General features: G+C 48.3%; 29 protein-coding genes, 2 long non-coding RNA genes, 1 other non-coding gene and 5 pseudogenes across 51 annotated transcripts; 19 read left to right on the forward strand and 18 right to left on the reverse strand.

Annotated features, from left to right (window-relative positions):
• Window positions 1-1,570: 1,570 nt before the first annotated feature.
• Window positions 1,571-6,543, reverse strand: LOC133347206 (toll-like receptor 5; annotated as a pseudogene).
• Window positions 6,544-8,814: 2,271 nt separating this feature from the next.
• Window positions 8,815-25,626, reverse strand: AMN (amnion associated transmembrane protein). Its single transcript, XM_061559309.1, has 12 exons — window positions 24,691-25,626; window positions 23,669-23,787; window positions 20,677-20,721; window positions 18,570-18,663; window positions 17,641-17,867; window positions 16,832-16,969; window positions 15,549-15,666; window positions 14,735-14,817; window positions 14,069-14,300; window positions 12,812-12,974; window positions 11,345-11,513; window positions 8,815-10,668 (listed from the first exon to the last, which is right to left on the reverse strand). Exons 1-12 carry the CDS (start codon window positions 24,722-24,724, stop codon window positions 10,564-10,566), a joined length of 1,527 nt encoding a protein of 508 aa, XP_061415293.1. The 5' UTR covers window positions 24,725-25,626; the 3' UTR covers window positions 8,815-10,563.
• An 8,807-nt stretch (window positions 25,627-34,433) lies between these two features.
• Window positions 34,434-87,915, reverse strand: LOC133347225 (REST corepressor 3-like). 6 transcript variants are annotated; one of them, XM_061559323.1, is made up of 12 exons: window positions 64,646-64,759; window positions 60,709-60,834; window positions 48,566-48,802; window positions 46,192-46,251; window positions 45,430-45,513; window positions 43,953-44,005; window positions 42,158-42,319; window positions 39,811-39,935; window positions 38,847-38,940; window positions 37,883-38,257; window positions 36,554-36,628; window positions 34,434-36,097 (listed from the first exon to the last, which is right to left on the reverse strand). In XM_061559323.1, the coding sequence occupies exons 3-12, from the start codon at window positions 48,795-48,797 to the stop codon at window positions 36,050-36,052; spliced, it is 1,308 nt and encodes a 435-aa protein (XP_061415307.1). In that variant the 5' UTR covers window positions 48,798-48,802; window positions 60,709-60,834; window positions 64,646-64,759; the 3' UTR covers window positions 34,434-36,049. The 6 variants fall into 6 exon arrangements, with proteins under 6 accessions (XP_061415307.1, XP_061415306.1, XP_061415305.1 ...); XM_061559322.1 differs by having other exon boundaries at window positions 48,566-48,805; XM_061559321.1 differs by lacking the exons at window positions 60,709-60,834; window positions 64,646-64,759 and adding an exon at window positions 87,807-87,915 and having other exon boundaries at window positions 48,566-48,805.
• Window positions 87,916-117,468: 29,553 nt separating this feature from the next.
• Window positions 117,469-129,820, forward strand: LOC133347226 (gremlin-2-like). The gene is made up of 2 exons (XM_061559325.1): window positions 117,469-117,659; window positions 126,846-129,820. Exon 2 carries the CDS (start codon window positions 126,847-126,849, stop codon window positions 127,357-127,359), a length of 513 nt encoding a protein of 170 aa, XP_061415309.1. The 5' UTR covers window positions 117,469-117,659; window position 126,846; the 3' UTR covers window positions 127,360-129,820.
• Window positions 129,821-131,878: 2,058 nt separating this feature from the next.
• LOC133347227 (uncharacterized) lies at window positions 131,879-476,162 on the forward strand. Its single transcript, XR_009755694.1, has 2 exons — window positions 131,879-131,965; window positions 475,988-476,162. It is a non-coding gene; the product is annotated as an uncharacterized LOC133347227 (long non-coding RNA).
• On the reverse strand, window positions 267,900-280,046 carry TSNAX (translin associated factor X). Its single transcript, XM_061559310.1, has 6 exons — window positions 279,854-280,046; window positions 277,784-277,870; window positions 276,937-277,054; window positions 276,549-276,679; window positions 275,386-275,489; window positions 267,900-274,422 (listed from the first exon to the last, which is right to left on the reverse strand). The coding sequence occupies exons 2-6, from the start codon at window positions 277,863-277,865 to the stop codon at window positions 274,015-274,017; spliced, it is 843 nt and encodes a 280-aa protein (XP_061415294.1). The 5' UTR covers window positions 277,866-277,870; window positions 279,854-280,046; the 3' UTR covers window positions 267,900-274,014.
• On the forward strand, window positions 283,820-315,978 carry LOC133347218 (uncharacterized). Its single transcript, XM_061559312.1, has 6 exons — window positions 283,820-285,617; window positions 286,565-286,777; window positions 306,263-306,382; window positions 310,829-310,968; window positions 311,295-311,362; window positions 312,952-315,978. The coding sequence occupies exons 1-6, from the start codon at window positions 284,046-284,048 to the stop codon at window positions 313,005-313,007; spliced, it is 2,169 nt and encodes a 722-aa protein (XP_061415296.1). The 5' UTR covers window positions 283,820-284,045; the 3' UTR covers window positions 313,008-315,978.
• Window positions 316,576-352,916, reverse strand: LOC133347217 (uncharacterized). The gene is made up of 10 exons (XM_061559311.1): window positions 352,115-352,916; window positions 340,731-342,293; window positions 337,430-339,004; window positions 336,153-336,854; window positions 328,366-328,573; window positions 326,255-326,393; window positions 324,957-325,026; window positions 323,640-323,686; window positions 322,933-322,991; window positions 316,576-321,585 (listed from the first exon to the last, which is right to left on the reverse strand). The coding sequence occupies exons 1-10, from the start codon at window positions 352,290-352,292 to the stop codon at window positions 321,525-321,527; spliced, it is 4,602 nt and encodes a 1,533-aa protein (XP_061415295.1). The 5' UTR covers window positions 352,293-352,916; the 3' UTR covers window positions 316,576-321,524.
• On the forward strand, window positions 358,750-417,015 carry LRRC9 (leucine rich repeat containing 9). The gene is given in 34 exon segments (XM_061559314.1): window positions 358,750-358,890; window positions 360,155-360,287; window positions 362,218-362,436; window positions 363,546-363,686; window positions 363,993-364,056; window positions 364,361-364,431; window positions 369,894-370,076; window positions 371,035-371,190; window positions 380,168-380,409; window positions 381,138-381,269; window positions 382,174-382,353; window positions 383,511-383,628; window positions 384,213-384,345; window positions 385,308-385,448; window positions 387,993-388,219; window positions 392,957-393,187; window positions 394,266-394,385; window positions 396,155-396,346; window positions 396,900-397,025; window positions 397,203-397,343; window positions 398,894-399,071; window positions 401,140-401,327; window positions 401,329-401,361; window positions 402,633-402,755; window positions 403,863-403,993; window positions 405,025-405,133; window positions 406,100-406,239; window positions 406,728-406,864; window positions 408,895-409,112; window positions 411,147-411,215; window positions 412,420-412,545; window positions 413,009-413,237; window positions 414,239-414,449; window positions 415,355-417,015. Coding segments are annotated over 33 exon segments (4,770 nt in total). The 5' UTR covers window positions 358,750-358,890; window positions 360,155-360,263; the 3' UTR covers window positions 415,392-417,015.
• LOC133347219 (gastrula zinc finger protein XlCGF62.1-like) lies at window positions 417,162-418,445 on the reverse strand. Its single transcript, XM_061559313.1, has one exon. The coding sequence runs from the start codon at window positions 418,350-418,352 to the stop codon at window positions 417,612-417,614; it is 741 nt and encodes a 246-aa protein (XP_061415297.1). The 5' UTR covers window positions 418,353-418,445; the 3' UTR covers window positions 417,162-417,611.
• Window positions 424,301-432,088, reverse strand: LOC133347222 (zinc finger protein 214-like). Its single transcript, XM_061559315.1, has 5 exons — window positions 431,689-432,088; window positions 428,681-428,787; window positions 427,160-427,237; window positions 426,273-426,407; window positions 424,301-425,472 (listed from the first exon to the last, which is right to left on the reverse strand). Exons 1-5 carry the CDS (start codon window positions 431,976-431,978, stop codon window positions 424,580-424,582), a joined length of 1,503 nt encoding a protein of 500 aa, XP_061415299.1. The 5' UTR covers window positions 431,979-432,088; the 3' UTR covers window positions 424,301-424,579.
• LOC133347223 (oocyte zinc finger protein XlCOF6-like) lies at window positions 438,057-444,917 on the reverse strand. Its single transcript, XM_061559316.1, has 5 exons — window positions 444,816-444,917; window positions 441,901-442,007; window positions 441,280-441,363; window positions 440,669-440,794; window positions 438,057-440,306 (listed from the first exon to the last, which is right to left on the reverse strand). Exons 2-5 carry the CDS (start codon window positions 442,004-442,006, stop codon window positions 439,018-439,020), a joined length of 1,605 nt encoding a protein of 534 aa, XP_061415300.1. The 5' UTR covers window position 442,007; window positions 444,816-444,917; the 3' UTR covers window positions 438,057-439,017.
• On the reverse strand, window positions 448,079-465,793 carry LOC133347224 (polypeptide N-acetylgalactosaminyltransferase 18-like). The gene is made up of 11 exons (XM_061559317.1): window positions 465,510-465,793; window positions 462,765-462,960; window positions 460,761-460,927; window positions 458,878-459,064; window positions 457,454-457,651; window positions 456,895-457,009; window positions 455,429-455,614; window positions 454,061-454,198; window positions 453,122-453,217; window positions 451,827-451,985; window positions 448,079-450,645 (listed from the first exon to the last, which is right to left on the reverse strand). The coding sequence occupies exons 1-11, from the start codon at window positions 465,715-465,717 to the stop codon at window positions 450,508-450,510; spliced, it is 1,788 nt and encodes a 595-aa protein (XP_061415301.1). The 5' UTR covers window positions 465,718-465,793; the 3' UTR covers window positions 448,079-450,507.
• Window positions 476,163-480,788: 4,626 nt separating the features above from the next.
• On the forward strand, window positions 480,789-490,877 carry LOC133346892 (NXPE family member 4-like). Its single transcript, XM_061558720.1, has 6 exons — window positions 480,789-480,814; window positions 480,984-481,062; window positions 486,558-487,261; window positions 487,397-487,455; window positions 487,842-488,060; window positions 489,250-490,877. Exons 1-6 carry the CDS (start codon window positions 480,789-480,791, stop codon window positions 489,786-489,788), a joined length of 1,626 nt encoding a protein of 541 aa, XP_061414704.1. The 3' UTR covers window positions 489,789-490,877.
• A 24,489-nt stretch (window positions 490,878-515,366) lies between these two features.
• Window positions 515,367-524,306, forward strand: LOC133347228 (N-acetyllactosaminide alpha-1,3-galactosyltransferase-like). Its single transcript, XM_061559326.1, has 5 exons — window positions 515,367-515,418; window positions 516,796-516,901; window positions 518,406-518,546; window positions 519,429-519,579; window positions 520,333-524,306. The coding sequence occupies exons 2-5, from the start codon at window positions 516,804-516,806 to the stop codon at window positions 520,870-520,872; spliced, it is 930 nt and encodes a 309-aa protein (XP_061415310.1). The 5' UTR covers window positions 515,367-515,418; window positions 516,796-516,803; the 3' UTR covers window positions 520,873-524,306.
• A 1,246-nt stretch (window positions 524,307-525,552) lies between these two features.
• LOC133347232 (sulfotransferase 1C1-like) lies at window positions 525,553-539,500 on the forward strand. Its single transcript, XM_061559332.1, has 8 exons — window positions 525,553-526,082; window positions 527,982-528,151; window positions 528,867-529,007; window positions 530,137-530,234; window positions 532,599-532,725; window positions 533,427-533,521; window positions 534,673-534,853; window positions 537,776-539,500. Exons 2-8 carry the CDS (start codon window positions 528,022-528,024, stop codon window positions 537,889-537,891), a joined length of 888 nt encoding a protein of 295 aa, XP_061415316.1. The 5' UTR covers window positions 525,553-526,082; window positions 527,982-528,021; the 3' UTR covers window positions 537,892-539,500.
• On the forward strand, window positions 538,776-620,263 carry LOC133347230 (interferon-induced GTP-binding protein Mx-like). 3 transcript variants are annotated; one of them, XM_061559329.1, is made up of 14 exons: window positions 538,776-538,897; window positions 609,408-609,620; window positions 609,980-610,123; window positions 610,934-611,088; window positions 612,055-612,193; window positions 612,505-612,703; window positions 613,637-613,718; window positions 614,100-614,222; window positions 614,686-614,830; window positions 615,435-615,593; window positions 616,172-616,248; window positions 616,788-616,880; window positions 618,838-619,023; window positions 619,677-620,263. In XM_061559329.1, exons 1-14 carry the CDS (start codon window positions 538,879-538,881, stop codon window positions 619,899-619,901), a joined length of 1,959 nt encoding a protein of 652 aa, XP_061415313.1. In that variant the 5' UTR covers window positions 538,776-538,878; the 3' UTR covers window positions 619,902-620,263. The 3 variants fall into 3 exon arrangements, with proteins under 3 accessions (XP_061415313.1, XP_061415312.1, XP_061415311.1); XM_061559328.1 differs by lacking the exons at window positions 609,408-609,620; window positions 609,980-610,123; window positions 610,934-611,088; ... (8 more) ...; window positions 618,838-619,023; window positions 619,677-620,263 and adding exons at window positions 549,510-549,722; window positions 550,086-550,229; window positions 551,023-551,177; ... (8 more) ...; window positions 559,776-559,961; window positions 564,296-565,186 and having other exon boundaries at window positions 538,824-538,897; XM_061559327.1 differs by lacking the exon at window positions 538,776-538,897 and adding an exon at window positions 601,403-601,519 and having other exon boundaries at window positions 609,407-609,620.
• On the reverse strand, window positions 579,383-585,885 carry LOC133346918 (N-acetyllactosaminide alpha-1,3-galactosyltransferase-like; annotated as a pseudogene).
• A 26-nt stretch (window positions 620,264-620,289) lies between the features above and the next one.
• LOC133347231 (glycine receptor subunit alphaZ1-like) lies at window positions 620,290-633,306 on the reverse strand. The gene is made up of 9 exons (XM_061559330.1): window positions 633,237-633,306; window positions 630,773-630,891; window positions 630,156-630,223; window positions 629,174-629,409; window positions 628,296-628,378; window positions 626,848-626,985; window positions 625,768-625,982; window positions 624,035-624,187; window positions 620,290-623,747 (listed from the first exon to the last, which is right to left on the reverse strand). The coding sequence occupies exons 1-9, from the start codon at window positions 633,287-633,289 to the stop codon at window positions 623,607-623,609; spliced, it is 1,206 nt and encodes a 401-aa protein (XP_061415314.1). The 5' UTR covers window positions 633,290-633,306; the 3' UTR covers window positions 620,290-623,606.
• Window positions 633,307-639,545: 6,239 nt separating this feature from the next.
• LOC133347233 (glycine receptor subunit alpha-2-like) lies at window positions 639,546-652,560 on the reverse strand (annotated as a pseudogene).
• Window positions 652,561-658,966: 6,406 nt separating this feature from the next.
• On the forward strand, window positions 658,967-662,900 carry ATP5PF (ATP synthase peripheral stalk subunit F6). The gene is made up of 4 exons (XM_061559333.1): window positions 658,967-659,156; window positions 660,279-660,449; window positions 661,672-661,796; window positions 662,770-662,900. Exons 2-4 carry the CDS (start codon window positions 660,280-660,282, stop codon window positions 662,799-662,801), a joined length of 327 nt encoding a protein of 108 aa, XP_061415317.1. The 5' UTR covers window positions 658,967-659,156; window position 660,279; the 3' UTR covers window positions 662,802-662,900.
• Window positions 662,901-665,045: 2,145 nt separating this feature from the next.
• Window positions 665,046-676,564, forward strand: LOC133347235 (uncharacterized). 9 transcript variants are annotated; one of them, XM_061559341.1, is made up of 9 exons: window positions 665,047-665,339; window positions 667,335-667,455; window positions 668,282-668,380; window positions 668,746-669,999; window positions 670,384-670,548; window positions 671,033-671,164; window positions 671,736-671,867; window positions 672,341-673,285; window positions 674,562-676,561. In XM_061559341.1, the coding sequence occupies exons 2-9, from the start codon at window positions 667,398-667,400 to the stop codon at window positions 675,776-675,778; spliced, it is 4,002 nt and encodes a 1,333-aa protein (XP_061415325.1). In that variant the 5' UTR covers window positions 665,047-665,339; window positions 667,335-667,397; the 3' UTR covers window positions 675,779-676,561. The 9 variants fall into 9 exon arrangements, with proteins under 9 accessions (XP_061415327.1, XP_061415325.1, XP_061415319.1 ...); XM_061559335.1 differs by having other exon boundaries at window positions 667,247-667,512; window positions 674,562-676,559; XM_061559334.1 differs by having other exon boundaries at window positions 667,335-667,512; window positions 674,562-676,558.
• Window positions 676,565-676,637: 73 nt separating this feature from the next.
• On the forward strand, window positions 676,638-682,375 carry LOC133347237 (dual specificity phosphatase 29-like). Its single transcript, XM_061559344.1, has 4 exons — window positions 676,638-676,665; window positions 679,665-679,845; window positions 681,157-681,377; window positions 681,587-682,375. The coding sequence occupies exons 2-4, from the start codon at window positions 679,679-679,681 to the stop codon at window positions 681,820-681,822; spliced, it is 624 nt and encodes a 207-aa protein (XP_061415328.1). The 5' UTR covers window positions 676,638-676,665; window positions 679,665-679,678; the 3' UTR covers window positions 681,823-682,375.
• Window positions 682,376-682,870: 495 nt separating this feature from the next.
• LOC133347236 (trace amine-associated receptor 13c-like) lies at window positions 682,871-687,117 on the reverse strand (annotated as a pseudogene).
• An 8,102-nt stretch (window positions 687,118-695,219) lies between these two features.
• On the reverse strand, window positions 695,220-698,064 carry LOC133346919 (trace amine-associated receptor 13c-like). Its single transcript, XM_061558743.1, has one exon. The coding sequence runs from the start codon at window positions 697,883-697,885 to the stop codon at window positions 696,842-696,844; it is 1,044 nt and encodes a 347-aa protein (XP_061414727.1). The 5' UTR covers window positions 697,886-698,064; the 3' UTR covers window positions 695,220-696,841.
• A 2,258-nt stretch (window positions 698,065-700,322) lies between these two features.
• Window positions 700,323-718,226, reverse strand: LOC133347238 (NACHT, LRR and PYD domains-containing protein 12-like). Of its 2 annotated transcripts, XM_061559346.1 has the most exons (12): window positions 718,085-718,226; window positions 717,655-717,718; window positions 716,211-716,303; window positions 714,382-714,767; window positions 711,713-713,429; window positions 711,195-711,281; window positions 709,513-709,596; window positions 708,389-708,475; window positions 705,710-705,793; window positions 704,591-704,677; window positions 702,856-702,939; window positions 700,323-701,545 (listed from the first exon to the last, which is right to left on the reverse strand). In XM_061559346.1, the coding sequence occupies exons 4-12, from the start codon at window positions 714,743-714,745 to the stop codon at window positions 701,458-701,460; spliced, it is 2,682 nt and encodes an 893-aa protein (XP_061415330.1). In that variant the 5' UTR covers window positions 714,746-714,767; window positions 716,211-716,303; window positions 717,655-717,718; window positions 718,085-718,226; the 3' UTR covers window positions 700,323-701,457. The 2 variants fall into 2 exon arrangements, with proteins under 2 accessions (XP_061415330.1, XP_061415329.1); XM_061559345.1 differs by lacking the exon at window positions 716,211-716,303.
• Window positions 718,227-720,041: 1,815 nt separating this feature from the next.
• Window positions 720,042-750,898, reverse strand: LOC133347239 (solute carrier organic anion transporter family member 1C1-like; annotated as a pseudogene).
• Window positions 750,899-756,341: 5,443 nt separating this feature from the next.
• Window positions 756,342-773,046, forward strand: LOC133347240 (solute carrier organic anion transporter family member 1C1-like). Its single transcript, XM_061559348.1, has 15 exons — window positions 756,342-756,412; window positions 758,551-758,616; window positions 759,848-759,989; window positions 760,357-760,489; window positions 761,525-761,649; window positions 762,463-762,609; window positions 763,213-763,311; window positions 764,926-765,405; window positions 766,879-767,043; window positions 767,768-767,963; window positions 768,388-768,547; window positions 768,935-769,113; window positions 770,121-770,185; window positions 771,121-771,241; window positions 771,510-773,046. Exons 2-15 carry the CDS (start codon window positions 758,560-758,562, stop codon window positions 771,808-771,810), a joined length of 2,370 nt encoding a protein of 789 aa, XP_061415332.1. The 5' UTR covers window positions 756,342-756,412; window positions 758,551-758,559; the 3' UTR covers window positions 771,811-773,046.
• A 2,055-nt stretch (window positions 773,047-775,101) lies between these two features.
• On the reverse strand, window positions 775,102-806,113 carry LOC133347241 (cubilin-like). Its single transcript, XM_061559349.1, has 23 exons — window positions 806,001-806,113; window positions 805,695-805,869; window positions 804,336-804,544; window positions 803,161-803,311; window positions 802,325-802,551; window positions 800,022-800,154; window positions 797,238-797,416; window positions 796,281-796,394; window positions 795,192-795,493; window positions 794,285-794,372; window positions 793,578-793,716; window positions 791,782-791,972; window positions 789,460-789,613; window positions 788,368-788,549; window positions 784,878-785,022; window positions 784,512-784,690; window positions 782,447-782,597; window positions 781,712-781,878; window positions 779,424-779,477; window positions 779,051-779,219; window positions 777,592-777,866; window positions 777,107-777,252; window positions 775,102-775,687 (listed from the first exon to the last, which is right to left on the reverse strand). The coding sequence occupies exons 1-23, from the start codon at window positions 806,053-806,055 to the stop codon at window positions 775,523-775,525; spliced, it is 3,750 nt and encodes a 1,249-aa protein (XP_061415333.1). The 5' UTR covers window positions 806,056-806,113; the 3' UTR covers window positions 775,102-775,522.
• A 12,467-nt stretch (window positions 806,114-818,580) lies between these two features.
• On the forward strand, window positions 818,581-822,175 carry LOC133346920 (uncharacterized). The gene is made up of 2 exons (XR_009755661.1): window positions 818,581-818,926; window positions 820,164-822,175. It is a non-coding gene; the product is annotated as an uncharacterized LOC133346920 (long non-coding RNA).
• A 13-nt stretch (window positions 822,176-822,188) lies between these two features.
• On the reverse strand, window positions 822,189-822,271 carry TRNAL-CAG (transfer RNA leucine (anticodon CAG)). The gene has a single exon. It is a non-coding gene; the product is annotated as a tRNA-Leu (tRNA).
• Window positions 822,272-833,006: 10,735 nt separating this feature from the next.
• LOC133346893 (Krueppel-like factor 2) lies at window positions 833,007-836,245 on the forward strand. The gene is made up of 3 exons (XM_061558723.1): window positions 833,007-833,466; window positions 835,604-835,906; window positions 836,070-836,245. Exons 1-3 carry the CDS (start codon window positions 833,007-833,009, stop codon window positions 836,243-836,245), a joined length of 939 nt encoding a protein of 312 aa, XP_061414707.1.
• Window positions 836,246-843,852: 7,607 nt separating this feature from the next.
• On the forward strand, window positions 843,853-853,739 carry LOC133346921 (steroid 17-alpha-hydroxylase/17,20 lyase-like). The gene is made up of 8 exons (XM_061558745.1): window positions 843,853-844,575; window positions 846,778-846,916; window positions 848,346-848,590; window positions 848,802-848,888; window positions 849,460-849,657; window positions 850,553-850,722; window positions 851,860-851,963; window positions 853,483-853,739. Exons 1-8 carry the CDS (start codon window positions 844,120-844,122, stop codon window positions 853,737-853,739), a joined length of 1,656 nt encoding a protein of 551 aa, XP_061414729.1. The 5' UTR covers window positions 843,853-844,119.
• Window positions 853,740-862,823: 9,084 nt separating this feature from the next.
• LOC133347242 (E3 ubiquitin-protein ligase TRIM9-like) lies at window positions 862,824-927,620 on the forward strand. Its single transcript, XM_061559350.1, has 13 exons — window positions 862,824-863,287; window positions 867,355-868,469; window positions 868,677-868,837; window positions 877,382-877,477; window positions 881,308-881,430; window positions 895,773-895,883; window positions 898,762-898,915; window positions 909,316-909,473; window positions 910,766-910,928; window positions 911,470-911,694; window positions 912,679-912,757; window positions 913,369-913,531; window positions 913,821-927,620. Exons 2-13 carry the CDS (start codon window positions 867,404-867,406, stop codon window positions 913,914-913,916), a joined length of 2,595 nt encoding a protein of 864 aa, XP_061415334.1. The 5' UTR covers window positions 862,824-863,287; window positions 867,355-867,403; the 3' UTR covers window positions 913,917-927,620.
• Window positions 927,621-939,280: 11,660 nt separating this feature from the next.
• Window positions 939,281-987,699, forward strand: LOC133347243 (glycogen phosphorylase, muscle form-like). Its single transcript, XM_061559351.1, has 21 exons — window positions 939,281-939,417; window positions 939,617-939,909; window positions 962,542-962,643; window positions 963,030-963,108; window positions 965,604-965,707; window positions 969,716-969,847; window positions 970,853-970,964; window positions 972,109-972,191; window positions 974,012-974,155; window positions 975,266-975,358; window positions 975,481-975,627; window positions 976,529-976,692; window positions 977,638-977,752; window positions 978,769-978,870; window positions 979,243-979,390; window positions 980,511-980,569; window positions 981,208-981,349; window positions 981,881-982,088; window positions 983,452-983,586; window positions 984,503-984,569; window positions 986,191-987,699. Exons 2-21 carry the CDS (start codon window positions 939,667-939,669, stop codon window positions 986,386-986,388), a joined length of 2,577 nt encoding a protein of 858 aa, XP_061415335.1. The 5' UTR covers window positions 939,281-939,417; window positions 939,617-939,666; the 3' UTR covers window positions 986,389-987,699.
• Window positions 987,700-991,328: 3,629 nt separating this feature from the next.
• On the forward strand, window positions 991,329-1,010,664 carry ABHD12 (abhydrolase domain containing 12, lysophospholipase). The gene is made up of 13 exons (XM_061559352.1): window positions 991,329-991,594; window positions 996,256-996,368; window positions 996,771-996,876; window positions 997,385-997,504; window positions 998,186-998,216; window positions 998,572-998,617; window positions 999,077-999,203; window positions 999,565-999,602; window positions 1,000,029-1,000,108; window positions 1,000,715-1,000,797; window positions 1,001,833-1,001,911; window positions 1,002,712-1,002,827; window positions 1,004,385-1,010,664. Exons 1-13 carry the CDS (start codon window positions 991,491-991,493, stop codon window positions 1,004,401-1,004,403), a joined length of 1,062 nt encoding a protein of 353 aa, XP_061415336.1. The 5' UTR covers window positions 991,329-991,490; the 3' UTR covers window positions 1,004,404-1,010,664.
• Window positions 1,010,665-1,015,093: 4,429 nt separating this feature from the next.
• On the forward strand, window positions 1,015,094-1,098,472 carry LOC133347245 (CAP-Gly domain-containing linker protein 4-like). 4 transcript variants are annotated; one of them, XM_061559356.1, is made up of 16 exons: window positions 1,015,114-1,015,572; window positions 1,019,829-1,019,994; window positions 1,025,776-1,025,915; window positions 1,031,553-1,031,646; window positions 1,031,845-1,032,006; window positions 1,033,523-1,033,641; window positions 1,036,939-1,037,154; window positions 1,045,611-1,045,746; window positions 1,048,791-1,048,958; window positions 1,051,835-1,051,936; window positions 1,057,432-1,057,575; window positions 1,064,283-1,064,423; window positions 1,079,380-1,079,503; window positions 1,087,291-1,087,355; window positions 1,094,521-1,094,596; window positions 1,095,378-1,095,951. In XM_061559356.1, exons 2-16 carry the CDS (start codon window positions 1,019,856-1,019,858, stop codon window positions 1,095,808-1,095,810), a joined length of 2,259 nt encoding a protein of 752 aa, XP_061415340.1. In that variant the 5' UTR covers window positions 1,015,114-1,015,572; window positions 1,019,829-1,019,855; the 3' UTR covers window positions 1,095,811-1,095,951. The 4 variants fall into 4 exon arrangements, with proteins under 4 accessions (XP_061415338.1, XP_061415340.1, XP_061415337.1 ...); XM_061559354.1 differs by lacking the exon at window positions 1,087,291-1,087,355 and having other exon boundaries at window positions 1,015,094-1,015,167; window positions 1,095,378-1,098,472; XM_061559353.1 differs by lacking the exon at window positions 1,087,291-1,087,355 and having other exon boundaries at window positions 1,095,378-1,098,472.
• The last annotated feature ends 10,844 nt before the right edge of the window (window positions 1,098,473-1,109,316 follow it).

Genomic DNA, 1,109,316 nt, shown 5'->3' on the forward strand with positions numbered 1-1,109,316 from the left:
CCCAATTGATTAATAATAATTGTGGAGTGTCTTTGGGACCCCGTTATTTTGTCCAAGAGTCCGATAGATATATAACTGAGCTATTCATGATTTTTTTTTAAATATCTGCATGGCCTTTGCGCAGTCGCCTTTCGGCGTCGTCTGGTCTAACACAGGTGAGACAGGGCCTTAAAGGAGGCCCTCTCTGGTGGAGGCCAGCCAGTTTCCAAGATATATGCGTAGATTATACTGGTAGGAACCTCCCCAGGTGCGTGACGTCATTTATGGACAGCCCCAAAGCCACCCGTTTAGAGGCATCGCCATGAGAGAGAGACACGGCGCCGCGGTGTTGCAGTATTCCTCCACTCCGCTGTCCGTGATGGACGTTCGGCACCTTCACCACCCCGAGACGAGTGGCTTATCACGGCGATCAGCCCCGGAGCGAAGGGTGCCCTTGGGCTCCACTTCAGGCCACCTCCGCACTCATTTCCCACGAGGTGACGCTCTTGCCCCAAGCGACGAAATCCGCCCCGGAAATTACTGAAGTGTACGGGAGTGCTTCAAAAAAATGTTAACGCTTCTCTGAGAATTTACAACAATGCCACGAACAAAGGCGCCCCCCGAGCTCTGGAGACCACCTGGAGAAGATTCCAGGCGCGCGTTGACAATGATGGCGAACAAGTGGGAGGCTCTTTGACTCTTTGAAGCTATTACCATGACATTTGTTATCATGTTAGAGTGTATTCTCCGTTCTTTATACATTAAAAGCGATAATCGCATGTAAGTGTTAACATTTTTTGAAGCGCCCTGTACAAAGAAATATTTAATATTTTACCAACGACCTGGGCACAAATGACAGCTCAGTGAATTGGCTTATCAGCCAAACTACTCTAAAAGTGTCTAAAACGCATGCTGATTCTAAATGTGGAGGGAAAAACAGAGGACCCGGAGGAAAATTCCACGCACAGAACACGCAAACTCCAAATATAAATGTGCCAGGGACTTGGATCTAGATCGTTGCATACCAGGCGAGGTAGTCAACATTTCGCGATCTGACGCTCTCGCTGGCAGAAGCCCAAGCAACCGAGAGAACCCCCGCGACAAAGAACCTCAAGATCGATTCGAAGGAGTTCGATCCCCCCAAGGAACTTGGGGTTTTCACCGCGTGAAGAGGCCCGCGAGGTGGCGCTGCGGCGCCAATTAAACGGGAACCCGTGCACTGAGTTCCACGTCCCGAACGCGGCTTTCTCCGACTGAACTCGCCGAACTGCTGATGCCGAGTTTCAATCTTTTCCACCCGGGTTTAAAAATAAACACACCCAGTGCCGGATTATCCCAGTAGCAAAAGTAGCTACATATGATGCTACGGGCCCCGCACTTTCAAGGGCCCCGCGCTAAATGTTTTCGAGCTATCAATTTCGGTTCAGTGATTCTGCACTTGCTCTATTACTATAGTACTATACCGCCTTCAACTTTTATGAACTACTGGGTGTTTAAGGTTAGCGATTTGTCGTATTATCTGGCCGTATAGCAAATAAAAAAAATACAATTACTTTACTATGCAGGTTTAGTGACCGACTCGGAGACGATAAGACTTGGAGGCACTTCTTTATTAACACGCACCATCGGAGTTAACACGCTTAATAATCAGTACGTCTATTGCCTGCGACGCTACTCAGCCAGGACAGTTGATAGGGCTGCCTGACTGCTGGCGCCCCGAGATGGTGAAGACGAAGACGACGATGGGAATGACGGTGAAGACGACGAGAAGAACGGTGACGAAGACTTCAGCAGCACCTCGGGGATCCCACTCCACACAACAGCTCCCGATGTCCCCTACAGGGGCCCCTCTTATACGGTCAGCGCGGCCTCGCTCCGCCCCCGGACACGCCCCCTTCTGGAACCTACCAGCGGGTTCTTGGTGTGCCCCTTCTGTACCCTAACCCATAGACCCCCCCTCTGGAGTATTACGTGGCCTGCTGACGCCAGGGCTGCCGTACGCCACAGATCTCCTTTCCTGCCAGCAACCAGCGCTATGCTACTACTCTATGCCACGACACAAGTTAAAATGTGTGTTTTCATTTTATTAATTTAGGGCCCCTTTATTAACATGCTACATGCCCCGCACTAGCTTAACCCGGCACTGGAGAGACCTCACACAATTTGCTCAAGTTAACAACAAAGGACCTTTATTGTATCATTTTTGTATAATTCTCGCCGTTTACCGGGACTTGCACCTTGGAGGACAACCCACACCGAAGTCTCTGTGGGCGCCTTTTTACGGTTCGGCAGCAAATGAGCACACGGGGGACTGGGATTTGGGAAATGATTTCCACGCCAAAAAAAACACTTGTCGACAGGGAAGTGCGGCAATATACTCGAACTGGGCACAAACCTCTCCCTGCACCAGAGAACGCGTGACCACGGACAGAGACAGACGGCGTCACGGTGTCGGGAATGTGAACTCCACCTCTAGGACCTCTGCTCCCAGCTCTGGTTCACTCGAAACCTCTCTCTCTGCTGGACGCCGTAACGTCCCACCGCAGACGCGACAGGGCCCCCCGCGGGACAAGGGGAGACACGAAACTTACTTAGGGGCCGTCCGTAAAGAACGTCACGTACCTAGGGGGGGGGGGGGTGTCAGACATTTGTGACGATGTGTGACGAGGGGTGGGGGGGGTTTGAGAAATTTGACGTCACATCAAAATGCGCAACATTGAATAAATATAGACAAACACGTTCTACTTAATTAAATAGACTTTTTCATGTTTTCTCCTACAACATCAGAGTGCAGCGCCACATTAAACACGCACTACAATGACAATAGTTTAAAGCGATTTGAAGCATGTTTTATTTTTGGGGGGGAGGGAAGAGCTTTGTGACGTCATATTTGAGGGGGGGGTCTGACTTTTTGTGACGCCGTGTGACAAGGGGGGGGGGGGGTTGGGGTAAAAAATAGTCCAAAATCGCGTGACGTCATTTATGGACGGCCCCTTAGTCCTGGAAGCACGAGGGGGAATTTCCCTCGTGACGCGGGGGGGAGGGGGGGGCATTCAGGTGTCTTAACCTTCGCCTCGTCTCAACATCTGTCCGTCAATGTCCCCGTGAATTTGGGAGAGCCGTACGCACGTGGAGACGCATTCACTTCAGCTGTCCCACGATCTGGGATTGGCTGGGCCTCTTTACACCGTTGCTTGTCCCGGCGTCTTCTCCCCTCATGCATTAACACAAGTGGTTCTTAATATTTACTGCAGCCTGCACGCCTTTGGTTCTCAGAAAGGGTATCTCGTACTCCCAGGGGGTGCGTGCACCCCCGGTTAAAAGCCACTGCATTACGCCCTATACCGTATGCGGCTTCCCTGATGCCATGGGCATGGCCCCACAATGGGCTCACCCAGTGCCGGATTAAGCTTGTGCGGGGCCTGTAGCATATGTGATAAAGGGGCCCTAAATAACAAACAAAAACAGGTGATTTTTTTTACTTGCATAATAAAGTAATTGTATTTTCTCATTTGCTATACAGCCAGATATTACGACAAATTACTAACCTTGAACACACAGTCGTTCATAAAAGTTGAAGGCAGTATAGTACTGTAGTAATAGAGCAAGTGCAGAATCACTGAACCGGAATTGATAATAGCTTGAAAGCGTTTAGCACGGGACCCTTGAAAGTGCGGGGCCCGTAGCACGATGCTACTTTTGCTACGAGGATAATCCGGCACCGGCTCACCCCGAAGTTTAACAAAGGGACTGGACACCCCCCTCCGCCTCCCACCTGCACGTCTGACTTTGCTGCCTGGGGACAACACCCTGGGGTGGAGGGGTCGAAGACCGGGCTACACTTTGTGTTTGCCCCACCTGGGTGCAAGTAAAAATCACCGCAGGGCGTCGTGGTGCCACTGAGACCCCCGCCTCTAAGAATCACCGCAGGGCGTCGTGGTGCCACTGAGACCCCCGCCTCTAAGAATCACCGCAGGGCGTCGTGGTGCCACTGGGACCCCCGCCTCTAAGAATCACCGCAGGGCGTCGTGGTGCCACTGGGACCCCCGCCTCTAAGAATCACCGCAGGGCGTCGTGGTGCCACTGAGACCCCCGCCTCTAAGAATCACTGCAGGGCGTCGTGGTGCCACTGAGACCCCCGTCTCTAAGAATTACCGCAGGGCGTCGTGGTGCCACTGAGACTCCCGGCTCTTAGAATCACCGCAGGGCGTCGTGGTGCCACTGAGACTCCCGTCTCTAAGAATCACCGCAGAGCGTCGTGGTGCCACTGAGACCCCTGTCTCTAAGAATCACTGCAGGGCGTCGTGGTGCCACTGACACCCCCGCCTCTAAGAATCACCGCAGGGCGTCGTGGTGCCACTGAGACCCCCGGCTCTAAGAATCACCGCAGGGCGTCGTGGTGAGGCACGGTGCAATTGCCGTGGCGCAAGGCTGTGCGCACAGTTTGTCCCTCGTATCGGCGCGGGGAGGCGCAGCGCGGGGCGCCCTCCCCGCGTCCCTGCAGCAGCGCTTGCAGGGCGTCGCCCCCCACCCCCAGGGCATCCTGCAGGAGCTCGCAGTCGCAGTGGAAGGGGTTATCTCCCAGCCGTATCTGTGTACGCGCCGGCAGGGCAGACGCCGCCTGCGGCTCCGTGGCGGCTCCGATGGCGCTCAGCCGGTTTTCGGACACGTCCAACGTCTCCAAAGAGCCCAGTTGCTGCAGGGCGTCGGGGGACAGGCGCTGGAGTCGGTTGCCGGCCAGATTCAGGTGAGAGAGGGCGTCGAGTCCCTCCAGGAAGCCGTTTGGCAGGGAGCTGAGCCCGCTGTGGCCCAGCAACAAAACGCGCAGGGAGCTCATCGCGCGGAAAGGGAAGTCGCAGGCACCGCGGCTGCTGCTGAGCGCGGCACCCAGCCCCGGCGTGTGTGACAGGTCCAGGATACGCAGGCTGCTGTTGCTGCTGCCGCTGACGGACGTGGTGGTGGTGGCGCCTCCGCCCTGGGGATGGCACCGAGACATCGGGTTGCGCGCCAGCGACAGCACGCGCAGCCTGGGCAGGCGCGCCACCCTCCACAGCTCGCCCGCGTCCTCCAGCCTGTTGGAGGACAAGTCCAGCAGCGCCAGCTCGGCCGAGATGCGCTCCACTCCCCACGCGTTCCGCAGCCGGTTCCTGTCGAGCGCCAGCGAGGCGAGGCGCGGCAGGGAGGCGACGGGCACCTCGGAGAGGGCGTTGTCGCTGAGGTTGAGCGCCGTGAGCGCGCCCAGCAGGGACAGCGCGCCGCCCTGCACGGCGCCCAGGAAGTTTCGGCTCAGGTCGAGTGAACGCAAGGAGTGGCGGCTGCCCTCCAGGCTGGAGAGGGCGTCGGTGGAGAGGAAGCCGAGGGCGTTGTGCGACAGGCGCAGCTCCTGTAGGCTCTGGAGGCCCGCGAAAGCGCCCGCCTCGATCTCCTGGATCATGTTGAAGCTCAGGTCCAGCACGCGGAGGTCTCGGAGGCCCGCGAAGAGCGAGGCCCCCAGTGTGACCACGCGGTTGTGGGACGCGTCCAGCCTCAGGAGGCCCGACTGGCCGAGCGGCTTGAAGAAGTCGGGGCCCGGGTCGCGGAAGTTCCTGAAGCCCAGCGAGCGACCGAATCCGCTCATCCTGCTCATGACGAGCGCTCGGATCGCCGCGCCGCGCACAGCGCCGAAGAACGCGGCGAGGCCCCCGAGCTGATCCCCTCGGCCGCTGCCCATCCCCGTGGAGGAGATGTCCAGGGTCTCCACGCTCACGTTGGCCAGGGGGTTCCCGCAGGAGGCCCAGTCGAAGCCGGCCGCGTCGTAGAGACGCCGGTTGGACGAGAGATCGAGGACCTGGAGCCTGGCGCCGCTCAGGTTGTCCAGGTCCCCCGCGCAGATCTGCTCCAGGCGGTTGCGCTTCAGGTTGAGGTGGCGCAGCGAGGAGGCGAAGTGGCGCCGGGCCCACGCGCCCACGCGCACGCGGCGGAGGAGGTTCCCGCTCAGGTCGAGTCTCTCCAGAGACGCGGCCGGGCCGAGCAGAGGGCCCGCGAGGACATCGTCCCCGAGGTCGCAGTGGTCGAGGCTGAGCGAGCGCAGCTCCGTCAGCCCCTCGAGAGCTTCCGTCCTCGAGACGCAGGCCCGAGTTACCGCCCAGGTCCAGGGCGCGCAGGCCGGGCGCGTTGAGGAACGCGCCGCGCTCCACGGAGAGGCCCCGAGGCCCCGTCTGATAGCCCAGCAGAAGCGTGCGCAGTCGGGGCGCGGGTGCCGGCGGCGAGGATGCGGCGGGGAGGCGAGAGATGCTGTTGAAGGAGAGGAGAGCGTCGACGGTGCCCAAGGGGAGATCCGAAGGGAAGCGCGTCAGGCCCCGACCCATGAGGTTGAGCGCCGCGCTTGAGAGGTCGGTACCCGGGCCATCGTCTGGATCGACAATCGGGCCATTGCCAGGGCCAGCACTTGGACGCACACGCGCGGCCCCCGGTCCCTCGCTCAGCCCGAACCCCAGCAGGCACCCCACGAGCGCCACGCGGAACGCGTCGGCTCCACGGCGGTGCCGTCCTCCCGTTCAGCGTTCCCATGGCCGTCGATGGCCTCGCCCTGCAACTCGGGGGGTGAGGGCGCGGCGCGGCGCGTGCGGCAGGGGGCTCTTGCGTGCCCGTGCCGAGTGTCTCGCTTGCGTTTGCTTGTTCCCTCTGAGCGCGAACGCCGCGGTTTTATAGAGGGACCGGGATTTGTCAATCGGCGGCGCGGGAAAGCACGCGGTTGCGCGCGGCGCGTCCCCACCTATCTCGCCCACGGTTCCCCGTCATGATGGGGCAATCCCCAGCCACGACCCGTCATCATGGGGAAATCCCCAGCCACGATCGGGAGTAGCGAGTTGCGCCGGATTAGTGGTGGCGGCGGCGGCTGTTCAGGGAGGGAAGGGGGTGCTGAAGGGAGGTAGGGGAGGGTGCAGGGAGGGATGGGGGAGCGGTGGGGGCAAGGAGGAAGGGCTGAGAGGAATTGGTGATGGAGTTGGCGTAGGGTGGACCCACAGAGCAACGAAGTTGGTAAACAAGCGAACTACATCTTTCATTTGCGACGAGAGATGCTCGGTTTTCTCGTTGCACTGAGAGACTCCAAGAAGCAAAATCGTCGAGCGCAGAACACAGCTGAGCAGCACGAACAGCAGCAGCGCCTCCACGCTGCCACGTGGTGTTTGTCGTGTGTTGTTGATCCGGAGGAGCGGACCCACGCGTGTACTTACCGTGAACACATGGAAAAGCTCAGCGCATTTGTCAACAACACTGCCTCTCAGGCGATGGCCCTTCTTCGTGGCACGAGAATAATTGGTTCTGATTGGTGGAGACCTCCTCTACTGAGGGATGATGGCCCATTTCAACACATTTGCTGTGTGATCATCGCGCAGCTATTGACGGAGCAAAGCGCGTCCGTCATCGTCACCGCACCGTATTGGAAACTCCGTTTGTAATTCCGCTTGTACAGCAATGATATAACCAAACGTCGTACACTCGTGACTTTTCTTAGGTGATTCGATGAATCTGTTTCGAGGCAGAGAGATCGCCTCCCGGTGGTTGTAGGCTGAGACCCACTTGGCGAGAGTGTTCCACACACGGTGAGACCTGTTTGGTATGTTACAAGTTGACATTGTTCTAGCGCAACAGTTGCTGGATCAGTTTCTATCATTTGGGTCTCATCAGCCTAACGAGCCTAACGATGCTGATGAGACCCAAAAGATAGAAACCGATCCAGCAACCGTGGCGCTAGAACAATGTCAACTTGTAACATCGCCCCGCCGCTGCCACCGCCACACTTGATCCATACGGACGGAGCAGCTGGAGTCAACATTTTTGCTGTTTGCCCTCTGGGGAACTATGGTACGGCCACTTCTCGACCGCCAGCATTCGCTGTTGAAACAAATACTCTTGGGTATCATTGAGCTGGAAAGCCCAGATGCTGATGGACTTAAAAATGTTGAATTCCCACGTGGAGAGACCGAGAGGTTTGGTAAAAAAAAAATGTTCTGCGTGGCATGGATGGAGCGGCGGAGCAGTGGTTAGCGCACTGCGCTATGAACCTGGCGACATAGGTTTGATGCCAGGGTCACGGCTACCATCAGTGGCGAGTGGTATCGGAAATGGTCAGGGCTCGGAGAGGCCTTCATCCAGCAGTGGATTTACACGAGGTTGAAAATGTATTACTTGCCCATGCTGACGATGAACTCATGATGTGTTCTCACGAGGAATGTGATCTAGTCAAGGAGTCTGTGCGGCATTCACCTCCTGGCTCGGCACGTGAGCCAGTGGTGGAAATGCCACATTCCTATGGCGGGTGCGAAAAGACAAAGCCAGATTTCGTTGCTACAAACGCAGTAAGTCGTCGCTTAACACGTGTGCGCACTATAACGCGCTTTGGCTATAACGCGGTACATTCGGGAACACATTTCACATAACGTGGAACGCGCCTGTTCTAACACACGATGCGCCCGTTATAACGCAGAACGCGCCCGGCAGGGATCCGATTGATGTCAGGAAATGGCTCGGCCACTGATCGCGTGACTTCCTCCTCCCCCCCCCCCCCATTTCCCTCCCCCGTGCACCCCCCCCCACCCGCTCAACCCTTCCTGCAAGTTGCAGAGGCCGCCGCCGGGAAATCTTCGTTCTCGGTTGCACACGAGTCCCGCACGCGGCCTGGGCGCAAGGGGGCGCTACCCAGGGGTGCTCCGTACGGCCGTGGCAACTGTCGCAGTCCCCGTGATAGTCACAGGACACCAGATTTTAATACATCTTTTTCACTGCTCCGGCAATGCAAAAGGAAGTTCGTTGTTTTCAATGGGATTTTTTAAAAATCGACATTTCGCAGCGCTTTTTCAGTCGTTTTTATTGTGGAAAGTGTGATTTTGGTGGAAGGTGTTGGGCGAAGGGGTTGACGGTGACGATGACGGTGCGCGTGTCCAAAAAAGATGTTGGGTGACCGCTGCTCCGAGCCTCATCTCGACAGCACTGATGCTGGGTAAACGGAGATGCCAAACAATCCTTCGAATGAAATGGGCCAAACATCCCAGTGTAGGTACCTCCTCCTTAAAAAAAGAGGTTGGGATATCTTGAGGCTTTCGTGGGTGAACGACATTCATAGTCAATGACTTTAACATTTACCCCAATCCTTGAATTAAATCACACCAGGGCAAACCCTGCATTTAAGCTTGGCCGACTAAGCCTCACCCACTCAGCCATTGCATGGAAATAACCCATAATCTATCAGTGCCGGATTATCCCAGTAGCAAAAGTAGCTACATAATGCTACGGGCCCCGCACGTTCAAGGGCCCCGCGCTAAATGATTTCAAGCTATCAATTCCGGTTCAGTGATTCTGCACTTGCTCTATGACTATAGTACTATACTGCCTTCTTCATTTACGAACGACTGGGTGTTTAAGGTTAGAGATTTGTCGTATTATCTGGCTGTATAGAAAATGAAAAAAGACAATTATTTTACTATGCAAGTAAAAACTTTGTGTTTTAATATTTGTGTGTTTTTAAAAATACATTTCGGGCCCCTTTATAACATGTGCTACAGGCCCCGCACTAGCTTCATCCGGCACTGGATCCGATATGCCTTCGTTCTCGCATGAGCCATCACCAAAATATCCTGGCTTTAAAAATATGACCACACCAACGAGGCACTTGGAGAGGTACAACAAGCCATCTCAGTGGTTTAGTTAGGACTTGATTTAACTTTCTAATTTGGAGATTAAACGTGTAAAAAAAACATTTTCCAAACAAATGTTTCCTTCATCAAAGACCGGTGTTGGAGACTAACGTTGCAATCGAGGTAATCCCACCGATAAATTAAAAGATGAATGAGCTTCGGTAAAATATTTTTTTTAAACACATGCACGGGATCAAGGATATCTCACGTGTTACTGTGCATAAGTGTGGTGTGCTCCCTAGCACGATCAGGTAAATACTGGTGCTGCAATCATCACTCGTGGCGTGTAAACTTCTGCGGTCCCTTGCGTTGAATCGCACGCGAGCTGGGTTGAGCTGGATTGGGTCGGCTCCAGTAGCGGAGCCATCGAGTGTGCCGGTGTCAGAGCCCGCAGGCTGCAGGGAGCCCAGGCGCCGGGCTACGGCGAGGGAGCGAAATTGAACGGGAAGGCGCCGAGTCATCTCTTGCACCAGGGCCCGTGCCGAACACATGGCTACGGCCCCGGTCAGGTCAGACCGGACAGGGTCGGGTAAGGGATGGGTTTAATTTTTCTCTCGCACGGTGTGGGTCGTTGATGGGCGTTGTGTCTCTATGTTCATACGGAGGTTTGGTGAGTGAGCCAGTGGGCGGCTCCAGGAGCAGCCACGTGACGAACATCTCAGATCCTGCCGGTGAATGATGGAAATGGGCAGAGTCGTACATACGGTAGGATCCATGGTTTGGGCTCGGAGACCACACTGCGGCTTTTCTTGGGTAGGATCAGTTCGGACTGGGTAGGGTCAGATCGGACTGGGTAGGGGGTCAGATCAGGGTCAGATTGAGTTGCGTCGTGCAGGTTGGGACTGATCGGCAAAAAGCTCAGCATGGTCAGGTCCGGTGGGGTTCGGTCGGGTCGGGACAGATCGGCCTAATGCGCCTCACTCTCCGCGTACACGGGGTTGGTGAAGCACGTGCCACTGACACGGGGAGCCGTGGGCTCCACGTTCTCTTCGGAGTAGAGGCCGTACAGACCCTGCAGGGACACGGCACGTGGGGACGTGAGACACAGGGACACGGGGAAACTAGAACACGGGACATGGGGACACGGGGACATGGGGAAACTAAAACACGGGGACACGGGGAAACTAGAACATGGGACATTGGCAGCGCCTGGAGATGGGAGACCGTTGTATGATGGGAGTCACTTTGAGTGTTCACACTGCAGAGGGCAGCACTGTGATTTAAACCACGACTAGGACAATGACTGCACCACGGCAGACTATTGCAGTCGGCTACGACAGACACCGATTACACTCTACCGGTCTTGCAGGCAAGGCGCTACCGCCGCTGCTTGTGATGATGATCTTGATGTTGCATCGCTGACAGCGCTGATGATAATGATGGAACTGATTATGATAGTGCAGTTGATTATAGAACTGTTGATTATGATGGAACGGATTATAATGTAGGCAATGATGAAGCTGAATCTGATAAAGGGTAGAGGTTGCTTCTGCATGGGGGGGTGTGGGGGGTGTAGGGGGTTTGGGGAGTGTGGTGGTGTGGTGGGGTGTGGGGGTGTGTGGGGTGTGTGGGGGGTCTTGTAGGTGTGGGGGTTGTGTGGGGTTGTGTGGGGGTGGGTAGGTGGTGTGGGGTTTGGGGAGTGTGTGTGGGGGGGGGGGGGGGTGTGGGGGTTGTGGGAGGGACGGTACCTTCTGCATGGGGGTATCAAACATGGGGTTCTCGAATCCGTCCCCGGCCCCCGGCTGTGGACTCCTGCCCAGGGCGGCCGAGAGTCTGGCCCAGAGTCCGAGCTGCCTCCCGGGGGCCTCACCCACCCCCTGGCTGACCTCACCCTCACTCAGCTCTGCCTGCTGCGACCTGGTGTGAGAGAGGGGGGGGGGGGGCGAGTGAGGGGGTTGAGAGAAGGGGGGGGGGGTGAGTTGAGAGAGCGAGAGGGATGCGTGCGAGGAAATTGGGTCCAGGGGCTGGTATAGAAGCCCCTGAACCCCAGTCAGAGCGTTGAGCTGGCCAGGTCAAGAACCCGAGTTCAAATCCAGGCAGCTACCCGTGGTTAAACGGAGTTCTCGAGCCTAGTGAGCCGATGGTCTCAGCCAAATAGATTTCAATTTGTCGGAATTCCAGCACTTGAGAGTTATAAAAGTGTTGGCTCGACAGCCACGCAACGCGCAACGCACATTCGCTGTCGGGCATTATTGGTGCGCTCCTCGTGTGGATGTTCGGAGGACTGCTGTTGAAGCGGCCTCAGAATTAGTTCCCCGACACAAGGTGCAGCACCGATAGCCAGAGGTCGCAACCGGGTACCCGATACCCGTACCCTACCCGATACCCGGCTACCCGTACCCGGCCGGGGTAATGACAGGGGAGTCAGCCTCCAGTGCGAATGGACTAGTGGCTACGGGAGGTAATGACAGGGGAGTCAGCCTGCAGTGCGAATGGACTAGTGGCTACGGGAGGTAATGACAGGTGAGTCAGCCTACAGTGCGAATGGACTAGTAGCTAGGGGAGGTAAGGACAGGGGAGTCAGCCTGCAGTGCGAATGGACTAGTGGCCATGGGAGGTAATGACAGGGGAGTCAGCCTACAGTGCGAATGGACTAGTGGCTACGGGAGGTAATGACAGGGGAGTCAGCCTGCAGTGCGAATGGACTAGTGGCCACGGGAGGTAATGACAGGGGAGTCAGCCTGCAGTGCGAGTGGACTGGTGGCCACGGGAGGTAGTGACAGGGGGAGTCAGCCTGCAGTGCGAGTGCACTAGTGGCCACGGGAGGTAATGACAGGGGAGTCAGCCTGCAGTGCGAGTGGACTGGTGGCCACGGGAGGTAGTGACAGGGGGAGTCAGTCTGCAGTGTGAGTGCACTAGTGGCCATGGGAGGTAATGACAGGAAAGTCAGCCTGCAGTGCGAGTGGACTAGTGGCCACGGGAGGTAATGACAGGGGAGTCAGCCTGCAGTGCGAATGGACTAGTGGCCACGGGAGGTAATGACAGGGGAGTCAGCCTGCAGTGTGAATGGACTAGTGGCCACGGGAGATAATGACAGGGGAATCAGCCTGCAGTGTGAATGGACTAGTGGCCACGGGAGGTAATGACAGGGGAGTCAGCCTACAGTGTGGACTAGTGGCCACGGGAGGTAATGACAGGGGTGTCATGCTGTGGACCTGCGCTTGCGGCGGGTGTACGCGGCGTAGGAGAGGCCCACGAGGACGATGAAGAGGGCCAGGACGCCCAGCACGATGCCCAGCACCGCCGGGGAGCCCCCAGGCTGAACAGGCTCGGCCTCCGAGGTGCGCAGGGTGACGTGCGTCACGCCGTAGCTCTCACCTGCGGCACGGGGGGGGGGGGGGTACGGGGACGGAGGGAGGGCGAGCGTGAGGCGAGCTCCAAACGCGACGAGTAGGTTTTTGTTTTGTTCTCTCCAAATGCTTTTTGTTGCCAGCTTATTGATTCTTTTTTTTATTCGCCTCGTTTACCCAAGGCTTTTTTGTCAGGAGGGTTCCTGCCAAGTTTCTGTAGTAAGGGGCGATAACGGTGGTGTTTCCCAGTTAAGTGCTTTTAAAATTTGGCAAATTTAGACCATGATGCCTGGCGCACAATGGCCAACTCCTCATCTTGTGGTGTATTTTGTACACCCACAATACTTTGGCCTACCCTTCCATCGTTATAAGTGTGGGTACTCCCCACCTCTTCCAAGACATCTGGTCAGTGGGGAAGAGTAGGCCAGAGTACACTCTAACGGGGCTTTCTCGGTCACCGTCAGCAGTGGCGCGAGCAGCAACTGCAGGGCTTGCGACTTTACCCCTCATCACGTGGAGTAGCAGAAGGGAACCACGTGGTTCTCTCGATGGTATAGAAAATCCGCTCCTAACGTCACGCCGCCACAATGGTGAAACGAGTCGAGGGTAATGCGAGGACCATCAACGTCGTGCCAGCGAAAGTTGACCCCACAGAACTACGTCTGGGAGGTCCTGCAAATTGCATCTCATCCACTCCAGGAGGTGCTGCACCTTTGCACCGCACGCTCTGCTGTCGCGGTGATCGCAATCAAACCAACATTTAAATAAGCGCTCATTCCTGGAATAAGCTGGATTCTGAGGGGCAGACCAGAGTTTTTGTGCAGCCATCGGATGACCGGGCAAAGGCTTCGTCGACATCACAGCAGCAGAGCGTTGCGGCGAAATCCGGCTGTTGTTCTGTACGTTCCGTGCGCTTCCACGTCCATGCTCCCCGCATTCACCAACTCCGAACTGAGCCCGTGTGGCCGCAATACGGCCGAACAACAACCCCCCACGGCCCGCACGGCGGTGGCGTAAGGAGGAGGAGGGCCCCCCTTTCATCGAGCAGCGGCGGTCGACAAAGAGGGGCGGTTTTAACGACGGCGACGCCGCCGCGTGGTTCCGCGTTGGCGCGCCACGTGCCGTAGCGGTCGACGTCGGCCACGATGGCCCTGGCAAGGGCGAAGGCGGCGTCCATGGAGCCGGAAGCGCCGTCCGTGCCGGTGAGCAGCAGCTGCACGTGCGGCTCCTCCGCCGCGGCGCCCTCGCCGAACAGGCCCAGGAGTCGCGCCCAGCCACCGCCCCCGGACGCCATCGCGGCGGCGGTGCCCCCCCGCACCTTGGACATCGCCATCCACACAAACCTGAAATCGTCCTGCCAGCATCGGAAAAAAGACACGGGGCGACGGTTCGCATCCATTAGGCCGCCCGGGATGAACACTGCGGGTACGTAAACCGTTAAATACTGGGTGCCATCTGCTTCCCTTGTTTGTATTTCTTTTGTCATGTGACTCCGATCACTCTTGCGAATATGGTTATTGTGGTCTCTTTGAGTAAAAAATAATTTTAAATTTGGAACTCGAATTTGCTTCACATTGGACGTCAAAGATCTCTGCCTACTGTGAAACTACAGCAGGCCGTCTGTCAAACACAACGTTGACTACATGCAGTGATTCGATTGTTACGATTCAGGATGGAGATTTGATTCAGCAATCAATAATTTGATTGTTGAGGATGGTGGCGATCATGATGGTGGTGACAATGACGATGATGATGATGATGGAGCTGAAACATCAGATCTCGTCTCACCAGTCCCAGGAAGCTGTGAATGATTCGGCTGCGATAATTCTCCAGGTCGAACTTGGCATTGTACTCCAAGCGCATCAACGCACCTGTGAGATTTAGAGGAGATCACGAGGTCAAGAGGTCGGATGCCAGCGATGCCACCAATGCATCACCATCGCAGCCTTCACTGGGATTCAAACCCTGCATCTGTAGCAGCATCATCATCAATGCACAACCTCCATGGGCCTCGCAGTCTCATCACCACCAGCACCATCTGGCGTGAGGTCCTCTGCATGTTACGCGGTCGAAATTGCCTTTAAGGACCACTCTTTTAGCCTCATAATAATTGCCAGCATGTGGCTTAAATCAGGCAGTTCATCGACGAATGGCTGTAAATTAGTATTATTGCATAGGCTTACGGTGGCAAGATGTTAACTACCTCGCCTGGTATACAGATCGTGGATTCGATTCCGATCCTGATGCCTGTTGTATATTTGGAGTTTGCATGTTCTCCCCGTGGTCATGTGGATTTTTCTCCGGGTCCTCCAATTTTTCTCCACATTTAGAAACACGCGTTTAGAGTATTTGGCTGCTACAACATTTCTACGTGATAAGCCACTTCGTCGAGCTATCATTTGTGGCCAGGTCGCTTCTCAAAACAGCTATATAGCTCAGTGGGCCTTACCTGGTAAAAAATATATATTTTATTTTAGTACAAGCATGCACACAGGTTTAATTCACGTGCACACATCAACTGATGCCATACATCCATGCAGGGCAAAGCATAGCGTTGCCCTGCGACAGTTTGGCCCGGAGCGAGGCCCTCGCGAGTACGTACCGCACTCAGGGCAGCAGTTCCCTTCGGCCAGGAGCCCCGTGGGGCAGGTGAGCTCGGGGCACGGCCAGCCTCCCCCCTCCACTGTGCCGTAGAGCCGCGAGCAGATGTGGTCTCTGTGCTGGAGGGGAGGACATTCGGGCAGAGCCGGCGGTCAGTTTTCGGCGGACTCGGGCGGTGGCCGGGTTTGCCGCCGCCTGTGTTTGTGAGGTTCGAGTCTGCGGCCGCCCTGGTTAACACTGCGAGTGTATTAAACGTAAAATACTATGCGCTGCCTGCATCGCCGCGGCCATTCCAAGATCCCGTGACGTGATTCGAAGGAGAGTGAGCCATTGCGTGCCGACGTCGTGGTCCAACCTCTTCTTGGTTCTTTCGGTAAAGTCACGTAGAAGGGAAATAATAACATAATAAAAAGAAAACATCATAAAATACAATTCTCACGACGTTTCGGCCACAACGCAAGCAGCCGTCCTCGTGGTCCAAATTTGGCAAAAGTGAAAAATTGCTCGTAAATTATTTGATCGCCCCATACCGACGGACTGATGACAACTTGTAGGCCGGTGCCGAGTCAACTTGTGCAGTCAGGGACAGCTGTGATTAAGGGGTCCCTTCGGCATTGAAACGATTTGAGCTGAGATGTGGTGCAAGGCATTTTGAGAGGCTGGGTGCCCAGCACGTGCCGGAGATAGGTGCTATATTTAGGGATCTCCAGACTTTCAGGAGGCTCCTGCTACATTGGGTTGTTAGGCCAATTCCAAGTAAGTGTTTGGCTTTGTGTGGGGGGAACCCAGAGCATCTTCAGGGGGGATAACGCTCAAAGCTCCGTCCAGATAATGCTGACGGAGCACACAAAGACTGCATCAATGATACGGGACAAATGAGCCATGGAACGAGACACGGAACAAATGATGCATGGAACAAACGAGACACAAAACAAACGAGACATGGGGAGAACGAGACATGGGACAACGAGACATGGGGAGAACGAGACATGGGACAACGAGACATGGGGAGAACGAGACATGGGACAACGAGACATGGGGAGAACGAGACACAGAACAAGCGAGACAGAACAAATCAGTCACGAATCGAGACGAAACAGAGCGTTCGATTTTCAAATCGAACCATGAACTGGAATCGCGACGATCAGTGGACCCGCTGGGTAGGCGACTCATCGCAGGTCGAGTTGAGGAGGTAAAGTGGTCGACGGGGAAGGGAGGTGAACGCCCCTGTAGGGGTCGGTGTCAACGCTGGGAGGGAGCCGGGCCTGGTCAAGATTCGCTCACCCGGTCGTTCCCGCACAGGCAGCCGCTGGGATCCAGGCACGTCCCGTCGGGCTGCACGGAGATGGAGCCGCCGTGGAACTGCAGCTTCCCCGAGCGGCTCTGCAAGTAGCTCCGCAGAGACGCCTCCGTCGAGAAGTTCTGCGGCGAGAGCGAGGGGCCGTGCGGTCGGAGTGTGAGAAGCCACTTCGTTGAGCTGTCATCTGCGGCCAGGTCTCTAATGAAGAGCTATACAGCTCGGTGGGCGTTACTTGGTACAATACAAATGTTCTTTGGGGTTTTCGGTAAATTCACGTCGATAGGTAAAACATTTATTTACAAAAGAACTACGACGTTTCGATTGCAACACAAGCCATCGTCATCAGGTGGAAAAAGAAAGAAAAAAACATGACGATGGCTTGTGTTGCGATCGAAACGTCGTAGTTTTTTTTTTAACCTATCTACGTGACTTTACCGAAAGGCCCAAAGAATATGAATTCCGGCAGTCACGAAAGCTTCAAGTCGAGATTTATAATAAAAATAGTTAAGTGAAAATATGATAATGGGGTTTTCCCCTTTTTTCTGGCAACAAAACAGGTGTCAAGATGTTAAAATACCAAACTGAAACCTTTTGCAAGGAATCATGTCTGCATCAACCACAATGCTTGCGATCAGAATGCAAACAAAAAAACAAGTGAAAACAGTTAAGCGCCTGGGGCCCCTCCGACCGGTGAGCCCCATCACGGTTGCACCGCGTTGGGGTGCACCGTAACGGGGACCGCACCACCCCCACGACCGTCGCCGCCGCCAGCCGCGCGACGTTTCGCGAGCACCTCTCCCATGACGGAGAGAGAGCGGGCTTGGAAGGGTCCCCGCTGGAGGCCCACGCGGAAGGAGGTGAGCGGTCGGAATTCGACGTCGTCGGCGGCGCAGGGGACGCGCTCCACGTCCACGGTGGACAGCGGCCGCCCGGCCAGCAGATCGTCGCGCGAGCGCGCCGTCGCCCAGAGGCGCGCGTCCAGCCACGACCACCCGGCCTGCGGCACGAAGTGAGCGTCGCCTGCGGTAGGCGACGGCGCGGGGACAGAACGGGGGGGGGGGGGGGGGGGGGTGGCACGGGGACAGCGTGGGGACATCTCAGGGGAAAGCACGACTGTGACACAGAGGGCAGCGTGGAGACACAATGGGACAGCTCAGGGGCAGCACGACTGTGACACAGAGGGCAGCGTGGAGACACAATGGGACAGCTCAGGGGCAGCACGACTCTGTGACACAGAGGGCAGCGTGGAGACACAATGGGACAGCTCAGGGGCAGCACGACTCTGTGACACAGAGGGCAGCGTGGAGACACAATGGGACAGCTCAGGGGCAGCACGACTCTGTGACACAGAGGGCAGCGTGGAGACACAATGGGACAGCTCAGGGGCAGCACGACTCTGTGACACAGAGGGCAGCGTGGAGACACAATGGGACAGCTCAGGGGCAGCACGACTGTGACACAGAGGCAGCGGTGGAGACACAATGGGACAGCTCAGGGGCAGCACGACTCTGTGACACAGAGGGCAGCGTGGAGACACAATGGGCGATGGAGACGGCACTTAGGAGACAACAGCGGTGCCAGGTCTACGCGGGAGGCAACACGAGTCTGACACTCAGAGAGAGCGCGTGTGATGACAGCACACGGAGGCGGTGCGAGCGATCCGTTCGACATGGGCGAAGGACTTGGCAGTGAGGAGGGTGTGGAGGGGTTCAGGTCCCGTACCCGCGACGCATCCTGCCGGCGGGTCGCTGCGGCCGTCACTGGCACTCAGGGTGGCACCCTCTTCCAGGATCAGCTCCGAGTTCAGCGGCAGGTACTGTTGGTGGTGGGGTGGGGGGGTAGGGGTCAGGGGAGGTCATCATAATGGGTAAAGGTCGGGTTGGAGTGAGGATGTGTGTCGGCTTGCATATGTGGCTCTGCGTGTGTATTGTAGGTCGACTCAGCCTCAAACGAGTAGCTGGCGCGGTGTGTAGTAAACGTCGCCACTGGGGAGACAAAGGCGGTCGGGCGTGGTGCTGGCCACCCACCCCCTCGTGTGCCGCGCCGGCCTTCATCGGTGATCGCTAACAGCACTTGCCCCTACAGTCTGTTGAGGCTTTCGGGGGGATCTTTGTCTTTTGTATTAGGGCCATCCCCTAGGTTGACTCAGCTCAAAATGGGTACCCAGTCACAATTTGATCGTTGGCTCCGGTTAATGCGCGCGTCAGCAGACTCGCCTCCACCTCCCGTGGCTTGCAGCGTTGACTCATCGTCTTTGTGGCGCAACGCGTTGTGTTTGCGAGCGCACATTAAAGCAGGCACGTGACGGGGGGCACAGGTGGTGTTGCGGCACGCGATGAGGCTCAATCATTGACCGGGTTTCGGGAGCAGGCGGGGGAGGGGGTAGCGGGGGTCGCACGGAGTCGCAACGTGGAAACTCCTCGATCGGTCCGTGAACCGATCAGTCCGTGAACTGATCAGTCAGTGAACTGATCAGTCAGTGAACTGATCAGTCCGTGAACTGATCAGTCAGTGAACTGATCAGTCAGTGAACCGATCAGTCCGTGAACCGATCAGTCCGTGAACTGATCAGTCAGTGAACTGATCAGTCAGTGAACTGATCAGTCAGTGAACTGATCAGTCCGTGAACTGATCAGTCAGTGAACTGATCAGTCAGTGAACCGATCAGTCCGTGAACCGATCAGTCCGTGAACTGATCAGTCAGTGAACTGATCAGTCAGTGAACTGATCAGTCCGTGAACTGATCAGTCAGTGAACTGATCAGTCAGTGAACCGATCAGTCCGTGAACTGATCAGTCAGTGAACTGATCAGTCAGTGAACCGATCAGTCAGTGAACCGATCAGTCCGTGAACTGATCAGTCAGTGAACTGATCAGTCCGTGAACCGATCAGTCAGTGAACCGATCAGTCCGTGAACCGATCGGTCCGTGAACCGATCAGTCCGTGAACCGATCAGTCCGTGAACCGATCAGTCCGTGAACCGATCAGTCCGTGAACCGATCAGTCCGTGAACTGATCAGTCAGTGAACTGATCAGTCAGTGAACTGATCAGTTAGTGAACTGATCAGTCAGTGAACCGAGCGGTCCGTGAACCGATCAGTCAGTGAACTGAACGGAGACGAGCGTTTCTAAACGGGGGGAGTCACTTGACATTTGAAAGAGAATAATCAGGGCAGCGCGACGAATTCCTCTGCGTGCGTTCTGTATGCAGTGTGTGCTGTGTGCGTGTGTTGTGTATGCAGTGTGTGTTGTGTACGTGTGTTGTGTATGCAGTGTGTGTTGTGTACGTGTGTTGTGTATGCAGTGTGTGCTGTGTGCGTGTGTTGTGTATGCAGTGTGTGTTGTGTGCGTGTGTTGTGTATGCAGTGTGTGTTGTGTGCGTGTGTTGTGTATGTAGTGTGTGTTGTGTGCGTGTGTTGTGTATGCAGTGTGTGTTGTGTGCGTGTGTTGTGTATGCAGACGTGGGAACGGTAGTGCAGTGGTTAGTGCACTGCGCTACGAACCCGGCGACCCGAGTTCGATTCCCATTCACGGCCACCAACACCGGTGACGATTATTTGAACCGGTCCTGGGCCTCCCCTAGGTCGATGCAGCCTCAAATGGGTACCTGGTGCGGTGTGTAAACGTCGCCATTGGGGAGACAAAGGCGGTCAGAAGTAGGGCTGGCCTCAACATGCGCGCCATGCTGGCATTTACTAGCTACACGCCAGCAGTCTATGTCGGCTATACACATTTACAGGGCGACTTTGTCTTTGTTCCGTGCGTCTGCGTGTGTTCGGCGAGTACGTGGGGTAGGAAAAGAGGAGGGTGAGGAGGTGGGCAGCGTTACCATGTCCAGTATGGAGAAGCTGCCATCCACGTACACCGAGACCGACTGTGGATAGAGCATGACACTTGGGTTAGAGGCAGAGATGGACCCAATAATCTCCCAACAACAGAGGCAATTCCATAAAGTGTACCTAACACATCTAGCCACCGCAGCGAGATCTCCCTCGCCTGATACGCAGGAGGCCGCGGGTTCGATCCCGGACCCTGGCGGTGCCTGTGGTTGTATATTTGTAATCCGCACGTTCTCTCTCCCCATGGTGGTCGCGTGGATTTTTCTCCAGGTTCCATGTTTAGAATCGACGCACGTTGAGATCATTTCGCTGTGACTATCAATTCCCACGTATGACATCAGCCACTTCGGTGTGTGGCCAGGTCGCCTCTGAAAAAGAGTTCAATAGCTCAGTGGGCTTTTTACCTGGTAAATAAAACAGTTACGATTATAACCCCAATCATCGTTAAAGTCAAGCTCTATCAATCATCGCCACCGTGAAACTCCACTATCATCAACATGCAGGATGGGTACCAGCTGGTGAGGCTAAAACTATTATTGATTTATTTTACCAGGTAAGGCCCACTGAGCTTACAGCTCGTTTGCAGAAGTGACCTGGCAACAAATGATAGCTGAACGAAGTGGCTTATCACGTGGAAATTTATAGCAGCCAAATACTCTCTAACGCATGTTTCTAAACGTGGAGGGAAAAACCGGAGGACCCGGAGAAAAATCCACACGACCACGGGGAGAGAGAGACACGCAAATATGCAGCAGGCGTCATGGTCAGGTTCGAACCCACGGCCTCCTGCATACCAGGCGAGGGAGTTAACATCTCGTCACCGTGGTGCCCCACTGCCTCTCTACAGGGTCTTGAGCTGAGGTCGCTTTAAACACTGCATGTCAATACTTTGGTTGACACAATCATTCCGTGATGAGCAACTGCCCTGGAAACAGACCTTGTGACGAGACACAATGTCTTAGAACAACAGACGCTGCAGCCAAGGAAACATTGGTAACTACTGGTAACTGGACAGGGCACTGGTAAACACATTCCTGCGGAGGGAGCTGGTAGGAACGTTGGGTTGCTCGGTCTATGGCCAGGGTCAATGGCCAGGGTCAACGGCGGCGTGGTGTATTCCGCAAATATGCCCGACTGTGAGGACGGGCACAAGCCGGTGTGAGTAGGTTAAACGTTGAGTTTTATAAGGGCACCACGGGGTGACCAGCCCCTCCCCACCCAGCCCCTCCCCACCCTCCCCACCCAGCCCCTCCCCACTCCACCCTCCCCTTTCCACCCAGCCCCTCCCCACCCTCCCCTCCCCACCCAGCCCCTCCCTCCCCACCCAGCCCCTCCCTGCACGACGGACGGACAGACACAATAATCCCCTGTGGGCTGGTGTAACCAGGAGGTTCCTACCAGTACTATAGATAACTGGACAGGGCACTAGTTGGGTTCTAGTTACATTAATTTTCAAAGAGTGAATCACATTTTAAACTTCTATAATAGAGGGGCTTTTTAGGGGGTTAGATCGCGTAAATCTCAATCAAACTATCATGGATGATATTGGTCGCGAAAGCCTACGTGTTAAACTGACATTTTAAGCTTGTCATGAATACCAATGGATTCATGCACACGTGTCGATCAGGCTCATCACAGGGACGCAGGGCGCTTCGCCTCTCGGCGGCTTCCCCACTTGGGGGGGGGGGGGGGTGGGGGGGGGCTCGACTTTCTCACGACGAGACCGCAACGGCGTCACCGTCAACCGAGACGCGCTCGCAGGCGCGTTCCCATTGTGAACGCGTGCGTCCGTGCATTACTACACAATTGATCAATTACACTGGTCAACAAAAAAAATTCTGACCTGGACTTTTGCAGCTGTTTTAGACTAATTTCAGGGTGCTGATTCCAAATCTGATCTCAGATTTGCTCTAACACATCTCATTTTATGCTATCGGCATACCCCGTTTTCATTGATTTTACCCGAAATTAACTCTGTCACTTATGATTGCAAGTTGTTGCGAGTCAGTGACTGCTTTAGTGTTAAAATATGGTGCTGTATTTTTAGGATAGTGTGTTTATAATATCATTTTATGTAGATATCCACATTTATTTAATATTTTTCTTCTGCAGTTTTTATTGAAAATGCAATATTTGATATCTCAAAAACCTGATGTGATTGACAAAAACTGATGCCATCATTGTCAACGCGCGCCTGGAATCTTCTCCAGGTGGTCTCCAGAGCCCGGAGGGCGCCTTTCTTCGTGGTATTGTTGCAAATTCTCAGAGAAGTGTAAAAAAAGCATTTTTTGAAGCACCTCGTACTTCGCAGTTTAATTTAAGGCGTTGCGGGGTGGTGGTGTGATTGGGGGGGGGGGGGCACAGTGGAATTTGTCCCCGGGCGACAGTCCCACCACCACCACCACTCACCAACACCACTCACCACCCAGCACCCACCACCTACCACTACCACCACCCACCACCACCACTCACCACCCAGCACCCACCACCACTCAGCACCACCACTCAGCACCCACCACCACCACTCACCACCCACCACCACCACCCATTACCACCACCACCCACTGCCACCACCACCCACCACCACCACCACTCACTACCACCCACTACCACCACCCACCACCACCCACTACCACCACCACCCACTGCCACCACCCAACACCCACCACCCAGCACCCACCAGCACCCACCACCACCCACCACCACCACCCACCACCACTCACCAACACCACCACCACCACTCACCACCACCCACCACCACTCACCACCCACCACCACCACCTACCACCACCACCACACACCACCACCACCCACCACCACTCACCAACACCACCACACACCACCACCCACCACCACTCACCAACACCACCACCCACCACCACCACCACCACTCACCACCCACCACCACTCACCACCCACCACTACCACCCACCACCACCCACCACCCCTGCCCAACCAGTGATGTAGGAGGAGGCTGGACACCTCGTCTGCGGGGAAGATGGCTCGCTCTGCGGCACAGGGGGGGCGACCGCCCTCCCAGTTGGAGCCGTTCCCGAAGTTGGTGTCACGTGTCCATTGCCTGAAGTAGCCGTGAGTCACGCCTGGCACGGGGGGGGGGGGGGCACGGGGGGTAACACGGGGGGGGGGGGGGCGAGTATAACACACACAACGCACGCGTCATTACATAGAAGAAGACGACGACACCCCACGTGGCCTCGAGTCGGCTGGTGGGCCACGTGCTGCCATGGAGAGGGGTTTTGCTAACTCCACGCCCGGCCGCCTTTGTCTCCCCAGCGCTGACGTTTACCCAACCGCATCGGGGGGCGCTCACTCTTCAGGCGGAGTCGACCCAAGGGGGAGGATAATCATCCAGATGAAATGTTTTAATGGGAAATAACCAAAAATAACCGGCGCCGCCCGCTGACGTTAGCCATGTGCGGAGATCGAACTCGGGAATGGCCGGGTGCGCACGTTTGTGCTAACCGATGCGCCACCGCTCTCCAATCCACAAAGACAAAGATCCCCCGTATAGTCTTGACAGACTGTAGGGGCAAGTGCTGTTAGCGAGCACCTATGAAGGGCGGAACGGTACACGAGGGGGTGGGTGGCCAGCACCACGCCCGACCACCTTTGTCTCCCCAGTGGCGATGTTTACACATCGCACCAGGTACTCGTTTGAGGCTGAGTCGACCTAGGGGAGGCCCAGGACCGGTTCAGATAATCGTCACTGGGTGTTGGCCGTGAGCGGGTTCATAGAGCAGCGCGCTAGCCGCTACATTACACAGCACACACACTACACACACACATCACACACACTACACACACACTACACACACCACACACACTACACACACACATCACACACACACTACACACACCACACACACACACCCCACACACACTACACACACACCACACACACCACACACACTACACACACACCACACACACACTACACACACGCACGCGCGCGCGTAAAACGCAAAGAAAACAAACAAACTTACCAAGCAGAGCGCAGAGCACCAACGCGAGTCGCATTGTGACTCCGGGTCAGGTAACGAAGGCGGGCGGGGGGGGGTTGATGCCGGCTCAGCTTCTGGTAATCTCCTGGCTCCTGGTGGCTCCTGGCTGGTGCTGGTGGCTCCTGGTGGCTCCTGGCTGCTGGTGGTGGCTTCTGGTGGCTCCTGTGGCTCTTGGCTGGTGGTGATGGCTGCTGGTGGCTGGTGGCGGCTTCTGGCTGGTGGTGGTGGCTTCTGCTGGTGGTGGCTGCTGGTGGCTCCTGGCTGCTGGTGGTGGCTCCTGGTGGCTTCTCGCTGCTGGTGGCTCCTGGCTGGTGGTGGTGGCTTCTGCTGGTGGTGGCTCCTGGTGGCTCCTGTGGCTCTTGGCTGGTGGTGGTGGCTGCTGGTGGCTGGTGGTGGCTCCTGGCTGCTGGTGGTGGCTCCTTCGGCGTGGCCAGAAGCCCCGTGGTCTTGCGCCTGGGGGTCGTCTCTCTTGAGCCGCAGTGGCCCCCCTGCTACTGCTGCTGCCGCACTTTAGCAGAGCCGAGGAACATAAACGTCGCCACTTCGCCCCACCCGGTCATGCGCGCGTGTGCGCGTGAGCCACACTCACCCATTAACAAGCGTCGCGGCCACATCGCTCACTCATTAACCAAATTCGCTGGGGTGCATCAGCCACTCACCCGTTAACCATTGCCCATCACTAACCCCCCTCCCCAACTTTATAGCCATCTCGAGACGCAAGAAGCACCGATCTCTTCAAGGTTGGCATGACTAAGCTGCCAAACGTCCGTCCAGGGTCTAGTGGCGGCAGTCCCCCTGTGCTCAAAAGCATTTGGAAAGATGGGGGGGGGGGGGGGGTGTCTCCAGTACAACATGATTATCATCTGAGCCTCCACGTATTTTTTGGGTCTTTCGGTAAAGTCATGTCAATAGGTTCAAATAAATGTTTTTGTTATTTTATTTGAACCTGTTTACGTGACTTTACCGAAAGACCCAAAGAATATGAATTGCTGCAGTCATGAAAGCTTTAAGTCAAGATTTCAGCCTCCACGTGTTCCACTCAGGGTGCCGGCGAAGGGCGGGGCTTCCCGGGGCAGTGGGCGGGGCCAAGAGAGAGAGGGGCGGGGGGGGGAGTGGGGGTGGGGGAGGGGGGGGAGTGGGGGTGGGGGGGAAGGGGGGGGAGTGGGGGTGGGGGGAGGAGGGGGGAGTGGGGACGGGGGGAGGGAGGGGGGAGTGGGGACGAGGGGAGGAGGGGGGGAGTGGGGGCGGGGGGGAGGGGGGGGGAGTGGGGGTGGGGGGAGGAGGGGGGAGTGGGGTGGGGGGAGGAGGGGGGAGTGGGGGCGGGGGGAGGAGGGGGGAGTGGGGGTGGGGGGAGGATGGGGGGAGTAGGGGGGAGTGGGGGCGGGGGGAGGAGGAGAGGAGTGGGGGCGGGGGGAGGAGTGGGGCGGGGGGAGGAGGGGGGAGTGGGGGCGGGGGGAGGAGGGAGGAGTGGGGGCGGGGGGAGGAGTGGGGGCGGGGGGAGGAGGGGGAAGTGGTGGGCGGGGGGAGGAGGGGGGAGGGGGGCGGGGGGAGGAGGAGGAGTGGGGGCGGGGGGAGGAGTGGGGGAGTAGGGGAGGAGGGAGGAGTGGGGGCGGGGGGAGGAGGGGGAGGAGGGGGGAAGTGAGGGGCGGGGGAGGAGGAGGAGTGGGGGCGGGGGGATAGTGGGGAGCTGGGGGGGGGGAGGAGGGGGGGAGTGGGGGGGGGAAGGAGGGGAGGGGGGGGGGGGGAGGGGGGGAGTGGGGGGGGGGGGAGGAGGGGGGGAGTGGAGAGGAGGGGGGCGAGTGGGGGCGGGAGAGAGGAGGGGGGAGTGGGGGCGGGGGGAGGGAGGGGGGAGGTAGTGGGGGCGGGGGTGGAGTAGGGGGAGTAAGGGGGCGGGGGGAGGAGGGGGGCGGGGGGAGAGGGGGAGGGGAGCTCCGGGAGGCGGGGGGAGGATGGGGGGATTGGGCGCGGCGGGGGGAGTTGGGGCGGGGGAGGGATGGGGGCGGTTAGTGGGGGCGTGGGGAGGAGGGGGAAGTGGGGGCGGGGGAGAGGAGGGGGGGCGGGGGAGGCGGGGGGTAGGGGTGGGGGCGTGGGATGGAGGGGGAGTGGATGACGAGGGGGAGGAAGTGGGGGCGTGGAGAGGAGGGGGGCGTGGGGTGGGGGGGAGAGGAGGGGGAGGGGGGGAGAGGAGGGCGGGGGGAAGTGGGGGCGGGGGGAGGATGGGGGAGTGGGGCGGGAGGGAGGAGGTGGTGAGAGTGGGGGCGGGGGGAGGAGGGGGGCTGGGGGAGGAGCGGGGGATGTGGGGCGGGGGAGGAGGAGCGGGGGAGTGGAGAGGAGGGGGGAGGGGGGCGGGGAGAGGAGGGGGGAGTGGGGGCGGGGGGCGGAGGGCGCGGGGGGGTAGTGGGGGTCGGGGGGGGCGAGGAGGGGGTGAGTGGGGGCGGGGGGGCGGAGGGGGGAGTGGGTCGGGGGAGGGGATAGGAGTGGGCGGGGGGAGGAGTGGGAGTGGTGGCGGGGGAGGGGGAGGGCAGTGTGGGCGGGAGGGAGTGGGTGCGGGGGGAGAGGGGAAGGGGGTGGGTAGTGGAGGAGGGGGGGGGGGGGGATGGGGAGGAGTTCTGGGGGCAGCTGGGGGGAGGAGGGGGGGGGGGGGGGGGGGGGGGGGGGGGGGGGGGGGGGGGGGGGGGGGGGGGGGGGGGGGGGGGGGGGGGGGGGGGGGGGGGGGGGGGGGGGGGGGCGGGGGGGGGGGGAGGAGGGGGATGTGGGGGGTGGGGGGAGGAGGGGCGGGGGAGGAGGGGGGAGTGGAGGCGGGGGGAGGAGGGGGAGGGGGGCAGGGGGAGGAGGGGGGAGTTTGGGGGCGGGGGGAGGAGGGGGAAGTGGGGGCGGGGGGAGGAGCTGTTAATAAGAAAGAGGGCGGCGCTGGCGACTTGGCACACTTCTCTTGAGATGGCACTTTCATTGAAGACGCGTTCACTTGACAGGCAGGCGGAGACCCTCCACTGCAACAGCCCCGAGTCTCCCGCGCATCTCATATATGAACCGAGGCCAAGCCCCCCTTCTCGAACCTTCTCGCTGAGTCTGGACGCTCGCTCCACCGGCAGACTCCCCCACCCGTCCTCTTCCGTCACCTGACCGCGCTCCCTTCTCGATCATTCTCGAAGCCACCAGTCCCTTCGCACTCACAACGGATACCCCTGTCATTACCTCCCGTGGCCACTAGTGCATTCGTACTGCAGGCTGACTCCCCTGTCATTACCTCCCGTGGCCACCTCGGCACGGATATTGTTTGACGGCGTTATAATGCAAATGTCCAATATTTCTTCTCATTCATGAGTTTAACGACGCTTCCCTTTTTAGTTGAACCGTAACACTTTTCATCACACTGATCGTATTGGCGTTTAAATACAGAATGTTATTGTGTTCCGAGTTACGAACTTTCGTTAGACTTACGAACGGGTCCCTGGGACGAATTGTGTTAGTAAGTCAATGAGTTCAAACCTGCTGGTTTTGTTTAACCAGGAAAAGCTCACTAAGCTATATAGCTATTTTTTTAGAAGATACCTGGTCACAAATGAGAGCTCACGGTAAGCTACGTGATAATTGGCTCACGTGGAAATCCATAGACAAATACAGTACTCTAAAGGTGTGTTGATTCTAAATGTGGAGAGACAAACCGGAGGAACCGAACAAAAATCCATACGACCACAGGGAGAGAGACACGCAAACTCCAATTATACAGGCGTCACGGTCGGGATCGAACCCACGACCTCTTGCATACCAGGCGAGGGGATTAACATCTCGCCACCGTGTCCTGCACGCTTGATGCTCCCATAAATGTGGTGACCCCCACATCAGCTGTCTAGGCCCCAAATACTCGACTCTTTGTGGGCACGGGCATGGAAATCGATTGTTCCTCTGTGGGTTAGAATAGCAGATAATGGGGTACAGAATATTCGTTTGCACTGGTGGCTCAATTTACATCCAAAGATGGCCACTGTCATCGGATTATTTCAGTGTGGCTCCCTCACTGAAAATGTTTGGCCTAATCCAGCCAAATGTCATGCTTTTGTTACAAAGCGCACAGTCACCAAATACTGTGCAACGTCTCCACTGACCCCACCCAGCTCCATTTTGAGATTAACCGAGTTTCCTGTGGGAGAGGGGGGGGGGGTGATGTGGGGGGGTGATGTGGGGGGGGGTGATGTGGGGGGGGGTGATGTGGGGGGGGTGATGTGGGGGGGGGTGATGTGGGGGGGGTGATGTGGGGGGGGTGATGTGGGGGGGGTGATGTGGGGGGGGGTGATGTGGGGGGGGGGTGATGTGGGGGGGGGGTGATGTGGGGGGGGGGGTGATGTGGGGGGGGGTGATGTGGGGGGGTGATGTGGGGGGGGGGGTGATGTGGGGGGGGTGATGTGGGGGGGGGTGATGTGGGGGGGGGTGATGTGGGGGGGGTGATGTGGGGGGGGTGATGTGGGGGGGGGTGATGTGGGGGGGGGTGATGTGGGGGGGGGTGATGTGGGGGGGTGATGTGGGGGGGGGGTGATGTGGGGGGGTGATGTGGGGGGGGGTGATGTGGGGGAAGGGGGTGATGTGGGGGGGGGGTGATGTGGGGGGGGTGATGTGGGGGGGGTGATGTGGGGGGGGGGTGATGTGGGGGGGGGTGATGTGGGGGGGGGTGATGATGGGGTGATGTGGGGGGGGTGATGTGGGTGATGTGGGGGGGGGGGTGATGTGGGGGGGGGGGTGATGTGGGTGATGGGGGGGGGGGTGATGATGGGGGGGTGATGTGGGGGGGGGTGATGTGGGGGGGGTGATGTGGGTGATGTGGGGGGGGGGTGATGTGGGGGGGGGGTGATGTGGGGGGGGGGTGATGTGGGGGGGGTGATGTGGGGGGGGGGTGATGTGGGGGGGGGGTGATGTGGGGGGGGTGATGTGGGGGGGTGATGTGGGGGGGGGTGATGTGGGGGGGGTGATGTGGGGGGGGGGTGATGTGGGGGGGTGATGTGGGGGGGGTGATGTGGGGGGGTGATGTGGGGGGGATGTGGGGGGGGGGGTGATGTGGGGGGGGGTGATGTGGGGGGGGTGATGTGGGGGGGGGTGATGTGGGGGGGGGTGATGTGGGGGGGGTGATGTGGGGGGTGGATGTGGGGGGGGGGTGATGTGGGGGGGGGTGATGTGGCGCGGGGGTGATGTGGGGGGGGGTGATGTGGGGGGGGGTGATGTGGGGGGGGTGATGTGGGGGGGGGTGATGTGGGGGGGGTGATGTGGGGGGGGTGATGTGGGGGGGGGGTGATGTGGGGGGGGGTGATGTGGGGGGGGGGGGGGTGATGTGGCGGGGGGTGATGTGGGGGGGGGGTGATGTGGCGGGGGGGGTGATGTGAGGGTGGGTGATGTGGGGGGGGGTGATGTGGGTGATGTGGGGGGGGTGATGTGGGTGATGTGGGGGGGGGGTAATGTGGGGGGGGTGATGTGGGTGATGTGGGGGGGGTGATGATGGGGGGGTGATGTGGGGGGGATGTGGGGGGGGTGATGTGGGGGGGGGGGGGTGATGGGGGGGGTGTGAGGGTGGGTGAGGTTGTGATTGTGTTTATTGTTAGCGGGATTGTGACTATGCCACTGGCTGATGAGTAAGGTTAAAATTGCCAACCCATTTACATTTTTGCCCACGTGACTTGATTAGATTGGCACTGTCGGGTGATGGAGGTTTTCAGTTAAAATGTACATTGTACCCCCACGATCTAATCCAAAATAAACTAGAAATGATATTGGCCTTGAAAGCCCGCGTATGAAATTGCATGTGTGGGGAGCAGTGCCGGATTAAGCTAGTGCGGGGCCTGTAGCTTATGTTATAAAGGGCACTAAATAAAAAAATATTAAAACACGTAAATTTTTTACTTGCATAGTAAAGTAATTGTATTTTTTTTAAATTTGCTATACAGCCAGATAATACGACAAATCGCTAACCTTAAACACCCAGTCGTTCATAAAAGTTGAAGGCGGTATAGTACTACAGTAATAGAGCAATTGCAGAATCGCTGAACTGGAATTGTCAGCATTTACCCTGCTGTGTTGGTCTCACCTGATGACGGTTGCTTGTGTTGCGATCGAAACGTCGTGATTGTTATTTTATACCCCACGTGACTTTACCGAAAGAACCAAAGAGTATGGATTCCTGCAGTCACGAAAGCTTCAAATCAAGATCGGGATTGATAGCTTGAAAACATTTAGCGCGGGCCCCTTGAAAGTGCGGGGCCCGTAGCTACATACACTACTACATATGTAGTAGCTACATATGTAGTAGCTATGTCGCTACTACATATGTAATAGCTACTGTTGCTACTAGGATCCTCCGGCACTTGTGTGAGGTCGTTGTTCTACGAACCCGGGGACCCGAGTTCGACTCCCGCTCGTGGCCAACACACCAGTGACAATTATCTGACCCGGTCCTGGGCCTCCCCTAGGTCGCCTCAGCCTGAATTAAGTACCTGATGTGGTGTGTTAATATCGGACACTAAGGGAGACAAAGGCGGCCGGGCGTGGTGCTGGTCACCCATCCCTTAATGTACCGTGCCGGCCTTCATAGGTGCTCGCGAACAGCACTTGCACCACCAGCAGCCTGTTAAGGCTTTGACTGAGTGTTTGGTCTTGTGCGGAATGGTGGTCCAGCGCCTGGCACACTGCGCCACCGTCTGCCAACTTGGGCTCCATTCCGGACCACGGATCACAACTGCAGTGGACAGCGGCACCTGAGCGGCAGGTGGGTCCACGCGAAGGGCCTCGTCACTCTAGATTTGAAGCTTTCGTGACTGCAAGGATTCATACTCTTAGTTCTTTCGGTAAAGTCACGTAGGTAAAAAATGAAATTAATAAAAATAAAACAATAAAAATCACGACGTTTCGGAGGCAACACAAGCTTCCGTCTTCAGGTGAAACCGTCACAGCAAAATATCTGTAGAAGCTGTGACTTCTTGTCTCGTTGTCTGTTAAAAATTAAAGTTAAGTAGGCCTCGTCACTCGTTCACCACGAGCGCATCGCTGCAACCTCTGGCGGTGGTCATCCTCTCTTGGGCGCGTTTTTATCCTCCGATTCCTTCACTCGTCTTGGCCATCGATCATCAACCCTCCACGAACCTCGAAATACGCAGGGTATACATCTGACAAAACCAACACAACTGCTGTTACTCACATCCCAATTTATTAGAATATCGGCTCCGGAATATGAAACAAAGTTTGTGTGTTTAATGTGACCTATTGTTTTTAACACATCATAACACAATACAAAAAAACCCACTCTAGTAAGCTCTAGAGGCTAGACACAAGCTTTCATCAATCTGTCAATGACTCGATCTGCGAGGAACGGGGTGTAGGCGGCGGTGGCGTCACCACAAAGGGCTTCTCCCGCTCAGTGTGTGCGTGTCACGTGTTCGGGGTCCCAACAGCGATGCAGGTGAATGCGCACCCTGGCCTCCTCTGGCCAGACTGGACGAGCCACCAATTGGGATGAATTTCGATTTAAAGCTTTCGTGACTGCAGGGATTCATCTTCTTGGTTCTATCGGTAAAGTCACGTAGAAGGGAAATAATAAAATAAGAAAAATAAAACATGATAAAATTCTCACGACGTTTCGACCACAACACAAGCAGCAGTCCTCAGGTGAAGAACAGGTCTGTTATTATTTCCCTTCTACGTGACTTTACCGAAAGAACCAAGAAGATCAATTGGGATGAGTTTCAGATTATCCCGTTTTTTATGATCATCAAATAATGGATTTTAGGATCTTTTGGACCAATCCTTGCCATGCATTTGTACTTCACTTAAACGGATCAACGTTAGAGAATTGTCATCGCTTTTGCGTGAAACTTAATGATTTAAATATAAAATATTTCACATATTTTTTTAGGCAGCAGTTACGTCGTATAGTTAATAAAGGTGTTTTAATATTCGCGGTGAGCAACATCGCGTCATCGTCGTCATCGGAAATTTAGTCACTTGGCCCATTTTCGGATTTCTCTGGATTAACCCTAAAAGTGGGAACACATCCCAAGAATAAAGCTCGACATTTATCGAGGTGTGGATCTCTGACTTGGAGTTTTAGGGTTACACGACGGATAAGAACAAAACCAGCCCAATGAAAAGCACTTTAGTAAGGTGGCAGCTCTGCATGGGGTGAGACTGATTCCGCATTGGAAGAGATTACAGCTTTCTTACTGTGTACTGATGAGGCGAGGGTGATGTCATTCAAGAGACAAACGTTCTGCATCAGATGACACGAGGGCTCTATCGCTTGGCGGCTAATCATCATGACATTTCCACCGTAAACTGTTTACGCAAACCCACACATTTGAATCGGCTCCTATTTTAAGCCAAATTAAACCGCCTAATTCCAATTATTGCACCTCAACACCCAAACCGGCGATGTTAGAAGCTCTTGACACGAGACCCCTGCAGCAGTTACACACACACACACGCGTGCGGGTGCCACTCGGCGTTCCATCAGAATGCTTTTTTGTTGTTGTTGTTGTAAATGAGGAATTCGAAGGACACGACGACACCTACGACCGTCGTGAACGAGAACGGCCACCCCGAAACGTGGACCGCGCTCGCCCCAACACGAGGACAATAACGACGGAGCCTCCCGCCTTGACACGTCCGACGAAACATGGGAGAATGTTTTCAAAGTACGCGTTTGACATTCGACGCATGATTTGGAAGGACAAGTTCAAAGGGCTCGCATAATGCACATGCATAATGTACGTTGCCTCAGTAATCCCGCCCCCCCCCCCCCCATCATTGCGCAAGAACACAGCTGCGTGGTCAGCACACCTACGCCTCGATATGAAGAACGAAACAGGTGGACTTCTCCACAAATCTGGCTGTCGCCTGATGAAGCTAGTTGTAATTACTGGCGAAACGTCGTACTCAGTTTGTAAATGTTGTGGCTTGGCTCTCCAACACACCGGGTGGTGCTGTACCGGTGACGAATTGGCCACGTTCTGTTTACGTGACAACCCTCACTAGTTGGCTGTGTCGGGTGGTGGCAGGTTTTACCGACACATTTCTATATTTACGCGATCCAACCCAAAGAAACCCTCTATTATCGATTCGACGCATCTTCAACCGCCCCCCCCTGTACAACACACGGATTCGCGCCAACGATTTCCTAAAACCATCAAGGGCGCGCATCGCTCTACACCGTCGGCGTTACGCGCTGCCCGTGTACGTGAGGACGCGACAGGACACACGGGAACTAAACACGGCACACGCGCCCGCACCACGAGCAAGCGCAACAGCAACCACACGGCCACACTGCAGCGGGTTCGCCGGTCGCCAACCACCGCACGCAGACACACACAGAGAGGTGGGCAGGTTACACACTCAGGTCACCCCTAAAAACACAGTGGTACGCTCCACCACGATCCGCCAGGCGGCAGGGGGGGGGGGTCAACAATGGACTCGTCCAGGTGGGGGGGGGGGGTCAACAATGGACTCGTCCAGGTGGGGGGGGGGGGGTCAACAATGGACTCGTCCAGGTGGGGGGGGGAGTTCAACAATGGACTCATCCAGGTGGGGGGGGGGGGGGAGTTCAACAATGGACTCGTCCAGGTGGGGGGGGGGGGGGAGTTCAACAATGGACTCGTCCAGGTGGGGGGGGGGGGGGTTCAACAATGGATTCATCCAGGTGGGGGGGGGGGGGGGGGAGTTCAACAATGGACTCGTCCAGGTGGGGGGGGGGGGGGAGTTCAACAATGGACTCGTCCAGGTGGGGGGGGGAGTTCAACAATGGACTCGTCCAGGTGGGGGGGGGGAGTTCAACAATGGACTCGTCCAGGTGGGGGGGAGTTCAACAATGGACTCGTCCAGGTGGGGGGGGGGGGGGGTCAACAATGGATTCGTCCGTCCCAATGAGGCAGCACGTGTCGAGGAATCTTTCTGTAAATGACACCGTCACCTTAATCATACGCAGAGGTTTTTTGTTTGTTCATGTCCACATCGTGACATTTGAGCGTGAGCGTCAAGATATGTTAAAGCACACTGAATTGTGAAAATAAAAACATCGGTAATATTCATTCTTTTATAATCATTGTTATATTTGGGAACTAAATGTCCATAAGTTGAGTCCAGAGTCTGACCTGTATAAGCGGCGCATCACACACCAGGGTGACCTCACTCCAAGCAAGACAAACACGTGTATGTGAGCGCGGCTCTGTTGGCGAGCGACGCTGCTCGGTATCCGTCAGTCAACGTGGAATCGAATCAAACAGGAGGAGGTGCTCGTCCACAATCTCGCCACGCGCTCCGCTCGTGCGCAGGCTGCACGCGGCCGCAGTTAAGATCACGGTGCTTTTCAACTTCTAAAATCCTGACGAGGCCAGAGCTCACGACCGCGGCGCTCCGCTCGCCGCTCGCCGCCTGCTGCTGCCGCTACTGCCGCTGGTGCAGAGCGACTCTGGCGACGCGTTCCCGCAGTGCCGTGACCGCACGGCGGTGCGGGAACGGAGTCACGGCATCGCGCGAGTTCACAAACGCCGCCGCATCGCGCGCACGGCTCTCAAGCGTCCCGCCGACCATGACCCCAGCGGCGAGTGGTGAACTCGCTGGGCGAGGCCGCAATCGCGTGTGACACAAGGGGGCATTCCGTTCCGCCACCTCCGCCCCCCCCCCCCCCCACCGAGGCCAGGGCCTTCACCGAGCTCATTCGGCTCCGGCCCTCGACAAAGGGATCCACGCTCGGCTAGAAGAGTTCGCTGGTGGGCCCCACTCCCACGCCGGGTGGGAGGAACGAGGACCCGCCGCTGTAGATCTGCACCGGGACTGCACAACGTCCACGTCTTCACAGCTGTCAGAAATCGGCCAAAGTGCCAAAGTATGTTTTGATCGACGTTTGTTTTGCACGAGCAGCAGCAGCAGCGTCGGTGGTTCTTCTGCATGACAGAGGTGATGTGTGCATTTGTCGATTTCGTTTAGTTTTGTCTCCAGCGTTGATGTCGAGGTGTAATCAAAATTTCGAGGAATGGCAGTTCTTCCACAGGTTGCTTTCGCGCGTTTTCATTTCAAATTTTTTTTTATTCATCCTTCAGCGCTAACTCTGCCTCGCCGTCGGACTTGGTACCGATGAACAAGGGCGAGCGGGAAGTCGTGAAGGACCGGGCAGCGGGCGACCGGTCGACCGCGCGGAACTCCGATTGGAGCCACCCCGCAAACCGCCGTGCGTTCTGAACTGACGGTGCTCACCGTGGAGCACTTCTTCTACGCTGCCCCTAGTGACGCTGCCCCTCGTGACGCTGCCCCTCGTGACGCTGCCCCACCAGCAGGGGGCGGGGGCGGGGCTCCCTGGCTTCCGTTTCATCCATCACCTGCGCGAAGACGTCAGGAATCCTGCTGCTTTGGCGCCACTCACCTGCAGCAGCACACAAAGACAACCTCCCGCGTGTTGGCCTTCAGCGGACTTCTTGGGTACCGTTTGCGCACACCTACTAAGGCCTGCACGGCACACGCCCGCTCGCCTTTGTCTCCCCAATGCGGATGTTTACACACCGCACCAGGTGCTCATTTTAGGCCGAGTCGACCTTGGGGAGGGCCCAGGACCGGTTCAGATATTCGTCACCGAAGTTTGGCCGCAAATTGAACTCGGATTGCTGGGTTCGTAGAGCAGTGGTGGCGCACTGCTCCCCACGACACTCCTGCTCCCCACTGCACACGCATGCATGCGCGCACGCACACGCACCCTGGGTGTCATGGCAAGTGCTGTCAGCGAGTGCCTATTGATTACTGCAACGCACTCGGGATTCCGAGTGAGGCGCTGGGTAGACTCCATCTCACACCTGTACACACACACACACGTATACGCACGCACCTGCGGGCGGTAAGCCGACACCCCATCCTTGAGCTTTTGCTTCAGCGAGCTGTTGTGTTGCTTCATCTTTTGCGCCTGTGCCACACGTATGTACACAAGAACGCAGACGCGCACACAGAGACAACATCCTGTGTTGATCCTTGCAGGCTGTGACGACAAGTGCTGGTAATGAGCACTTATTAATAACAGAACAGCACGCGACATGGTGCTGTGGTCAGAACCACCCCCCCATACGAGTGCCTGGTGCGGTATCAGCACCAGGTACTCGTATTAGACCGTCAAGCTCGGTAGGCCCAGGACCCGGTTCAGGCATCGCCTCGCCACCGACGTTGGCCGTGGCTGGGAATCGAATTCCGGTCGTTGGCTTCGTAAACGCAGTGCGCCAACCGCTGCACCACCACTCCACCTTACCAGGAAACCAACGGTTACACATGAAGGCGAGCGCCCTGTCCGTCTGAAGCACGTGGCGCCTGTTGGACCACCATAAGACTGTGCCCACGAAACGGTGGTCCACAACCACCGCCACCCCACGTGACGCTACGATAAGGGCTCTCCTCCCGACGTGTTCTCGGGACGTACCGCGCGCCGTTCGGAAACAAAATCAACGTCCGACTTTTCGCTCCGTGTGGCGGCAGGGAGCTTCTTCTTCGATTTTATCAGTACCTGAAGAAGCTCCCGGCACGTGGAGCGGGCCGAAACGCCGGACATCGTGCCAAACAATGTGCGGTACGATTCATAAAAGACAACATCGGAGAGCCACACTGCAGCAGTATCATGAGTGTCAACACCTACGGAGTACGGTAATGGGGGGGGGGGGCTTCAAGAAAGGGCAACAGCTGACAGGCCAACACTCACGGCCCCGCTACTACTGGGCGGGAGGTGTACTGAGCTGTTACAGGCCGAGGCCCAGTGACAGGGGCACCGCGGTGGCGAGATGTTGACGACCTCGCCTGGTATGCAGGAGGTTCGTGGGTTCGATCCCGTCCCCGACACCTGCCGCTGTGTATTTTTGTTTTCGGGTCCTCCGGTTTTTACCTCCACATTTAAAATCAACGTGCTATCAAATTCCACGCGATAAGGCAATTTCGTTGAGCTATCATTTGTGGCCACTTCTGTAAAATGGGCCTTGTCAAAATAAAAAGTTTTTTATCCGTATTATAGACATATTTGGAGTCCGCCTGTTCTCTCTCCCCACGTGGGCTGCGTAGATTTCTCTGCGGGTGCCTCCCGTTTTGCCCCTCCACGTTTAGAACAAACTCGCGTTTCCATTATTTGCCTGCTGCTACGTAGTTTAGTTCTAGACGGGCCTCCCCGATGTGCCAGCGGTACCTGCTTCTTGAGATCCACGATCTGCGTGTCGAGACGCACGGTCAGCGAGGACGACGCGCCGCCTGCACCAACTGCGGCGCCTGCGGCACCTGCGCCGACGGCCGTGGCACCACCCCCGGCCTCGCCGGGCCGGGCATCCCCGCAGGCGGGACGGCCGTCGGTGGCGGGCGGGCAGCACGCCGCCACCACCACCTGCAGGTCGGACTGCTCCAGGTACATGTGGCGCGGCGGGTGGCGGCGGTCGCGGCCCGAGTGGTGGTGGTGGTGGTGGTGGTGGGCGCGGTGGGCCCGGTGCCGGGGGGGCGGCGAGGCCGGTGGCCCGTCTCGTCTCTGCACCGCGCGGCTTCGGCCTGCGCGGGATCGCCGGCGGTGCTCCTGGCACGCGTGAGTTCGCGCGTAAGTTCACGCGTAAGTTCGCGCGCGCGTACGAGCACGTGCGTGTAAGAGTACGCCTTTGCTTGAGCACGCGTGTGTACGCATGCGTTTACAATGCAAGTCTGCGCAAAGCGACGACTGTACGGCACATTCGCAGAAAGACCATATCTCAGGTTATCTGCGAAGGCTGTTTAAAGCGGATGTCGTTTGCGAGCGAACTTTTACGACACGGCACAACATGCAGGGGAAACGGCGTCGCAGCACTCTATGTGCACATTGCACTAACCAACCCGGCCACCCGGGCGCGACTCCTGGTCGTGCACGCCACATGGGTGGGAAGTGGATTGTGCTGGTGGCGGAAAACGCAAATTTTAGTGTTGCTAAATATCGTACGAACGCCATTAAACTTCCACAGGCTTTTCCAGCAGATTTGCACGTGCACTCAAAAAAGTCTAAATTTTTAGAGAGACCCCATCAAATGGGAGAAATTGGCGGGGATTGCTCTCTTGTGTGGACGAAGTCGCCACACGGTGCTGACGGTGACCACACCATCATTGCACCCATGTCAGAGGAGGGCGGGCGCACTTACTTCCCTCTTCATCTTCTTGTAGGGGTGGTAGTCGCTGTCGCTGGCATTATCCTCCTCGTCCTCCTCCTCTTGCGCTCCGTCAAGCTCCTCGTCACTGCCGGCGGAGAGAACGTGGTGACAGTGGGAGTGACGACGATGGCAGCGACGGTTGTGGTGATGGTGACGGTGATGGTGGTGGCGGTGTTGAGAACGATAAGTGTCGGTGGTGACCGCGTTGATGGTAATGAAGGTGATGATGGTGGTAATCATCGTGGTTACTGGCAATGATAGTGGGGGTGCTGGTGGTGGTGATTGTGATATTGGTGATGTTAGTAAAAGTGGTGATTATTATTCTGCTCGTTTACCCAGGAAAGCCTCGCCGAGTCTCACGACTCTTTTTCACGAGGGTCCTGCCAAGTGGGGAGCGACAATCTGCCGTGTGTTCCGTACGTTTCCTAATCATATCATCTGCCGAGTAATTTTTCTAATTTTGGACCACGACGCCGGCACACAATGGACCTGCTCGTTATTTGAACAACATCTCAGGATCTCGACTATCCACGGCGCGTGGTACATCGTGGTCAATACGCACGCACCGCAGTATTGTACGTGTGTGTGTTGGACTTCTTTCCCACCGTACGTAGCCAACCGTGCTAATCAGAGGTGCGGGGGAAGGACAACAAACTGAACATAAAAAAGCAGTTCTAGAGAAATGAGTTTTCAATTGAGATAATTTTCTAAGTGCATAGCTTCAGCAGCTTCCTAATATCGGACGGAAGAGCGTTCCAGACGGCCGCAGAAGCGCATCTGAAAGCACGCAATGCGGTGTCTGTCTTTGTTCGATGGTTAGCCAAAAGCAGGGGCGGCCCACCATATCCAAACCGCGAAATCGTGGGCCATGTCGCCATGCCAACGATGATGACGAGGGTGTAAAGTGGGCGGGGGTGAGGGGGGCGAGCGACCGGCCGTGCTCCCCGCGCTTCACCTGTGCAGCTGCGCCCGCCGGCTCGCCTGCCTGCGCTCCTCGCGGTCCATGACGCTGGTGCGCGTGCGCGTCTGCTTCCACGTGTAGTAGTGACGCACGAGGCTGCCGATCGACTTTCCCGGCAGCTTCCAGGGGAACGCGCGACGGGACCAGGCGGGAAGAGCCACCGGGGATGAGGCACGCGACAGGAGGGGAACGAGAGCGACAGCAGCAGCAGCAGCGGCATTAGAGGCTTGGGGTACGCCATGCGGGGCCAAGAGGGCAGTTGCCCACCCCCCCCCCCGTCTAAAAAATGAACGTGAACGTGTGCGCATACGTATGTACGTACGTATGTGTGTGTGTATGCATTCATATAGGTGCACAGAAACAATGTTGGTAAGGAAACAATATTTGCCTCCTCCTTTGGCTGGGTGCATCACTGCACTACCCCACTGTCATCATCATCATCATCGCCATCATACGATTCATTCAGAGAGGTGAATGCGTTGGCTTCGTTTAGAACGCGACATCCAAAAGAAAGTGGCACAAGGATGAGCAGTTCACCAAAAGTCTGAAAGAGGAGACCCCTTTCCGAAATGCGCGTATGTTCCCCGAGAGGGCGTAGCCTGACCTGAAGAGTGGCCAAAAATGTTTAAGGGAGAGAGCAGCTTGGCGGTCACCACCTCACTGCCATCTGCGAGTCGCACAGCCATAGATATTGAGCCAATAAAAGAGAGTGTGCAGCACCAGCAGCGTGTGCTTGGACAAACTAAACTATAAACTATTTTTATTTTACCAGGTGAGCACCACTGAGCTATGTAGCTCTTTTTCAGAAGTGACCCGGCCACGAAGCGGCTTATCACGTGGAAATGTAAAGCAGCCAAATACTCTAAAAGCATTTTGATTCTAAATGTGGAGGGAATAACCGGAGGACCCGGAGAGAAATCCACGCGACCACGGGGAGAACAAGCAAACTCCAAACATACGGGCGGTCAGGGTCGGGATCGAACCCACGATCTCCTGTATACCAGGCGAGGTGGTTAACATCTCCTAGCCACCGTAACGCCCAAGGTGATTGAGGGCTGCTCGTCGTCCATCAACTGTGGCGAACGGACAACTGTGGACCCGGCTACGGTCGCGGCAAGGCGTCCTAAGCTCGCCATGGATGCGACGGACAACTGCTCACCACAGGAACTGCGCCTCTCACCACACCGCGCGCAAACGCCCCCTCTTTGTCAGATCTCGGCAGCTAAGCAGGGCCTCAGTCTGGGTAGAGCTCGGATGGGCGTCCACCGTGCATAACGCAGGTGCTGTAGGCCGCTGCGGTGCCACCATGTCAGCAGAGGTAAGCGCTGCAAAATCATCGTTGTACTGCACTGTGCTCCAGCCTCTATCCTCCCCGCCTTCACCAACCTGCACTGAGCAGCGTGGTGAAGTATGGTCCAATTACCTCGATGTTCCGCAGGTTGCTGGCGAAGGCCCTCATCCAGCAATCGATTGACAACAAGGGCTGTGCATGTACATCACGAACCCTGACCCAAGCAAGTCATGTGATTTACAACCCGACCACTAAACCTAACGCAAGCTAGTCGTGTGTATGATCTACAACCCTACCACTAATGCCTAACCCAAAATGACAGTTTAGAAGTTGCACAGCATCATGGGAATTACCCACGATGCTAAGTGAGCTTTCCCGGCGTCATCGCCGCTGGCCTACACTTGAGGAACCACAATTGGTGGCCCTGAGGCGACACGCGCCGGGCGGCGAACTTGCGACTGATGACCGTGGGAAGGTGTCTGTGGATGGGGGTCACCTCCAGCGCTGCCAAGGATTCCAAACGACACGGACACGGGGGCAAAGGGCAACGCGGCCTTTGTGCATCACAAACAAAACGAGTAGCATTTCCTGAAGAAGTCCATTGCGGTCCTCCTGGCTTTTTCTTGGTTCCTGTTAGCACGAGCCAAGCTAATGGGGCCCCCCGTGTGTGGATGTGGGCACTCCACATAGATGGTGTCCAGACAGACATTGCTGATTTGCTCTACTGTGCCGATGAGTCCTAACGAGAAGGAAACCGGTCCACAGTTGTCGATCGCTGCATCGCTGCTGTTGCCGCTATCAGGTGGTCTCACATTCGATTTTTGACGGTAACCTTCGACAAGAGAACCCGCAATGCAGTTCTTCAGGAACTGCTGCTGGTTTTTTCTGCATAATGCACAAAAGGCTGGATGAGGTTTCATCTTATTTCCTGTGTGATGATGATGACGGTGGAGAAGATGCATCCATCCCCGTAGCACATGGTGATGGTGACGACGATGACAAGGATGCGTGTGTATCCCCCGTGTGCGTGATGAGGGGGGGGGGTGGTACCATCTGCTGGATGAGGTGGAAGCTCTTTCCGTGGAAGCCGTACGCCTGCTCGAAGAGGGCGCGCTCCGTCTCCCCCCACTCGTCGGCGTCGGGAGCGAAGTTGGGCATGTCGGCGAGCGAGCGCTCGATGTTGTGCGCGTGCCACAGCAGCAGCCCCAGCGCCTGGCGAGCAACCACGACGTCACGCGGCCGTCAGAGTTGTCGTGCAAAATCATTGGGAGCTTTTTAACATTGTTATAAAAATAATTCACAGCTCAACGCGAGCCCGGTAACAAAGCGGGGAACACAAAGTGCTGCGGAACAGCAGGTCGAGGCCGGGGTTCGGAGCGACAGGGCCCGGTGATGGGGGGGGGGGGGGGAAAGACTGGGCTCACGGCCCCATACCCAGGAGGGCACCACGAGTGGGGACGTGAAAGTTTATATGGGGAAGGGACGGGAGCTGAATCTTAAAGTGGCGGGGGGGGGAGTCCTTGCCTGTAGTATTTGGCCGGTTAACCAGCGTTAGTTCAAGCAAAGCCCAACTCTGCTGATGAGGCACTGTATGCGGAAACCGGTCCAGAGTTTGCGTGAACTGAATCAATGTTGCTGAAATGATACATTCCCAGAAGGCCGCGGGGTTGATGGGTTGCATAAGAACTATTTTAATTTGTTTTCTGTCGAGAGACAGATACATGAAGGAAACGTATTGTCCGCTTATCTGTTTTGTTATTCAAAGTTGAACACATTTAGGGAGTTGAGCACGGTTTATGAGATTATGAGACGATTTGGGTGTATGTAATTACGATGGCGATGAGGGCGCTGCTGATGATGATGATAAGAGATTATTGCGGGGAGCTGGCTGACATTCACAGCACACCCCGGCCACACACCTCTCCAATGGTGCACGCCTATTCCATGTATGATATTGAAGCTGAGCTCGAGTCATGGGACAGGCTGCTGTAAATGGTAGAGCCGATAAGCAGTGCCAGGGCCAAGAAGCAGAATACAGTCTTCTGGTCAAAGTTCATTTTCTCTTTCGTAATTTTGACCTCGCTCATACCACAAGCTGAAAAAGGACTCCTCATTAAGTGCAGAATACAGCCCACGCAGTACACACGGCCTGCGCACGCAGTACCCGCAACACAAGCAGCACGCACAAAGACAAAGAGATCCCCAGCATAGCCTTAAGAGACTGTTGGGGCAAGTGCTTTTAGCGAGCACCTCTGAAGATGGGCACGGCGCACGAGGGGGTGGGTAAGCAGCGCCACGCTCGGCTACCTTCGTCACCCCAGTGGCGATGTTTACACACCGCACCAGGTACTCATTTGAGGCCGAGTCGGCCTATTGGAGGCGCAGCATTAGTCCAGCTAATAGTCACTGGTGTTGGCCATGAGGAGTCAAACTCGGATCGCCGAGTTCATATCATCTTCTTGGTTCTTTCGGTAAAGTCACGTAGAAGGGAAGTAATAAAATAATAAAATAAAACATAATAAAACAATTCTCACGACGTTTCGGCCACAACGCAAGCAGGTCTGTCGAGGCGACAGCGTCAGACGCTGTCGCCTCGACAGACCTGGTTTTCACCTGAGGACGGCTGCTTGTGTTGTGGCCGAAACGTCGTGAGAATTTTTTATTATGTTTTATTTTTATTATTTTATTACTTCCCTTCTACGTGACTTTACCGAAAGAACCAAGAAGATGAATCCCTGCAGTCACGAAAGCTATAAATCGGAGTTCATATCATTTGCATAACTCAGCGGTGCACACACGCACAGCGCGCGCACACACGGCACGTGGAGCGCACTGCCACCCTCACCTGCTCCGTGCTGTACCCGTGCACCTCCTTGGCGACGGACAGGTACTCGTCCACTGCAACGACAACCGACAGCACGTCCGGCGGTGAGCGCCACTGGCCGTAGCTTACAATCGAAATCCCCGCTCGCTCGCTCTCTCCCTTCCATTTAAATGCATCGTTTTATGTTTTACTTTAGCAGATGAGGCCCACACTGAGCTACGTAGCTCTTTTTCAGAAGTGACCTGACCTCAACGAAGAGGCTTATCACGTGGAAATGTTTATAGCAGCCAAATACTCTTAAACGCACGTCGATTCTAAATGTGGAGGGAAAAAAACGGAGGAACCGGAGAAAAACCCACACGACCACAGGGAGAGAGTTAAGCAAACTCCACATATACAGCAGGCGTCCGGGTTGGGATCGAACTCACGACCTCCTGTATACCAGGCGAGGTAGTTAACATCTCCTAGCCACCGAGGCTCGGGTTGTCGCGGGCGAGCGGCCGGGGTACGTGGAGTGCGCCGTGGGCGCTGCTGGTTACGCTGCACGTGGCCTCTAGGCCCCTAATGGCGCGTGTGTGTGTGTACGTTGAACTTCTTTCGCACCGTACGTAGCCAACAGTGCTAATCGGAGGTGCGGTGCCAAGGACAGCAAACTAAACACAACAAAAAGCAGTTCTAAAGGAATGAGTTTTCAATCCAGGTGATTTAAAAGTGCATAGCTCCAGTGGCCTCCAAGGATCGGAACGACGAACGTTCCAGACGGCCGCGAGAGCGCAAATGAAAGCGCCGCGATGCGGTAGCCGTCTTTGTTCGATGGCGATCCAAAAGTCGCGACTGCTGCTGCTGCTGCTGCTGCGAGGACGACCGGAGTTCGCGTGATGGTGGTTCACGCTCCGTGACGAGACCCTTCACGTGAGCGGCAATGCAGCGCTGGGGGTTGGTGGATCGCGCGCACGAACACGTGCGACTCCCTCCCGACCCGCGGGGGCCGAAGTCACCATCCCCCGGCTTGCCAGGGAACGATGGCGGTACAGCAAGCGGATTACATATATTCTGTCTTTACGGGGATTGAGCGTTGCCCCCTTCCCCCCTCCTCTCGCACGTGTGGGATTCCTCCGGGCACCCCCCGGGTTTCCTCCCATGTGTTTCGAAGGCTCGACAACGGAAGTGGCCGTGCACATCCCAGTGCAGCAACACAGAGCGTGTGGACACACTGCCACCTTGCCGCTTGTCTGCGGTTGTTCCCGCGCTGACGTGTGCGGGAAACTGTGCGCGATGTTACAACGTCCGCAGCGTTTTAATTGTCAATTTTCACGAATGACTCCACATATTAATATAAAAGAATACATATAAGCCACAGTTAATTCATTATTATCAGATGCAATATCAGCAGCAGCAGATACTCCTTTCTGGTTGACGACGCCACCACCGAACCCCACGGGAGGGGACTACCAGGGAGCAGTCGGGGGAGCGAGTGAGTGGGCGGGCATGCACTCACGCTGCTCCTCGGGGATGGAGTGGTGAGGCGACCACACCGGCACGTCCTCCCTGTCGCGATCCCTGGTGCGCTCACGCGGCATCACTGTGATCCCACGCGCACACGCGGGAGGGAGGGACGCAGAATGGGCGGCACGCCCGGGAGAGGGGAGGTTTCACAACGAGAGGAGCGGTCGTGCCATGCTGTGTGCGCTCGGCCAGGTCGGCAGTGCAGGGGAGGCTGTGTTGGGTTGCACATTATGGGTTTGGCTGAGCCACTGAGTGTTTATCAGGAAGGCAGCCAGGTTTGTTATTTTAACCTTTCTCCATTCCGAGACGTCTGCAAGTTGCGTTAAATTTAATTAGAGGAGGCATCTTGCCGTTGTTTTAAAAGACACCGTACTCACCGCAGAGAACTGTAGCGACACGACCGCACTCTATGATAGCCGGCGCCAAACTGTGCCACACACCCTCCCGCACGGCCTCGTGAAAACCTCGGTACCGATAAAGTTAATTTATTTTTTCGTCCAGTTTCGTTTTGATGATGTACACGCATGTCATCCGGGCGGAATCGGAAGAAAAACCTATGACGTACACATACGTCATCAGAACGGGAAAAGGTTAAGGAGGCTATGCCAGGAAGCATCTGTTCCTGGTTGAGTGTGCTTGGTCGGCTAGCCTATAGAGGATATGCTAGGAAAACTTTGTTTGGTTGGCGACGCTGGGTTTCCGTTCCGTGCAGATGTGCCAGGTTTGTTGTGTCGGGTGCCGTGTCGTCACTCACCGGGGCTGAATTCTGGGATCGTGGCCTGGAAAGCCGAACCCACACGGATGCCTCCGCCCCCTGGAGGTGAAACCACAACCCGGAGGTCAAAGGGCAGCAAGAACCACCCACCAACAACCACAAAACTCGGAGCTCAAAGGGCAGCAAGAAGCACCCACCAACAACCGGGCCAGCCGCAAACTCTCTTTCAAAAAAGTCATTGCTTTTGTTGCTCACTCTATGGATTATAACCATGAACAAACGGTGCAAAATACACATTCCTATGCCAGATACCAAGTCGATCCATAGGACAACCAATTATTGACGTCCACACAAAGTGGTCAATGATTAATCTCTCCTCAATCTAGAATGTGAACTTGCAACCTTCCGATTGCGAGCCGCTCGCTCTACCACCGAGCCACCTTTTTAAAATGTGAAAGTTTTAAGTAAAAATGGGAATGTCAAAAACACTAATTTAGTCTCTTTTCCCCAGACGGGGCACCCCTTTGTCACTCTTGCAGAGAGCAGTGCATCAACCTGTGCGAGACAACAGCCCGAGAAAGGTGATATCGCAGAAATACTTCTCGGGTGAGATCCATTCCGAGATCTCCGCGACCTCTTCTTCACACGAGAGGCATTGCACTCCCCCACGCGCCCTCGTATAGAGTTACCCATCGCGCGGCAGTTAAGCCGAAAGCTCAGAACACAATTTTTTTGCTAAGTTGAGGGAAACCTAAATTTTTCCTTTATGCAATGGATTTTTTTTGGTGGAGCATTTTGGCGTCTCGGCTGAATCACCCGACTCGCCATACTTGAGAATCACGTTGAATCACAGGTGGCCGACACCAGGATTCGAAACCCAGGCCTCTCTGCGGTGTCAGCTCAGCGCCTCTGACCTGTGAAGCCACGAGGTCAGAGGTCCGAGTCGCTCTCCCGTGACGAAACCAACCACGTGTCACGTGGTCCCGCTTCTTCTGGCAGTGCACGCCGTCACAAATAACACGACAACCGCGCGTGTAACGTCCCACCGATGTTGAACTCCAGAAAGTTGTACAATTACTGCGGTGAATTCAATGAACTTGACGAGTGCATAGAACGAATGACGACCAGCGAGTAGGGAACGATGATCGTGAGCGTCTCCAGTGGGCCACCACCTTGGCCAATCATCACAGATACAGCAACTTGCGGGGGGGTGGTTCTTATTTTGGGCGCCGTGGTCGTGGGTTTGACGCCTGCTGTATATTTGGAGTTTGCATCTTCTCCCCGTGGTCGCGTGAATTTTACTCCAGGTCCTCTGTTTTTTTTTTTCCTCCACAATGAGAATCAACATCACGCGTTCTGAGTATTTGGCCGCAATCAATTTCCACGTGGTAAGTCGCTTCGTTGAGCTGTTATTTGTGGCCGGGTCGCTTCTGAAAAAAAAGCTACATAGCTCAGTGGACCTTAACTGGTAAAATTAAAAAGTTTTATAGTATAGTGTTTTAGATTTTGACTCAGGTCTACCATGAAAAAAGAGTCCTCTGATGGCAATCTGTTTTATGCAATATACAAGCAATGATAATAATAACGATGATGTACGGCCTTTTGTCAATCCACTGCTGAATAAAGGCCTCCCGATGCCGTGTCGGTCAAGGGGTTTGTTTGGCCATACCTCGACACGCTGGTCAGTGTGAGTTGGTGAAGCAGGAAACCCAGGGCAAGTTTACCAATCTCTTCTACCAATCTTACTGTTCAATGTCAAAATGTCCCCGTGCTCAAGCGAGTGTGGCGACCTGGCCACAAATGTTAGCTCAACGAAGTGACTTACCATGTAGAAATGTATTGCAGCCAAATACTCAGAATGCGTGATGTTGATTCTCATTGTGGAGGAACAAAAACAAACGGAGGACCTGGAGAAAGATGTACGCGACCACGGGGAGAACATGCAAACTCCAAATATACAGCAGGCGTCGAACTCACGACTGCGGCACCCAAAATAAGACCCCCCCCCCCCCCGCAAGCTGCTGTAGCTGTGATGATTGGCCAAGGTGTGTTCATTTCCATTCGTAGCTCTGAGCCAGTGGTGGAAATTCCACGTTCCTCTGGTGTGAGTAGGGGGGGAGAAGGGAATTCGTCTCCATCGGGAAACTCTCCACGAGTTCCCGGGGAGCGTGCCCGAGAAGAACGTCCACCGTGGAGATGGAGCGGTGAAATCCGGGCTTGCGCTAAAGCTGGATGGAACGCTGCATCGCAGAGCCGTGAGAAATGGCGACAGCTTGGGGAGACATTTATCCAGCAGTGGATAGATCACGGCCGATCATAGGACTCGCTAGCCACAGAATAATGATGCACTCCGACGCGAACCTGCCGTGGCAACTCCAGCTGGTCCGACCCGACCTCCGACCCCATGACCCACCTGTTCGTCCATTCTGCAGGACGCCGCCACCGCCGCTGCTCCCGCCGCCGCTGTGGTGGTTGTGCGGGGAGTGGTGTTGTTGTTGGTGGTGATGGTTGTGGTGGTGGTGGTGTCCGTTGGAGTGAGACTCAATGCCGGCGCCCAGGGGGCCCTTCCAGCGCTTCCACGAGACGGGGCCCGTCGTGGCGCGCGCCTTCAGCATCTCCGATCGCTTGCCCAACATGGTCGGCATTTACACTGCTGAGGCACGGACACACACACACGGCCCGTCACACACACGCACGTACGCACACACACGCTAAGACATGCACACACAACCCGTCGCCACATAGACCTTCATACACAACCACTGTGTACACACACACGCGAACACATGCACACACAACCTGTCTCCACACAGACCTTCATGCACAACCACTGTGTACACACACACAATCTGTTGCCACACAGACCTTCATGCACAACCACTGTGTACACACACACGCGAACACATGCACACACAACCTGTCTCCACACAGACCTTCATGCACAACCACTGTGTACACACACACAATCTGTTGCCACACAGACCTTCATGCACAACCACTGTGTACACACACACAATCTGTTGCCACACAGACCTGCATACACAGCCACTGTGTACACACACACAATCTGTTGCCACACAGACCTTCATGCACAACCACTGTGTACACACACACGCGAACACATGCACACACAACCTGTCTCCACACAGACCTGCATACACAACCACTGTGTACACACACACAATCTGTTGCCACACAGACCTGCATACACAACCACTGTGTACACACACACAATCTGTTGCCACACAGACCTGCATACACAGCCACTGTGTACACACACACAATCTGTCTCCACACAGACCTTCATGCACAACCACTGTGTACACACACACAATCTGTTGCCACACAGACCTGCATACACAACCACTGTGTACACACACACAATCTGTTGCCACACAGACCTGCATACACAGCCACTGTGTACACACACACAATCTGTTGCCACACAGACCTTCATGCACAACCACTGTGTACACACACACAATCTGTTGCCACACAGACCTGCATACACAGCCACTGTGTACACACACACGATCTGTTGCCACACAGACCTTCATGCACAACTACTGTGTACACACACACAATCTGTTGCCACACAGACCTTCATGCACAACCACTGTGTACACACACACAATCTGTTGCCACACAGACCTGCATACACAGCCACTGTGTACACACACACAATCTGTTGCCACACAGACCTTCATGCACAACCACTGTGTACACACACACAATCTGTTGCCACACAGACCTTCATGCACAACCACTGTGTACACACACACAATCTGTTGCCACACAGACCTGCATACACAGCCACTGTCAAACAAAGACAAAGATCCCCCGTGTAGCCGAACAGACTGTTGGGGACAAGTGGTGTTAGTGAGCATCTATGAAGGCCGGCACGGTACGCGAAGGGGGTGGGTGGCCAGCTTCACGTCCGGCCGCCTTTGTCTCCCGAGTGGCGATGTTTACACACACCGCACCAAGTACTCAGTTGAGGCTGAGTCCATCAAGGGGAGGTCCAGATATTCGTCACTGGTGTTGGCCGTGAGAGGGAATCCAACTCGGGTCACCGGGATCGCATTGCTGCGCACTAACCGCTACATCACCATTCCCCACACACGCTTATATACACACACACAAACTGTTCCACACAGACTCGTATACGTGAGCACACACACGCACAAGCTAACACATACACACAAAATCTCTCTCCACACAGATCCACATACAAAGATCCCCCTTATAGCCTGAACAATCTTTTGGGCCAAGTGGTGTTAGCGAGCACCTATTAAGGCCAGTATGCACGCGTGCACACACACGGCACTGGGCCAGACATCACTCGCCAATGTTAGCCGTGGCCATGGGTAATCATTCGGAGTATAATGCTGCAGTGTTTTATTTTACTTCCGGCATGGCATGTCAATCAAATAGGACTGTAATTCATAAATAAATTATATGTCCAACCTATCCTGATAAAGGGAAACATTTCCAGGCAAAAGCTTGGTCGGAAATACTCGGACAAACGGAGTATTTCATCCACGCTGGAAGGGACATGTACGCATTCAGTTTCGTGTTAGTGTCAAACCAACGACTTATTCCAAAAACGGAAAATTAAAGACTAGCCACAGTAGTGCGACGATGGCCATGCATTCCAAACTATGAATCATATCGTAAACCCGTAGGCACAACACGATACACATAGACTCACAGAGATAGATAGCCTTAGAGAAAGAGACTCGGGAGATGAATTGAGACCCATAGAAATACAGAGACACACAATCATGGAGAGACAGAGATTAATAGAAGCTCAAAGCTCCATAGAGACCCATACAGATACGTTGAAGGCGAGCTACAGCAGTGTGATTGTCGCCATGCAACCCAAACTATGGACCGTTCTATAAGGTCGCACTCATTACACACAAAGTGCTTGCCACAAAGGAACCACAACACCTTGTTGATCTTCTCAATGAGAATAAACCATCACGCCAACTCTAGTCATCCTCGCAGCGGCTCTTGGCAAGCCATTGTGGGCGTTCAGATGTGCTTCTGCGGCCGTCTGGAACGCTCTCCCTTCTGATATTACTAAGCCACTGGGAGCTACGCACTTTCAAATCTCGAGTGACAACTCGTTTCTTTAGAACTGATTTTCGTGTTTAGTTTGTCGTCCTTGCCCCCGCATCCTCTGATTGGCAACGTACGGTGCGAAAGAAGTTCAACATACGTACTGTAAACCACCATAGTCAGAGCTGCTTGAATGGAGGACCAGAAAAATGACATCAACTCGCTCCTGAAGCCCTCTCGTGGCGAGCAGACATTGGCATTTAGTTCCTCCACATATTGAACTATCGTCGAATAGAATTCCACGATTCATAAATCCCAATGAAAAAAATACCACGCAATAAGCATGAGAATGACACCCTGTACGCACAACGAGGATGCTTGTGAATTGTTCACGTGAGGTTTCCTCATGAGCGAAACCATCCTCTGAACGACCCAGGTAGCTACACGACAACGCGAATCTAGCTCGCACACTCCGACACTCGCGATCGAACAGCGCGTGCGACAATCAATTATTTACAATTTATGCAAAGCGCATGCAAATTGGATGCTAATTTAAAATTCCTACTAATGGAGCAAAATAGCAGCGTCCGATCGAGACAGGGCACATAGACGAGAGGAAGCGTGACGAGCGCGACACACAGCGAACGGGTAAAGGCGCAGCCCTGCAATGGCTTGCTCGCGCTCTAAGAGAGGCCCACCAGAAAGCATTTGGTCTACTCTTCCTCGCCGGTCAGATGTTTCGGAAGTGGGGGACAAAAATATACAAGATTCTTGAATCTTAGGACAACCCCCCCCAACTGTGATAAATCCATTTCATCTCTGTGCAGGTGCGTGTCATTGTTGCCTTCCAAATGTTGAAGCTAACCCTATTGACGAGCTCCTGTTAAGGCTGGAACAGCACATACACACACACACGTGTCCGTACGGGGCCAGCGCAAGTACGATGGCCGATTTGTCACGCTGGCACTGTGATCAAAAAAACATTCATTTTAGGTTGAGTCGACCTAGGCGAGGGCCAAACCAGGTGGAGTTGCCACCTGTAATCGAACTGAACTATAACGCAGCGCACGAACCACAGCGCTCATGCTCCACATAGACAAAGGAAAAACAAAGATTCCCCGTGTAGCCTTAGCAGACTGTTGGGCCAAGTGCTGTTAGCGAGCGTCTATGAAGGCCGGCACGGCACACGAGGGGGTGGGGGTGGGTGGCCAACACAACCGCCAAGCCGCCTTTGTCTCCCCAGCGCCGATGTTTACACACCGCACCGGGTACTTGCTTAAGGCCGAGTCGACCTAGGAGCTGCCCAGGGACCGCTTGATAAACATTCGCCGCGGTTATATTTGCTCGCGAAGCGGAATCGAACTCGGGTCCTTCCAGCAGCGCGCTCACCGCTGCGCCACCGCTCCCCACACAAGACACATCCATCCCCACCCCGGCTTCTCGTGCAGGCAACACAGACGACGAGCACCCACGGCGTGCGGATCGTAGCGCCTCTAGTGGCGGCAAGGCGCGGGGGGGGGGGCAGAGGTCGCAACCGGGTACCCGATACCCGTACCCTACCCGATACCCGGCTACCCGTACCCGGCCGGGTACGGTTACGGGTAGCCGTTTGCGACCCTGGTGCGGCCGGGTACGGGTACGGAATCAAAACCCGTTTGCGACCTCTGGGGGGGTGGGGGGATGATGTGAATCAGCGTACAATTAATGGGTGGGGGGGGGGGACATCGATTCCCTCGTGCGCTCAAAGAATTGACGAAATTGACGCAGCATCACCGTCAACACACCCCGAGCCATCAAACGCAGCACCACCCGCGCCCCCTTCGTGCAACGGAACATGACCACAGTGCAAATCCGTGTATTAAACATTTTAGGTTGGGTAGACCTAAAGGAGGGGGGGGGGGCGCCCAGGTTGGAATCGGTTTTGCAATGGTCAAATCCACCAAGCAGCTGGGACGCCACACACAAAAGACAAAGACAGCACCCCCCCTACACACACACACAGCACTCGCTTAGCCACACAGACTGTCAGGGCAAGTGTTGTTAGTGAGATCTCTCCTATACAGACACACAGATACAAATATTCCCCGTACAGCCTTTGCCGACTGGTGGGGCAAGTGCTGTTCGCGAGAAGCTATGAAGGTCGGCACGGCACACGAGAGGGTGGGGTGGCCAGCACCACGCTCGACCGCCTTTGCCTCCCAAAGGCTATGTTCACACTGCATCGGGTACTCGTTCAAGGCCGGGTTGACCTAGGGGAGGCCCAGGACACGTTTTGGGCCATGAATCAAACTCAGGTGCCCAGGTGCGTAGTGCAGTGTGCTGATAACCACCGTGCCACTGCTCCCCACAAACACATCACACGTGCACACATACATACAAACATCCATACACACAAAGAAATAGACATTCATACCCACATACATAGACACGCACAAAAGGATCTCCCAATTAGCCCCATAGAGATCACTAACAACAAAACACGCTTTTTTTCGTGAACACCTATTAACGCTGCCTCCGCGCACAAATAAGTGGTGTAGCCATCACAAACGCCTGACCGCCTTTGTCTCTCGAACAGTGGTGCTGATGCACTATACCAACACAACTCTTTTGCGGCCGAGCTGAGCTAAAGGACATGCAGGGTACACACATCTCACGCACTCAGCTACAACCACAAAGACGAAAAAGGACACCAATCACCCGTTTAGCCTTAACACACGTTTGAAGCAAGCACCAATGAAGGCCGGGACGGCTGTGAGTGGGAATCGAACGCGGTTTGCCGGGTTCGTAGTACAATGCGCTAACCAACGCGCCACTGCTCCTACTGTCACTACACACACGGCTACCTAGGCTCACAACAACCACAGCGACTGCCGCCATTCGCCACGAAGTGGCAGTGACATTACCACGGTGCTTGCACTTTGAGGCCACGTGAAGTATTGAAGGAACCGCTGACAGGTCACGAGACAGACTCAGGTGCCATGGGTTGACTGACTGAGATGACTGGCACATGCACCAGCTGTACCCCCCACTGTGCTGCATTTTAGCTGCTCGGCGTTTGACTAGTTGTGGCGAGCGTCGCTCCTCTGCCCTCCGTTGCTGTTGGAGGGCGACTGCCTCCAACTGCCAAGTAGCGTCCTTCACGAGCCTCCTCCACAGAGACCGATTTTGACACTGCTGGTATTAGTCATTGGCAAGTCCAATCAGCTCTATATTCTTCTGTACTGCATCAGTCCATCTCTTTTCCAGCCCATGCTGCACCTATTTAGCCTCCTCTATCCGGTCAAACAGAAGCTGCTTGGACATGCTTTTGCTGGGCATGCAGGCAACATGACCCAGCCAACGCAGCCTGAAGGGAATGTGCTCAACTCTTTCAAGGATTTGTGAGCTCCTCACACAATCCAACCTGGTTAAACCCAGGATCGATCGTAGGCAGGCTAGCATGAATGTTTCAAACTGATGCAGATGTTCCATTAGAGGGGTCCACGTTTCGCAAGCATAGAGAACAGAGGGCATGACTGTGGCTGAGATGACCCAAAGCTCCGCGCGCAGCAACAGACCAGTTAGCTTCCACACGGCGTTATACTGGTGAAGGATAATACCGCTGAGACCTCTGCTGGCAAGATGGAGATGGCGACAAACACACTGCCCAAGCATGGAAACCTTTCCAACTTTCCAAGTAGAACAGGGAATGACTGACTCCTGGACACGGATATTTACCCGGGTCTGCCCACCATTATAAAGGCCCTTTATGGTTGCGAGCACAAGGTCAGGGGCCCAGAAAGCACAAAGAATAACCCAGAGTCCTGAACTATTGATGGTCCCATAGGCCTTGACCAGGTCGATAAAGTAGAGATGCAAGTCTTGCTGGAATTTCCTATACCTCTGCTGTAGCAGACAGCCAAAGAATCACTGGTCAACAAAAAAAACATTTTTTTCTGGTCTGGACTTTTGCAGCTGTTTTAGACAAATTTTAGGGTGCTGATTCCAAATCTGATCTCAGATTTGCTCTATCACATCTCATTTTTATGCAATCGACATACCCCATTTTCATTGATTTTACCCGAAATTAACTCTGTCACTTATGATTGCAAGTTGTTGCGACTCAGTGACTGCTTTAGTGTTAACATATGGTGCTGTATTTTTAGGATAGTATGTTTATAATATAATGTTATGTAGATATCCACATTTATTTAATATTTTTCTTCTGCAGTTTTTATAAAAAATGCATTATTTGATATATCTAAAAAACCTGATGTGATAGACAAAAACTGATGCCAGATTTGGAATCAGCACCCCACAATTACCTTAAAACCGTTGGAATACCTTATGCCAAAAAAGTGTGTTGGCCAGTGATATAGGACCACCCTGATCTCAAACCACATTGGGCCTCCGCAAGCCTCTCCTCGGTGTGTCTGGCAAGGCGATGTTGAATAATCCTTGCCAGGACATTTTCCGGCCCATTAAGGTGGAAGATGCCCCTGTAGTTGTTGCAATCAGTGCAACCCCCCCCCCGCCTTTTTAAAGAAGGGAAACCCCCACCAGGGCATCCATACAATCCTGCGGAAAGAATTCTATGGCTCGAGGCAGCTGTAATGATGTAACTTCGTGTAGTCTGCACAGACGCCAGCCTCCCTCAGCAGTTCGATTGGTGCTTTACCTGGTCTCGGAATGTGAATTGCTATTTGCACCCCCTAAACAGATGATATACCAGCCAAGTGCTCTCAGGGGGTGGCTACTTCGTCCAATATTTGAGGTACCGCAGCTCCAGCAGGGTCAACCCCCCATCATGCCCCATGATATCTGAGCTCAGGGATTTTACCTCCCTCAAGACCTCACAGAAATGTTCTGCAAATCTGAAAACCTGTTGTTGGGGCTCAAGAAATTGGATCACCACTCTTTCCCTGCAGGATGGTAATCAGAGTGGTGATGAAAGTTGCTTTTGTATCGAGATGAAGAGTGATTTGTGATCAAGAGCTGCTGCGGCAGTTTCCATCTCTTCAGCAGTCCGCGATCACCACTCATCCTCCCAGCAACGCGTGGCTCCTCATTCTTTGGATGTCTTGGGATGTCGGAGACGGTGGGAGTGGACCTGCCGCTTTCTCTGAGCTCACCGGAACACCTCCTTTCTTCAGCCAGGATTTTCCAGGGAGGTCTGGACTGCGTACCCAATACGGCCAAAGCAGCTGCATGACCTACAGTCATAAAGCTCGGTCATTTCTCCTTTGGCATCAGGATGCGAGGGGAACGACGCCAACCCCAGCTGCAAGTGTTGATTCAATCTCATTTGAAGATTTCATCAGCTAGCTGAGAACAAGCCAATGAGGATTTGAATAGGGTCGGAGGTGGATGCCCACCATTGCAGTGGGGAATGGCAGGAGGACCTTACAGATGACAAGCTGACTGATTGCTAGTCAGTGGGCAGACAGGCTCCACAGTAGGTCCTGGTGTCAAGGACATGGGTCCCCATTCTCTGTTCCATCACTAAAGAGTCCAGATGTTCTTGCTGGGACATGGCATGCATGCACGATGTTATGGATGCACCGATGCTGGAACAGCATGTTGGTGATTACACGCCCATGGGCTGCACAGAAGTCTAGCAGCCTCCTACTGTTTTACTGAGCTGATCTCACCGCACGCTGTCCAATCACTCTAGCCTAGATAACTGCATCGCATACAGAAACACAGAGCAACACAACAACAGCCGCCATTCGCCACCAAGTGATGGTGACGTCACCACTGCTCTTGTGCCAGGCCAGGTGCACTCTGAGGCCACGTGAAGTGTGGAAGGTTTTGGCAACAGGTGATGGAACAAAGAAACCCCCCTCATAGCCTTAACAGACCTTTGGGGCAAGTGCTGATACTGAGCACCTATTAACGCCGACACTGCACATGAGGGGGTGGGTAGCCAGCACCATGCCCGGCCGCCTTTGTTATACACCACACCAGGTACTAGTTGAGGCTGAGTCAACCTAGGGGAGACCCAGGATCAGTTCAGATAATCGTCACTGGTGTTGGTCGTGAGCAGGAATCGGACTCGGGTCACCGGGTTCTTGCGCAGCGTGCTAACCACTGTGCCACCGCTCCCCACACAGACACATACCCCAATGAAGCCCTCATATATTTCTCATAGGAAATAAAAAACCATATTGGTAATGCATCCCCATGTGTGCAATGGTGTAATGACCATTTTAGCGCTGATTCGATTCGCGCTCATTCTTCAGGAACACATCTTGAGCGCTAAGCGAGGTCTGCCTGTACGCCGAGACAGACACACAGCCACACAAGTAAGGTCGCAACAGACTCGCAGATACACGATTACACAAACAGACACAAATACACAGACACCCGCATCGTAATAATTTATTTATTTAGCGATAAAAACCACACTGAAATGTAGGGCTCTTTATCATGAGGGCCTTTTGGCGTCCTTTGGTCTAACACCGATCGAAAGAAAGCTGTCTCTGGTGTGGACCAATCAGTTTCAAAGACACTGCATATATTACCAGAGTATGTTTTTTGTTTGCATTCTGACCACAAGTATTGGGGTTAATGCAGACATGATTCCTCGTAAAAGGTTTCAGTTTGGTGTTTTTACATCTAAACACAGCTGTTTTGTTGCCAGAAAAACGGGAAAAACCTATTCTCATAATAAAAAAACAAATTCAGCCAATGAATGAGTGTTTAAAAAAATTACAAATAGGAGGAAACCGGAGCACCCAGATGAAAACCCACGCGTGTAGGGAGGGGGCAACACTCCATCCCCGTACAGATGGAACCAGATGGCGATTAGTCCACCTGCTGTAAGCCAGGGTGTGGCAACGTCCTCGACGGCCATGGGCAAGGCAGCGTCACAGGATTAGTGCGCGTCACCGCCCCTCGCCTCCACAATGGCGGATTACAGAGCACGTGCGTGGCCACAGCCGCCCGGCTAACTTGCACACGGATCCACAGGCACACACGTGCAACACAACCGTACGTTAAGACAGCCGCACATACACACTCAGACACGCACACATACACGCGCGCGCGCAAAAAATCGTAGGAGCACACAGGCACACACAAACTCCTAGCACACAGACAGCCATACACATGCGATACCAAGGTCCACCACCATTTAGACATACAGACTCACACACACACAGAGTCATGCAGACTCGCACACACACACAGACATAGACTCACACACGCACACAGAGACATACAGACTCACAAACACACAGACAGAGACATACAGACTCACACACACACAGACATACAGACTCACAGACACACAGACAGAGACATACAGACTCACACACACACACAGACATACAGACTCACAGACACACAGACAGACTCACACACACACACAGACATACTGACTCACAGACAGAGACATACAGACTCACACACACACAGAGACATACAGACTCACACACACACAGACATAGACTCACACACAGAGACATACAGACTCACAGACACACAGAGACATACAGACTCACACACAGACTATTGTGGAAAGTGCTGTTAGCAAGCACTTATTAAGGCCGCCACGAGACTTGATTGCTAGCTCTTTTCCTTAAGAGGCAACCCTTGGGGTAACTAGCCTGTTAAGGATGGTGTGGCCGGCAGCGTACCCAACACACTACACAAAGTAACCCCCTGGATATCTGAGATAAAGAGCTTCATAGCTCATCGGATTCCTCCAGTGTGAATAGATATTCTCTTCCGATTCTGATCTAAGTCCGAGTCAACCAAGAGGAAGCCCAGGAAATGCTCAACGATAAATGACCACTGATGTTATCCGTGACCGGGAAAGAAAACTCAGGTTCCTGGGATTATAATGCAGTCCGCTAACCACTACGTCACTCCCCACACTCGTACACACAGGTTCACAAGAACACGCAAAGACAAAGATCCCCCTTATAGCCGTAGCAGACTGCTGGGGCAAGTGCTGTGAGCGAGCACCTATGAAGGCCGGCACGGCACACGAGGGGGTGGGTGGTCAGCACCACGCCCGGCCGCCTTTGTCTCCCCAGTGGCGACGTTTACATACCGCACCAGGTACTAATTTGAGGCTGAGTCGACCCAGGGGAGGCCCAGGACCGGTTCAGCTAACCGTCCCTGGTGTTGGTTGGCCGTGAGCGGGAATCGAACTCGGGTTGCCGGGTTCGTAGCGCTGCAGCGCACTAACCACGACACGACCGCACCCCAGCAGCAACAAACATGCACACGGACACCCACATATAGACTCATGCCCACCCACTCATCCCGTCAGATACACACAACTCTCACACACACACACGCAGACAAAGATCCCCCGTATAGCCTCAGCAGACGTTTGGGCAAAGTGCTGTTAGCGAGCACCGATGAAGATTCGGCAATGTCACACGGACACACATACTCAGCCACGTGTATATACAGACAAAGAGACAGACACACACCGACAGTCCGATAGAGACACAGATTCATTCACAGGCCCACTGACACACACAGACACAACATTCATTGCCCACTGTGAAATACACAGGCATGTACACAATGGCTCATTGGCACACACGTACACAATCAACACGGGCGACATGCACAAATACATAAATATACGTACACGAACACACACGTATACACATAACACATAGCCACAACCACACACAAAAATACACACACACAGACACACGCACTGACATACAAAGACATACATACATACACCCACGTATATAAAACAAACTCACGCATAGTAACATACCTACGATACCCTAGACACAGGTACACACAGCCACATTTACAGACTCACAAAACAAAGACAAAGGTCCCCCCTATAGCCTTGACAGACTGTTGGGGCAAGTGCTGTTCGCGAGCACCAACGAAGGCCGGCACGGCACACGAGGAAGTGGGTGGCTGATGTCTACCACAGGTACTCATTTATGGCTGAGTCGACCGAGGGGAGGCCCACGGCCAGCTCGGATAATCGTCGCCGATGCGCCAACCAAAGCGCCACCATTCCCAATGTCACGACATGCACAGCCACCCAGACTCACAAAGACAAAGATGCCCCGCGTAGCCTCCAACAGACTGTCGGGGCAAGTGCTGTTAGCGAGCACCTAGGAAGGCCGGCAACGGTACACGAGGGGGTGGGGGTGGCCAGCACCCCACGCCCGGCCGCCTTTGTCTCTCCGGTGGCGATGTCATTTACGCGCCGCACCAGATATCGATTTGAGGCTGAGTCGACCTAGGTGAGGCCCAGGACTGGCTCAGAGAATCGTCACTGGCAGTTGTCCGTGAGCGGGGATCGAACTCGGGCCGCCCGGATGCGCTAACCACTGCGCCATCGCTCCCCCGTACGGACACGTACACACACGCGCAGCGAAATACAAATTCACAGGCACTCACACAAAGACACATACAGCCACATACACACAAAGACACGGGCACGTACAGCCACGGAGGCAAAGACAAAGATCCCCCGTATAGCCTTCACAGACTGCTGGGGCAAGTGCTGTTAGCGAGCACCTGTGAAGGCCGGATGGGCCCAAGAGGGGGTGGGTAGACAGCCAGCATCCCACGCCCGGCCTCCTTTGTCTCCCCAGTGGCGATGTTTACACACCGCACCAGGTACTCATTTGAGGTCGAGTCGACCTAGGGGAGGGCCCAGAACCGGTTCAGATAATCGTCACTGGTGTTGACCGTGAGCGGGAATCGAACCCGGATCGCTAACCGCTACACACACACAGACATACAGACTCACACACATACAGAGACATACAGACTCACACACATACAGAGACATACAGACTCACACACATACAGAGACATACAGACTCACACACACACACAGAGACATAGACTCACATACACACAGATACATACAGACTCACACACACACAGCTACAGACTCACACACACACACAGACATACAGACTCACACACACACACAGACATACACTCACACACACACAGACATACAGACTCACACACACACAAAGACATACAGACTCACACACATACAGAGACATACAGACTCACACACACACAGAGACATAGACTCACATACACACAGATACATACAGACTCACACACACAGAGACACAGACTCACACACACACAGCTACAGACTCACACACACACAGACATACAGACACACACATACACAGACATACACTCACACACACAGAGACATACAGACTCACACACACACAGAGACATAGACTCACATACACACAGATACATACAGACTCACACACACACAGAGATACATAGACTCACACACACACAGCTACAGACTCACACACACACAGACATACAGACTCACACACACACAGAGACATACAGACTCATACACACACAAAGACATACAGACTCACACACAAAGACATACAGACTCACACACACACAGACATACAGACTCACACAGAGACATAGACTCACACACACACAGACAAACTCACACACACACAGGCATACAGACTCACACACACACAGACATACAGACTCACACACAGAGACATAGACTCACACACACACAGACATACAGACTCACATACACACACAGAGACATACACACACACAGACATACAGACCCACACAAACAGAGACACACAGACTCACACACACACATAGACATAGACTCACACACACAGACATAGACTCACACACACACATAGACTCACACACACAGACATACAGACTCACACACACACATAGACATACAGACTCACACACACACACACAGACTCACACACACACATAGACATACAGACTCACACACACACACATAGACTCACACACACACAGACATAGACTCACACACAGAGACATACAGACTCACACACACACACACAGACATAGACTCACACACACACAGAGACATACAGACTCACACACACACAGACATACTCACACACACTCACACACACACAGAGACATAGACTCACACACACACAGACAAACAGACTCACACACACACAGGCATACAGACTCACACACACACAGACATACAGACTCACACACACACACGGACAGACTCACACACACACACAAGAGACTCACACACAGAGACATAGACTCACACACACAGAGACATACAGACACACACACAGACAGACTCACACACACAAAGACATAGACTCACACACACAGAGACATACAGACTCACACACACAGACATACTCACACACACAGACATACAGACTCACACACACACACAGACATAGACTCACACACACACAGAGACATACAGACTCACACACACAGACATACTCACACACACAGACATACAGACTCACACACACACACAGACATACAGACTCACACACACACAGACATACAGACTCACACACACAGACAGACTGACACACACACACAGAGACTCACACACAGAGACATACAGACTCACACACACAGACACGTACAGACTCACACACACACAGAGACAGACTCACACACACACAGAGACAAGACTCACACACAGAGACAAAGACTCACACACACAGAGACAGACTCACACACACACACAGAGACAAGACTCACACACACAGAGACATAGACTCACACACACAGAGACATACTCACACACACACAGAGACATACAGACTCACACACACACAGAGACAGACTCTCACACACACAGAGACATACAGACTCACACACACACAGAGACAGACTCACACACACAGACATAGACTCACACACACAGACATAGACAAGACTCTCACACACACACAGAGACAAGACTCACACACACACAAAGACATAGACTCACACACACACAGACATACAGACTCACTCACACACACAGACAGGCATCCACACAGCAACACTCACACACAAAGAGACAGATTCCCCGTATAGCCTTCACATACTGTTGGGGCAAGTGCTGTTAGCGAGCACCTATGAAGCCCGACACGGCACACGGGGGGGTGGGGGTGGCCAGCACCCCGCCCGGCCGCCTTTGTCTTCCCCAGTGATGACGTTTCAGACACCGCGCCAGGTACTCGTTTGAGGCCGAGTCGACCTAGGGGTCGCCCAGGACCTCGTTCAGATAATTGTGACTGGCGGTGTTGGCCATGAGCGGGAATCGAACCCGGATCGCCAGGTTCGTAACGCAGCGCGCTAACCGTGACACCACCGCTCCCCACGACACATACATACACACATACACACTCACATCACATACACACTCACATCACATACACACACACACATCACATACACACTCACATCACATACACACTCACATCACATACACACACATCACATACACACTCACATCACATACACACTCACATCACATACACACACATCACATACACACACACACATCACATACACACTCACATCACATACACACACACATCACATACACACACACATCACATACACACATCACACACACACACATACACACACATACACACACATCACATACACATATCACATACACACATCACATACACACACATCCACACACATCACATACACACACATACACACACATCACATACACACACATCACACACACACATCACATAAATTACACACATCACATACACACATACACACACACACACATCACATACACACACACGGAGACTCGCATACATCCCATCAGACAGCCACACACAGAAACCACAATCACATTTAAAGCAAAGGCAAAGGTCCCCCGTGTAGCCCTCGCTGGCTGTTGGGGCAAGTGCCGTATACAGACTCCCATACACACATACAGACAGACATTCAGACAAATACACACAAAGACACATACAGCCACACACAGTACAGAGACACAGACTCAAACATACACAATGACTCACAGACACACACACATATATGCAAAGCCACATACACACACAGGCTGACATACAAAACACAAAGATCCCCCGTATAGCCTTAACAGACTGTAGGGGCAAGTGCTGTCAGCGAGCACCTATGAAGACCGGCACGGCACACGAGGGGGTGGGTGGCCAGCACCACGCCCGGCCGCCTTTGTCTCCCTCGCGGCGATGTTTCACAACACCGCACTCATTTGAGGCCGAGTCGACCTAGGGGGGGGCCCAGGACCGGTTCAGACAATCGTCAACCGGTTGTTGGCCGCACCACGCCCGGCCGCCTTTGTCTCCCTCGCGGCGATGTTTCACAACACCGCACTAATTTGAGGCCGAGTCGACCTAGGGGAGGGCCGTAGGACCGGTCCAGACAATCGTCAACCGGTTGTTGGCCGTGAGAGCGAGAATCGAACCCGGGCAGGCGGGTTCGTAGCGCTAACCACTGCGCCACCGCTCCCCACACGGAACATCAGACACTCACAAAGACACACACGGAGACATGACACACACACACAGACACACAGACTCACATACAAAGACAAAGATCCCCCGGATAGCCCTATACAGACTGTTGGGTCAAGTGCTGTTGGCACACACACAAACACAGGCAGCGAGGCACAGAGACTTACAGGCACATGCACGTCGAGGGTGATGGTGGTTGTAGCTTGTGATGATGGTGATGATGTTTGCCCGGGAGGGAAGGCTGAGAGTAGGAGGAGGAGGTTGATGGTGGTGATGGTGGAAGGGGGTAGGGGAGGGGTTAATAGGACGTGGGGTGGCGCTGGGCGGAGTTAAACTCGAGCACACACACGCGTGTGTGTGTGTGATAGCGTGTGTGTGTGTGTGTGCACATCAGCCTTCCCCATCCCCCACACACACACCAACCCACTCACACTACGTGCAACCACTGTGTACACACACACACACCAACAGTCACACACACACACACTCACACAGTCACACACACACACCCAGTCACACACACAGTCAAACACACCCACTCACACAGTCACACACACACTCACACAGTCACACACACACACTCACACAGTCACACAGTCACACAGTCACACAGTCACACACTCACACAGTCACACCATCACACACTCACACCATCACACAGTCACACTCACACACTCACACTCACACACTCACACTCACACACTCACACTCACACACTCACACTCACACACTCACACTCACACACTCACACTCACACACTCACACTCACACACTCACACTCACACACTCACACTCACACACTCACACTCACACACTCACACTCACACACTCACACTCACACACTCACACTCACACACTCACACTCACACACTCACACTCACACACTCACACTCACACACTCACACTCACACTCACACACTCACACACTCACACACTCACACACTCACACTCACACACTCACACTCACACACTCACACTCACACACTCACACTCACACACTCACACTCACACACTCACACTCACACACTCACACTCACACACTCACACTCACACTCACACACTCACACTCACACACTCACACTCACACACTCACACACTCACACACTCACACTCACACCTCACACACTCACACTCACACACTCACACTCACACAGTCACAGTCACACTCACACAGTCACACTCACACACTCACACACTCACACACTCACACACTCACACACTCACACACTCACAGTCACACAGTCACACACTCACACACTGTCACAGTCACACACTCACACACTCACACACTCACACACTCACACACTGTCACACTCACACACTCACACACTCACACACTCACACACACAGTCACACAGTCACACAGTCACACACACCTACTCACACAGTCACACACACCCACTCACACAGTCACACAGTCACACAGTCACACATACCCACTCACACAGTCACACACACCCACTCACACAGTCACACACACCCACTCACACACAGTCACACACACCCACTCACACACACACAGTCACACACACACAGTCACACACACACAGTCACACACACACAGTCACACACACACAGTCACACAAAGATCCCCCGTATAGCCTTAACAGACTGTAGGGGCAAGTGCTGTTAGCGAGCACCTATGAAGGCCGGAACGGCACACGAGTGGGTGGGTGGCCAGCACCACGCCCGACCGCCTTTGTCTCCCCAGTGGTGATGTTTACACACCGCACCGGGTACTCATTTCAGGCTGAGTCGACATAGGGGAGGCCCAGGACCGGTTCAGATAATCGTCACTGGTGGTGTTGGCCGTGAGCGGGAATCGAACCCGGGTCACCAGGTTCATAGCGCAGCGCGCTAACCGCTGCACTACCGCTCCCCACCACAGTCACACACACACACAGTCACACACACTCACTCACACACAGTCACACACACCCACTCACACACACACAGTCACACACACTCACTCACACACAGTCACACACACCCACTCTCACACACACAGTCACACACACCCACTCATACACAGTCACAACAACAACCGCCATTCGCCACTAAGTGGCGGTGACGTCACCACGACGCTTGTGCCAGGCCAAGTGCACCTTGAGGCCACACACATACAGTCACACACACCCACGCACACTACAGGCAACCACTGTGTACACACACGCCAACAGTCACACATACTCACTCACACAGTCACACACACACACAGTCACACACACCCGCTCATACACGCACAGTCACACACACCCACTCACACACACAGTCACACACACACACCCACTCACACTACGTGGAACCCCTGTGTACACACACACCAACAGTCACACACGCCCACTCACACTACAGGCAACCACTGTGTACACACACACACAGTCACACACACCCACTCACACACACACACCAACAGCCAAACCCACCTACTCACACACACACAGTCACACACACCCACTCACACACACACCAACAGCCAAACCCACCTACTCACACACACACAGTCACACACACCCACTCACACACACTACAGGCAACCACTGTGTACACACACACCAACAGCCACACACACGCACTCACACACACCAGCACAAAAGACAAAGATCCCCCGTATAGCCTTAACAGACTGTAGGGGCAAGTGCTGTTAGCGAGCACCTATAAAGGCCGGAACGGTACACGAGGGGGTGGGTGGCCAGCACCACGCCCGACCGCCTTTGTCTCCCCAGTGGCGATGTTTACACACCGCACCAGGTACTCATTTAAGGCTGAGTCGACCTAGGGGAGGCCCAGGACCGGTTCAGATAATCGTCACTGGTGTTAGCCGTGAGCGGGAATCGAACCCGGGTCGCCAGGTTCATAGCGCAGCGCGCTAACCGCTACACTACCGCTCCCCACACCAGCACACACACTCACACACACCCACTCACACACACACAGTCACACACACGCACTCACACACACCAGCACACACACTCACACACACCCACTCACACACACACAGTCACACACACCCACTCACACACACTCCAACAGCCAAACTCACCCACTAACACACACTACAGGCAACCACTGTGTACACACACCATAACAGCCAAACCCACACACACACAGTCACACACACCCACTCACATACTACAGGGAACCACTGTGTACACACACACATCCCACAATTCAAAGACCCACTCGCACACACTACAGGCAACCACTGTGTATACACATCAACAGGCACACACACCCACTACAGGCAACCACTGTACACACACACTACCAGTCACACACACTACAGGCAACCACTGTACCGACACACTAACAGTCACACACACTACAGGCAACCACTGTACACAGCCCAACACTAACTCACACTACAGGCAACCAGTGTACACACACACACACTAACAGTCACACACACTACAGGCAACCACTGTGTATACACACCAACAGGCACACACACCCACTACAGGCAACCACTGTACACACACACTACCAGTCACACACACTACAGGCAACCACTGTACACACCCCAACACTAACTCACACTACAGGCACCCACTGTGTACACACACACACACACACCGAAAGTCATACACACACAACAGGCAACCACTGTACACACACACACTAACAGTCACACACACTACAGGCAACCACTGTACACACCCCAACACTAACTCACACTACAGGCAACCACTGTACACCCACTAACAGTCACACACACTACAGGCAACCACTGTCCACACACACTAACAGTCACACACACTACAGGCAACCACTGTGTGTACACACACACACACCGAAAGTCACACCCACACGCTGCAGGCAACCAGTGTACACACACACTAAGTCACACACACCCCCAACACCCACACACACTACAGGCAACCACCACTGTGTATACACACCAACAGGCACACCCACCCACTACAGGCAACCACTGTACACACACACTAACAGTCACACACACTACAGGCAACCACTGTACACACCCCAACACTCACTCACACTACAGGCAACCACTATGTACACACACACCTAAAGTCATACACACACAACAGGCAACCACTGTACATACACACACTAACAGGCACACACACTACAGGCAACCACTGTACACAGCCCAACACTCACTCACACTACAGGCAACCACTGTGTACACACACACACAGAAAGTCACACACACACACTACAGGCAACCACTGTACACCCACTAACAGTCACACACACTACAGACAACCACTGTACACATCCCAACACTCACTCACACTACAGGCAACCACTGTGTACACACACACACTAACAGTCACACACACACTACAGGCAACCACTGTACACAGCCCAACACTCACTCACACTACAGGCAACCACTGTGTACACACACACACCGAAAGTCACACCCACACACTACAGGCAACCACTGTACACAGCCCAACACTCACTCACACTACAGGCAACCACTGTGTACACACACACACCGAAAGTCACACACACACACTACAGGCAACCACTGTACACCCACTAAGTCACTCACACTACAGGCAACCACTGTGTACCCACACACTACAGGCAACCAGTGTACACACACACACTAACAGTCACACACACACACCGAAAGTCACACCCACACACTACAGGCAACCACTGTGTACACACACACAAAGTCACAAACCCACTCACACGTGACATGCAACCACTGTATACACAAAGATAAGGACAAAGATCCCCCGTATAACCTTCGCAGACTGTAGGGGAAGTGCTGCTAAGAAGAGGGGTGGGTGGTGACCAGCTGATGTTGACACACCACACCAGAGAAACTCATTTTAGTTAAGGCTGAGTCAACCTAGGGGAGGCACGGGACCGGATCAAATATCCGATATTGGTTTGTGAGTGAGAATCGAACTCGGATTGCCGTGTTCTCGGAGTGCAGTACGCTTACCACTGCGCCACCGCTCCCCAATGTGTACACACAAGCACAATATATATACACACACACAAGCACAATATATACACACACACATATTCAGCCATTGTGTACAGACACAGGCACAAATGGGGTTGTGTGACCGGCACCAATGCCTGGCCGCCTGTCTTCCCGGTACACATTTACGTTGACAAAAATGAACCATGCTCCCACTTAAGGCTGAGTCGACCTAGGCGAGACCCAGGAACCGGTTCAAATATTCACCACTGACATTGGTCGTGAGCAGGAATCGAATGGCCCGGGTTTGTGGTGCCAGCGACCAGAGAAAAGACAACGACACACAGTCGCACAGTCATACAGACGAGCACAGTGTACACGAACGACACTCACATGTACACATCTCATACACGTAGAACAGCCTAAAATACACACACCCAGTCTAGACACCGCTATACGCCGAACCATGCATACGAAGGCACAACCGCGGTTCACCACGACGTCTGTGTGGTGACGCCATCGCGACGCTTGTGCCATGCTAGGTGCACTTTGAGGCCACATCAAATGTCGAAGGCATGCTGACAGGAGGTCAGGGGACAGACCCAGGTGACATGGGTTGACAGACTGTGATGACTGGCAGATGGACACAAAATGTGCTCCCCACTGTGACAACTCAGCGCTTCAGCCGCCTGGCGCTCCGCTCGTTGTTGTGAGCGTTGCTCCTCTGCCCTCTGTTGTTGCTGGAGGGCGACTGCCTCCAACTACCCAGTAGCGTCCTTCACGAACCTCCTCCACAGAGGCCGATCTTGACACTGCAAGTACCAGTCATCACCAAGTCCAATCAGCTCAACATCAGTCCATGTCGTCTCGAGCCCGTTCCAAGCCTGTTTGACCCCATCTATCTGCAGGCTACATGACCCAGCCATGTAACCTTGCTTGCAGGAGGAGCTCACTGATGGGACCGTGTCCAGATCTTTCAAGGGTCTGTGAACTCCTCACACAATCAAGTCACGTTATACCCATGATGGATCGTAGGCAGGCTAGCCTCAATGTTTCAAACCGGCAGCAGATGTTCCTTCAGAAGGCATAACTGTGGCCGAGAAGACTCAGAGCTTTGTATGGAGCAACAAGCCAGGTAGCTTCCACACAGCGTTACACAGTTGATGAAAAGATAATGCCAATGAAAAGGAGCGAGACCTCAGCTGCCAAACCGGAGCTGGTCACAAGCACACTGCCCAACTACGGAAACTTCTCCACTCTCTCCACAACTGCCCCATCACTAATGGGGAGTTGAAGGAGGGGAGCATTTGGCGACATAACATACCCAGGCAGGTGCTTTGTTTGTGCGACTGATGGCAAAGCCCCATCTCTTCGCAGCATGCTTCAGGTTCAGCAGGTAGTATCTCCAACTTCTTCTCAGAGTAGGCAGCAATAACCAGATCATCCGCATACACAATATGGTTGACCAAAAGGGAGCCATCCCTTGATCGCACCCGGTCAGCCTCCCATCGTTTTATACAAAATTCCACAGGGACCATCCATGGAAAGCTTCTTGATCTACACGGTCAAAGGCGATGTTAAATAGAAAAGGGGCCAGAGGACATCCCTGTTGCATTCCAAGGTGGACAAAAAATGGCTCCAACACCCGGACATGCAACTTTACCAGGGCCTGGCCACCATCATGAAGGTCCTTCATGATTGTGAGCAAATGGTCTTAATCTCCAAAAGCATGAAGAATAACCAAGAGCCCTGGCCTATTGATAGTATCATAGGCCTTGACCAGGTCAATAAAACAGAGATGCAGGTCCTGTTTAAATTATTTTCCCCTCTGCTGTAGCATATGGAGAGAGAAAATGGCGTCCGTGCAGGACGCCCCAGTCTGAAACCACATTGGGGCTCCGCAAGATTCTCCTCAGCATGTCTGGAAAGACGATATTGAATAATTCCTACCAGGATCTTTCCCGGCACACTGAGAGAGATCCCCCAGTTGTTGTTGTCGCAATCAGTGCGGTCCCTCCTTCAAAGCCTGCGAAACTCCTCCTGCAGACCAGCCGTAGTGATCAGGCAGTCTGCATACAAACGCAACCCTACTTCAGCAATTTGCTTAAGAGGTAATTTCTTCCCGGCACTTTAAATGGTCTTGGGCTCTGGATCACCCTTGGCACTTCCTCAACACATGGCACATCAGCCAGCCACTCACAGGGGAGCAGCTACTTGATCCCATATTTGAGGCACTCCAGCCCCAGCAGGATCAACCCCACCTTGACCCATGCTGTTATGTCCGCTGAGGGGGTTCCTCTCCCCCAAGACCTTATAGAAATGTTTAGCAAACCTGAAAACCAGTTCATGGGGGTCAGAGATTGGATAAACATTTTCCCTTAAGGATGGTGATAGGTGTTGTGGTGCAAGTACATTTTTTGATGGAATTAAAGAGTAATTTGACCCTCCAACGGGGGGCTGCCGTAAGCCTCTTCATTCTCCGATGTAGGTTGTTGTAGGTGGTGTGAGTGGGCCTGCCGTGTTCTTTCAGCGAACCTGGGACACCTCCTCTGTCAGCCAGGTTCTCTGTACCCAATGCAGCCATTACAGCTGCATGAGTCAGAGTCCTTAACCTAGCCCATTTCTCCTCCGAATCAGGAGGGAGGACAATGCAAACCCCAGCTGCAAGCCATGATGACATTCTTGCTGGGCAATCTTCATCAGCTAGCCGAGACCAGGCGATTGTGGATTTGAATAGGATCCTGGATGGATGCCTACAACCGCAGTGGAAATATGGCAAGCACCATTTACAGATGGTCAGTGAGCAGATCAGCTCCACCGTAGGTCCTGGTGTCACGGACATGGGCCTGCATTAGCTGCTCCGTAACTATGTAGTCCAGCAGATGTTCTTGCTTGGACCCGGTGTGCATCCAGGTTGTTGTGTGGATGAGCTCATGCCAAAGCAGCATTTCAGTTATAACAAACTCATGGGTTGCACAGAAGCAGAGCAGCCTCCTCCCATTGTTATTGAGCTGATCTGGCCCATGCCTTCCGATTACTCCAGCCTACCTGCTTATGTCATGTCCCACTCAGGCATTAAAGTCACCCAACAATATGACTCCCAAGGGGGCACTTAGACAGCACCTTGGACAGGAGGTATAAGACATCTGACTAATTAGCCTTTCCTGCATCCCTCCACTGATGTCTCGCCTCCTGTTGATCGGGAAGCGAGCCCGCAGCAGTAAGGAACTCAGAACTTCCAAGACATTGTAGAAGAAGAGCCACTCCCTATTGTTAGGTAGTTTCCTGCCCAGGGTGGAGGACTGTGCATCGCTAATGGTGACTGGAGCCAGAATTTCACAGAGGTTCAAGCAGTATTGGTTTAGCTTCCGACAAAGGAATGGCAGCCTCTCCTCCTCCTCCTCCAAAGTGAGTGTTTGAGCATTCCACGTGGCCAGCCGCAGTAGTTGCTTTCTGTTTTTGGAGGAATCCCGGGGGGGTGGGGGTGGTGGAAACAGTCACCTGGCTCTGCCAATTGGGGTTTGGTCAGAAGACGTCATAACGCCTTTCCCCCTGGGGGAATTGTTGCAACATGGAGGGGTTACCAGGCCCCTTGTACACACTAATCAAACTACAAAGATCCCCGAATTGTCTGTAGCAGAATGTTGGGGCAAGTGCTGTTAACGAGCACTTATGAAGGCTGGCATGGCACACGAGGGGGTGGGTGGTCAGCACCATGCCTAATCGCCTTTGTCTCGCCAATATTAATGTTTACGCACAACACCTGGTACTAATTTCAAGCTAAATCGACCTAGGGGCCAAAGACTTGTTCAGGCCCAAGACCAGTTAAAATGTTCACCACTGATATTGGCCATGAGCAGGAATCGAATTCAGGTCGCCAGGCTCGTAGCTCAGTGCGCTAACCACTGTGCCACCACTTCCCACAAAGACGCAGTCCCAATGCACCCACGTATACCAAACCATGACACTACGTACACACACATGCACCCACTCCAACACAATCACGGTTCACACAGACAAGTGCATACAACCAAAGGCTGTGTATACATGTTGGACTTCTTTCACACCATACATAGCCAACCTTGCTAATCGGAAGTGGCACACCCCCACACCTGCAACCACGGTGTATATATATATACACCTAACCCTAGTCCCAACACACGCCTTAGAAAAAACCAGTACATCCAAACACCCACATAAACACATATATACACCCACGTAAGATACAACACCTACGGTCTACATAGGCAATCACACAACTAGTCCACACACTAACACACACACACTGTCCACACGCATAAACACCGAGTCCACACTCCACATACACCCTCATACACATACCCAACAAAGACAAAGATCCCCCGTACAGCCTTTACAGACATTTGGGGCAAGTGCTGTTTGTCTCCCTAGTGGTGATATTTACATATTGGACCAGGTATCCATGAGGCTGAGTAGACCTTGGGGAGGCATAGGACCAGTTCAGATAATCGTCACCGGGTTGTAGCGCAGCGTGCTAACCACTGCACCACCGCTCAAAATACACCGTACAAAAGACAAAGATCCCCCGTATAGCCTTAACAGACTGTTGGGGCAAGTGCTGTTAGCGAGGACCTGCGAAGGCCAGCACGGCACACGAGGTTGGTGGCTAGCTAGCACCATGCCCGGCCGCCTTTGTCTCCCCACTGTCGATTTTTAAACATCGCACCATTTTAAGCCGAGTCATCCTGCTCATGGCCAATATCAGGACCGATTCAGATAAACGACCCTGGTGTTGGCCATGAGCAGGAATCGAACTCGGTTCACCCAGTTTGTGGTGCAGCGTGGTAGGCGTTGCAATACCGCTCTCCTCCACATACAGCCACCTACACACACCTGCCCAACCAACCACATTCACACACCAAATTACCCTCCACACATACCCAACAACCACAATCACACACACACACCAACCTACCCTCCACACACACCCAGACACATACCTAACAAAGACAAAGACCCCAGTATAGCCTAAACAGACTGTTGGGGCAAGTTCTGTGAGCCAACACCACCCACATTCACACACACACACCAACCCACCCTCCCACATACACGAACTCACACACACAACAACAACCGCCATTTGCCACTAAGTTGCGGTGACGTCACCACAGCGATTGTGCCAGGCTATGTGTACATTAAGGCCACGTGAAGTGTCGAACACCCACTGGCAGGATGTCACGGAACAGACCCAGGTGCCACGGGTTGCCTGACTGATATGACTGGTCGATGCACCACCTGTGCCCTCTACTGTGCCAACTTGCGGTGCTTTAGCCACCCGGTTCTCCGCTCGTTGTTGTGAGCGTCGCTCCTCCCCCCTCTGTTGTTGTTGGAGGGCGACTGCCTCCAACTGGCCAGTAGCGTCCTTCATGAGCCTCCTCCACTGAGGCCAATCTTGACAGCGCTGGTAGCGGTCTCCGGCAAGTCCACTCAGCTCCACATCATTGTGTACCGCATCAGTCCATCTCTTCTCCAGGCCATGTCGTGCCCGTTTAGCCACTTCTATACGTCCAAACAGAAGCTGATTGGGCATGCGGTGGATGGGCATGTAGGCGACATGACCCAGCCAACGCAGCCTTAACCGCCAGAGGAGCTCCCTGATGAGAATGTGTCCAGATCTTTTAAGGATTTGTGAGCTCACACAATCCAGCCTGGTTAAACCCAGGATGGATCTAGGGTAGGCCAGCCTAAATGTTTCTAACCGGCGAATATGTTCCATTAGGGGGGTCCACGTTTCGCAAGCGTGGAGATGGGAGGGAATGACCGTGGCCGAGAAGACCTGAAACTTCGTGCGGAGCGACAGACCAGGTAGCTTCCACACAGCGTTACGCAACCGATGAAAAGATAATGCCGCTCGACTGATTTGGAGTGAGACCTCTGATGTCAAACCGGAGCCGGTCATGAGCACACTGCCCAGGTATGAGAAACTCTCCACTCTCTCCACAACTGCCCCATCACCAATTGGGAGTTGTGGCGGTGGAGGGTCCGATGGTACAAAATACCCAGGCAGGTGTTTTGTTTTGGTGGGGCTGATGGTAAGGCCCCGCCTCTTAGTGGCAAGCTCCAGGTTCAGCAGCAGCGTCTCCAACTCCTCCTCTGAGTGAGCAGCAATTACCAGATCATCGGCATACATAATGTGGTTGACCAATAGGGAGCCATCCCTTGGCCACACCAGGGCATCGATCAGCCTCCCATTGTGTCTGTACCAGATGGAAATTCCTCTGGTACAACCACCGAAGGCTTTACAAACTACTTGGTCGAAAAATATGTTTAATAATGTGGTAGCCAGAGGACATCCCTGTCGCACTCCAAGGTGAACAGGGAATGGCTCCGACTCCCGGCCACGTAGTTTTACCCGGGTCCGCGCACCATCATGAAGGTTCTTAATGATCGTGAGCAGAGGGTCAGGGACTCCGAAAGCACAAAGAATAACCCAGAGCCCAGGCCTACTGATGGTATAATAGGCCTTGACCAGGTCAATAAAGCAGAGATGTAGGTTTTGTTGGAATTCCCTACACCTCTGCTGTAGCAGACGGACAGAAAATATGGCATCTGTGCAGGACCGCCCTTTCCTGAAACTGCATTGGGGCTCCGCAAGCCTCTCCTCAGAGTGAGATACCCCTGTAGTTGTTACAGTCTGTGCGGTCCCCCTTCTTAAAAAGGGGGACCCACCAGGGCATTGTTCCAATCCTGCGGAACCCATCTAGTGGTCCAGACTGTTGTTATGATGTCATGTAGGGCAGTCTGTGCACAAACGCCACCCTCCCTAAGCATTTCGCTTGGGAGATCATCTCTGCCCGGTGCCTTTCCTGGTCTCAGACTCGCCTTCAGTACTTCCTCAAGAGATGGCACCTCAGCCAGCCACTCACAGGGGGTGACTTCTTCTTCCAATATTTGAGACACTGCAGCCTCAGCAGGGTCATCCCCACTTTGTCCCATGATGTTTTCCAGGCTGAGGAATTTCCCCTCCCCCAGGACCTCGTAGAAATGCTCAGCAAATCTGCAAACCTGTTCTTGGGGGTCGGAGATTCGACCACCGTTCTTTCCCCTTATGATGGTAATAGGTGTGGCGCTGCAGGTTACTTTTTTTATGGAGTTAAATAGCGATTTGTGATCACGGGCCATTGAGGCAGACTCCATCTCCTCAGCAACCCGCGACCACCACCCATCCTTGCAGCGCCTTATGGCTCTCCGAACCTCCCAGCGAAGGCTGCGGTAAGCCTCCTCATTCTCTGACGTGGGGTGCTTGTAGACGACGAGAGTGGGACTGTCGCTTTTTCTCAGCTAGCTTGAACACCTCCTCTGTCAGCCAGGGTCTCTGAGGAGGTCTGGACCATGTACCCAAAGCAGCCATTGCAGCTGCATGAGCCACAGTCCTAAACCTCGCCCATTTCCCCTCGACATCTGGAGGAGTGGGGGACGATGCCAACCCCAGCTGCAAGCAATGATGAAATTCTCGCTTGCAACTTTCATCAGCTAGCTGAGACCAGGCCACTTTGGGTTTGAATGGAGTCCTGGGTGTACACCCACCACCGGAGTGGAAGAATGGCAGGTGCATCTTACAGATGACAAGTCGATAGTCAGTGGGCAGATCAGCTCCACGGTAGGTCCTGGTGTCAAGGACATGGGCTCGCATCTGCTGGTCCGTCACTATGTAGTCCAGCAGATGTTCTTGCTTGGACCCGGCATGCATCCATGATGTTGTGTGGATGTGCCGATGCCGGAACAGCGTGTTGGTAATTACAAGCCCATGGGCTACATAAAAATCTAGCAGCCTCCATCCGTTGTTATTGAGCTGATCTGGCCCATGCCTTCCAATCACTCGAGACCAGGTGCCAGCATCATGGCCAAGTCGGGCATTGAAGTCACCCAACAAGATGACTCTATCCCGAGGGGCCACTTTAGCTAGCACCTGTGACGGGAGGTCAAAGAAGGCATCTGAATCATTCGGCCTTGCCTGCATCCCTCCACGGATATTCATCTTCAGTGGGGGCATGAGTAACCACGACCACCACTTCTCGCTTCTGGCTGATAGGAAGGCGAGACCAAAGTAGACTGGGGCTTACCGCTTCCCACACCTCACCCCCACACTCCCACGCCGCCTTCATTATTTTGTTCAGAAAAATAGCCACTCCCTGTTGTTTGGCAGTCTCCTGCTCTGACTAGAGGACTGTCCACCCCCCATGGTGGCAGGAGCGAGAGTCGGTCCACCGGACCTCCTGAATGCCACAGAGATCCAGGCGGTACCGGTCCACCTCCCGACAGAGGAGTGGCAGCCTCTCCTCCGCAGTGAGCGTTCGAACATTCCACGTGGCCAACTGCAGTGGTTTTTTGTTGTTTCTGGAGGAGCCCCGAGGGTAAGGATTCAGTCTCCTGGCTTCGCCAAATGGGGTTTGACCAGGAGACGTCATAGACGCCTGTCCCCCCAGGGTCGACGTCACAAGCTTAATTAGATATTTTAGACGTGGTTTTGTGGAAATTAATTGAAGGTAGAGGGGTTACCAGCCCCTCGCACCCGTCCAGATCCCCCATTTGACCGCTGTGGTGGTTACAAAAGCCATGAGGGGAATGGCCAATCTAAATTGGCCCTCCCCCCCACGACACTGCTCACCACAGCGTTGCCGTCCGGCACCAACGAGGAGGTAGGGGGTTGTTTTTGCCACATACACACCCTCACACACATACGCAACAACTACATTCACACACACCAACCCACCCTCCACATACACACACCATCACACACACAAACCCAACCCCCCTTTTACACACACAATCAACCCACCTCCACATACACACACACACACACACCCAACCCCCAATTCACATTCACACACCAACCCACCCTCCACATACACACCCTCACACACAAACCCAACCCACCATTCACACACACCAACCCACCCTCCACATACAAAAACCCTCACACAAATACCCATCCCCCATCCACACACACACACAACAACACACTCTACACACACATATCCAACAAGCACATTCACATACACACACCAATCCACCCTCCACAAACACACCCTCACACACATACGCAAGTCCCCATCCACACACCCACCAACCCACCCTCCACATACAAAACCCTCACAAATACCCATCCCCCATCCACACACACACACAACAACACACTCGACACACACATATCCAAAAAGCACATTCACACACACACCAACCCACCCTCCTCCACATACACACACCCTCACACACATACCCAACAACCACATTCACACACACCAACCCACCCTGCATACACCCTCACACACATACCCAACCCCCCATCCACGCACACCAACCCACCCTCCACACACAAAGACAAAGGTCCCCCGTGTAGCCTTAACACACTGTAGGGGAAAGTGCTGTTAGCGAGTACCTACGAAGGCCGGAATGATACATGAGGGGGTCTGTGGCCAGCACCACGCCCGAACGTCTTTGTCTCCCCAGTGGCAATGCTTACTCATTTGAGGCTGAGTAGACCTAGGGGATGCCCGGGACCGGTTCAGATAATCGTCACCGGTGTAGGCCGTGAGCGGGAATCGAACCCGAGTGGTCAGGTTCGTAGCGCAGCGTAGCGCTAACCGCTACGCTACCGCTCCCCACATACACACACCCTCACACACACACACCCAACCTCCCATTCACACACACACACAAACCCATCCTCCCCATGAACACACACACACACCCAACCTCCCATTCACACACACACACCAAAACACCCTCCACATACACACACCCTCACACACACACACCCAACCCCCCATTCACACACACACACACACACACCCAACCCCCCATTCACACACACACACACACCAACTCATCCTCCCCATACACACACACACACACCCAACCCCCCATTCACACACATACCAACCCACCCTCAACATACACACACCCTCACACACATACACCCAACCCCCCATTCACACACACACACACACCCAACCCACCTCCACATAGACACACCCTCACACCCTCACACACACACCCCTAACCCCCAAGTCACATACACACCAACCCATCCTCCACATACACACACCCTCACACACACACACCCAACCCCCCATTCACACACACACAACCCCCCATTCACAAACACACACCCAACCCCCCATTCACACACACATACACACCAACCCACCCGCCACATACACACACACACACCCAACCCCCCATTCACACACACACACACCAACCCAACTCCACATAGACACACCCTCACACATACACACCCAACCCCCCATTCACACACACTCACACACACCCAATATCCCATTCACACCAACCCAACTCCACATAGAAACACCCTCACACACACACCCCCAAACCCCCATTCACACACACACACACCCTCACACACACACCCAACCCCCCATTCACACACACACCAACGGACCCTCCCCTTACACACACCCTCACACACACACTCACACACGTACCCCACACTCACCCACACCCCAACCAACCCTCCACACAAAGACAAAGCTCCCCCGTGTAGCCTTGACAGACTGTTGGGGCAAGTGCTGTGAGCGAGTAGCACCGATGAAGGCCGGCACGGCAACACGAGGGGTGCGTGGCCAGCACCACGCCCGGCCGCCTTTGTCTCCCTGACATACATCCCCAACAGCCATACACAGACACACGCGACACAGACACGGGAGACACAGACACACGCGACACAGACACACGAGCGAGACAGACACAAACCAGACGAACAACACGTCGAGACTCACGAGTGAGACAGACACAAACGACACGTCATACGTACACCCTCACTCACACACACCCTACCCCCCATTCACACACACACACACACCAACCCATCCTCCCCATACACACACACACACCAACCCACCTCCACATATACACAGCCTCACACACACACACCCTCACACACACCCTCACTCACACACACACCCAACCCCCCATTCACACACACACACCAACCCACTTCCACATACACACACCCTCACACACACCCTAACCCTCACACACACACACCCTCACACACTTACACCCAACCCCCCATTCACACAGACACACCAACCCACCTCCACACACACACTCACACACACACCCCCAACCCCCCATTCACACACACACCAACCCACCCTCCCCTTACACACACCCTCACACACACTCACACACACACTCACACACACCCTACCCCCCATTCACACACACACACACCAACCCATCCTCCCCATACACACACACACACCAACCCACCTCCACATATACACAGCCTCACACACACACACCCTCACACACACCCTCACACACACACACACCCAGCCCCCCATTCACACACACACACCAACCCACCCTCACACACACCCAACCCCCCATTCACACACACACACATCAACCCACCCCCCCGATACACACACACACACACACCAACCCACCCTCACACACACCCAACCCCCCATTCACACACACACACACATCAACCCACCCTCCCGATACACCCACACACACACCAACCCACCCTCACACACACCCAACCCCCCATTCACACAGACACACACATCAACCCACCCTCCCGATACACACACACACACCCAACCCACCCTCCACATACACACAAAAAGACAAAGATCCCCCGTATAGCCTTAACAGACTGTAGGGGCAAGTTCTGTTAGCGAGCACATATACACACCCTCAAACACTCTTACCCAGCCCCCCCATTCACACACACACCAACTCACCCTCTCCATACCCTCCCTCCCTCACACACACACACCCAACCCCCCATTCACACACACACACCAACCCACCTCCACATACACACACCCTCACACACACACACCCTCACCCTCACACACACACACCCTCACACACTCACACCCAACCCCCCATTCACACAGACACACCAACCCACCTCCACACACACACACAGACCCTCACACACTCACACCCAACCCCCCATTTACACACACACACCAACCCACCTCCACATACACACACCCTCACACACACACACCCTCACACACACACCCTCACACACTCACACCCAACCCCCCATTCACACAGACACACCAACCCACCTCCACACACACACACAGACCCTCACACACTCACACCCAACCCCCCATTCACACACACACCAACCCACCTCCACATACACACACCCTCACACACACACACCCTCACCCCCACCCACTCACACCCAACCCCCCATCCATACACACATACACACCAACCCACTCTCCACACACACCCACCCTCACACACACACACCCTCACACACACCCTCACTCACTCACACACACACCCAACCCCCCATCCATACACACATACACATCAACCCACCCTCCCGATACACACAAAAAGACAAAGATCCCCCGTATAGCCTTAACAGACTGTAGGGGCAAGTGCTGTTAGCGAGCACATACACAGACCCTCAAACACACTCACCAAGCCCCCCATTCACACACACACACCAACTCACCCTCTCCATACACTCCCTCACATACACACACCCAACCCCCCATTCATACACACATACACACCAACCCACTCTCCACACACACACTCCCTCACACACACCCTCACACACTCACACTCAACCCCCCATTCACACACACACACACCAACCCACCTCCACATACACACACCCTCACACACACACACCAACCCACCCTCACACACGTACCCAACCCCCACACTCACCCACACCCCAACCCACCCTCCACACAAAGACAAAGCTCCCCCGTGTAGTCTTGACAGACTGTTGGGGCAAGTGCTGTGAGCGCGTAGCACCGATGAAGGCCGGCACAGCAACACGAAGGGGTGCGTGGGTAGCACCACGCCCGGCCGCCTTTGTCTCCCTAACGTACATCCCCAACAGCCATACACAGACACACGCGACACAGACACGGGAGACACCGACACACGCGAGACAGACACAAACCAGACGAACGACAAACACGTCGAGACTCACGAGCGTGACAGACACAAACGACACGTCACACACACACCCTCACTCACACACACACACCCTACCCCCCATTCACACACACACACCCTACCCCCCATTCACACACACACACCCACCCTCACACACACACACACCCTACCCCCCATTCACACACACACACCCTCACTCACACACACACACCCTACCCCCCATTCACACACACACACCCTCACTCACACACACACACCCACCCTACCCCCCATTCACACACACCCTATCCCCCATGCACACACACACACCCACCCACCCTCACACACACACAGACCCAACCCCCCATTCACACACACACACCCTCACTCACACACACACACCCTACCCCCCATTCACACACACACACCCTCACTCACACACACACACCCACCCTACCCCCCATTCACACACACCCTATCCCCCATGCACACACACACACCCACCCACCCTCACACACACACAGACCCAACCCCCCATTCACACACACACACACACCCTCACACACACACCAACCCACCCTCACACACACACACCCTACCCCCCATTCACACACACACACCAACCCACCCTCCACATACATACACACACCCTCACACACACACACCCTCACACACACCCTCACTCACACACACACCCAGCCCCCCCCCATTCACACACACACAACCAACCCACCCTCCACATACACACAAAAAGACAAAGATCCCCCGTATAGCCTTAACAGACTGTAGGGGCAAGTGCTGTTAGCGAGCACATACACACACCCTCACACACACTCACCCAGCCCCCCAGTCACACACACACCAACTCACCCTCTCCATACCCTCCCTTCCTCACACACACCCAACCCCCCATTTATACACACATACACACCAACCCACTATCCACATACACACACCCTCACACACACCCACACTCCCTCACACACACCCTCACACACTCACACCCAACCCCCCATTCACACACACACTACCCCCCATTCACACACATACACACCCTCACACACACACACACACCCTCACACACACACACACCAACCCACCCTCACACACGTACCCAACCCCCACACTCACCCACACCCCAACCCACCCTCCACACAAAGACAAAGCTCCCCCGTGTAGCCTTGACAGACTGTTGGGGCAAGTGCTGTGAGCGCGTAGCACCGATGAAGGCCGGCACGGCAACACGAGGGGGTGCGTGGGTAGCACCACGCCCGGCCGCCTTTGTCTCCCTAACATACATCGCCAACAGCCATACACAGACACACGAGCGACACAGACACAAACCAGACGAACGACAAACACGTCGAGACTCACGAGTGAGACAGACGCAAGACAGAGACACGTGTACACACAGACACGTTTACACACAGACACGTATACACACCACACAGACACGTGTACACAGACACAAGTGTACACAGACACACGTGTACACAGACACGTGTACACACCACACAGACACGTGTACACAGACACGTGTACACACCACGCAGACACAAGTGCACACAGACACAAGTGTACACAGACACGTGTACACGCACCACACACACCACACAGACACGTGTACACGAACCACACACACCACACAGACACAAGTGTACACAGACACAAGTGTACACAGACACACGTGTACACGCACCACACACACCACACAGACACGTGTACACGCACCACACACACCACACAGACAAGTGTACACACACACCACACAGACACGTGTACACGCCCCACACACACCACACAGACACGTGTACACACACCACACACACACGATCAACCGGCTGTGACGTTCGTCAGTATCGATTACCCGTGTCAAAGGGCCGGAACCGGTTTACCCGTCACCCCCCCCCAGTGGCAGTTCAGCCACGGCAGCAACGCGGGCGGACAAACCGCACGGCGGTGCCAGTCACCGCGTGCTCAGACGCTGCCGCAAACCCCTCGGACAATCGTTCGCTCACGACACTGCTGGCCGAAGGGCCCCCCCTTTCCGACGAGAGGGGGGGGGGGCTCTTAAAGAGGGCACTTGGCCTCCTCTTCCACGCTGAGCGGTCGTGTTGGAATCGGTGGGTGGTTACCCCCCCCCCACCCCCGAATCACAGAGTTGTGGGAGTGGATTGAGAAACTTTCTCCGTTGAATTCAACCGGGAGATGGAACGGAATCGGCGCCCCCCCCCCCCTGGACGGATCGCAAGGCCCAGGGCGGACTACCGTCCCTGACAGCAGCTCCCTTCGTTTATCGTTTTAAAAGAAACACCCCGTAACCGGTTTTGTTTCTTCTTCTCATGCGGTTACAGGGCATTGCAAACACGATGTTAGCCGCCACAACGCCGTAACAACAACAACAACTTACTGAGTAAAGGCCGCGCCGACCAGCGTGAAGTATAATACGCATGGTGTGTGTACACGTGGCTGTGTGTGTACACGTGGCTGTGTGTGTACACGTGGTCTAACGAGTCCCACAACACCCCCCAGTGACCCTCCTCATCCAGCAGTGGAGTGACTGCGTGTGCCATCGGTGATGTGCCGTGAAGTGATGCTCGTTCAGCACGCGTGACGGTTCAAGTAGTTTGTGTGTACACGTGTGTGTGTGTACACGTGGGGTTTGTGTGTGTGTACACGTGGGGTTTGTGTGTGTGTACACGTGGGTGTTGTGTGTGTGTACACGGGGCTGTGTGTGTGTGTACACGTGGGGTTTGAGTGTGTGTACACGGTGCTGTGTGTGTGTGTACACGTGGGTGTTGTGTGTGTGTACACGTGGGTGTTGTGTGTGTGTACACGGGGCTGTGTGTGTGTACACGTGGGGTTTGAGTGTGTGTACACGTGAGTGTTGTGTGTGTACACGGGGCTGTGTGTGTGTACACGTGGGTGTTGTGTGTGTGTACACGGGGCTGTGTGTGTGTGTACACGTGGGGTTTGAGTGTGTGTACACGTGAGTGTTGTGTGTGTACACGGGGCTGTGTGTGTGTACACGTGGGTGTTGTGTGTGTGTACACGGGGCTGTGTGTGTGTACACGTGGGTGTGTGTGTGTGTACACGTGGGTGTTGTGTGTGTACACGTGGATGTGTGTGTGTACACGGGGCTGTGTGTGTACACGTGGGTGTGTGTGTACACGTGGTGTGTGTGTGTACACGGGGCTGTGTGTGTGTGTGTACACGTGGGGTGTGTGTGTGTACACGTGGGGTGTGTGTGTGTACAGGTGGGTGTGTGTGTGTACACGTGGGTATGTGTGTGTGTACACGGGGCTGTGTGTGTGTGTGTACACGTGGGGTGTGTGTGTGTACACGTGGGGTGTGTGTGTGTACACGTGGGGTGTGTGTGTGTGTACACGGGGCTGTGTGTGTGTGTCACGTGTATATGTGTGTGTACACACACGTGTATATACACACACACATACTCACGTGTACTCACCACAATGTAACACTTGACCACGATTGTTAGTACAGTATACTGTGGTATTTTAAAAGACGGGCTCTAGTGTTAATGTTTTAACTGCTGCAGTGTACTGTGCCGTGTACACGTGTACACGACACTCCGCGTGTACACGAACACGAGTACACAACGGCGTGTTCACATGCGTGCCATGGCTCTATGTAATTAACGAAGCTTTAACTTGCATTATAAAGTATTAAGAGATTACGTTGCCCTGTGTACGCTTGTGTACACATCCACGTGTCCACATTTTTACGTAATTCATTAACATACTCGTCGTATCACGCGTATATTGCGTAAACTATATTGTTGCAAATGCCTACTGCGTGTGGAGTATTACGCCATGCCATGTACACACCCACACGTACACACATGGGTACACGCTGCTATGGAATTATGAAATATTCTATATTTAGCTTCACATTATTTACACATGTATACGTAGTGCGAAAACAAAACACGCGCAAAGCGATCACAGCACCCTTCGTGTACACACCCAACAACACCCACATGTACACACACCCACATGTACACACACACACCCACCCAAAACCCACGTGTACACACACACACACGTGTACACACAACAACAACCACGTGTACACCTACACACCCACGTGTACGCACACATCCACGCCGACATGTACACACACACACACCACGTGCACACACACACACCACGTGTACACACACACGTGTACACACACACACGTGTACACACACACAACACGTGTACACACACCACGTGTACACACACACCACGTGTACACACACACCACTTGTACACACACACCACGTGTACACACACACACCACGTGTACACACACAGACCACGTGTGCACACACACCACGTGTACACACACACACCACGTGTACACACACACAACACGTGTACACACACACACCACGTGTACACACACACCACGTGTACACACACACACCACGTGTACACACACGTGTACACACACACGTGTACACACACCACGTGTACACACACCACGTGTACACACACACACATCACGTGTACACACACACCACGTGTACACACACGCCACGTGTACACACACACACCCCACGTGTACACACACACCCACGTGTACACACACCACGTGTACACACACACACACACCACGTGTACACACACACACCACGTGTACACACACACACACCACGTGTAAACACACACCACGTGCACACACACCACGTGTACACACACACCACGTGTACACACACCACGTGTAAACACACACCACGTGTACACACACACCACGTGTACACACACACCACGTGTGCACACACACCACGTGTACACACACACACCACGTGTACACACACACAACACGTGTACACACACACCACGTGTACACACACACCACGTGTACACACACACACCACGTGTACACACACGTGTACACACACACGTGTACACACACCACGTGTACACACACCACGTGTACACACACACACCACGTGTACACACACACACATCACGTGTACACACACACCACGTGTACACACACACACGCCACGTGTACACACACACCCCACGTGTACACACACCCACGTGTACACACACCACGTGTACACACACACCACGTGTACACACACACACCACGTGTACACACACACACACCACGTGTAAACACACACCACGTGCACACACACCACGTGTACACACACACCACGTGTACACACACCACGTGTAAACACACCACGTGTACACACACACCACGTGTACACACACACACGCCACGTGTACACACACACCCCACGTGTACACACACACCCACGTGTACACACACCACGTGTACACACACACACCACGTGTACACACACACACCACGTGTACACACACACACACCACGTGTAAACACACACCACGTGCACACACACACCACGTGTACACACACACCACGTGTACACACACCACGTGTACACACACACCACGTGTACACACACACCACGTGCACACGCGACGTCACGTTACCGTATCCCTGCGCGGCGCGGTGCACACGCGGGCGCCCCCGTCGGCCACTGCGCCGCATCGTGCTGCTGCCCGCCCTCGTAGCCCCCCCTCCCCCTCGTAGCCCCGCCCCCTCCCTCCCTCGTAGCCCCCCCCCCTCTCCCTTGTAGCCCCCCCCTCTCCCTCGTAGCCCCCCCCTCTCCCTCGTAGCCCCCCCCCCTCTCCCTTGTAGCCCCCCCTCTTCCTCGTAGCCCTCCCCTCGTAGCCCCTCCCCCCCCCTCGTAGCCCCCCCTCCCTCCCTCGTAGCCCCCCCCTCTCCCTCGTAGCCCCGCCCCTCCCCCTCGTAGCCCCGCCCCCTCCCTCCCTCGTAGCCCCCCCCTCCCTCCCTCGTAGCCCCCCTTCCCTCCCTCGTAGCCCCCCTCGTAGCCCCCCCCTCTCCCTCGTAGCCCCCCCTCCCTCCCTCGTAGCCGCCCCCCTCTCCCTCGTAGCCCCCCCTCCCTCCCTCGTAGCCCCCCTCGTAGCCCCCCCCTCTCCCTCGTAGCCCTCCCCCCCCTCGTAGCCCCGCCCCTCCCTCCCTCGTAGCCCCCCCTCCCTCCCTCGTAGCCCCCCCCTCTCCCTCGTAGCCCCCCCCCCCTCGTAGCCCCCCCTCCCTCCCTCCCTCCCTCGTAGCCCCCCTCTCCCTCGTAGCCCCCCCTTCTCCCTCGTAGCCACCCCCTTCTCCCTCGTAGCCCCCCCTCCCTCCCTCGTAGCCCCCCTCCCTCCCTCGTAGCCCCCCTCGTAGCCCCCCCCTCTCCCTCGTAGCCCCCCCCCTCTCCCTCGTAGCCCCCCCCCTCGTAGCCCCCCCCTCCCTCCCTCGTAGCCCCCCCTCTCCCTCGTAGCCCCTCCCCTCTCCCTCGTAGCCCCCCCCTCCCCTCTCCCTCGTAGCCCCCCCTCCCCTCTCCCTCGTAGCCCCCCCCCCTCTCCCTCGTAGCCCCCCCTCTGCCTCGTAGCCCCCTCTCCCTCGTAGCCCCCCCCCCTCTGCCTCGTAGCCCCCCCTCTCCCTCGTAGCCCCCCCCCCCTCTGCCTCGTAGCCCCCCCTCTCCCTCGTAGCCCCCCCCCCCCTCTGCCTCGTAGCCCCCTCTCCCTCGTAGCCCCCCCCTCTCCCTCGTAGCCCCCCCCCCTGCCTCGTAACCCCCTCTCCCTCGTAGCCCCCCCCCTCTGCCTCGTAGCTCTCCCCCCCTCTCCCTCGTAGCCCCCCCCTCCGCACACCGCTCCGCCCTCTCACCGCCCACTCCGCCCCTGCCCCCCCCTCCCCTCCGCGTGTCCACACACGGCCCCGCCCCCCGTTTGTACGCGAGCTCCGGTAGACGCCGAATAGGAACGCGAATGCTATTCGCGACGCGCACTACTTCCACGCCGCGGAGGGATCCCTCCCCCTTACACCCCCCCCCCCCCCACTTACTCCGCGGTGATGAGGCTCGCGTTGAGTTTTTTTAAATTCGTGGGGATGCGCGGATTTTAGGAGGCGCACGACAGTGGTGGTGGGGGGGGTGGTAGGGGGTGGTGGTGTTGGGGGGTGGTGGTGGGGGGGTTGGTGGGGGGGGTGGTGGTGTTGGGGGGGTGGTGGTGGGGGGTGGTGGTGGGGGGGTGGTGGTGGTGGGGGGGTGGTGGTGGGGGGGGGTCGTGGGGGGGTGGGGGTGGGGGGGGGTCGTGGGGGGGGTGGTGGGGGGGGGTGGGGGAGGTGGTGGTGGGGTGGCGGTGGGGGTGGCGATGGGGGCGCGGTGGGGGGGGGGGGTGATGGGGGAGTGATGGGGGGTGATGGGGGTGGTGGTGGGGGGGGTGGTGGTGGGGGGGTGGTGGTGGTGGGGGCGGCGGTGGTGGGGGGGGTGATGGTGGTGGTGGTGGTGGGGGGTGGCGGCGGGTTGTGGGGGGGGGGGTGTTGGGGGGTGGGTGGTGGCGGGGGGGAGTGGCGGGGGGGGGGTGGCGGGGGGGGGTGATTTGGGTAGCGCGGTTGCGTTGCTGTCGCCACGTTTCTGCTCTATCTGAGACGGTGGAGCTGACGAGGAGAGGTGGAAGCCATGCGGGGAGATGAAAAGGGGGGGGGGGGGTGTAGGAGAAGGCTTCCAGGCTGGGCCAAGTGCGCGATTATAGGGGGGAATACGCCCCCCCCCCCCGAGTGTGTGTCTACGTGTGTGTACGTGTATATACGTGTGTGTGTATACGTGTGTCTACGTGTGTGTGTATACGTGTGTCTACGTGTGTGTATACGTGTGTGTCTCTACGTGTGTGTATACGTGTGTGTATACGTGTGTGTATGTGTATACGTGTATGTATAAGTGTGTGTACGTGTGTTTCCGTGTGTGTACGTGTGTGTGTACGTGTGTATACGTGTGTGTGTATACGTGTCTACGTGTGTGTGTATACGTGTGTGTGTATACGTGTGTATACGTGTGTGTGTACGTGTGTGTATACGTGTGTGTATGTGTATACGTGTATGTATAAGTGTGTGTACGTGTGTTTCCGTGTGTGTACGTGTGTGTGTACGTGTGTATACGTGTGTGTGTATACGTGTCTACGTGTGTGTGTATACGTGTGTGTGTATACGTGTGTATACGTGTGTGTGTACGTGTGTGTATACGTGTGTGTATGTGTATACGTGTATGTATAAGTGTGTGTACGTGTGTTTCCGTGTGTGTACGTGTGTGTGTACGTGTGTATACGTGTGTGTACGTGTGTGTATGTGTATACGTGTATGTATAAGTGTGTGTACGTGTGTTTCCGTGTGTGTACGTGTGTGTGTACGTGTGTATACGTGTGTGTGTATACGTGTGTCTACGTGTGTGTGTATACGTGTATGTGTATACGTGTGTATACGTGTGTGTGTACGTGTGTGTATACGTGTGTGTATGTGTATACGTGTATGTATAAGTGTGTGTACGTGTGTGTTCCCGTGTGTGTCCCCGGTGCGGTGCGTAAAAATCATCGCCACTGGGGAGACAAAGGCGGCCCGGGGCGGGGTTGCTGGCCCCCCCCTACCCCCCCTCGTGTGCCGTTCCGGCTTTCATAGGTGCCGCTCGTCACAATCACTTGGCCCAACAGTCTGTTGAGGCTACACGGGGGACCTTTGCCTTTGTGTGCACGCGCGTGCATGCGGGCGAGGGGAGCGGTGGCGCGGCGGTTAGCGCGCTGCGCACGCGAACCCCCCGGAGCCCGGCGCACGAGAAGTTCGCTTCACGGCTCGCTCATGGCCAACACCGGCGATGATGATGGTCATCTGAACCGGTCCCCTAGATCGGCTCAGCCTCAAATGGGCTACCTGGTGAGATGCGTTAGAACGTCGCCACGGGGAAGAGACAAAGGCGGCCGGGTTGTGGTGTTGCCCTCCGCCACTTTGCGTGTCGTGCCAGCCTTACATTGGTGCTTGCTAACAGCACCTTGCCCCAATGAGTCTGTCAATGCCTTACGGGGGGGGGGGCAGGTATCCGTGTGCGCAGTGCCCATGGGAGCGGTGGCGCGTTGGTTAGCGCATCCTGCTACGAACCCGATGAATGAACCGCGGGCACCTAGGTGCATACGCATCAGCAATGGGGAGACAAAGGCGGCCGGGTGTGGTGCTGGCCACCCCTCCCCTCGTGTCTCTTTATCGGTCGTCATAGGTGCTTGCTAACAGCACTTTGCCGCAACAGTCTGTCTGTTAAAGGTTGTTCTGGGTGGGGGGGGGGTATTTGTGTAATTCATCAAATACACGTTCACAAGCATGGGCATGCTGTGTGCATTGAGGGTTCTGTGGTGATTGTGTGAGTTATCTGCGTGTGCAGTGCTATTGTGAGTGGGTTTGTGCGTCTTCATAATCCATGACCTGCCAGCGAGCCATCGACGCTTCACGTGGCCTCAAAGTGCACCTAGCCTGGCACGGTGGTGACGTCACCGACACTTAGTGGCGACTGGCGGCTTTTGTTATAATCCATAACATGCACGCGTTGCGTGTGTGTGTATACGTGTGTGATGATGACTATATCTTTTGTGTCTTTGTCTAGGTCTGTGTTTGAGCGCGCGCGTGTGTGTTTGTGAGTGTACAATTATATTCATGCACACTGTGTATGTTTGAGGATGTGTATGTGTGGCTTTGTATGAGTGGAAATGTGTGTTTGCGTCAAAGTGTGTGTATACAGTAATTTATCTACACACGCATGCACACAGTGCGTATGTGGGTACGTGTGTGTGTGGGTTTGTATAGAGGGTGTGTGTGTGTGTTGAGGGTGTGTGTACGTGAGTGGATGTGTACGTGTGTATGGGTTTGTGAATGTGTGTGTCTACGTGAGCCGGTATGACAGCAGAGGTCTCACTCCGAATCAGTCGGGCGGCAATATTCTTTCATTGTCTGCGTAACGCTGTGTGGAAGCTACCTTGGTATGTCGCTCCACACGAAGCTTCGGGTTTTCTCGGCCACGGTCATGCCCTCCCTTCTCGATGCTTGTGAAACGTGGGCCCCTCTAATGAAACATGTGCGTCTGTTAGAAACATTTAGGCTGGCCTTCCCTAGATCCATCCTGGGTTTAACCAGTCTGGATTGTGTGAGGAGCTCACAAATCCTAAAAAGATCTGGACACATTTTTTATCAGGGAGCTCCTCCGGCAGGTAAGGCTGCGTTGGCTGGGTCATGTCGCCCACATGCCCATCCACCGCATGCCCAATCAGCCTCTGTTTGGACGTATAGAAGTGGCTAAACGGGCACGACATGGCCTGGAGAAGAGATGGACTCATGCGGTACACGAGGATGTGGAGCTGAGTGGACTTGCCGGAGACCGCTACCAGCGCTGTCAAGATCGGCCTCTGTGGAGGAGGATCGTGAAGGACGCTGCTGCTGCTGGGCAGTTGGAGGCAGTCGCCCTCCAGCAACAACGGAGGGCAGAGGAGCGACAATCACAACAATGACCAGAGCGCTGGGCAGATAAAATACAGCAAGTTGGCACAGTAAGGGGCACTGCTGGTGCATCTGCCAGTGAGTCAACCCATGGCACCTGGGTCTATCCTGTAACGTCCTGTCAGCGAGCCTTCGACACTGCACATGGCCTCCAAGTGCACCTGGCCGGACACAAGCGCCGTAGTGACGCCACCGACGCCTCGTGGCGAATGGCGGCTGTTTTTTTTGAGTCGCTATGTGGGTATAATTTATCACCACTCTCAGCCGACTATGCACGTGGTGTATGTGTGTGTTTCCGTGAGTGGGTTTCCATGTATGATGGTATGTGTGTACTAGGTTTATATGTGTGTGTATGATAATGTGTACGTGAATGCGTTTGTGTGCCAGTGTGCGTGATCGGTGTGTTTGAGAGTGGGATTGTGTTTGCATAATGTATTTCAGGCTGGCCTGCCTACGAGCCATCGTGGGCTTAACAAGGCAGGATTGTGTGAGGAGCTCACAAATCCTTGAAAGATCTGACAGGACACAGTCCCATCAATGAGCTCCTCCGACAGGCGAGACGGCGTCGGCTGGGTCATGTAGCCTGCATGCACATCCATCCAATGCCCAAGCAGCTTCTGTTTGTCCGGATAGAAGGGGCTAAACGGGTACGGCGTGAGCTAGAGAAGATATGGACTCATGCGGTACAGGAAGATGTGGAGTTGAGTGGACTTGCGGATGACTGGTACCAGCACCAGCGGTGCCAAGATCGGCCTCTGTGGAGGAGGCTCGTGAAAGACGCTACTGGGCAGTTGCCTTCCAACAACAACGGAGGGCGGAGGAGCAATGCTCACAACAAGTGGAGCGCCGGGCGGCTAAAATGAATTTGGCACAGTAGGGGTCACAGGTGGTGCATCTCAGTCAACCCATGGCACCTGGGTCTGCCCCGTTACCTGTCAGCGATTCTTCGACACTTCACGTGGTCTCGGACTGCGCCTGGCCTGGCATAGGCGCCGTGGTGACCTCACCGCCACTTAGTGGCGAATGGCGGTTGTTGTTGCTATGAGCGAATGTGTAAATGCGTGTATTTATGTGTGAGTGTGTATGTGGGGAGCAATAGTGCAAAGAGTTTGATTCCTGCTCACTAGGTCGATTAAGCCTCAAAAGGCGGCCGGGCGTGATCCTGGCCACCCACTCGTGTTCCGTGACGGCCTTCATAGGTACTCGCTAACAGCACTTGCCCCAACAGTCTGTGAAAGCTACACGGGGGATCTTTGTTTTGCGTGTATATATGCGTTCGTGGGAGTATGCCATTGTATGTGTTGCATGTGTGTTCGTGTGCATGTATGGATACATATGTATATTCACTGTCGTGTGTGCATGAGGTGAAAACAACCCCATTTCTCCTCGGGGATCCTTGACGGTGACGCTGTGGTGAATGTGCCATGGGAGGAAGGCCAGTTCAAATTGTTTTTTTCTCTCATGGTGCTCGTAGTCACTACAGCGGCCAATGGGGGCTCTGGACGAATGCGATGGGCTGATCACCACGACAAATTTAATTAATTTACCACTAAGGTGTCAAATATCAAACAAAGTTTGTGGCGGAGGCCTCAGGGGGACAGGAGTCTATTGCGTCTCCTGACCAAACCCAATTTGGCAGAGCCAAGAGACTGAACCCATACCCTCCAGAAACGGCAACAAACCACTGCGAGTGGCCTCGTGGAATGTCTGAACGCTCACTGCAGAGGAGAGGCTGCCACTCCTCTGTCTGGAGCTGGACCGGTACCGCCTGGATCTCTGTCACATTCAGGAGGTCCAGTGGACTGGCTCTGGCTCCAGTCGCCAAGTGGGGTGGACAGTCCTCTACTCGGGTTAGAAGACAGCCAAACAACAGGGAGTGGTACTCTTAGTTCTTTCGGTAAAGTCACGTAGGTAAAAAATGAAATTAAAATTAATAAAAATAAAACAAAATTATTGTTTTATTTTTATTAATTTTTTTATTTCATTTTTTACCTACGTGACTTTACCGAAAGAACTAAGAGTATGAATCCTTGCAGTCACGAAAACTTCAAATCTAGAACAGGGAGTGGCTCTTCTGAAAAAAAAAATAATGAAGGGGCCGTGGGAGCGTGGCAGTGAGGTTTGCTGAGCATATCGGTGAGATATTGAGGAAGGATAAATCCCTGAGCCCATAAAACATCATGGAGCAAAGTGGGGATGACCCTGCTGAGGCTTCGGTGCCTCAAATATTAGAAGCAGTTCACCCCCTGTGAGTGGCTGGCTGAGGTGCTATCTGTTGAGGAAGTACAAAAGGCGATACAAAGTCAGACCAGGAAAAGCGCTGGGCAGATATTATCTCCAAAGTGAACTGCTGAGGAAGGGTGATGTTTTTGTGCAGACTGCCCTTTGTGACATAATAACAGTCTGAACCACTGGACGGGTTTCGCAGGATTGGAAGGATGCCCTGGTGGAACCCCTTTTTATGAAAGGGGACCACACAGACTATCAAATTTACAGGGGCATCTCACTCAGTGTGCCGGGAAAGGTTCTGGCAATGATTTTTCAACATCGCCTTGCCAGGCACGCTGAGGAGGCTTGCGGAGCCCCAATGTGGTTTCAGGCCAGGGCAATCCTGCACAGACGCAATATTTTCTGTCCGTCTGCTACAGAAGAAGTATAGAGAATTCCAACAGGAACTATATCTCTACTTTATTGACCTGGTCAATGCCTCTGATACCATCAATAGGCCTGGGATCTGTGTTGTTCTTCGTGATTTTAGAGCCTCAGACCGTCTGCTCATAATTATCAAGGACTTTCATGATGGTGGGCAGGCCCTGGTAAAGCTACGTGGCCGGGAGTCAGAGCCATTCCCTGTTCACATTGGGATGCGACAGGGATATCCTCTGGTGCCTACATTATTTAAGATTTTTCGACCACGTAGTTTGAGAAGCTTTCCATGGCTGTACCGGAGGAATCTCCATCTGGTACAGATATAATGGGAGGGTGATTGATGCCCAGGTGCTGTCAAGGGACGGCTCCCTATCGGTCAACCATGTTATCTATGCCGATCTGGTGATTGCTGTTCACTCAGAGAAGGAGTTGGAGGCACTGTTGCTTGACCTGGAGCGTGCGACTAAGAAGTGAGGCCTTACCATCAGCCCCTCCAAAACTAAGCACCTGCCTGATTATTTTGTGTAATGAAACAGTTGGGGGGGGGGGCAGTTGTGGAGAGAGTGGAAAGGTTTCCGTACATGAGCAGTGTGCTTATGACCAGCTCTGATTTGACAGCAGAGGTTTCACTCCGAATCAGTCGAGTGGCAATATATTTTCATTGGCTGTGTAACACTTTGAGGAAGCTACCTGGTCTGTCGCTCCACACGGAGCTTCGGGTCTTCTCGGCCATGGTCATTCCCTCTTTTATGCCTGTGAAACGTGCACCCTCCCGAATAGGACATTTTCGCCTGTTACAAACATTCATGCTGGCCTACCTACGATCCATCCTCACTTTAAACAGGCTGAGTTGTGTGAGGAGCTCACATCCTTGAAATATCTGAACACAGTCCCATTGGTGAGTTTCTCCGGCGGGGAAGCCTGCTGTGGATGAATCATGTAGCCCATATTTCCCTTCTACGTGACTTTACCGAAAGAACCAATAATACAAAGAGCCATTGTTCACCCGAATAGAGGGGGATAAACGGGTGCGGTATGGGCTAGAGAAGAGATGGAATTATATGGTATGAGAGGATATATAGCTGAGTGGACTTACACATGACTGATACCAGTGGTGTCATGATTGGTCTCTGTGGAGGAGGCTCGTGAAGGACGCCCCTGGGCAGTTAGAGGCAGTCGCCCTTCAGCAACAACGGAGGACAGAGGAGCGACGCTCACAACAACGGGCGGAGCGCCAGGCGGCTAAAATACAGCAAGTTGGCATAGTAAGGGGCACAGGTGGTGAATCTGCCAGTCATCTCAGTCAACCCATGGCACCTGGGTCTGTCCCGTGAACTTCAAGTGACCTTAAAGTGCACACAGCCTAGCACAAGCGCCGTGGTGACGTGACCACCAACTTCGTGGTGAATGGGGGTTGTTATATGAGGAATATGTGTGTACATGTGTTAGTGTATATGCCATAGTGGGGAGCGGTGGCGCAGTGATTAGTGCACTGTGCCTAGAACCAGGCGACCCCAATTCGATTGAATATAGGTGATGATTATCTGAACTAGTTCTGGGCCTCCCTTAGGTCGACTCAGCCTCAAATTAGTACTCGGTGCGGTGTCTAAATATCCGCACCGGGGAGACAAAGGGGGCCGGGCGCGGTGCTTGCCACCCATCATCTTGTGCGCCATACCGGTCTTATAAGAAGGGGGCCGTCCATAAATGACGTCACGCACCTGGGGGGGGGGGGGGGGTCAGACATTTGTGACGATGCGTGACGAGGGGGGTGGGGTTGATAAATGTGACGTCACATCAAAATGCGCAACTTTGAATAAATATAGACAACACGTTCTACTTAATTAAATAGACTTTGTAATAAATGTTTTCTCCTACAACATCAGAGTGTACGGCATATTAAATACGCATTACAATGACAATAGTTTAAAGCGATTTGAAGCATGTTTTATATTTTTTTTTGGGGGGGGGGGCTGACTTTTTGTGACGCCGTGTGACAATGGGGGGGGGGACCAAAAATCCTCCAAAATCGCGTGACGTCATTTATGGACGGCCCCAAGCTCGCTAACAGCAATTTCCCCAATAGTCCGCTAAAGGCTACACGGGGGACCTTTGTTTTTGTCTATAGCCATTGTGTCAGTCTGTGTTAGTGTGTTATTGTGAGTGTGTGGTGTAGCGGTTAGCGCGCTGCGCTATGAACCCGACGACCAGGGTTCGATTCCCACTCACGGCCAACACCAGGGACGATTATCTGAACCGGTCCCGGGCCTCCCCTAGGTCGACTCAGCCTCAAATGAGTACCTGGTGCGGTGTGTAAACATTGCCACTAGGGAGACAAAGGTGGCTGGGCGTGGTGATGGCCACCCACCCCCTCGTGTGCCGTGCCGGCCTTCGAAGGTGCACTTGCCCCAACAGTGTGTTAAGGTTATACGGGGGATCTTTGTCTTTGAGTATACAGTACTGTATACGTGTGTGTGTTCCCATTTTCTATGGTTAGGGTTGTGTGAGTGTGTATGTAAAGTACTACAGTAATTGCTATTGTTCAGCTGCATATGTGTATGTAAAATTACGTGTGCATTAGTGATTGTTATCACTGCAGGCGTATTTCTAAGTACGTATGTATTATATGTGTTGCTTTGTCTGTTAATATGGTGCACGTGGTAATGTGTGTATGTGCGGATTGTGCGGATTGACATGTGTGAATACGCTATTGCGGTGTTGCTGTGTGTTGGTGCGTATTCTAATTGGGGCAGAGGAGCGACGCTCACAACAACTAGCGGAGTGCTGGGTGGTTAAAACTAAGGGCTGAACGATTTTGGGAAAATATCTAATTGCGTTTTTCTGACAGATATTGCGATTTGATTTGCGTCAAGCTTCAGTTCAATATTCACTGTGTAATCGATTTAAAACATGTGATGGAGCATCACCACATGATACCATCAAAATGTGAACTGCTCTAGAAATTCGAATGCAAGGATGAGAACTTAAAATATATGAATTGCTTCCAACAAGTATTTATTTAAATATTTTAATTGAAATATAACAATCAAAATAAAATAATTGCTAAGTTAAATAAAACAATTTCAATAAGAAAGTAACATGACTTTTAAAATCGCAAAAAATCGCAGCCTTTGCGACTTGCTAATCGTATTGTTTCAAATTGCGATTTCGATTTGAAATCTATTAATCGTTCAGCCCGAGTTAAAACACAGGTGGCAACATCTGCCAGTCATCTCAATTCGCAACACACTCGCCTGTCCCTTGACCTCTTGCTTGGCAAGCCTTCGATGTTTCACATGACCTCCAGGTGCACCTATCTTGGCACGAAACGCCATGGCGACGTCGCAGCCACTTAATGATGATTGGCGATTGTTATTTATATCATTCACATATGTAAGCAACAACAACCGCTATTTATCACTAAGTGGCGGTGATGTAACCGCGGCGCTTGTGCCAGGCTTTGTGTACTTTGAGGCCACGTGAAGTGTCGAACGCCCGCTGGTAGGTTACGGGACAGAGCCAGTTGTCATGGGTTGACTGTCTGAGATGATTCGCCGATGCACCAACTGTGTCCCCTACTGTGCCTACTTGCTGTGATTTAGCCACCCTGCGCTCTACTCGTTGTTGTGAGCGTCGCTTCTCTGCCCTCTGTTGTAGCTGGAGCGTATCTGCCTCCAACTGCCCAGTAGCGTCCTTCATGAGCCTCCTCCACAGAGGGCGATCTTGACACCGCTGGTATCAGTCATTGGCAAGTCAATTTAGCTCCATATCCTCTCGTACCACATCATTCCATATATTATCTCGCCCGTGCTGCACCCGTTTCGCCCCCTCTATCTGGCCGAACAAAACCTGTTTGGGCATACAATGGCTGGGCATGCGGGCTACATGACCCAGCCAATGCAGCCTTTGCCTGCCGGAAGAGCTCACCGATGGGAATGTGCCCAGATCTGTGAAGGATTTGTGAGCTCAAACAATCCAGCCTGGTTAAAGCCAGGATGGATCGTCGGCAGGCAAGCCTGAATGTTTCTCACCAGCGAAGATGTTCCATTCGCGGGGGGGGGGGGGGGGGGGTCCACGTTTCGCAAACATTGAGAAGAGAGGGCAGGACCGTGGCCGAAAAGCCCAAAAGTTTCGTGTGGAGCGCCAGACCAGGTAGCTTCCACACAGCAAGATCCGACCATGTCCGTCCAGTGCTCGCTGAGCTGCATTGGCTTCCGGTTGTTGAATAAATAAATTTAAAAGTCGCAATCATTACACACAAAGTGCTTGCCACAAATCAACCACAAAAGCTTGCTGATCTCGTCAAGGAACATACACCATCATGCGAACTCTGGTCATCCTCGCAGCGGCTTCTGGCTGGCCATTGAACAAAGACGGTCACCGGAATGCGTGCTTTCGGATGCGCTTCCGCGGCCGTCTGGAATGCTCTTCCTTTCGATATGAGGAAGCCACTGGAGCTACGCACTTTTAAATAATCTAAATTGAACCCAAGTTTTGCTTGCCTCTATTAAAAACCTTGGTGAGACGGTGTCTCTTCGCTTAGCTCCACTTATGATTTATATACGTTACTTCGAGCAGGCTTGCCGTAATTGCTCAATCGTTTTGCATGGTTTGTATAATTTAAATGTACATCTGTATTTAAGTCCATAGTTTGCAAGAGCAGGAATGACTGCATCAAAGGATCTGCATCTAAATATTTGTAAAATTCGCTCAAACCTCGCTTAAATCACGTGACTTACTGAACGTTCGTGAAAAAGAGCTTCATGGCTCATCAGATTTCTCCAGGATAAATAAAGAATCAGATTTTTACTTTCTCTGTGGCCTCCCCTGCTCTGAATCTCTCTCCTCCCCGCCCCCTTTGAAAGCAGACGCTGCTTCGTGCAGCTCAACTCTGTTACAGCTCCTTTCCCCTCTCGTCCCTCCAAACTCATAAACCAATAACATTTTTTTAATTATACCAGGTGAGGCGCCAGTGAGCTGCTAAATTTATATTTTTCAGACGCGACCTGGCAATCACAAATGCTGGCTCGACGAAGTGTCTTGCCATGCGGAAGTTTCTAGCAGTAGCCAAATACTCTAAACGCGTGTTTCTAAATGTGGAGGGAAAACCCGCAGGACCCGGAGAAAAATCCACGTGACCACAGACCACAGGGAGAGAGACACGCAAACCCCAAATATACAGCGGGCGTCACTATCGGGATCGAACCCACGACCTCTTGTATACCAGGCGAGATAGTTAACATCTCGCCACCGTGGCACCCTCATTACCGTCTCATCCCTGACACCTTGACCCGCTCTGTCCTTCTACTCCCGTTCCTACATCGCGTTCCTTTCTCCCTGCTGCTCATCTTGAGCCGTGCGATCTTTGTCCATCATGGGGACTTCCGTCCCGGCATCCCTTCCCTCTCCTCTTTCCGTGCAGTAAGATCTTTAACTCCCCTTCCCCCGGTGTGCCACGGGTAAAATAATTACGATAGCTGTAGTCTTCCAAAGGCAGGCACAGTGGTAGAGCATTCGATGCTCATTAAATGTATCAAGTAATCTGAAATCAGGAAAATCATGATGATGAAAGGAAGAGACATGAATAATTGAAATGAAATGGAAAACAAAAGATGTAAGAAATAAAAAAAACAACTCTTGCAAACCCATTAAATAACAAGAGAAATCAGAGACTGCAACACATAGATTACCGAAGTCATCAGAGTGAGCAATTTGAGCACGAGAGAAGCACAAAGGAGGTTGGTTATTAGGAAATCACAAACAGCGGCCCTTCTTTAGTCGTGTGGCTCATGCAGCTGCACAGTCGGCACTGTGTCTGGGGCCGACGGAAACTAAAGGGCCAACGGAAAAAAACAAATAACCATAATTTTGAGTTTGCATGATAACAAAATGTAACCAGGATATCTTTCGATTTATAAATGCTAACCCTACTCCCTCCCTTTGATGCTGCTGATCCTGCATAATGCACGGGCATATTATGACTTTGAAACCCCCCGCCCACCTCCTACGCATTCCACAAGTAATGACTAATCCCATATCTGCATTTTCCATAAATATGCTAAATTCCTCTTGATATGCAAATTATTTTGTCAAGGCGCTCTTCCCCCTCCAACCCAGCTTAAATATACGCTCCAAGCCTGGTGGTGTTTCATTCAGACGCTGTCTTTCCGACAGACCTGTTCTTCACCTGAGGACGGCTGCTTGCGTTGTGGCCGAAACGTCGTGAGAATTATTTTATTGTTTTATTTTTATAATTTTATTATTTCCCTTCTACGTGACTTTACCGAAAGAACCAAGAAGACAAGATATCTTCTTGAATAAATATATTTATATAGTAAGGATAGCCACACATTGCATATACAAAGTGGCAGAGTCATGTCAATGTCAATGATTTTTTCACAAGGTGAAATAAATGAACACCGGAGGTGAACTTTTCGAGATTTTTTTCATTGCAAAATTAGCATTAACATACTATGGGTACCTCATTTGCCAGTAAAAATATGATAATTGGTTCTTTACCCTTCTATCTGGCAACAAAACTGACACCTTTTTGCAAGGAGTCATGTTTGCATAGACCGCAATACCTGCAGTCATAATACAAACAAAAGAACATAACTCAGATGACGCCAAAAGGCGCCTTTTGGCGTCATCTGGTCCAACCCATATGAGACTAGGCTCGAAGGAAAGCTGTCTCGGGTGTGGACCAATCAACTTCAAGGACAGTGCACATTATCAGAGTTATGTTCTTTTGTTTGTATTATGACTGCAGGTATTGCGGTCTATGCAAACATGACTCCTTGCAAAAAGGTGTCAGTTTTGTTGCCAGATAGAAGGGTAAAGAACCAATTATAGCATTAACATCTTCAAGTGTTTATTTCCACACAATCTCATTCTCAATAGAGAGCAGTGCAAGGGAAGACAAAGGCGGCTTTGTTGTCACATGGTTGATTGGAGACAGTTTTTTTTTAAATCAGCTTTAGCTTCGAGAAAGAATGCCCCCCTTGACAATTCGTTCCCAAGATAGCAAGATACATCCTGAGAGCAAATGTAAGCATTCGGAAAGCTGCTGATCAGCTTGTCAGATATTTTGGGCTTTGAGCATATCTGCTACTGTTTTTTTTTCTCTGCATACAAATGTAGGAACAACAGGAATTCCTCAGTGAATGATTTTTCAAGATCTGTCGAATATGCAGCAGCAAATTAATTGGCCCGCACAAAAAATTTCTTCTGGACAACGATCTACCTCCAAAGAAATAGAATCGATCATTCAATGTGGTATATGCATTTCGCCGTTTTTTCCATCTGCACAATAAGTTGATCCGTGATGCGATAGAAGCATTGGCTACGGAATCTGTTACTTGAATTGTCCACGCAGAAATCAGTGCCACTTTTATCAGCAAATTGTTTCCTTACTCATTGGTTCTTTCGGTAAAGTCACCTAGTTATAAATTACAAAATAAATTAAATCACGACGCTTCGATTGCAACACAAGCAATCATCATCAGGTGTGAAAACTACGGCAAGAAATGTTTAGTTGAAGTGGGAGAGGTGCTGTGGTAAGAGGTTATATAAGTAACAGAGGGGGGAGGGCCAAGGGAGGGGGGTGGAGGGTAGCGTTGCGTGGATGCTGCTGGACGGGGGAGGGGCTGCAGTTTTCGCACCTGATGATGATTGCTTGTGTTGCAATCGAAACGTCGTGATTTAATTTATTTCATATTTTATACCCACGTGACTTTACCGAAAGAACAAAAGAGTATGGATCCGTGCAGTCAAGAAAACTTCAAATCTAGAATGAAATTGTTTCCTCTTTCGTGCACGACTCTCTTTATAGCCAGATGTTGTGAGACCTCTCGCCATTGTTGTTTCCAATACCTCACACCTGGCACATCGTGTGTCTAGAAAGTGGTGCAACATTTTTCCACCTGACATGGAAACGTCAGAATCGTCAATATTCTGAGATGGTGTTATATCAGCAAAACAGGATCTCAAATTATTCTTTGGTTCTTTCGGTAAAGTCACGTCTAAAGATAAAATAATTATATAAAATAATAGCATATTACGACGTTTCGATTGCAACACAAGCAATCATCATCAGGCATAAAAGAAATAGCAACAAAAATCAAACTAGAAAACTATAGACAGACATACAAGCAGACAGACATCACAAGGACACACATGCCTGATGATGATTGGTTGTGTTGCAATCGAAACGTCGTAATATGCTATTATTTTAATTTATTATTTTATCTTTAGACGTGACTTAACCGAAAGAACCAAATAATAATTCCTGCAGTCACGAAAGCTCCAAAATTAAGATAGGATCTCAAATCTGCAATGACTTCTGTCCTGAGTGCAGGATCACTGGCAGGCCTACGAGTAAAGTCAGCATCCGATGATAGCTTTGGAGTCTCTGTGATATTCTTGGGTATTTCGGTAAAGTCACGGAGATAGCTTCAAGGAAAATAACAAATAACAAAAAACTACGACGTTTCGATCGCAACACATCTTTACCGAAAGACCCAAGAAAAGTAATTCCTGCAGTCACGAAAGCTTTAAGTCTGTCTCTGTGATTTTTTTCCACCACATCATCCGCTTCCAAAGGGGCATTAGCCAGCTCTTCACTTGATCTACCCTCTACGCACGAATGATATTCTGCTTCAAGAACAACATCTTCACAAGGCTTACTATTATAATTATCCAACTCTATAATTAATGGTGAGGATTCCATTGGAGGTTTTGTACTATCACTCTTCACATCCTTGTCCATGAACTTCAACACAGTTCCTTTGATCTCTTTCAATAATGCATCGTTTAAATTTCGATTTAAAGCTTTCGTGACTGCAGGGATTCATCTTCTTGGTTCTTTCGGTAAAGTCACGTAGAAGGGAAGTAATAAAATAATAAAAATAAAACAATAAAATAATATAATAATATTATGTTTTATTTTTATTATTTTATTACTTCCCTTCTACGTGACTTTACCGAAAGAACCAAAAAAATGCATCGTTTGTTCTCGTTTCTTCCTCTTCTCGTGTCCTGACTCATGCTTTATTTTATATCCATCTGACAGATTGGAAGATTAGGGAGGGTGGGGTCACCTAAAAAAAATAAATTCCTAAAAAATATTGCTAAATTTCAATGTAAGAAATAACATATGAGTATATGATTTGCAATACAAAAATACAAAATGCAAGAGGCCAATAACAATATGTGAGCGGCGAGATCAAACATGACTATGAGACAGAGACTTCTTCTTGGTTCTTTCGGTAAAGTCACGTAGAATGGATGAATCCCTGCAGTCACGAAAGCTTTAAGTCAAAATTTAAGACAGAGACTACTAAGAAAAGAAAATGCAATGATACGAGAATTCTATTAAGTATAGACCTAAGGGCCAAGGTGCTAAATGTTTTTTTTCTAATTTCGCCTAAAATAGCAGCCAAGTAGCCCGAGTCCCTGCCGCTTCTGAAATTAGCTCCATATATAAAAGGCAAAGTTGTGATTATGTGTCTGTTCAAAATGTTTAGCTACTTCCCGACATGCAACAAACTGCAAATTTGCCATGTGGGTACTTTCCAGACTGTACACCATGCAAAAATTATGAAAATACACTTTTGTGTTTTTTTTGGAGGGGGGGGGGGGGGCTCAATAATGCAGAGATTTTTTGCACGGCAAGTGAGCTGTGACGTCAAATCTGTCACGTGATCCGTGCACGTGGAAGCGTAACGCATTGTAGTGTCGTGGTTAGCGCTACGCTGCGCTACGAACCCGGCGACTCGAGTTCGATTCCCGCTCACGGCCACCACCGGTGATGATTATTTGAACTGGTCGTGGACCTCCCCTAGGTCGATTCAGCCTCAAACGAGTAACTGGTGTAGTGTGGGAACATCGCCACTGGGGAGACAAAGGCGGCCGGGCGTGGTGAATCCAAGTCCCGGGCCAAGCCGGGTAGTAAATATAATCTATATATATAAAAGGGAAATTTGTGAATGTGTCTGTTCGAAATGTTTAGCGTACTTCCCGACATGCAACAAACTGGAAATTTGCCATGTGGGTACTTTCCAGACTGTACACAGTGCAAAAAGTATAAAAAATTACTTTTGTATTTGGGGGGGGGGGGGGGGAGGACGCAATAATGGATATATTTCGAACGGCAAGTGAGCGGTGACGTCACACCTGTGATGTCACCCACATGCGGCAGTGTCACGAGTGTGCCTGCTGACGTCACGCAACTGTGCCTGTTGACGTCACGCACCCCCCCCTCCCTCCGCGTAGGCCGTGTATTAATCCAAGACAAGAATCCAAGTCCCGGGCGAAGCCGGGTAGTAAAGCTAGTAATATATAAAGTTAACTGCGGGAATATGGCAAATTATTATTCCATTCAGTAATTTTGAAAAAAAAAAAATTTTGTTCGAAAAAACCCCCCAAATGTTTTTTTCTCATTCTGTTTGCTATTTCATTTGTTGGCAAAGAGCCTGCAGTCGTGACAAATCGTTAAGCGGAAGTAAAACATGGCGCTTGCCATGCGGTCGTCCTGTCAGAACATTGAATATGTTATCGATGAAAATGAACGGCATCCTTTTAAAAAGCTGCGTCATCCGATATGATAATCAAAGTAAACCAAAAACAGTTTAAGACATTTCGCTTATAAAGTTTTTAGGCTTACCTTTTTTTTTCCAATAATTTCAAATTAAATCTGCTTATCTGTAGCACACACACAGAGAGCGCGCTCCCGTCGAATGAGGGCGCAGACTAAACATTGAACGTGTCAGTAACGACATCTGTCCAACGGTTGGACGAAGAACCGCGTGGAACAAGCGAGTGACAGGATGAACATGAGCAGCAGCAGCAACTGCAGAAAGTTATCACTGAATGCCGACGCAACAGAAGTGGCTGACTCGGGTCTACAATAACCTTTAAGCCGGCCCTGTGCAGAGCAATGACTACCAATTTCACACTGAGGTGGTCAAGCTCAGACAACCGCATCAGGAGCGGCGGAGTGTATCGCTGTGATGTCTCCTTCGAATTCGTGGATCGGCCATTGCGTCGTTATACGTTGGAGAGCCGCCCTTGGAGAGGAGGATGGAACCTTAACGCACGATAGGGGCCGTCCATAAATGACGTCACGCACCTAGGGGGGGGGGGGTCAGACATTTGTGACGATGTGTGACGAGGGTGGGGGGGTGTTTGAGAAATGTGACGTCACATCAAAATGCGCAACTTTAAATAAACATAGACAACACGTTCTACTTAATTGAATAGACTTTTTAATAAATGTTTTCTCCTACAACATCAGAGTGCAGCGCCACATTAAATACGCACTACAATGACAACAGTTTAAAGCGATTTGAAGCATGTTTTTTTTTTGGGGGGGAGTGGGGGGCAGAGCTTTGTGACGTCATATTTGAGAGGGGGTCTGTCTTTTTGTGACGCCGTGTGACGAAGGGGGGGGGGGGGTCAAAAATCGTCCAAAATAGCGTGACGTCATTTATGGACGCCCCCTTAGAATCGTATCACTGTTCGAGGGTTCGTATGCAGATCTCTAGAGCAAGACCTAAATATAATAAGCACACCTAAGTAAAGCCAGGTCCGACCAGAGGATCCCTGCAGACCACTAATTTAAAACCGTACAACTGCAAGGACCACAATTTTATTTTATTCATCCACATAGGTAAGATACTGTGCATTACAACAACATCAACACCTTGAGCGTTCATAAAATAGTATTGATCAATTACGGCAATCGTATAAAGGTTGTAAATAGGAAAAAAATACATTACAAACGTACCCCCTCCAGAGATCATTTTGGCGTTTTGGGGATGTCTTTAATGGGAGGGGTGAGCTTGCTTGACGGTTGTCGGATGTCTGGTGAAATCTTGGGTTCGTTTCAGCCGGAGGTCTGGTCCTGTATGCTTCGCCTCGCCATGTACTTGTTTTTAATGGAAATCGTTTCAGAAAAGGCAATTTCACACAGATGAGCTGTGCAGGATGGAATAAAAAATGTCAATGCCCTGTCTGAAATCTGGGGATAATCCTTTCTTCTCCTGAGCCAAACATCACCAAGATGCGTTCTGCTGAACTCCAGCCGAAGCTCACCGTCACGTGAACCTTCTGTCGTCGTCTGGCCAACAGTTTCCTTCAAGTAAAAACTAATCCAGTTTTATTTTATTCTATCATCCGAGAAATAGTCACTGAAATTTAAGATCAGACCATGGCAGTACTCTTTAATGCCAAGCGATCAGGTCTGGGTGAAGTTTCAGTTCGTTTTCAGTGAGAAAACCATCGAATGTTGGAAATTATTGAGCATTATCTCCCTCTACTTCTGGAATAATAAACTGCAGTTTTTATTGTTTACAAATGCCTTTGTTTTGTGATAAACGTTAAAACAGGTTGTTTTCAGACATTGTAGACTAGCGTTGAGTTGATTAAGACGTGTAAATACATCTGCCACATCGACAAGTTGTGCCAACAACAGCTCGTCCGTGAAACGGTCACAAGACTCAAACTTGCAGTCACTGAGAAGAATCTGCCACTCAGATTGAAGGTGGGGACGTCAGGCGCTGCGCTGACCGTACCATTTGGCTAGGGGAGGCTACACCAAAGTGGCTATGGAGCCGCATGCGGCTCTTGAAGGACTCCTTCGTGAGGTTATTTATGAAGGACCAACCGTCTCGTATTTACACTCATTGTGGTTCTTGAAATATCGATTTTTTTTACTGGATTCGAAAAACATTGAATTTTGGTTGCCGACCCTTGGGCGAGACAGAGAGCGTTACCACTGCCGGTACTCGTACCGCAGTTTGGCAGCCCTCGGCCTAGAGGCAGAGGTCACAACCGGGTACCCGATACCCGTACCCTACCCGATACCCGGCTACCCGTACCCGGCCGGGTACGGGTAGCCGTTTTCGACCCTGGTGCGGTCGGGTACCGGTACGGGTAGGCCGTGAGTCACTGATGAGTAGCCGTTTCGGGTAGGGTACGGGTAGGGAATCAAAACCCGTTTGCGACCTCTGCCTAGAGGTCAAGAGCAGAATGCCACGTGGGACCTCCCTCTTAAATTAGTGACAAAACTCAGGCCCGTTGTGTGGGGCCATCTTGTCTGGGACCCGTGGCAAGTTTTCTCTGCCCCACCCCGTCCTGCTTTGCTCAGCCCTGCCTAAGGTAGTGGTTGCATGCGGACCGAGATCAAATGGTGGAGTACAACGGCGGGTGAGAACAGATTGGAGCGCTTTGGGAATGTTTCTTAAAAACGCGGACGCAGGCCATGGAAATGGCACGCAAGCTGACACACGTGTGGTGGTGGTGGGCACGCGTGGCTTGCTATGAGATGTTAACTACCTCGCCTAGTATACAGGAGGTTGTGCGCTCGATCTCGACCCGGATGTCTGCTGCTGTATATTTGGAGTTTGCATTTCCATCTCACCGAGGACGTGTGGATTATTCACCGGGTCCTCCAGTTTTTTTCCTCCACATTCAGAATCAACATCATGCGTTCAGAGCATTTGGCTGCTATACATTTACACACGATAGGCCACTTCGTTGAGCTATCATTTGTGGCCAGGTCGCTTCTGACCAAAAAAAATAAACCATAGAGATTAGGGTACTTTAACCCCGGTACATTTTTTTTAAGTTTATGATTTAGTTTCTTGCGATGGTCCCCCACCCCCCCATCCCCCCCGCGTGAGCATCTGGCGCGCCCTCTGGCGGCAGAGTCGCGGTGGTGGAGAGACGCGCGCGACACGGGGCGACGGTCGCGACCATCGGTGCAGGGATCTCTGCAACCTTTCAAATAAAAATAATAAAAAGAAGAAGAGCCATTACTGGTGTTGTTTTGCTTTTGTCTTTGACCAAAATTGTTGGAGAGCCGCATCGCGCGCAGAGCCACTTGTGCACAAACACGCGGCAGTGACGAGCACATTCTGACTGAAATACACAAAATGGGTGATGGAATAAACCCGCGTCTATTTAGTTTTTCACCCCACCCACTCCCCCATAGTTATTGTTTAACAAAACAGTTTGACTGTTGTACATTTTGTTGTCACCAAAACATTCCACGGTGACCCATTCCCTGCCATATTGAATCAATTATCTTGACGTTAAATTACGTTTAAGATTAACTTTTTTTTAAACACGGCTGCCCGCAAGGGGGCAGCCAAAGAGCCTCAAGGGGATAGTTCAAGTTCAAGTTGATGTATTAGGTATAGCCCTGTAAGCCATTCGGCTCTTGAATCGGGTGCAACCGCAACAAACAGAAAACAAAAACATGAACAAGAAAACATCTAAAAGTGACTATGTGCAAACAGAAAATGCAAGAAAAGACAGAAAAATATTTCAGAAAAAGCACCTTGCACCAACACTGTGTGCAAATATCCCAGTGGGATGCAAGTCAAACAACAACAACCACAAGACAACTTAGATTAAGGCCATCAGTCTAACGCTGTACTGCAACAAACAAACATGGCCAAACCGTGCACCCCCTTCACCAACCCTATTGACCAGCGTGGTGAAGTATGCTTCAACAACCACCATGACAAACTTGGCAAGGGTATGCCTTCATCCAGCAGCAGTGGATTGGCAAAGGGCTGTAAATCACGAATGCAGCATCACGATTGCGTCTTGTATGAGACCCATAAAGGGCTTCATTCCAGGTGCTATAGGCATCTCGCGCAGTAGAGGGCAGTGCAGTCAAAGCCACTGCTCTGCCCTCCTTCCCCCACCTTCACCAACCCGCACTGACCAGCGTGGTGAAGTATGGTCAATTAAAGCCTCGCGGCACGCAAAGAGTGGAGAGGCCCTCGTCCGGGAGTTGACTGACAAAGCGCGAAATTGTACAAATCCAATCTTGATTTGAAGCTTTCGTGACTGCAGGAATCCATACTCTTTGGTTCTTTCGGTATATATAAGGTGGGGTCTCTTGTGACTTCTCTTTACTTGATACAGCAATTGTGCTGTGACGGTTCCACCTGAAGACGGAAGCTTGTGTTGCCTCCGAAACGTCGTGATTTAGTATTTTATTTATATTATTTTCTCTATTATTTATTTATTATTATTTATTTTTTTCCTACGTGACTTTACCGAAAAAACCTAAGAGTACGAATCTTAATTTGGAGCTTTCGTGACTGCAGGAATTATTCTTTGGTTCTTTCGGTTAAGTCACGTCTAAAAATAAAATAATAAATGCCTTCATCCAGCAGCAGTGGATTGGCAAAGGGCTGTAAAACGTCGCTATTATTTTAATTTATTATTTTATTTTTAGACGTGACTTAACCGAAAGAACCAAAGACTAAGAGTACGACTTATCACATCGATTTTAAAATGTTACCGTAGTTATTTTACATTGGGCAGATTCATACGTGATTATTCACCGATGGCTCTCACGTGCGGTATCATTTCACACGTTTATAACGTGGGACATTGCCACGTAGCCCCCAGGAATCCGCGTAACCTCCCCCCGGTTGAAACTCCACTGCACTAATCCACGCGTGTCGCCTGCCATTGGCGGCGTTGCCAGTCAAGTGGATTGACCACACCTGGTGGTGATGTTGATGATGATTATCGCGTGGGTATTGAACATGGCAGATGATGATGATGATGTTGATTATCATCATGGATTCGAACTCATAGTCGTTTCGTTGGGATTCGAGTCTGTGTGTGTTGCCACTGCCACCACACGTGGGGCTTGTTGAAGGGGTGCCACGGTGGTGAGATGTTAACGACCTCGCCTGGTATGCAGGAGGTCGTGGGTTCGATCCCGACCCTGACGCCTCTATATTTGGAGTTTGCGTGTTTGTCTCTCCGTGGGCCTGTGGATTTTCACCGTATTCCTCCGGTGTTTCCCTCCACATTTATAATAAACATCACAGCGTTGAGAGCATTTGGCTGCTATACATGTGCACGTGACGATGGTAAAAGCCACTTCGTTGAGCTAACATTTGTGATGGCCAGGCCACTTGTGAAAAAAAGCTGTATATAGCTCAGTGGGCCTTAGGTGGTAAAATAAAAAAAATGGTTTAGTTTAATGCGCACTGTGATCTTCACGATTAAGTACACTGATAGCCACGACCGTGCTACAGAAGGCATTCGCAGTTGACGCTTTTCACACAGCTGCAGTGGGGCATTTCCTTTCAGCGGGTGGCGCTCCTTCCCCACGCTTCGTCGTCACGACGAAGGAGTCTTTTTTTGCCACGGAGATCGCAGCCGATCCGGGGACTCGTGAATGTTGAACGAAGCGTCGAGCGGAATCTCGGGGCCATTCACAGGGCAAGCGTGGGATCGGGATCTTCCCTCGCTTTCCGCCACCTCCGATTGCCACGGTTGGCTACGTACGGTGCGAAATAACTTCAACATCATGAATACTGGACATACAACTCACACGATTGTCAGCGCAATTGGATCACGGTTTATTTTACTTCCAAACTGTTAGAATTTTTTTCGTATTTAAAAACTAGAAATATATAAAATGACACGTGATTATTTACCCAGGAAACATCACATTGAGTCCGACGACTCATTTGCAGGAGGGTCCTGCAAATGACATTGCATGGTTTATTAATTTTATGTTAAGGGCAGAAAGCGGGCAACCTGGAGGAAACCCGTGCAGAACACGGGGATAGAACATCAGAATCTTTATTCAGACTGGTAGAATCCGATGAGCTATGAAGCTCTTTTTTTCACAGTTACCCACACAGTCTCCACACAGAGAGTGGCATCTTGCCGTGAGCTACTCTGCCGCTCACGAAATAAACAAAATAAAATCACGGAAGCACCTCGCGCACCCTGATTTTATACAAAAATTACCCCAATACAGCCACCATGGCCTTCATCATAACCACAGCAGGGATTGACAGCTCCGTTTCAAGTTCCCTCTCCTCGAGAAAGGGACCGCTCTCTCTCTCTCTGCTTAATTGACCTTGAGGGCGATTCTGGTGGTGGGAATTCCACGTTCCTGTGACGGGGCCCAGTGCTCTCCACAGGAACAACCGCTGCTGACTTTCTGCAAAGAGTTGCTCGTTCTATCAACTCCGGGATGGACGATGACCTGAGTTGACCTTCGACCGGGGTTTGAACTCGCGGCCCTGAGCCGATGCAGACGAAGTCGATGACCTCGTCTCAATCCGGCTACACATTGGAAGCTAAGCAAGGCCGAGCCTGGACCGTGCTTGGATGGGCGAACACCACCACGCATAAAACAGGTGCTGTAGGTTGTGTGCAGCGGGAGTGGGCGGTGAGGGCGCGTTGGGGCAGTGCAGCAACATCCATTGTTGGACTGTACGTTTATGCTCCCACCTTCACCAAGCCGCATTGACCAGCGCGGTGAAGTATGGTCAAATAACACCCACGACTACATACGGCATGGCGAGGCCCTCATCCAGCAGTGGATCTCCAACAGGGGCTGCACATGCACACGACGATGATGATGACGATAATGACGATGATGATGGTGATGATGATGACGATGATGATGGTGGTGATTACGATCATGATGATGATGACGATGCTGACGATGATGGTGGTGATGACGATTATGATGGTGGTGGTGATGACGATGATGATGGTGGTGGTAATGACGATGATGATGGTGGTGATGACGATGATGATGACGATGATGATGGTGGTGGTAATGACGATGATGATGGTGGTGATGACGATGGTGATGACGATGATGATGGTGGTGGTAATTACGATGATTATGGTGGTGATGACGATGATGATGGTGATGACGATTATGCGGGCTCCGTGTGGCTCACGCGTGCGGTGACATTTGCCACGGGGCAGTTAAACGCGCCGACGTCACGAGCGGGACGCACGCTCGATGAGTGATCAGCGCAGCAGCAGCAGTAGTAGCAGCAGTAGCAGCAGCAGCAACAGTAGCAGCAGCAGTAGCAGCAGCAGCAACAGTAGCAGCAGCAGTAGCAGCAGCAGCAACAGTAGCAGCAGCAGTAGCAGTTGCAGCAGCAACAGCAGTAGCAGTAGTAGCAGCAGTAGCAGTAACAGCAGCAGTAGCAGTAGCAGCAGTAGCAGCAGCAACAGCAGTAGCAGTAGTAGCAGCAGTAGCAGCAGCAGTAGTAGCAGTAGCAGCAGCAGTAGCAGCAGCAGCAACATTAGCAGCAGCAGTATCAGTAGTAGCAGCAGTAGCAGCAGCAGCAACAGTAGCAGTAGTAGCAGCAGTAGCAGTAGCAGCAGCAACAGCAGCAGTAGTATCAGCAGCAGCAGCACCAGCAGGTGGTGGTGGTGGGGAACCCCGAATGACGCTCCGTTGTGCGTGGGCAATGTGGAACACGTCACCGCGCGTCCCTCTACAATCACGAGGCGGGAGTGGCAGAGACTCCAGCGAGAGACTTCCTTCACCTGCCGAGGGCGAATCATAACAAATCACTCACGTCTCATCATCATCATCAGCAGCAGCAGCCATGGTCAATCCACTGCTGGATGAAGGCCCCCCCCCCCCACCCACCCCCAAGTCGTCGGCATATCTCACACAGTCCAGCACCTGAACACGAGCGGTTGCTCTTCCTCGCTCCATCTCCCTGGCGCACGTACCCTCGCTTGCGCGTTTCCATTTCCTTTGCCGCCTCTCCGTCACTGTCCGCGACCCTTGGACTATCATCGCCTGGGCAGGCAAAGGGGGCAGCCGTGCCCCAAGCCCCCCCCCCCACCCCACTGCGCTTCGTAACGCGTTGGATGATGTCTCTAACTCTCGAATCCGCGTGTTCCTCCTTCTGTCTCTCAATGCAATTTCAACCCCCCCCCCCTCTCACCCCCACCCCGTCTTTCCATTGCTTCTCTGCGGATTTTCCAGATGTTGTGAAAAATTCGCTTCGCTAATGACCACGTCTCTGAGCCGCACATCGCACGCGGCATTACGGTGCGCACTGATTAACCTATCGGCGGAGCGTGCCCGGGCTTTACGCAATCAAATGGAGCGATCTCGCAACGCGAATGCGGAATGTTCCACTCGGCAGCAGCAACAACGAGGAACGCGCGAGTCGGAGAAGCGGCGGCGAACGATTGAGCAAATTCAATCAGCTCGTGTGCAGGTGCTGCGTGCATTGTTACACAGCATGGACCGCGAGAGATGACTTGGGAAGAGGTCTTCATCCAGCAGTGGATTGACCATGTCTCATATGATGATGACGATGATGATGATGGGGTTTCTATTATGCAGTCGCTCCAGCATGTCGGTGTGTGGTTGTGTGCTGGGGAGCGGTAGCGTAGCGCGCTAAACTACCGCGCTACGAAGCCGGCCACCCCAGTTCGATTCCCGCTCACGACCAACAACAGTGGCGGAGAGTTAAGCCGGTCCCGGTACTCCGGGACCGGGGGGAGGGTGGGGGGGTGGAGGTTGTTGGGCGGGTGGGGGGAGGTGGGTGGGGGGTTGTTTCGGGTGTTAATTTTCCGCTCGATTTTTTGTTTCCCGTCGCTAGGCTGCCTAGGAGTAATAGGGATTATCGGCGTAAGGCACTACAACGAGAGTACAAGGCACGCCTCTCCGTGGCAGCACGCGAAGAAGGCCCATCGCCCGACTCGTCACCTACGACACGTGCGTGGAGGTGCATTGCTAATTGTGCTTTGTGCACCAGTGTCAACGTGGCAGGGGCGGCAGCAGCAGCAGCTTCAGACGAAGTCCTGTTTTTTTTATTGTCACACACGACGCATTCCTGTGATGCGCTGCAAAGGATTAATTAATTATCAGCGTCAGGAGGACAACGTCAGGCGAGGTGTGACGTGCCTCGTGCCGCTATAATTCCCGGGACAGTATTCTGGACCATTCCGGTTTCAATTAAGCAGCGGGTATACAGCGCATGGATAATCGATCAATGAGTTATGTTGTTGTTATTATTATGATTACTATGAGTGAATGATGATGATGGCCATCATCATCATCATTCATGAACATCCAATGCATCATCGACACATCGTCACCGCCAGCGTCATCTTAATCTACCATCCAACTTCATCGTCCAAAGAGTAGCGTCACATCGTCACATCGTCGTCCTCATTTGAGAAAGAGAAGTCATTGAGAAGAGTGCGGTCCCACCCGGCGTGATGAGACGGGAGTTGGTCCGAGTTTGCGATGTTCGGTGGCGATTCATTCTATTTCTTTAGTCGCTCAGAGAGTCCCAGCTGTGCACCGCGAATCTCCAACACGCGCCGCGTATTATTCCTTTAAATCGTAAGCCAAGGAATCCGTGGCACGATTCGCAAGAGTGAGCCACTGTGTTGCCCACGTCCCAGTTAAGACCCCACATTTGATAGCTTCGGTCTCCTCTCTGAGTAAAGATTCCCGACAGCGTCGGATCTTCGTCTCGTTTAAAGATCCGAGAGAAAAACCCCCCAAATTATTGTCCCGGAAAACATTCCGTGAGAAACGAAGCCCTGATAATACGGCTCGTGATAATAATACTACTACTTCTACAACTCGTGATAATAATAATAATAACAACAACAATACTACTACGACGACTGGTGATTGACGCGAGGGAGTGAGGTCAGTGTCTTCGCAGCCACGCCACGGGCTCCGCGCTTGGAATCGCTTCTTCTCGTGGTGCTGGAAGAATATATATTTTTTGTTAATTAAAGATCAGAACCGCTCGTGTACGGGGCATTACAGTTGTCCGAAATGATAGCAATTTTGAAATGTACGGTGATTATTATTATCGTTGCCCTTCGTCCATTATTCACACTTCACATTTTCTCTCCACCCCCCCCTCCCCCCTCGACGCTGCGCTCTTCATGACCGTGAATCAATAAATTCGGCAGGGTCACCCCAGGGGACAGACAATAAACTTCACAACATTCCTGCTCTCCCGTCGGTGGTCTTGGTGGCCGCTTCATTGGTTCCGACGGGGCCGAGGTCCGGCGAAGCTTTGACACGAGAGCGAGCACACAACGCGTCTCTCTCAATGTGGATCGTGGACCTGTGGCGATGTGGATCAATTGCGTCGCATGATCGTGAGAGATGCGGTGGCTTCGGGAAGGCTTTGATCCAGCGGTGGATTGACCATGGCTAATGATGATGATGATGGCGATATCACCGATGTATGAACGCTGATGGGTGGGAGCGGTGGCGGAGTGATTCGTGCACTGAGCTAGGAAACTGGCTTCTTTAGTTCGTAAATACATCAGACGTTGTAAGGAAGACAAAGGTATCCATGCGTGGGGTTGGCCACCACAACTTCCCGCTGAGACCGAGCCGATCTAAAGTGGTGTTCACCAACAGCCTTCGTTGCTGCAGTCTAGAACGAGGGATCTTTGGTGAGCGCGCGCGCGCGTGTGTATGTGGAAGTGTGATCATTTTATCATAACCGGTCCTGGGCCTCCCCTAGGTCGACTCAGCCTCAAATAAGTACTGTAACTGGAGCGGTGTGTAAACATCGCCACCAGGGAGACAAAGGCGGCCGGGCGTGGTGCTGGCCAGCCACCCCCTCGTGTGCCGCGAATGGCACTTGCCTCAACAGTCTGTTAAGGCTATACGGGAGATCTTTTTGTGTTCGTGTGGGAGCAAGTTGGGTGCGTGCGTGTAGTGGGGAGCGGTAGTGTAGCGGTTAGCGCACTGCGCTACGAACCTGGCCAACACCAGTGGCGATTATCTGAACCGGTATTGGGCTTCCCCTAGGTCGACTCAGCCTCAAATGATTCCCTGGTGCGATGTGTAAAAATCGCCACGGGGGAGACAAAGGCGACCGGGCGTGGTGCTGGCCTCCCACCCCCTCGTGTGCCTTGCCGGCCTTCATAGGTGCTCGCGAACAGCGCTTGCCCCAAAAGTTTGTGTAGGCTATACGGGCGACCTTTGTCTTTGTCTTTCTGCGTGTATGGGTGCGTGTGTGTGTGTGCGGTGGGGTGGGGTGTTAAGAGTGTGTGTGGCAAGTTAGGGTGTGTGCTGCTGGGGGTGGGGAAAGGGGGGGGGTGTGGGTGTGGGGGGTGTGAAGAGGAGGAGGAGGCGGCGGCAGAGAAGAGGGTCGAGCTTACGAAGTTGGTGGCGATCCTCCGCTCGTGCCCAGCGGAAGCCCCGCTCAGCCCCCCCCCCCGCTCAGCCCCCCCGCTCAGCCCCCGCACTTTCCCCCGAGCCGAGCTGTCAGTCAGGGCGCCTTTATAAAGGCGCGGGCTTGCTGGCAGCTCTCACGGCAGTCGCTACTCCGCAGCGGTGACCGCAGGCCCTGGGGCTTCTAGCGCACGGGCGTATTCTTATCCACACGCCGCACGCATTGCACGTGAGAGACACGCGCAGAGACGAAGAGGAGGAGGAGAGGGAGAGAGCGGCACGCAGACAGCAAGCAGCCACTGCTCGGCCACTCGCAAGATCTCTCCGCCTGCCACAGAGACACGAGGTGAGGCGACAACTTGTCACACACACAACGGGTGGCTACAAAACACGGTTACCGGTTTGCCGCACGTGTTGAGATGTATCGCGTTGGAGCCCTTTCACGCGGTGCCTTGAATGCGCCCGTGCCGTTCGTGCTTTAGCGGGCGCAGATCGGTGCGTTCGTTCCATTGCCGGTTCCCGAGTTTCTGAACCGATAATCGATTCTGAAAACGGTTACACACACACACCCACACGTGGCTTCCACTGCGGGGGGAGTCACGCGGCTGCCGGGGTCGTTCCACGTGCGTGCGAGGGTCGTTCCACGTGCGTGCGAGGGGTCGTTCTACGTGCGTTGCCGGGGTCGTTCCACGTGCGTTCGGGGGTCGTTCCACGTGCGTTCGGGGGTCGTTCCACGTGCGTTCGAGCTCTGCATGCCGCTCAACCCCATCCCCTTTAACAACTTGTTGCTGACCAGCGTGGTGAAGTATGGACAAACGACTTCCCATACATGGCGTCACGTTCAAATATGAAAGAACAAAAAATGCCCATCGATCCGCCAATGATACTTTCAGGATAAAAGTCATCGTCATAATAATGATTTAAAACCGGGAGTCAATCCACTGCTGGATGAAGCCACCATCCCCCCCCCCCACTCGGCGTCAGCCTTGGTTTTCGTTAATCGACAGCACGAGTCGCTGCCCGCACGGGAACCCACAGCCTGACCGATGCGTGGTGTCATTGTACCCGAGACTCACAGCAGCATGGCCATGTATCACACGCGTCGTCACGCATCCACTTCTCTATTTAACAACAACAGCAACAACAATAATAATAATACAGAACCTGCATTTATATTGCCTCTATAATGTAACGGAACGTCCAAGAGCGCAGTTTTATTTGATCCTCGGGGTACTCCTCCGTGTGCGGCACAAGATGACTCGGGCGCTGGCCACGCAAAGTGCGCGCGAGTCTCTTGGCTTTATCGCTACGAACCACAGCTGCCAATTGCGCCCGTGGCGGGGACGTGACCACGTAGCGCGTGCCAGGCTAGGTGCACTTTGAGACCACCCTGAAGTGATCGACAGCTCCCGGAGAGGGAGAGAGAGAGGGAGGGACACGCGCAAAGTCGCTTCGCGTGTTCACTCTCAGCGGCAAACGCTTCGCCGGCGAGCCGAGGAACGGCAGGACGACACCGAGCTCACACGACTGCGCCGCGCGAACGGGAAACTTTGCAGAGCACAGGGCCCACGCGATTACTCGGTGACATCGGCGGCGCTGGCGGAGACATTTGTAAAAGCCCCCGAGTTTGAGCGGCCAAACTCTCGCCCTCGGCCTCGTCACGCAACGCACTCCACCAAGTTGCGCTCCGCTCGGGGTGTTTGGAGTCGTGTAAGAGGACTGTGAATGGAGAGGAAGAGATCACGGCACTCGCCGGTCAAGCACCTGGCAGTTCACAACCGTAGATCGGTTCAACTAGGCCGAACTTTGCTGACGAGAACGCTGAATGTCAAAACCGGTTCTAGGTTGTGCTTTGTGTCGAACCAATGCTGCTCATGCGATACACTCGCGGAAGGATTGCTGTGCGGCTGATAGGATGCGTACACGTTTGTTTTTGTTGTTATACGTAGAGCGACCACATACGAGACGGAGGCGAGTCATTTTGTTACATTCTCCATAAGGACGCGAAACAAAAAAAAAGCGGTGAGCTCTTCACTCGCTCAAGGTTCGATTCCAGTCCACGGCGGAAAAATTCGACAGAGAATGACCAAATCGTGCGTCGTGCGTTTGCGACACCCGACGGCAAAGTTTGAGGCGTCTTCAGTGGCACGGCTTAGCCATGCCGATGTGCCCCGGTCACCGCCGAATGGCCAAACCTGAAAGCCGCCCACGCCACCCAGTTGTATGAACAGCTTCCTGACGCTGTTAACGCAATTGTCTCTTGTTTAGAGATACGATATTCAATTTCAATAGTAACCCCACACACATTCCCAGCACCGTAACAATGCATCTATGATTTACGGACTTTTGTTAATCCGTTGTTGGATGAATGCTTCGGTTTCGGTAATGAGGGGCTGTTTGGCCATACTTCACCACGCTGGTTAGCGGGGTTGCTGAAGCGTAGCTGGGGGAGGGGGAGGCCACCACCAGGAACGGGTCACTCGCCACTTATGTCAGCCGTGGCCGGGAATCCAACTCGGATGGTACACAGCGCAGTGCGTTAAGCACTGCCCCACCACTCCTCCCACGTACAGTGAGGGAAAAAAGTATTTGATCCCCTGCTGATTTTGTACGTTTGCCCACTGACAAAGAAATGATCAGTCTATACTTATAATGGTAGGTTTATTTGAACAGTGAGAGACAAAATAACAACAAAAATATCCAGAAAAACGCATGTCAAAAATGTTATAAATTGATTAGCATTTTAATGAGGGAAATAAGTATTTGACCCCCTCTCAATCAGAAATATTTCCGGCTCCCATGTGTCTTTTATACAGGTAACGAGCTGAGATTAGGAGCACACTCTTAAAGGGTGTCGCCGGAGAGGACCACGCGCGGCTAACGTTGTTGTAGCCGTCGCGTTACATGCAAATGTATAATACGGAGCGACTACACGGTGAGTCGCGATTCGTAAGTGCGCACGTGTGAACGTGCACGCGCTTACACACGCAGGCGCCAAAGAGGCAATTCGCGCGGTCGAGAAGAGTGCGGGGCTTTGTCAGCGCGCGTCACGGCCACCGGGAATGACGGTGGCCGAGAGCAACGACGGAGTGGCAGCCAGGGGATGGAACGCGTCCGAGAGGAAGCACGTCCTCCCGCGGGAGATGGAGCGGCGAAATCGGGTTCGATCGTTGTTGCATCGCTGGATCGCGGGGAATGTGGTGGCGGCTTTGTGGGGGGGGGGGAGGCATATTTTTAGGTTTTTTCGGTAAAGTCACGTAGGTAAAAAATTTGAATTAATAAAAGTAAAAGAAAAATAAAAGAAAAATCACGACGTTTCGGAGGCAACACAAGTTTCCGTCTTCAGGTGGAACCGTCACAGCACGACTGCTGTATCAAGTTGCTGGACGAAGGGGGGGGGGGTCCTTCGTCCAGCAGCGGACTGTCCGCGGCTGATAATGAAACCCCACGTTCGCGCTGTAATCACGAGCAATCTCTTTGCAAAACCACCGTCTCGCACTCTTCTCGACGTCGGTAACGCGTCTCGCGTCGCCCCCATGCGAGGAGCGACGGCGCATCAGATAGCAGCGGCCTCGGGGCGCCAGAAGATAACGGCCCCGTCGTAAACACGTGCGAGACTCCATAGCCACGGGCACTTCGCGGTCCGCATTCATGCTGCAACACGTGAGCCGACAAGGGCGCTGACGTTGAGAGAAAATGCGCGTCGCTTTATCGGTCCACCGCCGCCGGATCAAGGGTTTCACCCGCCGTGTTAGTCGTGGGTGTCGTTTGACCATACTTCACCACGCTGGTCAGTGCAGCTGACGGGAGTGGCCAGTCTCAGTTTTAGATATCGCTCGCCACTGAAGTTGACCGTGGCCAGGAGCTGAACGGGGGCGGGTCGCCGGGTTCACAGTGCAATTGCGCTAATCGCTGTGCCACTGATCCACTCATGAAGATAGCGGGGTGTAGTGCCCACGCCCATAGACAGCCTACAGGCATCGATGCCTCTAGGGCCTAGGCTGTCTACACAGGCAGCTGCCCACGCTTCTAGGCTGTCTATCGAGGCTGCCCACGCCTCTCGGCTGTCTAAAGAGACAGCTGCCCACGCCTGGCCCGGAGGATCTCTAACACCAGCGTCGCTCTGCTCAGTTGAGCGTCGCAACATTTTCTGCACTCGTCTGCATCGGCGGCGCCGAGGCAGTGGTGGAAAAATTCGACATTCCCACGGCGAGGAAATGGTCACACCAAAGAACAGCCGCGGTTGATTTGGCACGAGTTGCAGGCGCAGTGTTTTTTTTGTGTGTAACGACCGCGGAGGGGCGATTGGCCGAGTTGACCCCGAGTGGGACGCGAAACCCGCGGCCTTCCCAGCACGGGACGAGTGCTCTGAGCGCAGCGCTCCGCGCCAGTTCGCCTTTCGTTCGAATGGCTCACGAGCAACGCTAAGCAGGCTGGAGCCTGTGCCGTGTTAGCAGGCGCTCATGGCAGTTGCGGCAAAAAAAAAAGCCATCGCTGTCCCGCACTCCCACCTCCACCGACCCACGCTGCCCAGCGTGGTGAAGTATGGCCCAGTGCCCATCGTGCCCCACTGCACGGCCGTGTCGGATGAGAGCTTCCACCAAGACGCCGCCGCCGCCCCCGCCAGCGATTCAGCGGCGTAAATTGTTCCGCCAAACACCCCCAGCGCGTGGCTGGATTTCATCGCTCCGTCTCTTTGCGGGATGTGACGTGCCCCTCCTCCCCACCCCCCCCCACCATCTCAGACGCGTCGCCCGTCCATCGGTGCGGTGCGTTCAATCCGGAAGAGTAGACGAAAGGTCACCGCGGAAGTGTGTCTTTGTTGTTGTGTCCCCCGCGTGCGTTTCTCTCTTTTTTTTGCCGCACCCGAAGGTCGCTGCTCCCCCCCCCCCACCACTTCCCCCACCCTCCGACCCTCGGCCCCCGCTCCACGCGGTCGTCGATCGCCACCGCACACGCGGTGATCACTCAGGGCTGCGATTCATTAGGTTCAGCATTAACCCGACGCTCAACATGTGTTTTATACTGGGCACAAATAAACCTCTGGCAGAGGAGGACAGAAGGCCGTGGTTTTAGCCGACACCGCCCCCCCACCACCACCCCCCAATAAGACGCAGCCACAGGGGCCACGTAATTGTGGACAACTCCAGGAGCCAGAGCGAGCGTGGAATTTACAGCCTCATCGGCACTAACGATGGAGCCCCCGCGGTTATATTCAGCCCTGTCAGTGCGACTCGAGATTTTGTGGCAGACTCCCCCCCCCTGCCTTAAATCTCAAATATTACGAGTCCCTATGACCCCCCCCCCTCTATAAACGTTCAACGACCCGCGACCCCTGATGAGAGCTGGACACAGCGAGAGCCGCAGGCGCCACGGATGCGACGGGAATTGAAGCTTCATTTACTCCCCAGACGTATCCTGTACTCGCCGAACAGAGCAGCGTCGTCTGCGTCATTGTGGAGAGCACAAGACACGCAATAAACAGGCACACAATCCGCCTCCTTCCCCACAGCGACGCCAATGGTCATTCAGTGTTGCGTATGCACATTGGACTTCTTTCGCACCGTACGTAGCCCACTGTGCTCATCGGATGTGCGGGGGAAGGACAACAAACTCCACCATTCAGGAGTTCTGCGACGAAACCTGGACCTATGTCTCACGGACAGGGCCCTCGATTAACAGCATCCGGATGTCCGCCAGCACTGGTTCAAGCCAGCCTGACTCCGAGTGATATCCGAGTGAGATCCCGACCTCGCCAACTCCATACGGCCAGCGTGATGAAGTGCGGCGAAACAACCCCCACACTCGACGTGGAGTTGGGGGATGTCTCCATCGTGCAGTGGATCGGCAAAGTGGTGGAAATTATTACTTATAATTCTTGCGCACATTGAGACGTATGTGTTGATACATATTCAGATGTCATTCCTGTAGACGTAGAAATACGTGGTATGTTACATGAGACACTGCAACAGCCCACATTGGATGTACCGTATGCACCCCAGTACCCTCCGTTTGCCAATCGACTGCCGCATGAGGTTCCTCTCCTCTGTGCAGGCCGTGACGGTTTATGTGTCCATACTTCACCGCGCTGGTCAGTAGGCGGGGGAGGCAGTGCAGGGCAGCCGTGGCGTTGTCGCAGCACTGCCCTCGGCGGCAGCACAGCGCCTCCATGTAGCACCTGTTGCGGCGTGCACGGCGTTCGCGCACTCTCCAGGCTCACACCTGCTCAGCTTCCGAGATCTTACGTCGTCACTGGGATCAAATCGCGCGCGTCGGCAATACGGGCGTGCACTTACATCAAGGCCGTAATTATAATATATATTGTGGGAGGGGGGGGGGGGCACATCCCCCCCTCCCCCAATATTCAAATATGCTCAAAATGTCCCCCCCCCCCAATATATTGCTATAAATAGATGTATGTTTATATGATTGTGGTTATGGTTGTACTTTATTAATCCCTAATCTCTGCCATTACATACAATGAAACAAGAAGAGGTAAAAAAGAAAAAAACAGAGCAGTGTAATACAATACACTATTATACATTATTGTAAAAAAAATTAATGAAAAGTCCATCCCATGTGTTAGGGAATTGTATTATATTCTAGGCAGGAAATGGCAGAAAAATCGTTTTAAAATGTAGATTTCTTTAATGGAGGGGGATCCCCAGACCCCCTGGAAGATTTGGTCCCCCCACTGTTGACTCAATTTGCTACGGCCTTGACCAACATTATATTTTGTGTTCATTCACACGCTCGTCTCTGCAGCCCCGAGCCATCGCCAACACTCGACTTTCCCGTGGCCGAGCCCGGTCACATCAATTTGACGACTGCGGCTTACAATAAAGTGGTAACTATTTTATGGGCCCCGGCAGTGATGATGGACTGAGTCGACCTCTGACCGGGATTTCCATGTTACTCTTCTGCCCACTGGAAGTCAGAGCAACTCTACACAGAGTGATGTAATTTCATTCGTGAGAGTAAATATGTTCCCAGAATAGTGTCAGCTGTGGTCCATGTTCATCTCCTTTGTTAGCCTTGATCCAGTGATGCAAATTCAACATTGCTATGACAGGGACGACCTTCAGGCGGTACTAATTTCACCAAGCATGGAGGACAAAGTGGACTGACTTGATTCAATCAGTGCGTACCTACCGGCTGCGACGTATGGTTCAGAAATATTGAAATTGACGGGGAAAAAAATGGAACAAAAACTGAAAAGTGCCCAAAGAAATATGGTGATATGCGTGATGGGAGTAAGGTAGAGAGACATAAAGAGGAACCCGTGAATTCGAGAGCGCCCGCAAGTGAACAGTGCATATTCACAGACTGACATGATGCATTTTTATTCATTAGAGTCCATTAACTTCTCTCTGGTCTTCAAACCTGATTGGCTCACGTTGATGACATCGCCTCTACTCGATTTAAGACCGAAACAGGAAGACTTATCTCACAATTCTGACGAATCGTGTGATGGAGCTGGTTGCAATCACCAGCGAAACGTCACAGTACTCAAGTTGTAAATGTTGTGGGGTTTTTTGTTTACTCACCAACTAGTTGCCACGTTTTGTTTACGTGACAAACCTTCCTACTTGGCTGCGTCCGGGTGGTGGCGGGTTTAACGACGACAGCACGAGTATTGAACAAACAAACAAAACAACTTTTGCTATGGATAACGGCCTCATTCTGACTGTTCAGACAAAGTGAGCGGGGGCTTGGGTAGGACGCGTCACAGCCAGATGAGGCGATGGGCGATGGGTCAAGGATAGCAACGGAGTGGCAGTCAAAGGAGGAAAAACCACACGGGGACGTTCGCTGCCGAGGAGATGGAGCAATTAGACCGGCGCGTGCGCAGGCCCCAGGTGGATCGTCGCGAGCCGAAGCGAGGACTTGGGGAGGTCCTTCATCCAGCAGCGGATTGATCATAGATGATGATGATAAGACTGGGAGCCTGTTGCTCCGATTCGCACGGTTGGCTAAGTACGGTGAGAAGGAAGTTCAACAAACATTCATACGACGGCGTTTCTCGACCATAGCAATGCGGGATTTTCAGCAATTTCTCAAGATTGCCAAAAGGAATGAGCACTGCCTCCATGCGCATATTAGCATCGCCACTTTGGATTTTCATTCAACACTGTGTATAGGTACAGGCCTTGGTCGCTCCACTGCTGGATGATGATGATGATGTTGTGGTGAGGTCACAACCTAATTCAGATATCTCCCGCTACGGATGTCTGCCGTGGGCAGGAATCAATCTTAGATCACAGGGGAGTGAACGGCTAACCACTGTGCCACAGCTCCCACACATTTTTATGGTAGCAATGTGGAATTGCCCCCATTGGCTCAGAGCAGCCAATAGAGATCAGCCCTGAGCCACTCACTTGTGGACAGGGAGACGCTGTGACCTACACTCGTATAGTGAGTGAATGATTCATGGTTCATCAGTCACTCTCGCCATGGGCGTAACGCAGTCGTTCACTAAACCGTGCCTGCGTAAACACGCGGCTCAGTGTGTGCGTTTGCATCTCGGGTTATATCATATGATCGTTTAGCTAATACTTACTCAACTAATGATTGGTTCCGTTATTCGACGAATCAGACCACACGAAAATAGTTGCAAAGAAACAGGTCTCACATCTGTGCACCACTCGTGCCGCTGGACTGGAGATTCTGAGCGGGGCTTGGTGACATTATGGGCATCAAGAACCTTGTCACGATGGACGTGGCTTGCGGGAGTTTCCCGCCTTCGGGAGGGAGGATGGCAGTCACCATTTTGTTTAAGTTAAAAAAAATTATTACAGTGTTTTTTGTCGACTTATTGACTATAACCGTCCCAGCTCTCTCGTGCACTTTTGCACATTCACACACACATACTCACACATGTTGTATACGGTCCAGTGAATATACATAAATCCCCATTGACCCAAGTTCAAGTCCTAGCCCCGGTACAATACAGCACGGTGGCAATTGGAATCTCAACCAGGTCTCGCCTTCCTCTCGGCAATCATAACTTCTCCCCCCTCCCCCGTCGCAAATAATTAAGTTGGAATACACGCAGCAATCACCGCCACCTACTGCGACAACTTGGCAGGACCCTCCTGAGCAAAGAGGGGCATGAGAAGCTGTCTCGGGTGTGGACCAATCAACTTCAAGGACAGTGCATACATTATCAGAGTTAAGTTTTTTGTTTGCATTACGACTGCAGGTATTGTGGTCTATGCAAACATGACTCCTTGTAAAAAAAAGGTGTCAGTTTTGTTGCCAGATTAAAGGGTAAAAAACCAATTATCATATAATATAAAATATTATTATATAATTTTATTATGTTTAATTTTTATTATTTTATTTCTTCCCTTCTACGTGACTTTACCGACAGAACCAAGAAGATGGATCATATGTTTTACTGGCAAATGAGGTTCCAATGGTGGCATGAGACTCATTGAGGTTTTCGTGGGTAAAGCGAGCGACGGGATAGAAACACCTCGACCCTCTTGGCTGTCTCGGGGACTAATCGGTGCGGTGCGGTGCGGTGCAGGATGTCCCGGCGTGCCCTGCTCACGCTCGTGCTGCTCTGGAGCCTGGGGCTGGCGCTGGGCGCGGCGCGCAAGGCGCGGGTGGTGCCACAGGGCGCCATCCCTCCGCCCGACAAGGAGCGGCCCAACACGTCCGACGCGAAGCCGACCAAGGCGAGGGACAAGCAGATCCTGGACTCGAGCCACGAGGCGCTGATCATCACCGAGCGGCGCTACCTGAAGCAGGACTGGTGCAAGTCACAGCCCCTGCGGCAGACCATCACCGAGGAGGGCTGTCTGAGCCACACCATCATCAACCGCTTCTGCTACGGCCAGTGCAACTCGTTCTACATCCCGCGCCACGGGCGCCAGGGCGAGGAGGACGCATTTAAGTCGTGCGCCTTCTGCCGTCCGCAGAAGATCATCTCCACCGTGGTGGAGCTGCAGTGCCCCGACCTGCAGCCGCCCTTCAAGCTGAAGCGGGTGCAGAAGGTGAAGACGTGCCGCTGCACGGCGGTGGACATCAAGGACCTGTGAAGGACGACGCGAGAGGGCCTCCCCCCCCTCCCCCCCGCGATGACCCCACGATGGTGGACAACGCGCTCAAATATGTTTTGATCCCCCTTGTTTTTTTTATACGGCTATTTATTTGATTTTGCTCGAGCAGCGACTGATGTATTTTTCTACGCGTGCGAATGCTGCGACGTATATATATACATTTTTTTTTATTCCTCCCAGCGCCTCTACAGTTTCCGTGCCGGATAATAACGTCTAGCTGCACACAACGACGACCATCCCCAACGGAACGGCCTTAGCGGACTGCTGCGGCGAGTGCTGTTAGCGAGCACCTATGAAGGCCGGGCACGGCGCACGAGGGGGTGCGTGGCCAACACCTAACGCCCGACCGGCCTTTGTCTCTCCCAGTGGCGGTGTTTTTACACACCGCACTAGGTACTCATTTGATGCTGAGTCGACCTAGGGGAGGCCCAGAACCGGTTCAGATAATCGTCACCGGCGGTGTTGGGCCGTGAGCGGGAAATCGAACTCGGCTCGCCGGGTTCGTAGCGCGGTGGAGCGAGCGCGCTAACCGCGACACTAACCGCTCCCCTAGCACACAACAACAACAACAACAACAACACAACAACAACAACACAACAACAACAACACAACCCGCTGGCAACCTGTGGGAGTGACTGCGGCGCGTGCTGCCGAGTGCCGAGTGAACGGAACCAGCTTCCAGTTGGTCGTGTTGTGCAGCAATTGTCAACAGAAGGGGGTTTCCTCTCCACGATCCGTCTGCCGGAACGGCCGATGTCTGTTTTAATCTCTTGTTCCGAAAACTGGTTTGGTCGGCACCGACACGTCCCGTCTCCAGATTTGTCATCGTCACCAAAAAGATGAAGAATGTGGACCGGCTATGAGAGATGAAAAGTTGACAATCTTACGAATCTTGCTTTGTTTCCTATGATTCCCGCAACGCGAGGTGGAACACTCGCTCACGGTCAACATCCTGTACAGACACGTGGTGAGTTTGGAGACATATAATAAACTTTGCTGTACAATATATAGTCTATATATATAGATGATGCTGTATTTATAGGACAATTGCGTTGCTCACTGACAGCGTATACTATGTTTATAAATGTATATTGCGGTGTTTAGACATCATTATAAATATATTTTTTTCTAGCATTCCCTAAGTATCGCCAAAGATACATCGACCAAATGCACGCGAGCATCGACTTTGTAGTTATTTCTTGACTTAAAACTTCGCGACTGCGGGAATTCATATTCTTTGGGGTTTTCGGTCAAGCCACGTAAATAGAAAAATAAGAAAATTATCGCGACGTTTCGATCGCAACGCAGGCAATCCGCATCAGGCGAGAGAGCTGCCGAGGCAGGAGAACATCTATGTTATCACCTGATGACGATTGCTTGCGTTGCGATCGAAACGTCGCGATAATTGTCTTACTTGTCTATCTATTTGTCTTTACCGAAAGACCCAAATAATTATTCGTAGTTAGCAAAAAAACAACCCCCCCTCCCCCCCCAACATCGATGTTGAAGACGCGCAGCGCGAGAGACGCACGGCGCGTGTTCGCAGCCACCGGCCTGGCAATTGAACAGCGCGCCAGGGTCATCGCGAGCGGCGTGCTGGTGGTCGATCGCTGTGACTTACAACATCTCAGCTCGGTGGGGGGGGGGGGGGGAGAATGAAACCAACTGCTGGATCGAAGGCCTCCCCCTCCGATCACCGCGATGTTAACAATCCACCCACCCAGCGCCCGTTCCACACGCGAGCTCATTTCATCGCTCCATCTCCTTCCACGGCGGTCTCCCCTCCCCTCGGACGCGTTCCGTTCCCCGGCTGCCTGCCACTCCGCCCGTCACCGTCCCTTCTCTCGGCCGTGACGAGTGCTGTCCCGAGCACCCCGCCACTCCTCCTCGTCACACTTCGAGTGGTGATGTCATTCGCCTGCGTTAGTCCTCGGAGCCCCGTGACAGGCAGAGTCAATGGGGGGGGGGGGGGGGGTTGCTGTGGATGGATTCGTGCTCCCACCGTGGGAGTTTGAAACATTCGCCGTTTGGCTCGGGAAGTGGACCAACAGCGGAAGAGGGGAACCCCCCCCCCACCTCCCCCATGCTTATTCGAGCAGGGAGAGAGAGACACACACACACGGATGGTTGCGATTCGCATCGTACGGGCTAATAGTAACCCGCGTTTTAACATGAGTCGAAATTTTATCTTTGAATCGAGGAATCAGCTCGGCGTTCGCAAGACGCGTATTCGCGGTGCGCGTGTGCTGCAAATGTGTTGGGAAGTGTTTGTAAATTAAAGGAGACGTCTTATATCGCATCGCGTATTTAGCTTTAAAATGGTTCCGTATGGGACACCGGTACAAGGAGGGGTGCGTTCCTCCTCGCGACTGTCTGGCTGTACAACTGTACCCTAATTATTTAAAGCCCAAATACAATAAAGCTGGCGAAATGCGGTTCACACACACAACCTGCGTGCGCTTGTGTCTGCGTGTGTGCGGCTGACTGCGGGGTCGGGGAGCGAGACGTGTAGCGGTCAGCGCGCCACAAACTGGGCAAGCCGAGTTGGATTTCCACTCACGGCCACCAACGCCATCTGAACCGGCGCCGGGCCTCCCCTAGATCGACTCAGCCTCAAAATGGGTAGCCGGTGCCGTGTGTAAACATCGCCACTAGGGGAGACAAAGGTGGCCGGGCGTGGTGCTGGCCACCCACCCCCTCGTGTGCCGCGCCGGCCTTCATAGGTGCTCGCTAACAGCACTTGCCCCGACAGTCTGTTGAGGCTACACGGGGGATCTTTACCTTTGGTGACTGTGGGAGCGCGAGGGAGGGCCCCCGCGAGCCGCACTGGCCTCGGCACCTTCGGCGCACGGCCCGAGAGAAACCAAGGGGGCCCATGCACACCAACCTCGACATTCACACACAACAATTCGTGACGTTTACACTGCCGACAATGATTTATTTTCACAACGGAGATTTCACGAGCCGCTTTGCTCTCTCTCTCTCTCCCCCTCTCTCTCCACCCCCACCCCAACTCCCACTTGCTGCTGTTGCTGCCTCGGTGGTGAGCAGCACAAGCAGAGGTCGTCGGTTCGATTCGATCTCCAGGCGCGGCAGTTGAAACAAGTTTCTTAAATGCTCGCCCAGCCCCCCCACCGCACCCACCGCCTCTACCCAGCGGCATACATGGGTACACAACAGTTTGACGACCGACAGGTCGCATGTGGTGGAGTAAAGTGTAGGTACTCCCAACTCTTTCAAGATGCATGGTGGGTGGGGAAGAGTAGGCCAAATGTCCTCTAGGGGGGGGGGGGGGGCTATCTGGAGGTGTCTCTGGTGGAGGCTCTTCCACCAGCAGTCGCGTGAGCGAGCAATTGCAGGGCTGCGCTTTCACTTTTAAACTGAACGATAAATGCAACTTTTATATTATTTGGGTCTTTCGGTAAAGTCGCGTAGATAGGTTCAAATTAATAACAAAAAACTACGACGTTTCGATGACAATACAAGCGACCGTCATCCTCCTTACTAATGTGAACCTATCTACGTGACTTTACCGAAAGACCCAAAGAATATGAATTCCTGCAGTCACGAAAGCTTTAAGTCAAGATGATTTAACCTGCATTATTTTTACTCTAACAGGTAAGGCTCAGTGAGATATGTAGCTCTTTATCAAACGCGACATGGCCACAAGTGATAGCACCTACGAAATGGCTTACCGTGTGGACATTTATACCTGCCCACATATACTCTAAACGCGCACAGATTCTAAACGTAGAGGCAAAACCGGAGAAAAAAATCCACGCGACCAAGGAAAGACAACACGCAAACTCCAAATATACAGCAGCAGGCGTCAGGGTCGAGATCGAACCCACGACCTCCTGCATACCAGGCGAGGTAGTTAACATCTCACCGCCGTTGCACCCCTTAAACAAGCCCCACGTGTGATGGCTGTGGCAACGAACACACACACAGAGTTGATTCCCAACGAGACGACTGTGAGTTCGAATCCTGATTTGAGTGTCGACCCAGCCCATCATCATCATCATCTCCGAGGTGGATACAATGAGTAGCAGTTCGTGGAGAGTCGACTGTGGCCCTACCGTGGAGTGAGTTTCTGTTCTCCTGCCACGGGAAATGCGGAGACCGCGACCACCGTCTCAGAGCCGTCAATGTGAACTGGCAGCACCACTGAGTGAGTGGTCATTTGGGCAGCGAGATACCTTGGGCTAGTAGTCCTCAAACTGTTTAATACCATCAAATAACAATCAATAAAACACTAATACAATCGTTCGTAACGAGCACAGATTTGGCGGAACGGACAAGAAACATCGTTCGGCCGCTAACTCTTGAGGCCCGCGGCTCCACTAGTATTTGTGTAATCAGCAGAGGTGGGACAAAGTCATTGTTATGCAAGTCCAAGTCGAGTCTGAAGTCATCAAATTCATGACTCGAGTCTGACTCGAGTCCAAGTCACATGACTCGAGTCCACACCTCAGAGGTGGGACAAAGTCATTGTTATGCAAGTCCAAGTCGAGTCTGAAGTCATCAAATTCATGACCCGAGTCTGACTCGAGTCCAAGTCACATGACTCGAGTCCACACCTCTGGTAATCAGCTGAGAACTCTCGTGACCAGGACAGGGCCTCATTTACAAGAGTGACCGGAGCCTTCAGCCCGACTCATCAAGGTCGAGTGAGTTACTGCCACATGATAGGAGCAGCCACGAAGAAGCGGCGCTCAGCCACGACCAGTCCGGCATCTTGGGGACGATGAACAGATCGCGCCTCCCCAAATCAAGACGACTGCCCCCCCCCACCTTGCCAGGTTAATCAGAACACAATACACAGCGAGAGAGAGAAAGAAAGATATAACATCGACGACTTGAGTCAATATGCATGCGTTTGTTTCGCGCGTGTGTATTGATTGATGTGCTCAGTGTTACCACGTCGCGTGTTTGTGGGTTCAGTGTGTGTTGGGCATTGCTTTCACGTTGTGCGTTTTAACGCTGCAACGTGGCGCCGACGTTTCCCGTACGAGATTTCTCCTGCACGGTGACCATGCCGCAGGCTTGAGAGCCGCTGCTCTGCACTTTGAATGCTGAACGCTGCCGCGACTCTTTGGTCAGTGGGAGCGCCGTGCCCGGTGGGGGCCACGTGCTCGTTGGGGACCACGTGCTCGTTGAGGGCCACGTGTCCGGTGGGGGCCACGTGTTCACCAGGACGGTAAGAATGTTAATTCGGATGAACCGGACCCAGCGGCATCACCCCATCGCCTGCTGAGGCTGCACAGCTCAGTGACAAGCCGACAGTGGCTGTCTAACACAAGAGTCTCGTCGAGTCGCGCCATGGAAATGTGGAATTATTTTTTCTTCTTCTTCTCGTCGCTGGCTTAGGACCACCGACGGTGACATTCACGGTCTCGGTTCTCGATCGGGTACGGCAAAACATTTCACCTTTTCAAAAGAAGCCCTAAATGAGTAGCGGGGAGAGACAAATGCGGCCGGGCGTGGGGTTGACCTGGCCACCCTGTCGTGCTCCCTTTCCATTTTGTTTAACGAGACCAGGCAACGTTTCCCCTCCCCCATCGCCTCTTTGCCCGATCTCTAATAATTATTCATCAACTTGCGCATTGCTGGCCGCCGCACGCTTTGCCCGTTGGGTCCCGTGCCAGGCAACTGCGTGATGAATAAAATAAAACAACAAAAACAAGCAACTAAACCCTCGAGTTTCTCATAATCTGGGACCCGTGCCTCGGTTGGCCGATCGTTGTGAATACACTTCTCACGTTGAGTAGGAGTACACTGCACTTAAACGGTGGAACAAGACGTCTAATGCGGAGTGTGTGTGGTCTATAAATACCCTGTGGTCGATCCACTCGTCTCACTTGGTGCTCTGTTTACAGCGATGTAAGGAGGACCGCAAACGGCTGGAATCACGGGTTCCATCCCTACCCCCCTCCACTCTCCTCTCGCTCTCTGCAACGTTTCCCTTTCCAGCGACGTACTCTCGCTGCTCGCCCCAATCCCTCCCCCCCCATTGTGTGTTCGCGCCGTGCTGCCGCGTGCTGTTCGGCTCGATGTCCGACGTTTCGCTCCACGTGCGCGGAGCCTCTTCTGGAACTAAAGCATTACAGTTTATGTAGAAGTTCCCAGCACATTTTTTCTAAATGTTTTTTTGTATATTTTTTGTGTGTATTCAGGTGAGAACTCAAGAGACCAGGAGGAAGCATCATTTGCAAAGGGTGACCCGGGTCACACAAAAATAACAAAAACAATTACAAATAAAGTACGACAAGGGGAGCGAAACGTCGGACGTCGTGTCGAGCAGCACGAGGCACAGCAACACAGCAGCACGACCTCGAACACCAATGCAGCGGTGTTGGCCGTTTTCTTTTTAAACGTTAGCCCATGTACAACATCAAAGGCTCTCCCTGCCCAGGCAACCAATGATGCTCATCAACATTGGTAGATCTGACTCCGTGGTGGAAATTCCACATTTCTATGACGGAGGCCATTTCCTCCACAGAACAACCACCTTTGACTTGCCGCAAAACGGTAGCAATTTTATCGACCTTGCTGGGATGATGAGTTGAGTCTACCCACAACCAGGATGTGGAAATGCGACCTTAACATTTTGCGTGAAGTGCTTTGAGGTATGAAAACTGTCCGCGATTAACAGCGGATAAGAGGTGAAGGTGCAGTCCTGCAATTACCTGCTGACGCCACTGCTGGCGGAAAGGGCCTCTGCTAGAGGCAGCGCTAGAGGGTATTTGGCCTACTTTTCCACGCCGGCCAGATGTATCGAGAGAAATGGGAGTTCCCTCATTCTACCCCACCAGGGTTTTCGTGAAGTACATTTGGAATTGCGGCTCATGATGTTTACGGTCAGAAACTGGCAGGAATCTCTCGGCGTGTTTATTATAAAACGGCAGCAGTCGCTTGCGAAACCATCAGCCGCAACGCGAAGCTGGGCTGTGAATGCTTAAGAGTTCTCGTGTGAACACAGACGCACGTTCAGTAACATCATCATGCATTCCCAAGGCACTGCTGCGTGAAGACTTATTTATAGCAACGATTCCTTTCTGTAGCCAAATGTTCTTTTAAAATAAAACAAAAAAGCTTGAATTTTAAAATGATTCACGGGTGCATGAATGTTGGTTCGTAAATATATAAATAGGTCACCTGACCAACACAATAACGTTCAGTATGTACTGTGTATGGATGCATGCCAGTTAGTATAATGTACAGAATCAACCGTTTATAAGCACACCCACACTCGCAGTGTGCTTGTATCAGAAGTTGCCCTCGTCTTCCCTCCCACCAACTATTTTGGTTACTAGCGCTGCCCGCGCATTTGCGCTTGGATATAGATTAAGTGCAAAGCAAGCGATTTGGATTTCAAATAGACCCCCTGCAATTGGTGTCCACATTTACAAGCGTCTGCGCTTAATAAGACTTGCGGACAGACGATATTGGAGGTGGACACGATGACCCTCGACATTCCAATTTCCTCTGCTGTCCATGACTCGGTTTGGAGCGACGCAGTGAAAGGGGCCTTCCAACGACGCCATCATCGTTTACAAATGACGAACCCCCTCCCCCCCGCCCCCAATTGGATGTTCCGATGAGTTTTCTTGAATTTTAAGAATCGAAATCTTGGAAATTCGGAAAGGTGACGATTGTTGCGGGAACCTCCTCGGCAAGAGACGCATTTTGTTTGTCTTCGTTTGCCCGCGGAACGAACTGTTTTGGGAGATCCTGAGCGTGACGGACGGACGGACGCTGTGGATGATGCATGGCACACAGCGTAGACGCTGCGTGCGCATTTGCTGCACAAGCACACAAAACAAAACACTCAACACATTCATCAATGACACTGCTTGGCCTTGAAGTGAAGAGTAAACGATAGGTGACGTTTCGCGCAATGGTCCTTCATACCGTGTCAACCCATACGGTTTACCCCGTGTTCTTGTACAGGGAAATTGCGTTTCAGGTCCATACGGCGTCGAGTCGTTTCAATACGGGCACATTTTTTTGTCTATTTGTTTGTGCTTCTCCCTTGTGATGGGACTTTGCAGGATGAACGTTGAGATCTATAAGGGGCACGGGGTGACCAATAAGGTCTGAATTGGTCTGTAATAAGGTAGGGCACTGATGAGGGGTTGACAGGGATGGTCCTGCTTCGTGGCACTTGCTGTGCAGGGCCATTGCCCGAAACATCGCCTACTGTCCATTTCGAGCCCAGTGTTATTTACCAACGTGTTTCGTGGCGTGATGTAAAGAAGGGTGTGTTGCTTATAACCGAACGGTGCTTATATAGGGTGTGCTTAAAAAAGGCAGTGTCCACAGCCGCGCACTGACCACACGTGCTCAGGCAGTCGTTGGCGACCGGCCACAACACTCCACCCACCTCTCTCGCCGCGCGCCTGCCCCCACGTGAGTGCCTCGGCGCGCGCACATCTCTGGGCCCGTGACGCAAAATTCCCTCGCACGGGGCAGAGCGAGACGGCGGTGGCGGTGCCACCTGGCAGTGAGCCGCTTTCGCGGGGGGGGGGGGGGCCCACCCCGGGGGGGGGCCCACCCCCCCCCTCACCACCACGGTGTGCACTGGGCACACTTAGGAACCATTGAAGGCGCTGTTACATTTCACGCGGGCTCCGTAATTGCCATTACAAATGGTGCGGGCTGAAATTGAGCAATGTTTGCTTGAAGGGTCTATTTTACCTGCCGCGGGGTGTGTGTGTGTGTGTATATATAGAACTGCGAGGCCATTAAACGCGATGCTTATATAGATGCCGACCGGCCAGAGTGTGTCGACGTGGACGTGTGGGGAGGCGGAATAAAAGCGGCTCAGTGCAATGCGGCCCCTGTCAGTGCCAGTGTCCAGCACCGTGCCAGCAACGACTGACAGGCGAGGCTCCGCGAGCCTCTTCCACGAAGCGAGCCCAGACACGTGTGCGTCTCGGGCAGCACTGGGTTTTTATCCAATAAAAGTAAATAAAGACCCCTACAGTATTTGGCTGGGAGTTTGCGTGTGTTTTTTGTAAGCAAGAGCCCCATTTGTGTCCTCTCTGAGTTGGTGTTGAAGTCAGTCATGAAAAGTCTTAAGCCACCGGCGGAGGAGATTTCTCGCTCGCCGTGCGATCAATCCACGGCACGGACGATGCACACCATCCGTGCGAGCGCGACAGACCTCGTCGCGCTACGGAGGGTTAAACGACAATAATTTTTTTGGCATTAAAACTTCCACGTGGCCCAACCCGTAAAAACAACTGTGGGTCTGTGCAGTGTCCCGTATTAACGTTCGACACAGCAAGAACCGCCGCTACCAGATATCGGTACACATCAGTTCCCTGTCGCGACGCAAAAAACAGATGCCAGTTGGCGGGCCGCACCGGGTCAAACGCGGACAGGTCGCGACCACAACTGGCAATAAGCTCGTAAAATGAACATAAGCTGATTCTGAAAAAGGTATTGCAATCTAACGTGGTCACTCCAAAAAAGCACCGTGTAAAAATCACTAAACACATTGATTGGCGATGCTGCTTTGGCAGCGGTGCCAACAATAAGAACAAAAACTCAACGCATTGGTCAATACAACCGTGGCCTTAATAGGACATGTGTATCCCAGAACCGTCGCCTGGAACGTCGTCTATTGCATACTTTTCTATTTTTCCTTTTATGGCAGTGCTGAGCTCTTAATATAAACAATTGACCTGTCGTGCTTAGTTTTAATGAAAGTTGATCATACATGAAAACACGAATCACTGGGATTGTAGCTGAGCGTGTGTGGCTATGCAACCTCCGAGCTCCAGATGTCACCCGCTCAGATGTCACGATATCATTGGACCTTTTGCCAGTATCAAAGTAGGTAGCTTCTCACCCCGCTATAAATGCTGTGATACGTGCATTGTCTTTGTACGGGTCGCCTTTTGGCGTTGTTTTCTGGTCTGACACTGGAGAGACGAGGGCATAAACAAGGTTGCCTCTGGTATAGGCCAATCAGTTTCAAAGACAATGCACATATTATCAGAGGATACTTGTTTACATGTTTTACCACAAGGACGTGTGGCCAATGCAGACTTGATTGCTTGCAAAATGTATCTATTTGGTGTTTGAACATCTGAACAGCACCTGTTTTGTTTTGCCAGAAAGGGGTAAACACATATTCATGTTTTTCATACTCAGATGTCACTCCCTGCAGAGCCAGAGCGACTCAGGGCGCGCGTGTGACAGAGCGAGATTCCGTGCCCTCGTGTCGAAACCCATCGCCCAGCACCGACGCTTTAGTGACGATTCGTGACGTTGCCCAAGTTTCCATCCCACCGCTGCGGGTTTGTTGGGAGCCACGCGTTCTCAAGAAGCAAAGCGTTCATCACGTTTTGTTGCCTGGATCGTGCGAATTGGAAGAGGTTACGGGAGGTGCCCAGGCACATGGGAGTCGATTAATAATAATGATTATTATTATTCAACAATAAAAGATTGGAGGGACGCACAGATATCTGGCCTGGTCATCGCACGTGGGGCAGACAGCGGAGTCGCAGATGAGGAGTCAAGAGCCAGGGAATTGTGGGTGGAGCAGTGCCGGATGATCCTAGCAGCAAAAGTAACTATTACATATGTAGTAGCTACATATGTAGTAGCTACATGTGTAGTAGCTACATGTGTAGTAGCTACATGTGTAGTAGCTACATGTGTAGTAGCAGCTACATATGTAGCTACGGGCCCCGCACTTTCAAGGGCCCCGCGCTAAACGCTTTCAAGCTATCAATTCCGGTTCAGTGATTCTGCACTTGCTCTGTTACTATAGTACTATACCGCCTTCTACATTTAGGAACGACTCGGTGTTTAAGGTTAGCGATTTGTCGTATTATCTGGCTGCATAGCAAATTAAAAAAATACAATGACTTTACTATGCAAGTTAAAAATGTTTGTGTTTTAATAATTACGTTTTTTTTTATTTAGGCTCCCTTAAAATTTAGGTTAAAACTTTTGTGACTGCAGGAATTAATATTATTTGGTTCTTTCGGTAAAGTCACGTCGATATAAAAAAATTAAAGTAAAGTGAATAAAAAACTTTTAATAAAAAAATTAAATAAAAAATAAGAAAAATAAGAAAAAACACAGCGATGCGCGTGGCCTTCAAGCCGCACAGAGAGTGGGGGGGGGGGGGGGACTGCCGCGCTATTGACGTCGATGACGCCAACGCCGCCACCGCCGCGCTCACGAAGACCGTTGTGTTGATGGACGATGACAAAATCGTTCATCTGATAAGTTCTCAGAAGCCAGAATCCGCCGCCGGCGGGAAAACTTGGCCCGAGCTGGGCGTACGTTACCGCCCGCGTGTAAATAAAGCTGCAATTATCTTGTTTATGCGCACAAAAAAAAATATGTTAAGGGATATTGATAGTACGCGCATACCTCGGCCGCAGAACCCACAAAAAGCGACATTCAGCGCCGAACACACGGCCAGTGAGGGGGCCCTGTCCCTAGGAATGCCGCGTGTCCAGCCATCGGCCGAATTAACGGCGCATAATTTCTGGGCAGAAATAAAACTGTCACATGGCGAACTGTGGAGTCATTCAGGGCGCATGAAAGTGACAATGCAAGCGGCGGCGGCCGTTCGACGGACAACGGCACTTTGAAAATCGCTGCGAGGTTCGAATTTGCGCGTAAAATTGGAAACGGCATCGGTTTGCCAATTAAGCGCGCGTCAGGGACCCCGAGCGTTTCGACGTCTCGACTGGCGGTGGGTTGGTGGGTTGGTGGGTGGTGGTGGGTGGGTGGGTGGGGGGGCGAAAAGTGTTGAAAATATTTTCTTTTTACATTGAGGGTGAGTTGTATACGCGATGTAAACACAGCGAATTGAGGCAATGGGTGAGTTATGGCGGGCGAGACATAGGCAAAAGCTGTTAAGAGACGAGGACTGTTTACAGAGTGCGCGCGGCGGCGGCTGTTAGAGTGAGGGCTGTTAGCGCGCTCGTGTTTATACGCAGACGCTCGTAAATTACCTTAAACATTTATTCGCTGGTAATTTTCACATTTGGTGGATTTTAAACATTGACACTGGCAGTCTGGGCTACAAGGGCTACTCCTGTGGCTGCTTGGGTTCACGGTGGGGGGGAGGGTCTTTAATTGGCATGAATATTCTGTTTGTGCTCGAGGTTACCGGCCGCCTCGTCGAAATGGGCTCACGGGGGGGCGGGGGAGCAGGGCCCAGTCCCAGCAGTCACGAACAATCATCACCACCCGCGTGTCGCAGGAGACACTGGTTACAACCAACGTCGGAGCACTGGTTTGGTCGCACTCATTCATTTATCCCGTTGATACAGAGTCCAAAGTCATCGTGGGCTCTTGCTCAAACGAGCATTGAAATTGTGTTGCTCATCTCCCGTCAACAACCGTGGTGGGATATTCACCGTTCCTATGACCGGAGCGGGTCATACCATTGGACAACTGCGCTGGTCTTCCCACACAAAGCGGTGAGTAAATGTATTAATCTTCTTGGTTCTTTCGGTAAAGTCACGTAGAAGGGAAGTAATACAATTTTTATTATTTTTTTATTATATTTTTTATTATTATTCTTTTTTTTATTTCATTACTTCCCTTCTACGTGACTTTACCGAAAGAACCAAGAAGATGAATCCCTGCAGTCACGAAATCTTTAAATAGAAATTTAAATGTATTATCCCTAGAGGGAACGACGAGCCTGAGTGCATACAAATACATTACTTGATAGCGCACCCATTTTACATGGCCATTGCCTCATTTACCAGTAGCCGCATAGACAAATTGCAAATTGGAACCGCTGAAGTTCCGCTTGCCGCAGGCGGGCACCGCCAAGTGAGATGGTCTTTACGGACGACGACGACGCGCACGCGAACGAGTTGTCAGCAAGGACGGCCAAAGACGCACCGGCGGAGCCACCGAGGGTGTGGAGGGTTCGCCCCGTGGCTCAGGGCCGCGGAGATGTCCCCCTCCAGCGGGGCAGGGACGCCGACGGAGCGAGCCTGGCTCGGCCACGGCTTCATTGACACTCGCCTGCGCCCCCCTCCTCCTCCTCCTCCTCCCCCCCGAAAATCCTACCGGGGGTCGCCACGTAAAATATTCCCAAGAAAATATTCAATTAAAGCTTTCGTGACTGCAGGAATTCATATTCTTTGGGTCTTTCGGTAAAGTCACGTGGATGTGTTCGAAAAATATAGCAAAACACTACGACGTTTCGATCGCAACACAAGCGGTCGTCACCCCTTTTCCTGATGACGGCCGCTTGTGTTGCGATCGAAACGTCGCAGTTTTTTGTTATTTTCTATGAACCTATCTACGTGACTTTACCGAAAGACCCAAATAATATTCCTCAGAAGTTATGCCCTGGGCCATCTCGATATTGGACATAATTGTCTCATGCCAATTATACTAAGTACGGACACTCAATCTGCTAGAGTCCCCCAAACGGATATATTGCAATTGACCCCAACTTGTGACTTGTGGCCGGACTATAACTCATGAGCCCATTGTTTATAGTGCACATGTACACACAAAGACAAGGATCCCCCGTGTAGCCTTTAACAGACTGTTGGGGAAAGTGCTGTTAGCGAACACGGCCGCCTTCGATGTTTATACACCGCACCAGGTCCTCAAGTGAAGCCCAGTCTCCACTTGTATTGGTCGTGAGTGGGAGCCAAACTTGGGTCACTGGTTTCGTAGCACAGTGCGCTAACCACTGCACCACCGCTCACCACACACACACACACACACCCACACGCGCAGAGTCAACAGTAAGTCATCACGGCTTGTGAAAGTCACAGGTCCTTACTCACAGTCTGCTCGGATAAATTATAGGAGTGGAGCTAAAAAGGTGAGCGGTAACAGCATTTACAATTTGTCACGACTAATGGCCAAGCCGATGGGGTATGTGCTCTGGACGGAGTAACGCTGACGGATAGTCATGCCCCGTAAAATTCATAACCCTTGTAAAAGATGCCAGCTCGGATAAGGGCCCCAGAATTCTACTCCCGGTGCCGGGAGGGGGCGGAGGGGGGGGGGGGGGTTGGGGGGGTGATTGCAGGAGGGAGGTCGGGAGGGGGTGGCTTTCGGACCAAGCCAAAAGTCAAAAAAGCGATCTCCTGGCTGATCAAACGAGCGGTGAGGCGGTGCTCATCACCTCTTTACAGCCCTAAGCCAGTGGTGGAAATTCCACATTCCTATGGAGGGGGTGGGGAAGGATAGGGGAGGGGGGTCTCCATAGAGAGGCTCCTGCTGTTTTGCCCACAGAGTGGGGCTGAAACGGATTTTATTTCTATTATTACTTCTATTAATTTTATTTTTTACCCACGTGACTTTACCGAAAAAACCTAAAAGTATGATTTAACCTACTCCGGAGAGAGGGATGAGGGACCGATTCAACCCCCCTCCCCCCAACCAGGATCTGAACTCGCGACTGCTGAGCCAACTGACCGGTGGGTATGAGACCAAGTAGGAACGCTATTGCTCTGTCGGTAAAAAAAAAACACGCATCCATAGGACGTTCAACGCATTCGTCAATGACACCGTGGCCTTAAATCGGGAAAATACATCATAGGTGACGAAACGGGCATTGGCACTTCTCCATGACACATACATAGAGGCCAAATAGGGTGGGGGGAAATGAGCGGAATACTGCACTCTCCAGCATGGGGCCTGATGGGAATTTGAAACATGTCATTCTCAATGCGGCCCCATCATGTACTCTGTTGAACTTCTTTCGCACCGTACGTAGCCAACCGCGCTGATCGGCGGTGCGGTTCCCGATCCGAGGTTTCCGCGGCCACCTTCCGATCCGCGGGGCCGTTGCGGATTCTGTGATACGTTTCGAAAAGCAACCGCGAACACAACCACGGGAGTGCGGGTCGACAGAGCTCGCGGGTCCAGAAGGGGTCGAGACACGAGGAGTTTCGTGCCGGCGGGAGCGGAGAGGGAATCTTGAGCCACACAGGCTGTTGGGGCAAGCGCTGTTAGTGGAAAGCACCTACGAAGGCCGGCACGGGTGGCCAACACCACACCCGGCCGTCTCCGTCTCCCCAGCGGTGATGTTTACAAGCTACACCGGGTACTCAATTGAGGCTGAGTCGACCCAGGGGAGGCCCATGAACGGTTCATTCCGATAATTGTCACCGGTGTTGGCCGTGAGCGGGGAATCGAACTTGGCTGGTCGGGATAGTGGTGCAGCGGTCTGACCGCCACACTGCCACTCACTCACTCCACTCACTCACTCACTTCACTCACTCCACTCACCCACTCCACTCACCCACTCACTCCCTCACCCACTCACTCACTCGCTCACTCACCCACTCACTCACTCACTCAATCACTCCACTCACCCACTCCACTCACTCCACTCACTCACTCACTGCACTCACTCCACTCACTCCACTCACTCACTAACTCGCTCACTCGCTCGCTCACTCACCCACTCACTTCACTCACTCACTCGCTCACTCACTCACCCACCCACTCACTCCACTCACTCACTCACTACACTCACTCACTCTCACGGGCACACTCTCACCCAGAGACTCTCACACATACACCCCCCCCCCCCTTCTCTAGCACACAGACACCCAGCCCCCCCCTCTCTCTAGCACACAGAGACACCTAGCCGCACCCCCCCCCCACCCTCTCGAGCACACAGACACGCAGCCCCGGTGGTTCGCGTCTGTCAGCAGTGGCCGCACGTCCCGCGGGTCTCAGCGACAGCTGCTGCAGCGCTCTCAGCTTGCCGCAGCTGCCCCCAGGAACACCACCACAACCACCACGACGGCCACCACCACAACCACCACGACCGCAAGCGCCGACCACCACCAACCACCACAGCAGCCATAACCACCACCGTAACCACCACGACCACCAACATCCACCACCGACAACCACCACCACCGCAACATTCTGAGATCAAATGTTGCACCCCCCCCTCCCCCCCATTGAAAGCGCGACTCGCCAGGGAGCCCCTCTCGTGCCCAACTCCCTGAGCGACGCGCCAGCCCGGACAGCCCTTTGCGGCGTGAGCGAGAGAGGGGGAGATGGAGAGATGGAGGGAGAGGGGGGGGGAGAGGGCACTCTAAGTGGCTGTTTTTGTGTCGTTTTGGGTGTTTCTCTCTCTCGCGAAAAAGTCAAAGAGAGCACAGCCGCGTGTGTAGGTCCCTCCTCACGCCCGGGTGACACACACGTGCACACGCACGCACACGTACACACGCACACACACACACACACACGCGCACGCACACACACGTACACACGCACGCACACACGCACACACACGCACACACACGCACAGGCACACACACGCACGCACACGCACTCACACGCACACACACGCACGTACACACGCACGCACACACGCACGCGCAAAGATAGGGGCCATCCATTTAGTAGGTACGCAAAAATCTGTGAAAACTTGACCCCCTCCCCCCCTCCTTGTAGTTTTTACACCCTCCCCCCCACCTCCCTATGTACGCCTGACGCACCCCCCCCCCCCGAATCCTATAGAACGGCCAATATTTAATCCACGCAGAAACGATCAAGGATTAATAATATTAACGCGTTTAAGCAAACAGACAGTCCACCGCCGGACTATCTAACTCATTTGAAGGCCAATGTAGACAAATTATTATCGAGGTGTCACCCCCCTCCCGTTTCCTATGCGTACATTGTCAGTAGACCCCCCCATACGCACGCGCACGCATTTGGGTTAACCCCCCCCACTCTCCCCTCCATACGTACGTACTAAATGGATGGCCCCATACCCCGTAGAGCCTCAATAAACTGTTGGGGCAATGGTGGTTAGCGAGCGGCATCTATGAAGGTCGGCTTGGTACACAAGGTGGGGGGGGGGGGGGGGGTGGCTCCAGCACCACGCCAGGCCGCCTTTGTCTCCCTCAGTGGCGAAGTTTACACACCGCACCAGGTACTCATTTGAGGCTGAGTCAACCTAGGGGAGGCCCAGGACCAGTGCAGATACTCGTCACCGGTGGTGTTGGCCGTGAGCGGGAATGGAACTGGGGTCGCCTTGGTTTGTAGCGCAGCGTAGCGCTAAACCACGACACACACACAGACAGACGTGCACACACACACACAGACACATACACAGACAGACGCACACACACACGGAAGGCGTCAAAGGTTTTGGCTCCATTTGTCCTCTGCCGTGACCCTAACAGCTTCGACTATTACCAATGCTGTCGAAGAACAACAACAAAAACCCATCTCTCTCCCGGAAAGCCGCGTGCCCGATGGAACGTGTACACCGACACGTGGAGGGACAGACACGGGAAGGAGGAGGCGTAGAGGACACCCCCCGTGCGCCTTCCACTCGACGTACCGTGCTCGGCACGTGCGCGTGAAGGAGGCCATCGAATGGCGGCAATGTGGCCCCAAGTGGTAGCTTCGCGGTTCAATTCCCAGCGGCCGCCCCGGTTAATACCGCGGTGTGTACGGCATTAACCATAAACATTCTGCAAAAAAATAAAAACGAGGTAGGGCCTTGCTGAAACGGAGTCACGAGACTCAGTGAGGCTTTTCTTGGTAAATCTGAGAAATAAAGTCCGTCTTCTGCGTGGCAGCGAGTTTTGGCGAATGGTGCAGAAGAGCATTGGCCACTTGAGGTGGAACGCCTAAGCGCGATTCGCTCCGTGAAACAACAACAACACAACAACAACAACAACTCAGTTGGGTCAGCACAGAAGAAAATATAATTCTAATCTGTAAAATGACAAGAAAAAACCCCCCATCACGGGACACAAGCATGAGTGCAGGCCGGAACGCGCACGGATTATGAAACGCCACGCACCGAGACGTGCCGTTCGTGCAGGGAGCCCCGTGTACGGCTTGCGCATCGCACATCTCTTCGTTGCGTCGTCCGATCACACGCGGCAGGGGCAAGATGCACAAATCGACCCCGACGCGTCGTCCTACAATCGGCTCGGTGGCGTGCCCAGGCTGCATCGCGCTGCTGCGCATGCCACCAGCGGCAACGGCAGCACGTGTAGCTGTGGGCTGCTGACATTTGCAAAGGTCTTGGAACCCACGGGGTCACCGCACGAGCTCACGGTGTTCCCCAGCCCCCCCTTCCCGCCCCCCGCACTGGGACGTTATCTGCATTCCGCAAAGCCACCCGGCAGACGGCAACCTACGAGGCACTTGAAGGCGCACGCAGGTCAGATAAACCGCGGTAATGTCACGCGTGAGCGTTCGTTTCATGTTGTAACTTTACGCGGAGTGGGCGCGGACAAACTTCGGACGGACGACGCACGTCTTACGCCCTCGAATAAATGACAACAGCGACAACAACAACAGCGACAACAGCAGCAGCAGCAGCGGTAGCAGCAGCCGCCGGTGCAACAAAGAAAGGGGGAAGCGAAGTTAGTCGCGTTCCGTAGCTGTTCAGCGTCGAGCACAAAGGTTACATTTGCATCGCAATCCAGATCGTGGAGATAGGCTTCAACCGTGACCCCGAACCTGACCTCATTGTATTCGTGTGTAGTTCACCCCCCCCCCCCTACCACAATCATCCACCATTCTTTATCCACCGTTGTACGAAAGCCTCCCAATATTTGGCGTCATCGCCCGCGCAAGCATTGTCAGTCTGCTTTGTGGTTACACACAATCCTGTTCATTTTGATATTTTCTCGCCCAACTCCAATGCCGATTGTGCAATCGGCACCATCTCACGAGCCGGTCTACGAGGAGCTCTCACAGCTCGCAGCATATCACCCTGTGCCAGATTGTCAGTGTACGGCTCTGGAAAATTATGTTTACTTATGAATCGCTACATCGGGGTTCTCTACTGAATCAGAATATTGATTTAAACTGGAGGAATCCGATGAACTATTTTGTTTTACAGATGTCAAGTCGGGGCACGGGGTATGAACGTTACAACAACAAACAGTACAACAACAAACAGTACAACAACAAACAGTACAACAACAAACAGTACAACAACAAACAGTACAACAACAAACAGTACAACAACAAACAGTACAACAACAAACAGTACAACAACAAACAGTACAACAACAAACAGTACAACAACACGCTAAGAGCGCAGAGTAGCACGTGATCACCGCATGGCAATCAAACCGTCATTGTTAACACTCGTCGCTGTTATCAAAGTGATCAAAAACTACATTAAAATGTGGATTTTTTTTGGGTGTGTGCAGTGATTGATGACTGAGCTGACACGAAATTTTGTTCCGGTTTCAAGTCGATTTTGTTGCACCAGGTGAGAACCCGAGGGACCAGGACGTGTCATGCCCAAGAGTGACCTGGGCCACCGAACGTGAGAAAAGCAATGACATGAAGACAACATGCAACTGCGAAGCGAACGTCAACAAACATTTACAATCTGAAACAGGTAGACTTCTCCACAAATCTGGCTGTCGCCTGATGAAGCTAGTTGTAATTACTGGCGAAACGTCGTACTCAGAGTGTAAACGTTGTGGCTTGGCTCTCCAACACACCGGTTAGTGCTGTACTAGTGACGAATTGGCCACGTTCTGTTTACGTGACAACCCTTACTAGTTGGCTGTGTCGGGTGGTGGCGGGTTTAACGACGCATTTATATATTTACGCGATCAAACCCAAGCAAAACCCCCTCTATTATGGATGATATTGGTCGCGACAGCCTACAAAGTGTTCAACTGAGTGGAGTTCGTCTCTTCTCTCCCTGTTCTGCATGGGCTTCCTCCGTGTTCTTCGCTTTCCTAAGAAAACACACAAAATGGTAACTGGCGTGGGCCAAACATCCCAAATTCTGGCCTTTCTTCAACTCGGTTTCGCTTTCTGATTAAGTAATTATTACTATTAATGTCGAGCCGAGGTCAATTTTAATACGAAGTTCATTTAATTTCGATCACCCCCCCCCACCACCACCCGCCCCCCTTTCAATCGCTATAAAATAATTGTGCCAACTCGTAAGATCGGAATGCTGCGTTCCTCTCGCACGTACATGAGCTCATGTTTTAAGCATCATCTGCTAACAATTGAAGGCACATTACATTGAATCATCTCGAATACCGGCCATGACTTAATGGAGTTTGTTACAATACACTCCGTACGTATTCGCTGTTGGCAAAGCCGTTGCGACACACTCTGCCATTTTCGAAAAGGTCACCCGTCGCAAATAGGCCTCGGCACGGTGGGTCACCTGGTGGATAATTCCCCAACGACTGTCATCACCCCCCCCCCCCCCATTATCACTGCGCCTGCCACTACCCCCAGCCGCCGCCAGCATCATCGCTACGCACGTCAACATCAGCATCATTGCCGCCGTCGTGTTAACTCGCTCCTATTATGATTCTATCGGTGTCAACATCTTCGCATCACCGCGATTCCCTTTACAGTCGGCGGTGACATCACCGCTGCCGTTATCGATGCAATCACGGCCACCATCGCCGGCCCCCAGGTATTGCCAGTTACAAGCACCGCTGCGAATGCTGCGGGGGGTGTCGTTGTTTGTAGTTTTTTGTCATGATGCTTTGTCAACCGAGGACAGCCTCGCCGAGTCTCCTCGCTCTCTGGAGCAGGAGGGCCCTGGCACGTGTTCGCAGGGCGATGATTGCTGTGTAACATCCAATCGAGTCATTTGCTGGTGAGTTTCACATTTGGCGAGCCGGCAAACACGACGCAGGCACACGGCGGCCTGCGCTCGCGCGTGCGTGCGTTGAACTTCTTTCGCACCGTGCGTAGCCAACCGTGCTCGTGGGAGGTGCGGGCTTCGACGAAGCTCTTCGTGGTGCACCCGACATCGCATCCGCACAAACCATGGCAGGAGGTGCGGACACACCTGATGCATAAAATAAAAATTCAAAACTTTCCAGCAGCTGTGGTCATCCAGAACGGACCGCACAGCGTGTGACGACGCAATGGCACGATCCGTAAATACGACGGAGACATCGCGGCGATGCCACTCCGCTGCTGCTGACGCGGTTGTCTGGCCTGACCACGTTGGACGTGAAATTGGAGTCGTTGCTCTGCACCTACAACAAACTAAACACAACAGCAAGCAGTTTTAAATAAATTAGTTTTACATGTGCTCCTGCGAATGAGATGTTTCACGGGATGTTTAAAGCGCACTGTGAAGCAGACGGCGCATCGTATTTAACGGTTAATACCACATCGCATTATTAATCAGGGCGGGCCGCTAGATTCGAACCGTGAACCTCTGCAACAAGCGCTGGGCCGCTGCCTCAACTCCGATGATCACACGGGTTGGCTACGTACGGTGCGAAAGAAGTCCAACATACACACAGATGCACGTCCACATGCGTCAGGCCCCCCAGTATGACGCGTCGTGCGTGGCCTGGCGTGATCCGTAGAGAGTCGCAATCACAATGTAATTGTCTTCGTGATATTAAACAACAACAATGCTGATGTAATTGCAATTGAAACTCAGTCAGTCTCATACTAGATTCGAAGCTTTCGTGACTGCCGGAATCACTATTTGGATCTTTCGGTAAAGTCACTTTACCGAAAGACCCAAAGAGTATGAATGCCTGCAGTCACGAAAGCTTTAAGTCAAGAACCAGGAGATGCGATTGACTCATTGAGACGGGTGGCGCACCGATGCCTCTTTTGCCAGGGCGACCCTGGGTTACATCGAGACGATTTCAGTTCACTGGACGATTACCATTAAAAGTAAAATGACCTCTAGTGTCTAAATCGTCGACCCTACCAGTAAACATTCAACTCGCTGGCGTAGACTCCGTGAAAGGCGCGCGGGTTGGGGGGCAATTCACCCCAACGCTCAGCACGACGCCGTCGCAAACCAACATCGTCGCTGAACCCCCTCGCCTGTTTAAGCAACGTAAGCGCGTGGGGCCACGGGGTGAGTTGCAGACTTTCAGGGCCCCCTGCTCCACTTACACCACGTGACGCCGATCCCCCAGCCCGCCCCCCCCCCATCGGCTAGGCCAGGCAGCAGCCAAACGCGTACCCCCAGAACGCGCGCCGCGCCATCTCCACACGTGTGCGGAATTAGCGGCGGAACGCTTCATCTCGTGTAGGGCTCCTCGACAAAAGTGTTTGATCCGCTCACACAATCCCGGAGCAACTCTCCAATCACCCCCTGCCACCCTCACCCCTCCCAGCCCCCTGGCGCGCGCTCTCTCTCTCTCTCTCTGTCGTAGATCTCTCCCCTCCCTCTCTCCCTGTGCACGGCACAAGGCAGCGGTGTCAGTGGAACAGGGCCACTCCGGCTTGAAGTCTGCAACTCACCGCACGGCTCACGCGTTTACGCTGTTTCGCCAGGCGAGGGTGAACCGCAGAGGGGAGCCGTCGTGGCTGAGCTTTGCGAGTGAATCGTCAAGCGCCCGGGCGCTTCGCGAAGTCGGCACCTGCGAGTCTGAATGTTCACTGGCAGGGTTCGAGGCGGCGGGTGCCATCTCTGGACCAATCCCCACGGGGGCCCTCTCCGCGTGCAGCGATCTCAGGCGTCTCGAGCCAGTCACCGCGGGGGCCACGGGGAACTCACTCACGCACTCGCGCACTCACTCACGCACTCACTCACGCACGCACTCACTCACTCGCGCACGCACGCACTCACTCACTCACTCGCGCACGCACGCCCTCACTCACGCACGCACACACTCACTCACGCACTCACTCACTCACTCACTCGCGCACGCACGCACTCACTCACTCACGCACTCACTCACTCACGCACTCACTCACTCACTCGCGCGCTCACTCACTCACTCACGCACTCACGCACGCACTCACTCACGCACTCACTCACGCACTCACTCACGCACTGACGCACGCACTCACTCGCGCACTCACTTACACACGCACTCACTCACTCACGCACTGACGCACTCACTCACTCACGCACTCACTCACTCGCCCACTCACTCACTCACTCACGCACTCACTCACACACGCACACTTTGGGCGGCAGGGTGGCATCGTGGAAACACTCGTGCTTCAAACTAAAACTAAACACATTTTAAAATGTTTTACCAGGTAAGGCCCACTGAGATATATAGCTATTTTTCAGAAGCGACCTGACAATCACACAATGATAGTTCAAGGCAGTGGCTTACCACGTCGAACTTTATAGCAGCCAAATACTCTCCAAACGCACGTTGATTCTAAATGTGGAGGGGGAAACCGGAGCACTCGGAGACAAATCCACGAAACCACGGGCAGAACCCACGGCATCCTGTATAGCAGGCGAGGTAGTTAACATCTCGGCTCCGCGGCGCTTCAGAGCGAGAACGGCTTGGGGCTCGATCTCTGACTCGGCTGCCTCAATGTTTGAAGCTTCGATGGGCTCCCCTTGTGCTCTAAGGGATTCCCCAGGTTCTTCGCTTTTCTCCCATGGCCAAAACAAATAAAAAACACCTACAAATGTAGCTGGCATTGAACAACGACCCAACGCTGAAAAGAAATGACTCGCAAATGACTCAGTGATGATTGCACATAGCGATATCTGCGAAAACCTAGCAGGACCTTCCTGAAATCTAGCCACGGTGGCTAGGAGATGTTAACTACCTCGCCTGGTATACAGGAGGTCGTGGGTTCGATCCCGACCCTTGCGCCTGCTGTATATTCGGAGTTCGCATGTTCTCCCCGTGGTTGCGTAGATTTTTCGCCGTGCGCTCCGGTCTTTGTCCCTCCACATTGAACAACGTGAATTTCCACGTGATGAGCCACTTCATTTGGCGAGCATTTGTGGCCCAGTCGCTTCTGATAAAGAGCTAGAAAGCTCAATGGGCCTTACCTGGTAAAAAAAGAAAGTGTTTAGCTTAGCTTCGTTTCCTGGGTAAAAACGGGTGAAACTCACGCACGGAGACTCACGCGCACACGCTCGCAATTTGGGTGTTTGCGCTTAATTTGGTCTCACTCAGCTGTGCGCATTTTTTTGTTTTTGTTGCACAAAGCAGCCCCAGGTGCCCAGCAGCGATTTCTAGCGTGGCTACTGCGGTAGCAAGCGACGTTGGCTGGGCACGGCAGCGGCGTACCTCGCGTGGGGCACGGGGGTGGGGGAGGTGCCTTGCCCCCCCAAACCCGGTGGCCAAAGCTACGAGTCGGGGCACCCCCTTTGATAACCACCGTGAGATATTTTTTTAACAACAGTGTAAAAATAACTTTTGAAACGCTCTTTAAAAACGCGGTTTAAATTTCGTTGTTGTTGTTGTTGTTGTATGAAAACGCTTTCATTTACGTTCCACGATTTATTTAAATGTAATTAGAGCAGTAACGTACTATTGCAAAAAAGGTGTAGTGTTGTTCACCAACACGGAGGCACACACTCTGGACTGGGAGGCAACACTTTTATTCAACAACTTCCCTAGCGGATAACACTGAGGTGATGTGGCTAACGATGTGAGTAGCGAGTTAACTCGAGACGAAGACCCGCAGACGACGGTGTTGTCATCATCTCACCGGTATCTCCCCACCACCCGCCCCACCACCACCCTCCCTCCCCACCCTCTTCGCCGAGTTTCTCGGCTGGCAAAGTTCCGTCGGGCACGAAACCGCGCCATCTCGCAGTGATGTCGACACTCACGGGACAGGAGAGACGAAGCAGCTTCACGCGTCTGGCCACGTCGCCAAGCGCCTCGCTCGCTCGCTCGCTCGCCCTCTCTCTCTTTCTTTGTGTCCCATACACACGACCCGTTCCGTCAATCCGCCGGCGGGCGAGGGCTGTGCGAGGGATATTCGACCATACTTCACCCACGCTGGTGCAGGTGGGTGGGTGGAGAGCGATGGATGTTGTTGTTGTTCTTGATTGCGCTCTCCTCTGCCGATCACGATGCCTACAGCACCCTGTTGCACTCTTGTACACGGTGGTTACACGTCCTTAGCAAGCGCCACAAGATCAACCTCAAGCGCAAGCAATCGCGTTGCTTTCAAAAGCTGAACGGGGTGGTCGGGTGGCACGTGGGACGAATGCACAGAAAATCATTATTCTGATGGCTCCGATGTCACTGGGTTCAAGGCGTACAAGCTACACTCGCTGGTACCAATGACTGCAATCAATATCCAGCCGCGCTGTTTGGGTGCTTCAATTAGTTATTGCTAACCCCGACCGATCTCCTGTTGCGTTTGACTTTTCCTTGTCGGATCCGGGCAAAGGTCGTGCAATATCTGCAAGGCTGGGGGATGAATGTCCTGCAAATGACCCACCAGTGCCGAGCAAGGCCTCGATTCCATTGTGCGGTGGTCGCGTGACGTGCTTGCAGGGCAAGTCACGTGCTGATTGCGTAATGTTATATCCCGTCGGGCCAACGTCGGAACAACGTCGGAACAACGCTTCCACCCACGTGCCAACGTCTGCTCGATGTTGGCATCTTTAATGAGACTCGCAGATACAAAAAAAACTAATGAAAAAAAAAAATTGGGCACATTGGTGTGATGCTTCGTTCGTAAAGAGCACACCTGGGTCCATCTGCTCAGCACCTATAACCGTCCACTAATTGGTACGGCCGCTACAGACGAGTCGAGACAAAACGTCACTGCCTTTCGCCGAATTCCATTACTCCACACCCATGCGCCTGGCTCAGCGCGAGAGCAGGCGGATCACCGTCGGAAGGCCGCGAGTTCCAAGCCTGGTTGGGGGGTCGACTCAGCCCATCATCGCCTCCTCCGGACGGGTGATAAAATAAGTAGAATAAGTAGCATTTTGTCACCAAAATAAGTCAGCGGTGGTTGTCCTCGTGATGAGAGAATCGCTCCTGCCGCGGGAATGTGGCGTTGTCACCACTGGCTCGGGTCCGTAGACAGGAGATGGGCACCAATTCATCAATGTTCATTTTAGAAGTAACTATCATCCCGTGGGGACAAACACAAATGGAGTGAATTCCCAAAAGCTTAACTCTAATTTGTTATGACTAAATATGCACTGTTATCGTTCACCGTGGCTCCGTTTAATTGTATCCATGAATCCTTCAATTCCCAACTGATCTGGTACAAGATAAATATTTACATTAGTCCGATGAAAGGAGACTACACCTAGTTAACAACTGGCAGAGCTCAGAATTCCAAGCCTTGAAAACCTTGAACGTGAGAGAATGCGCGCTCACACACTCACGCACACACTCTCTCTCTCTCTCCCTCCCGGGATCTGGGCAACGTCAAGATGATGTGATAAAGCAAGCTCGGTAGATATCTTGTGAACGTGAAATGCCGATTTTATAACTTTAATATCACGGAAAAACCCGGTGGCGCGCTTAGCGGTAAGCACCACCGACTGTAAGAGTTTACACCGCGTGTAACAGAGTGCGAAGGCCGACTTCGTATCCAGTCGTTCTCCGCATAACCACGGTCAAAATTAACCGAGAAAGCGACGAGAAGGGGGGGGGGGGTCATGAATGAGACCGCAATTCTCTGAACGATTATCGGATTACGGACCTGCTGACCAACGCAGCGAAATTGCGAGTGCCCTTGGTCTGGTTTGTCACCCTGATTGTCGCTCACGAATACAAAGGTTTCAATTTAAACAACTAATGACCTATTTTTAAAAGCTAGCCCCGCTGCAGATATTACGAGAGACCTGCAACTTTATTTCAAATGACTGATGCGAATGAAAAAATGCTCTTCAAAAAAACCATGGCTCAGTGGATCTTACCTGGTAAATAAAAAAAAATAGTTTAGTTTTTTAAAATTATCCTGGCTAGCAGCACACTGTTCTGCACAGCCAGTTGCATAGTCGTTGTGTGTGTTTGACTGCGTGTGATGTCCTCGGTTTAAGACGTCGGTACACGTGGCCCGTTACGTGTTCGCTGTGCGTGTGTCAAGCGACAACCCTGACACCGCGATGCACGACAAGTTCCATCTGTATGGAATCATTATCCAGGTGAAACTGTTTAACGACCACAAACTGAAAAGGTCATGCACAGCCGAAAACCGATTGTCTTTCATTTGAGTAGCAGAGAGCTCAATGGGTGATAATCGCAAACCCCAAAATCACTGGGGGGGGGGGGGGGCGGTGAAACCACGTGCAGTGCAAAGTCAATTCTTCCGTTGCCTGTGTACTAAAGCGGTGGACAATGATCAAATCTACGATATGGGTTATCACATTGGCCCAACGATGGTTTGAGCAACGACGTCGCCGAGTGTTTCGGGGCCACACACTTTTGCAAGCAGACGGCTGTAACTGGGTGACGATTAGCGCGCGCGAGAGGTCCGCGGGTTCGAGCGCTTTGTTCGAGCTTAACGGCCGAGCGCTCTCGGCTGTGTGGGCGTTGGGGTCGGAAGTTTGAAAATGTGGGGCGCTGAGGAATTGGGGGGGGGGGGGGGTGGTGGTGGTGGTGGGGAGGGGGTGGAGGCGATGCTTATGAAAGGAGGTTGGAGGTTACGTGTGCATTGGTGGGAATCCCAGAGGCCGGAATTGTTCTTTTGAAGTCGTGCGGCTGCCCCGCGTCGCCAGCACCCGTGTTTACCGTCGTTCCGCCAATTTACAAATCCCTGGGTCAGGGCTTTCTTGTGTTAGCGACGGGCCGAGGCGTGTGAGTGATTCCGCAGTCCGGCGCTGGTGGCCGTGGATGATGTTTCCTCCCGGCGGGGTCGTGGCTAAAGCGGCGTGACAGCCCCCGGCTCACGAGCAGTCGGACACCCACGCCGGATGTCCGACCTTAGAAAAGTAAAAGCGCCGGCTCGAGTAACAGGCGCGCGGATTTTGTTGTTGTTTAAATTGCCTTTTTTTTTTGTTTTGCAAAGACACGCCGTCCGGAGAGAGGGGCAACGAGTCAATGAGACGTGCGGTCGCGACGTGACACAGCGTTGGGCTTGGGGCGGCAGCGTTACAAAATGTAAACCAAATAAAACGCCCGCCACCTTCGCAGTACACATGCAACACTGGGTGGGGGAGGGGGGGGGCCTTGGCATGTGGTCTGAACCGTTGGACTTAATGTTGATCCAAAGTTTCATTTCCCCCCCGGGTCGGCTATCAAAACTGTGACCGTGCAATAACGCGTTGTGGGCTACGGTTTCAAGAGCCGTCTTCTGGGCCAAGAGGAATGCCTGACTCCCGCCGCGGCGGGACGTTCAGAACCCACGGCTCGCAAGTGGCGTGGCCTTGTAGCCATTGACTCACAGCTGCATAACACGAGAGCTTTGCCCTAATATATCGCATGTTGATTGGCGTCGCGCGTTTTCAACAACGGCGTTCTCCGCATAACCACGGTCTCAAAATTACCCAGGAAAGTGGCAAGAATGGGGGACATGAATGAGGCCGCAATTTCGATTTAAAGCTTTCGTGGCTGCAGGGATTCATCTTCTTGGTTCTTTCGGTAAAGTCACGTAGAAGGGAAATAATAAAATAATAAAAATAAAACATAATTAAATCATTCTCACGACGTTTCGGACACAACGCAAGCAAGCCGTCCTCAGACCTGTTCTTCACCTGAGGACGGCTGCTTGCGTTGTGGCCGAAACGTCGTGAGAATTATTTTATTATGTTTTATTTTTATTATTTTATTATTTCCCTTCTACGTGACTTTACCGAAAGAACCAAGAAGACACTTAATTTATGACCGTATAACTGGCAGCCTGCACACACGCACACCCACATCTTTACAAACTTAGATGAACAAGGTATCCCACAGTGCCTGGGTGTTCGTGTTCATTTGATATGCACACGAATATTGTCTTTCATGCACACATGACTGGCAACACGAACAAGTTACACGGCCACACACGCACGTGGATTATAAAAACAAAGCGGCCATCAGAGTGACATGAAGAAACACGAGTGGTTTCGCAGAGATGTCGCAGTGGGAAATTGCATTTAAATTGCATTTAAATTGCATTTAAATTGCATTAAAATTGCAAGCCTATAACCACGCAACCAGTAAACGACAATGTGCTCGGGATGGCAGGTGAGAGAAGCGATGGAGAAACTAGTTTAGATAGAGACTGCAATGAAATGGGCGAAGCTGTCCGTGGTGTAAGGGTCGGCACACTAGAATTGTAATCCTGACGTCACCGAATTGATTTCATCTCCTGTCTCGGTGTTTAGAATGAAGTGTGAAACTTTTTCTATTGCGTCCACCCCCACCACCGCCCATTATTATCCCGCACATGGGTAATAGTGCAGCGAATGAGCAAATTATTTTCCCACAGGATTCGTTTAAATTGTGATGCAAACACGAAACTTGCTAGAGATATTCACAATGGTGTATCATTTCAGAAAAAAAAAACAATCTTAGCCACTTACAATCAAAGATGGCCGCCAGCAAAAATGGCAGCCATCTTAGAATAGTAGAGACCATCTTTCATTTTTAAGTGGCGAAGGTTTTTTTTCTTCATATAAATTGACCCTCAGAGTTAATACGTGCTAATTTTGGTGCTTGTATTAGCATTTGAGCAAGTATTTACGTCATCTGCTCCACTAAATACCACGGCTAGTCGGTTGGGAGATCGCGTGTGGTGAACGTGGAAGAGTAGACCAAAATGCCCTCCTCTGGAGTTCGCTCTCGTGTCGGCGCTTGCCAGCAGTGGCGTGAGCAAAGCTTTTGCAGGGCTGCGCCTTTAACATTGAAGAATGCTGCTGCTGCTCATGATCCTGCAGCCAATGTTGAAATATCTGGAAAGCGTGTATGGGACACGTGTTGAACATGACACACAAGAGTAAGACGAAACGAGCGACAATGTTTAAATTGCGTGTTCACTCTGTACCCATAGGTTGTCGGCATTGATGCCAGACGGTACTACAACAGATCATTTTTTTTATATTATGCTGACCTTATTTAAAATATATATAACTTAAATGACACATAGTTAATGATCAAAAAGAAAATTCAAAATCAAACATAAGAGCACGCGTCACTCCACGTGGGTTTTCTCCGGGTGCTCCGGCTTCCTTCCACTTACATAATAAACACGACTCATCATTAATTGGCTGAAAACGTCTTCAAGTAAAAACTTAATGAAGCAGGACCTTCCTGAAAACGAGTCGGCTCTCCTGGACAACTGGCTTACTGTCATTATATTGTGTCATCCCACAATCAAGCTCAATATTCATCCTGGGAAGTGGTAGTTTAGCGGTTAGTGCACTGCGCTTCGAAGAACCTGGCCTCCCGCATCTGATTCCTGCTCAGGGCTACCAACAGTGACGATTATTTGAACCGGTCGTGGGCTTCCCCCAGATCGCCTCAGCCTCAAATAAGTACCTGATGCGGTGTGTAGACACCCCCTCGTGTGCCGTGCCGGCCTTCATAGGAGCTTGCAAACAGCACTCGCCCCAACAGTCTCTTAAGGCGACACGAGGGATCTTTGTCTTTGTGTAATATCCTGGTCTCAAAACTATCACCTCTCGTCTGTGTGTGTGGGCGTTTTATTTCACTCCTGATGAAGCCAAAGATGCTATCATGCAAACTCTCGCTCCGATTAAATTGTCTCACATCTATGCACGCGTGCACGCCCTTTAATGAAGCCACGCAAAACAAAGCGCGGGCAAATAAGCACCATGGTTTTAGTCTGTGTAGTGCGGAGCGGAAGGGAATTGGTTGCGTGTTTCAATATTTCTTGAGGCTGAAAACTGAATTGGAATAACTCGTCCGCATAAAACATGGTTATTAAATGAGAGCTCCTCACGGGGGAACGGAAATGTTCCACTGTTTGGGAAATTGATCGACTCTGTGGATTAATCCACAGATGCCTGAGAGTAAATTAAAGCACCAGCCTCTGTTTTTTTCCCCCTTTAAATAACTCCATGGAAAATCAGTCATGTTCAGTTCCTTTTCCACAACTCGATACAAAAACAAAGATCCCCCCGTGTAGCCTTAGCAGACTTTTGGGGTGAAGTGCTGTTAGCGAGCACCTATGAAGGCGAGCGCTGCGCACGAGGGGGTGGGTGGCCAGCACCACGCCCGGCCGCCTTTGTCTCCCAAGTGGCTTTTTACACATCCCACCAGGTACTCGTTTGAGTCTGAGTCGACCTAGGCGTGGCCCAGGACCGTTTCAGATAATCGTCACTGTTGTTGGCCGTGAGACGACAATCAGACTCGGGTCGCCGGGTTCGTAGCACCGCGCGTAAACCGCTGTGCCACCGCTCCCCGCAACTCAGCGGACACACGAATAGTCAAGAAAGACATTACCTGCATTATACATCATTGCGGGGCATCTGTTTATACGACAGCTTTAAAAACAGTTTCGCTATGAATTACGGTCGTGTTATGATGGAAAAAGGAAGCGAGGTTGTCAGTTTGGAAAGCCACGATCGGTATGTGTTCCGTTGTGTTTGATAGAGTTAGCAGGCATTACTCAGGGTGTGACCCCACTGAGCTGGTGACCTGGCTGGCTGGCGACCCTTGCCTCTGCCGCCTCTAAATGACGGATTCATCCCCGGCTGGTAGGTGGGGGGAGGAGACACGAGCTGCCAAGGGGTGGGGGGGGGGGGGGGTCTCCCCTGGCGGCTGGAACCCGCACATTTGGGGAACCCCCCTCATTCTGGCGAAGGCGCAGCGCTGCAATTGCTCCCTCATGCCACTGCTGGCGGATGGGTCTCCCCTACAGGGAGCTCACAGTCTGTCTGACTGTCTATATGTCTGATTTCATGTGCGCCCGTATGCTTGTCTGTATGATTGTGTGCCTGTCTGTCTGCTTTTCTGTCTGATTGTCTGTCCGATTGTACGTCTGTCTGTCTGATAGTCTGTGTGCCTGTCTATTGAGTGTCTATCTGGACAACTGTTTGTTTGCCTGCTTGCCCGTATTCTTGTCTGTCCAGCTGATAATGCGACTGCATGTAGCCACATTTCTTGTTTGTGAATAAGGGCGAGCAGAATTTGATGTCTTTCAATTGTCATGGAGATATTTTTTTTAAATCGACGACAATCCACTGCTGTATCTCAGTAAATAATTGTATTTATGATTTCAACAACAGGCCTTCGAAACTAATATCACATGTATTTTCGATCAAAAGGTGACAATCAAAAACAGTGTCGGCTTGCTTCGATGTCCTTCAAGTTGAAAGTATTTTGTGCAATCAGGGGAGAACTCAAGGCGCGAGGATGAGTCGCAGATGCAAAAGAGTGACCCGCATCACGAGAATGCCAACAGCAAAACAAACAGCGACAGTCAACGAAGGAAGCAGAACATTCGGGCAAAAACAACCGCTCGAAAGAAGACATCGAAAATAATGGACACACGTGAATCAATATTAAACAAAAAAAACAAACATTTTTCTTGTAACCCAAGTTGGCTCGGACACATGGCTTTAAAGACACGCGTCTTTAAAGACGCATGTTTGTTTGTCAGCCACGGTTGCCTTCTTTGACGTTGCAGAGTTTCGCTTTCAAAGTCCTCGACTGGCCTTGGAGGAAATTGGACGGGGCCAATTGCCACCGATGTACGTGTGCGTGTTGACCCTCTTTCGCACCGTACGTAAGCCAACCGGCGCTAATCGGAGGTGCGGGGAAAATGACAATACAAACCACAGTCAGATAACTGTTGCCTGAGAAGTAGCGACAATTCTCCAACAGCACGAGTCATTGCGTCGTGATAAGTTTTGAGAATCTTTATTCAGACTGGAGGAATCCGATGAGTTGTGAAGCTCTTTTTCCACGGATGTCCACAAACTTGAGTGGATTGTTGCATCGCGTGACTGCGAGAGATGACGGCGACTTTATGAGTACTTCATCCAGTCGGGCTGAGAGATCATGGCCGATGATGCTCTCGCTGCAAAGCACCTCCGATCAGCACGGCTGGCTCCGTACGTTGCGAAATCATATTCAACGTACGTGCATGGTATAACCACGCTCTCTGACGGTAACCAAGCCTGCTGCGTTGGCTCCTTGCGGTGTCCGTGCCGCACACCCGGGGACACGTGGCGCAAGGCCCCACACCACGAGCGAGATTAACGCCGCTCGCTCTCTCCCTCTCTCTCTTGAGCCGCCAAGTCTCTCGTTTCTCTGGGAGTGTCCCAGCTTTGGACACAACAACCCCCCCCCCCCCCCCAAAAAAAACACCGCGCACACGAAAGCTCCTCCCGACAGCCGCGCGTCTCCCGGGAGACGCCAACGCCGAAACAAAGTCCGCATAGATCACTCACAGACAAGCAATAAATGCACGACAATCCACTTTGCTTGTATGAGATTTTCGGAAATGGAACATCGGGGCGATGTGCCGTGTTCCATGCGGGCAGCCCTCGGGCTCTGGGGAGGCTGCTCGGAGGAGGTGCACGCTTGGCGAGAGAGACATCGTGCACGAGTCGGGTTCTGTTTCATTCATAACATTAAAAACCCAACCCATCAATTTTTTTTACTAAAGTTTTTTTTCAAATCACTTTCCAAACGTTTTTTTGTTGTTGTAATACTTTAGCGTCACGGACTTGGCAAACATGAATGCAGGGATAAAGTGATATGTTTATATGCAGAATCAGAATATTTATTGACACTGGAGGAGGAATCCGATGAGCTATGAAGCTCTTTTTCACAGATGTCCAGTAGGGGCACGGGGTCAAAACGTTACAACTACAAACACCACAACAACACGATAGGAGTGCAGAGTATACGAAAGATAAACAAATCACTTAATCAATAAGATAACGCCCAATAAGGTAACGCCCACTGAATAATTGACTTATTTTTCACAAGCGACTTGCCCACATATTAATTGCCCAACAAAGTGGCTTATCATGTGGACATTTAAAGAAGCAAACAAATCTAAATTATCTAAATGCATGTCGATGAAATGTGTTTGTCAATTATTTGTAGCAATTGTTTCTTAAAATGTCCAAGCACTTTTAAAAATTGGGATTTTCTCCACCCTATCCTCGTCAGAATGTATAAATGCTGGAAGGTCACCGTGATTTAAAGACCAAGTTAAAATGCTTTCATGAGGTGTCTTAGTTATTTTTGTATGAGGAATTCCAAAGATAAAGGTATAGTCACTGAGATGCTTACCGAAGACTCCCACTTTAGAAAATGTACTGGATGAATTTGTTAGTAGTATATCACGCATTGACGAACGATCTGGGTCTAGTGGTTGAAATAATGAATTGATTTATATTCTACAGGTTTGGAAAGTTAAGTGCATCACGTGGTAGATTTAGTCAATTCAAATGTAGGTCCCCTATAATCAATAGTTTACCTTTTGAAATGGGTGACATACTTTTATCCAGGGATTAATTTGACATTTTACCATTTGGTGGTCTATACCAACACATTAGAGTAAAATTATAATAGGCGTTTCCCCTTTTTTCTGGCAACAAAACAGGTGTTAATATGTTAATACACCAAACTGAAACCTTTTAATGATTGGTCCACGCCAGAGACTCGTCTCAAACGGTGTTAGACCAGAGGACGCCAATCAGTTTCATGGACAATGTATATATTATCAGAGTATGTTTTTTGTTTGCATTCCGACCACAAGCGTTGTGGTTAATGCAGAAATGATTCTTTGCAAAGGTTTCAATTTGGTGTTTTAACTATTTTACCACAGCTGTTTTGTTGCCAGAAAAAATGAGAAACCCCTATTATCATATTTTGGTACTGGCAAAGGAGTTCCCATGATTAGAGTAAAATGTTGGTTACTTTGAGCAGAAATTGTGAGTGTGATACATTCAAAAGAGCCCGGGTCAGATACAATAATACGTTGAATGCCAGGTATGTTATTCTTCACAGAAACTGTCACACGTCCTCTTGATTATCTGTCAAATCGGAATGCATTATACCCTTGAATTGCAATGAGGCGACATGTGAGGTGTGTAATTTTTCAGACGTACATAAGATGTCCGGGCAAAGATTATCCTCTGCGTCGACTGCTGTAGTCGACGCAGAGGATACCTCTTACTGTGGGGAGCGCTGCACCTGTGATCATCCATCGACACCACCCTGGGGGTGTGTAACTTTTGCCAAATTGTGCGATCCGTAACCTACTTGCTGCGCTGGCCACGCGGCCCATCTCGTAGCACCTCGCAATCCCGTCGGGGAGTGCGGCGATGTGAGCCGAATGGAGCTCACGATGCAGCAGGACCTACCTCGCCCAGTAATGGACTACAGGCATGCGGGGGCAATTATACGTCTGGTTAGCTTCCTGAATGCAAAACAATTTGAGACACTTTGGAAAAAGATCCAGAGAGATTTGAAAGCAGGTGAAAACTCAAAGCCAATAAACATGCAATGTTGGCCCAGCAAATGTCATAACCAATGTTCCATGTTTACTGGCTATTACCACGCTTGGCTTCACAGATGGAGAATCACTTGCATGGAAATCCGTTTTATAGTGACAATTAAATACGGCTATTTGATTCATAAATATTGCTGTAATAAATAACTCGAGCCCATGGATTTCATCGCACTTTGCCTAGCGTTATTTCGTTGCATTCAATTGTTGATTTGCCGGATTGCAAATACCCGTGTTTAATCATGACCTTTCTTATTTTTCTTATAGAACTATTAATTATAACATACTAGTACATAAAGCATGTCTTCACCAGGCAAACGTTTTCAATAAATATAATAATTCACCTGATATGATTTTTTTTACAATTTATATCCACGATCAGACACTATAAACTACCCCAAAAATGTGTATTTTTCCGCAAGAAAACAAACAAACATTGATGACGACTTGATTCAACTTCTTATATTTAAAGACGTAGCCATCCGCAATCGCTCAATTTAAAGATTCCGTTCTTTTTTTAAATGAGAAAAAACTAAAATGAATGAACTCAATAGTATATGGGGGGAAACTCTCCTATCTTTGACCGTTTTAGAATTATTCAGATTTGAATATCATGAAATGTGTACTTGTTCATTTAAAAACGCTTTCATCCGAAATATCTCAAAAACAATAAAATATAGAACAATGGTTCTCGCTTTATTTGCTGTTTAACGCTCTATCAAACGACACAACCCGCAATATTATATTTTGAACGGGTTCTGAATGGCACGCGCAAAGATGTTTATGTGGCACTTAATAGCGAGATTTTGGGGGCCTTAAAATGAACAATCTCTGAATTTTTTTCCTGTTGTTTGTGTCCTAAAAGCCAAATCTCAGATGTCTACGTTGTTAGGAAGTACCCTATAGGTTTTCTAGATGTACAGATGAAGGTCTTAATTTTTTTTTTATATATAGATGTCCTAAATGACCTTAATTTACCTTGTCGTTACGATAACTGGCAACTAATTCTGACCCCAGAGAGTGGTGGGTGCGAAGGCTCATCAGATTGTTATCGTAGACTTTGCGTCACGTGGTTCAAACCACAGAGAAGAGCTTGACTCCTCGGACACCTTACACGTACGTGCCACTTCGTCAACCTTGGCTCTCCGTGGCGTCGGATGCATCGATGCTCATTTGAAGAGGGCATCGCCTGGCTGATGTGACGCCAGGATCAGTGCGGAGCTGGAGGTATGCGCGAGATTGTTAGAGGAGGCGCGTGGGAAGTGGGAGGATGGGCGAGGAGGGCGAGGAGGGCGGGAGAGGGGCGGGAGAGGGTGGGTGATGAGGTCGAGGCGCGTGGGGAGGGAGGGGAGCCGTGTAACCCCATCAGCCGTGGCTAATTGTCCGCTTCCACGGTGCCGGAATTCGCGCCGAGAGGGGACGGGCTGTCTGTCACTTTTACGCACCAATCACCGCCATTAAACGCGGCGCTCCTTTCATTGCTTGAGCGATGCTTGGGAAAGCAGCTTGAATGGGTTATAGTGGGGGGTGTGGGGGGGTGTCGCTTTAACTCCGTATCACGTGACATGGAAAAGTGGAAGCGGCCTTTGAACGCGGCCTCGGCATTGTCCACACAAAATCTCTATCGATCCAGTGCCCGATTAAGCTAGTGCGGGGCCTGTAGCATGTGTTAGAAAGTGGGCCCTGAATAAAAATAAAACACGTAAATATGAAAACACATATTTTTTTTTACTTGCATAGTAACGTTATTGTATTTTTGTATATTCTATACAGCCAGACAATACGACAAATCGATAACCTTTATAAGAGTTGAAGGCGGTATAGTACTATAGTAATAGAACAAGTGCAGAATCACTGAACCGAAATGGATAGCTTGAAAGCATTTAGCGCGGGGTCGTTGATAGTGCGGGGCCCGTAGCTACATATGTAGCTACTTTTGCTACTGGGATAATCCGGCACTGATCATCGCTCCGTCCTCCCGTCGCCTCCAGATAGAGGAGAGACGCTGCAGCGCTTTGCCGATTCGCCGAGCCATTTGGTAGCCGCTTTTGTCGCGTCTAACGGGGATTCCCCGCAGTTTATACGGAGCGCTCTCGCACATTAGCGTCTGGTGATCCAGGAGACATTCGTTTCGCACCTCCGACTCTTGCTGATGAGACCCAGAATGTTAAAAACCCACCCAGCTTGATGATATTTGCTCTGGATTGACAAGGGGTTCCTTGCCCGTGGTGTAGTGTGAACCAATAGAGGGTCAGAATGCAGGTGGATGCGCGCCTACTGCAGGGGTCCACGTGAGAGGGATTCCACGTGGGTGGTTGTGGCTTGCTCCGAGTGAGCGATCGGCCGTCACCTCCTCCATGCGCACTTCGATATGAAGCGATGTCTGGACAACTGCCGGTGAATAGTATCGCGCCTTCCACGCGGTACATCTCGAGTCATCAGAACGCAATAATATTCTCTAGCAGGAAGCTTGCTTTCACTACATTCTCAGGCTCTGCCTACATCGTGAGCACACAATGTCCTATGGGTCTCTTTGAAAAGCGTTAATTTGTGTTTTTTAGGTAAATCTCCACCGCAGAGCCGAAGCGTATCTGGCTCGGACAGCATAAGCCCTCGTCATCATCATGAACAGCAGCAGTAGCAGCAGCCGTGTTCAGTCCTTTAGCGAATGAAGTCCCTCCCAAAAGTAGCCACCATCTCCCACGATTCCTGCAGGCGTGACAATCCCATCCCGAACGCAACGCGCCCGGCTGGTTCGCAAAAAGCGACATCCCTTCCTTCTTCCCTTCGTAGAAATGCCCGACGTGATTGTTGAGTGACGTAGCGCTTGACTCTGTGGGTCTGCCCAGTGTAAGCGCGCCACGCGTAAACAAGGGCGTCTTTGGCCGCGCAATTCAAGAGCGCCTGGCTCCTGCCAGCTGACAGATCGCCCACCCCGTCGCCGCACGTGAATGCCAGGAGAATCCTGACCCCCCCCCCCCCAAAAAAAAAAAAAAAACCTGGCGAGCAAATTTATTTAAACCACTAAAGCGCACGCGTGTAACGCTATCGTACCATCTGGCTAGAATTACCATTCGACTGCACTTCCACTTATCCGTTTGCTGGAACTTCTCGCTAAGACAGTACGTGTCGTTTAAAACCGACGAGCGGCCCCAGAGGGTGAACGTTTGAGTGTTATGCTGGAATTAAATTACTTTCAAATTAATCGTCAGTGATGCCAGGGTTGGGCCATGGCGTTTGTATGCAATGACTGACTCTTGAAAATCGTATCACGGCATCTTGAATAATCACTTTGAATTTGCAATATCCTCCATGCATTTCCCAAAAAATTACTGGGTGGCTGTGGAAATTAAACTGATGACCCAGCGCAGGCTGGTTCAGCGGTGAGCGGACCGTCACCACTGGAATGTACCCAGTCCAGCAACCCTTCACCGCTCACATTCATCTAACAACATTTAATATTGCTTCACTCATCATCATCATCATCACCAACCATGATCAATCCACTGCTGGACGAAGGCTTCCCAAAGCCACCACCTCCACTCACTATCCACAGAGCACTTGCGCACGAGGTCGTTGTATTGCTCCTTCTCCAGGGCGGACGTGCCCTCGAACGCGTTCCGTTCACTGGCTGACATTCCCTCGTTATTCCTGACCATCACCCACCATCCCTCCGAGCTGCGACGGGGCCTCTCCAACCCCATTGAATTGTCTTAATCACGATAGTTTTTGGAACAAAAACACGAACGATGCAATTGAACTCCAATGTCCCTGTAGCGTCTACACCACACGGACACTGTCCTAACCCAAACCCGCAACGCGCCTGCTCTCGTCAAGACCTGGGAAGCTAAGCAAGGCCGAGCCTGTGTGGTGCAGGCATGACAGGTGATACGGGCTGCAGGGCCACACCGTGACCTGGTGGAAGACAGCGCAGCAGAACACCGTCCGTCAACGCCCCCCTTGCCTATGGCTCGCGGCCTTCATCAAGCACGAACTGACCAGCAGCGCCGTGAAGTGTGACCAAATCACCCCCACGACCCGCGCTGCGTGGGGAGGCCCTCATCCAGCAGTGGAGTGACAAAGCACCGGTCATGTAACACGCAACACACATTAGCGGGCAGGTACTGACAGTCACGTCACGAAGCGCAGACGGCGAGTGTGACACCCCTCGTGGGCAGAGATCTCTGTGCGTGGGGCCTGTGCAGATGACAAAGACAAAGAGCCCAACAATGACAAAAATCCCCCGTGTAGCCCTAACAGACTGTTGGGGCAAGGGCTGTTAACGAGGGGGTGGGTGGGCCAGCACCACGCCCGGACGCCTTTGTCTCCCTTGGTGACACACGCACACACGGACGGACGCACGCACAAACAAAGATACCCCGTATAGCCTCAACAGACAAGTGGCGATGTTTACACACCGCACCAGGTACTCATTTTGAGGCTGAGTCGACCTAAGGGGGGGGGGCTCAGGGCCGGTTCGGACAATTGTCACTTGCGTTGGCCGTGGGCGGGAATCGAACTCGGGTCGCCGGGATCATCGCGCAGCGCGCTGATCGCTACACCGCCGCTTACCACATGCAGACCAACGCAGACGTGGAGACAACACACCGAGAGGGATGTGGAGGCAGAGACAACGATGGAGAGTGGACAAGAGGTGTACAAGTGCCGGACGACAGAGTCAGACGGAGACGCTGACGAAAAAAACACAAAGACAGCGCGGGCAGATATACAGAGCATTTAGTGGGGGCCCAGGACATCGGACAATATTTGTTGGTACAGCCGTAAGGGTTGCAACTTCTGACGCGCAAAGAACGGGGACACATCGCGGGACGAAGACGAATGCTATCTCGCTCTTCCACAACGAGGGAGAGAACTCCGTGTGAGTCAATCGTCTTGAGTGGCGTTCCGTCATCATGAGTAGTAGTAGTATTTCTAGATTTGAAGCTTTTGTGACTGCAAGGATTCATACTCTTAGTTCTTTCGGTAAAGTCACGTAGGTAAAAAATTAATTAAAATTAATAAAAATAAAATAATAAAATCACGACGTTTCAGAGACTTGTATTGCCTCCGAAACGTCGTGATTTTTTTATTAATTTAATTTCATTTTTTACCTACGTGACTTTACCGAAAGAACTAAGAGTATATAGTAGTATTCTTGTTACGCCGACTGACGACAACTGGGACCCTTGATGGCCCGGGGGAAGAGTTGACAGATTTCCCACGGGCAGCGTGCAACGGCCTCCTCGACACGAGGGCGACCCCGGTGTAACAGGCCGTAGAATACCCGGGGTTAAAACAGCCTAGGCTAGATTATTATTTTATCTTTATACGTGACTTTACCGAAAGAACCAAAGAATAATTCCTGCAGTCACGAAAGCTCCAAAATTAAGATTATACCCGGGTATATTATGGCCTTGGCCAATTTATACTCTGGGGTATATTATGGCCTAGGCCAAATTATGCCCCTCTAGGCCAAATCATACCCCCATGATAGTAATAGTGTTGAGCGATATACACATGAATTACTAATTTTTTACCACATTTTATTTAAAACCTATAAACACATAGACTTTGATTGCTTCAACCAGAAAAAAAACTTTAATAATAACCCTATCCCTAACCATAAAAATGCTTCAATTGATCAAATTGAGATTATTACTTCTATTTATACGCTTTTAAGATATCTATTGAAGTTCGTTTTTAACTTTCACATGGGGTATATTCTGGCCTGGAGGGGTATGGTCTGGCCCAGTTTAGTTTAAACCCCCGGGGGGTTTAGTTTAGCCTAGGACACTTTATCCCCCCGGGTATACTCTGGCCTGGGCCAAACTATACCCCCCGGGTTTAATCGGGGCAGGGGTTATTTTAGCCTGTTACACCGGGACCTCCACTTAGTCGGGGATTCTGTTGCTGCTCCAGCATCGCCAGTGGTGCACAAGCACAATTATTATTATTAATAATACTACTAAATAAAATACACCTCGACACATTCGTCAACAGCACTGGGGGTGCACGCAAGATGCCCGCTCTGGGGGTGCACGGAACCCCCCTGGGGGTGCACGTGAGATGTCCTCTCTGGGGGTGCATGGAACCCTCTGGGGGTTCACGCGAGATGTCCTCTCTGGGGGTGCATAGAACCCTCTGGGGGTTCACGCGAGATTCCCTCTCTGGGGGTGCACGGAACCCCCTGGGGGTGCACGCGAGATGCCCTCTCTGGGGTGCGTCTGACGTGGCCAAATTCTTTTGAGAAGGTAAGAATCGAAAAGACAAATTCAGCACGGGCACGTCAAGTACAGCTACTTTGTTTCATCAAACCCTTTGTGTTTTATTTATTTATTAACATTGTACATTGTCTGTTGTTGTTAACGATTGAGAACCAAAGGGGTGCAAGGCTCAGGAAAGGTGAAGGCTCTAGGCCAAAGCTCTGTGACCTGCGGCAACCGGAGCCGCATGGGGGCCCTTTGGCTTCCACCGCCACCCATTCGCGGCCGGTCGATTAAAGCAAAACGTTGCATCTTTTTCAAACGTAATTTAACGTAAAGACAATTGATTAAATGTGGCAGGGAATTGGCCACGATGGAATGTCTTGGCGAGCATAAAATGTACAACAGTCAAGCTGTATTGTTGAAAAATTACCAAGGGGGGAGGGGTAATATACTGAATGGGCGCAGTTAATTCCATCACCTATTTAGTTAATTTAGGTCACTATTGGTCAGCCGCCGTGTACCCACTGCTATGTGCACACGCGGCGTTTGCGTGTGATGCGGCTCCAACTATTTTGTTCAAAGACGATGACAAAATCAATGTCTCTTCTTCTTTGAAAGGTCGCCTACCCCTGGCCTAGGCGAAATGGATGTCGTCAATTCATATCCAGGAATGATCAGAAGAGTTAAATGTCGCGATAAAAGGGCAATTTGAAAGCACCAAAAACCGATCGGGCAACGCCTGCGAGGGATACCAAACGAAACGTCGAAAGACTCCGACATTGGCGGCACTCAGCTCCTGAACGTGGTTGCCATTCGCAAGAACATCACCTCTGAAGACATTCAGTACGCGACGTTTCGGACAATGGCTCTTCTTCGTCGCACACGCGTGGCACATCGATGTACGCGTCGTGGAGAAGGGACAAAACGTTTGTGACTTGCTTTCTTATTACACGAACGTGTTCGAGTTTTTTTTTTATTCTGGGGGAAAACAAATCCCCCGTCCAGCACAGGTGGCAACCATGCACGGCGTAATGAAGACGGCACTGGGTGTGCCAAGCAACCGGAATCAGGTAACAAAAATTAGCGCTCCTCGTCACGACTCGTTCGCCGCTTCAAACCGTAATCCTTGCTCCGGCGGAACCGCGACCCGTTGCTGCCACGTGGAGCGCAGGAGAAGGAAATAAATAAATAAAACCGCCACGCGGTGGGAGGACAACTTCAGCGAGCGATTTTGATTGACTCTGGAAGGCGGCGTCGCCGTTTTGACTGGCGCGGAGCTCTCTCATCTCCATCGGTTGTGACGCCCGCGACGTATGCGAGACAAATTTAGCCGGCGACGTCCAGCAGCAGTTAGGCGGCCTATCCGCGCCCCTGCCCTCTCCCCACCCGTCTCTCTTTCTGCCCGCGCTGGAGGGGATGGGGGGGGGGGGTCTCCCTGGACGTCCCGCGGATCGAGAGGGCCCTCTGAGCCGTATGACCGGGGGCCCCTGCCGTGTTTATGAGCCCGTGTCCCGACCGGCAGAGGGGTTCCCACAATTACAACCGATCCACGCGTCAGTGGCCAATTTCCCTGTGTTGACTTGTAAGAAACTATGGATATTAAATTAAAAAATCGCTTTCTTTCCCAAATTTTCATTGTGAATGTCTTCCAATTGTTGCCCCGTCTTCGCTCTCAGTGTCACATCGCAAGCCTCTTTATTTCAGCTGGCAAGGCCCATTGAGCCAAGCAGCGACGGCAGTTGCAGGGCATTACAGGGAGGGGATAAGCAAACTAACAGGAGCCAAAGCAATAAATTATGAACACGAAACGCATGCCAGAACTTACCGCAATAGGATATACAATAAACAATACGTCTAAATAAATCAACAACGGTGTTGGACAGAAAGAGGCGAAGAATCCGTTCGAATCTCTCCTCGAGTGGCGCCACGCTTCGTGTTAGACAACGGTCCATGGAAGTGGATTTCACAGAACTACCCCCGAGATCCCATCAACTGGCCTCTGGTCCACATAGTAGGGGGCAGAATTGTATCTCCCGTCACTGAAGTCAAACCGATGTTCATTCTCAGAGCTGGAATTTAGTCAAATGCAGAACTATATTATAATGCGCTGTTTTTTCTTCGTTCAATTCATTGGTACCAATGGAAGTACAATTTATTTGTGTTTATCTGTAAAAGTGTTGTAGCCTTGACACTGCAGACGTCCCAATCCCTCCTGCGAACCTACGCTATATCCGTGTCTGCATGCAGTTTTCCCCGTGTAATCTCACAGCGTAAACACTGAACAAAGCAGACGTTGAGAATACAGCGTTTAATGCCACAGAGAGGTCCTGCCGTGACTCCTGCGGCGATAAGCATTCGGTGGGATTTCAAATCACTCACTTCCAAGCTCACTCACAACACCCACACCACGTCCTGACACAGATTCCCTTTCTACCCAAAGGCTCCTTATTTTTGTGAAGGTTTCTTTGACAACATGGACCCAAACGGGGCCTTTTTTTTTACTTACAACGGGACATTTAACTTTTAATTTAAGAATTGTTTAAAATGTAAAATAAATCTAAATGTTTGTGTTTGAAAGGAAAAGCCAACGCTGGCTTCCCTCCATCACTGGCCCGGTTGTAAGAACGATTGTCCCCCCCCCCCCTCCCAGCCTCGCGTCGCCAGCATAAGTAGTTGTAATCCATGTATGGAATGCACCGGAGAGACTCGGCGCTCAGGAGGGAAACGTTCCAAATGCTTTCCTTATAGGTGCTCGGAGCCTAAATTTAGCGGGCGAGTGTGTCTCGCTCAGAATTCCTGCAGAAGATTGTTCAAAGGGAGGGCGATGAATTACACGGCGCACTAATTGCACCACGGCTCCGTGAACCTCAAGACGACGACGGTGATGATGATGGTGGTGGTGAAGATTGTGATGACGATGGTGATGACAATGGTGATGAAGATGTTGATGACGATGGTGATGAAGATGGTGATGAAGATGGTGATGACGATGATGATGACGATGGTGATGACGATGGTGATGACGATGATGAAGACGGTGATTATGACGGTGATGACGACGGTGATGAAGACGGTGATGACGACGGTGATGACGATGGTGATGACGATGGTGATTACGATGGTGATTACGATGGTGATGATGATTGTGGTTACGATGCTGATGAAGATGGTGATGACGATGGTGATGAAGATGGTGATGACGATGGGGATGACGATGGTGATGAAGATGGTGATGACGATGGTGATGAGGATGGTAATGAAGATGGTGATGACGATGATGAAGACGGTGATGAAGACGGTGATGACGATGGTGATGACGATGATGATGACGATGATGATGACGATGGTGATGACGATGGTAATGACGATGGTAATGAAGATGGTGATGACGATGATGAAGACGGTGATGAAGACGGTGATGACGATGGTGATGACGATGGTGATGAAGATGGTGATGAAGATGGTGATGAATATGGTGATGAAGATGGTGATGAAGATGGTGATGACGATGATGAAGACGGTGATGACGATGGTGATGACGATGATGAAGACGGTGATGACGATGGTGATGACGATGGTAATGAAGATGGTGATGACGATGATGAAGACGGTGATGACGATGGTGATGACGATGGCGATGACAAATCAACGAGCAAGCCTCTCGCGCTGCCACAGCACCGTGTGCGCGATCACTGTGCCAGCCTTGCGACGACGCTTGGCGCTCATTTACAAATTTAAGAACCCGAACGCGTAGTGTGTGTGCGTGTGTGTGCGCGTGTGCGTGTGCGTGCGTGTGTGTGTGTGCGCGTGTGTGTGCGTGTGTGTGTGTGCGTGTGTGTGTGTGCGTGTGTGTGTGTGTGCGCGTGTGTGCGTGTGTGCGTGTGTGTGTGTGCGTGTGTGCGCGTGTGTGTGTGCGCGTGTGTGTGTGTGCGCGTGTGTGCGTGTGTGTGTGTGTGCGTGTGTGCGCGTGTGTGCGTGTGCGCGTGTGTGTGTGTGCGTGTGCACGTGTGTGTGTGTGTGCGTGTGTGTGTGTGCGTGTGTGCGTGTGTGTGTGTGCGCGTGTGCGCGTATGTACGCTGTTCAGAGTTAGGATGAACTTTAAGCGTTCCCCTTTGCTCCTGCTGTTGCGTTAACGATTAACACATTGGATTGTACACTCGCAGGCTAGCGGGTTTCATTAGATCTCCCTGAGCGGCAGGTGAAACAACGCTGCAGGTTTCTTAAACCACCCTTTCCCCCCCCATCCGCCCATGAGTTTAGCTGTGTACATGACAGTCAGGCGTGGCGGTGGAGGAAAGTGTGGGTACTCCCACCAGCGTGGAAGAGTAGGCCGAATACCCTACAGAGGAGCTCTCTCTAGAAAGAGAGAGTTCCCTCTAGCGAAGGCCCTTTCACCAGCAGTGGCTTGAGCCAGCACATTGCAGGGTTGCGCCTTTGCCACCACCAACCACGTGTCCTCGAGTCACCCCAGCAAATGTCAACTGAGTCTCGAGGCTCAAAATCGAGAGGCCGTCGCTCAGAGACGTTTGGCAGATGATCTGTCGAGGACAACTGCCCCGTGCTGGACAGGGAGGTGTGGAGCGCCACTGATCGACGTCTCACCAGGACAAGAGGAGTGAGAAACGATGGGACGAACGAGCCCCCACGGGAGGGAGGGGGGGGGGGTGGAGGTTTCTCGGGTCAAGAAAAAAGCAACATTCGCCGAGAGGGCTGTCTCAGGTTGTCCCCATTCACAAAAGAACGCTCTTATCAAAACTGGCCCAAACACGCACGGACACACACGGACACACATCCGCCCGCGTGCACGTGGATGCGTGTGTGTGGGTGTGCAGAATGCGCACCGCGGACGCTTCGTTCGAGCCGCGCGTAACGCGATTCGGTGGCTACTTTAGAGAGAGAGAGAAAGAGAGAGAAAAGGTGGCTACTTTAGAGAGAGAGAGACAGAGAGACAGAGAGAGAGAAAAGGCAACCTCCCGGATGAAGACACGACAATCGATATTGAGCGTCAAAATACACTGCGTCCTTTTATTTCCGCGCGCTTGTTTACGTTTCCCCTTTTCAATGCGAGACCCCCTCCTCCTTCCCCTCCCCCCCCAGCACGTGCCTCCATCTCATTGTGCGAAAGGGACGGGGGCGGGGGGGGGGGAGGTTAGAGATAGAGGGGAGGGAGAGACAGTGAGAGATAGTTAAATCACGACACTGATAAACAACGCACACAACGGACGGGAAAAGAAAGCTTCGCCAGAGAGATAACAGCGTGCAGGTAGAGACATTCTCCGCGGCATTCCACCCCCCCCCCCCCCATTTTAGTATTCTTTCTCTAAAACTTGAAAAGGCTTTGTGAGTGTGCCAGTGGGTGCCCCTTCCTTATGGAAATAATTTCCTCCGTCGTCTTGGAAGACGCGGCTTTAATTGATTCCGGGCAAAATCTACGCACGCGCTGGTAAGGCCTCCACCCTCCCCCCCATCTCTCCCCCCCCCCATCTCTCCCTCTCCCCCATCTCTCCCCCCCCCCCCCATCTCTCCTCCCCCCCCCCCGCCTACTTCTCTCTCCACCGCTAACGCTGCCCCCCCCATCTCTCTCACCCCCCCATCTCTCCTCCCCCCCCGCCTCCTCCTCTCTCCACCGTTAACGCTGCCCCCCCATCTGGCTTTCATCCCGCACCCCCTCCCTGCGCGCGGTGTCGGCCCCGTGGCACCGCACGCGCCGGCGCTGCCCGCGCATCGCCCCCCCCCCCCGCGTGGCACCACGGGGTCACCCCCCCCCCTGAGACCCCACCCACTGGTGCTGCCCGTGCATCGCCCCCCCCCCCCGTGGCACCACGGGGTCACCCCCCCCTTGACACCCCACCCACTGGTGCTGCCCGCGCATCGCCTTCCCCCCGTGCCCCGTGGCACCACGGGGTCACCCCCCCCCCCCTGACACCCCACCCACTGGCACTGCCCGCTGGTCGCTCCACGTGGAGTTCACTGAGTTCGACCGCAGCAGTGACCCTGACCCGGCTCAGCGGAGCGGCGATCACCCCCCACCCCCACCACCACACCCTCACACCCGTGGGGCTCATGTCGGTTGGTACACAGCACCGCAGTATTAACCAGAGCGGCTGCCGGATTCGAACGGCGAACCTCTCCAATAGGCGACCAACGCGCTGCCGCCGGGGCTATGCCACCGGCCCGACTTGTACTCGGCTGGTGATCCACAGTGAAGCCGCAGAGCTGTGAAGAACGATGCAAAACTGAGTACGAAATCTGGCTGTCGCCTGATGAAGCTAGTTGTAATTACTGGCAAAACGTCGTGCTCAGAGTGTAAATGTTGTGGCTTGGCTCTCGAACACACCGGTGTGCTGTACTAGTGACGAACTGGCCACGTTCTGTTGACGTGACAACCCTTACTAGTTGGCTGTGTCGGGTGGTGGCGGGTTTTAACGACACATTTATATAGTTACGCGATCGAACCCAAAAACCTCTATTGTGAGTGTGAACTGTTATTTGCGTGTGTTTAGTTTGTTGTCCTTCCCCCGCACCTCCGATTAGCACGGTTGGCTGCGTACGGTGCGAAAGAAGTTCAACACACGTGATCTCACAACAGTGTTAATCCAGCAGAATTACCTCTCATCTCAGTCTGCGTATCGGTTTTACAAACAACACTCCACATGTGCCAATTTTAATACGTTTTTCAGGATTATTATTCATGATATGGGCCACAATTGTGTCCACAGACGAAGCATCTCGCCCATTCGTTTTACAACGCACGAGTGAAAACACCAAAGAGCAGATTCCAAAATTTCGTGAACACTCGAGAAATCCTCTGATGTGCTAAAATATCAGCAAGGGAATTGACAAAGTCCCCAAAACTCGCATAGGCATTGCGCTCATCTCTCGTTGGTAGCCCTGAGCCACTGGTGGAATCCCCACCATCCCACAGGTAAATGCGCAGCCCTGTAAGTGCTTGATAACGCTACTGGTGGCGGAAGGACCTGCACTAGAGGGAGCGCTAGACGGCCACTGGAGGGGAGATTCGGCCTACTCTTCCACACTGGCGAGACATATTGAAAGGGGTGGGAGTCCCCACATTTTACCCCACTACACTCGACCTGCTGTTCGACTGGAATGTACCCATTCATACCACCGGGTGGACTGAAGTCATCGGGGTGTGGGAAGGATTTCAGAAACGTGCACCGTTCCAGCTGCCGTGCCGGGAGATCGATGGGGCGAGCAGCGCGCTGCAAGTCCAGTGTGCTGACCATCAACACTCTGGCACCCTCCCGCACTCGGGAGCAAATTCCGTGGTCGGCGGTTGCATTTTCACGTTGGAAGCGTGGGAGAGAGCGCAATGGCCCAACTCTTGCGAAAGATGCCACGGCATCTTGAAGCGACACTCGACAACGGAGCTTGACAAGTTGGTTGGCGTTACCGTCAGAAGTTAGCAGTCAATAGTTCCCGCGAGCGTGGCCATTGCAGCTGTCCAGCGGCCCCAAACGAATGCGGAGGAAGAAAATCAGCGGTGGGTGGCGGAGCAGGGAGGAGAAGGATGGATGACTGGAATCCCTTCCCGACTAATTCTTGGCCTTCAGACGGTCTTTTACTTGGCAGAAAAACGACGCTGATTAAAAGCAAAAGCACACACGAGCTGGGGGGGGGGGGGGGGCGGGGGGGGGGGGCTTGCAACGGAAATAAGAAGCCTTGTCCTCGTTTGCAGTGATTTGCTGCCGCGGTGCCGCGGTTTCTAACTATAGGTGACGAGGGCGGGGGGGGAGGGGAATCGGCGATAACGGAGTCCGGACCACAAATAGAGGGATTTTGACCACACTTCTGGCGATGCCCGAACGGTGACCTCCGCAACCTGGGTGCGAGATGGAGGGCGGCGAGAAAGGGAGAAAAGGGGGCATTTGGCAGAACTTGGGAGACAAATTAAATGGAGGATAAATTAAACATCGGGCGATTGGCCAATTATGTGACGACGTTCACAACAACAGCCACTCGCTCACAGCGACGATCCAGCCGGGCGGCGCTGCAGTTAAGGCACGAGACTTGGGAACTGCCTCGGCTGATCATCCCTCCCTCTGCTGACAACAGGAACGGGCATGCGGCCTCACGGGGTGGGCGACGGTTCCCATTACCTCTAGATTTGAAGCTTTCGTGACTGCAAGGATTCATACTCTTAGTTCTTTCGGTAAAGTCACGTAGGTAAAAAATGAAATTAAAATTGATAAAAATAATAAAATCACGACGTTTCGGATGCAACACAAGTCTCCGTCATCAGGTGGGACCGTCACAGCCAGATTAATCTGGCTGTGACGGTCCCACCTGATGATGGCTGTGACGGTCCCACCTGATGACGGAGACTTGTGTTGCCTCCGAAACGTCGTGATTTTATTCTTTTTATTAATTTTTATTTAAATTTTTATCTACGTGACTTTACCGAAAGAACTAAGACTATGGTTCCCATTACCGCCCACCTTGAGTCACCACCACCGACGCAGCCGACGACCGCAACGTAAAGCTCTCGAAGGCCCTCCCGGAGCCGCTGTGCCGCTTGACTAATATCTATCCCTTTCATTCATCGACGCTGCGACGCATTCCTCACGAACGCAACGAGGGCTGCGGTTTACGGAAGCAGAGTCAGTATCTGGAGCGGAGGGCACAGCTGTCAACCCATGCGGCTTGTCCCGTGTTCTTGTGCAGGGAAAGTGAGTGTTCAGGCCCATCCGGCGTACAGCAGTTTCAAATACGCGCAGCTTTTTTTGTTTTGTCTATTTGTGTCGTGTTTTTCTGCCTTGTGATGGGACTTTGTAGGATGAACGTTGAGATGTATAAGGGGCACTGTCTGAATTTGTCTGTAATAAGGTAGGGCACTGAACAAGGGGTTGACATCTATGGGAGGAGGAGGAGGAGGAATACCGATGAGCAACGAAGCTCCATTTTCGCGGAACGTCCAGGAGGCGCCGGTCCAGCGAGTTACCAGGACGAGGCCTCCCCCCCTGCGCTTGACTACACGTCCAGCGCGTGACGTCACGCGGGTGGGGGCTGTGGGGGGCGAGGGGAGGGGCGGGGGGCAGCTGAACTCGCGACCCCACCCTCCTCCTCCTCCTCCAGTTTCTAGAGATTAGCAACCATCAGGTACGCGCGGTGTGTGCAGTGGCGTTAACTTGCGCAAAGGAGGGATCGTTACACTCTTCCTGGCAGCCTTTGCCACTTGGGGGATATTGTTACTTTATAATGTTGAGATTTAATAACATGATTGACTGCCCGTATTAACGCATTCGTTGCGCAACATTCCAAAATACATGGCACACAACGCAGCACACGTTATGTTAATAACTTAAATGTTTCCCTGCCAAAGGTTTAAGCTTTAAATACAATTTGCAACGTAACATTGAATTCTAACAAAATCCATTGCATCCTTTATTGCTCCAGAAATTAAAGACACGTGCAGTTTAGGACCCCCCACTTTGCACGGCCGCCCATAGGGTAACCTGTAGTAGTTAGCGAGCACCTATTAAGGGCGGCACAGCACACGACGGGGTCGTGTGGCCGTTACTACGCACTGCTGCGGCCACTCATATCTCAAGGCCTGGGTATCGGCTCAGGAGAGGTTAGGATACCACTCGCTGCTGATGTTGTGAATTATGGCGAGTAATTGAAGCCAGCTTTATACTGCCACCATCATACAGTGCACCTACAGGCTTACAAAGTCTGCGAATCCCCTATATGCGCCTCGTGCAATACAAGAGAGAGGAAGAGGGAGAGAGGGAGAGCTGGGAGCTGTCGGTGAGCGCCTATTAAGGCCGGCGCAGCGTTATTTAAGTTCAAGTTCATGTATTAGGTACAGCCCTGTGAGCCATTCGGCTCTTGAATCGGGTGCAACTGCAAGAAACAAAAAACACAAACATGATCAAGAAAACATCTTAAAGTGAATATGTGACTGAGTGCAAACAGAAAATCCAAGAAAAGACAACAAATTATTGCAGAAAAAAACACCGTACACCAACGTTGTGTGCAAACATCCCAGTTGGATGCAAGTCAAGCAACCAACAACAACCACAAGACAACTTAGATTAAGGCCATCAGTCTAACTCCGTACTACAACAAACAAACATGGCCAAACCAAAAAACTTTTCGAAATCACCAAAATAAAGCCTTGAAAGCAAGGACGCGACGGAGCCAGCAGCTCTGCTAATCTGGTCTCTGGTCTCGACCCCAGTGCTGATGTACCACCACGTGACACACCAGATCCTCGCTCGAGGCGGAAACGAACCAGGGAGGAGCATAGGACAAGTTCGGACACCGGCAGATCCACCGCTGAGGATCCTGGACCTCGCTCACTGGGATCGCACCCGGGATGCGTGAAATCACTTGGTCACCGCTTTCCGCAAAAAAAAACTCAACAAAGACCCCCCCCCTCCATATAATACAGGTTTTTGTTTGGGTTAGATCGCGTAAATATATAGATGTGTCGTTCAACCCGCCACCACCCGACGCAGCCAACTAGTAATGTTTGCGTCACGTGAGCAGAGTGTGCCAAGTCGTCACTGTCACGGCAACGCCGATATCGAAGTTGGAGGGCCACGCCACAGCATTTTAGACTGTTGGGGCACGTGCAGGTAGCGAACACCGATTCACAAGGGCCGATTAAGGCCGCACGAGGCCGGAGCGGTGACCATCAACATTGCCAGGTCACCTTTGTCTGCCCCACGCTGATGTTTACACACCGCACAAAGTTACTCGGGGGAGGCTCAGCACCGCTTCAGATTGGCATCACCAATGTTGGCTGCAAGCGGGAATTGAACTCGAGTGGCTGGGTTCGTGGCGCTACAGGCTAACCATTGCACCACAGCGCCCCACAGCACACACACAGACAAAGAACCCCCTATAGTCTTCAATTGAATGTCGGGGCAAGTGATGTTAGCGAGCACCTATTCAGGCTGGCACGGCGCGCGAGGGTTGGTGGGTGGCAAACACCGTGCCAGGTCACATTTGTCTCTCTCCAATGCCGATGCAGCACCAATTTTATTCACAGCTGAGTTGACCTTGGAGAGGTCCAGAAACCTGTTCAGATAATCACCACTGATATTAGCTGTGACGGGGAATTGCACTCGGGTCATTGGGTTCGTAGCGCAGCACACAAATCACTGTGCCACAGCTTCCCACAGCACACACCAAGGTCAAAGATCACCCGTATATCCTTCAACAGCCTGCAGAGACGAGTGCTGTTAGCGAGCACCTGTTGAGGCCGTACGGCGCACGAGGGGGTGGGTGGCCAACACCAGGCCCGGCCGCCTTTGTCTCCCTCGGTGGCGATGTTTACACACCTCGACCTAGGGGAGTCCCAGGATGAGTTCAGGTGATCGCTACTGGTGTTGGTCGTGAGCGCGAATTTAACTTTGGTCGCCAGGATGGTAGCGCAGCGCGCTAACCGTTGCACTACCGCTCCCCCTCCCACACACGCGCACACACAAAGACAAAGACCCCCGGATAGCCTTAACACACTGTAGGAGCAAGTGCTGTTAGCGTGTAGCATAAGAGCGGGTGGGTGGACAACGCCACTCCCGGCCGCCTTTGTCTTCCCAGTGGTGATGGTACTGGTGTTGGCAGCGAGCGAGAATCGAACTCGGGTACCTGAGTTCATAGCCCAACGCGCTAACCGCCGCTTCCCACACAAAGACAGAGATCCCCCGTATAGCCTTAACAGACTGTTGGGGCAAGTGTTGTTATCGAGCACCTATGAAGGCCGACACGGCGCAACGAGGGGGGGTGGGTGGCCAGCACCACGCCCGGCCGCCTTTGTCTCCCCCGGTGGCGATGTTTAGCACATCGCACCGGGTACTCGTCGTTTGAGGCCGAGTCGACCTAGGGGAGGCCCAGGATCGGTTCAGATACTCCTCACCGGTGTTGGCCGCCAGGTTCGTAGCGCGACCCACCGCACCGCTTCTGCTCACACACGCACGCGGTCACACGGGCTATTAGGGTGAAAGGGCCATTGCAAGCAACAAGAGTGTAATTGTTTGCTCCGTCGGTGAAACGTTCCATCGTAACTCGCTAAACTTGGCTTTGGGAGCACAACACTGAAAGTTTATATTTCGGGCGTCACTGAAAACCAAAACACGTAACGCCACACGCTGCCAGGGCCCTGCCACGACAATGCGGTTGCTTATCTCGCGCTATCTCTCCGTCATCTGGAGCCATCCCGCGTCTCCTCTCTCTGTGTAAGCGGCAGCGGCAGAGACAGAACCGCTCCTTTCACCCCCCACCCCCTCCCCGGATGCTCGGGGGAGAACGCGCCCCGCTGCGGCGGCGTTCTGCTCCACGAGGCGCGGGGAGCGAAACGTCGGCCGACATCCCGTGGCAGGGTTTCGGTGGCCCAGCGCTCGATGGGGTGGGAAGTTGGTGGCAGTTTAAAGGTTAATCGAGGGCACCTAGCCAGTGGTGGAAATCCCACATTCTCATGGAAGGGGTCAGTGTCACTCTCGTAACAACCACTCTTAACCTGGAATTGATCTGCCCAGATTCGGCATTTGCACGTGTTGGTCTCAGAGGAAATCTCCCAATTGAATAGACCCCAGAGGTTGTTATGGGTTGACCCTGGCCGGGATTTGAACTCGTGGGCTTCCCCGTTGTGAGCCGAACGCCTGCACCGCGCCACGACCCTGCTGTGTGAATTAGCGCCTCACACATCACCGCCGTCGCCAGTGCGGTCTTTCTCAACGAGTCGATGAACGTGCCACTACGCAGGCGTTCGCGATTGTGCTGCTGCTGCTGCGGTGTGGCCCTCTGTGGTGTTTTTTTTTGTTTTACCGATTGTGTCACGTGTTGTTCAGAACGACGTCTGACGTTTCGCACCACGTGTTAGGAAAAAAGCTAATCGATGAATGCAATTAAAAGTTCCGTTGGTACAAACGGACCGTAAAATAAACTTCTGTTGGAACACTTTTTTCAACTGAAAGAAACTATTTTGACTGAACTCGTAGGAAAATGAGAGCTTTTAAAAAAAAATATATATTTTTAAAAACGATTAACTCTTCCTGGTGGCATCACAAAGCCAACAATGAGTGAACACCTCTATGAGTCACATTATTATTTGGTGTTATTAAGGGTCATTGCTCGAAACGTCACATACGATATGTCTGTTTTTTTCTCCTTTAAAGGCCACAGTGTTATTGACGAATGTGCTGGATTTTTTATTATGAGTTACAGAGCAGTTTCCAGCCTTGAGTGTGCTAACGTCTCTATCGCCCATAGCACGCAGTGTGTTTGGGGCAGCAGGCATCTGCTCATCACATTTGTGGACGAGAGAACATACATAGTACACGCGCGCGTACGCATCCCATTCATCCCACGCTGTCAACAAACACCATTTTAACCCTGTACCAGTTCTCAGTGTTCTGCGACAATGAAGCGGCGTGGACAAGACGAGTTACTCATTGCGCGGAACATCGCATGGCGAGTTATTTAGGAAAGAAAAAAAATCCCTGACGGCGGAAGAGAATTAACAAAACAAAAAAACTTGGAAAAAAAACTCCCCCCCCCCCGCAATAAATCAGAGCTGCAGCGCGTATCGGAAACGACGGTCAACGTGGACACGAATGAATGAATGAACAAAAGAGAGCGGAGCGGTGATTTCCTTGGCCGACTGGAGAGTTGCCCGCGCGTGCAGATGAGCGAGCGGCTCTTCCTAAAGAATAGAGGAATCCCCCCCTAAATGGCCTGACACATGGATTGTCGGGTTATTGAAACCCCGCGCACACGGCAGCCGGGTTCGATCGGACTTTGGCCGCACTTCGTTTCGCTGTCGATGCCGAGGAGCAAATACCGATTTTGCGGAAAGCCGACGTTGGTCATCATACGGATAAAACTGGCGAACCGCCATGGCAATGTGGAATTGCCATCCACGGCGTTGGCTGCAGCCACCGAAGGGTCAAGAGAACGCCCTCCCCACCTCCCCATTTCAGTGGAATCACGCGGATGACTCTGATCGAGACACGCAGCACGCCGGTCGAACGCTTCCAGGAGGCGGATGGCTCCAGCATCACAAACACCGCGTGGCAGCCCCCCACCGCGGCAGGTCCCGCGCACATCCCGTGCCGATCTCATCGCGGGGGCGGGGGGGGGCACGCCCAGCAACCACCGTCGGCACGGCCTCGCATCTGCGGAGCGCATCGAGCGGAGCCCGGCAGCACCTCCGTGCCCCCCCTCCCCCCTCCTCCTCCACCACCACCGCCACCACGCGGGAGCTGCCAGCCCGCGGTGGTGGAGGAGGGAGGGGCTGAGCAGCAGCAGCAGCATCGTAGCGCATCTTGAAATTCGTGCATCCTGGAGCGGGCGCGTTTCGGTTCAGTCGGAGGGGGTCTGGGGAAGACTGCTCCCACGGGGAGTCGTTCTGCCGCCCGGCCACGTCCGTCTCACCTGAACGCCGCCTGTCCCGCGTGATGCACTGATACCGCGTCGGAGTTGTTTCTAGCAACTTAATGTGCGTAGGATTGTAGGAATAGTGGGCGCAGTAATAACGGGACTGTTGTGGATATGTGTGCAGGAAATCGTGGGTTTGATCCCGACCCTGACGCCTGTATAAGTGGAGTCTGCGTGTCTCTCTCCGCGTGGATTTTTCTCAGGGTCCTGCGGGTTTCACCTCCACATTTAGAAACAAGCGTCTAGAGTAGTTGACTGCTACACATTTCCGCGTTTTCACTGGGGCCTTACTTGGTACAATAAAAAAAATAAAGACAGAGAGAGCGGTCAATTGGAAATGTCAGACATCATGTTTACTTTTTGGGAAAGTGATTTGGCTTGAGAAAGACGCATTACCAGTAAGGGCAATGGACGAGACTGGTGATGGAATCGTAGCTAAGAGAGGGAGGACTTTCAAGGGGACGACCACCACGGAGATGAGAAGAGACGGATGAAGGCACCGCGAGGGTTGGCCACACTCTCGGGGAGGTATTTGTCCACGGGTGGATTGATCAGAGTGGGTGACATCACCATCGTTATCATCATCATCATCATCATCCATATATCATGAATAATAATACGTTCCACCCCTTTGTCAATCTACTGAAGTATCTTTGACACATCCCATCAGCCACACGGCCGCCGCTGGCATTCCAAACACACGCACCGTTCAAATGCTACACTTTCACCAACTCACACTGACCAAGTCACACTCATGTATAGTCAAACAACCCTCAAGACCGACACAGGGTGGGGAGGCTTTCATCCAGCAGTAGATTGACAAGAGCTGCATCTTAACCCATTTGTGTTAATGTGTTGGTGTTAATAAATGTGTGTGGCCTTCAAGAAGTACGTCTGCGACTCAGTTGAATCCACTACACATACATACAAACCAAGACCCTCCGTGTATATTTCGGTGAATGTGGGATATTGCTCTGCGCAAATGGTTACATTGGCAGGAGACGAGCGACTGTGGGTGGCCAGCGCCACCCCGACACGCCGTTCCCTTCCTCCTCGTGAGCTTTGGGAGAGAACGGCACGTTTACATTTCAGGCTGAGTCGACTCGGGCCAGTCCCACCGCTTGCCCAGGGGAGAAGCGCAGATCGAGAAACCGGCTTCACGAATCCCAACACGTGCAGCCAGGGCCCCAGATTAATATTTTGTAAGTCCCCCTTGGCCTGCAGGTACAGTGAAGCCCCCCCCCCCCCAGTAATATTTGCAAAAGGAAAACAAAGTGAAATAAAAATAAAAAAAATGTTTTTTGTTTTTTACAAGGCTAACAACAAATAAAATTCAGTTTTCACGAACGAAATAACTTTTCACTTCATCTCCAGCCGGCAGAGGCCCCTAGGCTTGCAGCCCCCTAAAGCCCCGCGCCTTAATCCGGCCCTGAGCGTGCAGCCCGCAAACCGGTGTGGAGAGACATATTCTTGGTTCTTTCAGTAAAGTCACGTAGAAGAGAAATAAAAAAAGAAATAAAACATAACAAAACAATCTAATTCTCACGACGTTTCGGCCACAACGCAAGAAGCCGATGTGGACACGTTTGCCACCCCCCCATCCCCCCTTCACAGTGGGGAAACGCGGATCGTCAACGCCCTCCTCCTATTGTCCGGAGCGCCGTGCTCCGGCCGACAATTCCTTCACAGGCCGACGACGGCTAAAACCGACCCGAAACAATTTCGGCATTTCGGCGCAAAAAAAAACAACCATTCCGCGCGTGAAATCGGCGGCGATGCCCATCGCGCACGGAGGCGCCGCCGCGCAGTGAAAAAGCGCGTGCAGCAACAATGGCGGCGGCGGTGGCTGCTGTACATGCGCGTGCTGATTCACAGTGCTTTGCTAATCCACTGCTGGATAAAGGCCCCCCCCCCCCCCCACGATGCGTTGGCAAAAGGGGGGGGGGGTGTAGTTTGACCAAGAACGAGGCGGGCGAGGGGGGGGGTGGAACCAGGACCAGTTCATATATCACTCCCCACTGGCATTAGCCATTGCCCGGTATCCAACCCAGGATACCAGGTTCAATCGCTGCACCAACGACTCCACGCCATTGTGTTTTGTTATACGGCGGAGTAAAAAAAAACCACACACGGTCGGCTCGTTTGGCGTGCGGTTGATACGTCGCAGGAACGTGGGAGGAGGCGGCTTCGGGACGCCTTCATCCAGCAGTGGATTGACCATGGCTCGATGTGTGCACCACTGCGTGCAGCGTCTCCTGATGCTTGGTTTGGTCGCGAGGAGTGGCTGGGAGGCTGGGCTGGCTGCGCGATCACCCTCTAACCCGAGGAGGTTCTTTTTCTTAACATCCTCGGGGTGCGATACGCCCTTTCTGGGGGTGCGAGACACGGCCAGATGTTTTTTTTTAGAAGTTAAATAATCGAAAACACAAACTCAGCACGGGCACGTAATGGTACAACTTACTTTGCTTCATAATAGGGTTTTCCCCTTTTTTTCTGGCAACAAAATTGAAACCTTTTTACAAGGATTCATGTCTGCATTAAGCACAATATTTGCAGTCAAAATGCAAACAAAAAACACACTATAATAATATATGCATTGCCCTTGAAACTGATTGGTCCACACCAAGGGATTGCTTTCTTTTGAGCCTTGACCCAATTACGATTGAGAACTAAAGGGGTGCAAGGCTGCAGTAGAGGGTTGAGGACCACTGCTCTACACCATTGCTTCTCAACCCTATTGTTGAATTCCGTTTCAACGGAGTACCCCCTTGCCTGACCCAACATGGCTCTGAGAAATAAATGTATGAATAATGAAAACCCACATTGTTTACGACCACCGAGTTTAGAAAGCGTCTTTGAGATCGTTTAAGGTTACCATGTGGATTTAAATTGTATTGTCGCTATTTTAAATTGGCAGATTCATACGTGACCATTCACCAATTACTCTCATGTCTGATATAATTTCGCTCAGAAATCATCTCACGTATACCCCCTGGGACATCGCCATGTGACCGCTCGCGTCCCAAATATGAAAATTACCTGAAAGCCAGGTAAATTACATTTTCACTGAATATTTTCCGGGACGCTGGAGGATGTGTGCTGGATGTGGTGAGCCGGGCGCTGGAAATATTTTTTTTCTTTCTGTGCTGAGCCACGGGCAGCTCCAGCTGGAACGAAGCCCTGCCTCTCTAGCTCGGAGTTAAGCAAACAAACGAACAAAACAGTCCTCGCACAAAAAAATATATAATCGAGATGCAAACCAGATCGTGAATCCGTACGAGCTCGCGAGGCAGCGAGATCACGATTAGCACGGTTGGCTACGTACGGTGCGAAAGAAGTTCAACATGCATGCACACACGTACACACGTGAACTTGGCCCGCCGAGGAGCGCTTCGCCCATTGTGTTCGAATCTCGCGCGTGTTGTTCTTTAGCGTCGGCGCAAGATGCCGATCGGCGCGCTGAGTGTGTGTCTTCGAAGGGACGATACTATCGACACACTTACAGCCCCGTCGGCATCGCCATCCCCCCTCTCTCTCGAGCGATAAACACGTCGCGCGGTTGCCGCAGTTTAGACAGTGGGACGCTTTGTGCAGCCGTGCAGATAGAAGTGTCAGCGCCGGCGAATCTCCGTTACCACAAAAAGACCCGCGGCGCTATCAGATGCGGCGATTCTTTACTCGGAGCGGGCTGTTGATCGGGCAGGAGCTTTGGAGACCGCCGAGACGCGGAGAGAGGGCACTAAAATAACCGCGTTTGTTTTTGTTCCCCCGTTTGTAAACACTCGGTGGCCCCCGTGCGTGCCATCCTGGGGCGCGCGGTAACTCCGGCGCCGCCGGCGACTCGAGGGGACGATGTGGAACCTACAATGGGGAGCGCCGCTGAGTCCCCTGGGTAGGGTTAGAATCCCACGACGGGTCCCACGTGCAATGAATCCAGGCCGTGGGTTGGAGATCGCTGCCAAATGAATTACCCGAGTCATTTGGAAATATACTCTCTGGCCAAAGTATGGGCTTCTTAGGAAACGGGCTGTCAAGTCACACATGCATCTCCTTCTGCTCAAACCGTCGCTGTGGTGGCGCTCATCTTCATTGTGTGGCCCTGAGCCAGTGGCGGAAACTCCACACTCCCATGGAAAAAGCCAGGAATTTCCATAGGACGGCGACTGCTGACTTCCCGCAAAGGTACTATCCTCTAGGCGATTCTTGGTTGTTCTCCATACACTCCGGGTTTTTTTTTGTCCACACGAGCAAAAAATACTCAACAAGGAATTATTAAAACTACTCAACGCAGGAACATCCTGCAAAGGTGTCTTGAGATTGGGCAAGGCGTCTCTGGGTTAACGACACGTGTGAGATATCATCACCAACAGGGCTGATACCATTCGCGTCTAATAATCCAGATGTACAAATGACCGATTCCCCGTGGCACACGAGCTCGTGGTCACGGGCTACGTTCTGCCACATCGCCTCCTTCAAGAGAGGCTTAAAAACTCACCTCTACAATCACGTGCTTTTGAGCGACTCTGAGCTTGGCTCCGCGCCTCTGAGTTGCGGCCACTACGTCTGCAAATTTGCGCGCGTTACAAATTGAACTATTATTATTATTATTCACCACTCCAACGGTGAATGGAGTGGCGATGCTTCAAGATGAACCGGTACAGGATCAGCGCTGCGATGTCTCGCTCTCGTCTCGGCTGGCGGAAGGACCTCCACTCGAGGAATCTCTACACAGCCCCCTCGAGAAGCGAATTCTGGGCCTCTGTTTACACACGAGCCACGCGTCTTTGGAAGCGTTGGGAGGCGGCGAATTTAAGCGACGCCCACCGTTGTTTCCCCCGCCGCGCCCGGAGATCGAGTCGAACCGGGCAACCTCCGCGCTGCGAATCGCGGTGCGGTAACCATTACAGCGCGGCAGGAGCTCGTCTGCAGCTGAAGGGAATCGACATGAAAAGAAGAAAAAAACCCATCCCAACCCAGACTCGTGGCGTTTGCCGCTGGATGAAGGCGCCTCGTGATGTGCGTGGGGGGCAGGGGGGGGGGGTGTTCATCACGCGCCGACTATGCAAGGAGTTATATTCGCAGTCCTCAACAACAACAACCACACAAGATGCCCTTCTCCGAGGCGCGGGGCCATGAACATCTTGCCAGACAATATCGACGCGCGCGTTCTACGGGCCGCCTTCACCATCATTGTACCCGGGAGCTCTGACGGACGCCGCTGCGGACGGGGGTGGTGGCGGGGGGGGGGGGGGTCGCACCGAGCACTCTGGGAGCGTTGGGTCTGGGTGGGCGTTTGGCCGTCTAGGGTGGGGGGGGGGGGGTTAGGAGGGGTGGCGGAGCGCGCACTCGCAGGACAGGCTGAGGGCACGGGTTGTTGAGGCGTAGTCGGTCACACGGAAGGCGAGCCGCACCCTGCCCGAGATCGACGGCGATCTGAACAACATCCCCGCCGCGTCCACCGCTGAGGTCCGCGACGCTGTCGCGTGGGTCCCGCGCAGCGCGCGCCGATTCCTGGGATTGAAGCAACAGGAACGCGCCCGACACCTCTGCACCAACACCACCACCGCACCAACACCACCACCACCGCACCACCACCACCGCACCAACACCACCGCATCAACACCACCACCATCGCACCAACACCACCGCACCAACACCACCACCACCGCACCAACACCACCACCACCACCACCGCACCAACACTACCACCACCGGACCAACACCACCACCACTGCACCACCACCGCACCAGCGCAACCATCGCTTCACCACCATCGCACCACCGCCACCACCACACCAACACAACCACCGCCCGACCACTACCGCACCACCGCCGCCACGACCACCACCACCGCAACCACCACCACCACCACCGCCGCCACCACCACCACCGCAACCACCGCACCAGAACCACCACCGCACCACCAACGGTCGCTCCTCGCAGGCCACACGGAAGAAGAGAGCGACTCCAGTCACCCTCCCTCTCTCTCTTCCCCTCGTTGTGTTCACTATCTGCGCGATGCTTTCTTTTTTGTGTTTTGACACCACGATGGGGTTTTTTTGTTTGTTTGTTTTTAATCGCCGCCAGAATCGCGCGCTGTGAAACCAAAACAGACCCCGCCACTGTCTCCGCGGCTCCTTGCAAACATCCTCTCTGTCTGTGTGTGTCTCTATGTGTGTCTGTGTGTGTCTCTATGTGTTAGCCCGAGCAAGCGGCTCATCCTCTCCGCCCCCGCCTCCTGTCTCCATCCGTCTCTCCACGCCCCGTGGCCCCGACCGTCGCGGTCGATATGCATCTCGCATGAAGCGGCTCGTCCTATGGAAAGACTGGCCCCTGCCGTGAGAATGTGGAACTTCCGCGACATCGTCAAGTTGAAGTAAAAAAAAAAGATGACGACCTTTAAAATCAGAAGCTCGACAACAGCGCGGGATAGAGCCTCGTTTGCAAGTGCGGCCCGTGTGACGAAAAACAAAAGACAAAAGTAAAAACTTAAAATAAAGTGCATCACAAAACGGAAATAGAACTCAGAGCAAAAACAACCAAATACAATTCAGCGAAAGGGCAACGGATCTTCAGAAGATATAGAAAATATGGCATGAACATAACTCAACATTAAATCAAATATATTTCCTGTTATGACATTTGCCTCAAATTACTTTTAACCCCCCTCCCCCCCACACATTCGTGGTATAAAAACCGCGAGTGAGAACGATGCCCATCGGGCACTTGAGCAGAAGTCTCACCCAGTTACAGTCGACACCATTGAGATGCAGAGGTCGCCAGATCGATTCGATCTCCCAGCGCGGCAGAAATCGAGAAACGTTAAGTTTATTGCATCCCCTCCGCCTCTGTTCACTCAGCGGCGGAATTTTAACGGTGGGTGCATCGCGTCTCCTCCAAGACGTCCGGCCAACGCAGATGAGTTGGCCACGTACCCTCTAGACAGAAGGGTTCCTCAAACCTTCTTGGCCTGCGGACCGCTCGGTCGATGCAAATTTTTCCGTCGACCCCCCTCTCCCCCGCCCAGCCCTGGTGACAAAACGCATTCACTTCTCTCTCTAAATACCACTAACACAATATGAGTCATATTAACCGAACATACAAAAAACACTTTTTTTTAACGCAGCTAGATCGTTTCAATCTTAGGGTTAAGGTCATTTAATCTGGGTAGTTTATCTAACTTAATTTAGTTTTTTTTTTAATTAACTATCAAAAGTTAAATATTCATTAATGACCGAAACAAAATGTGTAAACGCCGTCATTAATGTCCGGATCAACCCGCATCACAGCCCCGCGGACCACCTGGAGGACCGTCACGGATCCACCGGTGGCCTGGGGAACCTCGAACTTTGAGATCCACGGCCCTCGAGGGACCTCACCTTTGAGCTTCATCTCGTGAAGTCCCTTCCGCCCGCAGTGGCGTGAGCCAGCGATTGCACGGCTGCCCCTTTACCGTGAGATCAAATAATTGACCGTGTCACCACAACTCCACGTGTAGAACTCAAGTTGGCCAATGTTCCCAATCGGAGCGTTTCTAGTTTACATCCCTGCTTCGGGGTTGATTCGGCCCATCATCCCTCTGTGAGTCAATAAATAGAGGACCAATTTGTGGCGAGAGTCAACAGCGGTTGTATTCTGGAGAGACTCGCTCCCACCATAGGAACGTGTAATTTCCACCACTGGCTCATGGCTCTGCACAGGAGATGGGCATCACCTAAATGGTCATTTGAGCAGGAACTCTCAACCAGTTTGTAAAGCCACTCAGATCAGCAGCCGGGATCAGGCAAGCATCACTGTTTATTGTCTGGCTGGAACAGATTGTGCAACTGATGGCTTCCACGAATGGTGACTTTACTAAGCACCGTGGCAAACGCGGCATTGGAAAATCTGTGGAACATCAACCGATCGAAGCTGGATATCTTCGGTGGTAGTCGAGTGAATTGAGTGCAAATGTGAAACAGTGCTTCAGTTGTATTGCCAACCTGTAGCCATCATGATCGTCACTGCTACGGGGGCATATGATGTTTATACTCAATGCATACCCGCCTGCAATAGTCTAAATAAACATATTGACGACACTTGCGTCTCTTGTGCTTTGAGAGGTTGCTTACGGTGTTTACATTTCAGGCGAATGTGCCGCTGGTAATGATTCGTCAGGGCCGTGTCTGGGTGTGTGTCCGTGGTGCTATCACCTCTCAGCCTACTCAGCTCCCCGACCTAATCTTTGTTTACATCACTTCCTCTCTCTCTTGACCTTGTCTGTCTCTCTGTCTGTCCGTCTGTCCTTCTGTTGCCGTATTTGTCAGCTTGATCAATTGTGTTAGACATTGATCGCACTTTGCCCAGCTCTGAATTTTGTGCAATTTACATTTTTTAAAAAGTATAATCAGCAGGTTATTTACAAGGAATAATTGGCATTTTTCTAATTTATACACATGTGGATACATTGTGAAATTTACGGCACTATTGACAAGAGGATGCAACTTGTACACTTTAAAAAAAATCCATTTATCATTTCAACATCGCCTTCGTTATCACCACCATCCTTGCAAATGGTAAGATAATAATTGACTCTCGAGTCAGTTTAAGTGCTACAATCCTGACAACCTGCGTTCGATACGTGTCCGTGCACACGCCTGGAGATTGGAATGTGAGCCTGGCTTGTGCCGAGGAGGTTTGGAATGACCCCAACATCACAAATGTACCGCTTTGCACCACTCCGAGTCTCTACACACAGAGAAGCACGCATTGTTTTAGTCCATCGCCCTATTGCCTTTCCAGACCAATGTTACCCAAGCACCAGCAGCAGCCTTTGTCAAAGCGTACGGATTGCTGATGGACGAGGTTGTGACTCGGCAGCCAGATACACAATCGAGTTCTGCTTGTACTGTGCGCACGCGGTTGCTCCAAATACTCTCAAACTATACGCGGTGGTGAGATGTTAACTAACCTCGCCTGGTATACAGGAAAATGTGCGGGTTTGATCCAGACCCTAGCGCCTGTTGTATATTTGGAGTTTGCGTGTCTCTCTGCTCGTGGTCGCGTGGATTTTTTATGTGGCTCCTCCGGTTTTGCCCTCCACATTCAGAATCGACATCACGCGTTTCGAGTATTTGGCTGCTATAAAATCTTTGTTGAGCTATCATTTGTGACCAGGTCGCTTCTGAAAAAGAGCTGTAGAGCTCAGTGGGATTTACATGAAAAAAAAAGAGTATGCATGATAAAATACAAAAATAATCAATAAATTGGTTTTATTGTTAGCAAAAAAACGAAACAACATTGCGCAGCCTAAATCAGGTGTGTGCTACCGAATGTCACCATCAGCCGTCTTGTCCATGCTCGCCTTAATAGGCGCTCGCTGACAGACAATGACTCCGTTGGTCTTATCCAGCTCGTGCGGCGTTGGTGAGAAGGAGGTGGGGGTGGGGGGGAGAGAGGCGATGGCGCCGGGCCGAGTTCAGGCACCGGTCTTGACCTTCCCCGTGGCTGGGAATCAAAACGCGCGAACCACAAATGGCACCGCGCTGCGCACAGCTCCGCCCAATGTCAACGACGAAGATTCCCCCGCGTAGCCTGTGACAGACTGTTGGGGCAAGTGTCGTGAGCGAGCACCTATGAAGGCCGGCAACGGTACACGAGGGAGTGGGGGTGGCCAGCACCTCACGCCCGGCCGCTTTTGTCTCCCCCAGCGGCAATGTTTACACACCGCATCAGGTACTCATTTGGGGTGCTGAGTTGATCTAGGAGAGGTTTATTATCGGTTCAAATGTTCACCACTGATATCCCGCTCACAGGCGATAGCTACACTACCCTCCATACTAACACACATAGTGTGTGTGCATATACACACAAAGAAAACGATTCCCCGTATAGCCTGAACGGATGTTGGGGCAAGTGCTGTTAGCGAGCACCTATGAAGGCCGTAAACGTAACGTTTGTGGCCAGCACCACATTCGACCGCATTTGTCTCCCGAGTGGCGATGTTTACACACCGCACCAGGTACTAATTTGAGGCTGAGTCGACCTAGGGGAGGCCCAGGACCGGTTCAGATAATCATCACCGGTGTTGGCCGTGAGCGGTAATCGAACTCGGGTCACCAGGTTCGTAGCGCAGCGCGTTAACCGCTACGCCACCGCTCCCCACTACACCCACTCGTACACACACACACGTATAGGTACTCATATACACATACTGATATACAGTAGAGTACGTACGTACATAATCTACGCTTTAAGGTACTGATGTGTTCCAGAGAGACGATCCAAGCTCATCGCTAGAATCAACATTCCACTTTACGCGTCTCTGGCAAATGTTTAGTTAAACAATGTTCTTTAAAACAAGGGCATACATGGTGATAGCGGATGGTGATAGATGGTCGCAGGTAACCGGCGTGTGGCGGCGGCGTCCATCAGCAGCAGCAGCAGCAGGAGGAGACGAACCACGTGCACCCCACGGCGCTCGTTCACGACACAGCTGCGACCTCTGCCTCGGCACCGATCGGGGACGTGAGCTGAAGGCGCGGCCCTGCAAGTGCCCTCTCACGCCACTGCTAGCGGAAGGGCCCTCCACCACAGTAAGCCTCCAGACAGGTGAGCGCATCGCGAGTGTGTGTTTGGCCTACTCTTCCACGCTGGCTAAGGCGTCCCCCCCGAAGAGGTGGGTGTGTACCCACGTTTTATCACACCACGCGCGACTTGCCGACGGAACAAAAAGTGTCGTTCGTCACCATTTAAAGTGCTGCGTGGGCAGAGGCGGGGCGGGGGGGAAGGAGGGGGCGGTGTGTGGTGTGGGGAGAATTCCAGAATCGTGCGCTGTTGTTTCAAATTGCCGTGCCGGGAGATCGATCTGTCGACCTGTGCAACTGCGAGTGCAGTGTGCTGACCACGACACCCTGGCACCCTCCCGCGCTTGGGAGCAAATCCATCATCGCCGGATGCTCGTTTCGTCACGTCGAACACGTGGCAGCGCGCAATGGCCAACTCGTGCGAACGAAGCCGTGGCGTCCTGAATTTTAAATAAGTATAACCCGTAAAAACAAAGTTTTTCACTCTAAATCCTTTATATGCGTGGCGGCTAGAGTCATCTCGTCCTCTGGCTTGAGATGGCTGCCACCTATGGGTCAGATGATTGTCTGCCAGTATTAAGCAATTGGTAATTAAATATTTAATTTGTTTTCCCTAAACAGTGTAAAATTTTTGAAAAAAAATTTCACGAACATTAATTGCCTCGTACAACGAGTCTATGTGCAAAATGTCAGCTCGATTAGATCACGGGAAGTGGGTTAAATAACGACCGAAAGATTTGCACGGTCGTAAGCAAGCAAGCAAGCACGTGAACTTAATATAAAGGATTTAAAAAACACCACTCGACAGCGCGAGTTCGACAAGTTGGTGCCATTCGCGAAGGGCATGGGCAATCGGACATCGCAAGGCCCGGACGACGGCCGCGTGTCGCGCGTGTCGCGTGTGTGAGGACGGCTGCTTGCGTTGTGGCCGAAACGTCGTGAGAATTATTTTATAATGTTTTATTTTTTAGTATTTTATTATTTCCATTCTACGTGACTTTACCGAAAGAACCAAGAAGATGAATCCCTGCAGTCACGAAAGCTTTAAATCGAAACATAAAAATGTTTTATTTTTCTTATTTTATTATTTCCCTTCTGCGTGACTTTAGCGAAAGACCCAAGAAGATTAATCCCTGCTGCAGTCACGAAAGAAGCTTTAAATCGAAATTTAAATCGCACCACTCCTTCAACTCGCCGCGCCGGGATACAATGGAATCGAAGCGACGGCGATCCCCTCCGGATTTGTAAAGTTTCCTGCCAACGACGGCGCGGCACGGCACGGCAGCATCCCGGGTTATGCGTGATCCGGGATAATCGCGTTACAAAAATACACAGAAAAAATCCCAATACGTCTCGCGAATGGGAGTGAAATGCGTTGTTGTGACGCGCTCGTGAAGAGGAAGGGGGGAGGGTATTTCGGATCAGTTTTCTTGTAAATGTTATAGACGAGGCTTCGGAATTATTACTCCTCCGTCCGCACCGCCCCCAGTCCGCCCCCGACGAAACGTATTCAGGTCATTGCGCAAAGAGGAAATGCGGTCGACTCTCTCTCCTCCTGTGAACATTGTAAACATGCGAAGAATGCACAGAGGATGTAAGCCAGCGCGTGTTGTCACTGGGGGTGGCAACACACACACACACAAAATAAAGACACACAGTCATACGCGCACACAGACACAAGACAAAGATCCCACGTGTAGCCTTATCATGCTTGTTGGGGCAAGTGCTGTTAGCCAGCACCTACGCTTGGGTTGTGCACACACACACAACAACAAAACAACAACCACAACTACCCGGCCCAAAGTGTTTGTGCCAGGCTAGTGCCATACCAGATCCTGATGCCAGGAGGTCACCACGCACAACCAGATGCTGTGCGGTAACTGGCAGAGACGACTGGCAGATGCACCACCTTCACTCCTGACTCTGCCAGATTGTCGTATTTTAACCGCTCAGCGCTCTGCTCATTGTTGTGAGCCTCTTATTATTGCTGGCGGGCGGCTTCCACCAATTGCTCAGTTGTATGCTTTGGTGCCACTGGTGCCAGTTGTCGGCAAGCTGATCGTTCCTCCTCTCTAGCCGGTACCGTGGCCTTTTATTCCCCTCCTTCTGGCCAAACACAAGTTGCTTGGGCATGTAGTGGCTGAGCATCCCGCCTACATGAACCAGTCAATTAATTATCGTCTGCCGGAGGCGCTCACTCGTGGGATGAAGCCCAGGTCTTTCATTGTATAGTTGAGCTTCTCACACGCAAAAAAATACAGCCGGGGTTGAACCCAGGCTGGATCGTTGGCAGGTCAGCCCGAAGAGTTCAAGCCAGCACAGGGTTCCCCGTAAACAGGGGGGTGGGTCCATGGTTCACGTGCTTAGAGAAGAGAGGGCATAATCGTGGCTGATATGGAGCTGGAGCTGCACGTGTAGTGAGAAGTCAGGTAGCCTTGAGGTAGCATTGCACAACCAATGAAAACATAAATGCTGCTCGACTCATTCAGAGCGAGAGGTCTGCTGCCAAACCCGAGATGACTACGAGCACGATGCCTCATGCCCATGTACAGACATTTCTCAACCCGCTCAGCCACCGGAGTTGTGCAGTGACACTAAGTATCCAGGCAGATGTTTTGTTTGAGTAGAGGTGATGTTTTAGTGAAGTCCTCACCTCTTCGTGGCCAGCTCCAGGTTCAGTAGCAGAGCAAGTGCTGTTAGCGGGCACCCATTAAGGGCAGACGGGTGGGGGTTATTGGGCCATTACCACATTCAGTCACATTTGTCTCGCAAAAGACCGATGATGAACACACTGAACCAGGTACTCATTTCAGGCTGAGTCGACCTAGGATTCAAATAACCGAGACCCAGGACCGATTCAGATAATCGTCACTGGTGTTGGCCGTGAGCGGGAATCGAACTCGGGTGACCGGGTTCGCAGCGCAGTGCGCTAACCGCTACACTACCGCTCCCATACACACATATATACAAACAGCTCCCGTATAGCCTTAACAGACTGTTGGGGAAAGTGCTGTTAGCAAGCACCCATTAAGGCCGGCACGGCACACGAGGGGGTAGGTGGCCAACACCACGCCCGGCCGCCTTTGTCTCTCGAAAGGCAATGCTTTTACACATCGCACTAGGTACTAATTTTAGGCTGAGTCAACCTAGGAAAGGCGCAGGTACCGATTCAGATAATCGTCACTGGTAATGGCCGTGCGCGGGAATCGAACTCGTATAGCCGGATTCGTAGCGACTCTATCACTGCCCCACTCGCACACACACAGACACACACAGACACACACAGACACACACAAACACACATGCACTCAGAGACACACACAGACACACACAGACACACACAGACACACATGCACTCAGAGACACACACAGACACACACAGACACACACAGACACACATGCACTCAGAGACACACACAGACACACACAGACACACATGCATTCAGAGACACACACAGACACACACAGACACACACAAACACACATGCACTCAGAGATACACAAAAACACACATGCACTCAGAGACACACACATACACAAACACACATGCACTCAGAGACACACAAAAACACACATGCACTCAGAGACACACACAGACACACACAAACACACATGCACTCAGAGACACACACAGACACAAACACACATGCACTCAGAGACACACAAAAACACACATGCACTCAGAGACACACACAGACACACACATACACACACAAACACACATGCACTCAGAGACACACACGCAGTTGCCCAGGCCAAGAAAAGTGATCGCTAAGTTTGGACTCAACTTCTGTACAACATTCTTCATTTGTTTTCAGTTACCGTTCCAAAACGCCCACCATCCAACGCAAGTAGTCATAATTCTGTATTTTCTTTTTTAAATGCCATGAAAGTAAGGCAGATGAATTAATTATCGTAAGACTCGAGGAAGCTGTCGCAGTGGGGTGCCTCGGTGGCGAGATGGTAACTACCTCGCCTGGTATGCAGGAGGTCGTGGGTTCGATCCCGGCCCTGACGCCTGCTGCTTATTTGCAGCCTGCACGCCTCTCCCTTTCCGTGGTCGCGTGGATTTTTCACCGTGGTCCTCCGGTGGTTTCCTTCCACATTTAGAAACATGAGCTTAGAGTATTTGACTGCTACAAATCCCCACATGATATGCCACTTCATTGGGCTATCATTTGCCGCTTCTGGACAATAGCTATAAAGCTCAGTGGCCCCTAATTTCGTAACATAAAAACATAGTTTAGAAACAAAAATAGTTTACTTTAGCGTAGCCATCAGTTGCACTTGGCTTGCAATCAAGAGATCGCCCGTTTGATTCCACGTCCCGGCGCGGCAGCTGAAAGAGTGATGCAAGCTGCATGCATAGCCACGTCTCTGCAGTGTCCGTAGATAAACCACCATGGGGTGAGCGAAGGTGTAGACGCCTGGTCAGCGTGAAATAGTCGCCAAAATATCCTCCGGAGGGGCTCACTCACTCTGTCTCTCTCCCTCGAGATGCCTCCCGTGGAGATTGCAGGACCAGTGGTGGCTTGAGCGGGCAAGTTGCAAGTTGACCTTTTGTGAGCAGGGCCAGTGGCGTAACCAGCGTGGGGGGCAGGGGGTGCCTTGCCCCCTCACCCCCCCCCCCCATTCCTTGGTGGCTAAACCTACGAGTTGGGGCCCCCTTGACAACCACCACACTACGAAGCTGTCGTGGCTGCATTTTGCGACGACAGAGCGCCGCCACGGCGTTCAATGTTCGAGACCGCGAGCGACAACGACGCGATTGGGCAAGGCGAGCTTGCGCCATGCAATAGCCTGGGCGCGACCGCGCAGACACGAAATCAAATATCGTGGCCCCGCGTGACCGTTTGCCGAACCACCCCCGCTGAGCTGATCGCGTCGTTCATGTTGCGCCCACCGCAGAGGGCCCTCCCTCGATGGGCATCGTTTGCGTGACCGCGCTGCAAACCTGCGGAGCGCGCCGTTGTTCGACGAGGACACGGGACTCTTGCGGACGCGAGAGTGGATCCGTTCGGCGGCGCCCCCCCCGACACCCCGCCGCGAGCCCACGTGATGAGCGCCACCGGTGCGTCACGACGCCGACTCTTGTCAGATTCGCCGAGGGGGGAGGAATAGTTCGGCCTGTCAGCGCGCTCGACTGGAATTGCTTGCAGCTGCGATTGCGATGTTTCGTGTTTGAGGGTTTTCGCTGAAAGAAGCGCGCAAACGGGCAAGGGGAGATGCACGTTTGGAATTCGAGTGGGAGACAGAAAGAGGGAACGCGTGGATCGAAGGCGTGCCGTGATTCAAAGTGTTCAGGAAAATTAGTGGCATCGGGCAGGCCGCGTCCCGTACAAGAGACGATGACCGACGGTCAAGAATGCCGACGGCGCGGGCAGCCAAAGGGAAGGAACGCGCCCTCGGGGAGCGTCCACCGGAGAGATGGAGCGGTTCAATCGGCCGGTGGGCAGGTGCCGGGTGGATTGTGACATCGCAGAGCCGTGACGTATGTCGACAGCTCGGGGAGACCTTTATCCAGCAGTGGATTGACGGGATGTGTACATAGTACTGTATATGCCTGGGTATGTTGTACCATCGGGCACTCCACCCCCACAACTCACAATCGGTAATGGGGCAGTTGTGGAGAGAGTGGAGAGTTTCCCATACCTGGGCAGTGTGCTCATGACCGGCTCCGGTTTGACAGCAGAGGTCTCACTCAGAATCAGTCGAGCGGCATTATCTTTTCATCGGTTGCATAACGCTGTGTGAAAGCTACCTGGTCTGTCGCTCCGGACGAAGCTTAAAGTCTTCTCTGCCACGGTCATTCCCTCCCTTTTTTACGCTTGCGAAACGTGGACACCCCTAATGAAGCATCTTCGCCGATTGGAAACATTCAAGCTGGCCTGCCTACGATCCATCCTGGGTTTAACCAGGCTGGATTGTGTGAGGAGCTGACAAAGATCTGGGAAAAGTCCCATCGGTGAGCTCCTCCGGCAGGCAAGACTGCGTTGGCTGGGTCATGTAGCCCGCATGCCCAGTCACCGCATGCCTAAACAGCTTTTGTTTGGCCGGATAGAGGGGGCTAAACGGGCGGGGCAGAGGCTAGAGAAGAGATAGAGCTGATGTAGTATATGAGGATGTGGAGCTGAGTGGACTTGCCGATGACTGGTACCAGCGGTGTCAAGATCGGCCTCTGTGGAGGAGGCTCGTGAAAGACTCTGCTGGGCAGTTGGAGGCAGTCGCCCTCCAACAACAACGGAGGGCGGAGGAGTGACGCTTACAACAACGAGCGGAGCGCCGGGTGACTAAAGCACAGCAAGTTGGCACAGTAGGGGGCACAGGTGGTGCATCAGCCAGTCGTCTCAGTCAGTTGACCTGTAGCACCTGGGTCTGCCCCGTGATCTCCTGCCAGCGGGCGTTCGACACTTCACGTGGCCTCAAGGCGCACAGAGCCCGGCACAAGCGTCGTGGTGACGTCACCGCCACTTCGTGGCGAATGGCGGTTGTTGTTATATATTTGTATTATTATAAATTCACTTATGGATTGACTGGCTGCGACCGCAGAGATGTGAAATATCCAGAATTTGTTTTCGGACCTTTAAGAGATATGACGATCGTGCCATGTCGAAGTGAGGAGGCACTGCTTTTAAACACAAGTAAGAAGTAATTAAAATTATGACGATGATGACACGGCAACACCGCCATCCCCATTCGACGTTCACAACCGCACGGTGGCATTTCATCCCGAGACGCGCGCCTGGGAACAGCGCTGACCCAAGGCGACCCCCGCTCGGCACGCCGCGATCGGAACTCCCGAACCCTCTCAAGGCGAGGTTTGGTATCCCAAAATATGGAGCCTCTCTCTGTCTCCCTCTCCAAACGCAGGAGCCGGCCGGAGGGATGAAGTGGAAAATGGGCACGAGGTTGAAGCCACCCAGGCAATGGCTCGCATATCGTGCGCTTGAACAAGCGCTCATTGTGGTCACGCCCGAGGCAGGCTCAGACGCGCGCGGCACCGTGGCGGCAGGGCCGACGACAGGTCGCAAAAAATAAAAAATAAATAACGAATTGAAAGGGGGCAGAAATAAACTCGACAAACCGATCGTCGGATGCTTGTGTGCTTTTCAGCCAGCATCTGTCTTTGCTTAAAGTGGTCTTGTTCAGAGGTCAAAATGAAAGTCAGTTCCCCCACCCCCCCCCCCCCGCGCAAAACTGCAATGAGCATTGTGGGCACGCGCCCCCTATTCGTGGCACTTAGTCAGTGTTAGAAATTCCACATTCCTATGGCGAAGGGCCACATTCTCCACAGGATGACCAATGTGGATTTCCTACAAAGTGGAGCGTATTTTTCAGTGGAACAACACGGCCGATGACGGGGGAGCTGACTACCGACCCGAAATTATAAAACTTAAGGACTTCTGACTGCGAGACGAACGCTGCGATGCAGCGACGTCCGGCCGCATCAGGAACACCTCCTTGTCTCGTCCTGTTATTCTGAGTTGACCTTGGCCGTAGCTAAGGGTCAAGTTGAATAATACCAATCACCGTGTATATGCGTAGGCACAGGAGTGCACTCAGGTTGTTCGGGGTAGATTCAGCCCTCCTCTGGGACAATAACACGCGGGAACCCACAACCGATCATCCTATAAACAGACCCCGTCATGGTAATGTGGATTTTCCATCAATGGCTCGGGTCTTCTCGTCGTGGAGATGATAGTGGATGTGCATGTCTAGCTTGATTGAGCACGGGGCCACTTTGGATTGTGCTGAATTTAATCGGCCCTCTAAAATAATCGGCCTTGCCAGCCCCTAGAATTTTTAAGAGATGCGAGATGCCTCCCCCATGCTACTCTGGGACTCTTGGCTCAGAACAAGAAGAAGCGGAGTGAGTGAGCGAGTGTGTGGTGTGTGTCGCGTCGCGGTTAGCGTGGAAGCTAACAACCCGGCCACCCGAGTTTGATTCCCGCTCACGGCCAACACCGGTTGCTATTACTTGAACCGGTCCAGGGTTTCCCCTTGGTCAAGTCAAATGAATACCCGATGCGGCGTATAAACGACGAGCTATGAAAGTATTTTATTTTTATTTTTCCACATCTCAACGATGTGGTTTATCGCGTGGAAATTTATAGCAGCCAAATATTCTCAACGCGCGTTTCTAAATGCGGAGGGAAAACCCGGAGGACCCGGACACAACTCCATGCGACCACGGGGAGACCATTACAATGTCGAAATATGCAGGCGTCATGGTCAAAATCCTTCCCACGACCTCCTGTATACCAGGCGAAGTAGTTAACATCTCGCCACCGTAGCACCCCAAACATCGCCAATAGGAAGACAAAGGCGGCCGGGAGCGGTGCTGGCCACTCGCCCCCCTCGTGCGCCGTGCCGGCCTTTATATGTGCTGCTGCTGCTCGCTAACAGCGCTTGCCCCAAAGGGATGTTAAGGGATATGCGGGGGATCTTTTGTCTGTGCGTGTGCACATCCATGCATGCGTGCGTCTATTCTAAGGAATGTGCAGGTGAATGGTCAATGAACAAGAATGTGTTACTCATGACAGTCGCCTTTGCTGCAGCATATTCTTAGGGTTTTTTTCGGTAAAGTCACGTAGGAAAAAAAAAGTCGCAACGTCGTGATTTTTATTTTTATTTTATTTTACTTTTATTAATTTAAATTTTTTTACCTACGTGACTTTACCGAAAAAAACCTAAGAATATGAATCCTTGCAGTCACGAAAGCTTCAAATCTTGCTGCAGCAGTTTTGTTACGGCGTTGGCATTCGCTTTGAAGGAGCTTGCGATGAGCTGGCAAAGTTGTCGCGTCGAGCCGAAATAAAAGGTCACGTGGAGGGAATTGTCGTATTGGCTTTGTGACGTCACAGGGCCAGGCGCTGGCCACAGGAACGGCACGAGGCGCGCGATTTTTTTCTGTTGGAGGTTCAAAAATAATCGCCGCGGCATCTATTTGTTGATTTAGTTTGTAAAGGAAACCGAGAGAATCATATTTACGTTGAATGACAAAAAAATACGTTCCAAGGAGTTTGGAAAAGAAAAAAAAATCGTACAATTTACATTCGAAAAAACATTGACTCGATACGATTTACTACAAAAAAATAAAATCACCGCCGTTGCATCAACGACCGTGAATGTTGCATTCGTCTGGGTTCCCTACTAACGTAGTGCAACACTGCACAATATAAAACAAACTTTGACTCGTATTTATTTTCTCTTTAATTAATCTCTCTTCGTGTTTTCTTTGGAGAGAAGAAAGGTGTAAATCTACAAGGGAGGTCTCGCTCGGTGTGTCGGTTTAAGGAGTCGCTTTGCTGCTGCTGCTGCTGTTGTTGTTGTTGTTCCGGCGATTCGCTCAGCTCTCGCTCGGTCGACGTCGCTGGGATTTCCAGAGCCGGAGCCGCTCGCCGGCCGCGATCGAGGGGGACGTGACGCATGCGATCAGCGCAGACGGCAGGACACATGGGAACCTTTAAATGTGACATTCGGGAAAACTCATCGTGATCTCACGCCATGGCATCCTGCCATCAGCTGCCCCCCCACCCCCGCCGGGGCTGCTCTGGGCTCTGTAGCTGCAAGGCGGCTTCAGCGAGGAGACATTTCAGCGGCGTTTGGATATTGTCAGCTGAAGCGGGGGGGGGGGTAGGCCTCGCCTGCTCGCGTTGCCACCTGTCCTGGTTTTTCCCAGGAACGTCCTCTCGTTGAGCCGGGTAGCTGCTGTCCTGGGAAATCTCCAACTCTTCCGGTTTGAGTCAGCTGCAGGATAATAATAATGATGATGATACCGTATTGTTTAGGCCGCCCCAAGGTATGCGTGTAAGTCGCTCTCCCCTCTTACGCCGCCACGACGGGGAATTTGTCGTCTTCCCACGATCGTCACTCGGGCTGTTTGTAAGGGACCGTCCATAAATGACGTCACGCACCTACGGGGGGGGGATGGGGCAGATATATGTGGCGATGTGTGACGAGGGAGGGGGGGGGGGTTGAGAAATGTGACGTCACATCAAAATGCGCAACTTTAAATAAATATAGAATTGTTATAACAACACTAATTGTTATAACAACACTCCTACAACATCAGTGCCACATGATATACGCACTACAATGACAATAGTTTAAAGCGATTTGAAGCTTGTTTTATTTTCAAAATAGAAATATGGTTTTGGGGGGGGGGGCAGAGCTTCATGACGTCATATTTGAGGGAGGGGGTCTGACTTTCTGTGACGCCGTGTGACGATGGGGTGGGGGTCAAAAATCTTCCAAAATCGCGTGACGTCATTTATGGACGGCCCCGAACTCAGAGGTGGGATTCCAATTGCCTGCCCTGCGCGTGCACGTCACCTGCCCTTGGCCAGCCCCTCGCCACCCCCCTCGACCCTGCCCCGACTCGACCCTTGACCTTTGCCCTCCCGTAGCGCTTCACTCAACCCTTGAGCTACCACTCAAGCAGCCGGCTGGTTCGGCGGTGGAGCAAGCAGCTCACGATGAGAATGTCGCGATTTCAAATCCTGTTTGGAGTTTTGACTTCAGCCAATATTCACTCCAGGGTCGATACACGAGTACCAATTCGTGGGAAAGTCAATTTTGTTTTTCTTATGGACAAGACTCGTCCCTGCCACGGGAATGTGGAATTGACAACCGCTGGCGACCATTTAGCCGCCTGTCTCATGTGCTTCACTTGACCTTGGCGTGAACCCTGTCCTTCTCTCTTCACCGATCGTCTCCCCTCCCTTCACGCGCGGTGCCCTCCGGCTGCCCAAGTCAAACCCTCTCTCACGGCCGAACAGATCGCGCCGGAAGAATGGACTTTCCATCGTTGTAGCGCGAAACGTCATTTCGTTTAAATGCACGAGGTTGGTTTGTTTCGTGAAGGTAACCCGATGTAAACAACACTCCGGAGAGTAAAGTTGCGTCGCTATTAGGGACGCACCCTGTCAAAAGGTGACGTAAAACGTGCTGATATGAAATAAAAACCAGTGCCAAAAGGATCAGCCTCGTCGGCCGAGGCCACGGCGTCCCACGTGATGCGCTCGCCCCCTCCCCTCCCCTCCCCGATGACATCATCACGCGTGACGTGAGCTCGCAATGTGATCGTGTGTTTTTGTTAAGGATGCAATTGGTGATAATTATCCTGGCACTCCAGTGTTTTTTTTGTCCCACATGCAAAACTCCCGATGAGGAAGCGATCTAAACATCTCACACAGTACACGCCTGAGTCTTGAGACCCATTGAGTCTTCCCTGTACTAATATTTGCATGAATTCCACGTCAGTTGCCATCGAAAGAGAGTCATGCACGCACATGGACTATGTAAATACTTCCCAATGCGTGTGTGGTGATAATGACACACTTAAAGATAACCCATGTGTACGAGAGGACACTCAGAATCATAAATCTTCATTTATCCCGGAGGAATCCGATGAGCTATGAAGCTCTTTTACAAGCTTGAACGCTCATATGCTCCCCCATTTAATCGGCTCGCTCATGAATTAATGTATTTCTTAACTCAGCAAGTCACGTACAAAAAAAACCCATCACTTCCGCTGTTTTATTAAACATTTCAGTCATCAAAATTCACCAACTAATAATTTTCTGAATTATAGAAAACCAAATAGCACCCCGTCTACAGCGTGCTAGACGAGACCCGAGAGAGATGACGCTTCGTCCACCTGGGGCGCGGGTCTCTGCGTCGCAGTTCCCGAGTGTGGGAACGCGATGTCGAAAGAGATGTAAAAAAAACTAAAGCAAAAGCCCCGGCGCAAAAGGTTGAACACACATGACATCAGGAGAAGAAGAGGAGGAGGAAGAGGAGGAATAAGAATGGTCTCTCCGAGTTCTTTGTGCAGGCGCACCGCAGAGCCGCTGGGTATTGAGCAGAACAGATGTTGTGGATACGCTGCGTGGAAGCAACATTCACGCGAGCCAAACCTGGGCCCCATTACATTACGAAAAAAAAATGAGTTATTTTTCCCAATTATAATTACACTTGCAAATTATCAGCTGCGATTACTATAATTGTTTTCAAAAAGTGGTGGGGGTGGGCAACGGGCGAACGGAAGGAGGAAAGTCGATTTTTTTTTGGATCCAGTGTTTGTAAAACTGATCCTCATTTTGAATTAAATTACAGACTTTACCCGAACTTACTGAGCGGCGATAGGGAGAGAACCGTGAACGGACTATCACAGCAGCGAGTGCACCGGCCGTGCCTGTAGAACTACTTCTTTGTATTGAGTTTGTTGTCCTAACCCCTGCACCACCGGTTTGCACGGTTGGCTACGTACGGTGCGAAAGAAATTCAACGTACGTACACACATCGATTGTCACGGTCCCACTGCCACCACGCAACTCTCATCTCAAACGGCGGGCCCCATGCAACGGTCATAATTCCACATTCCTATGCCCGGAGCCAGTATGTAATAGGATGACTTTCCACAAAGTGGCTCCTAGTTTTATCGACCTCAGAGGCATGATGGTTAGATCCCACCGCTGAGTCGGGATATGAACTTGTGAACAATGCTCGGCTTCCCAGTTGACCCATACAACATAGTCGCCGTCAGCATCAGCAGCCATTCGCCGTCTATTGCTGGATAAAGGCCTGCCCTGTGTTGCCACTGTCAGTCATGGGAGTTGGTTGACCATACTTCACCACACTCGTCACCGTATGTTGTTGAAATGAGCACGGTTTGGCCTCATCAAGTGTCAAGACAAATATATTCAACGTGTAAAATACTGTAGAACAACAACAACAACACCAACACAGCAATGCCACTATATAATGCGCACAATATTTCGGGGGCATACATGAGCGCGACCGTGAGGGTGTGTGGAGCCACGCTCGGTGACCCTCGAGAGCCGGGCCTTCCAGAGTCTCGCACAGTCGGTGTGGATTGAACGCCGCCGCCGCCGCCGCCGCTGCTGCTGCCGCTGCTGCCACTGTCCTTGTGCAGCAGCAGCAGCAGCGGCACGATGGTGACCACGTTCCTAGCAGGGGTGGGCGCTGCTCACGGAGATGCGACGGGCGGCAGTGACCTTGGTCCTGACCCATGGCGTAGAGCAGTGGTTCTTGACCTTTACTGCAGCCTTGCACCCCTCTGGTTCTCAATCGTAATTTTTCTATATAATGTTAATAAATACATATGGTTGATGAAACAAAGTAGTTGTACTTACGTGCCGGTTGTGTCATTAGTGTTTCGATGATTTTCCTTCAAACAAAATTTCTGCCCATGTCTCGCACCCCCAGAAAGGGCATCTCGCATCCCAGGAGGTGCGTGGACCCCAGGTTCAGAACCACTGGTGTAGAGGCTGCTGCTGCTGCTGAGAGATCTTCAATGGAGGGAACATTACATTGTTCCCATCAGCGGCCCAAAGCACCGTAAAAAAAAGTTTCCAATCAGCGAGAAAGAATGTGTCCACCGTGCACCGCGCCACAATTCTGACGGTGCGAACCGGTGGTGACCCCGGTGGTGACCCCGGTGGTGACCCTGGTGGTGACCCCGGTGGTGACCCCGGCGGTGACCCCGGCGGTGACCCCGGTGGTGACCCCGGTGGTGACCCCGGTGGTGACCCCGGTGGTGACCCCGGTGGCTCAGGATGTGCATCCAGGTTTCAGCCACCGGTGATTCCAACCGGGGGCCCCCTCGTGCGCCTGTGCGTTGATGGTCCCCGTGATGCAACATAAGGAGGAAACAATAAACAAGACCAAAAACAAATCCAGACTGCTGTGATCTCGCAACAAGCTCGTCGCATTTCACGCCCACCCCTTCCGAATAACAATAACGATGGGGACAACTTCAATCACGGGTCAAGCCATCGTTAGAAGGGCGCTGCTCGGATCATCTCGGGATGAAGTGAAAGTTTCGTGTCCTTTGCTCGAGCGAGGGAAGAGCAAAGTGGGACATCGCTGCAGACATCCGACGTCTGTGCGGCGCGTGCTGCTGGAATGAAAGCGACGCTCGCAGCTCGCAGCTGCAGCAGCGGCACGGCCGGATGCAGTCACCGTCTGCACCATCGCTCGTCACAATTAGAGCGCGGTCAGACGACGCAGTCTCTCCCTTCAAATCGCGGATGCTGAGCGCAGGCTAAAGAAAAAGCTCAAAATACCGAGCGCCCAGCAACAAACAAGCACGATTCACGTTGCAATAGATGAGTTCATACAGGTTTAAAAATATATATATCGAGCAAGGTCATTATAACAACTTGCGAAAGTCTATTATTGCGTATGGCAACGATGTGTTCAGGATGTAAATGTCAATGTCGAGGTCTGCTGCTGGCCATGACGAGAGGGCTTTAGGAGGGAGTTCGTGTAGTTTTGCTGGTCCTGCGCCTCCGTTGAAGGGACACAGACTGCAGTGGCCTACCATATGGGTCCATAGTTTTGGTTGCATGGCCACAACCACGCTACGACCAAGGAGATGCGTGCATCGGCCTGGTGATGCTGGCGAGGAGAGACGACGCCAGGAGGGCATTCCAAATTGGAGCAGTGCGAGGGAAGGAGCGGAAAGAGAAGTGTCGCTACCTGCAGCGTGGTGGCTGATTGGATGGCTGATTGGGTGAGTGGGTGGGTAATTTGGTGGGTGAGTGGATAGGTAATTGGGTGGATGAGTGGGTGGGTAATTGGGTGGATGACCGGGTGGGTGATTGGGTGAGTGGGTGGGTATTTGGGTGGGTGAGTGGGTGGATATTTGGGTGGGTGAGTGGGTGGGTGATTGGGTGAGTGGGTGGGTGATTGGGTGAGTGGGGGGTGGGGGTGGGTGAGTGGGGGGTGGGGGTGGGTGAGAGGGTGGGTGGGTGAGAGGGTGGGTGGGTGAGAGGGTGGGTGGGTGAGAGGGTGGGTGGGTGAGAGGGTGGGTGGGTGAGAGGGTGGGTGGGTGAGAGGGTGGGTGGGTGAGTGGGTGAGTAGGTGGGTGGGTGTGTGAGTGAGTGGGTGAGTGGGGTGTGTGAGTGGGTTGGCGAGTGAGAGTATTGTTGGCACCTGCATTGTGGCGGTGGTTGAACACGGAGTGTCGGATGAACCCAAACAGTCAACGTCTGGCAGACCGAGTCCTCAGCTCGAGCGGAGGAATAAACGAGTGACTGTCAAAGAGTACAGTGCCGTACAAACAAAGCGCAAGCTCTAATAAGAATAAAAAAAATTGAGTTTATTTATTGCTTCTGTTAAAAGCGATGGCAACTGCCCACAATATTCCTTGAGAAGTGACTTCTTCTCAGGCAGTCACAGCCCCGTGCTGGAGTGGGGGGGGGGGGGGATGGGGGTGGATCGATTCTTCTCACGGCCGCGCTCTGCGCCATGGGCCCAATGAGAGATCCAGAGTCTCATTCCACACCGCGCGGTGTCTGGGTCAGCCTCACACAGCACCCCCCTTCGCTCTCCACACAAGGCCAAAGTAGAACCGGGGGGTGTCGTTAAAAAAACCAAAACGTGTTTTTCAGAGTAATAACATTTTGTTATAATACCACTGCAAGCAAATACTTACTTTTATTGGTACAATATAAATACGTCTGAATGTTAATCCAAGAACGCCACGTTTTCGGTCGCAATATTATATTTCTGGAGGGTCCTTCATGAGCAAGTATAGACAATTCCTCAATGACGGTTTGGCACGCAGGGGAACCCGGAGCAACCTCGTGGGGGTGTACCAGGGGGTCGCACAACAAGACAAAGATCCCCCGGGTAGCCTGCAACAGACTGTTGGGGCACGTGCACTTCCACAGCAGCAAGCTGGGAGCATCGTGGTAATTCATTAGATCTACGTGATCCACCAAGCCCTCCTCCAATGGACGTAATATAAGTTACTCCTGTACTGTAATTAGACTACCAAAGCAAGGTGCTGGGGTTTAAAATGACACTTTGCCACGGTGGCGATATGTGAAGTACCTTGACTGGCATACGTTCCGTTACGTGTTCGATGTATAATTGAAAAGTTCAAAAACATTTAAATAAAATTTAAAAAAACAACAACGGGGGTAGAGGCACAGGATCACATTAAAAGCCACTTCCAAAAAGCGAGAGTGACGTCGCAATTGGATATCGATCTCGCTCCGTACACGGGTCGCCCGTGTCCCCCACTCCGTGTCCCCTCCCCACCCCGTATCCCTCCCCACCCCGTGTCCCCCAACCCACCCCGTGTCCCCCACCCCGTGTCCCTCCCCACCCCGTGTCCCCCAACCCACCCCGTGTCCCCCACTCCGTGTCCCCTCCCCACCCCGTGTCCCTCCCCACCTTGTGTCCACCCCCCGTGTCCCTACCACCCCGTGTCCCCCACTCCGTGTCCCCCCCCCACCCCGTGTCCCCCACCCGTGCCCCCCCCACCCCGTGGCCCCAACCCGTGCCCGCCCCACCCCGTCCCCCCCCCGTGTCCCCCACCCCGTGCCCCCCCCGTGTCCCCCACCCCGTGCCCCCCCCCCCACCCCGTGGCCCCAACCCGTGCCCGCCCCACCCCGTCCCCCCCCGTGCCCCCCTCCCCGTGCCCCCCCCCACCCCGTGGCCCCAACCCGTGCCCGCCCCACCCCGTCCCTCCCCCGTGTCCCCCACCCCGTGCCCCCCACCCCGTCCCCCCCCACCTCGTATCCCCCACCCCGTGCCCCCCCCCACACCCCGTGCCCACCCCCCTACCCCGTATCCCCCACCCCGTGCCCCCCCCCCCACCCCATGTCCCCCACCCCGTGTCCCCCCCCACCCCATGTCCCCCACCCCGTGCCCCCCCCCACCCCGTGCCCCCCCCACCCCGTGCCCCCCCCCACCCCGTGCCCCCCCCACCCCGTGCCCCCCCCTCCACCCCATTGGCGTCTGCGCAACAGCCACGCCGTAAACACGCGGAGCCGCCGGCCGCCGCCGCCGTCTCCAGGAGCCGTTCACGGGGCGGCGGTGACGGGGGAGGGGGAAGGGAGGGGGAGGGGAGGGGGGAGGGGAGGAAGGGGGTAGAGGAGGGGGGGGGTAGAAGAGGGGGGTAGAGGAGGGGGGGTAGAGGAGGGGGAAGAAGGGGGGGTAGAGGAGGGGGGTAGAGGAGGGGGGGGGTAGAGGAGGGGGGGGTAGAGGGGGGGGGGGTAGAGGAGGGGGGGGTAGAGGAGAGGGGGTATAGGAGGGGGGGGGGTAGAGGAGGGGGTAGAGGAGAGGGGGTAGAAGAGGGGGGGTAGAAGATGGGGGGTAGAGGAGGGGGGTAGAGGCAGGGGGGGGTAGAGGAGGGGGGGTAGAGGAGGGGGGTAGAGGAGAGGGGGTAGAAGAGGGGGGGTAGAAGATGGGGGGTAGAGGAGGGGGGTAGAGGAGGGGGGGGTAGAGGAGGGGGGGGGTAGAGGGGGAGGGGTAGAGGAGGGGGGGGGGGGTAGAGGAGAGGGGGTATAGGAGGGGGGGTAGAGGAGGGGGGTAGAGGAGAGGGGGTAGAAGAGGGGGGGTAGAAGATGGGGGGTAGAGGAGGGGGGTAGAGGCAGGGGGGGGGTAGAGGAGGGGGGGTAGAGGAGGGGGGTAGAGGAGAGGGGGTAGAAGAGGGGGGGTAGAAGATGGGGGGTAGAGGAGGGGGGTAGAGGCAGGGGGGGGTAGAGGAGGGGGGGTAGAGGAGGGGGAAGAAGGGGGGGGGGGATGGAGGACGCGGCGTGCTCGGGGCGCGCGGCGGCGCCGGTGGTCTCGACTGGAGGCGGCGGCGACGCTGGCCGCCAACAAAGCCCCCCCCCCCTCGCCCCGCCCGGGCTCGGAGGGAGAGACCCCCCCCCCCCGCCTCCTCTACGGCTCGCCTGGCCGGGCCGGGCTCCAGCTCGGCCGCCTCGTTGCCCCCCCCCCCCGCACACAACGCTGCTGCCCAGGGGCGCTCATAACGCACGCGACGCGAAGTCTCCACGAGCATCGGCACTCTGAACCCCCTGAAGCTCTTCGAATAATAATAATAAATAAAACCTCGCTCAATTCAACACACGTGCCACACTTCTTTATCGAGTACAAATTCGAGAGTGCTGTTTGTTGCCGCCTGCTTGACGCCCCGGGCTTGTGCTCGGCAACCGTGTTGCTGTTCTTGTTGTTGTCGTCGTTTTAAACGCACCGACGCGCGTCAGCATCGCACGGGTCAAGGCGAATCGGTTCGGAAGTGCAATCGGTGCCGGGGACATCGCTCATTGCTTGTTGGCAATCGCGAGGGAGGCTGCGTTGGGAGGGGAGGGGGGGGTCACAGACGCGGCTCGGCCCGATGGGTCCGGTTCGGCTTTTGGTTCGGGCCACGTGCTTTTTTTTCTTTCCGTCCAAAATTATTTTCAGAAAGGAGCCTCCGCCCGCCCGACAAGATTGCCACGTTTAAACAGGGGACGTGGTGTTCACGGGCCATGCATTGCTCGGATTGTGGCAGCGTTGAGCTTCAAGCAGGTGATGGACTTTGTCAGGGTTTTGCTGCGATGTCACTTTACCCACGCAGAAGAAAGTGTCGTGCCAAACTGCATCGGCAGTGGGGCATAAATGAAAACATGCATTGCGGGTATGTTGAACTTCTTTCGAAATGAAACATGTCACTAAAACTCAACACATTTGTAAAACAACAACAAAACGCAAACTAAAACTGTCCCTATATAAAATAGGCGACGTTTCGGGAAAAAGTCCATTTCCCTCTAATTCGTATTTTTTGTTGTTACATTCCGAATGGTGACCCCTGCGCACGTGACCGACTCTTTTGCGAGTGACGTCACGGCACCTACGGCGTGCGCCGCGAAGCTCGAACCTCGTGCAACAAGCGGCGAAAGCGCTACCAGAGGTCACTTGAACCACCGGCTCACCTGAACCCGAACTGGTCGGTTGCGTTGGTGGAGGTGGCAGGCAGTGGAGGCTCGTGAAGGACGCTGCTTCTGGGCAATTTGGAGGCGGTCGCCCTCCAACAACAGCGGAGGGCAGAAGAGCGGCCCTCACATCACCGAGTTGACACACAGCAAGTTAAATTTCGATTTAAAGACTGTAGGGGCACAGGTGGTGCAGCTGCGAGTCATCTCGGTCAGTCGACCCGTGGCACCTGCTGGGCCTGTCCCGTGACCTCCTGCTAGGAAAAGCTTTCGACACTTCACGTGGCCTCAAAGAGCACCCAGCCTGGCATAAGCGCCGTGGTAACGTCACCAACACCTAGTGACGAATGGCGGTTGCTGTTGTAGGTGTTGGTGTAGGTGTTGGTGTAGGTGTTGGTGTAGTTGTAGGTGTTGGTGTAGGTGTTGGGGTAGGTGTTGGGGTAGGTGTTGGTGTAGTTGTAGGTGTTGGTGTAGGTGTTGGGGTAGGTGTTGGGGTAGGTGTTGGTGTAGGTGTTGGGGTAGGTGTTGGTGTAGTTGTAGGTGTTGGTGTAGGTGTTGGGGTAGTTGTAGGTGTTGGTGTAGGTGTTGGTGTAGGTGTTGGGGTAGGTGTTGGTGTAGTTGTAGGTGTTGGTGTAGGTTTAGGTCCGGCAAAAACAACCCCCTACCTCCTCGTGGTGCCGGACGGCAACGCTGTGGTTAGCAGTGCCGTGGGGTGAGGGCCAATTTAGATTGGCTATTCCTCTCATAGCGTTTGTAACCACCACAGCGGCCAAATGGGGGCTCTGGACGGGTGCGAGGGGCATGTAACCCCTCCACCTTCAATTAACTATAACTAAACAACGTTGTAAAAAATGTATTAAGCTTGTGCCGAAGGCCTCGGGGGGACAAGCGTCTAAGACGTCTCCTGGCCAAACCCCATTTGGCGGAGCCAGCAGACTGAATCCTTACCATCGGGGCTCCTCCAGAAACAACAAAAAGCCACTACGGATGGCCACGTGGAATGTTCGAAAGCTCACTGCGGAGGAGAGCCGGCCACTCCTCTGTTGGGAGCTGGACGGGTACCGCCTGGATGTCTGTGGTATTCAGAAGGTCCGGTGGACTGGCTCTGGCTCCTGCCACCATGAGGGGTGGACAGTCATCTACTCGTGGCAGGGAGCGTGGGAGCGTGGCGGTGAGGTGTGGGAAGCTGTAAGCCCCAGGCTACTTTGGGTTCGCCTTCCCATCAACCAGAGGTGAGGAGTGGTGGTCGTGGTTACTTATGCCCCCACCGAAGACGAACATCCGTGGAGGGATGCAGGCAAGGCCGATGAGTCAGATGCCTTCTATGACCTCCTGTCACATCTTGTTGGGTCACTTCAATGTCCGAGTCGGTCATGATGCTAGCACCTGGTCTGGAGTGATTGGAAGACATGAGCCAGATCAGCTCAATAACAATGGTAAGAGGCTGCTCGATTTTTGTGTAGCCCATGGGCTTCTAATTACCAACACGCTGTTCCGGCATCGGCGCATCCATACAACATCATGGATGCATGCCGGGTCCAATTAAGAACATCTGCTGGACTACATAGTGACGGAACAGCGAATGCGGGCCCATGTCCTTGACACCAGGACCTACCGTCGAGCTGATCTGCCCACTGACCATCGACTTGTCATCTGTAAGATGCGCCTGCCATTCTTCCACTCCGGTGGTGGGTGTACACCCAGGACCCCATTCAAACCCATAGTGGCATGGTCTCAGCGAGCTGATGAAAGTTGCAAGCGAGAGTTTCTTCATCGTTTGCAGCTGGGGTTGGCATCGTCCCCCACTACTCCTGATGTTGAGGAGAAATGGGCGAGGCTTAGGACTGTAGCTCACGCAGCTGCAATGGCTGCTTTGGGTACACGGTCCAGACTTCCTCAGAGACCCTGGCTGACAGAGGAGGTGTTCAGGCTGGCTGAGAAAAGCGACAGGCCCACTCTCATCGTCTACAGCATCCCACGTCAGAGAATGAGGAGGCTTACCGCAGCCTTTGTTCGGAGGTTCGGAGAGCCGTGAGGTGCTGCAACGATGGGTGGTGGTTGCGGGTTGCTGAGGAGATGGAGTTTGCCTCAATGGCTCGCGATCACAAACTGCTCATTAATTCCATCAAAAAAGTAACCTCCAGCGCCACACCTATTACCATCCTTAGGGGAAAGAACGGTGATCCAATCTCCGACCCCCAGGAACAAATTTGCAGATTTGCTGAGCATTTCTGTGAGGTCCCGGGGGAGGGGAAATCCTTCAGCCTGGAAAAAATCATGGGACAAAGTGGGGATGACCCTGCTGAGGCTGTGTAAGTGATCTGCACTGGCCAGGTGGCGCAGCGGGAGAGTGAGTGGCTCGCGATCAGAAGGTTACTAATTCAAATCCTGGTTAGGGGATTAAATCAGCCTATCATCCCTCCAGAGTCGATAAAATATTTCCAATTTGTGGGAGATGTCAATCGTGGCTATCCTATGGATAGACTCGCCCCCACCATAAGAACGTGGAATTGACGCTACTGGCTCATGGATATAAACAGACGATGAGCATCGCTTCAGTGCTCATTTGAGCAGGACACGAAACACGTTCATTAATAACACTATGGCCTTTAAAGGAAACAATATATAAAGCTTGCGACGTTTCTGGTCACGGCCCTTCTTCATAGAGACCAGGGGAGATGGGCTAATAAGAGGCGAAGACTGCACTGTACACCACGGGGGCCAACGAAATTCAAAATGTAAACAAGTTTTACAATTTCCATTTGAATAGTTACCTAATAGCAGCAATTGAGTAGCTGACAAACCTGACAATAATCAAACAGTATTACGAAGTAAGCTCATTTTATATTAAAGGCAGTATAATAAAACGGTTGCTGGCACATCGCATTGTGCGAGGATTTGTTTATGCGAGCGCAAGGCACGATCCACTTAAGGGATGACTTTGAGCAGGAAATCACTTTGACTTGTTGACAATGTCTCGTGGGATTGCAACCGGGACGCGTGTCATGGCATGGGGACACAGGGCAGGGCACAGCGCCCACTGGCAGCGACGAGGAGCGAGAAAAGTCAAAATCATTACCGGCATACGTGTTGCTCCAAAATTAACAAAAACATAGCTGGGACATTTGAATCATCTCTGAAGAAGGAGGAAAATTCATTTTTTTTCTATAAATTACTTCTGCTCCTCGACACAAACGTGCTCACAACGTGACGTGTTATATACTTACAAAAAAAAAAGAAATTAAAGTAGCAAAGTGAAAGCGCCGAGGGTTGTTTTGTAATGTGACCACCGTGCTATTTTATTACCTGGCCCGGCACCACGTGCTCCTCCTCCTCCTCCTGACGGTGCCGCGTGGAGCGAGTCCGGCCCGGGTTTATCGCGCAGAAAGGGGGGGGGGGAGGCCTTTAAACTGCAGCGGGAAATTCACATCCATCGCTGTAAAATGTTTAACTGCGGCGCGGGGGCAACGTAATGAACAAGAGGAGAAGTCGAGTCGACAAGCGACCGTTTCACATTCGCACCAATAAAAGGAATATTGACGTTTTAACGATGTTGTGTTGCACCTAATTAAAGGGAGACGACATTGCGCATTCCAGTGAGCGTGCGTGTCCGCGTGCGTGTCTGCGTGCGTCTCCGCGTGCGTGTCTGCGTGTCCGCGTGCGTGTCTGCGTGCGTGTGTGTCTGCGTGTCTGCGTGCGTGTCCACGTGCGTGTCCGCGTGCGTGTCTGCGTGCGTGTCTGCGTGTCCGCGTGCGTGTCTGCGTGCGTGTCTGCGTGTCTGTGTGCGTGTCCGCGTGCGTGTCCGCGTGTGTGTCTGCGTGCATGCGTGTCTGCGTGTCTGCGTGCGTGTCTGCGTGTCCGTGTGCGTGTCTGCGTGTGTGTCTGCGTGTGTGTCTGCGTGTCTGCGTGCGTGTCTGCGTGTCCGCGTGCGTGTCTGCGTGTGTGTCTGCGTGCGTGCGTATCTGCGTGCGTGTCCGCGTGCGTGTCTGCGTGTTTATGTGTCTGCGTGCGTGTCTGCGTGCGTGCGTGTCTGCGCGCGTGCGTGGGAGCGGTGGCGCAGCGGTGAGCGCGCAGCGCTGCGAACTCGGCAGTGAACCGAGGACGATTCCCGCTCGCGGCCACCAACACCGGTGACGATTATCTGAACCGGTCCCGGGCCTCCCCTAGGTTGACTCAGCCTCAAATGAGTACCTGGTGCTGTGTGTAAACATCGCCACTGTGAGAGATGAAGGCGGTCGGGCGTGGTTCTGGCCGCGTAGGCCTTTAGCAGAAAAAACACAAACCCACTGGAGGTCACAGTACCTCTCTCCATGGCTCTGCCTTCGCACTGCTCCACTTTTGAATTCTCTTTCCCATCGTCAACATCATACTCGTCTCTCTCCCCAAGGTCTTACAACAACCCGGCTCCATACCCGTTAGAACTTCGACAGTACGGTTCGTCGCTGACCACACGGCGTTTTATTTTTTTAAGCTCTTGAGCCCTTGTGCTCAGCGGCCGTGATGCAAAAAAAACCGCCCCAAACAACTCTGAGCCAACGGCGTGGACGTGGGCACGTGCGTCATGAATAAAAAAACACAATACCGTGAACAAATATCAGCGCGAGCTGGCAGCCGGCACATCCAAGATAAACTCACAGCAAATCAAGCACCTTAGACAGAGGGGAGGTCAGAGAGTGTGTGTGTGTATATATATAGGCCGTCCATTTATTACAAATGAAAAATAAACACCATGTTTTTCATGGCATTTCCAATAGCACGTAAATTCCCACCACAGGATACGTGCACCGCGCGCGTCTGTGTACAACCGCGTGTGGGGGGCGGTGGTGCAGCGGTTAGCGCGCCGCGCTACGGCCAACACCAGCGGAGATTATCTGAACCGGTCCTGGACCTGCCCTTAAGTAAACCAGCGGTGTGTAAATATCAGCACTGGGAAGAAAAAGGCGGCCGGACGTGGTGTTGGTCACCCACCCTTACCGTCATATAGTCACACGCTAACAGCACTTGCCCTAACAGTTTGTTCAGGCTATGCAGCGGGGAGGGAGGGGGGGGGATCTTTGCCTTTATGTACAACTGTGTGCGGTCAAGCAGCTGTTGTTGAATCCAGAACTGGAAGCTCCCACCCCGCATCATCATCATCAGCATCATCATCAGCATCATCATCATCATCAGCAGCAGCAGCAGAAGCGGCCCTGCACTGCGCGACGCACCCAGCCACCGCCGCGTGTGCACACCGCACTTCCTACTCACATTGCCGTGTCAGGGATAACGCGCGACCTGAAGGTTGCATTTGACGCGCAAACAGCAGCACGCGTTTGTTTCGCGTGCTGCTGACAGGAGGCCCTTCGCACACACTCGACCTCTCCTCGCAGCGGCACTCGTTGCAAGCGGAGCGTTTAGCGGTGGCTCAGCGGTTAGCGAACTGCGCTACGAACCCGGCCACCGGGGTAGGATTGTCAGTCACGGCTGACATCGGTAGCGAGTGATATCTGAACCGGTCTTGGCACTCATCCCACCGCCCCCCGCTCCCCCCCCCCCCCCAGTTTTGTCACGTTCACCCGACACTGACCAACGCGGTGAAGTATGGTCAAACAACCCCCACGACCAACACGGCACGGGCAGGCCTTCATCCAGCAGTGGATTGGCAAATGCAGCAGAGGCAACCGCGCTGCTTGCCATCAACGTGCTCACCCACTCCATACAAGACACGGCAGCAGCGGCTCTCCCGTCAACGAGTACGGCGCACTTTGAACAACGCAGAGCAACAAAAACCATGACAATGACATTCAAATCGGGCGGCGCTACCACGGCTGTTGTGGCAGCGTGGCTGTGTGTCGGCAACAGCGCCAAGTGTAAAATGATTGCGATGTATTGGCTTTCACGGGCGCGCCTGTTGACAAGTGAGTCTAATCAGCGTGAGCACGCCATAGCGGGCCCGAGCCAGAGCGCACGCCGCGAGCTGCTTCCAATAAAACGTTTCACGACGAGCCCGATGGCTGGGGCCCCGTGATGATGGATCGTGCTGCCCGTGAGACACTGGGGAGTGGCGGTGTCTGCAGCGGGCGGACACGGAATCGCTCCCCTTCCAGGAACAACTTCCCCTTCCGAAGTTGCAGCGCACTGCACGCACTGGCCACGAGCTTGCGTGTTGGTCGGTTTTTTTTCTTCTTCTTCAATATTTGTCCAACGCACTCCGGACTTGCAACCCAGAGGCCGCCGGTTCGATCGCACCTCTCGGCGCCTGCATTTTGAAACAATGGGGCGAGTTTCTTAATCCAGTTTAACACGTGGGCTTTCACAAACCGATATTTATTTAACCCCCCCCCCTGCCCCCACCCCCAAACCCAGCGCCTCTGTCCACCCAGCTGTACAGATACAATATGCAAACTGCATTTAGTCTACGACCGTCAGCGGTAACGTGTGGGTACCCCCCCGCCAATTCCAGGACATCTGACCAACGTGAAAGAGTCGGTCAAATATTCCGTCGACGAGTCTCTCTCGAACTCCCTCCAACGGAGGTCCTTCTTCCGCCAGCAGTGGCGTGAGCAGGCACTTGCAGGGCCGCGCCTTCACCGCCTCCACCCAATTGTTCCCGAACGACCGCTCCCTTGTGAGCGAGCCAAACAGGAATGTCCCCGCGTCACCACGCGGCATTCAAAGGACAACTGGAATATGATGACGAGAAGATAGGCATGAGGCAAAATGAATGAATGTCCCTGGAGCGTCTCCTGCTCCCACCTGGATATCCACGACAACAACAGCAGCAGCAGCAGTAACGAGAGGTGCCACACACAATGGCTCTCCGATGTGTTCAGGCCGCAGCCGTGTGCTGCCAATCAAAGGGAAGAAGGCGAGCCGCGTCAAATGGGTCTCCGGAATCAGCATCCCGAGACGTGGATGTCATGCCCAGGAATGTGCAGCACCGCACCTTGCGAGCTACAGGACCAGGCTGGAGGACAACGCTCCACAACTTGAGTAGATCCGTGAAGGGGGGGGGGGAGTGGGGGGGAGGGGGCAGCGGTTTGCAGCACACCAGCTGATGTGCCTCGGATTTTTTTTGCAAGTTTCCGCAGCAGGGCATCTCTTGAATTCATAATAAAAACTTTTTTTTGTTTTGTTAGATCGCGTAAATATAGATGCGTCGTCTTCTTGGTTTTTTTGGTAAAGTCACGTAGAAGGGAAGTAATAAAATAATAAAAATAAAACATAATAAAATAATTCTCACGACGTTTCGGCCACAACGCAAGCAGCCGTCCTCAGGTGAAGAACAGGTCTGTCGGAAAGACAGCCGAAACGTCGTGAGAATTATTTTATTATGTTTAATTTTTATTATTTTATTATTTCCCTTCTACGTGACTTTACCGAAAGAACCAAGAAGATGAATCCCTGCAGTCAAAAAAGCTTTAAATCGAAATAGATGCGTCGTTAAACCCGCCACAGTCAATTAGAAAGATTTGTCACGTAAATAAAACGTGTCAATCAGTTACGACTTCAGCAACACCGGTGTTCTGAAGAGTCATCCCACGACACTTACAATTCGAGTCCGACGTTTCGCTGGTGATTACGGCGAGCGTCATCAGGCGACTAGCTGTAAGTGTGACGGAGTATTCCTGCGTCGGTCTTCAATCGAGTCGAGGCGATGTCATCAACGGTTGGAAGACTTGGAGAAGAATGAATGTAGGCGTATTGAAATGTGATGTGCTGCCTTGATCGTGTTTAATGAATGTATGATGGATGAAATCCTGTCACACGCCACGCGCAGCCAACCGTGCTAATTGGAGGTGTGCAGTTTCTCAAATGTTCTGGGTTTAATTCAAGTATCCTCAGTGTAGAGGTGAGTCAGTTGAACACGCAGGTCTTTCGCGACGAAATATTATCCATAATAAAGGTTCCTTGCTGGGTCCAAGTATGTTCTCATTATACCTAAAAACCTTGGGCTAAACTTTGAATCGCTCATAATTAAATCTTTCTTTGTTGATGACAGTCACGCCGGTATCAGGTGAATCTCCAAACAAAGCCAAGCAGAATCTCTAACATGATTTCGATTTCATTCAACATCAATTGCCATCCCTAAAGTTGCTCCTAAATCCTAAAAAAACGAAGATCATGGTCTTTTCTTCAAACAAAAATCCGATTTCATTATCGTCACCTGTCACTGATATCAGAAACAAAATCATTGAACACACGAAGTGGTTCAAATACTTGGGTTTACGAATCGATTCCAAACTCACATTCCAACTCCACATTGATCACATCTCAAAGAAAATCAATAAAAAATATGATTCTTACATAGAAACAAACATTGTTTTGCCGTTCGATTACGCCCGCAAATTGTTGAAGTTATCATTCTACAACTGTTTGACTACGGTGATGTTTCATAATAAATGTTGTGGATTGAAGTAGTAACTAATTGGCGCGTTGTTTATGTGACAACCCTTACTGGCTGTGTCGGGTGGTGGAGGGTTACGACACAATTCTAATTACGCGATCTAAATATTGGTCGCGAAAGCCTACGTGTCAAACTACGGTGATGCTGCTTACAGATCAGCTCCGAATGAATCATTTAACAGACTCAAACCGCTTTATCATTCTGCTCTTCGATTTACACTGGATGTACCATACATGACCCACCGTTGTGACCTCTCCTTAAAATTCAATCTCACATCACTTGATGCAGGACAAAAATATATATCTACATTGGGCCCTATTCATCCGTAAAATCCTCATTGGCAAATCTGTACTCTACTTCGCTAATTCATTAACCCTATTGTCAACTCCGAGAAACTTAAGACTTCCATCCAATTGCCGTTTAGCTATCCCGGGAAACAAGAATTGGAATCGGTGACAAAGAGTCCAACAAGTCGCTCCACTTGAGAGCCCGGTGTAATCGCAACTGCTGCCCGATATCGAATGCAAGATTCCAGCAGTGCCTGCTGTGCTGACCTCTGAATCACCCAGCCACGTCTGTAATGGCAGTCGCGGCAAATTCTCCCTCCTCCGTCACACACACGCGCACACACACGCACACACGCAGACGCGCGCACACGCGGGCACACGCGCATACGCGCGCACACGCGGGCACATGCGCACACGCACACACACGCGCACACATACGCACACACGCACGCACACGCACACACGCACACACGCACACACGAACACACACGAACACACACGCACGCACACGCGCACACACGCACACACACGCACGCACACGCGCACACACGCACACGCGCACACACACGCACACACGCACGTACACACGTGCACACACACGCACACACACACGCACACACACGTACACACACACGCACGCACACACACACGCACACACACGTGAACACGCACACACACACGCACACACACGCACACACGCGCACACGCACACACGAACACACACGAACACACACGCACGCACACGCGCACACACGCACACACACGCACGCACACGCGCACACACGCACACGCGCACACACACGCACACACGCACGTACACACGTGCACACACACGCACACACACACGCACACACACGTACACACACACGCACGCACACACACACGCACACACACGTGCACACGCACACACGCACACACGCACATACACACACGTGAACACGCACACACACACGCACACACACACACGCACACACGCGCACACACACACACGCGCACACGCACACACGCGCACACACGCACGCACACACGCGCACACGCACGCACACACGCCACCTGTCGCTACCTCTTCACCGTGATTGCAGACCGGACATGGCAGGAGGAGGAAGAGCAGGAGGTGGAAGGGGGAACACTTTACGGGGAACACATCAAAGGCTGCTTGCAATTTATTCAAATCGAGCGGCGTAATTAAAAATAAATTCTTTCTCCCTGGACGAAAATTGAGTTTATTTAAAGGATATCGGTTGTCGGCGGTTGAGGTGTAAAGAGGGCTTCGAGTGAGAGCACGCGCCGCCGTTGAATCGCTCCCCCCCCCCCTGATCCTCGCTGCCTGAGGGCCCCCGGGGAAAGTTTCGGGTTGGTGGGATCCAGCCGCACATCTGCGATCAATTGAGTCACAAATGAGCCGCGTGAGAAGATGGGAAGACAAATTATTCAAATCCCTTCACTTTTCTCCCGTCGACCATTTACGTGAACCCCCCTCCCCCCCACCCCGTGCTCGGACGAACGCGCGATGGTGCACTCATCTTCAACGCGGTCTCCAGTCCCAGCGGTGGAAATTCCTCGTTCATATGGCAGGAGCGAGTTATTCCGTAGGACAACCACGGTTGGTGTCTCACAATGTAGAGTTCATTTAATCAAGCCCTCAGTTGACGTTTTCTTGGGATGCACGTTAACCATCAGCCATCTCGTCGGAGTGTTACAAATTCGTTTTATTGGCCCCCTGGGATGATAGGATAATGGCATGATGATGATGATGATGATAATGGGATGAGTGGCTAAGTTGATAATTCTCAACGGGGCTTCAACTCGCAAACTTTACAATTGTGATTCAAGCGCTCCAATCGCGCAGCGTCTGGACGCACGCCGTGCAGCTCGCAGATTGGCGCCTCGGCACGCGGTTGTCGCGTTCGCCGCGCGTCCGGGGCCCAGAGGCCGCCCTGGTTAATACTGCGGGCGTATGAACAACACTCCGCTCCGTGATGTTATTTTTGGAAAAGAGTAGGTCCATGTGTGCGGCGTCACGGTCCAACGTTACCAAATTGGAAAATTACCCGTAAATTACGACTCCATTTGGTCAAAACCACATTGCAACATCGCCCCCTTACCCCTCTGTGAGACGTAGTGCATTCGTTACATCCTTGCTCCTTAAGAATGGCTTTAATACCGAATATTAAGAACTAATTGCGCTATTTTAACACAGCAGCATTTGCCCTTAAGCCAGCAGCCAGCAGCCAGCAGCCAGCAGCCAGCCAGCCAGCAGCCATCAGCCAGCAGCCAGCCAGCAGCCAGCCAGCAGCCAGCCAGCAGCCATCAGCCAGCAGCCAGCCAGCAGCCAGCCAGCAGCCAGCCAGCAGCCATCAGCCAGCAGCCAGCCAGCCAGCAGCCAGCAGCCAGCAGCCAGCAGCCAGCAGCCAGCCAGCAGCCAGCCAGCAGCCAGCCAGCCAACAGCCAGCCAGCAGCCAGTCAGTCAGCCAGCCAGCCGCCAGCCAGCAGCCAGCCAGCAGCCAGCCAGCCAGCAGCCAGCAGCCAGCAGCCAGCCAGCAGCCAGCCAGCAGTCAGTCAGCTGCCAGCCAGCCAGCAGCCAGCAGCCAGCCAGCCGCCAGCCAGCAGCCAGCCAGCAGCCAGCTAGCCAGCAGCCAGCCAGCAGCCAGCCAGCCAGCCAGCAGCCAGCCAGCAGCCAGCAGCCAGCCAGCAGCCAGCCACCAGCCAGCAGCCAGCCAGCCAGCCAGCAGCCAGCAGCCAGCAGCCAGCCAGCAGCCAGCAGCCAGCCAGCAGCCAGCCAGCCAGCCAGCCAGCAGCCAGCAGCCAGCCAGCCAGCCAGCCAGCAGCCAGCAGCCAGCAGCCAGCAGCCAGCCAGCAGCCAGCCAGCCAGCCAGCCAGCCAGCAGCAGCCAGCAGCCAGCCAGCCAGCAGCCAGCCAGCAGCCAGCAGCCAGCCAGCCAGCCAGCCAGCCAGCCAGCAGCCAGCCAGCCAGCAGCCAGCCATCAGCCAGCCAGCAGCCAGCCAGCAGCCAGCCAGCAGCCATCAGCCAGCAGCCAGCCAGCCAGCAGCCAGCAGCCAGCCAGCCAGCAGCCAGCCAGCCAGCAGCCAGCCAGCCAGCAGCCAGCCACCAGCCAGCAGCCAACCAGCCAGTAGCCAGCCAGCCAGCAGCCAGCCAGCCAGCAGCCAGCCAGCAGCCAGCCAGCCAGCAGCCAGCCAGCAGCCAGCCAGCCAGCAGCCAGCAGCCAGTAGCCATCAGCCAGCAGCCAGCCAGCAGCCAGCCAGCAGCCAGCCAGCAGCCAGCCAGCAGCCAGCAGCCAGCCAGCAGCCAGCAGCCAGCAGCCAGCAGCCAGCCAGCCAGCCAGCCAGCAGCCAGCCAGCAGCCAGTAGCCATCAGCCAGCAGCCAGCAGCCAGCAGCCAGCCAGCCAGCAGCCAGCCAGCCAGCCAGCAGCCAGCCAGCCAGCCAGCAGCCAGCCAGCAGCCAGCCAGCCATCAGCCAGCAGCCAGCCAGCAGCCAGCCAGCAGCCAGCCAGCAGCCAGCCAGCCAGCAGCCAGCAGCCAGCCAGCCAGCCAGCAGCCAGCCAGCAGCCAGCAGCCAGTAGCCATCAGCCAGCAGCCAGCAGCCAGCAGCCAGCCAGCCAGCAGCCAGCCAGCCAGCCAGCAGCCAGCCAGCCAGCAGCCAGCCAGCAGCCACCAGCCAGCAGCCAGCCAGCCAGCCACCAGCCAGCAGCCAGCCAGCCAGCAGCCAGCCAGCAGCCAGCAGCCAGCCAGCAGCCAGCCAGCAGCCAACCAGCAGCCAGCCAGCCAGCCAGCAGCCAGCCAGCAGCCAGCCACCAGCCAGCAGCCATCAGCCAGCCAGCAGCCAGCAGGCAGCCAGCAACCAGCAGCCAGCCAGCCAGCAGCCAGAAGGCAGCCAGCCAGGCAGCCAGCAGCCAGCCAGCCAGCAGCAGCCAGCAGCAGCCAGCAGCCAGCAGCCAGCAGCCAGCAGCCAGCCAGCCAGTAGCCAGCCAGCAGCCAGCCAGCCAGCAGCCAGCAGCCAGCCAGCCAGCAGCCAGCCAGCAGCCAGCAGCCAGCAGAAGATTCTCTAGAGGAGTGCAACGCACGCGGGGGAAGGGGCCGAGGCAGGCGCAGAGGTGGCGCCGTGACACGCGCCCAGCCACCTCCTCCGTGCCAAGCGGATCGGATTGGAGGCTGCGCACGTTTCCGATTACAAGGGACTTGTCCAATCAGCCTTGGCAATCCTTCCCGCAAACCTGCAAAGCCCCTCGGGGGCGGAATACAACCCCTACCTGGATGCAAACGGTGGTGTGTTTATACATATATGTTACGGTTACACCTGTTTAATTTATTTCCTTAATTGCAATGGCGCAACATGCCCCGTGACACCAAGGTTTTTATACATATATATAAATTTCCGTGTGCAGTTTTTTTCTCCCTTCTGGTCGCAGGCTTTTATTTATAGTCGGGGTCACGGGGTCGCGGCAAAACAATCGAGAGGCATTCGTCAGATCTGTACAATTACAGCGGCAAGAGTGATGACAGCACGTAACGTCAACAAGCAGTCGGCATGAAAGCTCGCAAGCATTGAGATTCTTTGCAAATAAACAGAGATTCCCCGCGAGTGTGTGTCTTTAGTCTGGGGAGCTGACTTTAGGCTCCGAATGGAATTTGTAGGTATTCCGTGCCCATCAATTACAGGACTCGCGTCTCCCGCTCCAGCGAGCGCTGCGTTGGTGGCGCACACCGCCCGCTACCGTGGCCCCGACCCAGCGGGGAGGTCATCCGCACGCCCGGAGCGGTGGCGTCGCTCCACGCAGGACGGCCGCGTGCTGGCCCCTCGCTGAGCGCCGGTCACTTCGTCCACCGCACAGAACGCGAGGATGAGCTGATTTGACCCACGACCGGAATTTGAACTCGCGGATGATGTCTTGATTGCATATCGAGGGCTCTGACCGCAGCGCCACTCCACCGGATTTGGTACCGGGTTCTGACTCAGGAGTCTGACGCAGCAGCAGCAGCAGTATCATCATCATCGTCGTCATCGGCGTGAATCATGCCGCCACTGATCCACCGAGCGGCGGGGATACGGAGATGAAACATGGAGCCGAGCCGATCCGTCTCGTTGAGGCATCGGGCTGAAGACGGCGCCAGGAATGCGATAAACGCGGGGGTGGAAGATGTAGTCCATGCGACGTGGAAATACGGGCCTCTGGAGAGAGAGAGAGAAAAAAAAACGGTGACCGCCTTTGAAGTTTGCTTTATAGCGCGGAGTGAATGGCAAAATGAATTAGCGCGGTGGTTTAAGGGTGGCTCAGCTACAATTAAATGAAAATGTTCGCCGACGTTGGGAAGGTCACGTGTGTCGAGGCAGCGAAGTGGACGTGGGGGGAGGGGGGGGCGAGTGAATTGTGGAAGAGCGCGCGCGCGAACCGTCGGAATTTCACGGCAAAATGTCACGACCGCGCGTCGCCTCGACGGTGACCTTTGCAAGCGCTGCACGGAACCTTGGAGTCATCGTTTTACCAGGCGGCTCTGACGGTGTCAGGCTTAGAGCGATTCGACTCAGGCGGAGCGTTACGAGTCCAGCTGCCGCTCGAGGATAGATTCAGCGCAGCGGGCGGGCTATGGACGGACTGGCCCGAGCCTCGAAACCGTGAACATTTTCACCACCGGTCTGTGGGCCATCAACGGAGATGAAGGCCCCGAGACTTGTTCCGTTGATGCAGTGAGATGCACTTTTGTTTCCCAAAACTCAAATGGGAGTCATCGTGAATGCAACATTTCGTCAAGGAGTTTAAGTGTCTCGCTGGACAAGCGAGTGAGCCAATTGTGGAAATTCCACATTCCTATGACGGGCGCGCGGCTATCCATAAGGCAACCACTGTTGGTTGACTTCCCAGGACTTGAATTCGAAACCGTCTGCTTGCGAGTCAAGCGCCACCCGACCAAACACGAGGGGACACGGAGGAAGCTGTGTTGGACACGGCAACGAAATCCTTTCACAGACTGCTGGGGGAAATGCTGTTAGCGAGCAACTATTCAAGTCGGACCGACACACCCAGGGGTTTCACACGTAGGCTTTCGCGACCAATATTGTCCACAATAGAGGTTTTTTTTCGGGTTAGATTGCGTAAATATATAAATGTGTCGTGAACCTCACCAAGGGGTGTTGTGGCAAACGCTCCACTCTGCTGCTCATGTCCCCCACGTGATGCTGTTCACGACACACCGTACCGGGGAGTTGTTGAAGATTGAATTGACCCACAAACTTGGCTTGAATATCACTCGCCACTGGTTAGGAATTCAATGCAGCTCGCCACGTACGTAGTGCACACACACACGCGCGCGTGGGTGTGTGCACGTGTATGTGTGGTGTGGTGTGTGTGTACACGTGGGGAGCGGTGGTGCAGCGGTTAGCGCTAAGCTGCGCTCGAAAATCTGTCGACCCGGGTTCGATTCCCGCTCGCGGCCAACACCGGTGGCGATTATCTGAACCGGTACCTGGGCCTCCCCTAGGTCGACTCAGCCTCAAATGAGTACCTGGTGCGATGTGTAAACATCGTCACTGGGGATACAAAGGCGGCCGGGCGTGGTGTTGTCCACCTACCCCATTAGCCGCGTGCTGCGCCGGCCTTCATAAGGTGCTACTCGCTCACAGAACTTGCCCAAACAGTGTGCTAAAAAAAAGTCTACACGGGTATCTTTGTCTGTGTGTGTGTGTCTGTGTGTGTCTGTGTGTGTCTTTGTGTGTGCAGCGCGCGTGTGATGGTCCGTGATGGAGCCGCCACCGCTCCGCGAGGCAGGTGTGCGGGACCGGTCCGCGTTGAGCAAAGGTGTCAACGTTGGGTCCGAGAGATCTGTCGGCGAGCGGCGTGCTGATGGATGTTTCCCGATTATTATTATTATTATTTTGTCGGCTCCGTTTCTGGGAAAACTCAACGTCTAAAATGCAGCCAGCGCCCACGTGGACGCCTGCGCGGCGACACGGGGAGCCGGAGAGATGAACGAAGGGGATCGATGCGTTTCTTTGAGAGGTGCTTGCGACGAACGCGTGCCGTCGGGCGTTGAACTCGAGGCACCTTGCCGTGACGAATGACCGCGGGTGTTCGCTGTCAGTCCTCATCTCGGAGCCGCGAGCTCGTCTCGTCACCCGTGAGCACGTGCTCGCACCGACGTGTCCACACAAAGACAAAGATCCCCCGTGTAGCCTTTGACAGACTCTAGGGGCAAGTGCTGTGAGCGAGCACCTATTAAAACCGGCACATCGCACCAGGTACTCATTTGAGGCTGAGTTCGACCTAGGGGAGGCCCAGAGACGGTTGAAATAATTGTCACTGGGTGTTGGCCGTGAGCAGGAAGCTAACTCGGGGTCGTTGTGTTCGTGAAGCAGCGCGCTAACCGCGTGGGATGTGTGCGAGCGTGTGGGTTTCTTTAGGAGTGGGACTTAGGCGCAGTGGTGACTGATTTGCTTGTTTACACAGGAAAGCCACACGAACTTCTATGACTCTTTTTCAGGAGGGTCCTGCTGCTGCTGCTGCTACATTGGGGGTTATTTTAAATGTGTTCAGCAAGTTAATGATGAGTTATGTTTACACATCATGTGTTACACATCATGTGTTATGTTTACACATCATGTGGGAAGAAACCGGAGTACCCGAGGAAAACCCACGCCTTGCACGAGGGGGCAACACTCGACACCCGTACAGATGGAAACAGATGGCGATGGGTCAACTCGCTGTACCACCTTCTCCTAGCGAGCTAGGGCATGGCTCTTCCTTGACATCCACGAGAAGGGCGATTCGCAACATTGTGTGCGGTGATCCATCAACCCTCGCTGCTGCTGGATCGGCCACTGAACGGCACGGAGGGGAGTTCGTCTGCCCGAGCTTGCGAACGAAAGCTCTTTCCTTTCCTTTAGTTCCGAAAACACAGCGGCGCACCTGCTGAGACGTTGTACACCGCTTGCACCTAGCCTGGCACAAGCGCCTGTTGTTGTTGTTTGTAATGAATCTGTGCATGCACACGTGCAGACTTGTGTGTCATTCCACTGCTGCATGAGGCCCTCCCCACGCCGTGCGGGTCGTGGTGGTCACTTGACCATCCCTCACCACGCTGATCAGCGCTCAGTGGTGGAGGCGGACAGCCATACACGTTGGAACATAATGCAGCGAACAAATGGATGTGAACTTTCACGGCAACTGTATTCCACCACCTTTTTGAAAAGAGGGTCGTTCAAATCAGTGGGAATCTTAAAATGTATCACCCGGTATTATTGACGACAAATGGAATTGCAGGTAAGGAGAGCGAGTTGGCAGTTGCGGTCATTCCGGAGGGCGAACGCAGCAACGACAGAGGAGCCCCCCCCCCATACTATGGACAGTAGTGCGGACCTCAAGAGCTGGCCACCAGAACCGACACCTTCGGCATGTGACGAGCAAGGCTGGCAACGTCAAGACGCAAATGGCTCACGCGGCCACGAACTCGAGCTTCATTGAGCTGGTGGTTTAGTAGACGAGGCGTGCGCCGCATTGCACACGCAACCTGCTGGTCACTTGGCCGCCACGCACATGGTGTGCGGCTGGGAGTGGCGTCCGCGTGCCACGGGGCACCTTCCTCGCCTCCTCCAGAGGTGATGCCGAGTCACCTGCAGCGGAGTCGATCGGAGGATCCCCGAGGACACTTGGAAGAGGTGCGCTCGGAGCCAGGTGAGACGTCCCCCTTCCTTCCCCCGGGGAATACACCCGTCGCTTCGCGGTGCCCGTCGCATCGTGGTGCCTCTCGTCCGTATTGTGCCTCGCCAAGGCATGACATCTCTATTATAGCGAAACAAAGGCCCGTGGCAGATTCCTAAGCGAACATCTTTACTGTGTTTTTTTTATTTAGAGCAGATTCAAAAGCGAGAGAGAGAGAGAGAGAAAAAAAAAACTTTGGCACGTGCAGCTACGCACCTCAATCTGATTTTTCAAAGGAAAACGTGAGTCTGAAGGGCGACGCGAAGCGATATCTCTCGCGGTGATCGCGAGGCAAGCGGCAGCAGCAGCAGCAGCAGTCGCTCGTTTGCCCATCGCAGTCTCGGCCAAGAGCGGCCGCGGCCGAAACGCATTTTGAAAGCGGCACGCACAAGAGCGGCAACTTCAAAAACTCCCGGCGCGAAGGAGGTCAGAGCGCTGAGCCGGGCACCGCTGAGACCCCTGGGTTCGGATCCAGGATTCAGCTGCCCCGGATTAAAGCGGGTAACATCGGGTGTGGCCAGATGATGGTCTCAGTCCAGTCACCAATCACTGCACACGCACACAAAATCCACAGCATTACATTTTGTTCTGCGCTTAATTGTCCATATTTCACTTATGAAAGTTAAAATATAGGTCCGACCGCCATGCGATGGACTTTACTCTCCGTGGCACAGCGGGTGCGAAAAGTGCTGCCCCCGACCGTGTAAACCAGACGTGACGTGAAGGGATCTCGCACGTAGCTCTGTGATGTCCGCAACCGCGGGCCGTTCTCCGACACGACGGATCGCGCTGCTCTGCGAGCGATCCCAACGGATGATTTACGCCTCTCGACGATGGGAGGGCCGAGAACAAAACGGGGAGAAAACTATTGACAAAATGTTCATAATGAACGTTTTTGGGTTAGATCGCGTTATTTATAAATGTGTCGTAACCCTCCACCACCCGACACGGCCAATCAGCAAAAAAGTGTCACGTTGACAAAACACAAATAGTTCACTACTTTAGCCCACCGGTGTGTTGAAGAGTGAAACCACAATTTACAATTTTTGAGTAGTACGACGTTTCGCTGGTAATTGCATCCAACATCATCGGGCAATTCGCCAGAATGGCGAGGCTCTGCTCTTGCTTCCGGTCTTAAAAAGAGCAGCAGCATGGTGACGTCATCATTCAACGATTTGAGGCGGAGGGGGGGGGTGTAATTATATACTAAATGGCCAGAGCAGAGGTGGCAATAATTTTAATGGGAGGCGTGGTGCGCTGAGATGCAGTGACGCGGCCTCTGTATTGAGCAGCGACCGAGAGCTACTTCGCACGCATGCGCTCCCGCTCCGGCATGGGCAGCGAAGGCATTCGGGAACTGCGGCATTTGATTGAGCCACGTATTTTAATCACAATATTCACCGTTATCGTGATTATTCCACAGCGAATAAGGGCAACTTAAGTTTATGATTGCCACTTGGTGAAAACTCAGAACTGGTTGGCATATGGAGCTTCTGCTTCCGTTTACAGCCCTGGGTCAGTGGCGGAAAAATCCACATTCCTATGCTGGGGGCAAGGGTATGCATAGGACAACCACTGTTAACCTATTTTATCGACCCTAGATGGATGATGGGCTGAGCCATGTCCCAACCAGGATTAAAACGTGCAATCTTGCGATTGCGAGCCGCTCATTCTGTATGCATGAACGCTGAACCATTTTCTCCCCTCCATCCCAGCTTAAATAGTCGCTCCACGCCTGGGGCTTGTCATTCAGACTCTGTCTCCTCGACAGACCTGTTCTCCACCTGAGGACGGCTACTTGCGTTGTGGCCGAAACGTCGTGAGAATTATTTTATTATGTTTTATTTTTATTATTCTATTATTTCCATTCTACGTGACTTTACCGAAAGAACCAAGAAGACATTTTCGCACCGTACGCATCCAACCGTGCTAGTCGGAGGTGCTCTACCGCTGAGCCTCCTGTGACCTGCACCGCACGGCGAGATGCCGTGATGATTGTGGAGTGGGCAAATATTGTTCCAATTTATTTTGGAACTCGTGAACACATTACAGCTGAACGATTTGATTGCACGGCCCATGGGATGACATTCTCTTATGAAGCCCAGCTGCTCAGAACGATGATATCTCTATGGCAGTTAAGCTCCGGCTTGTCACCGCTATAATTTCAAGCGTCCGAGAAACAATTGGTACCACCTGAAGTAGCTCAATTGTAATGGTACCAATTCATTTATATGGCCAATAAAGAATGATTTTGTAATAATCTGATTGGCTGGCACATCGGAGAAAGGAGCGCGGCGCAATGCGATTGGGACCTGGCCTTTGCCAATTCCCGACAGGAGTCGACTCAGCCCATCTATCCTCAGAGGCGGATAAAATCAGTACCACTTTGCGGGAACTGAACAGCGGTTGTCCTAATGGATTGACTCACCACCACGATGAAAATGTGACATTTTTACCAAGTCCCAGGACTGCAAACCGGCAACGAGTGATACATACCCCGTGATTTTTTTTGAGAAGAGAAATCACTCTGACGTTTGACTGTAACATTTGTATCGTCGTCACACCCACGTATCGTCCAAAGCCACGTGTACATGCGCAGCCCTTTTTTTCGTCAAATCCGCTGCTGGCTAAGGGCCTCCCACACACTGTCTGGGTCACGGGTGGGTAATTTGCTGGTCAGCAGTGCGAGTTGAAGGTGGGATCCATAAATGTGGGAGCGCGTGCCAGTCCAACAATAGATTTTACTGAGCAGCAGGAGTAGCGTGGCAGGTACTATCAAGGCTCAACTCTGCTTAGCTTCCCAAATCCGAAAAGAGGCGCGCCCTAGGCTTGGTTATAAACCCTCGACAAAAACAAAACGAGACAATTCCTGTGAGTCCGTGCCAGCTCGTGCGGTGCCAGCAAGGTGCGGTGTCTGGGCCTCCTTATCCACGTGGGGGTTTTGAGCACAAACCAAAAGCCGGGCAGCGCTTGTCTGCACGCGAACGCCTCGATCGGCTCGCACCCCTCCACACCAAGTCGCCCGATATCCAGACGCACAGGTCCCACGCCTTTACACGTTCACAGCGGACTTGAAACGTGCTGCTTTAACCCCCCCCCCCCTGCTGTCAGTCAGACACACCGTCCACACGAGTCGCACGGGTGTCTGATTGGCTTCTTGGCTAAGGAGGGGGGGGGGGGGAAATTAACCCGTAAAAACAAAGTTTTTCACTCTAAATCCTTTATATGCGTGGCGGCTAGAGTCCTTTCGTCCTCTGGCTTGAGATGGCTGCCACCTATGGGTCAGATGATTGTCTGCCAGCATTAAGCAATTGGTAATTAAATATTTAAAAAAATTTCCCTAAACAGTGTAAAATTTTGGAAAAAAATTTCACGAAAATTAATTGTCACGCACAACGAGTCTGTGTGGAAAATGTCAGCTCGATTGGGTCACGGGAAATGGGTTAAAAAACGACCGAAAGATTTGCACGGTCGTAAGCAAGCAAGCAAGCACGCAAGCACGCAAGCAAGCAAGCAAGCGAACTTAATATAAAGGATTTAATAAAGGATTTAAAAAACCCCCTCAAGCACGCGTCTCGCGCGATGCCATGACAGCTTTGCAGACCCGCTGTGAAAATGCACCATTTTTTTTTGGAGTTTATTTCTTGAACCGAATTCAGTGGCGTTTTTCGCCAATTTATTTCTTTATTTCTTTTCTTTGCTCGCTATCAAACGCGAGCGGGAGCGACGGCGCACGTGGTTCGAGTTACTCGTGGGAGATCTAACGGGCCTCATGCCCCGGGGGAAAAAACAAAGGCTCTGCCCGCAGATACGGAGCCAGGTGTCAAGGTGTGCACCGCACGTGAGACGCGGTGGGGGGTGGTGGTGGTGGTGGGTGGGTGGATGGGGGGTTGGAGATCGGCGACTCACACCACGGGCAACGCGGCTGCTGTTAGCCCGTGGTGTGTGGACTGTCGAAGCGAGGGGTGCCATAGCCTGGCTCGCCAGGAGAAGGCGGTACAGCAAGTAGACTAAGCTCCATCTGTTTCCATCTGTGTGGGGATAGCGTGTTGCGCCGTCGCGCCAGGCGTGCGTTTTATCCGGGTGCTCCGGGTTCTTCCCACGTGTAAAAACACGAATGAATTGTCTGAAACTTATTGAAATCAAAACCCAATGTAGGACCCTCGCCGGAAAAAAGAGTCCCACAACTCAGTGTGGCTTTGCTGGATACATAATTCACAATACTCCGGGGTGAGTTTGTCCCAAACTTGACCAGCCACGCGACGCATCAATCAGTCGTGATCGCCGCTACTTTGGCTCGGACTCTGCCACACACAGCGTCACGTGACATCCTCGTCATCACCAGCCGTGCACAACCCACTGCTAGATGAAGACCTCTCAAAGCCGTCGCCACCTCCCACGTTCCTGTCACGCCACAATCCATTCAGCTGGCGCACACGAGCTGATCCGATCGCTCCATTTCCGCGGTAGCCGTACACTCGAATGCGCTTGGCTTCCACTCCGTCATTGGTCTCCACCGCCGGTCGCCATCCCTTCGAGGTACGACACCTCCTGCCCAGTGGCGTAGCCCGGATCGCGATGCAAAATCTCATCCGTCTAGCGCCGCGCGCACGAGCTGATTTCACCGCTCCATCTCCTCCGTCTCTGGCGGCGCGTTCCATCGCGGACCTCGGCCATGGCCGTAATCCCCGCCGCTCAGCGGAGGCCTGGACCCCCGTTGCCCTGCCCCCGGCGTAGGCGCTCGCCGCTCCGCGGGCAAACCCGCGACGTCCAGAAGTAATGTAAATTGTGATTAAAACTGCCACGATCCGCATAATAAACGAGTGAAAAACGAGCGCCAAATGTTCCACAGGGCGGCGCCCCCCCCCTTAATCAGCAGTGTCCGAAGCGCCGCTGATTATTTGTGTTGCGCGGCGGCGCGGAGCGACGGTTTGGCTTTCCGCTCGACGAGGCGCGCCGCCCGGCGTGTCCCCGTGTACTCCGGCGACCGCGCGGCCCACGGCTTGGATCGGTTCAATTACCGCACTCAGTTTCACTTCCCGTCATCGGTCAAGGAAAACAAAGCGACTTCCCGCCGCTCGTCTCTCCCTCGAGAGCCCTGAGTCAGCGGTGGAATTTCCACGTTCCTATGGCGGGGGCGGGGAGGGGGTGGGTGGGTGGCGAGTCTAATACACGAGACGACCACCGTTGACCCTAAGCCTCGTCATTGTTTTTCATTTCATGAATCCGAGGCACCCACCCCCACCCGCCCACCCGCCTTTCAGCTGCTTGGGGAATCCTTCAGCGTTTGCTCGGTCGCTCGTTGCCGAGCCCGGCCGCCGGTTCAGGGCCGCGGTGCCGACGGCGGCGCTCGGGCCCGGCCACCGTGCCGACTCCGCGGCGCTCCGCTTCCTTCGGGGGCCCGCGCGGCCACCGGCTTCGGCCCGCGGGCGATTTATGAGCGCAGCGGCGCGAGCGTCTGGAGACCTGGGGGCCGCTTATGCGGCTTTTATTGTCGACCGCGCGCACTAAAACTCTGCCGCTCCAGGAATGCGATTTTTTTTTGGGGGGGGTTTTTACGGGAACGAGGTTCTAATCCATCATTGTGGCGTAATCGCTCAGAAAATTTGCGCGGCTCTCGCCCTGCGAGCGCGGCCGTAAATCCACCCGGCGCCACTTTGTTTTGCAAAAGGGAGCCAAATTCTCCAAATAATTAGCACGCGTCCGAGGCGGCCCCCCCCCCCCCTCGCGCTGGCAAGCGTGGGCCGAGTGGGGGGGGGGGGGACTATGCAGTGGCACTGCGAGAGGTCATCTTTGCCCGGGGCCACCAGGTGCCCTCTCATCTTTCGTATTACCTGGACAGTCATTTCCGCCACCATTCAGCAGTCGTCTAGCAAGTTGCTGGCATCGCGCAAAGTGCGCCGACGCAACTCGCACGGAACTTTGTTGCGTCGCCAGGCTGTGGCGCGTGCTACGTGTTCGTGCATGCACGTATGTACGTTGAACTTCTTTCGCACCGTACGTAGCTAATCGGAGTTGAGGCAGCGGCCCAGCAGTAGCGCGTTCAGCGCTTGTTGCAGAGGTTCACGGTTCGAATCTAGCGGCCGCCCTGATTACTAAGGACAACAAGCTCAACACGACAAGATGTTCTGAAGAAACGAGTTTCCAAGCTAGATTTAAAAGCACACAGCTCCAGCGGCTTCCTAACTGCACCGCTCTGGAAGAACAAGCCTGCGTAGTGGTAAATCCAGGCGACCAGCGGGAATTTGCCTGACTCTTATAAATGCCGCAGCGCGTCCGTAAGCGGCACGCAAAGCATCGCGTCCGTGTGCGCGAGTGTCTGGATCGAGTGATGGTTGTTCGGAGATGCGGGTAAGAGGCGCACGAACCCCGCGTGGGGTACGGCTACTGAGGGGGTGGGGGAGATGGGGAGGGTTCTGGAAAAACGTGACAACCCGCGACATCTCAATGTCCACACAGTCGGCAGATTAAGTGGCTGAAAATAAACATGCGTACAATTAATTCGGTCACCATGTATATGCGTAGATGACAGAGTGCAGGGTTTTTGAGAATTGGATTGTCATCCTCGCAGCGGTTGTTGGCTGGTCATCGAACAAAGTCGCCCACCGCATCGCGCGTTTTCAGATGCGCTTCTGTGGCCGTCTGGAAAGCTCTTCCTTCCGATATTAGGAAGCCACTTTAAAATCTGAATTGATAACTCATTTCTTTCGAACTGACTTTTTACGTGTTAGTTTGTCGTCTTTCCCCCGCAATCTCCGATCAGCACGGTTGTGGCTACGTAGGGTGCGAAAGAAGTTCAACACACACACACATTGTGAGTGATACCAGTGGAGCGGTCGTGGTTATCGTAACAAACATGAGCAGGTGCACACGCGAGCGTGGCCAACTTTGACTGCAGGGCGCCCCGCAACCAATGTGAAACAGAACATTACTTTAACTGAACCTGGGAAATTAGCATTTACAATGTAATAACGTATACAATGTAATAACGTATTACATATGTACAAGATAATATTATATATATCACTGATGACATAGCTACTATTCCTTCCCAGCCGTCTGTATCGTTCTCTGCTCCTCTTCATTCTGATGTCTTGCCTCTTCCTTTTAAGGGCGCAGCACCTAACTCCACGGCGTCATCTTCTTGGTTCTTTCGGAAAAGTTACGTAGAAGGGAAATAATAAAATAATAAAAATAAAACATAATAAAATATTATGTTTACATTTTTATTATAAAAAGCAATAAAATATTATGTATTATTTTTATTATTGTATTATTTCCCTTCTACGTGACTTTACCGAAATAAACAAGAAGATGAATCCCTGCAGTCACGAAAGCTTTAAATCGAAATTCCACGGCGTCACTTCTTCTGAGCTCGCTCCTCTGATCTCTGAACCACGTGGTGCCCATTGGGACCCTTTCCCAACGAAAGTTTCTCCCGGAGAACATGTTTCTCCCCTGGGCCCATTTGTGTTGGTGTCTGTTCAGCAGGTCTTTCAGAATGCGTGACGTCCCGTCCACCTTTAAAGTGGCAGCTGTAACTCCCCTTCGTAGGAAATCCGGCTTTTGACCCAGAGTTCTTTGATAACTTATTTCCTACTTCTAATCTTTCTCTCTAAGCTCCTGGAGCGTGCTGTGGATGAATGGCTCCGGGAACATCTGACCTTGAATGAGCTTCTTAACTCCTTTCGATCGGGATTCAGATCACGACATCGCACGGACCATGCTTTGGTTAGAGTGGCAAATTAACTGTTGAGCTCTGCTGACCAGCGTTTACCAATCGTTCTTGCGCTACTTGATCTTGTCGTGGGGAGCTGGGGAAGTTGGTGGTGGTGCTCTCTGGGGCCGAGTCATGATCTGGGGAATCACCTTTCAGGCCCTTGTTGGTGCGTGGGCGAGTCGGCGTGCCGGACGTGTTGGTGTGTTGGTGTGTTGGTGTGTTGGGGTGTTGGGGTGTTGGGATGTTGATGTGTTGGTGTGTTGGGGTGTTGGGGTGTTGCGGTGTTGGTGTGTTGGGGGGTTGGGTTGTTGGGGTGTTGGTGTGTTGGGGTGTTGGTGTGTTGGGGTGTTGGTGTGTTGGTGTGTTGGTGTGTTGGTGTGTTGGGGTGTTGGTGTGTTGGGGTGTTGCGGTGTTGGTGTGTTGGTGTGTTGGTGTGTTTGTGTTGGGTTGTTGCGGTGTTGGTGTGTTGGGGTGTTGGGGTGTTGGTGTGTTGGGGTGTTGGTGTGTTGGTGTGTTGCGGTGTTGGTGTGTTGGGTGTTGGGGTGTCGGTGTGGTGGTGTGCCAGTGGGAGGACTGCGATGTCTCTTGGCGTGACCAGTCTGCCGTGCAGCTGCCTTCTGTTCCAAAACCTGGAAGGTGGAGTTACAGAGCCAGTGTCTAAGGGCATGCTTTCGGGGGCCTACCGTAGCTTCAGCAGCCAGTGAAATGGACTCTCGTATATGGGACCAACAATACAAAAAACGATAGGAGTGCAAAGTAGAAAAATACGTATATAAATGATAAACTAATGAATTAGATCAGTCCAATTTAGCAATGTTGCTTTAGAATTATGTGGTGTAGGTAATTTCCGTTTATGAATTGACGTGGGATCGCCCAGAGGCCAATCCCGTTGTACAATTATTAATGACGCCACGGCGCAGACGGCAGCTTGACGGGCCGCATTGTTTGAAAAAAAAAAGACACAAACGTTTTTTCAGGAAGGCCGCCAGCTACCACGCCCCCCGAGACGTCAAATTTGGCCACGAGCCGCGCGTTGGCCGGGGGGGGGGGGGCCTCGGAGCGCGCTTCTCCCTGGGGGAGACGCGGGGAGTTGCTCAACGGTGATCGGCGGAGATGATCCTAAGCGGAAGGGCTGCGTGTCAACGCTCGAGAGGGAGACGGCGGTTGGGGGTCGCTGGGATAGTTAGGATTGGCGGGGGTGGAGTGTTGGAGGTTTAAGTGGGGATGCTTGAGATGGGTCGAGAAAGAAGGGGGGATGCAAGGGACGGGGGCTAACGATCGCTCGGGGCGCCTTGGTGTACAGACGCCGATGGTTTTTTTGGCGAATAATAGAGCGCAGAGTAAAGTAGAACTCGTCCATTGGGTTTGCTGGGAGCCGGGTAGAAGCTTTGAAATAAAACCACGTTTCTTCCCAACGCCTCTCCATTACTTAAGTAAAAATGCAAAGGTGTAACAAAAAAAGGATAAAGGTGCAGCCCTGCAATCACAATGCTCGTTCCCCCGATGACGGAAAGATCCTCCGCTCGACGGAGCTGCTCGAGAGAGAGAGAGAGCCGCTCGAGCGTGGATGTCGGCCTCCTGTTCCACGCCGTGCACTCACACTTCACCCCGTCGCACGCGACCTACACACAGCCCGAGCTGCGGCGAACCCATTTATGCCGCTGGCTGCAAAGAGGTGGCAGGAAGAGGTGGTGGTGGTGGTGGATATTTACAACAACAACAAACAAAAAAACCCCGCACGCACAGTGAAGGGTGTAGACGGAGCAGCCTTTGGGTCTCTCGCTTCGTTGCGTCGATCAAGGAGGTCCTTCGCCGACAATTGGCGGCCGCGCCATGCAATGCGGGACGAATTAAGAGCCCCGAGACAACCGCCGCCAGCGAACGAACGAGGAGCGGTGGTCGAGGAGGCTGCGGCCCCCGTCACTGGCACCGGACGCGCACAGACACGGGCAGAGCCGCGCGGCGCCGGGGATATGACGCGCACGCGAACGCACACGCGCGCGTGCATGCATGCATGCATACACACGCAAAGACAAAGATCCCCCCGTGTAGCCTGTAACAGACTGTCGGGGCAAGTGCCATAAGCGAACACCGATGAAGGCCGGAACGGCGCACGAGGGGGGTGGGTGGCCAGCACCACGCCCGGCCGACTTTGTCTCCCCAGTGGCGATGTTTACTGCACACCGCACCAGGTACTCATTTGAGGCTGAGTCTACCTAAGGGAGGCCTCAGGTCTGGTTCAGATAATCGTCACTGGTGTTGGTCGTGAGCATACACATACACACTCACAAATACAAAGATCACCCGTATAGCCTTAGTATTACTTTTGGGGCAAGTGCTGTTAGCGAGCACCTATGAAGGCCGGCGCGGCACAGGAGGGGATGGGTGGCCAGCACCACGCCCGGCCGCCTTTGTCTCCCCAGTGGCGATGTTTACACGTCGCACCAATTACTAGGGGAGGCCCGACAGCGGTCAAAGATGTTCGTCACCCATATTGCTTGTGAGCGGGAATCCAACTCGGGTCGCAGGGTTCGTAGCGCAGTGAGTCAAACCGTTGCGCCACCACTCCGCCACGCACGCCCAGGCGAACACTCACTCGTGATTCATGAGCAGCACAAGCGTCTGGAAGACACACGTGGTCCGTAGATACATTCACATACCCTCACGCTCGCTCACGCGCAAAACGCACACACGCGATCATGGAACCATTCACAATTCAATTCCAGGCCACGGTCAGTGGTGAAATTAAATCGCAACCAAGTGCTGGGTCCCACCCCTCTTCATCCAAACCACACGACCGACCAGCGTCGTCTGACCGGCGTGATGGGCTACGGTCAAACAACCCCTAAACCGGACACTCATGGGGGGAAGCCTTCATACAGCAAATGGATTTACAAACTGCTGTAAACGATCGCAATACTTACCTGCATTTAAACTGCAACGAACCCTGCTGCAAAGCCACGGCGCTGTATACGTATGGCATGTTGAACTTCTTTCGAGCCGTACGTAGCCAACGACACGCGCAGGATGTGGCTGCTGCGGCTGATGCGTTCCCCTGATGGCAATCCATCGAAAGTCACTCGCGCGAAACATTAGCGCAGAGGGAATTGACATTGTTCCGACTTCCGTTCAGGTGGCCCTCGGAGTCATCACCGAACCAAGCGAGAGTCCCAAAACGCCTGGACTTTGCGCCTCGATTTTCATCGCAAACACGGTGCACCGCGCCTGGTGGCGTCTGCCTCAAGACTAATTGGCTCATTACCATGGTCATTGCGAAGGCGAAAAAGGTCCGTGTCGCAAACACTTCACTTTGAAATGTGGGGCGCCACGGTGGCGAGATGTTAACTACCTCGCCTGGTATGCAGGAGGTCGCGAGTTCGATACCGACCCTGACGACTGCTGTATTACTTGGAGTTTGCATGTCTCTTTCTCTCTCTCCCCGTGGTCGCGTGGATTTTTTCTCCGGGTGCTCCGGTTTTTTCTCTCCACATTTAGAATCAACCTCACGCGTTTAGAGTAATTGGCTGCGACACATTTCCACGCCATAAGCCACTTCGTTCAGCTGCCATTTGCGGCCAGGTCGCTTCTGGAAAAGATCTGCATATAGCTCAGTGGGCCTTACCCGGTAAAATAAAAACGAAGTTAATTTAAATAGTTATATTTTGATTTAAAGCTTTCGTGACTGCAGGGATTCATCTTCTTGGTTCTTTCGGTAAAGTCACGTAGAAGGGAAATAATAAAATAATAAAAATAAAACATTATCAAATAATTCTCACGACGTTTCGGCCACAACGCAAGCAGGCGTCCTCAAGTGAAGAACAGGTCTGTTGGAAAGACCGTGTCCTGGGCCTCCCATTCAGACGCTGTCTTTCCGACAGACCTGTTCTTCACCTGAGGACGGCTGCTTGCGTTGTGGCCGAAATGTCGTGAGAATTATTTTATTTTATTATGTTTTATTTGTATTATTTTATTATTAAATAGTTATGTTTCATATAAACGAGGAGAGAAGCCGTTGCTGGGCAACGGCAAATAAGAGAAAGCTGTCGTTCGCACTCCCTTCTCACAGCATGGAAAGGAATCGGATTTTTCATGCAGTAATAAAATGTCAACATAATATGTATTGTAAGATTTTTTAAATATTGATTTTGTATGATTTGAACAATATTCTGGCGAATGATTTACATTAATCGGAGCGCAAAATGAAACGTCAGAGAGATGTTCAGTGTACGAATGTTGAACTTCTTTCGCGCCGTACGTAGCCAACCACGCTCATCAGAGGTGGGTGAGTCTTCTGTTTTCGTTACTCTCACCTCGTCGGTGTCTCTATCTTCTTGTTGTTGTTATTGCGTCTTGCGAACTTCTTCCGCCATTTCGATGTTTATTTGTTAGACGGAAAAATCCCGTGCAGCCAGTTACCCAGCTAGTTTCGGTGGCTCCGGGGTGATGAGGCGCCCAGACAGCAGCCAGCCAACAAACTGGCATCATCGATACAGCACACCATTATCAGAGTCATCATCACCGTCAAAGTTTGACCCTGGATGGAGTCACGGCTGTTATCCGTCGCTTCGGAGACCAGGTATGGTGGATCGGCGTTTCTCCACTTTCTCGCTGAAAGCAATCGACCCACGCGGTCGACGGCGGCGTGACGCCCCTGAGAGACTCTCAGACGAGGCCTTCCCGGATGAGTTGAGGTCTCAGTGGTCACCTCTCCCAACGCACGTCGTGTCCCTTCCACGCTGCATCACGTTTTTAGCACACAGCTATTTGTGCGTACCGCATTCTCAAGATAGTAAGACGCATTTTCTTTCCCCTGCGTTTTTAAAAGCAAAGTTATGGGTGCATCCTATCATCCGGTATGCATGTGCGTGTATGTGTGTGTGTGACCAGTCTTGCATAACTTTATTGACACCGGCAGAGTTTGAAGTTCTTCATGTGATGTAAAGTAAACATCGCCACTGGGGAGTCAAAAGCGGCCGGGCGTAGTGTTGGCCACCCACTCCCTCGTGTGCCGTGCAGGCCTTCATAGGTGCTCGCTAACAGCACTTGCCCCTACGGCCTGTTAAAGGTTACCCGGGGGATCTTTGTCTTTGCATATACATGCAATTTTCTGGTTGCTATTTCTTTGGAATAACAAGAATTATAAATGTGCGCCTACACTTTAAATGTTAACATACCAACATTAATAAAAAACACGTTCAGTTCGTCTCTCGAAGTCTGCGTGCCCCTACCCCGCCTCCCGTCCGCATCTCTTCGCCGTGTTTGAGCATTCCTCCTCCACACAGTCACACACTCGGGGCCTCACGCATTCAAACACTCACGCGAGCAGAGCGAACGTGCAGTTAGAACGGGGGCCTCCGTAGTGCCTGTGTTGGAGAACTGAGCCAACGCCGCTGGGAGCCTGGGTTCGATTCGGGGATTCAGCCCGGCTGTGATTGAATCAGGTTTTCATATTCTTTGGGTCTATCTGGAAAGTCACGTAGATAGGTTCTAATTAATAAAAATACGTAAATGAATAAACTACAACGTTTCGTTTTTTTACGATTTAAAGCTTTCGTGACTGCAGGGATTCATCTTCTTGGTTCTTTCGGTAAAGTCACGTAGAATGGAAATAATAAAATAATAAAAATAAAACATAATAAAACGACGTTTCGATCACAACACAGGAGGACGATCGCTTGTGTTTTGATCAAAACGTCGTGGTTTTTAGTTTATTTTATTTTTATTAATTTGAACCTATCTACGTGACTTTACCGGGGGGGGGGGGGGGGTTCAATCGCGTACCAAAGATCGCGTACGCAATCTAACCCCCCACCGCCACTTAAAATAAAAAAACCTATTTGACGAATATATCTGCTTAAACAATGAGAGATGACAATTTAGAGATCATTCGCGGAGGTTAAAGGTATCGTTGTAACTGTTAAGAATTTTATTTGGGGACTTGTTCAGGACGCGGCGAGGGTCAAGAATAGTGACGGAGGCGCACACGAGGGATGGAACGCGTCTTCGCGTCCATCCACAGCAGAGATGGAGCGACGAATTCCGCTCTGGTGGGCACGCTGGATGGATTATGGCATCGCAGAACTGCTTAGACGTGGCGGCGGACTGGGAAGGCCTCCGTCCAGCAGTGGATTGACAAGCGTTGTTAGCGAGTACCTATTAAGGTCGGAACGGTACACGAGGGGGTGGGTGACCACCACGACGCCCGGCCGCCTTGCGACAAAGACAACGATCCCCCGTATAGCCTTAACAGACTTTTGGGTCAAGTGCTGTTCATGTGTCCACATTGCGGCCGATACATCGGCACACCAGCGCATGTGCACGCGTGCACGCGTGTGTAGCGGTTATGGGACGCGGTAGTGCAGCGGGTGAGCGCGCTGCGCTACGAACCCGGCTGCCCGAGTTCGAATCCCGCTCACGACCAACACCACCAGTGACGATTATCTGAACCGGTTCGGGGCCTCCCCTAGGTGGACTCAGCCTCAAATATGTACCTGGTGCGGTGTATAACGCATGCCGCTAGGGGAGACAAAGGCCGCCGGGCGTGGCCACCCACCCCCGCGTGTGCAATTGCCGGATATTAATAGGTGCTCGATTCCAGCACTTTCCCCAGCAGTCTGTCAAGGCTACACGGGGGGCCTTTGCCTTTTGTCTTGTGTGCAGAACACCAAGGGCACAGCGCACCTGGCGCGGGTCGCCCAGTGGTGAAGGGCCTGGCCGAGTCCCGGGGAGAGTTACCTGGCCCCACTAATCACGACACGACGCAACCGCCGCCGCGTATCCATTGCAGTGTAGAGACCGCAGAGGCACGCGTGCCAGACGATGGGGTTCACTGGGAGCCTCCAGGCCATGGGAGTTTGTTCCACCTGGGGCTCCCTGCCCAAGCATTACGCTCACATGCACACACGCACGTCAACAACACAAGTATGTATATATATAACTCGTATTAACTAAATTTCGATTTTTCTTTCCCACAGACCTGTTCTTCACCTGAGGACGGCTGCTTGCGTTGTGGCCGAAACGTCGTGAGAATAATTTTACTTTGTTTTATTTTTATTATTTTATTATTTCCCTTCTACGTGACTTCACCGAAAGAACCAAGAAGATCGTATTTACTATATATATTATTTTTTTTTACCAGGTAAGGTCCACTGACCGACACAGCACTTTTTCAGAAGTGACCTGGCCACAAATAATCGCTCAACGAAGCGGCGTATCGTCACGTGGACATTAGCAGCAGCCAAATACTCTAAACGCGTGATGTTGATGATGTTGATTCTAAATGTGGAGGTGAAAAAAACCGGAGGGCTCGAAGAAAAATCCGCGCGAACACGGGGAGAGAGATACACAAACTCCAAATAAAAAGGCGTTAGGATCGGGATCGAACTCACGTTCTCCTGCATACCGGGCCTAGGTAGATATAATCTCGCCACCGAACTATATATGTATCAATACACACCAATTCCAACGCTGTTTGAACACGTAACTTGTTCTGTATAAACACGAGCAATTCCAACATCTTTTGGACGTAACCGCCTGTCCGTCCATCCCTCCTCCAGCCAGCAAAACTTGGTTCATTTTCTTTATAAAATAGTACGATATAGATGTGAGCCAGACCAAGGTCCCCTGCTTCATACATTAACCTCAATTTACTTTGTGGCAGCTTCGGAAATCCTTCACCCAGCAGTGGAGTGATCGTGACCGATGATTCCGATGGCCAAGCCTATGACCAAATCACCCGCAATGCGTCCGATTCGTCAGATATTCGGAAGCTAAGCCGGTTCGAGTCTGGATAGTGCTTGGAAAGGGCGACGATCATGCATAGTAGGTGTTATAGGCTGCTCGGCGGGGGGGGGGGGGGCACATCTAGACGCCTACCCGCACTGCTCGGCGTCTCGAGGAGGCTCTCGTACAGCGGTGGTTTGACGAACGGGCCCTCCATCGCATGCATCGGGTCACATTGTTTGCCTCGCAGTCGCTGCTCCAATGCACGTGGTGGACAAGAGCTCCTCTCTAATATCGCACCTCGACCAAGGTGCTGAACGATGAATGTGCACTTTGTACAGCAGAGTAGTGTGACGAGTTGATGAGAAGGATGGCAGTCTATGAACATGACGATTGCGTGAAATATACACGATGATGAAGAGTGACCACGTGTGGTTAATGACGAGTGCGTGAGTAGGACTGCATCAATTTAAACGGGTGCAGGTGGAGGGGAAGGATGGGGGTGGCGGCGGGGGGAGGGGGGACCCAGAACCCCCACTGGGTTGGCACCGCCACTCTCGCTCAGCGCTCCTCGAGGAGCTCTGAGCGAGAGGTATTCCCAGCGCCCAATTCTTCCGCGGCAATCCTCGCGACGCCACGCTCTTCCGCTCAGAACGCCCTCTCTCACTTTCCCTCCATCCCTCCCTCCTTGGGCCACTCGCCCGCCCGCCCGGGGCCAGCCCTCCGTGCTCGTCCGTCACGAGGCGGCGGAAGTCGGGTAAGCTCTTCGGTAAACACACCACGTGCTTCCAGTTAGCGCGCTCCACCGGCCCCGCGCCTTCTTCTTCCCCCGCGGGGACACCGGGGGTCACGGTCCCACGCTGAGCACGGCGCCTCTCGGCCTCCGAGCGCCACGCGAGTCCAGGGACACGAGAGCCGCCCGCCCCATCACATGGGGGGGGGGGGGGGGGCGGGGGGGGCTCGATCGGCTGCGGTCGCCAAGTCCCCCGAGCGACCGACTCGGGCCATAAAAACGTCGCCCGCGCGACGCCGCGCCCGCCCCAGAGGCGCGCGGCGCGTTGCGCGCGGCGGCGCGGGGCCATCCATCACGGCCGCCTCGGGGGGCGACGCTGGGGCCGTAACTTTCACTTTTGTCCGTTTTGACAAACGCACGCACCGCAAGTGCCCATTTGAAGCGATTTGCTTCAGAGCCGAACCACTTTGCCGTTGTCGTCGAGAGAGAGCACGCGTCGGGAGAGCACGCGTAAGAGAGAGAGAGAGAGCACGTGTAAGAGAGAGAGCACGCGTAAGAAAGAAAGAGAGAGCACGCGTAAGATAGAGAGAGCACGCGTAAGAGAGAAAGAGAGAGCACGCGTAAGAGAGAGAGAGCACGCGTAAGAGAGAGAGAGCACGCGTAAGAGAGAGAGAGAGAGCACGCGTAAGAGTGATAGCAGGGTAGTCGCGTGCAAATGCTGAAGGCGCCAACGCAAAGCCTACGATCAAGTTGCAGACCGAGTTGCACACAACGCCTCGAGTGACGCTGTCCCTCGAGCTGCCCGCGTGGCGCAGTGCAGGAGGGTGAAACACCACCCGCGGTGTGGAGTGCAACCAGCCCCACGCGTGACGAGGTGTCATACACCGCGTGCGCGAGTGTGAGTGAGTGTGAGTGAGTGTGAGTGTGTGCGAGTGTGAGTGAGTGAGTGCATTCTACACAGTCAATGCACGATCATTCCGCAGCTGCTGGATGAAGGCTTCGTCACACCGCGTCGGGCATGAGGGTCGGGTTGCTTGGCCATACTTCACCACGCCGGTCAGTGGTGCGGGTTGGTAAAGTGAAAGGGGGGGGGGGCTAAGATATCACTCGCCAACCGACTGAGAATCGAACACAGCTTGCCGGGCTCGCGGTGCGGTGAGTGCGAACAGCGCCGCTGCGAAACCTCTAGAGCGGTGGTTCTTCTTCTTCTTAACCTGCGGTGGACGCATCCCCGGGGGGGGGGGGGGGTGCCCTTTTTGGGGTTCGCCAGACATGTCCAGATCTTCTTTAGAAGGTACTTAATCGAAAAGACAAATTAAGCACAGGCATGTAAGTACAACTACTTTGTTTCACCAAATCGATGCATTTGTAATGACAGAGTCAGCCTGCAGTGCGAATGGGCTAGTGGCCGCGGGAGGTAATGACAGAGGAGTCATCCTGCAGTGCGAGTGCACTAGTGGCCACGGAGATGGTAATGACGACGTGTACACTGATTTTACTGTAACATAACCTACTTACAGAGTATGTGTCCATAACGGCTGAAGCAAACGTGGTTACTGACCTGTCTGTATTGACGAGGTGTGGTCAGCACACTACACACCACACCAGGTACTCACCTCACCAGGTACTCACTGCACCAGCGTTGGGGAGGGATGGTTTGCAAAGTTTAAGACCAAATGCCAGCGAAGAGCATCATGGCCAGGAATTGCACGTGAGTAATCGAGCTCATACATCACAGTCTCACGAAGGTGCAGCATGTCGGAGGTGCGGCGGGGGGGACAACAAACTAAACACAAAAAGCAGCTCGAAAGAAATGAGTTTTTCAATTTTAATTTTAAAAGTGCATAGCTCCAGTGGCTTCCTAATATCGGAAGGAAGATCGTCTGAATGCGCGCGATTGGTTAGCCAGAAGCCGCTGCTGTGAGTTCGCGTGATGATTGATGCTCCGGGATCAGCAAGGCATCGTGGTGCATTTGTGGCAAGCACTTTGTGTGTACCGAGTGCGATGTTATCACGAATTGGATTCGTTCAGAAGTGAGTAGGGCATTGGAGATGCCCCCCGGTACAGGGCAGAGACTGAGGGGTGAGCTGGGAGGAGGAGGATGAGGAGGAGGCTCTGGAACGAGACGCGGGGACGGTGGATGCGACGAGAGGAGAGGCACGCGGAGGAGACGCCTCGCGGTGAGAGACGGGAGGAGAATCCGAGCCGTCGATTCCACGCGATCACGAGACCGTCCGCCAAACGACGTGGGCCCAGCGGTAGCGCGTCTCGCCGATTGTCGCAATAAAACGAAGTCTGCGTTTCGAATTTGTTTGGGGCTTCTCTAATTAATACCGCGGGTGCATTGGCCCGCACAATCAGTGCGCGACGTCTGCTTGAGCGTGGACATTAAATACCCCGTGACGCGGTGCCGGTGTCATGCTCACAAATTTGTCAAATTTGGAAACGAAAAACATCACTCGCAAATTACGTCGCCGTAGGGAACAAGAAGCAAAGCAATCGTCGCCCCCTACTGCGAGAAGAACCGAGCAGCACCCCCCCAACCCTCTGTAAAAAAAGAGTCTAGAGATGTCCCTGGGTAAGGAAGCGTAACACCACCATGGGAATCAGAACGCGCTCAGCACTCTGCCACCACTCCCATCCACCCCCCATTATACCCTAACGCGCACAGTGCAACATGGCCTATGCAACGAAACCTGCGTGGCGGCATCGTTTGAAGTGGGGGGGCCGTGGCTAAGTTATAGTCCGGCCCAGGAATGCCGCCAGTGAGGCTGCTTCCCCGTGTCAGGGCCCGGGTCGCACGAGGGAGGAGTGCTGCTGCGGTGCTGCTGGTGCTGGTGGTGGCGTCTTCGTCCCCTAAGCCCCACCGTGACGGTGGCGCGGCCGCCGCGTGTTTACACGACGGCCGCGTTCATCATCCACGCGTTCACCGCCCGCCCGCCTGCCCGGGCGGACCCGCTGACTCGCACCGCCTTCCCCGGTGGCATCTGCGCCGCAAAAGCAATTGAGGGTGGATTTCCTTTCACTGAAACCCGGGCGAGATCCCCGGACCCGAGGCGACGAATCCGTCTCGCCAAGGACGCGCGCGAGACGCACGCACGGCGGGCTTGGAAACGTCGGGACGTGACGGCAGACGACGCGCAGTCGCCACTTGCTGTGGTGATCACAGCGCCTCGCAAGACAAGTGCAGTGCCTCCTCGACATCCTCCATGGACCCCCCCCCCACCCGGCTACTGCCCCCCCACCTCCCCTGACTACTGCCCCCCCACCCCCCCGGCTACTGCCCCCCCCCCACCTCCCCTAGCTACTGCCCCCCCACCTCCCCTAGCTACTGCCCCCCCACCCCCCTAGCTACTGCCCCCCCTCCACCCCTGACTACTGCCCCCCACCCCCCCTTGTTACTGCCCCCCTAGCTACTGCCTTCCACCCCCCCCCTTGCTACTGCCCCCCCACCCCACCCCCCCTAGCTACTGCCCCCCACCCCCCCTAGCTACTGCCCCCCACCCCCCCTTGTTACTGCCCCCCTAGCTACTGCCTCCCACCCCCCCCTTGCTACTGCCCCCCCACCCCACCCCCCCTAGCTACTGCCCCCCACCCCCCCTAGCTACTGCCCCCCACCCCCCCTTGTTACTGCCCCCCTAGCTACTGCCTCCCACCCCCCCCCTTGCTACTGCCCCCCCACCCCACCCCTCCTGGCTACTGCCCCCCACCCCCCCTAGCTACTGCCCCCCCACCCCACCCCCCTGGCCTTGGCCTCACAACCTCAACGCGATTCCTGCGCGGCTCACAGTGACAGAGACATCAACGTTGCGTCGCGATGTTCCGCTACAGTCTACATACATACAGTATATATATACACACACACAGACGGTATATTATGCGTAGAGGAAGTGGAACTCTTGGATTCAGAGAACACACGCGCACATTGGAGACATCCCGCTGCGAAGAGAGCTCATCTCGCTTGCGCAGGACCCTTCGACGCTTAATTTGCCGACGGTCGAGACTAATAATGGAACTGCAGCCAAAGGTGGAAAAACAAAAACAGCATTCCCAAGCGGAGGTTCACCGCGCGGAGATGGAGCGATGGAATGAGCGCTTGTGCAGGAACCGGATTGCTGTTCTCAACGAATACTTACCAACACAATTATCGCGTTCTCACGTGGTTTAAATAAATTCCATGTACGTTTAATTTTGTTTAAAAACTCACTTAGAGTGACAGCGAAAGTAACATTAACGCAAATAAATAAATAACAACACCACATTTACCCACGCACATTTTCCGACCACAATCACAAAGTACACGCCGCAAAAAACACACACACACACACAAGAGAGAGCTAAAACCGAGTCATTTATGGCGCGTGGTGGGGGGGGGGGGGGAATTAAACGTACGACTCTCACTTCTACAAAAACCAAACAACCCCCACCGCGCACACCAGACCTGGTTATTAAAATTAATATCCCGCACACATCATCCGCGTGTTCTGCAGCACGGGAATATGCTCCTATTTATATACAGCTCCTTCAAGAATTATAATGATTATTTTGTTGTTACGGAATTCCATACCTGTACACGATACTTTAAGGAGACGAAAGAAAGTACAGTATTTCAATGTTATATAGGTATATAAATAATTTAAATGTTTAATGCACTGGCATTTATTTAAGAGGAATTATATTCCCATTTTTCCATCTGTGGTCGCAGAGTCTTAACCACTTCCCAATTTGTTTGGCCAAACTGCAATTTCATAGTTCCTTGGCGCAGAGCGCGCGAGCGCAGAGCGGGGAGCGAAATCAAAAGCATCGCGACAGACCGCGATCCACTGCTATGTGCTGTTGTCCTTTAGCCACAAGCCCAACCACAGAGTCCAGGCTCTCGACAAAGAACCTGGGGCCCATTGTATTACACATCGCCCCATGCAACTGCCACTCTCGCCAGTGCAAACAGCTCTGGGCAGTCGCTCCGTAGCCAATGTTGGCCTGCTCGTCCACGCTGACGATACGGCTCTCGCAAGAGGTGGGCGTTGTGTAGAACGCATTTCGCACCGTGCGTGGCCAAACGTGCGAACCGGAGGTGCTGGGAAGGACAACGAAATTAACAAACTAAACAGCGTGTACAGGTATGGAATTCCATAACAACAAATGCATTATCGTGATTTAAAGTGGGAGCAACCACATATTACTCGCACGTATGCGTTCTCCCGATCGACTAACAGTTGTATGTTACCCATGTGTACAGCTGCTGGGTGTACAGAGGCGACGGTGGTGGTGGTCGGGGGATATTCAGAAACCTGCGTCACTCTGTCGAAGCGGCGACCTCTGCATTGCAAGTCCAGCGAGCTGACCGCGGCAGCATCCGTACCATGATACAATGTCCGAGTTGCTTTCGAATCGATTCGTCTGGCTTTGGTTGCTCCATGCGTCGGTAACGTTTCAACGGTTCGTCTTGTCCGTGCTGTTGAGGAGGCTGGTGTTTGTTTTATTTGGGTTCAAGCAGCTGCTGTTAACTAACTCGTCTGGCATACAGGAGGATGGGGGTTCGATCCCGACCCTGATGCTTGCTGTATATTTGGAGTTTGCGTGTCTCTCTCCCCCCGTGGTCCCGTTAATTCTTCTCCGGGTCCTCCGATTTTCCCCTCCACGTTTAGAAACATGCGTTTATAGTATTTGGCTACTATAAATTTCCACATTATAAGCCACTTCATTAGGCTATTATTTGTGGCCAAGTCGCTATATAGTTCAGTGGGCCTTACCTGGTAAAATAAAATAGTTTTGTTGAGTTTTAAATTGGGTCCAAAGAGGAAACTGCTTCTTTGATCAGCGAATAAGCGGCTGAAATGTGGTGCCGAAACATGAAGCACAGCTCATGTTAATCCGCGGTTACTTCGAGCTATTAAATCTGGAAATGCCATTAAAGTTCATTGCGAAAAAAGGTCATGCGAAAGGTCATTGCGAAAAAAGGCCTTGCTCAACATCGCACTGGCGGCCCAGAGTTAGACGTGAAGACTTTTACATGGCCTGGAGCCAGTTTTTCCCCATGGCGATGACTGATGATGTCGGATGAAGAACGAGCTACACTTCACAGTGTGACGTTTATGTTTAAGAGATAACAGTCAAGCGCTTTGGATATGGTTCTGGGGAATGAGTAAAAGTGGCACCGTTGTTCACTCAGATGTGTCCGCCATGTGAAGTCGTTCTTGTGCAGCATCCTTGAGTCTCTACGTGTGCACGAGTCGTGTGTGAAAGGGTGAGTGAGTGAGTGGATGAGTGTGAGAGTGACTGGGTGAGTGTGTGAGTGAATGAGTGATCGAGTGAGTGCGTATGTGAGTGATCGAATTATCGTGTGAGCGATTCGTCGAGTGAGTAAGTTCGTGAGCGGTTGAGTGAGTGAGCGTGTGAGTTACCGAGTGAGTGATTGTTTGTGGTGGTGGGTGAGCGCGTCAGTGAGTTTCAATTTTCTGCATCAGGCATCTGTAACCCCAAATGTGATGTTCTGATGCGAATAGCCGATGACTCGTAACAAAGCGACACTTTATCCACCCCTCGGCATGATGGGCTGAGTCAATCGCCCAGAGCGATGTTAACTTTCACTCTTCTCAATTTGAGCAGAGCGCTGTAACAACACTGTCACCCAGCTGACGTCCAAAAACCGCTAAAAAATATCGTGTTTATATCCGCTCTTTTTTAGTTTTACACCTCGCGCGGCGCCCAAGCGACCTCATCCAAAGTGCTGGATATTCTCCGCGTAAAATTTAAAACTCCATTTGTGACGCCGTGAAGCAGAAATGTCCTCTGCGTAGTAAAAAAAAAACCAAGCGAATTGTAAAATAAAACTTGAAGTCACCCAGGTCACAAGCCAACGCTGCGAAGATGTTTGACACGAGCAGGAAAATGTTGACCAGAGCTAAAGGTTGTCAACAGCGATTTGTTTCTCGACGCAAAGTCCAGCGCCGTGCACCGCGACTGCACGGAGCAATGGCTCTCGTAATCAACACCGTCGCGTGCGCTTTTGTCCAGCGGTATCGGTTATTGGGATTGGCATCACCCGCGACCCTAATAATAGCCCTCAGCCGGACATCGCGGGACATGAGCACACTATGTCACTCTTGACGGAGCGCATCAACATGGACGCATCAACGAGATGATCTCGTGTACAAATGTAGTGGGTGACTTCTGAGACGCGTCGTGTAGAAGGCTTCTTATTTATTAAGAGCACACTGGGCGATACATTTACGTAACGCAGCTACACATAGCCGACCCAAACACACAACCCCATCGTCGGCATCCAACGACGCAGCTGCCCGACGAGCCCAGCGATGACGACGGTGAGAGCCTTGCAGGAGATCGGCCACGAGGTCGGACGACGTAGAGAGGTGACGGCGAGCAGCGACGCAGCCAGGACCCAGGACCCGCAACAGCAGCGAACCTCTGGTTCCCTCTGGTTCGGTCCCCCTTATATACGCTCCAAGCCCCGCCTCCGGCCACGCCCTCTTCTAGAACCATCGAGGAGGTTCCCGGAGCTTCTCGACTGACTCCGCCTCTCACCTTCACCCCAGATCCGCCCTCCTCATAATTAGGCATCACGTGATGTACCCACAAGCGCGATTAGCCCTTCAGGCCGACAGGTGGCACCCTGTCATTACACACATATATATATCTCGAACATTAAGAAGCGTAATTTCTTGAATGTCGTCAAATACAAGTACTGGACTCGTTAATAAATAGAGAAACGTAGATTTGACTAGTTTTTTTTTGTATACGGCAATGTTGATCATGATGTTGGTGGTGAACTTCTTTTTTCTTCATGTTACCCTATATTAATTCGGATTTTTTGTCACAAAAGCAGGGTTGTTTTTCCTGTTGCTGGTCGGAAAATAAAATCTTAACATTTTACAAAAAACGAACTTTTTTTACCAGATGTCTCCAACAAGTTTTAAGAATCAGAGGTTGCTGTTGCATACAGAGATGGATGCCGCAGTGGCGAGATGTTAACTCCCTTGCCTGGTATGCAGGAGCTCGTGGATTCGATCCTGACTCCTGTATATTTGGAGTATTCATGTTCTCCCCGTGATGGCTTGAATTTTTCTCCGGGTCTTCCGGTTTTTCCAACCACATTTAGAAGGTATGCGTTTATAGTATTTGGTTACTACAGTGATCCCTCGTTTATCGCGGTTAGTGGGGACCGGAACCCCTCGCGATAGGTGAAAATCCGCGAAGTAGGATTGGCCCCCTAGGAATTTCCGTATGTGTGTGTGTGGGTACCAGAATGTTTAAAATATGTATATTTATACTTTATATATATATTTTACTTAAATCTATTTAATTACAAAACCTTAATATTATACATTCACTCTCTCTCTCTCTCATACGATACGTATTATGGTGTTCTACACTCACCAATGACAGTAGTATCTTGAGACTTGACTCCAGCAATGACGACGACGACGATGACAATGACGATGACAATGACGACGATGACAGACCTGTGCAGTTCGATGAATGTGATGATGAATGATGATGATGATGGTGTTACTGCACAGGTATAATGAGGCTTTTAAATCAGTTCGAAAAATCCGCGATGCATTGAAGCCGCGAAACTTGAACCGCGAAGTGGCGAGGGATCACTGTATACATTTCCACATTATAAGCCACGTAATTTGGCTATTATTTGTGGCCAGGTCGCTTCGGAAAAAGTGCTATATAGCTCAGTGGGCTTTACCTGGTAAAATAAAAATAGTTTTGTTGAGTTTTAAATTGGGTCCAAAGAGGAAACTGCTTCTTTGATTAGCGAATAAGCGGCTGAAATGGGGTCCCGAAACATGAAGCACAGCTAAATGTTAATTCCATTAAAGTTAATTGCCTCTCGAGTATTTGGCCGATATAAATTTCCACACGATAAGCCACTTCGCTGAGCCATCACCAGGTCGCTTCTGAAAAATAATTTTATATCTTAGTGGGCCTTACATGGTAAAATTACAAAAATGTTTAGTCCCCCCCCCCCGCCCCCCCATACGTCAATAAAATTATATTTGCGATTTCTCCTGGAGCAATTTCGTTATCACCGGTGCAATGAGCCCAGCCACCCGACAAGGAACATCCACTCGAGTTTCCTCTGGTGGAGGCCCTTCCACCGGTAGTGACGCAAGCGGGCACCTGCAGGGGCTGCGCCTTTGCCTCGTTACGTCAGCAATCACCCAAGAGCAGTCCCCCCGACCGGAGAGTGAAAGCCACCCCCCTCCCACGTGATCCCACGTGATGAGATCACCGTGAGCGGGGCTCCAACTCTGGCGAGCGGAGTTATTCAGTCGAATTGCGTCAGCAACAAACTGTGAACGGAAAAGCGAAACGGCGGTAATTGCCGTTTAAGCCTCAATAACAAAGACAAAGATCCCCCCGTGTAGCCTTCTGCAGACTGTTTCGGGGCAAGTGCTGTTAGCGAGCACCTATGAAGGCCGGTAGGGCACACGATTGGGGGGGGGGGTGGCCAGCACCACGCCCGGCCGCCTTTGTCTCCCCAGTGCTGATATTTACACCTCACAAGCAGGCACCAATTTAAGGCTGAGTCGACCTGGGTGGAGGCCCCAGGATCCGGTTGAGACGTTCGTCAACGATGTTGGCCGTGGGCGGGAATCGAACTCGGGTCGCCGGTTTCGTCGCGCGAATCGCCGCCGCCGCTAGACGGCAATGGACGCACGCCACAGAAAGTTGACGGTGATCAACGCCACCAGACGTCCTCATCATCAGCATCCTCCTCCTCCTTCTCCTCTTCTGCTGCTGCTGCCAATTAAAGTGGCGCTGCCGCGGTTTAATAGTTGCCAGAATGCCAGACAATTGTTTGGAAGCGGAGAAGGGGAGGGGTGGTTCGGTGGGTGGGTGGAGAGAGAGAGTGAGAGCTCTGCGTTTGTTTAATTTAAGAAGTGCATTTTTTTGCGTCATTTTAACACAAACTGGCGACGCGCTGCGGCTGTCTTGGGGGGCTGTGGGGTGGGGGCTATGGACTCGGCGTGCGTTCATCCGCCACGTGGCGATCTCGAAACCCCGTGCGGCGTTACGCGACTGAGACCCCCATATTAATTCTAGATTTGAGGCTTTTGTGACTGCAAGGATTCATACTCTTAGGTTTTTTCGGTAAAGTCACGTAGGTAAAAAAATAAAATAAAAATTAATAAAAGTAAAATGAATAAATGAAAATCACGACGTTTCGGAGGCAACACAAGCTTCCGTCTTCAGGTGGAACCGTCACAGCAAGATTGCTGCATCAAGTTGTGAGAGTCGCCTCTCTGCCCTCCGTTGTTGCTGGAGGGCGACCGCCTCCAACTGCCCAGTAGCAGCGTCCTTCACGAGCCTCCTTGTCACTACACTAGCACATACACACGTACCGGATCGTAAGACGCCCCCCCCCCCAACTCTTGTTCCGAAACACAAAATAGCGTCTTCTCCTCGTAGCCATCTCCCTCGTGAGTCATGACCCTCAAGAGGTTACAGCGACTCGGCGACTCAACCCATCATGCCTCTGGAGGTCGAAAAAATTGGCAACAGAAAATGTTGCAGCAAATTCTCCCCCCCCCCTTCCCTCCGTGACGATTACCAGAAGTTTGTTTGTTGCCCAACAAATGTGCCGTGGAGTCCTCGTGACCTCTGGAGCGAGTCCGCCGATCGTTGCCCGGGAGTCGCCAAAACTCGTCACCACATTGCCAGGGGGCCTCATACCCGTCGCGCACTTTCCCAATTTGAACCACGCACTCTGTACACGTTCATATTCTTAGTTTTTTTCGGTAAAGTCACGTAGGTAAAAAATTTAAATTAATTAAAATTTAATTTTTTAAAAATTAATTACAATTTAAATTTTTTACCTACGTGACTTTACTGAAAAAACCTAAGAATATGAATCCTTGCAGTCACGAAATCTTCAAATCTAGAATCTGTACACGTTTATTCCACGGACATCGTAGAAGAGTAGGCAACATAATCCCCGACAGGGGTTGCTCTCTCTCTCTCTCTCTGATGACGAATCTATCCGCCAGCAGTGCCGTGAGCAAGCAATTGCAGAGCTGCGCCTTTAACATTACCACCTACGACCCACCACCACCACCACCACACTCCGGGACCCTTGTTATGACGCACACGTGGTCACCGTATTCGCTCAAGGAGTAAAGAGATTGCGCGCTGTGGTTACCGTCCAGCGGCTGCCGAATTATGGGCATAATGGTCCTGACGTAACGAGACCTTCATCACAATGCCTCATTAGCAATGCAAACACACGGACGGAGGAGGGGGCGCTCCTGCGGGCTGCACCCACGCGGGAAAGCGTGCGCCTCCCTGCAGAGGGCCCAATGCATTCTCTCGGCCTGCTGCACGCGTTAGACTCAGCGAACAGCAGCTCCCTCGCTCTTTTTTTTTACGATCAGTGGAAATAAGAGGATGCTCGGTGTAGTCGGCACTTTGCTTCGTTCATCATTTCGTAATTTTTTCAATTTTAATTGTTTTAATTGTTTTACTTTGCTTTATGTAAACCCCCACCTCTCGCTCACTCTCTCGCTCACTCTCTCGTTAGACACACGTGGCAGCAGTCCGTGCATTCGATCATCTGCATGCTCGAGAAACGCAAGGCCAAGTGTGTCGGCAGCCCGCGACTCGTGGAGCCGCGTGCGGCTCTTTAATGACTGCTTCCTGACGCTATTTCGTGAAGGATCGCCGTCTCGTATTCACGTTGGGCGTTTCACCGACAAACAAAAAATGTCTCTTCTTGATACTTTGGTTGCAGGCCCCTTGCGCATGGCAACTCTCCCTGTTAGAAGCACGTGGAAGCACCCCCCCCCCCCCACCCCGTTATTTTACATCTGTATGTCATAGCTATGGCAAACTGCTCTCCTCCCTGTTGCGTTAAACACACACGCGGCAGCTTCGCTTCACCATCTACCTTAAAACAACGAAAACACACACGCACGCGTGGCGGCTCCGTCTCACATGCACACGCGTTAGACGCACGTGGCAGCTAGCATCCCACCTGGATGAGCGTCAGACAAAACCGTGGCAGTCCTTTGCACACAAATTAGAAACGCGCGGCAGCAGCTCCACGTTACCCTCTCGGCGCGCATTAAAAAGCCGAGGCAGCTGCGCAAATCACCGGCGCCGTCCGCCTGAGCGTTGGGCAACGATTTTAAAAGACTTCAAGCGGCGAGCGCGCGCGCATTAAATCAAAGTCGCGCTTGGGAGCGACCTCTCCCCACTCTCTCTCTCTCTCCATGCATCAATCCTCCTGTCCCGCTTGCAGGGCCACAGATTTAACAACAGCAACAGCCAAATGTGTCAAGCAACACACGGCGACGCGAACGAAGAGCACTCAGCCTCTCTGCGCGTTGTGCAAAAGCCATCAGCACTTCCCGAACGCGTGCATTGTGGTCCTTTTGCCTAAGGTCACCGTCGGAACAAATGTGTGAAGCGGTGTCATTATGATTAGGACTCATCAGCGCAGTCTAGGCACCACGAGTCATAATTCGGACGAAACCCGCTACGCAGTTGTCTATTGCTGGTGTCGGTTCGGTGGCACATTTACTAAAACCTCTGTCCGGTGCATTCCAACAATAAAAAGCGCTGTGCGTTCCACACGTCTGTCTGTGTGTGTGTTTTTTAAAGGAAGAAACACAGTGGTTCAGCAGTTCCACTGCTGGATTATTTTTTCCGCCTGAGGACGACCGCTCGTGTTGCGATCGAAACGTCGTAATTTATATATATTTTTTTATTTTTCTACCTACGTGACTTTACCGAAAAAAGCAAAGCGTAAGGAAGCATACTCTTTTCTGTCACCATAATCTCAGGATTATTATAAGACGCCTGGAAAGTAAGACGCCCCCCAAACTTGTGCCCGGTGCCAGTGAAGTTATGTGCATACAGGGTGGGCCACAAGTGAGGACACACAGCGTTATTATATTTATTTGAAGAAAAAAATCACATAGGGTTACTTCATTTATTAAAACTAAAATGTTCAAACAGACTTACATGAACGTTAATTCATGCATGAATTTTCTTTTGAAATGAATTCAGGACTTGTTTTTTTTTTATATTAGCATACATAAAAAAACGAAATGAACTCGCTCGTCTTTAGTCAACTGTATTTCCATTTAAAAATGTCATCTGTAAAGGAAGAAGAAAATATATATATTAATAATGATAATGGATACAATATTTACTTAAATAATAAACAATTAAAATTGAATAACCCTGTTTCCTGACGTTTGGGCCACGTTGTATAGCTCGTTGCTCACACGCGTATCGGATTGTAAGACGCATCCCCCAACTTTTGCTCTAAAATACACATGAAAAAGTGCGTTTTATAGTTCATAGAATACGGTGCATCAATTGCACAAACTATTTAACTTTAAAACGCTGCACATTTTGAACGAAGGCATCCACGACCAATACTATGACTCGTAATTAGTTTTTTTTTGCTTTGTGTTTTAGATCGTGTAGGTAATTGGAGCACAACAACCAGCACACACATACACACACAAAGAAACGGTTCACAGCTTGTTCGCATCTCCTTGTCATTCTCACTTCTCAAAGTAGACAACGAACACAACTTCCCCGGCAGTGCCGGATTATCCTCGGAGCAAATATAGCGACATAACCCTTAGGTTTTTTCGGTAAAGTCACGTAGGGAAATAAATAAATAATAATAATAAATAATGCAAAATAATAAAACTAAAATAATAAATCACGACGTTTCGGAGGCAACACAAGCTTCCGTCTTCAGGTGGAACCGTCACAGCACAATTGCTGTATCAAGTGGGAAGCAAGCTTCAAATCTAGAATTAGCGACAAAACGCTACGGGGCCCTGCACTTTCAAGGGCCCAACGCTAAATGCTTTCAAGCTATCATTTCCGGTTCAGCGATTCTGCACTTGCTCTGTTACTATAGTACTATACCGCCTTCTACTTGTATGAATGACTGGGTGTTTAAGGTTAGCGATGTGTCGTATTATCTGTGGCTGTATAGCAAATGAAAAAATACAATTACTTTAATATGCTAGTTATTTTTTTTACGTGCTTTAATATTTACGTGTATTTTTTTTATTCAGGGCCCTTTTATGACAGATGCTACAGGCTCCGCACTGGCTAAACCCGGCACTGTTCCCCGGCCCACGCCACCTGCAGCCCCCTCCTGCCGAGAGGGCCTCGGCCACGCGCTGACATCACCCGACGGAAAGACGTTTCCCTGCCGTCCCCTTCCGCAGGTAGCTGGGCCCGCACCTTCGAAAATTGGGAGAATTTCGAATTTTTTTGTGTTGTTGTTCTCAGCTGCGTTGTGGGTGTCTGGTGATGCGCGCCAGATGAACACTCCTCGACCCCCCCTCCCGCCCCCCCCCCCCCGAATGAGCGAGTGGCGAAGGCGGCCGCGTCTCTCGCGCGTCCAGCTGCCTCGTCTGAACGAGGCGATTCACTGCGTCATCCTTTGAAATCGGAGCCGCAGCCGCCGACGCCGCGTCCTTCTCGAGCCGGGGCGCTGATGATCGCGACGAGAGCACGGGGCGGCATGGGTCCCAAGCAGCGTGCGTCAGCGGAGACCCCGACACCTCTCCAGGCCCCCAAAACAAAATTCTCAGTCAACCCTCACCCCCCCCACCCCCCACATGGCCCACAGCCAGCAACGACGACCACCACCACCACCACCCGACCCCCCCAGAACCCCCACCACCCCCCCCCCAGAAACCCCATCAGCAGCCACCTTCTTCCCACGCCGCATCTTCCTCCTCCTCCTCCACCCCCGGAACCTTTGGATCAGTCACCCAGCACAAATCCATCCCCCCACACCCCGCAAATTGCCACCTCCACACTCTTCCAATGGGTACCGTTAATTAGAATCTATGTTTAAGTTGAATAAAATTATATATATTTTTTATTTAACAAAAGCCCCACACGAAACCCACTTTAATAGCAATGGGAAAGACACACGACGATGGTTGCACGGAGAAGGTAACAGAATTTGCACATCGGAAGGGGTCAGCCGGGACAGGTTGCGCCCCTTCGCCAACATTATTCACAGCGACCGAGTGTTGCTGAAAGTTGGACGATGGATATGAAGATGCAAACGTAAACAGAGAAGACGTTTAGGCATCTCAGATTTGCTGGTGGAATAGTCGCGACAGCAAACAATTGAAATTAACTCCAGGAAACGACTGGAGTAATTTTTTTACAATTACAAATTAAAAGGCTGCAAAGTGAGGCTGAAGGTAAAGACAAAGATCCCCCGTATATCCTGAACATGCTTTTTTGTGGCAAGTGCTGTTCGCGAGCACCTATGAAGGCCGGAACGGCGAATGAGGAAGTGGGTGGCCAGCACCACGCCCGACCGCCTTTGTCTCCACAACGGCGATATTTACACGTCGCAACGGGTACTCGTTTAAGGCCGAGTCGACCTAGTGGAGGCCCAGGACCGGTTTAAATGATCGTCACTGGTGTTGGTCGTGAGCGGCAATCGAACTCTGGTCGCCGGGTTTCGTAGCGCAGCGCTAACCGCTGCGCCACCGCTCCCTAAGACAACTAAATTCGCGTACAACAAGTTCGCGAGAAACACATGAAGATATCGATCGGAGGAACACCACTGGAACACACGGCAGAGTCTGGGTTACCTTTGGGGCAGTTACCCAAGGCGGTCCCCGGGCTCAAAATGATTAATTAGAGAGGCGACCGGCAGCAGGTGGAAGCGCATTTGGAAAACGGAACTTGGTGATCGAGAATCAGCGTGGCGGTGTGACCGCATGTTGTCCATCAGTCCAGAGCAGTGGTTCTCAACCATTGCTTGGCTACCGTACTACCTCTTGTTGAATTTTATTTCAACCGAGTACCCCCCCCCCCACATTGACCCAACATGGTTCTGAGAAATGAATGTATGAATAATGAACATCGATATATCAACCAAATGTCCATTTTGTGAGTATCATGACTCGCCAGTGACTGCAAGCGAATACAAAAATTCAACGGACGCTCTGCGTTGCGTGGCGTAATTTGTTCTCGCTCTCTGGTTCCTCTTAAAACCAACACTGTTGATGATCAGTGAGTTGAGAAAGGGATTTTATACCGTTCTAAGTTACCATAGGGATTAAAATGTTATCGTAGTTATTTTATTTGGGCAGATGCGTACATGATTATTCACCAATGACTCTCACGTGTGGTTCGCGAGGGTCATCCAGGTGGTCCGCGCGCTGGGATGCAAACGCAGGTTGACCCTGAAATAATGACAATGTTTCTACCTTATATTTCGGACAGTCATTAATATTTTACTGATATTTAATTTCAAAAGTTTGGTAAACTACCCTGATAAATCTACCATAATCCTAAGATCTAAATGCCTCCCTCAAAAAAAATCATAGCTGCGTATATTTTTTTATGTTCCGGTAATACGAATCATTCAGTATTAGTGGCATTTAGAGAGATAAGTGAATGCGTTTTGTCACCAGGAATGATCCGCGGGCCGAACACGTTTGAGAAACTCCGCCGTCTCAGGGAACACACGGACCAGAGAAGCAAACACGTTTGGGCTCGGGCAGGACACGTCCCGAGAATAATTGGTGGGCGATGGTTGAGACGTACGACGGAGTGGCAGCCAAAAAAAGGAAACACAAGGTCCGGGAAGACGTCCACCCTGCAGGGGAATCCATGACGTCAGCTCGCAAAAAACCAAGAGGGACAGCTGGGAGAGGGCTTTAGTCAGCAGAGGATAGATCATGGCGATGATTGTGATTATCGTGTACACTGATACAGTGGTGGAAATGCGGTATTCCCCTGACTGGGAAGCCATCGTCTCCAAAGGACAACCGCTGATGACTTCGCCGGTCTGCGAGCAAGCGGCTCGTTCATTACGGAATTCTTTGCAAATAAACAGATCCCCACAAATATGCGTCTAGCTGAATTTAGGCTTCGAATGGAATTTGTAGATTATTCCGTAGACATCAATTCTTTGATTGTTTCTCCCGCTTTAAACGACCTCATCTCCACTGGCGGCCCAAACAAATCAGCGATGGAAATTCCACATTCCTTGGCTGGAGAGTGGGGGGGGGGGCATCTATTTTTATAGCAGAATCACGGTGGAATCCCCACCAAGTGCTATCATGTTATGGACAACAGATGAACAAATGCACAATGAGTTCAGTCGACCAGAATTTAATACATACGTAAATAAGACAAAAGGATATGTGTGCTATTTCTTATTCTTTGCGTCTTTTGGTAAAGTCACGTAGATAGGTTAAAATAAAATAATAAATAAAATAATAATAAACTACAACGTTTCGATTGAAATGTTTAGTTTATATATATATATATTTAATATTCTATGTTATTTTCTTTAAACCTATATACGTGACTTTACCGAAAGACCCATAGAATATGAATTCCTGCAGTCACGAAAGCTTCAAGTCAAGAAATGTGCGCTATGCACGGAAATGATGCAGCATCGGACATTTGGCAATTATTTTTTTTCTTCTGCGCAGCCACTAATTTGTGAACGAAGCGATTAGCGCGACGCGCACACACGACGGACGAAAAAGAATCTGCTTTAATGTCAAACTGGCGGAAGCTCTGGATTTGAATCCCTGATCTCAGCGGTGACCTTCCACGGGTAGCCGCGCGGTGCACCCTGGGGACCACACAGCCACCTCCGCATGATAGCACCGCGGGGTTTCTCATGAGCCCACTCCACACCTCCTCCCCTCCCTCCCCTCGCCAGCCCAGCCCCAGCCGCCGCTCAGCTCATGGGAGGCGCCCTCCCCTGCGCCTCTCCTCCCCCGGGGGACCCCTGCAATCCTTCGCCCGTCATCGGCGCGACCCCGGGATGCGTCAATGACCCCTGAAGGGGGCCACAACCTCGAAGCGCCCCCCCCTCCCACCTCCCTCCCCAGAGCTCCCACACTCCTCACAGCAATGGGGGCAGAGATCTTTCCCACTTAAGAGTTAATCCACCCGGGTGGCAGAACGGTTAGAGCGATCGACACCGCGATCAGAAGGTTTGCGAGTTAACAAACAAATCCCGGTCTCCGGTTGAGCGGGCCTATCATCGTTCCGAGGCCGATGGAATCAGCATCACTTTGTACGATGGTCAACGATTGGCTGTCGGTCTACTCATCCCAGGGACGGGGAACTTCCGCAGCCGATTCGGGGCAATACACGGGAGGCGGTGGCCGCTCCACGCTCGTTTGAGCGGCGAGACGCATTCGATTTTGTTGGACGTTGAGAAACCAAAGCACTCTCGCGACGCTCTGTTAAACATTAAGCGAGACTCCCCGTCCCAACTAGAACCCACACCGTAATCCTTTTGCAAGCATTCATAATAAAGTTTTTTTTTTGGGTTAGATCGCGTAAATATGTAAGTGTCGTTAACCCACGGCCACCCGACACGGCCAATTAGTAAGGTTTGTCACGTAAACAAAATGTGCCAATTAGTTACTACTTTGGCACACCGGTGTGCTTGAGAGTAAACCCACGTCATTTAGCAAGCTATCCCATTCCGAACCCTATCCCGTATCGCAGCCTTTACCCGAACCAATGCTAACCTTGGCCAATCCGAGTGATAATCGCCACGCTCACCATAACCGTAGCTTCCGCTAATTGCCCTGAACATCAACTCTCTCCCTAACCCTAACCTTTACACTAACCCCGGAGTCCTATTATTGACGTCATATTAACTATTCCCAGTCTTCTCCACTGTTCCCAACATCACATGAACATGAGGCAAGTGAAGACTGACAAGTCGAGATCAATTTCTTTTCACACGAGTGTGGAGCGGCGTCTCCCCGAGTGGCCCCGAACCAGTGGTGGAAATTCCACATTGATATGGCGGGACATGTTTAATCACAACTCCAGCCTTCAGACGTTCATCATCATCATCATCAGCCTTGCTCTATTCACAGATGGATGAAGGCCTCCTCGATCCGTCGTGACGTGGCAATCCATCCAACATCTGCACACGAGTCGATTTCACCGCTCCATATCCGCGGGGTGCGTGATCTTCACGCAACGTTGCCTCCGTTGGCTACACACTCCGTCCTGCGTCGCGACTCATGGTCCACTCAACTCCTCCAGCGACACTCGCGCCTGCCGGACCCCACTCACGCCTCCCACGAACTCTGCAATCCGCGCGCGTTATCTCCTTACTCCACGTGCCACTCTTTCTGTCTCCGCAATTCCGGGGCGTGCGCCGCTCCACAGCACTTTAATTTTCGTACGCCACCGTTCAGCGTTTGTTCCATGTTATTATCCATCACTGTTCGCGATGCACGTGTCGCAGCAGGCACCGCGCACGGGTTACAGCCCTTGGCACTCTGTGGCTCTTCACTGCGAGGTTCAGCCGTGGGCTTCACTCGGGGAAGCGAACTTCTGGGCGTCTCGTCCAAAAGCGCTCTTGCCGGCTCTCGGCTGCCTCTCTATTGCATCATCTTCACCCACGCGAACTCAACACACGTACCACGGTGGTGGACTCTACCGATGAATATCAAATACATTATTTGGAGATGCTGCTGCTGCTGCGTTGGCAGGGGTGCACAAGCAACGCTAATAACGAAAACACTCAAACTCAACACAATCGTCAATAACACTGCTTTGAGAGGGAAACATTTATAATAGGACACGTTTCAGGCAATGGCCCTTCTTCATAGTGTTGAGTTGCTTACAAGATATAAATAGCATACTCCAAAGGATGATGTCACGGTGATGAACTATGATGGCCATTTGAAGAACTGCGCTGATTGGAATCGGCATTTTGATCGTAAAACGGGCGACGTCGCCTCAAGAGGGCAAGGGCAAAAGTAGCAATAAACAAAATAAACAAAAGGTCAACAAGATATTTCTGGATGACGTCGCTTCACTCGAAGAGAAAGAGGGATTGCGTTGAATGGAATTCGAGTCCAAACCGGGTGGAGGTGGGGAAGGCCCCGACCACTCTGAAAGGACGCGGAGAACACCGCAATATCCACGCACAGAAGCAAACCGATTGCGACGATAACCGCCCGCTGCTATTTTGAACCCTACATTTTTCGGGTCACACGCGGTCACATTTCCGCGACATTTTGAAAACAACAACAAACCTCGCCCCCCACCCCCGCCCGCCGCCCCCACCCCCACACGCAATCTAGTTTGCAAACAATCTGATCGATTTCGGTTGTCTTCTCAAAACGATTACGCAGTGAGGGCCGAGCGACGGACGGAGGGAAGGGAGAGCCGAGCGGTTTGATGGAGGCGATACGCGGGCAGCTATGACGCAACCACGCGGAGCCGGCCGAGCGTGGGTCTCGGAGACAGAACCGCTGACAATGCCGCTCGGGCGGTGGAGGAGACAATGAAGGCAGCGTCTCGCATCGGGTGGCGCACCGATGATCTTACTGAGCGATAGCGGGACCTGTTCGGCACCTCCTGTTGGGCCCACTTGGTGGGAACCCAGCACTGACCAGCGGCACAAAATAGCAGTGTTGACGTAACGCGCTATTTATTACCCGGTTTCATAGGCGACCCATCGCGCACAGATCTATCCACCGCTGAATGAAGATCTCTCCCCAAGTCGCCGCCATCTCTCGCGATCTCGCGTACGCAACAATCCCTCGGAGCTCACGGAAAAAAAAAACACGAGGCACATTTCACCGCTCCATCTCCGTGGTGGATGTGCACTGTGGCGTGATTCCACCTGCCGCTCCGTTTATTAGCCTCAGCTACAGGCCATCGTCTCTTAGAGCCACGACGTGCCCTGCGTCATTTGGGGGTGGCGAGGCGTGACGCGTGACATCTCCAATTGACGGCATCTGGGGGGGGGTGACATGACCCGGATGTGGCGCGACTCCTTTAAGCGCCGGATTATTTTCGTGTCAAAGTTCTGGGCCACCCGTTGATCGATGTGACCGATTGTCTCGAGGGAAAGTATCTAATAGCAACACAACTTTACACGACAGTTTTGTTCATATTTGCATCCTCTTTATCAGTTATGGAGTCCTCGCCTTTCAGAGAGCTAATGAATTGACGAGTTCAGCTTTAGTCGGAGATCGTTAAGGATTAGCCCACGACGTCCTCAACGTATTCACTAGAAAAAATGATAAGGATGTCTGTCGGCAGGGTTCCCCTGGACGGGAGTAGGGAACATGCTTCTGGACCGACACGAACACTTTGTCCATTCCATTCGATTTTTTTTCCCAAACAAGTATTCGGTGCTCATTGGAATTTAGTGAAAAAAATTTGAGTTCTAGTCGCTGCACCGACCGACCCAAGCTCGCTACCTGGTCCCTGCGGGCGGACGCCTCCCATCTTTGCGTGAGCCACCAACTCCTGAGCCAGATCACAGGCGGTGACGTCGCCATAGGCAATAACAATCATAATAATCACGGCCATGATGATGATTCGTCCCGGCCCGGGCGCGCACAACGCACACAAAGTAAAAAAAAAATCTCAATAAGCGCACTGAGCTCAATCGTTCCGTGTCGGGCGCTTCCCATTGTAATTGCCAATTAGCCACGCTCCGGATAAACGCGCCCGCCCCGTTGCCTGGCAAAGGCGGACGGCGCTTTTCGAGCGCTCGTATTAATAACGGGCACATCTGGACACCATCATCATCACCATCATCACACGCACACAAAAAGAGTCGCTTACAGCCACATGTGCACGCGCGCTTGCGCATCGCGTGATGTTTGCGCCGCCCCGCAGCAGACGAGCGCCACTATCCCGAGTCGCGGATTCTGGTGACCTTTGTGGCGTCGTCGCCTGGCCGTTACTGTGACCCATCGCCAGGAGCAGCGGCGGCGGGGGCAGGGTCTGGTGAATGGCGGAATTGTGGATGCACTCGGCACACCGGGACTGGCTCTGCTGTTGCCACCGTTGGGCTGTGGACCCAGGGAAAGCCTCGCCGAGTCTCGTGACTCTTTTATATTTTCAAGAGGGTCCTGCCCAAGTCTTCACAGTCGGGGTGGGGGGAGGGGGGCGATGGTTGCTGTGTGTATTCCCATTTGAGTAACTCGCCGGGCTATTTTTGTTAAAATTTGGACCATGACGCCGGCAACACGCTGGCCTACTCTTGTGAATCTTGAACGTCCGATTGGCACATTTCTACGGCAATAACGCATGCGGTATTCATCAGGACAGCCGCTAGATTCGAACCGTAAAATTCTAGAACGAGCAGCGAATGCACGCCCGTGAGTCCACGTCGCCACCCCATGTTGAACACATTTCAAGTATCAATAAGATTTTAAAAAACCTGATCACATTGACCATTAACACTATCTTATATTGTCATCATCGACAGCCATAATCAATCCACTTCTGGGTGAAGATATCGGAAAGCCACTGCCAACTCTCGCGATCCTGATATAATAATACACACAGCACCCACACACACGCGCCGATTCCATCGCTGGCTCCGTTGCTGCCACTCCGTCATTGGTCTTGACCATCGGCCAACGTCCCTTTGAGCGACGCCTCCTGCCCAAGTCCCCTTAACTTATCCCTCATTCACAATGATCTCTCGACATTGCATTGTGTACTGGTCCATGTGTACCACGTTGTGTTTCTCAGCATATTTCCACGCATGCGTCTTTGCTAGCTTCATCTCATGCTCTTTTTACTTGAGTTCCATCTTTATCCCAGTGTCATCGTTGGCAGAGTGAAAATGCTCCCGTTCAGGCTTAATGATGAAGCTGCTTTTCATGATCAAATTCAGTTTCCCAAAAGCATCCCATCCTACTCTTGCTCATCTGTGTATTTCATCATTTTAGTCCATGGTTCAGAGAAGAAATCGGTACCACCTAAGGTAGAAAAACTGCTAGGAACTCATTTATTTACATGACCAATAAAGTCAATCACTTGATAACCCCACTCATTTAAAATGGTCATCACGTCATTCACTGTTATTGGCCACTTAAAAAGAAATTGGAACCCCAAAAGCCATGCCTTCATAGATGCTCGCAAACAGCACTTGCCCCAACAGTATGTTTAGGGTATACGGGAAATCTGTCGATTTTTGTGTATAAATCACAATTATCTCAAGTTCAACTTTGCAGATCTATTTGTGAAGTGATTCCACCATATCCTGCAATTCATCCTCATTGGTAGCTGTGTGATTATACACGAATGGGCACTAACATAGGATTGAAGCTTTCGTGACTGCAGAAATGACTGTACTCCTCATTGGTTTTTTCGGTAAAGTCACGTATGTAGAAGTAAAATGTAACTAAACAAATGTAATTTATTTACATAAATTTTAATTTACTTAGTTACATTTTATTTTATTTCTACATGTGACTTTACCGAAAAAATTAATGGGCACTCGCCTGGTGGCTTTTCCTTCTTACGAGTTATTCTGATGAGCAACAACGTGATCAAAACACTCGACTAACTCCCAGGAGGTCACTACTTAAAATTGCTGTTGGGGCCCAACTCAGCCCGCCATTACTCTGGGAGTGAAAAATGAAAACCGCTTTGTGGTAAAAGAGCAGGTGACGTCCTGGACTGGGCCCTTGACATCATAGTGCAGAATTCCTACCACCCCGGCTCGGGGCCGTAAAGGTGACGAGCACATTGGTCCTCCCATCCTGCCTTTCATGTCACGTGATATCACCCAACATTATATATGTAACGCACAGGCTGGCTTTAGACAATTGTCCCGTCAAAACGGGATAATGAGTTTCATTCTTGTTAGGTATCATCAGCACAGTAGAGCCATCATTACCTACAACTCCCTTGTGAAGAGGGACTCCCTGATCACTATGTGGAGCTTGGCACTGCCTCCAAAGGAAAACCAGCAAAATATTTGGAGACTTGAGTAGACTGTATTAATATGGGCAAACGCATTACAAAATTAAAACAGGCCATGTAAAATCTGCGTAAAACAATACCGAGACAAAACGTTTTGAACCTCGACACGGCATGGCCACAGGGCCCCCATGTCATCATCATGTTGGAGACCACACGCAAGAGCAGGAATATTGCAATTTGCACGTGGCTCCACGCAAAGTTCACTTGTGACGGTGGCAGGGGGTGGTCGGGCCACAGAGCTGTCGGCGTGCGAGCCACTAGTATTTTAAGCCGAGTGCACAAGTTATAAACAGTTCCAAATTAAAAGCACCGTGTAACATTGTCCGCGTTATTGAATTGGAAAATGTTAGAAACCACTCCTCATTTTGCACTATTTATTGCAGGACTTTTTTTTTTCTTCTTCAAAATGAACATTTTGTAAACGACCGCACGAAGTTTGCACTCGCAATATATTTTTTTGCATAACCGCAACCACATTTCTCAAATGCCGGTCCTCGCTCCGACCCACGTCACCAACATTTCAAGTCGACCAATCTACACGTGGGTGCATTGTCATCACGACGACTTTCCCGGCAGTTTTTCTGTACGCATTCTATTCGCGCGCGATCGCGGACACCGTGATGCATGGCAACGCGTGGAGCCCTCCGCACAGCAGTAGATAGACCATGACCGACGATGTTGATGAACGCAAGTAACGCAAGCGTGCTCGCACTTTCACGCTCTGGCCCCACACGCCACCCACAAATCCTCATTAAAACCATGCCTCAGCACTGCTATCCGCTGCTGTTTACATGGCTCACATCGTGCCCCCATTCTTCAAAGCTGAGCAGCCCTTGATTTACTGAGAGTATATATTTGAGCCGATGAAGGTGCACATGGCTGCAGTTTACAAAGGGGCCCGTTTGGTCATGGGGAATATTACATTATAGAGGGGGGGGGGGGTGGGCAGTACTTTGGCCGCGACTAAAACACATTCTTGGCTTTCGCAAACGGGCACGGGGCAGCCCGTTTATCTTCGATTAAATGTGTAGTCGTTGTACTTAACAGCGGCATATCTGACTTATAATAGACATAGCAGTGGCTGAAACGTCTGACCTACAAATACCGCGCTGCGAACCCAAATGACACACAGACCATTATCTACATATTCACCGCCACAAATGGTACTCGTAATCAAGCTTCGACTCCCAAAAAGACGAATTTAAAAATGTGGATAATGGTCTTCCGCCAAAAGTGGGTCACTTGGGCACTCTTTCAACATACAAATCAAGCCTGAAGTCAAAACGTAGACTTAAATTAGCCGACAGTCCCGTTCAGTGGAGCCACGGTTTCACCGTGTTCCCTTGCAAAATAATGAAACGCAATGCGTTCGCTCTCAAATGGCAATACACTGGCCAATTCATATGATTTTCCCAAAATAAGTGTTCGGCCAAGGCTAACCTTTGCAAATAAAAACGGCGTGAAATTTTTGCATTCTGTTTGGCTGTTGCAATAGATTATGGCAATACTTCTACGGTGGTGTGCATGGGTTTAGATGCACTGCACATGATGCATTCCGTATTATTTCTTAGACCTCCGAGTAAAGGCGAGCGTCTTAACTTTGCATTGGAGCGCCCTCTGCTGCTTCGAGCGAGCGACAGCGCAATGCGGTAGCACACGAAGCAGAGGTCGCAACCGGGTACCCGATACCCGTACCCTACCCGATACCTGGGTACCCGTTTGCGACCCTGGTGCGTCCGGGTACGGGTAGGCCGTGAGTCACTGGTGAGTCACTGGTGAGTCACCGTTTGTCACTCATTTCCCAACGTCTTGTCTCTTCTCACAATTCAAGTTCCTAGAATCAACCCACCCGCGCCTGCAACATAGCTTCATCCCAGAGGTCGCAATCGGGTACCCGATACCCGTACCCTACCCGTACCCGGCCGGGTACGGGTAGCCGGGTATCGGGTAGGGTACCCATTTGCGACCCTGGTGCGGCCGGGTACGGGTAAGGATTCAAAACCCGTTTGCGACCTCTGACACGAAGTCAGGGGCCATCCATTCAGTGCGTACGCATGGAGGGGGGAAAGGGGGGTTTAACCCAAACCGTACGCTTGCGTATGAGGGGTCTACTGACAATGTGCGTACGCAATGGAGAATGTAAACGGGGGGGGTGGGGTGAAGCCTCACTAATAATTTGTCTACATTGGCCTTCAAATTAGTTAGTCCGGCGGTGGACTGTTTGCTTAAACACGTTAATATTATTCATCCTTGATCGTTTCGGCCGTTTTATAGGATTCGGGGGGGGGGTGCATCAAGCGTACGTACGCAGGTGGGGAGAGGAGGGGAGGGGTAAAGTTTTGACAGATGTTTGCGTACTGCGTACTAAATGGATGGCCCCTCAGAGGCCGTTTTCCAGTGGCGAGTGGGTTCAAGTCAAACCCGCGCTCACACCCAAGCCTGCTGCTACCCAGACTGCTCCCGAGCTGATCAAAACCAGACATGATTTGGCGATGCTGCCAACGCAGCGGCGTAGAAATCGCGAATGGCCAAGAGCTCAACGCATTCGCCAACAACACGGTTGCCTCAAAAGGAATGGTATGAAGCAGGTGACGTTTCGGACAATGGCCCTTCTTCAAAGGACAAATAAGAGGCGAGACAGATGAGTGAAAACAAATGGGTAACAGTTGAGCTTTTGACTTCAAACTTTCGTGACTGCAGGAATTCATAGTCTATGCTTCTTTCGGTAAAGTCACGTAGATAGAAAAAAATAATAAAATTAAAATAAAGTGAATAAAAAATCAGGAACCTGATGACGACCGTTTGTGTTGCGATCGAAACGTCGTGATATTTTTTATTTTTTATTCACTTCATTTTCATTCTTTGATTATTCTTTTTCTACGTGATTTAACCGAAAGAACCATATAATATAATAGTTGAGACTTTACTATATACCATGGGGTATGAAAAGAATGAAACTTAAGAAAAAAAATTTCTTCCAAAACTGAACCTTGTTGACACGAGACAAAAGCCCCGGCCCAAGTCCTGTCTCTGAAGAGACCGCCAGTTGCCATGTGCAGTTGAACTTCTCTGTCTCCGATTTGATTTATTTTAGTTTGTCCTTACCGCGCACCTCCGATTAGCACAGTTGGCTATGTACGGTGCGAAAAAGAAGTTCAACGTACATTACAAAGCCGAGGTGCCATCCATATCGAATGCGAATCGCCAACAGGATGAACTAATACATAAAAGGTATCGAGGCATTTGTTTGCATTTTAAAGCCTATTAAAAGTCGTTTTATTACAAACAAGCCAGTGGCTATACACTCTTCTATATCGGTGTCAAAAGCCATTGATACAACACTGCAGCCAGTCTGGTCAGCTCAAGGGGTGACCTGGCACTTGACTTGTTCAGGAACATGAGAAGGGATGGAGCTTCGTGGGTGGCGAGTGGATCAGAGTTAGGTGGACACGTGACAAGAGTGACCAGGATGTTGATGGAGGTAACGCTACACCTGTATAAAGCACAGAGTCGGAACTACCGAGTCTAAAAATACTGGCCTCCAACCAAGGGTAATCCATGTAGTGCGTGAGTGGTGGAACACGCCAGTAGAGCGGCTGTGTGGGGAGGCTGTTGAATTCAACGAAACTAAATGGGTTGTAAGACAGACATGCGAGTGCCTGCTTATCTGTGGAGTCTAAATGTGGGTCCTTCCACTAACTAGCTTCTTCCCACACAAATCCTGAATAATAATTATCGCAACATCCCATACAGATTTTAATTGGCCAGGCTTAGCCCCTGTAGTATAGTTTCAAATTAGATAATAGCTATGGAGCGAACTACTAAACTAGTAGGGTAATCTTGTTATGGCTAAGCCTTCAGAGGTAGTTCAGCAGTGTCATCTTCCACGTTCATTCCCACATATAAATCTGACAAGAGCTCTGCCGATTGCAGTGAAATTTAAGAGACACTTTCATACAACTTGCAATGGGGCGGTTATGAAGTTCAACTGATAGCCAGGTCACAAAACGAAATCAGGAGTCAGCTCAGCCAATCACCTCCATGGGTAAACAACACGACTGTCACGTACGGGAAATCATCAACGATTGCCCTATGGGGAGCGAGGCCTCCACCCGAGCCTTGTTGAATTCCCACCGATGGCTCAAGGCAGCAGATATGAGCACGGCCCACTATCAGCTGAGCAGCGACGCACTTTGTATGGACAATATGTAGACGACACTAAAGTCAAAACACACGAGCGCGCGTGTATATCAAAAATAACGCAGGTAAACTTGGCGGCGTTGGACGCGGAACGCGCGAGCTACAACCCCGCGTCACCGTCTCGCTCACCGTCGGCGAGACCGCGCGCACCCCCCCCGCCACGGAGAGACACCAGGTCGGCGAGCATGTGCCGAGGCACCTCGGAGCCACGCACGCGTAGCGCGTAGCACGCGTCCTCGCACTTGGACAGGCTCTGGCGCAGCACGTGCAGTTTGCGCGACAGCTCGTAGGGCCCCAGGTTGCCCAGGAAGCAGAAGCCGTCGTACACCTCCCGCAAGAAGCGGCACAGACGGAAGGGGGTGTCTGGGTCCGGCTCGCAGCCACCGCCGCCGCCACCGCCACCGCCACCACCGCCAACACTTGCGATGCACAGGCGCATTAGCTCGCCTGTCAGGTCGGCCACACCCAGGATGTAATCGGTCAACGTGATTTCCAGGCTCACGGATGGCTGGTGGTGAAGAAACACAAGGCGAGGGGTGGGAGTGCGGGAAAGAGAAGGTAAACACACACTTGTATAACTATCCGATGGTTTTGTGCTTGAAAGTTAACCGGAACTGTTTAAACAGGAAGACGCCAACTCGCCCTGTCAAAAAATTCAGTGTCCCCACACTCAAAGATGCATTGAGTACTGATAAACTTCATTGGCAGTCTTCAGCGAGGATTAGAAAATCCACATTGCTAAGGAGGGGACCAGCCTTCCATTCGAAATTACTGTTCACATCCCACAAAGTGGTGTTGTTGACTGTGGAGGGAAGATTGTCCGAGTTAGCCCTTAACTGGAATTACAACTCATGAGTTTCCAATAGCGAGTGAGGTACTCTGACCATGCCACTTTGCCAGATCAACAACCCCGTCAATAACAATGAGCACCTGCACTGAATGGCGGATATGCAATTTACCGCACGGCCGATTGGGATGGTTGGCTACGTATGGTGCGAAAGAAGTTCAACATACATACGTACACTATATTACGTTCATTTCAGATGCAAAATTCTCAAATTATGTAAGTGACACTGGATGGGATAGGGAGGAGTGTAGAAGCAAACGAGAGGGGACAGCCAAATGTAGGAAAGCCCACGAAGCATTTCAAATAGTGTGACGTGGTCACGTTTGGAGGCACAGGTGATAAACTAGACGTTTTAGTATTCTTAGGTTTTTGGTAAAGTTACGTAGGTAAAAAATTTAAATTAATAAAAGTTAAATAAAATAAAAATCACGACGTTTCGGAGGCAACACAAGCTTCCGTCTTCAGGTGGAACCGTCACAGCACGATAGCTGTATCAAGTACCTACGTGACTTTACCGAAAACCTAAGAATATGAATACTTGCAGTCACGAAAGCTTCAAATCTAGAATTAGACGTTTTAGGGCCCACGGTCTGCCGCCAAGTGGACCAAGGGTGGAAGCAGCACCTCTCCCGGGAACACCAGCTGCTGGTTGACCTCCTCCCGGGTGATGAGCGTCTGCGTGCTCAGGAAGTGGCGGAATGACACCGCCTCCACGTACTCCTGCAGGCCTGCGAGTCAACAAAATGTTCCATCTCAAGAGATTTCCCAAGTCAAATGTTTTAAAGGCAAAATAACAGAGACAGGTAGGCATTATTATGTTGCTCTGAAAAGGCTTCATAACCTTAGTGCAGGTATAGGCCACATCGAAGCTTAATGATTCACATTGAGCACAGCCTGAGTGCACAAACAGAAACACTTGTGTGGGCTAGGTGGTGCACTTCACTTGGCCTTGCCCACATAAAATGGCTAGGTAAGCATGTGTTTGTTAAACAGGCGGAGTGAACCACTTAACAGGTCTGCATAGCTGGCTTTATTTATTTTAAATGTTAGACACCACCTAGAAGGGTAACTAATAATTAACTATTTATTTTGCCAGGTAAGCCCGATGAGCTTTTAGCTCTTTTTCAGAAGCAACCTGGCCACAAATGATTGCTCAATCAAGTGGCTTATCACGTGGAAATTTATAGCAGGTAAACAATATAAACTGGATAACTGGTGAGGACCTTCTTCTCGGTTCTTTCGGTAAAGTCACGTAGAAGGGAAGTAATAAAATAATAAAACATAATAGAAGAATTCTCACGACGTTTCGGCTACAACGCAAGCATATGCGTTGTAGCCGAAACGTCGTGAGAATTATTTTATTATGTTTTATTATTTTATTACTTCCCTTCTACGTGACTTTACCGAAAGAACCAAGAAGATGAATCCCTGCAGTCACGAAAGCTTTAAATCGAAATGGTGAGGACCTATGATGTTGCGTCTGGGTTATTCCACAGTGAGTTGAGTGGCCCTGATATTTGTGGAGGATTAGTTATGAAAATAAAATGCTTTGTTGTGAGATTAGATGCTACTTAATGTATTGTATTGTACTGCTATACTTTCACATCTATGCTCCCTACTTGACCAGCATAGTGAAGTATGATCAAATAACTCCAACAACCCGTATGGTGTGGGAAGGCTCCCGTCCAGTGGCGTGACAAAAAGAACTGCACATGTTCACGGATGAATGCACGTCTAAGTGCTACCAGTGTAACAGTACAACAGCCCAGAGGGCACAGGGAGGCTACCTGCTGTGAAGGCTCTCAGGTACTGGTACATGTTCTCTCCCTGCAGCTCCAGGGCGATGCTGCGCACCTTTTGCCGCACGGCGCTCAGCTTCGATTCCGACTCAAGCAGCAGATCCTCCAGCCTCGCCCCGCTGCACAGGTCCCACGCGCACACACACAAGACGCCACAGGACCCACGAACCTTTCATTCCCTGCGACACATAACGCCAACAGGCAATGACCAGCGTGAAGTATGGTCGAGCCCCCCACGACCGACACGGAAGTGGAAGGCCCTCACCCAGCAGTGGTTTGGCAAAAGGTTGGTTTTTACTGTGCGGGCGAGTGCGGGCGAGTAGCCGGGAGAGCCACCGCGCCCGGCTACGTCGCCCAGCCGGGGGAGGGGACTGGCCTGACAGTGGCGCGGTGCAGCAGGAAGATGGTGCGCTTGCTCTCGATGGTGACGTCGCGGCTCAGCCTCACCAGCCGCTCGTACTTGTCGTGACGCGCGTCCAGCTCCAGCTGGAAGCCTACGCGAATGCCAGCCGTGACACACATCTGCATCGCCTTCATCTCGCCGCTAACAGCGAGACTTGCTTCACTGCGCACTTCATCACAATTGATGATCAAATTGCTCCATCGTGTAACCACACAGCTAAGTGGCCCGGCCTGTCCGAGTTTGTCGTTTCGGCAATGAGAGAACGTCTTATGACACAGTGGCGTGCCATAGTTTTTAACACGTCAACATACTGAAGCACGAGAAAGTTCCTGGAAGTCACTTGTAATTGTTTTGCTTCATAAGCAAAGTATCAACCCCTCATCAAACAACACGTCGTGTTGTATATGCGAGTTCTTTAAATCCACAAACCTAGTCAACTTTCAGGGACTCCTTTAGCAGTGCTTAGAAACAGAATCAGTCTCTATGCAGTGTTTTTTTTCTTCTGCTACCTGTCCTGATACAGCAGCGGACACTCCACGTTCCCATGACGGGAACCGGTACCTTCACAACATATTTCACTTGATCAAAGCTGAATGAATTAATCGTTTACAAACAGGAGCTAAACCTTTCCTAACCGTGCGTAATTGATAAACACGGCACAACAATTACAGTAAAATAAATGTACCGGCGGCAATGGGTCGAATTTACAGAACAATCGTCGCCCTCAACAATACCCGTTTATTTCTTCAGTAACAAGCGGTGGGTTTTGACGACGACAGAGCCAGCGAGGTCGGTGCACACATCACCCCCCCCCCTTTACCTTTGAACGATGCCAAGAGTGGCGATACGCAGAGAGGCTCCTCCTTCCCCGCCTGCCTCATCTGTACGTCGTGCTCGCCCATCCCGGCTGCATCCACGCCGCGACAAGGGACGGGTTTGACAGTCAACAACAAGACCCCCCTACCAACGCAACATGGAAGTCCAATGACAACCGCGGGTCCAGTTAAGAGCACTCGTAAGAATAGGTTTTACTCTTTCCGGCAATGCATGTCTCTCTCTCCCAGTGGGCGTGTGGATTTTACTGCGGGTCCTCCGCTTTTTCCCTCCACATTTAGAATCAACATCACGCGTTTAAAGGGTTATTTGGCTACTGCTATGCATCTCCACATGATGATAAGCCACTTCGTTGAGCTATCATTTGTGGGGCCAGGTTGCTTCTAAAAAAACATTTACATAGCAGCACAGTGAGCTATACCTGGTACAATAAAACAAATGCTTGCTTCGTACGGAAATGTTGCGATAACAGCCCCAGAGTTTGACACAAATAAGAATAGGTTTTACCCTTTGTGGCACAAAATCGGGTAAGATGTTAAAACACCAAACTGACACCTCCCGCAAGGAATCGTGTCTGCATTAACCACACATATATGAGCGTGCATGCTCACCACAAGTAAAAACCTCTTCTTATATTGTGATATATAGTACTGGCAAGGGAGGTCCCATGATGAGGGCCCTCAGTGTCACAGACGACCGCTGCTGCCGAGATCGTTTGAGTCGACGAGGCGGTCGTCTCGCAGTCAGCCGACCGATGAATGGTCCCCCTCCCCTGCCCCTCATTCTGTGTCTTCATCGATAATTCACTGCGTAACAAAAACATTTTTTTTCCTGGGTAGTGTTATTTTCCTAATTGCTTATGCTTCAAAAGTACAGAAAATTGCTTTTATGCCCCACAAACTCTGTTAATAATTCCACTCCATTAATAACACTGTGTAACACATTTGTAATTTTTTTTTGTTCCTGGGTAGTGTTATTTACTAATTGCTTATGCTTGAAAAGTACAGAAAATGCCTATGATTCCCCACAAACTTCTGGCCAGGACATTGATATTTTGAAATATACCTAATTTAAATGAGAAAACGTGGTGTGCATTTGCGTCATTCCTTCACGTGAAGAACTGGTCACAAAAGCAAAGTTTTTGGGGGATAAAAGCCATTGATTGTCTATACTTTTGAGGCATGAGCAATTAGAAAATAACGCTTACCACCCAGCAACAAGAATCGTGTGACATGGTGCAATGCGCACCGCCATTCGCCACTAAGTGGCGGTGACGCCACCACGACGCCTGTGCCAGGCCACGTGCACCTTGAGGCTACCACGTGAAGTGTCGAACGCCCGCTGGCAGGAGGTCACGGGGCACACCCAGCAGGTGCCACGGGGTCGACTGACTGAGATGAGTGGCTGACGCCTCCTCCACCCTCGCCTTCAACAACAAGGCAACGGCCAATCGATCTCCACCACCACCAAGAGAGCACGGGGAGGGCCTCACATCCAGCAGTGGATCAATCGGCGGGTGTCGTTTGGCACTCACTTTACGAGACCGGGGGGGGGGCAGCCGTGTACCGATAGCGAACGCTGCCGCCCATGTGGCACTCACCGCTGCCCCTGGCAGCAGCAGCCCCTGAAACGGTGACGGCGGCGACTCCACATTCCTATGGCCGAGGGCAACAGAACCACGTTGCATCGACTGCCGTTGAGCGTCCCAAGATTGGGAGCGGTGGTGCAGCGGTTAGCGCGCTACGCTGCGCTACGAACCTGGCGACCCGGGTTCGATTCCCGCACACGGCGAACACAACAGTGACGATTATCTGAACCGGTCCTGGGCCCCCCCTAGGTCGACTCAGCCTCAAATGAGTACCCGGAGCGATGTATAAACATCGCCGCTAGGAAGACAAAGGCGGCCGGGCGTGGTGTTGCCCCCCCCCCCGCCTCGTGTGCCGTGCCGACCTTTATAGGTGCTCGCTAACAGCACTTGCCCCTACAGTCTGTTAAGGCTACACGGGGGATCTTTGTCTTTTGTGTGTCGTTGTTGTTGTGTTTGTTAGCACCGTACCGTGTACTTGAAGCCGGCAACGTTCTGGCGTTGTGCCGCTCGCACTCGCACGAAGGAACACACCACCTCTATAACAATGGGACGATGTCAAGAACGTCGGCAGCGATGCAAATGAACGTCGGCAGTGATGACAATGAACGCCGTTCGTGTCGACGGGTCGTTGTTCAGCTTGCGCGGGCCCCAACTCGATGCACGAGGTCAGCGGCCAATGGGAACGCGCGACGGTGGCACGTGGGCGGGGCTACCGCGGAGGTACGCGCCACCCTATTGGCTACTTGTTATTTTAGAATTTGTTTAATAAAACATTTTTTGCAGGTAATTGCGGTTGTAACACACGGACACTAACTTCGTCTTTGTTTTCATAATTGTGTTTAAACAGAATATTATTTTTATTATTTTTTTGGTGACTTGCTAAAATGTTTGAAGTCTGATTGGGCGACGGGGCACGCGGTTTCTTTCATGCAGCAATTCGATTACAAAGTCCCATTAATGGGATTTAGAGCCTCCACAAGGACGCCAACGAGTATTCTGTTGTGTATTAGAGAGTTTATTGGCGAACCAGGAACCCATATCAGCTCTCCGATCTTACATTTACACGCAAATTACATCTCGAGCCCCACCCACTTACCCTTGGGCTACACCAATCTCAAAGCTATATAACATCCTGTTTCAGCAACTCTCCCGCAATATTTTGTCACCTGATGACGATTGCTTGTGTTGCGATCGAAACGTCGTGATATTTTTATTTTTACAATTATTTTTCTATCTACGTGGCTTTACCGAAATACCCAAAGAATACATATCTCTAATAGCTATGGGCCGTTGCCGAAACACAATTGGCACTCTTTACTTGATACAGCAATTGTGCTGTGACTGTTCCACCTGAAGACGGAAGCTTGTGTTGCCTCCGAAACGTCGTGATTTTTATTTTTTAGTTAATTTTTATTAATTTCAATTTTATTTTTTACCTACGTGACTTTACCGAAAAAACCTAAGAGTATGAATCCTTGCAGTCACGAAAGCTTCAAATCTAGAATTACACACTTGGCAGTTCAACCAGCATTGGATCACGCGAGGCTGACCGCTGTTTCAGCCACTGAACGTCGAAACCGCTTCGGAGTGTTGCACGCGTCCCACCAAAGCGTCCCACCGAAGACGCATTCCCAACCGGGGATGCCGCGCGAGCGATGGGATTTCCATTAGCAGAGTGCGACACCAACGGATAAGCAGATGGAGAAATGAGGCTACAGTCTGCTTACACTGGTCAACACACTTTTTCTGGCATAAGGTATTCCAACGGCTTTAATGTAATTTTGGGGTGCTGATTCCAAATCTGGCATCAGTTTTTGTCTATCACATCAGGCTTTTGAGATATCAAATATTGCATTTTCAATAAAAACTGCAGAAGAAAATATTAAATAAATGTGGATATCGACATAAAATTATATTATAAACACACTATCCTAAAATACAGCACCGTATTTTAACACTAAAGCAGTCACTGACTCGCAACAACTTGCAATCATAAGTTACAGAGTTAATTTCGGGTAAAATCAATGAAAATGGGGTATTCCGATAGCATAAAATGAGATGTGATAGAGCAAATCTAAGATCAGATTTGGAATCAGCACCCTGAAATTAGTCTAAAACAGCTGCAACAGTCCAGGCCAGAATTTTTATTTTTATTTTTGTTGACCAGTGTTATCAGTGCCGTCGATGAAATTCCTCAAGCACCTTGAATATCCCAGATTAGAACCCCGTGCCCCCCCCACACACTTCATTGGAATTCCCTCCCATAATCTCTCTTTACAAAACCCCATAGCTTTCCTCATTCAAGAAACGTGTTCCACTCTTTATCTGTTACAACTTTGATAGTTGCTGCTCATTGCTGGCTGCTTGGCGTACTGGGTCCCCAACCCCCGGGTCGCGGAACAATGTGTGTGGTTTGTTGTTGAGATGGCTTGCGAAAGGGCATGGGGAGACGAGTCTCATCACGGTCACTGGTAAAAAACAAAATTGGCTTTCATAACGGGACATTAGGGAAACTCATGCTGTGCTATCGTGAGGGAAATAGGACATGTCTGCCTGCCACATCAAACAGTCGTTCACGATAAAGAAATGGGTGCAATTATTTCCATATATGACACGTTCACTCTCATGAGCCCTTATGTGTACTGCTCAATGTGTTTTAATCAAATGCTTGTACTTGGCTGGTCTCTCTTGAAAGACATCTCAATTGCCCTCTGGTTTTAAACGCCAATTCTCAAACCTGGAGGGGTTTTTTTACCACCAGAGGTCGTCATGCGTCCGCTTTGCGTCCTCAGCTGGAATTGCCACCGACTGCCATTCAAGATCAGATTATTATCAACACTCTGCTTGTGTACCCAGAAAAGCTTCACGGAGTCTCTTGACTCTTTTTCGGGAGGGTCCTGCCAAACGTTTGCAGGAGGACGCGGTGAGTGCCGTGCATATTCCGAATGAATACTTTTCTCGCAATTAATCAAATTTCGCAAAGTGTGGCCCACGACGCCGACACACAATGGGCCTTGCGAATGACGTCACGGGGAATATCGAACACGCACTGTGAAGCAGACGACGCGAAGTATTTCTTTTTTTACGGTCAATACACCTGCAGTAATAATCAGGGCGGCCCGTGGATTCACACCGTGAACCTCTACAACAGCACGCTTCTCCTGGGCCGCCGTGCCACCGCTCTGGCCGATTAATATGCATATTATACGCAATGCATGCCCAGGGGTTGTGCTATCGGCGAACAAGGGCGTTGGGATGTTAGGACGACAGCGCTTATCCTATGGCTAGGCTGGGCTCCTCCTAATGTGTAATTTCCACCGCTGGCTCTTACCAAACAGAAGGGCAAATTTAGAAGGAAAAAAAAAACCCTTCCACATCATAATGCAATGTTAAGAAAGCATCGACGTGTATATAAGTACACGGTAAACACAGAGCAGGCCCTTTTCTTTACAAAGTGGCAGCAACGCACGGAGCCGCGACTCGTGGCACGCGCAGCGTCTCTGCGTGGAGCCCTCCCCGTGGGTACCCCACCTCAGGCTCTGCGCTGTCCTCCACGTAGAGCAAGTCTCTCTCTGCTCACGAACGAATGGCGACGTGTCGGCAGAGATTATAACTCGTGGAATATTTGTTAGGGGACCTCCAACCCTTCACTCCCGGGACGACCCCACTGGCTGAAGCCCTGCCTGAGTGTGTTATCCGCCTGCACGTGTCGCACGCCGTGGCATTCAGCGGACGCTGTGCAACATCTACCGGACGAGTTGTGATTTTGGAAGCGTGCAATCCAGGCTTGGCTCCATCGGAGAGTGTGGCTGCTGGCAGGCTCTCTGACTGGGTTTGTGGATGTGTAAATGAATGGGGTGGGTGAATGGTTTAAATGTGTGAGTGGATGAGTGGGTGGACTAGTGGCAAGATTTGTGAGTGGGTGAGTGGATGGGTGGGTGAATGGCTATATTTGTGAGTGGATGGATGGGTGGGTGAGTGGGTGGGCGTATGCTGGGTGGGTGGGTGCAGCGGTTAGCGTGCTGCGCTGCGAACCCAGTGACCCAGGTTCAATTCCCGCTCACGGCCAATTCGGTCAACATGGCCAACATCACTGGCAATTATCTGAACCGGTCCTAGGCCTCCCCTAGGTCGACTCAGCCTCAAATGAGAACCTGGTGCGGTGTGTAAATATTCGCCACTAAGGATACAAAGGCGGCCGGGCGTGGTGCTGGCAACCCATCCCCTAGAGAGCCGCACCGGCCTTCATAGGTGCTCGCAAACAGCACTTGCCCCAACGGTCCGTTAAGACTGTACGGGAGATCTTTGTTTTTAGGGCGAGTGTCTAGATTTGATTTGTGAGTGGGTGGGTTTGAACGTAGGGGGGGGGGGAGTGTTGGTTTACTTTAAAAACATATCCAGGACGTGGGGAGAGGGTGGGGTGAGTGGCGAGGACCTCAATGGCTCGAGGAGCGCACGCGAGAGAGAGAGAGGGAGGGAGAGGGCTTGCGTGTTGTGATCGTGGCGCACGCGCACACACGGCTGGGAGAGGAGGCTGCCGCTGCCGCCGCCGCCGCGTGTGGATGTTCTCCGCCGCTCATCCGGGCATGAACAGCAAGCATGCCGCGTGGCCACGGCGCCCGTGCCTCCATCCAGCAGCAACAGCAACAGCAGCAGCAGCATGAAGAGACGCCACGAAACCGGGCAGTACGAGCTGCCCAACCGCGGGGTGCTCGGTGCAAAGAGGGCACGCTTAGATCTCAACGGGCCACCCACGATGCCCGGCCACGACCCACTCGGACAAGAGGAGGAGGAGGAGAACGAGCAAGGGGAAGACGTGGAAGAAAACGAGGGCGTTTACAAAAACTATCCGGGTCTTGCAGACTGGGACTGGGTTCGGGATGTGGGACCGCACAGTGCGTCTGTGCCTGGGTGGCCGTCCCTAGGCTCATCCATCACCGAGCTCTTCAACGTGCCCGGGAGCGCGCTGCCGGGATGCGAGCGCAAGTGCAATGCGCCGTCGCTTGAGGACGGTCCTTCTGATGGTGGCGGTGGCGATGGTGGTGGTGGTGGTGCGAATCGGAGAGCGCCGACCTACCGTGGGCTGAGCCGGAGAGGTCACGTCGCTGGGAAAGTTTGTGCTCGTTCACATCCGGAGATGTTCGTGCCGAGCGGATCATCTTGTGGCAATGCGTTCCTCCGTGGAGGATATGGGGGGGACGATGTGATACTCGGAGAAAGCACGATGCTCGGAGGACACGGAGGAGATGTTGCACATGGAGGCGTGAGAGGGCGTGGAGGCCATGGAGAAGACGTCATGTATGGAAGGGTTGGAAGATATGAAGGAGCCATGACACACGTGGAAGATGGGATTTACGGAAGAGATGTAGCACGTGGAGGAACTAAAGAGTGTGTTGGTGGAGATTTACCCCATGGGGGAGAGGAAACACATGGACATGGTGCGCATGGGCAAGGGGGAGGATATTATGGAAATATGGCACATGGTGGCATTGGGGGACACGGGGAGGATATAACACAAGGAGGAGATGGGGGATATGGGGGAAATGTAGCACGTGGAGAAGAAAGGAGATACGCGCAGGATGTAACACGTGGAAGGCAACGAGGAGTTGGAGAATTATCCCATGCGGGAGAAGGACGTGAAAGAGACGCGCCACATGGAGGATATCCAGGGACCGTAACACATGGAGTTGAAGACGTAACGCACGAAGGCACTGGGCAGCAAGGAAGACATGGTGGAGACGGGGGACATGGAGGTGTCACATATGGGGGTGAAGGCCATGGAGGAGCTGGAGAAGGACCCGAGGTGGAGTGGTGGTGGGATGCCAACTCCAGCCACGGCACACAGTTCTCCAAACCTCCATCCTATCACCCAGACTCTGAGCGAGATATACATTGCAATCATCAGCAGCAGTATCATCAGCACGGAGGACCTATGGTGCCAGGTCATGATCCTCCCGTGCACCATAACAGTCTTCACACCAATAATCATGATCGAGATTATTATCATGACAATAGCTATAATGTACATCCTCATCAGCAGCAGCAGCAATCTCCGGAGCGACTACAGGTGGAGTGTAACGGCGGCCCGGCAGCAGCAGCAGCAGCAGCAGGAGGAGGAAGCTCCTTGCGGGACATGGCGCTGGGGCTGGTGGTGCCACACATGGAGAGATTTGGATTCTGTATTCTGGACAGATTCCTGGGAGAGGAGAGCGGCAGTTACGTGTTGGCCGAGGTATGGGGTGCTCATATTTCAACTGCATTGTAAAGCGGTAAAAGTATTTCACCTGGACAATCCCTTGAGATGGAACATCTCGTTTACCAGAGTGTCCAGGGCTGCCAGTTGTCACATACATAGCAAATACGTAATGACACGTGAACAGATACTTAAAAAAAATCATATTTGATTGAATGTATACAATCAACCTCATACAGCAATTACACACTAACGGTTCATTGAGAACTTACTCCAGATGCAACAGTTGTGCGAGTCTGTTTATACGCAAAGACGTTATCTCGTTAATTATTTGTCTCCCTGAGATGATGTTTTAAAAACAACGTTTTTACCTTTGGGCCAAGCTGTGAAGTCTCGATTTTTGCAAAGTCAAATCTGATTGGCATATTGGTGAACCCAGCGACCAAATTGTGTTACCTGGCCACGGCCTGTACCGGTGGCCGTACAATATCTGAACCTGTCGTGGGCAACCCTGACACCAGCCCGCACTGACCAGCGTGGTGAAGTATGGTCGAACAACCCTGATGCCCGATATGATGCTGTAGAGTCCTTTGTCTAGCAGTAGATTGACCATGGCTGATGCCGTTTGATGGTGGTGGTGATGATAATGATGAAAATACTGTACCTATTTAGTTGAACTGATCCTTGACCACCCATCATGGACTCTGCTGGGTCTAAATTAAACTTTTTTTTATTTTACCAGGTAATGCCCACTGAGCTATATAGCTCTTTTTCAGATGCGACTTGGCCACAAATGATAGCTCAACGAAGTGGCTTACGTGGACATTTATAGCAGCCAAATACGTCGATTCTAAATATACAGCAACAGGCGTCAGGGTCGGCATTGAACCCACGACCTCCTGTGCACCAGGCGAGGTAGTCAACATCTCGCTACCGCGGCGCCCCAACGTCTACCCCCAACCCACGTGTCACTTGGGCAAACGCAGGTGCAGGGCCTGCGCACGGCCGGGCTGTTGCGCGCGGGCCAGCTCGTGAGTCCGCGCCACGACTCGGCCGTGGTGCGCGGGGACCGGACGGCCTGGGTGGACGGCCGAGAGGCCTCGTGCCCCGCCACTGGCCGCCTGCTCGCCGCCATGGACGAGCTCGTGGCGGCCTGCGGACGTCGCCTCGGCGGCTACACCATCACCTGCCGCACTCGGGTGAGCGCGCGGAGCGGTTGCGCGGTCGGTCTGTGCCGCGGTGTCCTTTAGATTCGATTTTACGCGGTGCCTTTGCCCGAATTAGTCTCAAAGCGCCTCGCAGCCAATCAGGTTGGTGGATGCAGGAATTAGAACAAGCGATGGTCACTTTCCTAACATCGACAAACACACACGTATAACTCGTCTGCTGCCTTGTATTATGTATGTTAAACTTTTTTCGCACCGTACATAGCCAACCGTGCTAATCGGAGGTGCCGGGCCGACGTTGATGTAGAACAACAACAACAACTGTAATTGAACTTTGTTCGGTGAGGATTCACGGCGAATGCCATCATCAACCCGGTGAGCGCACGTCGGTCAACGACGACTCAAGCTGCCAAAGTGGCCAAGCAGTAATTATCGCGAAAATATATCGAGTGAACACACTGGGGAATGGCTTTGATCTGAACCGTTGTTGGGCCGTTGCCCCAATAACAGTGGACCATCCGCTGAACAACGCTGCCTCTGTTTCTCATTCCCCAGAAATATCCCTGAGATTCACTTCGCATCTCCCATCACAACTCATCGTCACGCCGTGAAATCTCGCTGTTGCTCCACATGATGTCATCATCGTCATCAACGTCATCATTGTCGCCAAAAAAACATTAACGTAATTATGCGGCCTGTAAAGTTATTCAAAGTCAAACATTCAAAGTGACCGCCTGCATGACCTGGCGCTCAAACCCATTCATGGTCCTAAGCCAGTGATATAACATCCGTTTTTCAATGACAGGGGCCAGTATACTTGATTGCAAGTATTGACAATTATTATGAGTAGCAGTGCATGAGCAGTGTTTATATCACCAGCGAAGGCCTCACTGAGTACCGGTGCTCATTTTCAGCAGGACGCTGCCTACGAAGGTTTTGGCCAATTCCTTATTGCGTACCGCTGTGTACCTGAATATAACTCGTACACAGTATGGAGTGAGAAGAACACTCCCTCCGCACCACCACCACCACCAATGCCCAATCGTTTCACAGGAGTTAGTTTAAATGAACAGCTTTCAATTCGCGGTGCCAATTTCACCGGACCTGCCGTTGCGTGTCACTTCGAGTGGCCGTGTGGAGGGAGCGGTGCCAGTAGCAGCAGCCAGGTCACCGCGAGCGAGTGGCGGGTTTGCATGGGGCAGCCGACCCAAGCTGGGCCCCGTGGTTTTTTTTTCCCCCAGAGCTCAAGTCAAAGTGCACCTCGACTTGCAAGGAAAACAAAAAAGTTGTGTTAACATGAATCTTCGACTCGGTGATCGCGAGAGTTGGGCTTTCCCAACTGATGACCACGCGTAAACATGGGAATGCGCTTTCGGGATGGCAACTCGATTTCTAACATCTGACGAGGACTTCATGAATTGAAAGGGGCCCAAAAAGAAAGTCTGCATTGGGCCTCGTGATGGGCGGGCACCACCACTGACTTCTGTTGTCTACCAGTCGCTCTTCCACATGAGACTCTCTCCTGCGCTCTTGAGTCCTCACCTGGTTAAAGAACATGAACTTGGATCTGTAGGCTGGGGCCTGAAATGGGATCATCTTGGGCTTCGATAGGGGGGCAGTGTCCGGGAGTAGTGCATTTGTGCGGTAATAAAAAATAATGAGTATCATCAGATTACCAAAGTTATGCACTGGTCAGAGGCAAACTCAAGTCATAGAGTCTCCATTCTAAAACGAGGAATGGACCAGCACTTATTTGCCCTATACCAGTGGTGATCAAATTCCACATTCCCATGGTTGGGGTCCATATCTGTCCAACAGAGCTTCTTGGCGACTGGAAAGGAAAGAGCCTCAAGCCCCCACTGCCACCCTCCACTCTAGTCATGGTGTGGTGCGGCAGGCTCTCGACGGCCACCACCCCGGCCCTCCCCTCTCAACTCCGCAGACATGGAGACACACACACACAGACACACGCAGAGGCACACACAGAGACACACACACAGACACAGAGCCATGCATACACTCACACACAGATACAGAGACACACTGACGCGGATACATACAGAGACACGGAGACCCAAAGAGATACACACAGAGACACGGCGACACACACAGAGACACAGAGTCAGAGACACAGAGACACACACAGACACGAATGCACTCCCACAGGCATAGCCATAACAGCACGAATGTAGCAAATGCCTTTAACAAAAATACCAAACCACAGGATTACATGCCATTACTTATCACCGCTATGTGGCTGTCCTATGGATTTACTCACCCCCACCATAGGAATCTGGAATTTCTACCACCAGATCCGGGCTGTTATCAGGACAAGAGCACTCCATCAATGACCACTTGAGCAGGAAATCACTTGGATTTTTCACATCTGACCCCTACACACCCCAGTCATGAGCAATCCACGGTTTTGTGCATTTGTCAAACCACTGCTGGATGAGGGGCTCCCCAAGCGGCGCGGGTCATGGGGGTTATGCGACCATACTTCACCATGCTAGTCATTGCAGATTGGTGGAGCTTAGATTTAGAGCACATCAACGGATTCTGGACCACTGCACCTCTGCTGCCGACACCGTAGCTTCACAGCCGATGACACTCTACTTGCCCACGCAAGCACCATCCAGGATCAACAGTGCATAGCTGGCTCAGCATTCATGTCAGATCACCTGACATGAAATGAGTGGAAACAGCGCCATGTCCATTGTCCGCTCACATCCAGTTTGATGCCTCAAAGTCACAAGTCCGCTCTCAGGGAAAGAAAGGCAACTGGAGATCCCACTGGCGCCCAAATACAGTCAAGTTTTATTTTGCTCAACCAGGTGAGCACTGAAGAGGCCAGGATGGAGCCCCTTTTGTAAGAGTGACCTGGGTCACCCCGACGACTGGATTCTATGTTGCTTCATTGTTGAGCTCTGTGTTGACAATAGAAGTCAGTCTCCAGGATGTGTGGGGGGCTCTTTTCCTCACAGCGGACGTGCGCGCCCTGCCCGCACGGCCTCAGATGACCCCGCGTGACCCCGCACCACATGGGTATCCCAGTTCCATTGTGCACGTGCACACACGCACACGCACGCCGCACACACAGTGTGCAGCACATGTGTGCGGCATGCGCGCGGAGCGGTTGCACAGCGGTCAGTGCGCTGCGCTGTGAACTCGGCGAACCGAGGTCGATGCCCCGCTCATGACCGACGTTTAGTGACGAATATATGAATCGAAGTTGGGGCCTATATTAGGTCGCTCCAGCCCTTGCGTGTGGTCGGTAGCTGGTGCGGGATGTAAACATCATCACTGGAGAGACAAAGGCGGCCGCCCTCACCCTCGTGTGCCGTGGGGTCCTTTAAAGGTGCTCGCTAACAGCACTTGCCCGACTAGTCGGTGAAAGGCTACACGGAGGATCTTTGTCTCTGCAGTATGTGTACATGTCAATCCACTGCTAGATGCCCTCTGCTGCCGAACAACATCGCTTCAGAGCCTTGACACGACAAAATTAAAATCTGATGTATGAGGCGCACTTAAACAATGGATCTCAGAGCGGCAGGCAAATACAGGAGGATAATTAGTGAGAAGGAACCGGCGAGAAAAAGATGAAAGAGATCAAATATAGAACGAGAGAGAGAGAGGAGAGAGGGGGTGGGAGGGCATTATAAACGGTGGTGGGGGTCTTCATTGTCTCTGAGTTCCTGAACACCGAGGGGCTGGGAATTCCAGAGCCTGGGCGCCGTGCGGACAGAAGCCGCGTGGTCACCCAGGGTCAGAGCCTGGAGCGCGGTCAACACGCTGAGTAGGACGGGTGGGGAGGGAAAACCTGAGTGCCTATCCAAGCAATTGTCCAGGCTCATACCCGCCTTAGCTTCTCCACTCTGGTCAGCTCCACAGGCGTGCAGGCCCCGTGGGGGTTATTCGACCCCCCCCCCCCCTCCCACCACCTTTGCACCACGCTGGTCAGAATGCTGATTGGTAATATTGGGTGGCCTGGCCAGGACTGGTTTAGATATCACTCAACACAGATGTTAGTCGTGGTCAGGAATAAAACCCAGATTGTGGGGGGGGGGGGGCAGGGGGGGGCGGTGTAGCACGTTTGCACCGAAACAGCACGGAGATTGTCTTTCCATTCCTGGATGCAATTCAAGACCAGACACAATTATTCAATTATGGCCATGATTGTTTACGCCGCTGCATGCACGTGCGCAGCACTTTTTGCCAATCCACTGTTAGATGAGGACCTCCCCCCTCAACACGATACGGGTTGTCAGACCACACGTTACCCTTTCAGACCACACGTTAGCGTGTCCGACCATACGTTGCTCAGTGCAGGTTGGTAGAGCGGGGAGCGAGCAGTGCAATACAACAATGGCTCTTTTTTAAATCCTTTATATTAAGTTCGCGTGCTTGCTTGCTTACTTGCGTGCTTGCTTGCTTGCTTGCGTGCTTGCGTGCTTGCTTGCTTGCTTAGGACCGTGCAAATCTCTCGGTCGTTTTTTAACCCACTTCCCGTGATCCAATCGAGCTGACATTTTCCACACAGACTCGTTGTGCCAGACAATTATTGTTCGTGAAAAAAAATTCCCAAAATTGTACACTTTTTAGGCTTAAAAATTTATTTTACATATATTCAAATAGAACGCATTCATGGCTTTGGCTGAACGTCAGAGTGTAAGAGCCCAGAGTGTAACCCCTCCACAGGCTGTGGCGGAGTAGCGCAGTTGGTAGCGCCCTCGCTTCCCATGCCAAAGGTCGAGGGATCGATCCCCGCGTCCTCCACAGGCGAATATATTTTTACATCCTTTATATTAAGTTCGCTGCCACGCATATAAAGGATTTATAGTGAAAAACTTTGTTTTTACGGGTTTACTTGTTACGGGTTATACTTATTGCTGCACTCCCTTCGCCTCGCTGCTCGCAACCGAGTACCGATGGAGCTTGTAAGTACCTGTTTTGTGCTGTGGTCGTCAATCCCGACGCTGTCCAGGCTAAAGCCGGCTTAGCTTGTGAAAGGTGATGGTGCTGGGGGCCATTTTGAGTGATTGTGTCACGAGGCATTGGGCTCCCACGCGTGGAGCAAAAGGAAACGAGGTATCCGCGCTCGGTGTTTATTTTGTTGGACCAGGTGAGAAGAAACGCCAGGGTCCAGAATAGGTCTCATTTGCAAGAGTGACCTGGGGAGGGGGGTGCCACAAATGACCAAAAAAATTAGTATCAGAATCAGAATATTTATTGACACTGGAGGAGGAATCCGATGAGCTATGGAGCTCTTTTTCACAGATGTCCGTTATCGCGGACTGTGCTTTGCCCTATATTACTAGTCTCGCTTTGCATACAACTTTGTTGATTTGAATTCCTTCCCGTTGGATCGATGGGTATCATAACGCGATGTCTCCATCACTCGGTGTTCTTCAGGAACGCAACTGCCGCGTTATAGGGGAACAGCCTGTGTGGTGTGTGTAAAACACACTCCTGGGCGGGACTTGCCACACAGCAACACCGATCCTGTTTCGGCATCAAACGGGGAGGTGTCCACCCTGCAGTAGATCGGTAGTGGATTTAACGTGACCTTTGATGGCATTGATGATAACGGCACGCACTGGCCGAGCAAGTCGGATGACCACCACAATCCACAAGACAGTAGAGCGACCGCACGCACGCTCACCCACCCACGCTTACCCACCCACGCTCACCCACCCACGCTCACCCACCCACGCTCACCCACCCACGCTCACCCACCCACGCTCGCACGGCCTCTCGGACGGTGGCGCCCATCCGCCCGCTCGCTCACGCAGGCGTGGAGCACCCACGAGCGCGCGCAGTGTACGCGCGTACGTATGTTGAACTTCTTTCGCGCCGTACGTTGTCAACCACGCTCATCGGAGGTGCGGGGGGAAGGTCAACAAAAGTAAACACGATAAAACGCAGTTCTAAAGGCATCAGTTTTCAATCGATATTTAAAAGTGCATAGCTCCAGTGGCTTCACAATACCAGAAGGGGAAGAGCGTTCCAGACGGCCGTAGAAGCGCATCTGAAAGCGCGCGACGCTGTGACTGTCTTTGCTCGATGGGTGAGCCAATAGCTGCTGCGAGGATGATCGGAGTTCGCATGACGACGTGATCAGCGAGGTATTGTGGTTGCTTTTGGTCGAAATCACTTCGTACAAGAAGCACCGAGCCCGCGTGTTTTTATGCAAACAAAAAAAAATATCGACAGTTCCTGAAGAACGGCATTGTGCTCCTCTCGTGTTGGGTCACACGTGTTTGTCGTGATGAGGTTTCCCATCATTGAACAGTACGTGTGTTATCTGCAAAACAAAACGAAGATAAAGATCGCCCATATAGCCTTCAACTGTCGGGGAAAGAACTATGAAGGCCGGCACGGCACGCGGAGGAGGTTGGTGAACCTACACCTCACCCGGCCGCCTTTGTATCCCCAACGCTGATGTTTACACACACGACCAGGTTACTCATTTGATGCCGAGTCGACCTAGGTAAGGCCCACGACCGGTAACAAACAGAAAAAACACATTCGCCAATTGTTTTGTTGGCATGATTCGTCGCGCGGCGCATAACCACTGGTCGCACCTACAGAGTCACCTCTTGGCACCACAGCCGCATCTGATAGACAGGGGAGGGGAACGTCCGGCCCGCGGGTCGTATGAGGCCCGCGAAATCATTTGGTGTGGCCCTGCCAAGGCAACCGCAGGCGGGACTCGAAATTCAACACATCTAGGAGCAAACCTGGAAAAGCAGTTACGAGTAGCAGCAACATCATCAATGCCAGCTAAGATCACACGCCTCGCCAAAGAGAAGCAGTTCCGGCCATCACATAAGCCATAAGGGGTGAGTTAATGAAACGTTTGACCAAATATAACAGGCTAATTTTTAAGTTGATAATTTTGCATGGCCCGTGAATGATGTTACCAATTCTCAAATGGCCGTTGGCAGAAAAAAGGTTCCCCACCCCTGTGACAGAGGCTGACGGAGGAGGCCGTTTTTAATGTGACACCGAGCCGCGCATGGGGCAACGTGCCGAAGCGGGCGTTCGCTGTCTGGGTGCGGGGGGAGGCGGATGGAGGAGGAGCGGGCGATGACGGTGGCGGCGGCATGGGGAGGGGGGAGAGAATGGGGGCGGGCGGGCGGGCGGGATGGTGTGTGGGTGAAACGGAGTGAAACGGGGACGTCAAGAGGCAACAGAGCGCTGCTTGTGTCTTGCGCATTCCACTTTCAGCTGGGTGACATTCCTGCAAGGGGCCCCACATGAATGTGGGCGAGACCACTGTGCCGTGAACTCGCGACAACCACAGTTCAAGTCCCGGCCACGGTGAACACCGGTGGCGAGTGATGTCTGAACCGTTTCTGGGCACCTCTTTCACAGTTTACCCACCGATCGGTACGGTAAAACGAGGTGGGATATGGTGAAATGTCCGCTATGTTTAACGTGGCTTGGGAAGGAGGCCTTCATCGAGCAGTGTATTGACAATGTGCGGGAACTTATATAATAATTATTATTATGCGAATTATTTTTAAGATATCTGGTGCGGTGCTAACCGCGTGTTGTTACAGCACTCATATCACGAGTAACACGCGATGTCGTTTCACGTGACGTCACGCTATCGAATTAATCCGAAAATTCGTGTCGGGGCATGTTTTTTGCATTTTTTGGATGGAGCCACAAATCAGGAACACGTGCATCCAGATTGTGCGTTAGTGTTAAACTAACAAGTCGATTGTACAATACATCACTCCATTGTTCATTGTAAAAATGTTTGTTCACAGTGCACGGGGAATCCCATTGCTTGCGAAAGAATGGATTTATTGTCGATCCTACGGTTAGCTTCACAAAAAACGACATAATTATTATGAGTTGGGGAAGTTTTGCAGGAAGTGAAATGTGGGTCAGGGAAATCCAACAAAAAAACACACTTGGCTGCAAACGGGAGGAAACGTGGCAGTGCGCACGGCAGACATCTGTACAGACACCCGCTTATCTCGACAGCCAAAGTAACCGCCGCATGAGTAAAATAAACACTCACAAGCGGATAAGAAGAGATGAGCACCATGCCGAGACGCCACATAACAAGCCACAGACAGTGCGTGCGCCTCTCCGCTCAATAAATCACGGGCAAGACCCCTCATTCCACTTATGGGGGAGGGAGGGAGGGTGGATCTGAGCCAGTGAGCTGAAATCCCCCATTACCATGGCAGGAGCCAGTTCATCAACACTGTCGACTGTTTTTTTTTACAAAAATAAGGAGAAGTATTTACAGGAGCCTTGCGGTCATCAGACGGTCATCGGGGTGGCGTCTCTCGCCACGTGGTCGGAAATCACGTTTACAAAGTGCACCCCAAAAAGGCACCGTCAGCTGCACAACTGGAATACGACTGGGGAAGACAAGTTCAAGTTTCAAGTTCATTGATTAGGTATAGCCCTGTGAGCCATTCGGCTCTTGAATCGGGTGCAACCGCAACAAACAAAAAACAAAAGCATGAACAAGAATACATCCTAAAGTGACTATGTGCAAACAGAAAATCCAAGAAAAGACAGCAAAATATTGCAGAAAAAGCACCGTACACCAACATTGTGCAAAAATCCCAGTGGGATGCAAGTCAAACAACAACAACAGCCACAAGACAACTTAGATTAAGGCCATCAGTCTAACTCTGTACTACAACAAACAAACATGGCCAAACCAAAAGACTTTTCGAAAATCACCAAAATAAAGCCATAAAAGCAATTGAACAGTGGTCATAGGAACTGTGACCGAATTTTCACAATAAACGACGTAAACAACATGTACTACCAAACTCTGCAGCCATAGCTGGCTGCATGAGTCACTCCACAACAACTGTGATAGCATCACTTTTAAAAGGGCACCCCAATGCTGAAGGGTACACAGCCACTTTTTCCTGCCCAACCAAAGGTGATTTACCCTGGAGAGATTGGCCAAGGTTCCAGCTAGATTTGAACTTACACCTTGCGATTGTATGCATGTTGAACTTCTTTCACACCGTACGTAGCCAACCGCGCTAATCGGAGGTGCGAAGAAGAACAACAAACTAAACACAAAACGCAGTTCTAAAGACATCTATATTCGTTCTATATTGATAAGTGCATAGCTCCAGCGGCTTTCTAATATATACATCGGAGGGAAGAGCATTCTAAACGGCCGCGAAAGCGCATCTCAAAGTGCTCGATATAGTGACCGTCTTTGTTCGATGGCCACATTGTTGGGTGATTCACCATCGCCCCACTTGGCTGGGCAGGATTTTAGCTGCAAGGTCAATTCAAAGTGTCTCCCTGCTCAATCAAGCATTGCTGGTGGCCCTGGGCCAGCGGAGGACGCTCCACATCCCTGTAGTGGAGGGTTGGCTTTCCATTGGGTCACCACTATTGAAGTCTCACAAAGTGGTACTAGTTTTATTAATATCCTAGAGGGACGATGGTATACGTGTAATGAAGCTACACGGACAGTCCACATGCAGTCGGCTGACATCAAACACTTGGCAAATAAATGTAGGCAGTCGGCTGCGATATTTCAAACAGTTGATCTCATTCCAATTATTTAACATCGTGGTCGTGCAAAATATTTTCGCTTTCTCACGTGACGCAGTTTTTGTTTTGCCTCGGATTTCCATCTCACTTCATCGCTCGACTTTATTTGACGTATTTTTTGCTCGTGTCATTTCGCGAGACCCTGGTCACTCGCCCTTGCGAATGACAAACCATCCGGGTCTCTCGAGTTCTCGACGGGTTCGAAGAACATCGACGCGGAACTCCAACACCTGGGTGCAATGTGCGAACGAACGCTCAAGCTCGCCAGGGGTTTGTCGGAAGGGAGGGTGGGCGCAGGGAGGCCGGGTCCGCCGTGCGGTCGCGCACGATCCACGCGTAGCCGGCCAATTCAACGCGGAGCGATATGGGGACGCGCGCTGGGACGAGCGCCAAGGCGCGCTACGGCCGAAGCCCCCCCTCCCACCTATCCCCCCTCTCCCACCTTACCCCACTGGTCATGATTTTTTTTTGTCTATGGAGGTCTGAAGAATGAAGCCCGCCCGACAGAACCACGGGCGTTTTTGGGACAGTGGGCCGTTGAATTTTTAAGTGCGGTCAGAATGCGGTTCACTTACCAAATAATGTGTCCCTGGCAGCGGTAATAGCGCACAGCACAGCCACGCCACAATATTTCACGTACTCCTGGCACCAGCGGCGTGTTTCTAAAGTGTACCGAATGTTAGGCGCAACAATCCCTCAACAGCCCACTATCCTCAAACCACGTGCCTAAAAAAACTTCGACCTTGCCGTAGATTATAATCAGTGTGTGGATGCCTTTATCCGGCCGTGTGGCACAGAGTAGAAATGTTTAAAGTTCAAATCCCAGCCCTGTGTGGACTTAGCGTCCCACTGCTCGTATGTGGATGGAGACACTTGTACTTTGATGACCTCGTTTAGCCAGTTTCCCGTATATTTTACACGGGAGATCCTTTAGATTGCATCTGTAGTGCACACACACACACACACACCAAGAGGGAGTAGTGGCGCAGTGCTTAGCGCAATACCCATCGACCTGAGGTTTTTATTTATTATATCGGACTGACGGCTAACCTGATCCGGTCCTGAGCCTTTTCCCAATTATTCATCAACCCGCACTGACCAGCTTGGTGAAGTATGGTCACACAGCCCCTATAACCCACACGGGGTGGGGAGACCTTCATCCAGCAGTGGATTTACGAATGGCCGTATACGTGCGCGTGCGTGGAGGGGAGTTGCCACTATGGCGAGCTGCGTGCGGATATCCTGAAGAAGCTGCTCAAGACGTGCAGATACTCCTCCTCGCAGCTCGGCTGAGCAGATTTTTCTCTGTCACTTGAATATATCCCTATCCTGCCATTGTGTTTATGTTAGGATTACATCGGGTAGTACAATTCCAGACAGCGTGGCGCGGTATTATGAGAGTGTCGTACGGCAGGGCGTTTATATTTCGCGTGCTGGCGTGTGGAAGGCCACGCGTAGCACTGCGCGGTTCACGGCCACGTGCTACCATCGAGGCTGCTTGCCCCTAAACCTCTGGTGTTTGGTTCACCAGCGTGGGTTCACGCGAGCCTGACTGAATGTCAACATCTTGTCCGGAGTTTTGCTCGTGTGAAACCGATGCTTCTTATAGTATGCACTCTCGGAATGCCGTGTGGATAATGGAATGCGTAAAAAATACTTAGATTATTTTTTACGTGGACGGACAAATGTGTGTGCAATGGACTAGTTTCGTAAATTACACCACTATATCGTCAGAGTTGTTTGTGTATATATGCTTAAGTGGTGGCGATATGTTAACTACCTCGCCTGGTTCGATCCCGATCCTGATGCCCGTATGTTTGTAGTTTGCATGTTTTCACCGTGGTCACTTGGATTGTTGTCCGGGTCCTCCGGTTTTTCCTCCACGATATCAGCCACTTCATTGGTCTATCATTTGTGGTGCCAAAGAGCGATACAGCTCAGTGGGCCTTACTTGGTAAATAAAAAATAGTTCATAGCAATATCTTGATTTGAAGCTTTCGTGACTGCAGGGAATCCATACTCTTTGGTTCTTTCGGTAAAGTCACGTAGGTAGAATAATAAAATAAAATAAAAACATAATATATCACGACGTTTCGATCGCAACACAAGCGGTCGTCCTCAGGCGGAAAAAATAAATCCACACGCAGTACATCCCGTCCATATTCATATCTACACAGCTGGCGAGTAGCGCATAGAGGGGTCAAGTAAGGTGTATTTAGTTTAACCAGGTTAGAAACTCAACAGACCAGCACGAGTCTCATTCGCAAGAGTAACCTGGGTTACCAAAATAATAAACGCAAAACAAATAAAACAGAGTACAGCAATAACGCCAATATACATCAGAGCAAAAAATAAAACAGCCGTCTCGCGTGAAGAAATCGCAAATGTCAAATCAATTATTCATGCACGCTTAGCAGCTTGAAGTGTCGTTATTGCAATGTCAGCCGGCATATTCCATGCGCGCGCACGCCGGTGTGAAATCGATGAGAAAACAATCGCAGAGCTGAGTCGGACCAACACCCGCGACCCTCGGCAGCTCGACACGACGAAGGGTGGCACCGACGCCACGGCGGACACGTGGAGGTTCCGAGAAGATGAGACTCGTCCCACACCCCCCACCCCCCTCTCCAACTTCCATCTTTCTCTCTATCAGTGCCGATCTCGTGAAGGGAGCTGCCACAGCGATGGAACTATCAGCAGCACCCACCGTTCGATTCCATCTCCCGGCGCTGGCATTTGGAATCACTGCATGAGTTTCTCAAATCCCCACTCCACCCACCGCCACTCCACCCACCGCCTGTCCGCCCAGCGGCGTAACGAGTGGGTTTAACCCACATTGAGTCGATCGGCGAGTCGCGCGTGGTGAGATGAAGTGTGGGTCCCCTCGCCCTTTCCCGCTACGTGTCGGGTCAGCGTGACAGAGTAAACCAATGCCCCCCTTCTTTCGGGGGCTTGCTCTCTCGCGCTACGCCCACCTATTCCAACACGTCCCGAGACCCTTCCGGCCTGCAGTAGCGTGCGCACGCAATTGCAGGGCCGCGCCTTTACCTTGACCTCAGCGGTAGCTGTGCGTGTAGTTTATCAACCCAGCACAAAACGCCCCCCCCCACCCCTTCATTGCCACGCTTGCACTGCGGATGGCACACCCTCGTGTGCTCACTCTGTCGGAGCCCGTGTCAACAAACTCACGTGACCGTGCTCCGGCTCAAGCAGAGGAATACCCCTGCCGAGAGAGAGAGAGTCTATAAATAGCAACGCGGGGCAAAATAACGACAACAAATTAAATCAACTCCGAATGTTCGAATCAGAACGCCGCGCGCGCGCGCGTGTGTCTGTGTGACCTTCAAATGAAATGTGCAGGGCTGTACATAATGAGCACATGCTGTACAGGGCGGTCTTGATGTCTTGGGACCCCCCCCCCCCCCCCCAGAATTGCTTTTATTTGCATATTCGTTTACGTGTTAAATAAACCTTACGCACACAAAATATATATGACGTTTTAGAGCAAAGGCCAGTAGAGATGGGCTGAGTGACTGCACTCAACATCACGGGGCCTGATGACGATTAAATTAAAAAATAATAGGGTTTTTTTTTTAAATTGTAAGACAAATGAGACAATTGAACATCTGGTCCACTGATGATCATCAAAGTTTTTAAAATTGACCAATCATGACCTCCACTACGGCGCGCTCTCGAGGGCGTCTGTCTTACTCTTCCGTGATGACCGGACTCTACGGAAGAGATGGGCCTCCCCACACTTGACCCCACTATGCACGAGCTGGCAAGCAGTCGCCTGATGAAGCGCCATCGACACTGCTGGTCGGGCAGAGGCGGAGAGGGGGGCGAGATGCGCTCGAACCGGCGACCTTTGAACTGCAGGCCCGGCGTCATGACAGTTGCCCCCACGTTCATTGCTCGAGACATGTCTACATGTGCGGCAAACCGGTAACCGTTTTTTTATATGGTAACCGCTTTATTTTTTTTTACCGGTTTTCCCATGCTGTTACCAGGAACGCAACATGAAACCGATTATAGTGATCCGAGTATTGGGCGTTGCGTGAGGTGTGTGTGGGCCCTGTGGGGGGAGGGTGGAGAGGGCTCCACGCAGGAGGCATCGACACGATTTCCCGCGCCACGCTCCGGTGGTGAGATGTTGACTCGCTCGCCTGGCCACGGGCACAGCTACCTGTTCTAACGGGGCTATGCAAACCTCGACTGTGGGCCCTCTCCTTTCTCCCGACTCACTTCTTACTGAAATGGCCACTGATGTGTTTTAACCCGTGCACGCTAAATGCGTAGGCTACAACTACATGTATTATTTTAGTTGCGCCGTGTGTTGGGTTTAGAGGAAGACCGTCTCACAGTGACAGTATAAATATTTAAAGGTACAATACTCACAATTAAGTTATCGTGCGTCGATTGAACGATAGCCAGATGCGTTCATCGGGGCTTGGCCCACTATAGACCGCAGATATTTTTTCATGAATAAATCTTCAAATGTTTGTACTTGTTCGTCTGATGATTCTGGGCCCCCTTGTGGCCGACTGGGCCCCTCATGCGTCGCGTAACGCTCCCACCTGCCCACCCACAGTTGCACCCCTGCGCCTCGTATACAGGAGGTTGTGGGTTCGTTCCCAACTCTGACGCCTCTATATTTGAGGTTTGCGTGTCTCTCTCTCCCTCGCTCCGTGATCGCGTGTGTTTTTCTCAGAGCCTTCCGTCTTTTCCCCTCCACATTTAGAAACATGCGTTACGAATATATTTGGCGGCTCTAAATTTCCACATGATCAGCCACTTCGTTGAGCTCTCGTATGTGGCTGGGTCGTTTCTGAAAAAAAGAGCTACATAGCTCTGTGGGCGTTAAAGTTTAGTTTTATAGTTCACTCTTCACTCAAGCGACTCCCGCTTGTTTGAATCGCCCGGCGGCCAACGAAGTTGTAGTGGGGGGGGGGGGGGGGCAGCAGCGAGAAAACAAGAGGCACGTGGAGGGCGATGTGACTGCGCCATACGCGTCTCATTTACCCACGACCCGGCCACGGTGCAACCTCGTGCCTCAATCACGCCCGCGGACTCAAAATGGCGCGTTCTCTTTCTCGGCGACAAAACGGTGTTCTAAAATCTCAACTAGCAAGCCGGCGCACGTCCTTTGGATGTGTCCCTCCGTTCGTCCCTCCAGCCAGCCAGCAAAACTTGTTTCCTATACAGTGTCAAGGACTCGTCTTATTGGTTCTTTCGGTAAAGTCACGTAGAAGGAAAAGACGGCTGCTTGCGTTGTGGCCGAAACGTCGTGAGAATTATTTTATAATGTTTTATTTTTATTATTTTATTATTTTCCTTCTACGTGACTTTACCGAAAGAACCAAGAAGATGGATCCCTGCAGTCACGAAAGCTTTAAATCGAGTGTCAAGGACGATTCGTACATTTCTATGCCGTTTGGACTATCGGCATGGAGGCACAACATTGCAGTTGCTTTCTTCGTTCAGAAATTTCCGACCCCGATGGTTTTTCAAGAACGACTCGCTATCCGTTGTGGAAGAAGCGTGGAAGAAGCCGTTGAAGAAGCGTGGAGTGACGCGTGCTCGGAAAGGGGGAACACGCAGATCCGAGAATGCAGGCAGATGAACGACGCCGTTGAATCCGTTCAGGAGAGTGGTGCTTGGGCAGAGCGCGTCGCGGCGAGAAGGGCCGGCGATGACCGATGATCAGGAACAGCAACGGAGCGGGAGCCGAGCAACGCAACGCATCCCGAGTGGACGTCCAGCCGGGGAGACGGAGCGATGAGATCAGTTGTGGGTGCAGGTGCCGAGTTGACCGTTTCACCGCGGGATCACGGAATGTGGCAGCGACTTGGGGAAAGCCTTCATCCAGCAGTGGATTGACCGTGGCTGATGATGTTGAGCCGTTAAAGGGACTCTTTCACGCGGCGGGCTGTGCATCAGAATCTTTCAGAATATGAATATTTAATTATCCCGGAGATATCCGATGAGCTATGAAGCTCTTTTTTCCACAGACGTCCAGTCTGGGGCCGGTCAGAAAGTTACAAGAAACAAACAAACAAAAAAACGCTCTAGGAGTGCATGCCTCGGTTGTGTCAATGTTGTTTTGTTGTCTTTACACAACGAGCCCCTACAGCTGTGGCTGACCGAGGGGCACGATCTAAGCTGTGTGACGTTGTGTTGCTTAGGCAGCTGTTGCTCATTACACTCAAACTGTGCATTTTGCTTCTCCTCCTACAGCTCAGAGTTGAGACGTTCCCGGCTTGTTATGCGCGCTGTTGTCACAGCCATTGAAAGTTTGCCATCTCTGGGCCTGCGCGTGCAAGTGAACGTATTGGGTGGTTCCGCAAATTAGTAAAACTTCATAGTCAACATTTTAAAATGAACTTTGAGGGTAATGGTGTTCGATATTTCTCGGTTTGAAAGAAGCGATGGTGATTATTTGTGGAGTAAGAGTGCTGCGAAATTGCGGACCCAGGGAAGGGGCTCACGCTCATGCTGCTGCTGCTGCTGATGCTTCATCACCATTGCAGCACGTGACTGCCTTCACGTCCACACCGCGCGAGTGAGTGGGGGTGGGGTAGCGCGACGCCTCCAGGGTTGGGAGGTCAGGTAGGAGGTCAGGAGGTCAGGTAGGAGCGAGTGGACACCGTGACGACGGAGAAACCTCACCAGAAACACACACGCACACACACACATTTATCCCCGGTACTGTTCGCACTTTTGGCGTTCTCTGATCCGACACTCGTGAGACGAGACCATAAAGAAGGCTGGCTCTGGTGTTTGGCCAATCGGTTTCAAAGACAATGCCAAATATTATTCGAACGTTTTTGTTTGCATGTTCACCACAAGTGCGTGTGGTCAATGCGGCACTTGATTCCTTGCAAAAAGGTTTCTATTTGGTGTTTGGACATCTTGGCACCTGTTTTATTAACAAAAAGGGTAAAACATATCCTTATTTTCACACACACACACATCCCATTCACAGCCCTGTTCGACGGATGAACTTATGCACGTATGTTGAACTTCCTTTGCACCGCACGAAGCCAACCGCTGCTCTTAGGAGGTGTGCAATGGGGCACGTAGGCCATTGTGTGCCGACGTCACGGCCCACATGTGCCCACGTTTAGAGAGAGAGGGAATACGAGACAAGGATAACGACCAAATTTTGAGACCACGAAGCAAAACCGTCGGCCAACCCTCCGGCGAAAACTTGTTAGGAGGTGAAGTGGTGGATCACGACGTGTCGGAGGCAGCACGCGGGTCTCCGTCGTCGGGTGGGACCGTCACAGCCAAATTTACTGCCTTCTTGGTTCTTTTGGTAAAGTCACGTAGAAGGGAAATAATAAAACTGAAATAAAATAATTATATTATATAATATTATTTTATGATGTTTTATTATTTTATTATTTCCATTCTACGTGACTTTACCGAAAGAACCAAGAAAATAGATGCATTGTTACATGCCTAATAACTGACCATTCGAGATGTCGTTTTAAATTAATGCATTAAGCTACAAGATTCTGTCGGGCTCTTTATTTCTATTATTTCTTCTATTATTTTTATTTTATTATTATTTTTACCTACGTGACTTTACAGAAAAAAACCGAAGAGTATGAATCCTTGCAGTCACGAAAGCTTCAAATTTAGAATTGTTAGGGTCGTCGTGCGACACCGCCGAGACTTGGGCTCCCCTGGCTAAACGAGTCCCATGCGACAGTCGTCACGGCAATGAGGCGCTTCAGTCGCACCGAACCTCACAAAACTAATATCCAGGGCCTACCTTGGCTCCTCCCACCCTCAACCAAATTCAGATTCCAAAGAACACAGGATGAGATGTTACTATCCTTTGTGCAAGCACTTCCAAGAGTTCATGAACAATGAGCCTGGTGAAATTTGGGGAGCGCATCGTCAGTAGTGAACCTTTGGTTCCTAGGGTGTTTCGGCCTTTCATACTATACACCCTCCCCAAAGGCGGCAATATATATACAAATACTGTGTTCTTGGAATGTCTCTCACTTGATACAGCTATCGTGCTGTGACGGTTCCACCTGAAGACGGAAGCTTGTGTTGCCTCCGAAACGTCGTGATTTTTATTTTATTTTAATTTTACTTTTATTAATTTAATTTTTTTACCTACGTGACTTTACCGAAAAAAAACTAAGAATATGAATCCTTGCAGTCACGAAAGCTTCAAATCTAGAATGAGGCGCTGTGCCTATTTAGTGAACGCCTATTGAGGATGGCACTGTTCACGAGCGGGTTCGGTGGTCAAGGTTAATTTCGGTTTTCTGCTGTAACTTAGACCGTCTCTGATGGACGATATATTGCGTGCGGTGCACATATTACAGCACGGTAAATCGGTTGCACACAACGCATTACCGAGTGTGTTTGTGTATTGTGCAGATCGGATTGTATCAAGTGAATGATTCACCTGTGGAGTATTAATGGGCCCGTTCAATTACAATACCCGGCCTCAAAGTGACACGAGGGGTCTGCTGTCTGCATTGCTACACTGTGTGTCTATGAAATGAGTAGAGGAATTAAGGTGGAATTCGGAGACGAGTGGGATTCGAAACGGCATGAGAGATAGAATGGTATTTGTGCAAGCACTGCACTCAAAGTAGAACACAACTTGCGTGCGGATGTTGCTGTGGCAGCGTGCCCTGACTCGCAGTCAGAAGGTCTCAAGTTCAAATTCTGAGTGGGCGTTAAACTTGGCCCATCATCATCATCCGTTCGAGGATGATAAATTGAACACCACTTGATGGGAAGTGAGCAATGTTTGTCCGATGCGAAAGAAAAATAAACTGTTGTCTATCACAGGAAAGTCGAATCCCGCATCTCCGATTAGCACGGTTGGCTACGTACGGTGCGAAAGAAGTTCCGCGTACGTCCGTGCAGGAAAGTGGAATTTACACGATTGGCCCAAGGCAGAACGGTACTGCCTGAGATTCGCCTGAGCATCGTGACACTTTGACTTTCTAACAATTACTCGTACATTTCCATTTCATATTTAGTCGTGAGATGTGGCTCCCGCGTTGTGACTGAGACATCGGACGGCGTGATGGACGAAAGCAGATCATGACTTTGCTCATTCTGTTTCGCGGTTTACCGGTGTTTAAAGTGGGTTCAACATCGACTGTGTCGTGCAGCCAAAGTTGTAAACATCGCATAAGACGACCGCCTTTGTATCCCCGCGTTCCGGACCAACGCTTCTCCCCTGGTCTGAGATGAGCGTCAGGACACCGCGATTGTGGTCTCGTTGTCTCTATTCAAAGTTGATCTCCTGCTGCTGCTGCTGCTGCTCAAATTTACATTGAGGCTTCGGTGCTCATATAACGTTTATAGCCCGGCTGAACCAGTATCGCCGTGGTGGGAGAGGGGGGAGTCTATCGACAGGACATCCACCGTTGACTTCCTCGCAAACAATGGGAAGACCTAACAGAGAATGGCTTCTAGATTTGAAGCTTTCGTGACTGCAAGGATTCATACTCTTAGCTTATTTCGGTAAAGTCACGTAGGTAAGCCCCTCCCCCCTTAACTTGTATTTAAGGGCTCGTCTCTTGCAATTGTTGCCTCACTTGATGCAGTAAATTTAGCTGTGACGGTCCCACCTGATGACGGAGACTTGTGTTGCCTCCGAAACGTCGTGATTTATTATTAAATTTCTATTATTACTTCTATTAATTTTAATTTTATTTTTACCTACGTGACTTTACCGAAATAACCTAAGAGTAGAGAATGGCTTGACTGGCGATGTGAGAGATTGGTGCCAGAAATATGTGGCATTACTTGAGAGTATTGGCACAAGGCAGAGGAAAGTGGAAACGCGTGATGAAATGTCCAGCTCGACACACCCGGCTACCTTTGCCCGCGGATCGTGATGACGATGTGCGTACGTGAAAACTTCTTTCGCACCGTGCTACTAATTGCGTTATGTCCGCACGTGCCATCGGCGCGCAGGGCATGGTGGCGTGCTACCCGGGCCGTGGCACGGGATACGTGCGCCACGTGGACAATCCCACGGGCGACGGACGCTGCGTCACCTGCATCTACTACCTGAACCAGCGGTGGGAGGCCAAGGTGGGACCCGCACGCGCGCCACATTCGCCCGGCCACGCCGGCGAGAGTGTGAACACCGCGAGCGTGGAGAAAGCCACCACGCCGCTCCGTAGTGCAGGGCAGAGGTTCAGTTCATTATCAGTTAATTTATTAGGGAGAGTCCTGTGAGCCATGCGGCTCTTGGATCGGGTGCAACCGCAACAAACAAAAACATGAACAAGAAACATCTTAAAGTGACTACGCGCAACAGAAAAATCCAGGAAAAAACAGCAAAGTCTTCCAGGTGAGCTGGCAAGCGGCCGGTGCACGCTGGTTCAAGTTGATTTTGTTCCAGCCAGCTGAGAAATAAGTCAAAAGTGGGGCAGGATTTTTAGTCCCCGTCCGTCGGGAGTGGCGAGTGTCGCCGCAAGGAAAGAAATCACTTCGAGTGAAATGCAGGAGATAGAAATCGCAGCTATCCGAGACCGACTGTAGCCATTTTTTTTAACACGAACAGAACTAGCCAACAAAAATCCTCGAGCATTATTAGCCCAACCCCTAAACACAACCCCAGATGCTGACGCAGCCCGAGTTGCACGGTTCACTCTTGGTGTACACCAAGGGTGCGAAACCTTTTTTCTGCCAAGGGCCATTTGGATATTTATAACATCATTCGCGGGCCATACAAAATTATCAACTAAAAAAATTGCCCGTTATATTTGGTCAAACATTTAATTAACTCACCCCCAATGCGATGGCTGGAACTGCTTCTCTTTGGTGAGGCGTGTGGTGTTAGCTGCTATTGATGATGTTGCTGCTACTCGCAACTGCTTTTCCAGGTTTGCTCCTAGATTTATTGAATTTCGAGTCCCGCCTGTAGTTGCCTTGGCAGGGCCAGACCAAATTATTTTGCGGGCCTTATACGGCCCGCGGGCCGGACGTTCCCCACCCCTGGTGTACACAATGCCTGTACTCGCACACCCACGGTGTCGGGAGAGTTACTTTTGAGAATATTATTACAACTGAAGCTCTTCAAAGTAATCTCTTGTAATTCCCCCATGCTCTGTACAATGTTATAAAAGTAACTTTCAATTTAGTTCCGTGAAATCGTTTCTGACAAATCGTCATCAGTGATAAACGATACCTGGATCGGTTCTGGGCGCCCCCTTTCACCAACGCGCATGACCAGCGTGGTGAAGTATGGTCAAACAACGGCCACGACCGACGCGGCGCGGAGTGGCCTTCATCTAGCAGTGGACTGACAATGACCTGAAAACGAACCTGAACGGAGTAATGAAGGGTAACCAGCACCCAGCTTCGGTCGTCCGATGAGAGCATTGCATCGACCTCACCCGGTGCTCTCAAACTTGAAAGCTAACAGAGAGCAGTGCAGCCCTTTGAAATTAAGTGCCCGCTCATTTTTCAGTCAATATCAGCGTGAGCACGTGGCCTCAAGGGCCGAAGGCTGCATCGTACGAACTGCCCTGAAATGTCAAACATGTCAACATTCTGAGTTTTAATCCCAAGGTGCCACCTGGAATTAAATACAACTGTCAAACGTTGACCATCCCAGGAATTTAACTTGCAGCACAAAAGTGTACTCTTGGTATACACGATTTTTGTTCTGCCTAATTCAGCCCAGTCCACCCACGTCTTAGCGGTGAATAAGTTTACAACGAAAATATAACATACCGTATCGTACCTCGTGCCAGTAACACAGAGTGGAGGCTCTTTCAAGACGTCTGGCATGCACGAAAGAGTAGGCCAAACACCCTCTTAGAGGGGCTCTCTAGAGTTGCCTCTAGTGGAGGGCCCTTCCACCAGCAATTGCATGACTGCTATTTTAGAGTTTATAGAATGACGGGGTGCCCTCAAACGCCTCGCTGACCAGGTTGCTTTTTCTAAAAGGACAAAGTGTTTTTGCAGTCCCACGGATCACACAGCAGATTAACAAAGCAGCAAAGCGAATTAGTAATGACTGTAATGAGTAACTGATTTGCCTTTTACAACTCACGATGCCACGACTTCACACGGGCATTACTGTATTTATACACAACACACACACACACGTGTACATGGTCATAACAAGCATGCCTTGCGGCATACACAGTAATTATAATACATACACATACCCTGCAATTTAAACACATACATAGAAAGCAATTCAAACGGAGCGCACACACACACACTTACAGAGGAATTTGACTCTACCACACAGCAATTAGAACACTGTGTACGCACACTGAGGGTGGATCGGTGGGCCAATGGTTAGCGCATTGCACTGTCGAGTTCTGGGCCACAGCCAACATCAGTGGTAATATATCAAAACTAAAAATTAGACTGATACTAATTTTATTTGAACAGGTAACGCCCACTGAGCTCTATAGCTCTTTTTCACAAGCCACCCGGTCACATATGATGGCCCAATGAGGTGGCTTATCATGTGGACATTTACAGCATACACACGCGCTAAACGCATGGTGATTCTAAATGTGGAGGAAAACAAGCCGGAGGACCCGGAGAAATATCCACGCAACCACGGGGAGAACACTCACACTCCACATATCAGGGTCGGGATCGGGGTCGAACCCACGGCCACCCACATACTTGGCAAGGTAGTTAACATCTCGCTGCAGCGTTACCTGTGCGGGCCTCCCCTTTACCGACCCGAAACTCACCAGCACGATGAAGTATGGCCAACACCAGTGACGATTATCTGAACCGGTCGTGGGCATCCCACTAAGTCGACTCAGCCTCAAATGAGCACCTAGAGGGTCTGTGTGAACATCGCCACTCGGGAGAGGCATGGTGTTGGCCACCCACCTGCCTCGCGTGCCGTGCCGGCCTTCATCGGTGCTACCCGCTAACAGCACTTGTCCCAACAGTCTGTTGAGGCTATACGGGCGGATCTTTTTCTTTGTCCTAACACACACAAACGCAGACACGCACTCGTACATACCACAACCACGAAGTGGGTGACGTCACCACGACGCCTGTGCCAGGCCAGGTGCACTTTGATGCCGTCACGTGAAGCGTCGAAGGCCGGCTGGCAGGAAGGAGGTCACGGAACAGACCCCCGCATGTCCCAGGGGTCCCGTCTGAGATGTTAACTACCTCGCCTGGTATACAGGAGGTCATGGATGCGATCCGTGACCCTGGCGCCTGCTGTATATTTGGAGTTTGCGTGTCTCTCTCGCTCTCTCCCAGTGGTCGTGTGGATTTTACTCCGGGTCCTCCGCGTTTACACTCCACATGTCAACATCACGCGTTTAAGGGTTATTTGGCTACTGCTATGCATCTACACATGATGATAAGCCACTTCGTTGAGCTATCATTTGTGGGGCCAGGTTGCTTCTAAAAAAAACATTTACATAGCAGCTCAGTGAGCCTTACCTGGTACAATAAAACAAACGCTTGCTTCGTACGGAAATGTTGCGATAACAACAACCCCGGGAGTTTGCCAAAAATAAGAATACGTTTTACCCTTTCTGGCAACAAAACGGGTGTTAAGATGTTAAAACACCTACTAGAGACCATTTGCAGGGAATCATGTCTGTAGTAGTCATACGTACTTTTGGTGAACATGCAAACAAGAGCATCCTTTGATCACGTCTCACCATTGTCAGATCAGATAACGCCAAAAGGCGAACATATTCCTTGCAAAAAGGTTTCTATTTGGTGTTTAAACATCTTAACAACCCGTTTTGTTGCCAGAAATGGGGAAAACCCAACCTTGTTTTTTCATACTTTGATACTGGCAACAACAAAAAGGTCCCAATGCTGTTTCCAGCCCCGGAGTGAGCTTGGTCTCGACCACTTGGGTGGGGGGCGGGGGGGTCCCGTTCAGACGACAAAGAGGGCCTCTGCTGCCCTCTGCCGGCACCGGCGCGGGTTTACAACCCACGGGGCCTTTTACGACTCCGCATTTGCAACACGGGGAAATGTGGACGGGAGTAAAGTTTTGAACAAAACTTTTTTTTCGTGCCAGGTAAGGCCCGCTGAGCTGTATAGCTATTTTTTTTAGAAGCGATCCGGCCATCAGAAATGATAGCTCACACGAAGTGGAAAACGTGGAGGGGGAAACACCGGAGGACCCGGAGAAAAATCCACGCGACCACGGAGAGAACACGCAAACTCCAAATATACAGGCGGATCAGGGTCGGGATCGAACCCACGACCTCCTGAATACCAGGCGAGGTAGTTAACATCTCCTAGCCACCGCGGCGCCCACGGGCGGTGATGCCGGTGTCCGTCTGCCGCGCGTTTCGAGTATTCGGCTGCTGTACATTTCCACGCGGTAAGCCACTTAGTTGAGCCATCATTTGTGGCCAGGTCGCTTCTGAAAAAGAGCTACGTAGCTCAATGGGCCTTACCTGGTAAAAATAAAAATACCCCCCCCAAAAAAGAGTAAAATCGTGGTGGTGGTGATGGAGCGAGGGGTCGCTCACGCCTCCGCCCGTGCGTCGTTGTATCCGGCTCGCCCATCAGCTGGGGGGCGTTCTGCGAATCTTCCCCGGGGGAGGCCTGGAGGGGCGGCCGGCCGACGTGGAGCCCAGGTTCGACCGACTTCTCCTCTTCTGGTCGGACCGGCGGACGCCCCACGAGGTGCTACCCACGTTCGGCACGCGGTGAGCAGCGCGCTCCGGCCCGTGCCGGCCCACCAACCCCCCCCCCCCCCACGTGTCTGGGACGTGGGGGAGCGGTGGCGCGGTGGTTAGCGCGCTATTGCGCTCCGGACCCGACGGCCCGTGTTGGGATTCCTGCTCACGACCCAGTGACGAATATCTGAACCGTGTCCTGGGCCTCCCCTAGGTCCACTCAGCCTTAATCGAGTTCTCGGCGCAAGTGTGTAAATATCAGCAGTGGTGAGCTAGCGCTGGTGCGTCCCCACGGTGTCGCGTGATTGGTGGGAGATGCGAGACGCCCAGAGCCTCCCGTGTGCGTGTCCCCGCAGGTTCGCCATCACCGTGTGGTACTTTGACGCAGAGGAGCGAGCCCGGGCAAAGCAGCGCTACCGGTCAAGTGGGTGATCGGTGGTGACATCGTAGAGAGAAGCGCACGGATCTCACTCGAGCGATACCGATAGTCCTTCGCTAAACCCCCGAAAGGCTCGTCACTTACACCGTGGCTTTAGAAAGAGAAGATTATGTAAGGGACGACGTTTCGGGAAACAGCCCCTTTCTAAATTTCGATTTAAAGCTTTCGTGACTGCAGGGATTCATCTTCTTGGTTCTTTCGGTAAAGTCACGTAGAAGGGAAGTAATAAAATAATAAAAATAAAACATAAAATAATTCTCACGACGTTTCGGCCACAACGCAAGCAGCCGTCCTCAGGTGCTGCTTGCGTTGTGGCCGAAACGTCGTGAGAATTATTTTATTATGTTTTATTTTTTATTATTTTATTACTTCCCTTCTACGTGACTTTACCGAAAGAACCAAGAAGATGAGCCCCTTTCTAGTTTGTGTTTAATTGTGTATTGTAACACCGCCGCCAATGCAGCAGCGGTAGATGTGGTTGCATAAATGACACTGCTATTTAACGACTCAATATGAGTATTATTGATCCTCTTTCAAAAGAGGTCTGGGATGCTTGAATGAGAATAGAGGATTGACTTGTTATACTCAAGATTGGTGGTAATTATTTTTAATACTGTTAGGTTGGAGATATCATCTGCAATTAATAATATAATGGAGTGTATTTCCCAAAATTAACGGACATTTCAACAATTGGTCTATGAGCTTGTCATGTTGATGTTTCACAAGTCCATTCGTTTAAACTAAGCAACCATGGAACCGATTTTGACCGATCCAAGTCTCATCAGCCTGGTAAATATACTACACTGGGGGGCCCGAGGTTGGCACTCTAAACCGGCCAATCAGAGTTCGATTATCGGCCACAGCTAACATCAGTGGCACGTGAAGTTGAAATTGATCCTAGATTTGAAGCTTTCATGACTGCAAGGATTCATATTCTTAGGTTTTTTCTGTAAAGTCACGTAGGTAAAACATTAAAATGAATAAAAGTAAAATAAAATAAAAATCACGACGTTTCGGAGGCAACACAAGCTTCCATCTTCAGGTGGAACCGTCACAGCCACGACAGCTGTATCAAGTAAATGAGAGATTGCAGGAGCTACCACTCTGTTTATGTGTGCTGTACTTGGCCCTTCCCCCCTCTCCAACCATTATATAAACGGAGTGGTAGCTCCTGCAATCTCTCATTTACTTGATACAGCTGTCGTGGCTGTGACGGTTCCACCTGAAGACGGAAGCTTGTGTTGCCTCCGAAACGTCGTGACTTTTATTTTATTTTACTTTTATTAATTTGAAACTGATCCTGACCCAGCCACCCCCAACCCCTTTCACAATCTCGCACTGCCCAGCGTGGTGAAGTTTGGTCATGCAAGCCCCCAGCATCGACATGGCGTGGGGGAGGCCCTCACTCAACAGCGAATTGGCAAAGGGCCATCAATAGTAACCCTGATGTCGTGGGCTTCGACGCGCAGTGTGAGCTGCAGCAGTGGTAAGCCACGGTTGATGATCACAAGCGCTGTTCAATCTGTCCTCGGGGAGAGAGGTGATACAGGCCCGATGCATCTCCGTGTCCACAGCTGTCGGAGAGAAGGAGCCGTCGGTGCAGCTCACAGCCGCTCACAGCCAGCGATGATGGATGGCGACAGAGTCTGCCAAACTGGAAGCCTCGGTCCATTCGGAGGCACGAGGAGAGACACTCGCCCTACCCGCTTCCGATTTCCACAGCCGGCTTGATAAGAGCCAAATATGTGCCACAGCCGTGCCAGCGTGAAGCTGGCCAATCACGTCTTTCCACGTAGCCGCTGTGACCACCATCGCTTTCTTTCCATCCTCCACATTCCATCCCTCTGTCCCTGCTCCTCCGCCTCCTCCTAACTCCTCCCTACCCCCTGCACCCTAGCGGCCGGCCCAGGAAGGGCACACGTTCGCCGGACAGGAAACCAGGCAAGGTCAAAGGGTCGCGTGACGGTCAGGAAGCAGAGCAACACAACTATTGGTTTAAAAATTGGAACAATGTTGAAATGTAAGGATAGTTGTGTGTATTATGCATTCAAATGTTGTAGCTTTTTGAATTGCGTTGTTTATAATTGGATGACAATTATAGAAGCACAACTTTAGCAAGCTGAAAAAACGAAATGTGTCAATGAGGAACTAATGGCGAAGCTGCCTACACATGCATGGGATTTTATTTTAATGGGCATTTTTTACTTAACTTTTCAATTTTACTTTTGGAATTTGCATTGTGCATTGATGATTAGTAAAACTGCAGTATTGGGAAGGAGGCATGCTATGAATGTTCGGGAAGTTTAAACAGGAACCTGCATTAAGAATGTTGAATTACTATATTTAGTAAGCCTAGAGTACTTGATTTCTGCAATTCAAAGGGGAAAATGTTACAGGAGAAATGTTATCTCCCAAACGTAGTATTTTAAGAGACATCACTGGCTTTAAATCGCGCAGATATTACTTCTGGATAGTGTGAAACGTACTTGAACCAATTCCATGTTCTGTTTTTCAATTTTAGAAAGTGGTCGATTTTAACCCACGCATTAGAAGTTTGGGGTTAGATGTAGAGGTCTTCGAGTTAATAGGAATGTGTCGGTAATGTTCAGTGCACCACTAGTAGTGGGCCATTTAATCAAATCTATAAATGCGGAGAAAACCCATCGTAACAGCCGAATAACACACGGAGAAGCGTGTACAAATACCACTCGGTCTTTGTGCGATATGCTAAATGCCACAGCAGCTCCTGAAGAACTGCATTGTGGTCTTCTTGCCTTAGGTCACCATCAAAATACATATTAGCCAATGTGACTGACTGGCAGAACCATCGGCCATGCCTGATCTCCTGGGAGTACTGCAAGGATGCCATGGTGGGATAAATATCCCAAAGCTGAAGATTACACTTCCTCCAACTGCATCCACAAGTCGCTACTCAGTCGAGCAAATTTAAATTTCAATGACCTTTATTAAAACCAAAGCGTCATCTCGTCCGCTGCGTGCTCTATTTTCTAAGGCACACCTAAGTCTTCTCGTTATGTACCGAGTTTTTTTCTCATTTTAAATTTAACTGGGGGGTGGGGTGGGGGGAGGTTAAATTTAGCTGGTCTGGGCCGGGATGGTGCCGTGGTTAAAGCTCTCGACTCAGTTGAAATTCCAGTCGGGGAGTTGGCTCAGTCTGTCGTTCCTCTGGTGGGGGGGGGGGGGGGGGGTCAATAGATCGCTTTGTGGGAAGGCAACAGCGGTTGTACTCCAGACAACGCCGGATTAAGCTACTGCGGGACCTGTAGCATATGTTATAAAGGGGCCCTAAATTATATTTTTTGAAAACACAACTATTAAAATACAAATGTTTAACTGGCATAGTAAATAAATTGTATTTCTTCATTTGCAATACAGCCAGACAATATGGCAAAGCACTAAACTTAAACACCCAGTCGTTCATAAAAGTTGAAGGCGGTATAGTACTACAGTAATAGAGAAAGTGAAGAATCACTGAACCGGAATTGATAGTTTTAAAGCATTTAGCGCGGGGCCCTTGAAAGTGCGGGGCTCGTAGCTACTACATATGTAGCTGCTTTTGCTACGAGGATAATCCGGCACTGACTCGAGAACGCGGCCCCAGCCATGGGAAATCGACACTTTCACCACAAAGTTCAGAGGGCCACCAACGGGAGCAAGTTCCAGCCCATGGCTCGATTAAGTAGGGGGGGGGGGCACGATTGGTTTGTGTTGTTACCTTGCATTCGGAGCAGAGACCAGCACTTGTTCTGTGATATTCATTTAAAAGTGTCACTGCCACGTGACCTTGCGTTTACTCGGATCTTAAAAACCAATTGTTTTACGCACAAACGCGCCCCATTCGTCGCTTCTAGCTTGCAGAATTTCAATCCCTAAGTGCGAGACCGCGGTAAAGGCGACAAGCTCCACACGAGAGCGTAAACGTGCGCCTCCGCTTAAGCGCACGTGCTCATCTTTTCGAGTCTTTATTCCCACAGCAATGACGTCTAGGCCCCCTTTGAAGGTGACGTACTTTCGTGGCGATTCACCGTGCTTCATCCGCTACTTCTTCCTGTTAAATGTGAATTGATGTAAAAAAAAAATTTGGCTGGTAAGCAAAGCGAAGAGGGCAAACTGTGGTGTCGTGAATGCACAGGAACACCCGTTCTCCCCACAACCCGGATTCACCATTTTGGGGTGCGTGGGCTGGTTCACGAGCGCACGTGGAGAGGGGATTTCCGAGAATAACTGATCGGTCCCTCGTCCAACCTCGGCAAGCAGCGGGGCAGTCCTACGTTGATTTTGTTCAACCAGGCGATAACTCAGCAGTGACCTGGGGCATTAGTCTCGTTACAGGGAGCCGAGTGTCCTCCCGTGTACCTGTCTGTTGTGTCGTCTGTTGTGTAATCAGTGTGCGCGCGCGTACGAGAGAACAAGTCAGCAAGCAGGGTGTCTAAATTATGGTGCGCAAATGGTCACCATTTTATGGCTTTGAAAAGTAACCTAAACGTATAGTGTAGTTTTATTTTCTTATAAGACGCCCAGCGTGACTGAAAGCTCGTGGTTAAATGTCTCAATAAAGACGGAACTACCCTTGAAACGGTGCACGCAGCCCCGCGTGAGAATTCCACAACCAAAATGTAACAGTTCGCCCCCTTCGATTCAGACTAAAAATGGGCCGCAAAGCATAATGCGCGTGTCTAAGAAAAAATATCCCAAAACACGGTACATTCCAATCATAATAGGGGCATTGTTGTCAGCAGCCACGACTTCTGCAAACGGGAATTCTCAGTAGGAAGTGGATCTCGTTCCGGATTACATCACAGAATCGTTTCGGATGTCGAGCTCGTATCCACACTAGGGGCACACGATTTAAATTCTCACCCGAGTGACTTGTGCCAATGTTGCCGATATTTGTTTTTGAGCTGGAATAATCTAATTGAAGTTAGAAGTCTCATTTCAATTGTTTTTTGTGTGTGCATTAATTGCCGATCAGGCTGAAACGTGATTATACAGTACTTGAGAACCCGGTTTCACCACGGGCGGCGACCTGGATTCGAACCCAGGCCCTCCATGGTGCCAGCCCTGTCCTGTGGGAGGGCATTAGGCCCCCTCGTACCACACTTCGATACCTGCACTTCGTGAATGGCGTTTGGTAGTCACGCAACGATGATGTGGAACCGCAGTCATGAAAAAAAAAACATGTTGTAAACACGCGGTTACTTTATTTGTTACAATTAATAATAAGGCTAGCACAAGCTGACATTCGACTTTGCTATAGAAGGTGCATCAGCAGCAATGTTGTCAACAACAAACGTCGCACGATCACTTAAGCAGCTGTGTGTGAAATCAATATTACCGTACCGTAACTTCGAAAGCCATTCATGAGCAACAGCATTCCATCAAGCGTGGGAGGCGCACAATGCACGAACGAGCAGATCGGTGCCACTCAACATGCCCTTACAGCCTTATGATGACACACGCAGAGACTCATAATTTGACACGCACATATACACAAGACTATATAATTTCATTGCAATTACGTTTGTTTAGTCGGGAGAGTGAAACAGATCCAGCGACTCCTGTTTCCCCAAGGAGACTTGGGGGGCAATGACGTTCCATATCGAGCCAATGGATGTCTCTTTTTTTCAACGGTTTTATTTCACTTGATTTTTTACTTTGTGTGAAAACTGAATATTTGCCAGCGGTTTGTTTCTGCGATGGGTCTTTAACGTTGTCCAAATCCCAACAAAGGCGCGCTTCGTCAAGTCGGCCGTTACCTGCTGCTTGCCACACCTGGCCAGCCACGTGTTCACGCTGGACACAACGCAAGCCCAACACCTTCCCCAAAACACCTGGGCATCTCGACAACGGATTGCCCACACGAGGGATGCCCTTCAAATGAAACACAAACCCACTGCCAACCCATCCCCGCCGGCTCCGGTAACCCAGTGCTGCTGCGTCAGCGTGTGCAACGGAGGCAAACCGCAAGGGGGTTCTTCCCAGCCGCAATCATCCCAACCACTCTCGCACACACAATCGCCCCGTACTCCCCCCACCCACCACCCATACGGACGCAACAAAATCTCAACCCCCCCCTCCACCCCGGACACAAAAGCGCCGGAGAGACCGATACATCACGGGGGACAAAGTCCTCGTTAATCCTGATACATCGACGAAATCGTTCGTGGTGTTTTTGTTGTTGTTTAGTTGTTAACGTGAAAACCTCTCTCCCGAAAAAGAAAGAAAAAAATCACAGCGCCGATGCATAAACATTCCGCCGAAAAAAACGCGAACGCACTTCATTATGAAACACGTCTGACATATCGAGCGTCGGCATGCGGAATCCGCGGTTCGATGAAGCGCTTGGCGGCGTCGACCGTCGGGGTCCAATCGCTGCGAAGGAAGGGCCAGGCCACGGAGACCCTCCGACTCTCGCTCCCTCCACTCGGCTCATCTCTCTCTCCCGCTCTGCCACCTGGCAACCGCCGGCCATCCTCGGGCAACTTTGCAACATCCCTCGGGCAACTTTGCAACATCCCTCGGGCAACTTTGGAAAATTCCTCGGGCAACTTTGGAAAATTCCTCGGGCAACTTTGGAAAATTCCTCGGGCAACTTTGCAACATCCCTCGGACTAGCTCTTGGTAATTACGCACCTCCGCTCGGATTGCGCTGGGGACGACACGACACATTCAATGTTCAAGCATCTGCAGGAACTGAAACCTCGTGTGGCGAGTCCGAGGCTTGAAGGCGCGCGTCGAGTAGCGGGGGGAGAGGGGGGGGGGGGGATTTGGGGGGGGGGAGAGTTTGGGGGGGGGGGATTTGGGGGGGTGCAGGCGACGACGCAGCGCCACGTGACGGACACGCGGTGCCAGAGGGAGCAGCAACACGGAGCTGATGTGCCACCCGCTCTCAAAGCGAACGCATTGAAGTGCAAACCGCTACCTCCCCCCCCACTACCTCCACCATTGCCAATGTTACACAATACTAACTACGACGACCTCGCCTCAACATCGGCGTAAATGTTATGCTCATGTCAGAATTAAATGCGATTCAAGGTTTACGAGCGTCATCCGTGTTCGCATCACACTTGGTCTTGTTTAAACGTATTCTTGTCGTGTTAAACTTTTGTCATTTGTAAACCCATTGTGCTTTTGCGACCCGGCCTCTAGAGTCTAGAGCAATGATGCATTGAACCTGCGACCCCACCCCCCAGACGTCGCTCCGCCTGCCACACAGAATTTCCCGAAGCACACAACCTCGCCCTTCCACGCGACGACCTTCAAGGGCCAAACTTGCGCAGCCTTACAACCCCCTCCCAGCCACGGGCGAAAGGAGATTTGTGCGAGGGGGGGGGGGGGTCCTTTCTTCTTCTCGGATGCTCCGGTTTTGCTCCCACGTGCATCATAAACACGCCGCCGTCATTAAATGGGCCGAAGACTTCGTTGGGGGGAAGAAAAAAAACCCTCCTGAAAAACGAGTCGTACGACTTCGGGATGGCTTCCTGGATAAATATTATAATTCGGGGCAATTGAAGCGCGCAACCAAGTATGTTGAAAACGGGTTCCGATTCTGCTCACGGCCAATACCGGTGATGATCATCTGAAACCAGTCCCGGGTCTCCCCCTAGTTACTCCGCTTCAACAAACTGCGTACCTGGTGCCGTGTTAGACATCGCTACCGGGGGGACAAAGGCGACCGTGCGGTGGCGCTGGCAATCCACCCCATCGCGTACCGTGCCAGACTTCATTAGGTGCTCGCAAACAGCACCTGCCCCAACAGTCTGTTTAGGCTGTACGGGAAGCGGATGGCTGAGCAGGCAGGGTGACCACCCCAATGCGCTGCGCGAGAACCGTGGCGGACGCGGCAAGGCTGCGGACAGAGCCAAGACCTCGGTGGTGCCAGCGCGGCGTCGTCGCTCCCCACGGGTCCGAACGTCTCCTGCGCTTGACCGAACGCGATCAGCCGATCACTCGCTACGATAGCTCTTTAGCCATTGGTGAAAAAAAAGAAGCAAAACTGTCGCAAGGAATGATTAAAAAGACGGAAGGACAATGGGCTCTTGTGTTTTTAACGTGCGGCATCCTCACCAAGTCTCACGACTTTCCCAGGAGGATTGTTTTGCTAGGAAGCTTGGGGGGGGGGGGGGGGAATAGCTCCACACATATGCAGGATTTTTTTTTTTACCAAGAGATGAGTCAAATCTATTCGATGTGCTAGATTTCTTACCAACCTGTGCTTATAATTCAATATAGAGGCATGCCTGGATGATGTGGGTGGTGTGCGCCGCATGCAAAGACAAAAATAGGATTGCCAGTGGGGTCCCGTTCACGGCGCATTGCCCTGCAGCTCATGCTCCTCTCGTTGGAGAGCTGGCGAGCTGGCTGGCTGGCCGAATGGCTGGCTGGTGGGGGGCTGGCACCGTGGCGGGCTGACTGGTGGGTGCGCGTGCTGAACACAGTGATACATCAGACTGGAGGTGGGGCTTGAGGGTCCAAACACGGCGACTGAACCCTGCCGGTAAGAGGGCAACGCTTAAGACCAGCAACCCAGGGGGGTAATTACCTCCGGCGTATCCAGCCAGGGGCACCCCCCCGCGTGCTCGACTTGCAATCGGAAAGGCTGCGAGTTCAAAATCGTGGCCGGGACCGTGACCTCGGCCAAGCGTTCCTCCATGGTCAATAAAAACGAGGGCCACTTTATGGGAGGTCAACGGTAGTTGTCTATAAATACAGCGGCCCTCGTCCAAGGGAGTGTGGGAATTTCACCACCGGCTCAGGGCTGCGAAACGAGTGAAGCGAAGCCACTGTGCTCGTTTTAAGCGGGGAGACCCGTTTGACATTTTGACTCTGACCTCCAACACCGATTTGCCAAAATGTATACATTTTTTTTTAAATAACAAGAGAACACTGAATTCGAGCTATTTTGGTATATTTTAAATTGGTTGTACACACAGCTTATGTTGTTAGTTAGGTGACCTGAACGTGCCTCCCTTTGGTGCGAAGGAGACGGCCGATCGGAGAGCGAGTGCACGTTGTTTTGCAGCAACAGGAATCACAGGTGCAAGGGCCCAAGTGGCCACAGACAGAAGAAAACATTTCAGCAAACCAATTGTTCAACGGCCACCACTGCATGCTTGACTTGCAGAAAGTTGTTAATAAATTAATATATTTCGAACGCTTTGAAACTCACGTTGAAAGTGTTGATGTCCGTCCGTCATCAACGGGGTGGGGGGGTGGGGGAGGTAGGGTATCGGAGGGGTAGGGTGTGCTCGTGAAGAGGATTCAATACAAACGAAATTTGACTTATAAAGTTGGGATGCTATTGTCGACTCACCCAGCGGAAATTTGGCCAAATTTCTTCAGGTGTTGCTCAAGACTCGGAAGACAAAAAACCGGTGCTAAAAGGTTTTGCCTAGACGGCCAGGCCGTGGGAGCCGTGGGAGCTGTGGGGGCTGTGGGGGCTGTGGGGGATGTGGGGGCCGTGGGGGCCCAGGCATGTCCACCCCCCCCCCCCCCCCCACCGGCAGAGCCGCTCTCCAAGCCCCATGGCCTTACGGCAGCGGACAGAGACTCGTCCTGCACGCCTGGCGAGGATGATGCCGTCGTCACCGCCGCCACCGCCGGTTAAGAGCTGCACGTTGCGACGGACTGCGACCGAGTGATCGAGTGCGGTAATGGATCTCGGGGTTCACCAATTCAGCTTACCACCGATGTCTGCTTTCTTAAGTCATCTAAAACGAGAATGCGTTTGACGCGGACTACTCGAGGCTGACCGCCGTGTTCCACGGCGGCTCTCTGGATTACATTTGACGACGGCATTGCGCGGCGCGACCGTCGTGGCAACATTGACAACGCGAACGCGATTTACAATTCGTCACGGTACCTCAAGCATGTTAAGGGGACGAATAAACAGAACACAAAAGAAAACTCGATTTAAATAAAAACTCTAAAGTATTGGTAGTTTCATGCACTTTGTTACGTCACACGCAAATTGGTATCCTACTTGATTTTTAAGTCAAACGTACGGAGTAACAACGGAAGTGTTAGGCTATCGTCAGCTTCTGTTCAGTTGGGGGGGGGGGTTGGCGATGGTCGAGCACGGTCGAGCACGGTCGAGCACGGTCGAGCACGGTCGAGCTTGCGCTTTTCACTTGGCCGAGGAGTTGGCTTCGTTTGGACGCAGGGCGGCAGGAATCATGCTCTTCACTCTGCGGCACAAAACAGGGACTCAACATCCGCGGAGTCGGTCCGGTTCCACTGCGTCCCGGGCCACGAGTCCCCGACCGTCGGTCGCCACCCTTCGATTAAGTGGCCGTTGGGACACCACGGCGACCGAGACGCGCGATACAGCAGCGTCGCCCTCTTTCACAAAGCGGGGGCGGGGGGCCCTCCTGGGTTATGTGAAGACGTCAGTGAAAAAGAGCTTCATAGGCTCTCCAGGACAAATAAATATTCTGACGTCAATTTAAGTACACCAAAATATACCTTAAAGCCATTTAAATTTTTACAAATCTAGAATGACGTTGGCAGCAATTTAGCAACAACGTGAATAAGGCCGAGCAAGAAGGTAAATGGCACTGAAAGTATTTAAATGTACAAATGTTAAATACATTCCTGAAAGGGTAAGTAATACATTTTGGCAAGTAGAGGCAACGGACAAGCATTTTCACGAAACATGATGTCGACAAATTGAGTTAAGCCAGGATGATCAAATTAACACATTCACAACAGCTGCATCCAAGCAAACTCGCCAAGTTTTCTTAAAACTCAGCTCGGGATCGGGATTGAATTCTGACGTGGTTGAGAAGCCAAGTGATTGCAGAACGCAACATGGAAGCTGACTCCCATCATCAACTAAAAACAGCGACTTCTCTTGTTGACCTTGCGTCTGCCAAGACCAGGGGTTGGCAACCTTTTTCCAAGAAGAGTAATTTTGTTTTGTTTTTGTCTTTAACAAAAAATGTTTCGAGAGCCGCATCACACGCAGAGCTACGTGTACACAAACACATTCCGACTTCAATAAAACAAATAGTTGATGGAATAAACTCTGTCTCTTCCGTTTTTTTTTACCTTTAGTTATTCTTTAACGATACAGTTTGACTAGACATTTTATTGCCACGAAGACATTCTGGACATCACTGTCACTGATGTCGGCCGTGGCTGAAAATCGAACTCAGGAGAGGCCGGATTGGCGACGCACTGCTCTAACCACTGCGCCATCGCTCAACCAAACAAATTGCGGTCCACGGAAACTGCATGCGACGCAGTTGCTTCCAGCCGCCTAACCCTTGCTATCTCGGCAGATGGACGCCACTAACCGCACGTCGCATGGCAAGCGGGCCTGCTGCTCTCCCCTGCCAGGCCATAATGGCGTGCGATGCAGGGCGGCGAACCGGCGAGACAGCGAACGGAGCTCGCCAGAGTGCGAGCGGCCTGCCAAAGCGTCTCATTTAAAACACGGCGCTCGTGGCGAGGAAATATTGTACACGCGCTGAGGGAGAGGTGGGGTTGAAAGCAAATCGTCTGGGAACGAATGCGGCTCGGGGATCCGTTACCGTGCCGTTGCATCGTCCACTTTCGCTTGAACCAGTGCCAGGTAATGGTCGACCTCGGTCTGGGGTGAGAAACAACACGGTTACATGTGTGCAACTCAACACGAACCACGCACACATCTCACAAGACACACACTCACGATACAAAGATAAAGATCTCCGTATAACCTTAAAATAATGTTGGGGCAAAGCTGTTCGCGAGCACCGACTAAGGCCAGAACGGCATATGAAGGGAAGGGTGGCCAGCACCACGCCTGCCGCCTTTGTCTCCCTAGTAGCGGTATTTTTACACACTGCACCAGGTTCTTATTTTAGGCTGAGTCGACCTAGGGGAGGCCCAGGACCTGTTCAGATAATTGCCATTGGTGTTGACCATGAACGGGAACCTAACGCGAGTCATCAGGTTCGTAGCGCAGCGCGCTAGCCGCTACACACACACATCGGAGGGAGAGTTCAAACCCTGGTTGGGTGGATTTGACTCATGCAATCATCCCCCCAGAGTTTATAAAAACGAGTTCCACTTGGTGGCAAATTCAACAGTGGTTGTCCTATGGCTACACTCGCCCCCCACCATAGGAATGTGGAATTGACTCCACTCGCTCTGGGAGGGCCGTGACAGGAGATGAGCAACGCCCCGCCTCGGTGCTCGTTTGTACTGGAGACCACTGGGACTTTTGAGTGCCTCTAGGCGCCGAATGTCGGCCTCTCACCTTTTTCTTCTCGTAGGCGATGGGGACACTGAACAGGAGCACCACACCTGGTGGAGAATTGGAGAGAGACGCACACACCGGTGGTGTTATTCTTGTTCTTGTTTACCCAGTCCCAGGACTCTCGTTGAAGAGGGCCCCGTGCTAAGATTTTCGCAGTGGGGGCGACGACTGAGAGTCACTTTTCACACTGGGAAAACATTTGGAAATGATGGTGTGGGACGGACAATAGTGGGTTGGCGATTCTCAATCAGCGGGGGTGTGCTCGCCATGACTCGGGCCTCCTGCGTTATCACCACGAGGTGGTGACGTTTCTCCCCATTGCTCAACAAAATAACGACGCTCCAGCGTGCCACGAAACGCACGGTGACACGCCGTTGGATTTTGGTCGTGGGTTGCATGTGTGGTACCAGCTCAGCTTTTACGGAGCATCTTCTTGGTTCTTTCGGTAAAGGTCACGTAGAAGGGAAATAATTAAATAATAAAAATAAAACATGTGGCTTTACCGAAAGAACCAAGAAGATGAATCCCTGCAGTCACGAAAGCTTTAAATCGAAATTTTACGGAGCAGTTAACGTTCGGTCGTGTTGGAGTGAAGCCCAAGATGAACTGCTCTCTTTATCCAAGTTTCTTAGAATATAGATCTCAGAGTTGATTTGTGAACGATAGGCTCACTAGCTACAAACCAAGGATGTATAATATACACGTAGCTATTGGAATGCCAACATGTAACACGACATTGTTTTTATGTTGCACACGCATTACTGTGATAGGCTGAAAATTAGGTCATGTGGGCTTACCAGCATTGCCAAGAGCAATGCCTCTGCAAGAGATTAAATGGTGGCCAACTGCTGAATTGGAGGCAACGAACATGCTTTGCTTGTTCTGTATGCAAGTTAATATGTTAATATGACACTTGTCTTAAATGATTTACTTGCAACATTTAACAAATGTTGTCCTCGTCAATGCCTAGTGCTTCTTTTTTGGTTTTCCGAAGCATATCCAGGGCAAGAATGATTACAAACATCTCCCTGTCTGGCTACGGCGAGCTACATGGACGAAACCATCTAGGCAAGAGGACGGGGTAGGGAGCGGGGTGCTCTCGGGTCCATCGCAGCTTGGGGTCTTTTGTTTTTGCATGAAAATGAGCTGCGATCGCAAAACGTGGCACACAACAACATGTCGCTCTGTTGCAAACCCAAAGTGCGTTTGTACAACATGGGCGGTTGTGCAACCATCGGAGAGTAAAGTCAAATCAGAGGCAACGCCGGCTTTGGAAGAAAGCAAGCGAGCGAGCAAACGAGCGTGCGTGCGCGTTACCCAGGATGAGGAGAGAGAGGCCGTTGAACACAGATCCCACGTACGTCATGAGCCAGAGGACGCCGGCAAACTGTATGACAGAGAAAGCACAAACTTGTGAGAAGAAAACAACATCGCTGGACTTGCTCCTCGAGCAGTTACACCCACACGTAAAATAACCACTGCTGGAGTTCAGACGAACGGGTGGCTGGGGGCGACAGACACAGACGTCGTCGCTGCCTTGGAGGCAAAAATCACGAGAGGAGCAAATCTCGGCTTGCCGTGCCACCATCTCCTGACCACCACACCCAGCAAGTGCCTCAACTGTATTTTACAATTCCTCGTTGAGCATTCCTGCACGAGATTATAACTTTCCGGGCAGCTGCCGCTTTGAACACGTGAAAAGTTAAGCCGAGGTGGAGCCTAGCAACTGGGTTAAACAAAAAAAACCCCACACCGTCCCCGTGTGGGGATCCGGACAAATGCACAGGGCACGCCGCCTGCTTACGAACGTACTCAGCGAGATCGTGCCACGAGGGGGGGGGGGAGGAGGAATGGGATCATGAGGAACGTCCATCATCGACACGGCAACTGCCGACGCTGCAGGCGAGCCAGATTGTGTAACAACCTGTAGCGGCCCGGGCTTTGAAAGCTAAGCTCATTATCCCGCTCAGTGGAAGGTGCGGATGACGAGCCTGATGCTCGCCACAGCAAATGTGCTCATCGCGGACTGTAAAAACCCATGCCCAATATAGCCACCTGGCCGAACGAACGCGCCGCGCATTACTCGACGAACGGCGTGCGTGGACGGCGTGTGCATCGCCCACCGAGCGCGTGCGATGTATGACACGCGCACGCCAACTCAAGCCAGGCGCGTCACGCATATCGAATCGCGCGTGTTAGAACCTGACTCGCGTGTTCGAACCGATTCGTGCAGGATCACGCGCGAGTTGTGTCATTTTTGAATTGAAGCACTGGTGCGAACCGAGGCAATTAATCAAATCGCAATAACTGTTTTGCGCCGAGGATAGAGCAAGTGCATTGTGGATGAAGCACAGGTGCATTGTGGTATTGTGGGTGCGGTGCCGATACATTGTGAGTGTGGCACAAGTGTTTTGTGGGTGAATATCTGGTTCGCTGTGGGTAGGGTAAGAGTGCAGATGAATTGCAGGCGAGGGAAAATCTATGCGACTGGTACTGGTGTGACGCGGGACTGCCCTTGTGTGTGTGTGTGGTACTGCGGCGAAACGGGTGCCCTTTGTGTGTGTGTGGTTCTGGTGCCAAGTGGGTGCGACGCGGGGGGTGGGGGGGGGCAGCACCTTGAGCGAGTCAACGAGGTCCTGCACGAGCAGGAGGCGCCGCAACTCCGTGGCGGCGCCCGTGGTCCAGACACGAGCCGCCTCCACCTGGCGGCTCATGCGCTCCCGCGTCACATCCACGTCCTCCGCCAGGTACGTCCTGGCACGAGCACGCACAAAGATCCCCCGTATAGCCTTAGCAGACTGCCGAGGCAAGTGCTGTCAAGAAAGCACCTCTGACGGCCAGCACGGCACACAAAGGGTGGTTTGGTGGCTGGCACCGCAACTTGCACTCTTTGTCTTCCCAATGCCGATGTTCAAATACCACATCAGGTATTTATATTCGGCCGAGCCGACTTGGGAGAGACCCAGGTGCAGGCTTCCTTTCCACTGATAAGGCCCCAAGGCCGAAACTGAAGCCTGGTTTCTGGGAGTGCAGCGTTGTCCATGCACCCCTTGCCAATGCACAAACACAACAAACACAACAAACACAACAAACACAACAAACACACGCACAGTGGCAGGGATGTTACCGCAGCGCTTGTTGTAGCCTAGGTGTGATTCGAGACCACCTGCAGTGTCGTCGGCTTGCCTGCAGGCAGGGGACAGGCCGGGCTGCTGCTAAGAGTTAACTCGAGTGCTTGGCAAATGCTGTCCACTGCACCAACGTGATGTGTGCTAGCCGCCCGCTGCTCTGCTTGTTGTTTTAAGCTATTCTCTTCCACTTTGTCGTTGTTGTTGCAGGGTGGTTGGTGCCAGCCACCCAATAATGTCCTTAACGAGCCTGCTCCACAGTGGCCAAACATGACACTGCTGCAGCAGCCAGGTCGTGCTGTACCACAGTAACCTAGCAACCAAGTCGTGCTGTACCACAGTAACCTAGCAACCAGGTCGTGCTGTACCACAGTAACCTAGCAACCAGGTCGTGCTGTACCACAGTAACCTAGCAACCAGGTCGTGCTGTACCACAGTAACTTAGCAACCAGGTCTGGCTGTACCACAGTAACCTAGCAACCAGGTCGTGCTGTACCACAGTAACCTAGCAACCAAGTCGTGCTGTACCACAGTAACCTAGCAACCAGGTCGTGCTGTACCACAGTAACCTAGCAACCAGGTCGTGCTGTACCACAGTAGCATGGCTCTTCTCGTGCTCAGTTGCTGCGGTGGTGAGATGTTAACTACCTCACCTGGTAAACAGGAGGTTGTGGGTTCAATCCTGTAAATTATAAGTTTGCATGTTCTCCCTGTGGTCGCATGGATTGTTCTCCCTGTCCTCCAATTTTTCCCTCCACATTTCAAATCAACATACATTTAGAGTATTTCGCTGCTATAACTTTCCACATAAGCCACTTTATTGGGCTAGCGTTTGTGGCCAGGTCGTTTCCAAAAAAAGAGCTATATAGTTCAGTGGGCCTTACATGGTACAACCAAAATAGTTTATTGTTTTTTTTTTATAGCTCCTGCGCAGCCTTGCACGTAAAAACAAAGGTCTCGCGTTAACCCTTACCGCAAGGCCAAGTGCTGCTATAAAGCAGCTCCGTCAAGGGCAGCATGAGGCATGAGGGGAGTTAACGTTGGCAGCACCACGATTCAAAGTCGGGGTCACCGAGGACAGGTTTGCATATCACTTTCCACTGATGTGCAAAGCCAGAAATTAAACCTTGGCTGCTGGGATTTCATCCCCGTCTGCTAATCACTGCAAGGCCAGGCCCCTCATAAACACAGAGCCTCAAATGTGGCATTTGTAACATTCATTCAGATTTCCAGTTGATTGTGCGGTGCATTGCTAATGTCGTGACCAATGGCCCTTTACAAACAGGTCACACGAATGAACACAATGAGCGGACACCACGCTTATGCCAACAACAACACTGCCATTCATCACCAAATGACGGTGGTGGCCTCAACACTGCTCGTGCGCCACGCAAACTGTCCAAGGCCCGTTTGGCAGGTCACAGGACTGACGCAGGAGTTGTGGGTCAGCTGACCAAGGCGTTTGGAAGATGCCGCCGCTCGCTTTGCTGAAGCCACGCGGCGCTCTGCTCATTGCTGCGAGCGCACTTCCCATGGGAGGGGGGGGGGGATGAGGTGGAGGACGAGAGGAGGACGGGACGGAGGGAGGGGCTCCGTACCGGAAGGGATGTCCGTCCTCGCGCTTCTGCACGGCGCACAGCACGCCGCGGCACACCCGCCACGTGATGGTGCAGGTGAGCATCAGCAGGCCCAGGTAGCCGACGATGGTGAACACGCTGAGGTGTGCGATGGACAGCAGCAGCAACAGCAGCACCCCCAGCACCCCGCCGCTCCACCGCGGGTCCCGCCAGTACACCAGCTCCGAGACTGCCGCGCCGCACAGACACAAAGATCCCCCCCGTGTGGCCTTAACAGACTGTTGGGGTAAGTGCTGTTCGCAAGTAGCACCAACAAAGGCCATATACGAGGGGGGAGGTGGGTGGTCAGTGCCGGCTACCTTTGTCCCCCGAGGGGCGATGATTACGCGCCGCACCAAATCTCAACTAAGATGGAGTCGACCTCGGGGCATTGGGCTCCGGATCATCGGTTCAAATATTCACCACCGTTATTGGTCGTGAGCGGGACTCCGAACTCGGGTTCTCACGGGGGGGGGGGGGGGGGGGGGTGCGGCTAGGGGCGAGGGTAGGCCGAGGGTTCGTATTCGTATTCTTACTGGGAGCGCGGAGACGGCACTGCCGAGATCCAAGCCAATTAGAATGCGTCGCAGCCGTCCCTCAGCGCGTACGACCGCCGTGCCACACTTGTCGTCTTCCCAACCCACCCACAATGCACTGCAAGTGTTTTAAGCTAAACTAAACTATTTTTTCTATTTTACCAGGTAAGGACCACTGAGATGTGTAGCACTTTTTCAGAAGTGACCTGGCCACAAATAATAGCTTAATGAAGTGGCTTATCATCATGTGGAAATTTATAACAGCCAAATACCCTAAATGCTTGTTTCTAAATGTGGAGGTAAAATCCGGAGGACCTGGAGGAAAAGCCGCACGACCACGAGAAGAGAGACATGCAAACTCCAAATATACAGGCGTCAGGATTGAGATCGAACCCACAACCCTCCTGTATACCAGACGAGGTAGTTAACTTCAAACAGTACCCAGTGTACGTGCCATCTCAAAAATCACCACCCGGCTATCCAGGTGCGGGTTTCCGGGCTGGGACGCTGCGTGTCGAACGTTTCGACTCTTTGGTACCTCGTTGGCGTCATCTGGTCCAACAACATGTGAGACTAGGCCCTAAGGAAAGCTGTCTATGGTGTGGACCAATTAACTTCAAGGACAGTGCATCCATTATCAGAGTTATTTTTTTGTTTGCATTACGACTGCAGGTATTGTGGTCTATGCAAACATGACTCCTTGTAAAAAAAGTGTCAGTTTTGTTGCCAGATAAAAGGGTAAAAAAACAATTATTGTTTCTACTCTTGTGGGTAGAGGAGGGGTGGAGGGGTGGGGGGCTGGAGGAGGGGTGGGGGGCAGCCTCCAGGAGCACCAAGAGGGGAACGCTCGATTCGCGGAAGACCGAGCCGGAAGGCCGCGCCGTGATCACAAGCGGCTGAGAAACCGTCTGCTGCGTTACTCCACTCAACGCATTACGCATTCAGAACGCGTCTCAAGCATCCACGGACGGATCCTCGATACAAGACCTACAAGATATCTCAAGCCTGGCAGCTAATCATCATGCATTATAGATCTATAATACGTGTTCTATGTCTTCCCAACAGCCCTCAACACACAATGTACATGATCTAAAGTGTTCATACCACACTCAGCACACTTACATCTACAACCAATCTCAACACTTCTCAAGCAATGCACAACGGTGTTGTTCAATAGGGGCTTTAGATGGTGCTCAAAGCTGAGAGTGCCCTGTACCAACGGTAGATTAAACATTCTTCTGAGGGGAGTGGTGGTGGTGGCTACGCACATGGCCTGTAATCCAGCACTGGAGGCAATGGTTGGTGGATCGCACTAATGTCATCAAACACCCTTCCTGTGGGTGTCAAGGTGCCATACCCCAGCTTGCCAGCAGGCAGTGCAGCAATAATGTGGACTCCACCTGTTCCGTATGTATGGGATAAAGCATTTCCCCCCTCGCTCGCTTGATTTTTCTCCGGGCGGTCCATTTTCTTCCCACACGCAACACTCAATCATTGGCCAATAACACCTTAATAGAGAATCGCGGAGCTTGGGCAATTGTTGGCGCTGGCTCACCGTGCGGCTGTGTGCCTCCCCCCCCCTGGTTCCTCTTTGCACCTCGAGTCATCCGCTCTCTACGAGAGCGAGCGAATGCTGTGCAGCGGCGACCCCGTGTTACAAGTTGAAATGGTTATTATTCGAACAGGTGCCATTGAAATGGCCACAGTTGACTTCCCACAAAGCGATACTCTATTCCTTGGTCTTTCCCTCTCATTTTTTCACAATTGTGCTGCTGGCAAAACATCACAAGACGAAGAATCCACGTCACCCCGCGTCAGAGGAACAGTTCCCCATAAGCAGATATCATAGAGCTGCTTCAGAATTCTCCCTCTTAAGTGACCTCTTATACACACAGTAGGGGGGGGGGGGGGCAGCACTTTCCCACTCTCTCCACTAGAGAGCAATGCAAGGTCACGTAACAGCCAGTGGTGGGAATTCTGGCAAGTAACGTGCAAATCCAAATATGGTGGGATTTTCCGTGCAGGCAATGTGACCGGGCTGAGGCCACACAATTGGAGAGCCCCGAATTAGTCGTGAACCAGCGCCCGGGGTTAACTCGGCGGTGCCAGCGCTGAGCTCGTACCTCCGAGCCACCCGGCCATTTCCTGCTCACACACTCACTTTATTCAACCCTGGAAGGAACGATTGGCCGAGTGAAAGCCACCACCTTTACAAAACCAGTGACCAGTGTGGTGAAGTATAGTCTAATAGACCCCCACCACCTTGTGTGCCGTGGGGAGGCCCTCATCCAGCAAGTGGCTTGACAAAAGCGTTGTGCATGTTCATAAAACACCCACGGCTAAAAAGGGGTTTGGCTTTGAAAGCTAAATTATTAAAGCAGAGAGGGCAATGGCTTTGAAGGGAGCAGTGCATTGTTCAGCGGGCCACACATCACGACATTTGACCTCCAACAAATTTGGGAGAGGCACCCCTCTCTAGGCCAGAGAGCACAACGAGTAACGGGACACTGGCACACATATGCCCACATGGATGCGCTCGCACGCACGCACACACAGGCAGCTGTCGGGCCTAACAACTACAGTGGGCGGACGGGCGGTGGGGTTGCTACCACGCCCTGGCGGGATTCGTCTTCCTTTGGCAACGCCGGACGGTCACACAGGGCCCAGGACTCGCTTGAGATCTGTCTGGTCAGAGGTGTAGTTAGAGAGCACGGAAAAGCAATGTTACCGAGTTACAAGTCCTAATACTGGTCAAAGGTTCACGTGGCCTTCTACCTTGAAAAGGTCATTAATGCAACAAGTACCTCCATTTTCCAGAAAAGTCAACCGTGGGAAGACAACCATCCTACGGATAAACTACCCCTTGCCATAGGAACGTGTAATTTCCACTGCTGGCTCAGGGCCACCAACCAATGCTCATGTAAGAGGGAAAAAAATGTGAGCTTTTCGCGGACACGCTCTAAATATACTGTCGTAGGAATAGCGGAATTTGCACCACTGGCTCTGGCTCCAAAGGGAAATGTGCACCGCATAATCTCCGCTCGAGCAGGACGACCACTTTTAAACTTTACATCTAAGAGGACGGCGCTGGGCCCAGTCCTAAGCAACAACCCAGAACGCAACCCTCCGTGCCGTGCGTCCCGAGTGCGGGCGGTCGCTCTGCGCGCCGTTTGGTCCGCGAGCTGCCCACGCGGGGGAGACGCACGCCGAGATGTTCGACTCGACACTCTTCCCCCCCACCGCTTTCAACTCCGCCCCGCGCGCGCGCACAGCGACCGAGCCCGAGCAGCGGCCACGGGTTGGGGGGGGGGCCGGCATTACATAGACAGCTGCCGGCTTTAGCGGCAGGGCCTCCCCCCGCCAAGGCACCCGCCCCATGGCCGCGTGACCAAGCGAGTGAGCGAGCGGGGGGGGGGGGGGAGCGCTGTCCGAGCGAACGCTTACGCAGCACACAGCACAGCTCGGATGGCAGCGCGCACACCCCTGCGCCGGTCATTCCACGCGCGGCTGGAGTTGCAGACGTAGAGAAACAGAAATACATCAATTAGAGAAAGAGGGGGGAAAAAAAGAACCCTGCAATCAAACACCTACTCGCGCAGACGCAAGCACAAACGGTGCCAAAGTGTCCCTCATGCTTACTTCAAGTCTCATTTGAGCCAGTGCTATAAATTCCCCAATCCTATGGTGTGTGGGCATCTCAGAATCAATCAGGATCTTTCTTTATCCTGGAGAAATCCGATGAGCTATTAAGCTCCTTGTCACAGGAAAGCCCCCTGCTGACTCAAGCTAACGGGAATTCCAAAAGTCTCGTCGCCTTTCCGCTTAAGCGAGCCATGGCGGTGCTTCATATCCATTTGTGGCGCCGAATCCGTGGCGGAAATTCTACATTCCTATGAAAAGGTCTGAGTGCTCATAGAACGTGGCCACTGTTGAGGCAAGTTGAGCGGTACTGAACAAGAGATCGGAACGCAAGGTAAAGCAGCGCACTCGTTTCTACGTCGTTCGCATGCTCACAGACGGGGCAAACTCAAGGGCATTGCTGTGGCCAGTTTGCCGCACGGCGAGAGTCGTGGCGTTGCGGGTTTGCGGGGTTGCGACGCGGAGTATAATTAGAACGCTCACGCGGAAAGGCCTGGCACATTCGGCGGGTTCCAGCGGAGGGGATTATGTCGTCGTGCGCAGTGTGTGTATGTACATGTGTGTCATGTGTGTATGTGTGTCATGTGTGCATGTGTGTCATGTGTGCATGTGTGTGTCCGTACATGCACATCTGTGCCCGTGCGTGTGCCCGTGCGTGTGCCCATGCGCGTGTCCATGTCCGTTCATCTGTCCGTGTCCATCTGCGTGTGTCCGTGCGTTTGTGTGTCCATGCGTGTGTGCGGCTGGGCGTGTGTCTGTGCTTGTGTCCGTGTCCGTGCGTGTCTGTGTCCGTGCGCCTATCTCTGCGAGTTTGTCCTCTGCAACCATCAACCATTCCAAGTTGTCGCAGCGAACCCACTCCGCCTGCCGTACATTCACGCGGCACCCAGCGGACTAATGCATTGCATGCCCGTGAGACACAGTGGCGGCTTTGGGAGGCCTTCAACCAGCCAGTGCTTGACCTTTGCCGACGATGCGCAAAAATAAAATGAAACCGGTTCTCGCCGTTCATGCGCCGTTCATGGCTACGACGCGAGGGAGACGACGCGCCGGGTCGGACCTCTGCGACGGGGCGACCCTTCGCACGTCGTTACGCGACCAAAACAGAAACATCGACGAGTACGAGGAACTAAACCCCGCAAGTACCTCTCTTTTTGTAGTCTCCGTAATCCTCGTCCATTGCTGCTGCCGTCGCCGCCGCCGCCACCACCGCCGCCTCCCCGCTGACCGAGACCGATCGACCCTCGCGCTCTCTGGTAACGGCGATCACGGCCGCGCGCGCTCACGGCTCCGCATTAACATTCGCGTGCAGCGCTCGTGCTCCGCAGCAGCCGCAGCAGCCTCAGCCAATCGCATAGAGGCGGGTTTTTTTCCCGTGTTCTCCAATTCCCCCCCCCGCCCGCAACCTTCCCCGTGCAGAAATCCAACATCGCTTCAAAATACGGGTCCCCCGCTTGGCGTACGGCCGGTGCCGGTCGGAGTGCAGCGAGTGGAGGGGACTCCTCTTGTGAAAGGCGTGTGCTCATGCGCCTGTGTGCCGGCGTGGCCGTGCTTCTGTGCGCCGGTGCTGTGCTGTTGGCGAGCAGCCGCAGTTGGCGCGAGGGTTATATTTGGGAAGCAGCTCAACGGCATAACGCGCGTCAAGTTTTTAAAAAGGAGCCAGCCGAATGGGAGAGCACCCTCGCCTATTTATTTTGCCTCCAGCGTTCCACAAATGGATGGCGGATTCGTTAAGAATGCGAATAAGCGGGCTTGCAGTGCAAGTAATCGAAGGGCAATTATTTCATCATCATCGTCCACAACGGCCAATCAACTGCTGGATAATTTCCTCCCCAAGCCGTCACTATCCCTCATGATCTTGTGATGCGATGATCTACCCAACAACTGCACAAGAGCTCATCTCTTAGTTCTTTCGGTAAAGTCACGTAGGTAAAAAATGAAATTAAAATTAATAAAAAAATAAAATAAAAATCACGACGTTTCGGAGCCAGATTTGCTGCATCAAGTGCTTGATGCAGCAAATCTAGCTGACGGTCCCACCTGATGATGGAGACTTGTGTTGCCTCCGAAACGTCGTGATTTTTATTTTATTTTTATAAATTTTAATTGAATTTTTTACCTACGTGACTTTACCGAAAGAACTAAGAGTATGAATCCTTGCAGTCACGAAAGCTTCAAATCTAGAATTAAGAGCTCACCTCACTGCTCCACCTCCTGGGCGGACATCGTCATGGCACGTTGCCCTGCCACGCTCGACGCGCCGACGCATCGAAAAGCAACATCAATTAGCCTACATATGAAATTATTATTATAGTAGTGTTCATTAATTTTTGCAGAATTTGTAAGGCACTTTAATTAAACTAAAACTATTTTTTATTTTACCAGATAAGGCCCACTGAGCTACATAGCTCTTTTTCAGAAGTGACCTGGCCACAAATGGTAGCTCAAAGGAGTGGCTTATCATCACGTAGAAATTTATGGCAGCCAAATACGCATGTTAATTTTAAATGTGGAGGGTAAAACCCGGGAGCGGTAGTGTAGCGGTTAGCGCTACGCTGCGCTACGAACCCGGTCACCGGAATTCGATTCCTGTTCACGGCCAACAACAGTGACGATTATCTGCACCGGTCACGGGCCTCGTCTAAGTCGACTCGGACTCAAATGAGCACCTGGTGCGGTGTGTAAAAACATCGCTACTGGGGAGACAAAGGCAGTCGGGTGTTGTGTTGGCCACCCACCCCCTCGTGTGCCGTTCAGGCCTTCATAGGTGCGCGCTAACAGCACGTGCCCCAACAGCCTGTTGAGGCTATACGGGGACTATTTGTTGTAGATATATTGGTGGTGGTGATGATGGTATTGATACATTGGTGGTGGTGATGATGGTATTGATACATTGGTGGTGATGATGATGGTATTGATATATTGGTGATTGTGATGATGGTAATGATACAGTAGATCATCGATTATCCAGTGGACAGGGGGTGCAGGATTTAAAAAAATGCCGGGTCATCACATCATTATTCAAAATAGCTTATTTTTGCAAATTCTTGCATAACATTATGTTTTTAGTTGTTCAGCATGTATTTTTAGTGTTTTTAATGTTTTTTATATGTGAAATTAGCATAAATAAACACACGAAAAGTAAAATTTATATCCTATATTTAAAAAGTTACCGTATATACTGTACAACCATGCTTACCACCCAAATCTCGAAGACTCTGCATGGGGTGACGTACGTAGTACTGGTTACAGTCTTTGGAGCGTTTTTTCGGTTTCATCGGATCTGTCTGAGACCGCCGGATAAGGAAGCCGGGTAATCGATCAACTGTATATTGGTGGTGATGATCACGATGATGTTGGTGATTATGATCATAGCACTGATGGTAGTGATGGTATTGGTGGTCGTGATGATGTTGACCGTATTTATAAATGCGTGACGTATGTGGAACTTCTTTCCCACCGTACGTATCCAACAGTGCCAATCGGAGGTGCGGGGGAAGGACAGACATGATGACCACAGAAAACGATGACAATAACCACGATTACTTGGCATCCACCAGCACGCAGCACAGAGCCCCGGGCATCTCTGGGTACCTGCTGGCAAGTGGATCTTCTCCAGCAAGGACTGCCGTGACTTTCCATCCTCCGCCTTGGCTGGCAGCTTCTTCTCCACCTCCGGCTGTTTCTCCTCCTCCGCTGCTGCCGCCGCTGCCGTTGCTGCTGCCTCGCTTGGCTTCCCGCGGGGCCTCACCTCAGGGGCGGGCTCCTCTCGCTCTTCACCACCTTCCTCTGCGGCCTCCTCGATGATCACCGTGGGGGGCCCGAACCCCGGCCAGGTGGGGGGCGGCTGCGCCGGACGGAAGCCTTTGGGCTCCTCCTCGTCGCCGGCGGGGGCAGGTCCCGCCGTTGCTGCCGCCGGAGCCGCGACTGGGCCCTTTGGTTCGGCGGCGGCGGCGGCCTGCGGGGGAGGCCCTGCGGCTCCACCGAGGGGTTCGGGAATCACGGTGACCTTGCCCGGTTTGGAGAGCTCCTCCTCCTCCACCGTGATAAGGCTCTTCTGGACCCAGGGGGCAGCCGCAGACGCCACGGTTTCCTCCGAGTAGAACTCGTTCTCGTACTCATCATCGTCATCGTCCTCCTCCTCCTCGCTGTCAATGACGCGGACGGCAGAGGGCGGCGTGTCGAATTTGGCGACGCTCACGGCCACGGCAGGCTCCTGCTGCCGAGGCTGCTGCTGAGGCTGCTGCTGAGGCTGCTGCTTCGCGCTTCCCACTTCAAAGTCCATGAAATCGTTCGCTGCGAAAAAAAAAGGAACGAAAGGAAAAATGAGTGGGCAAAGACAACAGCGATGTCGCGCGTCGCACGGATTAGTAATGTGGAGCACACGAATACTGATGAGTATGCGCGTGGCTACACAATGCTCACGATCACCATCACGCATGCGTATGCGCACGCGATTACACACACACCGACGCAGGCGCGAATAAACACGCGCACACAATGAACGGCGGTTCTGCAAAAAGCAGCAGGGGGCAGAAGCCGTTTGCATCCGGTGGCTGCAAAGCACAAACAACTCCGCAGTCAGAGGCGCAGCGACAAGCAAGCGTGAAGCGACTGCGCGCGGCGGCCGAGCCATCGCACCGCACACGCGCACGACAGGGCGAGCGGTTAAGAGTCTCCGCGCCGCACGCAGTCGGGCGGACACGACGGTGGGGGGGCGCAGATGGGATCAGTCTCGATGGGGGCGAAGCGATGAAGACACCCCCCGCCCCCCCCCCCCCACACGCCGTTACGAGCTACGTCGACTACACAGAGCGATGGTGGGCATGCCGGTTAGCCGCACGCCGCTCGCACTGCATGTCGTCGTTTACCTGTCCCCTGCCCTTTGGCAACGCGAGCGCTTTCCAGAGAGCTCTGGAGCTCACGCGGCGCTTGAAAAACGACCGCCGTTGCTTCGAGCTCTTCATGGGCCATCGTCGGCTCGCCCCTCGGGGCTTCTTGCGCCGTCTCCTCGGTGGCGCGGAGGGCGTCTGGCTGCGGGGCCTCGCCAGAACGATACCCGCGCGTCTCGCCGCCTGCCGGTACTCGCTGGTCCTGGCGCCACTGCTCCTGGCGATGCGAATCCCGCGCTGCGGCTCCGTCTTCGGACTCCGCGGACGAGTCGCCCGCCGGATCGGTTTCCGTGGGGACGCGGTCCCACGTGCTGGTGGTATCCCCCTTGGCACGCGCGTCGCTCGTGGGCGCCGGTGCCTCACACTCCAGGGGGCCTCCTTCTCCTCCTCCTCGCCCCACCTCGTGGCCGACGATGATCGCCGCCGCCGCCGCGCGAGCACAGTTCTCCAGGTTCTGCGCCGTGGCCTCTGTGAGGGAGCTCGAGGCGTCGTCCTTCACGGCCACCGAAGTCTCCTCCTGCTGGTGCTGCCGCCGTTTCAGTTCACCGCCCGCTCGGTCGATGTTTTCAAAAGAAATGTCAGAGCCCCCTAAATTCACCTCCCGCTCCTTCTCAAAAGCAGTCTCCTCTTGCCGAGTCACCGGCTTCCCCACCGCGGATTTGTCCTCCACGTGGCTCTCGGTCGGGGCGACCGGGCAAACGCTCCGCACGGTCCGCCCCGACGCCGGCGTCTCCGTCAAAGCCTCCTCCGAAGCGGCGGCGATTATGTCGGTGAACGGGACCTGCACGCTCGAGGCCTCCACGGCTCCCGTGTCCACCGCCCGCGCCGCGTTGCCCGGAAGCGGAAAATCGTTCCCGGCGTCTTCCGCCGGCAGCCGCCCGGCGCGCCCAGGCACCGCGGCCTCCGCGCAGACGGCCTCATTGGCTTTGCGCGCGTCGACAGCCACTGCGGCGCCCCCCTCCCCCTCCTCCCGCTGCAGGACCTCCTCAATGGCCAGACGAGAGTCCCCCTTCATCTTCTCCAGGGCCCGGCTCAGCTCCTGCATGCTTCCCTCCACCGCTCTCCTAGTCTCCGCCCGCTCGGCAGCCGCTGCCCAGAGCTCTTTTCCCTCCTCCTCCTCATCTTCCTCCTCGGTGTCGACGTTCCTCTCATCGGAATCTGTGGCGTCCACCCCGGTGGCCTCGGACACTCGCTCCGAGCCCAAGTCGCGTTCCCGCGCCGCTGGCTGCTGCGCGGCGCAAATGGCCGCCTTCGTGGCAGCTTCCAAGTGCTCGCGTTCTTCCTCCTCCTCCTCGGCAACGCTCTTAGCTGCAGGCGCCTTTTCCGTGACGGAGTCTGCTTTCGGAGGGGCAAACTTCTCTTTCGCGTGGTGTCCGTCGAACGCTTCCCCTTCACCTTTCTCTGGCTCAACGGGCTCATCGTCGTCACTTTGCACGCTCGCTACGGCCCTCACTCCTGGCCCAGCGATAGCACCCTCCAGCAAAGGAGGCGCCGCAAGCACGGCGTGAAAAGCATCGCGCGAGCCGGCAGGCCAGCATGCCGTAGCGGCCGCGCCTGAAAAGAGCATCAAGCCACAAACGCCTCCATTAACATCTCTACAAAAGCATTTCTTTACACCACGTTGCGATCCAGCATGCGTGCGTGCGTGCGGACGTGCGCAGCCGAGGCGCTGGCTCGTGAGTGGGTGCGCCAGCGGGTGATGGCCTGGCCAGGCTCACGACCGCTCCGGGCTGTTCCATGGGGGCAATAGGCAAAATGCAACACTTCTCAGTAAAATTATACTCTCTATTCTCTTGCTCGCTTACTCATGAAGGACCGGAAAACACACGCACGTCCAGAGATAACATTAAAATTTCCCAATTTAAAAAGTAAACAAACTGAAAGGGCAATTTTTTTATATATTTAAATATAAAGAAGAAGCACGTGTTTCCAAAGCTGTAATGAATATATATATTAACACTTTGGCCACCAGCCTCTCGTTTTTGCTCTATGAGACCACATTCATAAGCCGTGGCAGCCACCTGACCTTCGCTGTTACATCCCGCATTCTGAGAGTCAAAGTGTCAGTGGTGCAAAACCTCCCAAACAACTCCAGACTCGGCAACACATGTTAGTAGTATTACCATTATTACGACCGTTCAAGGAAAACTCTGGCGGGTCTCCTAACCCTTGTTGGCAGTCGGAGGTGACGCTGCTGCTACGTGAAATCCCAAACGAGTTATTTCGAGTGAAAATTTCGGAATTGGAATGTTTGGCCAATCCAGGGTGCATTTCACGCCATTGTTATTATACGCCACTGTGTTCCAAATTGTACCGCGTTGCCGTCACTGCATAGCCGCACGGCATAACCGCAAAAACGTATGCAGCGGCATGACTGCATTTCGCAGTACAGAAACAAGGGCAACCACCCACGGCCGCACACACATCACCCTTCGCTTTTGTCTACAGGCTCTCGGCCACACGGGGTCGTGAGTCACCGGATTCCCATTGCTGTGGTGTGACCCAGCCCAAGGATGACAATACGCAACTGAAATAAAACCCACCGCCGTCCTTCAAACACACACCCGGGGCACGTGACCCTCTCTTCATAAGCGTAGCTGCCCCTTGGTTTACAATGGTAAAATGTTTTACGGTGAAAACTACTGCTTCGTGACGCAGACAGCAAAGAGGGAAAGCACACAACCATAATCCCCTTAAACAAACTGAGAAATATGCATCAGCTTGCACAATTTTCAATTGCCAGCTAGCTAACTAAACATTGAAAAAGTGAATGTGTGGGGATGCTGGTTGTTTGACCATACTTCACCATGCTGGTCACTGCAGGCTGGTGAATATACACAGCATCTATACACACCAGCTTTGATCCCTGCGATTAACTCACGCTTCTGTACAGCATCGTGAGATACGCTTGCTTTCGTAGACACTGTATGTCCCGTGAATTCTATTATTTATATACAGCACTAAAAGCAATAGCCACAAATCTATAACATCAAGGTAATGCCACACACAAATGAGACATTTGCTTTAAAAGATAAATGAAAAGGAAAATTTGATTTCACACTGAAAATGTCAAATTGAAACTGGCCAAACATTGCAGGCAGAGCTCTCCTGTCAAGCTCGACAATCGGCAAGGGGGCACTGCCGAGTAACCAAAAGGCAAATACTGCATTACGTTAACTGACACGGAGTTTAACATTGCCCAGTACTTGAGGACGAAGTCCATAATTTACACGCCCAGTTGCTAACCAAATCTGGATGGCGGTGGCCCACACTTGTTCACCTGCGTGCGCGTCCGCAGCGGTCTGCTCCTCGCGTGGCCCCTCCGCATGCCCTCCGCCCGCGGCTGCCCCCCGAGTGGGCGGCACTCCGGGAGATTTGCCCCCGAGGTGCGGCTCCTCGGCCACGTTGCCGCCAGCCACACGCCCGCCCAGGTCTCCTTTGGAGGAGGCCGCCGGCTCGGCTGCCCGCACACCCTCGCTCGCGGGCCAATCGTCTTCGCTGCCCCACGACGCCCCCAGGGACTCCACGGCGAAACCCGGCTCCTTTCCGTCCACCCCGGCGCGCGATTCGGTCTTGCGGGGCGATCTCTCCTCCTCGTGGGACAGCGGCGCCACTTCCTCCACGAAGTCTTCCTTCTCGCCGGACTTGCTCCCGCCACCCACGACGCGTACTCCTTCCTCGCCAGGGCTCGACTCCTCGGTGGAGCTGCTCACGTACGACGACGTCAGGGAGTTGTCCTTCTTGGCAATCGGGACTTGCTTCTCCTCGGAGGAATCAATCCCGGCCAGCTGCTGCTGCTGCTGCTGCTGCACGGTGGTGGCAGCGGCGCTCGGTTTGGGGAACACGTGGCCCAAGTTGCCCGTCACGGGACTCGAGTCTTCTCCGGGACTGCTCTCCTGGGACAGTGAAATTGAGTATTCCATTTCCGTCGAAGGCTGCCGCATCTGCACCTCGTCGCTGGCGACGATCAGTTTGTCCGTGAATTCTTCCGAAATGGGGCTGATCTCCTCCAGCGGGCTGCTCTCCTGCGAGATGGAGATGGTTTCCGCCTCGGAGTACCCTGGGTGGTACACCACCGGTTGTTTCTCGCCTACGTGCGCGTCACGTGGCTTCAGTGCCTCCGCTCGCTCGTCCTTTCTTGGGTTCTTCGTCAAAACCTCCCCGTCGCTCTCCCTCTTTTGCGGAACAGTGGTATCCAGATATTTTTCCTGAGCGAGATAGATGAGCTTTTCCATTGGCTTATCAGGAGACGTCGCTTTCTTAGGCGTCTTGTCTTCCGACGGGCTGGTCTTGCCGGACAGAGACCCCACCGCTTCGGGGCTGCCCCGACCCTGAAAGGAAGCGACGGAGCTCTCGGTGAAGAGGGCGGACGGCTTGGGGAACACCGTCACGATGTCGTCCGCGGGGCTGCTGTCACAGGATTCGATCTGCTGCCCCTCATCGCTGTGGGGGCTGCCCGCGGCCTTGTTCAGATCCACCTCGCTCAAGCCTGCCGTGGCAAAACGTTCGCCGTGCCCGGTTGACAAGTCCTGAAAGATGGACGGCGAGGGGTCCTGGTAGAAAACCTCCTTCTGGGCCTCAAAGTCGGACGTCCAGTTTTTGGGCATCTCCAGCTCCACCCGCACACCCGCCGGGCTAACGTCGGACTCGTCGCCTTTCTCATGCGCCAAGATCTCGAAGTCGCTCATTTGCCCCATCTCCATATAGCCTGTAGCTGCTGCTGCTGCTGCTGCTGCTGATGCTGGTGGTGACTCCGTGGTTCTGGGCTTGGCGACAGCATCAAGCCCAGCCTTGTCGGCTTCCGCGGTGCCGGCGTTCAGAGTTTCGGCCATCGCCCCAAAAGCTGAAATGAGAGGGAGCAACAGGGCGTTGGGGGCGGAAACAAAAACAAAAAGTAAGTAATAGCCAGGAATTAATATTATTATTGTTGTTATAATTAAAAACAATACAAAGTCTGTACAATAAAAGTGTACGTGCATTCGCTGCATGCACGAATGAAAGTTAATTAGTAGAAATGCAAATCCTTCACTAAAAATGTATTCTATACCCACAGCAGTAATAGAAAATACATGAGATAACATAAAAAACGGATCTTTATCTATACACTGATGAATGAGGGCCTCCCCATGCTGTGTCCGTCAAAGGAGTTGTTTAACCATCCGCCACCATGCTGATCACTGTGGGTTGCTAAAGTGAGTTTCAGATAAAACACGCCACGGATGTTTGACTCATGGCCGGCAATACGACTCGGGACCCCGGGTCCACAGAGCAGTGGATAGCTAACTACTGTGCCACCACTCCGCCCTGGGAAAATACAGAAAGTCATTTTCCGAACCGATCCAAATGGTACCACAAAGAGATACTAAGTTAAGACTAAGTGGACCTAGGCCACGTTCAGATAGATACCACTTGTCAATGGCGCTGTTAATGGCTAGGAGTCAAACTCATGTTGCTGGTAATGAAGAGCAGTTAATGAATCAAACAGCATTTTTCCACTACACATCCTTTCAAGCGAATAAAATCATTAGTACTGTACATTTGGTACTGATGCCATTCCTGTACCGCAAGGCTATCAAGACGGTGCTCTGGTTTCATAGTAGGAGGCAATGTTGCTATGGGTTTCCCAAATTAATAGCTTGCAGGTAAAATACTCAATTGGGAAGCAAATATCACAAGAGCTACACCCGAGATCATTTTAAGTGACCCCTGGGTCACACAGTAGAGGGCAGCACTTCCACAGCAGGCCTGCTACATCTGCGCCAGTATTCTGGCAGAACGTTCACGAGAACAGAAATGCCATGGGATTGGTGTGATGGTGCGAGTTTCAGAGTTCCTGTTACAACGCGCATTGCGTTATTTAATTATGCAAGCCAGCAAAATTCGTGTACGAGCTCCCGGACCAGGCCGGAGGACAATCCTCTGCCACCGAGTAGATCGGTGAGAGGGCGGTAGTTTGCAACGCATCAGCCGAGCTGCCCCAGTTCATTCCTGCAAGCGGGGGTAGTGGGTGGGTGGGGACAGTCGGGGTAGGGGTGGCGTGACTTCACAATGAAAACGAAAATCTCTCTCGGAAGAACAGAATAAGAGATCGGGTTTTTTGTTGAGTCACTTGGGACTCAGACCATCTGCTCACGACACTTGACAAACCGGTTAAATCACAGGAGGCTGCCTGGATTCGAACCCAACGGGTCAGCGGTGCCAACTCAGGGCTCCGACCTCCGAGTCACTTGGCCACCTCCTGGGACTTGTACGAACACGTGGACCACAGCCACAGTCCAGCCCAACCCCTAGCTGCACCGTGCGCTCAATCGTGGCGAGTTTGGGGTCTCAGTTCAGTCACCAATGGATGCACGGAACGACACCCCCGTAACTCCCCTGACCTTCCGTCTCCTGGCTCCGTCTAAATCACACCTGATTGTTTGGTAAAAGGCAGAGGGAAGAAGGTGCTAATGAATACGGGAGACGAAATTAATATTAAATGAGCCCCACAGCAAAAAAAAATTAGACACATGCTCAGAGGCACATGCACCCCCCACACCCCGTCCCGCTGGGCACTCCCAGCTGCACTAATGAGGTCACACAAGTGTGCAGCCCTGGCCACGGAGCAGTCCATTCCCACGCGGGGGTGACACAGTCACGGAACGGTACCATTTCCTCTCCTTCCACGGGGACCCCTTGACAACAGCCTCGGGTAACACTTACTTGAAGTTCATCTGCCCACTGAGGCTGTTAAAAGGCAGTGGAATGTAGTCAATAATTGAACCGTGTGAATACGGCAAGGGGAGAGTGTGTCTATGTTTGTGTGTGGTCAGAGTTGGCTCAAATGCACATTGTAAACAGTGTTCAAGTAATAGTCTGTTATTTTGGGCACGTTTATTTTTCTTTTTATAATCATAGGTCTAGAAATAGTCAGGACAACTGGAAATCTAAATGCTCACATTCAGGGGGGTCTTGCTTTTTATATTTGGCCAGTTCATTCATCATCATCAGCCACAATCATTCCACTGCTGGATGAAGGCCTCTTCAAGGTGTCACCACCTCTCATCCTAAGATGCAACAATTCATCCAGCAGCTGCACATGAACCAATTTCATCTCCTCTGTGGACATCTGCTCGGACGTGTTCCATACCTTGACTGCCACTGCATGACAAAGAATGTATTAATTTGGTAGAAAACCGGAGTAGACGGAATTACCCATGTGTTCGAGTGGATAATGCGCAAAAGGTATCGTGCACATGACGAATCTGTGCAATCCATCAGTTCTTTCTCAAAAGAGATAGGATTACAGACGCACGGTACCACGCCCAATACAGCATTAACATTCACAAGCCGTGCCACGGCTTTTTATGACTATAAACCATCAACTCCACTGTCAAAAGTAATTATTGGTAGGATATATGACGGTGTTGTGAGCAGGTCAACGGTCACTGGGTGGACCCATTAGCAAGTGCCCTTTTAAGGCCTCAAACATGGTTTCGAAAAGAAAAAAATCGACGGCCGTCTCAGGCTTGCATACAAAATCGACCGCTGCCGTCTGTCGCAAGTTACATTATCTATGAAGCCCGGCCACCGAAAAGGGTAAACTGACCTCTGCCAAAGGAGTGTGGAATTTCTACCACTGGCTCAGGGCCCATCAACAGACAGGAAGCCACACCCCGCCCCTAACTAAGTGAGTGGTAAAATCCCATGATCTTGGGTGACAAGTCAACCAATGTCGACTTCGCACAACCAGGTGCTGTTCTCATTTTATTAAGAGTGCCAAACTGCGAGTCGACTCCCGGCTGAGTTTCTTAATCGAATTGTGAGACACTTGCTCTGCCACGTCATCACAAGGTCTGATCTCCATGCAGGATAAAACAAATTCCAACCCAATATGGTACCATCAATGCGACTCTACAACGCATGTAAAAGTAGGCCAAAAATATCCTCTCTGGGAGGGGGGCTCTCCAGTGGAGACTATTCCACAGGCAGTGATGCGAGCAAGTTAATGCAGGACTGCTGCCTTTACCACAAACGTGGTTGGGGTGGTAGAGCAGTGGCACGGTGGTGCAATGCACTACAAGCTGGAGGACGCGAGGTCAATTCCTGGCAACAGTGAACACTTGCGGAGAGTACAGGCAGCAGCTCGACTTATATTCCAAACCAGCATGTTCAGATCAAGACTGTGTAACAATACGTAAATTACGTTCCTGAGATCCGTTCATAAGTCGATTTGTTCGTATCTCGGAACTCAACAGGTAAATTGTACGTAAGGTCGTTATTATAAAATGTGTTATGGTTCAAAGGGAAGCATTGCCAAACTAATACATTAGAATAAATAGTATATTTCCATGTAATACTGTAAAAAACTGCAGCAAATAAAAAGTAACACGATAAGAAAAAAAAATCTGTTGTATTTTCACTTACCTCGAATCTTTATGCTGGCTTGCTTGTCAGAAGCGGCGTGCATCACGCGGGATGCTGGGAGGATCGCTCCGCCAAACAAAATAGTTCTGCGGTTCGGTTCGTAAATACGACCGAACATTCGCAGGTCAGATGGTGAAATATAATAATATCTTATGGTGGTTCGTTCGTAAGTACTGATGTTCGTATATAGGAAACTGCCTGTACTATAATACCCGAACTGGTCCTTTGCACCCCTATTTCCACCAACTAGCACTGAACAGCGTTGTGACGTACGGTTAAACAACCCTCATGACAAACGTAGTCAGGGTGAGTCATTTTTCAGCAGTGGATTCACCATAATTGTACAGCACTCAACGAGGGCCAAGGAGGATGCTGTGTGCATCGCATGCGTCCATTGCTCGCCGAGCTGCATTGGTTTTCGGTTGCTGAACGAATACATTGTAAGGTCGCACTCATTACGTGCAAAGTGCTTGCCACAAATGAACCACAATTACCTTGCTGATCTCGTCAAGGAAGCATGAACCATTACGCAAACTCCGGTCATCCTCGCAGCAGCTTTTGGCTAGCCATTGCACACTTTCGGATGTGCTTCTGCAGCCGTCTGGAACGATCTTCCTTCCGGTATTAGAAAGCCATTGGAGCTACGCACTTTTAAATATATATTGAAAACTCGTTTCTTTAAAACTGCTTTTGTGTTTAGTTTGTTGTTCATCCCCTGCACCTCCGATTAGCACGGTTGGCTACGTACAGTGCAAAAGAAGCTCAGCATACATACAAGTAAACCAAGTAGCTCCTTGTAATTATGTTAACATGCTCACACAACGCACAAACAAATCAGCCTGCCACACTCTACCAGAAGTGAGATGAGCTCAGAGATAATCCTACAAATTTCAGTCAAAGGCAGAAGCTCAAAACCCCTTTGGAATCAGACAAAAAATATCCGCAGATTTTTACCAGCCAGTATAATATATGACAGTGCTTCCATTAAGTGATATTTTGATGGAATACATTGTGGATTACCGGTAGTGGATGCGAGTGCCACGATTTGGCCTGGCTGCCTTTGTGTGGCCAAAAGCTTTTTGCTTATCTTTAATCCCCTCCTTTCCAACCCAAATCCAAGAGCACCTCTCGTGCATTGTATGGGAGTCCGGTACTGAAACGAGCCCCCTCGTGTGTGAGACATGCACTCAAGCACGTGACAATAACCGACGCACAAACAGCAAGGTTGCGTGCTTTTGTAATCTAGCACGGTGGAGGCAGCAGCGAGGCTTGGTGGATAGCGCAAATGCTGTTAAAACTCTCTTCTCATGAATATCTAGATTTGAAGTTTTCATGACTGCAGGAATCCATACTCTTTGGTTCTTTCGGTAAAGTCACGTGGGTATAAAATAAAATAACTTAAATCAAGACGTTTCGGGCGCAACACAAGCGTCCGTCATCAGATGGGACAACCACAGCAAGAAACAATTGCTGAAGTGGCCCACTTCAGCAAATGTTTCTCTTCTCATGGTCGACGAGGAGGGGCCAGACCCTGGCTTGTCAGGGGGCAGTACAACAAAAATGTTGCTTCCACCAGTTCGGTCTGTATGGGATAGTGTTACCCCCTTGCACGTGTGGGTTTTCTCCGGGTGCTCTGGTTTTTTTCCCTCCACATTTTAGGAAAGTACATTTTGAGTATTTGGCTGCTATAAATGTCCACACAAGTCACTCCGTTGAGCTATCATTTGTGGCCAGGTCGCTTCTGACAACGAGCTACATAGCTCAGTGGGCCTTAACTTGTAAAATAGTTTTTTAAAAAACTTTAAAACTGTTTAAAAAATTACTTAATAAAAAGAAGGCGATACATTTTGTTTGTTTCATGGCAACTTCTACAACAATACATTGTATAACAATAAACAGTACATTAAAAATTTGTTTTAAAATGTACTTGGCCACGTCCAATAGATATCAACTCTACGTATTACTGCATTGAAATTCGTATAGAGCATTAGCCGCTTCTGTACACACTCGACGTGGTTGGTGGGGGGGGGGTTTCCCGCCTTCGGGAGGCAAGGCCACCATGTTTAAAGGGTGTAGTGGATGAATCGTCTTGACTCCACGCACGACAAAAAATGTTCAGACATGTCACTTATGGAGTTGAGCGAATCTACCTTCCATAATACAGGTTTTTTTGGGTTAGATCACTTAAATATATAAACGTGTCGTTAAATCCGCCACCACCCGACGCAGCCAATTAATAAGGTTTGTCACGCAAACAGAACGTGCCAATTCGTCACTTGTACATCACACCGGTGTTGGAGAGCAAAGCTACAACATTTACAAACCAAGTATGACGTTTCACCAGGAATTACAACTAGCTTCATCAGGCGACAGCCAGATTTGTGGAGAAAACCTTCGGTTTAACGACACGTTAATATATTTACACGATCTAACCCAAAAAAACCTATATTGTAGATATTGGTCGCGAAAGCCTACGTTTATTCTACCTTGTAGATTGTCTCCCCTTTAGGAAGAAACACAGTATCGTACACATATTTACCGTCTCAGCAAATCTGCACCTGGTTTACTTGTTTCCAAAGCAATCATTTTGCCCTTTGACCCAATCATAAGGAACGCGGCCAATCTCATCCCGATGCCGGAGCTAAGCAGGGCTGAGCCTGGATAGTGCTCCGAGGGGCGGGCCACCAGGCGTTGTGGGTCACTGCGGGATCCTTTGTCAATAGCGGGCCAAAGCAGAAACATCCGATGTTGAACTACACGTATGATAGCTCCGACGCCTCACACTGACCAGTGTGGTTCAAGTCACGTGCCCCATCCAAGCAAAGGTGGATTGACACAAAAGGGGCGGCACAGACACGTTTTTAAGCGATTCAACTGCCGCACGCTCCACCGAACTTCCAAAATCAACAAAAGTCAGCTTCGTGGCCACAATGAATTGACCGACTGAACTTGAGCCTGCCATGGCAGCAGCAGTCATAAATAAAAGCCACCCCTGGCCGTGACAATGACACAGTGGCGGCGAGGTCGTGTCGGAAGCTCGCCGGCTCCAGCAGGGGGCACTCAAACGTCCCACGCGTTTGGTGTTGCACGTTCCGTACGCATGGCATGCACACACGTTGAACTTCTTTCGCACCCTACGTTGTCAACCGTGCTAATACGGAGGTGCGTGGGAGAGGGGGCAACAAACCCTAACACAAAAACAGTTCTAAATAAATTAGTTTTCAAACTAGACTTAAAAGTGCATCGCTCCAGTGGCTTCCTAATATCTGAAGGAAGAGCATTCCAGACGGTCCCAGAAGCACATCTGAAAGAGCGCGATGGTGTAACCAAACCTTGTTCGATGACTAGCCAAAATCTGCTGCGAGGGTGACCGGGGTTTGCATAATGGTTTACGCTCCTTTACGAGATCAGCAAGTATTGTCCTTGAGACCATCAAGAAAACCACACTCACTCACTCCCATCACTATCAACTACAGCGCCACCATATTCTCTACCACCACGGCCGCACTAACAACCAACACAATAGAGTGCCACTCCCTCCCCACCACAGCTGTGAATCTGGCTATCTAATCTAGCCCATTGCGGCCACCATCTTGCCGTTGTTCTTCTGCCAAGAAGTCCAATTATTGTATGTGCACGGCTGTGCTCTAATGTTTTTTTTCGTGCCACCACATCGAGCAAAATCAGAATATTAATTTAGCCTGGAGGATTCGGATGACCTATAAAGCTCTTTTTCACAGACGTCCAGTCGGGGTGGGTAAAAACGTTACAACAATACAAAAACACGATAGGAGAAAGGTACACAAATTACCCAAACACATTCAGATAAAACTAAACCATCCCCATCCCATCTGGCAAAGCCCACCGAGTTATTAACTTATTTTTCACCCTCAGTCTCTCTCGACTCATCTGCCCAGCGCCGGCAACATCTCGAAACTCGATGCTTTTCGTCTCTTCTCAGCACATGGCCCAAACCATCTAAGTCTCGCCACCACAATCTTGTTCAAGTAAACAAGCTAGCATCTCCCTCCGAATACGAGCACAGAGCAATTGTCATCTCTGTTGGCGGCCTACAGCCAGTGGTGAAAATTGCGCATTTATGTGGCGGGGACCAGTTTAAACCAAGAGACAACCACTGTTGACTTACAATGACGTGACATTCACTTTACCGATGCCAAAGTTGGTGGCGATAATGGGCTTCGTTGACTACCAACCACAATTTGAACACCAAACCTTCTCATTGTGGGTGAAGTGCTCTGCCAAAGCACCACTGGGCCAGATAATTTGGTTCTGCTACAAACAAAATGCTGCTCCCTACTTCTCATCAACTCTCATTTACATCACCACCACAACTGCATTCCCTTTCACATCCGCATAACTGCCACGAAAATAACCACAAATCTATGCTACTCCCAACGCCCTAGTGTGAATCTCACCCATTCACCTGCCATCAATATCCAGCAAGGTTTGCCAACAATCAGAAACTATTAGAGCACTTCACACTTCATTGCACCTCATCTTATCCCCGAATCATCCGACCACATCACACCACTAACACCTAATACTGGATAAAAGAATCAGATTGCCACTCCGCTGCTATTCTATCCAATCAACATCACCTGACAGCCCACATCCCATTTCATTCCACCACGCATCACCACATATTACTCACGAACAACTTATCACACAAAGTGTGCTCACAATCTTACCCCATCATATCACCAACCATCTTGTTTATGCCATCACATCTCTGCAACCATAACACCCTCCCCGCCATACATTACACTCCATCACTCTACATTCCATCACGACCCATGTACCATCACCACCTTTATGATCCATCACATAACATTTTCACATCGCAATTTGTCATAACCCATCACCACCATCACATCTCATAACAGTCAATCGTAACCATCTCTGCTCTTCAAATCATGCAACACCCAGACCACGTCCCATCATATTCCATCAAATTCCACCTCATACCATCATATACTACAGTCAATTACATCCCCATCACGCCCGACCATCACAAGGGCTCAGGGCTAATAAATGACCGGCTGGCCACAACCAAGGTAAACACACAGGACGTAAGTTCGCAATGTGACCATCACCATAGCATCTGCTGTGCCTGCTGCGAGGCAATATAAACGGAGGTAACGCTGCCTAAACGTAAATAATATATATTTAGACGCCTGTGTAATTGGAGTTTGCATGTTCGTGGATATTTCTCCGGGTCCTCCGTTTTTTCCCTCCACATTTAAAGACATGCTTTGAGAGTATTTGGCTGTGATAAAATTTCTACGTGATAAGCCGCTTCGTTGAGCTATAATTTGTGGCCAGGTGGCTTCTGAAAACGAGTGATGCTGCTCAGTGGGCCTTACCTGGTAAAATAAATGAAAATAGTTTAGTTTAATAACACCGTAGAATTTGTATTGTTACACAGACAGAGTCCCGATCTGAATATGCAGGTTTGGAATATAAACAAAACTCCAAAGAATCTAAGAGATAATAATCATCAACAGTTGACACTGACGTATTCATTCATATTAAACCTTACCCGTTCAGCAAGCATTCTGGTCAGTTTGATCAAAGCCTATCCTTCCTCATAATGCCACGCTTCAAGGGCACATTCATCGTCTCGTAATGCAAAACGATGTGTCCCACTCTCAATCCCAGACGGGGCCTGGACAGCCTCGCGCAGTGGCAATGTGTGCCGATTTTCAAGCGCCCACATACCTAGCAAATGGTGCCATTGTTTCACCAGGACTAATCGCGTTAGCCCACTCTAGGCTTTCATTTCCCCAATTCACGTTATTCTTAAAATGTTACAACATACTTACCGGTGTGGTTTTTAATATGTTAAGGTTTTTTTTTCTTTCACGATAGCAAACAGCAATACGTTGTCAACTATTGGGTTCGCGTTGTATTGAGCTCCGAATCAATTCGATTTGATAGTCGATTTTACAATGTTGTAGCTTATTACTGCCATTCCATCCATTACCTCTCGTTCGCATTATACCTCATCTCAAATACCAACACGTTTCTCAACACTTATATCCACACCGCTTAAATGTTGCCTTTTATAAACACACACACAGTAGAGTAAATGTATCTCATCAATGAACAGCGCACAACTTGACATGTTGCATTGTTTTATATACTCTTCATAAATACTGCAGACCCTTTTACAGGACCATTCGATGGCCATTACGCCCCAAAACATTGAGACGCGTCGCCTCTTGTGAAACAACTCACGGCCAAGCAAAGTCGCGCTGCCACAGGAATCAGGACCGAAGGAGTCCCATTCGCTCTGCTGCTGCTGATGATGATGCTGATGCTGCTGATGATGCTCCTGCTGATGATGTTGTTGTCCAGACTCCATGCCTACATCGGCCACAGCTTCCCTACTGACTTGCTTCTGCTGCTGCTCCATTGTCGTTGCCTCCAGCCTAAGAGTTGGTGCGTGCCAACAAAACACACAACTCTCTATCCCACCACCACCTTCACACACGACAAATATTCAACACAACGTTAACCCCCCCTCCCTCCCCGCAATCAATGTGTATGAATTAGACCTTCCTCTTGTGTACACTGTATCCCACCCACAGCAAGTCTTTTCCTCCACCACCACCACTAGCCAGCCACCCTTGCCCGCTTCCTTGCTGCAGCCGATCAGGAAATAACTGCGGCCGCTCGTGAGCGAAACCGACTGCCGACTGCGGAATTGACTGCCACGCACCGAATTGCCCTCTGCCTACAGCTGCCTCCAATGTGAGCGGCGTCAGCCCCACAGCTGAGCGTGGTGGGGGTAGTAAGTGTAGCGAATGCCGCACACGCTCACGTCACCACGCACTGCGCTGCGGGTTGTACGGCGTCAATTATCCCTTTGCATCGAGTTTGTCTGCAATTGCCTGGACTGTGTTGGGGGGGTGGGGTTGAATATGGTAGGTGGGTTCACACACACACAATGCCTGTAGTAGTAGTAATACTACTACGGGGCTCTGCTTAAACGACCGCTCCCAAACAGCCCCGACTCGTGCCGCAAAAGGGCGAGGTTCTTGCGCATAGATGACGTGGAGGCGGAGAGGCAGGGCTGCATTTGCGCACAAAGACAACGCTTCCCCCCCCCCACCACCACCCCTCCTCCTCCTCCTCTATAGCATTGACAGACTTTTTGTGGCAAGTGGTGTTAGCGAGCACCTGTGAAGGCAGGCACGGCGCACGAGTTGGCACGGGTTAGGTGGGGCTTAAACGACGACGATCTCGTTTGAAGCCTTAAACAGACTTTTTTTTTGGTGCAAGTGCTTAGGGGCCGTCCATAAATGACGTCACGCGATTTTGGACGATTTTTTACCCCCCCCCCCCTTCGTCACACGGCGTCACAAAAAAGTCAGAGCCCCCCCCCCTCAAAATGTGACGTCACAAAGCTCTGCCCCCCCCACCAAAATCATATTTCCATTTTGTCATTGTAGTGCGTATTTAATGTAGCGCTGCATTCTGATGTTGTAGGAGAAAACATTTAATACAAAGTCTATTTAATTAAGTAGAACGTGTTGTCTATATATATTTAAAAGTTGCGCATTTTGATGTGACGTCACATTTCTTAACCCCCCCTCGTCACACATCGTCACAAATGTCTGACCCCCCCCCCCTAGGTGCGTGTTCGCGAGCACCTATGAAGGCCACACACACAGAGAGAGACATCAGAACCACCGCCCCCCCCCTCCAGCAGAACATCAAGCCAGCTGCAATGCCACATCGCGTCATCCGGGAGCGAGTTTGAGGTGGGATTCTCAAGGGGAAGTGGGGGTGGGGCAAGGCAATTACACTCGGAGGGGTGGCACCACGAATGATATTTAATGGGTTGGCACATGCAGCGAAGTGGATCGCCACCCCCACACCACAACCACCGCTTGTACAAAAGTTGATGGGTAAATGACTCCCCCCCCCCAACTCAAGCCTAAAATTATCTAACTCGCGTCGCAACATCACCGAGGGCAGCGTCAGCCACCGTTTCACAATGCGGGGCCGGATAGGTCATTCGAACATCAAGAGTTCGTAGTGGTTTTCACAAGGTGTCGCGGAATTCCAGAGACAATTTTCACAATCCCGTTGTACGTGCGCGCGCATATGCTCGTGAGATGTGAAGTCAAGGATGAGGTAGGGGAGGGAGATTCCCGCTGAGACGTGACCGTGACCAAATATAGGTCTGCACCGGCGAGCAAGGCAAGCCATCGTGGTCATACCAACACGGCAAGTCCGTAGAATTTGACGCCACTGGAGACGTTTACAGGAAATTCTTGCACCGAAGTATGCACGGCCATTCTCTCAAAGCAAACTCGTCACATTCCCTGTCAAGAACATGCTCATTGTCTGGTTTATAAAAAAATGCAAGGACAGGGGACGCGAAGGGCTTTGTTGTACAGTAATAGATTATGTATGTAGCTTAACTCGGTACATCGGAATGTACCAATACGTCATCGTGTAAGCTAAAATACGTATCCAATGTAACTGATAATATAATCAGTGATTCATCTCAGCAGGACCGGTCCGGAACGCTGCTCCCAGCCACATCCATCTCACCATGTGTTGTTCAAAAAGTTTTTTTTTTTATGATAAATGAAAGTATATAATACAGGCGTGTCTCACTTAACAAGCGAGATACGTTCTGCGAAAATTGCCCATTAAGCGTTTTCCCAAATGTTCGCTATACGAACATTTGCTCGCTTTGTGAACAAATTGGTGCTCGTTATCGCAAATTCTAAAAAGAACGCGCGTTAAGTGAAACGCCTGTACTGTGAGTACAGTATCCCAGACCACACCTTTGCAGAGTTGCAGTAGATATACTTTATCGCAAAGAGTACAGTGCAGAATTGTAACGTTTTTGTTCCAAGTTTAATTCTGCAGTGTGAAAGAACTGAGTTTGCAGCTGAAGACAGCAGCTGCATGAAAATTGGTTTGGGAGGGATGCTGTAAATCCCGCTTGGATAGCGGTTTGTACCGAAAACGGTGTATTTTTGTGTCACACCAAAACCACACATTTCATTGTGGAACAACCTCGATCTTAAACCACAAATCTCCCACATTCCTTAAGGGTCTATATTGCACTTTGCAGTGCTAATTTCAGCTGTGCTTACAGATAGGTCGTTTTATGTGTATCTGAGCTGAATACTGTATAAATATTGTGTATGGGCTGAACCAAACTGAGTGCTAAACATATTTGAAGGATGGGTTATGTACCTATATAATCTTGATGACCAAACGGAAGCCATCAAACTGACTAAATAAAATAACAGTTGGCTTTATGTTTAAGAAGCGATCGTGATTCAGGCACACGGCTTCAGTAGAGCTGGCTCATTGCTTTGGCACACACAATATTCCCCTGTGACTGGATGGATGCCAGTAGTACAAATGGGATATAACCAGTACCAATGCATGCAGTATATGCTGTACATTATTCACGTTACTCAACTCCCTTGCTGCTTCCCTCCCCCCGCCATAGGAATGTGGAATTTTTACCGCGGGCTTAGGGCCGCAATGGGAAAGAGGACCACCACATTTCACGTTGCATCAGATTGATACTGTGGCTTATGACTCTGATTTGATTGTGGGACAATGTAAATATGTATGTTTTACATTTCTACCTCACCCTCTCGTTTACTCAAAATTATAAGCAACAAGGCAATGGCATAGACAACTCATTTATAATGACACTAGGCAATCCTTTCATGGTCTCATATTTTTGAATGTTCACCAAAATGAACACTTAATACCGGTAACGATCTTCCACTTACACACCATATGGCTTCTTTTTTTAAAACAGCATTCTTAACCAAAAATGGCTGTTGTTGAAGAGGATTGCAAACGCTGCCTGCCCCAGCGTGGCTGTCAAACAAAAGGCCTGGCGACCTTTGCCCTTCATGTGTCTACAAAAAATGCATACACACGTACAATATATTTACAACTTCCAGTCGAAAAGTAACGACGAGTAATGGCACGTAAAAAGCTACAACAGCATATCAAATAGTTTAGCGCACAACACAGGCCTGCCCTTAATACGTTTTTTTTACATGAGCAATAATTTCAGACCGTACTTTATTTTTAATAGCACGCATACCAGCTGGCCACTGAGGAATACTTTAAATGCCACGGGCTGAATACACATGAAGCATGGAAACTGTGCTCAGTGATTCGAAGCAATAGAAATACTGTACCTTCTAGGGACACTTTAGCTCTGTATACGAGTGTGAACCATTACATTGCCATTAATGCCATAGTTCAGATTCCACATTCGCGAACTTGCCCTCAATATTATAACACTACTGTAGGTATGATGTTACAAATATCCATGTGCCTATTCAGAAATTAATTGCTAAAGGGATACACATGATAAATTATGTGTGACATTGGGCTAAAGTCAATTACCGACTCAAATTTGAACTCACGACATTTTGAATGCGAGTCGTACAAACTGCAGATTGGATCATGAACATTGGTAGATATGAAACCAGATTGTATTTTTCCTCGTAAGCCTGGCGGTGCACAGAACCAGCTATGCTCATTTACACGTGTATGAGTTATTGTTCTATATTACATACAGTCTATAAAATCTATGTGCATGACCCATGTGTGACCTGGCATGAACCGGAAGTTGTGTTTACAATTTATTCTCACACCATGCAGTACATCACCATGGCACGAGTGTCACCAAACAAGCCAAGTCTTGATTTTATAGTCTAAGTGCCACCAAAGTCTGTTTCCACTGGAAATGATTGATGAGAAAGAGAGAGAGAGAGAGGGTGCTGGGTGACAAGATGTTAACTACTTCGCCTGGTATACATGAGGTCAGGGGTTCGACCCCAACCCTGACGTCTGTATATTTGGAGTTTGCATGTTCTCCCCGTAGTTGCGTGAATTTTTTAAAATCCAGGTCCTCCAGTTTTCCCTTCACATTTAGAAAAATGCGTTTCGATTATTTGGCTACTATAAATTTCCACATCATACGCCACTTCGTTGAGCTATGATTTGCTTTTGGTAAAGACCTATATAGTTCAGTGGGCCTTAACTGTTAAAATACAAATTTGTTTTAGTTTAGTTTATAGGTTGCTGGCGATGGGAGGAAACCAGGTGAACGTTGGCATTATTCAACCTCAGTCACAACACACCCAGAACCTCAAACCGTCCGGCTTTCTTGGTGTTCAAAGTAACAATTAACAATTGTGCCAGTACATATCATAAACTTGAAAAAGTGGGACTATTTGGCAGACTTGAAAAACTGATACACTGGTGTTGAAGGATGAGGACGTCTGTTTCAAAGGAATTTACAGAAATTGCTGCCCATATGCACACAACCCAGGCTAGAGTAGAATAACATCAGCACAATAAATCAAGGCACGCTCAATCACCTGTTGGCTGCCAGGTAAAATACAATCTCATGAGTAGACTGAGGTGCCAATGAAGAATAATCAACAATCTCAATCGTTATATCACTGCTTAAATGAGCAATGGGACAGTGTTTTTTTTCTGTTGTCAGCCCAGAGCCAGTGGTGGAAAGTTCCCATTACTGCTGGTAAAGGCAATAATGCAAACATAACTTTCAATTTCAGGAAGAAGAAAAAAAACTAATTGTAAATGCCGTTAACATTTATTGGATAGTATATGCGAATGGTATTTCATATTTTAAATGCAGTATGTAATATATGGGAAGGTAATACACGGACTGAAGCACCATTTGTAGGTGTAAAAATTGATCAAATTGCCTGCTTAGAGGTCAAATTGACCCATTTTACGATTAAAATAGCCATCATAGTTACGGCGTTGCTCTCGTGGAAAATAACTGTAATTAAAATTGACCTTGCTGCTGGTTGCCTCAAGCTCCCCAGCAATACAGTATTGTAAAACGTGTCATCTCAATCAATCAAACAGCATTGTTTGTTCACAACATGGTTGGCTATGCCAAACGTTTAATAGGTTATAACGTCATCACCAGTCATGGTATATCTACAGAAGGATGAAGTCCTCCCCCAACTGTCGCCAAATATGACAGGCTTGAAATGAAACAATCCATTTCGCACACGAGCTGATTTAATCGCTCCATCTCCTGGGATGACATCATCTTGGGTTTGTTTTTCACCTTTGGCTGTCACTCCTTTCCTCTCCTCCACCATTGGCTATCACCCCTCCAAGCCACGTGTACTGCCTGAGCCAAATAATGTTTTAATCAGTCAACATTATGCCCCAGAACTGTGCATGTTCTCTAATCCATGGGTATGCACCTCTCCATGCTTTCATACACGTATTGTCAGTTAGTTTTCTATTTTATCCATTGCACTGCGAATCAATGCAACTGAAGTGACACTCAAGACTCTAAATGCCCCTTTCCCCACCATAAACAAACTATTTGGTGCTGCTGCTACTGCATTGGCAGTGGTGCATAAGTAATTAACAACAACAAAAACGCAACACATTTATCAATAACACTTTTCGGCCGTAACAGAAAAACATCGATAATAGGCGACGTTTCAGTCAATAGCCCTTCTTTATAGCGCCTGTATAAATCAACAAGGGCCATTGCCCGAAACGTCGCCTTTGATATATGTTTGTCTTCCATTTCAGGCTTCACGTCGCAATCAAATCTAACTAGCAATGACGTCACAAAGGGATAAACACAAACGCGTCATCGTCACCTGTGCACGTGACGCCGAGACGGTAACTCCGATGGAAGCCACGGCTGCCATAGCAACCGGGGGGGACGCCCAGAATGACGTCGTCCATAGCAACCAACATGGCGCCCTGGTTACCGAGGACGCCGTTGCCCACCGCGGCGTGCGCGACCACTCGAATCAAAGTAAACACCTCGATTATGATTATTGTTGTTGTTGTTGTTATTGTTGTTGACGTATGTTGCTGTTTAACAACGCGTGAATGATTACGAAAGAGTCCTCGGCGGAATGCGTCTCCCGAGAGGACGGCTATGAACGCGACAAGCGGCCGCTACTCACGCAGCCAGCTATGGCTGCAGGGTTTTGGTGGTAAATGTTGTTTATGTTGTATACGTTGTTGTTTATGTTGTTTATTGTGAAAATCCTGTCACAGTTCCTATGATCACCGTTTCATTGCTTTCATGGCTTTATTTGGGTGATTTCGAAAAGTTTTTTGGTTTGGCCATGTTTGTTGTAGCACGGAGTGAGACTGAGGAGCCTTAATCTAAGTTCTAGATTTGAAGCTTTCGTGACTGCAAGGATTCATACTTTTAGGTTTTTTTCGGTAAAGTCACGTAGGTAGAAATAAATAATAAAAATAATAGAAATAAAATTATTATAAATTTTATTTATATTATTATAAAATTATTATAAATTTTATTTTTATTATTATAAAATGATAATATTATAATAGAAATAAGAATTGAAATAAAATTATTATAAATTGTATTTCTATTATTATTTCTATTATGTCTTTTTACGTGACTTTTACCGAAAAAAACCTAAGAGTATTAATCTAAGTTGTTGTTGTTGTTTGAATTGCATCCCACTGGGATTTGTGTACACAGCGTGGGTGCACGGTGCTTTTCAGCAATATTTTGCTGTCTTTTCTTGGATTTTCTGTCTGCACTTAGTCATATATTCACTTTAAGATGTTTTCTTGTTCATGTTTTTTGTTTGTAGCGGTTGCACCCGATTCAAGAGCCGAATGGCTCACAGGGCTATACCAAATAAATGAACTTTAACGTGAAACGTTTGCGCTACAGTGCAGGGAAGAGTGCATCTTACAATCACGAGAATGCATTGATTGGTAAAGGAAGGGCGGGAGTTTACAGCTTCGTGCGAGATTAGAAAAAGACTTCAAAGTTACCGTCGAGCGTTATTAATTAATAGAATACTGAGTTCCTGATTAACAGCGCTCGAGTGACTTCGCTAAAGGTCACCCCCAGTGCGTTACAAAGCGTCAATGCGTGGGTGTCTCTCTTCTTATTCTTCTTAATTCGTGTGGCTAATGTTGATGCCCAGCAAGAGCAATCATTTTACATTGAGGTGGTTGAAGCAGGTAATTGCGTCAGGGCTAGCGGAGTCTTTCGTGGATGTCATGGTGTTATCATGGAACGCCTGAACCGTAAGACCGATTCGTTTTGCGTGTGTTAAATACGTATTATTTTAAGGCTGATGCGGAACAAGTCGTTTTTAGCATCAGTGTTGTGTCTCGTGAAACAATGCACTTAACCAAAGCAAAGGAAGCCTATGTACAATTGAGGCCGTACTGTACTTACAAAATTTCCCCCACATTTTTTTTCTTTCTCAGATGTCCGAGCTATCTGTTGAATAGAGGAATTGAATTGTCGGCTGTTGCATCCATGTGCTTTACTGAAGCTCAAGTACACGTGTGAGCAGATATCCAGAACTACGCTGCAATGGAAGACACCATCAGGGAGCTGGTAATGTATTCTATTTTTAAGCTAAATTCTATATGCATAAGACTCATATCTTAGTAGCATGGACATGCGCTTTACTCTGCTAATGGAAATTGATTAATGGTGGAAAACCTGGACACAGAGAAATGCAGTGAGATGTTGCTTTTGCAGAATACTTTATTTCATTGGCTTTGAAAACTAGCAAATTCCAGCAGGTTGCATGGGGATTGGCTGCTCGATTGCCTTCAATGAGAGTGAGGGGAACAGCTACTTGATAGAGTGTGGACCATAACATTCAGCTTGAGAGCACAGCGGGTCTTAAAAGTGTGTAAACAGAATAAGGAATTCCACTTTTACTTGCAGCTTGAGTGTACTTTACAAGTTGATAAACTCCAGGAATCAATACATCCTGACAAAGAAAAACATTGCGGACGATTGTATGTTTCTCTTTCATGTATATTGATCCTTTGCTTTTAAATATTACTGACTCGCCAGGACAAGCGGATTGAGAAACAAATGAACGAACTTACTTTAACATAATGCTGTGATTATAATGATTGCAGTGTTGCTGCAAAGTAGACTGTAGGTTTCTTCCAAACAAAAATTTATATTTAAGCCCATCATACCCGAAGGAAATGCTAAAATGCATAACATGTAAAATCAAAAGTGTTTGTTACTTTGAATGACAGGCTCCTAAAAGAGATTATAACTTTTTTTGTAAGTGCTGGCTCATGATTGCCAATTAAGTATGGTACTATTAAACATTTGTTTGAGCTTGAGTGCGGTGTTGTGTCATAGTGACAGCTACAATGTCATTGAAAATGATTACATTTGAAGAAAATGCAGATACAGTAATAAAAAATAATAGCGACTGATATAGTTTTTCTATAGTTTTTCATGTCTGCCTTGTAAAAATTATGCTGAATCTCAGACTCTCATCTGGTAAATTAAAGGATATTGATTGCATGATAAAACACATCTTGCCCTTCAATTCCCGTGCTAATTGTGAATTATTAAACTCTGAATGAAACCACTCTCATGTTTATCAAGCAGTTGTTGATGAAGGTCAAAGTTTTAAATAATATATTCTCTATTACTAAATATCTCATGCAAAATATAAATTTCTATGATACCTAAAGCAGACATTCTTAGAACTATAAAAAGTGATACGTTAACCCATTTTAACAAAATTCAAGAATAGACTTAATCAACACTTTTTTCAGTGACTGACATTGATGAAAATAATAAGCTTGACATAGAAACAGAATGTTCTCAACTGGAGCTATGGTATTGTTTTATATTGGGGCTGTACAATGAGTTAATTTCATATTAAAGAACTGTCGCTGTCATTAAAGGTTTTGCAGTGTTGTTTTTTGTGGCCTCATTATGATCTAGTCATTTAGCCCTGTGGTTAATGTACTTGAATCACAAGCCTAAAATATCTCTGGTGTTGATAAAAGGAGTACCTAAATACCACTTTGTGTCCAAGTAGTCCTCATGAAGAAGACTTTCTCCCACTGACTCAGGGCCACCAGCAGGCATGTGTTGCCCCATTGCTCATGTTATCAGGAAGACAGGATTTGGTGAACCTGTGGTTTAATGATTCTTAATTGCATGTAATACTCAATTTTCATAACCATTCTGAAACAACTGTATAAATGCCTTCCCTTATTGGACATGGTTCATACTTGCCAGGCGGCTGATTTTTAAACCATTTTACTGCTTACTGATTTTCGCAGCTAAACTGTTTTCCTTAAACATGTAAAGTGGTATTGTTACTTTTGAAAAAGGGTATGTGGTCAAATGCTTTCATGAAAATCAGTTTAACACTGTTTTATTGGTAGGCTAATCAAGTGTACATGGTGCAGCCTGGCCCCAAGCGTTTGAATGAAATCCCTTGCATGCTGTTGTCCTGCGTGATGTCCCCTTGGCCACCTCTCACCCCCCGTGGCAGTGTGCGTGCAACGGTGTGCCGTATGAGCGGCTGGCACAGGAGGGGCCTGGCGTGGAACGGCTCGAGATATTTTTCTCGGGATACCCACGCATGGTGGGGCTCTCCAACTTCCCGAACCTGACAGTGCTCACGCTGGTCAACCAGGACGTGCGGGACATCGAGGGTCTGCATGGATGCCGGCTGCTGCGGGAGCTCTGGATCGCCGAGTCGCACGTCACAGTGAGACCCCCCCCCCCCTAAAGCCACGGCAGCAAGGCACCGCATTGTGCATATCAAGCACTATTCTGTACATGGGCAGCCCTAAGGTCAATATACTGCCAGATGGGGGCCTGCTGCCCACAACATGGCTTATTTGACTAAACTTCACCGGGTTGGTGAAGGCAGAATGCATAGGCATGTGATCATATATTTACAGTACAACAATTAAATGTGTTTTGAAGCTCACGGTGTAGCGCCTCAGCCTGTAACTAATTATTAATGGTGGTTACCCATCTAAGTCAGTAACATAAAATACCAGAATTCCTGTCTTGGCATGGACATGTATGCAATAACTTGCGGTGTGTGATGCAAACACGACATCCTGATAAAGATTTGTTAGGATGGTGCTGCAGTTGGAGCACTTGACTGATCATCAAAATGGAGCGAGTTAAAATCTCAGAGGTCAACTCATCCTATCATCCTTTTTGCAATGAGTGGCTTCTTGGATTGTTAACAGTGCTCTTCCAGACCTCCACCACGGGAATGTGGAATTTACGCCAAAAAATATGAGTGGCAGCCTTTTACTCGTTTCAGCAGGGAGATGCTTTGAATATATTATTTTTGTTATAAAGTCATGTCCAGTCATCATATCTATATTAAAATTTGACCAAATTGGCTCAGATGCCCATCACTGCAATCTTCCAACTCATAATACTGTACTTCGGTTTTACCTGTAAACTTCTGTAAGAGAGTTCCCTGTCTCATGCGGCCTTGCTATAAGCCCGTAAATATCACTGGTAGGAATTGTACAATGAACAATGATGGTGCTTTGTGTAATATTTATAGAGTACATTCCTGCATAATGTATAGTGGATGTGAAGTATGGTAAATATAAACAGCAGGGCCAGCAACTCCCACAGCTCAGCTAGCCATTGCAGACCCCATTTACATTTGTATATTTTCCTCACTTAGCACAACTAACCTGCGATGACACATCCCCCGTTGATTAGCTCCGCTTTGAGACGCCCATTATTACCGTTCCAGACCTTATTTGTTGTGACACCTCGTCATGAAAACAAACAGGTGGAAGGCTATTATTATGTAGAATCTATTCACTCGTTTCCCCCCAGGTGATAAAAGGCTTGGAACCATGCCGAGAGCTGCGCAAGCTCTACCTGTACAGCAATAACATTGCCCGCATCGAGGGCCTGGAGTCACTGCCACTCCTGGAGGTGCTGTGGCTCAACAACAACTGCATTGCTGCCATCGAGGTGGGGGCCTCAGCATGTTGGCTTAATTCTCATGTGGAAAACACCCGTCCCTAGGCCACTTATACTTTGAATACATGTGTGATCCCTTTAGAAGGGGGCTTTGAGGCGTACTTTGTTTTTGCTTTATTGTCGTAGTTGTATTTCAATGGTACTATCAGTGTGACGTCACGAGATGAAGACATTCATTCAGACCTCTCGCAGCAGTGTATCATGGCATTGTGTCAAAGAACAGATCCAGAATATTGATGTACAGTAAAGGAGTAATTGTGAATTATAAAACTAATATTTAAAACATGTATTTTTCAGAATCTTCATTGCCTGCAGCATTTGAAGGAATTAAATCTTGCAGATAATCAAATTGAATTCATTGGTAAGTTTATATATAATTGTGTTGACTTGCTGAACCAACTCCTAAGTATATTTTATAGATATATTTGTAAAGAAGATATGAAACATATTACCTTGTTCAAATTCAATATGATGAGCTATATTCTGGCTCATTGAATTCAGTAAAGGCCACCCATAAATCCATATTGCAGCCAGTATTATTTGTTTCATCACAAAATAGCAGGCGATGTAATTTTTATGCTACTGGTTGTAGTGCATTGTATTGAATAGAGGTGTTTGCTGATGAAGAGAAACTGGTGTAAAATACATTTATTTTGTTTCCAAAGGGCACTCACTGGATTCAAACCTTGAGCTGGAAAGACTGAATCTGTCTGGAAATAAAATCTCAAGTTTCAAGGTATCACATTGTGCAATGAGCATTCAGCAATTATAGTTAGTGTATCACACAACCACAATTTGTATTGTAAAATGTTCCTCCCTCATATTTTATCCAAAGTCTCTTGCAGGTGACTATTGTCATAATAGTCTCTCTATAATAAATAACAGTCAGTATTTGATGTAATATTATGTAATCATTTGGAACATGGCGCAGTGATAGAGCATTCACCGCTTGTTGCAGAGGTTCGTGGTTTGAAATCGGCAGGTCACCCTGGTTAATACCGTGAGTATATAAATCAATTGTGAAAATTCGAACAACACTTCATTGCAGAACATATTTGCAAGTACTACATACAAAAAGCCTTTCTGAATAAACGTTTAATATTGGCAACATTCTCAGTGTTCATCCATAGTATCTGAGCAAAATGGCAAGATGGGCTGGATGTTTGACTTCTGCGAGCAAGGGAGAATCTTTAATAATATTTTATGGCTGTACAGTAGTGGCTTCTCTTTGAAGCTTAGCTTGGCAGAGCACTGTACTCCTGGCGATGATGTTGTCTGTGACCTGGATTTTTACTCGTAAATTTTAAAGAAATATAAGGCGGGATATGATTGGACAAAAATATCAGTCAGTGCAGTATTCATGCACAGCAGCCCTTGGAAACACACACAGAACCACAACGGAGAGTTGTGCATCTGAATATATATGCAAGGCAACTTATATCGTTGGCAAGTGGAAAATATGTTTAAATCAGCTTTCGACTGGCTGTCAATTATTTTACTATTCCCATGCAATATTGGGGTGAGTTATTTATATAAAACAACCTTCTTAGACTCTTGGCAACAAACACAATGCAAATCAATTAGATATTATGAAGTGTCCAAATACATGGGTACTACTGGGTGATTTTTCTGAGCCAGGACAAGGCGAAATGGTACATACTAATGGTGTGATAAATAACACAGTAAAGACAGGATAACTGAAACATGAAACATCCATGTTTTCAACATGGATTCGAGCAGGGAAATAAAGTCAGAATTAGCAGCCACAAATAGCATAAAGGGTGGATTGGTGGTGCAGTGGTGAATGCACAGTGCCATGAAGCCGGAGACCTGAGTTCGATTCCAGGTCACAGCTAATGTTCGTGGCAAGTGATATCTGAACCAGTCCTGGGCCTTCCCTTCGCTAGCCCACACAGAAGTACGGTCAAACACCCCCAACAACCAACAAAGTGTGGGGGGCCATTGCATCCGTGGATTGACAAAGGGCCATGAAGCTGAATAAATAGCACAAGTATAATGTTTGACGGATGCTCATGGCTCCTGCTTAGAAGGATCCTGATTTTGGTGTTCGGCCAATTTCTCACTATTTTTGAATGTGGAAGAAAACTGAATGGCCCAAAGTCCCTTATTTCTTAACTTTAACCTCAATAATTGAAAATGCATTTCTTTAAAAAGTTTTTTGTGTTTGGTTTGTTGTCCTTCCCCCCGCATCTCCGATGAGCACGGTTGGCTATGTATAGTGTGCAAGGAGTTCAACATATATAAATACAACAATAGTGTTAAACGTACTCTTAAATAGGGTGGTGGAGGGTTACGACACATACATTTATACTTATGCGATATAAACCAAAAACCTTTATTATGAATAATATTGGTCGCGATAGCCTACGTGTTAAGCAAGAATATGTTGAGAAAAGTGACCTTACCATACAAATTAGGAATTTTCACCACTAGATTAGGACTGTCAGCAGAATTGAACATCAGCTGATGCTTTCTTGAGCTTGAAGACACTTTGAACTCTTCCAATAGTGTTGATTGTATTAATTCATGATTCAAAACTGGTGTCACTCCTCAATAGCAGTTTCTCTAATTGAAAGAGAGATTGAATTGATCCACTTTGACTGATCACACCTGTGCTGGTTTGTATTTTGGCGCCTGGCATCATGCGCAGCAGCTGCCGTGCTTTTCAGGGAAGGCTGACGCGTTGACACCGATGAGAGAGCTCCGTTATTGCGGGCGGACTGAAAATACGGATTGCCACAGATTTCACAACAGTGTTTACACAGCCCGTTCTGGTTACTAATTTCACTAATGGCATGAAATAGGTTTGTCTCATACGCTTAGTTACGCACTGAATCATTAAATAGCCACCAAAGACGATATAATCACTTATATTTTCATCTTGTGTCATGTTAGAATCATTAAACATTGCTTTATTGATAGAGTAGAATGCATTTCGCTGTCTCACTATGGGTGTTTTGAAGAGGGCATGTTTTCTCAAATGGTGCACCTCCTATATACGATTGCAGTTCTCTTTACAGTTTACATTCTAAATGGTTGTATGCGCTACTGATTTTAACTACGATATATTGTGTGCCTTGTCTGCTCTCATATTGTTACCAAATTTACCCTGTGATTTATTTGCATGACAGGTAAACCAAGCAATCTGGGTTGGCCTACTTGTTCTGTCAGCCACCCATTATTTCATAAGGGCACGCACTCGACACACAGCTCCTTCTTGCCCAGTGAAACGGACAGGTCAAGATGACCTTTTTTGCAGGCAATATGTGTGCCGGTGAAACAGAGTGGGAATATCTGTTGTCATGATAAAGATAAAGTGGCCATTGTTTGTTTTATGTACAGTGCAGTACCATATGTGTATACAGTGTTTGGCTTGATCTTTTTCATTATTTGCCATTCTCCTATTTGTTTTATACAACAGAACCTCCGTATCATTGGAGCCTCCATATATATCAGAAACTAACAGCTGATCAGATACAGTGCTACCAGTGACTAAGCCGATGAGCATCTGTTACCAGTCCCAATGGAGGCAACATGCAATTTTAGCTGCAGAGGAAAGGGAGTGCATTACTGTGTCCCAACTGTGGAGTTTGTACCATTGAAGCAGAGTTTAGTGTACTCCAGAGTTGAACATCAAATTATTATACTCCTGAACATTACTCAATTAATGAGACCATCACATTCAATGTACATGGGATGTTGTAACCCATGTGCCTTTTGGAGATATAAACCCAGGTTCATGGGATATGGTGTCGAAGCACCATGCTGCATTGCTTTCAATGTCTGTCATAGCATGACACATCCAGATCTGGGAGGGTGGCGCTGTGGATAGAGTGCTCAACTTACAATCAGAAGGCTTTAAGTTCAAATTCTAGTCAGAAGTTAACTTGGCCCACGTCCCTCCAGAATTAATCAAATTAGTACTACTTAGTGGAATCTACAAAGTGGTTGTCTTATGAAGTAACTCGTGCCAATCTTTGGAATGTAGAATTCTAGGATTGATCACCCTGTCGCTGGCCGCCTTTGGGGAGGGTGTATAGTATGAAAGGCCGAAACACCCTAGGAACCAAAAGGTCACTACTGACGATGCGCTCCCCACATTTCACCAGGCTCACTGTTCATGAACTCTTGGAAGTGCTTGCACAAAGGATTGTAACATCTCATCCTGTGTTTTTTGGAATCTGAATATCAGTGGCTCAGGACTGCTGCACACTATTTAAAAAATTTAAACACTTATATTTAATTTACAAATTTTGCAGCTGTAAATAATTCTGGCATTAGTTCACAATCATAACCTGAATATATAAGTATACTGGAGAAATCCGATGAGCTTTAGAGCTCTTTTTCACAGATGTCCAGTAGGGAGGAGGGGGGGGTAAGAACGTAAACCCATCACCCAAACATATACAACTAACCAAGCAAAGCCCACTGAGGTATTAACTTGTTTTTCAAAAGCGACCTGGTCACAAATGATAGCTCAACAAAGTGGCCCATCATTTGGACATTTATAGCACCAAAATAATCTAAATAATCTCAATGCATGTTTATAAATGTGGAGGGAAAAACAGGAGGACCTGGATAAAAAATCCACGCGACCACGGGGAAAACATGCAAACTCCAATTATACAGGCGTCAGTCGGGATCGAACCCCTGACCTCCTGTGTACCAGGCGAGGAAGATAACATCTCACCAAAGGGGTGCCCCTTTCATAAATAAATAAAACTTCATTACATTATCAATTCCCAAGTTTCGGTAAAGCAGTAAAACAAAACAAAATAGTCCCAGACCACAACAAGACAACACACAGTCCCTCAATAAAAAAGTGTACGTAAAATTTTTACTCTCAGAACATTGTTAAGGATAACATTTACAAATCACAATCGCAAATGTGGCTGTATCCAGCACTAATCTTTTGCTTCAAAATATTTTTTGAAGGAAGATTCATGATGTTAATGAGGAAACAAGGTTGTTGTTTCAAAACGTTGGTGCTGCAATGGCAACGGCTTTCTCACCTATTCCAATTCTTGTTCTTGGGATAGTTAAAAGGCAATTATAACGACGCCTTAGGTTTCTTGGATTTGACAATGGGGTTAATTAATTCGCAAAGTATAGCGCAGATTTTCCAATAAGGGTTTTATGGATGACCAGGGCCCAATGTTCTTCTTGCATCAAGTGATATATTGGAATTTAAGTAGAGGTCTCAACGGTGGGTCCTGTTTGGCACATCCAGTGCAATCGAAGAGGAGAATGATAAAGCGGTTTTAGTCTGTTTATAGTGATTCATTAGGAGCTGATATGTAAGAAGCATCACCGTAGTCAAACAGTGGTAGAATGATAACTTCAACAATTTGTAGGCGTAATCGAATGGGAAAACAATGTTTGGTTCTATATAAAAATCAGCAAATATATTTAATTCGGAGTGATTTAAGTTTAGTCCAAGATTGTTTAAATATAATGAGAACATAATTGGACTCAGCACAGAACCTTGTGGAACTCCCTTTCTTATTTTAATATTCATGGATAAAATGTTATCACGAAGTACCTTTTGAGAACGGTCTTTAACCATTTTATTGTACTGTCTGAAAATGTTAGTTGACCAAGTCTTGTGAGTAGAATATCATGGTCAACAGTATCACTGACTTTTAGTCGAGGAATAGTGCACCGCAGTAGTGACCTTTATCCAGGTTACTGAAGAGAACATTTCATACATCCACCATTGCTGTGGTCGTGAAGCAATCCTCTCGAAAACCAGACTGTTTACTGTGAAAGAGATTGTTCGTTTTTAGGTAGCAGTTTATTAGTGATTCAAGTTTTTTTCGAGTATTTTAGTAACTGGTGAAAGAATAGAGATTGGTCTACAATTTTGACGAAAAGCTTTCGTGACTGCAGGGATTCATATTCTTTGGGTCTTTCGGTAAAGTCACGTAGATAGGTTCATTTTATTTCATTTTCTTTGACCCTATCTACCTGACTTTACCGAAAGACCCAAAGAATATGTTAGATACTGGATGAATAAGAGCAGATTTCTACTCCAGCGGAAATGTACCTTCGATAAGTGAGAGGTTGAAAATGTTTGCGAGAGGTTTATGAATGAGTTCCGCCACAGCCACAAGTGCAAATGCAGGCAACGCCGCCATAGTGACCGTAGCCATGTGCCTGTCCGTGGTATGCAATTAGGAGCTGACGCAGCTGAGCCGTTTGCCTGCGCTCACGGAGCTGTCCCTGCAAGACCCATTGTATGCGTCATGCTCCGTTTCCCTCCTCTGCAACTACGCCACACACCTGCTCTACCACCTGCCTCAGCTGCGCCGCCTTGATACCATCGACGTGTCCTCCAGGGCCCTCAAGGACCTGGCTGAGGTAAGGACCTCACTGGAACCACACACATTGAGTCCTCAATTTTTCCCTTGCTGAAGAGAGCCTCTGTTCATAAGCATTTAAGAACTTGCACAAGAAGAAATGTGTTCAGTTTGTTGTTGATTTTGTCTGATGGATATCTGGTATTGAACTTTGATTTAATGCACATTTTCCTTGAATACGATATAAACAAAGAAGCCTTTATGAATGAGTTTGAGTCTTGCTTCAATACATTTCAGCATGTGAACCAAGTTTCTCATTAACGCACACAATTTTCCTCGACATATTCTGCTGCAATTGTCATTTTGTTTTGAAATTATGTAAACCATTAATTTTTTTTTGTTGCTGCAATATTGCATCAGGCTTTCGCGATCAATATTACCCATAATAAAGGTTTTTTTGGGTGAGATCGCATACATATATAAATGTGTCGTTAAACCCACCTCCATACGACACAACCCAACCAATAATAGGTACTGCATAGTCCGAGACTAACATTATCCATTGAAATTTATGTGACGACATTAACCCCCTCTCTGGTCTTTGCACGTAATAAGTTCACAGTGATGACATCACCTTTACTCTATTTAAGACCGAAACAGGAAGACTTCTTCACAATTCTGGGTAATTGCCTGATGGAGCTAGATGTAATCACCAGAGAAACATCACAGTACTCGAATTGTAAATGTTGTGGGTTTACTCTCCCACACACCGGTGTGCTGAAGTAGTAACTAATTGGCACGTTTTGTTTACGTGACAAATCCCTTACTAATTGGCTGCGTCGCCGGGTGGTGGCGGGTTTAACGGCGCATTTATATTTACGCAATCTAACCCAAAAAATACTGTATCATGGATACAGCTGGCATGCTGCACAATGCATTTTATAGCCACGTTCTGCGTTTATGCAGTTACAACTGTGCTGTGCTCTGTTTGAATTGCTTTCACCCGGCGGTGCATGCAGTCGACGGTGGCCAAGAAGATGGTGTATTATGGCATGCGAATCCATGTCGAGAAGCGAAGTCTGGCTCTGCGGCTGGAGCGGCTGAATGAGGCGAGGGCTGGCCTGGTGTGCGGCCTGGAGGATCGCCTACGGAGGCTTCACTTCGTCATCAAGAACGTGAGCACTTGCATGTGTGTGCGTTTTGCGGGATCCCTTTTGCCCAAATGTCATTTCTTTTTGTGAATGAGTTTACATTTTCCAAGCAGTAGTGGCTATGCACGTGGCTTGTAATCCAGCATTGTTGGTGGATCGCACGATTCTGAAACTCCCTTCCCGTGGGCGTTGAGATGCCATACTCTGATTCGCCATGAGAAGGCAGTACAGCAAGTGGACTAATTGCTATCTGTTTCCATCTGTACGGTGATATAGTGTTGCCCGCTTGCACACATGGGTTTTCTCCGGGTGCTCCGGTTACCTCCCCAATGTATAAACACTCATAAATTGGCTGAAAATTTATTGAAATAAAAACCCAATGCAGTACCCTCCTGACTCATACATATTTTTTTAAAAATCAGGATATTGACAATGAAAAATGAAAAATCTGAGGTGTGAAAAAAGGATGGAGAGATGCATGCTCAGAATTACAATGAGAGATGGAAAGAACAGCACATAGCAGGGAAAAAACAGAAATTGGAGACATAACATTTCCTGCTCATTAAAGTAAATGGGGTTAGGCAAAACAGCTCACCAGAAGGGATGATGGATGGCCAATGGACAAGGTTAGTTTTGAAACAGCAGTCAAAGAAGGGTACGCGTTCAAAGAGATGAACATCTAAAATGAAGTGAAATGGATTATATCATTGCAGGATCATGAGAGATGCAAATACAAGGACCGGTGATTATGATGAGGCGGAGAGCTGTATCTGTAAATATGAAAGGCTGCAATATAATTCCATCAACGACATATTGTGACAAACAGTTCAGCATACGTTGAAGGGGTATTGTGTGTATGTATGTTGAGCCATACGTCGCCAACCGTGCTAGCCTCCTACTGTGGCCTTCGGACTATGTAATCAGCAAATGTGTTCTACTCACCATATGAAATGATGAGAGTTTTGTACTCCCTGGTTCTTTCGGTAAAGTCAAATAATAATAGAATACCACGTTTCGCTTGCAACACAAGCAACTATCATCAGGTACAAATGAATGAGAAAACAAACATAGTAAACTTGGAAATATAATGCAATACAACAACTTTACTATGTTTTTTCTACCGTGCTTGTTTATAAGTCTTCTCTCTCTCCTCCAGCCGCTATGGGCAGCAACTCCACACAATGTTCCATGCCCGTTTGTCCAGAAGTCCAGTGTCCAGCTTGTCCGTCCCCCATGGGAAAGAATTCCACACAACTCCCCCTCTGCCCCAAACCCCCCTCTCTCTCCACCTATGATAATATTCTATTATTATTATTATTTATTTAATTTATTTCTACGTGACTTTACCGAAAGAACCAGGGAGTAATTCCTGCAGTCACGAAAGCTTCGAATCTAGTTTGAGAGTTTTGTAGTTTAGACTTTCATAGTGGTCACAGGTCAGATTATGTCCAGTTGAGATTAGAGAGAGAATAGGGGATGAACCTGTACTTAGAGCTGTAACAAGGGGCCATCCATTGAGTAGGTACGCAAAAATCTGTCAAAACTTGACCTCTCCCCCTCCCTGTACGCACGCGTACTTTTTACACCCCTCCCCCCACCTGCGTACAGACGCTTGACGCACCCCCCCCAGAATCCTATAGAACGGCCGATATTGAATCCACACAGAAACGATCAAGGATTAATAATATTAACGTGTTTAAGTAAACAGATAGTCCACCGCCGGACTATCTAACTCATTTGAAGGCCAATGGAGACAAATTACTATCGAGGCTTCACCCCCCACCCCCCCCCCCCCGTTTCCTATGCGTACATTGTCAGTAGACCCCCCCATACGCACGCGCACGCATTTGGGTTAACCCTCCCTCCCTTCTCCATGCGTACGTACTGAATGGGTGGCCCCCAAGTAGATGGTTGCAGTGGCATACTCTTATTACTGTAGTTTAAAAGTCAAAAGTCTTATGTTCTTAAGGCAAATTACATGTACTTTTTTATACACGTGTGTTTAATCTTGTTTTCAAATTGTGCTTATATAAGTGAGCTTGCTTCTATGCGGGTGCATGTGTGAATGTAAATACATGCACTTACAATAAAAGTGGGAAACAGATGGCAGACAATAATCTGAAAGCTATCATATTTTGTATGTACATAAAGCACTTCATGAAACAGCCATGCCATACATTTCAATAACCTTGTTTTAAGGCACTTTGTGATGTACGAGTGAGTGGCACGGCTGATTTGAAGTGAACAAAGTCTCATATATAATGTAGGATTTGCTGAATTCAGCACAGCGAATGGCTTGTCATGGATTTGATGGTGCAAGGGTATAAAGCCACATATCTAGTTCCTTGCAGAGAAAAGAGGAACATTGTAACATTATCCTAATGGAGCCACATGATGTGACATTACTCATTTTACCTATGGCATCAGTTTGCAAACTCCAGTCATCGTACCCCACCCCAAGCCTGTAATTTTCATGTTAACTGACCTCTATTCATATGCACATTCGGCAGTGTACATAACACAGCCGACAAAGGGCAGTAGCTCCGAGAGCAGCCCTTGTTAGTATCCTGTACTTCCAGCCAATATGTGATAACGCACACAGTGCTTAGCAGTCTTTCAAATATATTAATAGTTAAGAGGCAAATACATAAATACACATTGCAATATGCCTTCAGTTTATGCAGCAGAGCCTCAATAAGTAACGAAACTCTTGCTATGGGAGGGTTGGTCGCCTCCTTATTAATTCATGTCTTGTAAGTGGGAGGAGACTTGAAGACCAGAGACACTCATAAATCTGAGGGGATAAGTCGAAGGTCTGCATAGAGAGGTCTAAAATACACTTGCTGTACTGCCATTTCATAGACGCATCACAGCCCCGATGTGCAATGTAATATTGGCATGTGGACGATGGAGACAAAAGGTCTGTGGCGATATTGACATGTTGACTATAGAGACACGTACACTGTAGCAGTGGCAAAGCCCTATGTGTCCAGTTCATGAATTTACCTTGGTCATGATTCTGCTTAATTTTGGCAGAAATACCAGTGGTTTTGCGAAACCTCAGCAACTTATCATGGGGTCCATTCTGCCATTGGTAGACTGCATGCTGCTGCATCTATTCTATTCTAGCTTATGGCAATATGTTCAGGAGCTAAATGCCAATGTCGAAGTCTGCAAGCAATGAGAGGGCTTCATGAGAGAATTTGTATAATGTTGCTATTCCTCCTCCGAAGGAGCACAGATTACAGTGGTTTATTATGTGGTCCATAGTCTGAGTTGCATGGCCTCAATTGCAATATGGCTGGTCTTTAATTTGACATGCATAAAGAAGATGTGCGCATCGGTCTGTTGATGTTATGCTGCAGTTGATGGTACACTAGTGTCTTCGAGGAATGTCAAAGCTTAGAGGGGCAATGTTTGGATCTCGAATGAGGTATTTATTCTGGACATCTACGTTGTTCCACTCTGTTCGCCAGCGTTCTTCTGGATCTGGTTGAGATTTGACATAATAGATCAAGTTGGGAAGAACTATGGCAATGCCATGGTGGAATTTTTGGAACATTCAGAAACTGAATTGTCTGTGAATTTGGGTCTACTTTGTGCAGTGTGATACTCGTGGCTTGCAACGCGAATGCACTTCCACATCACCCACACTCCCCCCGATCTCACAGCTTCCCCCAAAAACAATTTTGTTTCACCGCCTTTGGTCATCCATAATGTACAGTGGACGGTCACATAGAGATAAAATCAATAACATATCACGATGATAAACTGTATGCAGTATTTGTGAACTATTTTTTGTAATTTTTATTATTATTATGAAATGACATGGAGGGCTAGATGGAGAAAGCCGTGTTAACCAGCGAGGTCCTTGTCTTACCTCACCACGTTGCCAATCACACCTGTGCCCAAACACATTCCTGCGGAGGGAGCTGGTAGGAACGTTGGGTTGTTCGGTCAATGGCCAGGGTCAATGGCGGCGTGGTGTATTCCGCAAATATGCCCGACTGTAAGGGCGGGCACAAGCCGGCGTGAGTAGGTTAAACGTTGAGTTTTATAAGGGCACCACGGGGTGACCAGCCCCTCCCCACCCAGCCCCACCCCTCCCACCCCCCACCCAGCCCCACCCAGCCCTTCCCCACCCTCCCCACCCAGCCCCTCCCCACCCTCCCCACCCAGCCCTTCCCCTCTCCACCCAGCCCCACACCTCCCATTTTTTGATGCACGATGGACGAACACAATAATCCCCTGTGGGTTGGTGGAACCAGGAGGTTCCTACCAGTATAATGTATAGCATTTCCAGTGTTGGAAGTATATTGTGATTATGTATTACATTGTGCCACCAATCGTTTACCAAAAACCTTGAATGGTTTATTTATTTACGTTTTCCATTCCATGACATTGTACACAGTAACCATATTTTCCATACATGCCTCACATGAGTGACTTGTAAACAAGATCTACACATTTTACTCGGTTTTCTGTATGCCTTATGGCTTTTTTGGTTGTTCATAATGTGGCAGACAATGCTATACTTTTCTTCATGGTCCACAATAACCCATTGTGCTAGCTTGCTAAAGCTACCAATCATCCTGATATGGCCAGCACAGTAGTGGTTCAACAAAGGCTGTCCCAGTGTCCCAAAGCCTTTTGAGAATTGGGATTTTGTCACAGATTTAACGGCCTCATGCTCAACTCGTGTTGCGGGCAAAGGGCAAAAAACTCAACACATTAGCATTAAAATAAAACAATAATATATTTCTTATGTGACGTTTTGGGCAATGTCCATCCTTCAAAGCACATACATCGGCCAGAGAGATATAGAGGATGATACGAGTTGGAGGCTGCACTTTACACTTTGGGGCCTGATGAGAAATATATTATGTTTTCTGATGACCAGCTTTTAGTTTGGCATATAAGCAGTTACCTCCTAGAAGCTATTGGGTAACAGACAAACCCTTCAGTAATCAAACAGGGCAAAGGGCATGTCTACCTGAGTAGTGGGAGGAGCTACCTGAGCAGTGGGCATGGATTGGAGAGTTGGCAGCGCCATTGTCAAAACGAGTGAGCAGCTCACTCTCTGTGTGGGGGGGGGGGGGGCAATTGATCGAGTGGACGTGGAGTGAAGGGCTGGCAGCTCGCCATGTGTTCTGATTGAGCCTCCAAGAAATGCGGTACCTGTATAGCCTGCTGCAAAAAAAGGGGTATCAGCAGGTCGATGCAAAACCCCTTCCTTGCTGTGCTGCAGGGAAACGTGCCTCTGGTTCCATTTGATGCTTGGTGTTCTGAAACCTCACCGCTCTATGCTGAAGATCCACGTGCTGGGGAGACAGGGAGACGAGCTGGGGTTGCTAATAAGCACGGAATTGTGGAGGTCATGGAGTTCACTACTGCACAGCATTGCATACTGCACATTAAACACTTGCTCTCACTTGAGCCCACAGGGAGCCATGCAGTTCTGGAGCAGATTAAGGCCTGTGTTTAAAATTATGCATTATATTTTTTTTAATGATGGAGGATTTTGTTAGGAGGATTATATAGCAACGTCAGAAGGGTTCTGCGTTGGGATGTTTGGCCATTAATGGTGTTTGGCATATGGAAGAAAACCAGAGTACCTGGAGAAAATCAATGCATTTGAGGGCATTACACTTAAAGCTGTGCACAGATGGATTCAAGAAGGAATTGAGGAGATTTGATGAGAATAAATGTAGGTTAATGACATCATCCAAACTATTCAGAAAAGTAAATTGGCTTGGGCAGGAGCCGTCGTTAGAAGGGATGATGGATGGTGGTCAAGAATAATAATGTGGCAGCCATTATTATTTTTGGCAGCCAAGGAGCATGTCTGAAAGGATGTGTTGCCCAAGAGATGGAGTGTTGAGATCAATTCATGTGCAGGTGCTGGATTGATTGTTGTATGCATGTTGAACTTTTTTCGCACCTTACGTAGCAAACCGTGCTTGTCGGCGGCACCTTGAGTAGGCCTTCATCCAGAAGTGGATTGATTGTGGCTCATGATAATTTTTAAACTGCGATATAATTTCACACTGATATTCTACATCGTTTTCTGTATTAGTCCACCCTGGCAAATAATAACATTTTGTTCAAAAAAATGTGTTCAATAATAGGTTTCACAGAAAAATATATAGTTTCCGAATTTAATTGTGTGTATTAACATTAAGTTACCTTTATAAAGTCTTCACTTTTTAGATGACCCTCATGAAGCTTTGGAAAAAAAAAATACTACAGTATTTGGCATGTCATTGATTTGTACAGTGCTTTTCAAGTACAGTATTGAATGTAAGGTCTATATTTAGAATTTCTCAGAAAGACAGTGAGTCACTCTCATTCCATCATGTCACTCAGTGCCACTATACAGGCTCCCCTGGGTACACCGAAACAGACTGGCTCAAGCTATGACTGTGACTCTTAAAACAGGCCACACAATCCTTTTCACATATGTGTCATTTCATAAAAATAATCCTTTGCAGTCATACACGACCACATGTTGTGTGCTGTGCAATTTATCCCCGTGTCACACAGTTTGGTGAAGGCAGTCCCTTTTAACTGGTTCAAACCCAATCCACTTTCTGAAAACTGTAAGAATGTCACAGTGTGACTGCAAGCACAGGCGCTGGCATGTAATTGATAGCATTAACATGACGTGCTTTTCTGTCGAAAAAGCCGCAATCCACGCACGTCAGCATGGTTGTGCCCAGAACATGTTATATATATTTTTGGCAAGTGCTCAAAGTGTTAATTGTGTTATTTTGTCGTGCCGATTTCCACTGATGACCCACTCGATGATACAGCCTCACGTGCCGGGCAGATGTGCAAGCCACGTAAAAATGTCATGGCAGGGAATTTGACAACCCTGCAATTGGCTGTAGAAATCTGGAGCCAGTTGATAAAATAAATTCTACTAACCTATCTGCCTGCAAATATCCACCACAGCCCCATCTATCCTTGATTCTAGGTGAGTGTCAAAGTGTGTCCCTGCTTACACTAGAAATTGGGTGTCATTCATCTCAGTTGGTGCCCCTGATCCCATGCTAGAAATTCTAACTTCCTATTATTGGGAGGGGAGGGGGGCAGACGTTTTTTAACCTCAACATTTTCTTGTCCTCACAAACAATGTCGTGGTTTATGTAAGGTCCACATTTCCCAACACTTCAACACTAAGCCAGACTTATGCAGCAAAAATCCAGCCTTCTTGGTGGTTAAAGGGTCATTTTGTGCAAGTATTGATGTCAGAGGTAGTGGTGGTAGAGTGGTCAGGGCACTGCACTGTGAACCTAGTCACCTGAGTTTTATTCCCAGCCAAAGTTAACATCAGTGGCTAAACCAGTCCTGAGACCCCTTTCAACTTGCAGTGATCAGTATGGTGATGTATGAGCATACAATCTCCATGGCCGGCACAGCGAAAATTTTCATTATTAATTATTATTGATGTCTGTTCAGGGTTAACTGTAGCAGTATAAGCATTTTTGCATGGAATGGCCACTGTTGATGTCCCACAGAGTGGTACATGTTTCATCAACCGCTGAGGGAAGATCAGCCCAGTCAAACTCTGACTCGGAATTTAACTCAAAACCTTCTAATTGTGAGTAACGTACTCAAACCATTATTTCCCTTCTACGTGACTTTACCGAAAGAACCAAGAATATGAATCCCTGCAGTCACAAAAGCTTTAAATCAAAATTCACACGGGCACCCTTACAGTCATCTCATTGGTAGTGTTGGCACACATCTGTAATCCAGTACTTTGCTGGCAAGGCATGTAGATTTGTGAAAATATCTCAATCGCTCAGCTGTGTGGTGGGGTTGGAACATCCTTCTTAATTTACTTAAGCCAGAAAAATGGTATGTCAATAAGAGGCCCTGTCAGATGACACTTCAGAAGTATTGCCTCTGGAGTCATATATTTGCGAGAAACCCAAACCCCATTGAAGTCTTATGATGAGTTCATTATTTATTGATAAATAAGTGACATTATTTATAAAAAAAATAACCTGATGGGTATGCAGGCACAAGGGATATCTAATTAACAAGTGGCGAGCATCTCTGGAGGCTGGCCTTCACCTTAGGTAGGAGTAAAAACTTTGCACAGCAATCAGTATTACATCTAAACATCTCAGTAGGGTATATCCGGAACGAGTGAGACTTGTTTTGCCATTGCCTCCCAGGTTTTGACACACCTCTGCAGGAGCTGTCAGATTAAATATTTCTCTTGTGGCATTACGTTCCTGTGTTTGAAATATCGTTATTATTTATGGACTGTATGTGAATTTACAATAGTTTTTAGTCCAAAAGGCACTTTTTGTATATTTAATGTATGTTCATGTTTACATTTTATATTCCTACCTTTGTCATAGATTGAAATATAGATATAATAGACCAAAATGCATCATTGACGTTTATTTTATTACATTTAGAATTACGAATCCATTATGACGTGGCACTTCCCATTTTAATTTTGGTGGTTTCATGGGCCCATATTTCAATACAAAGAGACATGCAATACACTTGCAGACTAGCATACGACTTATGTTTAACCAGTCAACTTATTATATCTGCAAGAAGTTTCATGTTTGCAAAATGTATTTCCCTAAATTTATCAACTGTCTGAACATCATGGTTTATTGGATTATTAACTTATCTTATCTATATTCATACCTTCTACATTACACTGTATTCCCTTATAGAATGTGTAGTCATTCATGGGCCATTTTTATCACATGGGCCACCTTAAATTTTTGGCTCTGATTTGCATGTTAATTAAAATAACTTTTCTGCTGATTTTCAACATAAAAACACACAAATTACTTAATAGAGTGACAATTTTCCCATTATTCTGACAAATGTTGATGGCACAGTATTTCCATTTTCAAGTGGTGACCTGGCAGAAATTCTGAACTGGCACGACGAGGTGGAAAAGATGGATGTGAGGGAATCACGCGGTGAACATGCAGTGTTGTGTTCTTGCTTGTGTACACTGCAGGTTGAGAGAGAGCTCCTGGAGGCCGAAACAAGTCCTTCCGTTGCCTCTGTGGAACACTTAGGAGGGGACAAACAAGAGGAAGAAGAAGCCAACGACAGCAGTCAGGAGTCATCAGGCGAGCACTCGTCAGATGAAGGCCAACGTGATGCTGGAAATAAGCGTCCTGGCAAGAGGGTCAAACTCCATGTCAAACTCAAGGCCCTGCAGGATAGAGTCAAGTACTGGTGTCAGAAGATCCACGTGTGAGTTATGGTTAACCTTCTGAACCCTGTTACTGGTGTGCCACAGTGACTTAACTTCTCCTTCTCTCTGTCTGTGCATGTTTCTGTGCAGTTGACTTTGCATAGGGAACAATGGTACTGTAGTTTGTGCATTATGTTATGATCATTTTACTTGGGTGGAATCTCCTGGCCATGATGCACAACCAACTTCGTCTAAGCCTGCCTTTTTTTGCTTAACCTACACTGAGAAGATGAAGGTAGTTAGTTGGTGTGTGTGTGTACTGGCCACACTAATCCTGTGCGTGCCAAACCACTTGCAGTAGGTAATCGCCAACAGCTCTTGCCCTTACAATATAAATCACAAAATTGTGAATCTTTGTTAATGTTTTTTTCTGTGTTCGTCTTTATATATGCGTATGTCCATGCTTGCATGTATAGGGATTGGTGGCATTCTGATTATCAAACTGTATTACAAACCTGGCAACCTGAATTCAATTCCAGGCCACGTGAATTCGATTCCCAGTCATGGATGACATCAGTGGTAAACATCTGAACTAACCGGTCCTGACTCTTCCTGAGGTCGACAGTAATGTAGGCATGTTAATATCAATCATAGGGAGACAAAGGTGTCCAGGCATGGCATAATGGTGGGCACGCCATCCTCTCGTGTGCTAGGCTGACCTTCACAAACAGCACTTGCCCCGATAGTCTGTTAAGGCTATATGGGGGATCTTTGTCTGTATGTGCAGCATAGATTTGGCGCATGCAATGGCTATGCGGCGGTGCCGGGAAGAGTTGGAGCAAGCAGAGCGTCGTCTCGCCATTGAGCTGGAGTCTGGGGGGAACGTCCGCTTTGAGAGCTGTGGCCCTGATAATGTTTGGTAAAGGCTGCTCCGGCATTCGCACCATCATCATCCACAAAGAGGACGTGGAGGAATTGTTGGTGGTGGCATACAGAGTTTCAGCCAGTAGACTTGTTTTTCTGAGCGTTTTCTTCAGAATGGCCTGACACACCCAACAGAAAGCAAGTAGCTGAAAGAGGTTTAAATCAGATGAAGAAGATATTATTTTAATTTTACGAATGAAAGCTTCAACCAAAAACGAATTGCTCTTTGCTTATCATATACATGTGTTCTGGGCGGTCTGACATGCCCATACAGGGAGTTGATCAGAAATATTGAGCCATTGTCACTGAGCTGGTTACTTACTTCCCCAATGGAGACAGGTGATGCTGTAAACAATTGTAAACCAAAACTTAGGGATAGTACTTATGTCTATTGAGCTAGTATGGGACATTCCACATTCCTGTTGACTCTTCACATGATAAGGTCGCACTCATTACACAAAAAATGCTTGCCTCAAATGAACCACAGTACCTTGCTCATCTCGTGAAGGAGCATGAACCATGACGCAAACTCCGGTCATCCTCGCAGCGGCTTTTGGCTAGCCATCGAACAAAGACGGGATACCCCATCGTGCACTTTCAGATGGAGTTCTGCACCCATCTGGAACGCTCTTCCTTCCGATATTATGAAGTAACTGGAGCTATGCAATTTTAAATCGAGATTGAAAACTAATTTCTTTCGAACTGCTTTTTGTGCTGTCCTTCCCACGCCCATCCGATTACTACGGTTGGCTACATAGTACAGCGCGACAGAAGTTCAACATACCTACATTCACAATGTGATACTTATTTCATACTGCGGTATTCGACAACATGCTTAGCTTGACACGCCAAAGTTAAGAGCATGGTCGTGCCCTCCCTTCCGCCGCCCCATCGCCCAGCTTCACGTCGTGCCAGGAGCTGCTGCTGTCGCGTTTCTGCGCGTGGGATTTCTACGCGTGCGGTGCGACGGGGGTGCGCGCGCGTGCCGTCACGCGCGTGCACAATCGCGCACTGAGGCAGCGTTTCGACGAGAGGGTGGAGGCTCTGCGCGACCACGACCGTGAGCTGGGCATCTCCAAGTAAGGCCGAACTGGGCACATACGGCAGTGAGCACCGACTGAATAAAAATAAAAAACATCACCGCTGTCATAATGACTACTGGATTATTAATAACGGGGATATGTCAGAATCAGAATCTTTATTTAGACTGGAGGAATCCGATGAGATATGAAGCTCTTTTTCACAGATGTCCAGCTTCAACAACACGCGGAATTTTCTTTATATATATCCATTTTCATACCATATTCAGCGGCTTAAAAGACGCACCCGCCCAAGTAATGGGTCATTGTAAATAATAAATATTCTGCCAGTGGACCTGTTTCACAGCAAAGAGGGCAAATATAAATGTTGAATAAAGTTGGAAAACGTGTGTAATTGTAATACATTTTTTATAAGTCTCCTTGCCATTCGAGACTCCTGCTTAGATGTCACACACGTGCTATCTGCATGACGTTTACATTGTCCCTGTGAAAGTAGTCTTCATGTGATGTCTGATTGTGTGTTGTCTTCACGTGTTGTCTCGTTGATTTTTTTTATGCCTCTCCCATCTCCGTGCTGGTCTGCAGTGCTGTATGTCCCTTGGTGGGTTTGCTTCATGATGCCACCTTTGCTTTATCTGTACGTGCTACCTCCACGTGTGCTCTTTCCATTTGTTCGGCCACTTGTTTTCATCTGGTTTTGTCACAATTCATCTCCTCCCCGAGATTCAATGAATTTGCCACGATTTGAGGTCAGGTAGCTCATTAGTTTTGGTCCTGTTTGTATTGTCTCTCATTTGTTGTCTGTACTGGATCACCTGTACTATCATGCCTTTAGTGCCCGCTTCATCTGTACTGCGTCTCATTTGTTTGATCTCCTTTCTACACATACCCGCTTTGTGATGTTTTTACTGATTGATTGTTCCGTCTCATTTGTACTGGATGTCCCCTCGCTACTATTGTTTGCAGTGTCCAGCTTGTCCTGTCCCATTGGTCCTAGCCATCCATCTACAGGAAATGTTTGCAAGGATCTAAAATAATTGGGTCGAATACACACAATTTTACTTGTGCATTCGAAGCATACGAATCAATCTTAATTCATAAATTAATATTTACATTCTTGGTTTCCTGAATAAAAGTCACGAGGCTTTCTTGGGTAAACGCGTAATAATAATTATTATAATTCCTCTTCAATCCAGGCATTATCACAAGCTGATCGAGTACCTCTTTTGCGTGTGGGACCCGGATGGCACGGAGCCCAATGGGGATCTTCTGCGAGTCGTTGAGGATGGCTTCCCTGATGCGGAGACTTACTGGGTGAGGTCGCCCTTATTAATTACAATGATACTCACCAAGCCATCCGACTACCCCGAACCATTTCCTTTGTGTTGCCAGATGGAGGCAAGTTGAGAAATTGCAATCGTGGAGAACCTGTAACTCATATCTAATTGTCATTAAGTTAGGTTTTGGTCAGTCGTGCAATTTCCACTTGTAATAACTATAATGTCTGTTCACATTTGTGACATTTCCTTAGCAGTTATTATGTTATTGATGCAGCTTCATTGGTTAGCATCCTTTTGGCTGAAATTCACACATCCCTACAAGGCAAGTGTTCTGTATTGGATAAGAATAATATTGATGGTATCAATATATTTCCTTATTTCCAACTGCAAAAATAAAATTTGCCATGAAATGCAATCATATGGCTCAATGCGGTTGTATACACCATTTGTGTTGCAACGGAGACTGGACTTAGTTCTCGCAACGTTTTAATTGTATTTTGTCAGTGCTTTTTTAACATTCAAAGATAAAGGATATGGTGTATTTTTTGCTGGGATATTTATATATGACCGCAATGTAAATTACACTGCCTTCATACCTCACTGGATGGCTTTTTTCAGGACCTGGGAAAGGACGGCGCAGTCACCCTGGCCAACAGCTTGAGTTTGAGTGAGGGACCTCGCATCGAGGCTCTGCTACAGAAGGCAGAGGTGGATGAAATGAATGCCGTCGACCCTGCACCATTTCGATATGGTATAAACACGCTCGTGTCGCACGCGCAAACACGACGACAACAACAACCGCCATTGACCACTACTAAACGGTTGTGATGTCACCGCAGTGCTTGTGCCAAATTAGGCCTACAGAGAGAAAGATCCCCAGTATAGCCTAAACAGACTGTTGGGGCAAGTGCTGTTAGCGACTACCTATGAAGACCTGCATGGCACACGAGGGGGTGGATGGGCAGAACCACGCCGGATGTTTACACTGCACCAGCTATTCATTTGAGGCTGAGTCGACCTAGGGGAAGCCCAAGACTGGTTGAAATAATCATTACTGATGTTGGCCCTGAGCGGAAATTAAAATCGGGTCGCCGGGTTCATGGTGCAGCACGCTAACTGTTGCATTTTCGCAAACACATTGACACATGGACATACATGTATATGTACCATACGCTTGTGCAAATACATGTACTTGCAAGTGGAAGTAGTGGTGGTTTGCGATAAACTTCTTATTAATCTCTGATAAATTTCTGCTCATGCGCATCAGTGGAAATTTGTATCTGAGCCTCGTCTGGACTTCCTGTGTTCCAATGTGGTATAAATTAAGTATTTGGTCTAGTGTGTCAGCATCAGTACTCGAGAGACAAAGGTGGCTGGGCAAGGCACTGCTTCCATCTCCTATTAAGGTGTAGTGCTTGACTAAAAAAAAATCTTCATCATTTGCTCAAACTCTAACGGCACTTGTGTACCACCTTTCTGTGAAATCGACAGTGGTTGTCCTATGAAGAGATTGGACCCACCAAAGGAATGTGTAAATTCCATCACCGATTTCGGGCTGCTAACAGACATTACATTCGTGCCACCCCATGCTATTTTGAGCAGAGAGGCACATTGATTTGACTTTTAAACAGCACCTGCTGTAATAGCTTTCCTAACCTAAAAGAGGTATCGGTGTTATTGCTTGTGTGTGGGTGCATTTATTTCGCTCCTCAGGACAGCTGCTGGTGGTCAAGGTGTACCTGGGTCGAAGTGCACAGGCCCGGGAACTTGGTCGGGTTTGTGCCAGCGACTACCCAAACTGCGACTCAATATTTCGGCCCAGGAAAAAGGGTCTGCCGATTGGATCAAAACACTGCTCCAGGTGAACACAGCCTCCACGATTACACGCACATGGTGTGAGCAAGCAGTTTCTGCTGGCGGAAAGGCCCCCACTAGAGGGAGCCCCTTAAGGGTATTTGGCCTACTCTTCCACACCTGGCCAGACGTCTAGGGAGATGTGGGAGTGCCCACACTTTACCACCACACAACCTACCGATAGACTTGCCGTATTTGTACTCATTTGTGCATCTGAGTGGACAAAAGCACGGTTGAGATTCAAGAAACTAGTCCATTGTTTCAACGGCCATGCCAGGAGCCCAAGTTGAGCCTGGCAACCTCTGGATTGTATGAAAACCATTACACAATGGCAGCATCCTTTATTACATTGCATGAATAACGTTGAAAAAAATTAGAACAGTTTCACACAAGTTAAATTCACCAATATGACATGTGGCTCCACTGTCCTTACTTGTTCCTCAATGTATAACCACTGTGCTGTGTCGGCCCGGCTCACGTCGAGTTTGTTTTGGCATTATTGCCGAATTGTGATAAATTCATGTTGCAGTGTTGCCTGATTCACTGTGTGGTAATGAGTGGAGCCCTGATCTGCATGAAAGCCTGTGGACCAATCAGCAGCTGGAGGAGTGCTGAAAAGAATCAGAGGCATCTGTGCTAACTGCAGCATGCTTCCCTGCTAACAGACTATGCAGACTAATCAGGCTTTGTCTGTCTCACGTACACGAATACAAACACATGTCAATCTGTATGAGATATGCTTCACCCTCTACCAAGGTGTGGAATTGTCTTGTTACTAAGCCGTGTTTGTACTCGGCTTAGTTACATAGCAATTCGCCTGAAGAGAAATGATTTCCATCAGTGCCTCTTGCCTGCAATGACACGGATTGGAATTTTGGACATTGATGAAGAAAATGGAAAAATTAATACATTTTAAAATAATCCAGGAGAAATGCATGCGGGAAAATACACTGCGATACATGAAGGGGAACACATGCAATCAGAGAACAGATGCAAATTTTGGACATAATATTGATGTTCAGAAAAGTAAGATGCTAAGGTCAGGAAATATAGCTAGAAGGGTTGATGGCCCGTGGTCAAGATTAACATCGGATGGATGAGATTGGTGGCAGCAAAATAACGGGCAATATCTGTGGAGATGGAGTAATGGAATTAGTTTGGGCAGAACCTGAAAAGGATTGTGGCATTGGAAGGCCACGATGGATGCTGATAGCGCAGAGAAGACCTATCTCTAGCAGTCTTTGTCATGGCTGTTAATGAGATGCATTTAAAAAAATAAAATACTCAATATTTCATGCATCTGTTTCTTGATCTTATTGTTAGGTAGACCATCTTCGTAACAAATTAAATATTCTTTGTCAGTCAGAAATCGGTGAATGGCATCTAACAAAACACATCAGAGCCTAACTACAGCGATTTTGTGTTTCCTGTAGATAATGGGCACGTGCTGCCAACTGTGGCTTTGACAAACTGATCATTTTAAGGTGCAATACACGATACTGGCGAGTAAAATTTAGCTTACAAGGAAATTGCGGCATTAGCTGTTTCCTTTCTGTGCTCACAAGGCATAAGGTGTGTTCAAATGAAGACAAACGATTGATAATTTCATTTAGAGTGTACTCAGGAATGTTTTAAAACTTACATAAGTTTGAGTGTTACATTCATGTAACATACTAACCAAAAACAAACTTTATCATAAATACGATATAGGTTTATGTTTTTAAAACTGTAATTTACCATAATCATAATTTACATCCACGGCTCTTTGCCAATCCACTGCTGGATGAATGTCTTCTCACACCTTTCAGTCATTGGGGTTGTTTGACCATACTTCAACCACGCTGGTCAGTGCTGCTTGGTGAAGGGGGAGCAGGGACCGGTTCAGATATCACTCGCCACTGATTTCAACAATGGCCAGAATGCAAGTTGCCGGGTTCAGAGTGGATTATAAACTATAAAACACTTTTTATTTTACCAGGTAAGGCCAATAGCTCTTTTATCAGAAGCGACCTGGCCACAAATGATAGCTCAACGAAGTGGCTTATCACGTGGAAATTTGTAGCAGCCAAATACTCGCAGCGCATGTTTCTAAATGTGGAGGGGAAAAAACGGAGGACCCGGAGAAAAATTCATGTGACCACGGTGAGAACATGCAGACTCCAAATATACAGGCATCTGGGTCAGGGATCAAACCCTGACGTCCTGCATACCAGGCAAGGTAGTTAACATCTCGCCACCGTGGCAAATGCAGAGAAGTTGGTGTTGGAGACAGTATTGTGTCTGCCCACCTTTGTCTCGCTTGTAACATTGTTCGTACACTGCATCACCAGGCATTCATGACATAACAACTCGATCTACAAACTCACATTTGATTCTCCACTGATATGCTTGACCAGGACTCAAACTTGGAATTATGTGATCCCAGTGGAAACTAAATACCGGTAATTATGTCAGCGTAACTGAGGCCCAAAGCAGGCTGGACATTTGTCCAGAACAAGTTCAACATTGTACACGAAGCTGATGTTTTGTTCCATTTGATGGCAGCAGCAGCAACAACAACAACAACAGAAGCAGAAGCGAGTGACATTGACCAGCATGGACAGGCAGCGAGTGCAGGTGCCAGCGATGGGGAGCAGTGCTGCCTGTCCCAGCCTCATGGCAATGAGCATGGGCGCGAGTGTGAGTGTGCCCTGCGGCAGTGCCTGTGGTTCGTGCCAGACAGGGACCTCGTGCTGCCAGAGTACATCATCGATCTGGAGTACGTGACACAGGTGAGGCTGGAGGAAACGTCTTGAGCGAAATCGGAAATCATCCCCAAATCACTGATGCGTGGATGGTGGTTCTACGAGCTTGCTGGAATTAAAGGTTTTGTATCCAGAGAAAATGTTCACTCCATTTTCGGTGAACAAAAAGCAGAGAGAATATTAGTCTTTTTTGAATACATGTTTAATCTGGCTGAGTAGCACTGTCAAGCACTTGAGTTACAGATGAAAGGAAATTACATCCCAGTTTAGTATCCATTCAACTCATTATATCTCTGGGGTAGATAAAATTAACATAATTATGTTGAAATCCAACAAACCTAATATGATGGATAGACCGGTCGCTGTTATGGAATTGAGAAAATTTCCTGGCTGGTTTAGAGCTGCCAAATGAGCATAACCCCATGCTTGTGTTGTTTTCAGGGAGTTACTTCCCATTTCCACATATCAATATAAACTGCCCATTGAGGAATTGGCCGAACTATTTAATGCTGGACTATCATGAAAAAGTCATGAGATTCCAAGAGGTTTTCTTGGGTAGATTCAGGACGATTATTAGAATATTCAATTGGCAATAAATGCACGGTGGTGATCAACACATTTATAGACTTGTTTGTGTCTGCAGAAATTTTGTATACATTACACGCATTTCAAAGCCTACAGTACATTTAAAGGATGTTAAGGATACATTTGCTACAAAAAACATCATAGCAATTACATTCAGGTCACTCGGTTTATTCAGCGGTTCACGGACATCGCTCATTTTTAGTGGACATTAACAGATCTGATGGTTACCCAATTTTTACCGTCTGAATACTTTGTACAGACGTCATTTCCCGCGAGTGATAGTAGTGCATGGAACACGGTGCATGCCAACAATAGCTTTGCAGCAGTAGTTTTAATCAATATAAAAATGCAGTCGCATCGGGGGTGACAGGACACAGAGGCCAGGGTGCTGACAGCTGAGGTCCTTCAAAGTCGCAGTCCTTTGCCAGCAGACTTCTCCTTTGTCAATCCACTGCTGGATGAGAGCCTCACCATGCGGTGCGGGTTGTGTATTTTTTTTGTTACTATACTTCACCCCACTGGTCAGTGCGGCTTGGTGAAGGTCGGTAGATGTGGGAGCATTTACAGCGGTGTTCTTCATTGCAAGGCCCGTGGGCCAGTGGCGGTCTCTGGTGGCCTTTAGTGCGGCCCCTGGCAATGCAAAAATGTGGAAACGCCACATCGTGCCTCCAAACCCAATGGTTTCAAATGTGTGGCGGCCTTCACACTGACATCTTATCGGCAGAAGTGGCCCCGATCTAAACATTTGTGAAGAATACTGAACTGCACTATGGCTTTTCAGTGCAACTATGGATTTTGCTGTATCGTCCTCTGCTGTCCCCCACGTAGCCCCACATCCTATAACACTCGTTATGCATGGTGGTTACCCATCCAAGCACCATAATGATCTAACAGGCATAGGTGCACTCCAGGTGTTTTTATTATATGCCTCATGTACGTGGTTAGCAATGAATGCGTTCTTTTTTTACTACATACACTGTCTTCAAATTCAATGTGTCTGGGGAGCCTGAAGTTTAGTGCACTTGCCTCAAAATCAACATTAAAATCCTTTAAAAACACCCAGATATTGAGCTGGAACCAGATAACAAAACTCGTTTGTATTCAATCAGAGGAGAAATTCTTCTGCATCCACATCCGTACTAAGTAGAATGAAATCAAATAGAAATGTGTCATGCGTTACCAATAGAGTCGCCCAACTATGATGATTGTAATGATGGCCTGGCGAGTCGTGGGATTTATCTCTGCCTCTGCAGGTAGAAGTCTCTTTAATCCAGTTCTCTCTTTATGCAAAGTGTTCATGAAGGAATTGGCCAAACACTCTCGGACAGGAACGGCCTGAAAAGGAAATTGACACTCGGCGAAGCTTTGTTTGATCAAGGATTATAATTGTTATTATCAAGCAGTACTCTGCACACACTAATATTGGTATGCTCCTGATACAAAACACGTGTGCTATAAAGGAGTTATAGTCTTTGGCATGACTTGAGCATGGATTGGTATTCATGGAGCAGGTCTTGCAAACATTTATTTTGTTATCCTGCACCCATCTGCATCCCAGTCTCACACATTGCTGCAAAAGATGCCCTTCTATGCTGTTTGGTTCTTTTGGTGAAGTCACGTAGGTAGAAGAAAAAATAATATATCACGACGTTTCGATCGCAACACAAGCAAAAAACCTCCTACGTCAGCAGTCCTCCTGCTGTGTTTGTTTCACACCTGATGACGGTTGCTTGTGTTGCGATCGAAACGTCGTGGTCTGATATTTATTTTACCTACGTGACTTCGCCGAAAGAACCAAAGAGTATGGATTCCTGCAGTCACGAAAGCTTCAACTCAAGATTGATTCCCTTCTAGTATGCAGACATACCAAACATATGCATTTGCCTAGATATGACATCGTTCCACGTGGGCCGTAATGCTTATGCAACCACATTCAAGTACTCATTTAGCAACCTTTAGTTTATTTAAGAAACTCGCAACAAAATTAAGATTGCTGGTTTGTGATTTGTTTCCATGAAATGTTTAGCAATGTTCTAAACATACTCAGAGTCCTTTGTTAAAATCCATTCTATGTCTACACATATATAACACTTCGGTATTGTATTGCTAAGTGCTGTCTTAACAGCGTATGTGAAAACACGTGGCATTCCGCATCTGCTCTACTTTATCAAGTAGTGGATTTTGGACCTCTGCCTGACCTCACAGCCTTTTTGGTTTTGTACACTTTACGCCAGCACATACGGTGGGAGTGGAGTACAACTGCCGATGTGGACCAGTGGCGTGCGCTTACACAGGCGGTCCAAATGTTTGTAAACGCCAACCAATGTTATGCCTTCAAATCAGAGTGCAACATTTTTCCAGTCCAAATATCTGCTGACAAACGGCCTGCTTCTCACCTCGGAGTCGTCCGCCCTCATTGCGATGCCATGAGACGGTGTGTAGCAGCGATCTATTTCTAGGCTGCCTGAGGGGAGAGCTGTTGAGGCAGCACAGGATATGAGCCCCCCCCCACCAAACTCAGCCACCCTGTCTGCAAAGCAATTACTCCGAGATTCTTTATTTATAGACACGGCTTGTCCGAGATGGATGCCCTTGCATTTGCACTGCCGCGTTGTGTGTGACCGACCACAGATAAATTAAAGGAATTGATTTCTCTCTTCTGAGCTAAAATTAATTCCCCAACTGGCACAGACATTGGAAGAGACAGTCTAAAAAGTTTTGACCATTAAATAAAGTAAAATGCATATTTTCCAGTTAATGTAAGATAGTTAACATATCCAGTTTACAAGATCATCACCCTCAGTCATTGTCTGTCCACTGCTGAATGAAAGTCTGCCCATACCATCTCATGGTTTGGGCAGTCAGTTAGGTAAAGAAGTGGGGCTCCCAGTGGTGATGAGTTTAAATCCCAGACAGGGTTGACTCAGCCTTGTCATCCAGGGTCAATACAAAAAAGCACCGCAACAATTGTCTTGTGGAGAGACTGATCCCCACCACAGAAATGGGGTATTTCAACCATAAACTCAGGACCACCACTGGAGATGAGGGCACCCCACATTCCCACATTTATTTGAGATTGGGTTCATTCACCTTTAATAAAGCATTTAGGTGGCGTATTTGACATACATCCTGAACTCTTTCCATCGTTCACGTGAAAATATTATATCAAGTGGCTCCAATAGGGTGCATGAAGCTTAAATTCAAGGCATGACTGTCCCCATTTCTACTGTTCACATTTATTGTGGGCTCGGTAATTATACAGTACATATAAATGTGACTAGAACACAGCCACGCGGAGCCGTTTATGAAATTCTAATGTCAAGTGGTGTATTAAAGCCACAGACACTGTCTTCCAAAAGGGCTTCATTTTTAATTAATACTGCAATAAAGTCTGCAGAATATCACCATGGGGATGGAGATGGGGGCCTGCTTCGAGCTCACAAACCTTACACTATCAAGTTGGCCTTTAGCCAACTGCAATTGCGAACTACAGTGCAGACATTTATTTTAAAAAAGACGTATTATTTACAGCACTTTGTCGATCCACGCCTAGCTGAAGGTCTCCCCATGCCATGCCAGTCGTGGGGGTTTGACCATACCGCACCGTGCTGGTCAATGTAGGTTGCTGCTTGCAGAGTGCGTTGTTTTCTACGGAGTGATGTTAAGCCCACCACATGCAAGCCTGCAGCCTCATGTAGCAATTCTACTGAATGATGAGCGATTCATAATTACAGTGAATTCAAGCTGTGGTGGTGAGAGAGTTGTGAGAAAAGCTCAATCACCCTTCAGCAAACCCATACACCTGCACCACAGAGTGGCCATGAAAGCAAATATAGACAGGGGAGGTTGGTGGCCTTTAGACTCTCACAGGCCCAGCATTGATATTTCAATGGAATCGCTCAGTGTAAATTGCAAGTGACAGCTCACCCTGGGGAGGGGCAGCTGATGGATTAGACGTAACAAACCCCTTTAATGACTAAATGCAAGCTGTGAAAACGTGAGGTTGCATCACATTTGTGGAACGCAGCGCTGTCTAGAACGAATTAAAACAACCTTCATCACCTTCGCCATGAACACTTCTTTCTAAGATAACTATGTATGCCTCATGTACTAGCCTGGTTAAACATACAATAATAAGAAATAGTATTGTTGACTCACACCAGTGTTTGTTTCCCGCAGAAGCAGCCATGTGTGCACTTCAGCATGAATGGCAAGGGGAAGGGGGGAGATGCAGTGGTGCCAGCAATCCTCTGGCCCGGTGGCTCAGCCCACGTGAGCATTGGCGAGGACGTGGGAGACGAGAACGTGCTCAGTATGCCACCCACGGTCCGGCCACGGCCTAAACTTATCAGCCTGGATGAAGCCTCTCTGCTGAGTCTAACCAAGACTTCATCACTCAACCACATCACGGTGAGAAAGCAGGCAACACACGCAGATGAATTTTTGAAAGGGGGAATATGTGTGGTAGGCCACAAAAGAACTGTGTCAGCATCGCTAGTGAGGGATCAGTGAGGCCCAGCGAGCAAATATTCAATACTTTCCAGGGTTAAAGAAAGTCAAAGAGCCTCCCTGCTCAAGCAAGTAATTGGGTAGTATTCATTTTCACTGGTGGCACTGAACCAGCAGTGGAAATACAAAATGTTCACACTCGGGGCCAGTTTCTCCAAAAGGCGGCCACTACTCCGAATGTACAAAGCACACACACGTGCAGCCCATTTTTTGTCAATTCACTGCTGGATGACAGCCTTCCCAAGCCGTGTGGGTTTTGGGAATTATTTGAGCACTATTAAGGCAGCAGTTCTATGCATCATCATCATCATCACCATTGAGGTGGCAGGGATGCTCAGGGCAGTGTCACAGTATGGAGTTCCTATTGTGCCAGCACTGCAGAGACCCAGATTTTAATCCCAATAAGACGCTCGAGTTAAAAACTAAAATAACATGTTCAGTATCATCAATGGATAGTTTTAGCCCAACACCAATGATTTGTCAAAACATCTATTTGGTTTTGGAATATATTCTGCAATTTTGCATTGCAATTGTCATTCTACATGCATGTGTCACCTGGGACTGGGAAACCTGAGGCAGAGTTCGCAGCTTCCGTCATCTGAAGCTGCCACCTGTCACTTAGAAAGATGGCCAGGGTGAACCAATCCACACAAATTACAGCGCAGCCCAGGGGTGTTGGTAAAGTAGTCACATCGTACTTGTTCTGTACCGACAACAGTAATTCTATTTTAAGTGGTGACAAATTGGGACAAAATAATATACCTCTTAGACACAACACATTGATATATTAATTAATTGATCAGAAAATCAAATACGGCAATACAAAGGTTGACACTGAAATACATTTGTGGGAAAAACTATTTCCAGCAAACGGCCTTGGACTGTGCTGCCTTCACTGTTCCTTTGAGCTTTGCTTCCAAGGTCTCATTTCCCAGCCCCACGCCTGGACTTTTCCTGCAACATTGCTGAATATCTGCAGGTCCTCAACTTGCACGGAAACAACCTGACTCGGCTGAAGGATATTAACCGCCTGGTGTTCCTGCGGAGGCTAGTGGTGAGCTTCAATGAGCTGGCACGGCTCGACGACCTTACACACATGGTGAGAATTGTGAAACCCCTCTCCATCCAAACTCTGTCTGCTTGCCTCTGTATCTCCGTCACTATCAACCTCTGTAGACACAATGTCCTGTTAATTCCTCCGGTTCGACTCAATCATTGAGTGTCTGTCTTGTCTTTGTACATTATTGGTCTTCGCATGCAATTGTCTTCATTCTCCCCGCGTGCATCTGCGTTGCTGTTTTATGTTTCGTCTGCCTGTTTTTCTTTCTCGTGTTGCACCTACTTTGTCAGTTTGAGCTTGTTGGAACGGCAGTCTCCAATGCATCATTACTCCAGCAGGATTTATGAATCTGTCTGCTTCATTAGCATATTCAGTGACAGTCTATGCGCTCAATTTGACATATTTGTCTATAAAAAATATACAGGAAATGTCACGTAGAAAGGATTACATGGGCCGACTTATTATGAGATGCTATATCTTTTATATTCTGTATGCAATAAAAAAATATTGTAGTATAAAGTGGTTATTGCATGTGATTACAAACAATACACAGAAAAGCAATTATCTGGAACTGAAACACAAGGGTAGTTCATGGCAAGCTCTCGCATGATTAAATAGAAGACACAGATTTGATAACTGAGGTCAGAGGTGCAGCTGTAATTGGATTCTTCATAAAACCAAATTGACTTGCAATATTAACTGATGACATGAGTGACACATTTGGTTAATGGGTTGATTGATTGTTCCATTGAGGTACAGTGTGTATTTTTCGTCCTGTCTATCCGAATTGTACGCAATTATATTTTTATTAAACTAGCTGCCACATGGTCTCACCACCAATGTACAGGCAGTCATCGACTTACGAACTCACAACTTACGAACCAGCTTATATGAAACATCGTTTTTTTTACTTAAAACGCGAACTCACCATTGCAAACTGAACCGCGGAAATATTTTGTTCAGAGGAGCAATTCTCTGCGAACTGTTGCAGTGAGTCGGCCTCGCGCTGGGAGTGTGTGTACGCGCGTGCGGACATGTGTGTGTGTGTGAAAGTGTGTGTGTATGATTGTGGGGAGCGGTAGTGTAGCGGTTAGCGCGCTGCGCTATGAAAGCGACGACCCGAGTTCGAGTCTTGATCACGGACAACACCAGTAGCTGGTGTGGTGTGTAAACATAACCACCGGGGAGACTAATTCCGGTTTGGCTGCGTACACAGGAAGGCTACAATATACATTGGGACTCATTTTGGTTATTAGGTCAAGCGAGGCATGAAAGAGAAACATTTCAATCATTAAATGCACTGATTTTTTAATAACTATTTTTTATTCAGCCATCTGCCAATAGGTGTGTCTAGTGAGAAATCATAACCAACCAATCACAGAGTTTTGCTTAATCTCCAGTCCAGGTAATGCTCGATCAAGAAATATATTGATCAACCGTGTACTACTTTTGGATCTCAAGTTATAAAATAAATGGTAAACATATATTTATTCATTATTCCAATGTAGTGCTGGGTAGTTGTGGTACTGTGCCTGATTATGGTGCTTTGTCTTTGCAAATTGCATGGTAATTGCATTGATTTAAAACATTGGTACAGTTATTAATTCATTGTGTTGCTCTGTCTTTCCAAATAGCATTGCAATGCTATTTAATGCTTAGGAAAATTATAGGTGCATCGATTGAATTATTTATATTTTTCCATAGCGGTGCATTTAGATGTGATGCCCTGCCTTCGCAAATGTTATTGTAAACGATTCTTTGCTCGTTTGCCCCACCGTGGTGCTGCGGCCGCGACGCGTCGATTGCAGCCGAGCCTGGAGTACCTGGACGTGAGCCACAACCAGCTGGGGACGTTGGAGGGGATGAAGGGCCTGAGCCGGCTGTGCTACCTGGACATCAGCTGGAACCGTCTGAGCTGCGTGCGGGACGCGGCGGGTTCCCTGCGACGCCACGCTTGCGCGCTTGTCACCCTCGATACACGTCACAACCCCTGGCTCAAGGTCTGCACGCTGCATGCACACATGTCGTGCTCCGGCACAAGCCTTTGAGACAAATCAATATCATCTACGAGATGGTCCAGTGGCTCAGAGGGCTCGTGGAGCTCATGTCAGTCTAATTAGGTCACGCTGCTGAGACCCCAAGTTCTGAATCGTATTTTTACAGCTGTCCTTCATCGGTCTTATCCCAGTAACGAATGACTGCAGTTAACTTGGACATATTCCAGTGTGGAGGACTACTACGATGGTCATCAATGATGACGGAGTGCCAGCAAAGGGAGGTAACGCGCCTCAGAGCACGTCCACCGATGAGATGGAGCGATTAAATCGGCTCATGTGCGATTGCCAGATTGATTGCTATACTAGTTTGGGGAGACCTTCATCCAACAGTGGAATGATCATGGCTTTTGATGATATTGCTATTATTTAACTACTATCCTCCAAAACGCAAGTTGCGTGTTTAAACCATTGCCGGTTACAGCAATTTAGCACGTTTCCATTTCTCCCCTGAAGCTGAACTGTTGCCTTTGTCCTCCTGTATTTTCACCTCACCCAGCTGGAATGCGCGAGGTTGCGTTTCGTGGGCCAGTTACGCTCACTGGCCTCGCTTGATGGCGTGCCCATCACGGAGGAGGAGGTGGCCGCTGCACTGCGCCAGGCCGCCAGCTCGCACATCTCCCAGGTGCATGTGACGCGGCCCTGTGGGATGCGGTGCACTCCCATGGTCTGCCAGCTGCAGCAGTTTGGAGTCCCGCACTCACGCAATGTGAATATAAAAACGTTGCTTCGATCGACATTGGCAGTGGGCAAGTTGTGCCGTCAGCTTTGACGTTGCCCTCTGGGCTCCCCGTGGAAGCAGGCCCTGCTGCTGGCGCACGCTTGCACGGAGGCGGCGCGGCCTCGCTGTCTGAGCCTGCTGCCGACGGCGCAGCTGCTGGAGGGCCGGCGGATGGGCCGGGTGGAGCGCACGGGAGACCTGCAGCCCACGTGGTACTCGCAGGTATCGACGCTACCGCAGTGGAGCCACCTCGCACACACACACACACGAGGGCGCCACGGTGGTGGGATGTTAACTACCTCGCCTGGTATACAGGAGGCCGTGGTGTTCGATCCTGACCCTGATGCCTGCATATTTGGAGTTTGCGTGTCTCACTCCCCATGGTCATGTGCATTTTTATCCGGGTCCTCCGGTTTTTCCCTCCACATTTAGAAACATGTGTTTAGAGTATTTGGCTGCTGTACATTTCACATGATAAGCCATTTCGTTGAGCTGTTATTTACGGACCATGTCGCTTCTGAAAAAGAACTATATAGCTCAGTGGGCCTTACCTGGTGAAATAAAACATATTTTGGTTTTATTGCTTCGGAGAAATGGGTTCACTTAGAAATTTGTGAAACTCCCAAACTCCCTGGTCTGTAAGTGGATTTGTGGACGGGTATGTCTGACCTTTGAGTATTATCCTTTCATAGGCGTGGGCTTTGCTCTGGGTACTCTTAAAAAATATCTTGACATCCCAAAGCAGGTCCCTCCTGAACCTTCCTGGATAAATTAATGACAGGTTCTGAATAGCATGATATCTCCACTGGAGTAAGTTACCCATATTCAATCAGGAATCAGATGGTTAGAAATTCTAAATCAAACGATCACAGCCAATGATGCCACCACATCTCACTGTCCCTTTCTTCCGTATGTCAAATCCCGCAACTGTTGCAGTCAGTATCGAACATCCAAAATCTGTATTTACAGTATCTCAACATCGTGCTTTACATTTTCTTCTTGGTGTCTATTCTGTGGCAGTTGCATCTCACTAGCAACTCTCATTAAAAGACAGGGAATATGTGTTTCTATAGGCCAAGAGTGTCCAACATATGGCACCCAGGCCACATGCATCCAGCAAGGATATTAAGTTTAACCCACTGATATAGGGTTACTTCTCTGGGACCCGAGGGAAAATATACACTTTTGTGTACTTAAGGACACATGTGCGGCCATTGATTGGTATTGACGTGTTGTGGCTGACAGCCTCGGTTAGGTCAGTCAGTACTCCACCCTACACTCATAACCTACACTCACAGCATTTGGGCCTACTTACAGTACTGTCACATCAAGCCACCTCATGCCCCAGCAAGTTGTGAGTTTCACAGCACACTATGAAATCTACATGATCCACCATTTTTATTGAGATATCATCTCAGAGGGAATTCAGAAAGCGAGATCATTTCTGACATCTACTCTGGGAGAGATCTTAGAGAGCCGTGTAGGCACAACGCATCACTTTACAATTCAGATTAATAGCATCTAAATGTGACCACATCTCCAAGCACTGTACAGAGACAGAGGGCACATTCATTTTACAGAGCGAGGCAGTCAGTCATTAGCAGAGGAAAAAGGAAGGTCTTTAGTCTGGCTTTGAAAAGGGGTCGATATCTAACAGCATAAGGTGGGGGGAAGGGAGTTCCAAAGTGTGAGAGGAGGGGTTTGTTGACACGTAAAAATTGACAAATTGACTGACAGGGGGCCCACCAAAATACTGCAATGTGTTGTGAAAGGTGACGTCGCTGTGCCTGGATGGACTGGGCCTAACGCGCCTGACTGGGCTGGAGCGGATGGAGAGTCTGCGTTGGGCGTCGTTCTGCCACAACGAGCTGTGCCGCCTCGACGGCCTCGAGGGCTGCCTGCAGCTCGCCGAGCTCAGCATGGACCACAACCGCCTGAGCACCCTCCACGGTGCGCTCGCTCCGGACCCAAGGGGCAAACACTGCACAGCCTGACGGCCAAATCCAATGCACGCTTTCGCAGATAAGACTAATTGGCAAATCTGATCCATATTTATAAGGTGAAATTCACATTTATACATTCAGATTAGTCCCTGGTGGCCAGCACTGCTGTAATGTAGGAGATTAAGCACTGCTTGTTAAAGTAGAAAATTCCGTGCTCTCTTCCCTGGTAGGAACACAACATTTTGTAGCTCGCATTACACGTGTGATATATATAATATATAAATTTTGTTATTTAATTGGGGTGAAGAAGTAGTGGATCACGTGCTAATTTATCAACCCGGTGACATGAACTAAATTTTTGGCCACTGTGAACGTTCGTTGGTGACGAATATCTGAATCTGTCCGAGGCACTTGCCTTCAAACCCGCACTGACCAGCGTAGCGAAGTACCTTAAAACGACCTCCATTGCAAACGTGGCATGGGGAGGCCTTAATCCAGCAGTGGATTAAAAAACCTTTTATTAAGATTGCATGTATTTATACAATGTGTGTATATTTCAAACGCCACGGTGGCAAGATGTTAAATACCTCGCCTGGTATGCAGGAGGCCGTGGGTTCAATCTGGACCCTGACGCCTGTATATTTGGGGTTTGCCTGTCTCTCTCCGTGGTCGTGTGGATTTTCTCCGGTTCCTCCGGTTTTCCCCTCCACATTAAGAAACAGGTGTTTAGAGTATTTGGCTCCTAAAAATTTCAACATGATAAGCCACTTCATTTGTAGCCAGGTCACTTCTGAAAAAGTGATATGTAGCTCAGTGCGCCTTACCTGGTAAAATATAAATAGTAAAACAAAAATTATTAATCTATATTTTGTAGACAATAGAATTTTTATGAAAAAAAAACCCACTTGAGAATCAAACACAGGCAATTACAATTCAACTGGTGACATCTAATCCCTACACTACAGTAGCGCTGGCCGCAGGGGATACATTTAATGTACCTAAGGGATCTGCTAAGCCAATCAGCTAATGAAGACATGGCCTGACCTTGATTACGGTAGTTACATTACAAACCATGCACAAATCCGGTATGATATTCTTGATACTGGCATTCACAAGCCAGTATCAAGAGTCACGAGTATTCATACTCAACCTTACAAATCCCCAAAGTAACTTAATCTGACCCAGTGAGCCTCAGTGACACCGAATGCTAAGAATCCTCAAGGTGCTTAGTCTGACACTTGCATGTACAAATGTATATATATATTATACATATGTGTGTATATTATTATAGGGAGCGCTAGTGCAGCAGTTAGCGCTCGGTGCTACGAACCCGGCGACTCGAGTTTTATTCCCGCTCACGGCCTGCCAACACCGCTCACAATTATTCTGAACCTGGTCCTGGGCCTCCTCCCCTAGGTCGACTCAGCCTCAAATGAGCACCTGGTGCTGATGTGTAATATCGCCACTAGGGAGACAAAGGTGGCCGGGCGTGGTGCTGGCCATCATAAGTGCTCGCTAACATCACTTGCCCCAACAGTCTGTTGATCTTTGTTCTTTATAAAAGTGTAATGTACATGCCTTATTTTCTGATGACTTGTATACTAATTTCCATATATAATCTAAATATGAAACGATAAGATAAATGCAAGATATTAAAATGTTAAGGATGTCATGATACCAAACGGGCTGTAAGGTCAAAATGTTCCACGGAAATGGTAACACGATTATCTCATTATTATTACTTTGGAATCGTTTTGACTTTTAAACTTGAAATTATTGTAGTATGAAGTCATATGCTAAGCATGAGAAATATGATTACACTGAAGGTTAAGTATCGTGTGATTGGCGGTACCTTTGATAATTATTGGATTAGAGTTTACTCAATTGTGGAAAAAAAAAAACCCATGGCATTTGTCTCCCCCTACTGTGAAACTCCTGCAAAGGTCATGCGACTCGGTGAGGCTTTTCTGGATAAATTATTGTTAATAAATTATTGCAAAAGTTGCGTGTTACAGTACTCCACAAACACTGCAACCCAGCGTGCCGTGTCTGAGCTGCGTCATGCTCATGCGCAGGACTGCACCACATGACCAAGCTGGTGACGCTGAGCATCGACTGCAATGAGCTGGTGGGGCTGGAGGACGCAGGGTTGGAGGGCATGCCTCGACTGGCACGACTCTCTGCTGCCTCCAACCGCCTGGCATCGCTGGCTGGCCTGCAGCGCTGCTCCTCACTCGCGGAGCTGTACGTCGCCAGCAACCAGTCTGGCCAGCAGCCGAGACGTATACCGCATTAAGGTGGGGGGGGGGGTGCAGTGCTGTTGTGCTGCTGCCAGACTTCCCACTCTCTGCCACGAACGAGAATGCAGCTCTCCCGATATCTAGATCCCATCACTGGCTCCACGTCCAATTAGAGAGCAGCTACAAGACTGCCTGCACTGTCCTTAATATCCTCATCAATCCTGACCATCTGCCTCACGCGCTCACGTCATCTTGTCATCTAGAGATGGCGGAACAGCAAGTGGATGTTCTTGCCCCAGGTTCTATTGTACAGATATTTTTACGGATAATTTTTCTGGTTAATCTGGTTTCCTCCCACGTTAAAAAGAGTTGCAAGATCCCAATTGTCAGACCCTCCTCGAAAATAATCTTAAAAATTAGTTGTAGCAACAGCAGCAACCCAATCGTGTAGTTTCTGGTTTGTATGACTCTTGACAGTAAACAAACGTATGCCACAAAGAATTACAGTCAAAGCTACAAGTTGTGTTTTTCTTTCAGTGACAGTATATAAAATGCTATTAATATATTTGATTGCTTGCGTTGCAATTGAAACGCCGTGAGAATTTTTTATTTTGTTATTTTTATTATTTTATTATTTCCCTTCTACGTGACTTTACCGAAAGAAACAAGAATATGAATCTCTGCAGTCACGAAAGCTTTAAATCGAAAAAATATTTGATCTGTTTCATCTGTGGTTGTATATGATTAATGAAGCAGTAACTTTATTCCAAGAAGCAAAAGTGATTTTGGGTTGTAATTCAGAGAGTGTCTCTGCGGTGCCCGAGTGTGAGGAGCCATGTGTGCCGTCTGCTGCACTGACGTTTTGGAACAATTTTGTTTCCTTCCTGAACAATGTAAATCCTCCTTAACGAATTATAATGAAGCAGAAGATAATTGCTGGATACAACCTGAATTTGCAAATGTGCTTTGTAACTCTCACCCTTACCCATGTATTAATAGTTGAATTTTATTGAGGGGTTGTGTGTTGTCTTGGTGTGGTCTGGGACTGTTTTTTTCTGTTGTTTTGCGGTCTTGCCCAAGATTGGGAATTTATATACTTATGCAATTTTACTTATATACTTTATCTATTAATTTACTTATTTGTAGTGATTTACTTACCTTTCCTATACTTTGCACTAATATCGTTTTTTTCTATTGTTGTTGCTGTAACTCTATGATCCACTCCCACTGGACATGTGTGAAAAAGTGCTTCATATCTCATCGGATTTCTCGAGGATTAATACAAATTCTGATTCTGCGTCATTGCGTTTTGTGCACGTGCGGCACAGGGCCTCACGAGCCTCGTCATCCTGGACCTGCACGGCAACCCCCTGGCCAGCACCATGGAGCAGTACCGCCTCTTTGTTATCTTCCACCTGCCGGCACTTAAGGCGTTGGATGGCAATGCTGTGGTGGGTACGCTGGTGGTGGGCGGGTGGCATGGCGGGTTGGTGGGTGAGTGGTGTGTGTTGGTGGGTAAATAGAGTGACAAAGCAACGCGTGCACAGATTTTCATTCTCCACAATGACACGAATGGTGATATTGCGTTATGTACGATGTAGTTTTACAAAGTACGTGCAGAGATTTCTATTCTCCACAGTGACACGAATGGTGATATTGCGTTATGTACGATGTAGTTTTACATTGAGCTAGGATCCACATCAGCGTTGGTTTAAGCAAGCCTGATAGCTGATGAGACACTGAATGTCACCAGTCCAGAGTTTTGCTTGTCTTAAACCAATGCTGCTGAAAAACATAATCCCAGATGGTTGTGTGTCCAATGGGATTTTATCCGGTTAATTTATTATTTTGAGAGAGGCATCCTAAGGGATAGGCCGAATTATTGCTTAAACACACTCTGACATGTGCATGCTTTCATTTTTTGCCAGTGACACTACGTTTCCTTCATCTTGATTTGAAGCTTTCGTGACTGCAGGAATCCATAGTCTTTGTTTCTTTCGGTAAAGTCACAATATTTGGGATAGGAATATTTTTTTTATGTAATTGTATTTTTGTTGCTTACAAATACTGCTTCAAAAGGCTTTCAAGAAATGTATTAAGCAGTCAGCAGCACGGGAGCACATACACATTTCATTTTTATAAACGCTTTATAATCAGTGAAAAGAACCATGCTCAGCTAATGTTGGTTGGGCCCCTGAAAGTGTCAGCCTCATCAGTAAAGGTTACAGACCAAGGAGATATATAAAATATTAAAGTGTTAATTTATACAATTAATTCATGATCCTTTCCCCACACTAACGACTTAAACAGAGACCCTACGACATAATCTCGACCATTAGTTTAGGACCACTCAATTATCATTTGAGCATGGAGACATTGAATTTAGCTTTGGCTGATTTATTGCACAAGCTCACAACTGGACTCACTTAATCCAATGGATGAAAAACAAGGTAGCACATCAGTTGCTGGATTCATTCTCAGATGGAAGGGTAATAAAAACCCAGATCTGTGTATCTTTAACTGGGGATCTTGTCTGACCCTCGTGTTGCCTGCTACAGGAAGTGGCGGAGTGTGACTCCGCGCGGGACACATTTGGAGGGCGGTTAACTTCTGATCTGGTGGCCGAGAGATTGGGTCATGCTGACTTTATCAGACTGCAAGAACTGAGCCTGCCCGCCCTCAACCTCAGGTCAGTATGAGTTGTGCATGGGAGTGTGTAAGCATGCACGTTTATACACATGTATGTGGTCATGAGCAGTGCTGGTGAATTAGTTATAACACTGTGCTATAATCCTGGTGACCTGGGATACAATTTCTGCCCTTCATGCTCAACATCATTGGCACATGGTATCTGAACCCATGTGTTTCGTCTGCTAAATCAGCCTCAAATGAGTCCCTGGTGCAGTTTTAAAAACAAACACTGGGGAGAAAATGTGGCCAGGCATGTTTCTGGGTATTCTACCACCTTGTGTGCTATGTTGACCTCAATAGGTGCTCACCAACATCGCTTGTCCATTGCGGTAGGTAAGGATAATTCGAGGATCTTTGCCATTGTCGGGAAACTTTTTTTCCTTGGTCAGTGGCTTGCCACGTTGTTAGTGCAGTGTTTCCCTCTTCTATGTGGTGTTCTACAGTTGTTCTAAGTTCCTCCCACATGCAAAGTACTTGAGGTAATCGACCTAATATCTAGGCACCCAAAAGTGTTGCGAGATCTATTGTATATTTTTTGGATAGTTAAATCCCATTCTAATTATAATACACAAATACATCTCCAAGGTTTAATTCACTTTTGTGAAAATATAATTTATAGTGCTATCACCAGAAAAAGGGCACGGTTTAACCGATGAAGTTTTCGTATTTTCACGTCCATGCAGGTGGTCTGACGAAAAAATGTGTGCACTGCACCATTGCCAATAATGACTCCCATGGGTTAAATTATTCATCGCACTTCTGCGAACACATTTGCCACATAAATGGAAAGGAGGAGAGCTCTGCAGTAAAACAAAGCGTCGGACATTGCTCATTGCTGACGCTGACCCTTTAATCGATGGTGGCAATCCCACATTTTGTTTGCAAGCCGATACTTGCAAACCATGCCACATTCACTCTGCCATCCACGTTCCCACAACCGGCATGCTGACGTGTTGCCGCACATGCATGTGCAGTTGTGTTGCGAGTTCTGTAGCTTCTGCTAATTCGTGTGCCATTTTGTCCATGCAGGACTGTGGACCTGCTTCCTCCCAATCTCTTCGTGAACCTGCGCAATGTGAACTTGGAGCAGAACAACCTGTCCTCCTTCAGCGGACTCATACACCTGTCCAACGTGCAGGTAGCCCGAGATGTCGCCACCTGCTGGTGCATTTTGTTCCTGCACGCTCGCAGCACGTTCACATGCCCTCCTTGACCGGGGGTGGCTCATGCTGATGTTGGGGCAATGACGAATCAAGTCCTTGTGCCGTGCATCATGACAGAACATCTCTGGCAGCTGCCTTCTCTCGTAATCTCCCATCCTTAATCTCTGTGTGATGGGAGATGGCTTCATGTTCTCCGCTAGTTTTAATGTCTAAAACAGCCTTCCTATTACTCATCACGGTCATTTGTTGAATAAAGTACAGCCGAATAACGTATCTTTCCACGTCACTAAATATGGCTTATTGATTTTCATTTATACTCCATCAGCACTTCCTGTGTAATATACAACATGTCCGGTGTATGAATGTTTTAAACTTCTCATTATTAACCCTGTTGTGACTGCACCATCTTAAACATACATTTGTATGGTTCATTGATATGTAGAGCAACGCTATATAGCACTGTCTTTGCGAGGCTGGCACATGTAGTACTGTGTATGATATATATGAAAACCTACAAAATCAATTTTGCATGTCACATATTGGTTACATTGTCATGAGGCAATATTCATACAGTAACTCATGTGTACAATTACACATTGTTCTGGATAAAAAAATTCAAGTGTCATTCTGCTCAGATAATGCGGTGGTACTCATTTCCATTCGTGAGATAACAGTGATAATTCCAAGTTCCCATGACAAGGGCCAGTCTATCCAAATGATGACCATTGATGACTTCCTCTAAAGTGTTACTCCATTGCCCTTGAAGGGATCATGACTGAGTGGAGCCCCTAGAGGGATGTGTATTCTCACCCTTTCGATTTTGCATCAGTCTCTGTAAACACGGTGCTACCTGGCAATGCATCCTGCCCATCCCTCCTGGTCCAGTGTCCCTCGCCTTGAGGGCCCAGCCATGCGCTCATTGCACTGCGCGCCGCTTGCAGGTGCTGAACCTGAACTACAATCAGATCGAATCGGTGGTGCCGCGTGCCCGCCCTCCCGCCACGCTCACCGGGCGCCAGCAGCTCTACCAGAAGGTGGCCTCCAGCGGATATGGCCCGCAGAACGTCGCCAAGGCCACCAGGTGCAGCAGCAGGCCCAGTTCACTCAGGTGTACATGAACAGAATATGCAGCCGGTTAGGATGTTTTAAATTCACACTTCGAGGAGAGGAAAATGCGGATAAATACTGGACACACAGCTCTACATAAAGGTGTTTTGGAGTAACCTTCAGGTAGGGATGGCTTAAATAAATAATAAATCTGTTGTGTGCAATATCCACTTTTCTGCAGTGTAAATTAATCACACACACAGAAGTTTTAATCGAACTACAGACAGTTTAAAATAATGCACACATAGGTGGTCTAAATGAACCTCACACACAAGCAGTTTGAATTAACTCAGGAAGTAGGTTGCTTTAAAGAATACCCGAGAAGGGTAAAACCGCACACAGCTATGGTTTAAACAAACCTCACTTGGATGGTGGCCTAAGGAGACCCGTGGCAGAGGTAATCGAATTGAATACCGAGAATACATGCAGGCTGGCGCAGCATGCATTCCATGCTGTGTGCAGGGACGCGTTGGCGTGCGAGAGCCTAGTGCCCGTCATGGAGCGGCTGGAGGTGCTGCACCTCGCCTACAACCGCATCTCCAGCCTCGCTCTGCTGCAGCTGGGCCGGCTCACTGGGCTGCGCACCCTCTACCTGCAGGGTGCGTCACGCTCGCAACCAGCTCACGATCGCGAGCGCTGAGCCCACACGCCCACACGGCAACAACACACAACGCAGTGCTGTAGCAAGGGCGGTGCGGGTGGGACAGCTGCCCCGGGCACCTCTCCCGCACTGCCCAAATGGGCAGCCGAATTCTAAAGCAGATAGTGGAGAAGTAGTGGTCGGGAGGCATGGATGGGTGAGTGCGAAGATAGCACCTGTCTCGGGCGCCAATATCAAAATGTCAAGCGATGGCTCTGCAGCAATGAGCTTGTGGCAGAGCAGGTGCACTTTGAAGCCAGTTAGAATGGCCAGAGCTCACTGGAAGGAGGTCACTGGCTAGGTTAGCATGGGAAATGGGTTAACACATTTAAATAAAAGCACAGCTGTACACACACACAACCGTATTTATGTTTTGGTACTTATTAATTCATTGTTTTTTAAGGAATAAGCATTTCTAGTCTAATATACTCATAGGCAAAACCTGCAACCACGTTTGAAATTATTCTGCAAGAAAAACTATCTACGGTAACTAAACATCACTCGTATTATTTCTGTATATATGACATCATTAAAACAATATTTTTGTGGGATGTTTTAACATTGATACAATTCAAAGAAAACTCATTTTGACGAACTACCCCACGTCTCCTCGATTTATGGTTTGAAAAGGTGCACCTTGCCTTAAACAGTTACTTTGATCTTCGCATGCATGGGTCATTAAGGATATGGGCCATAGGTGAGATCTCATTGCCAGGCTATCCTGTAACGATAGTTTCATAGAAATGGCAATAGGAGCCCAGAGCCAACCGCGGTGTTTGCTGTGTTTTAAACGACCACTGCACCCATCGGTTCATGCATCTGCATGCCGACAGCACTGATGCCCCATGGAAACGGAACACCGTGTACAGCACAGAGTGTCGCAGCACAATCAGAGGGTGCGCTTGGTCACGTTGAAACGCGCACGAACGCAGGCTCATTAATTATGCAAGGTACAGTGTGCCCCAGCAGAATCGTTCCCAATGCCGCCTCGGGGTGACCACTGCTCGATGTGCACCCTGTGCGCCTGCCATTGCTTGTATGAGCATAACAATTCACTCCGGTGTCATCCGAGTTGATGTTTTAAAGGCACTCGCTTTGTGACACCATCAAGTGCAATTGTCTTTAGAGGGAAGGGCAAATGTGCACATGTTTAAATCGATTAGCTCATGTTTCACTAGTCATTGCTTTTTTCTTTGTGGTATCTGTAGTACTTAGAAGATTTTGGGTGTTCGTTGGCACTCATCTGCATTTTCAGTCATGAGCTAATGGTGAATATTCGACATTACTGTGAGACGGACCAGGCTCTCCACAGGGCAACGAGACTTTTTGACCAAGCGGCTCAATATTACCAAATGTAGCCAATCTCTAGAGCGATTATGTTAATGTATCCTCTTTGGACTTGGTAAGACTACTATTGACTTAAAGCTTTTGTGACTGCAGGAATTCATATTCTTTGGGTCTTTCGGTAAAGTCACGTAGATAGATAAAAAAATTTAACTACGACGTTTCAATTGAAACGTCGTAGTTTTTATTTTAATTTATCATTTTTTGAACTTATCTACGTGACTTTATCAAAAGACCCAAAGAATAAGACTACTATTGTATATTTAAGTAGGTGTACCACCTTTCGGTGTTTGGCCACTATAAAGATTTACACATCGATGAATATGAGGAATACCACGGCATGACAGGGTAAACACACGTGGAGTGGCATTCAGGTGGCATCAAAAATTCAGCCATCGAAGGGAAGACTTAAGCCAGCTGGTGGGATTCTGTAAGAGCAGACCTTGACGACGGGGTGTTAACGGTGCAACATCTGCAAGATTTGGCAAAAGGAATGCCGCAATGGCGAGATCAATGGCACGGCCATTATGACTGCTTGACCTTGTTTCATGGCTTGAATCATTTACTGCCTATTTGCATGCCAACGTTTTCTGGCCATAGACATCCTTCCCTTGAATCCAACCCCGTGTGTCCCCTGTCGTGCAGGCAACGAGATCAGCCGCGTGGAGGGCCTGGAGGGCGCCGCGGCACTGCGCGAGCTTGTGCTGGATGCCAACCGCGTACGGTCCCTCGGGGAGAGCTCGTTCCTTGGGCAGGGCTCCTTGGTGGAGCTCCATCTCAGGGACAACCGGCTCCGGCAGCTGTCCAACCTCCATCCACTCTGCCGCTTGCAGCGCCTGTACTTGGACAACAACAAACTGCAGGTGGGGCAGCCCACGCACGCAGGCAACTAGCGTTTAGCGCATAGTTCATCATCATCATCTTTGTTATTATCGTCGTCACCGTCACTATCGTCATCATCAACGCAGACCTACTTGTGTTGCCGTGCCTGTATTCGTCTCGCCATGTGACTCGGGCTTTCTTGTCTACCTGTTGCATACAACACGTTGCCTCTTCTCTCGTATCCTGTGTGCTGCACTCTGCAGCTCATCACCCGCCATGCCAAATTGATTACAGTTTATAGATCGTTATCGTTTAATTCGAAAGTCAATAACTTGCCACTCTCAGTTTTACATTGCAAGATGATTAGGTATAGAACATGAAATGAATTCTCATTATCACTCTGATACACTGATTCATATTGAATAAATGTGATGTATAGTAGTTATCTTGGCGATATAATAATTATTTCAGTGGGGCCCTGCATTGGAATGTGTGGCATATTCATATTTAAGGGACTGTTTAGCATTTGCAAATAAGGAGAAAACCCATACACATAAAGAGCAGCAACTTATTTATATTCATTATTTCTTTCACATGCGATTTTGTGAACTTTAATTGTGTAGAATCAGCTATTCGTTACTGTATGGATTAGTTGGGAGCAATCAGGTTAAGTTTAGAAACTTGGCTGTAATGCTGCATACAATCGCTTACTATTGTGAACCACATCACAGCGTCTTCATTGTCTTCTGAAATTCCTTGCAGAAATTACCAGGCAGCTGTAGTGATAATCGACCCAATGGCTCCACATGTTCTAGTGGCAAGCACACAGACCACTAGGCTATTCAGCTGTCCCAAACATTCGAGCAAGCTGACCTCAACGCATATACACATTATATGTAGGGAGAGAATGTTACAAATGTGGCATTTGCCACATGTTAATGAAAGATGGATATCATCCAAACAGGCCATAAGTTGACGGCACTCTCGGCAGCAGAATGTGGGTCAGATGAGTGCTTGAAAGCCAACTAGTGGCAGCAGCTGTGCCACATCATGGCTGTGTATGGAAAGGGGTCATTAAGCCTCGGGAACCTCACACACAGCATCACACTTCTAATGCAGCAGGTGGAGTGCATCTTCCCCAGCTCCCCATAACCATAACACGCTGGGGGTGGGGGGGGGGGACTTGCATGTAATCCAGCACCCAGGAGGCAGGTTGGAGAATTGTGCTATGATGCCTCCAATCTGTTGGTTTGCAACGTGGCCAGAAATAGCAGCACAGCAAATGGATGCCTGACCCATACATGTGGATTTATGAGCACTATTTACTTTTAGTGTGTGGGGTTTTGCTGCGTACTGTACTCTGGTTTCCTTCCACAAATTAAAAGACACATTGAGGAATTGGTTAAATATCCCAGTGCAGGACTTTGCTGAAACAGTCTTCAATGCATTGAAGGTCAACAGATTATTATGGTTGTAATCCAATGCTCATGGTCAAGGATTAATAATGGCCAATACGTTTAATGCCAAAACACCTAACCATTGCTTCCTTCCTTCTGCCAGATCTTACAGGTGTTGTGTATTTCACACCCGGCTGCAACTTCTGTTCTCACAGGAACCCATCCTGTGGCCTTAGGTCTTCCCGTTGGCCACCAACCTCTGGGTGCCACTGCAGTGTTTGTCTCAGTAACCTGCCATGGTGCTGTGGATGGTAGCTGCAAGCACTCAATGAGTATCAGACACTTCTTTCCCAGTGTCTGCAGATAAAATTGGCACAACAGTACTTGTTGGCATTACATTAGTTAACTTTAAAAGCCACATACTTAAGAGCACTTGAAGTGCCAAGTGGCTCAGCAGTAGAGTGAGCGGCTCCCATTCGGAAGGTTGCACTTTAAAATCCTGGTTGGGTGTTTGGCTCAACGCATCATTCCTCCAGGGTGGATTAGTCAAATGAGCACTGCCTTCTTTGAGCGTGAAATAATATTTGACTGTTTTGGCCTGAAATGCACCTGAGCTTGCCCATGTGTCTTGACAGAGTGCTGAGTTGCTCGATGTGTGTGTGTCTTTTTGCCTTGCAGGACATGTCTGAGCTGGAGAAGCTGAACCAGCTCCCGAGCCTCACTGAGATTACTCTCACTGGAAACCCAGTTAATGCCTCTTCCACTCATTAGGCAACAATGTTAAACAAGAAACGCACCCACCCCATGCAATTAAAGGGATTGCAGTAATTAAGATGAGCAGCTGCAAGTCGAATTATGTTGAGGTTTTTTTTTTATTCAACAGTTTACATTTGTCATTTTCACGGAGAAGAGAAAAATAATGTCAATTCCACATTTCTATGGAAGTGGCCAGTGAAGCCATGGTGCGCAGTGGTTTGCGCACTAGATTATAAACCTGGCAAGCCGAGTTCAATACCTGGCCACAGCCAACATCAGTGGTGATACCTGAACTAGTTCTAGCCCTGTGCCCCTACCTCTTCACCAACCTACACTGATTGGTGTGGTGAAGTATGGTTAAACAAGCCCCATGACTGACATGGTGTGGCGAGGCTTTCATTCCGTGGGGGATTGACAAATGGAAGCAGATTATTATAAATTGCAGGGATCAGTCTGGCCCTCTATTAGACCACGAATTTGGACTTGAACTCACAACCTGTGGACTGTGAGTCTCGTGCTCTCGCCACAGCGCTGCCTGCCTGGCTGTATGTGTTGTAAGAGACAAGTGGGATGAGATGTTCTTGATGATTCATAGGATGCCAAAAATAAATTAAAGTCTATGATATTTGCATATTCCCAGTGTCCAGAATGACAATGACATGTTTTGAGTTCCCTTTGATGTTGAAAACATAACTCAAGCTATTTTTATAGTCAATTTGGCAACGCTGTATATGAAAGCATTTTAATTTGCTCTGAGTGTTTATCGAAACATCCAGTCTGTCATTGCCATCTCCATTCGTACCACATCCTCCCCCCCTAATCTCCACACGCCCATTCATGCTCCACAGACCTTGTATAGCATAAGCAATACATGCATCATTTATTTTAGTAGAAAAAAAGTCAGTGATTTCCTGCTCAAATGAGGCCGTGCTCATCTGCAGTTTACAGGGCCTCACCAGAGGTGGAAATTTCACATTCCTATGGGAAGGGCAAGTCTATCCATAGTACCACCGTTGACTTTCCAACAAAGTGGTACTTATTTTATCGACGATGGAGGGATGAAGGGCTCATTCAACCCCAAACCAGAATTTGAACTCGCAACCTTTCAATTGCAAGCTGCTCGCTCCACCAGGGAGCCAACTGATCCGTGATCGCGTGTCTCTGTCGCGCCGTGCGTGTATCGCGTGCGCTGCAGCTTGCGCGCCGCTGCCTCCACCGCCCGGTGCTGGTGCTGCAGACCCCGCGCCTGCTGCTCGTCGACGGGCTGCCCGTGAGCCAGGAGGAGCGCGTGCGTGCCGAGATGCAGCTGCTCGAGACACAGGCGAGTCCGCCCGCCCTCGCGAGACACAGGTCACGGGAGCAAGCGCGCTCTACTATTTCGTGTCATTGGAGCCGGCACGATTCACTGATTGAGTCGATGAGTCGACGTAAAATTGTCATCTCTACATTACTCGGGCCCTTTTAAATATGACTGTCCTCTCCACATCCTACCTCCTGAAAGCGGGAAACCCCGAACAAGCCTCGCGAAGCGTGACGCGGCTAATGATGCCGATGACGTCACCGAGCCCAGCACCATCGCCCCTTGTCCAGCGGAAGGTCACGGGCAGAGCTCCCTTCAGATACCACTTGCCACCCTTGTTAGCCATGGCCGGGAATCAAACTTAGGTGCGTTAACCACTGTGGCCAACTCCACCCCTTAGACACTGTGTAAATACTCAACGCATTGCGCTGTGGTTACAACTGCAGTGGTAATTCTGTTTGGCTGTGGCGATGTGTGCACACAGACCCCGGCAATGGAGGTGGTACAGCCGGGGCTGGCTCCGCTGTTCGGCCGCACAGCGCCTCTCTGGGTCACCAGCATCACGGCCACGGCAGCTGGAGGGGTCACTGGAGTGTGGCCCCTGGGGCTGGGGCCCACGATGCATGGGGTCCTACCACAGGCGTTCCGAGGAGGGGCAGGGTCTTTCCCACTTCACACGTTCGACGACCCCGTGCTGCCCGAGCCCACGCGCTGTACGTTTGCGTCGCCAGAAGTGGGTGCTGTTGGGCAGTGCGCAGCGCTGTCCTTCCTATGCGCTGCTTTGTAACAGCTAAACTATAAACTAAGCTATCTGTTAAGGCCCACTGAGCTATACAGGAATACCTTGCCAACCGCGGATTTGCTAATTGCGGTTTCATGTATACATGGTTTATGATTTGTATATAAATTTACCAACCGCGGCCTGGAAATTTGAGTATCCACGGGTAAGCATCCGTTTCCACTGAATCGGATGCCATTTCATCTAAAAAAAACAACGTATTTAATATCAAGTCTTCTCCAGCATGTGAATGATGGACGTGATCAATGGTTAAAATAACCTTTTCTTAAACCATTTTACTCATGTGGCTGATTGTTCTTTACAATCTTTCTGAATAATTAATACACGTCCCATAATAGGCAAATGAGTGTAATCATTGGTGTCAAATTTGTCTCGAAGAATGATTGCGGCATCATTCGATGGTTGCGGTATTTTGTGTAAATATTTTGTACATAGGCGCGACTAATTTTGACCCAACACCGGGTCCCGCCTTGTTTGTATCAGATCTAATGTTCTGGTCGAGCCACCACTATAAGATATTGTTCTTTGGATAAATGTAGCAGTACTCTTCCCATTCCTTTTTAAAATATTAATTTCATTGAGGCAATGTGCGGGCCCGTTACATCACGTTGTGATGCACGTACACACCGTCAACCGGTTATAAAGGCCGGAACAGCACACGAGTGGGTGGGTGGCCAGCACCACGCTCGGCCGCCTTTGTCTCCCAAGTGGCGACGTTTACACATCGCACCAGGTACTCATTCTAGGCTGAGTCGGCCTAGGGGAGGCCCAGGATAAGTCACTGGTGTTGGTAGCCGTGAGTGGGAATCGAACTCAGGTAGCCGCTGGGTTGGTCGCGCGGCACGCTCGCCACTTCACTCCCGCTCCTCACAAGTGTGCGCGCACATGCACGTGTGTGCGCCTCGGTGTCTGCAGACCGGCGGCCACGCCAGCACAACGGCTTCCTGCTTCCCAACCCACGCAGCTACCACGCCGAGCTGGCCCTCAGTGAGCTGCGGCCGCTGGCGGCTCCGGTCGTGGCGGCCCAGGGTCTGCGGCGAGTGCCCTCGCCCCTTCAGCACGGCGCCACGGCCGCCCGCGCGCCGCCCTTCCCTCCGCGACTGCCCTCCTCCGCGACAGGGGACAGGTGCGCGGGCAGTGGTCGCACTGGCGCCTCGCAAGCAAGAAGAGCCTGGGTTCCATTCCCCACTCGGGCGCCTAAGCGTGGAGTTTGGATGTTCTCCTGTTCTGCACGGGCTTCGTCTCAGTTCTTCGGTTTCCTCCCAGAGCTATGACGGTCGTACAATGAAATTGGAATTGGCCAAACATCCCAACGCTGAGAAATTACCTGAAAACAACTCAATTGCGATTACCCAAAGCGGCATCGCCGCCTACAGCGGAAAAACCTGGCAGGACCCTCCAGAAAAAGATTGTTGAAACTCAGTGAGGCTTTCATGGGAAACACCATTCAAACTGTAAAGGCAGACATCAATGTTTCATGTGTTCAGCGAGATTTTTAACTCTTTCCAAGAAACGTGGAAAGTAATAATGAGTTGGCTGTCTGCCAGTCACACAGGAGCACAATAACGCTGGCAGAGATGATTGAACATGAACAAACTTGAGTACTGTATATATTTGTGTTGCTCTGAGGGACTTTCCCTATAGATAAGCGTCTAAATTGACCAAAGGTTTCATGGCCCAAAGCTTGGCGATCAAAACCAGCGCTAAATCGCTTCTCCTCGGCATCTGCATCCTGGCGGCCGGAATGCCTCCTGACGAAGTCGTTGAGCATCGCGCCAACCTGTGACGTCGCACACAGAGTGATGTAATCGTGTTGTCCCCATTTGGAACGTCATGTCATTATTGACGATTGAATACTTCCGAGAAAAAGTATGTTGGAAAGTGTTTTAGAATCCATGCAAATGAAATTTTGTTTAAAAAAAGTACATTTGAAATTCCACACGGTACATGGCAAGATCTTTTTTGAATAAAATCTCACTTGTGTCTTTCTCACAGAAATGTAAAGCTCTCTTGTTTCCCCCCCCCCCCCAGGTCTTCTGGGAGTGCCATGCCAAGGAAGACACTGTGAAGCCAGTGCGGTGTACGGGATCAACACTCACAACCTTCAATACCACCGCTGCCCCTATGGGGTCACAGTACGCAAGAGTTACATCGAAATCTTGATTTGCATCTAAATGTTTGTCATTCGTTATTCCTTCACTTAGTTTACGGTTTTGTGTTTTTATTCAATGCACTGATCTACATACGCGGGAATGTGAATGCACCGATTTGATTTGCTGTAGTCTTTAGTTTTTTTTACTGGCACTGGTAACAGTGAATATCGAATGTGTTGGCTTCGAAGGAAAGTGTGCGCAAACTGCCGTGTCGGACTGGAAGCATGATGCGCAGCGCACACCGAGGTCACAGGCATTCTGCCGCACAGCATTACAGGGAACTATCACAATACTAATGTAAGCCTAACATATGCAGCCCCATTGGGCCACCAGGCTTAAAAAATCCTATACGTGTAGCATAAACCTAAACAGGGCCACACTTATTCAGTGTTGTCTCCTTAAGCTCAGATACTTATTCTGTTTCTACCTTTATCCCAGTTGTTGGTGAATATCATCACTTGCCCGGAGAGGGCATGCGTGTTGCGCCACATTGTTGTATGCAGTCATGAAGGCCGTCTTTATTCCCACGAGCTAGTGGTAGAAGATGCACAAACTTCACAAAAGCACAATGTGAAGCATGTTTACTGCTGGGTGTCGAAGTGCAAGTGTACGATTTGTAGATGTTGAGAACAAAAAATTATGGGATTTTCTCTTCGTAAAATATGGCAGTATTCAATTGTACATAATTATAACAAAGCATTATAAACTGTCACTTGGTCTGGGCAGGATGTAGTGCACTGACTTGCCAGCCTGGAACAAGTGCTCCAAGCATGATCGCCTTTCTGCAGGGGAGTTTGTAAACTGCTTGAAGTATGATGAACAATTCACAGATGCTTATTCTGCTTCAATTCCTTTCACTACTTCCGAGCGAAAACTCAATAAAAGCAGCGTTTGTTACATCACTCTGCACATGTGCATTGTCACAGCGTTTTTACTGACAGTTGTGCTCACAAGTTACAACTTTAGAGTGGAAAATACTGACTTTTTACTGTGCCCTGATTGTCGCATTGAAAGTACATTCAGGTTATAGCAACACGCTGATTCAAGGAGCTATTTTGAGCATCATTAAGCCGAGTTTTTTTTTTCAGAATGATGGGCCAAATACATAAAATCAAAACAATGTTTTTACTGTCAGCCACTGCGAAGATCAGTGACAATATCTGAACTGATCACGGCCACCTTCACCAACCTGCACTGACCAGCAGTGAATTATGGTTAATCAACCTGCATGACCGCACCTCCGATTAGCGGGGTTGGCTACATGCTGTGTGAAAGAAGTTCAATAAACAGTGTGGGGAGGCCTTCATTCAGCAATGGATTGACAAGAGGGTTTTATTTAAAAAAAATATATAAATTCTATCACGGTAACATCTGTATACTGTCAACATTAAAGAGTACATACATACATGCCACCAGGGCAAATATAGATTTGAGAATTTAAGCATCAATAAGGGTAAAAAATCATGAACGAGCAAATTTTTACAAACCTTATACAGTATCTCGTAACTTACCATTTGATCATACAAATACTTCATAACTTACCATTCATATTGTAAGACAATTTATATTGAAAATAATATATTTCATACTGTACAGGATTGAAATAAAAACGCTGACAAATAAAATGAAGAGTGTACTGTCCTGTAAAATATATTCACACTCACGAGTGCAGCGTCATCTTCGGTGCAGTCAAAAGATTGCATTGCCCACCAAACACCATCGCGCCGTAACATGGTGCATTGCTATGCGCTATGCGCATATTGGCCGCAACGGATCTAAACAAACATTCTATGACCCATTTTCAATGTGCGCAATGCTCAAGAAACGTGTCTTATTATAATTTTACTCTAATTTTGAAAGTACCGTAGATGGAGCATTTTATTATTTATTTATACATTTTTTTTGCCCCATTAATATAATGGTAATAAATCCAAATTTCATTATACTGAAACTTCGATTATTGAATATCCGCATATGGAGGTATTACTGTAATTTTAACAGCCTTTCTATTTAATTTTTACAGCTTACATATGAGGGTACATGGTGAGCCAATGGCATTTCGGTGTCCATAGTCTGGATAAACTTGAAAACACTCACCGCAGCTTTTAGTTCAAGTAGAATGTAACCAGATGTTTTCACTCAACAGTGTGCGTTCTAGAATGTTTCTTTAAAGTGTTTATTCGTGAAAACCCTTTCCCACACTGGGCGCACACATGTCGCTTCTTGCCCGTGTGCGTTCTAGAATGTGCCTCCAAATTAGAAGGATGTGCAAAGCCCTTCCCACACTGCTTGCACACGTGTAGCCATGCACCCGTGTGTATTCTCGAGTGCGTCTCTAAATTAGAACGCTGCGAAAATCCCTTCCCACACGTGGAGCATACGTGTGGCTTTTCGCCCGTGTGCGTTCTAAAATGTGCCTCTAAGTTAAAACGCCTCGGAAACGCCTTCCCGCACTCGGTGCACACGTGTGGTCTCTCGCCCGTGTGCGTTCTAGAATGCGTCTCCAGGTGGGACCGGCGTGTAAATTCCTTCCCACACTCCGTGCACGCGTGTGGCTTCTGGCCGGTGTGCGTTATTAAGTGAAGCTTTAGGGAAGATCTGTGTGAAAATTGCTTCCCACAATCTGTACACGCGTATGGCTTCTCGCCGGTGTGTGTCCGAACGTGCATCTGCAATTGATAGTGATACGGAAACCTCTTCCCACACTCCTTACACTCGTGTTTCCCCCCGCCAGCAGTGCTCGTCACTTCACGTGCTCCCGACTTGTCCACTTGTGTAGATGCCTTCTCGCGCGTCGAGTGCAAGCGTCGCTCCTCTCCTGTGTGCGTCCTCCTGGTAGTCCGTCTATAAATGCACCATGCGGCGCCCTCAAGCATCTCCCCACACTCGCTGCAGGTTTGCAGCCTCTGTCCGGAGCATTTGACTTCATTACATTTTTTTACAAAGCATCTGCCAAAGTTCTTCCCGCATTTTGTGCACAAGAGTCCCGCCGTTTCCTCTTTTTCATCTGTGGAGTGAGGTGAAAGCAAAATACAAACACCAGTTGACGGCACAATAGCATTACGAGGCGTTCACAACTTCTGGCCTTTTAAATACATGACTGTAGTGATGTCACTTGAAATGTATTTATTTCATTATTTACTCTTCAAACCATTATCAAAATCTAGGACATACGTTTTAGGTCTATATCTACTAGATAACTGATGTGCTGAGGTTGTGTCTTTTAATAGACAGTGACAACAGGGAAGTGCTCGTGTCAAATGGGATAAAAAGATTTCATATTTCACAACTGTCTCAACAAAATACAACCCAATGGACTCAAGCCATGCTCTCATCTTGTTCGACAATGATCTTATTCATTGAGGCACATATAATATATTGGTGATAAAAACCAAAACAAAGCATTTTCTCAGTCATGTGATCAAGGGAATCTTACATTGACCAAGGTCTTCCTTCAATAACTCCACCTCAATGAAGCTCTGGTCTGGAGTGGCCGAACATCCACGGGAATCCTCCATAGTCTCGCTGGCTTCAAATGGATCTGTCTTCAAATCTGGAGATGTAATGTAGAAGACACACAATTGTCTTTGATGGGAGGTCTGATTGATAAAATAACAAGCAGTGACACAAACCAAATCAAGTTTCTTTCACTACTTTTACAAATCGGATTTGTGCCTTAGTTTGGCTCTTTGAGTCATGCAGCACCAGACCAAATGTCATTCACAACTCCAGTTACCAATCTACCTGAAGAAGAAAGTGTTCAGAAACTTTGCTATGAACAAACCATTTAACAAAAACTGTAATATGTTTATTGAAGCATAGAGAGATCCACACTTGGGATTCATGCAGCAGTGGATTAATCATAATATTAAATACAGTATTCATATGATCAACAACATATTCAATACATTGTTCCAATAATTGAAAAGTTGCATCCTTAGTTTCTGACAAAAGCCAGTTTACAAGAACTGCCCTCTCCTGCAAGCGGTCAATGATAAACCTTCCCTGGATCATTCTCTTAGATATTTTAGACTTCAATGTTGCTTGACACCATCGACCATGCCCAAAACTACACCGCATCTCCGGCGGAGAGCTCCTTGCATGGTTCTGCTCTCTGTGTCTGTAGGAAGGACTCTTACTGTCTCTCTCCATTTCAGTTTTCACCACAATCCCCAGCATCTCGGTGTCCAGACTCCCCTCCTCTTCTTGCTTGTTCATGACCGCTCCTGTGCACATGCGTTCACACTCGACTGGCGTGAAGACAATCATCGCCGTGAACCTCTAGATCTACCGTCGTGTCAATCTTAGAATGTATAGTGGTGGAATCTGCAGATCCCAGTGGGAGTGAAGTGAATCTAAATAATTTCGTGCCAATCTATATAGAACCTGTAGAGGTGTGTGCATATAGATCCAACACGTGGTCCAATGGCATGAATCTGTTTTACAGGAAGCAGTAAGTTTAATTCATAATTTCTAGGAGGGTCTTGTTTTATATTATTCAATGTTTAGGCAAGTGTGTGTTATTGCACTGAGAGTGTCTTGCAGTTGTAGCAATTATTTCACTTATGGCCAGTTGTGTTTTTCAGCTAACAAAATTCTATTTTATATCCTGATAGAATATTAAGGCATTCATTTCTGCTCAATTTAATATTTCCATACAAAGAAGCAAATTATAATCTTTTGACCCTGGTACAGAAATAAAAATTACTAGAATAGAGCAGAATGAAATGGAGATTTTAGTTTTGGAACGTGAACAAAAAATGTGGTCCATCATTCCCCTGTGTGCCAAGTGATCTCACCAGCATCTGGATCTTCATGTTTAATCAAGTCAGGGTGCAGCTCGGGACATGCACGTTCTTCTCGTTCTTGTTTGATGAATGCCAACTCAATGAGTGAATCCATCTTAGGAGTCAAGAAATAAATTTTGAAATCTAATTGCGACACGTTTATATAAGACAAGGATATGCCCCCTATAGCCTTAGGGGCCATCCATTTAATAGGTACGCAAAAATCTGTCAAAACTTGACCCATCCCCCCTCCCTGCGTATGTACGCCTGACGCACCCCCCCCCCCCCCGAATCCTATAGAACGGCCGATATTTAATCCACGCAGACATGATCAAGGATGAATAATATAAACGTGTTTAAGCAAACAGATAGTCCACCGCCGGCTGCATTACATAATTCAGTTGCGTACCTTGGCCACTTATTTTGCCGAGCTGCTTGACAGCTGCAGTCAGTGACATGCAAGTGACACCTCTCCCACAGTCCCACCTCTCCCGGCAGTATTCGCTGTCTGACAGCTGGAGACACTGAACTGTGGCTCATTTGAAGGCCAATGTAGACAAATTATTATCGAGGCTTCACCATCCCCCCCTCCGTTTCCTATGCGCACATTGTCAGTAGACCCCCCCCCCCCATACGCAAGCGAACGCATTTGGGTTAACCGCCCCCCTCCATGCGTACGTGCTAAATGGATGGCCCCTTAAGAGACTTTTGGGGCAACTGCTGTTTGCGAGCACCTATTAAGGCAAGCACAAGGGGTGGTGGTGTGGCCAGAACCACGCCCGACCGCCTTTGTCTCCCGGTCCCAATGTTTACACACAGCACTTACGGCCGAGTTGCCCTAAAGGAGGCCGGTGAACAGCTCAGACAGTCTTCGCTTGCAGTAGCCGTGCGTGTTTGTCAATTCAACGCAGTGAGCGAACCACCGCTCCCCACAACACAACACAGTAAGATCCACACAGGGCACACAGAATGAAGTCCAAACATTACAACAGCTGTCACCACTCAAGTGTCGGTGGCATCGCCACGGCTCTTGTGCCAGGCTAGGTGCACATCGAGGCTCTCGCCGCTGCTGATTATGGGGCTGCCTGCGGTGCCAGACGAAACCAAAGATGCCCCCCCCGGTGGGAGCCTTTAACAAACTGTTGGGGCAAGTGCTGTTAGCGAGCACACGTGGTGAGCACACGTGTGTGGCCAACACCACGCCCGGCCGCCTTTGTCTCCCCGATGTTTTACACACCGCACCAGGTACTCATTTGAGGCTGAGTCGACCTAGGGGAGGTCCCAACAACCAATTCAGATGACGGTCAACTTGGGGGTTTGTCCGCGAGCGGGAGTCGAACTCGGATCGCGATCTAAGCTACAGGAGGTCACGGCGCAGGCCCAGCTGCCATGGGTTGACTGCTGTGCCAGGCTAGGTGTCTGCCACAGATTCCCCGGCCGCCTTTGTCTTCTCAATGCTGATGTACAAGAACGCACGCCCAAGGACGCACGAATTAAACAACAACAACAAAAGCGTTGTCCACGTACGCCAGGAACTGTGAAACTTTAATGCGAACGTGAGCGACCAGATGGAGCCAACGGAGGGGTGAGACGCAGCGACGAGACGCGGCACTCGAGACAAAGGGGAGGGCGAACACACGAGTATCACTTGATTCTAGATTTGAAGATTTGTGTGATTTATTATTTTATTTCTATTAATTTTTATTATTTATTTTTTTACCTACGTGACTTTACCGAAAAAACCTATACAATAAATTTAGCTGTGACGGTTTCCACCTAAGGACGGAGACTTTTGTTGCCTCCGAAACGTCGTGATTTGTTATTTTATTTCAATTTTATTTTTCCTACGTGAAAAAACCTAAGAGTATGAATCCTTGCGGTCACGAAAGCTTCAAATCTAGAAAGATAGGGAGGGATGGGCTGCGTGGGGTGGCACTCAAAGCTCTGCCCCCCCCTCCTCCTCCACACTCGACGTGGACGTGGTTGGCCGGAGAGGTTCGCGGTTCGGATATCCGGCAGGTCGCCCCTGGTTAATATTGCGGGTGGATTAAAGGTCGAATAGAGGAATACACTTTTGTGTTTGTTTTGGGGGCGGGGGGAGCTCAATAATGCAGAGATTTTTTTGCACGGCAAGTGAGTTGTGACGTCAAATCTGTCATGCTACCCGCGGGCGTGGTGGATCCAAGTCCCGGGGCGAAGCCGGGTCGAACAGCTAGTCTATCTCCATATATATCAAAGGCAAAGTTGTGATGAAAAAAAACCGGAATGAACGAGAGCTGTGGTGGAGTCGATGAGTCCGGCCCAGATGTCACATTCCTCGGTAGCTCGTGTGGCCGCATCACTTTACCGGTTCCATTTTTTGTGTGTGGCCATTAATGCTGAATTATGTGATAACGATTTGAATGAGTGAGGTTATCAAGTAATTTCCTTGCCATCTCCTCATCGGGGGAAGGGCGCTTTAGAAGTTTAAATTAGTATTACTAATTCACTCTCAGTCGCCGCATACGTTTCGCGGTATACGACTAAAATCTTGCTAGCGAAGCTGCCCTGGCCCATGGACTGGTGGTAGCTGATGTCGCTTGGTCCTATAGCAAGCAGGGCGAGAACAGCGATATAATTATCGAGTCATACAGCGTGGGCTTCCACGAGTAATGAACCACATCCCCAATGATCAGTCACATTTAGGATCGATTAAGAGATGAACAACACTTCATCAAGCTCAGGAAGGTTCAAGGAAAGGCACAAATCTGCAATACTGCGATGGGCAAAACGTCCTCCTCATCATTGACACTGGAGTTGTGCAGATGAGAATCGATTATGTGCAACGTACGTAAATGTTATGGAAATTATATGCTGTTATATTAACGCTAATGAAGAAACAATACAAACGAAACGGCAAAGATGACAAAAAACGATTGAATTAAATCGCGATCGAAACTGACAGCTTGCCACACCGCAGGGAGGGCGAATCATTATTTGCCTAGTTAAATTTTCAACGTATGATGTAAACCCCTCGTGCCAATGTTTACTCTGCAATAATCACTCAAAATATGCATTTTACATACTGTATATCCTGGTCCGTTTACATATTGGCACGTCACCATAAATCTGTTTAATATTTCTGTAAATAAATGTAGTAACTGTACACGTGCTATCAAGGAGGGCCATTGCCAGAAACGTCGCCAATTGTTACATTTCTTTTTTTTAAAGCAGCGGTTGAAGAGTGTAGAGTTGTGTGCTTGTGCACCCACTACCAACGCAGCATCACCATAGAAATGTACGCAATATTAATATTTCTCACGTGACAGTTGCTTTTCCCTCTGATTTCTCATTATTTCATTGCTTTATTTTTTTGCTTGTCCCAGGACACTCTTGCAATGAGACTCCAGTGGTCTCTTCAGCTCACACGTGGTCAAACAAATACTCTCTACTCGACTGCCACGTGCTCAGCAAATGGGTTAACAGTGCAAGCAGGACCCCCTCTTGACAGCGAGCTTTGAGAACTCATCGAGATAAAGGACTGAATATCACTACACGAACAAGGACTAAAGATTTTCATCAAAGTATTCGGTGCTTAAATCCCCGAGTATCTCACAGCCCCTTACACCTCATCTCAATCATTGCGATGCCTAGTTGTGCTATTTTAGCTTAGGGGGGGGGGTCCCCTTGATGACAGCTGTCTCTTTGCGGCACAAGCGGACGTAGCACCGGCCTGCAACGGGGCATTCGACTCTCTGCAGGATACAATGTTGCTATTGGTTGTTACAATTAAGTAATTAGAGTTTTTTTCCCTTCAAATTAGACCATGACACCGGCACATTATGGCCGACTCTTTTCCGAATGACGTCACAGGAGCTTTAATGTCCACTGTAGACGGTGCGGGTCGATACCCACGCATGATTATCCAGGGCGGCAGGGCCTTGACCCTAGAACTCTGCAGCAAGCAGGAAACGCGCCACCACTCGGCTGCATCACACAATTACGACGCATCAATTAAAAACAATGTACCAACAACAAAATCACGTGTCTTTGTCCTGTAAATGTTGAATATAAAAATTTATTACAAATGATTTTATGTTCACGATACATGCAAAGAATGGGATCAGAAATGTTTAATTCCTATGTTTATAGTTGATGTCTAAACCACTAACTTCTAATAATCATAGCTATTTTGGGAGTTAAATCGTTATCCCTAGTTGTGATATTTTTCAAACCATGGAGCTGGTAATTCATGATTGCGCGTATAAACGTAAGGATACGAGAAGCGCATTACGGGAATGCAGCTGGGCAGAGCTTGACAAAAATAAATGAGAATTTCAAACCAGATGGAAAATGTTTAATTCGAGATTTCCACATCGCAGTGTGTTACAGAATGCTTCTTTAAACGAATGCTCCGTGAAAACCCCTTCCCGCACTCCTTGCAAACGTGTGGTTTTCTCCCCAGTGTGTGTTCTAGAATGCACCTTTAAGTCAAAATGTCGTGAAAATCCCTTCCCGCACTCCTTGCACACATGCGGCTTCTCTCCCGTGTGCGTTCTAGAATGAATCTTTAAATAAAACCGCTCCGAAAACCCCTTCCCACACTCCTCGCACACAAATGGTTTCACCCCAGTGTGCGTCATAACATGGGTCTTTAAGTTGCAACGTTTTATGAATCCCTTGCCACACTCCTCACACACGTGTGGCTTCTCGCCAGTGTGTATTTTATAATGGGCCTTCAAAGCGGACCGCGTTTTAAACCCCTTATCGCAATGCGTGCACACTTGTGTCTTCTCGCCAGTGTGTATCACGCTATGTATTTTTAAACTGGAACACGTCGTGAAGCCTTTCCCACACTCCTTACACACGTAAGGCCTCTCGCCGGTGTGTGTTCTAAGATGCACCTTTAAACCGTAATGATGTGTAAACTCCTTCCCACACTCCTGGCACGTGTGCTTCGTCCCACTGGCATTGCTCATCACATTGCGCACCCCCGACTTCTCATGTTGCGTGGACGCCTTTCCGCGCATCGCTCTCGAGTATTGTTGGTCATTTCCGGTGTACATCCTCCTGCGTTGCCTCTTCATGTAGAACGTGGAGCCTGCGAGCATATTCCCGCACTGCGCGCAGGCTTGCGCAGCCTGGCCACCTCCATTCACTTCGTCCACCTTCACTTTGAAGAATCTGCCGGAATCCTCCCCACACTCCTCGCACAGGAGTTCTGCTTCATCTGCCACACATTTTAAAAAACAAACTGCGTCACTTGCAGTTGCATTCAAACGACGGTCAGTTTATGGCCTGACCCATAACTTTAAAGTGTCACTGCAGCAGTTAACCCCAATCAATACAGCTACACCTCCTGGAAATCGCTGTTTTTCTGCTAAGCGTGACTTGGAACTCTTGGCAGTCTGGGTAACACAGCCAAGATCAATATTCACTCAGGGAAATGGTTTGGGTTGCATCTTCCTTTAAGTGACTTCCTCGAGCTTGCGTCAGATGGGATACAACTACAGTATTACTCACCGCTGCTCAATACAGACGGTCTCGGGTTTACGACATTCCGATTTACGGACTATCCACATTTACGATGTTTATATAACGGTACCATGGATCGATATACGATAGCAGCAACTTGATTTACGACGTATCGTCCGGCATGACTATGAACACATTTGAACAAGAGTCGGTCTGGTTTCCGACGTGACTTCATGGGGAGTTTTCTATTCAAGTCTTTTTGTGGATGTTTATCTATTAGGCCCTGTTAAATGTGGCTAATAAAAGGAAACAACACATGTGCAAGTGATGTTTCTACCGTTTCTACCATCTATGGGAAAATAAGGTGCCATTTAAGACGATCCGATTTATGACTACGGAGTTTCCAGGAACACATTGTAACGTCGTAACAGCCGGGACCGTCTGTCCATCTCACTCGCAGTCTCCATGGTACACACACGAATCGAATCACTATTTGACTTCATTAAACTACAGAGGTCGTATTTGTAATGTGATGCGATCAAAAGAGATTCATACCTTGGCACATGTCGTCTGGTGACAATTCCACCTCGATGAAATTATCGGTCTGGATTTCCAGATATCCATGGGCATCCTCTGCCTCCTCTGAGCTCTCATCGACTCCTTCCAATTTAATTGCATTCATTTCTGGAGCTGTAATTAACAACGTGCATCTTTGTCGTTAATGAATGGGAGCTCTAATATATATTGTGTGTGGATATACAATACAAGGCAGTCATACAGGCGAAACATGGATATTTCTCACAACACACTTATAAGTATACTCTTTGGTTTTTTCGGTAAAGTCACGTAGGTATAAAATAAAATAAATCACGACGTTTCAGGCACAACATAAGCGTCCATCATCAGGTGGGAAAGCCATGGATGCTTGTGTTGCGCCCGAAACGTCGGGATTTATTTTATTTTATACCAATACGTGACTTTACCGAAAAAACTAAAGAGTATGGATTTCTGCAGTCACGAAAGCTTCAAATCAACACTTAGAAGTCTTAATATGTTGTCTCAGACTCTTTGAATCTTCTACTTCCAAGTGGAAGTAACATTTGCCTGCTATTATCTTTTACTATACTTTTTTCCAAAAAATACCTTAACTTTAAGCGACTTATATTTTGAGGTCATTATTTAAGCACTCTTTGAAATCTCCAGATACACATTTTCATAGCGCTAGTCTCAACATGAAAAGGTTCATACCTTCTTGGCCTCAAGAGTTTGTGGAGCTCCAAATAGGAAATATACGCTTCAATCAGCATCCTTAAAACCCTCCAAACATAAACAAATTGTAGGGATAACGTAACCTGTGACCTCTCTTTTAATGTCTTAAACTATTGAGGCATCTCAGATTGTGTAGTTTCCATCAAGCTGCATGTAGTAGCAAGGGGTCTTACCATATTCCTCTGCTTCAGTCTTCACCACAATCGTCAGCATCTCAGAGCCCAGTATCCCTTCGTCTTCTTGCAACACAACTGCTCCCGCACACGTACGTTAAATTATATTTATTCACAATCAGCTGGTTCAAGTGGCCAATACCATACACATGCACCACAGAAACACGAGCACCCAGATTTAAATCCAGGTGTTATGCCCTCCCCGTGATAAAACCAGCTTCGCAAATGTAGCAAGTCGATGGTCTTGGCACAGTTCAAATGGCTGCAAAATGTTTACTTAGAAATTTGTAAATTACTTTAAAAACATTATCGAACACAACTAGGTAGGACAACGTATTCGGGAACACGTGCCTTCGGTTTAACAACCACAGCAAGGAGATCAAGAACTATTGAGTGGTGATAACTACTCACGCCTGCAATCCAGCACTGTGCAGGCCAGGGTTGGTGGATACCACAAATGTTGTGAAACTTCCTTCCCGTGGGGGTCGAGGAGGTGCCGTTAACTGGTTCGCCAGGAGAAAGGCAGTGCAGCAAAGTGCATACAATTGTCATCAGCCCCTTCTGTATGGGAGACAGCGTTGCACCCTTGCAGGTGTGCTTCACCCCTCGGTGCTCCGGTTTCCTCCAACATGTATAAACATTAATTGGCAGAAAACTGTTTCATATATAGAGGATTGCAGAGCTTTGGCAATTGTTGGTGCCGTCTCACCACCTGGCTACCTTCCAGCTCGTCTGCGGTTCCTCAGCAATTGTGAGGTAGAATTTGCATTAATGACGCTATATAAAACGTAAAACTAAATATTTACATTATTATAACCATCGTCAGTTGGACATTTCTTCACTGTTACTATGGCTTTAAGTAGGGCACGGTGATGGCAGGAATGCGGTGGATGACGGGCAGTCATAAACACAACTCAAATTGCAAATTAACCCAATGGCACTACTTCATTCAAGATGCCTGCCTGGCAAGAGATAAGAGCGTGAATTATCGCTTTTACAAAGCTCAGGTAGTGTGATGATGAGGTCATTAAGGCAGGGAGTTCTTCTGAGGGTGGGGAATGAGAATGGGATTGGATGAAACAATGATAATTGTCATCTGTGTATAGTTAATCCAATAGCAAAGGTGGTGGCATTTCAGACTGATGATGATGATGATGGTCTCCTTGCTGTTGTCAACATGTCTTAGCTATCAATGGACAAGGCTGGCACATGCCCTCATTTCGTGTCATTACTTTCATAAGCACTTTATGCAAAGTGTGTAAAGTGTGTGTTCATCATACGATGAATAAATATAATTTCTGCAGAGCCGACAGTCAGCAGAAGCCACATAATGGAATGGCCCCAGGAAAGAATTGCACACAATAATTTCAAAAGGAATTGCTGCTTCAATAGAACTATCACACTCGACCAAAATATTACGCAGCGCCATTTCACGCTTGCAGAGAGGTGTGTGATATTTTAATCTGGTGTTGTAATGATTACACGAATTCAATCGTAGGTTGTGTGTCCAAGTCATCTCACCAGTATTAACATCTTCACCCGTCGCTGTCAGGTCAGGACACGTCCAAGGCCTTGGATTTTCTTCATTCTCTTGTTTGATGAATGGCAAGTCGTAGTGTGAAGCCATTCTAGGATTAAAATATATATAAACACACTCATGTATACATGTAAACTAGTGTACATACCACGAAACACTGCTGACGTGGACAGAAAGGTAGAGAATGAGAAAATACACCAGATGGTATAACTGCAACACGGGGACATGAAAAATACCATTCACCTGCAAACGCAGACCTCGCACATTCATGTGTTCTTGAGAGCTTTTGAACTCTTTCCACCAAGGTTGGAAGCAATAACGCATTGGCTCTCAGCCTGTCTGTTATGCAGATCCAATAATAATACCTTAAGTAGAACCCGATTAACCATAATCAGCCTCCCAATTAGGGGGATAATCACCCGAATGTTGTGGTTGTGTTGCGGGATTAAAAAAAACATTTAAAGTAAAAACAACGCCTTCAGTATGAAGTTGGGTTTTGCTCATAATACAGGTTTTTTTAGTTAGATCACGTAACTACAGGTCTTTAGTCTTTCCAACCACGGGGGTTTTCAGGAACCTAACCCCCCCTATTTTCCACAAGCCTTTAGTCTCACCAACCGCGGGCATTATCAGGAACCTAACCCCCTATTTTCCACAAGCCTTCAGTCTCACCAACCGCGGGCATTATCAGGAACCTAACCCCCTATTTTCCACAAGCCTTCAGTCTCACCAACCGCGGGCATTATCAGGAACCTAACCCCCTATTTTCCACAAGTCTTTAGTCTCGTCAACCGCGGGCATTATCAGGAACCTAACCCCCTATTTTCCACAAGCCTTCAGTCTCACCAACCGCGGGCATTATCAGGAACCTAACCCCCTATTTTCCACAAGTCTTTAGTCTCGTCAACCGCGGGCATTATCAGGAACCCAACCCCCTATTTTCCACAAGCCTTCAGTCTCGCTAAACGCGGGGGTTATCAGGAACCCAACCCCCTATTTTCCACAAGCCTTCAGTCTCACCAACCGCGGGCATTATCAGGAACCTAACCCCCTATTTTCCACAAGTCTTTAGTCTCGTCAACCGCGGGCGTTATCAGGAACCTAACCACCGCGGCCCAAGGCGAGAGACTGACTGCTTACATGCGAAGGCGGCATTGTTGATCTCTCTCTCATATTTACATATCCCACGACCACGCCACTGATCGCGTTGTCTTCACTTCTCCCGTGGCGACCGTCGTGTTGTTGGTTTCTTTGTGTAACGGCGGCGACGGCGGCGGCGGGGGATCTCTCTGTGCGGGAGCTAAATGGGGGAAATGTCCGAGTGGTGCTTCGCGATGCTCGCACGCCAACACGGGCGGACTTGAGGAGCGAGCTCTTAAATCCACCACCACCACCAACCACCAACCACCCTCCACGCCATCATCACCACCACCAACCACCCTCCACCAACCACCCTCCACCAACCACCCTCACCACCAACCACCCTCCACGCCATCATCACCACCACCAACCACCCTCACCACCAACCACCCTCCACCACCACCAACCACCCTCACCACCAACCACCCTCCACGCCACCACCACCACCACCAACCACCCTCCACGCCATCATCATCATCACCACCAACCGGCAGAACCGTACAACATCTTCTAAGACTTTGGTTCCAATGGCCACCTCGCTGCTCATGCAAGTCGCTGTGTGGGGGGGGGGGGGGGGGGGGCTGTGTGTGTGTGGTGGGGGGGGGGCTGTGTGTGTGGGGGGGGGGCTATGTGTGTGGGGGGGGGCTATGTGTGTGGGGGGGGGGCTGTGTGTGTGGGGGGCTGTGTGTGGGGGGGGGGGGGCTGTGTGTGTGGGGGGCTGTGTGTGTGTGGGGGGCTGTGTGTGTGGGGGGGCTGTGTGTGGGGGGGGCTGTGTGTGGGGGGGGCTGTGTGTGTGGGGGGGGGCTGTGTGTGTGGGGGGGGGGCTGTGTGTGTGTGGGGGGGGCTGTGTGTGTGGGGGGGGCTGTGGGGGGGGGGCTGCTCGTGTGTGTGGGGGGGGGGGGCTGTGTGTGTGGGGGGGGGGGGTTGTGTGTGTGTGGGGGGGGCTGTGTGTGTGGGGGGCTGTGTGTGGGGGAGGACTGTGTGTGTGGGGGGGGCTGTGTGTGGGTGGGCTGCCCGTGTGTGTGGGGGGGGGGCTGTGTGTGTGGGGGGGGGGCTGTGTGTGTGGGGGGGGGCTGTGTGTGGGGGGGGGGCTGTGTGTGTGTGGGGGGGCTGTGTGGGGGGGGGCTGTGTGTGTGGGGGGGGGCTGTGTGGGGGGGGGGGTGTGTGTGTGGGGGGGCTGTGTGTGTGGGGGGCTGTGTGTGTGTGGGGGGCTGTGTGGGGGGGGGCTGTGTGTGTGGGGGGGGGCTGTGTGTGTGGGGGGGGGGCTGTGTGTGTGGGGGGCTGTGTGTGTGTGGGGGGCTGTGTGTGTGTGGGGGGGCTGTGTGGGGGGGGCTGTGTGTGTGGGGGGGCTATGTGTGTGGGGGGCTATGTGTGGGGGGCTGCCCGTGTGTGTGGGGGGGGGGCTGTGTGTGTGGGGGGGGCTGTGTGTGGGGGGGGGGACTGTGTGTGTGGGGGGGGCTGTGTGTGGGGGGTGCTGTGTGTGGGGGGTGCTGTGTGTGGGGGGGGCTGTGTGTGGGGGGCTGTGTGTGTGTGGGGGGGCTGTGTGGGGGGGGCTGTGTGTGTGGGGGGGGGCTGTGTGCGTGGGGGGCTGTGTGTGGGGGGCTGCCCGTGTGTGTGGGGGGGGGCTGTGTGTGTGGGGGGGGGCTGTGTGTGGGGGGGGACTGTGTGTGTGGGGGGGGCTGTGTGTGGGGGGCTGCCCGTGTGTGTGGGGGGGGCTGTGTGTGTGGGGGGGGGGCTGTGTGTGTGGGGGGGGGGGCTGTGTGTGTGGGGGGGGCTGTGTGTGTGTGGGGGGGCTGTGTGGGGGGGGGGCTGTGTAGGGGGGGGGGCTGTAGGAGGGTGGGGGGCACCTTACTCGTGCAGGGAGCCCCACTCGCGGCGGTGCAAGAGCTGCCAGTCCTCTCGCTGCTGCTGCTGTTGTTGTTGTGGTGGTCGCCTCCTCCTCGCCGCCGCTGCCGTCGTCGTCGTCTTCATCTCGTCGAGGAGGAGGCGGCGGCGGCCCGCGCCGCTGACGCCGCCCGCCCCGGCGGCTCGCCTCGGCACCCGCCGGGCCTCCTCCGCCTCCTCCTCCCGGCGCCTGCGCTCGGGCGCCGTCGTCTTGAGGCGCCGAGCGTGGCCGCTCTTCCTCTCACTCCTCCTGGGCATGGCGAGGGGCGACAGCCGGAGGAGGAGGAGGCCGAGGGAGAGGTGACGAGGGGGGGGACGCGGGGGAGCGAAGTCCGCGGCGGCGATGGTGAAAGAAGAACGCGAAGGTTGGAGGGGGCGGGGGATGAAGGGGTGGGGGGGGGGCGACAAGATGCGGTGGCAAGACGACTCGCGCGACACACACACCCCACACACACACCACACACACACACCACGCACACACACCCCACACACACACCACACACACATACCACACACACACACCACACACACACACCCCACACACACACCACGCACACACACCACGCACACACACCCCACACACACACCACACACACATACCACACACACATACCACACACACACACCACACACACACACCCCACACACACACCCACACACACACACCACGCACACACACCCCACACACACACCACAGACACATACCACACACACACCACACACACACACCCCACACACACACCACGCACACACACCACGCACACACACCACACACACACCACACACACAACACACACCACACACACCACACACACACACACCACACACCACACACACAACACACAACACACACACACACACCACACACACACCACGCACACACCCACACACACAACACACACCACACACACACACCACACACACAACACACACACACACAGCCACACACACCACACACACCACATACACACCACACACACACACACCACACCACACACACCACACACACACACCACACACACCACACACACACACCACCATACACACCACACACACACACCACACAGCACACCACGCACACAACACACACACACACCACACAGCACACCACACACACCACACAGCACACCACACACACAACACACACACCACGCACACAACACACACACCACACACACACCACACACACCACACACACACACCACAGCACCCCACACAACACACACACCACACACACAACACACACACACTACACACACACCACACACACACACCCCACACACACCACACAGCACACCACACACACCACACACACACACACCACACACCACACACACAACACACACACACACAGCACACACACACCACACACACACCACGCACACACACACACACACACCACACACACACACACACACCACACACACCACCACACACACCACACACACACACACACACACACACACACACACACACACACACACACACACCACACACACACACCACATACACACCACACACACAGCACACCACACACACCACACACACACACACACCACACACCACACACACAACACACACACACACAGCACACACACACCACACACACACCACGCACACACACCACACACACACCACACACACACAACACACACCACACACACCACACACACACACCACACACACCACACACACAACACACACACACACAGCACACACACACCACACACACACCACATACACACCACACACACACACACCACACACCACACCACACACACACACCACACACACCACACACACACCACACAGCACACCACGCACACAACACACACACACACCACACAGCACACCACACACACCACACAGCACACCACACACACAACACACACACCACGCACACAACACACACACCACACACACACCACACACACCACACACACACACCACGCACACAAAACACACCACACAGCACACACACACCACCACACACCACACCACACACACACACACACACCACACACACACCACACTCACCACACACACAACACACACACCACACACACACAGCACACACACAACACACATACCACACACACACACAACACACACACACTACACACACAGCACACACACCCCACACACACACCACACACACCACACACACCACGCACACACACACACACCCCACACACACCCTACACACACACCACACACACACACACACACACACACCACACAGCACACCACGCACACACACGCACACACACCACACACCACACACACAACACACACACCACGCACACAACACACACACACACCACACACCACACACACACCACACACACACACCACGCACATACACCACACACACCACAACACACACACACACACCCACACACACACACACAACACCACACACACACAACACACACACACACACACACACACACACACCACACACACCCACACACACACACACCACCCCACGCACACAACACACACACACCACACACACACACCACGCACACACAACACACGCCACACACACCACACACACACACCCCACACACACCACACAGCACACCACACACACCACACACACACACCACGCACACAAAACACACCACACAGCACACCACACACCACGCACACACACACCACACACACACCACACACACCACACACACACACCACACTCACCACACACACACAACACACACACCACACACACACAGCACACACACAACACACATACCACACACACACACAACACACACACACTACACACACAGCACACACACCCCACACACACACCACACACACCACACACACCACGCACACACACACTCACCCCACACACACCCTACACACACACCACACACACACACCACACACACACCACACAGCACACCACGCACACACACGCACACACACGCACACACACCACACACACAACACACACCACGCACACAACACACACACACCACACACACACACACACACCACACACACACACACACCACACACACACCACCAACACACACCACGAACACACACAACACACACCCCACACACCACACACACAACACACACACACACCACGAACACACACAACACACACACACACCACACACACCACGCACACACACACCCCACACACAACACACACAAACACCACACACACACCACGCACACAACACACACACACCACACACACACACCACGCACACACAACACACGCCACACACACACACACCACACACACACACCACACACACGCCACATTCACACACCATATTCTTAGGTTTTTTCGGTAAAGTCACGTAGGTAAAACATCAAAATTAATAAAAATAAAATAAAGATCACGACATTTCGGAGGCAACACAAGTCTCCGTCATCAGGTGGGACCGTCACAGCCAGATTAGCTGCATCAAGTGAGGCAATGATTCAAGATGTAATCCCTTAAAAGCGAGTTGAGGGGGGAGGAGAGGGGGGGGGGGCTCATCAGAATGTGGTAGCCAATGAATGGAACGTATCGGGAGGGAGGGGGGGGGCCAAAAGGGTGGGCGACGGCGTGGAAGCGATTGTGCGCAAGCGACACACTGCTGCACACGCCAACGTCTTGGACAGGGAGGGGGGAGGGGGAGGCCTGATACACATGATAGAAAATAACGAAAATGCCCATGTTTATACCAATGCTGGCTGAACAATGAAGAGAACAGTAAAGAGATTACTGTTACTGTTAAACAGTAATCTCTTCATTGTTCAGCCAGCATTGGTATAAACATGGGCATTTTCGTTATTTTCTATCATGTGTATCAGGCCTCCCCCTCCCCCCTCCCTGCCCAAGACGTTGGCGTGTGCAGCAGTGTGTCGCTTGCGCACAATCGCTTCCACGCCGTCGCCCACCCTTTTGGCCCCGCCCCCCTCCCTCCCGATACGTTCCATTCATTGGCTACCACATTCTGATGAGCCCCCCCTCTCCTCCCACCTCAACTCGCTTTTAAGGGATTACATCTTGAATCATTGCCTCACTTGATGCAGCTAATCTGGCTGTGACGGTCCCACCTGATGACGGAGACTTGTGTTGCCTCCGAAACGTCGTGATCTTTATTTTATTTTTATTAATTTTGATGTTTTACCTACGTGACTTTACCGAAAAAACCTAAGAATATGAATCCTTGCAGTCACGAAAGCTTCAAGTCTAGAATTCACACACCACACACACAACGCCCACACCATACACACCACACACACACACAACACGCACACAAATCAATTTATAACATTTTTCACATGCGTTTTTCTGGATTTTGTTGTTGTTATTCTGTCTCTCACTGTTCAAATAAACCTACCATTAAAATTATAGACTGATAATTTATTTGTCAGTGGGCAAACGTACAAAATCAGCAGGGGATCAAATGCTTTTTTCCCTCACTGTAATTCGCGTTTTGTTAACGTGACACACTTGTTTTGACTAATTGGCCGTGTCGGGTGGTGGAGGCTTGCGACACATTGACACTTACGCGATCTAACCCAGAAGCCTTTATTATGAACAAATCACCTGGTACGGCTATTTTAATACACGACAGTTAGGAAGGACAAGATCAAAGGGCTCGCATAATGCACTTACATAATGTACCTTGACTCAGTAACACCCCCCCCCAACACTCATTGTACAAGAACACAGCTGCGTGGTCACCACATCTACGCCTCGATATGAGGAACGAAACAGGCGGACTTCTCCACAAATTTGGCTGTCGCCTGATGAAGCTCGTTGTAATTACTGGCGAAACGTCGTACTCAGATTGTAAATGTTGTGGCTTGGCTCTCCAACTTACCAGGTGGTGCTGTACTGGTGACTAATTGGCCACGTTCTGTTTACGTGACAACCCTTACGAGTTGGCTGTGTCGGGTGGTGGCGGGTTTGACGACACATTTATATATTTACGCGATCTAACCCCAAAAACATCTCTATTATGGACAAATCACCTGCGGGATTACCTCTGCCCGCTGCGTTGGCAGTGGCTTGCACAAAGGGCATTTAATTAACGCAACAACAACAACAACAACAACCACGTTAACATAATATCGACACGTGCGTCAATACCCACACTGGTTTTTTTTTATGAAGGGTCGTTGCCCGAAACGTCGGCCCGTGCACGGTGTTGATGTTCTGATTGCGGTTGATGGTTAACATCAGTCACATTTAACGCGGACGCTTTTCGCGACAAATATTGCCCATTGTGCTCGTCACGAATTGGCCACGTTCTGTTTACGTGACAGCCCTCACTAGTTGGCTGTGTCGGGTGGTAGCGGGTTTGACGACACATTTATATTTTTACACGATCTAACCCCCCCAAAAAATCTCTATTATGGACCAGAGGTCAAAGCCGGTGGGTGAGATATTTGTGTGAGATGTGCACCATGGATATCCGCTTTGTTCCACTCTTCCGTCAGCGTTCTTCTGAATCTGTGTTTATAGAATGGGTTTCGGATTTAAACATTGAAGACTTAAGGATTGTTTTGTTTAATGGAACATTCGAAATTTGTGTTTCATGGTGTCTGGAACTCCCTTTTCTTCTGCAGTGCCGATAACAACATCATGAATTACGGTGGCGACGATGTTTTCCCAACCATCTTTATTATTCACGATGCACAACGGAGGCTTTCACGCGGCGTATTTGTGAACGTGAAACAAGACGCGAGGAGGACCAGACAGCTTCAAATCTTCGTCCAGCAATGAATTGACCACGGATACTGCTGCTGCTGCTTATAAACCACGAAACGATTAAGACTATTTGAATACACGGGCACACACCTATCGTAACTCCGGCGTGTTCATTAGAAATTGTAGACATCAGAAAGTTTGCGCGGTTGTTTTTCCATCTTCATATTCACTACAAACCTGTCTCGCCTCTTTCCATTTCCGAGGTCGGTGACAAAAATCGCTCCGGGTCTCGATGGTGATGGAGCCACGCTGGAACGCAAAGGGGTCTCCCTCTATGTCACACGCTGGTGGCGGTAGTGAATGAGCGATGTTCACGACCTTTGTGGACCCGCGCGGACTGTCATTCGCAAACCTTCAAAACGCGTTCGCCCCACCGCCGTGCACCGATGGTGTCGTTCAAAATTAACACGACTCTTCAACACCGTGGCATCTGCCACACGTCCACGGACCATTTTTCTCGCGGCACCACAACTTGGGAACTACTGTCATAGGCAATAATATTCACGTCGGTGATAGCCGAGATGGGAAGCCACGTGGCGACAGCTACATGCTCTAAAAAGAAGTACGTGGGTTAATTTTAGAGACACACACGAAAATCCACATCTCTTCACTCAACAATCATTTAATATAAATGAATAGATGGAACTAAACAACAAAACTAATTATTTGTGATGCTGCGTTTGTCAGTGGTGGACAGGCACAAATAACAAAACACTCAACACATTGGACAATAACACCGTGGCCCTCCAATGGCCCTTCTTCACAGCACATAGATCGGGTACATTTAGTGAAGATTAACGTTGCAGTTACGACAAACATGCAATACTGCAGCAGCTTAAAAACGTCATCATTAACCGTCACGTTTACATAAAATTGCACGGCTAAGACTGAATTCCAAAATGACTTCTCACGTTCTTTCCCAGTTGAAAACACGACTGCCATGATCACAGCGAAGTTCGTATCACCCCGTGCTCGACTGATACAAGGATCAAGGAGGTTGTTGCCAGGCATGGCCACCTGTTAAAAAGAGCTTCATAGCTTATCGGGTTCTTACAGCTTAAATCAAATGTCGATGTAATGACACATCAATTATTTTAAATACATTATGCTCACGGTAAATGCATAGAAATGTGCATACGACAATCGATTATATAAAATATGTACACATTTTATGAAATGATACGCCGGCTGTATTATTGTAGTAAACCAAACTGTTGCAAGAGATGAAGGGAATGATGTGATCTCCCTAGTCCACGTATGAAAGATACAATATTGTTTATGGTTTGTGGCTGGATTCTGTGTGATAAGCTAAACCTGAATACCGAGGTTCGTGAGCCAACATCACGGGTCTGGCTGTGGTGGTTTCATTGATGAGGTCGATCGGGCAAGAAAGCGAGGGAGGTGGCAGACACCATCATGTGATCCTCTCGTTATATAACACCTTGGCCACGGAATCTCAACATTGTCGGTCCTCAGTGAAGTGAAAAGGGTACGATAGCAATATGCGAATGTAATTCATGGAAAAAAAACTACACATTTTCTTTCAATATGAATGGTAACATTTTAACTCAAGATTTCCATTTGGTAGTGTTTTCTAGAATGCTTCTTTAAAGTAATACTTCGCGAAAACCCCTTGCCGCACTCTTTGCACACGTGCGGCTTCTCCCCTGTGTGCGTTCTAGAATGCTTCTTTAAATCAAATCGCTCGGAAAACCCCTTGCCGCACTCCTTGCACACGTGCGGCTTCTCGCCGGTGTGTATTATGTGGTGCCTCTTTAAATCGAACCGTTGGGAGAACTCCTTCCCGCACTCCTTGCACATGTATGGCTTCTCACCGGTGTGCGTTCTCGAGTGCTTCTTTAAATTGGAAAGCTGCGAGAACGCCTTCCCACACTCCTCGCACACGTGAGGCTTGTTGCCGGCGTGTATCTTATAGTGGGTGTCCAAACTGGAACGCTGCGAGAACCTCTTCCCGCATTTCTCGCACATGTACAGCTTCTCGCCCGTGTGCGTCACGCAGTGCTTTTTCAAACTAGACCTCGTTTTAAACTTTTTGCCGCACTCCTTGCACACGTACGGCCTCTCGCCCGTGTGCGTTCGGGAATGCTGCTCCAAACCGGCGCGAGTCGTTAACCTCTTGCCGCACTCCTTGCACGCGTACGGACGCTCGCCGGTGTGCGTTCTAAAATGCTGCTCCAAACTGGACAGCTGCGCGAAGCCCTTGCCGCACTCCTCGCACACGTGGGGCTTCTCGCCCGTGTGCGTTCTGGCATGCCTCTTCAGATTGGAACGTTGTATGAAGCTCCTCCCACACTCCATGCACACGTGCGGCTTATTGCCAGCGTGTATTTTATAATGCGACTCCAAACTAGAACGTTGCGAAAACTTCTTACCGCACTCCTCGCACATGTGCGGCTTCTCGCCGGTGTGCGTCACGTAGTGCATGTTTAAACTGGAACACGTCGTGAACCCTTTGCCACATTCCCTGCACACGTACGGCCTCTCGCCTGTGTGTGTTCTAAAGTGCACCTTTAATTCGCAATGATAAGAAAACCCCTTCCCACACTCCTGGCACATGTGGTGCTTCCTCCCACCGGCATTGGTCATCACATTTCGCACCCCTGACTTCTCGACCCGTGCGGACGCCTTCCCGCGCATCGCTCTTGAGTATTGCTGCTCACTGCCAGCGTGCGTGCTGCTCTGTTGCCTGTGAATGTAAAACGTGGAGCCTGCGAGCATCTTTCCGCACTGCGCGCAGGCTTTCGCAGCCTGGCCAGCGCCATTCGCTTCATCCACCTTCACTTTGAAGAATCTGCCGAGGCCCTCCCCACACTCCTCGCACAGGACTTCATCTGCCACACATAATAAATAACAAAAAATGCACGCGCGGTCACTTAAAGTTGCATTCAGACAACGAGCAGTTAATGGCATGACCTACAACTTTAAAGCGTCACCGTAGCGATTTACCCCAAACGATACAGCGACACCTCCTGAAAATCTCATTTTTTTTCGGGAACACAAAGCTTAAAGTTATTGTCAGTGTGGGTAACACAGCCGAGATAAGTATCTACTAAGGGTAATAGTTTGGGTAGCATCTTCCTTTAAGAAGCAGTGATGCCTGAGTGACATTAGGAAAGTTTTGAGGGTTAGGTTTGTTGATAAAACAGAGCTCACGCTGTTTTTGTAATGTGATGCGTTCAAAAGGGCCTCTCACCTTGACCGATGTCCTCTGCCAATAATTCCACCTCGATGAAATTCTGGTCCGGTATGGCCAGATATGCGTGGGAATTCTCCGTCTCATCTGATCTCTCACTGTCTCCAAATTTAATTATATCTGCATCTGGAGATATCATTAAGAACACAAACCATGTTTTTTGATTAATGAAAGCGAAAAAAAACCGTAACAATGTCTCCATATTTTAGGCAATTTTTTGTTTCTGGGATTTCACGAGTTACACGCAGACTTGACTATACCTGTACCAATTTTAATATTTTTTCCCATTTCCAAACATAATTAGAATTTACATCAGTCACTCACACAATCTGTTGCTCAGTCACTCACTCATGACCATCTATATATACATCAAATATAAAAGGGAGAGATGGTTATAGGATCTCCCTGCAGGTACAATTAAACAAGGAAGAAGAATCATGCATATGCATGGGTTCTCCTTTTTGACATTATTTGCTTCTGTCACCAGTATGTATGTTAACCGTCTTTTGCGCCGTACGTAGCCAACCAGAGTCAACGCTCTTCTGGTATCTCCAGAAAAAACTTCTTTTGACGGTTTCCCTCTAGCTGCACACAGGAAGACGGGGTCTTACCATCTTCATCCGCTTCATTTTTCACCACAATCCTCATTATCTCAGTGCCCAGACCTCCCTCCTCTTCTTGCTTCACGACTGCTCCTACACACGTACAGTTACACTTGACTGTTACAATCAGGCAGCTCAGTGGGATAATACTATACACATGCACCATAGAAACAGTCCCAGAGATCCCGAATTAAAATCTGGGTTTCAGCCCCCTGTGGTTAAACCAACTTCTCAAGCGTAGCGAGTTGATGGTGGATCTGACGCTTCTGAATTGACTTCAGAAACACTCGAGTTCTATGCAAAATTCTGCGGGCCACACGCTGACACAATGAGACAGTTAACTTTGTTCAAATAATGTAAAATACATGTATTGGTGTCACAACATGATTTAGATTGCAGAATTGGAATTCTATTCAGGGCAACGTGATGAAGAAATACCCATTCTAAAGCTCCTACAGCCAGTAGACCCTCACGTTATTTAGCTCCCGGTAGAGAATTCCATGGAACTACTTCAATAGCAATCTCCGTTTCAATATAACTATTTTACGCTGCCAAATACGCGGCAGCGCTCCTTCGGTGTTGAAACGATTACACGAATTCAACAGTAGGTCGTGTGTTTAGTCATCTCACCAGCGTTAACATCTTCACCTGTCACGATCAGGTCAGGACACATCCAAGGGCTTGGATTGTCTTCATGCTCTTGTTTGATGAATGGGAATTCGAGACGTGAAGCCATTCTAGGATTAGAATAGAGATAATCTCGTCATAAATCTGAGTGTATAAACACACTCGTGTATACACGCAACCTACTGTACACACTATATGCAATACTGATCGCATGGACAGAAGTCAGACAATACGCAATAGACATGCACATGGACAGACACACTCATATATACACATCACATATCCATAAGATAGTAAACAATATATTTAAAATAAGAAGACATTGAAAATCTAACTTAGACCATCTTGAACATGAGGATCATTCATTGCTGCTGTATAGCAGCAGTAACAATCGTGCCTCATAGCAAGACGTGCCTGTGTGTGATTCCTGACTTGGGTGCCTTTCTGTGTGGAGTTTGTATGATCTCTCCCTGTTCTGCGTGGAGTTTGTATGTTCTCTCCCTGTTCTGTGTGGAGTTTGTATGTTCTATCCCTGTTCTACGTGGAGTTTGTATGATCTCTCCCTGTTCTGCGTGGAATTTGTATGTTCTCTCCCTGTTCTGCGTGGAGTTTGTATGATCTCTCCCTGTTCTGCGTGGCTTTACTTCAGGTTCTCCGGTGTCCTTCCATAGCTAAACCCATGTCAATGCTGAAATATTATCTGCAAATTGCTCAATTGGGATCACACACACACAGCGACATTTCCTCCCTGCTGTGAAAAACTTGGCAAGACCCTCCCGAAACAGTGTCTTGAGCCTCAGCGAGTCTTTCCTGGGCCAACAAGCCTCAGTAATAATAATAATAATCATATCAGGATGTCGTTCAGTTGAAGTGAGCATCGTTGCACTTCGTTGCTCCTTGGGCAGCGTTGCCAGGCAGGAAGTCGCCTAACGAACTTGAGTCACTGACCGTGCCAGAGATACCTTCTCAACTCAACAGGCAATTTACCAAGCATTAAAGATAGCAAAATAAAACTGCACGCTTCATACGCACCTTGAATCAAGTCACTTTGTCTGCACTTAAAGTGGCTGTGTCGCTTTGATAGGATGTGATACTCGGGAAACCCAAAACGTTGGTAGACCTTATGACAACCTTGCAGAGTTGAGCTTGGAGGGATGCTGCCTTCAACAGCTAAATGTTACAAGTCAAGTCCATTCAGCTCAAATTCCCCCATACCCCTCCAACCAAGCTCCTCTCTAGCCCGTGCTACAAAAGACAAAGATCCCGTATCCACTAATCCAAGTGGCCTTTTAAACAGACTGTTAGGACAAGTGCTGTTCGCAAGGATTCATGATGACCGGCACAGCACACCAGGGGGTGGGTGGATAGCACGACGCTCACATTCACACTCATGTAAGCCTGAGTGGACCTAGGAGAGTCCCAGGACTGGTTCAGATATTCGCCATTAGTGCAAGCTGTAAGCGGGGAATCGAGTCTCTAGGTTTGTAGCAGTGCTTTAGCCACCGTGCCACCACTCTAACATATCAACCACCCACCAATGTTTTCTTGTACCAGGTAAGGCCCACTAAGCTATGTAGCTCTTTTTCAGAAGCGACCTGGCCACAAATGATAACTCTACGAAGTGCTTCATCATGTGGACATTTATAGCAGCCAAATACTCTAAACGCGTGATGTTGATTCGAAATGTGGATGGAAAAACCGGAGGACCCGGAGAAAAATCCACGCAACCACAGAGAGCACATATAGGCATCAGGGTCAGGATCGAACCCACGACCTCCTCCATACCATACCAGGAGAGGCAGTTAACATCTCGCCACGGTGGCGTCCACCTCCTCACCCACTCTCACATCAGCCCATCTCTTCTCGAGCCCGTGCCGTGCCCGTTTATGAGCCAGAAGCTGCGGTGGCTGGGCATGCGGGCTACGTTACCCAGCCAACGCAGCCTCGCCTGCCGGAGGAGCTCACCGATGGAAAATGGAATGTCAGTCAGAGCTGGTGCCAAACACAGTTGTAATGTGCCATTCGTAATGAGTTGCAATCACAATGTCATTTCGTCTAACAATATTGCTGTGATTCGAAGGACGATTTGACCCCAGGTTTTGGACAACGTGCAGGGGCTCAGAACATTTATTCCCTAAGCTCTGATTTAATGAAATCCCAGTAAACATGCAAACGTAAGGCCAACGTTGTGCCAACGTTGTGCCAACGTTGTGCCAATGTTTACAGGGCTGTCAATAAAGTGACTTGCATCTCGTGCCAGATGAGCGCAGGAGCCGCGAGCTCATCGCGCAGTCCGGCCGGGTGAACACGCAGTCGCTACTCAGTGGCCGTGATGTTACCACGGCGCATGTGCCAGGCTAGGTGCACTTTGAGGCCACGTGAAGTGTCGAAGGCTCGCTGGCAGGTCACGGAACAGAATCGGGAGGCATGGGTTGACACGTACACACATTGACTGTACACAGTACACACACTGACTGTACACAGCACACGTGTACACACACTGACTGTACACAGCACACGTGTACACACATTGTACACAGCACACGTACTGACTGTACACAGCACACGTGCACACACGCTGTACACAGCACACGTACTGACTGTACACAGCACACGTGTACACACACACTGACTGTACACAGCGCACGCGTGTACACACACACTGACTGTACACAGCACACACGTGTACACACACTGACTGGATATCCCAAGACAAGACATCTCCCCCATTGAAGCGTCACAACCTTGTAGGGCATCAAGCGGCGTTAGCGAGCATCCACATTAATAACGGCCAGCACACGCGCACGCAATTCGTACATTGCATAGACACATTGCACAGACACAGACGCATCCACAGCACACGCAGGCTGCAAGAAGCGATGGGAGCACACGTAGAGAGAGAGAGCGAGAGCACGTACTGCGTGCTGAGTCCGGTGGTGCCGGAGTGACCGACGGCGCTGGGAAGGGGGGAAGCCCGCGGCGAGATGAAGGAGGAGAGGAGACGAGTCGGAGTCGGTCGCCCGGCGACAAGATGCAGAACAAGAGCGGGCGGCACCCCACCCACCTCACGTGACATCTCGCACATCACATCACCCACATCACATCACTCACATCACATCACTCACATCACCCACATCACATCACCCACATCACATCACGCACATCACCCACATCACATCACATCACCCACCCACATCACCCACCCACCTCACATCACATCACCCACCCCACATCACACACCCCACATCACATCACCCACCCACATCACATCACTCACATCACCCACATCACATCACCCACATCTCATCACTCACATCACCCACCCACCTCACATCACATCACCCACCCACATCACATCACCCACCCCACATCACATCACCCACCCCACATCACATCACCCACCCACATCACCCACCCACCTCACATCACATCACCCACCCACATCACATCACCCACCCCCCCCCCCACATCACATCACCCACCCACCCCACATCACATCACCCACCCACCCATATCACATCACCCATCCACCCACCCACCTCACATCACCCCCCCCCCACATCACATCACCCACCCATCCCCCCCACATCACATCACCCACCCACCCCACATCACATCACCCACCCACCCCACATCACATCACCCACCCACCCCACCCCACATCACCCACCCACCCCACCCCACATCACCCACCCACCCCACATCACATCACCCACCCACCTCACATCACATCACCCACCCCACATCACATCACCCCACCAATTTATTTTTTAGATGTAGTGCCTTGCTTAGCTTTCCTATCATTTGCACTGCTGTGTGTTTTTGTATTTTTGTTGTTGTAACATTTGACCCGCCCCTGCTGGACATATAAACGTCATAGGTCATTGGATTCCTCCAGTTTAAATAAAATTCTGATGTGATGTCACTTAGGTTAACAGTGCTCCTGTTATGATGAGGCCATTAGGGTAGAGAGTACTGGAAATAATGGGCCAATGTTCCAGGCAATAACTGCAAGAATGTTGAAATCACTGAAGTTCCCGCTGCCTTTTGAGTTCTGTGCAAATGGGACAATAATGGAGGTGACTGCCACCTAATTATCATCGCAGTGGTGGCCTGTAATCCAACCCTCTGGAGGTAGCGAGGGTTGACGGATCACACAAATGAAGCGAAACTCTCATCCTATGGGCATCGAAGAGCCATAATCGCCTGACTTGCCCAGGAGAGGGCGATACAGCAGAATGTGAACTCCCTCTGTATCTTGTGTTCTCCACAGGGAATGCATTATTTGCTCTGCTGCGGATCTCCTGCCACCGTTTTCCCATTCACATGTTTCATTGCTTCTGCATACTATTAACATGCCCTCCCTTTGTTAATGCTACCCCCCCCCCTCCCTTTGGTGCTGCTGATCCTGCATAATGCATGGGCATAATATGACTTTGAAACCCCCCCCGCCCACCTCCTACGCATTTGCCATGAATATGCTAAATTCCTCTTGATATGCACATTCTTTTGTTAAGGCTCTCTTCTTCTTCCACCTCCAACCCAGCTTATATATAAGTTCCTAGCTTGGCAGTGTCTCATTCTTCACCTGAAGACGGCTGCTTGCGTTGTAGCCGAAACGTCGTGAGAATTATTTGATTTTATTATGTTTTATTTTTATTATTTTATTACTTCCCTTCTACGTGACTTTACCGAAAGAACCAAGAAGATGAATCCCTCTGTCCCGTCTGGATGGTATTCGGTATTGCCCCCTCGCATGCGTGGGTTCTCTCCAGGTGCTCTCGAATGTAAGCATTCATGAATTGGCTGATAACGCCTTCATAGGTTAAAGGACCGCAGATCTTGGGGTGGGGGAGAAGGGAAATGTTGTGTCGGGATCATTGCCTGGCTGCTTTTCCAACTTGTGTGTGGTTCCTCGCGCCTCTGAGTTGCTCTCTCGAACCTGTGCAGCGCATTGACGTTATTAAAGCTGAAATTATTAGAATTGTCCCCTGCGGAATCCAACCATGTCCCCCAACTGCACTGATGCTGGGGCCTGACAAGCATTCTCAATCATACACGCTGTGACCTACCAGCTCCATTTGCTACTTTGGCAATTGAATATTGGATGCTCATAATTACATTTGGCTAACTTCCCATACTACTTGTCGTGCCATTGTTGGGCAGTATGGTTATCGCCATTGATTTTTACCTGCAGTATCGGGCACGTGCCAACAGAGGGTGGTAGACAGGATAGGTGGGATGAGTTGAGCCGTTGGGCCACCAGGGATATCAGACCCCAAGAGGGGGACTGGGGGGATGCCGATATTGCAGGGCCCCCTAGAGAGTTCGAGAAGGAAGGTGTGGCTCGGGGCGGAGAGACCCTGAAACGGGTATAAAAGCCGGGCGCCTGAACGGGTCCGGCAGTCATCGTCCACCTTAAGACCTGAAGACCAGGGGATCTGAAGAGCCACTCTGAAGACTGAAGCGAAGAGCCCAAAGGGCAGAACCCGAACCCCTGGCTGGAGTCGGGTTCAGAGCTTACCAGTCTAGGGTAAAACTATAACCAGAGTGAGGGCACATTCGTCCGGAGGGGCTGCCTCCCTCGGGTATCGGGTGTAAAGGGCACCCCTTTGTGTTATGGACCCTGAGGTATTAATAAACGTGTTGCCTACAGCAAGTCTTGCTCTCCCTGCTTACCCAGTACACTACCATTAACCGCTACTGCTGCAATAGAACAGGCTTGTAAATGACCGTTCAGGTGGCTCAGTGGCAGAGTAAGTAGCTCACAATCAGAAAGTTGCGAGTACAAATCCTGGTTAAGGCGGCTGACAGCCCATCATCCTTCCGGGGTCACAAAATAGGTATCGCTTTGCTGGGTATTCAGCAGTGGTTGTCCCGTGGAAAGACTCGCCTCTGCCATACGACTGAGGAATTTCCACCAGGGGCTCACAGCTGTAAACAGGAGAAGAGAACTTCTACAATATTCATTTATGCAGGAAGTAACTGACTTATTTTTGTTCAATTGTAATTACTACAACAATACAGTACATTTCTGCACACAGTTGACATCAGCAATGATTACGTTTTCCCAAGCCTGGCCAACAACTTTGGAGTTACGAAGTCAGTCTGACCATCGGTGCTCAGACTGTTCATCTAGACTGAATTCTTCTGCGAGACCATTGCTTTGCACATATAATGATCGTGTTAAATCTTTATTTTGAGATTTGTCAAAAAAATGAGTCGTCACTTGTCATTCATGCAATGTAACGCATATTAACATTGGAAAACATATATAAAATCTTTTAAATACAGAATTTCAGATAAATGTAAGACACAGCAGCAATTATTTTGATCGCACCAATATAATAATCTTAAAGTAAAATTTCATCAAGTCACCCAACACAAATATAATATATATTTTATGTAAAACTGTATACCCATTAATATCAGGCCAGAATTATATTACTTCATGGAGTAAATGGCCGTAAATGTTCGCATTGTCAGATTTATTGACACGATTAGTAAGCCCTAAAAATCCGTGGCGCACGCCTGATCATTTTGTTGACAATTCCGAGATTTTCACAATTTGGTTCAAAAGCGTTTACTGTACAGTTACTGCTCCAAGGTGCTGGAATCATCTTTTGGTTCCGCTTGGGATCTCCATTCTGCTGCCATATCTGGACTTCCTTAAAACAGTGGTCGGCATCCAAAAATAACAGGAAGAGGCATTTTTTTTCAAATTCGGTTAAAAACACCTCTCAATAGTTCAAGAGCCACAACGCGTGTGAATACGGAGACGGTGGTTCCTTAATAAATGACGTCGTCACGAAGCAGCAGTTCCTTAAAGAGCCGCACGCGGCTCCGGAGACGCAGCCCCCCCCCCGCCCGCCTTAAACGGACCCCATTGAGATCAGAAAGTTTCAAGTATGAATGTACATAATTGTGTTTCAGAAAATATTATTATCATGCACTTTTATTTTTAAATAACGTATGTATAACTGCTCTGCTGGCCAAGTCGCCCTTGGCAAAGAGAGGTACAGCTCAGTTGACTTTAATCGGGTAATCAACTTCTGACAGAACTTCTGGCTTAATAGAATACTGCAATAATTCACGAATACATCAACTTCACATATAGGAATCGTATGATCTGCAGGGAATGGGATGGGCACTGCATCCACAATCTTCTCTTTATCCACAAATCAAATTGAGGTGTTTGGCAAAACTTTAGTGCAACACTACCAGGGTTGCCTTGCAGCAGAAAAATGAGATCGAGTATTTAGTCTGTCTTGGCTTTGCTAGGGAACAGGGTGAATGCAGCAGAGGCTGTGCATCTGTTTTCCGCAGATGTTAGGCACGAGGAATTGGTCATGCTTTTGTCAAGATGTTGAGTAGGTAGCAGTGCCTTGTAGCTGATCATGACCCTCTGTGGCAGTGTTCTTCACCATGGGGGTGTTGTCACGTGTTGTGCATTGTCGAGGGCTGCACGTCAGGGCTGCACTAAAGGCAACCAGTGGCCCGTGAGCCTTGCAACGAAGAACGCCGCTCTATGGAACCACCCTGTCTCTACTCTCTCTTTCGTGGCCTCCTCAATTCCCTAATTTCTAAACTCCAGATGATTGAAAATCCCACTACCTGACTTTTCACCGCATCCGTTCACGAGATCACATCCCCTCAATACTCGAGTATATCCACTTGCCCCCAGTCTGATCCCGGATCAATCTCTGCTGCCCCCATTTTTCTGGAAATATCTTACATCAGCCATCTGTCGGCTCCCTGCCCCTGTTCAAGTCCAGGCTCAAGACCTTCCTCACCTCCTCTGCCTATGACGGACTGCCTCTCTCTCTAAGTCGAGGGAGATGTGGAGGAGATGAGTACCTGATTGGAGAAAATAAATTTGGGGCCTGGAATTTCTTGAATAAATTAAGTCTGTCGGTAAAGGGAAACGTATAAGATGTTGCCACTAAAAGTGACCGGTGTCATGAGCATGACATGATTTAACTTAACTTCTGTGATGACGACATCCAGAGGATGGTGTGGGGAATTATAGGGAACATGCATTAACTGAGGGATTGGTTGATCACGAGGTTGAGATTAAGACCATTTGCAAAAGTTGCCAACCTATGTAGAGCAGTTTGTCATTCAAGAAATCTCGTATACTGAAGTTGAATTTCAGAAGTTAATTGGTGATCTACTCCATAGAGATGATGATGATAGTAGTAGTGTTAAACAGTGTTATACAGTCCACCTTAGCCATACCAACTTTTGTTAACACTGCAGGGAGTTTTACTTTCTGCTGTCGATAAAACACAACTTACGTACAATTAAACGATGTATATATTATATTAAAAAAATATCTAAGCTGCCTTATATACTGTTTGGTTCTTTCGGTAAAGTCACGTAGGTATAAAATAAAATGCAGAAGCAGACTGTTAAACAGTCTGTTAAACAGTCTGCCTCAGCAGCAGACCATGCTTTCCCACCTCATGATCGACGCTTGTGTTGCGCCCGAAACGTCGTGATTTATTTTATTTTTACCCACGTGACTTTACCGAAATAACCAAAGAGTATGGATTCCTGCAGTCACGAAAGCTTCAAATCAAGACTGCCTTATATACACATTGCACTTTTCTAGGATTTCTGGTAATATGCCAGAGTCCACTTCTGGCCAGAGCAGGGCTGCAACACTAAATCGACCCCATGTTCCTTAGTGATGTCATCTACGATTTCCATGCACTTTGTCTTGTCTTGAGATTTCACCTGACCATCCTGCGCACCACAAACACAACACGGAATACATCCGATTAGAAAGCGCAGAAAGCTTTGAAAGGAGTCCTCCTGCTCTGTCCCTTTCCGATGATCCATCTGATGGACAAAATATTACTGGATATTAATGTATCCTATGCACGTGCTATCCATGAAGTTTATGAGTTAGTGATCGAAAGGTTACAATGATTAGAATACTTGTGTCTTCTGGCAGGCTTCATATTTATTCGCGCTTGAAGTGCATTCTCAATCGAGTTGAATTCCGTACCACTTTTAAGGCCCCGACATTCATATTCACTTTAATATGTCATGAATGGTGTGGCGGATGACCACATAATACACCGCCATGCCCGTGTGTCCATATCCAAATCTTGCCAGAGCCGCCTTCTTAGTCACGGCTCTGCTCCGGCTTAGCCTCCTACACTCATGCTCAGCTCAGGCTTTGAGCCGCTCAGTTTGCTTCCAAGGCGAGTCGATGAGCGGCTCAGCCGTGGCTTTGGGGCTCCGGCTCAGCCTCGTGGGGAAATCGCGAGCGTGGCTAAGGGACCACACGGATGAGTGCCGGTTCAAGTAAAGCGTGGTATCGGAGCTGGCTCACTTGAAATCAGAGGCAAGCCTAAGTGAGTCGAGCAAGCTCACTTGCGAAGAGGAGACGCACCGGATTCTGAGGGGTAAATAAGGGACACGTTTCCCTTTCAAAGGAATGGAGGTTCCCTTTATGGGCGGGTTTTCCAGTTTGTTTCATTTTACGTGCAACAGAGAAACGCTCTATGATAAATATAGGACGGCTGTTTACTTAATAGTATAATTAAAAATGTCGAATACTGTACAGCCTTTGGAATTTTTTTTTATGTATCCACCGCAGAACAAATATTGGTATAAAATATGAACGTGTAGGTTTCCGTTGCCGGTTGTAATCCAAGAGCAGTTATGCCTGGCTCGGCTGCATCTTCTGGAGGTGCACCAGGTGTGTTCACATTGCTAGACCGTTTGCCTCGCAGTCCTCGGACTCAGCTGGACAAATCCCCATTGGTCAGCACCGATGGAAAGCGTTCACTGCCTGCCGCAGACACTCATTTCTCTAAACCTGTTGGATCCCTAGTTAAAGATGAACGTACAGGCGTGTTTAACCTGCGTCGTACAGCATCTTACACGTGTGGCACATAGCGTCAACACGAGCTTACCTCAAACAGCAGGAATCGCCCTTGATCCGCAGAAACGTCGATATCCAACAGAGACAAGTCCTCTCCATTCTCAGAGATGCCGACAGTCGTTCTTCCTTGCTCCGAATTGGTGAGCTTAAACCCGACGATGACAAAATTGGAGGAGGTTTGGACGACCAACTGCAAAACAAACCGCACGCGGGTTTCCGGTAAATGGTGCGAGATGAGCCGAGGGCGTTCCGATCAACAACCTGCATCGCGGTTTGGCTATACTGAGCAAATCAAGGCAAATGTGACATAAATGGTTTCTATTACACGTGCTGCTGTGTGCCTAATTCCTGACGTGGCTTTCTTTGCCCCACCTATCGAAGACGGGCATTCCGACATCCGCAGATGTGGACGTTGCAATGCAACTCCCGCTTCAAACTCAACCACCGTCGTAATACGACAACGAAGGCTCCGCGGTCCGACACTCATAGCGACGATGTCGCTGCTGCCCCCCGGGTGGAAGCCCCCATCATGCGACCTCTTGCTCAGGCACAGAGCCACATCGCCGTGGAACGACCTCGCAGACGCGCGCGAACGAAGCCCCCAGTCGCAACTCGTTTGCATCTTGGGTGCGAACTCGCACCGCGTCTTCAGCCGTTAGAGCCAAAGAACGTTCAATACGAGACCCGGCCGTGTGTGGCATCTATAATGCGTGACGTTTTTGCGAATGTATTTGGGTGCGTTATGCACCGTACAAAAACAGCAAGCTGCGTAAGTTTTAGGTTTGAACTGCGACGTGCTTGCTGTGGGCGAGTAAAGAGGCACCATGGACACCCTTGCAGGTCAGATATTCTACCTGAAGGAATTTCCAGGTTAAATATAAAAAAAATAACGCGAATCAAAAATGTTAAGCGCTTTGCATCGGCATGAATACAGAGATGAGCACATGGTATGGTGTGTAGGAGGTGATGATGCATCTTATCAGTACCGGATTAAGCTAGTGCGAGGCCTGTAGCATATGTTGTATGCCTGTAGCATATGTTGTTAGAATATTTTACTTGCATAGTAAAGTAATTGCATTTTTTTATTTGCTATACAGCCAGATAATACGACAAATCGCTAACCTTTAACACCCAGTTGTTCATAAATGTTGAAGGCAATATAGTACTATAGTAATAAAGCAAGTGCATAATCATTGAACCGGAATTGATATGCTTGAAAGCATTTAGCGAGGGGCCCTTGAAAGTGCGGGACCCATAGCATGTGTAGCGACTGTTGCTCCGCGGATAATCCGGCACTGCATCTTATACATTAGAAATTCGATTTACCTGTGGTTGGTATCCAAAACATGGGTAAACTATCGGTTTATTTTTCTCTGGGTTTCCTCTGTCCAAGCATACATCTGTTCTTTTGCTGTTTGTCAACTGCACAATGAAATAAGAACATTGTCAAGCATAACAAGTACACATTAACAGAACACATTTTCGGTGTACAGTCTTGTGGAACTGTGATTGTAAGCTCTGTTCGAAATAAGGGAGCATTAGGCACGATGTATGGTTGCTGCGATATCAATATTTTCACGACAGAACATTGCGGATATAATTTGCCAGAAATTTGAAATTGCATTGAAGTTCACTAAAAATAAGCGTGCCTGCATATTCATATTCGCAACTTCACAATCTACAGCACTTATATCCTATATGTTTATTTGGTAAATTGCAGTCAGCTTGGGATTTCTGGTGGCTGACGTTTTATTTAGAACGAAGATCTTATCCAGTGTCATCGTGTGCACATTTGGCATGCGCTCCATTCTTGTAGCACCAGGTGATCGCGAAGGCGCTGCCTTTCACAGACACAGTGTGCAGTGGTTTCGCGGTAGGGGGCGACGTAGCAAAGCCCAATTCATTTTGTGGGCAATTTTGTATAAATTCGACCGTGACGCTGGCACACAATGGCCGACTATTTTCAATTGACGTCGCGAGATTTTGAACGTCCCCTATGAAGCAGATATGCTCGAATTTCATCATCAACACCCCCGCAGAAGTAACCAGGGCCGCCTGCCAGGATCGAACCGCGAACCTCTGCAACAACATGCAACCTCTGGGCCACATTACGATCCTTCACAAGCCAATAAAGCTTAGAATCTCATTATTTATTACGTAAAAAAACATAACGCACTCCATCTCAACGGCAAACTTCATCGGCCTTTTAAGTGACATGTTTCATACGCCTCGCAATAAAAAATTACAAGAACGAACATTACTCACAACTCCGTAGCGGACAATTTTATGGCGGAGCTCGAACGACGGGAAGACGTTTTCCAGATACCATTTGAAGCTCTTGCACTTGAGCAGGGAACGCAGAGCAACTCGTTTGGATATGTCGCCAATGTCAATGCCCGAGTCCTGCAGAAAAATATGTGATCAAAGCGTGCTCATCGTGTGCTGCCACTCCTGTGCCTAACACGATGACGATACGATGACAGTGAGAAGATAAATCTGCATATTAAAGTTTGTTACGGGTGTGGTACACGTGACATGCTCCCAATCAAGTTATAGAAAGACAAATTATTATCAAGACACGTTACGCCTGGCTTCTGTAGTCTACAGAATGTAAGTTTGTAGTGGTAACTTGATGCACTCATTCCAGCTCTTAGAAAATGTAGGAACAACATTTATCAAACACACTGCATTAAACAACACGAATACAAATCACAAGGGGAGTCGAGCAAAGGAGATACGCTCTCAAACAAGGATATTCACTGCAGCAGTCGAAAATATTATTCAAATATTGGGGGGAATAAAGGCATCAACATACAAGGAGAAAGTATTAAGCATCTTATATTTGCTGACACTACTTGAGAATATTTGTACAAGGCAGAGGAAAGTGGAAACAAATGGCAATGTGCAGTGGACACCTACAGGCTATCTGATGATGATTTTCTGACAATAAAGTCATCGGAATAACCGATCAAAATCAACTACAGGAAATGATCGCGAAAAGCCTCAGGAAGAAGGCCACAAAGTTGGGCTCGAGATAAGTGCGAGAAAGGAGAGTTGCTTGCAATTTTGCACGGCTGGGAAACATCGATCTGCATGTCGAGGAAAGCTGCCGAAGGCGGATCGAGATGTGAATTGTGACACAGAGAGGTGGACGAGATTGTGCTGGAGTACTTTCGGAAAGCTCAACTTGATAGTGAAAAGCGACATGTCAATGTGCCTCAAGACGAACATTTTAATCAGTGCGTTTCTGCTCAGACACAAAGGTCAGAGGTGTGGACATTGGTGAAAGAAATTAAACAAATGCTGCAAAGTGTGCATGCACTCGTACATGCTTGTAATTACAGGACAGAGGAATAAACGGATTAGAGAACATACACAAATTTAAAACGTGACTTTAAAAATTGTAGTTCAACCAGGTGTGACCTCGTGTTGGCATTTGAGAAATGTGGCCTTAGGCAGGACACGAAGATGCTAACATCGGAATGGCAGTCAAGGGAGGAAGTGCACCCAAGAGGAGTGAAATATATTGCGACATCACCAGACCGCGTGGGACGGTGATAAGTTGGCGATTGCTGCTGCCGATGGCACTTTTGCATTTATGTTTTGCACAGATGTGGACACGGTTGAGCTTACTTGAATAGGCACACCCCAAGCCATGTAGACCATCCACTTGTATTCGTCCATCCAAATTTCGGCGACACGCAGAGCGTTTCGCCGCATGTGGATCGACAGGTCCGGCGCGTAGGGCTTGTAGTATCGGGCGATGTGAGCCACGCGAGAGCAGGGCAGGATCTCCACTCGACCCCCGCACTGCCAGGCCTGCCGACACGGCGTGACGCAAGCCCACGAGTGGGCAGTCAAGGGTTACACTTCAAAATTAAGAGATTAAATAAGCATTGCGTGTGTTAAATGTGTCATCTTGAGATGTTGATCAAACCATATTCAGAACTGGAAGTCGGATCTCTGGGATTGTTGTGCATCGAGATAACCACCATCATAACACCACCCTCCTACCTTAAAAACGCACACACACTTATAACCCTTTTCCACTGGCACATCCGGGCCATCACGGTATAGGTGTTTTTTTTCCCACTGGCTAATTCCCATGCCGAGCTGCAATCAAATCCCTGTGCGACTTAGATGTGCCATTGGAAAAGACGCACTGGAGACCATTGCAGCAATTGCCCTTGACACTTCAAAACCGATGGCTTATTTTTTGGTGGGAATTATAAACACAAATGGCCATAAAAGCACCTACCAGCAGAATGTGAACCACATGAGAATGGGGGCACGTTTAAGTGTACGCACGTATAGTTTGTGTCGCCCTATATTCGACATTAACATTTAAAAAAGGTAACTTGTTTCACTCAGTAATCCTATATAAATACAACCCTAAGCTCAAATTGTGTGCTATTTTTGAGGGATGATAGCGACTATCTCTCAGATCAACTTCATTCAGCAATATATGATTGATCAACCAAACTCTGGGCTGTTTTTAACGTTCGGGATCTCATCAGCAGAGCCAGCCTTGTTAAACCACTCATTTTTTTTGTTGCCAGACGTTGATGACACATAAATCACGGATCAACACGTCTTTGAACATGTCTATATAATAAGTCCTTATTTACCCAGGAGATATTATTATTGTCATTAAAAGTCCAATTACCTTTCAAGAGGGTCCTGCAAATGTTTTCTGCCAATTTATTCTGAGTGTTTATCCAAGTGGGAGGAAACCGGAGCACACGGAGAAAACCCAGGCCTTGCACAAGGGGGCAACACTCTTTCCCCGTACGGATGGAAACAGATGGAGATTCGTCATCCTGCTGTACAGCCTTTTCCAGGCGAGTCAGGGGTTTAGAGCCTTCTTTGACGCCCATGGGATGGGAATTTCATGCATATTTTTGTGATCCACTAACCGTCGCCTTTACAGTGCTAGATCGGAGAACTCATGCATCCATCCCCACGACCGGATGTCCATCAAAACGTGTCGAGGCGCTACTTTGATGACGTGTCTAAATCATCCAAATTATCGTCATTATGAAATGTGGACTCAAGATATCCAGACCACTTAATTTACATGCATGTACGTAATAACCTACCCTTATTCCCAGCTCCACATTCTCTCCTCCATACACCAACATGCCTTCATCCAGGAAGCCAATTTCTTCCAGGTAACTCTTGCTAGCTGCCATGCAGCCCATCACGGCAGGGCTCCTGATAGGAAAATTACATGGTTGTGAAACGCACGCATAATTTTCATGCTCATTGTCATCGATGCTGGACAGAATAACAATCGCGGTCTCCTTGTTACGAAGTTGTCTTTGGGTTCTTGAAATCGATGAAAACTAAAGTTTTTTTGCTGATAATATAGAGCGTGAGGTTTTCATTTCCCTGCTGCTGGTAAAAAAATGGGGGGGGAGAGAACACACAAACTCCACACAGAAAGGCTCCCGAGTCAGGAATCTCCCTGCGAGGCACCAACGTTACCAATGTGCCATCCTGCCATCCAGAGTGAATTCCACATGCACACATCGTGTTGCATCGTCCCAGTAACCACGCCAACGCTGGGCCTCCATTGCCATGTGGACCAACGTTGGTCCAACGTTGGCCCAGCGTTCCACGTTTACTGGGGTGCCGTCTTGGTGCTTCATCTCATACCGGATGGGGGCCGTGGGGTCGTTGTTGGCGATCCAGTCCGGAGGAGGGCTGTTGTAGACGGCCCAGAGCTGCATATCGTACGCTTGTGCTTGCGATTCGAAACGATTGACCAGGAAACTGTCGTATAGTACTTGGTCGAATATCGTAGACACGATCACCCTCCGGTTTTCTTTTATCCTTGCCAATATAGGCTCCGCCCTGTAACGAAACGGTGATAAGGGAAGTCATTTGTCACTTGATTACAATGGTGGAACAACGTTTTGGGAGGAGAGGAGGACACGGGGGCTCACGACAAACAATGCCGTCTCTGTCCACGTGGGACCCCAGGCTCATGAAAAGAGGGGTCCTAGACTCACACAGAGACACACAGGCTCACACCGGGACCCATAGCCTGACACAGACTCATAGACTCACACAGAGAGCTATAGACCCACAGAGTCACAGAGACTCATAGGCTCGCATTGATCGTGAGTTCACGATGTGTCACCGTTAGTTGTTGTGTGCTGCAGTCGTATTAGGAAATTATTTTATTTGGTGGTGGTATCCTTGATGAGGTTCGTATTCTGGATGACGTTTGCGTTTTTCCAGTCATTCCTCCACCAGGGTAATGTAACATATGCCCTTTGAAGGCCTTCCAATGCTGCACGGTTAATTGGGATTGTGTTACCATACCTCACCGCGCTGGTCAGTGCGGGATGGTGAAGTGGGTGGTTTAGACCTCATCGCCAGTGATGCTCGCCATGGCCAGGAATCAAGTGCAAGTCGCCTGGTTCATAGTCGAGCGTACTTATTTTCAAAAGTTAAAAAAAAAGTTAAAGAAAAATATAATTTATTTTTACAAGGCTAACAACAAATCAAATTCAGCATTCACAAGTGAAATAACTTTTCACTTAATCTCTGGAGGCCCTCTGGCTGGCGGAGGCCCCTGGGCTGCAGCCCCTAAAGCCCCGTGCCTTCATCCGGCCCTGGGCGTACTAACCACTGCTCATCCCACACACCGCCGATATTGTACGAGTTAAAAATAGCTTATGTCCCCAGCAGGTGTTTCGCTGGAGGAATTGCCTCCTGTCAAATAAAAAGAATGTTCCAGCTTGAAGTTCAGCTTCGGGGCTCGTCAAGGTGACGTGATATTGCAACAACGTGACAAGCGAATAACTGCGTGCGAATTTCACCGCCTGACGATTTTAATCGCTTGAGACAGGCTCCATGAACAACTTTTTCGACATGCGTCAAACTCCAGTGAACAGTCATAGTTTCAAACGATCACACGGAGGTATTAGGTCGCCCTTAAATTACTTGAGCGGTCCAGGCAGTGTGGATGCGTCGTGGGTTTTGAAAAATGTGGTCACACTGCGAGATTAATAAAAACATTTTAAAGAAATGGGTGCATAGTATGTGTGTGTGTATTTGTGTGTATCATGTACCAGCCAACCGGGAATTCCACGTGCCCATCCATAATTGCCACAACGGATCCAGAAGCAGCTCTGATACCGGACACACGGGAAGCACTCAATCCGAGTTGTTTTTTGTGCCGGATGATCCGGATGGTGATGTTGGTCCGCTCCCTTGCAAACTCCTGCACCTTGTTCGTCATCGTTTCCTGCAGTTCGGCTGAGGAAGAGACGCCAATAGATGGTCGCATCACATGAGCAGCAGCGTCTAGCTGTATTTAAAGGTCACTGGAACGTGTTGAAACAACGAGAACCCCTCGCTTCTGTACACCCAGAAGTACACGTGGGCGCACCACAATTAGTCACTCGGTAGGTTGCGTGTGGTGGGGTAAAGTTTGGTTACTCCCACCTCGCTCAAGATGTCTCATCAGCGTGAAAGAGTAGGCCACATACTCTCTAAAGCAGACTCAATAGCTCTTCATGTTAGTTTATTTCATTATTCATCTCAACTGTATCGATTATTAATCTCAATTGCATCTGGTATCAACGCTTATTAGACTTGCGCCCCCCACCGATTTTTGTTAATGTACCAGGTAAGGCCCACTGAGCAATGTAGCTCTTTTTCAGAAGCGACCTGGCCACAAATGATAGCTTCTACGAAGTGCCTCATCATGTGGACATTTATAGCAGCCAAATACTCGAAACGCGCGATGTTGATTCGAAATGTGGAGAGAAAATCCACAAGGACCACGGGGAGAGAGAGACACGCACACTCCAAATATACAGCAGGCGTCAGGGCCGAGATCAAACCCACGATCTCCTGTATATCAGGCGAGGTAGTTAACATCTCGCCACCGTGGCGCCCAAAATAAATTTGAATATATTATCACAAGGCATCGATATGTTTGCTATTTGTTTACTACTTTCTTGTATGCGACTGAGCGGCTCGCAATCGGAAGGTTACGAGTTCAAATCCGAGTCGAGAGTTGGCTCAGCCTATCATCCCTCCAGGATCGATAAAAAGTACCACTTTAGAGGCCAATAGTAGTTTGTCCTAAGCTTAGACTCACCCCCGCCATAGGAATGGGGAACTTGTTCTCCGAGCTCAGGGCGTTAAACATGAGCACCGCCTCAATGCTCATGTGAGCAGAAAATCACGTTGAGCATAATCAAAGTGGAAATTATACAGAATGCACATCAGAGGACATTAACACCCGTCAAGCAGGCGTCTGCTTAATACACGACTGAGTATTAATAACAATACACAGCGGAGTGAAGGCCTCTCCATGCCATCTTGTCCATGGGCGTTGTTTGACCATACTTCACCATGCTGGTCATTGGGGGCGAGTGAATGTTACGGGGTGGGGTTGGGGGGGGGGGGGAGATAACTCACCATTGATATTAGCCGCAGAGATTAATCTTTCACTATTAGCCGAAACGCTACGAGGCTGACTTGAAGTAGGGGGTTATGGAAAAAAGGCACCACCACTGGAGTACGAGATATGCTTATCCATAACAATCCTACATTATTGTACCCTATACTCCAAGCATCATATGAAAAGGTTTGTAAGCATCAATGGGATAAAATAAGGTGGTAGCGTGAATTTTTTTTATCTGGGTCCTCCGGTTTTTCCCCTCCATATTTAGAATCATGCATTTATATTCTTTGGCTGCAATACATTTACACGTGATAAGCCAAAAAGTTGAGCTATCATTTGTGGCCAGGTCGCATCTGAAAGAGAGCAACATAGGCTCAGTGGGCCTTACCTGGTAAAATAAAAAACAGCAGTTAGTAGTCGACAAACATTTTCAACGATGAAAATTACGACTATTAAAATGATCGATTTTTTTGTTATTTACATTAATATGATTTAAAAAAAAAGACCGTGGGTCGCAATTGCTTTGATAAGCCTTACGCAGGTCGCTCTTGTCGTCGACGAAGATGACCTCCTTGAGCAGGTGGGCGGGCGTGTTCCGCACGGCCGAGTGCAACGCTCGCAGCAAGATGGACAGCCCCTCGTTGTAGAAGATGAGCACCAGGGTGAGGTCCGGGAGATCCGAGGGATACTGCTTGGTGCTGCATCTAAAACACATAGAGACCAACACACACACAAAAACAATAAACTAAGATTCCCCCGTGTAGCCTGAACAGACTGTTGGGCCAATTGCTGCTTGCGAGCACCTACGAAGGCCGGCACGGCACACGAGGGGGTGGGTGGCCAGCACTATGTCCGACCGTTTTTGTCTCCCTAATGGTGATGTTTATTTCCACACCGCATCCACACACACATAGAGATCGGCACGAAGACAAAGATCCCCCGTATAGCCTTAACAGACTGCTGGGGCAAGTTCTGTTCGCGAGCACCTATGAAGGAGACCGGCACACACACATACAAACAGTTCAACAGATGCTCTACGTGCGTGATGTAGTTTGTGCTCGCTCGCTTGTTGCTCTTGGAAACCAACATTGTTTACGATAAATTAATGTAGAAAGTTTTTTTGTATCCTTATAGGTTACCATATGGATACAAATGTCATCGTAGTTATTTTATATTGGCAGATTCATACATGATCATTCACCAATGACTCACATGTGTGATATAATTTCACACATTTAGAAATAACCGCACGTGTGCCATGGGACATCGCCACGTACCCCCATGGGGTCCCCGTATCCCCGGTTGAGAGCCACTGCTTTAGAGCAAACGTAGGAGCAGAGATACTCGTTGGGTTGCGGTGAATGGTAGCGTTTAGTTAATGTGCTCCGCATCTCTGAACAATTTACACTCGGAAGTTGATTTCATCCGGACAATGTAAGGTCACCGGGCGCGGTCACTGTGAAGGGTGTTTAGACGTTTAACTGAACGTGACTCAGGGATCTCTGGGTGTGACACTGGGAGCGGTACTCAAAGGCAAATTGCGAGCTGGGGAGGCTCGTGACGGCCATCGGCATAATCGGGGACACAATCACCTTGAACCAGAATCGTCTTGTCGGGTGATTGTGGTTCCTTGTGCAGCAGAGAGTGAGAGCGAGAGAATGGGAGAACACTCGGACATCACTTGCTTGCGTAAAGAAAGAGGAGGAGCAGATTTGGCCTGGCTGGCAGGTCTCGTTACATTGCACGCATTCGGATTGGGTGTTTGGGATGTTCTATCTTGAATCGTGCGCTTGGTAACAAACATTTTGACGTTATTAAAGGACTGAGACTATAAGTGCCTTAGGTGATGGTGTGGTTGTCTTAGTCCATGTGTCATGTTACTTAATTCTGAGTATATCCCGCTGACGAATTATTTTTTTACTTTTTTGAGACGTGGGATATTATAATTGCAAAAAAACTAAAACACCCCTAGAGCAGTGGTTCTCAACCGTGGTTACCCTGGGGCTACGTGGCAATGTGCCAGGGGGGTTATGCGAGATGATAACTGTGTGAAATTATATCGTACGTGAGAGTTATTGATGAAAAATCGCGTATGAATCTGCCAATACAAAACAACATTATAAATCCATATTGTAGCCGAGAACTATATAAAATAACTTCATAAACTCATAGATGGTCAACAGTGTTGGTTTCAAGAGTTACCAACGAGCGACAACAAATTACGCCACGCAATGCAGAGCGTCCGTTGAATTATTTGTTGTTTTTGCTCGCAGTTACCGGTCGAGTTAGGATACCTCACAAAATGGGCAATTGGTTAAAATGTTGATGCTCGTTATTCATACATTCATTTCTTAGAACTATGTTGGGTCAGGCAAGGGGGGGGGGGGGGGTACTCGTTTGAAACAAAATTCAACAAGGGGATATTTCAGTAGTCAAACAAACTTGAGAAGCACTGCTCGACAGACAGCGAGAATCGTTCATTAGAATTCTGTTGAATGATCATTATCTACGTACACCACGACGTCGATTTTTTTTCCTCACCCTTGTGGTCGGTAGTCTGGGATATCTCTGTCTAGAGGCAAGCGGTCACTTAAGTATATATTGTAGCCGTAGTCGAGGAAGCCGGCACAGACTTTGCGCTTCTCGCGGAGAGTTAACTCTTTCCCCCATTCTGAAAAAATCACCGTGTCCGGCCGGGAGATCCACGAATTGCCGGAGCAAATTGGTTTCTTCTTATCTGCAAAAAAAAAGAATAACAACAGGCTGAGTGCATTGTTGAATGACAGACCAATGACAGCTTGACAACGACTGCTACGAATGGCGTTGAGAGGCCCTCATTCCACAAACTAGAAATATCTTTCGTTGGTTCTTTCGGTAAAGTCACGTAGAAAGAAAAAATAAATTAAACAATAGCATAGGACGTAATTCCTGCAGTCACGAAAACTCCAAATCAAGTTAGAAATATCTCATTCGCCATATAAGGGCATTGTTATCCATACTCGTTGGTTCTTTCGGTAAAGTCACGTCGGTATGAAAATAAAATAAAAAATAATATATCACGACGTTTCGATCGCAACACAAGCGGTCATCCTCAGGCGGAATAAAATAATCCAGCAGTTACAACAAGGTTATAAATGATAACCAACATAGTTTTACAACAAGGTTATATTTGATAACCAAAATAGTTTTACAACAAGGTTATATATGATAACCTTGTTGTTCACGTAACCTTGTTGTTACAACAAGGTTATAACAAGGTTATGGCAAGGTTATATATGATAACCTTGTTGTAAAAGCTCTCTCGCTGGTTCAGCAGTTCCACTGCTGGATTATTTTTTCCGCCTGAGGACGACAGCTTGTGTTGCGATCGAAACGTCGTGAAATATTATTTTTTTATTTTATTTTTCTACCTACGTGACTTTACCGAAAGAACCAAAGAGTATGGATTCCTGCAGTCACAAAAGCTTCAAATCAAGAATGCAACTACTTTGTTTCATCAAACCTATGCATGTATTAACATGATAATTATTTACCGATTGAGAACCAAAGGGTGCAAGGCTGCAGTAGAGGTTAAGAACCACTGGTCTAGAGCACGCAGCATGTGCCCTAACCGACACAGAGTGCCCACTGAAACACCCACATTACGCTGTGACATACATACGGGAACATACACGCGGGTGTTGTATCGCAGAGATGATATAAACCATCAGCCATTCACATTTTTATACTGCATATATATAAAAAAAAATCCATCAGGTTCCATTGTGGTAAAGTGCTGTCTCCAACTCTGATTATCCTCCTTGTTTCTCTGGCCTATCTCTGTGCTCTGAAGAAGGCCCTTTGCCCGTAACGTCACCTATGATATATTTGAGAGCGCAGTGTTGGTGATGAGTGTGTTTGCGTTAATCGAGCTTGTGCACCACTCCCAGTGCAGCGTCTCTAAATAATTGTCGCAAATTTTTGTGAAGGTATTCGACTAGACATGCGGATTTTATAATCGTTCAACCAAGAAAGGCCATTGAATGTCACTGCTTTTAATTAGCTGACACCACGACATCAATGAGATCACTGCTCGATCGTCACGAATCAAGGTGCATTCATCCGTTTGTTCACAACGTCGCCGCAGCTTCTACGCTCTGGCGAAACAACTGTAGATATAGCTAGCTGGCTGTCGCCTGATGAAGCTAATTGTAATTACTGGCGAAACGTCGTACTCAGATTGCAAATGTTGTGGCTTGGCTCTCCAACAAACCGGTAAGCTGTACTAGTGACGAATTGGCACGTTCTGTTACGTGACAAACCATACTAATTGTCTGTGTCGGGTGGTGGCGGGTTTAACGACACAATTATATATTTACGCGATCTAACCCCCCCCCCCCCCCAAAAAAAACCTGGATATTGGACAATATAGACACAGCACAGATGGAATCAGAATATAGCATTTCGTGGCACACGCAATACCGTATTCAAAACGAATCCACATATCAGCGCTCTGAAAACTCGAACACGTCATCAAATCAATCTTAATTTCCCGTGCCCTTTATCGCCCTCGATGGAGTCGGCTTCGGTGAGCATTACAGCAGAACGGTAGACGGGCGGAGGGGGGGGGCACCAGTGCCGGATTAAACTAGTGTGGGCGTGTAACATATGTTATAAAGAGGCCCTAAATAAAAAAAAAATACTTGCATAAAGTTATTGTATTTTTCCATTTGATATAGTCAGATAATACGACAAATCGTTAACCTCAAACACCCAGTCGTTCATAAAAGTTGTATAGTACTATAGTAATTGAGCAAGTACAGATCCACTGAACCAGAATTGATAGCTTGAAAGCATTTAGCGCGGGGCCCTTGAAAGTGCGGGGCCCGTAGCTACGACATATGCACCTACTTGTGCTCCTAGGATAATCTGGCACGGGGGGGGGGGTGGGCACGGGAGCTCAGAGGAGTGCAAAAAAGACAAAAAGAAACGCTCTCAGCGGCAACTGTTCGCAAAATATCGTACAACCTTGCGCAACGAAGGGCATAAGAAGGTCATACAATAACATGTTATTTCCCTTCTACGTGACTTTACCGAAAGAACCAAGAATATGAATCCCTGCAGTCACGAAAGCTTTAAATCAAAACATGTTAAAGCAACATTTTTTTTTCTTCAATTTTACATTTTATGGGAAGTCAAGTCTGAATATATATCCTGCGCAGACCACGGAATATGTGCAAGACACGCAGACATTCATTCATATATGTGCAAAAAAGACAGGTAAATCGCATTAACATTGTAACATACCTTCGATTAGCTTCCCCAACATGCTCTCAATTTCATCCAGCTGTTCGGCTAAAGGTTCATGCATCCTTTGCTTTTTCGTTGTGGCATGGTCTGCCCGAGTAGATAATGCATTGTTACACGTGTTGCCAGAGAAGATCCAGTGAAAGTTATAGATACCGAATATGAACAATGCGAGCCACAAAACACGTAACTTCACAGGTGATTTCATGGTCACACTTTGTCGATTTCAACGGCAACTAAGGCTGCTGGTGTGTCGACCCCTGCATTGATATTGAGAGTGTCACGTAATACACGCCACCATATATAGTCCATGTCCTCAAAGCATGTCGCAATGTCCCCCTCCTTCCGCTTTCGATCACTCCCGATCAACACGTTTAACGACCAATTCCGAGATAGCCGCAAGACAAAGAGGCGGAGCGAATTTTTTTTTTTTACAAAACGAGGTAAAAAAATATATTGCCAAAATGCAAATATATTTGATCGTGCACAAATATTTCATTTTGTGTTTGTAACTCAGCTCACAATGCTAGCTCCAAAACACGTAACGTCGTAGGCGTTTTCATGGTCACACTTTAAGTTGATTTCAACGGCAACTCAAGCGGTTTGCTGTTTCGAATGGCGGGGGGGGGGGGGGCACTAACGGTGTTTGCTACGTAAATGCGAATGTTGAGGTCTGCTGGAACGTGGGAGCAACACACACTTGGTTTGATGATTTAAGCTAGAGAGAGATTCATAATCACAGCTGTTATGACATTGATTACAAAAGACTTACAACGTGTTTACAATGTCCGAAATATGACGTGTTTACGTATTGTTAAAGAGCATCTGCATGTATGAAGGGTATTACAAAATACTTTCACCAGGATAAATTTTTGTTTTAACATGATGATGTCTGCACTTGACCTTAAGAAAGGTGAATTGAGTAATATTTCGGAATTGCGGTGTATGTGCGTTTAAACTTGGTGGGTTGGGTGTCTTGTGCAATTACTTTTTTTCCGGTCACGAACAGGTCTGGCAGGAAGATCTCGGTTGTTTTAATGAGCGCGGCAGTTGTCCAATACTCTGTTTAAAATTGACACGACAAACAGATTTTGATTAACCTAAAATCACGAATGATATTGAAGGATGGGCCCGTTGCCAATCAATTATAACATCATCACCATTATACTATAATCGAGAAAGTGCGAGCTTGTCTGTTACTGTGTTTATTTGTCAGGATTTTTTGTTTTTAAAGTCCATCTTTTGAGTGCATATAATTTGTGTGTACGATCTTCCGACTTACAACCCGCATTTACGATGTTTAAAGAATGCCACCATTGAAAAAAGTTAAACATACATAATATGCTATTATTTAATTTATTATTTTATCTTTAGACGTGACTTAACCGAAAGAACCAAAACATCTCTCTCTCTTGTTCGTCCATCAAGTTGATGATGACCATGGCACGTTTGTCATTTTGTTGGGTTTTGTTGAGTGCGCAGATGGCTGAAGAGGCCAATCCGAGCCCGGAATTCCCTGTGGCACACTGGACAGGTCAGGGAGGATGTAGAGCTCTGAGGTGCAGCCACAAGTCCTTCCTTGGTAGATTTGCGCTGCTGCCTCTTCAAGATTGCACAGGAGCTTCTCCTACTCTCACAGAGGACTACACCATCCTGTACTTTCTTCTCCAGGCAGGTCTGTCCTGAACTAGGGGTTCTCAGCTTTTCAGGTCGAATCCAAAGCTCTTTAAGGAAGCTTTAAGGGTATCCTTGTAGCGCTTTTTGGGGCCACCTTGCGCTCACTTGCCATTCTTCAGCTCGCCAAAGAAGACTTGTTTTGGCAGTCTCGCGCAGGGAATTCTGGTCACGTGCCCAGCCCATTTAAGCGGTTCCTTTGCAAGCAAGGTGTGGATGCTGGGGATATTGGCCTTGCTGAGGACTTCCGTGTCAGGGATTCTGTCTTGCCACTAGATCCTCAACAGTTTCCTCAGACAGCTCAAGTGAAGATGGTTCAATTTCTTGGCATGGCGCTGGTAGACTGTCCAGGCTTGGCACCAATACGGAAGAGTTGGTAAGACAACCAGGTAGACCTTCAGTTTTGTCTCCTGCTTGATGCCAGTCCTTTCCCATACCGAGTCACGTATATGTCCAAAGGCTGCACTGGCCTTGACAATCCTGATGTTAACTTCATCATCTATGTGCACAGAGTACTACCAAGGTAAGTAAACTTGTCAACGGCTGAAAGTTTTTTCCCATTCACAAAGATGGTGGGCTCAGTGTAGGGTTTCCCAGGAGCAGGTTGGTATAAGACTTCAGTCTTCTGTGTGCTGATTGTTAGGCTGAAGTTGTTACAAGCTGCGGAGAAGTGGTCCATACTGTCCTGTAGATCTTTATTTGAGCCAGCAGCCAGAGCACAGTCATCAGCAAACAAAAGTTCTCGAACAGTGACTTCCTCCACTCTAGTTTTGGCTTGCATCCTCCGCAGATTGAATAGCCCACCGTCAAAACGGTAGATGAAGTTAATCCCAGTGTTGTGGTTCTGGAATGACACCATGCTGAAGAGCGTTGGTGCTAAAACGCAGCCTTGCTTCACCCCGTTTGTGATTGGGAATGGATCAGAGAGTTCTTGCTGGTCTCTGACGCTGGCCATCATGCCATCATGGAGTTTGCGCACGATGCCAATGAACTTGTCTGGATACCCATACTTGGCCATAATCTTCCATAGGCCTTCCTGGTTGACTGTGTCTAATGTTTTTGTTAGATCAACGAAAGCCATATAAAGATCAGCATTTTGTTCTTGGCATTTCTCCTGTAACTACCGGGCATTAAATATCATGTCAGTGGTTCCGCGGTCTTTTCTGAAACCACACTGACTCTCAGGTAGCAGATCCTGGTCTAGGTGGACAATTAGGCGGTTCAGAAGGATTCTTGCCAAGATTTTGCCAGTGATTGATAGTATGGAGATGCCTCTATGGTTGGTGCAGGCCTGTGGATTGCCTTTCCTCTTATATATATGGATTAGAGGCATCCTTGAACTCCTGGGGAACGGTTTCTAATTTCCACAGAGACTGGAAGAGGTCGGTCAGTTTGTCGACTAAGCGATTCCCTTCAGCCTTGTAGATTTCTGCTGGAATGGCATCAGATCCTGGAGCTTTGCCTGATGAGAGGAGGCTTATGGCTTTGCTGGTTTCCTCAATGGATGGTAGAACAGCAAGGGACTGGTTTATTTCAACTTGAGGCAGTCTCGCAATAACCTCCTCATTCATGCACGATGGCTGATTGAGGACTGCGCTGAAGTGTTCAGCCCACCTTGCAAGTATTTTGTCCTTCTCTGTGAGGAGTGTTGTTCCGTCTGCATTCAGGTATAGGTGAAGTTCCTGAGTGTTGCGGACCATAGACCTGCTTGAGTGCATCATAGAGGCACTTGGTGTTGTTACTGTCAGCGTAGGACTGAATCGCCTCAGCTTTTGCACACAGCCAGGTGTCTTGCATGACTCTGAGTCTCCGCTGGACAACCCTGCGAATGTTGAGGAAGGCAGTTTTCTTTAAGCTTGAGCTGCTGTCATTAAGATATGCTTTATGCAGGCGATGTTTTTCGTCAAGGAGTGCTTGGATTTCTGCATCGTTCTCATCAAACCAATCTTGATGTGTACGTATGGGAACACCAAGTGATTCAAGGGCTGTAGAATGCAACACGGTCTTGAGAGCAGTCCAGTCTGCCTCAGCGTCTGTATGTGTTCCTCTTGTAGGCGAGTGATGTTAAGACGCTTTACACGTCTTTTTCCTTGTGTGCGTCTGATAGGCTTAATCCGGACGTTAAGTTTGGAGATGATGAGACGATGGTCAGTCCAACATTCAGCACCACACATTGCCTTGGTCACCCTGACATCGTGCCGGTCGCTCCTCCTCACGATGACGTAGTCAATCAAGTGCCAGTGGTGTGAACGAGGATGCATCCATGAGTTTTTTGCGCTTTGGTAGTTGGAATATCGTGTTGGTGATGAGCAGGTCAAATTCAGAGCATGTTTTCAGCAGCAGAAGGCCGTTGCTGTTACATTTCCCAATGTCATGTGCACCTATGATTCCATTCCATGATTGATGGTCACTTCCAAGAGCTGGCTGTGGCAGCAATAATGACTTCCAGGTCATTATTAAACTTGGTTTTGATCTCGTCAGAGTTGGTCATGGTAGGGGCATAGGCACTGATGATGGTGGCCTCCTTTTTACCTGATAGGTGGAGCTTTAAGGTCATTAAATGGTCATTTATATCCTTGGTTTGGCTTGCCAGTTGGTTGACCAGGTGGTTTTTTACTGCAAAACCAACACCAGCATCACGTCTCTCCTCCTGGCATCGTCCGCTTCAGAAGAATGTGTAACCTGCACCCACTTCAGTCACCTGTCCAGTATTGGCCAGTTGGGTCTCACTAAGGGCATCAACTTCCACATTATATCTGGCTAGCTCTCTGCCCACGAGAGTGGTGCGTCTCTCAGATCTTTTTGATCCAGATGTGTTCAGCAAAGTGCACACATTCCAGGTGCCAACAGTGCGTGGTATCACTTTGGTCTGTTTTCGACCGCAAGTATGGGATCCCACCAGCTGCGGTAGACTGGCCAGGATGTTTTGAAGCAGGCAATGTTTAGGGTACCTTTTCTAACTCTTTCCTAACTATGGAGGTGAGCAGTGTGATCTTGAATAGGGCTGCTCAGTCACTCAGGGTGCTGCCGGACTTCACTGCTGCTTCGGTCCAGTGAGAGAACGACCAATATCCTGAGCCGCCTGCGTGGAGGTTTGCGACTACAGCTTCCAGCATATCCGTGCCTGCTGCTTCGTCGCTCACCCATCGCCACAGGACTTGGATAATGACGATGGTAAAAAGTGCCATGACTTGCGCAGAGAACTTGGATTTAAGTGAGGGTGATTTGCGCAGCATCAACCTCACTCTCTCGACCAGCCCCATCTGTACCCAGTGGCAAGACGTAGTCAAGACGACTGGAGATGGTCCTGGTTGCAGTGGAAGGTCCAAAGACCCTTTTGGTGGAATTTCATCCACCCGGGGTTCCACATGCCCAGGCTCAGACAAGCTGAGTTTTCCGGGTTAGTTAACCGCCGCCCAGGATTTGGCGTTGGCAGCTGCTGACCGTAGCGACTCACCAGGGATGTTGAGCCTGGTGTGTTGTCAGCTGCTGACCGTAGCGACTCACCAGGGATGTTGAGCCTGGTGTGTTGGCAGCTGCTGACTGTACCGACTCACCAGGGATGTTGAGCCTGGTGTGTTGGCAGCTGCTGACTGTACCGACTCACCAGGGATGTTGAGCCTGGTGTGTTGGCAGCTGCTGACTGTACCGACTCACCAGGGATGTTGAGCCTGGCGTGTTGGCAGCTGCTGACCGTAGCGACTCACCAGGGATGTTGAGCCTGGTGTGTTGTCAGCTGCTGACCGTAGCGACTCACCAGGGATGTTGAGCCTGGTGTGTTGGCAGCTGCTGACTGTACCGACTCACCAGGGATGTTGAGCCTGGTGTGTTGTCAGCTCCTGACTGTACCGACTCACCAGGGATGTTGAGCCTGGTGTGTTGGCAGCTGCTGACCGTAGCGACTCACCAGGGATGTTGAGCCTGGTGTGTTGGCAGCTGCTGACCGTAGCGACTCACCAGGGATGTTGAGCCTGGTGTGTTGGCAGCTGCTGACCATAGCGACTCACCAGGGATGTTGAGCCTGGTGTGTTGGCAGCTGCTGACCATAGCGACTCACCAGGGATGTTGAGCCTGGTGTGTTGGCAGCTGCTGACCATAGCGACTCACCAGGGATGTTGAGCCTGGTGTGTTGTCAGCTCCTGACTGTACCAACTCACCAGGGATGTTGAGCCTGGTGTGTTGGCAGCTGCTGACTGTACCGACTCACCAGGGATGTTGAGCCTGGTGTGTTGGCAGCTGCTGACCGTAGCGACTCACCAGGGATGTTGAGCCTGGTGTGTTGGCAGCTCCTGACTGTACCGACTCACCAGGGATGTTGAGCCTGGTGTGCACCCACGGTAGCAACTAGAGGACCGTCCTAGATGGAACAAGCCTGAGGCACAACTAGCTGGACAGACACTCACTCACCCACTCACTCATTACTCACCACCCACTCACCCCTCATCCACTCACCCACCCACTCACCACTCACTCACCCACAACTCACCCACTCACTCATTACTCACCACCCACTCACCACTCACTCACCCACCCACCCACTCACCCACTCACTCACTCACTCACCCACTCACCCCTCATCCACTCACCCACCCACTCACCACTCACTCACTACTCACTCACAACTCACCCACTCACTTGCCCACTCACCCACCCATTCACCAGTCACTCACAACTCACCCACCCACTGACCACTCACCACTCAGTCACCACCCACTCACCACTCACCCTCTCACTCACCCACTCACTCACCCACTCACTCACCACTCACCCACTCATCGACTAACTCACCACTCACTCACCCATTCACCAGTCACTCACAACTCACCCACCCACTGACCACTCACCACTCACTCACCACCCACTCACCACTCACCCTCTCACTCACCCACTCACTCACCCACTCACTCACCACTCACCCACTCATCGACTCACTCACCACTCACTCACCCATTCACCAGTCACTCACAACTCACCCACCCACTGACCACTCACCACTCAGTCACCACCCACTCACCACTCACCCTCTCACTCGCCCACTCACTCACCCACTCACTCACCACTCACCCACTCATCGACTAACTCACCACTCACTCACCCATTCACCAGTCACTCACAACTCACCCACCCACCCACCCACTGACCACTCACCACTCAGTCACCACCCACTCACCACTCACCCTCTCACTCACCCACTCACTCACCCATTCACTCACCACTCACCCACTCATCGACTAACTCACCACTCACTCACCCATTCACCAGTCACTCACAACTCACCCACCCACTGACCACTCACCACTCACTCACCACCCACTCACCACTCACCCTCTCACTCACCCACTCACTCACCCACTCACTCACCACTCACCCACTCATCGACTAACTCACCACTCACTCACCCATTCACCACACTGCAAGTAACAGCCCTTCTCTATTTGCTTCCTCTCTCGCACGTATAACCTTGCAGAATTCAACAAAGGTGTTTATACCTAGACTTGAAGCTTTCGTGACTGCAAGGAATCATATTCTTAGGTGTTTTCGGTAAAGTCACGTAGGTAAAACATCAAAATTAATAAAAATAATAAAATAAAATAAAGATCACGACGTTTCGGAGGCAACACAAGTCTCCGTCATCAGGTGGATCTGGCTGTGACTGTCCCACCTGATGACGGAGACTTGTGTTGCCTCCGAAACGTCGTGATCTTTATTTTATTTTATTATTTTTATTAATTTTGATGTTTTACCTACGTGACTTTACCGAAAACACCTAAGAATGTGTTTATACCTCTTATCAATTAAAATTTGAGTGCTGTTTGTTGCTGACCGCTTGTCGTTTTGGACCTTTGGGCCTGCGCTCAGAAACTGTTTAAATATACACCTCTTGAGTTCAGTGACAATCAGCCGTGGGAAATTAAAAATGACCTCCGTTGATATTACCTTGCAACTTGCTCCACATTTTTACGTAAAAATCCAAAGCTAAGGATGCTTAAACAATGCCGTCAACAAAGCAAAGTTGTGTTCGCATCCAATTCTCAAAAGCAACTGACATCCTGGTTTCGTTTTAAAAAATGCACTGAATGTCGTGTGATGCAACGATAATGATGTATTATGTCCTGTTATCTTGCGTTTATTTTAAGCATCGTAATATATCTTCACGCCATAAAGCATGACAGTCTTGCGATGTCACAATACACTTCAAGTTGCTGACCAGCAGTTTGACAAGGAATGTAAATTCGAATTTGTTTTTTTTTGCAAGATAGGCCCTGGGCTGCAATTCTAAGGGGGTTTTTTTTTGTTTTATATAGACAAAGCAACTGCCGTTTCAAAACGAGAACTGAAAAAGATACTGCATAACCACTGCCGGATGTAGGACACTATCGCCATCACGTTAAGTTCTTAGTAACAGATCGCAGGTCATTCTCACATAATTGGTGTTCATGACTTGTTTTAATCACACATCAACATAATCGTCAGCCACGGTCAATCCGCTCCTGGATGAAGGCCTCCCCAAGCCATCACCATCGCTGACGAACCTTCACGCAGCACCTGCCAAGCCCTGCTTGTAAAGAGGACACAGAACCGAAGGCGTGCATGTACAAGGAAATGCGCTCGCGTTGTACCGGACTACAGAATTGTCTCTCAGACTGCCCGTGATGGTATAATTTTTCTTTAGTTTTTTTGTCCACATCGGGAATATTTCACCTTGAATATCCCTTGAGATGGAACTTCTCGTTTGCAAAGGTGTCCAGAGTGATTATGTTACTGCTTTAAATGTCCACATATCTGAAACACGCCAGGACTAATACCTCTGCCGTGGCTGACCATTGCTATAACGCTGTGGGCTCTCCTGATATTGTTTTTTCCGAGACCAAGGTGCTCTACAAACCTTCGGGCTATTATCAAAGGTTTGTTCATGAAGCCATCCAGATATATAAACAGAGCCATAACTTCAACCGAGAAGATGGATACAAATCGAGCAATCATTGGAAGGATGTTATGAACCAGATTAAACCTTAAATGCGTTATGGTCTTGTCTTCATATCCGCATCTCCTGTTGCTTTAGCTCCCCACTCCCAGCCCCGCTGTCCTCCCCAACCCCCCCTACATTTTGTCTATGCTCGCCCTTTAATCCCTTCGAGCAGCACTCCACTTGGCAGCACTCCACTACCCCTACCCCACATCCCCCTCTCTATCTCTCCTCCCTGGCTCCTCCCCTCTCTGGCTCCACCTATATAGCCTCTTGTTACAGCAGCCATTTTTCCCACTTCAGCCATTGTTTCTTGCTGTGGTTGTCCCACCTGATGACGGACGCTTGTATTGTGCCCGAAACGTCGTGATTTAATTTTTTTTATTTTATACCTACGTGACTTTACTGAAAGAACCAAAGAGTATGTCCACATATCGTTTGTGGCCAGGTTACTTCTGAAAAATAATCTAATAGTTCAGTGGGATTTACTTGATAAAATATAAAAAAAAAACTGTTTAGTTTTATACGTTTATATTTTTTAAAGTAATTTGCTTACCTTTCTTATACTTTGCACTCCTATAGTGCCTTTGTCCTGTTTGTTGTTGCAGCCATATCTATTGTACACTACGGTATACGATAATACATTTCAGTTTCAGTGTATGCAATATTAAGAATATTTTCACTGCTTCAAAAGTCATAAGGCTAATGGTGGATCTTCTGTGACTGTGTCATCATTTTCCTCTTTACAGTGTATATGTCTTACTATGTTTCCTGTTGTACTTGGATGGGTTTAGGGATGCACCAACTCCATCGAGTTGTGAAAGGAGGTGCACAGAAAAAAGAGTGTGGCACGGCCCATGTCAGGGGGGCCTTGGCTGGAATCTACTGGTATATGGGGGGCCTTGTCATGGTAAAGTTTGGGAACCCCTGCTTTAAAGTTCACTCTCTCCTGCACACCAGATTCCATGGTGCCTTGCTGCATCACACAGCAATTGCAGGTCTACTGCTGCCTCATTCATTGTTTAATTGTGATAGTTTATGTCTTCAGCGACAGTTCAGCTTAGTTGTGATTAACCAAAATTACATAAACGACCTCAATGAGGCAGCACACCAGCCACTCTGAAACTGAACGATTGAAAGAGTAAAACTGGAAGGCCTGTTTTTGTCTCATGTGTGTTGGAGAGACTGAGATATACATTTGTGTTTATCCGTCTAGCAGCAAGGTAGAAATGATACTTTAAAACGGACGTTGACATGATGTTGAAGAGGTTTTCCATCTGAGTGTGCTACACTCATGTACCTCATATAATCGGGGTTCAAAAATCCCTATTTTTGTAAGCATTAACCAGCAAGGGAGACGTGCGTTTACTGTCTCGTTGATACAGTAAATATGCAGCAGCTAGTAAGTTACGGTACATCCGATAAGGTGCTCAGCATTCGTTCAAAACTTACCTTTCTTTGTGCAACTTCAGGTGTCGAACAAAGTTAGACGTTGTGGCAGCACCGTCTGTAATCTTCGACCCGCATGTTTTGCAAATTGCAACTCGTTTTTTGTCGACTACATCGTAATTTTTATAGCCAAACGAAACTATCTTCGGTATCATTTTGCCAACTGGCGCGTTGTTGCTTGTTGCGCTTCATTGGTTGTCTTGCAATGTGCCTGCTTAGATGCTGTCCAATCAAAACAACGTGGGACTACAGTGATTTGATGTCGTGCAGGCAGCGCGCGTGCTCTCTGCATGCATACAGGTGGTGCACATTTTTTTCACAGATGCAGATAAACTGAGAGCGGCGCGGCCGTGTGAACATTTTTTCCCCCAGTTTTCATGGGAAGTAGCAAGTCTTCTCGAGTCAAAAGGCGCAAGTCCAAGTGAAGTCACGAGTCATTGATGTTAAAGTCCAAGTCGAGTTGCAAGTCTTTGTACATTTTGTCGAGTCGAGTCTGAAGTCATCAAATTCATGACTCGAGTCTGACTCGAGTCCAAGTCACATGACTCGAGTCCACACCTCTGGCTGGGAGATAAAGGCGGTTGGGAGGCTCTCTCTCTATGGGATACATTTTATCTTGGTTATGTGTGATTGACCTGTTTCGCCTTTTTAAATCCTTTATATTAAGTTCGCTTGCTTGCTTGCTTACGACCGTGCAAATCTTTCGGTCGTTTTTTAACCCACTTCCCGTGATCCAATCGAGCTGACATTTTCCACACAGACTCGTTGTGCGAGACAATTAATTTTCGTGAAAAAATTTTCCCAAAATTTTACACTGTTTAGGGGAAAAAAAATTACATATTTAATTACCAATTGCTTAATGCTGGCAGACAATCATCTGACCCATAGGTGGCAGCCATTTCAAGCCACAGGACGACAGGACTCTAGCCGCCATGCATATAAAGGATTTAGAGTGAAAAACTTTGTTTTTACGGGTTATTTTTTTATTCTTCTGGATGACCCTCGATCTAATACTTCATAATTATTATTTGGTTTCTGTTTATCCAGAATTCCTTCTTTGGTTATTTCGGAAAAGTCGCGTAGATAGAACAATAAAAATAAGATGAATAACATTAGTATTAAAATAATATATGATAAATAATAACCCACTAATGTAGATTGTAGCCTAGTTTTTAATCGGAGTGAGTGTGTTGGCAGTCTATAATGTCCACTTATTCTTGTCGCTAAGTTTTGGACTATTTCGTCATCCCTCGTCCGGGGAGATTTGGGTCCCCTGCTGTTTTAGGTACGTGTGTGTGTTCTACTTTTATTTGAGTGATACGTTGTTTAATCAAGGCCTGGCTCCTACCTTCCTTCACGGTGGGGTGTTACATTTTTACGGCTCATCTCCAGCTGCCTTCTTGTCTGGCTTGTGAGGGCAGCGGGGTGAGGGTTTTTGTAAAAAAAATTGTGCCCCACGTTACCCCCCGATTTATTATTAAAAAATATTGGCAGAATTATTCTTAATATCAATTTTGGAAAAAGGCATATATATATATACAACAACGTCTTGCCGTTAAGGCTATTTCTACTGTGAAAACACGCTGCGCAAAGCGCGCTGTGCAAACACGTACGCGAGCGGTCGCGGTCGTAGAGATGGTAATCTACGCGCAAACGGCAGATAGTGGATTTAGTACCCCCGACCCTTACCTTAATCACTCACGCGGCACAGCAGGTGCGCGTTTTCTACACACTCGAATGAAAACTCGCAGTAAACAATGACGGTCGTATATATGGTAATAGATGCGCACCTCACACCCCAACCCCGTGCCGACACCCTGCAGCCCCGCGCTCGCTCTCTCAAACACCCCGCCCCGCACGCAGTCGCTCTACTCAAAAATCACAGACACCACGCCGAAGTTCGTCCACACACACGGAAATCACACGACACCGATCTTCTGAACTGAAGTTTATTAATGGCGCGTTCTGAAGAAAGCCCTGTACGGCCCGGAGTAAACATTCTGCGAGCAGCGCCTAGTCTATCCCTATTCAATCCCTGGGTGTACCCCCACTCTACTTCTCACCACGCAGACGCACTCGCGGTGTCCCACGGACGCTGTGGGAGTCAGGGGGACGAGGATCCGAGAGGTCTCTGCCTGGGATCGAGTCGTAGCAGCACTCGGCTAGCGTCTCTCGGACGTTGCGAGCGACTAGGAGTCGGACCTGGCAGCTGAACGGCTGGAGGAGAACTCCCCTCAACGTGTTTCCGCTCCCTCCTTTTATGCCCTCGGAATCCAAAGATCCAGGGTCATGTGGGGTTATCCTGTGCGGCCAATCGGGCGCCTACCTTTCGATTTTAAACCGATGCCCCGTCCCTACCTGGAGCGTTGCTTTCCCATTACGCCTCGATCCATTGTCTACGCACCCGTCCTCCCCACCCTGGACTCAACCGGTTTGATCGGGGTGGCCGTCTCGCGGAATACACATCTGCAGTGGGTCCAGGAATTTCCCTCCCACCTCCTCGTCTTGTGCTGCCCGCGTAATACCCCCCCCCCCGGCCCCTTCCCCGTGCTGTGAGTGTCTCATTGCGGTTAGCTCGGTGAGCTTCGTCGTGCCCATACAATTTTAAGCCACATAAAATCTAACCAGAAAACTATAGACAGACATATTAGTAGACAGATATCACCAAGATACATAGAGAGAGCAACACAGGTAACAGAGAGGGGTGATCGTCTCTGTGGGGTGGCCTAAAATAGACAGAGGGGGGCGGAGGCAGAGAGAGGGAGGGGGTTCGAGAAAAACATTGCATATCAATGAGTGGACAACAAACGTGATGCTGCAAGTGCGATGACACGGCAAGCAAGCCTGAAAATCAGGAGGACACACTAAAATTAAATAACCTAGTAAAATATCGAAATGTAATGTAATACAACACAGAGGGTCGGTCAACACACAATTAAAGCCAATTCACTGGGGCCGCATTGCATTTTGTCCTGGGGGGGTCGGCCAATCTCCTGGTACTGGGAAACCATGGGACATCCCCGCTAGGGGCCCCTCGGGTAAAAACCCATGGTACCAGGTGACCCCCTACGAGACCCTAAGTGGGTGCGTGTGTGTGTTTAGTGGGGGTGTGCGTGCGTTCGTGTGGAGGGGTGCGAGGGGATGGCAGCGCCGGTGGAGTTGCTCCGTTGCTGTGGCACCACAGGCTGCTCTTCGCCAGTGGTTCTCGACACTTTGTTTGGCTACTGTACCCACTTGTTGAATGTTGTTCCAACCGAGTACCCCCCCCCCCTCCCTTTGCCTGACCCAACATGGTTCTGAGAAATAAATGTGCGAACAATAAATGCCAAGATTTTAACCAATTGTCCATTTTGTGAGGTATCCTAACTCGCGAGCAACTGCAAGCTAATAAAAACAATTCAACGGATGCTCTGCATTGCGTGAGGTGATTTGTTCGCGCTCGCTTGTTACTCTTGAAAACCAACATTGTTTACGATCAATGCGTTTAGAAAGGTATTGTATGCCGTTCTAGGTTACTGTATGCATTGACATTTTATTGTAGTTATTTTATATTGGCAGATTCATACATGATTGTTCACCAGTGACTCTGGTGTCTGACACAATTTCACACATTTTAAAAATCACTTCACGTACCCCCTGGGACATTTCCACTTACCCCCAGGGGTCCGCGTACCACTATTCTATCGCCTGCCTCACGAGGTTGGCACTGCTCTGGCGGGATGCATGGTACAGGGCTGCTGTGCCCAACGACTGTGGTGGATGTGCTGCCTGTTGCACCCCGATGGCTGCTACATTTGCCCACTGCACATCAAGCGAAGTATTTCTGCTTTCACGCCGCCATCGTTTGCTGTGAAGTCTGAGGTCATCCCCGTGTCATGTTTTCTGATGTTATTTTCGATGCTGTCTTGAGGAGTGCGTCTCTTTTTATCCTCCTCCTCCTCCACATGTCCGATTTGAATAATAGCTCATACTTTATTCAAACAATCACCTTTTATTCCTTATCCTAAAGAAAAACATTGTACGTTGTCCTTCAAGCCTCGCCAACAACCGAGCTCCGTTTCACTTAAAGCTGAAACAACATTCAAGAACGATGGCCCGACAATAAAAGTATAAAAAGGCGTTTGATTCAGTTGAAACGTGTGCCATCATGATGCACGCCCTCTCAAGGCAGGGTCTAAATAAAAATGGGAAGAAATCGCTGCACGTCGATCATACACGAAGATCTTGGCAATATTATTCTGAACATTCACCATTCACGGAGCTATATTTTCACCGGGGCTGTTACCAGGAGGATTGCCAAATATTTTCAGACAATTGGGTTGGAGCATTCGAAGCATAAACAACAGCTGAAAAAGCAACCAGGGGAATGTGTGAATAACTGAATGGATACACCTGCAGAGTTGGACTTCATAGTCAAGATGTGTAAAAACAAAAGCCACATTACAGTTGTGACCTAAATCGCGTGACTCATTGTTGGAAGTCATAACAGAAGTGTTTTGGGTAAGATCGCATAAACACAAACGTGTCGTTAAACCCGCCACCACCCGACACAGGAAATTAGTAAGGTTTGTCACGTAAACCCGTAACAATTTCTACTGGAAGACCCAGAGCAGGTGGCTCGGGTGCGACAGACTCATCGTCGTGAAATGAAGAGGTGGGTCAGAACAGGTCAGGGTACTTTTGGAAAAAAATTTACAAATCTAGAGGAATGTGCCTAAAGTGGTAGGGGGTTTTAAAGACATGATATGTGGACACTGTGAAATAGCAAAACGATCAATTACGAAACGTCAGCACAGAAACATCGCGAAGGTGACCGCAAGCGGTTGAAGGGACAGGAAGAGGGGCGCGTGGATTCCAGGACGTTTGCGAGTTCGAGACATCGTATTGACTGTGAAGGAGGGAAGGCGATTTAGGAAGGACAATTCGCTAGAAGGGATGATGGCGTGACTGGTGATGGAATCAAATAAAAACTATTTGAGAGCGCGGCTCAGAGGGTGACTGACCACTGTTGTGGATGGAGCAATAACCTCGCTCCCTGTGCAGGAGTGAGATGGATTTAGGCATCGCAGGGCTGTGAGTCATGGTGATGGCGTGGCGAGATCCTTCGCCAGCCATGCGGTGATCTTGATGTATCGTGCGAGCGACCCGGATGCCTTATAAACGTCATTGGTTTTAATACGTGGTCCATAATGACTCTTCGCAAGTCATTCGGAAAGTGTGCAAACATAACCCTCGCGACCTTGACAGGATTTGCGAAGCAAGATGCGCAATGATTTCTCCTGCGTTCTTAATCGAGTACCGCAAGGTACGCGTCGCGCTCGCATCGATTCGCCACGAGTCTTATAAGCAGGGGCTGAGGGAGGCCAGTTGCATTATTGTTGCAGAGTTTCGAATGCCGACTGGGCAAGAGACGGACAGCCACTGTGCATTGGCTCCGCTCATGCTGTGAAACGGCCAAGAGAGGTAAGAAATTAAGCGCCAATATTTCATCATATCGTTTTCTGGCATACGACAACGCCAATGCAGTGACACTTTCTGCACAGGCATTTTATGAGGAAAAGACCACACATCTGTCATTGAAACTGTGGCTTAGCGGTTGAGCGAAGGTCGTGATAATCACTGGCGGAGCCAGTAGGGGGGGGGGGGCACATGCCCCCCCAATGATCCGATCGATCATTGGAGTTTATTAGTAGTAAATCGGCATTTCGCGACCCCACTGCCACTGTGTAGCATATTATTATGTGTCAGGGACTCTATGAGATGATATGACAATAGTCTGGGTCCCTAATTGCCAATAAGTAAAGACTCACAGAATTGTGCGCAGTTGCGTATACAGTACACGACTTCCCTGAAAGCATTCACCTTCAGCGAGCGCGATGCCGATCACACAACGCGGTTCGAATTCGACCCTCGATCCATGGCTGGGCCATCGACGCACACGCGTCGAATAAAAAGCAAGGGACAAGTCCTTACTTACTAACAACTATAATTTTTCTTTGCTGGAGGGGTTGCCCCCCTCTACCTGAAAATCCTGACTCCGCCGTTGGTGATAATAATGCCCTCGTTGGTAGCTCAATAGCGAACACGCTTATTGGTATTATTATTATTATCCTTGTTAACTCAGGGAAGCCTCACCCAGGCCTTTCAAGGAGGCTCTTGCCAAGTATTCACAGTCAGGAGCAGTAACTGACATTTATATTCCGATTGAGTAACCTGCGAATATATATTTTTATTTTGGCAAATTTGTATCATAGCGCGGGCACACACAGTGGCCTGCTCTTGCGAATGACGCCACGAGATATTTGACGTCCACTGTGAAGCAGACGGAACACCTTTGCATAATTAATACACCAGCGGTATTAACCAGGGCGGCCACTGGAATCGGACCGCGCACAGCTCTGCAACAAGCGGCGGACGCGCCATTGCTGGCCTCGTGTCACCGCCCCATTCCAACAGCCTGGCACAATATTTACACAAAGCTAGATCGAATGTACGATAGCCTTGAGCAGTTTGTTATCATTTCTCATTCTGTTTAGCGCTTAATATTTGCATGATATTTGTTTAACATTGATTTTGTCGTGCTCCAATACGTGGGGCATTGTATTCACTGCCCCCCCCCCCCCACCCCTTTAAATTGAGGTCATGGCTTGAGGGCTGTCAAGCTGTATGCATGAGCCATACATATTCAGTATATTGGCCATTATTGGCGGTCGACTTTGCTACGTTTTTGAAAGTGATAACAGCATAAATGATCGTTCTAATGGTAAAATTCGTAAGTGGCTAGAAAACCCATCACAACATAGACGCAACGCACACCGCCACACGTTTTGCTAAATCAGTATTCATTATCTAAACATTTAGAAATGGCATTTGGAAGAACAGCATTTATTTGTGTAAAGCCATCTCCTGCAATTCTACTTTCGCTTCCCAACCGTGGAACGCTCGACTGCGAACAACACCATCAGCTGCTCAGATGATGGCACTTCTTGCGAGTGTCTGGAGGGGCCATGGACGATCTGCAGGCGATGCCTGAACCACACGCCCTTGTACAGCGCTATAGGTTTTGGCCGACGAAGAGAGAAACATCGGTGAGCGGGGCTGTCCGCTCCGGTGTCGTCTCCTCGTTAGAAGCCGCGTGCAGCGCCGCCATTGTTGATCGTGCGCGGTGGGCCCCTGCAATGGTCGTCAATTGATCTGACGAAGTTGGTGTGGTGGACACGGAATGATGAAGGAATGAATGCACGAACTTTTTTTTTACATTCAATCCTCTCGGGATAAATGGCTGGGTGTGTGTGTTTGCGTCGTGTTTGTGAAGTTACAGGATAAATGGCTGTGTGTGTGTTTGTGTCGTGTTTGTGAAGTTACAGGATAAATGGATGTGTGTGTGTTTGTGTCGTGTTGGTAAAGTTACAAGATAAATGGCTGGGTGTGTTTGTGTCGTGTTGGTGAAGTTACAGGATAAATGGCTGGGTGTGTGTGTTTGTGTCGTGTTGGTGAAGTTACAGGTTCACGGCGCTCAGCGAACGAGCCTGGAAACGACATGACCACCAAAATGGTGCTGCTTTCAACTGTGATATTTGGTTTTTTGTTGCCATTGATATTTTATGATAACAAAAAGGTAAGGGGTTGTATCCTTTGTTTGTGAGAGGTGATATGATTGTGTTAAAATGCTATTGTTGAGTTCAAGTAAGCATTACTGAAAGTGCGCACTCGCAGAATGCAGTGTGGCTGATGGCATGCGTAAAAAAACATTACGTGTAGTTTTTCTACGTGGAGGGACAGATAAGTGATGGAAAGCATGTCTGCCTAACTTAGTTAAACACATTACTTTTGATGCTGCGTTGGCAGTAGTGCACAAGCACAATAAAAAAAAACAATCTCAACACATTCGTTAATAACACTGTGGCCCTGAAATGAAAATAATAGAGAATCAGTGACGTTTCGGCCAATGGTCCTTCCTCATTGCGCATAATTATCAGAAACATCACATAGACAGAGTTAATACGGCGATGGAGACTGAACTTAACAGCATGGGGCCTGATCAGAAGTACAGTTTGAAAAGTTTTTGATGACTTGTTTTTACAAAAACCAGTTCACCGTTGTATTATTTTCTTAATTTACATATCATTTGTACGAAACTGCAAGGATAACCGAAGTAAAGGCTCACAGAATTGTGCGCATTTGCGTATAGAGTACACGACTTCCCTGAAGGCATTCACCTTCAGCGAGCGCGATGCCGATCACACAACGCGGTTCGAATTCGACCCTCGATCCATGGCTGGGCCATCGACGCACACGTGTCGAATAAAAAGCCACGTTACATTTAACTAACGTTAACTAACGTTAAATGTAACGTGGCGAGGCAAGCTAACATCCTCCGCACGGTGACCGCTGTGAAATGGAAAGAAACGTGCCGGCGTGGAGACAAACACCGGCTCTCGCGCGTGGTGCGACACAGGCTCACACTTTGGCGAGAGGCAAAATACAGTCGAGCAGTCCGGCCGTGTGACTCCGGGGTAGAGGCAGCGGCTCCCGATCGGAAATTGTTGAGAACTCAATTGATCGAGTTTGGGGGGGGGGCGGGGGGGGTTGACGCAACCCATCATCACTCCTTCCAGGGGGGGGGGTCGATAAAAGCCAGTACCACTTTGTGTGGAAGTCAACAGTGGTTGTCCTATGCTAAAGACTCGCCCTCGTCCGGCAGAGTTATACCGAACGAATTACATCTCCGATTAGCACGGTTGGCTACGTGCGGTGCGAAAGAAGTTCAACAAACACATATACATACTCCTGTACAAGGGCAGAAGGCCTCCATGCCATTTCTGTTCACCTACATGAGTGACCTCGGTTTGCCGTTGTCCTTAAGGGTGATGGGATGTTATCGCCCTCGCCTGGTATGCAAGAGGTCGTGGGTACAATGCCGATCCTAACAATACCTTGGGGCGCCACGGTGCCGAGATTTTAACTACATCGCCTGGTATACAGAAAGTCGTGGGTTCGATCCGGACACTGACGCCTGTATATTTGGAGTTTGCATGTTCTCCCCGTGGTCGCGTGGATTTTTCTACGCTTTTTTATCTGGGTCCTCTGGTTTTTCCCTCCAAATTTGCAATCAACATCACGCGTTTAGAGTATTTGGCTGTTATACATTTCCACGTGATAATCCACTTCGTCGGGCTATCATTTGTGGCCAGGTCGCTTCTGAAAAAGAGCTCAGTGGGCCTTACATGGTAAATACATTTTTTTGTTTAAAAAAAAATTAATAGTATATCTGGAGTCCGTCTGTTCTCTCTCCCCGTGTTGGTCGGTGGATTTTTCTTCTGGTTCCTCCGGTTTCCCCCTCCACGTTTAGAATGAACACGCCTTCAGATAATTTGGCTGCTATTATGCATTCCGACGTACGATGACATCAGCCACATCGAGGAGCCATCGTGTGTGGCCAGGCCGCCTCGGAAAAAGAGCTCAGCTCAGTGGGCTTTACCTGGTAAATAAAAAAATATTTTTAGAAGTGCCTTAGAGATCTGGATTGGAATTCACCGCGCCCATTACGCACAGATGACGGTACTCTATTAGTTGTGTTCAAGGTGACACGGGAACATAACGGGTGGAGCCACCGCGAGAAGGCGACTGTCTCCCACCCACAGTGCAATTGTGGCCATGCTACCCAAACTATGGGCCATAGAGGGAGCCCATCGATACACAAAGAGACACAAACACACAGAGAGCCATAGAGATGCATTAAAGACAAACCACAGTAGTTCGACTATGGGCATGCATCCCAAACTACGGATCATATCGTAACCCACTGTGGTCTGCGCTCCTTCGACGGAGGAGGAAAATCAAAACGACACCAACTCTCTAATGAAGCCCTCTTCTCGTGGCCTGCAGACCGCGACATTGACATGTAGCTCCTGAACACATTGCCACACGCTTGAAGAGAATAGCGTCTTACACCATCACAACCATCCAACAAAGAAGGTCACTCAATCGTGCGCTTTAAAATTCGCTTCCGTGGCCGTCTGGAACACTCTTCCTTCCGATGTTAGGAAGCCACTGGTGCTATGCACTTTTGAATATAAATGGAAAACTCATTTCTTTAGAACAGCGTTTTGTGTTTAGTTTGTTGTCCTTCCCTCGCACCTCCGATTAGCACGGTTAGCTACGTACGGTGCGAAAGAAGTTCAACATACATAATGACATTTTATTTCAACCATTGCCATGCTCTGCTGCAGTCGAGCGATGGCAGCTGTTCCTCTGTGGCACAACGTGAACACAGCACCGGCCTGCATGCGGGCATTCGTCTGCCAATGGTCCTCAATGGGTAGCAAAGATTGACCGTATTTGCGATCCCGAAAATTGCGCAAACTATTGGAATTTTGCAGGATGTTATGGATTTTTAGTTCTTGCGAAGCGATGTATCATTGACTTTTTACAGAATTGTCATTGGTGATCACATTCCCATACATCTGTTGTTCATAGTGTTAATTGCATGCTTTAAATTAATCGTGTTACAGTATTTAAAGTGGAAATCACTTGAGATGGAATGTATCGTTTGTAAGGGTGTCTAGGGTGTCATTTGACACGTACATAGCAAACACGTAATGACACGTGTACACACATTTTAAACATATTACTTGTATAGTTACATTTTTTTTGTACAAATGAACATGACACCACAGTTAAACACATCAATAAATATGAACAGTTAAATGGTGCACACCATCACTTAATATAGAATGTTGTCTATCTGTAACAGTTGCAGATGTGGCATGAGTGTCTTCCGATTGGAGAGTAAGGATAGGTTGAGACTGGAGGAATAGTTCAGTGTCTGGAAGAGGGTTCCATGTGGTTTGCACCGTCCGAGTAAACATATAACGCTGGGCCAACGTTGATCAAACGGGTTCAACCCCATGGCAAAGTTGCACGTTTACTGGGCTTCATTCCACTTTTCCCTTCAGCTTCTCAGGGATCATCATCATCGTGTCAAGCCGAAGTTTAACTATCAAACCATCAGAGGGGCCGATACGCTGTCCACAGCCGAGCGCAACAAGCACGCGCCGGGTTACAGCCGATCCACGTGGCACCTGCCAATATCCACAAATCCCATGCTCGTGACTTCGGCCTCGGAAAGCGTTGTCACGATTGTGGACGGACGGGAGGAGCATTTTGTCGGCGAATCCCTGCGCGCGAAGCTGGAAATGCGAGACGCCACCGGCAAACCCAAGTCGCACGGGGGCGACTTCGTCATGGCCCGGATTTACAACGCAGACCTTGGCGCCGCGGCCTCGGCATCCGTGACCGACCACAGCGACGGGACCTACACCGTGGAGTTCAGAATCCTGTGGCCGGGAGAGAGTCGGCTGGAGATCATTCTGGTCCACCCCGGTGAGGCGGTGGGGATTCTGGAGAACGCGAGGGAGTCCGTGCCAAACAGAGTCAGCTTCTGGGGAACGTTCGTGGCGGGCGAGGCCAAAAAGACCGCGGTGTGCGAACTGTTCCTGAACACAACCCAAGAGGTCTGCAATTTCACTGACGAGCGTTTGGGCGAAGGCTTGATTTGCGAAAAGCCTAGCGGCTTCCCCTGCTACTCTATCCACGGATACACGTCCTTCACAAAATACTGGAAAGTGTTCACTCAAGATGAAAGGAGGCTTTTTTCAAGGTAACCCTTTAATTGTTGTTATTATTACCCCGGTAAGCATGGAAGGTTGGTTCAATTGTGGCCCGACGTTGGTCCAACGTTTTCAAAAGCACGTACCTACGACGCCAACAACGCATTGTGCGTGTTTCATTGCAGGGACCACATCCTGGTGCCGCTGCGAGTTTCATATCACGTCCATGCCTCCATCACGGACGGTGAGGATTTGTGTGACGCTGCAATCTACACGTGAGAAGCCGACGTGGCCACGGCAGAGAACCCCAGTGTGAAGTCCCGTCGCCTGAGCGAGGCACTCTCATTACAGTTGACTCACAACATCTATACTTCTCGTTTTCCACTTAACATTTTCCAAACGGCTGTTTTTGTTTGTTATAATTACTCTACACAAACGGCTTTTATTCAAATGATGAGGTGAACTAGAGACTCCTAGCGTTGTAGAATTGGAAACTCGTGATGGTGTAGGATTTTGCAGCCAATGTTTTGATTCATAATTGGGATCCCCATCGCTTTTTGCTCTGTCACGTTGCCAATATAACGACGCAACATCTCCAGTGGCTTGATTTGTGTTGTACACATGTCACAGAATCGACAACGAGGCCACCTAAGCCATGCGTCCCTGGATTGCGAACCGCGTACCCGAGCGGCCACTACTTTGGCAACGTCTGGCACTCGACCTTGTGCGACATGAAGCATTTCGACGATCCGCAAGAGATCCGAGCTTGCCTGAAGGAAAAGGAAATTCTTCTACTTGGCGACTCAACCATAAGACAATGGTGGGAATATCTCAACGAGTTTGTCAGAGGTAAAGCGGATCCTTCGACTTCGGGCCGGTCTCTTCTTCCCAAGGTTCGGTCGGTCAGATCAGCAGCGACCACGGCACTAAATCCGGTCCATCTCTCCGTTGCCTACCAAATCGCGCGGCTTCGTTCATCTCCAATCCCTCTCCGTTGTACGTCCGACTGGGGATCGGTAAAGTGGGTAGCCCCCTTCTGTGCGAGGTCAACCATGGTCACTCTTAAGGAGAAACCCACTGCCGTGTTCGTCTGGCCTACACTACGTGCAGGTGTCGATGGTCCGCGTGAGCCGGGCCTCGCTGACCCCGAGAGGTCTTGTTTTTTTTTCTCTCAGTTGGATGTTCACGCGAGTAAGAATGTCCATGTGAATAAGGATGTTCATGTGAGTTGGAGATCTTTCCTGAAAGGCCTGCGGGAGGTTGCTCAATCCTCTCGACTGTCCCCATAGTCTGGAACTCCCCCTGCCACCTTTGCTGTTGACTCCCTACCCCTGTTCAAGTCAAGGCTCAGAGCCTTCCCCTTTTCATCTGCACATAACTAACTGCATCTATTCAATCAATAAGCACGCCCAGTTTGTCCACAGCGTCATGAGATACGGTGCAATTAAGCAATTGCACGCATCCACATTGTGATGTATAGCAAGATTATCCGGTCGGATGGTTCAGCGATAGAGCGGGTGGCTAGCAAGCAGAAAGTTGCGAGTTTGATTCCTCGTTTACCCTATGGAGAGACTCGTCCCTGCCATAGGAACAGGGAATTTCCACCACTGGCGCGGGGCTGTAAACAAGAGTTAAACACCGCCTCAATGCCAATTTGATCGGAAAATTACTTCGACTGGACTTGTTGATGAATATGTTGACAGTTATTATTTTTAAAAGTCAGAAGAAACGAACATTTCTCTCGCAGGTGCACCGAGCCAGTTGTATGAATATGATGTGATATGAAGAAGGGTCATTTCCTGAAACGCTGCTTTATTACATGTATGTATGTATATCCTTTTAAGGCCACAGTGTTAATGACGGAGGCGTTGAGTTTTTGTTTAGTTTCGTGATTTTACGCCGCTGCCGAAGCAGCGTCACCAAACCATTCCTGCAATGTTGATTATGATCATATATTTTATATATTATATGATTATATATTTTCTATATTATATGACTATATATATTTTTTTCCCCCGTAAATCTCAGTTTAACGTAGAGTTGAAACGTTTGGCCCTGAAGAAGCCCGGTAAAGGAAGACAACAGCCACGATTGGCAGTCGACATCGAGCACAACATTTCCCTGCAGTGGTACTGCCACGCGTACCCGCTGATCACGCAGGCCTACACAGTCACGCAGGACGCCCGCTACATCGCCCAGCGCATCGACGACACCTTCGGTGGGAGCCACACCGTGGTGGCCATTTCCCTCGGCGCTCACTTCGTCGTCTTCCCCGTCGAGGTTTTCCGCAGGCGAATGCGAAACATCGGAGCGGCCGTGGCGAGGCTGCTGCTCAGAAATCCCAAGACGAAAGTCGTCGTGAAGTTGGCCAACACCCGAGACTCGACCAACCTGGAATTCTACAGCAACTGGAACACGTTTCGGATGAACCAAGTTACAATGGAGGTGTTCAAAGACATGAATGTGGCATTTGTTGATGCGTGGGACATGACTGCGTCGATAAACTCCACAGACGTCCACCCAAACAGAATGATCGTAAAGAACGAGGTGGATTTGTTCTTATCGTTCGTTTGTTAGCATACGGGGCAGCGACCGTCCTGCTTCAAACTACGTTTCAAGGGAAAGCAAGTCTCTGGTCGGCATCTTCAGACTCGCTGTCCTGAGTGCGGAATGTATCTCACGAAGTGTGTGCTGGGACGCTGCTGCTGCTGGTGGCGGTCTAAGGCACGGCCCTAGGACCGGCGTTACTTGCCACGGGGACCCACGACGTTCATTTCCACCATCATGGACCGATGCACGAGGCAGATTCCCCCTCCTGCCTGTGTTGGACTGGCGAAAGACCGAGACATCTCTGAATGGCCATCAGCGAGACTTTGTCGGTGACAGTCGACTCACTGTCATGTCCAGCTTGAACATTTGGACGCGTCCACGTCCGTTGCATTCATTTCTTCTCTTTGAAAAAAAGGTTTCCGTTATTGTTTTGTCTTTGCGAATGGACGCTCGACTCTCCCATTGCTCACGCCAATGCTAAGCTAACCAATCACTCCCTCGGCTCTGCACCGTTTACAGCTTGTGCATCAATGTCACCCGTTAAGAAGATGTCATGCACCTCGCCCTCATTTAGCAGTTAATTATTTTTCAGTGCTTGCGTGTGTGGTGTCAATATTTAGGAATTTCTTAACTTGCAGTGGCTTTAGAGTCTGAGCGTTTACTGGGCAACTCTGCCTGATGTCCTCCCCATGGGAAGAAAGAACCCCACTCCTCCTTAATGGCTGCCACTTGTCTCTCGATAATGGAAAATACTGCCACTCTTCACAAGTGTGAAGATGTACCCTATCATTCTCACCTCGCTGAGACCAATTTATTCGTCTCAATCCTGTCTCCACATCGCAAAGGTTTGCTTCTTGAACGTTTGCAGCAATGGTCGAATCAAGATGGCTTCCTGCTCTTGCCGAAAATTCTAAGCATCTCCGATCTCATTAAGGCAGAGTTATAATGATGAAGGTGTTCCGTGGTTTTATAAAATTCAAACAGAATGACAAACCCTTTTCATATATGTGCGTAAATGTGATTTGCTGTTGGGAATGTTTTCAGCTTGGTAGTGGAAACATTCCGGGGCATAATTAGTTGTTCCGCTGCGTATTTTTACACATTAAAAGGTGACGATATTCCCATTGTGACTTTGCGTTCAGCTATTGTTCGGCGATATTCTGAAGTTGGGTACACGTTTAAATGATAATTGTTTTACAAAAACAACCGCGCGTCAGGTCACGTGAGACCACACTCGCTCTCTCTCGAGACCGACACGAATCCCTGCCCTGACACGTTAGATCAGGGGTCGGGAACCTTCTTGACTGGGAGAGCCATAAAAGCCAAATATTTCTAAATATATTTCATTGAGAGCCATATAGTATTTTTAACGTATAATACATTAAATATGTCTTGCTTTTAATGCGACTTCTGGTGCTACATGGTTTTGCTGATGGCCTTGTAGTCTGGTTGAGCTTCATGCAGGCGTGACCCGTGCAATTTATCTTCAAAACTAATTTCTGTTTACTTTAAAATGACACGGTATTATTAAGCAAATATCACAAGTATTTTAAAATCAGTTCCAAACTGATTTTTTTTTCAACTCAAAAATTGTCTGGGAGCCATATGCCGTCACTGGAAGAGCCATATATGGCTCGCGAGCCATAGGTTCCCGACCGCTGCGTTAGATGGCCATCACGTGGACGATTTCGCGTTTTAGTTACATCCTCATAGCTAGCGCACTTTAAAACAGAGTAAAACATTATTTTACTGCCAAATTAGACTTGATTTTGTATACCACGCGGTGCTACCAACAATTGTCCAAGCTTTGTGGTCCTCTATATTACGATGTTTCCATCAATTAATCAGCGTTTATACATGTCGGGGGAGGAGGAGGGGGGGGGGGCGAAGCACCCGAAGTAAACCCACGCCTGCAAAGTGTTCAACACCCTATCCCCCTACACAGAGGTGTGGACTCGAGTCATGTGACTTGGACTCGAGTCAGACTCGAGTCATGAATTTGATGACTTCAGACTCGACTTGGACTTGCATAAAAATGACTTTGTCCCACCTCTGCCCCTACACAGGTGTAAGAGGTGGTGTGAGTCCACATGTTGATGCACCGCACTCTCCTGGCTGGCCGGGGTATAGCTCCTTCCTCGACGCTCACGGAGGTTCACGGCACGTGTGTGATCCATCAACCCTCGCTGCCTCCACAGCAATGGATTGTCGGGATTGTAATGGCTGTTTTCGTTATGTAAAAAAACAACAACAACAACAACTTTAAAATGTAATTAATATGAATCCGGATATTAACATGTATCTCATAGAAAGTGCGTTTTTACCAATACGGCGAATCTGGATTCATGCCTGCGCCCTATACCCATCACCAGTGTGTGTGTAATCCGTGATTTCACGGCTCTGTTGGTGACGGAGAGCGACGCAAATAAAGTGTTGGGGGCAAGCTGTGAGCGGCTCTCACCAGGGCCAGGCAACTTAAACTATAAAACTGCAGACTCGTTTACCAGCTAAGGCCCACTAAGCTATATATATATATTTTATGAGAAGCAACGTGGGCACAAGTGATAGCCCAACGAAGTGGCTTATCACGTGGAAATGTAAAACAGCCAAATACTCTCAACGCATGTTTCTAAATGTGGAGGCGAAACCCAAAAGACCTGGATAAAAATCCACGCGACCATGGGCAGAGAGACACGCGCACTCCAAATATGCGGCAGGCGTCACGTGACGGTCGGGATCGAACCCACGACCTCCTGTGCTGAAAGTTGACCTCACGGTCTGCATAGTCGCTACAAACGTGTCTATCGTTGGGCTGATCCGGATGATGACTGCTAAATATTCGAGACAGTGACCGCATTAAAAAACACACGGCCTTCTCTCACAGCAGGCAAGGAGGTGTACGGTCCCAGTCCTCGCACCGCCTGCGTGCGCGCGGTGATGCTGCACGGGTTTCATTAGTACAATAGTTCACCCGCCATGAACTGGTGAGCGTGAGCTGGTGATTGTTAGGTATATGGGTGTATGGAGAGTTGACGCGTTCTATGAGTGATGATTGGTATTTAGGAGTTGCGATGGGTTCTATGAGTGTGGGTACGTTCTATGAGTGTGGAAACGTTCTATGAGTGTGGAAACGTTCTATGAGTGTGGATACGTTCTTTGAGTGTGGATACATTCTATGAGTGGAAACGTTCTATGAGTGTGGATACATTCTATGAGCGTGGGTACGTTCTTTGAGTGTGGAAACGTTCTATTAGTGTGGAAACGTTCTACGAGTGTGGATACGTTCTTTGAGTGTGGAAACATTCTATGAGCGTGGAAACGTTCTTTGAGTGTGGAAACGTTCTATGAGCGTGGAAACGTTCTATGAGTGTGGACACGTTCTATGAGTGTGGATACATTCTATGAGTGTGGGTACATTCTATGAGTATGGAAACGTTCTATGAGCGTGGAAACGTTCTATGAGTGTGGATACGTTCTTTGAGTGTGGATACATTCTATGAGTGTGGGTACATTCTACGAGTGTGGAAACGTTCTATGAGCGTGGGTACGTTCTTTGAGTGTGGAAACGTTCTATGAGCGTGGATACGTTCTATGAGTGTGGATACGTTATATGAGTGTGGATACATTCTATGAGTGTGGATACGTTCTATGAGTGTGGATACGTTCTTTGAGTGTGGAAACGTTCTTTGAGTGTGGATACATTCTATGAGTGTGGAAACGTTCTATGAGTGTGGAAACGTTCTTTGAGTGTGGATACATTCTATGAGTGTGGAAACGTTCTATGAGCGTGGGTACGTTCTTTGAGTGTGGAAACGTTCTATGAGCGTGGATACGTTCTATGAGTGTGGATACGTTCTATGAGTGTGGATACGTTCTTTGAGTGTGGATACATTCCATGAGTGTGGATACATTCTATGAGTGTGGATACGTTCTATGAGTGTGGATACATTCTATGAGTGTGGGTACATTCTATGAGTGTGGATACGTTCTATGAGTGTGGATACATTCTATGAGTGTGGATACGTTCTATGAGTGTGGATACGTTCTATGAGTGTGGGTACATTCTATGAGTGTGGATACGTTCTAAGAGTGGATACGTTTTATGAGTGTGGATACATTCTATGAGTGTGGGTACATTCTATGAGTGGATACGTTTTATGAGTGTGGATACATTCTATGAGTGTGGATACATTCTATGAGTGTGGATACGTTCTATGAGTGTGGATACGTTCTTTGAGTGTGGATACGTTCTTTGAGTGTGGATACATTCTATGAGTGTGGATACGTTCTTTGAGTGTGGATACGTTCTTTGAGTGTGGATACATTCTATGAGTGTGGATACATTCTATGAGTGTGGATACGTTCTATGAGTGTGGATACGTTCTTTGAGTGTGGATACATTCTTTGAGTGTGGATACATTCTATGAGTGTGGATACATTCTATGAGTGTGGATACGTTCTTTGAGTGTGGATACATTCTTTGAGTGTGGATACATTCTATGAGTGTGGATACATTCTATGAGTGTGGATACGTTCTTTGAGTGTGGATACGTTCTTTGAGTGTGGATACATTCTATGAGTGTGGATACATTTTATGAGTGTGGATACGTTCTTTGAGTGTGGATACGTTCTTTGAGTGTGGATACGTTCTTTGAGTGTGGATACATTCTATGAGTGTGGATACATTCTATGAGTGTGGATACGTTCTTTGAGTGTGGATACGTTCTTTGAGTGTGGATACGTTCTTTGAGTGTGGATACATTCTTTGAGTGTGGATACATTCTATGAGTGTGGATACATTCTTTGAGTGTGGATACATTCTTTGAGTGTGGATACATTCTATGAGTGTGGATACATTCTATGAGTGTGGATACATTCTTTAAGTGTGGATACATTCTTTGAGTGTGGATACATTCTATGAGTGTGGATACATTCTATGAGTGTGGATACATTCTTTGAGTGTGGATACGTTCTTTGAGTGTGGGTACGTTCTTTGAGTGTGGATACATTCTATGAGTGTGGATACATTCTATGAGGGTGGATACATTCTTTGAGTGTGGATACGTTCTTTGAGTGTGGATACATTCTATGAGTGTGGATACATTCTTTGAGTGTGGATACGTTCTTTGAGTGTGGATACATTCTATGAGTGTGGATACATTCTATGAGTGTGGATACATTCTTTGAGTGTGGATACATTCTATGAGTGTGGATACATTCTTTGAGTGTGGATACATTCTTTGAGTGTGGATACATTCTATGAGTGTTGATACATTCTATGAGTGTGGATACATTCTTTGAGTGTGGATACATTCTTTGAGTGTGGATACATTCTATGAGTGTGGGTACATTCTATGAGTGTGGATACGTTCTATGAGTGTGGATACATTCTATGAGTGTGGATACGTTCTATGAGTGTGGATACGTTCTATGAGTGTGGGTACATTCTATGAGTGTGGATACGTTCTATGAGTGGATACGTTTTATGAGTGTGGATACATTCTATGAGTGTGGGTACATTCTATGAGTGGATACGTTTTATGAGTGTGGATACATTCTATGAGTGTGGATACATTCTATGAGTGTGGATACGTTCTATGAGTGTGGATACGTTCTTTGAGTGTGGATACGTTCTTTGAGTGTGGATACATTCTATGAGTGTGGATACGTTCTTTGAGTGTGGATACGTTCTTTGAGTGTGGATACATTCTATGAGTGTGGATACATTCTATGAGTGTGGATACGTTCTATGAGTGTGGATACGTTCTTTGAGTGTGGATACATTCTTTGAGTGTGGATACATTCTATGAGTGTGGATACATTCTATGAGTGTGGATACGTTCTTTGAGTGTGGATACATTCTTTGAGTGTGGATACATTCTATGAGTGTGGATACATTCTATGAGTGTGGATACGTTCTTTGAGTGTGGATACGTTCTTTGAGTTTGGATACATTCTATGAGTGTGGATACATTTTATGAGTGTGGATACGTTCTTTGAGTGTGGATACGTTCTTTGAGTGTGGATACGTTCTTTGAGTGTGGATACATTCTATGAGTGTGGATACATTCTATGAGTGTGGATACGTTCTTTGAGTGTGGATACGTTCTTTGAGTGTGGATACGTTCTTTGAGTGTGGATACATTCTTTGAGTGTGGATACATTCTATGAGTGTGGATACATTCTTTGAGTGTGGATACATTCTTTGAGTGTGGATACATTCTATGAGTGTGGATACATTCTATGAGTGTGGATACATTCTTTAAGTGTGGATACATTCTTTGAGTGTGGATACATTCTATGAGTGTGGATACATTCTATGAGTGTGGATACATTCTTTGAGTGTGGATACGTTCTTTGAGTGTGGGTACGTTCTTTGAGTGTGGATACATTCTATGAGTGTGGATACATTCTATGAGTGTGGATACATTCTTTGAGTGTGGATACGTTCTTTGAGTGTGGATACATTCTATGAGTGTGGATACATTCTTTGAGTGTGGATACGTTCTTTGAGTGTGGATACATTCTATGAGTGTGGATACATTCTATGAGTGTGGATACATTCTTTGAGTGTGGATACATTCTATGAGTGTGGATACATTCTTTGAGTGTGGATACATTCTTTGAGTGTGGATACATTCTATGAGTGTTGATACATTCTATGAGTGTGGATACATTCTTTGAGTGTGGATACATTATTTGAGTGTGGATACATTCTATGAGCGTGGATACATTCTTTGAGTGTGGATACATTCTTTGAGTGTGTATACATTCTTTGAGTGTGGATACGTTCTTTGAGTGTGGATACGTTCTTTGAGTGTGGATACATTCTATGAGTGTGGATACATTCTATGAGTGTGGATACATTCTATGAGTGTGGATACGTTCTTTGAGTTTGGATACGTTCTTTGAGTGTGGATACGTTCTTTGAGTGTGGATACATTCTATGAGTGTGGATACATTCTATGAGTGTGGATACATTCTATGAGTGTGGATACGTTCTTTGAGTGTGGATACGTTCTTTGAGTGTGGATACGTTCTTTGAGTGTGGATACATTATATGAGTGTGGATACGTTCTTTGAGTGTGGATACGTTCTTTGAGTGTGGATACGTTCTATGAGTGTGGATACGTTCTTTGAGTGTGGATACATTCTATGAGTGTGGATACGTTCTATGAGTGTGGATACGTTCTTTGAGTGTGGATACATTCTTTGAGTGTGGATACATTCTATGAGTGTGGATACATTCTTTGAGTGTGGATACATCCTATGAGTGCGGATACATTCTTTGAGTGTGGATACATTCTATGAGTGTGGATACATTCTTTGAGTGTGGATACGTTCTTTGAGTGTGGATACGTTCTTTGAGTGTGGATACGTTCTTTGAGTGTGGATACATTCTATGAGTGTGGATACGTTCTTTGAGTGTGGATACGTTCTTTGAGTGTGGATACATTCTATGAGTGTGGATACATTCTTTGAGTGTGGATACATTCTTTGAGTGTGTATACGTTCTTTGAGTGTGGATACGTTCTTTGAGTGTGGATACGTTCTTTGAGTGTGGATACATTCTTTGAGTGTGGATACATTCTATGAGTGTGGATACATTCTTTGAGTGTGGATACATTCTTTGAGTGTGGATACATTCTATGAGTGTGGATACATTCTATGAGTGTGGATACATTCTTTAAGTGTGGATACATTCTTTGAGTGTGGATACATTCTATGAGTGTGGATACATTCTATGAGTGTGGATACATTCTTTGAGTGTGGATACGTTCTTTGAGTGTGGGTACGTTCTTTGAGTGTGGATACATTCTATGAGTGTGGATACATTCTATGAGTGTGGATACATTCTTTGAGTGTGGATACGTTCTTTGAGTGTGGATACATTCTATGAGTGTGGATACATTCTTTGAGTGTGGATACGTTCTTTGAGTGTGGATACATTCTATGAGTGTGGATACATTCTATGAGTGTGGATACATTCTTTGAGTGTGGATACATTCTATGAGTGTGGATACATTCTTTGAGTGTGGATACATTCTTTGAGTGTGGATACATTCTATGAGTGTTGATACATTCTATGAGTGTGGATACATTCTTTGAGTGTGGATACATTATTTGAGTGTGGATACATTCTATGAGCGTGGATACATTCTTTGAGTGTGGATACATTCTTTGAGTGTGTATACATTCTTTGAGTGTGGATACGTTCTTTGAGTGTGGATACGTTCTTTGAGTGTGGATACATTCTATGAGTGTGGATACATTCTATGAGTGTGGATACATTCTATGAGTGTGGATACGTTCTTTGAGTTTGGATACGTTCTTTGAGTGTGGATACGTTCTTTGAGTGTGGATACATTCTATGAGTGTGGATACATTCTATGAGTGTGGATACATTCTATGAGTGTGGATACGTTCTTTGAGTGTGGATACGTTCTTTGAGTGTGGATACGTTCTTTGAGTGTGGATACATTATATGAGTGTGGATACGTTCTTTGAGTGTGGATACGTTCTTTGAGTGTGGATACGTTCTATGAGTGTGGATACGTTCTTTGAGTGTGGATACATTCTATGAGTGTGGATACGTTCTATGAGTGTGGATACGTTCTTTGAGTGTGGATACATTCTTTGAGTGTGGATACATTCTATGAGTGTGGATACATTCTTTGAGTGTGGATACATCCTATGAGTGCGGATACATTCTTTGAGTGTGGATACATTCTATGAGTGTGGATACATTCTTTGAGTGTGGATACGTTCTTTGAGTGTGGATACGTTCTTTGAGTGTGGATACGTTCTTTGAGTGTGGATACATTCTATGAGTGTGGATACGTTCTTTGAGTGTGGATACGTTCTTTGAGTGTGGATACATTCTATGAGTGTGGATACATTCTTTGAGTGTGGATACATTCTTTGAGTGTGTATACATTCTTTGAGTGTGGATACGTTCTTTGAGTGTGGATACGTTCTTTGAGTGTGGATACATTCTATGAGTGTGGATACATTCTATGAGTGTGGATACATTCTATGAGTGTGGATACGTTCTTTGAGTTTGGATACGTTCTTTGAGTGTGGATACGTTCTTTGAGTGTGGATACATTCTATGAGTGTGGATACATTCTATGAGTGTGGATACATTCTATGAGTGTGGATACGTTCTTTGAGTGTGGATACGTTCTTTGAGTGTGGATACGTTCTTTGAGTGTGGATACATTATATGAGTGTGGATACGTTCTTTGAGTGTGGATACGTTCTTTGAGTGTGGATACGTTCTATGAGTGTGGATACGTTCTTTGAGTGTGGATACATTCTATGAGTGTGGATACGTTCTATGAGTGTGGATACGTTCTTTGAGTGTGGATACATTCTTTGAGTGTGGATACATTCTATGAGTGTGGATACATTCTTTGAGTGTGGATACATCCTATGAGTGCGGATACATTCTTTGAGTGTGGATACATTCTATGAGTGTGGATACATTCTTTGAGTGTGGATACGTTCTTTGAGTGTGGATACGTTCTTTGAGTGTGGATACGTTCTTTGAGTGTGGATACATTCTATGAGTGTGGATACGTTCTTTGAGTGTGGATACGTTCTTTGAGTGTGGATACGTTCTTTGAGTGTGGATACGTTCTTTGAGTGTGGATACGTTCTTTGAGTGTGGATACATTCTTTGAGTGTGGATACGTTCTTTGAGTGTGGATACGTTCTTTGAGTGTGGATACGTTCTTTGAGTGTGGATACGTTCTTTGAGTGTTGTTGTATGTGTTGGTATTATGAAATTTGATAAAAATAAAAAAAATTAATAATTTTCCGAAAAATGCGCAAATCGCATTAATTATGATAGTGTGTGTATTAATACGCATAAATTATGATAATGCGTGTAATTATATGCATAAATTATTATAATCACGGAGATAATCGTAGTAATTTATGCGGAGGCTTGCGATTATGTTAATGTGTGCAGTTACGATAATTTGCTTAGTTTCGTTTATCCAGGGTTATCAATCAGGATAACACGATTATCATAGATTCATTTACCGATTATCCTAGTGTGTGTTATAATATTTTAGGTCTCCATTTTCATATCTCATCACAGGATACAGTTGTCAAGAATAAGACAGTTTTGCATGGACTTGGAAGGAACACTCGATATGCTTCTGGATTACAATTTTATTCTAACAAGCACGTGACATTCTATCATGCAGGTCAAACATGCGTCAATAATTCATGGGCAAGATTATGCAATTAACTAATATGAACGACAAAAACTTATGCAGTTGTGACATTATGCAATTATGCAATATGAATAACGAAAACTCTTATGCATTTGACTAAAATGAATGAATAAACACTTATGCATTTAGCTAAATTGAATAACTAAAAATTCTTATGCATTTGCGATATTATGCATTAACTAATATGAATAACCAAAACTCTTATGCAATTACGAGATTATGCATTTGACTAAAATGAATGAATAAACACTTATGCATTTAACGAACTGAATGACTAAAAATTCTTATGCATTTGCGATATTATGCATTAACTAATATGAATAACCAAACTCTTATGCAATTACGAGATTATGCATTTGACTAAAATGAATGAATAAACACTTATGCATTTAACGAACTGAATGACTAAAAACACTTCTATCAATTGTAACCTCTACTTTTCTACCAGGCATCATTAGTTCGCCCATGTATTGATCACAATCGGCGACTGGTCGAGTTTGAAAACAAGCATGACACACTTCATATGGCGGTAATAAAAAGCACTTATTGTATCCCAGAGGCGAAAGTATATGTCAATAGATTCATCGGCAAGTCTAAAATCCTTTTTAACGGAATGTTTGATACAATGGTGGGTGAGGGCGTGTGGGCGCGAGAGCGAATCTGGCTCTGTTGTAATTAATTCTTCGGCGAGACTCTGGGACAAAGGAAACTGGTTTGACAAGATATTCTCTCTCTGTGTTCGGTCGATTCGTAATGAGGATTCCGAGAGTTTGAGTTTGCCTTGACGAGTCTATTGATCGCCTATGTGATGAGCGGAACAAGGGAAAGACACGGTAACAACTTTACTCTTATAACCGACGGACTCTTAATCACTCGATGGGCCGCGATTCCGCATGGCCAGCTGATGGTTCATGTAGTTGATAATCAGTCTTCTGATAATTGACTAGGGTTGATACGATGGTAAGGGTGAACTAGATGGGATAGTCTCACAGGTGAGTGGGGCGTCAATGCGTGCGTGTGTGGGTCTATTGGTGGGGGAAGTTGTGGGTACGAACGACTTTCGGAGAAGGACCCTCTGGCTTGCGCAGCTGCGGTGAGAGGGTGAGCGGCTCGCTTTCCGACTCCTTTCTTGGCTGACCCCGTACGATGACTGACGCGCGGCCACGCTCGTTTGCGTGGTCAGGCGATGCACCTCGGCGTGGCGACACGGCAGGGGAGCTGGACTCGTACACTCGTGTGCGGCAGGCGATGCACCTCGGCGTGGTGACACGGCAAGGGCGCCTGGCTCGTACACTCGTGCGCGGCAGGCGATGCCTCGGCACCGCGCGATCCTCGTCCTTCTGGATGACGAAAAGCTTCTTCGTTGGCGGCGACGAGGAGAGATGGTTGTCGCCCTGGAGAACTCTGGTGGGGCCTTAGCCCGGAGACGAGATGAGATGTAGGCCGGAGCTCGTGAAGATCTGTGGTGGAGCCGAAGATGGGCTCGTAGTCCGGATGATATGTGTGTTGGAGCCGAAGCCCGGACGATATGTGATGGGGGCCAGAGCCCCTGACGAACTGTGATGGAGGCCAAAGCCCCTGTCGATCTGAGTTGTATGGATTTTCCTTCGGTTTATATCGGAAACTTCCACTCGGCTTCCCGAGTTGTTCAAAGGCTGTGTCATAAAACCTTCCTGTGGGCTGAACCATCTGCGTCCGTGTGTGTGTCCGTCCGTGTGTTTCGCGTGCGTGTTTGTCCGTGTTGTGGGGAGACAAAGGCGGTTGTTTCCACGGTGGGAGCATCCGGCGCATGCTTATTTATTCGAAGGCGTGTGTTAATTTCCTTTGAGCCCTTGCCCCAACTTTTATGGGTGTCATTTCCTGGCTTGGTGCCTGTGTGTGGAGATCCTCTCGGAAAGACAAAGGCGGCCGTGTTGCTCGCTTCCCATGGGTGTTGTGTTTGGTTAATTTTGAGAGCCTTCTCCGCCCTTGATTTCTCTTCTACTTTAATTCCGTACTTATTATTTGACTTCTTGTGATTATTTGATCTGATATCCCGGCTAGGAATTTGTTTTGGAGCGAAATAGATGCCATAATTATTCTTTGATGCTTCGGCCCGGCCGTGTAGATATTCTTTAAAGGTAAATAATGTCAGTACTTAATTAACAATGATGGGTCGCGATTCTGGTGCAATTTTTGTCTGGTTTTCAATTGGAGTGAGGATGGATACTGTTTGCTTAATCTTTATGGTTAAGTTGGTAACTTGTGTATTTAACATGGTTCAAAGACCCATCTGTGCTTTTTGTCGTCGATGCTGTTTCTTTGTTAAGAATATAATTATCTCTTCCTCCGTGTCTCCTGGTTCTGCAACCCCCCGCCTGCAATTCCCCCCTCCCTTGTTCCTCTTGTGTGAATTTAGGGGAGTTTATTACCTTATTGCCCCCCTTTCATGTCCTGTTTCCTTTGAAATGAGGTATGCGCGCATCTGTGGAAGTGTGGGGGCCTCTGTGGAAGTGTGGGGGCGTGTTCGTTCCCACGTGGCCGCGTCTATTAAAAAAAACGATATTATCTATGTTGGCAGAATAATTCTTAAAAAAAAAATATTAAAAAAAATAAAAAGGGGGCATATACACAACAGTCCGCCCTTTTGAAAATTATCAGGGGTCGATTTGGCCACTGGCGAATTTTCAAACAAAGTAATGCCCCCCCTTTTTTTTTTTGTCATGAATCCCATCAGCCGCCCTTACTCTCGGCGGTTATTTCTTACGACGCGCGTGCACGTATTACAATCTTAACCTGGTTACATCTGAAATAAGCAAAGAAAATAACAACATGTTAACATTGATATTGCGTTACATCGGTTCTCATACATCATAACTCCGGCGAATATTCATTTTTGTTTTTGTTAAATCCTGGTTACATTTGAATTAAGCAAAGAAAATAACACACGTTAACATCGATATTGCGTTACATCGGTTCTCATACATCATAACTCTGATGAACATTCATTTTTGTTTTTGTTAAATCCTGGGAAACGCTAGGTAGCGGTTTCGAACGCATTTATGCGTTACCTTCCTCATGTTGCCTGGTTTACCACTTATCACTTTGATAATTTGATCACGGTTTTCGGGTTCGTTTTTGTAGTTTCCTCTCTCACTCTCTCGCGTCGTGGGAGTGTGTGGTGAAAAATTGTGCTGCACGTAACCAGAATTCGCGCACACGACCCACTTTGACACTTGGTTCGTGGCATTCGCTCTCTCTGCGATTACATGCACATTTGCCGAGTCAGTGTGTCGATTTAATTCTGTCCTTCGTAATGTTGCCCTCTTTGTTTTTACGAGTGTGTTGGATTTCAACACCATTCCCGATACGTCATGGACATTCGTCTCCATTTTAGCACTCCGATCCACATAATTTTTGGTTTCCCTTGGATATTTTCCATTCAAAGGCTCACGCCTGCGCTCCTCAGGGCGTGTCTCTGTGTTCTCTCTTTGTCTCTGCTGTCTGCTATCCACCGTCCGATCACTCTTCCATTCAGCCCTGTCACTTGCAGCCTGCTCAGGGTTTAACACCTCGGCGGGTGGGGCGCGTGTTGGCCGCTCGCTCGCACTCACTGTGGATGGTTCATCACGTATTTGGACCGCATTCTGTGTTATTCCTCTATTCCCTCCTGGTATAGCCGGTGGAGGAATTGGTCGGAATTGGATCGATTGTGTTTGACCTCCCATCCTGCGATTCTCCTGAATGTTCGCATCCATACCTCCGCGGTCTGTGTAACACCTTCCCGCTAGGTGGTTATCTTGCCATCTCTGTGCGTAATTTGAACCTTGCGTGTGTCGTGGGATGGGGTGTTGATATGGTTCTGCTCTGAACCTCTCCCTCCTGCGATTCTCGTACATTTTTAGCCCAGTATTTCTCCCATTTGGGTGCCAAATTTTTCCTGGATTGTTACCTCGCCATCTTTGTGGGTAATTTTGATCTTGTGTGTGTCGTGGCATGGGGTGTTGGTATGGTTCTATTCTGAACCTCCCCCTCCTGCGATTCTCCTGAATGTTCGGCTTTGTGCCGCTCTCATTCTCGTGCCAACCTCTCTCTGGGTTATTTTGCCATGTGTGCGTGCGTTTCTGCTCCGTCCTGCATGGTGGGACTGCTCGGTGATTTTTATTCCTCTCTGAGAGGCTGGGTTCCTCATCCCTCTCCCTGTGTTCTGGATCCGAATTATGATTCTTAGCTCTGTATAACCATGCCATGTACGCCTTGCTCTCTATGCGGCGTAAGGATGCGGTTTCTGGATTCAAAACCATTCTCACCCTTTCTGTAATCTCTGGGCTCAAGGATTCAAAAAACATAATTTTGAACATTTTATCTCCTTCGTGGTATTGATTCACATCGCCTGCGTAATACGCTCTTTTAAATTGGACGAGGTAGTCACGTGGATCTTGGTCCATGCCCTGGGTCATCGATTTTACAGCATAAAACCCCTCAGTGAGTGTCGAATATTCTCCAAACTTCCGAATCACTGCCAGGCTCAATTGTTTAAAATAATTTCTAACCTTGTGTGGTAGTGACTTTACCCATGGAATAGATTCTTTATGTAAGGTCCGTTTCAACAAACTCGCTTTTTCATCCCGTCTCCTCAGCCCTCTAATCATTGCCTCCTCTTCTACGGTTGCGATATGTGTGTGGATATCCATAGTCTTATTGTGGGGGTCAAAATCGGGAATTCTGACTAGAGCCTTGTCCATCAATTTAAGGGTTTTACTGGTGAATAGGTATTCCGAAAGTTGATTGCCGACAGCGTCATCATCAAACAAGTTATCATCAGGCAATCTGTCACTTTGGTCTGTGCTGTGTCGCTTGTGTTTAAGTGGTGTGCATTTTCTGTGTGCGCGCCCAGTGCCGTGTCGCTCGTGTTGCCATTTCCCTTCAGTTTTTGCCTCTGCCCTTAGTGTACCATGTCCTGGCGATTTTACTTTAACATTTTTCCTCCCTCTATCTGTGAAGTTGTCAGTCTCACATGTTTTTGTTTGCATATGTATCTCTCCATCCCTTCTCTCGAATTGTGAGGGTTTCCCTTTGTCAATGATTTTTTGTTCGATATCCATAATTTTTGTGCGATCAATCCCTGGACTCTGTCCACGTACCCAAGAGTGTGATTTAATGTCACTTCCATATTTATTCTGTGGATCCACGTCTGTGAGTTTCGCTGGTGTCGCGAGCACTGATTTCTCTCCCGTTTCCTTTCCAAATTTTCCCTCATTCCACAATCCCTGTCTGTATGCCTGTGTGAGAAGGAATGAGTCCTGTCCTGCCTTCTCTGCAGTTTTTGCATCGTGTTCGCCTTCGTTACCTTTTATCCAGTCAATTAGTTTCCCCCGAGGTGTGTTCGTGTTATCGATACAGCTCCCTTCCCATATGTCTCTCTGACTGTACTGCTTTGTAACAGATTGGTCGGTACGTTTAAATACGAGCTCCCCGCATCCCGTAACCCATTCAAAAATTATTCTCAATCCTAGCATCTTAGGTATGGCGGAAGTTACTTTGACATTTCTTTTCAGAGTGCATATAAAACAATTATCTCACAGAGTGTAGTCAATTTGACTCGAGCTATCTGTTATTTTCCGATTCAGAGTGCGTACCTCTAACACCATTTATCAGAGGATGCAATTGGTTTGATACGATATTATCTTAATTCCACTGTCTCTGTTTTAACCTGCTATTCTGGGTTTTAACCTTAGAGGGCGTTTTTTGTTTTCCGCCCGTTCACAATTACCATGCAATGTTCGATCCTGATATTCTGGTTAACACGAAGTGATTCATTCCATCATCCATGCAAAACACTGTCTGTGAGAGATCCCGGACGACGCCGCCCATTATGTTGTATGTGTTGGTATTATGAAATTTGATAAAAATAAAAAAAATTAATAATTTTCCGAAAAATGCGCAAATCGCATTAATTATGATAGTGTGTGTATTAATACGCATAAATTATGATAATGCGTGTAATTATATGCATAAATTATTATAATCACGGAGATAATCGTAGTAATTTATGCGGAGGCTTGCGATTATGTTAATGTGTGCAGTTACGATAATTTGCTTAGTTTCGTTTATCCAGGGTTATCAATCAGGATAACACGATTATCATAGATTCATTTACCGATTATCCTAGTGTGTGTTATAATATTTTAGGTCTCCATTTTCATATCTCATCACAGGATACAGTTGTCAAGAATAAGACAGTTTTGCATGGACTTGGAAGGAACACTCGATATGCTTCTGGATTACAATTTTATTCTAACAAGCACGTGACATTCTATCATGCAGGTCAAACATGCGTCAATAATTCATGGGCAAGATTATGCAATTAACTAATATGAACGACAAAAACTTATGCAGTTGTGACATTATGCAATTATGCAATATGAATAACGAAAACTCTTATGCATTTGACTAAAATGAATGAATAAACACTTATGCATTTAGCTAAATTGAATAACTAAAAATTCTTATGCATTTGCGATATTATGCATTAACTAATATGAATAACCAAAACTCTTATGCAATTACGAGATTATGCATTTGACTAAAATGAATGAATAAACACTTATGCATTTAACGAACTGAATGACTAAAAATTCTTATGCATTTGCGATATTATGCATTAACTAATATGAATAACCAAACTCTTATGCAATTACGAGATTATGCATTTGACTAAAATGAATGAATAAACACTTATGCATTTAACGAACTGAATGACTAAAAACACTTCTATCAATTGTAACCTCTACTTTTCTACCAGGCATCATTAGTTCGCCCATGTATTGATCACAATCGGCGACTGGTCGAGTTTGAAAACAAGCATGACAAACTTCATATGGCGGTAATAAAAAGCACTTATTGTATCCCAGAGGCGAAAGTATATGTCAATAGATTCATCGGCAAGTCTAAAATCCTTTTTAACGGAATGTTTGATACAATGGTGGGTGAGGGCGTGTGGGCGCGAGAGCGAATCTGGCTCTGTTGTAATTAATTCTTCGGCGAGACTCTGGGACAAAGGAAACTGGTTTGACAAGATATTCTCTCTCTGTGTTCGGTCGATTCGTAATGAGGATTCCGAGAGTTTGAGTTTGCCTTGACGAGTCTATTGATCGCCTATGTGATGAGCGGAACAAGGGAAAGACACGGTAACAACTTTACTCTTATAACCGACGGACTCTTAATCACTCGATGGGCCGCGATTCCGCATGGCCAGCTGATGGTTCATGTAGTTGATAATCAGTCTTCTGATAATTGACTAGGGTTGATACGATGGTAAGGGTGAACTAGATGGGATAGTCTCACAGGTGAGTGGGGCGTCAATGCGTGCGTGTGTGGGTCTATTGGTGGGGGAAGTTGTGGGTACGAACGACTTTCGGAGAAGGACCCTCTGGCTTGCGCAGCTGCGGTGAGAGGGTGAGCGGCTCGCTTTCCGACTCCTTTCTTGGCTGACCCCGTACGATGACTGACGCGCGGCCACGCTCGTTTGCGTGGTCAGGCGATGCACCTCGGCGTGGCGACACGGCAGGGGAGCTGGACTCGTACACTCGTGTGCGGCAGGCGATGCACCTCGGCGTGGTGACACGGCAAGGGCGCCTGGCTCGTACACTCGTGCGCGGCAGGCGATGCCTCGGCACCGCGCGATCCTCGTCCTTCTGGATGACGAAAAGCTTCTTCGTTGGCGGCGACGAGGAGAGATGGTTGTCGCCCTGGAGAACTCTGGTGGGGCCTTAGCCCGGAGACGAGATGAGATGTAGGCCGGAGCTCGTGAAGATCTGTGGTGGAGCCGAAGATGGGCTCGTAGTCCGGATGATATGTGTGTTGGAGCCGAAGCCCGGACGATATGTGATGGGGGCCAGAGCCCCTGACGAACTGTGATGGAGGCCAAAGCCCCTGTCGATCTGAGTTGTATGGATTTTCCTTCGGTTTATATCGGAAACTTCCACTCGGCTTCCCGAGTTGTTCAAAGGCTGTGTCATAAAACCTTCCTGTGGGCTGAACCATCTGCGTCCGTGTGTGTGTCCGTCCGTGTGTTTCGCGTGCGTGTTTGTCCGTGTTGTGGGGAGACAAAGGCGGTTGTTTCCACGGTGGGAGCATCCGGCGCATGCTTATTTATTCGAAGGCGTGTGTTAATTTCCTTTGAGCCCTTGCCCCAACTTTTATGGGTGTCATTTCCTGGCTTGGTGCCTGTGTGTGGAGATCCTCTCGGAAAGACAAAGGCGGCCGTGTTGCTCGCTTCCCATGGGTGTTGTGTTTGGTTAATTTTGAGAGCCTTCTCCGCCCTTGATTTCTCTTCTACTTTAATTCCGTACTTATTATTTGACTTCTTGTGATTATTTGATCTGATATCCCGGCTAGGAATTTGTTTTGGAGCGAAATAGATGCCATAATTATTCTTTGATGCTTCGGCCCGGCCGTGTAGATATTCTTTAAAGGTAAATAATGTCAGTACTTAATTAACAATGATGGGTCGCGATTCTGGTGCAATTTTTGTCTGGTTTTCAATTGGAGTGAGGATGGATACTGTTTGCTTAATCTTTATGGTTAAGTTGGTAACTTGTGTATTTAACATGGTTCAAAGACCCATCTGTGCTTTTTGTCGTCGATGCTGTTTCTTTGTTAAGAATATAATTATCTCTTCCTCCGTGTCTCCTGGTTCTGCAACCCCCCGCCTGCAATTCCCCCCTCCCTTGTTCCTCTTGTGTGAATTTAGGGGAGTTTATTACCTTATTGCCCCCCTTTCATGTCCTGTTTCCTTTGAAATGAGGTATGCGCGCATCTGTGGAAGTGTGGGGGCCTCTGTGGAAGTGTGGGGGCGTGTTCGTTCCCACGTGGCCGCGTCTATTAAAAAAAACGATATTATCTATGTTGGCAGAATAATTCTTAAAAAAAAAATATTAAAAAAATTAAAAAGGGGGCATATACACAACAGTGTGGATACATTCTTTGAGTGTGGATACGTTCTTTGAGTGTGGATACGTTCTTTGAGTGTGGATACATTCTATGAGTGTGGATACGTTCTTTGAGTGTGGATACGTTCTTTGAGTGTGGATACATTCTTTGAGTGTGGATACGTTCTTTGAGTGTGGATACGTTCTTTGAGTGTGGATACGTTCTATGAGTGTGGATACGTTCTTTGAGTGTGGATACGTTCTTTGAGTATGGAAACGTTTTTTGAGTGTGGATACATTATTTGAGTGTGGATACGTTCTATGAGTATGGAAACGTTTTTTGAGTGTGGATACGTTCTTTGAGTGTGGATACATTCTATGAGTGTGGATACATTCTATGAGTGTGGATACGTTCTTTGAGTGTGGATACGTTCTTTGAGTGTGGATACGTTCTTTGAGTGTGGATACGTTCTTTGAGTGTGGATACATTCTTTGAGTGTGGATACGTTCTTTGAGTGTGGATACATTTTTTGAGTGTGGATACATTCTTTGAGTGTGGATACATTCTTTGAGTGTGGATACATTCTTTGAGTGTGGATACGTTCTTTGAGTGTGGATACATTCTTTGAGTGTGGATATGTTCTTTGAGTGTGGATACATTCTTTGAGTGTGGATACGTTCTTTGAGTGTGGATACGTTCTTTGAGTGTGGATACGTTCTTTGAGTGTGGATACGTTCTATGAGTGTGGATACGTTCTTTGAGTGTGGATACGTTCTTTGAGTATGGAAACGTTTTTTGAGTGTGGATACATTCTTTGAGGGTGGATACGTTCTGTGAGTATGAAAACGTTTTTTGAGTGTGGATACGTTCTTTGAGTGTGGATACATTATTTGAGTGTGGATACGTTCTATGAGTGTGGAAACGTTTTTTGAGTGTGGATACGTTCTATTAGTATGGAAACGTTTTTTGAGTGTGGATACGTTCTATGAGTGTGGATACGTTCTTTGAGTGTGGATACGTTCTATGAGTATGGAAATGTTTTTTGAGTGTGGATACGTTTTTTGAGTGTGGATACGTTCTATGAGTGTGGATACGTTCTTTGAGTGTGGATAAATTCTTTGAGTGTGGATACATTCTTTGAGTGTGGATACGTTCTTTGAGTGTGGATACGTTCTTTGAGTGTGGATACGTTCTATGAGTATGGAAACGTTTTTTGAGTGTGGATACGTTTTTTGAGTGTGGATACGTTCTATGAGTGTGGATACGTTCTTTGAGTGTGGATACTTTCTTTGAGTGTGGATACATTCTTTGAGTGTGGATACATTCTTTGAGTGTGGATACATTCTTTGAGTGTGGATACGTTCTTTGAGTGTGGATACGTTCTTTGAGTGTGGATACGTTCTATGAGTGTGGATACGTTCTTTGAGTGTGGATACGTTCTTTGAGTATGGAAACGTTTTTTGAGTGTGGATACATTCTTTGAGTGTGGATACGTTCTATGAGTATGGAAACGTTTTTTGAGTGTGGATACGTTCTTTGAGTGTGGATACATTCTTTGAGTGTGGATACGTTCTATGAATGTGGAAACGTTTTTTGAGTGTGGATACGTTCTATGAGTATGGAAACGTTTTTTGAGTGTGGATACGTTCTATGAGTGTGGATACGTTCTTTGAGTGTGGATACGTTCTATGAGTATGGAAACGTTTTTTGAGTGTGGATACGTTTTTTGAGTGTGGATACGTTCTATGAGTGTGGATACGTTCTATGAGTGTGGATACATTCTATGAGTGTGGATACGTTCTTTGAGTGTGGATACGTTCTTTGAGTGTGGATACATTCTTTGAGTGTGGATACGTTCTTTGAGTGTGGATACGTTCTTTGAGTGTGGATACGTTCTTTGAGTGTGGATACGTTCTATGAGTGTGGATACGTTCTTTGAGTATGGAAACGTTTTTTGAGTGTGGATACGTTTTTTGAGTGTGGATACGTTCTTTGAGTGTGGATACGTTCTTTGAGTGTGGATACATTCTATGAGTGTGGATACGTTCTTTGAGTGTGGATACGTTCTTTGAGTGTGGATACATTCTTTGAGTGTGGATACGTTCTTTGAGTGTGGATACGTTCTTTGAGTGTGGATACGTTCTTTGAGTGTGGATACGTTCTATGAGTGTGGATACGTTCTTTGAGTGTGGATACGTTCTTTGAGTATGGAAAGTTTTTTGAGTGTGGATACATTCTTTGAGTGTGGATACGTTCTATGAGTATGGAAACGTTTTTTGAGTGTGGATACGTTCTTTGAGTGTGGATACATTCTATGAGTGTGGATACATTCTATGAGTGTGGATACGTTCTTTGAGTGTGGATACGTTCTTTGAGTGTGGATACGTTCTTTGAGTGTGGATACGTTCTTTGAGTGTGGATACATTCTTTGAGTGTGGATACGTTCTTTGAGTGTGGATACATTCTTTGAGTGTGGATACATTCTTTGAGTGTGGATACATTCTTTGAGTGTGGATACATTCTTTGAGTGTGGATACGTTCTTTGAGTGTGGATACATTCTTTGAGTGTGGATACGTTCTTTGAGTGTGGATACATTCTTTGAGTGTGGATACGTTCTTTGAGTGTGGATACGTTCTATGAGTGTGGATACGTTCTTTGAGTGTGGATACGTTCTTTGAGTATGGAAACGTTTTTTGAGTGTGGATACATTCTTTGAGGGTGGATACGTTCTGTGAGTATGAAAACGTTTTTTGAGTGTGGATACGTTCTTTGAGTGTGGATACATTCTTTGAGTGTGGATACGTTCTATGAGTGTGGAAACGTTTTTTGAGTGTGGATACGTTCTATTAGTATGGAAACGTTTTTTGAGTGTGGATACGTTCTATGAGTGTGGATACGTTCTTTGAGTGTGGATACGTTCTATGAGTATGGAAACGTTTTTTGAGTGTGGATACGTTTTTTGAGTGTGGATACGTTCTATGAGTGTGGATACGTTCTTTGAGTGTGGATAAATTCTTTGAGTGTGGATACATTCTTTGAGTGTGGATACGTTCTTTGAGTGTGGATACGTTCTTTGAGTGTGGATACGTTCTATGAGTATGGAAACGTTTTTTGAGTGTGGATACGTTTTTTGAGTGTGGATACGTTCTATGAGTGTGGATACGTTCTTTGAGTGTGGATACGTTCTTTGAGTGTGGATACATTCTTTGAGTGTGGATACATTCTTTGAGTGTGGATACATTCTTTGAGTGTGGATATGTTCTTTGAGTGTGGATACGTTCTTTGAGTGTGGATACGTTCTATGAGTGTGGATACGTTCTTTGAGTGTGGATACGTTCTTTGAGTATGGAAACGTTTTTTGAGTGTGGATACATTCTTTGAGTGTGGATACGTTCTATGAGTATGGAAACGTTTTTTGAGTGTGGATACGTTCTTTGAGTGTGGATACATTCTTTGAGTGTGGATACGTTCTATGAATGTGGAAACGTTTTTTGAGTGTGGATACGTTCTATGAGTATGGAAACGTTTTTTGAGTGTGGATACGTTCTATGAGTGTGGATACGTTCTTTGAGTGTGGATACGTTCTATGAGTATGGATACGTTTTTTGAGTGTGGATACGTTCTATGAGTGTGGATACGTTCTATGAGTGTGGATACGTTCTATGAGTGTGGATACGTTCTATGAGTATGGAAACGTTCTATGAGTCTGGAAACGTTTTTTGAGTGTGGGTACATTCTATGAGTGTGGATATGTTTTTTGAGTGTAGATACGTTCTTTGAGTGTGGATACGTTCTTTGAGTGTAGATACATTCTATGAGTGTGGATATGTTTTTTGAGTGTAGATACGTTTTTTGAGTGTGGATACATTCTTTGAGTGTGGATACATTCTATGAGTGTGGATACGTTCTATGAGTTTGGATACATTCTATGAGTGTGGATACGTTCTTTGAGTGTGGATACATTCTATGAGTGTGGATACATTCTATGAGTGTGGAAACGTTCTTTGAGTGTGGATACATTCTATAAGCGTGGATACATTCTATGAGTGTGAAAACGTTCTATGAGCGTGGGTACGTTCTTTGAGTGTGGATACATTCTATGAGTGTGGATACATTCTATGAGTGTGGATACATTCTATGAGGGTGGATACATTCTATGAGTGTGGAAACGTTCTTTGAGTGTGGATACATTCTATGAGTGTGGATACATTCTATGAGTGTGAAAACGTTCTATGAGCGTGGGTACGTTCTTTGAGTGTGGATACCTTCTATGAGTGTGGATACATTCTATGAGTGTGGATACATTCTATGAGTGTGGATACATTCTATGAGTGTGCATTCATTTTATGAGTGTGGATACATTCTATGAGTGTGGAAACGTTCTATGAGTGCTGCCGAGTTCTACGAGCGCTGGTAAGTTTTTTTTTTAGATATATTTTTAGATAAGTCTCTCTCTGTGTGTCTCTGTGTCGTCTCTCTCTCTCTCTCTGCTTGTGTGTCTGTCTGTGTGTGTCCGTGTCTGTGTTTTGTGTCTCTCAAATGTAGCAATCTTTGGAAGAACGTAATCAACCAAGGTAAGGTGTTGATTTGTTTTAGACGACTCTCTGAGTTGTGTTGCCTCCGAAACGTCGTGATTTAATTTAGTCTTTTTTATTGTATTTTGTTTTATTTTCACCTACGTGACTTTACCGAAAGAACCAAAGAGCACAGGATAGGAGATGGGGGGGTCCTCTTGACCCCTCGACTTTTACGCAACAGAGCCGATGTTTGTGCTTTGCGGCAACGCTTGTGTGTACTAACACCCCATTGTCCGCAGTTTTACATCCACGCTTCTTATTGCGCAGCGTGCACGCTCGCTCTGCGTTGCCACGGAGTTTCGCGAGCAATGCAAATACTGCCACATTTCATGTCTCCAGGTATAACATTAGTATTAGCACAAGCCCATTTCGTGTTTCCACGTGAAAAATATCACTACTGTAATGAGCCAAGAATGTCTGTGGGTAACGCGCGTGACGTCACTCCACGTCGACCAGCCCCCCTCATTAATAATCATGAACAGGTGGGGAACTCCACATGGACCCCTCCCGCCGTCATTAATGATCGTGAACGGGTGACGTCACTCAGCATGAAGAAGATGGAGCGGAAACGAAAATTTGTTTACGCAAATTAGCTTTCATTTGACCTTTCTTTATGGAAAATAAAGCTAATAAAGAAATCAACGCAGCAACTAATATAACGAGCCAAAACAAGATGTGTGTGTCCCGCGCGTGACGTCACTCCACATGCCCCCCCCCCCTCATTATTAATGTGTGCATGGATTTTTTGACTAACCCAAAAGGTCGAGTGGCTATTATATATTTTTTCGCAAATCCGCTTTCGATTTTACGTATCTTTATAGAAAGTGAGGCCAATAAATAATTCTACGTCGCATCGCAGTGCATTTGGTGCCTTTATTAATTTCTTCGGCACGTCCAACAAAAGGCAAGTCGACTTTAGGCTGCCAAATTATCCTACAATACACATTTATCTGCTACTTTGCAGACATTGTATCGAACTCCAATTGTTTTCAACCCCAACGAGCGAAAGCGGAGGATAAGTAACTATCAGAGCAGTGAGTTGCTAGTAATTGAACGTCCGTTAAAGGCAGTGCTATTGTGACATTGCTTCAGGTGTTTTATGACTTAGTGGCGTGCAACAACCACTGCCATTAATACAGTGCTGTGGTCAAATGCTGTGAGGTGTTTTATGACTTTCTTTTGTGCAACATTCACTACCGTTAAAACCGTGTTACAGTGCAATTCCGTGAAGTGTTTGATGACATTCTTCTTCTTCATTCTTCTGCCATTACATTTAGACAAGGCAAAACGATACTCTGATCAATTTCCACGTAACTCTAATGCTTCTCTTTGGTCTTCGTTATTTGCTAAATTACTTCAGACAGGATCAGCACTCGACTTCATTCACTCTTCGCTTTCAAGCGTCCATCGGTGAAGATACGTTTGTCAGTTAACAGCTTCAGGTGATTTGAAAACAGTGCTAAAGCGAAGTTACGGGGTTTTTCAAATTATACAGTCACAGAGATTGTTCGCCTTTACCCCCGCCATAGGAATGTGCAATATTAACCACAGGCTCAGTGCTGTAACCATAGATGACCATCAATTTCTCAATGCCCATTGGAGCAGGAAATCACACTGACTTTAGAGAACCCGTTTCGCGTGGGGGTTATGCCCCATTAGCTAACGCTGACATCTTCTTACTACCCACGGCCGAGCACAATTGTGTCATCACCACTATTGTTTGCAGTGCGTGTCGCTGCGAGGCTGTTTGCGTTTTAAAACGTGCTTCTTTGCTCTTAATGTGTGTTCTGTGGCGGCGTTTTCATGCGCACGGGCGTGGCGATGTGGCATTGATGGGTGGTTACATCGCTGATATATAACTAGAGCAGCAGCAACGGATCTGTTGCGCGAGCAGGGGGAGCCTACGGAGGGACTCACAGGTGAGCAAGTAGTCTCATGACTCACAGGCACCCGTTCTGTGTCGATATTCAAAGACACACACTCACATGACGACTCAACTATTCAGTGGGTAAACTCAGATTTTGTTTTCCTTATTTCAAACCTGGGAACGGTCCAGAACGACTGTTCCGGTAATTAATTTGGCACGCCACATCCATTTTCGTATTGATTTGATGATCACAAACCTTTTGATAAGATTTTAACAAATACGGTATGTTGTACACTAATATATGATGATTGTATAAAGGCATGCCTTGAACTCCAGCGGTCGTGCCTTACTCCAATATATAATGTTCCAAGCCAGCCTAACAGCGTTCCGGATACATCGAGATGTCAATCCGTGCAAATACGGCCACACAATGAGCCGAGTTATTAGTGGGATGGCTACATTTTCTCTTTCGGTGACCGTATACAAGTAATCACATATTCGCATTCGCATTTTCAACGGGGTTTGACGCATGAAGGATACTCGGTGGAGAGTCGCGATCTTTTCCCTCGTCTCCGTGACGAACCCGCGATTTGGTCCAAGAAACGCGCCCACGCCGCACGTGTAAGAGCGAGCGAGAGTTCAGCCCCGCTGCCTGCCGCGGCCAGAAATCCGTTACGCGGAGGGTCACGACGATTTTCGGCGCGTGTCACGTACGTTGAACTTCTTTCGCGCCGTACGTGACCAACTGTGATAATCGGAGGTGTGATCCAGAGCTGTGTGCGCGGTGCTTCTTCCACCGCTCAGCGACAACCGCGCACCGCGTGCCTCCCAGCGCCGCTGTCCCAGTTCGAACCGAGACTCACTTCCCATGAGGATGACGGGGCTCATTGCGGTGATACTGCCTCGTGGGCTTTGACGTGAAAGCAAACATCTTGGGGAAGCCTCACAAGCGCCGTTGTGGGATTCATAGGCAGAGCGAGGGAAGCAGGCAGACCGTGCAGCGTGCTTTGCACTGCCCACCACCCTGTTCCATGCCCCCTGCCACATGCTAGGCCGGTACAATACAGGAGACGCACTTTCCGAGCGGACATGTCACGCAAAGTCCACTGAGTCAAAATTGAATCCGTAATTTTATATTCAGATATTTTTAAAACGTAAAAATATTTTCTAATTACGTCGCTGCTCCACAAACAGTTACTTGTGATGTTTTGAAATGTGCCTATTTTCAATGAGAAAACGTGGTGTGCATTTGCGTCATTCCTTCACATGCAGTCCTGGTCACAAAAGCAACGTTTGTGGGGAAGAATAGGCATTTTGTATATTTTTGAGGCATAAGCAATTAGAAATTAAGACTTACTACCCAGGAACAAAAATCGTGTTACATAGTGTAATTGTTTTTCTTTCTGACCGCCACCACCCTGCCCCGCAGAAGCTGCAATGCTGAGGCGACTTGCGGGCAGTTCGGTTCGTGGTAGATTGGGTCTCTGGCTCCTGGTGGCTCTGGGCTGCATTGTAACGGCATTTGTTCTGCACAGGTGAGGATATTACGAGTCTCTGAAACAACAACAAAAACAACCCGTGCAACACACGCAACAACCCACATTTGCATCCGCGCAGTGTGTAAAGTCAATGTCGCGGACGGTTTGTGCTCGCGGCGAGCGCGAATCGCAATGGAACGACTTCAGATTTGTAAAGGACGAGAGACCCCCCCCCCCCCGCAATCACGGCAGAAACGTGAGCACATGTCGGAACAACAAACAAAGACCGCCCCCCCCCCCCCCGTATAGCCTTTGCCAGACTGTTGGGAGCAAGTTATATTAGGTCGGAACAATAACGCTCAGAGACACGTGCAGGGTGTCTACCAAAGGCATTGTGCGAAGCCACGGGAGGTTAAGATATCACCACAATGCAGTTCTTCAGGCACTGGGTGGTGTTGCATAACGTCCAAGGCTGAGAGGTCTGTGTACCAGAGGTGGGACAAAGTCATTGTTATGCAAGTCCAAGTCGAGTCTGAAGTCATCAAATTCATGACTCGAGTCTGACTCGAGTCCAAGTCACATGACTCGAGTCCACACCTCAGAGGTGGGACAAAGTCATTGTTATGCAAGTCCAAGTCGAGTCTGAAGTCATCAAATTCATGACTCGAGTCTGACTCGAGTCCAAGTCACATGACTCGAGTCCCACACCTTAGAGGTGGGACAAAGTCATTGTTATGCAAGTCCAAGTCGAGTCTGAAGTCATCAAATTCATGACTCGAGTCTGACTCGAGTCCAAGTCACATGACTCGCGCAAGTCATTGTTATGCAAGTCCAAGTCGAGTCTGAAGTCATCAAATTCATGACTCGAGTCTGACTCGAGTCCAAGTCACATGACTCGAGTCCACACCTCAGAGGTGGGACAAAGTCATTGTTATGCAAGTCCAAGTCGAGTCTGAAGTCATCAAATTCATGACTCGAGTCTGACTCGAGTCCAAGTCACATGACTCGAGTCCACACCTCTGCTGTGTACACTCCACTTACGTTTTTTGCACAATGTTGGAATTGAAAATACTTATACCGAGCGAGCGCTGGTACCAGCTCGATGAGATCTCTGAATTTCTTATCGGATAAACGACAAGGGCAACTTGTGAATTAGCGTCACAACGAGAGCAACCATGCGAAATAGCGGAATGTGGAACGTTTAACGAAAGTGATAATTGTTGTGGCTCGACAGAGACTCGTGCGATGTGGGCGAGGGAGAGAAGGTTTGGCAGCCTGAGCTGGTAAATCACTCAAAGTGAGCATCGGGGGATGTGTTCGTCTCCTGTTTACAGCTTAGTGTCAGTGGTGGAAATTCCACGTTCATATGGTGGAGGCGAGTATATGCATAGGACAGCCACTGTTAACCGCCCCACAAAGTGGTACATTTGGTCTGGCCATTGCCCCAAAACGTGGCACTACGTTTCCCTTTAAGGTAGTGCCACTGACGAATGCCATCGAGCATTCTTGAAGGGGAGTGGGGCAACTCTTGACCGAGCAGTCAACCCACCGTGCCTCGCAGGACGACGCCAGAGTTCAAGAGGACGACCGGGTGGGGGACACCCATCGTGTGGAGCGACACGCTCGACCCCGCCCAGGTGGACAGCCAGGATGCGGGTGGCACGCCCTTCCGCGTGGTCGTCACCGTGTTCGCCATCGGACGGTGAATTGCGTGACGGCCGTGGAGTTGACGCCCCCCCCCCCCCCGCATCGACGCGCAGACCACACGGCCTCTTTTCACGTCCCTCCACGTACAAGGTACGGGGACAGTGTTGTTTATACATGGACTCCTCTACTTAACACCGAGTTAGGTTTCAGAGGTCTGGTCGTAAGTCGATTTGTTCCTAACTACAACTTTACTCCTGTCAATTCCAAACATGTTGTACAGCATGGACACTTAACACGGGGAATGGCTTTAAAAGTTGTATAATCTCCGGTAGATGTAGATGCCACCACCGCCATCTTTTGTGCGCCGGTTGAACTTGCTACTTTGGGTCCGAACAGGCAACTGAACATATGGACAAGGTTTGTTCGTATCTCTGAAAGTTCGTAAGTCAAATGTTCGTAAGTAGAGGAGTTGCAATATACATCCCATTGCCCACCACGGACATTCTAGGAGCGCATGATTTGAGCAGCATTGATTTGACGCAAGCAAAAATTCGGCTTTGACGGAGAGCGTGTGCCCGCCTCTCAGTCTTTCTTGGGACCGCTTATACGTGGCTTGCCTCTGGCTCGACCTCGAATGCTCAATCTCGGCTCACGCTTGAGTTGCTCAATTGCTTCCAAGACGCGTGGATGAGCGGCTCAGCCATGCCTTGGGGCTCAGGCTCAGCTTCATTGGAATCCTGGGCCCGGATGGGACTATGGTGTGAGCCAGCGCAAACTTTAACATTCGACTTAACGAACACCGCTTTGCGTTAAATTCAACAGTGGGTGTCCTGCAGAGACTCCGTCAATGGCTCAGGGCTAAGAACAGGAGATGAGCCCTGCCTCGATACTCCTTTTCAGCAGAAAATAACTTCGACTTTTGCCTTTGACTCCACAGATACCTGGACAAATATTTGCCTAGATTTTTGGAAACGGCAGAACGATATTTCCTGCTGGGCCATGAGGTCACGTACTTCGTCTTGACAGACTTTCCCTCATATGTACCTGTGATTGACCTCGCACCCGGAAGATCTCTCGTCTCAATTAAGGTGAGTAAAATACACAAGATGGTGGAACGATTTGCTGTCAATGGTGAGCCAGGCCGCTCGAGCTCTAGAAAATGAGACTCACCTGATCTCTTTAGTTGTCACATAGATAAACAAAACAACGATTTAAGCAACAATTTGAAGCTCACTTGTGAGTCCTCATGAGGGTAACGCCGACTTCCAAAGCGGCAGTGCATCACGATTTATTGAACCTAAATTCACAGGAATAATTTAACACATTCGCCAACAGCAGTGCCCTAACATGAAGGGGGAAAAACACATTACAGGCAAATGACCCGTATTCACATTGTTTGTCACGAGGAAGGGCCGCTTCGCACGGTTGGCTATGTATAATGCTAAAGAGTGTTCAACACACATACAAAAAGACACATTGTGTTAATACGTATGTGGTTTATTTCCCTTCTATTGAATGCGGCGTGAGTGATGGCTGTGTTCGGTGTTTGTTGATCGCACTGCTATGCACTCCACAATGCCGTGCAGGATGACCGGTTTCTTAAAAAAAATACACAAGCGGTATTTGCCAAGCTCTTCAACTCGCCTCGTATGCCCATGTGACGTGTTTGTTTGGCAAACGTTTTCTTAAGAGCATTACGAAATTAACGATAATTCAATTAATAACGTGCACAGTGTTAAGAGTTTAGGCTCAGAGAGAGAGAATCGGAAGCTGCCAACAAATTCCCTTCACTCGGTGGGCCCTGTCCACCAAATATGATGGGTGGTGGCGATGTCTGAAAGGTCAAGAAGCAGGCACGGTGGCAGGACATTTGCATGGACCGCATGAAGACCATCGGCGACCTTGTCGAGAGCACCCTGACGGGCCTAGCCGACTACGTCTTCTGCTTCGACGTGGACCAATACTTCACGGGCCCGTGGGGCCCGGAGGTGCTGGGGGACACCGTAGCAGTGATCCACGCGGGATTTTTCTCAAAGGGGCCGCTCACTTTCCCGTACGAGCGGCGGCCCAAGTCGGCAGCCTACATCGCGCACGGGGAGGGGGACTTCTACTACCACGCCGCCGTGTTCGGGGGCTGCTGCTCAGGCGTGGTGAACGTGACGCGAGGGATCTTTCGGGGCATCGTCCGCGACAGGGAGAAGGGGATCGAGGCGATCTGGCACGACGAGAGCCACCTGAACCGCTACTTTTTTGACAACAAGCCGAGCAAAGTGCTCTCCCCCGAATACTCCTGGGATCCGTCGATGAGGTTGAAGGATGTGCCCTCTGTACGAATGACGTATTGGCCGAAAGAATACAAAAAGGTTCGGGAACACCCATAGAATTGCACAAATAGGTGTAGGCTATTTCCTTATTCGCCACCTTGCTAGCTTGCATAGTCAAAGATGATCGCACTCAGGATGGGCTGGCAAAAATACAACTCCTTAATAAGAATGATAAACGGGAACAACCGCAACTCACGCCATACATCCCACCCTCGTCCAAAACGGCAGGAAGACAATGGCTCCGCCAACTTTTACCATAACGACAAATGTAAGTTGTCTACGCAGGGAAGGAAAGTACTAAATTATAATATTTCCACGACCTTTGTTGACCAGGGACCCACCAGGTTTTCCTAGCAAGGGTGATGTCTCCCTGTGTATTTCCAGTTGAGCCATATGCAGGTAACCGTTCAGCATTTGATGTTTGCTTCATAACTGTAGACACACTTTCTATTAGCACAGTTGGCTATGCACGGCGCGAAAGAAGTTCAACATACATACGTACGTACACGAATTGCATATTTTATTTAAACGGTGAATGTAACAAGTACAGTATTATTATTACTCCTGGTAAATGTCAAAGGCGCTCGCTGGGATGCGAGACATTCGATGTAGAGGCCAACTGAAATTCCGTTTAGGTTTCGGCGCCGAAAGTTGGCAAATGGACACTTTCGGCATACTTTCGGTTTCGGCCGAAAGTCAATTTTTTACTTTCGGTTTACTTCGGTTTCGGCTGAAAATCAATTTTTTACTTTCGGTCTGGTTTCGGTTTCGGCCGAAACTGATATTGACTTTCGGTCGTCAACCGAAGATCTATTTTTAGAATATAACGCTAGTGCTAAGTCTATCAGCCGGTCAGTCGGCGCTAGGCGATAGGCTGCATACATACACACACGTCAGCAGCAGCTTGCGAGTGAGGTTACAGCCGCAATGATTGTTTTGGGCCGTCAATAAATGACGTCACGCACCTGGGGGGGGGCAGCGACTGCGTAGCGATTTGCGCGCTGCGCTACGAACCCAGCGGCCCGAGTTCGATTCCCGCTCACGGCCGGTGACGATTATTTGAACCTGTCCTGGGCCTCCCCTAGGTCGACTCAGCCTCAAACGAGTAAGTGGTGTGGTATGTCAACATCGCTACTGGGGAGACAAAGGCGGCCGGCCGTGGTGAATCCAAGTCCCGGGCAAAGCCGGGTAGTAAAGCTAGTATTTCATAAATCTTGTGTTCGCTAACTTCGGTTATATACCTTTCTGTTTCGGTCTTGGTCGAAAGTGAAGTTAAACTTTGGTTTCAGCTTCGGTTTCGGCCGAAAGTGAAGTTAAACTTTCGGTTTCGGCCGAAAGTGAAGTTAAACTTTCGGTTTCGGCTTTGGTTTTCGCCGAAAGTAAATTTTTAACTTTCGGTCTGGTTTCGGTTTCAGCCGAAACCAGAAATTCAGTTTTGGTCGGCCTCTAATTCGATGACCGTACTCCTGCATCATCTCAACTGTGACCGAGACAAGGAGGTTCCCGAAGAAGCTCCCAGTCGACTGAGCGATCCGCTCAACAACACGCAGTGCAACCCCAAAAACATAATCGGAGAGATATGTATTGATCATGTGAGTACAATTCATCTGTTATTATTTTGTTTGCAGTGCAAGTGTGTGTGTGTGGAATAGACACGTGTTGTTAATGTGACACCGCCTTTGTGAACAAAATAAAAAAAAATGGAGTGGGGGGGGGGGGGGAGACCGGTTCTACGTCACCTTGCATCGCACAGGGGTAGCTGTTATCAGGGGGCCCCTAGATTAAATTTTGCTTGAACGCTGGTGTCACGTGAGCCCCTGGTGGCGAAAGGGAGTTGAGGGCCGGAATTTGGAGAGATAATTCGCTCACTTGAACGGAAAAATAACTGTTACTCGCATGAACTCTGTTCGCAAGGGGACAAAGGTATTGACGTAAACGATGAGGTGCAAACACACAATGCCAGGCACGTGAGACGTGACTGCGTGCAAACCAACATCTCCAATGGGTGGAGGCTCCCAGCTGGGTCCATCAGCCGATCTGATCGATTATTCGACTAAGAATTGCTATTGGCTACTTATTTTTTTGGTCGATGACAGGCGCCTTTAAAAAAAATGTCAGCCGCCCCAAATTCCTGCCTCCTGAAGGCGGGACACCCCAACAAGCCACTCCCAATGTGACGCGACTGATGATGATGCTTTATGACGTCATCACCCCTCCCCCCCCCATATCACCTCCCGTCCAGCGATACACGTGGGAACGGAGGAGAGACTTCCTCCACTCCCCCCCCCCCCCAGCTATTTTTGCGGTATCGAGCAATATAAACGATAGTCAGTAGATTAAATGGGTTAATTACATTACTTAAGTAATCGGGAATCCCAGCTGTAGCGGAGTTGGAACTGCGCTTCCCTGTCAATCGAGGCACGAGTGACACCTGGAGGTGCAAACTGAGAATGTCTCTAAAAGAGAATGACGACATTCGTTTAAACGACGCCACGACACCTTGGGAGATGGCTGCCGAATTGGCTACCGAAGCGAGTGGATAAAATGGCTGCCGTGTTATAGCGCCGCCATGTGGTACACGCGCGTCATCGCCTGTGTGCGTTGGCAGTGGCTGTGATGGCGATGTCGCCATGACCTCGTGGAGTTGTGCGTGGGAGACCTTGAAGACGTGACCAGAAGCGCCCGTGCTGTTTGTCCGTGTGGCCGATCGGGTGTCTCTGGCACCGTGAGAGCTGCAGGGCTCCCCGTGGACTTGTGCGAGTGAGCACGGGGCAATGAGTCGGTGGCGGCGATTGCTGCACGGCACGGCGGTGCGAGCTGGGTAGAGTGATCGTTACTGGGCAGGATTTACAACACAGCAATGATAACCTTCCAGCTGACGACAAACAACTGGAAACAGAATATTTATTTATAATGGAGGAATCCGATGAGCTATAAAGCTCTTTTTCACAGATGTCAAGTAGGGGCGGGTCAGAAAGTAACAACCACAAGCAATACAAAAACACGATAGGAGAGCAAAGTATAGGAAAGGTGAACAAATCACTAAAACAATGAAAATATTCACACAAAAATAAAACGAAACTGGTTTCTCCAGTTAAACAAAACACGGCAGGGCATTATGGTTTCTCAGCTGCTCCTCTTGTAACTAAATCGAGTGAGTGAAAAGATTGTTCTCAAGAGTTTCCACACTTTTTACAAGGTCGGTTGCTTTGTCAACTTGTGCTGCACAGGGGCAGCTGTCATCAGCCGGTCCCCTAGGCAAGCAAAAAAAAAACCACAAACTGCAGCTGGGCGCTGGAATGATTGTGAATGTCACGCGAGGCGCTTTGAGATGTGGAGGCGAATTTATAAAGCGCCGTGTGTGCACAGATCCTGATCACACGTTATAATATAGTCCTGCACGCCTTGCAGGTCTTTCCTATGCGAATTTAATTTGTAAATTATGCTGTCATGAAGTAAAATCCCATAAAATAAACTTATTTGCACAGTCACTTTGCTGTACTGCGTATTACATTATTCATGCATGAGGCCCATTTCCCTGAAAAGCGGTATCATTTATATAACATACAATAAACGTACTCCTACATTAATATTTAATAATAATAACGTATGGCTCCATGAATGAATTACAACGTTCAAACATTTCATAACACAAACCTATTAAGAAAGATCAATCAAGCCCCACAGAGCCCTGCCGCTCGGTTTGGACTATGGATTATTGGCGTAAGGCACTACCACTAGAGTGCAAAGCGCGCCTGCCCCCCTCCCGCTGAAGGCGCAGCCCCCCTTCTCCACTCGCACCGTCGAGTCCAGACGTGTTGGTGCAGTCGTTGCACAGCGGGCGAGGGCTCGAGACGATGGCTGGACAAGAGCAGCTCGTATCGCCGTCACGTTTAATATCGACTTCACGTGTGCTGGACATTGACCCTCGTGTCCCCCCTGAGTATGCATAGCCCCCCCCCACCTTCCCTACATCCACTCCCTCACTTCAAACAAGGTCACAGGGTCGCAACCCACGGGCCGGTAAGACCATTCGTCCGAACGTGGCACGTGTATTTACTTATTTCTCAACACCATAGGGGGAGGGGGGGGGAAACCAGATTTATATATTTTTTCAAAAACTCCAGAAAGTCCACGTGCATGCCTGTATTATGAGGCACTTTCGTAAGGTAGCTCAGCAGCAGAGCCCTAATAATTATGAATAGCTCAGTGGTCTTTACCTGGTAAGATTAAAACATTGTTTCGTTATATTTGTATATCTTTGTAAAGTGATTTGTTTACCTTTCCTCTACTTTTCACCCCTATCGCGTTTGGTATTGTTTGTTGTGGTGTAGCGTTCTGACCCGCCCGTACCTACTGGACATCTGTGAAAAAGATCTTCACAGCTCATCGAATTCCTCCACTATGAAAAAAAGAAAGATGTTGATTCTGAAAGAACGACCGAACCAAAGCTCACACAAGCCCGCGTCTGTCTGTGATGCTTGCTCAGTCCTGTCGGGTGGGTCAGCGCTAGAGCGTGCAGCTCGCAATCAGAAGGTTGCCAGTTCAAATTCTGGTTGGGGGTTGTTGACTCAGTCCATCATCCCTCTGGGATCGATAAAATAGGTACAACTTTGCGGCGAATTCAACATTGCACGTTCCATGGAGAGACTCGCCTCCCACACCACAGGAATGTAGAATTCCCACCATTAGCTCACGGCCTTTTTGTGTGCAAAGTCAGCAGCGGTCTTTGCTCGGCCATAAACTGACTGCTCGTAGAGAAGGGTGAATTCACATCACTGGCCCAAAGTTCAGTAAACTCGCGCAAATCAAATAAAACCAAAGCGTATTGCTGAACCTCGTCGTACCACGAAGAAGAGTGGCACGTCACGCGTGCTGACGTGGACTCGTTCGCCACAGAGTTTCGCTCTCGTGGAGTTTGCCGTGGCCCCTTCGGTCAGCAGTGGCCACGAGCAGGCACTTGCAGGGGCTACTCCTTTACTTCGCATACGCGTCTCGTTCACGAGTGGCACGACCTGCTCGTGGAAAGGGAGCGTATTTTATATATACATCGGCATCCACTCCTACCGATGTCCCAGACAGCCTTCGCTCGCGCAAACTGCACTTAAATCGGATACTAAACGATTGGCTTTGACACTCGGTGCCAATTGACTCGAATCCAAGGTTCATCGGCGCGCACAACTGCGGTTTTGTCGGCGGTGTGACGACGCCCAGAGCTCACTCGGCTAGAGTGGGATTCGTTTTCTGAGCGTGGGATCCGGCGACAGGTATGTGTTTGTTTGTTCGACAAGGTATGTGTGTGCCACTGGTGTGTGTGTTTGTGTCTGTGCGACGGCTGTGTGTGTGTGTTTTTGTGTCTGTGCGACGGGTGTGTGTGTGTGTTTGTGTCTGTGCGACGGGGGTGTGTGTGTGTGTCTGTGCGACGGGTGTGTGTGTGTCTGTGCGACGGCTGTGTTTGTGTGTGTGCGATGGGTGTCTGTGCGACGGGGGTGTGTGTGTGTCTGTGCGACGGGGGGCGGGTCTGTGCGACAGGTGTGTTTGTGCGACGGGGGTCTGTGTGTGTTTTTGTGTGTGCGACGGGTGTGTGTGTGCGACGGGCGTGTGTGTGTTTGTGTCTGTCCGGCAAAACAACACCCTACCTCCTCGTTGGTGCCGGACAGTAACGCTGTGGGGAACAGTGCCGTGGGGGGACGGCCAATTTAGATTGACCATTCCATCATGTCGTTTGTAGCCACCACAGCGGCCAAATGGGGCTCTGGACGGGTGCGAGGGGCTAGTAACCCTTCCATCTTCAAATAAATGACCACGATACCACGGATTAAAAATCTAATTAAGTTTGTGCCGGAGGCCCCGGGGGGACAGGCGTCCTTGACGTCTCCTGGCGAAACCATATTTGGCGGAGCCAATAGATTGAATGTTTACCCTGGGGTTCCTTCAGAAACAGCAAGAAACTACTGCGGGTGGCCACGTGGAATGTTCGAACACTCACTGCAGAGGACAGGCTGCCACTCCTCTGGCGGGAGCTGGACCAGTACCGCCTGGATCTTTGTGGTATTCAGGAGGTCCGGTGAACTGGCTCTGGCTCCTGCCATGAGGGGTGGACAGTCCTCTACTGGGGGTAGGAGACTGCCAAACAACAGGGGATGGCTCTTCTTCTCAACAAAATAATGAAGGGGGCGTGGGAGCATTGGCTGACCTGCCTACGATCCATCCTTGGTTTCACCAGGCTGGATTGTGTGAGCTCACAAATCCTTGAAAGATCTGGACAAAGTCCCATCGGTAAGCTCCTCCGGCAGGCAAGGCTGCGTTGGCTGGGTCATGTAGCCCGCATGCCCAGCCACCACATGCCTAAACAGCTTTTGTTCGGTCGGATAGAGGGGGCTAAACGGGCGCGGCACGGGCTGGAGAAGAGATGGAGTGATGTGGTGCAGGAGGATGTGGAGCTGAGTGGACTTGCCGATGACTGGTACCAGCGGTGTCAAGATCGGCCTCTGTGGAAGAGGCTCATGAACGGCGTGTTTGTCAGTGCATGAAAGTGTTGCTGACAGTTGTCTTTGGAGTGGCGGTGCAGCGGTTATCACACTGCTCTATGAACTCGGTCACTGAATTCGCTTCTTTCCCACCAGATAATATCGGTGAATAAAAATAAATATACGAACAGGTGCGGGGCCTCCTCTAGGTCGACCTAGCCTTAAAAGTGTGAGACTACCCCAGTAGACATGGTTTGTTGGTCCGAAGTTGTTTTGATGGTTCCAACCATAGGACAAACGTTGGATACCGGGATCCTGGCCTCTTGCGTTCTCACCTGGTTATACAATTACAACTCAACCATGTTTTATTTTATTTTACCAGGTCAGGCCCACTGAGCTATATAGCTCGTTTTCAGAAGCGACCTGGCCACAAATGATAGCTCGAAAAAGTGGCCAATCATCACGTGGAAACGTATAGCAGCCAAATACTCGAAACGCGCGATGTTGATGGTAAACGTGGAGGTAAGAGCCGGAGGAGCCGGAGAAAAATCCACGCGACCACAAGGAGAACGTGAAAAACGCAGAGGCGTCAGGCTCGGGTTTCGAACCCACGACCCCCTGTATACCAGGCAAGGTAGTTAACATCTCACCACCGTGGCACTTGACTTGAGCACCACTCGACGTCTGTCGCGCTAGACTCTCCGCGAGACTCCGCAAGACTCCAGAGTACTCCGGGATGCAGAGGCCCGGAATGAAGTTGGTGCGGGGGGTGCCCATGCTGGACTTCCTCGCGGACAAGTGGAGCTGCGTGGAGCAGCTCCAGGCCCGCTCCGATGACCTCGTCATCGCCACATACCCCAAGGCTGGTAAGATCCACCTTCGTTAACATCATCATTATCTTCAGCAGCACCAAGCTGCAACACGATCATAATTTACATCAGAATCATTATTTGCAGCAGCAGCATCGTGACGTAGACAACGGCAGATATGATTAATTAGCCGAGTGGCGGGGTGGCTATGCCTGTGGCCTTTAATCCAGCACTGGAGGCGAGGGTTGGTGGATCACCACACAAATCGTGTGAACCTCCCTTTCCGCGACCAACGAGGGGCCCGTTCTCGGGCTCGCCAGGGCAACGCGGCACAGCAAAAATGTGGACTCCATCTGTTGGGTCGCATGCATGGGTTATCTCTGGGTGTTCCGGGTTTCCTTCCACGTGTAAAACACTAATCGATTGACCGGTAACGTGACACGATTAGGAGGACCGCAGAGCTCGGGCAATTGTTGGCGCCGGCTCACCGCGTGGCTGCCTTCCTGTTCGTCTGTGTCTACTCGTGCCTCTGAGCCGTTCTCCCTCTTCGGGAGTGAGCGAATACTGTGCGCGTGATCCGTTGAAATGATGATCATCATCAGGAGCAGCAGCGAGAGTGTCAAACGTCACACACTAGACACGTGTTGAGTGATCGGGCAGCGTTGGCTCTTTTCCGCTACCTCACCTCGCCTTTTTTTTCCACCTCCCATCATCACCCCGGCTCTCTCCCCCCCCACCCCCCACTGATCTCCACCCTATCCACATGCTGCAGGCACCACGTGGATGCAGGAGATCGTGGATCTGGTGATAAACGTCGCGGACTTGGCACACAACCGCCGCGCGACCATCGATGACCGCATGATCTTCATGGAGTGGAGCTGCGGTCCCGGGGAACCGCCAGAGCTTCGTAGTGGTGATGTGATGGCATCGTCATCATCATCACCACCACCACCACCATCATCACGATATCTTCACCATCATTGAGCGGTGACGAGGTGATACAGCCCAGCGGAGGCGCATTCGCCTCCGTGTTGCAGAGACCTTGCTGGTCAATACCGCGGTATTAACCATAATGCACCGGCTGCTTGGCACTGGATGTTAAAGATCTCGTGACGTCAATAGAAGACGAGCAGTCCATTGCGTGACGGCGTCACTGTCTCGGTTTCCCCCCCCCCCCAAATTAGAAGAAAAAACCTTGCTGATTACTTAGTTGGGAAGTATATATCAATTGCGACCCTCTTCATTGTAATCATGCACAATCTGGTCTTGAGTGAGACTTGCATGGGCAAACAAGCAGAAGAGTGCTCATTGTAACTGCTGAGTCCATCATTGTTACCACCAGCACCATCATCAACGTCAGCATCAGTAACCTCATGATGCTAATCAACATTAAAATTAACAATACCAGCTCGGTCCCCAGCATCAGCGCTTAAAATATCACCATGACCACCGTTGGTAGCAACATATCCATGAACAATATCTGCCTCGTCATTCTTGCTACGAGTATCGTTGTCACCATGATCATCATGATGATGTTCAGCAACATCGTCAATTACATCACCACTACCATCAATAGCCATTAACAAATCCCACCATAATCACCGTCACCACTTAACATCGCCATCACCCGCACTCAGCGGTAGAGCGAGCGGCTCGCAACCAGATCCTGGTCGGAGGTTTACTCGGCCCATCATCACTCTGGGGTCGATACAAAAAAAATACTTACCAGGAAGTCAACAGTGTTTGTCCTTTGGATAGACCAGGGGTCGGCAACCAACACAACAAGAAGAGCAATTTCTTTCGAATTCGGTAAAAAACAAACCCTCAATATTTCAAGATTAACGTCACGAAGCAGCACTTCCTTAAAGAGCCACGTGCGGCTCCGGTGCCGCAGGTTGCCGACCCCAGGGATCGACTCACTCCCACCACAAGAGATGTGGAACAATCTCCACCACTGGCTCAGGCGCTGTAACCAGGAGGTGAGCACGACCTCGATGCTCATCGGAGCAGGCAGTCAGTTTTTACTTTGTGCACGATTGCAGGCGTGGAGCTGCTCGATGAATTTCCGTCTCCTCGCGTCATCAAGACCCACGTTCCCTACAAGCTCTTTCCCTCTTCCTTCTGGGCGGAGGACTGCAAAGTGAGATTATCATAGCAATCGTCCATGTCGTTATTATCCTCATCATCATCAATATCATCAAGAGCAGTAGCAGCAGACTGAGCGACAAAGGCATCAGCAGCAGTAGCAGCATCTCCAACATCACTACCATTGATGTTTACCGGAACGCTGCTCGGCAGGATTGGAGTATGGATTTATCAGCGTAAGGCACTACCACGAGAGTACAAAGTACGCGTATCCACAATAATCCGATGTCATTGTACCTGATACGCAAGCACACCTTGCACCGCAGCATCGTGAGAACAATGCAAGGCGGCCGTCTGGAACGCTCCTCCTTCTGATATTCAGAAGCCACTGGAGCTAACGCACTTTTAAATCATCTAAACTGAAACCTTCATTTTTTTAGAACTGCTTTTTTGTGGTTTAGTTTGGCGTTCTTTCCCCCTCCCCCTCACCTCCGATTAGCACGGTTGGCTACGTACGGTGCGAAATAAGTTCAACGTGCACACATACACACAACAGCACAGAGAAGGAGACTCTGTGGTCGATGGTTGAAGGTGGTGTGGTGAAGTGTATTCGCGCGAAGTCCGCAACACGCACAGTGGCGAGGTATATCTGCGTCTCAACTGACGCCACATCCACTCATTCGCTCCCGTCACTCGGCGGTCAGCCGTCTCCATTTCACTCTTCAATCGCCACTAACATGGTGAGCGTTTCGATAGTCACGTTTTAATGTGCGATTATATTGAGGCACCGTGCGTTTTTTTGGTGTGGTCTGGGACTAGATTTGAAGCTTTCGTGACTGCAAGGATTCATACTCTTAGGTTTTTCGGTAAAGTCACGTAGGTAAAAAATGAAATTAAAATTAATAAAAGTAAAATAAAAAATCACGACGTTTCGGAGGCAACACAAGCTTCCGTCTTCAGGTGGAACCGTCACAGCACGATTGCTGTATCAAGTACTTGATACAGCAGCAGGGGCGGTTTCTTCATTAGGGCGATTGGGCGACGCACCACCAATGTCATTCAACCACAGAGTCACGCTAGCCGTCACTGCAGCCTCTGGATATAGTCCAATCAGCGTCATGTCACGTTCTGTGGAGTACCGCCTCTTTTTGGGCGATTTCACTCTGGCTGAGAATCGCCCCGAGTGGCCCCATAGACTTACATTCAAAGATGTTTTTTTTCGAACGGGGACGCTGCAATGCATTTTCTATGGCTTCCGGGAGGGCTCGCCCTAACGTGCTAACGTCATCATACGTGCTTACGTCATCATACGTAAGCACGTTTCATCCAACAATATAATTTGTGGCCACCTAGTGGAATCTTTAATCAAATAAACTTGAGTGGTTTGTTTTAATAGTGAGTATAGAAACAAACAAGATGTATTGTAAGAGTCACTTTATTTTTCATTAATATTAATATTAAAGAAGTGAAGTTGCCTTTACATGCTTAAGCTGTTAATTTATCCATTGCATGGGTGGACCTTATCCTTATCAATCATCCAGACATTTGCCCCCCCTGAGAGATTTTGCAGGAGCCGCCACTGTACAGCAGATATACCTCGCCACTGTGCGTGTTACAGCAATCGTGCTGAGACTGTTCCACCTGAAGACGGAAGCTCGTGTTGCCGCCGAAACGTCGTGATTTTTTATTTTACTTTCATTAATTTGAATTTTATTTTTTACCTACGTGACTTTACCGAAAAAACCTAAGAGTATGGTCTGGGGCTGTTTTTTGCTGCCTTGCCCCAAGATTGTATTCGCTGTTGACAAATCGGCAGGCATCGATGCACTTGTGCTATTTGTACTTATATAATTACGTATTTTTTATCTATTTATATCGCATCCAGTTCCGGATTATCCTAGTAGCAAAAGTAGCTACATAATGCTACGGGCCCCGCACTTTCAAGGGTCCCCCGCTAAATACTTTCAAGCTATCAATTCCGGTTCAGCGATTCTGCACTTGCTCTATTACTATAGTACTATACCGCCTTCAACTTTTATGAACGACTGGGTGTTTAAGGTTAGCGATTTGTCGTAGTATCTGGCTGTATAGCAAATGAAAATATACAATTACTTTGCTATGCAAGTTAAAAATGTGTGTTTTAATATGTAAGTGTTTTTTTTCATTTAGGGCCCCTTTATAACATATGCTACAGACCCCGCACTAGCTTCATCCGGCACTGATTGTATCACTTGCTTGCCTTCCCTATACTTTGCACCGCTGTCGGTGGTTGCATTGTTTGCTGTAGAAATGTGCTGACCCGCCCCCTACTGGACATCTGTGAAAACAGTTTCTGAGCTCATTGGATTTGCCATCTCAATAGAGACTCCGATTCTGAGTTGATCCTCCAACGCCCCCCCCCCCTCCCGTCTGTGCCCAGGTGATCTATGTGGCTCGGAACGCTAAAGATAACGCCGTCTCCTACTTCCACTTCGACCGCATGAATCGGCAGCAGCCGGAGCCCGGCTCCTGGGAGGAATACCTCCCACGTTTCGTGGCCGGCAGCGGTGAGGGCGGCGACCACCGCGTGGCCCTGCTCCTTGGACCGCCTCACTCTCTCCAGGGGAACTTTACCCGAAGCGGGGCAGCTTTATTGATGACGCAGCACTCACCCGTTCGCTCGAGTCACGGGGGTGGGGAGAGGGGGCAGTCAAATGCCTGCGTGTTACTCTTCTATCGATACGAACACGGTCGATGCTTCCGTGAACTTCATTTTGCTCACTTCTCCACCCGCGTTGACGACTCGTTCTACCATGAGCAGTCCCGTGACAACTAGAGCAAACAATCAAAGCACACTAAATATTTGACTTTACCGAAAGAACCAAGAATATGAATCCCTGCAGTCACGAAAGCTTTAAATCGAAATTTTAATATTTGTTATTTTACCAGGTAAGGCCCACTGAGCTATATATCAGTTTTTCAGAAGCGACCTGGCCACACAAATTATAGCTCCGCAAAGTGGCTGATCATGTGAACATTTATTGCAGCCAAAGAGTCTGAAGGCGTGTTTCTAAATGGGGAGCGAAAAACAGGAGGGCTCCGGAGAAAAACCCACGCGACCACGGGGAGAGAGAGAATGCAAACTGCAAATATACAGCAGCAGGCGTCGGGGTCGGGATCGAACCCACGACCTCCTGTATACCAGGAGAGGTAGTTAACATCTTGTCACCAGGGTGCCAACGTGTGCGCGTGTCCCAACTGCCAACAGTGCCGTGGGGCTCCTGGTACGATCACGTGACCGGCTGGTGGAACGCGAGAGAGAAGCACCGGATCCTGTACTTCTTCTATGAAGACATGAAGGAGGTGAGTTTGTGAGGCATGATGGAGGTGAGGCTGTGAGGCATGATGGAGGTGAGGTTGTGAGGCATGATGGAGGTGAGGCTGTGAGGCATGATGGAGGTGAGGTTTGTCTTAGAGAAATCAATTTCGCGTGAGCCCACCGCATTAAAACAATGGTAAGCCACAGCCGAGGTATTGGTCCTACCGTGTTTCAGATCTGCCTTATGTTCACGAACACGGTCCGAGACATGTCGCTTAGTTTCCCCAATGTAACTACTGCCGTAGACACAGCTTAGTTTGTAGACACCGGGGTATTGCATGTCAGATATCACATATTTCACAGATTGGATCAGATCACGAATGTTATGTACTGTGTTCAATCTAACCTGGATCTTGTGTTTGCTTATGATTTTGGAAATATTTTAGTGACCCCTGCTATGTATGGCAAGGTGATGGTCTTGATAGGGTCCTCAGATGGTTCTTTCGCAACGGTTGGGATGATAGCTTTGCGGATTGTGTAGTCTGAATATCCATTCGTCTTGAGAGCTTGGTGTACGTGTTCCAGTTCACTGGCGAGGTGATGACGGTCAGAAATACATCGAGCTCTATGGTGTAGAGTTTTGATGAGGGAATTCTTCTGGGATGGATGATGGTGGGAGTTAGGTTTTAGGTAGGCATCCGTATGGGTGGCTTTCCTATAGACAGGGTGTCCCATTGAGCCATTTGCTTTCTTTTCAATTAAATCATCTAAGAACCTAAATTAAAACATCCAAGAATCTACGTGACTTTACCGAAAGACCCAAGAATATGAATTGCTGCAGTCACTGAAAGCTTGAAGTCAAGATCTTTCTAATGACCATTTGTTAAATCGGCAGTATGAATAGGTACACTATTAGTAGCTATTGCATAACACACACACACACACTTTAACCAGGGTGGCTTTCCTGTATTCCGCGCTGCGAACCTTTGCGACAAGCGGCTTGCGTGGCCCACGTGTGCGCATGTTTCCGGTACCTCACTCGAACCGGGTCGGTGATGAGGGGGGGGGGGGGACTTTGCCTCTGCTCAAGTCGCGAGGGCAACAACCTTATTAACCAGTGCCAGAGTGCACAGGGCGACGTGGTCTCAGACGCGGAGTTACCTGAGCACTGCTTCCAATCTGCCGTGGGGGTCAGAATCCCCTACGGGAGGTGTCTCGGGTTGCCGACTTCATCGAGCGGCCGCTGTCGGAGCGGCAGCTGCAGGAGGTGGTGCGGCTCAGCTCGTTCTCGGTCATGAAAAACAACCCCATGAGCAACTACAGCCACCTGCCGCCCACCCTCATGGACCAGACCGTGTCACCGTTCATGCGCAAGGGTGAGTGTGCCCACTGCCGACCTCGCAGAAAGAGGCATGAAGGAGGTGAGGTGGAGTCGACCGCTACGAGTTTGTCACGGAGCCCAACGGCGGTCACATGGCATCGCGAATGTGACGAAGGTCCCAAAGTGAAATATTTTAAGTGGCTGCGTAAACGCATATTTCCTTTACAAATAAAATGCCGTAAGTCGGTGGCAAGTGGGGGAAAGGGGCATCCACCTGTTGTATGTGGAGAGTCTTACAATGTATTATTCATTTAATTGATTATCGCAAGCTCGTGGCAAGGAGTTGTCCTATATCAATTATAAGACCTTCTCCACGATACTAACCAGGTTCATAGATCCGTCCAGCAGTACAGGCTGTTTGAAGCAATACGACTCATGAAACAGAATTAAACCACTCTGACACTCCGTACAGTACAAATCTGAATATTTAATAGATCATAACATCAACTGGTATCACAATCACGTGCACTCTGCATCATTCTTCTTCAGTATACATGAAAAACACACGGCGCAACCGCACGAGCCAATATATGATCAAGAAAAATATGAACGTCTAGGCATATAATCAACTAACGTATAAGCCCTATAAAAGGGGTATACACCCAACACAACCCATTCTATTCCATTCGTCATTTTTTTCGTCATTTTTTCCCCGTTCCTCGACCATGAATCTTACTCACAATTTCCATTCCAAAACAGCGATCATTGCGATGGTATAGAGGGCACACACGGTAGCGAGATGTTAACTACCTCGCCTGGTATAGGGAGGTCGTGGTTTCCATGTCGACCCTGATGCCTGTATATTTGGAGTTTGTCGTGTCTCTCTCCGTGGATTTTTCTCAGGATCCTCCGGGTTTTCCTTCCACATAAAAAAGAAAAAAATCACGTGTGTAGAGCATTTTGCTGCTACGAATTTCCACGTGATAAGCCACTTCGTTGAGCTGTCATGTGGCCACGTCGCTTCTGAAAAAAAGACCTACATAGCTCAGTGATGGGCCTTACCTGGTAAAATAAAATATAAAATTACATGTTGCAGATGGCGGAAAATGACCCGGGGTTAGGGCTCGGCGCGTGCGTCACGCACTTGGGCATGGCGAGAGTTTCAGTGGCATTTATAATGAACGCAAAGGTGCAGTGCTCGAGTCTCGTCGGCTGCACGTTGCCAAACATGCCAATCGGAGGTGCGTCTATTGTTGTCTCAATGAGAGGAGGAGGGCTCTCGTTGGGCTGCGAAGTGTGCGTCACTTATTTATTTTCGGCCTCTGATTCTCATCCGGCTGAACAGTTTTCGTGACGTTTTTTTTTTATTCGGTTCCCGAAGAAGCTCCCAGCGCATCGAGCGAAACGTCGCACATTGATCCGTATAATACACGACGCAACACGTATCGGAGAGCTATGCAGTGTCCGTGGTTAATAGAAACACACGGAAGCTTTGAATTCAGTTTTAATTGAAACAACTTCTGCAATTACGAGTGATAACGAGTAATACCTGGAGCGGATCGTGTTCATGATTAACCTTCCTTTGGATGTTTGACCAATAGAAACATCTACACACAGGGCAGGAACGTGTCCTGCCTGCATAGACAGTTCAGCACGTTACCGTTAACACATTCCTGCGGAGGGAGCTGGTAGGAACGTTGGGTTGCTTGGTCAATGGCCAGGGTCAACGGCGGCGTGGTGTATTCCGCAAATATGGCCGACTGTGAGGGCGGGCACAAGCCGACGTGAGTAGGTTAAACGTTGAGTTTTATAAGGGCACCACGGGGTGACCAGCCCCTCCCCTCCCCACCCAGCCCCACCCCTCCCACCCCCCACCCAGCCCCACCCTCCCCACCCAGCCCCTCCCCACCCTCCCCTCCCCACCCAGCCCCTCCCCACCCAGCCCATCCCCACCCTCCCCTCTCCACCCAGCCCACCCCTCCCATGTTTTGATGCACGACGGACGGACACAATAATCCCCTGTGGGCTGTTGGAACCAGGAGATTCCTACCAGTAACACTTGTGTATCTTACAAAGCCTCAGAGGCTCATGACTTCATTTCAGGAGGGTCCTGCCAAAGTTTTCGCAGTAGAGAGCCATGATTGCTGTGAACTTTATAGCAATTGCGAGGTCATACAAATTATATATGGACCATCACGCCGGACGTCACGGGATCTTCAAAGTCCACTGTGAAGCAAATGGTGCGTCGTATTTTACAGTTAATACCACACCGCATTTATTCCTTATAACATCCTGGAAAAATCCGATGAGCTGTGAAGCTCTTTTTCACACGTCCAGTAGTGGGTGCGTGGGTCAGAAATTTACAATATAAAAAAAACGTTTGGAGTCCAAAGTATATCATAGGTAATCAACTCACTAAACATAAGTACGTAAAAAATATATAAAGTATGAGCACAAATTGGAAAAGTACATTATTCACCAAGGGGAACGTGGGATTCGAACCGTGAACTTCTTGCAACCAGTGACACACATGCGACTGTTGATCCACGTCACCGCATGACCACTGCGGGTTCCACCAACCCAGATCGTCACATCCACACAATCTGAATGAGCGTGCACATCACCGCCACCATCACCACGGTGTGGCGGTTTGCTCGCATGTTGAGTTTCAGGATTCACGTCAGGTTTGTTGGGTTTATCAAACCACCCCCGGGGCATTCGCCCACTTTGCAATCTTGAGTTATTAATCAATGTGGGCGTTGGAATCCGTCTATAACAAGCTGCACTTGGCTAATTAAATTCACGGTGTCGTTGTTTACCCAGTAAAACCCACACGCTCATGCATTCCAGGCGAGGGAGTTAACGTCTCACGAACGGGGCTACCCCGATACGAGTATACGGTAACATTGTCTACTGCACCTCTTCTCCAACCCACTGTCTTTATATATTTTTACCCCCCCCCCCTTCACCTCGCTAGGGGAGGTGGGTGACTGGAAGAATCACTTCTCTGCATCGCAGCTGGAAGCGTTTGAGCAAGACTACAGCAAGAAGATGCCCGCTGATGGGCCGAGCTTCCGTGACACTCTGCCCTGACAAACTCAGGATCCACTCAAGCCCCGGAGTTCATTCGACTTTGTTCTGACTTTGTTCTGGCTTTTCAACTCCGCATCTACAAGTGAATGCGGATAACTCGCTCCGTACTTTTGGTTTTGTGCATTCATTGTTTGCACCTCAGATCTTCATTGGGATAGAGATGTTGTCTAAGCGAGACCTCCCCCACCCCTGGCTATAAACGTTCACTTGAGAAACAGGAGATTAAGAGATGCATTCAACGCCTTGTCATGTTTTTTTATTAATAAGGTAACGCACTGGGAATAATTTTAGGGAGGTTTACTTTAATGTTGAGATTGAGTGTTTGAGGCACGAATATTGTCGGCGGTACGGGGTACAGAATGGGTCAGGGAGGTTTGACCAAAGCAACTGGAGGAAAACACGTGTGATGTTTGAATTTGGACCTCACGATAAGATCGGGTAAGCGAGTGGATTATTAACTTTGCTTTTGTGTCCTGGTCACAAAAGCAAAGTTTTTGGGGAACAATGGCCATTTGCTGAACTTTTGAGGCATAAGCAATAAGGAAATAACATTACCCAGTGACAATATTTGGTTTATGTTCTTAGGTTTTTTCGGTAAAGTCACGTAGGTGACTTTACCGAAAAAACCTAAGAACAAGTCACGTAGGTGACTTTACCGAAAAAACGTGACTTTATCGAAAAAAACCTAAGAATATGAATAATTGCAGTCACGAAAGCTTCAAATCTAGAATATTTGGTTTGTGACGCAGTTTTATCGCGGGGGTGGGGCGGTCTAAAAATGAGTTTGGTGGCTCGAGACGCGTCGATTCTCAGCAATTGCGCGTCCTTCTGTTCAGCGGCAGGGCGGACGCGCTATGACGATATCAGTAAGACCCCGACGGCTTTATAACGAACTGTTCACGGAAACGACGCTCACACCACTACCACCGCCGGTGCCGTGAACGAAGAGTTCTGCTTCATCCAGCGCTCCAGAGTGTTCGTGCGATCATGGATCCGTCCGACTTTGGTAACGTGGCGGGCGTATTTCGCGGGCTCTTTGAGTGCGGTGTGTGACAAACCAGAGGTTACCGTATCGCCCTGTGAAGTTTGAATTGAAATTGCTCGTCGCGTGGCTGGTCGTTGATGTGGAGCCACAACCACAGGGTGGCGTTGAGGTTGGTTAAACGACGATGCGAACAAATGACGCCAGGAGTGGTGAAGTGTCTGGCTGCGGCGGTGATGCCTCCTCCTCCGTGTTTGTGAATCGGGATGTTTATTTTTTTGAGTTGCTTCTGTGTGATCCACGATCTGTTTCTGGGTGGTAACTACAGTCGCTGCTGCACATTGCCGGAGAGGTTTAAAAAAAGATGACATTCGTGCATCATCGTCCAGTGTCCGCATCTGCTGCTGTCATTGTTACAGTGCGGACGCGGGTGAGGCTTGTGGTCATAATTCGTTACGAGGTGTTTGGATATATCTTTGTTTATAATTTACATTAAATAATATTGTACGCATAAATAACCATTTCGCGGCGGTGCGTGAGAATACGAGAAACCAAATAAATAAGCAGACAATGCTTTACGTAATCTGTCGAATTGCATAGAAATAAAACAAAGCTTTGTAATAGTAATAGGTGTTTACCCTTTTAACTGGCACAAAATCTGACACCTTTATACAAGGCATCATGTTTGCAATAACCTCAACACAAGAAGTCAAAATGCAAACAAAAAGAAACAACTCTGATGATGATAATGATATGCACTGTCCTTGAAGTTGATTGGTCCACACCTGAGAAAGCTTTGTATTGCACACATCCCATCCGGCCACGCGGCCTCGTTGTGAGTGGATGTCTTCAGCAGCTCTGCCGTAGGCGCCGGCAAAACTCTGGCCCCGCGAATCTTGCAGGGAGTGCTACGGTGACGAGACGTTATCTCAATCGCCTGGTACTACAAGGAGGGCGTAGATGCGATCTTGACCCTGACCATGCCTGTACATTTGGAGTTTGCATGTTCATCCCGTGGTCGCGTGGATGTTTCTCCGGGTCCTCCACATTAACATTAAACACGCAGTTTGGAGTATTTGGCTGCTATATATTCCCACTTGATAAGCCACTTAATTGAACTATCATTTGTGACCAGGTCGCTTCTTAAAAAAGCAAGCTATATAGCTCATTGGGCCTTACCTGGTAAAATAAATGAAAGTAGTTTAGTTTTAGGAGCAAGGCGCATATATTGCACATTAAAACTCCTCGAATGCGCGACTCATATTACGCGGAAACTACCGTGTAAACTCCGCGGCCCTTTGAGATGGGACATCTCGTTTGTGAAAGGTGTCAAGGTGTATGACGCGTGCATTGTAAACGCATGTAACGACGCGCGCACACAGACCACCGTGAACCCACACTTGTTTGTGTTTGTTTAACATTCATACAATGACGGTGACACCCGAGTCGGTGATGTGACCGAGCGAACACTTGACAGGACCCGCCTCAAAAAAAGGAATGAGAATCAGTGGGCTTTCCTAGTGGGCTTTCCTGCTGAAACAAAGTGCAACAATGCTAATAATAACCTTGATCTAAAGATTAACGCGCCTTATGGGATGTTGAACTTCTTTCACACCGTGGTAATCAGAGGCGGCTGCAGCTAAATTGTACAAACAAGTTAAACATGTTACATGAATGCAAAATATGCCGAGGATATGATTACGGACCAGAGTAAACGTGGGTACAGTATTGTGAAGATGCAATGAGGAAGATGGGTGACGTGTGCAAGGATGGAGGAGGAGGTAAGATTTAAGCAACACCGCTGCCTTTACAAACACAAGCCCGGCCCTGGTCTGCAGGAAGGGGTGGTTGGGGCCTTGTGATGCGGGGGGGGGGGGCTGAAGCGGGGGGTGGGTGGGGCTTGAAGAGGATGAGGCCTGAAGGTGGGAGTGGGGCTAAAGAGGAAGTGGATGTTTTCAGTTTCAATTTCATTTATTTGGTTTTGCCCTGTGAGGCATTCGGTTCTTTTTTCGATTTAAAGCTTTCGTGACTGCAGGGATTCATCTTCTTGGTTCTTTCGGTAAAGTCACGTAGAAGGGAAGTAATAAAATAATAAAAATAAAACATAATAAAACAATTCTCACGACGTTTCGGCCACAACGCAAGCAGCCGTCCTCAGGTGAAAACCAGGTCCGTCGAGGCGACAGAGTCTGAATGAAACAGCACACGAGCTTGGAGCATATATATAAGCTGGGTGCATTGACAAAGGAATTTGCATATCAAAAGGAATTTAGCATATTTATGGGAAATGCAGGAATGTGATTAGTACTGCATATGCATGTGCATTATGCAGGATTAACAGCATCAAAGGGAGCTGCAGTTACTGCTGCTGCAGCAGTTGCTGCTGCTGCTGCAGTTTCTGCTGCTGCAGTTGCTGCTGCTGCTGCACTTGCTGCTGCTGCTGCAGTTGCTGCCTTATCCATTTTAATATAACACTATGTATTATTCTACCCACCCTAATGTGTATCATACTGCTATATGTTTACTGTACAATTACGACACCATACATTACTCTGCACACTGCACCATGCCAGTGAGTGGAACGCGGTCTGAAAGTCACCGTAAACGTGAACACAATCAGTTAAGATCCGAAATGGTTTATTACGTCCTTCCAATGATTGCTAAGCCAGAATCCATCTTCTCGGTTGAAATTGTCTCTGTGTTTGTATATGTGGATCGCCTCATGAACGAATCTCTCATGATAGCCAGATGGCTTGCAGAGAACCTCTGTCTTGGAGAAGTCAATGTCATGTGAGCCCACTGAATTGTAACAGTGATCTGCCACGGCTGAGGTGTTTGTCCTACCGTGTTTCAGGTCTGCCTTATGTTCACGGATGCGGTCCGAGACATGTCGTTTGGTTTCTCCAATGTAACTGCTACCACAGAGGCAACTTAGTTTGTAGACGCCAGGGTACTGTATGTCTGGAACCACATCTTTTACAGACGGGACTGTGTACATAAAAAATCCGTGATCTGGTCCCGTCTGTAAAAGATGTGGTTCCAGACATACAGTACCCTGGCGTCTACAAACTAAGTTGCCTCTGTGGTAGCAGTTACATTGGAGAAACCAAACGACATGTCTCGGACCGCATCCGTGAACATAAGGCAGACCTGAAACACGGTAGGACAAACACCTCAGCCGTGGCAGATCACTGTTACAATTCAGTGGGCTCACATGACATTGACTTCTCCAAGACAGAGGTTCTCTGCAAGCCATCTGGCTATCATGAGAGATTCGTTCATGAGGCGATCCACATATACAAACACAGAGACAATTTCAACCGAGAAGATGGATTCTGGCTTAGCAATCATTGGAAGGACGTAATAAACCATTTCGGATCTTAACTGATTGTGTTCACGTTTACGGTGACTTTCAGACCGCGTTCCACTCACTGGCATGGTGCAGTGTGCAGAGTAATGTATGGTGTCGTAATTGTACAGTAAACATATAGCAGTATGATACACATTAGGGTGGGTAGAATAATACATAGTGTTATATTAAAATGGATAAGGCAGCAACTGCAGCAGCAGCAGCAAGTGCAGCAGCAGCAGCAAGTGCAGCAGCAGCAGCAACTGCAGCAGCAGCAGAAACTGCAGCAGCAGCAGCAACTGCTGCAGCAGCAGTAACTGCAGCTCCCTTTGATGCTGTTAATCCTGCATAATGCACATGCATATGCAGTACTAATCACATTCCTGCATTTCCCATAAATATGCTAAATTCCTTTTGATATGCAAATTCATTTGTCAATGCACCCAGCTTATATATATGCTCCAAGCTCGTGTGCTGTTTCATTCAGACTCTGTCGCCTCGACGGACCTGGTTTTCACCTGAGGACGGCTGCTTGCGTTGTGGCCGAAACGTCGTGAGAATTGTTTTATTATGTTTTATTTTTATTATTTTATTACTTCCCTTCTACGTGACTTTACCGAAATAACCAAGAAGACATTCGGTTCTTGTATCGGGTGCAACCACAACAACAAAAAAATTAATCCGTTAAAACAAAGTTTTTCACTATTAATCCTTTATATGCGTGGCATCGGTTTTATTTTATTATTCATCTCTGTTTTTCTTGAGTTAGAGTTTCATTTTTATCACATTGGTATTTTAAATAAAACATTTTTTTCCTAAAAAGTGGAACATTTTGGAATTTTTTTTTCACGAAAATAAATTGTTTCGCACAACGAGTCTGTGTGCAAAATGTCAGCTCGATTGGATCACGGGAAGTGGGTTAAAAAAACGACCGAAAGATTTGCACGGTCGTAAGCGCGCAAGCAAGCAAGTGAACTTAATATAAAGGATTAAAAAATCCTTTATATGCGTGGCATCGGTTTTATTTTATTATTCATTTCTGTTTTTCTTGAGTAAGAGTTTCATTTTTATCACATTGGTATTTTAAATTAAATATACATTTTTTTTCATAAAAAGTGGAAAATTTTGGAAAAAAATTTTCACGAAAATAAATTGTCACACACAACGAGTCTGTGTGCAAAATGTCCGCTCGATTGGATCACGGGAAGTGGGTTAAAAAACGACCGAAAGATTTGCACGGTCGTAAGCGCGCAAGCAAGCAAGCAAGTGAACTTAATATAAAGGATTTAAAAACACGAACAAGGAAACATCATAAAGTGACAATGTGACTGTGCAAACAGAAAATCCTGGAAAAAACTGCAAAATATTCCAGAAAACGCACCGTACACCAACGCTGTGTGCAAAAATCCCAGTGGGATGCAAGTCAAACAACAACAATCACAAGACAACTTAGATTTAAGCCATCAGTCTAACTCTGTACTACAACACACAAACATGGCCAAACCAAAAAACTTTTCTAAATCACCAAAATAAAGCCATAAATTCAATGTAACAGTGATCATAGGAACTGTGACCGAATTTTTACAACTAACGACAAACAACATGTACCACCAAACCCTGCAGCCATAGCTGGCTGCATGAGTCACTCCACAACAGCAGGAGCATCAGTCGGAGTATCAAATTTTCCAATGCACATTTAAGATCAGCACACTTAATCAAAATACAGATAATACTTTGCAGCGGTCATCCGGAGCGAAACATTTTATTTTATTTTAGGCCACTGAATAGCAGTGGCAGCGAGGGGTGTACAGCTCTTCTAGAGCAGTTTTAAGTGAATATCTCATAAGTAGTGATTCAAGTTGCAGTTTATTGGCAATAGCATTCCAGACCCTGGGGGCATCAATAGCAAAGGCTCTTCCTCCAGTATTTGTATTTCAATATGGAATGTGAAGCTGGTAAATGAGCGAAGACCTTAGGTGAAATTTGCTCTTTGAAACAGAGAGGAGATCCAGCAGGTAGTCTGCGGATTTTATTGTAAGTACATCGTGAATAAATAAGATCTGATGCACACGCTGTCGATCATTAAGAGAAGTTAAGTTTGACCCAATGTAGAGATCACAGTGGTGAGTCCTATACAGTGAGGGAAAAAAGTATTTCATCCCCTGCTGATTTTGTACGTTTTCCCACTGACAAAGAAATTATCAGTGTATAATTTTAATGGTAGGTTTATTTAAACCGTGAGAGACAGAATAACACAAAAAATCCAGAAAAACGCATATCAAAATGTTTATTAATTGATTTGCATTTTAATGAGGAAAATAAGTATTTGACCCCTCTGCAAAATATGACTTAGTACTGGGTGGCAAAACCCTTGTTGGTAATCACAGAGGTCAGACGTTTCTTGTAGTTGGCCACCAGGTTTGCACACATTTCAGGAGGGATTTTGTCCCACTCCTCTTTGCAGATCTTCTCCAAGTCATTAAGGTTTCGAGGCTGACGTTTGGCAACTCGAACCTTCAGGTCCCTCCACAGATTTTCTATGGGATTAAGGTCTGGAGACCTGCTAGGCCACTCCACGACCTTAATGTGCTTCTTCTTGAGCCACTCCTTTGTTGCCTTGGCCGTGTGTTTTGGGTCATTGTCATGCTGGAATACCCATCCAAGACCCATTTTCAATGCCCTGGCTGAGGGAAGGAGGTTCTCACCCAAGATTTGACGGTACATGACCCCGTCCATCGTCCCTTTGATGCGGTGAAGTTGTCCTGTCCCCTTAGCAGAAAAACACCCCCAAAGCATAATGTTTCCACCTCCATGTTTGACGGTGGGGATGGTGTTCTTGGGGTCATAGGCAGCATTCCTCCTCCTCCAAATACGGCGAGTTGAGTTGATGCCAAAGAGCTCCATTTTGGTCTCATCTGACCACAACACTTTCACCCAGTTGTCGTCTGAATCATTCAGATGTTCATTGGCAAACTTCAGACAGGCATATATATGTGCTTTCTTGAGCAGGGGGACCTTGCGGGCGCTGCAGGATTTCAGTCTTTCACGGCGTAGTGTGTTACCAACTGTTTTTTTGGTGACTATGGCCCCAGCTGCCGTGAGATCATTGACAAGATCCTCCCGTGTAGTTCTGGGCTGATTCCTCACCATTCTCATGATCTTTGCAACTCCACGAGGTGAGATCTTGCATGGAGCCCCAGGCCGAGGGAGATTGACAGTTCTTTTGTGTTTCTTCCATTTGCAAATAATCGCACCAACTGTTGTCACCTTCTCACCAAGCTGCTTGGCGATGGTCTTGTAGCCCATTCCAGCCTTGTGTAGGTCTACAATCTTGTCCCTGACATCCTTGGAGAGCTCTTTGGTCTTGGCCATGGTGGAGAGTTTGAAATCTGATTGATTGATTGCTTCTGTGAACAGGTGTCTTTTATACAGGTAACAAGCTGAGATTAGCACTCCCTTTAAGAGTGTGCTCCTAATCTCAGCTCGTTACCTGTATAAAATACACCTGGGAGCCATAAATCTTTCTAATTGAGAGGGGGTCAAATACTTATTTCCCTCATTAAAATGCAAATCAATTTATAAAAATTTTGACATGCGTTTTTCTGGATTTGTTTGTTGTTATTCTGTCTCTCACTGTTCAAATAAACCTACCATTAAAGTTATAGACCGATCTTTTTTTTTTATCAGCGGGCGAACGTACAAAATCAGCACGGGATCAAATACTTTTTTCACTCATTGTAGCTATTTTTCAGGAGCGTCCTGACCACAAATGGAGTTCAAGGACGTGGCTTATAATGTGGAAATTTATAGCAGCCAAATACTCTAAACGGATGTTTCTAAATGTGGAGGGAAAACCAGAGAACCCGGAGAAAAATCCACGCGACCACGGGGAGAATACGCAAACTCCAAGTATACAGGCATCAGTGTCAGGATCGAACCCACGATCTCCTGCATACCAGACAACGTAGCCAGCACTACACCTGGCCGCCTTTGAATCCCCAGTGGTGGTGTTTACACACCACACCAGGTACTCATTTGAGACTTGAGTCGACTGAGAGGAGGCCCAGGACCCATTCAGATCATCGTCACTGGTGTTGGTTGTGAGCGGGAATCGAACTCGGGTCGTGAGGTCTGTTCGTGCAGTCCGCTACCCGTTGCATTACCGTTCCCCCCACTCACACACGTGGGGGGGGGGGGGGGGGCGTGCATGTACACACACACTTTCAAACAACAACATCCACACGCCACGAGACGTGACTTTGACGCTTGTGCCATGCTCGGTGCATTTTGGGGCTATGGGAAGTGTCGAAGGCCCGTTCGCAGGTCAGGGACCAGACCCAGCTGCCATGGTCTGACTGAGATGGCTGGCAGATGCACAAACTGTGCTCCCCACTGTGCCAACAACAACCGCCATTCGCCACTAAGTGGCGGTGACGTCACTACGACGCTTGTGCCAGGCTATGTGTACCTTGAGGCCACGTGAAGTGTCGAACGCCCGCTGGCAGGAGGTCACGGGGCAGACCAAGGTGCCACAGGTCGACTGATTGAGATGACTGGCTGATGCACCACCGGTGCCCCCAAATGTGCCAACTTGCTGTGCTTTAGCCACCCGGCGCTCCACTCGTTGTTGTGAGCGTCGCTCCTCTGCTCTCCGTTGCTGTTGGAGGGCGACTGCCTCCAACTGCCGAGTAGCGTCCTTCACGAGCCTCCTCCACCGAGGCCGATCTTGACACCGCTGGTACCAGTCATCGGCAAGTCCACTCAGCTCCACGTCCTCCTGTACCACATCACTCCATCTCTTTTCTAGCCCGTGCCGCGCCCGTTTAGCCCCCTCTATCCGGCCGAACAAAAGCTGTTTAGGCATGCGGTGGCTGGGCATGTAGGCTACATGACCCAGCCAATGCAGCCTTGCCTGCCGGAGAAGCTCACCGATGGAACTTTGATTTAAAGCTTTCGTGACTGCAGGGATTCATCTTCTTGGTTCTTTCGGTAAAGTCACGTAGAAGGGAAGTAATAAAATAATAAAAATAAAACATAATAAAATAATTCTCACGACGTTTCGGCCACAACGCAAGCAGCCGTCCTCAGGTGAAAACCAGGTCTGTCGAGGCGACAGCGTCTGAATGAAACAGCACCATGCTTGGAGCATATATTTAAACTGGGTTGGAAGGGGGGGGGGAAAGGGCGCCTTGACAAAAGAATTTGCATATCAAGAGGAATTTAGCATATTTATGGGGAATGCAGGTATGTGATTAGTACTACTTATGCCCGTGCATTATGCAGGATTAGCAGCATCAAAGGGAGGGGATAGGGGTAGCATTAATAAAGGGAAGGAGTGTTAAGAGTATGTAGCTGCAGTAACTAAAACCACCACGTAAACAACTAAAGTATAAACTACATAGTATCATCAGTATACTAAATATATTCTACAATAAGCTGAGTTACTAACAGTAAGTAATATATTACAATTCTACGTCGTAAAAAATATAATATGCTTCAATCTAAACTTTATTCTCTTACATCACATGAGTCTACACCGTACTATATACTGCCATAGACAAACCCAACATTAAATTATATACTGTATTGCTATAAACCTTATACATTGTAATATTACACTATGTATTATTCTACCCACCCTAATGTATATCACACTGCTGTATATTCACTATACAATTAGGATACTATATATTACTTTGTACATTGTATTAAGCATATAAATTTTATACTATTTGTTATTATACACTGAGACAATTTCAACCGAGAGGATGGATTCTGGCTTAGCAATCATTGGAAGGACTAATAAACCATTTCGGATCTTAACTGATTGTGTTCACGTTTACAATGACTTTCAGACCGCGTTCCACTCACTATGATATTGACTTAATATTGACTTAATATTTTTCGCTAATTTTTGAACTATTAACCGTTGTATTAAGGGAAACGAGAGAAAAGTTATTATATATGTCTCGTGGCGCCTACTGCCTGTATTGTGTGTGTGGGGGGGGGGGGGGCTTTTGGAGTGGTGGTGCGACCTTAAATCTGGTTAGCCACGATCGTGAGCAGAGGGTCAGGGACTCCGAAAGCACGAAGAACAAGCCAGAGCCCAGGCCTACTGATGGTATCATAGGCCTTGACCAGGTCAATAAAGCAGACATATAGGTCTTGTTGGAATTCCCTACACCTCTGCTGTAGCTGACGGACAGAAAATATGGCATCTGTGCAGGACCGCCCTTTCCTGAAACCGCATTGGGGCTCTGCAAGCCTTTCCTCATCGTGGCTAGCAAGGCGATGTTGAATAATCCTTGCCAGGACCTTTCCCGGCACACTGAGGAGTGAGATGCCCCTGTAGTTGTTACAGTCTGTGCGTTCCCCCTTCTTAAAGAGGGGGACCACCACGGCATCCTTCCAATCTTGCGGAACCCGTCCAGTGGTCCAGACTGTTGTTATGATGTCATGTAGGGCAGTCTGTGCACAAACGCCACCCTCCCTCAGCATTTCGCTTGGGAGATCATCTCTGCCCGGTGCCTTTCCTGGTCTCAGACTCTGGATCGCCTTCAGTACTTCATCAACAGATGGCACCTCAGCCAGCCACTCACAGGGGGTGACTCCTTCTTCCAATATTTGAGGCACCGCAGTAAGGTCATCCCCACTTTGTGCCACGATGTTTTCCTGGCTGAGGGATTTCCCCTCCCCCAGGACCTCACATAAATGCTCAGCAAATCTGCAAACCTGTTCCTGGGGGTCGGAGATTGGATCACCGTTTTTTCTCACAATGATGTTATTAGGTGTGGCGCTGCAGGTAACTTTTTTGATGGAGTTAAATAGGGATTTATGATCGCGGGGCACTGAGGTAGACTCCATCCCCTCAGCAACCCGCGACCACCAACCATCGTTGCAGCGCCTCACGGCTCTCCGAACCTCCGAGCGAAGGCTGCGGTAAGCCTCCTCATTCTCTGACGTGGGATGCTGTAGACGATTAGAGTGGCCCTGTCGCTTTTTCTTAACCATCCACACACATACATACACACACACACAAACACCCCAGGCGGGTTGCTGTGACTAATTTAACTCGTGGAGTATCGCTCTGCTGAACAAATAGTTCCACGGTTCGGTTCACAAGTGCGAGTTCGTATATCCAGGTCGATGTAAAAATAAACTCTTGGAAGCCGGTTCACGAGTGCGGATGTTCATAAGTCGAGTGTTATGTTTAGTATTAACATCATTAGTATTATGATTTCAAAGTTGAAACGATCATGTTCATTTCCTGCACACTTTCATTTGCAGGCAACTCGTCGTGCTCAGCCCCTCAGGGTGCGTCTCTGGTTCACTCATTTGACCGAAAGGTTCGTCCCTACATCGACCTGATCGACCAGCTGCGCTATCTGGGCGTGGACCAGGACGTGGGCCTCCCCGCTGTGGCCGTCATCGGGGACCAAAGCTCGGGCAAGAGCTCTGTGCTGGAGGCTCTGTCTGGGGTGCAGCTTCCACGTGGCAGTGGTGAGCGAAAAGACATCGCAACACCCCAATATAGGACCACAGAGCTTGGGCAATTGTTGGCATTTGTTCTGGTTGCCTTCCCGCTTGTCTGTAGGTCTTTGCGCTTCTGCACGCAATCTGGGCATGTTAGAACTCTACAGCGTTTTGAGATTCAATTTGCATGAATGCTGCTATAGCCAAGTAAAATGATTACTAATTAACAGTGCCAGACTTTGACATCGTTGCCTTTTGTCAGATCCTCGCACCTAATTTTAAAAACCGCTCACAATATCTCACGTTCTGGCTTTAGGTCTTCCCCGACTCTCCTCCACCCTGCACACGTGTCCCACGGATCACAACCTCCTCCTCTGTCTCTGCGTGCAGGCATCGTGACGCGCTGCCCGCTCGCCCTGAAGCTGAAGCGCGCACCGGGCCCCTGGGTTGGACGCATCAAGTACCGCGTGCAGGGCCGCATCGTCAACACGAAGCTCGACTCTCCAGAAAGTGTGGGCGACGCCGTCCTGCAGGGTACGGCGCCGTGGGTCGTGACACAACGAGTCCGTGAAATATGGAGGGATCATGCAATGCATGACCATCGTCTATCCAGTGGAAAGGAATGCCACATGATGGGTTGGAGCAATGGGATCAGTCTGGATTCGAAATCGCTATTATATCTATCGATTTTTGTTCCGTAATTTCTTATATGGGCAAGGACGTGCCCAATGTAACCTTAATTGGGGATGACACACCCAGTTTACATTTCCCTAATGTGCCCCTCAATATTTCAAGGACTCGTCATATCTCTGTAGAGCGTCCCGCACTCCTCCACACCCACACGTAAATAAACATTTAAGAAATGCAAAAATCATGCTCTTAGCATCTCGAATGTGCATTGCTGTCTGATCAGACTGCATTCATGAAGTGGTTGAACTCAAGGTTTTTTGTTCTTGTGTTTGTCGGGTAGAGGATTCTGTGTGACAGACCCCCGCTCCCGTAGTAGGGGGCGGATGATCGCTGCCATGTATATCGCAATCGAGTCGTTTGAGAGTACCGGTCATTTCCTCACTGTGGCAATATTGGACCGTGGCGCCAGCACATAATGGGCTACTCTACTTTGAATGATTTCACAGGATCTTTAACGTACACCGACGTGTATATTTATGGTTAATACATTCGCAGTATTAGCAGGCGGTTTTTTTTACTCCATGTATTTAATGCACAATGATAGACTCATAATAAAACAAATAAAACGCGATTGCATCTACATCTTCTTCTTCCTGCTCTCAGGCTTAATATTGACAACGTCCCTTGTTTCTCACAGCCCAGTCAGAGTTGACAGGGGATGATCTGGGCGTGAGCAAGACCCTCATCGAGCTCGAGGTGACCTCTAATAGTGTTCCCGATCTCACCCTCATCGACCTGCCCGGAATCGCCCGCGTAGCCCTTGCTGGCCAAGCCGTCGACATTGAGACTCAGGCATGTGCTCTCCACCCCAATGCTCACCACCTTGTTGAACGTAGCGGAGCATACATTCCGGAACCCGCTCGTAATGGACACACGGCACCACTAATTGCACAACTCAAGCCAAACCAACAAAATGTCATCATTGTGTAGGGCTTTATTACTATGGGAACCTCATTTGCCAGTAAAAATATGATAATTGTTTTTTTTACCCTTCTATCTGGCAACAAAACTGACACCTTTTTACAAGGAGTCATGTTTGCATAGACTGCAATACCTGCAGTCATAATACAAACAAAAGACATAACTCTGATCATGTGCACTGTCCAACCCATGTGAGACTAGGCTCTAAGAAAAGCTGTCTCGGGTGTGGACCAATCAACTTCAAGGACAGTGCACATTTTCAGAGTTATGTCTTTTGTTTGTATTATGACTGCAGGTATTGCGGTCTATACAAACATGACTCCTTGTAAAAAGGTGTCAGTTGTGTAATAAAAGACTCGGACGCTTCTCTCTGTCCTGTGTCCTTTATTTGGGTTCGATCTCTTTTCCCTCACGGCACTCCCTCTTACTCTTCGCTCTGCAGCCCCAGCTGCTATCGCTCACGTAGCCCACTCACAGCACTCCCTTATATACTCTTCGCTCTTGCAGCCCCCAGGCTGCTGTCGCTCACGTAGCCCACTTCTCCCCTTGCAGACCCGCTGCTGTCCCGTCGTGCAGACCCCAGCTGCCCAACTCCACCCTTGCAGACCCGCTGCTCTCTCTGCAGTCTCCTCGCTGCTACTTCAGCCCCGGGGTCGGTCACCGTTGGCCGACGGTGCCGATCCTCGGGGTCTGTGTGTGTGGCGATCTCGCCACTCTCTCTCTTCCTCACTCCGCCCTGCGTGGCCTCACACTTTCCCCAGTCTCCGATCACCCCCTACTGCTTCCGGTTTCTCCCCTTATAGACCTGAACCCTCTGCCCCACGTGACGTAACTCCTCCCCCCATGACGTCACTTCCGGAAGGTCGTTTACGCCCGCATTACAGTTGTGTAGGGCTTGTTTACCCAGGAAAGCCTCACTGAGTCCGAAGACTCTTTTTCAGGAGGATCCTACCAAGTTTTTACAGGAGGGAGTGACGATTTCTGCGTGTTTCCCAAAGTTACGTGAGGAGACCAGGTGGATAAGAGGTCAGGGCATGGAACTGGCATCGATAAGATGATGAGTTCGAATCCAGGCAGCCACTTGGGATTAAAACCGGATTTTCAAGTCTAGGGAGTTGACCGTCTCAGCCTAGTCATCAATAACAATACACAAAAAAATACATTTTCTCATTTGATTTAGCACTTAATTGGCTATATTTCATCTCTGAGAATTTGAATATTGGTTTGACTGCCATGTGACCATAGTCGCCCCAACATGGCAGAGTGGGTGGGAAAGTGCTGCCCCTAATGTGTCACCCAGATATCGCTTGCGAGCCGCTCGCTCTACCACTGAGCCACCTGGACGTTTACACAAATTGTCGCGGGATGGCATTGGAATGGTGGCTTCACCTCCACACGTCACCATGGAGACCATCAGGGCCTGTTTGACAACTAATGCAGTAGGGTATGTCCAACATAGCGTGCTGCACGCAAGGCACATTAACCTCACCGCCTGTTCAGGAAAGACCCAAGGCCAGATGGTGGGAGACCGTCAGGGCAGATCTTGGAGGTCGTGCATCCACAGTGCAGTGGCTGCGGAAAGTAGTGGAGGGGAGAAAGCGTTGGCGAGGTGCGGTGGTGGCATCGGTGGCTTTGGCCATGATGACCTCTTGACGTTGATCTTGACCGTTCGGCGACAATGTAATCTTGACTACATCAGCTTGTTTGACTCTGCATTCTCTTTTAGATAAAGGACCTGATTCGTGATCACATCGGCCGGCAGGAGACCATCAATCTGGTGGTGATCCCCTGCAATGTGGACATTGCTACAACTGAGGCGCTTAAGATGGCTCAGGCTGTGGACCCCACTGGCGAACGTACCCTTGGTAACAACAACAGTTCTCGGCGCACCACAAACTGCCTTGCAAATGATTTCTCCAATTGGAAAACTTGGCGGGACCTTCCTGAAAAATTATTGCGTCTTAGTGAGGCTCAACTGAGTAAAGAAGTGTAATAATAATGGACACATGGACGGTCTGCCTTGTTTTCCGCCGTTAGCAGTTTCCATTCTGCTTTTAGACGCGCTCTTTATTAAGCAAGCGCGGCCGTTTTTCACGTGAATAATGCACCAGTGCCCGGGGCGCAAGTGGCGCGTCGTTCCTACTTATTTCAGAATGGCAACTTTTCCACCCTAGGGGTCCTCACCAAGCCGGACCTGATGGATGAGGGAACCGAGCGCAACGCTCTGCGTATCCTGCAGAACCAGGTGTTCCCGCTGCGCAAGGGCTACGTGCTGGTCAAGTGCCGGAGCCAGCGCGACGTGGAGGCAGAGCAGACGCTGGCCGAGGCGTCGCGTGTAGAAGCTGCCTTCTTCAAAAAGCACCCCGTCTTCTGGTGCGTGCTCAGTGCCTGCACCCGCCTCCAGCCCACATCTTCTCGGGCCGTGATTGTGGCCTATTTCTGTTTTTAACCCAAAGTGTCAAATTTATTTTTTGTAAGCAGGCGAGCACGCAAGGCTACCCGGATGAGTCTCATTTTAACGAGTCACCTGGGTCACCAATATAGCAAAAGTGATTTCCGTGTAATAAATCGCAACGATGAAGCAAATAGAAATGGGAGCATAGATCGCTGAGTGGCATTTAGAGCAACAACAACCACATGACAGTCGACATTTTAAAACACCACAAGCATAAATCGATATGAAATAAAATAACTGTCCCGTTACAAATGTTGGCTCTGACAAATGATGTTACGAAAAAAATCCACGATAAATATTAATTTACAGAAATATCAAAATGGATATAGGGTGATTGTTGCAGTATTCTGTAAACGGGTAAGGGGATACATGCACATGAAATTTCAAGTGATGAGTTCAGTCTGGTGTGATTCAATAAAGACAACAGCATTGTAAACATATTTTGACAACAATCTTTCCACCAACAGTAAATCCCCGTGGCGCTCACACTGTGCGTTTTCACTTTAACGCGTTTTTTCTTTAATGGAACGTTTTTTGTCTTTACTTGCACCGCTCCCACTATAACGGGAGCTTAGCGCGTGACGGACTACTTTTCTGAGTGGCGTGGGTGTTCGCAGCATTTTTGGTGATGCTGGCAGCTGGTACTTTGCGTGCCTTCCTCTTCCTCAGCCTTTGTTCCACCGTCTTTGTGTGCGTAGGGTCGTCTCACTCCCTTATCTTTTCCACTCTCCACATCTCTCACACTGCGGGTGGAATGCTGTGAAGTATGATGCGTAGTTGACTTTGACCGATGATATCTGCGATTGACCCTTGCTGCACTGTGGTGTCTCTGTCCCGTTAGCCACGTGCACAACGGTGGGAAGATGACCACCACCACCGTTTTGGCTGCCAAGCTCACCGAGGAACTTGTGGACAACATCAAGGTGGGCGGCGGCAGGGTGGCGACGCAGTGGTAACGCTTGCGCCTCGCAGCAAGACAAACTCCACGCCTTTCTGCGTGGAGTTTGTATTGTTCTCCCAGTGTTCTGCACGGTTTCCTCCAGGTTTTCTGGTTTGCTCCCATAGCTAGAAAATAACGCACAACAACCCAGTGATAAAGAATAACCCATAAATAATTGCAAATATATCACTACACGTAGCAATGTCAACCCCTGCTACAAAAAATTGGCAGGACCCTCCTGGGAAACATTGTTGAGGTTTTTCCTGGGCAAACAAGTTTAACAACAAAGTACAACGTACAAACTGATATCTGTTCCCTCGCCGTGAATGATGTCGCGTCGCAGCGCACGCTGCCAAAACTGCGGAAGGAGCTGGCGGAAAAGCTGCGTGAAGCGCGCGCCGAGCTGGAGAAACAGGGCGAGTCCGTCCCGGACGACGCTCGAGCGAAGCAGCTGTTCATCAACGCGGTGCGTGCACACGACGAGCAGAAAAGTGCGTTGCCGCTAGGGCCACTCTTCTATTTTTTGCCTTAATATTTTTTTGAAAATCAATGGCGATCATTTATTTGAGGAACAGCCCCCCCCCCCCCCCGCACACGGTCAGTAAAATTTATTTCATCATGCATAGTCAACGAAGCACCGTTGCGCCAAACGTGTGACCTATTTCGACAGCATTCTCATAAACGGCTCTTGCTGCCGTACATAGCAGCGGTGCTGAACTCATCGGCTGTGCGCAGCTCCTCGTTGCAGGCGACGCCAGGAGGAAGCGTCATCCGTTCTTCACCGCAGACGCAGCTCGCGTCCTGGGCCTGGTCACGGTGTCTTCCCCCTGTAGCGCTGTACCGGAGGCGGTTCAGGCATCGTCAGTTTGCACCGCTGGTCCATGTCACCGCCCCCAATGTCTCGCGTGTGTGTGCTTGCTGTGTGTTCACAGCGCGTGATGAGATACAATGAGGACGTGCGAGGACTCGCGCGGGGAGAGCCCAGCCGTAATCTTCCACGCAACATGATGCTGTACACGCTCGCTCGAGAGCACTTCCGCATGTGGCTCAAGGATCTAAAGAGAGCCGAGGAAGCGTGTAAGATTATCGCTACTGCAACGGTTGTGTTCACATGCTGTGAATTTTTTTTATTTTGCATTTTTCTGGAAGGGTTCAATGTGTAAAACAGCTTACAGCTGAATGTTTCTTATCTGCATTAACAAATAATATGAAGTCACGTGGAATTGAGTGGACCTTACTTTTGTGGGCCCAAAGACACATACGCATCAAACGACATGGAACAAATTCAAGTAAGGGGTAACAAAATTCAATTTTTTCCATTAAAATAAAAAACCTGAAGTTATACTTCATCACAAACTCATCCCAAGTATTTACTGGTGCGAATTTTTTGTCTGAAATTATTGAATCTGTGAACTTAATGGGGTATTGTATTGGTCTACACCAGTGCTTCCCAACTCTTTTGAACTCACTGTCAATGTCAACCCTCAAATAATTTCTACGGACTACCGTGCACCAATAATCTATTTTTATAAATTTCAATTACTCCAAATCGTAGTAACTGCCCGCTTATCATACCTTTGTGGACAAGCAGTGATCTGCAGACCATAGGTTGGAAACCACTTCTGTAATTGTTCAATCCGACGTGCTGGTTGTGTGCTCATTTCTCGCAGGGCTGGAAGAGCTGGATGTTTTGATTCGGGAGTACATGGACAATCGCTGGGGGCGAGAGCTGCCGGGGTTCGTGAGCTACCACGCCTTTGAGAACCTCGCTCGAGTTCATCTGCAACGCTTGGAGCAACCGGCCCTCGACATGCTCGCTGTCACCTGTGGTACGTGCCGCAGCGCCGATAGTCACAATGTCGAGGGAGAGTTTGATGTGTTATTGTTATTATATTTGTCTTTCCCCTTGTTTATTTACTGTCAAAGGTCTCCGCTATACTCTTTTTTCCGCCAAGTTGTCACAGTAAGGGGTAACAATTGCTCGTGTTTTCGCAATTATGTCATTTGCGTGTGAATAAAATAAAAATGGCCACAGTTTTTAAGTTGACACCGACGCACAGTGGGGAGCAGTGGTGTAGCGGTTCGCGCGCTGTGACCCGAGTTCGATTCTCGATCACAGGCAACACCGGTGAAGATGATCTGAACCGGTCCTGGGCCTACACTAGGTCGACTCAGCCTCAAATGAGTACCTGGTGTGGTGTGCAAACATCGCCACTGGGGAGACAAAGGCGGTTGGGCGTGCTGCTGGCCACCCACCCCCTCGTGTGCCATTCCGGCCTTGATAAGTGCTTGCTAACAGCACTTGCCCCAACAGTCTGTTAAGGCTATAGGGGGATATGTCTTGGTGGGTTTGCGTGAGCGGTGCTGAACGAGTGTGCGCATGTGTGTGGGTTTGCGTGAGTGGTGCAGGGAGCGTGCAGGATGTGTGCATGCGACTCGCCGATGACGTGTTCCAATTCCTTCCCGAGTTTAACCGTCTCGTCAAGGTGACCCTTCTTTTAACTACTTTCTTACGATGTCCTTCGAGCTCAACAGCAAAATTTTTCAATCCTGTGTTTGATTCAATTCCATTGCATGTGTTTAACAATGAAAATTATCAGTTCCAGACTTGGCCCGAGGTTCCCCCATCCCCCACCACCCCTCCCCTCCATCCCCCACTGCCCTCCCCGATTTCCCCCACTACCTCTCCCGAAAACCCCCCAAACATCTCCATATCATCCCTCATTGCCCCATAAACCAAGTATTCAGAAAAAAACCTCAACATTTGTCAATAACACTGTGCCCTTTAAATGAAAGATATACAATCGATGACATTTCAAGCAATGGCCCTTCTTCACAACACATACATGAAAATATTTTACGTGTCATAATCACCGTCAACGCTGGACGATTTCCGTCCACTCGGTATCACCGATGACCCAATGAAACCCAGGTCAGCTTGACGAATATTCTCGTCGCTAATTTCACTGATTGAACGAACGCCGACTTGTGTGTTTTTGCACGCTCACCCTTGCCTGGAGGCAGGCAAAGGTGGGAGCACAGGTGCAAGGCCAGGAGCAGAGAGCAAGTGTCCTGATTGTCACCCTCTTCCGCATGGAGAGCATGGTCTACACGCAGGTGCCCGCCACGCGCACCGCGCGCCACTCGGCACACGCGCGGCGCAACTCGTAACACCAACTCTGCCAAATACGTACAGTGAGGGAAAAAAGTATTTGATCCCCTGCTGATTTTGTACGTTTGCCCACTGACAAAGAAATGATCAGTCTATAATTTTAATGGTAGGTTTTTTTGAACAGTGAGAGACAGAATAACAACAACAAAATCCAGAAAAACGCATGTCAAAAATGTTATAAATTGATTTGCATTTTAATGAGGGAAATAAGTATTTGTTCTAATAAACCTACCATTAAAATTATAGACTGATCATTTCTTTGTCAGTGGGCAAACGTACAAAATCAGCAGGGGATCAAATACTTTTTTCCCTCACTGTATGTGTAGGAGCATGGTTGGGCACTGTGTACATTTCCCATTCATCCTTACCTGTAGTAGCAGACATGTGTCAAAAGGGGGTGGTATACTGAATGGGTAAGATGAGTCGGCCCGTTGGGCAAATAGGGCTCCTCAGACCCCAAGAGAGGGGCTGGGGGGTATTCCAGAGCCCCCTAGAGAGTTCCAAAAGGAACGCGTGGCTAGGGGCAGAGAGACCCTCTAACGGGTATAAAAGCCGGACCTCTGGATGGGTCCGGCAGTCATCGTCAAGCTGAAGACCTGCTTAGGCTAGGACCCTGGGAACCCTTGGACCCAACGTCCTTCTAAGGGCCGGGACTGAGTGCACCAGTGGTCGGACTCTGGGAACCCCCGGGAACCCGACGTCCGACCAAAGGGCAGGGACTGAGTGGGCCAGTGGTCGGGACCCGAGGACCTTGGCTGGGTTGTGTCAGCTAGCCTCCCCTAGGACCCCTTAGCTGGAGGGCTGGGAGTACGTAGCCCCAGTTGATAGGGCACACTAGCCCGGAGGTTATACCTCCCCAGGTATCAGGTGGAGGGGCCGCTTCCCCTCTGTTACTGTTGTTATTGGAATAAACGTGTTGCCTCTACAAGCTGTCTCTACTCTGCTTGAACGCACTACATCTGTAAGAGCCATCGTGTAGGGACACATTGGTGCTATGCGAGGGCACAGAGACACCCCCCCGAGATGAGTAGGAAAAGAAAAGGTGGCGGGAACATCCATGAGAAATAGCTTCATAGCTCATCGGATTCTTCCAGGATAAATAAAGATTCCGATTCTGAACGAAGCCGGGAAGAAAAAGGCAGGGGATTATCTTGAGGACCGGAGAAGAGATTTGGGATGATGCCCTGACTGGTGAGCATTTTAAATTTCGTTGTACTGGTGACAATGACAATGAACGATCTATCTATCTATCGAAAGAGAGAGGCCAAGGAACAGTTTTTGTAGAGAGCGCGGAAATGAGAGGAGCTTGCTGGAAGGTTCCAGAAAGATCGTGGGGGGTGGATAAGGAGGGGGGGGAGATATAAACAGGGGACTATGTGACGTGTTTCCGGGGCTCCCGAAGGGAAAAGCTTCTTGTGAGGTGTGAATGTGTTGCAGTGTGTGGGGCTTAAATAAATCCCTTTCCCGAATATCGCCTCGTGTGGACTCGCTTTCACAGACACAGTGCATGGCCCAAAGCGGGAATTGGTACCAACGAAAGTAGCAAATCTTTATTCGTACTCGATTTACGTATACGGCCAATAAGAGTGGTTTACACAAGAACACACTCATTTCAGCCGAGGTCTATCAAAACTGTGGCATACTGTAATAAAGATCAACACACCACCATATGATCTTTATGGCCTTACCCCGGGGTACCAAATAATACAAAATGGCCGAGGCAATTAAATATTTTGTTTCTAGGACACTTTTTTCCAGGGGTGTACTTCACTCCGACTGGGGTACCAATCTCTATGGCAGTTATATAAAAAATATATATTCCGCTACCTATAGTATATACATTACAGCAGTGTTGGTTACTTATTGGACTGTGTGTTGCTACGACTGTCTTTGCATGTGTAGGATATGCTCTATCAGAATAACCTAAGAGAAGAGCACAAGCATGATCTTGAAGTCAATGGAGATACTCAAATTTCCTCCAATTCCCACAAGTATCCCAACACGTATAAGGGCAAAAGTCTACTTGATGTGGGCGGCCTGGACGAGGATCTGCATGTGATGAACAAACATCTGCGCTCATATTTCAAGGTACGTTAAACACATGCAGACAGGTTCGTGCCCATACACATGCACATCCCCAGAAAGAAAAGATCCCCCCTATAATCTGTAATAGACTGTTGGGGCAAGTGCTGTTAGCGAGCACCTAAAGAAGGCCACAGCAGCATACGAGGGGGTGGGTGGCCAGCAACCACGCCCGGCCGCATTTGTTTCCCCAGTGGCAATGTTTACACACCGCACCAGGTACTCATTTGAGGCTGAGTCGACCTAGGGGAGGCCCAGCACTAGTTCATATAATCGTCACTGGTGTTGGCCGTGAGCAGGAATTGGACTCAGGCCACCAAGTTCGTAGCGCAGTGCGCCATCCGCTACAACAACCGCCATTCGCCACTAAGTGGCGGTGACGTCACCACGATGCTTGTGCCAGGCCAAGTGCACCTTGAGGCTACGTGAAGTGTCGAAAGCCCGCTGGCAGGAGGTCACGGGGCAGACCCAGGTGCCACTGGTCGACTGACCGAGATGACCGAGATGACTGGCTGATGCACCACCTGTGCCCCCTACTGTGCCAACTTGCTGTGCTTTAGCCACCCGGCGCTCCGCTCGTTGTTGTGAGCGTCGCTCCTCCGCCCTCCGTTGTTGTTGGAGGGCGACTGCCTCCAACTGCCCAGTAGCGTCCTTCACGAGCCTCCTCCACTGAGGCCGATCTTGACACCGCTGGTACCAGTCATCGGCAAGTCCACTCAGCTCCACGTCCTCCTGTACCACATCACTCCATCTCTTCTCCAGCCCGTGCCGCGCCCGTCTAGCCCCCTCGATCCGGCCGAACAAAAGCTGTTTAGGCATGCGGTGGCTGGGCATGCGGGCTACATGACCCAGCCAACGCAGCCTTGCCTGCCGGAGGAGCTCACTGATGGGACTTTGCCCAGATCTTTCAAGGATTTGTGAGCTCCTCACACAATCCAGCCTGGTTAAACCCAGGATGGATCGTAGGCAGGCCAGCCTAAATGTTTCCAACCGGCGAAGATGCTCCACCAGGGGGGTCCACGTCTCGCAAGCGTAGAGAAGGGAGGGAATGACCGTGGCCGAGAAGACCTGAAGCTTCGTGCGGAGCGACAGACCAGGTAGCTTCCACACAGCGTTACGCAACCGATGAAAAGATATTGCCGCTCGACTGATTCGGAGTGAGACCTCTGCTGATAGACTGGAGCCGGTCATAAGCACACTGCCCAGGTATGGGAAACTCTCCACTCTCTCCACAACTGCCCCATCACCAATTGGGAGTTGTGGGGGTGGAGTGTCCGATGGTACAAAATACCCAGGCAGGTGCTTGGTTTTGGTGGGGCTGATGGTAAGGCCCCACCTCTTAGTGGCACGCTCCAGTCTCAGCAGCAGCGCCTCCAACTCCTCTTCTGAATGAGCAGCTATTACCAAATCATCGGCATACATAACGTGGTTGACCAATAGGGAGCCATCCCTTGATCGCACCCGGGCGTCGATCAGCCTCCCATTATATCTGTACCAAACGGAAATTCCCCCGGTACAGCTATTGAAGGCTTCACGAACTACGCGGTCAAAATAGATGTTAAATAATGTGGGAGCCAGAGGACATCCCTGTCGCACCCCAAGGTGTACAGGGAAAGGCTCCGACTCCCGGCCACGTAGTTTTACCCGGGCCCGCTCACCATCATGAAGGTCCTTAATGATCGTGAGCAGAGGGTCAGGGACTCCGAAAGCACGAAGAACAACCCAGAGTCCAGTCCTACTGATGGTATCATAGGCCTTGACCAGGTCAATAAAGCAGAGATGTAGGTCTTTTTGGAATTCCCTACACCTCTGCTGTAGCAGACGGACAGAAAATATGGCATCTGTGCAGGACCGCCCTTTCCTGAAACCGCATTGGGGCTCCGCAAGCCCCTCCTCAGCGTGCCTAGCAAGGCGATGTTGAATAATCCTTGCCAGGACCTTACCCGGCACACTGAGGAGTGAGATGCCCCTGTAGTTGTTACAGTCTGTGCGGTCCCCCTTCTTAAAGAGGGGGACCACCAGGGCATCCTTCCAGTCCTGCGGAACCCGTCCAGTGGTCCAGACTGTTGTTATGATGTCATATAGGGCAGTCTGTGCACAAACGCCACCCTCCCTCAGCATTTCGCTTGGGAGATCATCTCTGCCCGGTGCCTTCCCTGGTCTCAGACTCCGGATCGCCCTCAGTACTTCCTCAACAGCTGGAACCTCAGCCAGCCACTCACAGGGGGTGACCTCTTCCAATATTTGAGGCACCGCAGCCTCAGCAGGGTTATCCCCACTTTGTGCCATGATGTTTTCCTGGCTGAGAGAATTTCCCTCCCCCAGGACCTCACAGAAATGCTCAGCAAATCTGCAAACCTGTTCCTGGGGGTCGGAGATTGGATCACCGTTTTTTCCTCTAATGATGGTAATAGGTGTGGCGCTGCAGGTTACTTTTTTGATGGAGTTAAATAGTGATTTGTGATCACGGGCCACTGAGGCAGACTCCATCTCCTCAGCAACCCGCGACCACCACCCATCCTTACAACGCCTTACGGCTCTCCGAACTTCCGAGCGAAGGCTGCGGTAAACCTCCTCATTCTCTGACGTGGGATGCTGTAGGCGATGAGAGTGGGCCTGTCGCTTTTTCTCAATTAACCTGAACACCTCCTCTGTCAGCCAGGGTTTCTGGGGAGGTCTGGACCGCGTACCCAAAGCAGCCATTGCAGCTGCATGAGTCACAGTCCTAAACCTCGCCCATTTACCCTCGACATCAGGTGGAGTGGGGGACGATGCCAACCCCAGCTGCAAGCGATGATGAAATTCTCGCTTGCAACTTTCATCAGCTAACTGAGACCAGGCCACTTTTGGTTGGAATGGGATCCTGGGTGTACACCCACCACCGGAGTGGAAGAAAGGCAGGCGCATCTTACAGATGACTAGTCGATGGTCAGAGGACAGATCAGCTCCACGGTAGGTCCTGGTGTCAAGGACATGGGTTCGCATCCGCTGGTCCGTCACTATGTAGTCCAGCAGATGTTCTTGCTTGGACCCGGCATGTATCCATGATGTTGTGTGGATGCGCCGATGCCGGAAGAGCGTGTTGGTAATTACAAGCCCATGGGCTGCACAAAAATCTAGCAGCCTCCTACCGTTATTATTGAGCTGATCTGGCCCATGCCTTCCAATCACTCCAGACCAGGTGTCAGCATCATGACCAACTCGGGCATTGAAGTCACCCAACAAGATGACTCTGTCCCGAGTGGCCACTTTAGCCAGCACCTGTGACAGGAGGTCATAGAAAGCGTCTGACTCATCGGCTTTGCTTGCATCCCTCCACGGATGTTCGTCTTCGGTGGGGGCATAAGTAACCACGACCACCACTCCTCGCCTCTGGTTGATGGGAAGGCGAGCCCAAAGTATCCTGGGGCTTACAGCTTCCCACACCTCACCGCCACGCTCCCACGCCCCCTTCATTCTTTTGTTCAGAAGAAGAGCCACACCCTGTTGTTTGGCAGTCTCCTGCCCCGAGTAGAGGACTGTCCACCCCTCATGGTGGCAGGAGCCAGAACCGGTCCACCGGACCTCCTGAATGCCACAGAGATCCAGGCGGTACCGGTCCAGCTCCCGACAGAGGAGTGGCAGCCTCTCCTCCGCAGTGAGCGTTCGAACATTCCACGTGGCCATCCGCAATGGTTTTTTGTTGTTTCTGGAGGAGCCCCGAGGGTGAAAATTCAATCTCCTGGCTCCGCCAAATGGGGTTTGGCCAGGAGACGTCATAAAAGCCTGACCCCCCGGGGCCTCCGGCACAAGCTTATTTGTTACAGGTTTATGTTTAATTCGTGGTTTAGTGGTAATGAATTGAAGGTGGAGGGGTTACCAGCCCCTCACACCCGTCCAGAGCCCCCGTTTAGCCACTGTGGTGGTCACAGACGCCATGAGGGGAGAGGCCAATGGGCATTGGCCCTCCCCCCACAGCACTGCCCACGACAGTGTTGCCCGTCCGGCACCGCGAGGAGGTAGGAGGTTGTTTTGCCGGACATCCGCTACACACACATACACACATACACATGTATATAAAATATACACACGTGCACAAAGGCTTGTCAGGACCCCCCTGAAAAAGAGTCTTGAGACTACTCAATGAGGCTCTCCTGGGTAAACAGGTGTAGTAGTGATCATTGTGTTTAGTTTGTTGTCCTTCCCCAAACCTCCGAGTAGCACAATTGGCAACGCATGGTGCAATAGAAGTCCAACATGCATACGTCCACAATACTAAAACAATCAAGTGGAAAAGAACTCTGCTTCGGCCCACGAAAAACTCGATCCGATCGGGCGTGCGATCCCCCCGCGTGCCGCAGATCGCGCTGACGCGGCTCATGGACATGGTGCCCATGGCGGTGCGCTTCAACATGCTGGACGAGCTGGTGGTGGCGCTGGGCGTGGAGCTCACGGCGCTCGCGCAGGAGGGCAACCTCGCCGAGCTGCTGTGCGAGGATGAGGACACAATGGAGAAGCGGCGCATGGTGATGGAGCGCGTGGAGCGCTTGCGCAAGGCGTGCTCCACCATCGAGAACGCGCTGTGAGGCGCGCGGTGGCTCGCACGCTCACCGGTGGACAGTCGACTTCCCCCATCGCTGTTCCATCTGTTGCTGCGCTGGCCAAATGATCAAACGCATTGGAACATCGACAGGCCGATGCGCACATCCCCTTCATAGATGGAAAATTAAAGACATGCCTCAGTCGTGTGATAGTGGTCATAGAGTAAGCCACTGTTGCCTGTGCTCCTTCCATATGCAAAAATAGAATAGACTCAATTATTACAGAGTTTCATAATCCTGATTATTAAGTTTGAATAGCGTCAGATTCCTGATTATTATAGACATGTATGCAGTAAAAGTATTGACCAATAGTTCATTGGAACGTGTTTACTCGTAAGCGTTTTAATGTTTAAATCAAGGTTTTTATTTCAATAAACAGCATATACACGGATACATCTTCTCGCGTGTTACACCACTGACATGGAAAGGATTTTCATTTCATAAAATGCTACAGTATACAATTCCCAACATTTTAGCATAAACATGATTGTTTATCCTAATATGTAAATTCCATAAATGCAACCTACATAGATTTCTCAGAAAGATGTAGATTTATATGAACACACTTAATTTGCATATTTGTCAAAGCACGTTATATTAGTGTGTAAAAGAGTGTACACTGTTGAGAGTGGAGCTGTGCATAACATCGTTTGACCCTCATCACAGTATTCGAAAACGTGGAAGTAAAAAGTGACTGGATTTATTTTCAAGTCAAATGTTGACTCCCAGCTCAAACCGAGCATTTGACTCGGTGCTCATCTCGTGTTGACAGCCGGTAGTGGGAATTCCGCATTCCCGGTGGCGCACAAGGCTATCCATGTAAGACAACCACGAGCTGATCTCCCCACAAAGTGGTACTCATTTTAATCAACCCCAGAGGGGTTGATGTGTTGATTCAACCTCCTCAGCCAAGATTTGAACCTACAACCTTCCAATAAGAGCTGCTCGCGCTAGGCCACCCGACCAGATGATAGACACAGAATGGTCTGTTTGGTTAAATAGAATGAGTCAAGAGATGAATCCTTCGGGCTGACTGAACTGCTGCACTCAGTCAAACAGCTGTCCCCCCACATCCTGTACCTGCACGTATCTCGCCTCGAATTAATTTGCTGCTTTGGCAAAAACGTTGCTCCACAATTATTTTAGTGACTTTGTCAAGTGACACTTGCTTCTGTTATTTTAACGTTTTGTCCTGACAAAACCAAACACGTTTGGTGTTGACAGTGTGTTTTCTTTAGTCCTGATTATGATTATTGTTGCTACCTAACAAATGCAATGGAAAGCTGTATATCCAGCAATCAAAATCGGTCAATTACATTCAGATTACATTTAGATATTTAAAAGGCCCAGCCTGTCTTAATGCGCTGCCCTTGTACAATGCGGGTAATCACACAATTTCTGTTTTGGAGGTTGACGCAGCCCATCATCTCTCCGGGGTCGATCAAATTACTAACAGTTTGTGGAGAATTTAGCAGCGGTTGTCTGATGGAGAGAATCGCTGGCAGAAAGGCGTCCGCAAGCGTGAACTAAACAGGGCATTTGGTCCACCCTTCCACATCGACCAGGCGTGTTGGAAGAGGTCGACGTACCCCCACTTCACCCCACCCCACGTGACCTGCCGATTGACGTAACTCAGGGGTGGGGAACGTCCGGCCCGCGGGTCGTATAAGGCCCCCGAAATCATTTGGTCGGGCCCTGCCAAGGCAACCGCAGGCGGGACTCGAAATTCAATAAATCTAGGAGAAAACCTGGAAAAGCAGTTGCGAGTAGCAACATCATCAATATCAGCTAACATCACACGCCTAACCAAAGAGAAGCAGTTCCAGCCATAACATTAGGGGTGAGTTAATTAAATGTTTGACCAAATATAACAGGCTCATTTTTAAGTTGATAATGTTGTATTGCCCGCGAATGATTATTAATATCCAAATGGCCCTTGGGAGAAAGAAGGTTCCCCACCCCTGAGTCGTAACTGGCGCCTTCCCGTTGATCCTGCTGGGTGGACAGAGGCACCAGCGGGGCGAGATGAGGATATTTTTGCGTTGTTTCGACTGCCGCGTCAGGAAATGGAATCGAACCGGCAATCTTCGTGCGCTGAGCATTACCCCACTTTGGCAGCTTCTGGGGAAGCGTGATGTTTGTTGGTGGATACCTTGCATGTACACGCGTGGTCACAAACACGCATATATATATATAACCATCTAGAGGCAGCCAAGAATAATCACGTAAAACTAACCTGGGGATGATCTCAACTCCCCAGTATCATGGGCAAATCGTACAAGGTGAATGTATCTGTGGTTACCGTTTACGTGCACGTGTCCTGTTCCCAGTTTTTCAGAATATTCATGAGAATGGCCCACGGAATAGGATATCACAGAGTTACCTCTGAGATCCCTTCGAATGATCTACGGCCCAGACATTAGGAGGCAGTACTTTCCCATATGCTCTACATGTGAGAGCAACATTCATCGCATGACAGTCGAACCTATGTTTTCGATTCTCAGAGCTGGAACTTAAGGCAAACGCAGCATAAAACCACAGTTAACGTGATGGTCATTTCAAACTGGACTTGAACCAGGTTTCATCAAAGGTGGCTGCCCGAGTTCGAACCCAGGACCTCGGCACTCTGACCTCTGAGCCGCCGGAATGGACATAGGGGAGGCATTAACACGGGCCTATCAATTGCTTTCTGCTGTGTGCATTAATATCAAAAATTCAAAGGGCCTCGCAGAAATTGGCATCACTGGGTTCTGCTCCGAGATAGAAACATTGCTCTTCGGATCAATCGTCTGAGCAGTCGGTAGTCATAACTCTCAGCACTACGGGTAACACGTGACTGAGGATTTTAATGCGAGTGCATGAATAATGATGCGTCAGTGGCCGTGTGTCCGCGTGACCGCAGAGTGCACTCGCCAAGTGCATGTTTTTCATATCAAACGAGTGTAAAGAGGGTGTTTTAGGCAGGATCTATCTGTGTACCTGTGTGGATCAGGAACAAAGATAACTAAGCTGCTGTGATAATAAGTTGTTGGGAACGGTGTCTGTGATGGATGCTATGCATTTTGCGGGGAAAAAAACAGGATAAGCAATGCAGAAGTTGGGAAGAGAACGCGGCAGGTTAGGGCTGTAGACAGGATCAGGCGAAAACGGTTCTGCTGGATAGGACGTGTGTCCAGGATGGTGAAGGGCCAATTAGCAACACAGACATTGGAATGGTCTTCAAGAGTCCAGCAAACAAGTGGAAGAGAAGACCTGAGACCACAGGGTGGGAGACTGTCAGGGCAGATATTTAGAGGTCGCGTGTCTACTGTGTAGAGAGCAAAAGCAAGGTTGTGGTGGCATCGACGACTTTAACCATGATCACCTCTTGATGGTTTGAATGCTACTGTCTGGTTGAGGACACCATAATGAAGCGACCACTTGTCGCGAATGGAGGTTAGAGGGACCATATTTTGGGCTCTACGCAAATGGATGAATAACGATGGAAAGAAACAGACGAGACGCACTCACACACGCACACAGAGACATACGTTGGACGTCGTGTGGGGCCCTAAATTTGTGTGTGGGGGGGGGAGGGGGGGTGTTGCTGTGCAGCTGTAAGGACCGGGACTCTGTGCGGGCCAGTGTTGGGACTCGGGGACTCCCGGCTCTACGCCCTTGTAAGGGCAAGTTCCGAGGAAGCCAAAGTCTAGACCCGCACCTTGGCTGGGTCGGGTCAGGTAGCCTCCCCTAGGGCAATTGTAGCCGGAGGACCCGAGAGCGTAGCCAGAGTAGGCTGTGTCCCTAGGCTGTGTCTCTAGGCTGTAAGAGAGTATCAGGACTGTTGGAGTGTTGTATCGGAATAAAGAAGTTACCTCTACAAGTGTCTCCGGAATCCATTACATATGCAAGGGGAGACTCTTTCTCACCCCTGTGTCGGGCGTGGAATTGGTATCGATAGTGAAATGGTGGACCATAGACTGCAACCAGGATCCGGAGTGCCGACTGCAGCGTAGAGCTCGCCGACTTCGGAGTTGTAATGAGGGTGGCGAGGGCATCATCATCCAATGTCGTTGGGAGCGCACGCAGCACCTTGTCGTCCATCCACTTGCACATTTCCTGATGGTCGAGGAAACTCCGCTCGAACGCTCCCCAGTCGCCGCCCTCCGACATGAATTTTTTTAACACAGGCAAGCGCTGTTGGAATGATGGCTCCGTCTATAACAACCGCTGCCCACTGTTAATGTTGTTGCTGTCAGTACTGGAGGGAATGGCGGTTCCTATCGGCTGTCGCACCACTGTTGACGCGGAGCCCTCTGATTGGTCCCGGCAGCGCCCATCCGCCGGTGATGACGTGGCACCTGCTGATTGGTCCTGGCAGCGCCCGTCTGCTGGTGACGATGCAGTGGCTGTTGATTGGCCTCCGTTGTCCACGTGGTATGCTAGGGCCCCCCCCTCAGCACCAGCTTCGCCCATGGCGGCAATTTCAAATCGTGGCGTGGTCGCGATGGTGGGAACGGCCGTTGACCACCGGCCATCACCTCGCTGTCCTCCCGCCCTCAGCCCCCCGCGATTAATTTCTTCTAGCCTGGAGGCTGCGGCCTACAGTAGCTCCGCAAGACGAGTGAGCCGCTTGGAGACCATCTCCCGATGGCGGCCACTCTTCTTGCTGTTGCGGCGGCTGTTGGGCCGCCTGTGGCACCTCGGCATTCTCTGCCAAGCGTGCCGGCCCTTGTCCCAGCAGAGTTGTCTTCATCTCCCGGCTCCCACGTACGATTTGTCTGTCTCGTATCCATGGTAAGTACTTACAAAGACCACTTCTGGCACCAGTTGTAGTGAGTTCTGACTCGACAGAGACGGCGAAGTGGAGACAACACTGTTCATTATATCTTAACACTTTAACAGGCAACGTGTACAACTCTTGAAAGGGTAATGGCCCCTTCACCCGTACTATACTGGGATACACCCCTAGGCTATCTGCCTATCTACCTACGCTCCCAGGTCCTCCGCTAAGGGCTCTAGGTCAGGCTACCTAACCTGGCCCAGCCAAGGCTCAGGTCCCAACCACCAGCCACACAGACCCGGCCCTTAGAAGGACATCGGCTCTGAGGCTCTGGGGTCACACTGCTGGCTTGCTCTGCCCGACCCTGAGAAGGACTGTGGGTCAGAGGAATCCAGGGTCTATCTAGCCGGTCTTCAGTCTTCAACTGGGTCTTCGGACGTCAGCTCGCAAACACTGCCCCTATCTCTCTGGCTCCCAGTCTTTTATACTAACAGCCCACCGAGGAGCGGTGTTCTGAGGGATCACAGCACACTCTGCAGCCCCCACCTGTTGGGAGGGGCGCGGGGGATCCAAAGCCCACAGCCCCCTGTAGGTAAGCCAAGGGTGCTAGCTGTAAACGGTGTGTGTTTGTCCCGTAACACCACTACACAGACACAATTTCATGCCTCACAACCTCACCTCCTTCATGCCTCACAGCCTCACCTCCTTCATGTCTTCATAGAAGAAGTAGAGGATCGGGTGCTTCTCTCGTGTTCCACCAGCTGGTCACGTGATCATACCAGGAGCCCCACGGCACTGTGGGCAGTTGGGACACGCGCACACGTTGGCACCCTGGTGACAAGATGTTAACTACCTCTCCTGGTATACAGGAGGTCGTGGGTCTGATCCCGACCTGCTGTATATTTGGAGTTTGCATTGTCCCCTCTCCCCATGGTCGCATGGATTTTTCTCTGGAACCCTACAGCCAGATAATACGACAAATCTCTAACCTTAAACACCCAGTCATTCATAAAAGTTGAAAGCAGAAAAGTACTATAGTAATAGAGCAAGTGCAGAATCGCTTGACCGGAATTGATTGCTTGAAAGCGTTTAGCGCGGGACCCTTGAAAGTGCGGGACCCGTTGCATGATGCTACTTTTGCTACTGGGATCATCTGGCACTGGATGCAATATAAATAGAATAAAAATAAAGAATTACATAAGTACAAATAGCACAAGTGCATCGAAGCCTGCCGATGTGTCAACAGCGAATACAATCTTGGCGCAAGGCAGCAAAAAACAATCCCAGATTACACCAAGAAAATGCACGGTCCCTCCATAAAATCGCACATTAAAACGTAACTATCGATATGCTCACCATGTTAGTGGCGATAGCAGAATGATATGGACACGGCTGACCGCCGAGTGACGGGAGCGAATGAGTGGATGTGGCGTCAGTTGAGACGCCGATATACCTCGCCACTGTGCGTGTTATGGACTTCGCGCGAATACACTTCACCACACCACATTCAACCATCGACCACAGAGCCTCCTTCTCTGTGCTGTTGTGTATGCGTGCACGTTGAACTTATTTCACACCGTACGTAGCCAACCGTGCTAATCGGAGGTGAGGGGGGAAGAACGCCAAACTAAACCACAAAAAAGCAGTTCTAAAGAAATGAAGGTTCCAATTTAGGTGGTTTAAACGTGTTAGCTCCAGTGGCTTCTGAATATCGAAAGGAATAAATTGATAGACCCACAGAGATCCAGAGACTGATATATAACGATAGAGACCTGCAGAAACCCACAGAGACCCATAGAGACCACTCACTGATGAATGAGAAACTGATACTCAAGTATGTACGTTGAACTTCTTTCGCACCGTATGTAGCCAAACTGTGTTAATCGCAGGTGAGGGGGAAGGACAACAAATTAAACACAAAAGGCAGTTCTCAAGAAATTAGTTTTCAATCGAGATCAGTGGTTCTGAACCTGGGGTACACGCACCTGCTGGGGGTGCGAGATGCCCTTTCTGGGGGTGCGATACGTGGCCAGATTTGTTTTAGAAGGTAAATCATCGACAACACAAACTAAGCACGGACACGCAAGCACAGCTACTGTGACTCATCAAACCCTTTGTATTTATTAACATTATGTTTATTTACAATTGAGAACCAAAGGGGTGCAAGGCTGCAGTAAAGGTTAAGAACCACTGATCTAGATTATTTTAAATGTGCACAGCTCCAGTGGCTTCTGAATATCAGAAGCAGGAGCGTTCCAGATGGCTGCCTTGAAATGTTCTCACGATGCTGCGGTGCAAGGTGTGCTTGCGTATCAGGTACAATGACATCAGATTATTGTGGATACGCGTACTTTGTACTCTCGTGGTAGTGCCTTACGTTGATAAATCCATACTCCAATCCTGCCGAGCAGCGTTCCGGTAAACATCAATGATAGTGTCTCGGCCTCGCTGTGCGCTGCGTTGCACCACTATCTGAGTAGTTAACCTCGCATCAAATAAACCTTCAGAGCCAGGGTGAACATCCGACTCCAAACGTAATTTATTGAAATGAACGAGGTAAAACTGATGGAAAAACACAGCACAGATATAGCATCTGTTAATACTTGGAAATATCAATACAATGAATGAACACTACAGCATCATAACATTGTCTTAGATAACATGTTTATAAACAATAGATCCTGGATGGACCAGGCACCTACATTAGCACAGCATAGCTATACAAGAGAACAAGCTACTGTGTTAAATTAAGGCACATTGTGTAATCATCACACTGCACCCCAAATGCACAGCACTACACTGAGCTGTGGATGAGACATTTCGTCATCCTTGCTATCAAGATCGCAATATAGTTACTTGGGTACAAGTTTGACTCTACTTAATCAATTACAAGTAACATTCACAATAAGGCAAGTTGCAGGCTTCGTTGTTAACTAGGCTTTGTATTTATCATAACAATTTAACAGCATTATAAAGGCATTTACAGCATTATAACGGTCATTCTAACATTATAACAACATTCCCAGTAGTATAAGAACATAAACGAACTTACAGACAATGCTTCTTAAAGTCCCACAATGAACAGATGTACCTGTGGTCACCGAGACATAATTTGTGACTCCATTCAGCACTCTGCGTAATGGCTGACACCCGCGTGGTTGAGCGGGAATCTCAAATCGCAACTTCCTGGTCACGTGACCAAACTCAGCCTCAAAATCAGGAAATTCCTGTGTACACACGCCCCCACTCCTGGCGCGGAGCAAAACACCTGCCGTGAGGCAGAACAGGTAGTGATGTTGGAGATGCTGCTATTGCTGCTGATGCCTTTGTCGATGAGTCTGCTACTACTGCTGCTGATGATATTGATGATGAGGATAATAACGACATGGACGATTGCTATGATAATCTCACTTTGCAGTCCTCCGCCCAGAAGGAAGAGGGAAAGAGCTTGTAGGGAACGTGGGTCTTGATGACGCGAGGAGACGGAAATTCATCGAGCAGCTCCACGCCTGCAATAGTGCACAAAGTCAAACTGACTGCCTACTCCGATGAGCATCGACGTCGTGCTTACCTCCTGGTTACAGCATCTGAGCCAGTGGTGGAGATTGTTCCGCATCCCCCGTGGAGGGAGTGAGTCAATCCCAGGAGTTGGCAACCTGCGGCACCGGAGCCGCACGTGGTCTTTAAGGAACTGCTTCTTCATGACGCTAATCTTGAAATATATATTTTTTACCGAATTCAAAATAAATTGTTCTTCTTGTTGTGTTGGTTGCCGACCCCTGGTCTATCCAAAGGACAAACACTGTTGACTTCCTGGTAAGAACTTTTTTTGTATCGACCCCAGAGAGATTTGTGAGCTGAGTCAACCTCCGACCAGGATCTGGTTGCGAGCTGCTTGCTCTACGCTGAGTGCGGGTGATGGCGATATTAAGTGGTGACGGTGATTATGGTGGGATTTGTTAATAGCTATTGATGGTAGTGGTGATGTAATTGACGATGTTGCTGAATATCATCATGATGATGATCATGGTGACAACGATACTCGTAGCAAGAATGACGAGGAAGATATTGTTCATGGATATGTTGCTACCAACGGTGGTCATGGTGATATTTTAAGCGATGATGCTGGGGACCGAGCTGGTATTGTTAATTTTAATGTTGATTAGCATCATGAGGTTATTGATGCTGACGATGATGATGGTGCTGGTGGTAACAATGAAGGACTGAGCAGTTACAATGAGCACTCTTCTGATTGTTTGCCCAGGCAAGTCTCACTCGCACTCAAGACCAGATTGTCCATGATTACAGTAAAGGGGGTAGCAATTGATATTTACTTCCCAACTAAGTAATCAGCAAGGTTTTTCTTCTAATTTGGAGAAGAAAAACCTAGACCGTGACGTGGTCACGCAATGGCCTGCTCGTCTTCGACTGACATCACGGGATCTTTAACGTCCAGTGCCAAGCAGCCAATGCGGTGGTGCATTATGGTTAATACCGCGGTATTGACCAGCCAGGTCTTTGCAACACGGAGGCGAATGCGACTCCTCTGGGCCGTGTCACCGTTCAATGATGGTGAAGATATCGTGATGATGGTGGTGGTGATGATGATGACGATGCCATCACATCACCACTACGAAGCTCTGGCGGTTCCCCGGGACCGCAGCTCCACTCCATGAAGATCATGCGGTCATCGATGTTCGCGCGGTGGTTGTGTGCCAAGTCCGCGGCGTTTATCACCAGATCCACGATCTTCTGCATCCACTTGGTGCCTGCAGCATGTGGATTGGGTGGAGATCAGTTGGGAGGGGGAGAGCCGGGGTGATGATGGGAGGTGGAAAAAAATGCGAGGTGAGGTAGCAGAAAAAAGCCAACGCTGCCCGATCACTCAACACGTGTCTAGTGTGTGACGTTTGACACTCTCGCTGCTGCTCCTGTTGATGATGACGATGGTGATCATTTCAATGGATCACGCTCACAGTATTCGCTCACTCCCGAAGAGGGAGAACGGCTCAGAGGCACGAGTAGACACAGACGAACAGGAAGGCAGCCACGCGGTGAGCCGGCGCCAACAATTGCCTGAGCTCTGCGGCCCTCCTTATAGTGTTGCGTTACCGGTCAATCGATGAGTGTTTTACACGTGGAAAGAAAACCGGAGCACCCAGTGCAAACCCATGCATGCGACCCAACAGATGGAGTCCACATTATTGCTGTGACCTGGTGAGCCTGGGTACGGGCCCCTCGTTGCCCACAGAAAGGGAGGTTCACACGATTTGTGTGGTGATCCACCAACCCTCGCCTCCAGTGCTGGATTAAAGGCCACAGGCATAGCCACCCCCGCCACCCGGCTAATTAATCATATCTGCCGTTGGCTACGTCACGATGCTGCTGCTGCTGCAAATAATGATTCTGATGTAAATTATGATCGTGTTGCAGCTTGGTGCTGCTGAAGATAATGATGATGTTAACGAAGGTGGATCTCACCAGCCTTGGGGTATGTGGCGATGACGAGGTCATCGGAGCAGGCCTGGAGCTGCTCCACGCAGCTCCACTTGTCCGCGAGGAAGTCCAGCATGGGCACCCCCCGCACCAACTTCATTCCGGGCCTCTGCATCCCGGAGTACTCTGGAGTCTTGCGGAGTCTCGCGGAGAGTCTAGCGCGACAGACGTCGAGGTGTGCTCAAGTCAAGTGCCACGGTGGTGAGATGTTAACTACCTTGCCTGGTATACAGGAGGTCGTGGGTTCGAAACCGGAGCCTGACGCCTCTACGTTTTGCACGTTCTCCCCGTGGTCGCGTGGATTTTTCTCCGGCTCCTCCGGCTCTTATCTCCACGTTTACCATCAACATCGCGCGTTTCGAGTATTTGGCTGCTATACGTTTCCAGGTGACGATAGGCCACTTCTTCGAGCTATCATTTGTGGCCAATTCGTTTCTGAAAACGAGCTATATAGCTCAGTGGGCCTGACCTGGTAAAATAAAAAATATACATGGTTGAGTTTAGTTTTAATTGTATAGCCAGGTGAGAACGCAAGAGGCCAGGATCCCTTCATCCAACGTTTGTCCTGTGGATTGAACCATCAAAACAACTTTGGGCCAACGAACCATGTCTACTGGGGTAGTCTCACACTTTTAAGGCTAGGTCGACCTAGAGGAGGCCCCGCACCTGTTCGTATATTTCTTTGTATTCACCGATATTATCTGGTGGAAAAGAAGCGAATTCAGTGGCCGAGTTCATAGCGCAGTGTGCTAACCGCTGCACCACCACTCAAAAGACAACTGTCACAACACTTCCATTCACGGACAAACTAACATGCCCTTCACGAGCCTCCTCCACAGAGGCCGATTTTGACACTGCTGGTACCAGTCATCGGCAAGTCCACTCAGCTCCACATCCTCCTGTACCACATCACTCCATCTCTTCTCCAGTCCGTGCCGCGCCCGTGTAGCCCCCTCTATCCGGCCAAACAAAAGCTGTTTAGGCTTGCGGTGGCTGGGCATGCAGGTTACATGACCCAGCCAACGCAGCCTTGCCTGCCGGAGGAGCTTACCGATGACACTTTGTCCAGATCTTACAAGGATTTGTGAGCTCACACAATCCAGCCTGGTTAAAACCAGGATGGATCCTAGGCAGGCCAGCCTAAATGTTTCTAACCAGCGAAGATGTTCCATTACGGGGGTTCACGGTTCACAAGTGTAGAGATATGAGGGCATGACTGTGGCCAAGAAGACCCAAAGCTTTGCGTGAAGTGACAGACCAGGTAGCTTCCACACAGCGTTAGCAACTGATGAAAATATATTGCCGCTCAACTGATTCGGAGTGAGACGTCTGCTGTTAAAATGGAGCCGGTCATAAGCACACTGCCCAGGTATGGGAAACTCCACTCTCTCCACTACTGCCCCATCACCGATTGGGAGTTGTGGGGGTGGAGTGTCTGATGGTACAGAATACCCAGGCAGGTGCTTAGTTTTAGTGGGGCTGATGGTAAGACCCCACCTCTTAGTGGCACGCTCCAGTTTCAGCAGCAGCGTTTCCAGCTCCTCCTCTGAATGAGCAGCTATTACCAAAGCATCGGCATACATAACGTGGTTGACCAATAGGGAGCCATCCCTTGATCGCTCCTGGGCATCGATCAGCCTCCCATTATATCTGTAACAAATGTAAATTTCCCCTGTACAGCTATTGAAGGCTTCACGAATTACGTGGTCAAAATAGATATTAAATAATCTTGGAGCCAAAGGATATCCTTGTCGCACCCCAAGGTGTACAGGGAATGGTTCCCACTCCCTGCCACATAGTTTTACCCAGGCCCACTCACCATCATGAAGGTCCTTAATGATCGTGAGCAGAATATCTGGGACTGTTTTTTCGGTAAAGTCACGTAGGTAAACCTACGTGACTTTACCGAAAAAACCTAAGAATATTAATCCTTGCAGTCACGAAAGCTTCAAATCACGAAAGACAACCCAGAGCCCAGGCCTACACACACCCGTCGCACAGACGCACGCACAACCGTCGAACAGACACACACACACCTGTCGAACAGACACGCACACACACCCGTTGCACAGACACAAACACACACACCCGTCGCACAAACACACACATACTCAAGGGGGACACGAGGGTCAATGTCCAGCACACGTGAAGTCGATATTAAACGTGACGGCGATACGAGCTGCTCTTGTCCAGCCATCGTCTCGAGCCCTCGCCCGCTGTGCAACGACTGCACCAACACGTCTGGACTTGACGGTGCGAGTGGAGAAGGGGGGCTGCGCCTTCAGCGGGGGGGCAGACGCGCTTTGCACTCTAGTGGTAGTGCCTTACGCCAATAATCCATAGTCCAAACCGAGCGGCAGGGCTCTTTGGGGCTTGATTGATCTTTCTTAATAGGTTTGTGTTATGGAATGTTTGAACGTTGTAATTCATTCATGGAGACATAAGTTATTATTATTATTAAATATTAATGTAGGAGTATATTTACGTATGTTACATATATGATCCCGTTTTTTTAGGGAAATGGGCCTCGTGCATGAATAATGTAACACGCAGTACAGCAAAGTGACTGTGCAAAGAAGTATATTTTATGGGATTTTCCTTCATGACAGCATACTTTACAAATTAAATCCGCAGAGGACAAATCTGCAAGGCGTGCAGGACTATATTATACTGGTTGGAACCTCTTGGTTACACCAGCCCACAGGGGATTATTGTGTCCGTCGTTCAGGGAGGGGCTGGGTGGGGAGGGTGGAGAGGGGCTGGGTGGGGAGGGGCCGGCTGGGAGGGTGGGGCTGGGTGCGGAGGGGCTGGTCACCCCGTGGTGCTCTTATAAAACTCAACGTTTAATCTACTCACGCCGGATTGTGCCCGCCCTCACAGTCGGGCATATTTGCGGAATACACCACGCCGCCGTTGACCCTGGCCATTGACCGAGCAACCCAACGTTCCTACCAGCTCCCTCCGCAGGAATGTGTTAACGCGTGATCAGGATCTGTGCACACACGGCGCTTTATAAATTCGCCTCCACATCTCAAAGCGCCTAGCTTGATATTCTCAATCATTCCAGCGCCCAGCTGCAGTTTGTGTTTGTTTTTTGGCTTGTCTAGGGGACCGGCTGATGACAGCTCTACCTGTGCGGCACAAGTTGACAGAGCAACCGACCTTATAAAAAGTGTGGAAATTCTTGAGAACAAACGTTTCACTCGATTTAGTTACAAGAGGAGCAGCTGATAAACCATAATGCCCTGCCGTGTTTTGTTTAACTGGAGAAACCAGTTTCGGTTCATTTTTGTGTGAATATTTTAATTGTTTTAGTGATTTGTTTACCTTTCCTATACTTTGCTCTCCTATCGTCTTTTTGAATTGCTTGTGGTTGTAACTTTCTGACCTGCTCCTACTGGACATCTGTGAAAAAGAGCTTTATAGCTCATCGGATTCCTCCATTATAAATAAAGATTCTGTTTCCAGTTGTTTGTCGTTATCTGGAAAGTTATCATTGCTGTGTTGTAAATCCTGCCCAGCCACGATCACTCTACCCAGCTCGCACCGCCGTGCCGTGCGGCAATCGCCGCCACCGACTCATTGCCCCGTGCTCTCTCGCACGAGTCCACGGGGAGCCCTCCGGCTCTCCCGGTGCCAGAGACACCCGATCGGCCACACGGACAAACAGCACGGGGGCTTCTGGTCACGTCTTCAAGGTCTCCCACGCACAACTCCACGAGGTCATGGCGGCAACATCAGCGCCATCACCGCCATTGCCAACCCACAGAGGCGATGACGCGAGTGTACCACGCGGCGGCGCTATAACACGGCAGCCATTTTCATCCACTCGCTTCGGAAGCCAATTCGGCAGCCATCTCCCAAGGTGTCGTGGCGTCGTTTAAACGAATGTCGTCATTCTCTTTTCGAGACATTCTCAGTTTGCACCTCCAGGTGTCACTCGTGCCTCGATTGACAGGGAAGCGCAGTTCCAACTCTGCTACAGCTGGGATTCCCGATTACTTGAGTAATGTAATTAACCCATTTAATCTACTGACTATCGTTTAAATTGCTCGATAACGCGAACAAAGCTGGGGGGGTCGGAGTGGAGGAAGTCTCTCCTCCGTTCCCACGTGTATCGCTTGACGGGAGGTGATATGTGGGATGGTGGGGGGCGACGTCATAAAGCATCATCATCATCAGGTTGCGTCACATTGGCAGTGGCTTGTCGGGGTGTTCCGCCTTTGGGAGGCAGGATGTTGAGGCGGCTGACATTTTTTTTAAAGGCGCCATTCATCGACCTAAAAAACAAGTAGCTAATAGCAATTTTTAATCGAAAAATTGATCCGAACCCAGCTGGGAGCCTCCACCCATTGGAGATGTTGGTTTTGCACGCAGTCACGTCTTACATGCCTGGCATTGTGTGTTTGCACCTCATCGTTTACGTCGATACCTTTGTCCCCTTGCGAACAGAGTTCACGCGAATAACAGTTATTAAATCCTTTATATTAAGTTCGCTTGCTTGCTTGCTCGCTTATGACCGTGCAAATCTTTCGGTCGTTTTTTAAACCCACTTCCCGTGATCGAATCGAGCTGACATTTTCCACAGACTCGTTGTGCGTGACAATTAATTTTCGTGAATTTTTTTTTCCAAAATTTTACACTGTTTAGGGAATTTTTTTAAAATATTTAATTACCAATTGCTTAATGCTGGCAGACAATCATCTGACCCATAGGTGGCAGCCATCTCAAGCGAGAGGACGAGAGGACTCTAGCCGCCACGCATATAAAGGATTTAGAGTGAAAAACTTTGTTTTTACGGGTTAATTTTTTAATCCTTTACATTAAGTTCACTTTCTTGCTTGCGCGCTTACGACCGTGCAAAATTTCGGTCGTTTTTTAACACACTTCCCGTGATCCAATCGAGCTGACATTTTGCACACAGACTCGTTGTGCGTGACAATTTATTTTCGTGAATTTTTTTTCCAAAATTGTACACTTTTTAGGAAAAAATAAATTATATTTAATTACCAATTGCTTAATGGTGGCAGGCAATCATCTGACCCATAGGTGGCAGCCATCTCAAGCCAGAGGACGAGAGGACTCTAGCCGCCACGCATATAAAGGATTTATAGTGAAAAACTTTGTTTTTACGGGTTAATATTTTTTCCGTTCACGTGAGCGAATAATCTCTCCAAATCTCCGCCCTCGACTCCCTTCGTCACCATTGGCTCGCGCGACACCAGTGTTCAAGCAAAAATTTACCTAGGGGCCCCCTGATGACAGCTGACCCTGTGCGATGCAAGGTGGCATAGCACCGGTCTCCCCCCCCCACTCCATTTTTTGTTGTGTTCACAAAGGAGGCGTCACATTAACAACACGTATCTATTCCACACACACACTTGCACTGCAAACAAAATAATAACAGATGAATTGTTCTCACATGATCAATACATATCTCTCCGATTCTGTTTTGGGGTTGCACTGCGTGCTGTTGAGCAGATCGCTCAGTTGACTGGAAGCTTCTTCAGGAACCTCCTTATCTCGGTCACAGTTGAGCCGATGCAGGATTACGGTCAGCGAATGTCTCGCGCCCCTGACATTTACCAGGAGTAATAATAATACTGTACTTGTTACATTTACCGTTTAAATAAAATATGCAATTCGTGTACGTACGTATGTATGTTGAACTTCTTTCGCACCATGCATAGCCAACTGTGCTAATGGGAGGTGTGTCTACAGTTATGAAGCAAAAATCAAATGCTGAACGGTTACCTGCATATGGCTCATCTGGAAATGCACAGAGAGACATCACCCTTGCTCAGAAAACCTGGTGGGTCCCTGGTCAACAAAGGTCGTGGAAATATTATAATTTAGTACTTTCCTTCCCTGTGTAGACAACTTACATTTGTCGTCATAGTAAAAGTTAGCAGAGCCATTGTCTTCCTGCCGTTTTGGACAACGAGGGTGGGATTTATGGCGTGAGTTTATCATTATTATTAAGGAGTTGTCTTTTTGCCAGCCCATCCTGAGTGCGATCATCTTTGACTATGCAAGCTAGCAAGGTGGCAAATAAGGAAATAACCTACACCTGTTTGTGCAATTCTACGGGTGTTCCCGAACCTTTTTGTATTCTTTCGGCCAATACGTCATTCGTACAGAGGGCACATCCTTCCAGCTCATCGCCGGATCCCATGAGTATTCGGGGGAGAGCACTTTGCTCGGTTTGTTTTCTAAGAAGTATCGGTTCAGGTGGCTTTCGTCGTGCCAGATCGCCTCGATCCCCTTCTCCCTGTCGCGGACGATGCCCCGAAAGATCCCTCGCGTCGCGTTCACCTACGCCTGAGCAGCAGCCCCCGAACACGGCGGCGTGGTAGTAGAAGTCCCCCTCCCCGTGCGCGATGTAGGCTGCCGACATGGGCCGCCGCTCGTACGGGAAAGTGAGCGGCCCCTTTGAGAAAAATCCCGCGTGGATCACTGCCACGGTGTCCCCCAGCACCTCCGGGCCCCAGGGGCCCGTGAAGTATTGGTCCACGTCGAAGCAGAAGACGTAGTCGGCTAGGCCCGTGAGGGTGCTCTCGACGAGGTCGCCGATGGTCTTCATGCGGTCCATGCAAATGTCCTGCCACCGTGCCTGCTTCTTGACCTTTCAGACATCGCCACCACCCATCATATTTGTTGGACAGAGCCCACCGAGTGAAGGGAATTTGTTGGCAGCTTCCGATTCTCTCCCTGAGCCTAAACTCTTAACAGTGTGTGCGTTATTAATTGAATTATCGTTAATTTCGTAATGATCTTAAGAAAATGTTTGCCAAACAAACACGTCACATGGGCATACAAGGCGAGTTGAAGAGCTTGGCAAATAGCGCTTGTGTATTTTTTTTTAAAACCGGTCATCCTGCACGGGAGTGCATAGCAGTGCGATCAACAAACACCGAACACAGCCATCATTCACGCCGCATTCAATAGAAGGGAAATAAACCACATACGTATAAACACAATGCGTCTGTACGTATGTGTGTTGAACCCTCTTTAGCACTATACATAGCCAACCATGCGAAGCGGCCCTTCCTCATGACAAACAGTGTGAATACGGGTCATTTGCCTGTAATGTGTTTTTTCCCCTTCATGTTAGGGCACTGCTGTTGGCGAATGCGTTCAATTCTTCCTGTGAATTTAGGTTCGTTAGATCGTGATGCACTTCCGCTTTGGAAGTCGGTGTTATCCTCATGAAGACACACAAGTGAGCTTCAAATTGTTGTTTAAATCGTTGTTTTGTTTATCTATGTGACAACTAAAGAGATCAGGTGAGTCTCATTTGCTAGAGCTCGAGCAGCCTGGCTCACCATTGACAGCCAAACGTTCCATCATCTTGTGTATTTTTACTCACCTTAATTGAGACGAGAGATCGTCCGGGTGTGAGGTCAATCACAGGTACTTTCGAGGGAAAGTCCGTCAAGATGAAGTACGTGACCTCGTAGCCCAGCAGGAAATATCGTTCTGCCGTCCCCAAAAATCTAGGCAAATATTTGTCCAGGTATCTGTGGAGTCAAAGGCAAAAGTCGAAGTTATTTTCTGCTGAAAAGGAGTATCGAGGCAGGGCTCATCTCCTGTTCTTAGCCCTGAGCCATTGACGGCGTCTCTGCAGGACACCCACTGTTGAATTTAACGCAAAGTGGTGTTCGTTAAGTCGTATGTTAAAGTTTGCGCTGGCTCACACCATAGTCCCATCCGGGCCCAGGATTCCAATGAGGCTGAGCCTGAGCCCCAAGGCACGGCTGAGCCGCTCATCCACGCGTCTTGGAAGCAATTGAGCAACTCAAGCGTGAGCCGAGATTGAGCATTCGAGGTCGTGCCAGAGGCAAGCCACGGATAAGCAGTCCCAAGAAAGACTGAGAGGCGTGCACACGCTCTCTGTCAAAGCCGAATTTTTGATTGCGTCGAATCAATGCTGCTCAAATCATGCGCTTCCAGAATGTCCGTGGTGGGCTATGGGTTGTATAATGTAACTGCTCTACTTACGAACACTCAACTTACTAAGTTTCAGAGATACGAACAAACCTTGTACGTATGTCCAGTTGCCTGTTCGGACCCAAAGTAGTAAGTTCAACCGTCGCGCAATAGATGGCGGTGGTGGCATATACATCTGCAGGAGATTATACAACTTTTAAAGCCATTACTCGGGTTTTGTGTCCATGCCGTACAACGTGTTTGGAATCGACAGGAATAAAGTTGTACTTACGAACAAATGTACTTACGAACAGACCTCTGAAACCTAACTGGGTGGTAAGTAGAGGAGTCGCTGTATAAACAACACTGTCCCGTACCTTGTACGTGGAGGGACGTGAAAAGAGGCTGTGTGGTCTGCGCGTCGATGCGGGCTGGGGGAGGGGGTGCGTCAACTTCACGGCCGTCGCGCGCCTCACCGTCCGATGGCGAACACGGTGACGACCACGCGGAGAGGCGGGCCACCCGCATCCTGGCTGTCCACCTGGGCGGGGTCGAGCGTGTCGCTCCACACGATGGGTGTCCCCCACCCGGTCGTCCTCTTGAACTCTGGCGTCGTCCTGCGAGGCACGGTGGGTTGGCTGCTCGGTCAAGAGTTGCCCCACTCCCCTTCAAGAATGCTCGATGGCATTCGTCAGTGGCACTGCCTTAAAGGGAAACGAAGTGCCACGTTTTGGTGCAAAGGCCAGATCAGATGTACTACTTTGTGGGGCGGTTAACAGTGGTTGTCCTATGCATATACTCGCCTCCACCATATGAACGTGGAATTTCCGCCACTGGCACTAAGCTGTAAACAGGAGACGAACAGATGCCCGATGCTCACCTTGCGTGATTTACCAGCTCAGGCTGCCAAACCTTCTCTCCCTCGCCCACATCGCACGAGTGTCTGTCGAGCCACAACAATAATCGCTTTCGTTAAACGTTTCACATTCCGCAGGTTCGCACGGATGCTCTCTTTGCGACGATATTTCACAAGTTGCCCTTGTCGTTTATCCGATAAGAAATTCAGAGATCTCATCGAGCTGGCACCAGCTCGGTTTAAGAATCTTCAATTCCAACATTGCGCAAAAAACGTAAGTGGAGTGTACACAGATCTCTGAGCCTTGGACGTTATGCAAAACCACCCAGTGCCTGAACAACTGCATTGTGGTGACGTCTTAACCTCCCGTGGCTTCGCACAATGCCTTTGGTAGACACCCTGCACGTGTCTCTGAGCGTTATTGTTCCGACCTAATATAACTTGCTCCCAACAGTCTGGCAAAGGCTATACGGGGGGGGGGGGGCGGTCTTTGTTTGTTGTTCCGACATGTGCTCACGTTTCTGCCGTGATTGCGGGGGGGGGGGGGGTCTCTCGTCCTTTACAAATCTGAAGTCGTTCCATTGCGATTCGCGCTCGCCGCGAGCACAAACCGTACGCGACATTGACTTCACACACTGCGCGGATGCAAATGTGGGTTGTTGCGTGCGTTGCACGGGTTGTTTCCGTTGTTGTTTCAGAGACTCGTAATATCCTCACCTGTGCAGAACAAATGCCGCTACAATGCAGCCCAGAGCCACCAGGAGCCAGAGACCCAATTTACCACGAACCGAACTGCCCGCGAGTCGCCTCAGCATTGCAGCTTCTGCGGGGCAGGGTTGTGGCGGTCAGAAAGAAAAACAATTACACTATGTAATACGATTTTTGTTCCTGGGTAGTAAGTATTAATTTCTAATTGCTTATGCCTCAAAATATTGAAAATGCCTATTCTTCCCCACAAACGTAGCTTTTGTGACCAGGACTTTATGTGAAGGAATGACGCGTTTTCTCATTGAAAATAGGCACATTTCAAAATATCCCAAGTAACTGTTTGTGGAGCAGCGACATAATTAGAAAATATTTTAATGTTTTTAAAATATCTAAATATAAAATTACGGATTTAATTTTTGACGCAATTATGCTGCTGCTCGGCCGTGGGTGGTAAGAAGATGTCAGCGTTAGCTAATTGGGCATAAACCCCACGCGAAACGGGTTCTCTAAAGTCAGAGGGATTCCTGCTCAAATGGGCATTGAGAAATTGATGGTCATCTATGTTGACATATCCGCTCATAAAGTGCGTATCGTGAATTGTACCGGCCTAACGTGTGGCAGCGCTTTCAGGGGGCATGGAACAGGGTGGTGGGCAGCGCAAAGCACGCTGCACGGTCTGCCTGCTTCCCTCGCTCTGCGTATGAATCCCACAACGGCTCTTGTGAGGCTTCTCCGAGATGTTTGCTTTCACGTCAAAGCCCAGGAGGCAGTATCACCGCAATGAGCCTCGTCACCTCGTGGGAAGTGTGTCTCGGTTCGCACTGGAACACCGGCGCTGGGAGGCACGCGGTGCGCGGTTGTAGCTGAGCGGTGGAAGAAGCACTTCGCACACCGCTCTGGATCACACCTCCACGTACAGCGCGAAAGAAGTTCATCGTACGTTGCACGCGCCAAAAATTGTCGTGACCCTCCGCGTAACGGATTTTTGGCTGCGGCAGGCAGCGGGGCTGAACTCTCGCTCGCTCTTACACGTGCGGCGTGGGCGGGTTTCTTGGATCAAATAGCGGGTTCGTCACGGAGATGAGGGAAAAGATTGCAACTCCCCACCGAGTATCCTTCATGCGTCAAACCCCGTTGCAAATGCGAATGTGAACATGTGATTACTTGTATACGGTCACGGAAAGAGTAAATGTAGCCATCCCACTAATAACTCGGCTCATTGTGTGGCCGTATTTGCAAGGATTGATATCTCGATATATCCGGAACGCTGTTAGGCTGGCTTGGAACATGATTTATTGGAGTAAGGCACAACTGTTGGAGTACAAGGCATACCTTCATCAAATCATCCTATATTAGTGTACCGCATATTTGTAATAATCTTATCAACAGGTTTGTGATCATCAAATCAATACGAGAATGGATGAGGCGTGCCAAATAAATTCCCAGAACAGCCATTCTGGACCGTTCACGGATTGAAATAATAAAAACAAAATCTGAGTTTACCCACTGAATAGTTGAGTCGTCATATGACTGTGTCCTTGAATATTGACACAGAACGGGTGCCTGTGAGTCATGAGACTACTCGCTCACCTGTGAGTCCCTCCGTTGGCTCCCCCTGCTCGAGCAATAGACCCGCTGCTGCTGCAAGTTATATATCAGCGATGTAACCACCCATCAATGCCACATCCCCACGCCCGTGCGCATGGAAACGCCGCCGCAGAACACACATTAAGAGCAAAAAAGCACGTTTGAAAACGCAAACAGCCTCGCATCGACACGCACTTCAAACAATAGCGACGATTACACAATTATGCTGCTCGGCCATGAGTGGTAAAAAGATGTCAGCGTTAGCTAATGGGGCATAAACCCCACGCGAAACGGGTTCTCAAAAGTCAGTGTGATTTCCTGCTCAAATGGGCATTGAGAAATTGATGGTCATCTATAGTTACAGCACTGAGCCTGTGGTTAATAGTGCACATTCCTATGGTGGGGGTAACTATTTCCATAGGACGATCGCTTCCCCACAAAGTGATACCAAATTGTATCGACCCCCAAAACCAAAATTTGAACCCGCAGCCTTCCGTTTGCGAGCAATGTTCATCCGCAGAACCTTTCCATCTCGCGGACTTTTCGCAATCGCGAAATTCAGCCCGTGTGTTTAAGAGACAGAGAAGTAAATATTACGATGAAGTTTTCCCGGAGTCAAGGTCAAAAGGTCATCGCGACCTATAGCCGTCGATGCCACCGACACACCTCCACGGTCAACCCTGACCGTCTCTCACCCTCTGACCGCATTGACCTTGTGCAAAGATTTTTATTGGCCAGGCGTGCAAAACGATGTGCATCAATTAATTAAATCGTGCCACGAGTGCGTGCGGCTGAAGGCGCCTGCACAGCCATACCAGGTCCCATTACAATCCATACAGGTCTCCCGTGTTAACGAGATTGTTGCCCTGGATATTTTGGGTCCATTCCCCATCACCCCGAGAGGCCACAAGTACTTGCTCATAAGGGTCCAGTACCTCACCCGATGGCCTATGGCGTGGCCATTGGTGGACTAATATGCGGTTTCAATCGCCGAGGCTTTCCTGCAGAGATATGTCCTTGATAAAGGCGCACCAGAACAACTGCTCACCGACCAGGGCAATATTTTACTCCCGGTTGCTTAAGGAGGTGTGCGATTCGCTAGGGACGAAAAAGATTCGGACCTCCCCGTACCACCCGCAAACCGACGGGATGGTCGACCGCCGGCATAGGACACTGATGTCTATGCTATGCCAACAGGTGAACGCAGCGCAGAACGATTGGGCCCTGCACGTTCCGGGTGCCCTAGCTGCTTACAGATTGGCCCCACGTGCCTGAACGGGTATTCACCATTTTATTTAATTTACAGACGAGAGCCCGAGGCCCCTGCCTTGGTGAGATTGGGCATACGTGCGCCGGGGAAGACGTCGGCCGTACCTGTCCCCATGATGCAGGCGATGTTAGACCGACTGAATGAGGCAAGATATAGGCCTCACTGGGTAACACGGCGCGACAACAGGCAGCCAACGAGCACCTGCATGGCACACGGTCTCCGCGGGAGCCCTGGGCGTGTGGGGGACAAGACCTGGCTGCATTGCCTCATGGTGCCAGTGGGCACATCGCCAAAGCTCTATCAGCCCTGGCAGGGTCCCGTCTAGATTGTGGAAACTCGATGGGACCAGAGTGTACGTATTCACTTTGACTGGCACCAATGGCACGTTCACACGTCGCGCCTTAAGAAATTTGTTCCTCCCTATGATGTGTCATCCCCCATCCCGAAGCAGCCTGTATTGGATGTATCCGACGAACCTGTGGTACGGTCACATGTGGACGCGCTTCAGCGGTCTGCCCCTCGTATGCCTGCAGGACCGCTACTATTAGCACGGGATGAGCTGGCTGGCAGGCTCTTGGAACGGGAGCCGGTTGGTCAGCCGCGACCTCGGGATGCACCCCGGACACACGGAAGCGGGGTGCCAGTGCACCGGCAAATGGCCATTGTCACGAAGGAAAAGTCGCAACGAGGACAAGACGCGGCTCCTTGACAAGTATCGAGCGTTCCCCTCCCGTGCCCCAAGTTGTCCCATTCAGGGGTGACGGATCACTGCTCATACACATGTTATTGCAGTAGATCATTGTTACTGCTGTTGTTATTGTTGTTGGTATACCTGGGCCACTGATTGCGTTACGTTGTTAAAATGTTGTTTTTGTTGTTTAACCCGTGCCACTAATCGCGCGTTGTGTTGGTTGTGTTTTAGCCGGGACGGCTAGCTTTTTCATCACGGGGAGGTGGGGGGGGGGATGTAGTAGTTCAACGCGCGCATATTCGACAACGGCTGCATGTCCGCGCTAGGCAGCCAGAAGAGGCGGTTTGTGAGCATCATCGTGGGAATGTCAAGAGCAGCTAGGGTCAGGAGTAAGACGCTAAAGGCGCGAGCGCAGTCCGAACGTCCTCACCCCGAGAGGGGTGAGGAAAGGAGAGCAGAGAATAGGATAGGGACGCGGCAAGTGAGGGAGCGAATGAGCGACGGAGGCATAACTAAAACAAGTGTTATACAGATTGTAATAATGTGGCCCTGGAAAAAAGACAAGAAGTCGTCCGCCTTTATTTACAACACTACATAGAGATACGTAAAATCGAAAGAGAATTTGCGTAACAAAATGTAATAACCACTCGACCTTCTTTTGCGTTCGTCAATGAATGCAGGCTCACGTGAATAATAATGAGGAGGGCACATGTGGAGTGACGTCACGCGCGGGACACAGACATTCTTGGATCATTACAGTAGTGATATTTTTTTCTACGTGGATACACGGAAGTATTTGCATTTCTCACGAAACTCCTTGGCAACGCAGAGCAAGCGTGTGTGCTGCGCAATAAGAAGCGTGGATGTCAAACTGCAGACAATGGGGGTCAGTAGACACAGGCATTGCCGCAAATAACAAACATTTGTGCGGTTCCCCTTGAGCTCGGTTTCAGCTCTGTTGCGTAAGAGTCGATGGGTCAAGAGGACCCCCCCCCCATCTCCTACCCTGTGTTCGCGCGTCTATTCTGAAGAGCTCAGGAGCGTACAAGGGCAACGCGAGTCGCTCGCTCCTCATCCCGGTCCGCGTCAACCCTACCAATGCATCTCTCTCAACGCCCTGTGCACCTGAAACACAACTATATAGTCTTTGGTTCTTTCGGTAAAGTCACGTAGAAAAAAAATTAAATAGAATATGACGTTTCGATTGCAACACAAGCAATCGTCATCAGGTAGAAAACAAACCTAGTGAAATATAATGCAATACAACACAGAGAGTCGGCTAACACAACAGTCAGCACCTCACCTGGTTTGATTACGTTCATCCAAATATTGATACATTTGAGAGAGAGACAAAACACAGACACGGAGACACACAGACAGACACACAAGCAGAGAGAGACATATCCAAAAATATATATCTTAAAAAAACCTTACCAGCACTCGTGGAACTCGGTACCACTCATTGAACGTATCCACACTCATTGAACGCGTCAACTCTCCATAACACCCATATACCTAACAGTCACCAGCTCACTCTCACGAGTTCATGGAGGTGAACTATTGTGCTGATGAAACCTGTGCAGCATCACCGCGCGAACGCAGGCGGTGCGGGGACTGGGACCGTACGCCTCCTTGCCTACTGTGAGAGAAGGCCGTGTCTTTTTAATGCAGTTACTGTCTCGATGATGGCATCTGCTTTACTGGGAATATTTAGCAGTCATCATCCGGATCAGCCCAACGATAGACACGTTTGTAGCGACTATGCAGACCGTGAGGCCAACTTTCAGCACAGGAGGTCGTGGATTCGATGCCGACCCTGACGCCTGCGCATATTTGGAGTGCGCGTGTCTCTCTCCCCATTGGTCGCGTGGATTTTTCTCCTGGTCTTCTGGTTTTCGCCTCCGCTTATAGAAACATGCGTTTAGAGTATTTGGCTGCTATACATTTCCACGTGATAAGCCACTTCGTTGGGCTATCACTTGTGCCCAGGTTGCTTCTCATAAAATATATCTCCATATATATAAAAGGCAAAGTTGTGATTATGTGTGTCTGTTAAAAATGTTTAGCGTACTTCCCGACATGCAACAAACTTGAAATTTTGCCATGTTGGTACTTTCCAGACTGTACACCATGCAAAAATGAAAAAAATACACATTTTGTTTGGGGGGATGGGGGGGGGGAGCCAATAATGCATATATTTTTGCACGGCAAGTGAGCTGTGACGTTAAAGAGTTGGAGCTCACCCCAAAATAGAGAGCGTCTGGAGTGGCGCTATCTTGGAATGGATATGATCCCTAGATAAATTGTGTTCACGATTTCATAAACTCCTTTCATGACCAGTTTAAGGAAAAAGACTGCAAAATGTTTGCAAGGAGAAAGGTGGAGTGTCGAGACGACACTCATTATGTGGGGGAGAGTGTGGCACATTAGGAATGGATCACTCTTTTATTTATGTCCTTGTGCAGCAAGGGAGTAAAGTGTGGTTCTGTGAAAGTCCTGATGTGCTGTGCAGTGCATCAATGCATGTGTGTACAGCAGCATGTGATGACTGAGTTGGGCCTGTAGGTGGCTCGCAGAGTTATTGAATAACCGCTCGGATACACCAGCCACATGGTTAATGGCGACTCGGAATAATTGCTGTGTGTGACACGTGCTGATGCATTTTACAGATAAAGGATCCAAAGGTTGTTTTTGATCGTTATATAAATGTTCTAGACTTGTTCTAGACTTGTTCTAGACGTTAAGCTTGGCTTTGAATTGTTCGTTTGTGATATATGCAGTTAGAGGGGTTTTAGCACTGTGCATTGTAAAGGGATGACGCACTGTAATTACCTACTGTCATTGTAATTCTCTAACTATAATACTGTTTAGTCTATAACCATGCCCATGTACCCAGAGTATTACTACTTGCAATGCTGTTGAGAATAAAACACATGTAAAGTAGTAAGCTGTACAATGGTGATATACAGTACGTATACTGTACACATACAGTACATATAATGGGTGTAAGATATCGATATAAGTGGATGGTATAGATAGACATACAGCTTAGGATTAAAGGAATATTCGAATAGTGATGTGCAAATGTGATTGTCAAAGACAAAGATGGTTTATCAGTAGTAGAAAAGGGTTAATACAGGTAGGAACAATGTTCCAGACTGCCCACCAGGGATTATTTGTCTGTCTGTCGTGCATATATATAATATAAACAGCTCTTTGATTGAAGGAGACCTACTGCCGGGTACGAAGAGGGGAGGTGCCTAAGGGAGGAGGGTCAGGGGAGGGACCTAAGGAAGGGGGGAGTCAGGAGAGGGGCCTGAGGGGGGGGGGGAGTCAGGGGAGGGGCCTAAGGATATGGGAGGGGGGGTCAGGGGAGGGGCCTAAGGATATGGGGGGGGGGGTGGTCAGGGGAGGGGCCTAAGGGAGGGGGGGGGGTCAGCGGAGGGGCCTAAGGGAGGGGGGTAAGGGGAGGGGCCTACACAAGGGGGAGGGGCCGATAGTTAAGGGGGCTGGCTACCTGACTGGCTGCCTGGGTACCTTGAGTCAAGTTATCTTTTATACAGGTAGGAACAACAAGTTCCACACTGCCCACCAGGGATACAGGTCGGAACAGCAGGTTCCACACTGCCCACCAGAGATTATGTATCTGTCGTGGGGTGTAAACACGCCCACTCATGCCATCCCATCCCTCATCGAACAACGAGCAACGCCGCGATTGGTTGACGATGTAGGGGAGGATGGGGGGTAAACATGCTCATCCAACTGCCCCCCCCCCTGAACGCCGCGCTGTCCAACCAAGTTCCTACCTGCCCACTCCGAAGGAACCAGCCACATGGTTAATGGCGACTCGGAATACTTGCTGTGTGTGACACGTGTTGGTGCATTTTACAGAGTGACGGTGCTGTTCTTCACAAGATTGCTATTAACCACAATAAATGTGCTTGTCCTCGATTTGGAGCACCTGCCCACGTCCTTCATTTCGAGTGTGCAACATCGTATTTTACGGTTAATACCACACTGCATTTATTCACAAGCGGAATCTTTATAACATCCTGGAGAAATCCGATGAGCTGTGAAGTTCTTTTTCACACGTCCAGTGGAGGCATGGGTCAGAAATTTACAATGTTAAAAACCGTTTGGAGTCCAAACTATAGCAGAGGTAATCAAATTACTAAACATAAGTGCGTAAAAAATATATAAAGTATGAGTACAAATTGGAAAAGTACATTATTCACCAAGGGGAACGCTGGATTCGAACCGTAAACTTCTACAACCAGCAGCAAACACACGACTGCTGATCCACGTGTTGTATATGTCGGGTCATGAAATTTTGATAACATTTATAAAAAGTAAAAACATTTGGAAAAATGCATAATTCGCGGAAATTATGCTAATGTATGCAATTATATGCGTAAATAATGATAATCACGGAGATAATCGTATTAATGTATGCAAATGCTTGAGATTATGTTAATGTGTGCAGTTATGATTATTAGGCTTTGCTTCGTTATCCAGAGTTGTATCAATCAGGATAAAACGATTATCTTTGATTAAACATTTATTGATTATTTTAGTGTGTTCATGTTATGTTAGGTCTCCAAATTCATATATCAACGCAGGATACAGTTCTTATAAATAAGAGTTTTGCATGGACTTGGAAAGAAACACTCAACCACTTTGTGTTAAGCGATTTTAATTCTAAACAAACATATTACACTCTAATATGCAAAGGCAAAAGTATACATCAATAGATTCATCGGCAAGATTATGCAATTAACGAAAATAAATGACTAAAACACTTCTTATTCATGTAACTCGACGGCAGCAACTGCTTTGTGCGATCAGTTGATATTGAACGCACCACCTTGAAATTGCAACCCTTTTCGAAACACAAAGATAACTTTTGAAATAGTCTTATTCGTATGCATGTTGTGTGTGCGTTGTCCCCTTGTAAAATTAATTATTATTATTTTTAGAGCCAGGAGTCGTGTCGTTAGCTTGCGGGGGGTGGGGGAGGGGTATACCACCAGCAGCAGCTTCCCGCCCTGCTCCCTCGCTCGGGCGTGTCCCTGCTCTTTTGCCCACTCTCTCCACTGCTAGATGAGTGGCATCGACACAACGCTCGCCGTCGTGGTGCGCGATGATTCCGTCGTCGGATAGCGCGCAGCTCCTCCACTGTTGGATGACGAGTCAGCACGACACTTGCCGTCGTGGTGCGATGATTCCGTCGTCCACTGCTGGACGTCTTGTCTGTTCTCAGCGGGTGCTGGTCGATGTGTGTGTATATTAAACACACGGCGCATTCGATGGCACTCTACTCTTCCTCACAGGCGGTCGGTCAGGCTTTTTCCCCTGTTGGATGACGGGTCGACAAGACGCTCGCCACTTGTCCGCTGATGGCTGACACCCTTTTGTCGGTGGCACTTGGTGGCGCTCGGTGGCACTCGGTGGTGCTCGGTGGTGCTCGGTCGCTGGCACTCACACTCTTGCGTTTCTACCCTTCCTCGAGGCTGATTGCTCATCAGCGCAACTCTGTCGGCTCATACCGAACTCAGCCCCTAACGACCCCTCCTCGTCCCGTCTCCCCTCGAGGCATGGCACCCATGGTTGGTGTTGATGCCTCGGTAAGCTTCCGCCACAACTCCCTTGCGAGCCTCCCTCGCAACCCCTCTGTGCATCTCATGCGAGAGAAGCAACAACAACAGAAAAACAGACATCCCAGGAATGAACCCTTTTCGCGACCCTCTAACTCCCTTGCTCCCTCTGCGTGGGTCATCCCGAGGCCAGACCCCTCTCTGGATTTGATGGCTTGCATGTTTGTGCCGAACCGTTGGAAGACAAAGGTGGCGGAGAGGTCCTGACGTTTGCTGTTTTTGATGGCATTCCACGTTGTCCAGATGCCCGGCGTGGAATGTGACGAGTAGTGGGTTGTTATCATTATTTAATTATATATATATTTTTTGGCCTAATTATTCTTAATATTAATTTTTGGAAAAAGGGGCATAAATACAACACACATCACTGCATGACCACTGCAGGTTCCAACCCAGATCGTCACATCCACACAATCTGAATGAGCGTGCAAAATCACCGCCACCATCACCATGGTGTGGCGGTTTGCTCGCGCGTTGAGATCCAGGATTCAAGTCCAGTTTGTGGGGTTTTTCCAACCACTCCCTTGGGCATTTGCCCACTTTGCAATCGGGAGTTATCAACCAATGTGGGCGTTGGAATCCGTCCATAACAAGCTGCACCTGGTTCATTACATTCACAGTGTCGTTGTTTACCCAGCGAAACCTCACCGAGTCTAAAGACTCTTTTTCGGTAAGGTACTGCTTATGTTTTGGTTGATTACAAGACACATCAGTGTCTTATAAGACCCACCCCCCCAAACGGTGGGGGTGGGTCTTATAATCTGGAGCATCTAACCTATTTAATTATTTTTTGTCTGTGCGTCTGTCTGTCCGTCTGCGTACACTCGCTTGCAGGGGATTTGGCTCTCAGATCATGGGGTTCGCCGAGAAAATGTTTTGCCGGGAGGCACGCCTCCAGCCCCGCGGTGGGAATAGGCATTCCCGTTTTTTCGTTCCTAAACTTTAAAGCCGTCCGATTATCGATTTAGTGCGATATATCTTTATTTATTTATTTACGTTTGCCGACCAGTGCGGGAAGAAGCACGCCGGATGCCGACCGAGGGTTGCCCCTGGTAACGGGTGGTTGTCCCTGGCAACAGGCACCACGCCGTCGCTGCCGGGGCGGACGCCATTTTGCATTCTCGTTAAAAATATGCACAAGCATTAACACGCGACGCTGAGGTAAATTCATCAAAGTTTCATGTCCTCTTCTATCCCCCCCCCCACCCCAATGTGTGCAATTACTATTATAGGGTCGATAGATAATAAAATTATAGCGATTAGACAGTATTATTCTAGCGCGGGGTGGGGGGGGGGGGTAGCGGCCCAGCCCCCAGCCTCAGCTGGCTGGGCAATCTAGGCAAGGCTAGAGGCTCTGCACGGTACTAGGCCTCGACACGCCACTCTTGTCAGGCGAAGACTTTGTGCTATAAACTCGATATACCCAGCGTTGCTCGGGGGAAAAATACATTTAAAATCTTCTGAAAACTTTAAAACATAACATGCCAATACAAATCAAACTCTGTAATTAAATAATGTAAACCCCCAACGCGCCAAAAATCGATTCTTTTAATCGCGCAAATGAATTGAAGGTTGCAGATTCCTTTAGAATCGGCCTATTCCCGTTTAATATAAGTTGGTTATAAATGTAGACAGTAGAAATAGTTATTAAGCTGGGTGAGTGTACTGGCAGACTATAATGTAGACTGTAGCCTGGTTAAGCTGGGTGAGTGTACTGCCAGTCTATAATGTAGACTGTAGCCTGGTTATTAAGCTGGGTGACTGTACTGGCAGTCTATAACGTAGACTGTAGCCTGGTTATTAGGCCGGGTGAGTGTACTGGCAGTTTATAATGTAGACTGTACAAATAGTTATTACGCTGGGTGAGTGTACTGGCAGTCTATAATGTAGACTGTACAAATAGTTATTAAGCTGGGTGAGTGTACTGGCAGTATATAATGTAGACTGTACAAATAGTTATCAAGCTGGGTGAGTGTACTGGCAGTCTACAATGTAGACTGTATAACTAGTTATTAAGCTGGGTGAGTGTACTGACAGTCTATAATGTAGACTGTACAAAAAGTTATTAGGCCGGATGAGTGTACTGCCAGTCTATAATGTTGACTATACAAATAGTTATCAAGCTGGGTGAGTGTACTGACAGTCTATAATGTAGACAGTAGAAATTGTTATTAAGCTGGGTGAGTGTACAGGCAGTCTATAATGTAGACTGTAGCCTGGTTCTTAAGCTGGGTGAGTGTACTGACAGTCTATAATGTAGACTGTAGCAATGGTTATTAAACCGGGTGAGTGTACTGGCAAACTATAATATAGACTGTAGCCTGGTTATTAAGTAAAATGGGTGTACTGGTAGTCTATAATGTAGACTGTAGCCTGGTTATTAAGTAAAGTGAGTGTACTGGCAGTCTATAATGCAGACTGTAGAAGCAGGTACCACCACAATATGCACTGCTGTAATCATAGCAGGTACCACCACAGCAGTATGCACTACTGTGATAGCTGGTACCACCACAGCAGTATTCACTGCTGTAATCATATCAGGTACCACCACAGTCAGTATGCACAGCTGTAGTCATAGGATACCACCACAGCCAGTATCCACTGCTGTAATCATAGCAGGTACCACCAGTCAGTATGCACTGCTGTAATCATAGCACGTATCACCACAGTATGCACTTCTGTAGTGAAAGCAGGTTCCACCACAGTATGCACTGTTGTAATGATAGCAGGTGCCACCACAGTCAGTATGCATTGCTGTAGTGAAAGCAGGTCACACCTCAGTCGGTATGCACTGCTGTAGTCATAGTAGATACTGCTATCGAGTTGCTAGATACTAAAACAGTCAGTGTATACCACTACAGTCAGCCAATACTGCTACTAAGAATATAATACTGCTACAGTCAGTATATCTATATATATAAAATCGTTAATCTGTCTGTTTGTCTGTGTGTCTGTGTGTCGATGGACCATACGCACTTTCATTGGACGGCGGTTGCCCCTGGCAACGGGTAGCGACGCCTTCGCCGCTTTCATTGGACGGCGGTTGCCCCTGCCAACGGGTAGCGACGCCTTCGCCAAGGGGTGGACGCCATTTTTTTTTCCCGTTAAAAATAGGCGCACGCATTAACACGCGACTCTGACGTAAATTCATCACAGTTTCACGTCCTCTTCACTCCCCTCCCACCCCAATGTGTTCAATTACTATTATAGGCTCCGTAGATAATGAAATAATAGCGATTAGACAGTATTATTGTAGTGCGGGGGGGGGGGGACGCCACCCATACCCTGCCTCTGCCGGGTGGGCAATTTAGGCGAGGCCGGAGGCTCTGCATGCTACTAGGCCTCGACACCCACCACGCGACTCTGAGGTAAATTCATCAAAGTTTCACGTACTCTTCACTCCCCCCCACCACAATGTGTGCAATTAATATTACTTTTAAACCCAACGCGCCAAGAATCTATTCTTTAAATGGTGACTGTACAAATAGTCATTAAGCTGGGTGAGCGTACTGCCAGTCTATAATGTAGACTGTAGCCTGCTTATTCAGCTGGGTGGGTGTACTGCCAGTCTATCATGTACACTGTAGCCTGGTTATGAAATAAAGTTAGTCAATTTGTAACACGTACGCTTTCGCAAACATTATTCATAAACAACGTTATTCGGTTTAGATCGCCTTATTTATTTATGTGTTGTAACCCTTATCCACCACCCGACACGCCCAATCTGCTAAAAATTGTCACGTTCCTAAAACACTAAGACTTGACTGCTTTAGCCCACCCGTGTGTTCAAGCGTAAAACCACAACAATGACCATTTCTCATGAAACAACAACTGTATAATTATGTTTAATCCCACGCGCCAATAATGGATTCTTTCAATGTTCATTCGACAAATAGTCATTAAGCTGGCTGAGCGTACTGGCAGTCTATAATGTAGACTGTAGCCTGCTTATTCAGCTGGGTGGGTGTACTGCCAGTCTATCATGTACACTGTAGCCTGCTTATTAAGTAAAGTTTGTCGATTTGTAACACGTGGCCTTTCGCGACCATTAATCATAAACAACGTTACTGCCAGTGGCGGCTCGTCAATAGAGGGCGCAGGGGCGCCGCCCCCATCAATATTCCAGAAATATACATATACAAAATTTATATAAAAATACATAAATAAAATATTTTTTTCATACGATGTGCCGGCTGGTAGTAAGAAAAGCATCAGCATTTAATAAAAACTGGCTTTAATCGGTCAACTATTTTCTATGTTTTTCAATGTGTTTTATGCGGGGCGCCGGACAAATGGATGTCTATGTGAGACTTTACATTTTCGGACAGCATGTGACCTGAAGCTGGTCTCTAATTGGTTTCTTAAAGATTATCCTCGGGGCGCAAGTCGTTGCGTCCCTGGCCAATCAGAATTGGATACATGTTATTTTATCCAATCTGATTGGTTCTCGTCACCTGTCATTCAAATTTACGCTGTAGGCCACTACTGCGAGTGCGAAGGCGACACCACTTTGACACTTGCTAGGCTGATCAAATTTTTTGTGTAAACAATGGCAGCAGTTCATCCAAATTCTGTAATTTATTTACAAAAAAACCCTTTCACAAGGCTTTCGCTGGAAGAAATAAAAAAGATAAAGGATCTCGGACCGGACCAACCCGATTTACAAATCCAGCAGCAGGCCAGTGACAGAGGACGAAGCTACACACGAAGCTTCACCCGCGCTTGTTATGAGAAACGGAGGTGGCTGGCTGGATGTGATGTTAGCAATTCTCTTTTTTGTTTTCCCTGTCTTTTATTTCAAAGTGTCGGCACTGAAGTTTTGTGGACAACGACGGGGGTAAGAGACCTCAAACATCTCTCTGACAAATGCAAACGTCTTGAAAGTAGCCGCAGCCATATTGATAATAGCATGAAACTAACGTTTTTATGTTCAAGTAGGAAACATGCTTTTTGGTACTTTGGTCTGAAATGTATATAAAAGAGAAACATTTATGTTCAAGTAGGAAACATGCTTTTTGGTACTTCTTTTGGTCTGAAATGTAAATAAAGATCATCAAAATTTATATTCAAGTAGTCAAAATGGCTTTTGGTACTGCTTTATATTTATTTGCCCCCCTCAATAAAATTTAAAAAATGCGCCCCCCCAAAAATAAATATCACCAGCCGCCACTGGTTACTGCCTTTAGATCGCCTTCTTTATTAATGTGTTGTAACCCTCCACCACCCAACACGGCCATTCAGTAAAAAAGTGTCACCTTCATAAAAGAATAATAGTTCACTGCTTTAGCCCACCGGTGTGTTCAAGCGTCAAACCACAACCATTAACATTTTTTATGCAAAAACAACTGTCTCATTACTTCTGAAACCCTACAACGGATCGGCGCGCATCACTAAAACCCTACAACGGATCGGCGCGCCTCACTAAAACCCTACAACAGATCGGCGCGCCTCACTAAAACCCTACAGCAGATCGGCGCGCCTCACTAAAACCCTACAGCGGATCGGCGCGCCTCACACAAATCCTACAACGGAAGCGTAACGCATTGTCGTGTCGTGGTTAGCGCGCCACGCTACGAACCCGGCGACCCGAGTTCGATTCCCACTCACGGCCACCACCGGTGATGATTATTTGAACCGGACCTGGGCCTCCCCTAGGTCGACTCAGCCTCAAACGAGTAACTGGTGTCGTGTGTGAACATCGTCACTGGGGAGACAAAGGCGGCCGGGCGTGGTGAATCCAAGTACCCGGGCGAAGCCGGGTAGTAAAGCTAGTACTACTATACAGTCAGTACATACTGCTACGGTGAGTAGCTACTAGAGTCAGTAGATACTACGTTAGAGTGAGTAGATACTGCTATAGAGTTAGTAGTTACTACTATAGTCAGTGGATACTACTATATAGTTAGTCGTCACTACTATAGAGTCAGTAGATACTACTGTAGGCCCAGTAAATACTACTACGGTCAGTAGTTACTACAGTCAGTGGCTACTACTGGCTCAGTAGATACTACTGCACAGTCAGTATATACAACTACCGAGTCAATACATACTACTTCCTCTGTTGTATGTAGGGTGTGTAGGTATATATACCTACGTGGGGTCCACAATCTTCGGAAACCTTTTACATTAATTATTTACCCCACAATTTCTATAACTTCTTGGACTTGGGCAAGCCTCTTATAATTTTCTTGGTGAAGAAATTGGCAAACGGCCCACCGGGCTTTCACAATACCTTAGTATCTCTGTATATGTAAGGTTTTGAAGAGAAATTTTGAAAGATATTTTTCACCCGGGCAACGCCGGGTACTTCCCGCTAGTCTTATATATATGTAGTGTGGTGCAACCACGCGGAGACGAGGAATGTTACTCGGGCTGCTCGTCGTTTATTTACGCACAGCACATCCAACACTCACACCAGCTGTAGGTGCACGCTAGCCTCGGTCCTTCACACAGACACCCCGCGAACTATACAATGCCCTGCTACGGCTACCCCTATCTCTACTCACTCGTCTGTCCCGGGAGGGGGTTTAGCCAACACCGCCCGGCGACGAGGTGAGATGTCCTACACATAAGGTCCTCACCCTTGCCCCAACCACGAACGCAGGCAACGGGGGTCCCTTTAAACCTCCTGCGTGGCTCCTCCCTCCGGCTAGGCTCCACCCACTTTCGGAAAGTACTTTCCAAAAGTGGGTGGAGCCTAGCCGGAGGGAGGAGCCTAGGCTCCACCAACTTTCGGAAAGTACTTTCCGAAAGTGGATGGAGCGTAAGTACTTTCCGAAAGTTATTCACGTCACCTCTCAAAGTTACATCTTCCATGCCCTTACGTCACCTCTCAACCAACCCGCCCTCATTGGCTATTCGCGATACTCCTCGACATGTGTAAAAAAAGTCAGGATCGGAATCGGGATGAAACCCACACGCTCATGCATACCAGGCGAGGGAGCTAACATCTCACCACTGGAGTTCCCCGATAGGTGTATACGGTAACATTGTCCTACTGCACCTCTTCTCCAACCCACTGTCTTTATATATTTTTACCCCCCCCCCCCATTCACCTCGCTAGGGGAGGTGGGTGACTGGAAGAATCACTTCTCTGCATCGCAGCTGGAAGCGTTTGAGCAAGACTACAGCAAGAAGATGCCCGCTGATGGGCCGAGCTTGAGTGACACTCTGCCCTGACAAACTCAGGATCCACTCAAGCCCCAGAGTTCATTCGACTTCGTTTTGACTTTGTTCTGACTTTGTTCTGGCTTTTCAACTCCGCATCTACAAGTGAATGCGGATAACTCGCTCCGTACTTTTTGTTTTGTGCATTCATTGTTTGCACCTCAGATCTTCATTGGGATAGAGATGTTGTCTAAGCGAGACCTCCCCCCCTGGCTATAAACGTTCACCTGAGAAACTGGAGATTAAGAGATGCATTCAATGCCTTGTCATGTTTTTTTATTAATTAGGTAACGCACTGCGAATAATTTTAGGGAGGTTTACTTTAATGTTGAGATTGAGTGTTTGAGGCACGAATATTGCCGGCGGTATGGGGTACAGAATGGGTCAGGGAGGTTTGACCAAAGCAACTGGAGGAAAACACGTGTGATGTTTCAATGTGGATCTCACGGCAAGATCGGGTAAGCGAGTGGATTATTAACTTAGCTTTGTGTCCTGGTCACAAAAGCAAAGTTTGTGGGGAATAATGGCCATTTTCTGTACTTTTGAGGCATAAGCAATTAGGAAATAACATTACCCAGTGACAATTTTTGGTTTGTGACAGTTTTATCGCGGGGGTGGGGCAGTCTAAATATGAGATTGGTGGCTCTAGATGCGTCGATTCTCAGCAATTGCGCGTCCCTCTGTTCAGAGGCAGGGAAGGCGCGCAATGACGATGTCGGGTGACGGGAAAACCCCGACGGCTTCATAACGAACTGTTCGCGGAAACGACGCTCACACCACCACCACCGCCGGTGCCGTGAACGAAGAGTTCTGCTTCATCCAGCGCTCCGGAGTGTTCGTGCGATCATGGAGCCGTCTGACTCTGATAACAAGGCGGGTTGTATTCACAGGCTCTTTGAGTGCGGTGCGAGTGTGACAAGCCAGACGTTTGCGTATCGCCCTGTGTTGTTTGAATTGCAATTGCTCGTCGCGTAACTGGTCGTTGATGTGGAGCCACAACCACAAGGTGGCGTTGAGGTTGGTTAAATGACAATGCGAGTGGTGAAGTGTCTGGCTGCGGCGGTGATGCCTCCTCCTCCGTGTTTGTGAATCGTAACGACGCGCGTACACAGACCACCGTGAATCCACATTTTTTTGTTTGTTGAACATTTATACAATGCCGGTGACACCCGAGTAGGTGATGTGACCGAGCGAACACTTGACAGTACCCGCCTCAAAAAAAAGTAATGAGAATCAGTGGGCTTTCCTGCTGAAACAGAGTGCAACAATGATAACAATAATAACCTTGATCTAAAGATTAACGCGCCTTATGGGATGTTGAACTTCTTTCACATCATACGTAGCCAACCGCGGTAATCAGAGGCGGCTGCAGCTAAATTGTACAAACAAGTTAAACATGTTATATGAATGCAAAATATTCCGAGGATATAATTCCAGACCAGAGTAAACGTGGGTACAGTATTATGAAGATGCAATGAGGAAGATGGGTGACGTGTGCAAGGATGGAGGAAGCAAGATTTAAGCGACACCGCTGCCTTTGCAAACACAAGCCCGGCCCTGGTCTGCAGGAAGGGGTGGTTGGGGCCTTGTGATGCGGGGGGGGGGCTGAAGCGGGGGGTGGGTGGGGCTTGAAGAGGATGAGGCCTGAAGGTAGGAGGGGGGCTAAAGAGGAAGTGGATGTTTTCAGTTTCAATTTCATTTATTTGGTTTTGCCCTGTGAGGCATTCGGTTCTTGTATCGGGTGCAACCACAAAAAAAAAATTAACCAGTTAAAACAAAGTTTTTCACTATAAATCCTTTATATGCGTGGCATCGGTTTTATTTTATTATTCATTTCTGTTTTTCTTGAGTAAGAGTTTCATTTTTATCACATTGGTATTTTAAATTAAATAAAAAAATTTTCCTAAAAAGTGGAAAATTTTGGAAAAATTTTTTCACGAAAATAAATTGTCACGCACAACGAGTCTGTGTGCAAAATGTCAGCTCGATTGGATCACGGGAAGTGGGTTAAAAAACGACCGAAAGATTTGCACGGTCGTAAGCGCGCAAGCAAGCAAGCAAGTGAACTTAATATAAAGGATTAAAAAAATCCTTTATATGCGTGGCATCGGTTTTATTTTATTATTCATTTCTGTTTTTCTTGAGTAAGAGTTTCATTTTCATCACATTGGTATTTTAAATTAAATATACATTTTTTTCCCCTAAAAGTGGAAAATTTTGGAAAAAAAGTTTTCACGAAAATAAATTGTCACGCACAACGAGTCTGTGTGCAAAATGTCAGCTCGATTGGATCACGGGAAGTGGGTTAAAAAACGACCGAAAGATTTGCACGGTCGTAAGCACGCAAGCAAGCAAGTGAACTTAATATAAAGGATTAAAAAATCCTTTATATGCGTGGCATCGGTTTTATTTTATTATTCATTTCTGTTTTTCTTGAGTAAGAGTTTCATTTTTATCACATTGGTATTTTAAATTAAATATACATTTTTTTTCCCCTAAAAAGTGGAAAATTTTGGAAAAAAAGTTTTCACGAAAATAAATTGTCACGCACAACGAGTCTGTGTGCAAAATGTCAGCTCGATTGGATCACGGGAAGTGGGTTAAAAAACGACCGAAAGATTTGCACGGTCGTAAGCGCGCAAGCAAGCAAGCAAGTGAACTTAATATAAAGGATTTAAAAACACGAACAAGGAAACATCATAAAGTGACAATGTGACTGTGCAAACAGAAAATCCTGGAAAAAACAGCAAAATATTCCAGAAAACGCACCGTACACCAACGCTGTGTGCAAAAATCCCAGTGGGATGCAAGTCAAACAACAACAATCACAAGACAACTTAGATTTAGGCCATCAGTCTAACTCTGTACTACAACACACAAACATGGCCAAACCAAACAACTTTTCTAAATCACCAAAATAAAGCCATAAATGCAATGTAATAGTGATCATAGGAACTGTGACCGAATTTTTACAACTAACGACAAACAACATGTACCACCAAACCCTGCAGCCATAGCTGGCTGCATGAGTCACTCCACAACAGCAGGAGCATCAGTCGGAGTATCAAATTTTCCAATGCACCTTTAAGATCAGCACACTAAATCAAAATACAGATAATACTTTGCAGCGGTCATTCGGAGCGAAACATTTTATTTTATTTTAGGCCACTGAATAGCAGTGGCAGCGAGGGGTGTACAACTCTTCTAGAGCAGTTTTAAGTGAATATCTCAAGTAGTGATTCAAGTTGCAGTTTATTGGCAATAGCATTCCAGACCCTGGGGGCATCAATAGCAAAGGCTCTTCCTCCAGTATTTGTATTGCAATATGGAATGTGAAGCTGGTAAATGAGCGAAGACCTTAGGTGAAATTTGCTCTTTGAAACAGAGAGGAGATCCAGCAGGTAGTCTGCGGATTTTATTATAAGTACATCGTGAATAAATAAGATCTGATGCACACGCCGTCGATCATTAAGAGAAGTTAAGTTTGACCCAATGTAGAGATCACAGTGGTGAGTCCTATACAGTGAGGGAAAAAAGTATTTGATCCCCTGCTGATTTTGTACGTTTGCCCACTGACAAAGAAATTATCAGTCTATAATTTTTATGGTAGGTTTATTTAAACCGTGAGAGACAGAATAACAAAAAAAATCCAGAAAAACGCATATCAAAATTTTTATAAATTGATTTGCATTTTAATGAGGAAAATAAGTATTTGACCCCTCTGCAAAATATGACTTAGTACTGGGTGGCAAAACCCTTGTTGGTAATCACAGAGGTCAGACGTTTCTTGTAGTTGGCCACCAGGTTTGCACACATTTCAGGAGGGATTTTGTCCCACTCCTCTTTGCAGATCTTCTCCAAGTCATTAAGGTTTCGAGGCTGACGTTTGGCAACTCGAACCTTCAGGTCCCTCCACAGATTTTCTATGGGATTAAGGTCTGGAGACTGGCTAGGCCACTCCACGACCTTAATGTGCTTCTTCTTGAGCCATTCCTTTGTTGCCTTGGCCGTGTGTTTTGGGTCATTGTCATGCTGGAATACCCATCCACGACCCATTTTCAATGCCCTGGCTGAGGGAAGGAGGTTCTCACCCAAGATTTGACGGTACATGGCCCCGTCCATCGTCCCTTTGATGCGGTGAAGTTGTCCTGTCCCCTTAGCAGAAAAACACCCCCAAAGCATAATGTTTCCACCTCCATGTTTGACGGTGGGGATGGTGTTCTTGGGGTCATAGGCAGCATTCCTCCTCCTCCAAATACGGCGAGTTGAGTTGATGCCAAAGAGCTCCATTTTGGTCTCATCTGACCACAACACTTTCACCCAGTTGTCCTCTGAATCATTCAGATGTTCATTGGCAAACTTCAGACAGGCATATATATGTGCTTTCTTGAGCAGGGGGACCTTGCGGGCGCTGCAGGATTTCAGTCCTTGACGGCGTAGTGTGTTACCAACAGTTTTTTTGGTGACTATGGCCCCAGCTGCCGTGAGATCATTGACAAGATCCTCCCGTGTAGTTCTGGGCTGATTCCTCACCATTCTCATGATCTTTGCAACTCCACGAGGTGAGATCTTGCATGGAGCCCCAGGCCGAGGGAGATTGACAGTTCTTTTGTGTTTCTTCCATTTGCAAATAATCGCACCAACTGTTGTCACCTTCTCACCAAGCTGCTTGGCGATGGTCTTGTAGCCCATTCCAGCCTTGTGTAGGTCTACAATCTTGTCCCTGACATCCTTGGAGAGCTCTTTGGTTTTGGCCATGGTGGAGAGTTTGAAATCTGATTGATTGATTGCTTCTGTGAACAGGTGTCTTTTATACAGGTAACAAGCTGAGATTAGCACTCCCTTTAAGAGTGTGCTCCTAATCTCAGCTCGTTACCTGTATAAAAGACACCTGGGAGCCATAAATCTTTCTAATTGAGAGGGGGTCAAATACTTATTTCCCTCATTAAAATGCAAATCAATTTATAACATTTTTGACATGCGTTTTTCTGGATTTGTTTGTTGTTATTCTGTTTCTCACTGTTCAAATAAACCTACCATTAAAGTTATAGACCGATCATTTTTTTTTTATCAGCGGGCGAACGTACAAAATCAGCACGGGATCAAATACTTTTTTCACTCATTGTAGCTATTTTTCAGGAGCGTCCTGACCACAAATGGAGTTCAAGGACGTGGCTTATAATGTGGAAATTTATAGCAGCCAAATACTCTAAACGGATGTTTATAAATGTGGAGGGAAAAACCAGAGAACCCGGAGAAAAATCCACGCGACCATGGGGAGAATACGCAAACTCCAAGTATACAGGCATCAGGGTCAGGATCGAACCCACGATCTCCTGCATACCAGACAACGTAGCCAGCACTACACCTGGCCGCCTTTGAATCTGCAGTGGTGGTGTTTACACACCGCACCAGGTACTCATTTGAGACTTGAGTCGACTGAGAGGAGGCCCAGGACCCATTCAGATCATCGTCACTGGTGTTGGTCGTGAGCGGGAATCGAACTCGGGCCGTGAGGTCTGTTCGTGCAGTCCGCTACCCGTTGCATTATCGTTCCCCCCACTCACACACTTTGGGGGGGGGCGCGTGCATGTACACACACACTTTCAAACAACAACATCCACACGCCACGAAGTGGCGGAGACGTGACTTTGACGCTTGTGCCATGCTCGGTGCATTTTGGGGCTATGTGAAGTGTCGAAGGCCCGTTCGCAGGTCAGGGACCAGACCCAGCTGCCATGGTCTGACTGAGATGGCTGGCAGATGCACAAACTGTGCTCCCCACTGTGCCAACTTACACAACAACAACCGCCATTCGCCACTAAGTGGTGGTGACGTCACTACGACGCTTGTGCCAGGCTATGTGTACCTTGAGGCCACGTGAAGTGTCGAACGCCCACTGGCAGTAGGTCACGGGGCAGACCCAGGTGCCGCAGGTCGACTGATTGAGATTACTGGCTGATGCACCAGCGGTGCCCCCAACTGTGCCAACTTTCTGTGCTTTAGCCACCCGGCGGACAGAGGAGCGTCGCTCCTCTGTCCTCCGTTGCTGTTGGAGGGCGACTGCCTCCAACTGCCCAGTAGCGTCCTTCACGAGCCTCCTCCACCGAGGCCGTTCTTGACACCGCTGGTACCAGTCATCGGCAAGTCCACTCAGCTCCACGTCCTCCTGTACCACATCACTCCATCTCTTTTCTAGCCCGTGCCGCGCCCGTTTAGCCCCCTCTATCCGGCCGAACAAAAGCTGTTTAGGCAAGCGGTGGCTGGGCATGTGGGCTACATGACCCAGCCAATGCAGCCTTGCCTGCCGGAGGAGCTCACCGATGGAACTTTGATTTAAAGCTTTCGTGACTGCAGGGATTCATCTTCTTGGTTCTTTCGGTATTGTCACGTAGAAGGGAAGTAATACAATAATAAAAATAAGACATAATAAAATAATTCTCATGACGTTTCGGCCACAACGCAAGCAGCCGTCCTCAGATGAAAACCAGGTCTGTCGAGGCGACAGCGTCTGAATGAAACAGCACCATGCTTGGAACATATATTTAAGCTGGGTTGGAATGGGGGGGAAAGGGCGCCTTGACAAAAGAATTTGCATATCAAGAGGAATATTTATGGAAAATGCAGGTATGTGAATAGTACTACTTATGCCCGTGCATTATGCAGGATTAGCAGCATCAAAGGGAGGGGATATGGGAAATGCAGGTATGTGATTAGTACTACTTATGCCCGTGCATTATGCAGGATTAACAGCATCAAAGGGAGGGGATAGGGATAGCATTAATAAAGGGAAGGAGTGTTAAGAGTATGTAGCTGCAGTAACTAAAACCACCACGTAAGCAACTAAAGTATAAACTACATAGTATCATCAGTATACTAAATATACTCTACAATAAGCTGAGTTACTAACAGTAAGTAATACATTACAATTCTACGTCGTAAAAAATATAATATGCTTCCATCTAAACTTTATTTTCTTACATCACATGAGTCTACACCGTACTATATACTGCCATAGACAAACCCAACATTAAATTATATACTATATTGCTATAAACCTTATACATTTTAATATTACACTATGTATTATTCTACCCACCCTAATGTATATCACACTGCTGTATATTCACTATACAATTACGATACTATATATTACTTTGTACATTGTATTAAGCATATAAATGTTATACTATTTGTTATTATACATTGAGACAATTTCAACCGAGAAGATGGATTCTGGCTTAGCAATCATTGGAAGGACTAATACACCATTTCGGATCCTAAGTGATTGTGTTCACGTTTATGGTGACTTTCAGACCGCGTTCCACTCACTATGATATTGACTTAATATTGACTTAATATTTGTGGCAAATTTTTGAACTTTTAACCGTTGTATTAAGGGAAACGAGAGAAAAGTAATTATATATGTCTCGTGGCGCCTACTGCCTGTATTGTGTGTGGGGGGGGGGGGGGCTTTTGGAGTGGTGGTACGACCTTAAATCTGGTTAGCCACGATCGTGAGCAGAGGGTCAGGGACTCCGAAAGCACGAAGAACAAGCCAGAGCCCAGGCCTACTGATGGTATCATAGGCCTTGACCAGGTCAATAAAGCAGAGATGTAGGTCTTGTTGGAATTCCCTACACCTCTGCTGTAGCTGACGGACAGAAAATATGGCATCTGAGCAGGACCGCCCTTTCCTGAAACCGCATTGGGGCTCCGCAAGCCTTTCCACAGCGTGGCTAGCAAGGATATGTTGAATAATCCTTGCCAGGACCTTTCCCGGCACACTGAGGAGTGAGATGCCCCTGTAGTTGTTACAGTCTGTGCGTTCCCCCTTCTTAAAGAGGGGGACCACCATGGCATCCTTCCAATCCTGCGGATCCCGTCCAGTGGTCCAGACTGTTGTTATGATGTCATGTAGGGCAGTTTGTGCACAAACGCCACTCTCCCTCAGCATTTCGCTTGGGAGATCATCTCTGCCCAGTACCTTTCCTGGTCTCAGACTCTGGATCGCCTTCAGTACTTCATCAACAGATGGCACCTCAGCCAGCCACTCACAGGGGGTGACTTCTTCTTCCAATATTTGAGGCACCACTTTGTGCCACGATGTTTTCCTGGCTGAGGGATTTCCCCTCCCCACAGGACCTCACAGAAATGCTCAGCAAATCTGCAAACCTGTTCCTGGGGGTCGGAGATTGGATCACCGTTTTTTACCATAATGATGTTAATAGGTGTGGCGCTGCAGGTAACTTTTTTGATGGAGTTAAATAGGGATTTGTGATCGCGGGGCACTGAGGCAGACTCCATCTCCTCAGCAACCCGCGACCACCAACCATCGTTGCAGCGCCTCACGGCTCTCCGAACCTCCGAGCGAAGGCTGCGGTAAGCCTCCTCATTCTCTGACGTGGGATGCTGTAGACGATTAGAGTGGGCCTGTCGCTTTTTCTCAACCATCCACACACATACATACACACACACACAAACACCCCAGGCGGGTTGCTGTGACTAATTTAACTCGTGGAGGATCGCTCTGCTGAACAAATAGTTCCACGGTTCGGTTCACGAGTGCGAGTTCGTATATCCAGGTCGATGTAAAAATAAACTCTTGGAAGCCGGTTCACGAGTGTGGATGTTCATAAGTCGGGTGTTCGTAAGTAGAGGACAGCCTGTACTGTTTTGTATTAACATCATTAGTATTATGATTTCAAAGTTGAAACGATCATGTTCATTTCCTGCACACTTTCATTTGCAGGCAACTCGTCGTGCTCAGCCCCCCAGGGTGCGTCTCTGGTTCACTCTTTTGACCGAAAGGTTCGTCCCTACATCGACCTGATCGACCAGCTGCGCTATCTGGGCGTGGACCAGGACGTGGGCCTCCCCGCTGTGGCCGTCATCGGGGACCAAAGCTCGGGCAAGAGCTCTGTGCTGGAGGCTCTGTCTGGGGTGCAGCTTCCACGTGGCAGTGGTGAGCGAAAAGACATCGCAACACCCCAATATAGGACCACAGAGCTTGGGCAATTGTTGGCATTTCTTCTGGTTGCCTTCCCGCTTGTCTGTAGGTCTTTGCGCTTCTGCACGCAATCTGGGCATGTTAGAACTCTACAGCGTTTTGAGATTCAATTTGCATGAATGCTGCTATAGCCAAGTAAAATGATTACTAACAGTGCCAGACTTTGACATCGTTGCCTTTTGTCAGATCCTCGCACCTAATTTTAAAAACCGCTCACAATTTCTCACGTTCTGGCTTTAGGTCTTCCCCGACTCTCCTCCACCCTGCACACGTGTCCCACGGATCACAACCTCCTCCTCTGTCTCTGCGTGCAGGCATCGTGACGCGCTGCCCGCTCGCCCTGAAGCTGAAGCGCGCACCGGGCCCCTGGGTTGGACGCATCAAGTACCGCGTGCAGGGCCGCACCGTCAACACGAAGCTCGACTCTCCAGAAAGTGTGGGCGACGCCGTCCTGCAGGGTACGGCGCCGTGGGTCGTGACACAACGAGTCCGTGAAATATGGAAGGATCATGCAATGCATGACCATCGTCTATCCAGTGGAAAGGAATGCCACATGATGGGTTGGAGCAATGGGATCAGTCTGGCGTGGCATCGAGCATGGATTCGAAATCTCTATTATATCTATCGATTTTTGTTCCGTAATTTATTATATGGGCAAGGCCGTGCCCAATGTAACCTTAATTGGGGATGACACACCCAGTTTACATTTCCCTAATGTGCCCCTCAATATTTCAAGGACTCGTCATATTTCTGTAGAGCGCCCTGCACTCCTCCACACCCACACGTAAATAAACATTTAAGAAATGCAAAAATAATGCTCATAGCATCTCGAATGTGCATTGCTGTCTGATCAGACTGCATTCATGAAGTGGTTGAACTCAAGGTTTTTTGTTCTTGTGTTTGTCGGGTAGAGGATTCTGTGTGACAGACCCCCGCTCCCGTAGTAGGGGGCGGATGATCGCTGCCATGTATATCGCAATCGAGTCGTTTGAGAGTACCGGTCATTTCCTCACTGTGGCAATATTGGACCGTGGCGCCAGCACATAATGGGCTACTCTACTTTGAATGATGTCACAGGATCTTTAACGTACACCGACGTGTATATTTATGGTTAATACATCCGCGGTATTAGCAGGCGGTATTTTTTACTCCATGTATTTAATGCACAATGATAGACTCATAATAAAACAAATAAAACGCGATTGCATCTACATCTTCTTCTTCCTGCTCTCAGGCTTAATTTTGACAACGTCCCTTGTTTCTCACAGCCCAGTCAGAGTTGACAGGGGATGATCTGGGCGTGAGCAAGACCCTCATCGAGCTCGAGGTGACCTCTAATAGTGTTCCCGATCTCACCCTCATCGACCTGCCCGGGATCGCCCGCGTAGCCCTTGCTGGCCAAGCCGTCGACATTGAGACTCAGGCATGTGCTCACCACACCAATGCTCACCACCTTGTTGAACGTAGCGGAGCGTACATTCCGGAACCCGCTCGTAATGGACACATGGCACCACTAATATTGCACAACTCAAGCCAAACCAACAAAATGTAATCATTGTGTAGGGCTTGTTTACCCAGGAAAGCCTCACTGAGTCCGAATACTCTTTTTCAGGAGGATCCTACCAAGTTTTTACAGGAGGGAGTGACGATTGCTGCGTGTGTTTCCCAAAGTAACGTGAGGAGGCCAGGTGGATAAGAGGTCAGGGCATGGAACTGGCATCGATAAGATGATGAGTTCGAATCCAGCCAGCCACTTGGGATTAAAACCGGATTCTCAAGTTTAGGGAGTTGACTGTCTCAGCCTAGTCATCAATAACAATACACGAAAAAATAAATTTTCTCATTTGATTTAGCCCTTAATTTGGCTATATTTCATCTCTGAGAATGTGAATATTGGTTTGACTGCCATGCGACCATAGTCGCCCCAACATGGCAGAGTGGGTGGGAAAGTGCTGCCCCTAATGTGTCACCCAGATATCGCTTGCGAGCCGCTCGCTCTACCACTGAGCCACCTGGACGTTTACACAAATTGTCGCGGGATGGCATTGGAATGGTGGCTTCACCTCCACACGTTACCACGGAGACCATCAGGGTCTGTTTGATAACTACTGCAGCAGGGTATGTCCAACATAGCGTGCTGCACGCAAGGCACATTAACCTCAGGAAAGACCCAAGGCCAGATGGTGGGAGACCATCAGGGCAGATCTTGGAGGTCGCGCGTCCACAGTGCAGTGGCTGCGGAAAGTAGTGGAGGAGAGAAAACGTTGGCGAGGTGCGGTGGTGGCATCGGTGGCTTTGGCCATGATGACCTCTTGACGTTTATCTTGACCGTTCGGCGACAATGTAATCTTGACTACATCAGCTTGTTTGACTCTGCCTTCTCCTTTAGATAAAGGACCTGATTCGTGACCACATCGGCCGGCAGGAGACCATCAATCTGGTGGTGATCCCCTGCAATGTGGACATTGCTACAACTGAGGCGCTTAAGATGGCTCAGGCTGTGGACCCCACTGGCGAACGTACCCTTGGTAACGACAACAGTCCTCGGCGCACCACAAACTGCCTTGCAAATTATTTCTCCAATTGGAAAACTTGGCGGAACCTTCCTGAAAAATTATTGCGTACTTAGTGAGGCTCAACTGAGTAACGAAGTGTAATAATAATGGACACATGGACGGTCTGCCTGGTTTTCCTGCCGTTAGCAGTTTCCATTCTGCTTTTAGACGCGCTCTTTATTAAGCAAGCGTGGACGTTTTTCACGTGAATAATGCACCAGTGCCCGGGGCGCAAGTGGCGCGTCGTTCCTACTTATTTCAGAATGGCAACTTTTCCACCCTAGGGGTCCTCACCAAGCCGGACCTGATGGATGAGGGAACCGAGCGCAACGCTCTGCGTATCCTGCAGAACCAGGTGTTCCCGCTGCGCAAGGGCTACGTGCTGGTCAAGTGCCGGAGCCAGCGCGACGTGGAGGCAGAGCAGACGCTGGCCGAGGCGTCGCGTGTAGAAGCTGCCTTCTTCAAAAAGCACCCCGTCTTCTGGTGCGTGCTCAGTGCCTGCACCCGCCTCCAGCCCACATCTTCTCGGGCCGTGATTGTGGCCTATTTCTGTTTTTAACCCAAGGTGTCAAATTTATTTTTTGTAAGCAGGCGAGCACTCAAGGCTACCCGGATGAGTCTCATTTTAACGAGTCACCTGGGTCACCCATATAGCAAAAGTGATTGCCGTGTAATAAATCGCAACGATGAAGCAAATAGAAACGGGAGCATAGATCGCTGAGTGGCATTTAGAGCAACAACAACCACATGACAGTCGACATTTTAAAACACCACAAGCATAAATCGATATGAAATAAAATAACTGCCCCGTTACGAATGTTGGCTCTGACAAATGATGTTACGAAAAAAATCCACGATAAATATTAATTTACAGAAATATCAAAATGGATATAGGGTGATTGTTGCAGTAATCTATAAACGGGTAAGGGGATACATGCACATGAAATTTCAAGTGATGAGTTCAGTCTGGTGTGATTCAATAAAGACAACAGCATTGTAAACACATTTTGACAACAATCTTTCCACCAACAGTAAATCCCCGTTTAACGCGTGGCGCTCACACTGTGCGTTTTCACTTTAACGCGTTTTTTCTTTAATGGAACGTTTTTTGTCTTTACTTGCACCGCTCCCACTATAACGGGAGCTTAGCGCGTGACGGACTACTTTTCTGAGCGGCGTGGGTGTTCGCAGCATTTTTCGGTGATGCTGGCAGCTGGTACTTTGCGTGCCTTCCTCTTCCTCAGCCTTTGTTCCACCGTCTTTGTGTGCGTAGGGTCGTCTCACTCCCTTATCTTTTCCACTCTCCACATCTCTCACACTGCGGGTGGAATGCTGTGAAGTATGATGCGTAGTTGACTTTGACCGATGATATCTGCGATTGACCCTTGCTGCACTGTGGTGTCTCTGTCCCGTTAGCCACGTGCACAACGGTGGGAAGATGACCACCACCACCGTTTTGGCTGCCAAGCTCACCGAGGAACTTGTGGACAACATCAAGGTGGGCGGCGGCAGGGTGGCGACGCAGTGGTAACGCTTGTGCCTCGCAGCAAGAAGGGGGCCTGGGTATGATTCCCGACTCGGGCGCCTTTCTGCGTGGAGTTTGTATTGTTCTCCCAGTGTTCTGCACGGTTTCCTCCAGGTTTTCTGGTTTGCTCCCATAGCTAGAAAATAACGCACAACAACCCAGTGATAAAGAATAACCCATAAATAATTGCAAATATATCACTACACGTAGCAATGTCAACCCCTGCTACAAAAACTTGGCAGGACCCTCCTGGGAAACATTGTTGAGGTTTTTTCTGGGCAAACAAGTTTAACAACAAAGTACAACGTACAAACTGATATCTGTTCCCTCGCCGTGAATGATGTCGTGTCGCAGCGCACGCTGCCAAAACTGCGGAAGGAGCTGGCGGAAAAGCTGCGTGAAGCACGCGCCGAGCTGGAGAAACAGGGCGAGTCCATCCCGGATGACGCTCGAGCGAAGCAGCTGTTCATCAACGCGGTGCGTGCACACGACGAGCAGAAAAGTGCGTTGCCGCTAGGGCCGCTCTTCTATTTGTTGTCTTAATATTTTTTTGAAAATCAATGGCGACCATTTCTTTGAGGCACAGGGCCCCCCCCCGCACACGGTCAGTAATATTTCTTTCATCATGCATAGTCAACGAAGCACCGTTGCGCCAAACGTGTGACCTCTTTCGACAGCATTCTCATAAACGGCTCTTGCTGCCGTACATAGCAGCGGTGCTGAACTCATCGGCTGTGCGCGGCTCCTCGTTGCAGGCGACTGCCAGGAGTAAGCGTCATCCGTTCTTCACCGCAGACGCAGCTCGCGTCCTGGGCCTGGTCACGGTGTCTTCCCCCTGTAGCGCTGTACTGGAGGCGGTTCAGGCATCGTCAGTTTGCACCGCTGGTCCATGTCACCGCCCCCAATGTCTCGCGTGTGTGTGCTTGCTGTGTGTTCACAGCGCGTGATGAGATACAATGAGGACGTGCGAGGACTCGCCCGGGGAGAGCCCAGCCGTAATCTTCCACGCAACATGATGCTGTACACGCTCGCGCGAGAGCACTTCCGCACGTGGCTCAAGGATCTGAAGACAGCCGAGGAAGCGTGTAAGATTATCGCTACTGCAATGGTTGTGTTCACATGCTGTGAATTTTTTTTTATTTTGCATTTTTCTGGAAGAGTTATTTGTGTAAAACAGCTTACAGCTGAATATTACTTATCTGCATCAACAAATAATATGAAGTCACGTGGAATCGAGTGGACCTCACTTTTGTTGGCCCAAAGACACATACGCAGCAAACGACATGGGAAAAATTCAAGTAAGGGGTAACAAAATTCAAAATTTTTCCATTAAAATAAAAAACCTGAAGTTATACTTCATCAGAAACTCATCCCTAGTATTTACTGGTGCGAATTTTTGTCTGAAATTATTGAATCTGTGAACTTAATGGGGTATTGTATTGGTCTACAGTCTACACCAAAGCTTACCAACTCTTTTGAACTCACTGTCAATGTCAACCCTCACATAATTTCTACGGACTACCGTGCACCAATAATCTATTTTTTTTATAAATTTCAATTACTCCAAATCGTAGTAACTGCCCGCTTATCATGCCTTTGTGGACAAGCAGTGATCTGCGGACCATAGGTTGGAAACCACTTCTGTAATTGTTCAATCCGACGTGCTGGTTGTGTGCTCATTTCTCGCAGGGCTGGAAGAGCTGGATGTTTTGATTCGGGAGTACATGGATAATCGCTGGGGGCGAGAGCTGCCGGGGTTCGTGAGCTACCACGCCTTTGAGAACCTCGCTCGAGTTCATCTGCAACGCTTGGAGCAACCGGCCCTCGACATGCTCGCTGTCACCTGTGGTACGTGCCGCAGCGTCGATAGTCACAATGTCGAGAGAGAGTGTGATGTGTTATTATTATATTTTGTCTTTCCCCTTGTTTATTTACTGTGAAATGTCTCCGCTATACTTTTTTTTCCGCCAAGTTGTCACAGTAAGGGGTAACAATTGCTCGTGTTTTCGGAATTAAGTCATTTGCGTGTGAATAAAATAAAAATGGGCACAGTTTTTAAGTTGACACCGACGCAAAGTGGGGAGCAGTGGTGTAGCGGTTCGCGCGGTGTGACCCGAGTTCGATTCTCGATCACAGGCAACACCGGTGACGATTATCTGAACCGGTCCTGGGCCTACTCTAGGTCGACTCAGCCTCAAATGAGTACCTGGTGTGGTGTGCAAACATCGCCACTGGGGAGACAAAGGCGGTCGGTCGTGCTGCTGGCCACCCACCCCCTCGTGTGCCATTCCGGCCTTCATAGGTGCTCGCTAACAGCACTTGCCCAAACAGTCTGTTAAGGCTATAGGGGGATATGTCTTGGTGGGTTTGCGTGAGCAGTGCTTAACGAGTGTGCGCATGTGTGTGGGTTTGCGTGAGTGGTGCAGGGAGCGTGCAGGATGTGTGCATGCGACTCGCCGATGACGTGTTCCAATTCCTTCCCGAGTTTAACCGTCTCGTCAAGGTGACCCTTTATTTAACTACTTTCTTACGATGTCCTTCGAGCTCAACAGCAAAATCTTTCAATCCTGTGTTTGATTCAATTCCATTGCATGTGTTTAACAATGAAAATTATCAGTTCCACACTTGGCCCGAGGTTCCCCCATCCCCCACCACCCCTCCCCTCCATCTCCCACTGCCCTCCCCGATATCCCCCACTACCTCTCCCAAAAACCCCCCAAACATCTCCATATCATCCCTCATTGCCCCATAAACCATGTATTCAGAAAAAAACCCTCAACATTTGTCAATAACACTGTGTCCTTTAAAGGAAAAATATACAATCGATGACATTTCAAGCAATGGCCCTTCTTCACAGCACATACATGAAAATATTTTACGTGTCGTAATCACCGTCAACGCTGGACGATTTCCGTCCACTCGGTATCACCGTTGACCCAATTAAACCCAGGTCAGCTTGACGAATATTCTCGTCGCTAATTTCACTGATTGAACGAACGCCGACTTGTGTGTTTTTGCACGCTCACCCTTGCCTGGAGGCAGGCAAAGGTGGGAGCACAGGTGCAAGGCCAGGAGCAGAGAGCAAGTGTCCTGATTGTCACCCTCTTCCGCATGGAGAGCATGGTCTACACGCAGGTGCCCGCCACGCGCACCGCGCGCCACTCGGCACACGCGCGGCGCAACTCGTAACACCAACTCTGCCAAATACGTACAGTGAGGGAAAAAAGTATTTGATCCCCTGCTGATTTTGTACGTTTGCCCACTGACAAAGAAATGATCAGTCTATAATTTTAATGGTAGGTTTTTTTGAACAGTGAGAGACAGAATAACAACAACAAAATCCAGAAAAACGCATGTCAAAAATGTTATAAATTGATTTGCATTTTAATGAGGGAAATAAGTATTTGTTCTAATAAACCTACCATTAAAATTATAGACTGATCATTTCTTTGTCAGTGGGCAAACGTACAAAATCAGCAGGGGATCAAATACTTTTTCCCCTCACTGTATGTGTAGGAGCATGGTTGGGCACTGTGTACATTTCCCATTCATCCTTACCTGTAGTAGCAGACATGTGTCAAAAGGGGGTGGTATACTGAATGGGTAAGATGAGTCGGCCCGTTGGGCAAATAGGGCTCCTCAGACCCCAAGAGAGGGGCTGGGGGGTATTCCAGAGCCCCCTAGAGAGTTCCAAAAGGAACGCGTGGCTAGGGGCAGAGAGACCCTCTAACGGGTATAAAAGCCGGACCTCTGGATGGGTCCGGCAGTCATCGTCAAGCTGAAGACCTGCTTAGGCTAGGACCCTGGGAACCCTTGGACCCAACGTCCTTCTAAGGGCCGGGACTGAGTGCACCAGTGGTCGGACTCTGGGAACCCCCGGGAACCCGACGTCCGACCAAAGGGCAGGGACTGAGTGGGCCAGTGGTCGGGACCCGAGGACCTTGGCTGGGTTGTGTCAGCTAGCCTCCCCTAGGACCCCTTAGCTGGAGGGCTGGGAGTACGTAGCCCCAGTTGATAGGGCACACTAGCCCGGAGGTTATACCTCCCCAGGTATCAGGTGGAGGGGCCGCTTCCCCTCTGTTACTGTTGTTATTGGAATAAACGTGTTGCCTCTACAAGCTGTCTCTACTCTGCTTGAACGCACTACATCTGTAAGAGCCATCGTGTAGGGACACATTGGTGCTATGCGAGGGCACAGAGACACCCCCCCGAGATGAGTAGGAAAAGAAAAGGTGGCGGGAACATCCATGAGAAATAGCTTCATAGCTCATCGGATTCTTCCAGGATAAATAAAGATTCCGATTCTGAACGAAGCCGGGAAGAAAAAGGCAGGGGATTATCTTGAGGACCGGAGAAGAGATTTGGGATGATGCCCTGACTGGTGAGCATTTTAAATTTCGTTGTACTGGTGACAATGACAATGAACGATCTATCTATCTATCGAAAGAGAGAGGCCAAGGAACAGTTTTTGTAGAGAGCGCGGAAATGAGAGGAGCTTGCTGGAAGGTTCCAGAAAGATCGTGGGGGGTGGATAAGGAGGGGGGGGAGATATAAACAGGGGACTATGTGACGTGTTTCCGGGGCTCCCGAAGGGAAAAGCTTCTTGTGAGGTGTGAATGTGTTGCAGTGTGTGGGGCTTAAATAAATCCCTTTCCCGAATATCGCCTCGTGTGGACTCGCTTTCACAGACACAGTGCATGGCCCAAAGCGGGAATTGGTACCAACGAAAGTAGCAAATCTTTATTCGTACTCGATTTACGTATACGGCCAATAAGAGTGGTTTACACAAGAACACACTCATTTCAGCCGAGGTCTATCAAAACTGTGGCATACTGTAATAAAGATCAACACACCACCATATGATCTTTATGGCCTTACCCCGGGGTACCAAATAATACAAAATGGCCGAGGCAATTAAATATTTTGTTTCTAGGACACTTTTTTCCAGGGGTGTACTTCACTCCGACTGGGGTACCAATCTCTATGGCAGTTATATAAAAAATATATATTCCGCTACCTATAGTATATACATTACAGCAGTGTTGGTTACTTATTGGACTGTGTGTTGCTACGACTGTCTTTGCATGTGTAGGATATGCTCTATCAGAATAACCTAAGAGAAGAGCACAAGCATGATCTTGAAGTCAATGGAGATACTCAAATTTCCTCCAATTCCCACAAGTATCCCAACACGTATAAGGGCAAAAGTCTACTTGATGTGGGCGGCCTGGACGAGGATCTGCATGTGATGAACAAACATCTGCGCTCATATTTCAAGGTACGTTAAACACATGCAGACAGGTTCGTGCCCATACACATGCACATCCCCAGAAAGAAAAGATCCCCCCTATAATCTGTAATAGACTGTTGGGGCAAGTGCTGTTAGCGAGCACCTAAATAAGGCCACAGCAGCATACGAGGGGGTGGGTGGCCAGCAACCACGCCCGGCCGCATTTGTTTCCCCAGTGGCAATGTTTACACACCGCACCAGGTACTCATTTGAGGCTGAGTCGACCTAGGGGAGGCCCAGCACTAGTTCATATAATCGTCACTGGTGTTGGCCGTGAGCAGGAATTGGACTCAGGCCACCAAGTTCGTAGCGCAGTGCGCCATCCGCTACACACACATACACACATACACATGTATATAAAATATACACACGTGCACAAAGGCTTGTCAGGACCCCCCTGAAAAAGAGTCTTGGGACTACTCAATGAGGCTCTCCTGGGTAAACAGGTGTAGTAGTGATCATTGTGTTTAGTTTGTTGTCCTTCCCCAAACCTCCGAGTAGCACAATTGGCAACGCATGGTGCAATAGAAGTCCAACATGCATACGTCCACAATACTAAAACAATCAAGTGGAAAAGAACTCTGCTTCGGCCCACGAAAAACTCGATCCGATCGGGCGTGCGATCCCCCCGCGTGCCGCAGATCGCGCTGACGCGGCTCATGGACATGGTGCCCATGGCGGTGCGCTTCAACATGCTGGACGAGCTGGTGGTGGCGCTGGGCGTGGAGCTCACGGCGCTCGCGCAGGAGGGCAACCTCGCCGAGCTGCTGTGCGAGGATGAGGACACAATGGAGAAGCGGCGCATGGTGATGGAGCGCGTGGAGCGCTTGCGCAAGGCGTGCTCCACCATCGAGAACGCGCTGTGAGGCGCGCGGTGGCTCGCACGCTCACCGGTGGACAGTCGACTTCCCCCATCGCTGTTCCTTCTGTTGCTGCGCTGGCCAAATGATCAAACGCATTGGAACATCGACAGGCCGATGCGCACATCCCCTTCATAGATGGAAAATTAAAGACATGCCTCAGTCGTGTGATAGTGGTCATAGAGTAAGCCACTGTTGCCTGTGCTCCTTCCATATGCAAAAATAGAATAGACTCAATTATTACAGAGTTTCATAATCCTGATTATTAAGTTTGAATAGCGTCAGATTCCTGATTATTATAGACATGTATGCAGTAAAAGTATTGACCAATAGTTCATTGGAACGTGTTTACTCGTAAGCGTTTTAATGTTTAAATCAAGGTTTTTATTTCAATAAACAGCATATACACGGATACATCTTCTCGCGTGTTACACCACTGACATGGAAAGGATTTTCATTTCATAAAATGCTACAGTATACAATTCCCAACATTTTAGCATAAACATGATTGTTTATCCTAATATGTAAATTCCATAAATGCAACCTACATAGATTTCTCAGAAAGATGTAGATTTATATGAACACACTTAATTTGCATATTTGTCAAAGCACGTTATATTAGTGTGTAAAAGAGTGTACACTGTTGAGAGTGGAGCTGTGCATAACATCGTTTGACCCTCATCACAGTATTCGAAAACGTGGAAGTAAAAAGTGACTGGATTTATTTTCAAGTCAAATGTTGACTCCCAGCTCAAACCGAGCATTTGACTCGGTGCTCATCTCGTGTTGACAGCCGGTAGTGGGAATTCCGCATTCCCGGTGGCGCACAAGGCTATCCATGTAAGACAACCACGAGCTGATCTCCCCACAAAGTGGTACTCATTTTAATCAACCCCAGAGGGGTTGATGTGTTGATTCAACCTCCTCAGCCAAGATTTGAACCTACAACCTTCCAATAAGAGCTGCTCGCGCTAGGCCACCCGACCAGATGATAGACACAGAATGGTCTGTTTGGTTAAATAGAATGAGTCAAGAGATGAATCCTTCGGGCTGACTGAACTGCTGCACTCAGTCAAACAGCTGTCCCCCCACATCCTGTACCTGCACGTATCTCGCCTCGAATTAATTTGCTGCTTTGGCAAAAACGTTGCTCCACAATTATTTTAGTGACTTTGTCAAGTGACACTTGCTTCTGTTATTTTAACGTTTTGTCCTGACAAAACCAAACACGTTTGGTGTTGACAGTGTGTTTTCTTTAGTCCTGATTATGATTATTGTTGCTACCTAACAAATGCAATGGAAAGCTGTATATCCAGCAATCAAAATCGGTCAATTACATTCAGATTATATTTAGATATTTAAAAGGCCCAGGCTGTCTTAATGCGCTGCCCTTGTACAATGCGGGTAATCACACAATTTCTGTTTTGGAGGTTGACGCAGCCCATCATCTCTCCGGGGTCGATCAAATTACTAACAGTTTGTGGAGAATTTAGCAGCGGTTGTCTGATGGAGAGAATCGCTGGCAGAAAGGCGTCCGCAAGCGTGAACTAAACAGGGCATTTGGTCCACCCTTCCACATCGACCAGGCGTGTTGGAAGAGGTCGACGTACCCCCACTTCACCCCACCCCACGTGACCTGCCGATTGACGTAACTCAGGGGTGGGGAACGTCCGGCCCGCGGGTCGTATAAGGCCCCCGAAATCATTTGGTCGGGCCCTGCCAAGGCAACCGCAGGCGGGACTCGAAATTCAATAAATCTAGGAGAAAACCTGGAAAAGCAGTTGCCAGTAGCAACATCATCAATATCAGCTAACATCACACGCCTAACCAAAGAGAAGCAGTTCCAGCCATAACATTAGGGGTGAGTTAATTAAATGTTTGACCAAATATAACAGGCTCATTTTTAAGTTGATAATGTTGTATTGCCCGCGAATGATTATTAATATCCAAATGGCCCTTGGGAGAAAAAAGGTTCCCCACCCCTGAGTCGTAACTGGCGCGTTCCCGTTGATCCTGCTGGGTGGACAGAGGCACCAGCGGGGCGAGATGAGGATATTTTTGCGTTGTTTCGACTGCCGCGTCAGGAAATGGAATCGAACCGGCAATCTTCGTGCGCTGAGCATTACCCCACTTTGGCAGCTTCTGGGGAAGCGTGATGTTTGTTGGTGGATACCTTGCATGTACACGCGTGGTCACAAACACGCATATATATATATAACCATCTAGAGGCAGCCAAGAATAATCACGTAAAACTAACCTGGGGATGATCTCAACTCCCCAGTATCATGGGCAAATCGTACAAGGTGAATGTATCTGTGGTTACCGTTTACGTGCACGTGTCCTGTTCCCAGTTTTTCAGAATATTCATGAGAATGGCCCACGGAATAGGATATCACAGAGTTACCTCTGAGATCCCTTCGAATGATCTACGGCCCAGACATTAGGAGGCAGTACTTTCCCATATGCTCTACATGTGAGAGCAACATTCATCGCATGACAGTCGAACCTATGTTTTCGATTCTCAGAGCTGGAACTTAAGGCAAACGCAGCATAAAACCACAGTTAACGTGATGGTCATTTCAAACTGGACTTGAACCAGGTTTCATCAAAGGTGGCTGCCCGAGTTAGAACCCAGGACCTCGGCACTCTGACCTCTGAGCCGCCGGAATGGACATAGGGGAGGCATTAACACGGGCCTATCAATTGCTTTCTGCTGTGTGCATTAATATCAAAAATTCAAAGGGCCTCGCAGAAATTGGCATCACTGGGTTCTGCTCCGAGATAGAAACATTGCTCTTCGGATCAATCGTCTGAGCAGTCGGTAGTCATAACTCTCAGCACTACGGGTAACACGTGACTGAGGATTTTAATGCGAGTGCATGAATAATGATGCGACAGTGGCCGTGTGTCCGCGTGACCGCAGAGTGCACTCGCCAAGTCCATGTTTTTCATATCAAACGAGTGTAAAGAGGGTGTTTGAGGCAGGGTCTATCTGTGTTCCTGTGTGGATCAGGAACAAAGATAACTAAGCTGCTGTGATAATAAGTTGTTGGGAACGGTGTCTGTGATGGATGCTATGCATTTTGCGGGGAAAAAACAGGATAAGCAACGCAGAAGTCGTGAAGAGAACGCGGCAGGTGAGTGCTGTAGACAGGATCAGGCGAAAACGGTTCTGCTGGATAGGACGTGTGTCCAGGATGGTGGAGGGCCAATTAGCAACACAGACATTGGAATGGTCTTCAAGAGTCCAGCAAACAAGGTGAAGAGAAGACCTGAGGCCACAGGGTGGGAGACTGTCAGGGCAGATATTTGGAGGTCGCGTGTCTACTGTGTAGAGAGCGAAAGCAAGGTTGTGGTGGCATCGACGACTTTGACCATGATCACCCCTTGATAGTTTGCATACTACTGTCTGGTTGAGGACACCATAATGTGGCGACCAATTGTCACGAATGGAGGTTAGAGGGACCATATTCGGGGCTCTACGCAAATGGATGAATAACGATGAAAAGAAACAGACGAGATGCACTCACACACGCACACGGAGACATATGTTGAACGTCGTGTGGGGCCCTAAATTTGTGTGTGGGGGGGAGGGGGGGGAGGGGGGGTGTTGCTGTGCAGCTGCACGCGCTGAGCACGAGCGGCACCGGACCTCGTGTTTGGATCGGAGACACCTCTCGTGTTGCTCTCACCGCGCTGCCCAGCGCGGTTCTAGTGGAAGGAGAGCTTCAGGTAGATGACCCAGTAGAAGATGTTGAAAACCATGAAGACGGTTGGGAAGATGACGCGAGAAATATAGTCGATCCGACGAGCATGCAGCAAAGACTGGTAGCGCCATTCTTCATCGCTCACCTACACAGGGACATGAACACACCACGCCTCACACACCTTGCCGTACATTTCTATTTTGACTCGTGAAATAATTTTCCATAATTTGTACCACGTGCACTCTCCTGGAATTATTCCCATCAAGACGAATATTCGTGTGAAAAACCCCCGGCTTGCCCTGCAACCGACCATCCTTCTCTGGCCTGTGGCGTTGAGGCCGCCTGAGAGAGGACACGTTCTCCTGCCGATGCCGCTTCCACTCTCTCGGAAGCTGAAACGTATTTGGAACCTTTTGCAAAACAAACCCGCACCTCTCCCTTGGTGCAATGGTCGCCGTCGTGATGGCTGGGGCTGATTCCGTGTCGTCTGGTGGCCATGTTCACAGCGGCAAACTCCAGCAGGGCAGAAAATACGAACACCTGGCATGCGCCCATCCACACGTCGATGGCTTTGATGTAGGACACCTGGGAGGATAAGTCACAATTCGTGTCGTTAAACCAACACAATTCTCACGATTGCCTTCTTTGTATTTGACGGATACCTGTCAAATAATCACGCCTCTTGATGAGTTTAACTCGTAGGCGTTGCGCCTCTTAATGTTTCTGTAACTTACGAAGAACGGTTGTTTTAATGTATTTGTCCGAGCTAAATTTTGTTTCAGGAAATGTCTTTCATTTATTATTGATTCGTGTTTGTGTACTGCTTCGATCCCCTCTGTTATGTGGTTGTTTTCCCACTGTTTTCTAGTTGCCGTATTATTGTATTTATATTATTCCTCTTGTAATTTTGGTGACCCAAGTCACTCTGGCAAATTAGACTTTCCTGGTCACTTGAGTTATCACCTGGCTAAACAAAATAAACGTAGATGTAAGTGTAGATGTGGGTGTGGATGGAGTGGCTCTGTGCTTTGTTGGAATGGACATTTTTTTACGCAGTTGCTGACCACATGGCCCAAAGGCCCCAACGTGTGAAGCGGTCAGCAAAAACAACAGCACCATCGGAGTTGTGATAAAGAGCTGATAACGCGTTTCTTTTTTATTGAGCAAGGTGAGCCGTGCTTGGGAAAGAGAGAATGGAAGGACATTCAAAGTGAGCAGTGCGAGGGAAGAAGCAGAAAGAGAAGCGTTTTGACAACTGACGCCGAGTTGTTTCACTCGCGTATATGTGAGGCAGATCGTGAAAATATCCTGCAAATGGGTCAAAATGGATCATACCAGTTGCATTAAGTTTATTGTTATAAAAATTGTGAAAAGTCACGTGGCTTGAGCTATTTTTACTGAAAATGTAGATGTTTAATAAAGTAATTGTCGTTCATCTCAGATGTTGTAGGTCACGTGGCTACCGGGCAGCAGCTGCAAGGGGAAGACAGTGCTGGCGCCGCGGTACCATCAGAAGCTTGTCCATGGTGACATCTTGATCGCAATATCATAAAAAAGTAAGAGCTAATCTTCATTTTACTGGGGCACTGTCCTGACAATGAAGCTCGAGGGCCTCAGTGACCCGGACAACCCCGCTAGAGAATGACACCCTTGGCAGGCACATCTTACATCTTCACCCTTTCCCGTTCCGAGACGTCTGCAAGTTGCAGGGTAGGTCCCGTTCGCCGCCGAATCTCTGAACAAGCAAGCCGTTAGCGTTAACTTATTTAAAAATAAATCATAGCGCCGCTGTTTTTAAATACATTGTACTCACTGCAGACAAGTGTAGTGACACGACCGCACTCTATCATAACTGTCTACAAACTGTGCCACACACCCATCCACATGGCCTTTTTACTAAAAACTGACGACGTCTCCATACGTATACATACGTCATCGGAATGGGAAAGGATTAATCAGGGCCCCCAGAGGTTCCTCGAGCCCCAGGGCAAAATGTCGCATAGGGCCCCTGATTCTACCATCCACAGGCACGTTGTGGGGCAAACTTTTGTGAGGCCCGGGCCAAATTTCCTCTTTTGCCTCTACACCCTCCTTCTTCCTCTGAGTGGCCCTGATCTTCATAACAGCCACGAGCAAAGTTGATTTGTATCGTAATCACAGAGCACCTTTGGCAGGGCGGCATTCGCTGAGGTCATCTGCGTGGTGACGGTGAGGATGGTGGTGATCCCCAGGCCCACGCGAGCCGGCGCGGCTTCCACGTTGAGCCAGAACGAGAGCCAGGAGATAATGACCAGGAGGCAGCTGGGTATGTAGACCTGGATGAGGTAGTAGCCCATGTCACGGTCCAGGAAAAACGTGGCCTTGACGCATGAGAATGTACCTGTAAGAAATCAGTTGGCATCATCATTATCGGCATCTTTACATTGATCTCACCATCGACAATTTATAATTATAAGCAAAAGGAAAAATTCACAATGTATTTCTTGCTCAAACATGTATGTGGAGGGATTAATATGCTCTTTAAAGTCCTCAAGCAGCGGTGGAAATTTCGATTGTGCTCGGGAAATGTCGGCAAAGCTCACAAATACACAACATAAATCATTACTTATTTTTGGGTTAGGCCGTGCAAACGATCCAACCAAATTCGTGTGGTTAAGGTCCAACACAACAACCAAACACAAACAATTTCCACCTAGAGCACAAGCGTTTAGGAGTGCGCCGATTATCATCGTTTCAGCTCACTGGGAAGTTGAAAAACAATTCTCACAACCAATTTAATCAATTAGATATGCAACATTTCGTTTTACTTTGCGACAAACATCATCAGGACATGACCCAGGAAGTCATACTCCCTGGATCATGTGCTGCATCTCCATCTGTCTCTCTCAATAAAGAGAAACATGGAGAATTTTTTTAAATTAAATTTTGCCAAAATAGGTGGGAAAACAAAATAAAATATGGCTCAATATTATCTGTGAAAACCTAAGGGTTAAGTTACATGAGATAAAGTGACAGCCTCACTAACACTGCAGTGACTAGGGGCATGGACATATGATGTCTGTGTATTTTGGCTTAAATAACCTGGGGGGGGGGCAAGGGGGTTGGGAAGGTGGGTGTGGGGACCCGTGGTCTTGACGGTCCTGATGCCATCAATGTTGAGTACCACTGGGTTAAAAGCAAACGACGCGACGTTCATCCCCGTGCACGTTTGTCGTGTTGAGCCGGACGAACTGCTTCCTACTCACCGTACGTGTACTCCTTCGTGCATTCACCGAGGAACGTTTCGTTGGAGAGTGTGAATTTCGGGGTTGAAACGCCAGCTCCGAAACTCACGGGCTCCGTGTCATTCCACTGGAATATCAGGTCATTCGTCGTATATCCATCTGAAAGTGCACAATGAAAGTTACGTTTTTTTTTAAACCGGATTTCATCGTAAAAGGGGGCGATGATGCTACGTATATTCCAACGGTGTCATTTCGAGGTTATTTTCCACAAGTCTGACAATGACGCCGGCGCACAACGGTCTCCTCTTACGAATGGCATCACGGAACCTTTAACGTCCACCGTGAAGCAGACGGAGTGTATTTATTTAATACGCAGAATTAAACAGGACGGCTGCTCTGTAATCTAACTTCCGCAACGAGCGGCTACCGCTGAGTCACGCCACCGACGATAGCCACAAACAACACGAGGGCACAGCCCAGGATGAGGAAACTGGGGCCCAGCAATGAATCCCAGGGCAGCCCCTCGCCAGAGGCAGCCAAAGCATCACACACAAGCGGAGTGTAACGTTTCGTGAGGGCGTGGAGCCGTGCCTTTAGATAAATATTAGATTCCTTTATGTTTACCAATAATTCCAATTATGCTATCGGTTTCATGTCATGAGACAAGGACATTTTATTGGGACCTCTGCAGCGAGCCAAGCAACGATGTGTCAGAGAAAGTGCCTGAAAGCGATACCGCAGTCACTTCGTGAGACGTTTGGCATCCACACTTGGTACACGTGGTCTGTGTAGGTTATTTGTCACAAGCTTGGGATAGGCCGAGCTGGATTAGGCCAAATTGGAAGAGGCCAGATTAGGCGACAAACCAAAGATCATGTTACGGTGTTTTTGTGTGCACTAGTCGAAAACTGGATCAGGACTTTCAACTCCCTACACCTGAGAACCCAGTTTAATGCAGGTGCCACTTCATCGCTCTGGGCCACGCAGCCACCTCCAATGTATGTTTATTTTAATCACATATTATTCATAAAACGTTTGCAATTTTTAAGCAATTTGATCCCAATTGCACCATTGCCATCGCGTCAGGTGATGCTGAAACCATTAGGGATCTCTGGCAGAGCAGTGCGATGCTTTGTGTGAAGAGAGGGAGACCGGATATCACAGAGCTACCTCTGAGGTCCCTTCAAGTGTACTCTGGTCCACACAGTAGATAGAGGGCAGTATTTTTCCATCCACCCTGCATACGAGAGGAACTTTCATCGTATGACAGTGAAACCGATATCTACATTTCAGAGCTGGAATTTAGATAATTTAGTTGCATTGGCTAATTTGCCTAAACTCGTTACACCTGAGAACCCACTTTGAATCATGACTTGGCGACTAAAACCTGGATTGGAACCCAGGATCTCAGCGGCGCCAGCCAGCCACCTGCTATGCGATGATATACTGTTTAATGTGCTTTCACTCACAACTCTCAAGATAGATGCTGCAATATTGTGCATCCATGGGATAAACCTCCAGACTCATGGGGCACGCAAGTACGAGAGACAGTCTGAAACACAGAAAACATGTTATCCACACGGCAAACGTATATATTTTTAATTGAATAAACATAGATATATACGACAGTTATCCACTTAGTATATCGATGCAATGAATATAGTGTATTTCTTGGGCAAAATTAGCATAATTTCCCTCTTTACACCTTTGTGGTGGTGCTTTTGCCTCGGGTGGAAGGTTAATGACCGTTATTTTATGAGTGTGCATGGCCACTATAGCACACTCCGACCACGTGGTTCAGAGGTAGAGCAAGTGGCTTGCAAGCGGAAGGTTCCGAATTCAAATCCCGGGTTGATAAACTCATCAGAGAGATGAACCGAAACAAAGCCAGGACACGAAAATTAAATTAACCGGTTATTTATCTGAATTTAAATCGACAACAGAAGCAAACTTGCATTTGGTGCTCCAGGATAACGCTCCCATAAATTAATTTGGCTCCATATTTTAACTGGTTCAATAAATGGTTGGGGTTTTAAAAGTGAAATTTGGCCTTGCTCACTTAGCCAATTGCACTGTCATCTCACGAGAGGGCATCGCCACCGTGGTAGCTCAGAGGTAGAGCGGCCGGCTCTTAACTGGAAAGGTCTGAGTTCAAATTCGGCATTGAAGTTTGACTCAGTCCCACCAGGATTTGAATTCGCAACCTTCCAATTGCGAGCCGCTGGCCGTACCGCTGAGCCACCAGGCCGGTTACCAGCAGATACATTCTGCAGATTGTTGGAATACATCCCCCCCCCTTATTTGCCAGATGCCAAAAACCTCAGTCTTTCCCTCCCAGAGAGTTCACCTCACGGAGTAGAACACGTCCCCATTTCTGAACACTCTCAGCATCTTGTTGTCCGTGGTGACGGTGTGGAAGGCTGCACTCTTCTCGTTTTCAAAGAAGAGGTCAGGTTTCCACACGGAGTCAACAAAACTGTTCCCAAGATCCAAGAAGTCAGTGTTGTATTCTATGCTCTTCAAGACGCTCAGGATGCGCGGGTCGTTCCAGGTCTGACGCAGGAAAATGTTGATGCTGTAATCCTAGGGAATAATAAGGCCACCGTTATTTTATTAAAGACGTTCGTCATTAGCAATGTTTGAATTACCATCACCACGTTCACCATCACCACCCACTGGACACCACATACCTGTAAACCCCTTATCAGTGTCTACTTTATTACAGACCAATTAAAACTTTATTGGTCACCCCGTACCCTTATAAATCTCAACGTTCATCTTACAAAGTCCCATCACAAGGGAGAAATACAAACAAAAAGAAAAAAAACTAAAGCCAAATGTTGCCCTTATTGAAACGGCTATACGCCATATGGACCTGAAAACTCAATTTCCCTATACAAAAATACGGGAAAACCGTATGGGTTGACAGGTATGTATATATATAATCTCGTTGATCATACATAATAACAACACCACCACGGTGGCTAAAGGGTGCGTCGACCCCACGGCGTTGTGGTTCATATTCCAGCGTCGCTGGGGAACGGCGCGCGTTCAAAGAAACGAACGCATACATGGAGTTACAGCAACGTCCATTGAGATCGAAACGCCATCATGGCCAAGGGCATCATCATAGCCACTGCTCGTCGAAGCCACCATCGCTACCCCCCCCCCACCACCACACCGGATCCCGCTTCACAGTAGGAGATGCGCAACCAACATAAGATCCCACCGAGTCCAGATCGCGAAAAAATATTGCGGAGTTTGTGTACGTTGCGAATGTTTGTGACGTCATACGTCACGTGAAGGAACGTCACCGCCTCCAGACTCACCATGGTCGCCTCTTCGACGGGTCCAAAGCCCTTCACCAGAATGCTGCAGTTTACGACAACGGGAGGCCCTACCATTCAAACAGAAAACAAAAAACGAATTCATAACCAGGCGCACACATTCACAGGGTGCTTCAAAAATATATTTAAACTGTTTATGGGACTATCGTTTTTCATGGAAAAAAGAACGGATATCATCACACTGTAACATGATAATAAATGCATGTTAATAGCTTCAAAAAGTCAGTCACCATTTGTTCGCCATCATTGTCAACACGTGCCTGGAATCTTCTCCAGATGGTCTCCAAGGGTTCCCGCGCTAAATGCGTTCAAGCTATCAATTCCGGTCCAGCGGTTCTGCACTTGCTCTATTACTATAGTACTATACCGCCTTCTACTTTAATGAACGACTGGGTGTTTAAGGTTAGCGATTTGTCGTATGATCTGGCTGTATAGCACATGAAAAAATGCAATTACTTTACTATGAAAGTAACAAAAAAATGTGTTTTAATATTAATGTTTTGTTTTTAATTTAGGGCCCCTCTATAACATATGGCTACAGGCCCTGCACGAGCTTCATCCGGCGGCACTCGGGAGGCCGGCCGCTCTCTCTCTCTCACCGTCCACGTTGGGCCGCATGCGGCTGTCGTAGCCCGTGTCGCGGATAACGTTGTCCATGGACAGGAAGGGCGACGGTTTGTTGTTGTTGCTCGAGTTCCCAGGCGCCTGGGCCGAGAGGCTGGAGACTCGGAAGAGACGCGATCACGCTGTTACACAGCCGCCGCCGCCGCCGCGAACTTCTCGACCACCGTATAAAGCCTTAACATACTGTTGGGGCAAGTGCTGTTAGCGAGCACCTGTGAAGGCACCTGTGAAGGCACCTGTGAAGGCCGGCACGGCACACGAGGGAGTGGGTGGCCAAAACTACGCCCTGCCGCCTTTGTCTCCCCAGTGGCGATGTTAACACACCGCACCAGGTACTCATTTGAGGCTGAGTCGACCTAGGGGATGACCAGGACCGGTTCAAATAATTAATCGTCACTGGGTGTTGGTGGCCGTGAGCGGGAATCGAACCCGAGTCGCCAGGTTCGTAGCGCAGCGCGCTAACTGCAACACCACCGCTCCCCCCACACACACACGGGTTAGAACCGGTGGTACTCAACCTTGCTGGACCCGCTCAACCCACTGTCAACGCTCACACAGTGATCACACTCTCGGAGTAAGCATGCACGCTCCAATAAGATTTTTCCAAATGAACACTACGTTTTCCAAAGGGCTGTAAAAAAACAAGATCAATAAAAATCCGTACAATTTTTTTATATATACATTAACTTGTGTTTCTAAGACTTACAATAAAGAGTTGTGCAATGGACAGGGATATTGTCGTGTTTTGTGTAGCAGCAGCAACAACACAAAACTGTTGTATCTACAAAAGTTGAGCGCACCACGTCTCGCGCACGGCCCTGTGGCCGAGCAATGGCCCGCGGAATTAGACGTTGAGATCTACTGCAGAAGACAACTCTTGAGACACGAGGCCACCTCGCAGGGCTGCGACGTCTCCAAACTCCTCGCATCCACTCCTTCCTATACTCAACTTGCAATGGCAAGCCTGTATCTGCTGACGAGACACTGAATGCGTTAAACCAATGCTGCTGAAGACAATGCATTCCCAGGAGGCCGTGTGGCCGATGGGATGTTCCAAGTATCAAGAGTGTTATGTACTTTTGAACGTGGAGACACAAATACGGGAACGAGGCGAATGTTCTGATTATTTATTTTGGTTGTATTAAATGGCATCACATGCCCTGCGGTGTTCCACTCACGGGATTCAGAGCCAATTTTAACGTATTTTTCCTCCAATTGTATCATTGCACACAGTTTGTTGTTGTCACGAAGGGTACGTCACGTTATCACTAATGCCACTTTTCATAACAAGAGAAACTACAATTTGTGGCCCATTCTGGTGACTTGTAGTCATTATGACAGACATAAACTAAACATTTTTTTTATTTCATCAGGTAAGGCCCACTGAGCTGTATAGCTATTTTTTTCAGAAGCGACTTGGCCATAAATGATAGCTCAACGAAGTGCCTCACCATGTAGAAATGTATTTCAGCGAAATACTTTAAACGCACGTTTCTAAATTGGGAGGAAAACACCGGAGGACCCGGAGAAAAATCCACGCGACCACGGGGAGAGAGAGAGAGAGACATTCAAACTACAAATATACCTCGCGTCCGGATCGAGATCGAACCCTGCTTACCAGGCGAGGTAGTTAACATCTCGTCACCGAAGTGATGTCTCAGATGGGGTTTGCTCTCCATTCACCCGAGCATTCCAACTTAACGCACTTTTTTCCCGCCAATTTAGACAATTCTAGATTTAATACACGTTTAAAAACGTGTAGTAATAACGATGTCTTGATGACCAACACTACAGGCCTATGTAGCCCTTTCGCGATTGTGCCGTATGGCTCTGTGATGCGTTTTCGGGTTGACACGCGTGTTTCTCGGGATGATGTCCGACGTTTGAATTAGGTTCCTGGAGAAGGTCCAATGCGGCACGGTGGAGCAGAATGTAAAGTTCCTCAAGATTCTTCTGAGCACATTGAGCGAAACGTCTGATATCGTGCCCAAAAATACGCAATACAACCCAAAAACACATCATAAAACAAGTCAAAAGGCAGTGATTTCCTGGATAAAAAATGACCATTAAAGCAATGCCCATATCCTATCAACAGCCCTGAATCGGTGCTCAACATTCCACAGTCATATGGCAGGGGCGAGGCTATCTATAGAACAACCAGTACATACCATCATTGTGCGAGAAACGGTCTAGTATGGGTGTGGTAATGGGAATACGACGACGCAGTGTGGTTTCTATCGTTGTTGTTGTTATATTCTTTGGTTCTTTCGGTAAAGTCACGTAGATAGAAACATTATTTTTTATTATATTTTCATCACTTTCTTTTTTATTATAATTTTTCTATCTACGTGACTTTACCGCAAGAACCAAAGAATATGAATTCCTGCAGTCACGAAAGTTTTAAGTCAGTCGTTGTTGTTGTTGTTGTTGTTCTGTTACCTAAAGAGAGAGATGAACCACGCCGAGACGCACAGCACGGCCACGCCAGACATCCTCCTCGCCGCCTCCAAGCCCTCGTCAGCGCGACGCGACCGGCGCCACGAGTTAATATAGCCGCGACCTCTGAAACCCCATGGGCTCAGCTCAGTCCACACCCATCTCCGCCCGTCGCGGTTCGAGCTCCGGGGCCGCCCGGGTTAACACCGCTGGTGTTTAACCAGCAACTTGACCCGCCGTCTGCTTCACAGTGGACCTTAACGATCCAGTGGCGTCGTTAGAAATAGAGCAGCGGGCCATTGCGTGCAGGGGTCACGGTCCGAATCTGTCAAATTTGAAAAATTACCTGAACATTACTCGATATGAGATTTGCGCATAGCAACATCGCCCCCTACTGATACAAGTTTCAAGTTTACGTATTAGGTATAGCCCTGTGAGCCATTCGGCTCTTAAATCGGGTGCAACCGCAACAAACAAAAAACAAAAACATGAACAAGAAAACATCTTAAAGTGACTATGTGATTATGTATGTGCAAACTGAAAATCCAGACCGTGTATTTGAAAAGACAGTAGTGCCTTCCTTCGTGATAAAAGCCCTGCGCTAGGAGCGTGATAGCGTGAGCACTTATGGTTTCATTTCAGCTCTAGCTGTCAGCGAGAGACAAGGCGACTCGGAATTGTAATCAGTGCTTGATGTCAGCTGGAATAGTCCAGAACAGTCCAGATCTCTGTACCGGAAGTGACTTTGACATGAAATATCCATCTCGCCTTTTTCTGTCCTCATGCTACTTACAAACCTGCTCGTATGATTGTAAGAATCCAGGACTTAATAATATTCCAGCAGCTGTGTATAATTATGGGCGAATATGGTTATTATTGATAGGCGTATATTGCACTCAAGTGGTCGTGCCTTCCACCAATGATCTCTGGTCCGAGTCAGATTAACAGCATTCTGGAAAATATGGAGTGATAAAAAGAACAACCAGCGAGTGTGATGCCTCGCGTGATGCGACGTCGCCAAGCCTGGAGGATTCACTTAAACTCTCATCCGTCAATAACATGGTGTGGCGCTCAAAGAGAAAATATGAAATAGGTGACGTTTCAGGAAATTAACTTATGAAAGAATTTGCGAAATGTTCATCGTGACGAAATCTAACGAAAGTTTGTGTTTACTAAATCCAAGACAGAAAAAAGCACGCACACGCATGGATTCTGTAACGTTTCTCATACATACGACATAGCAGATAGCGTGCATTCATTGCAACAAAAATACTCGGGAAGACAATCACATGTTGGAAAACGTTACAAAATACACGCATGTGCAAGATATTTAGGTTGACTTTAATAAAGATGTAATTGTGCCGCGTATCCTGTTGTCCACTTTCGATATTGGATCAGTGGACATATCGCAGATTGCCTTTCAGCGTCAATTGTTGGCGAGACTATTTGCACTTGATAAGTGCGACCTTGGTAATGGGGCCCAATGTGAGCGGTGAAAAGAGCAGCTGCCACAAAACAAACGAGGGGCGTGCGTCGTGTCGGAAGCGAGCACGTGTCAGCAGCAGCATCTGCAGCACCTGCTGCCCGTTAGTGTTTGCGTCGGGCTTAAGAGAGGCGCTATGTTGTTATTATCGTCCACTTTCGAGTGCTCACCCTGGCCAGAGGCAGTTATTGAAGGCGTGCTGATAGACAGACGCAATTAAACATCCAACTACGGGCATAATGCAAGCTTCGCCCGAGCGCACTACACACACACGCACACACCACTCTGGACACCAGATACGTTGGGATATTTTATTTTTCAAAATACGGTGTAGATGACATTTGCAGTAATGTGTTGTTCTTAATAAACGTGTACTTAAACACATCATTCGAGCCTGTGGTGTGTGCGTGGACTATTACACATTACTCGCAGTCTCCTTCACAGTGGACGGTTACAGAACCCGCGCCGTCATTAAAAAAATGACGAATTTCACCGCAAATCACTTGACTTTGACAAACCAGCGCATTGCAACATCCGATCCATCCCGCGACAACAAGGCAGGACCCTCCTGAACGAGTCTCGAGAGTGAGGCTTTACGGGGCAAGTGAGTGTACAATAACGAAAACGTTTACCGCCGCGCAGAAAGCCCACCCAGCTCACGGGCTGGGCAGAAGTGGCTCGGACTTGAACGACACGGGGGGGGAGGGGGCATTACAGGGTGGCCACACGCGGCTCGTGTGGCCAAACCACGGAGACGGCCACGTCCCGACATCTTCCCCGACGAGGCCACTCGCAGAGTCGTGAGTCATGCGCGTGTCCTACAACGAAACCGCGAGCGAAGGGAATGGGTACAAATAAGAGCAAGCATGTTCTTGGTTCTTTCGGTAAAGTCACGTAGAAGGGAAATAATAAAATAATAAAAATATATAAAATAATAAAATAAAATAATAAAAATATTTTACTTTATTATTTCCCTTCTCCGTGACTTTACCGAAAGAACTAAGAATATGAATCCCTGCAGTCACGAAAGCTTTAAATCTAAATTTAAGAGCAAGGATGTTCAACACGGAGGTTTTCACAAATCTGGCTGTCGCCTGATGAAGCTAGTTGTAATTACTGGCGAAACGACGTACTCAGATTGTAAATGTTGTGGCTTGGCTCTCCTGTACTAGTGACGAATTGGCACGTTCTCTTTACGTGACAAACCTTACTAATTGGCTGTGTCGGGTGGCGGCGGGTTTCACGACACGTTTATATATTTACTCGATCTAACCCAAAAAATAAGAACTGTATAATGAAAGAGCACGGGTGTGTCCACGAATCTGGTGGCCATGCTGCTGAACGTGGCCTTTGATCCTGCGCCTTTGAGGGAAGGGGAAAGGGGTTACTCTTTGGTTCTTTCAGTAAAGTCACGTAGAAAGAAAATACATTAAATGAATTAAATAATAGAATGCATTATTATTATGATATTCTGTTATTATTTACATTTATTTTCTTTCCACGTGACTTTACCGAAATAACCAAAGAGTAATTCCTGCAGTCATGAAAGCTTCGAATCGGGAAAGGGGTTGTTGGATCACACGGAGTCGTCACCATCCGAGTTTGCCAGGGTATGGAAGTACAGCAATTGTATTAATTTCCATCTGTATTCCATCTGTGCAGTAGATTGAGCGTTACCCCCCGCTCGCACACGTACGTTTTCTCAGCGTACTCCGCTTTTTTTCCACGCTTACAAACACTGTTTAATGGAGTTATCCAAACACCCCCAATATAGGAACACAGAACCGTAGGCAATTGTTGGCATCCGTTCTCGCTGCCATCGCGCGCGTCTGTAGTTACTCGTGCCTCTGTGCGTGACAATTTCCACAGCGTTTTGAGATGCAATCTTCATGATAACGCTCTGTAAACCAAGAAATGTATTATGACTTAAAGTGGAAACAATCTATTTGAGATGGCAGAACTAAAACATGGAAGAAGGTTACTTTAAAATGTTAAGCATACCATGTCTTGTTAGGTGACAGAATACCCTCGTGTATATATGAACGCCCTCAAGTACGTACATCAGGTGAGTGAAAACACGTGTCATCCGCACGTGTTATCCGGTCACCCGACACACACGGCCCATTAGGTCCGCGGTAATCAAATGTGATAGCAGCACACCAAAGTAAATGTTGCAGGGGTTCCATGTTACGGTCATTAATCACTTTAATTACATGAAAAACATATAATGTTACACAACAAATACAGACAGTACGTCTCCTTCCCATATGTCTCTCTACAAAAAAAATGTTTTATCTTTTAATACCAATCGGCCACACGACCTTCTGGAAGTGAACTTTGGGCCAATGTAATAATTCATCATCGTGTGAACTTGTATTGCACACAGTATTCGCTCCCTCTCGGAGAGAGAACGATTCAAAAGAGCGAGGAGGAACCACAGACAAACGGTAAGGCAGTCAGGCAATGGACTGGCGCAAACACTTGTCCACGCTCTGCGGTCCTCTATATATGTGTAGTGACACAGCGCCGACTGCTGTCCAGCAGCGGCAACTGCGGTGGACAGTTAGCGCACACGCCGTCGAGCATATACACGGGTGGGCCGGCAGGGCGAAAGAACTGGGGTAAGGGTTACAGAAGACCTCATCGGGAAGCCCCTGGAACCCTCTATTCGGTTCGAGAAGGAAGGCGCGGCCAGGGCGGAGCCAGGCCACGCCGAGTAGGATAAAAGCAATGGAGAGTGAGAGCTCCGGACTGGCGGTTCTAGGAGTGGACTCGTCTCGCTGTCCTCTTTGCCGCTTTCGTCGCTGCTGCCTTCGCCCGATAATTGCGTGGCCGGACAGTTGTTGGCTGTGTCGGTCAACGCCGTTGGTGTAACGCGGTCATGTTTTCAGCAAAATGATATGATATATGTAGGGGGGGGGGGCGGGGAAACCAGAGCACCCGGAGAAAATGAACGTGTGCAAGGGGGCAACACTCATACATAAGGGACAGGTGACATTCGTCCAGAATTTGTTGAGCCGTTTTCTCCTGGCCAAGTCAGAATACGGGGCACCTCGACGCCCACGGGAAAGGAGTTTCGCATCATTTGCGTGATCCACCAACCCTCACTGCCTCCACAGTGCTGGGTTACTGACGTGAATAACCGCCACCGGGGGCGGTCGTGGTGGTGCACGTGTCCTTGGATATAAACGTCTGGAAGTTCACCAGCATTGGTATGAGAAAGCCCGAATGTCGAAACCGTTTGCTTGTGTTGAACCATAACTGCAGAGAACAAAATCACTCCCAGACACGGCGTGGGTTCTATAAATGAACACTCGCACGTTTTACGTGGAGACACAACCTTGGCAAAGACATCGCGTCGCCACTCTGCTGAGTTGATCACTTCACGTCGGGGTCCGTGGCTCTTTCGCGCTACGTTGCGCCTTGCGTTTTGACCGCGTGGATTCACAATCACGGCGCGCGGTTCGTCTGATTCATTAACCAAATAACGACAGAAGCGTCCGTGCCTTTTGCGGTACTAAGCGTCGCTCTCTACACAGTTGTTGCTTTCTTTCTCTCTCGGCTACAAACGGCACCGCGCGTTGAAGCCCATAATCAACAACGACGAGCAATGATAATAGCAAGGAAGGTTGAGCCTGCGAGTCATACCCAGGACAACAAGTGCATAGTTGCCACGGCCATTTCTCCAAATGCTGAATCTGAATCGGTCGGTCGATCGCTCTCCACCCTCTCCACTGTCGCAATCGTTTACCCATGAACTCTATTTGAGGAGGGTCCTGCCAAGTTTTCGCAGTAAGGAACTGCGACTGCTGTGGACAAATTAAGTGACTTGTGCATAATTATTAAAATCTGGGCCCACATAGCCTACGTTTCTTCAGAGAACAACAGGGGATATTACTGGTAGGAACCTCCTGGTTACACCAGCCCACAGGAGATTATCGTGTCCGTCCGCCCGTCCGTCGTGCATCCAAAAATGGGAGGGGTGGGGCTGGGTGGAAGGGGAGGGTGGGGAGGGGCTGGGTGGGGAGGGTGGGGCTGGGTGGGGGGTGGGAGGGTTGGGGTTGGGTGGGGAGGGGCTGGTCACCCCATGGTGCCCTTATAAAACTCAATGTTTAACCTACTCACGCCGGCTTGTGCCCGCCCTCACAGTCGGCCATATTTGCGGAATACACCACGCCGCCGTTGACCCTGCAGGCCATTGACTATTCCGTAGGAATGTGTTTTTAATGTCCACTGAAGCACACTGCGCGTGTTGACGTTTAAAAAAAAAAAAACCCGCAGTATTAACCAGGGTGACTTTCAGAACCGAACCGTGAACCTCAAGCGACGAACGTGCCATCGCTGGCCTCGTCAAAGGCGAGGTTAAGTTGCAGAGGCCATGACCTGTGCACCAGGTGATCTCCACAGCCCGCAGATGGCCCAGGGGATATCCACAGTGACCGCTGTGCGTGGCTTGCAGCAAGAAATTGTTTGTATTCTGGCGCAAGTAGAGTTTTAAATGCAATTTTAGTGGTGGCCAATCAAGTAAATGTCCTGCAATTGCTCACTGGTGGAAGGGTGTTTAAAAGAGTGAACTCCGCAGTGTTTTTGGTCCAATCTTCCACGTCGACCAGACGCGTTGGAAGAGTTGGAAGTACCCCCATTCCCCCCACCTCCCACGATCTCCCCATAACTGGCTGTGATGTATCCATTTATACTGCTGTGTCGACAGGGGTGGAGCGTATTGAAAAAACTTGACCGTTGAGCATAATTTCCGTCAGCCTTCACATTCCAAATCACAAAATGCAGGTGTCGATGAGTGTTTTAATAAAGCACAGCCACGAAACACATTACAATTTTCGTTTTAATGCAATCCTGAATTATAAACTCGGCCTCTTGACCAACGCTGACTCGAGCTGGCGGTAACTCTGAGATTATATCCGGACAGTGTGCATGGCTCCTATACCGGTGGACAACACACTTAATGGAGGCTCATGATTGATACAATTACTAAAATTAAAACCATGAATCATAAATCTAAGTACATTTACTATTTGTTACAATTCCGAAATGTGATTTACTTCGTGAAAATGTTAGCCTCTGAACGGGTTGGCAAGTACATACTATGATATATGCAATATGGTTTAAGTGTGTAAGACGTTTATGCAGTCTTCATATACTCTAAAGTTATGTATAGGATCATTGCATGACACGTTTGGAGAGACACATGATCAAATTTTCAGACAACTCATGAATGTGCTTTACACACCCCGACAACAAGCAAGCAGCGATGAACTTGCCGTGAGTGACTACACAACGGCATCTACGCGTGTGTGTGTGCGTGCGTGTGTGAGGAGCGGTAGTGTAGCGGTTAGCACGCTGCGCTATGAACCTGGCGACCCGGGTTCGATTCCCGCTCACGGCTAACACCAGTGACGATTATCTGAACCGGTCCTGGGCCTCCCCTAGGTCGACTCAGCCTTAAATGAGTACCTGGTGCGGTGTGTAAACATCGCCACTCTGGGGAGACAAAGGCGGTCGGGCGTGGTGCTGGCCACCCAACCCTCTCGTGTACCGTTCTGGCCATCATAGGTGCTCGCTAACAGCACTTGCCCCTACAGTCTGTCAAGGCTCTACGGGGGATCTTTGTCTTTGTCTTTGTGTGCGTGTGTGCGTGTGCGTGTGTGTGCACCTGCTCCATACGCCGTCGTTAACTGACAGGGAGAAAAAAGGTGACAAGCATGCAGCACAACTCTTTATTACCACATCATAATACTAATAACCTCTATTTTATAAAGCGCCTTTTTTATATTGAAGTATCTCAAAGCGCTCTACATGAAAATAAAACTACACTCCTAAATATTGGTTAATTCTAAGCGAAATAGAAAGCTAATACTAATAACAATATCAATGACGACTCTGAAAGTTCCAATAAAATTAAGAACTATAATAAAAGCGAATTATAATGGTTGCAGAGTAATCCAAGCAGGACAATTTTTTTTTCAATCTTGAGTTACAGGGAAAGCCTGGAGTACAAATAGGTGCGTTTTAAGATGGTGATTTCAAAAGTGAAACAGATTCAGAATCCTCAATGGACCGAGGAAGAGGATTTGACAATCGCGGAGCCTGGCTGCTGAATACTCCTTCTCTCATCGAACAACACCACCACCATCACGGTCTTGTCTTTGGGATGATGAGTAGACCAGAATCAGCTGACCTAGGTTTTCGCGGTGATACATACAACTTGAGCAGAGCGGCGAGATATCTAGGAACCAGCCAATTGAAGGCCTTAAACGTGAGAAGGAGAATGTTGATGTCAATTCTGTACTTGACAGGAAGCCAGTGCAGGGACGAAATAATTAGTATTATAATGAGCCAAGAATGTCTGTTTGTGTGTAACGCGCGTGACGTCACTCCACATGCCGCACCCCCCCCCCCCGTCATTAATATTCATGATAGGGTGGATTTTACACTCACGCAGAAGGTCGAGCGGAATTTTGTTTTTGCAAATTCGCTTTAAGTTTGAGATTTCTTTATTGAAAGTGAATCTAATAAATACATACATATTCTACGCAGCAAAAAAGTGGATTTGGTGTCTTTATTTATTTCTTCAGCACTTGAGGCAAAAGGTAAGTCTCATTTATGCTTCTATATTATGGTAAAATAGACTTTTCTGGGTGACTTTCCAGAAATTGTATCGAATTCCAATTTATTTCAACCCCAGCGACCGAGAGAATAAAGTATCAGAGCAGGGAATTTGAACAAATTGAAGATAAGTTATATACAGTGCTACAGTGATATGAAGTGAGGTGTTTAATGACGTAGTTTTGTGCAAGAATCACTGCCATTAATACAGTAAAATGCAGTGAAGTGTTTTATGACTTCGTTTTGTGCAAAAATCACTTCCATTAATACAGTGAAAGGCAGTGAAGTGTTTGATGACATACTTTCGTGCAAGATTCACTGCCATTAAATTTACACAAGATACAATTATACTCTGCTAAAATTTTTCGCAAATATTACAGCTTCCGTCCTAGGCCGGGCAAACAAGCTAGTATGAATAATATGGTCATACGCTTTAGATCTGGTTAAAACCCAGGCAGCTGAGTATTGGAATATATTGTCATCTATTTAAAACACTTTTAGAAACGTCATAATTTTGATTTAAAGCTTTCGTGACTGCAGGGATTCATATTCTTGGTTTTTTCGGTAAAGTAAAGCTGTGGATTTCATACCTGATGATGATTGCTTGTGTAGCAGGCGAAATGTCGTGAGAATTTGTATTGTTTTATATTTTTATTATTTCATTATTTCCCTTCTACGTGACTTTACAGAAAGAACCAATAATATAATCGTCATAGTCTTTGCTACTTATAGTCTCTACAACCACGTCAATGACTATTTTGTGTTACATGTTAATCCGTTTTGCATTTAACCAAGATCCATGTCTAAACATCTGACAGTTCACTAGCATAGATTCCAGACAAGACTAACTCTGGATGTCAAGCCTGACTTTCCAAATGAGACACTGAATGGTGAAAGCAGTGCCGACTTTGCTTGTGGTTAACCAATGTTTGTGATGAATTAATCAATCTAGCTTAAATTTTGCACTACCAGATGGGATGTTTAAGTAAATTCGTTTTTGTATCCGTGGAGCGATAGATATGTGAACGCTGCGAATTTTCTGCTCGTTTATTTTATTATACTCTCCAATTCTCACATTGTCCACAACCATGATAATGATTCAGATGCCACATTTATTACCGCAATACATGGCGAAATCCCCACGGGAATTCGCCCATGTCCTGTCAAGTTACTGTTGTTTAACCGGGTGAGAACTCAAGAGAAGAAGATGAGTCGCATCTACAACAGTGGCCTGGGTATTAACCTGGTTATCGCTGTGGTTATGTAGATCAATGCGGTTGCACGCACGAAAAGCTGCACGTGAGCCGCTTTGCACAAAACGCCTTATCCACAGATTACCTCGTCCAATGGGGCCACCGTCCACCGAACGCCACACAGTAATTTCATTTTTTTTAAATACATCGTGGCAATGCATTACTTAAACGTGGAGGGCAATGTGCGCGTTGGATGGCCCAACATTGAAAGGCGCGGTCGAGTATGTCCAGCAGAGGAGGGCCTCTCTATTGCTGCAGCGCTAATCGAAGAAGGGTGTGTTCTTGTAGGATAACCAGTAGATGGTGAGGAATATCACGAAGGCCAGCGGGAAGAGGACGCGTGAAATGTAGTCGATTTGACGGGATCGCACCAGCGATCTCTCACGGGCCTGCGTGGACACGGTCACATTTCACGACGTTGTTCGCGAGCGGCTGTTACTCGTCGTACTATCGTTGTAAGAAACATCATCAGCGGGTGACATTTGGTAGATTGCACGCAGATGGGCAAGACACCGACGGTTTATGCAACATCCTAGACGCCTGTAAGAAGCCTTGCCCGCACTCGCTGCTGTCAGTTGCTGTCAGTGTCGTGTCAGTTTCTGTCAGTGTCTGTCAGTTGGGAGATGAACCAATCATGTGGCTGATTGACGACGGAGGTCGTACGTTTAGCTGCCTAGCACAAGGCTTACACGAGCTTGGACGTTTTGTCTGACCCTGCCCAATGAGCGAGACCAATTATACCCCGCCACGTCGTACAACGATTGAAAAACAAGTCCCTGAACAAAGAAGCCCTGCACACTGAAAGACTTGCAAATCGGAGTTTATATTTGGATTCTCCATAACCCCACCCCCTCTGTTTTTAGCTCTGGATTAAATTTCACGTAAAAAAATGTTTGCGTACATTAAAAAAAATGGTTTTACCCAATAGTTGAGAAGTATGCATGCGAAAAAAGTATAATCAAACGTGTTACACAATAATTCGGAGAGATTCAGCGTGAAAAAACTAAACATACGTTTTTTTGCACAATTAGTCACAGACAGAATCGAGAGAAAAACCACTCGAATCTAAAACGTGCCCGCACCTGATCCCTGGTCTCCGCCTTGCCACTGATGACGTGCTGCTTCGTCACGCTCACCACGGTGGACTCAAGAAGAGCAGCGAACACGAACACCTGGCACGCGGCCATCCACACGTCCATCGCTTTGATGTAGGACATCTGCACGGGGACACGTGGGCATTAGGCGCAGAGTTCGGCTCATCAGCAGCAGCAGCGGCGACGGCGGCGGCGGTGGTGGCAGTCGTTGTATATCCACTGTTGGGTAATGCCCCCTCCGCACCAAAACCATTCATCACAGCTTCATTAGTCAAAGTGAAGTCTTACTCAAATGAGCAATGAAGCAGTGCTCATCTCTTGTTTACAACCTTGAGGTTCCACATTACTATGGCGGGGAGCGAGGACAACCACCGTTCACTTTCCCGCAAAGTGGCACTGGTATGCAAGAAACTAATTTCACTTGACTCTGCCTCCGTGCTTCATGGCTGTCCTCACTTTTCAGAGGTTTTGACTTTGAAATTTTTGAGCGGTGCCCGTGTTTCTGGTCCATGCTGTAAGTCTGCACCCTTATTCTCACGCACTCTCATGAGTCCAATTTATCACGATTGCGCCGTGCGGATAATACAGTCAGCTCCTTGGGACAATTTAACACGCAGGCTTTCGCGACCAATATCATCCATAATAGAGTTTTTTTATCAACACTGTTTTAAGTGTTTTTGCAAAACTGGCTCAGATTCAAACATGGATCCCAGTATCCCAGTAGCGTAACTAGCGTGGGGGCAGGGGGTGCCTTACCCTCCCACCTCCCCACGTACGAACATGCTTTCATTTAGTGGTGGCGGCATTTTGCGAGAACGGAGCACCCCTACAGCATCACATGTTGGAGAAGTGAGCATAATGATGAACCGGTCCTGGGCCTCCCCTAGGTCGACTCAGCCTCATATGAGTACCTGGTGCGATGTGTAAACATCGCCACTAGGGAGACAAAGGCGGCCGGGCGTGGTGTTGGCCACCCACCCCCTCGTGTGCCGTGCCGGCTTTTATAGGTGCTCGCTAACAGCACTTGCCCCTACAGTCTGCTAAGGCTATACGGTGGATCTTTGTCTTTGTCCACACGATGGTCCACACGTCGGCGAAAAGCGACGAGAGTCGAAGGGTGCTCGGCGTGGAAAATGAGGATTGCACCTTTGGCAGGGCGGCATTCGCCGAGGTCATCTGCGTGGTGACGGTGAGGATGGTGGTGATCCCCAGGCTCACGCGAGCCTGGCGTGGATTCAACGCTGAGCCAGAACGAGAGCCAGGAGATGATGACCAGCAGGCAGCTGGGAAAGTAGACCTGGATGAGGTAGTAGCCCATGTCACGGTGCAGATAGAAGGTGGCGTTGATGCAAGAATGCGTACCTGCAAATAAGCCAGTTGGCATCCACAGTATAACCATTGTGGTCCTGCGATGCCATAAATTATCTCACACCTGCACACTACTTCTCGGAATAAAAGTAGCAAAATAGCAAAATAAATATGGAGACAACGTATACCTTCTTCTAATTGCCCACATGGTCTTTTTTTATGTCGAGAGTCAAACATGGAAAGGAGGAATATTTCCCGCGCCTCCAATGAACATGGTTGGCTACATATGATGCGAAATAAGTTCAACATACATATTTATCGCAATGCAATGGTAATTTCCTGAGGTGCATTACTCTTTGGGTACTATTCTAACGTCAGTCTCCACCAATGGCCATCACCCCAGCGATGGGCCCTTCACGAGCCCACTTAGTTTGATTTTGCTTCATGGCAATAGGACGTAAAAACACATTATTGTTGTGCATAACAAACATATATGCAACACGCATTAATCGGGTGCAAATTAAAACTGCTTCCGTGGCTTTCATGAGTTCTGTCCCACACCTTGCCATGGAGTCGGTGGATCCAGCCGTTTTAACTTTATGATAGAGCGACATTGCACCACATTGCAACCGGCCAATTTAAGGCAATCGAAGAACCAACTTATCATCATCATCAGGCATGGCCCATGGTCATTCCACCGCTGTATAAAGGCCTCCCCAAGCCGCCACCACCTTGCACGTTCCTGCGATGCAACAATCCATCTAGCACCTGCACATGGCCTGATTTTACCACTCTATCTCTTTGGCGGATGTACAAAAAAAACGACTTGGAAGCGTGAAACCCATCACGGCTGTACTCATTCGTGAGGCAGCCTAGACGGGTTGTGACGTGCAGGATGATCAGAGTCAGGTTGATTTCTTAAAGTGCTTACCAGTCAAGTACTCTTTGGAGCAGTCGCCCAGGTCTGTGTGATTAGACAGCTTGAACTTAGGAGTGTAGAGGTTTGTAGCTACAACGAGAGGCTCTTTCTCGTCCCACTGGAAAATGAGGTCTTGAGTCGTGTATCCAACTGGTAGATCGACAGTAAAACCCACAAACGTGAATCTCAAAACACAATCAACGTAATAACATTAATGCAAATAGATAAGGATGTCAACAGAAATCAAATGGTATCGTTGAGATGTTTTTTTTAAATATATATTCACACACAAGTAGCCGAACGCGTACAGAGTATCAATATATACATTCTAAATCAGTGATTCTCAACGCAGCTTGCAGAACCCGGTCAATCCTCAAACTAAAATTTCGCAGCCACAGTGCAGTCATACATTCTGGTGTTCTGTCAAAACAAGATTGTATGCGCAACAGGCTCCGTGAACCACTTCTCTGCAGAGCCTTGCAGAGGAGCAGCAGTATGGACCCACTGCCCTCGCCGACTGACAATTACAAACCCAGAGGCAGCCTACGGCACCACAATAATTGTGAATTGTATGTGGGCCGGAGGTCTAAGAACCTAAAGTTAGAATTATCCACCGTCCGAATAGAGAAAAAAAGATCAATGAAGGTAGCTATTGTCAGGGGTTGCATGTGGCTGAATGAAACTAGCGAATCGCTATCGAACCAGCTGCGTTGAACGTCACGCGAGTTGGTGGATCAGACAAACTCGTGAAACTCTCTCCCCTACCAGCAGACGTCGAAGGCTCCCTGTCACGCATACGGCGAGGGTTTGACGGCAGTACAGCAAGCGGATTGATATCCACACGGACGGGGAATTGAGTGTTACCCCACACGCACACGTGGGTTTCCTCCCACATATAAACTCTCTCAGAAAGTAACTTGGTGAAGCATCCCAATATAGGGCCACAGAACTTGTGCAAGTGTTGGTAGCGCCCGTTCTGACTGCCTTCCCGCTCGGCTCTGGTTTCCCGTGCCTCTGAATCTTGATCTCTCGCTCGCTCGGAGCGAACATAAACTGTGCGCTTTACAAATCCTACAATGTTTGTTATTAACTTCACATTGCGGTGTCACTCACAGCTCTCCAGGTTTATTCGGCACTCCTGGGTGTCCAACGGATAATATTCCAGGTTCATAGGACAAGCGAGGGTCAGTGACAACCTGGAAAAAAGGACAAGGCGCGTAACAAACCGCTTTTTGTTTCGTGCGAATGCGGAGAATGCCACGCGGAGACTAAAACCACGCATCTCCCGGGAATTGTGCGAGTGTGGCTGACGCCTCCGTTCCCACAACACGTGCTGCAACACGCGCGCGCGGTGCAGCACGCGTTCATTGGATTGCCCACACGTCACACACACGCATTCTTTATTATAATTATTATGTTAGGTTTTATACCCTTTCCGGCAATGAAACAGGTGTTAAGATTGATTTGAAGCGTTCGTGACTGCAGGAATTCATACTCTTTGGTTCTTTCGGTAAAGTCACGTAGGTATAAAATGAAATAAATCACGACGTTTCGGGTGTTGTATTTGACAGAGGATGTTTGTTTGTATTGTTTTCCCACAAGTACGTGTGGATAATGCAGACTTGATTCCATGCTAAATGTTTATATTTGGTGTTTGAACATTTCAGCACCTGTTTTATTGCCAGAAAGGGTAAAGCCTATTCTTATTTTTTTACATTGACACTGGCAAAAAATGTCCCGTTATATTATTGTTGCTTAAATACTTCAAAAGCGTTTCGTTGCAAGGGCCTCTTTCCCCCAGCTCTTATAACCGTACTCGATACAAGAAACGAGCTACCTCGTGTCTATGACATCACAACTTTGACATGAAAGCCTTAACAGACTGTTTGGGCAAGTGTTGTTATCGAGCACCGATGAATGCTGGCATGGCAGACGAAGGGGTGGGTGGGCCAGCACCTCGTGGTGATGTTTACACACTGCACCAGGTACTAATTTGAGGCTGAGTTGACCTAGGTGAGGCCCCGGACCAGTTCAGATAACCTTCACTGGTGTTGGCCGTGAGCGAGAAACCGAACTCGGGGCGCCGGGTTCGTAGCGCAGCACACTAACCGCTACACCACCGCTCGCCATACATATATACACACACACACGTACACATATGACACTCGTTTCCATACATCTGACCTTATGGAGTAGAACACGGCTCCGTTTCTGAATATTCTCAGCATCCTGTTTTTCGTGGAGACGTTATGGAACGCTGCACTCTTCTCGTTTTCGAAGAAGAGGTCGGGCGTCCACACGGTGTCGATGTAGTTGTTTGCGAGGTCCAAGAAGTCATTTTGATAGTGGCCGGCAGAGTAAATGCTCTCAATGCGAGAGTCAATCCAGCTCTGCTGCAGGTATATCAACACCATGTAGTCCTACGCCCAAATAAACAAAACATGATTTACGCGCACGTGGCACGAGAATTGTCACCGCCGTTGTAGCCGCGATCATCAAGCCAATCGTCTCTGCATCTCGAAGAGACATTCTCTTAAGCTGAAAACAGCCAGCGTGTCATCGTGTGGCGTTATTGTAGAGTACCTTTGTTTTCACCTTATTAATCTTGAGTCCAGTTTCGCAACAAAATAAATGTAACTACGATTGTTTTACTTTGTGTGGAAGAAAACCGGAGTACCCCGAGGAACCCTGTGCATGGAGAGATAAACTCGAAGCTTCACACAGATGGATTCAATAATGCGCATGCTGTATTGTAATCTTCTGGCTAACTTGTAGCCCAGTGAGTTTGCGAGTTTAACAATTATCTACACGAATCATCAACCCTTACTGACAGAGTGCTGGATGGATTATAACACAGAATCAAATCGTACGTTCAGATACATCATAGCTATCACAGTTTCTTGGGAATAATTATGATAGTCACCTGCGCTTCGAGTGTAAATAATAATTGGTAGTTACTGATTCATTCTCCGAAATAGACTTTTATTTAGATGGTTAAGATTTCAGATTTTGTGGATGCGAGCTCATTCCACAACGGTGCCATCAGACTTAACAGCTATCTTGTAAAGTTCCACTTTCACAACACAACCACAATTTAGAGTCATCAATTTATTGCAGTCAACATCATAAGCAATTGCCATTAATGCTGCTTAGTGAATTAAACACGGACTGCGATATGTTTCTGTAAGTGAATCGAATGCAAGTGGCTTTCTTGTGCGTTTGTCTTCTATGTGCGAGTGAAACTTAATCGCTAAATCAGCCCGACTCCTGAAACAGGAGAACTTCTCTTATCCGTGGAGATGTGGGGGACCAATAACCATGGGGTTATTTGTGATATTACTCCACTTATCCTTGATTCAATAATGTGCCAGTTTTTGTTTTCAAATTCACAATGGCCAACACGTTATTAATGACGTCACATGATATTTAATGCCCACGGCGATGCAAACGGCGCGTATTTTTACGGTTAATACACCCACAGTATTAACGAGGGTGGCATGGTGGATTCAAACCCCGAACCGTCGTCAACGAGCGGCGAATGTGCTGTCACCAAACCATGTCACGGCCCCGTGACCCGATAGCTCAGCCTGCGCTGTTACCATTGTGCTTTCTTCTATAGGCCCAAAACTCTTCACTAGGACGCTGCAGTTGACAAGAACTGGGGACCCTGAATATGGGAGAGAGGGGTTGGGGAGGTGGAAATATAATCAATTACTTCCTTTATATATAAAAACTATGCCGGCTACAATCACGCAGTCGTACAACTACAGCGTGCATGTTCAGCTAGAACTTACATTTTTAATAGGTAAATTCACTTTAACTATTTAATTCACAGACACAGAAAAGGCAAACGAGGATTAAATATAATACAGATGTTTTGGGTTAGATCGCGTAAATATATAAAAGTTTCGTTAAACCCACCACCACCCGAAACAGCCAATTAGTAATGTTTGTCATGTAAATAGAACATGCCAATTTGTTACGAGCACAGCACACCGGTGTGTTGGAGAGCAAAACCACAACATTTACAATGCCAGAACATTTACAATGTGGCTATGCTCTCAAACACACCGGTGTGCTGTACTATGGATGATATTGGTCGCGAAAGCCTACGTGTTAAACTGAGGATTAAATACCAACGTATAATATGCACTGCCGAGTTTGTCAATCAACCCCTGGATGAGGGCTTCCCCACACCTTGCAGGCCATGAGGGATACTTGGCCACAATTTGCCCGCTGATCAGCGTGGGTTGAAGGTGGGATGGAGTACAGAACAGTGGATTTTTATGCACTGCTTTCTCCTGTTATCCAAGCTCAAACCTGCTTAGCTTCCGAGATCTGACGCGATCACGTACATTCCATGTGCTTTGGTCATTGTAACACCACCACGCCTAATTTTTTTAATGAAACCCATTTCATTCATTGGCATCTGAAGAGGTCATCCAAACTCTCACACTAAGGCCATGATCAACTACACAATTACACAATTAATCAAACAACCTACAAATGAGGAACCAATACACTGGAAACACTTAAATCATGCGGCGTGGTACATTGAGATACTCACCACGCCTACCCGCAGCAACGGTTGTCAAAACATTAACGGGCTTTGCAGTGGCTCTATAAAAAATGATGTGTCAGACACCATATTCTCTGAAAGCCCTTTCAGAGTTAAGCAATAGTCAAAGTGATTTCCAGCTCAAGAGAGCATCGATACAGCGCTCATCTCCCGTGCATAGCCAATGGTGGCGATTCCTAAGTCCTATATGTCGGAACAGAATCTATCCATAGGACAACTAAAGTTGAGTTCCTCAGAAAGTTCTGCTCATTTTATCGGCCCAAGAGGGATGGCGGATGGGCCGCGTCAACTCCCAGCCAGGATTTGAACTCGAGACCGTCCAATTGCGAGAAGCTCCCTTCTACCGCTGAGCCACCCGGCGGCTTCAGGCTTGATACGCTTTGGACGCCTCGAGTAAACGGTCTGTAGTTTGCATACGCGAAACGTAAGGGTCAGAAGAAATCGCAAGGTATTATAAATCAACCAACATATTGCTATGAAAACAGTTTTGTAAAATAAAGTGGTGAATCCCTTCTTCAGATGCAGAGATTGACATCCTGTATCTAACATTCACGTTGCATTGTTGTGAATTGCACACTCACCATACATGTTAGGCCTGAGTCTACCATCATAGCTGGACTCTTTTATCAACTCATCCAGTCCATCTATGCCTGACCGTTTCACAATATCCCTCCTCTTCTGTTCAGACTCCTGGGAGAAAGCAATCCTGTACACACACGGGACATCCATTCGTAACAGACAAAAACACAGCCATCATCATGAGCCATTGTCTATCCACTGCTGATATGAAGGCATCACCGACCTCATTGGCAGAGCTCACAGTCCTGCAGTAGCCTTTAATCCTGCATGCGAACCGACCCAAAGCCCCATCGCCGTGGTCGCAATCCTCAGTCACTTGCAATTTTATTTCGTATCATCACCACTTAGTTTCCCCCAGGAAATCCCCTAGTCTCGAAACGTCCCCATTCATGCTCAGTCTTTGCAGTAGGGGGACAACAATTGCTATGGCTTTCCGATTACGTAATTTTTCAGCCATTTTCTCAAATTTGGTCAAATTTTGATCGTGCCAATGTCACTAGATTTTTAACGCCCACTTTGAAGCAGACGGCACGTGTTTGTATGGTTAACACACCCGCAGTAATAACCAGCGCGGCCTACCAGATACACACCGCGGACATATTAACAAGCGGCAAACGCGTTACCGCTGGGCCATGTCACCGCCCCAAAGTCCAATCGTATCGGACTCTTCGCGATTCAAACATTGGTCGAGGCTTCTCAGTAAAAACACTCTCTATTGTAAAAGCAATACCCTCCTCTCAACTCCGCTACTGGTTATTCGCATCGTCAACTAAAACTAAGCAATGCAACTAAGCCAAACTATATTTATTTTACCAGGCAAGGCCCACTCAGGGAGGGAAATCGAGAAACGGCCACAAATGATAGCTCAACGAAGCAGCTTATCATGTGGAAATTTAGAGCAGTCAAATGCTCTAAACGCGTGTTTCTAAACATGGAGAGAAAAACCGGAGGACCCAGAGAAAAATCCACGTGACCACGGTGAGAACATGCAAAATTCAAATATACAGCAGGCGTCAGGGTCGGGATCGAACCCACGACCTCCTGTATACCAGGCGAAGTAGTTAACATCTCCTAGCCACAGTGATGATGATGAGACACGCAAACTCCAAATATACAGCAGCAGGCGTCAGGGTCGGGATTGAACCCACGACGACCTCCTGTATACCTGGCGAAGTAGTTAACATCTCCTAGCCACCGTGGCACCCATATCCCAATCATTCCCTGCATTGTAAGTTTCCCTGCATTGTAAGTTAACGCGTGACAAGATGTACAACGGTGTGTGGCACGTGTGCCGCACACCGTCGTACGCCACTCAATTCGCAAGCCAATTGTCACTGCCTACATTTGTTGCAGGATATCAATTTTATTTGACACCGATTGCAGCGATAACCGCACGGGCAGAGCCGTCCGTCGTTTACCATGTCTGGCACACGATCCACACCAAGCTCCAAGCACGAATCGCAGGAAGAGCCATGCTCGGCCAGGGTTTTTGCCGATCGACCGGGGGGCGATGTCCTGGCAGGGCTTTATAAGCGGCAGGAGGCAGACCGCGAGCCGCCGTCACGCGTCGCAAATTATTCCGCGCGTGTCCGTCCCCCATCCCCCACGCGTCCGCCGAGTGGGTAGAGCAGGTGAATCGTGACCGACACACGCACGAAAAATGAAAGAGGCGCGATTTAGAAATACGATCCTGGATTCTCATCACGAATAGAGTGTGTTTCTGAGCCAAATGTAATGCTATTTGCTTTTTGTTTCATGCCCAATAACACGAGTCTGCAGTGCACGAATGATGACCGAAATTGCAAAGCCAAGCAAGGTCTCATTGTTTTGTTCACAATTACCAGTGGATACTTGTATCTACCTAAAGCTCTTTCGTCATAGAGGATGTTTATTTTCCCCGTTCAGAAAAACGGGTTCTTTTATGTGCGGCAAAGCGCCTCCGAACCGCAGCACTCTGTGTGCCAGACCAGAAAACACGAATACAACACTCATGACGATTCATCTCGGACAACTGTTATTCAAGGCAGACCGGGATGAAAATAATGAAGAGAGATCAACGAGAAAGCAAGTGCAAGGTCTTTGGAAAACCGCATGTAATAATGCAAAGCACGTTTTAATGAGTGTATCTTATCGGGTAATACACGTGGATTAAAACACGGAACTTAATGAAGGGATCGCAACAACAGCTAAACAATGCAAACAAAAACCCAAGTAAGAGAAACACGAATAGATATATAGACATTAAGTTGGCATGGGTAGGGCAAGGTCCTTCCGGCGCACATCCAATTAGCGCGGTTAGGCTACGTACGGTGCGAAAGAAGTTTAACGTACATGCAGTACACACGAAAGGGACGATGGCCCGTGGTCGAGAAGAACGAGAGAGTGTCCACCACATCGAAGGAGCAATGATGTCAGCTCGCGTGCAGGTGCCAGATGTAATATTGCAGGACCGTGAGAGATGGCTATGGCTTGGGGAGGCCTTCCATGGGTCGATCATGGCCGATAATAACGGAGTTGGCGAATCCCTACGTGCTTATGAATAGCGTTCGGATCCAAGGCATTCCTCTAGCGACTGCAGCAAAAAAGGCTGCGCTGGTGTTTGTTGCAAGGAGTTTCTAACCAAGGGTCGAGAGATCATCGCCGTCGATGCCACTGAGGTCAACACCCCTCGCAATTACTTCCTTCTGTCTTCTTGGTTCTTTCGGTATAAAGTCACGTAGAAGGGAAGTAATACAATGATAAAAATAAAACATAATAAAACAATTCTCACGACGTTTCGGCCCCAACGCAAGCAGACGTCCTCAGGTCAGTCGAGGCGACAGACCTGGTTTTCACCTGAGGACGGCTGCTTGCATTGTGGCCGAAACGTCGTGAGAATTGTTTTATTATGTTTTATTTTTATTATTTTATTACTTCCCTTCTACGTGACTTTACCGAAAGAACCAAGAAGATGAATCCCTGCAGTCACGAAAGCTTTACATCGAAATTATACTTCCTTCTGCTGGATCCGTCTCAAGCCCTGCTCCGTCTCCCACTATCTACCATCAAATGCCCCCATTGGTCCCCAAATATTGAATGCCACTCCAGTGCTCGCCTCTAACTTACTCACTTTCTGCCTCCATGCTCTACATAATTCCCAACCATGACCACTTCATATTCAAGATTACTCTTCTACAATGCTTTTTTTAACATTCGAACCCTACCTTGCTATGGAATCTCCGATACACCTCATGGATGTCACGGTGTTTATGCAGTCGTAATTGTAGTCCCGTGTGAATACTTTATTTTGTATTTATTGTGCAAATGACAGCATGTGTGCGTTACAAGCAACGTAGATTGTAAAGTAGTAATGATTAGAAGACTTGTATGAAACGTTTTGTTGAGCGAACTGCGGCTGAATAACGCTTAAGCATTTTTTATTCGTACTCATGAAACACAAAGCACAAAAACGATACCAAAAGTAAAATATTGCAACAGTCTTTGGGAAACTGATCGCGTAATTATCACCGTGAATATTGGCTTAGTATCGTATGGCATAGAGAGACATCACTGTAACCACATCGCTTCGAATTAGGGCTCTCATCCCACCCGTTAATCGGGGCTGGCAACTGATATGTGCGCTCGAACGTGGTTGCCGCTGCAGGGCGAGGCAGTGGGGATTGGACACAGATTATCTTACTCACCTTGGGATGCTCTCCGCAGCGGTGGTTCGACTTTTATGGACTCACGACTCAATCATTGAGGATCAACCGCGCCGCGGATAAAATTTCAGCGCGTGACTAGAGAGACGTTAACTATGCACGAGGTCGTGAGTTGGACCCAGATCCTGACGCCTGCTGTATATTTGGAGTTTGTGTGTCTCTCTCTCTCCCGGGTCCTGCGCTTTTTTTCCCCACCACATTTACAAACATGCATCTAGAGTACTTGGATGCTATAGATTTCAACAAAATACACTTCGTTGAGCTATCATTTGTGGCCAGGTCGCTTCTGAAAAAGAGCTATATAGCTCTGTGGGCCTTACCTGTAGTTTTAACACAAATGGAGGAACAGATAACTCCTCTAAAAGCGCCGTAAAATGTTAAGTAAAATCCATAACAAATGTTAACTTGCTTTTACATACAGGAGTTGTATTTTATATAGAAACCGTACAGTAAAGGGTTGTGCAATGGGCAGCACAAAAATTGTGGCGTTTTGTGAACAAGACGCGTTGGTGTTTGTAAATGTTCCTCGGCCATGTCCCACGCCTGGCGTTGTGGACCAACAGTGATTTTAACTCGCCACACCGCAGCTTCATCCAACTCCAGGTAAACACGACTCGTGTCCGTGCAATGTCTCTCATGACGAGGAAAGATCTCCGTTACAGCCCTTGGGGCACGCAGTGTTATTGACACGTCTCCCATTCGCCAGATTACAGCCACTTTAAAAAAAGCCACACGTCATCCTATAATCCTATAATCTTGCGTGGTAAGGTAAGATAGATTCGTTTTATTTGTATATTTGTAAGTGATTTATTTACCTTTCCTCTACGTTGTACTCCTATGGTGTTTTGTATTGTTTGTTGTGGAGACTTTCTGACACGCCCCTGCTTAACATCTGTGAAAATAATTGCATAGCTTATCGGATTCCTCTCGTATAAATAATGATTCTAAATACACAGACAGCCAACGGTACTGCGTTCGCCACTTGTTGCAGATCGCGGTGTGAATTCGGCATGCCGCCCTGGTTAATACTACAAACATGCGGCTTCCGTTTCACCATGGACGTCAAAGATCCAGTGACGTCATTCGCAAAAGTAAGCCATTGTAGTCTAAATTTACCAAAACATCATTTTACAATTTGCAAATTACTGCAAGTGGGAACCCCTACTACCAGAGACCCATCACTAAAGCGATACGAAACACAGCCATTGCGGTGCATACGCCCGCGCATTTAATATGTTCATAGGTCGCACAGTTTGTATCAGTTCAGTGCCAAACCATCGTCAGTTGTGCCGCAAGAGCACAACTCAATTTCCATATATTTTTTTTATAATTGACGACTTGGCCGGCGAAGCTACGCATGAAGAACCACGAATGACTGCCTTTTCCTTTACGCACTAAACCACGAGGGCACATTCACACGCAACAGCAAAACCCGGGCGGCTGGCGGTGGCTTACGCACGTGGCCCTGTAACCCAGCACTGTGGGAGTCGAGGGTCGGTGGATCACGCAAATGTCGTGAAATTCCTGTCCAGGTGGGCGTCAAGGTGCCACGCCCCCAGCTCGCCAGGAGACGGCGGCACAGCAAGTGTGGACTAATCTCCATCTGTTCCTTCGACGGGACAGTGTTGGCACCTCCTGGCACGCGTTGGTTTGCTCCGGGTGCTCCAGTTTTCCTCCGGCGTGTATCACTCAATAATTGGCTGGGGGGGGGGGGGGAACTCGTAAAATAAAGAATCCCGCGGGATTGGGCAATCGATGACATCGCCGGCTCGACTGCGTAATCGTGGCTTCTGTCTGCCCGCTTTGTCTCGTGGCCCCTCATTCGCGCCTCTGATTCGTTCTGAGCGAAGTCTGCTGCGGTGGCGCGCTACGAGTTGCAATGACCGAAACCCCCATGCGCAAAGTTTGTTTAGTTCGCTTTTGCTGCCCCCCAGTGGATCACCGTGAACGTACAATAGTTGGCAGCGGTACATTGAGTCGGCACGTTGTGTTAGTGAAGTCATCCAGTCTGCAAGAGCAGTGGTTCTCAACTGTTTTTTTTAGCGACTCCTTGTTGAAATTTGTTTCAACCGAGTCGCCCCCCCCCCCGTTGCCCGATCCAACATGGTTTTGAGAAATAAATGTATGAATAATGAACATCAGTATTTTAACCAATTGCTCATTTTGCGAGGTATTCAAACTCGCCAGTAACTGCAAGCGCATACAAAAGAAATCAACGACCCTCTTGCATTGCGTGGCGTAATTTCTTCTCGCTCGCTGTTTACTCTTGAAAGCAACACTGTTTACGATCAATGAGTCTAGAAAGGTCTTTTATATCGTTCTAAGTTACCATATGGATGAAGATTTGATCGTAGTTATTTTATATTGCCAGATTCTTACGTGATTATTCACCAGTGACCCTCGTGTGTGATATACTTTCACAAATGTATACATCACCTCGCGTACCCCCCCCCCTCCCCCTTGGTGACATTGCCACGTAGCCCCCGGTTGAGAACCCCAGGGCCAAACAACCCGTGGCTGTTGTATGCTGTGGTATGCCCAGACTTAATCTGTGGATTCCGTTATAGCCATAGGTAAATGCGTTCGAATGCATATCTGTCAACCCCTTATCAGTGCCCTACCTTATTACAGACCAATTCGGACCTTATTGGTCACCCCGTGCCCTTACGAATCTCAACGTTCATCCTACAAAGTCCCATCACAAGGGAGAAACACAAATAGACTAAAAAAACACGTTTGTTTTGCCCGTATAATAACGTCTGTACGTCGTATGGACCTGCAAACTCAATTTCCCTGTACAAGAATACGGGTAGACCGTATGGGTTGACACGTGATGTTGCCCTGTGCAAGGCGTAAGGAAAGAAGAGCATCGTGGCGTCCCACATGCCAGTTGTGAAATCACTCTCGGAGCACGGGACACTTGTGTGCGTGTGCCGGTGCCAAGAAGCAGAGCCTCCACAGAGTAATAATTCGCTGTACCCACGTTTATTTGGATAATTTTGTTTGATATAAGTTTCTACACGATAAGGCCCCTTTGTTGAGCTGTCATTTGTTGCCAGGTCTCTCTTGAAAAAAAAACTATTAATTGCTAAGTGGGCTTTACTTGACATTTTTTTGTTCGTTAAATTGTATATTTTAAGCTATTTGTTTTCCTATACTTTGCACTCATGTAATGTTCTTTGTATTGTTTGTTACGTTCTGACCAGCCACAACTGGACATCTGTGGACGCAAGAGCTTTATAGCTCTTGATTTAGTGTGCAGATCTTAAAGGTGCATTGAAAATTTTTGATACTCCAACTGATGCTCCTGCTGTTGTGGAGTGACTCATGCAGCCAGCTATGGCTGCAGGGTCTGGTGGTATATGTTGTTTATGTCGTTTATTGTGAAAATTCGGTCACAGTTCCTATGATCACTGTTACATTGCTTTTATGGCTTTATTTTGGTGATTTCGAAAAATAAAATTTAGTTTGGCCGTGTTTCTTAGTTGTATTACGGAGTTATACTGATGGCCTTAATCTAAGTTGTCTTGTGGTTGTTGTTGTTTGACTTGCATCCCACTGGGATCTTTGCACACAGTGTTGGTGTACGGTGCTTTTTGTGGAATATTTTGCTGTCTTTTCCTGGATTTTCTGTTTGCACATAGTCACTTTAAGATGTTTCTTGTTCATGTTTTTGTTTCATGTTTTTGTTTTTTGTTTGTAGCGGTTGCACCCGATTCAAGAGCCGAATGGCTCACATGGCTATACCAAATAAATGAAACTGAGAAACTGAGCTCATCGGATTCCTCCCGCAGTCTGATTCATCAATTTGGGTGCCATGGCCTTCCTCGAAAAGCGACCACGACTCGTTACGTAAAATATTTATTTAAAAAAAAAATGCCTGCAACTGCGTTGTACTAAATTTACTTGGTAATTGGAACTTAATGCGATGGACAAGAAAAATTATAATAATTATAAATAATAATAGTTTTAACGAAACCGTTGATGACATCTCAGCTTAGTCTCATTTCCGGATCACCCTCCTGCCCTTGGCTTAAGCGCGGCATCGATTCTTCGCGCACGATCACAATTCGTGATTCAATGCACAAGGCCTTTGCCGCCTATGAACAATTCATAAGCGGTGACAATCGCCAACGCTCGCAGGAGGTTAGACGACCCCACGTCGATTTCCCCTCATGGCGAAAAGCGAACGGATATCGCGAATCAATTGCATTGCGTAAACTCACGTGAATGCAAACGGATCGATCCGTACACCGCGTCGATTCGATTCTCGCATCGTTAGCTGCGAGAGTCGCGAAAGGAATCGAGGCGGCAGCGCGGAGTCGATTCCGAGCATCACGTAACCCTGAGGCTGTCTTCGTGCGGTGGAGTCGCGAACAAGAAGTAAGTCTCTCGCTTTATCGCCCCGGCCGCCCGGTGTCGATGATGGGCCGAGGCACTCGCCTTAAGAACGCGCCACACCCGTGTGGTGCAGACGTTAAAGAGTCCACGTGGATTTTGTTGTAATCCTGGTGTCGCGCTAAACCCCAAAAAAATCGCGTTTTTTTTCGTTCAGCCCCTGAATATCCCAGTGGTGGAAATTCCACATTCCCATGGCGGGAGGCGAGGTCGTAAAGGGGACACGCGCTTTTGACATCGCGCAAGGTGCTCGCCCCCCTCGGCCCGCTCGCGTTATCCGCGGCGGAGGGTCGACGGGTTTGAGTGGGCCGTCGCGACCTTGTGAAGGCGAGGGGCTAGGCGAGGCTAGGCCCGAGTCCGAGTCCGACGCTTCACGGCGACCTCTGAGCGAGGGCGAGCGGCATCGGGGAAGCAACTCGGGGCGCTCGAGAAAATGTTAAATTGCGCCGGGAATGTCAGAATTATGGGGTTGGGATACGTGCGCTGCGCGGTGGGGAAGGGCAGGTTACCGGCCACGGGCATTGGAAGTGGCACCCACAGTAAGGCGACCAAAGGGCCATGAGACGGCCTTCATGTGTCCGTCTCTTTATTGTGTCTAAGACCTTGCATGAAGGGTTGTCGACCTTGCAACAGTTGAGGGATCTAGCAAAAGAAGGAAGCGATTGCGAGGTGTGCCACCATCAAGGACGTCAGTACGGTCTTTTACACACGTTCAACATTTGTTCGTACACAGAGCATTTTTAGTGACTCCTTGAAGCGTGTCTCTTCATGCCTGCATCTTTCTATGTCTGCCTCCATATGTATGTTTATATGTTTGTCTCTTGTGTCTGCATGTCTATAGCTCTGTTTCTATTTTGTCTGTCTCCATGACTATGTGTCCCATTGTAATGATATCTTCTTCCTCTGTCTTTGTGCTTATATTTATCCTTGCATTTCTCAGTGTGTCTCTTCTGCAGCTGAGTAAGCCGTTCCTGCCTCACTGTCTGCACACAGGGGGCCCTACTTTGTGCCGAGACGCTTCTGGCCATGCCGACCTCTTGACCTTCAAGGGAATCGGCATTCGCCGTGTGACGGAGCTGCGTTTTGTGCGCGCCTGTGTTTGTGCAGAATGATTGTGAAGCGGCTGTTCGTGAGCTCCACTCCACTGCGGGCTACTCTAGCCCTGCAGCTCCGGTGCAACCTGGGCCTCTCGGCCGTCGCCTTTAATACAGCACGCCAGCTCGACCCCATCCAGAAGCTGTTTGTGGACAAGATCCACGAGTACAACACCAAGAGCAAGTGGGTCGAGCATCAATAGAAAACACAAAAAACTTACCTGAAGATGTTTACCGTTGGAGATCTTACACCTTACACTACAGGGCCCTGATAAATATGGGACATTTTAAGAAAGTTGATCAGTGCAACGTTTGGAATTGGCATTGCACACTGATATTTGTCACTGTTAAATGTTAATATTTTTCTCAACAACCTACAGTGTGAAATACATTTGCAACTGTAAATACACGTTTTCTGTCCTTTCTTTCTCATGAAGAAGGGCCATCACCCAAAATATCACTGTTAATGCCGTTGTCTCCCATCCAATTTTCTGAACATTTATTCTGACGTACCTCTCGATAAATTTGAATATATATTTTTAAGAAATCGCAATACAATAGATATACAATTGCAGCAGTTCTTGAGATTAAATATGCTCCTATAAAGAAAAACTGGCTTGACTCACGTAGGAAATGAAGAAATTCGTGGGTTTGAAGTTGGTTGGTGGCTCTCTGCAGCGCACATAATGTAGTGCCGAGTCATTCACCTCATTTAAAGGTACATCAGTCAAATTCGTAGAGTGCTGTGGTGCCACTCGGGTGAATGCAGATTGCTTGTTACAGTGATATAACATGACAGGTGTGGGGTGGAGCTCATCTCCAGGTTACAGCCCTGAACCAATGGTAAAAAAAAAATCACCATTCCTACAACATGGCAGCCATTTTATCGACCCCATAGTTAATTTCTGACTGCAGTGCTTTGCCCTTGTCATTGTTCAACCCAATTGGCTAGATATTAAACAAGTGTGTTCTATAAGTGTTCACACTCCTTGGGTCTTTCGGTAAAGTCACGTAGTGAAAAAATATAGCAGTGTAAGTGTTGTGAATGTTATTCTTAGGTTTTTTTTCGGTAAAGTCACGTAGGTAAAACATCAAAATTAATGAAAATAAAATAAAAAATCACGACGTTTCGGAGGCAACACAAGTCTCCGTCATCAGGTGGGACCGTCACAGCCGAATTGACTACACTTGATGCAGCCAATTCGGCTGTGACGGTCCCACCTGATGACGGAGACTTGTGTTGCCTCCGAAACGTCGTGATTTTTTGTTTTATTTTATTTTCATTAATTTTGATGTTTTACCTACGTGACTTTACCGAAAAAAAACCTAAGAATATGATTCCTTGCAGTCACGAAAGCTTCAAATCTAGAAATGTTGTGAATGTGTTTTGTCCTGTTCGATGATAGGGCTGCAGGCGGGCCAGTGGATGCCGGTGCTGAATTTCAGCGGAATCTCGCTGACGAGATGACCAAGCTTCAGCGACTCTTCGGAGGCGGAGATCTCACCAAGTTTCCTGAGCTGAAATTCAAAGGTATGCCGCTGCCATAGTCAGGCTTAGGAGTGTAATGAGTGACATCCTCCACGGTTCAATTAATTGTCTGATTCCAGGTTAACATTTCATTCATGAACATATTTGTCATGCTTGTAGCATAGTGGTGTAATTGAAATCTATTGTAGCGTGATTATAGAATCGGGAGTGTTGTGAATTTGTGGAGTCTACGATTGTGTTATTCTGCAGAATCTGTAGTAGTATGATTCTGTAAATTCTGTAGTAGTTTTGATTATAAATTATGTCGTATTGTGATTATAGGGTAACTACATATGTATTGGAAGTAATTGTTATATAATTTGATATATGCAATGTAAGCCTACATTTTTTTTATTTTGAATTGTTATATGGCTATTGTTTGCTTGATGTGTCACACCAGTTATGTATCAATGCTTAACATTGTTTAAGACTCTGCGACTAATTATGCACATGTATTCATGGTTTACAATAGAGCGGTGACGCAGCCCGGCGGTAGTGCAGAGGTTCGTGTTACGAGCCCACAGATACTGCCAGTGTCTTAACCCTAATAATATTGCGTTGTCTGTCCTCACAGTGAACGTTAGACATCCCATGGCGTTATTCAAGAGTGTGCCATTTTTGCCGGCGTCGTAGAAAATGTACTCACAAATTACTCAATTGGGGAAAATAGGAATCGTTATCCTGATTGCAGAAACTCCTTCTGAAACAGTCTTGAGACTGAGTGAGGATTTATTGGGTGAACAAGCCTAATAATACAGAACTGCTAGTATGTGAACGTCACATTTTTCATAGCACCACGCTGCAAATTGTGCCAATTAAACTTTGTCCTCTGTGCTGTGAAGAGCCATTATCAGGAACAGTCTACTAAATATATTATGTTATCAGGTAGTGTTCCTGATGAGTTTTCTGTTATTTACTGATATGTATTTGTTATGTTCATTAGTGTTGATTCTAAATGATCTCTTTCTCATTGCAGAGCCTGAATTTGAAGAGGAACCCAAGAAATGAAGTGTCTGAAATTGGAAAGATTGGATGCGTAGGAGTTAATATTTGTTTATCAGAAACTCTTCTGTATATGACTAAGTGAATAAACGATGTAAAACATTGTGATATGAGTGCATGCATTTCTTGGAATTATGGAAATTCTTAAGCACTTGAACATCAAGCTATAGCATTAAACATGGTTAGGCAGACTCTTAAAATCCCATATTTTCTAGACACTGGATCAGAATAAAACCAAATATTACTCTCAATACTTGCATCTAATTGTGCATTAAAATATGGGGTTTCCCTATTCCTAGCACGATACAAAATAAAACATCATGACAATGTACTGCCATGGTAAATTGTTGCTAATTAAATATTAGGCAATGGTGCATCGGTAATTTTTTTTATTTCACATTTTAGTATTTCAGCTATCTAAAACAAAGTCTTCTCCAATAATGTTTGTTTCAGCAGGCAAACGATCATTTATTAATTTTCTTTTTCTCATCAGCAAGAGTATAGCTTATTAAATTATGTGTTGCATGGTATAGGCAAGAGTCCTCTATATAGTGGGACCGTACATAAGTAAAACAGGAAAATACAATGTTTTCCAAGATGTCCTGCTGTTACATTGGAAGTGGTATGCATGTTAACATGTGGTTGCAAATGGTTCAAGGTTAATACCGATAGATTCTAGGAATGCAATTTTTTTCTGTTAAGTACGATTCCTGATCTTCAGATTTATAGATAATTTATATGAGATTAGAATTTAACTACTTAACCATTACAAACTTGAAATAGCTGTTTGAGGGACAACAAGAAAACCACGAATGTGTTCCTCGCACAGCTTTTGAAGGCAGACCAGGAATCCAAAAGATAACAACAGAGACAAAAGCAGGGTTGAATGGCTTTTGGGAAAACTGAATTTGATCATGACAAGTAACATACCAGTGGACCTACAGGGATAAGTCTTCGGTGTGTTCTACCCATGATTACGTGGTCATAAAAATCTATGTAAAAAAATAGCTTAGAGAACTGCATGCTTGGAATTAATGTATATTGGAGAGCACAGGTTAATGACAAGTCAAACTTAACAAAGGTGGGTTGGGAAGGTCACTGTTAGAAGGGACAATGACCGATCATTAAAAAATAACGGAACATGTCTGAGGTCGTCCATCAAGGAGCAATAAAAACAGCTCGTGGTGCTAAATAAGTCGTTGGATCGTCAGAGGGTGCCACGGTGGCGAGATGTTAACTATCTCGCTAGTGTGTACAGGTCGTGAGTTCGATCCTGACGCCTGTATATTTGGACCCCCGACGCCTCGATATTAGATAGAGTAATACAATCAGCTGACAAACCTTACTAATTTGCTGTGTCAGGTGGTGGTGGGTTTAACGACACATTTATGGGATCTAACCAAAAAACCTCGGATCATATTGGTCATGAAAGTAAGCCTACGTTATCCTGTATACTTGGAGTTACCTATTTAAAATAGCGTCGTTGAGAATAATAAATAAAATAAGCAGACATGCCCTTTGACAAGCATAAGTACATTTTATGCACCCTGAGCCACATCGCCTCTTTGGAGGGCATAGCATCAGCAGCCTTCGTTTAATAAAAGCAAAACTGGACCAGTTTTGACATTGTCTTTCTCATCAATAGTCAGGCGTCGTCAAACAAATGCAGGTGAACTGGCAGATGTTTGGTCAATGACCCTCTCTGTTAGAGATGGATCCTAACACCTGTCTTCACACAAACATGCAACATTCCTGTGGAGGGAGCTGGTAGGAACGTTGGGTTGCTCGGTCAATGGCCAGGGTCAATGGTGGCGTGGTGTATTCCGCAAATATGCCTGACTGAGGGCGGGCACAAGGCGGCGTGAGTAGGTGAAACGTTGAGTTTTATAAGGGCACCACGGGGTGACCAGCCCCTCCCCACCCAGCCCCACCCCTCACCCAGCCCCACCCTCCCCATCCAGCCCCTCCTCACCCAGCCCCATCCCCACCTATCCCCTCCCACCCAGCCCCTCCCTGCACGACGGACGGACACAATAATCCCCTGTGGGCTGGTGTAACCTGGCGGTTCCTACCAGTATCATCATCATCTAGAATCTCGAGTGACAAACTTTGCCTTCTTTGCGGTATGTTGTCCTTCACCCCGGCTCATCCGATTAGCACGGTTGGCTACATGCGGTGAAAAACGAAGTTCAACACACATACACGTAGAACAACATCGGCCACCCACACCGTCCTCGTCAACGTGGAACGTTGGGCCCGATTTTGTCCCAACGTTGACCCGACGTTGACCCCGACGTTGCAGGGGTAACACGTGCCGGGTCTGTCCGCGTTTCCCACAAGCCTCTGCGTCGCGCGGTGCACCTCTGGGCCGGACAAGCAGCGCCGCTGTTACGCCGCCGAGATGAAGTTTTTCAGTGGCGATAATCGAGTTTTATAGGTAAAGATATAACGTGAATAGTAATAATAATTGAACGTGTAAGATTCTAATAAACGCGACGGGGCGCGTGTGGGATGCAAGGCGGGCTCCTTGGGCCATCACCGCGGGTGAGAGGCGCAGTAGGCCGCAACTGCCTCGCTCATCCCCCCTCTCCGTTCGTGCATTCACTCATTCATGCAATGTCTCATTCGTTCATTAACTCATTCACGTAGTTACAAATGTAACCTATTTGTACGTTAATTCGTTCACCTATTCGCTAGTGCATTGATTGAGACCTCGGGCAGTTCGCTCCCAGCGATGCATTTTATCCGTTCGTGCTAAGGGTTTCCACATTTCCCACGTCATATTCGCATGTATCTCAGCCTGTATCTATAAAGAAAAACTGCGCACGCTACTGTGATAAAGTGAAACATTACCGTTATCAGATATCGGCACTAAACAACTCCTGCCACCCGAACATCATTACAATTGCCGAACTGTTCGGGTATGACTCGGGAGAGGTGGCAACCAGAGGTCATGCACGAATGTACGTTCAGTATTCATACATACACTCATCACCTCAACCATTCATTGATTCATTCCGTGCATAAAATCATGGTTATTCGTCCATTCACTCATTTGCATACACAACGCTGTATACAATCTAATTATCGGTATCATTGTTCCCTGGACTTTATTGGAGCTTGAGTGTTCAAGTGATGTTGTCTATATTTCGGTGTTCTCGTATCTTTTTAAATCCTTTATATTAAGTTCACTTGCGTGCTTGCTTGCTTAGGACCGTGCAAATTTTTCGGTCGTTTTTTAAGCCACTTCCCGTGATCCAATCGAGCTGACATTTTGCACACAGACTCGGTGTGCGTGACAATTAATGTTCGTAAAAAAAAATTCAAAATTTTAACACTTTTTAGGACAAAAATATTATATTTAATTACCAATTGCTTAATGGTGCAATGTAATCATCTGACCCATATGTGGCAGCCATCTCAAGCCAGAGGACGAGAGGACTCTAGCCGCCACGCATATAAAGGATTTAGAGTGAAAAACTTTGTTTATACGGGTTATACTTATTATTACTAAAATTTTTGGGGAATACAAGATGTTTACGTGTGCCAAAATGTTAAGCGTTTAAAAATGCATTGAGAACGAACTGTACTTTGAACTTCTTTCGCACCGCACGGAGCCAAACGCGCTTGTCGGGAAGTGCGGGTTGTACCCAGTCGTTGGCCATAGTCGTGTATTGTTCAGGCGAGTCAATTCCATCTAATGTTCATTGTTAATTTAATTGAATAACTCGTGAGCCCAGTCACTCGTTTGCCCGTGAATCAATGTTTACTGTGCAGTAGTGGGGGTATAATAGCACTTGAATAAAGCTTAATCACAGGACTAATACACTTATTTTAAACACACTTCAAGTTCAAGTTAATTTATTAGGTATAGCCCTGTGAGCCATTCAGCTCTTGAATCGGGTGCAACCGCAACAAACAAAAAACAAAAACATGAACAAAAAACATCTTAAAGTGATAATGGGACTGAGTTTGTCTGTTATCCATTCATATATATTTCCCAGTACAGGTTATTAAAGATTGAGTAACTGCACGAGAAATGTAATACATCGTTAACATAACTACATATAGATGCCAGCTGTATAAGTCTTCGAGTCTAAAGATTTGCGTTTGCTATGTATGTGTCACTGGACACTGCACAGCCTTGCAAACGTATGTTCTATTTCAAGGGATATTCCATGTGAAATATTTTCATACGTTTGTACCATTACTCAAAGAGCATTATCAGCATTGGCGGCTCGTGACATTTCAACTAGATGGGGCTGTTGTGAGACCTCCCCGAGGCACAAATCAGACCTTGGTGATGCAGTGGTTTCTAAAATGAATAACTTAAAATGTTATCTTGATTAGGAAATCCACGTTGAAAGAATCATTATATTAAAAAATGTTAACACAACTTAACTATTTATTGAAAAGTTTTTTTTATTATAAAAATTATTTCTCATCTCCAGCTGCTTGGTGGGGCGGTGCCCCAACGTCCCAAGTGGACGAACCGCGCCTGATTATCAGTGCTAATTTCTTACTTTTTGGATTCCCCAGGTAAGAATGATTGAAAGCTTTGGAAGCTAAACTGCAAAGTTGAATTGAGGCTGATCGAGATAAATGGATGCCAACGATTCAGAGCCACCATCCACAGGAAGAACCTCAAGCCCAGGAGAGGGTGAGCAGTCTCGGACAGATGTAGGAGGAGGAATCTTTATTGACGCTGGTGACATTGGTGAGTCTCAGTGGGATAGACGAGGAGGTGGCAAAGTCACTCAGACGGTCACTCACCATGATGATTCAGTTTTGAATCAGCTGTCAGTGCTCTGAGCCAACCGAAAGCGAGTTTTCTGCCGCTGGTTTTGTTTGCAGGTTCTGTAGTGTAGTGAGCTAATTGGCATGACTGTCAAAAATAACTGTGCAATATAGCATTATGCTAAATGTTGATTTTTATTTTATTTTTCGAGTTCTGATGATTAAACATGTAGGTTTTTGAATACAGAAGGACACTGCGTTCTTTGCAGGGTATTGGGCAAGGTGGGCTAGTGTATATAAAATGCGTCTGAAGGGATTTCATGTTTCGTCACAGAGGTTCTTTGACACAAAGTGATGTACTGTTCACTTTGAAAGTTCCGAATAAAAATGATGCTGATAGCTCAGTTTGATTATAATTTCCAGTGCTCTGACATTGTATTTACCCCTGAATTCACTTGGACACCTCAAGCACAAGAGGTTGATCTCTTGCCTGGTTAAGAATTCAACATACCTACCTACACGGACACCTCTCATTGTCCCTTTAGTCTTGTAACTTGAGTTTTGTGTTCCACGTGCAGGTTTCCTGGTTGGGCTGCGTGTTGAGCTTTCGTTCTGTCAAGCTTTTACCAAGCACTGCTGCGGGTATTTTCAGGGTTTCAGCCTAACCCAGAAAAGTGCACTTAGGATTACAGTAGGCTGCTAAAAGCACGTGGTTAAATTTGTTTTACATGTTCATCCTTTGCCCTCAGCTTGCATGGAAAGAAGACGGCACCATGTATGTGCATTGTGTGGCAAAGTTTACCTGAGCGACTACAAGCTGAAGAAACATGAGAAAATAATGCACACAGGTGAGGTGGTGATCACTGTCACTTCTTCTCTCTTGCAAGAAAAAATATATATCCTTTGAGTATACTCTTAATTTAATGGAACATGTTAGAAATATCATCTAATTAATTTGTGCATTTGTATGTGACAGTAAAAAAAATATTTGAGTTTACATCATTTGAGGCCAATGCTAGATCAGTGTAAAAAAAATACTTTTATTCATCCAATTCTCTTGTGTTTTTAGGAGAATGTTGTACTGTATTCGCACTGCCACCTCACAGTCCGTTTTTGTTTGGAAATCCCACTCATATTTGTGATTCATCAACCCATGTTTAACATATTTTAAATAGTTTTAAGCCATATAGGCCACTCTCACTGTCATCTGCAGAAGCTGTTGAGAAGTTGCACGCTTGTCCTCGGTGTGGCCGTCACTACGAGACGGATGCCCTCCTGGCTGCACACCAGCTCACACATGCCCGCAACCGGCCCTTCCATTGTGAGCTCTGCGGCAAGAGCTACCTGCAAAAGCAGGCTCTGCTCTGTCATGCCAAGAGGGAGCACAGCAGCGAGCGCCCACACGGCTGCCACGAGTGCGGGAAGTCGTTTGTCCTCGCTTGGAGCCTCACGCAGCACCGCCGGCGTGTGCACGCCGTGTGTGGGACACGTCGCCCGCCCGTACAGCAACACCCACACGGTTGTGCGGAATGTGGCAAGGTGTTTTCTAGCACGTGTGGGCTGGTGTGCCATCACGCCACCCACTCCCAAACCCGGCCACACGAATGCGCGGAGTGCGGGAAACGTTTCAAGACGACGGAAGCTCTGTTTGGGCACGAGGCCCGGATCCACAATGCACAGAGCCGCCCATGCCTGTGCGAGGCATGCGGAAAGGCCTTCTTAAAAGTTGCGCAGTTGAAAGCCCACGAACGCACACACACAGGTGAGAGGCCGTATGTCTGCACAGTGTGTGGGAAGGCCTTCGCGCAGAGAAGCACCCTCGGCAGCCACGCAGCGACGCACAGCACGACGCAGGCCTTCGTGTGCGAGGAGTGCGGCAAGAGCTTTGCGCGCGCGACGGGGCTGGCCGCTCACCGGAGAACCCACACGGGCGGCTGGCGCCTCGAGTGCGGCTTCTGCGGCAAAGGCTTCTCCAACGCAGCGCTGCTTAGGACCCACGAGCGCAAGCACACGGGCGAGCGTCCCTTCGAGTGTGACGCGTGCGGCAAGGGCTTCAAGACGAAGGGCGCCCTCAAGGAACACGGACTGACGCACACGGGGGAGCGTGGCCACGCCTGCGCGCAGTGCGGGCGCCGCTTCTCGCAGCGCTCTGCCATGAAGCGGCACCTGCTGACCCACAGCGGCGAGCGGCCGTACGTGTGCACGGAGTGCGGGAGGAGTTTCAGGCAGTCGCGCAGTCTGGCCGTGCACCGGCGCACACACACGGGGGAGCGGCCGTACCCGTGCGCCGAGTGCGGGAAAAGGTTTCGTGCGTCGAAGACTCTGGCGAAACATCGACGCGTACATGCGAGGGGAGGCATCAGGCCAGAAATAATGGAGGTTGCATCAAAGAAGCACGCGTGTCAATTCTGCCATGAGTCATTTACCAGGGCTGCCTCACTGAAGAAGCACATGCTGAAGCACGGTGGTGAGTGCTTATAATGTGTGCACATACATATACAGCCATTTTTATCATTCCACTGCTGGTTGATTACCACCCCATGCTGATTTTGGGAATTATAATTATTTTACAACACTTGATAATGCTGGTCAGTGCTGACTGGTGCAGTTGCAGAAGACATATATTGGACCAAAATACAGTACTACACTGGATTTTTCTGCACTGCCCCATGCTGATAACGTAGCCCCACATCGGTCTATGACAACTGTTTACGCATGGCGTTCACCCAGACTCAGTCCTAGATAGTGCTTGATCTTGTGAAATTGTATTGCACTGCAAGTAGGAATTTCACGATTGTAGGCGCCTCTGTGAAACTTGGCAATTGGGTATGATTCTGTCTCTCATCTACAGAGGCTGGAGGGGATGAGAAGGGAGAGATGTTGATATTGCAGGAGAGCAGAGCGTGTGAAGAAGGAAAAGTGGCGGTTGTGTCGTCTGTGCCTGAGCTCCTCCAGGAGAGTGCAGCGCCGCATGGACAGCAGACGTGGCTGATTATGGGAGACCCAGACAGCCATGGTGAGGTTGTGCTGCACAAGTTGCACTTCTTACAAAGCAGTGGCTGTAACCATTTACCTATAAGAAGTGTCATGATCTTGGTGTGGAGACCAGACAGGATAAGCAGTGCAGATGTCCAGATGAGATCATGGGAAGTAAGTTGTGTCGATATGATTAGGCAAAAACGGCCATGCTGGGTGGGACATGTGCACGATGAAGGAGGGCCGATTACCGAGACAGACATTGGAGTGGTCTCATGAATCAAAAGACCAAAGTGAAGATCTAAGAGAAGTTCGTAGGGTACTGTCTGGACAGATGACTGCAGCAGCTGTGGGATCTGATGGAGGGTGGAAAACGTTGGTGAGGTGCGGTGGCATGAACGGCTTTAACTATGATGATGTCTTGATCATGATAAATTATTGTATGTGTTAGGCAAAACACCCTTTGCAAACCACAGACGTGTATAATGATGGATGGCTCATTCGGATGTCTGTTCGGATGGCAGGCCTCGTGGGTGGGCAGCACGTAGAGAGCCCTGTTGTGGGCCAGCAGGTGATGTTTGTCTTGCAGTCCGGGAATGGCAATGTTCAGGAGACCTGGGATGGCCTGCAACTGTTGGTGGAGAATAGGACTGCAGGTAAGGTGGTTTTGTCTTTTAAAATGATAAAGTAACACAAACAACACACAGCTTTTGTTTGTATGTGTCATTTATTAAACCAGGAGATTAACTAAACCCACTGAGACTCATGAAACATTGTCTCTTTTGCAAGGGAGATCTGGGTGTCATTTTATTAATGTATACCCGGGCTCTGTGTGCGGGCTGTCCAACGTGAGTTTGGAATTTTGTTATTGATAAAAAAATTTACTTGAGTTTTGGGAGTGTTAATGGTGTTTAGGCTGGCCCGGATTGTATAAGAAACTCACAGATGCTCGACATATATGGCTATAGTTTTATTACAAGGTACTGCCTGTCCAGTAGGGCAATATTAAAGCCGCATTTATTGCTGTCTCATTCTAGTTAAGAGTGTGGATATGCCAGTCACTGGTATTTTAAGCTCCAAAATATATTACGTCCCATGACTTCCGTTCTCAAGCCTTCACCTCTCCATGCGGCCTGACTAAAGTGCACCTACCGTAGCACCATTTCTGTCATATAGTCAATGCCACTTTACCGTAAATGTTCCTGTGTGTGTGTGTCACGGCACAAGACGGGCACCATCCCTGTGGTGGTGATCTCTGTGGTTCCACAGAGGAGCGGTTCGTGGCGGTGGAGGAGGGAAGCAAAGCGTATGAGATGTGTTCTGAGGTGGAAATAGAAGTCCCAGGTGGAGGTGCGTTGTGTGAGTTTTATTTTCAAACTTAAGACAACCTTGTGTTTTTTTTTGCTACTTATTTTATTACCTATACATCACACCCATTATTTAGAGATATAATTTTGACTTAAGAAAAAATAAGTTACCTTGGGCAGACCACATTAGCTGGAAGAGCTGATGGTCAACGGATGAGATTGGTGACAAAATTGTATCCAAAAGAGCAAACGTGCCCAAGAGAATGACAACCATGGAGATGGAGCTGTGACATTGGCTCTTGTGTGGGAGTGAGGTGGGTATTGTGGGACCATGGCAGATGGTCACGGCGTCTTTCGGATCTCTTTTCCTGTGAGGGAAGTGAGCACAGGGCAGACAGTACAGTGAGGATAGATAATAAAGGCACAAGTATATGGAGGATTGTGTAAGATCGGAAAGTTTTCACTTTCTTGTACACTTATACCATGATCCACGATAATCTGAGTGTACTGCGCTTGCTTCTACAGGTTCAGGAGAGAACGTCTCGGATATAGGAGGCACCTTGAGCTACGAGCAGGTGGAGGAGTCGCAAGAAAGCCTGGCTCCAGAAGAGAACCTCGATGCTGATGTAGTTGGGATGGGGTCCACAGAGGTACAAGGCTTACAGAAAGACCTTCCGCAAGAAACTCATCCAGCAAAAGCTTTTGAGGCAACCGAAGATGATTGTACAATGTCTGGAGAGACTGAGAACGTGGTGACAGGGACTGCACTTGTAAAATATGTCCATGCTGGAGAGGACGTTGTGGAGTTTGTACACACAGATGGCTCGAAAGAAGATCCATTTCCCATGGAACATCTTCAGGCTGGTGAAACCTGCTTAAGGTCTGAGGAGATGGATATCTCACAGGCACAGCTGACCCTAGAGATGCATCGCAAGGCTGAAGATGCTGTATGTTACGGAGAAATGGAGAATGTCAAAGAAGATAAAGCTGAAGTAAAGGACCCGCATGCTGGAGAAGTCTTCTATACGACTAATAATATGGAGAACTCGCAGACAGAGCCAGCTCCACTATATCTCTATACCGAAGAAGTAGCCATGGAGTCTGGAGAGGTGCAGGACTTCCAAAAAGCTCTAGTACCTTTGAAGGACTGCCAGGCTGAACAACATTGCCTCATAGCTGGAGAGATGGAAAACTTGCAGGCAGAGCTGGCTGCAGGAGATCCCCAAACAGGAGGAGCTGGTACGGCATCTAAAGACTTTAAAGATTTGGAACAAGCGTCAACTGTAGAAGAGGACTTGTGGGCTGGAAAAAACAGCTTCAGACCTGAAGAGGTGCAACAGGATGCAGGAGTGGCTCCTGAGGCTGGAGGATCTTACATTGGGCCTGAAGACTTCTCAATTGGAGAGGCAGGGCAGCAGAGTGCGCAATTGCTGGTCAAGACCAATATTTGTTCGGGGAATGGAAACAATGGTATGTTAGTTTCACACACACAATTTAAGCATCTAAATTTAATTCCTTAATAAAACTGCATTGGGTTTGACAAGACGTGTCTCCCAAGTCCGACATGTCACTTCTTGCAAGGTAAGTCGGTAGAACACAGAGTTGCACAATTGCAGTGGATTTTCCAGGCATAGTGGCGTACGCTTTTAATCCAGCAATTTGGAGGCAAGGTTTGGTGGAACAAGCACTCGTCATTGTGTGATGTGAGACTTATGAACCCGCTGGGCTATAAAGTGGCCAGCAGATAGTAGCACATCAAGTCTGTTCATGAACCCATCTGTGCAGAACGGCCAGTTTTATCCATTGAAATGCTTGGGCTTTCTCAGCGAACCCTTTGTTTCCTGCATCTTACTAACACAGCTGTGTCTCAATGTCATCTGATCGCTGCTGCAAAAATAAGAAAATTAGTGGGAGAATCTTACCCATGCTGGCTTGCGCACCTAGTGTCCGTCTTAGTTATACACGAAACCCTTGCCCATCGTGGCATGGGTTATGTTCTGGAATTAGCTGCAATCGGCAAAACTCAGGCAAATGGGAAAACTAGGATTTGGTTCACCGTTTGTAATACGACACCCACCCCTCCTTTATTTTACTTTGCCCTATATTAACCTAAACATGAAACCGAACGTAATTTAACGTAATATATGATTAAGATGTTCTATAGTGTTAGTGTAACTCGTACAGTAAATGTATAGAATGTGAAACATAATACAGTGTACTGCGCTATACACGTATACCTAAAAATTAATCTGAAAATAACATGGTTAATTAAGCATCACTCACCTTTCACAAGTCGCTCTAGTAATTCAACTTTCTCAGAGACATCACCTGCCGCTGCTTCTTTTCACTATATTCACAACCACTTAATTTTATTTTAGGGGCCACTGCAAAATAACTAAGGGCACTGATAAAGTAAGAAAAATTGTGCGGCTCAACCCCCACTGCCTTACTGGATGCTGGAAGCACGTGAACTGGGACCCGCAATGGACTTCACGAGAGACGAGATGGAGACAAGACGGCGTGTGTGTACTTCCGTGGCAGCATCATCTCGAGTAGCACAGTTACGATGCGCACAGGAATCTCGCAGACAGCCGTGAATGGTCAAGTGACAGGGGCGTGATTGGCGAAGTGTACCTCAATAAATTTTCCGCGAATAGTCAAATCCGCAATGGAAAAACCCGCAATGGGAAAAGTTTTGGTGTATATTAATTTTGCCTATGGCTTCCCCTCTCTTTCCACGTGGCAGGTTCTGCACCTCGTGCTTTTGCAGAAAGGTCATATATTGAAGAGACTGAAAAGGTGGATGCTGGGGAGATGGTCTCCATAGACTCCTCTTCATTGTCCTTCCAAAGTGAGTTAGCTGGGTCATCTGTAGGTTGCAAAGTGAAGACTCGAAAGTGTGTTAAGTGCACGGGGAATTTTGCATTCTCAGGCCACCTAGAGAGGAGGTGCACTGACAGGCATTTGTGTACATGTGAGACATTCAGAAAAGACTTGAAGAGGCCTCGTAACCTGGCCTGGCATCGGAAAAGCCACTTGATGACGAGTTCACCCTCTTTTGAGTCTCATGGTAAGGAGTTGCCTGAGAGTCACAAGAAGAGTGATAGGGGGAAAAAGATGTTGGCATGTGCAAAGGAATTGGGGATAAAATCGAGCCTCGTCTCTCAATTGAGAATCCACATTGGGGAATGGCCTTTAAAATGCAGCCATTGTGGGAAAGGCTTCATGATCCCATCTGTGCTGAAGATTCATGAGCGGACGCACACCGGTGAGAGGCCGTACATGTGCGCGGTGTGCGGGAAGGCCTTCGCGCAGAGAAGCACCCTCGGCAGCCACGCAGCGACGCACAGCACGACGCAGGCCTTCGTGTGCGAGGAGTGCGGCAAGAGCTTTGCGCGCGCGACGGGGCTGGCCGCTCACCGGAGAACCCACACGGGCGGCTGGCGCCTCGAGTGCGGCTTCTGCGGCAAAGGCTTCTCCAACGCGGCGCTGCTTAAGACCCACGAGCGCAAGCACACTGGCGAGCGTCCCTTCGAGTGCGACGCGTGCGGCAAGGGCTTCAAGACGAAGGGCACCCTCAAGGAACACGGACTGACGCACACGGGGGAGCGTGGCCACGCGTGCGCGCAGTGCGGGCGCCGCTTCTCGCAGCGCTCTGCCATGAAGCGGCACCTGCTGACCCACAGCGGCGAACGACCGTACGTGTGCGCGGAGTGCGGGAGGAGTTTCAGGCAGTCGCGCAGTCTGGCCGTGCACCGGCGCACGCACACGGGGGAGCGGCCGTATCCGTGCGACGAGTGTGGGAAGAGGTTCCGGGCGTCGAAGACTCTGGTAAAACATCGACGCTTACATGCGAGGGGGAGCAGCTTTGCTCTAGTAGAGAGGCAGGGTGAGGCGGTAGTGCCTGAACATATGGCACGTTCTGAAGAAGAGGAGCTTTTCTCACACCCAGATCACACGTAATGGACTTCTCCCAGCAACTTTGACACCAGATCAGGCTCGTCTACTTCAAGGAAAAAGCCTGCGTATGCCTGGCTTGGTATTTGAGTGATAACCATAGAGAGAAGTCTCTCATCTTGATACACTAAACATATGCAACACAAACACGTGCAGTGCAACAACACGGAATACAATTAGTATGCTGGTGGACTGTGGGTAATAAAATGTATAGACCAGAATTTACCTTGCTACCAAAAAATAAAGCAACATGTTCATCAGGAATACTGTTTCCCAGATGCGTGTATTTGAGCAGGACAGTGTTTTGTGTGTGTTTCTTTGTTTGTTTGTTTTGTTTACTTGCAGTGGCCTTTATCTGCCAAATTGTTCTGCTTTGTTGCTTAACCAGCTTCTCAAGGGTACCAAGTTGATGGTCTTGGCACTCATTAATGAGTGCAAGAAACAATATTCATTTGGTTTGTTGCTTTAATTTGGCATACACAAACTAAATAAAACGTTTAGTTTAATTGTTAGGTGAAAAACACTGCAAGGCAAATACAGACTGTCAGTGTGATTAAGAGGCTGTTGAAGGGACTTGAAAAGTCATGTGATTACATTTGTCAGTGGCCATTCTCACATAAGGTGCCAGAATTCATGGCAAGAGTTATAATTGGAAACTTTGTTGACATTGCAACAACTGGGATCTCAGAGAAGGAATTGGTGATGAGATCGCGTCTAAAAGCACTGGCTCTGATGACCTAACATCGACCTTAATTTGCATGTCCTTTATTGGCACTGTACTGTGTGGGTTTATTTATGTAGTTGGCCTCTGCCAGCCAGGCTAATTTAGGCACAGACTTGGTCCAGTTATTGCCCGACTTTGTAATCTTGCAGAGGCTGGTGTCGGCTGTGGGGTGAGTTCCATGCAGACTTTGCATGTGCTCTTAGGGTCAACCATTGTTTTCATGTGTATATATGCATGTGTGTAGGTCGAATCAGCCTTAAATGAGTCCGGGGTGTGGTGTGTAAACATCAGTACTGAGTAGACGTGCAACCAGGCGTGGCGTTAGCCACAACAACCCCTTAATGGTTCGCCGTGCTGGCTTGAGGTGCTCACTAAAAGCACTTGCCCCAACAGCATGTGCAGGTTGCACGAGTGATCTTTGTGTATACTTATATTGTGTCCATGTTTGTGAGTGGGATTGGGAAAGAAGGAGGACTAGGTCCCCGCTGCCACCACCCCTGTCAAGAATTAAATGAATAAAACCACACATAATCATGGTAGTGGTGATGATGGTAATGGTATTTATTGTATGTAGAACTTCTTTCGCACCATACGTAGCCAACCGTGCTAATCGGAGGTGCGGGGGAAGGACGACAAACTAAACACAAACTGCAGTTATAAAGAAATGAGTTTTCAATCTAGATTTAAAAGTGCATCGCTTCAGTGGCTTCCTAATATCGGGAGGAAGAGCATTCCAAACGGCCGCAGAAGCGCATCTGAAAGCGCGCATTCCAGTGACCGTCTTTGTTCGATGATTAGCCAGAAGCCGCTGCGAGGATGACCGGAGTTCGCGGGATGGTTTATGCTCATTGAGATCAGCAAGGCATTGTGGTTCATTTGTGGGAAGCACTTTGTGTGTAATGAGAACTTTGCGTAATTGTAGCGGTGCTTATTATGGTGACGATATTGGTGCATATGGTGGTATTGATCAACGGTAGTTATGGGTATTATTCCTTTCTTACTTAATGCCATCCAGTTCTTGTGCCTCTCGCTGGAGCTGGTGTATACTTATGAATGCAAGTGGTGTGTATGTGTGCGTGGTGTTTCTGTCATTACACTCCACCTGACTAGTCATGTGACGTTCCTTTTGTTTCTGGAGATTGTGTTTAGTGCCAAATGCACACTTTGCCCAAACACAATGACTTTTAGATTTGTCCAATTGTAATGATGAACATTGGCACATTTTCTCCAAACACAGTAAAATCTGGCCGCACCTGAATTAGTCCTTGAATTTTGCACGAGGAGATCTGTGGCTTAGGGATATGAACAGGGGGCTAATAATCCTACATTCAAGTATATGTAAAATGAATAGGGTACTGTAAGTGGAATCAATAATCATAGGCAGAGGAAGAAAGGAAAGTTTTCAATCGTAACTTTAAACGGAGGAAGGAGTTGGCATACAGACGACGAGACGGGCAGAAAAGTGTTAACCTTATCGGCTCCATGGTGGCGAGATGCTAACTACCTCGCCTGGTATATTGGAGTTTGTGGGTTCGACCCCGACGCCTGTACATTTGAAGTTTGCATGTTCTTCCCGTAGTCGCGTGGATGTTTCTCCCGGTCCTCCGGTGATTCCCTCCACATTTAGAAATATGCGTTTCGAGTGTTTGGCCGCTGTAAATTTCCACACGATAAGCCGCTTCGTTGAGCTATTATTCGTGACCAGGTCCCTTCTGAAAATGAGCTATCTCGCTCAGTGGGCATTACCTGGTAGTAATAAATTGGTTTCACTAAAAATACTGACAGATGGCTTTTGTGACTGGAGCAGAGGTTATAAGGAGGAAAACAAAGTGAGGTAGGGGTAGATGGCAGGAGCATTTATATATATAAAATCGCGAATCTGTCTGTCTGTGGGTCGCCGGACCATACGCAGTTTCATTGGACGGCGGTTGCCCCTGGCAACGGGTAGCGACGCCTTCGCCGCTTTCATTGGACGGCGGTTGCCCCTGGCAACGGGTAGCGACGCCTTCGCCGCGGGGTGGACGCCATTTTTAATTCCCGTTAAAAATAAGCGCACGCATTAACACGCGACTGAGGTAAATTCATCAAAGTTTCACGTCCTCTTCATTCCCCCCCCACCACAATGTGTGCAATTACTATTATAGGGTCGGTAGATTATAAAATTATAGCGATTAGACAGTATTATTGTAGCGCGGGGGGGGGGGGGGGAACGTCACCCGTACCCAGCCTCAGCCGGGTGGGCAATTTAGGCGAGGCCGGAGGCTCTGCACGGTGCTAGGCCTCGACACCCACCACGCGACTCTGAGGTAAATTCATCAAAGTTTCACGTCCTCTACAGAGTGGTGAGGGAGGGAGAGTGGTGAGGGAGGGAGAGTGGTGAGGGAGGGAGAGTGGTGAGGGAGGGACTCAGCCTCAAAACGAGTAACTGGTGTGGCGTATTAACATCGCCACTGGGGAGACAAAGGCGGCCGGGCGTGGTGGATACAAGTCCCGGGCGAAGCCGGGTAGTACAGCTAGTGTCCATATAAATTATGGAAGAACATTGCTGTAAGAGAGTTCTGAGGATTTGATATTATGGTCCCATTCCAAAGGCAGAAGAGAGAAGTTTGGCAGCAGCATTCAGGATCATTGAAATGTTTCGACGATGTATTTGGTGTAGCTGTAGATGATGTTAAAATAGTCAATGGGAAAGATGGCGAAGGCATGGATAAGGGTCTTGGCAGCGGATAGGGAAAGGGAGTGCCAGGTGATGGCACATGCTGTGTAGTTCGGGGGCAGTTTTTGCCCAACTTCCTAGCAACCTTTAAAACGTCTTCTTGTGATGATTGGGTAGTCAACAATATGCTTTCCAAAATCTGTCGAGGTGGCACAGTGGTTAGACCACATGGCTTGCAAATGGAAGGTTTTTTATTTTAAAATCCTGGTTGAGGAATCAACTAAATTCTTCATCCCATGGGAGGATGAAATAATGAGTACCACTTTGTGGGAAGTCGGAACTTTTTCTATAACATCTTTATAAGGATTCTAGAATTTTCACCGTTGGCTTGGGGCCATAAACAGATAAGCACCCCACCCCCTTGCTTATTGGTGTAGACATCTCATTTGATTCTCACGTCCTGTATCATAGTTCACCCTGAAAATTAATCCTAACTTGACAAATTATTACAGTTATAACCGCAGGCATGGCAAGGAAGACGGGGATGGGTGGTGTCATGCCTCGTCATGAAGAGGAAGATGAAGAAGGCGCAAATCCGCCGGGCATGATTGAGCTTAAGAAGCTGCTGCGCTCAGGAGGCGCTCGATACGAACACATGGACGAGGTGTTTCCTGATGTCTACATTGGCAATGAGTAAGGAGCAAAGCGCATGGCTTGGTCCCAAAGTAGGGCATTCAACAGTCCCATGTCCACTGTGGGTGCAACGTGGCAATGTCTCGGGCCACAAAAAAAAACACTGGTTTTATTGTCAAAACACGGATCAATTCCCAGGTTATTAAAGTGCACGAATATCCACCTGCTTGCTAATTATACTGACAGAATAGTTTTTTTTTAACTATGGCCATTAAAGGGTCATCTGGTGGAATAGCGCAACACTACAGTTGCACACGTGAATAAACAACCACGATTGTGGCAACTGCTGAAATTGCAAGCATGTGGAAGCTCACCTCGGTTCACGAGACGATTCCACCTTCCTAACACATTTTCCACTGGCGCATCCGAGCCGTGCCTTGTGCCGGACTCTGTGAGCCCAAAGCTTGTGTGACAGGCGTGTAGCATTAACTGGATGAATTATCACCAAAGTTGTAGTCCCCGTTTGAAGAATTCACTTAGAGGTAGTCCCTCTGCAGGATCGGTCTCCACTGCCACGTAGCTCCACCCCACTGGGCAGTCTTAGCAAGGGACACGCCCACCACCTCTGGTTTTGGCCAGACTGCAGAGAGGTGCGCTGTGTCTCAGCTTGTACTGCATTGATGTCCAGGCTTCGGAGTTTTTATTTATTTCAGCCTCATTCAGTGTATGACTGAACTCCAGCCTGTTGAGCCCCGTTTCAGGATTCTCCTTGCGACAATGCACGGCCAGATGTTTCAAGATAAATGGGGACAGCTCATAATCATGTTCTGCTGACCCAGGAAATGCCAAGAGTCAGTGTCCGTATTCGATATGCCAATGAGGCTTTGCGAGCTTGGCCTGCTGCTCCTGTCTCCCGACTGCAGCCGTGTGTCCCAGATGTTTTAAATGAAAAACATTTTTAAACAACGTTAAGTGCGTGAATGTATGTTGAACTTCTTTTGCACCGTACATAGCCAACCGTGCTAATCGGAGGTGTGAATGTGCTAGGTTCGGCTTTTTACATTAATAATTTGTATTCAAATGTATGACTATGTAATGTTAAAATATGGCTGAGAAGTTGCGACGCCGTAGAGTGAGTGACATGGCACATCTCTGTGCTGGGGTAACCCCTTGAGATCGTTGTGAGGTTGGTTCAGTTAAATCGGGGGTCACAATACTTCTGAATCCAGCCCTCGAGAAAAACGAATCGAGAACTGCACCACCAAAGTGGGCCGCCATGCGGACAGAGAGTTCTCAAACTCGGCCCGGTACGAGTTCGACAGTTCCATTAAAACCAAGCTCATTCGTTGATACACCCAATCCGTGACTCAGGAATGCAGCTCACGACCTACGGCGCCTCGGCTCCATGGGCTTTACGCACGTCCTGAATGCGGCGCATGGCTCTGGCTGCCCGGCCGTGGGGCCCGAGTATTACGCACGTGTGGGTGATGTCGCCTACCTGGGCCTGCCCGCCGATGACTTCCCCAGCTACGATATGCGTCCTCACCTGGTGCCAGCATCGGACTTCATCCACGCAGCTCTACAAGCGCACGGTGAAATGCAAAAAGTTTCGGATGTTGCCAAAATGTCACCATCGCATATTTCCATCGTTGTCCTCTGCGCTGTGCGTCTCGTATTCAAACGCGAGTGCTCGTCCACTGAGCGATTCACTGCTCACTGCACCGCGTATGTCTCTCGCCAGGTCGCATGCTCGTGCACTGCGTGATTCACTGCTCACTGCACCGCGTGCGTCTCTCGCCAGGTCGCGTGCTCGTCCACTGCGTGATGGGCCGCAGCCGCTCGGCATCCCTCGTCCTCGCCTACCTCATGCTGCGCGTGGGCCTTCGCCTCCGCGCTGCCGTGCGTGCCCTGCTCGCCCACCGCTCCATCTTCCCCAACGACGGCTTCCTCCGCCAGCTGATCGACCTGGACCGGGAACTGCTGTGCCAACGTCGACAGCCTGACTCCGTGTCACATGGGGAAGCGCTCGGGATTTAGCTCGAGATTGTGGTACAAGAGCAGTTTCCCAACGCAGAAAGTTCAGTGAGAACAATCCGCCAGCACTATTGAGATCCTGCATTCAATCCCCATGGTTCAGCGTAGGATGAATGAATTCAGTTTAATGGCACCGATGCAAAACTGTCAAGATCCTGGCTCGGAGCTGTCTTTCTCTCGTGGGGCTTCTAATTGTAATTTCAGACATGAATTCACCACTGCTGATATCCTGAGTTAAAGTCGTGGGGATCAGCATGAATTTGTGGCTCAGGGGTGAATTAATTCATAGGGCTAGCTGAAGATCTGGGTAATAGTCTGCGGTTGAGTGATACAGGCCTGTGCGCAGTGCTCGGGGGATGGTGGATCGTGCAAGCCTCACAGACAAATTCCACTGAAGCCGTGGGACTCCTCACCTGGAATGCTGTTGAATGGATATCGGTGAGGGGCCCACGGATAGAAAATAAGTGAAGGAATTGCACTTTTAATTTGTGGACTCGCTGTGATTTTGTTCATGTAAATATACATTTGTTTGGTTTAATTTCAACTGTAAAGCCTAATCTGACAATAAGTTATTGTGTGTGTATATTGAGCCTTTCTGTGAGCTCCAGTTGTGTGTCGCCTGTGGTTTCTGGGCCCAACCATCACCCAAAACACCTAGACGGACCACGACTGTGAAGACACGTTCCCGTTTAGGCTCAGAAATAAAGCTCACACCACAAAATACAAAAACAATAATTTACGAATCTTATCACGACACTACATTTCAGACAAGTATTCCATCGCCGCAGAGATAACATAGTTACAGCCAAAGTTTTGTTTTATATATAGACAAGCAAAGGTCTAACCACTTGTTCCTCTGCCCAGAGTCTAATGGTTGAAACATTTTAGCAGTTAATATTCTTTAAGAATGTGGGCAAAAGTGTGAGATGTCATTTATTGATTTCCTCTGTGGTCCAGACACTTCCTACATGATCAGGGTCACGTAATCATTTTTCAATTAACCATAAACTGAGGTTATAAGAACAATGCTGACGTAGGATTATCAATATTCATTGACATAACAAAAGCTCAGAAGGCAAAAGAAAGCACCCTATAAATAAACATGACGATACATAACACAATCAGACTACATTGACAACGTTTATTGTTTGAGAACCAGTTGAACATATGATCCAAATTTGATCCAAGAATAATGTTTAGCCTTGCTGAGGTAGACACATGGAGTGCATAGTATCATACGCATAGATAGTGCCCTAAAAGCTGATCAGTAATGAAAGTTAAGAGGTCATCAAGTGGATGCCAGCGCACTTTGCCATTGCTTCCTTCCATCCGCTACATCACGAAGTTGCTACAAAGTTGACACCTGATCTCTAGGGTCTGCCCGCACAGTGCCCTGCTGCATGGCTTTAGTGTTCCCCCTTCGTTACGGAGCCACCCCTCCACGAAGATTCAGTAAAAGTGTCACGATTCCTATCATGAAGCACTCCATTGTTGTGTGTGGTGCATCGCTCGTGGTGCGTAAATAGTAAATATTTACAAATCCTAGCACGATACACACATTGGAAATATTAAAATTAATCGCCGAGTCTCCATTCCTGCTTGTTATGCTGTCAACGTATCATTTAAGGGACACTGACATTGTCCGTACAGTAACCTGCCATCTGTATGTAACCCTTCCTCTTGGTCGCAAGAGGTAATGATGGTAGGTGAGTAAACTGTTTTTAATCCTCTCTGGAAAGATCCAGATTTCTTTTGTCCGAAGTGAAAATCCTCTTGCTGATTATGATCGCGAATGCTCGTCGGAATGGTCGGTTAAAGAGTGCGTAGAGCACGGGGTTGAAGCCGGAGTTGATGTATCCCAGCCACACGACGACGCTCCACACCTCCCCACTTGTCTGGAAGTGGACGAACACGTCCACCAGGCTCACCACGATGTACGGCAGCCAGCACAGAAAGAAGGCCCCCATGATGAGGCCCAGTGTCTTGGTGGCATTGTGCTCCCGCTTGAGGGCGTTGCCATCCACCTGCTGTTGGTGCTGCGTAGTGAACCCTCCTCGACTGATCGCGCGCGACCTTGTAGATCTTCCCATACGCCACCCCCATGATGGACATGGGCACCATGAAGGCACACACCGTGTCCAGAATCACAAAGGTAGTGTTCTTGAACATGACGCAGCTGTCGGGGCAGGTCATGCTCGCCACGATCTCCTCGATGCCGATGATGTTCCAGCCGAGCATTATGGGCGCCACGTAGATGACAGGAGCCACCCAGCAGCCGCCCAGCATCACGACCACCTTGGCCCTGTTCACCCGTTGCGTGTAGCACAGCGGGTGGCAGATGGCATTGTAGCGGTCGTATGCGATGCAGCTGATGTGAACGATGGACGCCGTGGAGAAGATGTAGTCGAGGCTCGTGTGAATCTTGCAGAACCATCGGCCGAAGAACCAGCAATTGTGCACGGTCTTGAGCATGCTGAAGGGCATGATGAGAACGCCCACGAGGAAGTCGGCGAGCGCCAGGGATAGCGTGAAGACGTTCATGCGTGACTGCAACTCTCGAAAATAGGCAATGGACGCGATGACCAGCGTATTGCCAACAGCGATGGCCACTATGCAGATGACGAGCGCAGTCTGTACGATAACGCTGCTCGCGTAGGACATCTCGGGCGGGGGACACATCAGCTGGAAGGCGTTGAGAACGCAGCTACCGGAGGAGGTATTGGTGAGGTTGGCGATGTTGGTGAAGTTTGGCTCCATCGTGCTCTGTGCCATTGTCTAATGTTACATGCAGCTCACACGTGGTGTAGCACAGAGTGGAGAAGCATTGGCGCGATGTTCAGGACCTGCTGAAGCTGAGTGCACTCGCCGCTGGATGAAGTTCTGTGAATGATTCTCAGTCGTGCCCCAGGGGGCTAATTCGTCATGTCAAAGCGCTGTGCCAGCACTGCTGAGATCTTGGGTTGAAATTTGGATTTCAGCCGCCCATTAATTAAACTGGGTTCTCAACTGTATCAAGGTGCGACAGGGGACCTTGCCCAGTCAACAATGACTGCACAAAGTATCCATATTGTTAAATGTTTTCGCTTTTAAAATGATAATTTTGTTTCATTTTTCAGTTTTACGTTGTTTAGAAATGCATATTACGTGAAATGAACACCCTTGGCAGGAGTACGTTAAAATTATACCCTAGTGTTGAAAAGAGGTATTTTGAATTGACTTCAGAATGTGTTCTTTGACGTGAGAGGATACACTGCGCACTGCAAGAATAAATTAAAAAAACGACATGATGACATGAGAACAATTGGAAGCTATGATGAAGAAAAGAGCAAAAATAAAATTATGATCGTTCGAGAATAGGAAGAGCGACACGACGACCAGCAACGTTTCATACGACATGCGTATGGTCGCAGCTGATTGGAATATTGGCTCGGTTAACACGCAAGCTTTCGCGACCAATATTTTCCATAGTAAGAGGTTTTTTTTTGGGTTAGAGCGCGTAAATATAATGCGCCGTTAAACCACCATCCGACATAGCCGATTGGTGGTAAGGTTTGTCACGTGAACAAAATATGGCAATTATTTGCTAGTTCAGCACACCGGTGTGTTGGAGAGTAAACCCACAACATTGATAATTGGAGTACTGTGACGTTTCGACCGGTAATTCTCACCAGCTTCATCAGGCGACAGCGAGAATTGTGGAGAAATCCTCCTGTCACGGTCTTAAAAACAGGTGGGCTAAATGTGATGTCGTCACAGTGAGCCAATCAGGTGCGAAACCCAGATGGGGGGGGGGCGGGGTTAATGTCGTAATATAAATTACAATGGACATCTAGAATTATTGGATGGGTTATTCACAGTTAATGAACATACATTATGGACGTACATTCTTCTGTTTTGTGGGCCCCAAACATTGAAATACCTATTATTGGCTGCTCAAAGTTAATCCCCATCGACGTATTAAAAACAGAACGGTTATCAACATGACTAACATTGAAGAGACCAACAATAGTCGTGTCGATGAGATAATTGGTGAAGTGGATTCAGCAGTTCGACGTCTCTCACATAATCAAGCTGAAATTACTAGGCATTAGGTTGCTAAAACATTATTTGGGTCTTTCGGTAAAGCCACGTAGATAGGTACAAATAAATAAAAATAATAAAAATAAAATAAACAAAAAAACTACGACGTTTCGATCACAACACAATATGATCGTCATCAGGAGGAAAGAGGGGGGAAGCTGCTGAATTTATTGCCGAGTTTGTACCCATCTTCTCGGTTGAAATTGTGTCTGTGTCTGTATATATGGATGGCTTCATGAACGAATTGGAAATACGTCATCAACCAGTTTAAGTCTTAACTGGCTGTGATGTTCCCATCCTGCCACCTTCCGATGTTTATTTTGTATTTTTCCCCCGTGGCTTCGGCTCTCTGATTTCACATTAACAGGTTGAATTTCTCGCGCTAACGTGGCCACCTCTGGACGCCAACCTCTGCGTCACGGTGGCTCTGCGATCTCACATTAACATGCTAATCTCTCACATTAACATGCTAATTTCTCACATTAACATCACTAGCCCCGCCCACTTCGTTTATGACCCTAGGACTCCACCATATAAAACAGTCTGCATTCAGCAGCTTTTCCCCTCTTTCCACTGATGATGATCGCTTGTGTTGTGATCGAAACGTCGTAGTTATTTGTTTATTTTATATGTATTATTTTTATTAATTTGTACCTATCTACGTGACTTTACCGAAAGACCCAAAGAATATGAATTCCTGCCGTCACAAAAGCTTTAAATGAAGAGTTGCTAAAATAATTGAGGGGTAAATTGACAAAAACAAATATTAGTCTCATTGAGGCAAAAGCCTTAAGGAAATTGGAAACAAATAAATATATCAAAATTTTTGCTTATGATAAGGGGCGATCAACTGTTGTGATGGCTCGTGATGATTAAAATTATACAATCAGAGATTTACTGCATGAAGGTACCTACCTTTAAATTAAACGACACCCAACCAATGCATTGGAACGTAAGACGACTGCAATCATTGCCAAGTCATTCAATCCCAAGGAAGAGCAATACCTGTTGAAACAAAGGGCGTCAAAACCACAACGACTTTATGGGTTGCCAAAGATTCACAAACCTGATGTCCCATTAAGACCCATAGTACAATAGGCTCTGCCACATACAAATGAGCACAATACAAAACAAACAAATACAGCCCTATATCAGCAGGACCTTCGCATTCATTAAAACACTCTTCTAAATATAAGAATATATTGTAAATATAATTACAGATATTAAGCTTAACCCAAATGATATTCTGGTAAGTTTTGATGTAACTTATCTGTTCAAAAGGGTTCCGGTGAACGAGTCTATCAAATGACTCACTACTCTGGTAACTAAACAGGTTAACCCAAAGATATCCCACGATTAGCTGAGCATTGTCTAAACAACACCTATTTCTTACGTAAAGGTGATTTTTATAAACAAAAGGAAGGAAACAGCAATGGGCTCTCCTTTGCTCCTGCGTTTGTGAATCTGTACATGGAAGATTTAATCAAAATCACTATCTTCATGTATACTAAAGCCTCTAGTTGGTTTGGACATGTGGATGACAGATTAGTGGTCTGGCCACACGGTAATGATACACTTAATGAATTTCTAAATTATCTCAACTCGCAAAACCCATCCATCCAGTTCACCATGGAAGTGGAAGTGAATAAAACTGAGGAGTGAGATTAAATATGTTAAAGAAGCGTGTTAAAGAAATGTGAAAGACTCCCAAATACAACTGTCGGCAGTTGCAGAACACGCGTACCAACAATGACATTCAATTTTAGTTTTATATATAATGTTAAGATTTTGTTCTTAACTAATTACGACTGGCCAAGAATAATCTTTTAAAATTGAGAGAAATACAAATATGTTTAATCTTTCTGATAGCTACAGAAGGATTTCTCCACAGTTATAGCTATCGCCTGATGAGGTTGAATGTAATTAATGGCGAAACATCAAAGGACTCTAATGGTAAATGTTGTGGGTTTACTCTCCAACACACCGGTGTGCTGAACTTGTCACTAAATAGCATGTTGTGTTTACACGACAAACCTTACTAATTGGTTGTGTTGGGTGGTGGTGGGGTTAAAGACACATTTATATGTACGCAATCTAAACAAAATAAACGATATTATGGGATATTGGATATTCCTGCGTGTCCACAAACTACTTGGGTCTGTCTTAGGCAGTGGCTTGTCAGAGTGCAGTCCCCGCTCCACCGATGGTCCGTGACTATCCTCCACGTGGTCTGCGTGGCTGTGTTGCAAATGCAGGTTGATCCGGAAATAGTGACAACGTTGATAACTTTTGTTTTGGACATTCATATTTTACTGATGATATTTAATTTAGGTCGACTCAGCCTCAAACGAGTACCTGGTGCGGTTTGTAGTAAACATCCACCACTGGAGAGACAAAGGCGGCCGGGCGTGGTGCTGGCCACCCACTCCCTCGTGTGCCGTGCCGGCCTTCGTAGGTGCTCGCTAACAGCACTTGCTACGCCAGTCTGTTAAGGCTATGCGGGGCATCTTTGTCTTTGCTGTGCACTGCATTGTTTATTAACCTACTTTCACTGCACGGCACAGCACACAATTTCGAGCCCGATTAATCTTCGCGGCACACCGAACCAACACTCACTGGGGGTGAGTGCGAATGCGTTGTAGTGGAGAGAGAGAAATAAATAATACGATATCCCTCGCTTAGATTGATCTCACCAAGAACAAGAAAAGAAAGTGGCACTGCCAAAATTCGTGACGAGAATTTGCCCAACTGCATGAATATAATTATTCAATGTCTCCATGTCTGTGTGTGTTTCTCCATGTGTCTGTATTCGTGTCCGTGTGTGTCTGTGTGTTTCTGTGTCTGTGTGTGGGTCTCCATATCTGTGTGTCTCTATATCTCTGGGCATCTCCGTATATCTGTGTAAGTGTATTCGTGTCTCTGAACGTATCAGTGTCTCTGTGTGTGTCTCCGTGTCTCAGCGTGTCTCCATGTGTATGCATGTGTCTCCGTGTCTACATGCGTCTCTATGTAAATGCGTGTCGCCATGTGTGTGTGCGTCTGTAACTGTGTGCCTTCGGGTGCAGTAGTCACCCCAGGTGAGTGGCTGGCTGATGTGCCGTCTGTTGAGGAAGTTCACATTTAGTGTCTATTCATAAAGCGTCTAAATACGAGCGCATCTCAGGGTGACGTGCAGACAGAGGAGGATTTTGTTTAATCTTTCTTGGGAGGTGGCAGGGGAAGAGGCGTACAAACGGGATGTACATTCTGGTTAAAAAGTGCGAAGGAAGACACTTGAGAGACAGCTATATACAGAAAAGAGGGAGGTCTTGAGTTTAAACTTGAACGGGAACGGTGAATTATTAGCGAGGCGGCAGCAGGACGAGGTGCGTGACGACGTGCCACTGTGGGAGTTGCCGAGAGGGCCCCGGTTGCTGTAAGTGGAGAACACGTGAGACGGAGAAGATTAAGTATACATTTATTTTGATTTGTTAAACAGGTGATGCCCTGCTATTTGACAAGGGTGGGGGGGGGGCAGCGGCATCGAAAACAACGTTGAGGAGAAGGTGAAGGGACGCCTGAGGGCACATTGCGCAACTTACAAACCACGCAATTAACGGTGGCAAACAAAACACAACGCGAATCGGAGGGAAAGAAAACACCGCGAATATAATTGGAGATTGTGATGGCAGAGGAGATTCAATGGATGCTTTTGAACACAGTGAGAGCAGTCTTGTAGCAGACGTAATATTGGGCTGGAGCCAGTGGAAGAACACGAACATTGGAGCGATGTTGTCTTATTTAAGGGTAGGAGTGAGATGTGTGATGGTGACATTCTGCTTATTTCGGTGTTTGAGGGCGAGGGATTTTTGGAAGGCAATAGTGCGGTAGTCGATGCAAGAGACGGCATTCGTAAGAGTCCCAGAAAACAAGTGGCCACTGTCCGGGAGATGTTGAACAAGTGGCGTTTGGAGGTCTCTGCCGAATTGAGAGATGTTGGAAGAGATTGACGGGTCAGGATCAATAATGATAACCGACGCGTTCACACTCTTGGACAAATTCATCTGTCAGCGATCAGCAGGAGCACGGTTGAAATGGAAACTTCACTGTGTTCAGTGGCAGCGTTAGGTGTAGGCAACAGACGCAGATTGTTCTTCTTGGTTCTTTCGGTAAAGTCACGTAGAATGGAAATAATAAAATAATAAAAATAAAACATAATAAAATAATTCTCACGACGTTTCGGCCACAACGCAAGCAGCCGTCCTCAGGTGGATAACAAGTCTGTCGTGAAGACAGAGTCTGAATGGCACACCAACGCAAAATCATCAAATAATTCACTTCAGTTTCATCGATGAGTGTGTGAGCAGGAATCCACGTGTATCGATTCATGCATGGTGTATGTAATGGGTTCATGGTGCATGTTTATGTTGCATGTAAAGTGTTCTTGGTGTAATGGTTTCATGTTCGTAATAGGTTCATGTTGTAATGGGTTCATAATGTATGTAATTGGTTCGTGGTGTAATGGGTTTATGTTGTATATAATGAGTTATTGGTGTAATGGGTTCGTGTTGTATGTAATAGGTTCATGGTGTATGTAATGGGTTCATGGTGTATATAATAGGTTCATGCTGTATGTAATGGGTTTATGGTGTATATAATGGGTTCATAGTGAAGGTAAAGTTAATATTAAAATCGGATGTCACATTTATATTAAACGCCCTTCAACCCTCTAATTATAACATTTCGCAGACCTCGATTCGAAAATGAAAACGTTAAAAGTGTTGGACCTCATCTGCGGGAGGGGAGATACACGGGTGAACTTGTTGATTGTTCGCCTGAAAAACAACATCGACTCAACTCCGATTGTGCAACATTCCAACTTTATCACTCTGCTGGAACGTCGCGCGATTTTTTAATCCTTTATATTAAGTTCACTTGCGCGCTTGCTTGCTTGCGCGCTTACGAACGTGCAAATCTTTTGGTCGTTTTTTAACCCACTTCCCGTGATCCAATCGAGCTGACATTTTCCACACAGACTCGTTGTGCTTGACAATTAATGTTCGTGAAAAAATATTTCCAAAATTTTACACTTTTTAGGACAAAAATATTATTTTAATTACCAATTGCTTAATGGTGCCATGCAATCATCTGACCCATAGGTGGCAGCCATCTCAAGCCAGAGGACGAGATGACTCTAGCCGCCACGCATATAAAGGATTTATAGTGAAAAACTTTGTTTTTACGGGTTATACTTGCTCATCACTCACTCACGACCGCCTCTATTCGACTAACCCATGGGTGTAGAAAAACAAGTCGAAGGGTCGCCAATGAGAGAGGTCAATGGGTCTTGCCTGCAATCAACTGACCGAGCTGAAGTTGATTCCTGCTTCCTTGAGATAAACTCCTCGGCCAGAGGTGACGACGAGTCCACCCGTGGAACCATTCCTCAACGTAGCACTTAATGGCGTTATCGACCTCAGAGAGGTGATGATGATGATGATTACGATGACGAACGGTATAGTCGACGTCTGCACGTGAGTTTGCACTCCTCTGATATCGAATCACGTTTCTCGTGTTTGTTGCAGTGTGTGCATCCACTCATCCCTGTGTGTGTATGTGTGTGTGCAGCCTTTCACCTGTGTGTGTGCAGGAACTCACCTGTGCCCGCGCACAGACTCGCAGAGCGCTGTGTCACGCTCCTCCGTGCGTCTCTTCTCGCTCACCTATGTGTGTCTGTGCAGCCACTCACCTGCGTGACGCCGCCGCCGCCTCCTCCTCCCGCTGATTTATATCCGCGCCGCCTCGAAGCGTTCCGCGTCTCGCGCCAGCGGGGAACCCAATTATCGCTTCAAACTCTGCAGATCGACAACTCGGGGGTGGGGGGGTGGGTGGTGGGGGTGCTCAATTGGCCATGGGATTCAATGATGATGAAGAGTCACCTCGTCGGCAGGGACTGAACGAGGCGCCTAATTAAACGAGTCTTGCGACGTTTCTGGGTGAACAGGTGTAGGAATACAAGTAGGGCAAACAGCGCCGGTTTGTTGTTCATGTTGTTGTAACTAAACGCGAGATAGTGTGCGTGTGTGCGTGGACTGTGTGTGGGGCAGTTGATGGAGCGTAGGCGATGTTCTGCTGCGGGGGGCTTGAGCTCCAGTCTTGACGAGGACCATGAACACATCTTCATCACCACCACCACCACCTTCCTTCGCCTTGTGTTTCACGTCGACTGAGAAGCATGACGTCAATGGAAATGCGCTACCAAACAGAAAGCGGGATGGGAAGGTGGATGAGCGCGAGTTGATGGAGCATCTTACAGAGCAGTGGTTCTTAACCTTTGCTGTAGCCTTGCAGACGTTTGGTTCTCCGTCGTAAAAGTAAATGTATCATACTAATGAATGCATAGGTTTGATGAAACAAAGTAGTTGTACCTACGTTCCCGTGCTTAATTTGTCTTTCGATGATTCACCTTCTAAAATAAATATCGAATCCCCCAGAAAGGGCATCTCGCACCCCCAGGGGGTGCAGCGTGCACCCCAGACCCAGTTTACGAACCACTGTCACAGAGAGTGATGGAAGCTGAAACTTGATCCTGAATTGATGCGGGAGTAGATAGATGGAGGCATTTAGTTATCGGGGCGAATCTGTGCCCTCCAAACGTAGTGACCCGGATGGTTGATTGGTGTCACTCCACGGGCAGGGTCAGCCTCACTTTCAACGTTGCCTTTAGTCGCGTGCTCATCATCACAACCAGCCATGATCAATGCACCGCTGAGTGAAGGCCTCCCCAAGCCACTGGCCACCTCTCACGATCGTGCGATTAAACAATCCACCCAGCGCCTGGACAGGAACCGATCTCTTCGCTCCATCTCTTGGGCAGACGTCCTCTCGAACAAGCTCATTTGGCTGCCACCTCGTTGTTATTATTCTTGACCACCGTCTAGCAACGGCTCGTGCCCAAGCCAACTTACTTTTATAAAGAGTTTGAACGATGCCATTAACCTGCATTGATTCTCTAATCCACGCGTCCCTCTTTATGTTTTAGTCAATTGTTTCGTTACTGACCATGATTCCGAACCATGCGTCAAAGCAGGTACGATACACTGATTATGCACGATCTTCTTTAGGCCCATTGTAATTTAACTTTTTATAATCAAGTTCAGATTTCCGAATCTACTCTCATCCACATCTCATGGTCCTCCTTCAGCAGCTGTCCAAGGTACACATACTCTGCAGTGGTTTCGAGTTGTGCCCCTCCAAGAGGTATCTCCAAATGCTTATCAAACTTGAAAGACATGCCCATTGCTTTGCTGATAAAGTATTTTTCCTGAGCCCCAACTCTGCAGCTTTCTTTATGATGTTCTTGATAAAATTTGCTGGAGCCTATTCGTATTGGGAGTTTGAGTGAAAATATACTCAGAAAAATCTGAGAACATATTTTCGAATGCCACTATGGGAAACGTTCGCAAAAGCGTGTCACCTCGTCTGCCTCACATTTTAAACTCGTACTTTCCACATACAATCTGACCATAGCTGTCTCGTTTCTGTAAGTCTGTGTTTTCTTCTGAATATGTTTATTTAAGCATCGGTTTGTGAATGCTTGAATTACTTTATACAATTTCACGTGTCCAGTGTAAAACGTATTTTCATAATCTTCAAAGGGTAGGCGCAATGATAATAGGAAATGCATCCCTTTCATCCAGACTATGGCACGAAGATTTAGTTGTAGAAATACGTGGAAGAATACAAACGCAAAGAGACAGACAGAGAGAGACGCAACGACAGAGAGAGAGAAAGACACACACAAAGAGACAGAGAGTTTTATATATATATATGGATCGGAGTACGGAGAGACATGGAGGATAGACACAACATCGAGATGGAAAATAGAAACAAACACGCGGAGCTCCTGTTCGCTTGTAAATTCCGCATAAGCATCAAGATGGCATTTTCTGTCCATACTTAATGAGCAGTAGCCGGTGCCTCCCACACAAGTGCTCGGGAACAATTAGGGAGTGAGGTGTGACGCCTCGAGAGGTCTTCTTCCAACAAAATCGCACCCGAGAGGCATCTCCAAAGTGCCCTTGAGGAAGCACGTGTTGTTTAGATTCAGCGGACCCTACGGGCGTATTAATTAGGTATAACTTAATGTTAAGCTGAGAGGTGATGTGTTATATTTATATAAATGTACGGAGTAATAAAAAAAAACATGGTGATGGTGACTTGGGACGTTTCTCGTGTTTGCTGGGCTGTACAAATCTCGACAGACTGGCCTCTGTTTAGCCCTTGGAGCCTTAAGCCTTTCCACTGAATCACACGACGCTAATTATGGCTTTAAAAAAATCAGTCAAGAGGTCATCGTGGCTAATTAACCATGCCTAATCTTCCTATCTTCCTTCTGCAACGTCACTCAGCTGTTGCACAGTCAGCACTCAACCCTCCAGATCTGTGTGGTGATGCGGCGGTCGAAGCTCAGACGGTGGCACCACCACAACCTAACAGTAGCTGTTTGGTAACAGACGAATAAGTAAATCACAAATTCTTAAAATACAGTGTGTTTGAAAGAGATGGACCCAATTTCAAAGCAGTATATTTCACTATGGCAACATGTTACAATTACACAAAAAGTTACAAACGGTTTAACGAGTTATCAAGTTTTACTAACCATTTTATAAATGCTCTATGTGCCCCCCATCTGCTGTACGGACGACATCGAGAAGATAGTTGAATTCGTCCCAAACGCCTATCAAAGTTCTAGATTTGAAGCTTTCGTGACTGCAAAGATTCATATTCTTAGGTTTTTTCGGTTAAGTCACGTAAGTAAAACATCAAAATAAAAATAAAATAAAAATAAAAAATAAAAAATCACGACGTTTCGGAGGCAACACAAGTCTCCGTCATCAGGTGGGACCGTCACAGCCGAATTAGCTGCATCAAGTGAAGCAATGATTCAAGATGTAATCCCTTATAAGCAAGTTGAAGGGAGGTGGAGAGGGGGGAGAGCTTATCAGACTGTGGTAGCCAATGAATGGAAACTTATCCCTCCCGATACGTTTCCATTCATTGGCTACCACAGTCTGATAAGCTCTCCCCCCTCTCCACCTCCCTTCAACTTGCTTATAAGGGATTACATCTTGAATCATTGCTTCACTTGATGCAGCTAATTCGGCTGTGACGGTCCCACCTGATGACGGAGACTTGTGTTGCCTCCGAAACGTCGTGATTTTTTATTTTTTATTTTTATTTTATTTTTATTTTGATGTTTTACTTACGTGACTTAACCGAAAAAACCTAAGAATATGCCTATCAAAGTGTCTTCTTCCACTGAAGTAACCGTTGCCGTGATTCTGTTTTTGAGGTCATCCAGATCAGTCGCTAATGGTGGCACAAAAACACGGTCTTTTGTGCCATCATGCTCTTTGACATTGGCGGATCAACGCACGCTGCACCGCAATTACGGATTCAGTCTTGCTGAACTACAGAACGCAAAACGCCTTGTGTTGCGGGGTCGCCATCTTGCGAATGACTGAGGCTAGGGGTTGTTTGTGCGCTGGAAGAGGCATCGAGCGGTAATCATTTGAAACTCTATGTCCCGCCCTTTCAAGTGGTAAGAGCTTCATGCACGGGTGGTTCGTGGTTGCGGAGATATAGCGATTTCAAATTGGGTCCATCTTTTGTAAACACCCTGTATACATAAAATCAACCTTTTAAATATATTAGTTTATTTCGCAATATTTGTTTTGGTTATTGAATGGTTTGTTACTCAATATATCCTTTTACATAGCTGTTCATTTACCAATTTAGAAACTGATCATGAAAAAAAGTTTAACATTGAATTTTGTTCAGGCCCCATGGTGCAGAGTGCAGCCTCCCGTATCATCCACTCTGTTTCTCTATTGACATGTTATGAACAAGTACCATTGCTCAAAATGTTACCTATTTTTTCAGCATTATTGACGAATGTCCGGAGATATTTTGTACATTGTGCTTGTGCACCGCTGCCAAATCAGCAGCAACACAAATGAGGCATTGTAAGTCCCCACCTGCACACGTCCGCTCATGTAATTTAAACAGCAATGGATCATAGGTGCTCATCATTCAGCCACACCTCGCGAACACCAAATATGAGTGCAGATGTAATGACGACTTGACACACTTCTCTTGAGATGGCACTTGATTGAAGACACGTTCACTTGATATCAGGCGGAGATCCCAACTGCAACACCAACACGAGGCCACGCCAGCATTCTCGATCATTCTCGCTGATTGTGGACGCTCCCTCTACCGGCAGACTCCACCGTCCTCTTCCGTCACCTGACCACGCTCCCTTCTCGAACATTCCCGTAGCCACCGGTCTACCCACTCACTAATTATGCCCCTGTCATTACCTCCCGTGGCCATTAGTCCCCTTACGCCGTATGATCTCAATGTTTCCCACGTTATTTATTGCTTAGTCGAATCAAATGCTTTCTGGAAATCTATGGAACAGTTATAAATCAGCCTATTGTTTATCTTGCTTTCTCTGCTATAAGCCTGAACATCAAGTTCCACCAAATACCTATCAGTCTGCACTGTTAATCGATGTAATAGTACTATCACAATGCTCAGTCCATCTATTTTTGTCTCTTTGTCCATAAAGATCTTACCATTCTTGCCTTTTACCACTTTTTGCCTTGGTTGCCACTTCACATTTGCGCTGTTGACTGGTTTACGCATCCACCCCTCCACGGAGATTTAGTGGAAGGGTCACAATTCTATTCATGCATCATTCCATTGTTGTTTTTAGTGCATCACTCCTGGTGAATCGCTGAGTCTCGTTTCCTGCTTTTTATGCTATCAAAATTTCCTTTAAAGCACACCCTTACATAATCTTTCAGTAACCTGCCATCTGTGCAAAAAATATTCCTCTTGGTCACAATGGGTATTGATGGTAGGTGAGTAAACTGTTTTATCCCTGGATTCAAAATTAATCTTCTCTGAAAAGATCCATATTTCTTGTGTCCGAGGTGAAAATCCTCTTGCTGAGGACAATTGCGAATGCTCGTCGGAATGGTCGGCTAAAGAGTGCGTAGAGCACGGGGTTGAAGCCGGAGTTGATGTATCCCAGCCACGTGACGACGCTCCACACCCAACTACTAGTCTGATAGTTATTGAATACGTCCACCACATTCACCACGCAGTATGGCAGCCAGCACACGCAGTAGGCTCCCATGATGAGGCCCAGTGTCTTGGTGGCATTGTGCTCCCGCTTGAGGGCGTTGCCATCCACCTGCTGTTGATGCTGCGAGTGAATCCTCCTCGAATGATCGCGCACTACCCTGTAGATCTTCGCATACGCCACCCCCATTAGGATCATAGGCAGAATGACAGCACACACCGTGTCCATCACCATAAAGGTAATGTTCTTGAACATGACGCAGCTGTCGGGGCAGGTCATGCTCGCCACGATCTCCTCGATGCCGATGATGTTCCAGCCGAGCATTATGGGCGCCACGTAGATGACAGGAGCCACCCAGCAGACGCCCAACATCACGACCACCTTGGCCCTGTTCACCCGTTGCGTGTAGCACAGCGGGTGGCAGATGGCATTGTAGCGGTCGTATGCGATGCAGCTGAGGTGCAGGATGGACACCGTACAGATGACATAGTCGAGGCTCGTGTGAATCTTGCAGAACCATCGGCCGAAGAACCAACAGTTGTTGTGCACGGTCTTGAGCATGCTGAAGGGCATGATGAGGACGCCCACGAGGAAGTCGGTGAGCGCCAGGGACAGCGTGAAGACGTTCATGCGTGACTGCAACTTTCGGAAGTAGGCGATGGACACGATGACCAGCGTGTTACCAACAGCGATGGCCACTATGCAGATGACGAGCGCAGTCTGCACGAGAACGCTGCTCGCGTAGGACAAATTGAGCGGAGGGCACAGCAGTTGGAAGGCGTTCAGAACACATCTGTTAGACGAGACGTTGGTAAGGTTGGTGGAATTCAGTTTCAACACGCTCTGTGCCATTTGAACGTGTCACATGGAGTTCACACGCGGCAGATCGTGGAGTGGAGAAGCATCGGTGCGATGAGTTTCAGGAGCTGATGGAGCTACCTCCTGTCCAAGTCGCAGCCAGGAGGGTTTAGAAGTATCACAAATCGCCGCACGATTCACCAAACTATTGCCTCGACAGCGCTGGATCATAACCGTGCGCCACTGCCCACCACCTGCAACAACAAAGGCATGAGCAGTAAAGCCAAGAGGACCATAATTTATCTATCGGCCTGGTGAAAATTCGTGGAATAATTAAGAGATGGACACGTGGACTATGCTTCAGGGTCAGGAAGGGGGAGTGGGCAGGGGAGTTGCAAAGGAAATTGCTGTTTGTGGCGAGAAGTCAAAGTCATTTCTCGAAGCAATGATTGCTCATTGGTTATATGATATGCCATTGACCTGTAGAATATCCCCTAAGGTGGTGCAATAGAATCTATTATAAATATTACCGACACAGTTATCCACACCTGCATTGCCTGCAGCGGGGACACGTACAAATTGATATCTGGATGAGTGTTCCATTGGAGGCGCCTGCCTTTTTAAGTTCCCATTAGCAGAACGAGTGCCTTCTGCAAAGGTAATCTGCGTGAACCAGTCACAGCAGTGCAGTACAGGGCGAGAGAGAGAGAGGTAGGTGATCGAATAAGATCAAGAGGCCATCACGACCGAAGCTTTTGATGCCACCATCACACCTCACCAACGCTTTCTATTCCTGGCGCCACATCCCATCAGCTCCCGCATTGTGAACAGTCGGGCCTCTCGAGATCTGCCCTGACAGTCGCCCACCAACTGGCCTCATTAGGCCATCCCCTTGGTCGCTAGGCTCGTGAAGAACACGCCGATTGCATGTCTTGGTAGTGAATTGGCCCTTCCCCCATCCTACACACGCGTCCCATCGAGAAGAGCCGTTTATTTCTTTTGCTTAACCATCTCTCCTACACTTACCCGTCATATTCTCTTCAGTGCTTAGCGCGTCCAAAGTTTTTTGCACAGCGTTGAAAAAACAACGTCGGGTACAACAAACACCACACCATTCGGATGTCTAACCACCCATTTGTGCATGGCGCTGCGTCCCATCATAGCCTCTCACCACACACAATCATCGTCTTAAAGTCTCCGGAGCAAATCTAACGCTCCTCCCTATGCTACCAACGCTTCTCTATCAGCTGTTTTACGGTAAAGATCTGATCACTACAACCCCTCCCTGATCTAACTTCACACTGATTTTCTATGAAGAATGTTATATCTGATTGCCATCGAGAATATCACCTATTAGCGAATGGTAGATCGAATTCAACACGACTTGCCTGGCACCTAAAGCGTGTCAAAACATACCAAAGCGTCAACAACAGCATGCCAGACCACATGCGAACATTTGATTCCAAAGCGCTGGCACGATGCGAGCATGGGACTCCAGTAAAACACTGGAAATGAGATGACAGCACAAAAGTAGAAACAAAATGCACTTCAAATGTCCTGACCAGCAGTTGAACTCGTTCATTTTTTCTGATGGCGAGCGCTGTCCTGCGTCGGTGTGTCGTGCGCGCTGCGTGTGCGTAGACACTTACCTGTGTGTGTGTGTGCAGCAACTCACCTGTGCCCGCACGCAGACTCGCAGAGCGCTATGCCACTCTCCTCCGTCGCGTCTCTTCTCGCTCCCCTGTGTAGCGCCGCCTCCTCCTCCTCCCGCTGATTTATATCCATCCCGCTCGCCCGCAGCGATCCGTGTCTCGCTCCACGCCAGCACGAACGAATTCTCGCTTCAAACGCGGCAGATTGACAACTGGGGCTCAAGTGGCCATGGGATTCAACGAGGATGAGTCACCTCGTCGGCTGGGACTGAACGCGCGCCGAATCAAGCCTCAGAATGTCACATTCGCTACAAAACTTTGTTAGCTGAAGAGTCTATCCGCGTCGCTGCTCCACGTTTATGGAATACCTTTGCCGCTCGTCTACAGCTCGGTTCCCTCCCTTCACTCCGCCTCTTTACTTTACTCTTAAGAAAAAAAGCACAAAAGCGTTTGGCACATTTGCCCACGTGACAACTTGATTTGATTTGCTCTGTCAGGTGGTGGAATAATTTTACCTACACGACGATCTAACCCAAAATAAACTAACGACGAATCATTCGTTTATGTTATTACTTGTAAAGCCTACGCATACAAAACTCCGTATTAACTGTTGGGGCAAATGCTGTTATACAGCAAAGACTGACATGGAACACGAGGTGACGTGGCCAGCATTACGCCTGGTCACATTCATCTCCCTGCTGCTGTTTGCACACTGCATCATTCATTTATGGCCGAGTCGACATAGGGGAGGACCAGGACAAGCTCTGACACTGCAATAACTCCCAAGGGACAGGGTCTGAGTTATGGAACAAGAACAAAGTTTATTTAAAATTCACGTTATTTACAATTTTTGAAATGTTGGGTCCAACGCCGCGGTCTTCACATGGGACACCGAATGGTCTCAGCGAGTCGCAAGCCAGCACATGTGCGACAGGATGTTTGCTTGTTTTGTCTCAACACTCTGTACATCGCGTTCAATCTCCTTATTGCGGAATGCCACCATAGTCATGCAGCCTCCAACAACTTCCAATGGTTTTCACCTCCACAAAGGGAAAGAGGAGTTGTGTTAATTCTACTGTCGTGTAAACTAGCATCCTATGAAGCCAAAATTTCATTCCAAGTGATTACGGCAAATTCTGCTCGTGGTAATCATGCACGTGTACTTCTCTGTAAATAAAAAAAGTACATTACAGACGTCAGCGCGTGTCTGTCAACTCGGCCCGGATTGTCAAACCAACAAACAAACTCCCCAACACATTCGTCAATAGCAGCTCGGGGGGCCAGCGTTGATCGTCAATCACCACCCGTGCTCTATCCACTGCTGGATGAAGGTCTCCCCCACGCCATCGCGATATGTCACGATCCTTTCTTGTAATAATGCGCCGAGCACCGGCACACGAAGCCGATTCCATCACTCCATTCTCCGCGGTCGATGTTCACTCCAGCACATTTCGCGGTGCGTGTAACCTGGCTTGTGTTATCTAAAACATGTCACCCCCCCTTCTGCTTCAATGCGATTCTGAGCAAACATCTCCCCATGCTATCTTGCACAGTGTTAAGTTTTAGTTTCGATTATATCATTCACGACCATGCTATTGATTCATGTGTCATAGCAGATAGTGATGCATCAAAGACGTTCTACTTAACATGGCTATGTTGCGTACATTGTCCAGTTCCAAAAGCGCTCCAATCTGCTCTCTTCCACCTCTTTATTGAATAATCTCTCTTTATTTAATCATGTATACGTAGATATTATGTTGTCTTTCCCCCGCACCTCCTATTAGCAAGGTTGGCTACGTACGGTGCGAAAAAAGTTCAAGTTCAGCGCAACATTTACATTTTGTCCTGCTTTTAACATCTGTCTTTTCCGATTGCGTCTCTCTGATGGATATCTCCAAATTCTTAAAAACCACTTAAATGAAATTAACGGAGCTGCTCTGTGAGTTAATTTTCCAACGTCTGGGTATTCTCAGATTAAAATGTAATCTTCAGATCTTCTCTGTGAGTCCATCTCCTCTTCAACTCCATCTTCTCTTCTGCACGGAAGTCATTGCCACTCAACCTGCAGCACACATACACACACGCAGGAGGCTGGCGTTGAGTTGGGTTCACACTGAGCCTCAGGGAGATCCTCACAGCTCGATTTAGGCTCATTCAGAGCTGACGACACCAACACGAAGACCAAACGGCAGCAGCTACGAAAGTCCAGAGGGATGTGACGACTGAGGCCAGACCCAACATCCACAAATAGTGCTGCTGACGAAACGGCCAAGGACACTGATGTTGCCAAGAATGCTACGGCCACTACCGATGCTCCTACTGATTCTGCTAATACTACTCGAACTATTAATAGTTCGAGTTTGTCGTGTTATACACCATGTGGTGTGTAATGAGTAATATTTAAATATTGTTGGGCAATCACAATCATGCTTCAGTAGGAATGGAAGGGATTGGGGTAGTCTTGTGGTGGTGATGGTGGTGATTATAATTGTGGTGGTGGGGCAGAATAGAGGGGGCTAAACAGGCACGACACGGGCTGGAGAAAAGATGGTTTGATGCGGTATGGGAGGATGTGGAGCTGAGTGGACTTGCCGATGACTGGTACCAGCGCTGTCAAGATCGGCCTCTGTGCAGGAGGCTTGTGAAGGATGCTACCGAGCAGTTTGAGGCAGTCGCCCCCCAACAACAGCAGGTGGAGGAGCGACGCTCATAACAACGAGCAGAGCGCCGGGCATCTAATATGCAGCAAGCTGGCACAGTAGGCGACAGTCAACCCATGGCACCTGGGTCTGTCCTGTGACCTCCTGCCAGCAAGCCTTTGACACTTCACGTGGCCTCAAAGTGCACCTGGCCTGGCACAGGTACCATGGTGACACCACCGTCACTTAGTGGTGAATGGCGGGTCTTGGTATTGGTGGTGTGATGATCACTCGGAAGGTTTTGGTCATGGTGGTGTTGGTGGTGACGGCCATGTGCATGTGTTGGGCTTCTGGGTTCAGGGCTGCCTCAACACTTGTGGGGTTTTGAGGAGGTGAGGAAAATCAGGCTCATAAAGAGACACAGAGTTTGACAGGAATGCATGGAGACAACCAATGAGAGGCATATAAATTCAGAGTGACAAAGAGATAGAGAAACACGGGGTGATAAAGAGGCATCGGCATAACGAGGCATACAAAAATACAGAAACACATTGACACACAAAGACAGACACAGTGACACACGAAGAGAGATATAGAGACATATAGATACAAGAGTGATGGAGACAGAGCAAGACACCAACCAATACTAACTTGCAGTGTATGCGTGTGTTTGAAACATGCAGCAACAGCAGCAAGAGCACAGCCTTCACAGTTTCTTACACACAGAACTTACCAGACTTCCCTCAAGCCTGGGTTCGCATAGATGATGTCGTGGAGTGCAGGACCTGACATGCTCGTCAGCAGGCATTCCTGCAAGCTGAAGAAAAAGAAGAGAATATGAATCCGACATAGAACGTGCATTGACATTGACAAAGTAACGTCAGAGTAATAAAATAAATGTGTCAGTCAAGGCTGCTGAGAGACAGGGGGTGGGTGAGGGGGGGGGGGTCAAAGGGGACATTTGGCCGGGGCCTCACACAATATAGGGCCCTGACAAAAAATGTGAGATTTTGGTGCAAATTAATAAGAGGGCTCCACGTGAAATGCTGTCCCTTGAACTCCAGTTCCTGGTCTCCAGGAACCTCATGACAGCAATGATGTCAGTCGTGTGCTCTTCCATCCAGAGATGTTAAGAACGTGACATTGTGTTGTGAAAATGACTCGCGAAGTGGAATTATTTGTTGGGGGAGTAACAGATTACAACAGAAAAATAATGGCAATATGAATTGTGTTTTCAGTTTGTAGCCAGATGGAATTGGCTGTAGACATGAAGGAACACTAATTCTTGAGACCTTGCTAAGCTATAAGTACGTTTACATGTGGAAGGAAATCAGTGCCCAGAATAAACCCAAGACATAAAATAGAACATTTAAATTCTACATGTCTAGGTAAGAAACCGAATTGTTCTAATACACGACACCCGGCATTTTTAATGCATTGCACATGTGATTTGTTCCCGTATGATTCTGTGTAATAGTAGTGGAGTAGTGAGTGGTTACTTAATATGTAGTGATTTAAAGCTTTCGTGACTGCAGGGATTCATCTTCTTGGTTCTTTCGGTAAAGTCACGTAGTAGGGAAATAATAAAATAATAAAAATGAAACATAATAAAATTTTATTTAATTTCGATTTAAAGCTTTCGTTACTGCAGGGATTCATCTTCTTGGTTCTTTCGGTAAAGTCACGTAGTAGGGAAGTAATAAAATAATAAAAATAAAACATAATAAAATAATTCTCACGACGTTTCGGCCACAACGCAAGCAGCCGTCTTCAGGTGACAGACATGTTCTTCACCTGAGGACGGCTGCTTGCGTTGTGGAAGAAACGTCGTGAGAATTATTTTATTATGTTTTATTTTTATTATTTTATTACTTCCCTACTACGTGACTTTACCGAAAGAACCAAGAAGATAATATGTAGTGGTTATTTAAGTATCTAGGATACTCGAAGATCCCATTTAAAAAATTCAAAATATCTGTTTTTTACAATGGCCCTTCTTAGGATTATGTATCATATTAATTTCTATTCGTGTACATACTGTATTGTGTTTATTGATGTGAGAGAATGTTTGTAGCATGTATATATGTGTGTGTGTGTGCCAAAAATTTGGGGAGCGGTAGTGCAATGATTAGCTCGCTGTGCTACGAACGACCTGATTTCGATTTCCGCTCACGGCCAACACAAGTGACGATTATCTGGACTAGTCCCGTGCCTCCCCTTGGTCGATTCACCCTCAAATGTGTACCTGGTGTGATGTGTAAACATCACCACTCGGGAGACAAAGGCGGCCGGGCATGGTGTTGGCCACCCACCCCCTGATGTGCCTGCCTTCATAGATGCTCGCTAACAGCACTAGCCTCAACAGTCTGTTCGGGCTATACAGGCAATCTTTGTCTCCCGAGTGGTGATGGTTCATTGTGAGTTTCTGCAGATTGAACAAAGTGTGGAGTTATCAGATTGATACTCACAATAACTCCTTCAAATGTCCTTCTCTCCCCGCCATCCCTTCCGCCAGGAGCTTGATTCCTTGGTCTTTGAGCTTATTACCACCTAGCCTAAACTCACGTGTATGGGGGGAATAACAGCCCTGTCTCACTCAACCCATAATAATTTCAGGGTCTCATATATTTATTGATTAATATTTACCATCATGACGTATATGAGCAATGAAGACGCGTGTAATTTTGCTTTCAAACAATGTTTTGTTAATACAGAGCACAGCATTCATATGTGTATGTTGATCCTTCTCTTTGAGTGAAGACCATCAATCTGCAGGCCATCATTTGTTGGGAGGCCCAAATTGCGGAGTTTCGCTTTCAAATCTTTTCATTTATATGTGCACACATATATTCATCTCTGCCAAGTTTCAGCTTCTATCCGTTCCAAAACATGAGAATGTATATGAGTCATTCAGGCAAACTATACTATATGTATTAGATAGCATCCCCAATTTCTATCACAGACAATGTTATAAGCACATTATTTCTATGTGAATAGCATCAATTATTACTACATCATTTTGTGGAAAAAGCTAGATGTTTTACATGGAGAGTTATTACATGTTGATAGAAAAAGGTTGCTTGAAACGGTGCTCCGTGTATTGTAAAGAAAATCCTTGAACATTGATATATGTATCATGAGTTTTATCATTTATTTTTTAGAGCTAATCATTCCTCTTGACATCAGTGAGACTTTATAAACGTAGTCAAACTATCACGTACACACACCGGCAGTAACCTAGAGCACCACAATGGCGAGGAGATGTTATCTCCCTCGGCTGGTACGCAGGAGGTTGTGGATTTGATCCCGGGCACTGACGACGCATGTAGTAAATTTGGAGTCCGTGTGTTCTCCTTCCCGATGGTTGTCGTGTGGATCTATCCCCGGGTTCTCCAGTTCTAACCCCTCCACGTTTATAATAAACGCGCATTTAGATTATTTGGCTGATACTTAAATTCCCGCACGTGATGATATCAGCCACTTTCTTCAAGCTATCATGTGGCCGGGTCACCTCTGAACGTAGAGCTCAATGCTCAATAGGCTTTACCTGGTAAAATAAGAATTGAGCTCCTTCACACAGAACTTACCAGAGACTCGTCAAGCATGAGTTGGCCCTGATGATGTCACGCACTGCACGGCATGATTGGTCCGTCAATGCGCAGTAATTAATTCTAAAGGGAGAGAAAAGCAGTAAAATCCCACGTGGAAAACAACCATTAACTTGGACAAAACAATTAATGGAACTCGGATCATCGGGTTCATCGCACAGTGATTGAACACCCCATGAATCACATGTAGATTTTCAAAACTCATAAATCAACTGAATTGCAATGTTGTCAAGAGATGGTAGTCCAGAAAGGGAGTTAATAAATCTATCTATGTATACCTTTGAACGTTATCTTGGTTTCCAGCCACGTGCAAAAACACCACTTAATAACATGTTTTTGCCAAATATTTCAATGTGGGACCATTCTGAAAATTATGCAACTTTGTGAGGCTTTCTTTGATAATGGCTTTCTTTGATGAATAGCTAATTTTGCTCACAATTATACAGCTCCTGGAACTTGTATTGCTCAGTTGTGTGCTACATTCCACAGCAATTGGATTAGTAACTTTTGTAATTGTGTTAAATATGTTGTTCCTTCTAACCCTGATTACTTTAGTATTTCATTCCGTGATATATTGATTCCATTAAAAAAACTCCAAACTCATTCTTAATGATACTTTAATTAGAACTTGACAGGGAGCTCAGTGGTAGAACGAGGCAAGTTGCAGTTCAAACCCTTGCTGGCGTTTGACTCAGCCCATCATCCCTCCAGACATAATAAAATGAGTACCACTTTTTGGGAAAGTCAACAGTGGTGCCCTATGAATAGGCTCGATTCCGCCAAAGGAATGCGGAATTTCCACGACTGCCTCATGACTGAGTTCCATCTCAATGCTGATTTGAGCACAAACTCACTTTAACTGGAATCAACTCAAACATCAATTCCTACTGCTTTCAATGCGGAAACAACCTTGCCATTCATCCAACTGGTAACAGTGCCTAAACACATGTAACATTCATCATTGCTATATTCAATATTTACCACTTCCCACCTTCCATGGCTCGTGACATGGAGGCTTGAATTACATCTACTCCATGTTTGAACCCCCGCCTATCGAATACACTTTACAAGAATCCAGGAAATTATTTCGCAATTTTTATAAACTGTAGATGTTAAAAATAATTATTGGGTAAACGCGTAAAATACTTTGGACATGTAAACTGCTGGTTGTCTTTTTTTAAAAGGCACGTAAACACATCAAATGTCAATATATCAACCAGAAGCATAGAGTGGAAAACAGGCAAAAGCTAAGGGTGTGAACCACATAATATTTCCGAAAATATCCGCAGGTGTAATTTCACGCGAGGAAGTAAATATTTAATCTAGCAGTGAGGAATGAAGAGTAGACCTCAGGTTTTGGAAAGAAGACCAGTTTGATGTTGTTTGCTTTCGGCTCCCCACTTTCTCCCCCGAGGCGAGGAGGCAGCTGACGCTGAACATTACCACTTGCCACATCCTGAAACCTGTCTCCTTTATGTCCCTCGACAACACGGCATATTCATTATCTTATTACCGTATCGTTTTATTTCCCAATCTCCCTCCTGCGCTGTTTCAGGACTGGGCTCGGTGCTGCCTCCTGGACCTTGCCTTGGGTCCTTGCCACTCTCACAGGGGCTGCCACATCTCCATCGGCAGCCGTGCGGGGGCTTCATCAACTTTTTTTACTCTGTGAAGTTGTATTTTTCAACTGCTTCTGTTGAGCGTCTTGAATTTCAGTTACACGCTACAGGGACATCTCTACTTACGAACTTTCAGAGATACGAACAAAACCTGTCCATATGTTCGGTTGCCTGTTCAGACCGAAAGTCGAAAGTTCAACCGCCGTGCAATAGATGGCGGTGGTGGCATCTACATCTCCAGAACATGAAGAACCAGCGGCATCTACATATGCAGAACATGAAGAACCGGTGGCATCTACATCTGCAGAACATGAAGAACCAGTGGAATATCTATCTACAGGAGATTATACAACGTTTAAAGCCATTCCCCGTGTTTAGTGTACACGCCGTACAACATGTTTGGAATCAACAGGAGTAAAGTTGGACTTCGGAACAAATCGACTTGCGAACAGACCTCTGGAACCTAACTCCTTCGTAAGTCGAGGAGACCCTGTATATACATTATTGTTATTTTTGTTGTCAACTAAATGATTCTTGGGCCGGAACAGAAAAATTTAAAACTTTGCATTCAGCACAGAGATGTATTATGGCTGAGACGTTACAGTGACCAAATCTAAACATTTCAAAAGAGTAACTGACGATTTAAAACAAACAAAAACAGATTTGATCAGCCACTGAGCTACAAACCCAGCGACCATAAGTTTACTCCCACTCGCAGCCAACATCAGTGATGGACTTCTGAATAGGTCCTGTGCCTCCCCTAGGTCGATTCAACCTTAAATGAGTACCTAATGCAGTGCGAGAATGTGACGGTAGCCAGGCGTGGTGCTTGCCATCCACCTCTTTGCTGTGGCAGCCATTTATAGGTGCTCGCTAATGGCACTTGCCCCAACACCCTTGTTGAAGCCACTTGGGGGACCTTAGTTTTATACAAGAGGGTTATAGACGCATCACGTGTGGAGCTGTTTAACATAGGCGATGTTGCATCACGTGGTGGGGGGGGGGAGACATGGTCAGGCGGTGTCAGGATGGCACTCACTGCAACGTCTCCAAACGCCCTTCTCTCCTCGCCATCCCATGCGCCAGGAGCTGGAAGTCTGCGTCCCTTATCTGGTTCCCGCTCAGCCTAAACCCACGTTGACGGGACGAGAGACAGAAAATGTCTTCCTGAACCCACACGAATTTCGGAGACGAGCATGAGCTTCACCAACAATACCATTTCCGCTGTTTACACATTTCATTTGAATCTGTTATGCAACGTAAAAGTACTTAGAATATAGCATTTACAAAAAAATACTAAACGGCACGTATTATTGAATGTAGTATTCGTATAATTTATCACAATATTAAGATCGGGTAATCGAGACTGAATAATGGGGAAGCAGTCGTAACTAAACTTTCAATTTTACCAGGTAAGGCACACTGAGCCACGTAGCGTTTTTTTCAGAAGCGACCTGTCCACAAATGACAGCTCAACGAAGTGGCTTATCATCAGGTGGACATTTATAGCAGTAGACAAATAATCTAAACCAGGGGTGTCAAACACACGGCCGCACCAGGCCATCCAAGCCCCTTCCGCCATTGAATGGGGAAGGGTAAAACAGAGGACTAGGAAAAAAACAAATCCACGCAACCACGGGTGGGGAGAGACACGTAGACTCCAAATATAGAGCAGGCGTCGGGATTGAAGCCACGACTTCCTGTATTCCAGGCGAAGCAGTTAACATCTCGCCACCGCGGCGCCATTTCACCGAGCTGTCGATGTTAAAAGGAGTTAACATGACCAAGAGGAGATGGCGTGTTGTGTGCAGGGACTCCATAAATAGTTGCAACTCATGACCGAGAAGGATGGCGACAGCTTGGTGAGGTCTTCATGAAGCAGTGGAATGAGCATTGCTGATGATGACCATGTTTTCTACTTTAATGTGAAAGGATCTGTTGTTAATATTAACCATATTCCTTCACGCACACGTGTTTTGTCTATTTTCAAATATGTCGGTATTGAAGGCTGTAAGAATAGTTAGTTTCGCTAATTGCTTCAGACACTGCCTCACTCGCTTCACCTCAGGAACACTAAATACATAACAAACGATAACTTGCGCACAGAGTATACGCGTCAAATTTGCAACAGCAATAAAGAGCAGAGCCTTCACGGAAACATACCTGAGATCCCTCAATTCTTTGTTGGCCTTGATGATGTCTTGGAGTGCAGGACCGACATGGACTGTCAGTGAGCAGCCGATCAGGCTAAACGGGAAAAAAGAAAAGCCGAACCACAGCTTTATTGGGGAGGGTAACAACGGAGTCATTTCAACTTAACGAGAATGCAGACGTGTTACTACTCGAAGAGGGAGACATATCACGGGCCTTGTGACGTCTTAGGTGAGCGGCGGTGGTGGCTATGCACGTGGCCTGTAATCCAGCACACGTGGAGGCAGCGAGCGTTTGCTGGATCGCACGTAAGAATGTGAAACTGCCTTGCTATTGCCGTCGAGGATCCAACACCCTGCCTCGCTAGAAGGCAGTACAAGTGAACTCGCCACCATCTGTGTCCATCTATACGGGGATATAAAGAAAATGTTGTGTATCGTGGTCAGCCTGAAACCGCTCGGTGGGGCCTCTACCGAGATTCTCTTGGCTGCACCACACGAGTGAGCCACCTCGCCCGAACACCGAGACGTAACCTCGTCAGGTACAATTGGCACCATCTCGTTTAAAAACAGTGCTCTAGACCAGAGTTTAAAAAGGCAGAGAAAGTGTGATAGATAAGTAATTGCGTGACAGTGATAGCGATTAGCCTCGCGTGTATTTAGTAATATAACGTTGAGTCTGTGTTGATCGTGTTGTGACGTGACCAAGTAATTTCTACTGCCTTACTCTTTGGTTCTTTCGGTAAAGTCACGTAGGTAGAAAATAATAGATCACGACGTTTCGATCGCAACACAAGCGATCGTCATCAGGTGACACAATCACAGCAGGGCAACTGCTTTCGGTGACTTTACCGAAAGAACCAAAGAGTATGGATTCCTGCAGTCACGAAAGCTTCAAATCCAGATGGAATTTTTACTGCCGTTAACGTGCACTTTGTTCACGTGACGTGAGTTATTTACTTGCCCTTTAACACTCGCAAATCCTTGCAAAGTCCCTTGTATTGTTCTTGGCAAACTGTAATTTATTTTGACTCGGCCCTGACATTTGCCCATTGAATTTTGCTCTCTCGGCAAGACCGTGGTGAGATATGAAACGAGCTGAGGTCTTATTTGTATCAATTGTACTGCGGCTTATTTTATATTTGAACGGTGACAATTAAAGAGATGAGATTGAGAATAAATCTAAGGAAACCCCAATCTGTAACTGGACTCTGTCTCATGTTCAGCGGGTGGCTGTTTGTTTGTTTTCTGCACTAGTGGACAACTTTTAAAGGCGTTAGCGCCCACACCTGAGCTGACTCTCGCAGGGAGTTGCTTCAACACAGCGTGACATAGGAGGGAGTCGTACGAACACAGAGGAGCATCGCGGGAGTCACACTAACATTGTAGCGGGACCTATCCAGAATCATTCCAAAAAACAGATGGATTTAGTGGGAGCCATCCCGACAGTGGGACATATCGTGAGTCACTTCAACACAGTGGGACAGAGTTTGCAGATTTGTTTCCCATATTATTTGTAAGAGCCATGCCAACAACGGAACATTAATAAAGTTGTGGGACACAACATCGTACCGACACAACTGAACATGTCAACAATGGGACTGTAAAAATGTGTATATAATTAGAAACTTAGCCATTTATGTGGAATATTGAGACAAAACTAGACTTGGTGAGAGGTGTAAGGTGGTTTCTCACTAAAGGACTTCCAATTGCCCATCTATCCCCTTCATTCCGTTCGCCAGGATCCTGACTCCCTCATTCTTCAGGTCGTTTCCACCAAGCCTACACTCACACGCACGGCAGAAGGGAGAGCCCTCTGTCAAATGAACGCACGGGAACGACTGGACCAAACATGTTACCTGATGAAGATGAACAATCATGTAAACATGATCAACGCAGACACTTAATACTACAGCCAACAATTCTTCTGCTTTATTCATTAGTGTGCCGTTGTGGTTGTACCCAAACACATCATCATCACGGGAGAAGAGACGGTGCTGTCTTATTAGCAACAGCATTGCTTTTCAAATGAATTGACAATCACCCAGGTAATTATTGATTTTGTTAGAAGATCATTCATAGATTAATTTAAATTTGCATAAACATATAGGGGTCTGTTGTCATGGTGGAGGTAGATATCTGGATAATATGAACATTGATCAGTGAGAAGCATTGGCTTTTGCTTTGTAATATAAATAAAATGTGAACAATACCACAATGCTTTACACTTGTGCAGTCCAGGATGGAGTCTCTTGATTTCTTCAGTGCCGATTCCGCATGACTCTACGTCGACTTTCTCCAATGGTTCATCTCGATACTGCAGAAGCCAGGTGACTGCAGTACAGTCCAGCGGGGACAGCTTTGTGTGTGAAAAGTCAATCTCTGTCATGGATCGAGTGACGTTGCTCAAGGCCTTTGGGTCTTGTAGCTCATACACGCAATGAAGCAGACTGATGAGCCTCTGTTTGTCTCCCATGTGGTTCACTATGTTGTGTCTGATCCATTCCTTGACCTTGTTTTGAGAACCAGCGGATGGCCTAGAAAGGACGCCTTCTAAGATCGTCCAGGGAGTGTTGGATGCCAGTCCGCAAAGGAACCTCTGAAACACGTCATACCGCCCGTCTTGTTCATTGTTAATATTCATTAGGATGTGAGAAACTGAATATTTTGATGGACGTATTCGATCCCACAGCTGTCTGAAGAATGAATGTGTTGGTTGCAAATATACACTTAAGGCCGCAAAATATTCTTGAATTGTCAGGTGGGAAAATGAATAGCATGTATCACGCTTCACGCCATCGCATTTAAACACATTATTGATAAATGTGCTTGAAACTTCATCAGCTTCAATCTCAAACTCTTGCAGGTGTGCTTGTGTGAATATCTGGAAGTTGTTTTGAACACCTTCTAAAGCCATTTTAGCAATAGACGCAATGTGTTTTTCCCCTGCTGCTTTGTTTCTATGGCGCTTGATGAGGACAAAGATATAACGTGTGAAGAGTTCGGTTGTAGATTGTGGGCAAAACTCAGGTGTACCTCTATTCTTTATTTGATCCTCAATGGTTATGGCTGCCATCTCACAAAATGAAGGGTTGTAGCACAAACTACCCAAGAGTGTATTTTGCTCCAGAAGCTGATATGCTCTCTCACCTAGCACGTTGTCTTTGTAGAACTTGTGGAAAAATGATTTCCTCTCGTCTGCAGAAAACCCGGCGATTTCAACGGCACGGTCCACTTTTGCTTCATCCAGCTTCTCCATCGCTAGGGGTCGCGTGGTAATCAGGATGGAGGATTCGAGCAGAAGCCTTCCCGTCACCAAACCAGCAATGACGGCTTCTACATTTGTTTTCTTGTTTGGATCATTACAAGCCTTGGATAAATCAAGACACCTTCCAAATTCATCCAAACCATCCATTAGAAACAATAACTTTGCTGGGTCTTCAATCAATTCATGAGCCACCTTTCCCAAGTCAGCATGCACGTTTCCAAGCAGATCCTTGAGTGACACTTCACCTATTTCATTTAGCTCTCTGAATCGTACGTAGACAACATTTTCGAATTTTTGATCAAATATGATGTCGCCAGCTGTTGACAATCTGTTCACAATGAATTTGCTCATGGTGGTTTTACCAATGCCAGGGACTCCGACCACAACGACCAGACGAGGTATCTCTCCGTTGGATTTCATCGGATCAAAGAGTTCCTCGTAGGTGATCCCATTGCAATTTGCTTCCTGCATCATCCTCTCGTGGTCATTGGCTCTTCCAAAGAACTCGTGCGTCTTCTTTTCATCCCTGTGGTAGTAATGCACCAGCACAGGACTAACCATCTTCTCTAATAAGTTTGTGAATTCTCCAGGCAATGCATTGTAGTCATGTGAAACCGCAGTTAGCTTTTTCAAATACGTTTTGTATTTATTCATATGTTTTCCTAAATGTAACAAAAACCAGAAGGCAAAATTAATATAGTATATAGCCTTCAGATATAGATATTTAATACATAGCAGGTTATCAATATCATGTAGTCAGAATAATACTATGAAAAAATAATATAACTGAATTCAATGCAAATTATAGCATGAACTTCACAAGCATTTGAGTTTTGATTATATCAATTCGAGTTGTGTAACAAAATTGAAATCATGAAAAAATTCAACCGACAATCATTCATACATTACAATAATACATTCGAGTGATCCTGTAGAACACTAAAAGGAGCAATCTTCCATGGGCAATGAAGAAATATAACTTTAACCTTGTGAAAGTGGTGGAATCAGGAGAGCGGACAAACAGAAGTAACTGATTGAGCAGAGAATGGGATATCGTCTGGTGTGCTTCTGCGGCCGTCTGTAACGCTCTTCCTTCTGATATTAGGTCGCCACTAGAGCACTTTAAAATTCTAAAATTCGAATGAATTTCTTTAGAAATGCTTTTTGTGTCTAGTTTGTTGTCCTTCCCCCGCACCTCCGATTAGCACGGTTGGCTGCATACGGTGCGAAAGAAGTTAAACATACATACATAAAGTTCACGTGTAAGACCTGTAAGTACACACGACAACAAGTTTGAGCACACCAGCCTTGTCTCTTTTTTACAACGTAGTTTACGATGCGAAGGAGATCGCATTCAACAATTTGCGATTAAAACAAATGGAATGCCAGATGTGGTTGGGTGGCTCAGAGGTCACAGCATCGAGCTGGCACTGCTGAGATCCTGGGTTTCAATGTGGACATACTGATGTGTGTTAATCATGCATTCGCTTTTGTGACCAATTACCACCGTCGACATTGGCCTTGTGGCTTAACGTGTACAAGCCAGGTTTGGCGGCCAAAAGAGGCGAGATTAACGAAGGCGGCAGAGATAAAAAAAAAAATCACTGCACTCACGGAAAGCTTCTCCACGGATGACATGGTTCTCGGTGTTGCTCACTCTGATGCCCATTCCACGCAGCTCCTCTTCATTCACGGTGATCCACTCATCCAAGGGATGGCTTTCTGATCTCAGTGGTACCAGTACAACCTGCAGAAACTTCATACAGACTGCCTCTCCCTTGTCAATCATCAGGTTAACAAGGTACCGAGCTTGTTGAACGGGGTTAGCTTCAGCAAAAGCAGTCTTGTATTCATTGTCCGTAAGCATACTTTCCTGACATGATTGATCGAGTGCTGTGTGCAGATTTCCATGTAGACACTTTTGAATGATTATCTTGTTGCGTTTAATGATCTGAAGCGCAGGTCCGTTTGATTCCATGATAACTTCCACACCATTTCACCTTAAAAGAAAGAGCACAAGCCACGTGCTATTCCTAAATAAGCACCTTTAATAACTGTCCCGGGTATACATATACACGGATTAAGCTGTGTTGTGTCCCTCAGATATATATAAAGTCACTTGTTTAATTAACTGTTCCATAAGCTGTTTTTGGTTCTTTCATGTCCACGGAAATAATATATGGTTCAGGAGCTATCCCCTTTAAATACTGTGAAAGGCATAGTTGACTCTTTCAAGTGTGGCATCTGCAACTGTTTCATCTGAGACACAGTTCCATTCTTGAAACATACATATATTCAGTATATATTTACTTTGTAGCTCTGCATAACAGTGCTCAAATATAATATTCTATTTATATGGTGTCTTATCGTTCAATTTTTCTCCCTAAGTGATAACATTTGTGAATTTCCAATCATCAACTTTTTTTTCGTGTTGTACATTATGATTTTTCGATGCAGTGTTTTGGCTACAATTTGCATGTTGAACCTCTTTAGGCACCTTAAGTGCAGAATGTGCTTAATTTAATGGACGTTTCCAATTCGTGCAGTTTATGTCTGAGATGCGCCTGAGATTCCAACAAAACGTCCATTACACCATCACCACCAGATGGCACGTGGCATCGCGAATTTACATTGACACCGGCACCATCCAACCCAAACTGTACGCAAACACAAGGGGCTGTTCCTCCTTTTCTCTCTTTTATTCACTCTGCTCACAAATTGTTTCAAGTTTGTTTTGTTTAGCCAGGTGGGAACTCAAGAAGAGACAACGACGGTCTTATTTGAGGAGTGACCTCGGGCATGAGACTGTGATGTATGCGGCGTAAATGTCGAATTTGGCAACTTTTTTTACCCTGACGCCGGCACACAATGGTCTACTCTTGCGAATTACATCCGGGCTTCTTGACGTCTGCTGTTTGAAGCACACAGTGCGTAGTATTGTAACACCATCGTTGTTAAACTGACAGTAATAACCAGGGCGGCCGCTGGATTAGAACCATGAACATCTACAATGAGCGATGCATGCACTTCCGCGAGGCAATGTCACCATCCCTCCAATAATACCACTACAATAATAATCATGATCACCATTGCAGTTGCAGAAATGTGCATCACATTTGACTTCAGTACAACAGAAACCAATGGCTCAGTTTAACACGTAGGTTTTCGCGACCAATATTATTCATAATAAAGGTTTTTGGGTTAGATCGCGTTATTTATGAATGTGTCGTAACCCTCCACCACCCGACACGGCCAAACAGTAAAAAAAGTGTCACGTTTACAAAAGAAAAATAGTTCACTCCAGTCATGTGTACGTCACAGCTACAGTCACGCGCGTACATTGTGAACAAAGAACCACCTGAATGCAGTGCAAGAAGAATGTTTGAAAAAAACACCACCAAAATGTCGATACATCGTTCGACACAGGACATGAGGTGAAATACCTGCCACTGGAAGTACCTGCCAAACCGGCCAGGTGGCTCAGCGCTACAGTTGGATGGCTCGCAATCAGAAGGTTGTGAGTTCAAATCCTGGTCCTGGAGGGGAATAAGCGAGGCGAAAATGTGTGACCTTAAAGCCTCTCGTATAAGCGAGGCGAAAATGTGTGACCTTAAAGCCTCTCGTAAAAGTGGAACTTGCGTGCAATGTCACGCAAGCACTGAGAGGCGAGGAGAGGACCGGCACAGGCTCACCTTCTGACCACACCTGACGAATAAAGGACATGAAATGCTTCATGCCAGCAGCCCAAATTGTTCGTGTATGTTTCATTGTTTGCTATTGTATGGTTGACGTGTTCGCCGGGTAAGTATATAGGTGGGTTGCGGTGTTAAAATAACGGTTCCCAACAGGTTGAATTTAACTTTAACTCGAATTCCTCTGTCATTACTGCATAGCACAAGTGCTCATGGAACAACCAATAGCGGCTTGAGAGGCATCATCTATGAGAAACCTAGAGGAGTTGTTTACAGCTCGATTAGAGAGAATAATGAAATGTCTCTCGAATTAATTGTTGGTTGGAGTAATGTGTTCTTCTTAATGGTAACATTTTATTTGAACACGTAGGCTCTCGCGACCAATATCATCCATAATAGAGGGGTTTTTTGGGTTAGATAGCGTAAATATATAAATGTGTCGTTAAAACCCGACACCACCCGACACAGCCAACTAGTAAGGGTTGTCACGTAAACAGAACGTGGCCAATTCGTCACTAGTACAGCACCACCGGTGTGTTGGAGAGCCAAGCCACAGCATTTACAATCTGAGTACGACGTTTCGCCAGTAATTACAACTAGCTTCATCAGGCTTACCGCGAGATCTGGCGATCTAACCCAAATAAACCTATATTATTGGTAACATTCGATTCCATCGTAGCATCGGGAAAATGGAATGTAAACTACCGGTCTTGACTAATAATTCTCAATGGTGAGTAATACCGGAACGGTATTGAGCCTCCCGTGGGTTGATTCTGAGCGGCTGGTGCGCGCACGCACCTTGAATTTCCTTCCAACCGTACGGAGCCAACCGCGCGGTGTGCAAGCGTCAACGACACTCGCAGCTTCACGCTGTCTCCGACCACATCACGTGTGTTCGTACACTGCTCCGTCCGTCAAAGCCAACAGCACTTACCCCCCCCCTTGCCCCCGGGAAGTCCTCTTGAACACTACACGGGGGGGGGGGTGGCTTTGTCTCCACGGTACAGAACTAGAGTCTGGCCCAGAGCTGAGAGGCATGTTGGGCCCCCTAGGGCGAGTCGCCTTACAAACATTCGGGCCACCAGCCGCTGTTTGCTTCCCGACGTGTTGGGTAGGGGGTGGGGCGCACCCTGCCATCGATCCAGCACTCTTTTGTTCTCTCTGATTACGCCGCTACCCAGCCATTGTCCCTTACCTGTCCGTGCAGCGCGAGCCCCACGCCAGCAGTGCGTGGACACTGAACGATGCCCAGTAGTTCCCTGTGTGATCATCAAGAGCAGCAGCAGCATCATCATCATTGTCGTGACGCTTTTTTTAAGCACGCATGACATAAACGCGTACACAGGTGTGCTCGTCTTAAAATCAGCCATCGGAATGTGTATTCACAGTGGAGGAATCCGATGAGATGTAAACCTCTTTTTCGCAGATGCCCAGCAGTTAATATTACCCATCCTGCATGCGCGCCGCTTATATCGGCGCGCATACCCACAGACACGCGTCCGACGCGCAGTGTCCTCTCGCACACGAACACACGCGGGCACGCCGTGCACAAAACCAAAGTTCCCCCGTGTAGGCTCAACGCACTTTTGGGGGGGGGGGCAAGTGCCGTTCGCGCAGTACGTTACCTCGGGCCCCTCACGTCTTCCTCACCCTCGCCTTGTTAACGCAGCGCAGTGACCCCCCCACCCACCCCCTCCCCGTGCTCTCAGTCCGAAGCGCCTGCGATCCGAGAGTTTGCCCAGCACCCTCTAAGTCCTCCTCCTTCGGCGTCAACGGGTTTTACGCTTGACCTCGGCGGCGCCTTGCGACGTTGCTCGACGCGGTCCTCGCACCCGCATCAGCACCGCAATCAGCCTCCTTCTTGCTGCTCCTCCTCCTCCTCCCTCCAAGCCCATCCCTCGACGCCACTTTTTTTCTTCCGTACGGCCGACGATGTCGATGGAGAGCAACGATCCGTTGAACACGTAGGCGTTCGCGACCAATATGATCCATAATAGAGGGGGTTGGTTTTTTTTTTTGGGGGGGGGGGGTTAAATCGCGATCTAACCCCCAAAAAACACCTCTGTTGTGGAGAGCAACAACTTCGCATTCGAGTGGTCAAACCAGACAGCCGCATGCAGACACTAAGACATTTCCAAATAGTATGTATGCGTCTGTTATAAATGGCAAAGTAGTTAATCTAAGATTGAAGCTTTCGTGACTGCAGAACTTATACTCATTGTTTTTTTTAAGTAAAGTCACGTATGTAGAAATAAAATAAATTTTTAATAAATTAAATTAAAATAAATCACTACGTTTCGAACGCAACACAAGCGCTCATCATCAGGTGGAAATGGGATGAAACACGTAGCGAGGGAACACACATGGAGACACCACGTACATAGCACGTAGAGAACGGCAAACTGCACGTTAACAAATGCAACAAGAAGATGGGAGACGAGTGTCAAAGTAGTTATTCCTCAAATGAGCCTTTTTCGAGGCGGTGCTCATCCGTTCGCAGCCCTGGGCCAGTGGTGGAAATTCCACGTTCCTATGAGGAGGGCGAGTCCATACTGAGGAAAACCGCTGCTGAATTATCCACGAATTGGTACTCATTTGATCGACAACGAAGGGATGATGGGCCGAGTGAACCCAAAACTAGGAAGCGAACTCGCAACCTTCCGCATGCGGCCGCTCGCTTTAGTGCTGGGCTACTCGGCCAATACTAAGTGAATAGCATTAATAAAGTATTACAATAAATACATTAATTATTTCAATTTGACAATGTAAACATGTGATCATATCATCACCAATAATTATTGAGCCATGATAATTGTTTTTTACCCTTTTATCTGGCAACACAACTGACACCTTTTTTTTACAAGGAGTCACGTTTGCATTGACCACAATACCTGCGGTCGGAATGCAAACAAAAAACACAACTCTGATAATGAATGCACTGTCCTTGAAATGGATTGGTCCACACCCGAGACAGCTTTTCTTAGAGCCTAGTCTCACATGGTGTTGGACCAGATGACGCCAAACGGCGCACAACTCAAAGACAATGCACCATCAGAGTATGAGAGCTCTGGGTAAGCATTTACACCATTGGAACCTCCTTTGCCAGTAGCAAAATATGATAATTGGTTTTTTACCCTTTTATCTGGCAACAAAACTGACACCTTTTTTACAAGGAGTCAAAGGAGTGCACACATTATCAGAGTTGTGTTTTTTGTTTGCATTCCGACCGCAGGTATTGTGGTCAATGCATACATTGAGTCATCTTTATCAGCCATCATCTTCCCACTGCTAGATTGTCGCCTCCCAAAGCCATCAACCATCTCTTCTCGTCCTGCTGTGCGAAAATCTACCCAGAGCCGATTAATCGCTACTTCTGCACGATGGGCGTTCCGTTGTTCATACATTAATGTTCCTGATATAATCACATTTAAATATGTAGTGTTTGTGGAATAGTTATGAACCAAATCATTGACACTTCAGTGATATACGCGACTGATGGTGGAACATCGTGAAGAGTAAGAATATACCGTGACTCGGCCGTGCTTGCAAGCGTGATTTAGTAATGGTAACAATAAGCCCAAATTCACAGCAACATTGATTTAATTCATGTTAATGCACCACACATTCTTAATTTACATATATTTGAACAATGCGCATGATTTACATCATATATTGCAACAATTCATATTAATTTGACTTAAATATTGGCATACCGTTAAAAATATACCCAATTGCATAGCTGTTTTACACTCAAGTTCTGCAGGCAAGACTGAGCCTGCAGGCCGACTGTACCACGCGAAATAGTTCGGCCCAGGATGTTGTTCTGTCACACCGTGTCAGCTTACGCATCTGAATACGAGAAAGTGGCGTGTGAAGTCGAAACAGGCCACTTTGAAGGTTGCATTGCTGGTCTTGCGTCTGTGAGTGGGAATTCGTGGGTTGTTAACAATTTAATGGGGGAAAAACATGGATCGCATCACACTTCTCTAATTATACGTTAAGAGAATACAAATTCCCACGTGGTTCAAGGCAACTGAAGTTCTCCACTTTCAGATGATATTTGATGCACTGATATGAAATGACAACGTTAAGCCCGATATACACACACACGTGTGCTTTGAGTTTGTTTTGAGATAGATATGACCCTCGGGACACTTAAGGACAGTCTGAAAACACCCACACAGCGGTCACTAACATTGCCTCCTGCATTAAAAAAACGTTCCTCACGCTAACATTTCAAGCAGTGCCCTTTTCTCACATCGCAAAGAACACTAAACTTGTTTAAATTGTATTTGGAGACGACGTTTTACGAGGTGGCACGGTGATAATGCGTTTGAATTTTGTAGACGGTTCGTTCATCACGGATGAAAATTTACAAATACCGTGAGCTTTTTTCTCCATTCGTAATAAAAGTGGTTCTGTTTGCACCATGAAAAACAGGGAAAAGAAACGTCAAATAATGCCCTCTGGTTATATTAAAATAAATGGACATGCATACAAATAATCCCATTCTGAATTGGAATTTTCAAAAAAGATTCGTAATTTTTGGCTCCAGATTTCTCATTTCCTGAAACACATTAAGTAATGAAAATTATTTTCCATGGGTATTTTGATATTGATCTACAAAAATGGGGGAGTGGTAGCAGTGGTTGCCGCACTGAGTCATAAACCTTACAACCTAAGTTCGATTGCTGGCCATGGATACATTTGGATATTACTATAGTGGAAGGGGTACAGTAGGGGTGACGTTGCTATGTGCCTTTACCCAATTTGGTGATTTGTGAGTATTTTTTTTTAAAACTGGACCATGACGCTTTTCTAATAACTTCATGGGATCTTTAACGTCAAATTTGAAGCAAACAGCGCGCAGAATGTTTGGTTTATGCACCCGCGGTTTTATCCAAGGGCGGCCACTGAACAGCAAACAGCGAACGTCTGCACCAAGCAGCGAGCGCGCGCACGAAGTAGGAAGTGCCTGTGGCAGTGTGCGAGGATCAGAAGATCGTCTCCCTGTCCCGCGTAGAGGGCAGGTGGGTACGCGGCCCGCAGTCCACGTCCACCACCGACGGCGGCTTGAGCGACTGCTGCTCGCTCGTCGCGCTGACGGTGGGGACGGCGCTGAAGCCGGGGGCTCGCCCCTGGGTCTCCGCGCACTCCACCTCCGCCCGCGCTCCCTTCTCCTGCCTCGCCTGGCGCCGCAGGAGCCGGTAGACGTTGGCCAGTGCGACGATCGCCGCCAGGAAGAGTGCCACTAAGAGGGAAATGTAAATTCGCCTGCACAGGTGGGACGGGGCCAGTGGGATGAAGCCTGTGTTACTAGCACGCGAATGAACTTCATGACAGATGTGTTTACTTAAATATGGTTAACTGCTGCAGGGTGAATATTTGATTCATACGCATTAAACAGCAGATACAAATACTTATTTAATGTCATCATAATCCACAGTCCATCCGCTGCTAGATGAAGGCCACCCCGTACTGTCGACACCCCGGCAGTCCTTTGATTCAACAAAACATCTCACTTCCGTGGATGAGCTGATTTTATCACTCCCATCTCTGTGGTGGCCATCCTCTCGGGCACATCCTGTCTTTAGGTTTCCACTCCGTCCCAGTGTCAACCACCCACCATCAATCCCTTCCAGCGATGAGCGTTTGGCACGCGGAAGGAAACGAGTATAGGGTGAAAGCCCGTGCATAACAAGGGGGGATGACACTCATACCTGAGCGAACGAGATTGTTCTACTGTCCTCTCCTGGTCACTTCACGGGTCACGCCTAGGGGCCGTCCATAAATGACGTCACGCGATTTTGGACGATATTTGACCCCCCCCCCCCCCTCGTCACACGGCGTCACAAAAAGTCAGATCCCCCCTCAAATATGACGTCACAAAGCTCTGCCCCCCCCCCCCCAAAAAAAAACATGCTTCAAATCGCTTGAAACTATTGTCATTGTAGTGCGTATCTATTGTGGCGCTGCACTCTGATGTTGTAGGAGAAAACATTAAAAAGTCTATTTAATTAAGTAGAACGTGTTGTCTATTTTTATTTAAAGTTGCGCATTTTGATGTGACGTCACATTCTCAAACCCCATCGTCACGTCATCGTCACAAATGTCTGACCCCCCCCCCCCCCAGGTGCGTGACGTCATTTATGGACGGCCCCTATTGCGAGATTTTCTTATTCTTCCCACCGTACGCACCAGTTACTTTTGTAAGTCGGAGGTGGCAATCCTAGTGGAGAGAGTTTTGCGCGACAAACCCAAAGGCGTTGGAGTCGTAGATGCGGCACGAGCCCCTGCCGCTGCAGGCCGAGCCAGTCGACTTCAAGCACGTGGAGTCAATGGCTGCTCCGAAGTAGATAGGAGCGGGGATGCCGCCTGCAGGAGAGACGCGGGCACTGACTCGTGCTGCGCGAGACTGGCACGGCCCAGCGGTGGCGCGTTCGACGCTCCGTTGCCGAGTTTTGCCAGCACTTCCCCAAAGGGGACGCCGGCCGCCGAATTGTTGGGAAACGAATCAAGCGGTGGCGGCGAGGCTTTCGCGAGGGTGGTGCCAGCGCCACAGCAGCGGGGGCGAGGGGGGGTTGGGGACAAGGGGGTGAGTGGTTGGAGGGCGCGAGGATGGCGCTTCGCCACGGCAACCACAATGCCTGGCTACGGCTCTCGGTGGCAGTTCGAAAACATTGCGCGGAGAGATTGTATGGGAGAAATGGGCCAAGTGAACTGAGCACGTGGAACTGTGAGATGTGACAGGAAAGGGAGGAGCGGTGGGTTTTCCAGGCGGTGCAAGTACGCAAGTATAACCTGTGGCTGTGTCCACCTTACCAAGGGTTCGCGTGAGCAGAGACTGAATTCCCAGCGCAAATGACTTCAGGTCTGGGCGGATGCTCCTGCGCCCACACGCAAGTGCACAGGGAAGAGTCATGGTACCGCTAGACTTCTCCGGTGTGTGTGTTTTTTGTACCGCGCATTGTTTGGCACGAGGTCCACCGTTACCGAAACATTATCCCAGCACAGGGAAACGTCGGACACCGAGCCAAACGACACGCAAAACGCCACGAATACGCATCCGAGAGCTGCGCAGCGCAACCGTGAAATCCGATGCTGGTCGCGACCCCTGCTGTGAAGGAATTTCTGATGATGCTTGTTACGATACTTGTGCTCAGCGCCGCCCGTAGGTTTTCCAGAAGGCCCGGTGCTGGAGGCCTGGGGCAGAATGCCACGTTAGGCCCCATTATTCGTTAGTGACGAAAAAAAATGATTCCAACAGTTGTGAGGTCCTCCTTTGTGTGATGCCCAGGGCTAAATGTCCCTTTTGCCCTCCTTCCCACCCACCCTCTGTGCCGGTGTTGGCGGTGTTGACTGTGCCAGGGTGCCATGGTGGCGAGATGTTAACTACCTCGCCTCGTATGCAGGAGGTCGTGGGTTCGATCCCGACGCCTCTAAATTTGGAGTTTGCATGTTCTCCCCGTGGTCGCGTGCATTTTCCCCAGGTCCTCCGGGTTTTCCCTCCACATTTAGAATCAACGTGCGTTTTAAGAGAAGTTGGCTGCTATAAATGTCGACGCGATATGCCACTTTGTTAAGCAATCATTTGTAGCCAGGTCAGTACTGGAAAAAAAACGATCTATAGAGCTCAGTGGCACTTTACCTGGTTTAAAAAAAAATTCGTTTACAGTTTTTTTTTAAATAGTGTTCTCGAGCAGAGGTCGATGGCGCAACCCACTGTCGTTCATGGTGAAGGAGGCGCTGCACGCGTGAGCGGGGCTCGTGTCGAGGAAGCGGATGGAAACGCGGCACACCTGATGAAGAGCATATAACCCGGAGTGAAGCTGAGCGCGCTGAACAAGGATGACGTGAGAGCCGTTGCGAGGAAGTAGAGGAATTTTTTGTTGCAGTCGTCTCCACGAGGACACTGGCCCAGCGCAGCCGTGCCGTTCCACATCGCGGTGCCGGAGGAGGAGAAGGAGGAGGAGTTCCCAATGCATATGCATTGGTCAAACAGCTGTGAAGATGAGCACAGGGTCATTAACGAGGAATGGCATCGAAGGTAACGTATTTTACTACGAATTGTTTTTTAAAGTAATTTGTCCGAGCTAGCTTTCGTTACAGGAAATTTATTTTACGTTGTTTTATGTTGTCGCGCTTTTTTATTCCTTCTGTAACGTCATTGCTTTTGCTTCATCATTCTACTACTCATTTTGTTGAACCAGGGCCAGTTACTCTTACAAATGAGACTCATCCTGACCTCTTGAGTCGCCACCTCGTTCAACGAAACAAACTTGAACTTCCAAACGTGAAACAACAAAACGACAGGGCGCCTCACAACGTTTACATCCGTGACGCTATTTTGGAAGCGAGTAAGCAAACACCCGCGCACTAATCCTTTGCTCCGGTTGAGTGCCTTGCGGCGAAGGGAGGGGTGGTGGTGGTGGGGGGGGGGAGAATGGCGGCTCTGACCGTGTCCCTGCCGCTGCCGCGCATGACGGAGCACCCGGCGAGGCAGGGCGACGCGTAGGTGACGCCGTCCGCGCCGCACACCGGGTCCCACGCGCCCGAGGAGCACGCGCAGTGCGCGTTGCACGGAGCCAGCAGCGACCCGCCCAGCGAGCCCGCCGTCCTGCCCAGCGCGTGGACAGACAACTTTGCTCAAAGTTTTATTTTAAAATTTGCACCACAAATTACCCAATTGGGGGAGGGGCGGGGGGTAGACCACGTAGCCGCATTACCCTCCGTTGGCCATGACTTCTACCTATCTGTGACACAACGAGCACCATTCCTTCACGATAGCCTTGCCCAATAATAATGGCGCGACGACCAGACGTAACAACGATCGTCGTTACTTCTGACTGCTTGGCCGTAGTGCGCTTACCCTTGGTACGGGACGCTGATGCCGGCGACGTGAGCTCCGTCGCACCCGATGAAGAAGTAGATGATCATGAACAGCAGCGCGGGCAGGCGGTGGCACAGAGCGAGCGTCGCGAGGCCCAGCAGCGAGGGATTAATTCGCTTGCAGATCACGCCACCCAGGAAGATGCCCAGAGCCACCATGGGGAGGTTCGCCGCGCCTGTGGCGGTGAGAGACGGGCGAGTGAGGCTGGGCGAGGGGCGTGCGTGCCGTGGATTTGCGCAAATTGGATCTAAACTATGGCATCAAAGCCTCAGTTTAGATCCAGGTGTGAGTCTGTGGGAGTCAAATTTCCTTCCACGACTACCACTTTAGAACGCAGGGAGTCATCATGCCGTGGAACTCACGCAGCTCTGGCGCAGGCACCTTTGCCGACGTAGACCAACATATTGCACTTATTTAATGCCCAGTACCGCGAGGAGAACTGTGGTGTAACTGTGATTATAAAACAAAGAGCTTCTTTGGAAAGGGGTACGTTAACCGTCCGGGTGAGTCGTCGGTAGAACAAGCGGCTCGTGATGAGAACGTTGCGAGCTTAGCGCCCGGCTGGGGGTTCACACCGCCCACCACTGGGCTCCGACAAAACGAGTACCACTTTGCGGGGGAAGTCAACGGTGGTTGTCCGGTGGCAAGACTCGCCGTCCGCATTAGGAAGGTGGAATTTCCGCCGCCGGCTCATGGCCGCAAAACCAGAGATGAGCGCCGGCGCCCCGAAGCTCATTTGAGCAGCAGGAGGTCACTTGGGACGGGAGCGCGTGGCGTGCGAACCGATGATGAGGTTGCTTTTGGAGGCCGTCTGCCCGAACTGCTCTTGGATGTACTTGGGCGAGAAGGTGGAGGAGCCCGCGATCCAATTCATGAGGAAGATGTAGTTGACGAGCAGGACAAACGAACACGGGGTTCGAGAGCAGCGCGCGCAGCGACGGCATGAACTCTGCAGGGAGAGGTGACGTACAGAGACAAAGATTCCCCTGTTATAACCTTTAACATACTGTTGGGGCGAGTGCTGTTAGTGAGCACCTATGAAGGCCGGAACGTCACAAGAGGGGGCGGGTAATCAGCACCACGCCCGGCCGCCTTTGTCTCCCAAGTGGCGATGTTTACACGCATTTGAGGCTGAGTCGACCTAGATGAGGCCCAAGACCGGTTCAGATATTCGTCACTGGTGTTGATCGTGAGTGGGAATCGAGCTCGGGTCACAGGGTTTATAGGGCAGTGCGCTCCCCACTGCACTTCCTCTCCCCGAGGTGATGTGCACAAAGACAAAGAACCCCCGTATATGTGATGCCACAGCGGCGAGGCCGCTCTGCCGACGCCGTGGCCGCGACGTTGCCACCACCGAGCGACGGGGCCGACGCGGCTCTTCCCTCACCACCCCCCACATGAACACACACACCCACACCCCCACATAGAGCCCCGAGGGGAGGTCACCTGGCCGACAGGTTTTCACCCAGAAGCCCTCTCATGGGACTAATCTTCACGGTTTCCTGCGGCCAGGGAATTGGGCGATCTCCCCCGAGGCTAACTCGCACCGCGGCACCGTGACCTGGGTTGTAATTACACGGTCACGACGGGGCTGCTCAGCCACCGCGGGTAGAAGACACACACAACACACACGGGTCAGCAGGCAGGTAGGGGGCGGAGTCACAAATGGCGGGAAACAGAGCAGGCCCTCTGATTGGTAGGACAAATGTGCTTGTGCACATTTGTCGGACGTCTGAGAGAGCACCGGTCCGGGGAGAATGGCAGAAAATCCGAGCCACTTGATTGGCCGGAAAGGCCAGCGGATCAGCGCCGAATTCTCTTTGATGTAAAGAACAACAAAAGGCGAGAGAAGGTAGAGATAGAGTTAGTCGTGCTCTTCTCAAGTCAGGATCGGAGCAGTCAGTTTGCCGGAAACAGGATCGTCCGTAAGACGAGTCTCAGCGCTCCCAGCGAGAACCTCGTGCAGCCTCGCCTCTCCTCGGCTTCCCGCACATCCGAGGCGAACCGTGAGTACGTATGATAGAGTGGGGGTTTAGCGTAAAAGCCTAGGGAGATTCATTCCAAGTAGGCGAGGTAGGTTGGGTTTAGACCATCGGGAGATAGGTTAGCCTTGTCCTGCTGACTCAGACTGGTTTTTGGGTAATAGTAGCTCGCAGACACGCCGGGAATAAATCGTTAGTGATCGATAACAGCCTCGTGTGGTTTCTATGTGTGTGAGGAAAGTGCATGGTGGTGTGTGTGCGCTCGCCGTAACGCGTGTGGGCGGTGCGCGGTGTCACGGTGGAAGAAACGCTGCGCCCGAAGGACCCTGCAAGTACGCGTTTCATCCTGCGAACACTGACCTCCGCGCTGCGTGTGTGGCTGGGTGCGCGGTATCCCGGGGGAAGAAACGCTGCGCCCGAAGGACTCCGCGAGTGCGCGTTTCGTCCTGTAACCCCTGACCTCTGCTCCGTGTGTGCATCGCCGAGCATGGTTGTGAGAGCGGAAGACGTCGCGTTTGAGTGGCTGCGCGTTTACGAGTGTGGGCCGTGGTGTGCAGGCAGTCTCCTACTAAAGTTTGAGAGAATGCACGCGGAGAGTGGGTGTGGATGACCCGAGGTGGCCAAGGGCCAGCCAAGAGTTACGTCTCGCAGGGGGGAAACGGCAGCAGCGAGGAGGGAAGAAGAGGAGGAGGAAGGGGGAGAGGAATCGGGGGGCAGCAGCCCTTACATATAGTCTTAACAGACTGTTGGGGCACCTATGAAGGCCGGAACGGCACACGATGAGGTGGGTGGCCAGCACCACGCCCGACCGCCTTTGTCTCCCCAGTGGCGATGTTTACACACCGCACCGGGTACTCATTTGAGGCTTAGTCGACCTAGGAGAGGCCCAGGACCGGTTCAGATAATCGTCACTGGTGTTGGTCGCGAGCGGGAATCGAACCCGGGTCGCCAGGGTTCATAGCGCAGCGCACTGACCGCTACACTACCGCTCCCCACAACAGGCACACAGACACATGACGCCGCGCAGTATTTGCTCACTCAACGAGATAATCACTTGAAGAGAGGCGCAAGGAAGAACCATAAACAACCGGGATAACAGCCAGGTGGGGAGCCCGCTGCAACAATTTCCCAAGGTCTGCGGTTCTCGAGATATTAAGATGTTTTTGGGCAATTAATGGATGTTTTCCACGTGGGAGGAATCCGTAGCACCCGGAGAAAACACATGTAGGTGAGGGGGCAACTTTCTATCCCATACAGAAGGGACAGATTGAGAGATCTGTCCAGAATGTTGTGCACCCCTGGCCACTATTGTTTTCTCCGCAGCGCTGATGTTTACGTTCCACAGCAGACACTCGTTTGAGACTAAATCAGCCTATAGGAGGTCCACAACAGGTTCAGATATTTGTTTTTTTTTGCCTCTGATGTTATCCATGGGCAAAAGTGCTAACCGAGTGCGTGAACCACATCGCTTCTGAGTGTCCACACGCTGCTGGGGAAACGATGCATGTGAGGTCATGAACACAGATCCCCGTGTAATCTACAAGCGCTGTTAACGGACACCTATAAAGCTAGGAACTCGGCTAGGCACACCATAGCAGGTACTTATTTGTGGCGGAATTGACCAGGGAGAGGCTCAGCACCGCTTCAGATAACCACCACTCCGTCCCAAGTTCGATTCCCAGCTGTTTGGTGGGAATCGAACTTGGGATGGCAGCTTCGCTATCCACTATGCTACCACTCCCTCCAGAGAGTAGGGGCGCACACACCTTTAGCCAGCGACGCCATACTGACTGGAGTGGCGAGTGGTTTCTGCCCCAGCTCGCGCTGTAGCAGGACCTTCTGAGCGTTGACGTCCTCTTCCTTGACGACCGGCTCGTGCTGGCTCTTGGCAGGGTGCGCGACCTCCTCCTTGCCGGCTGCTTCGTGAGCTTTCTCTCCCGCGCTCACAGCGTCCAGGTCTCCGCGCCCGTCTCCCGCCTTCGTCGCCACCGCCACCACCTCCTCATCCTCGTGGGGCACAGAGGCCGGGAAGAACCAGAGCGGGAGCGCGGTGAGCAGCGTGATGCCCCCGGCGATCAGGAAGCCCAGCCACCAGGCCCCGACCCAGCGGGAGTCCTGCGGAGAGATGGTCACCTCCTCTGCGGCCGCAACCAGGGGACGGCGGCGCGGAGGGCCAGGGGGGTCCAGGGAACGGTGGGAAGGGGAAAGAGGTGTTAGGGTGCGCAGTGTTTGCAGTGCACGTAAATGTTTTGAGATACACAGGTGATGAGGGTTTGCAAATACAGGTATCCCTCGATTGTGCGAATGTTCGGTTTGCGAAATTTCGCGTTCCCGCAATTGACAAATTATGGACACTTTTCGATGAATGAAATCGAATTTACGAGTGAACAAAATTTCACACGGCACGCCCCATGAGATCAAACAAGAAGCACTCAGGAGGCTGCGCCATCCATCTATGCCAGCGCCCTGTAGTGCAACGATAACGCCTCCACATCAACTTTCCAGTCATTCCAACATGAATCATGTTTTGGTGAGTTCCCTGAAAAGGTTCATTATGTCTGTTTAAAAAAAATACAATTCAATCGTTTTAATATTCAAGTTCTTTATTATAATTATTGTATTTTGAAAAGTGATATTCGTGTATATTTTTAGATAAGGAATAGAGTTGAAATGTCTGAAGCACAACCCTACTTTTTAGGATTAAATTAATTTGGAAAGCCGTGTTTCTTTTGAAGAATGCATCTCTTTCGTAAATCGAGGGAAACGTGTATGGGGAGTTTGCAGAGGTGTGGAGTCAGACTCGAGTCATGAATTTGATGACTTCAGACTCGACTTGGACTTGCATAACAATGACTTTGTCCCACCTCTGAGGTGTGGACTCGAGTCATGTGACTTGGACTCGAGTCAGACTCGAGTCATGAATTTGATGACTTCAGACTCGACTTGAACTTGCATAACAATGACTTTGTCCCACCTCTGGGAGTTTGTTTGTACGTCCCGACAACTCAAAGAGCTTTACATCATCAAATATTTCAATGCCCTGACGCTGTCTAGCCAAGGAGTGGCAACCGTCCCGCGCGGCACATGGCGTGCACAACACAGGCCTGAGAATGAGTCTGCCAGCAAGGGGGCGATGCTGCTATGAGGTCTCGCTTAGGGGGTGCCGTGATGGCGAGATGTTAGCTACCTCGCTTGGTATACAGGAGGTCTTGGGTTCGATCCCGACCCTGACGCCTGTGTATTTGGAGTTCGCATGTTCTCCCTGTGGTCGCGTGGATTTTTCTCCGAGTCCTCCGGTTGTTCTCTCCAAATTTAGAATCAATATGCTATTAGAGTATTTGGATGCTATAAATTTCCACATGATAAACCACTTCGTTGAGCTATCATTTCTGGCCAGGTCACTTCTGAAAAATAGCTATATAGCTCAGTGGGCCTTACCTGGTAAAAAAACATAGTTTCTAATTTAAATAGTTTGTATGATGATATAAAAAGAGTTAATCGCTTTGGATGCGATCTGAACTCTGTAGAGATGTCTCCTCCTCGCTACTAGAAATAGGTTTAATTGAATATAGATTCATCCTTTTAGTCTATTTTGAGTTTAGTTTTCATGTTATGGCTTTTGCCATCTCGGTGAGCCAGGTCACTCTTGCAAATGAGACTATCATGGCCTCTTACTTCAGGTTCCGCTCACCACACTTTCACACAGCAAGCACGAGCAGAATGACCAGTCATTGTTGACACATGCCTGTATCCATCTTCTCATCGCAAAGCAAGAAATCCCAGCAACGTTCCAAAATATAATAATAATAATAATAATATTTAGGCATGTGAGGTTACATCACTTAGAAGGTTGAATGTAATTGCTTGTTGCCACCACTGCATCCGCTAGAGGGAGCTCTATGTGCTACGAAGAAGGGCGTTTGCGCGGTGTTATTGACCGACTGCATTGTGTTGAACATTTTTGATTTGTGCTTATGCACCACTGCCAACGCAGTATCACCGTGAAAAGTTGTTTAATTGTGCAGTGACGGATCAATATTATTTGCGGGCCACCATTTCCAAGTGGGAGGCCTCACGTGGCCAGGTGAAGCGAAGTCATAGTCTGTAAGTTCCCCACCACTGCTCTGGTCTCTAGAGCAGTGGTTCTTAACCCTTTTTTGGCTACCCTCTTGCTGGGAACTTGCCAAGACTGAGCAATCATTGGAAAGACGTTATTAACCAGTTTATGTCATAACTGGCTGTGATGTTCCCTCCCTACCTACCTATGTTAGCAGTTATTTTCGACTCTCTGAATTACGTTCACATACACAGCCACCGTTAGCTGTTTGTAAATGGCGGCTTGCCATCCTCTTCCACCTCCATGTGGCGATGGCTCCCGCGATATTTCTCACCTGATGACGATTGCTTGTGTTGCGATCGAAACGTCGTGACATTATTTTTTATTATTTTTTATTATTTGATCTATTTACGTGGCTTTACCGAAAGACCCAAGAATATGTTATCGTTGGCAGATTCGTACATTATTCACAAATGACTTTCATGTACAATATAATTTTGACACATGTATAAATCACCTCGCATACCCCCTGGGACATTACCCCGTATCCCAAGGGGTCCACGTACCCCCCCCCCCCCCCCCCCCGTTGAGAACCTGCGGCTCTTTAGGGACCGCTTCGTGACGTCATTTATCAAGGACCACCGTCTCGCATTTGCCACACGCATTTCGGCTCTTGAAATATTGAGTTGTTTTTTTTTTTTACCGAATTCGAACAAAAAATTCTCTTCGTGTTATATTTTGGTTGCAGACCCCCTTGCTCTGGAAGCCATGTCTGCGACGCCACTCTGTGCCAGCGATCTGGGCCAACCTTACCCATGTTAATGAATCCCAGATCAACAAACAGTCTCGCGCAGAAGGAACCAATCAGAAAGCCAACAGCTGGGCCCATGAGACCAACGGTCATGATGCAGCCTGCACACACACACACGTGGACATGCATCGCACAAAGACACATTATCGAGTGACAAATTAAGCACTCGCTTCCGTATTTAGAGGGAAGGGTCCCAGATTGAGCTGGCACTTTGTAAAATGAATGATTCCTTTGCTTATAAGTCACCAGGAAAATCTGTTAAGGTGGAACATTTAGTTCGCGAGTGTCCAGGGTGTTCATTGACATGTACATAGTGGACACGCGATGGCTCGTAGCCACACAATTAGTCACGGTGAACAAAGCTTGAAGCACAGTCTGAGGCCGCGACCTCTGTATTCATAGAGAACGTTCTGCATTGTCTGCTCAATAACCCCATGCTGTATCAGATGTCTATTACCTTTCGTCACGCAAAAATACCGTTTGGTTCACCTGCAGGGCAAAATACAACTGGTCACATACAGACAGCATCATGAACTCAAAAGGTGCCTCCTGTGTTATCTCCATATATATAAAAGGCAAAGTTGTGAATATGTTGTCTGTTCAAAATGTTTAGCGTACTTCCCGACATACAACAAACTGGAAATTTGCCATGTGGGTAATTTCCAGACTGTACACCATGCAAAAATTATAAAAATACACTTTTTTGGAGGGGGGAGCTCAATAATGCATGTATCTTTTTTGCACGGCAAGTGAGCTGTGACGTTAAATCTGTCACGTGACCCGCGCATGTGGAAGCGTAACGCATTGTAGTGTCGTGGTTAGCGCGCTGCGCTACGAACCCGGTGACCCGAGTTCGATTCCCGCTCACCACCAGTAACGATTATTTCAACCGTTCCTGGGCCTCCTCTAGGTGGACTCAGCCTCAAACGAGTAACTGGTGTGGTGTGTGAACATCGCCACTGGGGATACAAAGGCGGCCGGGCGTGGTGAATCCAAGTCCCGGGCGAAGCCGGGTAGTAAAGCTAGTATATTACAAGGCAAAGCTGCTGTGGTGTTATGGTTGCCACACTGGACTTGCAATCCAGAGGTTATCGGTTCGATTCTATCGCCTGGCAGGGCAGCTGAAACAACGGGGCAGGTTTCTTAAATCTCCCCCCCACCCTCCGCCTCTTTCCACCCAGCAGTTTAAATGGGTTTACCAGTCAGTCGACCGGCAGATCACATGTGATGGGGTAAAGTGTGGGTACTCACTCCCACTTCTTCCGATACATCTGGAAGAGTAGGCCAAATACCCTCTTCTCTCTTTGACTTCCCTCGAGATGAGGCTCTTCCACCAGCAACAGCTTCAGAAAGCAATTACGGGACTGGACTTTAACCTTTCAATCATTACCACTAAACATTATTGATGTCCCAGGCAAGCCTGAAGGACGGCCTCCGATTGTCCGACCGCTCGCCGGGATCTGGCCTCTCCACCGACCGCACGCACGCACCCAGGTAGAAGGCGGAGTTGTCGGCGCGCGCGTGGTCGTCCAGGAAGGAGATGCCGAGGGGAGTGATGGGCGACTCCCCGATGCCTCTGAGCGCGTTCCCCACGAGCACGAGCACCCAGAGTAACGACCGCGTCTCGTGCTGGCAGCCTGCGGGAGAGACGCGGACGACGCAGCCGGGAGCCGCTGAGCAGAAGCATATCGAACAAAAGCGTATGGCCCCCCAAGTAGCTCGGGGTGACCCAGATTTCGTGACGAAAAAAATCGAGGAACACCACATTCTTTATCATCTCGAACTCAGATCATAATAAACATAAATAATAATTAATAATTAAAACATATAATAGGCACTCCCAGGAGACCGTGTGGCAGATGGGATGTTTAAAGAAATCTAGTCTTTACGCGGAGAAACAGATATGTGCGGGAAGTGTGTCATCTGCTTATTTATTGTCACTAATAAGCATCGAAGCTCATCATTCTCATTACACAACTAAAAATAACTGAATAATTAAGTTTTTAACGGTTAACGTAGTTTGTTGCACGCAACTGTGATATAACTGAGCTGCGTAGCTTCGTGTGTGTTTTTTTATTGTTTTGATTACAACTCAATGCGAGCCCGGTACAAAACGCCGATCGCAGAATAGAGGGGCAACAGAAGCTCCATGCACAGGAGCCCTATGAGAGGGGGGTGGTGGGATATGGCTCACTGCACCACTCAGGTGGAGACGACCTGGTGGGGGTGGGCATGCAGGTTTACATGTGTAATGTGGGCGTAAGCGACCTTCCGGATGTGACGTCACGGAGAGGTGGAGTTATGTGACGTGGGAGAAAGGTTCGGGTCCTTAAGGGGAGAAACCGGAAGGAGACGGGAGAGAGTGGGAGACTGAGCAAGGGTGAGGCCACGCAGGGCGAAACCAGGGAAGGGTGGCACCGTCGGCCAGCGGTGACCAACCACGGGAGCAGCCAGCGGGGCTGCGGGAGGAGACAGCAGTGGGGCTGCTGGAGAGGGAGAGCGGTGCAGGAGCTGCAGCGAGTACAGCCAGGGAGGCTGTGTATGGGAGACAGCAGCAAGGCTGCTAGGAGCTACGGGAGCGACAGGGAAACAGCCGCGAGGCTGTCCGAGGCTACGGGAGCGACACGAGGAGGAGCTGCAGCGAGTACAGCCAGGGAGGCTGCGTGAGAGTAACAGCAGCGAGGCTGCTAAGAGGCTACGGGAGCGACAGAGACCAACAGCGGGGCTGTTAGTGGTGACGGGTGTAACAACAGCGTCGGCACCGTGTGGAAAGTCTCAAAGGAGGACAGCCGTGTGGGAGACAGCAAACGAACCGAATAAAGGACACCAAGCCAGATATCGTGGTCGAGTCTTTTATTACACATGGGGCAGGGGACATGGGTAAGCAGGAAGATAACTATCATACCGGGGGAAGAAAAGGGACAGGGGGAAGGAGAAGTCCCTCTGTTTCAGATTGTAAATGTTGTGGCTTGGCTCTACAACACACCGGTGTGTTGTCCTAGTGACGAATTGGCATGTTCTGTTTACGTGACAACCCTTACTAGTCGGCTGTGTCGGGTGGTGGCGGGTTTAACGACGCATATTTACATGATCTAACCCCCCAAAAAAACCTCTAATATGGATGATATTGGTCGCGAAAGTCTACGTGTTAAACATTAAATTTATATCCAAAAGTTCCCCCATGCTTCCTCACTCAGGCCAAAATAGCGGTGAATTGAGACCTCATAGTTTGTGAACGGGATTTGGGGACATCGTTGGCATAAAGGGTTGCTTTGTTTTCTGTAGCGCCACATCTTCCTCCTGAGATCTGCTGACTTCTCCTAATGCTCTCAGCAAATGGGACCGTGGTCAGGGTAAACAGCCGAGGTGAAAGAGGGCAACCCCTGCCTTGTACCTCTGCTTAAGGCAACGTTGCCAGATGTTAAGCCATTTGCAACCACACGAGGCCATAGGATTAGCGTGTAGGAGTCCGCACATGTTGATGAACGAGGGGGGGGGGGGGAGCCGAATTTGTTCATCACCCGAAAACAGAGAGGCCGATTCAACCCTGTCAAATGCCTTTTCCTCATCCATGGTGAGAGCGTAAGTCTATTTTCGTTGAATGAAAGGCATTTGATGTCATGTAACATTGATTTACGCTGTTTTCAACGTCTTCTGTAACGTGGTCGCCATTTGCCTACTTTTGCTCAAATGTCGAATCTGCTCGTGCAGTGACCAAGTAAAGTTGCCGTATCGAGATCGTAGAGAGGCACGGGAGACATAACAGATTCACTGCTGGAGTTTCCCGGGGGGCTAGCGCCGGATAGAAACGGGGAACGCTAAACAGAAGCAAAAAAATGTTGCCAACGTCTCCTAATTAACGAGCGATGGGCAAGGGTGAGTGGAAACGAGGTCTGGCGGGGTGTGGGGGTGGGGATGGAGGTAGAATGCTGTCAAAGCACGTGCATTCCACAGAAGGTAACGCTGGAAGGGGATATACCTGGGAGACTTAATGAATCGAGATATAAAAGAGACATTGTACAAGTCGGGGAGAAGCGGCCGGGGGCGGGGAGGAACGAACCCAGGTGAAGAGAGAGACTGACGCACTGCCGGTCGGTGCGCACGCGAATTCGTAGACAAAGATTCCCCTCTTAAATTTCGATTTAAAGCTTTCGTGACTGCAGGGATTCATCTTCTAGGTTCTTTCGGTAAAATCACGTTAAGCTTAAATATACGCTGCCAAGCCTGGTGGTGTTCATTCAGACGCTGTCTTTCCACCTGAGGACGGCTGCTTGCGTTGTGGCCGAAACGTCGTGACAATTATTTTATTATGGATTATTTTTCTAATTTTATTATTTCCCTTCTACGTGACTTTACCGAAAGAACCTAGAAGAAAAATTCCCCTCGTCGCTTTCACGGACTGTTGGGAGGAGTGCGGTGAGCGAGCACCGCACGGCACATGAGGGGGTGGCTGGCTGGCACCCGCGGCCCCCTGTCGCCTTTGTCTCCCTCGTGGCGATGTTCACACATCGCAACAGGTATTTATTTGAGGCTCTGGCCACCTTGGGGATACCCGGGACCGGTACAGATAATCGCCGCTGATGTTGGCCATGGGCGGGAATCTAATGTTGGTGACTGGGTTCGTATTGCAGCGTGTTAAGCGACTGCACTGCGGCTCCCCCACGATTTTTAAGCACGCACACAGAGACACACACAGCTGTTCGCCTGCTTCCTCCTAGCCAAGAAACTTGTTTTGACTCTGATTCGTGTTTGCATCCTTGCTGTATGTTAATTTGTGTTATTGCGTTTGACATTTTGGTCATCCAGATAAGTCACTCAGTTTTAAGAAAAAAAAATGCTTGACCCATTTTGGCATAATACAGTCAAGATATTAAAACACCAAAATAGACACCCATTACGTGGCAACAAGTCTGCATTAACCACACAGACTTGTGGTGAAACATGATTTGATAATGCATGCATTGTCCTTGAAACGGATTGGCCTACACAAGATAAAGCCTCTTTGATGCCTTTGTCTCACCAGTGCTTGACCAAATGCTGCCAAAAGGCAAACACTACAAGGACAATGCAAATTCCAAAGAGCATTAATAGCTTGATTTGAAGCTTTCGTGACTGCAGGAATCCATGCTCTTTTGGTAAAGTCACGTAGGTAACAGGCACAGAAAACGGGGCGTTAAAGATGTAAAGTCACGTATAAATACCTACGTGACTTTACCGAAAGAACCAAAGAGCATTAATAGCTTGTGAAAAGCACACATTATCAAAGCATAGTCGTTTGCACATTTTACCACAAGTGTGCGCGGCCAATGCAGACCTAATGCCGCGTGAACAGGTGCCTATTTGGTGTTTTAAAACATCTTTAACGCCCCGTTGTCTGTGCCTGTTACATCATCGTGACATTGACCTCTTACTTTCGTCTGCCGGCCGTGGCGACTGCGGCCCCTGGGTGTCGAGCGGGGGACGCTGGGACAGCTCGCCGGAGGCGCCCCACTGGACCTCGTGCGCCGCACACACGGGCCTCTCCGCAGTCACGTTCACGCTCCCCAGGGCGATGCTCTCGTACGAGTACCTGCGCGCGGGACACACGCGCTGAGCACGAGTACCTATTCTCAAATCCTCCATCTCCCTTCCCGCTGCGTCTGTCCAGCCAGCAGGATGGATGTGTGACCACAGTGTGGGCATGACCAGTCTCTTCCCAAAACATACGGTCAACATGGAAGGGGAAATCAAACACCCTTTCGATTTCGCCAGAGTGGAGGCCCCTCCCGCCGGCAGTCTCTTGAGTATGCTATTGCCTTTTACAACGGCAGCGGTAGACGGGCAAAGGGGAAGAAGTGAGTGGGGTGGGGCAGTGGAGAGAGGGACACTGGGACACTGGGACACTCGCCGCTCCATCTCGACCGGTGCCGCTGTCAATAGGATTTTATCTCCCTGCTTTTAGGACGCAGTCTCTGGGCTAAACCGACGAGGGGTGCGGGCTGGGGTGAAGGTTCCACTGGCGCTGGTTAGCATACCTCTCCATGTGAGCAGATACTCATTATGGATATCAGACCAGTCATGGCTCAATTACAACATCGCCCCCCGCTAGTTGTGTACGGGTGTAAGGAGGAGCTCACCTGCCCATGAGGAAGTGCGGCAGGGCTATGAGCAGGGTGCCCAGCCCCATGAGGGTGGCTCCGTGTGTGTCTTTGTGTGGGAGTGTAAGGAGGAGCTCACCTGCCCATGAGGAAGTGCGGCAGGGCTATGAGCAGGGTGCCCAGCCCCATGAGGGTGGCTCCGGCTGCGATGATGCGAGGACGATGGAAGCGCGCCCCAAAGTAGCTCACAGCCGTGATCACCAGCAGATTGCCTGGTGGCAACAGCAGTGAGAGAGAGAGGTGTTCCCCGGTTTAGCTGTATTATTGCTGTTTTAGATCGGTTGGGTTCGTCCTGTTAGGAAGCACCTATGCTGCAGCCATTAAAAACTGGACATCTTTGTCTTCCCAATGCTGATGGTTGCTCACACGACTGCGCCAAGCACTCCTTTTAGACTAAGATGACAATAGCGAATACTGAGATGACCGCGTTGCTGTGCATAACCATCAGAGATCAAATTCGCACGCACAGGGATCTCGATATCCTGCCCTGGTCACAGCAAGGGGGCCATGGCCGCTGGCATGCTCCACTGAAGTTTTGAGACTGTTTGTAAATGTACATTTAACTTTGCCACGGAGCACACTGAGAGCGGGCTTGTGTGGCTCCCTTTTGTTAAGAAAGCTGCACACTTCACTCGGGTTGCCATACATTTTGAATTTTGGATGTTCACCTGTACGGGGTAAAGTAATTATCATCTGTGTTCGAGGTGGCATTGATTTAATTATGATCTGGTGGTTCTGTGCCGAATTAAATTACAGGATACTGCATAGTTTGGGTAGACGCATGGCTCACTGAAAAAAATGTCCGGGTCCGGTCTGCAGAAAATGTGTCAAACCGTCACTTTCACCCAAAGTTGCCCGTGGAACCAATCATGATAATGTCGGGTAGGGCCAATGGGGATGTGTTTAAACATATACGAAATATACGATTGCTTTGGAGGAGGTGGTGGTGGGGTGGGGGGTAGATGATGGAAGTTGGAAGAGACGAGCGTGCGGAGATACGTGGCCTTTGAAGCTTTTGTTTGGACAAGAAATTTGCTGTGTTCGGGCAGTTCAAGGCATGGCTCGGCATGGCTCGGCATGGCCGCGGGTTAGATTATTTTATGGTGTTGAGAACACGACATGAGTACACGTGTTGCAGCACGACGCCAAAGAACAATGTTGGCCTACTAGGGTTTGTCATAACAAATAGCAAGGCTGAACGGAAGCGAACACAGTGGGGATCAAAAGTCCCCATTGTTAGCAAAAGGCAGCAACTGGAATGCTGCCTGGAAGGTGAGGGTTGAGGAAGCCCATGGATGAATGAGCTCCTGTTCTCAAATTGGGCTTTGAAGTCGATATAAACATTGTTGACTCCGTGATCTACGGCACGGAATGTCACCACTCCTCTCGCGACGGTTCACCTGGTATCGATACTAAAACCCACACCGTGTATGAGCATGTGCTCTCCATATCGCTTGCCGGTTCCGAAAAGGCAGGAACCGATAATCAATTCCAGTGCGCAGTTTAGCCACGGACGCACTGATTGGCACGTGTTTACCGGAAAACTGGGAGAAAGCAAATTTCCACGTGAAAAAATAAATATATTTTTTCTGCTGCTGGGCGAACCGTCCAAAGGGCCTCTTGCATACAGCAGCTGGGGGCAAGGAAGGCGAGCGGCGGTGGAGATTGATTTAGTCGCCGAAGCTATCCAACTCCACCAACACCTGGCCATGCGCTTCGCCCAAACATGCGTCACCTCACAACATTTAATTACGAGCGGGGAATGACGCGTATCGTTGTTCCACACTCGGCGCGATTATTCGCGCTGCACGCGTACCAGCGCAGCACCTTTCGTTAATCCACTGCTTCAATGAGTGCGGGTCATGGGGTTAGTGGACTCTGCTTCTCAACGTGCACAAAGCCTGGCACAAGCGCCTTGGTTGACGTCACCGCCACTTGGTGGCGAACGGCGGTTGTTGTTGTTGTTGTTGACTCGACCTCATCACAGGGGGGTGACTGCGGGCAAGTTATGATCAGAGTACAGTGAAACAATGTATTTTGTTGCATAACGTAGCCCCGCAGCAGCCTATAGCACCTGTTATGCACAGTGGTCGCCGGTTGGACAAAATGTAAACGTAGAACTGCCTGTTTGAAAGTTGTTCGTCCTGCAGCCCACGTTCACTGACACGCGCTCGCACAGACACACTCGCACACGAAGACCCCCCGTGTAGCCTTCACAAACTGTTGGGGCAAGTGCTGTGAGCGAGCACCTATGTAGGCTGGCACGGTATCCGAATGAATGGATGGCCAGAACCACGCCCGGCCACCTTTGTCTCTCTAGTGGCGATGTTTGCACACCACACGAAAATACTCATTTGAAGCCGAGTTGGCCTAGGACTGTTTCAGAGAATCGTCAGCGGTGTTGGCCGTGAACGGGGAATGCAACTCGGGTCGTTGGATTTGGAGCACAGCGCGCTAACCATTGCGCCATTGCCCCCACACAGATACACACAAACCCTCGAACACTCGCACACACCCGCTGCCGTTTCGAATAAGAACCGTTTTGTAAAGTGCTGCATTAACCCAGCCAACCAACTCTCCATCACGCATGGGTGAGTAAACCGCAGATTTTAAATGTGCCTCTTTACAAATCATTACGTGTCTGCTACGTATGTGTCAATCGGCACACTGGAGACCCTTGCAAACGAGATGTTTTATCTCAGAAAATTGGATTATTCACGTGCAGTTCTACGTTTACATTTTGTCCAAGAGATGGAACATGGATATTTGAATGAGTGGCGCGGCGTAGGGCTTGGGGGGAGTAGCAGTGGGCACCCATCTCGAAGCCGCCGTCGATGATCCCGGCCACGGAGCTCGGCAGGTCGAAGCGGCGCTCGATGGAGGTGATGGAGCTCTTCATGTAGCTGCCGGACATCGCCTTGGAGAAGAAGAGCAGCGACAGGCAGAGCAAGAAGACCTGCAGGGTGCGGAGAGTCGGGGGGGAGTCAGGGGGAGACAGAGACGGAGATTAATGATGGAGAGAGGCAAGTGTGTGTGTGTGTTTTTATGTGGGAGCGGTAGTGTAGCGGGATAACGCACTGCGCTACGAACTCGGCGACCAACACCAGTGATGATTATCTGGAACGGTCCTGAGCCTCCCCTGGGTCGACTCAGCCTCAAATGAGTAGCTGGTGCGATGTGTAAACATCGCCACTGGGGTGTTGGTCACACACCGCCTCGTGTACCATGCCGGCCATCATAGATGCTTGCTAACAGCACTTGCCCCAACAGTCTGTTTAGGCTATAAGGGGCATCCTTGTATTTGTCTTTGTGTGAGAGAGGACGTGGTCGCAAGAGGCAGACAGAGTGAGTGAGAATGAGTGGCAGATTAATATGGAAAAGCGTAGACAGTGTGAGAGACAGAACAAGTTTACCACATCGAGAGGATAGTGATTGTGGTACAGAACCGAGACGTTGTGATTTTGGAGTGGAGGCAATGGGAGGAAAAGAATGAAGACAGCGACTGATGCCATTATTTATTTTGAGGGCTATGATAAACGATTGTGGAGTGGACGATGCTGGGGTTAACAGGAAGCTGGTGCACGGCATTACAGAATGGAGTGAGGCAGTCAAGATAGCAAACGTTTTATATTTTCAAGGTTATTTCGTGGAACAAGTTGAGACCTGAAGATACCAGGATGAGTCTCATTTGCAAGAGCGGCCTGTGTCACCACAATGACAAAATGAAAGCCACAAAATTAAAAGCAACAAAGTAATAAAAACATCTTGCTGAGGCATCATGAATATGTACGGTATGTTGAACTTCTTTGCATCGTACATAGCTGCCCGTGCTAATCGGAGGTGCAGGAATGCGAATGCCTCCAAATGTTAGTAAAAATAAATTCCTGCCACAAGAACACAGATGCCAATTCTCAGTGTCCGGGTCACATTGGACAGGTGGCAACCCTTTGTTTGAACTCGCACCTTGATATTGGCCCACCGAGGTGGCTTGAGCTGGGGAGGGTAGGCTTGCTCTTTGTCTGACTTCATTTTTTGAATTCCAACGCAAAGCGTGTGGGCACTGCTGGGAATGGGGAAACAACGGACGAACAAAAGAGATACTTTACAACTGATCGCGTAAGTCAGCTCCACAGCTAACGGAATTGCAGCGCGACGGATCATTTGGAGTCACATGGAATCTCAATGGGCTCGCACAGCAGCTTGGCGCAGTAGAGTACGAAAATATACGCAAACTAGGGGTTGTTCGGGGGCACCTGTGGTGCCCCCTCACAACCATTTACGGCCTTCGGCCAGGAAAGTCACGAAAAAAATTGCACACGAACGACGCATTAGATAATTTTATTTCTTCATTAAAAGCTTATGTCATTTTACATCTGGAAGACTTTATTGAAAAGGACATTTCGTGTGAATTTCAATCGTCCTTAAGTAGATGTCCTTGCTAGGGGTTCGGTTCGATGCGGACTTTCACCTGTTTGGGATTGCGGGATCGAGATAAGGCGACACAGAGCTGCTGGCCGTGCGAGAAGACCGCCATCTGCAGATCGATTCCAACGCAATCGAACGTCTGTCCCTGCGCCTCCATCGTTAATGCAGGGGCGTGTAGGTTTGCAGCGCCCCCTGAATTAAAACGATGGAAAGTGCTGCGTTCATCACAGATAGATAAAGTTGTGCGCTTATTGCCTGCATTGCTGTTGGAATTCTATCACCTTGGAAAGAGGCAATTCGTTGATTATTTTCACAATTATTTTCAGCTGCTGTATTTCAAGGCGATACAATTCCTCATACTTAACATTAAATGACTCCCCCACACATGTGGGAGAGTCAGTGAACATTCACTACGTTGTACCAGATTAAAGATGAGGAAAGGCATGAATTGCCCATCGGTGAAAACTGTGCATGTGACTGCGCCATGCCAGCCGAAAGGGGCATGAACAGCGCTTGGTCTACAGGCATTTCCATGCACTTTACCCTGACCTCAGTATTATGGAGCATCCGTGTCTCTGTTATTGCCCAACTCGAAGTAAGGCACGGGGCAGTGCTTAATCTGCGTTTTGCAGAACAAATCGTGCAAATAACACGTTGCCTCGGCATGGGGACGAACAGTTTCTCCAGAGGGCAACCACTGCTGCCTTTGTTTTTGCACAGTTGCTGAGTACAGACCTAAAGCAATAAGCTCAAGTTCACGTGTGGAACCGGTTGAGAACTTAAGAGACCCAGGTTGTCTCAGTTGCAAGAGTCATCAAAATGGCAAAAGCAAAATTTTATTTTAAAAAAGTAGCACAATGCAGCGAATCGAAATCAGAGTAAAAAGAAAACTGCTTCGCATTAGAAAAAAATATTGCATAATCGTAAAGCAATGTTAAATAATAAATCATGTTTACTATACAGTATACGTGGACTCGGGCAAATTATTTTTGAATAGATCATAAAGCAAAGTTCTAGTTAAGTTACAAACAAGCCAGACATTTCACTATCACAGTTGTAATTGATAACTGTTAACACGTTTCTTGCAATAAGAAAAGCTATAATAACTTGGGGAAACATTATTGGGAGGGAATTCCAAAGTCTTGCCATACGCTAGTACAGTCAACCCTCTCTATCCGCGAAGGTAACGTTTTGGAAACGTTCGCGAATGCCGACACCGTTTTATCAATGGGAACAATTTTGTTACGTTCCTGGTACGAGTCAACATCGGGGGAATTAGTAAATGTTTAATAATAATGACCACAATAAATAATACATTATAAAGAAGGTTTTTGTTATGACCTTCTATGATTTGACGACGGATGGAGGTGGTGGTGTCGGTGAGGAATTCAGGAGGATGGCACCTCGGGAATGAGGGCGTTTGAGAACAAGGCCGCAAAAGTTATCGCTTTAGCCCTAGGGGGGAGCGCTCGCCGCAACACTTTCTCTGAAACTCACAGTCGAAAATGCACAATAGCGGGATTCGTGTGAGACTGAGAACAAAAGCGGGCAGCAGAGGGTGCGTGCCTCACCTTGGCAAAGAGTTTTTAAATGCAACAAAAAAAAACTCTGTGCGCACCACTTTGGCAACGATGGTGCACTCGCGAAAACGGGAGTCGGGTCGCGAAGAGGGAATTGGTTAACATTTAGCGACTCGCCAATATGCGAAACTCGCGAATCCAGAACTCGCGCATAGCGAGGGTTTACTGGACTAATGCTGTACATCTCTTCCTTTCCTCTCTCTCTCTTCCTCAGTAAAGAAGGGATCAACTTTGCGAGGGAGAGCAAAACGCCACGGTCGCAATTCCAACAGACGGCACATATCACAGGGCTGTCTTTCCCAGTGCTATCCTGGTTACCATCAAACGCCGCACCCTCGTCAATAAACGAGATGATCAGCATGGGCGGAGCCACGAAAGGAGTGAACTTTTTTGGGGTTTTTAAATCAGACATCACCACCGTACTCAGTTGCAATTTGATATTTAAAAAAACAACAACGAGCGACGTGTAAAGTGCCGCCGTGCAATGCGACGTTGCTCATCGAAGTGGGAACGCGAGTGGCTGGCGAGCGTCTCGGTGACACGGGGCGCGGTGGCGGACACGGCTCGCCGGCTTCACCAGGGCGCGCACTCAATGCGCGTGGCCAGAGTCAATATTGAGAGAAAAACCCCTCTCCCTTCGCCTGTCAAGGCCGCGCTGCTGAACGGGAATGCACGCGGGCAGGCAGGAATGCACCGTCTGTTCTCCATCCCCCCCCCCCAAACACACATGGCCATCCGCACCTCACCTTACAACAGTGCCCGGTCGAGTGGAGATGCCACTCTCCCCTGTAGTACGTGGCCAGGAAAAACTCGGCATTTTCTAGCGCAGTTCACTCGCCACTGTGGCAAGGACGCCTGCAAATCAGGCAACGTTCCTGGCCGTGCAGACGTTTGGGGCAAGTGCTGGCAGCGAGCACATACTATGTGAAGACCGGCACGGCACGCGAGGGGGTGGGTGGCCACGCAGTGGTGATGTTTACACATCACACCAGGTGCTTATTTGAGGCTAAGTCGACCTAGGAGAGGCCCCGAACCCATTCACGTTATCATCACTGGTTGTCGACCGTTAGCGGAAATCGAACCCGGGTGGCCAGGGTGGAATATCGCGCAACGCGCTAACCGCTGCATTAGCGTCCCCCACCATGCGTACACACCGCGCGTGGTTATCAGCAGACCCCTTTGCACGGGGCCAGGTTTGGTTAACCCAACGTGCGGTCAGTCGCACGCGCCGATGTTTGTGCGCCGTCGAGGTCAGGGCCCCCTGAGTGGGGGAGGGGAGGGGGTTCACCAGAGGAGCCTGAACAAACCAATGGCCCCGCAAGCAGGTAAACCTGGACAGTCTACGCAACATCGGCACCGGTAAGCCCGCGCGCAATGGCATCAAACGCCGAGCTTCTCTCAAAGATCAAGATGCCACCATTACCACAGCCGTTGACGCCACCGCACCTAAATTGGGGGAGAAGATGACAAACCGGCCACGTGCGGAAAGCAACACGAGTGTCGTCAAGTCGGCGGACGAATGCCCGACAAAGGTATCGGATGAGCAATGGATGAGCAACGGTTCCATAACAGAAAAGAACCCCGCTCATTGCCAGCGCTTTGGAACCATGCGCCAGATCCCGAAGCTGCTTCGTAGGCAGCATGCGACCTCCAAAGTCTGCGCCTCACGAGTGTCCTCACTACCACCTGGCCTCGGGTCTTTCCTTCCCCTTGGGCGCAGGAACTGTGATGAGCAACTCCGCTGTCTCGGTCGGTAATGTTTTGTTGCAATTGTCTATTACCCTCTCGTTCCATCATTTCAGACCTCCTTCCTGCTGACCTGTCTGGTATACGGAACACAACATTAGCGTCGTCTCACCGAAACGGCCTGCCAACCATTATAGAGGTCGTTTTGGGTTAGATCGCGTAAGTATATAAATGTGTCGTTAAAACCCGCCACTACCCGACACAGCCAACTAATAAGGGTTGTCGCGTAAACAGCACGTGGCCAATTCGTCACTAGTACAGCACACCGGTGTGTTGGAGAGCCAAGCCACAACATTTACAATCTGAGTACGACGTTTCGCCATGAATTACAACTAGCTTCAGCAGGCGACAGCCAGATTTGTGGAGAAGTCCACCTGTTTCGTTCCTTATATAGAGGCGTAGATGTGGCAACCAGACTTTTGCTCTCTTGAGCAAAGTGAAACGTGGCGGGACCCACGTGGAAAAGAGGCATGAGACTGAGTGAGGCTTTCCTGGGTAAACGAGCATTAATAAAATAACATGACTGGAAACCTGTGAAAAAGAGCTTCATAGCTCAGTGGACTCCTCCAGGATAAATAAAGATTCTGATTCTAATCTAGCACGTCACAAACATTGGTTTAATAAATACTGACTCTGCTGATGAGACACTTGATGCAAACACCGGCCCAGAGTTGTAATACACCATTGCTGCTGATAAGCCATGTGACTGATTGGATGTGTAAACAAAATGCTTCTTTAATCACGTGGAGTTACGGATATGCAAAGAGGTTGTATTTTCTGCTCGTTTAACCTGCATCTGGTATAACGTCTCCGTTTCTCCAAACTGTCCATTTTTCAGAGCAGCACTGCCATATCAGTGAGCGGCTCACAATCGGAAGTGTGCGAGTTCCAATCCTGGTTGAGGATTGACAGCATCATCCCTCCGGGGATAATAAAACACGTGCCATGCTGTGGGAAAAGCAACAGTGGTCGTCCTATGGATATTCGTCCCCACCATAGGGATTTGGAATCTCCACCAATGGTTCAGGGCTGTAAACAGGATATGGCCACCTGTTGCCATGCTCGTTTGAGCAGCAAATAACTTTCGATGTTTGACTTGTAAACTGTAAATACAAAAGATAAGTCGCTCGGGCATTTCGCCTTTTTTTCCGGATGAGTATTATCAGGTAGCGTACACTTAAGCAAACACAATTTGGACCGATTTCTACGGTTTCAGAATCTCATCGGTCACAGTCTGGCTCGTTAACCGAACGCTAGTGAAATGGCAGAATGTCATCGACAAGAGCATTCCGTACAAACTACGGGACCCAGCTCGACGCAGGACGAAGCGCCGTGCACGCGATGTCGATCCCGCTGAGGCAGCAGTAGTTGGGTCGAAGTAACGTAACCCGTGGAGCAGCTGCTCAATCGCGCTTGCTGCGCTTGTAATCCAGACGTTACCGGTTCGATTCCACCTTACGGGCGCGGAAGTTGACACAACGGGGTCTAGTTTCTCAAATCCTCCGCCAATGTCCACCCAGCAGTGTTATTATTCCGCTTGTTTGCCCAGGAAAGCCTCACCGAGTCTCAAAACTAATTTTCAAGAGGGTCCTGCCAAGTTTTCACAGTAAGGGGGAAGGGGGGGTGGGGGCGATGTTGTAACGTGTAATTCTGAGTGAGTAATTTTGAGTGAGTAATTTTAAGCATTGGGATGTTAGGCCAATACCAGTTACATGCGTGTGGTTGTTTAGCGGCGAAGAGGTCATTCACAGTTGATGTGCATGTCGCCGTGTGATAGGGTAGAGTGTGGGTACCATTGGAACCTCATTTGCCAATAAAAAATATGATAATTGTTTTTTTACCCTTTTATCTGGCAACAAAACTGACACCTGTGTGGGTACTTTCACCTCTTCCAAGACGTCTGGTCAACGTGGAAGAAAAGTCCAAATACCATCTTGACCGAGTTCGCTCCAGTGGAAGTCCTTCCGCCAACAGGGGCATGAGCACGCAATTACAGGGCTGCACATTTAAACGAAGCTTAAACATTTTGTTTTACATAGCTCTATTTCAGAAGCGAGTTGGCCACAAATGACATTTCAGCGAAGTGGCTTGTAATGTGCAAAGTTAGAGCAGCAAAATACTCTAAACGCATGTTTATAATTTGCAAGGGTAAACCGGAGGACCTGGAGAAAAATCTATGCGACCACGCGGAGAGAGAGAGAGAGAACATGCAATCTCCACATATGTTGGCGTCAGGGTCGGGATTGAACCCACGCCCTCCTGTATGCCAGGCGAAGTAGTTAACATCTCACCACCGCAGCACAATAGAGTGAACCTCTTCCTATCCGTGACGAAGTGTGGCGCAAACGTTGCGGATCCTGTCTGGAAACGACCCAGTCGCCACCAGGTGCCACTTCGGTGTTTTTTTTCTGGAAGACTTTGCCGTTTTTTCCTGGATTTTTGTGTTTTGCGTGTAGTCACTTGAAGATGTTTCTTGTTCATGTTTTTGTTTTGTTGCGGTTGCACCCGAGTCAAGAGCCGCATGGCTCAAAGGGTTATACCTAATAAATTAAACTGAAACTTCGCTAACGGGACACCCCCGACTTCCGAGGTGCGACCGTGTTCTTGACGCTTGGCACGAGGAGGCGACGGACAAAGCCAAATCCGATCGCTGCCAAAGCGCTGGCTCTTAATCGAGATTAACAAGACGAACACAACCACAGGCAGCTGAATGCAGCATTCATTAAAAGTGGGTCACGCGTCAATACAATTCAGGCATACGCAACGAAGGCTGCCGTGGTGAAATGGCGAGCACACTGGGATCGCCACCCCAAAGCTAGGCAGTTCGATTCCACCTCCCGGCACGGCATCCGTCCAACCAGCAGATCTAAATGGGTACGGCCACAGTCGATCAGGATGCAAGTCGTGCGCAGGTGAGGTGAAGCTCGTGTGTGTGTGTGTGCACCCACGCTTTCCACAGACGCCTGCCTGGCCTGTGTGCAAGAGAAGACCACGCGCTCTCCAGAGGTCACTATGGTGGAGACCATTCCGCCAGCAGTAGCGTGAACGAGCAATTTCAGGGCTGCACCTTTACCTTGCATAAGGAGTGGACAAAACGCCACTACTACTGCTGACAATAATAATTTCGAACTTGGAACGTGCAGAGTATTCGCTCGCTCTCGAAGAGAGGAAACGGCTCAGGGCGCGTGGAGGACCCCAAAGACAAGCGGGAAGCGCAGGAGCCACGCGGCCAGCCAACAATTCCCCAAGCTCTGCGGGCCTCTATACGTGGGGAGGGAAACCGGAGCACCCGGAGAAAATCCCACACGCTCGACATCACCAACGTAGGCCGAACAGGCGAGGCACGCGTCCGCAGTGCCCCCTTCTCCTGGCGAGCGAGCGAGCGCATCGCTAAGCTCCTTCGCGTGCGCCCACGGGCAGCGAGGTTCGCGACATCGGTGCGATCCACTAACCCTCGCCTCGCCCAGTGCTGGGTCACAGGCCACGCGCATAGCCCCCACCACGACCGCCACCAGCACCCGACGGACACAACGCGGTTCGCCTGAAAGCTCCAACACTTACCCCTCTTATTCTTAGGTTTTTTCGGTAAAGTCACGTAGGTAAAAAAAATTAAAATTAATAAAAGTAAAATAAAATAAAAATCACGACGTTTCGGAGGCAACACAAGCTTCCGTCTTCAGGTGGAACCGTCACAGCCCGACAGCTGTATCAAGTAAAACTTACCCCTCTGCGGACCGAGGAGCGCACCGCTGGCGCCGACTCGAAGACGCTCGTTCCGCGCAGTGGCGGCTCGCGAGCAGGACTTGATGGGTCACGGCGCGATACGAATTGTCGCAAACGAGACGATCGTCGCGCACCTCCAACGAGCAACGGGCGGCGACGTACGGCGCGAAAGAAGTTCAACGCAAACGCATCCCCCTCCCTCCGTCGGTGTCCCGTAACCTCGTGAACAGTCATTGTTACATCGTCGCATCGTAGCGCGTGCGTGCGCTTCGCTGGACGTCCAGCACGAATGAAGGTCGTTCCTAAATAAACGCCCTGCAATTGCTCACCCAGTTCACTTCAGCGCGCGCCAGATCCGTCGCATTTAATCGAATTCCCGATGTGCAAGGAGTGACTTCGCCTTGTAATTACGATCAATCACCTTACGGCTATTGGGAATAGCGGGACTATTGCTCACATTAATACGACTCGTGAATTCTACTCTCGCTGACTTTCCACAAAGCGCTACGCCCCTGGGGCTGACCCGCCCCCGGTATATGAACGTGGAATTTCCACCGCCGGTGTAGGTACGTGAACAGCAGATGCCGGCCTCTGCAGACATGTACTTTCATTTGTACTCAACTATCGCACACTTCAATAATATATGCCCATTGATTATCCATTAAAGAGTGTCGTGACTTTTTCCGAGGGGTTCTGTCATGACCATACTTCACCGCGTTGGTCAATGAGGCATCACTCGACACTGATTCTGCACTCACTGAGTCCACGTGCACTCACTCACTGCGTCCGCGTGTACTTACTGGGCACACGTGCACTCACTCACTGCGTCCACGTGAACTAACTGGGCACACGTGCACTCACTCACGTGTATACTTACTGGGCACACGTGCACTCACTCACTGCGTCCACGTGAACTAACTGGGCACACGTGCACTCAATCACTTGAGTTCACGTGCACTCACTGCACTGCGTCCGCGTGTACTTACTGGGTCCGCGTGTACTTACTGGGTCCACGTGCACTCACGGAGTCCGTGTGCCCTCACTCACTGGGTCCGCGTCGCTGCCTCGTGTCCGTGTGGAGGAGCCGCCTGCCTCGTGAAATCCACCCTTTTGTACCGTCCCGCTCTCACGTGATGCGAGCGAGACACGCGCAGAGGGAGAGCCCACTCACTGATGTGTAAGAGGCGTGTGTGTTTGTGTGTGTTCCTAGCAGCGGTAGAGCGGTGGCGCAGTGCTCAGCGCGCTGCGATGCGGATACAATACGTGGGGAATAAGATAGGAATCGGTTCTGGACTCTCTTAGGTCGACTCGGCCTCAATCGAGTAGTCGGTGTGGTGCGATGAGCATCGGCACTGGTGAGACAAACGCCGGGCGTGGTCGTGGCCACACCGTCCACTCTTTTCCCTATGGGGGACGCACTTCAACAGCTTAACATGCCGGGACCCAGTGCCGGATTAAGCTAGTGCGCGGTCTGTAGCATATGTTACAAAGGGGCCCTAAATAAAAATAAAACACGTAAATATTCAAACGTTTTTGTTTAATTTGCATAGTAAAATAATTGTGTGTTCTCATTTGCTATACAGCCAGATAAAACGACACATCGCTAACCTTAAACGCCCAGTCGTTCGTAAAAGTTGAAGGCAGTATAGTACTATAGTAATAGAGCAAATGCAGAATCACTGAACCGGAATTGATAGCTTGAAAGCATTTAGCGCGGGGCCCTTGAAAGTGCGTGGACCGTAGCATACTGTATGTAGCTACTTTTGTTACTCGGATAATCCGGCACTAATCATCGACTATTGTATTTTTCCCTATGGGGGACGCACTTCAACAGTTTAACACGCCGGGACCATATTTCAAGGTTGCTCGTGTCGTACCAGCTAATTGTTGAAGAGCATCAAGACCTCCGGTGGTGTGTTGGAGAGTAAAATCCACAACATTTACAATCTGAGTACGGCGTTTCGCTGGTAATTACATCCAGCATCATCGGGCGATTTTCCATAATATTCCGGATGTTATTACCAGCGAAACGTCGTACTCAGATTGTAAATGTTGTGGATTTACTCTCCGACACACCGGTGGGCTGAAGTAGTAACTATTTGGCGTTTAGTTTCCGTGACAGATCCCTTACTGATTGGCTGTGTCGGGTGGTGGAGGGTTTCGACGCATTTATAATTACGCAATCTAACACAAAACCATACTTAATGTGGAGCTTTCGTGACTGCAGTAATTACTCTTTGGTTCTTTCGGTAAAGTCACGTATAAAGAGAAAATGTATTATTTTGTATTATTTTCTCTTTATACGTGACTTTACCGAAAGAACCAAAGAGTAACACAAAACCCTTTATTATGAACTAGCTGTACTACCCGGCTTCGCCCGGGACTTGAAACCACCACGCCCGGCCGCCTTTGTCTCCCCAGTGGTGATGTTCACACGCCACATCAGTTACTGGTTTGAGGCTGAGTCGACCTAGGAGAGGCCCAGGACTGGTTCAAATAATCGTCACCGGTGGTGGTGGTGGTGGTGGCTGTGAGCGGGAATCGAACTCGGGTCGCCGGGTTAGTAGCGCGGCGCGCTAACCGCTACGCTACAATGCGTTACGATTCCACATGCGAGGGTCACATGACAGATTTGACGTCACAGCTCACTTGGCGTGCAAAAATATATGCATTATTGAGCTCCCCCCCCCCGCCCCAAAAAAAACAAAAGTGTATTTTTATAATTTTTGCATGGTGTACAGTCTGGAAATTACCCACATGGCAAATTTCCAGTTTGTTACATGTCGGTAAGTACGCTAAACATTTTGAACAGACACACATATTCACAACTTTGCCTTTTATATATACAGTATATGGAGATAATATAATATTGGTCGCGAACGCCCGCTACGATGTTAAACTTATCATCATTCGCGTTGGCGTGGCTACTGAGTGGCCAGAAAAACACGTGGTCCAAAACATTTCGCCTCCTTCACACGCGCGTTCCCCTCCCACGTACCAACAACAACACAAAAATACCACGGTTTACACATCGCATCAGTCACACGGACTCCTAGGGGTGCACAAAATAGGTCAGAGTTTGGTCCAGCGACGAATGTGTGAAGGAGGGTGGGGGGGGGCGAGTTGTCCGGAGTTCAAAATGCGTCGCTTGTTTGGTGTTTTGCACGTGGGGCAAACTCCGCTTGTAGCTGTCGTCGTTCTGCCGTGAGAAGAGACAGCGACGCCTGGAGAATACTCAGCACCCCGAGTCCACAACTCTTTCTCTTGAGCACGCAGCCCCGTAAAACACGTACGGTGCGCCACTGTGTAAACGTCGTGCGTGCCGACAAACGTCAATAATAAGGGAGGCCCTAATCAGTGCCCTACCTTATTACAGAACAGTTCAGACCTTATTGGTCACCCCGTGCGCCTTATAATTCTCAACGTTCATGCTACAAGTATCATCACAAGAGAGAAACACAAATAGACAACAACATTTTTGCCCGTATTTGAAACGGCTGCACGCCGTATGGACCTGGAAACTCAATGTCCCTGTACAAGAATACGGGGTGAACCGTATTGGTTGACACGGCATGTGTACATTTTTCTTCTACCTCTCGTACGGCCGACGATGTAGACGCAGAGAAAGAACTTACAACGTCACATGTTGGTGTTCAAAGCCGGGTGACTGCCCGTCAGGAGCAGCGGAGTGTATCATCGCTGTGATGTCTCCTTCGTATTTGTGGATGGGGCATTGCGTCGTTATACGTCGTACGGTCTGTTCTGGGTGACCACAGTCGCACACTGCTACTGGAGAGTTTTTAGTTTTACATTTGTGCATCAGGTATCCGCATCTGCCACGGTTTGTGCAGCGGAATGCGATTTAGGGTGGACCACGATCTTCGTGGAAGATCAAACCCCAGGGATCTTCTGCGGTGAGTCTTTAACGAGGTGTTCGTGAGTTCTTTAGAACTCTATTCAGCTCTCCAAGCTTAATTGAGGTTGAATTTGCGTTGTGTAAGGTAAAGCGCGTGGGTCCAAAATGTCCCGATGAATTGAAAGGCGACTGTTTCCCTCCATTCGTACTTTGACGTCAGTGGCACACGGTTTTCATCCAAAAATAAATTCGCCCCAGTGGCGTTACACTTACAGAAGTGGAAATTATTTAGTGACGCCCGTTTCTAGATATGTTTTGGGGTGCTTTATCATTATTATTATTACATGGGCAGTTTCACACGTGCATAATGCAAGTGGATTATGTGATCACACCCTTGTTAGATGATGTTATTGCACGCTACACTTTTATTGGCGATGATGCTACAACTACAATGTTGACAATACTCGGCTCTATATTATTCTGAAAAATAAACCACGCCCCCTTCCCCCCAACCTGCTGCACCCATAGCCCATCCACTCGTTATGGGATCTGTGTCGAAATGAGAAATGGGACCGAACGATTTACCCACCACTGTGTTTTTGATAGATTATCACGATTTGATACAATAACAATGTTTTTGTTTGTCTCATCGTACCGTGATCTATTGTTTGTCTCATTGTACCGGATCTATTGTTTGTCTTATTGTACCATAATCCATTGTTTGTCTCATTGTACCATAATGCATTGTTTGTCTCATTGTACCATAATCCATTGTTTGTCTCATTGATCTATTGTTATGCGACCCCGGGGGTCCCGCCATAAAGTGCGTTTTCTTATTGGGAATAATAACAATAACAATTGTGCGCTTTAGCACAAATCGAGTAATCGTGAGTTCCTGCTGAGATGAGCATTGAGGCAGTGATTATTAATTGTTTACAGCCCACATTCCTGTGGCGGAGGTGAGTCTGAAACAGGGGTCGGCAAACCTTTCCAACAAGAAGTTAATTTTTTAGTTTTTGTCTTTGACCAAAATAGTTCGAGAGCCGCATCATACGCAGAGCTACTTGTACACATAAGCGCAGCAGGGATACAGCAGATGACAAACACATTCTGACTTAAATAAACCAAATAAAATAGGTGATAGAATGAACAACGTCGATTTATCCCGTCCCCGTCCCCCCCCCCTTAATTATTATTTAACAATACAGTTTGACTGTCCATTTTGTTTTCACCAATACATTTCATAGTGACCCATTCGCAGCCATATTTAATCAATTATCTTTGCGTTAAATTACGTTTCAGATTTAAGTAAAACATATAAAAACGGCTGCTCCCAACGGGGTGGGGGGGGGGGAGTCAAAAAGCGGCAGTCTGTCGATACCTGGCCTAGAAGAAGCAATGTTGACACCACACACACACAAAAGTGCTGATCATTACATTGTCTCTCGGAGGCTGATTCACCCCCCCCCCCCCGTCGCCAACAGCCGGCATCTGAAGTCGCAATCTTCCGATTCGCGAGCCGCTGGCCCTGCCGCTGAGCCACTCGGGTCTACGCCGTGGCCTCCTCCTCCTCCTCTCAGCGAGCCTTCCACGCGTCACGCGATAAGCTCAGAGTGTACCTAGCCTGGCACAAGCGCTAACAGTGACGTCCGCCGTCACTTAGTGGCGATTGGAGGCTGTTGCTTTTGCATGGGAGTGGTGGTTGTACCTGTTGCCTCACAATAGGACAAGTTCGCTCGGTAGTTTGTAAGCTAAGGTACGGTGGGTCATTTATTATATTATTAAAAGACGGGTTTATTATATATGTTTTATCCATCAGCCATATGAGCGTCTAAACTATTGTTTATTTGACCAGGTGAGGTTTACTGAGCTCCGTAGCTATTTTTCAGATGCGACATGGCCATAAATGATAGTTCAACGAAGTGGCTTATCGTGTGGAAATTTTAAGCAGCCAAAATACTTTCAACGCGTGATGTTAATTATAAATGTGGAGAGAAAATAACGGAGGACCGGAGAAAAATCCACGCGACCACGGGGAGAGATACACCGCAAACTCCAAAAATACACAGCAGGCGTCGGGGGTCGGGATCGAACCCACGAAGGCAGCCTGCACACCAGGCGAGGTCGTTAACATCTCGCCACCGTGGCACCCCAAACCAAACCGGCAGCATTTTTGTTTAAGTTGTTCGGGTTAATGAACTTGGGTGGCAGGATCGTGAGAGGTGGCGGTGGCTTGGGGGGGGAGGGGCTTCATCCAGCAGTGGATTGTGGAAGCGCGTGTTGTCTCCTTATGTGTTTTGCCATGCGTGTTTACCAATGGGACACCCTGGTCACCCATGCAATCGAGATGTCCCGTCAAGCGAGTCGTATTTTTTCCAATTAAACACTGTTACCGGCCGCTGATGATTCCGATAAGATTGTTTAAGACATTTCACAGCTTAAGAACATTCTGGACGCAGGGGTTGTTTGTGTGGTGGCGGAGGCGGCATCAAACCCGGTCCAAGCACAGCTCTGTACTGTTCCATAATCACAGTTGCCGCAGTTACCGAGTGAGCGAGAAATAAATATAGCAGAGCCGCCTTTGTCTCCCCGAGGACCCCGCTCCCCCTCCTCTCCCCTCCCCTAAGTGCCACCTCCGAGTCAGGTTTCACACGCGAGAGAGACGCGGTCGACAGGAGCACAGGCGAAGGTGAGCGACAGACGTCGGCGGAGACGTATAAAGACCAAAGATCACGGCATACAGACGGTGCGGAGGGGAGACACGGATGGGGGTGGGGGGCGATAAAACAGAAACATGGGAAAAGACGCGGTAGGCGCAGACACGTGGCTATTGAGACGCGGAACAACACAGAGAACGAGGGACAGACGTGGACGCACACACGCGCGTGGGTACGGAGACGGGGAACACTTGTGGGAGATGCGTCGCGGCGAGAGATGGGGACAGTGGAAGGGGCAGCAGAAGAGATGCGGGGAAACGGAGCTCGAGATGGCGAGAGTGGATTCACGAGCCGACTGCGGCTGCGATGAAGACCGTGGGGGGGGGGGGAGATTGGCGTGCGACGATGTCATTTTGGAGCAAGCTCTGACAGGGGGGGGGGCGGGGGAGTGGCGGGGGGGATGTTCAGGATCGCCAAGCGAAGAGCCCAGAACCCAGCTTCCCTGTCCACTTCATCTGGGCAGAGCGCCGAAAGAAGCTCTGGGTGCCAGGAGAGTGGCTTGGCTGCCAAGGCAGCAGTGCGGTCATCCGTGCCTCAAAGCAACGGCCTAACCCTTAATGGAGGCGTTACATCTGCGATGGGGGCATAGTAGAAATGTAGTCTGCTCGGTCAAGTGTCTTTCCTTGCTGATGCTCAATGTGATTGACTTTGGAATCCCATAATTCCGTGCTGCCTGTTTAGCCTAGCACTTTGTGTGTACCGTGTGGGTAAAATGTGACTTGGGTCAATGGTCAGAAGCTGTTTTAGCCACATGTTACTCAAGTCACGGTACTTAATTCACTAAGATTGTGAATTTATACTCAATGACCATTGAGACGATGCTCGTCCCCATGTTTACAAACCTGGGACCTGAGCGCAGGGCGTCTCATGCATTTAAAAAAAAAATTCGCAGGCGAGGTTGCTTCCAATTTCGAGTCCCTATGGGATTTACGCGTACATTGCCTTGAGAACGTAGGTACGGTTGGCATGGCAGCAGCCTTAAGTCGACCATTAACGACCCACACACACCTGAACTCTCACACACGCCCCGCCTTTGTCTCCCCAGTGGCGATGTTTACACGTAGAACCAGGTAGGGGTGTACCTCGATGTACTTTTGTCTTGCGTTTTTAAAAACCTGAGCGTGAAAGTGAAAAATCTCATAGCGCCTTAATAGGTTATTGTTAACAGTCGGTTAGATACTCTTTGGTTCTTTCGGTAAAGTCACGTAAAATAAATTAATTTATTTTATATTTTATACCTACGTGACTTTGCCGAAAGAACCAAAGAGTATGGATCCCTGCAGTCACGAAAACTTCAAATCTAGTCTGCTAAACGGCTATACGAGAGATATTTGTCTATTTTTTACAGTGCGTGTCTGTGGGAGAAGAGTGTGCTTTTTCACGCGTGTGTTGGTGTTGGGTGTGCGTGCAAGTGTGGATATGTGCGTGTGTGTCTGCATGTGTATTTTGGAGTGGGGAGCGGTGGTGTAGAGATTAGCACGCTGCGCTATAAACCCGGGGACCCGAGTTCGATTCCCGCTCACGGCCAATACCGGTGACGATAATTTGAGCCGGTCCTGGGCCTTCCCAAGGTCGACTCAGCCTTAAATGAGTAAGCATCGCCACTGGGGAGACAAAGGCGGCCGGGCGTGGTGTTGGCCACCCACACCCCTTCGTGTGCTTTTGGGGCCTTCATGGACCTTCATAGGTGCTCGCTAACAGCATTTGCCCCAACAGTCTGTTAAGGCTACACGGGGGATTCGTGTCTGTCTTCGTGTGTTTGTGAGTGCGTGAGTGTGCGTGGACGTGGGTAATGGTGGACTTAAGGCAATCAATCTCTTCGCCAATTGGAAGTGGGATCAATCTTGGTTTGCGCAATAGATTTTCGTAAGCTGCTTGGTACTCGGGTTGCTGGGCCTGGCGGAGGTAAGTTTGCCCATCGGATAAGCCCCGTTTACTTCCCCACAAACCGATACTCATTCTATCGACCCCAGAGGGATGATGGACTAAGTCAACCCCCAAAAAGGATTTGAACTCGCAACCTTCCGATTGTGAGCCACTCATTCTACTGCCGAGACGCCGAGCTTATTATTACAAAGGGATTGTCACTTTGTGGCCTGGGTAAATTATAAACGAATGGATTAGAAGCGACAATGATTCTCGTGTTAACATTGATGTTTTGTCACAGACTACAAAGATGGATCAGACCCTTCCTGCCCCTCCGGTCAGGCGACCTCGGTTTGCCAACATCAAGGTTTGTTTGTCTGAAGGACGCCACCATAAACAAACAGCTGCTATTTTACAGAAACGTGTGCATTGCATGATGCACGTCACAAGCTTGAAGCTTCAAACTTGATATCACTGCGGTGACACTGGTATGTTTATTAATAATGTCGATGACATCACTAGAGTGGCATGCCTTCACGTCATTTTAAACTTTTTATTATCGTCGATAAGCTTCAAACTCGTTTTGGACAGACCATGACACACAGCCAGGTTGTATCCGCGGAATAACAGCTGTTTGTTTTATTTTTGGCATTCTTTAATGAGACTTTGAAATGTCTTGGATTTTCGTTATCTCGTTTCAATGCAGTCCATTTCGTCCCCCAGGTGATGGTATTAGTCGTGTTTAATGTGACGTGAAAGCACGTTACAGGTGGGCCGCCGTGAGAAGGCTTTGACATTCCTCGAAGACACTGGTTTAACCGATTAGCATGGTTGGATATGTACGGTGCGACAAAAGTTCAACATACTTACATAAACATCAACTGCATCAGAACATCAACAGGCCGACAATAATAACAATAGGATATGTTTCTAAGGCACATTTAATCTGCAGATTCCAATGCATGTCTCTTTAATACATTTAAATTTATGGACAAGCCACATGGAGTGTCCGGGCAATAGGCTGTGTATGACATTGCTATTAAGCCGATTTAATGACAGTTTGTGTTCGTGTTTAGAAAACGTGCACCTCATGAATTTTGTCACCACTCGTCCACTGAACAACCACATTAACTTGTATGCCTCTTTAATTTGACGTTGTCCTTTTCCCCCAACCTTACCCTGATCGAGCTGTCGGCATCGGGTCACAAGACAAAGCGTCTTTTAAGATCTTCCATAGCAGTACAACCCTCCTCGTTGGAGAACAGACCCCACAAGGGGATACTGCAGAGCTGCATCTGAGATCCCTTCTTCAAGTGACCTCTGGTCTACACATAGTAGAGGGAAGCACTTCCCACTCGCCATGCATGCGAGGGTAATGTTCATCACGTGACAGTAAAACCAATATGTTAATAATCACAGCTGGCACTGAGCCAAATGAAGCGCATAATCGAATTTCACATGAGTTGTTTTTTGAGCCGTCATTAGTGATCAGGCTGAGACCATCAACTCTCTACACAGGATGACGGCCTGGATGCAAAGTCCTCGTCTATCAAACCATAACTCCCCAACTCCTCTCACGTACCCCCCGCACCCTGCAGGTTTTCTTGCTCTGTCTGTCGCTGCTCTTCTTCTCCAAGGCGATGTCCGGCAGCTACATGAAGAGCTCCATCACCTCCATCGAGCGCCACTTCAACCTGCCGAGCTCCGTGGCTGGGATCATCGACGGCGGCTTTGAGATGGGTACGTATGGCCGCAGACACCTTTCCTACGAGCTCCCAAATTCACGGAGAGAAAGCTGAAGACCTGGGGTCGAGATCCTCGTACATTTGATCCTGGTCCTCCTTGAACACAACAACAAACGCCACTTCCCACTGAGTGGCGGTGATGTCACCGCGGTGCTTGTGCCAGGCTAGGTGCACCTTGAGGCTACGTGAAGTGCCGAACGCTCGCTTGCAGGAGGTCAGAGGACATACCTGTCCTCTGACCACTTAGCAGTGAGCCTTCTCCACGTGGTCTCAAAATATACCTATCTTGGTACATGTGCTGTTGTGATATTGTAGTCACTTTGTGAGTGGATCCTAGCTTGCTATTATGCTGTTGCCACCAGGCAATCTGCTGGTGATCACGGCTGTGAGCTACTTTGGGGCGCGCTTCCATCGTCCTCGCATCATCGCAGCCGGAGCCACCCTCATGGGGCTGGGCACCCTGCTCATAGCCCTGCCGCACTTCCTCATGGGCAGGTGAGCTCCTCCTTACACTCCCACACAAAGACACACACGGAGCCACCCTCATGGGGCTGGGCACCCTGCTCATAGCCCTGCCGCACTTCCTTATGGGCAGGTGAGCTCCTCCTTACACTCCCACACAAAGACACACACACAGTCAGACACTCGTAATACAAAGAATCACACTCGTATACACCTAAAACTTCAGCGACAAGAGCCGCTATTCGCCACTAAATCTCAATGATGTCACCACAACGCTTGTGTCAGTCTAGGTGCACTTTGAGGCTCGCTGGTAGATATTCTTCTTCTTCGTGTCTAACCTACATAGTCTGTGCCCAACATTCTGCATAGGCCACCACTGGTAGATGCACCACCTGTACTCCCCACGGTGCCAACTTGAAACTTTTTAACAACCCAGCAATCTGTTCATAGTTGTCACCATTGCTCCTCCGCCCTCCGTTGTTGCTGGAGGTCGACTGCCTCCCACTACCCAGTAGCGGCCTTCATCAACCTCCTTCACAGAGGCCCATCTTTATACCGCTGATACGAGTCATCGGCAAATCAAATCAGCTCAAAATCCTCCCGTACCACTGACAAATACAGCTAAGCATATGTATGGGTCACTGAAAGGCGTAGCCGAGGCTCTGATGCGCCAGGCGTGAGCCTAACTTGCGCCTATTGGCCGCTCACTGAGCGTTCACCAGATTGGCAGATTGCGAGGCATTGGAATTTGATTGTACAAGGAGTATTTAAGGGTGAAAGCCCGGGAAATTTAAACAAATTGTAACTTGGAATCGGTTAGAGAGCCACTGAGGGTATTTAAGTGGGATTGACTAGGAAGAAGCGAGGTAAGAAGGACTTCCATCCATGCAAACACGATCATCGTCGTAACTGCTGTCATCACCACATCAAAAGATCATGATTGTGATCGTCACCATCACCACCTTTGATAATGCCGCAAGTAAGAATAAACATCCTCTGCGCACCCGGTGTTGGTTTGTCGTACCCCTGGATGGAACTGCCTCCCCCCCGTGCTGCGCTCATCTGCAGATACGACTACCAGAGTCACACGTACGGGGAGGGGCCCCAGTGGATGTGCGTGCCACGCGGCCAGCAGTCCAGCCTCCCGCAGGAGCCCACGTCAGCGGAGCCGGCTTCGGGCAGTGGTGGGGAAGGTTCGTGACGCGAGAGACTCGCACTCCGAGAAAGAGGGGGTCACGAGATGACAGTGCTCTCACTCAATCTCTAGTTGGTTGGATCCTCAGATGGCTTTTGTTGGCACTGCATGGTTCCATGCTTCCACCGACGGAGCGCTTGTGCCACGCCCACTTTTTGAAACCTTTAACAACGGTTGCCTTCGGTGACCTCCCCCTCTTTCCTCCTGAAGACGATCGCTTGTGTTGTGATCGAAACGTCGTGGTTTATTTTATTTTATTTACATTTTTCTATTTTTTTACCGAAAGAACCAAAGAATAAGTCTACATTATAGGCTGCCAGTACACTCACTCAGGTTAAGAACCAGGCTACAGTCTACATTATAGACTGCGAATATGCTCACCAAGCTTAAAAACCAGGCTACAGTCTACATTATAGACTGCCAAGACACTCACCATACTTAATAACCAGACTATAGTCTACATTATAGACTGCCAGTACACTCACTCATATTAAAAACCAGGCTGCAGTCTATATTAGTGGTTTTTCTTTTGTATTATTTTATTTTCATTTTTTAAAATTATTTTCTATCTACATTACTTTACCGAAAGACCCAAATAATATATACTCTATTTGGTTGTTTTTGCTCTGATTTATGTTCGCTTCGTCTGTTCTGCTTTGTACGTCATACCTGTTGTTATTCCGGCCACCCAGGTCACTGTGGCCCATTGAGACTCTCCTGGTCTCTAAAGTTCTCACTTGGTCCATTAAATCTAACTTGAAGCTTGCCTGTCGGCCTCCGGCTGCGTCGTACGCGTGCGTCTCTACCCCAGGCTGCCAGCACAAGGCGCAGTCGTCACTCTGGGTGCTCATACTCGTGGGGAACGCGCTCAGGGGCATCGGGGAGTCGCCCATCACTCCCCTGGGCATCTCCTTCCTGGACGACCACGCGCGCGCCGACAACTCCGCCTTCTACCTGGGTGCGTGCGGTCGGTGCCTCTTCCCCTCCTGTGTGTTCAGGCGTCCAGGGCACTAGCGAGAGAATAGAGGCAGGTAGGGCAGTTCGCCTCAAGCGCCAGGTCCGAGGGGGCCTCAGAGGAATCGTCATCTGGCTTTTTTTTGCTCATCTGGCCGGTTGAGCTGCTCGTCTCCAGTGCTATGTGCATCCGAAAAGTCAAGTCAGAGTCATAGAACAACTGCTGTTGACTTTCCCACAACGTTTTAGTTGCTTTATCGACCCCGGAGGGAGGGATGATGGGCTGAGTCAACCCCAGTAACCAGGGTTTGAACTCTCAACCTTCTGCTTGTGAGCTGCTCCCTCTACCGCTGAGCCACGTGGCCGGGTCTTTCAAGCTGGGAGACGATGCGTGCACGGGCCAGAGACAGGTGGCTATGGGAGGGAGGGGTCAAAGTGTCAAGGTGCAGCCCTTCGATTGCTTGCTCATTACACTGCCGCTTGCTCTACCTCTGAGCCGCCTGGCACTTCGAAAGGCGCTCAATGCGTGCAGCGCTTGCTCCGAGAGTTGGTGAAAGTGGACACCCTTCGAGGTCTGCATCACTGACACTGCCTGTGTGTGCCACAGGATGCGTAATGACCGTGGGGCTCATCGGCCCTGCAGTCGGCTTCCTGGTTGGATCCGTCTGCACGAAGCTGTTCGTGGACGTGGGGTTCGTCAATATGGGTGAGGCAGCGTGACGTACTCCCTCGGAGAGGCCCCTGCGCAGGTCTGGTCGGTCTAGCCCGGCAAGGCTGACGTTGTCAAGAAGCCACTGTCTATGACGAGCTTGCTACGTTCGCTGCAGGGCTTGTGGTTGGAGAGAGGCATCCATGACACAACTCACACGATTGATCTGTTACGCTCTCCTCTGTTTTCTGGAGCTGAAGAAGCTCCAGCACGTAATGTGAAGTATTCGGCAATGCCAAAGAACATGCGGTTGAGAATAATTGACGACGCACTTTAATAATAGTGAGAGTCTTCTCCTGGTGTATTCTGCAAGCATATTATTTGTTTGCTTATAATCTTAAACACAAAATATAGGAATCGTCCCTGATGCAGGAAAAGTCAAGGCAATTTTTAAGCAGCGTTTTTCTTGAGAGGTTTGATCAACTTCATATAGAGTAGTTTTTTCTGCTGTGGTGAGGAAATTAGATTGTTTTTTATTTGACGAATATATGTGTATTGCCCAGGGGGGTCAGAGCACTGAGCCAGTACCCCCTGTCCCCTCTCCCCGAGATCCTGAGAGCAAATCGAGGTGACCCACGGTGATTAAACCAGGTTCTCAAGAGCAGTGAGTGGATGGCTTCAGCTTTGTTACCGATATATTTAGTGTCACCCGTCATAACCGAGCGTCGATGCCGACGACAGATGCTGTCCAGGTTTGGTGAATGTCCCCCCCCTGTCCCCCCCCCCCCCCCCGAGGACAGTCCCATCCGACTGCTCTTCTTGTGTCACAAGCTCGTCCGTCTTCTTCCCGTTCCCCTTCTCGTCTCCTGTTTACAGCCCTGAACCGGCGGTGGAAATTTCACATGCCTATGTTGGCAGTGAGTCTCTCAAGTGGACAACCACTGTTAATTTTGTCCTTACGCGATCTGTGGGATGTTCCTAACACTGGAGACGCAAGACACAACTGCTGTGACATCGCCCATTGACACTGCATGCAATCTATGCCTCATGATCCATGCATCCGAGATGCATGTGCCATAGCTCGTTGGAATCCGCTCATAGAGATGAGTTCAACGCTATAAATATCTCCTCTGTTGGATGTTCCTACCGGGGATGTAAAGCACAACTCATGTGACTTCTCCGACTGACACCCCATGGAATTTACGCTTCACGCTCTACATACGCATCCAGAATGATATTTTATCGGCCGCAGAGGAAAGGTGGGCCGAGTCAGCCCCCAACCGGGATTTTATTGGCAGCCGATTGCTCTTCCGCATAGTCACCTGGGCAACTGTGATGCTCTTCGGTACATTCCCTGCATGTGCCATAATTCCTCTCCTTCTAGACTTCTCAACAATGATTCCTGCTTCTCAACAACATTTTCACCATATTCCTATCGGAGTGTTCACTTTTTTGTCCACACCACATGCCAAGTGCATTCACTGTTTGTGCGCCCTCCTCCCGTGACATCCACATTTCACTTGCGTATGTCAAACCATTTCTGTGCGAGCGTGCATTTGTCTTGGGGTTTTTTTTTGGTTAGTTTTTGCGCTACAAACGCAGCGCACCCTAACACCTCTTTCCAATTCCCACCGTTCCCTGGACCCCCCCTGGCCCTCCGCACCGCCGCAGAGGAGGTGACCATCTCTCCGCAGGACTCCCGCTGGGTAGGGGCCTGGTGGCTGGGCTTCCTGATCGCCGGGGGCATCACGCTGCTCACCGCGCTCCCGCTCTGGTTCTTCCCGGCCTCTGTGCCCCACGAGGAGGAGTTTGCAATGGCGGCTGCGGCAGTGGCGACGGTGGGAGACGGGCGCGGAGACCTGGACGCTCTGAGCGCGGGAGAGAGAGCTCATGAAGCGTCTGGCAAGGAGGAGGGCGCGCACTCTGCCAACAATGAGCAAAGGACGGTCATTAATACAAGGGGACTTGACATTGTCGGTCACATTGCTGAAGCGGAACTTGCTGAAAGGAATACTGTACAAGATTCGGCCAAAAATAAATACAAAGCTAGTACTGAGCTTGCCAGCCGGCACACAGAGAGTAACGTGCGTCCTGAAAACACGGAGGCAAGCTTGCATCTCACTCCGGAAACCATCAGATCTCTGGCTAAAGGTAAGGTGATTCAGCGAAATGAATAATAATAATACTAAAAGGTTGGGGTGGTGCCGCAGTGCTTTGTTTGCTACGCAATGAACCCGGCGACCTGAGTTTGATTGCCTACAGCAGCCAACGGTGAGTGGGGCGAGTGATATCTGAACCGTTTCTGGCCCCCTCTTCACCGTCCCGCGCTAATCCGTGTGGTGAGGTATGGTCCAACTTCTCCCCAAGGTGGACACAGCACGTGGAATCCTTGACGGATGGGCTGTAAGAAATTCCACCACTTTTATAATTGCTTTTAAAACAAATTTGCTAGAGGTAGCCTAGTTATAATACAATTGTGTTTATATGAAGAGATTGACCTCAAATTGGCAGTCATCAGAATTGTATGCATTCCTGGTACAATAGTTGCTCCCAATATATTCGATTTAAATCACCATCAAATAATTTTGGCATTTTATAATGACTGCTGTATTTTCACTTCATGCAATTATTTCGCCGCGTGTATTTTCTTGATGAAAAAAAAAGCCCCAATTATAACCGAGGCAAAAAATGTGAACGTCAATGGAGCACGGTCATGTGCGTGGTGCATCGGCTGTAGCGTTGGGCGGTCATGAGTGGGGGGGGAGGAGGAGGCCACGAGTCCTGGTAAGGGTGGGAGGAGTGTGAGCAGTGGCACAGTGGTTAGCTTACTGCACTCCGAACCCAGCGTCCCGAGTTCAATTCCCGCTCACGGTCAAGCACAGTGACTAATATCTCAACCCATGCTGGGCCCTCCCCTAGGTGAGTTCAGTCTTCAATGAGTATACCTGGTCTTATGTGTAAACATCAGCAGAGGGGAGACAAATATGGCCGGGCATGGTGCTGGCTACCCACCCTCACGTGTGCCATGTCGTCTTAAATAGGCGCTCTCTTTAAAAATAACGTGTTTCAAAATAATTTGCACAGCTCACGAATGAAATCTGCCCCGTTATTGAGGATATTTACGATTATGATACCCCTCCTGGCCAGTGTGTAAGAGTAGGCCAGTGTATCCTGTAGAGTACCCTCCAGTGGAGACCAAACAGCAATCGGAGGGCTGCTCCTTGACCCTTTGACCCCTCCCTAGCCACCTCTCTGGCCCGTGCACGCATCGTCTCCCAACTTGAGAGACCCGGCCATGTGGCTCAGTGTTAGAGCGATCGGCTCGCAAGCAGAAGTTTGAGAGTTCACATCCTAGTTAGAAAATCCTAGTTAACATGGTTTGCTACGTACGATGCGAAAGAAGTTCAGCATACATACATTCTGTGACCCAGCCCATCATCCCTCCATCCGGGGTCGATAATACGAGTACCACTTTGTGGGGAAGACAACGGTGATCGTCCTTTGGATAGGAATGTGGTACTTTCGCCACCGGTCCAGGGCTGCAAGCGGGAGATGAGCGCCTGTAGATGTTTCATGGCAACTGCTTTGTTTACACGAGCCCGGGGAGTCTCTTTGCTTCCGTAGACTTCCTGCCGTCCCTGCGCTGCCTGATGGCGAACCCCGTGTACGTGTGCATGCTCATCAACTACGTGATGCTCATGAACGCCTTCATGGGCTTCTTCACGTTCAAGGCCAAGTACCTCGAGGAACAGTTTGGCGAGACGGCTTCACGCAGCAACCTCATTATAGGTGTGGCAAGTCGACACACGCCCGCACACACTTGCGTACTTGTAACCCCGACCATGAGACATGAACTGTTTAATACGCACTGGTTTGTGCAAATAAACCCTGTTGTACTGTTTAACGCGTAGGCTTTCGCGACCAACATTGTCCATAGTAACGGTGTTTTTGGGTTAGATCGCTTCAATGTAAATGTTTCGTAAAACCCACCACCACCCAAATGGACTGATGAAACTGGTTGCTGTAATCGCCAGCAAAACGTCGTACTCAAGTTTGGAAATGTTGTGGGTTTACTCTCCAACACACCGGTGTGCCGAAGTAGTAACTAATTGGCACGTTCTGTTTACGTGACAAACCTTAGTAATTGGCTGCGTCGGGTGGTGACGGGTTAACGACACATTTATATATTTACGCGATCCAACCCAAAAGAAAACCGTACTGCCTAACCTGCAATGTATTTCTCTCACGGCTGCCCTACTCCGCCATGCTGGTCTTGGACGAGGTTGGCGTACCAACGCTTCACCCCACCACCACACCCGACCTCATGATTGACTGACCGTGGTGAACCCATTTATACTGCTGGGTGGAAATAAGTGGCGGGGGAAGGGCGGATTTGAACGGTGACCTTCATGCGGCACAGCCCAGCACGCTACCCATTGCCCCATGGCAGATGCCTGTGATGGTAGAAATGCACTTGAAATGATTTTCCACCCTCCCCAATGTCCCGAGCCAGGCGCGGTGAGCCTGCCCATTGTGGCCATCGGCATATTCCTGGGCGGCCTCGTGTGCAAGCGCGCCAAGCCGTCCCTGCTGAGCCTGGCGCTGCTGGTCCTCGCGATGGAGTTCCCGGGATTCCTCCTCACGCTGCCGTACTTCTTCATCGGATGCGGAGGGGCGCGCGTCGCCGGCGTTACCGTCCCGTATGATGGGTGAACACGAGCACCCTGGCCATGCCCCCACTCTCATCCCACTGGACTTTCATTTAACTGGAATAAAGGTAAAGGTGCAGCCCTGCAATCTCTTGCTCATGCCACTGCTGGCTGGAAGGGCTTCCAACTAGAGGGAGCTCTCGAGAACCTGTCTCTTGTTCGCGACTCTCTGCACGAATTCTGCACGTGCTATTATTTTGGCCAACTCCTCCATGCTGGCCAGACAAGAATAAGTACCCGTGTTGTACTCCACCGCGCACAACCGGACGACACAACAATTTGTGCGGTGGAGACAAGGACGGCCAGGGGTGGTGGTGCCCACACCACCCCTCCATGCGCCGTCGCGACCTTCCTAGGGGCAAGCGAACAGCACTTTCCCAGCAGCTTGTGCGAGCTACCTGGGGGAATCTGTGTGTGTCCGTAGTGGTACAGTGCTGCCGGGCGGGTCGCTGCTGGCTCCGTGCAACGCGCACTGCGCGTGCTCCTCAGGCGCGTGGGACCCGGTGTGCGGCGCGGACGGCGTCACCTACGCGTCGCCCTGCCTCGCCGGGTGCTCCGTCATGCGGGGCAGCGGCAGGGACACGGTCAGAGCCGCCATTGCCCCGTGTTGATTCCTGCGGGTGTGCGTGTTTCCTTTTTGTGTGCGTGTGTTTGCTTCCTGTGTGTGATTTCTGTGTGCACGTGTTTGATTCCTGTGTGTGTGTTTGATTCCTGTGTGTGTGTGTGATTCCTGTGTGTGTGCTTGATTCCTGTGTTTGATAGCTGTGTGCATGTGTGTGTTTGATTCTTGAGGGTGATTCCTGTGTGTGTGTGATATCTCTGAGTGTGTGCGATTCCCGTGCGCGCTTGTGGACAATGGTGGAATCAAATCCCGTTTGATTTGCCGCTCATTGCAGAGGTCCTCTGTTCGGATCCGTTTGGCCTCCCTGGTTAATCTTCATGTCTTGTGTTTCACCATGTGGGCAAGTCAGGTTTACCAGGAGTGCGCTTGCATCGGTGCCGGAGGCACGCACAATTCCTCAGCCTTGTTGGAGCAGTGCCCTCGGGAAGACGACTGCCACAGGAAGTTCATCCTCTTCATGCTCAGCTCCTCCGTGGCCGCGTTCTTCAACGCCTTGGCCTTCACGCCAAGCTACACTTTCTTCATACGGCACGTTTCTGCCGCAGCCCACAACATTGGACCGTAATGGCAGCCAGTGAAGGCACGAGGCTGCAGCCTCGAACGTAGGAAGGTGGCGCAGTGAAGTATCCATTTGTACGTGTGGTAGCATAACATGTGGGAGGTTGGTCTCTTCGTGAGGATTTTAAAAGTTAGTCCTCGTCATCAGCCACGGTAATTCATCGCTGGTTGAAAACATACATCCCCATCTTGAAGGCAGACCGGGATTAAAATTAAATAAAAAGGCAAAACAAAAGCAGGTTGGAGGAAACCCAGAAACAGCTAGATCATAGGCGATAATTAACTATATTACTGTTTGAAGTGTTTGACCTGTATTAACCATTTCTGCACTCTACTGCATTGCACTCTGTCACATTATGTGTGACCTCAGACGATGGCTTGCGATCGATGCGGTGCATTCCAGCGCTATCGGATCACACCCCATCGTTGGCACAGAAATCACATTGTGTATCCCACTATCTGGTGTTTGGCCCACGTGCCACTCCAATGCCTGTCTTGGCAAGCTGCTCTCTTCCATCGTGCACGTGTCCCACCCAACGCAACCTTCTTTTCCACCGATTAGATTTACAACGCCCCATGCCACATTCTATTCCAAACTTCCACGTTGCTTCCACAAAATACCTAGCATTATTCATAACCAATATGTAACTATAAAACTGAGCCGCTTGAGTAGTTGCCGTTCACTGAAATATCAGGCAGTCCCGCTTTGGTTTTGTTGGTCGCTGTGGACCCATCTAGTGGTACACGGTACATTTTTGTTGCGCTCAGTGTTGCTCTAGGTCAACTTCAGTAAAAGAAAAACAAGCACATGGTCGTTTTTACATTCTATAATTTCCCTGGGATTGAGAATAGGATTTAACCCAACTGTCAATGTGCTGACCCGATGTTCCGCTCATTCGGTTTTGACGAGTCTTCGTCGGACGTCGACTCTTCCTCTGTCGCTGTGTCTCACTTGCGACTCTCGCGTGTGTTTACAGAGGCATCAGAAAAGACCTGACTTCCTTTGCTCTGGGGATACAGACCCTCATTACCCGAGTGTTGGGTAAGGAAATCGTTTTGCACTCGGTAAAGGTGTAGCCCTGCAATTGCTTGGTTACGCCACTGCTGGAACAAAAAAGGCCCTCAAACGAGAGGGAGCTCTAGAGAGCACATCTAGATGATGCTTGGCCCACTTTCTACACTGCAGTGTGTCCATCCATACCGCTGGATGGAAAGAGGCGGTGGGGGTGCACGATTGTTCAAACTACCGTGCCAGGAGATCGAACCGGCGACCTTGCCAGCCCAGTGTGCTAAGCGTTGCACCACACAGCTTGAACCTGCTATTGCAAGAGGTGAAATGTATCTGCAGGCAATGGAATGTGTGACTTTAGTTCTCGATGCGTTTCCCTGCTGATATAAGCGTTGGGCCATGCTCTTCTGGCTTGGTCACCCTGAGGCACCGGTGGAAATATATTACGTTCCTATGACAATAACCGTTCTCCCCATAGAATGTTTTTGTTGATGTATATGACGAGAGCAGCAGGTAAAAGCTAATTTGATCAATCCCAGAGGACTGATGAACTGAGTCATCGCCCAACAGGGATTTGAAGACCATCTCGAGTTTGTGAAAGGGGCGTTTGCTTCAAGCACAGCCCGTAAACCATTCGTAGGAGTCAATTATACACATCTTAACAGTAAATGACATGTGCTCTTCATGCATGCGTAACTGTTAGAATATATAGTACACTAAAATGTTAAGTACTATACTTTTACAAATGTTAAAAAGCAGCTTTTTGCATGCTATGAACGGGTCAATAGCCCAGCCCCTGGCCCTGCTTGGCCCCAAGCCAGATACGGATGTCTTGTGAGGCCATCGGATCACGGTTTGGTCCCGGCTCGGCTTGGCACGGCAGTGGAAAATCACCCATACCGTGAGGTCTCGTGGTGGCTTGGTTTTGCATGTGGCAGTCGAGAAGGGGTCATTGTCTCTTTTTACAGCTGGGATCCCTGCACCGATTGTTTTTGGTGCTGCCATCGACTCCACGTGCCTCAAGTCATCATCAGGCCAGGCGTGCCAGGGCGAGGGCTCGTGCCACGTATACGACGTCAACGCGTACAGGCGAGCGCAGGCAGCCTCCAACTCACGCTCGCTTCACACTCCCGTACAGCTCGGCGTCGTGGAGATTTGGTGCCCATAACACGCATAAATATTAAGGGTGGACTTTTTCGTTGATGCAAAATGAACCAGTCAAACGTTTCCTGAAACAAATGATAACGTATAAGCCTGTCTACACACCGGCATCTGGAATGTGCTGGTTCTTGTGTGAAGTTGTGAATGTGACTGTAAATTGGCTGTCCACTTTGTTTGACACCCCTTTTGAAATCAGGAGGAAGCAGGTCGCGCTAATGACTGGGTTTCTGGGCATTTCGCTGCTCTTCACGGTCCTGGTTGTTGTGCTGATCTGGAAGGACGAGAAGAAAGCCCCGAGGCAAGGTGGGGCAGAGGTCAGGGCTGAGACCCACGGTGCCACTTCGTCCGAGTTCCTGAACCTGCCCTGCATCAGGACCACAGGAGACCAGGAGTGCCTCGTCTCAACGGTCACATCGGGCCTGCAGGGCTCAGAGCTTGATCACGGGGAACGGAGTATGAGGCTTCCTAATGCCGGTGGTGAGGGCTCATTGCTTTAAAGCAGAAAACATCAATAATAGTGACAGCAGGGTAATCAATGGGCATCTCTTGGTTCGAAAACAAAAACTGCAGCTCTGAAATATGACCCGATTGGTGTGTTGCCATATGGCCCTCTCACTGAAAAATAATTGCCAAATTGACGGAAAATTATTTGGCCATTTTTTTGACAAATCTCTGCAAAATTGCCATTCACCAACACTCACATTAGGCCCATGGATTTTAATCGTGTTTTTCGTGTGTGTATGATGACATAGGCAGTATATACTCATTATAAACCACACACATAGAATGGAATGGGATAATATTTCACAAAATGGAGTTAATCCAGGGATATGTCATTACTTAATTTTAAAACAAACAAGTGGGGAAAGTAGATACAAGTGGGATAAGAGCAAAATATTGTATGTTTTTACAGAAACGTGTCACTTGTGGTTCATAGTGGTCCCCGATGGAGTGAAGAGCATGGTTGGAAGGTCGTAGCGGCTGAACCAGTATGCTTTCTCATCACGATCTTCACGTATTGGCTGCTAGTATCAGATAATGGCCTTTCACACGTATCCTGTTGCAGCATGTTCCTGGTTCCTGTCTGATCCTGCAAATGTCAGTACAGGTATATCTCGAAAGAGCTGAATGCCTCATCAGAGTTCTGATTCTGAAATTTCGCGTTAATGCAATTGACAAACTATGTACACGTTTCGATGAATGAAATAAAAAATATATAAATTTGCGAGAACGAAATTTCATACGACACACACCATGAGATCAAACAAGAAGCACCGGGAAGAAGGCTGCGTCATCCCGTCCGCTGACAGCGTCACGGTATCCCCGCAGTGCCACAGTAAACGCCTCCACGTCACCTTTACAGTCATTTCAAACGTGCAGTCGATCTTTTTGGCAAGTTGCCTGAAAAGGTGAATTAATTTTGTTTTGAACTATTCAATCGTTTTAATATTTATGTATTATGAAAAGTGATATAGGTGAAACACATTTCCCTCATTTTTGTGTTAAATGAATGGGAGCAGCCGATTTCCGAAAATAATTTTTACACCGAGTTTTTGCAGAACGCATCCCTTTCATCAATCACGGGCTACCTGAATTTAATTTTCAGTTCCCCTTTGTGAGAATTGACGATTTAAGAGTCGATCTTAGTATGAATTATATTTCAGAGTTGTTTATTACCCAGTTCTGTCAATTGTACAATAAACTTTCTGAATAGTATTTCTGAAACTTATTTGTTTTCTTTCACTTGCTTTGCATTTCGTAACAACGAAGCTGGGACTGTTACTTGCAGGTGCGGCCCGTCCGTGCAGGTGAACTCGGCCGTCGCCTGGGGCGCCAAGTTAAGTGGGGCGCCAAATGCGAGTACAAAAATACAAATGAAAAAAAATACACATAAAACGAAATTGTCATTAATTCAATTCCCGTGCGCGTACAGAGGGAATATTAATTATAATGAATGTTGATTTGAAGCTTTCGTGACTGCAGGAATCCATACTCTTTGGTTCTTTCGGTAAAGTCACGTAGATAGAAATAAAATAAAACAAACCACGACGTTTCGATCGCAACACAAGCGGTCGTCATCAGGCTCATCAAGCTCCATTTCTTGGACACGTTCCGTGCCGCGGCTGCAACTCCTTCGCTATTTCATGGGACCTCCTTTGCCAGTACCAAAATATACTAATAGGGTTTTTCCCTTTTTTCTGGCAACAAAACTGACACCTTTAACAAGGAATCATGCTTACATTAACCACAATACTTGCAGTCAAATGCAAAAAAAAACCAGAGTATTGGTTTTTTTTTGCATTTGACTGCAAGTATTGTGGTTAATGTAAGCATGATTCCTTGCAAAAGGTGTCAGTTTTGTTGCCAGAAAAAGGGGAAAAACCCTATTAGTATATCCTTCCCTATTCTTGACCTTCGGGCCACCATCACTTCTGTATACGTGTCCTGCCCAAGTCAACTTACTTGGCCAACAATTTGAATGGTCTTATTTAACCCGCATTTCTAATCTCTAATCCATGTTTTCCCACCATTCAATATAATACCATGCATCTCTCAATGCTTTGCACTTTCCACTTTGTTCGATGTTTTTTTGCAAATTGTGTGCTATCGTTACAGCTACCACGTCTGAGTGGGCTCAGACTTGCAAGTTCACTCTGGTTTGTCCACGCACGCAGGTCTTCCCATTATACGCATTGCATGACAGTTGATAGCCGAGTTATTCACAATAACGAGCTTTTATCCCAGTAAACACGTCTGCATGAGGCGACAGGGTGGTGCAATAGTAACACCTGGACCTCACGGGCAGAACGCCCTGGGTTGGATTCCCAACTCAGGCGCTTTCTGTGTGAATTTTTTTTCTTCCAAAATTCTGCAAGAGTTTCTTGCGAGTTCTCCGGTTTCCTCCCATGCAGCCCTGCTCCCATTTGGCCAAGCCGATCATTTAGGTCGGCCTCAAGCAATTATGCGGCACCGCTCCAGCCGCGCGGCTCCATTTGAATTGCTACGAATGCTCGTAAACGTGAATTATGCCGGCAAACCACGTGGTGAGGTGTGCTGAGCTGGCCCCAGATCCCATCCTCAACGTCTCTCCTTGGCTCCTCCACAACTCCTCTTCCCCGTCCCTCCTGCTCCTCTCACAAACTCACCTTCCCTACTTCTCTCTCCTGCCCCCCCCATCCCCCCCTTGCTGTCCTCTGCTTCTCTACACGCATCCCCGTGTCAACTATTTCCTTTTCAGTTTCTGCTCCCCAGCTCTTTCCATGTTGTGCAATCGCCGTGCTGGTGTGACAGTATGTGGGGGAACGGTGGTATAGCGGTTGGCGTGCAGCGCTACGAACCCGGGGACTCGAGTTCGATTCCCGCTCACGGCCAACAGCAGCGACTATTATCTGAATTGGTCCTGGGCCTTCCCTAGGTCGACTCAGCCTTCAATGAGTACCTGGTTTGCTGTGTAAACATCGCCACTGCGGAGATAAAGGAGGTTGGGCATTGGTGCTGGCCACCCACCCCCTCGTGTGCCATGCTGGTCTTCATCGGTGCATGCTAAAAGAACTTACCCCAACAAGGGAGGAGCTTTGTCTTTGTCCCTCCAGCCATTTTATGGGATATGTATTGTTATACCACAATAATCATGCCTGCCTAAAGCTTTGTGTATTTTAATTGCGGGCCTGGTGTTAAGTAGCTGGAGGTGAAACCGGTGCAAGCCAGTACTAATCATGAGAACACTTCGGCAAATGAATGACATATCAGTACTTGAACAGAAAATATATACAACAGTAAACATAACATACCTTAATGCAAAGCAACATATTTATTTCATTTTCCAGTTATGACAAATACACCCAAGACAGTTAAAACATATCTGTCTAAAAACAATTATCTATTTTCCCTAAATCAAAGTAAAATATACTTCCCTGATCTAATAATTTCGCTTATTTTCCTTAACCCAACGATGTACAAACACAACGATATGAAAATAAACTGATTTCAGATTGGGAAACACAAAGTCAAGTTGGCAATTATTAGCTTTGAGCCTCAAAACATGACGTTTTTCGAACTTTGATGAGATATCACGTAAAGTAACTTTGGGGCTTGTTAAAATTAAATTCAAACGCAAGCGGCAAACCACTCGTCTAGAGCACCATCTGGTGGCCCTGACGAGCAATGAACATTGTAGAACTACCGCCCGTGTGCATCGTTCATCCGTCCTCAGGGCAGGTCTGTGTACCGCTTGATCCACGGCAGGAACTTGCTGGTCTTGGTGTAGACGGAGGGTTTCATGGGGAGGGCGCAGCCAAAGGCCCAGCTGGTGACACCGCTCAGATACCAGGCCTTGTCTGTGCCCTGGCAGGCGAGGGGGCCCCCCGAGTCTCCCTGCAGCCGCAGAAACAGCGATCAGTCGTCGATATATCGCAAAGCGTCACGGAGTAAATGCCCGCGTGTCTCAGTACCCTTTGGCGCTTCGTGTCAGACATAAGTCTTTGGTTAATTTGTTCTCATCTTGTTGACTTTTTTGAGGAGCGTTTGTTCATTGTCCTGCGCTGAGATGGGTTGTACCATACTCTGTGGCCTGAGTCGTTTGTACCAAAGAGACACCTCCGTGGATACTCACCTGGTGTGTGATTCACACACCCACGAATTTTAAAATAGTATTCTAGGACTTCTCAATTTCCTGTAATCATCTGAACGGACCTTAAATGTTCTATCATATATGAATAAGGGCCATTGCCTGAAACGTCACCTATTATACGTTCTGTTAAGGTAGTGTTATTGACGAATGTGTTGATGTTGTTTTTATTTGTGCTCATGCACCACTACAAATACGTTGTTGGAAAATAATGTTTGATTTGGTGTGAACATCTTCCATTCCGCCCATACAATTAATGATATTATTGAATTTGCTCACCTATAGGAAATAACCCGAAATCTCAAGGTTTAACGTTTAACCATCACTGATCTGCAATCTACCGTGATTTCCTTAGTTTTGCTTGTCGACAAACCACTGTCTTAAATTCGTATATAACCACAACCTATATTATGTCTAACGGGCTGTCACAAATAATGCACGACGCTGCCTTATCATTGCCCATCATCATCAACCGTGACCAATCCACTGCTGTACGAAGGCCCCCACAAGACATCGCCCTCTCCCACAGTCCTGCGATGTAACAATCTTAACAACTCGGTTCCTGTGGTGGACGGCCCCTCTAGGGCGTGTTCCCTCCTTTGGCTTCAACTCTGTCATTAGTCTTCGACCACTGGAAATTACCACTTCTAGTGACGTCCAAGACCGCTTACTTTTAGTGAGAGTCACACGTGTTTTTAATCTGCTTATGTTTTCTAATCCGTGTCCCTTCTTTTGTTGTGCAACGTAATATCGAGCACTAATCTCTCCGTTTGTATTTGCATGCTTGTCAGCTTTTGTTTTGAAAATGGTCATCAGAGCATTTAAATGTGAATGAGCTATGGGAAGTGATAGAAGAAAAATAAAGAAGAAAAATAAAGGCCACAAAGTTTAGCTCAATAAATGCTAGCAAAACAAAAGTCATGCAACAGTTCACGAAGCAATTGGAGTAGTCTATAGGAGGAGCACAACTGGAAAAGCATCAGAGTATGTGTACCAAAGACCAATTATTGAAAGCAGTCTGAGATCAAAAAAGAGATAAAGCAGCAAACAAAGGGCAGCATGGAGCACTTTTGGAAAACCAATGTTAATAATGAAAAGCAACGCACAAAGGCACCTCAATAAGAAACATTTGAATCAGTGCCTATTGGCTGCTGTGACATTCATACCTGGCAGGAGCTTATTGCACCGGCAGGGTGTCCAATGCAGATCATGCGTGTCGTGATTAAGTTCCCGTTCATCAGGTTCGACGAGCAGGCTTCATGGCTGAAGATCTGCATGGGAGCTTCCAGGAGGTCATAGTGTATGCCGCTCTCTGCAACAGACGAGTCACAGGCAATGAGATACAAGACATCCCACAACCATCCATCATCAGCCATGATTAATCCACTGCTGAATGAAGACCATCCTTCATGGTCCTGCGATGCAACAAGCCAACCAGTACCTTGCGCACGACGCCAATCTCAACCGAGATGTCCACGCCCTCAGTGACCTAACGTTGCCAATAAGAAGGCCCAATACCAAGAGGCACCAATAAGCACCAGGGTTTTTTTTAATCAGACCTACACTCTCGAATTTTAACCTTTTAGGACCAAAAAAACTCGACCTGCATACACATCTCTAAACCAGTCAAACCAGGCCTTGCTTGCCTCACCAGCCAATGATGTCCGTCCCCAGCCCGAGATGAAGCAGGTCTTGCCGGGCTGTGGGAAATGGCTGGTGCTCGGTGGCAGGCAGATCGGTGAGACGCGGTGGTTGAAAGAGACGGGGTCACTCAGCCGCACCAGGGCAATGTCGTAGTCAATGGTGCTGATGTTGAAACGCTCGTGAGTGATGATCTGAGCCACGTTCGCTATCACTGCGTTAGCGCTGTCATAGATGTACGTGATGCCCAGGTACACCTGCCACTCGTAGACGTTGCTGCTGTACCTGTCAGGGGGATGCCACATTGACACGTGGTGATGTGGACGCGGACCGATGCAGAGTTCTGTCGCGAGCCGCCACCTGCGATCAAACTTTGGTCTCAAGTGTAGAAAAGTTAATTATCTCAACCTGGTCCCAACAGAATTCCTTCCAAATAACTCCTTGACTTCAACAGCTTAGAATTAAAAATACTTTCAGTTATGTTTAAATTAAATTTAAAGGAACTTGTTTCAGTTTTGGTTTAACACTTAGGCTTTCGCAACCAATATCATAGATCGCATAAATATAAATGTGTCGTTATTTCAGTTTTGACATTCACAGCGTGAGTATGGCTCTGTGGTTCCATAATGCTTTGGGGGTCCATGTTGTGCATTTATTAGCAAATGTGTCAATGTCTCCCGTTTTTTTTCGACAACGAAAGAAGCCCTGCCCCGATGATGCAGCAGGACTCATGTTCTGCCTCACGGCAGGTGTGGGTGTGTGCGTACACAGGATATTCCTGTATTGATGTTGAGTTTGGTCACGTGACCAGGAAGTTACGATTTGACATTCTCTAAGCCACGCAGCAGGGTGTCAGCCATTACATAGAACAAAATGGAGGCACAAATAGCGTCTCAGTGAAGACTGAGACGCTATCTGTTCATTGTGGGACTTTAAGAAGCATTGTCTGTAAGTTCGTTTATGTTCTTATAATACTGGGAATGCTGTTCTAATGTTAGAATGGCCGTTATAATGCTGTAAATGCCTTTATAATGCTGTTAAATTGTTATGATGCATATGAGGCCTAGTTAACAACGAAGCCTGCCACTTGCATTATTGGGAATGTTACTTGTAATTGAATAAATTGAGTCAGACTTGTACCCATGTAACCTTATTTCGATCTTGAGAGCAAGGATGACGAAATATCTCATCCACAGTTCAGTGTTATGTGCAGTGCTGTACATTTAGGCTGCAGTATGGTGATTACACGGTGCCCTTATTTAACACAGTAGCTTATTCTCTTGTATAGCTATTCAGTATTAACAGATGCTGTATTTTGTGCTGTGTTTTTCCATCAGTTTTACCTCGTTAAATTCATGTTATACGTTTGAAGTCAGATGTTCACCCTGGCTCTGAAGGTTTATTGAATGCGAGGTTATCTACTCGGATAGTGGTGCAACGCAGCGCACAGCGAGGCCGAGACAACTCACATGAAGCAGTGAGCAGCCGCTACGAGCCAGCGCTCGGAGATGAGACTGGCGCCACACACGTGGCTCCCGTAATTGCGGAGGCTTGCCTGCCAGGGCCACTTGCCACTCGTGGCGGGCGTCCCCCCAACAATGCGGTCCCTACCACCCGCAGAGTATTGGACGCCGCATCCTGGGCACGCACAGGGAGAACAAGACAGCAAATGAGCTCCAAGGGACGAGTGTCATGAGAATCATAATTCTGCCAAACTCATAAATTGTTCATATTTTCACAGTCATTCACTGCCATTCAACCTCAGTTGTGTCTAATCGATAACTAAACATCATATTGCAATAGCGTTATAATTTCCATCTTGGTAATGAATTCACCACTGACCTTTCATAGATGGCACCTGTGAAGTTTCAAGAAAGCTCAGGTCGAACCCTTTCCCTGCAACAAAAAATAGGGAGCTTTAACATGACTAAGAAGCATCCAGGTTCACTAGCTCGACATGTTTGTTCGTTCATTCTTTCCTTTTTCAATCCGCTTGTCATGGAGGGGGTTTGTGGCGGCAGCGTTTTGAGCAGGGCTGTCCAGACTTCCCTTTCCCTGGCAACGGACTCAAGCTCTTTCTGAGGAATTTCCAGGCGTTCCCAGGCCAGCCGAGCGACAAGTCCCACCAGCGTGTCCTGGGCCAGTCCCGGGGTCTTCGCCCATTGGGACGTGTTTCTCTGGTAGAGTTCCAGGGGGAGTGTACTGGGGTCCTCCTTACCAGATGCCCGAACCACCTCAACTGGCTCCTCTCGATCCAGAAGAGCAGCGGCTCGACTCGAAGGCTCTCCCGGAATAGAGCCCCTCACCCAATCACGGAGAGTGAACCTGACAACCTTGCAGAGAAACCTCATTTTCGCTTTTTGTACCCGCGATCTCATCCTTTCGGTCATTACCCAAAGCTCATGGCCATATGTGAGGGTGGGAATGTAGATCGACCTGTAAACCGAGAGCTTTGTTAGAGAACTCAGCTCCCGCTTCACTTCCATGGAACGGTACAGCGCCCGCATCATTGCGGATGCCGCACTGATCCACCGCCCGATCTCCCACTCCCACCTACCATCACTCATGAAAGAGACCCTGAGGTACCTAAACTCCTCCACTAAGGGCAGCTCTTAGCCCTCACCTGGAGAGCACACAATACCATCTGCTGGGAGTGAACCATGACCTCAAATTTGGAGGTGCTAATCCTCATCCCAGTCGCTTCGCACTCAGCATCAAATCGTTCAAGTGCAAGCTGGAGATCACAGACTGACGAGGCAAAGAGGACAACGTCATCTGAAAATGCAGCGACGCCACCTCCATTGCCCCTGTACTGGATACTCTCCATACCTCGGCTGTGCCTTGATATCATGTCTATGACAATCACAAACAGGAGTGGAGACAAGACGCACCCTTGGCCTAGTCCAACACCCACAGTGAACGACTTTGATTTAACACCAAGAATACGGACACACCTCTCACTCTGGGAATAGAGGGACTGGTTAATGCACAAAAGCGGCACTGGTACATCATACTCCCGCAGCACCTCCCACAAGACATTGTGGGGAACACGGTCATATGCCTTCTCCAAGTCTACAAAGCAGAGGTAGACAGGAGAAGCATACTCCCATAACCCCTCTAATATCTGTGAGAGGAAAAAGAGCTTGTCCATTGTTCCACGCTAAACTTAGTGTGTTAATATGAACGTCACTTTGTATCAAAAGTGACGTTCATTGGAAACTACCCTTTAAGTTGACGTACATTAATTAATATGATCTTATCTAACATGTATATAGAGCCTCAACCAAGGCACTGTACAGTGATATAACTATAATACAAGATGTTTGACAAGATGAAACAAGATGAGTGGATGCGATATATGTAAAATGAGGTGGTGGTGACGATGCGTGGAATAAAGGAAGATGGTAATGAGATGAGTGGATCGATGATGGGCGACCATGGGGAGATCGGGACAGGGAAGGCGTTAGTGCGAGTGGGGAGGACAAGAAGAGGAGGGGTGGGCACGAGAAAATTATAATTGAGTTTTAAGAGAAGAGTGGAAGGTAGTGAGAGAAAGCGATTGTTTGACGTGCAAGGGCAGTTGATTCCGGTGAAGGGGGCGAGGAGAGAGAACGAGTGAAGCCGAGGCTTTGCGCATGGAGGGGGAACAGAAAGAGACAGCAAAGCATTAAAATACAGACAGCGGGCAGGAACGTAAAGTGAGATGAGAGAATAGAGGTAAGGATTGCGACGCAATCGATTTTTTTAACATCCACATTCTCAGTCTCAATAAGCACAGACATTTTCCTAAACAAAAGGTTGGGATTTACACGAAAAAAATGGACAAACTGAACCAGCATGCGATTTCTATCTTAGAAAGTGGTACAACAGGCATTTACTTACATGGTGTAGCCTACTAATTGACTGCGTATTATTTTATACTTGAAAACTAGCTTACCCAGGTGGTGCTATATCAGCATGCGTCAATCAAAGTCAAAAGGCTACGAGTTGGTTTGCAGCGATGTGGAAGGAGAGGTGAGACAAAGGAGGAGATGAGATGTGGAGGAAAATGAGTAATAGGACGAGGTGAAAATACATGAGGAAGAAGAAGAAGTTGGAAGATGACAACATTGGCTGGGCTTCCCACGCACAGGGCCGATTGTTTCGGAGGCGGAGGAGCAGCTGGAGGCTAGAAGATGTCGATCGCACGGATGGGGGCGGCCTGGACCCGCAGAAGGAGCCAAGGCTGGTGTTTGGAGACCTCCACCCATCATAGACGGTGAGGCTCTCATTGAGACACAGGAGGTCCTCCTCCAGTCTAAAACACACACAAAAAGACAAAGACAAAGATCCCCTGTGTAGCCTTAACAGGCTGTTGGGGCAAGTGCTGTTAGCGATCACCTATGAAGGCTGGCATGGCACACGAGGGGGTGGGTGGCCAACACCACGCACGGCCACCTTTGTTTCCCCGGCGACGATGTTTACACACTGCACCAGGTACTCATTTGAAGCTGAGTCGACCTAGGGAAGGCCTAGGACCAGTCCAGATAATCGTCACTGGTGCTGCCCGTGAGCGGGAATCAAACCTGGGTCGCCAAGTTCGTAGTGCAGGACACTAACCGCTACACCACAGGACAACATCCCCAATGCTGTTAATCTTTCTTATACTGTTGAAACATGGTGTGAGTGGCCACATTTTTCTTAAGTGCTGAAATTCACAAATGTACAGCCCTTTGTCAATCCACTCCTGGGTGAAGGCCTACCACGTTGGTCATGGGGGCTGTTTGGCCATACTTCTCCATGCTGGTCAGAGCTGGTTGATGAAAAGGGGGTAGGAAAGTCAACACCCACGTAAACGTGCATCTCATGCAGAATGTATGCCTCACCTAAGCGATGAGAAATTGAGTTTGACGTTGAGGCCTGGGCCGGCGTTCACTTCCCACACGAAGAACAAGGTGTCGTTGTAGAACGGGGTCACGTCACCCGACGAGATTCTCCCGGGAGACTGCAGCACAGCAACCGTTTCGATCTTCATCGCTGTTTTATCCACACAACGGGTGATATGAAAACAGTGAGCATGTGCTTAGTCAACCATCATATTATTAAAATCACACTCCGAATGCATGTATTTAAAGGACTTCTAACTTAAAAAAAAGATGCTAACATAAGTAAAAAATGTTGTTACAAATGTTGCCCCAACTCCCATTGGAGTCTAGGCTTAAGATAAAGAAATGTGGCTTTGCAGGTGTCATACAGAGAGCATAACTTCACATTGTGGCATAAAATGGCCATGGAAGATGACAAAACCAAAACACTTTTCTTTAGCATATTCTTAATCATTTAACAATCATTTGCACGATTGAATTCCTCACAGCTGGCCCAAGTTGAATTATAAAAAGTACATTCAAATGTCACCATTGGTCACATGGCTGGGACCTTAAAACCCACTGCACAAGAGTAGCTTGGTCACTCGTTTCAAATGGTAACCCACGCCGCCACAAAAATATGTTTGGAGGGAGTTCTAAAGAGAACGGTAACACAGTGACAAATAAAACATGCAATGTGGTGATTGAACAGAGTATGGGTTAGAGGAATGGTCCCTGATAGAATTAGTTCTTGAAGCTGCTTTACATTCAGTGCTATCAAGTAAAGGAGCTCCACCCCAGATGTAACCAGGGTATTCCAACTGCAGTTGGACCTGTGCATTTAACAGCCAAAAGAATCAGATTCAAGACCAACTTTACAAGTGGTATGGCAGGAATTAATTGTTGTGGACATTAAAGTCCCCATGACCAAAGACCTCCTTCTGGATGATGCTGATACAAGGGTGTGATGATAGTCATAAGAGCAGAGAACAATAACCTGCATTGGTTTCCTACATTTGGTGAATGATATACAGGACATTTGCATTTGATGGAAAAATTAAGATATGAAGATCCACAGAACATGAAAACTGGTTGCAGATATTTCAAGATCAGCATTCCCTGATGCAGAGACAAGAGAGTAAATATATGAAGAAATCTACCTCTGATCTGCAGAGAGTGAGCAGCGTTTTAGGCTGGAAACATGAAGGGAATGTTTTAATATGGTGATAACCAAGTTTTTATTCTAGACTGTATCGAATACTCTTGTCATGTGATCTTTAATCTGATTTAAATTTCTTTCTTTTTTGCTTGGATTTATATTTGCTTCATTGTTGTATTTTGTTTAACACGCAAGGAGGCTTTCTTGACCAATATCATCCATAATAGAGGTTTTTTTGGGTCGTTAAAACCCGCCACCACCCGACACAGCCAACTAGAAAGGGTTGTCACGTACACAGAACGTGCCAATTCGTCACTAGTACAGCACAACGGTGTGGCTTGGCTCTCCAACACACCGGTGTGCTGTACTAGTGACGAATTGGCATGTTCTGTTTACGTGACAAACCTTCTTAGTTGGCTGTCGGATGGTGGCGGGTTTTAACGACATATTTATATATTTACGCGATCTAACCTAAAAAAACCTCTATTATGATTGTTGTATTTTGTTCATGCTATTGCTTATTTTGGTGACCAAGGTCATTCTCACTAAACGAGACTCTCCTAATCGTTTGAGTCCTCACAAAATACACTCAAACATGAGCTTAAACTCTCCGGAAACAAAAACCAGATAACCAAACAAGATCAAGTCTGTTGAAGACATATAGATATATCCTTGTCATTTTCCCAGACAGCTGAAGAACAGGCAAGGCACCATGTATGTGTTGCTTTCTAGTATTTATATTGTGGGAAACCCACGAAAGAGACAGCTACTGAAGTAGATTATGTCGTATCAGCTTCTGAGAAAATTATCCATGATGTAATCATTGCAGAGCTCGTCTATATAAAAGGATCTGTTCTTGGTCCTATACTTCACACTCGATTTAACCATAGTTCAATAGGTTCAGCAAAAGTATTGCCTTAGTCTTACCTTCATAGAAGATTTGGAATGGTGGATAGTAGTATCTACTCGGGCTATAATAAGAGAGGTAGAGGGAATTCCCCGTGGACAGAACTGGAGGTGGAACAATGTATCCACTGAATCGGCCAAGGTAAGGGGCCTCCTGAGTTGCTCCATCGTAAATGTCAATCTTGTACTCGTATGAAATGCTGCAGACAACAACAAAAAAGAAGAGTCAATAACAACTTTGTTTATATCCCACAATGTGAGTTTTGTCTGGCCACTCAAGCTACCTAATTCACCCACCACAGCTTAAAACCTTAAGCAAAACTTTGCAATAATCTTTAAAAACACACACACACAAAATCTTTGCAAGGAATGTTATACAATTATTACCTGAATTGTTGGAAGGAAAGCTTGATGATGGTGTTGGGTGGCGTGTCTATTGTCCAGACACAGTACTGGCTGTACTCACCACTAATATACGGGGTCGAAATTGAACCTTGCCACCCAGACATGTTCCCCCCACATGGCACGGTAACTGATGACGAAGAGAACAAAACATAATTCGACAAGACTATTAATCTAGTTCCATATATGTTTGAGATAAGCTATTTGCTTCTTTCAACGTACGTTGAACGTACGTTGAAAGAAGCCAATGATCTATGAAGCTGTTTTTCACAGATGTCCAGAATACATGTACACTGAACGGCCACATGAATCATGCTTATATACACAATGTCACATGTGACATGTACATACACACACAGAAATCTCACATGTATCTGAATGATTTTGATGAAACAAGCAATGTTAGTGAGAACCTACTAATTCTAGAACAGTGTGTTCTACTACCTAGCCGGGTGCTCACTAGTGATCCAGGTTTTATTTCTGGTCATGTATAGACATGACCAGAAATAAAACCTGGATCACTGTCTGAACTGTAATTGTTTTTTAACAACTTACTATGTGGATAATTTGTGTTAATAATTCCAGTAATTTCGATGAGGTGTAATTTGAAAGTCTGTGCAGTTTATATAAAAAAAAGATTACCTTTGATGAAATAACGTTGTCAATTTAGCCAATCACCTCTGGCACTGCTCGTCAGTTATACCATTTACAATAAGCTACACGAGCACCATTTTAAAATCATATCATAGATGGGCATAGCCCATCTTACCTGGGCCCATCGATTATATGCGAGCAACGTCCTGGTACGTGTCATCATGTAGCGTCATCTTTACCTCATGCGCCACAACCGTCAAAAACTGTCACTTTTTCAATGATTCATACTCTTAGTTCTTTCGGTAAAGTCACGTAGGTAAAAAATTGAAATTAAAATTAATAAAAATAAAACAATAAAAATCACGACGTTTCGGAGGCAACACAAGTCTCCGTCATCAGGTGGGACCGTCACAGCCAGATTAGCTGCATCAAGTGATGCAGCTAATCTGGCTGTTAATTTTAATTTCATTTTTTACCTACGTGACTTTACCGAAAGAACTAAGAGTATGAATCCTTGCAGTCACGAAAGCTTCAAATCTAGAACTTTTTCAATGGTTACACTTTCCTCATTATTGTGCTAAATAGTCTGCAGTTGAATTGTATTACGATGAATAAAATGCCACAATGTAATTTTCCTGAATAAAAAAACCCCATCACTTTCAATTCCTCAGATTGCTGTAAGGTGAATGAACTCCCTAAAAGTGATAACTACTGAATTACTTTGAATACCATTGAATTACTTCCCAGGAGTACCCATCGAGAAAAATATATATCTTGCAGAAAATTCAGTTGTATTTTGCCGAATGTATTCTGCATGATTGTCAATGTATTGTTACACTTGTAGGAACCTCCTGGTTACACCATCCCACAGGGGATTATTGTGTCCGTCCGTCCGTCGTGCATCCAAAAATGGGAGGGGTGGGGCTGGGTGGAGAGGGGAGGGTGGGGAGGGGCTGGGTGGGGGGTGGGAAGGGTGGGAAGGGTGGGGCTGGGTGGGGAGGGGCTGGTCACCCCGTGGTGCTCTTGTAAAACTCAACGTTTAACCCACTCACGCCGGCCTGTGCCCGCCCTCACAGTTGGAAATATTTACGGAATACACCACTCCGCCGTTGACCCTGGCCATTGACCGAGCAAGCCAACGTTCCTACCAGCTCCCTCCGCAGGAATGTGTTTTGTGTTTAACATTGTGGAAAAGGTTGATATTACTATCAGGTCTATAATATCAGATGTATTTGCCATTTGTTCACATGTTGCATTGTATTGAATTGTGACACAGGTCTTCCATGCAAAGGGACGGTTCGTCTCAATAGGCTCTCAGCTGCATAAAATAGAGGAAATGTATGCATAGGATGACAGTAAAGTGTATGGGCCACAACAGAATTACACTCCACGTCTCTCTCAGATGGTGTGACCAAGAACACGCCTGGGTACCTTTGTCGTCCAAATGCTAATATTTACACACTGCACCAAGTACTCATGTATAGGTTCAGATACCACCTGCCGCTGATGTGCAATGTCTGTGAGTGGAACCTACGTTTCTGGGACCACGGCACGATGCACATTACACACGTTTCAGAAGTGGACATACATGCACAGAGACAAGCCTTCACCCAACTCTACCCCATTTGGTCTGCATGATCTCGGAGGTAAGTGCTGTTGGCATGGCAATGCAAGGGGCGTTTGTGGCCAGCACACATACACATTTACGAATAATGGGAAGGAGACATCAACCTCCTACCCTATGCTGCACTTTCACATGTCTCTGCAGTAATGCCTGCTCGGTCCCGCGGTTAGCTGTAATTTATGTTTCATTTATCCATAGTTATATTGCCACCCTGTTCTTGGCATCATGACGCAAGAGAAGGAAACTTCTGTCTGGGAAATGTAATTGCAGGGTACCACATAATTTCAGGGAACATCTCTAGGTGATGTTTGAAACATTGGAAATCACTCAAGTATGACTCTTTCTTCCAACATCATATGGTGATCCTTTTATGCAGTCACTGTTACATTTAACAATGTATTGCATTAGAGAATCTGGTTTCACCACAGATTTGAGGATTTCAGTGGAATGAGCTGACTGCTGACACGATTTCTGGACACCCGAGCCACCGAACCACCTCTTTTTGGATTGTTCATCTATGTAGTGACATAGAATGGGTCACTACGGTGCGTAGCGCTGGTTACTGACAGAGAGGGGAATTGTTGGTGTAGCAGCCGATCTGCCAGCAGAGCATGCAATGCCATGGAATGGGTCACAAGGATGCGTAGCACTGGTTGCTGGCAGAAAGGGGCAGAAGAGGACGTAGCAGCCCGGCCGACTAAGAGGACACGTGATAGGCCGGGGTAAGGGATGTGGGCCAAAGGTGACTGAGGGGACACGTGGGGAATAGCCCAGAAGCTTCTGGTGGGTTCCAGAAGGGGGCGTGGCCGAGGGCGGAGCCAGGCCACGTTGGGGGGCATAAAAGGGAAGTCCCGAGGCTGGATCAGGGCTGTCTGTTGTTGAAATGGAACCCGTCGTGCTACGTCTTAGTGTCCGGCATCGTGGGTCAGGCATCGTGGGTCAGGCAGCGTGCCGGCTGTTCTGACCAGTTTGTAATTATCCCGTGTGTGAACAAGTGTCTAAGTGTAGAATAAACGTGTTTCCTCCTACAATTGGTGTCTCAGACGTGACTCACTACATCTACATAAGCCACGTTCGACCCCTCGTGATCATCGCAGCAACACTCAAAACAAGGTCAGCATGTTACGCTTCATAAAACTGCCACAATTACAGGTCTGACGGTTTGCCTACACTCATCATATACATACAGCACGCACACATGAAAAGCAATGCACAGTCGAGTAGGTCGTGATTAACGCACAGGAACTTGGACCATACCTCTGTAGTTCATTTGAAACCCACGACCTTCGTTTTGCCCGTCAGACGTGAACACAATCCTCGCTGGTGAAGTCAATGTGACACTCCTGTATCCACTGGTCCCACAAAGCCTGCCGAGCACCGAAGTGCTTTCATTGTAAATCTGGAGACTGTCTGCGGTGCATCCATCGGATTCCTCAATGCTGTGGGTAAAATAGAGTTATCATCATATACGGGTAATTAGTGACTTTCAACACAATGGCACTACGTGCTTGAAACAGCTGTGTTGAAATGATATTGGAATGTGGACAGCCAGAAAGAGTGCTGCTTTAAAAAACAGCCTAAACACGAAAACCAATTTAACACGTAGGCTTTTGCGACCAATATTATTCACAGTAAAGGTTGTTTGTGTTAGATCGCGTAAGTATAAATGTGTCGTAACCCTCCACCACCCGACACAGCCAGTAAGGTTTGTCACGTAAACAACGCACCAATTAGTTACTACTTCAGCCCATCGGTGTGTTGGAGAGTAAATCCACAACATTTACAATTTGAAAACGACATTCCTCTGGTAATTGCATCCAGCGTCATCGGGCGAATTGCCATCGGGCAATGTTGCATTTTTCAATGTGTATTTAGACTTGTATATCGATCCAGTATGCACTATCACCTGTTTATAAAGGACTTCATTATTATTTAATTGGTATTGATGAGGTAACTTGGTTCTGTGATTTGCAAAAATTATCTCGTGATTAATCATTTGCTTAGTGGTCTGAGTCAACTTGGATTCCACAGCTGTCTGACTGGAATGATGTCAGGCGCGTTTCAGAGCATTGTCACGAGAAACATTTTGTTAGAGATAAAATGTATCTTGGCCAAGTTTTATGTGTCAAAAAGTAATCAACAAGTTCGAAATTAAAATAGTTTTGACTGATTCTGATGCAATGTGTACCCTAGTTACCTCTGTCATATAAAACGTTCCATCTCGGGTTTTTTTTCTTCCAGGAAGACATTTTGATTAAAGAAATAAAAATATAATTGCGTGCATATCAATTCGTGCTTTTCGCACACCTGAATTTCTGAGTGACGTAACCATGATCCACCAGTACTTACTCCATTCCGTAGAAATAGATGTAAATTTCTGCGTCATCTGGTGCCTCGAATCTCCACTCGCAATGCATATTGTAGCTGTAGTCATTTGGGTAGTTTGGGGAATATATCCATCCATAGGTGTTGTTCAAAATCCCTCCACATCCAAATATCTCATCTAATTAGGAGGAAATATGTTTTAGGCAAGATATAGACAAGTCTCCAATGTTCAAAGGCTACGATATCGAACTATCGCCACACACTTTTAGGTAAGCTGTGTCAATTGCAAGGAAGGGCACTTTAAATAGCACTTAATCAGAAAGTTGCGTATTCAAGTCCTGGTAGTGGTAGAGTCAGTCCATCATCCATCTGGGGTAAAAAAAATTAGTACCACTTTCTGGGAAACAAAAATATCAGTGATGTCCTATGCAAAATTTGGCCTCCAGCATTAAACACGTGGAATTTCCATCATTGTAAATATCACCCATATATAACAAATAAAATAAAAACATTACAGCCCCTATGTCATTACACTGCTGGATGAAGGCCTCCTTACACCATGTCGGTTATGGGGGTTGTTTGGCCATATTTCACTACGCAGGTGAAATAAAACAGAACTCTACATGTTTGATGTTAACACTGCTGTAGAAAATAAAATAAGTAGAAGAGCAGAGTGGCTGTTGTTGTACATCGGTGTGCGATCCCATTTCTATTTCATATTCAGTTGCATTCACATGAGCACACGCACATTTATCATGCTTGACATTGAAAAAAGATTTTAATTTTTAATTCAGGTGGCAGCTCGCTAGTTCCAGACAACACATGCAGGTGTTTGACTGAATAGGTGAACGCGATTAATGCAGTAGCTTCGTTTGTGTATTCTCCCATCACAAGCGTGCAGGCAATCAATGCTACTGCTCCCCATAAAAAAAAACTGGTCTGGTGTAACCTTTCTGGACAGTCTATGAACTGGCATCTGTGTTCAGGGTGACAGGAATTGATTTGTACCAAGATGAGGTGGTATTTTGTTGAACTTTATTCCATACATACTGCGTAGTTTTCATAGACCTATGTTGACTGAGAAATCCATCCTGGTTTCATCACTAGACCACACTCTCGTCTGGTGATGCCCTATTATTGCAATTTCTACCAGATTGCAATTATAAATTGACAATTAAATCAGCTCCATGTCAAGTTTGTTGCGCCCAATTTCCTCTGAACACCACTCATAGGCCCACCCAATGCCTACTATTGCCATTAGCGCTGGAGGGGCTTAATGTTGAGCAGCCCTATCCCTACACTGTGGGGACAATTTGGCACCAGCCTATTGGCAAAATAACCTAATTCAAGAAATACCATAATCTCAACTCTTTTGAGCTGGTGACTATGACAAGGCCTTTGTGCATAGGGTTGCCACCTTTTCGGCCAACGTTTATAATCACTATGCAAAAAATTATCACAAAGTTCCGATGTGGTGACATCGCTGGATGTCACTGTGCAGTGCCGGCCCTAGAGAGGCACAGCGTGCAGTGTAATGACATCACGGACACCACGTGGTGTGGGTGTAGTACCAGCCCTAGAGGGGCCCGGTGAGTGCTGATTGATCGCGCTAGATAGCAACATGCTTGGCGTGCAGTGCCAACCCTACAGGACAGGGTGTGGGAGTGCTGGCCGTAGTAATGAGGTTACTAAAGGCCATGGCACTCTGGTTGACCCAAGAGGACATGTGACCAGTTAAGTCTACAAAGGGGCCCCAAGTGGGGGCTAGGGGGGTCACGTGGTTGGGATCCAGATCCTTCCCGAGGATTCTGGCAGGTGGTCGTGGCCAAGAGCGGAGCCAGCCACGCCACAGAGAAGATACGCCGGGTCCCGAGAGGGACCAGGGTAGTTGTTCATCCTGGAAAAAACCATCGTCTACGTTCTACGTTCTCCGTTCAACGAGTCTCCAACACTTGGACCTGGACCCGAGCTGTCGGTCCTGGTCCGTAGTAGCAGTTACATTGTAATTAGTGTAGCTAGCCTGGTGGTCACCACCATAGATTGTTATTCTGTTAAGGGGAAGTTACCCCGTGTGTTGGAGTTAAATAAATGTGTTGCCTCCAAGGCTACGTCTGTGACTCAGTTGAATGCACTACACCAGTATTAGATTTCAGTACAAAATAAATTCCTGCTACCCGAGCACATATGTCAATTCCCTGGATTGTAAGAGTCAAACCAGACAGGTGGAAACCCGTTGTGTGAAGCATGGAGATGCCATCTTGACATACCAATGCATGCTGATTTTTTTTTGCTGATGAAATATTTATATATACTGTATTCACAAACATCTGACACTCAAGTACTTACTTGGGTTTATAGCAGTGAAGTTCCCAATAATATAGCTTGAATTATTGGAGCACCCTTTGTTAAATCTGACGATGAGCTGATTTTCCGAAGAGTAATATTGATATGGATTTGGGGAATTGTAGGACGGATTCATTTGGCTCACTGACCCATTTTTAACGTTGTAAAAAGATGCACAGTACGAGTCATAGATCCTGAAAGAAAAACATAATTAATGTACGACAGCACAGTCCGTATAATAACGAGCAAGACATTCAGCAGTGTTTTTATTGGCTAATAATTATTAGTCACTATAATATGGAACCACTTTTAATTATGCAGGAACACATATTTAAGCAAACTGATATGTGTAGAGGTTTAACATTCAGGCCTATATACAAAAAGACCCAATGCTTCATGGGGCTCTGTGTAGATGAGGCAAATATGAGATCTAGAGACCAACACCGAGACACAGAGAATTGCAGAGACAGACACACAAACAGATACACGGACAATTACAAACACAGAAAGACACAGAGAATTGCAAATGCACAGACAGAGGCACAGACAATTACAAGCACAGTGGCCATATAAATACATAAATCCAAACACAGAGATTGACATATAGATAGATAGAAACAATGAGACAGAGAGAGGCAGATCATTCTGAGGATGGTGTGCTGAAGCTGCACATGACTAGTTTTTGTACAAATGTAGAGGCACTGCAATGACCAAGCTTATAGCTATAAAATCCTTAATTAAGGACAGTTAAAAATTTAAATGATCAGCACTAACAATGGTTAATAAAGTCACAATGAATTATACAACTTAAAAATTTAATTTAATTGCATTATATATAATCATGTGTAACAGGAAATGGCTGTTGTAAAACATGATTCATGATGGCAGAGCATGCGCAGTCTCACAAGCACATAAATAACAAATACTTCATGGTAAAAATAATATCGTCACAACGAGTGTGTTTTAATCATGGGTTATCAAGAGCTGCATGGGCCAAAGAAAGTCATTCATCTGAGAGTCAAAGCACAAGTTTAATAGCAGTGGCAGTCCCATGTCACGCTAAAGGGGACGGGGGGGGAATTCACAGTAGAGGGAGGGAGCAGATTTGCTAAGATTTCTCATCTGGCTGTGTCCAGCCATTTGTGTCACAAATCTTTCAGAATGTGGAGAAAGCGATCTAACCCAAAGACTTCTAATGTGCCAATGGATGTTGGTTATTGGGGTCTGTGGAGGGAGGGAGGACTGGAGAAATCAGAGCGAGTCGTTAGGGTTGATGTAAATGAGGCTACAGCAGGGATCCGCACGCATGAAGTCCACTGCTATTTATAACAGATGAAAAAAAAGGACGATATCCCTCCTTTACAAATAGAACCCCTTTTTTTACACATACAACCTTCTAGGAGTGCATAACTTCAGCAACATTGGTTTAAGACAAGCAAATGCTGCACGAGTTTCAACATTCAGCATCTCATCAGAAGGCTGTGTGGCTGATTGTGTGAATACTGCTTTAAATGTGTTTATGTGAAGGGACAGATTATGTACACAATGACGCTCATGATTATGTTGTGCTATGGAAAACAGGGTTGGGTGTAATGAGAGAGGAAGCCAGAGAGAAGGGGGCTACTGTTTGCTGACAACTCAGTGCTTGAACCCAGAATTTGACAAGTTTTCTGACGGTGAATGTAAACACATCTGAGAAAGACACTTGGACATATCACCTCAAGACAGGATCTATAAGTTCTGCCTCAGGTGTATGAAATGTCCATGATGAGTCCCTCTCTATTGCACGGTTCACTTACAGATTTGGGTTCAGTTGAAACTGAATGATTTTTCCCGTGGAGACCGTTATTTCCCAGAAGCACGATGAGGTCATATTGCCATCAGAAAGATTGGCCACGAGGACACCATCGTCAGCATTGACCGCCTCGTAACACACATCTGATGTGGAGACAGGGGAGAACAGAGCACGAGGAATCATGCATCCAGCACTAGGGCTTACGTCCGCCTCACGTGTTAAGTTTAACTCGCCGCTTATAGTGACATGAAACAAAGCCAACCATCCTCATGAGGATGATAATGAGGTTTATCATCATCATACGTACAAGGGCCAGCCAAAGGATACATGGTGGGTCATTAAAGACCAGCCACAGTGCGATTGTGGCCATGCAACCAAAACTATGGACAATATAGTAAACCACCGTAGTCTGTGCTCCGTCAGTGGAGGAATAACAGCAAAAAATACACAAACCCTCTCTCCTCAAGCCCTCTCGTGGCTAGCAGACCTCGACATTGGCTTATTGGCTCGTGAACATATTGCCAAACGCAATATTAACATCATGATCGTGGCCACTCATTACACTCCAACCGTTAATCCGTTGTTTGCTAAAGTGGTCTACAGAGACCGGGTGGTGGGGGGGGGGCAGTTAAGCAACAGTTGGTGATGACGTCACACAGTCACACCTGAAGATGAATATCATGTTGAATCAATGCAGATGATTTGTATTACCGTCGCTCGGGCAGGCTTCTGGATTCAACTCCACGTTGTCGATCCCAGCCAGAGTCTCGATTACACTACTGGTTGTCTCAAACAGCACCTGCATGCAGAAGGTGCAATGAACAAGCGCCCTGCAGTTATTACAAACAATCCGCAAAACAACAACATGCAAAAAAAATGCTGGGTGCAGTGATTTGCGCACTGCACTATCATACCCAAATATTCAAGTTCGATTCCTTGACACAGCCAACATAAGTGAAGAGCGATGATTGAAAAATGGAGAAAGTACAACGAATGCCTTACTAACACCGTGTTGATTAAAGGCACGGACACGTGATCCGTGTCTTGTGGCCTTGGTAACCAAGGGGGAGAGGATGCAACGGCTGGGGAGGGGGACGAGTCGTCTTGATTTGGGGGGACGCCATAACAATGAGGCTGAAAACCACTGTTTTAGACTGGTCAAGACTGCATTTTCCCATACTCTAGTCTATATGTATTAGTTACTAAACTATAGGCTGTGTACTTCAACCCGTGTTCATACGTGGTCACAATTGTAATCACATCAATTGAGTCCATACAAAGGCCCCATGATGGCAATATTTTGACGTGAAGACAATTTTTTTCATAAATAAGCAGAATTTGCATATAAAACTTGATTCCAGTATAAAAGCACACTTTGCAATCATGGATTAAACGTTGTTGATTATATTTTGATGGAATTAAAAATCTTGCTAATTTGTTTCCTGAGCCTTTTGATGGCAAGCTTCAAAGACAACAGCAGCAGCCTCCAAACGCCAAGAAATCGCAGTGACATCACCACAGCGTCTGTGCAAAGGATAGGTGCACTTTGAGGCCGTCACGTGAAGTGCGGTATGCTCCCTGCCAGGAGGTCACTGAGAAAAAATTCAAACAAGGGCACCTGAGTGACGTCCGCGGAGATGTTCACGAACGCCTGCGACCACTGCTGCTGGTCACCGCCCACGTCCGCTATGTTTAACAGACTGGGCCTCCACAGCAGGGGAAGATTCCCGTCCCCCACCATGCCCCCGCGGCCCGATGCATCGCGGAGCGTGAGACTGGCACTGTTGTAAGGTCCAAATTTAAAGCGAAAGCAGCGAGTTCCATTGAAAGGCTGCAAGACGGGGCTCAGCAGATGGCTTTTCAATTGCGTGACGTTCCTGGGTTGAGATCTCATGCGTACTCCAGTAAAGGGGCTCCCATCTGCGCACAGACACAATTGAGACTGCGACTGAACAGGCAATCCATGAAAAGGAGTGTGTGTGCAGTACAAATAATAAATGTGCTTATTAAGAATTGTCACACATATGGAGAATTAAGCAAAAGATGAAGGTGCGAGCCACTCGTCTCTTATCATATACATTGTTTTATAGCGAATCCTTATCTAATGGTTACAGATGTCACTGTGATCAGATTACTGCCACGCCTGAAGCTGAACTTCCCAATTCAGAAAAAAATATGGAATGTTAAAAATATGCATGAAAATAAAGGTTAGTAATGTATTATGTTGAGAAAGAATGTTTCATTCATTGCCCTTTGCAAATTATTTATTGAAAAGTACAGGTTATGCATTCACTAGGACCATTTCCATGGAAATTCTTGTTACAAAAAAACGCAGGTACCTCAATAATTGTGTTGATGTATTATTTCTGTGCTTGTATCGTGACTCTTTTAGGCAGGAGGTACCTGTCAAGTTTTCGCAGTAGGGAGCGATAATTGCTAAGCATAATCCCAATTGCGTGATTTTAAGTAAAACATTTCAATGACTCACAATGGCCTACTCTTGCAAATAATGGCACATTACATTTAACGTCCTGATTTCATTGACAGGTATAGCAGAGCAGTTGGAAAGTACACGGGGTAATGACATCCGCAAAATTACACGTTCGCTGTAACTACAGAAAATAGGAGAAACAATGCTTCGAATAGCTTTGTATCAAAACAATGTTGCAGTGTTAGCTGTGAACATATGTTCATTATGAAGCATTACCATATGATGGATAGGACCGACTGTCCACTATGTCCCAGTGAAAGACATCTTCAGACCAGGATCCCCAGCCACAGAAGCCTCCATTGAAATCACAGTCAAACGACTGATCCGCAGCTATTGGAGACAAATGGGTAAATACGTAAACAATTCATTACAAGATTACCACAGCTCATGATAGAACTCTCCGCAGCATGACTCACAACCTCCTCTCTACACCAACAAGTGGGACCGTGAGTCACTGCCGGGCGTCGTCTCTTCATGGTAGCCTCCGCCGACTGGTATGCGGCCACGATCATCCCGCTGCGTGATCACAGCAGCGGCGTTCAATCCACACCGACTTTTTAAAAGGACACTTAAAAGTTGCACCGCTTAATCTTGAATTTCCTAAAATACTTTTCAATCAACTGACAATACAAAATATATAACATAACTGATTAAATATATTTAACGTCGAAACTTTTCAAAATGTTTCCCCAGGCAAGTTTCAAGCCCACAATGTTTTGAGTTCCAAAAGGGACATCGAGCCAATCGAGCCACAGCAACAGTGGGAGCTGCTGTTTACAATAAATTGAATTTCCTCACAATAGTTGCACGCGTTTTACCCGTGGTAAGCACCCGTGCTTCTGATTGTGTCACCAGCGCCACGCATATGTCTCCCTGGTGACGATTTTCACACTATAAGCCTGAACTGACTGAATTGGTGCCCATATCAGATATTGATACCAATCACGACTGGAATTATCCATCAAGACAAGGAATCAAACCAAGGGGATCACGAGGAAGTGCAGGGACGTCTACACACTTCCTCACTCTCACAAATATCCATTCTCGCACCTCCGATTATCATCTCCGTTGGCCACGTACAGTACAAAACAGGTTCAACATACATATAACATACATTCTCATCCACTTAGGCCTCCATTCGAGCATATTAACATCATCGTACAATGTACATACCTACTGCTGTGTAGGTAGCTGTGAATGCTTCCCCATAGTAGCGGATGAAGACACTGTTCCCCGTTGATTTTACAGAAAATGGTGCACATTCCCAGTAGTAGTAACCGTGCCTTTGGCTGAGAATAGGTGCAAACGTGGAGTCGCCATCGTAGATTGCCCATTCATAGTAGCTGTTCCAACTGACAGAAAAATAAGAATCGGTATTCATCCGGCATCAACCCACTTACAAAACAGCACAAGAGGTGATATAGGTAACCATAACACAGGATTATATGCATCTCTATACAGTGCTGTGTGGGACACTCACTGGCATCATTAGTGCTACATTAATATACGACGACTCAGTTCATGAAGAGAATATTCGGTTTTATGGATATTTGCACTGGCACAAACTTTCCACAAAGCAAAAATATTGCAATTGATATATTTTGCAAATGCCAACCTATTGTTGCACACTCGAAATGAAGGACGTGGGCAGGTGCTCCAAATCGAGGACAAACACATTTGTGAGAACTGCTGTATAACACAGTATAACACAGCAGTTCTGTGTAACGCAGCAGTTCTCAACCGAGTCGCCATTAACCACGTGACTGGTGTACGGGTCAGGTCACTCAATAAGTTTCCCTTAAACCCAATTACACTATTGATACACCATCTTTGTCTTTAATCATAACCTTTACACTTCACTATTCGAATATTACTTTAAGCCTAAGCTGTCTATACCATCCACTTATATTAATATCTTACATCCATTATCTGTACTGTATATATACTGTATATGGACTGTGCTTGTCAATATTATACAACTTACATGTGTTATATTCTTAATAGCATTGCAAGTAGTCATACTCGGGGTGCCTGGGCATGGTTATATAATAAACAGTATTAGGGTTAGAGAATTAGCAGTATTAACTACAGTACGTAATCTTTTACAGTGTACAGTGCTAAACCCCCTCCTATTGAATATATCACAAACTACCAATTCAAAGCCAAACTTAAGGACTGGAACATTTCTATAACTATGAAAAGAAACCCTTTGGGTCCTTTACTTATAAAATGCAACAGCACGTGTGTCACACAGCAATCCTCAACCGAGTCGCCATTAACCACGTGACTGGTGTACAGGTCAGGTGACTCAATAACCGTGCCAGCCACCTACAGGCCCGACTCGGTATCGCATGCTGGTGTACACACGTGCATTGATGATGTACTGCACAGCACATAAGGACCTTCACAAAACCACGCTTTACTCCATTGCTACATGAGGAAATCATTAAAAGAGTGGTCCATTCCTATTGTGCCTCACTATTTTAAAATAGGGGCAGGGCAAGTAGATTCTGCCACAATGTCAAGACTGTATGGTGCAATCCCTGTCCATGTAAGGAGCTGACCAGTTGGGGTCCAATCCTGCTGATACACATGATCAACACCACACCCGGGCACCTTTGTCTCCCTAGTGGCAATGTTTACACATTGCACCAGGTACTTATTTTAGGCCGAGTGGACCTCTGATAGGCCCAGAACTGGTTCCAATAATTGTCACTGGTGTTGGCCATGAGCGGGAATCGGACTCAGGTCGCCGGGTTCGTAATGCAGCCCACTCTCCACTACGCCACCGCTCCCCACATACTTATACACACACATATATGTGCCATCAAGGAATTTTGTAGGTGAAATAAGTAAAATATTTTATTCTCAGGCTTTTGAGACCAATGTTATAATTGTAATTGGTTTTGGGTCAGGTCGCGCAAGTGCAATGGCAATGTGTGTTGTACACCCTCCTTCACCTGACAGCTAAATAAAGTTGTCACCTGGGCAAACACGCCAATTCAAACTCTTCTGTTTTGTCGGTAAAGTCACGTAGGTAAAAAATAAATAATAAATAATAAAAATTACAATAATAGAAATAAAATTATAAATCACGACGTTTCGGAGGCAACACACGTCTCCGTCATCAGGTGGGACCGTCACAGCTAAATTTACTGTATCAAGTGTTTTTTATTTTTATTTTTTACCTACGTGACTTTACCAAAAAAACCTAAGACTATGAATCCTTGCAGTCTCGAACGTTTCAAATCTAAAACGCCAATTCAACTCAGGCAAATCGCCTAATAATGCTGGATGTGATCCACAACTGCAAAAAAACCAATGCTTTGACATTGCAGGCCAGATGTGTGGGGTGGGGGAGGAGGACAGCGAGCGAGAGGTGGCTGTATTTTTGTTATTTTATTGATAAAATAGTTGTTGTTGACACAGACGGCCATGGCTGTAATTGATTATTGGATTGAGGGAGAAATTGGACAAACGTTGGTGATCGGAAAAAAACTTTCTCTTTATATTCCCGACGAGCAAGACAGTTCATTCCACTGCCATGGCTTTGTCAGTCTGGAACAATTTTAAGCATCATGAATAGTGTGGGATAAGGAACAATAACCACATTAGACTTAACTTGTGCAAATGTCCCATTTTCAGAATGCCACACATCCTCAAGTAAAAATCTTAGCTCGTGAATTCTCAAAACACGGATAATTCCACTGCACTTTACATTAAAACAGCAGATAGGGGACGCACGCAAGGATTATATTTATTGGCTTTGGTCAGAACAATGAAGGGGCTCTGTGTTCTGCCTTTTGTGCCCTGCCATGCATGCGCCTGTCTGTCACTATACCCATACTTAAAATAAATGACACATACACCGCCTCTGCCCCCCCCCCCCCTACTTCCCACTCGACCGCTCCTCCACAGTCTGCAAAGCACACAGACAAACAAGGCAATGATCTTTACCTGCAAATTGATGATGCATCGATGTGCACGACGCTTCCTTCGGGGACAATTATATGCCAAAAACAGGACTGATAACCGTAGTTGCTGCCAAATGTACCATTAGTACCTTCCAGTGTTCCTCCACAGACGTTCTCTGATTTTGTGGGCAACGAGAGGCGTCAGACAGAATGAAAGAAACATTAAACGATAAATGAGTTAAAAACAAAACCCCTTCATTGGGATTTTTTATCAAGAGTAAGACTGCGGCAAGAACACACGCACTAAAAATGTACTCCCGTCATTCACCTCATCACTCTGCTATCGCTAGTCACATGGTCACTGTTCTCGTGAACATCACTCACCGATTCACTCGATTCACTTACTGGCAGTTATGCACCTCCTTACTCTCCTATCGGCACCACCATTATCACTGTGCTCGTGAACGTCACTCCTTGATGCCACTATCCATGTTGAGGACTCTGTCTACAAGACTGACCGTTTCATCTCATCCATTATTTGTAAGGCCACCATACCGCATTTCGAGTAGTGACTTCCTTGCTCTACTGCTTACATGGGCAATACAGTGCACACTATCATGGTGATCATCAACCCCACCATCAAGTCACCAGCTGCATTGTCAAGGTTTGTGCGAATCGTGCAGCTGTGGCCTTGGAGATATTCACCAGTTCCAGGTTGCCTAAAACTTTTATCCGTAATAGATGTTTTCAGGCTGGGCAAGATAATGATCTGACAAAAAAATTGCGTCGTTAAGACCATCCATCACCCGACCACAGCCAAGCCAATGAGATTGTCGCGTGGTGTACGAGCATTTAACGCACCAACTATGATTGTTTCAGCCCACGAGCAAGTGAGAGTCAGGAAGAAAAACAAAAACTCAACGAAGTAAAAAATTCAGACTTCCTAGATTTGTATTGACATCCTGGATCTTTTCCTGATGAAATTTGATGCAGTATCAAATTCACCGTATCTAATTTTTACATTTACTTGTGAGAATTCAATTTAACGTTGAGCTGAAAAAAGTATAATTGGCACAATAAATGCTCGTGCGTGTGATCACTCGTTTTTTTTGGCTGTGTCGGGCTGAGGGTCTTAACAAATAATTTGCCAAATCATCACGTGCCCTAACCCAAAAATCAAGCATGAATCATAATATAGGCTGCAAAAATCCTTGTGTTAAGTTTCCCAATATTTTACCCTGCCACTTTTCCCATAGGGCAGGATGAGCATTGTGTGGTGGTCAGTTTTTACTGTAAAGAGCCCAAGCTCAACTCGCTTTCCTGGCTGTGGCGGGACTGAGAATCAGCAGGAGAAACAGCTGTACAGATGGATACAGGTTGACTTCAAGCCTCGTGCACTTTTACCCCTATATTGCCCGTGCCCTACTCCTTTGATTCACTTTTGCGCGCCAATAGTGGGGCACAGTTATCTCTGATGATAATCAGACCATTGAAAAGGATACAATTAGCTGGTGAAATAGAAAATAATATCAATTGCAGTCGATTGGGAGCAATATTTACCAAAAATGTGATGAATATTGTGTTTCTTGTTGGAGGGATCAAACCCATAACGTTCGTGTTTGAGCTCTAGGCCAATACCTGTAACATGCTGTGTTTACCTGCCAGTTCACTGCCTGAGATTTAGCCAGCTTTACACATTCGGTGATGCGTGTGTCTGTGCGGTTTTTGTACACCGTTCCCAGTGGAAGAGTGCTTCCCTGTGTATCTAGATGCCTATAAAGTGACTCGTTTCTTTGAAATGCAAGTTTCACTCAATCCACCTCACTTACCAAAACCTCATGTTGTACAAAAATAATACAATGAATATTTTTACATTTTTGTTGAGTATACCAGCTGAAATGTGTCACGAATATGCATGTGTCGTTATCAAAATGATTATAAATCGAGTCACTAGTTTTCAAACAACTGAGAAAAGCAAAAATTTAAGTTAAACGCTGCCTCAACTGAAACATTTAATAAATGTTACAGAACCCAAAAAGCATTGTTGAGATAGGCTACTCTTGCAAATCACACGGTGTATTTGAAGCACTAAGATTTTAAAAAATACGCCCGCACCTCAACTTAGCACGTTTGGCTTCATACAGTGCGAAACAAGTTCAACATACATACATACATACTACAGAAAAGGGATATGACCCTACACCCACAGACTTCCCCTTCTTTACTAAATAGCCAAGCACATCAAGCTCACGGAGACCAAGTAGGAGATCATAAAGGGAACATGGTCTCCTAATGCCTCCGTGCACTCGCCAACATTTTAGAGACTATAGCCACCGAGCCTCTTACCGTTATGGGAGAGGAAAAGGCTAAACCCCCTTCCATTCCCCGAGCCATCCGAGGTGAATCGCAGGGTCATGTTGCCAGTGGTGGACACTTGGCTGTCTGGCAGGATCCCACAAAGACGAGTCACCACCGAGCTGCTTCCTTTGTCATTCTCCAGGACGGTGAGGCTGTCGTGGTCGCACTGCCGGTTGTGACTGCGAGTTCTATCAGCCCCGGGCTCATCCAGTACCCTGAGCGACAAGAAATTGATCAATAAAGTTATATAACCCAAAGTGGCAGGAGCTGGAAGCCGACAATAATTCCCTGTCCATTTAGGAATCAATTCCAAAAGTAGTTTCTTCCTTTTTAGTAAATTTTGTTAATTCTGGTTCCCCTATTATTTGACCAACATTGAATGCGAAGCATCATTTCTATTAAATACATTTAATGTGCGTTATGGTGATGGCAAAAATGCTCGTGAGTTATGTCACACTAAAACCCAAAATACCAAAACAACTTTGAGGTGGCTAAATGTAATATGACCCTGCTGAAATGCTATTTGAGCATCTAAGTATGATTCATGAAAGTCGTGTAATTTATTGAACAATTTAAGTCATCCCAGCCAAATAAGTAAGCATACAACAATTCTTCCTCACTCCTCCACCCCCTGGAATTTGATCAATTGTGACAATTCAGGGTGACAAGTTAGAGCAAATCAGCCATGAGGGAATCGTAGTCTTTATCGGTTTTAAATATCCCACAGTTGTGGCAGGAATTGTTTTTAAAGCACAAATTTTCCACAGATAATTATGTTGCAATGTCCGTAGGATTGATATTCTCATGACGCACTCCATACTCACTCAAAATCACGGATATATAGAAAAATAACGGATCCGGGTGGAGCGTAGACTTCCCAAGTGCAACTGGAGTTGTACTCATAGTTGTGTGGGTAGTTTGGAGATGTCAGGATCATACTTTGAGCATCCAGCCTCCCGCCACACCTCGAGGAAGCTGAAAAACAAAGCACAATGTTAGCAGGAACACTTCTTACATAAACTGTACTTCTTATACCAATATACACATGTTTGTCAAGTTTATCTCGAAAATGCTCACGTGTAAGTCTTCAAACTTGTAAGGTGATGCTGAATGATTAATATTTTTCTTTGTTTGGTAATGTTACTTGGCAGAAAATCAGTGTGTCAAAAGGATACGAGGCGAGAACCAAAATTCTGGCAGACACCTTTGCATACAATAGAACACCTACACCCCGAATTAACTCTCTATGTTCAAAACGTGAAATATTCAACTGTGGAAAAAAATCTATGCATATTTGCATATAATGATGCACAATGTCCTGAAAAAAATATTACCTCCAACTTATTGGCCAACAGGTGTGTTATTCCAAGCGTAACATACGAACTTTTTTAAAAGCTGCTTTAAATAAGTTTGATTCCCATGGGCTCGTGGTAGCGTGACCGGCGCTTGTTGCAGAGATTCACAGTTCGAATCCAGTGGCCGCCCTGGTTATTACTGCGGGTGCATTAACGATAAAATGCACACCTGTCTGGTTCACAGCGGACATTAATGATCCAGTGATGCCATTCGCAAGAGTAGGCCATTCTGTGGTGCCACCATCATGGTCCAAGTTTGAAAATGTACTCCGCAAATTACTCATTTGGTATCTACACAGCAATCATCCCCCCATGCAAAAAAACTTTACAGGACCCTTCTCAATTGATTAATGAGACTCAACGAGGTTTTCCTGAGTAAACAAGCATAATGTCTGGCTTACACTTGCAAAATTAGATCATTGAATTGATTGCATTTAGTAAAATTTCACTCACTCTCACCTTGTTATGTAAATTATTTTATTGACTTAATTTCACGAGGTTTTTGCCAGGACTTCAATGGGTTTATTCCAGTGTTAACTAATTAAAAATGTATCTTAGTGGACTTTGATCTGACTCAAACTTCGAGCATGAATGATTGAATATTACCCAACAAGTGTCAGTGTGTGTGTGAGTGTGGTACCCACCAGGTGATGCATGGAATGAGATGTAGACGTTTGAGTAGGAATAATTGTTGCTACTTTGGAAGTAGTATACGGAGAGGGTTGAGTTTGTTGACACGAGGCCTGCAGTATTATAGCCGCAGGAAAACGTGGATAAAATGGGTGCCATATTGTCTGGCCCATCATGCACGCTCACTCCAGTGTTGTTGTTGTCGTTCAAGCAGTAGGGGAAACTGTGGACAACAAAATATAAACATAACCCTCCACGTCCATGTGGTGTGTCAGATTGCCACCCTTACCTAACTAGTATAGACGGTATATATTTCAGATGCAATGTCTGTATTGCTCAGCAGTATTATGATTCTTTAAATGGCTTGAGTGTGTCTACGTGTTCGAGCGATATTTGAACAGTGATCGAGCTATGACATCATTTTTATACACATGTCTATGTGTTCGAGCATGGATCGAGCTTTGAAATGTTGAAAACTTGCATCGATAGAATCGAATATTAATCAAGCTATGACATGTTCAATACATGTGTCCATGGGGAGGAGGGGTTTGTCTTTCATCTTCTTGGTTCTTTCGGTAATAAAAATAATAATAAAAATAAAACATAATAAAATAAAATTCTCACGACGTTTCGGCCACAACGCAAGCAGCCGTCCTTAGGTGAAGAACAGGGCTGTCGGAAAGACAGCGTCCGAATGAACACCACCAAGCTTGGCAGCGTAAATTTTGTCTTTGAGCAGTGATCAGGCTTTGGATCGTTAACAATCTCGTTGATTCCCTTTTAATCAAACTTTGGATAGTCAATTACCGATGCAGTATATTCCTTATTTGGGAAAAGCCACGCCCAATTACTGCTCATTTGGGCCTAAAAGATTAATGTATCATTCATTCTGTCGCGGATTCCTTTCATTCTGTTACAGCGCTAGGGAGAAGCTCGTAACCGCTTCACTGACCCCCTCCATTCCCAAGTCTTCCGTGTCCCAACCAACATTTACGCACCAGCCCTAACTGAGAGTTGACTCATGTTTTAGGCGATCATTTCACCAATGTGACAATGTACAACAGTCTGATTTGACTGCATTCATGCACATCTCTTCTTCAATTGTTAATTGTATAAATAACAAAGATACAGTATGTTGATGCTGTTTCTGATGATAACTTTATCACAACTCTCCTGCTGTGCATAGTAAAATTTACCATACCATACACGGTCCATTGGCTTAGCGTTGCACGATTATGACCATCCTGAATATCCCCTCATTGCCTATCCACCCAACTATACCATACTGCATCTGCTCCGTTGTACTGCGCGTATCTTCTTCCGCTCATCTCCCTGCATAAAAACAAGATATTTCACAATATAACACTGCTTACTAGTAATTCAGGTAGAGGCTGACCACTTCATCTGCGTCAACGTTCATCGTGTAGAGGCAACTCTCGTTGTTGGGTATGGTAAAGTAACCCGAGCCCTGCAGCTGTTTGTGGCAGGTGCCAGGATAGCTCAACACCCGTTGCAATGAACCCTCCCAGTTGCCCTGCACATCACCAACTGAAAAAGAAACAAAAGAAATAATCGTAAAGTTGAACACATTTTCTATTCTTCATTATTCAAATGAAGCCACATCGCATCCCAAAGCAAGGGTGGTGATACATTTCAGCTGGAAAGTGCAGGTGACTCACCCAGGAGGAAACAGGTGAGAAGGCTGGCAATGAGCCTCATGGCGACGACGCTCATTGTCTATGCCTGTAGCACGCGAGCCCCCAACGCCTTTCTCAATGAGCCTTGACCACTGGCACGGGGCTTTTATAGTGGCTCATTTTCTTAAAACCCAACAAACCACATTTCTGACGATCGGAAACGCCACGCCCATTCACATCACACATGTGTGCGCACACACACACACACGAGTGTGCGAGCATTTGTGTTCATTTAAGGCGTATTACTTCTGTAGGAAAAGCAGTACGTGTCTTTTTTATTATTAAAGTCAGTTGGCTAAACGTAGGCTGCCTTGTTATTTGAATTGTCCTCATGCCGGTTGACCTTTCAATATTTGTGCAAGGTTTACATACTCTAATGTGCTTTCCAGTTATACCTAAAATATATATGCTCAATAGTTTCAGCAATCTTGTCGTATTTGACTTTGATTTTGCTGTTTCATCTTCGGCCAACCTTCACAGCCTTCTTTATTCAGTTGCTAAATGTTCCTCAATGACTTCCACCATGGGTGTGTAGCAATTAAATCAGCTCATTTGCAGGAGCTATATGGATTGTTGCACTGCAGACCTCTAAAGAGGTATTGGGGAGGCCCTCATCTAACAGTGGATAGATACTGGGTGGTTTTGATACTAATCACAGCCGGTCCTCGACTTACGAACATCATTGGTTCCTTTAGCCCGTTCGTAAGTCGAACGGTTCGTAAGCCCGAACACAATGATGCACTTTAATTGCCAAAAGATCGGTGTTATGAAATGTGTTACGGTTCAACAAATAGGGAAGCATTGATAAACTCGTTATTAAAAACAAATATTGTACATTTGCATGTAACACTGTACGTAAAAACTGCATCGTAAATAAAACTAACTAAAGTAACGTAAACAGATTTTTATTCCCACTTACCTTGGGTTCTGATAATAGATTGTAGTCGGAAGGGGTGCAATAAGTCACCACAACTGCACTCACATACACGGGGCACGCGCGTACCCATACACAGGAACAACAACCGCCATTCGCCACTAAATGGCGGTGACGTCTCCACGGTGCCTGTACCAGGCTATGTGCACGTTAAGGCCACGTGAAGTGTCGAACGACCGCTGCCAGGAGGTCACGGGACAGACCCAGCAGGTGCCATGGGTCGACTAACTGAGATGACTGACTGATGCAACACCTGTGCCCCAGACCGTCCCAACTTGCTGTGTTTTAGCCGCCCGGCGTTCCGCTCGTTGTTGTGAGCGTCGCTCCTCTGCCCTTTGTTGTTGCTGGAGGGCGACTGCCTCCAACTGCCCAGTAAGGGGCCATCCATTTAGTACGTACGCATAGAGGGGGGAGGGGGGGGGGTAACCCAAATGCGTTCGCTTGCATATGGGGGGTCTACTGACAATGTACGCATAGGAAACGGGGGGGGGGTGAAGCCTCGATAATAATTTGTCTACATTGGCAATCAAATGAGCCACAGTTTGGTTTTTTCAGGAGAAGTAGGACTGTGGGAGAGGTGCCACTTGTACGCCACCGTACCCCTGACTACTAGCTGTCACGCAGCTCAGCAGTGAGTCTGACATAGTTTGGCGGCCTGACCCATGGATCACACATCCTTGAATCTGGCCTCACTGCAGACTGCCACTGGCTCAAGATTTTAGCTGCCGCGGTGCTCTGTTCGTGCTGCTGCTGCTGCCTGGACTTCAGTACTAACACTCGTCTGTACATCGGTCTACTGTTACAGCAGATGTTCAGTCGACGCACTTTATATTGAGACGAGTTCACCGAGTTTTAATTGTGTTTGAGAATCATAATAGACGCGTGTTTTTGAATAACCAGTCAGGATGGATAACACGGTCAAGTATAACTGTTTGTACAAAGCTGTGTGTAAAGCAAGGCCGCAAGCTAGTAAACAAGAACAACAAAAATTAAACGAATCGGTTATGGGAGAAAATAAAGTGGGATGACACTACGTATGAAAATGTTGCTGCTGATCTAGCAAGTCAAGCGTTGGCGAGCAGAAGCGATCTTATATCTTTCTGGTGATGCGCGCCAGCACGTATCGAAGCCTGAAGTTCCTGAGATATCCTCTGCTGACGTTGAAGCTTTAGCACCTACAATCATTGATTTCAGCTGCATCTGATGCGTTGCCACAAAATATCGACTGGCGACGCTGCATCAAGTCCGTCGACTTCAGCCATGTCTGAGCCTACCGCCAGGATCAATAATAACACGTCACCTGTTCGACCGGGTTCAGTCGGCGTTTGAACCGAGCGGACACAAGACAAACTTGTTAAAGGTACACAACTCAATTCTTTAATGCAGCCGGCGGTGGACCTTGATCGTTCCTGCGTGGATTAAATATCGGCCGTTCTATCGGATTCGGATGCGTCAAGCGTACGTACGCAGGTGGGGGGGGGGGGGGTGTAAAAGTACGCGTGCGTACAGGGAAGGGGGGAGGTATTTCAATTTGACAGATTTTGGCCTACCTACTCAATGGGTGGCCCCTAGCGTACTTGCTTAAATGTTTACAGTCGTCGAAGAAGTTCCATTCGGGTTACCCACGTTTCGCAAGCGTAAAGAAGGGAGGGCATGACCGTGGCCGAGAAGACCCGAAACTTCGTGTGGAGCGACATATCTGGTTGCTTCCACACAGCGTTACACAACCGATGAAAAGATAATGCCACTTAAATGATACGGAATGAGCCGGTCATGAGCACACTGCCCAGGTATGAGAGTTGTGGGGGTGGAGTGTATGATGGGCACAAAATACCTGTATACACACAGACACACACAACAAAAACAAAGATTCCCCCATGTAGCCTTAACAGACTGTTGGGGCAAGTGCTGTTAGAGAGCAGTGTCTATGAAGGCTGGCAACGGCACACGAGGGGTTGGGGTGGCCAGCAAGAATGGAACTAGCGCTCCCCACACACTTTCACATACACACACGCACACGTGTCCACACGCGCACACACATACACTCCCAGCACGAGGCCGACTCATTACATCTCGCAGACAATTGCTCCTCTGAACAAGATAGTTCAGCGGATCAGTTTGCAATTACGAGTTATTTCAGGGAAGCTTATTCGTAAGTACAGATGTTCATAAGTCGGGAATTCGTAAGTCGAGGACTGCCTTATTCAAATTGAAGAAGAACCTATTGCGGACATGTGAGTTAACAAATAAAGAGAGGAAGCGGGAGAAAAGGGGGAATGCAGTAATACGTGTCTGAGAGGCAGCAGTGCGTTGTTTCGTGGACAGTTAACGCACTCGTCAATGTGATTGCGTGGCGCTGAAATCGCGTAATGATTAATCTGAGTGATTCGCAACACGGGCGCTGTGGAAGGTGCAAACCCGCACTCCAACAAAGTTAAGAGAGAGGTTTTGTAAGTCTCAATGAAATCTACCTCACGGCCATCATCCTATAAACTGAGGGGGTTTTTTTGTCACTCCCGAAACACATTCCTGCGGAGGGAGCTGGTAGGAACGTTGGGTTGCTCCGTCAATGGCCAGGGTCAACGGCGGCGTGGTGTATTCCGCAAATATGCCCGACTGTGAGGGCGGGGCACAAGCCGGCGTGAGTAGGTTAAACGTTGAGTTTTATAAGGGCACCACGGGGTGACCAGCCCCTCCCCACCCAGCCCCACCCCACCCAGCCCCACCCCTCCCACCCCCCACCCAGCCGCACCCTTCCCACCCAGCCCCTCCCCACCCTCCCCACCCAGCCCATCCCCACCCTCCCCACCCAGCCCCTCCCCATCCTCCCCTCCCCACCCAGCCCCACCTTCCCCACCCAGCCCCTTCTCACCCTCCCCTTCCCACCCAGCCCCTCCCTCCCCACCCAGCCCCTCCCTGCACGACGGACAGACACATTAATCCCCTGTGGGCTGGTGTAATCAGGAGGTTCCTACCAGTATTAACTCACTTAAAGCTATACATGCTTTGTGGACGCGGTGTTTGTGTGTAAGAGGTGTGTTGAAATGCGTCGGGTGGCGTTGGTGCGTGTAAGTGCGGGGTAGAGTACTGCATCGTTGTGGTGTGCGTGAGTTTGTCGAAGGTCGTGACATTGGGGCGTGTATTATTATTAGTGCTCAGTTTTGAATAAGTTGGTGTTTGCGTGCATGCGAGCATGTCGTTCGACTTTGCTCCTGTCAATTCCAAACACGTTGTTACGACATGTACACTAAACACGGCAAATGGCTTTAAAAGTTGTGTAATCTCCTATGGATGTAGATGCCGCTGGTTCTTCGTGTTCTGCAGATGTAGATGCCACCACCGCAATCTATTGCGCGGCGGTTGAACTTACGACTCTCGATCCGAACAGGCAGCTGGACATACGGACCAGGTTTGTTTGTATCTCTGAAAGTTCGTAAGTTGAATTGTCGTAAGTGGAGGAGTCCTTGCATTGGTGTTCTTGCACGACTACCCAGCAGAAGAGCAGGGAGACCCCATTTCCTGAAAATAATCAATTGTTGTATATGTAATGCGAGCGTAAATGGGGTTGTTGCTGGGCTCTGGTCCAACCACACGGCCCGGGATATTGGGGGGCGGAGCCTGGTCTGCGGGGCGTGTGGGAGGGGCCACCGTTCACCTCGGCTCCAATGGGAGGCGAGGTGAATGGGGGCGGAGCCAGCGGGGTAGTATGGGAAGGCCGGATCTGACGATCCGGAAGGGGAGGAGTCAGGGTCACGTGGGGGGAATGGATATAAGTGGGAGCCCGGAAGAGATCGGGCAATCGGGGAAGTTAAGAGTCTGAGCCACGTTGGGTGGTGAGAGAGAGATCCGCGCCATCGGCCACGTGGCCGAAGGACCTCAGCACGCCGTCGGCCAGCGGAGTGCGGGATTAGCTCCTCTAATGGAGGAGCGTGCGTGGCACGCGAGAGGGAGCGTGCGCAGGGTGCGCGCGAGACGACGCTGGTCCGTGGAGGAGACCAGCGGAGTGCGGAGAAGAATCTGAATAAAAGACAAGCGGAGACCAGCAGTGCCTAACGGAGTCTTTTATTACATATATATGGGTGGTCGCAAAAAAATGTTAGCGTGTGAAAGGTTATTAAATGTCAATGTATTAAATTAATAATACAAAATTTGAAGATGTTAATTTAAATAATTGAAATTGTAATATTACAATAGTGTAATGGATGTAAAAAGGCTTAGTAAAGGTTAGTGCCCTCGATATGAATGGTATTATTCATTAATTTACTGTATTCATGTTTAATTGTTTTATTCGCACGTTTAAAATAATTATAGCTATTACATGTTAAAGGCAAATGTACAACACATCCACACACTTGTAAATGTTGCTATGGTTCATGCAGTTGTCACCGGTTGATCTTAATTGTTCAAATATAACACTTCAAATTAAACTCAGAGGACAGCTCTGAGCAAAAATATTACACCCAAATGCAACAGTTTAACTTCTGAAATAATGTCAAACTTCACTAGATAGTCACCAGGAGGGACATTCCTGAGAAACTATTCAAATGTCCAAGAAGTCAACCGTTATATTTAACCCATTGCTATTGTTTTGGAATCATTTAAAGCATCTGTACATTGGCCATGACTCAAACGTTAAAGGTGGAGTTTGCCATCATTGCCCAGTAATAATTCAAATAGACGGAATCGCGAGCATTGCTTTCATGCACTTCACCAGGCAATGACACCAGTAGTCACGTACATCAAAGATGTGTCCAGCACTAATGCCACTAACGTTGTAAACCAACGGTTTATTGTACGAATGTTTACAATACAGTACACTGCTATTTTTATATTCGATAAGGTACATTTCCAACAATGCACATGTTTGTACAAATTATCTAAACCAGAATCTTTATTTATCCTGGAGGAATCTGATGAGCAGGGGCGGTTTCTTCATTAGGGCGATTGGGCGACGCACCACCAATGTCATTCAACCACAGAGTCACGCTAGCCGTCACTGTCAGCCTCTGGATATAGTCCAATCAGCGTCATGTTACGTTCTGTGGAGTACCGCCTCTTTTTGGGCGATTTCCCTCCAGCTGAGAATCGCCCCAAGTGGCCCCATAGACTTACATTCAAAGATGTTTTTTTTCGAACGGGGGCGCTGCAATGCATTCTCTATGGCTTTCGGGAGGGCTCGCCCTAACGTGCTTACGTCATCATACGTGCTTACGTCATCATACGTAAGCACGTTTCATCCAACAATATAATTTGTTGCCACCTAGTGGAATCTTTAATAAAATAAACTTGAGTGGTTTGTTTTAATAGTGAGTATAGAAACAAACAAGATGTATTGTAAGAGTCACTTTATTTATCATTAATATTAAAGAAGTGAAGTTGCCTTTACATGCTTAAGCTGTTAATTTATCCATTGCATGGGTGGACCTTATCCTTATCAATCATCCAGACATTTGCCCCCCCTGAGAGATTTTGCAGGAGCCGCCACTGCTAATGAGCTTTGAAGTTAAATTTCGATTTAAAGCTTTCGTGACTGCAGGGATTCATCTTCTTGGTTCTTTCGGTAAAGTCACGTGACTTTACCGAAAGAACCAAGAAGATGAGCTTTGAAGTTCTTTTCCACAGATGTCCAGTCGGGGAAGGTCAGCAAGTTACATACATTGTACAATACATTTGTAATTGTTGTTGGTGCCGAAGTCTCACATTGGATACTTACAATGTAATAACACGGGTGAAGTTTATATACATCTGTAAGAAACCGCCTTATGGTGGAGGATTACGACATTTATAAATAACGCTATCTGACCCAACAACCTATATTATGAATACATTCTAATTGGCAGTTCCCAAAAACTTATTTCGCTCGAAATTTAACTTAACAATGCAACTCTAAACTCGTATCACATAGTCCTCAGTACACAAGCCACATATGCTGCAAAAACATTTCATGAGCTAGTATTTGGTTCGTTCCTGTCTTTAACACTCAGCATGCGTAATTGTTGGAAAATCCCTCATTTATGGGAAAGCGCGTGCAAGGCTTAACGGGACAATAATTAACCTACATGTGTGATAACACACTAGCTAATGTCATGTAAATGCACATTCACCTCACTTCCACGCAGAAAATCAGTGCTGAGATCCCAAGTGGAAAGCACTGAGCATTGCGAACAGCAACCAACCCAGGTGGTCGAGTGGGATGAGGTTAACAAGAGTAGTCAATCTTAGCCTTATGATCACCATCTCAGGTGGCGGCATGATGACTCTCAGCGGTGGCTGGGGGTAATAAAGTGGTAGTTTTGTCCGGATCACATATTGGGGGGGGGGGGGGTGGGTAATGGTTGACGACGGATGGCTGATGGGGCTGATGTTCGCCATAGGCAGGGACACTGCTCCGCTTCTCGTGGCGTGGGTTGGCGGAGACGCAGCATTATTCCTCCCATCTATACTGCCAGTCACAAGCGACCTCTTGAGCGTATGATCTCATGAAAGACAACATTTTCCAATAGGTATATGCAATGCGTTTAATTTAAATTGGATGATGGTACTCTCACCATACTAGAATCTCAACCAAGATCCCGAACAACGCTGGCAAATAGAGTGAAATAATACAGATGTCTAGAATAAACACCGCAATCGAGAACCAATCATTGAACCTCTGTTGACTCGGGTGCAACCGCAACAAACAAAAACATGAACAAAGAACATCTTAAAGTGACGACGCGCACCAGAAACATCCAGGAAAAACCAGCAAAATCTTCCAGAAAAAACAATGTATATCAACGCTGTGTGCAAAAATCCCAGTAGGATGCAAGTCAAAAACTAACAACCATAAGACAATTTAGATTAAAAGTTATCAGGCTAACTCTGTACTTTAACAAACAAACATGGCTTAACCATACGTTTTCGAAATCACCAAAATAAAGCTATAAAAACAATGTAACAGTGATCATAGGAACTGTGATTCACATTTAACAATAAACGATCTATATAGCATGTACGACCAAACTTTGCAGCCATAGCTGGCAGCATGAGTCACTCCATAACAGCAGGAGTATCAGCAGGAGTATCAAATGTATGCAGCACTGTGCTGCGTATATTCATTTTTACCGTCACTTTCTGTCAAGCGACTTTGCGTAATAAATTATTGAATTCAGCTCGACCTTCCTCTACGTTAGTGTAAAAATCCACCTACTCATGAATATTAATGAGGGGTGGGCCTCATGTGGAGTGACGTCACGTGCGAGACGGACAGACATTTTTGGGTGATTATAGTACTAAGGTAATTATTCACGGAGATCATGGGAACAGAATAACAATAACTGGGAACAAGCACGATTTAGGAAAAGTTCCCTTCCATTGACCACATTATGAATCATATTCAAGAAAAGACCTGTTATTTTAAATTACCATTGTTCCTAGCCCTTGTAGAATGATAAAGCATTTAACTCAGTATAAAGCGGTGAAGTCATCCAAGCTGTCACAAACCAATCTATATGAGGGACTCAGTTGTAAAACACAACTGAACATAATATTACATCATTCCTATATTTGGTATTCACGCAAGCCTATCGGAAAGGTGCTATGTAGTTACAACAGTGCTGCAGTAATTTCACATTATGGGGCATTTTTCTTTCGTGTTCTCCCAATTCATTAATTTGTGGGGGATTAAAAGCAAATTGAACTGCAGTGTAAGCACGCAATGGCCTGCTAATGTTGAATGATGTCACTGAGGCAGATGGTGCTTAGTTTATGGTCAATACACCCGCGGTATTAACCGGAATCGAAGCGCGAATCTCTGCAACAAGCAGCACATAACCGTTTGCCGGACCACGTCACCACCCATATATGTACTTAGAACAGCGATTGATAAGTGGCAAAAAAATGTATGAATGAAATTGAGGCAAATGTCAGTGGGTTGACGTGCTTTTGAAAACCTTAACTTGACAGTGAAACGTAATATATCCAAACGAAACCAAAACTATTGAAACTATTTTTATTTTACCAGGTAAGGCCCACTGGGAATATATAGGTATTTTTCAGAAGCGGCATGACCACGAATGACAGCTCAACGAAGTGGCTTATCATGTGGAAATGTTTAGCAGCCAATTACTCTAAACGCATGTTTCTAAATGTCGAGGGGAAAACCGGAGGACCCGGACAAAAAATCCACGCGACCACGGGAACACGCAAATTCCAAAAATACATGCGTTAGGGTTGGTATCCAACCCACGACCCCGTGCTTACCAGGCAAGGTAGTTAACATCTCGCCCCATACACAAACATGCCTAAAAAACAAACATGGGGGGAGGGGGTGGGGGAGGGTGGAGTGGTATAAGAAAGTAAACAGAGAACAAAAGTCAAAATACGTATTGACGAAAGTAAGAAGTATCACAAAGAGACTGCGATGTGAAACTGAACATCGAATACAACAGCACTCGGTAAAAGAATGAGAGTAAAAAAGCGGAACACACAACGCAAAAAAACGTCAAGTTCCAAGTTACATTTGAGGTTTTTTTTTTCCCAGACGAGAAAATGCCAAGGTAAATTCTCACTTGCAAGAGTGACCTCAGTCAACAAAATGACAAAAGCAGAACAGATAAAATATGTACCTTGGTCAGCCGCTGAAGGTAACCAACATTGCATTAATGAAATCAAGCCAAATGTGAATGGGATGAAGTGCTTTTGGAAACCTTAACTTGGTAATGAAAAGTAACAAACCAATAATCAAAAATATGACCGTTTTATGTTTCATCGGTGAGAATTACTTGCGATGGCATACGGCTCAGAAACACGGTCGTTAACGAAAATATGGAACAGAAATATACAAATTCAGTTCTGAGCATTTCACACCCACAGTGTCCATGGATTTTCAGGAGCAGAACTGCTTGAACGAGTTCCAGCTGTAGATTTGAAGCTTTCGTGACTGCAAGGATTCATATTCTTAGGTTTTTCGGTAAAGTCACGTAGGTAAAACATTAAAATTAATAAAAGTAAAATAAAATAAAAATCACGACGTTTCGGAGGCAACCGTCACAGCCACGACAGCTGTATCATTTACTTGATTACTTGATACAGCTGCCGTGGCTGTGACGGTTCCACCTGAAGACGGAAGCTTGTGTTGCCTCCGTCGTGATTTTTATTTTATTTTACTTTTATTAATTTTAATGTTTTACCTACGTGACTTTACCGAAAAACCTAAGAATAAGAGTTCCAGCTGGTATGTTGAGAATTAGGCTTGCTCCATACACTGAGACAAGAGCTGTGACTGCAGTGAAGATTGATTGTGCCTCAGTCATTCCTGCAAAGCAGTGAGGCGATCTGTATTTTACGAGTATACAGTCCACCACCATTGAACGCCATCAATAGAATTGTGAACAAAACTAAACTTTGCATATGAATATCAGTCGTGGGAATTATTTTGAAATCCCGGTGAATTTTCATTGTGCTACTAATTAACTTTTTAGTGAATATTAACGATTTCTTACAACTGAATGACCCAGAGAGTGCGCAATTTTGCCAGCTCCGAACTGCATAACGCAGCCTATTTGATGACATTTTTACTCATGGAACATCATGCAAATCTGTACCACACCCACACCAGGGTTTCTCCCCGACAGCGTATTGCTTCATACACCTGACAATCCACATTTTTTAGTGCGCTATGCATAGAGAGTTTCCGCCTTTTCCACAGACCAATCACAGAGGTACGTCTCGATCTGGCTTAAGTCTATGCAAACGGTGCAGTCTACTGAAATAAAGTTGAACACAATATCGGTGCCAGATCTCGGTACAAATCAATTCCTTTTATTTTTCGATTTAAAGCTTTCGTGACTGCAGGGATTCATCTTCTTGGTTCTTTCGGTAAAGTCACGTAGAAGGGAAGTAATAAAATAATACAAATAAAACATAATAAAATAATTCTCACGACGTTTCGGCCACAACGCAAGCAGCCGTCCTCAGGTGAAGACCAGGTCTGCCACCCGAACACGTGCCCAATTTTCAGACTGTCAAGGTCAAAAACTATATGGTGTGATCCTATAACCAAATCCTCCGGAGTGCTTGGAAAATAATAATCACCATTTTATAAAGCCTCTGTCATATCAACATATCTCAAAGTGCTGTACGTAAAATAATAATAATAATAAAAACTATTCACGAATATAGATAAAATTAAAGAAAAATACAAACCCACTGATAATAACAAGAACGACGACTCGAAATGCAGACAATGAAAATCAAACTACGATAAAAGCGAATGATAATAACACAACAATCAAATCAGACAACGGGAAAAGCCAATTAATACAATTTGGGTACTGGTTTGTTGAAATCCTAAGTAAATAGGGAAGGCCTGCACAAATAGGTGAGTTTTACGACGTGCTTTAAAAAGTTAAACTTGACTCGGGATTCCCCAACGGAGAGAGGAAGGCGATTTCCACAATCGCCTACCACCATCTATGAACAGGCGTCAGCAGCTACTGCAGGGATACGCTGTGAGCATTACAGAGTAAGACGGGGGGGAACATTGTTGTACAGTACTATGCTCCCCACCTTCACACCCCACACACTGACCAGTGGCGAAGTACGGCGAAAGAACTCTGATTATCCAGGAATGGATAAACACACGGGGTGTACATGTACACAGGGCCAAGGTGAAAACCTTTTAAAATCATTTTTTTACTAAGAAAAATATGACTTTGTTCTTTCATATGATCATTTGAGTATTAACAGCATGAATAATATAACATGTGTATTACCTCTTTCCACGGCAGCTCTCTCGCCTACTTCAGCATTTTTCTTGCTGTGGTTGTTCCACCGGATGAAGATTGCTTGTGTAGCGATCGAAACGTAGTGATTTGTTTTATTTTATTTCTACTTACGTGACGTTACCGAAAGAACCAAAGAGTATGTGTATTACCTTTACCCATTGGTGGAGGGGAGTCTCTTTATATTAAGTTCGCATGCTTGCTTGCTTGCGTACTTGCTTGCGTGCTTGCTTGCTTGCTTAGGACCGTGCAAATCTTTCGGTCGTTTTTTAACCCACTTCCCGTGATCCAATCGAGCTGACATTTTCCACACAGACTCGTTGTGCCAGACAATTAATGTTCGTGAAAAAAAATTCCCAAAATTTTACACTTTTTAGGCAAAATGTTTTAATTTTACATATATTCAAATAGAACTCATTCATGGCTTTGGCTGAACGTCACAGTATAAGAGCCCAGAGCGTAACCCCTCCACAGGCCGCGGCGGAGTAGCGCAGTTGGTAGCGCCCTTGCTTCCCATGCCAAAGGTCGCGGGATCGATCCCCGCGTCCTCCACAGGCGAATATATTTTTAAATCCTTTATATTAAGTTCGCTGCCACGCATATAAAGGATTTATAGTGAAAAACTTTGTTTTTACGGGTTTACTTGTTTTGCTATATATGGCGGTGAAACGAACTGCATCACTGCAATCCTGGAATGGCTATCATTGCATAATCCGTCTAATCTGTGAACGGACAAACATCATTCCACCAGGGCGACCTGAAGCTCGCTAAACCTGCTCAGCACTGACATGCCACTTGAACTGACTGGGAGTGTCTGGAATGCTCGATATGCGTTGTCATTGCTGCTGTTGTGAAGCTGTACTTCCCGGTGTTACTCTCGCTGTCATTGTCACAGAGCCATCTCAATTCGTAAGGGAACCTGTAAGGTCAATCTTGATTTTAAGCTTTCGTGACTGCAAGAATCCATACTATTTTGTTCTTTCGGTAAAGTCACGTAGGTATAAAATAAAATAAATCAGGACGTTTCGGGCGCAACACAAGCGTTCATCATCATTGGACGCTCATAAACCAGTCTTCATCAAAAAGAACGTCATTAACTCATCAGATTCCTCCAGTGTAAATATTCAGATTACGATATAGCCTGCTGAACCTGGAAACCTCTCTCCTCAATTAAGAATGTGCTATTATAATCGTCCCTGCCGGCAGGCAAGGTAAGTTGTTTTTACGGCTGTGTTCAAAGTGGACACGAACAAAGCCTGATTTGCGCGCACAACAGTCGAGTGATTGCCGGGCCACTGCTGTGATTTATGGGTCAGCATGAGCATCGCGATATCGCATATACCTGTCAACCCATACGGTTTACCCATATTATACAGGGAAACTGATTTTTAAGGTCCATACGGCATACAGACGTTTCAATACGGGCAAAAATAAAATTGTCTATTTGGTTGTGTTTCTCCCTTGTGATGGGACTTTGTAGGATTAACTTTGAGATTTATAAGGGCACGGGGTGACCAACAAGGTGTGTAATAATGTACGCACTAATAAGGGGTTGAACAGGTATTGGTATCGGTATGAGGGGAGAATCAATGGAGATTCCATCTGCTCCGGAATGAGCGCGAGGAATTGTCACCGTTGATGCGATCAAGGGATTGACGCACACCTGGACACGGCGCTGTAATACGATAAAAGCGGACTGAAATAAAAGCAGACTGGAGTAACAGCGAACTGAAGTAACAGCGAACTGACGTAAAAGCAGCGCTTAGCCGATCAAAGAAAGATAAATGAGGGCGCGCCACTTGATCATGACCGTCTCGATCCAGGACAATAATAGTTTGCATGTGTAGTGTAGTAGAACGACACGACTGTGGCTCGGTACGGGGGCAGTAGGCGGGTGTCACGGAGGTCGTGTCAGGCCGTGACACTCTGCGTGAACCCAACAGGACACGTGACCGGATAAAGGGGGGCCAGGGGCCCCAGGGGGGTCACGTGGTTGGGGGCTCGGGCCTTCCCGAAGGATCTGGAAGAGGGGCGAGGCCTGGGGCGGAGCCGGCCATGCCGGAGTAGTTATAAGCAGGGTGTGGACGGAGAGCTGGGCTGTTCTGCATTGTCAAGTCTGGGATGAAGCCACCATCTACGATCCTCGGTCTCCGGTCCAGAAATGTAGTATCCCCGTGTATTAGCTAAGTTAGGAACGGTGGTTACCACCCTATGTCGTTAACCTGTTAATGTTAACAGTTACCCGTTGTGTTTAGATAATAAATAGTGTTGCCTCCAAAGTTCAGTGTACGCCTGAATTTTTAAACAGCGATTTAACACAGCATTCTGATCGACCGTATGAACAAACTGGCATAAAAGGTTACGTTAAAATCACATAATCAATACCGTTGGTTTGTATGATCTGTGAATCGTGGGATTTAATTTAAGATCATATTGTAAATTTTCCAGATGGATAAACCCGATCCACTTTGAGCCAGGTGGTGCCGGATCGACTGAGCAGCAAACGAGACACAGCCTCTGTTCACGAGTCACAATAACCATACATGGGCAAGGACGCCCACTCGCTTCCACGTCGAGGGACTAATCTACTTACAAACGTTCGGTGTACGAACGTTCAGAGATACAAACAAACATGTCCGTATGTCCAAGCTGCCTGTTAGGATCGAGAGTCGTAAGTGCAACCGCCGAACTATAGATGGTGGTGGTGTCTGCATCTGCAGAACATGAAGAAGCGGTGGCATCTACATCTGCAGCAGGGATGTGCGGTCAGGGGAGACAGTAGAGGCAGAGCCTCACCTGTCATACTCCAATGAAAATAGCTGTTACGAAAAGTAAATAATAAAATAAATATTAAGAATTTTTTTTCCCCACTGATCTGTGTTATAAATGTCATTTCAATATGATTCCAATCATTTTTCCTAGTCAAAATCGCCAAATTTGCGGAGCTTCGCTGCAAATACAGGGAGAGACGAGAGGTGAGGCAGCGACGCGCTCAGCCTCCCCTCTGATTGCGCAACCCCTCAGAAACTGGATGGAGCGCGGGCAATAAGCGTGTGCCTGTTACGATCTCTCTGTATGTCACCAATGTAATGTTTGTAGACCCCTTCATTACATGTCCTCGCCTTCCATAGTCCAGGTAACTTATTTCACGTATGTGTATAAAGATATTGATGATCGCTGGTCTCGTCATGAAACTGCAGTGAAAAGCGCCAGGGGAGGCAGCTATCACATCTGCCTCACTGAAGGGGGCGTGTCTGACACGCCCCCTTCAGTAAAGACACGCCCCCTCTCGGTGAGTACACGCCCCCTCAATGAGGCAGCTATCGCATCTGCCTCACTGAGGGGGGCGTGTTCTTAGCCAGTGCCTCCCCAGCCATTGACCTCACCGCACGTCACTGATCTGTAGAACATGAAGAACCAGTGGCATCTACATCTGCAAAACATGAAGAACCGTATGTCGAGTTGCCTGGTCGGATCGAGAGTCGTAAGTTCAATCACCGAGCAGTAGATAGCTGTGGTGGCACCTACATCTGCAGAACGTGAAGAACCAGTAGCATCTACAGGAGATTATACAACTTTTAAAGCCATTCCCCGTGTTTAGTGTACATTCCGTAAAACGTGTTTGGAATCGACAGGAGTAAAGTTGGACTTACGAACAAATCGACGAACGAACAGACCTCTGGAACCGAACTTGTTCGTAAGTAGAGGAGTCCCTGTTTAGGGGGGGGGGGTCTCTGCTTAGTGATTTCGTCGGGAGTACGATCGTATCGCTCGATTATTACAGCGCCGTCCCGAATTGAATGGCAAATTCCCCCAGCGTTTTTTTTATTCTAACACAACCCTCTGCCGGATTAAAATTTTAATTAGTAGATTTCCCAAAAAATGTTCGGTCCCTATTAAAGCGTGGGGCACTTTGGGTGAGGGGTTACTCGCGACGACTGCTCGCGTTCTCTTTCAATCGCCAAATCTTTACCAGAATTTAAGAATCGCTGCCATAGACGATTGGAGGTGACGAGTCACGCGACTCGCTTTTCAATGGACAATGCATCTTCCTAAAGACCCAAAAACACCCGAGGCGTTTGACAATTCCTCCGTGTTCAATATCGCGGTCGGTCAGCAGAGGGCGATGTTAATATGGAAAGCAAATACCTAAATAAAGTCGTGGAGTACAACGCCATTTTACATGTTAAGCGCGCAATACTCATCTATCAAGTGATAAAGTGTTTGAGTGTCTTCCATGGACAGCATGTTACGAAATTCACGTACTCGCAATCTGTTGACAAAGGCTCTTGCGCAATGCACTGCAGATGCGATCTTGTCAGCTGTACTGACACAAGTGCATTCAAACGCTTTTCGCGAAACGTAAAGGCATTGCGGTGGCAAACATCGCTACATTTGTAATGGAGAGACGAACATCCCAGTGGAAGGTGAAAAATAACAAAACATATTACGAATGGGGTGGACAAAATATATTGTCAGAAGTGGGATTCGAACCCACGCCTCCAGGGGAGACTGCGACCTGAACGCAGCGCCTTAGACCGCTCGGCCATCCTGACTCTCTACGAGTCTACGGGCTCTACTCCAAGAGTGAGGGCCATCGTTGGTCTACCCAAAGTATCCCATAAAATGGGATACTTTTTACGGTAAAGTCACGTAGGTAAAAATAATAATAAAATAAAACAATAATCAATGAAAATAACTCAATTAAATCACGACGTTTCGGAGGCGACACAAGTCTCCGTCTTTAGGTGGGACCGTCACAGCCAAATTTACTGTATCAAGTGAAAGTAAATTTCAAACTTAATTTGGAGCTTTCGTGACTGCAGGAATTACTCTTTGGTTCTTTCGGTAAAGTCACGTATAAAGATAAAATAGTAAATTTGGCCGTGACGGTCCCACCTGAAGACGGAGACTTGTGTTGCCTCCGAAACGTTGTGATTTAATTGAGTTATTTTCATTTATTATTTTTTTATGCTATTATTATTATTTTACCTACGTGACTTTACCAAAAAAAGCCTAAGAGTATGAATCCTTGCAGTCACGAAAGCTTCAAATCTAGAATTACTTTTTACGGGATACTTTGGGTATCCCATCAACTGTATTGGTGACCATTGTATTTTTTGATTTGTGTCGAAAGCACGCTCAACCGGTAATCCTGATGATCGAGAGTTTCTCTCATATATGTATGCATACAAATTCAGGAGTTGCCTTGCTTAAATACGTTGCAGGAGTAGATGTACCCATGCAGAAGGCCGATTCGTTGATGGCTTGCTGTCAAGTTATCTCCAGTCAGCAGTGAAACCTGTTAATTTTCATTACCCGCTATCCACTGATGCTTTGCATAGTTACTGACTGATTTAGTTAATGTTTGTAAAATCGTTCACAAATCAAAGGCCCTCATTAACATAGACAAATGAGCACTTACAGTTGAAAATCACCTGTTCCAATGCTGTAATTATGCACGCTTCTGGGCCACACGACATGAAAGGTGTACTCGAATGTTCTATGCGGGGTTAGGGACAGAGGGTCAAGACAGCACATTTGTCGTATTTTTTATTCTGGTGCATTGCGTCATTCCAATGAGCCTTGGATACCAAATATTTTCCAGCATCTGTTAGAACATGAGCAAACACGACTAATCTACCTGGCATTGGTCATTCGACAAATTGCGATAATTATTGTTGCACGGTTATATTTGATCTAGGAACGTGCCCGTGATGCATTGCAGTGCCCGTCTCTCCCCATACTGCGCAGAAGCGGAAGCCTCCGTTGAAGAAGTGGCCGTCGACAATGATGGACTCGGCTTTGTGTTCATAAAACATTCGTCGGTGGCACTGCGCTGGCAGTGGTCAGCAGAGACACACAACAACAACAAAAGACTCGGCACATTCGTCACTAACACTGTGGCCGAAAAGGGAGACAAAACGATGGATATGCTTTTTGTCTCGGTCATAAAGTTATAATAGTAGAGTTCTCTCAATATACCACGAGATACGTTAATAAAGTATATACGTAGCCCTGTCTCATAATGATTCACGGAATTTATCTATCGCATGTATTTCTGTATGTAAACCAACATGAGTTTTCTCGACGGCTGGGGCAGTCTTCAGGATTTCACAGTCGCTTCTATTGACTTTATCTCAAGAGTAGTCCTGGTATATTTTTGAAACTGTGGGGAGTTTCATATCGTGTAAATTACTCGTAAACAATTGCCTTGCGGCAGGACAACGAAGATTAATTATCTGCAGAAAAACAAATGCTATTTTCTTTAACTACATTGTATGTTGTAAGACTAAATATACATGCGTATAACTGACACGAAGCGAATCACTATTTACTAATTAGGAAAGGGCGTCCTCTAAGTGAGTCCAATGAAAATGACGTTATCTTTTGGAGTTTTCCCCGAACTCTTCATCATGAGCTCTGCTGTCAATTATGGAAGCATCTGCATGCAGATGCGATAAGCCGTGGCGAATGAAAACGGAATGTCTGTATGTACAGCGATACCTCGATATGCATATATTCTATATACGAAATTTCAGCGTAACGAGAATTGGATTCATTTCCATTATTTCAGTGGTTAAAATAAAGTTAAAGAATAAATAAACACTGAAACCACTTTATGAATAATACATGTTTCGATCTGCGGTACTGTATCAAAAAGAATAAATGTACGTTTCTTAACTATGTTTCTTTTATTTATGTTAGTTTTTTATACTGTAAAGTATCATATTATTTTCAATATGAATTGTCTTTGTTTACAATATGAACGGTAAGTGATTCAGTATTTATAGTATGAAATAGTTACGAAGGCTGGAAATGCATTCTCATTGTACCAATGTTATACGTTGTTCAATATACGAAGTTTCAATACACGAACGAAGCTCCAGGAGTTCATCTTCCAGGTCTACCGGCTGACAGCCATGCATCCAAGCAGCTCTTCAACAACCGACGTTCGTCGAGTCACAAGATCCTGGGTGCCGATTAACTGCTCGCCATGGTGCCTCGAGACGCGTAAACCACGTCGCGTGCCAGTCAACACTTTGGGACAAACCATGCGCACGGATTCCGTAACTCTTCACAATACACCGTTTGCTTTCGGAACTTAACTTTGGTAGTCTTGTTTGTTTCTGCAACCGTGTTAAACGCAATGAAAGCCGCCGGGTAGCAACAAAACAAAGATCCCCCGTATGGCCTTAACATACTGTTGGGGCAAGTGCTACTAGCGAGCACCGATGAAAGCCGGAACGGCACACAAGGGAGTGGGGGGATGGCCAGCACCACGGCCGACCGCCTTTGTCTCTCTAGTGGCAAAGTTTACACACCGCGCTAGGTTACAATTTAAGGCTGAGTCGACCTAGGAGAGGCCCAAGACCGGTTCAGATAATCGTCACTGGTGTTTGCCGCGAGCGAGAATCGAACCCAGGTCGCCGGGTTTGTAACGCATCGCGCTAACCGCTACACTACCACTCCACATTACTGTCAGAGTAGACTCCGTTTGCATATTCAAACGTTTTTCTTCTCCGGTCCAACGTTTGGGCAACGCATTATCAATGTGTCTGGTTTTGAGTGGGTCAAGCCCGTAAGAGCAATGCAACTCTATACAGTGCAAGAGTTTCGTTAATTCACATTTGATTATCTTTATGAGAGTTCTAATGCCCCCCCCCCCGCCCGCCGCTACGAACGGGCCGATCTAAAATACATAACCGCTTTCAAACCTCAGTTGGAAAGCGTTAAAATGAGACCAGAATGCGCTAAAGACCGGTAAATATCGTCAGAGAAAAGGCCCTCTGTGAATGGGGCTTGCACGCAGTGCGCCTGCTCAAAGACAGCTGCTGCCGGACGAATTTCGGCACCGGTGGAGTCCACAAAGGTGCAAAATAAATAACTACCCGCGAGAGATAAAAGAGACGGGTTGAAGCGGGCACAGTGTGGAAAATAACTCCCAACAAAAAAGGATAATACACAAAAACATGGTTGTCCGAATCGTGCTTGAAGCCTTGCAGGCAGCAGCCGTGCAGGGGCTTCACGGTTGCGCTTTGTGGATCTCCCGTGCGTTTTCGGGGTTGTACCGCGTGTTTTTTCCCTGCATGATGTCCGACGTTTCGCTCCACGTGCTGGAAGCTTCTCCAGGAAGTGAAGCTCCGAAAGTAACTGAAGTTCAAGCACCCAGCAACATGGAGCGAAACGTCAGGCATCATCGCAAACAGCACGCGTACAATCCGAAAACGCATCTGAGACAGACATAGTGTGGTTTAGTACCCAGCCATGTGGATTACTGTAACGGAGATTAGAATGGCCTCTCTTGGAATTATTCGCAACAGAACTGCAGTGTGACCTTATTTAAAGGGAGCAGACGAAAACATTAGGAGGCACGGCAGTCAATGTTAAACCCACTTTGAACACATTTCCAACGCTTAAAGCGATACAATCTGCTTTTGTTTCAAATCAACAAACATAATACAGCGTCCTATATATGTACCCAGTTACGGACTGGGACTAAAAATCGGCCCAAGCATTTGTAAAAACACACCGGCCCAAATTCGGAGTATGGGCAATTGTTTTAATGGATTGTGCAACGAACTGTATCCAAGCCTGGTTTGAGACGTCATTTCTTGATTTTGCCATTCGGTCTCATTGGCCAATTTGGGCAGGTCAAGAAAAACAAATGGGCCGGTGAGAAATAATCTTTGGGGCTGCCAAACATGGGACTTAATGCCAACCGAGAGCGTAAATAAGCAATGAAGCGTAAACATTAGAGGTAATAACATATTTTCAGAGTGTTTTTTTTACTCGGATTACACTTGCAGTTTCCCACACAGACCGACCTACCGGTCCTTAAAATGGACCGGACTGCCCTGAAGCCAGTCCGGGCCTTTCTGTACCGCAACATAAAAAAAATCTAGTATTTTGCACATTAGAAAAGCTGCATTTCATTTTCTTAGGTTTTTTCGGTAAAGTCACGTAGGTAAAACATTAAAATTAATTAAAGTAATTAATTGTAATGTTTTACCTACGTGACTTTACCGAAAATTAATAAAAGTAATTAATTGTAATGTTTTACCTACGTGACTTTACCGAAAAAACCTAAGAATATGAATCCTTGCAGTCACGAAAGCTTCAAATCTAGAATTACTGCATTTCATTCTCTCAGAGTGCAACATTTCAGCCGGATTGGTTGAACCAAAGGAAACTCTGGACCGATTTAGACATACAATGAATGGGGTGCCGCGATGGTGAGATGTTATCTCCCACGCATGGTATGTAGGAGGTTCGTGGGTTCTATATTTGGACGCCTGTGTAATTGGAGTTTGGATGTTCTTCCCGTAGTTGCATGTATTTTTCTCCGGGTCCTCCCGGTTATTCCCTCCACATTTCTAAACGTGTTTAGATTATTTATCTGCTAATATAATTCCCACGTGTGAAAAGCCACTGCGTTGAGCTATCATTTGTGGCTAAGTCAGTAGCGTAACTAGCGTGGGTGCAGGGGGTGCCTTGGCCCCACCTGACCAATGATTTGATTTGTCCGACATGAAAACCACCATGAGAAACAAATTACATATGTTGGGGCCCCACCTGACCGATTGCCGCACCCCCTGAGCTGATAATGTCGTTACGCCCACTGGGCTAGATCGCTTATGAAAAAAAAAGCGAATATAATCAGGGGGCTGTACCTGGTAAATAAAATAGTTTAGTTGTATGTCTCATCAGGAGAGTAGGTCCTGCTTGAAGCCATGCTGGAAGGCGGACCACATTGATGGAGTACTTGGGTCGACTAACAATGGCCCTCATTGCCGGAGTGAAACAGGGGGCAGTTCGGATGGCCGTGCGGTCTAAAGTGCAGCGTTCAGATCGCGAGTCTCCCTCGGGATGCGTGTGTTCGCATCCCACTTTTGACAAGCGTTTTGTTGTTTAAACCTCATTGTATCATGGGACCTCCTTTGCCAGTACCAAAATATACTAATAGGGGTTTTCCCCTTTTTTCTGGCAACAAAACTGACACCTTTTGCAAGGAATCATGCTTACATTAACCACAATGCTTGCAGTCAAATGCAAACAAAAAACAATTATCAGAGTATTGTTTTTTGTTTGCATTTGACTGCAAGTATTGTAGTTAATGTAAGCATGATTCCTTGCAAAAGGTGTCAGTTTTGTTGCCAGAAAAAAGGGGAAAACCCCTATTAGTAAACCTCATTGTATGTTCATGATTGGTTACTTTGACTCAATGTTAGTCATTCTGTTCAAACGAAATTCTGCTCTCTCGCCGTCTAATGTGTAAATATTGTGCAAACATTGACTAATAATTTAGGAGGGGGGCTGAGCCTTCTTCAACGGGGGACAGAGGGGGGGGGGTGTTAGCCCCCCTCCAGCCCCCTCCTGCCCCCCTGATGCTCAGAGACTGCTTAGTATTTTTTCTTAGATTACCTTATTATGCTTTATAAATCTTGAACGTAAATTAGTTTGGGTTCGTGCAGGTTGAATTACGTATTTCCAACTTGACCAATGTTACCTCAGTTCAAAATACAAATTTGAAAAAAATGCTCCCTACACCCGATGATTTGAAGGCCCGTTCCACATGACGTGGTGGGCAGCGCTGATTCAAGAGACAGACAGCGATAGAGAGTTTAACACGTATCAAATAATACGTTGTTTAAATGCATGCCTATACAGGTCACCGTACATAAATGGGGATTACCTGTACGCAGACAATCACAGGTACTGCTATTTTATTGCACGAAAACGACAGGAGGTACAAGAACAGTGTGCATGCATACTGCACGTTGATTACCATATGAATAAGTCAACCGTCAATGGATACACATTGTAACTCATACGTAGTCATTAATCCCTCCCCATGATGTCATTACATCTATACCTCTATTTAAGGAACGAAACAGGAAGATATCGCCTGATGAAGTTAGTTGTAATTACTGGCGAAACGTCGTACTCAGTTTGTAAATGTTGTGGATTTGCTCTCCAACACACCGGTGTGCTGTACTAGCAACGAATTGGCCACGTTCTGTTTACGTGACAACCCTTACTAATTGGCCGTGTCGGGTGGTGGCCGGTTTAACGACACATTTCCATTTACGCGATCAAACCTTCCCCAAAAAAAACCTATATTCCAATTATATATATAGAGAGAGAGATAGATTACGCTGCGTGTGTGCGCATCGCTCCGCTGGCGTGCGGCCGCTTTGTGACCACGGCACCGGGAGCCCTCCCCGAACGGCGAGGGCTCGTCACGGGCGAGCGCGTCGTCTGTAAACGGCTCAGGGTCTCCCCGTGTCTCCCTTCGCCCGCGCTCCGTTATGCAAACAGCTCTTTTTTTCTGCTGGGCACGGCTCGGCCACCGTGTTTGCCCCGAACTTCGTTTCGGCTTTGGGAGGGAAATCGAGCGTCACCGGGGCCGATCTGTCAAAGCGCTCACGGTTTACAATGACTGTCCCCAGAGAGAGATAGAACCTTTTCATCAGGTGCGGAGCCGGCACGAGCACAACTGATCAGCTGGTTTGTTTTCCCCAAACTTCTTCGTTTTTTTCACCGCGTTTCAACGATTGCCGTAAACAACCAAAATATCTATTCGCGTCTAGGCGAGTGGTGTCCAACTTTTCGACACATCGGAAGTGCAGACAGCACAACATAGGCACCCGTGTAAGTTGGGACAACTGAGAAATTGCCTTTACTCAAGTAAACAACAACAAAAAGAAGCCTCGCAGGGAAAGAGCAAAATACAGGTCTCTGACTCGTTGTAGACGAGACGAAATCCTCTAATTTCCACAAGACATTACGGGTCACGCGTACGACACCTAATTTCTCCTTCAATATCGTCTAGAACACTGCCAGGCTGGCTAGTAGTTGGCTTTATCGGCATTGTATGAATAGATGTATAACCAAAATGAAGAATTCAAGTAGAATACCATGATCATTCATATAACGCCTGACATTAAGCATTTGGAACGTGTGCGGAGCTTGCTGAACGGACTCTAAAATACTAAAACACTAAAACCAAGGCACACGGGATAGTGACGGCCCGGCGGTGTCGCGTTCACCGCTTGTTGCACAATTTGGAGAGTCGGTTCCGGAAGACCGCCCTGGTTAATGCTGCCGATTATTTACTGTAAAATACGCAGCATTTGCTTCACAGTGGAACTTTGCAGAGGACGTTATTCGAGGAGGAGGAGGAGGTCATTGTGGTTTCGGCATCAAATCTGGCACATTTGGAAACATTCATGGAAATTACTTAATTGGGGAACGCATGTCAATCCTGAGAAATTGTCTTGATAGTGAGGATTTAAAGGGTAAACAAACGAAAATAATAAATAGTAATAAATCCCCCGTTGTTGCTTTTGCTTGAGCATGAAAGACGCCCTCCCGTCATTCCCCCATCCGCCCCTCCCCATCCGCACGGATAATATATGTACCGTCCTTGTTTAATCTACTGCTGGATGAAGACCTCCCCACGCCGTGACGGTCATGGAGGTTGTCTGGTCACGTGATGGTTATTATACATTGTGAGGTGCAAGACAGCGCGGCGCCGCAGAGTGTGCGAGCAGCAGCAGCACACACTGCGCACGTATTCGTTGTCGTAAGTCACTTATAAACTGAACAAAGAAACAAAAGGTACATGTTTTTCTTTTTTTACCCAGACCGCGTTACTTTCCGCGAATACCGCAGGCTCAAGTTTAGTTTGTGAATGAGAGTTAATCAAATCCGTATATGAGCATTCGCATACCTAAAATGTTGCGTTAGGTGTCAGGTTAATGGGGACATCTGAAGAGGGCATGCGTCGGTTTCCGCGCTTGTGCTGTACAGCTCACCGATGCGCGTCGGGTTGTACTGCGGTGTTCTCCAGTCCGATGTCCGGGAGCGACAAGGCCCGGTGTCTAAAACGTTGAACATCGTGTCGAACAGGTGCAACGGCACGAAAGCCATGCCAAACTTCATCTGGAACAGGCCAGAACATTGGTCTGGGAATTAAGTTGGCAAGAGACAATTTTCGTTCATATCTTTTTTGTTTAGTTTGATTGCACAGTAGTTTCCATTTTTTATATATGAGTATTGGCTAAAACTATGTGGGATTTTGTTTTATATATTTGCGTACCTTGTACTGTCGTGGTTAGTGCCTTGCGCTGATCATCCCTACGACAAGACAGCCGAAGCGGCGTTCCGGAAAATATCGAGTGAAAACTTAGCCCTGCCAGAAAAACGCATTTGAGAACAATGTGTTTGTGCTTTTGGAATGATCTATTTGACCGATTTAGTTGAATTGGGTGTTCGTTTATATGTGAATGGCCAATCACGAGCCAAGGTGCTGTTCAGCTTAGGGTTTGGGGTGGGAGCTTTTGTGCACAATGAGCATGCTCTTGTTGCGCTGTGTGCATCTGTGTGCATCTGTCGCGATACTGGGTCCGTTAGCTTGCGTGTCCACCTTATGTATGTGCGCGAGTTAAATTTCTGCACGTGGTGAGTGTCCGAACGGTGTCACGATGGTTCACATCATCTCATAATTCCGTACCTGGGTTCAAATCCTGACCACGGCGTACAAAGTGTATCGTAGCATATAGCCTTATCATCATTCAAGTTGAATCGGCATGAATTTATGCTGCCATGCCTCTATATATTTACATCAATACTACAGTGACAAAAAGGAAATACTATCGTCAATAGCACTGCCTTAAAATTAAAAATATAGAAAAAGCGACGTGTCGAGCAATAGCCGTTCAGCTCTGAAGGCAGTACGCTTGACAAACGTGTTCAGATTGGTTTTGTTAGTTATTTGTGCTTGTGCACCATTGCCGATGCAGTATCACCAAATAATTTGTTTGGCTCGAGACACATTGGCGGCCGAGTGTGGTGTTGGCCCCACCACTTGCTTTGTCATGCGACCTTACATGCATGCTCACAGTATTCGCGTAGTGTAAGCCATCATGGATAGCAGGTTAATCGTTTTTGGTATGTTCGTGTTTTATATATATACTGGTGCGTGTTTCTGCGCGTGTGTTCGTGTAAGCTGCGCTCAAACAAGTTTGTCATTTTAAACGCAGCGAGCAGACGCGATACTCTGGCACCGGTGGTGCATCCGCCAGCCATCGCGATCTGCAAACCTGTAGCACCCAGGGTGCCCCGTGACCTCCAGCCAGAGCCACGTTGCCGCCAAGGTGTGGCACCGGCCACGTTGCCCTCGCTCGCTGCCGACCTTCGGCTTATCGATGGCCGGTGCACCGGCGTGTGCTTCTGGATGCTTGTAGAGGGAGTGGCTGTGGACGAGGCGCTTGCTGAAAGCCATGGCCACCGTCTTCCCGGCCGCATGGACGTCCTTCCCTGCGCAATGCGAGGAGTCACCTCCGGACCGGGCGAGCAATGTGAGCAATTCGCCATATCTACGTGAGCCACATACCAATCTGGAATTGCGCCGTGGTGTGATGGTCAGCACGTTGCAACTTGCTGACCAGAGGTCGCCGGTTTCGACTCTTTGCCTCGGCGCAACACTCGCAACAAGTTGTGCAAGTGTCTGAAATCACCCCCGCCTCTGTCTATCCAGCAGTATGATTAAATACACTACAGTGATTTCGGGAGGTCGCGTGTGCTGGGGGTAAAGTCAATGTCGGATTAAGCTTGTGCGGGGCCTGTAGCATATGTTCTTATAAAGGGGCCCTAAATCAAAACAAAACACGTAAATATTAAAACACTTAACTTTTTAACTTGCAAAGTAATTGTATTTTTCATTTGCTATACAGCCAGATAATACGACAAATCGCTAACCTTAAACACCCAGTCGGTCATAAAAGTTGAAGGCAGTATAGTACTATAGTAATAGAGCAAGTGCAGAATCACTTAACCGAAATTAATAGCTTGAAAGCATTTAGCGCGGGCCCTTGAAAGTGCGGGGCCCGTAGCTACATATGTAGCTACTTTTGCTACTAGGATAATCCGGCACTGGGTAAAGTGTGGGTACTCTCGCTTCTTCTGATACGTCGGTCCAGCATGAAAGAGTAAAACAAATTCCCCCTAGATGGGCGCTCTAGAGAGAGTTCCACCAGCTGTCTAAGGCAATCGGAATTTGCTCATTAATGTCATCGTAGCGAGAGAATTGTGGACAAATGCCACGAAGCTGTGAATCCTGCGATGTTGCTGTTTTTGTTTCATCAGAACCTAGATTTTGAAAGCTGTCTCTGGCCTGTTTGGGGCGTCGATGATGACAACGACGATGGAGAGCTGAGTCGCTACGTGGATATCGACTTTGTCTTGGCCAACTCGGGCCCTCACCTCCACACGGAGTTCAACTGCATGGGCCGCGCTCTGCAGGCAAGGGACCTAGAAAGTGAGGTCCCCCGAGCGAGTTCACCCGGAGCCGAATGCGAGACTATCCAGGCCCACGCCTACCACTGCCAACAACACCCCCAGCAGCAGCAGCAACTTCACCAACGCCAGCAGTACCAGCGGCACGAGCAGCATCATTCAGACGAGAACCAACACCATCACAGTTACCAAGACCTCCGTAATATTCTGCGTCCGAGTGGCCATCATGATGCCCCACAAGAGGAGTGGCACGTGTCGATTAAGAATGAAACGCACGCGGGTGCTGCACGTCCATCGCACTGCCAGTTGGTCTGGCAGACGCTCCACGCGAATCTTGAGCTGCAGCAGCTGCAGCACCACGGACTCGCGGCGAGCGAGAGTCGTGGCTTCCCGTCACCCTTCCCGAGGCACGGCCGCCACCCTCCCTCCCCCGACATCTGTGCGCTCGGTACGTGGAGAAGATTCATGGGGGCGAAATTAGCGCCACGTCGTTATCGTCATCACTGTTATCGGCACGCACAATGTATGGTGCGTACGCGGTGCTTTTTGTACGTATGCTGAACTTCTTTCGCGCCGTACGTGGCCAACCGTGCTAATCGGAGCTGCGGGATACGGTCGTACAGCACCGCTGCTTGATATGGGGAGTGAACTATTCGAGCATATGTGGGGTGGGGCAACTCGGCTGCCACTGCCGAGTCGCCGGCTCACCGCGTGTGTAACCGTTAAGTAATTATTATTATTTTAAGGTGAGGAGTTGTAGCGCTTGGTGAGACCGCATCGCTCAAAGTGGTTGGCACAGCACCTGTTAGATATAATCAAGGGTATACGCGTTCAACCCCAATATGAATTCAATCCGGGAAACGTCAACATTGCTCAGGATTGATCGTTAGAACGGCAGGGCAGGATAGAGGCTTAGGGTGACAAGGCATTCGGTCATCCGTCCTGTCTGCCCCTCCGCCCACTTCTCTATCTCTCGCCCTTCCATCTCCTCCCTGCGTCACTGTCGTTGATCTCTCCACCTTCACCCAAACATCTCCATCTCAGCTTTCCATGGTCATGGTCAAAACTCAGCCCACCTCTTCCCCCCTTGATCCCATTCCCGCCTCCCTTCTTCCTCGCCTCTTCCCCCGTACCCCCCCCCCCCTGCCACGCATCCCTGTTAACTCCTTCCTTTCCAATGGCATCTTCCCCTCCACTTTAAGTCTTAAATATGTTTTCCCATCCTAAGACAACCTTCTCTTGACTCCACCATTCCTGGCAATTATCGCCCTCTATCCTTTTCTGTCTTTTCTCAAATTCCATGGCTTTTCCCCACCCTATCTTGCCTCTCTCATCTTCTTCTATGTCCTCTTTCGTAATCTTCGTTCCCCTTATTCTCTGTGTCTCTCTGTGCCTTCTTCTGCCTGTCACCAACCCCGTGTTCGGTCCTTCTTCCACCATGCACACCTCCACTGGAATAATCTTCCCCATGTACATTAAGCGGTCTCCATCCTTGACCTCATTCCTCTCTTAAGGCTCACCTCTTCTTTTTGCCCATTTTATTTCTCTTCCCTCCCCTCGCCCCTCCACTACTTCCAGTCCCTCCCCTGCGTTTTCATGATCCGGAAGTATCCTCTATCGCAGTCACTAATTTCTCACTATTTGCATGCACCTGTCATCTCAATCACCGTTTTTTTAACGATGTCAAGCTCCTTGGAGTGAAGTCGCTCTGAAAACATAAGATAAGAACATGACTCGGAGTCGGTATGACTATTGAAAATATCTGGCAGAGGACACGGAAAGTGATACGACTGATGCATTATTTTCTAAAGTTAACAAACTAAGTGGAAAGAGGATTTCTCAAAATATTATCGTATAATCTAGTACTTCTTCTTCGTATGGCTGGGGAATCAGTTATAGTTTGATGTCGATGTTTGCAAACCATACGATGGTTTCAGGCGAGGCGGAGTGAATGATTGCGATGCCACTGGGAATGGATTATCCCGGGGAAGGAGTTCAGTTCGTGGGGCTATCGTCTGACTTGGGTAGCCACCGTCACAATTTGGGCCGCTCCTCGTGTTCCGCTTGTAACCTAGTACTAATAGTGGCTCAGATAGCTCAGAGAAGGCAGAAGTCCTGTAGGTATGGATGAGTAAGTTTCGCACGCAATTACAAGGTACCATGTCATCAACAGCAATGACCGTGTGTGACATATTGACCTGCCGTTTACACACAACGTTAATGCCAGTTTAGAGTACAAGTGTTTTTTTCTGTCGGATGCTCTGAATTTCGTTGCAAGTCAGGATATGCCATTGGAAAGTCCGGACAATAACATGGCAGGCAAGTGTTGTAGATATATGATAAGGAGAAAAAACCTGCCACACTGGGAGGGACACTTGCACAGGCTGAGGGAAAGCCACTTAACCCAGACAGTCTCCACGAGTCGAATCTGAGACCTTCCCCGCGGCCTCCATGAGTTGACCTCGGGATCTGGCGGAGGGTGAAAAACGTTGAGTAGCGAGGTTGTGGTGTCATCTATGACTTTCGCCATTATGACAATCTTGATCCCGTTAACCCCGTGGCGTTCGCGCAATGTCATTGTACAGGTAACCTCAACGTGAACACGTCTGGCGCGGCGCTCATGCCACCCTCCTCTCCTCAACTGGACCTCTTTGGTGAAGTGACGGTGGCGAGTCTGAGGCTCGAGCCAGGACAGAATCAGAGCCGTGTTCAGGAGATCACCCTGAAACAGGAGCCACGAAACTACAGGCGGTGCAAGCTGTTGTTGAAACGCGAGCACGGAGCACGCTCGCGGAAACGACTCGCAGCGCACGTCTGTGAGTTCCCCGCGTGCGGGAAGACCTACAGCAAGAGCTCGCACCTCAAGGCACACCTGAGGACCCACACAGGTACTGCGTTATACTCGTGGCTGCTCACTCCAGAGGACGAGTTGTCACTTAAATATAATGCTCGCAAACTTAGTGACAACACGCAAGCGTTTATCATGCTGGCTTTTGTCGATGTTGTTACCGTTGTTGATATTGTTGTTGTTGTTGGTGGTGGTGGTGACAGGCGAGAAGCCATACGGGTGCGACTGGCCGGGCTGCGGGTGGCGGTTCGCGCGCTCGGACGAGCTCACGCGCCACTACCGCAAGCACACGGGCGCGCGGCCCTTCCCGTGCGCGCTATGCGAGCGCGCCTTCTCGCGATCCGACCACCTCGCCCTGCACATGAAGCGCCATGCGTGACCCGTCCACCAACCACGGTTTGCGCGGCTTGCCGGCATGCAATCTGAATCGCTCACGTCTCTGCAACCGGTTTTCGAGGCAACCGGTTGCTTAAAGCAGAGCACAGACTCTCCTGCGTTTTTTTTTATTCGCACAAGCTGCAAATGTAATGTGGCGGTTTATGTAACATTAAATACGGTACTCTGTTGTCATAATTATAATAGGTTATTTTACAACTCGCCTTTTGCCCGTCTAAGGACGGGTGTATTGCAGTAAATCTGAAACTTGCAAGTGAAAAGTAGACCGTGACGTGATATTCATTGCATCTATTCGTGTGCAAGTTGTAAGGGCGTGGTGACACAGACTTATTTAATTTAAAGGTTATAATCCCTTGTTGATCATGACGTCCTTTTTACTTCTATGTCTCAATAGCGTTACGGAGATCTCGTGACGTGAGGGTTCTGCCTTTGTAGTGTCAGTCGTGTATATATTTGCATTTAACGGGCTCCGTATTTTATATGGAGTGATTATGCCAATAACACCCTGGTAATTTAGCAGTATTCGGTTAACAAGCCTGTGGCTGTTGACGAAACCCAGAAAGTCAGAGCCTGTCCAGTTTGTTTGCTCCAACAATTGCTGCTTGATCAACACCGATAGGCTGATGGGCTGAACGCCTTATTTGTAAAAAAAAAAAATCGATATAACAAGCATCGTGGCAGTGTTCATTGCGAGTTTACAGCCCTGAGTCAACGGTGGAAATTCCACACTCCTATGGCGAGGCGAACCATAGGACAACCACTGTTGACTTCGACACAGAGTGCCTGAGAGACAATGCCGCCAGCCTCAGATTTGTATATCTGTAATGAAATCTCACTCACGCATCATCTGCAACTGCTCAAGCCAGAGTCCATGCTATATTAACAAGCAGTGTACGACACTTAACCAGTTGTGTGTTTATTTATTCGTGTTTGACTGGGTCCGATTTTCAAAATGCAAATGAAACATTAAAGTTTTTTCGATGTATCATATTTATTTATGGGTCATTGCGTGTTTGCTTTGTGTCAATTAACACGAGACAACTTTGAAAATGAGATGTTCAATCGATCGCTATTTTGAGGGTGAAATGTTTGAATTAAAATTTATTTCAAAGTAAATACAACACGTAAATACATGATGTGATCACACATACATTCAGCGCTCAGGTACAACTCGGAATCAGCTAAGCCGGGAGTTATAATTCGTTTCGTTTGTCCTCAAATTCTGCTGCTGCTGGCTAATGCTGGTCTCGACTGTATAGGCTGATGGACTAAACATGTCGTGGTGTTATGTGCAAACACAGAACGGAGTTCTGCCTATGCTCGCTGTGCGCACAATGGTGCACAGCAAAGTGCAATGGGGGTCGCGTTCGTCAAGGAGGAGCACGGGCCACAGTGGTGACCATGGCACAACTTTGCACAGTGCTGCTCGCGTGTGCAAAACTAATCTTGGAAGAGGTGAAGGGGCACATCGTATCTAAACTAGCCGGCTCGGGGGCTCGGCAGAATGTAATATATATACCTCGGCCTTCCAGAAGATGCATCATCTCGCGGCGCCAGGCAAATTGTTTCATGTCACATTGGTGAACGAAACTGCATGAAACCTTTAAAATGGAAACAATGTAGATGCCACCGGTTCTTCACGTTCTGCAGCTGTAGATGCCACCACCGCCATCTATTGCGCGGCGGTTAAACTCACGACTCTCGGTTCGAACAGGCAACTCGACATACGGATCAGGTTTGTGAGTGTCTCTAAAAGTTCCTGAGTCGAACGTTCGTAAGTCGGTGGGTCCCTGCCCTACCACATTTTTTTTTTCAAGCGACACCAACGACAGCAGGCGACGCGGCGTGGACCGCAGCGACACCGCCAGAGCGACACCGCCAGAGTGCGCGCGTTGATGGCGTCCGCGGCGGCGATGCGTTTGGACGTAATGGAAAATAAGAATCGGTTTTACCCTTTCTGGCAATAAAACAGGAGGTGTTGAGATGCAGCGCCGGATGAAGCTAGTAAGGGCAGTGTAGCATATGTTATAAAGGGGCCCTAAATTTAAAAAAGACACGTAAATATTATAACACAAATGTTTATTAATAGGGGTTTTCCCCTTTTTTCATGGCGACAAAACTGAAACCTTTTGCAAGGAATCATGTTTACATTAACCACAATACTTGCAGTCAGAATGGAAACAAAAAACAACACTCTGATAATTTATGCATTGTCATTGAAACTGATTGGTTCACACCAAAAACAGCTTTCCTGAGAGCCGAGTCTCAAACGGTGTTCGACCAGATGATGCCAAAAGGCGAACAGCTCAAAGACAATGCCACTATCATAGAGTTTATAGCTCGGAGTGAGCAGCTATGTCAGGTTTCGATGGTTTGGACTTCACCACAGTCGCAGTTTGGCGATTCGTTGATCTTCCATTTGTGGATTTTTTGCATCAATTTCTGCCGATTTCAGTAAAAAAGATACAGAATCTGCTCTACTCAGGACTTTACTCTCTGTTCGTTGATTCAAGTTTGGTCAGTCAAATTCACCGATCCGAGTCACCGATATTATTGAAAAACTCTTACTATAACAGCGCTCTGCTGTGATCGGCCGGCCTGTTTTTTCTGGGATCCCGATGGAGTCCTAGTGGTTATTTGGAACACGAAAGCACAATCACAAAGAAATATTACACACAGCCAATCACTAAACTGCAATGAAATCACAGATGAGGATGTGTGAAATGCAACTTGCTGTGTCACCAGGACGTCTTCCCTTCACAAGCCCCGCGCTGCCATGACCGTTGCTCGTGCAGTAGAATATCAACTGGTAGAACACCGACCAGTACTCATTTATGAGTGACCAAAGTGGAGCAGAGCGAGGGAATAAACAGCAAGAGAAGTGTCTGTGACATTTAGTGTGGCGATTGAGTGAGCGAATGAGTAAGAGCGCGAATGAGTGGGCGAGCATGTTGTTTTGACCTGCGGTATGGTGGTTTAATACAGTGTGAATGTGGACGAAACAGTTTATGTTGTAGACCGAGTCCTCAATACGGGTGCAGGAATCAATGAGTGAAGTTGACATAAACCATAACGGCGGTAGTTAGCAAAGAAATGATCAGGGCCACCTCTGGGTGGATTCTAATGGCAGGGATGTGTGCCGGGGAACAAGGCGTTCTGCTGGGTAGTGATTAAAGACTTGGAACATTTGTGATAGACCAGATGTGCTTCAAGGAGACCATGTGGAGAAATACGAGTTTCACGAAGGTCACCCATTGATATCGCTGTCTTGCTATAGACTTTGCTATCCAATTTACACCTACTACACTACAGTAAATAGTTTTCCCTCCATGTGTATATAGTGGTATGTGTCCTTTAGTTTAATCCCAAAATACAAACAATAAAATTAATAACATATGGATTAATATTTAAAGCTGGATCTCTTGGGGAAAAAATGCTGAGACTAAGTGAGGTCTTCCAGGGTAAAGGATTATTATTGTTGTGTAACCATTGACCCTCGTTACTACATCAGCAAAGGAAAACCTTCAGCCATCCAGGGGCACGGATGCCCTTGAGAGTGCGATAGCAACAGACATCATCTGAGTGCGCGCATATTTGTGTGTGTGAGTGTGTTTTGCGAAAATGTTTCAGTGCGTTTGTGTGTGCTCACAGCAACGAGCGGAGCGCCGGGCGACTAATACACAGCAATTTGACGCAGTCGGGAGCATAGGTGGTGCAATATGCAAAAATACAGCTTTATAGCTCATTGGAGTCTTCCAGTCGATATTAAGATTCTGATCTCAGCCAACCCATAACATCTGGCTGTCCTGTGACCACCGGCCAGCGAGCTTTCCAATACTTGACGTGGCCTCAAAGTGCACCTAACATCGCAAAATTAGGGTGGTGAGGTCACCACCACTTCGTGGCGAATGTCGGCCCATGGTTGCGTGTGTTTGTATTCACAAATATACAGCAATCACTTGACCAACCGCGTTTTGATTTGCGCATCCTCGGTATTTACGTATCCGCGGTTTCCTTCGGCACAGCAAATTTGCTAACCGCGGTATGAAGTTGTGTGTATCCGTGGTTTAGCACGGCGACCAGCACTTGTGATTTCAAATCACCCCGCATCTGTGCTCCCTCCATGCATCGTCTCATCTCCCAGCTCCCACCACCGCTCTCTTTCCACCACCAACGTTGTATTGCTACGCGTTATTCTGCGTTTCTTAGTTATTTATATTAGCATTCATTTTGCCCTTAATCATACCCTCTAAGCGTGCAACCAAGAAGGTGGGCAAAGCCCCTCTTCCGTCTGTTATGAGATGGTGAGTTCATTGGAGCGGTCACAGCAGGTTCGGTATCAATCAGGTATTTATTAAAAAAGAATGTAAAAGTTATCCAAAAAACAGCTTAAAATATAGCAGAGAGCTCCCCAGTCGCGCCCGAGGTAAAAGCTCACCCATCCCCTAAGCACCAGTCTATCTCAATGAATGCCATTATTAAATACAGCTGTTCCCCAATTTCCCCAGTCCCTGGGGAGTAGCCACACCGCCCTGCACTGCTACTGCACACTGCAAATGTGATGCAGGGTAGCAGTGGATCGAGCGTTGATGCTCCAGATGCCCGTAAATGCCTCGGGTGTGGCGTGCAGTCTAAACCAAGGTTGTTGGTTGAACCCAGATTTTGAAGGCCGCAGCCTTATCCTTGCATTCCAAATAAACAGATTATAGAGAGGGGGAGGGGGGAGAGATATTCGAGAGAATGGGAGATTAGAGGGGGGCAGTGGGAAATGAGCGAGGGAGCTGGGGATTGAGTGAATCAGGGAGCTTAGAGTGAATAATATGAACGAGACAAAACAAGAGAAATGGCAGTGACACGAGGTAGATGGGCTGAGGGACCAGGCCCGGAGCGCTCTTAGTTGCTGTCGAACCCATCCATCACATTTATTTGGCCTCCAGAGAGAAAGACAGCACAACGCAACCAGTTTAGGGCTTGATCTTAGGATTTAAGACACGGCCATTGTACCCCATAAAAAAAGGGGCACGGGCCTGCCATAGGCTTGGACCTGACATTCGCAAGCGTGCTGACTCAGTGCCTAAGACGCAGCGCTTATGACAATCGTGGCAAGAACGGAAGGTGGGGGACAGTCAGCCACTTTAAACCCTAATAAAGGCAGACAGCAACCCAAGGACCTGAGCCTCAGACCGTAGGGCAGGCGTGGTGTCTGGCACGCATGCATGAGCAAGCGAGAGGGGGGAAGAAAGACGCAGCCCCAAGGCTTGAACCGTAACCCCAGGATCTCATCTGTGCTGGCTCAGTGTATCCAATATGGCCATGTCCCTGAGAGAGGGAGGGAGGACGAGAAGGACAGAGACCTCAGGCCTCAGACATCACCTTGACACAATCAGGCAAACGTATACGCACAGATATACAGACAAAACAAACACAAACATGCACACGCAAGCACAAACATACTCACACACAAGCAACATTCCCTTCAAATAATTTAAAGCATCGTTGTAGAGAACATAAAAAAAGTGAGCAGACAATATGCCTCCTTAACAAATTAAATGTTTTGCTGAGCAGTGTATGTTGAGAGACAAAATCAGAATGTTTGCTCATTAATTGTGCTGATTATATTTGCATTGGAAATCAAATGCAATAACTAAGGCTACAATTTTGGTATGGTTACCTTTTTAATAAAAATCCATGGGTGAGATGTTAGAATAAAACGATAATTCACAGAAAAGTTACGTTACTTAATAAAAATAAATGTATGCATATTTGAATTAACCTGATCATTTTTACTTTGAAGGTACAAATCAAAATTACCAATTTAAGTACATTTGGGGAATTTCAATTCGATGTTGCACATTCATCTGCTGAAATACAGCTTTGTAACCATACTATAATGAAGCAAGTGTGAGTTTTTACGTCACTCGTATTCGTTTTAAATGCCATTTTTTGGAGCGCATAAAATTTGTGAAACACGAATATTCAATCTTGATTTGAAGCTTTCGTGACTGCAGGAATCCATACTCTTTGGTTCTTTCGGTAAAGTCACGTAGGTGAAAGAACCAAAGAGTATGAATATTCAACTTAATATTGGATCTTATTGTATTCTTAAATGTGAGTAATTTTTTTTTTTGGGAAACATTACAGGTGGTCTCCGGTTTACGACTGACCTATTTACCACTCACGTTTACGACGTTTACATAATGCCACCATGGAGGGATTCATGATGCAGAAACTTCATTTACGACGCAACTTCCAAGATGACACCGAACACATGTGAACTGTGATGTTTAATTGTGAAACTTCAAAGAAAGTCAGTGCGTTTTTTTTTTTCAAAAGGTCAAGTGACCTTAGCAGAGGTAGGAAGAAAAGGTGATACAATTTTTGTATTAATTTGTAAAAATTTCTATGCGTAAATTTTTATGTTTTCATATGTATGTTCAGAACTGTACTGCACACGTAACAACTCCTCTCCTATCTTCTTCTTCTTTCGTACGCTGATGTAGGTGCAGAGTAACAACTACAATTTCACATTCAGGCGATGAAGCCAGACAACCGTGTCAGGAGCAGCGGAGGAAAGCCTCTAAATCTCAAGACATTTTCAGGAGGGTCCTTCCACGTTTTTGCAATGGGGGAGATGTTGCCACCTGCAATCCAAATAGGAGTAATTTTGCAGGTACATTTTACAGCATTGTGATATTTGGCAAATACAACTTACATTGCATGTATTTTGTTTTATTAATGGGAAGAAAGCAGAACACAGAGAGGAAACACGTGTAGAACAGGGGGAGAACATACAAACTCGACGCAGAAAAGGATTCCTGAGTTGTGAAATTAACCCAGGCACTTCTTGTCTGTACACCTATCTGTACACTTTAAACGAAATGTACATGTTGGATTTTTGCGAATGTATTTATTGGCTTGTGTGAATATGTGCACTGAATGTGGGTATGCATACTGCACTCATATATATTTATATGGCATTTTCCTAATTCTGGCTAGGTGGCTCGGTGGTAGAGCGGGTCACAATTGAACGATTGTGAGTACAAATCATTGTTGTGGGGTGACCTGGCAATCCTCCCTGCGGTCGATAAAAGTGTACCATTTTGCCGGAAGTTAAAGGTTATTGTCCTTTGGATAGACTGGCGCCTGCCTCGTGAATGTGGAATGTCCTCATCAGGCTCAAGATAATCCGGCACTGGCCGTACATCGCAATCATGGCCCACCACGTTTGAGCAATCTGGGCACGGGTTTTGTCTGGCTGCATTCCCGCTTTTCTGTGGTTCCCTGCGCCTCTGCGCGCGCGGCAATTGTGCCCACTGCACGTTTCGACGCTGTTTTGCAATGTGATTTGAAATGACGCCTCGTATTAAAATAATAATAATTAGAATATTATATCGCATGTGTGACTTTATCTCTCATACCCCCCCGTCCGCCCCGCCCTCGCTCGCCACCCCACACTACATCTCTGTCCCTCGCCTGCCGCCCGCGTTCTTATCTCTCGACGCCAAGGTTGTCGCGCGAGCATAAAGGTTCAAGTGCGTGGGCTCAGAGAATCACGCTCGCTAATTCTTCACAGTACGCGCGGAGAACACGGGAGGCCAAGAGAACAGAGCAAATTAGCGGGGGAAAGGAAACGTGGAGAGGCGGTGACTCGAGAAGAGATGAGGCAAAGCGAAATATAGAACTATTTGCAACAGCGAGATAGGTGCAGAAGACCGCATATTAGCCTTCATCACATTTGAGACAGATTTAGATAATTTGGAGATAGGTTACAAAAAAAAATCTGGGATCGAAACCAAAATCCTATTTGACAGCACCGGCTCGATCACGCACCGGTTCAGACTACAGCTCCTGCGAGCCATGCTTCCCCTCCTCGACCTCATCACCATCTCCGTCCTCATCATCATCGTCGTCGCGATCGTCGTCGTGGCGTCGTCGCTGGCGAGCAAATCTCCACGGGACGCGGCTTCCCCGAAGCCGACCCCGAAGCTGCCCTCGCTGCCTTCGCTGCCCGTTCTGGGCAGCCTCCTGAGTCTGCGAGGCACGAGTCAGCCCCACGTCCACCTGGCTCAGCTGGGCCGCACGCACGGTGCCGTGGCACGGAGTCTTCCGCGCACGGCGGAGCGCGGCGACGGCGGCACTTCGAGAGGAGACTTCGAGGACGGTGGCGGAGGGGAGGAGGGCTTAGCGGCGAGGAGTGGCGGCGCCCTGGCGCTGAAGCTGGGGGCCCGGCACGCGGTGCTTGTGACCAGCGCGCAGCACGCTCACCACGTGCTCATCAGGAAGGGTCGCCAATTCGGGGGCCGCGTGCACGCGGTGAGTCGCGCGGGTCCGCGCCGGCCACGGCTGTCGAACCACACAAAATCGATTCGGCGGACAAAATTCCATCCTTCCAAAATCGGTCCCATCCGCGCATGCAAACTTTACAAATTATTTCGTTGCACATCCCGTCATCTACACCGGCTTTAACCAATGCTGATCAACTGCCAGATGGGTACTCTTTCAGTTAGATATAGGTCATAATTCTAGATTTGAAGTTTTCGTGACTGCAAGGATTCATCCTCTTTGGTTTTTTCGGTAAAGTCACGTAGGTAAAACATTTAAATAAATTAAATCACGACGTTTCGGGCGCAACACAAGCGTCCTTCTTCAGGTGGGGAGAACTTAGCGAAATCACACCGCTTAAGTGTGTTGACACACGACGGCGGCTTAAGTGTGTTGACACACTTTCGCTAAGTTGTCTCCACCTGAAGGACGCTTGTCTTGCGCCCGAAACGTCGTGATTTAATTTATTTTAATTTTGTACCTACGTGACTTTACCGAAAAAAACAAAAAGTAGATATAGGTTCTAGTTCGATGCAAAACTATATAGTGCTGTATTTTAGATTTTTGCATATCGAGTAGAGGGTTTATAAACATCTGACAGTCCACCAGTATTAGTTTAAGCGAGGCTGACTGTTGATTCGACATTGAATGTTGAAACCGGTCCAGGATTTTCTTGTATTGTATTAAAAATGCTGTTGAAACGATGCACTCCCACAAGGCTGCGTGCTTGATTGGGATGTGTAAAAACACTGTTATTATATATGCGGGGTTACATATAGGGAAAGAAAACATTTTGTCTGATTATTTATCTTTTTACTGAAAAGATTATCAGAGAGCGATATGAATGGCCCCATGGTTTAAGGCGGGTGAGGAATTTCCCTGGCACTGCTGGGTTGTTTTTTCAACCCCACGACTGCAAGTTCAGTCGTCGTAACAGGCGCTGAGTTGACACTCCACAGGGCTGAGCGTGATTCGTGCTTGAATGGGAGAATACGTCTGCAACTGCAATTTCATTCTTTTTCATTTATTTTCAATAATTTTATTGTTTATCCTGTTCGCAGCACGTTTTGGCATGGGCTTCGTGTAAATAAGTTTTCCTTTTGTTAGTTTCATTTCCTCCCTACAATGTCCTGTTACTGCCGCCACAACCGACAGCAGTCTTGGGCTGTGGTTGTCCTTGTTAAAGAGCAGCTAAGCTCGATGAGCCTTGCCGGGATAAAATAAAGTCCGAGCCTGAATAGCAGACACTATAGGGACTGTGGCTGGCTGCGTGGTGGATTGGAAATGGAAGCACGGCAATAGATTCTTGATTCTGTCTACGCGTGGTGGGTTTTAATCTGGGTTCGCGGGTTTCCTTCGACAAGAAAACCTCCCTCTCATTATTGGAATTCATGGCCACACATGCCATTGCAGCAGGACCCTTCTATAGAAGAGATCTGAGACTCCGTGAGGTTTATAATAATGCAGTATTATTTCAACATCACCTATTATGTGTTTAATTAAATTCAGCGATGTATCATACCTGACCATGCTCGTCAGTGCAGGCTGGTGAATGTCTTTATAGTTCATCCTCTTCCACTGGATATTTGACAATCAGCATGCTAAAGACGACGCCTATGTCGTATGGACGAACAGCAACATTTCTTAGGACGATGTTAAGTTTCGCGGGTAATAGTTTCAAACCTCCTCTCTGTTATGTGTGCTCTCCCTTATGTACACGGTTACTTTGTACGCACACTTTTCTGACAGGCTGCTTTAGATCTGAACTTGGCATCGATCTCCACGTGGGCCATGCCACGGCCTTCCGGTTTGATTCTCACTTTGCTGCAAAATGAGACGTCGATTACTGTTTTGACGATTTCACGGCAAGACAGGATAAGCGATGCTTAAGTCCAAAAGAGTTACGATTCAGCACAAAACCGCTGTTTTGGGAAGGACGTGTGTGCAGGATGGCTATGCGCCAATTGACGAGACAGGCATTGGCGTGTACTCCACTAAAGAGAATACCAAAAGGCAAGATGCTGGTATATTGTCATGCTAGATCTTGGTGGTCGCCTGTCGACTGCGCAGCAACTGCGGGATCTGTTAGAGGAGAGAAAGCCCTGGCAATGAGCTACAGCGGCATTAACATCTTTTGGCCACGACAACGTCGTGATCTTGAACTGTCGCCGAATGCTGTAACGACGCGACCAGGTGACCACAGACATCCTGTCGAGGGGAGGCAAGGACATCGCATTCACGGACGTCGGGCCATCGTGGCGCTTCCACCGCAAGCTCGTGCTGGGCTCCCTCTACACGAAGACCGGCGGAATGGGCGCGCTCGAGAAAATCGGTAACGTCACAACCGACATGTCCAATCGGTAACGTCACAACCGACGTGTCCAATCACAAGGTGGCCACGTGTGTATCTGACCGTCCGCACGTGCGGCGACGATCGTCTCAGCCAATCAAATATTATGGCCGAGACGACGCGTGCATTAGAAATGTATTATTGAACCAAACGGCACTGTGCATCAAATACTCACACAGATAACAGCCTTTTCCCCCGTTATATTTAAATTGTGCAACTGTGTCATGAAAGCCACATTTTCTTTCATACCTTTGTGAAGGTATGAGTGTTTGAAGATTTTCTATTTTTGGGTGCAACTGCATTGGCAGCGGTACACTCTTTTATCTATATATATCAATAATTATAAAAACGTTCGTCAATAACACTGCGGCCTTGTAAGGAAAAATATGTGCACAGTACAATCAGCAACATATTGGGCAATGGGCTTTCTTCGTATAATTTTAGAGATCAGCCTCTGGAAGGTCAACAAGCAATCGGAGGGCCCTGCAATGTTTTAGGGATTTTTTTATTTAATGGCTGGAGAATATTAGTAAAATACCGAGCTGATTTGGATTTAAGAACGTTGTAGCTTGAATGCCACCCAGTGTAGATCTCGTCATAACTTCAGCAAGGTGAAATTCGCTTTAAAATACATCTCACAGTGACGCGTTATATAAGGGGCATCGAAGGTGAATCTCAGAGCTGAGTGGTAAAGAGGATCTAGTTTATTAAGGAGTGTTTGAAGCTGGAGGGTTGGGAAGTGAGCCCAGTTTTCCACTCTCATGAGGCCCTGTCAAGTCGAGCTCGGGCTGCTGTTCGCAGAATTTTTGTACCCTCCTCCTCCCCTGCGTTTGGTGATCGGCGCTTTGTGTCCGGCTCGCGTTGAGTTGTAATGAAAACAATAGCAACGAATAAAGGAGCGATACCTCCAGCTCATCTGTAGGCATCACAGGAGTGAAATTGAGGTCACATGGAAGCGTCAATAATAAATATGACGGCAGATGTTGTGGGGACAGCAGTGCTTATTTTCATAAGAGAAAACTCATTTCACATTTCCTTCGTTTAACATATCGTCAATAAGTGAGTGTAAGATAACAACAGAGTCGATCGAACATGAAGCCAAGGTATTTGTAGCAAGTTGTCTCTTCGATACCTTCACCACTGAGAGCTGTAATCACACTAGATAGAGACAGTTGATCTTTCTATGATGAGCATAACATACGTTTACTAGCATTCACAAATTTGAGTGAGATCAGTTAATTCTGGAAAAAGGTTACCATCAGTTTGACTTTCCTCTGACCAAAAGTGACGTAATTATCTTCAAACAGGTTTATCTCTGATTGATTGAAACCAACGACCAAGATCATTAACATATTTCCATACATCTTGTGCGATGTGTATCACACGGCTCCACCGAACCTCCTCCCCACAGTAATGGAGGAGGCGCTGGCGCTCATATCAGCACTGGGAGAGACGACATCGGACTCCACCAGCAGCGCCACGAGCGACCCGGAGCAGGAGCTGTCCCGCGCCTCCACCAACGTGATCATGCGCCTTGTGTTCGGCACGCGCTACTCCCGCGGGGACCCCGGTCTGCAAACCATGCTGGACTACAGCCGCGGCATTGTGGAGATCGTGGCCAAGGACGACCTTGTGGACATCTTCCCCTGGCTCAGGGTCAGTGTTCTCCTCGGCTTCACTGGGTCTCGGTACTCCGACCTTAACCCACACCACTAGTGCATTTGTACTGTAGGCTGACCTCCCTGGCATTACCTCCCGTGGCCACTAGTCCCCTCACACCACATGCAGGCTCTACTGTCATTACAAAAGTAATAACAATAATAATACATCTCTGGAACATTTCTCTCTTCCGTCGTGTCCTGCTCAGGTGTTCCCGAGCATGTCGCTAAGGAAGCTGCGCGCATGCGTGCGCGCGCGGGACAAACTCCTTGAGAAGCAGCTTCAAGAACACAGGGTGAGCAAGCATCTCCATCCGATAGAAACGTCGTGATCTATTATTTTTCTACCTACGTGACTTTACCGAAATAACCAAAGAGTATGGATTCCTGCAGTCACGAAAGCTTCAAATCGAGAATAAGACCTATTGTTACATTCAATCGTGCGAGTTTTGGCGTTTGTTGCGCTTACCCCCCCCTGCCCCCCCCCCTGCCCCCCCCTGCCCCCCCCCCATATCGACGTCTCGTTCTCTCTCTCTGCTTCGCTCAAACCCATCCCCGGTGCGCTCCCCCCCACTCCTCCACCGCCACCCACTCCTCCACCGCCCCCACTCCTCCACCCGCCCCCCACTCCTCCAACCCCCCCCCACTCCTCCACTGCCCCCCCACTCCTCCACTGCCCCCCCACTCCTCCACCGCCCCCCCCACTCCTCCAACCGCCCCCCCCCCACTCCTCCAACCGCCCCCCACTCCTCCAACCGCCCCCCCCCCCACTCCTCCAACCGCCCCCCACTCCTCCACCGCCCCCCCCCACTCCTCCAACCGCCCCCCACTCCTCCAACCGCCCCCCCCACTCCTCCACTGCCCCAGGCCACTTTCCAGGAGGGCGTTACGCGCGACCTGCTGGACCGCCTGCTGGAGGCAGCACGCGTCTCCCCGCCGCCGCCGGGCGTGGAACTCACCGACGACCACCTGCTCATGATCGCCGGGGACATCTTCGGAGCGGGGGTCGAGACGAGCACGACGGTGATGAAGTGGATCTTCGTCTTCATGGTGCACCACCCCGAGGTGCGGCGAGCCCCCCCCCCCCCCCAACAGGGTCAGACAGCAGCCCAGCCCGTTCACTACGTGTGTTCGTGTGTGTATTTGTGTGTTGTCGTGCGTGTGGTGAGTGTTGCGGGGAGCGGTGATGCAGCGGTTAGCGCGCTACGCTGCGCTACGAACCCGGCGACACGGGTTCGATTCCCGCTCACGGGCAACACCACCGGTGACGATTGTCTGAACCGGTCCTGGCCCTCCCCTAGGTATACTCGGCCTTAAATGAGTACCTGGTGCTGTGTAGTAAACATCGACACTGGGGGAGACAAAGGCGGTCGGGCGTGTTGCTGGCCACCCATCCCTTGTGTGCCGTGCCGGCCTTCATAGGTGCTATTACTCGCTAACAGCACTTGCCCCAAAAAGGCTATACCGGGAGATCTTTGTCTTTTGGACAAAATCACTGACGAATATCTGAATCGGTACTGGGCTTCACAGCCAACATTAGTTGACCGTGGACAATTAGACCCAAGCCGAAACATAACATTTCAAAAATTATGTTTAAAAATATATACTTTTTATTTTTTATGATAGAATATAGTGCTGTCATCAGTATGACATAAGTATACCAAGTTTGCAGTCGATACCACATTGGGAAATGGGTTAAAATTGAGTTACAAGATTTGACGATGCAACAACAACAGACAGAGTGAGTTAAATAAAAGCGTGTAGTTATTATAATAATAATAAAAGCGTGTAGTTATAATAAAAACATCAGCACTGGACAGACAAAGGCGGCCAGACACGGTGCTAGCAGCACCGCTGCCTCGTGCACGGCGTCGTCCTTCATGGGCTCTTGCCAACGGCACTTGCCCCGACAGTATTGTCAAGGCTACACACGGGAGTGCCTTTATCTTTGCACTTGCAGATTCAGGGCCGCATCCACGCCGAGCTGGACGAGGTGATTGGACGCGAGAGGCCCCCCTGCGCCAGCGATCGCGGTAAACTCCCCTTCATGGAGGCGACGATCAACGAGGTGCTACGAATCAGACCGGTCGCTGCCATCCTCATCCCGCACGTGGCCATGTGCGACACCACGTGAGTTGTTGCGGCGGTTGTAGCACCGGCAGCATAAGAGGCCGTCCATAAATGACGTCACGCACCTGGGGGGGGGAGGTCAGACATTTGTGACGATGTGTGACGAGGGGGGGGGGGTGAGAAATGTGACGTCACATCAAAATGCGCAACTTTAAATAAATATAGACAACACGTTCTACTTAGTTAAATAGACTTTTTAATAAGTGTTTTCTCCGACAACATCAGAGTGCAGCGGCACATTAAATACGCACTACAATGACAATAGTTTAAAGCGATTTGAAGCATGTTTTATATTTTTTTTTGGGGGGGGGGCAGATCTTTATGACGTTATATTTGACGGAGGGTCTGACTTTTTGTGACGCCGTGTGACGATGGGGGGGGGGGCGGTCGAAAATCGTCAAAAATCGCGTGACGTCATTTATGGACGGCCCCTAAGGATAAGGAGGATTGGTGGATTCATATGTAGTGCAGGGGGGCGGTGTTTGTATTCGGACGCTATTGTTTAAAAGCTTCGGCAACTCGAAGCGTTTATGTCACATCCACGTCTCAAACATTCGAAGGGGGATCCCTCAGTAGCGGATGTCTCTGTGTGGCACAAGGTGATTTCAGCACAGGCTCGCCAGTTGGCATCAGTCTGCAATAATTGGTACATGTAAAAAAGATGTTCCATCCCGAGGGAAATAACAGATGAAATAATCTAACAATTAAATATAGCTCCCACCTGTTTAATAAACATTTGGGCCATAAATGTATGGACCATCTGAACAGCCTCAGAAAGTCACAACAAAAGTTGTCATCTGCTTCAATAATACCGCTGAGAAACATCGATCTCGAAGGCCTCCTGTGGCCTAAAGGGCAAACATGGTCCAGTATGTATTACTCTATTTTACAAAATTTATATTTGGCAGTAAAATGTGCTTATCAATGTAGCTGTGAAATAGTTCCAACTTCACCAAGTCTCATCAGCAAGGTGTGGTCCTAAAACCGGTGCCAATTAGTGACAAAATCACGAAAAGAGATTTTCAGCGGGTTTTATATTCCATGAACTGCAACAGGAGGTTGTTTTTCATATAGATGTCACCGGGTTTCGCCTTACTCGAGACTCATCAAGCCTGCTTGTTGTCGTTGCTTTTCAAGGATCGGAGAGTTTCCTGTGAAGAAGGGCACCGAGGTCATCGTCAACCTGTGGGCTGTCCACCACGACGAGAGCCTGTGGGAGAAACCCGATGAGTTCAATCCGGGTACAGAAAATCCATTGCCATTTCCCCCCTGCCCCATCTGCTGTGTTAAAGCTCTTGACATTATATTTCTGATTCTACACATATATATTCCAATGCACAACCGAGCCATGCCGGAGCAACGACATGCCAAGCGAACTTGGCTCAGGAGGCTGCATTAACATTTCTCACTGGCGCCACCCTCTATTCAGAGGTCGTGAGGCCAGTTTTTCAGGCTTTAATTCAGTGGACAAAAACCTTCACCGCGAGTGCCCTCTGCTGGCTTGGGTCAGATGTGCCAGTGGAACGGAGGTATTGTTTGCCTAGGCAGGTCTCAACTAGGAATGCTCTTGGACTATTTAGCTCGCAATATGTATGTTAACCATTGTACAAGATACAGAAATATCCACACGCTCATAAACGGATTGACACTTTTCCACATTTGGTACACATTCATACATGCTGACCAACACACGACAGCTGATAGCTCACGAAGTGGCGGTGACATCGCCTCGGCGTTGTGCCAGGCTATGTGCGCTTTGAGGCTACTCATGAAGTCCCAAAGGCGGTCGCCGCTGGCAGGAGATCAGGGGACAGACCCAGGCTGAGATGACTGGCAGATGCACCGGCGTTGCTCCAGCCTGTGCCAACTCGCTGGATTTTATTCGCCTGGCTCGTTGTCGTGAGCGTCGCTCCTCGAACCTCGATTGTTGTAGGGCAACTGCCTCCATACAAATGAATACACGCACATACTGACAGTTATCTATACAGAAAACGTTTAAATTAGTTTGCATAATGTCCTCAGGAGGACCCTGCGTGATGTGATTGCCGTTTTATAATTGAGTATGTGAGTGGGAAAACACCATTACATTGCTCGCAGAAAAACCCACGCATGTAAGGGGATACCCAACCAGAGGTCAGATAACTACTTTCTCTACTGATTTCTAAAGTACGTCGATGTATCATGCTAATCGGAGGTGCGATCCATCAATCCCAACTACAGCGCTGGCAGATTCTTGGCAACATTATTCACCTCTTTGGGATGATTGGTCACCTCAATGCAATTGTGTGCTTTTAGCTATGAGAGGAAATTGGAGAACTCGGAGGAAACCCATGCAGAACAGGGGAAGAACATACAAACTCCACACAAAAAGGCGGCCGATATAAGATTCGAGCCCAGGCCCTTGTAGGTATGTATGTTGAACTTATTTTGCACCGTACGTAGCCAACCACGCTAATCGGGGGAGGACAACACACTAAACACAAAAAGCAGTTTTAAAGAATTTAGTTTTAAATCTAGATTTTAAAGTGGATAGATCCAGTGGCGTCCTAATAACGGAAGGCGGAGCGTTCCAGACGGCCTCAGAAGCGCATCTGAAAGAGCGCGATGCCGTAACCGTCTTTGTTCCATGGTTGGCTACGTACGGTGCGAAAGAAGTTCAACATACATACCATATCAGTGTGCCACCCTGCCACCTACTTGCACACCATTTCCACAGAAGCCTTAATGGGCGCTCGCTAACTCTGCACCCCACTCGTGCAGGCCGCTTCCTGTCGCCGTGCGGTCGCCAGCGCCGCTCGATGGGACCGAACGAGGGCTTCTTCCCATTCGGCGCGGGCCCACGCGTCTGCTTGGGAGAGGCGCTCGCAAAGCTGCAGCTCTTCCTCTTCACGGCATCCATCCTGCAACGCTTCTCAGCGGGACCGATCCCGGGCAAGGCCCTGCCGGACCTAGAGGGAATTTACGGGGTCGTCTTGAGGCCCAGGGATTTCCACGTGGCCCTGACGCCGCGGGTGTGAGACACCAGCGCAGGTGCTGCTGCTGCTGCTAGGCCGCCTCTAAAAGTCTCTTTTCACGCTCTCTGCGTGCCCCCTGGATATAAAACAAAAACATGTACGTGTGAGAAGTTCAGTGTAAATACGATTCTGTGGGAAGTCGACGATTCTTGTCCAATGCTGGCCCCTGTCAAGGACCGTGGAATTTCCACCGTTGGTTCAGGGCCACCAATGGAAATAGGTACCTTGCCTTGTTCCATTCCGAATGTTTTGTTCGCAACTGCATGCATACATGTCAGTGTGCAGGTGTCATGTGTGTGTGTATATTTGTATGCATGTGTGTATTCGCAACAGTCAATATTCGTGCGCCGTAATCCGGTTGTCGTGTAACGCCGCTAAACCTTGTGCCCAGCGGGGATTTACAGAATAGTTAAATAAACGTAGTGCGGGGGTCGTCCCGTGTATGTTAGTCGTCATAATTAAGGGATCAGCTCGGGTGCAGGTGGATTGTTAGATTGCGGGACCATGGGAGATGACAACGGCTTGGGGAGAGACCTTCACGCAGCAGTGGATTCTTCTTTCGTACGGTGGTTGAAAAAAGCAACGGGCTACATTTGCATATATACGTTTTGTAAGCCATTCCACGGCATTAGAAGGTAGCTTGAGTGCAGTCCGCCTGTTACACCAGAAGACGCCATGTATCGGGCAGTCAGCAGTGGTAATTGGTTGATGATCACATTTATTAAAATATGTAAAAACTAATTTGACTGTAACATCTCGAAAACAGCGTATGTAAAAAGCGCTTATTAGAAGCTGAAATGGCATCAAAATAATGATGGAATAGTGAGGTGAGCGAGAGCAGGCTGAATCGCTTTTCAGAAGTTAATTTAATGATGTGCAGAATACCGATGTGCCTATAAAATAACGTTTTTAATCAGTTCATATTACCTGCTATGACGCATGGCTCACATAAACATTGTCACGAATACATTTGTTTTTCAAAGTGCACAAAGAATGGAGAGACGCATAGTTGGAGTTACACGGAGAGACGGGACATGTCAGTAGGGACGATGTCCGGTGGTTAGGAATAAGAACCGTGGCGGCCAGGTCAAGGGACGCAGTGAGAGGATGTCCACCGAGATGGGTCAACATCAGCTCGTTGGATAATTATTACAACGCAGCACAAGTCAACTAACACGTCAACGGTACTCGGCAGTAAGCGCTAGTCTTGTATGTACAATCCAGTCCATACGAATAATCTGTCATTCATGTTTAAAGCGCACACATGTGTTTAGTCATATTCTATGAATACATAACGTCAGTGCAGCGGATCTTGTAAATGAAACGAAGTCGCTGGGTCCTCGTGAACACGTGAATTCGCTCTGTCCTCTTGCGCACAGGGTAAAACTCGAGTGGGAAAACGTGTGGCACGGCTTGTAGCGCTAGATGGCGAGGGGGGAGCAGCAGGGACATGCTTCTAAGGCAGGTGGCGTCATCTCATCACGGTTGAGCTCCGATTAACACACGGTTGGCTACGTACGGTGCAGAAGAATTTCAACACACGTACAAGGAAGCAGGAAGAAAAGCGGCAGCAACTCTGGGTTTTTTTCTAGAGTTGAAGCTTTCGTGAATGCAAGGATTCATACTCTTTGTTTTTTTTCGGTAAAGTCACGTAGGTAAAAAAAATGAAAACAACTCAATTAAATCACGACGTTTCGGGCGCAACACAAGCGTCCTTCTTCAGGTGGAGACAACGTAGCGAAAGCACAACCGCTTAAGTGTGTGTTTTAGCAATTGAGCTGTAGTGTCGCTCTTTAACAAAGAAACAAGTGATAAAGACTGATGTTAATATGGCTGTTTGGATTTAGACTTAACATCCAAGAAGATGCAACAGTTGCAGAAGCATCTTCTTGATGAGATCTTTCTGTTCGGATGTTAGGGCCTTAATGATTCACGTACCGTGTTCATGTGACCCAGGTTTGATCTCTTGTCACAAAGCACAGAAGTGGCAATGGTATTAGATGCTGTTTCAGACCTTCCCAAAGGTGACGTGACAAGGACACACCTCCCCTTTGAAATGATGACCTTAATAGATTCTCACTGACACCACGTGTCTTACATTCTATACGTTTAAATGCGTGATCTGGTGCTTTCTGTATGTGTCATAAAAAAAAACACTCACAAAGTGTCTCCCTGACACGTGTCAATTACTTATACACCTGAGGGTTAAAGTGAATACGTATATGGGACTTTTATTTTTATTGTTAAACAGGCGAAAACTCTTCCAAATAGTGACTGACCCGTGTCACCATATTGATAAAATAAAACATACTACACTACAGCAGAGCAAAAACAACGTCCATTTTACAGGGGGGAAATATTGAAAACATTTCAGAAAAATATATGAATAAGCTACAAACAATGTCCAATTGTTGGCCCAGACAAATTACTTTTAACGGTCATTTATGATGGACGGATGATTACCCACTCTCTAAAGTGTGAAGATGTGTCATGTGCAGGAGACTCGTCACTTTCCGGGGGTGTTTTCGCAAAGTGACGGCTTGAGGCCCTGCTGCTCTTCGTACGAGCAAAGAGATACGTGTTCCTCTAATGACAACGTGATCTGACAATCGTATGATTTTACATCTTTAATTGGCGATTAAATTAGCGCCGCATTTAGCAACTCTACGTTTAGACCACACCGCATTATAGCTGTTGCAATCAGCAAAAGGTTTCAATATTTTCAATGTTATTTTCTCGTGTGTTTCATTTTTGTAAGCATTAGCTAAGCAGCTGTAGCAGTATATAAATACGTTTCGTACATGCTTGCATTTAGTAGAAGCTTGTCCGAGAACTGGAAACATTGCATGCAATGGAAATCGCGCTTCGTATCCCAAGGTTTATGTTAAATAATGATTATGCTGTGTGCCCGAATATATGAAGATTAACTCATATAAACATGTTGTACTTTTAATATTTGCTTGTGTTCCAATAAGACGCATTTTTCTCACTCTTAAATGTATTTTGAACTTCTTTCGCACCGGACGTAACCAACCGTACTAATCGTGTGCTGCACAATTTACACATGTTACATGCCATGCTGTTTATCCGTAGTTATTCCACACTTGAAACTGCTTCTCCGAGTCTTGGGCATGAACTGAGAACCCTTAAAACCTCAAAGTAAATAGGCAGACAATATACCACCTCATATTTTTCCTTCCTTTCATATTTTTACATTGCCTATTAGCCAAACGGCTTTCTGGGAATTGCATTCATTTTTTTTAACAGCATTGCTTTAGTACATGGCAAACTGTGGACAATGTTCGGCATGCTAAACATCTCAAGTGTAAGCCCCTGAATAATGCAGAGGTACGAGGACATGGCGGGCAATAATGCCAGAGTTTAAGGGAAGTGTCGTGCCCTCCGTGACACCCTTTTGCCGGCAAGGTCAAAGGGAAGGCTCGAGACTAAAAGCGACCCAAGAAGTCGTCGACGGCTGTGAAGGCGGACGAAGGCTGCAGCGGGGAAAAAGTGGCCCCGATCGTGGCGGCTCGCAGATTGTTCACCATCCGAGAGTAACCACAGGATTCATTAAAATAATTTTTTTAAAGATGTTCCCCATCATTTGGAAGAACGTGTTGTTGCCTTCCAGAAGATGTAATAGCAGTTACTGTGTCAAACAGGACATTGTGCTGTTTTCCACAAAAATTTACCTCATCACGACACCTGAATTACCCTCGTGTTTGGTTATTTACAGTTGGATCCTTTTAGAGATGGTCCTATCGGGTATGAAACATCAGTCAACTCATATTAGTGGTCCACTTCTGTGGAACACGAGTACTGCATAGAGTTTGCTAAACATTTTATATTTTATTGTGTTTCACAGTGATGGTGAAATTCTCCTGGAAAAAAAATCGGAACCAAAATTAACAAAATGTCAAAAGTGTCCATATGTGTATTGGTCGTCTTATACCAGAAATAGCAATTCCACATTCCCGTGGCGGTGACTAGGTATATCCCAAACGTGCATACGCTTTCGTCCAACTCGCTGATGCGAAAAGATCTTACTATTCAACGCAATCCGGAAAAAAAACTCAACGCATGAGAACATCGACAGAGGCACACAGTACCAGCATGTGACCACGCAGCAGGACTGCATGCGTGCCCTTCCCGTGCTACATTCGCGAGTGAAAGACAGGAGCGAGCGCCGCTTTGCGAAATTAATCTTGAGGCCAGACTTGCGTGACGGCCGCCAGCAGGAGGCTTGTGCGAGACCCCGCTACGCCCATGGGTGGCGTGCAGTGGTGGTGCAGGCGCAGGGCTCGTCGACAGACCCGCGTACCCTGCTTATTAAACAGAGTGGGAAAGGCGTCTTTGTTCCTCATCCAATGCACAAATTCTCTGCAGGATATACTGAATAAGGCGTGCATCCCGATTGCAAGAGGCAGCGTCTCAATCGGCTTTTTCCTGGTTGAATGGAATCGCAGCAATGGATGTGCACGTTGTGTTCATATTTGTGTCACATGCATGTAAATACGTACTGAATGTATACCCGTGACATTTTCATCAGGTGAGGGCCCAATGTGGTCGCAAGTCTGTTCCGCAGATGAATTGCAACCGTAATTTATCCAGGAAAGCCTCACGGTGTCTCAGAATGTATGTCGGCCGTTGACATTGGAATGCATGATGGTGAATAAACACGGTGAAGGTGCCGACCTGGAATGGCTCACTCCACTGCTGGTGGAAGGGCCCCCATAAGGAGAGACATTTGGCCATACTTGTCCACAGTGACCAGAAGAAACTGGAGTGTCTGGGCAAAGGACAAACCCTCGGAGTTTGGCTCAGAGCTCGTGGTGGAAATTCTACAATACCATAGCAGAGGCCAGGCTGTCCACAGAGTAACTTTATTGACTTGCTGCAGCGCAATGCCCATTTTATCAGACTCAGATTGAGGGTCATTTGAGTCTACCTCCGGGCAGCAACTTGACTTGCGGCATTGCGAGTGTCAGAAAGCTAAACTATTCAACTATATTAATTTTTATCAGGTTAAGGCCCACTGAGCTATATAGCTCTTTTTCAGAAGCGACCTGGCCACAGATGAATGCTCATCGAAGTGGCTCATCATGTGGACATTTATAGCAGCCAAATACTCTTTTTTTTTCTTGGTTCTTTCGGTAAAGTCACGTAGAAGGGAAGTAATAAAATAATAAAAATACAACATAATAAAATAAAATAATTCTCACGACGTTTCGGCTACAACGCAAGCAGCCGTCTTCAGCAGCCGTCTTCAGCAGGTGAAGACGGCTGCTTGCGTTGTAGCCGGAACGTCGTGAGAATTATTTTATTTTATTATGTTTTATTTTTATTATTTTATTACTTCCCTTCTACGTGACTTTACCGAAAGAACCAAGAAGATGAATCCCTGCAGTCACGAAAGCTTTAAATCGAAATTTAGCCAAATACTCTTAAACGCATGTTTCTAAATGTGGAGGGAGAAACCAGAGGACCCGGAGAAAATCCACGCGACCACGTGGAGAACAAACTCCTTGCATACCAGGCAAGGTAGTAACATCTCGCCACCGTGGCGCCAAAAGATGCGCTGTCTGCTTGACAGTGAACGATACAGATCACGTAATGCGATTTGGAAAAGCGTAGGCCATGTCTGCCGGCGTCAAGGTTTAAAGCAGGGGTGGGGAACGTCCGGCCCGCGGGCCGTATAAGGCCCGCGAAATCATTTGGTCTGGCTCTGCCAAGACAACCGCAGGCGGGACTCGAAATTCAATAAATCTAGGAGCAAACCTGGCAAAGCAGTTGCGAGTAGCAACATCATCAATAGCAGCTAACATCACACGCCTCGCCAAAGAGAAGCAGTTCCAGCCATCACATGAGGGGTGAGTTAATTAAATGTTTGACCAAATATATCAGGCTAATTTTTAAGTTGATAATTTTGTATGGCCCGCGAATGATGTTATAAATATCCAAATGGCCCTTGGCAAAAAAAAAGGTTCCCCACCTTTGGTTTAAACGAAAGAAAATACCCGATAATTATTTAATCTTATGAAATCACATTACAACATCACCCCCTGCCGCCGGACTACTGGTGATATAGCCTTACGCTATAAGCAAAACCTGAAGACCAAATGTACAAATACTGATTCTACGTAATAGAACCATGCTGTTATCCTTCAACTCCACCCCACGCGCCTCACCACGTCCTCCTAATGCTCACCCATCCTTTTTGCACTCACCTCTCACCCCCGCCACCCTCTAGCCATAGGAAGGACAAGGGGGGGGGAGGGTGTGGGTGCAGCGTAGCGCTGTGTATTTAATTTGCTTGCTGGCTGTGCATGAAGGCGCAGCGCGCTTTGGTGGGTGGGGGAGGGGTTGATGGAGCTCCGCTGGAGGCGAGGAGACGCTTCGTCAGCGGCTCGCTGGAGCCCAGATCAGGGGTTGGCAAACCCAAGTAACGAGAAGAGGCCCCCAACGCATGTGAATACGCGACGCTGGTCTCCTTAATGAATAACGTCACAAAGCAGTCCTTAAAACGAGCCGCATGCGGCTCCAGAACCGCAGGTTACCCACCTCTGGCCCAGATCAACCGCAATCATCGTCACCCTTAGCACAGTCATCATCGCTATGACTGTTAGCACTACTATCATAAATCCACATTGCTACCATCATGCACTCCCCCCCTCCCCCCTTTGATCCCCGACATTCCTCCAGTGTCCATAGTAATTTCCCCGGCCATAGAAATGTGGAATTCACACCACTGTCTCAGGGTCACCAACGGAACCCGGTTCAGTGCTCGTTTGAGATTGGAAGATCTGCTCGTCTTTCAGGGTTTTTATTTCGTTTCCATGCTGTCCGGTTCCCACTTTCCCAGGGGCCTTTCTCCCTCCTCCCGAAGTCCCAATCCTCCCCGAACACTTAACTGCATCTTTGTTTAACAGGGTCACTCTCATCCCTTCCTCCTCCTCCGTGAAAAGTGTAACATCGGGGCACGGCAATTAGGTTACAGCAGCAGCAGCATATACTGCCATAACTGCCCAAACACACAGGCACAGCAGGCAGGGCTCACATCGCGTGCCGTGCCCTCTGGAGTTTGCTCGGTCTGCCTCCAATGCTCTCAATCTTTCTCCTCGTATCTTTGTCCTCTACGCGTATGCCCGTATGCTCCGACGTCTCTTCTTATCTCTTGTGCACCTTGTAGGTTCCCGCTTTTGCTATCTCAGCAGCCTGACCATTCTCGTTCGATCCGATGTAGCCCGTGCTTTGTGGACTTAGCAAGGATGGCCCCTTCCGAGTACGAGTGGATGGGACTGCTGTTCAGCTCAACTCTCCCAAGCGTTGCCTTCGCTGCAGACGCATCCTCACCTTGACGTTGCCCACAAAGCATCACTCACATCAACTCACTCTCGCGGTCTCATCGCTTAATTTCTCAGGAAACATTTTCAGTATTTCCGAAGAAATTAATCCCCACCCCCAAAACCTTCACCCCTCGAAGGGGCGCGGACCTCATCCCCGAGTAGCTCCGGCTGAAATGAAGTCCTGAATATTCTCATCGACAATTCAACAAAGACGCCCTCCCCATACATAGGCCCAAGGTCAGTTCAGATATCCCAGTGATGTTAGCCGTGACCGGGAACCGAACTCGGGTGGTGCGCGCGAACCACAATGCCCATCACTCTCAACACTCCCCCACTCACCCGTAGGCTCACCCTCGCGCTCACCCAAACCATCGCTCACACACACATCTATCTATTCACCCAAACCCTCATCCTCACAACTTCACCTATATCCTCACCCACGCAGCCACCCACTCACCCTCAACCACTACCCATCCACACCCATCGACATCCTCACCCACAAAGGCAAAGGTCCCTCGTAAGCCTAAACAGACTGTTGGGGTTGGTGGCCAGCCCCAAGCCGCCTTTGTCTCCGTAGTGGCGATGTTTACAAACTGCACCTAGGAGATGCCCCGGACCGATTCAGATAATCGTCACTGGTGCTGGCCGTGAGCGGGATATCGAACTTGGGTCTCCCGGTTCGTAGCGCAGTGCGGTAACCTTTACGCCGCCCTCACCCAGCCACACCCTCACCCACCCACCCACACCCTCACCCACCCACCCACACCCTAACCCACCCACCCACACCCTCACCCACCCACTCACACCCTCACATGGGCAACTCGCTCTTCGCATTGTGCGCGCACGCTCAAATTCTATATGCGCGCCTCCTCCTACTCTCTCCCCCCCACCTCTCTTCTCCCCTCTCTCTTTCTCCCACCCTCTCTCCTCTCTCTCCTTTTATTAAAATTCTCCGTAGACATTCCCTGAAGGGGCGACAACCCACCCCAAACCCCTCCCCCTCGCTCACACCCCCCACCAGCACGCAGAGCCAACACTCACACACACACAGAGATTCAAAGACCACCGGTATAGCCTTCACAGCCTGTTGGGGCAAGTGCTGTTCGCGAGGACCTACGACACGACACACGCATAGCCGGCCCGGCACACGAGGAAATGGGTGGCCAGCACCACGCCCGGCCGCCTTTGTCTCCTTTATGTTGATCATTGCACACCGAACCAGGTACTCATTTAAGGCTGGCTCGACCTAGGGGAAGCCCAGGACCGATTCAGATATTTGTCAGTGATTTTGTCCACGAGTAAGGCGAAGATCCCCCGGTCTAGCTTTTTTGGGGCAAGTGCTGTTAGCGAGCACCTACTCAGGCCGCAACGGTAAACGAGGCGGTGGGTGGCCAGAACCACGCCCGGCCCCCTTTGTCTCCCCAGTGGCGATGTTTACACACCGCACCAAGTATGTACTCATTTGAGGCTGAACCAACCTAGGGGAGGCCAGGGACAGATTCAGATACTCGTCGCTGGTGTTTGGCCGTGAATGGGAATCGAACCCGGCTTCGTAGCGCAGCCCGTTAACCACCGCGCCACCGCTCCCCACAGTCGCTCACACACACGCACGCGCATATTCACTCTGTCACACACACACGCGCACACCTCCCCAATCCCCCGGCTAGCTCCGTGACCTCCCCCCCCCCCCATTGGTTGCGCCCTCCTCTCTGCCTTGAATCTCATCGCTCTGCGCCCCGCACTCCGGCGCACGTTTCAACCCCTCTCCCTCGCATCCTACACAGACGCGCATCTCTCCCTCTCGCCGTCTCGTGCACTCCCCTCCTTGCCAGCCTCCCCCAGCGCCATCACCGCCACCGCCGCCGCCGCTAAAGCATCGTCGTCTTCACCGTCTCGATCATCATTCGGCGGCAGAGCGCCATCCTGCGCCTCGCCTCGCTATTGGCCCGCGAATGTCGGACGTGCGCTCGGCGCAATCCGCAGCGGCGGATCAGGTGTGGCAGGAGGAGGAGCAGCAGCAGGAGGGCGAGGAAGAACAAGCGGAGGAGAGCTGTTAGGAAGCCGCCGCACGGGCAGCAACTGGAACGAGCATCGACCTGCATTGGACTGCGCGGGCAGGCAGCAGCAGCGGCGGCGGCAGCGATCACAAGCGGCAGCAGCAGCAGCAGCATCATCATTCACCACACATCCCCGTGAGTAGACAAGGTCAGTCTCTCAGACAATCTGCACGTATATACTGTACACACACACACACACATTGTAGCTTTGCTTCAAGGAGAGCGAGTGTTTTGCGTGCGCTGCCCTGAGTTACGAATGCTGGAGATGCCACGTTGCTACGGCGCGGACCATTTCTCTGTGATTTTCCACAGAGTGGTACTCATTTTATGACCCCCCCCCCCCCTCCAAGCGCCACCGCTGGAGGATTGGCTGAATTTTCCTCGGACCGGGGTGGGGGGTTTAACTCGCAACCTTTCGATTGTGAGCTGAACGTTACAGCCACAGCTCCCCCCCAGCCCGATTAAATCCGGCGCACGCGTCCTTAGCCACGTTGTAATCAGGCGTCGTGTGTGTAGGCTCATGATGTTAATGGTGACGGATATTACGCCCGCAGGACGTTGAATCTGGCCCGTGGCAACAAGAAAAAAATCACCCGGAGCGTGTGAGATCTCGGAAGCTAAGCGGGGATTTGAAACTGGGTTTAGTGTTTGGACGTCGACAACCGTGCGTAACAAGGTGTTATAGGCTGCATGCTAACGTTATGAGCAGCAGATCGTAGTGCGCAAAAAAAACACTTTGTTGTACTCTACATCAAAGCCCCCCCCCCCCGTATCTATGCTTCCTCGCACTGACCATCGTGGTGAAGTATGATCAAATAACCCGCTCACCACGACCCGCACGGCGTGAATAGGTCCCTCGTCCATCTACATGTTAACATAAATCATTCACCTGTCCAAATTCGCTTACGCAGCATGCTGGCGTGATTGGGTAACAATACAATCTCCACGGTCTGTGTGTGTGTGTATTGTAGGCTAATTGGAATTCCATCACAGTGAATGTGACTGCACGCATACAAAGACAAAGATCCCCCCATAGCCGTAGCATACTTTTGGGGCAAGTGCTGTTAGCGAGCGACTATGAAGGCCGGCACGGCACACGAGGGTGTGGGTGGCCATCATCACGCCTGGCCGGCTTGGTCTCCCGAGTGGTGATGCTTATACACCACACCAGGTACTCGTTTGAGACTGAGTTGACCAAGAGGAGGCACAGCAGGGCGAGTTCAGATATAATCGTCACCGGTGTGTTGGCCGTGAGCTGGAATCGAACTCGGGTCGCTGGTTTCGTAGCGGAGCGCACTAACCGCTGCACCACCGCTCCCTACAACACGCACACACCCAGACAACACAGATATGGACAAGTGACCGTGGGAGTCCTGGGGTCCCGGTTGTCAAAGTGTTACGAATCGGGTTGCCACCTCTCTTGGTTATCGCCCCAAATCGTTCGCAGTGCAACCAGCGAAAAAAAAACGTTCGTGGAGCAACGTTCGTGGATTGGGATGGAAATTGAAGGAATTAGTTGGGTCTTTCGGTAAAGTCACATCGATGGGTTCAAGGGAAATAACAAAAAAACTACGACGTTTCGATCACAATACAAGCGGTCGTCATCAGGATTATTTCGGATCACAATACAAGCGGTCGTCATCAGGATCGCTTGTGTTGCGATCGAAACGTCGTGATATATTCTTTTTTCTTTGAACCTATCTACGTGACTTTACCGAAAGACCCAAATAATATGAATTCCTGCAGTCACGAAAGCTTTAAGTCAAGATTTAAATGAAGGAATGTTTCGCCAAGACAAAATAAACGCTCGTGTTTGTGCAATGGCGCTTCTTGAGAGGAGAGATCAAACGCAAATTGGATTATTTAAATGGGAACGCATGTAGACATTAGCCGCGAGAGTAAGCCAGTTACATTACACAGCTTATTTTTTTCCCCAAACAAATGAATGTTTACATATACATTCGTTAGAATGTGCTATTTTTTCGCTGTTGTTGCTGCGATTGAAAATGGTTTGTTTGCCACTAGTTATTTGACAATTGAAACCCTTTATTACATCAAGTGCCTCCCAATCCCGTGGGACGTTTCGAGGCCCCACGTTGTGAAATCGTGAACTACGAACTCAAAGGCAGCTTATTCTTGGTTCTTTCGGTAAAGACAGCCCTGTTCTTCACCTGAGGACGGCTGCTTGCGTTGTGGCCGAAACGTCGTGAGAATTTTATCTTATTATGTTTTATTGTTATTATTTTATTATTTCCCTTCTACGTGACTTTACCGAAAGAACCAAGAATATGAATCCCTGCAGTCACGAAAGCTTTAAATCGAAATTCAAAGGCAACTGCTGCCTTCTTGCTACCTCCCCTTGTTCCCTGCACGGATTAAGTGTCATCACCTGAATCATATACACGAATACTGTATGTAATATTTAGATAATACATGTTTCCGTATTTACATCCCATTCTGGATGCAGATCCGTTTCACCCCATATCGGGCCATTAGTGGCTGTTTAGACAATATTTAAATCTAATCAATCGCGTTGTTGTGGAGAATATATGGAATAAAATGAACAAACAGAGAATATATTTCCTTCACATATCTGTCCCTCCACACGTCAGAACCGGTTCAGGGTTTGCTTAAGGGGCCGTCCATAAATGACGTCACGCACCTAGACATTTGTGACGATGTGTGACGAGGGGGGGGAGGGTTTGAGAAATGTGACGTCACATCAAAATGTGCAACTTTAAATAAATATAGACAACACGTTCTACTTAATTAATATACGTTTAATAAATGTTTTCTCCTACAACATCAGAGTGCAGCGCCACATTAAATACGCACTAAAATAACAATAGTTTTAAGCGATTCGAAGCATGTTTTATTTTTGGGGGGGGGGGCAAAGCTTTGTGATTTCATATTTGAGGGGGGGGGGGTATGACTTTTTGTGACGCCGCGTGACGAGGGGGGGGGGGGTCGAAAAACGTTCAAAATCGCGTGACGTCATTTATGGACGCCCCTAAGTCGAACCGGCGTCGCTTACATTACGGCATACCCAGAAGGCGGTGTGGTTGATCGGAAGTGTTCAATTATTTTTTTCATGTGAACGATATACTCTGTAATGGTCTGCTTACTCATTCTTCACCGGTCTGGTTGGTCAATGGTGGAGGATTGATATCTGAACGGGCCCAGCCAGTTCAGATATCACTCACCACGGATGTTCACCGTGTCCTGAAATCGAACTGAGAATCGGTAACTGGTAAGCTTAGCGCACCAACCACAGCACCACATCCCCACGCCTGTTATATAAAGCGGTGTTAATAATGTTTTTAAAAATGCCAGTTATGAACGTGATATGCGAACTGTGCTTGTGGACATACTGTACACATATATAGCGATGTATCGTATAGGTTCCTTAGTGCAATGGATTCCACTTTTTAAACCGGACCAGCAATCCAGAGCCACGCCGGTTCCATTCCCTCTCCCCTGTGGACGCGTCCACGCCGTTCACGACGTCTGGTCATCCGTGGGCGGCTCGACAACAGACACCCTCTAGGGCTCCCTCTAGTGGGAGGCTCGTCCGTCGGCAGCATCAGCAGTCGCGCGGTGTCGTCGTCATTTTTTGCATCGTTTTGTTCGCGGTGACCTTCTGACCCCTCCACCCCCCCTTACTTGACTTCTGTGAAGAAAGAGCTTCGTAGCTCATCGGATTCCTCCGGTCTCAAAAAAAAAGAACAGATTCTGAAGCAATTCCCGGGCTCCTTTAACCTTTACCTGTTTAACTGGGACGAGAGGATGGGGGGGGGGGGGTGACGCCAGCACGCACGGATCTGGCTTAACGATGATCCGGGTCACGACATCACGCAGATGTGGCCTCAGTGACGTCGCCGCGTGCCAGCCACCCAGGCAGCTCTTGTACAGAAGGGACCCGGCCACGTGGTGAGCTCAAACGAACGTGGCTTATCGCGTGGACATTTATCGCAGCCAAAAAGTCTAAACGCGTGTTTCTTAATGTGGAGGGGAAAACCGGAGGACCCGGAGAAAAATCCACGCAACCACGGGGAGAGAGACACGCAAATATACAGCAGGCGTCAGGTGTCGGAATCGAACCCACGACCTCCTGCAGGCAAGGTATTTAACATCTCGCCATCGTGGTGCCCCTCTTGATCGATCACGAATGATGTGAAATTTTTCTTGTCGTTCATCCCCCGTCCCCTCCGCCAGCACGCTGAGCCCCACCCCCGCCCGTCGCGGCCCCCGCTCCTCATCTCCCATGGAAGACATGGAGGATGAGCTCAAGTGTCCGGTGTGCGGGGCCATGTACCGGGACCCCGTGCTGCTGCCCTGCTCGCACAACCTGTGCCTGGCGTGCGCTCGCAACATCCTCGTGCAGACGCCCGATGGGGAACTACCAGCACAGCACCAGCAGCAGCAGCAGCAGCAGCCGGTAGCACCGGTGCCAGGAACATCTCAAGCACCAGCGGCGGCGGCAGCAGCGGCGGGCGCGGGGAGCGCGTCGCAACTCCAGCACGTGGTGGCAAACGGCGCGGTGGCTCCTCGCGTGTCCCCCTCGGGCTCGGACTACGACTACCTGGAGCTGGACAAGATGAGTCTCCACAGCGAGGCGGACAGCGGCTACGGCTCGTTCGGGGGCTACCTGACCAGCCCCGGCACGCCGAACGCGCCGATGGCCACCACGCCATCCTCCTCCTCCGCAGCGTCGTCCTCCTCCTCCTCCGCGTCCTCCTCCTCCTCGCTGTCGTCGGCGGTGGCCGTCCTGCCGAAGCTGTCCCCGAACGGGGTGCGAGTGTTCCCGCCGACCCCCGTGCCGAGCGCGGCGCCGCGGCCCCCGCTTCCCTCCTACCAGCACCACAGCCAGTTGCACCCGCAGCACGCCCTCATGCACGCACAGCTGCTGCAGCAGCACCACATCCTCCAACAGAAGCAGCAGCAGCAGCAGTTGCTGCAACAGCAGCAGCAGCAGCAACAGCAGCAGCAGCAGGCGACCGCGGTCCAGCAGCGGCACCGCAACTCGTGCCTGACGTGCCCGCAGTGCCACCGCAGCCTGCTGCTGGACGAGCGCGGGCTGCGGGCCCTGCCCCGTAACCGCGTGCTGGAAGCGGTGTGCGACCGCGTCGCGCAGCGCGGCCGGGCGCGCGCCCTGCAGTGCCAGATGTGCGAGCGCAGCCCCGCGCGGCCCGCCAGCGTGCTCTGCGAGCAGTGCGACGTGCTCTACTGCGACGCGTGCCGCAGCCGCTGCCACCCGGCCCGGGGCCCCCTGGCCAAGCACCGGCTGCTGCCGCCGGCGCTGGTGCTGCAGGCGCGCGCGTCGGCATCGTCCACGTCGGCGTCGGCGGCGGTACCGGCTGCGAACGATGCGTCGGCTTCGTCCGCATCGTTGCCGGCGGCGGCGGCGGCGGCGGCGTCGGCGTCGTCCACCACGCAAGCCGAGCCCCAGTCGGCCGGGGTTCAGCAGCCCCTGCTGGGGGCGGCCGCCCGGGCCGCGGTCGGCGCCGGGCTGCTGGGGCTGGGAGCGCTGGGGCCGCCGGCCGCGCGGCGCCCGGCCACGTGCGCGGAGCACGAGCTGGAGAGCCACTCCATGTACTGCGTGCCGTGCCGCGCGCCCGTGTGCTACCAGTGCCTGGAGGAGGGCAAGCACGCACGCCACGAGGTGCGCGCCCTCGGGGCCATGTGCAAGCTGCACAAGGTGAGGAGGAGGAGGAGCAGGGCGAGTTTGCACGGATGCACGCACGCAACAAACGCACGCGCTCACGTACGCATGAATGCACTCGCGCACGAATGCACACGCGCACGCGCGATCGCACACACACGTGCTCCTCCCTTTAACCTTACCGAGGGCTGAACTGGACGTTTGCTTATCTTTCGCGGGCCACGCATCGTCACGCACGTTAGTCCTGTTCAATAATGACAGGAAAAATAAATAGGGCCGAGAGCGTGGGGCTAAAATGAGAGATGCAATGTTTCCGGCTCGATAATATTGCCCTCTGGTACCCGGTGAGTGCTGCTCCAATGCTCGGCTCAGAAACGCTCGTGAAAGGGCCGCTTCCAAAGTGGCCGACCGTGCGTGGCCGCGGGTCGCATGAAATGAAGTCGACCATGAGGCTGTCGGGAAAGTGCTGTTCGTGAGCACCTATTAGAGCCGGCAATGGTCGGAACCACGGGCGGCCACCTTTGCCTCCCACACTGCAGCGGGTAACTTTATTGAAATATCAATATCACTGGTACTGGTGATAGTTTTTTTTTCTTAGATGATCTCACCCATATGGTGGCAGAGAGAGGCATCGGTTTTGAATGTGACAGCTCCTCGCTGTGAGAATGGACAAAGATCGCCCTTGGCTTTTACTGCTGGACCCAGCATGAACATCCTCATCGCCATTGGCTTTGCTTCATCCACTACCAGATGAGATCCGTTCCTATGCCTTTGCCGTGTCTCACGGTCTTGCGATACAACGAGCAATCTAGCACCTGCACAAGTGGCTTGCAAGGGTGCTAATTGATTAATTGCAATCTTGTGGCGATGTACAGTATGGCAGTGTAGCCGCACCGTGGTCTCACGAGGAATGTTTTTCTCGGGCATCTGTTTTGCTTTTCAATTAAAGGCCCCTTCAGTGGAGAACCTGCGCTGATGAAACCTCCGACTTTCGCATGCCGATCCATTCATCTGCTCCCTCGCCGGTTTCGCGTGAGCACTCCCTCGTCCGTGCGTCGCGTGAAAACAGAAAGAGAGAAAATCCTGAAAACGGCAGAATTCGAATCTTGACTATTGCCACAATGGAATGTCAATCGCTTCCGCGGGTGAACCATGAGTGGCCAGTGCTGTGCGCAAATATCAGCATAGACGACTGGAACCAATATTGCGCTTTAGTCAGGACAGCACGTTGCTTCGGCAGAAGAACGTACATTTTAGCCGGTGCAGTGAGGAGGAGACTGCAGTCCAGCAAGTACGTCCACGACCCTCGTGCATGGACTTTTGAGCGCCGTTGGCTCGCATGCACGGTTTTTATCCAGGATCTGCAGTTTGTTTCCGCACAAAAAAGCACTCCTCTATAAAGTATTGGCCGAACACCACAAAGCGGAAAGAGAATTTTGAAAATAGGTGAGACGTTTCCGTATAAAATAAATGCGTACTGTATTTAAACTATATTTAGAAATTAACTGTTCAACTGCAGCTGTGTGCACATCAGCCACACGGAAGCACAGCCTCATGGCCATTATGATTCCAGCCATCGGTCTCCAGTCGTGACCCTTGACCCCCAGTTCCCAATTAAGCAACTAAATAGGCAGTTGCCCCAAGGCAAGCAGCGTTTAGAATTGGTTGAGTGATTAAATGTTATGTTGAGAAACGGTCTTTAGAAGGCTGTACTAGAGTGTGTAGTAGTGTTCATAATATATACAAAGGCAAAGATCCCCCTCAGCCTTAACAGACTGCAGGGGCAAGTGCTGTTAGCGAGCACCTATGAAGGCCGGCACGGCACACGATGGGGTGGGTGGCGAACACCACGCCCGGCCGCCTTTGTCTCACCAATGGCGATGTTTGCACACAGCACCAGGGTACACATTCAAGGCTGAGTTTACCTAGGGGAGGTCCAGGACCGGTTCAGATAATCATCACTGGTGTTCGACGTGAGTGGCAATCGAACTCGGGTCGCCGGGTTCGTAGTGCATTGCACTAACCACTGTGCCACCGCTCCCCACTATATATAGACACACACACACACCAATTGCTATTGGTGCCACTTTGTGAGAAAGAAACGGAACGCATACGATGGAGAAATTGGCCCCCACCATGGCAATGTGGAATTTCCACTCCTGACTAATGGCCACCGACCAATATGATCACTGGCCCCCATTGCTCGTAAATGCAGCAAGCAATTTTGACTTTGGGCTTTCACTTTTATGGACTCCTGAGGCAAATAGATATTGTTACATAACTCCTCTGGTCACATGTTCCTGGGTCACATGACATGTCGCTGAATGGCATTGAAGGTGGCATGACTGAACTACTTCTGGTGTTACTGCAACAAACTTCTCCGACCCAACCCGAGTCTCCGAACTCCAGTCTGGAATGCTCACAGCAGTTTACATTGTACTCCTGAGATCAAGGTGAGGCAAAACGAAGGTGAAAAGCCTCATTTGTGTGGTGGGAGTTTTGGTTCACATTCGTGGGCAGGCTGAGCCCATTAAACAGAGTACACATGGTAATCTGATTTAATCTCTGGTGGTCACCTGTGTTTGAATCCGCGATCTCAGTAATGCTTGTTTGATGCTATGGCAGAGCCATTATTATGACCCTCCTGAGGCACCTACTTAGATGAAAGGCTTTTAATTTGGAGAGCGTGATTGTGTGCTGGGGGCTGGTGGAGTAAATTATGATTGGAAAGATCCCTGGGGGCCAGCATTGCCTTACGCTGAAACAAACTGAATGCATATGTTCATTGCGAGTTATAGAGAGAGAGAGAACTGCGTTGCAGGGGAACGAGTCAGGGTATGTTTTGTTTGGGAAGATGGTCCTTTACATGAATTGTCAGGGACTGTCGCTGAATGGATGGCTCAGTGATCAGAGCAATGAGCTGGCAAGTCTTAAGGTTCAGGGCAATGAACCATGGCAGTCACCCATGATGAGTAACGGGTTCTCTGATGTAGTGGGTTTGTGGCGTCGTGGTTAGGAAAGGAGACATCTGCACATCTTTGTCGAAAGTCGGACAATAATGTGAAAATAACCCATAGTTGCCACGTTCCCACGACAAATTCAAATGGGGCTCGTCTGGTTTCGTGAACTGTGCCAGAGGGCTTGGCTTGGATACCCACGGCAGCCTTCCAATTGAGGTGTAACCAGGTCAGGTGGCTCACATTTTCCGGGCCGCATAGCTCGCTTTTCCAAGTGGGCTTTGCGCTTTTAGTCAGAACCGTCCTTGGAACGAGTTGTGACATCACAGAGACGCACGCCTTCAATGTCGTCTCTGGCTTAGGTCAACTGTAGGGTTGTGCGTGACTTTTTTTAGGGTTCGGCAAAAAAATTACGCAAGTGTAGACATTCGCCTTGGGTGGGAGTAAGGAAACCAAATCATGCGTTAAGCTTTTTTCTTGAAGAAGGGAGAGGCGGGATGTGAGAGGAGTTAAGTGGAGGGGGGGGAGCTGAACCCTTGAGCCAAAGCAATGGGATAAGAAGGAGCTGTTCAGGGCGTGACCCATAGTGGTCCCGCTGCGGCTCTGGCTGGTTTCTGATGACTGTGCAAATGCAGCCAGCGTCTCTGTGCTCGAATGAGCAATGAGGCGTCGCTCATATCGGTTGATTTCCCTGAGGAAGAGGTGGAAATTCCACATTCGTGCGGTGAGGGTGAGGTCACCCCTGGAACAACCTCTGTCGTTGACTTTCCACAAAATGCTTTTTATGTTTAATTGACTTTCGTGGATGAGTCGACCCTTGACCAGGATTTGAACTTTGAGAAGGAATGAGTTGATCACTCTAACCGCAGCGCCGTTCACGCCCGGTCAATTAAATCTCCGATTCTGAGTGTTAACGCACACAATTTCACGCCACATTGCTCGTGGAAAAAACACAATTGAGTAATTTTCCTTAATTTCTGTGGTTGCAGAGTTTCACGTACCCTGAAAAAAAAAAGGATAGACGTAACGTATTATTGGATCTGTCCGGTGTAAATAAAGGGGTTATGTTTCAGCTTGCTTGTGTCAAGTAATCCCCATAATGGTGTTGTTATTTCATTATTATCTTAACATTCTTATTTTGTGAATCGCAATAGGGTGCAAGGGGCAGAGGGTAGAGCGTGAATGATCCAGAAAGCTGCACTTCTGTATTGGCCGACTTTTCATATTTCTTTGGTTTTGTTAATCATTATGCCAGGCAATGACATACTGCATACATAATAAGAATAGGTTTTATTGCTGGAAAGGAAAAAAGAAGAAATTAAATGCATTGACTTTTGGAATTCTCAAATAAATGTTTACGAGTGTCTTTTGGTCTGGTTTGGAGCGAATTCATTATCTTCTGTAAGGTCTGGCCCGTAGAGGAAATGCCACTCGGTGCTGTGGCAGCCTTGATGAGTGCCATTCCATTGCTTGTATGAGCAGAGAGGCATTCATTGCCTTTATTACTGTGAGCAATTTGGTATCCAGTGGCATTTGAACAGATCTTTCAGCTTGCTCAAGGGACTCAATTAAATCAAACCTCTCACGTACAATTATGTAATCAATTATAAAATTGGGCCGAAGTGCTGAAATGATGAAAATAGTGAAAATGTGGCTTGAGGAAAGGGGGGGGGGCATGATTTCCTGCTGTGGGCCCTCTCTACATAAAGACCTCCCCTGGCTTAGGGCCCCATTTGAAAAGCAATTAATGTACATGGTTGGTGGATTTTCAATAAAGGGGAGAGTCGAAACGTCACGCATGCCAGTGGAGCACTTTCCAGACAGCCCTCCCCGCCTATCCCTGCCCTGCACACCGCCAGGCGCAGAGGGATTTGGTCACGTGTCACTCTGGGAAAGGGCTTGACGCACAACTGGATGGTCGTGAGTCCGCAGTGCTTGTCCTATAAAGAGACTGACTCATCTCTGTCGTGGGAATGTGACATTTACACCATTGGCTCAGGGCTGCCAATGGAGGTGAGCACTGCCCCTTGCCCATTTGGGCAGTGAGACACTTTTGGCGTGATTGTCGCATCGTAGGGTGAGCACAAGGGCGATTATGAGGGAGAAAGATTGCGTGTGTGTCGGCGGTGGTGGTGGCTTTTGGCTGATGAAAGCAGCGGTCCTTTTACCTGAATTCGGTCGCCTGAAAATGGCCTCGGCAGCAGCACGCGCCGCGGTAACGCGCAGCAATGGTAACCCTCAGTAGAGTAATAAATGACCTCCATGGCAACGGTTTCCGGGGCAACTGAGCCAGGGATGGAGGAGCGAAAGAATGGGATGAGATGTAGCCACACCCCGTTTTCTAGCCTCGTTCAACCCTCCCTCCCCCACCTTCCTCTCTCCCTCCCTCCTCCCAACAGTTTTTTGTTTGTTAATTCCACCCCCATCGTCCCCTGTCCCTCCAGCCGAGCACTCCTTCATGCCAAAGATGAGGCCGCAGTGATGCAAAACGTGATACACACAGTAACGCGAAGATGAGGCGCACTGCAATGATGCGAGCATTAATAACGAAAGACTCAGACCTAGTCCTAACCGGAGCTCCAGCCCAAACTGTAACCCGATTGTATTTGTTAAATGTATATTTATTAGAGCCAGAGGTCTATGCGTCTGGTTGTATACAATATCTATAGTCAACATTGGCCTGTGATGTCTAACTGATGACACTGATCTGTTTGGCTGATAAGAGAGTTGGCATAGCACCCGTCTCACGATCAGGTCACAGGTTCAAAATCATATTTGTGGATCGATGAAGCTCATTGTCATTATCTAGTACAATGAATACCCTTTATGGGAAGCAGAGGTGGATCCCAAAGGGGAATGGGGGGAGGACGGTCCAAAAATGCCAAGCCTTTTTTTTAAATTTGGCCTTTCATTAATTGGGCCTTTCATTCGTAAAATAAAAACATTCAAAGCGTAAATATCAATGCACTACAAATTTCATGGCCTCAAGGGGCAGGGGGTGCAAACACCCTCATGCCCCCCTCCCCAATCCTTCCCCCTTAGATCCACAACTGGACGAGAAGTCGCAGAGGTCATCCTGTGCAGAGACTGGACATAATAATGTGACTGCGGAATTTCCACCACTGGCTCAACGGCTGGTAATGCAGATGAGTTGTTGTCCAATGCTCATATGAACAAGGAGACACCTTGAATTTTATTTACACTGATTGGATTGCACACCCTAAGTGGCATTGTCACATGCATGCGAATGAACACTGATCCTGACCTAAAACCCCTAAACCTTTTCTTCAAAGTACATTTCCATTTGTGCACTGATGTTCATGTTAACAGATGTGGCACCGATGCCCAAGATAATGAGGCATATGGTCTTTAGAGGGGCATAGTTACATGCCAATGTTCTCACTTAAATACTCGGTCTGACGTGTTCATTTGATACTCAGCTGAGATATGTCTTTGCCGCAAATACATTTTATTTCCAATGTTGTTGTCCCATATGCCTGGAAGCTAACTGCACCAGGCAAAAAGAAAGTGATGGTTTATTGTTCAGATTTTCTGTGGGCCAGGAAAGAACCGCCCCCCCCCCCCCCCCCCCTCTGAGACTTCAACAAAGATCCCCTGGAGAGTTATGGTGATGCAATTGCGCAGGAAATGTTTGATACCTCGAGTTCCATATTCAAGCCAGCTGATGTCACATGGGCCTTGCACGTTGCACCGCCGGGTTGTGTTGTATTGAACCATGTACGTTGTGTGACTGTTGCATTGTGTAGGCGCCTTGACAGCACCTCATTTGCTGTATTGTATGCCGCCCTTGTTGTGGTCTTAGAAATTAATCTTCGCTTTTAGTTGTGTCTTTGTTTACTTATCGGGGTGGAATGGTGGCGTCGTGGTTAGCATGCTACGCTACGAGCCCATTCGCCTAGGTTTGATTCCCGGACATTGGCCTGTGATGTCTAACCTGCTCCTGGGCCTTCCTAATTCGACTCACGCTGAAACGAGTACTTGGCATGGCGTGTAAACATCAGCACTAGCCACACCGTCCCCTTGCGTTCGCTAACAATACTTGCACCAGCAGTATGTAGGCAATACGGGGGATCTTTGTATTTATCTTTGTAATAGTGCATTTGTATAAGGGCAATATGGGACAGATCTGCTCATGAGGGATGGATTCCATCTCGGACTGGATCATGTGATTGCACCACTGCTGCCCCCTTTTATGCCTGGGCCCATTTGGGAGTATATTTTGTTGCGTTTTTCCACCAGACATTGGGTGGAGTGTACGTGGTGCCAAGCCGAGCGTAGATGGGGAAACATTCCGCCAGAAACACGTTTCTTCAAGAATTGTCAGCACGCATTGCCGGGAAACTTTTACAAGCAGCACGTGCATATATTTAACAGGAGTAGGTTTTTTGCAGCCGCTCATATTCCAACTGTGGGTTGTCAGGTTAGGCTGCACGTTGAGCATTTGTTCCTTCACCCCCATCACGTCGGAGTTGAATTCAAGATGCCCTTGGCAGTGCGCGGCAAAAGCTTTAGAGAAGAAACGCTCAACGTGCAGCCCAACCTGGAAAACTGCGCCTGAAGCAGGTGCATAGTCACATGATCGATGGCTCATGTTCCACACACAGTCTCTTCCGATTGGCTTGAGGCAACTTGCTTCTGGAAAATGTTTCTCAAAGCAGACCCCAGGTCTTCTGGGAAACGTGTTTCCTTGTTTCTGTAAAATACTGGATGCACTGCCACGTTCAGTCCTCCACCACCGTTGGTGCTACCCCCCCCCCCCCCAAACATGCTCTGGTCTGATCCACTTCACCGTTCTGGCTCATGCGGAAAGGAACGCGGTCGGTCCCCAGTGCCGGACCGGCTGCTGGTGAATAACAAACGGCGGATTCAGGGCGATCGATGCTGCAGGTCGTGAGTCACTCACTGAGGGCCGCACGGGCTGGTGGGAAGCAGCTCACGAACCGCGTCTTTTTCAAAACAGACCTCGTGTCCAAACTACAAGGTGCACTCACGCGTCTTGTGGAAGATTTGTGTTGCAATCAAACGGAATTTAATTAAATTGTTTGTGTGCAAGTCACCGGTGAGCACGGCGAGACCATGAACTTGCCACACTTGATAATTTGGTTAATCGTGTGGTGTGGTTTTCAAACGTGCCAGCTCAGCCCTGTGATGTGGAAATTAGCTCCCAAATTCACGTAGCCACCTGCAAATCACAGGACAGCTGATGGAATTAAATTCTGCACCAGATAGAACGTGAACAAAACGTGTACAGTAGTTTCACCTACACCATTCTGCGTAAACGTGAGGGGCCTTGTGTCTCTATGCGAACAACGCAAACGTAACGCTACAAATGAGACCGAACAATTGAGACAAGCATTCACACGAGGCAGATGATACAAACGATACAAACGGTACAGACAATACACGGCATACGGAACAAATAAAAACAGAACAAACAAGACAGATTTAACCAAGCAATGTAGTGTTGACCTTCATTTGAAATGTGATTGCATTTAGACGCTGTATCAATTGGAACTGTTGGTGGCCGTGTTTGTGATTGTTTATGTGCTTTGTTGGGATCACGACAAGTGGTGTTCACATGTGTGCCTCCATTTGTGTGCAGGGCCAGCTCTCCCAGGCCCTCACTGGACTATCGGACCGAGCCAAGGAGGCCAAGGAGTTCTTGGGGCAGCTGAAGAACGCAGCCACACAGATTCAGGTTAGCTCCGGGGTGTGGGGGACACCTTGACTGGGGGGAGCGGAGGGATGTGGACGCGAGACGAAGCGTGATTAATCCACCCAAACGGGCGGTGCCCGTGTGGAGCATATGGCTCAGTCGGAAGAACTATGCATGTATGTGCGTGTGTATGGTGAACTTCTTTCGCACCGTACGTAGCCAACCGTGCTCATCGGAGGTGTGGGGGGGAAGGGCAACAAACTGAACACAAAGCACTTCTAAAGATAATGAGCTTTCAATGTAGATTTAAAGCTGCATAGCTCCAGTGGCTTCCTAAATATCTGAAGGAAGAGCATTCCAGATGGCCGCAGAAGCGCATCCGAAAGCACGCGATGCAGTGACCGTCTCTGTCCTTGGGCTCGCTAATAACGGCGACCTGAATTTATCTTGGGCAGTAAACCTGAGATTCGATACCAGGCCGAGTAATCACAACAGTGCTGGCTCTGTGCTCTAACGTGCGCTTAACTCGCATTGCTACTCTAACCCCTACCTCCCAGGATTTAGCCGAGCGACTGTGTGCAAGTCGGTGGCTGCCTCGCATGGGACTGATTGGCCTGACAGTGTGATTTACGACGGTTATTGTGTGACCTAATCAACGAGACTAAGCGATTGCGAGCAGTGGCATCGTGGCCGCGCACCCTCCGCCTGGTCGTGGGAACCCGGCTGGGGGTGGCGTGCCATGGGATTGGCCTCAGCTCGATCGGCCCCTGGGCGTCGTGTGGAAGACACGCGCTGACCCGGTGTCACTCAGCCGTCGCGGAGACTCACTTTGACTCGCGGAGAAGGGAAGCATAAGAATTTCTCATCTACATGACACGCGGTTTATGGGAGTAACGTGTTGCGAATAACGTGCGGCTGTAATCAGATTTCTGGAGACAGAATCCCATCGCTCTGTATTTTTTGTTTGTAACTCCCTTCATCCAGTGTGTAATCAGATTAATCCTGGAGGAGCAGCAGCACAGTGGTTTTCTCACTGCGCTATGAACCCGGTCGCTTGGGTTCAATTCCCAGCTGTGGATTGATATCAGTGGCGAATGGTAACTGAATTGTTCCTGCCCCCCAACCCCAAGCTTCACAAATCTCAGCCCGTAAGAGTGGTGAAGTATGGTGAAACAACCACCATTACTGGCCAGGGCATGGCGAGGCCTACTTCCTGCAGTGGATTGACAAAGGGCCGTAGATGATTTTTTTTTTCAAATCAATGAATCAGATAACCAGCTGATTAATTTAAGATAACCGTCATATTTTCTATTGTAAATTACAGAGTAATATAAAAACAAGCACAAGGTGACACTGACCGCGTATGCGGGGGGAGGGGGGGGTATTGGAGAATGGCAGCGTAGCATCCTGATCTCATTTCCACGCTTTATCGGCCTAACAGAGGTTCATGTGAAGAAAGCAATCTCTCACGCAATGAAATAACCCGACAACTTTGCAAACCCCAGTCGCAGGATTAACGTGTGTTCTACTACGCCTTCATTCTCTATGCACATTTGAGCCTTCCTTGTGATTCTTTGGCTGCATTTTCCAAAAGCACTCGAATCTCTTCACATCCCAGCAACCGCCTTTATTTCTGATTTAAAGCTTTTGTGACTGCAGGGATTCATATTCTTGGTTCTTTCGGTAAAGTCACGTAGAAGGGAAATAATAAAATAATAAAAATAAAACATAATAAGATACAATTCTCACGACGTTTCGGCCACAACGCATAAAAAATATTTTATTATTTTATTGTTTCCCTTCTATGTGACTTCTTAATTTCGTCGCTTTGTACGTTGCCTGCTACGATGCGTGCATCGGGAACCACTGACATTGAGATCGAGCACGGAACGGAAGCTTTGAAGTGCGCAAAATTAGAATGGAGAAGTGTGCACGCTTGTAACTACACCGAGGGACAAGAGAGACGAGCGCGTGGATGGGAGAGAAAACTCGAAGCAGAGCAATCATGTCGATGTAAGTGGCCATGGGCAGGACACATCGCCGGGAAGGGATGATGCCCTACGGTGTAGACTTAATGATGGAGCGGCAGCTGAAGGAGGAAACGCACCCAAGTGAACGAAATCAGCGTGTGTGCAGGAACCAAGTGGATTGTTGTAGCACAAAAAACGTGAGAGACTGCTTAGGGACGCCTTCATCCAGCGGTGGATAGATCATGGATTGTTATTTTTAATGATGATTATTACTCTTACAGCCATGGCTAATCAGCAATCGTAGACTGATGACTTTTCCCAAGTACACATCACAAACGGGTGTGTATAACATCCCACCCTCTAGGCTCCAATAAGCGCCGTTCTTTCCAATGTGGTAGGGCCAAATGTGTCGTCTGATTGTGTCGCGTGCTGTTAGAGGGGCTCCGATAATAACGCTGTGATGTTAGCCCACACATCCCATACTTGTGACACATATTTTGTAAATTAATTGGTTGATTTGGCACTGTTGTGCCAATTATCGTATTTTTCATACCACTGGATAGCCAACTGGGAGTGCTTTCGGTTCGGCACAGGCATTTTCTGAACTCTGCAAAGCCTGCAAAGGAAAGGCCACTTGATATTTCACAAGTCGGGCTGTGCTCACGTAAATGCGTCATACACATCACATTGTTTAATTCGTATTACGTAGCCTTTCCCCACCAATATGATTCATAATTGGTTTATTTTGGGTTAGGTCGTGTAAAAGAAATGTGTGTGTCATAAAGCCTCCTCCACCCGACGCAGCCAATTCATAAAAGTGTCACGTGAATCAAACGCTCCAAATGCATTACTGCTTGGGCAGCACCACCAGTGTTAATCTCACAACATTAAAATGTCTCCCCAGTGCTGATTTGTACACACTGCACCAGGTATTCATTTATTAATTTCAGGTTGCGTTGACCTAGGCGAAGCCTCAGGATCTGTTCAGATATTCGCCACTGATGTTGCGAGCGATAATTGAACTTGGGTCGCCAGTGTTTGTAGCAGAGCGCACAAACCACTGCACCACTGCACACACACACTAGACAGCCGTATACCCATGCACGTACGCCTGCACACAAGCTGTTCTTGGAGAGGACAGCCGTGACGAGCAATGATTGATGGAGCTTTAAATGTGCCCCTCCCCTCATCCTCCAGTGTCTTTATCGCCTCCCCCCACCGGCACCACCGCGAGGGGAAGCAAATGCCCTCTTGTAGATATGGCTGCGGAGAAAAGGCTACTTGGACTGCGCTTGTGTAGCTGGTGTTCAATGGGCCGCAGTTGAATATTCATGTGGATGTTCTCGGCCCCCACAATATGGAAATGTGGATTTTCACTAGAGCCTCATGGCCACCAACAAATATAAGCACTGACCCGTTGCTTCTTTAAGAAGGGAGGCAGTTTTCACCTTAAATCTCTCCGGTGCGTTCTCCTGGTTGTACTGCTGGACGGTCTGGGGATAACCAGGACACATGGCAACCCTATTCGTAACACTTTGGCAACTGGGACTGCAAGACTCCTGGGGTCACGTGTCCATCTGTGCATGTGTTTGTGGAGAGTGGTAGTGTAGCGGCTATCACACTGCACTACGAACCCAGCGACCCGGGTTCGATTCCCGCTCATGGCCAACACCGGCGACGACAATTTAAACCGGTCCTGAGCCTCCCCTAGGTCGAGTCGGCCTCAAAGGAGCAGCTGGTGCAGCGGGTATACTTCGCCGCTTGGCGGACAAAGGCGGTCGGGCGTGGCGCTGGCCACCCGCCCCCTCGTGTGCTGTGCCAGCCTTCATAGGTGCTCGCTCGCAGCACTTGCCCCTACAGTCTTTTACGGCTATACGGGAGATCTTTGTCTTTGTGGGGCAGGAAAGTGGCGTGGAGCTGGAGGCCTGCCTCGTGGCGCAATGCGACGCGCTCGTCGACGCCCTCAACCGCCGCAAGGGACAGCTGATGGCACGAGTGGGCAAGGAGCGAGAGCAGAAGCACAAGGTTCGTGCGCAACGTGAACATCGTCTATCCCGAGCAGCGTCAACATCACCAGCCACACCAACGTCAACATCACCAGCCATGTCAATATCACCAGCCGCGCTAACATCAACATCACCTGCAACAACAGAGTCGTCCCGTTCGCCACTGTCAAGAATGTCCACCCAGAGAGTTGAATGGTTATTACCTACGGAAACTGACAATTTTGCAATACTGCCCAAGTCAGGTTAAGTCGTTAAGAGGGTTAATTAATTAGCTCTGTCCACGTGTCTGTGTTGGGGTGATGGTTACGATAACTCTCGCACAAATGATCTAATCTAAATTAAATGTTCGTTTGAAGTTGTGTTGCTATTAGGGATGTACCCTCTAGAAAACCGGGCAGATTTATTAAAGATTTACCCACGGCTTGGCAAAAAGAAGGCATCGATAGCGAGTAACCTTTCCAGCCAAGGTTTATGACCTCACACACCAAGCCCCTCCCCATGATGTCATGATGTGGGATGTCATCTCGAGACATCCACACTTCACCCCGTGCCATGTGATGTTAACATTTTGTAACTCAAAAGGTAAGTTAATTGTAGCCAATTAAATGCAGTGCTTCCGAGGACAAACACATGTTGGCAATCGTGTCGGGGCCCATGCGTATGTGTGATTTTCCTTCCTTGCTACAGATATCACCCAGAATACAGTAAATATTTCAAATGACCACCTTCCTTTGCCGCGAACATTTCTTGCTAAAACATCCACATTGCAGTACTCATACGTCACGTCTCTCCAAACCTCTCACTCCACTTACGGCAAGCCCCTCGTCAGCGGGCATTGGCTGCCGTTGAACGGCACGTGGCAGGATTGAGCCTAAACAGGCGGTGGACCTGCCACTGAAGGGCACAAGCAAGGGGTGTGAAGCGCACATCGAATAGCAGCCCAGGGTTTAAACTCGCAACCTGCCCCAACTGCGAGCCAAGTGCTCAACTGCGAGCAGTGTCACCTGACTTTCGTGATGTACACAGTAATTATGAAAATACACGTATCTTCTGGGGGGGGAAATAATTTGTTGAGATAAACCGTCAAGTTCCCTAACTCCATGCTAAGGCCGTATTACTGAGCAGCGTGTATATATAAGAGAAAAGTGTGGCAATGAAGCGCAGGTTGAAAGCGTGTACATGACAGGACCGTCGCATATGTAAAAAAAAAATCCATGGAGAAAGCTTGGCAAGTCACAGAGGGACCGTTAAATAGGTCCTGCTCATTTACAGGCCATCCTCGTTGTGATCTGATCTCACCTTGAAACTCTTGACCGTGACTACGAAATCGGTCAACCGATGCCGCTACATTTCTGGAGCAGGTGCAGCCATCCTTCGATTAACGCGTCGGAAAGCGTCACATTTGGGATTTTTTAAAAAACGCCGTGATGTGGTGGCTGTTTCTCCTGCCGTCGCTGGGATGCGTGAAAGCATTCTTGCACAAATTGCTTTTGCAGCAAATCTGTGCAAAAACGATCGAGGCACTGGGAGCGTGTCCTCGCACAACTCCCTGCCCTGGATTTTTAATTGGCGTTGGCGGTGGAAGCTGTTCGGAGACGAGCTCTTGCATCGTTACGTGTTTTAGTTTGCCTGGGGGTGTAACGTAACCACGGGGGGGTAAGGGGGGTTGTTGAAGGGGGAACCAAGCTCTGCTGTTCCCGTGCACGCACGCTTCCTTTTCTGTTGCAGCCACGAACGTCAATTTCACAGTGGCTCGGGCGTCGTGGGGACTCATCAGTGGAGATGTCTTTACCACCAAAAAAATAAAAGTCAGTTTGTTATGAATAATCCGATCCACGCTTTCGGTTATGATGGGTTTTGTCCTCGTTTAGAGATTTTATTTCAGCTTGTTATTCCCACACGCAGCGGGCCTGCTGACCGATTCCCGCAATGGATGTCACCTTAGGTGTTTTGTCAGTCACATTAAATCCCACCTCCCCTGTCCACTCAGCAGTATAAATGGGAACGCCACGGTTGTTGGTTAATCGGCAGGTCACATGTGGCGAGTTGAAGGGTGGGTACTTCTACCTCCCAAGACGTCTGACCAGCGTAGAAGAGTAGGCCAAATGCCCTGCAAAGGGGTTCTCTAGAGCTCCCTCTATCGGAGGCCCTTCCGTCAGCAACGGCATGAGCGAGCAATTGCAGGGCTGCATCTTTACCTTTTATTTCAGAGCTATGGAGATGTCCTTTGGTCACGTGGCCTTCTGTTGTCAAGGCATGGGTCAAAGGTGGCCTGTCTTACACTGCCGTTGGTCCAGTCAGCTTTGCATAATCAAGTCTAGTCAGTGGTTCTTTGTTACAACCAGCATTGGTGCAGGACTCATTTCCATGAGCTGACCTGAGCCTGCGTGGTAGGAATTCCATGCTACTGTGGCAGAAACCACTTTATCAATAAGACAACCACCATTTGCTTCCCACCAAGTAGAGGCTACGTCTATTGGCAGTGCGGATTTGGAGCTCGCAATTCTACAACTGTGAGTCAAACACTCCACCCCAGCCCCCATCCGTGTTGTGATATCGGAATGATTGCATACCGTTGAACGCTCTGTCCTTCTTTACCTCCCCCAGCAGAGCAGTGCAATGTCAAGTTAGGAACCAGCCGCAGATGGTGACACATAGAACTCCATTTGGGTTACTTCGTTTGACCAATCTCACCTCCCACTGCCTAGGACGAAATCAATCGGAATGCTCCTGATTTCATCAGATCTCGAAAACTAAGCAGGGCCGAACCTGAATAGTATTCGGATGGGCAACTGCCATGCACAGCAAGAGGTTGTGATGGCCTGCGAAGCTACGTGGTGGGCAGCAGAGGGCAGGACAGCAAAATTAATTGTTGTACAGTACTCCACTGCTATGCTCTCACGTTAATGTTCTTCACATTCACCAACCCGCACTCACCAGGGTGGTGAAGTATGGTAATATATCTGCGTTTATATTGTTCCATGATTCCAAAGATACGGTACTGAGGTGCTTATTGTCACGTAAACCGCCACGACTTGCACAGAGTGAGGGGGAATGGTGCCCTCGTCCAGAAGTGGATTCGCAAAGGGGCTGTGCATGGACGTGTGTCAAATGCTGCACGGCTCTGCTTGTGCTGTGTATCTTTTTTTTATTTCTGGTGCCATTCCTTGTCTTGGTCGAGGTTCCGTTTTCGCCTGGCGGTTGTGCTGCGCCTCTCAATCTTGACATTCGCTCCTCCAAGATGTATCCATTCCACTGTTCATAAACGGCCCACCACCACCACCAGCACCACTGCCTCCACCACCACATGAATCGCATTTGTCCATTAGTGCCCCTTGTTGTGCCAAATTAAAAAGACAAAAGCAAATGAATGTTAAGCGGTTAATTTGTGACAGGTCTGAGACCATAAAACTAGCTACGCATGTGAAACCCGGTTTTGGTCACGGGCTAACCGACACCCTGATTCATTGAAACTCTCTCTCAGCGGTGCCGGCTCAGAGCTCATGCGTTAAGACACTCAGCGACCTCCACCAGCAAGTTGAATTTCATTGACGTCATTGATTGCTATCGGCAAGACGGTGAACATATAAATCAATCTATGCACGCATGCGCGTATATATTTAAAAAAAACATCAATAAAAAAATGTTTGCATTCAGACCAGATGCAATGGGGCTCTCATCCCACGCTCGTGCGTGTATAGTCATCAGCCCTTAATAAAATGTATAAATGGATGAAGTTCATAAATTGACAATCCTTGTGGTCGCTTGGGGAGCGCGCGTCTGCCCATCATCATCCTTCTCCAGCCTCCTCTCCGCGCAGTGCGAACACTGGGCTGTTGCCACGGCGACCGTGGGTTATTCTCTTTTTCGTTCGTTATCAAATAAATTATAATAATATGCCTCGTAGTCGTCGCTTTTGGAGGCGCACTTGTTTATTGTGTGCGTGCGTGCGTCTGCGCGTCTTTGTATTTCCACGCGCGTGCGTGCGCGTGCGCGAGGGTGAGTCGTAGTGCGTGGGTCGTGCGGAACTGGAGCCACAAATTTCCCGGCCAAGGCTAACCAGCGTCGCTTCGACTCGCCGATGCCTGCGGTCGACTCGAGCCTGTAACGAGTGCCCGGTGCATCGTTACCGGGGACACAAAGGGACACTCCCGTGCGCCGTTCTGGCGGCCTTAATAGATGTCTTGGCAAAATCTGCGTAGGCTATTTGGAGGATCCTTATATTTGCACGCGTAGAAATATGTGAGCATATGTTCACGCATATGTAAGTGTACGTGCGCATCATGGTCGGATTACGATTTTGTAGGCCCCCCCCCCTGGGCCTACAGGTACTGTGAGGCCCCCAGTAATGTTTTCAAAAGGAAAACAAAGTGTAAGAAAAATACAATTTATTTTTACAAGGCTAACAACAAATGCAATTCAGCATTCACAAATGAAATTACTTTTCACTTAATCTCTGGATGCACCCTGGGCTGCAGCCCCTAAAGCCCCGCGCCTTAATCCGGCCCTGGTGCACATTATCATCTGCGTGTCCCTCTCCCTGCGGGCGTGGTGCCGGCCACCCACCACCCTCTTGTGCCGTGCCGGCCTTTATAGGTGCTCGCTAACAGCACTTGGGGGCCGTCCATAAATGACGTCCCCCGCATCGTCACACGGCGTCACAAAAAGTCAGACCCCCCCCTCAAATATGACGTCACAAAGCTCTGCCCCCCCCCCCCCCCAAAACATTTATTAAAAAGTCTATTAAGTAGAACGTTTTGTCAAAATTTAATTAAAATTGCGCATTTTTATGTGATGTCACATTTCTCAAACCCCCCCCCCCTCGTCACACATCGTCACAAATGTCTGACCCCCCCCCCCCCCCCTAGGTGCGTGAAGTCATTTATGGACGGCCCCTTGCTCCTACAGCCTGTTAAGCCTACACGGGGGATCTTTGTGTGAATATATGTGCACGTGGTTGCGTGTACCTCCTTGTGCATGCGTCGTGATGTGCGTTGCGATTGGCGTGTCTTGCTGTGCACGCAGAGTGCACCTCCGCCAGACCGCCTCTCGCCTGCTTAAATATTAACGGCCTTTGCTCACGCTGCAAAGATTGATTTCTCCAATTCGGCAGTCGCGGCGGACAGAAGGGCGCGACAGGGAACCACCAGAGAGCGCGAGACGGCGCGGGGAGAGAGAGAGAGAGAGACGAGGTTCTTGTGTGTCAGCGTGACGGGAAAATATTTGGCACATTTGAACATTTTGATTTGAAGCTTTTGTGACTGCAGGAATCCACAGTCTTTGGTTCTTTCGGTAAAGTCACCTCGTGCGACGGCAGCTCTCTCGTCCACTTCAGCAATTTTTTCTTGCTGTGGTTGTCACACCTGATGAAGATTTCTGTCTTCTCGACAGACCTGTTCTCCACCTGAGGACGGCTGCATGCGTTGTGGCCGAAACGTTGTGAGAATTATCTTATTATGTTTTATTTTTTATTTCCATTCTACGTGACTTTACCGAAAGAACCAAGAAGAAGATTGCTTGTGTTTCAATCTAAACATCGTGATTTGTTTTATTTTCATTTCTAACTTCGTGACTTTACCGAAAGAACCAACGCGTATTTGAAAACTTGCTCGCGAATCGCTCAAGAGAATACGCTCAAGAGGGATTATACAGAGAATCCACGACCCCCCTACTGGCAGAGCCACCCAGGGTGCTGCACGCGGACAGCTGCACTCGCTAGAAACTTCCAGAAGTTCCTCGCAGGGTCTTTTCCAATCTCATTCCTCAATTTCGCGGCTTCGTTACCGCATTATAATGGCAGGCAGCGGTCATAATAATAATCATTATTCTTGGGTGTGGTCCCGTGTCCCTACCTAACCTCAGCGTGTCCTGACACGACCCTTAAAAATACATGAGGTGAAATGTGATGTCAGGCGCTTTGAGTTGCTGATGCATTTAAGCACTATATAGATTGCTCTGTCTCTCTCTGCAAATCTAATTACAATGCGGTGTCTCAATGACGATCTGAAGCTCTCATCGGACCGCACTTGGCCTGCTCCTGGGTCCATCACAGTTCAGGTCCGGGTCCAGTGCACGCAGCTCACGTAGGGCACGCGCCCCGGGTTGCCCGACTCTCGATGGCAGCCTGCGCGCTCTGCCCGGTCACGAGCAGCTCGCCCGGCCTCTGCGCACGATAGTGATGCCCCAACTCTGAGGCAGGACACCCTCGGAAGTGATCGTCGGCGTCACGGGGTCGACACCGTCGCCCGTGCGTCGTCGAGTGCAGGGTGACGTCTTAGAAAAATCACGTGGGCAGAAAAAAGTACGATTATAATTGATTTCAGCTCGGGTTAGTGTCGGCTGATCCAAGCGTGCATTGACATAAAAAAAATACGATCCTTTCCGTGGCTTAAATTTAGATTTAAAGCTTTCGTGACTGCATGGATTCATCTTCTTGGTTCTTTCGGTAAAGTCACGTAGAAGGGAAGTAATAAAATAAATAAATAAAAATTATTATGTTTTCTTTTTATTATTTTATTACTTCCCTTCTACGTGACTTTCCGTGGCTTGTTTGTGATAACTACATGGCAGTCATCCACTATTATTAATAACAATGCTACAGCTGTTAAATAACAGGTGAACCATGCATATTTTTTTGTAAAAGTGTGCCAAGCGCACATCCTCCCCCCACACACATCTTTTACGCCGAACTCTCCCGCCAGTTATGCAAATCTCTCCGTACTGGCACTTTCTTCAACCTTTTATTCATGGAAGAGAATTCCGTAGGCTCTGCCACAAGCAGCGTCCGGACAGGTCGGCAGAAATGCCCACGAGGAGTTGGGTGTTTGTTGGCCACGTTGCCCAACATGAGTCCAGAATTCCCTTCCCCCCCAGCCATCTGTGCTGCCATCTCCCCTGCCCTTGTGCAAGGAGGTAACTTGGCACACACTGATCGTTCAATCCCCGTGCCTAATTGGTGTCCCTTGGAAATGAAAATGACAATAAAAGAAGCATCTTGCAGGAATTTTTTTATGTGCATAGTGCGTGCTATGGGAACACGCACCCAGTTCAAAAATGGGTTTAGTGAATTAAATGAAACATATTTGGCTGGTTTGATGCAACGTTCAGATTGCCCGTTTTAAACCATGAAAAACCCCAGTTTAGGAACATCAATTTTACGATTCAGCATTGAAAAAACTTACACCCAAATATGCCAGGTGCATCATTTTCCAAGTGATTTTCAGAAGAAGAAAAAGAGCTGTCTCTTTTCAAGAGCTCAAGAACGTCATCTTTCCCTGTCTATGACTCACTGTCTCCTTGTCTTCATGAATACATAAGTGAGGCTTCTTACCCCCACGGTTGTGCATGTCCCAACCGTTGTCGACAATGTCTGGAGATGCAGTTGCATTCAAACCCCCCTTAAGATTTAATTGTGACAAACGATGCCGTTGATGCCATAACCAATGTGCTTTTGCACTGAATGATGAGTTCATTAAGATACGCAAGCGGAAGTAGATTGTCCTTCCCCCACACCTCCCATTAGCATGGCTGGATACGTACGGTGCGAAAAAAGTTCAACGTACACACGGATTGCATCAGACATTAGCAGCCGCTGTCCTCGCTGACTGAATCCTTGGCACATTTTCTAAGCATCAGAATCCGACCTGCTGTGCACGTGTGCTGCCATGGCAACCACCTATCCTTCCTTCACATCGCTACGCAGCTTCACGATGCTGTACAATACGGACCCCAGCCTTGAGAGTGAATCTGCAAAATCTCCACATTTGGTGTTGCGCAGCGTCTGTGTTATTGCAACTGAATGGAAGATGCTTGAGACCATTGAGTGTTAAACTAAATTAAACTCGTCAAATTTTTGGAACTGCGTGCGTAGGATGGAAGCAATTACATGGTTTGATTGGATCAAAACAGCGAATAATTAATCTTCCTACTTGGCACAGGTGGCATAAACTCTGTCTCAGAACTCATGCTATACAAATGGATGTTTTGGTGCTAATTCACGGAAAATCTATTTGTTGACAGTTTGTTAGTACCCTGATTATATTTTATTTGCAAGATAAGCTTAATTGAAAGGATAACCCCATATGCAAATACGCATTGGTAGGAGCTAATCTCTGTCGGCGACTGTGTGCCAATTATAGAAATTACACGTTCACATGGCGAGGATGAGAACGGAGCCTGGAATCCTGGCCACAGATAACATCAGCTGGCAAGGGATATCTGAAAAGGTCATCAGACCCTTCTCCAATCTGCAGACCAGCGTGGTGAATTATAGCGAAAAAAACCTCCATGACCGACATGGCACGGGGGGATGTCTTTATCCAGCGGTGGATTGACAAAGAGTGGCATATTATTATAACATCGTTTTTTTATGGCATTGGCCAGAATTTCTATAGGGCAACCCCGATCATTCATGCAGTTAATGCCCTGCCCCCTTTTTCAAATCTGGGCTCAGCATGTTTTGTCCATCTGTCTCACCGACTTTACCACCGTCTCTATAAAATAAACGTCCACTGTTTTTGTACAGCGTCTTAAGACGCAGAACACATTTAGATGATTTGTAAATCATATTGGGATCGTATTGTGTGTGACATCTTAATGTTCACGTAATATCATAATGAATACCAGAGTTATGACGACTGTATACTTTGCCCCAACGTTGTGAAACAATTTCGATTTGGAGGATGACCCTTTTATTTTCAGCAACACTTTGGTTCTCAACTCCTGATCTACTGACCCCTCGATCGAAGGCACGATGGGAAAATAAGCCTCGGCATCTGTGCTCGATTTGATATTAACGCTCGAGGAATTGAGTCGTGTTTTCACACTCGAACCCAACTGGAGTGAGTCCGCCCCCTCCCCGTTGTGATGTCATCCCAATGGATAACCCGGGTTGAGGATCGGTGCATCATGTAACGTTTTCATTTTTTCAGCGGTAACATTCCAATTTTTTTGCTGACAGCCTCTAGGGATGGAACTCGTAAACAAAGTTCCCTTTTTGGTTTTTATCATGCACACTCTGGAGGCAAGCAAGGGTCGTTAGCGAAAAAACCAGGGCACCGGCGCGGCACGGCATCTGCGCAGGTTGTGTGGACACTGTGCACGTAACGACGCATCACATGTATCAATTATTAAGCATCAAATGTCATCTGTGAGAAACGACCCTGTTTGATTCGGGTTCACACGATCTGTGCCGCCACGTTCAACACAATGTTCAAAAGGGAATTTGCTCTTTCGATTGAATCGCAAACCCTGGATCGCAACAATTCATCAAGTTGTAGGGAGGCTGAATCATGATGTCCCCAGTGTCCAGCACCACAGTGGTGACCTTCACACCCCCCACCCCCACCACTGATGATTACACATTTCACCAGCTACTCATTTGGGGTTGAACCAACATAGGGAGACCTAGGATCAGTTCAAATACCATTTGCTACTGATGAGCATGGCCAGAAATTACATCCAGGCCACCATGATCAAAGCACAGCGCGAGAACCTCTCTTAGAACTGCAGTGCTCCCTGTACAAACAAAGACAAAGGCCCCACATGCAGCTTTTACCAGACTGTGGGGGCAAGTGCTGTTAGTGAACATCCATTAAGACCAGCATGCCACTTTTGTCTCCCCAGTGCTGATGTGTACACACAGCCCTGATGTACATCTACTCATTTAAGGTTGAATCTATATATGAGAGACCCAGGATCGGTCTAGACGTTACCCTTGGCCGAGAATCGAACTCAGGTGGCCTGTTTCGCAGCACATTGCGCTAACCACTGCGCCACCGCTCCACTCCCCACACACATACTGACAAACACACACACCCACTCTAACGGTATAATTATGCATAGGCACACACAACACACACACCCTTCGCCCAAATAGCAGCGGGAGATAATTACGCGTTTACGCTGATTTATTAGACGCCCTGTGCAATACGAATGCGGCGATCCTTTCGCTAACAAAAAATAACATATAGCACTGTTCTGGGGTGGTCTCACATCAAAAACAGCTGCAGCTGCAGGGTTTGTTTATAGCTGCGGGTGGCCTTCAAATGATGCACAGTGCGAGGTGGCCCAGCGCCCACTCGCTACTTTGCAATTGTCTCGATGACACACGCGTACCTTTAAGGGTGGTATTGGAGGATAACCAGTCGGTAACAATGCATTCCTGTAATCAGATGACAAAATATCATAATTAGGAAATCCGTATTAGTGTTCCCTTTTCAGCGTGCGACCGAATGATCGTATCAAGGTAATGGCTACATCATTATTCGGAATGCTTTCATTAAATAAATAAAATAATCTAATTGATATTAAATATATAATTAACAGGCGAATGACTACAGCTTAATGCAACGACAGCTGTGCCAACTGTGACATGCCGCAGAGGCCTACAATCTTAATAGTAACAGACATAATAACAGTAATTATTCACAGCTCTTTGCTGGTTAATGGCCTCCCCCACGTTGTCTCAGCCATGGGGCCGGTTTGACCATACTTCACCTCGCCGGTCAGTCGGTGCGGGTTGGCGGAAGGAATCGTGGGCCAGGCCCGTGACTGGTTCCGATATCGCTCGCCACTCGATGTTCGCCGTGGCATTCAAGGCCTTAAAATGGACTTGCTCCTCCCTTCATTCATGACTTCCTTCAGCCACGAATATTCCAACAAGATCATTAAGATCTTCAGATTGTGCGTCATTGTCAACGCGTGCCTGTAATCTTCTCCAGGTGTTCTCCAGAGCCCGGAGGCCCATTTCTTGTGACATTGTTGCAAATTCTCAGAGAAGTGTTAACATTTTTTTAAGCACCCTGTATTGGTTTTTGTGCAGTAGTCTGCTTGTGGGACAAGTCTCGGTGTTAATTGTTAGAGTCTGGTGAGGTTAGCTGGAAGCTACATAAACGGTTCCCACTGGGAGCCACTAAAACTGCAAGATCCCCTCTGTGGGTGTTGGCTCTTGCGACGTGATTTTGTAATGTGTCACATCACCTGGAAAAAACAACAACACACTCACTCAAACATACACAAAGCATAAAAAACACACGCACACACCGACACCAGCACAGCATCTCCCGTTCAACCTCAACGACTGTAGGATTAAGTGCTGTTAGCGAGCATCTATTAAGACTGGCACAGAATACAAGGGTGGTGTGACGAGGGTATTCAGTCACCTTTGTGTTGACACTATGACAGGTAATTTATTTAAGGCCGAGTCAATCTATAGGAGGTCCAAAACACGTTACACTTGCTACTCATGTTGTGCATGGCTGGAAATCATACTGACAGTGATTGTGCTAGCCTAGGTGTACTTTGAGGCCACAAAAGTCTCAAAAGGTTTGTTGGCAGGATATAACAACTGACCCGGGTGTAATGGGTTAAGTTAATGCAGTGACTGGCAGATGCACCACATGCACACTTTGTGCAACTTGGGGCACTCAAGTGACAGCATCCTCGCTCACTCCTCCTTCCCCTCTTACATCTGCCCAGTTTCCCCACAACTCAACCGCAAGCCTCCGTCCCCAGAGGCGTGCGTAATTGTCACTTTAATCGTCGGTTAATGACGGTAAGTGCACAGCTGATTTGTTTACACCCAAGCCTCCCTCCTCACAAGGGGCATGGGGCCCAATTCAGCGAAACTTCGTACTCAAATTGTAAATGTAGTGGGTTTACACTCCAACACACCGGTGTGCTGAACTAGTAACGAATTGTTGGCGTGACAAACCTTACTAATTGGCTGTGTTGGGTGGTGGCGGGTTTAACGACACATTTATATTTACACGATCTAACCCAAACACCTATATCATGGATAATATTGGTCGCGAAAGCCTACTACTACTCCGTGTTAAACTCGTATCGAAATGTTTTTTGACCATCGTTTTGCCCTGTTTTGGCAGAACGATGCCCGTTTATGCAGAAAGGTGGCTCAGTTCTACCGTTTCCATTTCCTTCAGAGACATTCGCAGGACATATTGCACTGTAGCTGAGTCTGATTTTACTAGAAAAAAATTTCAAATGTGTGCCGTCAGACATTATGGCTCTGTGGTAGATTGGGGCAGGGTCAGCCTAAAGTTCTTACACGGTTAAATTATCAAACAATTGTATTTCGTGAAGGATATGATACCCATCATCAGTAAACCAAGTGATGTCCCTCCCATTGAGTGTGATGTTAAACTGGTTATGGTATGTAATTTAGACATGCGTGCATCTGTAGACATGCAAAATATCCCATGTGTTTGTGATGGGGACAGGGCTTCCTTTCAGCTACAGTTGTCTGGGGCTGAGCTCTGGGGGAGATGGCAGTAGGCTTAACATTAATTATATGTGTAGTGGCATCGTGGGATGCCACTGCATGATGTGTGAGCCGGGCTGTGTGGGGCACGATCTACGGCAGGCACACTCCTGACAGCCTGCACTGTGCGGCTGCAGTACCGGCCCTAGCGGGGGCCGGCTGAGATCGTCAATCAAGGATGGATGGCATTGCACTCCACGTGCAGTGCCAGCCTCTAGAGGTTAGGGGGCGAGAGTGCCGGGTACGGTGCACGGGTTTACAGGAGGCCATGGCGCTCTGTGTGAACCCGGAGGCTTAGTGACCTGAGGTACCAGCCCGGGGGCCCCCTAAGAGGGGGCTCGGGGACCACGGGACCAGGACCAGGTTCTTCTCGAAGGCTCGAGAAGGTGGGCGTGGCTAAGGGCAGAGTGAGACCCGCCACGGACAATATAAGCCGGAGCACTGAACGGGTCGGGCGGCTGTCGCAAGACTCAAAACTCAAGTCGTCACTGAGAGAAGACCTGCCTGACTGCGAGACCTGGACCCGAGACGGGGTCCGGTCTGAGGTCGCCACCCAGTGTGTGCTAGAGTTAGCTAGCCCTGAGGGGATACCTCCCTAGGTTAGCTGGTGAAGGGGCAGATATACTCCTTCGTGTTTAGGGCTTCATTGTTAATAAACGTGTTGCCTCTAAGAAGCTTCCATCTCCCTGGTGTGAACCACTACATATTCCTAAATTCCTAATGTGAGGGACAAAGCGAACCCCTGCTCCCCTCCCCCAAATATAGAAGTCAAAGTCTGCCTATGGCAGTCGGGTCCGGGGATTTTGGGGTTATGGGACCCTGGAAAATACTCCATGAGAAATTAAGTCATTGATAGAAGCAAAGTTACACACTTCATCACTGTAGCAAACGGAATGCCCCTCCACTTGTTGAAAGCAGGGTTCGACCCCTACGAAACCGTACAGACTTTTTGCAGATGCAGTCCTCTCTGCGACCCCACACGACTCTGCAGGAGGTTGAGCCGTTGACACAGACCTTCACAAATTGATTTAGGTGTCTGCGCCACGGAATTACACGTACGTGCGTGTGTGAAACGGATTGGAATTCCCTTGCACGTCCCGATCTCTGGATTGGCTGCCGCCGATCGGCAAGGAATGGCGCCTCGTCCATTCCTCCCGGCGAAATTGATGATGAAATTTGTCGGTGAATGCAGTGGAATATTTTTTTTTATTTGTAATTGATTTTCTGGTCGCATCGCAAAAAGTTAAATGTGTGTCGTAATTAATAATACATTTTCAGCCAAAGATTCTGCCAGCAGATTTTACAACAAAATTGGGATTTGGGCCCATGGTGTTGTCCCGTAAGGGATCACAGCAAGGGTTTTACATAAAAGAGTAGACTGATTGCTCCCTTGATTGGAGGAAATCTAACATCAATCTAACATCTGTAGCTGTTGTACAATTTATCCAGACACAATGATTCAAGCGTGTCGTCTCGTGTTTCGAAGACAAGGTTGGTGGATCACGTGCTTCTGGGCCAGAAAGCCAGGAAATGGAAGTACAACAAATCGGTTGCTGACTTGTTCCGTGCGGTTTTTGGGTGGTATTCGTGCCGATTTTGGTTGGTACACGTGTTGTGGAGTAGTTGATGACGTCTTGTCACCCTGGGGTGTAGAATGATTGACGTCTTGTCACCCTGGGATATATAATCTCGGACCGGTGACGTGAACGGGGTCGTCGCGAAGGGCCAGGGACGGAGAGAGTTAAGGAGTCGGGATCCAGGGTAGGGGGAATTAGCGCCAGGCTAGGGTGGCTACTCACCCGGCCCACCGAGTTGGATGACCCCTCGGTCGGTGCTGAGGGAAGAGCACGAATAGCCTGGGGGAGCTAGGAACTTCCCAGTATCCTTTCCCCTGGGAAGCTATTAAGGTTGTCAACTGTTAGGTGTAAGCCTTGAAAAAGTTACCGACATTAGCCCTTAATAAACCTTGGCATCCGCCCTTACTCAAGAACTGTGTCAGCGTCGTCTGTTGCACCTCAACACACGTATACACGTATGCACATACCTCATGTGCGTGCGTGACCGCTTGTTTCTGTTCACAGCTGGTGCGGGATCAGATGAGCCACTGCTCTGTGAAGCTACGGCAGACGACAGGGCTCATAGAGTTCTGCCTGGAGGTGATCAAAGAGAACGACCCCAGCGGATTCCTGCAGGTACCGACATCAAACTCAAGGCAGCAGTAGCCGAGTGGTCAAAGTGCGACTGTGTAGATGTTCGCGGTTGTGCTGGACGGCTCTCCGATGCGTTCCAGTTTGTTGCCGCATGTTGTTCAACACGTCTGATGTTTCACTCCATGTGCCGGGAGCAATACCCATCTCTTTTAGCAGTAATAGGGCAGTGGGGGAAATTCCACTGCAAGTACGGTGGGAGCAAGTTGTTTTTTCCATGCGACGACAACTGTTGACTTCCCACAAACTAGTACTTTTTTATTGATCATGGAGGGATAAGCTCGATTTTCCCCTTCCCCAAGATGTAAGCCTTCAGTGAGTCATTCACCCTTCCACAGCACCACACTGCCGAACACTGTTTTCATTAAAACCACAGCTCGTAATAGTTACAAAGCTAGGATTTACACAGGACATAGGGACGAATCGAAGTTGTTGTCAGCAGAGACACATGCTCTCCGATTGCTCTCTTGATTACAAAAACACATTCCCACTTGTTTTTTTTATATTTAAACGGACTGTGACTCAATTTCCCAGTTAGCTGTGGTATACAAACATCTGCCGCTGACAGACCGTTACTCTTATTGGGAGTATTGATCTGGAAAGCCAACATACTGATAGACTAACATATTTTATCTGGAAGTGGAAACGCAGAACGGAGGTTTGCTTTTCTCATATCGGACTAGGACTCAAAAGAAATGTCCACCGTAACATTTATTAATCACGAATATATTCCAGTAAAAAATATCAACACTTAAAACTATCGTTATGTGTTTTGCAAACTATTTAATATTATCCAATTTGTGCATGCTACAGTATTTATATGAACACTATTCACGCTCTGCTCCCTCACTCCTCCTTTCACTCCTTCACTCACTCCACTGTTTTAACTGACTCTCTCCCCTAACTAACTCCGCTGTCTTAACTGACTCCGCTGTCCCCTCGCGACTCAACTCCTAATTCCCTTCATCCCTTTCACCTGTCGATCATCCCACTTCCCAGTCTGCGCACTCACACGCGCAATCACTGCGAGACCCCCGCGAACGCTGTCGCATGACTGAAGGGAGTCGTGAAACGAGTTTCAGCGGCGGAAGCCACCAACAGAATGCACTGATGCCGTTGCTCATGGCTACGGTGGCTGTGGTTAGACGCACGCAATTGTCATCCTGTGGCATCATCATGATGACAACAGCAGCTATGCTACCTCCACCCCCACGATGATTGCCAGTCACAGCACAAAGTATTGATATGCACATCCATAGGCTCCACAACGAGAAATGTCTCGTCTTCAATGTCATTCTTTTTCGGCAACAAAAGCTAAATCTGGGAATATCCTTTCAGTACTGTGAAAATGTAAAATGCGTCACCCAAGTAGTTTTTACAATTGTTTTATTAAAAGGGTGCCTATTCAGATATAAACGTGCCAAGAAGGGGCAGGGCAGCACAGCGTCACGAACTAAAGTCGTCACATGATCAATGATCACAGATGACCAAATCACCCAGAATGTGCCCAATCTCGTCAGAAGCTAAGCAGAATTAAGCCTGGATAGTGCCTGGATGGACGTCCACCGTGCATCGCAGCTATTATAGGTTACTGCAGCGTTATGTTGCAAGAGTGGAATAAACAAACAAAATAATTGCTGGGCTGCACTATGCTCAATCGTCTGTGCTTCCTGCCTTCACCAACCTGCACTGACCAGCGTGGTGAAGTATGGCCAACCCCCCCCCCCCCCCACTGCATGGCGGGGAGGCGCTCATCCAGCAGTGGATTGACAAAGGCGCTCTAGGCGCAACATGAAAACACACACGCACACACATGCTTACGTGCCCATCCAACCCTTGTCGTTTTGTAAGACGCGAGCGAGGGGTGGAGGTGAGGGCAAGGTGCAGGAGGGGAGCATCGGGTCGGGCTGGCGGGCGCGGTGCGAGACGGCACCGTCAACAGTTCACCTCTCGAGCTCATTCAAATTCACAGCGGTTGGCGCATGCCTAAAGGGGGGGGGGGTTTGCGCGTGATACGGCAACATCGTGCGGTGAAATTAAAGTGCTCATCAATATTAATGATGTCACGTGCGCGTGGCGTGGTTACCAGCCTGTGTGCGTGTGTGTGCGTGAGATCATGTGTGTGTGTGGCCTCAACGTGCACATAGCCTGGCACAAGCGCCGTGGTAACGTCGCCACCGCCACTTAGTGGCGAATGGCGGTTATTGTGTGTAAGTGATGGTTTCAGGAAAGGGCGTTCCTGCACAGATGCCATATTTTCTCTCCGTCTGCTGCAGCAGAGGTGTAAGGAAATTCCAACAGGACCTACATCTCTGCTTTATTGACCTGACCATCAGTAGGCCTGGGATCTGGGTTGCTCTTCGTGCTTTCAGAGTCCCTGAGTCTGGCCCCTGCTTAACTCTGAGTCAGATTCGGATGTTTCATGAGGCCAGAGTTTCATGGTATGGTACTGGCCCGGCTTGATTAAACAGCCAGTGGAAAACCACGCCGTGCTGACGTGGCTTGGGTGTGCTAGTGGAAAAAGGGTATAAAACTTCACCAAAGCGGTGAAACCTCTGCAGTCTCCCTAACGCAGTGGACAAGTTTCAAATTAGCTGCTTTTCCAATTTCCGTGTGTGCACGTCACGCGTATACATTGTGTGTGCTATGTGTACACTGTCCATGTACGCTGTGTATACAGTGTGTATGCTGTGTGTATGCTATATGTAAGATGCGTATGTTATTCGTATGCTGTGTGTGTACGCGGCGTGTGTACGCTATGGGTGTACGCTCTGTGTGTACGCGTTGTGTGTACGCTATGTGAGTACGCTGTCTGTGTACGCTGCGTGTGTTCACACACACACACGTTGCGTGCGCCGAGCAGATCTCGGATGCCCTCATCAAGCGCGTGCACAGCACGGAGGAGCAGTGGGGGCGGGGGGCGCTGCAGCCCCGCGCCAACCCCGAGTTTGACCTCTCCCTCGACAGCGGACCCCTCCTGAACTCCATCCAGCAGCTCGACTTCCTGCAGACCCGAGGTGAGCCCTGGCCGTGGTGTGGGGTGAGCGTCACCTTGTTGAGACTCCACGCGCCCACTGGGGGTCGACTAAAACGGCCGTGCTCCGGAGAGAACGGCGGCCTTGCACAGAAACGTGGAATTTCCACTGCTGGCTCGGGGATATTGGCGTTGATGAGCACCACCAAACTCTTGCTTGAGCATCTGAGGCTCCTCCATTGGGGGTAAACGCAGTCCATCATCACTGCGGAGTCAATAATATGGGTACCGCTTTTTGGGAAGTCAGCGGTGGTCGTCTTGTGAATAGACAGATCGCAATGTAGAAATGTGAAATTTCCATCGAAAGGTTAACACTGAGGGTAAGCCCTATGCAACGTTTAAAAGAATTTGGCAACGTTTTGATAACATAATAATGCAATACCTTAGAGATAAATTGATCAATAAAAGTGGTGGCTGGGTGGCTCCGGAGGCTATCGGCCACAGAGATCCTGGGATAGAGACCATTATTCTTCCACCTGTCGTTAAAGCCTTCACGTGATTGTCGGTCTTAGCTTGGTCACCAATGGCCGCACAAAACACCAACACGATAAAATCAGAGGTTGTTTGTTTATTTATTTAGGGCATATTCCATCTGATTGGAATGACATTTGTTGCAATGACCAGCATGGTGAAGTATGGTCTTAAAACAACCCCGTTGCCGACAACTTGAGAATGGCTGGAGTTGAATTATTTTATTTTGTAGACAGTTCATAGCGCAGCCAGGTGATGTGATTCAGTCGGACGGTTGTGAGTCACAACTCCCAGTGGGTGGTCGACTCAATGCCAGTTTATGGAATTCACTTACTCGGTACAAAACATGTTTTTATAACCGATAACCACTTTTAGCGCTTAACAAGCAACGCATTTGAAATGCACGGCCTGTGCCACTGTGTGCTACACATACTCTCTTGAGTGCCCACCCTTTGCTTGTGTAGCAGAGCATTCCATCCTCCATTTACCTACCCACTGAGTGCCGAGCAAAAGAAGACATTTATTGTACTTGAACAGGAAATATATACAGCAATGGGTGGAGTGGTGGCGCAGTTGTTAACGCACACTGCGCTTCGAACCCAAAGATCCGGAGTTTGATTCAGGGCCACGGTTGACATCAGTGGTGAGTGATATCAGAACCAGCCCTGCCATCTCTTCCCCCGCCTGCCGCTCCACCTCCTCCACCTACACCAACTCGAACTGACCAGTGTGGTGAAGTATGGTCGAAATAAAACTTCCATGACTGACATAGTGTGCTTGGGATGGGAAATGGCTGGATGTTTTTGTGTGTGTGTGTGTGTATATATACAGCAGATGGTATGCATCTGTTAGTCCTTGCTAGAATACCGGAACACTGTGGAAATTCATGTATGCAGCCACACCAAGTGGTGACTGGATTTCCCACCACGGGCATAGGGCCTCCGATGAGTAAGTGCCCCCACAGTGCTATATTGAGCTCTGATTTTTATTATTTTGACACTAACCATTAAGCTGTTCCGCCGCCTATTCAGACTTGCTCTGATTACTGCTGGGAATCGTTTTTTTGCGTCATTTTGCCTGACAGCTCATTTTGTGTGAATTTTGTCTTTCCTTTGGTGTCAGCTCCATTGGGGAGATCTGCTTGATAATGTCCGTATTCACTCTCTCCGATGGCCTTTGTTGATGAAAGCTTGCGCTCTCTGTGTTGTTGCGATTGATTCGTCTCCTCATAGCAGGCTGCGGAAGGTCTGCTCCCTATCGGCTTTTCTGTTCAACTCTTGTGTCGTTTTTTTTTTGCAATCGCTAACAGAAAAAGGTTTTGCTGAAGCATTTTTCTTGGACCGTCTAATTGTCATTTGGTTGCCTCTGATTTCTGCATTTGTGCAACAAGAAATTGGTTCATCTGTAAATACTTGGCACTGGACCTGTAAGCTGAAAATCACAAACACTTCACCGCTGTCATCATTAACGCCGTGGCATAAATTATGCAGCGGACACATATATAATTTAACGCGTGTGTCAGTAGTTTATTTTGAGAGGAGAGAATTTATTGATAAACCAGTGCATTTTTAACGAATGTTTTGTTGGAACTTGGTGAATTACGTGCCCAAGGTTGTGCCAGATCTACTGGCCTGTGGTCCATGCTTCAGAGCTGAGGTTGGGGGGTCACTCAGAGATTGTCGTGTGCTGTGAGACTCCCCAGTCTGTTGGGCTTTCAGGTGGTGAGTTGATCGTAATGCATGCATTGTGGGATTTTTGTGAGTTCATCGCCTCGTGTGATTTCACCCAGGAGGAGGAGAGGGAGGGAGGGGCCTAGAGTGGAGGTAAGATCATCAAAGTCAGTCATGAGTTGGGTTTTGGCATTAAAACGCCGAGAATTGACAGAGCTTGAGATTGGTAATAAGTGGTGGGTGAAGGGAGAGATGTACAAATGGAGCATAACAATGAGAGAGGGAGAAAATGTGAGATCAGGTTCGAAAAATGTCAGCAAGGCCCGTACTCTGACCAGAGTGAGTGAGTGCGCTAGCAGAGGTGTGAAACTTGCAAGGGTGGAGTTAGTGTTCAACCCTGGACCTGGGAGGTGGGGGAGAATTAAATAAAGACAACGCTGAGCCAAACATTTTCTTTAAAAAAAACACACACACACAATGGAATGCCGCACCGACACACATTCGCATTTAAACTGGCACGCGCATGCAAAGTGCCCAGCCATCACAGCAGCGACTACTTGGCAGCTGCTGCAAATGCTGAGAGCTCTGCGTGTACACGGAATTGGTCCGGGTATCACCGACCGATCCTAGGGGTGCATGCGCTGTGTCAGGAAAAACAACATTTGCACTAACTAGGGTTGCCGTGATATAATTTGTTTCGCAATACGATAGGATACTCATTTGAACGTTGTGATGATTATCACAATGCTGCATCAGCTGCTCAAACTGTACTTCAAAAAATTGTACTTCACGGTTATGTTGTGTTGAGTGCGTTGCTTGCACTAACAGTGCAAATAAGGATGACTTAAAAGTTCTTCAACTGCAGTTTCTTCGCTTTAAGCCTGCAGAACTCAATGGACTTATTTTATCATCCACATTTGGCAGGTAGGGCTCAAATTTAAAACACGAGTAATGTACGTGCTGTCAGTCTACGTGAGACAAAAGTTAATGAACTAGGAAAATGATGTCCTATAATAACGATGCTGTCGATAACTCAGAACAATTAAAATGCCCAACAATAAAGACCATGCATTCGTGCATAACGGTCGATGCGACCGTCGCGGGCCTTGTATCGTACGACGTATCGTATCCGCCGTGTATCATTGCAAGCCTATCGCTGACGCTGATGCATGCGTACCCCTGTTCTCAGTGTGCACGTGCTCTGGTAGCAGCAGCGTTTCGCCCGCTGGTTTTCTCCTCCTCTTGCCAGCGTGCAGCGTCCTTGCGCACAATAGCGAAGCCAGGATTTTCAGATAGGGGGGGGCAACCCATCCAGCAATGAAAAATGATAGAGGAGTTGTTAGTAAGTAAGGACTTGTCCCTTGCTTTTTATTCGACGAGTGTGCGGCGATGGCGCAGCCATCGATCGAGGGTCGAATTCGAACCGTGTGTGATCAGCATCGCACTCGCTGAAGGTGAATGCCTTCAGGGAAGTCGTGTACTGTATACGCAACTGCGCACAATTCTGTGAGTCGCTTATAACCGCTTTGCCGTTACTTATTGCCAATTATGGACTCAGACTATTGTCCTATCATCTCATAGAGTCCCTGGCACGTAATAATATGCTACACAGTGGCAGTGGGGGTCGCAAAATGCCGATTTATTACTAATAAACCCCAATGATCCGATCGAAATTATGGATTTCGATTGGATCATTGGGGGGGCATGTGCCCCCCCCCCGCACCCCATTGGCTCCGCCAGTGCTTGCACACCCTGAACCCCCTGTGTCCATGCTGGGTTCAGGGTGCACCGTAGATAAACGCATTATTTGGTGACAACTGCGTTGGCAGTGGTGCACAAGCACAAATAACAGCAACAAAAACTCAACACGTTCGTCAATAACACTGTGGCCTCAAAAGGAAAATATATATTTAATTGACGTTTCTGGCAATGATCTTTCTTTCCTAGCACATAAAATATCAGAGTTATGTGCTATGAAGAAGTGCTATTGCTCAAAACGTCATCTATTATATATCTTTCCTTTTTAAGGCCACGGTGGTATTGACAAATGTGTTGAGTTCGACAAATATATATTTACACACATCCGATAGATAGATAGATAGAGATAGATCGATCCGTGTACACTGTGAGTCGTGTTCGGCAGAATCCAAGTTTTTTTTTAAACCCTCAAAAAAATTGTGCTTTCGTGCAAAATCAGTTTATGTTACTCACGCATCTCCAGACGCGAAACATTAATGTCCGTTTATTGCGCATTGCGTGTGTATATATATTCACGTAGTCGATTGCACAAGAGAGTGTGACGAAGAATGGCTAAAATTAGTGATGGGGTGGCAGCCAAGTGTGGAAACAAAATAGAACGGAATCACCTCGAGGGATTGCAACGTTGAAACTAGGTCATGTGTGACCGTGCCGGGTATTGTCGCCACGCAGACCCATGCTGTGAGCAGAGAGAGGACTTAACGCTGCATTGGTTTATGAATGAATGATGAATGCCGTAAATCGGCGCGCTGTCTTTTTGTTCAATTACCAAGGGTTATCTGCAATGCTGCAGAATATAATTTTCTTTGCACGCCACACACATATACTCCGGTTAGCGATATCTATAGGAGTCAATTATGGCCGTAAGTCTGTGTATTCTCTGTCTGCCCCGTACCAAAACACGTTTACATCCTGGGGGAAACCTGACCTGACAGCTACGCAAATTTGAAAGAACCGCACGGCATATATAAAAAAAACCTCTTCCATATAGAGTGATTGCGTTACGATCAACCCTCAGCGTTGTGCTGGCCAGGCATACGCTGCGGTGAATAACTAATGATGCGAGTGAATAAAACGCATTGCTCCTCTCGAAGCTGGGCGCGTATTAAAGCCGTGCAGTAAACATTGACGGCGGAGTGTGATTTATGTGTGCCCATGATTGCATGTGTATCTGACATTGAGCTCACCCGCCCCCCCCCACCCGCATGAAAGGGCACGCGTATCGTGTGGCGCTACCGCTACGTTGCCCGGCCTGCAGCGGACGTTCCCTTTAGTGGTGCGGGGCCGGCTGAATCATCTATATGTATAAAAAATATAAAGCGAGCACGCGCCGCTGCATGCGGAATAAATACACCAGGGGGGCCCTTAGTGCTGTGCGTGTGCTACGCAGTGTGCGCTTTGCGCGGGGATTTCATGGAGCGGTGGTTCACAAACACTGTGTGCTGCTGCTGCTGCGGTCGTCGGAGCCCGAGGTTCGATTGCCGACCGTGAGCAATATCAGCGGTGTCCGAGCCCGTCGCGGGCCCTCCCTTCGTTGACACAGCCCTAAATCTCTACCCTCGTGGAGATTTAAGGCTGTATCTACCCTGGTAGAGTTGTCAGGCTCATGTGAACATCAGCACTGAGGAGGCAAACTAAATTAAGGGTGGTTTTGTCCACAAACCTTGAACTTCTTTCGCACCTTACGTAGCCAACCGTGCTAAATCGGAGGTGCCATACCTGGCAGGCACTCATGAACGTCACCTGCCACAACAGTTTTTTGTGTTACCGCTAAATGGATACGTTTGTGTCTTGGTGAGTGAGGGTGCACACTTGAATATATTTTACCACGAATTATTGTTGCAAGAGAAAATATGTGGGAAGAATAAAACCCATAAAACGCATCTTAATGGCTCTTCACCCTTGTGTATAATGTGATTGTAAATATGTGATAGTCGTGTCCTCGTGATCCAAGTGTCTCTAGTTAAGGATAGGGGCCTCCAGTGTTCACACGATCACCCTCTAATTGATTCTGGATAGGGACGTGTTCGTTTGCATTACTGTACTCGCTGTAGATTAATTAGCCTCTACTGTCCTGGGCTGATTATCATTTAAATTGAAAATGTATGAGAATTAAATAAAGAATTGCCCTGGCAGTTTAATTGATTAACATTTTAAGTATAAATGTTATTATGTAATTAGAAATTAATTTGGAATGCAAATGAAGTGTCAGAAGGGTAAAGTGGATTTGGCAGCATATCATCCAGCGTGTGGATCGTGGTTTAGTTCAAGAAGGCGCCTGTAATGCGAACATTCATCGGCATTGTGCAGGTGTGCTCTGGACAAATATCAGATGCTATCTAAGCACTATCCAGGCTAAAACTTGCTTATTTTCTGAGATCTGCGTGCATTCCGGGAGGTTTGGTCATAGGCATATAATTAGTAATCCAAAGTAAAGTGAATATGCCTCCATGCTCCAATAAGCTGCACTCGCCTCTAGTTGGCCCTGAGCCAGTAAGTGGAAATTCCACGTTCCTATGACAATGCCATCCTGGGAGGGGTGATGAAGGGCTGTCAACCACTGACAAGGATTAGACCTCACGACCTTTTGATTGTGTGCTTGGGCAGTTGAACCACCACAGCACTGCGAGTACAGATCAAGCTTGAGGAGAGCATCCTAAGCATTATGGGGACGGACACACTTATTAAGAGACAGACCATACTAGCCAGACAAAACCCTATCCTCATCGCTTACTAACTTGGGATGCATCTTCTTGGTTCTTTCGGTAAAGTCATGTAGAAGGGAAATAATAAAATAATACAAATTTAACATCATAAAATACAATTCTCACGACGTTTCGGCCACAACGCAAGCAGCTGTCCTCAGGTGAAGAACTAGTCTGTCGGAAAGAACCAAGAAGATGAATCCCTGCAGTCACGAAAGCTTTAAATCGAAATTTAATTTGGGATGCTAACACTCAACTCTTAACTCGGTGAGCAGGTAGATATTTTGCCTTTAAACTTTTGAATAAGATATCATTGCGGCTCTCACAGAGTCTACATGAACACACTGCAGCATAACACGAGGTCAGTAGCTCATGTGAGAATGGCCAATCTACCACGGACAGCTCTGCCTCTTGGTGCTTCAGAGCCGAGCCAGGGCTGCCCTCTGAGACTACTCGCCCGCAGGGTTGACAGGGCTTTGCTTTAAAGAAAACATACAATATTTATAGAACGTATAATCCTCTCTTTGTGGCCGCGATATAGCTCAGTTGGCGAGCAACAGGGCTTCCGGTTGTGAGATCCTCTCCTGCATTCAAATGAAGCCCAGAGTCGGCTAAACCTTAATTTGTCCCGGCTCATTTACATAAGTGCCGCCCAGTGAGCACCACTTTGAGGGTTTATTAGAAACTACAGTACAACCTTCCTATGAACAGGGCATCGTCCCTGTCAGCCCGTCCTAAAACTATTAACTAAATTAACTTTTATTTTATTAGGTAAGGCCCACTGAGCTATACAGTTATTTTTTAGAAGTGACCTGGCCACAAATGATAGCTAAACAAAGTGGCTTATGTGGAAATGTATAGCAGCCAAATACTCTCAACGTGTGTTTCTAAATGTGGAGGGAAAAACCGGAGGGCCCGGAAAAAATCCACGTGATCTCGAGGAGAACTCGGAAACTCCAAATATACAGGAGTCAGAGTCTGGCTCGAATCCACGACCTCCTGCATACCCGGGTCGGTAGTTAGCATCTCGCCCCTGTGGCGTCCTCTAACATGTATGTCTGCCAGTCAACATATCCACCTTCATAGCCAATAATTCTGCCTCCAAACACAACATATTTACATCACTTCCCAGAATTTCTGCCTCCATACACGTTATATCATATCATGAAACCACAATATCTACCTCCATGGTTTTTCACACCCTATCCAACATGCTTGCCTCTCTATCCACAAAATATCCAGCTCTTTACCCAGTCAACCACTCTTCACAACTTGTTCACCTCACTTTTCCAAAACAGCAATTGCCAATTAAACTGAACTCAAGAATGATGCTCAGTGCGCTTATCGCATGCCAGGCAGTGCACCAACTCATTCTCATGAACGTTATTTTTGACCTCTGTTGCCCCTCCCCCTTCTGCCATTAGCCCCCCCCCCCCTCCTTCCTCAACGTTGTACACAACTTGGGTCAAGTCTTTTTTTTGACCTACCATAATGGTCATAAGGTTTAAGGTCATAAATAGCTCATGTTCAATGATCGTGGGCTCCCGTTTTATTCTGGTCCCAATGTGCCCTCGCTGGATTCTGTATGATGAAATGTACATGCTGTGACCGACACACTAACAGACAAATGAAACCGCTTCTACCTAGAGGGTATCCACCGATGAGATCGGTTCATGTGCAGGTTGTGGATCGATTGTGGCACCACAGGATTGTGAGAGGTGGGGACGGCTTGGGGAGGCCCTCATTCCACAGTCGATTGTTCATCGCTAACGACGTTGATGATGATGATATACAGATACCAACATGGTTTTTATACATTATGCACACTTTTTTATTTTGCACCACAAAAAAATATACACCCTGAGCTACAAAATATTAATAACCGTGAAACCGACAGTTGCAACCCTAGGAGCTGTGTGGCTTCAGGGAACCGAAACCGCAGTGCCGCGTTATAAATGGTCCCTGCTGTAATGACCCAAGGGCTAGCGGCGCACGCCCCACACACTCCCGCCTGTGGATTACAGCGCTCTATCCCTCCCCACAAAACTGATTTATTTGGTGCAATTGATTTTCTGCTCTGGGCGGGAGATGCACGACAGAGTCGTTGCACTCTCGAGCCAGAGCCAGAGGAGCGAAGGAGCCCTAAGCCGCTTTATTCGTCTTGGTCTGACACCTCTGCCGCCGCCGCTGCTTCAGAAGACCTACCCCCTCGGCGCTTTGTCCTTTCACGAAGCCAAAGTTAAAGTGTCTCGCTGCTCGAACGAACAAGGGGGCAACACTTCGTTGGCCGCCTTCAGACGGTGGTAGAAAGTCCACATTCCTGCGGCCTCTGCAATGTCAAAGAACGAATTCTGAAGTGATGTTCAGGATGGAGGCCTGTCATACAAACTCGGTGGAGTTCTGCTCACATGCTTTGAGAAGAGTGCTCATCGCATAACATCGAAGCTGACATTTTAATTCGTCAGCTATGGAATATTCTGAGTTAAGTAAAAAAACAGTAATGTCAAAGTCAACGCGTGTCCTTTAACAAAACAGCATATGGCATGGCGTCCTGTTGGAAATGAGCCAGTGGTTGAAATACCACATTATTATGGGGGGGGGGGGACACTTTCTTCATAGCACAACCACCGTTGACTCCCCACAATGTGGTCATTTATTGACCCAGAGGGATGCCGAGTTGAGTCGACTCCTAACAAAAGATTTGAACGTTTTGAGAATCTGAAACTGGTGTTCAGCAGCAGAGCAGCAGATGGCAGAGCGTGACCGGGCCTTTTTGTGCGTTGGCGAGATGTCCCAGCAGAGACATAAATCGTGCCTCGCATAATTTCTTAAGAATTTTGGTTATTTGTGCTTGTGCTAATCTCCCTACACCTGCCACTGTGGACATGATATAGTTTCGCCCTTTGACTATTCACTGCTTAGACGAGGGTCTCCTTGTGTCAGTCATGGGGCTAGGTTGACCGTACTTCACCACGCTGGTCACTGCAGGTTGGCACAGAGGGTGTCCAGGACGCGTTCAGATTACCACTCACAACTAGTCTTAGCCACTCGCCAGTAGGATGCCGGGTTCATAGTGCCGTGCCCTAACCACGATGTGCCACCGCTCCCACCGCGTTTGTTTGTATTTGTATTGAATTAAGTTTGCTCCCAGAGGTGGGTAATTCATTAGATATCTGTTAGTTATGACTCACTGCACAGCGAGCAGCCACCCAACTTAGATGAGCACATGGTTTGTGTGCTAACCGCTGCACCTCTGCTCCCCCTCTACAGTACTCTCTTGACATGCCCTTCCTTATATGGTAACTCCTCGCTTAAGTGCGTGTTCAGCAAATGGGTGTTCGCTATCACGCGGGTTCTTCCACGAGGAAACACTTTCCGCATGACACGGGACGGGCACATTATAACGTGGAACCCGGCTCACCACGCACCATTATAACGCGGGTTTAAGAGAAGCTAACGACGAATTACTTTCTTGAGTTGTGCGGCTGAGCGGTGCGATACAGTACGTGGAATGATACAGTTACGCGGTGGCGTACTCTTAGTTATTTGTCCCGCCACCTCACTGTGCGTGCTTAGGTCGCATCTCGACAAACTTTATCGTCACGTCATAGATGAGGAAATTGTTTTCGGTTTAACGCTTTTTTCCCAGTGTAACGCTTCGCTTTTCAGGAACGCATCTACCGCTTTAAACGAGTTCTTGCCGTGTGTGTTACCGTAACCGCCCGCGTTCCCCGTCCCTGCCTTCCCGTACGCCGTGTCCCCTGCTGCTCCCAAAGCAGCCCAGCCGGCCGTGCCGGCCGCCCCACTGCTGCAGCTGGAGGAGTGCTCGACGCAGACCAACAGCGCCACGCTGTCGTGGAAGGCGTCGCCGCTGTCACCGGCCAACATCGAGGGATACGTCCTGGAGCTCGACGATGGCACCGAGGGCTTATTCAGGGTCCGGGGACCGCACGTGACATGGGGTTGTGGGAGAGCCTCCAGGGTTGGGTTTTCCACCTATTACAGGGGTCGGAAAACCCAAATAACAAGAAGAGGCATACTTTTGGAATTAGGTATAACAAAAGAACCCCGCAATATTTCAAGGTCCGCAATGCGTGTGAATACGAGATGGTGGTCCTTAATAGCCTCACCAAGCAGTCCTTAAAGAGCCGCAGGTTGTCAACCCCTGACCTATTCGGTACACAAACACGGCGCATATCAGGAGAATTAAGAATATCTCATGATACAGGACGAGGGGGGACCTATGGTGTAGCTGACGAACTGGCGGAAATGTTAGCTTCAATGTTTCTGGAAGATTTTTCAGCTTCCACAGGGGCGGCTGACTCGAAAATCCAGGATGGGCGGCAAAGCGTAGGCAGGGGGAATTCAGGGGGAGTGACGACACCGACGTGGGGAGACCAATTACACCTCATGACCGACCGTCGCCACGAGGCAATGTTAACGATGATGGTGCCGTGGTTTTGGTCTTAGCCGATACATCACTGCCAACACACGCGGGTATGGAAGATATTGGAGACGGACCAGATCCGATTTGTTATATCTCTCAGCTGTTGCACAGTCAACTCCTAACCCCCCCACCCCCACCCCCTTAAGGTATATTGCTGCAAAGTCTCCCATGATTGGGCTTTACCGTATTTTCTGTGATGATTGACTTCTGGATGCCACTTTTGTGTCCCACTGCCAATGCACATCTCGCACTGTGTTTCTAAAAAACACTTCGTAGTGGGCTGACACACTTGCCCCTTGTAAGCTGGATTTTCTATAATTAAGTGAAAAAAGCTAATTTTGTGATTTGGGAAATAATTGCAGTAGCAGGGCATGCTTTGTACGTACGTTGAACTTCTATGGCACCGTACGTAGCCAATCGTGCTAATCGATGGTGCGGGGGAAGGACAAAAATGATGGAGTACACTTCGGTCTTGAGAGATTAATATTTAGCTAGAAATGCACTAGGACACATGTAGGGTTGCCAACTTTCACTGGAGCTATTCCAGGAGAATTATTTTTCCAACATGACTGCCAAAAGAAAGAAAACATGCAATAAGATGACACCATTAAAGTTTTGAACAATGATGAATATCCGTACTGATTATGCACTTTCATTATATTAATAAATTTTCTTAAAATTCTTGTCACTCGTCACCCAGAGATCGATGCAAATTGTGGTTAGAGACTCCCAGCCAATCTGGGAGGTTTGGCGACCCTAGTAGACACGCGCTGTGTCTGCAGGAGGTGTACGTGGGCACGGAGACGCTGTGCACCGTGGATGGCCTGCACTTCAGCAGCACCTACAGCGCACGCGTCAAGGCCTTCAACAAAGCTGGAGTCGGGCCCTGCAGCAAGACCGTGGTGCTGCACACCTCCGAGGGTAGCGCTGACCCCGACACTAACGGTGACCCTGACCACAATCCTGGCCCTGGTCCTGACTTTTAAACTTACCCTAAATCTGTGCATAACTCTAACTAAACTTGACGGTAATCCTAATAACTCTAACCCTAACTGTTACCCTGAATCTTCAACCTGACCCTAACCTGAACTATCAACCTGATCCTGACCGATTCGTGTAACCCAATCACTTGAACCCTAAACTATTAATCACACTGACCCTGGTGGCCTGACCATAACACTAACCCTGACTCTTGGCTTGATACGAACCTCATCTCTCACCCAAATCCTAACCATACCATTGACATTCAAATCCTAACCCAAATCCTAACATTAACCTCGACTTTGAACTAATTGTGACCTACCTAACTTTAGCCTGGTACTAACACTAACCCTTACCTTGACACTAACCCCATCCACATCATAATCCTAATCCCACGACGATAACCCTAACCTTGACCGTGACTCTAATCTTGATCTTGACTCCACGTACTTTATGGCCTATACGTACTGTGTCTGCTCCTCCTCCGCTTTGCCACCCTCCAAAGTGGCGTGGTTCTCACTGGACCCCAGCTCCGCCCACCAGGACGTGATCCTGAGCAACGGGAACCTGACGGCGTCGTGCAGCAGCTACGACGAGCGCGTCGTGCTGGGCTCGGCGGGGTTCACGCGCGGGGTTCACTACTGGGAGGTGACGGTCGACCGCTACGACAACCACCCAGACCCCGCCTTCGGGGTCGCGCGCCTCGACGTCACGAGGGACGCGATGCTGGGTGGGTGGGTGGGTGCGTGCGGTGGGCTTCGAACTCGTGGATTGGTGGTCGACCCACTTCCAGGGATGGCTCGACGATGAAGTGGCGGGCCGTGCCGTGGTTGTAACGATCAGCTGCACACTGGACTTGCAACGCAGAGAACACCGGTCCGATTCGATCTCCCGGTGTGGTAGATGAATGAATGGAGAGGTTTCCTAAATCCTCCCTCCTGCCTCTGTCCACCCAGCAGCGTAGTTGGGTTCACTGCTAGTGTGAAAGAGTAGTAGGCCAAATACCCTCTAGGGCGGCCCTCTGAAGCTCCCTCATATGGAGACCCTTCTGCTTAGAGTGGCATGAGCAGGATATTGCAAGGCTGCTCCTTTACCTTGTTTTGCAGAGACTTCCTACCCATACTGTGTAAAAAGAAAATGCACACATTGATAGAAATAGTACTTACAAAGTAGTACTCGCGTTCCTCTTTCAATTATACTTAATAAGCCCTCCAAGAGGGAATCACACATCGATTTCTGCGTGTGCGATCCAAAGTGCTGGATTGCAGGCGTGCGCCAACACCCCACCGCGCAGACCGTTAATGGAGTGAATTTGCTCATCTTTGTATTAGTGCAGTGCAGTGGAGAACATTCCCCCGCTTAGTGTGCGCCTGTGGAGTGGTGTTGCAACGATTGATCGCATTTCTCTGCAATCCCGGCCACCTGCATTTCGTTCCCAGCCATGTGTGCTTGCGTGCATACAGGTGTGGCTAATTGCATTTTTTTGCCTGTCCTGACCATTCCCTAGGCTGACTTGCCCTTAAATGAGTCACTCATGCGGTGTATTAAGAGCAGCGCTGACGAGACACGGGTGGCCCGGACGAAGTGGCAAATACACCAGCCAAACAAGCGAGCAGCAACTTAAAAGGCGCACGAGGCTTAAAGCGCTCGTTGCTGCCATCTACCATGAGGCTGAACGGGGGAATCTGAAGTATATGTGTTTGTGTGCATCCAGGTAAAGACGATCGGGCTTGGGCCATGTACGTGGACAACAACCGGAGTTGGTTCATGCACAACAACTCGCATACACACAGGTAAACACCCTCACCACGCTCGCATGCTGAGGGGGTGACCAATGTCGACAATCGGCAGATTCGCTCAATGGCCAGCTGTGTCGTGGAGCATTGCATTACATGTGTGTCGTCGTGCAAAGGACGGGTAAAGTAATCTTGTGTTTTTTTTGTGGGGAAAAATAAATAAAATCGCAGTGGAGTATCTGCAACGGTTCCGCAGACCCCTTTCCCACGGCCTTGTCGAGGAGCAGAGGCTCGCGGATCGCAGGCCGGGAGCCACCGCTCACGCGTCTCTTAGGCAAAGTGAAGGGTCTCTGATGTTTACGTAACTTAATTTTACCGTGAATGGTTTTGCAAATGAGCATGTCCGAGTCAACTTTTGTTCCCGGAAAGGTATTTCTGTACGTAAAATTGTTGATGTTTGTACGCCATTTTCGATTTCTTCTGTAACGTGGCTGTTTTTTTATCCTATTTCTGTTTGCTCCATTGCGGTACTGTACTTGTTCACACGTTGCTTGCTTTCGTCACTTCGGTGTGCCCGGTCGCTCACTCTCTCCCATTGAGTTCTCACCTCGTTAAACTCAATAAACTTGAAACTTGCCTTCGTGTGCCCGCTTGTGCCCTCGCCGCAGGACGGAGGGCGGCATCGCGAAGGGCGCAACGGTCGGGGTGCTGCTCGACCTGACGCGACGCATCCTCGCCTTCTTCATCAATGATGAGCCGCAGGGTCCCGTGGCCTTCCATGACCTGCAGGGCATCTTCTTCCCAGCCATCAGCCTCAACCGCAACGTGCAGGTGCTTACAAATCGGTGACAAAAAGAGAATAATTCAGATGACAGGGGCATATAAGGTTTGAGGGCTGATGATGTGCAAACCTCCGATTAGCACGGCTGGCTACGCACGGTGCGAAAGAAGTTCAACAACATACATACAACCTACACGTGCATGTATGTTGAACTTCTTCCGTATGATCGTGAACAATTCACGTGCAGTTGTGTGCAGGGGCCTGCATCAGGTATGGGCAGGTATGTCTTATGGCCTTAATAGGTGTTTGCTAACAGGAGCCCCGTGCCTTCTTGTTCAGGTGACACTGCACACAGGGCTGGAGCCTCCAGACGTGCAGACGGAGGAGGAGGCGGCGGCGGTGGTGGCGTTGGCGCGGCCCACGGCGACCGTTTGAGCCCCGTTGCTACCAGCGGCATCTTCTCGAATCCTCGGAAGCACTTACCAAATTAAACTACGTGACGCAAATGCTGCACAGGTCACCGTGCCAGACTTGCAAAGTATAGAAACAGAAACGCGAGAGCTGAGCACGTCGAAATGAACGCATTTTAGAACTTTGCTCCAACAAGAACATTCGATTCATGGAATTGTCCACAGGTGGAGGATTTGCTTATCTGTCATGCCAATACCACCTGCCGTTTCTACTGCATTGTGAGGATGAGGGTAGGCACATACCCCTACCGGAATTGGTACACCCCCCCCACCCCCACACTGGGTACCTCCCCCTAATGAAATGTTACATTTTACGTTTGGGTTAAAATGGGGGGGGGGGGGGGGGTGGCTAAGAAAATGGTGTCTTGCACATACAGTGTTCCACAGTGGATGCTATAAAGTAGGCGTGCAGTGCGTAGCAGAGGTTAATTACGAAGGGTGGTTATCATAGAACCTTTTTGCTTGCAGTGGCGGGGAGTAAGACAGTAGAAATAACCCTTTACTGTCATCAAAATTACCAAAGTAATACTGTGTGATTACTCTATTATCAATGTGTAGACTATTGTTACTTGGCATGTACCAATTGGTTACATTTTTACATTTTATTTAAAGAAATATGTATTAAAATTCAACAATTCAAAAGACAAACAACCATTGCCACCAGCTTAGAGAAACTATACGTGTTAGTGACTTTGATCAATGCCAGAACAGCAACATCCGATGCATTTAGATCTCGCCACAAACCCCGCTAATTGTACACTTTGGCAGTGTTGGCGGCCCTGAGTGCGTGGTGGTAAATTCCTCTTTTGCCACATTGTCGGGAAAGCGCCGCCAAACTTTTGGTGTAAGACGGAGCCCCCTAATGGTGAGTCGACGTTAATGCATGAGCAGGTCCTGCCGAGGGCACCGGACGTCATGGTAATGGTAACGTACAGCAGACCTGATGTGCCTCCCGTCAGAGGCCAAGTGGGCCCTGAAGAGAACTGATGGCACCCCCCCCCCCCCCTGTACTCCCCTATTGGTCAGGACGCCAAAACTACCGTACACCAAGGCACTGTGACCCCGCCAAAGCTGTGAAACAATACAATGAACAGGGCATGCGATGAAGTTGCAGACATAGGGTTAAGGGTAGTGGAATAACCAGTACAAAGCTCGGTTGGTTAGGGGTAGGGCTAGCATTTCACGGGCTAGTTTGCTCCACCCCCAAACTGGTTGTTCCTCCTCCCCATTGCAAAATATCGCATTGTCGGTTGTTGGCTGCATTTCATTGCCGGCGTTTACAGCGCGTCTTCTGCCTGAGTTCTCCGCGACAGGAAGGTGGAATTGCGGTAGAGGTTTCTTTGCCTTGAAAGGCGAATTCACTCTGAGGTCTCCAGATACTCAACGGGAGCAGTGTTTGTCGATTGTCAGCCACCTGACTGCCTCTGTACTCAAATCAAAGTGTGTGTCCCCCCAACTCCCACCACCACCGTGTTCAAACACGCATTGGACAGCGCTCATCTCCCCCGAGCCAGTGGTACGGAGTCGACATCTCTACGGTGACGGACAGCCATCCCTCGAGGCCGGATGACCGGTGTAAACGTTCGACGTGTGAACGTTCCAAGTGGGACCTAACATCGCTTCGAAGTTAGTTTGCGCAGCCAGTGGCTACTGCTCAATGCTGAGCAGCAAGTTTGATGGTGTAAAAGAAGAAGCATCGGGGCAGTGACCGAAGGCGCAGCGATGTGAGCCGCTGTGCCGCTGTTAACGTCGATGGGGCCAGAGGGTGCGGAGCGGTGCACACCGCTCCGCCTTGGGTTTGGCAATGCTCAGTTTGCCGTGGGTATTGCACAGGCGCTTTTTTGCCATCGAGCCGTAAACTACGGGCACGGCCTGACTTAGCGGTGCCGTTATGGAACCAGCAAAGAGTGGCTTCGACTTCAACCTCGTGACAATTTTGTGCAGAAAAGGCTTCGAGGAACAAGTCTGGAAATTGGTGCCACAAATACAGCATTGCCGTTGTAATTTTGGCAAGCAAGGGTCAATGCACATATGCGAAGAAGCCCAATAGTTTTGCATAATTGACTATATTCACTCAATGAATATATAGGCAGAACCTTAATGGTTCATAGCACTAGTTTGCTGAGTTCGGCAGGATTACTCTTGGTCGGGGATGCTGCGAGTCGAAGTTTGTGCTTGCTGTATGCGTAGACTCTCAGATGTAGGGACATGTGACACCTGCTTGCCTAACATCACTGAAACGAGCGGGTGTCTGCACTCACACCGCCCTCGTGTTCCCTGCAGCCGCGCGGGTCCCGTTTCCACGAGTTTTTTGTCGGGCCCTTCGAGCCATGAACGCTCGAACACGGCGGGCACATTCCCCCAGACTCTTAGAGGGGGCCACCAGTCGCGAGACGAAACTACAAAGCGCATTGTCGGATAGGAGAGTGAGAAACTGAGGATACGCATTGGGGGGCACAAACTCACGTGAGCAATGTCTGCCGAGTGGTTCGGACACTCCAACCACAATGCTCCTTTAGAGTGCTGTTAAAGACAGTGCCTATACTATTTTGTCAAAATGAGTGAGGCCTTTCGTCCCATCGGAGTGATGAATCTGAAATCTCGTCAAAAGTCTCTCGCTCAAGCGGTGCTCATCTCTGGTGGTGGCCCTGAGCAAGTGGATGCAGTCCCACGTTGCTGGTGCAGAGGCCAGTATATTCGTAGGACTTTGCACAAAGTGGTACTCATTGAGCCAGGAAAGTTGAGAGGCTGTCGACCCCTGACTGGAATACAAATGATCGACCTCGTCGTGGTTGGAGCGGGAGAGAATATTTGAACAGAAATTATACCTAGACAGCAAAAAAGCAGCTAAACCTTTGCATTTGTTCCAGAAAGCTCTCCCAACTCGGCTGAGCGCTTAGTGCGTAGGTGTTTATAAGAGGTATTCATTGGTGAAATGACGATGTGGTATTTGGGAAATTGTGGGCAGTTCACCAAATTGAGCAACTTTGGCACTTCTTGCCAAACTTATGCAGCAAATGCATTACAATTCGTGGCCGATAGACGCTAAAAAGGTGCTTCTCATAAGCTTTCAGTGTTTTTCAATCAGTCTACGAGTATTGCTTTTATCCTGGCAAACACCACCAGCAGTTGTTTATAGAATACACCTCTCAGGAAAACGTTGATTCTCCATTCATGAGGTGGCCGCTTATCTCTTACTCCTCCTCTGGACTGCGCAGCTATGCAGCTGAGACCAATGCAGATTAAATAAAAGTTCAAGGTGTCACCCTGCTCAAACGGCGTCCTTGAGCAGCTGGTGGGAATTCCATGACTCCAAAGGTACGGTCAAGGAGACCAACACTGACCGACGCGAGCAATGGACAACAACGCGTCAACAGCAATTAGGTTTTGTACAATACCAGCGTCGCTTTCCGCCTGCATGTTAGGCTAGTGCCAAGTGGTAGCTTAGCATTTTGATGTCGCTGTGAATATACCACGAGGCGGAAGTAATAAGTGTCCGCCATTATGTGTACGCGATGCATGCTGGGACTTAATTGGGTGTGGGGGGGTCCAGGCGTGATCTAAGTAAAAGAAGAAACATGCAATTTCTTAAATTTGTTTCCATCTTTTACATTTTTTTAAAATACGTTTTTCGATTAAATTTACAGTATTTCGTTGATAATGTTCAACCAATACCAGCCATGAACCACATTTGTGCCAGAAAAAATGCGTGTGCTGGCCACCTGTCCCATCGCCCAGTGTGTCCAGCATTTAAGTCAAGCAGCGCTGAACAAGCGCAGGTGCTGTCCTGAGCCTTTCTGTACTCTAATGCAATTCATGTGCAAAAGATTTGACGACTTATATTTGTATGTTAAGGCTGCAGCGAATCTGTACTCACATTGGGGGGTATGGGGTATGGTTGGATGTTAAATGTACAACCAAAATCCAGTTTTAATTCCAATAATTTCTGACCATATACCATGTGACCATGCATGGATAGGATGTACATGAGAATATTCCACTTGTGGTGGTGAATCACTTCTGAAGGTCCCATCACCCACATTATAAGATGGCATGTCATACAACAAGGCATGCTGTCACCTGAACACTGGCTACAAATGTCCTGCCATAGCGTATTTTAAACCCACAATATCAGTTCAGGCGAGGTGAGCAATTGCGAGAGATTATAGTCAAAATTTGGCAAAAAAAATCCATTGCCCCATCGAGATCCATAAGTACCCACAGACTTGTGGCTGCGACTCATTAATATCTGGATTTCTGCACATTGAGACTACGCCACTCCACGTGGAGATGTTAGGATGCACCTATCACATGTTGAGATCTCACTCGTTCATGTGTGTGATTTCACGTTGAGGTCAAGCTACAACTTGTTGAGCGCCGCTGAATATTCGGGACCGTTTGTTTCTAGAGCTCGAAATGTGCTGGTGGAACTCCATACAGGGTTAGCGGTCGTGTAACTCAATACATATTAGTGGAACACAACTTGCGGTAGTTAGATCTCAACAAATGGTGCCCGCAACTGGCATTGGAGGGCCAATGGTAGAACTCAATGGACTTTTAAAATCCACATTTGGCAGGTAGAGCTCCTCATCTTGAGACCGGGCTCCTTTAGTCAAAGCCAGGGCAGACTCGATACTCCAGTATTTACTGCTGCGTGTGCGGTATATATATATCTGTGGTGACCCCGTTTGGGATTGGAAGGGTCTTTGCGACTGACCGTCGACTTCCTCGGACATCACATTTCATTTTGTAATCCCCACCACCCGGACCAGGAGTGTGATTGCGTTTGACAAGGATCAGCCGATCCATTCCTCTCCAATCCCTTCCTCTTAACCACACTCTGGGTGGGACATTGCTTTTACTTTAAATTCAATTTATCAGCAGTGAACGGATAGATGGGTAGATAGATCTATACATTACTTTTATATATAACAAGGTAAGAGCCCATTGAGACTAGAAGTCTCTTTTTCAAGGGCGACTTAGATGTTGTGGCCAAACTGTGTAAGGATTCTGGGCCTTGCTGGTTGGGGTGATACGCTGTAGAAAGGGTCTCTATACTTTAAAAAGCTGCACACACGAGGCTAGAATCACCAGCTGACCTGATTCTAAATGTTTGTCAATGTGAATTGTCACCGCGAAGCAGTGACGTTATGGAATTTCTGCTCCGTTGCTCACTGTATCAGATCCTCTTATCCATAGAGGTGCACATTGTCAATGCAAACGGTGCTACATTAATGTTGACCCTTCATTGGGATTTCAGCCTTGCTACTTGGTAGGGTGAGCTGATCGTGGAACGGTGGTGCATGAGTACCTTTAAAGGATCCTTATGAGAATGTGATCACACCAGTCCAATTGTGCTGAACATTAACGGGAGTGGCTCAACCAATATTGTGTAAATGTTTGGCACAGGCAGTGTTTTAACTGATCCTTTAAAGGTTCAAAGAGCTCCTATGTCATGGAATAAATTAAACCTTACAAGGAGCTACTTAGGAGGTCACTCATGAAATAGAAAACCCTGATTGTAATATAATACGTTGGACTGACAGGGCGGCTCAGAGACCCGGAGTCGCAGTGTTCGATACAATAACGTGGTGCCGTTTTAAATCTGTGCAACTGAGGATGACAACTGGGTCAGAAAATTGTCAATGCACTCGCCATTGAGCTCAGTGGGATAACTATGGTGCACCAACGCAGTTTTGTGAAAGATACGTTAACGACCTGGGCTTAATTTATCATTTCCCCCCCCACCCGCCCCTCAACGCCCGAGGGGCGGGTGGGGGGGGGGAATATTTTCTGGAGCTCAGCCCTGAACAGCTAAGGCTGAAATTAAGCCCTGTTATTGACCCTGTGACTTCATTTACAGGAGTATGCAACTGTTTTATGGAATATAGCCATAATGTAAAGTTAAAATATAAGTAGCAACTACATTTTGGTGAAACAATAATATACCTGGCGAGGTGTAGCTGTAGTTAAGTGCGGGACTCACAATCGTAAGGTTGAAATCATGGGTCCAGGGGTTGACTCAGGCCATCTTCTCTGTGGGGTCAGTTGAATGTGAGAAATTAATATCACGTATGTATGTTGGACTTTTTTCGCACCGTACGCAGCCAACCGTGCTAATCGGAGGTGCGGGAATAGGACAACAAACTAAACATAAAAAGCAGTTATAAAGAAATTAGTTTTCAATGTATCACTGTGAGAAGTCAACAGGGTTTTGTCCGATAATGACACTGCCCACACCATGGGATTGTGGATTGTCTACAACTGGCTCAGGACTGCTAATGGAAATGCGTTTCAACCCTTTGTTCATTCGAACGGGGAGACACTTTCAATTTAATTATAATGTGTTTAATTGTATGGTACTTGGCTGTACTTCAAAATAATTTGTGGCAAATTGTACTTTGAGCTGATTTCCAAAATAATTTTTTTTATTGAGTTTAAATCTATTGTAATGTTCATTTTCAACATGCATAACAGATTTAAATTACATTTTGTAAAAGTAAAAACCCACAAGGAAAAAAGCAGCTTCCCACTCAAAACGAGCCCGGGGTGATTTTCACCCCCCAATGCCATCCTTGTCCCACTGTTGGAAATTCCCACAAAGTATATAGCTCACGTGATCAATCCCAGAGGGGATGCAGGGCTGAGTCAATCCCAAAGAGAGCGATTTTAACTTTCATTATGTGACTCTAGCATTCTGGGTCAGTGTCACCTGGATGAGAATAATAACTTCGGCAATTAAACCTATTCACAGACTGGCGCAGCTACAAGGGTGTTATTTTTGTTTAACTGGCACACTGGCTGTGAGCATCCGGTGCCGCGTGGCGCTGGGTAGAGAGATGTCCGCCCTTCTCCCCGTCGCCTATCGCACGCGCTGGCAAACAACGTGGACGCGTCTTATTCCCCCCCCCCCCCCCCGCACTGGCACCCGATACCGGGGGAGGTTGACGTTTGTGTCACATAAAGAAAGAAAAAAACACAGGTGCTGACTGCTGCTGTGGCGAAGATATCTGCAGCACGTCCTGCTGTCTACCTGTAAACACAATCGGCCTTAATCACACAAAGTCGAGCAACCACATCGATTCACACAATCGTTTTTTTTGTTAATTAGCGAAATTGGTGAAGCGTCAACAAAGTTTTACGATATACAATAATGCATATAGTGTCGTAAACAGTGGTCGTTTTTTTGTAAAATAAAATAGATAAAAATTCATTTATATTTAACACAAAATTAAAAACTGCATGTAAGGGTAAAAGTGTGCATCGGAATACGCGATTATAAGATATATTTATAACATTTTGTAAAATGACGACACTAAAATATAAAATTTCAAAATGTTGATGTTAATAATGGAGACTTGTACAGGTACACCAAATATTGCAAAAAGGTATTGACGTCAACGCCTGTGCTCCCACCAATGTGTATCAGCCCCAAATGATCAGCAATGCTGTCAGTTTGGAATTGGAGGACAGGGTTTTTTTTGTTAGCATGATTAGGAGTGATCGCGTGGTGCTTAGAAACGATCGAGACACGCAACTTTAGAATAGCGGTTGTACTCGAGGCAGAGGTCGCAAACGGGTTTTGATTCCTTACTCGTACCCGTACCCGGCCGCACCAGGGTCGCAAACGGGTACCCGTACCCGGCCGTACCTGTACCCTACCCGTACCCGGCTGGGTATCGGGTAGGGTACGGGTATCGGGTACCCGATTGCGACCTCTGGGATGAAGCCATGTTGCAGGCGCGGGTGGGTTAATTCTAGGAACTTGAATTGTGAGAAGAGACAAGACGTTGGGAAATGAGTGACAAACGGTTACTCACCAGTGACTCACGGCCTACCCGTACCCGTACCCGGCCGCACCAGGGTCGCAAACGGGTAGCCGGGTATCGGGTAGTACGGGTATCGGGTACCCAATTGCGACCTCTGACTCGAGGCCACATGTTGTTATCGCTGTTTCGTGGACGTGGGGAAGTAGTCGTTCTCTCGAACGCCAGCGGATATTTGTTTGTTACTAAAGCTAATCCACGTTTTCTCTTAAAGTGGCTGCTCTAACGTGTGCGTCGCCCCAAGCTCACTTGTCACTTGTGTATGAAGGTGGTGCTAACAGTCTGTATTGCATCACTGTAATTATTGTAAATGAGACACAAGCGATGTACTAAATGTATTCTCAAACAAGCGTGGAATGGTTAAGTTCAAGTCGATTTAATTTTTGGTTAAACACGTGGCGACTTTTTGGCACAAATCTGCCACGCAAAAGGCCCATCACATTAATACCCATAAACATAAACATAATATACAATTCTATACCGCAGCGAGAGAGAGAACAAATATACAATTAAAAGTTATGTAAAACTTTAAAACAATGAAAGCAAGTTGTGGCTGTGAGTTAGTCGTTGTATGCAAGCGCAAAGAAAGGGTAACGCCTATTGTTGTTTTAATAATTTTGATACTGGCGAAACGGTCCCATAGGTAGATGTGTTTTTGAGTTGTGACTTGAATGTAGTGATGGAGTCGATTGTGCGTAATGTTCCAGAGGTGTGGTGCTACAAATGAGATGGTGTTCATATCCGTTGGTGACCCTGAACCAGTCATGGATATTTCAAATTCCGGTGACATAGGCACATTTCTGCATACGAGAGTCACTGTTCACATTTGACAAAGTGGATTTGCAACCCAGGAGAGATGATTGGCTAAGCATCCGGTGTTTGAACTCAGAACTTTGCAATTGTGAGTTGAGCACACTTGCCACAATGCAACCAGATCAGATGTTTTGTACATTGTATGCACTTGTTTGACTTGGTAAGGTTGAGTCTCGAGACTTGTTTTTGCAGGAGGGTACTGCTTAGGACGTTTGTACAAATCCTATTTGAGGTGTTTGTGTGCTCTCAAAGATTGAGAGGCGAACACAAGCTGTCCACAAATATTTGTACTTAATTGTTTATTGACTTTGTAAAATAAGACCATTACGGTACCGGGCCACCTTGGGTACACATGGGACTGGTTTCACTCCTAAGATCCTCCCCATTTAGTATTATTTATGTGAAATCTGAAATATGATAATAACCATAATAAAAACAGGATGTTTTTTGTTATATTTTATTAACACCATTACCCATGAAAATGCAGGCTCACGTTGGAATGTATGAATCACGGAATCTTTTTTTAGATAAGGTCTGTATTTCTGCATGAGGTCACACATTCTTAAGTCAAACCATAGGACCTCCACGTCAATATGGTACAAAAATGTCAGATCAATGCTTAATAATACAAAGATTAAGCTCGTATATAAATGCATTCTTAGGTTGATAAAACAAACGCTCAAACTGGGACATTAAATCTCTTTGAAGGGAAATTTATTATTGATGTTTAAAATACAGGCTTGCTAAGGGTTATAATTTCTTTATTTTAGAACTTAAGGTTATCTATGGACATCTGGCTGGGTGGCTCAGGGTGCCAATTTCATGATAATTGTTTTTTTATCCTTTTATCTGGCAACAAAATTGACACCTTTTTTTACAAGGAGTAATGTTTGCATTGACCACAATACCTGCGGTCGGAATGCAAACAAACATCACAACTCTGATAATGTATGCACTGTCCTTGAAATTGATTGGTCCACACCCGAGACAGCTTTCCTTAGAGCCTAGTCTCACATGGTGTTGGACCAGATGACGCCAAAAGGCGCACAACTCAAAGGTGTCAGTTTTGTTGCCAGTTAAAAGGGTAAAACAACAATTATCATCGTTTGCTACTGGCAAAGGAGGTTCCAATGGTGCCAATTCCATGGTTGATACTGACCTGGCATCTCCAGGATGGGGTATTTGAATTCTCGGTCACCCATGATTCAACCGTGTTCTCAAGCCTAATTCGCAGCATATTAAATTAGCGTTTCATTATGATGACACATTCAAGCTTTTTGGATGATCTATTTAAGTATGATTACCATTTGACAAACGCCCTTTGCATGGCATATTAACATGTGGGCCAACGAGTATTGATATGAGCCCTGTGGAAGGGAATTGAAAAGTACTTTCCTCCTGTGACATTGTTTGGAAGCTGTTCTTTAACAGGGTGAGTCACTGCTCTGAGTGGATCTGTCTTCATCTCGCGGCAACATGATTCTGATGGTGTAATTGGAATTTACTTTAATTGGAAGACTAAAGTATAAGTACAGAAATAATGGAATTTGTGCACGCGTCAATGTTGAAGTATGAACACGTGACAATGTGTACGCTGTGTGCAGTAGTAAAATTGGCTTTTTCCCCATCATGGATGTTCTAAAATGTACATGTATACTGTGCTATACGTTAAAGCCTTAATGTGTGCAGGTAGCAGTTAAGCTATATGTGACGAGTTATGTTTAGCATTTCAGCGTATTTAAACTCGAAGAGGGAAGCGGTGAAATGATGGCGCATACACAAACGTGTGTACAGGATCGGCCACACGTGTACATGTGACCTATGAGTGCAGTATGGCACTGCATATGGCATAATATTTATCGTACGTATTTTAAGCTACGTGGCTTGAAGCCATAATGTATGGAGGATACGGTAAGGTATAATATGGTAAAGGGCCATAAGATGTTATACAATCTGTTGTTATGATGTCACAAGGTCATGCAGCTATAATTCGTGTTGTGACACGTTAAGCTCCGTCCATACGTAGCAACTGTCGTAGAGCAGCAAGACACAGCGAGGTCGAGCGAACTTGGAGGTGGCCTTGTTGACGGGGACAATTCGAGGCGACTGTGATGTCATATGCCTGCTCAATGGCTCGTCCAGGCCATGCGCCACTAATTCGATGAAGATAACAGCGTCGCCCGATGCGACTTTGGGTGTGCCATTTTTTAAGCGGGCACAACTTCAGATGAGAAACACGCGGGAATTGCTACGTGTGGACTTCGCTTCGTATTGACGTGAGCATCGTCAACGATGAAGACCGCTGAAGCGTCGTGCACTGACTCCGATACCAAGGCTATATAACCAAACCGCAAGCGGTCACATCGGAAAGCACCACCACGTTGGCATAACTCGTCATGACTAAACCTACTTGCACGCTTGTGCGCTTTACTCAGTAGTCGATCAACAGCAAGTAATCATGCTCATGAAAAAACACATTTTGCAGCTTCCTGTTCATGCCGTATGCCTGGTGGTGGTTGTTGTAGTTGGCGTCACAGAGTCATTCAACTGAAAATATCTCCTAACTTGTTTTGGAACAGAGCTGTGAGCTCAACTCTCTGAAGCCCGAAGTGGGAGCTTGTATTTCACGTTTGCATTTGAACGAGAGATGTGCTGTCTAAAAAGAAGCGGCTGACATTGTCTGCAAAACTGACGGAGCAGGTAAAAAAAAGCCCACAGGCGACACTTATGTGAAATATAATTTGGAATATTTAATTCAAGCATCTTTAATACACGCCTATCATTCTTTACAATGTCATAAAGAGTCAAATCTATTCATTTTGGTCAGCCTTCCCACACCATGTAATAAACTAGGCATGACTAAATGATATGACATCCGTTGAATTGGTCATCAGGAGCTAATTATCGCTGAACTACATCGATCTTGAGGTCTGAAACACGGAGATTTCCTAAAGACACCGTTGAGAAAGCCACGGGGATCGGCAATCTGCAGCTACAGAGCTGCATGCGAATCTTTAAGGGGCACACGTCTCATATTTGCCACGTGCATTGCGGCTCTTGAAATATTGAATATTTTTTGTTATAAAACGAATTCGAAAAAATGGCTCAACTTGTTATTTTGGTTTGCCGACCCCTCTGGATATTCCTTGTAACACAGAGTCAAGTTCAAGCGTGTTCACGCCCCAGTGGGCACGGGGGGGAGATGCCCATCTCTGTAGCCCAGTCAGCGGTGGAAATTCCACGATGACGTACGGTGAGAAAGAAGTTTCAACATCCATGCTTGTACAATAGTTGAACGCAAGTGGCGACAGAACTTAAACACTTAAACCTAAACCTGAGCACGTATCGCCCCTAAAATCTGTCACCTCAGACACTGCCACCCCCCCCCCTTAAATGGAGGAAATTAAATAGTAATCATTGACTACGAACTCTTATCGTCTCTATGTCTGTGTCATGCTGCATCTCTCACATTCTCCATGTCTTTGGCTACCTCTGTAGTTATGCTTCTCTCTGTCACTCCGTGTCTCTGTCTGTGTCTCTCTCCCTGTTTCTCAGAAAAGATGGGGGCGACCCCTCACCCCACCCTTTTCCACTAGACCGCAACCCCCCTTGAATCATTATGTTATACCGCTTCTGACTGTCAATGAATGTCCCTATCCATTTGCTTAATTGGCAGCTTATGCGGTATGTTTGGAAGATCTGGGTGAGCTCACGTTTAGGTTAGGTGGCTTTGAACTGTCGCAAGTCATGTCTGAAAGGTCACGATTTGCGGTGTTCTGCACGCACAATCATTATGTCCGTCATTGCGGTGCTACTTATCAATACGTTGGGCATTCAAATAGACACTTCACCCTGGTACTTGAATAAATTGTAGGCCACTGTGCAGGGAGCTGATTTTCACGCCAGGCAGTATCGTATCTTCTGCTCTACAGTGTTATATATAACGTGTGAAAAATAATAAGCACAGTTAAACAGATTTGTTCTTTAAATACAATTGTCTTTTTTTCCCATTATAAAGCTGTCTCAGTTCAACAGCAGAACATCCATCATGACGGGAGAATATTGTTATGGCAGGGTTAAAAAATAATGTAATTATGTTGCTGTGTGTGTGGATATATACACACATATATGTCACTGCATTTAATCCACCAAGATGTTGCTGTTGAGTTGTGGAATTGTGCTTTGTGTGCTTTGGAAGATTGAGTTCAAGTCAGAGTAAGACTTGGCTCATCATCCCTTGCGGACTGATTATAGGACATCAACAGTGATCATATTTTGGAGATACGTTTACCTCTGATGGGTATGTGGACGTTTCATCTCTGGCTTAGGATTACCAACTGAGATGAGACTTGCTCTGGTTGTTAATTTGAGAGTGCAGACACTAACTTTGGCTTGACTCAGGCATTGCATTTTGGGTATTTTGCACAATGCTCTGCGTACCAAATACATTTTACGTACCGTGCGTTGGTTCAAATGAGTGTCTACGCAATGATCCTCACTTTCATATCGACTTATTATATATATCCAATAAGACATCTTTTATCAACTCAAATGAGCAATGGGGCAGAGATTGTCCACTGATGACCATGACCCAGACACTTACATACCATATTCCCATGGCGAGGCCCTTCGAATAACAGGGGCTTAATGTCCACGCACAACTCGCGAGAATGCAAACTACGGTACATTCTATGCATCGACCCAACAAAGTGATTGGACTGTGGCTTTTAAGGCTCCGTATAAATGTGCAGTTGTCGTGCTAATGTAGAGTCTGCTGTTTAGCCTATTATCTCTCTCAACGCGCAGTGTTATACCGTGAACATGTAAGTGTGCAGTTGGCATGTGAACCACAAGCTGTTTAACTGTTAGCGGATAGCCACCGAGCAAGCATACACACAAGTCATGGCTATATTTGTTTTTATATATTTCAAGATGTTTTAGATCTGTCTGTACAAGGTGATTGTCTGGAGGGCCTGGGTGGGCGCTTGTTGATGTTGCCGCATTAGGCACGCCAGGTCGTAGCTATAATAAAGTGCGGTGTTACTATTAAACGCTGTCTTATCACAGTACTAAATGTCCATTTGTCTGATTTCATAATCCACGAGTCGAATCTACATCAAAACTCTCGAGTGTGAGGATGGGAAATGCTGTGAGAGTGGCCACTTTGTGGACAAGAAGACGTGAATATTAGTCGTTTTTTTTTATTTCAGAGTTTTTAAAGCAGTTATCCGATTCAGCAGCTACTGCGGCTGCTGCTGCGATTCACCGGCAAAGGGGCCATAATACTGGTAGGAACCTCCTGGTTACACCCTGATTCACCGCAAAGGGGCCATAATACTGGTAGGAACCTCCTGGTTACACCAGCCCACAGGGGATTATTGTGTCCATCGTGCAGGGAGTGGCTGGGTGGGGAGGGAGGGGCTGGGTGGGTGGGGAGGGGAGGGGAGGGTGGGGCGGGGCTGGGTGGGGAGGGTGGGGAGGGGCTGGGTGGGGAGGGGTGGGGCTGGGTGGGGAAGGGCTGGCCACTCCGTCGTGCCCTTATAAAACTCAACGTTTAACCTACTCACGCCGGCTTGTGCCCGCCCTCACAGTCGGCCATATTTGCGGAATACACCACGTCGCCGTTGACCCTGGCCATTGACCAAGCAACCCAACGTTCCCTCCGCAGGAATGTGTTGTCACCATGGAGCAGAGTCCGAACATCGGGTCGGGTACCCGAGAAGCGGGTGGGAACTAAGTCGTGTTACGGCTCGCCGTTCGGGTGCGAGTCCCGGGTCACGCTCAGCATACCACGTTCTCGCCATGAACCCACCCTCACCCGAATGGCAAGCCGTCGAAACGATTTAGGTTCGGACCCGCTTTTACGGGTGCCTGACCCGATGCAGAACTCTACCGTGGAGTTTGTTCTGTAGTCTGGCTGAACGTTGAAGCCAAGTGGCAAAGGCCTGTTTGCTGCAGGTGATGAGGGACACGTTCTTAGGTATTATAATAGGTTGACCGCCACTAAGTTGACTGGCAGATGCACCAGCTGCACTCCCAACTAATAATGTGCACTGATTGGCTGTTTAGCCAGATAATGCTCCGAAGGATTTTGTTTCTGTACGCCTTGATATATTGGTGGCATCTGAGTCTAGGTCTCCTCTAGGTAAATTCAACTTCACATGTTACTTGGTTAGGTGTGTGAATAAGAAAATCACCACGCATACGTACATCACTGAGAAGCCACGGATGGGAAATGCGCTTGATCCGACTAATCCATTATTCTCTCGTGTGCTGTGACTGCCTTAATATGCACATAACACCTTTCGAGCCAGTCTTATTGCTAATCATGTTAAGAGCATCAGCCCTGTCAGTCAAGGACTGGCAGAGAAGAAAGGACTTGCTGGCAGGTGCACAATTTTTCCAAGTGACTCACACTCCCTACCTAGCGTCTCGCCCTGTGAAAAGTGAAGGTACTGTATTCCTCATTCAAGTAAATGTCATCACGAAACGCAACTGATTGTGGGTTGTGGGGCTTATTCGACCCCTTTCTCTCCCCTCTCATGCTCTTATCTCTTCTCCAGTGGGTTCCCATGGCTGTCAGCCCCTTTGGGGGAGACGACTATGTTTTCATGAGCCACAGAATTAGAGTAAGTACTCAAATTGCTTCTCCAACCCCGTATTTTCATATTTCAAGTTCACTAATTTCTCCAGGCCAATTTCGTTTCACAGAATGTCCCGAATTTCTGTCCTGAGCAGAAATGCATCACCAAATACGTTACAATCAGCAATGTTGTAGGCAGCAAGAACATTTAATGTTACATTTTATTTAAAATCCAGTGGTTACCTTTTTAAACTATTGTGGGAAAGTCTTACTCTGGAGTATTTTTTGGAAAACCCCGTCCAACTCGTGTCCCAGTTTAAGTAACTTTGAACATACGGAAACACCGCTTTTCACCAAATGATGTTGTGGTTTAATTAGAGTTCAAGTCAACGCAAGTACGTCAGCAGAGGAAAAACACCGGCGGTACCTTTGCCGATGTTTTTTTTTGCATAACGCACAAAGGCGGAGCGCGTTTTACACGTTTTTATGTGCCGCTTGAAACGTGTGCTTTATCCGGCCCGCACTATATGGACCTAATAGCGCTACCCCAGGGTTCCATAGTATCCCGGATCTCGCATAATGTCAGTTGATGGTCGACGATGCGGCAATCGATTCATCTCGACGAGCTGTACACGATGTACTATTCAAAGTAGAATTTTTCGATAACCGATTTTTTTTTATGCTAATGTTTGGCGTTTCGACATCGCGGAGTAGCACTGATTTCGGATTGATTGGTATCCCAGTCGCGGAGTTAAGTACACCCCTGGAAAAAAAATTGTGTCCCAGAAATAAAATATTTAATTGCCTCGGACAGTTTGTATTATTTGGAACCCCGGGGTACCGCCATAAAGATCACGTGTCTGTTAACGATTGTTTTTTTTCGCGTATTTTTGGGGGATCGTCGGCTTACTGTCGTGGGGTTCTTCTGCCACGTGGTGGCGCAGTGGACACGGTGTGTGAGCAAGTGTCCTTTCTCTGTTGCCAGGCCCATTCCTTCCTGCACGGCTGTTGGTGAGGCCAAGTCCCCTAAATGCGCTTTTAGCCCCACCCGCGCTGCTGTGCTGCTTGACGCGAGATCGGTAAAAGCCCTGCACTGGACCGTGAATTGCAAACGACGGGCGGTGGTGGCAATGCACTCTTCCAATCCAGCACTGTGGAGGTTAGGGTTGGTGGGTTACACAAATGCTGTGAAACTCTTCCCGTGGGCTTGCCAAAAGAATGCGGTGCAGCAAATGCGAACTTAAAAGTGGCCCGAGTTTCCCCCACCCCACCATCAACCGATACTGACTGATTCAACAAGAGAATATTGTAACAATTACAGTGCTAGTGCTCAACAGACAAATAATATCCCCCAATTTAATACCGATGCTGTCATCAGCATCATGTCGTGAGACAAAGTATTCATGCAGATCTCTCGAGCAGTGCAACCCTTCGTGGTAGAGAAAAAACCCACGGAAGTGTATATCAGAGAGCTACTGAATATGTCCCTTGATGTGATCTCAGAAGATCAGCACTTTCCCACCCACTGCTCGAAACCCTTCGGTGGCGCTCCAAGGTCACCTTGAATTTTTCCATGGTTTTCCCTCGACATTTAGAAACGTGCGTTTAGGTTGTTGTTTGGCTGCAACTATGAATTCTTACATGTGATGTGATAAATTCCATTCGTGAGTGGTTTTGCTTGTGGGAGAAAAAAACCTGGAGGACGCAGAGAAAACCCACCCATATGTGGGGTAACTCAAAGCACCGCACTTATTTATTCAACCAAAGGGCAGGACACAATACTTGAAGGGGTAACACACAGGGAGACACCACTAGCGCTAGTCTGCTCCCAGGTCCTCCACTAGAGAGCTAGGGGAGGCTAGCTGATCCAGCTCTGGCCAAGCTAGAATCTCGGCACCCTTAGCCTACCAGACCAGCTCTTACAAGAGCATCGGTTCTGAGCTGGTCGGCCCTTAGAAGGACAGCGAGCCAGTGGAGTCCCAGGGCTGGTCTTTACTCTTCACTGGTTTAAGCTGTAATACTGGACCCCGAGCCCACCGGCTCCCCGCCTTATATAGCAACTCCCCCCCGAGGGGTGGGGCCGTGGGGGATCACAGCGCCGTCACAGCCCCCCAGGGCTAACCGTTGCGGACGTGGATGTAGGCATCCTTACGCGTGCGGGCGCAAACACCCCTTGTGTGTTTGTTTGCCCTCCCGTAACACACGTACTGCTCGTATTGCAAGACCTCGCTCGTTTATCAAATTCATATTTATTTAAAATTTTAGCTCGTCCTGCAAAACATTCGCAGACCAAGTTACTCGCAATCCAAGGTTTTACTGTACTTGACTTGGACTGTTTAGAATCCTCCGTTGGTTAGACGCTCCGTTAGTTGAACACATGACGTCACTTCCGGTCTGGCAGTGTAAAAGGGAAGCCAGGAGAAGAACCAGATGGAACGAGTGGGACAGTCTTTGGTCGTGTGATAACGTGATAAAGTAAAAGGCGAAAATTCTAGATTCATACTCTTAGGTTTTTTCGGTAAAGTCACATAGGTAAAAAAATAGAAATAAAATAATAATATAATAAATTTCATATTACTATTTTATTTCTATTATTTCTATTAATTTATTACTACGTGACTTTAGCGAAAAAACCTAAGAGTATAAAAAGCGAAATATAACTTTGGAATTCGTTCGTTTTGTGCAACTATGAAATAAAGAAACAGTTTTTGATTTAAGACACGTCAAGACTTATTGCTCCACCGGGTTAAGGCGTAGCTTATTTTTTGGTACAAGAAAGCTGCGCCTACACTTATATTAATAAAAGTTTCCATCCTGACTCCCGCTATTATGCCATCGTAGATGCCTATCCGCTAGTGAAAGCTGTGGTAGCCTTTGTCATCGAAATTGTGTATTTTGCACGCTCACTAAAGCTGGGCCTACCCCAAGTCAGAGTAATATGCAAAGTGACTACATACACAATGCATCAGCAAGCTAGCTAACCCATGTATTTGGGAGATGGTGCCTTCTTCCTATACAGATCTCCATTGGCGGCTCAGAGAAAATGGTGGTAGAGACAGTCTCACAATAGGACAAAGGTCGCGGCTCACCAGCCACAAATTTGATTCACTCTCAAATGATGATCAGTTGATTCGATCCCTGACCAGAATGTGAACCTGTGACCTTCCCGGCTGCAAGTTGAGCACTCAAACCACTGCGCCACCCGATCGGTGTACGTGACTATGCATGACGCCACATGTGACCTTCAGGACCGTCCATGCACTGGCATGGTAGCTATTCTCCACAAATAGCTATGCCCCGTTTTGGTGTTCCGGACGCCTGGCATTTCATCTCAGAGACATCACACCATCTGGCCTAGCATGTGCAATGTCTGCAGTCTGGAGCAGAAGGAACGTTCAAACTATCTGGCTTTCACGCCCCCTGCTCCTTGACAAATATGGAACTGTATCAATAAGGTAGGTTGCATGACATGCATACTATAGGTTGCATGACATGCATTAAATATGTACAGGTATTCGCTTATACTTAGAAAAAAACAACTTACTCTGCAAACTACACTGGTTTTGTAAAATAAAGCAGTCACCTGACCTAAAGGTTTACTGACCAAGCTTCCATCTTGTCTATAGCCACTGAAAATCTCTGTAAACTTGATATCATCTGCAAGGACAGCATAATGTAATATATGACTGCCTTTTAAACACTGGCAAAGGTACTGCATATCAATCGCCTCTTGAGCCATCTGGCACTGCCGGTTATGCTGATGAGTGATGTGGCTCCTTTATAGATAGAACAACCTGCAATGGCTGCACGTTTTGCAGCACTTTTGCCTCACTGCTGCAGAGTAACATAATGAGATCCACAGTCAAACCCAGTTTGTCGAGAAATGCAAATGTGCTGCCACATTTGTCACTGGGGATACGAAGGTGGCTGGACATGGAACCGGTGCCTCAATAGCTGCTCGCAAATAGAACTGGCCCTAATAGGCTTTAAGAAAAACGTTGTTTTTGCTTTTGTCACTGCATGGTATGGTCTTTGTTTGGCTCGGAATCATCACTGGCTAGTTTTAGGATAGTTCAATGCGGTACATATTGCACAAAATAAAACATGAATTCGCTAAAAGTTCTCTTGCAAGGGGTGGAGAATCTTTGGCCTTGCAGGCCAGATGCGGCTCACAACTTAATTTCACATAACCCGTGGCTTATCACTACAAATCAGCCTGCAAATGACATTTATCCCTCACTTCAAGTATTTTAACCAGTTTCATTTGGCAATATTGCGTTTTCACTTTAAGCATGCTCAGTCAACCCTGTGACTGCAAATGCCTATTGCAGTAAGAGATGTGACCGACGTATGCGTTTAATATTCCCCAAGTCCGTTCTGCAGTGTGTCATCTTAACAATCGGCTGAAGTGTTCTTCTACATTGGTGGCCCTGTGCCAGTGATACAAATTCTACATTGCTCTCTGTAAGGTACCAATCAATCCCAGAGGGAATTAGGGCTCAGTCCAAATTTGTTTAGTCTCTGTTCGTAATGCTTTGCAGGTTTTATGGAATATCTCCAATCGTTACTTAGGATGATTCGAAATGCATTTCTTGGCAAGTGAAGCTAATTTTCTGCATTAGTTTGCTCTGTGCTAAAAGCTTTCCCAGCCTCCCAGCACTTTAAAGACGACCCACCTTCCGGAGCCATTACAAATTTATACACACTCAACAAAAGTCAAGACAAAGTGATTTCTTGCTCAAATGAGGATCGAGACAAATGTTCATCTCCAGTCTACAGTCCTGAACCAGTGGTAGAAATGCCCCATTCCTATAGCAGAAGTGAGTCCGTAGGTCAAGCATCGTTTACTTCCCCATAAAGTGGTACCATTTTACAGACCACAGAGGCATGATGGGATGAGTCAAACCCAACCAAGGATTTGAACTCGCAACCTTCCCAATTGCAAAACACTCTCCTGCTGAGCCACCTGGTTAGTTAGACTCACTTCCTAAAGTGATGATCGATATACAAGTTCATCGGGTAAGCATGCCACTACAGTAAAGTGTAATCAATTTCAAATTCGTGGACTCAACGTCAAATTAAGACATAATCGTGATACGATTAAAGTAATGCATTTGTGTAGCCAGACTACTACGAGTCAGGTCAGGATGGAGAAATACCTATGTCCACTACAGCCGTGCCCTATGGCTTCCGGAACGAGATGGATTGTCATATCGAAAGCCTTTTAATGAATCAATACATCATTGCATGTATTTTCACATGGCCCGCATTTCATCATAACAAACATATCTCTCACTATATGCAGTATTATTTTACTGTAATCCAACATGCCAGGACTTTTTCCTTGGGTCTATCAAGCTATATCTGGTGCGTTATCCACAAGGACATTAAGCCTAATCATAACAGTTCAAATTCTAGCCTCAATTTTGATATGTCTAAGCCTTTTCCCTGAATTCAATGCTTGTGAATGTACCCTTACTCGTGACAATCAGCCCATACTACAAGCTTCGGCCTTAACATGGCTTCTGTTTGGCCTTATTAAATCCTTGATATTAAGTTCGCGTGCTTGCTTGCTTGCTTGCGTGCTTGCTTACTTGCTTAGGACCGTGCAAATCTTTCGGTCGTTTTTTAACCCACTTCCCGTGATCCAATCGAGCTGACATTTTCCACACAGACTCGTTGTGCCAGACAATTATTGTTCGTGAAAAAAAATTCCCAAAATTTTACACTTTTTAGGCAACATTTTTTTTTTACATATATTCAAATAGAACGCATTCATGGCTTTGGCTGAACGTCAGAGTGTAAGAGCCCAGAGCGTAACCCCTCCACAGGCCGTGGCGGAGTAGCGCAGTTGGTAGCGCCCTCGCTTCCCATGCCAAAGGTCGCGGGATCGATCCCTGCGTCCTCCACAGGCGAATATATTTTTAAATCCTTTATATTAAGTTCGCTGCCACGCATATAAAGGATTTATAGTGAAAAACTTTGTTTTTACTGGTTATACTCATTTTGTCTTATTTTGCCTTTGACTTTCAACAGGCCTGACCTGAAACAGCATTAGCTGAAGTTAAAATTAGAATTTAAAGTGAAGTGGTGCTTTATATAATGCAGAGCGGTCGTACATTGGAACTTGGGGTTATATGCTGGCTGAAAGCGGCTTTTAATGAGATTTTAAATATTGGGACACAGACCTTGAAAGGAAGGAGCAGAGAATGTCCCTACAAGGCAAGAGTTATGGTAAATGCAAACACACGTGAATGCGAATGGAGGCTTTGGCAAAAAACGTTACACTGGTCGCTTAATGTGCTATCAAGAGCCATTGTCCCGAAACGTTGCCTAAAATATACAGTATATTGTTTTAGATAATGTATTTTCATTTTAAGACAGTGTTATTAACGAGTTGATTTGTTTTAGAATGTGCTTGGGCACAACTGCCAACGCAGTATTGTATCGTGAATTAACACATTACTTGGTGGTACCGTACCATTTTATGTGCTATGAAGATGGCCCATTGCCCCAAACGTTGACTATTACATGTTTGTTTGCTTTTAAGGCAAGAACAGAGGCATGATGGACAGGTCGCTTCTGAAAAATAAGTTAATACCTCAGTAGGCTTTGCCTGATAGTATGGGGGTGGTTTAGTTTTATTTGTGTGTTTTAGGTGATTAGTTTACCCTTCTTGTACTTTGCACTCCTATCCTGTTCTATTGTTGTTGTAACGTTCTTACCCGCCCCTACTGGAAATCTGTGAAAAGGAGCGTTTATAGCTCATCGCATTCCTCCAGTATAAAACACATTCCTGCGGAGGGAGCTAGTAGGAACGTTGGGTTGCTCGGTCAATGGTCAACGGCGGCGTGGTGTATTCCGCAAATATGCCCGACTGTGAGGGCGGGCACAAGCCGGCGTGAGTAGGTTAAACGTTGAGTTTTATAAGGGCACCACGGGGTGACCAGCCCCTCCCCACTCAGCCCCACCCCTCCCACCCTCCCCTCCCCTCCCCACCCAGCCCCTCCCTGCACGACGGACGGACGGACACAATAATCCCCTGGGGGCTGGTGTAACCAGGAGGTTCCTACCACATGGACGCCTCTACTTACGAACATTCGACTTACGAACATTCGACTTACGAACATTCGACTTACGAACATTCGACTTACGAACATTCGACTTACGAACATTCAGAGATACGAACAAACCTGCTCCGTATGTCGAGTTGCCTGTTCGGACCGAGAGTCATAAGTTCAACCGCCGCGCAATAGATGTCGGTGGTGGAATCTACATATTCAGAACGTGAAGAACCAGCGGCATCTACATCTACAGGAGATTATACAACTTATAAAGGCATTCGCCGTGTTTTGTGTACACGCCGGAACGTGTTTGGGAATCGACAGGAGTAAAGTTGGACTTACGGACTATATAAGGAACGAAACAGGCAGGACTTCTCCACAAATCTGGCTGTTGCCTGATGAAGCTAGTTGTAATTACTGGCTGAAAGGTCGTACTCAGATTGTAAATGTTGTGGCTCGGCTCTCCAACACACCGGTGTGCTGTACTAGTGACGAATTGGCACGTTCTGTTTACCTGACAACTTCAAGGACAGTGCACATTATCAGAGTTATGTTTTTTGTTTGCATTATGACTGCAGGTATTGTGGTCTATGTAAACATGACTCCTTGTAAAAAAGGTGTCAGTTTTGTTGCCAGATAGAAGGGTAAAAAAAACCAATTATCATATTTTTTACTGGCAAATGAGGTTCCAATGGTGTACCTGACAACCCTTACTAATTGGCTGTGTCGGGTGGTGGCGGGTTTTAACGACACATTCATATTTTTACGCGATCTAACTCAAGACCTCTGGAACCTAACTCGTTCGTAAGTAGAGGACTCCCCGTAGTCTGATTCTGAGTTGCGCGCTCAAGAGCCGGGCGAACATTCCCCCCCTAGATTTGAAGCTTTCGTGACTGCAAGGATTCATATTCTTAGGTTTTTTCGGTAAAGTCACGTAGGTAAAAATTTTAAATTAATAAAAGTAAAATAAAAATAAAAAAAAATCACGACGTTTCGGAGGCCTCCGAAACGTCGTGATTTTTATTTTATTTTTATTTTACTTTTATTAATTTAAAATTTTTACCTACGTGACTTTACCGAAAAAACATAAGAATAGAATAATTCCCCCCCCCCACCACCCTCCATGGGCACGCGAGGACACGAGCCGGTGGGGGCGGGGCCTTGGGCGGTATAGGCGTGGCCTGGGCGAGGGGCGTGGAGGGACCCCCCCCCACCACCCCCACCTCTCTGTAGTCGATAGGAGGCGGTGATGTCCAATGATGATGGGCAGTGGGGGGCTTTCAGGTTCTTGGCGTTGCATGGACACGGTGTGTTGATGGGGGGGGGGGGGCAGAGCAGCGGTTCTACAGGTGGGGGTGCACCGGACCCCACGGGGGGTGCGAGACGTGGGCAGATTTTTTTTTAGAAGGTAAATTATCAAAACGCAAATTAAGCACGGGCACGTAAGTACAACTACTTTGCCACATTTAACCCTATGGGTGTATTAACATGATAAGGGGCCGTCCATAAATTACGTCACGCACCTCGGGGGGGGGGGTCAGACATTTGTGACGAGGGGGGGGGGTGAGAATTGTGACGTCACATCAAAATGCGCAACTTTAAATAAATATAGACAACACGTTCTACTTAATTAAATATACTTTTTAATAAATGTTTTCTCTCACAACATCAGAGTGCAGCGCCACATTAATTGCGCACTACAATGACACTAGTTTAAAGCGATTTAAAGCATGTTTTATTTGGGGGGGGGGGCAGAGCTTTGTGACGTCATATTTGAAGGGGGGGGGGTCTGACTTTTTGTGACGCCGTGCAACGAGGGGGGGGGGGGTCAAAAATCGTCCAAAATCGCGTGACGTCATTTATGGACGGCCCCTAACATTTTTGTTCCGATTGAGAACCATCGGGGTGCAGTAAAGGTTAAGAACCGCTGAGGAGCGGTGGCGCAGTGGTTGGAGCTACGCCGCGCTACGATGCCCGGCAGAGACCCGAGTTCGATTCCCCCGCTCACGGCTCAACAACACCAGTGACGATTGTCTGAACGGGTCCTGGGTCCACCTCCTCCCCTAGGTCGACTCGGCCTCAAACGAGTACCTGGTGCGATGTGTAATACACATCGCCAATGGGGGGGAAAGACAAAGGCGGCCGGGCGTGGTGTTGGCCACCCACCCCCTCGTGTGCCGTGCCGGCCTTCACATGGAATGCTCGCTAACAGCACTTGCCCCAACAGGCTCCTAACCAGGGCTAGGGGAGGTGGTGGTTTGGTTGTGTCGCAGTAGGGGGGGGCACGGGTCGTGTGCATCATCTGCCTGTCATCTCAGCCAACCCATGGCACCTCCTTGCCAAGCGGGCGTTCGACACTTCACGTGGCCTTAACGTGCACGTAGCCTGGCACTGGCGCCGTGGTGACGGTTGTTGGTGGTGTGGGGAGCGGTGGTGCAGCGGTTAGCGCGCTGCGCTACGAACCTGGCGAACCGGGGTTCGATTCCCGATCACGGCCAACACCGGCGACGATATTTGAACCGGTCCTGGGCCTCCCCTAGGTCGACTCAGCCTCAAACAAGTACCCGGTGCACTGTGTTAAACATCGCCACCCGGGGAGACAAAGGCGGCCGGGCGTGGTGCCGGCCACCCACTCCCCTCGTTGCGCCGTGTCGGCCTTCGTCGCTAACAGCACTTGCCCCTACAGTCTGTCAAGGCTATACGGGGGACCTTTGTGGTGGAGGTGGGCGTGTCCTGGGTTCGGTGGGCGTGGTCTGCGTGCGGTGGGCGTGGTCTGGGTGCGGTGGGCGTGGTCTGGGTGCGGTGGGCGTGGTCTGTCTTCGGTGGGCGTGGTCTGTGTGCGGTGGTATTGGTGCGGTGGGCGTGGTCTGGGTGCGGTGGGGCGTGGCCTGGGTGCGGTGGGCGTGGCCTGGGTGCGGTGGGCGTGGCCTGGGTGCGGTGGGCGTGGCCTGGGTGCGGTGGGCGTGGCCTGGGTGCGGTGGGCGTGGTCTGGGTGCGGTGGAGGCGTGGCCTGGGTGCGGTGGAGGCGTGGCCTGGGTGCGGTGGGGGCGTGGTCTGGGTGCGGTGGGGGGCGTGGTCACTAGGCGAGGGTTGATGTCTGGCGCGCCGCCTCTCGATCCGCGTCTGCAACGCTTCCTCGGGCAGCAGGCGGCAGCTCAAGAACCGCTCCTCTCTTCCACCGTCAGTCACTGCCATCCTCAAGCCACCACACCACGGCAACATTAAAAATCCTTGCCCCCCCCCCCCCCCCCGCAGGCGATCATCGCAAACACTCGCCACAATCCAACCTTACCCTCCGTTCCAACAACAACATAATTTGCAGAAACCGCTCAATTAAACCCACCCCTCATCGAGTGTGTTTTTGCTTCTCGGTTCACAGGTAAGAGAGTTATCGTATCAGCATCAGCAGCAGCATCATCAGCAGCGACCATGTCTAAGCCACTGACCGACCAGGAGAAGCGCAAGCAGATCAGCGTGCGGGGCATCGTGGGCGTGGAGAGCGTCGGCGAGCTGAAGAAGAGCTTCAACCGGCACCTGCACTTCACCCTCGTCAAGGACCGCAATGTGTCGACCACCAGAGACTACTACTTCGCGCTGGCGCACGCCGTGCGCGATCACCTGGTGGGCAGATGGATCCGCACGCAGCAGTACTACTACGAGAAGGACCCCAAGGTGAGGAGGGGGATGATGTGGGGGGCTCTACGGGGTTGTGCTGGGCAGGGTTCGGATGAGGTGGGAAGGGTTTTTCGTGGAGGCTTCCTCCTCCTCTCTCTGCCTGTTGCCCCCGGCGGTGTGGAATTCCCTTCCTGCGCCGTGCTGTCAACTTCCCCATTGCTCCACGTTCAAGTCCCGGCTCGTGACCTTCGTTTGTTTCCTCCCCCCCCGCCTCTGCCTATAACTCTACGCAGTAAAATATATTGCCGTCGTTTCTGCGCCGTCTCCAACATCACGACTGTGCCCACGACTTCTGAATAGCGTCTCGAGAATGCGGTCCCAATTATACCCTGTATAGTGCACGGAAGCGTTATGGGATTCCACACAATTTGGATGGGATTCCACACAATTTGGATGGGATTCCACACAGTTTGGATGGGATTTGAATTGTGGATTAGGATTGGGGTAGAATTGATTTGAGGATGAGAGGGCCAGGGGTGAGATGCGCTGAGAGAACGAAATAATTTGTCTCCAGATGATAATCCGTTTGTACGACGACATTTATTTATCTCTAAGCGAGATTCGTGTGCATAGATGGCTGTCAAAATTGGTAAGAAATGCAGGGTGATCCCCACAGATACTGCACGCATTGCAATAGGTTACATATATCAAATCAGAAGTTGCACGTACAAGCTCCGAAACTGTATCGGGAGGAGTAAATGGGTCAGTCAAAGGAACGCCACTGATGACCCCAAAGATTTCAGATGCGCATACAAGTACTGTACTTATATGGGCAACACGTGAAACCCTGTCACGCCAGAGTGATTGTACGGTACAGCACATTGTTAAAGGGCTTCTAAAGAGAGCCACTGATTTGGTGTTCATATTTCACGTGCGTTTGTGGGATTGCACATAAACAAAGCACACGGTAAATTGAAGGCTTTCAGATAACGCATGCATTGTAATGGGGTATGGATTGGACCGCCACGTATGCATGCAATGTACAGTAGTATTCGGGAGTATGAATGGGTCCAGTCTGCATTCACCACATAGTGACCAATGATACGATGCACCATGCTGCCACACAACATGCAGTAACAATGATCAGAGGCCCACAGGCGATACAAATCTATGCTGTTAGTGGGTAGGTAGGATGAGGGCTCGCCTCAGTCTCTCGATAACCATCAGCAGTGTTTGCCGTCCTGGGTGTGACGTAAGTTATGTTACTCGCACGGTGCCAATTCCGTTTCTCGAGGTCAGTACTGTATTGTGCGTTAACGTAATCTACTGCTGGATGAGGGCTTCCTCCCCACGCAGCAGTCTGTGCGGGTTGGTCTCATCCTTATGTCTCGTACGGCTGATGTGGATGCGGAGAAACAACTCCAATTTCACATTAGGTGGTCCAGTCAGATTAAGTGCGTCAGGAGCAGCGGAGCGTATCATCGCCGTGATGTCTCCTTCGTATTTGTGGATCGGGCATTGCATCGCTATACGTTGTTATGGTCTGTTCTGGATGACCACATTCGCACTGACACTGGAGAATGTTTAATTGTCCATGTGTGGGTATCCGCATCTGCCACGGTTTGTGCAGGACGCGGTTGAGGGTGGACAATGAGCTTGGTGCAAGATCAAAACCAAGGGAGTTGCGTTGGGTTGCAAGGAGCAGAGATGTTGAGGAATTTTTCGTCACTGCCGTTTACTGACAACGTAGCATGCAACGGTCTACAACTCCTTTTTTCACCTGCGTTTTCGCAAATGCAAGCACAATCTTGGCCAAAACCTGTTTAGCTTCTGACGTCATAAGATCAGGCACATTCTGTGTGATTTGATCATAACCGAATACACTAGGTGGTGTATATATATAGCATACAATGCATAATCTATACACTATATATTGTGTAGTGTATGCTGTAGAAAAACCTATATTATTTTCTATTGCATTTTTCCAGCTTCTAACCTTCCTTGATATATTGATTCTATGAATTCAAGCAGTTTTTGTACTAATGGTCACCAAAGTCATACGCAAATTAACCTACCATTTAATGGATACTCATAAAGTTTTACTGCACCTAGTATATTAATGACATTGTCATTCTATCTAGGTGAATACCTTTTGAGTCACTTGCTTTTGCAAGCATGTTTGGGATTGGCACAATTACTTTGGAGACTGCTATTTTACATTTAATTTGCAATTTATGTAAAAATTTGGGATGTCACCTGCACATATGGGCCAATGTTTTCATTGATGCCAAGGTGGTTTTTACGTCCACATTACAGTTTCCCCCCCTAGCATTTTTTGAGTCTGGAGATGCAGCAAATATTGGTTTGACTTTTAAGACTCATTCACGAGAAAGCACACTGAGCACCAAGCTACTCAGCCACATCATTATCGAAAGGCATGATCTATCCACTGCTAGATAAAGGTCTAGTTGTCACTATCCTTCATGGTCTTGTGATGCCATAAAACCTCTTGCTTCTGCACATGCACTGATGTCATTTCGCCATCCCCTTGGGTGTGTTTATTTTGGCTGCCAATGTTAACCATCGGGCATAATCCCTTCTAGAGATGTGTCCTGCACAAGCCAATTTACTTTTCCTAATATTCAATATCGTGTCCCCTATTTATATTTGTTCTCTGATTCGTGTTTTCCTTGTTATGTCTCTCAGTGTAATTCTCTACATGTGTATTTCAATACATATTTCACAGCAGGTGGACTGGGATGAAAATTATGGCATGTAGGCACAAGCGAGAGCAGGTTGGAATGCTATTGCAAAATTTATTTTGAAAATGATGAGTGCATCATCTGGTTCTCAAAATGGCAAATAATCCTAATTTAAATTGTCTATAACCATGCCATATACATTAATGTGCAATTGTATATGTACATGTCATATTCCATATCAGCAAGTTTATGCAGGCCTCATTAGCCACCAGATAAACGTACATGAATGTTTTCTCAGGAGGGTAATGGACTTATAAAATAGAGATTTCACTATCCTTAAGCGTTTACATTGAAAGGGAAAGGGAATATTGTGTATGTTGTGTGCAGCTCGGATGACTACGTCTTTTGCTGGGGCTTAATGAAAATTTGGGCAAACAGCCCTGTCATTTGATTGGTGTATTTCCCGTAAAATGTTATTAACATTAATTCAGACCGTTCATAGTTTTAGTCTATAGGTGTATGTGTGCCAGTGGTGGCAAAGTGGCCACTACATTTTGTTATGGTCCTGGCAACCCGAGTTTTATTTTTTATACCACGTAGGCCAATGGCCATTTGTATTTATACCGGGTTTTGGCTTTCTATAGGTTTACTCAGCCAAAAATGAGTACAGTAGCTGGTTCAGTGTGGTAAACATCAGCACTGAGGGCTTAATGTGCTGGATGTAGAGAGCAATGAGACATGGAGCGAGGTGATGTATGTGGGGAGAGGCAGAATTTCATGAGCGAGTGGCACAGAAAATTTGCAGTGAAACAATATTCTGAAAGAGATGTATGCACAGGGAAGAAAGTGGAGAGTTTATTGATGGCTGAGAAGCAAGAGAACGTGTGATGGAAAACATGAATAGATATGCCAAGGGAAGTATGGATGGATATATAAATTAGATCAGGCCTGAAAGAGGAGTTAAAGGAGAAAGTGTATCATCGTTTTTTGTTAGTTATTCGGAGGTGGCATCATACGGTGGGGAAATAAATGTCCGCATGTCATATTTCTAATTAGAATTTTGGTGAAATAGCTTTCTTTACTCCACTGTTGGTAGAAGGCATGCATCACAATTTTGTCAATCCCGTCACCACACGAGTCAGTGTCTGTGTTGCACGTACCACGGATTTTACAGCACTACCCACGACTTCGTTCCACAGTAACAACACCTGTTTTATGAATGATGGTTGCCCATCCCAGTACTATCCGTACTCAACAGTGCTCATTGTCACAACGGTTACATCAAACTTATAGATTTAATTAGAATAAAGTAATGACATCAATCAAGTAATCCGATTGCATTACCTTGAACATACTAAATTCGTGATTACAGTATGTCACGTTACTTCTGAAGCTGCCAGTAATCAGTACTGTAATCAGAAGTGAATCAAGAGATTGACTACTTCGCTCAAGTAACCCAACACTATGCGCTACATGTAACTATACACCCATGTAACTACTTAGCCACGTATACAGGAGGTCGTGGGTTCGATGCCTCTACATTTGAAGTTTGCATGTTCTCCCCGTGGTCGTGTGGATCTTTCCTCCGAGTTCTCCGGTTTTTCCCCTCCACATTTAGAAACACGCGTTTAGACTTTGAGTATTTGGCTGCTATAAATGTCCACATGATAAACCACTTCGTTGAGCTTTCATTTGTGCCAAGGTCGCTTCTGCAAAAGAGCTATATAGCTCAGTGGGTGCTTGTCAGGTTAAATATAGCACTTTGACATAAAGTGTCTGGATGCATGCCCTTCACTGCAGCTCTCGATTTTTTTTTTACAAATGAGAACCCTCTTGTGCTGCAGGACTTGTTTCCGTAGCTGTTCTGCAGTCGACGACAGAATTGTAAATCTCGCCATTACAGCTCTGCAGCAACTGCGAATTGCATACCAAGTACTTTGAGCAGTGCGCATAGAAACCTATATATTTGTGCGTATGCGTCATGTGTACTGTACATGTACAAAAACATGTATTGGTCATATACTGCGTTATAGCCACTGCTCCCACCTTATAATGGGTTTGCAGACTTGCTGGTAACATGAGTTTAATTCCCAGCCATGGCTAACATCAATGGTGAGTGATATCTGAACTGGTCCTGGGCCCACCCTCTTCACTAACCTGCACTACCCAGCGTGGTGAAGTATGATTGACAACCCCCCCCGTCACTGACACAACTTGGGAGGGAGGCCTACATCCAGCAGTGGATTGACATAGTGCTGTAAATGGGTAAATCGTATTACAATGTATACTTTCATTACAGCATCGTCTTATTCGTACACGTTAATGCGTGCCGGGGTTGACTTTTGCAAATAGCAATGTGACCCTTTGTGAACAGTTAATGGTGTTTTGGTTAACAATGCAAAAACAATGACATACTATGCATTCAGATATGCTTCATGCAACACTAAACATATTTTGTTAACCAACAGGAGCATGTTATTTGCAAATACAAGGGGACACAGGATGGCTATTAATGTTTTAATGTTTTGAGATAGTTATATTTCTAAACCAATAACATACTGCTTTCCATCAGAAAAATACCTCGGTCAAAATTGTAAATGCACTGATTTATTTGTGAATCGGTGAATTCCTATATATTATGTGTCTTATTCACACAGCATTTTAAAGGGAATGACATGTTGACATTAAAGTCACTTACCTGCAGCCATTGCACCCAATGCACCACTTTGTACAATAATACAGTAAAGCTACCTTGTTTTGGGAATACTGCACACTCTTATTTGCCTCCCACTGCTAAGTGTGATGTCGCCACACAAATATGGTGGTGCGCACTGTCGTGCCGTTGTAGGTGAAATGAAGGGCAACCGCTCTAACCCTAAAGCCGGGAGCGTAGGTCGTCAGCATCTACCGTATCCACAATGTGCAGCCGTTTAATAATTAGCATATGCTTACGAAATATTTAAAGGTGTACATACTGTAGACTTTTAAGAGCTGGTGAATTAGCACGTGCACTCTTGCATTCACCGCCATGTACTTCAGTCGGGATTGTATCTTATATATCTCTCGACAATTAGTAGGTTTGTTTTTAAAATACTAAATACGATCTTACAAATAGAGTGCCCTATAACGTAGCCGTCGGAGGTGTATAGGTGTGGTGACATTGGCTGTTTAGTCCTGCTGCCACGTGTGTTTATGCACCATCCATGACTGGAATAATCAATTTACATATTCGGTTGAATGGCCATCGTTTTATCCTTAGTTGTCAGCCTCAAGTGCGTGTTGCATATAGTGCAGCTGTAAATATATTTGGTGAACACTTGTAGTGCTGCTGCGCATGCACAATAAATGCTGTGCGAATAGCCTGCGTGATTGTGCAATGTTTGTCTAAAGTCTCCGCTGTCGCTTTTCTTAACAGGATCTGAAACGTGAGGCACACTGTGACCGCATATAGGTACACTGTACTGGACGTGTGTACTGTAGGCGTCCTCTGCTCACACTGGCAATTCTTACTAGAAACACATCAGGGTGTGCTGTGTTGGCAAACAACGCCTTTTAATTGATACAAGGTGGTAGTAAGTCACATTTCCTCCTGATCAAACAAGCACCTTTAAATGCTCCGTTGCTCAACTCATTTGCTGGCCCGAAAGGCAGTGATTGAAATTCCACATTTCTGCGTGACAAGACAGCCACTATTGATTTACACAAAAGGAACCGGTTTTTATCGACCAAAGAGAGATCATTCTTGACTGGTATTTGATCGTGAAAGCGCTTTATCCATAGCGGCCTAACCTCTTGTTATGAGTTGCCAAACATGTCACCAGAATTATTCCTTGAATGCAATTTACTTAATTTAAATGTACAGAATTGTAATCATCCATAAGTTGACATAATTTTGGCTGGGAGGCGATGTTGTTAGAGGGTCGATCTCATAGATTGTTTGGTTACCTACATTACCCTTTATTTATACAGTACTAGGTGAGTGCCCATTGAAACCAAAAAGTATTTATTTCAGGGGAGAACCCTGTGAGGACAAATTCCAGTTGGGTGTCAACTCGGCCTTTCTTCCCTCCACTTCCAATGCGTGTTTTATCTCAGATACTTTTTTTTCCACGTTGCCATGAACTGGCCTTGCACGTTTGGCTCGGATTTCCAAGGCAGCCCTCCTTACCGGGGCTATTTGACACCAAGTTGGCTCTGTAAGGGGGGAGGGGGGGCTCACGAGATCACTTTCATAAGGGAGTTAGCCGTGTGCCCCTTTCCCTTAGCCGACCCCGGAATTAGTTTAGACGTTGGTGTCGTTTGCTTAGTACGGCTTCATAGCTGTTTTTTTTTGTAAAAATAATAATGTAGAAAATGACAAGTCAAGGATGATGGCTTGGGTAGCCTTACCTAACCCAACCCTGTGTTAAAGTTGTTTAAAATAATTGTAACAATGGCTGTGGAGGGTAGGGATGGGGGTAGGGGTGATGGAGTTTTTTGAGTGCCCATTACAGATCTGTTCGTATGATTTGCAAGAGCAGCTCAAGTGTAAAATATACCTGCAGCCACAGTATGTTGCAAATACTATGTTTTGTATAATAACTAGTTGAACAGATCTCCCTTTAAAAACAAAGTACATCTCAGCAACATCTTTCATTTGGTTAGAGATTGTGGAGTTAAACGACATGGGTGGCAGAAGTGCACCGTTTGCAATCGATGTGTACAGTGGCTGATCTTGAATAACTGGTCTGTAATGTCAGGCAGGGGCTTCATGTGCGTTGAACAGATGTGTCAGGCGACCTTTACAGGCGAGTTTTACAGGGACATCTAAGGAAGCGTGGCAACAGGCGTCTCCCATAAATAGCTGCTCGGTCGCTGGAGGTCGAAACCTCCAGATTGAGTTTTGGAAGCGAGGCAGGAAAAGCAGATTCTCCATTACACAGCTCCGAGCACATCGCACCACCTACTGTGTTTACGATGAGACACATTGCCAAAGTAGATTTTATATGGAGGTTAATATATGGAAGCAACACTGCTGAGAATAAGATGCTGGGTTTAAATATGGGTGTCAGTCAGAACTTGATCAAATCATGTTCTTGTGGTGAATTTATCGTTTCGCACTCATTCACCAACGACTGCACAAACAGGACAATTATTTCGTTTAGTTTTCCTATAGTACATTATAATTCAGCTCTGGGAAGTAAAAATTGCAGTTCTATAGTCATGCGACAAAAAAATGTCCACGGCATGTGAAGAAAAAGTCACCAATGGCTGCACAGAATTCGAATACATTAAATTAGGTTTTCCTAAGAGAAGTCTCTAGCCCTAAATATACAAAGCATTCAGCAGTAAAGGTAACTAGTGTAAGGCTCGTAGGTGAGAAATTACCATCTTGTGTTAAACCAGATGCACGCAGTACGTATCGCGGTGTTAGATGCACCACCCTTTCATATGCAATGCTGACTTTAATAGGTGCTCGTTAACACAACTTGCCCTGTTACCCTGGCAAAGTCTTGTCTGTATTAATTTTCATGTGCATTTCAATATACATTAGCGCTTATTCATATATTATGAATGACAGACGCTTAGTGCTCACATCCAAGTTTAGGTATAAAGTGAAATTATAACTTGCAACAGTACACCAACCATCATGCTCTGTATAAGCAATACAAGCAACCCAGTGATCAATTCAAATGCAGATAAAATACTGGAATGGTAACCTCAAGTGGATGTTTATACTCATTATCTGTAATTTGTGTACGGTGGAACCATTCCATATAGCCCGGTGATTTTGTGAGAGGGCATTAAATACTTCCTAAAGGGTCTATGAAATGAGTTCCATGGTGTTGGCATCAACAGTATTCATCCAGGAGAGAGACTGGAATGGAACCTGTCATAGTACTGTGGAACAACCACCACTGCTCTCAGGGGCTGCCAACTGATGAGCATTACCCAACACTCCATTAACACGCGGTGACACTTGGACATTTTGACTTCACCGAACAACAAGATTTGTTCGCAGGCTTTGGTATTTTTTTAATGTGTATTTATAAAAAAAACTTTACATGCAGTACTTTTAAAGAAAATAACATTTCTCAGCAACTGCTACTGCGGAAAGCCTTTCAGAAGATGATCTGATTGGACTTACAGCCATTTTGGCATCTGAAAGGGTGAAATTTGACACTGCTGCAGGTGTTTTGCATGCGTGTGTTCACAATGAGTTGTGTGCTGTAATGTATGGAGATCCTTTGTGTGCACTGCTTTACACTGAAGACGGCCATCTAAACATGCGACATTAGCTTTGGAAATGTCACGAACGGGATTGATTACACGAATTACACTGCGGGTTGAAGTTCATTTGGCATAATTATGAATGAATAATTACCTGCTTAATCACAGCATTCAGAACTCAAAATAGGCATCCTTATACCATACTTAAATCTTCATTGGAGACAAAAACACACCCACAGAAACAAGAGGATACACCATTGCAATTGGAAAATCATTTGTAGCCTTTGTAGATGCCTGTGGTGGTTTTTTTTTTAAGAATCAAGGCGAAGTCGTTGATGTGTAGATGCTGTTGTGCTCAAGAGAAGGCAGTGCCTCCATGCTTCACATCGCGCTCACCTCCATTAGAAATTCAGCATTCCTATGGTGGCTGTCAATCTTCATGGATCAACCACTTAAATTTTGATTTAAAGCTTTCGTGACTGCATGGATTCATATTCTTGGTTCTTTCGGTAAAGTCACGTAGAAGGGAAATAATAAATAATACAAATATAAAACAATGCAATTCTCACGACGTTTCGACTGCAACACAAGCAGTCATCATCAGGTGTGAAATTGCTTGTGTTGCAGTCGAAAGGTCGTGAGAATTTTATTGTTTTATATTTTTTTAATTTTATTATTTGCCTTCTACGTGACTTTACCGAAAGAACCAAGAATATACATCAACCACTGTTCATTTACCAGAAATTAATACGCGTTTTTCTGACCTATGCAAGATGATGGGCCGAGCCAAACCCCCAACTGTAATTTGAACCGTCAACCATCCCATTCGGAGTTGAATGCTCAGTACCACCTACGGTTAGAGACATCGTCATTATTATTAACCTTCAGTACATTTTTTTCCGACAGTGTGGTTGATATTTGCGATGGAAAAATGTTTTTCCGTGTGTGTGTGTCATACGGGGGGAGGGCATTCCTCGTCTTTGAGAGCCATTGCGGCGTTTTCCCGCACTAGGGCAGTAGTAGCAGAGGGCTGTTGCGTTTCCTCGGCGTCAAACCATAGGAAAAATCCACCCGTAGTATGATGTCATCACACTCCGTGTGCTGCATTGCAGGTTTCTGAGAGAGGGAGGAGGGGGGCAATGTGTGCGGGCTTGGTTCCAGAGGCTGCATTGGGGGAAGCCCATTCTGCCCGCTCGCATTACGGCATCTTTCTGCGAATTATCCATCATGTGTTGATTCAGTTACTCATTCATCGTTTTGTCTGCTTGTTGCATAAATATTGATTTAAATTACTCATGTGCGTGCTATTGGTGTATATTCATGTTGCCAAACTTACCATTTCAATATCGTAAATCGGTTATTTTGTTTATGAATAGTAACAATAACACAAATGTTAAATTGCATAACAAATGCAAAATGCGGCCACCTTATTTGTAATATTAAGGTCCATGCACCACACTGCACTGGAAATCTATAGCAGCCATGTTGCCATGACAATAATGGTGCACTTGAATTAGTTAGCTTCCTCATGGTTTTGTGCATAAATCTTAGGCTTGCAGTGTGAAACCGATAAACCATAATACCTTACTGATCCTGAAACAGCAAGCACTTGTAATAATAGGACGTGGCGATATTATGTCCAGATATAATTCCAACGATTTGATGCATATGTTGGGAGCGTAAGAACTGATTTTGGTTGATTATGCTTACCGAAATGATTGCAATTCATTTACCGAGGAAAGCCTTCACTGAGCCTCAAGATCTTTTCAAGAGGGTCCTATGTGGTATTTTTGTGTATGAACGGAAACCAGAGGACCTGGAGAAAATGCCCATATATACACGAGAGGATAACACTGAAAATGACCCCATTTGCTGCTGTACTGCAATCTCCGTGTAACCGTGCAGTCGAATGTATTTGGGAGTATAGCAAACATTTTCCTCTCAAACGCTGGGACACAAGTGTGCGCCACCAGGCCTGCATGATCAGATTAGGATTGGCTTGTTCTGGTACATTAAAATTAACGATTACTTTAGTATATATTTTAATGGAAAGTTCTTCCAAAAACGAATCCTGTGACGAAATGTTCAAGTCATCATTGGCATGTGTTAATGTGAATACAGCATCAGCCCATTGCATGCACAGTGTAGTGTTGTTAATGTCCAGGTTTACTAGACTTAAACGTATTTTTGAACAAAACATTCTGAAATGTAATCAAATAATCACATTACAGATGGAATATGTCAAATATGGGTTTGTGCCGTAATTGGAAACCGGTCAATTTTCTAAGATTACCCTCCAAACAATGGGCATGGCACAGCATTACATAATTGCCTTCATATTAAGTCGAGGCTAAATGGCACATTTAGTAGTTGTTGGAGCCATTTACGACCGAATAGTTGGTAGTTGACACTGCACCTCACCCAGAACACAATGTGGTAACTTCATGGGCCCTCCTTTGCCAGTACCAAATTATGAGAATAGGGTTTCCCCTTTTTTCTGGCAACAAAACAGGTGTTAAGATGTTAAAACACCAAACTGAAACCTTTTTACAAGGAATCATGTCTGCATTAACCACGATACTTGTGGTCAGAATGCGAACAAAAAACGTACTCTGATAATATATGCATTGTCTTTGCAACTGATTGGTCCACACCAGAGACAGCTTTCTTTGGAGCCTAGTCTCAAACGTTGTTCGACCAGAGTATTGTGGTTAATGCAGACATGATTCCTTGTACAAGGTTTCAGTTTGGTGTTTTAACATCTTAACACCTGTTTTGTTGCCAGAAAAAATGGGAAAACCGATTCTCATCATGTGGTAACTCTGAGGAGCATTTGCCAGCTGACCATCTGCTACGTCTGCTTAAGCACAGTAACGTTTTGTGATACTGTACTAAGCCGGCAGCTACACAGAAAGGGTGCGAGATGTAAGGCATATTTCTCTTACACATGCAAATGTGAAGCAATTGCTTCCTGTTGTTTTATATATGTTACTCGACGAGGTTTAATAAAATATTTAAAATAACGTTTGTCAATTCATCACAGTGGATAAGGAAAATGCCTCGATTTGTAAGTAGCAATTTATCTGAGATGTTGAATTAAGCCACGGTGCGGGCTTTTTAAGCCCTCAAAGGTGAAATGGCCTCGACTTGAATTGGCTGTTCACCGTGCTCCCATTAGCACAGGTGCAACATGCGTACGTGCTGCTGGGTGTGTTGTGTTATAATGCACCATCATATTTGCCCCACCGTATTTAAGTTGATGATTTTCTGGTCACGTACACGTTCATATAAAGTACATTTAAAGGAATGAAAATCCTTCATTCTACCAGGTAAGAGCCAGGTGAGATTCATTGTATTTTTTTTTTCTAAAAACAAAAATCGTTGGATAAACAAAGTTAATTATGAACAATAATATATTCCTGCAGACAGAATAGTCCACATCATAGATATGTGGATTCTTTTTTATGGGTACACATTTTGGCATATTTTTTTTAAATGAATAACAATAGTCATGGTACATTTATATGGTTTCCAACTTATTGTAAGATTAGATAAGTGTAATTCCTGAATTTTATTTGAACTGCTACCACACATCGGCATAATCATTCATATGCTGTCACAGGATCTCTAACATTCACTTTACTTTGATTATCCCTCTCATTAATCACTCCGAGTAGAAGGTTGTGAGAATCAAATCTTCGACCTAGTGCAAAATGGAATAATTGCAAAACCAAATCAATACATTACTACTGTCCTTAATGCACCTCGTGCTAAATTAATTCAAACAGGCTGTTATTATTGTCAGTAAAAAATATGATAATTGTTTTTTTACCCTTCTATCTGGCAACAAAACTGACACCTTTTTTTACAAGGAGTCATGTTTACATAGACCACAATACCTGCAGTCATAATGCAAACAAAAAACATAACTCTGATAATGTGCACTGTCCTTGAAGTTGTCAGGTAAACAGAACGTGCCAATTCGTCACTAGTACAGCACACCGGTGTGTTGGAGGCGCACCTTTTGGCGTCATCTGGTCCAACCCATGTGAGACTAGGCTCTAAGGAAAGCTGTCTCGGGTGTGGACCAATCAACTTCAAGGACAGTGCACATTATCAGAGTTATGTTTTTTGTTTGCATTATGACTGCAGGTATTGTGGTCTAAGGAAACATGACTCCTTGTAAAAAAGGTGTCAGTTTTGTTGCTAGATAGAAGGGTAAAAAACCAATTATCAGGCTGTTATTGTTCCATTCGTTAGTTTACAGGCAAGTATGGTGACCATACTTCACCATGCTGGTCAGTGCAGGTTGGTAAAGGGAAGTGGAGAGACCCAGAACCATTTCAGATATCACTGATGTTAGCCGTGTTCAGAAATCAAACGCATGTTGCTAGTTTTTGTAGCACAGTGCTCTAACCACTGCACCACCCCTCCACCGTTTATTCTATTACTATGATACAATGCTCATTAAAACGGGCCGTGTATTATTAAGTGAACACTGCCAGGAACGGAAACTGATGGTGGTAGGTAGTGTGCCGAATTTATAGTTTCCCATTCCTGTAAACATTTTCATCGTAACGTTTACTTTCGAAAGCGTCTGCTGGAGTTTATGTCAAGGGAATGCTTTTTTTTGTTTATAGCTACAAAAGTAAACACTGAAATGTTACCAAAAACAGTACAGTATTCACAATTCCCCCCCCATGGGAATAAAAGGCAAACCTTGCGCATCAGCTGTTTATCAATGTCTTCCAGCAGCATTGGTCAAAGCAGGAATATTCTCGTCCTGTTTTTACTTTTTGAATCTTATCAGCAAATGCTGCTGGTTGTCTGGTGTCATAGAATTATCCATGAAAACCATGGGGCATACTCAGTCTCAAACAGCAAACATTGTGCAAAACTCATGCGCTGTCGTGGAGTATTATATGGGCAGTTAATAAATAAGTAGAGAGGATCTGTAAATCCTATGGCCCTTCCCTTCATTGCTGTTCTATTCCATGGAAAAGGTTAAGTTGCCATTTTAATTAGACTGCCGAAAGATTAATTCGAAATGAACTTGATGTGACCTTGAGTGTAGCTGCTGAATGCCACAAGACCAGGAGCCTTAAGTAACCCACAGGTTCCCTTTGAGGATTGGCACACTGTACTGCCGAACAAGCATTTCCCTTGTGACCGTGCTGCTATAGTAACTTGCATTAACACAGCAAACGCGCTACCCTCCACGTCCCCACGCTCTCCACCGCCTCCCATTATCCTGTGCTCATATAAAATGTGTGCGTTAGTGTACGTTTTAGTCTTGTTGCACATTATCAACAAGGCGGCATTTTGGCAAGAGCTAAACAACACATTCTCCAGCACATGCATGTGCAGTGTGTTCAGCTAATTTTTAGAATTGTGAATCCACCTTCTGTTAAATGGCCATGAAAGTAAAAACATTTCATGTCTTGCACCGTACCCTTTAAGGTACCTTTTGATTCACTATGCCTCTGGTATTGCCTGAAGGTTAACACCATTGTCCTTGAAATGTGCCAGCCATTGTTAATCTGCCCATAAATCTTTAAGAAGCTGTTTCCATGGTCACTGTGCTTTAGACAATGCTCTTTGCTTTGCCTGGGCTATGCTGCAAGTGTATTTCATTGATAATTTATGTAATTGATCTGGCAGAAAAGCTGAAGCAACAATCTTTGCGGAACGCTGTCCGTCTTCCCCTCTTGGCAAGTTGAGTCAAGATTAAGAGGCCATTGCAGCCAACACTGCGAACATCACCACACTTCACCATTACTTCCTTATATCGTCTAGGTGTTGCAGCTGTTGCGTAGTCAACCGCAAACTGTAAAAGCGGACCTCCAAAATGTGTTCTTACTGTTGACGATTGGTGGCTGCACGGTTCAGCTACCTAATATCTGGAGTCGCTCAACACGAGTGAGCTAGCAGCCCCATGCCCACTTTTACTTAGCCCTCTAAAACACATTCCTGCGGAGGGAGCTGGTAGGAACGTTGGGTTGCTCGGTCAATGGCCAGGGTCAACGGCGGCGTAGTGTATTCCACAAATATGCCCGACTGTGAGGGCGGGCACAAGCCGGCGTGACTAGGTTAAACGTTGAGTTTTCTAAGGGCACCACGGGGTGACCAGCCCCTCCCCACCCAGCCCCACCCTCCCCACCCAGCCCCTCCCCACACTCCCCTCCCCACCTAGCCCCACCCTCCCCTCCCCACCCAGCCCCTCCCCACCCACCCCTCTCCACCCAGCCCCACCCCTCCCATTTTTGGATGCACGACGGACGGACACAATAATCCCCCGTGGGCTGGTGGAACCAGGTGGTTCCTACCAGTATCACTCGCCCTGCCCACACACTGAGTGAATACCACACTTTTATTGTCATTAGGCATTTTTTCTCTTTCATAGGCCCCATCTACTCCTCAGCTAGCCTCACGCACTGCGTAGGTAACCCCGACGTTTGCTCGTATCACGAGCATGAAACCAGAATTTTAAATCAGGACAGAAATCCCAATTTTGGCAAATGCTTTGGGACAGCAGCAGGGCACCCGGGATATACTTTCAGATATGAGGACTGTCCGGGGAATACCGAGACGTTTGGCAGCTTTATTGGTAGCTTTCCGAGTAAAATATTATTCTGACCCTCCCAATGTTTGTGGAAACCATGAGTCAATAGGGGCCTCTTTGGTATCGCCATGAATACCGAAGGTCCCACTACCCTTTTACCTACTGAAGACTCATTTGCAAGTTTATAATAACCCTAGTTAGCTAATTGTGCTAAATATTAGCCTAAAGCCCTTATCCCAAGAGGACTGGGACCTGTATCTCTCGGCTCCTGAGGTCACATCTGGCCAAGGGATGATTCATTCGACCTGTTCCGCTCTGCTGGCTGATGGAACGAGTGCACAGTGTGGGTGCGATGGCCACAATCCATATCTGCCTCTCAATGAACAGCAGTCGAAACTACAGCACCGTATCTATTCTTGCAGTAATTACTTGTTATTCAGCACCCTTACTGTTGGCGGCCTTGCTAAGCAACAAGAGGAAATTGTGAATCTGATATGGAGAATAATACACCCAACAAAGAGTATGGCACAACACGTTCACGAGTTGCGAAGGCCCATATCGCCAATGCCAACCCGTGACCTTCGCAGTTGCGAGTGGAGCAATATAACTACAGCGGCGTTTCTCACAGGAGCATTAAATAGCATTTTCCCACCGAGGCGTCCAGCCGCATCACGTGCTGCATGAATGGCAGGATTCAAACGGAGAAAGAAAATATCGGGAGAGTGCGCGTGTCCATCCACATCCACGCGCACTTACCTAAACAAATGAATGTACACATTCGTCAGCTGGTTATGGTATGTTTTAATGGCATGGCCACGAGCACAGCAATGAGCCTGGTCTCGAGAGGAGCAGGATGGCTATGGATTCTTTTCCCCCCGATAACCTTCACTGAACACAGAGGAGGGAATGGTTATATTTGGAAAGCATTGCCTCAAGGGCCCTGGTCACAGATGCCAGTGCAGCAAAGAGATTGCATTTAATTGATCATTTGATGGCTGTACTGTGATACCGGTCAGACAGATGCATCCAAATGAGTATTGAAAGGTACCGGAAATTCTAATTAGTTTTATAGTACGTATTTTTTTAATGACACATATGTAAAACGGCATCCAAATACAAAGATAAACTATCTACAGATACTGACATAGTTAAATGTCGTCATAGTTAACATTATTAAGCAGTTAACACAATTATAGACTTCACGGAAGCAAATAAAACTAATATTTTTCCCTATGAATGCAAGTGCTTGAAATTTTCATTACATTTCTAATTATACAGCAGAAATGGGTAAACAACTTGGAAATTCAGAATAGGAATTAGGAGGAGTGTATGAGGTGCCGATGCATGGGGCATTTATGCAGAACGAAGGACTGAAGGTTACACAGAGGTCACCAATCAAGGAGAACGCCACGTGCCAAAATATAGAAATAAAATAGAAATACAAACCTCGTAGATTAAACATCAACAATGGAACAGCTTCTGGATTTGTCAGTATGAAAGGAGGTGATGGGTAGGTATGGATCCATGAATGGCAGCAGCCAGGATGACATTTTTGATCTTGATACAATCATCCTTAAAGCCTTCAGCCGGCTGGTTGGCAACGTGGCTGCATGCTTGACTCACAATTGGAAGGTTGCAAGTTAAAAATCCCAGTCAGGGACCAACTCGAGCCCATCATCCACCAGGGTTTATACATGACTTCACTTTGTCTGTAAGTCAATAGTAGTCATGTTTCAACTGACCTCTGTCACACAATGTGGAATTTCCACCACTGGCTTGTGAATGCCATAAAAGATGACTACCACTCCCAACGTGATCGTATAACAAATAAAATCAACTTGGATTCATTTGCACTTATATCCTTTGTTTCATCTGAAACCTCAACTATTTTTCAGGAAGGTCCTGCTTGGGAATATTTGGCCACTTCCTGTTGGAGTGCATTTACATTTGAGATGAAAACTGTTACTGGAGAAAATTCACGTGTACAATGGGATAATACTTAAGCACAAAGATTGCCTCTCGTAAAAACCTTCTTACACACAACAACAGGCACCTTCGTTTCATGCAGGTAAGGGTCTCACAAACGTGATGTCTCCATATGTGCATGATCCCACTCACCCTGCTTCCAGTTTCTGTATTATGGAATGTGCGACCAAGCATAGATAGTGAAATAGGCTTAATATATTTAATGAAAGAAAATATGTTTCACAAAATCGGTTCGGTGCCTGAAAATTGTGTTGGTGGAAGCCACTTTTTTGAAAGAGTAATTGTTGTTTTTTCAATTCGGTTGAGAATGGAATATGGAATAGTGGAAAAACGATTAGGGAAGTGAGTTCACAAAGGCTTTAAGACGATTAAAGAGCTTTTCGTAGAATGCACCCTGTATGTATTATTCACGAGAAAGATAAAAGTATTTTGTTTCATTCAAGCCCGTTGGGTGTACCGTGTAGAAACTATCATATGTTCAGTTGTATTCAATTAGTCGCACTTTGTGGGAAGCTAATTATGTTTGTTTGTGTCATGGAGACTGAGAAAGGCATGCGGAATTCTGCTCGCAGCTGCCAATGAAGTTGAGCACTGAGGCAGTGCTCGTTTCACTTTATTATCAGTGACCAGGACAAATCTGCATGTGGAAAGTTGTGTGGCTCTATAGGCAATTGGGAGGATAGTTACAATTAGAATCGGTCATATATCCATTCAGAGCCATGTATACTGTATGTATGATATCAAAGCATACCATGTATACAGTAGGTTTTTTAGGAACTTGTACAGAATTAGGATTAATGGGAACCTCTCTTACGTATTCACGTGAATTATTAATGAAGTACATTTTGCTTAAATAGTATCCCATCGCTTTTAAAAAAGGGTAAAATTTGACCTTTTGCTGGTTAAGTGCATTGGCCCGTGGGCGATTGTCGAGCATAATGTGGTGGTGGGTGAATGCAGGAGAAGGTTTGAAGCGGTTGGTGCAGGGTTTTTTTTAACGTTGTACTTCGATGCGTGTGATCCTGTGACATTGGAAATTGCTTGCCCCTTTCTAACCACACCAAATATGCTGTGGGAAAACTTGTGGAAAGGCACTAATTATATATTGGGTGGCTCTTAAATCTAATGGTGCAATTCGACAATAATGTAATCCTCGTGACTGATTACGGTTGAGAGAATAACCATGATTTATTTTTTTAAATGTTCTCACATTAATAGTGGATCCATGTTCAAATTAACAATTGGTCGATATCCACATTTTCACAGTTATCTATAAGGCTGGGCTGAGTCTTCAATACACACGAGAACCAGGTTTAAACTTAGATGGGAGCTTCAGTTTAAAACCCAGCATCGCAGCAGGTTTGGGCTCGGTGATCTCTCACATTGGTACAGCATTAGTTCCTTGAGCCAGCCAATTTTCTTCTGACAGGGGCAGCATTCAAATTATCCTTTCATATGCCAGATAAGTGTTTTGTATACAATACTGTACACCAAACGCACAAATCCGAGTACTGTTGGATGGTATTGTTTACCTCACACCAATTGATTGGGGAAAAGTGCCCGGCGCGTGTTATACAACATGTTAGAATGCTCAAGCATCACAAAATCAATTTTGTTTTCCTCTAGAAATTGTAGCACTTTACAGTGAACCCCCGATAGCGTTACCGGCAATCCTGACCTTGATTCTCGAGTTGATAAAACAGCACTTCGGGTCCGAATCTGGTGCTCGTAATGCATAAAAAAACATGAAGGCCAAGTATGCTCATACGCGCAATGACCAATCACTAATCTCCATTGGTGGCTCTAAGCCACTGATAAGAATTCCGTATGTTTATTGCGTGAACCAATCTCCCTGAACGATGCGGCAGTGAGTTACCATGAAATGATCCCAAGAAACGCTGCATTTCATGCATTTGTCAGCTTGCATCAGCCATGACTTATCCACTGCTGCTGTATGAAGGCCTCCCCAAGCCATTGGCGGTTAAGGAGAAGCACCCAGAAGTGATGTCGAATTCCTCATTGTGTTAATGTCCACGCAGATAACAGAAGTTTTTTTTACAGACAAATGCAGAAAATAGGCTCCACCAATAATACCCCCCATTTCAACGTGGTGAATAGGATCTACCCTGTAAGTTGCATGATCAGTACATACCCCAAGCCCCATATGACAGCGGTGTTTTATATTGCGGTGCATGCAGGTGGTTGAGTAATCCTCTCAGCAGGTTCTTCATGAACACGAGAAGGGCAGGGGTGCGGGGAATAAATACTTCACTGGTGCCAGGGTGCTGAGTCATCACCGCTGTGCTCTTGAGTACAGTTTAAGGTTACCATCGGAGGCTGTAACACTTAATAGAATAAAATAAATAAATAAGCGCTTGACTTGCTTAAAATAAACAGGAAAACACTTTGCTAGTCTTGAGCCATTGTGAGAAATTCCACATTACAATGGTGGAAACCAGTCGACTGCATGAACGTTGTTGACTCCCCACAAGCTTTCTAATCACAGCACCCCTAAGGAGCTACAGTTGTGATGGGTAACTGTGCAGTGTCAGTACTGTGGGGGGTGGGGGGGCACCGTAGCACAGTGGTTAGCACACTGCACTATGAACCCGATGACCTAATTTCGATCTCCAGCCACGGCTAACATCCGTGGCAAGTAATAACTTAACCGGTCCTTGCCTCCACCCCTTCACCAACCCGCACTGACCAGTGCGGTGTAGTAAGGTATGTATGCTTGTTGAACTTCTTTCGCATCGTACGTAACCAACCGTGCTAATCAGAGGTGCGGGGTCAAACAAAGGTCAAACGACCCCCGTGACCGAAATGCCTGTGGGGAGGACTTCCAGCAGTGGTAATAGCAATGACGGAAATATGTATTTATCACTAATGTAGGCCGGTAAATGTGCTGAATTGCAGTTGTGATACTGCCAAGATGGTGATGCTCTCCACATCACACCCGGTGTATAAACATATAACGTTTTACATGTCCAGCGTCATTTTTGAAATGTCACGTTTTTGAAAACAAAATAAAACGGATCTTTTTGTGTTATCCTATCCTGAGTGCAGAATGGCATTCATTCAATAACAAATAGAAATTGTATTTGCGCAGCAATTTATTCAGTACACAGCACGAGTTTTGAAGAGTTATTGCAGCCAATTATACAAACAAGTAACATAAATGAAATGTGGGGAAAGTTTTGATCTACTGTGGAATTATTAATCAAAACAACTTGACGTTAACATTGTTTGCAATTCAATGTTTAACACACTTGTATAAGTGTGTTCAACATTGAATAAGGGTAAGTTACGGTGATGATTTACATTGCAACTCTGCCGAGGCATTGAAACGAACGCACGAGTCATGCTGCTTGAAAGGCAATGCATCCTACAGCATTGTACCCTTGATCAGATAAACCTCTTCATGTAATGTTTAATTGTGGGTAAGTCTGTCAGACATTAACTTCACACTTGCGGTGCATAGAGCTTAGTTCATGGTTAAGCCTTTCAATTAAAAGTGTCTCCTGCTCGTTATAAATGGGCAGCACTCCTCTGTTGTCAGCCCAGAGTCGGCGATGGAAACTCCAAATTCCGATTGTGGTGGTCATTATCTCCATGAGATAACCACAATCGACGTGCCATAATTTCTGGAGAAATGAACGGGCTGAGTTGACCATTGATTGCGATTTCAATTTGTATTTATGTATGTTGAACTTTGAGATCTCTTTTACCAGTGGCAAAATATAGTAGTAGGTTTTTACCCTTTTAAACTGGTACAATAAAGGTGTCAGTTTTGTACCAGTTTAAAAGGGTAAAAACCTACTACTATGTTTAACTTGTTTCCCCACCGTATGTAGGCAATCTCGCTAATCGAAGGTGCGGGGGAAGGACAACAACATTTGACTCCTCCTGTTTGTCAGTGAAGCTTTCCACATTCCATTGACTCTCCAAAGTGTATTTCAATATTTATTTAATAACGCAATTATAACATATTCTTGGTTCTTTCGGTAAAGTCATGTAGAAGGGAAATAATATTGTTTTATTTTATTATTTCCCTTCTACGTGACTTTACCAAAAGAACCAAGAATATGAATCCCTGCAGTCACGAAAGCTTTAAATCGAAATTCAATTATAACATGTAGCAAATTGTATTCTTGCCCCATTTACCCTTCCATAATAGATCAGGGTCATCGTTTTACTTCTCACTTGTTAGAGAAATTCAGCCAACATGTCTTAACACGTGAGCAGTCTCCCATGGGCTTCTATAAGCTGACAGGCCCCATGGCAATTATCACAATGGTCCTACCGGCCTCTCGAGTCCCTGCAGTGTGTGTGAGTGGCATGTGTGTGTGTGAGTGGCATCTGTGTGTATGGTTGTAAGTTTAATATTCTGGGCTATCATTTAGCTCTCCCATTGCTAAAGCTCCTTGTGAGCTATTAATATGGTACAGTAGCCATGGCATTGAACCCAAAGGCAAGGTCTTGACTGCAAGGGCCAAAGCATTATGGTTATTGGTGGTGCACGAATTGGTTTGCTTGAGGTTGTCTACGGGCTAAATTCCAATTTCAGGGACTACCAAGCCAGTTATTTGCATCCTGCTAGAAGCATCTGCGTAAATGTAATTGAGTTTGGTGGAATTCAAGGATGTTTGGAGTAAGCTAAAGCGGCTTAGGAATTACTTGTACGGTGCATTATTTGTGAAACAGTATGAGTTCAACTATGGTATTATACGTAACTACTTTTTTGGGCTCAAAGTTAAGTGTCACCATGCTAAAATTAACGTGAAGTAAGGCTGTAGGCAGCTTTTGGCCAGTAATGAACATTTCACAAAGCAGTGACCAGTATCTCCAAAGGACAACCACTATTGCTTTCTCACAGGTTAGTACGAATTTTATCAATCGTAAAGGGATAGTGTGCTCTCATGACTCCCGAACACATTTTTAAACTTCAGCGTTTTGAATAAAATGTCGTGCCATTTTTTTGGGAGGTCAACATTGTTCACCCTATGGATAACCCTGCCCCTTGTCTTAAGCAAGTGAAATGTTCACCACTGGCTTTTTTTGATATCCGCCATTATAGTTAAGTTTTGTTCCCGTTGAGACAGGTGTGGTGTTTAAAAAAAAAAAAATCATCCACATGTTCTGGATCTTGCTTGATGGCCAAACTAAACACTTCGCATTTTTTCGTTGTGTATGTGTGTCTTCCTGCGCCCCCTCACCTCCCCCCCGCAGCGTATCTACTATCTCTCCCTGGAGTTCTACATGGGCCGCACACTCCAAAACACCATGGTGAACCTGGGCGTGCAGAACAGCTGTGACGAGGCCATGTACCAGGTCAGAGGGGAATGAATCCGCTCACACATTCCGTACCGTGCCGACAGATGATACTTGTTGCTATTAAATCTGCGTTTTAGTCTGTTCATAATTATGAAAATGCCTGCTTTTTAAATGCGCACAAATAATTACCACAAAGGTCGAGAACGGGCGGTTATCCCGACCATTGCCTTTGATACTACCAAACTTCACCGCCCCTGCTTTCTCCCAGATTCCACAGGTGTTGCACCATCAGGACTGACACTGGTGATAAGCTTACCCAAACGCTTGTTTAAGTACACTTTGACCTGTTTTGATAAGCGAAAAAGTAAATGTGTTCTTGTGAGTGCTTGGCCTGCGATGGTTATTGGGTGTTGATTCGTTGCCACGTGTTGTTGGGGTTGTAGCTGGGCCTGGACATTGAGGAGCTGGAGGAGATTGAGGAGGATGCGGGGCTTGGCAACGGAGGCCTGGGCCGCCTCGCCGGTACAGTCCACAAGACGGCGCACGCACGCGCACAGCACACTGACTAGATGGCACACGCTCGCACAGCACGCACACGCTCACACGGCACGCACAGCCCACCAAGTAGATTGCACGCGCTCGCATGCAATGCATGTGCTCGCATGGCACGCATGTGCACAGCACACCCATGATGAGACGGCACACCGAACAGAGCAGTAGAAAAGACCACAGGGTTACACAGCACAGAGCAGCGTGCATGAACTCACTCCAGCTCTGCACAGAAGATCCCAGTAGAAGGCCGCGTAAAGCATCACGGTCAACACTTTGCAAAGTAGCGTAGTTTAATAGTGTAAAAAGTAGTATAGTCAACACCATAGACTGGCCCCCACAATAAACTTATTATACAAAATTCTACAGCTTTTGTCAGGCTATTACCGACATTCTGATTGGCTGGAGACCACGTGCTGCTCAGTGCCTGCAGGGAGAGGAGGGGGTGTGTGGGTGACCACTGTGCATGTGCAGGTGGGGGTGCACGGTGTTTGAGGGGGGGCTCCCTGGGGGTTGTGACATGCCAGGGGCACCACCTGGGAATGGGGGGGGGGGGGGTTCGGGAACCCGTCGTTCAACAGCAGGTACTTATACTAGTACAGTATTTAATAATTACGTCAAAACTATGCATCGGTCCCATGCTGGATGAAGGCCTCCTTGCGCCATGTTGGTCATGGAGTTATTTGACCATATTGTGCCACGCTCGTCAGTATGGGTTGGTGAAGGTGGAGGGAGGAGCAAGGGCTGGTTCAGATATAACTCGCCACTGATATTAACCTTGGCCAGGAATCAAATCCCAGACCTCTGGGTTAGTGGCACAGTTGCGCGTACCACCCCGCAGTAGAAATGTGAAGTTTCCATCACTGACCCAGAGTAAGCGCATGATATTAGCAGTTCCCTGTGTTCATTGGTGCATTCGGCCACTTGGATTTTCTCAACCTCTTCACGAGGAGAGTAAACTGTGACCTTGAGGTATGGTCGTGGGGTCTGTGTGACTTAGACCCCCTTTGTCTGGCCCCTCTACTGAGGGAGTGTAGATTGCAAGGAGTGGTGGTGTTAGGTTCAGTCGTGGATAATGAGCGTGCAAGAGGGTGACATGTACAGCTGCCCCGCAGAGCCGTCCTTACACACGTCTCGCTTGCGAACAAGACGTGCGCTCAGACAGAAATGTGGCAGTAAACTAAAACAAGCAAGGGTATGGCATTTAGGCACTCGTCCCCACTTGTCAAAAAAACTTGTTTACTCCGCAATGCTGGCTATCAATTCGTAGTGTCCACCCTCCATCCTGCCTAATATACCTCCCCCCATGCCTTCCGGACAGAATTCTGGATGCTGCTGCCTTGTTTGTTGCCTTTAAAAGGCGTGAACGGTGTTCCTCTTGTGTAACTCCAGTGGCAGCAACTAACTGCAGCTACCTCGCCCTGCCGCTTGCTTTCCTGCCAAGAGCTTTAAATAATAAAAACAGAGCAGTAATCTACACTGTATACCCACTAGTAATCTATACTCTATACCCGCTAGCTGCAAAGGTCTACTGTAGAGATCAGCCCTCGACCCCAAGGCAGGGATACAAATTTTATGCCTTGCAAGAGTTGGTTGCTTGAAAACATTTTCTGCAAAAGGGAATATGAGATTAAATTAAACTGTATTTCATTTACAGATCTTTCTTGTAAACAACTGCGATGCTTTGATTTGCTTTCAGTGCACATGCCCATATGTCGTATCACATGCTATTAAAATTAAATGTTTCCTGGAATGTAATTGCAAATATCCCGATGTTGGTTGTGGAAATGCAATGTGGGTGCAATTGCACGTGTTTTGAATTTACACGAGCAGTGCGATCGGTTTGTCAGCCCCGGCGTGTCTGTGTGCAGCGTGTTTAATGTGCGGAGCGTTGGTGCAGTGGTTCGTGTTCCACATCACAATCCCAGTGAGCTAGGGCTTAATCGCTGGCCACGATGCTGCGCAAAAGCAGTAGCAATTTGATATCCTTACCAATCCTAGGCCCCTCATATGTTAACACAGTCTTAACGTGATTACCTGGCTCTGTGTGTCAACATCGGTAACGGGGAGACAAAGGTGACGTCACACTCGTGGTGTTGGCTGCAAGCCTCCCTCTCGTATGCTGTGCGGGTATTTAAAGGCGCTCGCAAAACTGCACCTGCCTCTGGGTTATAAAAATAATATTTTTAGCCCTTTAACAATCCGATACCAGATGAGGACCTCACCGTGCCGTGTCGGTCATGGAGGTTGATTGACCCTGCTTCATCACGTTGTTCAGTGTGGGTTGATAAAGGGGGTGCCCAGGACTGGTGCATAGATCAGTCACCACTGATGTTAGCTGTCAACGAGAATCAAAGTAGGGTTACTGGGTCCATAGCACAGTGCACCTAACCACTGCACCACCGCTATATTTATCTTTGTTACGTTTAATATATTTAAAAAATGTTGCTTGTTTTATTGTGAATCAGCTTGCTTCCTGGACTCTATGGCCACGTTGGGGCTGGCTGCCTATGGGTACGGCATCCGCTACGAGTTTGGCATCTTCAACCAGAGGATCTGCGATGGCTGGCAGGTCCGTTCACCCGTCACTGTCACTGGAGCTACGCACTTTTAAATCTAAATGTAAAACTCATTTCTTTTGAAGTGCTCTTTTGTGTTTAGTTGGTTGTCCTTCCCCAGCACCTCGGATTAGCTTGGTTGCCTACTTACCGTCCAAAAGAAGTTCAACATACATATGTTTTAAAAATTATATTTAAGGCTATATGAGTGCAGTCAAAATACTATACCAATATGTTCCCATATCTATGCTCCCTGCCTTCACCAATGTACACCGACAAGTGAGGTGAAGTATGTTCAGATAACCAACAAAAACCCACGTGGAATGGGGAGGCCTTCATCTAGCAGCAATTTGATGAAGATCTGTATTTGCACATGTGATTTTCTCCATTATTTTATTCAGTTGGCAAAATGTCATTCTGCAAGTGACAATAAAATGAGCACGTTACCACTTATAACTAACACATCATTACAGTGTGCACTGCTTTCTTAAGCACAAATTAATGGACTCGTTGGATTGGTCCCCTGAATGCGCACAAGCCTTGAAGGGAACATTTTGCAGTGTGAAAAGTTGTGTCTGCCCACCAGCGGTGATTAATATCCCCTATCCTTTAAAGGAGGGGAGAGCTCTCGTGTTGCAGTGCCTAAATTTTTGTTGCAACACAACGCTGGCCCAGGGTTCTGGAGGGTGCACGCCGGGCGTGCTGTGTGTGCATCGCATGATATACGGCCAATCTTGAGCGTTTTGAGTTAGTGATGAGTGTTGAGCAGCACTGCGTTTAGGTACTGGACACACAGTCAAACGGTCTGGCATTTAAATCACTCTCCGGAGTTGAATCAGGTATGTGGTAGGTTTCTGGTCTCAGCCTGATGACCGATAAATAAAAGCACGCAAAAAAAACTCACGTGAGATGAATTTAATTATTTACGCTTTGGTATATTTTTTTCTCTGAGGACCAAATCTTTCATTGTCATGTGATGGACATTTTGTCCGACTTAAAGGGTTACCATATAGTGAGGATAACAGCTACTTGAGTTGACACCACAAGCAATTCTCGATTGTCGTCTTCTGGAGGTATGCTCTGATACAATTTGATGAACTGGTCCCTGTCGATTTTGGATGTAATGTTATTATTAATTATTACATCCATTAAAAGTCTCAGTAATCTGGATAAATGCAGGAGGGTCGTGCGTTGTAACGTCTGGAAAAATGTGTGACTTTGGGCTGTGATGTCACTGGAGTGCTGTCCACCACAGCAAACAGCCCAGAGCATAAATGGGTCCCACAAAAGGTAGCCAATGCTTAGTAGATCCAATGAGGAGAGAATTGATTACCCTCTCATTTTAAATGTTTGATCACATAATTCACTGTTATTGGTTACAGAAAATCATTGGGACCCGCTAAAGCTGTGCCACCTCAGGTGGAACTGACAAGTGTAATATCTAGCCTAGGCTCGTGGACTGACAGTCATGCTGTGGTTCTTTCATCTTCATTGACAAAGTTGGGAGCCCAGCTGCTTCACATCATATGCGCTGTATGATAGAAGCTGCAACAAGTGTTAGCATATGAGCATATGGGAGTTGTGGTGGCAGCACACCATTCTGTAGCCGGCAGCCAGGATTTAAGATGTGACTCAGCAGTTTTCTCATTACAAAAGAAGATTTCAAGTGACTCCTTGCCAGGTATTGATATTGTTTCGATAATGTAATAAAACAATGCCCAAATGTGTGTGTTTTTATGGGTTACGCCGTAAATGTAAAATACACCAAATGCAGTCTGGCAAAGACGTAGCAGAGAGAGTCTTTGAATGATTTCGCAAGGTGTGGTCAACTCCCAAAACGGATGAGCCAAGTTGAAGCCACTTGAGACATTCCCGTCTGCGTCGGCATCAGCGTTTTGAAAATGTCAGGCTCTGTAATAGCTCGCTGTACTTAGAATAGAGGGCTGCGGTTATCGTAACGTGACACGGGGAGTCGGCACGGTTTGGCTTAAAGGGCAGAGTGGTTACAGTAAATACGTGCATCGAGACTGGTCACCTTCTCAGCTGTCTCCACCACAAGGCATGCGGTGCAGCGATTGGCTGCATTTGTACTTGCCAGTGCCCCGTGTAGGCGCAGATCAGTTGATCTTCTGTTCTCCTTAATTTTTTGTGCAGTCTGGGAATTTTTTACGTGGGTGTTATCCCTTGTCTTCTTTTTCATTTCATCTCTTGGGATTTTTTTGGGTTGGCCAAGTTTGTTTATAATTTATTCTGAACAGTACATCATTCTGAACCGCAATGCATAAATGCACTATTTGTGTGAGTAGCGTTGGAAAGGGTTGTTTTTGAACAGAAGTCAGATTACTGATGACTCGGTTAAATTTTGTTTGGAATTTGCTAAATAGTCTATATTACAATCTTGATTTGAAGCTTTCGTGACTGCAGGAATCCTTACTCTTTGGTTCTTTTGGAAAAGTCACGTAGGTATAAAATAAAATAAATGACGACGTTTCGGGCGCAACATAAGCGTCCATCATCAGGTGGGAAAGCATGGTCTGCAGACCATATATAATGATCTAAACTCATAAATGATGATCCTTTGCTTTTGAGTTTGTGGATTGTAGTGGGATCTGTGTGCTTTTATTGTTACGGTTAATTTCATGAACTCAAGCTACTTACATGATCATTTACACCTTTGAATTGTTTTACAGTAATTGTTGAACATTTTTCAATGGAACAAGCTCACGAAGTATTCAACCAATACCTGCTAATGCTAATTTGATTACACACTTAAAAAGCAGTCATGATTGAATGCCCGCCTAAATTGGAGGCAATGAGACTCGGACCTCGGGATAATAAAGGATACTATTATAACGATGGAATCCTGTCGGGATAATTGTGGTTGTCAAGTTGACTCGGCCACAGTGTGGTCTGATGAAACAGACGGTGCATTTTTTTGTCAGGGTTGCTAAGGCTCTGCTCCCTCCCTTCAACACAAAGGATGTCTCTTTGCCTTGAGGCCCATCTGTAACTGTACATGTCATTATACCCGTGTGCCACGTTTAGGCACTTTATCCAGGTAACTTGAACTGAAATGACCTACTCCTCTTACTGTATATCATTGTATTTCAAGGCTTAGTGGTATGTTCAACATGGCTCATTTAGAATACAAAAAAATTGGGGAAATATTGGTTCCTCAAATTTTCTTACTAATAGACTGCACGGAGGCAATGTAGCAGTTTACCTCCCTCGTTTTCTTCTTTGTTCCGTTTAACGGCAATTAATATTATTCGTCATCACTTTACAATACAAGGGAACATATGAATGCAACATATCTTCATTTCAAAGGAGAGCTCAGGTCGGGTTTCTTGCTGGTCCAGCACTGATTTTTTTTCTCTTACAACTCACTCGCCAGTAGTCATTCACCTCCTTACTACACTTTTATCCGTACTACCATGTATACTATTCCCATGGACTAAACTCACTTGTTCCTTGGCCCATGTTGGTTAGACTTGACTGCTTTATCTCATCCATGCTGTATTCGACCACCATACTGTTGGTCTAAACACTTATTTATTTGCTCGCACTGCTAGACTTCATAATTCCCTCCCATGGACTTTTTTTCAGGTTCTCATGATTTTACTCAATCCAACAAACATTAATTATTATATCTTATATCTTCAATAGTGACGTTTGTTGGCCGCTTGATGTTTTGGGCCTTTGGGCCTGTGCTCAAATTCCACGGGGTTTGGGGGGGGGTACATAACGAAAACAACAACAGCGGACCGTTTGACCTGTCCACGTGCGTGTGTTTGTGCCTCCTGTGCTGGGTCTCCCCTAGGTCGACTTAGCCTCACATGAATAGCCAATGCGGTGTGTAAACATCGCCACTAAGGAGACAAAGGCAATCGAGCGTGGTGCTGCCCAAACCGCCCCCTCGTGTACCGTGCCTTCATCGGTGCTCGCCAACAGTACTTGCCCCTACAGTCTGTTAAGGCTATGCGGTAGGATCTTTGTCTTCTTTGTGCTGCGCCCTCCTGCAGAGGGAGGAGGCGGACGACTGGCTGCGCTACGGCAACCCGTGGGAGAAGGCGCGCCCCGAGTACATGCTGCCCGTCCACTACTACGGTCACGTGGAACACACGGCCGAGGGCGCCAAGTGGGTCGACACGCAGGTACGGCCATGGCGCCCCACGTGTGGGCGTGTTGGCACACGAGCACTCGCATCGCAACCGGTGTGGTGCATTTGTCAAGTGTGCAATCGATGCGACTGCACCTGTTACCCATCGGTCCAGGTGTCGAGCTACGTGTAGGAAGGGAAATTAGATTAGGGGGCCCCATACCTTTTTTTTTTCCAAGGCAATTGCCAACTACACTATTCCGCTGGCAGTTACATGCATGTACGTGGGCGGGTGGGTACACAGGTGTTTGGCCACGCACAGAAAGATAGCCACACAGGCATTCGTAGTGTACAGACACACAGGCACATAGGCACATTATTACAAGGACAGACTCTTGCAAATATACCAGGCACAGACCCATTTACCCGTCGCAGTGAATTTATGAACTCTCATGATTCGCTGTCGTAATTTAACTCAATTACTTTTTTTGCTTTTACGTTTCATTTCTACAGTTTTGATTGCTCTATGAACAGGAATGTAAATTTTACATTTAGCATGAATGACACATATTCAATGGATACGCACGTTATTTCATGTAACAATATATTTTAATTGATGAATTGATACATCATTACGTACATAACAGGCAAGCATATGCACAGATTTACCTTCATTAGGTGGATCTGTGGATCTTTTTATCTACTTCATTTAAAACTTCACGAATAAGGGATGGGAAAATGGTCAAGTCCACATTTCTCAAATATTTTATCATTTGGGCATTTTTCTAGACAGTTGTTTTTGCTCTGATTTATATTTGCTGCATTGTTGCACTATATTTATTTTGCTCGAGTCATTTTGGTGACCCATGGTTGTGCTTGCAAATGAGATAATAGCCTGCTCTGAGTTATCACCTTGTTAAACAAAATAAACTATAAATTTGTTTGTGACTTGATCGGTGCCTTCCCCGTCTACATTTATACATGCGTGCATGTTTGTGCGTGCCTGTTCTTGCTTCGCACATACACACGCACTCGTGTTGTCGATATTGTCTGTGGACAGCTGGTGCTGGCGCTACCCTATGACACTCCCGTGCCCGGCTACAAGAACAACACCGTGAACACCATGAGGCTGTGGTCCGCCAAGGCGCCCAATGACTTCAACCTGCAGGAGTGTACGTAGGCCGATGCATCGGTAGTGTACAGTGCATCCTTGCAATCACGTGGGCGGTGGGGAATTACCCTGTACGCTCATTACGGGCGTTTGTTTGGATGACCTATAAACAAAATAAGCTCAAATTGGAATTAAACAGAAAAGTCAACGACTGAACGGGGTACAAAAACAATGTTTGACTTGTCGGTTGCATCTCCATGCTGTTCAGAAAAAATATGCGTCACAGGAAACTTACCGTATAAAAATGGGGTATAACACACCGGTCCTTATTAAATACTCCAAAATCTACATTTGAACTGACATTCATCTTTCGACTGCATCGACATCACGAACTGATTTTACTCACCCTGCAAGATTACCAAGGCAAATCATTGGTCCACTCTTTTTCTTGGACAACTCTCATCCACACCAGTTTCCACATTGCAGGATGGAACATTTTTCTTTAATTTCTTGTACAGCTCGGCTATGGAACTCCTGTCTTTCATCTGTCTCCAAAAACCCTTGGGCCTGATTCAATTCAAGAAGCCTCTCCCCTCCTCTAACCTCCTATGCTCTGTATCGCTTTGTTGCTGGCCACTTTACGTCATATGCCAAGGCACTCAGCTTGACAACTGTGATTAAAATACATGGTTCATATAAATGCCATTTTCAGAGAGCTGTATTTTAATGAAGTAACTCTAATGAAATATTTAATCCCAAGAGTACAGATGCAGGGAGAGGTTGTAATAATTTGACGACAGGATAGGGTGATTGGAAGTTTAGAATAGCATGTGAAAAGAGAGCATTGTAGATTCAACCAGAAAGAGGGGGAAGGTCGGGACACGTGTGTCGGCTGAAGGAGGCTGGGTTAGTGAGAAACTGCTTTGCAGTGGCACCCAAAAGTAACCATAAGCAAGAGCTGAAGCCAGGTGGTGGGAAACTGTAAGAGCAGACCTTCGAGTTCTGTTGCCGACCATGCCAAAGTTGTGGGATCTGTCTGAAGAAAATGTATGTACGTTGAACTTCTTTCATACCGTACGTAGCCAACCGTGCCAATTGGAGGTGCAGGAATGGTGGCATGGTGTGCTTGCATCACTAGAACTGGCCATGATGGCCTCATTTGCTTGACCTGTGATGCTGTCATTTCTGTCCTCTGCGATGTGCAGTCAACGTCGGTGATTACATTCAGGCCGTGTTGGACAGGAACTTGGCGGAGAACATCTCACGTGTGCTTTACCCCAACGATAACGTAAGCAATTTCCTCCCCCCCCCCCCAAGCCGTCCTACAATCAATGGAAGCAGTAGTCACTGTGCCTGCAAATGCTTGCTCTGGTTTTAGATATCCATAGAGTATGATAAAATACGAATTACAATTGTGTTGAGTGTACTCTTAAGATCGGACTTGTAAATGCGTGATTAGGGTGCTTGAATTACAATTGGAAAGGCATGAATTGATATCCCTCTGAGATCAAATAAAATAATCACCATTTTGCAAAAAGTCAATGGTGGTTGTTTTATGGAGTGACTGGATCTTGTCACAGTAATGTGGATTTTTTTCACGACTTGCTCATTCAGCAATACACATAAGCACTTGTGTTCAGTTGACCAGGAAAACAGTGCTTTTTTAAACTTTGTATTGTTAACGGATATATTCCCAAACCTGGGATTGCTTCATTTTTCTGGGTCTCATGTCCTCAGCCCAATGTGACTGCTTGTCATTTATACACATATATGCCCTGCTCACTTAATTTGATTTAGCAATTAAGCATGAACTAATAATTTAATGTGTTCGGAAAAGCAGCAGCACTGCAGTAAAAACATATCCTTGCTGTTTTGAGTGCCTGACAGTGTGTATTGGTATTCTTTGGTTCTTTTGGTAAAGTCATGTAGATAAAAATAATAATAATAAGAAGAAAAAAATGTAAAGTATATATATAAAAAAACAAAAACTCATGACGTTTCGATCACAACACAAGAGGTCGTCATCAGGCGACGACCGCTTGTGTTGCGATCGAAACGTGAGATTTTATTTTTCTATCTACGTGACTTTACTGAAAGAACCAAAGAATATGAATTCCTGCAGTCACGAAAGTTTTAAGTCTAAATGTCGTGTGTATTGATATTTGTGAAAATATTCATGAGCAAACATTTCATGGCTCGGGACAACTGTGCAAACAGTGGAACAATATTTATCTGATAGCTGGCTTATAATGCCCCTGCCAGTATCAAGGAAAAACACAAGGCAGTGCAGCTAAGTAAATATTGTAAATGAATGCTGCATTGCAAGATGTGCTTTATACACAAGAACTTGGCTCATGACTACACAATGTATTTAATCAAAACAATATCTTAACATGATCTAGTTGCTGTGACTGGCAGTGAGCACTGTCACGTGCTGCTTTGTTGGGTGATGCTGCGGACGTCGACGATATTTATACAACAGTTGAACAGGGACAATTCTTATATTTTTATAGTTTTTATCTGGTTAGGAGGTGCTGCGGTCACAGTGATTGACTGAGGATTAGATGGATATGAGTGCAAGTCTCAGACCAGGGTTGAATCAACTCTTCATCCATCCTAAGTCACCAAAATAGTACAACATTGTGGAAAAACTGTCCCGTGACAAAGGAATATGGAATTTCCACAACTGGCTCAGGACCACCCCCACACTCTTTTGGATGGAGGGAGGCTCTTGAGACTTTGTCATGGATATATTTAACAGTAAGCCAAGTGCTGAAACAAATATAAGTATTGGCATTTATAGGTCACTTAAATGCCTAGGCAACTCAAAGCGCCTTGCATCACATCTCATCGCATTTATTCTAATGCCCTGCTGCAGTCTTGCCAAGGGGACCCCCAGTGGCAGCTGTCGCCATGCAGCACAAGTTGTAAACAGCACCGCCCTGCTGATGGGCATTTGCCTGCCAGTGACAAAAGTATCTCTGCTTTTGATAGAAACATTTTAAACTGTCTCGCACTAGGTCTGAGCATTGTGCCGCAGCGTCTTTCGTTGGTGTTTGTGGTGGATTCCCTTCTAAGAGACCCCTCTCCTCCCCTTTGTCACCCCAGTTCTTCGAGGGCAAGGAGCTGCGCCTGAAGCAGGAGTACTTTGTGGTGGCCGCCACGCTGCAAGACATCGTTCGCCGCTTCAAGGCGTCCAAATTCGGCAGCCGAGAGGCCGTGCGTGTCGACTTCGCCACCTTCCCTGACAAGGTGGGGGGTGTGCCCAGGGCAGAGAGACGCTTCGCGAAAATCCCTATCGGAAACAATTCGGTGTCGTGACTGGAAAAACTCGTTATTTCCACGCGAATGCGTAAGTCGGGGGTCCCGTTGTTGAGTAGGTTTTGAACTTTAGTCTTTCCGTTGGGAATAGTCGTAAGTTTTGTATTCGATGGGGAAATATATTTACTTTGGACTTTTAACAATAGGTGTATATTCCTTCCCATATATTACGTTATTTATACAGGACGGCACATGCATCGCCGGCTATTTTGAATATTGACTTTCATAACAGCTTTTTTTGGGTTAGATCGTGTAAATATAAATGCGTCGTTAAACCCACCACCACCCGGGGTTTGTCACGTAAACAGAACATGCCAATTCGTTACTAGTACAGCACACTGGTATGTTGGAGAGCAAATCCACAACATTTACAATCATAGCAGAAACAATTGTAAATAGTAAGATTTGAACGTAGTCGATGTGCAAATAGAGAAGGTTTGTCAGTAAACAGTTTGAATCTAAAAGAGGTCTGTTAACTACAAAAATAGCTGGGTTATTGTATATTTTGTAAATATGCACCAAGTTTGGAAACCGGGGCTTTATATAAACATATCTGAATCGTGCAATGGCAGTGGTAAGGGAGTGGGTTTTTGCTTTGTCATTGTAGGAAGTGAGAATGAAGGGGTAGGTAATTACAAACTTACTGACAGCAGGAGTGGTTGTTCTATGGAATAAAAACTTGGCTTCCTCCCACAGGCATGTGAAATGACCACCACCAGCTCATGGCTGCTAACAGATGGGTGCAGCACTTAACACTGGGAGCACAAATACACTTTTACTGTGGTTAGAAGTTTCTTCACTACGGTAATAAATGTAAGAGCCTCTTTGTCAAACTGTGCAGTAACGAATTGGCACGTTTTGTTTACGTGACAACCCTTACTATTAATCTGTCAGGTGGTGGCAGGTTTAACGGACACATTTATATTTGCGCGATCTAACCCAAAAACCTCTTATGTGCAGTAATGTCAATGTGCACACCTTCGTTTTGCCTCATTGTGTTTGTATCTCCCACACTCGCGCAACTCTTTGCTGCCTCTCTAGGTCGCCATCCAGCTGAACGACACTCACCCATCCCTCGCCATCCCTGAGCTGATGCGAATCTTCGTTGACATCGAGCACATGGAGTGGGACGTGGTAAGTGTTGCGCGTGTAATTGGAGTGCACGGTGCAATGTACGCTTTCGTGCACAAGTGTGTTTGCCCTGTGACCCCTGACGCCTGAGACCGAGCCGGCACGTGTGTGCCCTCTGTACACAGGCATGGGACCTGGTCAAGCGTACGTGTGCCTACACCAACCACACGGTGCTGCCTGAGGCTCTGGAGCGCTGGCCCATCGATCTGTTGCAGACGCTGCTGCCCCGCCACCTGGAGATCATCTACGAGATCAACCTCCGACACCTCAATGTGAGAGAGCAGTCTCTGTTTCTTGTTCTCATCTTGTTAGATATAATTATACTATGGCACTGCAGTTGAGTGCCCAATTCACAAACTGAAGGTCACGAGTTCATATCCAAATCTGATGTTGACCCAGCGCGTCATCCCACAAGTGTAAATAAGACAAGAATCCCTCTGTTAAAACAGTGGTCATCCTATGTGCAATTTATATCACTGGCTCAGGGCCGCTAATGGACACGAGTGCTGCCCCATTGCTGGTTTGATCAGAGGCACACTTTGATGTTGACTTTGATGGTAATCCTAAGCCCATGTCGGAGGATTGAGTTGGCACTGCCGATGTCTTGGATTCATATCCTTGTAGCCATGCATGAATAAATAGTTCTCTACCTTAGCAAATTGATGGTGGCAGCCTGATCTCTAATGCCTGCACAACAAAAAACCCTGTCACATGAACTTAGTTTTTCACTTTATTTGGTCCTGCCCCACTCACTGAGAAAAGATTTGTATACATTAATATGAGTGTAACATGCTATCCAAGCAGTTCAGGAGACTCATATTGCCTGCGTGAGAGCACAGCCATCATTGCATAGTCCTGGATTCGAGTATTGATTTCAACCACCCATAAAGAAGTTACGTTTTCAAGCATACCGAGTTGATGGTTTCAACCAGATCAGAGTGAGAACTATACAAACGCCATCTAGTGTTTGGTAAGGGAGAAACACAATGGAGCACAGTCGACACTGACATAATCTGGTGTCCAGCCATCTGTCATTGAATTAACTTCTCACATGTGTTGCGAGTTAAGTGTCAGCTGAGCTGCCACTAATGACGGTGCAAAACAAACCATACCTCCCCCCACCTCCCCGTAATATAAAACATTTTTTGCTTTAATTCCATGGTGACGTGGCAGAAAATCTCGGCTTTGTTCCCCGGAGACATGGACCGCATGCGCCGCATGTCGCTCATCGAGGAGGAGGGCACCAAGCGCGTGAACATGGCGCACCTGTGCATTGTGGGCTCGCACGCCGTCAACGGCGTCGCGCGCATCCACTCCGACATCATCAAGGCCACCTGGTGAGTGCTGAGTAAGGCACTCGCAGTCTCCGCGCGTTGCCGTCTTTATTCGTCACCGTCGGCGCCCTGCAATGTCTTTCTTGCGCCACGACTGGCAGAAGGGTCTCCGCTAGAGGGAGCTCTAGAGAGCGCCCCGAGAGAGTATTTTGCCATACCCTTCCAAGGTTGACGAGACGCTTTGAAAGAAATGGCACGGTGAGAGTGCCCACACTTTACCCCATACACACGTGAACTGCCGATCGACGAACCGTTGTGTACTCGTTATCCTCGCTGGGCGGACAGAAGCGTTTCAACTGTTTCGTCAGGTGATCGAACTGGCGACCTCTCAATTGCAAGTCCAGTATGATAATCAATACACCACGGCACCCGCATAGATGGAGATAATCCAAACAGGGAATGCAGTGTCTTCCAATGGCAATAGCTGCCGTCGGCAGTGAGTAGAATGCAGATATTTATTTTGGTTAAAAACAAGTAAAACCCTGCACCGGTTTTGATTTCAGTACATTTTATTAGCAGAGTGTGGCCTGTAAAACCAGTGATATTGTGCTACCTGTTTGTAGGAAGTCAACGGTGATTTTACTATGCAATCACAGGTCCCTGTCTTAGAAATGTGGAATTACCTTACACTGTTTCAGGGATGTAATTGGAGAGACATGCAGCCATGCATGACGAGCATCAGGAAAGATGAGCGCATCCCCAACCCCGTTTTGAGCATGGGGACACTTTAACGGCCCTGAATTGTTGGTGGAAATTCCATGCTTTTCATGGTGGGGCAATTCTCTCCATTACACAACCACTGTGGATGGACCTCAGAGGAATTACAGACTGAGTTTTACTCGTGATTTTCCAGTTGTTTGCCAAGTGCTGTGTGACTCCAGCAGCAGCCAAAAGATGTTGGATGCGAGTGCATCACCGTGATGATGATTTATTCCACCACATGCGCAGCTTCCGCGACTTCTACGAGATTGAGCCCGAGAAGTTCCAGAATAAAACCAATGGCATCACCCCCCGCCGCTGGCTGCTGCTCTGCAACCCAGGGCTGGCTGATGTCATTGCGGAGGTGAGCGCAACACGCTTACTGCAAACTCGCCCGCACTATACAGTAATACCTTGGATTGCGAGTAATTTGGTCTGCAAGTGTTTTACAAGACGAGCAATTTTTTAAAATAAATATTAATATTATAAACGAGCGAGGTCTTGCAATACGAGTAGTACGTGTATACGCTTTGTCTGCCGAGCGTCACGTGATCACAACTGATATTACGAGTGCTTTGATATACGAGTGCTTTGGATTACAAACACGTTTCCGGAGCGAATTATGCTCGCAATCCAAGGTTTTACTATACTACGTAGACACTCTGCATATGCTCATGTGCAGCCTTGCATTCGCCTGCTCACTTCACTCCTGGCAGAAGGGATTCGACTAGAGGGAGCTCTAGAGCACCCCTCCAAAGCGTATTTGGCCTCTTCTACCATGCTGGCGATCTCTGGATTGCACCAGTGCGCTAACCATTACACGACAGCATCATCCTTATTTGCGGTGCTTATTATTTGTAAAACCCACTTCTTGTTGTCTCGGTCAAGAGGTCCAGATATCCTCTTTGCAAGATTACTCTTCCAGCTAGACTAGGAGTCCCAACTATTAATTTTAGTTGTTACCTATTGGATATGTACATGTTAGAAACAAGGTATGGCCCATAACAATTATTGTTAACGGTGTCATGCCATTAATTCACAGCATTTTCATTAATTGAAGGATAATGTTGAGCCTAGCCTAAAATTCCAAATCTCTCATTTGTGTTGCCTTGTTTGGAACACTTCTGTCGCAGAGGAAATTATTGCCAAATATTGTAGCATCTCCCTGTCCTGACTATTAGTGTTCTACCGGTACTGACCTTCACATATTACTCTGGAATCTTATGGATTAGGACTTTGTCTATTTGTATGCCTTGATCACTGAACAATGTCAGCTTTGACTAGGTGCCTCAAAAAATCCAGGTGATATAAAATTTTGGACTTTCATAAATTAATTCAACATCGCTTTGCGTGTGCTTTGCGTGTCCTGTGCATCCACAGCGTATCGGCGATGATTTCATCCGTGACCTGAACCTGCTTCACAAGCTGAAGGATTTTGCCAATGATGAATCCCTCATCCGTGACATTGCCAAGGTCAAGCAGGTACGTGTTCCTTTAACGTATATAAAAAAAAAACGACAGGCCCTTGTCAATCCACTGCTGGATAAATGGCTTGTCGTCATAGGGGTTGTTTGGCTATACTTCACCACACTAGTCAGTGCAGCTTGGTGAAGGGGTGGCAGGCGGAGTGACCAGGAGAAGTTCCGACTCACCACCGATGTTTTCTATGGCCGGAAAAACAATCTCGGATCGCCCGGCTCATAGTGCACTGCGCCGACCACTGCGCCACCGCTTCCCCACTTGACTTATTGTATCCTGACACACTCTGGAATTCCAATTTTGTTATCGCCGTCGTGTTACATCGCACCACTGTCGCTGCTGCCGTAACCCGCACTTCCCTCTGGCTGGCGACAGGATAACAAGATCAAGTTTGCGGCGTACTACGAGAAGGAGCACGGCATTAAACTGAACCCCGCGTCCATGATGGACATCCAGGTGAAGCGCATCCACGAGTACAAGCGCCAGCTGCTCAACTGCCTGCACGTCATAACGCTCTACAACCGTGAGAGGCGCAGACACACACGCACACGTGCACACATGCAGCCTGTATGTACGTATGTTGAACTTCTTTTGCACCGTACGTAGCCAACCGTGCTAATCGGAGGTGCGGCGGAAGGACAACAAACTAAATACAAAAAGCAGTTGTAAAGAAATGAGTCCTCACTCTATCGATTTTAAAGGGCATAGCTCCAGTGGCTTCCTCATATCGGAAGGGAGAGCATTCCAGACGGCTACAGAAGCGCATCTGAAAGCACGCGATAGTGAAAGTGCACTTGCCTACGCATGCTGTGCACGTATGCGCACGCACGCGGAAACGCGCAGTTTTGGTTTTGTTGCCAGGAATGCTGCCGTGGCGGCATAGTATATCTTGCTCACTGGGTTTGCAATCCAGAAGGTCGCCGGTTCAGTGTCCTGCCACGGCAGTTAAAATAGGCAGGTTTATGAAATGGCCCCGCCTCTATCCATTCAGCTGTATAATCGGACACACTACAGTTATTAGACCGGCAGGTCGTGTGTGGTGGTGTAAACTGTGGGTACTCCCACCTCTTCCTAGACGTCTGGCAAGTATGCAAGAGTAGGCCAACACACCCTCTAGGGCTCCCTCTAACGGAGGCCCCTCCTGCAAGCAGTGGCGTAAGCAATTGCGTCAAAACAAACACCTCTCATGGAGCATTTCAAAGGGATACGAATCACGAATGAGAGGCATTTGAAGGGACCTCAAGTAGTTCTGTGGTGTCATTTTTTAAGGAGATAATTCTTTAATACGGAGTGAATTTTATCTATGCGAGTTTAAAATGCATATTAGGGATAGCGAATATAATGTTAAATATTTTTGCAGGTGTATGTATACACATATGCCCAACAATGCACGTGTTTTTTGCTCTCGTCAACATGTGCTTACCAATATACACGCATGCACGCAGGCCCACTCACCCGGAGACAAAACATGAACACGCACACACACACACAAACGCACACGCTCAAAAATGCACGCACACACATACACATGGCCTTAGATCTGAGGGGAGCTCAGAAGGGCTTCAGAAAGGCTATAGGTGTCTCAAAGGGGGGTCCGATCTGGCATTTCATGTGTGAATATGAAATTCTCTTTGTTGCTGCAGGCATCAAGAAGGACCCAAAGAAGCAATATGCTCCAAGGACTGTGATGATCGGAGGCAAGGTGAGCAGTAGTGCGGTGGATTCTTTCTTCATCACACGTACGTCAGTTGTTCGTACAGTGGTCACCAACTTGCTCCAATCGTGTACATTAGAACACAATTCCACTGCCCGAGTGTTGGGCACTGGGATTTTTGTTAAAATATATATGATCAGAACCAGTTGGTGACCACTTATAAAAAATTGATTTAACGTGAGTATATTAAAATATTGATTTACTGGGGTTTGGGCAGCTCACAGTTGGAAGGTCATTAGTTCAACAGTGGTTGTTGTGTGGCGAGACTGGAATGAAGAATTCCCACCACTTGCAGAGGTCTGCCAATGAATAAAGAGCCCTGCTCCATTGCTCGTTCGAGCCGGGAGACATGCTGATATTTTTTTTACTTAAAAGACTTTCGTGAAACAATTTCACTTCTGAGAATGTTTTAAAAATATGTCTATGACTGCCATTGTTTTGAATACATCGCGCAGTTGAATGTGCAATGTTATAAGACGCATCTCACGCGAGTATAGTTGTTTGTGGATCATAGTGTAAGGTGCCTTGAAGTGGTCCATCGACAGAAGGTGTGGTATGAGAGTACTCCCACAGTCTGTCCTGTTCCCGCCTGCCACCCAGCTGCTCTTATCCTGTGCCACCCACAGGCCGCCCCCGGGTACCACATGGCCAAGATGATCATCCGTCTCATCACCGCGGTGGGCGACGTTGTCAACCATGACCCAAAGGTGGGCGACCGCCTGAAGTTCATCTTCCTGGAGAACTACCGCGTCACGCTCGCCGAGAAAGGTGGGGATTTCAACGTTTTTTGCTTTGAATTGAGAGTTTTGGTCCTCAGGTGTTTTCATTTTGGATTTATAGCGGATGTTTTTTGCTGGATTATATAAAGGCCTAACCCTAATGTACGTTGACTCAAGAGTGCAGATGTTTGGTCACCACATCTACGCCTCTATATAAGGAACGAAACAGGTAGACTTCTCCACAAATCTGGCTGTCGCCTGATGAAGCTAGTTGTAATTGCTGGCGAAACGTCGTACTCAGATTGTAAATGTTGTGGCTTGGCTCTCCAACACACCGGTGTACTGTACTAGTGACGAATTGGCATGTTCTGTTTACGTAACAACCCTTACTAGTTGGCTGTGTCGGGTGGTTGCAGGTTTAACGACACATTTATATATTTACACGATCTAACCCCAAAAAAATCTTATGGATCATATTGGTCGCGAAAGCTTACGTGTTAAACCATCCTGTATCTGTCCACTCGCTTCTCTTTGGTGTCGCTCCCCCCCACCCCCCTCCACCGTGTGCGCCACTGTGCAGTGATCCCGGCGTCGGACCTGTCGGAGCAGATCTCCACGGCCGGCACGGAGGCGTCTGGCACGGGCAACATGAAGTTCATGCTGAATGGCGCGCTCACCATCGGCACCATGGACGGCGCTAACGTAGAGATGGCGGAGGAGGCCGGAGAGGATAATCTCTTCATCTTCGGCATGCGTGTGCCCGACGTGGAGGCTATGGAAAAGACCGGGTGAGCTCGCGGCAACCCAGCGGTGCTGCTGTGGGCATTGTCAATTGAAGTCAAAGTTGGCCGATCTCCCTGTTCAAATGTTGTTGTTTTTTTGCCATGAACAGGGCCACTTTAACAACAGTGGGACCCCACAGTTAAAGGGGAGCCCTCTAGTGGTCACATTCAAGTCAAAGTCAAATTGGCTTCCGTTCAAACAATGGGGCGGCCGGCGGCACTCATCAATTTCCATTGGTACGTTGTGAGCCAGTATAATTCCACGTTCTCATGGCAGGAAACAACTAGGGCATGGCCAATTTAAGCTTTGCAAAAAAGTATATCATTTTTCGGTGCTGGAAAGAAAGTGGGCCGAGTTGACTATCCTATTTGAATCTGAACTTGCCACTTGTGTGGTCATGATGAAGACAGTCCAAGAGCACGCGATGAACGTTAATGTTGCTCGAGCATACTCCCTCTTGAAGGATAATGCAACCCAAAAGCTATTTGTGGTTTTGTAGATACATACCTAGACATTGTAGCAAAAGTCTGAAGCTTTGCTAATAAGAAAAATTGAATTCTAGTATGAAATACGATTTTCAGGCGCATCGCCACAGCGAAGTGGCATCCTGTCTTATGACTGCCGTGTCATGTGTACTTTTTAGAGATACTGAGGACGCCACATTCTCCCCAGATAATTTACACACTATTACTGCACTGTACATAACGTTACCGAGCGTTCGAGTTTGGCTGGAAGTCTCAGTTTAAAAAAGGCTGTTCTGATGTCCCGATTTGTTGTTATTGGAATTTCGTTCTGGCCCTTGATGTTCGACACATAATATGGGCAAAATGACAGCGGCTCCCTGACTAGTGGGCGGAGTTGACTGAGGATTAGGTGGGGCCAATGAGCAGTCGGTGGGGCCAACATCAGTGTGGGCGTGGCTATACATTTGGTGGGGCTGATAGTGATGGGTTGCCCCGCAGACTGTGTCTCCTGGTTAAGCCCCTAAAGAAATGTGGTAACTTTTAACTATACAAGCTCATCATGAGGCATGTGTGCAACATCAAGTGCAACCCACAACGAACCGAGAAGCATTTCGCCTCAATTTACAAGGTTTGAGCCCCTTGAATCTAGCTACATCACGACAGGCAGCGCACAGTGGGAGCTGCTCTATGCTAGTCTTTGCAATCCAGCAACGTTTTGGGGAGTTTAAATCCTACAACGGCAAATCTTCCCGAAGCCTTTAGCCTTGACCTGAGGTGACTTTTGATGTATCTTATTTACAGAATAATATTCCAATTTCTACGTTTTAATTAATCGATTTTGTCTCAATAATATACTAAAATAACATCGAATTTTTGGATTGTTTTCCTCAAAACCCAAATGCAGCTACGACGCACAGTATTACTACGACAAGCTGCCTGAGCTGCGGCAAGTGATCGACCAGCTGAGCAGCGGCTTCTTCTCACCCAAGCAGCCCGACCTCTTCAAGGACATTGTCAACATGCTCATGCACCACGACAGGTGAGTTTCACGCAGCCTCACATGGCCAAGCTCGCTCAAGACCTCGCCGTAGTGTTACCTGGAACTGACCTGCTTTGAAGTGGGTGAAGATCAAGTTGATGTGTCTCCCATGCTCAAGTGGGAATGTGGCGGCATATTCCCAATGACGGCCATGAAATGGTGGAGAAAATTTGACGTTTCGACGGAGGGGGACGCAGTCTATCCATAAGACAAATAATGTTGGCTAACCACAAAGTGGTATGCATTATATCTACTCCGGAGGTATGATCTGCGGAGTCAATTCCCAATCGGAATTTTAACTCATCCTTTCGATCACGAGTTACGCACTGTGCTACAGTGCAATTGGACCAATTCCAATAATGTACAGATCATGTGTCAATCCACGGCTGGATAAGTGCCTCCCCATACTGTGAGTTGTAGGGCTTTACGTCGCTACGCTAGTCAGTGCAGGTTAGTGGAGATGGGGAGCATGGATGTGAGAGTATGTAAGCATGGCAATGGATTTGACTGCGCTGCCTCCTGCTGCCCACAATGTAGCCCCACAGGCCCTATGACAACCCGATTGTGCAAGGTGGTTTCTCACCCAAAGAATATCCACTTAGCCTCCTAGTTGTGGTGAAATCAGGCACATTCTGGGTAATTTGGTCAGGGACAGTTCCAATTAATAATAGTCCTTTATCCAAGAGCCTTAATACTCTTTTGAGCAGGGTTTTGCTTGGTATTTTTCGGCCAGCTATTGCATTTTTTTTGCTTCTGGGAGGAAACCAATATTCCCAAAGAAATACAAAAAAATCCACAATACAGATCAGAAGCCAACTTGCTGTACTGCCATATACTGCCTGCCACGTAGCCCAGTGCATGGGTATCTCATGCACGTGATGCGTGTTTGCTTTGTGCTGTTCGTTCTCTCTACCAGGTTTAAGGTGTTTGCCGATTACGAGTCGTACATGGTGGCTCAAGATAAAGTCAGTGCACTTTATCAGGTACTTTCTCCTTTTCATATCAATAGAGAAAATGTTTGACTCTGTACTCATGTGACGGATAATTGGAGTTTGTTGTTTTTGGTTTTCGTCAATGTTCTCCGTGTTGCGGAAATTTTTTGTAAAATGGTCACGGAAAAGGTGCAACCCTGCAAATTCTTGCTCACGCCTCTGCTGGTAGAAGGCCCTCGATGAGAGGGAGTTCTCCAGAACCTCTCTCAATGCAAATTTTTCCTGTTCTTCAACGCTGGCCAGGCATCTTCGAAGAGGCAGGAGGACCCAAATTTTCACCCCACCACACATTGACAAATGAAGTATTGTTCTCAAACAGAGAAACTAGGATCTGCCCCAACAACCCCACATTAATTTGGATAAGAAGAGTTTTTATGTAAGCTGCTTAAAAAAAGGAGGGCGATGAGCTTGTATTTTATTTTATTTAGGGTTATCTGTTTGAGACATGAGTAATGTATGTGTTACTCCAAGACTCATCGAGTCGTGCTTAAGCAAGATCACTGGCTTACGAGTAGAGATGCCTTCGGGGGAGGAGAGGAAATTGCTACTTGGAAGTGTTCAATAGAACGTGGTAGGAGAGCATTGAAAATGTGATCAGTAAAAGGAGGATGTGATGGGAGGAGCACAAGTGCAGGATGGAGGAGGGCGGGTCACCAAGACAGGAGCTTCAGTGGTAACCAGTGATCGTGACATAGAGCAGACCTAGGAAGTTGGGTGTTGATTGTGCAAAAGGCTATGAGGTCGAGCAGATGGAAGTGGAATTACCTAATACACTTCCAATTATCACGGTTGGTTACGTACGGTGCGAAATAAGTTCAACATACATACATACAGTTGATCATCGATTATCCTGCTTATAACATTATCTGGTGGTCCCAGGTCGATCCGGCGAAACCGGCAAAAGCGCTCTAAAGCCTGTTCCAGTCCGGCGATCGACACCATGTGCATGACAAAAAAAGTTGCTATGCTTGATTTCAGTGTCAAATATATATTGCACATTATACACTATATACAACTTAAACAATGAAAATACTGCATGTATATACATTTTTCGTGACTGATAACGACAGTAATATAAACATAATATACAATGCGATCTGGCAAAAAGTGCGATGTGTAATTCGGCATTCGCCGGAGCACTGGTCTAAAGGCTGCATCAGCCCCGGCGATCGTCAAACACATTGAAACAAGAGCGTAGTACTTACATCACCCCATGCAGAGTCTTCGAGATTGGAGTAGTAAGCATGGTACAGTAAATACAGTAACTTTTTATGGTAGTTTTTTTTTATGTTTATGACAATTTCAAATAGTTAAATAAAAAATATAACAACACCTGAAATCATGATGTCATACAAGAATCTGCAAGAAAAAGCTATTTTAAATAATGATTTCGTGATTATCCGGCATTTTTGAAAATCCGGCACCCTCTCCTCCCCCAAAGCCGCTGGCTAATCGATGATCGACTCTACTTAAAAGAAGTAGTGGTGGTAAAGGCAAAAGGAAGGGTAACAAAGTGATGATGAGACAAGCAAGAGAGGCAGACACCATTCTAAAATGTGAGCCATCTGATCATGCCTTTTTATTATCTTTGCTGCCACGCCCCTGCGAGCAGAACCCGAAGGAGTGGACGAAGATGGTTATTCACAACATCGCGGGCTCTGCCAAATTCTCCAGCGACCGCACCATCTCGGAGTACGCGCGCGAGATCTGGGGCGTCGAGCCCACCTATAAGAAGATCCCGGCACCAAATGAAGTCCGCGATATCGACGCGGTGCCCATCAAGGCCGTGCCCATCAAGGCCAAGAAGTAACGCGGGAGGCAGAGTGCCGAGCTCCGCCTACCGCCACCCGAAGCTAATGCCACCTCGCCCCTATTGCATGCCAGCCAGCCGGGTGGCGGCAATGGCAAAAATAAAGGGAGCAGTTCCACCACTGGAAATTGCCTCGTATAAGTCGCGCCCCTGGCAAATTTTCCATCGCTAAGTTCAAAGTTAGAATTTTGCCAACTTGAATGAGTTGGTTCATGAAATAGGAAGACCCAGAGCAGCAGAGGTGCAGGTGAACTTTAGAGCTAATGCCCCTTTTACATTTCATTTCTAACTAATTTAAACACAATACAAATTTTGTGTTGACGAACATGAAAGTTTAGCGCTGTTATTTAAATGTTGTGTATTGACATTATTTTATTGCCCAACAGTGAGCACTGTATGTTGAAAATGCAGCTGGATAGACAGAAAAGATGCTCGGCTGAGAAAAAGTGACCTGGTAATGGTGAGAAAATGATTGTGCCGTTTTATTCTGGCGATTGGTGCTTGCAAACAATGTACATGTCAAGGGAAACAACTTTCCACACCATCTTGGTGACCCTGAGCCAGTGGTGGCAATTCCACATTCCTGTGTCGGGAACCCTTTTCTCCATTGAATTACCACTGTTGACTTCCCATAAAGTGGTATTCGTTTTAATATAAAAGGTTGATGATTGGCTAATTCGACCCCCAACTGGAAAAGTTATGATTGAGTTGAGCGCTGCTGTAATGATAGTTGTAACCCCGCTGGATATTAGGCAGCTTTAATATTCTTCAGATAGCTGAATTAATGCATTGCCATTCATTGTTTTCAAAATGTATTGAAATGCGTAGTACATAAAGACTCAAATTGACATTTCAAATGTGGCATAATCACCACGTAAAGGCAGTATGTGCTGAGTTCAGAAAACCCAGTCAGGGAATTCTCTTTGAAGCTGTTACAAAACACGTTTTGATATGCAGGCATTATTTACCCACTCACACCTGGTGTCCTTACATTTCAGGCTGTGCAGTATACATTGTTTGCTTAATATCTGTACATTTCTGTCACCATCGGTCTCTTTCCATCTCTAGCTTGGATCTTTCTGCTAATTAGTGTGGTTATGCTGTGTTACAGTTGAAATAACTGTAGTTTTTTTTTTCTGTCGCATATCTGTTGCATATTTTATTTCATCGAGCAAGACACTTCCCCAAGTGCTGTGTGTACATTCTGTTGCAGATGACTAGCAAAGGCCCTGGCTGTAAAGTGTTCAGCAAATAAATGACTAAAGAAACTATATAAACAAAAAATAAAGGTTATCCTGACAAAGTGCAAAATATTGTGTTGGTGTTTGTGATGTTTGCAGTATGTTTAAAATTGCGCAGTTTGGTAGACAGCCATCCCCACCCTCCGGCCTTCTCAACTCTCTCAATCGTGCATACACATTTGGGAAAAAAGACAGCCACACTCAAGGTTCCGTATTCCACCAATTTTTTTAGTGACACTCTTAAAATTGTAGCGAGCTTCGCACAAAGAAGCCACTTCTTCAGTTTAAACTAAAATATTTTTTATTTTACCGGGTAAGGCCCAGTGAGCTTTATAGCTCTTTTTCAGAAGCTACTTGGCCACAAATGATAACTCAACGAAGTAGCTTATGTGGACATTTATAGCAGCCAAATACTCTTAAACGCATGTTTCTAAATCTGGAGGTAAAACTCGGAGAAAAATCCACATGCACACAAGAACTTGCAAACTCCAAATATACAGGCGTCAGGGTCGGGATCGAATCCACGACCTGTATACCAGGCGACGTAGTTAACATCTCGCAATCGTGGCTTCACATCTCGCCACAGTTCTCTCGGGAGACGTGACCCCGTGCCGTCACAAGCTTATCATCACGCCCGTCGCCTCGGTCTCCCCCGAGGCATTGCGCCGCTGAAGCTTGTGGCCACGAGTGAAAAAGCGGCGCGACTAGTAGGCCTCGGCAAGGTAAGGTAAATTACCCTTCTTACCAGGTAAAAGGGTAAAGGTTGTCCGACATGCCAAGGGGTAAGATAAAGGGTCGGGTAAAGGTAGCGCGAAGTATTACCGGTAAACACCTTGTTTACCGCTCGCTAAAAGCTCTGTGGCGCAGTCCGTGGCCTCCATTTAAAATTGGAATCACCGAGAGTATTCTATATGAATAAAGCGCTCTACCTAGCATTTACCTGTTATAACCCTTTTTCATGTGTAGTAGTACCCCAGTAATTACCCTGTAATCAGGTAATTTGTATGGGGTAAGGGTAAAAGGTAGGGTAAAGGTCGGCTCGTTGCTTTTGACCTTTAACCTTGCCTCGCTCAAGGGTAAAAAGGGTAGAGTGATTGCATTGTGGTAAGGTAAAAGGTAGGGTAAAGTTAGGCTCGTTACTTTTGACCTTTTACTAAACCTTGCCGACGAGGCGCGAGGCGAGTCTGAAAGTCGTTGACGTCATCGCGCGCAAGAGCAGCGGATCGATTTTGTCGTGCGAATCGCTCCTGGCGCTGCAGCAGCCGCTGCCACGAGACGCCGAGCACTCGGTGGTGGCACGTGGGCAGACTGGCACTGTTTGGACACCCGGAGGATGGACAACAACAGGATAATGAAAAGTGTTGCCGTTTGGAAAAATAGAAGGAAGCGGAAAGAGAGGAAGACCGAACAGAGAGAGAGAGAGAGCAGCTTGACGACGACACGAGAGATTGGTGGCAGAAAGATGTGCGCACTACTTGAGCATATTGACACACAAGACAGAGGAAACATGACGGAATGTGCAGTGGGCATCTACTGTGCTATCTGCCCCATGGATCGTGATGATGATGAATCGTTGCGCGTGTGCGGGAGGGGGCGTTGGCGGAGGATAATTAACGTGCCCATGCGCGGCCCTTTTTATTATAAATAAAAAAATGCTGCGAACGCTTTGATGCATCGTGGCTCACGGCTACACTGCAACTTTAATCACTGCACATCACGATTGAAGTTGAACCGCATTCGTTATAATTAAAATTATGTAACATTCATGGCAAATATGCAAATTTTACACGTGACGCATTACTCCTGTACTCAACACAGTTCACGCAGGATAATATTAATTGGTGCGGCGCTGCGCTGTGAGCCTGCCTGGGGTTTGGTTACTCCCTAATGAACCCGGTGCAGGGAGGACTGTGGGACAGCACTTGCTCTAATGAACTCGAATAGAGCTGGGACGATGAGCCCATTAAGTCGATTAACTGACTTAGAATATAATTAACGACAGCGCAGCACTTATTTGTGGCCCATTACCTGGGGCCCCTTTAAAAATATTGGCCGCTCAAACGTCACGCCCCTCGAAGGAGGGAAACCCCTACAAGCCACGCCCAGCGAGATTGTGCCCACCGCTATGATGTCACCAAGCTCTGACAATCACTTCCAAATCCAGAGGTCCGACCTTTTTTTCCCACAACTATTTTCGTGTCATACGATTAGTTGAGTACTCACACCGGCAATCGCTAGAATAATGATGGATTATCTACATTATAATGAGATAAACGAGCTTTACTCGGGACACAAAGTACTGTTTTGTCAATGTGTGGAAACGTGATGGTCAATGAGTCAACAGATCTTAATGTCCTAGGGGCCGTCCATAAATTACGTCACGCACCTAGGGGGGGGGGGGGCAGAGCTTAGTGACGTCATATTTGAGGGGGGGTCTGACTTTTTGTGACGCTGTCCAAAATCGCGTGACGTAATTTATGGACGGCCCCTGACAATTACCTTTTGGCAATTTCCAGGCCACATCATGGCCCAAGGACACAATAAACTAAAGTCAACGGGCCACTGGCAAGGCACCATCATAACAGCCTATGGGCCAGTACTGTCATGACATTAAAATGCCGAAACTGCAGTACATTATACTGGTAGGAACCACCTGGTTCCACCAGCCCACAGGGGATTATTGTGTCCGTCCGTCCTGCATCCAAAAATGGGAGGGGTGGGGCTGGGTGAAGAGGGTGGGGAGGGGCTGGGTGGGGAGGGGAGGGTGGCGAGGGGGAGGGTGGGGCTGGGTGGGGAGGGGCTGGTCACCCCGTGGAACCCTTATCAATGTCTAACCTACTCACGCCGGCTTGTGCCCGCCACAGTCGGCCATATTTGCGGGCCCCACCCCCTTTGTCACACATCGTCACAAATGTCTGACCCACCCCCCCCAGGTACGTGACGTCATTTATGGACGGCCCCTGTGTCGGGGTGGTGGTGGGTTTAACGACACGTTTATATTAACGCGATCTAACAAAAAAAAACGTTATGGACAGTATTGGCTGCGAAAGCCAAGGTGTTTAAATTATTTTTATTAATCCACAATAAGAGGTTTACGGGTTAAGTCGCGTAAATATAAATGTGTCGTTAAATCCGCCACCGACTGACAGACAATAATTAATGGTCGTCACATTTATAGTTACGCGATCTAACCCAACAACCTCTATTATAGATAATATCGGTTGCGAAAGGCTACGTGTTAAACATATGTTCGTAACAATGTTGATCGACGACGTTTTGGGCTGCGTGGCTCTTCTTCGTACGCTAATCCGCCATGTTGCTCGCTTGCGGTGACAAAAGCACGTGCGTGTGAACGCCGCCGACGCCCCATTGGTCGAAACGCCGCATGTACGACGTTTCGGGCTGCGTGCCCCTTCTCAGAACGCTAATCCGCCATGTTGTTCGCGTGCGCTGACAAAAGCACGTGCGTGTGAACGCCGCCGATGTCCCATTGGTCTAAACGCCGCGTGTACATGACGTACGCGCGCACGCGCGTTGAGCCCCGCGCCCCCCCGCCCCGCGCGTTCCCCCTGACCAATCACGGCCCCGGTAGCACGTGCCCGCTCCTCCCCCTTTTCCCCAGTCAGCCAATCAACGGTAAGCCGCTCGCGCATCCGTCGCTGGGGAGACGTTAAAGAGGCGGCTCCGACTTCCGTGTTTACAGCTGATCGGAGCGGCCGTCTGACGGAGAAGCGGTCGCGGTCAGCAGGAAATAATCTTATTTATTTTAATAAATCTCGCGATTTTCCTGTTATTTTATTTTTTACTTTACACGTATCGTCGTTGTATTCTGTTAATTAATTTATCGAGACTCCGGGCATCATGGACACGCGGGGTCTGCGGCGGAGGGGCGTTGGGAGAGGCGGTGGAGCGGCAGACGCGGACGAGGCGCGGGGAGTGCAGGGCCCGGGCGAGAAGGGCGGGAGGTGAGGGCCGACATCGTCGGCATCAACATCCCTTCAACATCGTCACCGTCATCATCGACATTGTCACCAGCGTCATCACCCACATCATCATCGTCGTCGTCGTCATTGCCCGCAGCGTCATCATCATCACTGCCATCACCAATGTCATCATCAATATCATCACCAATGTCCTCAATATCATCACCAATGTCCCCATCAATATCATCATCAATGTCATCATCAATATCATCAATGTCATCATCAATGTCATCATCAATATCATCACCAATGTCACCATCCTGCGCATCATCAATAACGTCAACATCATCACCACCGTTATTATCAAAAGCGCCATCATGACCGAATTGATCATCAGCATTTATCGTTATCACCGTCGTCAAAATTAATAACAACAGCAATAACATCAAACAGATGATCACATAAATACTATGATAGTTAACGTAATCAACATAATACTGTATAACCTCATCCTCAATAACATAATTGTTGTTGACGTAAATATCATACTCATTACCGTGCTTTATGATCATGGTAATCATCAGAATCGTCAAAGCCGCAGAGCAAAAGAGTTGCGATGTGAGCACGAATCGCCGACATCGTCACGAACAAAATCCAATATAATAATCATGACGGCACTCGTCAAAATTATTGCCTATAATTGACATTACTCATATCACGAGGAACATAATGGAATTGTGTTATACATGATTACCCATTCACCCTCCTACAGTGTCATTAAACATTAATGCTCTACTCACTGTATATATTGATCATACCGATCAATCATCAACTATTGTGCGTGGAAAATATGCACGTGGCAAATAACGATGCATAGATTAATCGGTTAATATTGATACTTTTCTCACAATTCTGGCATTAAATTGCGTATGATTTATGCAAATTGTATGTAATTTACATGCTTATTTAGGCTAATAAAGTCGAAACAGAACAACGGACACAGGTACCGTATTAGAATCGAGACAATACAAACGAGACAGACGTTGTATATGTGACAGACGTTTTAAATCAGCAGGACATTACAAATGAGACGATACAACAGCGACGGACAATACAAACGAGAAAGGCAAATGAAAAGGAACACTGAACACAATACAAATTAGACGAACTGTACGGTACAAACAATACCAGAGAGTAAGACAATACAATATAAACAAGGACAATTCGTACAATATGACATGCGCACAGTACACAAAGAAACGGACAATGGTGTACAAATGAGACGGTGCGAACGAAATTTAATTGGATTCTTGAGTTAAAACTGGCCCTTGAGTCATTGATTGACTATTCCTGGAATTGCTGGGAGCGGTTGTGGGGTTGACATGTTTTCGTCATTATCATTGATCAATATATTGCTCAACTCGTTACCTCCCATAACCAATCTACCACCCCAGCGTGCGTCTGGTTTCTCGGGGTGAGGTAGTGTACACGGTAAGATCTTTTTGTCACCTTTTCTTACCCGGTAAATAAGCGAACAGTATGCCTCCTTGTGCTTGTCCCTGTCCCCTGTCCCTCCGCATACAACAACAAGAATCCCATCGGTCACACGGCCTTTCTGGGAGTGAATGTTTCGGCGTCATTCCGTTGGCTAATGCCCCCTGCAAGCCCGCGTTGGGCACTGTGAATAGGGCATTAAAGTCTTAACAATGCCGGCACGAATGAGTGCTAAGGTTCTTGTAGTTCCAGCAAACTGAAACCAACATCATTCAGTGTTGATTCACTGTATGCACGTAGAGCTTTCATAATAAAAGTTTTTGGGTTAAATCGCGTAAGTGTAATTGTGTCGTAACCCTCCGCCACCCGACACAGCCAGTAAGGTTTGTCACGTAAACAACGCGCATTTTAGTTACTACTTCAGCCCACCGGTGTGTTGGAGAGTAAATCTACACCTTGTAAATGTTGTGGCTGTGTCAGGTAGTGGAGGGTTACGACCAACCCAAAAACGTTTTATTATGAATAATATTGGTCGCGAAAGCCACCGTATTAAGCTAGTATAGCTTTATTTAAAACACACATCTGGACAGGTTGCACTGTGGTGAGAGTGCCCTACTAATAATGCTAAATCTGTAAATTCAAGTCGTAGTTCGGGATCAAGTCCGCATTTCATAATGTGTGGGACGGTCAGCAGTGGTTGTCACGTAGAAAAGCCAGTCCCATTCACACGCATACAATGGTATTTTCAGCGTATGAATCATGTTCGTTTCGTATTGTACCGTAATTATTGACTTCTCATCAGTCGTAAAAATGGGATTTTTTTTAAGTGCCTTTATGACACCTATTCGCCTTCCAACCTATGTTCACTGCCGTTTCGCCTCTGCAGAAGATCATAGAAACCTTGCTTAAAAGTACCGGAATGTACGTTTGATGTTGTGAGAAATGATGGTATGGCGCACCGTCGTATACTGGCCCGTTTCGATCACTGCTTATCATACATTTGAAGTCAAAGTGTATCCTTGTACTTTCAAAAGGCTGGGTCAGTTTCTCTCCAGAATGAAAAGTGTTGGGTTCCCACGAATTTGATCAACCACAAAGGGTTGATTAGATTGAGTTAACGAAGGTCTCATCTTGACTTATTAAACGTATTAACTATTGTATATTCGACAGACCCAATTCCTCTTTCTTTTTTACTCACCCCATTGTTTTTTTTCGTAAAATTGCAGAAGAACCGGTTGACTTCAGCAGTCACATATAATGATCTGCAATCGACACAAATCAGCCAGGAAAGTGGCTCATGTAATACATGTTGAACTTTTTTCGCACTGTGCGTAACCAACCATGCTAATCAAATGTGCGGGGGAAGGCCAACAAACTAAATATAAAAAGCAGTTCTAAAGAAATGAGTTTTCAAAAGGAAACGAGTTTTCATAACAGAACAAACGCTGCTTTGGCTTTCTCAGTACAGTTTTTTTCCCTTTGCATTTCTTAATTTCATTTTTTTTTATTAATGATTGTATGCAAACATTGTTGACTTTTGAGAGTTTTTTTGCAATTAACAGTCCGCTCCTGGTGAGCTGTTCATATTTCAATTCAATTGTCCCTCTATGAACTTACATTTGTACGTTTTCTCAAGTCACTAAATGTCATCCTGTTAATATTGTTGTTGTTATCAGCTAGTGTTACTGATAAAGGAAGCTTTTTTTCTTTGTCCTTGTGCACGACTGCCAGTTGACGACTCCTGGTTTTTTATTGTTTTGTTACATTTAAGTTTTTTAAATAGGCTGTTCTGTTTTCTACAACGTTTATGAGAAATGTTTTGTAAAGAGGAACTGAAGATCATTGTGAAATAAGCTGGCTTTTGGTTACATATATTTACGTATGTTTCTTATTATCCATGTTTATTATGTTGAGTTCACCTGATCAGTAGTAATTGCGATATACTAATTCTTTAAAATCACCACTGAAAAGCATACCGAGACTGGTCTCTCCTGCCTTGTAAATATAAAATGTATACCAGTGGCTTAGGATGGCCAACAGACATAGGCATCATTCAGTGGTCATTTAACTTGTTTTTCTCCACGCAGAGGGCATGTATGGTATTTTATACCAGTATAGACACAATGTGAAGTACAATGAGATCATTAGATTTGTTTATATGTTGACTTTACTTGAATTCTTGGGTATGTGGTCACATTGTGACTCTGCTAATAAATATACATTCACATTAATACTGATTAAAGTAATTTCTTAAGGTTGCTGGACAATGTTAGTTCGTATGCTGGTTTGGGAATCCCTCTGGGGTCAATAGAAGTAAGAACCATTTGTGAGAAGTGGCTGTCCAGTGCAAGGGAAGGCCTCGCTTCAGAAGTACTGAATTATACACATACCGATTGCTTTGGGGTACCAATCAAGGGGAACGAGTGCACCTCAATTGCCCATTTGAGAATAAAGACACTTTGTTCATAACATTGGAACATCATGCTACATATAAACAGGGCATTGCTTATCCGCAAATTCAATGAACCATGACTGTATCCCATGCCCTCACAGATTAGCCTCGTTGTGTGATGGTCATCAGGAAGATTATCTATCTGACCGCAGCTTAGATGGAAAGTGCCTTCTATCCTAGCAACAGAAATTATACGCTGCACCCACTGTGTTACGGCTGCAGTTGTCCAAACAATTTTCACGCAAGATAATGCATGCATTGGTGCGAGTCCGCTGTCTGTAGTGTTTTGTGTAACATTTGGTTACAGAAGCTCCTTTGCCTCTTAAGCCGGTAGTTTTTAAAGTGTGGAGGGATTTCCTCGGCTGATGATGCTCCCAAAATACAGGTACTCTCTCCCAAATTATGATTTGCAGGACTCGCAATTAGTGTGGTAATTCTTTAAAGTCCAGTTTTAAGTCAAATCAGCCCATCACCATCCCTCTGGTTTTGATAAAATGAGAATGAATTAGAATTTGTCTTACAAAATGATTGGCTCGCAACCGTAGAAACGTGGACTTTGCTCTATGGACTCACCGTCACCAAACTGGGATGAGCGATTCGATTGGAGAGTTTTTGGGTTATATTATTAATACTGTAGGCCTTCATCCAGCAGGGAACTGACAAAGCTCTGTAAGTTATTATCATTATTAACATTACAGTCGGTTACAGTAAAGGAATTAAAAAGTTGGTACCCTTGTGTTTCATTTTCCCCATGCAGGTGGCGCTGGGTGAAGTGGGTGCTGGCAGTTGTGCTCGTCGTCTATGTGGCTGTGCCCATTCTGGTCAAGGTGTGCCCCACCATCCAAGCCAAGATCGTCTTCCTCAACTTCAGTCAGTACCTTGACATCACCACTCACAACTATTAGGAAGCCACCGGAGCTATGCACTTCTATATCGACATTGAAAACTAATTTCTTAAAAATTGCTTTTTGTGTTTAGTTTATTGTCCTTCCCCCACACCTCCGATTAGGACTGTTGGCTACATATGGTGCGATAGACGTTCATCATACATACATACATGGATTAATGGCACATGGTGCTATGGAGTTGACTTGGTTTCCCACTAGTTGTATTTGATGTTAAAACTTTCCCTGTTCTTTCAAAGGCAGATCTCCACAATGGGCATAGTTGTGTGCTCCACAACCCAACTCGCGTACTGCATCACTGCTCATCGATTCTCCCCAACAGCACTTGCCCATACCTTTGTCTTTTGTCATTGTGTGTGCGGGACAGTACGTGTACCATTCTTCATTGAGCTGCATGACCCACTGAGCCTGGGTCTCAACCACACAACCAACCAGTACTTGACCCTGGAGCCAGGTGTGCGCCTGGGAGTTTGGTGAGTGTTGGCCTCAAGGCCCACAACAACAGGCAATTGAATAAACACCTGCATATGCGATGATGCATCCGTACTTGTACACATAATGCTCATATGTGCACATGCACACATTTTCACTTTTCCATGAAAACAGCCCTCATAACAATTACAATCTGAATTTTATTGAGTGTCAAAATGTAACCTCACCTCCAGACACTCTACAGAAGCAGTGGGTATTGTTATTTTATAGACAGAAATAGGCCATGGCACAGAGGAAGACCTTGAACCTGGATTTGATCAAGGGGACGCAGCTGACACCACAGATTGCTGGGGGAAGAGGATACCAGACTCTTAAGGGCAGCAGAGCATAATGAAGGATGGCATCAACATGGCGTCTGTGGCACAGCTTGGTACGCTTAGGCCAGCGATGGCTCTCTGGCAACACATTACAGGACAGATCCTGGGGACGTAAGTCTTATTTTATCTTGAATACAAGGAAAGTACAACTTTTGTCTGTTTGACCCATCAGGCACACCGTCCCTGCCAGCCAGTGGAAGGAGGCTGAGGGCAAGGACCAGCAGTGGTACGATGCGGCGCTAGGCAATGGAGCACCGGTGTTTGTCTACTTCCATGGAAACGCTGGGACCAGGTGAGGCGAGAGAGTGAGACGCAATGCCAGAATCGGAATTGGAAGTTTTATTTACCCAAGTAAAGCCCATCGAGCTAAGAAGGGCAACTCGGTTGGCAGACAACATCGGAGACATTTGCGCTGCTCTGCCCTGCTCTGCCAAATCCATTTGTGTCAAGATTTGAATCAATAGCAGTCTTCAATGTCTATTTGAGAGTGCTTTTAGTATTTCTTTTAACTAACTCATGGAAGTATAGTGCATGTATTTGAACGATAATGCGATATTGTGGCGTTGCTGCTCTTGGAAAATTAGGAGTGCAATGCTCTTCACCTAGTTAACACATTGAATTTAAGTAGGATCCATCCCCTGAGTTTTGTGTGCGTGTTTTTTACGTGTTTCACGTATTATTAATATGCATTTAGCATGAAGTTAAAGAATGGTTCGGTTTGGGAAATCTATCTGGCAGTGTGTTATAAGAATGTTCTGCTGTGGAGAGACAATGGTGGTGGTGAAAGTTATAAACAATAAGTGCCGAAAATATCTACTTTTCCACCATCAGCTGGGCCATAACGAGGAGAAGTGCACCTCGCAAACACTCACGTGTATTTCGCAAACATATATAGAGATTTGTATCTTCTGAAAGCCAGGTATGCGTTTCAAATGTCAGCCCTAATGTGGTGTATCTTGTGTTACATTTTCAGAGGAGGGCATCACAGAGTGGAGCTGTATAAGGTATGTGTTTACAGTACTGTACATAGATATCTAGAGGACAATGAACCCTTTTAGTGGCCATGGACTCATGCATAAAGAGCTCGGCTTCAATGTTGGCTTGGAAAAATCGAAGCCAGTGGCTTTCAAATTGTTGGTATGGCGGTCCCCAATCAACACCTCTGGTCCCCATGTCCCCCCCTCCCCAGGTTACTAAGGCCAGTACTCAGAGATCACATGTCCACGCCTCTAGTCAACGCGGTGTTACTAAATTATTTGTTTCATATTGTTTGTTGGTGCATTTTGTTGCTGCAGTTGTGACTTGGCCACTTCAAATGGATGATTTTACATTTATGTGCGTGCCTTCTTGGGTGTGTAGGTGCTGAGTGCCAGTGGCTTTCACGTGGTGACACTGGACTATCGGGGTAAGTAATGTGATATCTGTACAAGACTAACCTGCTTTGCATGATGCTCAATTGCGTGACTAAGGATTCATTGAAAAGCTTCAGGCTCCAGTCAGATAAATTAACTTGATATTGGTATCGTTCCCAATTGTCGGTGTGCAAATGCTTTATTATTTGATTGGTGGTTAAAAAAAAATATTTGGTATGGAATAAACAGATTTTATCATCCGATGATATTTTAAGGCAGGATTTAAAGCAAATTAGCACTGGTCATCCTACAGAGAGACCAACCCCTACTATGGGCGTGTGTAAATTCCACCATCTGACTCGGGGCTGCCAGAGCTGATGCTACCAAATTGCTTGATTGGGCAAGGAGACACCTCGACTTGACTTAACCGTAGTTGAAGGAACACGTTTGAACCAAGGGGATCTGGCAGGTGCACCACCACCTGATGTAATGTCGTCGTCCCTACCTGCCAGGTTGGGGTGACTCCACGGGCACGCCCACGGAGGAGGGCATCACGGCAGACGCCATCTTTGTGTACAAGTGGGCACAGCAGCGGGCGGCAGGGCCCGTGTACATCTGGGGACACTCGCTCGGCACTGGGTGAGCTCGCTGTGATTGACCGTGCTTGCACGCGTGTGTATGTGTGTGTGTGTGGAATGGTTAACAACGAACTCTGGCTTCCTCGAGTCTGGCTCGACAGGTTTTACTCCGCCTGCTATAACAGCAGTTGCCCCAGCAGTATGTACCTATGTATGTTGAACTTATTTTGCACCGTATGTAGCCAACCATGTCAATCAGGGGTGTGAAGGAAGGACAACAAACTAAACACAAAAACTAGTTCTAGAGAAATGAGTTTTTTATCTAGCAGTTTATACGATTACTTGGGAGATTGTTCATTTTATGTCTTTGTGTTCTGTATGTATGTATGTTTGAGTTAATGTGTTTTTTTATTTTTTTTCAGAGTTGCTACAAATGTGGGTCGGAAACTATGCGAGCAAGGTATTGAAAATTCACTTAAAATTCCTTAACTGTTAGTCTTTAACGAATTAACACCATAATTTTGTAATTGCCAATATTACCAGCACCAGTGTTTTTACAGCATCGACAGCAACATCATGATGATAATAATGACATCACCATTTAGCAGTGGCAGCAGCAAGAGGAACGGCATGATTGTTGGCATCTTCATCATGTTCACGTGGGAAATTTGAAATAGATGAATTTAGCACTTGCCATAACCACTTCTGGTTAATCATTCTCACCTGCAAGATATTTCGGACAATGGAACCTTATTTCAGATGTAATGGTTTAGCGTATGGATAACAGAGTGTCGATCGAATTGGACTGTAACTTGGATTTGCTCGTGAATGTTGCGAGTGGTGAGCTGCCCCTGTCTCACTTGGTGCTGCTCTCTGTCGTGCATAGGGGCACCCCCGGGTGCTGTCATCTTGGAAGCTCCGTTCACCAATATCCGGGAGGAGGCCGATAGTCACCCTCTCGCCCAGGTAGGAAGCATCGACGACACGCTTTTCATCATGGCCCTAGACGGCACATCCTTCACGTGTACCCTCGTCTACATTTCATCCTTATGTGTGCTTAATGTTGCACAGAAATCCAAAGGTAATGAAAAATACTTTGGAAAATAGTTCAGATGGACATAGAAAAATCCTGGTCTTGATGAGAAAGTATGGAGTATAATGTTTAAGGAGATTGCAATATGTGTACGTCCTATAAAGAGTTTACACAACACAATACAGATATTTAGAAATGGTACACCATTGCAATCTAGTAGAGCATTACAACACAAATTCAACATGAATAGCGGTGGGAGAGTGACTTTTTTTTGTCTCCAAATAATTCCTATTGGGAATCAAGTATTGAACTCGTGGCACCAATGGGGGTAATTGTCAAGCAGCAGCACATGACAAGCAAGATGTATTGAATATGAGGCACCATTGTTGAGGAAGGGGCTAGTGTCAGGGTCGGTGGTGTAGGATTATTGTCAGGGCAGATATCTGGGATAGTATCAAACCTAGTGTTACATGATGGCATGTTCTAAAACAAGTGTCGTGTTGTTGTATCTTATTGTTTGTGTGCGCGTGCGTGTGCAGATATACAAAATATTTCCCGCCTTTGATTGGTTCTTCTTGGACTCGATCACGGACAGCGGCGTCAGGTTCGCAAGTGACGAGAAGTAAGGGGGTTTTTATTTTTGCCATATTCAGATTTTAAGGAATAAGAGCATCTTGAAAAAAACGAGTCTTGACATTCTGATGACGGTATGGATAAATGATGTGCCAACATCAATGTCTGGCCAAGTGCTGATGCGGTTTGAGCATTGGGCTCGACCGAACAAGGTTGCGAGTTCAAAAGCTGGTCCGGGGATTTAACTCAACGCATTATCCCTCCGTGTCAATAAACTCAGTACTGCGCTGTGAAATGTCTGCAGTTGTGATCCTATGCAAATGTAAGCATCCATAATGCAAATAGGATACCAGAATAAATTAATACCTTTCAAATGTTAGTTTAAGCAAGAAGATGCGTTTACGCTTGACTTGCTATTGAACCACTGTTTATATGAAACACGTATAGTCTTGTTCTGTCATATAACAAAAGTTCAATACAAACTATGGTTGAAGTTTATGCCGCACACCTTGATTTCTTAGAACACAATTGTGTCTACATTATATTGCAGTTATCCCAATCAAACATTGCCATATTTTAAATGGCTAGCGGACTTGCAGATGATCAAAGCTTAAATTCACAAGTGATTACACATAATTGGCAAATATGAGATGTGCGCATCTGCATTTGAGACTTCTGGGTTGAATGAGTGACTGCTTTTGCATGTGCCTCTGAACTTAACTGTGCGTGTGTTTATTAATGTATGAGAATGGTGGCATCGTAGTTAGTCCACAGCACTTCGATCCCAGTGACCTGCCTTTGCTTTGCTGGCCATGCACAACACCAATGACGATTGTTTATCACAACCTGACCTGAGTCGCCTCTAGATCAGCTCAGCCTAAAATGAATACCTGTTGCACTTGGCACCGCGCGTAAGGACAGCTGGGCATTCTTTCGTATGGCATTAATGACACTTTTACCGCTATCCCTTTTATTTGCCATTCCAGCAGTTGCCCGACAGTTTGTAAAGAAACATGGGGAAGGCCATATGTGTGTGTGTGTGTACATTTATGTCCGTGTGTGTACCTGTACTTGTGTGGATCAGTGTGCAGCACATCACTTGTCCCCTCTTGATCCTGCATGCTGAAGACGACCACATTGTGCCCTTCCATCTTGGAAAAAAGGTAAACGGAAGAATAGAAATCTGTGGAAGTTGCTGGTGTTGTAAAAAACTATATATATTTTACAGAATGTATCGTTTTGCGTGATGAAGTTATTTTATTTAACGTTGATTAAATTTAGTCTATGATCATTTAACCCAAGTGAAATCCCATTAAGATTCCGTAAACGTTTTGGGTAATTGTAGTCACACGGGTGTAGTTATTACTGAATTGGTATACTGTGGTATACTCTTAGAGATGTAAACAAGGGTTTTAACATCACAATGGTCAGGTGGCTCTCGCGAAGTGCTCCACTCAATATCAACTTACGAGTTCGAATCTCAGCTGAGGTTGATTCAATTTGGCATCCTTCTGGGGCAGTAGAACGATGGACCACGATGCAGCGAGTCCACAAGTGCTCATGCTGTGGAGAAACCAACCCTCACCCACCACTGACTTTTTTCACTTGGGAGCCGCTGCGTCTGAAGATACTTTTTCAGATCGTGTGCTTGTGATATTTGGCCAATATTTTACTCGGGAACGTGATTACGTATACGTGGTACAGTAGCAATGGTTCGTAAACTGCGAAAACTATGGAGTTCTAGATATGCACACATTTGATAGCAATGTCTTCAGTTGTCTTGGGCCTTCACTAGGTTCCCACAGTCTTACGATGGGTACATAGTGACCATTATCACTCAATAAATAAATGTCTGTTGCGATTCTGTTATGCAGGTGTGCTAACAGCATATGCCCCCTGCATTTACAAAATGCTAAATGGAAAATCTGTCTATGTGTGTGTGGGTCCACTTAACTGCTTGCAGCTCTACGACATAGCAGCATCAGCGAAAGTGAATGTGGAGTTCGTCCCATTTGCAGCCAACCTAGGCTACCGCCACAAGTACGTGTATTCAGATCCAGGACTGCCACTCATTATCAGGTGAGAATTACCACTCCTTCACTTGTGTCATAGTCACCTCTGAAATGGGGGAAATGGGGGAAATGGCTTCCTTTCAGACGGTAAATGTGTCCGTGTCGCAAAGTGGTAGAGCGGTCAACTCAAATCGGAAGGTTGCGAGGTCAAATTCAGGTTGTCGGGGGGTTGACCCAGCCCTCCATTTCCCTGGGGTTGATAAAATACCCTACATATAATTTTGTGGGAAGTCATCGGTGGTATTCCTAAGGAGAGACTGGCCCTTTCCATTACAATGTCGAATTTTTGCAACTGGCTCTGGGCTATCAACAGAGATGAGGAGTGTATTAGTGATCATATGTACATGGACAAGGTGTGTTACTGTAATTGCCTTTCAGTGGCAATTGCAGCACCTCCAATTAAGACGGTTGCCTACATATGGAAGTTCAACATACATATAGTGCTAGAATGATTATATTTGCAAAGTAGTCTCTTGACTACTGATTACTCTTAGTTAGAAGTAAACAAATAACATTTGTATTTTCAGAGTAGCATAATCTGTTTTCGTGAGAATTATTTTATAATGTTTTGTTTTTATTATTTTATTATTTCCATTCTACGTGACTTTACCGAAAGAACCAAGAAGATGAATCCCTGCAGTCATGAAAGCTTTAAATCGAAATTTTGCATAATCTGATTGCTTCTAGATTTGAAGTTTTCGTGACTGCAAGGATCCATACTTTTTGTTTTTTTCGGTAAAGTCACGTAGGTAAAAGACAAAATAAATTATAATGAAAACGACTAAATTAAATCATGTCCGTCTTCAGGTGGGGACAGACACAGCGAAAGAACAACCATTTAAGTATGCCTAAGAGATGGCTGTGACGAGGGATTATATAGCTGCGGGCGGGGGGGGGCAGGGTGAGTGTGGGGGCGGGGTGTGGGCTGGGAGGTGCGCATGTGAAAGCAGGGGGCGGAAGTTGGACTGGTTGATAAGAAAGCTACATTAAGCCGATTGATGACACAATTTGTTATGCTGCAGGGGAGTAAATTAGAGCTGCTAGGGAGCTAAGCTTGCACGCTCGAAACGACGCGCGGCAAATTTCCAAGCGATGGGAGTAAGCAGGGCTTGGAGTCAAATTTCTTAGTGATGGTAGTGTGTAAATCTGGGAGTGAAAGGCTGGGAATATGGATATGAATGTTCTTTTCATTTTAATTTATTTTGTTTTTTACCTACGTGACTTTACCGAAAAACCAAAAAGTATGATTGCTTTCTTTTTGTCATGAGCATTTTATTCCAATAAGCATACATTAAGTTGAATTAACCATGGAAATAACAACACTATATTTCAAAATGCTGCGTGCAAATGTTGCAAACCCACTCGTCTCACAATTGGAGATATAAATGTAAAGATTCTCATCATATCATATTACCACATATGCCTTCTTGTGTTGATAAAATGAGTGCCACTGTGGGAATTCAATGCTGCTTTCCTGATGGCATGTTAACAGCGTGCTCGGCTCCTGTCATGTACACACTACCTGTGTAACAACTGTGCTTTTGTTTTGTTTCTGCCTCTGCAGGAGGTTCCTCAGCCTCTGAGGGAGGATACACTGGCATGATTCTCTTGGTGGGAGTACACAGTCTGGGAATAGGACATCTGTACATCCACAGAGGGAGGGAAGTTGCTTTGTGCTACTTTGATTTGATTTTTTTACAGCAAAATCTAAACTAACATTGTAAAAGAAGAAAAAAAATTGAAATGTTTCAAGTATTGGATGTGACAGGTAGTAAACGCTTGTGCAATGTACAATGATGTGGGCATGGCAGTGAAATCGTGGATTTTCACTGCTACTGACCAAATGTATCCCAGCCAAGGTCGGTGACTGCAAAATGTGGAAAACTGTCTAGCATTGCTTTTGTGTGCATAGTGTGACCTAATGAACAAGGATGTGATTAACGATTCTGTAAAATGTACACGTCTCTTTTAAAGGAAGGTGCAACTCAAAACACAGGTGGATGCTATTCATGTCAAGACAATATTGATCGAAACCAATCTCGCAGTTGTAATCAGCTTCCGTGAATAGAGGATGACATTTTCACTTCTCATATTCTGGCTTCCGACTACAGGAAGGTGTGAGCCTTTTAAAGCCAGCCTCAAGTGCTTCTGCTTCCACCGGAGGAAAAGCACTTGAGGCTGGGGAAGGGCAGAGATATTTAATCGGCAATTGATTTTACACCCCTCCTCCTCGGGTACGAGAGGTTGGCAATGGTTTACAATTACAGAATGGGCAATAACGGTGGTGACATCGTGGGTACACAGTTGTTTTTAGCACTGATGTGAAGGTTCGTTTCCCCGTACATTTCACTGCAGCTCTCGAATGTTGCACGTGGTTGGTGGTATTCACCTGTATTAGGATTGCACCTGGATGATGCTGTGGCTTGTTGCCAATTGGTGCTGTTGTCCTCCACTGACCAGTCCATTGGTGGCCAGCGGGATGGGTGAGGGTTGGAATTGGACTGCGGCAACGGTGGTGTGATGTCACACTTTCCCACCCATCTATATGTACGCAAAAATGTAAGAAACATTTTGAGTAAATGTTTTGGATATTTGGTTAACGCTATGATAATATTTACAGAAGTAGCAGCTGTGACACGTAGAGCAAATAGGTTTTTACGTAAATGCTAAAAGATTGATATTTCCTCTCTGCACTGGGATGCAAATAATTTAACACTGCATGGCCCCATAATGCAGTGCTGCTTCATGGGAAATATGCAATCAGAGCTCTCACTTCGTTAATAGGCTTGCTGCGATATTACCATATAACGTATCGAATTATGTACTATATCGTTATGTCGTGTTTACTGCTAATATTAAATATTACATTTCCTGATTTAAAATATGAAACAAACTTGATCATTCAAGTTGTAAATAAATATCTTATAAAATGTGTGCATGCATAAAGCTTTGCGATGTTACTGATGGCATGGCAATTGACATTATTTTAGTAGTAATGCTGATTTCTTATATAACTGACAGTATTTGTAAAATTGAATTACAGGATTAGACTATTTGTGAATGGCTTATGTTAAGTGAACTGCAGTTTGAAGAACTTTTAAAGTAATCTTTACTCAGACTGAAATTTAGCAAAACATACAATAACGTAAACTACAAATACTGTAGAAGGTAATGGGAAACTGATAATGTAATAATTGCCATCTCGTGAAATTTGGTGTTTTGTCGTTAATCATTATGTCATATCGCAGCAACCCTATTAATTGGGTTCCTAGATTCCTGAAAGACTGGCTGGGTGAGTCTCAGAATTCCCATTGGGTTCGTGGTAAGGCTGCTGGAATGGCTGTGTGCAGCTGTGTAATGCAGTCATACATAATGTGCATTTCAAGCATGTTAATGAGTCCAGAGAGCATGGTTGCCCCTGATGTCCATTCAGATGCTCTCCTGTCTATACCTACAGAATTGTAGTACAGCAAGGCCTAATGTGGTAGATGCGTTCCCGCTCAGAAACCGCGTTGACGGGCGCGTTCCATATTGTGCGAAAAGCGTTTACAAATGGAAGAACCGCGTTTATGGCGAAAAGTGTTGTGTTGTGAACACGCGGCATTACATCATGGGACCTCCTTTGGCAGTACCAAAATTCGAGAATAGGTTTTCCCCTTTTTCTGGCAACAAAACAGGTGTTGAGATGTTAAAACACCAAACTGAAACATTTTACAAGGAATCATGTCTGCATTAACCACAATACTTGTCAGAATGCAAAAAAAAACCTACTCTGATAATATATGCATTGTTTTTGAAACTGATTGGTCCACACCGAAGATAGCTTTTTTTCTTCAAACGGTGTTAGACCAGAGGACGTCAAAAGGCTCGAAAGAAAGCTGTTTTCTTGCCAGAAACAAGTGGAAACCCTATTCTCACGCGGCATTACGTAAGGAACTATACAGTATGCTGCGCTAGTCTTAATCCACGGGGAAGCCATGCCTCGGTGACAACACAAGAGGGTGCTATGGCAGCGTATAGTGTATTACACTGGTCAACACACTTTTTCTGGCATAAGGTATTCCAACAGTTTTAAGGTAAGTTTGGGGTGCTGATTCCAAATCTGGCATCAGTTTTTGTCTATCACATCAGGTTTTTGAGATATAAAATATAGAATTTTCAATAAAAACTGCAGAAGAAAAATATTTAATAAATGTGGATATCTACATAAAATTAAATTATAAACACACTATCCTAAAAATACAGCACCATATTTTAACGCTAAAGCAGTCATTGACTCGCAGCAACTTGCAATCATAAGTGATGAGTTAATTTCGGGTAAAATCAATGAAAATGGGGTATGTCAATAACATAAAAATGAGATGTGATAGAGCAAATCTGAGGTCAGATTTGGAATCGGCACCCTGCAATTAGTCTAAAACAGCTGAAAAAGTCCAGGCCAGAATTTTTTTCTTGACCAGTATTATACTTACCCATTTCACCCATTTCATTAACGGAGCTTCAAACTCGCGGTGGACAGCCGTGCACATGGAGACTTACGTCCGCTTCCACAAAAACGACACCAGTGTTTTTTTGGCTGCCCTCTCCTGTTATTTCAATGCTTTTGTGATTGTTGCTCTTAGAGATTTTAATTTGGGAGTGAATTTCGAGCTGCAAAAAGTGTTGGATTGTAGGTCCTGCTCATGATCGAGACTGTGGTGTTCAGTTTTTTATTCACTAATTTTGCCTGAATGGTTTACTAATGCACTTCACCAAAAGACAGATGGCTCAAGGGTTTAATACTGTGTGCCAGTATCTGAGAATCTGAAAATAGTTGTGACCGAGGTCCTGGGTTAAAATCCCACTGTAAATAAAAAAGGTTGCTAATGAAGAAAGTTGGCCACTTTAAAATTAGTTACTGATGGCATAACAAATAACAACTTGAAGCACTTTGTTTTGCACTTTGGCCTCTTATATAAGGACGTATTCATTAGATGTGTAAATAAATAACCTTAAGAGGGTACATATTAGTGTTTGTGAGAGATAGGTCCTTAACGAATGTCATCACGCAATGGTTATTTTACAGAGACTGGGTGCATTTAGTGTTTTTGGATGGAAACAAATCCCTTCACACCATTCCTCCATGCCAAAGGTACAATTGTGATTATTTATAATTGGCTAAAATCAAAACATTAAAAACACTTTCCCCAACTTTGGTCTTTACACCATTTACCACATCAATGATGGCACCTTTTCTCTTCTTTCAAAAAATAGAAGATTGTGATGATTGTGGTGCCACAGCCACATAAATTCCAATAACCAAGAGTAAAATAAAATACTTAAATGCAAAATCCCAAGGATTTTATACATTTTGCTAGAAAGCATGGTAGACCATTTGTAATGATTGTATCAATTTGCGTGTTGCTGGTGAGAAGTGATTTCATTACTCGTGCTTTGCTCAGAATCATATATTGTATATTGGTGGTTTCTTGTAAGAAAGTTGCACAATTATACCTGATTTTTGTCGTATTAACATGAATAAGCATAAACCTTTAAGTTGTATCAATGCAAGAGCTTCATAATGCGAAGCTAAGTTTAGATGCATTATAATGCACTATGCGTGGGCTAAACTACTGCTTACATTTTGGCGGCAATGCCACTCCATCCCATGACCACAGCCACTGAACACTGGCACGTCCACTATCAATGCCTTGACTCATCATCTAAGCGCCTTTTGATGGTGGAGTTTGGTTAGGCTCTACAGCTGTGAAAGAGCTACATGTAAATAAAAAAGCACACCACACCGACATGAGAATAACTATTTTAGGACCATTTTGATGTGTTGGTGGACACTTTTTTAACAATTCAATGAGTATATGTCCAAACTAGTTTTATTTCTGGATTGTTTTATCACCATAATACGTACCATAACACGTCACTGACAGGAATGATATCCATTGGTTGAGACTAATGGAGAGGTGGCAACAAAGCGGATAACATGCCCAAGTGGCGATGTTAACTACCTCGCCTGGTATGCAGGAGGTCGTGGTTTCCATCCCAACCTGTATATTTGGAGTTTGCATGTTCTCCCCGTGGTCGCGTGGATTTTCTCCGGTTTTTCCCTCCATTTAGAAACATGCGCTTGAGTATTTGGCTGTTATAAATTTGTACGCGTTAAGCCTATTTCATTGAGCTATCATTTGTGACGAGGCTTGCTCCTGAAAAAAGAACTATGATAGCTCACTGGCCCTTATCTGTTAAAATAAAAAAAGGTTGTATAGTGGACGTGCAGTGGGGATGGAGTGAGGATTGTTGTATTCGTCTGACCATGAGGGATTGTGAGGGATTGTGACGGCTTGGGGAGACCCTCATCCACAGTGGATAGGTCGCAGCGAATGATAACATTCCCCCTCGGCGGGCGTGTGTGACTTCTCATAGTTCAGCTCTCGATGCGTATATGGTACCCCATCGGTCATTATTACAGATATATATTTGCCTGTTTCCTTCATGAAGATACTTCTAAACGTGTATTTTTTTTACAAATTGTGTGAAGATGATTTTGTCCTGTATTGTCCGTTTTAGTTTCTGTATTTGAACATACAATAAGATACTTCCCAATACCCTCTCACCTGATTATAAAAATTGCTCAAACTACATTCAAATCTAACATTATTTAAGACCCTGGGTAAAATGTGTGAAGTATCGGATATTGCGTTCATGACGTTATTACAATTTTTACAGTAATTATGTTTCATGAGAAAATTGAGCCTTAAAACGTTCAGAGGAAGGTTCTGCAATTTCTTAACGAATGTTTTAAATATAATACCAGTAATAATTTAAAATAAAATCTATCAATCGCTCGGCAAAATTGAAACTCTTAAACCATTGTTAATGCACTTCAACATCGGTTTTTGTTTTAAGATTACAAACAATCGCGCAACGTTTAGCATTGTGATGAAGGGTCATTAGGGTTTACGTTCACATGTTGCTGCGTTGCCGAAAGAAAACTTAATCATCCCGTTTCCCTCTGCTCCTTCTGGGAGTGTCTTATGTCACTTATACAACACGATGTGACCATGGTTTATTTTAAGTATAAATTCAGTGATTGTCTTGCATGCTGTGATTGCGTACCTACACTTGATTTTGTTGCAGGGGGTGTTAGTGTGGCATGTTTCTGTATCCAAAGGTGGGAAAAGCCTATCTCACCAAGCATCGTCATGGTTATCTTAACTGCTTATAATTCATTCCCATCTTTGGGTTGGAGTACATTCTACAAGTTGTTCAATGATATACAAAATTTAATCCCAACTGAATGTGATACGAATGCTCAACTCACCATTATCAGGTTCAAATGTCAGTCGGCGGTTGACAGCCCACCATCCTTTTGGGACTCCTGAAATGAGTATCATTTTGTACGAAGTCAACAGTGGTAATCTTATCGCTCCCTGGCATAGGAATGTGCAATTTCCAACACTGGCTCAGGGCTGTCAATGAAAATGAGCATTGTACCGATGCTTAAGAAGCCATTTCATCCGCTATGGCAGTTGATGGTGGAAAGTCTTGATTAGTGTATTGGGATGAGGCTGATTACCAAGATATACTAAAGTTCTGACTGAAAATTGTCTCTTGCATATAAAACAGTCTGTTATGGAAAAACATCCTTGATGTGGAATATATTATAGGTTTGCTGTGGTTCAATGTGGGTAACGTTTTGGTATTTTTATTTGGTCAAACTCTTAAATACATTGAGACCACTGCTTTACAAAAAAATACATGGTATACTATCTGTTCTATTCAAATAAAAATTGAAACTTAACAAGTGTAACTGTGTAACCTGAAATAAGTAAACCTGTTTTGAATTTTCACTTGCTTCCTATTGTATTTGGGACTTTTTGGAGAGAAAACGTTTCCTATTGTGTTTTAAGCAGAGGAAAAACCATCTGAATTACGTGCCTTTTATACAGGAATAAAGTCATCAAATGATAATAATCCTTGAATTCATGCAGGAATTTCAAGACATTTAGGAGGGTCCGAGATTGGGGTGTTTAGCAAATGCAGTTTGCTTCAAGTGGTCAAAAATGTAAGTACCCATAAAAGGTCTTGGAGAAAAAGGTCTAGACTGGACAAAGTCCATGGGCGAAGGCAGAAATTTCTACCAAATATACTATAGCATTGTTTTTAGTACTGTAGTTCCAAATTATTTACATGGCTTGTAAGAGTAATTCATTTGATAACCGCACTAATTTCATATGGCTAGAGCACAATTGACTTTATGGCCATAAAAATGTGGAACCATTAAAGTTATGCCACGTCAGAGGGCTCCTAATTACTGCAAAGTATCACAAAATACTGCAAGTTTACCTCTGACTTCCTGAAAACTACCGAAAAACTATCCAAAATGAAGTGTTTTGCTATAACGCGTTACATTGTAATGTGTCGTTAACCCATCACCACCAGAAAGTCAATTAAGAAGGTTTTTCACTTAAACAAAACGTGCCAATTACCGTAGTTACTTCACCGAAAATGAATCTCTCAAAGTAATCGTAACGCGCGAGGGGGTAGGAAGGGGGTTGACTGCGGTGAAATATCGGTAGTTTGCTATAAGTTAAAGTACTTGGGTGGTACATTTGCGGTGGTTCATGGTACATTTTTAGGACCCGCTTCAGATGGTACCAAGTGAAATGTTTTGGCCTGAGCTCACGGGAGCCCCAAGTCACAAACCTAACGTGCCATTTTCTGGCCAACTTGCAGTTCCTGTCCGCCCAGCAGTGTAAATGTGGAGGGGGGGGGGGTATCAATACCACAGCTCAGTTGATCGCTGCGTGTGGCGGGGTAAAATGTGTGCGTGTGAACTCCCGCATCTTCCAAGAACGTCTGATCAACAATTGCCGAAGGGGGGGTGAGGTCCAGATACCAATTTACAACGCCGCGCCTTCACGACGCGAGCTCGCTCCGCATCCTCCGAGTAATCAAACCCGGCTTTCGTGATCATACAACAACAAAACCCACTTTTCATTTGGAAGGATCCCACGTGGAGGGCACGAGCCGTGCGACTAACCAACCACTCTGTGGCACAGCGAGAGCCCCTAAACACATTCCTGCTGGAGGGAGCTGGTAGGAACGTTGGGCTGCTCGGTCAATGGCCAGGATCAACGGCAGGCGTGGTGTATTCCGCAAATATGCCCGACTGTGAGGGCGGGCACAAGCCGGTGTGAGTAGGTTAAACGTTGAGTTTTATAAGGGCACCACGGGGTGACCAGCCCCTCCCTCCCCACCCAGCCCCTCCCCACCCTCCCCACCCAGCCCCTCCCCACTCCACCCCTTCCCACCCAGCCCCACCCCACCCAGCTCGACCCCTCCCATTTTTGGATTCACGACGGACGGACGGACACAATAATCCCCTGTGTCGCCTTTCGAGGGAACGTGACACGGCCCAACGAGCAATGCCACGAGGCGGACTTCACACTTCCCCCGTCCGCCCCACGTAACATGGCGCGTGTTACCTCGGCTACCCCCCCCCACGTAACATGGCGTGTGTTACCTCGGCTACCCCCACGTAACATGGCGTGTGTTACCTCGGCTAACCCCCCCCCCCACACGTAACATGGCGTGTGTTACCTCGGCTACCCCCACGTAACATGGCGCGTGTTACCTCGGCTACCCCCCCCCACGTAACATGGCGTGTGTTACCTCGGCTACCCCCACGTAACATGGCGTGTGTTACCTCGGCTAACCCCCCCCCCCCACACGTAACATGGCGTGTGTTACCTCGGCTACCCCCACGTAACATGGCGCGTTACCTCGGCTACCCCTCCCACGTAACATGGCGCGTGTTACCTCGGCTACCCCCACGTAACATGGCGCGTTACCTCGGCTACCCCTCCCACGTAACATGGCGCGTGTTACCTCGGCTACCCCCACGTAACATGGCGCGTTACCATCGGCTATCCCTCCGCACGTAACATGCAGCGTGTTACCCTGTCGGCTACCCCCACGGAACAATGGCGCGTTACCTCTTCTATCCCCCCCCCCACGTAACATGGCGTGTGTTACCCTCGGCTACCCCCAGCGTAACAAGGGCGGGTTTTACCTCGGCTACCCCCCCCCCCCACGTAACATGGCGTGTGTTACCCATCGGCTACCCCCACGTACCATGGCGTGGGTGTTACCTCGGCTACCCCCCTCCCACGGTAACAGGGCGCGTGTTACCTCGGCTACCCCCACCGTAAACATGGCGCGTGTTACATGCGGCTAGACCCCCACCCCTCCCACGTAACATGGCGTGTGTTACCTCGGGCTAACCCTCCCACGTAACATGGCGCGTGTTACATCGGCTACCCCCCCCCCACGTAACATGGCGTGTGTTACCTTCTCGGCTACCCCTCCCACGTAACATGGCGCGTGTTACCTCGGCTACCCCCGCGTAACATGGCGCGTGTTACCTCGGCTACCCCTCCCACGTAACATGGCGCGTGTTACCTCGGCTACCCCCACGTAACATGGCGTGTGTTACCTCGGCTACCCCCCCCCCTCCCACGTAACATGGCGCGTGTTACCTCGGCTACCCCCCACGTAACATGGCGCGTGTTACATCGGCTACCCCCCCCCCCCCCCACGTAACATGGCGTGTGTTACCTCGGCTACCCCCACGTAACATGGCGCGTGTTACCTCGGCTACCCCCACGTAACATGGCGCGTGTTACCTCGGCTACCCCTCCCACGTAACATGGCGCGTGTTACCTCGGCTACCCCTCCCACGTAACATGGCGTGTGTTACCTCGGCTACCCCCACGTAACATGGCGCGTGTTACCTCGGCTACCCCCACGTAACATGGCGCGTGTTACCTCGGCTACCCCTCCCACGTAACATGGCGCGTGTTACCTCGGCTACCCCTCCCACGTAACATGGCGCGTGTTACCTCGGCTACCCCTCCCACGTAACATGGCGCGTGTTACCTCGGCTACCCCCCACGTAACATGGCGCGTGTTACCTCGGCTACCCCCCCCCCCCACGTAACATGGCGTGTGTTACCTCGGCTACCCCTCCCACGTAACATGGCGCGTGTTACCTCGGCTACCCCACCGGCGCACACGCGCGCGCACACAGCCGTGGGTGAGAGTGGCGTGTCGCGTGTGGTGCATCGCCGATGTCTATGGCGCCGCGAATGTAGACCCCGTGTGGGGTGGGTGGCCGAAGGTAAGTGGGGGGCGAGGGTAAGGGGCCGTCCATAAATGACGTCACGCGATTTTTGACGATTTTTGACCCCCCCCCCTCGTTACACTGCGTCACAAAAAGTTAGACCCCCCTGAAATATGACGTCACAGAGCTCTGCCCCCTCCCAAAATAAAACATGCTTCAAATCGCTTTAAACTATTGTCATTGTAGTGCGTATTTAATGTGGCGCTGCACTCTGATGTTGTAGGATATAACATTTATTAAAACGTTAATTTAATTAAGTAGAACGTGTTGTCTATATTCTTTTAAAGTTGCGCATTTTGATGCGACGTCACATTTATCAAACCCCTTCCCCCTCGTCACACATCGTCACAAATGTCTGACCACCCCCCTAGGTGGGATGACGTCATTTATGTACGCCCCCTAAGGGGGCGGGGTGACCGAGGGTTAGGGGTGGCCGAAGGTAAAGGGGGGGGGGGCGAGGGTAAGGGGGGGGGGTCAGGGTAACAGAGGGGGAGGGTTAAGGGGGGGGGTCAGGGTAAGGGGGCGGGGTGGCCGAGGGTAAGAGAGGGGGAGGGGTAAGAGAGGGGGTAAAAGGGTCGGGGTGAGGGTAAGGGGGGTGAGAATAAGGGGGGGGTGAGAGTAAGGGGGGGGGGGGTAAGAGTAAGGGGGGGGGGGTAAGGGAAGGGGGTAAGGGAGGGGGGGATAAGAGAGGGGGGGGGGATAAGAGAGGGGGGGGGTAAGAGAGGGGGGGGGGTGAGAGAGGGGGGGTAAGAGAGGGGGGGGGGGGGTAAGAGAGGGGGGGGGGGTAAGAGAGGGGGGGGGGATAAGAGAGGGGGGGGGATAAGAGAGGGGGGGGGATAAGAGAGGGGGGGGTAAGAGAGGGGGGGGTGAGAGAGGCGGGGGGGTGTAAGAGAGGGGGGGGGGTGAGAGGGGGGGGATAAGGGAAGGGGGTAAGGGAGGGGGGGATAAGAGTGGGGGGGGGTAAGAGAGAGGGGGGGTAAGAGAGAGGGGGGGTAAGAGAGGGGGGGGGGTAAGAGAGGGGGGGTAAGAGAGGGGGGGGTGAGAGAGGGGGGGGGGTGAGAGTTAGCGGGCGGGGTGAGGGTAAGAAGGGGGGGGGGAGCTGAGACGCGCTGCGCGTACCAACACAACGCGGCAGGCGAGCGAGCACGAACGCGCCACCGCAAGACGCGTAAGTTGCTCGCGCCGCGTCTCTCTCGGCCCTGTGGCTCGCGGTGGTTGATTGCTGCGGAGGCGGAGGCGGTGGTGGTGGAGTCGTCCTCACACGCGGCGGGGCCACGTGGGCTTAGCCGAGTGACGTCGCCGCGAGGTCAACTCGCCGTTCCCGCGCCGAGTCCCCGTCGTTCGCCGCCGTTGCCATGGTGGCCCCACTCTCGCGGCTCCCTCTCACCGCGCTTGTTATAACTTGCCTTGACCACACTTTGGCCGTGTGCAAGTGTCGGTGTCGCCGCGCGGTCTTGAACTGTCTCGTCAGCCGTGTTGACGAGAAGTAGAGAGGAGGAGAAGGAGGAGACGACGAAGAAGCGGCGGCGGCGTTGGCTGCGTGAACGCCGCGCACTCGTTTGTATTTGACCAGGTAAGATCCACTGAGTGATATCACAGCTTTCGTTCAGAGGCGACCTGTCCATCACAAATGACAGCTCAATGAAGTGGCCCTTCCTCGCGTGTAAATGCATAGCAAGGCAAATACGCTCAACGCCGTGATGTTGATTGTGAATGTGGCGGAGGGAGGTGGGGGGGAGAGGACCCGGAGAAAAGTCCACGCGACCACGGGGAGAGAGACACGCAAACTCCTCATACAGCCGGCGTCAGGGTGGGGGGATCGAAACCACGAACCTCTTGCATACCAGGCGAGGGAGTTAACATCTCAGCCACCGTGGCCACGAAGCGTCACCCGTGGCCACGGCGTCACCCCTGACCACGGAGCGTCACCCGTGACCACGACGTCACCCGCGGCCAGGAGCGTCACCTCTGACCACGGCGTCACCCGTGGCCAGGAGCGTCACCCGTGGCCACGGCGTCACCCGTGGCCACGGCGTCACCCCTGGCCACGTGCGTCACCCGTGGCCAGGAGCATCACCCGTGGCCACGGCGTCACCCGTGGCCACGGCGTCACCCCTGACCACGGAGCGTCACCCGTGGCCACGAGCGTCACCCGTGGCCACGGCGTCACCCGTGGCCACGGCGTCACCCCTGACCACGGAGCGTCACCCGTGACCACGACGTCACCCGCGGCCAGGAGCGTCACCTCTGACCACGGCGTCACCCGTGGCCAGGAGCGTCACCCGTGGCCACGGCGTCACCCGTGGCCACGGCGTCACCCCTGGCCACGTGCGTCACCCGTGGCCAGGAGCATCACCCGTGGCCACGGCGTCACCCGTGGCCACGGCGTCACCCCTGACCACGGAGTGTCACCCGTGGCCACGAGCGACACCCGTGGCCACGGCGTCACCCGTGGCCACGTGCGTCACCCGTGGCCACGAGCGTCACCCCTGGCCACGTGCGTCACCCGTGGCCAGGAGCGTCACCCCTGGCCAGGAGCGTCACCCTTGACCACGGAGCGTCACCCGTGGCCAGGAGCGTCACCCGTGGCCAGGAGCGTCACCCGTGGCCAGGAGCGTCACCCGTGGCCAGGAGCGTCACTCCTGACCACGGCGTCACCCGTGGCCAGGAGCGTCACCCCTGACATTTGCGTCACCCCTGGCCAGGAGCGTCACCCGTGGCCACGAAGCGTCACCCGTGGCCACGGCGTCACCCGCGACCACGAAGCGTCACCCGTGGCCAGGAGCATCACCCGTGGCCACGGCGTCACCCCTGGCCACGTGCGTCCCACGTGGCCAGGAGCGTCACCCCTAGCCAGGAGCGTCACCCGTGGCCACGGCGTCACCCGTGGCCAGGAGCGTCACCCGTGGCCAGGAGCGTCACCCGTGGCCACGGAGCATCACCCGCGACCACGAAGCGTCACCCGTGGCCAGGAGCATCACCCGTGGCCACGGCGTCACCCCTGGCCACGTGCGTCCCACGTGGCCAGGAGCGTCACCCCTAGCCAGGAGCGTCACCCGTGGCCACGGCGTCACCCGTGGCCAGGAGCGTCACCCGTGACCACGAAGCGTCACCCGTGGCCAGGAGCATCACCCATGGCCACGAGCGTCCCACGTGGCCAGGAGCGTCACCCGTGGCCACGTGCGTCACCCCTGACCACCCACATGGTCAGGAGCGTCACCCCGTGGCCACGAAGCGTCCCACGTGGCCCGAGTTCGAGGGCACGCGACGCAATGCGCCGACCAATGGGGAGGCCGCGCGGACCGTGGGTCGCTGTCCGGGGTTCTGCGTCGCGTGTGTTGGGTTGCGAGCGGGAGTCGTTGTGGTGCGAGGATGAGTTGGACAAAGGGATTTTTATTTGTACTCTCCGCCTGTGTGTATGATGGTAGCGGTGTCCAGGTTCTTGCTAAGCCGAGAGGTTTGGGTCTAGTTTTGCTATTTCCTCACTCCTATGTGGAAGGAGCGCAGACTTAAAAATGTGGTTTGTAGTTTGGGTCGCCATGGTCACAATCGCTCTACTGTGACTTGTCTTTAATTTTCCAAATGTGTGACAATTTGTATTGTTCAGATGTTCGCTTTTATTATGTTTGTATCCTCGGGGGTTTGTAATTGCGCGTCCTTTGAATTCTGTGCAACGATTTAATCAATATCTTCTAGAATTTGACTACATTTATGCCGTAGTTGAGTAATCTAATGCACTTTTTGCGCTAAGCCTGCCATAGTAATGTGGAACTTTTCCACCACCGGCAAGGGTTAAACTTGCAGCAGTCGTGTGTCAAATCCACCGCTGGACGAAGGCCCCTCGCTGTATCGGACGTGCGGAATCGTTTGACCATACTTCACCACGCTGGTAAGTGTGTGCTGGTTAAGGGGGGTGGGGACCGGTTCAGACATCACTCAAACTTAGGTCACCGGGTTTGTAACGCAATTCACAACTCAAGGCTCCAACGCTGACAGAGATGAACACTGCTCACAGCGTATTTGAGTGTAGGACACTGACGTTTTATGTTTATGCTACACTTTGAATATGTTACTGATAAAATACACGTCATGGGGTCGACTTTGCCAGAACTAACTCCTGACGGGAACTTCAACTCCCAACCTGTCAGATGTGAGGCACTCTGCTGCTCGGCCGGATGCCCAATTAGGTTTTTTTTATGTGTATGTTGCTTTAGTCCTTTATCACCCCGGCACTTCACTTGTTGATGATGTTAGGTGTTGCTAAAAATCAAACTCAGGCCATCAGGTTCAGAAGGCAATGTGCTAACAACCACTGCACCACCGCAACGGGCTGAACCGGTCTTGTCTCTCATTCCCTCCCCTCAATCTCCCCTTCACGACCCTTGAATCAACCGGCGTGGTGAAATATGGTCCAACAAACCCCATGACCGACACGGTGTGGAGAGGCATTCGTACCGCAGTGGATTGACAAACGAATGTAACTGACCTTGAGAGATGCGTCCACTTTTAAGAATGGTGCATAATGAGAGTTTTGGTATAAAATTAGTGATGATAAGCCAGTACAATTATTGTGCAATATGCTAAATAATTAATCAAATAATCGTTTACCTTAAAAATGAATGCACAATTAAGACACTTTGAACGAGTCGGTGGACTTTTTTTAAAGCTGTGCAATCAACGTTTTTTTGTAATCTCTTATTAAGCAATATAACGCTAACTTATGTATTGAATTGTAATAGGCAAAGACAATTTCTAATATATTTGCAGTTGTGATGTAGAATTCAGAATAATATTTGCAAGCAGCTATCACTGAGGAAGGCAATATACTCGTTGTGAAATTTAAACTTCGTCCCATGCATTTGTGTTTGGCTGCATGGAAAGTTGGCCGCAAAAAAATTGCTCCAATATTCTATCAGCGCGGAAGCCAAAATAGCAATGGTTGTAAATAGCGGTCCTCTGCCAAGGATTGCAGCAAATTTGTTACTTAATCTCTAAAGCTGGCTGCTTTTGGAAATTTAAATCTCAGGCATTTCCACTCAATGTGACACTCCAACAACTAGTCTTCGTTTCATGGGAGATGTCACCTAACTTCTAGTTGCTCCTACACTGGTATTTGCTTACCCTTGCTGTTTAACTTACAGAAGGCCTACTGTAAAAAAACAATGGTGGAGCGGTGGTGCAGTGGTTAGCGCACTGCAATGAACCTGGCCAACTCGGTTGGATTGCCTGTGCTCCCTCCTTCAACATACGTACTGACCAGCACGGTGGAAGTATGGTCATAGAAGTCTAACGACCAACATAGTCTGACGAGGTTTTTATTGAGAAAATTAACGTTACAATCATATCAATAATGATCAGTCCACATTTGGATGAAGACCCCCCTGCACTGTGTTGGTCGCGGGGATTGCTGGACTATAGTTTTCCATGCTGGTCTGTACGAGTTGATGAAGGGGATTGCCAGGACTGGTTCAGATATGCATCACTGACATTAACTTTGGCCGGTAATCAAACTTCGTTTGCCAGGTTCATCTATCAGTGCACGAACCACCACTCATTTCCCTTTTCAGCTGTGTAAGTAAATGTTTCAGATGCCTAAGCACTCAGAGCTGTCGTTCACAAATTTATGTTCAAAACCAGATATTTATAATTGGTTCTGCTGCACAGTGATGAATGCATTTTTACTTTTCCCAGCGTGAAAACTTGGTTTACCCTGCGGTGGAAATCTCAAATTGTGATCCAGTAGCTCAGCAGTGCTCACTTATTACGATGGCGGGAACATTGTTAGCCCCGTGAGTCACGTACGTATCTTTGTGGCCTTCCTTTTTAAAGTGTACCAGTTAAACAGCCGCAGCAAACATGACCAGAGAGGAGGATGTGGAGCCGGCCTTGGAGGTGGAGTTCGGCATGCTGGATTACAAGTCATCCATCGACAGCACTGAGGGCATCGTGTCCAGGGTGCACGCTGTGGCAACCGCCCCCATGCCTCCCGGCAGCGGTAAGCAGGTTCTGACTAAGCCTCCCAGAGCCCACACGCAGCGACTACCATTTCCCAGAGGGGTGACGAGGGTCACCACGGTGCTTTGCCAGGCTTAGTGTAGGCACTAAGGCCAACAGACGAGTGAAGGCTTGCTGACAGGCCCACTAGTTTTAGATCTACGGAAATATCTTATCGGTAGGACTGTGGACAGAGCCCTCGATTGACTAATATGTTTGCTACCTTTGTTGTCTGGAATTCTCTCTCAGGCGTGTTATCTATATTGCCGACACTGTTTAAGCCATCATGGGACCCCCTTTGCCAGTACCAAAATATGAGAATAGGTTTTTTCTGTTGCCAGAAAAAAAAGGGGGAAAAAAACCTATTCTCACATTTTAAGACCTTGCTCAATCAAGACCTACCTTTTTTTCCACTGCACATAATTGATTGCCTACAATGATGGTTTTATATCTCAATTTTCCGAAAACGATTGTAACTCCTCACCTATCCTGATAGTGCTCACAATGTCTGTAAAGCATCTTCACATGTTTTGCATGATTATACTATATACAATTGCAATTTAATGGAAAGTTGGTGTTTGACTCATACCATCATCCATCCATGGTTGATCAAACTTGTAACACCTAGTGAGAATTCAAGAGTGTGCAATGAGTTGCGCTTACCATAAGAACGCAGAATTTTTACCACTGCCTTAGGAACCACCATCGGAGATGATCTCCAGTAATTTTAGTCCAGAGATTCTTTAGGTCCTTTTTGTAGAATTTTTGACAAAAAACTTGGCAATGTCTCCATCACCTGCAATCACCCAAAGATTCAAGGTGAAGTGTTTTGGAATTTAATCAGTATATGGATGAGGAACCTTTGTACTTTATGCTTGAAATAATTTCATTGGTAGTATTATGATCAAAATGACAGTAGGTACTGTGAATCAGAACATTAATTGCAGTGTTTATCAGGCACGTTAAATATTCAGCCTCTGACCCCCCACAATTTAGAGTCATGATTCAATTTAGACATCAATGATACGTTTTTGGCTTGTTTGCAATTGTATCCTTCCCGCACCTATGTACGGTGCGAAAGAAGTTCAACATACATACATTTATATTGCCCATCCAATATGTTATGTTTAATTTGTCCCGTCCTATTCTTTAACATAAAAGTACACAAGTATACATTTTGTATGTAATGTGCATAATGTGAAATTCACTTATTTCCATATGCACTATTCAGTCCTTGGTGTAAGAATCACTTTTAATATATTAATTGTTACATGCTTAGATTTTTCATACTGCCCTCAATGGTAACTGCACGTGCCACTCTTTAGATGACATACTTTAGCAAACATGCTCCCCAACAATAAATAAATAACCCTTTCAATCACCGCGTGTTTTCTTTTTACATTATACAACATTTGTTTAGGAAAGCAAAAGCTCCTTTATTGGGCTGGTTTCTTGCTTGTTGATATACATATTTTTGACCTTGTCAAAGGCTCAATGGTACTCTGCTAGCTCTTCCCAGCATGGTTGCATGCTTACCAGTCTATTTTTTAAAATGACCTTGCGGTTGGCTCAGTGTGTTTGTGAATAAGCTCTGAAGGTTAACGTACTTTTCACCTGTCGCTTGGTTGATTACCGCCACTCGGAAACCCTTTCTAATTTTAACCTGACTGCTTTTTGATGTGTGCTGCTGATGCTAACAATCGACCTACGTGCATAGGCCTTTCTCGTACGTGGTTTTAATCAAGGTGTCTTTCCACTCACACATTTGGCAACCCTGAGCGAGTAGAAATTCCACACTATCGTGGAAGTGGTCAAATTTCTGGTTTGACTTCCTACAAAGTGATTAGTTGACTCCAGAGTCGATCCCTGACTGTGATTTGAACCCGCAAGTTTCTGATTGTGATTGGAGCCCACGAAACACAGCGTCGCCTGGGCGGATATGTTCTGCGTAATGTTTTGTTAAATTAAATATCTGTCGGTATTACAAATAGTTTCTCTAACTATTTCCCTCCCTATGGTGTTCGTGTTTTAAGATGTGACCACAAAAATAAATATTTTACATAATGAGACAGGGGTCGTGTGCTACTGTTAGGCTCCCAAGGGAGGAGAATGGTTATATGAATTTCTCCCTGGGTTATGTTTGCTGACTTGGAGAACATTATTGTGACTTCTTGAGGGAAAAAGAACAATTCTTATTGCCCCATACTATCTGCATGCATAAAGGGGCTCGTGGGTTTTATTTTTCCTGGTCTTCAAATTGGTCGAGGAAAAGTTGCATAGTTAACGTGAAGGATGATCCATAGCTTGACACTTGGAAATGCAAGGAGCAGCGATGACTTACTTAGTAATTTATAAATGGATGCATGCAAGGTGCCACATTGGCATTTTTGCAACTGCTTGGACTACATGCAGGTTTCAGCAAAGTTGAAAATGTCTTGGTGATCATTTGTCATATCAGGAACTGCACCGGTTGTAGAAACTACTAGAGCTTGTCTCTCCTGAGTGTTCTGTGGAAGGTCCATACGTGTTATTTAATATATTTTTATAACACGAATGAAAATATACAAGCATTGCACTTAGCCTTATGGCATTTTTGGGACAAGTGCTGTGTTCTGTGAGCACATTTTGGTGCAGCACACAATCGGGTAGTGCGGGGAGCACCATGGTCATTTGCATTCATTTTCCCAGTGTTCAATATTGATTACATGTGAGATATTCTTTAAGGCTGAGGCAACCTAGGGGAGGACCAGGACATGTTCAGATACCACTTTATTCATGTACATGGACAGGATTTGAACCCACGTCACTGTGTCCATATCATAGTGCACAAACAAGGAGGGATGTCAAGATGCATGAATTATTCCAATAAAATGTATTCTTACACTCACGATAAATGCACTAAATCATGCATGTATAGAGTTATTATTTTTTATTCGTAGATGCATAATGTGATTGATTCACATTTCCACTGCAGCCACGATATAGCTGCTAAATTAACCATAATGTTAAATAAAGAGAATCAGTTCTTAAATCTTGACCTTCGAATTGTGTAAATATCTTGAATTGTCAGGTAGGTGAATCAATATGTACATACTGGTATGCCACAACTTCCCACTTAGACACACAGACGTTGATTGATGGCAGGAAAGATGTAAAAATACATCGTGTGCATTATTGTTAAATGGACGTAAACACAGATGGCGGTAAACTCTTAAGAGTTTGTCGTGTAGGTCGGGTATTGACTGCAACGGCTGTGAAGTCTGGCCGAAAGGAGGTAATGGAAAGGTGCGGGACAACCAACTTTCAGTACCCTCATTCAGACGCTGTCTTTCCAACAGACCTGTTCTTCACCTGAGAACGGCTGCTTGCGTTGTGGCCGAAACGTCGAAATTTTATTTTATTATGTTAAATTTTTATTATTTTATTATTTCCCTTCTACGTGACTTTACCGAAAGAACCAAGAAGATGAATCCCTGCAGTCACGAAAGCTTTAAATCGAAATTGAACTTTCAGTACTAAAAAATATTTTTTGTGTTTTGATTGGTTGTTTAGTGGAACTTTTAAGGTAGATATAGTAAAAATGCATAACTTTTTAAAAAAATACAAAACATATATCTAATCCTTGTACCCAAATGATATTTGGTTTGCGCTTATCTCCGTCATTGATCCTGAGCAAGTGGTGGAAATTCGACCAGCAAGGGGGCCATATTCTCCGTGGGATATCCACTGCATTCTGGGGCTGAAATGGCAAACTTCCAATTTTGAAATACGCACACTAACCAGACAGCACCACCTGAAAAGATAATCATTTACAATAATCCATTATTTATCCAACAAAGCCCCTACAAGTCTCAGAATTTTTTTTCAGGAAGTTCCAGCCTTCTACTTTTGATCCAATTCTGTATTAAGTGTGGTTTTTGTGTACACAAGTACCCAACTCTGTCATTCCCACTCATTGTATTTGTGTTCAAGCTTGCTATTGCATCCTCTCGCTGTGGTGCTTCTGCTTGCAATGCGCTAAAACGTAAAGGTTATGCAGAGCTGGCGATGGATTTTTTGTTGCCACCTCTGTCGATGTTTGGTGAGAGGTGATCCAAAAGTTTGCGTCTGCTGCAGAGTTGACTCAACTTTCCACTCACCGACAGCTGCCAGCCACCCTCCACCCGGCTATTTTTGGTGAGGTGTGGTCGTCAGCTGTCTTGTGAGTGGAGATTCTCCCGTGCAGCTCAAGTGGCATTTGCGTGCTCACATTGTGCGGAGTCGGCAGTACTGAGTGTCACTCCGCGCAGTACTGAACCTCACTACGCGTCGTCGGTTCTGGCAGAGTGAGGCCCCTTGCATGTTTGGACATACAATCCCCGTAAACTTGCAGTTGCATTCATGTGCAGTCTTTTAGCCTGTAGTCTACTTATGTGTAAACAAGTGTCTGGCTTGTCAGAATGCACATGAAATGAGAGCATTTCAGATCATTAGGTCCTTTCTGCTGAAATAAATAAAAAGTTAATTCTAAAACATATTTGAACATTAGAGCTGCAGGTATTATGATTCTTCTTTGGGCAATTTATGGTGGCTCGGGGCCACTGATGGAGATGAGCACTGCCTCACGTTGAGGAAGGACTTGAAGTGGCGTTTCATTTCCTGGTACTTTATGTAGTATCTTTATTTCCCTACTAACCACCCACGTGCTCCGCCGTTAAGATGAGAATTGTTTGCACAGCAGAGAGCTTCATAATTGGGCATTAGAAATTGGCAAACCGTAAGTAATAATTAAACTTATTTACAGCCCTTTGTCAATCCAGTGCTGGATAGTTTGTCTATGCCTTTTGTCGGCCATGGAGGGGTTTGTAGTTCGTGAAAGGGGGACCCAGAACCGTGTAATGAATGTTAGCTGTTGGTGGGACTCGATCTCAGGTCTCCAGGTTGAAAGCATCGTGTGTGAACCACTAAATCACCGTTCCTGTTAGTTGAAGTGCGTGCTGTTTTTATTTAACAGTAATTTGTTATAGAGCTGAGACCATCACACCTGCTGTAGTTGGGAACCTGATTTTATCCCTGGTGGTAGGCCAAGGATTTAGATGCCGGATTTCAGTGGCACTGGTTCAGTGCTCTGACACGAACACGAGCTCCCTGAGTAACCCAGCCACCCATTTAGGTAAGGACAGCATTGCATTTGTGACTGTTGCATAATATACTTAACAGTATATTGTAGTTTTTGATTGAATTATACATTTATTTAATTCAAGTGTCAGGAGTCAATTCGAGGTGTTTCTTTCCTCAAATGACTATGGAGCTGTCCTCCCTAACCATTGGCGATCCAAATCCAGCAATGGAAATTCCACATTTTCATAGCAGGGGCCAGTCTAAAGAACAACTACGGTACTAGAGGGATTTCAACCGTATTTGTTTTATGGATAGACTGGCCCCTACTATCGGAACATAGACGTTCTTCTGGTGGCTCGGGGCCACTGATGGCAAAGAGCCGCTGCCTCACTGTGTAGAGACACAATCTGACTGCAGGCTTTCCATAAGGATCTCGACCAACATTTAGGGAAAAGCGTTGACACCACATTAATCTTCGCGAGCACCTCTGCAACAGTCAAACTGTGGGGGTCCCTTTAAGTTAGGGGATTTCATTGCAGCCGCGACACCCACCCATGCTTCGATTTAGACCCTCCACTAGGGGGCCCTCGGCAACTGCTGCATTGTCAATCTGGCCCCGCCACTTTAACAACGGCACGTCTAAACTCAGGCCGTGGGCGGCGTGTGGTTGTTCTCGCCACAGATTTTGCGTTCTTCGACCCGAAGGAACCATCGTGCCAGACGCTGCTGCTGTCCCCCAGCACGACGGTGTCGCAGCTATTCGCCGTACTGCGCCAGTGGGTCCCGCAGGTGCAGCAGCACGTGGCGCTCATCGGAAACGAGGTGACCCTTGACTCCTACTCCACCTACTCTACCCCCGCCTGCTCACTGGCCACAGTTTCCGAGAACCTTGTGCACACGAGCAAATACGAAAATGCACATTGTTTGTCATCAGGAGTGCTGTGATTGTAACTTAAAATCTGCACTGAATAACATCTTTACCATCGTAGGACACTCGTGAAATAGAGCCAAACAGCTCATTGGTTCCTTCATGCTGAAATAAAAATATAAAAGCATCTATCAAGACTAGAGCTGTGCAATTGCTGCAGGAATTAAGATTCTTCTGTGGGCGATTTCTGTGTTACATATTCACGCATGTATACATACACGTGTGAGCATTTGTGTGTTTACATAAATTACACACGTGTGAGAGAACATCTAATAATTTTGTAGTCATGAAATTCTCAGTGGTGGTAGTCTCGGTGGTCCCTGTAGTTGCAGTGGTAGTCCTGGCCATCCAAGTGGTAGTCTTAAGAGGTTCTAGTGGTAGCCCTCTTGGTAGGTCTGGTGATCTCAATGGTAATTCCGCTGGTCCCAGTGGTCATCCCTGTGATCTCAGTTGCTCCAGTGCAAGTTCTGGTGGTATCGGTAGTGCGAGTGGTTGTCCGGAAGGTTATATTCGTAGCTTTTGTAGTCCCGTTGGTCGACTGTGATACCAACTGACTGGTCTCAACCAGAATTTCTGTTGAAACATACGGCTGACATACATTTACGAGGCTTCCCTAGGTCAGCCAGGCCTCGTGAGCCCTCCCTTACACCAAAATGGGGTCAGCAATGTCTGGCCTCTCCATGATTTAACTGATCCTATGATCCCACGAGCATTAGTTTCCAGGCTGAAAATAAGAATAAGAATGACCGAGCTGTTGTAGAAAGTAATTTCCATTGGCATGCTTCTGAGCCAGTTGTAGAAATTTCACCACTGAACCTGTCGCGACATTTTCATTGTGGATACCCAACTCATCAAACACCACGTACAATGATACAACTACCACTGTTCACTTCCCAAAAAGTGATACTCGGTTTATAATTTTAGCAACCCTGGAGGGACAACGGCAGTGTCATCCTACACGTGAGATTTGAAATTGTTACCTTTGCACACCGCTGCATCACCCAGTGCAACCTAAAAAACTAATTTTCCTACATTTTCCTCACATATCTTTGCACTGTTGAACTATAGCCATGCGACAGATTGATACATTTTTCATCAAATCTCCTTTTAAACCTCACCTGTCAAATCCTGGTTCGAGCTTAAAGAGCAGTGTCCTTGGATTACAGATTGTATGGCTCTTAAGAATCTATACTTTAAACTTCGTGTGACGTAAATCGAAGGTCGGTTAGAGAGGACCAAGAGAATCATGGTGACAAAGGACAAGGGGGGGGGGAGGGTGGTGGGGATGTGTGATAGGCGAGTTTGCGTGAGCAATGAAAGGGGACAGCGGGAACAGAAATGTAAATTTGCTTCACACCCGCAAAAAACACAGTACAACCCATCCATCATCCGCTTATCTGTAAATCATGTTACATGCAGGGGCTAGGGGATTTACAGATCTTCCTGTTGTCTGCAAATCCTGACGGATTCACAGATAGTTTTGATGGAGAAAAATAAACAAAAAAACATTTCTGTCTTGAAGTCAGAAGGTTTGCTTGTGCACATCCTGGTTAGGGAGAACGCAATCCATCATCCTCTTCGTGGGTCGATAAAATAAGTTCCGCTTTTTTGGCAAGTCACATAGTAATTGATGTATGGTGAGACTAGATTCTGCCACAGGAATGGAAAATGTTCACCACTGACTCAAGGCCACCAATGGAAATGAACAGCACTACATGCAGGCATATACTTTAACTTTAGCATTTTGGAGGGACGGTCATACATTTGTAATACCTTAATTGTACGTAATATTCATATTTTAGATTTCAGTTCTTACACGGTTACTTTCATGAATGTTGTCTGTAGCCTACTTTCATGCATGATGCCACAGAGTATTGAATATATAATTTATAAAGACAATGTCGACTGGAAATGAATTGCATGCTATTCACCAGTTGCTGGCTTTTGCAGTATGAAGCGATGACATCAGCATGGCCATTATTAGTTCTTGAATGTATATTGATTGTACCCTACCAAAATTACCAGGCCAATCCAGGAATAAATCCGTTGACCATTTACAAAATGGATTCCTAGGACTATTGAGCGGCCAAGGTAGCCTGTAAAAATTGCACTCTTGTTTCAAATTACGGAACATGATGGAACAATTCAGCAGGGTCTTCCAAGCGCTTGGTGTGGTGTATGATCCCCATTTATTGGTGGCGTTTGCGGCAGTTTCCGTGGAACACAAGGTGACCAAACATTCGCCACTGTACTGAAGGATGTATTTGCGTGGGTTTTAAAGTCCAGCTCGAAAGCGGCTCTGCTACGGCCCACGCACCCACATCATGGAAATGACGCACGGACACGGTCGCAGCATCCGGCGACCCGCTATTAATACCCCACGTTTGAATAACCCCCAAGGTTAGCACCATAGGTAATCCATTTCCTTACACCTGTGATTCAACATGTGCACGTCATACTCTTAAGATATATTTACGGACTACGCGTTTATCCACATGTCCTTGGAAGCAAGGTGACGGAATATGCTCTTACGCAGTTCACGCCCGCACAGTTATAGAACGCATGTACCGAATACAATAAAAATCTATTTGCGTGATGCTGACTCTCAATTGGAATTCAAATTCTATTTATCTGTTCCCCCTGGGGTTGATTTTTTTTACCACTTAACGGTAAGTCAGCAGTGGTTGTGCTACGGAGAGACTCGCGCCCATCATAGGATGGTGGATTTTCCATTGCTCATTGGCTAATGGAGACAAATACCTCCCTGTTGCTCTCTTAAGTGTATGAGCACTGGAATCTTGTTGTTAATTTAAAAGCAGGCAGTGCATCCTGAGCTTGTTGTGTAAATTCTCGTCTCTAGGTGGTGCCCACAAATACGTTTTTTACTAGTTGTGGAATTGTTGATATCCACTCGTTATTAGCAACGGTGGAGTTATGCACTCATCTTTCTATTAACCCACCCCATAGCCACAGGGGGAACAATAACACCTCCTGTAGGCCAATGCTGGTGGAGAAATTTGCTAAATGCTGTAATAAAATAAATGAGAAAAAAGCACTGCGTCTTATTGCCTTTAGTGTGTTGGACACAGATGAGTGTGAGAGGCTAACCAAGGCACACTATAAATGCCACAATTGGGTATTGACATTTCATCACGAGTGGGAGTTTTTGGCGAGTGCACTGCTGCCTGCTTTACGTAAATACTCAGATCGTGGGCAGTGGTTGAGGTTTGTGATTGGCGTCTTTAAAAATGGACGTGGCCATGCAGCTGGTGACGTAGGTGGTGGAGGTTGGCCTATTGGGAGGTAAATTAATACATGCAGAGCTTCATGGCTGTGTGCATTCATAGTCATCATTATCATTCACCATTGTCTCGCTGCTTTTGTCTAAAGGTCTCCCCACGTCATCGCCATTGCGGTCCAATGCTCTTTCTATGCAGCTCACCCCTGCGTATGAACTGATTTCATCGCTCCATCTCTGCAGTGGTCGCCCTCTTGGATGCGTTCACATCTTCGGCTGCTGTTCCATCACCAGTTTTGTCCGATGGTCATTATCCTGTTCAACGATGTGTCTTGCCCAAGCCCATTTATGCATTCATATGTATGCCAATATACTGTTCCGTATAGACTTCTATGGGGTGGATTGGTTTTTACATTTAGTTTTCCTTTGTCCACATAGTTCCCTCCATATCCCACTGTGTTGGTATGTCTCCCTCCAATGCCCTGCTGTGTCCATACCGCCCCTTCCATGTCCCGCTGTCTTGGTGTACAAACACGGCAGGACATTGAGAATGGCATGGAGACTGGCTCTGGCCAAGGGAATTTGACATATCTATCTATGGCTCAGAGCCACTTGTGGATATGAGCACCATCCCATTGCTGAGTTCAGCAGGGAGACGTATTGATTGCCACAACATTCCAAATAATGTGGTCTCTTGGGAGCCAAAATTAGTGTTGTATATATGGCAGTGGAATTGATTGGTTATTATTTTACGTTAAAGGAGGTAAATATTTTTTGTTACATGAGAATGCATGGAGGTTGCCACCTCCAAGTATAGCAGCAAAAAAATATTGGAGCACTAATATTGAAATTGAAATGAGTAATTTATCATAGGTTATCCGTTTTATCAAACCATCATTACTAATTGAACAATACAAATTACAACAAATATTTTGGGGAAATATATTCATGGGATTTTACTCTAAAGTTATTCTGGCAATCGCTGTGTGCCTTGGACATTGTTGTGAAAGGTTGCCGCCAGCTGTTACGCCCACGCTGTAGAATTTGCGAAAGCCGCAATTATTAAACTCCTGTGTGTAGGGCGGTCCGAGAGTAAAGAATGTTCTGCTCTGCAGCCTCCTTTGTTGTCAACTGACCAGTCAATGCCCACGTTTAAAAAAGTGTTCAGTACTACATATATTCACATGTCTTCCCCCTTAATCGTTGGTTAATCATTAAAGTCACAGCGTGTCTCCTTAATCAAAGGTGCCAGGAGCGGTGCACATCCTCATAAGTGGCTCTAAACCAGTGTTGAAAAATATGCATGGCTGTTGTTGGGGATGCATCTCCCTAATGTGCATCTCTGACAGTGATATTAATTTTTATTGATCTTGGAGGGATGATGATCTGAGTCGACAACATACTAGGATTTGAACTCACAGCTTCCTCCAATTGTGCATCATGCTCTGTGATAAAATACCATCTGGCTAGAGGGATGTACACTGTAATGCATACAAGTTTTTGTAAAGCAATACTTTGTGTTCCAGCCATGTGGTATTGTGGCATTTCTGCATCTGATGGGTTGGAGCATTGTACTTTGCTCATGTGAGTTGGACACATCAATAATTGTTTTTGTTATTCTCAGGATTTCCTTTGACTTGTGGACTGTCATGCAAAACCATGCCACAGAGGGGACCATGGGGTATTTTGTTTATTGCAGTAGTCACACAATGACCTGCCTGTTGGGGTATTATTCATTTTTTTGGGGAGCATGTGTATAGCAATGTGATTGTTCTCTTGTACGACATAATAATTACAACCTACATCACATAGTCTTCATTAGGTTAAATGTAGGCAGTTCGAGACTTGGGAGAGTTTAATGTATCTTGTTTATTAAAACATATGAGTGTGAAACCATAGCACTGTGGTGTGTCCACTCAACTTGCATTTTAAATTCCGCAAGTTGGAATTCGGGTTCGGTTCAGCTCATTTTATCAACCATACAACATTGATAACATTTATTCCACTTTGTTGGAAGACAACATCGAGTGTGATATGCATAAACTGGCCCTCGCCATAGGAATTTGTTATTTACACCGCTGTACCGCTTTCAATGTGGATGAGCAACACCCCAAGTTTGTGAGTGAATCATCACCACTTCGATGCTGAGGCCATTCATCATACTTATTCTGTAACTGCCTTTGTTTGCCATGCCAATTGTAACAAGTGCTCATTACTGGTGCTTGCACCACAGCAGAATAATAAATGACGGAAGTCCCTCTTTGATGCTGCCCTCATTCCTGTGTGAGTTCAGATGTTGAAGCGTGGCTGCCACCCCAATGATCGAGATGAGCTCACCGACATGACATTGCTCCACTACACCTGCAAGGCTGGGGCACCAGGAATTGGTGAGACTGCTTCCTTCATCCCATCTCAAAATGTTACCTGCTGTGACCATTATGATCTCCTGCCGTTGAGCCTTCGACGCTACACGTGGCCTCAAAGTGCACCTAGCCTGACACAGGCTTTGCGGTAATGCCACCGTCACTTTGTTGAGAATGGCGGCTGCTGTTGTTGTTGTCGTTCATACGTTGTCTCGTGAATAGGCGATGCGGAAGCAGCAGCGGCATTTGCGGGACGCCTGCTGACGCTGGGGGCCAACCCGTCACTGAGAAGCCGCTGGACGGGCATGAACGCGCTCCACTATGCCGCCTACTTTGACGTGCCCGAGCTCATCCCTGTCGTCCTTCAAGCAGTCGGGCCCAAAGGTGAGGAACCCGGTGTGGTCGCGTTATGCACTGCCCCATATCAGCTTTGCATTGGAGACCAGTTTTTTCATTGTTGCCATCTTGGCCACCATCAGGGTGCCATGAAGGCTTACTTGTGTTGGAGGCACCACGTGGAGCATCCTGATGTGTGTATGTACGTGTTTGGTTGTGCCGCGTGTTGTCCAACATGACGTCTGTGACGTTTCACTCCCCCCGGCTCGTGGAGAGAAATGTCGGAACATCATGCCGAATGACGCACTGGTTACAGTCCGAAAATGCAAAGTAGAGTTGAATTAGTGTGTTTTTCACGTTTTATTTGTACTGCTTAAATAAGCCAAATTTATAATGAATAAACTCCAATTCTTTCTCATCTTTACAGCCATTTTCATTCTGCTATGCAGCTACTTTGTCATCGCACAATGTATTTCAGCCCACGTAGAGAATCATCTCTTCTCCTTGGTGTTTGCTTTGGGATATCAATAATTGCTTCTGTCAGCCAACAATACGCCTGCATGATTTGCTCAAATATTAACTTAACTAATGTAAAAAAGAAATATTAAAATTGATTTAATTTTATTTCTACCTGCAATGTTTAATATACCTTGTTATCTTTAAGTAGTGTGCAAACATCTAGTCTGTCTCCAAAAGTACATGTCTAGCCTCGTCTGGCTCTGAGCTGGGCATGTGTGTCCTGTTTATGGCCTGAACTATCTCAAGGGAAAGAATGTACCCTGCTCACTGCGCTGATGTCTGTCACGACAACAAATGGGCCACTTTTAGAAGACCAGTGTTTCCCCCCTGCACCATAGCAATGTAAGATGAGATGTAATTTATTTGTGATTCACTTTTCCAAGAATAATCAAGTGCTTGTTTGGCTGGCTCTGATGAAAGGACCATACAATTGTAAGGTTTTCTCGGTCAACAGTTGAATCAGCTCGTCACCCCTCTGGAATAGAGTCAATATCAAACCACTTTGTGAGAAGTGAGTAGTGACTGTCCTGTGGTAAGGCAGGCCCTCACCATGGGAATGTGGAAATTTTCAGGAGGGAGACTTTTTGAACAAAGCAGTTGAAATTTGTCAGATCAATATAAATGATTGGATTTCTTTAACTATGCAATTAAGTTGAGTGACAAATGTCACCCTTGATGTCAATTAAGGATTATGAAACTAAAAGTTTTCTTGATTGTCTCTGGTGTATCATTGGTTATTGACCCAATTCTACATTTAATCTTAACTGAGTGCCCAGGCATTCGGCTAAAATAAAACACATTTTCTTCACTTGATCACTAATTGTGCTCCTACAGTCTGTGAACACAAGTGTGATGAGTTTCTGTGATTAGTGGCGCAATAACGTTCATGGCATGGCTCGTATAGACACACCACTGTGTTCGCAGCAGTTTTGCACATGTACCTTTTCGTGGAGGGAAAGAGAACCCCCCCCCCCCCCCCCATTTGAAATGGGCCCTGATGTTTATTGTAGGAGTCATCTGTGTTCTAATGTCTCTTGCTTACCAGAGGTAGACGCAACCTGCAGTGATTTTGACTTTGGGACGGCCTTGCACATCGCGGCCTCCAACCTGTGTCTGTCTGCTGCAAAGAGCCTTCTAGAACATTCGGCCAACCCTCTGTTCAAGGTGAGTGAAGAAGGCACATCTCTGCCTATGTCCAGTCAAACTGTCCATGTAACACGTGACTTATTTCACAGTTTAGTCATTCGCTTTGGTCCAGCCAATGAATACCTTTAGCACCATCGAGATGGAACAAAAGATGAAGGGTGCAAGGAGAGGTTGAGAAACGAGGAGCGTTTGATGGAAACAAGGAGAGTTGCGAGCCGGGCAAAACTCTAAAAGAAAGAGGAGCAGCTGGTCGGGAAGTAAATGCAAGTCACAGGCATGATACTGGTTGTTAAAGAACGTACGTGCATGAGGGCAGTTGTGAGAAGAGGGTAATGGACAAAGACGATTTACCAAACGGTTGCCAAAGGAGAGAACGCGCACCAGTGGACCAGCGTGGAGATGGGGCGATGAGTTCGTTGCATGTACAACAGTGAGATGCATAATACGGGTTTTTTGGGTTAGATCGCATAAATGCATCCTTCCTTCTATTTAAGGAACGAAACAGGAGGATTTCTCCACAAATCTGGCTGTTGCCTGATGAAGCTAGTTTTAATTACTGGCAAAACGTTGCACTCAGATTGTAAATGTTGTGGCTTCGCTCTCCAACACACCGGTGTGCTGTACTAGTGACGAATTGGCATGTTCTGTTTACGTGACAACCCTTACTAATTGGCTGTGTCGGGTGGTGGCGGGTTTAACGACACTTTTATATATTTACATGATCTAACCCAAAACAAAACTGTATTATGGACGATATTGGTCACAAAAACTAAAATGTTGAACAGTGAGATCGATTGTAAAATAATGAGGGCAATGCATTGCATTGCGAGGACTTCATCCAGCAGTGGATATACAACAGCTGATGATAATGATGAGAATCATTGACGTTATTTTAAGGAAAAATATTTTTATTGAAATTATAAATAGTATAATGTTTTTTTATACTTGTGCGTTTTTAAATATATGTAGCTGTTGTTTAAGTTATGGGTTAAGAAAACCTAAGTCTGTGCTCTCCGGGTTGCCTGGGTGAAAAGTTGGCAACTTCTTTTCTCAATATACATAAAAGAAATCGTGGTAATAAGAAAGTTATAGTTGTAACAATGATTAAGAAGAAATATGAAACTAATAATGTCATGAATGTTATATAAGCCTATCACTAAAGAATACCAAGTCTGCATCTTACAATCCCTGAATATGTTTTTTGTGGCAGTTTTTGTATGCTGAAAAAATCCTTGTGCTTTGAGTGGGCAGAAAATAACAGAAGGTATTATTAGGATATATGCTGGAACATTTTTAAGGGGATCAACCTCGACAAATTCTATGTAGAGAGAAATCTATGGGAAGAAGCATATTGCCTGCTTATTTATTTAGTTTTCATATGCTCCACAAAGATGCGTACGGTTATTTTGGCGATTTTGTACGAATGAATGTACAATTTGGCCCTACACTTGTGAGAAATAGGTTTTGGAAGGTAGACCTGTATTTCGATAATTCAAATTCATCTGAGATGACCATTGACTTTGTGACTAGAACAGGATTGGAACCAACACGTTTTCATCTCAAATCTCAAGGCTGTCGCTTCACTTAGCTTTGTCCGTCAATGTTCTACCCTTCAAGCCACCTCTTTTCACAACTCAGTGTCGCATATTGCTAGCGCAATGGAGTTTATGGTCCCAGGCATATACAAAATGAAAAAGACTTGTCGTACAACTGTAGGTGCCTTATCTTGTTTGGATGAAAACTAGAATGCCCTGCATGCCCAGAAAAAGCATGAGCATGTGAGTGGAAACACCCAGAACTTTGCACTCACAGATCTGTATTGCCTTCTCCTGGCAGCTCGGCGCCCCCAGGAGGTATTTGTTCCACCGATGACTGGCGCCATCTACGTGTGAATCGCCAACATTTGTTCTGCATAATCACCGAATTACAGGCATGCACCTCCACAAACCGGTGTGCTGGACTAGTAACGAATTGGCGTGTTTTTTTACGTGACAAATCTTACTAATTGGCTGTGTTGGGTGGTGGCGGGTTTAACGACACGTTTAGATATTTACGCGATCTGACCCAAAAACCTCTATTATGGAGTCTTGTCACGTTTTGAAAACAGTCTAATTGTTTATCTGAACGAATGAGAATTAGTTGGCACTTGCCTCTGTTGGTTGCCCTGAACTAAGGGTGGAAATTCCACAATCCGGTGGCCAAGGCTGGTCACTCCAAATGCCAGCATTGTTGATGTCCCACGGAGAGACATTGATTATTTTAACTCAAGAAGGGTGATAGGGGTAGTTGGCCCTCAACGGAGACGTTAACCCATAGCCTTCAGGTTTGGAGTCAAAGGCTTCAAATATGGAGCTGTCTGGCTAGAATTTTACCTGATAAGTAAATCAAATTCAGCAACAAAAAATTACTTTTAAAAGTTTTATATTTAAAACAATTATGAGAGTAGTTTAAACAGAATGATTTGGCATTTAAAAAAAAGAAATTTTAATAAAAACTTGGTTGAAATAAATATAATTGCAGGTTAAGAATATAATTTCTAAGGCGGTATTGAAAATTTAATAGTATTGAAATCCCCGGACCATTTCCAGTGAAAGCTTTAGCAAACGGTAATGCTTAAAATCTCTGAAAAAACACGTTTTTATTGCAGAAACTAAAAATTACATTAAATGAGATGAAAAACTGCACAAGCCATGTAAATTAGCTTTTGGAGGTGCTTTACCTTGTAAAGCCAGCTCTCAAATTATTTGTCAGAGCTACCAGCGCTATTGTGTAGCGTTAATGAGTATTCCCTAAATTGACGTTTCTTTGGCCTTCAGAGCCAATATTGCTATCGAAATTGGCTTTGGCTATTGGGAGAGAGACTGTTTTGTGATATCCTTGTGGTTGCTTAAACCGTATGTTTGCAGTTGAAAATAACTCGCAATGCATATGATTGACCAATGTGTAGTTATGGCCATATGGTCTGGGAATTTGAATTATAGTCTCATGTACACTGCTCAGAAAAGCAAACTCGCCCTTCTTACATCTGTTGACAGTGGCTGTGCTAAGTTTGAACACATGTTTGAAGCAAATATTGCAAGTAAAATTTTATCAACATATGCCTGCTATTGTTTTATGCAGTGTGTCGAGTATGGCTGGTTGGGGTTGTGGTGAGTGGTGTGGAGATCACTAAAGTTGCTCGTGCATTGAGGAAACGTTTCTGGTATCTCAAGTGGGCCACGTGGGGATTGCCGAGAAACTGGTGTGGAGAACAATGGCTATCGGTGCATTAGTTTAAACAAAATAACACTTTCTGCCGCCTGCGTATGCCTGCAGAACAACCGAGGGCTGGTGCCATGCGATGTGGTGCCAGACGCAGCTGACATGCCCCTGGAGATGGCTGAGGTGGCACTGGTGGCAAGGGAGATTCGCCGACTGCTGTCCCGGGCCACAGCCTCTCCCGCACTGCTCCCCACGCCTCCACTCCCATCGCAGCCACCAGCACCGCCTGGACTCACAGTGGGCCAGCGTGTCATTGTTGGTGGCCGTAAGGTGAGGCCACTCGGCACCCACGTGACCGGCACCTCTCTTTGATAAAGCGTTAAACACATTTCAAACCTTGGTTTGGACCACACTGAATCATCCCCCTTGAAGGAGCTGTGCCACTGTAGCACAAGTTAGCTATAACGGGGCTGGACGGGCATCCTCGGATGTTCAATTGAACACTGGGGTTGAACCTTTTTCCTTTGTTTGCCCTAAACCAGTGTTGGAATTTTTACATTCTCATTGTGTGGGCCCATTTCTCCGTAGGACAATCGCCATTGACTTCCACAAAATGGTACTTACTTGACTTGTTTCAGGATGGGGTGCTGATTTGACTGCAGACTATGATTTGAAAGAGCAATTTCAAGTTATAATATGAGCACTCTAACCACAATTCTATCGAGCTTATTCAATTTTAGACCTTTGTCAATCTGCTGCAGAAATAAAGCATCTCAATGCAGTTTGGGTGGTATGGCAGGGATAGTATGCTGCAACGGAACGATTTGGATTTGAAGCTTTCGTGATTGCAGGAATCCATACCAGAACCAAAGAGTATGTAACTGAACAATCTGCCAACTAATGTCGGCTCAGCCATTACAATTGGTGCTTTTAAGACTGGACTAAAAACATTAATTTTCTCTTCTGACTAGTTTAATTTCGTTAGATTTTTCTCTGTGCCATCCTCGCTTCAGTGTCAGCTTTTTGTTGATTATGGCCGCGCGTTATAAATCTTGTATTTATTGATTAATGGATTTTATTGCACTGCTGTCTTCCGCCTGTAGTGCCTGTTTTGTAAAATAGTCGCCGATCGAAGCACAATCCAGGTTCCAACCTGCTTAGCTTCCGAGATCTGTATCAGTGAGGCATATTTGGTATTTCGATTTCACTTTGACGCTTTCTTGTTGGTGGAGTGCCATGTGCTGTCGCAATGTAGAGTCCATTTAATTAACACGTAAGTAAGCAATGTTAATGCATGCCTCACATTGCTATTTACACATGATTTGTGTTTTTAAAAAAATCACGCTAAATATGCAGCATTCAGATTTAACATTTGTAATTTCATTCAGCAAACATAATTTAATATGCAATGCAGTTGAAATTGGGAATTTTAATGCAATTGAGAAGCAGTCAAGCGCTTCTGTTTGCAATATGTTTTCATGTACTTAGTGAATGTATACATGCCCACACACATGCATACCAAATACAAAGATCCACTGTTTAGCCTTATGGGCTGTAGGGGTAAATTATGTCAACATGGACCTATCTATGCCGACACAGCACACGATGGGGTGGTGGTATGGCCAGCACCAAGCCCAGCTGCACTTTTTTAAAACTGAGTTAACCTACGGGAGGCTGAAGCTTGCTTCAGATATGGCTTATGAGTGTTGTACAAAAACTAAAATGTAGCTGTATAACTCTATAGACTCTTCAGGGCTTGTTAGTGAGCTCCTATTAAGTCCGGTACCACGAACAGGAAGCGGGTGTCAACAGACCCACTCGCGACTGCATTAGTCGCCCACGCCTGTTGTTTGCACACTGCGCTTTGTACTCATTTATGGCTGAGTTCACCTAGAAAAGATCCATGAATGGTTGTGATATCGCTGGAACTAATATTATCCAGGGCTAGGAGTTAAACTCTGGTCACCGGCTTTGTAGCACAGCGCGTTAACCTCTACACCTCAACTGGTGTACGCAAGTGCACGCATGACCTATGAACTTTAACAAAAACAAATGTAATTGACCAAAAAAGCAAATTTTCCACATTTTATTTCTTAATAAACAAAATCTGTGAAAATGAATGCAACTGCTCAATTAAATTGGAGTTAAACCAAATGTACACAGAGAAGTAGAGTTTACCTTGAACTTATATCTGTGTTAGGCCATTGGTTATGTTACTTAATGTAGATAATACTGGTAAATAATGTAATATCACACAAAATAATTTGTGTGTGGGCAATTTATAAGTTTGTATTTTCTGTTAAGGTAGTATTATTTTCAACAGTAACATTTTGTTGGAGAAAGTGGACAGATGATAGCTCATGGCACAAATGCCCATGTCAAAGGACTGATCCAGCACTACCATGAAACACCACGTGTTCAATTCCCAGACTCCCATCTCAAGTTAAACTAGGCTATGCTTTGCAGCACGTATCCAGAAACTCGAAGGCGCCTTGGTCAGAATGTTTGATTTATAATCGTAAGGTAATACATTCAAATCGAGTCTGGGGTTAACCAAGTCCATTTGTCTGAGGTCAATAAAACGAGTTCCACTTTGTGGGAAGTTCGTGGTGGGTGTCATTTGCAGAATATAGAAATGCTTACCTGCCACAGGAATGTGGCTTTTTTCACCACTGCCTCCATCCAGATCTCCAATACAAATGATATATGCTCAAAAATGATTGTAGCAGAGAGACGTTTTAATGCTTTATAATCCCGCCAGATTTTGTTATATCGCACTGGTCACACGTTTTCTCTTTTCATGCTCTTTTCTTAAAATGTTCCAGCTCGAAGAGTTTACGTCTATAAAGAGGTCGGTCTTGAGGCTGAATATCATTAGTGTCCAACTGTTAATACTGAAAATAGAAGCGGACAAGTGTTCTCTCATGTATGCAGTCCCCTTGCACCCCGGTGAATCTCTTTACTACAGTGGTAGTGTTTTATTTTTACCTGTAAGTCAGAGGCCAGTCTTTAAGAAGGAGGCTTGGCAGCCCATGCTAAATTACCTTGGCAACAAAACTGATTGTGATTAAAAGCACTTGCAAATGCCGGTCGAGTGTTGTCACTCGGTCGATAAATCACTGCCTGTTGAGTGTTCGGTATGAAATGGAAAGCGATGCATTGCATACAGATTTAAGGAATTATTTTTTCTGTTTTAATGATGGTACATACAATGCAGTTGAATCACCGTGTGTTATTTTTGGGACAATAGAGTCTTCATTTTGAGTGTAGTTCTTAAAAATTTTGCGTTTTGATAATTATAAATTATTGTATTAAGCCTTGGTTTGTGAGAGCTTGGATGAATGAATCAGTTTCCATTGAATCAAATGCATTTTCATTGTCTGCCAAAGCTGGAGAGAATGGAATTTTATATTTTCTTTCTATAAATACGGCATTTATTTCTACAAGCATGGCTGGGTGGCCTCTTAATTTACCATTCGGTTCTCTATGACCTTCGTGAACAGTTCCCTGTACGTGTGATAAGAGGTTTATGTGTGAGAAGAGGTGTATTGCTCTTGTAATTATTTTATATTGTTTTGCCTTTGGAATAGAACAAATCTTGAGGCATCATTCCATAATTGAGTTTTTTTTCTTTTCAATGTAACCCTTTAGTGATTTATAACTTTGATTTTCAATCTTGCATCCGTAGTTTAATTTTAATGTGCACTTTTATTGAGGGACTGTGTGTTGTCTTGGTGTGGTCTCGGACTGTTTTGTCGTTGTTCTGAAAAATCTGTAGGAATTTATATTCATATGCAATTTGTACATTATATATTAAATTTATATATGTTTATTTATATTTATTCGGGACTTGCTTTCATTTTCTCTGTTCTGCACTCCAATCATGTTTTTGTATTGTTTGTTATAACTTACTGACCCACCCCTACTGGACTTCATAGTGCATTGGATTCTTCCAGTCTAAAACACATTCCTGCGGAGGGAGCTGGTAGGAACGTTGGGTTGCTCGGTCAATGGCCAGGGTCAACGGCGGCATGGTGTATTCCGCAAATATGCCCAACTGTGAGGGCGGGCACAAGCCGGCGTGAGTAGGTTAAACGTTGAGTTTTGTAAGGGCACCACGGGGTGACCAGCCCCTCCCCACCCAGCCCCACCCCTCCCACCCCCCACCCAGGCCCACCCTCCCCACCCAGTCCCTCCCCACCCTCCCCTCCTCACCCAGCCCCTCCCTCCCCACCCAGCCCCTCCCTGCACGACAGACGGACACAATAATCCCCTGTGGGCTGGTGTAGCCAGGAGGTTCCTACCAGTATAAAGATTCTGATTGTAGATAAGTGTCAATTTGTATCCAGCAGCTTGGTGCTGCTTCTTTCATGATGTCTACAATTTTTCTGTCTGGGCCTGAAAGTCTTCTTTCCTAACGCTCTCCAGCGAGGGTTGAAAGTGTTCATACATGAGCTCTGTCCGTATAGGGGTTGAAAGTCTCATCAGTGCTATTTACAGAGATACTGGAATATATGTTCTGAAAATCGGAAAAAATTGGATTTGGAGAAATAAAGCGATGAAATACACAATTAAAGTACCATATTAGTCACCTCAGAAACGCTACAGGGCAGAAAACAAATGAGCAGAATTAATCAAATAAAAGAAAGTTCTAATTTAAAAAGTTTATAAATCACCAAAGATAAAAGCCACTTACAAACACTCTCCAATTGTAAAGATTACTTGTGAATCTGCTGGTATTTTAATTAGATTAGGAGCTCTTGCTATAGTTACTTGCATTTTTACAAAACCATTGACATAATTGGAACCTCCTTTGCCAGTAGCAAAATATGATAATTGTTTTTTTACCATTTTATCTGGCAACAAAACTGACACCTTTTTTACAAGGAGTCATGTTTGCATTGACCACATACCTGCGGTTGTAATGCAAACAAAAACACAACTCTGATAATGTGTGCACTGTCTTTGAAATTGATTGGTCCACACCCGAGACAGCTTTTCTTAGAGCCTAGTCTCACATGGTGTTGGACCAGATGATGCCATAAACCTGTTGTCATTTGCACCAGGGTCTCTAGACCAGCCATTAGTACAATAAATGCCCCATCAATTATTTCAATTATCATTGTTAAAGGCAAAAATTGTGTTTTTGTCTGCTTTGTACTGTCTCGTTTATATTTCTGTGTCGTACATTTTATCATGTTATTTTCTGTCTTGGTCATAATACAGTATTGGTTTATATTTATTTTGCATAATTCGTCATCAGCTCTCTCCTCCGATTAGCAAGGTTGGCTATATACGGTAAGAAAGAAGTTCAACACACTGTGCATACGCACTATGTAATGCATATAAGCGCAAGGATCTGTTTTAATTGATCAATTCGTATGTGTCGACACACACGCAATGGGGTAATACGAGTACGGTAGTTTAGCTTCAGCTGCTCTTCACCTGCAGCACCATGTCCTGACAGCTCCGATAATATCCACACATTTGTGCTGGTGTCCTATGCTTGATTAGCCATAAGAGTAATATGCTTTTATTTGCATGGGAGATAGTTCAGATTAATATTTTAGCACAATTTTAGGCGTAATATGTGGTCACTGAAGAATAACCACTCGCTGTAGTTTGTTTAAAGGATCAGTGCTTTCCTGTGTTGGGGTCATTCATACAGATGATGCTGTGGTTAGACCATTCTCTCACAGTCGACGCTTTGGGAGTTCAAACCTTGGTTAGGGGTTTAATCACCCCATCGACCTATTAGGGTCAATACATTGATTTAATGAAAGTCGACTAATATAAAGCATAATCTTCTTGTGCGATGCAGTCAGAGCACAGCCTTTTCTTTGCTTAATTTATGTAAATGTAATTTACAGTGCTGCATACTAATTAGGGACATTGTATTGTGCAGACACTTCCATGCATAAGCATGCACGATCACAGGCGTAACAGCATTGAGACCTACGTGTCTCCCGGCTCAAACGAACAAAGGGGGGAGGGTTGCTGATCTGCATTTGCGTCCAGGGCCGGTGCTGAAGATTCAGTGGTCCCTTCCTGAGGGCCAGTCTCTTCATATGATGGCCACTGTTGTCTCCCTATTCCTACGAAGTGGTGCTTTATCCACTCTGAAGGGAGGCTTGGGATAATTTCAACCCTTGATTACGTGAAGCATACTAACCACACATCCACCCTTCCGCAGCACCATCGCCATGATTACTTTTTATTTTATTTAGAAACCCTACATGGTAATTGAAGTTAAGAAAAGCAATAATTTATGGAAACAATTTCACTCATGGCCTGCAACATTAAGCAGTAAGTAGTCCACTTGTTGACGACATTGCAGTTTTGCATTTTGTTTTTCTAATTGACGTTGCTGCGTTCATTGCTTTTATTGCCCACCCACATTCACTAATGGAGGTATTAGGGGATTTAGTGTTGTTATGTATAACTGTAATTTGCATAATTATTCAGCTTGTTCGAAGAAGGTTGTGAAGCTGGCTTTTTGCTGGTACTGAGTGTACTATGGGCGAGTAGAGAGGTCAAACATTAGTGTTACTGGACGGATGTTTAAGGCAGAAGTAATGTACGTTAACCGTATGGGTCGGAGAGCTGGACGAAGCAAAGCAACCAGAAAATAAGCGTTGGCTCTGTAAATATAGCTACATGCAGAGGATGGTAGAAATGTAATGGTAAATTAGGGTAAGCAACTTCAACGTTTTGTAGATGTATACACAAAGAGGTGGTTGAGATGGGTGGTGCACGTGTGTGCGGGACGAAGGAGGGCAAGCCATTGCGGAAGGCACTGAGATGGCATCCAGAGGTTGAGGGCACAGGGGAAGGCCTCAAGTAAATTTTTGGCAAACGTTTAAGAGTGGGCCTTGGAATTTAGGAGGTCGGACGAAGCAGTTGCAGTGTCTAGAGAGAATAAGTGCTGGTGAAGTGTGGCATCACAGGCTATGGTCGTGATGACCTCTCGATTGTAGCTGACGTCTGAAAGCTCTTTTTACAAGCTATCATTTTCACTCATCAGTAACACTCCCCATCCGTTGTAAAGGATGTTTTAATGTTGAGAAAACGTGTTAAATAATGAATGCTGAGTTTAACAATTATGCTAGCTCTTGTCACCATCGGAATACCTCTTGTCATGCGTTGTGAAGCTCAACAGCATTACTTTTGTATAGTTTATCTTCAGCAATCTGATCAAGTCGTAATCCTTAGATACTAGTAATTGCCGTATTATTTTTGCCTTGCAAAGGTGGCGTGTGATAAATGGTAATGATGCAGAAAACACGGAGGGCAGATGTGAAAGTGTTTTGTGTAGATCAAGTTGTGCAAATATAAAAAAAGTCTTCATGTTGGTCACACCACTGAAGAATGTGAGCTATGTCCTGTAGGTGCTCTCATTTGGTGTTGTGACAGAGACTCAAATCTCAGTAGGTGAGTTATAATTCTGCTCTGGGACAACTGAGCCCATCATCTCTCCAAGGTCAATAAAATTGGTACCCTTTTGTCAGAAATCAAAATCTTGTAGAGACACCAGTCTCTGTGATATAAATTTAGAATTTTCACAAATGTCTCATTTGTGAGCTGAATAATGATTTCAGAGGATGTGACTTAGTCTGTAAAGCAAATGAGGTAAAAGGGACATTTGTGTGGAAGTGTGTGTCGATGGGAATCGTGGTGTTGGTGGAGAGCACTGACACATTGGTTAGCATGCTGTGCAATGAACACGGGAACCCAATTTCTACTCGTGGCCAACACCAGTGACAATTAATCCGAACCAGTGCTGGGCCCTCCCCTAGGTCGACTCAGCCTCAAATTAGTACCTGGTGCCATGTGTAGAAGTCACTACTCGAGAGACAAAGGTGACCAAGCATGGTGCTGGCCACTCACCCCCTCGTGCGCTTTACCAGTTTGAATAGGTGCTCGCTAACAGCACTTGCCCTGTCAGGCTGCTATGACCATACAAGGGATCTTTGTCTTTGGTGGTGTAGGTGTTTGCGCGCTGTGCTATTATTCTAACCATCTTTATTCGATTCTCAGCCATAAATTAATACCTGAAACAGTGTGTGATCGTTAGCAATGGAGATAAAATGTGGCCAGGCTTTGTGCCAGGCACATCATTCTCTGACGTAATTTGCTCGCTTCCAACACTTGTCCCCCACTGTCTATAAAATAATTTGAGATATATTTTACCCCGCTTCATACTCATATAGGATTTGTCTATAGGACAATATGGGAAGCTTAGTCTTTGTGGATATCGTCATGAGCCACAATCAAACCACTGCTGAAAGAAAGGCCTCTTCATAGCGGTCGCAATCTCTCATGATCCTGCGATGTTACAATCCACCGAGAACCTGCACACGAATGGATTTCATCGCTCCATCTCTGTGGACAACGTCATCTCTGGCGTGCACCTTTATTTGGCTGCCACTCCACCGTTGGCCTTGATGAGTGACCATTATCCTTTTCAGCGGTGTGTTCCTGCCCAAGGCCCCTTGCGTATTACCTTTATTCCACGTGTTGCTCTTTGTGTTTCCATGCATCTGTCTTCTTTGCGCACTCTTCAGTTTTTGTTCCATTTTCTTGGTCAATGTCCACGTTTCTGATCCATTTATCATCGCAGGTCATTTGGATGAGGATTAAGGATTTGCATGTAAAGGGCACTTAATTTTCTCAGCAACTTACGGAGCCGTACACCTCACCTCAACAATGTATATATACTGTATATCCATTGTGTGAGTAAGTAGGATATATTTGAGTGTGCATCAATGTGTGTGTGTGTATGGCAGACGGGTGTGCTGAGGTTTTGTGGCCCCACGGAGTTTGCGGGCGGCCAGTGGGCTGGCGTGGAGCTGGACGAGGCCGACGGCAAAAACAACGGAAGCGTGGACGGCACACGCTACTTCACGTGCGCGCCACGACACGGTGAGGCCCACCCTCCTGTGGTTACTGTCCCCCCACCACACCACCCCCCCCCCCTCCCCATAAAGTCTCGAGCACAAAAGTAATTGCCACAGTGTCCCCGTGATCTGTGGAGCGAGGTGTAATGCTGATCTTCATCAGAAGCCTGGAAGGTGCCACATTCCCACTGTTGGTCTAGTCTGAGTCAGGTCAAGGTCTGTACTGTGCTCTGCTGTAAGGGGGGAAAACTGACTCAGACGGGAGCGTATGTCATGTCAGGCCACTAATTAGCCCGGCGGATTGCCTGGGTTAATATCTGGGCAGCCACCGATGAATGAGCTGGGGATTCACATGTGGTAAGCTGATGGTCTCAGTCAACTCAACAATTATTGCACTCTTCATACTTTTGTTTTCTCATTTAAATGGGAATATTCCATCTCTATGGGTTAATCGCCATGCAATGTACACATTTATAATGGTGTGTCACCTATTAAAAACTCATTCATTTAGAACTGCTTTTTGTGTTTAGTTTGTGGTCCTTCCCCCACACCTCCGATAAGTATGGTTGGCTACGTATGGTGCAAAAGAAGTTCAACATACATACATGCATTCATTGGGGATATTGAGTGTGATATCACCTTCTGGGGCCTTGTATATTGGCCATCATAAGATGATGCTACCACTACTCGTTGTGAGAGTCAGTGAATGCAAACTTCTAATTCTCATGACATGATGCCAAATGTGTTACTGGAATATAAATTGGAGAATTATAAATAAATAGCAGTTATAAACACAGTATTTTGCTACTCCTATAATCAATGGAGCAAGCCCTCTGTTTCTGGTCCCGAACCAGTGGTTGAAATTCCATGTTCTGATGATGGGGTTGGTTCACGCTCTCCATGGAACTGTCTTTGTGATGACTCACAGAATGAGCTCACCAAGCTGTCCACGGCCAGATTGAATTTAAAACAAATGTATTCATAGATATTGGGGTAGTTTTTTTGTCTTTTTTTGGGAGCTTAGATTCTGATGTAAAAATTATGTCTCCACCGCAGGGAATCGGGCATCGCATGAGCCCCCTCAATTACCCTCCCCCTCTTCTGTGATTCGTGGTTTTTCATGTATACATGCGTCACGTTGGTTTTAATTCAAGCACTTTTACGATTTGTAGATTATTTAAGTTAACGGTGGTCGTGCGTTAATGCTTTTAATTCAGTTACAGTTAAGAAATGTTTTTTTTCGTATTTACGGCCTTGTGAATTATTTTGGAGTGTTGTTATATTTCAAATGCTATTCCATATGCATGCAGTGGTGTATATTGAATATGGAATACCATATCCACATGCTATGTATAGGATGTAATGCTATTCATATTCTATATGGTTGTTGATCATCAATCGGTTACATGTGTATAGGTTTTATGTTTATTAAGATGTAAGATGTAAGATGTTTGAATAAGATGAGGATGTCCTTGTCAGTGCTATTTCCTGAAGTATGACAAAACCTCCACGGACATGTGGAAATGTTCCTCGAGTTGTACATGTGACAAATCCATCCTGTTGACTGCGGGATAATGTAAATGATGACGATGACGTTTGAAGTCACTGAAGCTGTAATTGAGTGCCATTCCCATTCACTTGACGATTGCCCACTCGAGCACTAATCCAGGCTCTACGCTGCTTAGCTTTGCAGAGTACGATATGTCACAAACCCCTTCCGATTATGTGCGATTTCCCATAATCTTTGTTGCGGACAGAAGGAGTACACTTAATGGACAATCGGATGAAAACTCTTTTCATCTCTGATTTTGTCTTTATGTGAGGGGGGTCTGCTCCCCCTACCCCCCCCCCCCCTCGTAAGCATCGTGGATGAGTGAGGATTGTCACTGTATTTTGCACGAGGTAAATGTTCACAGATACCGAGCCGTTACTGATTTGTATACAGCATGTTCGTAGACAGTGACTCTGCTCGTGATTCAAACAATCATTTGTCCCCCTCAAATTACTTATTCTCAATTGCGGCCTGTCCTGGTAATGTTTAAGAACTATCGTTATTTAAGATGCAAATTACATCGCTCCTCACTGTCATTGGCAGCAGCTCAGAGAGCCATGGAAACGAAGCAATTGCCCGTATGTATCAGCAGTGCTGAGATAAAAGTATGGGGCCTTTTCATTGTTTTCTCAAAGGGGCGTAAGGCATTTGGCTTGATGCTCGTTTTATTAAGGAGTCCTTATAATCTTGATTTGAAGCTTTCGTGACTGCAGGAATCCTTACTCTTTGGTTCTTTCGGTAAAGTCACGTAGGGTATAAAATAAAATAAATAACGTCGTTTTGATCGCAATACAAGCGGTCGTCCTCAGGCGGAAAAAATATAATCCAGCAGTGGAAACGAAGCTGCTGGATTATATTTATTTTATTTTATACCTACGTGACTTTACCGAAAGAACCAAAGAGTATGGAGTCCTTACAGTTTCAGCTGTACAGAAGGGTTATTTTTTTCTGTCTGCCTATGGTAAAGGTAAAGGTGCAGCCCTGAAATGTCTTGCTCACGCAACTGCTGGTAGAAGGGCCTCCACTCGATGAAGCTCTCGGGGGGGGGGGGGGGGGGGGAGGTATTTGGTCTTCCATGTTGACAAAACACATTGGAAGAGGTGAAAGTACCCGTACTTTACCCCACCGCATGCGACCTAACGATCGCCTAGTCTTAGTGTACCCATTTGTACTGCTGGGTGGACAGAGGCTGTTCAACTGCCGCGCCAGCATATCGAACTGAACCTGTGCCCTCTGGATTGCAAGTGCAGTGTGCTAACCATTGCACAATGCCAACTCCCCATCTGCCTGTGACTTGTCCATAAAATAAACATGCCCACTGCCCTGTACATCATCTTGAGATGCAATTGCATTTAAGACGCCATATAAATCCGAATTGTACTGTGTTGTACAATGCGCGGGGCCGTTTTCCACAACTATCCATATGCGGTGCCGGTACGGTCCACAATCCACAGACCAGAGCCTGGGCCCCTTATTCAGTGCCCTAACTGCGCACCGGTGGATATTCTACTTTGCAGGGATCTTTGCGCCACTGTCCAAGGTGGCGAGGGCTGAGGAGTCGTCGCGCCGCGGCTCCTTGAACAGCTCTGGAGCGATCAGGGGTGCGGCGCCAGTGTTGCGAATCGCGGCACGGGGCCCACACGCCGACCCTTGCCACGACGACGCCGCTTCACGCCGCACCGCCGGTACGCGTGACCACAGTGCTTTCTGTGGAATATACCCAAGCACGTTATTACCAGCAAGGTAGCCGGGAACCTTTAGATTGCCTATAGAAGTTTGAATAACACAGCATTCTGGATAGAACTGTTGGGATACATTGCCTCCTTCCTCAAATCGGCAATGGAGAGACTCATTCAGTGATGGAAATTCCCCATTACTAGGGAAGGCAAATCTTTTAACAGGATGACCACTTTCGACTTTTGACATATTGGTACTTATTTTATTGACCCTGGGAATGCAATGCACTGCATTGACCCCCCAATCAGAATTTGAACTCATGACCTTACATTTCTAACGTTCCAATTATTTCATTCGAAAGAATTGGAACCTATCCGGTCGAGGATTCGCGGAGTGTGTCGCAGACAGTTCGATGTGACTTATCGCTTGCTTCGGGGAATACATGGCGATGTGTAGCGTGCAGCGACGGGGCGTGTGGAGTGGAAGGGTTTTGTTGCCCGACAGCCAAATCCCCTGCAGTAAAACCACGCTGTTTACACAGTGAACATGGAAAACACTGGTGTGGGTGTTCTCATGTCGGATGCCGTCCAAGTAAATCCTCTGTGTAATACTGTAGCCTGCATTATGGACACTCACCGTGACCGGTGTGCACAGAATGGTGGCTCGCAGGTAAATCTTCTGCATTATAACAGGGTTTTCACGCGACGAGTAGCATAATGTGTTTACAAGTAAATCCCTCTACACTGGCAGGGATCGGTAACGTGCTTACACACAGTGGTGGGATTACAGGTAAATCCTCCATACTGCAATCTTACTCAGGAATGTTTGCAAAGGTGCACGATGACATGAAATGGTAGACTTCCAGATAAATCCTCGACACCAGTGGTTCCCATCCCTTCCGGGCCCGTGGACGAACTTTGAACCCTCAAACATTTTTTGCGAACACCCCATGCAGTAAGAAAAAAATATACGATGGTTTCTGAATCTGCAACAGGTCCGCAGCCGACCTCCCACGGCTTTGCGCGGATCACCGGTTGGCCCGGTGACCACCAGTGGTCAGCAGACCATAGGTTGGGAACCACCCCTCTATACTGCAGTCGACACTTTACAGAGCCCCGGAGAGAGGGGCGTGTGTTAATGTGGAATGGCGAGCTTGCAAGCAAGCCTACACCTCTTTAGAGCTTGGATTTCAAAAAAGCATATAAATGTTATTTCATATCAAGATGCTTCAAAAATTGTGGGGGAATTCACACTGTGAGGACTTGAAAGGAAGGATTATAAACATATATATATATCTTCACACGGCTGTAGATTCTGTCAGGTTGAAAGGAAGAATTCGTTTATATTAACCCTTCTTTAGATCCTGTACATTCCCACGACTGTAGATGAATTCCCGTTACTGTAGAATGTGATAACCCAGCAATATCCACTAGATGTCAGCGTGTGTGCAGGAAAGTGGCTTGTGTTCTTGGTGCTTGCAAGCAAACTTGTGCATGTATATGGACAGCCCATGTGTCAATCCACTGCTGCATGAGGAACTCCCTCACTCACACCTTGTGGGATATTTGACCATACTTTGCCACGCTGGTCAGTGCGGGTTGGTGAAGGTAGCGCGAGTGCAGAACTACAGTGGATTTTGCTGCACTGCTCTCCACCGCCGCCCACAATGCCAATTACACCGGTCTTTTGTGCAAGGTGGTCGCCCATCCATGCTCAACTCTGCTTAGATCATGAGGTCTAAACGTGATCGAGTGAATTCTGAAGATTACAGCACAGCAATTCGCTTGCTGAACCCAGCTTTGTGGTGCTTTCAGCATATGTGTAAGGGATACCGTGAGGCAAACCCTATTAAGAAATACACAAATATATACTCATAGTGTCCTAACAGTTCCTCGTGAATTTGAATAGCGTGCTCGACACTCATTGACGAGGAGCTATCACAGGGGGAGGAGCCAACGTAGGGTGAAAGAGTCCCAGGAACATCCAAATGGAAATGAGGGCTCGTTTGTTAGACCGTTTGGAAAAACGGAAGGGGGATTGGTGGAGAGTCGGGAAAGTTCCAGAAGGGATGGGAAAGAGAATAAAAGGAGTGGTTCGAAGGGGTTCAGGGTGTGTTAAATTCCAAGTTCAAGACTTACCCGGGCTGGAAGTTCTTTACATATTCATAATATAAGGTTTACTTTTACATGACAAACCTTACTAATTGGCTGTGTCAGGTGGTGGTGATTTAATGACACATTTATAGTTAAGTAATGTAACCCAAAAACCTTTATTATGAATAATATTGGTCGCGAAATCCTACGTGTTAAACTCCTCCATGTACACTGGAACAATGCTTAAGAAGAAATCGACCCAAAAATTCCAATACCAGCACCCTCCTTAAAGACTTCAGACTTTCAGTGAAGCTTTTGTAGATCAACAGCACTGCTTTAATCATTTGTAAAATAATATTTCAAGGCACGTGTGCATGGATGCGCCTTCATTAAGTATGATAGTACTGTGTTATTAAGGCGGGCACCTTTAATAATGCATGCCGGTAATGATGATTAATGTGCTTTAATAATTCGACTCCCACTTCACGCAGGCGTGGGTGTTGTGCTCGCTATAAGCAGCCTGATGGCTTCCTTTTTAATGAAACGCAATGAAACGCAGTTTCATTAAAACTAAGTTTATAAGAGGCTAGATAAACAAAGTTAACATTTTAGCTCATGTATTTGAAAAAAATGCAATACACCATCTCGGCTAATGCCATTGGTGCCAACGTCACTTGATGTAATCTCTAAACATTTGAATGTTTGTGTGTATTTTGGCATGTAAAAAAAACTTATTTTTTATCTTAGCATTTTACCTTGTTTGGTGTACTTTATGCCATGTGAACTAAAAGGTCACACGAATATGAAGACCTTGAGTGGCCCCAGACGGAAAGCGCAGGCTTCAGCCTTCTCCTCCGATGCCTCCGCAGAGAATAACAGCAACACACCACAAGGTACGTGTGTGTGTAGGCATGGGATGGCAGTGTGCAGTGTGCCGTGCTTCCATCCAACTTTTGGATTGGGTGATACTGGTGTGTGCTACGTTTTTGGAAAGTATGTTTTTAATGCATTGTTGAGTCTCTTTACCATCTCTTTAAAAGGGCATGGCAGAAAATATTTAAATGCATTTTTTTCCATTGGACACTCCTGGTTGCTCATTGCAAATCAACACACTGTGTGGGACTGGGTTTTCACATTGGGCTGATCTGAATGTAAATTTACAATACAACAATTTACGGCCCTTTGTCATTTCACTTGTGTCCATCAAGGGGGTTGTTTGACAATACTTCACCACACCGGTCAGTGTGAGTTGGTGAAGAGACCGTCTTGGGACAGTGACTATCCACTGATGTTAGCTGTGGTAGGACATTGAGCTCTGGCGACTTGGTTAATAGCACAGTTAACTAATCATTGTGCCACTTCTCTACCCTGAAATGTGAATAACATAATGGCATTTTTTAAATTCATTTGGCCGAGGTCATGAGGGCCCGGTGATGTTTCCTGCCGGTTAGGCATCTAGCGAAGGAAAACAATCCTCAGGATATTAAGTACTAAATTTAGGGCTATGTAAACCTGAGAGAGCATCACTTGCTTTAAGCAATCAATTTCTTGTGCATTTAGGGAAACACGCATTCAAATTTACCATAGATAACAAAAAATAGCAGTGTCACTTCCAATTCACATCACTTTGGAAATAATTAAATAGCCTAATTTGATGTGATGTACTAAAAAGGTGGATGTAAACATAGTAAGTGTTATTGGTGGACATGATGCTGCTGCACAAGAAGCATTAGGAGACACTTGAGAACTTGACAACAAAGTAAATCAAATTAGCTGAGTTCTGGAGGGTTCATTTGGCCTGATGGCACTCTGGTTTACAGCACTTAACTCGCAGTTGAAAGGTTTCAAGTTAAAATCCGAGTCGATGGTTGACTCATTTCATTGTCCCTCGTAGGTCAATCAAACGAGTAGCACTTTGAGAGAAGGCAACAGTGGTTTTATCTAAGAGGCAAACTCTGGTTTCCACCAAGCATTAGTTACATATCCACAAATGACTCATAACAACGAATTCTTGAGTGTTGCCCCATGGTTCTTTGGGTAGTATACATGTTGACAGTGACTCGATTTTAACGTCTATTTTATTTGGGTCTTACCCAAACATGTTCTGTCAATCTTTATTCCGTGGAAGGCTTCTTGATTGATTTATAATTCACTCTGCGACTTTATCCATACTGCATATATAGTATGTTTAAAAAACAATATTGCTGGGAAATGTAACAATACATATAGCATTCTAAAAATCTTGCTTGGTCCAATGGATAGCACATAACCTGACCTTATATCAGTGTCAATCCCCTTAAAGTATCTCAAAATGCTATTATGATGGTCAACAGCATCCAGGCATATGTGGGTGTGTATGAAGGCAGATGACTGCACTCATCCAATCAAAGCAAGGCCCCTGTCACAGAGGTACAATGACACAGTGTGACTGTCTGCCAGATCCAATTGGCTGTCCAAACATTGCTGTCAGAGAATTTGTGTAAAAAACTGCATCATGCTTCGAATTCATCAAGGAATTGCGATCCATTTCACAAAAATGACACCCACCATTATTCTTGCATCTTACACAAGCCATCCACACCAAAGACAAATATCCCCCGTATAGCCTTACCATACTTTCGGGGCAAGTGCTGTTAGCTAGCACCTATGAAGACCGGCGTAGCAGTGTACGTTCGAATACCCCACCTCCCCCAAAATCTTTCTGAGTTGACGTCCTAGTCAGGGTCCCACCCAGTCTGTAAAGTCGTCAAGGTTGATGAAGTGCTACTCTATTGGATACCACAGTTGATCATCCTACCATAATACAATTGATTTTTCACTTGACTCCAGACTGCTTCATAATTGCCCCATATCGTTATAAGCACACGACACAACTTTTCCACTTTCCCTCTCTTGTACTTGGTCTTGGGGGTACGGCTGTTTATTGAGACAGCATGTACATCCATATTGGATCGTGTTGTATTGTATCACTCAGCCATAACCGAGTGATGCAGAGCAATTAGTATGCAGCAAGAAAGCTTGCACCACTGGGAAATAAGGCCTTCATGTCATTACTGAACCAAATCAGGTACTTCATTCGCTGTGGGATGAATACATTAATGTGAGTCTAAATTTCTTGAACCCTGCAATTGGGATGAAATGATTTGTGACTCAGTATATGTTTGTTTGTTTCACAGGTTCTCTCCCAGGCACATATTACAATCTCATTAGAGCCATGACCCCCATTTGGCACAGGAATAAAGCATCACTCTCCCAAAGGCCTCATCCAATACATGTGATGCACGCATTCTAATGCAATCCGGCTGGTGCCATTGCATTCCTGAGCCACCCAACTTTTGGTTGGAAGATTATGAGTTAAAATCTCCGTCTGGGGTTCATTTGACCCATCACCACTCTGAGTCAAGAAAAGAGGCTATTGCTTTGTCAGTTGTCAACACTGATTGTTGTATAGAGGGACTGGTTCCTGCCATAAAAACGTAGAGTTTCCACCACGAGCACAAAACTGCTAGCAGAGGAGAGAGCACACATTTGGCTCATTTGAGTATGGGGACACACTATTACTTGTTATTACATTTTGACTTAAAACTTTCATGACTGCAGGAATTCATATTCTTTGGTTCTTTCGGTAAAGTGACGTAGAAAAAAAAGTAAATAAAAATAATAATAATAATTTAATTAAAAATAAATAGAATAAACAACTAAAAAACACTAATGTAGACTGTAGCAATGGTTATTAAGTTTGGTGAGTGTACTGTCAGTCTATAATATAGACTGTAGCCTGGTTCTTAAGCTCGGTGAGCATACTGTCAATCTACATTATTATAGTCTACATTATACACTGCCAGTACTCTCACTCAGTTTAATAAGCATTGCTACAGTCTACATTATAGACTGCCAGTACGCTCACTCAGGTTAAGAACCAGGCTACAGTCTACATTATAGACTGCCAGTGCACTCACTCAGGTTAAGAACCAGACTACAGTCTACATTCGTGTTTTTCTGTTTATTCTTTTAATAAATTTTTAAATTAATTTTATTCACTTTATTTATTATAATTTTTCTATCTACGTGACTTTACCTAAATAACTCGAGTGCCTTCTATTAAGGTGAAAACTGAATATGTAATTCATTAGGGTCGACTACTGTGTGGCAGGACATGGTGGAATGTAAAATAGCCACAGCTGTAGCCACAAAACCACAAAGCCTTTCTAAAAATAGATGGGTAGTATTGGGAGAGTGAAGCAGGAATACACTTAAAAAGCACCATATATTGTTCTAATGAGTCGCACTATTGGTATTGAATGAAAAAAATATGTTTCAATAACGATAATTGTTACTTGTGTACTGTTTCCCGTGGAACATTCGCGGCGACCCTTTGCCGCGTGGCTAAGAATCGGCTTGTATTGAGTGGCACTGGTGCACAACTATTCCATTCTTGCGCCTATTGAGGAAGAGAGACCAGTTTAATTGTCTCCTCCAGTTTGTCACTTCACCTTGGCATGCCGTCTGATAAAATAGCAGTGCTTTTAATTATTCACTTGTGCAATAAATAATGCAGTGTTTGTCAGACTCTACCTAATCGCGTTGATTACCCTCCACCGTATTAAGCCCAGGCACTGTTTGCGCGGTTGGCAGAGAAGGGCCTTTTGTGTTTCATGAATTGTGATCGTTCTTTTTCTGCCACGTTTTTTTATATTATTGCAATACGGTATTTTGTCATGCACCGGTCCGTGATTGTGAGGAACGTTTTTACACCCACTTCCTGTTGTACTTGTTTTAAAACGCTTTACCCATGTCAAAAGACCTTGAGTTCAAATCTGAGTTAAGGATCGACTCAATCCATCATCATGCCATTGTGGATAAAATTAGTAAACCATGTGGGAAAGACCAAGAGTGATTTTTTTTAGATATATAGACAGACTGTTTTCTACGATAGAAATATAGAAATTGCACTGCTGGTCCAGAACATATTTTGGACCTGAAGGCTGCTCCACACTTTTATTTTAGCAGGGATACACCTTGACTGATGAGGCTTGTGAAAAATTGTGGATTTTTTTGTTTGAATTATCTGTGATGTATTAACCTAGCAAGGGTGTGGGTGACAAGACTTCAAACCAATAGGATTGGTGGATCATGCAAAGGGCATCATGTGCATGACACTAAATCTTCTGAAATATGAAATAGCCAAGATATGGTAGTCCAGCAAATGCATTCCGCATCCATTTGCGTGGTGGTTTGAATATGTTCCTCTCCTGCATACAGATTTTTCTCCGAGTACCCTACAGTAGTTTCCTCCATACTCATTAAAAATAATAATTGGTAAAACATCCCTATGAAGGTTTTTTTTCTCAAAGATCAAGGTTTGCTTTGGTTTGGCTTTCCTAGGTAAAGGGCTATTGGAACCTATACGCCTCAGTGCTGCCTTGATAGTGTATCTGATTATTTTTAGATAAAGGAAACAATAAAATGCAGCCCTGTATTTTTTATGAATGTTCTTTTTAATATACATTATTGAATCTATTTATTATTAATATCCATAACTGCTTTTAATGTCGACATTGACTTATTAATATTATTATTGATTGATTTGGGGATTTTAAAACCCATGTCTTAAAACTACATCCTCCCAGCACAGTCATTTTATTAAATGTTTACCCATTCATAGAAATGCACTCACTGTGTCATCAAAATCAACATGACCATTTGCCTTGACCAAAGGTCAAGGTTAAAAAGTAATTGCAGCCTGTGCCATTGAAGCTTCTGCACATTGCCCTCACTTCCTTATCCTATTTACAAAAAGTGTTCTGCAGACAATACCCAGCATTAAATATCAACTGTCTGGGACTTTGGTATTTCCCTTGATTTCTGACCTTTGGGTGCTCGCTGCAACGTCAGAGCAAATGCAATGGCGTCGTGAAAATTGTAATTGGAGTGAAGGTGTTGAATGAAAACTTTGTGTTTGAACATTGCTGTCAAAAGTGAAGCACCTAGTTGTATAATCACTGCTCATGGGAGTTGTGTGCGATGTGAGTCTGGAGATATGTGGAGTGAGAGGCACGGGATATGTGGAGAGGTAGGAGATGCCTAAATAAGCAGAGATGGGGACAGAACCGATTGCGGTAGTGGGAGAAGCAGCATTGCTGTGATCACTGACACACGCCTCATGTCACCATGGTTTTAAAAACTTCCCAACTTACGAACGAGGTCGATAACGCATGGTGAGTGTTCAATTCTTCAACGATACTTGCAAGAGAAAATTACTTCGTGGTCACGCTTGCAGTGATTAAATGTAGGCTCGTCGTTGAGGATGTGTTTGGGAGCTGAAGAATGAGATAGATATGAGTAAATGCACGATAGATGTGAGTAAATACCTGCTCTGTGCCTTCAGGCTCTGGCTCATCCTCATCCGGTTCCAGTTCCCCTCACTTGACCAGGAGAAGGGCGTCAGTTACATTGCCACTCAAGCCATCACGCAATGCAGGAGGAGCTCAGCCCCCCCGGACAAAGCCAGCAGAATCACGCATCCAGCACGGTACCCTGCTGCTATACATTTCACTTCTGCCATCACAGTCTCAAAGCCCCACTGGGGTGTGATGGTGCCTGTGCTTCAGTGTTCTAGAGGTTGGTTTGTTAATTCTTTCAGATGTCATTGCGTGTGTTACACTCCAAGCCTGCCCTCCAAAGTGGGATTTGAACTTGTAAACCTTTTCGATTCATAGTAATAGGTTTTTACCCTTTCAACTGGTACAAAAACTGACACCTTTATACAAGGCATCATGTTTGCAATAACCACAACACAAGCAGTCAAAATGCAAACAAAAAGAAACAACTCTGATGATGATAATGATATGCACTGTCCTTGAAGTTGTTTGGTCCACACCCGAGACAGCTATTTCTTAGAGTGCTGTAACCACAGCTGTACCCAGCATTGGTAGTGTTAAAGTCGGATGATTAAACATGAAGAAGTGCACCATTGACACCAACTCATGGGAGACTCTTGCCCAGGATCACTTCAGCTGGAGACAAGGGTTTTATTTCAAGGATCCTAACATTATGTAACTCAAAAGCGGAAACAGGAAGAGGAAAAGCTGGAATGGCGGAAACAGCACGCTGCAGCCCGACTCACTAATGCAGTTCCAACCACCCACTCTTTCTGGACACATGTGCCTGAGCTGCGGCAGAATCTGTCAATCCCAGATCGGTCTCTTCAGCCATCTTCGGACCCACAGATAATCCAACTTTTCTATGGAACAAAATCATCCTCTTGCGAGGGATAGCCTATGATGATGATGACTTCTGGGCCATGATGCGTGTAATGTGATACCTGCATGAGTATTGGCTACCGCTTAACGTTCATCAATGTTCAAAACCATTCGTAAAATTTTGGGAATTTCAAGGCTTAAAAAAATCTGATTTAAGAAAATATCTAGGGCAAGAAAAGCACCGTTACACAATACCGACGCGAGAAGACTACAGTGGTTTTGACTTTTCTTCGAAATGGATCCTGACAGAATAGCACATGTGGTAATACACACCTAAAAAAAAGGATCAATATGTGGAGACAGACAAAAAAACGGCACGTTGGATTGATCAAGTGTGAGAAGACGTATAACTCAGGGGATTGGCAGAAAACTAAGCCGTGATATTTGTAAATGACAAACAGTAATGGGCGGGACTACATTCAGACCCACCGTCGCTGCTAAGCAGATGGACGGGGGCCGAAATAAAAATAAAAATGTGAATGCCTAAAAATCTCAAACCGGAAAGCTGTTGGCACGGTATTTACGCTGCGCGTGATAGGATGTGGTATTCTGCAGTCAATCCGCTTGCTTAGTCCACCCGTGGATGTGCAAGATGCTATCCCTGACAATTGTCATTACTAGAGTTTACGTGCATTTGTGCACTAGCAGTCGCAAAGCTGCGTACTTATTTGTTGCGTGGAATTATGTGAATTTGTTCTCTTCAAGTTCGTTATAAAAATCCCTTCATCCTTTCATGGGTGCCATGGTGGCAAGATGTTAACTACCTCGCCTAATATATAGGAGGTCGTGGGTTCAATCCCAACTGATGCCTGTATATTTGGAGTTTGCATGTCTCTCTCCCCGTGGTCGTGCGGATTTTTCTCCGGTTGACGTAACGTCACCGGTTACGTAAGGGGTTTTCGGAAAGAGGGGGCAGGGTCGTCGTGGGGAGCCAGGGTAAGGACCGGCTGGAAGAGGGTCTCTCTCCTCGTCGCGGAGCGGTGTTGGTTGATCCCCCACTCCGGGCAGACGAGTGAGAGAGCCCAAGGGGATAGCCGAGGGTAGGGTCCAGATAGTATTCAGTGTCCGGGTGAAGGACCGAGATAGAGTGCACCTCCACTGGTGTGAGCGTAGGATGCCGAGTGTGAGAGTGTTTTAATAAACGGCAACAGCCCTTTTAGTATTCCTCGTCTCCGCGTGGTTGTACTGCACAACACTAAGATGAAACTGCAACGATTTGGTTCGTGAATGATAGATTTGGAGTTACCTATTCGTAAGTTTTAAGTGTTAATCAGATTAGATGGTGTTGACATGGGTTATTGGAAATATATGCAGTTTGACAAATATTCCCAGAAAATCTGCCTTTGGAAGGTTTTATTGTGTACACATTTTTATATTTGTGTATATCTTAGACGAAATCTCGTACAGACCAAGTGGAACTTAAAATATATTAATGGCAGCTGTATAAGTAAATGCAGGTACTCCTTTGATTGCTTGGGTTGGTGAATTACACAATAATGATATCTCATTTCCTTTTAGGAAATGAAAATGAATGGTACATTAGTTTAAAATGAGATTTGGCAATGACTGTCATTACTCCAAAGCAGTAATGGTTAAGAATTAAATTATCACTTTCATTCAAGTGTGAAGATAGACTCTGAAATACAAATATTTCATATTAAGAATTGTTAATTTAAAATAGTCTCTGTCATGACTTGCCATGTGCCTCATTTTGGGTTTTAACACGTGATGAGAAGCTGACAATCCAGCCAATTAAAGAAAGATGAGCCTTTCATTCTGATGCTATTAAAACCATGTCGTCTTCTGTCATCATCAGTAGTTATCTATTCGCTGCTGTATGAAGGCCTCCCTGTGCCATCGTCATTGCTAACAGCTCTGCGATGCCACAATCCATCTCACTCCTGCACATGAGCTAAATGCATCGCTCCACTTACGTGGTGGTATGGTCACAGAAACAGCCGCTGTACTTGAGCTGAGCTTGAGCATGTTGGATTGGCTATCAGGGATAAGCATTTTACATGTTCTTACTTAAAAATGTACTTCATATATTTGCATGATAAGAAATATAAATGGAAGTTCATGATTTTATTTTTTTAGATTTGATACATTTTCTTATTACATCCAAACTACATTATAAGTGGATATAAATATCTGTAAGCTATATGATGAGCTTTGTTGTATTCCAGTACAGTGATACCTCTGTGTACGTCGTTAATTCGTTCCAGAAGGTAGGACTTATACCGACACTTTAACTATAGATGTGCTTGTTATACCCAGTTCATCGGACCGTTGCCATTAAATGAGAGAGAGAGAGAAACACAATTTTTCAAATGCTGGTTAATGTGCAGTTAAGGTGCAGTTTTTATTGTGAAGTAAAAATGCATTAACTGGAAAATGTGAGTTATATATTTGGTTGTAAGCTCACCGAGTGTGTAATTATAAGATGGATAACTCACCACTGGTATAGGTCACGCATGAATTAACTCGAATTTGAAATGTTGCATTAGCATTTTTAGGTGTTCGTTTTATCTGCTTCTATATGCATAATTATCCGAGCAATTTTAATGCACACGTTTTTATGATATGTACAATGCTATTCAATGATATAAATTCTTTATATAGTGGCTCAAGTAATGACTTATAAAAAATATGTAATATTATATTTCTGTTCCTCCCTTTTTATATTATATCGAAAGACTGCAGTTCTCACATGTCATTTAAATATAGTTTCCATTGCCCTTCATGAAATATTATAAAGCCATATTTTTGCTCCAAACCTTTACTGCACATTTTGAAAAAAGATGCAGGCACAATTCACTGAAAGCACATCGAGACAATGTTTCGTTTTATAAGAAATGTAAATGGATAGTGTTATGGCCCATTACCTCCAGACTTTGCTGTTCACTCTTAATTGGTGTCTGTTCCACAAGAGGCGAGGATGTAAACAACACTTAACAGGGTCAGGATGTGTCAGGTGCATGTACACATGCAGGCCTGTAGTCACTTTCAGCCAGTGCTGAGAATTATACACAATCAATGAGTAGAATCAATAAGTTCCCACACTGGTTCTTGTTCTATTAATCCTAGAGAGATGATGGACTGAGTCGAATCTTAATGGGGATTTTAACTCACGAATTCTGATTGTGGGTCTTGTGCTGTGGCATAGAACCACATTGTTGGCTACATACGGTGTGAAAGAATTTCAACAAACATCCATAAAACTGGATTATTATCGTTGCAAGGGCTACTGTTTACACTTACTAATAACTGCTCCTCCGATTAATACGGTGCGAAATAAGTTCTACATTTATTATATAATTGGATTGTCTTGCTTTTTATCAGCTTTGGTGTCACACTCTTACAATGCGTGCCTGAAAATGTAAATTTGATTTCAGCACCGTTAAAACCTTCAAATGAATTATTTCATATGCCTAGGTGTAAAAACAAAAGTAAAAAAAATTGACTCCCAGTTTTGCAGGCACCAAACTAAAAATATATATTGGATTTACGATCTGATATCATGTATGGGTTGAGTACCTTTGAAAAGCTATAATTGCAATCGTTTATAATTCTAGGTTCAAAGGCAAAATAAATAATTTAACATTTTTGCCCCTTCAACGTTTGGGAAGTCCAACATTAACAAAAAAATCCTTTTTCTTCGACGTGACTATATTTGTGCCAAATTTCATCTTTCGAGCCATTCTCGAACAGTTCTATAATTTGCATTCCAGTCGTGACAAAACTCACTTGCTGTACTCGCATTTCCTGATCACCTTGTCATCTTGCAGGTTTCACATGTGATGCTTTTATTTGAGCATGGCTATCGTTTTTTTTTTATCTGAGCGATGTTGTAAGTTAAATGATGAAGTTAAATTGATAAAGGAAAAATGCCACTCCACAATCACTTCCATGAACACTGTCATTATCCATGCAATGTTAATGCACACGATTTTCTGATACATACAATGCTAATACATGATATAAATTCTTTATTTAGTGGTTCAAGTCATGCATAATTTGGGACACACAATCGCCAGGAAGTACAGGAACGCATAATGTACGTTTATTATACACCATATAAATATGAATTCATTAACCCCCCCCACTTCACACAACAAGCGCACATAAGTGTTGTCATCATATATACGCCTCTATTTAAGGAACGAAACAGGTGGACTTCTCCACAAATATGGCTGTAGCCTGATGAAGATAGTTGTAATTACTGACGAAACGTCGTACTCATTGTAAATGTTATGACTTTCCTCTACAACACACCGGTGTGCTGTACTAGAAACGAATTGGCACGTTCTGTTCACGTGACAAACCTAATTAATGTGCTGTGTCGGGTGGTGGCATGTTTAACGACACATTTCTATATTTATGAATTCTAACCCAAAAAAACCTCTTATGGACTGTCATTGTGTTTATCCACGGTTCATATCTTTGGGTATGTGTTTCTTCAAATAACTAATGCAGAATTCATGAATGTATTTTCATAGGCACACATAACCTTATTCCTCTGTAAAGTAATTTTGCCGTGACTGATGTTTGCCCTTATTAAGTTTTGCGTTATGCACAGAACAATGCTGCCATCTTAATGAATGTTGCGCCAGACAGAAGGGGGGAACATTTAGGCGCACCCCACTGATGCTCTATGCTGTTGCTTTTAAAGCCATGCAGTAGTTTCAGGGCAACCTGTAAAACAGTTAAGTTGTACAGGTTGCGCTTGTGATTTTGTATAGCACCGAACCTCAAAGTGTATTATTGTATTTCGATTTAAAGCTTTCGTGACTGCAGGGATTCATCTTCTTGGTTCTTTCGGTAAAGTCACGTAGAAGGGAAGTAATAAAATAATAAAAATAAAACATAATAAAATAATTCTCACGACGTTTCGGGCCACAACGCAAGCAGCCGTCCTCAGGTGAAAACCAGGGGCGCCCCTTCCCCCCCCCTTCCAACCCAGCTTATATATATGCTCCAAGCTCGTGTGCTGTTTCATTCAGACGCTGTCGCCTCGACAGACCTGGTTTTCACATGAGGACGGCTGCTTGCGTTGTGGCCGAAACGTCGTGAGAATTATTTTTATTATGTTTTATTTTTATTATTTTATTACTTCCCTTCTACGTGACTTTACCGAAAGAACCAAGAAGATGTATTATTGTAATTTGTTTACAAAATGTTGGTGTATATCTGTATTAAAGGTGAGCATGATATGTCAAATTCCGTCCAACACTGATAGATGCAACCAAATTCATGCTAGTTAAAGGAGAGATGGAGGGGCAGAGGCGAGTAGAGGCAAAGGGATGTGGAAGCCAGAGGCTGGGACGGGGAATAGTGGGTGGACAGTTGTGCAGTGGCCGCGTGGGGAACTGGAGGGACGAGAGTAATTACAGTGTGCATATTTGAGATGGGAGTTCCCTGCTGGATTTGGTATACAAATCCCATGATCGATGGGGGTGGTCAGTGTGGTCTGGGTGGATTGGTGAGGTCAGGGCCGTAAGAACTCGGTGCGGTTTTAGTGGTCATGTTTATTTGGTCGTTTATTTTCCTTCTCATCCCCGGCTTCGCATATGTTCTTCTTTTCTGGCTTTTTTTTTAAGCAGTGGATCAATCAGGATTTACCCTACGATATACCGTAATGTCTTATACTGCTTGTCACTTGTTGGCCCATTTCATCCTTGCAGAGAAGACTCGATGGGTTTATCACCTTGCAAATTAAACTCTACTGCCACTAGTGGCCATTCCAGGGATCGCCACTAGATTACACCCTGGCAATTCCCCATTGCAAAGATGCTTTAATTCTATCTATGGAAGCATTTTGCTTCATTTCTCATGACTATTGATTCTTACCCTCAAGGTTCATGCATAGAATCCTACATGCAACAATCGATTGCTTCCGGTTTGTGCAAATTATACGACAGTGTTAAATATAGGCTATACAGATTGTGTAACCTGCCGTTTTTGGTACTGGAAACAGGGGTCCGGAAGCGACTACCTTCGTCGGGGAGTGGCGGCACGTCAGATGGGGCTGCCGAGTTGGAGCTGGGAGAGCGCTTGCTGGTGTCGGGGCAGAGGGCAGGCGTGCTGCGCTTTCAAGGCACGACACATTTCGCGCCTGGTGAGTGATGCCCCCCCGTTGCCTAGGCCCAGGGGTCGTCAACCTGCGGCTCCAGAGCCGCGTGTGGCTCTTTAAGGACTGCTTCGTGAACGTTATTTATCAACGACTACAGTCTCGTATTCACATACATTGCGGCTGTTGAAATATCGAGGCGTTTTTTTTTACCTAATTATTTTGGTAAACTGGACTCCGATAGAGAACCGGACGACTTCCATGGTGAATTGGACTTCCCTGGTCAACTGGCTCCGGAGCCACAGCTTGCCGATCCCTGCCCTAGTGGGTGACTTCATCATTTACATTTTGTATACAGTAAAACCTTGGATTGCGAGCATAATTCGTTCCTGGAAACGTGTTTGTAATCCAAAACACTCGTATATCAGTTGTGATCATGTGACGCTTGGCAGACAAAGCGTATACACGTGCTACTCGTATTGCAAGACCTCGCTCGTTTATAAAATTAATATTTATTTTAAATTTTTGCTCGTCTTGCAAAACACTCGCAGACCAAGTTACTCACAATCCAAGGTCTTACTGTATATATAATTGGTATCGTTGTTTATTACAAATCTTGCTGTTTTTTATTTTGTATTATGTACGTATAATTTTTTTCCTATTATGGAGTGTTCACCGTGATTAACTAAATTGACAAAATGTTTACCATTTTACAAAAGGACCATCCCCTGCAGACTGCTTAGACAAGAATATAAATGATGACATCATCAAACAGAAATGTATTGTTAATGATGTCATTCTAGAAATCGATTGCAGCGGTCTCCACACAACACAGTTTTAAAATAATGTCACAATCTGTTACATCACTCATACATTATGACACGGGGGAAACGTTTCGTGTAAAGATTTGAGAATTATTTATTCAACTTCATGGCGGTTAAACAATTATCCGTTTAGTGTTTTTAAACATTTTGTTCGTGGGCTGTGCAGGCGAGAAGAGAGAACGGGGAGTTGAGTCTTGGGCCTTATTAGACGTTGTTATTGACCAGTGCTTGCCAATGACATAGTAACTTGCTGATAATAGAGTAATTATGAACACAGATGGACTTTACAGGAAATCCTACGGAAACGTAATAAAGAAAGCTTACAGTGGGTATCAAAATAAATGTGTACAAGTTCGCTCAACAATTGAATGTCTGTTGGAGAAACACAAGTGGAAAACATATTTGAGTATGCATACCGAAGTAAATCTGGATCAAAATGATGACATAAACCGGCTGATTGTATGTATGTTGAACTTCTTCTGCACCATACATAGCCAACCGTGCTAATAGGAGGTGCGATTAGAGAACATTAGAGTGCTTTTGGAAAACTGAACTTAAGATTAATGGTAACATACCAACGTCCATAAAGAAGATTATTTTTAACAGTGTATTATAACTCGCTATGGCTTATAGAGAAATAACAACGGCTAAAAATAGATATCGAGGGTTGTATTCTTGTAATTATATTTGCCGACAGGAATGAGGAACACATTATTTAGAGAACATGCACAAGTTTGAGACATCACATTCATTGTTAAGATGATGACTGGTGGTCGAGTCTGATGACAGTGACAGCCAAAGGAGGGTACACACCCGAGAGGACGTCTACCACGGAGATGGAGTGATACAATCACCTCCTGTGCAGGCGCTAGACGTATTGTTGCATCGCACGACTAATAAATGGTGACCACTTAGGGAGACCTTCGTCCAGCAGTGGATGGATCGTGGCATTCTCTTTGGTTCTTTCGATAAAGTCACGTGACTTTACAATAAAAAAAAATCACGACGTTTCGGGCGCAACACAAGCGTCCGTCACCTGATGATGGACGCTTGTGTTGCGCCCGAAACGTCATGATTCATTTTTTTTTATACCTACGTGACTTTACCGAAAGAACCAAAGAGTGGCTTCCTGCAGTCACGAAAGCTTCAAATCAAGATTGGATCGTGGCTTATGATGATGAGACAATGTGTGTGCAGTGGCACGTTGTGTCATAGCATGTGTAGTGACATAAGAAGGGAGGGGCTGCTGGGGGCTCTGGGATCCCAGGCAAGTCCAGACGCTTAAGCCTCTGGGCGCCAGGCGCTGGGTTCCCAGGGGGTCCAGACGCTTAAGCCTCTGGGCGCCAGGCGTTGAGTTCCCAGGCGCTTAATCCCCTGGGCGCCGCCAACGGGGGGGGGCTGTGTGTGCTCTGTGGGATGTCTGGTGGCGCACACGGCCCCACCCCTCGTTGGACCAGGCATAAAAGGAGAGCTCCCTGGACGATCGGGGCCCAGTTGTAACTCAAGACCCAAGACCCACGACCAGCCATCTGAAGACCCTGGGATGCTGTGAGAGCCAGCGCTGGGACTCTGGAACTTCCGACGCTACGACCTTGTGAGGGCGAGTCCAGAGCGTAGCCAGAGTAGAGTATCTAGGCTGTGTAGCTAGGCTGTGTACCTAGGCTGTAACAGATTATCAGGACTGTTGGAGTGTTGTATTGTAATAAAGAAGTTACCTCTACAAGTGTCTCCGGAACCCGTTACATTTGGCGTCAGAAGTGGCAATGGAGACAAGAAGTAAGCCACGTACCTTCAATCCTGACGGCGATGAAGAGGAGCAGGCAGCGATGGGGCGGCCAACGCTGGCCGACAACGCCGCACCGCCGGCTAAGCAGCTGTCTGCTCCGCCGACCGTCCCCTCTCCAGCGTCGGGAGCAGAGATGGAGGAGGCGCTGCTTCGCCTCGCAGAGCTGCTCTGCGCCACCGCCTCCCTCCTGGGCGAGATGCGGTGCTCGCGGCCGATGGCGGGAGGGAGAGAGGAGGCGCGGCGCTCGCCCGAGCCCGCCGCCGCCATTCCCCCCACGGATGTGGGAGATGCTTCCGGGTGTGTCGTCACTTCTGCCGGGGGAGCAATGGCCGCTGGGAGCGACGTCACTTCCGGGCCCAGCGTGGGCCAACTCGACGACGCCGCGTCATCAGCGCTGCGTCCCTCACCGCCGGACGACAGCTGTTTGCAACCTAGCAACGCCGCGTCATCAGCGCTGCGACCTTCACTGCCGGACGACAGCTGGCTTCAACCTAACACACCGCGTCATCAGCGCTGCGACCGGACAGTGAGGGCGCATTCTTACTGTAACCAGCGCCGGGGCCGGCACATGGACCGACTCGCTGGTCGCCGCCTTTGCTGCTCTGGCCAAAGGTTGGAGGTCGGGAGACCAGGCCCCTGACACTTTGTACATTTTACGCGCTCCGGATTAATGATTTTTTTTGTTGATATTTTCTTAGTTGTCGTCGGGGAGTCGTGACTGTTGTTGGGTAAACTGTGTGGAGCTTCGCTCGTGAGTGTTGTCAATGTGTGTGCGAAACTTTGCTTGTGATTGTTAACAATGTATGATTTGTATTGAGCTTTGTTCGTGATTGTTAATGTATAGCTTGTGCTGTCATTGTTAACTGATGTATATGTAGTATTCTTGAATGAGACCGACACTTCGTAGAGGCCACACGCTTTTATTCCGATAACACTAGTCCTCAGGACTCACTGGGGAAACAGTCCCACACACACAACCTAGGGAGGTACAGCCTCCGGCTCTATTCTCATTTCTCTCCTTCCCTAGCCTCCAGCTACTCTGTTACTCTCTTCCCTAGCCTACAGCTACTCAGCTACTCTCTTCCCTAGCCTACAGCTACTCAGCTACTCTCTTCCCTAGCCTACAGCTACTCAGCCCACTCAGTTCCAGCGGGGCGGCATCCTTGAGGCTTGGGGGTCCAGGATCTCCGGCTCTCCTCCTTCAGCTTCTCCTCCGATCGACCCCTCCGCTCTCCGGGAGCCGTCTTATATATCCCCTCTCTCTGAGGGGCGGGGGTGTCTCGGGCCCTGGCTCTCGCCAGCCCCCTCCCCTCAGAGCCGTTCCAACCACCTCTCGTCCCTGTCAATCCGGGCCGGTCCAGACCGGTATGTACCTCTCCCCTAGCTTGTGTGACCTGTGTGACCTGTGTCAACCTTGGTGTCAACCTTGACCACCACATCACCCCCCCCTATACAGCACGCAGCCGTCCCGGCTGCATCACTATCCACATCCCAACCCTAACTCGCGAACCAGGAATTCTGAACACGACAATAACAATGCGTGAGCCTCAACACAACAATAACAACAACAGAACAACAACAACACAACTATCCCCGATAATTTACCCCAACCCCCCTGTACACAAGAACACCGCGGACACACCACACCAACGAACAAGGTGACTCGAACACCCAGGCCCCGTGAGGAGGCAGTGTGTCTGCGACAGGTCTCAGGAGAACCTGAGACCCTTCGAACGAGTCCGTGTGGCGGGTCCATCGCCAGAAGCCAGCGTTCCTTGCGGAGGGTCAGGAGGGGCCAGATGACGGGCGTCCGGCACGTTTCGAGGCCCCGGGGACACAGCCCGCGAGCCGTCTTCCTGCTGGACAGGCGGCCGGCTCGCTTCCCGCTCCTCTGGCGAGACCACCCTAGGTGGACTCACACCTGCAGCATCCGAAAGAGTGGCAGGGGGTTTTGGAACAACAAGGGGGTCACGAGGCCCCTCCCCCAACCTGCCGGACACGTCACGCGGCCGGCCCCTGCGAGATGAAGGTGTGTGAGTGCGTGGTGCGACATAGGGCTTCAGGCGCGAGGGGTGCACGTACCAAGAACGCCGTCCGCACGCGACCCTAACACACTGGTCCCGAACGACCCGAACAATGTCGACCGGCCCCCGCCAGGGCCGCAGCAATTTCGATGACGTCGACAGCGGCACCTGCGGGCAGTGCAGCCACGCCTTATCCCCTACCGCCCATTTATACACCGTAACCCGGCGATCATACAGACGCTCATTGGCCCGTTGCCTTGCCCTGGAATTTTCCTGCGCGGCCACCCTCGCCTCGACCAACTTCCGAATATTGAACTGAGCATGTTCGGACAGTTTCGAGCGAGAAGCCGCAGACTGGACCCGCAATTGCACCTCCACGGGGGGGTCGACTTCCCTGCCGTACATTAAGTAGAAGGGCGAATAGCCCGTGGCCGCGTGAGGCGCTAACCTATATGCGGCCAGAACTCCGGGAATCTTCAGGTCCCAATCCAACTGTGTGTCGTCTACCTGATGACACAACATAGAGGTAATGGTCCGGTGTAGACGTTCGACCATACCATCGGTCTGCGGGTGGTAGGGGGAAGTCCGGACCTTCTGTGTGCACAAAAGGTCACAAACCTCCCGCAGAAGATTGGACGAAAAGTTCTTTCCCTGGTCGGTTAGCAGCCGTTCCGGGGCACCCTTATCCAGGACGTAGCCCTGGAGAAACGCCTCCGCAATGGCTGCTGCCGACTGGTTGGGGAGGGGCCAGGCCATAGGCCAACGGGTGAAATATTCAACCCCAACCAGCAGGTACTTATTTCCCCGAGCGGTGACAGGGAAGGGACCCAGAATGTCAAGAGCCACCAACTCATTAACCCGGGACACCTGAATGGACTGAAGGGGTGGGCAAGCCGCCCTAGCCGGGTGTTTCCGCCGCGCACACTGTGTGCAACTATTCAAAAGGTCGGCGACATCGCGCGCCATTCCCGGCCAAAAAAAATCCAATTGCAGTGTAGCGAGCGTTTTGTGAATACCTAAATGCAGGACGCGTTCGTGCGCCGCCCACACGGCCCTGCCCCGCAGAGCGGTGGGGACGACGATTCTGTAACGCCCCGAGCTGGCGTCCCATGACATGAGGAGACCCTCCCGCAACCTGACAGTACCTACCCTTTCCTGACAATCTCCCCCTCTCTCCGCACGACGGCGTAACCTGAGGAGGGAATTGTCTTCCATCTGGAACCGTCCCCATTCGTCCAGAGGCAGATCGAGGAGTGAGTCGCGAGCGACCAACACCTGCGAGTCCCCCTCGGCGACAGGTTCCCTATCGACCACCCCTGCTGCCGCTGCCAAGGGAGAAGCCGGAGCGGTACTCGTGGCCGATTTGCATCTCGCCGAGCCCATAAAACACGCGCACCCATCACCCGGAGGAAGGCGTGACAAGCCATCCGCGTTCAAATGTTGTGTCCCCTTCCGGTACACCACCGTGAACGTGTAGTCCTGTAGGACCTCAAGCCAACGTGACAGCTGGCCGGACGGCTGGTCTATTTTCAACGCATACTGTAGCGCGGCGTGATCGGAACGAACCGTAAAATGCCTACCGTACAGGTACGGTCGATATTTTTGAACAAACACGACAATAGCGAGCAGTTCACGGCGGGTGACGCAATAACGTTGCTCTGCCGGAGACAGGACTCTACTGCCGTAGGCAACGACCCGTTCGACCCCGTTGACAACCTGCGAAAGCACCGCGCCGATGCCGGTATTGCTGGCATCGGTGTCCAGGATGAAGGGCAACGTGAAATCGGGATAGCACAAGGGAGGAGCTCGGACAAGGGCATCGCGAAGCGCCCTGAACGCCCTGTCTTCCTCTTCCCCCCAATGGAATTTAGCCCCCTTAGCCGTCAGAGCATGAAGGGGTTTGGCGATCATCGCAAACCCCTCAACAAACCGGCGGTAATAGGACGCAAAACCTATAAAGCTGCGGACTTCCCCCACAGACGTGGGCGTGGGCCACGACCTTACACAGTCAGTTTTAGCAGGATCGGTGGCTATACCCGTAGAACTGACAACGTGGCCGAGGTACCGCACCGATTCACGCAACAGGAAACATTTCTGAGGCTTAAATTTAAGGTTAGCCGATCGCACTCTGAGAAATACAGCCCGCAGTCTGTCCAGATGTTCCTCAAACGTACGGCTGAAAATAATCACGTCGTCCAGATATATAAGACAAGAGTCCCACTGCAGGCCAGCGAGGACCAGTTCCATCAATCTCTGGAACGTCGCTGGAGCTGAGTGCAATCCCATGGGCAACCGGTTGAACTGATAAAGGCCCTGTGGTGTACGGAACGCGGTCTTAGGTTTGGAAGCGTCATCCAAGGGCAGTTGCCAAAACCCCGACAAAAGGTCCAAGGTTGAAAAATACCGTGCCCCCGCCAAGGCATCGAGCGACTCGTCCATGCGAGGGAGTGGATACGCGTCCGCCAGCGAAACCTTGTTAAGCTTCCGAAAATCCACACAAAACCTCAAACTGCCATCATGTTTTTTTACAAGCACAATGGGCGCACCCCATGGGCTGTTGGAGGGAGCCACAATGTCTGCGGCAAGCATGTCATTCACTGCCAACCGGACATGTTCCTTCTCTGCCGGACTTAATCGGAACGGATTTTGCCGAATGGGAGCGGAATCCCCCGTATCAATGTGGTGTTTCAATAGATTAGTGCACCCAACATCGAATTTGTGTTTGCTAAAAACATCGGGAAAATCACGAAGCAACATGCGCAGCTTGAATCTTTGTGACTCTGAAAGATTTTCAGCCCCTGAACAGAGAGAATCCATCCATACCTCATCGACACCCACCTGCGTCCCGGACGCCGGCGCCTCACCGACATGAGCTGCAACAGAGTCAGTGTGCAGCGGCAGCGACGCATGTGCAATGACAGCCCCTCGGTGCACGACCTTCGTCCGCAACCCCGCATTCAGCACCTGAATGAAGGGCTGTCCATCTCTAGGCACAAGCGTTTGTGCACCCACCAGGTCCAACCCTCGCTCGGTCGTATTTGAAGGAGACAACAAAACCCCCGACGTAGCGTCTGCCTCCAGTGGTTTGCGTAACTGAAGCGGTATCAGCATCTGCGCACCCGGCGGAATCCGCACGGTTTCAGACGCCATAGCCGGAACAGTCGTGCAAGCTGTGCGCAGCCGGTTTGGTGAGGGCAGAAACGCCATCCGGCGGCCCGAAGGAAGCTCGATGCAGCCTTTGTCAATCAAAATTTTGATGGGCATCGTCCCCAAGAAATCCGTACCCAACAGACAGGGAACGGCCAAGGCATCGGAAACCAAAATGGGACCAGATAATTTAATGTCGCCAATACAAATTTGTGCAGTTATTTGGCCAATGATCCCCAGAGAACCCCCATTTGCCGCAAAGCAAGGGACGGAGAACGGGGTGAGTGCCTGACATCTCTTTGGTAACACGTTGTATATGAGGTCGGAGATTATAGTAGCCGAAGCCCCCGTATCGACCAACAATCGAAATTGAATTCCCTCAATATCCCCGAGAATAACCGACGAGCCCGTCGCCGCGGCCACGACCCTGTGGGCCAACTCGGACCACTGAACCGCGCGAAGTGGCCCCCGAACATCAGCCCCATTCCGCTCCCCACCCCTCAATGCAACGCGATTTACTGGCGCGCCGATTCGCGGTGTATGAGATGCGGGCAGGGACCGTGTGCGTGAGGTGTCGCGACATGCCTGGGGGTCTTGTGGAGCGGCCGGCGGACGGGCGGACGATGGTGGATGACCCGAAGCCCGGCGCCGGGGTGCTGGGCAACCCGATGCCAGGTGACCCAGCTGGCCACAGTTATAGCACGTGACGCCAGCCCACGCCCGCGGGGATCCGTGTCTCCCCCGGTTTTCCCCTGGCGAGGCCGGTCGGCCCCCCTCCAACTGGCGGCCCGCTGTGACGCGAAGGCCTGGGCATCCGGGACCTCGTCCACTCTTGCAGCGGCGCACGCAGCCACCTGCCCATCCCGCTGGAGGAGCAACTCTGTGTGCAGGTAATGTGCCGCCCCCAGCGAGGAAAGGTTAGCTTCATCTTTGACGTGGATGGCAATCCTCAGTTCCCGAGCCAGCAGCAGCAACTTCTCCAGCACGATGGAGTCCAGGCCCACATTGTCCATTCGAGGGTAGGCTGCTTGAGCCAACGCCATCAGTGCACTCTGATAGGCAAGAGGTGTCTCGTCCGCCTCCCTCCTCCGACTGGCGAAACGATGTCTAGTTTCGGATGGAGGTCCATACACTAAGGCCATCCGATCGAGGGCCTCCTGCAAAGTGGAGCGTTGCCTCCGTGGAATAAGGAGGAACATGGCCAAGGCCACGTCGTCCAAGGCGGAAGGCAGGGCTCGGAGAGCGATGTCAGCAGACCACCCAGCCGTCTCGGCATTTGCCACGAAACGGCGTGAAAAAGCAGCCCAGTCCCCCCCCTTTGCCGTGAAAACCTGAAGCAAAGGCAAGCGCTGTTGTAGCGCCGGGATGTAGTCCCCCCTCGAAGACAGCAGCGTCCCAAGTGCAGTATATGAAGCATCTTCCGGCGGCAGAATATCAGACGGAATCGGCGGGCACCTACCCGAAAACTCTGCTTCTCCCGATGTAAGGCCGCAGATGGCGGATGTGACGCGGGCCACCTCTGCCCCCTGACCTCCTGGGCGGTTGACGTCATGTCCCCCGGAAGCGGTGACCCCCCCGGCGGAAGTGACGTCATCCCCGGCGGCCGCATCCCCGGCGGAAGTGACGTCTCCCCCTCCGGAGGTGACGTCAAAGTTTTGCGCGGGAATGGCGCGTTTCTCGGCGGGAACCCGTCCCATCCTCCGGCCTGGTACTCCACCCGGCGCTCCCGCTCCCCCCAGCGTGAGCTCGTCGAGGATGGAGGCAGCGGCATGGAGGAGATCGGCCAGCCGGGCATGGGCTGACTGGATCGCCCATCCCGACGTCTGCGGACTCCTGGAGGGCCCCGGAGAACCCGAGCCCGCCCCCGCAGACCCGTCCCCCGGAAATGGCGCTCCCGCCTCCGGCTCAGCGTCTCCCTCGACGTCCTTCTCCTGGCCCCTGGTGAGCGTTTTCTGTCTTGTCTCCATGTCGGCGAGGTTCTTTGACCGCTTCTAACACCAATTGTAGTATTCTTGAATGAGACCGACACTTCGTAGAGGCCACACGCTTTTATTCCGATAACACTAGTCCTCAGGACTCACTGGGGAAACAGTCCCACACACACAACCTAGGGAGGTACAACCTCCGGCTCTATTCTCATTTCTCTCCTTCCCTAGCCTCCAGCTACTCTGTTACTCTCTTCCCTAGCCTACAGCTACTCAGCTACTTTCTCCCCTAGCCTACAGCTACTCAGCTACTCTCTTCCCTAGCCTACAGCTACTCAGCCCACTCAGTTCCAGCGGGGCGGCATCCTTGAGGCTTGGGGGTCCAGGATCTCCGGCTCTCCTCCTTCAGCTTCTCCTCCGATCGACCCCTCCGCTCTCCGGGAGCCGTCTTATATATCCCCTCTCTCTGAGGGGCGGGGGTGTCTCGGGCCCTGGCTCTCGCCAGCCCCCTCCCCTCAGAGCCGTTCCAACCACCTCTCGTCCCTGTCAATCCGGGCCGGTCCAGACCGGTATGTACCTCTCCCCTAGCTTGTGTGACCTGTGTGACCTGTGTCAACCTTGGTGTCAACCTTGACCACCACATATATACTGTATGGGGCATTTATCTTGAGATGGTGACAATGGCCCAGCGGGTGTTGCGTGTCTAACACGAGAGTTGTGGTCCCGTCATGCTATGGCTGAGTTATGTCTTTTGTTTGTATTTATGACTGCAGGTATTGCGGTCTATGCAAACATGACTCCTTGCAAAAAGGTGTCAGTTTTGTTGCCAGATAGAAGGGTAAAGAACCAATTATCATGTCTAGCCTAGTGGGCTGTGTGCTCACATGGCTCGGAGAGTGTGGTCCCGTCATGCTATGGCTGACGGCTTGACTTGACAGCCCGGAGATTGAAACACTCCGTGGCATGTCTAGCCTAGTGGGCTGTGCGCTCACAGGGCTCGGAGAGTGTGGTCCCGTCATGGAATAGCTGACGGCTTGACCTGACGGCCCGGAGGTTGAGACCCTCCGTGGTACGTCTGGAGCAGTAGGCTCGCCCTGACGGCCCGGAGATTGAAACACTCCGAGGCGCGTTGAAACAGTGGGCTGGAGATTCGTGGTGTTCAGGTGTAGTTGTCCCGTTACGTTGGGACTGTATCCCTCAGTTGTTAGGGTGCATGTTGTGCAGGGAGTGAACAATGGGTCGTCTCAGATCGGTCGGTACAGCTATATGCTGCGATGCGAGTCTTGGAGAGAGGTTGGGTCTCAGATCGGTCGGTACAGCTATATGCTGCGATACGAGTCTTGGAGAGAGGTTGGGTCTCAGATCGGTCGGTACAGCTATATGCTGCGATGCGAGTCTTGGAGAGAGACTGGGTTGAAGTCCCCCCCGATATGGCCGACGTGCGCGGTTTTAGGATGGAGACGCCACGTTGGAAAGGCGGGGGTGCAAACGGTTGACATGTAATGTCGGTGGTGGTCCTCATTGCTTCACCTTTTTGTTGATTGATGCTTGTATATAGTGTAGAGTTGTACAGGTTGGTTATGGTTTTTATGGTTGCTTTCTTGTTCTCTTTTCTTTTCCTGTTGAGGCTCGCATATTTTTTTCTCTCCCTTTCGTTAATTTAAACTTTCTAATTATTGACAGCCGGGACGGCTGGAGGCTACGTAGAGGGGGGTAATGTAGTGACATAAGAAGGGAGGGGCTGCTGGGGGCTCTGGGATCCCAGGCAAGTCCAGACGCTTAAGCCTCTGGGCGCCAGGCGCTGGGTTCCCAGGGGGTCCAGACGCTTAAGCCTCTGGGCGCCAGGCGTTGAGTTCCCAGGCGCTTAATCCCCTGGGCGCCGCCAACGGGGGGGGGCTGTATGTGCTCTGTGGGATGTCTGGTGGCGCACACGGCCCCACCCCTCGTTGGACCAGGCATAAAAGGAGAGCTCCCTGGACGATCGGGGCCCAGTTGTAACTCAAGACCCAAGACCCACGACCAGCCATCTGAAGACCATAGGATGCTGTGAGAGCCAGTGCTGGGACTCTGGAACTCCCGACTCTACGACCTTGTGAGGGCGAGTTCCGGAGCGTAGCCAGAGTAGAGTATCTAGGCTGTGTAGCTAGGCTGTGTACCTAGGCTGTAACAGAGTATCAGGACTGTTGGAGAGTTGGAGTACTGTTGGAGTGTTGTATTGTAATAAAGAAGTTACCTCTACAAGTGTCTCCGGAACCCGTTACACATGCATTCAAGTCTCAAGAGTGGCAGCAAAGGACTATGAGCGATGGTCGCAGCATTGGGGAGGCCTTCAACCAACAGTGATCAGGCAATAACTGATGATGATGACTATGCCATGAAGGATGGCAGTGAAGAGATGGATGTTTATGTTTAGTATTGTTATCAAATTGTATTCCCGTCTAAAGCTGCGTGAGGTAGAATATTGTAACAAGGAGTGCCTGAGGGCCGCAGCACATCTGGAAATATAAACATTTCCCCAGAATTCCCCGTGGAATGTAACATTTTTAATACTTCCATGTGAATTTCGTTTGATTGACAGGACGCTGTGGTTTCGTGATTTTGTTTTAACATTTGCTTATTATTGTCATTCGCTGACTGCATTTAAATCAATGTTTACTCTAAGGAGTGTGATACTAAAAAACGACTGGAATAACTATTGGATATGTCATAAGATGCAGGCTTTCTTCTGCTGTCACCTTGTGTTAAACATATATTTGGTTATGGGCAAGATGATATATTTACTGTATTTTATCATATGGCAGGTAAAAAAAAATGAAATGAATGTTTGAGCTGGGTCTTCATTGGAAAATGATTAGAATTTCAAAATGAAAAATCAAATTTTCAAGAAACACTTTAAAATATTTCTTAGTGTTTAATTCTACATCCTTTATTCGAAGGTCACCTCAGGCAGTGAGAGTTGAATGACATTACGGCTTGTGCTGGGGTTCGTATTGCAGGATTGTGTGTTGTGTACGGAGCCCTTTTCTATACAAACAATTTACAGACCGTGCCTGTATATTTGACGGCCGCAGTATTCTTTACAATATTGATATTCTGAGCGTCATAAAACACTGCTCGTGGGATTCCGGGTATCTTGCACGTACGGTAAGACTGAATGTGCGGTTTACACCGCTGTCTTGGGATGGTAAAGAAGAGGTGAACACTTCTGCGGGCTCATTCTTCGTGGTGAAACACTTACATTTGATTCGTTTTGCTAAAGTACCATCATTAGCCACGGCTTGATGAAGGTTTCTCCCCCACCTCCCCCAAGCTTCCCACCCACCATCTCGCACTGTCTCGCAATGCAACACTTCATATCGCTTCATTGCTTCAGTCATTGCTTCAGTTCTGTAGTGGACATCATCTTGGCTGTGTTCCTTTCGACGAGAGCATATTCAAAGTTAAATTGAAAGTGTGGTGCTCCTAAGCCAGCAGTGGAAAGTCTAGATTCTTATGGTGCTAGCCAATATATCCAGAATACAACCACTCATAATACAGGTTTTCGGGGCGGTGGGGGGGGGGTAATTACAACTGTCTTCATCAGGCGATGAAGCTAGTTGTAATTACTTTGTACAAGATAAGCGCACAAGTGTTGTCATTACATCTACGCCTCTATTTAAGAAACGAAACAGGTGGACTTCTCCACAAATCTGTCTGTCGCCTGATGTAGCAAGTTGTAATTACTGGCGAAGCGTCATACTCAGATTGTAAATGTTGTGGCTTGGCTCTCAAACACACCGGTGTGCTGTACTAGTAACGATTTGGCATGTTCTGTTTACGTGACAAACCTTAATAATTTGCTGTGTCGGGTGGTGGCGGGTTTAAAGGCACATTTATATATTTACACGATCTAACGCAAAAAAACACTGTATTATGGATGATATTGGTCGCGAAAGCTAACGTGTTAAACACAACCACTGTTGATTTTTGCTTTGCACATTAGCTTGCACACTTGTTACATTTGTGGCTGGAAGTATATTTCCCTACTATAAAGCATGGGTGCAATGGCAGCTGTTATAGATCATACAGAGGGCTGGAAATCCAGCAGTAAACACAGCAAACACAGAGCACTCTAAAGCCAACATTGACCCAGGCTTAACAAGGGTGTTTTAATTGGTCAAATCAGATTAAATATTTAGGAATGAGACTTGGACAAGCTTGTGGGTAAGTGTTCAAACACCCTTGTTAGTCTGCGTTCCCCTAGGATGCATACCATGCTCTGGTAGGAGTCTCTGCAGTGTGACATTTCCCAATTGAACAAATTTGCCGTAATGCTAAGCTAAACATTTATAATCCAACGTTTCTGGGCTGCACTGTGCTATCCATCGAATATAATTGTTTAACGTAGAGTGAGATGAAATTTAAGGAATTATTGTCTCGCTTGAGGTTTGTTTTTCAAAACTATGAACAGTATATTGCCTCGTGGCATTTTTGTAAGCATGCTGAAATCTGGTCATGAGTTCAAATCACGGTGGAGTTAAACTCAATTCATCATTCCTCTGGAATTGGATCAAATTAATTCCACTTTGTCGAAGGTCAACGGTGCACATATGGACAAATATTTATCTTCTTACAAGCCAGTCCATTCATGACTTAAAGCTTTCGTGACTGCAGGAATTCATATTCTTGGGTCTTTCGGTAAAGTCACGTAGATAGGTTCAAAGGAAATAACAAAAAAATTACAAAACTACGACGTTTCGATCGCAACACAAGCAATCGTCTTCAGGAGAAAAAAAATAGTGGGAAAGCTGCTGAGGCAGGATGTGTGACTCTACCGAAAGACCCAAGAATATCCAGTCCATTCACTTTCCCTATTTGTAGTCCATACTTTATCCGCTGCTAGCATGCAGATAAGCTGGTGATCCTGGGTGAGCACTTATATATATTCTATACCCCTATATTGTGGACAAGTCTATCCATGGTTCACCAATGTTGAGTTTACGCAAAGTTGCATTCATTTTTATTTGTCTCGAATACATTATGAGCTGAGTGAACCTCTCACCAGGATTTGAACTCGTAACCTTCCAATTGGGAGCCCAGGAATGGAACGGCAGCGCCACCCAGCAAGTTGTTGGTAATTGAGCTCTCTTACCATAATCACAAAACAACTGGACCGAGTCTCTGGCCTTTTTTCACGGTGTCTTTACCGTTCACTCACCACTGATGTGTTTCCGATTATCACGGTTGGCTACGTGTGGTGCGAAAGAAGTTCGACATACATACGTACGTACATACATCGCCGTGTGCGTGCACCCACAGGGCACTGGTACGGCATCGAGCTGGAGCAGCCAAGTGGCCGCAATGACGGATCCGTGGCAGGCGTGCGCTACTTCCAGTGCCCGGCCAAGCACGGAGTGTTTGCACCCCCGTCACGTGTCCAGAGGTACGGTCCACGGTGCCGCGTTTTGGCAGGCATATTTATTTTGATACCCACTGTGAGCTTTCTTTATTACGTTTTCGTAGGATTTCCTGTAAAGTCCATCTGTGTTCATACTTACTCTATTATCAGCAAGTTACTCTGTCATTGGCAAGCACTGGTTAATAACAACGTCTAATAAGGCCCAAGACTCAACTACCCATCCTCTCTTCTCGCCTGCACAGCGAGACTTGAAGCTGCAACGTCCTCCAGTGATACCCGTGCTGCAGACTATTCACGAGTTCTGCAAATTAATTATTTGTGAATGTTACGTTTGTGCTCGTGGGATGAACAAGACACAACGCAAACAAGACGGGTGATAGACACGAAAGGAATCACACGAGGCAGTTGTTGGAAACAAGACAAACAAGAGGGACAGTGGAAACAAGACGGGCAATGCAAATGAGTCAAACAGGAGAAATTAGTTCATCATCAACGTTTTTGGGTTAGATCGCGTTATTTATAAATGTGTCTTAACCCTCCACCACCCGACACGGCCAATCTGCAAAAAAGTGTCACGTTGACAAAAGACAAATAGTTCACTACTTTAGCCCACCGGTGTGTTGAAGAATGAATCCATAACATTTACAGTTTTTGAGTACGACGTTTCGCTGGTAATTACATCCAGCATCATTGGGCAATTCGCCAGAATGTTAAACTGAGGAGAAATGAGATAGGAAATTTCGATGAGACGGACAGCAAAAATGTGAAGGAACTAAAAGACCGCGTCACGGATGGTGGAGGGGGGACGCAGAGCGGGGGAGAGTGGCGGTTGAGGTTTAACATGGTTAATCACATCTTTCCAATGATTGCTCAATATAACTTATAAAGATGCCTGCAGCAACGTGTGGAGAAAGGTTTGAGAGAAGATAATTGCTCTCAACATTCTGCCTAACCCACAAGACCACACTTGGATTACGAGTGGCTGTATGACCCTATGCACTCAACATTTATGAACTGTGGCCTAGCTTTTTTGCTACAATTTTGGGTCAAAATTAGTTCAATGCTCAGGTGGGTATGATGGAGGGTATCTCGAGCTTCTGTTGCTTTGTAGTTCCGTTGGTGAAAAAGATCAACTTGATTTTTACAGGCCTGTTTGGCAAAAAAAATGTGTTGTTTCATTTATGATAATTTCCCAATGCAATAATAGGTCTTCATGTCTTGCCACAACATTGGATTGCGTGAAAATTAATGAAACATTGAAGGACTTTAAGATGCTAATTGTGCCGTTGTAATAATTTTAAATGACATTAATAAGGACTGTGATATGCAATGTTTTGATATAGCAAGCTGGATTATTCAGGCATGAGAGGCCAGTTTAATGGTCTATTCACCGTGGCACTGATGAGCAGGAATATGCATGAGGTCCTTGACAAGGCACTTAGAAAAACTTAAGGACAAGGTGAAGGCTGCAGGAATAGGTTCGTGCTCATTATCAACATGCTCCACTCCTGCACTGTAACATGCCTTGACCCAAGAGAGATGTGAAGACAACAAAACCATACTTCTCCAGGGCATAATTCACTCCTGACATGCACCCGCATTACTACTGCTCCCTTGGTAACCCAATTGCTCAGAAATGTTTCTTATTCCAACAATGAAATACGTTTTTTTTTCAAATACATTCCAGAGTTTATGGTTTACGAATACTGTATTATCAGGCTCTTTTTACCCTGTGCAGTGTCAAACTTCACCCTGTGCAGTGTCAAACTTCAGCTCCGCACTTGCTCCCGTGCCTTTTGATGCCATTAAGCACATGACCCCACATGGGGGGGGGGCGAGTGCAATTGGGTGCGGTGCAACCGTTAAACCACCAGCTGATACTCACCCAGGGGTGTCCTCATGCCTGGCTCCCAGAAGGAGGGAAGGAGTGTGCTTGCGTCTCAGAAGTGGTATTTGCCAGCCCGGGAGTACCACGAGTCGAGGCCTCGCGGTGGTCACATCAAAATGGTAGGCAAGCTGGGCAGTCGTGGGCCACGTGCCATGTCAAGTGCGATAGGCCTGACATCTGACAAGAGCTTCAGTTCTCCCACAGGAATACACTTTACAAAGAGGACCTGACAAGCACTGGTCAGGGAGAAGTCATGTGCATCTCGTACAATATTTTAGGTCGGTTTATGGGCACCGTCATATGCCACGAGGTGGATCAGGCATCCTTACCAACACACTAGTGCCAGGGAGTTGCCAGTGTTGGGCCCTTCTCCACTATACATAGGCATGCTAAGAGGAAAACTGCTATATTAAATCGAGCCCTGATATATAAATACATGTGTAGTGACTGACTTGGAGACGTAAGTTCTTGGAGGCAGTTCTTTTATTTACACCGAGCACACTTTGTACAATACACACCCTACACTTCGATTTAAAGCTTTCGTGACTGCAGGGATTCATCTTCTTGGTTCTTTCGGTAAAGTCACGTAGAAGGGCTGCTTGCGTTGTAGCCGGAACGTCGTGAGAATTATTTTATTATGTTTTATTTTTATTATTTTATTACTTCCCTTCTACGTGACTTTACCGAAAGAACCAAGAAGATGAACACCCTACACTGTTACACGCTCCTCTGTCTCTCTCTTATACGCAACTCTACACTGGTTGCCAGCCTACACACAACGCTAGCCGTCTTGACACTAACGGCGCTGAACTAAGACAGCCAACTACCGTCTAGCAGCGCAATATCAAGTGATGATGACAGCGACGATGGCGGCAAGACGACAGCGATGATGATGACGATCTTCAGCAACGACGGGGATCCCACTCCAAACGGCAGCCCCGAGGTCCCCTCCTGGGGCCCCCCTTATACTGTCCGAGTGGCCTGGCTCCGCCCCGGCCACGCCCCCCTTCTGGAACCTTCTAGCAGGTTCCCGATGTGCCCCTTCCGTAACCTTTCTTCTAGATCCCTTTCTGGTCTATCACGTGGCCTGCTGCTAGTCAGGGCTGCCATAAGCTGCAGATCCCCACCCCTGCCAGCAACCAGCGCTATGCTGCTAAGTGACCAATTCTATGTCACTACACATGTACATGTATGACCCTTTTGTCAATCCACTGCTGACTCAGGACCCCCTGCCACACCATTTTTTCATGAAATTAGCCTAAACCTGCAATATTCCATATTAACTCCAATCCTTTTATTAATGTGATGCGCATCTGGTGAATATTGTGAGTAGCGCAACATAATTAACTTTGATATTTACCACCCTGTACAGCTGCCACAAGCACTACCCTTAGATGCTCTCGGCTTGTTGGCCCTGTTTATCCTGACACTAATGCCACCTGTTCCCACATGGGGGATCGACACGTCTTGTCTCTTGCTCAGGAAAGGCTCACTGAATATTCAGAACACTTTTTATAAGCATCTTGCATTGGGATGTTGAACAATTCCTTTGTTGTGTTTGCATACGGGCAGGTGTTATCCTCTTGTATACGAGGGAATAGCACTCAAAGGTTCACACAGATTGGTCATGGACCCATTTGTTTTCTACCATCACCAGGTCATCTCGCAGCCCCGCATGTTTATCCATCTTACAGCACATAATTGTCTCCGCATCAGCCGTCCACCCTGCATCCAGTGACTTTGATTACAGGCATATGCTACGAGTTCTAGCATGAGCTCTAAATCTTTATGGGATCATAAGAGTTCAGAATATGCTGAGTGTTCTGTAACACACAGGTCACGGATTTAATCCCCTATAGAGATCGTTCATCGCATGTGAATCAAACTAAAATATGTATGTTTCAGATGCAGGCTTAACCTAAAATAAGTGAAAAACTAAATTAAATGTGATGGATATGTTTATGCAGTCATTGGTGTGTGGCTGAAACCATAAACACGCTACACTTGAAAATTACAGAGATCCCAGCATGCTGGCTCATTGCTCTGAATCCCGAATCACCCGGGCACTTTCAGAATGTAATTTGCAACTTTGATGTCATTAACAAATTGCCATGTGATTGGAAGAACAAATCAAGGCAGAATGCAGGCAGAAGATGCGTTTATAATGTTATAAAATATTAAGCAACCCTTATGATTTGTTCATTCATGCATTATATTTACAGTGATTTAACTAATATATTCTACTGTACCAATGAGCTAGTGAAGTGTTAATGTGTAACAACCCATAATTCCCTGAGATTGTTTTCTTGCTTGTTTAATCGTTAAATTCCTCGCTGCCTCAAGGTTGGCCTGCCCATTGTCCCCACATCGTTCTTGACTCATTCCACTTCCAAATTTAGGTCACAGTTCCGACATATCTCAGGTCCAGTTTGAAAGGTGTCGTGAGGATGAAGGCATACGTGTGTGTGCCACTGCACATAACTGCGTGCATTTGCTTCCGTGGGTGTATGGTTGAGGAGGTGGTAGTGAGTGGTGATGGATTGCCTTGTGTGTACTGGATTAGAATTCCAGAAACTTAGGTTCAGTTCTGAGCCATGACACAAAATCAGTTGCAAATGGCATATACACCTTTTATGTTGTCCCCAAGGTCAACTTGGCTTTCAACAATTATCTGGTGCAATGTGGTCAATAGCATGAGCACTGAAAATAATAAGTTGGTCAAGAATGGTGCTGACCACTCCACCATGTCATGTATGATGGATGATTTATTAGGCACTGGCTCAGAACACTTGTTTCTCTGGTCTAGAAGGTTCAACTGGTGATCTGTGTCTTGTTTGTGTATGAATGCGTGGTGATTTTAGCAACCCTTGTTTGGTGTTCGGACCAATATTTTGGCATTTTTCCACGGTACAAATACTGTTAAAAAACAGCATTGGTGGTGCAATATCTGCATTTTGTGAAATGCACTCACTGATATAAAAAAAACAGAACATTTTAGTAGAGACAATTTGCCTTTGTCATTAAATAGCATATCCAAAAACGGATTAGATTAAACTTTTTTCAACTCCGTTTTTGATCCATCATACCTTTTTACCTACGAAGTGTTTCATATATTTATTTTCTCTTGTAATACTGGCATGTGTGCAATTATAAAAAGCGGGAAGTATATATTTCCCATTGCAGTTGCAAGGTGGTTAGAGTACGCAACTATTAAGAGGAAGATCACACGTTAAATTCCTGGCCAGAGGTTGACTCAGCCCATCATTCTTTTTAGGAGTGATACAGTGATTACTGATGTTGTGGGAATTCAACTGTAGTTGTCCTATAAAGACACTGCTTTTGATGTAGGAAAGTGGAATTTTCACCCTTGGCTCCTAACTGGCAGTGCAGGCAGGCACTGCTCCTTGCTCGTTTAAGCATGAAGACACTCAGACTTGACCTTTCACATTTAGGGCATAACCTGGAAGTGACATTGTTGACTTTACTGTTGTCTATGAATGGTCAAATGTTTACCCCAACATATGGATTTCTATCTTTGGCTGGCTAAACTGGTATTCCTATCGACTGAAATATTTCAAGAGCTAGTGTTTCATAGCAATAAAAAAAAACTTTTGACATGTATGTCTTTCATTCACTGTCATTGATGAAGGGGGTGGAACTATCCAATTCCCTTTAGAAGAGACTTCTGGTGTCAATGGAAAGCTAATTGTGTGATTAAGGTCATATTTCTATCCAAACCTGTTTCACTTGAGATTTTATAATTGGCCTCTTGTCTCTCCGAATCTTTATATGCCCAGCAAAAAGTTGCATTGCTTGGAAATCACACCATATATGTTAAGCATGAAGAACTTAGATTCGCTGAATTAAGTTAAAAAAAAAACATTTCGTGCGATCCTTTCTCACCTGGCATGGACCATCAACTCGCTGGGATGGGTGGTTGAGACCCAGAGTTGGACCGTAGGCTCTAAATGGTGCCGGCACAGTGCTCTGACACAAACCTCAGAGCGACCTCGCCAAACGGTGGTATTATTTTCACTGCTGTGACCTAGAGTGAGACCAGGGTGGTGGGGAGGGGGAGGAGGCAGGAGAGTGCTTCCCCCTTGATCGAGCGAGGAAGGAGAACACCCACACTTCAGTGAGTCATTGCACGTCCGCTCGACGACATGCGTTTGAGCGGTGCGCACAGGCCCTCCCGAGGGCATGTCAGCCCACATGCAGGGGCTCCAAGGCAGCATGCAGAGCAGGGCGTCCCACCGCACAGAATACAAATGGGCCAAGGCTGCAATGCAAGACTGCCTTCATTTCAGTGGTTCGATCCTTTTTTCCCCCGTATTAGGTCTATTGCTACTGGCATGAAATGTCTGGAATGATGGATTCGTCCAGGAAGTGGTTGAGAGGTGGTAGGTGGGCTGCAGTGTAGTATGTTTGTGAGCCATTGAATTGATTTCCCAACAAATGGTGCAATTGTAGTGCAAACCAGAAAGGCATTGCAAATGTAACCACCTTGTCTCACCCCCAATATTTAGTTTATTTAAACGGTGGTCATTCTCCGACTAGATAGACTAGAACACCATTCTTTTGCCCAGTACTCAAGAGAACTTAGCAATGCATGAATTTAATATCAATTTAATTAATACGCATGGATGGGGGAACAGCACCCACCCCACGTGACTCCCCCCCCCCCGCCCATAGTCATTTGCTGAATGTAAAAAATCTTCCAAGCCTGCCACTAAGGATTTATTTTTATCTGCTTGTCTTAAAAATGGCGAACCAGCGAATTTCAAGCTAATGTCGCTCCACATTTCAAGCAGGATGTGTGTAATCTTTCTGCATGTTTAACAATAGCGGTTTTAAAGGGTCGGCATGCACGTTACTCACCAATGATTTATCATAATCAGAATATTTCGGAATCTTTGTTTATACTGGAGTAATCCGATGAGCTTATACAGCTCTCTCTCTCACAGATGTCCAGTAGGGGCGGGTATAATTATGAAAATGGCTGGGTTTTTTTTAATAGTTCTAAGGGCCTATATCATGCAGAAGTTGTTTTCACACGTTTTATGAATTCAGGTGTTATAATAATGTTGTGTTTAGTTTTATACAATGTCGTTCATGCAAATTGCATCACAGAAATTGCTGAGATACCACCGACAGGTTGGAAGGCAGCCAGGTGGTGAGCCAGCATCAACAATTGCCCAAGCCTTTCCATCCTTAATACATAAAGATGTTTTTCAGACAAATATGTAGGATAGTAATGGATAATAATGAAGGTGATGATAAATGAGATCGATGATGATGACGACAATGATTGTGCTAATGATGAAGCTGCTGTTTCTGCAGCTGTTGATATTCCTCAACCCCCCCCCCCCTTCCTGATTCACCAATCCACACCAAGTCTGATCAAAAGCACAGGATTCCAGATGTGCATCATCAGTTTGTGCACACTGCACCAGACACCCATGTGTCATTTTTGAAAGGGCTCGGAACAGGTTCTGTTCCCGGTCGCCAGCTGTGGCTGGGATCGAACTCAGGTCACTGGGTTCATAGCACAATGTAAAAACTACTGTGACACATCCAAGTATGTATGGTCTTATGAGTTAGGCCACCTCTTGAACATAACCTCTCTCAAACATTTGCTACGTGCTACTGCAAACATCTGGGGGAGTTGAAGTGAGAAGTCTCACTTGGCCTCCACTCCGTTATCGTGTCTGGTTTTCTAAATGGTGCCATATCCTGGATGTGTCTGGGAATTCTCAGATTCCTCCATGAGACTTTTGAGGCTGCCAAGGACTTATCGAGCGATTCCTCGTTGCCTGTCTGGGACTTTCCTGGCACACCCAGTTGCATGTCTGGCCAACGCTAGAGTTGCTATGCAGCAAATCCGTCTCGACATTTTGCGTCGACTCTGTGCCCCCTATTTCAGGCTGACGGTGTCTATGGAGTCGCTGCTGGATTTGCCCACAGGGAAGGCGTCTCATCCTTTGTCCGGTATGTCTCTCTGTTTTCAAGGTGCAAGGTTTTTTTTGGGGCCATGTATAACCATCAGCTCAAAGTCCCTTCATTCAGTGTGCTCCAATAGGTCCCTTTGAACATGCAGCAGATGCTTTACGGAGCAGCTAATCAGAATGGCATTCACCGCAGCACAGGATCTGTGGTGGGTTTGTTTGGGTTCTCTTCATTATTATTCCAAGGAAAACCTTGGCACAGAAGCCTTTGCAAGGGGATCTATTGTGTTGTGTCTTTGAAGGACGCCCTTTTATAGGACCCCAGGGATATCAAATGAAAGGTTGGAGAGTGGATAGATGCCTTGGGTACCCGAAAATGCATTTAGTGCTTCCCTACTCAAGTGAGCATGGGGTAGTCCTCAGTAGCCCTCAGTCATTGGTGGGAATTTGGCATGCATGGTGGTGGCCAGTCTGTTCTGTAAAACAGACTGACCACCACTGTTAACTTCCCACAAAATGAATATCAACCCAGCACTGATAATGAGCTGAGGACATCCCTCGACAGGATTTAAAATCAAAATTTTCTGTTTGTGATCTAATTCTCTTGTCAAAAGTGTCACTTTTGCTTGGTATTTATTGCGTTTTTTAATGTAAGTTATTGCATTTCTTAAAGCTTTGCTTACACCAAATATATGCTTCTGCCACTATCTTGCTTTGCACGAGAACCTGCTTCTTCCTTTGGTATTCAAACCCGAGACCGACCTCGGCGTGTTGATAATAATTTAATTTTACAAAGGAAAACATCACTTAATCAGAGGAAACTTTTCCAAGGGAGTTTTTTTGCGTGTTAGTCATCCTCAATGCGTTTAATTTTAATTGGATTAACAATATTGCTCGCCTCTGGAGATCCCTCCCAATGACAAAAATTAACCACCTCTGTCAAATCTTCCATCCCCCCATCTCACTGCAGACTGTTATCTCCAACACAGTGGAGCTGCTCATGCTTGGAAAGATACTGCCTTAAAGGGAAAAAGCATTGCTTATTAACAAGCAGCTGTTATTTTGTACACATAAACATAGACGATCTGCCACTGGGTCTCACTTTAAGTTTGATGTTTTGTGCATATATTTGTTTATATGCATCATCTTGTGACTCAGGGACACACGGCCGTTTGGATGGATATTGTCTCTCACTGGAGCACAACCACGTCATACACCGGAATAATTAACACCATGCTTGCGAATGGCAGAGCGTCAGAGTAGGCGCCAGGCTCTCCTCCTTTGACTTTGACTCATTTACATACTGTTACTCGCCAGCACAAGCTGCACAGTGATTTATCCGTATGGACTCATTAGGAATCGTTACTAACCCACAGCCGCACTCGAATCCTTACCCTGCCCCTGCACCCCCCCCCCCCCCCCCCCAAGGTTGGAGTGCTCTCACCCCGCTACGTCATGATGTGCGATGTACGGTTGAAGTTTGCGTCGTGTTAGTCTGTGGTGTGCAGCGCTTGGAGGGGTATGTGAATTTGCGTGCGGCACCTTGTCCTGTAATCTGTAATTTGTGACCGAGGTATGAGAGACGAATGGCCAATTTTCTTTTGACAGGAGCCCGTATTGACTGCTGCATGGACGAGGATTGATATCGCTGTGAGAATTAATGGAAGATGTCTGTCAAGAATCATTGTTTGATGTATTTGATACTGGTAGGAACCCACTGGTTCCACCAGCCCACAGGGGATTATTGTGTCCATCCATCGTGCATCCAAAAATGTGAAGGGTGGGGCTGGGTGGAGAGGGGAGGGGCTGGGTGGGTGGGGAGAGAGGGGCTGGGTGGGGAGGGTGGGGCTAGGTGGGGAGGGGAGGGTGGGGAGGGGCTGGGTGGGGAGGGTGGGGAGGGAGGGGAGGGTGGGGCTGGGTGGGGAGGGGCTGGTCACCCTTGTGGTGCCCTTATAAAACTCAACGTTTAACCTACTCACGCCGGCTTGTGCCCGCCCTCACAGTCGGCCGTATTTGTGGAATACACCACGCCGCCGTTGACCCTGGCCATTGACTGAGCAACCCAACGTTCCTACCAGCTCCCTCCGCAGGAATGTGTTTTTACTCAGGGTTATGGTGGCATGCTGGTTTGTGTACTGCGCTATCAATCTGGCTACAGATAATATCTGAACTTGTCTTGTCCCCCCCCCCACTAAACGACACTGACCAGCATGGTGAAGTATGGTCACACGGTTCCCCATGATTGACGCAGCATGGGGAGGCCTTCATCTGTCAATGGATTCACAAAGGGCCGTAACTTATTATCATTCATTACATTATATTACACTGGTCAACACACTTTTTCTGGCATAAGCTATTCCAATGGTTTTAAGGTAATTTTGGGGTGCTGATTACAAATCTGGCATCAGTTTTTGTCTATCACATCAGGTTTTTGAGATATAAAATATTGCATTTTCAATAAAAACTGCAGAAGAATAATATTAAATAAATGTGGATATCTACATAAAATGATATTATAAACAGACTATCCTAAAAATACAGCACCATATTTTTACATTGCAGTCACTGACTCGCAACAACTTGCAATCAATGAAAATGGGGTATGCCGATAGCATAAAAATGATGTGATAGAGCAAATCTGAGATCAGATTTGGGATCAGCACCCTGAAATTAGTCTAAAACAGCTGCAAAAGTCCAGGCCAGAAAAAAATGATTTTATTTTGTTGACCAGTGTTATCAAAGTAATAATCACTAAATGACAACGTGGCATATGAAATCTGAAAAAAATTTTGGGTACGTACAAATGTGATAATTCACCTCTCAAACCTTGCCTCCAGCTACAGGAGCGTTGTCCTGCTGCCATTGCAGGTCATAAGTAACCGCAGCGCGTGCAACAGCGTGCGCCAGTCACCAGTCACCGAGCGCCCGTGTCGTGATGCAGCCAAGGGTCAACCAAGGGTCATGGTCATTACACCTTTACAGTCGGTGACGAAGGACTCCACCTTGGCCACGATATTGCTCAAGGGCATTGCAGTAGTCCGCCTGCAAGTCCTTTGTCTCTGTCATTGGCGCACACACACGTAATGTTGCTCACAAACAAATGAATGGGGATTTCGCATTCTGTTGAACAGTACAGAAAACTAAGAATGAGTTTTACCATTTCTGGCAATAAAAAACAGGAGGTGTTAAGATGTTAAAACACCAAATAGATGCCTTTTGTAAGGAATAATGTCTGCAATAACCACACATACTTTTGGTGAACATGCAGACAAACATGCTCTGATAATATTATGCATTGTCTTTGAAACTGATTGGCTTACACCAGAGACAGTCCGTTTCAAAGACAATTAATATATTATCAGAGCATGTTTTGTTTGCATTTTCACAACAAGTACATGTGGTTGATGCAGACTTGATTCCTTGCAAAAGATGTTTGAACATCTTAACATCTGTTTTAACATCTTCACACCTGTTTTATTTCCAGAAATGTTTAAACCTATTCGTATTTTTCATACGTTGATTCTGGCAAATAAGGTCCCATGATAGTACACACAAAAATATGCAGTGGTCATTTTACGTGTACTTCCATTTAATCGTCCACACCATTCTATAACCAACCCTCGCTTGTTTCCAAGGCAGACATTCTTTATTTTAAATATTGGACTATAGTAGCAGAACTTATTACAAATCAAGACAGTTACATAAAGCCCACAGCCTTGCACCGAATAAAAGTTTCAATTTTACTGATGTGGGAAGCCACATAATTTCATATTCAGAAGCCTTCAGCCACTATTGATCGAGACAAAAAAGGCAAGCCTTGAATGGAAGTGCTTTGTGTAAATGAAAGGCAGAGTTTCGGCCTTCCTTTATACGCGAGTGAGCGAGCGAGCGGGTTAGTGAGCCGGCCGCAGCCACACAATGAGGGTGCAAGAGAAGGGGAAGAAGGAGGGGGGGGGGGCACATCACAAAGAACTGGGGGTGCTGGTCCATGTTGCGCCTATTGAGTAACCCTGACGGGAGTATATAGAAATTTGGAATAAAAAAATGTCATGTTCTTTTTTTTAAAGGGTAGGGTTTGTGTTGCAGTCTTTTCTTAAATGCAAATGGCTCGCGATTTAGGTGTTTTGGGAAGTGTTTGTGAATCTGATTGTGGATTCTGTGTGAATGCTGGTGGCAGCAACTGGATGACAATGGTGTCTACATGTGGCTGTGTTCTGTATGCTGGAAAGTGGCACTTTGCACTAGCAGGCTTCTGCTCATCTGGCTTAGTTGCGCGATGAATAGAGCGCCTGACTCGCAAAGGAAAGCCCACAAGTTTTATTCCTGGCTGGGGTTCACTTCACTTGCTGTCCCCTTCTGGGTCGTTAAAATGTACTATGGAGATTATTGCTCATCCACTAGGAATGTGAGATTTTCATCTCTGGCTCAGGACTACCGTCAGAAATAAATGCTGCACTCTGCTTGCTTGATCATGAGACACTTTGGATTTTTTTGTATAAGAATTTACATTATCTATTTATGTATGTTAATATTCCAAAAAACTCCACTATAAGCCAGCTTCTGTGAACATGATGTTCGTTTACCAAAATATAAAAACCCATCCAGAGTGCCACACAAAATTATTTCGAATATGAAGATGGGTTTTGTGAGTGACTTGCAGCCTATGCTTAGTGATTTAAGCTGCGTGTGAATTGCAATCTTGATGTCATTCTATTTAAGGTTTCAGAGTTATTTCAGATGTAATTCATTTTTTGTTTCATGCTGATGGAACTATGCATCATAGCTGAGTAATAGTTTATAAACCAGGGTTTTATTGATACAATTTTGTTCATGCTTAAACAAGAAATTAAGTGTCACATTTTCTTTTGTGGCCATGAGCTGATGGTGAAATTTCCACAATCCAAAGCAGGGAACGGTGTATCCTATAGGGCAATTACTCTTGGATTCCCATAAACGGATACTTATTTTAATCATCTTACAGGATGATGAGCTGCATTGATCATGACCATAGTTTGGACTTGCAACTTTTCGATTGTCAATGGAGTACTTCACCGGTGGATCGCCCTGTGAAAGATAAATTTAAGACATCGTTGTTGGTTATGTATTTTTATTTTTTCATAGGTTATTATAAACCTTTCTTACAACAAAATAAAAATCCTAAAATACAATTGGCAAGCGGCAGTCTGGAGAGATGAAAATATCGATTTAGACTTGCGAAAAAAATACGTGAAGTTTATTTCCAGCAAAATTAACAATGCCAATTCAATATCTGTAGAGTGAGAGGGTGGGCACATTGTGGAATCATTTGTATTTACGCCTCACTTTGAGTGTTGGTTGTTAATGCAAAAACAACCAAGTATGGAGGCATTGATATAGCGACTGGGCCATTAAACAAAGTAAAATGTGTGTTCGGGACCTCCAAAACTGGCTTCTGAGAATCAACTGTATAGTGAGTTCTGACAATGAAAGATGGGGGTCATTTTGGGTTATTCTGTAGATTTTAGTTTCAGCATGTAATAAATGTCTTAAGTTGTGATAGTATAGAAAAAATAATAGATCACGACGTTTCGATCGCAACAACAAGCGACCGTCTTCTACCTACGAGACTTTACCGGAAGAACCAAAGAGTATGGATTCCTGCAGTCACGAAAGCTTCAAATCAAGATTGTGATAGAATGTCTGGACAGTTGTACCCTCGCACTCAGAAATTATGATTCTAGTCTTTAAATGCAAGCACGTGCAGAAGAAACTCGGCATTGCATTGAAGGAATGAGTGTGCAACTTGGAAGTGTCCAATTTCGATGTGGCAGCAAAGTGCGGTAGATGTAAATCAGGAAGTTGAGGTGGCAATGGGTTGTGCATGCATGCAAGATGAAGGAGGGCAAGCATTGGAGTGGCACCCAGAGGTCAGGTTTTTGGCAGATGGGTGGATATTTTTAAGAGCAGACCTTGGATATTGGGTAGCAGCTACGCATCAGTTTCAGGAGTTAGCAGCAGAAAGGATCTGATGGTGAGTGTGTCGGTGGCATCAGCGGCCTTGGCCTTGATGTTGAATCACTAGAAAGTGTTGAAATGTGTTATGATGTTTTTTTGTCATAAATAGTTGGTTTAGACTTCACGAATATGGCAACCGATTGAAGCAAATTAGAAGTCTATTCACAAACCTACATTGTTAAGCCCATGAGAGAATAATCACATTTGCATAAGCCTTGTGACTTTTGATTAGCATATTCCAAGTGGAATAGTCAATCATGTTTTGTTTTTCAATGAAGGGATGACACATTATAACATTCTTATCTCTGCATGAAAATAACCTTTACTTAGCTCATTTACTTTCAGAAAACCTTTATCTCTTGTGAGCTCGTTGTATTTTCAAACCGAATGAACTGTATATACATATATATTTTCATGGTAAGTAACTAGACATGAGCTCAAAGCATACAGGAAGTTTTTAACAATGTTGTAGTCAGGCTGCCTTGTGCTTTTTTTGTTGTAATCAGGAGTATTGTTTCCCAGTTAGTATTGCACATATCAGACTTTGCACACAAGTCGGTTTAACGAACATAAGCTTGTCGGTCAAAATGCCTCCTGAGTTGGTGGAATGAATTCAACATTCCTATGAAGGGGGGATAGTATCTGCAAAGGGTGGCTGTTGTCTTTCCCCAAAGTGGTATATTAAGTAACCCCACAGGGCCGAGGTGACCGCTGACCAGGACTGGAACTCCACAAACCTTCCAGTTTTGAGTCCATATATTTACAGCACGGCCTCTTCGCGTTGATGAAGCCTTGAGCAGAATGTATGTGAAAGGCCATTCGAGAGAAATTGTCAATTGGAGCGAACGTTGACCACCGCAGCCGATAACAACTAACCTTCATTATTCTGAGATGTTAGCACGGCAAGGGAAGGGATGCATGCTGGCAATTCCTTCTCAGCCCCCCTCCCCTCCCTCCCCTCTTGAAGAGTGGCCCATCTCTCCTTTGACGACTATAGTGGACATTTGGAGTGTTAATTGGTGCCACTCAAAGCTGAGTGGAAGTCCCCCTTTCTGTGTGGACCGTTGCAATGATAGATTTACAGTTTGCGGTTGTGGCTGCTTTTTTTTTACCTCCACATATTGTGGTGTGAGAATGTAGGATGTGCTTGTTACGGATGGCCAAATCGGCACTCGTGGATTATGGAGTTGTCCGTTGTGTGATTGGTCGCGCAGCTTTCCAGCGGAGCCTGAGTATTCCCAACACTGGAAAACCGCCAAGGAAGCCTCTGGGTCGGACACCCATGAACAGGTTCGTACTGCAGTAGTAGCCTCGTAATTCTCTCCCATTCGTGGATGAGTGTGTCGAAAATACCGGATAAGTACCTTATTTACTGAGGTGTCAAACGCTGCATCCCGTAAACTTTATGAATGGTAATGATTTTTTTTTTAATACTGTACGACCATAATTAATTAATGGACAAAAAAATGGTCTTTAGTCAAATTGTCTTCCTGCTATAGTAAGCAATGGATATATTACCTTGTGCATTCCGACCCTGAGACTGATGATAATTGAACATTACGATTGCAAAACCAGTCTCCATTTTATTGAGCTTGGAGGGACGATGAGCTCAGTTGATGGAAGAAAGATGTTTTTTCAGCCAATCCCCAATGGGGATTTGGTTGAATTTTAAAACTTGCAAACGTCTAAATTTTGACTTAAAACTTTCGTGACTTCAGGAATTCATATTATTTGTTTCTTTCGGTAAAGTCACGTAGATTAAAAACAAAAAAACCCACGACGTTTCGATCGCAACACAAGCGGTCGTCATCACCGAAAAAACCAAAGAATTCCAATCGTCTATGAAGCACTGTAATCAAAATGTCACCGAACTGGAATCGGTCGTAAACATTTGAATGTTTAATTTTTTGCATGTTCTTCATACTCTTCCTTTCTCATGCATTCCTGTCACTCTTTGATCCTTTCACGTTCCATTTCTCTTCCTTTGACATTTCTCTCACTGTGTCTGCTATCTGAATTTACCTGCTGCTCCATTTTTTTAATCCCTTTACCTTGTGCTCACGTTAATCAGCCGTGGCAAACCAGGCTCCTTGTGTCGAAGCTTGAGCCACACCGCTGCATTAGCAGCCACAAACGACGCAGTCTCCCCGGCGACATCATCCCCGGCTGCGGCGGTCCCGGGCGGCAGCGACAGGGCCAACTTGGAGAAGGTCGGCGGCGGTGGCGGCAGATGCGGCGCTCCCCGCCTCCGGGATGGCATGCAGGTGTTGGTGGCAGGCACGGGCGAGATGGGCACAGTGCGCTTTGTGGGCGAGGTGGGCTTTGCGGCGGGCACGTGGTTGGGCCTGGAACTGAGGGCGCCACGCGGAAAGCACGACGGTGCCGTGGGCGGCCAGCGCTACTTCAGCTGCCGGCCGGGCTGTGGCATCATGGTGCGGCCGGGTCGTGTCTCCTACCGCGGCATCAACGGCGCCCGGCTGCTTGGCGAGGCACTGCTCGGCTGAAGTGCCCTGCCAGGGTCGGCACGTTTGCCGTTCAAGTCCACAGTGTGCCTGTTGGATGTTTGTTGCATTTGTTTGGGTGGTCTTTCATGAGGACTATAGTTGTGTGGGCTGTGTGGCACGTCAAAGTGTCCATCGGCTGAAATGAATAGAGACACTGGTACTCTCTCAGTTGGTGGCTGTAGCCTGGTGGAAAATCCAAATTCCCATGGCAAGCGACATTATCACCATGGCACAACCACTGTTGACCTCACAAAAGTGTTGCTCACCTTTATCAATCGCTTAAGGATAATGAGCTGAAGCAACGCCTGGCTCGGATTTGAACTCGTGACCTTCCGATTTGAAGTCGAGCACTTTGACTTAGACACTGAAATTACATGTTCTGATATCAGGGGATTGTAAAGTAAAAATAATAATTTTAACCATTTGAATATAATAGTTTTAATATATGGAAATATGAATGTTGCTACAGCCGCCAATTGTTCTGTGCTGCCTTTTTTTGTTAACCATTTATGCACTTTTTAAATGTAAATAACCGCTGCTGGGTTTTAGATGCTGTAAAAGGAGAATATTTTATTTGGCAGGTATCAATGCACAGAGTAGTTACATATTACAAGATAAATGTATAGTGTCTCTATGCACACATCTCATCACTGGTAGTGCTGGGAATGTGATGGAAATTCCACATTCCCATGGTAGAAACCAGTCTCTCCATAGGAAATATCCTATGTATTGCAACAACCCGAACAAATATATTTTTTAATCGGTACCATGACATAGGGTGAATTAATGGGATGAAGTAGAAATTAATTATAAAGAATTAAAAGTACTTTAGACTATAGAAGGCACTTGGGAATATTTCAGATTCATAAAACGCAGATTTGTGAACGATTTCAATGTCTGCAATTGCATCATTTCCCAACACTTGCTGACAATATTTTCATCACCCATGCAGTATTGGAGTGTAACGGGGTTGCGAGCGACACGTCACTCTAATCGATGTTACGAATCTCCACTCAACATGAATGTAATCTTTTGGTTTTATTGTCACTTTATAACAGTCATGGGCTCTCGCTCCTCTGTGGATTGTGCAAGTTGTGTGTGCGGATCGATGGGCTTGTATTTTTCTGCCAGTTATTTTCTCAGTTGCCTTAATTGCTTTTGTTTGATTTGCCCCATTTTAATCTTTGTGTCGCGGCGGTATTTGTAAAGATTATTGAGAAACCAGTATTGCAGTGCTTTATAAATGGCATTTTTTTTAATCTTTAAATTGTGAAATTACGAAAAGGATTTACCAGTAGCCCTGTTTCACTGGGTAGTCAGATTACTGTGATGTATATAGCACAGGATAATTTTAATGTCATTGTATTTTATTTGAAAATAATTGGGGGGAAGTGACAATGAACAAAGTATATTTTCTAGGATCCTGTATTTATCACACTACAAAACCTGCGATCAAAAGGTTTATAACGAGTATGGAGTCTTACATTGCTTCTAAAGCCTCAAATAATTTGTAAATGGGTTTCGAAAAAGTCACCCGCCAACACTGGACCAGTGGCCATTCTCTCTGTGGCACTCTCAGTTGAAGTTCATCTTGAGCACACACCGCTGGCGTCCAATTTGAACATGGGGATGTGCCTTTAACAGTGTCCATGTTTATTTCCTGAAATGAGATAGAGCATTGGATTAATGTTATGTTAATGTCGGGGTGCTTAATCAAGCGTCGAAAAAATATTGGGGTTGATTGCCAGGCTGCCTCCTGAGATTTACCAAATTCTAGCTTTAACTATTTGTTGGCATTGGCAACGATTTACCATTGACTGTGTGGGAATTACCACATTGCTAAGCACACCAACTTCATCCATTGTTATACGATCACTAGAGCAGAGGCATATCATTTGAGGATTACTGCACGGCACTTGCGCAGAAGAAATGGCCAAGATGTGTCTGTTGTTTCATTGGGACACGTACGTACGTACGTTTGTTGAACTTCTTTCGCATCGTACGTAGCCAACCGTGCTAATCGGAGGTGCAACACGGGATACTGTTGATCTCCATTGGCATCCCTGCGAGCCAGCAGTGGAAATGTCCCGTTTCCATTTTAGGGGCCCCCTATTTCACCACAAGAAGCCTGCTGAGGGATGTTGGGCTGAGTCAACCCCTTAACCAGGGTGTTGACCCAAAGTCTGTGAATTGTGTGAGTAGAGTACCCTCACCAAAGTGCCACCCAGTGTGTATGTACACATTTGTATTTATCGTTCCTGTCAGCGTGAATAATACGTACATGGTTACCCACGAGTTAGACTGTTCTTCACCGTGGAAATATGTAATTTCGACCACTGGCTTCTTATGGGGATGGGCACTGCCAACATAAATGACTACTGCAACATAACTCAAAGTGAGCAGGTAAACACTTGAACTTTTACAAATGTATGATTGTAGTATTATGTATATGCATTTTAATATCATGCACATGTGTGTTAGTGCGTTTATTACTTTATTACTTTAGACCTGAACTATGTATATTTGTATGAATGTGTGTTAACAGAAGTGTTGTCATTGCTCACCTTTGTGCCACATGATCTGTTGTCAGTTACATGTGAAGTATTGGAATTGACGGCAGGAACTTCTTGACGGGAACACACTTTTATTAAATCTTTACGTGTCACAATACAACGTGTGGTCTCCCTTCTTCCGACTACACACTCCACTAATCTCGTGTAAACTCTAGGCCTCTGGCTACACACGATACACTTCACTCGTGTAGACCCTATGCCTCTGGCTACACAATACACTCGACTCGTGTAGACCCTATGTCCCTGGCTACACACAATGCATTCGGCTCGTGTAGACCTTATGCCTATGGCTACCCAATACACTCGACTCGTGTAGACCCTATGTCCCTGGCTACACACAATGCATTCGGCTCGTGTAGACCTTATGCCTATGGCTACACACACTACACTCGCCTCTGGGTTACACAGAGTCCCGGTCCCGTTAGGACAGCGGGACTAGGTACCGCAGGGCCCTAGGTCTTCATCCCCGTCTTCATTCTTCGCTGGTTACACACTGCCCTTACGCCTGTGTGCATCCCCTTTTATAGCCCCTGCTCACGAGAGACGGAGCTGATGCAGACGTCGACGTGAGCATCGTTCCTTAGTGAACCAATCACGACGCACTCTACGATCCGTTTTCCCCAGCGCGTGTTAACACTCCTCCTCCAATCACACCGCGCTGCCACCTGATCACTCCCTCTCAGCGCGTCACCGGCCCACAGCCAATCAGTACCCCGTAACCCACGACCCCGCGCTGACCCCTGATCCTCCACCGTCAGCGCGCGTCACCACCTACACAGCCAATCATTACGCGCTGGCATACGATCCCTAATCCCAGCGCGTATCACCACTACATCACCCCCTCCCACATAGCTTGCAGCCGGCCCGGCTGTTAACCAACAACACAACCTAACGTCAACGCAGTAATAAAGAAACTCCACCTCTCAGTGTGCCCCGTAACGCAACAACAACAACACAACACAACACTTAAATACGAAGCAATATACAGCCCGACGAACAATACAGTAAAAGCGAACACCGTAAAACGAACACGCCAAGTGTCACTCTGACTAAACGCAGTGCCGAGGCGCTCCGGCTGCCTCGACTCCTCACGTGGTAGGTCACACAAAGTAGCGCGACCTAGCGCGAGTCCGTCTGGCCGGTCCGTCGTATGGGACGGGACGTTGGCGACCGTCCGGTGGCTCCGGCAGCTCTAGACGGCGTGGATCGGGCCTGGAAGGACCGGCCCCGCCGTGAAGATCCGGCCGCCGGTGGTCGGCAGCTGTCAGTTCCGAGACACCTGGGAGCGGATCAGGCGGAGACATGTGAGGAGCAGGCAAAGACAATTCCCCCTCAGGGCCGTCGGTCACGTCACATGCTCGGCCCTCACGACACAAGGGGAGGCCATACGGAGGCGAGAACGGTTTCAGTCGGGAGGGGTGGACGTACCAACGGCGTTTTCCCCATTTTATCTGAACGCACTGGGGGCGTGCAACCCGCACGACCTCCACGGGTCCCCGCCACGGCTTCAACAATTTAGGCGACGTAGCCAAAGGTGCCTGAGGGCAATGCAGCCAGGCCCTGTCACCTGGTTCCCAATTGTGCACGGACACCTTCCGTGCCCGCAACCGCTCGTTTGCAATTTGGCGAGCCCGCGAATTAAGCCGTGCGGCCTCTCTTGCCTCTGTCAGCTTATGAATATTAAATTTAATATGCTCTGCCAATTTCGAATTAGTTCGTGGTGCGGGCAGACCCAGCTGCGTTTCCATGGGCGGGTCGGCTTCCCGACCGTACATTAGATAAAACGGGGAAAATCCCGTTGCTGCATGGGGGGCCATTCTATACGCGGCGAGGACCCCAGGGACCTGCAGGTCCCAATCAACATGTGCCTCACACACCTGCTGGCACAGCATAGAAGTCAATGTCCTGTTAAGCCTCTCCACCGTCCCGTCCGTCTGCGGGTGGTACGGGGAGGTACGCACCTTCTTGGTACCCAACAGGTCGCACACCTCTTGCAGTAATTTACTCGAAAAATGTTTCCCTTGGTCGGTCAGCAAGCGTTCGGGAGCCCCCTTGTCCAGGACGTAGCCCTGGACAAAGGCGTCCGTCACAGCCGCCGCCGACTGGTTGGCGAGTGGCCACGCCATAGGCCACCGGGTAAAATATTCGACCCCCACCAACAGGTACTTATTACCCCTAGGCGTGACTGGAAAAGGCCCCAGAATATCGAGCGCAACGAGCTCGTTGGTGCGCGAGACCTGAATAGATTGCAGCAGTGGATTAGCTGCCACGGGCGGTGGTTTCCGTCTGGCGCACTCAACACAACCCTTCAGAATATTCACCACGTCACTCCCCATTCCCGGCCAATAATAGTCACGCTGAAGCAGGGCAAGCGTTTTGTTAACTCCCAAATGCAAGAGGCGTTCGTGTGCGGCCAGTACAATTTTCTCCTTCACAGCAGAAGGCACCACAATCGCGTGCCGCCGGGACAAACTATCCCATCTCATTAACAGGCCTTGCTTAAGTACGTAGGAGCCAGTTCGTTCATGGTCACCTTCGGAACCCCCCGTCCTTCGGCGCAATGCTAGCAGAGAGCTGTCCGCCATTTGGAGACGGCCCCACTCAATCAGCGACAATGAGAGCAGCGAGTCCTGACCCCCTGGGGTAGCAGGAACATCCCCAATTGGTGTGCCCGCGGTCGCAACCAACGCCCCCATACCTTCCGTAACTGGCGGTTTACAGCGCGCCGATCCCGATAAGCACGCACATTTGTGACAAGGCAACAATCGCGACAGAGCATCGGCATTTGTGTGTCGCGCGCACAGCGAATCGACCCATTCGAGGTCCTCCTTCGGATTAACGTTTCGCGTGGGGCTCGGATCAGCCTGCGCAACCAGCCGCTCTTCCGCAGGGACCCGTGCCGCGTGAGCTAGCACGGTGCCCTGCTGAATGACGGCCGGCCGCGACCCAGCGTTTAAACCCATGACAACCGGATCCCTGTCAGCCCCAACCAAAGTGTGAGCCACCGACAAATCGAGACCTCCAACAGCCCTATTAGAAGGACCCAAGAGCGTGCCTTGATCCGAGGTCCCCCTCACCCATGGTTTCCGCAACCGGAGGGGAATTAACATTTGTGAACCCGGGGGCACATGCACGGTCTGTGTTGCCAACGCTTGTATCGTAGCGCACGCCGTCCGAATTTCAGTAGGGTTCGTCAAAAATGAAATACGGCGACCCGATGGTAGTTCAATGCAACGCTGATCAATGAGAATTTTGATGGGCATTTTTGCCAAAAAATCAGTGCCCAATAGACAAGGAACCGCCAGGGAGGACGAAACGAAAACGGGTCCCGACAATTTGATATCCCCAATGCAAATAGACGCCCTAATCTGACCGATAATGCCCAACGATCCCCCATTAGCGGCATAAAATGGCACATCCACTGGAAGCAGCGGACGACATTGTACAGGGAGAATGTTGTAAATGAGATCCGATATAATAGTCGCCGATGCCCCCGTGTCCACTAACACCCTGACCTCGACCCCATCAATAGATCCCGTAACGACGGATGAACCTGCTCTGGCAGCCACTATTCTGTGCCCCAACTCCGACCATTTAATGTCTCCCCGGACCCGGCCGAACCCCCCTCGCCGAACCGAATCCCCGAACCCTAACCGGCTCTCCTCCGCCGCAACACGACGGACCATGCGTGTCGAGTATGCGGGCCGAGCATGTGAGGTGCCGCGACTCGCCGGGGTTTGTAGGGATGACTTGGGGCCTTGTTCGTCGTCCAGCCGAGGACCCATGGCGCGCTGACGTGGGGCGCGGCAGCCGGACGCCACGTGGCCCCGGAGGCCGCAGTTATAACACGTGATGAGGGTCGTCGGAGATCTCGGTTGCTCCAGCTTGCGGGCCGATCGCAGAGGCGAACGACCCCCCGACCTCCAGTCCCCCGGTCGTCCCGCGGTGAACGCCTCCTCTCGTGGGCTGACGACTTGGGGTTCGGTGACTACCGGGCCCGGAGCCGAGGCCACGGCAGCGTTGCAGACGACCACCTGTTTACGTTGAAGGACCTCGTGCGCTTGTATACTTGTAGCGACCCGCAAGGAAGAAATATCGATCTCGTCGGCCGTGTTGATGGGGACCCCCAGGTCCTGCGCCAACTTGAGCAGTTGCTCCAAAACCATCGCATCTTTGCCCTCCTCGTCCATACGAGGGAACGCGGCGTCGGCGAGAGCCAGCAACGCCGTGCGATAGGCGAGCACGGTCTCCGTGTCCGCCTTCCGCCTTGCATAAAAATGATGGCGACACGCCGAGGGAGGACCGTAGACCTTGGCCATGAGAGCCAGCGCATCCTTGAGCGTGGAGCGGTCCGATCTGCGTGCGGACGTGAAGGCCGCGAGCGCGTTGTCGTCCAGCAAGGCAGGCAGTGCCCGCAGCGCCGTAGCGTCGGACCAGGCGGACATCTCCTGATGCGCCAAAAACCTGCGCTGAAATTGGCCCCAGTCCCCGCCTTCCGCCTTGAAGGCTGACAATGTGGGAAGGCGCTGTTGAAAGATGAAGTCGTCCTCCGCCTCGTGGTTCCTCACCGCCGCCCTGTCGGTGTGTAAGATGGCGGCCCCAGTGGCGGGTGTCTGATGGCGGTCCGCAGCGCGCGTTGGTGACGTAAGCGGGCGCGCTTGGAGAACCGCTGCCACGTGGTGATGGCCGTTCCCGCCAAAAGTCGGCGCAGATGAAATGGCGGGAATCGCCAAGTCATTTTGGCGGTAAACTGCGGGGCGATCCTGTAGAATGTCCGCCGCCGTCCCCGCTCCTCCCGACGAGCTGATCTCCGCCAGGATGGACGCGGCGGCGAGCAGCAGCTCCGCCAGACGGGAGTGCGCCTCGCGGAGCACGGCATCGGTCCCCCGTCGCTCGTCCGGCGCCGTCGGCGGATCCTGCAGCGTGGGCAATTCTTCGTCCTCACCCCCCGATGCCAGCTGGCCCGAGTCGTCAAGGTTGTCCCTGCGGTCAATCCCGTGGGTCCGACGGGTCTTCCTTGTATCCATGCTTGGAAGACCGTTTCACTTCTGACGCCAGTTGAAGTATTGGAATTGACGGCAGGAACTTCTTGACGGGAACACACTTTTATTAAATCTTTACGTGTCACAATACAACGTGTGGTCTCCCTTCTTCCGACTACACACTCCACTAATCTCGTGTAAACTCTAGGCCTCTGGCTACACACGATACACTTCACTCGTGTAGACCCTATGCCTCTGGCTACACAATACACTCGACTCGTGTAGACCCTATGTCCCTGGCTACACACAATGCATTCGGCTCGTGTAGACCTTATGCCTATGGCTACCCAATACACTCGACTCGTGTAGACCCTATGTCCCTGGCTACACACAATGCATTCGGCTCGTGTAGACCTTATGCCTATGGCTACACACACTACACTCGCCTCTGGGTTACACAGAGTCCCGGTCCCGTTAGGACAGCGGGACTAGGTACCGCAGGGCCCTAGGTCTTCATCCCCGTCTTCATTCTTCGTTGGTTACACACTGCCCTTACGCCTGTGTGCATCCCCTTTTATAGCCCCTGCTCACGAGAGACGGAGCTGATGCAGACGTCGACGTGAGCATCGTTCCTTAGTGAACCAATCACGACGCACTCTCTCTACGATCCGTTTTCCCCAGCGCGTGTTAACACTCCTCCTCCAATCACACCGCGCTGCCACCTGATCACTCCCTCTCAGCGCGTCACCGGCCCACAGCCAATCAGTACCCCGTAACCCACGACCCCGCGCTGACCCCTGATCCTCCACCGTCAGCGCGCGTCACCACCTACACAGCCAATCATTACGCGCTGGCATACGATCCCTAATCCCAGCGCGTATCACCACTACACATGTACACTCATCAAAACTAAGCAACCAAAGAAAACAGGAGAGGGAGTCCAGGCGACAGTGGGCATCCTTCCATTCAGAGTTTTCTGTTGGTTCTATAAACAATCCCACAACAGCGGTGCCAAACTCCTCGTTATTAACGACGCCTCTTAGTACACGATTGACTGTGTTCGCCGGCAAACCCAGCCTCGTAAAATCGTTATTGTAATAGATGCACATGTATAGATCTTAAACCACTGCTGGGCAGGAGCCTCTCCACACCATTATTTGACCATACTTCACCACTGGTCCTTGAAGGTTGGTGAAGGTGGGGACAGTTTATGTAGGAGCATAGAAATACAGTACAACATTTGGGTTTATTCGCACTACCCTCTGCTGCTTACTACACAGCCCTGCCGCCTATAACGCATTGGTCGCTCATCCACGCACTATCCAGGCTCCAACCTGCTTAGCATTTGAGATCTGACAAGATCAGGTGAATTATGGGTGATTCGGCCATAGGCAAGTGATGCTTGATGCTCACAGATTAAGGATTGGATCCAACTATTGGCCCAATGAGCCATAGACAAAATGTGGTTGGAATAAACAATTCAGTTTGTAGAGTGGAGATTTAAGGAATAATTTATTTGAGGGAAATGTAGCCTACACAGTTTCAAGCAGCAATTCGGTCAAATATGTAAATTAAATGCTCAAACATTGGGCAGCGCTTATCTGAATTTCCTCTGTAAGCCATATCCACGGTGCGAGCCATTGTTCACTTACAACATAGCGACACTAAGTTTACCCTGACCAGGATGTGAACTCGTGGCCTTCAAATTGTGAGTTGGCACTCGAATCACATTACGGCGTTGCTACATTTTTGAAAGAAATGTACGTTATTATGTTTTACTCGTCCAATATTCACAACATTTTCAATTCAAACTATATCCCTCAAGCCACTGAATGTTTTCAACTCCATTGGTGGCCTAAACCAGAGATTGACATTCCACATTTTTCCTGGTGGGTGTCAGTCTCAACATAGCACATATATATGGTGGCAGTTACCGTACTTCAAAAAAAATATTTGCCTTTTCAATGAGCCTAATTAGAAATAGGTTTACTTCATGAAGGTATTTGGGCCTTAATACACATGTTTTAAGAAAGTTGCTGTACGTTTGAATCATTTATGCATGCATTGATTGCTGACTCAATGACCGAATAAGCACATGACCTTCAATTGCCTTGCTTGTCGTGAAAGTACATTTAATCAGACTATTGGCTTAGTGTCCATTAGCGTTTTCCCCTACGGTGCAGTACAGTATTGCGCTTGATGGGAACCTATTCTTAGAAGACATTGTCTGGCTCCAGATGTCCATGCTATATATATCCTTGGACAGTCCCTGACAGAAGCGAGTCTGCTGGTTAGCCTGACCTGCATCGGATATCATTCTCAGTTGTGCGTGCATCTGTATTTGATTTATGGCGGTGTTAGCTTCTGCTAGCCTGTGTGTTGCCATTTGATCTCTTGATAATCACTCCAATGGAAAAACCCAAGAGTTTGTGCATTTGTCGGCTATATATATTCGTACCATTTTGGAAAACGCTTGTTGTGACTTTTTACATCTCTGAAATATGCTGGTACATCCATTGATGAGTTTGACGCGTAGGCTTTCGCGACCAATAAAACAAAAATCTGGGTTAGATCGCGTAAGAATAAATGTGTCGTTAACCCGCCACCACCCGATACAGCCAATTCGTAAGGTTTGGCACGTAAACAAAACATGCCAATTAGTTACTACTTCGCCCCACCGGTGTGTTGGATAGTAAATCCACAACATATACAATTTGAGCGAGGCGTTTCGCTGGCAGTTACATTCAGCTTCATCGGGCGATTTTTACAGACTTTATGACCAGAAGCAGGTACACGTCCATCAATTATTTACCACGGCTGAATTTGACTCGTCTGTGAAAGAAAGCCACCTTAACGCCAAAGGTTTTCACTTTAACACTGTAACGTGAACCGTCTCTGAAAACAATGAACATAACTTCGATATGGCCGTCTGGTGTCCCCACACAATGGATATTGCTCGTTGACCCTCCAAATCGTGAAATCGTGCACCGATGACACTTTAACACAATGTTTGTTCCTGGGTAGTAAGTATTTCGTAATTGCTTATGCCTACAAAGTATAGATAATGGCTATTTCCCACAAACATTGCTTTTGTGACCAGGACAATGATATTTTGAAATGTACTTATTTTCAATGAAAAAACGGGCGAATTTATATCTTTTCACATAAAGTCAGAAGAAACAACATTTATCAAAATTAACAGGTATTTATACTAAAGTAATACAAAAATGACTTCAAAAGATTTAGAAGTGAGTAGTTTTTCGAAATTTACGATTATACTGTAAATCACTTTCACGAATCAGCCCCCAAATGTAGTCTCACATGTTCTTGTTATGCTGTCCTTGGTAGCGGCGTTCAAAGTCCAGTATATCCTGGTGGAAGCGCTTGCCTTGCTCCTTCGAGTACGCTCCCATGTACTCCTTGAATTGATCAAGATGAGCATCAAGGATATGGACTTTGAGGGACATCCTACAGCCCATTTTGCTGTTGTTCTTCACCAGAGTCTCAGCAGCTACACAGTAGTTTTCGACCTTCTGATTGCCCAGGAAGCCACGAACCACTGCGACAAAGCTGTTCCAAGCCGCTTTCTCCTTACTAGTGAGCTTCTTGGGGAGTTAATTGCACTCCAGGATCTTCTTTATCTGTGGTCCGACGAAGACACCGTCTTTGACCTTGGCCTCAGACAGCTTAGGGAATAAGTCTTGAAGGTACTTGGAGGCTTCTGACTTCTTATCTACAGCTCTGACAAATTGTTTCATAAGGTCCAATTTGATGTGCATATATGGCATGAGCACCTTCCGGGCGTCCACCAGTGGCTCCCACTTGACGTTCCTCCCCACAGAGAACTCGGTCCGCGGTGGCCAGTCCCACCTGTGGTAGTGCGCCTTGGTGTCTCTGCTGTCCAAAAGGCAAAGATAGCAGGGAAACTTTGTAAAACCGCCTTGGAGACCGACCCATCAGGAATGCCACCATTTTGAAGTCTCCGATGACCTGGCCATGCTCATCATTCTTCAAGGCGTCCAGCAAGGTCTTGGTGCTGTTGTAATCCTCTTTGAGGTGCACCGAGTGAGCCAGGGGAAGAGACGGGTACTTATTACCATTATGGAGCAGCACGGCTTTGAGGCTCCTAGATGAGCTGTCAATGAAGAGGTGCCACTCATTCTGGTTACAGGTGATTCCGATTTCCTCGGACAGACTGGTCACATTGTGGTAGAAGCAGAGCCCATCTTGACGGGTGAAGAAGCTGCAAAAAGGTTGGTGACGCTTCCTCTGGTCCGCGACTTGCACACTTTTATCCAACAATTTCCACTGCTTGAGTCTAGACGTCAAAAGCTCGGCATTAGACTTGGAGAGACCAAGATCTCTGATCAAGTCGTTGAGGTATTTTTGGTTGGGGTAGTATGGGTTTCTCTCCTCAGCTCCACCTCTGAAATTGTCAACTGGATCTACAACGTCTCCCTCGCTGCTTTCTTCTAAAGACGGCTGCTCTCTCTTCAGAGGAGTGGGTACGGGGAGCTCATGGCAGTGTGGCACTGGGGCGATGGATGAAGGAAGGTCCGGATACGTGATAGCAGGTGCATTCTTGCCAGTACGACGTTTGGAAGGGTCCACCATGCAGAAGTAGCAGTTGCTTGAGTGGTCAGTGGGTTCCCGCTAAATTCTTGGGATAGCGAACTTCATGGCTCTCTTTTCCCTTCTGTACCATCCTACAAAAATAAATGTATTTCACCCATGACTGTGTGAGATTCTCGCAACATTTTTCATATATGATATATTTTTTCAATAACATTGTAAAACATTTAAAAATAAAAAAAATTGTAACAAATTTTTGAACAAAATTCAGAGCAATAATTGTCCATCTTACCTTCCATAGTTTTTTTTGCATTGCTCGCAAGTGAAATGAGGTGCCCAGGGTTTCTCTTGATCCCTGACAGGCATGCCGAAATATGCCTTGTCGGCCTCACATCTTAGCAGATGCTTCCACAGAGTACTTTTTCGCTCTTGTCTTGATAAATTGGCCGCAGACATAGCAAAATGCGTCGGCTGCATGCTTTCAGCCTCTTGATGCCATCTCAGAAAAATGCAGATATGTATCCACTTAGGCAGCTGGAACTAAACTGAACTGGTGGGCTTAAGGCCCCTGTATTTATACTATTTATGTTACTGGAAAGTTCTAGAATTTACTCAAAGTTTACTCGGCACTGAATCTATCTAGAATTTTCTGGAAAATAGGTACATTTCAAAATATCACTGTCCTGATCACAAAAGCAAAGTTTATGTGGAATAATAGCCATTTTCTGTACTTTTGAGGCATAAGCAATAAGGAAAATAATACTACCCAGGAACAAAATAAATAAGTAAAAATACGTATAAAATTTTACATTTTTTATGGTTTTCATTTTTGTGACATTTAAATTGGCATGTTTGCTCCTGAGTATCTACTCATGGACATCTGCTCGTATACTGTGTAGGATTCAAAACTATTCATATGTTTGCATCACCCTTTCCAAAGGGTGTAAAGCAATAACAGTATACATTGTAAGGTGTGGGTCTATCACTTTGGTGGAACTCCTCTTATCTGTGCTCTTGAAGGACCTAATTGCAAATAAGAAATTACCCTGAACAGGGCCGTTTGAATCTGCTTTCTGAAAAAAAAACCCTACCGATGACCATTATCTGCACTGATTGTGATAACCATAGTTTATTTAGCGATGTTAAGTGTGGCGAGGTGTACAATGTCATACACTATATGGGAGTTGTGGTAGTATGAGCAGCTACTCGAGATCCTGATCAAGAGGGCATCTTCATTCTGTAAATAATGGGATGAATTTCAGATTATGTGGCAACAGATAAATTCGTCAAGTCTGGCTGCTTTGAAGAAGGGCCATAGATATATGTGTTTTTTCCTGTTGTAAAGCAGTGTTGATGATGATGGTAATTGTGTGTTTGTT

This window comes from Lethenteron reissneri, chromosome 25, assembly GCF_015708825.2.
Source record: "Lethenteron reissneri isolate LAM-NWPU_2019-01 chromosome 25, ASM1570882v1, whole genome shotgun sequence".
Lineage (NCBI taxonomy): Eukaryota > Metazoa > Chordata > Hyperoartia > Petromyzontiformes > Petromyzontidae > Lethenteron > Lethenteron reissneri.

Excerpts from the sequence above, each read along its gene's own strand:
- AMN (XM_061559309.1), bottom strand. The coding sequence starts at position 24,724 with ATGCGACTCGCGTTGGTGCTCTGCGCTCTGCTTG. Across the intron at positions 16,970-17,640 it reads CTCTCTCCGTCATGGGAGAG|AACTTCTCGACGGAGGCGTC; the intron begins GTGCTCGCGAAA and ends CTCTCGCCGCAG. Across the intron at positions 14,818-15,548 it reads GAACTGCTGCCCTGAGTGCG|GTGCGTTGATGCGCTTGGAG; the intron begins GTACGTACTCGC and ends TAAATCTCACAG.
- LOC133347225 (XM_061559321.1), bottom strand. The coding sequence starts at position 48,797 with ATGCCGACCATGTTGGGCAAGCGATCGGAGATGCTGAAGGCGCGCGCC. Across the intron at positions 46,252-48,565 it reads CCTGCAGAATGGACGAACAG|GGGGCGGAGGCATCCGTGTG; the intron begins GTGGGTCATGGG and ends TTTCACCTCCAG. Across the intron at positions 39,936-42,157 it reads TCCACCTCATCCAGCAGATG|CTGCCGGGAAAGTCGATCGG; the intron begins GTACCACCCCCC and ends TTCCCCTGGAAG.
- LOC133347226 (XM_061559325.1), top strand. The coding sequence starts at position 126,847 with ATGTCCCGGCGTGCCCTGCTCACGCTCGTGCTGCTCTGGAGCCTGGGG.
- TSNAX (XM_061559310.1), bottom strand. The coding sequence starts at position 277,865 with ATGGGCGAGCACGACGTACAGATGAGGCAGGCGGGGAAGGAGGAGCCT. Across the intron at positions 276,680-276,936 it reads CTGCACCGCGCCACTGTCAG|CGGGGCGAGGCTGGAGGATC; the intron begins GCCAGTCCCCTC and ends GGACCTGTGCAG. Across the intron at positions 274,423-275,385 it reads AGCTGGTGTTCCCGGGAGAG|CCATCCGTGAGCCTGGAAAT; the intron begins GTGCTGCTTCCA and ends CTTCACCACCAG.
- LOC133347218 (XM_061559312.1), top strand. The coding sequence starts at position 284,046 with ATGAAGAGACGCCACGAAACCGGGCAGTACGAGCTGCCCAACCGCGGG. Across the intron at positions 310,969-311,294 it reads CTACCCACGTTCGGCACGCG|GTTCGCCATCACCGTGTGGT; the intron begins GTGAGCAGCGCG and ends GTGTCCCCGCAG. Across the intron at positions 311,363-312,951 it reads AAAGCAGCGCTACCGGTCAA|CTGTCGGAGAGAAGGAGCCG; the intron begins GTGGGTGATCGG and ends CCGTGTCCACAG.
- LOC133347217 (XM_061559311.1), bottom strand. The coding sequence starts at position 352,292 with ATGGAGCAGCAGCAGAAGCAAGTCAGTAGGGAAGCTGTGGCCGATGTA. Across the intron at positions 328,574-336,152 it reads GAAGATCCACTTGCCAGCAG|TCTCGGAGCTGGTGTACTGG; the intron begins GTACCCAGAGAT and ends GCGGCGCGGCAG. Across the intron at positions 323,687-324,956 it reads CCTCTCTCTCCTCATCCTGG|GTGTGGTGCTCCTGTTCAGT; the intron begins GTAACGCGCACG and ends ATTCTCCACCAG.
- LOC133347219 (XM_061559313.1), bottom strand. The coding sequence starts at position 418,352 with ATGCTTGAGGGCGCCGCATGGTGCATTTATAGACGGACTACCAGGAGG.
- LOC133347222 (XM_061559315.1), bottom strand. The coding sequence starts at position 431,978 with ATGCCCAGGAGGAGTGAGAGGAAGAGCGGCCACGCTCGGCGCCTCAAG. Across the intron at positions 428,788-431,688 it reads GAGTGGGGCTCCCTGCACGA|AATGGCTTCACACTACGACT; the intron begins GTAAGGTGCCCC and ends TTTTAATCCTAG. Across the intron at positions 426,408-427,159 it reads GACTGAAGCAGAGGAATATG|CTCCAGAAATGAATGCAATT; the intron begins GTAAGACCCCTT and ends TGTTAATTACAG.
- LOC133347223 (XM_061559316.1), bottom strand. The coding sequence starts at position 442,006 with ATGGCTTCACGTCTCGAATTCCCATTCATCAAACAAGAGCATGAAGAC. Across the intron at positions 441,364-441,900 it reads AGGTGAAGATGTTAACGCTG|GAGCAGTCGTGAAGCAAGAA; the intron begins GTGAGATGACTA and ends GTACGTGTGTAG. Across the intron at positions 440,795-441,279 it reads AAATGAAGCGGATGAAGATG|ATGCAGATATAATTAAATTT; the intron begins GTAAGACCCCGT and ends TGATATCTCCAG.
- LOC133347224 (XM_061559317.1), bottom strand. The coding sequence starts at position 465,717 with ATGAAATCACCTGTGAAGTTACGTGTTTTGTGGCTCGCATTGTTCATA. Across the intron at positions 462,961-465,509 it reads GTTGGGGAAGCTAATCGAAG|ATAAGAAGAAACCAATTTGC; the intron begins GTATGTTACAAT and ends TTTTTTTTGCAG. Across the intron at positions 453,218-454,060 it reads AAATTGTCCGCTACGGAGTT|TTGACAAACAGCAAAAGAAC; the intron begins GTGAGTAATGTT and ends TTCATTGTGCAG.
- LOC133346892 (XM_061558720.1), top strand. The coding sequence starts at position 480,789 with ATGACTCTTCGCAAGTCATTCGGAAA. Across the intron at positions 480,815-480,983 it reads CTTCGCAAGTCATTCGGAAA|AGTTTCGAATGCCGACTGGG; the intron begins GTGTGCAAACAT and ends TTATTGTTGCAG. Across the intron at positions 487,262-487,396 it reads GAAAGGAGGCTTTTTTCAAG|GGACCACATCCTGGTGCCGC; the intron begins GTAACCCTTTAA and ends GTTTCATTGCAG.
- LOC133347228 (XM_061559326.1), top strand. The coding sequence starts at position 516,804 with ATGCTGAGGCGACTTGCGGGCAGTTCGGTTCGTGGTAGATTGGGTCTC. Across the intron at positions 518,547-519,428 it reads ACCGTGTTCGCCATCGGACG|ATACCTGGACAAATATTTGC; the intron begins GTGAATTGCGTG and ends TTGACTCCACAG. Across the intron at positions 519,580-520,332 it reads GATCTCTCGTCTCAATTAAG|GTCAAGAAGCAGGCACGGTG; the intron begins GTGAGTAAAATA and ends GATGTCTGAAAG.
- LOC133347232 (XM_061559332.1), top strand. The coding sequence starts at position 528,022 with ATGCAGAGGCCCGGAATGAAGTTGGTGCGGGGGGTGCCCATGCTGGAC. Across the intron at positions 528,152-528,866 it reads CGCCACATACCCCAAGGCTG|GCACCACGTGGATGCAGGAG; the intron begins GTAAGATCCACC and ends CACATGCTGCAG. Across the intron at positions 530,235-532,598 it reads TCTGGGCGGAGGACTGCAAA|GTGATCTATGTGGCTCGGAA; the intron begins GTGAGATTATCA and ends GTCTGTGCCCAG.
- LOC133347230 (XM_061559329.1), top strand. Across the intron at positions 612,194-612,504 it reads CACTGGCGAACGTACCCTTG|GGGTCCTCACCAAGCCGGAC; the intron begins GTAACGACAACA and ends TTTCCACCCTAG. Across the intron at positions 619,024-619,676 it reads ATCTGCGCTCATATTTCAAG|ATCGCGCTGACGCGGCTCAT; the intron begins GTACGTTAAACA and ends CGCGTGCCGCAG.
- LOC133347231 (XM_061559330.1), bottom strand. The coding sequence starts at position 633,289 with ATGTCTGGCGTGGCCGTGCTGTGCGTCTCGGCGTGGTTCATCTCTCTC. Across the intron at positions 629,410-630,155 it reads CCGTCGAAGAGGCGACCATG|GATTACAGCATCAACATTTT; the intron begins GTGAGTCTGGAG and ends ATTATTCCCTAG. Across the intron at positions 625,983-626,847 it reads CACGAAGGAGTACACGTACG|GTACATTCTCATGCGTCAAG; the intron begins GTGAGTAGGAAG and ends GATTTCTTACAG.
- ATP5PF (XM_061559333.1), top strand. The coding sequence starts at position 660,280 with ATGATTGTGAAGCGGCTGTTCGTGAGCTCCACTCCACTGCGGGCTACT. Across the intron at positions 660,450-661,671 it reads GAGTACAACACCAAGAGCAA|GGCTGCAGGCGGGCCAGTGG; the intron begins GTGGGTCGAGCA and ends GTTCGATGATAG. Across the intron at positions 661,797-662,769 it reads TCCTGAGCTGAAATTCAAAG|AGCCTGAATTTGAAGAGGAA; the intron begins GTATGCCGCTGC and ends TTCTCATTGCAG.
- LOC133347235 (XM_061559335.1), top strand. The coding sequence starts at position 667,398 with ATGGATGCCAACGATTCAGAGCCACCATCCACAGGAAGAACCTCAAGC. Across the intron at positions 668,381-668,745 it reads TGAGAAAATAATGCACACAG|AAGCTGTTGAGAAGTTGCAC; the intron begins GTGAGGTGGTGA and ends TGTCATCTGCAG. Across the intron at positions 671,165-671,735 it reads GGTGGAGAATAGGACTGCAG|ACGGGCACCATCCCTGTGGT; the intron begins GTAAGGTGGTTT and ends TCACGGCACAAG.
- LOC133347237 (XM_061559344.1), top strand. The coding sequence starts at position 679,679 with ATGGCAAGGAAGACGGGGATGGGTGGTGTCATGCCTCGTCATGAAGAG. Across the intron at positions 679,846-681,156 it reads GATGTCTACATTGGCAATGA|GAATGCAGCTCACGACCTAC; the intron begins GTAAGGAGCAAA and ends TCCGTGACTCAG. Across the intron at positions 681,378-681,586 it reads CGCAGCTCTACAAGCGCACG|GTCGCGTGCTCGTCCACTGC; the intron begins GTGAAATGCAAA and ends GTCTCTCGCCAG.
- LOC133346919 (XM_061558743.1), bottom strand. The coding sequence starts at position 697,885 with ATGGCACAGAGCGTGTTGAAACTGAATTCCACCAACCTTACCAACGTC.
- LOC133347238 (XM_061559345.1), bottom strand. The coding sequence starts at position 714,745 with ATGGAATCAAACGGACCTGCGCTTCAGATCATTAAACGCAACAAGATA. Across the intron at positions 704,678-705,709 it reads TCATGCTTGACGAGTCTCTG|GCTAGGTGGTAATAAGCTCA; the intron begins GTAAGTTCTGTG and ends ACGTGAGTTTAG. Across the intron at positions 702,940-704,590 it reads GGACATTTGAAGGAGTTATT|CTTGCAGGAATGCCTGCTGA; the intron begins GTGAGTATCAAT and ends CTTTTTCTTCAG.
- LOC133347240 (XM_061559348.1), top strand. The coding sequence starts at position 758,560 with ATGGATCAGACCCTTCCTGCCCCTCCGGTCAGGCGACCTCGGTTTGCC. Across the intron at positions 759,990-760,356 it reads CGACGGCGGCTTTGAGATGG|GCAATCTGCTGGTGATCACG; the intron begins GTACGTATGGCC and ends TGTTGCCACCAG. Across the intron at positions 771,242-771,509 it reads TACGACGTCAACGCGTACAG|GAGGAAGCAGGTCGCGCTAA; the intron begins GCGAGCGCAGGC and ends TTTTGAAATCAG.
- LOC133347241 (XM_061559349.1), bottom strand. The coding sequence starts at position 806,055 with ATGAGCGTCGTCGCCATGAGGCTCATTGCCAGCCTTCTCACCTGTTTC. Across the intron at positions 794,373-795,191 it reads TCTCCGCGGACGTCACTCAG|GTGCTGTTTGAGACAACCAG; the intron begins GTGCCCTTGTTT and ends TTCTGCATGCAG. Across the intron at positions 785,023-788,367 it reads GTTTCAAATGAACTACAGAG|TTACCGTGCCATGTGGGGGG; the intron begins GTATGGTCCAAG and ends CTTCGTCATCAG.
- LOC133346893 (XM_061558723.1), top strand. The coding sequence starts at position 833,007 with ATGGGCCGCGCTCTGCAGGCAAGGGACCTAGAAAGTGAGGTCCCCCGA. Across the intron at positions 833,467-835,603 it reads CCCCGACATCTGTGCGCTCG|GTAACCTCAACGTGAACACG; the intron begins GTACGTGGAGAA and ends GTCATTGTACAG. Across the intron at positions 835,907-836,069 it reads ACACCTGAGGACCCACACAG|GCGAGAAGCCATACGGGTGC; the intron begins GTACTGCGTTAT and ends TGGTGGTGACAG.
- LOC133346921 (XM_061558745.1), top strand. The coding sequence starts at position 844,120 with ATGCTTCCCCTCCTCGACCTCATCACCATCTCCGTCCTCATCATCATC. Across the intron at positions 844,576-846,777 it reads TCGGGGGCCGCGTGCACGCG|GTGACCACAGACATCCTGTC; the intron begins GTGAGTCGCGCG and ends CGACGCGACCAG. Across the intron at positions 849,658-850,552 it reads TCATGGTGCACCACCCCGAG|ATTCAGGGCCGCATCCACGC; the intron begins GTGCGGCGAGCC and ends TTGCACTTGCAG.
- LOC133347242 (XM_061559350.1), top strand. The coding sequence starts at position 867,404 with ATGGAAGACATGGAGGATGAGCTCAAGTGTCCGGTGTGCGGGGCCATG. Across the intron at positions 868,470-868,676 it reads GGCGCGCGCGTCGGCATCGT|CGGCCGCGCGGCGCCCGGCC; the intron begins CCACGTCGGCGT and ends CGCTGGGGCCGC. Across the intron at positions 868,838-877,381 it reads CCATGTGCAAGCTGCACAAG|GGCCAGCTCTCCCAGGCCCT; the intron begins GTGAGGAGGAGG and ends ATTTGTGTGCAG.
- LOC133347243 (XM_061559351.1), top strand. The coding sequence starts at position 939,667 with ATGTCTAAGCCACTGACCGACCAGGAGAAGCGCAAGCAGATCAGCGTG. Across the intron at positions 939,910-962,541 it reads ACTACGAGAAGGACCCCAAG|CGTATCTACTATCTCTCCCT; the intron begins GTGAGGAGGGGG and ends TCCCCCCCGCAG. Across the intron at positions 979,391-980,510 it reads CGTCATAACGCTCTACAACC|GCATCAAGAAGGACCCAAAG; the intron begins GTGAGAGGCGCA and ends TTGTTGCTGCAG.
- ABHD12 (XM_061559352.1), top strand. The coding sequence starts at position 991,491 with ATGGACACGCGGGGTCTGCGGCGGAGGGGCGTTGGGAGAGGCGGTGGA. Across the intron at positions 991,595-996,255 it reads CCGGGCGAGAAGGGCGGGAG|GTGGCGCTGGGTGAAGTGGG; the intron begins GTGAGGGCCGAC and ends TTCCCCATGCAG. Across the intron at positions 996,369-996,770 it reads GATCGTCTTCCTCAACTTCA|TACGTGTACCATTCTTCATT; the intron begins GTCAGTACCTTG and ends TGTGCGGGACAG.
- LOC133347245 (XM_061559354.1), top strand. The coding sequence starts at position 1,019,856 with ATGACCAGAGAGGAGGATGTGGAGCCGGCCTTGGAGGTGGAGTTCGGC. Across the intron at positions 1,031,647-1,031,844 it reads GGCTGGGGCACCAGGAATTG|GCGATGCGGAAGCAGCAGCG; the intron begins GTGAGACTGCTT and ends TCTCGTGAATAG. Across the intron at positions 1,051,937-1,057,431 it reads TAACAGCAACACACCACAAG|GCTCTGGCTCATCCTCATCC; the intron begins GTACGTGTGTGT and ends CTGTGCCTTCAG.